Here is a 1,153,433-nt window from a genome sequence, read left to right on the forward strand (position 1 = left end):
AGAAAGTTTGCCCTTAATACCCGCCACATTCCACAATAGGATTTTAAGTGTACCCTCACTAGAAACTCTCTCCAAGGGTGTGGTTGTATTTGGGGAGGGAACTGTGGGCTATCAGAATGGAGATTTATTTGGTTGGTCAGTGAGGTCTCTAGTGGGAAGGGGGGGATTGGGATGGCAAGGTCCATCCCTCAAAATTGACTGTTCGTGTGTCCCAATCTCGGGGTTCATCGCAGATGGAGGCATGCACAAGGTGGTCCCTAGTCTTGTCAGCACCGCCCCATCTGGTTGATCAGTACTGTTCCTGGTGGAGCCCAAACCTTCTAGGGTTGTTAGTCAGTCGTCATCTTCTAGTGGGCTAAATCTATTATTGACCGGTAGATCGAAAAACAAGGGTCTCCCGGTGAAGTGTCTACGGGGCCAGGGCCGTTCCTCGTCCCTCCAGTTAGCATACTCTAGGGAGGGTCCTGTCCTATTAGAGTTGGGGCAAGTGGTATAGAAGTGATCCAAGGGCAAAGCTCTCACTCCTGTATGGGTCTCAGCCTGGGTGGTTCTAATATTAAGTACAGAACGTACCACCTGAGGTTTTTTAAAGGTAACGACCACACAGTCCCCTAGAGTAGTTTTTTTTGTAGGTCCCACCCAATCCACTCTCCGTACCATTATAATTTCCCCAGCCCTCTCATAAGGGAAAGTGCCTGTGGGATGCCAGCCAATGTAAAATCTTGTTCCTAAGTTCCAAATGTGACTCCCTCCGAGAGCCGTTTAAAGGATGGACCCCAGTTAGGACTAGTACACAAGGTAGTGATTCTGGTGGTAGATTTATCATTTGCAGAACATCATCCCCTTTGTCCCCCAACTCTTTGTTTCTTGTATCCGGAGCCACCCCTGTGCTGCTGGTTAAGTGGGAAGAGAGGGCTGTTGATTTGGCACTCTCTGCCATTACATGGACTGGCCTCGGTCTGGGATTCGGGGTACGGTCCGGCCTGCTTTGGACAACCAGGGGATACAAGCTAGCACTAGGCCCTTGGGTGTTGGAATATCTTTAAGCAGCATTATCAGTGCTTGTAATCACCTGCGCATCTGGCACCCCCATGCGCGGATCCAGGTTGGCAGGTAATATCCCCCCTTCCCTGTTGGTTGCCCAACAGTAGGGCCAGGTTGTGTTTGTCTCGTTGTTACCAAGGATATAAAAGATTTTAGCTGCTCTGCTAAGGGTGCAACCTCTTGTCTAATCAGGTCACCAAGTTGGTTCAGAAGATCTGCTATTAGTGACTGGGCCCAAGCTGGATACTTCGATGGAGGAGTTTGGACTTGTGGGGACTCTATTCGAGAATCCCATTCGTCATGGTCCTCCATCCCTGCATCACACCCCATTCTTGCCTTCTTATTAACGGTCACTATCCCGGCTGTCTGCTTACGCTTCCCCTTCCTTCAGGTACCCGTACCCTCTATTACCAGGGGAATAGAATCTAGTGGAGTGTCCACCTGGGGTGGGGGAGAATTAATCTCATCTTCAGGAGGTACCAGTATACTAAGAGCAGGAGTTTCGGTAGATAGTACAGGTATGGGTAAAAAAATATCTAGGGTGATTGAGAGATGCCTTTTAGTTCTTTGAATTTCGGAGGTGACAACGCCTATGGCCCTATGTAGCATTTTATCAATTGATGTCTCAGGAGGTGCAGCAGGTTCAGTCGCTTGAGCCCGGGTGACTTTCTTTTTAGGGTTGCAAATAGACTTCCCCATTTTGCGGGGGTATTACCAGAAACTCCCCTTAGACTGAGTACAATGCAATTCCCAATGTTAATTAACAACACTGTTAAACCTTAGCGCACCATGGAACAGAAACAAAAATATTCCCAGCAAAAATCAACTAAACAATTTATATCAGCCGCAATAGTATAGACTAGTGGTCATGCCACTCAGGGTAGTTGACAGTAACGGAAATTAATGTAGATCCAACATTCCCCCGGAAAAATTACTTGCTGTTTTAAGTATGGAGTTATAGACCAGAGTTGCCCGGCTTTACCAAAGTCTTCGAAAAGCATGGGTCTGAGGGAGTATCAAGGGAGGTGGCCCTGTCCTGTCTCTTCCTGCCACTGACTGCCACAGACGGCCCGCCTTTTGCCCGGGCTTAGCCCGGCAGATGCCCGCGTGCGTCCCGCGTCGTGGAAAAACCCTGTCAGTTAAAACTACCTGATGACGATAATAAGAGGGAGGGGCTGGTGGTTTGCTGGTGGTTCGCTGACGGCCCGCTGGCTCCTGGGGCTTCAAGTCCTGCTGGAATGCCTGCCCCCACTGCTCCTCTCTACAAAATCCGCAATGCGTCTCCCGCGAAGCGGGAGGCGCGAGGAGTAAAATGCACCAGTTGATGAGGGGCAGGGGCTGGTGGTTCGCTGACGGCCCCGCTGGCTCCTGGGGCTTCAAGTCCTGCTGGAATGCCTGCCCCCACTGCTCCTCTGTGCAAAATCTGCAAAGCGGGAGGCGCGAGGAGTAAAATGCACCCGTTGATGAGGGAGAGGGGCTGGTGGTACGCTGACTCCTGGGACTTCAAGTCCTGCTGGAAAGCCTGCTCCCACTGCTCCGTTGTCCAAATCCGCGATGCGTCTCCCGCGAAGCTGGAGGAGTGAGGACTAAAATGCACCCATTGATGACGGGAAGGGGCAGGTGGTTCGCTGACGGCCCCGCTGGCTCCTGGGGCTTCAAGTCCTGCCAGAATGCCTGCCCCCACTGCTCCGCTAGGCAAAATCGGGGATGCGTCTCCCGCGTTTGCAGAGAGGTGCAGGGAGTGGGCGTGGCCTCCTCCCGATCCCATTTAAAAAAAAAAAACTTTTTAGAATGGGGGCTGTTCAGCCCCCCTTCTTTTTCCTTTTTTTTGGCCCTGGGGACCCCATCCCCCAGGGCCTGCCCCCAATTTTTATATTTAAAAAAAAAAATCAGGAAGGGGGCCGCATGGCCCCACTCCCATGGCCTATTTTGGCCCCAGGGACCCCATCCCCTGGGCATGGCCAACTTTATTTTTTGTGGAGGGGGGCTGAATAGCCCCCCTCCTATGCCCCCCTTAAGGCCCCGGTAACCCCATCCCCCGGGGACAGCCTTTTTTTAAATATTATTTTTTTGGGAGGGGCGCCATGTGGCCCCCCTCCTGGGCCACTTCTGGCCCCGGGGACCTCATCCCCTGGGGCTTGTCCTTCCTCATTGGGGACTGTGGGGGGGTCCCCAAGCCCCCCATGGTCCCTGCCGACTCCCCGCATCCTGCAGGAGCCGGCATTGCTTTTCTGTATGGGGAGCAGCTAACATGCTGCTCCCCTTACAGAAAAGCAATCGGCTTTGATTTTTGAACGAGAGAGCAGGTCCCCAGGGCCATCGAGGGTTCTAGGAGGGGGGCCACGCGGCCCTCCTCCCAATATCAACATAGCCCCGGGGGCCGGTGGTCCCCGAGGCCGGGGAGTCCATCACGGACCCCCCTATTTTGCATATTAGTGCCTCGGGGAGGTGGCGGTCCCTGGAGCGTGTGAGGGGGCTTGAGCCTTCCCCACACAGGTTTTTTTTTTCTCTAAACAAAGCCCTGGGGGGTGGTGGTCCCCAGGGCTGCAGGGGGCCGTGAGCCCCCTGCATTCCTAGAAAGAAAGCCCCAGGGGTCACGGTCACTGGGGCTTGGGGGGCCTTAGAGGCCCCCATCACTAATATTATAGCCCCGGGGGTGTCGTTCCCCGGGGCTGCGGGGGGCCATGAGCCCCCCTGCAAACATAGAAAAAAAGCCCCAGGGGTGGTGGTCCCGGGGCAGTGTGGAGGGGATTGGGACCCCCACATACTTTTTAAATCATTTTGCCCTCGGGATTTGGTCCCCCCGCGGAAACATTTATAAAAAAGTAGGCCCAGGGTTTTTTTTTTCCGCAGAGTTAACGTACCGTTCGCGGACCCCGCAATTTAAATAACTATTTATATTTTTGGGGGTCCTTGTGGGACCCCCCTGAGCAGGCCTAGGGGGTCAGGGTGTTTCTACCCTGCCCCCTTTTTGTGTTTTCCACGTTTGTTTCTCTGTTTTCTTGTGCCTCGGTTCTACCGAGGCACAAGATGGCTGCCAACACTTCCTGGTTTTGAGTGTTGACAGCCAATTAGCATTCAGCTCATGAAGGTACAGAGTACAGTAAGCTTACAGTAAACTTACAATAAGCTCCTATAGATATACTTATGATTTTTCTTATGATTTTCTCAGGAACTACAGAACGGATTTATACCATTTAACAAAAAGCGTGATCTGCAAATCGAACTCTACCTTTTTGCCAAATTTGGTGTAATTCCGTTCAGCCATTCGGGCTGTAGCCCTGACTAAAGGTCCTATGGAAAATTGCATAGGGAAAACACGTTTTGGGACCCCCCTTTTTTTCTTGGCCCCCGCTTCACGAATCACCCCCAAACTTTCAGGGAAAGAGCGGAGCGGAGCAGGCCATTTTCTTGGAGCAATTCGCAAATATTCGTCCACCGGCGCCAAAGTTATTCCAAATAGAATGTTGCAGATTTCCTATGGAAGCTAGGTTTTAACTATAACTACCTACTGGCGATTGCCAGTAGGTAATATACACACACAGACACACACACACACATATATATATATTACCTACTGGTGGTCACCAATAGGTAGGTATAGTTAGGATCTAGTTACATAGGGAAATGGCAACATTCTATTCCCAATTACATTGGCGCCAATTGACGAATCTTCGTAAAATTTTCAAAACGAATTCTTTGTTGAGATCAGCTCCTATGTTGAAAAATTGGGGTGATTCATCAAGGGGGCAGAGAAAAAAGGGGGTCCCAAAATGTGTTTTTTCAATGTTAATTTCTATAGGAAACTTCAGACAAGGCTACAGGTCGAACGGGCGAATGGGCTGAGACTCTTCCCTCTTGAGGCGAAAAGCCGGGAGGTAAAGAGGCACGTTTGTTTTTATTAGTGCGTTGGCTGACTGTCGATTTAGGACCTGAAGCCTTTTTAAAATTGTTACTTTAATTACTTGTGCATGAGTTGACACCCGGTGCCCACAGACCTCTGCTGGTCCCCCGCAGCCGATTCACGGGCTGACACGGGGCTGATACAGAACTAACACACGCCATCTTGGGGGAGGTGGAGGGGGAGCGTCCCAGCTGCCTGGCCACTCCCTCCCTCTGGCGAGCACATAAATACATCACCTATTGTGCGCAGCGCTGAATGCTGAGACTCTTCCCTCTTGAGGCGAAAAGCCGGGAGGTAAAGAGGCACGTTTGTTTTTATTAGTGTGTTGGCTGACTGTCGATTTAGGACCTGAAGCCTTTTTAAAATTGTTACTTTAATTACTTGTGCACGAGTTGACACCCGGTGCCCACAGACCTCTGCTGGTCCCCCGCCGCCGATTCACGGGCTGACACAGGGCTGATACAGAACTAACACACGCCATCTTGGGGGAGGTGGAGGGGGAGCGTTCCAGCTGCCTGGCCACTCCCTCCCTCTGGCGAGCACATAAATACATCACCTATTGTGCGCAGCGCTGAATGCTGAGACTCTTCCCTCTTGAGGCGAAAAGCCGGGATGTAAAGAGGCACGTTTGTTTTTATTAGTGTGTTGGCTGACTGTCGATTTAGGACCTGAAGCCTTTTTAAAATTGTTACTTTAATTACTTGTGCACGAGTTGACACCCGGTACCCACAGACCTCTGCTGGTCCCCCGCAGCTGATTCACGGGCTGACACGCGGCTGATACAGAACTAACACCCGCCATCTTGGGGGAGGTGGAAGGAGAGCGTTCCAGCTGCCTGGCCCCTCCCTCCCTCTTCCACTTCCGCTTTAAATGCCTGACCTACACCGGAGGCGCAGCGGACGGGTGCAGCGGGCGCGCCGGAAGCACGCCGAAGGTGCGCCAAAGGCAAGCCCGTCTGTGCCCGTCCGTGACCGACCGGGGCCAGGGGCAGGAACCCCTGGGGGTCTCAAGTTTCGGAAGTACTATAGCTCCTTTGAGCTTAGAAACCTATGTCCTCCAATTGACAATATCTGCCTGAACGGTATAACTATTAAGAATGGAGACAAAAAGTGCGCACATTGTCCTTTTGTCGTCAATAGACAACTTAAGTCTAGGTGCAAGGGCAAAATATTAAAATATATGACTACCTGACGGATCATCATGTGGACGCGTTATTCCTCATGGAGACGTGGCTGAATCCCGCATCGGCACCAGATGTACTGGCTGCTCTCCCACCGGGATATGATATAAAGAGAGTAGACAGGAAGAAGGGGAAGGGGGAGGAATTGTGATTATACACAAACAAGAGCTGGTGTGTATTTTAGAAGAGATGGATATTGGAAAGAGTGAGACAGGGTTCTTTTCCATATCAGTGCCCCTTGGATACTGTCTCAAGGGATTTTTAATATATCGCCCACCGGGACCTGGAGCCAGTTTTCCCGCGCAACTGATGGATACTCTCACGCTCTCTGCCCTCAAACTTAAGAGACTCCTCCTCCTAGGAGACTTAAACTACCATTTTGACGACCCCCTGTACGCTGAAGCTCAGGAAGTTAGACAGGAGCTAGCAGGCATACAGATGCTGTTAAATGCCCACTCATTGCCAGGGTCATCTCCTGGACCCTATCTACGCTAATTGGGCTGGACCCTATCTACGCTAATTGGGACACCTTGACCGTAGCGACCCCAACTCCCGTGATTTGGTCTGACCATTTTTTAGTCTCATTTCGGGTAGCGGTCCCGGATAGTGGATCTCAGAATGGGACCGGCATTTCTAATAAACGCAGGAAATGGGCTAAGTTTTGCCCAGAGGAATTTAACAAAATAATAGAATCCGGAGGCCCTCTCGAGGGCGAGGAAATTGATTCTGCCTGCGAAACACTAGACCTACAAATCCAAAAGGAGCTAGACCACACAGCGCCATGGACTCGGAATGCGCCAGTGAGGAAATGCAAATCCGCCCCCTGGTTCAACACTGAACTGCGAGGACAAAAAGCAAAATGTAAAAATCTAGAGAGAAAATGGCGGCGGTGTTTTTCGGAGACAGACAGAGCCGAATATAAGAAAGGCTTAAAAGACTACCATGCCCTGATCCAGAGAACGAGCAGAACCTACTATTGCACCAGAATTAAGAATGCAAACTACTCCATGAAAGAAATGTTCCTAGTATATAGGGAACTATCTGATCTCGCCCCACTGGCAGCCCCAATAAGAGGATCAGTCAAAGCCTGCAATCAAGTAGCAGAGTTCTTTGCCAGTAAAGTAGACAAAATCTATGTGGCTTTTCCGGAGGCAGCTAGAGTAGGGGATGGGAGGGTGGAAATTCCCCTGACTACACAGGACAGCAACTACCTCTCGGCATTTCTAGTGCCCTCACGGGAAACAATATGCCATATAGCAGGTAGCATTAAATCAGGATCACCGAATGACCCAGCCCCCCCAAAAAAAAATTATGGCAGCTTAACCACTCTGGAGCCATATATCCGTCACTTACTTGCTCTCTCATTTGCATCAGGACAAGTACCTGTTTCATGGAAGAAAGCAATAGTTCTTCCTTTGAGGAAAAAGCCCAATATTAGTCTAGCAAATCTGGAAAACGTGCGACCCATTTCCCTTCTCCCCTATTTTGCCAAAATCGCGGAGAAAGCAGTCAATAAACAACTCTCTGCATTTGCTGAGACTAACGGACTGCTCCACCCCTCTCAGTCGGGATTCCGTGCTCTGCACTCTACTGAGTCTGCCCTGCTGTCTTCAATGGAAGCCCTGCGGAGATATGCAGATGAAGGCCAGACAGCGGCACTGATCCTTTTGGATCTTAGTGCCGCTTTTGACACTGTAGCGCATCACACACTGCTACAGTGTCTTAAAAAGGGAGGAGTGAGAGGCAAAGCATGGGAGTGGCTGGAATAATTTCTTACAGGCCGCAGTTTCCAGGTCGCACTGGGACAGTTTAGGTCCAAAGAAATAAAACTCAAGCAGGTAGTCCCAAAAGGCTCCAGTCTCAGCCCCACTTTATTTAATTTGTATGTGGCCCCTGTTGGAGTGATCACAGACAAATTTGGGGTTGAGACAGTGTCGTATGCAGACGACACGCAACTGATTGTGACGCTAACGCAACCAGAGGAGCAATGTGTGGCAAATTTCGTGAGCTGCATGCAGGAGCTGGCCAAGTGGATGGCGGACAACTGCCTCCATCTTAACGGAAATAAGACAGAGGTATTGATCATAGGTAAATCTCCATCAGTGTGGACCTCAGCGTGGTGGCCGGATGAGCTGGGTGAATTACACACACCCAGCAATCTAGTGAAAAACCTAGGAGTTTGGCTAGATAAAAACTTATCCTTCGACCACCAGACCAAACAAGTGGCAGGCACTTGTTTTGGTACACTACGGGTCCTCAGGAAAACACTGGACCTCATGCCTATGCCGGTACGCCAGACCCTAGTCCATGCCCTGATAACATCCAAGCTGGACTACAGAAATTTACTATATCTAGAGGCCAGCAAAAAATGCTTCTCAAGACTGCAACGTATACAAAATACGGCGGCCCGTCTGATCCTACAACTACCTTGAATGGCATCATCACAAAAAGCTCTGAGAACTCTTCACTGGCTCCCTATTAGGGAACTTGTGACGTTTAAGGCCCTCGGTATAGGACATTGTATCCTTCATGGGAGAGGCCCTAGGTACCTGCATAACTATCTTAAGCGGTACGAGCCCATCCGCCAGTTAAGATCCTGTTCAGAAAAGGCGGTGGTTGCACCATCAGGATTCAAGCAAGCTGGGCCGAAGACGGCTGTAATGCCAGAAACATGTCCCCAGAAGCTTGTTTCCTTTCCAGTATAAGAATTGGCTTGGTAGTTTGGTCTGCCCTGTTCCCATGATGCACAGGGCCAGGGACAGACTAATTTGCATGTAGCCAGGTTCTGAGCTGAGATGGTGTAGTGAGCTAAAAAACGGTGATGGATCAAGCCCTGATCTGTTGACTGGGTACAAGTGTTCTGTTTAATTCAATTACTCTGTCCATCACCACCCCCTTTTCTGAATCGTTTTGTCCACCATAAGCGTGGAAGGGTATACTCAGATGTGAGTCCCTTGCTCACTGCACCATCAGGATTCAAGCAAGCCGGGCCGAAGACGGCTGTAATGCCAGAAACCGGTCCCCGGAAGCTTGTTTCCTTTCCAGTATAAGAATTGGCTTGGTACTTTGGTCGGCCCTGTTCCCATGATGCACTGGGCCAGGGACAGACTTATTTGCATGTAGCCAGGTTCTGAGCTGGGATGGTGCAGTGAGCTAAAAAAACGGTGATGGATCAAGCCCTGATCTGTTGACTGGGTACGAGTGTTCTGTTTAATTCAGATACTCTTTCCATCACCACCCCCTTTTCTGAATCGTTTTGTCCACCATAAGCGTGGAAGGGTATACTCAGATGTGAGTCCCTTGCTCACTGCACCATCAGGATTCAAGCAAGCCGGGCCGAAGACGGCTGTAATGCCAGAAACCGGTCCCCGGAAGCTTGTTTCCTTTCCAGTATAAGAATTGACTTGGTAGTTTGGTCTGCCCTGTTCCCATGATGCACTGGGCCAGGGACAGACTAATTTGCATGTAGCCAGGTTCTGAGCTGGGATGGTGCAGTGAGCTCACAAACAGTGATGGATCAAGCCCTAATCTGTTGACTGGGTACGAGTGTTCTGTTTAATTCAGATACTCTCTCCATCACCACCCCCTTTTCTGAATCGTTTTGTCCACCATAAGCGTGGAAGGGTATACTCAGATGTGAGTCCCTTGCTCACTGCACCATCAGGATTCAAGCAAGCCGGGCCGAAGACGGCTGTAATGCCAGAAACCGGTCCCCGGAAGCTTGTTTCCTTTCCAGTATAAGAATTTGCTTGGTAGTTTGGTCTGCCCTGTTCCCATGATGCACTGGGCCAGGGACAGACAAATTTGCATGTAGCCAGGTTCTGAGCTGGGATGGTGCAGTGAGCTAAAAAACGGTGATGGATCAAGCCCTGATCTGTTGACTGGGTACGAGTGTTCTGTTTAATTCAGATACTCTGTCCATCACCACCGCCTTTTCTGAATTGTTTTGTCCACCATGAGCGTGGAAGGGTATACTCAGATGTGAGTCCCTTGCTCACTGCACCATCAGGATTCAAGCAAGCCGGGCCGAAGACGGCTGCAATGCCAGAAACCGGTCCCCGGAAGCTTGTTTCCTTTCCAGTATAAGAATTGGCTTGGTAGTTTGGTCTGCCCTGTTCCCATGATGCACTGGGCCAGGGACAGACTAATTTGCATGTAGCCAGGTTCTGAGCTGGGATGGTGCAGTGAGCTAAAAAACGGTGATGGATCAAGCCCTGATCTGTTGACTGGGTACGAGTGTTCTGTTTAATTCAGATACTCTGTCCATCACCACCCCCTTTTCTGAATTGTTTTGTCCACCATAAGCGTGGAAAGGTATACTCAGATGTGAGTCCCTTGCTCACTGCACCATCAGGATTCAAGCAAGCCGGGCCGAAGACGACTGTAATGCCAGAAACCGGTCCACCGGAAGCTTGTTTCCTTTCCAGTATAAGAATTGGCTTGGTAGTTTGGTCTGCCCTGTTCCCATGATGCACTGGGCCAGGGACAGACTAATTTGCATGTAGCCAGGTTCTGAGCTGGGATGGTGCAGTGAGCTAAAAAACAGTGATGGATCAAGCCCTGATCTGTTGACTGGGTACGAGTGTTCTGTTTAATTCAGATACTCTGTCCATCACCACCCCCTTTTCTGAATAGTTAAGATCCTGTGGCACGGGCAGGTGCATGTCCCGAAGGTAAATAGAGCAAGAATGGGTGGAAAATCTTTTAGAGCCTTGACTGCTAGGCTAAGGAACAAGCTGCCAGAAAGGCTGCGCTTGGAAACCTCGGAGCTTACATTCCGTAGAGAGCTTAAAACAATCCTGTTCCCCAAACCTCAGTGCTCGAAGTAGGATCTCTCTCACAATCAGATCCAGACGATAATGGAAGCAACGGCAGCAACCAGCGCGGGGACACACCTGCTGGTGTAACCAAGCGCTTTATAAAATATAAAATAAATAAAAATGTAACCCAAATGTGGCAGGGAGAAGGGTCTTGGTCTAGAAAGCACGCGTATGTTTATTTGGTGTAAATCAGTTCAGTAGTTTTTGAGAAATATCAAAATTTACAGATATCAATATTTGGGAATTCTGCCATCTGGCTAAGGAGTTACGAGCATGAGCTTGCTGCTGATTAGCTGCGAGCGGTGCGAGCGGTTGCAACTAGGAAGTGTTGGCCTCCATTTTGTGATTCTGTTGAAGCGAGTAAGGGGTAAAAGGGTGAAAAAAGTGGGAAAGAGAAGGGTAGGGGCACTGTAGCCTCTGTGGGGTGTTTAGAGTGTGCTATAGAGGGGATACGAAGTATTCAACCCTACCAGTGTGAAAGTGGTGCGCTACGGAAATTAAATGAGGTATTGCTTAGAGTGTGATGCTGGTAAGGTGAGGTGGGGCGGGACTCAGGGATTAAAGCATGATCCCAAAGTGTGTGTTTTATGCTGTGAAGTCATGGGCCGTGGTCGCTGCACTACAGCTGTGGAAGTAGTGTCAGCATGTGTTTATACCTACTAGGATGAACTACTGACCCGTACTGGTCTGAAAGTCCTGGGTATGGAAAATATGTGAGGTACTGTCTAGAATCTCATGCTGCTGAACTGAGCTGTTGTCAACTTGGGTATGAAAGCGTGAGCCCAAACTGTGTGTCATATGCTGTGAAGTCATGTGCTCTGGCCGCTGTGCCATACCTGTCTAAGTATTGTTAGCACGTAGTTATAGCTATTTGGATAAACGTTTGTTTAGAACATTGTAGTTTGTGTATGGTGCTTAGGGAGCGTTATAGAGGGAGTGCGAAGGTAAATTTGCGCATATCAAATCAATTCGGTATTTGTTAAGTGCTAACTACTCACTCCTACGGATGTGATAGCGCTGGGGGCATAAGCTGAGATGCTGACCGACTCGGGGTAAAGTCACTGAACTACTGACCCCTACCTGTCTGAAAGTGTGGGGTACGGAAATTAAGTGAGGTATTGCCTAGAGTGTCATGCTCTTAAATTGAGCTGCTGCTGGACTCGGGGATGAAACCGTGAGCCCAAACTGTGTGTCCTATGCTGTGAAGTCATGTGCTCTTGGCATTGTCCCTCGCCTGTCCAACTTGTATATGGTGCTTAGGTGATGTTGTATAGGAGGTGCGAAGGTAAACCAATACGGTATTTGTAAAGTGGTTATGGGTCAGTAGAGCCACAGATCCAAGTGAGAGTTCTGTGCTGCAAAGTGAGATGGTCTGGTCACTGCGCCACAGTTGTGTGGAGAATACATTTTGGCGAGGGTCCGGGAGTTGCCATTATTTGGCTCTAAAATAGCAGGCCTAAGTTGTCAGTTATGCGGTGGATCTAAAAAGAACCCTTGTGTTCATTAGGTGGAGCTACATATAAGTGCCGATGCACAGCTTCAAGTTATTCAGGAAAACGTGGTTTCCCTGATCTGTGAAGTGTACTCCATCATTTCTGTACATATCTGCCATATCAAAACGTATAGTGTTGTTGTATATGGACCCCATTTTGTGGTCTCTGAGGTTTGCAGAGACAGCTTTGTTGAGTTTTTTCCGAGATTTTTCAATCTGAGGACTAAATGTTTGGACCATTTCCACTTCTGTCTTTGGCATGTATTGGAATATACAAAGAGAGTTTAAGGCAAAAGTAACATCAATTGTCCAAAGGTGTCCTTCATAAGCATTTCCAAACCTACCCCAGTCAATGTGCCTAGGTCATTTCCTTTACAGTGCACAATCATGAGGTCATGGTGTTGGAGATGCAAACAGGTTTTAACCAAAGGCAACATTTGGTGCACTTCAATCCTCTCTGTCCAAACCATTGAATATCCACATTTTGTAAACCTAGGTCTAAGTCAATACATCTCTGTTCTGCATACCTCTTGCACCAGAAAACTTCGCTATGTCCTATGATCCACACTAGCATTTTGAAGGTATGGCTGAAAGGTATGGAAAGATGTCTGTAGCTCATGCAGTTCCTTCGTAGAATAAGAGATATGTTTAAAGATGGGGAACTAGTTTCTTTTTGCATACAAAACAGTACCTGATTGGGTGATGACAAGCATTGTTTTTTAAAAGTAGGGTGCACATTGGTTTTGTGGAAAAAACATGTGTGTGATTGGTTAACAAAAAGTAGTTTGCACATGGAGGACATATTATAGGATACAATTTGCTCAACTCAACCACACCTGGTCCTTGCATTTGGAAGGCACTGTTCGTACTTAAAACAATCGTGAACTTTTAACCTGCACGTGCTGTTAAATGTTCGAGAAAACATTGCCAAAAATTATTGTTAGGTTAAAAAAAAATGATGAACTTTTAACCTCCATGTGATGTAGAATGTTCTAGAAAGTGTGTTGATAGAATACGTTGCATTTCTGACTTCTACGTGTACTTGAATATTAATAAGATTGTTTATATGGAAAATTAGAAAGACAGTAATAGAGAGAAGTTTTGAAAGCTAAAATAATGAAGGAACTATTCAAATTTGTTTTTTATTACCTACTGGCGGTCGCTAGTAGGTAGTTATCACTGTTACCAGTCTGAAAGTGCGGTGTTGCTCCAAGTGGCATGGTGGTGATTTGATATGGTGCTACACTCGGGTACGAAACCGAGAGTCTAAACCATGATGTCATTGCTGTAAAGCTATGTGGTCTGGTGTTTGTAGCATACGTGTGCAAGTTGGGTTAGTAGGCGTTCAAACAATACAGGGAGTGGGAAGCGAACTACTGACCGCTACTGTGTGTTGATAGTATACCGGAAGCGTGAAGCGAAATAGTTACGCCTACCGGTGTGAAAACTCAGGGATCAAACCGAGCTGATTGTTATAAAGTGCTGGGCTCTGGGTGCTGTAGGATACTAGCCGCTGTATTATAAGTATTTAAGTAGTGTTAGTATGCAATTATAGTATATAGGGAGTGGGGAGCAAACTACTCACCCCTACTGGTGTGAAGACTCAGGGATTAAACCGTGAGCCTAAATTGTGAGCTCATTGCTGGAAAGTGACGTGCTCTGGGCGCTGTAGCATAAGTGTGGAAGAAGTGTTAGTTTATGTTTATACAATATAGGGAGTGGGAAGCGAAATACCCCTTTCGGTCTCAAGACTCGTGGATGAAACCATTAGGTCTGTGGTTCCCAAATGTGCGCCGCGGCACCCGGGTGCGCCATGATGAAAAGCCTGGGGCGCCACGCTGCCGCGCAGGATGGGTCGTGGAAATTGCAGCCGCAACTCCTCCCCCTCCTTTGTTCACACCGTAAATGGAAACTACCTGCTGCTCAGACACTGAGTAATGCGTGTGACGTCGCAGACAGACAACGCTGGATTGCAAGTGTTGTCACGCACGGATACGTGCTCACGCAGAGACCCCGAAATTTCATTTGTGATTTTCCTATGTAGCGTGTCTTCTTTAAAGCACGCAGCGGGGATTTGTTGAATTTTGCCCAAATACCAATTTACATATGATTTACCAATTTGCCCCAACAGAACGGTACACAATGTATTGAGTACCTTTAGCTCTCAGGAGACGAAGAGCCGGGCTCTGTAGTAAATGTAATGGGCTGGGGTCCCTAATTGGGCATATTTGACTTTGCAATCAATGCTTCTTTTTCCCTCTTTCTTATTGTCTCGGCCCTTCTTAGAATCTTATCGTCTTAACTTCCTACATTTATTTTGCTCGTACCTGTGCGCTTCAACCCCTGTCCTTTCTCCATGACAAGTAGTTGTCATTCCCTTTCATTTTTACATGGCAGTATATGCTGCTATGATCTCAGGACTTGCTTAAGGATCAGTGTCGGACTGGGACAGAAAATAGACATGGCCACCAATATAAAAAAGGGCCCCTCACTTGTGAATTAAATACCTAAAATGTGGCATATGTGTGCAAATTGGGGCAGTTCCCAAAGTGTGCACTGCGGCACCCCGGGCGCCTCGATGAACGCGGATCACTCACAGTAAGTAATGGCTAGTTGCCTAGGTCAAGGAGTTCATTTTTTATTACATAATATAAGAACAAACAGTATGTTTCTGGAGATTATCTTGTTCGCTTGATGGGTTTTTTCGAAATATAATGCTGTGATGCCAACCAAAATGCATTTAACGCTTTGAAATCTGTGCGACTCCACTGGCCACCTACTGATTTTCGAGTTCATGAATATTCAAGAAAGGTATTCAGTACAGGGCCTTGGCTTCATTATAATAATATCAGTCTTAGGAAGGAAAGTTTTCATATAAGCAATATGTAATTAGAGCACGAGTTACATCAAAGAAACTAACATCGAGAAAGTTGGACAGAAGACCTGACTAAAACTAGGGATGTGCGGAATTAATGTAATTTGCTTTTGCATATTTATGCCAAATGTCAAAATTGTGCATACTTATGTGAAATGCAAATTCATCATTTCGTGCTACAGTTTAGCGCAGGATGTAATTTTGCGCAGAATGTGACATTGAGTCAATTTTTGACAAGAAGCTACAATTTGCACTAAAAATTGTGTAAAGAAACAGAAGCAACATGAACAAGAGCACTCTGCACTATGGTCCCACATGTTGGATGTAAACTTATTGTCACATATCGCGCTTTTGCAGAAAATATTTACTGTGAATGGTGTGTCAGTATGTGAAGTGGCTTACTTTTGTGAATTTCACTTAACATGCATAAGATGAAATCCCTAAAATTATGCAAATTATACCAGTGTAAATTACACTTTTCCCAGGCCTAGGAATACCGCCTAAACATGCATAGTTACTACATTTCATGTCATGTTCTTCTAATAGTCATGGTGCAAATGGGCATCAAAAGTATGGTGTCCTGATGACTCCATGTCACCAGGCCATACCTTTCCACTTCTGGGTTTTGATTTAGCATATTGCATTTTGTGAATTGTAGTCTTGGTTCAGGTTAATTGAGCCAATTGCACCAACAAACCTAATAACAATGATGTAAAAGCATCCAGGAATGGAAAGTGGTGTTCCTAAGACATAGATCCATCTCTATGCAGGTGCTGTTCATCTTTGATAATACTGTGCTTGCATCCTGCATGGATCTCCACTAAGCCCACTTGTTTAAACACCAATGTGCGCTTCCCCGTGGACACTGCCTCTTCTTCTCAATGCAGGAACAAAAATGCATGTTATTGTCAGAGTATTATGGGTATGTACGTCTTACAATAGTCCATCTATAATGCAGGCCAGTGTCTTCAATTATCTTTTTGAGAGACTATACAGTTTTGGACCTGGCCCACTTGTCCTCTGTACCCAGCCCACTAAAAAACACTGGGTAGATGGGATCTGGTAAGCCATCTTTGGTTCATTAGAGCCTACCCCACGTAAACTTCTTGTAACGTAACAGAGGTCCTTGAGCCTTTCTCTAGCCTGCTTACTTTTATTGGTAGTGCTTTATGCTACTCTATGATGGTGTTGTATGCATTGAGATGTACTTTATAAGATCTTTGTGATTGCAAATAAGGTTTTATGGTGATGGCCACTCTCTGAATCCTTCATCATGTCTAGGCTCGATTCTTCATGTAGACCAGTGGTTCCCAAAGTGTGTGCCGGGGCACCCTGGTGCGCCGGTAAAAAAATGGTGGGGAGCCACGGTCAACTGGCAATTAGGTCAAGGGAGGCACGGGTCAAAAAAGTTTGGGAACCACTGCATTAGGTCATTGCTGTAAAGTCATGTGCTCGGTGTAGTATTCCAATGAAAGTCATAGTAGAATGTTAGTATGTAATTCTACTAGAATCCAAGTATGTAATGTTCGAATGTTGGGCTGTCATGAGCAGAACCTTGCGGAGTTTGAACACGGTGCTGGAGAAGACGGTTGCCTTGCTGTCTGCTCCTGTTGGTGGTTGTTAAACTGTCTTGTTTTCCTGCAATAAAACTACTTATCGGATCCACCACTGTCTGCCTCTTCAGTACATAAATTTGGTGACAAGCGGGAGAAGGTAAAAAGAAGGCAGCACTCACCAATATTTAGAGGGTGTTTGCATTGTGCTGAAGACCCGTTTTTTTCGTGTGGCTGTTTCTACTCATGCCAGGGTCGTCGACTCATTGAACTGTCACCCGACTTCTGGTCTCACCCTTTCTTTTAAATGAGGCCCCTGGTGGGTAATGTTCCGTGGCCAATCCAATGATTATATTGCGGGGTCTTTGTAGGACTGAGGATCTTAATGTCACATGTAAATTAGGGGAGGAAGGGGACAGAAACATTTTGCAGCCTATATGACAGCCACTTTCCCGGGTATTGTTTACTAATTGTTTGGGGGGTTCGAGGCCAACTGAAGTCTGGGGATCGCCACATACCGGAGTTTTATTTAAATATGCAGGGTGGGCCTCGGCAGTCCCTGAAGCCCCGGTGGTCATAGCCAGTGCCTTATTTGTTTGGGAATCACACGGGCAGTCCTTATGGTGTTATAAAGTGATACACTCATAGAACTCTTGCAGTTGTACAATTACCCAGGCTTCATTTGTCTAATAGTCAGTTAGATTATGTTTGGTAGGAGCACTCTAATTTTAGATATGTTTGTCCTTAAAATATCCTATAAACAGATGATTTTCACAATAAATAATAGATAAGTGTTGTCAGAAAAAGAATATCTTTACACTTTTTTATTTATAAAAAAAGTAACCTTTATTAAAATACAAATAAATAGAAATGTAAGTTTAATAGATGAAACAGTATAATAAAAAAAACCTTGGTTGGGCTCCTGTGGAAGCAGCATAGGAAACCTGCAAGACAAAAAAAATGAAACATAAATGTGTGTGCTATGTGGAAGAAGTAAAGAAAGGTAGTGCTAATGAAAGGATGATAGTGAGAATGGAAAGGAGGGGGAGTGGCTGGAAGGTAGAAGTGGAGGGAGAGTCAAAAGGAGAGGGAGGCGGAGACAGAGCATCAGCCTACTGCACCCCGAACACAGCGAGTCCCCTTCTACAACCCTTGTGAATTCCCATAGAAGCCCAGGTTCTGGTGTGAACCTGGGCTTCTATGGGAATTCACAAGGGCATAATATCAAACCCATTATAGCCACTTTAGCTGCAGTTTCCTGCCGCTAAAGTGGTGATAATGTTATCACCGTTCTTTGATAATGTAGTCCTACATTATTAGCTATGGGAAAATCACTTGCATGCACCTGTGCACCCAGGGTGCTGCAGCTCATATAGTGCCATAACCATATGTAGTTAGTCACAGATATACCACTGAGACATTTATTCACTCACCAACATATCCATAGACACACTAACTCACCCATACAACCCTTCCTAGAAATACTTTTTAATCCATACAATCACTGAATCACCCACTCAGACATCTATGCACAGACTCATCCACCCATCCACCCACACAGACACTCAGGGACCCATACAGAAACTCAGACAACAAATCAATAACCTATATAGACACTTATGTACCTATTTAGCAACCCATGCAGTTGCTTAAACACCAATGGAGAGGCTAATATAGACTTTCAGTTTAGTCACTAACCCATGCATTCAGTAAAACATGTACAGTCACTCACTTATACAGTCAGTCACACAACTACAAAATAATTCCTTTAGTCATTTGTAAATGCATTAATTCTTCAAACGTTGGCACCGGTCAACGAATCTTCGCAAAATTCTCCAAGAAGATGGGGCGCTCTGCTCCTCTCCTGTCCTGAAAGTTTTGGGGTGATTCGTCAAGCGGGGCCGAGAAAAAAGGGGGTCCAAAAACGTGTTTTTCCCATGCAATTTTCCGTAGGGACCTTTAGACACGGCTACAAGCTGAACTGCTGAAAGGAATTACACCAAATTTGACGAAAAGGTAAAGTTTGGTTCACAGATCACGCTTTTTGTTAAATGGTGTAAATCCATGCAGTAGTTCCAGAGAAAATCAAAAGAAAAATCACAGATATATCTATGAACAAAGTAGGGTACGCATATCCTCCGAGGATCATGCGCATACCCTTACGAGCATGAGCTGCATGCTAATTAGCTGTCAACTGTCTGTCAACACTCCGAACCAGGAAGTGTTGGCAGCCATCTTGTGTCTCGGTAGAACCGAGGCACAAGAAAACTGAAAAACAAGTGCGCAAAAGATGCAAAGGGGCAGGGTAGAAACACCCTGAGCCCCTAGGCCTGCTTAGGGGGTCCCACAAGGACCCCCAAGGGCCAACATTTATTTTTATTTATTTTTTCAATTGCGGGATGTGCGTAGGATACTCGTATCCCATGGGGGGAAAAACAAAGCCTGCTTTATTTGTAATTAGCCCCCGGCGGGCCAAATCCTGGGGGCAATGTAGTTAATTATAATGGGGGGTAGAGAGGGGCCCCCCCAGCCCCGGGGACCACCACCCCGGGGCTTTAATGTTATGTATGCAGGGCTCACAGCCCCCCACAGTCCCGGGGACTGCCACCTCCCGGGGCTTCTTTTTTTTATATTACTGGGGGCCCAGAGGGGCCCCCAGCCCCAGGGACCGCCACCTCCCCGGGGATTTAGCATTATGTATGTGAGGCGCTTTTTAAAAAGAAAAAAAAAACCTGTGTCTGGGGCTCAAGCCCCCCACACGCCCCGGAACTGCCACCTCCCCGGAGCACTACATTTTTAAATTGGGGTCCGTGATGGGCCCCCAGCCCCGGAGACCAACACCCCCGGGGCTTTTAAATGTTGTGAGGGGGGCCCGCGGCACCCCTTCTGGAGCCTTGTGGTGGCCCTGGGGACCACCAACCCCCAGGGCCGGCTCCTACAGTGTCCCAGGGTGCCCATCCCCAGGACACTGTAGTTTGCTATGGTTTTTGTAAAAGAGAGCAGCAAACCTGCTCTCTCTTCCAAAAACCAAAGACTATTGCATGTTAGCTGCTCCCCATGTAGAAAAGCAATCCCGGCTCCCGCAGGATGCGGAGAGCTGGCAGGGACTGTGGGGCATACACAGCCCCCCTTCTTAAAAAAAAAAGAAAAACATCGGCATCACGCCGGAGGCCACGTCCCCTTCATGCAGCACTCTTCAAAAGCCTCCCCTGGCACGTTTGCAGAGGGGGAATGAATTCCCCTTGAATACTGGGGGTCCCTGGGGGCCAACTAGCCCACCAGGAACCTCCAGTATGCGCCAGGGGCTGTGTTGCAGAGTGGTGTTCTGAGGCCACACCCCATTTTACACCTCTCAGCAACACAGATCTGTTGGGCTTACTAGAGGTAGCTGGTGGGCTACTTGCACCCCAGGCACCCTTAGGATTCAAGGGGTGTTAATCCCCCAACTTAAAATACACCACTGGGTGTGATTGCACAGTGGTGAAGGGAGGGGGCGTGGCCTGAGTTCACATGTGTGCAAACACACCCTGTGGCGTGGTTTAAGTTGGGGAATTAATTCCTTGTCAACCCTGAGGTTCCCTGGGGGCCAACTAGCCCACCAGGTACCTCCAGTAAGCATCACATAGCTGCGTTGCAGAGTGTTGTAAAAAGGGTCGTGACCTCTGAACACCTCTCTGCAACGCAGCCCGCTGGCTCATACTGGAGGTACCTAGTTGGCTAGTTGGCCACCAGGGACTCTCAGGATTGAGGGAGAATTAATTCCCCAACTTAAAACGCGCCACAGGGCATGTTTGCAGACATGTCACTTCAGGCCACGCCCCATTCCTTCACCACTGTGCAAACGCACCCCGTTGCGTGTTTTAAGTTGGGGAATTAATTTTCTTTCAATACTGATGGTCCCTGAGGGCCAAACAGCCCAGTACTGATCCTGAAAAGTAATTCTAACCGTACTTACAGTAACTTGAATTTCCTTCCATAGGCTAACATTGACTGGTTTCACTTGGAAATTCTCCTAAGTGTGGAGTTTTTAAACTTTAAAATATTCCTATAAAATCAGCCAAACTTCAAATTCCGATTTACTCACCTGTTATCGGGAGAGACCTTAGTGATGCATCTTTCAGCCTAGTACTGATCCTGAAAAGTGATTCTAACCATACTTACAGTAACTTGAATTTTCTTCCAAAGGCTAACATTGACTGGTTTCACTAGGAAATTCAGCTAAGTGTGGAGTTTTGGAACTTTAAAATATTCCTCTAAAATCAGGCGAACTACGAATTCCGATTTACTCACCTGTTATCAGGAGAGACCTCAGTGCTGCATCTTTAAGCCCAGTACTGATCATGAAAAGTAATTTTGACCATTCTTACAAGTAACTTGAATTTCCTTCCATAGGATATCATTGCATGCTATAAAAAATATATATATAAATTAAAAAATATATAATAAATAAAAAAACAAATATTAATTTCAATATTTTTTAAAACATATTTTTTTCAATGTATATTAAAAATATGTAATGTAATTTAAAAAATAAAATATCTAAAAATAAAAAGTTTAAAAAATGTAGTAAATCAGTATAAAAAAAATAACAATTAATACATTTAAAAATTGGCATTTACAAAACCCTTGCAATTTCCTTAAAAAAACATAGGTTTTAGGCACGTTATAGTTAGGAATTAGCATTTAAAAAACATTTGAAATTCACAGAAAAAAAACGTAGGTTTCACACATGTTATAGTTAGGAATTCGCATTTAAAAGACCTTGGAAATTCACTGAAAAAAACATAGGTTTCACACATGTTATAGTTAGCTGGACATTTCCCTCATACAAAATCATTGAAATTCCCTTGTTATTTATTAGTTCAGCTAACTGTAACTCGCGCGCCCGCAATTTACTCCTGATGATGTCACATATTACATCACTCATGACATGGTCAGTGACATCACTCATGACATCTCAAATGACATCACTGATGACAAAATGTTTTGAATGTGGCTTCTCACCCTTATGCCACTCCCAATCACTGCACTCCCACCTGGGAGGCAAATATATCATTACACCTTTGAATATTCTACACTTTTAAGCATGTCTTATCACCCCTGGCACAGCAAGACTGCAACACAAAACAAACAGCACCTTTTGAAAATGAGTTTTATTTAACAAAATGCAAAGACTATCACTTTTAGAATAAGGCTTGGGGTTTATTATATAATACACTCTAAAGAAAGGCTGTCTCAGATACCAAATGCATTATATTTAAATATTTGTAGCAAACCTATAATCTACAGGCATGAATCAATAACTGAGCAAACTTATAATCTAAATGGCATAAATCAATAATTATGCTGATTAATAAACAAGCAATACCTGATATAAGGTAAGATACACTGGACGTCCTGCAAGAGATCAGAAAGATATATATACAGAGTAGAGGATCACTCTGGATGTGCATCTCCCACACCATAAAGAAACACCTCAAATGATCACAGCCATTGGCTCACATCACAATGGCAATATTCCTGCAAGAGATCAGAAAGATAGATATACAGAGTAGTGGATCACTTTGGCTGTGTACCTCCCACAGCACAAAGAAAACACCTCAAACGATCACAGCTACTGGCTCACATCACAATGGCAATTATCACAAAACTCAATACATCACCTGATGCATACACTGCCCACTTCTGGCCGGGGGAAGTCTTTACACAGCCGGGGATCAGAGCTCAGCAATCAGGGTTCAATCCAAGATAGGCACATCTTCCCTCATTCGAATTCCAAACTCCCAAACTTACACTTCCAACTTCCACCAGACCAGTTAAGGCTCCCCCTTTTAATACAAGTGGAAACATTGGTCGAAGCTTCTAGCAAGCCTCGCCTCCTTTTCCCATCAGATTCCGTACCACTCCGTGCCCAGGACACAGCATTGGTTGATCAGGACTTTACTATGACTTCGAGAAGGAGACAGTAAATTCCTCTGATAAGAACCGGTTTCTACTAGCACACAGAGTGCAGAATACAAGTGAAAGCAAAACATCACTTCCCACCTAGAAAGGCTCAGAAGATGGAGTCGCTTAAGTATAGGCCACTAATGCAAAATGGCATAAGATTATGCCAAAGCCAATAGGCAAGCCCTGCCATTAGGCAAGATAAAGTCAGAAAACAGAATGGTCAATGCCAATAGTAAGAACTCTTAATTCTCACTAATGCACAATACAATACACATTCCTGCACAACTGCACACCTTCAAATACACATCCCACATTCTCTGCTCTTGGCAAGACTGTTCCACTCAGTAACAGCTCCCACTGAAAGACAGCAAAATTACAGAACAGAAGAGAAGCAGGCAAATGCAGGACCATCCTACATTATTGCTAGGGTAAAATAACACACTAAAATCAATTAAAATGGTGATAGTTGGAGGTCATCATAGTGCGCCAGACTACAAAAGTGGCTCTTTCACTACATTCCACTCCATGACCTTCAACTATCACCATTCACGTATATCAAAAAATGAATCACTCAACTAAAGACATAACTATCAATAAAAAACTGCATTTCTCAACTAAAAAACACAACTCTGATTGAAAAACTCAACAAAACCCCAAAAGCATATGTCAAAGCAAGTCTCAACTGAAAGACACAATTATGTCATTTCTCAATTGAAAACAAAACCATTTAAAACTATGTGTCACAATCAATCTTTTGAACTTCTACTGCCTAGGCAGCCCAACTAATATGAATTGCCCGCTGAAAAATAAAAGCATAATCAACAAGTGTCTCTCTGTTCAGTCTCTAGCTCAGAAAATATCTGCTCAAATTGCAGCACAGCATCTCAGTTGTTCACCATCTTTAGGGTTCAAACTAACAGTTCATCTGTGTGAAAGACACACAGATCTTAAATTTTGTTTCCCTCACAGGTCAATAAAACAACTCCAATTGTAGCACATCCTGCTGCTCACTAATCATGTTAAACCCAACAGGCTGTCTGTGTGAAAGGCACACAGCCTTCTCGCTAGTTGCGTCCTCTCCATCTCCAATACACAATTTCAGTTTGCTTGGCCTAGAAGGACCACATCCGGTCAATTCAGCAAATGCGGACCACATCCGGTCCGGTCAGCCACAGAACATCAGCTTAGCCGCAGCTACAGGACATCACCTTCCACCGTCCGGCTTGGCAGCTCCACCAGGTTCGGGGGGATGGGGGGTTGGGGGTAGGCCCACCACACGGGGGGAGGGAGACAGCACTCACACCCCAGCACCGCAATATGGCAATCTGAAAAAAGAAAAAAGCATCATTCTTCTTGCAAAAAGCATTTTTCATCACTGTCTGCATAGCTCTCCTCTAGCTCTGAGGAAGTGTCTGAGAATTCTACCCACACTTTAATCTCTGAATCCTTGGTATGAGAATTAAACTCTCTTTTTCTCTGCACAGCAACAAGGACTGGGGCATTATCCTGACTATTTCTCCACTCACTGCTGGATACATGCTCCCTTTATCTTTTGGAGAAATCCAAGACACTTCATCTGCTCTGGTAATTTCTTTCCTCAACCGGCATTTCACTTTCTATGGGACTTGTCTGGCTTGTGCATTCTGGCACATAAGAATCACAATTCTGATTAAATCTAGGGTAAATCCCTTCATTTTCTGCCCACCTGCTTGTATGATCTTTATCTCCTAGGTGCTCGTATTTAGGTATGCACACCAAATCTGAATCATGCCTTGTCATCTGTAAGGAAATCAAAGGCTCCGTCATCACATTCTGGGGAATCTTATATTCTCAATCTTTACCCCTGGATTTTTCATGAGGACCAGAGAAATCACATTGTATTTCATTGTAATACTCTTTGTCCAGTATCTGTCAATGCGCAATAACACAAAAATATTTGTAATTGTTCATTACAAAAACTATAAAGAACACATTTCTCTTGAACTGGCACACAAACTACACTGTCACATTTCTAAATTGCTGCATTCACTTCCTAAGATAACATTCCTCCCTGTAAAACAAAATTCATTATTCAGCAACATGTCTAATTTATACCTACGAACAGCGATCGTTAACTCAAAATAAAAAAACTGGTCTGTTCATTTTCCTCACATTCTAAACTCACATTTTTTCATATCTGACTCATCCTAGCTGGTCGAAACAAATGGCTTGAGTACACGTGTAATTCTCTCTTAAAAAAACGAACTTGTTTTCAAATTGCTTTAAAAACACATCTCTTCAACTAATGTTCAAATCCGTTTCAAGGATGGCAAAAGGACACCTTTTAACTCCTATTCTCTGTATCTTTTTCCTACTTCATTTTTTTTCAAACTATCAAAAGTTGCTCTCTGTGTGCTGTCTCTCAATCCCCCTTAAATGCTGCACCTCCTTGCTTAAGATTTCTGTGAAACCTAAAAGGTCCATTGTCAAAGATAACAGCAGAGCCTTCTTTTTTACTCTGCTGCCTGCCCTGACCTTCCTTATTTCCTCCAAGGCCTAAGTGCCATACACGCCTGCCAGTTTTCGTCTGCTCCTATCTGCTCTGCAACTCTCCTCATGAGGGAAGGAAACCAGCGCCTTTGCAAGCCTCCCAAACATCCATCTGAAAGAAGATATCTCTTTCTGCTGGGGCGAGGAGCTGGGATGGCCCCTCCCGTCGTCCTCAGTCTTCACAGCACCATCACTGACTGTGTATTTTATTTCTCCTCCTGCACCAGATTTTTACGTGCCATCCACTCCCAGGACACATTTCATGTTTGAGACGGAAAACAGCCTCACATTTTTTTTCTCAACCGTTTCACCTCTTGTCAGAGTGAAACAGAATTCACAAGCTAAACATTTTATTCAACACTAATTCACCTCTGTCTCCCTTTCTTCTGTTGTTATCTCAAAGCTATAAACTGCCCCCTGTCTGACCATAAGTCTGTATTTCACTTGTCCTAGTGCACATTTAAATGCGTGACTGTGCAGCACAAATTCACACTTCATGTTGAATCACTTCCTATGTTAAAATAATGTACATTCTAGTACTTCTAATCAGACCATATTTTTAAATTTGTTACATTTTACAAAATAAAAACAAGCAGGACAACAAGAAACTCTTTCCAGGCATTTTCAGAAAAGGTCCAAGTTCATTAATTTGCCTGGGAAAGTGTTGTGATGCTTCGTGCAGTCTGGAAAGCAGGAGACTGGAAACGGTGGCCATGAACAGGTAAGTTTATTGGGAGAAAACAACCTGGGATCCGACCACCTCGACAGCGCAGGAACAACTGCCAACTCTCGAGTGTCGTGTACCAGATGTTCCACACGGAACACAGGGAAAGAGGAGAGCGAGGGAGAGAATCTTACGAACAGGTAAGATTCCAATACAACACATCCTCTACCCTAGAAGAGAGTGAAACAAAGTGAAACAAGGAAAACAATGCAAAAGAACTATCCATACATAAGAAGGATACAATGAGGCAGAGTATGAAAAACAAAAAACTCATACAGGACCCATCCCACTTCGGTGGAGAAAACAACAAACCAAAGCATATCAACCCTAAGAAAGTACATAATCATTGAGATAAACAGGAGATTTACGCACTCTTGGCGCAATAGGCAAACTCACACTTGGAGGAGGACGAACAAGGGAATCACATGAAGGCTCGCGGGGACCAGACACAGAGGGACCATAATTGCAAATTGAGTCCTGAGACAGAGGGTCTCTGAAATCAGAGTCAGGCATGAACATGGCACCCGAGCACCCCTCACCACTGGAAGCAGGGACGTGAAACGAACCACCCTTCTGGTAAAGAGCGACATTCCTAAGGTTCCACCTGTCACCACCTTCCAGAACCAAAGAAAATTTGCTGACAGAAACAACACGAAAAGGGCCCTTAAACTTATGCAGACCAGCTTTAGTTCTGCCGGATTTGACTTTGACCCAATCGCCAACAGCGATCCTGCCAGAAACAACAACGGGAGAACTTACGCCATCGGACAGTACCCAATCCTTTAACCAAGCAGGGACCGTTCTAGAACCAGGGGAGCGCCCGCGCATAATTTGGAAAGGGGAAATCTTGGTGACACTGTGGGGGGTGGTCCGGTAAGACCAAACCATATCTTGAACCAGACGTTTGGGGTCTAGATTGTTGGTTAAGGCGAGTTGGATGGTACCTTTAACCAGGCGATTGGACCTTTCGACCATACCATTGCCCATGGGGTTGTACAAGGAAGTGCGGGAATGTTTGACGCCACACTTCTCAAAGAAACACCTCATCTCATTGGAGGTTAACTGGGTGCCATTGTCAGTCAGGACCATGTTGGGGAAACCTTCTGAAGAAAATAAACTTTCAAACACTTCAATGGTAGACTTAGTGGTGACATCTCTAAGAAACTCCACACAGAGCCACTTGGAATGGACATCAATGACCACAGCAGCGAAACGCAAATCAAGAGAAAGACCGGACAGGGGGCCAATGAAATCTAGACACAGGTTATACCAGGGTTTGCCAGGATCAGAAATGTGCCCTTGTTTGGTTTGAAGACCAACCTTCAACCTTTTCTCGCTTTCCTTGCAAAAAGGGCAATTCTCCACCCAAACACGAATAGTATCATCCATGCCTGGCCACCAAAACTCTTGCTTCATTTTTCTAATTGTCATGCCCTGGCCCAAATGTCCCAAGTGTGCTAGCTTGAAAATATGAGATCTCAGGCCAGCAGGAGGCACAAAACGATCGCCCCTCATGATAATCTCAGAACCTGCCAAAGACAACTCGTCTAAGAGTTTCCAAAACGGCCTGACAGCCACAGGCACCATGCTCTCTCTAGGAGCACCTCTCCTAATCAAAAGAATGACTTCCTGGAGAACAGAGTCCTTCTTCATCTCAGTTAACCATTGGTCTTGAGAAAAGGCGCCCACTGGAGATTCACACACGTCCCCAACTACAGCAACGGCCTCATCCACAACACGCTTCTCAAGGTCTTGATCAACCAACTTCCAGTCAACAGACAAGCGAGAAAGACAATCCGCTTGAATGTTTTTCCATCCTTGAATGAACACAATTTCGTAAGAGTATTCCTGTAGCCTTGCAGCAAACCTTGCAAGACGAGCAGAACCTTTACCGGCACCACCACCCGATAGAATTTTCAGCAAAGGCTTGTGGTCGGTCCGCAACATCAATCTTACACCCCACAGATATACACGAAAATACTCAACACTCCAAGCAGCAGCCAGTGCTTCTCGTTCAATGACCGAGTAGTTTCTCTCAGCTTGAGTAAGTGTCCTCGAAGCAAAGGCAACGGTTCTTTCAAGACCACGCTGAAGTTGTGAGAACACCACACCGATGCCCGTAAGGCTGGCATCTACGGTCAGGAAGGATTTGCACCCAGGATTAAAGGGGGCTAAAATACCAGCATTGCAAATATTCTCCTTGATCTGTTGGAAGGAGTCCTCTTGGGCTTTGTCCCAGACAAACTTGTTACCCTTTCTCAGTAACACTCTCAAAGGCTCGGACAGACAAGCAAAGCCTTGAACAAATTTCGAATAATATTCGACTAAGCCCAAGAAAGAGCGAAGCTGATCCCTGTCCTTGGGTGCTGGGGCTTGGCTGATGGCAAGTAACAGATTCTTTTTTGGAGCAATGCCGTCAGCGGAGATGGTATACCCTAAATATTCAATCTTTTCAGTTAAGAAAACACACTTATCTTTGTTCACAGTTAAACCGGTGTCCTCTAATTTGAAGAGGACCTGTCGCAAAGCTAAATTATGATCATTCACACTTTTTCCTGAGACAAGGATATCGTCTTGAAAGTAAACAACCCCAGACAGACCTTTGAGCATGCTAGACATCATCCTCTGAAAGACACTAGCAGCCGAGGCGAGGCCAAACGGCATGCGAGTGAACTGGAAGGTACCCTCGGTGGTAATAAAGGCAGTCAAAGGTTTGGAGTCAGGGTGTAATCGGATTTGGTGGTACGCACTCCTCAAATCGATCTTCGAGAAGAATCTACCCCCCCCCACAGATTGTAACAGCTCATTGATATTGGGAAGGGGAAAAGTGTCAGTAACAATTTCCTGGTTGAGGGACCTGAGGTCAATGCAAAATCTCAACCTCCCATCAGATTTCAAAGTAATTACTACGGGAGAAATCCAGGGCGAGGCTTCCACAGGTTCAATAACTTTGGTAGACAACATGTCATGTAACAAATCTTTCAGACCCTGTCTGACAGAAAGGGGAACTCTCCTTAGTTTATGTTGCACGGGAGAAGCATTGGGCTTTAAAACAATTTTGTGGAAATAGTCCTTGACACATCCTAACCTGTCAGCAAATACTCTATGTGCAGCATCTAAAATGTCTTTGACTTGAACATCACGCTCAACAGTCATAACCACATCCGGCGAGCAAGGATTAATTACAATATTCAAATCAAACTGGTGCATCCACCCTAAGATAGGAGGACCTTCTCTAGCTATGTACACTTTTCCATTGACACTTCTGGATTTAAAAGCGATGACCCCAAACATGTACCCCAGAACATCAATAGATTTTCCTTGGTACCCCACTGGATCAATATCTTTTTCCGTGAGAGAAACGTTGTGCCATAAGGAAGAAAAGGTAGATTCCGGAATGATGGTGAACAAGGAGCCAGAATCAACCATCAGTAAGACATTTTGACCACAAATAGAAAAAATAGCAGAGGGTCTAGATAATCTGGCGGAGTCACTTGTGGTACTAACTAAGTCACAACTCACTTGTTGAACAACTAAAACCCTGTTGTCAATTACATTCACTTTAAATTTGGGTTTGTCAAAAGTGTCAGATTTAACTTTATCGGAACCCTCATTCATTTTACACATTCTAAGGTAATGACCTTTGCGACCACATTTCCGGCAAATCTGGTCAAGAGCATAGCACTTCTTAAAATCACCTGAATGGAATTGGCTTCCGCAACGCCAACATTCTTTGCTCTTGACCTTAGAAGGAAAATTGTTAGGGTTACTTTTGTTAAAACGTTTAGAGATAGCATTAACGTCATAACCTTCCACACACTCTTCACAATCAACACTGCCAATTTGAGCGGAGGGCTTATCTTTACGCTCTAATTCTTTGATACACTTTTGAGATTCTTCTATAACCTTCGCCATGTCGATTGCCTCTTTTAAGGAGGGATCTTTGGCAGCCCATAGTCTTTCCTGAACTTTCCTATGGCGGCATTGCACCATAAGTTGATCGCGAACTAACTCATCAGTCATGTTACCAAAACGACATTTGATGGACAGTTCGCGTAAACTGAACACAAATTGATCAATACTCTCATTTTCGGCTTGGGGGTGAGTATAAAAGCGATATCTTGCCATAACCAGGTTGACCTCCTTGGCAAATCTAGTCTCTAGTCTTTTCAGAGCCTCTTTGTAAGCGTCATCCATGGGTTGACCATTGGGACCTAAAGCCACTGGTAAGTATTTGAATACTCTCTGGCCTTCATTGCCGAGAGTGCTTAACAAAAGCGCTTTTTTCCTTTCAGGATGGAAGTTTTTCCCATCAAGCGCCGTAATATAATTGTCTAACATTTCTACCCAGTCCTCCCAATCTATTGAAGGTGTACCTGGAGAGGAAAGAAACATTGGAGGCATGACAATATTCGAGGCCATAGTGAAGAAAAACAGTCAAAGTTAAAATACACTTTAAAAGAAACAATAAACTCAAACTTGTAGGTAATGGTGTGCAAATCACCGTGAGAGTGTCTGCAGAACGTTGAGTGAAACAAGGTAATCACTGAAAGGCAGTCAGTGTGATGTCATAAGGCTCAATGGAAGGCGAGTAAGAACTGCTGCGAAGGGCTGAGGAAACAAAGGGAACTGTGAACGTTCTCTGCTTGCAGACGCAATAGTCGAGGCTGACGATGCGCTCTAGTGACGAGGCAGAGGTGTAAGAAGACGAGGGAGCGTCAACACGTCAGCACGCCAGGACGTAGGGCGATGCGCTCCAGTGACGAGGCAGAGGTGTCAGAAGACGAGGGGGCGTCAACACGTCAGTACGCCAGGACGTAGGCCGTACAGCGTCAGGAGCGTTGCAGCAACGTCAAGTGCGGTGCAGTGACGTGGGGCAAACTGAACTGCTTGGAACGTAGGAGTTCGACAAGCGAAAATGATAAATCTAATGACAGTACCTTCAAAACAGACGAAATCGGCGTGAAGAAATCCAGAAGATAGGCGAAGGCAGACAACGGCAAACTCAGGGCTGGAGGAGACGTCGCGGAATCACCAGGTTGCTTCCCACACAATGAAGTCGCGTAAGGCAGATCCAAGCATCAGAAAGCGTCGCCAAAAATGTTGTGATGCTTTGTGCAGTCTGGAAAGCAGGAGACTGGAAACGGTGGCCATGAACAGGTAAGTTTATTGGGAGAAAACAACCTGGGATCCGACCACCTCGACAGCGCAGGAACAACTGCCAACTCTCGAGTGTCGTGTACCAGATGTTCCACACGGAACACAGGGAAAGAGGAGAGCGAGGGAGAGAATCTTACGAACAGGTAAGATTCCAATACAACAGAAAGCAATTGAAAACGCTCCTTTTATTGTATCATGTTCTCAAAGAAACCAAACAATTTCAAGCGCTTTTTCCAAAGATGTCAAACAGAGAACATCCCACATTTCAGGGTTCCAGTCAATTCCAACCTTTTCTTATTTTGAAATTTATTCTGACAGGCTAACATTACAGAGGTATTTTTGGCTCCACAAACCATGTCTCTCATGTCTCAAATTCACACTGTAGCTGAACATGTTTTGTATACATTTCTTATTAAACACTTGAAAGGGATCCAGCCCTTTCTACCTAATGTAGCAAATTATTTATAAGCACTTTTTGCAAAATACACACACTCCAATTCTCAACCAACCCAGCACAATTAGCTTACTCACGGGCTAGCACCCCATATGGGTTACCTCCCATCCAAATATATACATATATCAATTGGTATCTGAGAGTCCACTTTCAATTTCTAGAAAACATATTTCTTCACCTTTTAAATCGATGTTCATATCCTGCAACCGACTACGCCAACAATGTTTTGTATGTGGCTTCTCACCAATAAGCCACACCCAATCACTGCACTCCTCACATCACTATGGCAATATTCACAAAACTCAATACATCACCTGATGCATACACTGCCCACTTCTGGTCGGGGGAAGTTTTCACACGAGGATCAGAGCTCAGCAATCAGGGTTCAATCCGAGATAGACACGTCTGCCCTCACTCGGAATCCAACCTCCCAAACTTCCACTTCCAACTTCCACCAGACCAGTGGAGGCTCTTCTTTTAATACAAGTGGAAACATTGGTCGAAGCTTCTAGCAAGCCTCACCTCCTTTTCCCATCAGATTCCGTACCACTCCGTGCACAGGACACAGCATTGGTTGATCAGGCCTTTGCTATGACTTCGAGAAGGAGCCTGTACATTCCTCTGATAAGAACCGGTTTCTACTAGCACACAGTGTGCAGAAAACAAGTGAAAGCAAAACATCACTTTTCACCTAGAAAGGCTCAGAAAATTGAGTCGCTTAAGCATAGGCCACTAATGAAAGATGACATAAGATTATGCCAAAGCCAATAAGCAGGCCCTGCCTTTAAGCAAGATAAAGTCAGAAAACAGAATGGTGAAAGCTAATAGTAAGAACTTATAATTCTCACCAATGCAGAATACACTACACATTCCTCCACAACTGCACTCCTTCAAATACACATCCCACATTCTCTGCTCTTGACAAGACTGTTCCACTCAGTAACAGAAGCAGGCAAATGCAGGACCATCCTACATTAAGGCTAGGGTAAAATAACACACTAAATCAATTAAAATGGTGAAAGTTGGGGGTCATCATAGTGTGCCAGACTACAAAAGTGGCTATTTCACTACACATCACTGATGACATCATCCTTGTGAAAGAATGTCAGACCTCCTCTCACCCTAATATAACCTTTGATACACACATTGAAAAATAGAAACTAAAATTTTCAAAACAATGGAGATATCAATACCAGTTGCAAGAACCTATTCAGTAGTTCCCTAATCTTCATATACATCCACTCATTCACCAACAATTCTATATAGTCACTCATACATGTACTCACTCATCATATGTACTCATACACCTCTACATCCTGTTATACACCTACACTCATACATAGAGTTACTCACACACATAGTCACACATGCAAATAAACTATCAAACATCCATTTACTTGCATATACAGCTATACACACACCACTACACTTACTTCTACAGAAATGTACACATACTTACTCTCTTAAACAATCACTTATAGAAACACATACTTATTTATAAAGGAACTCTTCCAATCTCTCAATCACGTATATACTCACTTATATACATTAATGATCGCATATACTAGTTTAAAATATATGTACTTACTCATAAAGACACTATTGAGACAGTCATTCACTCACTAACACACCCATACACACACTCATCCACCCATATAGCCCTGCACACATGCTGTCTTCAAAACACATAAACACAGTGAGTCACTCATTCATGCATCTATGCGCTAAATAATATCCCCCACCCAACCATACAGACACTCATACTGGTACTAAAAAAAACAACTAATAACCCATATACACACTCATGTAGCTACTCACCAACCCATGAAGCCACTTATACACAAAGTGAGACACTGATACAGATATTTAAATATTTAAACATTACTCACTAATACATGTATTCACTAAGATACACTTAGTAAGTCAGTTATACAATTAATTTTACAAAAATAACCATCCATTTAGACACTTATTTACCCATTTATTCTTCCAGCGACCTTTAGATATACATATATAAAAAATATTTATTTTTCAGAAAGACATACATTCACTGGACAATGTCATCAGTGATGTCATTTGAGATGTCATCATTGATGTCATGAGTGAAGTCACTGGCAATGTCATGAGTGATGTAATATGTGACGTCATCAGCAGTGGATTGCGGGCGCGCGAATTATAGTTAGCTGACCTAACTATAACGAGGGAATTTCATTTGTTTTGTATGAGTGAAATGTCCAGCTAACTATACATGTGTAAAACCTATAGTTTTTTCAGTGAATATATATATATATATATATATATATATATATATATATATATATATATATATATATATATATATATGTATATATATATATATATTACCTACTGGCGATAGCCAGTAGGTATATATAGTTAGGATTTTTTCTCTATGGAACTTTTGAAAATTCTATGCCTAATAACTTTGGCGTTTGTGGACGGAATCGGCTGAAATTTTCAGGAAAATGGCACATTTTGTTTCTGAGCAGCCCCTGAAAATTTGGTGGGGTTTCGTCAAGGGGGGGCTGAGAAAAAAGGGGGGTCCCAAAACGCGTTTTTTGCATTGAGTTTTCCATAGGGCGGTTGGACTCACTTTTAGCTCGAACGGCTGAATGGATTTGCACGAAACTTGGCAAAATTGTAGGGACTGTTAGCCCGATGTGCCTTTGCTAGGTCTCAATATATGTGCTTCAGTGGATTTTGAGAAATTAACGTTTAAAACAAGATATATATCTGTAACAGCGCTCCGGGCAGCGCTCCGGTTCGCGAACTTTTCGCGTATCGGAACTTTGCGAAGCGAAGCTGATTGGCTCTCCGGTGTCTGTCAACATTCTAAACAGTCCGGAGCGGCCGCCATCTTGTCTCTCGGTAGGATCGAGAGACAAGAGGAGGCCAAAACAAAGGGGGAAATGAAGGAAAGGGGGCAAGGTAGACCCCTTCTGACCCCCTAGGATTGATGAGGGGGATATTATAGAGCCACGCCGGGCCCCAAAAAAAAAAAAAAAAATCCGATTTTTTCGCCGTAGAGACGCGTCTTGGTTCGCGAACCGGGCAGCTAACCGGGCAGCTAACCGGGAAGCTAACCGGCAGTGTAACCCAAAAAAAAAAAAAAAAAATCCGATTTTTTTGCCGTAGAGACGCGTCTTGGTACGCGAACCGGGCAGCTAACCGGGCAGCTAACCGGGAAGCTAACCGTCAGTGTAACTCAAAAAAAAAAATAAGAAATTCCCATTTTTTCGCCGTAGAGACGCGTCTTGGTTCGCGAACCGGGCAGCTAACCGGGCAGCTAACCGGGAAGCTAACCGGCAGTGTAACCCAAAAAAAAAAAAAAAAATCCGATTTTTTTGCCGTAGAGACGCGTCTTGGTACGCGAACCGGGCAGCTAACCGGGCAGCTAACCGGGAAGCTAACCGGCAGTGTAACGGGAGTCTGAGGAGTAGCTGATTGGCTGTCAATATTGTAAACAGTCCGGAGCGGCCGCCATCTTGTCTCTCGGTAGGATCGAGAGACAAGAGGAGGCCAAAACAAAGGGGGAAATGAAGGAAAGAGGGCAAGGTAGACCCCTTCTGACCCCCTAGGATTGATGAGGGGGATATTATAAAGCCACGTGGGGCCAAAAAAAAAACAAACAAAAAAATCGGATTTTTTCGCCGTAGAGACGCGTCTTGGTACGCGAACTGGGCAGCTAACCGGGCAGCTACCGGGAAGCTAATCGGCAGTGTAACGGGAGTCTGAGGAGAAGCTGATTGGCTGTTATCATTGTAAACAGTCTGGAGCGGCCGCCATCTTGTCTCTCTGTGGGATCGAGAGACAAGAGGTGGAAAAAAAAAAGGTGTAAATGAATGAAAGGGGTAAGGCAGACCCCTCCTGAACCCCTAGGATTGATGAGGGGGCTATTAAAGTTCCCTGGGGGGTGAAAAAAAAAATTTGCGATTTTTCGCGGTAAAGGTGCTTCCTGGTACGTTAACCGGGCAGCTAACCGGCAGCGTAACGGGAGTCCGACATATTGTGTTTTTTGAACGTTTGTGATATGTGCACGTGTGGATTTTGTCTAATTAAGGTTAAAAATATATATATATATCTTTAAGCGTGTTCTGGCGCGCTTACGTTTTGGGTTTGGTTTGCGCTGCAGAGACGATACGTCACGGTTATGCGATGCATCATGAGGCGTCTCACGGGCTACGTGATACGTCACTTAATAAAGAATATATTTTACAGCTATAGATATTAGCTTTTAAAAAACCAATGAAATTCACAGAAAAAACCATAGGTTATAGACCATATATAGTTAGGGATTAGCATTTAAAAAACCTTATTTTATTTGCACAAAACCATTGAAATTCCATATATAGTTAGTTGCACTAACTATATATCGCGGACCCGCAATCCACTGCTAATGATGTCACATATTACATCATTCATGACATGGTCAGTGACATCACTGATGACATCACTGATGACATCTCAAATGACATCACTGATGACATCACTGATGACAACACCCAGTGACTGTATGTTTCTGTAAAGTTAAAATATGTCTTACATATTGAAGAATGAGTGGATGTATAAGTGTCTGGATGAAGGATTTAGTAGGTGCATGACTGACTGTATGAGAGAATGATTAAATGTGTCTCACTGAGTGCATGGGTTAGTGATTAAAGTGTCTTAATTTGGCAATCAATATTTATGTTCTTCTGTAAACTGCTGCATGTTTAAATCAGTAGCTATATCAGTAACTATATGGGTTATTGAATGGTTGCCCAAGTATTTGTATGGGAGACTGAGTGTGTGTGTGGGTGGCTGGGAGGTGTATAACTCTGTGCATAGATGTGTGAGCGGTTGATTCCCTAGGTGTATGGGTTCAAAAGTGCATGTAGAAACAGCTGTATGGACAGTTGACTGTGTGCATGAGTATATTGGTGAGTGAATGGATATCTCAGTTCTACATGTCAAAGTAAGTACATATGTAAAACACACTCCATGTGAGAGTTGACATATATAAATAACTGAACATAAGAGTCAGTGAATGTGAGAGTGGCTGTATGAATCATTGTGAACTTGTATCAAGGATTGTATAAGAGAGTAAATATGTGTTAGTATATGTTTGAATAAGTAAGGTGTGTATAACTGTATAGTTAAGGAAATGGAGATGTGATTGATTCTTTGCATGACTGAATAGGTGTGTGAGTAACTCCATGGATGTGTGACAGTCTGTGAGTGCCTGTTTACACTGAGTGTATCAAAGGTTATATTAGAGTCTGAAGATGTATTATCACATAAATGATATCATCAGTGATGTAATCAGTAATGTCAAATGAGATGTCAGTGATGTCATCAGTGATGTCATTTGAGATGTCATCAGTGATGTCATCAGTGATGTCATTTGAGATGTCATCAGTGATGTCATCAGTGATGTCACTGACCATGTCATGAATGATGTAATATGTGACATCATTAGCAGTGGATTGCGGGTCCGCGATATATAGTTAGTGCAACTAACTATATATGGAATTTCAATGGTTTTGTGCAAATAAAATAAGGTTTTTTAAATGCTAATCCCTAACTATATATGATCTATAACCTATGGTTTTTTCTGTGAATATATATATATATATATATATATATATATGGATGTATAATCCTACATCACGCATCATCACATCGCGTGATTTAACACCACGGCTCAGGCATCTCAGAGGGCAACAATACGCCCTCTGTTATATTGCACGCCTTTACAACGCCAATGCCTCCATTCCTATTAGCAAGGCTGTAATATCGTAGGCGCCTACATCGCACGTCACCACAACGCGGGCTTTGCATTCGTGTCCTTCTAAAACATGTACCCGTCCCTAACCCTTGGCCCCCATTGCCCCCTCCCTCCCCATGACGCTAAATCTTTTATTTCTATTTCCCAACAAAATATTTTTCTTTTTTTTTTTACACTAAATACTGCACTGCACCTGTTATGTCCACATTATTTAAACGTTCTCCTTCAATCTCGGCAAAAACTTCTTTGGGGGGTATAAAAGGTGTCGCCCACCGTGTCTCGAGCCATTTCCGACTCAGTCCTGCAGCTGACCTGACGTGAGTCCAGCGTTCTTGCGGCGAGACATTGGCCCTCGACGATTTCCTGTGACTAGGTAAGTCTGCTTAAACGTCTATATTTAATTGTGCTGCCCGTGCAAGTTCTGATGGACAATTATACGTGTTTGAGTTTAAAAGGTGCAAATGGAAGTACTTTTGCACCCCAAACTCTGCGTATGCACTCCGTGCTCTCTCGCACATGCACCGTTCGCCCTTGCATCATGTGCTACTCCATATTCAGTCAGCTTGAAACTTGGACTTCCTCACATGTGTACTCGGATCTTCCAAACTTGTATCTTCACTCCCACTCACATACCTCTTGTCACCCTTCCTTCCAACTCTCCTCCGTGCCCCATGTGTTGACTCACTGGTTTTTATACAATCGGGAAATGTGCTTAGTCATCCCATGCACTAGAAGGCAGCATGCAGCAATGCAAGCCCCATGAACAACAGCTCTTTGTGTGGGAAAATAAATGGAAAGCAGTATTTAGATGTTTAGATAAAAGTTTCATTCAAAAATAAATATCGGGAGGAATGTAAATGATATCGTGTAATAAGGAGGCAGGATCACAAGATGTGAAAATCCATGATCCCTGCCCCCCTTTAAGTCCACCATTATAAGGGTCGGTCAGGGAGTACCCCAGGGCTCGGCCATCAGCCCTATTCTTTTTAATCTGTATCTCCACCCCCTCGTCAAGCTAATAAAAACATTTGGCATTTCAGTCACCAATTACGCTGACGACACCCAGCTTATTTTCTCCTGTGAAGGGGAGAATGCGGTGTCCCTGGAGACCTTTCATCACTGCATGGTCACCACGGTAACATGGCTGAGTAACAACTCGCTGCAATTTAACAGCTCTAATACAGAGGTGTTACACTGCTCAGTGGACCGGGTCCCTCGATCTTTACCACAGGACTTCTGGCCCCCCTCCTTTCAGGGCACAGCGGCAGCAGCTACCTCGGTTCGGAATTTGGGAGTGACAATGGAACCGAGTCCTCAACTGGACGTTTTTATTGACAAAACAGTATCCACCTGTATGGGCCTGTTGCGTTCTCTCAGGAAGATTCTCCCTCTGCTCCCTGTCAATGCCAGACCAGAAGTAGTGCGCAGCATCATTCTAAGCAGACTGGATTACTGCAATGCACTACTTCTGGGGGCACCTGCTATGGCGATAGGTAAGCTACAAAGAGTGCAGAATTTCGCGGCTAAGCTAGCACTCTCCCGCCGCCGTTCTGATTCATCTTCTGCAGCTCTTAGAGACTTGCATTGGCTCCCTATCCCTCAACGGATCGAATTCAAGGCGCTTTGTCTGGTCTTCCGGGCTCTGCATGGCTCGGGACCTTTGCCCTTACAGGAGATGTTCACCTGGTACACCCCCGCAAGAGCTCTCTGTACTGCCTCTGCCTATCTGGCAGTTGTTCCTAAGTTCCGGAGAAAGCGAATGGGCGGCCGCTCGTTTGGTTTCACGGCATCTAAGCTGTGGAACGAGTTGCCACTGTCGCTCAGATGCTCAGGAGACCTCCTTTCTTTTAAAAAACTATTAAAAACTCATTTATTTCCTAGGTTAGGATAATTGCTCTATGATCCTTCTTTGACTGTGTTTCAGGATTTGTTTGATCTCAGCGCCAGGATGCCCGTCGGGTGACAGAAAACGCTTTATAAGTGTGTTATACATACATACATACATACATCTAAAGTATATTGTGTAATAAGAACATGTGTAAATATCGCGTGTGAAAGGACACTGTTTAATGGGCCCAAAAAGTTTAATTTGTGTAATAAGGAGGCAGGATCACAAGATGTGAAAACTGCAGAGCCACACAAAAGGGGAAAGGATGTGGTCTGACGGCTAGCGCGGCCGACTTTGGTGCTGGGAAACAAGGTTAGAGCCTCGTATCGAGCAATGACATGATTGATTTGATTTGATTTTGGGTTTTGTAGAGCGCACAGCTACCCTTGGGCATCCCGGCGCTAGTGATCACAGTCCTGGAGGGTGGGAAGTCATGGGGGGAATGCTCAGGGGAAGAGAAGGGTCTTCAGTCTTTTCCTAAATCTGAGGTGGTTTTGTTCTTGCCTCAGGGAGAGTGGGAGGGCATTCCACAGTCTGGGGGCATTGTACGAAAACAGGCGACCACCTGTTCTGGCCTTCCTAATTCTGGGGACTTTTGCAAGGGAGAGGGAGTTAGATCTAAGTTGTCTGATTGATTGTTGATGGGACACAAGAGGCCTGAGGATGGGAGGGCCTTCATTGTGCAGTATTCTATGGGCAATGCACAGGGTCTTGAAGTTGACCCGTTCCTTAACTGGCAGCCAGTGCAGACTTCTAAGGGCTGGCTTGGCCGAGCTCCTCGCTGCGGTTCCTGTGAGTATTCTTGCCGCCGCATTTTGTGCACATTGAAGTCTGTGGACTACAGAGACTGGGGCCCCCAGATATAGGACATTCCCATAGTCCAATCTGGAGTTCACCAGCTCCTGCATCAAGAGCTTCCTGGATTGAAGGGGGAGTAGATGGAGGATCTTTCGTGCCATCTTCATAAGGCCGAAGCACGTTCTCGCAGTTTTCCTTGCTTGTGTTTTAAAACTGAGATCCTGGTTCAGCCATATCCCTAGGCTTTTTACTTCGGATTTTGGGGATGGTGGAGATCCCATGCATGGTGGCCAGGGAAGGGGTGTGGGGATTTTATTTGGGTTTCCCAGAAGGAGTATTTCTGATTTTTCCCCATTCAGTTTTAACCGGGACTCGCACATCCATTGGTGCACTTTTTCCAGACAGCTGAATAGATTGGAGAGGGCGTTGTCTGATTGGTTGAGGGAAACGACAAGCTGGGTGTCATCAGCGTACATTATTGATTTAATCCCAAAAGGTTTAACAACATCCTCGAGGGGTGCCATGTACACGTTAAAAAGTGTGGGGCTCAGGGAGGATCCCTGAGGCACCCCACACTTGAGTGCCTGAGCCTTGGAGATGGAGTGTCCATCTGTCACTTGAAAAGACCTGTCTTCAAGGAAGGATGAGATCCAAGCTAAAGCGGAGTCCGCCACTCCTATCAGTCCAAGACGGTGAACAAGGGTTGCGTGGTCCACCGTGTCGAAGGCGGCACTCAGGTCGAGGAGGATCACTGCCACTGATCCTCCTACGTCCAGTATGCCCCTAGCTTCTTCGACCAAGGCTAACAGTGCGGTATCCGTCCCTTGTCCTGGTCTGAAACCTGTTTGGGTTTGGCGGAGGAGGTGATTGGTCTCTAGGAACTCAGAAAGGTGTTGATTTGCTACTCTCTCGGCGATTTTGCTAATCGCCGGTAGCAGTGAGATCGGTCTAAAGTTTGATGGATCTGTGGGGTCAAGATGCGGTTTTTTTATGAGAGCCTTCACAGTGGCTTTTTTCCAGTTTGCTGGGACTGTGCCATTTTCGAACGAGGCGTTGATCAGGTTGGTGAGAGGAGGGGCTATAGTGGAAGCAACTTGCTTCAGTTTACTGATCGGGGCTGGATCTGATGGGGCGCCGCTTTTGACTTTGTGCAGGACGTTGAGAAACGTTTCGGTGGTGATTTGGGGGAAGGAGAGCAACCTCGGGGTGTCTTGGGAGGCCGGGTGGTAAGGGCCTCTTAGTGCAATTGGCGCCGCCGGGAGGGAGTTCAGGATTTTTTTGATTTTTTTCGAAAAAAAATCGGCCATCTGGTTGCATTTTGCGCCATCCAGGTCAGGTGGTGGTGGGGGTTCCTGTATTTTGGAGAGGAGTTTGACTATCCGATAGGTCTCTTTTGCGGAGTTGGTCGCGGCTGCTATTTGATCCTCAAAGTAGGAGGCCTGTGCCATTTTTAATGCATTTTTGTAGAGCCTAATGTGGGCTTTGTATCCACTTCTGTCTTCTGTGTTCCAGTGCTTTCTCCATTGGCGTTCAAGCCTTTTGCCTTTCCGTCTTAATTCACGTAGTTCCTCAGTGAACCACGGTAGTTTGGAGGATTACCTATTGGGAGGGAGGGCTTTAAGTGGCAGGACTGTATCGAGAGAGTCGCTAATCCATTTATGTAATTGAATTTCGGCTTTGGAGGGGTCGGGGTCGACTGTGGGTAGAGGTGAGGACAGAGAGCGTTCCCATAGGATAGTGTCTAGTTTTTTCCATGGGCTTGACGGGGCCCGGGGGCGAGGAGTATCCGAGATCTTCCCTGGAAGTTGGAATTTGAAAGGAACCAAGAAGTGGTCCGACCAGGGGAGAGGGAGAGGAGTTTGAACAGAGAGTTTGGAGAGGTTAGAGAAGATGGGATCTAATAGGTGTCCTTTCATGTGGGTGGGATCATTGCTGAGTAATTGTAGATTTAGGGAATTTAGATCAGTTTTTAAGTCTGTGGCAAGTTTATTGCCTTGATCATCGAAGTGGAGATTTAAGTCCCCGAGGATTGTGAAGTTTGGCGTCCCGCAAGCCAGGGAGGAGATGGCATCCATGAGTGAGTTTATGAAACACCCTACCTGTCCTGGCGGACGGTAGATTAACACCCCAGTTAGTGTGGTAGATGGTGGAAGGTGTAAAGAAAAAAGGACATTTTCGCTATCGAGAATGGGGCTATCTTTGAATTGACATGCGAGGTTGTCGCGATAGATAATCGCGATGCCCCCTCCTGTGCCTGTCGGTCTGTTGAGGGTTTTAATGAGGTACCCAGGAGGTAGTGCTTGGATAATGTCCGGGTCGGAACTCTCGGACAGCCAAGTTTCTGTTAAAAACAGAACGTCCAAGTCCAACTCTGTTAATAGCAGGTTGATTTCAGTGTGGTGTTTAGGGAGTGACCTGCAATTCAGCAGGGCCATCTCCAGGCAAGCAGGTTGAGAATGGGATAAGGGCGAAGCCCTGTAGGCGCAGTTTGGGCATCTAAGAGGCTCCTGTTCCGGGGTAATAGGACCGTTACATCTAGTGTTTAACGGTTCTCTGAGTAGGTGCAGAGTTTCTTGTGAGTATTTGATTCGAGGCGGTTCAGAACCGGCCAGGGGTGTGGGCTCTAGGCTCGGTCTGGCGCGGACGGGCGCAGACGGGCTTGCCTTAGGCGCGCCTTCGGCGCGCAATCGTCGCGCCCGCTGCGCTCGTCCGCTGCGCTTCCTAGGAAAGCACATTTTTTATGAGGCTGTGGCTAGCGTCAAGCGGGGGGCGTGGCCTCGAGGGGGCGTGGCCTCCGCGCTCGAGCAGGCAATGGCGGCGGTGTTTCCTAAGTGTTTTTCCCGCGGCAGCGTCAATATCGGCTGCGCGGCATCACCCCAGGCAAGTGAGAGGTCCTGAGGTCGTGAGGGAGGGGGAGAGGAAAGTGGGACAAGCTGTGTGAAAGTTTTATGGTCATAAAAAAGTATTTTCATGACACTCAAGAGTGGCTATATTTCTTCCTTCAACCCACGCAGAAAACGTCTCCTCGTGCCTGCGCCCCAAAAACACCTACATCTACTTTTTATGTGTTGCATGGTCGGTGGGTGGGTGGGTAGGGGGGTGCATGGTGGGTGCATGATGGCTGGATGGATGCATGATGGATGGATGGGTGGATGGATTGATGGATGGATGGGTGCATGAATGATTGTTGGGTGGATGGGTGGGTGGCTGGATGGATGGATGCATGCATGCATGATGGGTGCATGCATGATGAATGGATGGATGGATGGATGGGTGGATGGATGAATTAATGATGGATGGATGCATGATGGATGGGTGGATTGATGGATGGGTGGGTGGATGGATGGTGGCTGGATGGATGGGTGGCTGGATGGCGTATGGATGGGTGGATGGATGCATGAATGATGGATGGATGCATGAATGAATGATGGGTGGATGCATGATGGATGGGTGGGTGGATGGAAGATTGATGGATGCATGATGGATGGATGGGGGAATGGATGCATGAATGATGGATGGATGCATGATGGATGGATGGATGGATGGATGGGTGGATGGATGCATGAATGAATGATGGATGGATGCATGATGGATGGGTGGATAGATGGATGGGTGGGTGGGTGGATGGATGGGTGGGTGGATGGATGGGTGGATGGATGGATGGATGGATTCATGCATGATGGGTGGATGCATGATGAATGGATGGATGGATGGGTGGATGGATGCATGAATGAGGGTTGGATGCATGGTGGATGGATGGATGGGTGGGTGGGTGGATGGGTGGCTGGATGGTGGATGGATGCATGGGTGGATGGATGCATGAATGATGGATGGATGCATGAATGAATGATGGGTGGATGGGTGGATGGGTGGATGGGTAATGGATGGATGCATGATGGATGGATGGATGGATGGATGGATGGATACATGAAGAAATGATGGATGAATGCATGATGGATGGGTGGATGGATGGGTGGGTGGATGGATGGATGGGTGGGTGGATGGATGGGTGGGTGGGTGGATGGACGATGTATGGATGCATGATGGATGGATGGGTGGATGGATGCATGAATGATGGATGGATGCATGATGGACAGATGGGTGGATGGATGCATGAATGAATGATGGATGGATGCATGATGGATGGGTGGATGGATGCATGAATGATGGATGGATGCATGATGGATGGATGGGTGGATGGATACATGAATGATGGATGGATGCATGATGGATGGATGGATGGGTGGATGGATGCATGAATGAATGATGGATGCATGATGGATGGGTGGATGGATGCATGAATGATGGATGGATGCATAATGGATGGATGGATGGGTGGATGGATGCATAAATGAATGACCACTCGCTGCTACACACATCCCAGACAGGCTTTAGACCACAACATGGGACAGAAACCGCCTTATTAGCAGTCACCGAAGCCACCAGAAGGATCCTAGACCAGGGAGGATCAGTGGCAGTGATCCTCCTTGATCTAAGTGCCGCCTTCGATACGGTCAGCCATCCCACCCTGCTGGACCGTCTCCATAACATTGGAGTTTCGGGTGACGCTCTAAGGTGGTTCGAATCCTTTCTGTCTGGGAGGTCGTTTCAGATCTTCGACGGTGTAACAGCATCCACCAGCAAACCCCTGAGCTGCGGAGTACCACAGGGCTCCTCCCTGAGCCCTGTGCTGTTTAACGTCTACATGAGGCCGCTGGCAAGTGTCGTCAAACCGCATGGCATTAACATCGTGTCATACGCCGACGACACCCAGCTGGTGGTCTCACTGGCCACCGAGAACAGCAAGCACCCCTCAGCCGATCTGCTACATTGCCTAGAGGACATAAAGGGTTGGATGACCAACTCCTCTCTCAAATTAAATGGAGATAAGACGGAGCTGATGCTCCTAGGCCCACCCTCTCCAGTCCCATTCACCTCCCTATGGCCCAATGCACTGGGTCCCCCCCCAACCCCCAAGGAAAGTGTGAAGAGCTTGGGAGTGTGGCTGGACAATAAACTTTCCTTCTCCACCCAGGCCACAAAACTATCTGCTACTTGCTTTGGCCTACTGAGAACCCTGAGGAAGGTCCTTCCGCTGCTGCCATTAGAAGCTAAAAAGGTTGCGGTCCAAGGGTTAATCCAGTCCCGGCTTGACTCGAACAATGCCCTATATTTGGGGGCGCCTGAGTTCACACTCCGAAAACTACAGGTTGTCCAAAATTGTGCAGCACGTTCCCTGCTGGAAATCCCGCGCACTCAGTCTGCTAAACCTGCTCTGAGAAGCCTCCACTGGCTACCAGTGAGGCAGAGAGTAGCCTTCAAAGCATTATGTCTGGCGCATCGCACCTTCTGGAACACAAGCCCAGCGATTAATAGAAATCTTGTCACCCCCTATCACCCCAACAGGAACCTGCGATCAAAAGAAGCTTTCCTTGCCGTCATTCCCAGGGTAAAGCGAGCCAGAGCTGGGGGAAGACTGTTCTCATTGAATGCCGCTAAGCTCTGGAATGACCTTCCCCTCTCACTCCGGTCTAACTTAGATCTCCTCTCATTTCGCAAACACCTAAAAACTTGGCTGTTTGACAAATCCTCTGCACCTTAGCACCCCCTCCGCCACTATTCTGGTCAGCTCAGCGCTTGGACGCCCACGGGCAGCAACCGCGCTCTATAAATATGGTTACAATTACAATTACAATTACGGATGGATGCATGGTGGATGGGTAGATGCATGGATGGATGGGTGGGTGGGTGGGTGGATGGATGGGTGGAATGATGGATGGGTGGATGGGTGGATGGATGGATGGATGGATGGATGGATGGATGGATGGATGGATGGATGGATGGATGGATGGATGGATGGATGGATGGATGGATGGATGGATGGATGGATGGATGGATGGATGGATGGGTGGATGGATCCCTGAATGATGGATGGATGCATGATGGGTGGGTTAACTTCTAGGAGAACCGAGCTCTAGTCTGGGGTGAGATGCTCAACATCCTGTGAATCTGGGCAAATTACTTAATCTCTCAGCGCCTACCCAAAACTGAATGTGATCGCCTGTCACGTAATTGGTACTCATGTAAAGCAATGCGATACCTTCTGGTTGAGTTTGCGCTGGTTATAATTCCTGGGGGAAAAAACCATATTCAGACATACTGGTCATTGATGCTGAGCACCACAAAGGATATAAGGGGAATTACTCTTCATCCTCATGCCCTGGTGATAATATTAGGTTGCACTGGAGAACATGGTTCCTACCCACTCTGGGTGGAATTGTGAAAATTGTTAATGGGTGCATTATGGGTGGGTGGGTGGATGGATGGGTGGATGGATGGATGGATGGGTGGCTGGATGGTGGATTAATGGGTGGATGGATGCATAAATGATGGATGGATGCATGAATGAATGATGGGTGGATGCATGATGGATGGATGGGTGGATGGATTCATGAATTATGGATGGATGCATGATGGATGGGTTTTTTTCTAGGAGAAGGGGGGGCTTTAGTCTGGGGTGGGATGCTCAACATCCTGTGAATCTGGGCAAAATACTTAATCTCTCAGCGCCTACCCAAAACTGAATGTGTTCGCCTGTAAGGTAATTGCGGCTCATGTAAAGCAATGCAATACCTTCTGGTTGAGTTTGCGCTGGTTATAATTCCTGGGGGGAAAAAACATATTCAGACATACTGGTCATTGATGCTGAGCATCACAAAGGATATAAGGGGAATTACTCTTGTGCAACATACACGTGCTGAGGTGCGCTGCCGCTCCCTGCTATGCCCCGTGACATCCCTAATTAGATAGCCCAATATATATATAGGTCTGCAGTACAGAACCACCCCGATAGGTAGCTGCTGACACAGTCCATAAGTCCTCCACGCAATTTACTCCCTGTCCCCCCCTCTTTCTTTTTTATATTCGCCCCTCACATTACATACCCGGTTTATCACCCCTAGTTCTTCCCCCCAAACTCGCTTTACAGCAAGGACAAGTGGATTAATGATTCATGTACTCCTACATGATACAGGCGATGTGTCCGCTAATCGACTGCCTACACTCTGGTTACTTGTACATTCATGTCATACTGTACTGTGAGCATATTTGAAAAATATTAATAAAAATATATTTTTTTAAATAAAATAAGGGGAATTACTCTTCATCCTCATGCCCTGGTGATAATGCTAGGTTGCACTGGAGAACATAGTTCCTACCCACTCTGGGTGGAATTGTGAAAATTGTTGATGGGTGCATGATGGGTAGGTGAATGTGTGGATAGATGAGTGGCTGGATAGATGGGTGGCTGGATGGGTGGATGGATGGGTGGGTGTATGGACGGGTGTATGAACGACTCAATAATACCAATTTTGTCTCTTAAAACAGGCCATCAACACCAACAAGGTTTGTCTGGATATTCAAAGCTAGAAACACTATGAACAAAGTAATTCCAAGTGTACAACAACTATACAGGTACATGGCTGGTATTTTGTAAGGGCTATTACACCCGACAATTATCTCAGAAAGTAATGTCTTGCATAGTCTCATGGACTTTACTTTCTGTGCTGTCTCGCGTAGTGCATGTTAGTACACCGCCAACCCAATTTTCTTTTGCTGTTACAGATTCTCAAAGGTCACGGAGTTGCAAGGCAAGCAAAATTGTGGGGTGTCACCACTAAGTGCCTGGGCAGAGTAGCACAAAAGGTAAAACCGCGTACATTCATAGTTTGTGAGTGAACCCATTTTTTTTGTAGCCAAAGTTGTTAGGTGCTGATGTACGTATTAATTTCTATTGTATACCAAAATGTGTAGGGTTATTGCCGCAATCCAAATCATTGTTTTTAGGTAGGGGCTTTCAAAAATGCCCCCAAAGGCTTTTCCAGGCGGATTGCCTTCAGTGCATGTGAGGAGTATTGCTCTGGGAGTATTTAACCCCTTACCTCCTGCCCGTGCACGGTTTCAGTCCCATCAAGATCCTGTCAGTAGAGGATCCCTGTATTGTCTGCTGCTCTATAACCATTTGCACACTACCTCTCACTCTTGTTACCCCCCCTTCCACACACCAATAGCACTCTGTGCCACATAATTATATGCTACCTAATTACAGTGCGCCCAACGCAACATACATTAGAAATACCACTCAGTGCCACTTAATTACATGCCACATAATTACACTTTACTGAATGCAATGTAGACTCCAGACAATGCAATTCAATGCCACATAATTAAATTTTACTGAATGCAACTTAGACTTCCCACAACGCCACTCAGTGCCACATAATTACACTTTACTGAAAGCAACTTAGACTCCACACAATGCCACTCAGTGCCACATAATTACACTTTACTGAATGCAACTTAGACTCCACACAATGCCACTCAGTGCCACATCAGGTCCCAAAGGCGAGATCTATTGGCTATGCCAACGCTTGTTTCCTTCTTTGGGGAGTCATGTACCTATAACCGTCTACACCTTTTACGACTTGCAACAGCCAATAATGTTACTGTTTGGGCCTTGGAAATTATTCCCTTTGCTTTTACATTTACAGGAAATGTCAGATCCGAAGCTGGCCAAATACATCACCTCCAGCAGAGGAAACCGTCTACTAAAACACAGTGGTTATATTTATTGTAAGGAGAGACATTATGAGCCACGGGGTCATTTGGGGTGTGTCCAATACTACTCCAGCCATTGCAGAGGCCAAGCGGTTACTCTGGGTGACTCTGTTTTAAGAAGCACCGACCATAACCACTCTGCCTCTGCAACTGCAATTGAAGTGAGAGAATCAATAAATGAAATTAAAGTGATTGCAGGCAACTCCAATGACCCGTGCGCTGCTATTTTGAGGGAGGTATCCCAAAACATTCCTGAACATGTTGCTAGTAGTATGCTACTATTCCAAACTTGCAGCGAATAATCCAACGTAAGAAACATGCAACAAATCCTAAACGTGTTAAACCACATACCTTTTCAGATATAACAATTCCTTGTGATCTTTGTCTTACAGTTGCCAACTAACCATTTCTCTTATATGACAATGAAAATGCTCAGAAGTGTATTTTAATATTTAGTACTCCCGTAATCTAACTAGGTTGGAGAACAGTGATGTTCTGATGATGGATGGTACCTTTAAAAGTACTTCCACCCCTTTCACCCAAATATACACTATTCACGGCTATGTTAACAGCACAGTAGTTCTTTTAGTGTACAGTTTACTACCGGGCAAACAATCCTCAACAGATACTGAATTTTTGTCAGTCCTAAAATTAAAAATTCCAAACAAAAGTCTGAGAAAAGTAATCATGAACTTTGAATTACCAATGCTCAATACTATAACCAAATTGGACATGGATACCCAAATCCAAGGATTTTTTTTCCACTTTTCCCAGGCTTTTTGGCGTAAAATACAAAAAACATCCCTAATTGAGGATTATGCGTCAGACAGCAAACTAAAGTTTGAGCTTAAAAAACTTACCGCATTTTTTTTGTTCCTGCTGACAGTGTAGACGAGTACTACACATCGATTACCGAGTCTGAGTACTTTCTAGCAAACGAAGACAAATTGGCACCAATTTTAAATTATTTTGAAGACCCATGGATTGGCCATTGCCCCCATGGACCATTCTTGGCGCTGAAGTAATCGCCCTTGTCAAACTGATTTTTATTATGTTTCCCATGAAGGACATGTTATTCTGCATTTCATTACTGAATAGCCTGATAATAAAGGGTTTCTCAGTTTGTGAAATCTACTACTATTCTCGTCATTTGTGGAGGATGTAATGTAAATGGATGCATCTTACTGTGAAAAAAAGTGTCTGGCTAGTTGGTTCCAGCGTCATCTTCCCTCTGCTGCTCTACTTTGCTTGGGTGGGTGTCGAGCAGGTGGGCCAGGGTCATCTTCCTTTGAGTCGGAATCAGACACTTCCATTGGTAGGACCCTCTTGCCGGCAATGTTGTGAAGAACTGCACATGTCACAACTATTTTGTAAGCTGTTACAGGCTCATACTGCAAGGCCCCACCGCTTTTATGAAGGCACCGGAAGCATGATTTAAGGATGCCGAAAGTGAGCACTTTCACACTCCTGGTGCATTTGTTAGGACTGTTGTACCATCGATCATGTAGGCAGTTTGGATTCAGGTAGGGCGTGAGGATCCATGGCCGTAGTGCATACGTACTGTCACCTAGTGAGACAAATATCAGGGTGGGACAACATAGACAGAGTAATATTTGCACTTATACTTTTCACTTTTTACATTAAATTGCATTACCTAGTAGGTATCCTTCATCGAATTTCCCCCTTTTTAGTTGCTGGTGAATGCTACTGTGGCAAAAGATGTAGGAGTCATGGATGCTCCCTGGAAATTTTGCAACAATGTCTATGATGATGTGTTGTGCATTGCAGACTACCTGAATGTTTAGTGAATGTGTGCTCTTGCGGTTCCGAAATATGTATTCCAGGTGGGATGGGGGACATATGGGCACATGGGTCCCGTCTATGCAGCCAATTACCTGTGGAAATCTTGCTATCCTGTAAAAATGGGTTATTTTATTCTGAATTTTAATTGCATCCCTGGGTAGGTAGATGTGTTAGTGTATGGGGTGGGTCATGGCGTCAAGGAATGTGCGAAAGAAACGCGAAAGCATTCTCTGTGACACCCAACCGCCACTGCAATGACATCTTGGTAACACCCAGGGGGCAATAGGTGGAGGGAGCACAAAACCTGGACATGGGTGGAGATTGCATGGTTGAGCTGGGTTCTGCTTTCTAGTTGTGGATTCAAAATGGCTACTAGCTCTAGTATAACATTGCTATTTAGCCTGTACTGGTCACATATCTCTTCCTCTGTCTTATCAAACATGGCTAGCCTGAAAATCTTCTCCTGTTACCACCCCCTCTGCTGAGCAGCCAAATACCGGACCGTCCTCACTATCTCGTACTGGGCAGCCATTGTAGTAGGATTTGTGATACATTTTGCGCCTGTTTTTATAGGTTGGGCCATGTTACCACCTTTTGATTCACTGTAAATTGCATGTGCAAACGGGTCATGTTGCTCTTACTCGCAAAATGCAACTTGTCTGTACATAAAGATTTGCGACTCGCAAATAGCGAGTCGCTATTTGGGACACGCACATTTGACCCACATATTTTTGCAGCTCAGTAATCTGTCACATCGCAGTTTTTGATTTGCACTGCTTGTCGTGCATCACATACGGTCCATTTTGCATGCGCAAAACGTGTTGCGACCATATTGCGAAGGAAACGAGGTAGGAACGTAACTTTTTTTCTCTTTTCCCCTTCCGTTCTGTCTTGCACCCCATAGTCCAGGTCCTTCCTTAGCTGCTACTACTTTATGATGATGCTAATCAACTCCGTTGTCACCAGGATCTAAGATAAGTAGAATGATGAGGCTAAAAAACAGCTGGAACCAATAAAGTGGGTTTAATTCTAAAACATTACATACCGGTGACTAGGAGTGTCTGACGCACACGAGCCTAGTCTGCAACTGATTACCATTGCCATGAACCTCGCAGATGCCATTCCACTACCCGACCATGGAATCCATATCAAACAATAACAAAGCATTTACGGGGAGATGCAAGGCCTCGTGAGGCCAAGCTTCAATCCGGAGTCTCGTGTTTCCACAAGACTAACCACTACAACATTTCCTCCCTCAAAAAGAAACAGAATTAATAATGTAAGCAAAAATTATAGGTAATCGCTAAAAATTGTGGCATAAACATTACTGATTTAAAGCAACAGTGCAGATAATAACATGCACAGGTAATAATCACCAAATGTTCAAATACAAAATTTGGAATATTTAAGCCGCATTACAGTTAATAACATACACTATCCACGCAGAAACAATTAGGAAAATTCATGAAAAGCAAAGACTTAGTTAGTTCAACACATACGGCCTCATTTACAATATTTTGTTGCACAGGAGCGCAGCAAGACTTCCTGCTGTGCTGCCTTGAGCCAAAATAAAAGGGTAGGAATGCACAGTATCTAGAAGATACAGTGCATACCCTTTCTCCCCTGCGCCGGCACACAAACAGCAGCCGTGCGCCAGCACAGACACCCTTGCGTCATTTTGCAAGAGTGCTGCACTGAGGGGTTGATTGTTTTTGTGCAGAAAGGGAAACTTTTCTGCACAAAAACAATCATTAAAAACATTTTCCTATTTCTGTGGGTGCTGCAGAATGCAGCACGCATACAAAGAGGAAAAAAGAGGAGAAATAAAAGTATTTTTCCACGTTGCAACTCCTTACGCCTCCCTGGGGATGCATAGAATTCTGATGAATATCCAGGTTTACAAAACGCTGTAAATCTGCAAATGCGTCAAATTCAATGGCTGTTGGGTGGGAACACTCACAGTAACACCCATGGAACGTCCCTGTCATGCAGAGTTATGTGTGAAAGAGAAACATATTTAGAAGGCTATGAAAAGTCATGCAGGGTGACTTTAAATGGCCTTGTATATATAGGGAAGCCCATTGCGCTGCTGGTGCATCAATAAAAGTATCACACCAGCTGCACAATGGGCTTGTAAATAAGCCCCATATTCTTTAAACTTGCTAGGCAACCTTCTCTGGTGGCCCCCACACCTGATATCAAACTCATCCCAATTAAAGTTGTGAGAGAAATAAGTGTCATCCTCCAAAGTGGCTGCTCCAGTGGCTAATAGCAAACCTCATTGTAACCAATTAAACAACTCCCACTGGTCTGTATCAAGGTTAGGCTGTTTCCTCATGATATCCGCTTGTTAGCCGGTAAGGTCCACCAAGCATCTGTTGTTCCCCCAACTCCTGTCTTCCAAAAGGGCTGACCCTTTATTCAACTGTTTGACTACAACAGGTGACAAAAACCTTGATGTACCTTTTTGTACCTTTCTTGGGTTTTTATGAGTACTGAATCACTTACTTGCAAGGCTGTACTCTCGGATCGCTTCCCAGCATCATTCTGGGCCTTTGTGGCTTCATGCACCTTCCTACCTCTGATTAGTGTGAATGGTGCCACACCAGCAGTGCTACGAGTTTTGGTGTTATAGGACCATATTTTAATGCGCACAAAGTCTTGAACATTTTGGCCAGAGGAAATTGCTGTTTGCCCACCTTCCTTCATCATTCTGTTTCCTCTCTCAACTGGCCCATTAGAAGGAGATTAAAGAGCCACTTTGAGATGGTGAATGTCATGTTATGTTATGTTATGTTATCTGTTTTGTAAAGCGCAAACAGCTGCCCCAGCAACGGGGCGTCCCGGCGCTAGAACCATAACACAACCAACTGAAACGGGAGACGAGACCTACAAGGAGGGAAAGAGATGGGTTTTGGTCGCTCTACGGAAAGCTAGCATATTGTCGATGGATCGGATGTGGAGGGGAAGGGAGTTCCATAACTTGGCCCCCAATAGTTTGAAGGAACGCCCTCCGATGCGGCAGAACTTTGTGTGGGGTATCATGGCTAAATGTTGCCCCTTGGACCGGAGATTCCGTTTGGGATAATAGGGGGTCAACAGCGAACGGAGGAGCTCTGGACCTTCGTTCTTCAGGATTTTAAAGGCGAATATGAGAGCCTTGAATTGGATGCGGGCTTCGATGGGTAGCCAATGTAGTCTGTGAATGGTCGCTCTCGCCGAGCACCTTCTAGGGAGACCTACTATAGCCCTTGCAGCCGAATTCTGGATCCGTTGGAATCTTTTTATTTCAGATTTGTTCGCTCCTAACAGCAGGACGCTCGCGTAGTCCAGCCTGGACAAGATGGAAGATTGCACAATAAGTTGTCGCGTTTTGGCGTCAAAGTAGCCTAAGATGGGGTTGAGACTTCTCAGTAAACCAATGCAAGTTGCGGCAACTTTTTTGGTGTGCGACTGGAAGCTAAGAGTAGAGTCCAGCCAAACTCCTAGATTTTTTGCTAGAGTTTTGGGGGGGGGGGGTGCTGGGCCTAATGATTGGGGCCACCAGAGGTCATTCCAGTTGTCACTGTTTTTCCCCATTATCAGCACCTCAGTTTTGCCACCGTTGAGTTGGAGGCAGTTAGCTGTCATCCATTTTGCAACGGCAGTCAGTCCATCCCTGAATCTACTGGCCTCGGGAGAGGGGGCCTCATTGAGGCTAATGACCAACTGAGTGTCGTCGGCGTACGACACCATTGTGAGGCCCCATGTCTTGGCAACCTCCGCCAAGGGTTGCATATATAGGTTAAACAAGGATGGACTTAGGGCAGAGCCCTGTGGGACTCCTTGTCCTATGTCTTGGGGTTGGGAGATGAACGGAGGGGCGGATACCCTGAATGATCTATTGGTTAGGAATGATCGGAACCATTGAAGCGCCGAGTCTACGATCCCGATGTTTTCAAGGCGTTTTAGTAGGATGGCATGGGAGACCGTGTCAAAGGCCACGCTGAGATCGAGCAGTATCAGCGCGGCACTTTTACCGGTGTCCAAGATTTCCCGTAAGTTTTCCGTGGAGGTGAGGAGCGCGGATTCCGTGCTATGGCCCGGCCTGAACCCGTGTTGGGAGGGGTCCAGGATGTTGTTTTTTGCCATGTGATCGCTGAGAATTTTGTTCGCGTGGGCTTCCGCTAGTTTCGCTACCCATGGGAGTAGTGAAACGGGCCGGTAGTTCTCCGGTTTAGAGGGGTCTAGGGAGGGTTTCTTTATTATCGGGGTTACCCAGGCCTGTTTCCAGCAGGTGGGTACCGTGGCTGTGGTAAATGAGAGATTGAGGAGTGAGGTCAAAGATGGGAGAAAAAATTCCAAGGCTCCCAGGAAGTGATTTGGTCTCATTGGGTCTGTGGGGGCACCAGATTTCACCTTCCTACAGAGTTTGGTAAGTTCGTCACCTGAGATAGCGGGTAAGCAAGTGAGCCTTGCGTGTCTAAAGGCAGCGTTGGGGGGGCTGATGTCCTCTGGGCTATCCTGGGTGAAGGCGTTGTAAATTTTCTTTACTTTTTCCGTGAAGAAGGTAGCTAGGTCTTCACATTGCTGCGTGGAGGTGATGTGAGAGGCCCGTTTGTCACCCTGTTGTAATTTTTGCACGATTTAGAAAATAGTTTTCGTGGGGTTGGGGCTAGCTTTTATCTCAGTAGCGTAGAAGGCAGCGCGGGTTACCCGAATTGCCTTGTGGTATGTTCTGAGAGAGGCCAAGTATGCGTTTTTGTCTTCCTGCTTATATTCCTTCCTCCATTTCTGTTCTGCTTTTTTACAAGATTTCCTCATCGTTTTAAGGTTCTCATCGTACCAGGGGTTGGAAGGGGTGTTTCGCCCTTTTGTCCATTTGGCTGGTATGATGGCATCCAGTCCCTTGGTGATCCAGTCCTGGAAGGACGCATAGGATGTTTCAATGTCGTTTATATCCTCCAGGTTAGGTGCCCTTTAGGCTGGCCGTTAGGTCACATTGTTGGAGCTTGTGCCAAGGTCGTTTTAGGCGTGCGGTGGGTGATTTTTTTACGGGAGGGGAGTTGTTCGGGAAGGAAATGGTTATTAACGAGTGGTCCGTCCATGCCATGGGTTTGGGGTCGTCAGCTTTGGCCTCTGGTATGTTAGTAAATACCGGGTCAAGCAAATGGCCCGCGACATGTGTGGGGGTTTGGACGAGCTGGATTAGCTGTAAGGCAGCTAGATCTGCAACGAAGTTGCTGATTTTAGCATCTGAAGCGTCGTCTAAGTGGAGATTGAGGTCTCCTAAGATCGTGAAGTTGGCCGAGCCAGTGATCATAGCGTGTGCTGTCTCAATAAGCTCTTCAGTGAATTTCGTAGAAGGCCCTGGGGGTCTGTAAATAAACAGGCCAGAAAGAGTGCAATGGGGACTTGTGGAGATTTTGAAGCGAGCGCATTCGCTGTCTGCAATACTTTCCTTTTGGAAGGAGCAGGTAAATGAGGATCTATGGATGGCGGCAATGCCACCTCCTCTTGAGTCTCATGAAGCTTGAGATCCGTAAACATACGATGCAGCAATTAAATGACTACCATTATCGGTGACAATGGTTTTGGGTGATCCCTGAAACATAAAGACATATTCAAGGAATTTAATAGCATTATCAGTCGCTGGACCATCACAAAATAGGTAATACATCTACTTGGTGAGATAATCCAACAACAAAACTAAGTACCTGTTCCCACTGGTAAAAGCTTGTAAGGACCAGAAAAGTCCCGACCAAATTTGTCCCAGGATTCCTGTGGAAATGGTACTAGATGGAGTGGCGTATTCAAAGTCTTCCGATCTTTATCAGATAAAAGACATTCAGTGCACCCAACAATCATGACCCTCCCTGAGACTCAAGAGACTTCCACCAATAATAATGCTTAAGGCATTGGTAGGTCTTAGTAACACCTAAGTGTCCCTGATGTGCTGTCTGAATTATATCCTTTTGCAAGCTCTCTGGTGGAACGAGCAGGTCAAGGCGCATTACCATAACATCCACCACTGACAGTTTAGCTATCTGTGCAAAGCCCATCAGTTCTCCAGACAGAGCCCTGCTTTCTGCCCCCCCCCCCACCCCCACCAATTATGAGATCCTAGACCTGGCCAAGATTACAATCTTTGGAGAATGCTTCTCACCAATTCCTTTCAGTAATGGGTACACACTTTGACACTGCATCCAGGACTGCCACAACACACTCGGTATCTTCTACTTTGTCTTGTTTTTCTTCCAGATCCATCTGCGGCAAGCAGTTTGCTCTGAGGTTCTTCCCCCCGGGAGATGCTTGATGACAAAGTTGTATTCCTGTAACTTCTACAACAAACATACCAGTCTAGCCGAAGCTTGATTCGCCCCACCACAACTAAGGATGTGCATCAGTGGTTTGTGATGGGTATACACCTCAAACTCCTTGTATGGTCCAGATGCATGCAAAAGCTTCACGCTCAATGGTGCTGTATTGTTTCTCAGCAGCTTGCAATGCCCTGGACGCGAAGGCAACTGTGTGCTATTTGCCATCAACACACTGTCCAATAACTTCACCTAGACCAGACAAGCTAACATCAACATACCGAAGAACGTCATTGTCCTGAAATTAGTGTAGTGCAAGGGGTTCCTCAATGAGTTTCTTGACTCTGTCAAATGTACTGTGCAGTTTGTCTGTCCACATGAATTTGGTCCCTTTTCTCAATAAAGCCCTTAAAGGCTTAATAGTCTGTGCATAGAGATGTGCACAGCGAACATAACATCCTGCTAAACCCAAGATGAGTGCAGAGCCTCTCTATCCTTGGGTGGAGCAGCATCACAAATCACTTTGATTAAGGAAACTTTCGCTTTGATTCCTTTTGGTGATAAAGTGTGTCGAAAATAATCAAGCTCCTGTACACCAATTTGAATTTTTCCCTTCTGATAGTCATGCCAACACTGGAAAGTTTGGACAGAACCTTGTACAAAGAGTGGTCATGGTCCTACCAACTGCTAGCGAATACCAGTATATCATCCTGGTAAGCCTGAACCCCAGGTTTGTCTTCTAAAACATTGTCCATTAACTTCTGGAAAATGCTAGCAGCAGAGACTAACCCAAAAATTAACTTGAGGTACGTGTACACACCCATTTGGGTCACAAAGATGCTAGTTCCTGCTAATCAGCCAAGACGGGAATTTGGAGATACGCTGAACGCAGGTCTATGATGGAAAAGAATTTGGAAACTGGCCAGCAAATCATGTATTTTGGAGAGCAGATGGCAGACGACTAGCACGGGTGTGGAATTTAATAAAATATTTACTTGTCCATTGGGTAGACTGCTTCATAAAGCTACTTGTCCTGTAACAAAATACACTTGTCCCTTTTGTGCCATGTAATGCAGCAACAAAATACGGTTACAGTCTTATTATATAAACAGTTCTGTTATAGCTTCCCTAATTATGCCAGGGCTCGTACCATAATAGGGTTTGAATACCAGCAATTCCCTTATGTTGCTACATTTCTGCAGGTCTACATGCTGGGGCTGGTGGTCAGCAATAGTTCATGGGTTGGAATGTGCTTTTGAGTCTGTGCAAACCTACTAACTTGCATGTTTTTAGGGTTTTCACCAGCTCTTTTCAAATCTTTTCCCATATTGAAAAAGGTTGGAAATTGACTCCTGACAGTGGCAGACTTAAATCTTTTTCCAGGGTTGGGAACAAAGTGTTTAGAGGAAAAGTGAACTTGAAACATTCAGATTTTCACAGGAACAAATCTACACATGCACATTTGCTGATGCTAAAATGCAGTTCATAAATATTTTCTTGTAGTACTATTTCTTGGCCTACTTCTGTAAATTATTGGTAATTCACTGAAACTGTATATATGCACTTAATGCAAAGATGTATACCATGGATGCACTTTTGAGACTTTCTTTAATAATTGGTCCTCTAATTAAGCCTTGTGTTTGACGTAAATAATTAATTTACTCTCTTAATTTCTATGCAAGTAAGTACTTAATCAATAATAACTCAGATCGGAAGAAGGAGACAGAGTCCGTGGTGTTAGAGTTCTTAGGGGTTTTATTCCTTAAAAAGGAATGGTCATGGCCAGGATATCATGTTCTGACCACCACAGGGGTGTCAGAAGGGATAGAGCGCTACATTTTATTAACAGTACATAGCTTATATACTTATTTTACATCATTGGAAACAGTATAGAAGGCGTAACAGCTGAGAGAAGACAAGATAACAGTATACACGTGGTACATGTGCGTAATCAAGAGGCGTGAACTAGAGGTGTGTGCTAGAAACGTCACAGGTAGGTGTCACCAAAGGGGTGGCACTAACAGAAAATGTTGCAATGTCAGCAGAAATCGGAAGCTTGGATGCGCGCGCAGCTGCATGACGTGTGATTAACGTGAAGCTGGAGAGTGCAGGGGGCTTGACATTTACCCTGACGGAAAGAGACAGAAGTCTGGCATGTCAGATCAACTTGTGCTTCTATCATATCTGATATCTGATGTTTAGGAACTAAGCTATCTGGGCGGAAAGGTCTCTAGGGCAGAAGCTATTCTATACTTGCTGTGAATGCGTGTATAAGCGCCTGAGTGTCTGTATGAGAAGCGTGGGGGCATGGGCCTTCCATGGAAGCATGGCAACAGAGGCTATGAATTACTTGAATTAATTGCATAGAGACAGGTCGGCCCTTTGGCTCTGCAGCTGAGGAAGGATGTTTACTGAAACTAGCAGGCAGGAATGTATTTTCGGGGAGGGAAACAGATAACTCGAAGGTTGTAGTCGATCTTGGCAGGCAGCAGGCTGAGCCGAGCGCGAGGGGCCGCGCTGAAAGTAAGTCAGAGTTCACGGGTACAGAGGCAGCCTGGGCAGAGGTCCTCGTAGTCAGAAGCCAGAAAAGAGACTCGGTGGCAGAGATTCAGGGCCTACTCAGCCAGAGCTGAAAAACGTAGGAGTACACTACAAAAAGACGTTGGCATAGCATACTTAGGAACGGACCATTCAACCCATTCATGGTGGGTCTGAAAGAGGACATGTTAACGTTGGACGCAAATGTATTTGCGTCTTCATAGCTGGTACAGGAGGGAAGTTACATGCACTTTAACTCGTACATGGAGACGGTGGGGTACGCGCTAGGGAACACATCTTGACCATAAAATTTATATTTCCTCATTCCCTCCTTGTTCCCTACGGACCCTTCATGATATATTAATCATCATAAATTGATCAGTTTGTTCTTGTAACATCATTTGCTCATCTTTCTTTCTTTGACGGTTTGAGAGGAAACTGGAATGTTCAATGCATGATGTGGCACACAGTCCACATATCGCCGGCCCACACTGTAGGCACAGGCAGCAGCTGAATACTATGACAAGGCCGAAACCTAGGAAGGATAGGATCTTCCATCCCCAGGCAGTTAACGTTGTCCAGAACCAACCGGACCAAGTCCAGGTGCCTGGATTCTGATGTATCTGATTTGCAATTTTATGCAGGCGGGTAATAGCTTGATAGACAGATGGTGCATTTTGTGGAATGAAAACACAGCAACTTGACCCGATGACCTTACAGGCTCCACCTCTATCTGCCAAGATGACGTCAATAACAAGACGATTTTGAAGGACAACAACCCGCATAGCAGATTGCTCCTCTGTTAAGTTACCTAAGGCGGAGGCAGTTTCATGTACTACAGCTTCAAGTGTTCTAGTTAATCTACGTATTAATTTACTGTTTTGGACAGGTCCTAGAAAGAAAAAGAATCCTTTATTGAAATCAGTGTATTGTTCCCATGCCGTTTCCGTGTAGTCGACAAGTGGAATATCTCTTCTGGGTCTATTCTTTACTAGATTCGTATTTCTATGGTAATCAGGGGGAGCTAGAAAAACAGGTGGCAGAAGGAATGCAATATAACAGGTACCATCCCAATCCGGAGGCAAGCGTATGTATGCGGTATGACCACAAACAAAATAGGAATGATTGATAGCTTTAAAGGACGATTTACCATGGTCACTGAATTCGACCACAGTAGTGCATTTACTATGACCTAAGTGTACTGAACCTTTCTTTCGGACACATAATTCACCAGTGACTGGTAATACTAGCATATGGGGCAGAACTGGAGTAGCTTCGGATTCTACAGTAAGGATCATAAGGCTAATTGTGTAGTTACCTAATCCATATACTTCATTTTCTAGATCAGTTCCTATTCGAGTAGGGAGTCCTTCTTTATCAGGGTAACAGACATCGAGCAGGACTAAGTTCAAGTTTCCCCAAACCCAGCCCCCATCGAAAACAGCAATATCAGGATCTAAGGAATTAATTATTTTAAACCATGCCCCACAGGAGCCATTGTGAGTGAACGGGTACGGAAAGAGGGGCAGAGCTCCCTTGTAATTCTGGTAGGGAGGGAGTCGGCCACATATCCAGCAATCTGTGGCATTGTTCGTCTGATGGGAGTGGTGTAACATACTAATGAATGTATTGTTGCGCAGCGCAAGTCTGTAAGAGAGTTCGTGTGCAGGTAATTCACTGAAAGTGTGTTCAGCAGAGACATTGTAAACAGATTGTTCACGCCTGAAAATAGGCCAATAGATAGGTAGCAGAATGCTGGCAATAATAATTAGAACACTTAGGAAAAACATTATTAACAACGTCACTATACAGTGACTACGCAGTGATTTGCAATATGTATTTCTTTTGACTCGTCTCTCTCTCTCTCTATCTCGATCTAGGGGATACATGTCAGAAACTATTTAACCAATTCACCTAGGGGAGGACTTAAACAATTAAACTGTCTGACTTGCTAGATCGGAGTTTCATGCGGTATTTTTCTTTGGGAGTTTTTTCTCGTTCGGATACTGTAAAGTCTTTTTCCTCAACACAGTCTTTGGTGGGGGTGGACGAGTCTCGATCAGGTTTCAGTCCAGAAAATTTCTTCACATGACTCGTGTGGACCCACCCCTTTCTCCCCTCTATCTTCACGGCGGTCCTCGTGGTGAGAAGGACGGTCTTCGGAGATTTCCAGCGGGGCTCCAACGGACCTTTCCGGTCGAAATTCCGGACGAGTACCAGGTCCCCAGGACGGACCTCGTGCGGCTTTACATCAGTGTTGTCAGGGAAGGCTGCGGCAACCTGTGAACGACATGATTGGAGTGCATACATCAAGGAGGCAAGGTAATCTGTCAACATATTACAATCAACATCAGTGATTTTCTTTGGAATGGGCGTCCCCCACATATTCGGTGGTCTGCCAAAGACCACTTCGTACGGGGATAGCCCTGATCTTGAGTGGGCGACCATTCTCATGTAGAATAGTGCCACGGGCAGGGCGACTATCCAGTCGACCCCTTTTTCCTGTCATATCTTGGCAAGTCTTATTTTTAGTGTCTGGTTGTGCCTTTCTACAAGGCCTGCTGCTTCAGGATGTCGGACACAATGGAATTTCCACTGGTATCCTAGCAAAAGGGAAACCTGCTTCATTAACTCGGATGAGAATGGCTGTCCATTATCTGAGTACACGACACGGGGCAAACCGTACCGTGGGAAGAATTCACGAACCAACTGTCTGGCAGTGGTCGGAGCAGTATAGTCTGGAACTGGGTATGCTTCGGTCCAACGGGACAGAGCACAAACAATTACAAGGACATACTTGAATCCTCGACAACTGTTCATCTGGATATAATCCATCTGGAGGACTTCAAAAGGGTGATCAGGAGGATGAAATCCACCTTGCTCTACAGGGACACTTTTACCTGGATTGAACTGACAACAGATCATGCACGTACGCACTTTCTGTTTTGCTGCTGCTCGTAAGTGTTTATTGCTCCAGAGATTTTGTAAACTGTCTAACATCGCTTTCTCTCCTAGATGTGCCGGGCTATGTGCTGTATTAATCATGACTTGAACCATAGAGTCAGGGAGAAACCATGTAGATTTTCCCTTCGTCATCCAACCTTGATCTGTCTGGATCCCTCCTAGTTCAGTCCATTTCTTTATTTCATCTGGGGTAGCGTGTGTCTGGATGTCGATTACGTCTAGGGTGGGATCTCTAACTGCCATACACTTTGTCGGTACTATTGTCTTTGTCACATCAGTAATCTGGGTGTGAGTCAGTGCTGTATGTTTTACTGTCTGGTCTGCCAGGTCGTTACCCTGGGAAACAGAATCTGTAACTTTAGTATGTGCTTTACACTTCATGACTGATATGCCCGAGGGCAAATGTATTGCTTCTAACAGTGCTTGAATGAGGGGACCATGTTGAATCTTGGCCCCATGAGAGGTCAGGAAACCTCGTTCTTGCCAGAGGACTCCGAAGTCGTGTACAACTCCGAATGCATAACGTGAATCTGTGTATATGTTAACATTTCTGTTCTTGGCTAGAATACAAGCTCGGGTCAGAGCGATGAGCTCTGCTGCTTGAGCAGACAGTGTGTCAATACGATGTGTTTCTTTAACTTCAGTTTCAGTGGTCACGGCATACGCGGCCACTAATTCTCCTGTACTTGTTCTCATGCATGAACCGTCCACATAAAGTGTCAGGTCTGGATTTGTCAGTGGGACATCTGTTAAGTCTCGTCGTGGCTTTGTTACTGCATTAATTATTTCTATACAATCATGCTGGGCTGAATCTGTCATAATTGTAGGTAACAGTGTTGCGGGGTTCAGTATACTGCAGCGTCTGATTTCTATATGTGGCTGGAATAACGTTAATTCATAACCTGTCAGTCGTGCTATGGTCAAGTGTTGAGTCTGGGTTCTGTTTAACAAAACCTCTACAGAGTGTGGTACTTGAACTGTTAACTGATGACCTAAAACAATTGAGTCGCTTTGTCTGATTGCTAGTGCTGTTGCTGCTACTGACTTTAAGCACGCAGGGAGTGCCTGGGCTACTGAATCCAATGTACTAGAAAAATAAGCGCAAGGCTTATGTGAACCTGCTTGATCTTGGGTGAGGACAGACAACGCTGTACCATCACGTTCTGTAACGAAAAGTGTAAACGGTTTGCTGTAACATGGTGTTGCTAAAACTGGTGCTTGGCATAAGGCTTTCTTTAATTCTTCAAAAGCTTGTGTGTGTTCCTGAGTCCAAGGGAGGGCAGTCGAAGTCGCTGCCTCCTGTGTCGTTAACTGGATGAGTGGTTTAGCTAGGAATGCATACTGAGGAATCCATTGTCTGCAGTACGAGGTGAGGGCTATGAAGGCCCGCACTTCCTTTTGTGTCTGGGGTTGCGGCATATTTACAATTAACTGAATGCGATCGGGAGTGAGCTGTCTCCCCACTTTGGACAGCAAGTGACCCAAGTACACAACTTGCTGAACACAGAATTGTAGCTTCGAAGGGGACACCTTGTGCCCCTTGTCGGCCAGGAAATGTAAAACTGTCAGTGATGCTTTTTCACATTCGGGCTCACTTCGTGCGGTGATCAGTAGATCATCGACGTATTGCAGTAAAGCGGTGTTAACTGGCATTTGAATGCAATCTAGTTGTTTTTTCAGTGCTTGGCTATAGATGCTGGGGCTTTCTGTGAATCCTTGAGGTGCGCGTGAAAATTTGAAGCTGCGTCCATTTAAACTGAATCCGAAGAGATATTGGCTCTCTGGATCAATGGGCACGCTGAAGAAGGCGTTCTTGAGGTCTATTACAGTAAAGAACGTTGCTTCTGAATCAATGGCAGTCAATAGGGATGAGATATCGGGGACCACAGGGTACTGTGGTATAATGCATTTATTTAATTCTCGAAGATCAATCACCAGCCGATATACTGGCGGTGCATTGGGATCAGTACGTTTAAGAATCGGAATGATGGGTGAATTACAGATATTGGAGTCGGTCTCGACGACCACTCCTTGGGCAATGAGTTCGTCAATGATTTTCAGTAAAGCCACTACAGCATCGGGTGGTAACTTGTATTGTCTGATTCGGGGTAATACAACTCCTGCTTTGAGTGTAACACGGTACGGTGTGATATGCATGCAACCTACATCAGTTGGGCCTTTTGCCCACAAGTAATCTGGTACATTTTTCAATCTGACATCGAATTCTCGCAAAACATAATGGCCCTTGAAATCCCGCAGAAAGAGTCTAACTCCCTCCGGGGAACAGCATATTATAGCTCCTAGAGCCTTCAATGTTTTAATTCCTAACAGATTTTCTGGACATGATTTTGTAAGTAACAAGTCTGTAACACGTGATAATGGACCCACAGCCAGGGGAACTGGTTCTGATACCTCGTTTACAATAGGCTGTCCTGAAAAACCCAGGGAAACATTCTGTGAGCCTGAGAGGGGTGCCCCTGGGACTTCATCATGGCTGATTGTGGTGCGACTTGCCCCTGTGTCAATTAAAAACTTTCTGTCTTTTCCCAATACTTGACTGTGTACATAAGGACCTTCTTGATCTACAGGAATCTCAATAAGAGGCAAGCCACCTTCCCTCTCTAGGCTGTTTCATGTATATCGGGGATAATCTGGATATGCTGACTGGGCATACTGGTACATCTGTTGTGAGACTTGCTGAGACGCGGCAATGGGCTGTGGCTGTGGTATCGCTACTGTCTGTGCTGGAGTCGAGGAAGCATGCATAGGCTGTGTATTCTGTGTGTTCTGCGAAGACTGATGCTGGTTATGGTCTTGTCTAGGCGGATGCGGTCTTTCTTTAGTTTTACCTGTCGCTATGTTATGTTTCAGGACTGGGCATTCATGTACATAGTGACCTGGTTGCTTGCAATAATTGCATGTCCCTTTAACAGGAGCTGTAGTGTGACTTGTCTGGGTCGTACCCTTTCTGTGACCGTCGGCTGGGACCGTTTGAGCTACTAACATTTTCATCTTCGTGTCTTTCATACGTTTCTGTTCCTGGTCCTGTTCTTCTCTAATTCGGTTCTGGTAATATTGTAACATTTGTAACATCTGTGATGGCGTGTTTGCTTGCCATGTACTCTCGACCTTGTATACACGGTTTTTAACTAACGGTAGGGAATTCTCCACTAACTTTGATACAAAAAGGTGCGGGTACGATTCGCTACTTGGCTTGAGGCCGCTATTAATAATAAAACATTTCTCGAATCTTGAATAGAAGTCACTAGTATCTTCATCATGTTTCTGTTTACAGGACGAGATGGCGTCCCAATCTTCCTTTCTAGTTGTCAATAATCTGGGCAGGACCTGTACTATCAAACCTGGTAATGCTTTAGTTTTGTCCCCAAGGCCTAACCCTGGGATCCGTTTCTTTTCTTCGTCCTCTATTTCTGCCCATGCAATCTTTGTGTCCCCCACCTCCCATTCCTTTTCTTTTAATTTCTCGAAGATACCCGTGGGTAATAGTACCTTTAACATTTTCATAATGTCATCATACGTGTAATCCCCCATCAGTAACATGTCTTTAAGCTCTCTGTGAAAACCTGCAGGGTCTTTATCATGACACGGGACTAGTTTCTTCATTTCTAACAGTTCTAATTTAGTCAGAGGCGTGTGTACATACACGCGTTTCAAGACATGATCCTCACCCATAACAGGGTGCACTTCTCGTAAGGGGTTCTGACTTTCAACGCCACTCAGGCGCTGCATGTGATACATTTTCCTTTCTGGGGGCGGGGCGGGAACATATTCAGAGCTTACAAAGGTATCATATCTATGTCGTTGTTCTAGAATTATTTGAATTAATTTGGTGCTTAAGCCTCTCCATCTATCCATGAGTAGTGCTTCTAGTGTTTCGTGTAAGGGACCGGGATCAGAATAGTGTTTTCTGTATTTGATGAGAAGGTGCTGAATCATGTATACACCTGCTAATTTCTGTTCGTCGGGGGAGAGGTTCAGAAATGTCTGTGCCACTGTGTCATCATTATATATGTCTGCATTTTCGGCCCATGATACAGCTGATCGGGCTAGTTCTTGTTCATCCATAGAATTGAGTACGTGGTACCCAACTCGATCTCAAAGCCTTTTATCAGTTTCCTGGAACTGATGTTCAGCAGAATTCGGATTTGTCAAGGCAGAGAAGAAAACTCTCTTGCTCTCTGGACGGATACCCTTCCTAAGGTAAGTTCCCTTACCTACATATGCTATGGTACCTGTAGTCTTTTCTGTTTCTTCAGATTCGTCTTCCTCCTCAGAGGAAGCGTTGTCTTTCTCTTTTTGGTGTACCTCTATTACTGTTTTTCTTATTTTTCTGTACATAGTGGCTATGCAATTCTGTTTGTCATGTCTTCCATCGGCTATATTTTGACCCCACTTATTCAGTGCATCTAATTCACTCTGATCTGTTCCAGGCCTATCTCGTTCTCTTATTAGACAATTTATGAAAAATCGTAGTATCTGTGCTTGTATATCAACTTTCTGGTTTTCCATGGCATCCTTGATACTGTCAGGGTCTTTCCCTGTCTGAACAAACTCGTATATTCTGTCTAGGCGGTCCTTCATTCCTACATAGCTTAACAAGATATCAGTAGCAGATCTTAACCGTAGTGATGCCAATATCATTAGATCGTCTTTACCAGGTACTGGGTCGTATCTACAAACTGAAATGTTTTCCTTGAATGCGTCCAAACGGGATAAGTGGGGAGACCTGGACATGAGGGGACTCTGTATATCTCTGATATTCAATCTGTGTGTCACTGGCGGGGTCCGAGGACCCGCGGTCGCACCCCCTGAAGCGGAGGCTTGGATATCATCTCTGTGTGCAGTCTGTATTTGAGTCTGTCTTTTAGTAGGATCTGGTAAACGTGGTTTCGGTAGATCTGTTTTGAGTGTAGGAAGCGGCGGAGCAGGCGGAGCGGGGGAGGTCTGTTGTGGTACTGGCGAAGCATGATCTGGGGGCGGGGTGCCACCCCCGTCCCTGTCAGTAGGCAGGGCACGGACAGGCAGATTGGTGTAAGCTGGAGCTACATCTTCCAGGTAGGAATTCAGGAATATATCTTTAGTAGTCTTATGCATTACTTTAGTTGGAACCAATGGTGGCGGCAGATTTTTCGGAATTTCTGAGATGGCGTCAGGTGTACCCTCGGCCATAAGATACATACCGTTTACTTGGCTATTTCGGATGCGATCTATTTGTTCTGTTTTTACTCGGATTCCTTCGGTAACTAATTCGTTTTCTTGAGCTCTATCTGATTCTTTAAGTCTGTCTTCTCTACGGAGTGCTCTTTCAGCACGTTTATGTGATTCCTTACGCCAGAATTCTATGGCGTCTTTCTGAGATTGTCTGGCCTTCTTTTTCCGTAATGCCTCTTCTACCTTTATGATGCACTCGGCATCCCATGTTCCATTAACTGGCCATCTGTGTCTCTCGTCTAGGTGCTTTGTATAATCGGTCCATAATTCTAGATACAATATGGCATCTATGCCATGCTTATTATACATAAAGTTACCTGGAGTGTCCCGAGGGGGGATAGGAATTTCTTCCTCTAACATCCCTTTCCTAGTTCCTATCTGCTTTAACTTGTTGAAGAACGGCATTGTGCCTACTTGATACTGAGATGCGCGATCCTTGATACTTAATTCTGAATATAACTAGTTATACAAGAAAACACAATAATGCACATAAAAACAGTCACATTCATACCACGACATTAATTACATGAAAAGACATTTGAGACATAGATGACTACCCCCTATACCGGATGTACTGCTAAACAGTACAGATACACTGGTGTAACAGTGCAGAAATTCAGAAATTCGGAATACTAGATATACTGCTAAACAGTACAGATACACTGCCTAAAAACAGTGCAGACCGGACTTGTGTACCCAAACCCGTCTAGATACGTCCCAGCAATGGTACTCACCGGGAAGCACGGAAACAGAAGGCCTCGGAAAACTCGACTGGACTCGACTCGATACTTCGGAAAACTTCGGAAAACTTCGGAAAACTTCGGAAAACTTCGGAAAACTGGTGGGCCTCTTGACACCTCGGACCTTGTTTCCTTCGGCTAGGCTCTGGTCGGGATCCTCCGCACTCCTCACCGCCTCGTCTGGGCACTGATCGCAGTCTTCGTCACCTCCGTGGGTCAGAGGGAGATGCAGGAAATCCTGCCGGTACGCGTATGGTCCATCTAACTGATGGCAGGGGACAGAGCTTGCAATGCGCCAACCGGCGCGTGAGGTGGGGGAGGGGTCCCTGTTCGGGCGCCAAATGACGTAAATAATTAATTTACTCTCTTAATTTCTATGCAAGTAAGTACTTAATCAATAATAACTCAGATTGGAAGAAGGAGACAGAGTCCGTGGTGTTAGAGTTCTTAGGGGTTTTATTCCTTAAAAAGGAATGGTCATGGCCAGGATATCATGTTCTGACCACCACAGGGGTGTCAGAAGGGATAGAGCGCTACATTTTATTAACAGTACATAGCTTATATACTTATTTTACATCATTGGAAACAGTATAGAAGGCGTAACAGCTGAGAGAAGACAAGATAACAGTATACACGTGGTACATGTGCGTAATCAAGAGGCGTGAACTAGAGGTGTGTGCTAGAAACGTCACAGGTAGGTGTCACCAAAGGGGTGGCACTAACAGAAAATGTTGCAATGTCAGCAGAAATCGGAAGCTTGGATGCGCGCGCAGCTGCATGACGTGTGATTAACGTGAAGCTGGAGAGTGCAGGGGGCTTGACATTTACCCTGACGGAAAGAGACAGAAGTCTGGCATGTCAGATCAACTTGTGCTTCTATCATATCTGATATCTGATGTTTAGGAACTAAGCTATCTGGGCGGAAAGGTCTCTAGGGCAGAAGCTATTCTATACTTGCTGTGAATGCGTGTATAAGCGCCTGAGTGTCTGTATGAGAAGCGTGGGGGCATGGGCCTTCCATGGAAGCATGGCAACAGAGGCTATGAATTACTTGAATTAATTGCATAGAGACAGGTCGGCCCTTTGGCTCTGCAGCTGAGGAAGGATGTTTACTGAAACTAGCAGGCAGGAATGTATTTTCGGGGAGGGAAACAGATAACTCGAAGGTTGTAGTCGATCTTGGCAGGCAGCAGGCTGAGCCGAGCGCGAGGGGCCGCGCTGAAAGTAAGTCAGAGTTCACGGGTACAGAGGCAGCCTGGGCAGAGGTCCTCGTAGTCAGAAGCCAGAAAAGAGACTCGGTGGCAGAGATTCAGGGCCTACTCAGCCAGAGCTGAAAAACATAGGAGTACACTACAAAAAGACATTGGCATAGCATACTTAGGAACGGACCATTCAACCCATTCATGGTGGGTCTGAAAGAGGACATGTTAACGTTGGACGCAAATGTATTTGCGTCTTCATAGCTGGTACAGGAGGGAAGTTACATGCACTTTAACTCGTACATGGAGACGGTGGGGTACGCGCTAGGGAACACATCTTGACCATAAAATTTATATTTCCTGACGTTGTTTTTAATAAAAATTCTATCTCTCTCTGTCTATCAGCTGGCTTCTCTGTGAGTGATAGTATTCTATTCTTTTATAAGGAGCATATTGGCTCACAAAGTAGTTTTGTTCAGTGCCCGGAACTGCTGTGGCAAATGTATGCTTTTGGGACCAAAAACTATTTTTGCTGTTGCCAATGCTTGTTAGAATATGAGGGTCCAGCAGCTCCCACACCAATAAGGTTTTACAAAAACCATGCCTGAACAAGTCACACATTGACAATCTAAAAGGCTAGCCACCAATTTCAGATCTACTGGCTTTGTCAATGCTTGTTTTTTTGTGTTTCCCATAATCGTATTTAAACTGGTTAAACAGATTTTCCACTATGAATATTTCCGGGAAATACAAGCATACATCAACATGTTACTAAATGATGCTGCAAAGATATGGTACCTAATATCTTACAGTAGTTTAGCAAAAAGTTTTTGCTACTTGCATATTTTTGTGAACATTTTTTTTTGAAAGCAAAGAATCATCACTCTTGCTTTCAAACTTCTGCAAATATTTGCATATAATCAGAGGGCATTCTGGGAAAAATGTACATAGCCTCTTATTACGTAACTTTAAAAACGTGAGTACGCATTTATACTGGAATCACTGTCAGTTGTGCAGGCCTAGCTTACATCTACTTTTGATGCTCACCCTAATAATAAAGGTTTTGCAATAATGAACTATAAATACAAGTTTGAACAGCATTTACACATTGACACAAATATTGCCTTCGCTGCAGACAATACCCTTCCCTGATCCATAATGTTGCACTCCAAACTGGCAGCCAAAGGGTTTAAGCTGCAGGGGGTTGGGCCTACTTGTCCAAGGGACAAATACACACAAAAACCTTTTGCCCTTGACCCCAAACAATATGTCCTGAGCGTTGGGCTATAGGAATTCCACATCCCTGGACAAGTATATTCTTGTTTCAGTAGCACACATCAGCACAGAGCCAGACCTCTTCCTGGCTATTACAATGGGCGAAACCCATTTTGAGGAATAACGTGGCATGATGATCCCCTCAGAGCACAAATTCTTCAGAACTCCTCTTAACTCATCTCTGGCATTCAAGGGCAAGAGGGGACTATATGAACAACTGGATGAGCCCATGGCCTGAGAAAGATGTTCTTTCAAAGCCTGTGATGGTCGACACGTTGTCAGAAAATACTGTGAGAAAGTGACTCAGAATATTGTTGATGTCTAAGCCTATGTCTCTGAAAGGAGCGTTGTTGTCAACACTGACAACACACATGTCATTCTCCATGTAACCCTCTGGAATTTCACCAACTGCCACTGGAACCTCTGTTCCTGTTTTTAAATACAACCCCATTTTGGCCAAACCCTGCCCGTCTATGATGTTGCTGCATCTGTTGACCTCATACACCTTAGTAAATCGGTTGTCTACCCAAGATTTAAAATATGGTAACATTTCTGTTTCAGTTTCACCAAATGCCTCGGGATTCACACCTCACTGTGTGAGAACCACATCACTCTTCCAATTTTCATAAAATTTAATATCAGACAAGATGGTGATTGGTGAGCCAGAGTAGGCCATGACTTGAAATATTACATCACCAACTGACACATCACACCATGAGCCTTTGAGACTGCGCACTCCTAATACATGGTTACATTCAACAGTCAATACCTAGTTACTGGGTATTTCAGTGCAATCGTCCGTATCCTTAACAAGTTCAATGCTATTATTTTTAGTGAACTTCTTACCACCTTTACAGATCGCCTGAAAATTGCCTACCTTCTTGCAAGACATGTATCTCTTGCCAACAACAGGGCAATTAGGACTATAACTAATTTTTGTTTTGACCCAAACCTAAAGCAGACCATAGCAGTTTTCTTTTTAGGTTGTTTCAATGCTTTATTACTTGCCCATGCGAGCTAGTGCCTCCTTATATTGATCCCAATCATCTCCTAATGCACCCATGCAGTGCAAACTTCGTCAGATTGTCAAACACTTGTTGAGCTGCCAAACCAATACAATTATACAAAACAGCCACTTTGCGCACTGGTGCAAATTTCACATCAATAGCCACACGGTAAATTTCTAAAATTGTTAGCCAATGCCGCCACTTGATGTTAGGTTTGCCAGGTAATTGCAGGAAAGGTGGTGGCTGAGTAATGTGTTGCACAGTAGCCATATTACTGCAAGATTAAAACATTTACAATAGTCAAAGTAGCACTGCGCAGCACTGATGATGGCAACAGAGAGGATAAAATGCAAGAAAATCCATCACAACACAGCAGAAAATCACCAAAAGCACTAACTTAATTTAAAGACAAACTGCTATTCAAATCCAAAAGGCAAGTGGTGAGTAAATAAGTCCTCCAACTGTCCGGTAAGTCCTTACTTTGGAAAGCAGCATGATATTCCCTAAAAAGAGGCATCATGTGCAGTATTTCAACTGTGTAAACCAAGCTAAGCCAAAATATGTCTGTGCACATGCCCATGCACGCTTTGCAAAGGAGTCGGACATCCTCAGGGGAGCGTTGAGTTACCCTAAAGCACAGAGCAGGGCAAAATGCACATAAGTGTTCCTGTGCGTGCATGCGCTCGCTTCCAAGGAAAAACAGGATTCCTCATGGGAAGTGCATAACAGGGCACATTGACAAACGACTTAATTAAATACTTGTGGCTCACCAGAAGTGAAACACCAGGAATTCTCAACTGTGACAGAAATACCCAGAAACTACTCTTGAATTCATGGCCCTTCTTGAACATCAACAGGGCCCGGATCAGAAAGGAGCTAAAATCAGGTCTGTAGGTGTATGCAAAGTTCTGCTCGTCACCGAATATGTAGTGATGAGGCTGCACACAGCTCAATCCAATAAAGTGGATTTTACTCTAAAACATTACACATCTGCGATCAGGATCATCCTACACATACAAGCCTCTCCTGCAACTAATTAACGTTGCAGAGAGCTTCGCAAATGTTGTTCTACTACCCGAGCATGAAATCCAGATCAAGCAATAACAAAGCATTTATGAGATGCAAGACCTCGTGAGGCCATGCTTCAATCTAATGAGTTTTTGTAGCAACTACAGGAGCAAGATACCCGTCAACCGTGTTGGGATTGGGGTGTGGTAAAGTAAAGAAATATGGTATCCCAACTGATATTATTTAAAGGCAGTTAGCAAGAATATAAGTACAACATTATCCGAAAGGAAGCAAGGAGACTCTGTATGATTATGGCATGTGCTGAAGGCATCATTAATACAAATGTTCAAGGGAAAAAGTAAAACAAAGGAAGTAATTTGCAGTTATTGCAGCACTGCAGTATACAATTAACAAAAATGGAGAACAACCCAAAGTGTACGTGGTGCTCTAGGTGTATCAGTGAAAACCAAGGTAGCGACGCATGTGACTATGTGAACAGCGTGTGCGGCGCAAGGTGACTGGTGCATAAATATATAGTGAAACGTTTGGTACACGGCGGTTCCAAGTGGCTTTAAAAGTTCATATTTAGTTGGTTACATGTTGTGAGCCGCTTCGTGTGTTGCGCCTGTGTTTGCGCTGGATGGTCAACGGCGTGTCGATCCAATTAAATCAGGATCTTTATCAGGACTGGGACGAGGGAAGTGCTGAGGAGGGGGCGATTGGATCGACTTGATGGTCGAGAGGCATCAAGGCATATGTCAAAAGTAGCTCTTGTTCGGTAGTGATGCGTTGAAAACCGCTAATAAGGGGGGGAAGGATCCGGGAATGTAAGGGCGTCAGGACAAGCAGGAAGTGGTACTGTCTCGGGGGTCCGGAAAGGCGAAGAATTCCGTAAAGCCGATCCAGTCAGTGATCGGCGCAGTGAGAGTAAATCTCGGCGAGAGTAACAGCCTCAGTGTAGGTCGGTTGGGATCTGAGTTTCCACGGAAATGCGAGGGAATCTAATGAGTGTTGTATTTCCATAAGACTAACCACTACAATAAGCTTCTTTTTCACTTAACTTACTAAGAATCGTGTCTTGATATATACTTTAGCCTAGTGTATTTTTGCATTGCTCTTACATGCAATTTTTTTCTTATGAGTTATGCAGTAGGGCTCAGTTTACAACTTATCAAGGTAAAATTAGCACACCTGTATTGGCACATAAAACAATATTTATTTGTTGTGCTTGTGAGTGTTGTGGTGCCTGTGGGTGTACATTCAATAGCATGTGTATGTTTTTTCTGTGCTATACATAAAAAAGGGGCATAACACATAACTTACATGTATTTTTTAAACACACACAACATATATGTGTAGTGTCACATTAATAAGTAGCACTTACCAGTCTCCACTCCACCAGGGACTCACTCCATCAGGAATCCTCTGCTAGGACAATGCCAGCACAACAGAGAAATCTAAATAGGTTTGGGGCAGACCTGCCGGCCTGACAGTGACAGAGTACTGTTAGATGGCAGAGCAGTCTGTTGATGCGGATGGCGGATCAGCCAGCCCACATCTAAATATGGCAGGCTGCACTTCGTCAGCTCAAGGCCATATTGGAACAGCCGCCACAGAGGTGCAACGGGAGTCCTGCCCAGATCAAATCAGGCCTTTAGTCTGTTTTTTAGGATGCCTGTTGCTGCAACTATTTTAAAATTAGGAACATTCAGGGCAATTGATTTCTGAGTACTATGACTGATTTATTGACACTAATTATATTTTTGCCTTCTGTATTGTACTTATTTTTAATAAACCTTCATGGTTTTCCTAATTTCCTGATCTCTATCCTATTGTTTTAGGTTTCCCAGCAGAGTGCCTGCGCTGTGCATCGGAAATCTATTGTAGATAACATAAATCTTAAAAGGGGCTTACATCCAGTCTTTGCTTTTCATTGGGTCGTATGCTTGCCATTTACTTTTTCACTGTTTCTATTGTATGGAGCATACTATATCCTGTTGTTCCTCGTGTGTTTCTCTTATCAGTATCCCATGGCCCAAGTACTACTTTGATCCGCTTTGGTGGAACTTCTTTTAAGCACCTCTGTGGGCTTTATCGGCAGCCAAATCCTCCCAGGACCGAAGCAAGCACCTACTCTAGTGCTCCCTTTCGAGCAGAGCATTCACCAGTAACCCCGGGGCTCAAGCAGGGACCCATTTTAGTTTTTCTTGTTTACATTAGCTCTCTCTCCATAACCGCACCAGAATGTGCTTGCATTACTTTTCCACACGTGTCTGTTATGACTAAAACAATTCATATGTTCAGTTGCTATCTTCTGTGAAATGTCCTGTTATCTGTCTGGCTATCATTGATTATTTGTTTACAGGAAAATCCTGACAATCCGTTCCGCACACTCAAGAAATTGGAAAATGAGGCATAATTAATTTTGGAATGTGGATGATGTGTGTATTACATTCTACGTAATTCTTTCTGAGGCCCTTTTGCACCATGTTTTTCCCAAGCTCAGATTTTAGAGTTGCACTTCACAACTTGAGAGGCTGCCGCTCTGGTGTTGGGGAATTTATTACAGTTTTGTGAACATTTGCAGTTTTTAATAAGAACAATCATGTGCCTTATTTGATTTTCTTTTACTTTTTGCCTCATCTCCAGCCCCTTTCTTATTGCCCATATCTAAAGTGACCAGGTGACATATTATCATCTGGATGCCGTGTTCGAGCCTGGTGCTTTCCATTTTACAATCCTTATTTTCAGGTATGCTAGTGACAGTGTGCTGCTTACATTGACGTGAATCAGGGATACAAGTCAAGAAATTTAATAGGGTTATTTGTTTATTAAGTGATTGTATAAAGTGCGAACAAGACAGAGTTCTGTACAAATAGAAGGAGGGCAAGCTACATGGCCCTAAGTTAACTAGTTAATAATAAGTAGTGGAAGTTAAGAGATAAATAATTAATTCACAGCATTGAAAATGGCTTCCATGCTATGGAGTAATCTTGCAAGATTTAACTTCATCCCTACTTCTATCATATTACTCTGTCTCTCTCTCTCTCCATGTGGCCTCTCTTGCCTTTTGCCTTCTTTCTCCTTACATTCTGTCCAGTAAAACCTTGATAACTGTGCCCCACCTTTTATTTTCTCAGCTCCACCCTACTCGCCATTGCTCTAAAATACTATGGGGTCCATTAGGATGGCGACGGACCTGCGTCCGTCCGCCACCCCGAGGTGGAGTGACCGTCTGCAGGGACAGCGGCGTTCCCTCCATTTGAATTAGGATGTGACCGCCACCCTGGCGGTCACATCCCGTATATTTAACATTGCGGCGGGTGCTGCTTTAAGCAGCACCCGCCGCAAAGTTAAAAATGCATGCTGTGCATTTGCAGGCACAAAGCAACAGGCACCGCACGGTGCCTGCCGCATTGTGCATGCAAATCCAAGGGGGGTACCATAGGTTACCCCCCCATGTGCAACCCCCACCATGGAGGACCGCAACGGGCCCCCAAAGTAGGAACCGTATGCCTCAATGCCGCCACGGAAAGGCATTCCTCCAAGGCCATCCTAATATGGCTGGCAGTGTCTGATAGACACCGCCACCATATCAGGCCTTTTCCGCCGCGGTCGCAAGGCGACCACGGCGGAAAAGCGGCAGACGGTATTCCCCTCCGCCACGGTCCCCCCCGCCATTGTAATATGGAGGGGGAAGAAAGGTGGCGGATGGGTAAGCATGGCGGACGGATCGCCACTGCCTGCATGGCGGTGGCGATCCGTCCACCATCCTAATGGACCCCTTGATTTGGTCGTGAATTGTTCTTCCCGCTGTTGTAAGAATGCCCCCTCTTGTGTCTCGCCTGTGTGTCTATCATCTATTAAAGCATTGACCCCTCCTCAACCTTTCACACACCTGCATGAAAGGGCAGAGGCAGGTGCTCATAGAAAGACAAGGAAGGCATTTTAAGAGATTAAATATGAACCCTGGTCTCCTTGGTTGCAGTCCTACTGGTCGGAAGGGGCTTGGAATTCCAGAATGAATGATGGATGGTGGCAAATCCCAAGGGTCACATCCTGTAAATACTGGCCAGACCCTCTGGCGCCATCTGATAGCTGTTTAAAACACTGACTTGCAACATTTTATATAAAACCCCTTGATGGGAAAAAAGTATTTTCACATAATTTTCTTAGGAAGTAATTTAGACAGTTCAATTACAATTCAATATACTTTTGCACGGTTATAAATTAAGTGTTCCGTTTTATTTTGCAGCCTTTTTATACTTGCAGAAGAGTTTCGAGAAGTAACAAAGTAGAATGAGTTAACATTGTTTATATTTTCCCTTTGCTAATTACATTATTTACCCTGGCCAACTTCCTGGAATAGTTGCCACCAGTGAGAATTTCCGAGGGTCATGTAAATGTCACGACCATTGGATGGTTTGGCTTCCCAATAACCCAGCGATTTTGAAACTTTGTGTGCTGAGACATTCTTGAGTAAACAAAATGTGTGATACCCTCCTAAATGGCTGGACTGATACTTTTTTAAAACAAATATTGTGTAAAATGTTAAATAGCCTTCTTTTCAGATCTTACCTGACACAGCATATGAACAGTCTATTGCAAGACCTTTTGTTATCTGACATGAGGCTTAAAGACCACCTATTTCTTACCATTTCATTGTCACTCTCATTTGCTTACTTCTTATTTGTCAGCTTCTGTAGGCTTCCTTCCTCTTCGTGCATTTGTCCCTCCCCTGAAGCATGGATGCCTTACGTATGTCCGTCAACAACTTGTTACTCAGGGCTGGCCGGCATGGCTAGCTGGTGGGCAGCCGGGAGGGGGGTGCGGCCGCCAGGGGCTGGAGGGGTGGGCATGTTCTCCATGCAGCCTTCATGGAGAACAGGAGAATGTGCGTGATTGGTTTGGGCGGCCTGAGTGGGCCGACCAAACAGTCATTGCACTTTCAGGAGTGGGCAAACCACTCCTCCCCTGCCCTGCTGCATAAGCATAGCAGCTCCACCTACCTGCCTGCAGGCAAAATAAAAACATTAAATGGTAATAACTACAAGTTATTACCTTTTTTATGTTTTTGCTTCTCGCACTGCGAGAAAGCAGTAGAGCAACGCTAATCCAACATAGCAGAGGAGCAGCCTCTGTTGTTTTCTCAGGGGATACATTTAAGGGGCAAATTGTTTCAGTTTAATCAGTGCCCATACGCAAGACGCGACGCAATGCAGGTTCTATTTTTAATTTTTTTAGCATTCCATTAACGTACCCTCTCCAACCCGTCTTGCTTGTCTCAAATTCCTGTGAATCTTCTCTACTTTCCTAAACATAAGCCTCGATCCAGATGTCTGGACAATTTTTTTTTCATCTATTTCTGCAGCACCGGTTCTACCCATCCCCCCATGACAGACCTTTCTGCCCTCATTCCACACAACCTCACATGTTATCCAAACTGAGAGCATTGAGATATGCACAATTGATATCTTCTTATCAACTTTCAGTGATTCTTTCTAGGTTCTTTCTCATTCTCATATGCAACTATGCTCAGGGTCCACCAGGCCCCTCCTCCCTAATATTTGTCTTGCCTGAACTGAAACACTAAGAGAAAGTCATTTGCCCATGATCATATCATTTAGTTCAGTTGGTGAGCCAGGACTAGGACCACAATCAGTGAACATCTACTTTGCAAAATGTCCAACATTCTGCTTCAATATTCTATAACCAGCTTCTGTGCACAGCAGCGTTTATTCTCAGGTTATAGGGTGAAGGGAAGGGGACTGCAGCAGCCAGTTTTGTCCCTGTCACATGGAAGCCATTTTGGTAGTTTGTTTTGCTTACATGGATGTTGTATGCACTGTGCACTGCCAATCACTGGCTGCTTTTCAGAACCTGAGTGCCTCGGAGGTCTTCAAGTCACCCGGCTTGTGAAGAGTGTGCGAACATGAGGACAAACAAGTTCACATGCCAGCGAGGGTCAAGCTATCCTGGCTGAAGAGGGGTGAAACCCCGAAACCGGTCCTAGGATGCTTGTTTCCAGTCCAGGGAGGACCTGGCCTGGCAGTTCGGGCTGGACTTCTCCCATTGGGCGCAGGGTCAAGATTGATTTGCATATGGCTGGGTCCAAACTGGAACAGCATGGTGAGAAAAAAAAAATATTGATTTAGGCCCAGATCTCTGTACTGGGGTAAATGTATGACATTGTTCTGCGTCCTGTCCATCAATAGTTCTTTTCGCATTTGTCACCCCGAGTGGGACAGGTATGCTCAGACGTGAGTCCTGTGCTCTCCATGCCAATGGAGTCAAGCTATCCTGGCTGAAGATGGGTGAAACCCCAAAACCAGTCTTAGAATGCGTGTTTCCAGTCCAGGGAGGACCTAGCTTGGCAGTTCTGGCTGGACTGTTTCCACTGGGCGCAGGGTCAAGACAGATTTGCATATGGCTGGGTCCAAACTGGAACGGCATGGTGAGCATAAAAACGATGGATTTAGGCCCAGATCTCTGTACTGGGGTAAATGTATGACATTGTCCTGCATTCTGTCCATCAATAGTTCTTTTTGCGTTTGTCACCCCGAGTGGGACGGGTATGCTCAGACGTGAGTCCTGTGCTTTCCATGCCACTGGAGTCAAGCTATCCTGGCTGAAGAGGGGTGAAACCCCGAAACCGGTCCTAGGATGCTTGTTTCCAGTCCAGGGAGGACCTGGCCTGGCAGTTCGGGCTAGACTGTTTCCATTGGGTGCAGGGTCATGACTGATTTGCATATGGCTGGGTCCAAACTGGAATGGCATGGTGAGCAAAAAAACGATGGATTTAGGCTTGGATCTCTGCACTGGGGTGAATGTATGACATTGTTCTGCATTCTGTCCATCAATAGTTCTTTTTGCTTTTGTCAGCCTGAGTGGGACGGGTATGCGCATACGTGAGTCCCGTGCTCTCCATGCCACTGGAGTCAAGCTATCCTGGCTGAAGAAGGGTGAAACCCTGAAACCGGTCCTAGGATGCTTGTTTCCAGTCCAGGGAGGACCTGGCCTGGCAGTTCGAGCTGGACTGTTCCCATTGTGCGCAGGGTCAAGACTGATGTGCATATGACTGGGTTTAAACTGAAACAGCATGGTGAGCAAAAAAACGATGGATTTAGACCCAGATCTCTGTACTGGGGTGAATGTATGACATTGTTCCGCATTCTGTCCATCAATAGTTCTTTTTGCAGTGAGATACCCAAGCCGTATTTATTCTCTCTGAGAAACTTGGACAGCCCTACACTATAGGGAGGGGGGGGGGGGCACTGTTGAGCCGTGAAGCCACTAGCCATGCATACATTTTCCTGTGAGGTAGTGACAAGAATCACAGGTAACTGAGTAAATGCGGGCTGTGGAAACAACTAACCCTGTGTAGTGTTTAACACTTCTAAAATATCAACAGACATATTTTAAAGGTAGGAGTTATTGTCCTGTGCCCTGGCTCTCATGGCCCGTCTTCTATTTCACTGGCACACTGCCCATAATGGCGATTCTTTCCGGTGATGCGCCTCCTACAAATGTGAAGAAAGGTAGGCCCTCAGTTTCTACTCAATTAAAGCAGAACATCCTAAACCTTTATTTGATTTATGCAAAACACCACATATCCTTTCTTTCTTTTTCACTAACCAGATTTCACTAATTTATTTTCTCTTTGATGTTTTACTTGCTTGCTAACCCTCTCTTTCTATCTTCTTAAATCCTCACTTATCTTCTTGCTTCCTTCCTCAGTCTCTCCTTCGCTCGTGTTTTCCTTTATTGATTTTCTCTTTGTCGATTTCTCTCAGCTTGTAACACAGTGGCATTCTGGTACCCCCCTTCAAAAGGGAGTTTACCATATCAGTTTTACACCTGCTCCCCAAGCTAAATCTTACAACAAATGTTATTAAAATCACATAGGCGAATGTCAATGCCAAATGTTACTGTTAATAAAAACCATAATAAAAAGTGTTTTCATATATCATTATGGGTACCGCAGTTATCGAAGTCCAATTTTACTGATGCAATCCATAATTCCAGTAAAATGATTCAGAAAAACACATGAAGCATGTCAGTCACTCACGTATGAGATTGTTTATAGAAAAAACGTTTGAAGTTCTGAGAGCTAAAACAGGCAAAGGTAATAATCTAAGGCAGGGTGATAAAAGTATAATGGTGCAGTTTGCTGGTCTGAGGCGAGGGCAATAGTTAGTCACAGCAGCGTAAGACCTGTGGGTTTAGCCCTGCGTGCAACTGGATGTTTCCAAGTTTCTTAGTGCAATAGCCAGTTATGAGTTTTTGTGAGAGTTACCACAGTGAGAGTTGATGGGGGACATTAAAGGCGAGCTCTGAGAACTTTGACGAATTTCCCGCACTTCGATAAGGATCTTGCATCAGAATGGGAAAAATATATCGCATACTAATAATGCTCGTTTGAGTCAGTGTGTACTTATTTATTGACTGTCATTTGAAATGCTGTCTTGATTATTACCTTAAGGGACACATTTTCTCATCTATCAGGAGAACAACACCGGTCTGGGCAGACAATGGGCGCTTCTTTATCGTACGGGTTTCCTGAGAGATAAAGGTCACAAACAACACTCTTAGGTCACGGGGCTGGACATCGTTTAAATGTAAAACTGCCCATATTCCCCAAAACCTATCTGTGTAGAATGAGAACAAGACGACCAGGGGCTGCACAGCTGCCCAGTGTACCGAGGTGGTTCAAAAGCGCACTCTAAATAGCTTGTGTTTTGTTATTTAAACACGTGAATGGAGCCCAAATGTAATAAAAGCAGCGACCACCGAGACGGTGTGTAGACGTGATTAAGCGGTAACATTTAATAATGCGTGTTTAACTGACCAGTGGATGAAACTGGATTGTGCGACGCAGAAAGCTACCGTCATGTCACACGTTAGTTACCTCACAGTGCATGCTAGGTCACACGCTTTCGTAACAGATGTTCTTGTTCCGAGCGCAGTTAGTTGAGGTGCGGTCAGACAGGTGCCAGTGGGGCCCCGGCTCACACTCCTTTCTTGTCTGCCGCTTTCAACGTGTCAATTCCCGTGCCTCCTAACTTGTCACTGACACTCCATTTTCTCCATGCATGATCCCTCACAGCCGCCCAAGGGACCTACCCGCCTCTGCTTGCTCCCAGACCGCCCCTCGCAATGAACAACGCTCTAAGCTCCGCCCCAACGTTGCCAGCCCACCCGAGGAATGCCGTGCCCCTAATGCACGGGTGATTCGACCGCCCGCTGTCTCTCCAGGATTTCTGGCCCCAGAATTCCATGCCTGTCTTGGCAAATCTCGCTGTAAACCCATCTCACTCTCCAATAACTCCTGCTGGGTTATCCCCGACGCCTCTGAAAACGAATGCCCGTCCATGGACTCGGGAATAATCCGCCCTGCTGCTATTGATCCGGGCATTACCAGGCAGGCACCTGTCCGCCAACGCCGTGCCCATGAGGGTCCACCTGAACCCTCCTCGCAGGTGACAAATCAAACAAATAACTCTTGGATTACATCGACCTCTCCTGTTACTTCTGGGATTATTTGTCCCTCTGCTCTTGCCCCACGCATTACCAGCTCTAAATCTCCCCTTTCTGCAAGGACTGCGGACAGCACGTGCACCCCTGCCACCTTGTCGGTGAATTGTAGCTCCTCGGCAACTCGCCCTAAACTATCCGAACCCACAGCATACTCTTGAGGGCGGGCTCCCCCTGGGTTGAAAAGCAGTGGCGCGGTGTCCTACGTCTAACTTCTTTCTCCCTTTTATATCCACACTTGGCCACACAACGAGCACATATTCTACCGTCTCCTGTACCGTGAAGAGTTTGTATATCTCCTATGGCGGAGTCTTTGTCTATCGTTATCATTAGAAACCCCTTGTCTTCCTGTTGTGTCAGCAATGTTACGTTGTACCCTCAGTTTTCTCGCAGGGGTTTAATTGTAATCCAGAATAATTTGGTTCCCCAACCTGCTCCCACCTCCTCTCAGCCCAGATATCATTTTTTATTCTAATTGACCATTGTGACTGATGGTCCACCTGTTGCTCTGTGACTGTCTAAAGGAAAATATAATCCCCTTTGACCGTGGGTTTCCCACACTCTCCATTTCACATTGTTATGATGGATACCTCTAGTGGACCGTCTTGCAGAAGAATGGCAAAACACTCTTTTCCACACTTGCTCTTGGAGCTGAGCTCATTTCTGCATGTTGCTGGCCTGTTGCTGTAATCACCGACGACGAATTATGGAAGCAAACTGGATTCATGCTCATAAAGGTGAGACGTTCTGGAGGTGCTGTTTAATAGAGGGTGTGTGACATGTGAAAGCCCACATTGGCTCAGCAGATTGCGAACTCCGTATATATATATTTTTGTTTGTCATTGAGGAGGACCTAATGAGAGTGAGAGGTTTTCAGTAAAGTAGGTTCTCAGCTTGTATAATTGAGTACAATTCTTTGTATGCTAATTCAAGAGAGAGACTACCCCCACCACAGTGCATCACTGAATTTATTTCAGACCAGTGGGGGATTATCAGTGATTGATTTATGTGGAATCTGGCTTTTTGTGTCATGTCAGCATTATTCCATTGTCTCTGCTAGAATTTCTTGCAGAGGCTATGTCTGAAGTACAAGGTAATCTCAATCATGGGCCACCTACAGAATAAAATAGTGTGTCAACAGAATATTCTGTCTAGAATATCGTGGACCACAATATCTAGAAGGTAAGTGCAAATATGTCAGTGTAGATTTACTTTTCTTAACTCCACATCTACCTGCCGTGAAGATATATATCATCAATGTACATACATGTGGAGTTATATATAGTTTAACATTGCTTGCCTATAGAAACTTACAGTCACAATATTTTTGTACTTGATATTTTTGACTCAATATTTTATCCACATGATATTTTTCCTCCAATATTTTGTCTAAATACCCTTACGCACTCTCGTAAATGATTATCAGTTTCTCCCTCATCATTTGTAAATTATATTGTGAAGAAACCATTGGTCAGGATGACTTCCAGTGAAGGACATCATCAATATAACAAGCATTGGAAATGCAATAGGTCTCGCATTAGAAAAGTTGGAGCTATTTGTTTTGTAAATGTAATAATATTTTTACTTATGTTGACGTTTTGAAAGTAGTTAATATTTTTTTTGTTTTTTAATAATCACAATGGCTTATAAATGTTAAAAGTAAATAATACTTACCTAATAGTTGTTGTAATTTATAATGGCACTAGATTAAACGTTTGTAATTTAATTTTGTGAATATTATGTTTTTTTTTGTTTGGTAAAAAATTAATATCAAAAGTGTAATAATAATATATATTTTTTTCTTTCGTAATAAAGCTTTAAATATTGAGACATTGCATCTTTGCTGAGAACTGGGACTTAAAGAGTGAAGTGCTTGAATAGATCATGAAATTAGTACGGGTGAAGACAGGTAAACATGTAATTATAGAAGGCGTTAGAGTGATTGAGGCTGGTATAGCGAGTGATGTTGGTATAGTGTTATAGAGAGGGCGGTGTAGTAGTGTTATGTGTTTGTGTATGGGGATATATTGAGTGAACGTAGATTTTGATGCTGGTGTTTGAGTTTAGATTTTGAGTGTGATTTTGTAGTGGTGAAATGGATTTTGAGGTAGTAGTTAGAGAATTGTATTTTGAGGGTGGATTTGGAGTGTTGTGTTCGATTGTTTATGTCAATTTATTATTTGAGGGTTGCCTATGAATTGTATTGTATGTTTTTTTGTGAGTTTTGAGTTTGCAGTTTTTTTTTGTTGATTTGGATGGTGGATTTATGAGTGTTGCTGTGGTGTTGTTGAATGTTATTGTGGAGGTGCTGAGTTGTGCTGTGGGGGTTGTTACTGATGCTGTATTTGTTCTTAGCGGTGCAGTGGTGTTGCAGATTTAATCTGTTATTCTTTTTATTACTATTGTGGTGGTGGAGAGTGTTTTTGTGGTATTTTTGTGTGTTGTTGAGTGGTGCTGTGCTTGTGTTCATTGTTGCTGTGGTGGTGCTTAGTTGTGTTGTGGTGGTGCTTAGTGATGCTGTTGTCGCGAAGAGTGGTGCTGTTGTGTTGCTGAGTGTTGCTGTGGTGTTGCCGAGTGATGGTGGTGCGGCGCTGAGTGTTGATGGTCTTTGCTTTGAGTGATGTTCTGGTGTAGTTGAGTTGTGTTGTTGTGATGTTGAGTGATGCTGTGGTGGTGCTGGTCTTGTGCTGAGTGTTAATGTGGTGCTGCCGAGTGATAATGTGGTGGCGCTGAGTGGTGATGTGTTGGTGCTGAATGATGCTGGGGTGGCGCTAATGGTGATTTCTGGGTGTTGCTGACTGATGCTGTGTTGTTGCTGACTGATGCTGTTGTTGCGTTGAGTGATGCTGGTGTGTCGCGGAGTGATGCTGGTGTTGCGCTGAGTGATGGTGGGGTGTTGGTGATTGCTGCTGTGCTATTGCTGAGTGGTGCTGTGGTGGTGTAGAGTGATGCTGGTGTGTCCGTCCTTGATGCTGGTATGGTTTAGGATAGTTTTTTTGAATCTGATGTTAAGTGACCTTGACAATTTTAGGCCTATACTATTGGCATGACAACCACTCACCAGCATGATACGACGTTTTAGACAAAGTGAAAAAGGTGTTCTGATTGTTCTGCCATTAGATAGAAATTACCTCCATACCCCAAGTATTAAAGACACACAGAACTCAGTCACAGCTGCAGCCATTTTTTTCATAAGATAGACTCCTTCTCAGATTTATGTTCCCACTCTTTTTCCTGTTAAAACACTACTCCCCACTTGTGTTGCTGAGTCCATCGCCCGGTACACAATAGGCTTCAAAACGCAATAAGAAGACAACTTGATTTTGACATAAAAATGGACCCCTTTTGGCAATGTGGGTAGGCGTGGCATTTGGGCACAGGCTTGGCCATGACCCAGAGAAACCTCCCAAACCCAGGCATTTCTCAATGATAGACATGCAGGGGAGGCACAACTGGTTACTTGTGTGAATCCCATTCCATTGTCATACCCAGAAAGCTCTACACACCTCTCACCAAGGCTAAAATCATGCAATTGTCCTCACTTTCTGAGAGGGCACGTTCTAGGATGTGCAGAAATGCACAACATTCTCACCATTCAGCATTCCCATTATTTTCCCTGATAAAAACAGTGCCCCACTTGTGTTTCTCCGTCAGGTAGAAAAGACACAGTGGCTCAAGTTTAATTAAAAATAAAACAATCGGGGGCGTGGCCAAGATGGCGTCGGAGTAAGACGTGCTTTCGAGTCGCTCCGGCGCCCAACCTGCTAAGCATTGTACAGCATCGCCTTCAGGGCGCCAATCAGCTCAGACACGGTAGCAGAAGCAGAGGCCAGCGGCATCGAGCGGAGTGGTCCGGTGTCCCCGGCGAGTCCCGGAGTGGCCGTACAGCGCCGCCAGGTGCCCTTCATCTTCTGGCCTATTGAGCACCGGCCTTGCGTGGGAGCGAAGCCGCCGTGGAGTGCTGTGACTCGGCACAGGCTGGGCGTGGCTTCGCGGAGCGGCGGACGTCTTCTGCCTTCCCTCGCCATCGTGTTCCCTCCTCTACAGCGGGACACTGGTTTGCTGGCAAGCTCCTTGCTTTGAAGGGCTGAGAGGCTCGACGAACGGCTGACCACGTGGAAAGTGAGCCGCGGATCTCTGGCGGGCCGTGCGATCTGACCGCGGCTACTCCTGACCAACGCGTCGGCGCCCTCGACGGCCTCTACTGGGTCGGAGGGTCCTCCCCGTCCCTGTGAGTACTGTACTGCTTGGGGTGGCCTCGTGCCCTGCATCACCTGCGGCTCGGGGCTGTTGGGCCTGTGCGGAGCGCCCGGGACTGGACATTGGCTGGCTCAGAGGCCTGCTCTGCTCTGCGGACTGATTCCCCGGCCAGCACTGCCCGGTGATAGTGGACTACGTTGTGCATTGGCGGTGTCGAGTGGTTGTATTCGTGACCCGGCTGTGTGGAACGGGGACTCCGGGCCTGCTGCCGTCCCTCTGGATCCTCGACGGGAGGCCTCCACGCCGCCATTTTCTCGGGCAGCTGCTGCTTGTGACGCAGGTGTTTTTTGAGCGGCCTACATCTTGGGCGGCCTTGCTCCCACGGCTCCGCCGCGATGTCGAACTTGCCGCGCAAGGGGAGGACAGTGAAGGACGGAGCCTCTAAAGCATCGCAACCGCCATCCTCCCCCGGAGCTAGTGGCTCGACTAGACAGTCGGACGAGGAGGCACCCGCCACCAAGGCGTTCATGTCGGAACTCTTCGCCTCGATCAAGGAGGATATCTCCGAGCTTCGCGCTCAACTAGCGTCGGACCTACGGGAGGTCCGGAGAGATGTGGACGGAATTGGTGAGCGGGTGGCCACATTAGAAGATCATGACCTGAGTATGGCGAATGACGTTCACCAATTGCAACAAGATGTTCTCCGCCTTACTGACCAGAACCTGAACCTGCAGGCATACGCCGAGGACCTGGAAAACCGCTCCAGGAGAAACAACATCCGCATCAGAGCGGTCCCTTGGGATGGGGAGGCTGGAGACTTGAGAGAATATGTGCAGGCCCTCTTCCTACAAGTGCTGGACGAGGAGGAGGTTCAGGAGATCAAGTTGGATAGGGTGCACAGAGTCGGCCTGACCAGGCGGGGTGGCCCTCCCCCGGACATCCTCGCGTGTGTCCATGACTTCCAAACGAAGGAACGTATCCTCCGGAAGGCCAGGGCCATCACCAACCTGCACTTTCGTGACCATCGGCCGCAGCTGTTCCAGGACCTGGCGGCATCCACGCTTCAAAAACGGAGAGAATTCCGGCCAGTGACTGCTTTTCTGAGGGAGCGTGGCATCTCCTACTCCTGGGGTCACCCCTTCTGGATTATATTTAGATGGCAGAACAGGTTGGAGCAGATCCGCTCTCTGAAGGCCACGAGGGAGATGCTGGGGCTAGAGGAGGACCCGTCATCTCAAGCGGTGCAGTCCTCACCGTCGCGGCGGCGACGTCGCTCTTCATCTTGGCACCGGGTTGGCGCTTCCCCGGATCGAATGCGTCCGGACCACTCTATCAGCCTGCAGGAGAGGGGGTCGGCGGTGGCGTCGGTGGCCTCGGCCACCCTTGCGGACACTCAGCACAGCTCTGGAGCGGAATGATCCCTGACTTCTTCGATAGTCGGGCGCCGGAGGGCCTCTGCTCCTACGGCCCTGGGGTATTATGGTACTTTTGGAGAAGACACCCCGGGCCTTGGCCCTGGGGGCCCCCAAACTGGTGCCCCCTCCCCGATTTCAGTCTGGTGTGGACCGTGTGACCTGTGGCCCATTGGAACTGCTGAACTTTCGATTCAGGTTGCGGGCCTTGTGCTCTGTTTTTTTGGTTTTTGGGTTGTTGCAGGGGGGTGGGTCAATTGGTGCTCTGAGTGTGGGTACAGTGGCAGGAAAGTTGGGGTTGGGGTTGGGGGTAAGGGGGGATGTGGTGGCGACCGTGTGTGATGGATGCGTGATGTCTGCATATTTGAAATATAAGCCCAAATAGTCGTAGTCTCCACTTTAGTTGGTTTCTTGGTCTTTGATATACTGTCCAAAGCGGATTGCCTAGGCGATTGTCCCTGCCCAAAAAATGATTTCTAAACTCAAAGGCGTTCATTTTTTTATTTGCAAAAACTTTGGTGTTTTGTTTTTAATACATTTAGGAACTCGTTATAGAAATGTTTGCTCAGGGAGGAATATTTCGGTGCTATTCACCCTTACGTTTTTTCTTCTGCTCTATGATGGTGCCCCCTCGGCTCTTGCGCTTTCTGGAAGAGGGGCCGTCCTAGAAGGCTTGGGGAGAATGCGTGTGGTCCCCTCAGTGTGGTTGTGTCTGGGGTCTTTTTTCTTGGTTCCCTATGAGTGGGTGTCCCCGATGGACTTGGGACCCGGTGTTTGACGGGGGTCTAGAGGTGAAGCGTGGGTGTCTGGACGTATACATGGAGTGGAGTTTTAGTTCCCCATTATGCCTGTTAGCATAGGCACCAGGAACGTGAAGGGCCTCAATTCCCCACAGAAGCGACAGAAGCTTTGGAAGTACATTTCGGACCATCACCTGGATGTGGTCGCTCTTCAGGAAACCCACCTGGCTAGGAGGGACGAAATGAGACTTCGCCATAGGCAGTTCCCCCTTATCTACAGGGCGTCCGCGCCCACGAAGCATAAAGGGGTGGCCCTCCTCTTCCGGGCTTCCCTCCACTTTCAGCCCCTGGGGGTGAGTGTTGATAAGGAGGGTCGCTGGCTGATGGTGAAAGGGACGCTGTATGGTCGCCTGTGTACTTTTGTTGTAGTGTATGCTCCGAATGCGGGTCAGAATGGCTTTCTGCAGGGTTTGTTAGATAAGATGGGTGACTTTCTGGATGGGCACTTAATCCTGCTGGGAGACTTTAACATGGTGTGGGACAGGGACCTGGATAGTTCTGGAGCGCGTAGGGCGGACACTGGCGTCTTCTCGGAGGAAACACAGCGTCAATTGAGTGACATGGGGCTGGTAGACAGTTGGCGCTTTGTCCATGCACAGGCCAGGGACTACACTTTCTTCTCTCACGTTCAACGTTCATACTCCCGCATAGACTACATTTTGGTTAGCCAGGCTCTCAGGGGGGATATACAACTGACGGATATCTTTCCGCTCTCGCTATCGGATCATAGCCTGGTGGTTCTGGGACTACATTGGGCCGCTGGGGGAGATGGTTGGCGGAAATGGTACTTCCCGGCGGCTCTGGTGAGGGATGAGGTGTCTTGTAAGGCACTACGCAAGGCTATTGGTGATTTCTTTCTCCTCAATCCTCCTTCTGACACGTCGGTGTATAACACGTGGGACGCGTGCAAGGCCTCCCTACGGGGTACGTGCCTCGCTCTCAACGCGAGCCTGAATAAATTGCGGCGGGAAGAGAGGGAAGCTCTGGAAACGGAACTTGCCACTTTAGAACAGGCCCACAAAGCGAACCCCTCCAGGGTGACCCTGCGCCCACTGACGGCGGTGCGAGGGAAACTGAAGGCCCATTATAATAACAGGGCGGAATTCACTCTTCTGCGCCTTCGGCGTACCTCCTACTCTCAAGGCAATAAGATTGGGCGCCACCTGGCGCGGCAACTTCGTGACAAACGCGAACGGGATTATATAGGGGGCGTGCGTGACCACGAGGGCCACGAGGGCTCTATTCAGCACAAAGACGCGGACAAGGCGGCCATCTTTGGTCGCTTCTATGCAGCGCTCTACTCTAGCGACGCTCTCGACCCGGAAGCTCAATCCAGGTTTCTGGAAGGTCTGCCTATCCCGAAAGTCTCCAGAGAATGGAATGACTTGTTATCCTCCCCCATCACTCGGGAAGAAGTTTTGGATGCTATCAAGGCCTTGAAGCTGCATAAGGCCCCTGGGCCTGACGGCTATACGGCCCTCTTCTATAAAACGTTCGCACCCGACATTTGCGACTACTTAGTCTCCCTCTTCAACGCGATGGCGACTGATGGTAGAACCACGGACTCCATGGCCGAAGCGTTGATTACTATTATCCCCAAACTGGGCAAGGACCCTACCTCCTGTACATCTTACCGTCCGATAGCGCTCCTCAACCTGGACGCTAAACTGTACTCCTCCATCCTGGCGGGCAGGCTGCAAGACCTGATGCCTGCCTTGATCCATCCTGATCAGTCTGGTTTCATTAAGGGTAGGCAGACTCATGATAATCTGCGGCGCGTCGTCCATCTCATTGAGAAAGCGGAACGGTTCCGCATCCCAGCTGTGTTGGTAGGGCTTGACGCGGAGAAGGCCTTCGACCGCGTTGATTGGGGGTTTCTGCACCGGACGCTGGTGGCCTTCGGGTTCTCGCCCCATTTTATAAGGATGATTGAGGCCAACTATAATAGCCCTACCTCCCGAGTGTTGGTTAACGGCCATAGATCCGGGAGCTTTTGCCATTCCCGTGGGACGCGCCAGGGCTGCCCCCTCTCGCCCCTCCTTTTTGCCCTTAGCATAGAACCATTGGCATTGGCGATACGGGAAAATGAGCGGATTCTAGGGCTCCCCTTTACGGGCGAGCAGCATAAGATCTCGCTCTTTGCTGACGATGTCCTGTTGTCCCTTCGGGACCCGGCGCTGTCGCTACCCCATGTCCACTCGGTACTCTCTGAATATGAAGCGGTGGCGGGATTTAAGGTTAATTTTGACAAGTCCTACATCTTAAATCTGACCTTGCCACCGGGGGAGGTGCAACAGATCCGGCTGCTTACTCCGCTCTCATGGACGTCCTCATCCTTGCTTTACCTGGGAGTGCGACTGACTTCTACCATAGGTGCCTTATTCCAGGCTAACTTCCCCCCGATGTTGGCATCGATTCAGGCAGAATTGGACCGGTGGAAGCCCAAATTTATCTCATGGCTGGGTAGGGTTCATGCACTCAAGATGGTTCTTCTTGCCAAGCTTCTTTATCTTTTTCAAGCCTTGCCTATCCCGATAGGGCTGGACTACTTTCGTCGGCTGAAGACCGTGATGCTGAAATATGTCTGGCAAGGCGGCCGGGCGCGGCTTCCGTTTACGGTTCTCCGGCGCCCGCGATTGGAGGGAGGAGTGGGCTTTCCGGACATGCATTTGTATTACAAGGCTGCCCAACTGAGAGTACTGGTGGAGTGGTCCCAACAGCTTTCGGAGAAGCACTGGCTCCACATGGATCGTAGTGTGGGGGGTCGTTCTGTCTGGGACCTGGCCTGGAAGCCTAAGGTGGACCGACCCAGAAACGCATACATTAGCACTCCCACCAGCATGGTGTTGAAGGTTTGGGACACGGTGAGTAGCGATGACCGGTGGACCACATTCCTGTCCCCGTTCACCCCGATCCATTTCAATCCGGCCTTTCCCCCGGCGTTGACGGAGGGTCCCTTTGAGGCTTGGAGGGAGGGTGGCTGTAGGGCCCTCACCCACCTGTTCCATGGCACCGAACCCCTCACTTTCCACAACTGTATGAGGGATTATGGTGTTCTGCCGACGGAGCGCTTTAGACATCTTCAGCTCCTGCACTGGGCGACGTCGCCTGGTGTAGTAGATGCCGCTACCAGACCCTTGACGAAATTCGAAACTTTCCTCCTTCGCACATCCACCATGAAGGGAGCGATCTCTTTTCTATATGGGCTGCTGCTAGACACTACTATGTCTCCACGGCCGCGATATCAGGATCACTGGGAGACCACACTGGGGAGGGACATTTCCGACAGCGAGTGGAGGAGCTTATGGCCGGACGTGACGACACATAACCATTCTACCGACCTCAGGGAGGCCCATATGAAGCTCCTCTTCGACTGGTACTTATATCCATCTAAACTACACCACATATTTCCAACGGCTTCGGATAGGTGTTGGCAAGGCTGTGGGATGTTGGGGGACTTTAGCCATACATGTTGGGACTGTCCCACCATCCGGCCGTTCTGGGCCGAGATTCTCTCCCACATTAAAGATATTTTGGGTTACCCGCTCCCCGATTCCATGGATTTTGTTCTACTAGGCCTTAGGGACCCATTGCTTGAACACCAGACTAGGGCGGATAAGCGCATTATGTGGTTATGTTTGGGTGCAGCTAAGTTGACTTTGGCAAACGCTTGGAAAAGCCCGTCTGCTCCCGCTGTCTCCTTGTGGCATGCCCGGCTGTGGCGTTTGTTGAGCTTGGAGCGTCTTTCAGACATCTTCCTAGGGAATTTAAAAAACTTTATGTGCAATTGGGGCCCCTTAGTGAAGTTTTTGTCCCGAGGCCTGCCTTCGGCAGTTTGTCCGTCAGCGCTGCGGGCACTCCATCTTTTCCAAATTTGATTACAGTTGTGTCTGGTGTGGATTGTGTGAATGCTGGTCGCCACCACCGGGTGAGAGTTGGGTGTTGGGGAGGGACGGAGGGTAGGGAGGGGTAGTTGGGGAGGTTCTTTCTTTTTTTCTCTCTTCTGTTGCGACTTGCCGTGCCCTCGGAATGGACACTATAGCTCAGGTGGGGCTTGGGCTGCTCTTCCCGGCTGGGGACAAGGCATCCACTGTTGGAGTTCCAGGTACGATTTGGATACTGTGGCGGACGGGCCTTCGTGTCCGCGCTTCCGCCGCTTTACCTGGCTACCGCTATCTTTGATGTGGATTTTGATGCCCTACTGCCCCTCCCTTTGCGAACATGTTCCCTTTTTTGGCACCCCCTGTGTGGGGATCTGTGGCGGAATGTCGCCTGTTCTTCTTTCCTTTCTCTTTCTTGATCCCTTGCTCTGTTCCCCTCCCCTTTTCTATTTCCACCTTGCATACTACAAAATAAAATTTTTATAAAAAAAAATAAAACAATCTTGGGGTATTGTACTTCATTGGTTGCCAACTGTTAGAAACATTTTCCAAATTAGATGTAACAATTTGAACAGTTGCATAGTGAAGTAATGAGCCATGGGAGGTATGAATCATGCACAGCCATTTGAAGGTGCATACTAACTATTAATCTGACTACTCAATTTTCCCAGAAATTCATTTTTGTGTGGCGTGAAATTGAACAAGTTGGAAATTACAGGCCTGGCTGACATGGGCATTGAGGACAGTAATAATAATTCTCTGGTCTTTTTCCTCGCATGGTGCAAACTCTGCATCAGTGATATGGGTTACTAATGTTGTCACTTGTGGGACTGCAGACAGCAAAGTGCTTATCCTGCAAACTTGCAACCCCCTGTAGAACTGATGAAGGATATGTTTCACCATTTACAGTAGTAAGATCGCCAACTGAGAGTCAAGGAAAGGAATCAGTCTTTCCAAAAAATTTAAGAAGAATCTAATTACAACTACCTCTTTTGAATATCTGTTCATGGAATGTACATGGTTTGAGTAACATCTTACAAGAGGAGGATACAAGATCCTTTTTGCAGAATTATGATCTCATTCTTCCACAGGAAACATGGTGCCTGGAGGCACTGTACGTAGTGGAGGATGTAGGGTTTCATAGCCCAGTGGAAAAATCCCAGAAATAGGGTCACCCAAAAGGAGGGCTCACTGCCTATTGCTTAATTAAATACAATTGGGTTACGGAGCAATTGGATATTCTCTTAACTGGCTTCAAGTTATCAAAGTTATCACATTTGTTTATTTATTTATTTGCAAAGTTTAATTTAGCGCTGGCTAGACCCGGAGGTATCAGAGCGCTTTACATGATGATCAGCAAGGTACAGATTACATGATTAGTTCAGTTATAGAATCCAAGTATCGACAAAGTAGAAAGATAAAGGAAAAGAAACATAACGGGTAGGTGAAGAAAACAATGTCTGATGTCTGGCTGGGTAGGTGACGGCCGAGGGGGTGAACCAGGGCCAAACTCCTCTATAGCTGCATAGGACAGCTCCAGCGGGCATCGGCCATGGTTGTTCGGACTCAGCGGTGAGAACAGACAGTAGAAAAACATGGGATTACACAACAACATAAGTTATTTTCACAATATATGGGAAAGAAAAAAACATCTTATGTGGAATGGAAGGTAGAGGAGGAAAGGTAAACAGGGGAAAAGGAATGCAGATAGCATCAGGCAGACCAGAGGGGGGAAGGGACTTCAGGGGAAACAAGCTGTCAAAGTGAAAGATAGACAAGACTGTGAAGAACCGTTAAAAACAATGTCCGATGTCCTTCTGGGTAGGTGACAAATGAGGGGGTGAAACCATAGCCAGACTCCTCTATAGCTGCATAGGACAGCTCCACCAGGTAACGGCCAATGGTACTCGGGTTCAACGGTAAGTACAAACAGATTCGGTTTTCGCCCATGGGGCATCATCATAGTTCAATCGAAGGCATCGGACCAGGTGTAATTGGGAAATACCATCCACTTTGTCCTCCCGCTAGCCCCATGAGTGGAGAGGTGAAAGAAACAGATTATCAGTCCTCAGGTGGCTTTCTCCCAGAAGCGGTAGCCCAATGCTGAGCGCTATCAGTGTTTGATGACCTCTGGGGAAGGCCACGATCCCCTCCTTTTTTACATTCCTCATGCTGCACTGCGGAGCTAAATGTTGCAGATGCACTTTAATGCAGTGACCCCTTCAATTAGGAGATCCTCTGCAGCGTGTCAGGCCTCCATCTTGGGGTCAGGCATGGCCAGGCATGGGTCTGATTAGCTGCCGTTCCTGATAATGCTCCTGATCCCAACCAGCTGTAGAGTATATGCACCAGTAAACAAATAAAGAGCTCGCACAGTGTGAGGTCCGGAGCTGCTTGCCACTCACACAACCTCTGCCACAAGGGAAATGCACCTCCAGCTGCCCGTTTAGCCAATCCGCCTTAGAGTTCAGTCCCAGGCAGCCCGGGGTCTCACCAGGCACCATGCACACTGACCTTGCTCTCCGGTCTTGGAATCCTACTTGCTGTGTCTTCACTAGTTTCTCTAGCACTCCGGTTGTACAGCCAGGGTCAAATTCTCTCTTCCACTACACTCGACCCGGCCGTGTAAGGGTGTGGCGTTGGGTTCCCAAGGCCTACATGCTCCGAAGATAACCCACTTACACCGAAAGAACTGATGGCACGGAAACTGAAAAATGCAAAGAACAAGTTTATTAAAACCCCATGGGGTGGTGGTACATTCCTACAGCACCCTTCGGTAATGCAAGAAGTATCACACCGAACATCGGTGTGACTTACTCTTTAATACAGTTTACAGGTAATAAAACAATGGGCGGCACAAAGTTACAAGCGTTATGTACATATAAGGTCATCTTTGGAACACCGCCAGCTCATTGGAGGGGTTACAACTCCGCTGGTCAGTTTAGGCGGCACATTCCAGAGGGGTGACTGGTCAATGGGGACTGCGCATGTACAGGCTTGACCAGTACTAAAAATAGCCTGTTGCTGGGCAAACTCAAGTGGTCAATGGCACGGACAACGGACTAAAGGCCATGCTGGCCACGAGGCCGCTTATGATCTAAGATGGCCGCCGTAACACACAAAATGGCGTTTCCGAATATGGCCAATTTAAGCGGGAAACGTGTAGCACAGCTAAGCGCTAACTGGGCCATCGTCAAATTACGACAGACGACCCTTTTAGCGTTTAGCTGAAGCTACCTCATAGTGAACATAATCTGGGTGTTCATCTTCGATATCGATCAACATTATTTGGGTTACTTCTTTATGAAGCATCATTTTGTCATGAGCAAGAGCTCGTCTTGATGGTATACAAGCCGATAGGCACATAGAACACAAAGCTGGACCACATTGAATGCATAGGCATACGCCAAACAGTATCCCCACAATAATACATAGAATCGTTAGCAATTTCCAACCCCAAGTGGTAAGCATTGACCAGAACCTCCCTGAAAGAGTCCAAGTTCCATTATCCGGGTGTATTTCCGCAGCTATCTTATGCAGTTTCGAAATGGCATCATAAACGGATGGTGAATTGTCAGGTACATAAACACAACAGCTGCTCCCGATTATTCTACATGCCCCCCCACGATCAGCTAGAACTACGTCTAGAACCATCCTGTTCTGTAGCGTAACAATCCTAGAAATCTGAAGTTCCTCAGTAATATTTCCCAATGCAATAGCAGTATCATTCGCTACAGCCTCAACTACACGGGTCAGTCGTCGTATCTTCCGACTATTCAAAGCAGCCCCAACAAAGGAAAACAGTCCAAAATTGAAATCCACATACTGTTGCAAAGCAGTGTCTGTCTGGTCAATGTCATCTAAAACAACAGCACGTTTAACACGGTTCAGTATGAAATCATGGTACAAAATATAATCATTATGGTACATTGGTGGGGCAATGAATACAGGAGGTAGTACAAAAGATACATAGCAAGTACCTAACCATCCCAACGGGAGCTGATGATAACCCTTCGTTCCGCAAATAAAATACGTATTTCGTGATGCTACAAACGATATGCCATTCGGGCTGTCAAACGTTATTGTGGTATTGCATTCGCTTTTCCCAACCGAGATCGTGCCTTTATTACGTATACACAAATCAGCTTTTGTGGCAATGACATTTATAACATGCGAGCTGGAAACATTAATGTTACGTTGGTTGCTGTAAACACGTGGGGCAGATATATTGTCAGGGCGGTACTCCTCCCATTCAAATCGAGTACCCTCAGCTCGCGGATACCCATCCCGGTCGTGATAACATACTTTATTCAAACGGAAAAGCACCCCCCCTTTTGTTGGCCATCTCAAAGTGAAGAGCAGAGTGTACTAGGCATTGCAGGATCCATTATGTGAGAACGGGAGTGGAATGAGTGGGGTGCCCCCTTTCTTCTGGTGCCCGGGCAGCATCCCACACACCCAACAATTAGACGTATTTGTCATATTATGTGTATGATGCAAGATCTGAATAAAGCTATTGTTCAAATAAGTCTGTCGGTGCCGTTCTTCATGGTAAGGCAAGGTGAAGTGAAAATGTTCAGATAGAGCCGAGGCGGTCGGCAGCAAATGTTCACGTGCAGGCACCACAAGTTCAACTAACCAGGCTATCACTGCTATCACCACAATCGTTAGGACAAAAAGGATGGCACCAAGTATTCGTTTATCCCGTGATGCAGAAGACGCCATAGTTCAATTATAGTTCAAAGTCTTAAAAGTTCAGAAAAGTTCAGAAAGTTCACAAGTTCTCAAATGTACATATGTGTGTATTACACCTAAAAAGGAAAAATACGGTGCTGAGCTCCGAGGTAGCCGTTGTTTTCTTCTCCGGGGTCAAGACGGGTGTCGCTACTCTTGGCAGAACTGATCCCCCCCCCTTGAGATTCCCGGTTTCCGTTTCACAAACCCGAGAGCGGTAACCAACCAGTCTCGAAAAAAACAAAAAATCTTCCTATCGCGGCCGCAGATTGTAGTGCTCTCGTCCAGAAACAGTGTGGTCCGGGAAGGCCCCCTCAGCGTCGGCCGATGTCACAGCTGGGCTCTTTTCCTTCTCCAAAATCTCTTGGAAGTCGGTCAACACAGCAGGATTCACCAGATCAGGAGAGACACGACGGCAATGTGTCGAATGAATCCACCGCTTCCTATTGGTCACTCGTACAGCTGTTCGAGTAGCAAGGAGGACCTGCTCGGGGCCTCTCCACCTCGGTTCCAAGCTGTTTGCCCTCTCAAACGATCGGATCATAACATGGTCGCCAGGGCGGAGATCATGGCCTTCTCCAGTAGAATTATCAGGGAGCGCTTCTCGAACCTGTTGATGAATAGAAAGCAAATCATTTGTTAAGCGTGCCAAATAATCATTCATCATTATACAAGGCACATCATGTATCAATCACGGCTTAGGCACCCCCCAGATATTCATAGGCCTTCCGAACACCACTTCATATGGTGTGAGGCCTGTCCGAGAGTGGGGCACTGATCTAAGAGAGAGTAATGCTAGCGGTAAGGCATCCGGCCATTTCAATGACGTGGACGCCACGATCTTAGCCAGCTTTAGTTTCAACGTGGCATTATACCGCTCGACAAGACCTGCCGACTGAGGGTGGAACACAGCATGAAACTTCTGTTGGATCCCTAACCCCTTCAGCACGTATTCCACAATTTTCCCGACAAAATGAGGCCCATTATCGCTCCATAAAAATTTGCAAACTCCAAAGTGAGGAAAATACTCCTTGAGCAACACCTTAGCTGTTGTTAAAGCTGTATTATCTTTCGTGGGGAAGGCTTCAACCCATTTGCTAAAAGCGCACACCACCACTAGAACATACTTAAGGTTATTGCAGCGCTCAAGCTGGATGTAATCCATTTGGAGTACCTCGAATGGTGCAGAAGGTGGAACGAACCCTCCTTTCGGAGTATGGGTCCCCTTAGCAGGATTGTGCTGCAAACATATCAGACAGGTCTGCACTACTCTCTTAGCAGTATTAGCAATCTCGGGATGCTCCCAAACTCGTGTTAACAATCGAGTAATTGCAAGAGCCCCCACGTGCGCTAACCCATGTGTCATCTGGACCATCGCTTGCAAGTAAGCTGCAGGCAATTTCCATTTCTCCATATCCTTGCTTCTCCAACACCCTTCATCGTCTAGCACCCCATCAGTTGCCCATGCCGCAAGTTCTGATTCAGTAGCTGATTTCTGAATGTCTAATATTTCCGCTCTAGCATCATTCCATCGCTCTGCTTGGGATTTTGTCACGTACATGGGGGAGTCAGCTCGGGACATAGCCGTTTGTCTCGCTATGCTGTCCGCAAAGGCATTTCCCTTTCCCACTTCATCAGTGATCTTTTTATGGGCGCTACATTTTATGATCGCTACTTTCTTTGGGAAAAGCAACGCATTTAGGAGATCACGCACCAACTCTCCGTGCATAATGTGTACTCCATGAGAAGTTAAAAACCCACGCTCTCTCCAGAGTAGACCGAAGTCATGGGCCACTCCGAAGGCGTACCGGCTGTCTGTGTATATGTTCACACATAAGCCAGCACTCAATTCGCAGGCTCTTGTCAAGGCTATCAGCTCCGCTGCTTGAGCCGATTTCTGTGGTATTCTAGCTGTTTCCACCACTGTCTTAAGTGTCGTTATTGCATAGGCTGCGGAAGTCGTGCCATCTGGCAGCCTCAAACATGATCCATCAACCCACAGTTCCCCATCCACATCTGGAAGTGGCATATCCTGTAGGTCAACACGACCCTTTGTCTGTTCCTCGGTCAGGAAAACACAGTCATGATGTTTTTCTTCCTGACCCTCCTCGACCGGATAGGGCAATAAAGTGGCAGGGTTCAGAGTAGCACATCTTTTTAGTGTGATATGTGGCGCCAACAGTGTAAGCTCATATCCTGTTAACCGTGCACTCGTGAGATATTGGGTCTTTGTTTGATTTAGCAGGGCATCCACTGCGTGAGGAACTAACACCAACAATTTGTGCAATAACACTATTCCCTCACTCTGCCGTATCGCTACTGCTGTTGCTGCAACTGCTCGGAAACACCCAGGTAACCCTCGCGCTACAGGTTCAAGAATAGCAGAAAAGTATGCGCATGGCCTCTGCTTGTCCCCGTGTGTCTGCACTAACACTGATAACGCGCACCCATCTTTCTCGTGCACGTACAATGTGAAAATCTTCGTATAATCTGGTGTACCTAACACGGGTGCAGAGCAAAGGGCTTGTCTCAGTTGATCAAAAGCATTTTGACATTCATCTGTCCATTCAAGAGGCATTGGTGTAGTTTTGGACAGTAACGCTAACAAAGGCTTGATAATATGCGAAAACCCCATTATCCACTGCCTACAAAAGGACGTTAACCCTATGAAGGCGCGTACATCTCTCTGTGTGCGGGGGACTGGTGTATCTAAAATCGCCTGAATTCGATCTGATGTCAATGCACGCCCCTCCTTAGACAAAAGATGACCGAGGTAGGTCACCTTGGGTCTACAGTATTGTAGCTTCTTCTTAGAAACCTTGTGATTATGCTGTGCCAAAAAGGAAAGCAACGCAATCGTACTTTCCTCACATTGCGTGTAAGAATCTGCAGCAAGCAGAAGGTCGTCCACATATTGGATCAGAACAACCCCCGATTGCAACTCAAAGGAATCAAGCTGTCTTTTCAAAGCCTGGCTATAGATACTCGGGCTCTCAGTGTAACCTTGGGGAACACGACAAAATCTATACGATTTATTATTTAACGTGAAGCCAAACAGATATCTGCTATCGGGATGGACAGGGATGGAAAAGAAAGCGTTTTTCAAATCAATTACACTAAAGGTCGTTGCCGTTGGTGGTACCAGCGTAAGCAAGGTCGTAATATCGGACACCACTGGGTATTGGGGAATGACAATTTTGTTGATCTCTCTCAAGTCAATAATAAAGCGATAGACTTTGTCGTCAGTATCTCTCTTAAGGATCGGAAGAATAGGGCTGTTACAGACATTATAAGGAACCTCTTCCACCACCCCTGCAGTTATCAAATCCTGGACAATGTGAGTCAGGGCAATTTCAACTTCCCTTGAAATCTTATACTGTGGCACCCGTGGCAGAGAGGCCCCCTCCTTAACAGTAATATGAATAGGTGGAACACGCATCTCCCCCACATCCGTGTCTGAGGTCGCCCATAACGTGTGCGGGAGAGAGGCCAAAGCTGGAATGTCTGATATGGTATAGAACCTGTTCGGGTCAGGGTAATTGTCATTCAAGATAACCCGCACACCTTCAGGAGCGCACCGTATCGTTGCTCGAAAGTATTTAAGCAAATCAATGCCCAGGATATTATCTGGTGTATAGGGCGATAACAAAAATTGACCAAAACTAAAAAATTTGTCAAGACAAAGTACAAGGGGTTTGGACAAAGGGCTAGGGGAGGGTGTGCCATCGAACCCTACACATGTTATCATTTCGCCGGACAGGGGAGCCCTCGGAACCAATTTCTTTGACAAAGCGCTACGAGTAGCTCCAGTGTCGACTAGGAATTGATCAGTAGAACCCAAAATGCCCGCTGTTACATATGGACCTTCCTGATCTACCGGCACTTCAATTGGTTCCGCACCCCATCCTACGCAGTCCTATGCATGCACATAATCCTGGTGCTCCACATTCTCACCCTCTGAAATCTGATATTGGTTCCGTCTATCAAAAGTATTTCGTTCATCCTGGCCACGGCCCCCTTGATCAGCCCTTCCACGATCACCTCCACCACCTCTCGCCCCCGTATAACCGCCCGCGACCTACCACCTCCTCGACCACGCTGGCTACGTTGTTCCCGAAGTACCGGACAATCCTCAGCCCAATGACCAAACTCCTTACAATAAGCACATTGATCCTCCGCAATATCCGTACGACCATACGACGTATTTCCTCCACCTCGTCTACCTCTGTCGTTCCCTCTACCCTGTGTTCCACGAACCTGGGCCAACATCACCTTCGTTTTCAATTCTTTCGCTTTTTTATCAACACTTTCTTTAGCCTCCAACTCCTGTCGCTCATAATACTGAGCCATAGTCAACAAAGACGCAGGGGTCGCCGTGGCCCAGGAACTTTCACTCAATTTCAATTGTTTTGCAATCTCCGGCAGGAGATTAGCCACATACTTATCTACAAACAAATGCCGACCTGTATCGTCTGTTAAAGATTGACCACTGTAATCGTGAAACGCCTCTTCGAAGCGTGTAAAGAAATCTGAAACCGTTTCATCTGGATTTTGTTTACACGAAGCTAACATGGTCCAATCTATCTTTTTAGAAGGTATGAGCGTTTTTAATTTAACCAAAATAGCCGTTGGGAGGTCTAAAATCAACTGGCAAGGCTTACATGCCGGTTTCCTCTCTAAGTCAGCTTGATTTATCTCTTTCCATGTACCCCCAAGTATTGTCTCATCATTATTTTTACGAATTTGTCTCCACATGTCAGGCGGAAGTATTAACCCAAAAAACAAATCTATGTCAACAAGAGTCATCACACAAGACGAAATAGCCCCTTCCACCCCTTTATAGAATGCTGCTGGATTTTTACGAAGGTCGGGTAAAGAATTTTTCAATGCATAACATCCGCTCTATTCCAAGGCGTATACACCCAATTATATACAAAGTACCCCTTCGCATCCTTTGACCTTTTATCATCATCTGTACCTTCCCTCTTCGGTGGAACATACAAAGGTGCGGCTTCACGCATAGGCATAACATGCATTGCAGAACTCTTATCTGAACCCCGGAGAGAACACTCCTTAGATTGCCCATCAGATTCCGGCCCGGACTTCTTATTCCTTTTCCGCTCGTCCCGCAATCTGATAGCCTCATCTCGCAGCTGGATCAATTGATTGTAAAAGGCATCGACATCTGCAAGAACAAATACACCTGTATCTAGATTCTCACGATGAACTGACACAGCCTTAGGTTCTAGCGTAGCTGAAATTTTACGATATGAGGTAACAACTTCATCTGCCAAAGTAGCCATAAAATACAGTAACTCTTGGTCTGTCCAAGTACCCCTTTCAGAAATAACTTCATCAGCCTGAGAAACATACTTCGTGTTCACTCTACGAGCCCAACTACGTAAATGTGCGGATCTCTCCGCCGAAAACCTGAGACCAGATACACCCTTCTTTCCCGACTTATCCTGTCCGTCCTCATCCGATTCTGCAAGTGGAGCCGTAGACGAGACGTACGGAGGCGGTGATCGATCTAGCAATGAAAAATCATCAATTTCATTATTAAGGACAGGATAAAGTGGTCGACGAATAGGGAATTGACCAGTCGTTTGCAATTTACGTTCCCGTTCCTCCCTCTCTTTCTTTTCCTGCTCCTCTTTTTCCTCAAGCTGTAAAGCCTTATCCCGAGCAGCCTTGCGCTGCTCTTTGTCCGCCAAGGCAACTTCACGCTTCATTCGTTCACGCACCGCTTTCTCCCACATTCGTACACAATCAAACATGTTCTGTCTAGACCTTCGCTGAAACAAACATTGCTCCACAAACTGTACTTTGCGTAAATCGAACGACCCATGTAGAGGCCATTGCAATTCAGGATCTGACTTGGTGTACTTATTCCATAATTTACTGTACATTATAGGTGGAAGCAGTGTAAACAGATTGGCAAATAGTCAACATAAATCAGGGAAGAAAAGTAAAAAAGACACCAAACTAGTGATTAAAAAAGTATGAAATTTCATTTAATTTAATCCACCAAAAATCCATGTTTAAAAACAATTAATAAAATAGAGAAATAATACACAATAAATTTGTTAAAAAGACAACAACCTAATACAGTATTCAATATATCCCATAAAAATTTTTTTTCTTTATAACATAACATATATTTTGTGGCAAACAGGTAGTATTGTTCGACGCGCGTTTCGGCGTTGTTTAAAACGCCTTCTTCAGGAACCACAATGTTATCTGAAAGATATATTAATATGAGAGAAAAACAGGGATCAAGTTATTGTACATAGATATATAAAAGTTTTTTTCAAACACAAATACAAGTTTCTCAATTAGTTAAGGTGTCTAGTTTACTGTAACTCCCTACTTGTACAGCAGAATATTACTGTACAAGGAACAAACTAACAAACTATTTTTTGAGCAGCAAAGAATCCCAACAGGAAGAGAGAAGAAATAAGGGGGGGGGGTAGAAGTTGAAAAGCTAGATAGCTCTCAAAGATGTCATAAGAGTACAAGTACATGGGCTATGCCGGTATATATATAGGTAACCCATGAGGATAAGGGTTTCTTAAGATGCTTGGACTGTAGGTGGTAATTCCTCATGTCAATCCCATAGTTCACTTACCAACAGAATAGGAAGTAGTGAATGCAGTGGATATAGCCCATATCGATCAAAGTCTTGAAGAAACGGTATAAGTTTCTATTGAGAACATATAATGGTGAAAAATTATTAGAATAAGATAACTAATATGGGTATCAACAATTGAACAAAGGAGCGATTATAATCACAGTGTCAAGGTGTATTAACTGACATGTGAGAGTATCAGCCAATGCTATGTACTATACTGCAAGGTTCAAAATCAAACGCATGCCTATGCTTTCTGGAATGAGCGAACCTGGCTGTCTGAGCTTCACAGTAATATGATCTCAAGGAACAGATGTAAAAACTTCACCTAATGTTTCATGCTTTATAGTTCTATGTTCTGGAGATATAAAGTTTAAAAAGCACCATAATGGGGTTCTGATAACTGAGAATATCTGTCTTACTTTCGGTTCTAATATAACTACACTAATATGAAGGAAGGTAGAATGAAGAGCTTACCAAGGACGGTCAGGAAATGACTTTTGTAATATGGATGGCTTCTTTTGCATCTAGCCTAGATAGATGATGTGTCTATCTAGCATGTAATACCTCCACTCTCCGTTTCTAGAAATAGAGGAACAATACTGCTATATTATTGATGAGAAATGGTACAGTATTAAATAACAAGGACCTAGACATTTGGATGGATATACATAAATGCACCTTATAGTCGTTCCTAAGTAACGTATTTGATATTGTTAATAAAGGCTCCTTAATAAAGAACAAGACAGTCTATGTATTGGGATATTGCTGCCCCAAATTGGCGTCTTCTAATTTATTTTATAATGTTATGTATTCTACCATGTAGAAAAGATCCTATTCGCAAAGCTTACTGGAAAAAACTGCTAACTGTATTCTCGTAGCGTGAGCGATGTGACCGGTAAATTGGGTGTTCATAGGTAAAATGGTGTATCCGTCAGGCTGTGAAACAAACACATATAGAGAAGACGCCTAAATAGATTCGATGTATACATGTAGAGAGATAGCCAGTTCTGAATGAGTGGCAATCAATGCGTTGTCTTACCTAAATTAAAACTGCAGGCTTCCCTCAGAACGGTTCGTGATTCTCTCAAGGAAAGAGGAATGCCGCTTTCGGTTTGTCAAAGGTGCCGTTAGCACTCGGAATAGGAAGGGTAATTCTTATTCTATCTATGTATAACGAAAAAAATATAAAAAAGTAAAGAAGCATTCTAACAATGCCACCTCGGCGCTAAAAATGCACAGATTGATTGAAGCAGCGAGCTTCTTACCTTAACGGTATTGGTATGTCCGTTAACTGCAACCTGCGGGACCCGCGCTGATACAGACTGCTGGCGTCCCGCAGCCGTTGTACAAAAAGAGTAACTCGATGTGTGCGTTGGCGGGTGTATTTGAATACACCTGTGTGAAATGGAATGGTGACGTTGATAGGAAAAAGTGACGCCCCATTAAAGGTGTATTCTTCTCAATGTTGGGAAAAACACACCCATGAGTGCCACGTGGTTGTTTGGGGGTTTGTTTTGGCCGTCCACAAGTGCGACAACGTGTAAATATCGCACCAACCGAGTGTGTGGACGTGATAAAAGTAGCTAAAGGAGCTAACGGGCGTACGGGGCAAGAATGGAGTATACAGGGCGGCAGACGATGAAAGTCCGACCGTGCCGAGTTACACTCAATTAACCCCGCCGGGTGATCAATGTTACCCCACCTTCTCGAGGGCAAAGTAGATAACAAGGCAAACATAATAATAACAAAAGAAGTAATAATGGAAATAATAATAATGAAAGGGGGGCGGCAGATGATGGAAGGCCGTCTATGCCGTGTTACACTCAACTAACCCCGCCTAGTGATGAGTGATGTCACACCTTCACGAGGGCAAAGTAGGGGTCCAGACCCGATAGTGTCAAAAAAATATATAATACTGGACATGTTCAATGAGGCAGCCGTGATAGAGGATGTGCCTTGTTCGATTACGTGGATGAAATATATACAAAAGAAATTATCACTGTGTAGTCACAAGGACCAAGAGTCCGATGGATGTAACATGACATCAAGGAGGTAAGGGATATTGCCTAATCTAAATAAACCCACAGTCCATGGATTACTATCGCTCATGTGGGCATCAACAATAGCGGTACATGTATGGGGGTGGGGTAACCTGACATGTGATTTGACGTTGGTGACTGTGGGTCTATGGAAGTCCATTAAATATGAATTTCACATGGACCCAACCTATTTTGTCTGTAGGTCTCAAAGAGAAAAGATCTCTAATTTCTATGGAAACAGCTTATGTTGGCATGGGAGGTAAGGTACAGAATTTAAACGATTGGAATGTTGAAGTTATTGCAGAGCATTTTCCCAAGGTATTTCGCTATTAAGTCCTCTTTTGTAAGTATCCAGAACAAAAATCCAAAACACTTCTCTTTTTTTACGGATGGCGCAGCCTCCATTGCTGTCCGCGGTTTTAATTTTTTCCAGTACACGCCAATTGAGGTCTTCTGGCTTATGATTGTTATCGATGTAGTGTTTGACCAAAGGGGCATTAGCCTTCTTTGTTTTTATAGCCGATCTGTGTTCGGTAAGTCGGGTTTGGATCGATCTACAGGTTTCGCCAACATAACCGAGGCCGCAGGGGCAGCTAATGAAGTAGACCACATTGGTCGTTTTGCAGTTCCATAGATCCATGGCTTTTGTTGTATAGCCATTGTGGGTCAATGTTTCTCCACCCAAGATTGTGACACATGATTTACAAGAAGAGCACGGGACAGTGCCCCGAATAGGTAGGTTGGTCAGCAATGATCTTTGGGAACAGGTAGTATTGATGCCATTGAACTTCGAGTGAATAATTTTATCTTTTATATTTCTGTTCCTTTTGTAGGCATACAGTGGTTTAGGCAGAGTTGATTCACAGGTAGGGTTACAGTTGAGGATGTGCCAGTTGGCATTAATAATTTGTCTGACTCGGTCATTCAAAGTAGAATGGGTGGTTATACATACTAGTTGGGAGTTTGTTGAACGTTCTTTGGGGTTCAACAAAGCATCTCGATCGAAGAAACAAGCACGTTTGTACGAGTTTCTTATGAGCCTGTGTGGATAGCCACGTTCTAGAAATTTCTTGCGCATTATTGCTGCCTGCTTGTCGTAGTCCGATAGGTTCGAACAATTTCTGCGCACTCTTAAGAATTGGGAGAACGGAATGCTCTCCCGTTGACATTTAGGATGAAAACTACTGAAATGTAGTAGTGTATTCCGGGCCGTAGGTTTAACAAAGAGGTCAACTTCTAATTTTCTATTGTTGACTCGGATTAATAGGTCCAAGAATTCCACTTGATTTTCATCAAATTGAGCGGTAAACTTGAGGTTGCTATCAGTTAGATTGATCCATTCTAAAAACTCCAAAAGGGAGTCTTTCCCATTGGTCCAGATAAAGAAAATGTCGTCTATATATCTGGACCAATGGGAAATGGATTCGAAGAAAGGAGCTATCTCATTATCTATAAACTGTTCTTCGAAACGGGACATGTAAATATTAGCTACTGACGGGGCCACTGATGCCCCCATACTGACTCCCCTCAGTTGGCGGTATAGATCTTCACCAAACTGGAAAACATTTTCCGTGAGAACAATGAAAAGACAATCAATCAAGAATTTTTTAGGGCACGTAATATGGTGTTTGTCAATAAACCAATCTGTGGCTCTGATGGCCTCGTCTAGAGGGATGTTGCTATATAACGATTCGATGTCAAGGGTGACTAATATATCTCTACCTGGCATAATATCAAGATCTTCCACTATATTAATCATATGGCTAGTATCTTTCACATATGATTTGATGTTAGGGATAAAGGGTCTAAGGAAGTGGTCCACAAACTTGGAGAGGGGTTCAGTTGGAGTGCCTATGGTGGACACTATGGGTCTATACGGGGGATCCTCCGAGTTCTTGTGTATTTTCGGGAGACCGTAAATACAGGCTGTTTTATTTTTGTGATGGTTCAGGAAGTCATAATCTTTTTGGTTGATATACCCATTGGACAAGGCTTCATTAGTTAGAGTACTAATTTTCTTCTTTATATTGGTGATTGGGTTGAGATTAATCTTGGCATAAGTAGTGCTATCATTTAACATCTTATTCATGTTGCGCTCATAGTCGGTGGAGTTCAGGACAACAATTCCTCCACCCTTGTCTGCTCCTTTAATAGTTAGTTGTTTGTTATCAGAGAGCTTTTTCAGTGCCAGGGATTCATTTATACTCAGATTGTATGGTGGTTTAGGAATAAATTTAAGTGATCTTTCAAGTTTTTTCATAACGACCAATTCAAATGTGGCAACCTCTGGCCCTAGTTGGTCCAACCCAGGGGTAAAGGAAGAAGGGAGTGCAATCTCATTCTGTTTTTGTTTAGTTACGTCATAGGTGCTATCTTCTTTATCCTGAAAATATTTTCTCAATCTAATTTTTCTGAAAAAAGAGATAACATCTCTATAAAGCTCGAAGATGTTAACGTATGTATGTGGTACGAATGAAAGACCTTTGGATAGAAGAGCTTCACTAGGTTTATCTAATTCGCTGGAGGACAAATTAAAAATGGGAATTATGTTCCCTGTCCCCAATATTGCCTGTTTCGTGTCTCCCTTATAAACTGGGGTTCCTGTTGCTGATGTTGTTGCTGTTGGTGCTGCTGATGTTGGGCTTGATGTCTGAGCTGGTTCATCTGAAAATTCCCTCTGGATTGCCCCTGATTTTGAAATCTCACTCTCGGGCGTCCCCGTTGAGGCCCACGGTTCGATAAAAAAGGCCGCCTTTGAGATCTAGAGTTTGTGTATGGATTGAAACCTCCATCTGATTCATAGTAGGTTCCTGATGAACCTTCACCCTCAGCTTCTGATGAGTCGGTAAAGTTATTGACTCTCTGTTGTGTATTCCTAGACACATCTGTATAATGGTTTTGTTGATAGAAATCCTTGTTTAAAAAGGGATAGGCCACTTCTTCTGTATAGAATCTTTTATCCTTGTTAAGTTTGTCTGTCTTACGTTTATTTAAGTAGTTACTAAATGATTCTAGTTCTCTATTGTACTCTTCTATTTTCTTAATGGCTTCGTCTGTACCAGCCAGTTGTTTTAATTTTTCCTCTATTTCATCTATTTCCTTTTTGATGTCTAGGGCTAATTCTTTTGAAGTTGCAACGATTAAGATCATTAAATCACGGGAGCATCGGTTAGCTATAAAACTCCATTTTTCTAGGAAGGGTCTATGGTGGACGAAAAGACCAGGCACATTTCGCACACGTAGGCCATTAGGGATAACTCCTGTTTTTAAATATGCTAACATAAACTCACCGTGGGCCTCCATACGGATGAGTTTTTTCTTTAGTTCTAATAATTTTTTACCTTCGTCGTTGCCTTTGGTGGATATATTGGTATTGTTAATTGGAACTGAAGTGCCAACTAAAGTGGCAAATTCTTCGTCGGTGAAACCAAATGTTTTCATGTTAGCCATAGCTAAGGAATAGAAAAGAAGGGGAAAAAATTAAAGATAATAGATAGCTGCTCAAAAAATATTACAATATAATTCAGACACAATCGTCGAGGTAAAGCCCTGCACAGACAAGCTGTGGGAATAGCAATGTAAATAACAAGGACCCCCTGTTCAGAAACTTAATTCACAGTACAGGGAAATAAACAGTGTAAACAGATTGGCAAATAGTCAACATAAATCAGGGAAGAAAAGTAAAAAAGACACCAAACTAGTGATTAAAAAAGTATGAAATTTCATTTAATTTAATCCACCAAAAATCCATGTTTAAAAACAATTAATAAAATACAGAAATAATACACAATAAATTTGTTAAAAAGACAACAACCTAATACAGTATTCAATATATCCCATAAAAAATTTTTTTCTTTATAACATAACATATATTTTGTGGCAAACAGGTAGTATTGTTCGACGCGCGTTTCGGCGTTGTTTAAAACGCCTTCTTCAGGAACCACAATGTTATCTGAAAGATATATTAATACGAGAGAAAAACAGGGATCAAGTTATTGTACATAGATATATAAAAGTTTTTTTCAAACACAAATACAAGTTTCTCAATTAGTTAAGGTGTCTAGTTTACTGTAACTCCCTACTTGTACAGCAGAATATTACTGTACAAGGAACAAACTAACAAACTATTTTTTGAGCAGCAAAGAATCCCAACAGGAAGAGAGAAGAAATAAGGGGGGGGGTAGAAGTTGAAAAGCTAGATAGCTCTCAAAGATGTCATAAGAGTACAAGTACATGGGCTATGCCGGTATATATATAGGTAACCCATGAGGATAAGGGTTTCTTAAGATGCTTGGACTGTAGGTGGTAATTCCTCATGTCAATCCCATAGTTCACTTACCAACAGAATAGGAAGTAGTGAATGCAGTGGATATAGCCCATATCGATCAAAGTCTTGAAGAAACGGTATAAGTTTCTATTGAGAACATATAATGGTGAAAAATTATTAGAATAAGATAACTAATATGGGTATCAACAATTGAACAAAGGAGCGATTATAATCACAGTGTCAAGGTGTATTAACTGACATGTGAGAGTATCAGCCAATGCTATGTACTATACTGCAAGGTTCAAAATCAAACGCATGCCTATGCTTTCTGGAATGAGCGAACCTGGCTGTCTGAGCTTCACAGTAATATGATCTCAAGGAACAGATGTAAAAACTTCACCTAATGTTTCATGCTTTATAGTTCTATGTTCTGGAGATATAAAGTTTAAAAAGCACCATAATGGGGTTCTGATAACTGAGAATATCTGTCTTACTTTCGGTTCTAATATAACTACACTAATATGAAGGAAGGTAGAATGAAGAGCTTACCAAGGACGGTCAGGAAATGACTTTTGTAATATGGATGGCTTCTTTTGCATCTAGCCTAGATAGATGATGTGTCTATCTAGCATGTAATACCTCCACTCTCAGTTTCTAGAAATAGAGGAACAATACTGCTATATTATTGATGAGAAATGGTACAGTATTAAATAACAAGGACCTAGACATTTGGATGGATATACATAAATGCACCTTATAGTCGTTCCTAAGTAACGTATTTGATATTGTTAATAAAGGCTCCTTAATAAAGAACAAGACAGTCTATGTATTGGGATATTGCTGCCCCAAATTGGCGTCTTCTAATTTATTTTATAATGTTATGTATTCTACCATGTAGAAAAGATCCTATTCGCAAAGCTTACCGGAAAAAACTGCTAACTGTATTCTCGTAGCGTGAGCGATGTGACCGGTAAATTGGGTGTTCATAGGTAAAATGGTGTATCCGTCAGGCTGTGAAACAAACACATATAGAGAAGACGCCTAAATAGATTCGATGTATACATGTAGAGAGATAGCCAGTTCTGAATGAGTGGCAATCAATGCGTTGTCTTACCTAAATTAAAACTGCAGGCTTCCCTCAGAACGGTTCGTGATTCTCTCAAGGAAAGAGGAATGCCGCTTTCGGTTTGTCAAAGGTGCCGTTAGCACTCGGAATAGGAAGGGTAATTCTTATTCTATCTATGTATAACGAAAAAAATATAAAAAAGTAAAGAAGCATTCTAACAATGCCACCTCGGCGCTAAAAATGCACAGAATGATTGAAGCAGCGAGCTTCTTACCTTAACGGTATTGGTATGTCCGTTAACTGCAAGGCCATGCTTTATATACATGTCCCTATTTGGTGTTCCCTCTGGGGGAGCCGGCTGTGCTTCCGCTAACCTAATTGTGGTACCATTTCCAAGACAGCACATCCCTCGGAGTGTGCTTAAAACAGGCATGTTCAAAAGGGTACCACGAAAGCGCGATACCGTAGAAAAATGGCACTTACAGTACTTCACACAAACGTGCCGCTCAAAGGAAAAAAACAAAATTAGAGAAACATCTCTACATGCCTGCCTATGTGAAGTGCACTACACATATATTTTTTCAAAGATCACAGATTCACAAATTCACAAATGTTAGCTAACTCAAATCAAAATCATAGGTCATAGGACTTCGGCAAGCGTCAGAGGACTACCTTACCGATCACAAATCATAGAACTTCAGTAAGCGTCCGCAGACTACCTTACCGATCACAAATCTTACCCAAAGCCTCAAAGGTCCAGTTTCCAACTGCCAAGGTCTTGTAATCGAATCAGCCAAACGGCGCTTTATCCAGCAACACGGACGATCAAGGACTCAGTCGGAGACCGGCGCCACGTGGAAGGTCAGATCGGAAGGAAAGGAAAAAACACTGTGGGTGCCAAGACTCGGGTCACTCAGTGGCAGCGCGCGTCCATGGCGAGTATCCAGACCTTCGTCACGACCTCTCCTTCGGGCATCCGAGTCGCCGATGAGTCCCACCAGAGTCGCCAATTTGTGGTGTTGGGTTCCCAAGGCCTACATGCTCCGAAGATAACCCACTTACACCGAAAGAACTGTTGGCACGGAAACTGAAAAATGCAAAGAACAAGTTTATTAAAACCCCATGGGGTGGTGGTACATTCCTACAGCACCCTTCGGTAATGCAAGAAGTATCACACCGAACATCGGTGTGACTTACTCTTTTATACAGTTTACAGGTAATAAAACAATGGGCGGCACAAAGTTACAAGCGTTATGTACATATAAGGTCATCTTTGGAACACCGCCAGCTCATTGGAGGGGTTACAACTCCGCTGGTCAGTTTAGGCGGCACATTCCAGAGGGGTGACTGGTCAATGGGGACTGCGCATGTACAGGCTTGACCAGTACTAAAAATAGCCTGTTGCTGGGCAAACTCAAGTGGTCAATGGCACGGACAACGGACTAAAGGCCATGCTGGCCACGAGGCCGCTTATGATCTAAGATGGCCGCCGTAACACACAAAATGGCGTTTCCGAATAAGCGGGAAACGTGTAGCACAGCTAAGCGCTAACTCGGCCATCGTCAAATTACGACAAAGGGGGTAGCCGCAACACAATCGGCCAACTCACAGCGGTTTCCCGCATCCTCTCCCCTGCAGGCAAGAATGACCCGCACCTACCGGTGCTCTCCGTTTCTCCGCTGGTGTCAGAGCGCCGCTACACTATAGCGGAAGCCGTTCTCAGATCGGCAGCACCTGGCGAGCACAGCCACCAGAAGAACAAATAAGCCTTGTAAGGTTCTGTTGTTCATAAATGTTTATTTACATCGGAACAAAGCGAAGAAAGAGGATCATATGACAAAATTGATTAAAACATTAAAATCATTGCAGCAGCAATATAATTCGGCAACAATACTGATAAGTGGGGATTTTAATACAGATTTTAGCAGAACTGGAGCAAAGGGGAATAATCGGATCAGGGTTATGTTTAGGAACAAATTGGATAAACTAGGATTCCGAATTCTAAATGGAAATTCAGTGGGGGATTCCCAGGATTTGATTAACTTTGTAAGTGGTACAAAAAGTTCACAAATTGATTATACTGCAATTGATGAGGCTGCATTACCTGATGTAGAATATGTTTACATACAACCACGTTCAGAGAGGGATCATTTCCCGCAATTAATTGGGATCTGTTAGACCTGGCACCATTGGCGTGGGTCTCCCTTCCATTTTTTGCTGTTGCTTCATATGTTTTTGCTGGTTATAGATGCTTTGGGCAATGTGCCACTGCTATTCAGTGCAACAGTGCAAGTGCTCCCTATAGTAAATTGATGTATGGATTAGTGACTCCATGATTGGCTGGTTTGGTTTACTTGTCAGACCCTAGTACAGTGCACTGTGTGTGCCCAAGGCGTGTAAATCAAATGCTGCTGGTGGGCTTGCAGAAATGGTTGTGCACCCACAGAAGCAGCTTGTAAAGTGTGTCTCAGGCCTGCCATTGCAGAGCCTATGTACAGTCTGGTACTGCCATGTTGACTGGCAAGTGACCCACTTGCCAGCCCCTAAACCTTCCATTTTCTGCATATTAGTCAGCCCCATGGTAAGCCCAAGGGCAGGGTGCATTGTAGGTAAAAGGTAGGACATACCCTGATGTGTGGGCATGTCCTGATAGTGAATACAGCCATTTTCGTGTTTCACTATCGCAAGGCTACCTGTTCCCCATAGGCAAGAATGGGCAGTTTGATTATAACATCTTATAATCCTAACTGACTCAGGGAACTAGGTAGAAATTAGAGTTTAGTATGCCTGGACTCAAAATCATAAAATACATTTTTTAGTGAAGTTGGTTTTAACATTCTGTGTTTGAAAATACCACTTTTAGAAAGTTGGTATTTTCGTTCCTAACTATCCAAGCCTGCCTCTGCTAGGTTTTGTATTCCTTGCCTGGAGTTTGAGTGACAGGGGTTGGGGGATTCCAGGAGACAGGGTGAGTCAGCACATGGCGAAATAGAGCTATCTGCATGTAGAGTAGTGGGAGGAGTTGCACCTGGGACCTGAATAGGGCTGTGCCTGCCTTCTACAATGCTGGCTCCACCTCCTGTGGTACGTCTGATGTCACTGGCCCTCGCTGTCAAAGGACAGAAGGAGTCTTGTCAACAAAGTGCTCCAGGACTGACCAGTATTGGTTTGGACTAGGTACAGACACTCTCTGCCTTCAGAGAACAAAGAGAATAGGTGTATCAAAGGGGGGACCCAGACCCCAGAACTTTAGATCACTTTTGGGAAACAAGAAGAACCTTTGCTGAGGAGATGAACCAGAGAGAAACTGAAAGAGGAGACTATCCCTAAGCTGAGTGCTGTTTGGGCGATTGGCCTTTAGTGATTGCCTGAATGCCAAAGAAAGGAGAAAGGAACTTTGTGCTACTTTCATCATCTTGTAAAGGATCTCCAAGGGCTTGAAGATTGAGCTTGCCTCCTACTGAAATCTTAGGGATAACAGACTTCACCAACCAGCTCCCCTGCATTCCCTTGCTGAGAATTAGAAGCGCCTACTGTTGTACTGGGCCTTCTGAGAGACTGCGTGTCACTGGGAGCTGGAAGCGCAACTCACAGAGAAGAAGCGTGATGCCACCGCAGCCGCTGTCATCGCACCACTGACTAAGGGTGGCACCGCTGTCTCATCTCATCACCGAAGCGCCTCGCATCACCAGAGAAGAATGTCGCCACCGCAGCCGCTGTCGTCACATCACTGAGTATGGCTGATGCCACTGTCGCATCGCATCACCAGAGAAGAGTGTCGCTGCCGCAGCCGCTGTTGTTGCATCATTGAGTAAGGGTGCCGGCGCTGCCGCTGTCGCATCGCATCACCGAAGCTCCTCGCATCACCGGAGAAAAGTGTCGCCTCCGCAACAGACGCCGTTGTATTACCGGAGAAGTGTGTCGCAGGGCCTGTCACGGCTCAGAAGATTCACCAAGTCACCGTCGGGCGTGCACGCATCGCCTCTTCATTGTCGCATCAAGAAGAAGACGCCATTTTGTTTCATTGCATCGGATCGTCATCGCATCGCGGCGCTGCTGGTCGCATCGCCACAGAAGCGCAATAAGAAACCGATGCTTCACATCCCCACGTGGAGAAGAACCAATGCTACACCGCCTCCTACGCAGCAGTAGGGAACCGACGCATAACCATTCTTGGGTGTAAAAAACCAACGCATCTCCTTCCTTGCAACTCTTTCGTTTGTATAGTGTTACGCATCCAAAGGTACATTGAACGTAAAGTGTCGCATTTACCATTTGAAGAGAACTAAGCTATTTCTACCATTCTAAAGTATTGTGGATTTTTGTCATTTGTGGTTTTGTGTTGTCTATATAAAAATACTTATTTTTGATATACAAGCTGTGTGTTGTCCAAATGTAGTGTTGTCACTGTATTACTGTAAGTGTTCACAAATGCTTTCCACACTGCCTTTGAGATAAGCCTGCCTGCTCATGCCAAGCTACCAAGGGGGTGAGTATAGGTTATTTTAGGAGTCTAGCCCCTTACCCTGACTAGACACAAGGGTCCCTATTTAGTCAAAGGTACCTACCTCTGCCAAATAGAGACCCCAAATCTAACTGGATCCATCACAATAATACACATATTCCAATCACAAATAATTTACTGTATGCACTGATAACCTTTGATTTAAAACACTTAAAATGGTGAGGTGAGAGGATTGAAGAAATAATGGCGGAAGTCTATCACTCTGCTGGATCAATTGAGTGTATAAAAAGCAATTTCCTGCACGTGGCAGGAGATTCAGAATTCAAGACTAGAGTAACAGAGTGGCAATATTTGAGAGATTTGCTGCTAGCTAAATTCCCACTAAAAGCCCAACAGTTAAAATAAATTGATGGAGTGGGTAGTAAAAAGAATCCCTGGGATAACAAAGATTTACATAGCCAAAAAGCTCAAATAACAAGAGAAGCCAGATTGGTGGCACAGGCTCAAAGACAAGGAATAAGACCCACCACCACCTCGCTTCAGAATTTACAAAAACTAAAAACTAAATACAAGAAAAGTTGCTGAGAAGAGAAAAGAAGATATTCCGAAAATTTATAAATGGAATGTTAGTCAATTTTCAAACTCTTTTTTAAAGCTCAAGCCACAGCTCCCCTCTAATATAGTGGCTGTCGATTCTCTCTTTCAGGACTGGCTGACCCTAGCCCAAGATACCTGTATTCCTGAAAAACGTAGTCTAAAGAAAAAACTTGAACCTTCTAATCCTTGGTTTAATGAAACATTGGCTGAAGCAAAAAAGGCCGGTAAGCAATTGGAACAAACATGGAGACGTGCTTACGATTTGGAAGCTGAAAATAAATATCGGGACTCTATTAATTCATATAATAGGCTGATTCGGAAAGCTAGAGCTGAAAATATTGCTGCAGAAAGTTTAGAGAGCAATAACCCTCCAAAAATGATCTTTTCCCTTCTTAAAAAGATGCAACATTCTAACGAAAAAAATGATTCCCCAGTTTCCTCTAACACTCAATGTGAGGAACTTGCGCAAGGTGGAGACTATCTATAACAATCTTCCAACTGCTTGCCTCTCCTCCGCTACCTCTAATATTAATCGAATAGTCGAGCCTGTGGACAGGTCAATTTTCTCCAGATCAACGCTGTGTTTCTCCCCCCTACTCTCGCTCTCTGAAATTGAATCTCTATGTCTCAAAATTAAATCAGGTTTCCTGGCTGACCCTCTGAAACCAGACCAACTTCGTCAAGTTTTGAATTAAATCTCTCCAGAGATTAGGGAATTGGTTAATTTATCACTGTCCTCTGCATCACTGCCTGCAACATGGAAGAATGCAAAAGTTATACCTCTTTTAAAGAAGCCTTTCTTGGAGCCGTCGGACCCCGGCAATTTTCGTCCGATCTCCCAGCTCCCTTTCTTAGCCAAGGCTACAGAATTATATGTGAACTCAGTCTTGGCTGAATTTGTGGAGCACAACAAAATTCTCAACTCTTCACAAAACGGTTTTCCTTCTCGCCACAGCACTGAATTGGCGTTGTTGGCAGTGACTGATGATATCCGCAACAGCCTAGATGTCGGGAACTCCGCGGCCTTAATTCTTTTAGATTTAAGTGCTGCTTTCGACAGTTTCCCATTACATCCTTTCTGGCAGATTACAGGATATCAGGGTCAGGGGGGTCGGCCTTTGCCTGGTTCTGGTCCTTTATGGAAGGCAGAACTTTTCAAGTTGTGGTGTCACCTTACCATTCACAGCTGTATGCTATCAAGCATGGGACCCCACAGGGCTCTATATTGAGCCCTGCACTTTTCAACATCTACGTTCAACCCCTAGCACTGATAGCAAGAAGTAGAAGGTTGTCATTGGTCTCCTATGCCAATGACACCCAGTTAGTCATCGCCTTTCATAAAAGTGTAAAAAAAATCTTTTTAAATTTAAAGAGGACCTTTTAGCAATTTCTGACTGGATGACAGCAAATTGCTTACAGCCTAATTCTGCCAAGTCAGAAATTCTCGTGGTGGGGAGAGACTGTGCTCTTTGTTCTGAACAGTGGTGGCCTGATAAATTAAAACCAGCATCTCTGCCAAAAAAGGCGGTAAAGAACTTAGGCTTTTGGATAAATAGTTCTCTTTCATTTGACACACAATCCAAGGCCTTAGCGGGATCTTGTTTTGGTCTTCTAAGGGGGCTGAAACCTTTACTTGGTTATTTTGCACCAAAAGTCCGTCAAACTATTCTTTAAGCTACAATCCTAGCGAGGTTGGACTATGTTAATTCCCTCTATTTAGGTGCTAATAAATCCTGTATCTCTCGCCTCCAAAGAATCCAGAATGCTGCAACTCGCATCCTGCTAGCACTTCCTAAGTCTTGCTCGGTCTCAAATTTTCTGCCTAAGCTCCATTGGCTGCCGATAGTTTAAAGAATTCAATTTCAATCAATCAATCAATCAATCAATCAATCAATCAGTGACACTTATAGAGCGCTCTACATACCCATAGGGTCTCAAGGCGCTGGGGGGGGGGGGTGCCGCTACTGCTCGAACAGCCAGGTCTTCAGCTTCTTCCTGAAGGAGAGGTGGTCTTGGGTCAGGCGCAGGTCGGTCGGGAGGGAGTTCCAGGTCTTGGCGGCCAGGTAGGAGAAGGACCTTCCTCCTGTAGTCGCTCTTCGGATGCGGGGGACGGCGGCGAGGGCTTGGTTGGCTGATCGGAGGTGGCGTTTGGGGGCGTAGAAGTTGATCCGGCTGTTGAGGTAGCTCGGGCCTTGGTCGTGTAGGGCTTTGTGTGCGTGGGTGAGGAGGCGGAAGGTGATTCTTTTGTTGACGGGGAGCCAGTGAAGGTCTCTCAGATGTCCGGTGATGTGGCTGGTTCGTGGGATGTCGAGGATGAGTCTGGCTGAGGCGTTCTGGATCCGCTGGAGTCTCTTCTGGAGCTTGGCGGTGGTACCGGCGTAGAGGGCGTTGCCGTAGTCCAGTCGGCTGGTGACGAGGGCCTGGGTGACGGTCTTCCTGGTCTCGGTGGGGATCCACCGGAAGATCTTCCGTAGCATGCGTAGGATGTTGAAGCACGCCGAGGAGACGTTGTTGACTTGCCTGGTCATGGAGAGGGAGGAGTCCAGGATGAAGCCCAGGTTGCGTGCATGGTCTGTTGGTTTGGGTGCGGTGCCCAGGGCGGGAGGCCACCAGGAGTCGTCCCAGGCGGAGGGGGAAGAGCCCAGGATGAGGACCTCCGTCTTGTCAGAGTTCAGTTTCAGGCGGCTGGTCGTCATCCACTCGGCTACCTCTTTCATCCCTTCGTGCAGGTTGGCTCTGGCGGAGGCGGGGTCGTTGGTCAGGGAGAGGATCAGCTGGGTGTCGTCGGCGTAGGAGATTATGCTGAGGTTGTGTTTGCGTACGATGGCCGCGAGGGGGCTCATGTAGACGTTGAAGAGGGTGGGGCTCAGAGATGATCCTTGAGGGACGCCGCAGATGACTTCGGAGGCCTCTGACTTGTACGGTGGTAGGCGGACTCTCTGTGTTCTTCCGTCGAGGAAGGAGATGATCCATTCCAGCGCCTTGTCCTGGATTCCGATGTTGCTGAGGCGCTGTACTAGGGTGCGGTGGCAGACCGTGTCGAATGCCGCAGAGAGGTCTAGGAGGATGAGGGCCGCCGTTTCTCCATTGTCCATCAGGGCTCGGATGTCATCGGTGGCGGCGATGAGGGCGGTCTCGGTGCTGTGATTGGCTCGGAAGCCGGACTGTGAGGGGTCGAGGGATCCGTTCGTCTCGAGGAAGGCGGCCATCTGCTTGTTGACGGTCTTCTCGATGACTTTGGCTGGAAACGGGAGGAGCGAGATGGGGCGGTAGTTCTTGAGTTCGGTGGGATCCGCTGTTGGTTTCTTGAGTAGAGCGCTGAGTTCGGCGTGTTTCCAGCTCTCAGGGAAGGTGGCGGTGTCGAAGGATGTGTTGATGATGTCTCGCAGGTGGGGTGCGATGACAGCCTTGTTGAAGACGTGGTGAGGGCAGGGGTCGGTCGGTGATCCGGAGTGGATGGAGTTCATCGTGCGGATGGTGTCTTCGGTGCTGATCGGGGTCCAGGCGTGGAGGGTGGGGGTGGGGGGTGATTGTTCGGTCATGGTGTGCGTTGGTTGGTTGTTGAAGCTGTTGTGTATGTCCGCGATCTTGTTGTGGAAGTATGAAGCGAGGGAGTTGCAGAGGTCTTGCGATGGGGTGATGTCGTTGTTTCCTGCGCTGGGATTGGAAAGCTCTTTCACGATGTTGAAGAGTTCCTTGCAGTTGTGTGCGTTGTTGTCCAACCGTTCCTTAAATGCTGTTTTCTTGGCGGCGCGGATCAGCTGGTGGTGCTTCCGGGTGGCAAGCTTGAAGGAGGTCCTGTTGTCCGGTGTAGGTTCCCTTCTCCAGACTTTCTCGAGGGCTCGGCAGTTCTTCTTGGAGCTCTTGAGTTCGTCGGTGAACCACGGTGCTTTCTTGCTGCCGGGTCTGCTGGGCGGGGTCCTCAGCGGGGCGAGCTCGTCCGCGCAGATGCTGATCCACTTCGTGAGGTTGTCGGCGGCCTGGCTGGGGTCCGCTGAGCTGGCAGGAGGGTGCTGGCTCAGGGAGGTGGCGAGCTGGTCTGCTGTGATCTTGTTCCAGCTTCTGCGGGCGGCCTGTTGCTGGTGGTGGTGGGTCGTCGTTCTCTTGAAGGTGAAGTGGACGCAGCTGTGGTCCGTCCATTGAAGCTCTGTGGCGTGGCTGAAGTCGATGTCTGTGCTGGAAGAGAAGACTGCGTCGAGTGTGTGTCCGGCGAGGTGGGTGGGGGTGGACACCAGTTGCTTGAGTCCCAGGTTGGCGAGGTTGTCCAGCAGGGTGGTGGTGTTGCGGTCGTTGTTGTTCTCCAGGTGGAAGTTGAGGTCCCCCAGGAGGATGTAGTCAGAGGAGGGGAGGGCAAGCGGGCTGACGAAGTCGGCGATGTCCTCGCTGAATTGTGTGCGTGGTCCAGGGGGTCGGTAGATCGGGGTGCCTCTGAGGGTGGTGTTCGGGTTGGTGTGGATTTGGAAATGCAGGTGTTCGGCGGTGGTCTTCGTGTGTAGCCCACAAAATTTTGACACAACGAGGCCCATCGATTTTAGTCGATCTGTTAGTCCAATATGTGCCAAACTGGCCTCTGGGCTCTGCCAATTCTGGTTCGGTCTGTGCTCCCCGATTTCAAACAGCTAGAGCAGGTGGCCGCTCTTTTAAGGTCCAGGGGGCCACCTATGTAATTCCCTCCCAATGTCAATTAGAGGACCATTGAACCATCTGGCTTTTTGAAAGGCTATAAAGACATGGCTCTTTCCAGCAAAATGTGTTTCTATCTGCTTGAGTGGTCAGTTGGCTCCTGTTCTTAGGTAGCGCTGGGATGCCCTGTTGCTGGGGCAGCTATGCGCTTTACAAATTCGAAAAAAAAAAAGAAAAAAAAATATGGAATAAACTTCTAGAGTCAAGTAAACAACAAAACAGCAAACAATTCAGGCAAATAGTAAATGGTCTAGAATTAGTAAAGGAGCGACAAGTTAATGCAGGAATAGATTCAGCAAGTTTGGAAGCCTACGTCTCTACAATGTACTCGGCTGCGGGAACAGAGAACATTAATGATATATTACTGTCTCAAAAGATTTGTAAATCAGTGCCGGGAACATTGGACGATAATGTTGTACTGTGGTCTCAGGTCATTTGTATTATTACTCAAGGGACACAAGAAAGTAAAGAGAAATTAAGCTCTCATATAAAAGGAAAATCGAATGACCCTATTGGGCAATACAGACAGACTCAAAGGAGTAATAAAAAGATTACAATTTGAGGGAGCACCAGGGCCCAATGGTATCCCAAATGCTTTATTTAAAACAGATGTGGATTTTTGGGCCCAATACTTAACTTCTGGAAAGGTAGCATTATTCAGCCCATATAAAAAAAATGGTAATCCAGGAATAGCCTGCAATTACAGGCTTATAGCCTTAAGTGATCTTGAGTCTAAACTCTATGCATCCTGTTTAATGGAACACACAGGAATGGGGACATTGACCCATCTTACAGCCTTAACCCAGCTAATAGGCAAGGTGAAACTGAAAAAAACTTGCACGTTTTATCAATGTCAAATCTGCCTTTGATCATGTACTTAGAAGTCGACTATGGAAAAAATTGGAGGATTGGGGAATACCGGAAACGTTCTAAGGGAAATTGTGGAACTATACACGCAAACTTGGGCCCAAGTTTTAATAGGGGATGGAAGTTGTGCAACATCCAAAATCAGGATAAATATAGATCTCAAACAAGGATGTGTTTTGGCCCCAAGCCTGTATAATTTATACTTTTCAGATCTGGCAGATGGTTTGGACTTAAAAAATAATCATCCAGCATTGCTTGCGGAAGAGAAGTTGGGCTGTCTACAATATGCAGATGATATAGTCCTATTAAGTAAAACACCAATAGGTTTACAACAGAGTATGAATGCCCTCTATAAATATTGGGTAATACAGGGGCTTGATCTGAATTTAAATAAAACTAAGGTTATCTGGTTGGTCGTTTTAAGTTAAAAAATCATGCATGGTGGTTGGAAGGAAGTAAATTGGAGGAAGTGCGCTCCTACATATATTTTGGGTTTATTATGGGTAAGAAAAAGACATTCAAGACGCAGCTGGAATCCTTGCGAAGGAAGGGAGACACCATCTATCTGGCGCTAAAAACCCTGAAGAAGATGCTGCCTGATCTAGCTCTCGACCCTTTTTTAAAAGTCCTCCGAGCCAAACTGCAACCTACAATCACTTACGGAAGTGAATTTTTGACCGGTAGAGACACTGCAACACCTTTCCAAATATGATTCACCGACCCAAATTAGGTTGGAATTTGGCCTTCAAAAACAGGCAGTAGAAAGGTAGCATTATTCAGCCCATATAAAAAATGGTAATCCAGGAATAGCCTGCAATTACAGGCGTATAGCCTTAACTGATCTTGAGTCTAAACTCTATGCATCCTGTTTAATGGAACACACAGGAATGGGGACATTGACCCATCTTACAGCCTTAACCCTGCTAATAGGCAAGGTGAAACTCAAAAAAACTTGTTTGTTTGCAAGTTTTATCGATGTCAAATCTGCCTTTGATCATGTACTTAGAAGTCGACTATGGAAAAAATTGGCCTTCGTAAAAAGCTGCCATAAAATTAGAACTGCTGAAATAGGGTCCTAAAATAACCCTCTCTAGGTAGAGCTGCACCGCACTGGAAAATTGCCAGCCAACGTGTACCTTAAAGAATCCATTAAAACTCTAGGTTTGACAGACGCTTGGAACATCTCAATGGGTCATTCGGAGTTTGAAAAACTAGTAGCAAAGACAACAAGATTAATATCATCAATAGAGGACAAGAATGCATTGTCCAAAAGTGCTCACAGCGGGACTGTGTTCAATAATTACGATGTCCTCAAACCCCAGCCCTACCTTACTGCAAGTACAAAGATTGCCACTAAGGAAAAGTTTTCTAAGACTTCGGTTGGGAGTTGGCCTGATTAACCCATTCCTACCGCCTTGGGAAAGAAGAGGAGGTGACCAGCATTGTCGTCTGTGCACCTGTGGCACGGAAAGTCTTATTCACATCATATGTATCTGCAAGAACTTAAATAACATATGGATCTCCTTGTTGAAACCATTCTTTAATCTGCATGGCGTTAGGTCTTGTAGACAGGCAGTGATGCTGTGCTTTAATCCAAATTTAGTACAGCTAAATTGCTGTCTTGCTAATTTTTGTGAATTAACTGGAAAAAGGCTGAAAAATCTACCTTCAGTTGTCACAAACTAGATCAGTTTAATGGCCTTGGCTCCTATAGATCTTGCCCCGTAATGCTACATTATGGTTTCCTAAATTGGCATCATGAAACTACAAGCAGGTACACCCGGTAGTCATCTCTTGCCGCACAGGAGCATCCCATCAGTTCAAACAGATAACCTTTACCAAACTGACTTTTTACAGACTGAGCATTAATTGCATCAGGGATTTTAGTACTTATGAGTCAATTATTAATGTAATTTTAAAATAAATGTTTTCACGGATAACACAATGCAGTTATTTTATCCTTGTAAATTCTTCATTTAACGTAATCTTGATATCATTGTTCATGTATTATTCGCAAGGTTTTAATTAATCAAGCATAATAAAATGTACGTACTTACTTAGAAGTCTACTATGGAAAAAATTGGAGGATTGGGGAATACCCGAAACGTTCTAAGGGAAATTGTGGAAATATACACGCAAACTTGGGCCCAAGTTAAAATAGGGGATGGAAGTTGTGCAACATCCAAAATCAGGATAAATATAGATCTCAAACAAGGATGTGTTTTGGCCCCAAGCCTGTATAATTTATACTTATCAGATCTGGCAGATGGTTTGGACTTAAAAAATAATCATCCAGCATTGCTTGCGGAAGAGAAGTTGGGCTGTCTACAATATGCAGATGATATAGTCCAATTAAGTAAAACGGCAATAGGTTTACAACAGAGTATGAATGCTCTCAATAAATATAGGGTAATACAGGGGCTTGATCTGAATTTAAATAAAACTAAGGGGATCCGGTTGGTGGTTTTTAAGTTAAAAAATCATGCATGGTGGTTGGAAGGAAGTAAATTGGAGGAAGTGTGCTCCTACATATATTTTGGGTTTATTATGGGTAAGAAAATGACATTCAAGCCGCAGCTGGAATCCTTGCGAAGGAAGGGAGACACCATCTATCTGGCGCTGAAAACCCTGAAGAAGATGCTGCCTGATCTAACTCTCGACCCTTTTTTAAAAGTCCTCCGAGCCAAACTGCAACATACAATCACTTACGGAAGTGATTTTTTGACCGGTAGAGACACTGCAACACCTTTCCAAATATGCTTCACCGACCCAAATTAGGTTGGAATTTGGCCTTCAAAAAAAGGCAGTAGAAAGGGAGCCTTTGTATAAAGCTGCCATAAAATTAGGACTGCTGAAATAGGGTCCTTAAATAACCATCTCTAGGTAGAGCTGCACCGCACTGGAAAATTGCCAGCCAACGTGTACCTTCAAGAATCCATTAAAACTCTAGGCTTGACAGATGCTTGGAACATCTCAATGGGTCCTTCGGAGTTTAAAAAACTAGTAGCAAAGACAACAAGATTAATATCATCAATAGAGGACAAGAATGCATTGTCCAAAAGTGCTCACAGCGGGACTGTGCTCAATAATTACGATGTCCTCAAACCCCAACCCTACCTTACTGCAAGTACAAAGATTGCCACTAAGGAAAAGTTTTCTAAGACTTCGGTTGGGAGTTGGCCTGATTAACCCATTCGTACCGCCTTGGGAAAGAAGAGGAGGTGACCAGCTTTGCCGTCTGTCCACCAGCGGCACGGAAAGTCTTATTCACATCATATGTATATGCAAGAACTTAAAGAACATATGAATCTCCTTGTTGAAACCATTCTTTAATCTGAATGGCGTTAGGTCTTGTCGACAGGTGGTGATGCTGTGCTTTAATCCAAATTTAGTACAGCTAAATTGCCGTCTTGCAAATTTTTGTGAATTAACTGGAAAAAGGCTGAAAAATCTACCTTCAGTTGTCACAAACTAGATCTCTTTAATGGCCCTGGCTCCTTTAGATCTTGCCCCGTATTGCTACATTATGGTTTCCTAAATTGGCATCATGAAACTACAAGCAGGTACACCAGGTAGACATCTCTTGCAGCACAGGAGCATCCCATCAGTTCAAACAGATAACCTTTACCAAACTGACTTTTTACAGACTGAGCATTAATTGCATCAGGGATTTTAGTACTTATGAGTCAATAAGTTATGTAATTTTAAAATAAATGTTTTCACGGATAACACAATGCAGTTATTTTAACCTTGTATATTCTTCATTTAACGTAATCTTGATTTTATTGTTCATGTATTATGTGCAAGGTTTTAATTAATCAAGCACAATAAAATGTACCTACTTACTTAGAAGTCTACTATGGAAAAAATTGGAGGATTGGGGAATACCGTAAACGTATTAAGGGAAATTGTGGAACTATACACGCAAACTTGGGCCCAAGTTAAAATAGGGGATGGAAGTCGTGCATTATCCAAAATCAGACATAGATAGGTCTCAAACAAGGATGTGTTGTAATCATCCAACATTGCTTGCGGAAGAGAAGTTGGGCTATCTACAATATGCAGATGATATAGTCCTATTAAGTAAAACACCAATAGGTTTACAACAAAGTATGAATGCTCTCAATAAATATAGGGTAATACAGGGGCTTGATCTGAATTGAAATAAAACTAAGGTGATCCGGTTGGTGGTTTTTAAGTTAAAATATCATGCATGGTAGTTGGAAGGAAGTAAATTGGAGGAAGTGTGCTCCTATACATATTTGGGGTTTATTATGGGTAAGAACATGACTGGTAAACCTCACTTGCTATCAATCCAGGCTAAGGCACAATTATTAACATATGGCTTCAAAATACTAAAACAAAAATTAAATTGTCAATCGTCGACCCATTTACTTAAGGTTATGGATGCCCGGTTACTACCTTCACTATCATATGGTACAGAAATTATGCATGGTTTTGAAATAAATACGGTGATTCGAAGTCAAATAAAAGTTTATAGAGCCGCATTTAATATTCCAAAATCAGTCTCACCCGCACAAAAACGTTTAGAGTTTGGATTAAAAAAATCAGAAATACCAGTGTGACAGTGATTTTATAAGATTATGCTGGAGATTGAGAGCAGCAGAAAAAGGGTCTACCAGCTCTTTATGCTGGAAGGAAATAAAGGATCAACATCTAGTACTACAGAGGGATCCTGGGGAAGTCATTTCATTTGAACCATTAAGGATTTTAGCATACATGAAGCCTGGGAAGCGCAAATGGGAAAGGCATCTTTCAAGAAAGTACTAAGATCTGCAGTGCAAAGGTCATCAAATGTAACAGATAAAAATTCTTTTGCACTAAGGAGACATGCTTTAACAGTAATACATTTGTATTCCAGCATAGGTCCTCTACGGTATCTAGCAGAACATTTATCATTAAGATTGAACCATCAAGCGAATCATTAGTTCATCTATTTTGTGTTTGTCCTGTTCCCTTACTGCAAAGGAAAACTCTTCTGAAATCATTATTCAGAAATATGGGAAATTGCACATGCTGGCAAGCCTTTATCACCTGGCTAAGTGGATGCTCAGCTGCTCTTGCACGTAGGGGAGTGAAGGAAATTTCAAATATATAGGACTAAGAAGACCAATTATACTTTCTTATTTTACAACACTACACCCCAGGAGCAGCTGCGGCCCGTGGAGGGAGTTGCGGTGGGGCAGGGTGGCGGGGCGGGGTGGGGGGGTGATAAAATCCGGCATATGGATATTTGGAGGTAAGTGCACAATTTAATTATTAAAACGAATTTCGTAGCGCGCGCTGGCACGCTACGAGTGGAAATAGATTTACAATTGCGAAACCAACACTTGTGAATGTTTAAAGTTAGTTTTTACTTGTAAATGAGTCTGTGTGTGCATGTTAAACTTACACATATGAAGTAGTTTTCTGAAAGTGGTTGTTAATCTCTAGTTGAAAATAACCAAATAGTAGACAAGAGGAACTGAGTCGGGCCCATCACAAGCTGCAGTTAACACAGTTTGTTACATCATATTGTGTATTACAGCCTGTACGTTTGAAGAAGACCAGTATTATTAATTCCACTGTGCGTTGCAGACAAGATTGCATAGCTTCTCATTAGTTCCTCATCTCAGTCCTTACTTTGTAAAGAGGACTCCTGTCCTACACCACAGATCACCACAACTTTCTAAAATAGAGTGTTATTATTGGGCTGACACAAGGACTAGTGCTGTGCCCTTCCCACATACTGATACAAATGATGGACTAACCCTCTCTCCCCTCCTGCTTTCTTTGTTTCTTATCATCCGTTAGGTAATTACTAACCCTGGGTGTATTTCGCGTAGTTGCGCTACGGGTAGCTACTCGAAGTGCACTTCGCACTACGTGAGATACGCGTAGCGCTACGTGAACTGCGTAGTGTGCTGTTCGCGATGATTGCAGAGTGCCGGATGCTTGTCCGCACTGTGCAATCATTGAAAACGGCATCTCGCACAGTGCGAGCTGTCATTTTCTGCCGCTCAAGGAGATTTTTACTCGAGAGGCATCTTTCTCAATGCGGACTGGTAGTTTCTCATCGCGAGCGGTTGCCAGCGTCCCGCAGCATTCAGGTGATTGAGGCAGAGGGGCCGGAGGCACATAGTCAGTGCCTGCCCCCACCACAGTTGAAGGGGACATGCCATACGGCATCCACGGAGACCGGAGGAACAAGGCCAGAGTCCGGTGAGTGGGTCTCTTTTCAAAGCACATTTCCGGTGCCCAAAGCCTGCAGTAGTCACACCCAGAGAGCCCAGTAAGTGGGGTTCACTTGTGCACTGGTCGGAGGTTGTGTCGGGGCACATTGCCAGTGCCCACCCCCGGTGATAGTGCGTGGGGCACCATGAGTGCCCATGCTGATTTCCTAACTGCCCGTCTGACAGCAGGCAGCTGCAACGTTTGGTTTACATTGTTGGGGCTAATTGCAGCTGCCACAAAGGGGGCAGTTTTGGTGAAGTAGCTCTCTGAGTCCCGAAGTGGGGCCAAGGAGGCACGTGTAGTGCCAGGGCCATTTTTTTCTGGGGGCATTTTGTTTTCCCTGAAAGTAAAGGAGTGAGATACACCCCTGCCCCAGCGTTGTGCGCTCTTGGCTTCATTGCAGTTGCAGCTACGCCCTGACTGTCATTTCCTATCAAAATCTTAGAGAAACTGGCCAAAGAACATCTCTCCAACTTTCTTGAGATAAATGATTGTTTGGATGTGGCTCAGTTTGGGTTTCGACCGGCATATGGGACAGAGTCGGCTCTGGTGACTGTTCTTGATGACCTTCGGACGCGGGCCGACCAGGGTCAAGCAGCCTTTCTAGTGCTGCTTGACATGTCGGCCGCGTTCGATACGGTCAACCATGCAATTCTGATCAGGAGATTGACAGACGCTGGGGTGTCGGGCTTGGCCCTTGAATGGCTGGTGTCATATCTCGATCAAAGGCACCAGGTAGTAGCACTGCCACCCTTTCAATCGAACATCAAGAGGGTTGGGCAGGGAGTACCCCAGGGCTCAGCCATCAGCCCTATCCTCTTCAATCTGTACCTCCGTCCCCTGATCACGCTGATCAAGTCGTTTGGCATAACAGTCACCAACTACGCCAATGACACCCAACTTATCTTCTCATTTGAAGGTAAGGGCGGGGTGTCACAGGAGGTTTTTCATCGATGCATGTGTACTACGGCAGAATGGTTGGGGAATAACTCCCTCCAATTCAACAGCTCGAAAAGCGAGGTACTACATTGCTCCATGGACCGGATCCCCAGACCCCTACCTCAGGGTTTCTGGCCTCCCGACTTCCAAGGCACCAGTTTGCCTGTTGATTCGGTTCGGAATCTGGGGGTAATGTTTAGTTCCGACCTAGAGCTGGACACAACAGTAAATAAAAGGGTGGCTACGTGTATGGCTCTACTTGGATCCTTGAGAAAGATCCTACCCTTGCTTCCGGCACAGGCAAGACCAGAGGTAGTGCAAAGCATAATTTTAAGTCGTCTCGACTACTGCAACGCACTGCTGCTGGGGGCCCCAACTACTGTACTAGGAAAACTCCAACGAATACAGAATTTCGCTGCCAAACTGGCACTGTCACGACGGTGCACGGACTCTTCTGTTAAGGCACTCAGGGACCTCCACTGGATCCCAATCTCTCAACGGGTGAACTTTAAGGCTCTATGTCTGGTTTTTAGAGCTTTACACAGTCAAGGTCCGGCCCCTTTGCAGGATCTCTTTTCATGGTACATTCCTTCAAGACCACTCCGGTCAGCCTCAGCTCACTTGGTAGTAGTACCCAAGTTCCTGAGGTCCCAGATGGGCGGACGGTCCTTCAGGATTACCGAAGCACGGCTGTGGAACTCTCTACCGTTAGGTCTAAGGGGCCTGGAAGAATTCTCCACCTTTAAAAAAGCGTTAAAGACCCACCTCTTCCCCAGAATAATGTTAATAGATTAAGATATAAGAACGCCTATACATACATACATACATACATACATAGGGCATTGGGCCACCAATGAGAGGCCAGTTGGCCAGGGACCAGTGTTGGTAGGGGGCAAGGCCCTAATGTTATGACTACTGTGATGATGCATACTGTATTTGTTAGGAGGTTTAGGCCTAATGAGATTATGCCTACAGATGTGGGGTAATGTGTTCATGCTTATTGCTATGCTACAATGTTTATGCTTAATGTGTTCCAGAGTACAGTATTTCGCCAGTAGTTACTGGTTGTGTTTTATATCTACTACCTGCATTCTGATGGTTCTCACTGTGGCCGGATTGGCCCGGTCCTTCATATAATCCCCTGTGAATATTGCCTGTGCCAGTTGGCACAGTGTACATATGTATGTGATTGCATTCTAATGTGTTTTTATGATACAAATGCTATTCTTTATATAACCTTGTGTGGAGTTCCTTTTGTGGGGTGCCTAGTTGGTTGCTGCTGTATGTGTGTGTTGCGCAAACGCTTTACACATTGCCTCCGGGATAAGCCTGACTGCTTGTGCCAAGCTACCAAGGCGGTGAGCAGGGGTTATCTTTGGCATGTAACTCCCTTGCCCTGACTAAAGTGGGGGTTTATGCCTGGCTTTGATGCAAGCCTTAGCCAACCAGAAATCCCATTTCTAACAATAGTGATGACACTTGAAAATTGAAATAATTTTAAATACATTACATTTAAGGCAGGTTCAAAGAAGAACAGGTGCAAGTGAACACATATAACTGGTATGTTAGTGTACTTGATTAGCTAGTCCTATAAAAGAAAATCCACAAATTCAAGGAAAATGTCTTTGCCGTTGCCTTGGTTAGGGGCGGGCCAGAATGCTGCACCAAATAAAGCAATTTCATTTGTAAATGCTTGTGGTTTTTTCTGTTGCATAGTCTCTCTCTTCTTTCTTTCTTTATAAATGCGGGATAGGGTCCAACATTTTGGAGTGACAGCCCTCAACGATTACAGTTTTTCAATTCCTCTTGTCGTGGTGTGTTCTTGTCGCAAATCCACCCAAACATGTTTACTTGGTACATATTCATGCACATTTCATTCTCTCTTTCTGTCGTGCCTTAATCCGCAGATGTAGCCTCCGTGCAAGGGTGACAATTTTTTGCATTATCACTAATTCCTGTTGCAGTTACTTCTGGTATGAGTAAGATTCAGAGTAGAGAACAACTTGGTGCAGGAGTGTGTCATGTGTCCATTCGTCATGTGTAACTGCTGTTGAACAGATGGATGAGAAGTGGCACCACCCTGAACCTCTGGTTCAGGGACGTAGCACTTTCCTCAACGCACATGCTTCAGATACTTGCCACCAAAATTGTTATCCCTGCATAGTACCAGCTTGCTAACCAGCAGAAGCAACCTAATAGGAGTAGTATAAGCATTTCTGATCACTTTAACACTTTCTATTCTTTGTTTTCTTGCTATTTAGAGGATATGTTCTTGTAATTGAAGCAACACCAAAAAAATTAATATTAATCACATAGGCAAAACCTAATGCATTTATCAATGCTTGATAGTTTATCTGTAGGTGATGCGGTTGTGCAGAGCCAATGCGTTCTCCTTCTAGTTTTGGATCAGGGGGCGACTTCCTGAGTTGTATTTGCAAGGGAAAATGCTGTTCAGCTAAGCCAGCACATCAGCCTTCTCGTTGCCGGTACGTGTTTATTGAGAGGACACAGCTTAGCAAAGCAGCACATACTCCTTTTTGTCTGGAATTTAATTAATGTGAGGATGAAGCTTAACCAGCGCGTCCTCCTTCTTGTTGGCTTTTTATCATTAGCGTTCCCTATTATTGTTATCTCTGACTCCGAGTACTCAGAGTTATTGAACTTTTATAACAGAATGAGTGGTACAGCTGGGCTGAGCCTGTGTGTCCTTAATATAAAATATTTTTATATAATTTAGCTAACTGCATCTTCCTTTTCAAAAGCTGAACTTTATGTACAGACTTTGTGCAGAGTCCTTTAGGATCATGATTTGGTTCGTACCTCAAGAAATCTCAGATGGTACCCTTCCAAACTCTCCAAAGTATAGGAGCGATCTTCCAGCCACAGTAAACCAAGGTGTTCCTTCTTGATTAAATGAAACTGAAGTTGACTCTGTGCTTGCACAATCTTTTGATGAAGAATTTCGCAACTGCAAGAGAGTAGCTCGAAGTTCAGGCAGAAATGGCCGCCATGTCTAGCTATCATTCCGTGGCCCTGTCTGTACTTATTTCTGTGGGTCAGCACCAGTTAGGCCATTAGAATTAATGGTCACAGGACTGAGCATACTTCCTTTTTAGTGACACAAACTGTATGAGACTTAAACAGGTACCTAATTCCAATCAATCTGGACAGGGTGTTGTCTTTGATGGTTCGATCTCCAAAGATCATCACAACAGATGCCAGTGTGATGGGTTGGGGGACTATAATAGACAGTTGCTCAGTTCATAATATGTGCTGTCGGGTAGAAATGAAAAATGTCTCAAAATGGAAAGAACTGGCAGCCATTTTCAGGGCTCTCAAAGCCTTCCTTCATGTCATTCAGAAACAGGCAGATAGACTAAATACAGAGAAGCAGGAAACTAAACTTTAAAGAAATTTCGAGGGTGTAACAAGGGTTCGGGTCTTGGCTCTAGAGAAAAAAAGAGCTAGGCAGAGTTCAGTCTTCTCTCGCTGGAAGCAATTCATAATCTGAGGAGGGAGAATAGGCCTGCAAACCCGCTGCGCAAAGTGTTCCATTCATCGAGGAGTATGAGCCCCTGCAATCATCCAGTAGATCACTCAGAAATGTGGTCTCCACGCAATAGACATAGTTGCCACAGGACAGAATTCTATACTTCCCAGATTCTGCTCACTGGATCCTTCTTAGAAAGCTTAGGCTAAGGGTGCCCTTGCATTTCACGGGCCAAAAGCTCTTACTTATGCCCTCCCTCCAATTTTCTTACTTTCCAGAGTTTCCAGATAAGTGAATCAGGAAAAGACTTGGGTTCTTCTCATTGCCCCAGAGACCTTGGTTCCCATTACAGCTAGTTAGGTTTGTCAGATTCTTCCAACCAATCCATCATCTTTGTGAATTCCTCTTTGTCCAAAAGCCTCCTTCATGAATCTAGCAGTTTGAAACTGCAGAGGTCCCTTCTAAGTGTTGTGGCTGTGCACCCTTAGTAATTATTCTAAAACTTGGTTTTGGAAGAACTTTGAGGTTTGCTGTTCAAGGAGTTTGACAGCTTCCCATTTCCCCTTCTCCTCTTATTCTAGATAATTTAGGAATGCTTTTTTGCTTGGACTTACTGCTTCTACCTTATGCAGTCAATGTGCTGCTATTAGAGCTTTCATGGATGTAAAGGATTTTTGAGTAGAAAAACTAGTTAATTGATTGCTAAAACAATTTCTTAATAAAATACTTGTTATTCATTCTCCAATAAAAGGTTGGGATCTTCCTTTGTTCTTAAAGCTCTACCGGCATCCCTTTTAACCTTTAGATTCTGTTGCTTTGAAATAACTAACCCTTAAGGGTTTTTCCCTAGTCACCATTACTTCTGGCAGATGGTTGGGTGAAACTGGATTTTTTAGTAGAAGACCCATACCTTAAATTTCCCCCCGATAAGGTTGTATTAGTAACAGATCTGGCCTATCATCCAAAAGCGTCTTTCTTTCATGAGGACATTGTTTTGCCTGTTTTCTTTCCCTCCCTCTCTTCTGAGGAAGAATGTTTGTTACACTTGCTAGATGTTCACAAGGTCTTTTCTATCTATAAGGCTCACTCTTTTGTGTTCAGAAATGGTCAATTCCTGTTTGTAAATTTTGGGACTGCCAACAAGGGTCTACAGTCAAACTCTTCTACCTTGAATAGGTGGGTTAAGCCAACAGTTTCTCTAGTAGGATTTGAAATGGTTCATCCCTTCACAATTCAGTTAAAGGGACATCAACAAGAGCAGTGCATTCTCATTTGTAAGGACTGGGATGAGGAAGGCAGATAAGGAAATAATGCTCGGATTACTTACCAGTAATCTTCTTTACTCCAAGTTGTAACCTGCCTCGTTAAAGTCCTATGTGCCTTCCCTTCCAGGTTCTTATACAATCTATAGCTTTTTTTATGCTTGGTATTACATGATATGAAAGATGGCTAGTTCCTCATTTGTATCAGTAGGTGAGAATGGCAGGATCTAGCCGTCCTGATAATGCTTTATTTTTATAAAATTGTGATTGTCGATGTGAAGCCCTCATTAGTAAGTACTGTGATTAAGAAGACTATAACTCAGAGTAATGAAAATTACCGATAAGTAATCCAAGCATTCGTTGCCACTCTTTTGATGTTAGGAATACAAACCCTTGCCCTGAGCTCCTAGTAATACCCTCCACTTACTGACCTTAAAGAAATAAGTATGTCACATTTTTTAGATAGATGCCAACATCCACCACATACAGGGAAATTAATTAGTCTATGAGGTAGCAATATCCTCTCATAAATTGCTATAACATTCATGAGACTGTTTACCTTTTTATTTATTACACCATGTTGAATCCACAACTGAATATGACTCAAGAGAAAAGGCACAATGAGTACTAATTGCGGCAGGTGCAAAGCATGCTCAATACACCCTTTAGATAAGAATGTATTGTACTGCTGTGAGACAGCCCCTGAAGATTACAAAATGGCATTTAAGGAGTTACAAAAAGTAAACTTTGTACTATGGAAACAATATCATTTTAAGAATTCCAAACAATCCCCACAAATCAAGTGATATGCAATTCCTTTATAGCAAAATATTGTTAAAAAAGAAATATTGTTTCCAAGTATATTGATTTTTTTGAGTAAGCAATATTGTTTTTAAGGATATCATTTTCAGTAACATAGTTGGAAAATATTGTTTAATTATTTGAATGTGTGTTAATATATTAATTTAATGTGTGACTTGTATAATTATTATTGTTAAGTGATTTCGAATTTTTTCATTCACCTGTTGTTAGTAATTTATAGTATTTCCATGGGTTGTTGGGTTTATAGGAGATAGGGTGGGAAGTTATTTAAGCACTAATTAATAATTGTTTTTTAATCATGTATTTGATTACTATTATGCAACTTGGTTATTATTTTAGGTTTGGGCTTCTTGGTTTCTAGGGATACAGGGTGGGAAAGGTAATAAATAAGAATAATCTTATTCATTGTAAATTTTTGATATAATTTATTATTAATTATGTAAGTTGTTTAATACAGATTTGATTTTGTTATATTTTAGGTGCGAGCTACTGGGTGTGTATGGGTATAGGGTGGAAAGTTAATAAAGTAATACTTAATTAACAATTATTGTAAATTTTCATTATTAATTATGCAAATTGTTTTATCGTGATATATTTTGGTTATATTTTAGGTGTGGGCTGCTGGGTTTGTAGGGGTATAGGGTTGGAAGGTCATTAAATATGAATGCATTAACATTTAATTAATTTTTAATTATTTAAGTTATTATTAACTGTTAATTATTTAATACTGCTTTATTTCGGTTATATGTTTGGTGCGGGCTGATGGGTGTGTAGGGTATAGGGTGGAAAGTTACAGCAAGATAAATAAAATGTTACTTAATTCAATGTTGCTTTTTTACATTATATGTTATTTGATTACTAGTTTAAGTAATTGTTCTATGCATTTTAGCATTCATATGTGTTCACACATACATTCTTAAGTGTGTTTTACTTTTTGTAGATGAATTAGTTGAGAAGAAAATGCATGCACTTTTTATAATATTAATATAATGTATTAATTAGCAATACATTTAGTATTTTTTTGTAATGATTAATATATATTTATAATATGGTACATGTTTGTGAAAGTTTGTTTGTGCTATGATATTTGTTGTTTGAATTGTTTTGTTATGGATTCATTGAAATTAAATCTATTACTAGATATATAATCTTCTTTTTGGCAGTTAGGGATGTTGAATTTATTATATGTAATTTGATTTTTCCTTTCTTTTTATATGTGTGTTACACCAAATTTGGCATAAAGCACTGACTGGCAGAAAGGTCAATCTTAGTCCAGAAAGAGTGCTTTCTGTGTAAATCAGTTCAGTAGTTTTGGGAAAATGAAGGTAAAACAATTGTATATCAGGAACCAGAGGAGCTTTAGGCCTGGTGGTGTGGTCAGAGCTGCTCCCACCCATTGGGAGAATAAAACATTTCCCAGCCCACGCTCTTGGGCAGGGAAATGCTTTGAATTACTTCCACCCTTAGGAAACAAAAGAAAACTGCTTCCTTAGATTTGGAGAAATGCCGGCTCCAGCTGCACCTCTAATGGGTGGAAGCAGGGGAGCCGGTGGGGGGGCCTGGACAACCCCCGCAACCTCCAATGAGGGACACACTGTGGGGTCACCTGAGTGGGCACTGGGGAACCCCACATACAACAAAAATAACAGGGCTAGTTGTGGCGTCCCATGGGTGGGCACAGGGGCACGCCACTTTATTATTAAAAATAAATAAAAATGCTGGGCTCCCCCCAAATATAATATTGGTGTGGGGTGTCCCGGTTGGGCATCAGGGCAGCCTATAGATAAGATAAGGTGCCTGATTCTGTGCCTCACTTGTATGGGCCCGCAGGGACATAAGGCTCCCCGCGGCCCCTTTAAAAAAAATTTGGTGTTCCTAGAAAGGGCAGGAACAACACCCTCAAAATGTTGTGGGGCGCTGTATGGAGTTCTGCAGCCCTCCAGCAATTCTGGAAAAGAAACAAAAGTCTCCTAGGGTCATTGAAACCACGACCCCAGGAGAACTCATCCCATTTTTCAAAAGGATTTCCCAGCAGCCGCGGGCCATGCAGATAAGAACGGTGGGGGGATTTCGCAAGACGACGAGTGAAAATTAATTATTTAATTTCCCCTCATGGTAGTCTGTTGAATCCCCCTGCTCAGCCCCACCGCTCTTACCTGCACAGGCCTCTGCTGTTTCCCAGACTGGAGCTTTTGCACTATAGCTGAGATTGCAGTGCCACCTAGGGTCCTATGGTTGTATTTCATGTGTTGAAAATATATTACAAAAAATACAAGGTCTTTATGTAATAACTTTTACATTTGCATGTTTTGGGGTGTAAAAAGTTAAAAGGTAGAACAAAAACATATTTGTAATATTTTGTTCTTTAAAAAAATAATATGTCTCTGACTATTTATTTTCGCATTTTTCACCCCAGAAATGTAATGATAAAAACTATGTAAAAATAAAGACCCACAGACATGTATGTCAATAAAACTTTATTAAATATTTTAAGTCATTATTGAAATATACATTTGATTAAAATGATTGGGAATGTCAGGAGATGTTTCTCACCCGGGAGGTCTTTCGGCAAGTGTGCAGGAGGTTTAGAGTCCTTTTCCTGGTCCTCTTTGCATCCCGGCAAGATGCTCAGCTACCCTTGTTTTGTGCTCCCTTTCATCAATAGGGGGTTGGGGCGTAGATGCTTGATCCTTCCTTGGTCACCCGCCTGTCATATGCCTTCCACCTTTGGCTCCGTTTCCCAGGTTCCTTGCATGTCTGTTGGGGGAAACAAGGGAGGCGATGATTCCCTTTGGGCCTCAGAGGTCTTCGTTCCTCACTCTCAAGCTTCTGGCTGTTCAGGGTCCTTTGGTGATACCCTGCTTCTCCCCTCCCCTTAGGTCAGCTCCTTTGTTGCCTCTCTCGCATCTGCAACTGTCAGTTTGGAAGTTGAACGGAGGTGTTGCAGCTCAAGCAGCTCCCTAGCATTTAGAAATGTCCATTCAGCAGTCCCCTGGGCTTTCTACTCTCAAATTTCCAACAGTGGTGCAAGGCTCTCCTTTTGTCCACTCTGAAATGTTCAGTGACTTCAGTATTGCAGTTTCTTTGGGATGGTTGTGAGAAAAGCTTGGCTGTTTATACGATACAGGCTCAAGGTTTGCGATTAAGGCATTTAGGTTCCCATGGAGTAATCTGTTTGATGTGGATGATTTTTTGTCACATTTGCTGAAGGGGTTTTCTTTGTCTTGCCATTTGTGAAACCTCTGTTCCCTTTGTGGGATTTAACATAGGTCTTGAAGGCGTTGGTCATGGCTCCTTTTGAGCCTTTGCAGCTGACATTAACTTTGTCATTTTGAAAGTTGTGTTTTTGGTTGTCATCACTTCAGCCAGGTGCCTTGGTGAGTTGGGGCTCTGATGGCGTGGGAACCTTTCCTGTCCTTCTCTGAGGATGGGGTTGTTTTATGGTTGGGTTTGTCCTTTGTTCCTAAGGTGGCTTCCCAATTCCATAATTCTCGGGAGGTTGTTTTAACTGCCTTGGTGGCTGCTCCTTCATCTGATATTGACCTTGTTGGATGTCAAGAGGGTCTTGCCCATCCATTTGGAGCTTACTCTGGCGTTTCGAAAGTCCGATTCCTTGTTTGTTTCTTTTGATGCATTCTCCCGTGGTGAGAAAGCTTCTTACTTGCCCATTGGTCGATGGATTAAGCTGGTGATTGAGATGGCTTATTCTCTTTCAGGATCTCTTTCTTCTGCGGGGGTGCAAGGTAGCTCTATTCTGGGGATGGTGACTTCCTGGGCAGAATTAAGGGAGGTTTCACTGTCTGACATTTGCAGGGCTACTACTTGGGCCTCATCTAACACCTTTGTGCAGAATTACCGGCTTCGGAATTCGCTGTGTTAGAATGCTAATTTTGAATTGCAGGTGTTGCAGGCCTTTAGCTCCTGATTTCCTTGTTTCCTTTCCATAACTGACTTTTGGCCCTGCTGTGGTTGTTGTGTCCATTGTGTTTTCTGTTGTTATGAATGCTGGGTGCTTGGCCTAGGTGTCCTATTACTTACCGTAATCTTCACTACTCCTGATCCTTTTGTCCTTGTCTCATTCATAACTCCCATATATATATATATATATATATATATATATATATATATATATATATATATATATATATATATATATATATATATATGTAATGAATGGGACAAGGACAACGGGACCTGGAGTAATGTATATTACCGGTAAGTAATAGGGCAATACTTTACTTTAAAAAAAGCCTGAAATTCACTGAAACAACCAAAGGTTAAAGTAATGCTATAGTAAGGTGAAATCTTAAGTAACTGCATAACATTTTAAACCAAAGAAAGTCAGAAATTCACCTGTTATATTTATCTCAAGTAACTATAACTTGTGCCCTAGGGTAACTTTAACTCGTGCCCTCGCCATTCACTTCAAATTACTGCACATATTACATCACCCATGGCATCTTTTGAATCTTTTGAAACACCATTGATTATATCACTGCAACATTTGCAATTAACTTATTGATGAGAAAACTGTGCATGGCAGGGTCACGAGTTATGGTTACCTTAGTGCACGAGTTATAGTTACCTTAGGGCTCAAGTAATATTTACTTCAGATAACTATAACTGGTGGATATCTGTGGTTTTTAGAGTTTAAAACGTTACATTATTACTGAACATTTCACCTAATCATAACAATACTTTAACCTTTGTGGTTTTCATTGATATATATATATATGTATTTTGCTGTTTTTTACTTGCAGATGGTTTGATTGTTATCTCTGTCAAATCAGCTATTACATGCGGACTGCTCTATGTATTTCTAACATTTTATACTGTCTTACTCACTGCCACGCTGCCCGAGTTTAATGCATTGGGTAATCACTGGATATGCCGGATTGTCGTTATTTACTTAGTCTGTTTGCCCTGCCTATACATGCTGCAGTGATGTAATTATTTTTGGTTTACAGCACATATGCATCTTACCAACAGTCACCACACTTTGCTAATATGCCTAGTCACTATGACTAAACATAGTAAAAATACTGCCACTATCACTTGTATATATATGCCTCACTTTTCTTTAGCACGCTATGTGAACAAGGACGCATGTCTGGTGGACGAAATGCGTCATTTGGACATCTGATGTTTGAATAAAACAAACACTGTACTTGAATTTAGCCTACGGAGTCTGTTTCCTGGTATTGTGCCGTTCCGGTGGATGGTTGTCCTCTGAGATCCTGTTGCTATATATATATATATATATATATATATATATATATATATATATATATATACATATATATTACCTACTGGCGGTCCCCAGTAGGTAGTTATAGTTAGGATTTTTTTCAATGTTAAATCTCAAAATTCTATTTGGAATAACTTTGGCGCCGGTTGACGAATCTGACTGAAAATTTCCTCAAAATGGTCTCGCGGCGTTTTGGTCCTTCCCAGAAAGTTTGGGGGGGATTCGTCAAACGGGGGCCGAGATAAAAGGGGGGTCCCAAAACGCGTTTTCCCCATGTTAATTTCCATAGGGCGGTCAATTTCACTTTTAGCCCGAACGGCTGAATGGATTTCCACCAAACTTGGCAAAATTGTAGGGACTGGTAGCCCGATGTGCCTTTGCTATGTCTCATGATGTGTGCTCCAGTGGTCTTTGAGTAATTTAGGTTCAAAACAATATATATATCTATGGCAGCGCCCTGGTACGCGCCCCGGGGAGCGCTCCGGGTGCGCCACGCGAGGTGCGCACGGAAAGCTGATTGGCTCTCGAGTGTCTGTAAACATTCGAAACAGTCCGGAGCGGCCGCCATCTTGTGTCTCGGTAAAATCGAGACACAAGAGGTGGCTAAAACAAAGGGGGAAATGACCATAAGGCGTCAGGGATAGACCCCCTCTGACCCCCTAGGTTTGATGTGGGGGCTATAAAAGGGCCCCGCGGGGCATTTAAATTTTTTTTTTTCGTTTTGCGCCGGGGGAGCGCCCGGTACGCACACCGGGGAGCGGACCAGGGAGCGTACTATGAGGAAAAAAGAATGACAGAGTTTTTAAAAAATGAAGCCTTTTTTTAGAAATTGGAGGTAGTACTAAAAAGAACTTTTTTTTTCTTCTTTTTGTTGTTTCATATATTTTTTTTGTTTTTTGAACATTTTGTATTTTTTTTGGCTTTTCAAAACAGTTTTATATTTTTTTGTATTTTTTCAGGGGGAGAAACAAAAAAAAGGGAATTGATACTGGCTCAACTGGAGCAAAAAAACAAAAAACCCAAAAAATTACTTCTTTTTGGGGCACTTGTGATTGTCACCTGCAAGGGCGATGAGCTTTACGCTCTTTTTACCATAGGCGATAAGCTTGCCACATGCAGTACAAGTGATTTTAAAATCAGCAAATCGTGGCTGAATACAAGGCATCATCTCTGATGTTTCTGGTCCCGATGAAGTGGGTTCGTTTCTTTTGGAGGTGGTCCTTGAAGACTGGGGGAGGTTACTGGCCAGTTCCCTTAGCTCTGCACGAGAATAGTTGTTAGGGTGCTTACGGGTCATATGTCGAATCATGGTATTGTTACCAAAGGAATATTTTTTGTTTGGGTTGCCCCTTGAAAGTTCTTCCTTACAGATTAAGCAAGTTACCTTGGCCGCATTCACTTTTTTCTTGCCCTCTGGGAGTGAAAAAAACTCCCATACAATGTGTGACTTGGGCTTGTATGGGGTATTTTGTTCAGGCAGCCATCTTCCACCATCCTCCTCTTCCTCTTCCTCCCCCTCCTCTTGTTGACCACCAATGTAATCTTGAGCTGGTCCTCTTGGTGGTTGTGGTGGTGGTGGTGGGGCAGATGCACCAGCTGCTGCTGCTACTGAAGCCATTATAAAGATCAAAAAGGTACAGAGAGGTACAAACAGGTCTTCCTAAGTCAAAGGATAAAGTCAGAATAAGGAAAAAAGGTGGGGTCTTTCATCATTTGGAAAAAAAACTGTCCTGAACCAATGAGAAGTGTTATTTTCAGGTCACAAGACCAGGGGCTTCATCATTATGAAACCAAAACTGTTATGAACCAATGAAAAGTGTTATTTTCAGGTCACATGACCCGATGCGTTCCGCTACGTGCCCCCGGGCGCGCCCGGGGGCGCGCCCCGGGTCGCATCACAAAAGCACGTCGGATGTTTACGTTGCGCGATCGTATTCGCTCGAGTACTTCCGGGTGCGCTTACACCGTGCGTGTCACGCGGACGCGGCTACGCGATACGTCACGATCACGTTTTCGTTCGCGATATGGGCGCTAACGGGACGCTCCCAGGTACGCGCCCTGGGGCGCTTCATAATACTACGCTTTCCGGGGCGCTCACCGGGGCGCGCACCGGGAGCGCTCCGAGAAAAAAAAAATATATATATATATATACAAACAAAAAAATGGGCTAAATTGTAGAAACTGGTAGCCTCATGTGCCTTTGCTATGTCTAAAGATATATGCTCCAGTGGTTTTTACGAAAATTAACTTTGAAAAAATATATATTGGGCTACATTGGGCTATATATATGTTAGAGCCCAAATGTAGCCCAATGTAGCCCAAAGATGGCCACCAGAGACAAAAAAAAACAAATGTAGCCCAAATATCAGCCAGATGTAGCCCAACTATAGCCCAATGACAGAATGTCCCAGAGTGTTCTAAAGAACAACTAGAGCGCTAACAGTCTTACTTATAAACTGAGACTTATAGTTAGGAATTAGCATTTAAAAAACCTATGAAATTCACTGAAAAAACCATAGGTTTCACACCAGTTATAGTTAGCTGGAAATTTTACTGACATAAAACTAATGAAATTCCATGTTATAGTTAGTTGGACTCACTATAACTTGCGCGTGTAATGCACTGCTGATGACATCACATATTGCATCACTCATGACATGGTCAGTGACATCACTCTCAGTGGATTGCAGGTGCGCGATATATAGTTAGTGCAACTAACTATATATGCGAATTTCAATGGTTTTGTGTGAGTAAAATAAGGTTTTGTAAATGGTAATCCCTAACTATATATGGTCTATAACCTATGGTTTTTTCAGTGAATATATATATATATATATATTCACTGAAAAAACCATAGGTTTCAGGTCATATATAGTTAGGTGTTAGCATTTAAAAAAACGTGCAAATTCACTGAAAAAACCATAGGTTTCAGGTCATATATAGTTATGAATTAGCATTTAAAAAACCATTGAAATTGCTCCTATATATAACTATATTTCGCGCACCCGCAATCCACTGCTGATGATGTCTCATATTACATCATTCATGACATGGTCAGTGACATCACTGATGACATCACTGATGACATCATAATACTTCCTACTCCAATTGTTGAAAGACCCCTCCCATGTTCATCATTCTTCTTTGGCTTTCAGAGAAGCAACACCTTTTTTCTACAGCTCCTAGCTACAGAAAAATACTTCAAAATGGCTGAACATCCAGAGTCTGACCATTCTTCTAATGAAGACTTTGTTGAAGAGGACCCTCGCCCAAGTAGGAAGAAGGAGTCCATAGTCTGGAAGTTTTTCAGCTTTCCAGAACATCAGAAGAAAGTAAATGCACCACTGGTCACCTGCAAGATCTGTGACACAGTGTTATCTAGAGGAAATCCTAATGAAAAATATATTCATTCGGAACCCACAGCATGGAACGCCATGTAAAAACCTTACACCCCAACAATTGGAGTAGAGCTGTGGTGCATAGATCTCAGGAGCAGGACTCTTCTCCTAGTACATCTACAGCAAGTACCGGAGTACCACCAATGCCATCTTCAATGGTGGCGAACATTCAGCCAGAACTGAAAAATGGAATGATGCAATGCATTCATTGCAATAAATTAGTAGCCTTACATCAGGGGTCCAAGATGGCGGATTGACACCGCCTGTGCGGAGGAATGCTGATCGAGGTCTGGGCTTTTCATCGAGCGCGGACCGCGTCTATCAATTGTATGCGGCCGAAAAGCGGATGATTTGGTTGTCTTAGATGTCCTGAAGGAGAAAACTGATAAAATAAAAGTGGAAAACTGAACTTACTTGCTGTACTGGCTGTGCTGGTTGAGCGGGGCTGAGCTGGACTAACGCGGCTGGGCTTGGCTGCGCGTGGTCCGGTAACGCAGGACAGCTGAGGCTGAGGGCGGTGTATGGAGACGGCGCGCTGATTGACACGGTGTTTGGAGCCCGAACTCGGACAGAGCAAAGCGGATGCTGCGATTCCGGCTGATCGAGAGCCGGGTGAGGGTATTGCTCCGCTCCGTACAACTGCAGCAGCGTCTTCTCCCGGTAACTGTGAGGGGCCAGGCTGTAATTAGCTGGCTCAGCTTTAAAGTTTACCGGCGCTCTACCTCAGTAGACTCTCCAAAATCGGCAGCGGAGTGCGGGGAAATGGCCCCGAAACTTCAAGGACGGAGTACGCGAATGACTACAATGGCAACAGCAACGACGAAGCAAACAGCACCGACCAGCCTCGCTGTCTTTGCTCCTGTCGGGAATGCACTGGAAAAGTCTGGTAGGCAAGAGAGAGTGGAAAAATGCTCAGTGACTGATAAATTGACCCCTCGCCCCCCTACCGATTCTAATACTGTAAAAAATGTCTCTGCCTCAGATACTCTGTTACCAGTGATACAAAGTAACCTTATGTCTCCACAGTCAAATGGCTCTCCTGGGACTGGTTGCAACATTGTAAATAACCAAGAGAGTCAGCAAAAAAGCATAATGCTAAAAGACAATGTTTTGGCTGACGTTAATAATGGTATGGATATTGCTACTCCTGCATTAATTATAACAGAAGTCCCTACCCCCGTTATGACTCCTCAACCCTTACTAACTGTGACTGAGAGTAATAATATGAATAGTACTCAGGCTACACAGTCTACTACTACTCTGGCACCAAGAGATGAGGAGGTACTAAGTCACGATTCAGTGGGGCGTTGCGAGAGTATGGGGTGGAGCACATGGAACACTTGGAGCATATGGATGGAGTAGAAACTGATGAGGAATATTATGACGTCTCTGACATGGCTAATAATAAATCCTCACCCTTTATCAAAGATAAAGCAAATAGCATCAAAAAAGGGAGAGGTAAAATTAAGAACAAGACTAAAAAGGTATTAAACAAATCTAAAACTACCACTATGAAATCGATTGTGGAAAATAGCCCGATTAGACAATGGGTACAATCTAAGGGTGGAGTGAAATCAATGGCATTGCGGCTATCTGGAAATAGCCCAGTTGAGTCAAGCACTATTTCAGCAGATGTCAATGACCTTACCATTGTGACGGATTTGATTGCTAATAAGAATCCTGTAAAAGAGCCAATCGATGGTGGCATTCCAGCTCAGACAGACACAAACCATATCTACTCCTCCCTCTTGTATTCTTATTTCTGCTTCTGAAGGGATTGTCGAGTTGAATTCATCACGGGAAATATCATCCCCTCCTAAATTGGACTCTCAACTAAACTTAAAGCCTACATCAACTGCTCCGGCAACAGTCTCTGATATATTCTCTTCCATCTCTAATACAACGAATGCAGTAAATCTAACAGCACCGACCACAATGGTTGCTACAACAGTAGTAATATCTGAGACAACACCAAGCACAAGATTACTAAATGAATCAGTAACTAATGAAGCAACCAGATCACAGAGCTTTAATGATCAACTCTCGGCCAGTACTTTTCATAATAGTGCTTCTTCAACAGATTGGACACTTCAAGGGGAGGTATCCTCTCATTTCAGATGATTTTACAGTTACTAAATGAGCAAAAACAGGAGGCTCAATCCCACTACCAACAGATGAGGGAAGATAGTAATAAGACCCAGTCTTCCCTACAAGAAATGTCATGCAAACATGGCGCTATCTCCCAAGAGATGGAAGAGCTTCAGCAAAGAGTTGTTTTAACGGAGGAAAAATCAGCCCGCTCTGAAATAACTGTAAATAAACATGAGTCCCAACTGTGCCAAATCCAAGTAACGCTTGAAGATTTGAAAAATAGGCAACGACGACAGAATCTACGCTTATTTGGAATTGCGGAAGGGGCTGAGGGAGCTGATGCTAGGGCATTCATTGTTCATTTGCTTCAGAAAGCATTTCCTGAACTATCTGATTGGGACTGGGACTCACAGATACAACGTGCCCACGACTCCCTCTCTTCCAAAGAAATAAGAGTACTAAATATCCTCGCCCAATTTTGATACACATTGGTAATTTCTTGCTTCGTCAGGCTATCTCACTGAAAGCAAGACCAAATTTTCCTGTTACCATTGATTCAACTACCCTTTTTATAAGATCTGATTTAAGTAAACTTTCAATGGAATGACGATGGAAACTGAAGCAATATATTGATCAAATAAAGGACTTAGGTGGCCAAGCCTATCTGCAAGAACCAGCTAAGCTGAAAGTGCTTAAAAATGGCCGAACATATTATTTTCTGGAAGAAAACGAAGTAGAAAGAGCATTGGCCGATTGGAAATTGGAAAGGAAAACTATTACTGAATAATGTTTTTTTTTCTCTTAGTAAACTTCTTTTCTTTTTTTGTTGATTATGCTATGACAAAGATGTAGGATGCTGTATGAGATTAATAGATAGAGTAGGAGCGTTTATATAAGGTCTCAATTGATATAAAAGGCAATACAGAAATGTAAAAAAAAAGATAAAAACTACATAAAAATTAGACATGGTCTTCAACAAATTGTATTAATATTTGAACGCCCATAACCTCGAGGCGATTAACTCCGCGCTAAAGCTGCCAAATAGAACGGCAGCTGTTCAAATGGGGGGACCTGTAAGTAGGGGTAGGGGTGGGTGGGACAGGCTGCTGCCTGGCGAGGGTAGGGCGGGGGCGGTCTTTCTTGGGGCAAAAATTGCATCATGGGGCTAAAAAACTATATTACTTGGAAATACAACAAGATGAATATAATTTTTTTCGAATGCTTTAAGAATAGGGATCTATATTTTTTGCAATGCATTTAATAAAATGTTTAGTATGGTATGTGACAGGCCTAAATAGTAGGAGTAAAAGAAACCTTGTGTATTAGGAGCTCAGGATGTACAATCCGCAGATCGTGGTCATCACTGAAACACACATAGCCTATAAAGATAAAAAATTTTTAAAACAACCTGGATATGATATTATGGTTTGTACGGAATTCAATGCTTCTATCCGGGAGGTGGCAATATTAAAACATAGACACTTTAAGGTAGAAATAAACAGGACATTAACTGATAAGGCTGATAGGTGGGCAATAGTACAGATAACACAGGAAGGTCACAAATTTACTATTTGTGGGGTGTATGCATCAAATAAGGATGAACCACATTTCATTGATCAAGTGAATATGGAATTACTTTCATGGGATGGGGAATATATTGTGCTTGGGGATTTTAATTGTATTATGAATTATAATTTAGATACAACTAGAAAAGGCTCATTTCAGAGAATGAGGAAGACTAGGGCGGCAATTATAGATCTAGCTACAATTCACTTACTTAAGGATGCTTGGCGATACTTACACCCCCGGGTACCCGGTTATAAGTACTATTCTGCCGCACATAAATTATGCTCACGGATAGATATGATATAGGTCACAGACTCTATTTTGGAAACTAGTACTGTTACAATATGTCCAAGAGTAACCTCGGATCATAATCCAATTATTTTGACATTCAAGATATCAACAGAGCGACCTTCGCCTCGCCTTTTTTCTTTTCCTAGATATTTATTTACAAATATTGATTTTGTTAAGCAACTGAAAGAACAAAATAAAGGAGTTTATAGATATAAATATCTGCTCAGCTTCACTTTTAATAGTGTGGGATGCATGTAAAGCCAGCATACGTGGATTTACACAGCAATATATATGGCGGCAAAATAAAGAATGTAAAACCCAAAATGAGCAAATGATTACCGAAATACTTAATCTTGAACATCAATTATCTGAAACTTTATCAACCAGGGTAGAAAACTTAGAAGCTTTAAATGTTAAACTGATCGAACTAAAGGTAGCGATGAAAAACATCTTTAGGGAAAAAAGTACTATTAAATTAAAAAAAATATCAACTTAACCAATATGAAAAAGGTGAAAAAATTGGCAAAGTTTTAGCCTATAAAGTGGCTGAAGATCGCGCCTAAAATGCTATTAAGGAAATTAAAGGGGATAATAATCAGATTTTTCAGAATCCTAAACTAATATTACAACAATTCGCATCTTACTATCAAGAGCTCTATACGCCAGAATCTGTAGTTAAGGAAGATAATATTGAAAACTACATAACAGTAAATAAAGTTAAAACTTTGGAGACTGAACAATCTGATCAGCTGGTAGTTGATATTACAGCAATAGAGATTAGAACAGCTATTAACTCACTAGCAAATGGCAAAGCTGTGGGAGAGGGTTGTATCCCCTTAGAGTTATACAAAAACTGTATGGAAGAGCTAATCCCACTGCTTATTAGAGTTATTCAAGCAATTGTTAATGGAGAGCAGGCCCCAAAATCGTGGAACCTCACTCAAATAATTTTTTTTCTAAAGAAGGGTAAACCATCGCAGGAGAGAGGCTTCTATCGTCCAATTTCGCTTATCAATAGCGATGCAAAAATGTTTGCAAAAATATTGGCAACCCGGCTTGCACCTTTAATGTCTTATATGGTTTCACCCCAACAACATGGGTTTATACCAAAAAGAGTCACCACGGCACATATTAACATGGCCATTTCTGCATTTGACCTGGCAAGAATTGAACTCACCCCGCTCGGTATGATTCTATTAGATGCAGAGAAAGCATTTGACCGAATGGGGTGGGATTTTATCTGGGCAGTGTTGCAAGCGTTTGGCATAAAAGGTCAATTCTTGGAATGGATTCAATCACTATATGATATGCCGCTGGGAAAGGTTTGTTATATGGGAAAATGCTCTTCTACTTTCATGATTAGGCGAGGGACACGGCAGGGGTGTCCTTTATCACCTTTAATATTTGCCTTAGGGATGGAACCCTTCCTAATAGCACTTCAGAGCCAACCCCTTATTAAACCTTTTATAAACGGCTCAAACTTTCTTGATATAACTGTATATGCGGATGATATTGCTGTTTTTTCTACGAATGTGCCTAAAACTATGAAGGGCATCTTAGTAGAAGCGGGGAAATATGGCTCAGTGTCTGGCTACCGATTGAACACTAGTAAAACCCAAATTATCCTGAATCATCAATTCCCATCGTCGGTGATAGGGATATGTGATGTAGCAACTTACCTGGGGTAAAAATTTCGTCAAATATAGACGAAATTGTGGCATTAAATTATGAACCACTATTAAAGGAAACTGCTATTTTATTTAAGAAATGGCAAAAGCTTCCACTTAGTATTATTGGCGAATAAATTTGGTTAAAATGAAAATACTGCCTAAATATCTTTATCTTTTTCGTTCTATCCCCTTAAGGGTAAATAATTCTTACTTTTGTAGGTTAGAATGCATTATTAGTAGCTTCATTTGGGGCTATAAGAAAGCACGACGAGCTATATCTCTTCTAAAAGTCCCTTATGATTAAGGTGGATTGGGCCTTCCGGATATTAGATATTATTATTGGTCCTCCTTTCTGACCCGCTTTCGCAGCTTGCTGATCCCTGATAAATGTTTATATTTCCATACATTTCTGCTAGGAGCAGACACAATTATGTTTTTTTACAGACTAAATGATCCCAATTATTTTAAACGAGTTAAGTTTAAGATGGTGCGGGATACCGTTTATATTTGGCGCTCCATTCTTACTAAGAGTAAGATATCTTTATTTCATGATAAAACTCCTCTATGGTCTAACCCAGGCTTTCCAGAAATCTTTCAAGATACAGAAGGTGGTACATTTTCAAAATGCGGCATTAATCTACTAGGAGATTTATATGATCATAGGGGATTTTTTTCATTTGAAAGATTGAAAGCTTGCTATACATTGCAAGAAGGGGCAAGATTTAAATACTATCAAATTAGGGATTATTTCCTGAGGAAGATAGAACTTATTTCTTTGACCTAATCTGAAGTCTGGAATTGTATTTACAGAGAAGAAGATAAAGCACTGATTAGTATAGGGTATAAAATATTTTCTGGATATAATACTAATGATATACATAAATTGGCTGAAAAATGAACTAACAAGTTGACAATACAAATAACATCAGATTTATCACCTCCTCTTTAAATAGCCTCAACCTTGCTGTTCAATCCTCAAATCTTAAGCTACAGCTATTTAAAATCATATGTCACTGATATCATACACCGGATCGGATTCTTAAATTGGCAGTGAATAATAACTTCAGTGATCGTACAAAATGCCCAAAATGTGATTTGAGGAGGGCTGATATCATTCATATGTTTTTCTCTTGTCCAAATCTTGTTGAATTCTGGAATGGAGTAACTAAAGTTATCTCTACTAAACTTGGTACTTCTATTATACTCTCATTAAAAGATGTATTTATAGGAGTGTCAGGGGAAAATAATGTGTTATGTGATTTATTGAATATCTTAATTACTTGTGCTAGACTGACTATTGCTAAAGTCTGGGTTCAACAAAACTCACCAAAGGTCATGGAGTGGTGGAGTCTTGTTAAAGAGATACATAATATGGAACACTCTCTTGCAAATACAAGGGGTCTACAGACTAAACGGAAAGTGGACAGAATGTGGGGATTAATTATGTCATAAAATTGCTTTTCTATTATTTTCTGTTTATATCTTGTTGTATAATTTGTTTGATGTTCCCCATGATGCAAAAAAAAATAAAACAATTAAAAATAAATAAATACAATGAAAGAATAATAAATTAGTAGCCTTCGGACAACAGTCCATTGAAGTAATTTTGCAGAAGAACAGGAACCACAGATGCAGCAAATAATTTTTTTCTTTCAATTTCATAGTTTGTTCCTGTTGAACAATTGTTTTGTTTAAAAAGTTCATTTTTTTACATTTTTCCTGCAACAAAAAAATAAAAAAAAATAGTTCTTTTAAGAACTACCTCTACTGGTTAAAAAAAGAACTACATTTCTATGTTTGTATGTAAAAGTTTGTCATATTGAATGTCAAAGTGCAAAACTATAAGGATGTGGTACAGCATAAACCTATAAGGTGTTTACCTATAGTATACTGTACTACTTCCAAAGCACTGAAATGTAACATATGTATATAAATATGTCACAACTCAATAGGCCAGATATACGTAATCTCGATTTACCTACTCATAAATACAAAATCATACCACTTCAATATTTAAGAGTAGGTAATTCAGATGTAGGTAATTTCTCTTTTGAAATTACCGAATCTGTATAATTCAGTCATTTTAGCGAATCGGTATTTACCGATTTGGTAATTGCCATTAATTCCTATAAGTCTTGAGGCCATAGGAATCAATGGCAATTACCGAATCAGTAAATACCGAATCGGTAAAATTACCGAATTGTCAAGGGAGACAGGTTGTTACTTTGACACCCTGTTGCACCCTTCATTCTGGTTTTTGTGCCATGTCACACACATACATGGTTTTAGGGCATGTATGTGTGCCACATGGCACAAATGTACATGCCCAGATATGCATGTACACAGGAATTCATTATTTACCTCCGAAAGTTTTATAAACTTTAAATCGTTATATCTACGTATTCATTGTACAATATAAAGGAACACATTACCTGGGATAATAAAGAACATGTTTATTTTAAACTTTTAAACAACATATATAACTTTATTTAAACAACTATAAATCTCACGAGGGTGCTAAATCATTATATCTACATATTCATTGTACAATATAAAGGAACATATTAACTGGGATAATAAAGAACATGTTTATTTTAAACTTTTAAACAACATATATAACTTTATTTAAACAATTATAAATCTCACGAGGGTGCGTACCACGTAAGCACATCATAAGATGACGTAAGCGCTCCGTAAATAAAATGTAAACGCAACGTAAGCTTACATGAGAGCTCCGTAAATGCTCCGTAAACACTCCGTAAGCCTAAGTCCAACCATGTGACCTTATAACAAAAGATTTAATTGGTTTATAATACTTCCTACTCTAATTCTTGAAAGACCCCTCCCATCTTCATCATTCTTCTTTGGCTTTCGAGGAAGCAACACCTTTTTTCATCAGCACTTTGCTCTTGAAAAATCTACTGAAATGGCTGAACAGCAGGAACCTGAGAAACCCCTAAAACACAGAGAGAGTCCATAGTACGGAAATTTTTTAAATATCCAGAAAAATAGAAAAAGGTAAATGTGCCTTTTGTCACATGTAAAATCTGTGACACAGTACTTTCAAGAGGGAATCCACAGAAAAAGTACAGCTTTGGAACTTATAGCATGGAACGCCATGTCCGGAATATACACCCAAACAATTGGAGTAAAGCTGTAATGAAAAGATCAGAGGAGCAGGGCTCTGCTCCCAGCACTTCTTCTGATGCAACAGCACCACCAATGCAAGCATCAATGGTTGCAAATATCAAACCTGAACTTAGGAATTTGATGATGCAATGCATTCGTTGCCAGAAACTAATAGCCTTTGGACAAGAGCATTCAGAACACAAGGAACTTGAGGATTCTTCTACTTCATCTTCAGAAGAGTTTGTTCCTGAAACCCCAAGAACACAGAGAGAGTCCATAGAACGGAATTTTTTAAAAAAAACTGAAAGAGAGAAAAAGGTAAATGCGCCTTTTGTCACATATAAAATCTGTCACACAGTACTTTCAAGAGGGAATCCACAGAAACAGTACAGCTTTGGAACTTATAGCATGGAATGCCATGTCCGGATAGTGCTAATAGTGTAATTTGGCTTGTAAATATGCTCTTTTTTGCGCAACCTTTAACATGGGTGCAAGCCGTGAATATATGGAGAGGGATAGGAATAGCAGATAGAAAACAACATGAAATGGTGTGGGAGATGCATAAAGGATTTCACTAATGGCATCAATTGAGATGGAATATAAGATAAAGAGGGGCATATTTACAAGCCCCTTGCACAATGTTTAACATGGGTACAAGCAGTAAATGCATGCAGAGTGATAAAATTGGCACACAGACAAGAATATGAAATGCCTTGAGAGATGCGTAAAGGATTTTACTAATGGCATAAATTGAGATAGAATATACAAAAAAAAAGAGGCATATTTGCAAGCCCCTTGCGCAATGTTTGGCATGGGTGCAAGCAGAAAATGCATGCAGAGTAATAAAATTGGCACACAGACAAGAATATGAAATGCTGTAAGAGATGCGTAAAGGATTTTACTAATGACATAAATTGAGAAACCTGACTCATTTTCAAAATACAACAGTAACGAAGCCCAATATGCTTGTTATGCTTCCCAATACTGCAAACAGCACTCTCTCTATATTAAAAGAACCATTACTCACCTTTAAAATCACTTTTAAAATGTATAACAGTGAGAAACACACACCAGATGTTCTTAAGCAGAATCCCTGAACTGCAGCTCAGACACTGGAAACAGAAATGGCACAGTTTCCCACTCATTCTTCTCACTTATTTCTTCTCATAACCAATGAAATGTCTTCCCACACTATTTCAAAACTAAACTAACATTTCAATTGGTTCTACATTTCCACACTTTCAAACTCACATAATATTCACCCATCCCTCTACTGCTCATTCAACCTGTTACCATGGTAACTCAAACCCAAAAAAAGAAAAAACAGAGTTTAAAAGTTCATCATACTATGTTGCAAATTAATCCAGCAAGGTTGTTAGAGCTTTCAATATAACAGCTAATCATGTGCAATGTTCCTTTCAATGACCTTTTCTGAACCGTTAGAATTGCTTCTTTTAAAAAGCAAAACTATGCCCCCTAATATGCTCTTTTGCATTTTCAGAAAGCACCAATCATTTCTTAAGCTTCAAGTGCAGTGAATGTCCTTCTCTTTGTTTTCTAAACTGCAAGCTTTCCAACTGCCATTTCATTTACAGCCCTCATCTGAGTACAACCAGATCTGCCTTGAACATGCTTTCAGTATGGTTTGTAGGACACTGCTTTGTATTCTGGTCTAAAAGGTATGCAACAAACAGAGGAATTTTAAACCTTGATTTACCAAATGTGGATATGTTATGGATTGGGCAGAGAGGTTTGAGATGTCACCAATTGATACCATTGGTAAATTCCTTCATGCATCTCCCACACCCATACCTCATAATTGTGCACTGTGGTGGAAATGACTTATACACTTTGAAAGGGGTTGGTCTGGAAATGCTATTGAAGGACATCTTTGGACAATTGATGTCACTTTTTCCTCAAACTGCCTTTGTCTATTCCAATATATGCCAAAGGCAAAAATGGAATTGGTCCAATCAATTTTGTCTGCAGATTGAGAAAGCAAGGAAACATGTAAATAAATCTGTTTCTACATACATGAGAGACTACGGAATGGGTTGTATATACCACAACAACTTGCGTTACAACATGCAAGGCATCTATAGGACAGATGGTGTACATTTCACTGATGAAGGGAACAGAATCTTTCTCTGTAACATCAGACTCTGCATTGTTACTTACTTGTAGGTACCAAAAAAAAACACAATGAACACAACGGGTCTTTTTAGGGCCAACTAACATGTAAACACTCAAATATGATTTTTAACTTAATATTTTTATTAATTTTTACCGAGGTCCGCGCACCGAGCACTCACCGAGCACTCCCCGTGCGCTGACCTATCGTGTTTTCAGTTATTTTTTTTTAAATAAACATTATTTTTAACCTTATGAGTCCTTGAAGGACCCCCTGAGAAGGCCTAAGGGGTCAGGGACACTCTACCCTACCCCCTTCCCACGTTTTTAAGTTATATTTTTCACTCTGTTCCGAAACCACAAAATGGTGGCGATAGGGCTCGCGCACCGTGCATTTACCGAGCACTCACAGTGCATGCACCGAGCACTCACGGTGCGCGGACCTATTGGAATTTTTTTTAAGTAAAACTAAAGGGAAATGGACATCGTCTCCTCTGTAAATACCTAGTATGTTGTAATGAAAGTTATTGTGCTATATTGAATCCATACTGTAGTCTTTCAGGAAAGCAGAAACAGATTTGTTCACATGATTCCTTCCTTTCTCAATGTGTGGTCAGAATTGGCGTAGGGGGTCATAAGTTCCTACTCTGGTGAAACACACTTGCTGTTCTATATACTTACTTATGTTGTAAACTAGTGCATCAGAGACAGTCAGTGAGAGAAAGGATGCAGGACATGAAGAACACAAAATTGTATCACTTTGCTACTACCTCATAAATTACATTTAAATAAGTATAATTTTCAAAACAATTTTTCTTTACTAAATTAAAATTTATTTATCAACATTTTCAAAATCTAAAAGAACTTGTAGCATTTCTTCATCAGGAATTCCATCCGTCAAAGTGTCTGAAAATGATTAGTCAAACTCAAGTAAGCAGTTTACAATGCATTCTGCTTAACGTACGATCAATGCCCAAACACCAGCTTCAGATCTGGGACCTACTACATACCAATCAACCAGATCTGTGTTTTCTCACGGAAACCTGGCTGAAGCCCCATACTACACCCGCAATTGCAATAGCAATTCCCCCAGGTTATAAGTTTCTACATATGGATAGACCTATTAAAATAGGTGGCGGACTAGCTATTATATATAAAGAACATCTGAAAATAACCATTCTTGAGGAAAAATGTAGCCCTACCCTGGAAATCGTTACTTTCCGAATAAATCTATCTACCATAATAGCTATGAAAGGTGCACTCATATACCGTCCACCAGGATCATGTACCGGATTCTCCCTCTCTCTTATGGAATTAATAGCCCCGTACCTCAGAGCCAAAGAAAATGTTGTCCTCCTAGGCGATTTTAATATCCACGCAGACAATCTGGAACTTACAGAAACCAAAGCTCTGCTTACAGACATGTCCACAATAGGGCTCCAACTTCATAACTCCGACCCCACCCATGAAGGGGGACACCTTCTAGACCTACTTTTCTCAAACAGCCCCACCTTGCCCTGCAAAACCACTTCTCACCTGAACTGGACTGACCACTACTTGCTAGAATTTAATCTCCCCATCTCACATAAAAAGACAACAAACAAAAATTCTCCCCCAATTTGGCGACGCCAATGGCATAAAATAACAATAGAAGGACTACAGGAAACCTGGAAAATACCCTCAATCCCAGACACAGATAACGTAGATAACATGCTTGCCAAATTTAATGCCTCTCTACTGGAAGCAATAGATAAACTAGCACCGCTAAAACTCCATAAACAATTCCCCACCCATAAAAAGGAGAAATGGTACACAGAGGTACTAAGAGCTGAGAAACAAGGGTGCAGAAGACTGGAAAAGAAATGGAGAAAATCTCACCTAGCAGAGGATAAAAAAGCCCACTCAGAAGCCCAATCAAAATACTACAAAAACATTAGAAAAGCTCGGAAAAACTGTCTGGCACAGCAACTGTCAGAGGCAGGAAATTCCTCGAAGGAACTGTACAAAATACTGGAATCCTTCGTGAAACCCACAGCTTGTATTAGCGCAGATGATTTCTCACTACCACTGTGTAACGAGATCTCCTTGTTCTTCGAGAGCAAAATCAACACAATTTATGATAAAATCCTGAAAACAACCAGCACCAACTGTGGAAATTATGTCCCCATGACCCCGCAACCAAAAAAATCACCATCTTTTCTTTCCTTTCCCCCAGTGTCCAACGCAGATCTTTCTCCCCTAATTAACCACATAAAATCTGGTTCTCCTAACGATCTCCTACCAGCGAAAATGATGGCCCCTCTAAACTCAATCCTAGGTCCACCCATACAAGCCATCATAAATCAATCCCTGAGCAAAGGACAGGTACCTACAGATTGGAAACAAGCTGTAGTCAATCCAATTCAGAAAAACGCCACAATACCCTGGACGGACCTTTCAAACCTCAGACCCATCTCCCTCCTACCCTACCTCAGCAAACTTACAGAGAAGCATGTCAATACACACCTGTCAAAATATATCGAAGCAGCGGAAGCCCTGGACCCATCCCAATCTGGTTTCAGGCCTAATCACAGCACTGAGTCAGCCCTCCTCTCCGTGACCGACAACATCAGGATGTCACTGGACAGGGGGGAAACCGTGATTCTAGTGCTGTTAGATTTATCCGCTGCTTTCGACACGGTATCACATGAACTCCTCCTAGAAAGACTAAGTGATGTGGGAATAGGAGACATGGCTCTTGCATGGCTAAAAAGTTTTCTATCCGATCGCACCCAAGGAGTCAGACTAGGCTCTCACTCCTCTCCATCTAGAGTGCTTACTAAGGGGGTGCCACATGGCTCATGCCTTAGCCCCACGCTCTTCAACATTTATGTGGCCCCCTTAGCAAATATGATAAGATCCTTTGGATTCACTCCGGTGTCATACGCTGACGACACCCAACTTCTGTTTCCCTTCACAACTCTCACACCGGCAATTCTTTCATCATTTGCCAGTGGGATGAGAATGAAAGCACACTGGATGGCAAAAAACTTTCTTCAGTGCAACGTGACCAAAACAGAGGTCATGCTGTTTGGAGGAGCGACTCTCCTCTGGTCACCAGATTGGTGGCCTTTAGAATTAGGCCCTGTCCCCAACCCCAAGCCCTTAGCAAAAAACCTTGGTGTTAAGTTGGACCAAGCACTCCGGCTAAAGGAACACACAACTCAGGTTGCAGGTGCCTGCATTCACGTGGTGGGGCTCCTTAGACGTGTCTTTCCTTTTCTGCCAGACAACCACAGAAAGACCCTCATCCAAACTTTAATCATAGGCAGAATGGACTACTGCAACGGCCTTTACCAATCGGCGAATGAAGAACAAATAGACAAACTTCAGATTGTCCAAAATACGGCAGCAAGATTGGCCCTCAACGCCCCCCCCAGAACGCCCTCCCGCCCCCTATTGCACCAACTCCACTGGCTTCCTGTGAAGCAGCGCATCAATTTTAAAATCTGTAACATCATACACAGATGCCTGTATGGTACCAGCCCCAAATACTTACGAGAGAAATGTATACCATACTGCCCTGGACGAGCACTCCGCTCTAGTAACCATCTGCTGCTACAAGTTCCAAAAATAAGAAAAGCTAGACAGGGAGGCCGAGCCCTGTCTTACAAAGGACCCATACTTTGGAACTCCCTGCCCCTCGAACTGAAACAAATTAGCAACTTAGTGTTGTTCAGGAAAAAACTGAAAACTTACCTTTTCACCAGGCCATAATATCAATCCCCCACTCAGCCTCCACCCCTAGAGTAAGCTGCTCTAAAACTGCTGGCAACAGCGCAGAGATATCCCTTCGGGAATTGACTCAGGCGCTTTATAAGCAAATAAATAAATAAATAAATAATGTCTACACATTCCATTAATTCCATATCTAGTGTTTCATCAAAAAAATCAACCATGGTATCTCCTTCATGTTCTTCATGATTTGTTTCATCTATAGGATCAATATACACCACAGAATAAGTTGCCTCAATAAACGTTGCTGTTATTTCAAAGAAGATGTTGGTAGGCTCCTTATTTTCATTCATCATTTTATGTTAGTGTTCTATTAAAAGAAGGAGAAACAGCGCTTACTGCATGATTTCCTGCTCTGGTGAGACACACTTGCTGTTCTTTAAACTTACTTATGTTGCAATCTTGTGCATCAGCGACAGACCGTGAGAGAATGGATGCAGGACATGAAAAAGAGATGTCAAATACACATTTAAGAAAATTTGGGGGGAGAAGGGAAATATTTATGAGTAAACTTACTATGTAACACCAAAAATTATCAGTTTACTACTACCTCATAAATTACTTTTTGATAAGTATAAATTCTCATGCAATATTTATTTACTAAATTTAAATTTATTGTTGGAAATTTTCGAAATTTAAATGATCGTCTAAGATTGCATCATCACCAATGTCAATATTAAAAATCTCCCAAAAAGAATCCTCAAACTCAATGAACTCCAAAGCTTCCATTAAATCTGAATCCAAGGATTCATCATAGAAATCGTCCATGCCATCTCCTCCATCATAAAGCTCTCCTTCAGGAACATCCTCAATAACAGTCACAAAAATGTCTATAACGATGTCAAATAACTCTTCATTTTCAGCCATTAATGATGTTAGTGTACTATTAAAAGAAAGAGAAAGACAGTGAGATGGTGCAGGGGAAGAGTGAGATAGGGCAGAGAAAAACTATTAAATTCTATTAGAAGAGTCACTACTGTGTAAATCTCACTCCAGAAATTGAACACCTAAATTTCCTCACAAAACTACCTCAGACACTATAGTCACAAAATGGCCATGTTTCCCTGGACAGTGTATAGCATCAAGCAAGAATTAGAAATATAAAGCACTGCATCTGATGTTGCCCTACTCAATCCATAAGTATAACAGAAAAACATTAAATAACTAACAAAAAACATTTTTCCTATTAACTTAAAGTGAACAACAGAGTTCTCCTTACAAATTAACAACTCACCTTTCAGAAAACTGTTAAACAGTAAATTCTGTCTCAATCTCACACCTCAGAAGTATACCTCAAACACTAAGGGGCATATTTATGAAGGACTTGCGCCGCCGGTGCGTCACTTTTTCCCATGTTAAAAATGACGCACCGGCGGCGCAAGGCCTTCATAAATCTGCCCCTAAAATCTTAAAATGGCTGTGTTTCTCTCTCATTTCTCATACATATTCAGATACCCAGCCAATCAAATTTTATCACACACAAAATCAAAACCAAAGTGACATTTTAATTGGTTCAAATTATCAACAATTTCAAACTCACATAATCTTCAACCTACCCCCAATGCTCTAATTACCATACTAACTCTCCACAAAACACCTACCTAAACCCAAAGGTGAAAGAGTCATCACTCAATGTTGCACTCAACCAACATCTAAACACTGAAACTTGTTATTTTAATGCATTTATTTTTTGTCTTTTTGAGCCAAAGTCCATGCACGGTGCGAGGACCCCGTGATTTTTTAATACATTTTTTTTATTTTTTTCAACCTTCGGGGTCCTTTACAGACCCCATGACAAAACCTAGGGGGCTCAGGAGTCTCTACCCTGCCTCCTTGTCAGCTATTACACTTCTGTTTACAACCACAATCATCTGCCACAAAAACAAGATGGCGGACAACTTCCTCATTTCGACTGACTGAAATGTTGACAGACATCCAACAGCCAATCAGAATTCTGCACGCACACGCTAAGGTCCGCGCACGTGCAAGGACAGTGCAAGGACGGTGCAAGCCCGTGCGCGCACCGTGTCCCGCCTATAGATATATAATTTGAAAAAAGACGATTTTCTAAACAATTACTGAAGGGATTTTCACCAAATATACAAAAGGCACTTCTGCATACCAGGCTCTACCATTTTGCCAAGTTTGCAGTAATTCCATTCAGCCGTTCGGGCTGTAGCCGTGTCTAAAGGTCCTATGGAAAATTGCATTGGACTCAATTTCACATTCAATTTTCTCAAAAACCACTGGAGGGATTTACACCAAACATACAAAAGGCACTGCTGCATGCCAGTCCCTACCATTTTGCTAAATCTGGTGTAATTCCGTTCAGCCGTTCGAGCTGGAAATTAACATGGGGAAAACACGTTTTGGGACCCCCCTTTTTTCTCAGCCCCCGCTTGACGAATCCCCCAGAAACGTAATTATTTATTTATTTATTTACACCATTTATAGAGCGCGCTGCAACCCTACGGGCATCCTGGTGCTTTGGAGAGGTGCGACTGAGAAACTGAACAGCAAGGGGCAAGATGGAGGAATGACATATTAGGGTGATTTTACTTTAGGGAAGAGCCAGGTCTTGACCTTTTTGCGGAAAGGCAGCAGTTAACTGGTTTTCCTGATCACAATTGGAAGGCTATTCCAGAGGTGGGCTGCAGCTATACTAAAAGCTCTGCCACCCTGGGTTGCTTTCCTGATTCTTGGTATTCTGATAAGGTTAGTGGATGAAAAGCGAAGGGTCCATGTGGGCTCATACCATTGGAATTTGTTTTGTAGTGGTTTAGGACCCAGACCATGTACTGCTTTGAAAACAGTACATAGAGATTTGAAGAGGATCCTCTGAGGCACGGGCAACCAGTGTAACTCGGCCAGTGCTAAAGTAGTGGAGGATCGGCGGGCTCGAGAGAGTGCCATTTTAGCTGCTGCCGCCTGGATACTCTGGAGTCTGGAAATCAGATATGCAGGGGATTCCAGTAGCAGAGCGTTGCAGTAATCCAGGCGGCTGAGGATGGTGCTCCTGACTACAGTTGCTCTAGTCTGTGCTGGAAGGAGAGGCAGCAGCTTCTGGAGACCCCTCATTAGGGTGAAGCAGGTGCTCACCTGTTTGTTGACATTGGTCTCCAGGTTTAAGTTTTCATTGAAGCTGACCCCCAAGTTCCGCACCGTTTTAACTGGTGTTAGTGATCCATCTGAGGCTAAGGGCCAGAAGTCAGCAGGGAGGCTTCTGGCAATTCTCCCCACTTTACATTGCATAATCTTGGTTTTTCCGCTATTAAATTGTAGCGAGTTTCTTTTTAGCCAAGTTGCCATTTCCTGCATGCAGGTGTGGAAGGTCTCAAGTGATTCTGCATGGGCACCATCAAGGAAGATCATCAGCTGCGTGTCATCCGCGTAGTTGATCACGCTAATATCCTAGGCCTTGATGATGCCCATCAGGGGTTGCATGTAGGCGTTAAAAAGGATTGGACTGAGGGCGGACCCCTGTGGGACCCCATGTGGGACTTTAGCAAATTCAGACTGGTATCGAGGGATTGCCACTGCCTGCCATCTATCTGTCAGGTACGAGCTCAGCCAATTGAGCGCCGTTCCTTCTACTCCAAAGGTTTCCAACCTTGTCAGTAGGATGTCATGGCTCACCGTGTCGAACGCAGCGGACAGGTCTAGCAGTATTAGAAATCGCTGATTCACTCCTGTCCGCCCTCATTCGCAGGTTGTCCAGGACCATCAGCAGTGCTGACTCGGTCCCATGGGCTGGTCTAAACCCAAAGTGCTCCTCTTCTAGGGTGTTATTTGTCTCCAAGAAGAGGGACAGAGACCTACTGACCAGCCGTTCCGTGATCTTAATCGGATACGGCAGGAGCGAGATGGGTCTGTAATTCTTGTGGCAGCTGGGGTCAAGATTTGACTTCTTTAACAGGGGTGTAATAACCGCCTGCTTCCATTCCATTGTACAATGCCTGTGCAGAGGGATTGACCGCATAGCTGACAGAGTAGGGGGAAGAATTCAGTCCCGAGTTCCTTTACAACTTTGTGGGGTAGAGGATACTATGGGGATCCAGAGGAAATGCTGAGAGCAATTTGGGCAAACTCTTTTTCTGGGGGAATTTTGAATTTGTTTGGGATGGCCCTCGGCAGTAGGTGTCCATCCATTCCTTCTCTCTTCTTCCCGCTGTCCCCGCTGCTCTGGTGTTGTGCTATGGATGTGGAAACGTCCTCCATACTCTCTACTATTTTTATGATTTTATCCCGGAAGAAGGAGGCCAGACCATCACATAGCTCCTGGGAAGGTTTGATGTTGCTGCTGGCGCAATTCGGGTGGGACATTTCTCTTACTATGTTAAAGATGTCGCGAGACTTATTAGTGCTTTTTAAGATAATGGCTGCAAAGGATTCTGCTTTGGCTGTGGCAATCTCTTTTTTATATTTTGTTATTGATAGCCTCCAGAGTACTCTATTCTGTTCTGTATAGTCCCTCCTCCAGTGTCTTTCCGCCTTTTTACAGGTGATTTTCTGAATTTTCAGTTTTTCCATGTACCAGGGCGCGGAAGGGTTGCCTCTTTTCCTAATTACTTTCAGAGGTGCAATATGATCAAGTTTCATGGTCACGTGTTCACAGAGCGAACGATAGTTCACTGTGATGTCATTCTCCGGATTAAACAGGGTTTCTTGCTGGAAGAGGGCATCCCCTCTTTCCCCCTTTTTTATTAGTCCTTTCCAGTCACGGCTGATAAAGGTTCTGACCTGTTTGTTTCTAGGCCTTACGTTATTCAGAGTATGGACATTAAAAGTTACTAGATAGTGGTCTGACCACCCTACTGGCAGGGTTTTTCCCATGGATGCAAGGTCCTCTTCTGCGAAGATTAGGTCTAAGATGTTACCTTCCTTGTGTGTGGGGGTGGTTACCCATTGTTTTAGCCCTAGGTTGGCAGAGGATTGTGTGATGTTGTGGAAAGCTGTGTCTAATTTGCCATTGGTCCATAGGGAAGGAGCGAAGCGCAACAAGGCAAATTTAAGGAAAATTACAGGCAGATCCCTCAATCGTCGCCAAAGTCATTCCCAATAGAATGTTCGGAATTTTCTATGGTAACTAGGTCCTAACTATATATACCTACTGGCGGCCGCCAGTAGGTATAACATATATATATATGTATATATATATATATATATATATATATATATATATATATATGTATATATATATATATATATCCCAAACAATACGATCCGTTGATGCACGAGAGCGCTCGCCAGTGTGTGCTCGACCCAAGGGCAGGATCACAGCCCCAATTCAATTTTGTACAAGAAGGGCGGCACAACCGGATACTTTTTGAAAGTTATTTTATTTCACCAACACTCCACCGACGCGTTTCAGCCTCACGGCTTTTCTCACGGTCAGTGAGTCCTTTTTTGCTTTTTCATGGGGGGCAGTATATAATGAAAAAGCAAAAAAGGACTCACTGGCCGTGAGAAAAGCCGTGAGGCTAAAACGTGTCGGTGGAGTGTTGGTGAAATAAAATAACTTTCAAAAAGTATCCGGTTGTGCCGCCCTTCTTGTACAAAAATATATATATATATATATATATATATATATATATATATATATATATATATATATATATATATATATATATATTCACTGAAAAAAACCATAGGTTTCACACCAGTTATAGTTAAGAATTAGCATTTTAAAAACCTATTAAATTCACTAAAAAAACCATAGGTTTCACATCAGTTATAGTTAGCTGGATATTTTACTGACATAAAACCATTGAAATTCCACGTTATAGTTAGTTGGACTCACTATAACTTGCGCGTGTAATGCACTGCTGATGACGTCACATATTACATCACTCATGACATGGTCAGTGACATCACTCATGACATCACTCATGACATCATCCTTGTGACAGAGTGACAGATCTCCTTTCACTGTAATGTAACCCATGAAACAAATATTGAAAAATAAAAATTACAATTTTTTTTAAAAATGGAGATACCCATACCAGTTACAACAACCAATTCAATAATTCCACCATAACGTGGAATTTCAATGGTTTTATGTCAGTAAAATTCCAGCTAACTATAACTGATGTGAAACCTATGGGTTTTTTTGTGAATTTAATAGGTTTTTTAAATGCTAATTCCTAACTATAACTGGTGTGAAACCTATGGTTTTGTCAGTGAATTTCATAGGTTTTTTAAATGCTAATTCCTAACTATAACTGGTCTGAAACTATATAAGGCCTGAAACCTATGGTTTTTTCAGTGAATTTCATAGGTTTTTTAAATGCTAATTCCTAACTATAAATCTCACTTTATAAGTAAAACTGTTAGCGCTCTAGTTGTTTAGAACACTCTGGTACATTCTGTCATTGGGCTACAGTTGGGCTATATTTGGGCTATATTTTTTTTTGTCTCTGGTGGCCATATTTGGGCTACATTGGGCTACATTGGGCTACATTTGGGCTACATTTTGGCTCTAACATATATATATAGCCCAATGTAGCACAATACATAATTTTTCAAAGTTAATTTTCGTAAAAACCACTTAGGAATAGGGCTACCAGTCCCTACAATTTTTCCCTTTTTTTTTTTGGAGCGCTCCCGGTGCGCACCCCGGGGAGCGCCCCGAAGAGCGTACTTCTATAAAGCGCCCCGGGGCGCGCTCCGGGGAGCGTCCCGTAAGCGCCAATATCGCGAACGAAAGCAGCTTCAGTAGCAGCAGCAGCTGGTGCATCTGCCCCACCACCACCACCACAACAACCAAGAGGACCAGCTCAAGATTACATTGGTGGTCAACAAGAGGAGGAGGAGGAAGAGGAAGAGGAGGATGGTGATAATGGTGATAGATGGCTGCCTGAACAAAATACCCCATACAAGCCCAAGTCACACATTGTATGGGAGTTTTTTTTCACTCCCAGAGGGCAAGAAAAAAGTGAATGCGGCCAAGGTAACTTGCCTAATCTGTAAGGAAGAACTCTCAAGGGGCAACCCAAACAAAAAATATTCCTTTGGTAACTATACCATGATTCGACATATGACCCGTAAGCACCCTAACAACTATTCTCGTGCAGAGCTCAGGGAACTGGCCAGTAACCTCCCCCAGTCTTCAAGGACCACCTCCCAAAGAAACGAACCCACTTCATCGGGACCAGAAACATCAGAGATGATGCCTTGTATTCAGCCACGATTTGCTGATTTTAAAATCACTTGTTCTGCATGTGGCAAGCTTATCGCCTATGGTGAAAAAAGCGTAAAGCTCATCGTCCTTGCAGGTGATAATCACAAGTGCCCCAAAAAGAAGTAATTTTTTGGGTTTTTTGTTTTTTTGCTCCAGTTGAGCCAGTTTCAATTCCCTTTTTTTGTTTCTCCCCCTAAAAAAAGTACAAAAAAATATAAAACTGTTTTGAAAAGCCAAAAAAAGTACAAAATGTTCAAAAAACACAAAAAAATATATAAAACAACAAAAAGAAGAAAAAAAAAGTTCTTTTTAGAACTACCTCCAATTTCTAAAAAAAGGCTTAATTTTTTAAAAACTATGTCATTCTTTTTTCCTCATAGTACGCTCCCCGGTCCGCTCCCCGGTGCGCGTACCGGGCGCTCCCCCCGCGCAAAACGAAAAAAAATATATATTTTAAATGCCCCGCGGGGCCCTTTTATAGCCCCCACATCAAACCTAGGGGGTCAGAGGGGGTCTATCCCCGACGCCTTATGGTCATTTCCCCCTTTGTTTTAGCCACCTCTTGTGTCTCGATTTTACCGAGACACAAGATGGCGGCCGCTCCAGACTGTTTCGAATGTTTACAGACACCCGAGAGCCAATCAGCTTTCCGTGCGCACCTCGCGTGGCGCGCCCGGAGCGCTCCCCGGGGCGCGTACCGGGGCGCTGCTATAGATATATATATTTTTTTTAACCTAAATTACTCAAAATCCACTGGAGCACATATCTTGAGACATAGCAAAGGTACATCGGGCTACCAGTCCCTACAATTTTGCCAAATTTGGTGGAAATCCATTCAGCCGTTCGGGCTAAAAGTAAAATCGACCGCCCTACGGAAATTAACATGGGGAAAACGCGTTTTGGGACCCCCCTTTTATCTCGGTCCCCGCTTGACGAATCCCCCCCAAACTTTCAGGGAAGGACCGGAACGCCGCGAGGCCATTTTGTGGAAATCTTCAGTCAGATTCGTCAACCGGCGCCAAAGTTATTCCAAATAGAATTTTGAGATTTCACATTGAAAAAAATCCTAACTATAACTACCTACTGGCGACCGCCAGTAGGTGATATATAGATATATATATATATATATATATATATATATATATATATATATATATCACCTCCTTGTGGCTCCCTCCTTTCCCAGGTTGGCGCTACTATCGTGGTCGCGTCACTCCCGCAGTTGAGCCCAACTGCTTTGTATTCAACAAGATTTCCCCCTCTCGAGGCAGAAAAGGTTGGAGTCGCATTCTAAATAAAATCCAGCACAGCGCTGCAGTTAGATTTCCTTCGTGATTTTATTGATCCATGGGGTCCCAATTAATTAAATAAAGATTGCACACTCAGAAGGAATGGGAAAATCACCAGGTTTTAATCCGTAATATCGCTACGCGTTTCGACACCCTGCGGTGTCTTGATCACACGATACATTTAGTTCTCACGGACGTGCATAAGTACAAACCATGAACACAAAAGATGCACTTCATGTCTGCGCTCTCTGATATAGACGATATTTGAACAAGTGTCTGTGAGCAAGAGGGGTGGTAATAGAGAGCTGGCTCTAAGGAAAAAAGAATCCAAGTGGATTATTGAGCACAAGACCAGACTTCCCGGGGGCATAACTGAGACTAAGAACTAGCCACCCACCTTCATGAAAATTAATGATAAGAAGTGAGAACCCATTACATACCTACTACTTGAAAATGTGTTTTATGTTCTAAAATATTGTTAATATTCTGTACCTGTTTTTAACAACCTTGATTTTAGAATAATTGTTTCTTTCTGTTTAATTTTTGTAGGAGGAAAGGAAGGGACCTATTCACCTTCACTTTTTTGTATTTGCACGGGTTCCCTACCCTTTTCTTCAGTGGATCAGAAATCTCACCATATAAGATAAGAGATTTTTCAATTTTGGAAATGGGCATTCTATTTTTATTGATCTTTGGAAAATTATCGCCACAGTGGTCCACCACATGGTGGCCGACTCCACTTGGAGCCCCCCCAGAACCTGTGCATAAGGTCAGGAATCTAGGAATTATTTTTGACGACAATCTCAATTTCGCCAGCCATGCCAATCAGGCAGCGTCGTCTGCCTTTTACAAGCTTAAGATCATCAGAAAAATCCTGCCCTATCTTCCTGAGAATACAAGGAAAACAGTGGTGAGCTCCTTAGTACTCTCATCACTTGATTATTGCAACGGATTATTTGTAAATGCTCAGGCACGGGTGGTGGCCAAACTGCAGCTTATTCAAAATGCTGCCGCAAGGCTACTATCTGGCATTCCCAAATTTCAGTCCACTAAGCAAGCAATAAGGAACTATCATTGGTTAACGGTGAGAAATCGCATCAGATTCAAGACCTTGTGTCTCACCTTTAAAGCTCTCAAGGGTCATGGCCCAGCGTTTCTCAAACAGAAACTTTGCCACTACCTTCCGAAAAGATCTCTACGATCTGAACAGAGGCATCTACTGGCTGTGCCACATACCAGGACGGTTAAATGGGGCGACAGATGCTTCACCAATTCCGCAGCCAGACTTTGGAACATGCTTCCAAAGGAAATAAAATTGGCACCCTCGCTACTCCAATTCAGGAAATTGGTAAAAACCTGGTTATTTGACCAATAACTGCTCAGGACAACATTTCCTAAGGTCGACACATGCTTAATCAGAGATCGTTAGCTAAGTCATAGCGCCAAGACACCCACGGGTATATGCTGCGCTTTATACATTTTTAAAATAAATAAATTATGTAAATATTTTCTTCTTTTTTTGTGTTGTTTGGTTGATCATGACAAACCACAGAGGGGGCACTACTATGAAAGGCCAATTGGCAAGATCAGACTGCATGTGTCAGATTAAGACTATGAAAAGGGCAGTGGGGCACTAGCCCTCCAAACTATTCAAGGTGGTAAACATGAAATCGGCACTAGACAGAAAGCATTAATGGATGTTTACCTAATATATCACGCCCACACACTCACGTATTAAGTGCAGTTGCTTCACAAACTCTTCCCCTGACTCTGCGTGGGAATGTTCTCCCGCATAAGTGGAACTTGGAGCAGTACATGACGGCAATGTACAGATCCCAGTTTGTGTATAGCGTAGCAAACCGCAGCCCATTAGTGGTAATCAATGAAATATGTTATTTGAATAATGTCAATATATTGCAATGTCTTACGTTTTAATTTCACTGTATTGACATGGTTGAGGAAATGTTACAAAGTATATTGTTTTCATTACGTACGAACCTCTTCCAATATGGCGTCTATTTATTCTGACAGAGAGCGCAGACATGAAGTGCCTCTTTTGTGTTCATGGTTTGTACTTATGCACGTCCGTGAGAACTAAATGTATCATGTGATCAAGACACCGCAGGGTGTCGAAACGCGTAGCGATATTACGGATTAAAACCTGGTGATTTTCACGTTCCTTCCGAGTACGCAATCTTTATTTAATGAATTGGGATGTTGAAAACCGGCTTGGGTACCCGTCCGAATTGCGCCAACTGACCACGGGATGGATCCCAGAAGGACCCAAACACTTGCAATATATATATATATATGTGTATCCTACTGGCGGTCGCCAGTAGGTAGTTATAGTTAGGACCTAGCTACCATAGGAAATCCGCAACATTCTATTGGGAATAACTTTGGCGCCGGTTGAGGAATTTGCGTGTAATTTTCCCAAATTTTGGCCAGCTCCGCTCCGCTCCTTCCCTGAAAGTTTCAGGTAGATTCGTGAAGTGGGGGCTTAGAAAAAGGGGGATCCCAAAAAGTGTTTTCCCCATGTTAATTTCCATAGGACGGTCTGACAAGTCTACAGCCCGAACCGCTGAACGGAATTACACCAAAGTGGGCAAAATTGTAGGGACTGGTACGCAGATGTGTCTTTGCTCTGTTTGGTGAAAATTGCTCCAGTGGTTTTTATGAAAATTAACTATTAATATATATATATATGTATATGTATATGTGTATATATATATATATATTCACTGAAAAAACCCTAGGTTTCAGGCCTTATATAGTTAGGAATTAGCATTTAAAAAAACCTTGCAAATTCACTGAAAAAACCCCAGGTTTCAGGCCTTATATAGTTAGGAATTAGCATTTAAAAAACCTTTGAAATTCACTGAAAAAACCCCAGGTTTCAGGCCTTATATAGTTAGGAATTAGCTTTTAAAAAACCTTTGAAATTCATTCAAAAAACTATAAGTTTTAGGGGTGTTATAGTTAGCTGGACATTTCACTCATACAAAACCATTAAAATTGCTCCTATATAGTTAGTTGTACTAACTATATTTCGCGCACCCACAATCCACTGCTGATGATGTCACATATTAGATCATTCATGACATGGTCAGTGACATCACTGATGACATCTCAAATGACATCACTGATGACATCACTGATGACATCATCAAAGTGACAATCACATACACCATACACCGGATAGATACACCGTATCTATCCGTGTACCCTAAGCGTAGCCTGCACGCACCCTACCGTGAACGAGCTGCATGTTGATTTGCTGTCAACAGTCAAAATCAGAAAGTGTTGGCAGCCATCTTGTGCCTCGGTTCTACTGAGGCACAAGATGGCTGCCAACAAAAACAAACACCGCAAAACGCGAAAAGGGGGCAGGTAGACACACCCTGATCCCCTAGGCCTGCTCAGGGGGTCCCACAAGGACCCCCAGGGCCAAAAAGTATTATTATATGTTTTTTAAATCGCAGGATGCGCGTAGGATCCGCGCATCCTAGCAATAGAAAAAAAAAGAGAAACACGGTCTCCTGTGGTAAATAAGGTAATTTGCCCCCGGGGGGCCAAATTCCGGGGGCATTAAAAAGAACAAAGTGCGGGGGGCCCCAATTCCCCCCACACTGCCCGGGGAGCGTCACCCCGGGGCTCTTAGTTAATGTATGCAGGGGGCTCACGGGGCCCCCGCAGACCCGGGGACCGCCACCACGGGTCTTGTACAAAATGAGTGGGGGGCTCTCATGCCCCTCAGCCCCGTGGACCCCCACCCGGGGCTCTAATTTAATGTATGCAGGGGCTCACGGACCCCTGCATCCCTGGGAACCTTCACCCCCGGTGCCTTTTTGAAATGGGTATTTACAACAAGGGGTGGTGAGGGACAGAGTCTCTGAATTAAGCAGAAAACTCTCACCCAGTCAAGAGATCAGGGCTAGATCCAACACCGTTTTTTAGCTCACTGCATCATCCCAGTTTCAGAACCCGGCTGTATGCAAATTAGTCTATAGCCAGGTTCTGAGCTGGGATGGGGCAGTGAGATAAATAACGGTGATGGATCAAGCCCTGATCTTTGGACTGGGTAAGAGTGGTCTGCTCAATTCAGACACTCTGTTCATCACCACCCCCTTTTGTAAATCGATTTTGGCCACTATAGGTGTGGCAGGGTATACTCAGACATGAGTCCCTTTCTCACTGCTCCATCAGGATTCAAGCAAGCCGGGCCGAAGACGGCTGAAATGCCAGAAACCGGTCCCCGGTAGCTTGTCTCCTTTCTGGTAAAGAATTGGCTTGGTAGTTTAGTCTGCCCTGTTCCCATGATGCACTGGGCCAGGGACAGACTGATTTGCATATAGCCAGGTTCTGAGCTGGGATGGGGCAGTGAGATAAATAACGGTGATGGATCAAGCCCTGATCTTTGGACTGGGTAAGAGTGGTCTGCTCAATTCAGACACTCTGTTCATCACCACCCCCTTTTGTAAATCGATTTTGGCCACTATAGGTGTGGCAGGGTATACTCAGACATGAGTCCCTTTCTCACTGCTCCATCAGGATTCAAGCAAGCCGGGCCGAAGACGGCTGAAATGCCAGAAACCGGTCCCCGGTAGCTTGTCTCCTTTCTGGTAAAGAATTGGCTTGGTAGTTTAGTCTGCCCTGTTCCCATGATGCACTGGGCCAGGGACAGACTGATTTGCATATAGCCAGGTTCTGAGCTGGGATGGGGCAGTGAGATAAATAACGGTGATGGATCAAGCCCTGATCTTTGGACTGGGTAAGAGTGGTCTGCTCAATTCAGACACTCTGTTCATCACCACCCCCTTTTGTAAATCGTTTTTGAAATGGGTGGCAGGGCTATCAGGACTCCCCAGCCCCGGGGCCTGCCACCCCCTGGGGCTCTAATTTAATGTATGCACAAAAACCTGTATGGGGAGGGCCTGAGCCCCCCCACACGCCCCAGGGACCGCCACCTCCGCGAGGCACTATATTTTTAATTTGGGGGTCCGTTATAACAGACCCCCAAGCCCTGGAGACCACCAGCCCGGGGCTTCTCAAATGATAGGAGGGGGGCCACATGGCCCCCCTCCTGGAGCTCTCGAGGGCCCTTAGGACAGGGCCGGCTCCTGCAATGTCCTGGGGTGCCCACCCCTGGGACACTGCTGTTTGCAATGACAGGGCGAAAGCCTTGAGGCTCCCCCCCTGCCATTGCAAACTGCTTTCCTGTTTGGAAGAAACTGCTCGCTCTTCCAAATGGGAAAGTAGATTGCGTTTCCATATGGGGAGCAGCATGTTAGCTGCCCCACCTTTGGGAAAAGAAATGCCGGCTCCCGCAGGAGTTGGGGAGCCGGCGGGACTGTGGGCAGATTGGGGACCCTCCAAAGGTCCCCAACGGAGTAGGCCAGCCCCGGGGAATGGGGTCCCCAGGGCTACAAGTGGCCCAGGAGGGGGGCCATGCCCCTCCCCCCCAAAATATAAAAATGTACGGCGCGGGGGATGGGATCCCCGGGTCCTCAACTGGCCATAGGAGGGGGGCAGGGTAGCCCCCCTCCAAAATAATAATACAAAAAAATGGGCCATGCGAGGGGGGCCACGTGGCCCCCTTCCCGATTTTTTTTATAAATTAAAAATTGGGGGCAGGCTCTGGGGGACGGGGTCCCCAGGGCTAAAAAATTAGAAAAAGAAGGGGGGCTAGACAGCCCCCCCTACTTAAAACAAAAACAAGAAAATGGGATCGCGGCCGGAGGCCATGCCCCCTCATTGCACCACTCTGCAAACGCGCCCCATGGCACGTTTGCAGAGTGGGAGCAAATTCCTCTGGAATACTGGGGGTCCCTGGGGGCCAACTAGCCCACCAGGAACCTTCAGTATGCCCCAGGGAGCTCCATTGCAGATTTGATTTGATTTGATGATTTGATTAAGGATTTATAGAGCGCATAGCTACCCTCGGGCGTCCCAGCGCTATCGTACCAGCTTGACAGATCTCCTAAGGAAGGATTATTGGGGGAACAACCAGGTTTTCAGCAGACTGCGGAATGAGAGCAGATTGTTTTCTTTGCGGATGTTGAGGGGGAGGTCGTTCCAGAGTTTGGAAGCGTTATAAGAAAAGCTGCGACCGCCAGCGCGTGCTTTCCTTATTCTGGGGGTGCTGGCCAGAAGTAGGGCGTTCGACCTGAGCTGTCTGGTGGTTACATGAGGCTTGATAAGGGGTTTCAGTATGGGAGGGCCTTTGCCTTGTAGGATTTTGTGGGAGATGCATAAGGCTTTGAAGGTAATGCGCTCTTGGATGGGCAGCCAGTGCAGTGCCTTGAGGGAGGGTTTGGCTGAGCATCTTGGTTTTGCTCCCGTTAGTAGCCTTGCTGCAGCATTCTGGGCGTGCTGAAGTTTTTTTATGACAGCTATTGGTGCGCCCAGGTACAGGGCTTTTCCATAGTCCAGTCTTGATATAATAAGGCCTTGAATCAGGATTTTCCTGGAGTGGGGGGTGATAAGGGGGAGGATCTTACGGGCTGCCCTCATGAGCCCGAAGCAGGTTCCGGCAGTCTTTCTTGCTTGGACTTGAAGCTAAGGTCCTGGTCGAGTCAAAAACCCAGGCTCTTGATTTCTTGTTTTGGTGTGGGGGGGTGCCCATGCTAGGTGGCCAGGCAAGGGTTTTGGGGAGTTTGTGAGGGTTGCCTAGGAGCATGATTTCAGATTTCTCTCAGTTGAGTTTGAGTCTGGAGTTGCACATCCATTTTGATATATTTTGCAGGCAAGTGACAAGGTTCTCCATAAATTGATCGGCTTGGTTAATGGAGACGACTAGTTGTGTGTCGTCTGCGTACATGACCAACTTTATGCCGAATGGTGAGGCGATGTCATCTAAGGGGGCCATGTAGACATTAAAAAGAGTGGGGCTCAGGGAGGAGCCCTGAGGCACTCCACAGTTCAGGGATAGAGCTTTAGATTGACCATAGCTGTCTGCCACTTGAAAGGTCCTATATTCCGAAAATGATTTTAGCCATACCAGGGCGGTCCCCAAGATGCCGGTTTTTTGGACGCTGTGGAGAAGGATGTTGTGGTCCACCGTGTCGAAAGCGGCACTCAACTCCAGGAGGATCACTGCCACTGATCCTCCTGCGTCTAAGATGGACCTTGTTTCCTCTGTTACGGCCAGGAGGGCGGTGTCAGTCCCCTGACCAGGTCTGAACTCTGTCTGCGAATGGCGAAGGAGGTTGTTAGTCTCCAGAATGATGAGAGTTGTTGATTTACAATTCTCTCAGCTACCTTGCTGATGCCTGGGAGGAGGGAGATGGGTCTGAAATTTGAGGGGTCCAGGGGGTCTATGTGGGGTTTCTTGATGAGTGCCCGGACTGTCGCACTTTTCCAGTTGTCGGGGACTATCCCACTGGAGAGAGAGGCATTTATCAGCCTAGTGAGAAGGGGGGAAATGGTGGGGGCTACTAGTTTCAGTTTATGCATGGGGGCTGCGTCATCTGGGGATCCGCTCTTCACACGATTGAGAGTGGCCACCAACCTCTCGATGGAAATGGGGAGGAAGGCTTTCAAGGCGGGGCTTCTGGGTCAATGGGCCCAGTTGGGAGGTCGGTTAGGGGATCGGGTTTGGGGAAAGTCATTATGATCTTGAGGATTTTGGATGAGAAGAACTCGGCGAGTTTGGTACATCTGGCGCCGGTAGGATCCGCGGTAGGCTGCGGTTCGGGAACCTTCATAAGAGACTTTACTATGCGGTAGGTCTCCCTGGAAGAGTTGGAGGCAGCTAGGATTTTCCCTTCGTAGTATGAGGCTTGAGTATTTTTGATTAGGGTTTTGTATTGCTTTATGGCTGATTTATAGGTTTCTTTGTTGTTTTGGTTCCAGTCTTTTCTCCATAGTCGTTCGAGTTTTTTGCATCTTTTTCTGAGATTACGCAATTCCAAGGTGAACCAGGGAGATTTGAACGAGCCCCTCTTACTAGGAAGCTGTTTGACGGGGAGAACTGCATCAAGGGAGGATTTAATCCAATCTCGGATTTGGATGTCAGCTAGTGAGGGGTCCAGGTTCAGGGTAGGGGTGGAGGCAATGAGCTGGTTGGTCCAGGTGTCCATGTCAAGTTTGTGCCACGGGCGCGATGGTGCTTGGGGTTGAAGGCTGAGACTAATTTCGTTGGAGATTGGAATTTCGAAAGTGATAAGGTGGTGATCTGTCCAGGGGATGGGTAGGGGTGGGGATGTGGAGATTTCTGGGATATTAGAAAAGATAAGGTCCAAGAGATGGTCCTTATTGTGGGTGGGCAGTAGGTTTTTCAGGGAGAGGCTGAATGCTGAAAAATCTTCTTTGCGGTCTCCCGCTATTTTGTTCCCTGGGTCATCGTAATGGATGTCAAGGTCTCCTAGCACTGTGAAATTAGAGGCTAAACAGGCTAGGGAGGTGGCGGTCTCCACCAGGGAGTTAGAGAACTGTCCTAGTGGGCCCGGGGGTCGATATATAAGGAGACCCGACAGAGTTTTCTCTGGGGAGAGATGAAGGGAGAAGTGAGCGTTTTCACAATTGAGGATTGGACTGTCCTTAAACTGGCAGGTGAAATGGGCTTTGGTGATTATTGCTAAGCCGCCTCCTGATCCTTGAGGTCGGTCTAGATGTTTGATTGTATAGCCCGGTGGAAGGGCTTGGACTATGTCTGGGTCGGATGCTGAATTGATCCATGTTTCCGTGAGGAACAGCACTTCTATGTCGTCGTTCGATATAAGGAGGTTTATTTCGGTGCTGTGCTTGGGGAGGGATCTGCAGTTGAGTAGACCAATTTTGATTATCCTAGCTTTAGGAGGTGAGTGGGGAGTGAGATTGTATGAGCAATGGCTGCATTTGTTGTGATGCTCGTCGGGAGAGATTGAATGACGACAGGGGTCAGAGAGGTGGTCTGAGGCCACACCCCTTTTTACACCTCTCTGCAACGCAGCTCTGTGGCGCTTACTGGAGGTAGCTGGTGGGCTAGTTGCACCCCAGGGACCCTCAGTATTCAAGGGGACTTAATCCCCCAACTTAAAACGTGCCACGGGGCGCGTTTGCACAGTGGTGAAGGTAGGGGGCGGGACCTGAATTCACATTTGCGCAAACACGCCCTGTGGTGCTGTTTAAGTTGGGGAATTAAGTCCTTGTCAATACTGAGGGTCCCTGGGGGCCAACTAGCCCACCAGGTACCTCTAGTAAGTGCCATGGAGCGGCATTGCAGAGTGTTGTAAAAAGGGGCGTGGCCTCTGAACACCTCTCTGCAACCCAGCCCCCTGGCGCATACTAGAGGTACCTGGTGGGTTAGTAGGCACCAAGGGGACCTCAGGATTCAAGAGCACTTAATCCTGCAACTTAAAACACGCCACAGGGCGTGTTTGCACACATGTCACCTCAGGCCCCGCCCCCTACCTTCACCATTGTACAAATATTCCTCTAAAATCAGCCGAACTACTAATTCCGATTTCCTCACCTGTTATCAGGAGAGAACCCAGTGCGGCATCTTTTAGCCTAGCATCGACCCTGAAAAGTAATTCTAAGCGTACTTTAAATAAACTTATATTTCCTTCCATAGGAATCCAGTGTGTGTTTTTTAGCAGAAAAGTTTCTAAGTGTTAAATTTTGAAATGTACAAATATTCCTCTAAAATCAGCCGAACTCCGAAGTCCGATTTATTACCTGTTATCAGGAGTGACCTCAGTGCTGCTTCTTTTAGCCCAGCACTGACCCTGAAAAGTAATTCTAACCATACTTACCAGTAACTTGCATTTCCTTCCATAGGAATCCATTGTCTGGTTTTCACCAGAAAAGTTTCTAAGTGTCTATTTTTACAAACTAAAAATATTCCTTAAAAATTGCTGGTATACTTAAACGCATTCTTTCAACTGTTTACAGGAGATGCACCAGTGCTGGATCCAGGATCCACCACTGAGTAAGAACAAGTAACAATAACACTACTTACCTGCTAAGTGAATTTCCTTCCATAGGGTAACATTGAGTGGTTTCACTTGGAAATTCTTCTAAGTGTGGAGTTTTGGAACTTTAAAATATTCACCTAAAATCAGTCGAACAATGAATTCCGGTTTACTCACCTGTTATCAGGAGAGACCTCAGTGCTGCATCTTTGAGCCCAGTACTGATCCTGAAAAGTAATTCTAACACTACTTACCAGAAACTTGAATTTTCTTCCATAGGCTAACATTGACTGGCTTTACTTGGAAATTCCTCTAAGTGTGGAGTTTTTGGAACTTTATAAAATTCCCATAAAATCAGCAGCAGTATGAATTCCGATTTACTCACCTGTTATCAGGAGTGACCTCAATGCTGCTTCTTTGAGCCCAGTATTGATCCTGAAAATTAATTCTAACCGTACTTACCAGTAACTTGTATTTCCTTCCATAGGAATCCATTGTCTGGTTTTCACCAGAAAAGTTTCTGTCTATTTTCACAAACTAAAAATATTCTTTAAAAATCGCCTGTATTACTTAAACGCATTCTTTCAACTGTTTACAGGAGATGCACCCGTGCTGGATCCAGAAGCCACCACTGAGTAAGAAAAAGTAACGTTAACACTACTTACCTGCTAAGTGACCTTCCTCCCATAGGATAACATTGGTGATTCTATGTGAAAAAGTTTCTAAGTGTCAACTTTTAAAATACAATAATATTCCTTAAAAATCACTACTGTAACCAAAATCATTTTACTCAACTGTTTACAGGAGATGTCCCAGAACTGAATCTAGGATCCAGTCCTGTGGTTAGAAAAGTAATCCAAAAAGTAACTAATTGCATTTAACTAGAAATTCACATTGACCTCAATGTTGCATTGTGTCTGAAATTGTGTTACGCATTACAACAACTGTAACTACTGTACTTAGAAGACTATTGCCTATTTGCAAAGTATTTAAACTAAAGTAATTAATTCTGAGAAAGTATATTTTGTAAAGTATAATGTAATTATAATGTAATTTAAAAAATAAAATATCTAAAAATAAATTGTTTAAAAAAATGTAGAAAATCAGCATAAATGAATAAAAATAACAATTAATACATTTAAAAATTGTCATTTACAAAACCTTTGAAATTCACAGAAAAAACCAAAGGTTTCAGACATGTTATAGTTAGGAATTAGCATTTACCAAACCTTTGAAGTTCACTGAAAAAACTATAGGTTTCAGACAAGTTATAGTTAGGAATTAGCATTTAAAAAACCTTAGAAATTCACAGAAAAAAACAATAGGTTTCAGACAATTTATAGTCAGGAATTAGCATTTAAAAAACCTTAGAAATTCACTGAAAAAAAAATAAGTTTTAGGGGTGTTATAGTTAGCTAGACATTTCACTCGTATAAACCATTAAAATTCCCCCGTTATAGTTAGTTGTACTAACTATAACTTGCGCGCCCGCAATCCACTGCTGATGATGTCACATATTACATCATTCATGACATGGTCAGTGACATCACTGATGACATCACTGACGATGTCATCAGTGATGTAATATGTGACGTCATCAGCAGTGCATTGCAGGCGCGCTTGTAATAGTGAGTCCAACTAACTATAACGTTGGAATTTCAATGGTTTTATGTCAGTAAAATTTCCAGCTAACTATAACTGGTGTGAAACCTATGGTTTTTTCAGTGAATTTAATAGGTTTTTTAAATGCTAATTCCTAACTATAACTGGTCTGAAACCTATGGTTGTTTCAGTGAATTGCATAGGTTTTTTAAATGCTAATTCCTAACTATATATAGGGCCTCAAACCTATAAAATGTAATATTTTTTATAATGAATCCTATATTGTACATTTATATAATACTTGGTTTTTTTGCCCTGGTGCGCTCCCGGTGCGCGCTTCGGTGAGCGCACCGGAAAGCGCACTTTTCCGGCGCGCCCCGGGGCGCACACCGGTGAGCGTCCCGTTAGCGTTATTGCCGCGAACGAAAACATCATCGTGACGTATCGCGTAGCCGCGTCCGCGTGATACGCACGGCGTAAGCGCACCCGGAAGCACTCGAGCGAATACGATCGCGCAACGTAAGCATTCGACGCGCTTACGCGACGTGCCCCTGGGCGTGACCCGGGCCTCGCCCCGGGGCGCGTAGCGTAAGCATTTCGGGTCATGTGACCTAAAAATGACACTTTTTATTGGTTGAGGACAGTTTTAGTTTCCAAATGATGAAAGCCCTGGTCATGTGGCCTTAAAATAACTCTTTTCATTGGTTGTTATCAGTTTTTTTTACAACTAATGAAAACCCCACCCATTTCCTTCATTTCTTCTTTCACTTTGGAGACAGCAAGACCTGTTTTTTTCTGTCCTACCATTTTGTTCAAAGAATGGCAGCTAGTCCATCCAGCAGTAGTGAGAACTCAGATGGCTTCATTGAGGAACAGCCTCCTCAGCCCAAGATCAAGGAGCATTTTATTTGGAAATTTTTTTCAATACCTGAAGGATTTAAAAAGGTGAATGCTCCCAAAGTAGAATGCCTAATCTGCCAAACTGTGCTTTCCCGAGGAGACCCAAAAAGGAAGTACAGTTTTGTCAATTCGACAATGATTTGCCACGTCCAACGCAGGCACCCCAAGAACTATTCCCGGCAGAGTGTCAGAGACCTGGCACGTAGTCCCCCAAGGGATGGTGCCTCTACATCTACAGGAGGAGCCACAACATCAGGGAGAGGACGTGCAGCGGAATTGGAGATGATTCCGAACATTCAACCTGTTTTTAGTGACATTACTATAAAGTGCAAGCAATGCGTTGAACTGCTTTGCTATGGTGAGCAGAGCATCAAGCTCATTGCACGCAAGAGGCAAGAACACCGCTGCCTTCCCCAGCCCTAATTTTTCCCCTTTTTTTTGCTCATGTTGAGCAGTTTTGCATTCCCTGTTTTTGTTTTTGTTCTGAAAAAAACAATAAAAAGAAGAAAAAAAACAGTTCTTTTTAGAACTACCTCCAAATTATAAAAAAAGGCTACATTTTTTGAAAACTCTGTCATTCTTTATTCCTTATGGTACGCTACCCGGTGCGCTCCCCGGTGCACGCACCGGGAGCTCCCCCCGCGCAAATCGAAAAAAAAAATATTTTTATTTTTTGGCCCCGTGGGGCCCTTTTATAGCCCCCACATCAAACCTAGGGGGTCAAGGAGGTTTACTCTGCCCCCTTATTGTCATTTCCACCTTTGTTTTTGCCACCTCTTATGTCTCGATCCTACCGAGACACAAGATGGCGGCCGCTCCGGACTGTTTGGAATGTTCACAGACACCCGAGAGCCAATCAGCTTTCCGCGCGCAAGTCGCGTAGCGCACCCGGTGCGCTCCCCGGTGCGTGTACCGGGGCCCGGCTATAGATATATATATTTTTTTGAAGCTAAATTACTCAAAATCCACTGGAGCACATATCTTGAGACATAGCAAAGGCACATCGGGCTACCAGTCCCTACAATTTTGCCAAGTTTGGTGGAAATCCATTCAGCCATTGGGCTAAAAGTGAGGTTGACTGCCCTATGGAAATTAACATAGGGAAAACTCATTTCGGGACCCCCCTTTTATCTCGGCCCCAGCTTGATTAATCCCCCCCAAACTTTCAGGGAAGGACCGGAGCGCCGCGAGGCAAATTTGAGGAAATTTTCAGGCAGATTCCTCAACCGGTGCCAAAGTTATTCACAATAGAATGTTGAGATTTTGCATTGAAAATAATCCTAACTATAACTACCTACTGGCGACCGCCATTAGGTAATATATATATATATATATATATATATATATATATATATATATATATATATCCTACTGGCGGTCGCCAATAGGTAGCTATAGTTAGACCTATTTTCCATAGGAAATCCGCAAAATTCTATTGTGAATAACATTGGTGCCGGTTGACGAATGTTCGCAAACTTTTCAAAACTGGTGAGGCGCTCCGGTCCGCTCTTATCCTGAAAGTCTCTGGGTGAATCTTTGAAGCAGGGGCCGAGAAAAAAATGGGGTCCCAAAACGTGTTTTCTCCATGCAATTTCCCATAGGACCCGCTCATCGCGGCTACAGCCCGAACTGCTAAACGGAATTACATCAAATTTGTCTGAACCAAATTCCTTGGTTCAGACTCGTGTCTTTTGCTTAAATGGTGTAAATCCGTTCAGTAGTTCCTGAGAAAATGACAATTAAAAGTAAATATATATTGATGGCCTTGGTGGATCCGCGCATCCTGGCCGCACTCTAAACGCACCGTCCCGATCACGTGCTAAATGCTAATTGTCTGTCAAGTGGTTGTCAACATTGGAAACCAGGAAGTGTTGGCAGCCATTTTGTGCCTCAGTAGAAGCGAGGATCTAGAAATTAGTGGAACAAGTGTTCAAAACGTATCATGGGGCAGGTAAGAAATATTTTGACCCTCAAGACCTGCTTAGGGGGTCCCACAAGGACCCCTAAGGCCAATTTTTTCTTTTCTTTAACTGAAAAATGTGCGCTGGGTGCATGGATCCACCATAAAAAAAATAAAAACGAAGCGCGGGCTCCTTTGCTTGTTTAAAAATTAGCTACCTGGGAGAGCCAAATCCCGGGGTCTAAAATATTACTTTTGATGGGGGTTCAGAGGGGCCCAGCAGCCCGGGGACTGCCATTCCTCGGTGCCACAAAATAAGTGTAAAAAAGGATTTTTATATTTTGGGAGGGGGGCCGCGTGGTCTCCTTTCTGGAGCAGTCGAAAGCCTTGGGGAACACCACTCCCCAGGAGCGGATCCTGATGTGTATTGGGGTGCCTACCCCCGGAACACTGCTGTTTGCTATGGCAGGTTCCCACTCTGTCATAGCAAACTTGAGGGCATATTAACAAGTGCCATTTCGCCGCAATTTTTTAAAAAAGCCAAAAATGCGGTGAAAATTATATTGCCCTATTTACTAGACGACGCTAAGCTGCATTAACGCATGTTAGCAGCCGGTTTGCTTACGGCTCGCCTCGTATCTCCAATGAATTGCAATGTAGGTGTTCCCAGTGGCAAGGTAGGTGTTCCTATGACAATATAACATGGAAGAGGCAGGTATGACAACAGCGTTGTATTTAGAAGGCGGCCCTGGATTTGAGGACCTATAGCAAAACTCTTGGTAATTGTGGTTTATGTTGGATCCTACCATCTGTTCTGAAGTAGACTTAAGCATGTTTAATATGCGAGGTGGATTGATATGTTAAGTCCACAGTTTTATATTAACAAGCTTTTCACTTGCGAACATGAATTATCACTGTATTTCTCACGATATTGGGAGCATATTTACAAGGACAGCGTTAAAATGATTGTCGCTTTAGCGTTAGGAAAGTGCTGTTAAAGCTGCCATAGTGGGCTTAATAATAAGCTTTTGAGAATTCTGGAGAATTCCAATAGAAGCCCAGGTTTACACCAGAACATTTTAACTTTGTCCTTGTAAATATGCCTATTACAGACTTCTAATTTTACCGTAAAAAAATATATCACCTTCTACTAATTTGTATTCTTCCTCGGGATCCCATCCAATATGCGTATAATCAACGTTGGGGACTGTGGGTGGAGGCCCAATGTGCCTACGGTGCCAGTTAGCTCCCTGCGTCCTTCGGAAGCCACCATTACTTTTCCACACGGGGACCTGCAAATATGCAGCTTCCCATGGGGAAAAGCATTTTGCTTTGCATTTTAAAAGAGAGAGTAGGTTTTAGTGTTCTCTCTTTCAAAATGCAAACCAAGTTTGCTATGGCAGGGCGGGAGCCCCGGCTCTCACCCTGCCATAGCAAACAGCAGTGTTGAAGAAATAAAAGGATTTTGAAGTCCATTATTGCCGTTTTAGCTGTAGTTTTCTGCTGTTAAAGCTGCAGTAATTTTAACGCCATCCTTGTAAATATGCCCCAAAGTTTTGGAATGTCGACAATCCTGTCTCCCATTTAAATAGGCATGAAGTACTTAGTGAAGTGCACACTGTGAATGGTGAAGCAACAGTGTCTGAATTTGATTGATAAATAATTGCCCATTGTTGACTACAGAGTAGGCAAATTGTACATAGGGTTTTGTAACGTCAGTGGATATTCCTCGAGCCCTCTTGTGAGGTTAATTCGAAGAGATGTGTACTTCTTTTGCTCGTAATGTACATAGTGTTCTGTCGTCTCAGTTTGCTTTCCCCTCTGTCATATAGAGAATCCTGGGCTTCTGCACAGCCAGTACCTTTCAACCCTACCCTCCAAACAGCTTACTGCCTGTTACCATAGTAACAGTTCATGGAACACTTAACTGAGCACACAGGTCACAAGTTCACCACACAATGTTGCTAATCCAAACAGCACGTGTGCTGGACTTTTTAAAATTTTCCATAGGACCCGTTAATCGCAGCTACAGACTCTGGTAATTAGCCTCATTATTATACTTCTAGTTATGAACATCATTTCTATTTTTGATTTTTAAATCTTCTCTAAGTATATGATTATCACACTAAATAATAGTGAAATGTTGTCAGAAAAAGAAGACGTATACACTCAGTTCTTTTTTTTCATTAACTTTTATTAAAACAAAAATAAATAAATTAACGTAACTTTAACATAACAGTATAATGAACAAAATGTGAGATGGACTCCAATGGTAGGAGCGTAGGTAACCTGCAAAACAAAAATGAAAATAAGTCTTTAAAATTAGATTGATGTGATTGAATGAGATGAGAGATTATATCTTTAAGATCGTTTTTTCTCACTTGCACACTCAGGGTAGTGTACCCTAACCCTACCAAAGAATCACCCTCAACAGGAGTCTGTAGGGCAGGGCTACTTGTAGGCTTATGGTATAGATAGTATTTAAAATGAGACAGGGATGCGAGTGAATGAGGTCAAAGATACAAATGAACATAACACTTGGCAATATTGCTTATTCGCAAATGTGCAGTGTGCCTGAAACATCCCACCCCTCTCATAGGGCCGCGCTGAAGAGGTGTCTGTAGGGAAGTGCCTACTGGGTCAGATCTACAGAATGGTTCAACAGGTCTTTAAAATGATTCAAAGATGAGACAGAAGTAGGTGAGAGATCACGTCATTATACAGGACAATATCGTTTATTTGCAGCGCTTTTAATTGGAGGCATTGTGTATCTAGGCCGCTCTGCTTACCTTTTGGAAACACTGTTTTCAGCAGAGCTCACATCTTGAAGTCTGCTTTGGTTCTATACTGCAGACTGTATTAAATTCAGCCTTGATTTATTTATGTGTAGAGTAGACATCAGCTTCCATAACTTGAAAAGAGAAAGAGAAACTTAGTGAGAGAGAGGGAGAGAGAAAGAGAGAAAAATCGACATTGAAAGTGTGAGAGAGAAAAAGTAATAGATGGAGCAGGAGAGGTAGTGTTGATACTGGCGAAAATCTTCGCAGCTCACCTTTTTGCCTCCGGTGTGTGTCCAAGCACGTGCCGGTTCATAGTGCACCCTCAAGTTTAGTGATCTGAAATATAGTATAGAGTTAGTAATATCAAAGTACATACAACTGCACACGTATATTTCTGCGTTATGCCTTTGAACACTCAGGATACTGTATTACATCAACTTCCACTGCAAGGAGGTGTCTGTGTGCTCTTTTTCTCCCAGAGTACTATACCCATGCACTTCCACTGCATAGCGGTGAGTTCTCATTACTGCGTACCCAGACTGTTGCACCCCATTGACTCCCAGTGTCTGGAGGTGAGTGCCCTTTCTTGCGCACCAAGACTGTTGCAACCTATCGACTCCCACTGCCCGGAGGTAATTGTACATTTGTACGCAGTCAAGTTGCTGCACACTATCCACTCTCTCCGCCCACAGATGTCTTCTCGTTGCTTCAGAAACAACATTCTTTTTTTATCACCTTGTGCCATTGGCGTGATTCAAAGGGGGTCCACCACATGTCGAAGCAGCCTTTTTATTCGTTGTTACGATGGCCATGCATCATTGCAGAATCCTCAAACGTTGAGCTTTGGAGGTGTTGGGGGGGGGACGCCACTTTGTGAAACACAACCTGTTAGATAAAAAGGAAGATAAGATTGCACGTCATTTGTTTATCAAAGGAGAGAGGAAGTGGGAGAGTGACTGAAAAGAATATTCGCAGCTCACCTTTCTGTTACCGGTGTGTCTTCCACCACGTGTGGGACATATTGCATCCTGAAGCTCTGCATCTAAAAGATAGTAAAATAAAGATGTTATGATTGGTAATTGTTACTAACTTAATGTGGAGTAGAATAACATTGCACTTTCACAAACCTTACCTCCCACATAAAATATACAACTATTTGTACAGTTCCAACTTGTTTAATGGGCTTCGATTTATGAAGAATTAGTAGAGTAGTAATGTTTTCCATCCGGTTATAGAAAACAAGTGGTGCGCAGTGATACACGTGGTTTCAATCATCATGTGCGATGGATTTTTGACCGACTAAAAAAACTTTCCTGCTATAGGAAAAAAACATACAAATGCAATAAGATACAGTATATAGGACTGCATACGCCTAAATCGCTGCGTCACCTTTTTATATCCAGTCTGCTACACCCCATCTACTCCCTCCGCTGCGCACTCAGGCCTCACTGCTCACCTTTTCGCGGACAGGGTACGTTCTACATCATGCAGTCCTGCTCTGCCACCAAGAAGTCTCACATTTGGTGCTGAGTCTTGATATCACTATGGCAAAGGACATATTCGTGCACCTATCTTCATCGCAGGTTCCTCACCCACTCAGTCCTTGCGGTACCACTAACTCAGTGGCCAAAGAGGCCACGTACATGGCGGTGGGCCCCTGTTTGGAAGTTCGGGGCTACATTTGGCGTCCGAACCACCAGAACGGGCCATCACAGCGCTTGCAATGGGAGCAACTCTAAAATGGCATAGAGCATGTGCGCCCTGTCTTTTTTATTGCTAGGGTCATGTGTGTTGTGACTCCTGTGCTAGATGGGTGTGGTGTGGGTGTATACCAGCCATGAGGGAGTGTGTTTGGGCCGTTCTGGCAACTAGACCTGGAACTAAGAAATCAGTTCAATGGAAATCTGGGCCATGTAGCGTTGTTGTGTTTTCCTGGAAGCGTAAGCGGAGTGGGCTGGACTGACGTATAGTTGCACACATAAAAGATGGTGGACATGAGGCATTTATGCGAATATGAATGTTTGTTGTACATTCAGTAGAGTGTTGTAGCTGTAGTAATACAGGGCTACGAAAGCTTTAGGTTGCAGTTTTTGGCACATGAAGGGCAGCTAATATATATATGCGTATGTGGTCATTCGGGTACACTGTCGAACTTGGTGCTGGAAATCAATGTTCGAGGCTCGGAGTCGCGTCCACATCCTGTTATTGTTGAGAAATGAGGTAATCTACGCATGCCTGAAAATGTACTGTAAATACGGTGTTCATGTATATTGCTGATATAGCTTTGGGTCGACTCTGCGCTATATAAATATGCTTAAAAAAATTTTTTACATCGAGCAATAGCACACACTTATAAATTTACTATACAATTTGTTTGCAGTAATGTAATGATCCAGTTTGTATGTTTGTATTTGTAGAATGAGCGAGAGAAAGTTATATAATAGAAGTTTTTGTTACTGGCAGAGGTAAGATGGTTGCATACCCTATTTACAGCACAATATAATGTGGTAGGGCACAGAAGCAGCATTTTACAAACATAATAAATACACAGACACAGAAAGATAGTTGAAGTGGGTACGGACACGTGTGCTCGACTCCATTATATTACGTTGCTGTTAGCAACAAGTAGAATAGTAATTATGATATCATACACAGACATTCAATCATAAACGGTTTATGACTTCTGCTGACAAAAAGGTAAGAGCACTATATGTGAAATAATACAGAGAAGATTCTATTGTTAAGGGTTCATGAGTTGGGGTGCACTGGGGTAGAGGTGGTTTGTGTGGAGCCTGAGATGATGTGTGGTTCAGGCAGACCGCACTGGTAAGAATGTCTTTTGACTACTGAATATTGCCTTGATAAGGCCTCGTGGCGATTATTTATGGTGTACTGAGTTAGTGGTATGTCTGGTGTTAAGCATTTACTCACCCTGAGAGGATGCTTGGTCTGAACGGGCTGCACTCAAAGCATTGACTGTTGCATACTGGACTGCATGAACTTTGAGGGTAAAAAAAAACCTACCATCGATGGATATCAATTGCTCTGCAAACTAGGTCTACTGATTTCTCCCCATAACAAATTAAGCTATTGCACTTCACGCAGTGCATACTAACTTTCTCAAAAATGGGGACGTATGTCTGGTGGCGATGTTGAAGGTGATGGCCCAGAGGTACTTTGTATTGCCGGGGGAGGAGGTACATTTTGGCGCAGCCTTCTACATTCCTTGTGAGCATAGTTTACAGGATGCAGGGATTGAAGGTGCTTGCGCCTACTAGCAGTGCCACAGGAGTATTTTTTGTCTCCGCCTTATATACATCGAGGCTGAATTTAATGCTGTCTGTAGTGTAGATCCAAAGCTGAATTCAATTTGTGAAACCTACTGTCCACAGTGTACATCGAAGGCAGTAGTCAGCACAGTTATAGAAGAATGCTTTTTCTCACTTATTTTAACAAAATCTGAATACATACAGTATAATTGTCTCTGCATTAAGTAAATCAAGGTTGATTTTCCTACTGTCTGTAGTGTAGATGCAAAGCTGAATTCAAGTTGTAAACCCTGCTGTCCGCAGTGTAGATCTTAGGCTGGACTGCATCATGTGTAATCACGATTCAAATAAAAGATGAAACATGTATGCAATACATTGTCGAAATATGTATGTTTCAGGGACATTAAAATTCAAATTGTGACCTGTGCTGTCCGCAGTTTAGACTGCCATTAAGTGTTCCTTTGCAATGTGAATTTTATTATTCAACTAAATCTATAACTTTTATAAAAGAAGTTTTTAAGGAAGCATACTAAAGGGATATTGTATAGGTTTGATAGGTGTTATACTTAGTTTGGTATTGTACTCTGCAAATAATGAAGCAACAGTCTATTTAATTGTGAGCTCTGATGACCAAAGTGTTGGCAGGAGGCAGCGGTTAGCAAGAGCCCACGGCCACGTGGGGTGGAGTAGAGTTGCACTGTATTGGTAATTTAGCGTGTGTGCAGCCAGCAATGATAAGTGGTGCACTGAGTTAGTGGCACCTGAAACAACAAGATTCCCGGGAGCCTGCGATGATGCGTGGTCCGGGTAGGCCGTACTGATAGTAATGTTTTTTGTCTTGTGAATTCTGCCTTAGTAAGGCCACGTGGCGATGATTTTTTGTGCACTGAGTCAGAAGTAGCTTTGGTGCTTAGCGTGTACATACCCTGCGATGATGCGTGGTCGGGGGGATGCACAGTATTTGGAGTAATGTCTTTTGTCGATTGAATTCTGCATGAATTCCTTTTAAAAGTGATAGTATGCCTCATTGATGACATAAAACTGTTCACTCTTCTTTGAGATGATTTATGGTGCACTGAGTTAGTAGTATCTTTGGCGCTGAGCTTGTACGTACCCTGCGATAATGCATGGTCCAGGGGTGCCCCATTCGGACCAATGTCTTTTGTCTGTTGAATTCTGCCTGAATAGGGCCACGTGGTGATGAATTATGGTGCACTGAGTTAGAAGTACCTTTGGCACTGAGAGTGTATGCAACCTGCGATTATGCGTGGTCTGGGCAGGCCGCACTGGGACCAATGTTTTTTGCCTAGTGAATTCTACCTTAATAAGGCCACGGGAAGATGACTTGTGGTGCAGTGAGTTAGTGGTACCTGAAGAACTCAGCGTGTGGGCACCCTGTGATGATTCGTGGTTTGGGCGGGTCACCCGTGTACAATGTCTCTTGCCTACTGGAATGCGTCATGTGCAATCGCCATTACACCTGAATCGTGAGCCCTCACAATGTAGATCGAAGGCATTAGTCAGCACAGACATTGAGGAATGGTTTTTGTTGCATCTTCAACAAAATCTGAGGAAATAGAGTACAATTATCTCTACCTTAAAAAATTCAAGGCTGCATTTCATGCTGTCCGTAGTGTAGATCCAAAGCTGAATTCAAGTTGTGAACCCTGCTGTCCGCACTGTAGATCGAAGGCTGTAGTCAGCACAGATATCAACAAATGATTTTTGTCACTTATTTAACAAAATCTGAACACATACAGTACAATTGTCTCTGTATTAAATAAATCAAGGCTGAATTCCCTACTGTCCATAGTGTAGTTGCAAAGCTGAATTCAAGTTGTGAATCTTGCTATCTGCAGTGTAGATCTAAGGCAGTAGTTAACACAAACATCGAGAAATGCTTTTTGTCACATCCTTTAACAAAATCTAAGGACCGAGTACAATTGTCTCTGCCTTAAATAAATCAAGACTGAGTTCAATGTTGTCTGTAGTGCTGTTGCGAAACTAGTATCAAGTTGTAAACTCTGCTGACAGCAGTGTAGATCGAAGGCAGCACAGATATCGACAAAGAATTTTTGTCACTTATTTTAACAAAGTCTGAGGACATTGAGTACAATTGTCTCTGCCTTAAATAAATCAAGGCTAACTTTAATGCTGTCCCTAGTGTAGATCCAAAGCTGAATTCAAATTGTGAATCCTGCTGTCCACAGTGTAGATCGAAGGCAGTAGGCAATACAGACATACGTCTGCGCTGCTGTGGCGCTGAGTTCGCAATGGGCCTGTATCGAGGAGGCACGTGGTCATGGCGGCAGCCACGTGGCAGAGGGTGGACCTTCGCTGTGGCAGAGTCTTTTCTCTTTGTAGAAGTGAACCACGCCCAAGGCATAGGCTAATTATTTATACTCTTACGCTGGAGTTGCGTACGTTGGACCAGTCCACTCCGCTTCTGCTTCAAGCGGGGTGGAAGACAACACAGCTACATGAGTTATTCCCCAGAGTGTGACATAATATGGTTGCGTCCACTGTGCAGTACACTACAATTATCAATAGCATATCTACACACTGAAAGGTTTTTGGTTTGTATAGGGAGTTGTGGATAGCATATCACCGGTAGTGTGAGCATTGTGTACAGTATTGTTGATGTGCGAGTTCCTTCCCTTATACATAGTTGATTGCCACATCTCTGAACATTGAGCTAGTGTGCTGTTGAGGGGATATATTATTTTGGGAAGGTCCTTTGTCTTGTTTTGCGCTGCCTCTGGGGTAGTGGAGGGGGAGGGGTCAGGAGGGGTAGTTGTAGGGGTGGTGGCGCTAGGTGTTGTGATTTTGTTGGGTGTTGGAAGTGCATAATTAGTACCTCCATTACATATTTGTCTTTAGATATGGGTGTGAGTTGGATGTAATTCAGACAGTACATAGTCAACGTCCTTACACTAGTTAAATGTTGATATTATTTGTTGGTGGTAAATGGAACTATCGCCTGTTTTTTAGGTAGCATTGTAGATTTGGTTTGTTGTTGAAAGTATGGGAAGTGGTGTTTTTTTTGTTTTTTTTTACTACGAGAACGCCTAGTTTGTATATTATTAACGTTAGTTGTGGTTTTGGTTTGTAGCGATTTTCTTGGAGGAAGGAGTAAATTGAAGAGTGGTAATATTTGCAGTTTTTACTACGTTGAGAACGGGATGATAATTAAAAAAGATAGAAAAAAACAGATATGCTTAATGAACATTATAATTATGAATTATCATTTAAAAAACCTTTGAAATTCACTGAAAAAACCATAGGTTTTGTAGCGGGGATTCTGCTCCTACACAGAACCGTGCATAGAGACTTAGAACCTCAGTGAATTAGGGTGTGCCAAAACTCACTTTAGTATCCAAAATCCCCTACCAGACTAGCAATCAGTGTTTCATTGGTTCTTACAAACCCCCAATGTTTAGACAACCCAGAACATGGACTTAGTAGACCTCAGGTAACGTGGAACACATGAACACTCTTTCGTTATACTAACATATCAATCCAGAACGAGGAGTAAATGAAGACACGTGCAAGTTTGAAATGTTTATTTCTAATGCAGTGTTCTCAAACGCAGTATCTTACCTAAGACAAGCAAACATATTATAAGGAACAAGGTTAGCAGCATAGTTACTATTCCATAAAATACAAAGGGAGAAAGCATGTTAAAAAGCTAAATGAAAAAAGGTCTAAATAGAACCTCAGTTTACCCTCCCTTGCTAGTATATTATATCTACAAAAGGTCTCTTTGGGTTTAGAAGGGCGGGCCCATACCTTTGGGTTCAGCAGAAATGGATCACATCATCTCCTGCACCAACTCTCTGCATGCAAATATTCATCAAGTGTGTAACTCATGCTCTGTGCAGTGCATTATTAATCGTGCCTAAAACCCAAAGTTGACCATAGCTGCATATATATTATGTCTAGCCAGTGCGCTGATCAACCTGAACAACAAGCGCTGTGTTGAAATAACCTTGAAGGCCCCGGCACTCACTGTACAGACATAGCTTACCAAGCAAGGCTGATATTATAAGCAAACATAATATTCTTGTGTGAAGCTAAATATTCAACTAGGCGAAAAGCTTTAATAACAAAATGTGTTGTGTGCAGAGACTGCAGAAAAGGAAAATGGTGTTTAAACTTCTAACACGCTCATGCTAACATAACACAGTGCAAAGGTAAAACCAAACCACATGACAGTTTCAGGCAGGTTATAGTTAGGAATTATTATTTAAAAAACCTTTGAAATTCACTGAAAAAAACATAGGTTTCAAGCAGGTTACAGTTAGGAATTATCATTTAAAAAACCTTAGAAATTCACTGAAAAACCCATAGGTTTCAGGGGTGTTATAGTTAGCTGGACATTTCACTCATACAAAACCCTTGAAATTCCTCTGTTATAGTTAGTTCTGCTAACTATAACTCTCGCGTCCGCAATCCACTGGTGATGATGTCACATATAACATCATTCATGACATGGTCAGTGACATCACTGATGACATCACTGATGAAATCTCGAATGACATCATTGATGACATCATCCACGTGACAATTTGATACACCTCATCATACACTAGTATAACCCTTTCATCACTCACTGTAAAATACAGAGTACCATATTTTAACCATTGACACACCAATACCAGTTACTATATACCCACTCATTGATTCCTAAGTCCACACACACAACTACCCATTTAACAACAGAATAATTTATACATGCAGTCACATGCAGTCACTAATTAATAGAACACCATCAAAATGCACTTATACACATATATAGACATTGCCACATCAGCAGTCATCTTAGTCGGTTATGCAGTCATCCTACTCACTCATGAAAAAAATTAATCACACTTACATTTTCTCACTTACACAATTATCCAACAGCACCTCATTAATTCAAACACATAGTAACTCATAGTTAATATGTTAAAAAAAATCACTATTGCAATTATACACTCATTCATATAGTTACTCCCACAATCACTGACTCTTACATATACCTAATTATATATACACCAACTCTCACAGACAATGCCTTTTACTTTTTTACTTTGTTGAAGATGTACAACTAAAACAAATATTCACTCACCAACACACAAATAAATACACTCAGTCTCCAAAACAACTGTTTCCACATGCGCTCTTAAACCTATACACCTAGTCAATCAACCATTCACACATCTATGCATAGAGTTACGCACACCCCATCCAACCACACACAAACTCAGTGTCCCATACAAATACTCACCCAACTAATCAATAACTAATATACACACTCATGTAGTTAGTGACCAACTGATGCAGCATGTTATACAACAACAGAGACAGTGATGCACACGTTCACATAGTTTAGTTACTAATCAATGTATTAAGTGAGACACTTTTACTTACTCACTTAAACAGACAGTCAGACAGCTACTAAATCCTCCATCCAGACAGTTATAATCTTCAATACAGATTGGTATATATATATATAATACATATTTAAATGTCAAACTAAACCACATTCACTGGATGATGTCATCAGTGATGTCATTTGAGATGTCATCAGTGACGTCATCAGTGATGTCATCAGTAATGTCACTGACCATGTCATGAATGATGCAATATGTGACATCATCAGCAGTGTCTTGCGGGCGCGCCAGTTATAGTTAGCAGAACTAACTATAACAGAGGAATTTCTATGGTTTTGTACGAGTGAAATGGCCAGCTAACTATAACACCCCTGAAACCTATGTTTTTTCTGTGAATATATATATATATATATATATATATATATATATATATATATATATATATATATATATATATATACACATCACAAAAGACGTGCGCAATACCTCACGCTGCACGGACCACACCATCAGTGCTTGTCAAAGTTCTTTTTATTCATGGATAAAAACACACAGGCATAACACGTTTCGAGTTTCCATAACTCTTCCTCAAAGAGCTGCTGTGTTCGTGGGTTCCTGGGTTCGTTAAGGTTTAAATAACATAACTTAATGAACAATGAGACGGGACTTCAGTCATTATATCCAGTTTAAAGGGACAGTGTTTAAGGTGTTACTGCAACATTATCTTCATACACAACAGCAGAGGTGAGTACTTCGATTTTACAAGTTTCAACAGTAACCCCCAAGTGGTGCCGATATAACAGTTTCTCTGCTGTAAAATGTTCAATGTCATGTCAATTTTATAAGGGACTAACTTGCGCATAATGCTTCACTGCCCTTCAAAATTCAGCTGGTTCCCACTGCTGATCTTGGTGAAGTCCCAGTCAGCACAGAGTATCCCGAGTGCAAAGATTGCTTTAAAAGGGAAAGTGTTCCATACCGCGGTTACCTCGTGCAATTTAAGGCTTTCACAACCACGCAGGCAAACAGCAGCTTTCCATGTTTTCCCTAAAGCCACAAGTCTGTCGTGCTGAGAGTAATCCTCGGCACACCCTAGCAGCTTCAAAATATACAGTTCTAAAGTTCGGGCGGGCCCCTCCTGGAGGCCCTTCCAATTCAAACTCCATTCCTGTCAACTGTTAGCAGCCGGAGGGCACCCTTTAGAGAAGCTCCTCGCTTCGAGTCTCAGAGTCCTGACAAGCAAAGGCGCCATACCTCCTCACGGGTCGGGGTCCGTCTCGAGATGTGTCAGACATCTCCTTTACATCACAAAAGACGTGCGCAATACCTCACGCTGCACGGACCACACCATCAGTGCTTGTAAAAGTTCTTATATATATAAATATACATTTATATATATATATATATTGCAAACAATTGGATCCCAGCCTATGCGCTCAGTAGCGGGTGGGTGCGCGAGGCCGAATCCATGACCTGGGTTAAGTTTTTTAAACAATGTTGTGCCACACTCAGGATTCAAAGTTCATTATCTTTATTTTAAGCCACCATTAATCCTGAAAAAATGAAATATATATATATCACAGGTATTCAGGGGTGGAGAGTCTATGTGCAGAGACGGGAACTGATTTCCAATAACTTGAGGACTTCATCCATCTCACACGATTAACCAATTACCTGCATTACTGAATATGTCGGCTGACAATGTAAAACATAGGGAGGCTGCAACCATGGCCATGTCTTCTGACAGCCTCCCAATCCCATCAAACATCCGTGAAAGAGGCAATAGGGAGAGTAATCAAAGTAACACCTCACTTAAAGAAAAATACAAGACAATACAAAATCTACGCAGCGAACAAAGTAAATGGTGGGAATCTAAATACCTTCAAAGGTATATAAATGTTAATCGTATCCCCAGAGGGTTAAGAATACTAACGGCCACTAGCTATGAAAACCCCAACTCTGACCTCATTCGCGAATGGCCTAGAGCAATTTAGAATCGTCTCGAAGGCTGGTATTAATACTTATAAAATATGCAGACATTGATAGGGCACAATTACTGAAGGAAATTGCAGAAATCAATGAAGAGTTTGAAAAATAAATCAAACTGAGGAAAAAACAAGGTTGGCAAATGAAATGACAATCAGACTTAAGAAAGAGGAAACCAAAATAATGGAGAGAAAGGCGCTCAAGTTCCAATGACTACGAGTTGGGGCAAATATTTACGTTTTCCAGGAAATATAATGCCCTGCGAGTCCCAGCAACCAGAGCTCAGACCAATCCCTGAGCATTGAATAAAAATAAAATTCTGAAAGAAACATCACAGTCGGATATGAGTTCCATGGAAGGCAGTGATTCAGACTCTGAATTCCGTAGCACAGAGGTAATGGGTCAGATTGCAAAACCATCGCCGGGTGAGGAAATTAATTTATTGTGCGAAAAGAGGAGGCCCAAGACTACAAAGAAATTACAACGTAAACGCGCAAACTTCAGACGGCGGCAGAGGTACAGGGAAAGGAAGAGGCACATCAAATCAAGGAAGAAGGGCAGGGGTCAGTGGCCAAAGAAACAATAGTGGACAATCATGTAAATAAAATAATCATAAATCTGACACCAATAGAGCTTACAGAGGATGAAGAAAATATCTTGAAATTGGGCTTGTCTTATGCACCACATACGAACTTCGACTATGCTACCACGAGACTGGATGCATATAAAGGTATAAGAAAACTGAAATTACGCAATTTCCACATGTTAAAGTCAAATAAAACTGCAAATTTCAACAGTGAAGGAAATCAAGGAGTGTTAACACAATCAGATGCGCCCACGTTGGATGAAATGTTAGAACTGTGGTAAACTGAAGGAGCCGGCTACAACACGAGCAACAGACAGGACTCGGGTTCTGAAACAAACCCTCAGACCATGAAACAAATAGCTCCGGTAACACCATACAAACCGCAATCAACGTTCAATCCCCTCATGCCTCGGGACTCTTTAAATGTATTTCATGAAAATGTGACAACTCAACTCAAGAAATTTTATAAAGAGACTCAAAACGAAAAAAAGGAGATACAACAAACAATCCCATCAATATGAGGCGCTGATAACCAATTAAACAAGCATTTGCAATGCAAAAGGTCTAGCATTAGGAAAGTTTGAGCTATTGGTACTGTAAATGACACATTTTTTATTTATGTGTTGGTTTGGAAAATAGTGAAATTAATAGCTTTGTCATTTAAAATGCCAATAGTTTTAACTTTCGCAAATGTGACACCCATAGCATTTGTAATGCAATATGTGTTGTATTTACATGACTTAGATGTATTGATATTACAAATAAAAATGTTTTTTTTAATACTTAAATAAAAGTTATTGTAATTTATAATGGCAAAAGCTTTTGTAAATAACTTTTGTGAAGATTATGTTCATTGTATTTTGTGATGAAAATCCAAGAACAGAAGTGAACTATTAACATATTTTTGTGACATTTGTAATAAAGCTTGAAACATTGAGAGAACATATTTGAACTAGTTGTTGTTGAATGTTTGCACAGATTGATGCTGTGGTGGCTCTGAGTTATGTAATGGTGGCGATGAGTGATGCTGTGGAGTTCAGTGATGCTGTGGTAGCACATAGTGATGTTGTGGTGCCCCTGAGTGATGCTGTGGTGGTGCTCAGTGATGCTGTGGTGGTGCGAAAGATAGAGTGAGTGCGATAGATAGAGCGAGGGCGATAGATAGATAGAGTGAGGGCGATCGATAGATTGAGGGCGATAGATAGATAGATAAAGTGTATTTATGTTGCATTGAGTAGAGTAAATATGAGGTGTGTAATTATATGGAATTTTGGAACTTTGCCGAAACCCTCTACGAAGGTGAGAAATTTGGGCGTCATGTTTGATGATAACCTGAACTTCATGGCACATGCCAACCAAATAGCTGCAACAGCATTTTATAAACTACGCTTGGTAAAGAAGGTCCTGCCTTTCCTCCCTAAAAATGTAGGCAAGACATTAGTCAGCGCTCTTGTCCTGTCAGCATTGGACTATTGTAATGGCCTGTTCGCCAATACTCAAATCAGAGTCATCAAGAAAATGCAGACAGTTCAGAACGCTGCAGCAAGACTTCTTGCTAACATTCCCAAATTTGAACCAATAACTGAAGTCTTAAGAAGCTATCATTGGCTGCCCATCAGAAATCGAATTAAATTCAAAACCTTGTGTATTGTCTATAAATCACTACATCACCAAGCACCTCAATTTCTGAGAAATCATTTGGTTCCATATATTCCTTCTCGCCCACTCCGTTCAGCTAAACAGAATGATCTGATTGTTCCACGGACCAAGTTAGTCAACTGGGGAGACAGACGTTTCCTGGTTGCGGCTCCAAGGCTATGGAACACACTTCCTCAATCCATCAGATCTAGTCCTAACCTGCTTGTTTTCCGAAAGAAATTGAAAACATGGCTGTTTAACCTTTAGTACCCACTACTTATCTCAGGAGAGTTGTTGACATTACAGCGCTGAGACGCCTGAGGGCAATTGTTCGCGCTTAACCCCTTAAGTGCTGCGTCGGGGCGTTGGCCGACGGCAGCACTACCTCCCCAGTGCTGCGCACGACCATTGGACGTCCATTCAGCACTAGTTCCAATGGACAGCGCAGCACTGGGGAGGGATATTTGCACCGCATCTATGAGGTTAAGAAATATTAAAAATAAATAAATAAATAAATAAATATGGCACTGAGTGGTATTATGTGGAGTGTATTTACGTTGTATTGAGAAGAGTGCAATTATGTGGCTTGTAATTATGTGGCACTGAGTGGTAATATGGAAAGTGTATGTTGTATTCAGTAGAGTGGAATTTTGTGGCGTGTAATTATGTGGCACTGAGTGGTATTTGGAGTGTATGTTGCATTGAGTGCAGTGTAATTATGTAGCATATAATTATGTGGCACTGAGTGGTATTGTTTGGAGTGTATGTTGCATTGAGTGCAGTGTAATTATTTTGCATATAATTATGTAGCACTGAGTGGTATTGTGTAGAGTGTGTGTTGCATTCAGCAGAGTGTAATTATGCGGTGTGTAATTATCTTGCACTGAGTAGTATTTGGAGTGTCTGTTGAGTGCAGTGTAATTATGTTGCATATAATTATGTGGCACTGAGTGGTATTATGGGGAGGTTATGTTGTATTCAGTAGAGTGTAATTGTGTGGCATGTAATTATGTGGCACTGAGTGGTATTGTTTGGAGTGTATGTTGCATTGAGTGCAGTGAAATTATGTAGCATATAATTATGTGGCACTGAGTGTTACTGTGTGGAGTGTGTGTTTCATTCAGTAGAGTGTAATTATGTGGTGTTTAAATATGTGGCACTGAGTGGTATTTGGAGTGTATGTTGCATTGAGTGCAGTGTAATTATGTTGTATATAACTATGTGGCACTGAGTGATATTTGGAGTGTATGTTGCATTGATTGCAGTGTGTGTACTTATGTGGCGTGTAATTATGTGGCACTGAGTGGGATTTGGAGTGTATGTTGCATTGAGTGCAGTGTAATTATGTGGTGTGTAACTATGTGGCACTGAGTGGTATTTGGAGTGTATGTTGCATTGATTGCAGTGTAATTATGTGGTGTGTAATTATGTGGCACTGAGTGGTATTTGGAGTGTATGTTGCATTGAGTGCATTGTAATTATGTGGCGAGTAATTATGTGGCATTGAGTGGTATTTGGAGTGATTTTTGCATTGAGTGCAGTGATGTGGTGTGTAATTATGTGGCATGGAGTGGTATTTGGAGTGTATGTGGCATTGAGTGCAGTTTAATTATGTGGTGTGTAATTATGTGGCACTGAGTGGTATATGGAGTGTATGTTGCATTGAGTGCTGTGAAATTATGTAGCATATAATTATGTGGCACTGAGTGTTATTGTGTGGAGTGTGTGTTGTATTCAGTAGAGTGTAATTATGTGGTGTTTAATTATGTGGCACTGAGTGGTATTTGGAGTGTATGTTGCATTGAGTGCAGTGTAATTATGTTGTATATAACTATGCGGCACTGAGTGATATTTGGAATGTATGTTGCATTGAGTGCTGTGTAATTATGTGGCGTGCAATTATGTGGAACTAAGTGGGATTTTGAGTGTATGTTGCACTGAGTGCAGTGTAATTATGTGGCGTGTAATTATGTGGCACTGAGTGATATTTGGAGTGTATGTTGCATTGAGTGTAGTGTAATTATGTGGTGTGTAATTATGTGGCACGGAGTGGTATTTGGAATGTATGTTGCATTGATTGCAGTGTGTGTAATTATGTGGAGTGTAATTATGTGGCACTGAGTGGTATTTGGAATGTATGTTGCATTGAGTGCAGTGTAATTATGTAGCGTGTAATTATGTGGCACTGAGTGGTATTTGGAATGTATGTTGCATTGAGCACAGTGTAATTATGTGGCATGTAATTATGTGGCACTGAGTGGTATTTGGAATGTATGTTGCATTGATTGCAGTGTGTGTACTTATGTGGCGTGTAATTATGTGGCACTGAGTGGGATTTGGTGTGTATTTGCATTGAGTGCAGTGTAATTATGTGGTGTGCAATTATGTGACACTGAGTGGTATTTGGAGTGTATGTTGCATTGAGTGCAGTGTAATTATGTGACGTGTAATTGTGGCACTGAGTGATATTTTGAGTGTATGTTGCGTTGAGCGCAGTGTAATTATGTAGCATATGATTATGTGGCACTGAGTCGTATTGTGTGGAGTGTGTTGCATTCAGTAGAGTGTAATTATGTGGTGTGTAATTATGTGGTACTGAGTGTTATTTGGCGTGTATGTTGCTTTGTGTGCAGTGTAATTATGTTGCATATAACTATGTGGCACTGAGTGGTATTTGGAGTGTATGTGACATTGAGGTCAGTGTAATTATGTGGTGTGTAATTATGTGGCACTGAGTGGTATATGGAGTGTATGTTGCATGGAGTGCTGTGTAATTATGTGGCACTGAGTGGGATTTGGAGTGTATGTTGCATTGAGTGCAGTGTAATTATGTGGCGTGTAATTATGTGGCACTGAGTGGGATTTGGAGTGTAGTAATTATGTGGCACTGAGTGGTATTTGGAGTGTATGGTGCATTGAGTGCAGTGTAATTATGTGGAGTGTAATTATGTGGCACTAAGTGGTATTTGGAGTTTATGTTGCATTGAGTGCAGTGTAATTATGTGGCACTGAGTGGTATTTGGAGTGTATGTTGCGTTGAGCGCAGTGTAAATATGTAGCATATAATTATGTAGCACTGAGTGCTATTGTGATGAGTGTGTGTTGCACTGAGTAGAGTGTAATTATGTGGCACTGAGTGGTATTTGGAGTGTATGTTGCATTGAGTGCAGTGTAATTATGTTGCATATAACTTATGTGGCACTGAGTGGTATTTGGAGTGTATGTTGCATTAGAGTGCTGTGTAATTATGTGGGCGTGCACATCTAAAACAACCATGTCTTTAGCAGTCTCTCAAAGCTGGTTAGCTCACCGCAGGCCCTAATGTTCTATACAATTAGTTTGGAAAAGTGGCAACAGCGTTGCCATATACGAGGCATGAGAACCATAAAAGAACAGAGATTGGCACATGTCACAGGGGTTTCACTCCCATATGAGCCTGCCGAAATCATACACACACACACCAGATGTAGGAGTCAAAGTGGGGGGCGACCTTCTGGCCTAATGTCAAGAAGGATGGTGGTGGGGTCAAGCCGGCGAGGAGAGCTATATATTATATATATGAGAGAGAAAGAGAGAGAGAATTGTCAACAGCTTACAAAACATTTTACCAGCAGACAGGTAAAGAAAACGACAAAACAAACTGGGAACTCAAGTAAACTTAGGTCGGGGGCTGGAAAGAATATGGCACAAATTACCGAGATATGCAGAAAAGAAACATCCGATTGGGATGCAGCACTATCTAAAAGGGTAATTACTGTACAGTACAGCCTTTTCGGTCCCATTACAGGAGAACAGTCCGAGGACTCAAACAGGATACAACCAATAAGAGAACAATGCAGCCACTAACGTCGATTGCTCCTAAAAGGTGGACAGCATCTCCAAGCCATGAGCAGGTGTTCCGTCGGCAGAGTAACTATTCCCGACTCGATATTCAAAGGCATGGCGGTAGGAGGAAGACGACGAAGCAACTGCCTAACAATGCAAATATTATAAAGTAATGGTAGAAACAGACTCGGTATTTGTACACAAGTAGGTCGACACCATTAATGAAGAATAGAGGTTACAAAACTCTAACAATAATGTTCACACAATAAAAAGTTTCATTTTTCTGGTATCTCCTGGTATAATGTAAGGGGCGAGAGTCACTGTGTAAACATCTTACTGCAGTCTCACAAAACCTCGACCTGCACCAACACAAAGCTGCACGTGGTACAAAGACAAGCACACCGCCCTTGAACAAATAATTATAACAGTGGAAGCACTGCAAAGAATCCGAAAAACATGGGCTCAGTTTATTCAAAGACCCATAGACGATAGGCCCTGGTACCTTGCCGATCTTATTATCCACAACTTCTTTTCAGACACTTTTTTTAGTTCGAGTAAGCCACACTATCACCTTTACGATTCTACCGCCCATGACCCAGAGGCCTCGGCTCATCGAAGACTTCCCCACTTCGGAACTCAGTAGTAACAAGGATTAAAGCAAGCTGTATAATTAAGACAGTCCCAGTAATCATAAAATAAAAGCACAAACGATTTACTTCTGTAAATAAAGTATAATAAAAAAGAAACCTTAGATGACATGTTTCCAAAACTGCAACACTTCTTTAATGACTCAGTGCATCTAAAACAAGCTGGAGGCGGCTCTGGCGCAGCACGTCGTCTTCTGGAGACGTGCGCGTTCACAGAGCATAATCGGCTCGTGCACAGGCCAGTAGCCACTCGTTCACAGCTCTATCTCCCTTGCCAGTTAGCACAGTGACAATAGAACTCACGCTGGCGGGAGCGCTTCGCGCTCCAACACCAGCTCGACCTAAAATGGAAAAGGATGTTATTATTAGAGGCAGTGACAAAGGTGGGAACATCGTCCTCCTTACTCATGAGGATTATGATAAGGAAGCAAACTCACAGCTTAATGATAGAGAATGCTATACAAGAAACAATCTTGCGGCAATGAAAATATCCTATAAGCATTACCATCAAAAACTGTCAAGATGGAAGAACAAACAGCTGATTTCTGAGGACGAATATAAATATCTTAAGAACGACAACTCTTTTACTCCCTCAATTTACTTTATTCCCAAAGTACGTAAAAATATCGACAAACCATCTGGCAGACCAATCATCTCTGCTAGGGATGGGATTTTGGAGAAAACCTCTGTATACATAGATTACTTTTTGCAAGACTTTGTGAGGTCTCTAAAATCCTATGTTTAGGACACAGGGGATTTTTTACGAAAAATTCAGAAAGTAACATAGAGGGAGGGATATTGGATGTTGGCCCTGGATGTTACATCCCTCTACACAAGTATCAGGCACAAGGATGGCATACGTGCAGTCCATCATTACCTATCACAAAGACCACAACAGTTTAATGACCATAGTGAAATGATGTTGCAACTGCTGGATCATTGTCTTAAAAACAATAATTTCATGTTCAATAACCTGTTATACCAACAGCTATGAGGTGTGACGATGGGGGCCAGTTTCTCCCCAAGCTACACCTGTTTGCACATGGGTTGCTGGGAGGAACTGGTCCTCGAGGATCAGTACAACACATTCCTCAATGAAAACATAATCGTCTGGCTGCGTTATATTGACGATTTATTTGTGGTATGGAATGGCACCAAGGAACAGGCTGAAGCTTTTATAACGCAAATCAATGTCAATGATTTCATCTTCACTTCAAGGTTACCATGAGTCAGTCTTCTATCACTTTCCTTGACACAGAGGTGAACATTGAGAACAACAACATTGAAACTAGACTGTTCAGAAAGACCGCCACTGGTAATGCGATCTTACATGCAGGTAGTGCTCACCCAGCACATTTAATCACCAGTATCCCCTATGGAGAAATGCTCCTCCTTAGGAGGTGGTGCAGTAATGAATATGATTTGAAACAGGCACAACAACCTAACAAACTCAGGTTCCGTAAGAGAGGATACACTAAACACACCATTGACTGTGCCATTGTGAAATCTATGAGACACAGCAGACAGGAACTTCTTGGAATACACAAGACAAGTGAACATACAGAAGCCCAAGCAATAAACATCAGGGATTTGCAAGGGGTAACAAACCCAACTCGTTTAGAATCATTACGAGCTTCAGAAGACAACATTCTTATCTTTATAAGATTATGAATAAAAACTGGCCAATAGTACTAAGTGACCCAGTTATAGGTCCAACCCTTCCCCACAAAATCTCTATCACATACAGTAAGGCTCCATCTATGAGGGATAGCCTGGTTAACACCAGTCCAGAAACTACTGAGAAAACAACTTGGCTCCAGATCAACAGTGGTTTTTATAAATGTAAAACCTGTAAGTCATGCACCCATGGAGTAAACATGAAAACGTGCACAGATTCATTCATTAACAGGGAACACAAAATTAGCAAAGTTTTAACCTGCAAAACTGAATATGTGGTATACGTGCTTATTTGCCCTTGTGGACTTAAGTACGAAGGTAGTACCAAGCATGCTGTACATAAACGCATATTGCATCACATTCGTGCCATAGCCAACCAGGATAACACCTACCCAGTGGCTAGACACTTTAGGGAGGTCCACCTTAGCAACAACAGTGGTCTTAAATATGTTGTCATCGATGCAGTCACATCCAGTAGGAGGGGTGGTGACAGAGAATCTAAGCTCCGGAGGTTAGAGACACGATATACTCTCCAGATAGATTCTAAGACCCCTGGTTGCCTCAACATAACTGAAGATTTGCACACTTGCTTGGGCTAAGCCATTGTTCCCTAATTACACCATGATAACATTGGGGGTGCTGTATTTAGCCAGTATACCTTCCACCACTAAGTATTAATACCCAGGAGTATTTCAAGATCTAATCAGAAATAAGCTGCTATTTTGCTACTACTGTTTTTTTTAGATATTTATAGAGAAATATAAAGACGTTTTATAGTATTTATATATCTATTGATTTATCTACATATTGGTTTATTTTATACACATTTATACATATATTTATGTATGTATATATCAACCAACCACTACCACAGCATATAAAGTTTTCACTTGAGGGAAGTCATTACTTATTCTGATGTACTATAAAGCATTCAAGCTAGGTATTCCATGGGCACTAACTTGTGGCTTCCCATTAACACGATACAGGATACGCCACCAGTAGAAATCCCCACGGTAACCTTATGAGGGGGTCACAAGATGTATACAATGTATTAAGGAGCCAAACTAGTCAACATATATGATGCCTTTGAGAGCTGTAAACCTTGTATTATGAATTTAAGTGACAACAATTTCTAGTTTATCCACATGCTAACTTTATGTATATTTTTTTGAGATATGACATAAGATCATAATAATATAAGTCCAATCATGCCATTTGGAAATACACAGCAAATGTTTGATTTTTAACAGTTTTTTATCATAAGTTTTTGTCACCACACTACACAACTCGCACATGGGCATTATGGGCAAGTACATAGACGGCATTGGCGACAATGAACAACAGGAAATTATGTATATCGGGATTCATCCCATTATTCTTCTAATTTGTAATCAAATTCACTGTGGAAAGCGGCCTGCTTACCACAAATGTTGATATTGTTTCATTTTTTGCATTGATGCAGATTATATGGTTGACAATAGCGTATTTTGCACATTAACACCAACTAGCATGCTACAAGCATATTTGCACAGTTCTTTATACCGGTACTGGATTTGTAAGAAGCGTAAACAGCAATGTTTTTAACGATTGTTTTAAACATCTTGTGTTTTCCACCATGCTACTTAAGTCGTCTTTAGGTCTCGCCTACGCAGCGCGCATGTGCTGCATCGTAGGGGACCTTTAGCCATCTGCCCTATTTTTCACCCACAACCGTGCACGCGTTCCATTGCCTTCAATGGCAACACGTGCACGTGCGGAGATTCACTTGCGGGAGCGAGCGCCACCACATGGTAGTAATTATTGCTCCCGCAAGTGAATCGCGCAGGACCCCTCTCTCCCCTGCTGCTGCGCGAGGCGTGCGCCAGCCTCCCCCTGCTGCCACGCAAGCTTGTTTCTCTTGCTTTGGATTTCAGTTTGCCAGTGCTTTCTTGCTGTTGAGAGCCTGTTTTTCCTATTAGCATATGTCTCTGTAACAACTGCGTAAACTGCTAATGACCAGAGGCCTTTGACTCCAATTTTCCATGTTACATTGCTTTTGATTACTCATTTAAGGACATACTAAATGGCTGCCAGCATATAACTGCTTGCTATATTTTGTATAGGGAATCAAAGCTTTTTTGGAGGTTAAATCTGCAAGGCATTATCTATACTGACTTTTTCTTATGTTGCGATCTCTTGTCGCCTTTTTCGTGCAATCTAAATTTGGTGCCAGGGAATTAAAACATGAATTCACCTGAGACTATCTTGGTTGGCTGCCAGTAAGTGGTGTATTTCTGACAGTTCTTTCTATATGTGGCGACACAATAATGTTATTCCTACTGCTATCCAATTACAGGAGTACTTGCTGTTGCTATATTTTACATACCAGTTATATGAATGTGCCAAACTTGGTGCCTGTCTGCCTGTGCGATGGACAATAGAAATCGATATATTATTAATTCTGTTGCAATGTAATTGACCGATCATCACTGCTTTCTGATTGGAGGGGCTGAGGAGAGATGGTTTGCTGAAAGCTCAAACTGTGAGCCATATTAACAAAGCTATTTGCACATCTATGTGTAGTTCCCTTTCCTGTGCCACGCAATCGATAGTTGTAAAATTGTGTCTTTATAAATGGAGTTAGTCGCACTTAAAAGACGAATTGATTGTAATTGTGAGTACATCGGGAGTTGAGGCCATTTCACAGTGGGGGTCACCACCAAAACATAATGAACAACCACAAATGCAGATGCTTTGGATAATCACACACGTTAACCCCTTCGATGCTCATGACGAGCTCAGCTCGTCATGAGGTACACCTCTCCTACGCTCATGACGAGCTCAGCTCGTCATGATTGCATTATTTTCTGAGTTCTTCAGCACAGCAGGGGAATTGCTGCAGCAATGATGGTGTTAAGCAGAGTTTCCAATCTTGCAAACGGACCAAGATTTACTCATTTGAAAGTCAGGAGTAATTTGGTTTCAGGGTGGCAAAAAAGGAGGAAAGACTCGCAAAATAGCATGAAGTAAGGAAGAAAGAGTTTTTCCAGGGAAGGAAATGTATCATAAAAGGTATGTCTGCATGCAGAGAAATACATTTGCTACATTTCTGAATACATAGGTGCTTATGCATGTGAGTACTCCTGGTAAACTGTGATAGTCTCAGTTTACCAGAAATAACTCTTTAGTTGTTTCTGAATTCCTGAAAAATGGGGCATTTGCCCTAATCTTGATTATTCTGATGGTAGCAAATGCCTCACTATCTCTGCATGCTCTCAGTGAACCAGACTCAATGTGTCGTACATGCAGTTTATTTATTCTTTCCAGTACCCATATCTACTAGCTTTGTCAAAGTGTGTGTTGTTTTATTCAAACTAACACATAGAAGTTCACCAGTGAATTAAAGGCAACAATAATAATTTGCCTCTTTCGTATGTTTTGTATGTAAACTACACATTTCCCTGCACAACAATGTGCAAAATGGAAGAAGGTTATTCTATATGAAGGCTTAATGTTTGTTACTAAATTCTAGAGTTTGTTTTTGTTTTACACCCTCCTTACTAACAATGCTGAAGAATATTATTTAATGCACTCAGTCATCATTTCCAATGCTATAATCCTGCATTCACATTAAAGTGTTCCAAAGTTGTACTATTCTCTAACAGAGATTTGGAAGCGTGATCATAAAGCTGTGGCTTGAAATCAAGTGAGCTGAAATCGCATCTTCTGTGACTTTCAGAATATTTCAGCTTCAATTTTGAATATTGTGTGGAAAGTCATTTAACAACACAATATGTTGTCAAGGAGTTACACAAAATACTTATATCTATAACATATTCCCAGTGAGTAAGAGAAAGAAGCAGAGGGATTTGTCAGGGTAAAAGGGAAAGGCAGAGCGGGGAATCTTTTATTGGAAGTCTATGAATACCTACTGCACAAGTTGTATGATGCTCTTCAATTTCCTAGGGTGCAGAGCATTTGTGGTTAAATTGGTAAACAAGTCCCCTGTAGAATTTAAACAAGCTATTGACATTGATATATATATATATATATATATATATATATATATATATATATATATATATATATTACCTACTGGCGGTCGCCAGTAGGTAGTTATAGTTAGGATTTTTTTCAATGTTAAATCTCAAAATTCTATTTGGAATAACTTTGGCACCGGTTGACGAATCTGCCTGAAAATTTCCTGAAAATGGCCTCGTCGAGCTCTGGTTCTTCCTTGGAAGTTTGGGGGGGATACGTCAAGCGGGGGCCGAGATAAAAGGGGGGTCCCAAAACGCGTTTTCCCCATGTTAATTTCCATAGGGCGGTCGATTTCACTTTTAGCCCGAACGGCTGAATGGATTTCCACCAAACTTGGCAAAATTGTAGGGACTGGTAGCCCGATGTGCCTTTGCTATGTCTCAAGATATGTGCTGCAGTGGATTTTGAGTAATTTAGGTTCAAAAAAATATATATATCTATAGGCGCTCTCCGGTGCGCGCACCGGAGAGCGCTCCAGGCGCGCCACGCGACTTGCGCGCAGAAAGCGGATTGGCTCTCAGTTGTCTGTAAACATTCTAAACAGTCCGGAGCGGCCGCCATCTTGTGTCTCGGTAGGATCGAGACACGAGAGGTGGGCAAAACAAAGAGGGAAATGACCATAAGGGGGCAGGGTAGACCCCCCCTTGACCCCCTAGGTTTGATGTTGGGGCTATAAAAGGGCCCCGCGGGGCATTTAAAATATATATTTTTTTTTTTGTTTTGCGCGGGGGAAGCGCCCGGTACGCGCACCGGGGAGCGCACCGGGGAGCGCACCAGGGAGAAAAGAGAATGGCAGAGTTTTAAAATTTAAGTCATTTTATATAAATGGGAGGTAGTTCTGAAAAGAACTGTTTTTTTATTCTTTTTGTTGTTTTATATTTTTTTTCGGAGTTTTTAAACTTTTTTTGCTTTTTTTTGGTTTTTATGAACATTTTTTGTTTTTTTTGTATTTTTTAAGGAGAGAAACAAAAACCAAGCATTTCAAAAGGGCTCAACAGGAGAAAAAAAAAAGGGCAACAAATTAATATTTCCTTTGGCACTTGTGGTTTTCCCAAGCACGATTAATAAGAGTGATGCATTGCTCACCATAGCAAATCGTTTGACCACAAAATTTACAAACCATTTTAAAATTTGAAAAGTTGGTTTGTATGATGGAGCATGTCTCCCTAACTTCCGGTCCTGATGGGGTGGGAACAGTAGTTTTGGAGGTTCTGGCAGAAGATTGTACAGGGTTTTTGGCCAGTTCCCTGACCTCTGCCCTAGAATAGTTGTTGGGATGTTTTCTAACCATATGCCTAATCATTGTGTGGTTGCCGAAGGAGTACTTCTTGTTGGGATTCCCCCTTGACATCTCCTGATGACAGATAAGGCAGGTTGCTTTAGGTGCATTCACTTTTTTTTTGTCACTCGGGATAGAAAAAAATTGCCAAATTATGTGCTCTTTTGGTTTGTATGTTATGTTGTCCTCTGGGACGAATCTACTGTCCTCTTCGTCCTCATCCTCCTCCTGTTCTGGATCTCCACCACTGTGAAGTTGAGGAGGTCCTTGTGGTGGTGGTGGTGGTGGTGGTGGTGGTCCAGAAGATCCAGCAGCTGCAGCTAATGTAGCCATTTTCTATAGATAAAAGTAAAGGTCTTCCTCTCTCAAAGCAAAAAGGTAGAATAAGGAAAAGAGGTGGGGGCTTTCCTCATTTGAAAAAAAAAATATCATGAACCAATGAGAAGTGTTAATTTTAGGTCACATGACTAGGGGTTTTATCATTATGAAACAAAAACTGTTATGAACCAATCAAAAGTGTTATTTTTAGGGCACATGACCCGACGCGCTTACGCTACGCGCCCCGGGGCGTGCCCGGGGGCGTGCTCCGGGTCGCGTAGCGTAAGCGCGTCGGTGCGCTTACGTCGTGCGTTTCACGCATACGCGGCTACGCGATACGTCACGATCATGTTTTCGTTCGCGATATTGGCGCTCACGGGACGCTCCTCGGAGCGCGCCCCGGGGCGCTTTTCAGAAATACGCTTTTCGGGGCGCTCCCCGGGGCGCGCTCCGGGAGCGCTCCCCCAAAAAATTAAAAAAAAAATGGGATAATTGTAGGGACAGGTAGCCCTATTCTGAAGTGGTTTGTAAAAAAATTAACTTTAGAAAAATATGTATTGTGCTACATTGGGCTTAATATATGTTAGAGCCAAAATGTAGCCCAAATGTAGCCCAAAGTAGCCCAATGTAGCCCAAAGATGGCCACCAGAGACCAAAAATTGTAAATGTAGCCCAAATTTCAACTAGATGTAGCCCAACTGTAGCCCAATGACAGAATGTACCAGAGTGTTAAAAAGAACAACTAGAGTGCTAACAGTCTTATTTATAAAGTGAAAGTTATAGTTAGGAATTAGCATTAAAAAAACCTATGAAATTCACTGAAAAAACCATAGGTTTCACACCAGTTATAGTTAGGAATTAGCATTTAAAAAACCTATGAAATTCACTGAAAAAACCATGGGTTTCACACCGGTTATAGTTAGGAATTAGCATTTAAAAAACCTATTAAATTCACTGAAAAAACCATAGGTTTCACACCAGTTATAGTTAGCTGGAAATTTTACTGATATAAAACCATTGAAATTCCCACGTTATAGTTAGTCGGACTCACTTGTCACTGACCATGTCATGAGTGATGTAATATGTGATGTCATCAGCAGTGCATTGCACGCGCAAGTTATAGTGAGTCCGACTAACTATAACGTGGGAATTTCAATGGTTTTATATCAGTAAAATTTCCAGCTAACTATAACTGGTGTGAAACCTATGGTTTTTTCAGTGAATTTAATAGGTTTTTTAAATGCTAATTCCTAACTATAACCGGTGTGAAACCCATGGTTTTTTCAGTGAATTTCATAGGTTTTTTAAATGCTAATTCCTAACTATAACTGGTGTGAAACCTATGGTTTTTTCAGTGAATATATATATATATATATATATATATATATATAAAATATTGTTTATATTAGGAGTGTTAGAAATGGGATCTCTGCTTGGCTGAGGGTTGCGCCAAAGCCAGGCAGAGACCACCACTCTAGTCAGGGCAAGGGAGTTACACGCCAAGAATAACCCCTGCTCACCCCCTTGGCAACGTGACACGAGCAGTAAGGCTTATCCCAGAGGCAATGTGTAAAGCATTTGCGCACGCACCGACCAGCAAAAATATCCCAGGCCCCCCACAAAAGGAACTCCACACAAGGTTATATCAAAAATAGCCGTTGTATTTTCAAAACACATCAGATAGTAATCACACAATTTTCATTGTGCCAACTGGCACGGGCAATATTTACGAGGGAATATTAACACATGACAGGGCAACTTGGGCCACTGTCAGAATTAGCACTTGGTAAAGAAATAGGAAAAGATTACATATGAACTTAGAACACAGCCAGTAATCACTGGCAGACACTATACTCAGCATCAACCTGACGTATCTATGTTGTAATATAGATCACAACAGGCACAATATCCCACAAGTCTAAATACATTAGACCCTAACCACCTAAGTAAAAATTACACTAGGGCCATAAATCACACAGGGAAGTATAATCTCCCTAACACTAACCTAAACAGGTAAAACAACCTCCTATGCCTAAACCACATCTAGAGGTATCAAACAGGGTGCGCAAAACATACTATACACAATACATTTCCTAGCACCAAAAGCATTAGCACATCAATCACTTTAGCACATAAATCACATTAGGGCCTGACGCTCTGTAAAAATACCCATCCCCCTGGCCAACTGGCCATCTAAAAAGGGGGCTCAAATGCCCTATGTCCAGAGAGTCAGGGCTGCTGGTTAGGCAGTGAAAATCAAGGTTGCGCCACTGCGCAAAGCCTAAACGTTGCAGCTGCCCACTACTTGCTGGGCAGCTGAGAACCATAAACTGGAGGCCTAAACGCTGCAGCTGGCACTAAGTGCTGCGCAACTGTGGATGCCGAGGTAGGGCGAAGGAGTGCGACTCACTCCTAGATTCCAAAGAACATGTCCCCTGAAAGAAATGCCTAAACGGTGCAGCTGCCGACTACTTGCTGGGCATATGGAAAGTAAAATGCGGCATGGGCCCTCGCTGGTCCTTGAACAAACTGCTCCACAGGTTGGACTCTCTAGGCCCTGAAATAAACATGTCTCTAGGAGCCCTCTGGCTCCTGAACTAATTATGCACCAACTGGAGTGGAAGACTTTGCCCCCCAAGCACTGTGGAGCGCATTGGCGCTTTTAAGGTATCTAGGGACAGCGTTGAAGCCACACGGGGCTCTGGGAATAATGTTGGTGACAAATGCCCATCATGGGCAGCATCGGCAAACGGGGCCTTGGGACCCCCACGGGGGCCCTCTATGAAAAAGAAATGCCCAATCATTAGAGCGGCCCACTAAGCACACGGGCCGCTCTGACTCTGTGCCTTGTACTGGCACAGCCAACAAGATCTGCTCCCTCAGGGAGCCGGATGCCACCATGTCCCCTGCCCAGCCCTTACACACCGGGCTCCGGCGTAAAGGACTACTCCTCTTTCGTTGTGCAGGGGGGGAGGCACTGACAAATGTGCCTCGTGCCCCCTCCTCAGGACATCGGCGGTGGCGCTTGCGGCGCTCTTTCTCTTCGTGAGAGCCCTGCCTTCACAACTTGCCCGGCTTCACCCGGTCCCCCATCTCGGGACCGGGACTTGGGAGGTAGAGCCCTCAAGGCTCCGGGCTCACTCTTCGTCCGGGGCTCCCACCAGCGCATGGGAGCCTCGCACCACTCAGCTACTTCCTCTTCTGCAGGCCCAGCCGCAGGCCTCGCCCACATCCCGGATGAAGGGCGCCTGACTTCCGGTGCGGCCATACGGGCTGCGGCGGTGATTTCTTCTCTTGGGCAAAACGATGGGTAGGCTCCCTCGAGACTAAGAATGAATATGGCAAGCAGGGTGGCACCCACTAGGGCTCCCATAAGCGTGGTGGGCACCCGCCGTAATTTAAGAAGGAAAACGAGGACGCGGGGTAGGCACCTGCGCACTGGGAATCAGCAAATAAGCAGGCATAATGCAGGGTGAGCACCTGCAAAATTACACGTTTAAAATAAGCGGGGTGGGCACCCTCGCTGCCATTATAAATGCAGCAGTGAGGGGTAGGCTCCCTCAAGATAAGGGATTAACAAGAAGAATGCACACAACGCTCCCAGGGCGCTAAAAGGTGCAGCAAGGTCCTGGAGACTTGAAAGGCAAAGCAAAAAGTGTCCCAGGGCAAGGAAAAGTCCCCCAGCCATCCCAGACAAGGCAGATGGGTCCCCAAGAAGTCCTCCAGGCATCCAGGGGCAGGGCAGGGCCCAGGGAGGCAAGCCTTTCCCTGGGCCCCAGCAGCAGCACGCCCCTGTTAGATTCAAGTCAGGAACAAGAACATATACACAGAAATCCTTTGTCCCCAAAGGTGCAGGCAAGGGGCGAACCATATGCAACTGGTTTGGGAGCACTTTGTTTTGCTCAGCCCCTCTCCCTTTTCACAGGACAGGCCAGGGACATCAGTCACACCACAGGGGGTGGAGCCAGCATTGTGGAGGGAAGGCCCAGCCCTATTCAGGTCCCAGGTGTAACTCCTCCCTTCCATCTACATGCAGATCTCCCCATTCACCACCGGGCAGACCCATCCTGACTCCTGGAGTCAAGCACACCAGCCAGCTCCAGCCAATCACAAGTCAGAAAGTCAATTCACATTCACTGCACAAACTTGCCAACTTCTAAAAGTGGCACTTCTCCACTAGACGCAATAAATCTGCACACATCATCGCGCAGCATTTAATCTCATGAGTTCGCACATACCAAACTTGACCCTGCACTCCCCACACATCAGGAAATACAATGGACACACATATTCCCCATGCATTCCTATGGGAGGGCAGGCCAATCTCACCACACACACTCAGAGAGCGCACACACTTTACACTCAGCCACGGTGCTAAAGTGCGCAGAGACCAGAAATCAACTAACATCATGTCATTATTAAAGGTAAAAAGTTCAAGGGTGAACCTGCCAAAAGGGCCAAGTCCAGCAAGGAGTTTAATATTTTTCTACATTAATAAGGTTAATCATATAGGTACTGCATTTAAAGTGAAGTACAGTCCCTACTGTTGCACTGATTGGAGTAGTAATCGTAAATTTAAACTCTCCAAAGTACAACACGTTTCCTACTGTTGCACTGACAGGAGTAGGAAGAGTAAATTTAACTCCTCCAAAGTAAAACTTTTCCTACTGCTGTGCAGTTTGGTGTGGTAATAGTAAACTTAACCTCTTCGAAATCCAATGCCTTCCCGACTGTTATTTTGACTGGAGCAGGAATAGTAAATCTAACCCCTCCAAAGTACAAAACTTTCCCTACTGTTGCATAAACTAGAGTGGGAATAGTATATCTAATATTTTCAGACTTCAATACTTTTCCTAATATTGAATAAATGCATTTTATAGTATTATTTGTTTATTTGTTATATTTTAGATCATTTATTTCTATTCTCTCTTTATTTTATTGTTTATAGCGTTTTTTGGAAATGTGTTTTTTTAAATTTGTTGTATTGTACTCTTTGGCTAAATTAATTCATATCTTTTGTAATTGAGCTGTTTTTTTATTTTTTTTCTGTGTTTTTAATTCTGTGTCAATTTGGTGTATAAATTCAATTTGGTGTATATACATATCTCAATATATATGCTTTTTACAGTAGTACATTTTAAATATTAAAGCAAATAAAATTAATATAATTTTAAATATAAATGTTAAATAATTGTGTTACACTATATATATAGATATATATATATATATATATATCTATATATATACACACACACACACACACTCACACATATGTATGTGTTTATATAAGTATATATTTGTATATATAGTATTAACAGTTAGTAGGATCTATTTAATTTTATTATTTAATGTAATTTGATACGGCAAGAAACAGCCACTGAGAACACGCTCTTAAATTGTGGAAAGTCCCGCCCCAGTGGGCGTAATGGAAATGGGCATGCTGGTACATATAGTCCAAAGTATAGCCACTATAGACTCCTGGGGCCTCATTTATGAGGCCTTGCGTCAGTTTTGCGCTGCGGATGCGTCACTTTTTGTGACGCATCTGCGGCGTAAAACATGCGCCTTGTTGCGCCATATTTAAAAAGTGACGCATCTAGGTAGATGCGTCACTTTTTAAACCCCTGCGCCACATTATACCTGCGTCAGGTATAATGTATGCAGAGGGGGCGTTCCCCCGCAAAAAGCCTTGTAATAGTGACGCAGTGAAATCTATGAGATTTCACTGCGTCACTTTTAGGATGCTGTTGCGTCAAAATCTTGCGCCTGCCTCACAGCAGGCGTAAGACTGACGCAAGCCCTTTCACATGGGGCTTTCCCCATGTGACAGGACGCATTGCTGGAGATGCGTCACTTTTGTGACACACTCCAGCAATGCCTCACTTTTGTGCTTACAGATGCGTCAAAAATACTGACGTATCTGTAAGTCCTTGCGACATGATGCGTCATACATTAAATATGACGCATCATTGGTGTCGCAAGGAGTGCGCAGTGAAAAGTGACGCATCGCTGTTTTCACGCAGCGATGCGTCACTTTTCATAAATGAGGCCCCTGGCTCTTCTTTCACCAAGTGGCTGGCGCTTGTGCGTTTACTAAAATCAAACATCCATGCACGGTGAATGTCAAGCAGACACTGCGTCTCGGAGCTAAGATCTCTGCATGCGAGGCCCCCCACTGTCCATTCCTCACGCTGGTGTATCCCAGCACGCTGGAGCCGCCGAAGACATATATATTTTTATATTAAAATTCTATATTTTTTATATTTTGGGAAGATAATAGTTTCAAAGATATTTCCCCCCAATATTTTTGTACTTACCATTATAAGTATTGGAACACAATATTGTGTACAACATTTTTTGTCAATGATATTCTTTACCACAATATTGTGCCAGTGATCCAAACAAATTTAGTGAAGAATCACAAAATGCTGTTTAACTCTTAAGAACTAAAAAGTTGCACTGCTGTATATTGTACTGTGTCCCAGATCCTTACTGTGGCTCAGATCCGCTACTAATTTTGTTGTATATTTGCTTCATGTCATGTAAATAACCTATGTACATAAATTATAGTTGTGAAGACAGATAATCCCAGCTTGAAATACTTCTTCCTTTCAAAATAAAGTCAAGCATGTTTCTTATCATGTTAATGAAGTAGTAAGATTGTTTTCTAAACCAAACTATAAGTCATTTCTTTTGTAACATTCTTCATTGTAAGAAGTATTTTATTATTCAGAATGGCTGCTTAAGTAGGACATGCTTGACAAGCAAGGTGGAATTTTGTATAATGGTATCCTATTTGAATATCTGATAGCGAGGCAAGACTCAGGATGTCTAGGATATTTTACACCCATAAGAGAAGCGTTTTGCCAAGAGATTTAAAACAGAACCACTAGTTTATTAGATATGTTGCCAATGTTCACTATACATAAAGGCCAGGCACCCTTCAATAAGCCTCTAGGACGTGAATTACAGAATACACACCAGTCACAAAGTGCACATTTTTCACTGCATAATTTTTCTCAAAGCTCTGCAATCATAGCATTTCTTTATGTCTTGGGGCCTGATTACGAGTTTGGCGGTGTGGGAGCAGGCTGCCATGCCAGTGCCCTGCTCGCACACCACCAAACTTGACTGCCGACCGCCTGCCAGATTAGGAGTTTTCTCCTGGTCTGGCTGGTGGTGCTTTGGCGGACCCAGGCGGTGAGCCTGTGAAAGGAACTGCAATGGGAACGCCAAAGCATGTTCCCCCATGGCATGGACTGTTAAATCCATGCTGTCCAAGAAAAGGGGGTATATGCAGACAGGGGGCACAACATGTGCCCCCCTACATGCATCTCCTGGCCCTGAGGCAACAGGGGGCCCTGTAGGGACCCGATAGTTTCCTCCTTGCTACCTTTTGGTGGATGTGACCAAACTTGCAATATGCTTGGTGGTGCCACAGTGGCACCTCCATCATATTGCAGCCTGACACCACTGCAACACCACTGAGGGATCACAGATCCCTGGGTGGTTGTCTTTTGTCAGTCCGACTGACAAACTCATAATGGGGAGGTATGACCACCGGTGTGGTAGTGCCTGCAACGCCAGCATGGGTTTGGCGGTCTATCGGACCGCCAACTCATAATCAGGTCCTAGGTCTTTTTTTTGGTTTCTATGACATTGTTATCATCACCAACTGTGAAGAACACACATAGTGAAAAGTGATAATTGTGCACTCTTGTCTTTGTCCTCAGAGTCATCGTCCAAAAACGTTTTTGGCTCATGATTCACCCCAGTACTTGCCAAGTTGCCTTTGCTCTGCTCCTTCCCTTACAGTTCAGGATAGGGAATTGTGATTGGGAACATTCCAGAGATTTAGCATATTTCTTCACCACAGGAATCCTTTACTATCCAAAGAGAGAAAGTGAGTTGTTGAGCCATCTGGATCATAAATGTATTTAAGCTTGAAGTGCATTTATCACTAGCATACCACCACTGTAGCACATGGCATATGTACTGTGAATGGAAATAGAAGATAAAAGGTAAAATTGCTTAAACATTTTTTCATATCCTTATAGATATGCTTAAATAGTTGTGCTTGTTCTTGCCAGTGTTGGAGGCTGATGATCATATTATACCTGTTTGCAATTTGCAGGACGAAGAAATCATCTGCAGGCACAAATTAAACATTGCTTGGGTCAGATAAATGGGATAAAGACAACAAAAGTTTGGATGTAGACAAATATGCTTCTGGTCTGCCGTCCTCACCCTTCTCATCATCTAGCACCACATGGTATGTCACTTTCTGATAAAATATGTAATATTACATATTGCTTATCCATCATGAAATGTCCTCTAATATTCTTATTTTTATTTTTGAAAATCATTTTGAAAAGAATGCATGTGTATGGGAACTAATATTTTGTGTTTGTTTTCTACATATTTATTTAAAAGGTTTTATATAGCGCTGGCTAGACCCAGAGGTATCAGAGCGCTTTACATGAGTATCAGATCATAGTTACAGGTTACATCATTACAAAGGTTACACAGTTATAAGAGAATGGAAACATATTTACTTGTAAGGTCGAGATAAACAATAGGCACAAATACGTAAGGGGAAAAGCAGGCAAGGGGAGAGATTCAGGGGAGGGAGGGTAGGAGCAGGGGAAGTAGACAGATAATGAAGGTGGGAAAGAGGGGGGAGGGTGAGAGACACAGAATGGAAAGAGGAGGGGAAGGGTGACGGGGAAACAAACCGGTAGACGAGTCAAAGCAACGTCCAAAGTCCAGTAAGCTGTGATCCCATGGGAAGTAGTATCACTTCCCTATCTCTGTTGCAAGAGGCTCCCTTTACGCAGTGGACTCTCCCAGAGGGGTCTCTGAGACTCCAAGGCCTACATACTGGATCCTTCCCCAAAAAGGGGAGAGGGAGTGCTTTGGCAAGGGGTGCCATACCATACCTCATCTGTGAGTGGCTCCCATGGCACAGTGGTCACTCTCAGCGGGTTCGCTGAGACTCCAGAGTATACATATTGGATCTTTCCCCAACAAGGGGAGAAGGAGTGCTAAGTCAAAGGGCGCAAAGAACAGGGGGCTAGGCAGAGTAGCAGGTAAGGGGAGAGATTAAGGGGAGACGGGATAGGGGCTAGGGAAGTAGACAAAGAGAGAAAGAGTACTAAATGGGAAAATATTTAATTAATGGGTTTTATATAGCGCTGGCTAGACCCGATGGAATCAGAGTGCTTTACATGAGGAACAATAATATTGCAATTTACATCAGTTAAAAGTTACATAAGTATCAAGAAAAGCATTTAAAGAACATAGGGGACAAGGTGGATGGAGCAAGGAAGGATAAGGACAACATAGGGGACAATGTGGATGGAGCAAGGAAGGCTAAGGGGCCGATTTAAAGGAATCAAGAGAAGCGCTGGCATTTTGCCTCGAGGTCAAGGGTGCAGGTCCTCACTGAGTCAGCATCTGCCCTCAGATCACTGAGTTTGGACCCCATCTCAAATTTAAAGGCATCAAAGAAGGTGCTTGAAAACCTGTATCCACTCCTTAATGGAATCTTCTCTAGGAGTCCATCCATTCTCAGGGTAATTGAGCCGTGACCTTTCGGCGGACCAGTTGGTGCTGTATTGGGTTGAAACTGTGATCTGGTTAGAATCAATTTTTCTGGATTCCATGCCAAGTGGTTCCTTGCACTCTTCAGTTCCACTTTCCTGTAAGACAGTGTAGTTAGCGGTGAATCCCTCCATAACGGTGGCGCTGTCGGTGAAAAAGCTCAAAGCAAGGATGCTAGTGGAGGAGCGAATCCGGGCTGGGTTGGTCTGTTCACAGTAACGACCTATGTGTGGACCAACATCAGGCAATCCATCCCAGATTTCCAACCGGTCATACAGCAGTATACTCCTTGGGGGGATTGGTGTCCCCCTCCATGTCAAAGCTTTCAAACTCCAATATCATTTCTGCCATGTTGGGGGCAAAAATAATGTACATGCATTCCAGGTTATTCGGATACTTCTTGGGGAACCTCGGGCACTTGATCACTCCATTCGGCGCCGTGAAGTTTCTGGAACATTCCGACCCTGTTTTGTAGATTTCATAGCAGATGGAGAACCCAGCTCCATGAGTTTCGTAATCGGAGACAAATGTGATGAACATGGAGGGTCCAGACGAAACTAGTTGAGAGGGAGCAATCTTACCACAGAACTTCCCCAAAAGCCTCCCATTGGCATTTTCTCCCTCGATTATCTCCATGTAGTCCTACTTGCATTCTCTGTCCTCCAGGTCGAAGTGTGGGTTGAAGTTGATCATAATTTTCTTGTCCGGGTCGGGAGCCTGGATAAGCCATTCACACTTCTGGCTCGGATGGTAGGAGTGAGGCTAGTTGGCCGAAGTGAGATATCCTGGGCTTGCGATTTTTATGATTTTCCCGCATTTATCATTGCTCAGAGCCCCAGACGCTGCCAGGGCCAGCAGCAGCCGGGCACGACGAGTTGATGACTGTTGGACTTGGCCCTTTTTGCAGAGTTATCCCCAAACGTTTTGCCTTCTTCCTCCTATGTTTCTGACCCTCTTTTTGTTGACTTTAGGACTCTTGGCATATGCTCTTGCCCTTAAAACATGGTATGATTGGTTTACACCTGTTTTGTCTATTTAATTTACTTGTAAGTCCCTTGTAAAGTGGTATACCATATACCCAGGGTCTGTAAACTAAATACAACTAATTGGCCTGCAGCGGGGCCTGCGCCATTCACAGACGTGGCCTTTCAAACCTGTCTCAGGCCTGCCACTGCAGGGCCTGCATGTGCAGTTCACTGCATCACTGACTTGACATTTAAAACTACTTGCCAAGCCTTAAACTCCCCTTTTTACGACATATAGGTCACCCCTAAGGTAGGCCCTAGGTAGTCCTATGGGCAAGGTGCTGTGTAGGAGAATGGTAGGATGTGTTCCTTTATTGTGTGGCATGTCCTGGTAGTGACAAACACCCTTTCTCACTACAGTGAGGCCTACTTCTCTCATAGGCTAGCACTGGGAATTTTCTTATATATGTTTAAGTGGTAATTCCTTATCTGAAAGGAGTAGTGCTGCCATGTTTGGCATGTTTAGAATGGTAGTGATGAAGCACACTTACTGGTGTGGATGGAGTTATTTATTACTAGTAAATGCCACTTTTAGGAGGTGGTCATTTCTCTGTGCTTAAAACTCTGTGTCCTTTGCAGCCTCATTCCAATCCATGTCTGGGCATGGTTGAGAGCTACATTTTGTGGATACTTTCCAGACAGCCTTCACACAGGATGGGCTGGGTGGATCTGCATACTGATAATCTTCCTGGGCTGGGAGACAGAGAGGCAGGGCGCACTTATGTGTGTATAGTTTCTGCCCTCACACAAACAGCTTGTGTACCCCCTACTGTACATCTGGAGCCAGGATAAGGATTGAAAGGGAGTGTTGGGCACTTGTAAGGTTTCTGTTGAAGTGGCCCCTAGGTCAAAGACATTTTGAATATAAGTACAGTGGCTCTGACCCCATGGTTTTAGAGCACTTTTGGAACTGGAACTGAACCTCTGTTAGAAGGATTGCTGTATTAGACAAAGGACTCATCTGGACTGCACTTCTGTTGTTGCCCGGCTACCTGCTACTTGCTACTTGCTGGTTGGCTTAAAGGACTCACTGGATTGCTTTCCTGCTTGTTTCCCTGCTGCCAGCTGCTTCCTGACTCTGTTCTGCAAGGACACTGTAGCACTGACCAGAGAGATCGCCATCAAGACTGCTGGACTGGCTGTGTTAGTATCTCTGCCTACTGCTGCCTGCCTGGTGCTTCTCCCCCAGTGTTCTCCCAGGGAAGCCCAGTGCATGGTGGGTGCTGGTTGTGCTCCTTGTCTCTAATAGTATAGTGCCTAGGGAGCGCTTCATTTTACACTATTTTGATACCCGGTACAGGGAGAGGGTCTCATTTGTTCTTCTGTCCCACAGTGCATGGTGAGCGATTGTTACCTTTAAAGCCCCGCTACAGTGCAGAGCTCGCTGTGAGTGCCCTTGCCTGGGACTGCAGTGGGTGAGCACCTTCCCTCTTTAAAATAATGATGGAACGTGGAGTTTGCCTTTAGTGCTCCTGCCTGGGTGCTCAACGACAGCAGCGTGTGAGGCATACCTCACAAGACTGTGGGTCTTGTAAACAAGGCCGCCAACGATCAAGAAGAAGGTCAGCCCACTGAGTAACAGCATTTCCCCTAATGGGAGTGCCAACACACTCTTCTCTAACCTTGTGATCTTGGGGGACCCGAGTGGTCTTGGCATTGTTAAGCTGACGTCCAGAGCGGCTGCTCTTCAAACAAGTACTTCAGAACAGAATAACTCGGCTTGCCAGAAAATCTGCCAGCGCTCCTTGCAGCGGCTCTGTCTTGGCTATAGTAACAGCGGACTGAGAGGAGGGATCCAGCCATGCTGTAGGTCCAGAGTGGCTATGTTGCATGGGAAAGCGGCATTGGGTTCAGCAGCTGCACCTTGCGTGTGCAAACAGCTGCCTTCTGCAAAGCTGCATGTAGGAGACCCAGTGAGGACTCCCCGCTGAATTCGACAGTTTGTGCCCCCCCTTGAGATTTGGGGTCATTTACTTGAGCATTGCATTATGGGTTGAGCCCTCGATGGAGGCCCCCCCAGTCAGAAACTTACCACGTTTGTGATCACTTCTTTGAATTACCATACTCACTGTAGGAGGCACACAGGTGCTACTATGCCCTATGTTCTTACTGGTGATGTTTTTGTGATTTCATAGCCAACTGCTGCATTGCATGCTCTGATGTTTTCTAGTGTATACTGGTTCGATACCTACACTGTCAGGATAGTGTGTGCTATGTCAGCAATTGCATAATGTGTACAGTTATCGTGCTTCATGTATGTATTTCCTAGTGGGGTATTTGTCATGTACTAAATACCCACTGATAATGTGTTGTGTGTCACTGACGATCATTTTATTACTCAGGATAACAAGTAACATCTTTAAGGTATTGTTTTATTTGCACAGTACTTACGTTTTATGAGGCTTTGGCCTTATGATAATTCTACAATCTAGATACATATTTTATATATTCATGTGTGGAATCTCTTTTGTGTTACATTCATTGTGAAACTGGTGTGAGTGTGTTGTGCAAACGCTTTACATATTGCCTCTGATGATAAGTCTGACTGCTCTGTGCTAAGCTACCAGAGGTTGAGCAGAGGTTATCTTTGGTGTGTAACTTACTTACCCTGAATGGAATGGTGGGTTCTGCCTTACTTAGGTGCATACCCTAGCCAACCAGAAACCCAATTTTTATCAATGACTGAAAACACCCCTTCAAAAATACACTTTAAAAGTTGGATGGTGCTCATTTGCTTAACATTTTACAAGTGGAAATGGAGCATTATCACACCAAGGACTCAGATTCTAGAAGCTTCTCTGCCCCACAGTACCAGCAGGATTCAAGTGAGATTTCTGCTGAGTGAGCAAGGATCCCAGGTCACTTTTGTCTGAGGTTTTCTTTTAATTGAAAACATTTGCATTTTTTAGGACACCTGAATCTAATTCCAGGTATTTCTCACCTGACCTGCTCTTCACTAGTCTTCACACCAGCTATTTATGAAAACACGCCCCTCCTGTGGTTAAATGAAATACTGGCTGGATGTACAGAATATCTTCGTAGTTTGCACATTTTATTAATGTGAAAAATCTGTGAAGAGATGAGGTTTTGCATCACAGGATCTTCATTAATAACCGTAATCATTTCAATAATTCCCTGCGCTTATGTGGGAATGATCGTCTTGTTATATAGATTTGAGGTCGCCATCAGAAATAGGGATTAATTCCAAGCATTTGTGGACTGGAAGTAAACCAAACAAACGTGTAATTTTAGCATTCTGAAACATATTCACTAGAATCCATCGACTTCAATATAATCCATCTCTTTTTGGATTGTATGATACATTTCACTGTGTTATTGTTGGCTAATAAACCCCTGTCAGAGAAACCTATAGTTCATACCACTAGGAGGAAATAGCTCCACAGCCTGGCTGAGAAACATCCTTCTATAAGATAAATGTAGGTGACCATTTCAGCCACATTTTTCCAGGCACTATTATCTTGGGTCTGATAGAAAAGCGGACTCTAGTGTTGGTCAAGCTATTCTGAGGAATCTTTGTGGACTCTGTAATGAAAGTTCTTCCAGTATCTTATGTCAGTTAGAGTTTCTAGTTCTGGTACTTTATCATAGGAATCCTCATTGAAGTTCATTGGCCCTCACTCCTCCCTGACTTTATTTATTGAGCATCCGGTGTTAAAACATCCACATTTCTTTCCTAGCCTTTACTATTCATTGAAAAAAGAAATGACTCTTTGAGTCAACTGACAGTATAGTGCATCATGGGTAAAGAAAGCCACACAAAGTTTAAAGGGCGAGGTTTGTTTTTTTAACTCTTAAAATGTAAGCTGATGAGACTGCAATTTTCCTCATCATGTAAACATTTCAGCAGCAATTTGTGTTAAAGAAGCTGCACACAGTTTTAAGGTGGGCTTTTGGGTACTACGTAATGTCTAGAATTTGGAAACTCTTGTGTTGTGTGTGCTGCAACACAGAGACATGTTGAACTCTTTACCCTTTCTACTGACATATGGATATATATTGATATAAAGTTATCCGGAGTCCCGATATGCAGTCGGGAATTATTCTACCGATTAGGACTTCAATGAAGATTCCTTCAGTGTAGAACAAGTAAGTAATCATTTCTTCACAATGCTGAAGTAAATCAAAATGGCCTCCCCGAAAGCCAAGCTGGAATAGCTTGGCACCAGGAAAAGACTCCCTTAGGCTTCTCTTCCACAATGTTACAGCTGCTTCTATTGCATTGTATCACTAAGAGCCTTTAAAGCCTTCTCATTTGATCATGGCTTCACTATTCTGTCCATCAACACAGAGCATCCAGTTCCGAAAGATCAGGACAATATCACTTTTACCAAGGTTGGCCTTGACTATACAGACATCAAAAGATGATGCCCATCTTTGCAGCAGCCTGAAACTGCACTAGGCATGCCTGAGGCAGGTTATCCATCACTTGAGGTTTCACATTTCCTGCCTCTATAGATACTCAGGACCACTGAAAGATGAAAGGCCAAGATCCTTAAATGACAGGCACTATAGATGAAGGGCTTACTAAGGAACAAAGAGAAAATGTCTGAGAGTAGGGCACTCAAGGAAGACCATCGCAGGTAATACATCCTGCTGATGCCTACCCATGAGAGGATCAGCCTAGATATGAACATACTGGAGATGACTGCGCTAAAGACAAGCGCCATCCCATGAACATTGTCGGGAGCTCATTCATGTTTCCCACTGTCAATCAATCAAAAGAACATTTGGCACAGCATTCACATCAGATTTGGTTGCACATTCCTCACAATCTCCGGATGTTATTCTCTCTCGAATTTCATCAGTAGATGACATCCTCTCCTTCCAGCAGCAATAAAATGGGACAGTTAAGTAATTGAATATTGATGCAATTGCTCTTACAACTCAATCTTTGGTCCTCTTCGAGACCCTCCAACCAAAATCACAGGCAAGACCAACAGTTCCAACGGATTTGGAACCTACTAAGATTCCATAAACCTTTCTCTGACAGCATCTGTTAACCATCTATCTGGTATGAAAAACAAAACTTTAAGGGAATACTAAAATAGATAATTATCACCCTTTATAAATAGTCTGTGTGGCAATATGGCTACACCTGATCTTTCCTTTTATGAATATTACCATGGCATGCTTATGAGACACATATCTCAGCTGCATTTTACCCCTGTAACATCACAAGCACAGCAGAAGATGTTAGACCTAGTTGTATGCATCTAATCTTTTTTAGGCCACATGCCAACAATAAGATCCAGAAAATTTAATTTGAAGCAGGGAATGCAACTGGTATATATGTAGATAATGTTTTTCTTTCAATGGTCCCCTTATAGGCTACAGCATAAGCTGTGCTGTACAGGTAAAGTGCAGGAGAAGTGCCATTCAGAACCGCTGCAGAAAAAGCCATGCTTCGATGTCTGACACTTGGTGGAGAAAACTGAATCCACAACCTTCCACTACAAAAGGAAAGACTCTCCCCTTAGTAAATATTGATTCCATTCTCCTATCTTTGCTAGAAAGAAGGGGAATGAAGGCTTCAATACTAACCATTTCACTCTGTGGCAGGCTGCAAATGTCCAAATGTTCAGACCCACTAAAATCGCCTGATGTTCCTAAACTCCAGCATAATATGTTGGTTAAACAGATAAGCCTTTTGGAGGAATCTGGGGGGAAACAAGGAGAGGTGTAGGAGAAAACCAGGACTGGATTTACACCTGGATTTTCCTCAGGTAGTGCAATCTGGAATTTCTACAAAAGAATGTCAGTGAATGTCAAGGAATTGGGGGAACCAGCTGCAGTTAATGAGAAGGAGAAAAGAGGTTGATGGTGGGAGTGCTGGAGGGAGAGGGGGTCCTGCAATGGATCTCTTTGTAGAGGACTTGCTCAAGAATCATCTGCAACCTGGAGGACTGTCCAACTATTTCTCGGTAGGAAGGGTCCACCCGTGTCCCTGGGGGCAGACCCCGGCCGGGTGCGCCCCCTCAGCCCATATTGGCACTTATCTTCAACTTCCGCAACCGGGACATCATCCTCCAGACGGGCAGAGCGGCCCCCCTGATCTGATTACGATGTCCTTCTTCCCGGACTATACGGCGATGGTGGCCAAACAGCGCCCGAACTTCATTGCGGTAAAACAAGAGCTAAGAAAGCGTGAACTTAAATATTCAATGATGTTCCCCGCGAAGCTAAGGGTGGAGGCGGACAGCAAGACATGGTTCTTCTCTACTCCGGAGGAAACACAAGACTGGCTTGAGGGCTGGTGTCAGGTCCCGCATCATGGCAAGCCTTGCCGCAACGTCTACCAATTAGTGACAGGATCACAGTCCCCAGGAACGGCGGAGCAGATGATGGTGACAGAAACTCAGCACAAAGAGAACTAAACAGACCTCATAGACATTGTCCCCACACACTCCAGCTTAACAAGGAGTGATTCTTCAGCCGTGATACTGTAAGGCGTTGGAGATCATTTGATTGCATTGTGGGTGTATGGTCGGATGGGGCTGTGAGCTCCTGCAGCGTCCTGCTGCAGAAGTGGGGCTCTTTGGCCGATCGCCGCTGGTTTCGCCTGCAGCCCTGTATAGATTGACGACCCTCAAAGTATCGCAAGGACTCATCAAAACTGCTGAGAGGGTAATAACTTAAAAAGATGGCCCGGGGGGGGGGGGGTCAACACATGAGTCCCCCCCCCCCACAAAGAGATTGGTCTCAGGGGGACGGTGCTCCAGTGGTTTCGTTCTTTCCTGGCAGGCCGTCGACAAACGGTCTGGGCTTCTGCCTGCTCCGCTGAGATGTCGCCATTGGGTGTCGGAGTTCCCCAGGGCTCAGTATTGAGCCCAACTCTATTTAACATCTTTATGACCCCTCTGGCGGCTCTGGCGGAGTCTTTCGGGGCCCAGATCATTTCCTACGCCGATGACACCCAGCTCCTCTTCACCTGTGAGAGGGGTGCGGATTTCGATGGAGGTAGGATCCAGGGTTGCCTTGAGGCTGTATTTCAGTGGTTCCAACATAACAGCCTCAAGTGCAACTCGGACAAATCCGAGGTCCTCTTTTTCGGGTGCAGTTCGGATCCGGACTGGAAAGTGTGGTGGCCTGAGAACATGTTTCCACCAGCAAGTTCGTCCCAGGTGGCAAAAAACCTTGGGATTAAGATCGACAACGGCCTCTCACTGCGCTCACAGATAATCGGCCTCACGGGCACCTGCTTTGGCTTGCTCCGGATGCTGCGTTAGTTCCTCCCTTTGTTATCGGAGGAACACAGGAAGATCACAGTGCAGGCGATAATTGGCTCGAGAATTGACTATTCCAACGTTCTCTATCTCGGCCTGCCAGAATATCTGCTTCAACGGTTACAGGTGGTCCAGAATTCGGCAGCACGGGCCATCTTCGGACTATCTCGCCGTGCTAGAGCCTCGGGCCTCTTGGAGGCACTGCACTGGCTTCCTGTCCGGAAGCGGATAATGTTTAAGACCTTGACTCTGGCACATAAAGCCCTGCACGCCTCCGGAGCGAAATACCTCCAAAAAAGGCTGACCTTTTACCATCCAGCCAGGTCGCTGAGGTCAGAAGCCTTGTTTCTTGCTGTAGTGCCCCGTGTTAAGAGGGCACACATTGGAGGCCGCTCCTTTAGACTGTTGGCGCCCCAGTTGTGGAATAAGCTACCAGTGACCCTGCGCAGCACTTCTAACTTGTTGGCTTTTAGGAAGGGGCTCAAAACCTGGCTTTTTACTTCTTAGTTCCCGGGCTCTGTTGGTTCCTTTTCTGTCTTTTTCAGTTTTTTTCTTGCTATGTTATAAGATTGGTGTGCAAATCAAAGCGTCGGGACACTCTCTGAGTAGCCGTACGCTATACAAAATATAGTATAACATAACATAACAAAGGTACCGGGTAATGGGACTGAGGCGCTCTGCAAAGTTGGGGTGATGGGTAGTTCCTAAACCATCTTGCAGGGAGGGGGGAGGGAGAGAGGGTTTCTCAAGGAACTTTTTGTTTCAATTGGAATGTTTGTTGTTCTATGTTCTATGGCACATCACATACTCATGCATGCTGTTCATCTATTGTCGCACAGCTATAAGCATCCTGTAGTACACTTCACCCACACTGTCTATGGCGAGGCCACCTGACCCCTCCGATTTAGCTACTACACGGCAGCAGCGCCTACCTATAATATCCTGGAATGTCAACAGTCTCTGGGATAAGCTCAAACTGGGATTGGCCCTACTATACCCAAAGCGCACAGCACCAGTGATTGTCCTGATCCAGGAGACCCACTTAACAGGAACAACCTGTAAGGCTCTCGATAGATGGGGCTTTAGATTGGCGGAACACTCGGAGTTCATGTCTGGTTCCTCATCTGAAAGCAGCACCCTGTTGTTATAAAACACACCTACACAGACAATCAGGGCCATTTTGCGGCACTGTCATGCCAATGGGAAGGTCGGGTACTCAACTTAGTTTCGGTATACATCCTCCCAGCGCTTCACTCGTTGGTGTTTCCTGCGCTTAGCGCGTTCCTGCTTCAGCTGCCACAGCGTAATTTAATCCTGGGATGTGACTTCAATGCAACACTGGATGACACCTCCGACCGCACACCCCCTTGACAACAACATCAAGCGCACACTAATTTAGCAGAATTTCTATACACTATTCGTTTGGTAGACGTCTGGCGGCTCCGCTTTCAGCAGGCACAACAATACACGTTCCATTCGGGTGCGCATAACAGCCTGTCTCGAATAAATCACATATTGATACCGGCGGGCGAAATCGGGACCTTCATGGACGTAATGCACTTGCCGAGGGGCATCTCGGATCATTCCCCCGTCAGCGCTATATATATGTGGCATACCACGACGCAGCGATGAATATTCACTATCTACCCGGGATATTTTAAATATGCAAACATTTGGAAGGGACTGGCGGACACTACTAAACTTTACTTCAGTGAAAACGCGCCCTCAGTCTCTTTCCCACTCGTCCTATGGGAAGCCTATAAAACAGTGCTCCGTGGACAGGCGCCCTCCCTTATCATGAACCACAGGATAGAAAAAGCCCAGACGGTGATGACACTCGAGCGGAAAGTAGACGACCTGGGGGGGGGGGGCCCACGGGCAAGACCCCTCCGACATGACCGTCCATCTGCTGCTCCTCAAAAAGCAGGAATACAAAGACTACTTGTGGGAGGAAGCAAAGATGCGCATCTCCGCTACTCAGCATACGGTGTACGAGGTCGGCTACAAGGCCAACAGGCTTCTGGGCTGGCTTGACAAAAACAGAAAAGGCAGACAGGTGGATTGCAGACCTTCAGCTTCCCACGGGTGAAATTAAACCAAACTCGCAAGCCATAGTTGACCTCCTAGCACGGCACCACGAACGGGTGTACACTTTGGCGCTCACAGTCACGCAAGCAGACACGGAGGACTTCCTCCGCGATATCCGGCTTCCTAAGCTGACGGAGATGAAGTCAACTGCTAGAGGCGAAACTCTCCTCATAAGAGATAGAGATTGCGATTGTTAATCTTCAGTCAGGGAAGGCCCTAGGCCCAAACGGCATACCCATAGAGTGGTACAAACTAACCGCATCAACCCTCACACCATATCTCGTGGAGATGTACGAGGCCACTCTAGAGAGAGGGGAACATCCGCTAGACCAACGTATAGCAACAACAGTGGCCATTCACAAGCCTGGCAAGCCAGCTCAAGAGTGCACCTCCTATAGACCCATATCTCTGATTAACGCCAAGACTAAGATATTGGCTAAATCCCTGGCCAATCGACTCACACCGCATCTAGCCACATTGATACACCCAGACCAATCGGGGTTCATGCCGGGTAGGAACACAGATCTAAATCTGCAGCGTCTCCACAGCATACTAGGGCGTAAACACACCATACAAGAGGATGCCATTGTCATATCCCTGGACGCCCGAATGGCCCTTGATACGGTTGAGTTGCCCTTCCTATTTGCCCTCCTCATAAAGAATTCTGTGCTTGGTTTGAATTGCTATACACCGCTCCCTTGGCGCATGTAGTAGCTAATGGACATATCTCCCGGTAGTTCCCACTGCACCGAGGCTCCAGGCAAGGCTGCCCATTGTCTCCGCTTCTCTTTGCCCTTGTGTTGGAGCCTCTGGTGGCCTGGGTGCGACAAGACCCAGTCATTCGCGGGCTCCACTGGACGGACAGCTGTGGGGATCGAATTTCCCTATACGTTGACAATGTTCTCCTCCATTTGGCCTCTCCCAGACATTCTCTATCTTGTATATTAGACATTTGTGACTTGTATGGAAGACACTCAGGGTACACAATCAACTGGACTAAATCGGTGATGTACATTTTGAAGGGGTCCCCACCGGCACTACCAGCTACATGTGCTCTAACGATCGCTGAAGATACTTTCAAATATTTAGGGATCCACATCACTCATGATCCGAGGGTCTTCTTGGCTCTAAACCTCCAGGCTCCCCTACGACGGCTGCAAAGGGACACCAAATACTGGCAATTACTCCTGTAACACTGTCAGGAAAGGCGGCACTTTTTAAGATGATGGCACTTCTAATGTTCCTATATGTCCTGCAAAATACGCTTTTCTTGGTCCCCCAGTCCTACTTCCGAGCAATTGAAGGAAAAGTCACCAAGCTCCTCTGGGATAACAAACCAGCTTGCATAGCGATAACAAAGCTGTTCCGAACCTGGTACAATGGCAGCATTGCATTCACAGGTATACAAGTGTACTACTGAGCGTCCCAATTAACTGTCATTAATCACGGGCTTCATGCCCCACACACAGACCCGGCCTAAGGCCTCAACAGACTAGAACTGGTGGAGGAGGGATTATATCAGGCACTCTACAACAAGACTCGAGCCCTGACACACCCAACGAACCACACACTACAGATATGGAACATAGTGCATAGAAAGCTGAGGTGGCAAAATAAGATCACACAAGCAACGCCCCTCTGGGTCACGGACAAATTAGGTAGGCTGGGCAAGAGCAAAGGTTTCAAACATTGGGACAACATAGGAATATCCAGGGTTGGGGATCTCTGGGTGCAGGGAAAGTTGGTCCCATTCACGCAGCTCCAGGAGCAATCTGAGACGGCACCCACAGAGCAGTTCTGTTACCGCCAGATCAAGCACGCACTGAAGGCGGCGATTCCCCCTGACACTAGCCCACCCAAGGCCTCTCTGCTAGAGGACAGACTACTAACGGATCATATGACAACAAGGGCAATCTCCATGACTTATTGGAAGACTATAAACAACATGCCTGACCCCATGCAAAAGCTCCGAGGCCAGTGGCGGGAGGAGGTGGGAGACCTAGATGACGCTGATTGGCAGGTAGCACTTGCGTCACCCAGGGAAGTTACGATCACATCCAAGCTGCGCCTTGTACAGCTCAAGATACTCCACATAATTTATTACACAAGAAACACCCTCTATAAAATAGGGAGAGCTCATACCCAACTCTGTCTATGGCAATGTGGGGCAATTGGTACCTTCTTCCACACACTCTGGCACTGCCCTGCAATAATGGCCTACTGGAAATCAGTCATGAACACCATCACAAGAGTGAGAAGGATACCAGTCCAACCAGAGCCCGGACGTTGCATTTTAAATATTTGGGAAGAAACAAATCTTAATTCCACAGCACAGATGTGAGCAACACTGGGAATGATGATTGGGAAAAGAAATATTGGCAAACATTGGGGAGGGGCTGTGGCACCATCACACTCGGAATGGTGCAAAGATTTGGAAAGGGCCATGGTTGGTGAAAAGACTGTGTATGTGCCTAGAGGTTGTCCCAAAAACTGGATTAAATTATGGAGAGGTTGGAACACTTATAGGGGGGAATATGTGAATTACCGATACTGCCTCGAGAACCGGTTTTGCCTTAATGTGAAGGACGCTAATGTATGCACTGATGTAAATGCAAGAAACACCATGCAAGAGATGTCTTAATAGCTTTGACACATGATTGTATTCTTTATGTCTATATGTATCCAACAATCGCAATGTGTATGAACAATAGCACAGTGCCACTTGTGTTCAATAAAAAAAATTAAAAAATGTACTATACAAAATTATTTAATCATCACTGAAACCATGATTGTTTGACAGTAGACACATCTAGACCACAATTGTACAGAAATAGCCTAGCCCACATACTTTTCAATCACACAGTACAATTTAATAATCCGTGGTGAGTGAAATTCCTTTTTAGACCTTCTTGAGGTGCCGTATTAAGCTTCTGATGAGCATTATTTGTACTTCAAATATAATTTCTCTTCGCCCAGCCATATTCTTTAAACATTGACTATGATCTCAAAGTTTCAGAAGGCTCCAGTTAGATGCCTTCATCAGGATGATAGATAACGTTTGGCAAGGTAATCGTTAATTTTTCATCCGAAGATGTGTCTGTAAATAAAAATTAAACTAGATTCAATTTTCATATTTAACAACTTAATCAGACATTACTTAATTTCTACCCCACCATGTATATCAAGATTATTTCTTCATGATACTATCAATTCAATTTATTGTAATTATTTTGGTTTTCAAAAATGTTCTACTCCATTAAGCATATCATCATATTTATGGCAAACTTAATTTTCAAATGATTTTAGTATCACACAATGATTTTGTATAGTATACAAATCCTCATTTCCCAAACAGGTCAATTATCTCCTCATATAGTTATCAAAACAATATTTTTCTTTCAATCATTCATCCAATTCGCACAAAAAAAAAAAAACATGTTACATTTCAGAGCTACAGTTTCCAAATTCTCTTCTAAGATATAATATTCTTTCTTGTTTTTTCTACATCATTCAATTCCATTCTCAGCACATTATGGAAATGTATATTTTTTTATCTTGCATCACATCCATATCTCCCTACTCTTTCTAAAGGTACATACCTTGAATAATTATTGGTCTGCACTCAGTACCCACTCTGTAAAAACATATTTATTTCTGCACACCACTATTGGGATGAAACAATATTAGGTTTCATTTGTATTTTCATCGAGTATGGCTCTTAATCTATTATCCCAAATATCACCCAATCTTTTTATTCATGGCGCCTTTATATATTCTGCATCACTGCATAGCCACAATGTGACTTCTGTGTTAAAATAGATTCTTCTACGTGTCTACCTCTCTCATTATCTTTTCCCCCTCATATCCCCTCACCTTCTCTTATGGTATTCCCCTCGTAACAAAGCTTATTTCATGCGACATCACTTATTTTTTTTTCTGTTGCAGGCATGCGCCTGGTCCTGTATTTCTTTAGGGGCATACATACACCACAGATTAATATTAAATCCTTACATAAGAGCTATCCCTTTCTATAAACGATTCCCCCAAAATTGTCATACATTCTCTTGCATTCTATTTTTTTGTTCCCTGCTGGTGCACATATTGGCCTCAGGCTATATATTGTTAGCGTCTCTGAAGTAGCTGCTCTAGCCAGAAATGGATACCAGGCTTCTTGTCTGCCATTACTGTCTCCAGGAATAACTATTGTCCATCATATTTAACTAGTAAGTAAATATGTAATTTTTATTTGTATAGTTAATCAAAACCTGTGCAATGCAACCAAGTTTTAAAAAAGAAATAAAATACATAAAACCACATTTAAAATAAATACATATTGAGCAGCAGTTGCGTAGTAAGGGCGCCGATTTATCAGTGTTCTGACTTGGTTGCGTAATGGAAAGTGCAAAAATGCAGAGCATACATAAGAACAATTGGTGGACTTCCTGTCGACCTGTCTGTTGAGTGTTTATGGTTTTAAGCACCTGGGCAAGGGATATAAAGTGCGGTGGTTATGAGACCAGTTTGTAAATGGTGGCTTAAAGGCCGCTTGCTTCCGTGGCGACTACAAACTCTGATGGTGGAGTGTGTTCGCTAGCTCTTGGCATTTTCTTTTCTACCAGCTCACAAAACTTTACCAGCCTGCAGTTGAGCTGTGGAACCTCTGGGTTGAAGCAAGCCAGCACTGCCTCTCTCTGCCTATCCCTCTTGAGTGGAACTGAGTTTTTAGCTGTCAGAACCATTCTCCCTTCTCAGTTTGTTGCAAATTCAGAAGTGCGGCAGGTCTTCAGTGGCTAAGCCGCATAGTTCACAGCAGTTTGAGAACTGATCCCTCTGCCATGGTGGAAGGTGCGGAGCTGAAGGGAGAATCCCCATACAATGTTTTATGAGATGTCTTTGAATAGCCTAGGCTGGGATATTTTTGAGGAGAGAGTGAGCTGTAGCCGTTGATTGCCATCCGGGCAGGACTGTGGTCTGAGAATTTGCCCTTGCCTTCTACCAGTAAGAGGCTTTTAATTGATTTGCAAACTTGCTTTTTGAAGGCTGCGTGACTGGTTGGCATATCCCAGGCCTGGGACAGCCCAGTGTTTGTGATGGATTGCTGGGGGAAATGTTTGGCATGCGATGTGCTCCGGTGCTGCAACTCTCACCATAGAAGGTGATTCAGGGTGTTAGGAGGAGCGTGCCTAATCTTATGCCAGCAGACAATGAATGCACCCTAAAAAAACACTATATACACCTACAGTCTCTCACATGTGTATGCGATGTTATGAAGAAAAGCCCTTGTTTTTCTCTCAACTCTCAAAATGTGTTATAACACAGGGGAAGGCATCCGTTAAGGATAAGACCCCTCACTCACCCGAAGGTGACATGCTTCATCATATGGGTCCTCCTTACCAGTGGGGAAAACCTAGTCACCACAGGGAGCTACTACTTCAAGGTTTTAAGGAAGGAGCTCAGAGATGTTTTGAATTTTCTATGGAGTAGGATGGTAATCCCATATGTGTGCTGTTAAGGTTGAGTGAGGTATATTGCAGCGCTGTATGAAGAAAGGGTGTAGATTAAAACTGCCTAGATAGATCACCATTAAACTTTATTCCTGTGTGCTACCTGACAGGATTAAAATGTAACAGCACAGTGGTATGGATATAAACCACTGTTAGTGATAGGTCGACATGTTTCAGCCTCTTGATCTAATTTCAGTATCAGCGGCTTTCTTCAGGACCAGATATTTATACAATGCTGCTGCAGTTTGTGTGCAATATGACAAATAAAATAAAAAAGTAATTTGTGATACACCACCAGTATTCCTGCTCAATTCGATTGCTTGTGTCAGACCATACTCTGGATATCTGTGGAAAAAAACAACAGATGCAGAGGTGGTTGTGGGAGAGAGTGAGAATGAAGGAAGGGCAATTCAAAACAATTCAAACCAATTACATCACATGTTTCACTGTGCATAGTGTTCTGTCACTATGTCACACTTAAATGTTGCCTTATATCTATTTATAAGCATTATGGACTTACCCACAATTGTTGGATAACCCAGCCTCACCTCTACCTGTCAGGTTGCTCAGGAGGGAGGCCCCGCGCTGCGGGAAGAAAAAAGACACTGTACTGATTGCTGACCACACTGTCTTTATATCTCTAAAAATCTAAACTCTCTAATGTCTGGAGGGACATTTACGCCATGGGCCGTGAAACGCGAGGTCAGTGCATACATTCAAGGCATGTTTTAAATAAACAGGATCCAAGTTATCCTAAGTTTGGAAAAGTGAGCTTAGTCCTTGTGATGAATCTAGGCTGTACTCTAGTTTAAAAGGGTTTCTCTTTTAGTTTGACCTTGTAGTAATAGTGAAGGTAGACAGAATACTGGCTAATAAGCCAGGCTATGTTTCACTACAATCTAGCTTCTGTTTTAGCCTGTGAGTCACTCTGCTTCAATGTAGAGGAGTAACCCTGCAAGCCTATATTTAACTATTAATATGCAGCCAGAGGACTGTTCAGCAACCAGACCCTACCGAGAGCAAAGTGACTCACCTGTCCGTCGGTACCTTCTCGTGGAGCAGAGCTAACCCCGGGAGGTACCGAACGGCAGGACTGCTCGTGTATATATAGTCTGATTAATTGTTCACAGCTGTGCTGAACGATGGGTCCTGACACTGGTCACCGTCTATTCTTATGCCTGCGTTGTAAAGTTGTAAATGCGCATGTGTAGCGATTCAATACTGCTTGTTTGCGCATGCGCGAGATCGTGCTTCGTGATCGCCTGTTCGTTTTATATGCGCATGTGCAATACATCGCACTATTTACTCGCGCATGCGTTTTTAAACGTGGATGACCAGCGCTACCACCTAGGATACTGTGCTCACGGGGAATACATCATAATACACAGTTATGTAGTGGGATTGACTCTTTGTCGAAATGACAGTCCATATATCTCTCCATGTATCTTTTATTTCTGGAGAGACAATCATGGAGGTAGAAGAAAGGGTGTGTTATTGTTAAGCTGTCCAAATGTAGGCATAGTCCTTTATTGATCGTAGATCAGATAAGGGATTACTAGTGGCACAATTTTCTTTATAGACACAGGCTATTCGAAGTGGTTATTGTGCCAGTAGCTGCTGCGTAAGTTGGTACCATATTAATCATGATGTCCAATGGCGTATCCCTATTATAGAAGAGAGTTACTCAAATATGTTGATTTAATATTAAGAACATCTCCTGGATAATGGGAGAAGATATAGATATCTTATCGCAAATCATGAAGGGTAATATTATCTTTGTGGTAATTATTTGCTCTCATGGAAATAAAGTTATTAATATAAGTATTATGTCTATCTGTTGTGCCAGTCAAGATACCTTGCAATTATTCAAGAAACAAGTCATAAATTGAATTAAGCATGGAACCTAGCGTTCACAGGAACAGTGCACACTGCATTTAGGTCGTTACCTGCATTTTCTTATTCTGCAAGTAATATTTCCCACTCTTTCCTTGCTGTTATCTGGCCCGACTTTTTGTTCCCAGCTTGTGGTACCACCCCCTCTTAATCTGTGTTTCATGGCTTTGATTTCTATAATGTATTATGTCGCTCGAATTAACCCCTTTGAATTGTGGCTGTTGCAGCTGGAACCAGGATATCTCTTCGACACCAACTCCAAGACTGACTAGCACAGAAGAAATTCAGATCATCGCATGTTTTGCAGACAAATGGCAGGAACAAAACAGCAGCTTCAGAAGAGAAAAGCACCCATACTCCCATCTCTAATATTCGGCACCACAGAAATAAAATGCAACCTTAAACGCTTTCAGTAGTTGTTTTTTTAGTTTCACTTATGAAAAGCATGTACAAGATGGAAGGTGGACCGAGAGTGAATTGTGGTTTTGGAAACCATCCAAGTTCTCTATGAACTGAACTTGTTTTGCCACTCGGCGCACAACATCCGTGTTCATGAAATGTGTTGCTGGCATCTCAGAAATGAATACCGTTACTTAAATCTCCGGTCTATGCTTCTTGTGCCCCAGTGCAGAGTGTGGAGGTGAATTACAATCCATGCACAAACAGCGGTACACACAGATTGGAAACTCCGCCTTTTCTAAAAAATCATTGCACCGCCACTGCTTTCCCTTGACCGATTCCGCTAGGTGAAGCCAGCTGAACTTTATTGGTGAAAAAGACAAAACATGTAGAATTTAGGGCCAGATATACGACCATTGGAATTTGCGAGTCAAAAATTGCGACTCACAATTTTCTAGTCGCAAATTCCAACCTACAACTGTGTCTGAGACACTGTTTGCGATTCCCAATGCGGTAGCAAATTGCATGCATATTAATAAGGCTGCCGCAATTAGCAACCCCATTGGTAATGGCTGGGGACAGCAGACCTCCATGTCTGGGACTGCTTTTAGATAAAGCAGTTTTTTTAAAAATGTGTTTTTTTAAATGCAGCCTGTTTTCCTTAAAAAACTTTTCAGTTTATTTTTTTAAGGGCAGGGGTCCCTGGGACCACTGCCTGCCTTAAAAAAATATTTGTGCATGAATTCACAAAGGGACCCCTTCCCGTTTGCGAGTGCTTTACCACCCTTCTGAGAAGGGTGGTAAACTGCGAGTGTTCTGCGACCCGCAATTACGGTCGCAAAACATTCTTACATGGGTGTTGGACTCGCTATTAGGAAGGGACGCCCTTGGCACACCCCTTCCTAATAGCGAGTCGCTTATCCTATTTTGCGAGTCGCTAATTGATTAGTGACTCGCAAAATAGGGTTGGTACATTGACCTGACATTTTTTGCAGCCGCTAAGGGGCTGAAATCCCCTTTGCAACCGCAAAATTCGGTTGTACATCTGGCCCTTAGTGTTTTTATAGAAATTTTGCACCTTCTACCTCATTTACATGAGAAAAACGTGGACTAAGCCATTTACAAAATGTTCCCTACCTTACCCCGGGGTTATGGTATATACCAGGGACACTAAATAGGTCACATCCTTTCCAAATTGCTTAGATTTTGGGCTGACTGAATACACGTTACAGGACGCATTCTGGTACAAATGCACCATACATTGTGACCCATTTCAAGACATTTTTTCTAAAATCAGAGTGTAGTGTAAATTTGAACAGTGGGAGTGGCACCTAACCAGAGCACAAAGGTGAATAAATCTATGCAGTAAGATAAAATTGAATAAAACCTGCCCGGTCATTACGTATGGACTCAGTTGTGTTCCTCTATGATGTGAGACACGTTGAACACGTGAAATATTAATGGTGATTTTCAAGCTATTCATACTGTACAGTCTTAATAAAGAGGCTTATGACTTATGCTATGCGCCAGTTAGCGTGTGAACTGAAATGGCACATATATACAAATGTATTACATGCAATTCTCACTCCTGAACAGCCGTGATTTGTGACCTGCACCAGAGACCAGACACGTTCTCTTCTGTCCTTCCTCCCTTGGGAGGGGGCCGTCACATATGTTCTCGCTTATTCAGTGCTGTATCTTAAAGTCTGGTCCATATTTCTGTATCTATGACCTTCCCCGTCCATCTGCACGGTCCCTCTAGTCTAGATAGAGCTACAGACCTCTGAACAGAGTGGATCATGCACATCCAGCACAACAGGTTTCTGTCTCAATGACTGTCAAGGTGCCCATAACAGCACTCGACATCATCAATTATAATATACTGCACACAAGACAGAACACTGCACAATCATCCCACACAAAACAGAACACATGACACATATCCGGCATGGTACAGCTGTGCAATGTAGTTGGCTGTCAATGCCGACCCAGCCACAGTTTCTGCTAAGAAGCAACACGAACGCACACACATCCAACACAACCTGTACACTGCACACACCTCCAGCCCAGCAGAGGTATGCCATAGTAAGGTATCACGGTGCTAACAGAAAACACCACTCAGGTTTGCCAACAGTCAAACACATCGAGCGGAACTGCTTACAACCACTCAACACTTTTCTGATATGACAGTAGAATGGTATCATTATCCCCCCAAAAACGAGAACAAATGTAGTTAACAAGTTAACATAACATACTGGCTAAACCAGGGCACAAGTCCTATAAAAAGAAGTGGGGGGGGGGGGAGCTGACCCAGTTAGGCAGTTTATACGTGACATCATAACACATGCCATTACATCACATAATGTCACGACACGTGACATTCTACGTTGCATCACAAGAAGTGATATCAGATACTAAGATCTCACGCATATGTTGATCAGGTGTATCAGGAGTTCATTTTAGTGATTTATGATATTTAAAAGGTGAGATTTTGAGTTGGGCTTATGTCAAAAAAGTGGCGCAATCTGTACGCAAAATCTAGGCCTCAACAAAGACTTTTTTATTTTAAACCCTGCCATAAAGAAATTGGCAACAAGGAAAAGCATGGTAGTATATCTGTTCTACTTAATTGATTGCAAAGTCTGCATTTCAAAATATTTTATGGGGTTAAGGCAGCAGCTGCAGAAACACTTCTATTTAAATTATTTGTGTAAATACTGAGAGACTAACCCATCCGACACCTTTACAGTGCATGTGCATATATACAGGGACTGAACAAAGTAAAAAGAATGCATCTCCTAAGCACCTGCGAATGGATAACAAACACTGAGCTTTTGTTTCTTCTCCCTTGCATTTAAGTGTGATGTTCCAGGCCGCCTCCAATCCGACACTAGATCAAAAGGAGGCCCAATGGCTCCTTAACTTTGGCACAGCTGGAGGTGGAAAGAAAAGGCCCCTCGCTGCCTGCACGTTGTTGCTGGGAATGGAAAGCAGACAACATGCAGCCACTGCTAAACTTGTCCCGGTGTCTTACATGAAACAAGTTCAAAATATTTCTGTGGGGCCCAACTTCTTGGCAGGGGGGACGTGTGAAATCACTCAACCAATCAATCAGTCAGGGAATTGTAAGCACACTACTCACCCTTGAGGGACTCAAGGCTCTGAGGGGCGTCGGAGGTGGGTCCGCAGATCTGTTTAGCCAAAGAGCCAGGTCTTGAGGGTCTTCCTGAAGGTGTTCAGGGAAGGGGGCACGTCTGATGACTGCTGCTAGCTAGTTCTAGGTCTTGGCTGCAATGTGAGAGAAGGATCTTCCGCCTGCTCTGGCTCTGTGGAAGCGTGGGGTTTCAGGCAGTGCGTGGTTGGAAGATCAGCGGTTTCTTTTGGGTACGTGGAAGTTGTTTCTGTCGTTGAGGTATTTGGGTCAGTAGTTGTGTAGGCATTTGCAGGCGTAAGTGAGGATTTTGATAGTGACTCTTTTCTTCACAGGGAGCCAGTGGAGACTTTGTAGGGGTTGACTGATGTGTTTGTATCAGGGGATGCGGAGGAAGAGTCTGGCGGCTGCGTTCTGTATTGTCTGGAGTTTGCTGAGTAGGGACTTATTGATGCCGGCATAGAGTGCGTTTCCACAGTCCAGCCTGCTGGTGATGAGTGCTTGGGTCACGGTCTTCCTTAACTCAGGGGGGATCCACTGAAGGTCTTGGAGGATGTTGAAGCAGCTAGCGGTGGCAGTGTTGGCCTGTTGATTCATGGTGAGTGATGAAAATAGTAGGTGGACGCCGTGTACACCCCCCCCCCTCACTCATGCCCTGGGCTAAACCAAATAAGCCAGAAGGAACCGTAAGCGGAACTTCAGCTGCTATACTGCTCAACAACCTATCAGTTATTTAAACGCACCTATTGTGAACGGGGATAAAACCACAAATAGGTAACCAATCTAAATATGCTCTGACGGGTACTTTAAAATTAGGGCGAGAAAGTACATTACCTCATTAGTGCAATGAGGCCCTATTGTTGGTAGAACTATGTAGAACTATGTAGATATGTCTCATAAGACAATGACAATAGCAACTCGGTTCTAATTAGCTTAGGATTTCCACAGCAAATTTTGTTTTCGATTTGCTAATAACTTTAGCACAGTTCGTTAGATCTGTAAACAAATGGGCATAAACTTGGCCTTTCCAGAGCATGTTCTTAATTTCAGATTTCGTGAAGATCTGTCAACTGGGAGAAAGTGATTCGGTGTGATCTAAAAGTAGGACTCACATTCTGTAGGAATTGTTTCTCTAGCAAACCATGCTGGACGGAGTCCCCCACACCCTGACATTACAATTAACTGTACTCTAAATAGGCCCCTTTCGTGGTTTATTCAAAATTTATAAAGTAATTTGAGAAAAGATTTTGCAGAAGAACTTTGAAAGTTTATTCTTTTTTTTTCTTTTTTGAAAACAAACCCGATTGGCATTTTCAAAGAATTACAGTCACAAAGGTGGACTGGCAACATTAGACCAGGCAGACATCAGGTCTCCTGGCTTGCAGACTCGCTCCACTCCGATACCAGCCCACCGCTCACAGCCCACGCCCCTCCAGCGCAGCTGGGAGGAAGAACTGGCTCGTCCCTGCACCGACATGGTATGGGATGCAATGCTGGCTGCAGGGTCCCAGACATGTCTCCCGTGATTCCGCCTTATACAGTACTATATCATGCACAGGGCATCTGTGACCCCAGCAAAAATAAAACGATATTTCCAATGAACGGACACTGCCTGCCCCCATTACCTGGTAGATGCCGACCTCCTGCACATGCTTTGGGGGTGCCAGCGCCTCCAGCATTCCTCGCAGAGGGACACTGCCCAGCTGTCCACCTGCACGAAATACTTGAAGCTAAACACCTGGGTGGTATGCATCCTCTGTCTCTTATCAACGGACGAAGAAAAATAAGGTCAGATCTCACTTCTTTGATGTAGGGCTAATACCAGCCAAACGCCTCCGCACTCGTCGATACAAAGCACGGGAGGCGCTGATGTTTGCGGTTTGGACACAGCCTCTTATGACTTGGGCTTAGGCGGAAAGTGTCACCTTGCAAAGGGAAGACAGTTTAGGACTACGCAAATGCCCTATAGCGATCAACTTGGATGCTGTCCTGGTGGACCTGCGGGCCGTTGATCGTTCGGCTCCTGGCATTGACTCGCCACCACAGCAGACAACCTAGTTCGCCAACTGATTCAACAGCAGCTGGGGCTGTTTGGGCTACGGACCACCTGCGCTACACAGGGTTCAGAGCTAACATCTGGATACAGTGCCTCCAAGTATGCATCTAAATCGCATAGTATGCATCAAACAGCTTTACTACGGGGCGGGCCGAGACGGGTATAGGGACTGTTTGAATAAACAGGTGAACTGAAATTACAACAAAACAATCAAGCAGGGGGGTTTATATAGCGCGTTACTCACCCGTGAGGGTCTCAAGGCGCTGGGTACGTAACTTGCCTCATTGCCTTCTGAATAACACACTGAGTAACAAAAAGGGGGCAGTTTATATCAAGGAACTGGCCATCTCCTTCAACATGTAGAAGGCATTCGACTGTCAAGTGGGGCTCTCACTTCAGATTGTCGGTGGGACAGGCTCAGCCACGGTTTTATTGCCAAGGTAAAGTGACTACATACCAGTCCATGAATCTACTGCGAAGGTTCCTCTCCGATGCCTTCACTTTGGTAAGACCGGGCTTTCTTTTCTCCCAGCTATTGATCCTACTTGCTCTGGAGCCTTTACCAGAAACTATTTGACAAAAGCAAATACTTTTTAAGGGGTGTGGACAGTAACCCGGTGTTCCATGATTTTACTAAATGCTGATAACCTTGTTATTATCAATCCCAAACTTCAGCTCCCCAACTCGATAACTCATTACCAGTTCTTAACCATTACATTCTATAGGATTAATTGGGACACGAGTCTTGTCCCATCTCTTTCCAGGAGGACCACGAGAGTTGTGATGGACGGTTTCAATTTCACATGGCATTCCTCAAACCTAATACACCTGCTAGGTATTGGTCAACAGAGGTCTACTTAACATGGCCTCTGACAATTTGCTAGCCTCCACCTCCCAATTGTGATACACAAATAATTATGCCAGATACGTCTCTTAGCAACTGTAAGGCAAGGTAGAATGTCAAGATGATTGTGGCACCACTTTACAACTTAGCTCAGCTTGCTTCACCTCCTGGTTCCCATATACACAAATAGAGGACAGATAGATTAGAGCATTTTTGGCAAATGCTAGCCTTCCAACATCAGAACACCTCTACTACTTCAAAAGTGCCAAACTTAGCAGACACAGGCTTTTATTACCTAGCGCACATTTAAACAACTGACTTATATGTCAGGTCTACCAGGCACATCGATTTGGACAGTGATTCAATGCTTTTATCTTGGGGAATAACTAGTCTTGATGTATTGTGAAAGACTTACATGACGAGCCACTGACAAACTGAGGGCCGTGTTGGATCTTCTCGGGCTGCTGCCCAAACTAGTGTGGAGTGTAGACACATGAAAAAGCCCACCATTTGGTACAATGCTGGCTTTCCAATCAAAGGTACATTTTTTTGGCCTGCCATGTTTTCCATCGGGGTTAAAAGGATGGAGGACATCCCAGGAGTGTAAGTAGCCACAACTTTCAGTCGTAAGAATAAGTTTAGCTCAGTTCTTTTTGTCTTCTTCATCTCCAATTCTCTTTCAGCCAATGGTGGGTTCAGTGAAGTAGTGGATTCAGCTATATACAACATGCTGATTATGAAGCTTTGATTGGAGACTGTAGAACTACGGGTTTAAGAATAAACACTTGCTTCAAAACTACACAAAAGAGCGTTGTTGCATTTCCACGCTAGGGATCAGAGGCGCAAAGCTCAAGTTTGCATATTTTAAGATTTTATATAACTGGTACTGCACACTGGTTGCTATGCAAAAGCTAGTTTACTTGTGAATGACCAGTGCTAAAGAGGTGGGGCTTTAAACTGCAGTTCGAAGCACATATTGTATTCATGTTCCACACTAACAATACTGGTCGAATGTGTGGCAGCTACCGAGACCAACTAGTGACGCACAAGTTACTTATCTTCGGTAACAATATATCTGTAAGAAACATAGGTTAGTTATAGAATTCTTCCCTTAGAATTACCCCCAGGCGTCAGACTGGACCTTGAAAGTTTTCGTCAGCAGTACCTCTGCGCGTCGTGTTGCCAGGATGACGTCGTAGTAGCTACTTAGACACCCCCCTGGCGCGCAGACTTCAATTCTGTACACTACTTTCCGCGTCAGAAACGCAGAGTCATGCAAGACACTGACCACTGGTGCACAAAACTAGGGCCCTGAAAGGACATCCTTAACCCTAGAAATCAGTTCGCAGAACGGGGAGGATGGGTCGGGCGGGAAGAAATCTATAGAAATCTATAACTAACCTATGTTTTACAGATATATAGTTACCAAAGCTAAGTATCTTGTGCATCTGAAAGAAACAGTTAACGATTCCTTACCTTAGAATAGATACCCCAGTAATACCAACCCCGGAGGTAGGTCTGCAAACCAAGTTTACACCAGAAAGAACTGGCGAACAGAACAGCCAAAGAAGCAGTCTCTACCGACTTGGCTGTCGAGGCAGTAGGGTCTCGTAAACTTGTGCAGCGATACCCACGTAGCTGCCCGACAGAGGTCATTAAGAGGAACTCCTCATCCCAAAGCAGTAGTGGCTGCAGTCGCCCTGGTGTTACACAAAACGACCCAACCTTTCTTGGCACCCATGTAGCCAACAAAGAGCTAGTCTTCCACCCAGAACGGTTTGGTGCGATCCAGATAAAAAGAAAGCGCACGTTTTGGGTCCAGATGGTGGAGCTTCTCTTCCTCTTTCGAAGGATGCAGAGGAGGAAAAAAGGAGGCCAAAGTGATGGTTTGCCCAATGTGAAAGGCAGTAACAAACTTGGGAAAGAAGGATGGACGAGTCCTCAGGACAACTTTGCTGGATGTACAGACAGAAAAGGATGCTCGGATGAAAGTGCCTAGAGCTCACTCACATTATGCAGATGTGATGTCCACCAGGAATGTAGTCTTAAGAGTTAAACACCTCAAAGGACAGTTGTGAAGCGGCTGAAAGGGAGCGCACATTAAATAGGTCAAGACCAGATTCAAGTCCCACTGAGGAAGAATGAAGGGAATAGGAGGAGAGTTATGCCTTTTAAGAAACTATTTACAACCGGAGACTTGGAGAGAAGGCTGATCAGAAAGCCGAAGAAAGGCAGAAATGGCCGAAAGATAGCCTTCGATAGTGCCCAGAGCAGAGTCCTGCTGGGCCACAGAGAGAAGGAATAAGAGAGCCTCAGAAAGAGGATCCACAGCCTTTGCTGCTCCCCATGCCAGAAATTTGTTCCACCGGCAGGTGTATACCGTCTTAGTAAAGGGACGCTTGTCTGCCAAGATAACATCACAAACCTCAGGAGGCAAGTCAAATGACTTGAACTGCCGCCGCTCAATCTCCACGCAAGGAGGTGGAGGCTGGACAGGTGCGGGTGGAGGACCGTCCCTTGCTGCTGCGACGGAAGATTCTTCCGAAGAGGCAGTCGGGTCAGAGGATCGATGGCCATGTTGAGCAACTCGGGACACCAGACTCTTCGTGCCCAATCCGGAGCCACCAAAATGACTTGGGCCCAGTCGTGCTTGATCTTCTTCAGCACTTAGGGCAGAAGTGGTATAGGCAGAAAGGGGTACAACAGACCGCTACGCCACTCGCGACGAAAAGCACCGCCTAGCGAGTGCCGCCTTGGGAATTGCAACACGTAGAATTGCTGACATTGCGCATTCTCTTCGGTGGCGAGTAGATTTAACCAAGGCTCTCCCCACTGTTAAAAGAGACCTTGCACCACATCACGGTAAAGACGCCATTTGTGATCAATCATGTACCTGTGGCTGAGTTAGTCCGCTTTGGCGTTCAGGGAACCTGCCAGGTGTCGAACCACCAGGGATATGCCCTGATGTTTCAGCCATGTCCGGAGGCGAAGGGCCTCCTGACAGGGTCCACGACCCCACTCTGCCCTGTTTGTTGAAGAACCACATTGCAGTGGTGTTGTCCATGAACACCTGCACTACTCTTCCCCGGACAGAGGGAAGGAATGCCTTCAGTGCAAAACAAATCGCCTGGTGCTCCAGAAGGTTGATGAGGAGCACGGACTCAGTCGGAGACCAAAGGCCTCTGATCTCCGCCACTCCCATGTGGTCGGCTCATCCCAGAAGGGATGCGTCCGTCACCACTGTGTGCTCTGGATGGGGAAGGTAGAGAGATCTGCCGTTGACCCAATCCTGGTTTGTGAGCCACCACTGCAGTTGTTGTGCAGTGCCCCCACAAAATCTGGAAGCAATCTAACAGATTCCATAGACGCTGCGCCCACTGGAACTTCAGGTCCCACTGCAGAGCTCGCATATGTCACCTTGCATAATCGACCAGCAGAATGCCAGAGGCCATGAGGCCCAGCAGCCTCCAGGTCATCCTGGCCGAAACCCGGGATAGAATCCGAAAGAGCAGAATCATAGCCCAGACATCCCAGACTGTTCGGGAGGATAAACCCGAAACCGCGTCGTGTCCAGAACCGCTCCGATAAAAAGGAGCTTCTGAGAGGGCATCAGGTGTGACTTTGGCCCTGATGGAAAACCCCAGCGAATGCAGGAGGTTGGCTGTATTTTGGAGGTGGGAGTCAACAGTCTGGGGTAAGCCTGCCTTCAACAGCCAGTTGTCGAGATGGGGGAAGACTGGAGCCCCTGATCTGCGCAGATGAGCTGCGACCACTGCCATCACTTTCGTGAACACCCCAGGGGCGCTGGAAAGGCTAAAGGGGAGCACAGTAAACTGAAAGTGCTTATGGCCTACCGGGAACCGCAGGTAATGCAGGGGTCAGCAGGACAGGGATGTGAAAATAAGCGTCCTGCAAGTCCAACGCTACCAACCGGTCTCCAGGGTCGAGGGCAGTCCAGACCGAAGCGAACATCAATAGCTTGAACTTCTTTCAGAGGAAGCGGTTGACGTTCCTGAGATCCATAATAGGACGCAGGCCCTTGTCTTCCTTGGGCACCAGAAAGTAGTGGGAATATCAACCACATGATAAAAGGATTGAGAGGAACCCCTTTCTACGGACAAGGGAAATTGGGTATTTCAAACCTAAAAAAGAACACATTTTCCCTTAGTCTACTATACAATATATTGTCATGCAATCAATAACCTAACCACTTTAGGCAAAAATAAGTTGAAAACACTTTGTTACAAAACTATAGTAATCTAGCTCATAATACAATACATTTTTTCATCATAAAATACATTGTACAAATAGAACATTAAAAAAACCTTCCTAACAGTGCAAGATAAAAATCAGAATGCGTTAATAAAGTTCATACAAATTCCTGATACCACAAATAATCAATTATAATCAATAGACAAAAGACTACACACAATGTAAGACAAACTAATGGTCAAATCACAATTGCACATCTGTTCTTTTTTTCTTTGCCACATGCGTTAATACATTGCAAACATCAGTATTTCACTATTCATGTGTCAATTTCCAGATTGTGTCTGAAACAAAGAGTCAACGCGTTTTGGTGGTTTCTTTCGTTTAATTTTAACCACCCTTTTCAAGACTTAAGTTTTTCGTTGTCTTTAGCACTTTCGAGATTATTGTATCTCTTCTCCCTTGTTAATAACAGTGAGACCTTACTCTGGGATACTTTCTTCTTGTTCCCTATATCTCTTTGTGTCTTTGTCGTTTATCTTCCGACTATTTCCTGCTGATATTTAATATCGCTCTCATATGCGATGTCCATTTGTATGTGTTAATATCCTCTAAGCTTCTTTAGACTTATGGGTTTCCTGCCAAGAAACTCGTAGCTGCTTTCTCCAGGTATGTGCCTGGTTCTGGATTTAAAAAAATCTTTTCATCGGCTCTTGGTCATGTTAGCCCGGTCGTTAGTTACTGGTTTCCTTTCAGTTTCACGCAGCTTAGAATCAGCGTATGTATTTTCTATCAGCCTCCCCGGGTTGGTATCAGATCTTCCTGATACCAACCCGGGTAGGCTGGTAACTAACAACCGGGCTACCATGACCAAGAGCAGATGAAAAGATTTTTTTAATCCAGAACCGGGCACATACCTGGAAAAAGCAGCTACGAGTTTCTTGGCGGGAAACCCGCAAGTCTAAAGAAGCTTAGAGGATATTAACACATACAGTTGGACATCGCATATGAGAGCGATATTAAATATCAGCAGGAAATAGTCGGAAGATTAACGACTAAGTCACAAAGAGAGATATAAGAAACAATAAGAAAGTATCCCAGAGCAAGGTCTCGCCGTTGGTATTAACAAGGGAGAAGAGATACAACAATCTCGAAAGTGCTAAAGACAACGAAAAACTTAAGTCTTGAAAAAGGTGGGTAAAATTAAACGAAAGAAACCACCGAAATGCGTCAACGCTTTCTTTCAGGCACAATCTAGAAATTGACACATGAATAGTGAAATACTGATGTTTGCACTGTATTAACGCATGTGTCAAAGAAAAAAAGAACAGATGTGCAATTGTGATTTGACAATTAGTTTAGGTCTTACATTGTGTGTTGTCTTTTGTCTATTGATTATAATTGATTACTTGTGGTATCAGGAATTTGTATGAACTTTATTAACGCATTCTGATTTTTATCTTGCACTGTTAGGAAGGCGTTTTAATGTTCTAGTTGTACAATGTATTTTATGATGAAAACATTTATTGTATTATGAGCTCGATTACTATAGTTTTGTAACAATAAAGTGTTTAACTTATTTTTTTCTAAAGTAGTTAGGTTATTGATTGCATGACAATATATTGTATAGTAGACTAAGGGAAAATTTGTTCTTTTTTTAAGAATAACAACCACAACCTACTTCTGGGACAGGACCGAGCTCTATGGCTCTCTTGGCCAGGAGAGCCTTAACTTCCTGTTGGAGAAGGCCCAGGTGATCCTCCGACATACGGCGGTCCTGGGTTGGCATGGCTGGAGGGGTAGCTTCAAAGGGGAGGGAGAAGCCCCTTCAGACTATCTGCAAAACCCACCGGTCCGACATGATGGTGCACCAGTAGGGGAGGTAATGGTGTATCCTGCAGCCCACTGGTGTTTGATAGGCCTGAAATGTTAGTCTAGGAAGGCTGAGAGGCAGCTGCAGAGTCGGGTTGGTGGACTGGCCTGCCCGCTGGTCCCCTGAACCACAACAGTTTTTCCCATGTCCACGGCCGCACGAAGGTTGGGGAACGTATGTCAGCCTGTGGCTCGGGGGGGGGGGGGGAACGTAGAGGGGCACCCGTTCTGTAGCCACGAAACGGGTGAAAAGCTGACTGCGCAGGGCGGCTGGAGAGGCCCAAGGACTTGGCAGTAGCCCACGAGTCCTTGACACGCTCTTGATCTTTGTCCACTTTGTTGCCAAAAAGGGGATGGCCATCAAAGGGCATGTCTATGGGGGCATTCTTGACATTCCCAGAAAAGCCAGTTGATCTCATCCAGGCATAGCATCAAAGAGCAACCGACATGGAAATGGTCCTGCCTAGAGAGTCGGTGGTATCCAGCCCACAACGGATGGTAAACTACGCCGCATCCCTCCCGGCAGCAATAGCCTGGGAGAGTGCTGTCCGGGCCTCCTACAGACACTGAGGCAGCAAATGTGCAGCTATGTCCCACACAGAGTGGGAATAACGGCCTAATAGACATGCAAAGTTTACCGACCACAGCCCCAAGTTGGCGGAAGAGAAACTCTTTTCCCAAGATGATCCAGCTTCTTGCATTACCTCTCTGGTGGAGTGTTAAGGAATGCGCTCTTGAAGGTAGAGGCTTGCACCACCAAGCTCTCAGGGGTGGGGTGTTGGGAGAGGACAGTGGGGTCACCCGGAACCAGGCGTGGCGTCAGGCAATCATCCTATCAACAGGAGCCCCCATGTTGGGCCTGGTCCAGTCGCCTGCGGTTGAAGAACCTCCGTCAGGAGGTTAGTCCTGACCTTCACTGTAGGGAGCTCGAGGTTGAGAGCCTTGGCCTCCCTACGCAACACCACTGCGTATGACACACCATCCTCAGTAGCCACCGTAGGAGGAGACAACATGCCAAGGGTAGGGGAGGTGTCCAGACCACTGTCATTCCCGACAGCCCTGTTCACGGTCTAACTGGTCAGTCAGAGGGGCACTTGACCCCTCTCAGTACTCCTCATCCTCTGGGTGCCAATCTGGCCTAAAAGGGGCCCCAGGAGTGAACAGGGGCACATAAACTTCTCTCGGCCCGCATCTGGCATTGGACGCCGCCGGTCTGGCACCGGGTCCACATCAAGATGGGGGCCGGGTTAGACGCCGGCGGGGGGCACAACCGGCATCGAATTCGGTAGCGGGAGATAGAGGAAACCGCGCTGATTGAGGTATAATAAGGTCACCCGTTGTGGATCCGAATCCAGGCCTGGATCCAAGGAGGGACTGCGTCACCAGAGCCGCCAGCGGAGAAGGTCTAGGTTCCCCAACCAAGTCCGCTGGCCCGACTGCGCCCAGGCTGCCCAAAGATGGCGTGCATCGCCTTGTTAAACTTACGAAGCTGGGCAGGAGTCGCTCGGGGTCCCGGGAAGGGAGGGAAACTGAGTGGACTCTTCAGGCTACACACACGGAGCCACAAGAGGGGCACCACCTGCATCCCTCGTCAGCCAACCGACCGGGAGAAGTCGAAGAGAGACAATGCTTCTTAGACTTCTTCTTGTGCTTAGACTTACCTGACCCCAACTGCTAAGAAGACTTAGAAGAATGGTGATTGCTCCACGACCAGTCCTTCAACCTCCCTCGCGACTGGGACGTTGAACGGCGTGGACAGCTCCCCCAAAGACTTCGGACCCATGGACCAGCAATCGGAGCATGAGTTCGGGTCGTGGTCGCTCTCCAGGCAAAAGAGGCACACGCATTTCGGATCCGTAACTGACAGTCGAGAACAGGAACTGCAAGCTTTGAAGCCGGGCATTCCTATGTGCACTAGGAGTCGTAGGACTCAAAAGACGTTGACAAAAGTCGCTCAAAAAGTTCAGTCAAAAAGTGACTGGAGATACCGCTCTCTCCGAATCTGTGCTGGCTGCCGGGGAAAAAGAAAGAGCGGACGTCAGTGCGCAAGGGCGGTGTCTAAGAAGTGTTGGGGCTGTGCCTTGCATTCACACTGTTAAGCTGACATGAGCTTATTAGAAGTTTAAACGCAATTTTTCCTTTCAGCTGCCTTTTGCACACGGCACACTACAATAAATGTTTAGCGCCTAGCAGTGTTTTGCTTCACACGAGAATAATATGTTTTTCTATATTAGCAGCCTTGCTTGGTAAGCTTTGTCTGAACAGTGAGCGCCGAGGCCTTCAAGGTTATTTCAACACAGTGGTTGTTGTTCGGACTGATCAGCGCACGTTCTAGACACAACATATATGCAGCTGTGGCCACCTCTGATTTTGGCACGTTTAATAATACACTGCCCAGGCATGATCACACACACTTGGAGAACATTTGCATGCTGAGAGCTAGTGCAGAATCTGAGGTGATCCATTTCTGCTAAGTACCAGCGGTATGGGGCCGACCTTGTAATCCCAAGAGACCTGTAGATCTACAATAACCTACTAGCAAGGAAGGGTGAAATATAGGTATATTTAAACATGTTTCCATTAGCATTCAAATCTGCTTTCTCCCTTTGTTTTTTATGGAATAGTAATTATGCTGATAATCTTGTATGCTTCTATTATGTCTGCTTGTGTTAGCTAAGATACTGCGCATGAGAACACTGCATTAGAAATAAATATTTAAAACTTGCTTGTGTCTTCTTTTACTCCCCATTTTGAACTGGTATGAGAGTATAACGAAAGAGTGTTCATGTGTTCCACATTGCCTGAGGTAATCGAAGTACCATGTTCTAGGTTATCTAATCATTGGTGTTATGGAAGAGCCAATGAGATACTAATGCTAGTCTGGTAAGGGGATTTTGGGTACTAAGGTGAGTTTTGGCACACCCTATTTCACTGAGGTCCCAAGTCTCTATGCACAGTTCTGCGTAGGAGCAGAATCCCTGCTACATGGCGGCCATATGATGGGTCTTATTACATGACGCTTGAGTAGTATTTCTATCAGTCCTTAGCCCCTTCACTATTGTTTCCGGATAACAGTAGTGTCGGACAAACCTACATATAGTTACATAGGTCTACTCAAGCTTGAATCTTTCAAAACGGTTTCCTTTTGAATTACTGCCCAGTTGGGCTACGTTGTTTTACATTGTACTTTTCTTCTGTGTCACTATGGCTAACGTTGATATACCGCAGCATAGTCTCATTGCGGTCCGCAATCATTTGCAAGCTTATAACGTTGGTTTGGAGGGCATGGCAGTTATTTTGGTGGCCAGTGCGGAGGTTGCTTACCCGTTTGAGATTTTCTACTCATGGGTGATGTTTCCGGCAGCAGATGTGGCTACTCAGGTGTTTTACACTTACACTCACACAGCCGAGCCTGGGGTAATATGTCCCTTATAGGACACAGGAGAATCCAATTTCTGCATGGCAGCACCGTGTTTGGTTTGATGGCGCCCTTCCCCACAGTGTAACGGCGGTTAGACTGGGTCCATTGTCCATTCCAGGCGCTTCTTGGCAGGTTTTGTCTGGATTCACCCTGCATCCTCGTGCGGGTCTAATTCCCGTGACTGAATTACGGACCCTTTATAACTAGTGTTATTCGGGCCCTAGTTCAATATATAACCTGCAATTTCCAGGGCGGGCCCCTTGTGTTGCGGTCCTTCCAGCTGGACCGAGCGGAATGAAGCTTAGTCCCGTGATGGTCAATGCAATAATAGGCAAGCGTCCCCAGGATAAGGAGGATATGCCTTTTTGGCTTGCGGTGAAGTTTGACCAGCTGGAAGCAGTATTTACTAATTCGACTCCCGTAGAAAAACACAGGATTCTTACAATTAGTTTACCCAAGGACTTGGCACCAGAAGTCGGTGACTGCGACTCATGGGGTAGGATTTTTGCGGAAGTGGCACTCCGTCAATGGCTGTCCTTCCGACGGTCATTAAGCGTGTTCAGGATGAACACGGACCGGAGGCTGCGGTTGAGTTGGGAATGAGACTCGTGGGCTTATTTGATGTAGTTTCCGATCTGGTCCTTTCTAATATAAAGGGAGATGCAGTGAACTTTCAAGTGGCTAATGCCTTACGCGAGGTCCCCGATGCCGACACACCTCAACAGTTACCGAGAATTATTACGGCGGCTTATAAAACCATTGGCCGCAATAGTTTAGGTGTCAAGCCCTTTTCTGCTAAAGATAAAATACAAACTCAGGGTGCGAAGTCTGAAACAGGCGTTCAACCCACAGCTCCAAAGAAAAATTGGACCCGAAATAAAAAACAGGGAAAACAGAAACAGGAGTCCCGTCCCACATCACCAGTGCCTGAGTCTACTGAGCGAGTCTATGATTTGTGGGACCGCACTACGATTAAGTCGCCTGATAGATTTCAGGTTCTTGATCAACGCTCTCCTCGTTCTTTACAGGACACATCGGCCTCTTCGTCCTGTGGTGGAAGCAGCGGCAGAGGTCGGGTGGCCCGCAGAGTCGCGACCAGCACTGCCCGAAAGACGGAAAAGGGAAGCAGGATGATTTTTCACAGAAGAGACCCCAGTTTCAGAAAAAGAAAGTTGCCGCTTTAACAGCGAGAAATGGGCGTTGACGTTGTTGGACAGCGCGGCGGAGATTACCATAGTGCGCGAGGCCCTGCGTCCACTACTGAAGGTGACAGCGACTGACCAATATGTTGTTGTAGAGTCAGCTGATACTAGAGTAGCTCCCCCCGATTGGCTTTATGAAATTGTCCTTTTAATTGCAGGTAACATACAACGTACCATAAAAGGGGTATTTTGGGAAAATCTTACAACTACCTATGACATTTTGTTAGCGGAGGCTGACTGGCCCCCACCTTTAGTACTCGCAGCTCCGAAAGGGGAGGAGGTGATCCTCCCTAGTTTCGCGCACACGGTCTCGAAAGAGCATGCGCTGAATTTTGCAGAAGAGTGGGCTAAAGCCCTTGCGCCGGCTCTGTACCGTACTCACTGTGGTTGGGATACATTTTCCCCACACCACGAGATTCCCTTCCGGTCCTTTCCACAGCCTCAACCTCAATATCCTAGCCGGCGTGAAGCAAAGGCTTCCGTGGCAGAAATCCTTGAACAATTAGAATATCAAGGAGTGACTGAAACTTGTGTGTCACTGATGAATAACTGACTTTTTACTGTGACCAAGCCTGACGGTTCGTACCATTTGGTATTGGATTACCGGCATTTAAACTTGCATTGCCGTACCTGTGCAGTAAAGAATACCCACTGCTCTGCTTTGGTGGATGGTCTTGTGTGTAAGCCGTTTAAAGAATAGTCCGGGTGTGTTTGCTGCCCGCATGGTCTCTCTTGAAGACGAAATTTGGGCGCATCGGTGTCGCGTTGACCGCATTATTTGTAACTTTGGGGACTTCGGTTACAAGTTCAACTCTGCGAAATCTCACATTGCAGAGTACACAGTGTTGTTCCTGGGCTATGAGCTCAACAATGAAGGTCGAGGATTGGCTCCTCACTTCTTGGAGAAATGCGCACAGCTGCGCTCTCCAACACACTGAAAAAATTAGTCCTTGCTGGGATTTTTGAATTTCGGGCGTACCTATATTCCCGAATATGCCTGAACATTCAACCATTTTGCAATCTTTGCAGGCTGATCTTCTAGAATCTTAATTCTTACTGACTCGTGATAACCACACGAACCTGGTGATAAGAATCATCCCTGGGGCGGAGGGTTTCACATACCTTACTTTTAACAAAGGTGACAGTGCCTATCGCTTACAAGTCACACTTGTACACGTTGGCTGAAATCCGGTTTTCCACTGTGGAAAGAAAACGCATGTTGGTTGTTACCTCGTATCATACTCTAGAGGCAGTGACGAAAGCCAGTGTAACAAATTCTACAGCTTTGCACCCACAGTGGATACAATGGGCTGAAACATTGACATCTCTGGATGTCACGTTCATTTTTGATGCTTCCTTACCGTCACAGGAGTTTTTGCAGTACGAGTTTTTTCATCCTGCACCATTGCCAATGCAGCCTTTGGAGGATTTCCATTGTATCATTTCCATTGATGGTTCAGTGCAAGTTGCGCATGGGTCTAAGCACGCATACCTCTCAGCTTGCGCCATTGTGGTAGGTACCATGGTGAATGATTAATTCAAGTCCGAGGTCATACATATGCAGACATTAGGGGACTGTACCGCACAATTGGCAGAGCTCCATGCTCTGATGCTTGCATTGGAGTACGCTGATCCTAGTGAGACTACTCTTATTGTGAGTGACTCTTACTACTGTGTCCAGTCTTACAATGAAAACCTTTTCTTTTGGATTCAGAATGATTTTCGTGATTCCAAGGGTAGCACGATAAAACATAAAATGATCTGGGTTCGAGCGGCTGAACTTAAAGAGCAGCTACCACTCGCTTATGTAATTCATACTCTGTCATCAGCGCGTGGGAGTTCATGCTGTTGGCAATAGTTTTGCCGATGAGGCCGCAAAAACAGCAGTATCGACATATTTGGTTGCAGCAGTCACACGTTCCAAAAGTAAGATTGATGATGACATCTTGGTGGCTGTTGCAGCTACTGACAAGGGAAGTAAATATCTCAAGGGTTTCCCTTCGAAGTATTCATATCACTCAAGTCCTGATAAAGTTCATTATGTGAAAATACCGGATATTGGTGAAAGATTGATTCCCAACGTGGACCGCAGGTCCACACTGATTACAGCTGCCCACGAGGGTGTTGCGTCTGCGCATGCGGGTGTTTCGGCTACTGTTTCTCAGTTACAACAACGTTTCTGGTGGCGGGGACTGTACAAAGACGTGTAATTATGTCCTTCAATGTGACATTTGCCAGCAGATTAAGACTTCGACTGCTACGCGTCTGCCCCAGACACAGTTGTACATTTCTAATAGACCCCTTGGTTGTGTGTATTTAGATCACTGCTGTCCTTTTTCCTCTGATACTGCGAATAAGTACATTTTATTTGCAGTTGATTCTTGCACACGCTTTGTTTGGGTGATGCCACACCGCAGCGCTGATTCGCGAACTGTCATAAGAGACTTGCGTATCTTTGTAGGAATTTTTGCCTGTGGCACCTTCCATTCGGATCAGGGTCCAGCGTTCACCTCTAAGGCGTACAAGGATGCCATTAGTTTGTTGGGGGTACAAGTCAAGTTTTTGTCTCCATACAGGCCTGAGGGTACTAGTGTTTTGGAATGAAAGAACCGAGATTTAAAGCAGTCTTTGACAGCTAGTGTTATAGGCACTGGCAGCAACTCGCTGGCCCTTCTCAATAGCGTGCAACGTGCACTGTATCTCCCTAGAAAGTCCCTGGGTGGGCGGACCCCATACGAAATGCTCTTTGGTATCAAAATGTTCGTCCCAGACCTTGAAGGTCTAGACCAGGCGGCAGTTGCTGCCCCCTTTGACGTAGATGAACATGGTCATGTTTTACAGAATCTACAAGAGACGAGTGACAGTCTTGCAAAGGAACACTTGCCCTCCACATCTGATGCTGTGTTGCAGATTCCAAAGTTGGCTGGCTACCCAGAGTTGGTGAACTGGTTCGAGAGAATATCAAAAACAAGAAAGAATTTGGTCCCTCATATCGAGCTCCAGTTCCTGTACTTGCCGTGCAGGGCACAAGAACAGTCATTTTACCACCACTTCCAGGTCGTAAGGAAAAAAGGTACATCTCCATTGACAATGTCAAACTACACATAGTGGCCGATTCTTCTTAGTACGACACCAGCGGTCTCCTGTTCGTCTTTTTTAAGACATTGTTTTGGCCCCGGCTCTTGCTAACAGGCCTGACAATGTCCGAGATGCCTGCAGTTTCCAATCCTTTATTGAGTTCTCCACCTGATGCTCATCTTAATGAGACTGAATATACTTACCCCACTGACTTATCAATGCCTGATTTTCAAACTTGTTTGGCTACAGAGTCCAGATTTTCATTTGACACTGACTCTCACACATCGAAGATCCCTTCAAAGATTTTTTTAGGCAACATGGTTTAAAAAACATTTTTTGATTCACCCTTGGACCTACATTTTGTTGGTGCTTTTTTCAATTTACTTGTTCATGTCAATTGGATTTGTGGTGTATTTTTTCTGCCTTGTCAACGGACACTATGTTGAAGAGAGAACATGTATTCAACATATTAATGGAACATTGGCACCCCATTCCTCATCACGCAGATTAAAGAGGGACCTGGCTTTTGTTAACATTACTGCTTGGCCCGTCTTAGATGGGATTGTGTGGGATGCTATTAAGATTTCAAATCCACGGATGCATAATGTCCCAAATGTCCTAAGGGTTTCTATGGGTGATGTGATTAAACAAAATATACGTTCTGATGATTGGGATGTTCAGGCCGTAGAAACTTGGTTTTCTGATATGAAATATTATGCTGCCTTTGGTGCTGAAGATTTGTACTTAGATTCTGCAAATTATGGTGATTTGTATTGTTATCAACACTTGGGTAATTACTACCTGCATAAGGCTAACACCAGGAGGAATATGGTTAATTATAAACAATGGGAACATTGCCCCACTCCTGTCGAAGGCAGCTCCCCTTCTCTTTTAAAGAGGTTCACTTATTTTACTGATTTTGATTAGTCAAATCCTAATGAATTTCATTTTAAAATGACAGAGAAGTCCACTTCCAAGGATAGACTTACCCACACAAAATTATTATATTCGAAGTCCTTTCTAGACCAATTGGCTATTGGGGGTTATGAGCTGTGGAAGGATATTATTGATCTTAAATCTGTTTAGGGTTCTAAAAGCTTGCAAGTGCAAGGCACTGAGGCTTTGCATCGTGCATGTCTCATCCGAAACCATATGTTGTTTTTGAATTCTACTATTTCACAAACAACTTGCTTTGCATTGGCTACTACTAAAAAATTAAATGCTCCTTCATGTCCTGAATTAGAGGAATACTCTGGTTGGGATAATACCAATTTTTCAATTAGAGAAGTACAAACGCTGTTGCTGAATTCTACCTTTAACATATCCAGTTTGGATCCTAAGGGTTGGCTGCTGTGGCACAGAAGTGCAGATTCTTGCTAGCATTATTTTCTGGGTTTAGCTCAGGGCTATACGCAGGTTAGAGTAGATCCTCGTTTTGAAAGTGGCCATTCTGTGACTACCTATTCTGTAGGCAAATTATGTCAGAGTGGACTCAAACATTCCATCCACTTTAACGTCAGTGAAGCTGCATTTATCTAAATTGACGATTTTGATCTGAACGTTTTGGTCAAGGGCCCGGCTTCCGGCAGATCAAAAAGATGGATATATGCTATTTACAACAAATTATGGAAACTGTCCCAGATTGAGGCTGCTTCCCGCATTAGAGCAATAGATCAAGCAAATTTAGAAAAAGTGCTAGCAGTTGTAGATAATAGCTTTAACACGCTTTCTTCCCGCTTTTACACATTGGTTAATATTGTTTCATCTGTTGTGGACATTGTGCAAGAGGATGTGTCTGTTTTGTACCATGGTCAAAATCAATTGCATTCTATTATGCAGTTTGCCTGGACTTTGCAGACATTGAAATCAGGGAAAGTGCCCTGGCACTACATGAATACTTCATCATTGTTTGCCACTTTTAATTGGACTAAAAAGCAACATTTTATGTCTATGAAAGATGCAACTTTTTCTATATTACACATTGAAAAGTTAGAACCGTTACCATTTTCTGGGGCCGAGACAAATTCAGCTGTGTGGCTTATCCACGGATTGATAACTTTACCTTTCCGCCCTTTTCAAATTCGAGGCCTGCATGAAGTACTATGCAATTGGCAGATATGAGCCTTTGGGCACCGCTTATCTTCATCAAGCTGGGTCACTACCATGTACCTATAAGTGCCTTAGGGAGGGAAAAAGAGGTTTATTTGAATGGAGAGGATTGCACTACAACACCAGATCACTCATTAATGTGTAGGAATATGCAATTGCATGGCTCTTGTAATCAAAAAGAGACAAATTTATCCCTGTATTTTAAAAGGTACACCAGCACGTGCTATCATACCAACATTTACATTACTGGCAAACGGTAGTTATTTACTTTTAAACAACGAGGATTGTTGTGGGATGGTAGCAGGAATTCCTTACGTGGTTACAGTCAGTGAACGTGTAGTCTGCTGTAAAAATGTAATGTTTCTGCCCCGCATTGGAAGCTGGATGTTTCCATCTGGCTGTCGATTCAGACCTTGAAAGCAGAGTTCAACAAGATGAGTAGCATAAGAGCTCTATGGTCTCAGAAACAAGTCGCCCTCACATCTGTTCGTGAAACATTTGTCCTTCACGTGGCAAAAACCCGCACAGAAGTGCACGCTTTATTAAATACGGATTTGCCCTTGTCTTTTGGTGAATTAATTCAGACTATCTTTGATGCGTCTTCCGCCACAGGGCTGGCTCACTTTTTTAAAGTGGTTAGCAGTGGCCTTGTGATTTCATTTCAAACTATATTTGGTGTGTTCCCTGCATTTTTTCATTTGATTTTCTCCAGCTTGTTTGGTGGATTTCCCTTAATGCTAGCTCTGGTTGCAGGCGTACTTCCGTTTTATTTATTTCAAAATGGATGCACGTCCTGTGTTGCAAGAAGATCTATCACGGCTGTTGCTGGTCCGCAACGGAATGCTTGAATATTATGAAGAGCTGCCTCCTACTGCATTGAGTGCAGCTTATGGATTATAGTTTCGATTTTCCTTTTTCACATGCGCCCAGCCTGTCTTTCATTACCCGAGTTGTGATTTCGACTGGGCCCTGGATTTGTGTCTCTGCAATACGGTGTCTCCCAATGCGGATTATGATCAACTGATGAGCCCCTTAGTTGGTCATGAATTGCTTTGTTCTGGCGGAGGGATTATGGCCTTTGCCGCGATGCATGGAGTCCTGGGACGTTGGAAAGTTTTGGCAGCGGCGCAAGATTTCTTGGCACGCAGTTTCATTGAAGAAACACAGAGCTGTCCTTGGATGGTGCTAGATGCTCCGGTAATTGAGGAACATGTATGTTCCTTCCCATTGCTGAATTGGATTGCCGAAATGTTTTTTGATGAGAACAGTGACTTCCTATTGGAGGCTGTTGCGATATACTTTTTTGGAGTGAGAGGTGTCGTCGCTTCTCTCTCTTCCATGGCCGAGGTCACCAGTTGGACATCAGACTTCTTATTTTTTGGTTTTTATTTTTTCCACCCAGGCCTATTGACTTGCCTATGCCCGTGGCTAAAATTGCTTGATTTGAAGTAGTTTCAATTTATGAAGTTTGCTCCTGTTTTTTCACTGCGGCAACTTGAACTTGAATCTGACTGATTGTTCTTGAACTCTGCTTTCCAAATTTGCCCCCGTCTTATCAGTGCTCAGATCAAGGCAGGGTGTTGTGGGGCTGTGCCGAGCATTCACACGGTTAAGCTGACATGAGCTTATTAGAAGTTTAAACACCATTTTTCCTTTCAGCTGCCTTTTGCACACGGCACACTATAGTAAATGTTTAGCGTCTAGCAGAGAGTTTTGCTTCACACGAGAATAATATGTTTTCTATATTAGCAGCCTTGCTTGGTAAGCTTAGTCTGAACAGTGAGTGCCGAGGCCTTCAAGGCTTTTTCTACACAGTGGTTGTTCGGACTGATCAGCGCACTTTCTAGACATAACATATATGCAGCTGTGGCCACCTCTGGTTTTGGCGCGTTTAATAATGCACTGCATAGGCATGATCACACACACTTGGAGAATCTTCGCATGCTGAGAGCTGGTGCAGAATCGGATGTGATCCATTTCTGCTACGTACCAATGGTATGGGGCCACCCTTGTAATCCCAAGAGACCTTCTGTAGATATAAAATAACCTACTAGCAAGGGAGGGTGAAATATAGGTATATTTAAACCCGTTTCCATTAGCATTGTAACATGCGTTCTCCCTTTGTATTTTATGGAATAGTAACTATGCTGATAATCTTGTATGCTTATATTATGTCTGCTTGTATTAGCTAAGATTCTGCGCATGAGAATACTGCATTACAAATAAATATTTCAAACTTGCTTGTGTCTTCTTTTACTACCTGTTTTGGACTGGTATGAGAGTATAACGAAAGAGTTTATGTGTTCCACATTGCCTGAAGTAATCTAAGTTCCATGTTCTGGGTTATCTAACCATTGGTGTTACGGAAAAGCCAATGAGATACTGATGCTAGTCTGGTAAGGGGATTTTGGATACTAAGGTGAGTTTTGGCACCCCCCAATTCACTGAGGTTCCAAGTCTCTATGCACAGTTCTGTGTAGGGGCAGAATCCCTGCTACAGTAGCTACTGAGACGTAATCCCGATGACTACGCCAACGACTGATGAAGAGCCGACTGCCGCCACCTGCCGACGCGCAGAAGTACTGCGGATGACAAAACTTTCCAGATCCAGTCTGGCGTCTGGGGGTAATTCTAAGGTAAGGAATCTAGAACGAATGGTCTCTTTCAGATTGACTGTCTCAACCCTCATCCAACCTAGCTATGGATACCTAGGATGTTTGGTAGCTCTCCTCACACTGGCAGACATGGGTGCCTAATTAGTGTCCTTGTTAAGATGTTCTTGGACCATGTAAGTCCAATCTCCTTTGGTTCTTTTCCTATTGGCATCATGCATATTATGTACCAACTACTTGATCAGATACAACTTTTTGATCACATCTTGGTCCCGCAGCTAGATCTCTATGTAAAAAGATAACCTCATCGGGGTGGGAGGAGTGCTTCGGTCGGATATTGTTCTCTCGCCTATCATGCATACCACATAGCACTGTAGTTGCTGCTTACTTTTATCCTATCCCTGAATCCACAATAGGAGGTGGCCTCAGAACAATGGTCACGTGAGATTGTCCCACATTTGGCCTGCCCATTATGGAGATGTGGGCCTAATGCTTTCCAACACTCCCAATTGTGGTGTGGAACACCACTTGTCATCTATTTCACATGTCAATCTATCCAACAGAGTGAATTTACAACCCATCTCCATATACCCCACCCCTCACAACCTCACGCATAGTTGCTTCAATACAGATATTAGTGCTCTACCCAAACACCAGTGTTGGCAACAAGTTTGCTGCAGATTCAGGTAACGAGGACTTTGTTGGAACTTGTGAGAAGTACATGAGAAGTGGGGTAATACCATTGAACCACGTATTATGCACACACGTACATGAAATCAGAGGGCGCAGTCAAGACAGACTACACAAGTTTACACAGCGAGTAGGCATTTTCCTATTGGGGCACAGATATAAATGCCTGTACCCACAAATATTAATCCAGCAACAACAATTAGTTGCGTCGTGGCCTTGTCATGGGGAACGTGATAACATGATAAAAGTAACATCACTTTTATGGTAACCCTATGGTCTGCAGTTAACAACATTTAAAACATAGTAGAGTACCTGTCGGGGAACTTATGACAGGAGTCTCTTGCTTATAAAAATGTACCCAGTCAGAAAGATAAAATGAGCAAGCAGGTTGTTAAACTGTAACATCTGACTTTGGACACGAATGACACTCAATGGGAATAATCTGAGAGAAAGAATTCAAGACACAGCAAGCCAAGATCATGAAATATACGGATGGTCTGGGTGATGTCTTGGTCAACTGTGTCAAAGGCAGAAGAGAGATCCAAGAGTATTAGACTATGCAACAATATGCGTCCTACATCGTTCAGCGATGCAATTAACAAAGTCTCGGTGGAACCCCAGTTTTGTGGGGTTGACAGAGAATATCTTAAAGAAATGTAAAATAAATTTGCTTTAGTGATGTAAAGTTTCAATTATATTAAAGACCAAGGTGAGGATTAAGCCATTTCTCTTTACTTTCTTCACTCCAGCAGAGTCAGAAAACGTTATTCTGACAGAAAATGAAATGCTTAGAAAGTTAACTACAAAACCCAAGAGCCAAAAACATTCACATTATCTACCAATCCGAGATACTCTCCAGGTCCTCTTTTAGTCATGCAACAGGTCCTGGAAAACTTCCAGTCAGTCTTGCTTAGAGTACAAGCTGTTAAGGTAAAGCCAAAATATTGGAGGACCTGCACAAGAAATAAATAACCATTTACAAGAACAAATCCAGGTTTCCACAAGAGTACAACTTCGACCATTATAGAGAATGAATATATATATTTATTCCTTACATCTACGAAGGGTGGGAATCAGTAAACAATGAAGTCTGGTGGAAATAATCCTGTCCCCCATGTCATAAATAAATATAACCTGTCTAAGGTGCACTGTCGACATTGGCAAACAGCTTGGTCACAAAATTCAGTAATTACACTCAAGGAAGCAAAGATAAAACCAAATATTTTATTGTGGCTTTCAAATACCAGTGTATAAAACAGTCCCTTGTGTAATAAGGAAACAGTATTGCAAACACCACACAATTCACTGAAAAGGGAGAGGTAGATGTTAAAAAGGTTTGACAACAGTTGCAAGTTATCAGATGAACTTGGCACATCATTTCAATGCTGAGCTTCTGTACAGGTTTCAAACCTGGCCACCCCTTGAAAAGTCACCATTTGTGACGGCACACGTCGGCAGATATGAATATTAGTAAACAGAGACCTAAAAAAGAAAACAAAAAGTGATTGTAAAACAATTTGTGAAACTATACTGCTTCAAATGCAATTGGAGGGGTAATACAGAAAACGAGAAAATAAACTAGGTAGTTTGTAACTACATAACATTTGTTAAGAATTTAGCCCCTAGATTCTTTCCAAGTATGGGAACTGCTACCACCCAAGATAATATTCAATCGATCTGAACCTTAAATACACACTATTCTAGAACCAATTACGCGGCAAATACACAAATCAATAAAAATACAAGTTACGAAATAATGTATTTAATTCACGAAGGAACTAAGAAAAAATGTCTATATTTTAATTTTATTGGTAAGGTTGCAGTTTTTTTAATATTGGATGTGATTTTCAAAAGACAATGTGACGTGCTAGAGTCGCATATCCTCATCTTTATTGATCTTATTACAATATCTTTTCCTTGGTACATACCAGTGATTCTTTTGAACCACTAACTGCCCATACAAGAATTTGTTTTCCTGTACTTGTGTTGCCTTCAAGAATAAAGCTAAGCATTCCAACTTCATTTTTAGCCGTCAATTTTAAGTTCATTCATATTTAAAAAATTTCTAATTGGCTTTATTTACACATATATTCTTTATTAGGCTACAAAATTATTTCATTTTCTTAACAGTTGCGAACCCCAAGACCAGGTGTTGCAAACCTCCAGACCAGGTGTCATGTCCCTTCCCCCCCTCTCGAGTCCACGAAATGCAGGTTAAGAACAGACACGTGCTTTAGTTTGGGCCGGCTATAGCAACACAAAAATTGAAGGACTGACTGCTGATCATTGTCAAATATTCACCCCAGTCACAGATCCAGGTTAAACCCATCCTTTTGTGCTCCCCAGGTCACCCCAGTTTAACCTAGCCATATGCAAATCAGACTTGACCCTACTCCCCATGGGAAGTCGAGCCCAAACAGACAGGCCAGGTCCTTCCTGGACCGGAAAACATGCATCCTGGGACCGGTTTCGGGGTATCGCCCCTCTACAGCCATGCTAACTTGAATCCAGTGGTATATTGAGCACAAGATCCACATCTGGGGATAACCTTCCCATTAGGGCGACTATAGAAAAACAAAAAGATGATAGATGGAATGCGGAGCATGGTCTAACATTCACCCCCCAGTCACAGATTTGGGTTACATCCATCGTTTTTGGCTTGGCAGTTCAGGCTGGACTGTTCCCATGGAGAGCAGGGTCAAGACTGATTTGCATATGGCTGGGTGCAAACTGGAATGGCATGGTGAGCAAAAAACAATTATTTACACCCAGATCTCTGTACTGGGGTAAATGATTGACAATGTTTAGCATTCTGTCCATCTTTTTCTGTTGCTATTGTCACCCCAAGTGGAACAGATATGCCCGGACATGGGTCCCATGCTCACTATGCCATTGGATTCAAGCTAGCCTGGCTGATGGGCGATCTCCTGAAACCAGTCCCAAGATGTTGGTTTCCGGTCCACGGAGGGCCTGGCAGTTCGGCTTGACTGTTCCCATGGGGAGTAGGGTCAAGTCTGATTTGCATAAGGCTGGGTCCAAACTGGAACAACATGGAGAGCAAAACAAACTATGGCTTTCTGCCCAGATCGCTGTACTGGGGGCGAATGTTAGACAATGTTAAGCATTCCATCCATCATCTTTTTGTGTTGCTATAATTTGGGCCTGCAGAACTCATTTCTGGGGACCGGTCTTCCTTTTTCCTCATTAGACCGAAAAAAAAAAATCACAAAGGGAGACCGGAGTAACCCAAAAGAGCGGGAACTAACAGCGGAGCAGTGAAAAGCACTGTGTGTGTTGGTGCCTGTGCTGTTGGGGCCTGGCAAAAGTCGAATCCAATAGAATACTCATGTGGCCGAGGCGAGAGGCTATATACCTGTGCAGTAAAAAGCAAGGCGGAAATTTGCTGGCGGACGGCCAATGTTGCAGGTGGTGCGGCCGAACATGAACTAATAGAACAGGACTGGAAGAAATGAGTGAGGAAGGTGCAGCCGCAGAATGGCTGCCAAACTAAAGGAATCCTGGGCGCAAGTACATGAAGTTGAGTTGCTGGCTGAGGATGGGGCGGTGTGCCATAACACACCGGCAATCTGTGCAGCTTTCATAGACTTCTATGCATGATTATACGTGAAACGTGCCTTAGGTGACGTGGCTATCCTTAGGGCAAATTGATTTTCAAGTACAGCAGATCACTGTTGAAAAGATAAAGGAGGTTATACATACACTCCCTAACGGTAAAGCATCTGGCATGAATGGCTTGCCAGGAAAATTCTACAAAGAATTTACAGACCATTTAGCCCTACACCTACATGCTATGCATCAGGAGGCGTATCAAACGTACGTGCTGCCTCAGTCGCTCAGAGAAGCCCTCCTTATAGTGTTACTGAATCCAGACAAGCTACGGGAGCTTTGTGAATTCTATCGCCTGATGTCCCTCATTAATACGGCCACCAAAATATTAGCTAAAATACTGGCTCGCCAGGCTCTAATGCCACTCGCAAATTTGGTCATTCCGGACCTGTCAAGCTTGAGCCACCTCGTTCCACTGCTCAGAATCTGGGTATGCTCTTCATCAGTTGGACCCCACTAGGTCAGCGACTGGCCTATTGGATACTGCCAAAGCATTTGATTCTACACAATGACATATGTTTGCAGTATTCCATCGCATGGGAATTTCACAGGCTTTCTTGCGTTGGGTACATATATTCTATGCTGCTTCAGCAGAGAGGGTGAGGATTAACGGGCACACTTCTGACACATTCCAAATCTATAGGGGCACCAGATAGGGTACCCTCAGGAGCAATACTATTTCCACTCTGCATTGGAACCTCTGGCATTCGTGATCTGGCAGCAGCACCAGACGCATCGCTATGCTTTTAGCAACTCCCCTTGGCTGTCTCAGTATACACAGACGACATGGTGCTATGTATCCAAGACCCATCTGTGCATTTGGTGCCGCTTATATACGTGAATATGTCTTCAGGGCTTAGTATCAATTGGTCATGGTGTGGAGTATGGAACCTATCAAATATCTGGGGATATATGGTTGCAGAGGACCTGCAACTAGTCGTCAGATATAATTATGGCAGAGCAGCCTCGGAACTCTGGGATCAAGTGGCCCGATGGTCCAGGTTGCCCCTATCTCTGACAGAGTGGCTATTATGAAAATGGTAATATTTCCAAAGCTTCACCTGGTCATTAACATCCCAATAACATTGGGCACAGGCTTTGCAGAACCGTATGCTCATAGAGGATCATGCCAGACTGGACCAACAAGCAGCCTAGAATTAACTGGGATACACTCATGCTGCCGTATAACTAGGGCGGATTTGGTGCCCCAGACTTGCACCTCTATTACCTGTGCGCGCAAACCTGGTTTGCACCTCATTTGCTTTTCCCATCAAAATGCATGCCACGCGTGGCAATAGTGTGATAATGTCTACCCAATACCACTTAAGGCCATGATACCGTATGCACGTACAGATGTACAGCACTATGACACTAACACAGTATATTGCACCAGTTGGGCATGGAGGCAGCTAAGTAGTCGGGCGGCAGCAGAACGTGCATGGCCACTGTTACACAGGAGTCTAGGTCACAGACTATAATGGAAGAAGCGAGTTTGGGTAAACATCTCTCCATTTCTTCAGAGGGAATGGTCATACCCCTTGCTGAAGTACAGCAGAATAGAAGCAGCTGTGGACCTTCACATATAACCGGCTACGTGCGGCTCTTACGGCCAGTTTCAAACCACGCCACAGACACTAGGGACGATTCAAACACTGCTCATAAGCATCATACATAAGAAGCTGGTTACCAAACTGTATTCTGCATCGCAAAGAGATAGAAGTCTGGTCCGAATAGGATGTTTGACCAGTGGAAAGATCTACTTTGAGACACCACTGACCCAGGACGATTGGAGATTTTGCAGCATGTAATAGGTATGCTCACATCTAACTGCAACCTAACGATTATGCACTTAAGTATCTGCAGCAAATGTATTACACTCCATTTAAAAAATGTGGGCTTTGTACAGATGCAAACTGAGGTGTGGCTCTCCAGAGGCGGATTTTAAATTTGGCATGGCGTTGCGCTCCTATCCACCGCTACTGGGAGCAAGTGGTACATACTCTCAGATGTGGAGTTTGGGGGGGGGGGGGGGGGGGTGTAGGGGAATCCCCACATGTGCTTGTTGGGTCTGGTTAAGCCTATGCGGCCAGCAAAAGGTAAATTGGTGGCAATGGCTCCATTACTGGTGAAAAGAAGGGTAGCGATGCATTGGGGCGGAAGGCGGTTCCCAAAATTAAACAATGGCTTCAAGATATGGCATACCAAGGGGCATCTAGGGGTCCACATATGGCCTACCTGTTATCACTTCCAGGTGCACTCTAATGGACTGTATCCACCCATGCTCTGATCAAGTGATGAGATTGCAACTTCTAGGGATCATTCTATGCGATAATGCACAGCAACGTTCATACACTGTATTTGACAGATTGCGCTATGTTACATTGTTGTACAAGATCGAAAATTCAAAAAAATAATAGCAATGAGTTGGATTAAAAACTACGCACTCAGTGTGCCAACATTTAAAATTACTGGCCACATGCTTCTGAGCAGAGCTTTTGGCATCAGCACTCTTTTAAACATTTTTTTTTTTTACAAAAGAAGCAGTACTCCGGACCTAGATTAATGGTGGTAAGACATTCAATGGGTGATGCTCAATTTTTAATTGTGTACCTGTACAAGCAACGACTGCAAATCTACCATCTGCACATGCTTCTGGAAGATAACAAGAACGCAATCGTAAGATCCGTTTGAGGGGGGCGGAGACAACCTACTGGGCCTCAACCATGGAGGTTGTTTGCCACTAGTTTTTCTTGAGTCCATCCCAATAGGGCTCTGCAAACTGGACGAAGTACATTTTTTCCACACTTGACGAAGGGGTGAGGATTGTGCAGTTAACGGCTTCTTGGGGATGTAGTGAGGGGTGCATGAGCTCAGAACTCAAGAAACCAATAACTCTTTTGCTCATTTTTAGTAACACAAAAACTATTACAGAAACAAAAACAGGGGGGTGGGGGGAAGCAATAATCAAGTAAAATATCAGCAGGTGTAGGCTGTTCGGTAGGAGTTGCGACAAGGAATTATAGTTTGAGGTTACAAAGCTTGTATGTGGGAGAGATGTAGCAATAGGCGGTAGCTGATCTGGTTAGTCTCAAGGGGAGCATTGGTAGCATATGAAAATCGTACACCTTGTAGGTGTGGTCTGGTTCAAGAACTAAGATTGGGGAGGGAGAGGAGAATCTGCCATTGATTTGATAGGAAGGATAGATAACATTTTTTGTATCAAGTTAATTAAAACCATCACACTATATAAAAAAGTAATCTGAACAAAAAACCGAGCATCAGGCGAATCATAGTTTGATCAATTGCTACTTGTAGCAACACTCAAATTCATTAAGAACAATATCCACTAAAGTGCAAGGTGTGATTGGCTGAAAGCTGCAGATTCACACCCGTCAGACAAGCGGAAATATCAGTGTTGTATTGTCTTCGGCACAGTTTGCGGAACAAGGGTTTCAGCCAGTAACATTTCAAAAATTTCAAGACTGGGCGCAGGCATATTACATGGGAGGGACTTTCCTTCTTATAGTTACATAAGCGGCAGTGCTGTTCCATAGAACCGGTTAGCCACCTACAATAATAGCCTTTTAAAAAAATTAGCCCGCATTTCAGCCTCAGCAATTTTTTTTTTGGAGTCCAGTTTCATAGAGCAGGTTTCCCCGGCTCTTGGTAAAGTGAGTCATAGACTATCGACGAATCAAGTGTGTCAAGGCCCCTCAGAGTAAGCCACAGGGGATTGCTTTCCCGGCAGTGCAGCAGGGGCCCTGGGAGCAGATAAGTGTGCAGTTCAGCGAGAAGTACAGCACAAAGGTCCACAGTGTCGCTGAAAAGGCAAGGGTTCATAGTGCCCGCTCGATAATCTTTAAGGGAAGGCATGCGGGTGTCTCACGCATGCTCCGATCGGGCCGCTGGTCAAGAAGCAGATGCCGCCATTTTAGCAGGCGAGGCCTCAATCTGATGTGGGGCCTCACAGCAGGATGTCTAGAAAGTGGTCATGGCCAGTAGGATCAGGGAGAGCTCAGAAGGAAACCACCATCTTGCATGGACGCTAAGCCAGGCCCCCCAGAAGCCAATAATTCTACAGTCCAGCCAAAGGCTTATCTTTTCAATTGTACTAAATACAATGCAATGAGTTACACATGTTAGTGAACCTGGGTGCAAAGCAACTTTGTGGCGCTTCACTCTCCCCAATCACCCCCTCACCATGTCGTCCATATACTCCACCCCCCCCATTTCTTGGAAATCCGCATATAAATTAAATCAAGCGTAGGTGCAGCTGTTCCTTGTTCAGGAACACACTCAGCGTTTAGTGGGACCCACAGACCGTATTGAGAAGGCACTTTTACGTTTTTCGTAGATCTTTGCTGGTTTGGGGATCCATTCTGTGTCACTGAGGAGCAGCTCAACCCCACCCTCAACCACGATGCCCCCACCACGTCGACCGACGCGAATCTCGCAGCCAAAGAACTCCACAGATAAGCTTGCACCCCAACGTAACCCCGACAGACAGCACCCCAGGAAGGCCACCTGGTTCACTGCCGACCTTCAAGAGTCCAGACGCACCTGCAGACGCCTTGAGAAGAACTGGAGAAGCAGCAAAACGGCTGAAGACCGCACCACCAACGAGAAGGCAAGATGGAATATCTCGAACGCATCAGATCCACCAAAAGGCCTTCATGCAAAACAAGATACTGGCCAATTCCAGCAACTCCAAGGAACTATTCAACGTCATCCAGGAATTCACCAAGTCCTCCAGTGAAGCCAAATACATCACCCCTTCCCAGGACCTCGGCAACAAGCTTGGATCCTACTTCCATCTGAAAATCAAGAGCCTCTATGACAACTTCTAAGACCAGACACTCGACTACGAAATCACTACAGTTTCCAGCAACGCCAGCCAGCCCGCCATCTCCTCCAGAACCCCAGTCACCACCGAGGATAGTCTTGACCATGAAAAGCATTCACTCAGGGGCCCACGCGGACCCCTGCCCACCACACATCTTCCACAGATCAGTCACCGCCATCGCTCCAGAACTAGGACGCACCATCAACGCCACCTTCAAGCCCGGCATCTTCCCCGATGACTGGAAACTCACAGAAGGCAGACCTCTACTCAAGAAGCCCTCATCTGATCCCAAGGACCTCAAGAACTACCAGCCCATCTCCCTCCTACCTTTCGCAGCCAAAGTCACAGGGATGACAGTCAACGCACAACTAACAAAATTCATCGAAGAGTATTCCACCTTCGACCCCTTCCAATCTGGATTCCGCAGCTAGACTGCTCTACTTCCCGCACAGACTACTTCCGCACCCTCATCTACCTGATCCTACTCTACCTCCCTGCAGCATTGAAGACCGTCTCCCACTGCACACTCCCAGCCAGACTCCACGACGCCGGTATCGACTGGATCTGCTCCTTCCTCACCGGAAGAAGCCAAAGAATCAGACTACCTCCCTTCCTCTCTGAACCCACGGAAATCAACTACGGAGTACCTACCCCAAGTATCATTGCTCAGCCCCACGCTCTTCAATATCTACATGGCACCCCTCGCCACCATAGTCAGCCAGCATGGACTCAGCATAGTAATCTACGTTAACGACACCCATCTCATCCTCTCCCTCACCAAAGACCCCACCACCAAACAAAACTTTCAGGAAGGATTGAAGGACGTTGCATCCTGGAGAAGCAGCAGCTACCTGAAGCACAACTCTGAGAAGACAGAGGTCCTCCACGGACCCTCCCCCTCTGCCTGGGACAAACACCTGGTGGCCCAATGTCATCTGCAGCCCTCGCAACCCCATCACAAACACCCGGAACCTCAGCATCCTTTGAGACTCCTTCTCCATAACCAGACAGGTCAACGCCATCACCTCCAGCTGCTTCCAACACCCTCCACATCCTCCGAAAGACCTTCAAATTGACCCCCCCCCCGAATCAAGAAAGACCATCACCCACGCACTCATAACCAGCAGACTACTACAGAAAAGCCCTCTACGCCGGGATCAACAAGTGTCTGCTCTGCAAGCTTCAGACCATACAGAACACCGCAGCCCGACTCGTACTAGGCTTCCTGCGACACAAACATCACCCAACACCTGCGGAACCTCCACTGGCCCCCCGTCGAGAAGAGAGTCACCTTCAAGATACTCACCCACGTCTACAAAATGCCTCCACAAGACCGGACCCCAATACCTCAATGAAAGCATCTCCTTCCACCTACCCAAAAGAAACCTCCGATCCACAGACACCAACCTCGCCATCGCCAAAGCCACTCACATCCGAAGAACCAGAACAGGTGGAAGAGCCTTCTTCTACATCGCGGCCAAGACCTGGAATGAGCACCCAATCGACATCAGATGCTCCCCCTCCCTGAACATTTTCAAGAAAACACTCAAGACTGTGCTCTTCGACTGAACGTAGCTGCTCACAGGAGAGGTCCACAACCTCTGACAGAATTTGGCCTCTGTGCCAAAGGCCTGTCGCAGCCTTAGAAGCATGACCAAAATAAAAGTCAAATATTCATGCGGTTGGGGTTACAGCACCTGCTGACAGATTGTACAGCACAAAAGGCATGCAGCAGTACAGGTTAAGAGTTTGCTGTAACTAAAAGCTATGGTGCTAAATTGTTCATTGGCAATTTTGGAATTCTACTGCAGTCGACATTAGTTTGCGAAACAATGTTCAACTGTCTTCAGAAATGGACACTTACTTTTGTAGGTCCTAGTGGCAGATATGTCACACAGAGGAAGGCAAGATTAGGTTAGGACTGCAATTGTTCCTGAACCCAACAAAGCACAAAAGCACTTGGCAACCGGCCCATCCATTAGACACACATTCCTATCAATGTAAACAGTGCTAAGACCCTGAACATTTATGACCATGTTCTGGACTTGTGGCACTCAAGTCAGAAAGACAACACATTTTGAAGGGCTAAGTGTAACTCATGATCGAGACAGGCTTCTGTCAAATAAAATCTCCCCATATCTTATTTTTGTAAAAAAAGATTGTGGATAGTCAAATTGCTAGTGTTAACTACAATCAATATCCTTTAGAAGACCAGGAAAATTACTTTGTGTGAAAAGACTTTAGTTACACAAGTTAATGCACTGCTTCTGGTTGTCTCAGTGGCGACAGGATGTGCATAATCAGATGTCACAGTAGGATTTAAAACTAACGTCGGGGAGTTGGTGATGGTTGTCCAAGATTAAGAAATCCCTGAATGATGCCCATTCTGAATATTCAACATCTCCGAGTGTCTTCTTCACTCCACATGTCCCATCCTGCCCCCAGGTACACGGTCCAATTCTGAGAGTATGCCTTCATACAATCGGAGTTAAGAATGCATCAAAAGCGAAGCCTTCCTTGAACCAGCATACACCCCTCCATCAACCTGGAGAATAGTCCCTTAATTATTCAAAATGTTCTCCGACTGATTGGGGGTAAACTGGGGGTGAAGGCATGCCAATCGTTGGGCTAAATACCCCCAGATACTACTACTTTTTAGGAAAGGTACAGTATCAGTTTTGATTGCCAAATAAAGACTCCAGATTTACATTGGACTTATTAAAGAGTGGAAATGGATTGCTCAAGGGAGAGTGTTAGACCCGTCAGCCTTAGGGTGGTCTCCCCTACATTTTTGCCCTTTTTGCCTCCCATTTTGACCTTACGATTTGTTGGACTTAGGACTCTGGGCGCCTCACCACTGCTAAACAGTGCTGAGGTGCGGGTGCTCTCCCCTAAAAACCTTGTGAGGCTGGCATATCTGCCACAAGCCACTGCTACTGCAGTAAGGCTAATCCTCCATAGGCTAATATGGGGAACCTCTCCGTATGGGATAACTTCTGATAGGGACCTAATAAGTCTGTCATGTTTGGTCTTGTTGGACTCGGGTGGGGAACCCTTTCCAATGATATATAGGGTTTGGGCATTACTACGCTAGGGATCCCACTTTTATAAAGTGGACCTTTTCCTGCCTACACTTAGATTAGGCTGCAGACTCCCCCCTCCCCTCTGCATACTGATAGCCTGCCTGGGTTGGGAGGTGGGAGTGATGATTCACACCTTCTTCCCTGGGATGAGCTGTGATGGGCTGCCCACTGTAGCCTCAACGGCCTGTCTCGTCACTGTGACAGCTAGGTCAGGGAAGGCAGGGAACATACCAGAACTCCCTGGACTCTTCCAGAAACCCCTGCCCCCAGACCCTTCCAGAGACTTCCACCACTTTCTAGCCCCTAGACTAAAAAGATATATAAGGGAGGGTCCTGGCCTCACATTTTTGTTACACTGCTGGACCTGGAAGAATCCCTGCTGGAGTGAGGACTGCTGCGCAGGAGGATTGCCATTGGGAAGGAGGCTGACTGCTCCAAGGAACTGCTGCCCCACAACCTGCTGAGCTGCCCTACTGCCTGCTGATCCTGCCCTGCAAGAGGAGACTGCAAATACCGCCACCAGAGTGTCTCCACAAGATCCCCAGGAAACTACCTTTCTTTGGACACATCATTTTAAGAACTGCCTGGGGACTACAACCTTTTTAAAGACTACCTCTGCAGAAGTAATAAAGCTCACAACGTTCTTATAAGTAAGTTGCCCCTGCGAGGTTTTATGTTAAGAACTGTTCCCTGGGGAGAAGTGCTTCAACTGTTTGGTGGAACTGAAGCTCCGTGCCCCTGCCATCCCTGCCACTGCCCGGGGACCTGATCGCGCTTTGAGAGCTGGATCGGACGTAGGCAGCTCTGTGGCAAGGGAGCGCAGTAGGAGCGTGAGATCACCGCCGCCGCCCGGGACAGGAATGCGCTGAGAAGCGCTGCGCCGTGACTGAAGCGCTGTGAGAGGAAGCACTGTCTGGGCTTCAGGACCGCCCTCCCCACTGCTGCTGGCACGAACGACCCACGAGCTGACTGCCTCGGAAATTGACCCCAAATTCACCGCCGTGGGCCCGAGTAAAAGAGCGCCAGCATCACTCTTCAAAACACCTGGAGCCTCGGGAAGCAGTTGCCTGCTCCATCCCGCCGTTAGGCATTCAAGACTGTCCCTGGGATCTCCGCCGAAGGCCCGGAGGCCGCTGACGTCACCCCCTGTGCTGCTCTGGGATTGGCCTTAACCCTCGGGGATTCCCTCCTCGTCATCGGAGATCCGGGCCGGGATTGGCTCCAGCCCCCCAGGAGTTCGGGGACGTCCCTGGTGTGCCGCGCTCCCATTGGCTCTACCCCCAGGGCTTCCCTTGTCCTGCAGGGGAGGAGAAGAGTGGAGTGGAGCCTGTGGCCGGCCGGGGAGTGTGAGGACGGAGGAACTCTTCGCCGGTGCCTGCTCGCCCTACCGCCAGGTAAGAGCTTAGCGGGTGCGCTAGGCTGCTGGTGACAAGAGCGGCATCAGGCGGGAGACCCTGGGGGCGGTAGAGTGAGGATTGCCGCATTACAGTCAGAGCCCAGTCAGGGCCTAACGGGGACCTTGTATTAGAAGTTGCGGGTTGGCCCATTTGAACTCGCTCTGCCCGGGACTGTGCTTGTCTGACTGGGGGAGGCAGTCTCCCTTAACGGTGCAGGAATGTTGTAATTACCGGCAGCGCAGCAGTAGCAGCCAGTGTTTACCTCACCTAAAGAACTGCTTTCCCCTTGGAGAACTGTGTGCCTTCGAGGACCAGAGATTGGCTTATTTTACTGTGTTGTGACTGGAAGTCCGTACACCGTTTTTGCTCCATTATTACCCCCCACCAAAGGGACACTGTTAGAAGGACATTACCAATAGGAACTCTTGGCACATGTGACTTTTTGGTGATTTGATCAGTCCTGGGAGCTGACTTCATTTGTCATTAATCTTGCCTGGGCACTGGCTTTATTTTATTACTGATCTGGCCTAGGAACTGTATTTACCTGACTATTGATCTTGCCTGAAACCTGGATTTATTTTACTATTGATACCACCTGAAATTGAGATAAAGATGTCGTTATTTTTATAACACATTGGTGCAGTGCCTTTTTCTTGTGTGTGTGTTTTACTGGGAACTGTTGGGGTGTTGCACAAATACTTTACACATTGCCTCGGAAGTTACGCCTTTGCTGCTCTGCGCCAAGCTACCAGGTCGGAAGCGGTGGTCCCTACTTGGACTAGGGTACATACCCCTGCCAACTAGAGACCCCAGTTCTAACATTGGTGATCGAGCGGTGGGATAGGACTTGTGCAACACCACGCAGCGACGCAGTATACACCACAACCCTACACCTGACTCCACTGAATTTTTGTCTACCCTCTCCAATTGGCATTTTTATTTTTTATTTAAATTCTCCCTGACTGGCTGCTCTTTTTAAAAGTCCTTTGGCCTAAGTCCTATTTGATTTTCTCCACGAACGTCTGAGGTCCTACCTGGCAAGATGGAATTTGAGCTGGCCAACCTGGAAACTTACACGGCAACGCAGCTCAAGGAATTCTGCGAGGAGAAAAGGGTGCCCTTTAAGCGAGGCGCTAAGAAGACAGAGCTTCAGAAAGCCTTGAGGGCATGGGTAACGGCCCACCCAGAAGGAGATGGAGAAGGGGACGGGCAGGGAGCGGAGTAGGGGCCACAGGAGAACTTGACCTACTGCCCTTGGTGGAAAATGGCAACTTGTTACCAGGTACAAGGGTACCTTCCAGGGCAGGCAGTAATGTGTCAGTAAGGACCCTGTCAGAGGAATTGGAGGACAGGAGAGAGGAGAGACAGTTTAAATTGGAACTCGCCAAATTGGAAAGGGAGCGGGAGAAAGAAAGGTGGGCCATGGAGGAGAGGAAACTTACCCATGAGTTCAACCTGAAGGAACTGGAAATTCGAGCCCTACAAGCAGGGACGAACAGCATCAAGAGTGGTGGCAGCATACCTACGGAAGCTTCACGTGAGTCCAGGGTCTTTATGCCTAAAGATGTGATGGCCAGTTTTAAGGTGGGGGATAATATTGATAAGTGGTTAGCTGCCTATGAGGTGTCACTAAGAGCCCATGGGGTCCCAGAGAGTCACTGGGGGGGGGGTGGTCTGTACAAGTACATACCTCTGGAAGTTAGGGACACACTCCTTAGCCTAGAAAAGGAAGACCAGACCAACTATTCTGTTATGAAAGAAGCATTGCTTAAGAGGTTCGGTCTTACCCCTGAGAGGTATAGGCAGAGGTTTAGGAATAGCCACAAACTTCCCACACAGAACTGGGTAGATTTCCTGGACTACGCTAGTAAAGCTTTAGAGGGCTGGGTGCGGGGCAGCAATGTGCATGACTATGAAGGATTGTATAACTTGTTTTTAAGAGAGCACCTTCTAGAGAAATGTTTTCCAGAGCTGCGCCAACACCTGGTTGACCGCAAGTTGACAAATCCTAGGAAGCTTGCGGAGGAGGCGGACACCTGGGTCAGTACCAGAGTGTCCAACAAGGGTTCTGGGGGGGGAGACTCCCAAAGGGGTGGTCAGGGTTCCCACCAGAAGAAAGAGGGGGGAGACAAAAAGAAAGTTCTCCAAAGGCCCCCAAAATAATTCACAAGGGAAAGGGTCTGGGTCCCAGCCCCAATCTGGCCACCAGAAGCCCACTTATCCTGACAAAGGTCAGCAGCCCAGAACTGTCCGGTGCTATGAGTGTGGTGAACCTGGACACTACAAGGGGGATCCCAAGTGTCGCAAGAGAGCACCACAGGCCACTGGAGGTAAAAACCCCAGGGTGGCTAGTGTAGCGCTTGGGGAGGAGCTGTCCCTAGATGATGGGAGTGAGGGGGCAGGGCTTGTCCTAGTGTCTCTGGGAGACAGTGAGATGGTCCCTAAGGTCCATGTGCCCTCAAATATTACCAAGTATAGGCAGTGGGTCACCCTCAATGGTCGGGGGGTGGAGGCCCTGAGGGACACAGGTGCCAGCATGACTATGGTAAGGAGTCAGCTGGTGTCCCCTGAGCAAATAATTCCAGAGGCGTTCCACCCAGTTGTGATGGCTGACAACAGGGGGGGTCACTATTCCATAGCGCAGGTTCCATTTGAGTGGGGAGGGGTTTCAGGCCTTTTAAGAGTTGCTGTGAGCCCTGCCATGCCAGTGGACTGTCTGTTAGGGAATGACCTGGAGCATACTGCCTGGAAGGAGGTAGAGCTCAAGGCGCATGTGGAGATGCTGGGGTTACCGGAGTGGATTTGTGCTACCACACGGTCTATGGCTGCCCGGAAAGGGAGTCAACCAGGGCTGGAGCCTGGAAAAATGGCCCAGCCAGCTGCTAAGAAGGGAGGAGCCCGAGGGCGTGGGAAGCCCGCCCCGGGGCAGTCACCCCGTGAGAGGGATGGGGCACCTGAGGAGGTTGCGCCGGAGTCCACGGAGGGAGACGTTGCTCCCTTGGGGGACTTACCTACCCCTGCAGAGTGGCAGGTGGAAGGAGGGCCCACCAGGGAGGAGTTTTGTCGGGCACAGAAGGAGTGTCCTACCCTTGAGGGCATGAGGCGACAGGCCGAGGCCCAAGCAGCAGGCAATGCCTCCGCGAAGTATCATATTTACTGGGAGGATGGGCTCCTTTACAGTGAGCCCAAGGCTCCTGTGCATGGGTCATCAAGGGCCTTGGTGGTCCCCCAGTGCTACAGGGCCTTTCTTTTGGAATTGGCTCATGAGATCCCATTAGCAGGACACTTGGGCCAAGACAAGACCTTTGCTAGGCTTGTCCCACATTTTTATTGGCCGCAGATGAGGACCTCCTCAGATACATTCTGCAGGACCTGTCTGACCTGCAAAGCTAGTGGGAAAACAGGGGGTAAGCTGAAGGCTCCCCTGGAACCACTACCTGTCGTTAGCACCCCCTTTGAGAGGGTGGGCATCGACATTGTTGGGCCTATGGATCCACCGACTTCTTCTGGTCACAGGTTTATCCTGGTCCTGGTGGACCATGCCACCCGGTACCCAGAGGCTATTCCTCTGAGAACCATCACTGCACCTGCAGTGGCACGGGCCCTGATGGGGATTTTAACCAGAGTGGGTTTCCCCAAAGAGGTGGTGTCCGACAGGGGTACCAATTTTATGTCTGCCTATATGCAAGCCATGTGGAAGGAGTGTGGGGTTACTTAAAAGTTCTCCACCCCTTACCACCCACAGACCAATGGTCTTGTGGAGAGATTTAACAAGACCCTAAAGGGCATGATCAGGAGTCTGCCTGAGGGCCTGAGGAAAAAGTGGGACATACTCTTGCCCTGTTTGTTGTTTTCCTACAGGGAGGTACCGCAAAAGGGAGTGGGCTTCAGCCCCTTTGAGCTTTTGTACGGTCACCCTGTTAGGGGACCTCTCAGTTTAGTGAAGGATGGGTGGGAGAAGACTCCCAGGAGGCTTCCCCAAGATGTAGTGAGCTACATGCTGGCCTTCCGCAGCCAGATGGCTAAGTTGTGGAAGCAAGCTTCTGACAACTTAGAGGCCAGCCAGGCGGTGATGAAGGAATGGTACGACCAGAATTCCCACCCCTTGGAGCTAGAACCTGGACAGAAGGTGTGGGTCATGGAGCCTGGAGAGCTTAGTGCCCTCCAGGATCGCTGGACTGGCCCTTATGAGATATTGGAAAAGAAGGGTAAGGCCACTTACCTAGTGGACCTTAAGACCCCCAGGCAGCCCCACAGGGTGCTACACGCCAACCGCCTCAAACCCCACCATGAGAGTCCTGAGCTCACCTTACTGATGGTGACTGATGGGGCCGAGGAAGAGGAAAGTGAACCTCTCCCGGACCTCTTCGCTTCCAAAGAGAAGGATGGGTCGGTGGAGGGAGTGGTCCTCTCCCCATCCTTGACTCCTGAGCAACAGAGGGACTGTCGCCAGGTTCTGGGGCAGTTCGCCTCAGTGTTTTCCCTTATCCCTGGGATCACCCACCTGTGTACCCATTATGTGGACACAGGAGACAGCCCCCCTGTCAAGTCCAAGTCTTACAGGCTATCAGATAAGGTAAAGGCCAGCATCCAGAGTGAGGTCACTAAGATGCTGGAGTTGGGAGTGATAGAGCCCTCCAACAGCCCTTGGTCCAGTCCGGTGGTTCTGGTACCAAAAGCTGCCCCACCGGGCACCACACCAGAACTTAGGTTCTGTGTGGATTACAGGGGACTGAACTCTGTGACCAAGACTGACGCTCATCCTATCCCGAGGGCGGATGAGCTCATTGACCGGCTGGGGGCTGCCAGATACCAGAGTACCTTTGACCTCACGTCAGGGTACTGGCAGATCGCCCTAACAGATGAAGCTAAAGAAAGGTCCGCCTTTTCCACTCCAGAGGGCCACTACCAGTTTAGAGTGATGCCCTTTGGACTGAAAAACGCTCCTGCCACCTTCCAGCGGCTGGTGAACCGGGTCCTCTCCGGTTTAGAGGCCTTCTCTGCTGCCTACCTGGACGACATAGCTGTCTTCAGTAGCAGCTGGGAGGACCATTTGGGTCACCTCCAGGAAGTGCTTCAGGCTCTGCAGCAGGCAGGCCTGACAATCAAAGCTAGCAAATGCCAGATAGGGCAGGGGTCGGTAGTCTACCTAGGACATTTGGTAGGCGGGGGCAAGGTGCAGCCCCTACAGGCCAAGATAGAAACCATCCTGGCCTGGGAGCCTCCCAAAACACAGACTGAGGTCAGGGCATTCCTGGGCCTCACAGGTTACTACCGCAGGTTTGTCAAGGGCTATGGCACCATTGTGGCCGCCTTGACGGAGCTAACCTCTAAGAAACAACCTAGAAAAGTGATCTGGACAGAGGCTTGCCAAAAAGCCTTTGACTCTCTAAAGCAGGCCATGTGCACCGCTCCTGTGCTCAGGGCCCCTGACTTCTCCAAAGAGTTCATTGTCCAAACGGACGCCTCAGAGCATGGCATAGGGGCAGTACTTTCGCAACTCAATGAGGAGGGACGGGACCAACCAGTAGCCTTCATCTCCAGGAGGTTGCTCCCCCGTGAACAGAGGTGGAGCGCGATAGAGAGGGAAGCCTTTGCAGTGGTCTGGGCTGTAAAGAAGCCGAGGCCATATTTGTTTGGCTCCCACTTCCTGATTCAGACTGACCACCGGCCCCTCAGGTGGCTCATCCAAATGAGGGGCGAGGATCCCAAATTGTTGAGGTGGTCCATTTCCCTACAGGGGATGGACTTCAGGGTGGAACACAGACCCGGAGTAGACCACGCCAATGCCGACGGTCTCTCTCGGTTTTTCCGCCTTAGTGATGAGAACTCCCTGGAGGTTGGGTAGTTCTCCCCACTTTCAGCTGGGGGGGGACACGTGTTAGACCTGTCAGCCTTAGGGTGGTCTCCCCTACATTTTTGCCCTTTTTGCCTCCCATTTTGACCTTACGATTTGTTGGACTTAGGACTCTGGGCGCCTCACCACTGCTAAACAGTGCTGAGGTGCGGGTCCTCTCCCCTAAAAACCTTGTGAGGCTGGCATATCTGCCACAAGCCACTGCTACTGCAGTAAGGCTAATCCTCCATAGGCTAATATGGGGAACCTCTCCGTATGGGATAACTTCTGACAGGGACCTAATAAGTCTGTCATGTTTGGTCTTGTTGGACTCGGGGCGGGGAACCCTTTCCAATGATATATAGGGTTTGGGCATTACTACGCTAGGGATCCCACTTTTATAAAGTGGACCTTTTCCTGCCTACACTTAGATTAGGCTGCAGACTCCCCCCTCCCCTCTGCATACTGATAGCCTGCCTGGGTTGGGAGGTGGGAGTGGTGATTCACACCTTCTTCCCTGGGATGAGCTGTGATGGGCTGCCCACTGTAGCCTTAACGGCCTGTCTCTCGTCACTGTGACAGCTAGGTCAGGGAAGGCAGGGAACATACCAGAACTCCCTGGACTCTTCCAGAAACCCCTGCCCCCAAACCCTTCCAGAGACTTCCACCACTTTCTAGCCCCTAGACTAAAAAGATATATAAGGGAGGGTCCTGGCCTCACATTTTTGTTACACTGCTGGACCTGGAAGAATCCCTGCTGGAGTGAGGACTGCTGCGCAGGAGGATTGCCATTGGGAAGGAGGCTGACTGCTCCAAGGAACTGCTGCCCCACAACCTGCTGAGCTGCCCTACTGCTCCTGCCCTGCAAGAGGAGACTGCAAATACCGCCACCAGAGTGTCTCCACAAGATCCCCAGGAAACTACCTTTCTTTGGACACATCATTTTAAGAACTGCCTGGGGACTACAACCTTTTTAAAGACTACCTCTGCAGAAGTAATAAAGCTCACAACGTTCTTATAAGTAAGTTGCCCCTGCGAGGTTTTATTTTAAGAACTGTTCCCTGGGGAGAAGTGCTTCAACTGTTTGGTGGAACTGAAGCTCCGTGCCCCTGCCATCCCTGCCACTGCCCGGGGACCTGATCGCGCTTTGAGAGCTGGATCTGACGTAGGCAGCGCTGTGGCAAGGGAGCGCGGTAGGAGCGTGAGATCACCGCCGCCGCCCGGGACATGAATGCGCTGAGAAGCGCTGCGCCGTGACTGAAGCGCTGTGAGAGGAAGCACTGTCTGGGCTTCAGGACCGCCCTCCCCACTGCTGCTGGCACGAACGACCCACGAGCTGACTGCCTCGGAAATTGACCCCAAATTCACCGCCGTGGGCCCGAGTAAAAGAGCGCCAGCATCACTCTTCAAAACACCTGGAGCCTCGGGAAGCATTTGCCTGCTCCGTCCCGCCGTTAGGCATTCAAGACTGTCCCTGGGATCTCCGCCGCAGGCCCGGAGGCCGCTGACGTCACCCCCTGTGCTGCTCTGGGATTAGCCTTAACCCTCGGGGATTCCCTCCTCGTCATCGGAGATCCGGGCCGGGATTGGCTCCAGCCCCCCAGGAGTTCGGGGACGTCCCTGGCGTGCCGCGCTCCCATTGGCTCTACCCCCAGGGCTTCCCTTGTCCTGCCGGGGAGGAGAAGAGTGGAGTGGAGCCTGTGGCCGGCCGGGGAGTGTGAGGACGGAGGAACTCTTCGCCGGTGCCTGCTCGCCCTACCGCCAGGTAAGAGCTTAGCGGGTGCGCTAGGCTGCTGGTGACAGAGCGGCATCAGGCGGGAGACCCTGGTGGCGGTAGAGTGAGGATTGCCGCATTACAGTCAGAGCCCAGTCAGGGCCTAACGGGGACCTTGTATTAGAAGTTGCGGGTTAGCCCATTTGAACTCGCTCTGCCCGGGACTGTGCTTGTCTGACTGGGGGAGGCAGTCTCCCTTAACGGTGCAGGAATGTTGTAATTACTGGCAGCGCAGCAGTAGCAGCCAGTGTTTACCTCACCTAAAGAACTGTTTTCCCCTTGGAGAACTGTGTGCCTTCGAGGACCAGAGATTGGCTTATTTTACTGTGTTGTGACTGGAAGTCCGTACACCGTTTTTGCTCCATTATTACCCCCCACCAAAGGGACACTGTTAGAAGGACATTACCAATAGGAACTCTTGGCACATGTGACTTTTTGGTGATTTGATCAGTCCTGGGAGCTGACTTCATTTGTCATTAATCTTGCCTGGGCACTGGTTTTATTTTATTACTGATCTGGCCTAGGAACTGTATTTACCTGACTATTGATCTTGCCTGAAACCTGGATTTATTTTACTATTGATACCACCTGAAATTGAGATAAAGATGTCGTTATTTTTATAACACATTGGTGCAGTGCCTTTTTCTTGTGTGTGTGTTTTACTGGGAACTGTTGGGGTGTTGCACAAATACTTTACACATTGCCTCTGAAGTTACGCCTTTGCTGCTCTGCGCCAAGCTACCAGGTCGGAAGCGGTGGTCCCTACTTGGACTAGGGTACATACCCCTGCCAACTAGAGACCCCGGTTCTAACAGAGAGGTTGTAAAAATAAAAATGATAAAATACAATCTTAAGGAGATTATAGTTTGTAAATTTCGGAATGGCAACCTGCACATCTCAACAGTCTGCACCACTAATATGATTGCGTGTAGTTGTGGAATGTTATGTTGGAAGATGGTTGAGAGCAAGAAAAAATAAAAATAAAAAGAAGAAACCCAACAAGGAGAGTTTTGATAACCGTTTCTCAGCCAAAAAACAGTAAAAGAAAAAAAGCAAGACAAGAAATCCACTCTTCCAGAATGCCACCTGGTCTACACCTGCATACATATCTTTATGACCGTCAAAAACGGTTGCAGAGTATTTATGAAAACTTTGGGTAGATGAAGGTTTAATGGATCTATTCCAGTCAAATTAGCGTACTGAATTTGAAGCTGGCAAAGGTGCCAACATATAATCAGGTTTGCTGGATAAATAGAGATTGGAAATAGAAGTATGGTGAAACTCTTATTAGCACCATACCAAAGGTTTACTGAGTAGCCAGTTCCAGCTTCCCAGCACTGCTGCAATCTGGCTCTTTATTCAGCCATTGTTTTGTTCAGTTTGCTTATCATTAACACGGTCTCCCCTAAATAGCCCTTTCACCTCTGTGTTCCTTGTATTCTTGTTGCTTTTGCTGATACACTGTTACCGTGACGTTTTCGCCTCTCAGTTTATTTTTACACTTCTGCACGGTTTAATTTTGTGGTTCTACTTTGTAGTGTATGTTCTGTTAATGTAACAGTCTGCAAGCGTGCTGTCCCTGTGTTTTCCGCCACTCACTTATCCTGCCGTTAAGCCCCAACCCTTCCCTCCCGCTTCCTGCCTCATGTCTGCCCCACGCACCACCTCCCAGGACCCACTTACGGAGGCCGCAGCACAGCCCCATAGAGCAAGTTATTGTGCCAAATCCCCCGCACTTCAGCTATCTCGCTTGCTATCCAGTCCTGCTTTTGTCAGTTTACTTATTAACACGGTCTCCCCCGACTAGCCTTTTCACCTGTGGTGGGCCAGGATCAGGCGTGACCGGGCCCAGGTGTGTCAGTCAAAAAGAAGCACACAGGACACTGGGATACTCCGTAGGTGGGAAGACCTCGAGCGATCTCCCGCCGATTTATTTATACCCTCGGGGTGAGCCCGCCCAGAGGGGTGTTTGGATGCATGGAATGTGATACATTGTAGAGGAGAGCCAGAGTGGCTCTCTACATCCCTCCTTTGTTTTAGTCCGATATTAACACCTTCATCACACTCACGGGGATGCACAGGCAAAGTCTCGGAGCAATTGGCTGGGACCAGGGTTGGGCCGGAGGCTGTATCGTTGACTTCGACCACAGGGAGATGGCACAACCCCAGCCGGGGTTTCCTGGGCCCTTTCACTGTCCTGGGTCTGCCTGCTCAACTGGGGATTGGCCCCTGCCCCTTGATCCAGTGGTCTGGGCCCCTCCAAGGCTGGACTTCACCCTGGTGATGACCCCGAGAGGGGTGTCCTTGGTGTCGTGTCTTGAGATACTTCAGATTCCAGGTCAGCTTCCGTTTCCGTGGCCTTCTTGAAAGTGGGGACGTTGCGGGTGACTAGTTGGTGTGCCTTCCGGGCCGTCACCATCGTCCCTTCGAAACTTCCACCCGGGGTGCCGGTCTTTGATTACCACTGAGTCTCCTATGTTAAGCGTCAGCTCCTGCGCTCGGCGAGCCTCACTTGCCTTCCGGTTCATGGTCGCTCTCTCCTCGCATGGACAGCCTAGTCATCCTTCCTCCCAGGCGCCCACATTTGATCTGACGGGATGCTGTCTCGGGGGGCTCTTTTGAACAGCAGGTGAGCGGGGGCACATTTAGTGGTGCTGTGAGGAGTTTGACGATACGCCCCTAGGAATTAGTCAAGGGCTGATTCCAGATCCTCGCCGCTGTCTATTGCAATGCGCAGCGCCCGGTTGAGGGTTCTCATCAGCCTCTCTACTTCCCCGTTCACTTGGGGCCACAATGGGGTGATCTTTCGATGTCGTACAGCAAGTTTCGCCAGGTAGTCCTGGAACTCCCGACCTTGGAAGGGGGGGTCCATTGTCGGATTTGATCTCTTCAGGCAACCCCATGATGGCGAAGACACGGTCCATGACTTTCTTTACCTGTGGGAACGCTGTCGACGTGATGACCTCAACAACAGGAAACTTTGAGAATGAATCTATGATGACCATCATGTGATGACCGTCGGGAAAACTGCCAAAGTCTACACTCAGGTGCGTCCACGGGGTGCTGCAGTGTTCCTCGGTGATCACTGGTGCTGGCGAGGGGTCTCCTCCCGTGATCGTGCAGGCATGGAATGACCTCACCATTTCATCCACCATGGTGTCCATGGCCGGGAACCAGACTTTATTCCTCAATCTGGCTTTGGTCTTGGCCATTCCCTGATGTCCGACATGGGCTAAGGCGAGGATCCTCTTGGGTACCACAATCAGGTGCCCTCTCAGGACGACTCAGTCTTCCCCCATGCTCAAGTCATTCCGCACTGGCCATATCTGTTGCCGCGCGTGGCCAACCTCCAGCTGGAGAGCTCGGGCCCCATCCATGAAGTGAGCCCAGCGGTTGCCTACCAGCGCTTTCCGGACTGGAGACAGGGTGGTGTCTTCATGGGTGGCTTGTCCTATCTCTTTCAGAGTCATTGCCTTGGGGCAAGCCGCTTGCGAAACATGTGGACAAAAGCCTCTACGCTGCAGCCGGAGGGCGGGCGGACACAGGCACCTCCGGGTGTCGGGGCAGATAATCTGCCGGATTGTGTGCCCCAGGGCGGAAGATTACCTTGAAGTTGTACCTTGTTTCTGTGGCTCTCCCAAGGATTGAGCGATGGGCCGTAAACGGGACGATCCCGCAAACAGTGGCAGCAGCGGCTTGTGGTCGGTCACCACATTGAATTCCTGGCAGCACAGGTATAGATGAAAATGTCGGCGCGCCCACTTGATTGCCAACGCTTCACGTTCGATCTGCGCATAGGGCGTCTCGGTCAGGGCCTTGCTGGCGTATGCATGTGTGCTTCCATACTTCAGAGCCGTGGTCTTGCAGGAGCACTGCGCCCAGTCCCAAGGGGCTTGCGTCCACAACAAGCTCCGTCTTGTGCTGTGGCTGGAAGTACGCCATAACGGTCTTGTCGAGCAGGCTCGCCTTGATATCATTGAAGGCCTTGTTAGCTGCCACAGACCATTCCCACTTGTGGTCCTGGCGCGTGAGTGACCGCAGAGGTTCCGACATTGCCGCCTAATTGGGAATATACGATTTACAAAAAGGGGGGGGGTGGTGATGAACAGAGTGTCTGAGTTAAACAGACCACTCTTACCCAGTCCAAAGATCAGGGCTTGATCCATCACCGTTATTTATCTCACTGCCCCATCCCAGCTTAGAACCTGGCTATATGCAAATCAGTCTGTCCCTGGCCCAGTGCATCATGGGAACAGGGCAGACTAAACTACCAAGCCAATTCTTCACCAGAAAGGAGACAAGCTACCGGGGACCGGTTTCTGGCATTTCAGCCTTCTTCGGCCCGGCTTGCTTGAATCCTGATGGAGCAGTGAGAAAGGGACTCATGTCTGAGTATACCCTGCCACACCTATAGTGGCCAAAAACGATTTACAAAAAGGGGGTGGTGATGAACAGAATGTCTGAGTTAAACAGACCACTCTTACCCAGTCCAAAGATCAGGGCTTGATCCATCACCGTTATTTATCTCACTGCCCCACCTAGAACCTGGCTATATGCAAATCAGTCTGTCCCTGGCCCAGTGCCAGAAACCGGTAGCTTGTTTCCTTCCCAGTGTAAGAATTGGCTTTTGTAGTTTGGTTTGCCCTGTTCCCATCATGCACTGGGACAGGAACAGACTAATTTGCATACAGCTAGGTTCTGAAACTGGGATGGTGCAGTGAGCTAAAAAACGGTGTTGGATCTAGCCCTGATCTCTTGACTGGGTGAGAGTATTCTGTTTAATTCAGAGACTCTGTCCCTCACCACCCCTTGTTGTAAATATTTTTGTCCACCCTAAGCGTGGAAGGGTATACTCAGATGTGAGTCCCTTGCTCATTGCACCATCAGGATTCAAGCAAGCCGGGCCGAAGAGGCTGAAATGCCAGAAACCGGTCCCCGGTAGCTTGTTTCCTTCCCAGTGTAAGAATTGGCTTTTGTAGTTTGGTTTGCCCTGTTCCCATCATGCACTGGGACAGGAACAGACTAATTTGCATACAGCCAGGTTCTGAAACTGGGATGGTGCAGTGAGCTAAAAAACGGTGTTGGATCTAGCCCTGATCCCTTGACTGGGTGAGAGTATTCTGTTTAATTCAGAGACTCTGTCCCTCACCACCCCTTGTTGTAAATATTTTTGTCCACCCTAAGCGTGGAAGGGTATACTCAGATGTGAGTCCCTTGCTCATTGCACCATCAGGATTCAAGCAAGCCGGGCCGAAGAGGCTGAAATGCCAGAAACCGGTCCCCGGTAGCTTGTTTCCTTCCCAGTGTAAGAATTGGCTTTTGTAGTTTGGTTTGCCCTGTTCCCATCATGCACTGGGACAGGAACAGACTAATTTGCATACAGCCAGGTTCTGAAACTGGGATGGTGCAGTGAGCTAAAAAACGGTGTTGGATCTAGCCCTGATCTCTTGACTGGGTGAGAGTATTCTGTTTAATTCAGAGACTCTGTCCCTCACCACCCCTTGTTGTAAATATTTTTGTCCACCCTAAGCGTGGAAGGGTATACTCAGATGTGAGTCCCTTGCTCATTGCACCATCAGGATTCAAGCAAGCCGGGCCGAAGAGGCTGAAATGCCAGAAACCGGTCCCCGGTAGCTTGTTTCCTTCCCAGTGTAAGAATTGGCTTTTGTAGTTTGGTTTGCCCTGTTCCCATCATGCACTGGGACAGGAACAGACTAATTTGCATACAGCCAGGTTCTGAAACTGGGATGGTGCAGTGAGCTAAAAAACGGTGTTGGATCTAGCCCTGATCTCTTGACTGGGTGAGAGTATTCTGTTTAATTCAGAGACTCTGTCCCTCACCACCCCTTGTTGTAAATAATTGGGAATATAATCGGCCACAGTATGTGGCCATCCCCAGGAAGCTCCTCACCTCCATGGGGTTCCGTGGGTTGCTTGCTGCCCGGATGGCCTCTGCCTTTTTGGGATCCACTTTGAGTCCTTCTCGCGTGAAGGTGTATCCAAAAAAGTCAATGCTTTCTTGGTAGAAGGAGCATTTAGACTTATGTAGGGTTAGTCCGCAGTCTACCAGCCGTTGCAGCTTTGCTCTCAGGTGTGAGTGATGTTCCTCGAGTGTATCCAAATATATTAGTATGTCGTCGCTGAGGATAATTACTCCTCGCAGCCCGACAGCACCTCTCTTTATGGCGTTTTGGAATACCTCGGCCATTGAGGATACGCCAAAACTGAGCCGCCTGTACCGGTGTAGCCCCACATGCGTTGAGAACGTGGTGATGTATCTACTTTCCGGCTCCAATTCTAGCTGATGGTACCCCGCATTAAGATCTAACTTGGAGAACCACTTTGCGCCATTCAGGTCACAACAATGTCGTCCATAGTGGGGGTGATGTGCCGTTCGCGCTTCACCGCCATGTTGGGTAGCCTCATGTCGACGCATAGTCGAATCGCTCCAGGTTGTTTGGGCTTGGGGGCTACGACTAATGGAGACACCCATGGTGTGGGCCCGGACACCTTTTCTATTACTCAGAGTTCCTCCAACTTCTGCAGCTCTTCCTCCACCTGCGGGCGTAGGTTGAAGGGCACACGCCGGTGCCGGAGAGCGACAGGTCGCACTGAGGTGTCGATGTGAAGTCGGAATTTCTTCCCTTTTAGTTTGCCCAAACCCTAGGAACTCCTCTAGCAGAACTTCTGCATGGGACTCGTGCACCTGGTTTGTGAAGAAAACAAGTTCGAGGTCCTCCGCCGTGTGGCAGCTGAGCAGGGTCCCCTTCTTTCCTTCGGTCACGTGGAATTTGGCCTCCGTGGAGTGGTTTCCACTCACAATGGTTGTTTGAATTACGCCCCGCAGCGGTACGGGGTCTGTTCCTCCATAGGTGTAGATTCTTGCACTTGAGGGCGCGAGGGGTGGCTCCAGTGATAGTCTTTCATACTGGTCAGAGTCCATTACATTCACTGAAGCTCCAGTGTCGATGAGGGCCTGCACATCGGTGCCCTAAATGGTTACCGAGCACATGGGGGGTGGTCATAGCTTGGTTCCTATTCGTCTGACATATGAGGAAAACAGCGGGAACCTGCCACGGCCTCCTACGGTCAGCAAGGAAAATCTTACCCCTACTCCCGGCACATTCCCGCAAACTCCTAGTTCATGGACTTGTGCTGTCCCGCTTGGACTACGGTAATGCCCTGTACCTGGGAGCCCCCAAAAAAGTACTGGCTAAACTTCAGACAGTACAAAACGCCGCAGCCCGCATTCTCACAGGTACCAACCGTCGCTGCTCGGCTAAACCAGCCCTGAATGCCTTACCCTGGCTCCCCGTCCAGGAAAGAATAAAATTCAAGGCTCTTTGCACCACCTACAAAATTCTGCACGGTAAGGCCCCCCCCAATACTACAAAATCTCATTTCACCTCATACCACCACAAGAACGCTTCGTTCCTCCAACTGCAACCTAGCCTCCATACCTAGAATTAAGAAAGCTCGCTCGGGCGGTCGATTGTTCTCACGCAACTCATCCAAACTTTGGAACACCCTACCCCCAGACATCAGAGCCAAACCCAACCTTCTCATTCCGCAGAGCACTCAAAACATGGCTATTCCCGTGATATCCTACTGCAGAAGGTTCTTGTCACTTAGCGCTGGGACGCTCACGGGCAGCCATGCGCTCCACAAATCAGAAAATAAATAAATAAATAAATAAATAAATAAATCCGCCGTAGTAGATGAGGAGTGACCTCTTGACCGTTCCGTCTGTTTCTCTGGTTCTTTTAAAGTAATTTTCTCTGGTTCCTTTAAAGTAATGGTTGAGCCTCCCGAGCCAGGATTTCTACCTGGGCGCTGCTGTTGCCGGATCGGTGGCCTCACTGAACGGAGGCAGTGGCGCCACCGCAAAGTGCGGGTGTACCGGAGGTTGAGGGATCGGAGCGGCACCTTGATTCTGTCCTGCTCCTTGCTTGGCGTCCGCCGCTGTTCCTGGCGCAGTATTGCTCATTGTGCCGTGCTCTGCAGCTGGAAAGTACTAGGACCTTGCTGGTGTTGAGGCCCGCCGCACACTGACACTCTTCAAGCACGTGGATCTGCTTTTTCAGCTTCGCGGCGGCGTCGCTAGCCCCTCCCTTAGGTGGCGCGAATGTGGTGTAATGGGGCTCCGCGGGTTTCTTTTCCCTTCAAACCTCCCTGCACAGCCCAGTCCGCAGGCGCGTGGGCGGGCTTGAGCCGGCAGCGGCAAACAGCGGCACTTGGAGCGATGCGGGTGGGCACCGCGGCTCCTCTTCGAGGCACAGGCAGTCACACGGGAGCAGGGCAGCCGCGGGTGGGCACCACGTACTTCACGCACAAGATGCCGCTGACAGGCAGGCAGGCGTCAGTTTCAGACAGGCCTCAACGCCAATGTGGTGGGCCAGGATCAGGCATGACCGGGCCCAGGTGTGTCACTCAAAGAAGCACACAGCACACTGGGATACTCCGTAGGCGGGAAGAACACTGGGATACTCCGCAGGCGGGAAGACTGAGCAATCTCCCACCGATTGCCCCGAGAGGTGTTTGGATGCATGGTTTGTGATACATTGTAGAGGAGAGCCAGAGTGGCTCTCTGCATCACCTATGTTCCTTGTATTCCTTGTGCTAATTCATACACTCTTATTGTGACAGTTTAACCCCTCATAGTCCTTTTTACACTTGTCAAGCAAAGTTGTGGTTCTACTTTGTAATTTGTTGTTCTGTTACTAAAAACAGTTTACAAGCCCGCTGTCTGTTTCCCACCGTTTTCCCCGACCCTTCCCTCACACCTGCCCCACCCACCACCTCCCAGGATCATGGGCCGGCCATGCTTTTACGGATGCCTTTTGTCCATAATTCCGGGCCCAGCAGGGAATAGAGCGGTTCCCTGCCAGAGGCCTCAACTCCCTGATGGGGCGCCTAGCACTCCTCCTCGCAGCCCCTCAAGCCCATGGTCATTCTGTCTGTGGCGGATTATCACAAACAGAATGCAATGGCCAGATTGAGCTGCGCACCACATGCACGAGTGGTTAGGTCTGGACACCAAGATCTCCTTTTAACACTGTGTAGCCTGAGAGGAAGGGGTCTTCTGAATGAAGTCCTGGGGGGAGTTGATGCATTATCTCCCAAGTCAAAAATTGAGGTTGCAGCATAGCCCGGATTTCAGATCCTACTAAAAACGTACACAGACTCATGTCAGTAACATATCTGTCAATATGCACCCTGTCATGTCTGGCAGGACGTCCAGCCTCATATTCCAATGTACCACACTCCCCGTGCTCACTGCCTTATATCCCTCTGTACCCCACACCTCGCGCTCACTGCCTTTTATCCCTCTGTACCCCACACCTTGTGCTCACTGCCACAACATATCCCTCTGTACCCCACACCTTGCACTCACTGCCAACATATCCCTCTGTACCCCATACCTCGAGCTCACTGCCACATCTCCCTCTGTACCCCACACCTCGCACTCACTGCCACACGATATCCCTCTGTACCCCACTCCCCATGCTCACTGCCACATATCCCTCTGTATCCCACACCTCGCACTAAATGCCACATATCCCTCTGTATCCCACTCCTCACACTCACTGCCTGATCGCTCACTTTACCCCGACATTCATCTTCTATGTGTGCTCCCCTTCCACTCGTTCTAGGTCTGTTCACCCCCTTACTTCTTTTAGTACCTTACTCCTTTCTCAATACCTATACTTCTTTTCCCCTTCAGGAACAGCTCAGACACATCTCTGCACTTCATTTATATCAAGGCACCCCACTACCTCACCTGTCTAAAACAGTCTTTATTATTCCCTCTTCCTCAGCTGTCTCTGAAACACCTCCCTCTCTCTACCTGGCCCTCTCTCGTTCTACGGGTGCATTATTCTCCCCTCTACATCTTGGATTTACCAGTCTCTGCACCTGAATCTTTTTCTTCTACACCCCACTTCTTTGTCCACCCCTCACTACCCTTCTGTTTGCCTCACTACAGTCTATATCCGACCCACCTTTCAGTGCCTCTTCCCATTTTGCCTCCCTCCCTCCCTCCCTCACAGCGCTCTCCTAGCATGCATCCGTTTTTCCCCTCACCCCCATGTCTGCCTCTACCCCTCCTTACTTTTTTAACCAGCCCCTCTTTCTACCTTCCTGTTATTCTTGGTAGTGAACCTTTCATTTCACGCTTCCGGTTGTTTTACCTACGCATTCAAATTGAGTAGGTCATTGCTGTGCTCCCAACATCGAGACCCAGTCCCCTGGCCTCTCAACAAACCCAGATATAACAACAAGCATTGGCATAGACAACAGGTCTCGCCTTCGGGACCTGCTGCATAACTAAATACTTAGAAGGTCCCAAAGGCGAGACCTGTTGGCTATGCCAATGCTTGTTTCTCTCAGCTTGGCCGGACCATTACCGATCCAGATTGTCTGCCATTTTAGCCCCGCCCCTATTGATTAACATTAGCCACGCCCCTTCATTTGCCAGGTTAGCCGCCCCAGGAAAAATTTCTGCGGACGCCCATGCCCTACCCTGTCGACACCTGCACTCCGCCTCACTCTTCCTAGCTCACACCTTCAGCATCTGCTGTAGCAACAGCAGAGGACACTTCTCAAACCTCGCTGTGAAGTCCTGAAATACCTCCCTACTCACTTCCTGACCTCTCTGCTGGAATTCAGGAATGGACTTAAGACATGCCTGATCAACTAAACCCCCCCCATGGTCAATGTTCTCAGCACCTGGATATCCTCACAGGTGATCAGCCATGCTTTACAAATCTGGATTGAGTGGAAATTATACAAAAGGGACTAAACTGTGGTTACATCTGTTTAACCCAATATTCTCACAAAGCAAGCAAATACTTTAAATACGTATTGCTGTATAGCAAAATTGACTTAGTAACAGGCAGGCAATAATATTTAGAAGTCCAAGTATAATAAGGAATTGTGCTTTCTGCTTATAGAAAAGCTCCTGCTACCGGAGTGTTGATCCAACATGTAAACGGCTTTATCGTTTCATGACTGCAGTATAATTACAACCAAAAGGTGCCAAGCCTCCATTTCTGACATCTTGGAAGGTTATGGATCCAATACACAGAGTGAGTAGGTGTGACTACGTGTCCTCTTTCCCTACCGCCGGAAGCAAAACTAGAGATATTGGTTAGGAAAACCTCCGTTTTTCATGGTTTTAGATCAGAGAGTAACCTCAACCCTAAGTTTTCAAGAGGGTCCACTACAGACTTTGTTTTTGGGGTCAGTGGGTGGGAGGGAAGGTTATCAAAAGATGGAAAATGATTAACTTCTGGGTTCAAAGTTGGCCTCTTTGGCATTGACGTTTAAAACATTATACTAGTTTATACTAGTATACTAGCACTGACGTTTAAGACATTATACTAGTTTCAAATGAGGGTATCTAAGGTAGCATGCGTGAGACCAGGACTTCCAATTAATCTTTGCTGCTCGCTGGATTGCATGAAGCTGAAGACTGCTTTGCCTTTTATTAATTAACTTTGTCAGCACCTCTGCTATTCTAGGAATACACTTCAGGGTCATCTACCGAGTGAGCCCTGGCGGGAGACACTCCCTTTTCTCCACAACCCTTGTCGAAACCTATAGTTCTCCATGATCCCCTCAGAAGAGGCCCGGATTTGAAGCAGCTTTTTAAAGCTTTGAGGGTGGGTAGGTGAACGCAGAGGACATGCACAATGACGTCCTAGTGTAAGGCTGTCCAACAGCACTGGCCCATTGTCATCCCTTTATTTTAAATAAATTTGAACATAATGTTCATTTATGTCAAGTAATTTTGGCATAACTCACTGGAAATAGTAGGAGTGACGTATTGGCAGCTTCTTACGATTTTAACTAAAGGACATCTGCTAAGCCCCTCACAGAAAGCATCAGTGACTTAACTGGACTACTGAAAAAGCACATTCAATAGCACGTTAAGTGGTGGAGATTCAGCAAGACGAGCACACTTCCATCAGCGCCAACTTTTATTTTTTGATTTATTTCTTTGTTACCCTTTAGCTTGCTGGTCAAACACTCGGTTGGCCAACCTGCTTGCCAAATTCAGAGACCTTTGTAGTAGTGTCTCAGCGCAGTAGCCCTTTTGGTGCATGACACGCAGAGTTCAGAATACTCTGTTGCTCACCAAGTCCACACACAAACACACACTATCCTTATTTACCCGGTACCTGGGTCATTGCTTTGCAAATGTAAGGTCACAAACCTTAAGTGACGTCAAAAACACGAAGGAAAAATTTTGTGGGACGATTGCCATCTTCCATTTCAACTGTCTTCGATAAGCAGTGAAAAAAATATAGCAGTTTTTTTTATCCGTAGGCTACTGCATTAATACTTTGTCATTTCGTTTCTATATCTGTTCCAACCTTTGCAAACATTGAAACTCTGCAAGCATTAGCCGTCTGCAAAGTGTACATTTAGCCAGGAGCCTTTCTTTCTTTACTGTACAGTGCTTACACAGCTGCATGCTACGCACACAGGTATATAATTTATGCTCAGATTACCGATTCATTATACTTTGTGTTGCATTATTGTACTGTGCCTTCTGCTGATCTGAACATAAATACGTTTAAGATAGGAGATATGTGAGAACAAAAACTTGGCTGAACACAGTTTATTACTGTACTTGATAGGCGTGATGCACTGTATGGACATAATCCACCTACCTTGTTCAACCTAGGACTGCTCACTGAATTGTTCTCGTCCTCCAGATTACCTTGAGCACCGAAACCGGAGTTTATTCCCATTTGGAGAAGACCGCGCCACTCCTTATAATTATTTAATGCAGGGAACCCCGGTCTGAGAATTGGCAATTGAAGGTGCAGACACGAGCAAAGGATATCAAAACTTGGTCTATAGAGAAGAAATCCCTTTTGCACTGGTGCCCACTTGTACACTGGGCATGAGTGCCATAATCGAGTACTGCAACTATCCACCCCCCACAGGCCAGAGCCTCCATCCTAAACTGGCACTAAACAGATGCACTTTCTCCCTGCTGCTATGTTATGCAGGGGCGCAATTAGACCCGAACTTCAGGGGAGAAGAGGGGGCCTACCATTTCACACACTGGGGGCTGATACAGTATTAGAATACTTGTTTGAAAGGCCAGTAGGTCTGGCTTTAATGTTCTAATGCATGGAAAAGAAACATGTCCAGGCCTGTTCTTTTATGCTGTAGATCATTAGAGCCAGATCTTTTGTCTTCACCAAAACATTCCCCTGAGACACTGAGCACTGCTGGAGGTCATAGAGTGCTCACCAGACCTGCAAGCATCGGATTTTCGCAAGATGGTTGGTACCAAGTGAGTCCATCAAAAAAGAACGCACTGAAGGCTTAATGGAAAACTGTGTTTTCGGATTACAAGTAGCATGAACTGCATATTAACATGCTTCAATTGAACAAGATGCGTGTGGTGGAATCTCCCAATATGCCCAATAACAAGCTCCCACAGACACTGATGAAGTAGGCTTGAGTTTTTAAGAATAAAGTAGAATAAAGAAAATCGTGAGAGCTTATATGACTGTCAAACTGAGGTGGGCTCACCAACAGCTCAGATCGAATGGGTATCCACAGAGTATAATAAGCCGGATATCTGTTCACAAAGTAAACGCATGCACACGTTGGTTTTTCTAAAGCAGGGACCTAGCCAGAGAGCGATAATGTTGCCTATTATGGGAGGTGATGGAAAATGATGAAAGACTGTATTTATCTAGAGGTGGCATATCTTTGTTACTTACACTATTATCTCAAACATTAAAATGTTGGCACATTGCCTAACTGGATTCAAATTAAGGTCCTCGGAAAGCTCAGGCACTAGATCGAATCTCCTTCCTTAGTTGATGTACTGGAACTTTCAAAAAAGCTCTAATCCTTCAATTTCATCACACCATGTAAGCTCTAATGTTCTATTGATGTTTTAACATGGCCATTAGGACGCATTCCTCATGCTGTCTAGTGAGCGAACCGAATGCAAATTTTGGTATTTGGGTTTATACATGAGTAGCTAAATGAGTTGTCTCTTGTTTAAGGTTGAGTTGTATCGATCTGCATTTACACAATGGTTTGAAGTTAAGTACATACAGAGCATGCATAATGGTTAACTGTGTAATGTGTTCCAGTATTACTATTGAGGGGTTCTGGTGAGATCTTTGGCCTTGAAGTTTGTAACGGTCACCAGAAGTCTGAGATGGCACTAATTTTTTATATTACAAGCCATTTTATTCAAAGTGTGTGAGAAAGTGCCCTCTTTCTGCATGGTTGCCCCCCACGTTTTGCTTGATTGCTGATGTACTTTGAGTATGCCCTGGACTCCTGCTAATTAGGTAGTAAGGGCCTATGTTCTTTATTTAAAACTGCATTGAAGCCTAAACTCAAATAGCATCTCTGGCCACAGGTCAGCCCCTGGTAAATAGTACCACAGGTACCCAGGGCACTGTGACCAGAGAATGCCTCTAAAGGCTGCATCACTTATTGTGCCACTCTTAAAGGTCCTGAACCCTGACACTCATACACTGCCTTTGCAGGCTGTGTGTCTTGGTGCAGAACAAAGTGAAGAGCCTACATGGCACATATCCCTGTATGCCATGCCTACAACCCACTGCCCTGGCATAGATCAGTCACACCTCTAGCTGGGTGCACTATACCAGTGGAGAAGGAGAAGGAGGAGATCTGCAACCTCTGGCTCCGGCCAGACACCGTGGATCTGCCACACACTGCACCCGCAGTCCACAGCCCGAGCTCGAGTGGGCAACACCACGAGGAGGTCACCCCAGAGATCCCTGACCTGCCTCAAGCCGACGCCTGTAGTCTAAGGCCAGAAGGCCCCCCTAACCGCGACAAGTAGCTTGTAAGAACAGCTGACCACAACAGGTACGCCTGCACACTACGTCCCACGGCCTTGTGTGCCCAAACAGACTGTGCCTAACCAACCCCTAAATTCCCAACTTACCACTCAAGTGGTGGTCGCACCCAGAAGACCTACATCTCCCTGCCTGCAGTGCTTTTGAAAACAGGAGGTTCTCTATTGAAACACTGCCCTACACCCGGCCACCCTAGTGCCGCTGAGGGTGCACCTTTGCTGCTAGTGTGTTTCCCCATTCGCCCTGAGCTAAAGTCCAGGAGCTTTGCTCCCACAACCCAGTGGCCTGCTCGTCAGCAGCCACCAACCGGAGGCTCCCTATCCCCCATTGGGAAACATTTGGCCTCAGCACTCTGCACTCCTAGTGCCGTTGAGGGTGTAACAAGAGTGCATCCTTGACCCTGGGGGACCTCCAAATCTACCCCCAGACCCTCAACTCCCCCTACCAAATACTTACCTCAAAACCGATAACACTATATTCCTCCATAGGATTACATTGACTGTTATTCTGTGAAAAGTTTTTAAGTGTGGAGTTTGAGAAACTAAAGAAATTCTTTAAAATTGCATAATCTGGTGTGATGATGGGAGTTAAAACTGGCCAGGGAGGCAACCAACTACTTTTAATAACTGGAGCACCCTGTCAGAAAAAAAGACCTTAACAGGTAAATGCTACCAATGGGGTCAAAGTATCCTGGTAGTCTGATGTGAGTTCCCTTTCAGGGTCCAACTCTAGTCCGTCAATATGTTTCGCGCCCCAAGTGGTCAAAAGGAACAGTGGTGGTTCATTAGGAAAGGAATAGTGGGTGAATCTTCCTACCCCACAAATGTGACAAATGTGGGGCCCTGTGAGTGGTACTTATTTGAGGTTTGTTTTCCAACAGGTCAGGCGAGAAAAAGGAGACAGAATTATGTTCCTGGCATAAGAGCGTATTATTGACCAGGATATCCACTTTTGTGGACCAAATTGTTCATCTGGTGCTGGAGTAGCTTACAGACATGACCCACTCAACATAAAAATAGGTAAGGTGAAGAGAAAATCTTTGAGAATATCTCACATTTGGAATTTCTTTCAGCGGAGCTCCGAGCCTAAAGAGTTAGAGGATGGTACCCCCGTGCACCAAATTTGCCAAAGGTCACAATAATAACTGCCATGCAGTATGAGAGAAGAAAATTTCATTGTGTAAGTGGCACAAGCTTTCATAAATACAATGCCGCTGTGCAATTAGTGTAGTTGCCAGTGAAGCAGCCAACCATTGTATCCGCACACAAAAGAGATCACCATAATGCGTCCTGCCATCTCACAAGTGGTCGCAGTATTAAGAACAGGAGCACGGTTGTGTTTCCATTGCTTCCCTTTCTTATACATCGTGAGGCACATAATCTTACCTCCAACTGGAGAAATAAGTGCTTATAAGAATGAAAAAGAATCAACTGGTACACACAAGACCTTGAACAAAAGGTACCCAGATCACAAACACTTTGGAACCTTCCTCCAGTTAGCAGACACTACCCCTGCTGGAGCTGTACCGCGTGTAATTCTACTGAACACTCAAAACAACTACAGCTAGGATCTTTCTCCTGGACACAGCAACAGCACACCAACTGCAACACCCAAAACTGTATTTACCCAATTACATATCCCTGCCAAATGTATTATACAGAGATGACAACTAGACCTATAAAAATAAGAATTGGGGAACAGAAGAGTATCATAAGATGTGGACGCAATGCTACAAAGAAGAGCAACCACTTCAATGATCTGAAACACTCCATTAACGATCTGAAGTGGGCAATCCTGGAATCAAAAAATCATGGACCCCAGCCACATTATTTAGGCGAAAACAGCGCTGGGTGTTCCACCTGCATACCAACCAGGATTGATTGAATGACAACATCCCATGGATCGAATTGTAGGCCTACATAACTGAGCAACCCAATATGGAATTTACTCAGGCCTATTCTTTGGTGTATAAATGTTGCTACTGATCACCACCTTATGTACCAGAATGATCGTTAAATAATTATAACAATCCGCGACTATCAGAACAACACTTTTACATTATATTAATATAAATTTACAGATACAGGGCGGATGTCAGGCTTATAAGATTACATCATACCAGATCACACAAAACGAATTACTTATTAATAAGTATCATTCGGATGTACTAAGTGTTACCTAATGATGGCCCTTAATAAGCTACTCTAATATGAGTTTTGTGACCGGCACCCTGTACACCCAAGTGCAGTTAACAGTTACCCCATTTACTAACGATAAGCTTCTTCTCCTTTGCATTTCAACACCATTTCATGTGGGCCACCAGACATACATGATGAGGTTTGATGGATATTCACCATGTCTCATCTTCAACACTGTTTTAAGATGAACGTCACATGCGTGAGAACATTTCTGGCACATCCACACTATCTATAACCTCAACACCACTTTAAGATGCCCACCAGACATGCGCGATAATACTGGAGACAGATAAAATGTCTTCACTTCACCACCACTCTAAGATGGCCGCTAGACATGTGTGATGATGCACTTCTGGGGTCATGCAGATTACGGCTCAAGCCCGAAAAGTGTACTCCTTTAAAACAGGTACCCCCGGCTCCCGCATCCACATTCGGGAGAAGCAGAGGACAAGGGCAGGTGTGACAACTATATCGCACTCCGAAACCGGAGTACTAAATACCGGTCGATGAACTGGCGTACACCGATACAGCATATGTGATCGTCCGGTTTGGATCCGGCTTATTTATCTCACCTACTTACTTCCAGTTTAGCACGACTGAGCGCTGCACCTCTGCCCCACCATAGGGAGTACTTATATCTTGAGTTGGAAGCAAGATTAGGGGCCTCACGATGTATAAGAAAGGGAAACAATGGAAACACAACCATGCTGGTGATCTCTTGTGAGTGTATAAAACAGTTGGCTGCTACACTGGCAATCTACACTATTTGCACAGTGGCATTGTGTTTGTGATAGCTTGTCCCACTTACACTATGGCAGTGCTCAAAAAAAAAAAATCAAAAAATGTCTCAGTCTGCAGGTCTAGCAACTTAAAATAAATCTACTCGACCTAACTATAATGCACTTGGCCGCCGTCAGCAAATGTGACAAGTTAACAAGATTTAAAGGCATTTTTATTGCTCATTCACTTTATGAGCTGGGTGAATTCCTTAAAACTCTGCTGCGCTGAGTTTTTTCCACGCTTGTGCTTGTCAACGGTAAGTTGGTGTGCACGAGCAAAGAAAACCAGTGCTAATCCACTTCGCTGCGAGATTTCTCAATGGGGGCAGTCACTACTGCTCTCACTGAGAAAAATGTCAGTTCGCTTTGAGGAAGCTGCCGCTCAAGTAGAACTTCTACTCGAGCTGCAGAAAGAAGCAGAGCCCTCTTGCACTGTGTGAGATGCTGTTCATGCCGATTTTACAGTGCAGGACAAACACCTGGCACTAAAAATCATTGAGACTGGTGCAAGGTAACCCACTCCGCCGCATGCGGAAATCCACGTAGCCTGGCAGAGTTTTCTTGTCACTTCCCGCCCTCTTGCACTGTGCAAGATGCCGTTCACACCAATTTTAAAGTGCGGGACAAACACCTGGCACTAAAAATTGTTGAGAATGGCACGAGGTAACCCACTCCGCCGCTTGTAGAACTCTGCGTAGCTTGAAGTTTTTTTGTCACTTCGCGAATTCCACTACATATGATCTAGATTTTACATTTAATTAAAAAGGTGGGTTTAATACCACTGCTTTTTGTGCAAGAAAAGCGCCAAAACATGCAGTGCATGCATTTTTACTTGAAGATGGAAGCGCTTCTCCATTTTACCCATCAATCAGTGTGGAGCAGTATCATTTTTATTGTGGTATTTTCTGTCTAAGGTACTTTTCAAACAGTTGATGAATCGTTTCAGTTTTGGCCCTGCAATACTTCTTTAAAATGGCTAAACACTGCTGTGAGGGAAATTAGGCAATATTGTTAACCTGCACTGTAGTACATGGGAAGGGAAGAGTGGGCCTGAGCAGCAAAGCTAAAGAAAAAACATAAAATATGAACTTTTGTCTCAGAGCACCAAGTTTGAGCTTTAAAACAGGTGTACTCTGAAAAAGGCGGCAGGGAGTCAGGTGGACCATGTGTCTGAAGTACGTGTGTTAACCCACGGGTCTACACTTTGTTCAGATCCTTTGAAATGCAAATGGGTCTTCGATTTGGAGCAGGCACCGGTCTTCCTTTGGCTCAAGACTTTCCAACCACCAATTGCCACTTGCAGAGACTGTAAGGATGATCAAGTTGTAGGCTACATGAGACCATGACAAGTCTGGGGAACACCATGCTGCTGCGGCAGATCGCTTTGGAGAGAAGTGCCAGGTGCAGTCTATCCACAGTATCATTCGGATATGCCTCTTCAGTCTATTATACTTCTGTACACCAAAACATGTAGGCCAGGAGGCACACAAGGACCTTCTGGGAGAAGGTGTGTGAGATGTCTGAGGGGCATAGTTAAACTATGATCCACTAATACAGGCAGTTTAATTTATTTAGCAGACACTGCACATGCCTCAGGGACTACAGTATATCTGTTAAAATACGCTGTCACGGCACACATCAGTGCATCAATGAAGCCAATGAAAATCCACAAAATGCAGCTGAGGCATGATCTCCAGTACCATCTCAGCTTCTTATGGGCCTGTGCTTCCAGTCCTATCAACGGGGCAGTGGCGTTTTTTAGCATAATTATGGCTTTGCCACATTATCCATCATCTACTGCATACTATCTAGATTTTAAAAATACTAAAAATATTTTGTTTCTAGCTCAAATAGTTAAAAAAGTTACTAAAATTGCAGCAACATGTTCCTACATAGCAGAAGGCCTTTTGTAAAGGTTGACTGGTCAGCGTTCGGCTGCTTATTGCTATATTTAGGTGTTAAATTGGTACATTTGAGGTGCGACCTATGCCCAGAAAGGGTTAACAAGTGTAAAATTAACAAATTAATGAAATTATACTTTCCTAAAATGTGCTGCGTTACGTTGCATAATTTGCCCTTCCTTGCCTCTGTTTAGTCAACCTTGCAGTAAATTTGGCCCTCCCATCGATCCACAATTTCAGTAGCCCTGCCTATTAAGAAGTTGGGAAAGGTATTGGGGTGGGTCTTCCCCTTTTCACTCCTGCCCTGGCTGCTCCATCTGGCTCCTCGCTGGGAATCGTGGATAGCTGGTTGCTATGCCCAGTACCAGTTTCTTGTTTTGCTGCTGCCATGGAGCCTCCGAGTTGCCACATAAATAATACAGGTAAGTAAAATAAAAATGCTAATTCATTTATGCATTTGTATATGCTTTTCTGAGTGACTGAAGCAGTAGTACTATGCTAGAATGTGTTATTGATTGGAGGTTGTGCAAGGGAGTGGTAGTGATTTGTGGGTGTAGCCATCAATAGTGCAGTTTCACCAGAGCCCAGAGTTAGTGAGTGTGTACAAGCGTGTTAGTGAGAATCAGTGAGTAGGAGTACGTTTGTGTGCGAGTAACACAGAGTGGGAGTTAGTATGGGTGAGAATGAGCAAGTGAGAGAATGGGAATTAGAGTGAATGAGGGCGAAGGAGACTAAAGCCCAGATGATAAAAACTTTCACACAATGCAGCGCAGCAGCCGGAGTTGCTGCGTTGCACGAGATGGAGAGAGTAGGAAAGCGCCATATCTGCAAAGATACAGCACTAACCTGCTCTCTCCCATGAGCCAGCGCACAATTAGGCTGCCGAGTGCCACAAAAACCCATTTGCGCCATAGTGTAAAGGTGTCTGCATAAGTATAGCATAGGTTTTGTACTGGAAGGGTGCCCTAACAGTGCAAAATGTTATGCTTTGATTAACTTCAAAACTTTTCCTACTTCGGATTTGTGCTATACAGTGCAGTACACAGGCAAAGTGGGAAAAGTTAGGAGGAATAAAAGCATTTCTCCCTTTCAACGTCTGCTTTAAAGTGCTATTACTTTTTGACATCAGTCTACTATTGTTAGTAGATAAGGTTTTACATCAAAAACCATGGTTGGTTGCATGGGAACGCACAGGTACTACCCATTGAATGCCTCCTTGAAGCAAAGCAACACAAAGATGTGCTTTGCACTGCATGCGTTACTTTCACGTTTTGCAATAGAATGTAAATTTAACAAACATTTTGCGCCGGGTTTGCCTCCCAAGTGATGAAAACCTACACAATATATATATATATATATATATATATATATATATATATATATATATATATATATATATTTTTTTTTTTTTAATCAGGGTCTAAATGTGAGAGGGAATGAGCAAGGCAGATTTTGAAAGAAATGGGGTAAACTCATTCAAAGATCACCAACAGCCACTAAGGCCATTACTGAGAAGATGTGGCCCAACAGCCTGAGCTGTGCCAACTTTGGGAATGGAGGTTTAAATACCAGTGTCCGCTCACTTGGTGATACTAGGCAAATCACTTAATCTCCCTGTGCTTAATAAAAATAAACTGACTTTGTGTAATGTAATGTGGTGCTCACATAAAGCATCCTGATGCCTTTGGTCCATGTGTACACTATATAAAACTGCACAAATAAAAATGACAGGTAGACAGAACATTTTACTCAGAGGATTGGAACTGCTACCCACTGGCCCTCTTTGCTATCCATCTACTCCACGCCTATTTTGCAAACATAATTTTGTATGTTGGTATGGTTTTGGCACTTTTAGAACCAAAACCACAAATACCCAATTGACATAACAGTTTGGACTGCTGGATAGTCACTGCATTTAATAAAAATATTTTTTTTTTTAAAACGTTCCTTTTTAGCATTTCTTTATCGCATATTACCCCTCACATGAGTATTTGCATTTGCATTTATATAGTGCGTACTAAAGACAATTTGGGATTTCTGCCTTCGTTGCTGGGAAGCACAGGAAGATGGTACAGACTGCCTTTAAAGTGCAGATATGGGGTCTTGCATATCAGAGTTAATGGGCAAGCAGTGTCTCTTTAAAACAAAGCGTGATCACAAAAGTACAATGCCGTGCATAATTAGAACCCCCACTGTGGGTTTTTGTCCTAAATGCTGTTAATTACCTGTGACCCCCGCCTACCCATCGCCTGCTTTGAAGACACCACAAGCAGAAAGGTAAGCTGAAGGCCTCTGACGGAGAAAAGAAAAAGGTTTGTACCGACTCTCTTCTCCGGCCGTACTCCTCTTTCTTTAAGTGTATTTAGCAGCAAAGGCTTATGGATACAGCATTTTGTTGGTATTTCCTTAAAGATCGGACCCAAAGAGGATACATAGTAGCCCACATTCTTGCCAAGTGATTACAGGATCTTCATTATTTTGAAACGAACCCATGGATGCACACTGCTTGTCCTTCCCCTTTCCAGTTACCTACTCTACCCCCCCCCCCCCCCACCCCACCCACGCAGGCACGCTGGTTGTGCCCATCTAGCGGACATTCCTTGATCTTCAAGACAGCTAGGAAATGGAACTTACTTCATGTGATGCAGTTGATATGGACCTCAATTTGTGCCCTCCTGAAAAGTCGCTTTCCCCTTATACCAATTTATCAGGCTACGATGCTCACTAAATTTAATAATATCTCCATCTGTCACTTGCTGCTGTACAGATACATTAAGGGGCAGTGGTAGCTGCCCCTTGATTAACTCATACCCCCCCCCCCTTGACCCGCAAAAATGTATTGCTATTTATTCATGGTCTCAAGTCCCCTGAAGGCAACAGAAGGAACGGAAATGCAGCAGGGATATTGGAGGTTCAGTTTACACTCAAGACCCTTCCTGCAGCCCCTCAGCAGAATGTAAAAAGTTACCAAGGTACCAATTTTGAGGCAATGGGTTAACTGGAGACTTTATCAGGGGCATAGAGTATGTGACATCACTTTCGCTCCTAAATAATCATGTGGCTGAAAATGCCAAAGAACAAAGGATTGAAATAAAGAAACCTTCCTGCAATGCTATAGAAATAGCTCCACAAAACTGTACCATGAAAGTAGTAACTTACCACTGATAAAAAGAAGAAACTTTCTCCAAGTTATAAAAATGAACAAACTTTTGGAGGCCTGAAAGGATTTGTACTAGAAGAGACTCCAGTCAGCAAGGGATCGTGTGGGGCATTCTGAAGGCAGAACTGCTTCAAGTCGGCAGCAGCTTGAGAAACCTGTGTAAGATAAGCAAAAAACTCAGTAATACTATTCACAATTTAAGGTCCAGCAAGAAGCTCTTCCAAAAGAACATTAACCCCTTAAGTAATTAAGAACGTAAATATGCACATATTAAAACCTTTATGAAGTTAGAGGCACATTTATTGGCTTTATCTCCACATAATGATGGCAAGAGAACCAGAGTTGCATTTTTCACAGAAAATGTAATTTCTTGTCTTAGTACAAACGACCCAACTCCACAATGGTAGGGTACCAGAAGCATATATAGTCACTTGCGTTTCTGACCAGTACCAGAAAGTGGATGTTATCTTCTGGGATCCACATTATAGAGCCGTTTAACACGTTCGATGCCGATGACGGAACCGCTTCGTCATCAGCTGTGCTGCGCGTTCTGATTTTGCGCCTGATTTTGCGCCTGTGCAGCGCGTTCTATTGAGCGGGGCAGGCCATGACGGAACCGCTCCGTCACGAACACAGCTCAACCGCGGCTGGCGACGGAGCGGTTCTGTCACCAGCATGCGGCCGCCGCCCCGCCCTGTTAGCGATACGGCGGAATAGCCGCCGCAGCGAAAGAGTTAAGAATAAAGAGTGTTGATGCAGATTAATAGATGTCCAGAAAAGCTAAAAAGTCAAATAATTTACACCAAGGATGGTTCCCGGGGATTTCTGAGAACTGGTCCTGAACTCCACCGACGCACAGCTGCCCTTCAAGAAGCCCGGAGGCTGTGGGTCCTGAGAAGTGCAGCAATGATTGAGTTCTGCTGGCTAGCTTAGGAGATGCTCACCCATAAAGGAGAGAGCAGCAGGAACCCATACAGTGGACCAGTCTGGTGCAGGGATCTGTAAAAATCAAACTCCCAACCAAGAGCACACTATAGTGGCCAGGGGCCTGAAGGAAATGCTCCTGTTGGGTAGTGTTGGCCACCTGGAGGAGCAAAATGAGCCCCAAAGAAAATTGAAATTAGTCCTGCAGGCCCATAGCAATTGCCATTTAAAGCTCAGTCCCCAAGAGGACAGAGTCGAGAATGTCCTATCTTAAAATTCCCCCAGAAGCCAAGCCCCAGTGGGTCCCTCAATCTTAAATTGATATTTCCATGGCGAGGGGCGTGTGGGGCCCACTCCTTGAGCCATCCCCAGGGCCTTATGACTTCAGAGATGTTCCGGGGGTTGCCCTATTCCCCCTGGGGACAGGTTAGCCCAAAAAAGGTCCATAAAGCTGATAAGAGCTGTGGGGCAATCTTCAATCCCTCCCCCCCATTTCCCCCAATCCGCAAGCGCTTGGTGTCCCTTATGGGGGAACAAGGGAGGAAGCCACAGAAGTAAAATGTCTGTGCTGGGAAGCCGCTAACAACTTATTCATACCTGGGGTGATGGAGCATCCCCACAGGCCCGTACTAATGGGCTACAATTCGCATATTGCTCCAAGGCCTCAGACATCCATAAAATATGTTACAGGACCAGCAGGTCCAATGACTTCAATAGTCTCCTGCAACCAATCATAATGCTCTTGACCCATTAGCAGGTTTCAAATTGCATGATCTTGGGCAAACATTTTTTCACTGAGCTGCCTTTTTCTTCATTACCACATATGCGAGCAAGTCTACAGTTAAAAAAACTTGTTTAACTCAGACTAAACTTTTGCTCCATGTACAATAAGAATCTATAATTCAAAAAAAGGAAGCTAGAGGGATATGCTAGGTCCACCCTCTTACTCAAGTAGTAGACACAAAAAAGTCTGAGATATCGAATGAAGAACCTAGCTGTTGAGGTAGATTACCATCAGTAATGGATGTAATCTTGAAAGGAAAAATGTCCTTTCTTGAGTCGCCTCACTCACCGGAGTTTCCTCGTGGTGACATGCTTCATCATAGGGGCCATCCCAACCTGTTGTGGGTTGAAGCGTGCCGCGACTTGCAAAAATACGTAGGAGCACTGTAGTGAGGAACTATGTTTAGTGCAGTGATGTGTGTGGAGTGCAGTGATTAAAAATAACTAGTGGGCGGAATTACTTTATTCTTGCTCCTAGTTGATATATTAAAAATGGGGTGGGTCTCTAGATCAGCTTGGTTGCAATGAGTCATGAGTCCCAGTAGAGTGCCAACATGTTTCGAGCTTATCCTCAAGCATTATCATTTCTTAACGGACCTGCAGAGGACAGGTTGAGATTTCACCACAAGACCGGAGGCTACATTATGCATACAACTTTAATGCACAATAGAAAGTTCCAAATGGAACGAAGGCAACAGCTAAAAGACATGAGCCAACAACACACAGCCTCTTTTAAATGCGGCTCCCAAGCAGATAAGTCTATCTTATACTCTTCTCATTATCTCGGTTTTATCGGTTCTTTCGGGGTTTTATATATCCTCTATGATATTTTGGGGTTTCCTCGACTTTAGTATGAGTGTATTTATGGTGTGGCAGTTTCCTTCCCCCATAATCCCACACACCCCCCTTTCACTGCCGATTTCCAATATATGGAGATTCTTTCATCGCAACCCCCCCCCCCCCCCCCCGCGCGCACTTGTGTGCTGTCTGCCTGAAGGACTTTGAATTTAGTCTTGTCATTTACGTTTCACTCGAATCGAAAAATTATCGTTCCTCGTTTTCTTTCTACTGTCTGTGCTTAGCACTTCTTCTCCCTGGCGATACACATCGTTCTTGATTTAAGGTAAGTTTCCTTATTTACTTACTTCCCTTCCTTCGGTTGTTGGGCTTTTCCCTCGCGCTCGACGGCGCGAGACTGTGGCGCATTTAAGGAATGGCCCTAAGTAACAGCGACGCCGCGTTGCTAAGGGCACTTCCTTTATCCACACGCATTGACGAGCATTGTGAGGGCGTTTCTATAGCAACCCCTCTGTCTTGCGCTAGTCTTCACCGGCAAGCGGCGGTTGGCATTTATTACGAGCCTATGAGCATTTTTTGGCATTTATTACGAGCCTATGAGCTTTTTTGGTAAAACCCTCGAGAATACAGCATTTTGAGGTCGAATCCTCAGGAACAAGACCTGATTGTAAAGTTAACCTTACTTCATTATAACAAAACTTCACTCGTTGGCTGTACCTTTTGTTAAACAATGTCCAGCTCTGACTCTGAGGAGGCTTCTGCACCTGGTCAAGATGTCTCCACTGATAAATTAAAAAAATTACTCCAATCAGAGATGAGATAGTGTCTAAAGGAGGGACTTTCTAATGTAATAAGTTCTAAGCGTCCTATTCAACAAGATGACGCAGTCTCTGGTAAAAGACTAAAGGAAGAACAATAATATTGGTTTGAGCATGGGAGGCCCTAGCGCCTCATCTATTGGTAGAGGTCCTAGTACCTCAAGGAGTGAGGGATGTCTTCGCACCTCAAGTGGCTTGGGTGCCCTTGGCGGCACAAAAAATAATGGTGCCCGAAGCGACACACATTTTAGAAATGCTCACTATGATGATGATCGTACCTCAGATGAATCGGAGTTTCTAGACTAATATGTACTAGATCTTAATGACCAAGACCATGATTTTGGGGATGGTCTAGATAATACGAATTCATCCAGTAAAGATGTGATATGTAACCCTTTGGGTGAGGAGATGCTTTCCCCTCAAAGCTTAAAACATCCAAGAAGCTCTGAGTGGTACCCTCAAGAACATGTTTCCAAGTTTGTTAAAAAATGTATTAGATATCCCTTGGAGAGGGAAACTCGTAACATCTTGAGAGCAGAATGTTCTAGACCCTCGGTTGGTGATAAGACCTGTTACACCCCAAATCTTGATCCTGACTTGATCACATTTCTTTTTAAATTGGGACATGACCCCAGAAAGAGTATGGAGAAGTCCTTTAAAACTTGTCAGGATTGTCTTCTCGACATCCTTGGCCCTCTCACGAGAATCCTCGACTCTGCTGAGGAGTCCCATTTGGAGGGGACTCTCCTGGATACTGAGCTGATAAGGGGATGGAGCCAAAGGGCTATTATTCTTTTGGGAAATGCCAATACAAGCATTAATGCTGAAAGGCGTAGAGTGGTTCTCACTCGTATTAACCCTAAACTCGCAGATCTTGCTGATAAGGAACCTACTAATAATCAGAAAGGGCTTCTCTTTGGCGAAGATTTAATTAAGTCCCTCGGCAAGTATGTTTCGACATTTACTGCCTTAGACAGAGCGCAGCAAAACATGTGCAAGGTTTTCAATACTGGTAACGGTCATTTTGGAAGGGCCGGAAGACGAGGCCAACCTTCCGGACGTTTTTCTCAGAGGCCCAATTTCTTATCACGTGGAGGTGGCAGAGGCTACCCACAATACCAACAATATCAATATACGAGTCCGCAATTCTACCCTCAAAGGGGCAGAGGACAGCGCGGCAGAGGATTCAAAACACATGGGTCTAATACCCGAACCAACCCCTCAGGTCAGTGTTTCCCCTCTACCTTCTCTTTCTTTCCACTCAAAAGGTGGGCGGGAGACTGAAGTATTTCCTAAAAAGTTGGGAAGCCATTACTCAGGATACTTGGGTTCTAAATACTGTAAAGGGTTTTACAATAGATTTCGATCAGGAACCTATTCAGCTTTCTCTTCCAAAATGCATTCCCATGTCCCAGCCATTATAGAGGAGGAAATCTCTTCAATGATTCAGAAAGGTGCAATTTTGGAGGTCTCTATGGATCTCATAGGTTTTGTGAGCAACCTTTTTTTGGTCATAAAGAAAGATAAGGGTTGGAGACCGGTTATAAACCTTCGTCAAGTAAACAGATTCATTTTCTTACAGGCACTTCAAAATGGAGGGTATTCACCTCCTGAGAGAGCTACTCCTAGAAGGAGACTGGTTGGCCAAACTGGACCTCAAGGACGCCCATTTTACTATCCCCATGGCCAAGGTTCATCAACGTTTTCTCCAATTTCTTTGGAAGGGTCGATTGTACCAATTTCAAGCTCTACCATTTGGTCTCTTCAGCACCTTGGTGCTTCACGAAAGTGATGAGAGCCGTTGTTTCCCACCTAAGATCAAGGGGTGTTCGTCTAATTATCTACCTAGACGATATTCTAATTATGGCGCCAGAAAAATCACACTTAATTCGAGACCTGGATTTTACGATGAAACTCATAGAAAGTCTAGGTTTCATCCTAAACAAGGAGAAGTCTACTTGACTCCCTCAAAATCATTGGAGTTTCTGGGCTTCACGGTCGATACCACCCGTTGTCTCCTCCTTCCTTCGAAGAAAATCTCGAAGATAAAGAAGCAAATAAAACATGCTCTAGGCAGACAGTCTCTCTCCCTCAGGGACTTAGCCAGGTTACTAGGTCTCCTCATCTTCAATTCAAGCGATTTTTCCAGGGCCACTCAATTATCGGGCTCTTCAGAGAGTCAAAGCGAGAGCCCTGAGGTCAGGGCTTTGGTACGGAGATCAGATTTCTCTGGACTCAGACTCTCGTTCAGAATTGATTTGGTGGCTAAACAATCTGGAGGCTTGGAACGGCAAGGCCATTTTTGGCTCTTCCCCGGAATTTGTACTGGAATCGGACGCCAGCCTTCACGGCTGGGGTGCTTGCCTCTCGGATGCAAACACTGGAGGACTTTGGTCTCAGGAGGAATCTCTCCGCCACATAAACTATCTGGAGCTGACGGCTGGACTTTATGCTCTTATGAGCTTCAAGGATTCACTTCAATGAAGGTCTGTCCTTTTGAAAATGGACAACATGTCGGCAGTGGCTTATATTAATCGTCTAGGAGGCACGAGGTCTGCGGACCTCTCAGATCTAGCGAAGAAACTTTGGATGTTTTGCCTGGAGCACAAGATTGCTCTAAAAGCAGAATACCTTCCGGGCGCTGCCAACTCATCCGCGGATTGGAACTCCAGGTTCCTTGTGGATTTCAGCGATTGGAAGCTAAACCCTCTTGTCTTCAGGACCTTGAATCACATTTGGGGCCCTCTAGAGGTGGATCTTTTTGCAAGCAGACTCACCTCCCAACTTCCAGATTATTTCAGCTGGATGCCCGAGCATTCAACTCCTTCCTCCAGTCCTGGAGGGATGTCCGGGGATATGCCTTTCCCCCCTTTGCGATGATTCAGAGAGTGCTCCAGAAGGTGAGACAAGAACAATGTCTCCTCACTTTGATAACTCCCTTCTGGCCCTCCCAAGCCTGGTTTCCAACTGCTCTGGAACTAACTTGCAGCATTCCTTTTTTAATCCAGTCTCTGGAGGATCTTCTCACAGATTCAGACGGTCGAATTCATCCCCTTATTCTCAATCAGACTTTATCCCTTCTTGCCTGGAAGGTGTCAGGAGATCTAACGAAATCTCAGGACTTTCGGACTCGGCTTCAGTTCTCCTCAGGGAGTCTTGGGCACCAGGCACACATTACAGATACAATAGAATCTGGAAACTTTGGGTTCGTTGGTGCCTGGAAAGGGACCTGGATCCCTTGGAGGCTCCTATCGCTGACGTGCCTAATTTTCTAGTCGAACAATTTGATAGGGGACTTAGTTATAGACCCATTAATTGCTTTAGGTCGACAATTTCTGCGGGTCATACCCTCGTTAATGGTAAAACCATTGGAAACATTTTTATCGTTTGTAGGGTCATGAAGAGTATTCGTCTCAAAAGACCCCCTAGACCCGAGTATGACATACTTTGGGATGTTAATTTGATTCTTCGTCTCTTTAGTAATTGGCCTTCTAATTCTCTCCTCAACAGGAAGTATCTTTCTATTAAACTCGCTACCCTTTTATGCCTAGTTTCTTGCAGAAGATCCTCAGATATCCGTTCTCTGGATATTTCCTATCGTTCTTACAATGTTTTTGGCGTTAAATTTGATATTCATAGTCGTACTAAAACCATGTCTGACTCAATTTTTTACCCACGATTCGATCATCCTAAACTCTGTGTTGTCGAGTGCATGAAAGAATATGACCTTAGAATGTCTGGACTCCGTCCAGTTGGTATTAGTCAACTGCTTATCTCTTTTGTTAAACCTCATAAGGGTATTAGTTCCCATTCTATTGCTAGATGGATTAAAATCGCTATGAAGCTAGCCGGAGTTGATTGGTCAATATTTCAGGCTCATTCCCTAAGAGGTGCTATGGCTAGCAAATCTCTTTGGTCTGGAGGTAAGTTGGATGATATTTTGAAAGCTGCTGATTGGTCCAATGCAGGTACCTTCGCTCGTCATTATTGTAAACCCATCCAACACATGTCTGATGCTGTTTTAGGAAGCTTCCAACATGCATAATGTAGCCTCCGGTCTTGTGATGAAATTGCGATTCTCATATTTACATGACTAGAGAATCTGGATTTCATTAAAGACTCGGAGGCTGACATTATCCCTCCCTCCCTCCTCCGGAGGCATTCCAATTAATATTACTACTTTGTATAACTTATTGTAATGCAATGTTTACTTTGATTTATGACCTTTGAATTTGATTTTTTCTCTTGACACGTCTTTTGAGATTTTTTGGTTTAATTCCTTTGTCTTTTTTCAGATAACGCCTGATCTGGACTGCGCCCTTTTCAAGCCTACGTCCTGCCTGACTTCTTCCTTTTCGACTTTCTTCAGTCAAGTTTCAAGTTCTGCGGTTTTCCGAAGATTGATTCTTCTCCACTTCAACATTTGAACTTTGAACTTTATCTTCTTTGTTGTCCTCATTTAAAAGAGGATGTGTGTTGTTGGCTCATGTCTTTTAGCTGTTGCCTTTGTTCCATTTGGAACTTTCTATTGTGATGCGGTTGCTGGGATCTGCATTAAAGTAGTATGCATAATGTCAGCCTCCCAGTCTTTAATGAAATCCAGATTCTCTAGTCATGTAAATATGAGAATCGCAATTTCATAACATAATTACTTTCTCTATTACAAATATCTACTGAACATTATCTAATGTATGTATGTATGTTTTTCATATTTGTGCTCAATATTGGCATTTGTTATTAGCACACTTTTCACTGCACTTTGGAGTGGTACTCACAGATGGTCCCTGTGGTGTCCTGAAGAGCTTGGGGGTAAGCTCGAAACATGTTGGCACTCTACTAGGACTCCAGACTCATTGCAACCAGGCTGACAGAGACCCACCCCATTATTAATATATCAACTAGGAGCAAAAATAAAGTAATTCCGCCCACTAGTTAGGTATTTTAATCACTCCACTCCCCACAAACACACACACACACACACGTTACTGCACCACACATAGTTCCTCACTACAGTGCTCCTATGTATTTTCGCAAGTCGCAGCACGCCTCAACCCGCAGCGGGTTGGGATGGCCCCTATGATGAAGCATGTCATTGTGAGGAAACTCCGGTGAGTGAGGGGACTCAAGAAAGGAAATTTTTCCTTTCCGGATTACATCCATTACTGATGGTAATCTACCTCAACAGCTAGGTTCTTCCTTCGATATCTCAGACTTTTTTGTGTCTACCAATAAGAATCTAGCCCACATATAGGGTATACATGACTCCTGCCTATTAGTTCACCAACAGCATCATCATCATCATAAAAGGGTGGGTAGGAATGTTTCTCAGTTCATGTTTAAAAACTCACTTATAATAAATGTAAATAAAGCACGATGTGATGGCGCATTGTCATTTACAGACCGCTTTTTCCATTGAAATAGCCACAAGATTTCCACCGACACAGTTTTACTGATAAAACTATATAGCTTACAAATAAACACATATCTATAATTTCCACATCAAGTAAAGTTTGATCCTATTAAAATATGTCTCCATTATACTTCTGAATTACAATAAAAAACGTCCCTAACTGCGGATATATTTTGAAATATTTGGTCTGTTCATTTAGAAGCTATTTAACTGTTGCGTGTCAGGAAAAAAATGACATCCTACAGCGTTTAGATTTACACTTCCTGATCCCCAGGACAACTGCCAGTAAGTTCACTTTACAAAATCCTCTAACTCTGCAGTCGGGGAAAGAAAAGTAAACCTCAATTTACAGGATAAAACAATCAGCAATTTAGAAGACATAAGCTGTCACTTGACCGGTCTTTGCACAGAAAATGTGACATTAAAACAAGATTTAAAGGTATCTTTATTGCTCATTCACTTCTAAATTAACAGAACACCTGTGATTTGCGAGCTCAAGCTCTCTCGCCAGACAAGGCCAGTAGGCCATAAAAATATCTTGCTCTGATAAAATCTGAATCGCCATTGTGAGAGGGCGAGTAGATTTTTCAAGGTCTGGCTCCTTCTTGTGGTTTCCTGGGAGTGAGCACAAGTACAACCAATGTTTTTAAGTAAATGTTTGGAGGCTTCAGGGGTGCAGCAACCGCCTAGTAAAGCAGTCCCAAACGTTGCCCTTGGTCTCATGGGTTTGCATTTATGTGCCGGAGAGAGGCTTTTCCTATTTCAAAGCACTGCTGGAGCTGGGGGTTTTTGCTCATAAGATGCGGAATGCGGGGACCCCCGTTGGTTGGTATTAAAGATGCAGTAACTGCTTGGTAACGGTAAAAGAAACACTGTGGGACACAATAATAAATGGTAATGGTTGACAAAACAAGTTTTTACATTCTAGTGAATGCTATATTGCATATTGGTATTATCCCCACTGATTTCAATGGTGGGTTATAACATGTAACATATGAGCACTGTCCCCAAGGATTTCAAAGGGAAAGTAAAACATTCTCTGCTTTTACTAATGTGGTGACAAGCACTAACTGGACAATGATATGTTGAGTGTTGTTGCATACCACAACACCTCTGCAGAGTAGGCATTGGACTGCTGTGCTTCCCTTCCCAAAGGCAGTCAGGTGCTACTTTGTTGCCAGTGAAGAGAAAATTACAGACTTATTTGGGAAGATCTTTCATCCCTTGCAACTAATAACCGAAACTTCTAACACATACCAACATTAGGAAGACCAAGGAGGCAGAAGTTGAGAGGGAGAGTATTTTTGCTATCAAACGTTCAATGAAATAAACACTTTGGGAGAAAATTTAAAATGAATAAAAAGCAACCTTTAACAAGTGCTAAGCTCCACCCTTCCAAAATGCCCACCCACCAGTGACTGGGGAGCTCTTATCAAAGTACGGTATGAATCACCAACATAAAAACATGTGAACTTTGGGCTTTTCACGATCTACGCAACAATATAAACAGCTTAAAGATATTGGAATGCTTTTAATTCCCACAATCTTTTTAGGAAAGTTTAGAATGCACAAATCAAAAAATCTTGATCCAAGTTAATTCTATATTTGCACTGCATCCAGTCATACATGAAGGACGGATTAAAAGCTATCGGGAATTAATTCCATGACTGTTCAGCACCATTTTACACCCAAGGGAGATGAAATAAGTTATAGAATGAAGTGAAGTTGACAGTGGGAAGGGGGGGTGTTACTAGGAGGGCTCCCACACTCCACAAAAATGCTCAGCCCCATCTCTGGTCTCACTTCAAAATGATAGGATGGCCTTCAGGTTACTAAAACAGATCATTTCAAATTCTGACTACCTATGTCGGGGGGAATAAAGGTTGGGGACTTAAATACACAGTAGCTGCTTTTTTAGGCTGGTATAAGGGCCTGCATTAATTGTGTTAGTCACATGCTGGATTCAGCCCAATGCTCTAATTCACTGGTTCACTAAGAAATACAGAGGAGCATGAAGTCTTTGAAAAGCTTTTCATAAGCACCTTTCAATTTGGGTATTTGTAAATCTTGACTATCCATCACATTATGATTTGCACAGAAAAATAAAACGGATGCTCTAGTGAAAAACGTACATTTTAGAACATCACTCCAAGATTTTGGAAGCAGGCAAATTTACAGTGTGCCCTTGGCTAACTAGTAATGTAGTTTCAGTAGTCGTTGAAAAGGAGAGTCTCCCCTTTACAACAAGGACTTCCTGAAACAGTTTCCTGGCTGTTGATCACAGTTCAGCGATCCAAAGCCAGGAAACCCACTAGGCCACCCGGGATGTTTGCTAAAATGAGGGCCTTGTGGTCATTCTTGCATACGAACCGATGCCCACATGTTTTTTTTCATTGGTAGGTGGGGAGGCGGGCAGTGGGGGGGGGGGGGGGGGGGTTACCCTGATGGGCCGATTGTGGCCTTCAGGGTGAACACATTTCCATTAAAAAAACACAATGTGAAGGTGTGTGTGGGGGGGGAGGGTGTCGACCAGCATGTATGTCAACCAGCTTTGGGGGCTATATATTTATATTTTTTTCATGTATGTTTTTTTGCTCCCTGGAAGTAGGGAGATATTTGGAGCAGAATTACACCCCTGTCTCCTCCCCACCACACCCCCAGGGGAAAAAGGCAGATAATGCAGCAGATGGTAGATTTATGTGGCTATGTGGCACATGCTGCACATATCTTCTTAAGCAAAGTGAAGAATGTGGCAACTTGAGGAAACCACAAACTTGCTTATGGCTTGCTAGACACTTCACCCTCGTCAGAACATGGTAGGTGTTCTGTTCACTAACAGACAAGTGCATTATAGTCCCCGGGCTGCACATAATGGTGAATGGAGCATAAGCCACACTGTCACGGAGTACCCTGTGAGGCAAAAATGTTAAATCTAGACTAGTTTTTGAACTGCTTTTTAGGTAAATTAGACAGTCTTCCCCAGCAGGTTTGCTTCAGTCTTAAAAGTAGATATGCTCACTGAGTTCAAGGAATGTAGGCCTCAGAAGGCATTCTCGGAAACATCCCAACTTACATCCACAAACTGGATTGGGCACATTAAAAGGCATGTTTTCTTTAGTGTCATGAAGGTGTTAGCAAAGGTTTACTTGGAAATTATACTGGATTATTCAGAACTTTGAAAGGAACAGAGACATGAACAGGTAGGAAAAGCTTAGGCTAGGTGTGCTTTCACTGGAATATTGCATAAGTAAAAGGCAGACCATCAATATAGTACAGAATCACATGCCATTGCTTCATCTTCACCAATGAACTTAACGCCATTGGCAATGCACTCACCCAGATATTAAATTACTCTCACTCAACTAAGCAACTGACTGCACACTATACAGAACGCAATAGGCAGCTTCCTCCTTAACCTCCCACCACATGCGCACACTGCTCCTTAAACGGCTTTGGTGGCTTCCCTTACATCGCTCTTTAACTACTGACACAAATTCAAAGCCTTACACAGCTATCTCAGAACCGCCTCAGATTTCAGAAACTCTCCAGACTCCCTTGCTCAGCTGGACTCTTACACATACCATCCATGCACAGCCCCATAACAGGGATAAGTGACTTCTAATTTTCTACAAAAGGGCAGAGTGACCTGCTCCTACACATCTGTGGCATCTCTAAAATGACTGTTACTGAATTTTACATGAGGCTGAACACTTGGCTGTTCAACTAGGTAAATCCATGGATCGGCCCAGACTGCTCCTGGGTCGGCACCTTCTGGGAAGATATTCGCTTTACAAACAAAATACTTTACAGAGAACTTTGCTAAACATATGGGTGACGTGTCCTACTAGCAATGTTAATCCCCCATCAAAACATGGTATATGTTCAGTTTGTCCTATGACCAGTGCACTATAGTCACTGCACATAACAGTGGATGAGACATACAAATTAGTAAGAACGTGGTGTATGTCAAAAACAAAAGTTCTTCATAGTTTAGATTGTGCTCTTTAGAGAACTCAAGCAGTCTGCCCCAGCATGTTTGCTTTTGTTTCAAAAGTAGATATGCTCACTCAGTTTGAGGGATGTAGACCTCAAAAGGCATTCTCCGACAAACCCTAAATTACATCCACAAACTGGAAGGAGTTAGATTTAGCACAGCGAGGGCGCTAAAGACGCATGAATGACACGTCTTACTGAGCCTCAATTGGCTGTCATGGAGACAGACCTTGAGTAATCTACTCGTTCACTTGCTGTAGCAAGTAAGATTTTATCAGAGCAACTTTTTTTAGGGCCCAATGGCCAGTTCTGCCAAGCGGACATATAACAGGTGTTCTGATTGAATAAGCAATATGTTATGTTATGTTATGTTATGTTATATGTGGTTTTGTAGCGCGCTCCGATAGTCAAGACTGTCCTGGCGCGGGAGTGAAACTGAAACAGAGTGGGAAGTAGGTATGCTAATCATGAATTTGAAAGAGGTGAGTTTTGAGCAGTTTTTTAAAATTGGTCAGATTGGGAGCGTGTCTAAGAGCGTCTGGCAGGGCGTTCCACATTTGAGCTCCCTTTACCATGAGGGATTGTCCGCCCAGGCGGACTCTTCTAAATCTGGGGATGATCACCTGCTTTTTGGAGGTGGAGCGCAGCTGACGGGATGGGAGGTAGGGTGTGAACCTTTTGGCTAGGTAAGAGGGGCATGGTCCATTGAGGGCTTTGTAAACGATGACCAAAGTTTTAAAGCGCACTCGTTGAGCCACAGTGAAGATCCTTCAGCTGTTAGCGCACGCTGAGTCTCCTGGGGATGTTAAAAATGAGTCTCACCGTGGCATTCTGGACAACCTGTAGCTTCTTGATCATATAGTCAGGAGCCCCTAAATAGAGGGCGTTTGAGTAGTGAATATGCCTTTAAATCGGTTTTTAATCTGTTCACATTTGCTCTGTTCAGAAACAAAGGTCAAATGTCAGCTCATATCCTCATACAATTTTCTTTTATCCTGAAGTTGGGGTTTTCTTTTGTTTCTCTGATTTTTCATTAAGTGAACTGTCTGACAATCGAGCTGAATAAAAAGTGTGAAATTAAAGGCTGTCAGGCGTTTTTCCCAGAACACACAACATTTAAAAAGCTTATAAATTACTTGGACAATCATTCAACATATATGTCAGTGTTTATGAAAACACATCTGTCATTCTGTGTGATTAAAAAAAGAATAAAAAATAGAAATAAAAAAAAGAATGAAAAATCAGAACACTTAATTCACTGATGGGCCAATGATTCTTTTTTCTAACAATTTCCGTAGCTTGTTTATACACGATATAGTTTAATCAGTGAAACATGCATGTTAGTGGGATAGTTTTGTGAGATTTCAGTAGAAAAAGTGCTCATTGTAAATGACAGTGCACTACAAAATCATGCTTTAGTAAGCTGTTGAGTAAAAGTGCATTTTTAAACACAGAAGCATTCCTGACCCTGCCATTGATGAAAATGCTATTAGTGAACTAAGAGGCTTGGTAGGGGTCATGTGTAGGATATACATGTGCTAGATTCCTAATGTACAAGGGACCAAATGTGTAGTTTATTAAATCAAACAGAACAGTTTTTTGTACAGCATAAATGCTGAACTTGCATGAGGGTGATATCATATGTGATCATGAAGAAAAACTGATTAAACAAAACCATTTAAAATAGGGTCCAAGGGATATGTATTTTAAAGACCCACACCTGATTTTATCCCCAGCACCAACTGAATGTATAACATACGAAACACAGGGGGTCTAACAGCCACATTGAGAGGCTAAACTGTCGATACTGAGTCAACAAGATCTCAAAATATCTTTATCGCACACACAACGTATTAACAAGGAAAAAAGAGGAAAAAGGCTAACACTACATGCATAGAGGAGACCAGTACATCATCGATTATTCGTAAAATGGCTGATTAATCTACAACAGATTGTAAAGGGTTTCCATCAAATTAGACTCAATGATCAGTCCTATCATTTGGCCAAACCCATGTGCAAATGAGGCTGGTCCCCTGATCAGTGGGACACTCAGCTCCGCACCTTATTGTTGTATCAGGATTTGGTCCACCAAATACACAAACCGTCCATGATGACTGATCTTTTGATGGTAAAGTAAGAAGAAATAGTGCAACAAACAAGAAAGTGATTAAAATAGGATGGAATGTCCTCCTTCTAAATACTTTATTCTGCGGACTGGACACGCCTCCTAATTAAAAAATAGAACAGTGCAAAAGAAGACAGTGACAATTATCTGTCTACATATGGGCCAACATGTTTCTGCCTAATGGGTATTTAATCCCTTGGCATTCGTCAGGGCCTCTGCTCGTATAGTAGTTGCACTCCTAATAGTGAAGTATAGAATTCACCACCATCACCAAAACAAATAGTAAAACTGGTTAGAAACGGTACAACCTGTAACAACCATGGACATTAACCCTTCGATTCACAATGGTTACTGTGAATTCTGTGAAGGAAAACGTTATATCATTAGTACTGTATTCGATGCATCAGTCTCATGTGCATAGTGTGTCACCAAGCCAACCAATAATGTGTGTCAGAAAATTAATTTTTATGCTTACCCTTTGTGGTAGGGCAATAGACCTCACCTCACCTGGACACTGCTCAGGTACTAAGAGGCCCCGCACTACAAGGATATAGGGAAAACAAAAGAATGGGTTCTCCCTATATCCTTGTAGTGCGGGCCTCTTAGTACCTGAGCAGTGTCCAGGTGAGGTGAGGTCTATTGCCCTACCACAAAGGGTAAGCATAAAAATTAATTTTCTGACACACATTATTGGTTGGCTTGGTGACACACTATGCACATGAGACTGATGCATCGAATACAGTACTAATGATATAACGTTTTCCTTCACAGAATTCACAGTAACCATTGTGAATCGGAGGGTTAATGTCCATGGTTGTTACAGGTTGTACCGTTTCTAACCAGTTTTACTACAATTTGTTTTGGTGATGGTGGTGAATTCTATACTTCACTATTAGGAGTGCAACTACTATACGAGCAGAGGCCCTGACGAATGCCAAGGGATTAAATACCCGTTAGGCAGAAACATGTTGGCCCATATGTAGACAGATAATTGTCACTGTCTTCTTTTGCACTGTTCTATTTTTTAATTAGGAGGCGTGTCCAGTCCGCAGAATAAAGTATTTAGAAGGAGGACATTCCATCCTATTTTAAATCACTTTCTTGTTTGTTGCACTATTTCTTCTTACTTTACCATCAAAAGATCAGTCATCATGGACGGTTTGTGTATTTGGTGGACCAAATCCTGATACAACAATAAGGTGCGGAGCTGAGTGTCCCACTGATCAGGGGACCAGCCTCATTTGCACATGGGTTTGGCCAAATGATAGGACTGATCATTGAGTCTAATTTGATGGAAACCCTTTACAATCTGTTGTGGATTAATCAGCCATTTTACGAATAATCGATGATGTACCGGTCTCCTCTATGCATGTAGTGTTAGCCTTTTTCCTCTTTTTTCCTTGTTAATACGTTATGTGTGTGCGATAAAGATATTTTGAGATCTTGTTGACTCAGTATCGACAGTGTAGCCTCTCAATGTGGCTGTTAGACCCCCTGTGTTTCGTATGTTATACATCATGAAGAAAAAGGCAGCTCTAACAAAATAATGACTTAGAATCAGTTTGAGGCCAGTTTACGGGTCAAGCACATTACAATTGGGTAAAATAGATCATTCAAGTCCCTTCATCTATAGGTCTGGTAACATTTCTGATTCGGAGGCCTGTGTTAATAAAGATTTACTAGGTACACTTTCTGTAACGTTCAGAATACTGACAGAGGTAGGTAATTGACTGGTATTAAACAAGCATTTGCAATGCAATAGGTCTCGCATTAGGAAAGTATGAGCTATTTGTATTGTAAATGACAATTTTTTTATTTATGTGTTGGTTTGAAAATAGCGAAATTAATAGCTTTGTCATTTACAATGCCAATACTTTTAACTTTCGCAAATGTAACACCTATAGCCTTTGTAATGGAATATGTGTTGTATTTACGTGACTTAGATGTATTGATATTACAAAAAACAATTGCTTTTAATTTTTTTAAATAATACTTAAATAAAAGTTATTGTAATTTATAATGGCAATAGCTTAAATGTTTGTAAATAACTTTTGTGAAGATTATGTTCAGTGTATTTTATTGTGACGAAAATCCAAGAACAGAAGTGAAATATTAACATCTTTTTGTGACATTTCTAATAAAGCTTGAAGCATTGAGAGAACATATTTGAAGCAGTTGTTGTTGAATAGTTGCACAGATTGGTGCTGTGGTGGTGCTGAGTGATAATGTGGTGGCGCTGAGTGATGCTGGGGTGGCGCTGAGTGATGCTGGAGTGGCGCTGAGTGATGCTGGGGTGGCGCTGAGTGAGTAACAAAATCAAGGTGCTGCAAAACCAGTGCAAGGGGCATGGGAGGTGCTCACAAACTTGTGTCTGGTACACTGTGTATTTAGAGAGATTCTATATTGTGCTAGTGCACTGTCTCTATTTGAAGGTAAAGGATATGCTCCTTAATGTCCAATTCAAGAGTATTTAGCAATGATTCTTGAATGTGGCAGTCCTTGAAATGTTAAGAAATGCAGGTTGCAATGCTCAGTACAACTCCTATACATGAAGAGAACTCTTAAATAATGGCGAGAGAGATTGAGGTGCCGGAACCCAGATGTATTGAAACATTACACAACCCCTGGGATCCTCAGCATACCCAACACACGCTCTACCTTGAACATTGCTAACCACCTTGTGAAACAGGGAACAAGGGCAGAGTGCAATACCATATACCGTGAGAAATGTATAATGACTTTATTTACCTGCCTCTTTCCATAATTCTCTTGTATGCCATTCCTGATAATTGATCAGTTCTGGACCATCGTGGCTAATTTGTCCGATCTCGAAATTGTGCAGTATGAGGTGTACAAAGGGAGATGCTTTTATAGCATCTTACCTTTGAGAAATAAATGTATGGTTATTTGTAAATCAGAAACTAACCAGGCCAAATATCCTACAACCCGTAATAAATGTTTTAGATGATTTCCACAAAATGAGAGACTTTATTGTAAGCGATTAACAAATAAGCAGGATTGGAGGAGAGAGTAAATGATCAGGTGTGAGGTGGGTAGCAAAAGACAAGAAGAAGGAAAGTGAAGGGATGACATAAGAAGAAAATGAATAGAGGGGGTGGAGGAAAGAGATGGTGACCAGAGGTCAAATGAAGGGCGGGTGAAGAGGGAGGAAGGCAGGGTGAGAAACGAGACAGGACAATGAACATTGGGGTGGGTACAGGAGGGAGGGCTGACTACGAGAGGAAGTGAGAGAAAAGAGGAGGCAGACAAGGGAGAGAGAAGTGAAGCGGGAAGTAGAGAGGGAGAGAGCGGCGGATAGGGAAGGGGCGGAAAGCAGGGCAGGCGGAGAAGACAAGATGAAGTGGGGGTGGATACAATAAATGCGAGAAAGTCAAGATGAGAGGAAATTGGACAGGGTGGGGAGGGTTGGCATGGTCGTGGAAGGAACCAGAGGAGGGATGAAAGAAGAAAGGTGTAGAAGAGAGGGGGGGCTGGTCGGAAAAAGGGGGTAAGGGCGAGGTGAATGAGGGAAAAGTTCAGTTGATAGGGCGGAGGGAGCGGAGTTTGTGAGTAGGAATGGTGGAGGGGAGTGGAGGGAGGAGTAATGGAGGGAAGTGGGTTGACGGATGGGCGAGAGAAGGGCAGTGTGAGGGAAGGAGATGAATAGAAGAGCTCAGGGTAGTGGGGATGAAATGGGAGATTAAAACATTGGATCTTTCCGAAGAGGGGACAGCAGGGAACAGGGGGGAGCACCGATGGGTAGGGGGGGGGGTACGGGCTTATGCAGGGGCAGGGGGAGTAGTGGAGGAGGAGAAGGCGGGATGGTAAGGGAGTTAGGAAAAAGTTGTAAAGAAAGAGGAGTGCGGGGAGAGGGCAACTGTGCTGGCCAACAGACATGGGATCCCCCCCTACAAAGACCCAATCGGTAAAAAGCTTGGGGATTACACTCAATGAGGATCTATCCCTCAAAGGACAGGTGGCAACGGTAGTCTCTGCTAGTTTCTACCAACTTAGGAAGATTAGAAAGATTGCCCATCTATTAACACACTCTGCACTCATTCAAGTGGTGATTGCCCTTGTCCTCTCCCGGTTAGATTTTTCAAACAGTCTCTATTTAGGTCTTCCGGTGGGACTACTAAAACGCTTACAGATTGTCCAAAACCAGGCGGCAAGACTGATTTGGAAACAACCAAAGTGGCAATCAATCAGAGCTGGGCTAGAAAAACTTCACTGGCTGCCAGTGGCCCAGCGGATTGCCTTCAAAGCAGGATGTATCACCTTTAGGGCGCTCCATGACTATGGCCCTAGATTTATCAGGCAATCTATTACCAACTACACACCCTCGCGCAACCTACGCTCTAAACATCTACTTCTTGCAAATGTCTCCTCATTTAAAAAAAAACGCCAGGGTGGCAGCTGTTTTCACCACCTGGCTGCCTCCTTTTGGAATGCTCTCCCCCTTTATATCAGACAGAGCAAGGATCTACTGACGTTCCGAAAATCTTTAAAAACTTGGCTATTCCAACAGGCTTATGCTTAAGAATGGTGTTGCTGTCTTGACTCTATAGCGCCAAGAAACCCAAGGGTGTACGTGCGCTCAACAAATGACTATTAAGATAAAAGATAAGATAAGATAAGAGGGAACAACTCTGGTGGAAGTGACGAGAAGGGAAGGGGAGAGGAAATGAAGGAGAAGAGCTGGGTACAGGAGATGAAAGGACGGGGAGAGAAACGTAGGAAATGACAGTGAGGGTGTCTAGTCCGGAGAAGGCGTGAGGGCGGTGGTAGAGGTGTAGGGAGACACGTCATAGAGGAGGCAGTGGAAGTCGAAAGTGGATTAGAGTGGAAAGAAGTGGGGGAGGTGTCAAACTCCAATACCTTCGGGTCGAGTTAGCGCTAAATAAAACTGCAAAAAAACACAAAAGCTGGATGAAAATTGAGAAGTGAAGAAATGAAGTGAGAAAGAGGAAGACAGAACATGTGAGGGAGTGAGGGCAATAGTCGGGGAGTAGAGGGTTTGAGGTGTAAATTAATGAAGGAGGGATGGAGACGGGGCGGTGGCGAAAGAAATTATACAGAATTTGAACAGAAAAAATAAACTAGAGAAGGCGAGTCATTTTATAGAGCGCTTTATCGGCCTCGAAAGGGCCTCTTGACGCTACAGTTGAAATGCGGTTGAAGGGAAAAAATGGCTACTATTGAAAGCCACATCAGAGAGAGGAGGGGGGTGAGATATGCCAGATGAAAAGTGGGCGGAGAAGAAGGGCATCACGATGAGAAATTAGAAAAAAAGTGTACGAAGTTAACCAAAAAAGTGACAAGAAAAATAAAGGGGGAAGAAGAGGTGGGGCGAAAACGAGAGGAAAAAAAACGTCCGAAAAGGGCCCCAGAGGATGTTATCAGCAGTGATGGGTCCGAGAGTGCCAACAGGAAGCGAACGAAGTAAAGTGGAGAAGAGAAGAGGCTGGGGTGAGAGTGGAAGGCTGGGGTGAGAGTGGAAGGAAAAAGGCAGAATCGGTGAATGGGGGAGGATTAGGGGAAAGGCACAGGAGGCGGGCAAGAAAAGTGGGTGTGCGTAGTGATAGGGAGGGAGTCAAAGAGGGGAGGGACTTATATAATGGTTAACTCGCCTCATGTCATTAGCATGAGAAAGGAGGAACGGCTGTCAGGTGGCCTCGTGCCACGTCAGTTTCAGCCAGCCCGGGCTTTTCGCTCTCACAGCGCTTTGTATTCTGGGACTTGTAGTTCAGCTTTTACAATTAAAACGCTGGGGGTTAAAAAGTAAAATAACTCGAAGGGCGGATTTGGTAAAAACATAGGATTGACTGGGGAATGTGACTCATGAAATCTGGCCCACTTGACCGCCGCTACTCTATTTAAAACACGGAAATAAATACATGAAGGTGACTTAAGTCAGTCCTGCTTTTTTAACGAGGGCTCTAACTATGCTTGCACTTTAGACCAACTTGAAACCGGTGTCTAATAAATAAGGAAGTACTTACAGCCCACTTGATGCAGGCTGGAACCAATTCCTGCCAGCTGCAGGGCACAGCTGGCGGCTGACCAGGCACACAGAGCCAGCCAGGGAACAGCAGCTTTCTGTCCCCGCCTCGGCTTCCAATAGTGAACCCTTGTGAACTGACATCCAGCTGAGCTGGGGTAGGGGGAACGCTGGAATTTATTTCCAGATGTTTCCGAGAATGATGGAGGGGCTAGAAATATTAGACCAAGCGACTGAAGGGATTTGATTCAGTGTTCTGTACTGGGTAACTGTTTTAATGTGCTAATATAGCACAAAAAAAGTCTCGGCTTTTCATCAATGTCCACCGAATAATTAACAGACGAAGACAGAGGTGGGGGGAGACAGCGAGCGGGAGCAGATAGAAGAGACAAGCAGGTCGGGCAGACGAGTGCAGTGGGGGGCAGGAGAGCCTTTCAAGGAATGCAGAGTCTGCAGGGGGCACACAATGTAAAAAAATGCATCTGACCTTAGCACAGGTTTCTCCTGTGAGTGGCGGGTGGCACCAGCAGTTCCAGTTTGGGCTCTGCTCAGTTAATGTTATTACATCAGCAGTTGTATGGGGCTGTAAACCACAGCATCAAAGCACACATGGCTGCACGGAAGCCAGATGTTACCATCAGCAGATGGATCCCAAGCACGCCATAGGACCTCATGGAAGCAGCGAGCCAGGAGGCAGGTATGACAAGGCAGCGCTGGGAGGGGGGCTGGGCACGAAGGAAGGAGAAATGTGAGTCACGGCGGCCGTGAAGTGTGAAGCAGATCCCTTTGAAGCTCTCGGAGGCAGGAGCAAATGGTAAGGGGAGGAGAGATGCTGCTGGAAGGCTCGGGCAAGACAGAGCTCATTTATGGGGGGGGGGGGGAGAAGAAGTCGCGCTGGGGTGAATGCCTGAGGCCAAATCCGGATCGTAAAAGTTAGCTTTGTGGATGGACGGAGTTAGGTCTCTCTAAGAGACCTAAAAAATGGTCATACTTTTTATCCATTTGTGAAGGTTCCGGAGAAACCAACCGTCAACATGTCTGGACATAGGTGTTCATAGAGATTTGTTTGTGGTGCGTTTGTACTCAAGTTTGTCGATGACTAGTTGAGAAGTAGTTTTGTGGAATAACTTTGTTTATATTAAAGCACAGCATAGAAAAACTTACTGCGATACATAGTCCGTAGCCATCAATGGGAGCAGTGGCCTAATGAAATTGACACAACTGAATGCCAACAACTCGGAGGCAGGCAGCGGAGGCTATGAGCTACAATAGGCTGCTCATCAAGAAATTTGCCTTGTAATCTTAGACTCATGAGCCTTGTCTTGTGCTATGCCATAGCAAAGTACATCACTTACTTGAACTTCTAACTTGGCAATGAGCAATATAGGAAAGAAAAGACGAAAGAATTTGGAATTTAAAACATTTATAGAGCGCAACATTCACCGTACGGTTTCTTGGCGCTAGTGGAGGGTCCGGCAACTGAGGCGAAGTGAACCTGTCGTAGGGCAAGAAGGGGCCAGTTACACGGAGAAGGCCTGTTTGAACAGAAACGTTTTTAGGTCTTTGCGGAAAGAGACATATTGAGTGGCAGAACGAAGGTGGTAGGGGAGGGAGTTCCAGAATGTGGGAGCCAAAGTAGAGAAATTGGCTCCACCCCACTTTTTTACGTTTGTAACGTGGGATTTGCAGGAGAGACTTGGAAGAGGAACGAAGCTCTCTGGTCGGGACGTATTCCTTTATCAGCGAGGAAATGAAGGCGGGGCAGTGCCTTGGCGGGCCTGAAAGACCATACAGCCAGTTTTAAAGAGGGAGCGTTCCTTAACGGGAAGCCAGTGGAGCTCCCTGAGGAGGGGTGTGGAGTGGTGAAAGCGTGGGAGACCATAGACCAACCGGGCCGCCTGGTTTTGGAGCATCTGCAGCCTCCGCAGGCTGTATGCCGGGATGCCGTTGTACAGGGCATTGGCATAATCCAGCCGCAAGATCACCAGTGCGGCCATGATCAACTTAAGTGCCTGGGGGGAAAAGAAACGGGAGACGGTGCGGATGGTTCGAAGGGTGAGGAAGCAGGAGGAGACTACAGAGCTAATTTGTGAATGGAGGGTGAGTTGGTTGTTCATTTTGACACCCAGTGTTTTGACTGTAGTTGAAGGAGTGGGGGCGGGACCAAGAGAGGAGGGCCAGAGGAGAGAGTTCCAGGGACTGGAAGAACCACCGGTGAGAACCAACTCGGTTTTATCCGGGTTCAACTTGAGATGGTTGTAGTTCATCCAGTCCCTGATGAAGATCATAATAGACTGGAAGTTTGAGGCAGAAAGGGGAGAAGAGGACAGGTCAAAGATGAGCTGGAGGTCATCCGCATAGTTGTACACGGGGACCTCCAGCTGCTGAAGTGCGAAAATGAGAGGAAAGATGTAAAGGTTAAACAGTAAGGGGGAAAGAGAGGAACCCTGGGGAACACCACAGGTGACGTGAAGTGAGGTGGTCGTGAAGTCTCCCAGCCGAACCGCCTGGGTGCGGTCCCTCAGGAAGGAGGATAGCCAGACCAGGGCTGATCCCTCAATTCCAGCCACCTTGACACGGGACAGTAAGATGGTGTGGTCCACCGTGTCAAAGGCGGCGGAGAGGTCGAGGAGTACCAGCGCCTGGTGTTTGTTATGATCATACCCTTCCTGAGGTTGTCTAGGACCGACACCACGACTGATTCGGTCGAGTGCCTGGGGCGGAAGCCGGCCTGGCGGGAAGCCAGACCCCCATTTGCCTCAACGTGGGCGCTGAGTACCGAGGTGACATGGCGCTCAAGCACCTTGCCCAAATAGGGCAGCAGGGAGATAGGGCGGTAGTTGGCTGAGATGGACGGGTCAGCGCCAGGCTTTTTTAGAATGGGCACTACGGTGGCTGATTTAAGCGCTGGGGTAACCACTCCCTGCGAGAGGGAACTATTGAGGAAAGTAATGGGGGGTTCGGGACAAGAGGAGTAAATTTGTTGCAGGATTCGTGCCGGACAGATGTCTGCCGGAGAACCCGATTTTACTTTGGGGAGTATCTCCAAGAATACTTCCTCAGTGAGGGGGGGAATGGAGGTAAGATGGCATTGAACAGTGGGAGGGGAAGGATCAACAAAGGCAGACGAGGGGAGGGGTATGTTGGCCTTGATGGTTGCGATCTTGTCCAAAAAGTAGGTGTTTAGTTGGTCACACAGGGGCTGGGATGGGGGAATTTGGGGTGAGGCTCTGGCGGAAAAGGCTAGGTCATTCACTATACCAAAGATCTCCCTAGGTTTATTTTCGGCTGTCGTTATTTTAGTTGAGAAATAGGTGGTTTTGGCGGCTAGGATTGCTTTTTTATATTCGGTAAGTAATGTGAGGTAATGAGTTTTTAGTGAGGGGCAATAATTTTTTCTCCATTGCCTCTCTGCCTGCCGTACGGTCAGTTTTAGCTCTTTTAGGTGGTCGTTGAACCACCTGTTGGAGTCCTTGGGTCGTCGGGTGGAAATACGACGCAGAGGAGCCACTGAGTCACAACCTCCAGCCAGCCAGGTATTGATAGCGATGGCTTGAGAGTCGGATGAAAGACCAGAGAGGGTCGGAATGGAGTTCCGAAGCAGGGAGGTCAAGGAGGGAAGATCAACTCTGTTCCAATTCCGCGCCCAGGTGTTTTTGGCGTGAGGAACTTTAGATACCGGGTTGAGAGAAATGGAGAAAGAGATAAGGGCATGGTCGGACCAGGGACAGGGAAATACAGACACCGGGGAAACAGGAAGGTTGAGGGACCAAACCTGGTCGAGTATGTGACCGTGAGAATGAGTGGGGACAGATATGCGCGGAACGAAGTTCAAAGAGAGAAGAGATTCTGTGAATTCTTTCGAAGCAGTACACTCAGAGGGGTCCGAGGGCCAGTAGTTAAAATCACCTAGCACCAAGACCGAGGCGTAGTTGACCACCAGGGTGGCCAGTAGGTCTTGAAATGCCGGTAAGAACAGAGACGAAGGCTGGGGTGGGCGATACATCAGGAGGCATGTGATAGGGGGTGGGGAGGGAGCGGACTACAAGGAATTCAGTGGGGGGGATGGGGGGAAGGGAAGGGTTTGAAAGTTCAATTCAGACCGAGCGATTAATGCCACACCGTCTACCCTGCCCGCCGGGCGATCAGCGCGCAAGGCAACGTAGGAAGGGGGGAGGGTAGCCAAAAGAGCGGGAAGGGAAGAATCACAGAACCAGGTTTCGGTCAAGAGCAGTAAGTCAGGTTTCTCGGAGTCGAGCAGGACAAACAGCTCATGATGGTGTTGGACCGCTGACCTGGTGTTGAGCAAAAGAACGGATAATGAAGGAGTAGGGGGGGGAGGGGGATCAGGCGAGGAAGAGCAAAGCGGCGGTGAGGCCGGCAGAGGCGATGTTGGAGTAGAAGAAGGGGCAAACCCTAATGAGGCAATGTGGCTGCGGACGGATTCTGGGAGTGGCCAGTTGCCTTGGAGGGTGGTGATCTTCTCAGAAGAGTACGATGTAAAATGGGCATGGAGTCGTGCCCCTAGCCCTGTCCGGCCGCGGACCGGTGCAGACGGGCTTGCCTTAGGCGCGCCTTCGGCGCACAAACGGCGCGCCCGCTGCGCACGTCCGCTGCGCGTTCTGAAGTTGCACATTGAAATAATAGGAAGCCGGTACAAGGGGGTCACGAGAGCGCTAGATCCGCTACACGGCGCCCTTAAAGTGCAAAGTGCATTAAAAGAGAAATAAGGTTTTTAAAAATCACACAAATCACGTTTTTCTAAGCTGCTACTCCCGGCTTTTCGCCTCAGGAGACAGGAACCAACTGAGCGCTAGCGTTTCAGGGCTTAAGAAGGGCGGGAAGGGGGCGTGGCCTACAGGTGGGCGTGGCCAGCGGCGATGGAAGCCGGTACAAGGGGGTCACGTGAGCGCTAGATCCGCTACACGGCGCCCTTAAAGTGCAAAGTGCATTAAAAGAGAAATAAGGTTTTTAAAATCCCACAAATCACGTTTTTCTAAGCTGCTACTCCCGGCTTTTCGCCTCAGGAGACAGGAACCAACTGAGCGCTAGCGTTTCAGCGCTTAAGAAGGGCGGGAAGGGGGCGTGGCCTACAGGTGGGCGTGGCCAGCCGCGATGGAAGCCGGTACAAGGGGGTCACGAGAGCGCTAGATCCGCTACACGGCGCCCTTAAAGTGCAAAGTGCATTAAAAGAAAAATAAGGTTTTTAAAAATCACACAAATCACGTTTTTCTAAGCTGCTACTCCCGGCTTTTCGCCTCAGGAGACAGGAACCACAAGAAGGAAAGAAAGACAGTACCCCTTCCTCCACCTAGCCAGTCTCCTTCGCACACTGTTTTCGGCCTGTGTCAAAGTTTCCTGCCCATAATTTACCATTGCTTATGAAGCTGATCTGTATCGGTGAGTTGTAAAATCTGTAAGAGCTTAGGGCAGGTCACATCTCTGAACTCCTTACAGAGGATAGTTCTAAAAAGAGCCCAAAGTTATTGGAAAACATCTGCTTTATTGTCTGTCACCAACGATAATCGTGCCATGCACAACACTGCCTACAGCCGTCTGAGCCAAGCAGAATGGTCCAAGACTTTCTTGGAACCCCAGTGAGCTAAAAAATCTGTATGAAATCAAGAGGAGGGGGTGGGGGGGGGGGGAAGAGAGGAAGTCTTCGTGATCCATTCAGCCTCCTTGGTACTTCTGGGTCACCAGGGTTTTTTTAAATTGCATTTCACAATACAGATAAAAAAAACATCAATCACGTGCCAAGGTTCGGATGGCGGTATATCTTGGTTCTCCACCTTTAAAAAGGTTCGTGGCAGCATCATCATCGGGTTAGTTTGTTATGCTTCCTCCACCCGGAGGTAAACCACTGGTTACAGCAGTAGTGGTCAGTCCTCAACAATGGTGAGTGATCAAGTAATTTAGAAAAAGAAGGTGCTCTGGTAAAAAGCTTGAGTGACCAAATTAAACAGAAAATTTATTAGGTATGGGTTCAGGCTCTATTAAAATCTTGGGCGTGCGTAGGAAGAGTCTTCTGCACTGATCATAAGTCCGTAAAAAAGGTCGACATGTTTCAGCCCATGAGTCGGCCAGGAGGTATCGGTTAGGCTTTCTTCAGGACCTAATATTAGTGAAGATAGTGGTATGGACCCTTATCTTAAAGGTCTATATTCGTCTAGGTTTAATAACCTGAATTCAGTGAGGTCAAAAAGTATCTCTTGGTCAAATTGTGATGACCTCTTTGGGAGTGTCCGGAGGGAAGAACATCTTGTGTACTGGAATGCATGACTTGTGCCGTCTCTCCCTTCTGGTCCCCGGAAGGGAAAAAAAATCTAGACGCAAGGCATTCAGGGCTATAGCTATCTATATCCCTCTCATGTAGTGCAAAGGAAAGGTCAATCAGTTGGGAAGGCCTATCAGGAAGTACGCAAGGAATCGTGGGATGTCCGTGTCAAAAGGCGTGTTTTAGGTCTTGCAATATTAAATCCCAGTATCTCACTAATTTGGGGGCAGTGCCAAAGAAGATGCACTAGGGAGCAAGTTTGACCGTAACCTCGCCAACAGTAGGCCGAGCGTTCCTTCTTCAGATGATTACTTCGGGTCGGAGTTAAATACCAATACACAGCCACCTTATATGCAGCTTCTGTACCAGAGATGTCATGAGCTGTGTGGTGTGCTCTGTAGAAGATATCCTGCCACTCTTTACTTGTAAGGGGTCTGCCTAATTCTTCCGCCCATCGTAACTGTCCCTTGGTTTTTTGCAGGCGAAGTGTCCAAGGAGAGGAATGTGTATAGTTCTGATATAAGGAGTTTGTCACGGTCCTTCGTGACGAGCCACTTTTCAAACTGTGTTAACCGTCGCGAGGCCCCTTGGTCTTACCTCTGGAGAGGTTACCCAATGACGTACTTATTGATAAATGTAGCAGTCCGAAGCAGGATTGCGTAGTCCGCCTGAAGCTGATCAAAAGGTATAACTCCCTCTTGGTCAAAGAGAGAGCCCACCCCTTTACAACCCTTCGCTCGCCACCGCGGAAAAAGTTCTGATCTACACCATACAGAAAGTCCGGGTTGTCAACCAGCGGAGTCATCGGGAAGGAAAAGGTGGTAAACCAAAGTTGAATCGCCGTTGCGCTCCAGATCTTTAGAGTGGTCGCTGTGACAGGCGAAAAGTAAACCCCAAGCCCTATATTTACGTGGGAGCCAGATTTCATGCCAAATCTACCTCTGTCGTTTGATCCATGAATGTTTAGTGTTTCTCTGAAAGCGGATGGTTCCACTCAAGGATGAAGCGTAACTGAGAAGCTTGGAAATACCGTGATACCACTGGAACTCCCATCCCCCCCACCCCCCCCATTCAGGTTTCGTCTTTGCAATTTGCGAGAAGCTGAGACGAGGTTACTACCCACCCCAGACAAAGCGATTTACAGCTCGCTGGAGGTTACGCAGTGTGGTCGGGTGGGGGGCGCTTAGGGAATAGTTTGAAAGATGTAGAGTATGCGTGGCATAATCATCATCTTGACTGCTGAAATACGGCCTGCCCATGAGAGACCAGTGCGTGTCCATGTTGCTAGAGTTTTGTTAGTTTGCTCCAGGAGTGGGGTATAGTTAGCTGTTAAGAGTTTTGGCCGGAGTGCACGCCAGGAGAATTCCTAGGTATGGTATGTGATGGCTGGCCCAGGAGAATGGGAATGGTTTACCCAGGGCTTCCTCACTGGCAAGGGATGTGAACAGCTTTAGGATTTGTGGCTTATGTAGATTGACCTTTAATCCCAAGACATCGCTGAAAGCAGGAGAACTTGCCTACTAGTGCTGCTAATGAGGTTACCGGTTTCGTCACAGACAGGATCACATAGTCGGCATATAGGCTGATAGTATGTCTGCCCTGAGGCAGATTCTGGATATTCCTGGATTATCTTGGACTCTCTACAAGACAAACAATAGAGGAGAGAGAGAGAGAGGGCACCCCTGTAAGGTTCCCCTGCAAATTGTAAAGAACCCAGAGGAATACCCGTTAACCGTGACAGATGCTCTAGGTGTTTTGTATATGCATCTTAACCAGCCGAGAATCCAGTCCCCAAACCCGAACCGGGGGAAGAGTCTCCATTAGGAATGGCCAATAGACCCTATCAAAGTCTTTCTCTGCGTCGACTGACAACAGGAAAGCCTCCCGTCAGGAGAGGGCAATGAGATCTGTAAAATGAATGAGGCGCTTCGTGTTGTCCCCAAATTGCCTAGTCAGGATGAACTAGGTTTGGGCCGGGTCGACAAGGCCCATCATGTACAGATTAATGCACGTAGTCAAGATACCAGTGAAAATTTTGGCGCCCAAGTTGAGCAGTGAAATCGCTCGATAGGGCGCGCAATCCAGGAGATCTTTGGTTGGTTTTAGGATTACCGATATGGAGGCTTCTGTGAAAGAATCAGGTAATACCTGTGTCAATAAGAGTTAAAAAGCTGCGTTTGTATGGGTGCCAGGACCTGACCAATTTTGTATAGAACAGGAGGGTGAAGCCATCTGGACCCGGGGACTTCGCTATTTTGAGGCTGGCTATCGTGGAGATTACATTGTCCACTTGAATAGGGCGATCGATATGGGTGGCAGCATCTGCCGGTACCGAAGTCAGCTGCACTTCTTGGAAGTAGGCAACTCACGGTGTTCCCCAAGGGTCTATCCTCAGCCCCCTTTTCTTCAACCTGTATGTGAGACCTCTTGCTTCTTTGGCGGAACAGGCCGGTCTCACAATTTATTCCTACGTTGATGACACTCAAGTCATCTACTCACTTTCTACTAATAAAAATCTCCCCTCTTCCTCTCTGCAATCTGGACTGAAACAAATATCCGATTGGATGCTTATGCACAAATTAAAATTAAACGGGGACAAAACAGAACTACTCCTGTTTGGCTCAAATACCTCACTCTGGGGCCCACAACATTGGCCACCGGAGATGGGCCCTTTACCTACTCCAACTGTGACAGCTCGTAATCTTGGGGTTCTCCTCGACAACCAACTATCTTTCAAGCAACAGGTTGTGAAAGTCTCCGCCACCTGTACCACCATCATCAGGTGGCTGAGGAAAATCACGTGGATGCTGCCTGCTGACACCCCGAGGACGGTAGTCCAGGCTCTTGTCACCTCACGCCTGGACTATGGGAACATCTTACTCCTGGGTGCCTGCAAGGAGGTAACCAGGAAATACCAGGTGGTACAGAATATGGCAGTTCGCCTTATCTGTAACCTACCTGCTAGATCCTCGGCCGCACCTCACATGCGTAAACTTCATTGGTTGCGGATCGAGAGCAGAATTATATTCAAAGCACTTTGCTTTATGCACAAGATCATGACTGGAAGAGCCCCGCACTATCTCTCTGCTCTAGTGCAGCAATATATTCCCCCCCGCACACTCAGGTCATCTACTCAGAATAAGTTTAGGACTCCGCGCGTCAACAGAGCCAAAATGGGAGGTCGCTCGTTCTCCCTGTTAGCACCCTCCTTATGGAACTCCCTTCCCCAATCCTTGCGTTCTGAATTGTGCTTTTTGACATTCCGTAAAGGAATTAAAACTTGGCTTTTCAACACTTAAACTCCCGATCTGATGTTCCACTCACCTTTTATACCGTTCAGTTTGCCCTAGCGCCGGGAAACCTCCGGGTAGCTGCGCGCTTAACAAATGTAATTATAAATAAATAAATAAGTCTGCTGGGGAGTCTCCCTCGAGTAGAGCTTGGAGTTAAAAAGCACTGAAGGCCTCGGCAATCTCAGAATCTGTATGGACTATTGTCCCGGATGGGGCTTTAACTGCCAGGATCGACCCAGAGATCTCTTTGCCTCAGTTTGTGGGTGAGCATGCGGCCTGAACAATTGCCACCAAGTAAGAATTTGTGCCGTAGGCGAAGCAAGGCATATTCTGCTTTATCAAGGTCCATCCAGCCTGTAAAGAATGAGCTGTTTCCCCCTTTAATTCTCACCACACCCAGGGGGCACCAGTGCGTTTGTGTATGGATTCAAATTCCACTACCGCTGTCCCATCTCCTTCCTATGTTTCTTTCTAAGCTTATTATTGCCTGCTGAGATAGCTATTAGTTCCCCTCGTGTAACCAATTTTTATGCTGCTTATAGAGAGGCTGGGCGCACGCCCTCTCCATCATTATAGGTGCGATAGTCTCTAAGAGTCTTCAAAAATGCCTTTATCTGGTCTGAGTGAATCAGCGCGTCTCGGAGACACCAACGTGACTGGCGGGGTTGGGCTGCACCTAGGTTCAGCGATCGCGTGATCAGGACATGGTCAGAGAGAGAACGCAGCTCTATGTTGCATCGGCCACAGATTCCCACAAGTGCCTCCGTGCCTAGGAAGTGATCAATTCAGGAATTAGTCTTGTGAGCTGCAGAGAAGTATATATAGTCCCTGGTAGAAGGATGTGTGCCTCAAATGTATAGGCATTTATATAGCGCACTACTTACCCGGAGGGTCTCAAGGCGCTTCGAACGCTGCGAAACCCTTCCTGGCTTCCCTGAGAGATGGTCCCTTAATGGGTATCTCCAGGGTGAGACCAGGCATCCCCGGCGGTCTGGTGGGGCCGTTAGTGAGGATGAGGCAAGCTAATGCCCAGAGTTGCCGAGTGTGATCGCTGATCAGAGTGGGCACCGAGGCGAGAGAATTATCGAGTCCGCTGACCCTGGTCCAGAAACCTGCCCCGCCGGGAATCGAACCCTGGTCCCGGGCCGTCCTCTGCTCTCGGGTCTGCCGCCTCTAACCAGTGAGCCACACTACCTCAATACACCATTGAGTGCGCTGTTTGCAAGCCATTGCTGTCCCGCCTGTGAGTGTCCCTGCTTGAGTTGTGGGTTGTCAGGAGCGGTCTAAGTCTGTGTTCATTACTTGGTTAATGTCTCCCCCAATCAATACCCCCCCGGTCAGGCATGGCCAACACTTGCGCATGGTAGTTTAGTAAGAAGCACTCCTGGGGCTTATATGGGGCGTATATGTACGCTACTGTAAACTGTGTACAGCCCCGTTGAATTCTAACTTCTGGTGCTCTACCTTTGTGTTTGTAATGGTCTTGATCACCTTTCCTTGGAAGATCTGGGCAATAAGAATGGCTACCCCATTCTTCTTGGACGAGTCTGAGGACCAGTATTGTCTGGGAACTTCGGGGAGCACACACGATGATTGTCCCCAGTGAGCAGATTGGTTTCTTGTAGTAAGCAGATGCCCCCCCCCCCCCAGTGTGTTCTAAATAGGAGAAGATCGCCTTGCGCTTGACTGGGCTATTAAGGACTCGAACATGGAGGCTCACTATGCGGGAATTGTGCATCTCATTAGTGTCATCTGTACTCCTGCCCCTTGCTCACGATACTCTTGCTGCAGTTGCCAGACCCATCTAGCATGTTCTAGTGTGAAGATTTCCAATGAGATGACGACTAGCAATAGCCTGGGTTGGTGCAGAAGAGAAAGAAGAAAGAAAGACCCATTTGAATAACGTAAATGATGCTTTAAACAGAAGGAAGGACAGTAACTGAGTGTGAGTCCATCAACTCACACACACACACACACACACACACACACACCTCTTTGGTCTGAAAAACAATACATTGCTGTGGCTGTACTCGCCACTCAAGGAAGCTACTTTGTGGATGTGTTCCTTGTCAAAGAGCAGAATGTGGTCAATCTTAGTGAAGTGAGCCAATGGCTGAAGAGTGCTGACCCATTGTTAAATGGTATATGCTGTAGTGGGCAGAAGAAAAGTGTAAATGACAAGAAACAAAGCAGTGAATTATGACAGCTGACAAAGCTTCTGAATGTAAAAATAGTAAGTAATTATATTAATATCCGCAGGTTCTGCTCATGCAAAACAGCAAATGCAGACCTAAGTGGACAAACAGTTATGTAGCTAATCCAATCAAAGGAAAGTGAAAGGTTAAAGAGAAGTACAAAAGCACAATAAGTAATGAAGATTGTGACCATCAATCCGAAAAGTGCTTTCAAAAAGGAGGTCCAACGTTGCCATTCCACATAAACGCTTCCTTTCAAGTTCTGGAGCTAGGTTGATATCGCACTGTAAAGTTGCATTCTGCAAAAAGGTGGGAAAAGGCTGTTCTGTGATGAAAGGAACGCAATTCGGGGCCAATTAAGGGTTTTTAATCGGTGTGTCATAATTTAAGAATTTACATGACCTCCCACTATGATGGACTTTTGTTCACATTATAGGTCCAGATTTACAAAGGTTTTGCCTCAGAGTTGCATTATAGTAGAAAATTACTATTTGCGTAGCTTTTTAAAGAAAAAAACATCGTGCTGCCTGGCTTTACTTTGTGCCTGAAAGGCGGTCTATTGCTGGTGCATAGGTGTTCACCTGCATCCACCGATGGATTCCGACAAATCCATGGGCGTCTAAACACTGATCTGCACCAAAATAGTGTGCTTGTCTCGCTATTTCCTTACTGCAAGTGTGCTGCACTCTGCAGAACACACATGAAGAGGAAATAACCTAAAATTATCGGGTTTTTTTGTTAATGCAGGAAGACTCCCATCCCTGCACAAAAGCAATATGGATCACAATGCAGACACACCTGAACTATGGCACAAAGCTGCCTGTGTTGGCGTTAGGCAGCCTCAAGTGCGCCAGCACATGGGGAGAGAACAGCTGTCATTTCAGTGAAGATAAGGCACGGTTCTGCTATCCCCTGCTGTCGCAATGCAGAAACTCCACTTTCTTCGCTCTTTGAAAACATGTCCCTCAATTCATACAGATCCGTGAAATAAAAAGCTAGCGCGATCGACAACGTAGCTGGGAAATGTGTGCAAGGAGCGTGACAACTATGGGCAGATATATTTCCATTGTCACTGCAGCGCCTAAGACTTTCAGGCGACTCTTACTGTCTGAGGACCCAAGTACAAAGGTAAAAGCGGGCGTAGTCGGCCAGAGGCAAGAAACAAACGATAGAGCGCGTTGCCAGGACACACACCTGTTGCTTTCAGAGCCCTGTCTGTTCTTGTGTGCGTAGGGCTTCTTGTCATTTCCACCAAACAATGGTTACATACATCTGCAACTTTCCTGTTCTAAATTGCTGTCATGTATGTGATGAGAACCGAATAAACAAAAAAGTACACTTCTGCAGAGGAGGATGAGATATCCCATAGTGTTCAAGTTCCTAGGGGTAGCGAGGCCAGGGGAAGTAAGCACCGGTCTTCCGGGTGTGGCTACAGTTTGAGAAAAACACAGGACACACGTTGACATGAGCAGAAAAACTGATAAACTGAACTGCATTGACAACCCCTACTTTTCGTCTGCTACAGTACACAGGAACCATCCTTAAGGCTCCGATAGAGAGAAGTAGTAAACAGACTGTCTCAGAGTCTTCCGAAAGGCGGGGCAGAAACCCTCCCCTTGCTCCCAAGTTAGAGTAGAAAATGGTGTCTCTCACCTTCACACGATTTAGGCTGGCCTCCAGTCGCAGCTGATGCACCAACTTTTTCATGGTCGTAACGTTTGAAGCCCCCGACATTTTTGCGCTGGCGGAACGGGAATCTTCTGCGGCTAACGGTAGTGAAACAGCAGCCAACTTTTCCTTCAAGTTTCCGGTCTCCACTTATCAAAAGCCCCAGTGCGCAGGCGCTAGAGACACGCCCAGTCCACTGACGCCTGGACTTATAGACACGGAAGTAGGACTAGAACCAGTGTGCTCATATCCTTTGATGCGGAAGCGGTGTAGTTAAAAACATTTATTTAGTAACAACGGTTTTCTTTGGATGTGCTTCTTCCCCTGCTCGTGTAGCGGACACATGCTTTATGCAAATACTCGCATGAGCTTCTGTTGCTGGAAGCGAGCGTCAAAGAGCCGCAGGTGTCCCTGAGAGATGCAAAAAGAAATATATTACCAATTAAGGCTGAGTGACTTATGCCTGCAAGGAAAACTAAATGACAATTTTTCAGGGTACGTGAATACACGAGACACTTAAGTAAGGCTAAAGATGGCGACTGGACTTATTGAAGGCGGATATTTGGGTTTCTAAATAAACGGGAAATGCGGATTTGGTTTAAAACTGCCAATTTGGTTTTGGAATATGCAATGCTTTTACAATTGTTTGTGATGTTTAAGAAGTGTGTTCTATGGGGATACTTTGGAACGGTGAACCACAGGCTCCCTGTGGACTGTAGTGCAATAATAGAGCGATCATGTTTAATGGTTTGGCTGAGACAAGCTGTATAGTGGATACCCAAGAGCACCGGATGTACCCCAAGGAGAATATGCCAGACGCTGAAATATAACAGGTACAGGATTTATTAACCCCTTGCATGCTGATGACGGCCAGGAGCCACCATGGCACACAGTGCTTGTGTGCTGATGACGGCTCCCGGCCGTCATGACCGCACCCGTGATCGGAATGTGCTGCACAGGTGCAGAATCGTGGCAGCATCCGATGAACAGCATTACAAGTCGGTATCCAAGTATTGAATGCCGTTAACCAACCAGGGTCTTATTTATCTTTCTCTACTTCTCGTGCACGCTCACCCCATTGAATGTAAACACCCCCATACATTTAAGATCCAACACTATATTAAACGCCACCAAGAACAGAGAGCAGCAGCAGGCCCTCAGATGCCGCACCTTAGTCCCAGTTCAACAATAGTTATATAGTTTTGTGCAAACAAATCCTGCGTCAGCTGCTGAATGACGCCACAGAGCTTCAGATTACTAGAATGTTTGTAGTTTTGGTTGGGGGTGCACGTAGTAAAGAAAGTCCAAAGAGAACGATATTTGTATGCAAAAAGTTTATTTATTTATATTTTCTTATAAAACAGCTTCTCATTATCAAATAGATCAGCCAATGCGTTTCTCTCCCTCACGGGGAGCTTCCTCAGGGCTGAAATTAATACCAAATTTAAAAAAGGACATGTACAATTTTTGCATTTATTACAATTTTACAAAACAAAGGAGACGGTGCAAATGGTGTTATCATAAACAATTAAGACACAGGCAAATAATAGATAGAGAACCAGAAAAGGAGAAAGGGGTAAAAAGAAAAGAAATAAAGAAGAGAGAGAGAATAAAAGTGAGGCAAGGGGGGGAAGGAGAAACAACTAGGTGGTTCACCTTCGTTAATCTTGAGTCATATAGTATACCTGCAACCAGAAGGTACAGGAAGGTTGCAGGGGACATGGGTTGTCTGTCCTACCACCTGTTACAGGGAACTCTTTATCCTCCCCATATCACAGGTAAGGAGAGAGAAGGGGAGAGAAAGAATAATTTCTGTGATGGAGAGAAGCAACAAACAGGTCCCAAAAAGAAAACAGCAGTGATTTTCAATATCTAAGAGTTCCTTGCTCTCAAGAATATACCCTTATCATAATATCAAAAAATAGTTAAATATGTGAGGGACCATCATGGCTTGTATTGTACATGAACAGTCCTGTGTAGGGTCCCTCTGGGTCAAAACGTTCTAGATTGAATAAAGTACATTATATCCCTGTACAGTACGAAAAGCTTACCATGTAAATTTATAAATTTCTTAAGAGATGATGATAAGTAGGGTATATTGGAAGTATGGCGTCCAGTATATCTTAGACCTGGGATGAGAGTAACGTCAGTCAGCCGTGGTCTTAGCTGCAATGTTCAGAAACAAACAAAGGATTCAGATACGTGGACTATTTAAATTGTGCATGGCCAAGTGTGTACAGAAAGCGGAGTGTTCCATATGTACCCTCTCGGTATCTTTGCGCTATTTTATATTTAATCGGACAAATGTTTTCACACATAAAGTCCTTGTACATCTGACCTATTAAAATGGGAAAGGGGAAAAGGGACAATAGAGGTTATGTCTAGTTCAAAGATGTAAAAACAGAGGGATTGGATAACATAAAGGAAAATTACACGGTGTCATGTAACATCATAGAGTCGGTCCAGACATCCCACCACTGAGGTCTAGTTACTTCCTTGACCCGCCTCTATAATTTAAAACCACATAGTGGGTCAGACCCACCTTTGATGTACAGTTGAGCTTATAGCCATGCAATGGTGTACAGCGGAATGTTGTGTCCTCTTAATATAGTTCCTTCGTCAACAGTGTATCGACAACGTAGAGTAATCAAAAAGGCCAGTCCTATATATGAGCACAAAGAGTTCAAGTCACATGTGCGAAAATACACGACTTATAGGTTTAATACTGTTAGCATACTAGAAGCATTTTTCCGAAACCAGTAGTCCACGAAATTACGAGCACTAATACCGTAATGTATTAGAAGCATTGTACGAGGGCATCATACCCCACTCAGAAACCAGTCCCATACCATATTGCGGTCATATATTAATAAAGACCGAGTTACCATTGTCTGCATTGGACCGAGCATAGCATCAAAAAACACACACAAGTGTGGTACTCAAAATCCCATGGTGCACCACTGATAAAAGTTGTTACCAGATCAGGAAGCACTAGGTTACTCTAAGCTGGTAGGAACTTCCTAATTTTAAAATGTTTAAAGACAATCTATATGTCAAATCAAGGAGCATAATAGCTCTCTGTTAGCTGATTAAAAGTTTGTGCCAGAGAGCGGACCCATAGTATCCCCCTCCCTCACTTACCGAGTTTCTAGTTCCAAAACAGCCAGACAGCAAGTAACGTGTAAGTCCCGTGCGAGAACCCAAGCGTTTATTGCCCGGTTTAAATAGACCCGGCTAAGAAGCCTAATTAGTTAATTAGCCTATTCATGAAGGATAATTGGAAAACGTCCGCTATACTCTTATATATAACAGCGCGGTTACTAAGTCCAAAAGTGGCGCTATTTTGGAGTGGTAACTAGATTGGCTAAAAGCGAGTATTAGAGATCTATTAATAAGCAGAAAAAGCCATCCACCTAATATTTGTCACTAAAGTGAGAACACAGAAATTATTATATTGGGCCAAAAATACCCGGAGTGATCGCTAAAGTAAAAACGGAAGATCGATTAGAGTGAGTCAGAATAAACCCGAAGTTTATTTTCGAACATAAGTTCTTCCGTTCAGAGAGTGTTTTTTTATTTTATATAAACTACTGAATGTGTAGGCTATCTCTGGTCCTGTTATCCAGTGTGTTTTGTACTGGCAATATATACTAGCCCGCAGCTGCAGCCCAGTATATAGATTACAAAAGTGGTTCCACAGTTTATGAAACCATCGATGTTGTATGTCTGGGACCCATTATAAGAAAAGCTCTTTGTTTTCTCTTTTCCCAGATAGCAGATACTACAATTTTTGCAGAGAAAAAAACCCTTTGGTTTAGGTGGTAACCACATTATGTGTGGAACCACTTTTGTGGTTCCACACATAATGTGGAACCACATTATGTGTGGAACATTAAAAGCCACTTAATTGTTCTTTATTTATTATAAGTAGATCACTTTATTGATTAAATGTAAAACTATTTCTATATGGACCATATGTATCAGATATACAGCTTTGTTGTATGTATTTATAATTTTCAGTATTGTTGAATATGTCGTGATGTAATTATATATGTTCTTTTAAGAAGTTCACAGAACCTACAATGGTCATTTTAAACAATTTTGTAAGAATAAAATGGATTTTGACTGATCACAGCTGTACATTGAGGGGCTTATTATCAAGAACTTGTGCTAACCATCAGAAAATTAGCTCTACACAACTCTTCACATCGCAGTCTATCACGACAAAAAAACACAGTGTTAACGTTGTATTCCCAACCAGGCGGCACCATGCGATAGTAGCAGGATAACGTGCCAAATGACCTCCTAAAAATTAACGTGGCGCTGAAATAATGCAAAACATGAACGCGAAAAAAGGTGCGATGCCCCAAATCGTGATACAAAAATCAACGACAACCAGCGACAGGCCTGCAATTCCCACGCGTCATGCGGAAAAATTCGCTATAAAAGCAACAAAAAAAACACCAAAACCAAATCAAACTGCGTAGCACCATGGATGCACCCGGACCGAGTGCAGAGGACAACCCGAACCCCACAAGCCCCACGGAGGACCAGCCAGGGACCCTGTGTTTGGGGAAGGGCAAGGAGAAGAGGAAGACGGGGTTCAGTCCGCAGGAAGACAGGATCATCGTTAAGGAGGTGATAGAACACCACCAACAACTGTTTGTCACCTCCACTGCGTCATTGGCAACACAAACGGAAATATGTCAGTCTATCGTTAACAACGTGAATACAGTCGGAGTGTCGAGGAGGTCAATGGAGGAGGTAAAGAGGCGCTGGCATGATGTGCAAAGCCAAACCAAACAGAAACTCGCTGCCAACAGGAAGGCAGCAAAGGCGACTGGAGGTGGAAGTCCTGTGCCACAGGAGGAGCTGGAGGAAATGGTAGCCACAGTCATCATTGTGGAGACGGTACAAGGAGCTGGGAGCCCAGACACAGCTCGACATGACCAGACCCAATAGCAACCGGGTGAGTAACGACCAGGGACTGGGGGGATGGAAGGAGATGGGCACAATAGCACACATGCACAATCATGTGTAGCACACTGCACACGCACAATGATTGTGGAACATGTCCCTGATACCCTTGGCACACTGCAGAATACACTGGAACACCAAGTAGGCCCCCGTCCACAATGTGCACAAAGGGGCCCCACTCCCTTTCACCAATCCCACAACCTAACCGTGCACATGTGCTAAAGTCCAGAAAAGTAGCGGCTCTGTGAGCCACACTGACAATGCAAGTGACACTGCATGACCAATAGCATGGCTGCAGTCAAAATGTATGACATGGTGCACAACACAACATTGAGGTGGCTGAGTGTGGACCACATCCGTAAAGGAGCAGGTCACATTCTGACACATCCACCCTCACCTACAACCCATGACGTCAAAAACATATCTGCAGACAAACAATGCACAAGAGTACAAAATCTGTCCAAGAGCACAAATGACCCAAGATGCAAACATCCTAGCACCCGAAAAGCACAAAAGTCAAAGGCACACCGCCTCAAAGGGATAAGGGGCCGCTAAATCAAAGCTGCAGGGGCGACTCGCCAACAATGCAGCACACACATAGCAATCATAGCACAACAACATTGACGACCATGTGGTAAAAAGTGTAAAAGTTACACCACAGTACAGAGGACACAACTGGTGCTGCTGGGGCGTAGAAACTGACCAATCATATCTGGCATTGCATGACACTGTGAGATGATAATGTACGAGTACAACCTCACATCTGTCATGTAGTCGAAATGCCCACTGTCTCCCATCAAATAGCCAGCTTCACCCAAACAGTCACAATGTAAATTGTCATGCAGTCTGTATGTAAACAACTACAATGCGTCAACATATATGGGACACACTGTTAACCTGCATCTCCCCTTCACATTGCAGAGGGACAGTCAACACCTCATGCAGAGCAGACACACATCTCTTCAGTGATGATGAAGAGGACACCCTGCACATTTGCTCAGATACCCTCCAACGGCTAATGGACAGCCTCCGCACCCCACTCCCAGGAGCAGGGCAGCCCAGCTGTATCGAGGTGACCCCTCCGCCTGTACAGACCACACAGCAGGAAGAACACGTCACCACAGCTGTCTCCCAGGACCCTCATGACCAACACATGGAACTCCAACGCTGTGGGTTAGGGTACAAGGAGAAGATGGCTGATCAGCTGCAGGAGGGGTTCGACCTCATGGCAGCCAAACTCGATGCGATACAAGGGTTGTCTGAGTCCCATCAGGGACCACTTACAGTCCCTAACGGACACCCACTGTCCGCACCATGCTCTCCAACAATCCTTGGCTGACATCGCTAGGGCCATTACTCAGATAGAAGAACTGTCTAGTCAGACAGGCTCCAGGAATGACAGCACATAGTTGACACAGATGTGGAGGACAATGGTGACCATGGAGCCGATGCAGGCTGGAAGTATGGCTGCTACGGCTGAACACCAGCGAGATGTAGCTGGGATCTTTCATGCCTTGCAGATCCTCATCTTGCCATTGCTGCCACAGAGCCTGTACTAGATAACTGCTGCAGGAAATTCGACACACACATTTCTTCCCCCTTGATGTGTCATTGGCACACAGTGCTATCACCTTCGCACCCTGATGTGTCAGTGGCACACAGCGATGCAGCCATACCACCACACACACCTGACACACCAGACACAGAAGACATCTCAGAGGAGTAAGATGCGGAGGGTAATGACTGTGTGAGGAAGGAGGTACTATCATCCATCCCGCCATATGGCCTGTCCCTGCCTGGTTTAGCTCAATACATCATGCCCTGGAACAACACCTCCCACTGTCCCCCAAAACACTCTGCAACATTCAACTGGACCCCGACATGGACAGCCATATCTGCTCTGGTTACCAATGACACAGTAATCCGGCTGCGGGCTGAACTCTTCCTCTTTAGATTAACTTTTCATTCCCCCAAAGACTCTGGTTGGCCCACCACTGGACAATCATGTAATGTGGTCTTGGCATGGCCATGTACTGCTCCAGCTCTGACACTCCCCAGAATGTGAACATTCAAAATCACACAGATGTGTCATGTCTATGTTCACTCGAGTATAAATGTGTGGATGAATGTAGGGACATTGATTGCACAAAAAGGTACACCCTGGTAAATGACATCAATGCGTAAGTTTGACCCTGAGCCACATGGCCAATTAGATGACTGCAATGGTTTGAACTAGCTGTGGCCTCATTCCACATGAACAACAATCTAGCAACCCCTACGTCGCCCCACGTCCATGTATTAAATAGGGCTTTGTGTAGAAATGTCAACTTCAGTAGCAGGCCTGAAGTGGTGTCCCCACCATATGTGACAACAGAACGTCTCTTCACATACACACTCACACACATCTGTGTGGACACAGTCTGTTTTGCTGGATAACATTGGTCTACATGGCAAGCAGTTTCAACCATACTCACATTGCTGAAGACATGTAAGAGCACAGGTCTGCCAGCAACTATCCCAACCACAATGTCTGGGTCACAGAGGTGGAGCTGCCAATAGGGACTCACCCCCATTGTACAAGCGTCAGTCAGTCCCTCCCTGTGTATGGACAATGCTAATTGAGGCACACAGTTTGTCATTCTAATCCACACATATCACAGTTGTACACTAGTGAAGTTGCATAGACTTTATTAGCATGTGGGTGTCCGTACGGACAAGGCAAGGGCCACAACATGCAGACCAATGCTTAAATCACTTACAGGCAGCATAGGGGAGGGGGGTCCTAGGGGTGGTGGCGTGGGTGTTGTTGCCCTCTTGGGGCTCCGGGATGCATGGTCAGTAGCTCCATAGAATCTATTGTTCTTCAGGTGTGGCTCTGGGCTGGGCTTCCTTTTCTGGTGCAGGTGTCGTCCGACAGTACACCAGGTCAGAGAAGGTGTTAATTTCCTACTGCTAATGCGCCTTATCACCTGTTTTGGGATCAAATCGCCGATCTGGCTGGTCATTGAGAATGTTGCAGAGTGGTGTTGTTGCGGCTTTTTGCACGGGAACGCCTATTCCGCATCTCATTAGCGATAGTTGCCGGGATTATCTGTGGCTATCACAGGTAAACTGGTTATGTTGGCTGTTTGTATCAGCTTGTGAATGGGGTGATACATTTATCGCGACTTTGGCTGAGATAAAGTGCAGAAAAGTCTGTGATAACCCCTTGAAAATATGCCCCCTAGTCTCTAAACATCAGGTTCTTAACAAAACGGTCTTACAGTTTACATAGACCAACTGTTGCCTAGGGATTTTTTCTCCAATAATTGTATTTTCCCTGCTCTGGGAACTTATATCAATAGAAGGGAGGCCTTGTATCTACATTATAACACCCCATACAAAGACATCTGTTGTGATGTAGAACCTCAAAAAGCAGGAGCGCCTGTGGGCGGTGAAAATTCCATCCCTGAATGATGCCATCGCAATTGCTAAAGTTGTTGAGGAGCCTGAGAGATGCAAGATAGAGCTGGGCAAGAAGGAAGTTGTGGATAAACAGGTTGCAGCAGTAGGCAAAAAGGAAGGTGTGTATAAAAGATCTTCCAGTATGGTTTCGACTAAATCCCAGCGAGGTGGCAAATCGAAGGGTTGTTCACGGTGTGGGAATGAATACCACACCAGTGATTCAGAACAGTATTTTGCATCTAACAAGGAGTGCAGAAAGTGTGGGCACCTAAGACATTATGCTTGTGTGTGCAAAGATTCATCTAAGTCCTGTGTGGCAGTCACCAAGGACGGATTCTGGGAAGATGATAACCAGGATAGAGTGTTGATTCAGCCTGAGGTGCAGGAAGGGAGCAAGAAAGTCAGCCCTAAAGCCTTGTTTGGGATTCGAGGCAGAATAGTAAAACTCATGGTGGACTCCGGTTCATTTTACACCATCATAGCGAAGGTGCTGTGGGAGAAAGAGTGGCCGCTAGTGTCCCTTCTGCCTAAAGACATACATCCCAGGGGCTGCCAGGTAGAAAATATTGATGTTTTGGGGTATTGTAGTCCTCTGATTGTGTTTAAATCACGGCAGGTCGAAGGGAAAGTCTATGTGTTGATGGGCCACTTGTTTTGTGGTGGGGCATCCATTTGATTTGCATATTATAATTGATCACCATGCTCCAGGTCAAGTATGGTTAGTCACTGATGTTACCACTGAAGAGGAGTTGGCTAAAATGAGTGTTGTATTCAATGAAAAGCTGGGTGAGATGATGGGCTTTGTCCACAAAATTGTGTTGGAAAAAGTTACAGTTCCTGTTAAACACACATTTAGGAGTTGCCAGTTGTAGTGAGGGGTGAGGTCAAGAAACTATTAGATGACATGTTCCAGGAGGGTGTCATAGAACCTGCGGAGGCTTCAGATTGGGTTTTACCAGTAGTTATTGCCAAGAAAAGTAATGGTAAGCTTAGAGTCTGTGTGGATCTACGCAGCTTGAACCAACTGTGGTGACGGATACTTTTCCTCTCCCAAATATAAATGAGTTGTTATTGTTGCTCAAGGGTGGTAAGTACTTTTCTAAGCTTGACTTGAAAAGTGCTTACCACCAGATCAGGTTACATGAGGATTCATTAAATATGATGGTGTTTGTCACTATTGAGGGAACATTTCGTTTCTAAGAGGATGCCTTTTGGGTTATCCTCGGCTGCAACCGTTTTCCAGCGGATCATGTGTGAGGTGTTCAGGGGGCTGGACAATATAAAATTCTTTCAAGACGATATCTTGGTCGTTAGTGGGACGATCCAGGAGAATAACAACACTTTGAGGTCTGTGTTGGGTAGGCTTAGGGAGGCGGGACTCACTTTGAGGAGGGACAAATGTAGGTTCTTAGTGGAAGAAATTGAATACCTTGGCCATACCATATTCGGGCAAGGGGTTCGTCCTAAGGTGGACTTGTTGAAAGCTATTCGGTCTGCACCAGTTCCCCACAATAAAGATCAATTACGGTCATTCATGGGTTTGATTAAATGTTATGCTAAATCTGTGAAAAACGTTACAGGCAAGACTGAAGATCCGAGGATGTTGCTAAGGAAGGAGTGTACTTTTGGTGGGGCGAGAGTCAAGAGAGAGCATTTGATGTGGTGAAAGACATTTGTGAGATGGATATCTTTGTACCATTTGACACCCAACTTAAAACATTTTAAACTGTGGATGCAAGTGTGTGTGGTCTAGGGGCGGTTCTTCCTCAAGTACATGCTAGTACAAAGAAAACTACCATTTGCCTTGCGTTCTCTGACAGATTGTGAAAGCAACTATTCAGTCATAGAGCATGAGAATTTAGCCACTGCTTGGTCGGTAGAGCATTTTAGGACTTTCTTATGGGGTCTCACTTTTTGCATTTGTACAGACCATAAGCCTTTGGTTAAAGTTTTGAGTCGCAGGTGGGGCTGGCAATGGGTCCACCACGCTGGCTAGGCTAGCTTCAAGGTTTCAAGAATATACCAAATTGAACACATACATGAGTGGAAGAACACACAAGCCGGTTGCCTCACGCTTATCTTTGGCGTGGTCAGAGGGGGACGGACATGGAACTTCAGCTTGGGAAAAGGAATGGGCTGTGGCATTGTGTGATTGGGAAGAATGCTCTGGAGGTTCATTCTCGACTGAAGAGTGGCATAAGTGTATGGATTGTGATCCTATTCTCCAGAATGTGAGGAAAATGGTGGTGTACGGGGCGTAGAGAGAGTATGGGGGCTTTGTCTGTTAGACCATTTGTGAAAATTCGGGATGAATTTACTTTGAGGTACAAAGATGTTCTGATGAGAAATGACAAATTTGTGCCACCAAAGGGATGAGGGAAAGGATCTTTAAGCTGGCTCACGAGGGTCACTTAGGACTAACCATGACAACAACAAACAAGCATTGGCATAGCCAATAGGTCTCGCCTTTGGGACTTTATAAGTATTTAGGTATGCAGCACAATATCTTTAGTGCAACAACACCAACTGTTGCATGGGTAAACACTTATAAGGTCCCAAAGGCGAGACCTATTGGCTATGCCAATGCTTGTTTAGCTATGTGATTTGCTAATGAGGGACACATTTATTTTGGTTCCAGCTCCTATTTTCTGACTTAGTCAGTCCAAAGTCCAAAGTGTGATTTGGAATTTTGTGTATACAAATCCAGCCATTTTGTCCAGTAAAGGCTTTCTGAATGCAGAATCCCCTTGAAGCATGTGCACCATTGTGCCTGGACATTGTTTGTGACAGCATCAGCATCAAAAGCTCTAATGAAAAACTGGACTTGTGCTTACCTTGTTACAACCTCAAACGTGTACACTGCTCCAGGTGTTCAACACTCTAGAAATCCCATTGGCATCTCTCTTTATGATTTGCCTTTCTGTTTATGCATGTCAATTAAAAACCTGAATCAAAGTAAGACTTCTTGCCAAGTATTTCTACAGATATCCAAAAAAGGAAAAACAGACCAAGAAGCAGCATGTTGATGCCCTATAGATTAGAAAGAATAGAGAGTGATTACTACAAAGCGAACATCACCTTCACCGAAAGTACAGCCAGCGCCGGTGGACAACAGGGACACAAGCCTTCTTCCAGATTAAACTGCCAATGCGGCTGTGGGGCCCCTGCAGAAAAACTAGAAATAACATCTTTCTCAAATGTCTATCCGAAATGGGGAGACAGTCGGTGAAACTAGAGAATTGAACCACGGTGTGTGTCCTCGCTCCTGCGCCTCCGAGGCTCTCCGTAATTGTTTAGTAATCTGAACCTGCCAGCATGCTTACTTCCTTGCTGCGCACCTCTGCTGCTTGCTCTTTCATAATACAAATAAGGCATGCATCTTGCCATAAATGCAGAAAAAGACAGGGATGAGTTGCTCTTCCAGTCTGACTCATTGCAAACGCCCACGTTTTCACAGCATAAGAGCTTAATTATGCAAGCTTTTGCTCAGTTGAATATGTTTTATGTTCAAATCTTTGGTAACTTAGATTCTGCTCCTGGGGCTTTTTGGCTAACAAACGAGAACACATGTTGCCATGCATCCTAGTTTTCTGACAGTGTTTGGTTGGATTGCAGAATTCTGTTTAAGCGGATCCAGCTGCCTTCAATCAAACAGCTTTTCTGTACAGCTAAGATAGCGAAAAATATTTTTCAGAAATTCATCCTGAAGTCCGAGTAGAATACTTCCAAGGGCCGTGGCACTGCCAGATTTGAGCCAAGGTGCAACGGTGCAGAGCGATTTAACGTCTGAAGTGCAAACGAAGTTGCATTTATATTCAGAGCCCGCAGCAGAGTCGGACGCGGACGCCCGACAACAAATTAAAATGACATCCATTAGGGAATTACGAAGCTAAAATAGTGGCCCATGTTTGCAGATTGGAGCAGTTTTCAATTTACAAAGACACGCTGCATAAGTGCTTTGTAGTATGGAAGCACACATAGATTTAAGCTTGCTGCAGACAATGTTTGTGCTCACATCGGGGAAATCATCAGTAAACATCTGCCTCCAGACTATAAACAGGCCCACACTAAACAAGCATTGGCCGCAAAGAAATAATAAAAAAAAAACACGCGTTGTGCGCACAACAAAAAAGGTGCTGTGCGTATCGCGCGCGTGCTTGTGCGCGTGATAGTAAGCTGCTCGCCGGGAAAGTAGCTCTTTCCAAAGCAGCCTACTAAAAGTCTCGGCCAGCCAGCGCATGCGCTGGATCAAGCCGAGACCTAAAAACGGGTGTGGGAAAATGTTTGTTGGCCATGTATGGATTAACAACTCACTTCTTGGATGGAAAACTGTGCGGTGTTTAGAGAAATTGAGAAGAGGCTTAAGACAGGTGTACAAACTTCCCAAGGGCATATTAGATTCTTGGGTGTCCATGAGGTACTATGTGCTTAGATTTTATTGGATCAATGCAATTGATGGATGAAGGTATGAGAAATGCTATGGTTTGGGTGGATGTGCATTCCAAATAGTTGGTGGTAAAGTTCCTACCTGATATAACCACCAGAACAACTTTGGAGACATGAAGATTGCATTTTGGAGGAAGGGCTACCTCGTGTGCTTATCTCGGATAATGAAACTCAACTAGTTTCACATGAGATGGAACGCTTTCTAGAAAAATGTGTAATTAAACATCATCGCACTGCTCTGTACAACCCCCAGGCAAATGGCATGGTTGAGCACGCTATTCGGTTGGTTAAGGGTAGCACTCCTATGACTATACAAAGAGGAAAAGATGTCAAGGCACTAGTGGATGATATGGTTTGGGCTCATCGCACCACCATTCATTGTGTGACCAATGTTTTGCCCTTTGAGAAAATGCGTGAAAGAAAGCTGGAACTAAAATGATCCCGGCTTGGCTCATCAGTACTGATCATTTGAAATTTTGAAATTTTTGAAATTTAAACTTTATTGTTTAGTTAATTAAAACCATAACAATTTGATGTATTTCGCACACGCATTATAAAAGTTTATAAATTATCATTTAAAAAGGATTTAAAAAAACATTTTGTAAGAGCAAGAATTAAGAGTCAATGTTTTTCCAGATTATTAACAATTGGGATCTTCGTATTGTTTAAGATATTTCTCAAATGCTTGCAAGAACTTCACCAGCTTGCAATGCATTCGAGGGGCAGTTATGTCCAAGCTTCCAATAATAGCAGATCTACATGTTCGTAGCTTCTTGATCCGAAAACTATACTTTGAAAGGTATGAACGTTCCTTAGACAGCTTCTTACAATGGCAAATTATGTGTATTAGATCTTCTATGGGGCTACCACACAATCGACATGTTACAGCTACGTGCTGTTTCCATGCGGGTTCCTCTGCTAATGTTGGAAATTTGCCAAATCTCAATAGCATCAGTTTTCTTTTAATAAAAATGGAATATGTTGTTTCCAGGTACACTGCTGGGGTTAATGTTTTATAGCCGTTTATCACCGCCCAGGAGTGCGAGCGATGGGAAAAAAAATCTCTTTGTCCAGTACCAATGAATGGAGTTTGGCCACTTTATTTAATGCCTGTTTTAGTGCTGCAAATGACAGATTTTTGTCCCAAAGGGTTTTTGAACAAGTCACCTCCAAAGCATGCGTGAGGAATTGATTTGCTTTGGATTTTTTGGGGGATTTGAGCTCTTACCATAGGTGTGTATTAAGGTTATTATTAGTTGCTTTTTGCTTGATCTGATACCATACCTTGATATATGAGTATAGTCTGCCCAGAGTTTCATTTTTTATGCCAAATTCTAGTCGCATTTGGGCTGGCGACGCCATCCTGGGTAATCGTAAGACCTTCTTGTAAATTTTTGTTGTTAAACTGTTAAGCAGGTCCATATCCTTTCCATGCATTGCCTCACTTGCATAGGACAGTGTTGGAAGAACTTTGTTGGCCATCACAATTATTAAAGGTTTAAGTGAAGGTCCTTCAAGTTTTTTTGTCAAAGTGCTTAGTCCGAATATCAAGGCACCCGCTCTTTGCGTCAGGTATTTCTTCTGTTCTTTAAAATCAAGCTTATCATCCAGATAGAAACCCAAATACTTGTATGCTGAGACTCTCTCTAATGGTTTTCCTTTTAGCCAAATATTACAATTAGATCCACGGCGATTGGTTATCAACATGGATTTGGTTTTTGAAACATTTAAAGCCAACTTATTTGCCAACAGGAATGTTGAGAGTTCAATTACTAATCTGGTTAAACCCACTTTCGTTAGGCTCATGAGTACTATATCATCGGCGTAGGCCAAGTGGGTGAACTGTAGGTCGCCTAGTTTACGTGGATGAGCATTACAATTGTTCAGTTTCCCGGTGAGGTCCGAGATGAAGAGATTAAATAGATGAGGGGCAGGGACACACCCCTGTTTGCGTCCAATTGATGTAAAAACCTTTCTCGACAGCTGTGTGCCATCCCCTATTTTTACTTGCGACCAAGTTCTGGAATAAAATAACAGCAAACCCCTTAAAATACTCTCCGGTATTGCCCTGCTCTCAATTTCGACCACAATAAATTGCGGTCCACACTGTCAAATGCGGCCTGAAGATCAATAAAACACAGGTTCAGGTCCCGTTTGCTAGTAATACACGTCTCCGCGATCATAGTGATGGATAGGATATTTGCTGTTGTACCTATCCCCTTCCTGAACCCTGTCTGATTAATGGGTATCAGCTCCTTTTCACTTGACCAAGTGACCAAATCATTTAAGAGAAGCGTTGCAAAATATTTTGCCTCAACGTCCTGCAATGCTATTAGGCAATAGTTGTTTGGGTTTGATCTTTCACCACCTTTATAGATTGGCGTAAATATGGATCCTTGCCAGCTTTCGGGTATTCTGTTCCAGTTTTGCACATCCAAAAACAGTTGCGCCAGACAGGGTCCCCAAAATTCCGGAGCATGTTTGTGGGCTGCTTGCGGGATACCATTCGGGCCTGGCGCCCCATTGGGTTTAGCTTTTTTGATCAGTTTAATGATCTCTTCTGCCGTATATTGTTTATTCTGAGGAACAGTGCTAGATACGTTACAAGGATTACTAGTCAAAGGTTGTCTCCCTTGTTCTTCTGCGGGGCACATTTTATTTTGACTGTTTAGACAAAGAGCGTTACTCTGAGTTTTTGTCGAGATATCTGTAAATTTTGTAGCAAGAAATGATGCCCACGCCGATTCCTGCACATTTGATATGAGGGCGTTACAGGGTCTTGTTAGCTGGTTTATGGTTTGCCAAAATATATTAGTATTCTGAAGTTTTGAACTGAAAATTAATTTGGACCAAAAAGTCTCATTAGTTAACCTTTTATATTCCCAGACCTTATTTTTATATTCTTTTCTTTGTGTACGGAAGCTGACCCATTGACTAGTACCACGGTCGGCCAGCTTTATCTTCCTTTTGAAGTTTTCTGAAGTTGTCTACGCAAGTCTTGTAGCTCTTTCGGATGTTTTTTCTGTGGTCCGTCTATACCAGATTTCATAACTGGCAACTTCATTTTTTGTTTTAGTTTTAGCAGAAAATGGGACCATGCTTGAATCGCATCTTTTGATACATTCCCGATCTCACTCAATGTGTCCTTCATTATAGTGAACCACTCGTGATCATTGGTGTTGGACCAATTTATGCGTTTCAGGTTAACAGAACTTAGCTGACCTTCTGACATGTATGACGGTTGCAATCTTTCCTTATTGAGGTTGATTATAGTGTGTTGCATTGCATGGTCACTCAACAGGGTAAACTAAATTTGAAAGCTGATCACCAAGGGAATTATTGAAAGACTGACCATTGTAAAGTCCAAGGTGGATTGAGAATGTGGACCATAGTACGTTTTACTGGGGGGTTGATCTTCAGGAAACCTCCCATTCAGTGCACGCAACCCAAGAAACTCCAGTTCAGCCACTAGTTGGGTTGCTAGTCGATCCTTCCGTATTCCAAGACCACCTTGCATCTGTTGGGGGACACCCCAATAGATGTTATCAGCTGAAAATTTATCATCCTCTTCCGGTGTTAGGATCAGGTTGGAATTAAATTGACCAGTGATTATTATATTGGTTAGTGGATCTGAAGATCGAAGGTCAGTAATGACGTTACACAATATCGCGTTCTTTAACTTTTTCTCCTTAATTTTGGGTTGCGTGTAATAATTAACCAAGATTGTTGGCTTAGAATTATTTGTGTGTTGATCTGAAAGTTTGATTAGCTGAATACTAGGATCTGGTGATTGTAGTTGGACTGAATTAATTTTTAGGGATGAGGACAAATATACTGAAAGGCCACCAATGGCACGTCCATGGCTCTTACATTTTTCAGCAACTACGTTATGGTGTATAAACCCCACTAGCGCAATTTCTTCTTGTAGCCAAGTTTCCTGTAGCGCAATTATGTCACAACCACGCCATTCTTCCAATGGTAGGCCTCCTTCTAATAATCTTTTTGCACCTGCAATGTTCCAAGATAACACGTGTATGACCTTGTTTGTATCTTGTTTCAGTTTTCCTTTGAACGGTCAGACCTTCCGTTTTGCATTTAACATTCCAGGGAGCCATTTCCAGTTATCCGTGGTGTTTTGTGACTCCCGGTTATGCCGTACTATTTGATCACATACTTGTAAAGGTTCACTTCTACCCTTTGCGTTGAATAGAATTGAGTATACAGGTTTTTGTTGGTTTGTATATGCATCATCAATTTTCCTAATGAGTTGAACTCCGCCCGACCTCTTCAGTGGAGGCGGGTAGCGTGGGGAAATTTGGTAAGATATTTGAGTGCCCCAAGATTGAAAAATATTCGCTTTTCCCATAATTGCTTCTGCTATTTCTGTTGATTTCCAAGTTGTCAGGGACTGATCTGTTGATATATCATTAAGGCCTTTAAGAAATTGAACCTGCTCAAGATCCGTTGTTTTGATATCTTTTAGGTCGTCAAATTCAGCTAGTACCTTCAGAATATTGGACCTATTCAGTATGTCATGGGCCCCCTGTGTCTTGTACTCTGGTGCCCAGATTATTTTATGCAACTCTATACCAGATTCTTGATTGATTGGCCATTTCGGAATGCCAGGTTCTGTCTTTACATGAGCAACTTCTGAGTTCCTTACACAAAATTTTAATGTTTTCTGCGTCGGAGAGTTTAACTCCACGTTCAGTGTTTGGTGCTCACGATACTGTGAGTTCTTTCTGGTTGGATTTGCCAAATCTGTTATTGTTTGCGTCAAGGAATTTGGTATTGCCTTTGGACTATTCACTGACATTTGGGCAAGGCTGATTAAACAATCTGAGGCAGTATTTTTATCTGCTGGTTGATCAACTACCTGTAGTTTAGATGATATTGAGTTCACTGTACAAATACTAGTTTGCAATCGCCCCTCCTTGCCATCCTTATCCACACCTTGGTCACTATCTTCAGTTGGCTTGATATTGACTTTTACTGCTGGCTCCATGCTCGGATCACTAGTATTCTTACACTTGTTATCTGGATTTGAAATGGTCAGATGAATAGTGCAGCCCATCTCAGTTTGCAGTGGTTTAGTGAAATGTAAGAATTTATTTGCTGTCCCTGTTTGCTGAAGGCTTTTTGAAATACTTGTAGACAATGGTTGACCAACTTTAGGTGTGTCTTGACTTACTGATGTGTCTGGATGTCTACCGCAGTTGCCAGTATTTTTTGCGGATCCTTGTTCCAGAGTAGAAAAAATGGGATATAAACTGTTACCCATTTTTGAGGTTACCTCACTTTTCTTGTTTCAGGCTTTCCTCTCTTTTTTCCTTTGTCTCTTGGTTAACATTCATTTTGCGGACTCTTTATTACTGGAGTCTTTCTCAACTGTTATATTGGTTCCTTCACCAATATAGTCATTGACCATGGCCGTAGTTGCCTCATTTGCTCTTACCGCAGTTAGAGTTATATCGTCATGCTGTTCAATTACTTCAGAATTGGGACTGGTCAGACCATCCAGCTTCTGATCTGCGTTGATCTGTCTTTGATTTAATGTTAGAATCTGTTCGAGAATGATAGGAAGGAACTCAGTTTATCCAGGACAGGGCCACAGGAGCAAGGGGATTGTAACTGATAAGTATGTGCTTGAGCTTTTATTATTAGGCTGTCCAGATTGTCCAACTTTGTATTTATCCCAGCAATAAGGCAGTTGCAAGGTGGATGTCATCCAACTTTTTACAATGCAATGTTGGAAAGACAGAGGTGATGCTCTTTGGTGAAGCCAGGATTCAATGGTCCCCTGAATGGTGGCCCTCTGAATTGGGGCCGGTCCCTGTGCCAAAAACTATAGTCAAGAACTTGGGCGTCAGACTTGAACCAGAGCTAACCATGAAGCAAAACGTTAACATCACTGTAGGAGCGTGCTTTCATGTGATTGGCCTTCTTCGTAAAATCTTCCCTTTCCTCCCTGATTCTCATAGGAAAACTCTGGTTCAGGCTCTGATCATTAGTCGGCTTGACTATTGTAACGGGCTTCTGGCAGGTGCAAACGAGGAGGTTTTGGACCGTTTACAGGTGGTGCAAAACACGGCAGCTAGGCTGGTGCTAAATGCACCCCCTAGATCCCCCTCCAGACCGTTACTTCATGAGCTTCACTGGTTGCCAATACGTCAACGAGTGAAGTTTAAAACTTGCTGTACTATACACAAGGGCCTCAACCAATTGGGACCTGAGTATTTGGCGAACAAATTTATTCCTTATGTTCCCATCCGTGCCCTTAGATCTAGTGACCAATTGCTACTAAATGTTCCTAAGATCACGAAAACCAGGTTGGGTGGAAGAGCATTATCTGTTGTGGGTCCCAAATTGTGGAACTCACTTCCGTTGTCACTAAGGCAATGTAATGACCACTGTCAATTCAGAAAACATTTAAAAACGTTTTTGTTTGGTTCATTTTAAATTGTTCCTTGTTCACAGTACTTTTAACTATGTGCTCCCTTTTTCAGTTTTGCACCGGCAGTTACAGCGCGGAGATACTCCCTTGGGAGTTTATTCATAGCGCTATATAAGCCCATAAATAAATAAATAAATAAATAAATATTGGACGCTATAATGTTCATTAAGTCGATTTGAATGTCCAACTTGTCAGATTGCATTATCAAAGTTTTAGTGGACGTTTGCAAAGCTTTTAAAATTGGGGAAACCAGGTTCACAAACGCCATGTCCATTTGAGTTTTAGTCATGGGTTCCTCTTTTAACAGATCATTGTGGTTTGGATTCACTGCTGGCAGTAGAACCGCCCTGAGACCCGTTGGCCTCTGGGAGTGTTCTATGAGGCGCTTACTATCCAGGTGTCTGTCCTCCTTGTTACTCTCAATGTTACTCTCAGTTGTTCCTACCCCCACTAACTCCCTATTGCCTAGGAAGAACTCAACAGGCTCAACCATACATTCACCTTTCTCTGTCGATATGCTTATATTGGGGCTGGGGCAGGCTAACACTTCTGGCGCCAATTCCATCAGAGCCGCACCATTGACTTCCCGAGTGACTGTAGAATCTATTGAAGCTGGGCTTAAATTGGTGGTTGTTAGCATTTTTGGGGGCTGCAGTTTTATTGAAGATGTCATTGGTTTAACCACTGGGGTAGTGTGAACTAATGCTACTGTTGTACCTTCACCATGTGTCCCCCAACGACCTGTTTTTTTTCTATGTTATCAAAAGCCTCCAACTGTTCAATATGTTTGCTGGGCTCACAAGTGTCACAAGTGTCACTTGGTTGAGTACTAAGCCTCTCAGGGGCAGTTATCGTTGGTAATGGTGAAAAAGCATTGTAAGGGTTTGGTTGCCATATACTCCCCCGGGAAGTCCTTATTGTTGCGGGAGCAATTGGAGTTGTTAGGCCCAGGACTCCCTCCGTTGAGGAAAACAATACATCTCCAGGGTCTTTCAAAAACTGGAATCTTAAACATGACGAGTTTTTATTTTGAATTGACTTCTCAAAGAGAGATGCAATTGGTGAGATGAGTGGATTCCGTTTAGGACTGCTTGCCTTATTAGCATTCAGTTTCTCCAGTCTTTTCCGTTTGAGAGAACCTCGTGAGGCTGGTATCTTATCCCCTGGTGGATTTCTCACTTTACCAGACCTCATGGTATGACTTGAGTATGTCTTTATCTTTTGGTCAGTAAATAAATAAACAGTTGGGCAATTCACCACCCTGTGCCTTATTCTCTAATTTGCCTTGCCTTGCCACAAAACTCTTCACACAACTCCTGCAGAACCCCACAGGACTCAGATTATTATCCTGCCCTCGTTGCCGGGGGGCAGCAGCCTTCCGACCCCTTCATCACAGCAGAGCAAGGAGTGGTCAGACAAATGTTTGTGAGATGCGAGGGATGAGGCACAAAGGCACAAACTTAAACACCTCCAATGATGTTTGAAAATTCGTGAAAATTCCCCCAATGATGTTTAAAAATTCGAAAGTTCGTGGCACTCTGATAGCAGCACTCTGATGACAGCGCCAGAAACTAGTGCACCACACTACACTTCACTGATCCTCCTTGGCACTCTGCAGCACTGCGGCTCGAAGGAAGCAGGAGAAAAGAGGCTGCAAAAGCAGCAAGAGGAGAGGGAAGCCGTAGGGACAAGAACCGGCCTGGCAGCCAGCAGCAAAAAGGCGTAAAGCGTAGTCTGCCACACGCTTAGCTCTCTCTCAGCTCACCGCACGCAGCCGCTCACCGGGGCTCGCCTCACCTGCTTTCTCACTCAGGACTCAGCACAAGCCGGCACTGTGGTGCACCGGAGCGCAGCTGGGTCTGCTCCGAGACCGCCCCGCCCCGTGGCTTGCACGACTGTCCTCCGCTCACCTCCGCTCTCCAGCAGCATGTCGCGGCTCGTTAATCTCTCCCTCTCACAGCCCTGCAGGTGAAACACAGGCCCGTTGCCGTCGCTGCCACGGAGCCCCCACAGAGCCCCCACAGGGCCCCCGGAGTCGCAGAGTGCCCCGAGGCTGCCACCTCTCTCCACTCCGCAGCAGCTCTCTCGCAGCACGCCGACCTGCTGGCCCTGTGTAACTCGATAGCCTCGATAGTCTTGAGTCTCGTCCGCCGGTCTCTGCTGCACTCTAGCGTCCAGATACGGAATTCCTCTCAGTCTTCTGCTTCCCGCCGTCTGAACGGGTTAAAATCTTAGTACTGATCAAGAAGAGAGGGGTGGAGTGAGTGGTGTGAGAAGAGAGAGAGGGTTCTGGTGACTAGGTCAAGATAATGCACGGAAGGTAAGGCAAGGGATTATGCAAATTTTGGGGCCGGTTCAAAGTCAAGCAGGTGTTTGACAGATATGTGGTGTTGGACAACGATAAAAAGTGGAGTAAACGCAAAGTGGCAATGTACCAGAAAGGAGCGTTGGGGAATAGGAAAAAGTGTAAGGTTGCCGTTGAACCCCTGCGTGGTGGCCTCAATGCTTTCATGCTTATGACTGATGAGGAGTTGGTCAGTAACCAGGTAATGGAAGAGAGTGGTTGCGTTGAGTGTTGTTGTGGTGATGCCAGTGGGCCTGTGCACACCAGTTCCGTTCCACATCAGGTTAATAGAGGGAGCCGCACTTCCAGATTTCATAGACCTCCCCGTTATTTGGAGGATGATGTTACGCTCTATTAAGCTTTATTGTTCTCCATGTTTTCTGGTGTACAGGCACTCTTATGTATGCCAGTAATACTGTATAACTTTGTTGCAGTTTCTTGCAGACGGTGTCATTGAAAAAAAATAATTCTACCCTTGTGTAGAAAGGAAGGGGATGTATTGTGATGTAAAACACTAGTATGACATACTGAGGTTCTGGTGAGGAATATCGTGGTTTGCGCAATTCAATCTGCGGCAGCTGCTCCATGGCTGGCAAAGGGAGAATTACGTTGGTTGCTGGTGCCTATTGAATGAAGATTACAACCTGATCCCTTGCTGTGCCGGTGTCATCATTACAACATCCTAGCAGTTACAATGGAAAGCATTTTGCGGGCGTACGTGCGCTCAATAAATTTTATTTAACATAACATAACATAACAATAATTGTGCAAGCATGCCACAAAGGGTTTCACGCTCACACATATGGATACCTAATCAGCTTTTCAAGCATAAACTCTAGGTAACATTACGCATGGGCATGAGCGTTGTGGAAATAAAATCTATAATTATGCCCCTTCGCTGCCCTCTGCGCGATCTAATTATGCCCCTTTGCGCGATCCCCTTTGCGCGATTAATAATTGCCCACATTAAAAGCCGGCACCATTTTGTTTTTAATTCACCCTTTGGTGTCCCAAGACATGAAGCACGAGCACGACACCCCTGCACCTGGCCTTCCTCATTTTCACCATCTGTCTGTTGTTTCTGCCAAGTCCGGGAAACCAGTACATGAGTTCCTGGCCCCCCCGCAGAGATGGTTCATGTTTCTGACATGAAGCACGAGCACAAACCCCAAATGAGGAAGCCTCCCCCTTCCAACTGTCAGACTATTTCACATCGCAAGTCCCCTCACGAAGCCTAAGACACGCCCCCATATCTTCACACTCTGCTCCTCTTGCTGATCTTTGTTCCTCTATCTGCCACGACCTGTTTGTTCCTCTATTTTGCCTCGTGACCAAGACTGTATAAAATGTTCTGCTGTTAAAAATAAACACCCCACTTCAAGAGAGGGACTTGAGAGATTGCTCCTGTGCCCGCTTGGTGCTGGAAGCGTTCCCCTTAACTCGAGTTATTGGTCTCCTCCTCCTTCATTTGAGCACCACGGACTCCTCGCTTTGCATTGACAAGAAACTATGATTTATTGAGCATAGAAATTCAGAAATGAGGTAATAAGTAAATTTAATTTACCACATTAATTGGCGCCCGGAACAGGGACATTCCCTTTCCCCCACGCGCCGGCGATATTGTACCCGGTACTGTCCCCTCCTGACCGTTGACAGACTTCAAAAGTGCACAACGCGGGGAATTCCCGCTAACTCCCTCGAGGCGAAGAGGGGACCGACTGCGGCCCAGCATCCACACGAGGCGGTGAGGAAATAGCGGAACGTCCTGAACCAAAGCCCAACCTGCGAAGAGACAAGTCCGAGGTTCTACAAATCCCACCTTGAAACTGCGCACCGTGTTTTTCCAAAATCTTCAAGAGGCCTTCCAGTTATTTTTCGGTGAGTACTGCTGAAAAGTATAAAAACGAACCCACAGCTTTTGTGGGGGAGGTAAAGATACACGTTTTGTTGGTTTCTCACCTATCTTTGGTGAGGACTACTAAAACTAGTATAAAAGACGGACTCTACCTTGTGGGCACGGTAAAGATACATGTTTTTGTGGGTTTCTCACTTATTTTGTGAGGACTACTAAACTAGTATAAAAGACGGACTCAACTCTTTCGTGGGTACGGTAAAGATATTTGTTGTGTTTGTGTTTTTCTTACTTCTAAAATCTTTGAAAGTCTTGCCATCATGCCTATTTTCTCGAAAATACGTAAGATGGCAACAAAAAGGAGTATTCTTGATAAGGAAATTCCCCTTCCTCCTCGGGATACTCCAGGACACTTCATGTATGCAAAACATGGTGTCGGTGCACTTATTTATTGTGATCTATGGGTAGAATATACTAAAGACCTAGAACTCAGATATAGATGGCCTGAAAATGGTAGTTTTGATACGGAGTGTATTATGAAATTAGAGGAACAGTTATGGAAGAAAGAGAGAGTCCGCCAGTCACAGAGTGACTCAGTAGAGTTATGGAGAAAAGAAGCCCATAGGAGGCAACAGAAGGAATTGCATAAAGTTGAAAAGGGTAAGAGAATGTCAGAGCAGGCCAAGAAAGAACAGTTACAAGAAATAGGGAAAGAAGTAGTTAGTGAAAGGAATAAGGGAACAATCAGCCATTTCTACTGGTTGTTATCCTGTATTGCCATCTGCACCTGAAAACCTTAACATTGCATCAGCACAGCCTACAGCCCCACGACCAGAGGATACTTTCACCTATTTCCTCTTAGATACTCCACCTCCATATGAGGTTCCAGTAATTCAACACCCTCTGCCTCCGCCACCCCTTTTACAACATAACGCACCACCTCTTATTCCAGAAGGGGGTGCCGTAGGTCCAGACCCAGGTAAAACAATTCCCGACTGCCCCTATGACCCGACTCCGAGCAACACAGGGTAGGCGGGCCGAATAAATAAAATACTTCATGACTCCTGGGAAGAAATAAGACATCTACCAGCAATTGACACGTTTCTTCAAGCGGCCTCTGAGTTTCTTCGTACTGGAGAAAACTCACGAGCCATTAACGCTATGACTACAAGAAGATCACACCCTGTAAAAATGCACATGTATAGGTTCCTCCTTTGCTGTTTCATAAAACACATACAAGCAGAGGAAGGAAATGTACCAGTTTCACTTTTTGACTTATTAGATTCCGCATCCAACCACACTAGTCTAGAACTTATAAATGATGCACTAGACAGGTTCACCCGTAACGTGACCCGTATTCTGCAAAACTTGCAAACAAATGAAGAGAATAAGAAACTTGAGGAGGAAATTACTGAACCTACTGAAAAAGCCCTACCCGTTCATACTTCCGCCCCTTATTCACGAACACCCCCGCCTACATTCCTCCAAGGTCACTCTGAACGGTCATCTCCAGATGAGTTATTTGAAAATACATCCAATGCATTAGACTACTGGTTAGACCAGGAACCTCCGCTTACACCGGAGGAGGAGGAAATAGCCAGAAGTGCGACCCTATGGGTCTCTCAATATAAGATATATGACAATGATCTCATAGCCCAGCTTTTTCTAGCATTACCACGCTCACATCAAAGATTAGCAAGTCTCTACATGGTACAACATCTCATCACACTCAATGATACTCATTTTAAACATGATCCAAGACTCGAAGATTTTCTGTCTGACTGCGCTGATAACATGTTCCTCCACAATAGTTCAGTTTTTCTCAACACATTTATAGATTTCAGACAGAAATACCAGAAAGTGACTGGATATAGATCTCCCAATAATACGTGTGGATCAACTAATAGACTTCCTCAAACACGCCAGTTCCCCATGAGAGAGGTCCACCCCAGAACTGACACAAATGGAGCGCTACAACGCGTCTTCATTTATGTACCCTTGACAAAACTTGAGTTACTAAGGATGAAAGAGATGGTTCCCTCCCACTCAAAGGATCCTGCTGGATTCTTTAAGGAATTAGGAGATGTATTAATGATGGGAACATATACTCTTTCTGATATCACAGCAATTCTGAAATTATTGTTGCCATCAGGTATATATGACAAACTAAGAGAAAAGGATTGGAAAGTAGCAGGTGAACACATTAGATGGACTGAACTTCAGAATGACGAAAATACTAGAGTAGCAGGTCAAGGTATAGGAGTGTAACGACTGGGTTCTAGACTAGATGGGATCAGCTCCTGAGAGCCCCTCCAACCCAGCCGGAACGTAACCACTTCCCTCCTCAGGACCATCTATCCAGGCACCTGGGTACCTACCTGAGGATGGGGAACTCGCAATATGCAAGCTCATATCATCAGAAACACCACTAAATCTATAGGGATACTAAGAATACTCACTGATTACTAAGGACATCCATGCCCAACACCACACTCATACCTCATAGTCTCGCGACCACATGGGTCCAGACTAATCTACCCTGGGGCAGTTCTGATTATCTACCATTACACACTGATCACCATCAGTGCTCACTCGACACTCAATCCGGCGTGCCTACACACAGGCCTGCAGTCCCAGTGCTCACTCTCTTTCTATTGTGTCCACAATCCAGCGGAACTAAACACCGTGTCCCCCCGGTGCTCACTCACTTACAATCCGATCTGCAATCCGGCAGATCTACACACTGACCACAATCAGTGCTCTCACTAACGCCACTTACCAATGACGACCACTTTCCTATGAATACCTTTAGCTCTCTGTCTCTCTATGTTGGGAAGTCTCTCTCACTATTCACTAAGGGTTTGCTACTACAATAATATTATGGGATGGCCGAATTACTTAGTATATCAATTATCCCTTAGTTGCAGGTCTCCTCTCTCTCTCTAATCATTCAGTTATCACTTACCTGATCAGGGGTAACATATGTTCAAACAGTAATACCTGACTAGGAGACAAGGTTACCCCCACTGTATGGGGACAAAAGATATACACACTGTGTGTAAGAGTTATTCCCTGATTTAAGCGCTCCTACTCCCTTTTGATCCGTCAGTTGCTGCACAGCATCTGGTTAGAAGAAAGGTTAGCTCTATCTTAAGGATAACACATGCACACTAGTTCACTAAGAACTGGGGTATCTTTATTACAATAATCATGAAATACACATACACAAATCTGCGGGGTCTCTATGACTAACAGGAACTTTAACACACCGCTGAAAGAAAAGGATTAGACATACAGTACAAGGTTATCTGCGGGGTCTTTTGATTAATAGGAACTTTTAACACACCGCTGAAAGAAAAGGATTAGACATACAATAGCCTAGGGAATAAGGACAAGATTAAGGTGTAAGTGTAAAGGGGACTAGTTTAGACTACCTCACCTATTAGAAGGAAGATTTCTCTCTGTCTCTGGTGGGATCAGGGCTCTCTCTCTGTCTCTGGTGGGATCAGGGCTCTCTCTCTGTCTCTCCCTCCGTCACCACAGCTACACGCCTCTGGCTCAATTGCTCCAGCTGACAGCTTCAGCTCCTCCATCTGCTTTAATGCTCTCTGACAAACTGGCAGTCCCAGCTGATAGTTACTGCTCTCTCTTCAGCTTCAGCAATCATCTGCCTTCTTTCTCCATTCCAGAAAACCAACAGAACTGCACTGTATTCTGCAGCTCCAGCAGACATCCTACTCTCCCCTCTGCAAGAACCAAACTGAACTGACCACTCCTCCTCTCCTGCAATTCGCTAATATGGATTCCTCTCCCCTCATGGAAATTTCCAACAGAGGGCTGCCTCCCACCAAATTCCTGTGTTCGCTCCAGAGCTCTTTGCGCAACCGCAGTGGCCAGCTGCATGTTACGTCTGGGCCCAAGAGACAAACACATTCCTCGGATAAGAACCAGTCCTGACTGGTTTTCCCCTAGCACATAACAGCCTTAACTATAAACATTACCTTTCCCCTCGAAGCATCTCAGCTCCATCAAAATGGAGTCTCTCTAGTTCTGGGCCTTGTAGGCCTGAGAAGGATGAAATAACCCTTAGCTCTGTCAGAGTACCTACACAAACAATACTAATGTGTAATATAAAGTCAGGACCACAGGATCCACCCTCTACCATAGGCAAAATAATGAAAGGCCAAAGCCAATAGGCAATAGATGGATTAGAGTAAGGGATCTATCATCATATAAAGCAACTATCCTCTTCTAGGTCTGGAAGAAAGGGCTTAAAAGAGCCAACACAAGCTAGGAATACATATCCTAGATGTGAGCAAGATTAAAGTCTTTATCACTCCCAAATAGAGCCAAAAAGCCTGTCAAGACAAGGAGACAGACTAAAAGCACTTCCTGGCACTATTTTAAAGGTGCTACCACAGTTACTAACATTGAAAAAGGAGGACTGGGATGCCATTTCCTCCTGCAAACAGAAACATGGTGAAGACATAGGAGATTATTACACCAGACTTGAAAAATGTTTTGCGGTAAATAGCGGCCTTACGCCGACAAGTGAAGCTTACCCGCATCTGTTTGTTTCCAAATTAGTAGATAACGCCTTGCCAGCCATTAAGGACAGAGTACTAAAAGTAGAAAGTACCTGGCAAGCACATACACCTCCACAGGTGTTACAAATGCTACAATATCACCAGAATCGCATTAGGGATGAAGAAGAAAATGATAAGAAACGCATGAAAGACACAAAGATGAAAGCATTAGTAGCCCAAACTGCACCCCAGCATCAACAGACACCAAGTAGCCAGACAAATATAAAAAGCACTTGTAATAATTGCAAGAAGATGGGACACTTCGTTAAAGATTGCCCAGTCTTAAAGCACAATTTGGCTACTGGTAAGACCCAGCCACGCCCATATCAGCCAAAACAGAATGTTTCCCAAGACAGTTCAACACCTTTAGTTCCACCGACAACATAAATGGCCCAAATGAACATTATAGACAGCGACTACACTGAATATTACCCAGATTTCTCATGATGTTGCCCAGAGAGAGAAGATGACAAACTGCCCCTAATCCCCATTCCAGTAGATCAGACAGGTCCATTTATAGAGGTCCGACTTCTTGGGGAGGGTAAGAAATTTCTACTAGACACTGGGGCCAGTAAAACAACAATAAGCCATCAAGAGGTCCCAGAGGCTCCTCTCTCGGGTTCAAAAAGTATTTCTCTGGGTTTCTCGGGACAACCTGTGACAAACGCCACGTCAAAACCACTGCCCTTGCAGGTTGGTCCCCTCACGACAACTACAGATCTTATATTGACAAAATCATGTCCAGAAAACTTGCTTGGTATAAAAACATTGAAAGAATTAGGAGCTGTCATTGTTTGCTCACCTACAGATGTCAGACTATTTCTGCGAGATTTCAAGGGCCACTACACAAGTAGAGAATTAGACGAGCGTTTGAAAGATTTGCCACACACCCTTTGGGCCACTGATTCCACCACAGTAGGATGTATGAAAATAACACCTCACAAGGTTACACTGATAGAGGGAGCCCAACTACCACGCATAAGGCAATACAAAATTCCACCTCAGGCTGAACAAGCATTAATGTTAATTATTCAGGACCTAATACAGTCAGGTGTGATTAAAGAAACAACTTCTAACATTTGCAATTCCCCTGTTTTACCAGTCCATAAAAAAGTGGAACCAGGAACACCACCTGTCTACAGACTAGTGGTGGATTTGAGAGAGCTCAATAAATGTGTCGTTCCACAACACCCTGTGGTTCCAGACATCTCCACTTTACTCACAGCCATAGATGCAGAAGCAACACATTTTTCTGTCATTGACTTAAAAAACGCATTCTTCAGTATACCCATTCACCCAGACAGTCAATACCTTTTTGGCTTCTCCTTACAAGGACGAAGTTTCCAATTCACAAGAGCTCCTCAAGGTTTCACAAAGGGTCCAAGCGTATATAGCCAAGCATTAAAAAGACAACTAGATACTGTTCAAATGCCCACGGATACAGCCATACTACAATATGTTGATGATATCCTCATTACGGCCAGATCTGACGCAGCATGTGCTGAAGCATCACTACGAGTACTAGAATTCCTAGCTGCAAATGGCCATAAAGTTTCCCCTGGTAAGCTCCAATTTTGTTTACAGCAAGTAGCATACTTAGGGCACTTGCTGTCAAAGGAGGGTAGGCAGCTTACACAGGAACGCATCCAGCTCATACTACAAATAGCACAACCAACAACACAGAAACAAGTTTGAGCCTTTGTTGGTCTCACCTCATATTGTAGACAGTGGATCCCACAATTTTCACTCATTTCCAAACCGTTAGTGCAGCTGACAACACTCGAAGCTGGCGCTACTCCACAATTACCCTGGACAGATGAACACACGCAAGCCTTTCAGTCTCTTAAAAAAGCTATGTGTCAAGCCCCAGTGCTGGCAACACCTAATTACACCAAAGATTTTACATTATTTGTAACAGAAAACTCAGGTACAGCACTTATCAGTTCTGACCCAACTTCAAGCAGACAAACATAAACCATGTGGTTATTTTTCAAGCACATTAGATCCTGTAGCACAAGCATTGCCTGCATGTCTAAAATTAGTAGCAGCTACTGCACAAGCTATTAGACAAAGCGATTCTAATGTATTGGGACATCATCTGATAGTTCAGGTCCCACACGCTGTAGAACTTTTGTTAAACAGAACACAAACACAGCATCTGACAATAGCCAGACTCACCGGATATGAGATGGCACTTTTTCAGCCACACATTGAGATTAGACGCTGCAACATTTCAAACCCAGCAACACTGTTGCCACTGACCTCTCCTACTGAAGAAATTCACGATTGTATTGACATAATTGATTTAGTGACCAAACCAAGACCAGATTTAAAAGATACTCCCCTTGCTAAGGCAGAAATGACACTCTTTGTTGATGGTTCATGTATGAGACTCCCCACAGGAGAATTAGCAGCAGCCTATGCCGTCACAAATGATACAGACACTTTAGAAGCACACAAGATAGAGATACTGTCGGCACAGGCAGCAGAACTCATAGCCCTAACACGAGCATGTCACTTAGCAAAAGGAAAGTCAGTTAACATCTACACTGATTCACAATATGCCTTTGGAGTTGTACACAACTTCGGTACATTGTGGAAAGAGAGAGGATTTCTCACATCACATGGGTCCAGAATACAGCATGCTACACTCATCACTGCCCTCTTAGAGGCCAGTCAGTTACCAGAGAAAATCGCAGTGCTAAAATGTAAAGCGCACACAAAAGGAACAGATGAAATATCAAAAGGAAATGATTCTGCAGACAGTGCAGCCAAGTTAGCAGCAAACACAGAATTAAGTATACCACACCGCCAATATACAATACGAGACCCCTTTTCTGCCATCCAGGATGTCCAAAGTCACGCCACACCACAGGAACTGCTAGAATGGAAGGAAAAAGGAGGGGTCCTTACAGATCAAGGATAGTTGACACCTGAAAGAGCAGTATGGTTTCTACCGGATGCCATGGTACAGGTTATGGTAAACACCATACATGGACCAGCGCATCTGGGAGAAAAAGCAATGTTAGACAGCATACAGAATATATAGCACAACAAACATTTGAGAACTGCAGCCAAACAAAAAGTTAAAACGTGCATGATTTGTAATCAGTTCAACCCAGGAAAAGGCACAAAGGTGGAACAGGGAGGATTCCAACCCCCTGACCATCCATTTGAAGTTCTCCAGATGGACTATATCCAGATGGAGAGATGTAGAGGTCACAAGTATGTGCTAGTTGTAGTGTGTGCTCTGACCAGATGGACAGAAGCCTATCCCGTCCCAGATTACACTGCAACGACAACTGCTAAACAATTAGTTAGAGAGTTTTTCCCAAGGTATGGGTTGCCCCGTGCCATCTACTCAGATAACGGCCAACCTTTTTCCTCTGAACTCATGAAGCAAGTGTCTCTTCTGTTAGGATACACTTGGAAGTTTCACTGTGTAAGACATCCTCAGGCAGCAGGTCTAGTAGAAAGACACAACCAAACTTTGAAGACAAAATTGGCCAAGATATGCACTGACAAAGACGTGGACTGGATGGTAGCCTTACCGGTTGCCCTCTTCTACATGCGTATGGTAGCCCATTCCAGAACTGGCTTATCTCCATATGAAGTGGTCTTTGGCAGACCACCAAATATGTGGGGTACGCCAAGGCCTAAAAGAATAACTGATGTTGACAGTACTATGCTGATTGACTACCTGGCTTCCTTGATGTCTGCACTCCAATCTTGTTGTTCTCAGGTTGCTGCCACCTTCCCTGACAAAACCAACCCGGAGGAACACGCCATCCGATCCGGGGACTGGGTCCTCGTGAGGAACTTCGACCAGACCAGTCCCCTCCAGCCCAGGTGGAATAAGCCAAGACTCTTACTACTAACAACACGGACAGCAGTGAAGGTCGAGGGCAGGAAGGGCTGGCTCCACGCAAGCCACTGCCGGAAACATTTTGGACAAAAAGACACTGTTGCTGATGGCCCTGCCAATCCCACTGACATTGTGACTGAACAATCGTTATTGCCTTTGGAACTAACCCCACAACAGGACTACAAATCAAAGTTAAGGTCTGCCATTCGGACTCTGGCTAATTAAGTCCATTGGGCGTCGGTCCAGTGGTGAAGCGGTTGGAGCATGAGAATGGATTTTAACACCTTGACTATGTGGGAAAAAATGGTCCTACTATATGTTTAACAGTATTATTTTTCCTCATGGCAGTTATGACGTGTCTTGGTTGGATTCTCCACACTGTTTTTCCTCCAACACAACGCACCTCTCATACACCCAACAGCACTCAGGAACACACCTATCACGACCTACCCCCTCATGAACAAGCCCATAGACTAGCCTTGCGAAACAATACCTTCATACAGATGCTACACCACACTCAGCAGGCCAGTAATAGCACCAATTGTTGGATATGTGGCCGCATCCCACCTCATCAGAAAAAGGGAGGGATGCCTCTTTTTCCTTTCCCATTCTCTTATAATGGAACTTGTGAAGCCTGGTTCGCCCTAATAACAGCTGACGATACTACCCCCACCTCCTGCCCTGACGGAAATAATTCATGCAAGAATGGGTGTCCTTGGGGGGATTTAAACAAGGTACTCAATACTGCCTGTTACCCTAATAAGGAGGGAGATCCTCAGGCGACAGGTACAGTCCTAGAAAGTGAAGAATACATGCAAGGGAACATGACCATGTCCTACAAGATGTTAAATACCAAACCTAAAAAGAATGCTGGTCCCCCTTCCATCTCGGTCTCACCAGTAAAAGGACACCTGTGCATCCAGAAAAATGGCTCTGTTCCATTAGGACACAGTGACTGTCATACCACTATAAGTTTTGAAGACAGAGGAAAGTCCTCATTTCTAGCATCTCGCCATACTTATTTTGTCTGTGGCCAAACGGCCTATGTGCAGCTGCCCTTGAACTGGGGGGGAACTTGCTATATAGCATTTCTGTTACCCCATGTCTTTGTGGCCCCATCCACTTACCACCGAGACCTCCTAGTGCCCCATGTCAGACATAAAAGAACGATCGATACCTCCTTGGTTGACCAAACGGAAACCTCATGGGAACAGTATACAGATTTTAACAAAGGGTTCTTCTTCTTTGTTGGCCCTGTACAGAACAGCAAGCTTATACGCAGGTTGACAAGGACCTTAGAGGCTGTTGTAAACCAGACGGCGTCTGCCCTGGGGAGCTTAACCCAGGAGCAGTCTGCCATACGATTGGTTACTCTCCAAAATAGCCCTGTCCTTGACATCATCTTGGCCGACAGAGGCGCAGCCTTTAAAATTATAAGCTCTAGCTGCTGTATATTTATTCCTGATAATTCCCCATCTGTATACACGGCCATAACAAAATTACACAAGATAGCCATAAGTTTACATCAAGAACCTGGCACTTGGACGTGGTCTGACTGGTTCTGGAAGATGATATCGTCCCGGGGATGGAAACTGCTGTCAGCAGCAGGTATAATATTCCTGATAATAACTGGATGCTGCCTTTGCATCCAATGTGGTCCTGCCCTGTGCGGTCTATGCGCTGCAAAATGCATTCCTAAACCACTTGTCCAGCAGAGAGAAAAGGAAAGAATCATGTTACAAGAATGTATAAATGATCTCATGCAAATTGAGATATAATGTAGGTACACTCTGGGGCAAGGAGGGAATGTGGAAATAAAATCTATAATTATGCCCCTTCGCTGCCCTCTGCGCGATCTAATTATGCCCCTTTGCGCGATCCCCTTTGCGCGATTAATAATTGCCCACATTAAAAGCAGGCACCATTTTGTTTTTAATTCACACTTTGGTGTCCCAAGACATGAAACACGAGCACGACACCCCTGCGCCTGGCCTTCCTCATTTTCACCATCTGTCTCGTCTCTGTGGTTTCTGCCAAGTCCGGGAAACCAGTACATGAGTTCCTGCCCCCCCCCCCCCCGCAGAGATGGTTCATGTTTCTGACATGAAGCACAAGCACAAACCCCAAATGAGGAAGCCTCCCCCTTCCAACTGTCAGACTATTTCACATCGCAAGTCCCCTCACGAAGCCTATGACACGCCCCCATTTCTTCACACTCTGCTCCTCTTACTGATCTTTGTTCCTCTATCTGCCACGACCTGTTTGTTCCTCTATTTTGCCTCGTGACCAAGACTGTATAAAATGTTCTGCTGTTAAAAATAAACACCCCACTTCAAGAGAGGGACTTGAGAGATTGCTCCTGTGCCCGCTTGGTGCTGGAAGCGTTCCCCTTAACTCCAGTTATTGGTCTCCTCCTCCTTCATTTGAGCACCACGGACTCCTCGCTTTGCATTGACAAGAAATTATGATTTATTGAGCATAGAAATTCAGAAATTAGGTAATAAGTAAATTTAATTTACCACAGCGTGACAGCATACACGATGTCACCATGCTCGTGCACATGCTGCACACAAAACACATCTCCCCCATAGCAAAAAAAAAATGTCTTCATTTTTATTTTTAGAAAAATAAAAGTTATACAAGAAATATTGAAATTAACGTGAAACCTTGCTTCAAAATATAGTCCTGGTATTTTGTAGACAAGATACGTACCATACCGCTCCTTGCAAGTCTTGACATCATAGCCATGTCAGTAGTGGGGAAAGACCTTGCACACCGGGCAGCATTGTCTACACCACTACACTCCTCATTACCCACATCCAAAAAAACATTGCCCTCATCATCCTTATTGACCCAACTAGGAACAGGTCATTACACAACAAAACTCTGTTAAAGTTCCACACACTTCCTCCACCTGCACAGCATTCCCAGACACTTAGGGCTAGATGTAGGTGGCTAAATACCAGTCGGTAACGGTGAAATTCGGTAAATTTCACTGTTACCGACCGGTATGTAGCCATGTGCGATGTAGGTATTACTGATTGGCATCGGTAATAAGGAATCGGTAAAAATAAGGGAAAACAGTTAACGATTCCTTATTTACCGATTCGGAGAAAAAAAATACCGAATCGGAAAAAAAATACTGAATCGTAAAAAAAAAACCTAAATCGGAAATAAGGAATCGGTTCAAATTCGGTAATGCGATGTACCAAAAATCGCTAATACCGAATTTGTCAAACATCGATAATTAAGAATCGGTATTTAACACTAAGTGAAAGCAGGTGGTAATCAGGTGCACTGCATAAAAACAGCCCCAAAATGCTTCAGTGTGAACACAATGGCGGCCCTGTACGTGATAGCAAGGCAGCTACGTTTGCGTGCAGCAAGACTGGGTATCTGGAGACGGGAGGAGCGCGTATACAGAGTGTGAATAACACTGTTCCAACTGACTGAGGCTGAAATCCATGAGCGCTACAGGCTACACCCAAACACCATCTTGGACCTCATACGGGACCTGCACCCACTCCTGGAGCACCAGACACCAAGGGCGCACCCAATACCCACTCATGTACAGGTACTCTGTTGCCTGCACCTCCTGGCATCTGGCAGTTACTAAGGGGTAATAGCTGTGGCAGGTGGAGTTTCACAAAGTTGCCTGTCGCGTTTTTTCCGCAAATTCCTGGATGCCATGTTGCAAAGGATGGCACACTACATCAAATTCCCCAGCACACAGGCAGAACTGCTGAAGACCAAGTTGAACTTTTATCAGAAGGCCCACTTCCCACACGTCATAGGTTGCATTGACGGGACACATATACCAATTTGCCCCCCTGCTGCGACTGAGTACATCTACCGCAATCCAAAGTCCACACATTCCATCAATTTACAGGTCATATGTAATCCGAAGAGCATAATCACCGACATTATTGCAAAGTTTCCAGGGAGCACCCACAATTCATACATATTCAGGAACAGTGGGATATAAACCCATCTCCTTGCAGGAGAATTTGGTGAAGGCTACCTGCTAGGTAAGTACATGTGACACCCCCTGAATTACACAACTGTTGCTGAGATTGTACGCTGTGTAATACTTACTTACATCTCACACACAGGTGACAGAGCCTATGCAGTGCGCTCTTTCATCCTGACTCCGTACCTGCACCCATCCACCCCAAGTGAAAGGAGATACAATGTTGCACATAGATCGACACGCAGTGTGGTTGAGCGAACATTTGGACTCCTCAAAAGCCGGCCACACTGCCGGCACAAAAGTGGAGGTGCACGGCAGTACCAGCCCCTGGTGTGTTGCAAAATCATAGCTGTATGTGCCATGCTGCATAACCTTGCCACTAAGAATGGTGCACCTGTTGAAATGTGTGATTCTGAAGAGGAGGATGAGGATGAGGAAGGTACACAGCCACAGCATAGCACAGCAGGCAGCGCAGCTGCAGCAGATGGGAGACAGAGACCGTCAGAGATCACAAATAATTATTTTTGAGTAAGTGATGAGACAAAGCCAGGTAATGCATTTATGTCAGGGTGTTTAATAGACCTTTTATCAGGTAAATTACCAGCACACCATGACACCAGCTATGTGTTCAAAAGGGTTACTTCACCCACTACAGATTTGAATTGTAGGGCCGTGCCTATCTCCTGCGCCCCCGCACACCAGTGCTGCATCCTGCTTGCACATTGTCCTCAGCAGCACTATGTCCTGCAGCAGAGCCATGCCTCACACTGCGCCCCCTACTCTCTAGCAAGGGGGGGTTTCAGTGCTACGACTGCTTGCCTCCTCACTTTCCTCAACGTCACTGGAACCAGTGGCAGCAATCTGGGTTGTCTGCATGATTTCCACGGCACTGGTGACTGTGACCAGGCCCTGGGTAACTTCACGGCTGCACTTGGCCATCTCCAGTTGCATGGCCACAGATCTTCTACTCAGCACGTGGGTCGCATTACACAGTCTGTTCACAGACTTTGTGAAGCCTGCACTCACCTGCCTGTCTCTCTGCCTTGCAGCGCGCTCCCCCTCTATTCTGTTACTTAATTTGTTCACTGCCTCAGATACCTCCTTCAGTCCCTCTGCCATTGTATTGTTGAGGCAGAATATGGCCTCCTTCATTTCATCCACCTTCCTGTTGTTTGCCACCATCTGCCTCTGAATGGTCCACATTGTCTTCCCCTGCAGGCGCTGCACTATCAGCATTTGGCCCTCCAGGCCTGCAAAGACATTTGAGCCTTGAAATTCTGGACTTTGTGACCTTGGGCGTCGTCTATGGACACCTGTGCTGCGTTCCCGCATGGGGGACTGTGCCCCAGATGGCTGTGTGTCTGCGCCTGGTGATGTATGCTGGACTTCCTGCCCGTCCTTCTCTGTGGCATCAATCTCCGGAAGTGGAGCAACTGTCTAGCGCTTTGACTTTGGAGGTGGTGGTGATGGAATAGTTGGTGCAATGGGTGGAGGTGACAGAACTTCCTCATCACTTCTGCTATCCTCCCTGGGAGCATCAGCAGTCTCCCCCTCTGAAGCCTGTGGCGCTGTTCCGCCTGTGGATACAGAATGTATCATTACTCACTTTTCTTGCAGCAAATGTGTGCTGATAAATTTCACAACTGACATCCCAGCTGTCTGACATCTGCTATCTCATCTATTGATGTGTAACAATTGCCTATGCTTATTGGGGAGTGGCTGTTTTGCTACCCATTGATAGGGACTACATTTCCCATCATGCATTGCACAGTTTACATAAAACATGGCCTGGAGTGGGATTGTTGCAGGGGTTTTGGGGTTAGGGAGGGGAAACAGTATGATGTAATGCAACTTACCTTGTGTGTTGGAAGGTCTAGCAGAGCTATCCACATCCCCAATTCCACGGACACTCTCTGGCTGGAGGGTGGATTCTACCAGTTAGTCCAGGGTAGTAGCAGCAGGCTCTGTGGAGCTTCTACCACCAGTTTTTCCTTTCCTTGGCACGTGCTCTCAGGTCGTACAAACGCTTTTTCAAGTCCTCAATTGTCCTTGGTGTGACCCCAATTGCATTTATTTTTTCTTGGATTGCCATCCAAATGCCCCTTTTCTGGGACTCAGGCACGTTTAGTGACCTCTTACCAAAGAGCTGGTGATGGTCTTTTACCACTTCCTCAATGAGGACCTCCAACACCTTCTCACTAAATTTGATTTAGATTTTTCTCCCAGCTGCAGAATCCTTGCTTTTATCAGGTGTGGCCATGGTGCAGTATGTCTCTGTGAACTGGGTGTTGGCTGTTCTGCTCCTCTGCTGTTGCTGCTGCTGCTCCCAGTCTCTCCAAAACCTACTGATTCAGTGCACCTGCATGGGTTTGGCCACTTCCTGGTTGGAAGTCATGTGCTTGTTCTGGATTGGCTAATTCAACAATTCCTGTTTTTTTAAATTACCGATTTGGTATTCACCGAATCGGTATTACAGAATCGGTATTTTAACGATTCGGTAATGGGTTTTCGGTAATATTGTTACAGATTTCTAAGAAATCGGTAACTATTACTGAATCGGTAAATTTTACTGAATTATTACCTACATCGCGAATACAGATTCCTTATTACCGATTTGGTAAAAATCGGTAATAACGATTTGGTATTTTTGAATTACCTACATCTAGCCCTTAGTTACCTGAATAGAATATGACCACCATGATAGGCCTTTGCTCACATTCTTTCCTTTTTTCCTTTGAACAACATTTCCAATCTTGACATACTTCTTACTAAGCATACCTCTACTGTATTCTAAAGTGGTCTTTATCTTTCATTTGTATACCTCCACCTTCTTCCTGATCTACTTAAAATCATCATCTGCTACATCACCACCATTTCTCTTTCCTCTCATCCACCACGGAACAAAACTAGTTCCTGGCTTAAGCCCCTTCAACAATTCAAAAGGACTTACAGACAATACAGAATTGGGATCCGTCTTGTAAGTCAATAACAAAGCCTACAGCACCTCCCTTCAATCAAAACCATCTTTTACAAACAACTGAATAGCCTCTTTGATCACTCTATTAAACCTTTTCTCTTCACCGTTTGATTGGGGATGTTAAACATATATTTACTTTTAAATTCTTTTTATTTCAGTGTGCTCAGAAAATAATACATCATGGACGCATTTCACCATGGATTTCCAATCCATATGGTCTACATATTTATTTATTTTGAAGGTTTTATATATCGCAAACAAGACTCTTGCGGGTATCAGAGCGCTTTGCAAGGTAAATATCACAGATACATAGGCATATAGCAAATAACATATAGTTCCATAAAAATCACGGATAATAGAACCGACATATCAAAGATACATAGGCATGTGGTAAATGATATGTTATTCCATACAAATCAAGCATAGTATAATCACAGTAACGAAGATACATAGAGAAGTTGTAAATGATATATAGTTCCATATAGATCAAGAATAGAATCGTATAATCACAGTAACCCATGTTCAAGTGAACTTAGCCATGAGAAGGGATTTCACTTCTTTTGTGAAGGATGCAGTAGAGGGATTAAGTCTAGTTTCTGGGGCAAAGCATTCCACATCCTGGGCGCCATCCCTGAGAAGGATTGGTTGTATGTTTTCTTCTTGTTGTATCTTTGTGGTTTCAATAAGAGGTTATTGGCACTTCTGGAAGCTCTGTCACCACATGAAGGCACCAGTTTTTGTGCCAGATAGCTGGGAGTGTTGTGATGAATGGCTTTATGCGTCATGCATGCTATTGTTAGTTGAAATCTGGCTTCGACGGGTAGCCCGTTAAAGGATCTTAGGTCCGGGGATATGTGAGAGTTTCTTTGGAGCCAGTAATAAGTCTTGCTGCTGCATTGATTGAAGCTCTAAGAGGGGTCGTTGAGTATCTGGGAAGGCCGCAGAGAGAGATACTCCCATATTCCAATCTTGGGATAACTGGAGCTTGTACTGTCATTTTGAAGTCCTTTTCAGGAAGGAAAGGTTTAAGTTTTCTCAAAGTATTCATCTGAAAGTTTTCTCCTTCTGTTGCGGTGCTTATGTGTTTCTGCATATTGAGATTTCTGTCCAGCGTTACGCCCAACGATTTCGCGGAGTCAACAATAAGAGGTTGGCAGTTGAGTGCTGTTAAGAGTTTGATCCAGTCTTGAATCATGGGTACGTGGCCAGGAGGAGCAATTAGGAGAAATTCGGTTTTGAGGGTATTCAGTTTTAGATGGTTTGCGGCCAGCCAGGTCTGAGTTTTTCTGAGAGTTGTGTTGAGAGATTTGACGTCTTCTAGTGAATGGATCTTTAGGTATCGTTGTGTATCTTCTGCATACATATGGTATTGTATGTTAGAAGAGTTAAGAATTTCAGTGAGTGTTCCATGAATAGATTGAAAAGTGTTGGAGAGAGGGATGATCCTTGTGGGACTCCTAAGGTGACTGGGACGGGTTTGGACAGGGAATGGTTAACTTTGAATCATTGCAATCTCTTTTGGAGGAACTGATCCAGATAGCCCTATTCTGTGTTTTAGAAGGTCTAGTAGGTTTTCGGATTTGACGGTATCAAAGGCAGTGGAAAGGTCGAGCAGGATAAGTAAGCAGGCTTTGTTCTGGTATAGTATTTGTAGCGCATCGTCAATTATGTGGGTCATGGCTGATTCAGTGCTGTGTCCTGCATGGAAACCTGATTGGAATTTGTTGAGCAGGTTGAAATGGTTTATGTGTCTTAAAAGCTGGAGGTGTACACATTTTTCTAAGAGTATGGCCAGGTTAGGGATGTTGGATATTGGGCAGTAGTTATTTAAGACCACGGGGTCAACCGTTGGCTTCTTTAGGATGGGGGATACCTGCCCGGATTTGAGGATATCAGGGATGGTTCCTTGGAGGAGGGAGGTATTTATAATTTTGGTCCAAAGAGGCAGTATCAGCGGGATGAAGTCTGTTATGCAGTTTGCTGGGAGAGGATTCAGAGCAGTGAGCATTTTGAGTATAGTTTCTTCATTATAAGTATTGAAGGATGACCAAGATGCATTATTTTTGTAAATGTAAATGTATAGGCATTTATATAGCGCACTACTTACCCGTAGGGTCCCAAGGCGCTTCGACCGCTGCGAAACCCTTCCTGGCTTCCCTGAGAGATGGTCCCTTAATGGGTATCTCCAGAGTGAGACCAGGCATCCCCGGCGGTCTGGTGGGGCCGTTAGTGAAGATGAGGCAAGCTAATGCCCAGAGTTGCCGAGTGTGATCGCTGATCAGAGTGGGCACCGAGGCGAGAGAATTATCGAGTCCGCTGACCCTGGTCCAGAAACCTGCCGCATCGGGAATTGAACCCTGGTCCCGGGCCGTCCTCTGCTCTTGGGTCTGCCGCCTCTAACCAGTGAGCCACACTACTTCACTCCTCTAACCAGTGAGCCACACTACTTCACACTACTACACTACTTTTAGGTAGAACTTTGGGGAGCTCCTGTGTGGGGCTCCTAGAAGGGATGATGAAGAGTCAATATGCGTGTCAGTATGTGTGAGAAAATCGTTGAGTAGGTCCTTCTTTATGTTTTCGGTCTTCAGAGTGAAGAAGGAGGCAAACTCTTCACAGTGGGTAGTGAGCTTGGGTTAGCTTGGGGGAGGTGAGGTGCATCCTTAGATTGTGTTTTGATTAGCTCGAAAAGTTTTTTGGGGCGATTCTTGGCCTGGTCTAATTGATAGCTGAAAAAGTCTGCTTTAGATCTTTCTGTAGTAGTCATTTCTCTTCCTTCTTAGCATCTTGAGGTGGTTGGCGGATTGAGCCGATCGCCATCTATCTGCCAACTACGTTCAATTAGTCTTAAGGATCGTCTGTCCTCATTGAGACTTCCATTGTACAAGGGTTTGGAGTCTTTTGTGGAAACTCTCTTTAGTTGAAGAGGGGGCAACCTTGTTTAATATCAATCAATCAATCAATCAATCAATCAATCAATCAAAGACATTTATAGAGCGCATTACCTACCCGTAGGGTCTCGAGGCGCTTGGGGGGGGGGGTGCCGCTACTGCTCGAACAGTCAGGTCTTGAGCTTCTTCCTGAAGGAGAGGTGGTCTTGGGTCAGGCGCAGGTCGGCCGGGAGGGAGTCCCAGGTCTTGGCGGCCAGGTAGGAGAAGGACCTTCCTCCTGTAGTGGCTCTGCGGATGCGTGGGACGGCGGCGAGGGCGTGGCTGGCGGATCGGAGGTGGCGTTTGGGAGCGTAGAAGTTGATACGGTTGTTGAGGTAGCTCGGGCCTTGGTCGTGGAGAGCTTTGTGTGCGTGGGTAAGGAGGCGGAAGGTGATTCTCTTGTTGACCGGGAGCCAGTGCAGGTCTCTTAGGTGTCCGGAGATGTGGCTGTGTCGTGGGATGTCGAGGATGAGTCTGGCTGAGGCGTTCTGGATGCGCTGGAGTCTCTTCTGGATCTTGGCGGTGGTTCCGGCGTAGAGTGCGTTGCCGTAGTCCAGTCGGCTGGTGACGAGGGCCTGGGTGACGGTCTTCCTGGTCTCTGTGGGGATCCACCAGAAGATCTTCCGAAGCATGCGCAGGATGTTGAAACACGACGAGGAGACAGCGTTGACTTGCCTGGTCATGGAGAGGGAGGAGTCCAGGATGAAGCCCAGGTTGCGTGCGTGGTCCGTCGGTTTGGGTGCGGTGCCCAGGGCGGGGGGCCACCAGGAGTCGTCCCAGGCGGAGGGTGAGGAGCCCAGGATGAGGACCTCCATCTTATCTGTGTTCAGCTTCAGGCGGCTCGTTGTCATCCACTCGGCTACTTCTCTCATCCCTTCGTGCAGGTTAGCTCTGGCCGCGGCGGGGTCGTTGGTCAGGGAGAGGATCAGCTGGGTGTCGTCGGCGTAGGAGATTATGTTGATGTTGTGTTGGCTCATGTAGACGTTGAAGAGAGTCGGGCTCAGTGAGGATCCTTGAGGGACGCCGCTGATGACTTTGGTGGCCTCTGACTTGTACGGTGGTAGGCGGACTCTTTGTGTTCTTCCGTCGAGAAAGGATATGATCCATTCCAGCGCCTTCTCCTGGATTCCGACGTTGCTGAGGCGCTGCACTCATGTTCATGGAATCGAAGTAGTGGATGGTGAGGTCTTGAACATCCAATAACCCTTCTACGGGAAGAAGGATGTTGGAGCTGGAGGTTGTGATCATGTTAGAAACAATGGTTCTCACAAAGCTTTGCACTGTTCCTCCCCTCGCTATCTGTTGAATAAACTGAAATTGTCAGGAGTTTCAAGACCTTCTCGGAATGCGGAAAAGTTCCTGCTTGAGCCCCCCTCCTTCGAAAGGGAAAAATTGATGGCGCAATCGTTCTCAGGTAATGCGGTGAGAATCTGGAACTCGCTTCCTCCTTTGCTCCGTGTCATCACCTCCATCCAGATCTTCAAAGCGGACCTCAAATCTCTTCTATTCCAAAGACACTTTCAGAACTAATTCCCTCCTTCTCAGACCCACCAAGAAGTTCTTAAGTCATTGTAAATTCATCATATATATTTATATTTTTGTTTGTACAGTCTATGCTTGCTGTGTTTGATATTGTGTTCCTTTTGCCATCGTTGTTTTGATTCTACGGCCTGCTATTTTTGTTTGTTCCATTTTTATAACAGTTCTCTCATGTAACATAACTGGTTCTATTGTACAGTGGTCTGACACCTTCGGGTAAAGTCCGCGCTTTATAAAAATGCATTAAATAAATAACATAAATAACTAAAAGGTGATGATATGATGGTCGGACCAATCTCTTGGACAAATCGTATCTAGCTGAATGGAATCTGCTTTAGACATGACTAAGTAAAGGATGGCTCCTTTATCATGTGAGGAGCTGTTGCAGATTTTGGTGAGGTCGAGGTCCGAGAGGAAGTTTTTGAGACTATTGACCGCTGAGTCATTGGGGTCATTCCAATGGAGATTGAAGTCTCAGAGAAATAGTTGGGTATTTTGATGTCTGGCATTAGTAGAGACTGTGTTGATGAAATGCTCAATGAAAGTGAGGTTATCACGTGGTGGGGGATAGAGAATGTGCAGAGAGCAAACTGGCTTGCTATTGCTAGTGAGCCAGGACACCTAAAGGTAACCGTGCGCTCTGTAAGTATAAATAACATAACAGTGAAGTCTAAGCATATGTATTTGCAAAAAGGGAATACTGGAAATTGGGATCTGTTCACTGAGATATTGTTCCGGTGTATCCAGGCAATGCCACCACTGACTTGTCAATTCTGTATAGTCTGATGATGTCATGGTTTGGGGGTACCAGTATATTAAGGTTGGGCACAGAAGATTCATTTAGCCATGTTTCGGTCAGAATTAGTAGGTCTGGTTCTTGTGTAAGTATGAGATCAGCTAAATCAGCTGCATGTCTTGAGGCAGATCTACAATTTAGGAGTATAAATTTAAGACGGGGCTTGATGAGGGAAGAGTTGGGTTCATGAGTAAGGGGAACTTTTCTAAGATTGTTTGGGACTATACCTCTGGGATTATGTGTAGTGAGTCTGTGTATTGGAAGGAATAGTTTGGATTAGTGAATTTTTGGGGAGGTTGTCTGGAAGCATGTTGTTGCGCTTAGGTTGTGGGAGATCATAGGAGCGTAATAGGGAGAGTAAGTCTTTCTCCAATAGAGGATTGGTCCTTCAGATTGGGTGGGTTGAAGTATAGTGGAGAGGAACTGATCTCCACCTAGGGGGCAAAAGTTTCGAGGAGACTTCTGAGTGGTTGGTGTGGAAGTTTGTCTTGGTTTCTTGTGTCGATCAACTGTTCAAGGGAAGAACAAATCTCCACCTAGGGGACAAATGTTTCGGAGTGGCTTCTTAGTGGTTAGTGTGGAAGCTTATATTGGTATCTCGTGTCGATCTATTGTTCCAGGGTTGGCGAAGAAAGACTTCATTTAGAGCTTGTAGTTCTTCTTTGAGTTGCCATAGCAAAATTAGAATCTCGTCAAGTCTAGGGTCTGGTGTAGGTGGTAGCAAGCTTGACGATTTAATTTTTTTTTTATTCGAAAAGTTTTATATAGCGCTGGCTAGACCCGGAGGTATCAGAGCGCTTTACATGAGGATCAGCAAGTTACAGGTTACATAGTTACATCAATTAAATCAAAAAATCACAGAGGGAGGTGAGGGGGAGGGAAGAAAACAACGGGGAAATGAGGAAAACAGTGTCAGATGACTGGCTGGGTAGGTGACGGCGGAAGGGGTGAGCCCTAGGACAGACTCCTCTATAGCTGCATATGACAGCTCCACCGGGCATTGGCCAAGGTTGCTCTTGCACTGAGGTAAGTACAAATAGTTTTGGTATCCGCCCAGAGTTACAGGTTACATAGTTGCATTATTAAATAAAAGAATCACGGAGGGAGGGAGGGAAACACCAAGGGGAAACAAGGAAAACAGTGTCAAATGACCGGCTGGGTAGGTGGCGTCCGAGGGGGTGAAACTTAGGACAGACTCCTCTATATCTGCATATGACAGCTCCACCGGGCATCAGCCAAGGTTGCTCATGCACCGAGGTAAGTATAAACAGTTTTGGTATCTGCCCAGAGTTACAGGTTACATAGTTGCATCAATTAAATCAAAGAATCACGGAGGGAGGGGGTGGGAGGGAAACACCAAGGGGAAACGAGGAAAACAATGTCAGATGACCGGCTGGGTAGGTGACCGCCGAGGGGGTGAAACCAGGGCCAGAATCCTCTACAGTTGCATATGCCAGCTCCCCTGAGAATCGGCCAAGGTTGCTCATGCATGGAGGTAAGTACAAACAGTTTTGGTATCCGCCCAGGGGGCATCATTAAAGGTCCATCGAAAGTTCCACCGGACATGAGCCTTGTTGATCCGGCTCCATGCTATGCATAATGTTCATGGTTGCATTCCGGGGGCATCATCACAGATCAATTGGCAGCACCCATACTGGAGTTACTGGGAAACTAAGACTTACTGTAGGGTTGATAGTCGCTCTGCCTGTCTTCTCCTCTTCCTCCCTGTGCTTCCTCTACACTCCCATGGGATGACTCAGGGCTACAGCACAGGCAGCCGGATTGCCTCCACTATTCCACGCTCCCTGGATCAGCCCTCTGCTTAATGAATGATCTCTGTGTTCCCACCCACGCTTTCCTGCAGCAGTGGGGCTCAGGGGTGTAATGATATGTCCCTACTAGCCAGTCACAGGTGCCCCAGTACAGCCCTGTGTCTGCGCCTCGCTCCTCATCTGCCGTGGTCCTCCTATCCAGCGCTCGGTGTAATTTAACAGGCACGCACTCCCAGTCTGGCAGCCACTTTTCACCCTGCAGAGTTGCTGCTCAGTACTCCCTAAGCTGTGGGGTTGGCCCAGTGCTTTCTCACCTCTCAGCGCTGTAATTCAGGCAACGGAGCGCACGCTCCAGCGCTCCTCACATGGTCCACACATATCAGGTTCCCGATCGTCTGATGTCCATTCACCACACCTCCCTGGTCTGCCGTGTACCTCCGCTGCCATCAGGGCCCGTCACCACGGCCCACATACGCCATTTTCTTGGCACAACACAGCGCCACAGTGTCCAGGAGATCGTGCCCATTAACCTCGTCCCCAGAACCGCCGTTCCTACTGCATTCCACCACAGGTCTGTACGCCTCACCCCCTCCTGGCAGCTTGCACACTCAGCTCAAGTCTGCCGCCTCCAATCTCGGCGTAGGGTGCCGTCTCAGAACCTAGCCGCCATCTTGGAGGCTCCGCACTCAGCGTTCAGGCAGGGAATTATCTGCTTTTTCACCTCTGCAGCGGGACAAAACACTCCACTAGCAGCCCAGCCTGGGCACCAGGAATTCCGCCACCAGGATTGCGGTAAGGAATCTCACTGTTGGACCAAGATCATTGCCGGCAGGGGAGAGCCGCGGACGCAGCTCTGGAGCCCACGGCTCTAGCCGCCATTGCGTTCCTTAGGTAGTATGAGGGAAGCACATACTCTGGGTTGTTGTGTAGCATCCTGCCTGGTTCCTTATCCGGATCAGGGGGGGGGTGGACTGGTGTGAAGTAGCGGTGTAAGAATCGCAGGAGTGTGCGATGTGGATGTGGTCGTGAGCGTATTGGTTATGCAGGTGGCAGGATTGGTTTTGGAGGGAAGTATGCCCATTCCAGGTGAGAGTGCTGAGTCTGGGATGGTTGTAAATGCTGGTAGAGTAATAAGGGAGGAGTGTATTGGAAGGGAATTGTGCAGGGAGGAGAGGATAGCACTGAGATTGGGTGTAAATGTGGACCTTGACATCCAATGAGCATAAGCAGACCTAACATTAGGTGGGGTGAAATGCTGTATGCTGGGGGTGCAAGCAGCCTGGTAGGGGGGTCGTATGTTATCACTTTATCCCTGATGTTCAGGAAGATGTTATCCAACAGGTTTAAGCTGGGGTCTGATGATTGCATTGTGATAGATGGTGATGGTTGCTGCAGCTTTGTAGATGAGGGAGGGGTGTAAATGTGGACCTTGACATCCAATGAGCATAAGCAGACCTAACATTAGGTGGGGTGAAATGCTGTATGCTGGGGGTGCAAGCAGCCTGGGAGGGGGGTCGGATTTTATCACTTTATCCCTGATGTTCAGGAAAATGTTATCCAACAGGTTTAAGCTGGGGTCTGATGATTGCACTGTGATAGATGGTGATGGTTGCTGCAGCTTTGTAAATGAGGGAGGGGGAGATGGAGATTTTGAGATCATGTGCAGTTTTTTTGGTGGAGGAGATTGTGAAAAGAGCAAGGATGGCTTTCCGTTGTGCTCTTCTTTTGGTGTAGAAAATGATGTCAGTGGATATGTCCCCTTTGTTTGTTGACAAGTAGGGGTCCCAGATAGGGGTTTCGGATGTTATTGTAACAAATTGCGTTTAAAGTGTTTGACTGTTTTTTTTTAAAGGTAGGGGGATAGTTAATGGTGTAAGTATGTAGGCCTGTGTGTGCCATAGTGGGGTTGGCGCTTGTTGGTGTGGGGAAGAGTGCTATGGGGCGTTATGCAGGGTTTTTCATTTTTTCCAATGTTTTATAGAGCACAAACTTGACCCGTGAGGGTATCAGAGCGCTTTACACAGTTACACGGTAAACAAAGCAACACAGCAAGATAACAAAGCAACATAAACTCAAGTGCAGAAATATACAATGTTTGGGGCGGGGTAGGGTAGCTGAGGAGCATAGGATACAGTTATAGTCGGATCAGTAAAAGCAGAAACAGAAGCCCCACGATTACATATCAGGGCGAGTTGGTAAACTGCGGAAGAGGCAATAGTTATGGATTCGATAGACACCCTGTGGTAGGTGCGAACATGTCATTGGCCTAGGAATTTGCCCATGCGGAAGGTTTTAGTCTCCTTCTTGAAGCGTGACAGAGACGGGATGTTTCAGATGTTAGGCGGAGAATGCCCTATTGTAGGTTCTTTTTTTCTAAAAGCGAGCAGGTTGGAGTAGGAGGTTTCGAGTGGAACGGGAGTTCCAAGTTCCTCCAGACATCACCAGTTTCTGGGCCAGACAGGCATGGGAGTTTGAGTAGAGGGCCTTGTTAATAATCCATGCAATTTTCAGTTGTATTCTGGCCTCCATAGGGAGCCAGTTTAGTCCTTTCAAATGTGGAGAAATGTGGTCAAATTTCCTGGTGCCTGTGAGTAATCTCACGGCCACATTGAAGCAGGCTTTTAGAGGAGCCAGAGAAATTTTGGGTAAACCAGTGAGGGTGGAGCACCCATATTCCAATCTCGATATGACTAGTGTTTGGACTGCCATTTTTAAGTCTAGAGCATCTATGAAGGGTTTTAGCTTCCACAAGTAGCTCAGGTGGAATCAGGCTGATTTAGCCATTGAGTTGATGTGGTCACGCATGTTCAAGTTACTGTCGAGGAGTATGCCCAAGGATTTGGCAGAGTTCACAATGGTGGGCGGGCAGTTTAAGGCTGTGATGGCTTTGATCCAAGACTCGATCTCAGGGTTGGCTTTAGAGGGGGAGATCAGGAGGAATTCAGTTTTCATTGCATTGAATTTCAGTTGGTTAGTGGCTAGCCATTGGATAGTTAGTTTCAGGGTCTCGTTCAGAGTAATGATCTCCTCAAGTGATGTTATATTGATGTATATTTGGGTGTTGTCCGCGTACATGTGGTAGGAGATGTTGGCGGTGCGAAGAACTTCAGTGAGTGGCTCTAAGTAAAGGTTAAAGAGGGTGGGTGATAAGGTTGAACCTTGGGAGACACCGACTGTAACTGGGGTGGGAGCTGATAAGTTGCCGTTAATGAGGAATCTCTGAGATCGGTTATGTAGGAAGGACCTAAACCACTCTAGGACCACGCCATCGAGCCCCATCCTGAGATTAAGACGCTCGAGTAGTTTATCATGGTTGACCGTATCAAAGGCGGAGGATAGATCTAGGAGGATTAGAAGGCAAGCTTTACCTTGGTCAAGGGCATTGAGGTTGTCGGAGCAGGCCTCAGCCAGACCCGCTAGTGCAATGGGTTCGCCCTTCTCAGCACAAAGTCCTCAGACCAATAGGAAGAAGTTGGCACAGAAACTGGAATAGAAAAAGCAACATTTATTACACCTCATGAGGTGGTGCTACAATTCTAACAGTACCCTTCGGTAATGCAAGAAGTAGCACCACGAGCTAAGAAAGCATGGTTTATTTATACCCGCGCAGGGGCTCAAAAGAAGGCGGTACAAACACAAGAGCACAGTTTATGTACATATAAGGTAATATCGAAAGGCACAATCGATCAGTGGGAGGAGCTAACAGTTTTGGGGGTCGACAAACACATTCCTCGCTGGGAATAATCACTAACAGATGGGAACCCTACTTGATATGCGCAAAAGTGAGGGATGCTAAATATAACTTGTTGCCGGGCAGATTTCAAGCGCCGTGGACAGGAAGATAGGACAAAGCACATGGTCGGCATGAGGCAGCATGTAGCAGACAAGATGGCTGCCGTAAATACAAAATGGAGTCTGCTAAATGTCAAGACAACGGCCAGAACTAAGATGTCTTCTGCTAATGCTTAATCCAATCGCTGTCAATTTACAACAGACGACCCTTTAAGCATTAGCTGAAGACATTCGCTCTTCTAGGATAATCTAAATTTTCATCTTGTATATCTATTCGCATCATGTCAGCTGCTTCTTTATCTAATACATGTTGTGCTTTCATTTTCACAATATTCTTCCTGGTTGGCATACAAGCAGTAATGCACATAAAACATAGCATTGGGCCACAATGGATAAACATACAACAGGTGAAAATCACTGCAATAACAATACATAGAACAGTCGGTAGATTCCAACCCCAAGCAGAGACTAGAGCCCAAAACCATCCAGTAAAAGACCAAGTGCCATTCGTTATATGAATGTCTGTAGCTATCTTATGTAGTTTAAAAATTGCATCATACACTGAGGGCGAATTGTCAGGGATAAACACACACCAACTACTACCGATAATTTTACATGCTCCTCCTCGATCTGCTAGCATCACATCTAGAACCATCCTGTTCTGGAGCACTACAATTCTAGCAACTTGCAGTTCTTCAGTAATATTTCCTAATGCTATAGCAGTTTGATTGGTGACATCTTCTACAACCCTAGTTAACCGTCTCACTTTCCTGCTATTTATTGCAGTGCCCAAAAAAGAGAACAGACCCAGATTAAAATCAACATATTGCTGTAGACTAGTGTCTGTCTGGTCTACTTCATCAGTGCTTATGGTCCTCTTGCTTCGATTTAATAAAACATTTTTGTACAGTTTAAAATCTCGATGATATGATGCAGGTGCCAAGAAAATAGGGGGTAACAAGAAGGATACATAACATACACCTGACCACCCAACTGGTAGTCGATAGTATCCATTACTGCCACATACTAGATATGTTTTATGCGAAGCTAAAAAGGAACTATTATTTATTCCATCTATTTTTAATACAGTAATACAATCACTGACCCCAACTGGAATATGTCCAATGCTTTGTACACATAAGTCTGCTTTAGTCTTTGTGACAGTAATCACAAATTGTTTTCACCTTTGGCAAAGTCTCTTGTGTGGGTGAAGACATATGGCGTAGAGAAATTGTTCGGTCGGTATTCCTCCCATACCCATATAGTTCCATTGGCTTGAGGATACCCATCTTTGTCATAATAATACTCTTTATTCAAACGGAAAAGAAGTCCACCTATTGCAGGTTTCCTAATTGAAAACAATAAGGTATACCAGGCTTGACAAGAACCATTATGTGAGAAAAGAAGTGGAATAAAAGGCGTTCCTCCTTTCTTTTGATGCGCTGGAATCATCCCACATACTCAACAGTTTGTGGTGTTCGTAGCATCATGGCTATGGTGAAGCATCTGAACAAAAGTGTTATTGAGATACGACTGGCGGTGTTTCTGGTCATGATATGGAAGAGTGAAATGCCGGTGCTCCTCTGGGACTGGAGTAGTAACAACAATTAACTCACGAGCAGGAATAATCACTTCAACTGACCAAGTAATCACTGATATAACTGTCAAAGCAGCAAAAACTCATATAACACCTAATATTTTCCTTTGTTTATTCATTTCAGCAACAAAATCAATTCTCTCTAAAAAACAAAATCAAAAATAATCATAGGAGCTCTTCTCCCGTGGGTAGACGTTGGTTTCTTCACCAAAGATCAAGACGGGTGTCACTACACTACGCAGGGCTGATCCCCCCCTCTTGTCATATCGGCATTCCGTTTCCACTACCCAGGGCGGTTGCTCAACCTGTCTCTTTAAAAACTGTAGATTCTTTTCTCGGCCTCAAGTTGCATCGCGATGTTCCAGGCATCGTCTGGTCCGGAAAGAACTCCGCAGATTCGTCAGGTGATACAGCGTGGCCTTTCTCCGTAGTCAGGATCTCTTGATGTTCAGTCAGCACAGCAGGTTCCACCAAGGTCGACAATACCTTGCGACAATGGGTACTATGCACCCAATTGTTCTTGTTGGTGACTCGAACCGCTGTTCTTGTGGCAAGGAGTACTTGTTCTGGTCCACGCCACCTTGGCTCCAGGCTGCTTGACCTCTCAAACACTTTCACCATTACAAAATCACCAGGTCGGAGTGCATGGCCTTCACCTGCAGATCTGTCGGGGTGTGCTTCTCGAACCTGTTGATGAATAGAAACCAAGCTGTCAGTTAATTGTGCCAAATCGTCATTCATTAAGACACAAGGTACATCATACACAGAACTCAGTTTAGGAACTCCCCAAATATTCATTGGCCTCCCAAATACCACTACATAGGGAGTGAGGCATGTTCGAGAATGTGGCACTTATCTAATAGACAACAATGCCAGAGGCAACGCATCCGGCCAAGTCAAAGATGTAGAAGCCTGAATCTTCGCTATTTTCAACTTCAGAGTAGCTTTATACCTTTCCACCAATCCTGCTGATTGTGGGTGGAACACTGCATGAAACTTCTGTTTAATTCCTAATCCTTTCAGGACATGTTTGATACCTTCCCCAACAAAATGAGGTCCGTTATCATTCCACCAAATCTTGGGAAGAATTCCTTCAGCAGCACTTTTGCAGTAGTAATAGCAGTATTGTCCTTCATGGGGTACGCCTCAATCCATTTACTGAAGGCGCAGACCACCACTAAGACATACTTCAAATTATTACAACGCTCAAGTTGGATATAATCCATTTGCAAGACTTCGAAAGGTGCAGTTGGTGTAGCAAATCCTCCAGCTGGAGTTTGTGTCTCTTTCTCAGGATTATATTGTAGACAGATCAAACAGGACTGTACTACTCTCTTAGCTGTGCTAGCAATTTCTGGATGCCCCCAAACTTGTGTAAGCAATCTCGGTATTGCTGAAGCTCCAACATGTGCTAGACCCTGTCGGGGTCAGGGGACTGTGATTGACAGTGGCCCTGTCGGGGTTAGGGGACTGTGATTGACAGTATGAACCACAAAAGACTATCTTGGGTAGTAGGGGAGGGGGGGGGGGAGGGAGGGGTTGGAGACTGGGAAAGGGAATGTGCCCGTCCAGAGTTGTAAAGATGAAGGGTTGGTTGAGGCTGGCCAAAGTACTACATCTGATATTATTTTTGAGGCACTAGAGGTAGATCAGTCCTTGAACAGGCAGTATATAAATATTCTGGCTTAGGGGGATGTCCCGTACGGGGCAAATTGGGCACAACATCAGACGAACCACTATCCCGGACATCGCTGGTCTCTTGGAATGTGGCAGGATTGGGGTCGAAACTTAACTCACAGGCTGGGGCAGACTTTATTGACCACTTTGACATTTGTTTGTTCCAAGAAGTTTGGGCAGTTGAACAAATGTTTAGAGTTGGCAATTTGAATTTTTTTGTCCCTGCTGTACAAAAAACTAAAGGGCGACCTATGGGGGGCTTAGTTATCTGGGTCAAGCAGTCCCTAAAATGTAACACCCAGTTGCTCCCTATTGTATGTAATGACATTCTTGGTGTTAGATTTAGTTTTCATGCCAATTTAGAGACTGACATTTATAATGTTTATGCTAGAGGGCTTCAAGGTGTTAAGAAATCGGAAGTTGTAGCTATACTTGATTCATTACTACAGGCTACCCCAAATAACATAATGTCATTGATTGCCGGTGACTTCAATACCACTTTTGAACCCCTTGGTCTGGACGATATCCATTTGACAGAGGAGGAGGACGCTAGGTGGGGAGTTCCTCAGCTCAGTACTAAACCCATAAAAAAATGGACTGAGGCTGCTATCCAGTTAAAGGGCCTCTGTATGGAAAACGAGCTGAGAGCTGCCAAAGGGCGCACATTGTCAGATAGACTACACCGAACCAGACGGACTAGACAGAACCAAAAAAAAGGGTGGTGGTATAGCTATCATCCATAAAAACCACTTTAAAGTTAAAACCACCGATCTTATCTACAGAGATTGTGAAGCCTTCTCCTTCTCTGTTAGTCTCTCTGGAAACCAATCATTCACTGGCACTCTGCTTTACCGCCCTCCAGGCCCTAGATCTAACTTTCTTAACAGCCTTAACAACCTTATTGAAGTTACAGCTGGAACTCCTCAATACACTATATGAGGAGACTTCAATTTTCACTTCGAAGCAACAAGCGATAATGACACCATCGCCCTAATCAGTGATCTCTCAGCAGCAGGACTTCAACAAATTGTCACCCAACCCACCCACAAGGCAGGTCATACCCTTGATGGTATATTTACCAACAACTCTGACATCCAGATCTCCCCCCCTATTCCCCTCATTTGGATAGATCACTCAGCAGTCTGTTTCTCTATTAAAATCAAGTCTCCTCCATCTCAAATCGGACCATCTCCCCTTATCTCATCAAGAGATTGGAAAAACATCGATACCCATCACCTTGCCGCGATGATGACCGAGGGCATAAACACAATGGAACCGGACACATCACTATGCTCCAGAAACTATCTCAACATCTTGGACACGGCATGCTCTAAACTAGCACCACCCAAAACCTTTCAATGCAACAGAAAATCTCCTTCTGCCCCATGGTTCTCAGAATCCCTACGTCTTCAATGAAAACATAGCAGAAATTTGGAAAGACACTGGCGAAGATACTACAACCCTTCTGATAAAACCTCATATAAAAATGCCTTATCCAAATACAAAGACCTGATTACCTCCGAAAAAAACATCTATTACACCTCCCAGATTAATCAGGCCCAAAACTCCGCAGGAAAACTGTTTCAAGTAGTTAATCATCTCTCAAACCCTTCCAAACCCCCTTCCGACACGTCCCAATCCCTCTGCAACTCCCTTGCAGATTTCTTTAAGGACAAAGTCACCGCTATTTTCTCAGCCTTTGGTCACAAACTTCCCTCATCTACCATAGCTAAACAATCTCCATCTAGCAATGTCCCTTCCTTCAGTAGTTTCAAACTCGTCTCAGAGAAACAAATATCCCAACTAATCTCTAGCACCAAATCAGGATCACCCTTAGACCCTTGTCCGCCTTCTATCCTTAACCTCATCCCTGACGCCATTGCCCCCGCCTTAACGAACATTTGTAACTCTATGTTCTCTACCGGTTCCTATCCCTCAGTCTGGAAGAAGGCCATCATCAAGCCACTACTGAAAAAATCCACCCTCGATCCCGCTTCCCCATCCAGAACAGACCAATTGCTTGCCTCCCTTTTCCATCAAAGATATTCGAAAGAGCAATGAATATACAACTTACCACATTTATCAATGAAAATGACCTACTGGACGACACCCCAATTCCGCTTTAGGCAGGAACACGGAACCGAAACAGCCTTAGTAAAGGCAGCAGACGAAATAAGAATGACACTAGATAAAAGAGGAGCAGCAGTATTGATACTGCTGGATCTATCTGCGGCTTTCGACACGGTCGATCATGCCACCCTGATCGACCGTGTCTCAGTAATTGGCATTCACAACAAAGCCAAAGAACTTCTTGCCTCCTTTCTGGCCGATCGATCACAGACAGTAAAACTGGGCCCTTATTTCTCCCACACATTCTCCCTTCCATGCGGAGTTCCACAGGGGTCCGACTTTATTTAATATTTACATTTCGACTTAGCGAGGGTGATTAAATCTTACGGCATCATTCTCACAACCTATGCCGACGATACCCAGCTGGTCCTATCAGTACACAATGATGGATTGACTGTCGCAGCAAACTTCCAAGATGGAATGCTCGCCATCAGTTCCTGGATGTCCTCAAACTGTCTAAAATTAAACTCTGAAAAGACAGAGGCGATGACATTCGGGAAATTAGAACCTGCCTGGTCCCCCCTGTGGTTGCCCATAGAGATGGGACCTCCACCAGTACCTGTTACTAAGGTCCGTAACCTCGGAGTCATATTCGATGACAGACTACTCTTCCATCATCACGTCAATTCCGTAGTTTTCACCTCCTTCTTCACTCTGAAGAAGATTAAGAAACTTCTTCCTTATCTTCCCATATCAGCTGGAAAAACCCTGATCAGCACCCTCATATTTGCCAGAACGGATTATTGTAATGCCCTTCTACTCAATGCACAGGAAAAAGTTCTTAATAAGCTTCAGCTAGTGCAGAATGCCTCAGCCAGAGTTTTACTGCGCATTCCTAAGTTCACCTCAATCACCCCTTTCATCCGACTGCTTCACTGGCTCCCTGTCAGAAGCCGTACGAAATTTAAGGCACTGTGCATCGCCTACAAAGCCATGCACAACTCAGGCCCGAAGTTTCTCAAAGACGCCCTCTGTCCGCTTGAAAATCCCAGAACCCTTTGCTCATCCTCAGCTCATCTGCTCAAAGTTCAGCGCACAAGGAAAGCTAACTGGGGTGACAGATGCTTTGTGATCTCCACAGCCAAACTATGGAATTCACTCCCGATCACCATCAAAACTGCCCCAACTCTCCTTAGCTTCAGGAGGAAATTAAAAACATGGCTGTTCCCACTTTAAAATCTGCCATAGCCATCGACTGCTCAGTCAGCGCCGAGACACCCCTGGGTATTTGCGCGCTTTAAAAATCGCCAAAGCATGAACATAAACATAAACATAAAATGGGAAAGGAAACCTTCGACAATGGTGCTAGGGCAAGTAACATTGATTACTTACTTGTCCCTCTTAAGATGTGGTCCACTCTCCTTGATATGGAGATAGTGCCTCGTATTGAAAGTGACCATAATCCTCTGAGTGCAAAGTTTAACCTGGGCATTCATATAGGGGCTGATGCTCATGAAGGGCATTTTTACCCGGATTTAGTTATGGCAAATGACGAGCGTTACCTTAAATGGTGTCAAGTCGCAGAGCATCAGGAAATAATTAGTATTATTTAGGGAGACCTGGAAGGGGCCTTAAAGGCTATGGAGAAAGCCACCCTGAAAGGATCTCCCCCTTATCTTTTATTAGAGGCACACAATAGGCTCTTTGTTAAACTGAAAACATACTTCTGCAAACCTAGCTTAGGAAAAAGAAGAATTCCAGCTAAAAAAACAGAGAGCTGGTATGATGGCTCCTGTCGCCAAGCTAGAAGGGAGTTGGGTCTAGCCCTAAAGTCTAAAGATATGGGTACAATAAGACTAGCTCGTCCGAACTACAGGCTTAAGCAACTCACTGCTAAAAGGGATTGGGAAGAGGGCCTGTGGCAGGATTTGAAAGTGGCGTGTTCTGCAAAGAACCCCAAACTTTTCTGGGAAATCATTAAATGGGATAGGGGAGGACATCGAGAGAGCCCTCATAACAATGTCGACCGTAATTCTTGGGTTGACTATTTTAAGCCCCAATATGCTGCTAGTGCTATGGAAATTAGCGAAGGAGCCTATGTCCATACTGTGTATAAGGAACCTATCTTCTCTTTGAGTGTTGTGGATAGGGCATTGGACCAAGTCACTGAGGGTCGTGCTACCGGCATGGATTGTGTCCGCGCAGATCTATTTCTGAACAACAGAGGGCTTTGGCGATTATATATTTTGCATGTGGCAAACGCCATAGCCCAAGGGATGGAAGTGCCTATCTCATGGAAAGGGGCAGAAATAGTGCCGGTATATAAAAAGGGTGATAAGTCGCTTGCAGCCAATTATAGACCAATAAGTCTAATTGACTGCTTACAAAAAATCATGGGACGGCTGGTTTTGGGCAGAATTCAGGCCTGGATGGATAATGACAATATTTTGAATCACCTCCAGGCTGGTTCCCACCCAAAAACAAGTACCATAGACCAGGTTTTCATGTTTATTATGTTATACTGGCGTACCGTGGTCCTGGAAAAGGGTACTTTGTATGCCGTTTTTGTTGACTTAAAAGCAGCTTTCGACCTGGTCCCTCGTAACACACTATGGAAAGTTCTAGCGGAGCTGGGGATGGCACCTGAATTGCTGAGCTTGATTGTCCGCCTGCATGATGATACCTTCGCTCGGGTTCGGTGGGGTCGCCAGCAGGAGGTTACCGAGCCCTTTCCGGTGGAGCGTGGAGTGAGGCAGGGTTGCGTTATGGCACCAACCTTGTTCTCGCTCTTCGTGTATGGGGTTGCGGACTTCCTCTCCGTGGTCCGGACTGATCGCCCTGCGATGTCTGGTGAGCGGGTCCCGATCCTCATGTTCGCGGACGACACTCTCATCATTTCAAAGACTCGGAGTGGACTCCAGCAAGCACTGAAGCGGTTTGACGATTTTTGTTTGAATAGGGGCCTAGAAATAAATACGACAAAAAATAAGTATATGGTCCTGACCGGTCGTAAAACGTGCGGGACAAATAGACCTTTTAGAGGGCTGATTAATATGAATGGTTCCCCGCTGGAGCGGGTAGATGCCTTCATCTACCTGGGGGTTACCCTTCAGAGAGACCTGGGGTGGTCTAGTCAATTGGACATCGCGGTGCTAAAACTCCGCCAGCAGGCAGGCTTCCTTTTGAAAAAATTCACCTCCTCAACAACAAAGCCCAGTAGCCCCTTATTGGAAGTATACATGATGAAGGTCTTAGGTTCGGCCCTATATGGAGCCGAGCTCTGGGGCTTTGAAGATCTAAGAAAGCTAACGCTAGCTGAAAATTAATTCCTTCGAAAAGCTACTAGCGTTCCCATAAGTACCCCGTTAATACCGCTAATGTGGGATCTTGGAAAAAAGGCAGTCCAGGATCTTGCCTTTCTGCAGCCAGTACTTTACTGGCGCCGTTTATGGACTACAGAAGAACTACAGCATTATGCCCAGGGTCTAAGGGAGATAATGGCTAAGGACACGTGCCATAGAATACATTGGCTGAAGGCCATTAGATCGATACTCTTCAAATTAGGAATGAGGGATCTATGGGAGGACCCGGAAAACGCTCAATTTCCGTATAACAAATTCCTAAAAGAAAAGTATTGGGAGATGTTGATCACAGAAGAGAGGTCACAGGGTCTCTCCTCACACTTAACTGGCCGTTTCAAGGATATTAAAGCCCAACCAATACTGGAACAATATTGGGACATTATTGGTAAACAACATGATCGCAAGCTCTATTTCCAGCTTAGGGTAGGATCACTCCCAGTAAGATCTTTTACATTAAAATGGGCAGACAAAAGTGGTAACGACAGATGTCCTAAGTGTGGGGAGGAACAAGAGTCATTAAGTCACTTTTTATTCTTCTGTCCTTTGTATACTGCCCCCAGAATGATGTGGATCAAGCTTATATGTAAACTGCTTGGGATACACAGGCATGCTCAGGCTCTGAGAATTCTAACTACAGATCTGACGCCTAATTGCTGTTGCCGTGGCTAAACTCTTGAGATGGGCTTGGGTAATCCGCACAAAACATGCAGCGGTAACTATGTGAAGATTAAGCTGTTTTTGCCTATGTATACTATGGTTAATTCTCGTGAATTTCTGTGCAATACTCCTCGGGATAAATGTATATTGATGAAATTGATTTTATGCCCTTTTTAAATTGTAATTCGGCAATAGTCCATTGTAGTTTAATACTCTTTTTAAATATTTATTGTATGTTTTTTTTTACTTTTTAATTAACATTTGTGTATTTTATGTATACTTTTATGACTTAATTGTCGAATAAAGTTTATGAAACGGCTGGCCCATGTGCCATCTGAACCATAGGTTGTACAAAGGCTATAGGCAGCTTCCATCTATCCATCTGTTTATTTCGCCAACAACCTTCATCATCCAACTCTTCTTCTTCAGACCATTGTTCACGTTCCTTTACAGAAGCAGATTTCTGTATCTCTCGTACTTCCTGCCTGGCATCATGCCAACGCTCAGCTTGTGACTTCACTACATACATAGAAGTAGTGCTTCTCTGCATCACAGTCTCACGTGCCACGTGATCTGCAAAGGCATTCCCTTGTCCAATCTTATCTGTCACTTTCTTATGCGCACTGCACTTCACTATGGCTATTTTCTTTGGATATGTTAATGCAGTCAAAAGATTATGTACTAAATCTCCGTGCATTATCTGCATTCAGTGTGATGTAAGAAAGCCTCTTTCCTTCCAGAGTAGGCCAAAATCATGCGCCACTCCAAAAGCATAGCGGCTGTCTGTATAAATATTCACACATAGATCAATACTAAGCTCACATGCTCGTGTCAAGGCTATCAATTCATCTGCTTGAGCTGATTTCTGTGGTATGCGAGCTGTCTCCACTATTGTCTCAAGCGTGGTGATTGCATACGCGGCTGAGGTCGTACCATCTGGTAATTTCAAACAGGACCCATCAACCCACAATTCACCATACACATCTGGAAGGGGCCTATCTTGCAAATCTATGCGACCCTTTGTCTGTTACTCAGTCAAGAATATACAGTCATGTGTTTCTTGTGACTGAGGCTGAGTCGCCTGATATGGCAACAAAGTGGCTGGGTTTAAAGTTGCACATCTCTTCAATGTAATATGAGGAGCTAGCAATGTCAGTTCATATCCTGTCAAACGAGCGCTAGCTAAGTGCTGCGTCTTTGTCTGATTTAAAAGGGCATCAACAGCATGAGGTACCAGCACTATCAGCTTATGTGACAAAACCATTCCTTCACTCTGTCGTATTGACACAGCTGTTGCTGCACCTGAGCGAAAACACCCAGGCAACGCTCAGGCAACAGGATCAAGAACTGCTGAGAAATAAGCGTTGGGACGTTGCTTATCACCATGTAACTGAACTAAAACTGACAATGCGCATCCATCTCTCTCATGCACGTAAAGTGTAAAGGGCTTCGTGTAATCTGGTGTACCTAACACTGGTGCTGAACAAAGGGCTTGTCGAAACTGCCAAAAACTAGTTTCACACACTGTCCATGGAAGAGGTATTGGAGTGTCTTTTGTCAAAAGTGCTAACAAAGGTTTAACAATGTAGGAAAACCCCAAAATCCATTGTCTACAAAAAGAAGTAAGACCAAGAAATGCACGCACTTCTTTCTGCGTCTGGTGTATCTAAATGGAACTTCCTCAACAACCCCAACTTGTATGAGATGCGCATGAGCGAACTTCTCCCTCCAAATCTGCGAGTGCGTCACATCACATGGGTATGACCGACGCATGCGCAGACGCATGCGCAGACTGAATTTCTGCGAAGCGGCCATTCTGTAGTATGCAAGCGGTGTTACGATTAGTAAACACATATGCAAGCATCTCTAGGACACCCGCGTGTACTGTAAAAGTGTAATATTAGTGACGAACAGGAGTGTTTAGTACTATTACAAGTTAACGAGGTTCCTGAAAAGGAGCAAGTCGCTTCACGTGCGAATTCTCACTCCATCAGATGAGGGTGACTCCCTTCTGCCTATTGTTCAAGAGGGCTCGCACAGCGCCTCCTGGAATGTGCTTATCCGGCCTACCCCCACCTATAACTATGACAGGCCTAACATGCAGGAGCAGCAGTTTGTTACAGCTATTATGCTATTTCTTGAAAAAGCAAACCTTACTGACTAAGGCGTGATGGGTTTTGCTAGTGCTACAGTCAGGCTAGGCCACAAAATGGCGCTGGTCAGGTTAAGTAATAATACCAGTCAAACGGTAGAGACTTATATAATGCGAGTAGCAACCACTAAATTCTGAATTATGTGATACCTGAACTAAATAGATACATCACGCTAACTTCTAAACGTGACCGTGTGTTTACGACTTCAGTTCCTCATTTCGTCTATCAAAGGTGTTAAACCTATCCTGTGTTCGTACATTGGTGTCAAATCGAGCACAATCATTTATATTTCCTCTAGGCCCTGAGTAACCAGACCGATTCCTCATTTGTCCCCGACCTCGCGAACCCTGTTGAGCACGCAACACTGGACAATCGGCCATCCAATGGCCAAATTGCTTACAATCCGCACATTGATTAATAAATAAATTCGAACGGGTATAGGGGGGATTAAAAGATCCGCGTCCGCCTCTATCACAACTTCTAGAGGGAGGACCATAAACCCCTGCTAACATAACCTTCGTTTTCAGATCTTTAGATTTCTTGTCTTTATTGCCTTTCGCTTCTAATTCTTGATGCTCATAATACTGAGCCATTGTTAAAACAGATGCTGGAGAAGATGTAGTCCAAGAACTTTCACTGGCTTTTAAAGGGCTAGCTATCCCTGGTAACAAGTTCGTAACATATTTATCGACAAAAAGATGTCTGCCTCTATCATCTGTCAAGGGCTGACTGCTAAAATAATGAAAAGCTTCCTCAAAACGTGAAATCAGAAACCGATTCATCTACCTTTTGTTAGCACGATGCTAAAACAGTCCAATCTATCTTTTTAGGGGGAATAACTTTTAAGCTTCGTTAGTATAGCTGCAGGGATTTCTAATATTAACTTATGTGGCTTTTGAGCGGGTTCCCTCTCCACATCCAATTGTTCTACCTCCTTCCATTCCGCACCGAAAGTAGCACGATCGTTAATTCTACGAACGGTCCTCCACATATCGGGTGGTAATATCAACCTGAAAAATAAATCAATGTCACACAAAGTCATAGTACAGGAATTTATAGCACCTTCAACTTCCTCATAGACGGCAGCTGGATTTTTACGTGGATCGGGTAATGCTGCTTTAAGCGCCATTACATCTGCCCTATTCCAAGGAGTATAAACCCAATTATAAATAAAATAACCTTTTGCATCAACAGAACTTTTATCATCATTGTCACCCACTCCTTTAGGAGGAACATACAATCCCGCATGGGCTTCATATAAACCGCCATTAGCTTATCTGTTCCGAAGATAGAAGACTGCGACCCTCCGGTCTGAGATTTCTGCGCAGCTTCGTCTGCGAGCTTTTTCTTCTCCTTCAAGTGAACCGCATCTGTTCGTAATTTAACCAACCGAGAATCGTGTCAGCCACCTGAGGAAAAACAAAAGACCATCACGCATGTTCTTACAATCAGCTGCTACATCATCAGGTTCTAATCTGGAGAGAATTTCCGAAATAATTCAACGACTTCTGCAGCAAACGTCTCATTGAAATATATCTGCTCCATTTCCGACCACCCCTGTATACTAGCTAAGAGATCGGAAGCAGGATCAGTGCTACGTAATGCTTTACGAGCAGCTTGTCTGATACGGCTGCACGTTGTGCAGACAGCATAGAACGGGTGTCCTGCGCCTTTCGTTGTTCCGAATCGGAATCCTCACCACCATCGAAAGGAACGGACGGAACGGCATACGGAGGTGGAGGTCGATCTAATAACAAAAAATCATCTTGTGGTTTATTAAGGACAGGGTAAAGAGGTTGTCGGACAGGGTATTGGCCAGATACCTGCAATCTATGTTCTTTCTCCTCTCTCTCTTTCAGCTCTTTCACTTCTTTCTTTCTCAACTCCAGCGCTTTCTCACAGCACCCTTCTACAACGCCTCAATAACATCGGAATCCAAGGAAAAGCACTTGAATGGATCACATCGTTCCTCACCGGAAGAACCCAGAGAGTCCGCCTTCCTCCATTCAAGTCCGAGGCCTCTGAAGTCATCTGCGGCGTACCTCAAGGATCCTCACTCAGTCCCACCCTCTTCAACGTATACATGAGCCCCCTCGCGGCCATCGCACGCCAACACAACCTCAACATCATCTCTTACGCGGACGACACTCAACTGATCCTTTCTCTCACCAATGACCCCAGCACCGCCAAAACTAACCTACACGAAGGAATGAAAGAAGTTGCCGAATGGATGAAACAAAGCTGTCTGAAACTGAACTCAGACAAAACAGAAGTCCTCATCTTAGGCACATCCCCCTCTGCTTGGGACGACTCCTGGTGGCCGGAAGCCCTCGGAAAAGCACCCATCCCGACAGACCACGCACAGAACCTTGGCGTCATCCTGGATTCTTCACTCTCAATGAGCAAACAAGTCAGCGCCGTATCCTCTTCCTGCTTCAACATTCTTCGCATGCTCAGAAAAACATTTTGCTGGATCCCCTCCGAAACAAGGAAAACAGTCACCCACGCCCTGGTCATGAGCCGACTGGACTACGGAAACACCCTCTACGCAGGTGCCACCGCTAAACTCCAGAAGAAACTCCAACGAATCCAAAACGCCTCAGCCAGGCTCATATTAGACATCCCACGCAACGAACACATCTCTGGTCACCTTAAAGACCTCCACTGGCTATCCGTCAATAAGAGGATCACTTTCCGACTGCTCACCCACGCACACAAATCACTCTACGACATCGGACCAGATTGCCTCAACTCTCGACTGTCCTTCTACACCCCCTCCCGCCAACTACGTTCTTCCAACCAAGCCCTCGCCACTGTACCTCGCTTCAACAAGACCACCATGGGAGGCAGATCCTTTTCCTACCTGGCTGCTAAAACATGGAACTCACTCCCCGCTTACCTTCGCCTCACCCAGAACCACCTAGCGTTCAGAAAGCAGCTTAAAACGTGGATATTTGACAAATAATCCTCCTCCCCTTCCTAAGCGCCTTGAAACCCTCTGGGTATGTAGTGCGCTATACAAATGTTATGACTTGACTTGACTTGACTTCTTTCTCCCACATACGCATGCATTCAAACATATCACGTCTAGACTTACGCTCAAACATACATCGCTCCACATATTCAATCTATCTTTTTAGGGGGAATAACTTTTAAGCTTCGTTAGTATAGCTGCAGGGATTTCTAATATTAACTTATGTGGCTTTTGAGCGGGTTCCCTCTCCACATCCAATTGTTCTACCTCCTTCCATTCCGCACCGAAAGTAGCACGATCGTTAATTCTACGAACGGTCCTCCACATATCGGGTGGTAATATCAACCCGAAAAAAAAATCAATGTCACACAAAGTCATAGTACAGGAATTTATAGCACCTTCAACTTCCTCATAGACGGCAGCTGGATTTTTACGTGGATCGGGTAATGCTGCTTTAAGCGCCATTACATCTGCCCTATTCCAAGGAGTATAAACCCAATTATAAATAAAATAACCTTTTGCATCAACAGAACTTTTATCATCATTGTCACCCACTCCTTTAGGAGGAACATACAATCCCGCATGGGCTTCATATAAACCGCCATTAGCTTATCTGTTCCGAAGATAGAAGACTGCGACCCTCCGGTCTGAGATTTCTGCGCAGCTTCGTCTGCGAGCTTTTTCTTCTCCTTCAAGTGAACCGCATCTGTTCGTAATTTAACCAACCGAGAATCGTGTCAGCCACCTGAGGGAAAACAAAAAGACCATCACGCATGTTCTTACAATCAGCTGCTACATCATCAGGTTCTAATCTGGAGAGAATTTCCGAAATAATTCAACGACTTCTGCAGCAAACGTCTCATTGAAATATATCTGCTCCGTTTCCGACCACCCCTGTATACTAGCTAAGAGATCGGAAGCAGGATCAGTGCTACGTAATGCTTTACGAGCAGCTTGTCTGATACGGCTGCACGTTGTGCAGACAGCATAGAACGGGTGTCCCGCGCCTTTCGTTGTTCCCAATCGGAATCCTCACCACCATCGAAAGGAGCGGACGGAACGGCATACGGAGGTGGAGGTCGATCTAATAACAAAAAATCATCTTGTGGTTTATTAAGGACAGGGTAAAGAGGTTGTCGGACAGGGTATTGGCCAGATACCTGCAATCTATGTTCTTTCTCCTCTCTCTCTTTCAGCTCTTTCACTTCTTTCTTTCTCAACTCCAGCACTTTCTCATACACATTCTTTCGCTGCTCCTTCTCAATCAAAGCTTGCTCATGCTTCGGTCGTTCACGCACTTCTTTCTCCCACATACGCATGCATTCAAACATATCACGTCTAGACTTACGCTCAAACATACATCGCTCCACATATTCAATCTTTCGTATATCAAATGACCCATGCATAGGCCAATGTAACTCAGGATCTTTACGAGTATATTTATTCCATAATGTGCTGTACATTATGGAAGAAAGACCAAATTTTCTATACATATCCCTATTAGGCGTCACCTCTGGGGGAGCCGTTTGCGATTCTTCGAGTCTAAGTCGGGTCCCATTACAATAGCAGCACATCCTTCGAAGTGCGCTGAAAACAGGCATGCCAGAAATAATGCAAACTATGCAGTATTATACACCAAGTGGCACTTAAGGTACCTCTAGTACGTTGTGCATTTCAAATTTGACTCATTGAAGAAAAATCTCCACATTGCCTGCCTATATGTGTTATAACTCATATATCAAATCATACAAATACTCATACAAATAAGACTAGACTTTACCAAATGCCAAATACCAAATATGCCACAGTAAGTGTTCCTAAAACTACCTTACCATACAAGGGCATCCAAACCCATAGTACGTCCCGTAAAACGGCCCTTACCAATCATATGGTGTCCAGGTTCCAACTGCCAAGTTCTAAATTCGACCAAACGCCCACTGCACAGCGAATCGACAGAAGAGATCTCAGTCGAAGAACGGCGCCACATTGATGGTCAGATCGGAAAGAAGGGAAAAACGCCTTGGATGCCAAGACTCGGGTCTCATCTGGCAGTGATCACGTCCGCAGCGAGATCCCAATCCTTCGTCACGACCAGTCCTTCGGGCATCCGAGTCACCGATGAGCCCCACGTGACGGGCGCCAATTTGTCGGAGCAGGCCTCAGCCAGACCCGCTAGTGCAAGGGGTTCACCCTTCTCAGCACAAAGTCCTCAGACCAATAGGAAGAAGTTGGCACAGAAACTGAAATAGAAAAAGCAACATTTATTACACCTCATGAGGTGGTGCTACAATTCTAACAGTACCCTTCGGTATTGCAAGAAGTAGCACCACGAGCTAAGAAAGCATGGTTTATTTATACCCGCACAGGGGCTCAAAAGAAGGCGGTACAAACACAAGAGCACAGTTTATGTACATATAAGGTAATATTGAGAGGCACAATCGATCAGTGGGAGGAGCTAACAGTTTTGGGGGTCGACAAACACATTCCTATCTGGAAATAATCACTAACAGATGTGGGCCCTACTTGACATGCACAAAAGTGAGGGATGCTAAATATAACTTGTTGCCGGGCAGATTTCAAGCGCCGTGGACAGGAAGATAGGACAAAGCACATGGTCGGCACAAGGCAGCATGTAGCAGACAAGATGGCTGCCGTAAATACAAAATGGAGTCCGCTAAATGTCAAGACAACGGCCAGAACTAAGATGTCTTCTGCTAATGCTTAATCCAATCGCTGTCAAATTACAACAAGGCCATCATCGACGATGTGGAGCATAGTGGTTTCCGTGCTGTGCCCCGGTCTGAAGCCAGATTGAAAGTTGTCCAATAGGTGGAAATTCTTGATATGCTAACTTAGTGGCTGTTGGACACATTTTTCTAACACTTTAGCTAACAGAGGGATATGGGAGATAGTTCTGAAGTTGTCGGGGGAAGAGGGGTCCAGCGATGGCTTTTTAAAGGATAGGAAGGACTTGACCAGCTTTCAAGGGGTCTGGGACAGAGCCCTGCTGAAGTGAAGCGTTAATTATTATAGTCCAGCAGGGAATATTGGCTTGGGTGACCGCAGTGAGGTAGTTAGATGGTAGAGGGTCATTGAAGTGGTTATTGGGGTTCAAAGTAGATAGGATTTTGGAGATGGAGTCTTCATCAAAGTATTAGTAGTCGGTCTAGTGAGCTTGGTTTTTAGGTGGGGCCAGTGTGGGTAGTGCAGAGAGGGGGGGGATTAGGGAGGGCATGAGAGAAATCGGCAGCATTGAGTTCAATGCCTAGTGCCATGGTTTTATCAGTAAAGAATGAGGAGAATTCCTCCAAGGATATTAGAGATTTGGGGGATTCTTTCTGAGATTTAGCCAGTTTATTGGATTGGTGTTTGATCAGCTCAAAGAGCTTGCGGGGTCTGTTCCTGGCATTCCCCGATTCCGATCTGAAGTCTTTTTTTTTTTAGTTCAGGATATGTTTGTTGTAAGAGTTTCTTGCCTGGCGGAGAAATGTAATGTGCTCGGCGGAGGGGTGCTGTCTCCAGATTCTTTCAGCTTGTCTTAGGGATCTCCTCTCCATGTTGAGGGAATCAGAGAACCAGAGGTTTCTGTCTTTGATTTGTGACCATTTTAGTTTTAGAGGGGCCAGGTCGTCCAGGATGTTCGATATGGATGCTGAGTAGTGATCATTGAGGTCACTGACCACAGTTATATGCGAGGGAGAGGGGGAATCGGAATTGCAGCGTGCTTCCAGTTTGATAAGGTCAAGGTTTTTAGTGTCTCTGATTCAGCGCTTGGGGATCACCGATTGCGGTGTCTTTGACTTGCGGGTCATGGGAAAACGAAGGAGATGGTGTGGTGGTCGGACCAGTCACATGGGTCTATGGTGACAAGTTTGACTGCGGATTCATTAGAGATGATCCAGTCCAGGGTGGCCCCTTTTGAGTGAGTAGGCAGAGAGCAGGCTTGGGACAGGGCTTGATCAGTAAGGAGGTCTTTGATAGCATTGACGTGGGGGTCTTTAAGGTCATTCCAATGCAGGTTAAAGTCACCAAGGAAGATTTCTTTAGTATTGGAGGGAATCTTGGTTGTGATGATATCCAAGAGGAGGTCAGTGAAAGGGTCGTTTGAGCCAGGGGGGTGGTAGAAGATGTGCAAGTTGCAAAGGTGTAGTGAGTTACTGGAAATGGAAAGGGCGATGTATTTGCAGGAGTCAGTGGAGTCCGCTAGGAGTTCCGTGACCAAGTGGGAGGATCAGTAGATGCAGGCGATGCCTACACCTTTTTTGATGGAGAGCCTGTGTAGTCTAGCAATGTTGTACTTAGGAGGGACTAATAAGTCAAGGCAAGGGGAAGAGTATTTATTGAGCCAGGATTCTGTTAATATAGTTAGGTCTATGTTTTTATTCAGGATGAGGTCAGCAATATCCGAGGCATGTTTAACTGCCGAGCAGCAATTAATTAAGAGGCCCGATAGTGGGGAGTCTGGGGGAGTGTCAGGGGTCAGGGCGGATAGAAGCACAAGTGCAAGGTTGCTTTTAACCACACTTCTGTTGTGAAGCGTAGCTGGTCTGTTGGCGTTGATGAAGACTGTGCAGATGTGCTTTTTAGGACTCGTATCTTGAGGGCAGGGGGAGTCTTGGGCAAGGTTATGGTCTTGGAGGATAGGTAGGATTTCCTCATCCGTGAGGTCCGAGTGAGAGGAGGTGGCAGAGGTGGAGTTGTAAGTGAGTGCAAGAGCTCTGGATTCTACCTCCGATAGGAGGCAGGGAGGTTTGCGTGGACGAAGATGTCTTAGGGGTAGCAGAAGAGGGTGCATGAGAGGGTCGGCGATCTTAGGGGGGAGGATTGAGGCGACTTGAGGTTGGCGGGGCGATCTTAGTGGGGGAGGATTGGGGTCTTTTGAGGTTAGCAAGGGTGGGGTCGGCGAGGCTAAGAAGGTTCATAAGATCTAGAATGGATCTATGAATGCTCTGGGTTAGATTAGTCGCTCTGGAGTGTAGAGTTTCTAGATCCATAAAGGCTGGGGATACTAGAGTGGCGGGGTGCGAAGGTTCAGGGGCAATGCCAGTAGCACATGGAGGTGACAGAGGAGAAGGGTTTACTTGAGCCGATTCAAATGTCTTTGGAGGCGTTACCAGCTCACGGTTATGGAAGATGGTTGGCGGGGAGGTGAGCAGAGGTCCAGGGGCGACTCTGTTGGTGGGGTTAGAAGGTGAGCTGTCATGATTAGGTTGACCCGTATGGGGGCCCAGTGAGGGGCAAGTTAGAGCTGAGAGCGGGGTTTTTGGGGGAGAGCCAGCCTCGCGGTTGGTGGGGGCGTTAGGTGGGGGGGCTTGGAGGTGTAGGGGAGGATCTCAGGCCAGGGTCAGTGGATATGGTGGGGGGTAGGATGAACAGTGATGGAAGCCAAAGGGGTGGGGATAGGCGAGTGGATAGGCAAAGTAGACTGGTAGGACATAGGGCCTATGGTGCAGGAGTTGGATACCTTATCCGTGTTGTGTACATGGTTTCTGAGCAGGGAGAAAAGATCTGCAAATTTCTTGAGGTTATTGGATGAGGCTTGGGTCAGAATTATGCCCTTTTTTATAGGGTAATGGTAATGTCGGCTCGGAGCGTAGAGGAGGGGGCAATTGAGAGTTTGGTGCCATATGGAATGTTTCTCGATGAGCGAACGTTAAGGAGGTGAGTTAGGGTTTTGCGCCAGGCTGCAATTCTTTTGGAGTAGAAGATGACGTCATTTATTCAAGTACCACTGTGCGTGTTGAATCGCAAGTTGGTTACCAGCATCTCTGGGTGGCTTTTTAAGGTGGCGGGCTTGAACGATTTAGCAGCGGTTTTGGAGAAGTAGGGGGGTAGACCAAGGTAATGGAGTTTTCCCCAGTCCAAGTCAAGGTGGGAGGTGTCATGTTGATTTGGAGAGGGGCAATAGTGTAAGTTACAGGGGTAATGGGGTGGCAGTAGCGGCAATAGCGGTCACTATTTGGGGTCAGGCATGGGGTTTTGGGGCGAAGTTTACAAGCTGTGCAAGTAAGTAATCCTCGGGCCACAAAGAGTTTAGAAGGCAGAGATGCACTTTTAAATTAGTGCAATTGTAACGCAGCCTCACTGGGGAGAGGATTCATCGGCGGGGCGGAGGGGAGAAGCTGTGCAAGTAATCCTAGGGCCAGAAGGAATTTAGAAGGCAGAAATGCACTTTTAAATTAGTGCAATTGTAATGCAGCCTCACTGGCGGCGAGGATACATTGGCGGGAGGCGGAGGGGAGAGGCTAGGGAATAGGTAGAATAGGTAGGTGCAAGTAATCCTGGGGCCAGAGAGAATTCAGAAGGCAGAAATGCACTTTTAATTTCGTGCAATTGTAATGCAGCCTCACTGGGGGTGGGAATTCATCGGCGGGGTCGGAGGGGAGAAGCTAGAAAATAGGGAGGTGCAAGTAATCCTAGGGCCAAAGGGAAGTCAGAAGGCAAGAAATGTACTTTAAATTAGTGCAAGTGTAACGCAGCCTCACTGGGGGTGAGGATTCATCAGTGGGGGCGGAGGGGAGAAGCTAGAGAATAGGTAGATGCAGGGCGCTGCCATTTTAGATTGAGAGCCCAGCTCAGGGGTTAACAATTTGACCAGGGGGACAGGCTTGAGGATAGATAGATAGAGGGTGCCGCCATTTTAGATTGGGAGTCCCGCTAAGGGGTCAAAAAAGGCTTGGCAAAGGTGTATCTGGCACGTCTAAGGCGACGAGAGTGCGTGTCAGATACAGTGAAGGAGCAATAGGGCGGCAGCTACAGAGGCCGAAGAAATTAAAGGCAGCACAAGCAAGTATAAGTGGTTCAGATCCTGGGTGGATCATGAGGGTCCAGGCAGCAGGATACGTTGAGGGGGGAGGCGGCAGGAGCTCGAGGCATTGTGTGGTTCTCGGTAGCCTCCTGAATGGTGATGTGAGCCCCAGTGGGTGAGCGGTGTGCTCAAGTGAAGTCTGGGGGTCGTTTGTTGAGTCCCAGGACCAGCCGCAGTTCAGGGTGAGATCTTGCCCTCCCAACGCTGGGAATGAGGCCAGGCCCGAGAAACTTCCCTCCTCTTCCCCAGGGCGGGAGTACGCCACTCACCGTGTGTGCAGTCGTCTGGGTCGGTTATCCGGGGCAGAGGTCTGTCCTCCGTGTGTAGTGACTGCAGCAACAGGAGCAGTTTCGGCAGCTCCAACACTGCGGTGACGCTGCGGCCAAGTCCGTAGGTGCCGGCGAGACCAGCTTTGGAAAATGGCGCTGGGGAAGGGACAGTGTCACCGGAGTCCATCCTTCGTGACCGAGGAGGGAAGCTCTGTCCTTCGGGCGAGTCGTCTGCCACAGACCTCCTACAAGAGCCGGGGGACCTTCAGGACAGGGAGGATCTGTCCTCCCGATGACCGATCGTCAGGCCTCAGTCAAGACCTCCAGGACATGAGGCGACCAAGGCATGCAGGGGGCCCGTGCTGTGATGGGAGGCGGGGCTTGGGAAGGTGGGGGTGGTTGTGAGATGGGGGAGGTGATGGAACAATGGGGGTGCTGGTGTAGGTTAATGGCAAAGGGAAGGGAGGGTGGAATAGAGATGAATTCACATTTAGGGGTGATTGCCCCGCTGCAGGGGAGTGCTAGATAGGGGGCTGGGTTAAGAAAAATTAAATATAGAATAAAATAAGGTAAAAATAGGAAATAAAAATTCTCACCTGTGTGCATGTGGAGAGGGAAAATGGGGTATGATAAGTAGTGACAACCAGGGGCTAGTCCACTGTAAGGGAGTCAGTCCAATATGGTTGCATCATATAGTCATCATTACAACAATGCTTGATCGAATCCTCAATACAGTGTAATAACACTCTCTTATTACTTCATGTCCCTCCTTACAATTCTCGGTATGCCTGCCTATCGAGGGCACCCCTTCTCTGGTATATCGTGAGATCGCTTCCCAAAACACCAGTCGAAATCAGTTTTCCAATCAGCCAACCTCAGTCTGGCAGAAACTCCCCAACTCTTTACAATGTATTGCTACCACGCTAGCGTCAGCCACAGTCTTGTGTGTTTGGGCAAGCCTCATCTCCCGGGATCAACAACAAGAACCACTTTGGCTCTACTGGGACCTCTGACCCCACCACTGCATCCATAATCATCCCAGATGATAGAAGATCCCCTCCAGCTCACTCCCCTTTGACACAGTGTATTATTAGCATGCCCCAATCGATGTAGCACTGATCTAGAGTAATATATACAATGTAAGATCTTAAATTGGATCAGCCGGAATCGGGAGCGTATCACCACCTCTCTCGGGCCCTGTACAGACCCTGCCCAGTCATCATCATCAAGCAGGCCCAGGTCGCCCTTCCAAGGCGTCCTCAGCTGATCCAGGGGGTCTGGGGAGTTATTCACTACTTTACTATATATTAACAATATCACTTTCTCAACTAATGTGTCTTTTAGCAATTGGTCCTCTAAGGGGGACTCTACTTCTAGCTCTTCCTCCTTGCAAATATGGTCCAGAAGCTTATGGCCTAGTTGCAGGTATCGCACCCATTCTCCTTTCCCAATGTCATATTCTTGCTGTAGGGTGTCAAATGTGAAATGTGCCTGTCCTCTCCGAACGTGGCTCAGTTTCTCCAGGCCCAGCAGCTCCCATTTACCTCAAGTCCTCCCTCATAGACCCCCTCTGCAGTTTGTGTAGTGCTATGCATGGTGCATCTCCGATCCACAGCAGCTCGCCCTCCACCTTCTGAAAAACGGATGGGGGAATTTGAGAGGGTGAGTTTTGCAGCATATACAATAGGCGCGAAAGTGTCATTATAAAAAGTGCCAAGTGGGTCATTAATGTAAGTGATAATGTCTGCCAGCGTTGGGCATCCCCAATTAATCGATCCAATTGGGTCACTAAGTTCCGCTCATAAAACGCCTGGGGGTCCCTTGTCACGTATATCCCTAAATATTTGAAGCCCTTCATTTCAATAGGAACCTCACACCTACGCGTTAGGCTGGAAATACCTCCCACCAGCGGGAACAACAGGTACATAGCCCAATTGATGCGGTACCCTGAGTACTCCCTGAAGATGCGGAAAATCGGTGGCATTCTATCGATGGACTGCCTTGGTCTTTTGTTGTACAGTAGGATATCATCCTCATACAAGGGAATGCGTTCATCCCATTCCTCTCCCACCGGAAAGCCCCATATCAGGAGGTTCTGCCGAGCCCATGCCGCAAGGGACTCCAGGGCCAAAGCAAATAATATAGGGTACAAGGGGCATCCCTGTCTCGTTCCTTCCTGGAGAGAGAATACCACTGAGTTAACTCTCGTTCTGGCCAATGGGTCTTCATAAAGAAGTTTTACCCACCCAATAAATTTAGGCACAAACGGCGCAGTATGGCAATAAGGTAACCCCACTCCACGCTATCGAAAGCCATCCTGGCATCTAGGGACAGAAGGGCTGCCAGGTCCACAAAATTGGCTTCTGTGACATGGAGGATCCTGAACAGTCTTTGCAAGTTTAGCCTAGTGCCCCTATGAGGCATTAATCCGTATTGGTCCGGAAGGATGAGGGGGGCAATCACTTTACACAAACACTTGGATAGGGCCTTAGCCAAGACCATGACCTCATAATTAAGTAGGGAGATTAGTCTGTAGTCAATGGGGATTTGCACACTTTGGGAATTACAACTATCACTTCCGTCCTCTGATCTTGAGGTAGGGCATCTTCCCTTTTGGCCTCCTTAAACATACCGAGGAGGTGCTCCGCTGTTTTATTTAGCATACATTTAAATTATTCTACGGGCAAACCATTAGGTCCCACTGCATTTCCAAATTTAAGATGGCCACCACAGACGTGCACCATCATTTGTTTCTTTTCCCTTTCATGATGTATTGGTTCCGGGTCGCTTAGGTCACATTTCTGCTGTGAGGCACGCGTTTTAGCCATATATAAACACCGGAGTGTATCCTTGCCTCTTTTCGGAGTACAACGGACATATTCCAGGAGCTTCATCGCGTTTCTCGTGCCGATATGACTCCCGATTAACAGACCCCCTGATTAAAGGCGGACATTATTTGTGAACTAGACGGTAAGCTACCATAAGTTAAAGCATTATCGATCTGTGCCTTATGCCAGCTGACCAGCATCATTCTTGCTAGATTTTAGTCTTCATACACTATTAAATTGGATACTTGATAAATTCCGGTACACTTTTTAGGATCCCGGTTACTATTATCATCCGGGTACATTACCGGTGTGAACGTTCCGGTTCAACCTTTCAAACTATCCTTATTGGCATCTAAGAACTGCTTAATTGATAAGTGGTTACCTACAGTTGTAATTTTATTTAAATTTTCACCTGGCCATCGACTTAATACAATAATAAGGTCCGTATTTCGATTCACAAGGTCATTTATCTACTAATTTCCTGACCTTTAGGATTTGAAACTGAAGATATACCCTTTTCGGAGATTTTTGCTATACATCGGTTATTGGTCTATTTAGCCTGCTTTCTCCTCTTTAAAATCATCTTCATAGATGAACATACTGCTATCATATTAGTTGGTTTTGCTTCAAATATTAGGATTACTATGCGTTTAATCCAATTGGATAGTTACAATCAGGAACCCCTTGTGAGGCCCGCAAATAGCAATATATGTAGATATCGCTCTAGTAGTGACACCCGACATTATTAGTAGTTGCCAACAAATAATTGAGTCTCCATCACACATAGTCTGCTCCCTTCATATCGTGTTCTTCTTTTTTGTTACAGAATTTCAACACGTTTATCTATGCGGATATATCAAATATTCTTGGGTCTTGATTCACCCTTGACCATCTTCTCAGCTCTAAGTAGACCATTGAGGTAAATATATCCCTGAAAAGCATTAGTTAAAAACATTTAGTGTCCGAAATAGAACACCATTAATTTTAGTTTTATTCTTGTATACTGGTTGGGCAGCACTAGAGTGATAGTGAGGCATCAGTCGGCTGTTCCATCACGTTGTAGAGCATTCTGCAACCATTGCAAGGCAATGTGTATTGGCCAGATGTCTATTCCGTTTAGGTCATCTGATTTTACCATGACTTTCGAGACACCATTCGTCTTTTCTTTTCTCTTCTTTCCTGATTTTTTCTCATCTTGTTTTCATTTGTTTCCACTATGTTTTAGAGGTTTCATCTAGTGTATTTGTAATACAATGTTCACTTGGTGACGGTTTGTGGGTGTTAGAGATTAATTGGCACAAACCCATTTGGGTTATTTGGTTAGGTTGTTTAAAATGAGTATGTTACGACTAATAGTTTTTATTGGAAGTTGATTGTAACTATTGATAGTGACCTCATGCTGTAAAAGAGGCTATTGTATGTATATAGGACCGTTGCACAGTACTGATATGGAATTTTGGTTATTTGTACCCTGTTTAGGTTTTATTGAATCATATTCATGGCATTCTGATGAAGGCTGATAGCCGAAACGCGCGTAGGATCTACCAGAATTTAAAGCCATGTCATCATTGAATGTTGTTCTTACATTGTGAATGTGTTATCTGATCTAATGAACTTAGAAATTTACCTTTGAACTTTAAAAACTGTGAAAATTAATAATAAATTTCAAGCACAGTAATACAATTTGTATTGGACAACAAAATGTGATAAATGTAATTGCCAGATAATCTGTTTACTGGTTATTTATAATAAAAAGAAAATGTTTATATAAAAACTAAAAAGAATTAGTTGTTGTCCATTGTGCATTAAAGAAATTACATTTACACTGTTTCTGATTATGTTGTATCATGCTGATTGTGTAGGTCCATAATTATTAACCTCCTGGCTGCTAATGACAAGGGTAACTCGTCATGGACTTTCCATTGATTTCAATGGAAATTATATGGAAATAAGAATAATGCCTTAGCAGTAAAGGGGTTAACTCTATTTTCATAAATCTATATATTTCACATTTGAGCACGTACCGCCATACCAATCTCCTCTACTGTCAAATCTCCCTCCAACATTTTTCTATCACTTGAGGATAATTGTGGTAAGGTTATATCTTGCAAAACGTCTCTGCAGTCCAACTCTGTCATCACAGATGAGGATGTGTACAGTGTATAGTAATACGGTGCGGAAACCTCAGCTCTTACCCTCCCAGTCTCATGTTATCGTCCTGTACAATCCACTATCTCAGGGGCCCATCTACTACTCGCCCTCATCTTCTCTAACCACACCAATAGTTTATTGGCCTTATCCCATAACTCATATAGTCTGTGTTGGGTAGCCAGTGTCTGCACCCTGGCACTATCCTCCAGTAACTCTCGCAGCTCTCGCTGGCGCAGCCTTAACTGGTGTCTCAACTCCAAAGGTGTTGTCTCTCCCACGTCCACCCGGGTCTCCAGGCTCGATATATTACTCTCTAGGGTGAGGCATTTTGTATCTTCTCCTTTTTAAATGCCCCCACCTGGACCTGGGCATGGCCCCTGATCACTGTTTTAAAAGCCTCCCAAAGTATCACCTCCGAGTCCACGGACCCTAGGTTTTCTGCAAAGAATAGCTCAGCATTGTTTCTCATGTTAGAATTACATTGTTTATCCTTGAGCTACCACGGGTCAATTCTAGGGGGTAATGTATAATCCCTAGTTGAGCCCTCAAGCATGACCTCCACTGGGGAGTGGTCAGACACCCCACGCGCTATTTGCGTGGCCCTTTTAAAATCCCCAAACCGTGAGATTGCGTAACGAAATCATATAATCAGGTGAGGCCCCATGTGCTGCCACATGTAGGTGTATTGTGTAGGGGTAGGATTTTGGTAACGCCATATAGCACCCAAAACCATGGCATTCCCCAACTTCCCAACCTGCAGAGGGCCTTTCGTCCAAGTAATAACATATGAGTACAATAGCGGGGTTCCCGGCTACGTCAAGATAACCAACAAAGAGAGTCACTTGTTTCAAACCCCTACTTGAAGTCCCCCATTATCGAAGAATGCATCTGTCCGAGGCAGTGTATCAGGAATCTCTGCTTACAGTTACATTGCAATGCTTACTGCAGGTCCTTGCCACCCGGGCTGCAGCACTCTCTCAGCACCAACGGTGGGCCCCAATCTCTCTTATATTCAGGGCAGCCCAGTCTGTCAGTTCGTTCCACACCCCACCTGCGCCCTGTTGTGTCTCAAGGGCTTCCTCTGCAACGTGCTGCTCAGGTTGCTCCCCGGTCTTCTTGCTTCGATCTGGTCCTCTGCGGCCATGCATTGGTCCCTTGCCTCCATTTCAATTAGCTATACGCCAACCGTCCTGCCACACCCATGCCTCATCCGGGGACATAAAGTGCCAGGTCTTGCCCTCCGCGATTATTCGAAGCTTTGCTGGGAAAAGCATCATGTACTTGATTTCTTGCTCCCAGAGTTCCCTCTTCACCACCTCCAAACTCCTCTTCTGGCATTGCACATGTAGTGTAAAGTCTGGGAAGAAGCGAACCAGGGTATTCTTGAAGTGTTTGTCTACTTTTGCTCTCACTGCTTGAAGATTGCATCACGGTTGCGATAGTTGAAGACTTTTGCGATTATCATTCGTGGGGGAGCCCCGGGTCTAGGAGGGGGCACCGGGGCCTGATGCACTCTCTCAATTGAAAAGAATGTGGAAAGTCTTTTAGGCTGCAGTGTGTTCAGTATGTAATCCTCCAGGCAGAGGTCTAAGCTGGGGCCCTCCGGACCCACACCAACCTGATGTTATTCCTTCCCACCCTTCCTTCTTGATCCTTGAGCTTCACTGCCATGGCCTGCTGAGTCAAGGTTTGTACTTGCACTTCTAAGCATTTTGTTGTGGCTGTGGGGTGCCCTTCACGTCCTTTACTGTCATCATGATTGTTCAAAGGGAGGGCTTCACCTCCCCTTCTGCTACTAAGGGGGATTTTGGAACCTAGAAATTGTCCATTTTGTTAGTCTGGGGCACTTCTGGCCCTTTAAGATTCACCATTGCGGTTCAGTTCACCCTTGTGAGCATACAAGGACCTCCTCTCTTCTATAGGTTGGGGGTGTTTATCTCTGTCCCTGCCCCGTCAGCGGCTTTTTGGTTCGTGGGTGCCCCGCTGTCAGAGGGGGCAAGAGTGAGGCACATCTGACCGAGTGTTTGGTGGGAACCCTGTTTCCCGCATGTCGCAGGAGGAGTATGGCACGCGTTCTATATCTCTATCTGAATGTTACCTGAATTTTGCTGAAATCGCAATTCTGCTCGCCATTTCTCTGGAGATTGGACCAACTCCAAGAGCCTTTCCTTTTATATTGAATTATCCCACGAGTGGATCTGGATGACTGTCACCACTATCACTCTCCACCTGCTATCAGTTGAATATATTGATCCTTACGTTGGGCCTCATCTCAACCTAAGCTTTTTATTTCTGGTGGCCTATCTAGATGCTCCTAAGCCAGGCTCATCCACCCCTGTGTCCCACTTCTGATCAGATTGCCCTGATGAAGGTGTGACCCCTTTGGGTTAGACACCGAAAAGTGCGTTGGCGCTGGACAACCATATGCCTGGGTTTGCATCCACCTTCTATTAGAAGAAGACACCTGAATGATTAATGACCAACTGATGTATTTTACATTATGAATGTTACATATTTTGATTTTTCGTTATACCACAAAAGTTGAGGTTTTTTTTTTAATGTGGAGAATGTATAAGTATTTGTGCAATTGCGTTTGTTAGTATGTATTGAATGTGTGAATGTGGGACCGTGTTTTGATATTTATGTACATTGCAATGAAATTATATAATTTGTTACCTTTATGAATTTTGATAAAATATGAAAAAAAAATATATACCTATTTTTCTCTAATTGCTGTATTTCATCCATGTGGGGGCGTTTCTCCATTTGCATAGTGATGTTCTAATGTATTAGTGACTTTGTTACCACTATATTATCCATATTCAGGCAGTTTGGGGTTTTCTAAATTGTATTTGGGGCAAGAGTTAGTGACTGGGGGGCCCCACCACCTTATCCCCCATCTCTCTTTTGCAGTTCAGGGTGCACCCAAGTCTCATTTTACTTTCCGGACCCGCGCTCACTTGCCAGTTAAACCCGCCATCACTGCTCTTATGTATGGGCTCCTCTAGGCCTCCTCGGTGCCAAATGCAGCACCCCAAAGTGGGTCTGGACTTCACCCAATGTCAGTACCGCCTCTTCAGCTGGACATCTGTGTCAGCCTGCCATTCACACTCACCAGGCCAATGAACTCTTCATTCCCCCGCAACACCCGGACACGCCCCAGCCTTGTCTCTTTTGATGGTCCTTAAACACCACGAGGCGCAGTGCCCAATCTTCATTACGGGCGACGCTGGCCAGATTCGACTAACTCTTCCGCCTCACCACCTGGGTCCCAGGCCCACCAACTCACAGGGCACCAACGTTGTATACGGTGACTTTGCCCTCCCTTGTCTGTCTTGGCAAGGAGTTAATTAGTGCATCAGGTGGCCTCTCCTGTCGTCCTCTTTTGTCAGTAGGCCAGTCATACCCTCAATTCTCTTTCACTGCTTTTCTCAACATGCCCTGGTCGCCACAAGTTTTGAGGGCCTCGGCCGCCTTCGTATTGCTTCTGGCACCTTCTCTGCCACCGGATTTGTGTCAACTCGATATGCGCTGAGATGGTCAGATCCACCACACCTTCACCGCAGTCCAGGGCCTTCGGATTACGGCAGGACCGACTCAGCCCTAATCCCCTGGCCGCTCGGTGCAGCTTCGCCGCCACCCAGCTCCCGGCCTTCCGCGATCTTTGGCTCTGCCCGGCCTTCGGCTGTTTCTCTTGTCACCGGAAAGGGCAGCATGAGCCTGGGGGGTGGAACGGCAGGGTCCTCCACCACTCCGTATAACTTTTCTGGCTCAGGAACTCCTTGAGATGCCAGATAAAAGGAGAGATTCCGGGGTTAATCACCAAGCAGAGCAGAGCTCTGTGAATGTGCGCCCATCTTTGCTCGTGTCCAAGCCACACCCCCAAAACATATGTTTTTTAGTTATGCACCACCACACACCTTACTAGATTCTGTATGTAATTGCTAATAAACTGGGTTCTTTTGTCTGTTATAATACCAGGGGGAATACCTTCCCTGCAAAACACTTCATCCAAAAACTCCATCTCATATTCAGATGTGAGTTCCCTCACCATTTTTATTTCTGTACACTTGGAAAAGTAGTCAACTTTGACTATTCCAAATGTTTCTTGTCTTGGCAACACTGCAAATGGTCCAACTATATACATACCAAGTTTCCTCCCGGATATATTTGCAAACTCCCCGGGATGGGAATCTGCAACAAGTGCTCTGGCAGACTTGTCACTAGAGGCACATACAGGGCACGCCCTTACCTGATGCTCCACCATGATGCCCACCCCAGGCCACCAACAATTCTCCCTAACCCGCCTCCTAGTGCAGGAAATGCCCAGATGCCCTTCATGAGCAATGCCAATGACAACCTTCCTAGGCCTAAGAGAAGGGATACATTTGTCACCCATAACAAGGATACCATTCTCAATGGCTAACTCTTCCTGCACTGTAAAACATCTAACCAATTCTCATTCATCAAGCCAACCATTTTTAATGAACTCCATCACCCGGTTCAGTTCCTCATCTGAAAGCATACCTTCCCACCACATGTCCTCCTTGATTATCAGACACTCCAATCCAATCAGTTTGATGTCATTTAGAGTGAATCCCACTTCCCATTAATCTTTATCACAATTAACAAATCCCTCTCCATGTTTAGGACGTCTGGACCTGCAGTCAGCGTGTATGTTGTTCTTCCGTGGCACCTACTCTATTTGGTACTGAAAGTATTTTATCATATTTGAGGTATTCAGCACAAGAGCCGGGCAGAGTTGATTAAGACATGCACCTAAGCATGGAACTATATGACAGTTGAACACTTTTTTTTACACCCAAGCTTAGGATTTCATTAGTCTCAAGAAGTGTGAAGGTTATGAATGCGGGTTGCAACCAAGGCGGCAGTGTAGAGAAAAATGGTATTGGGTCATGTATGGTGGAGTTGGAAATGCGTATTTTGGAGGTTTTGGAGTCAAAGAGTGCTTGTGGGTTGTTGCAATGTTGTTGAGATAATCATGGGTTACGTCAGTGTTGCCCAGCTTGTGGTACATGTTTAAGCAACTCACACTTAAGTACCCCTGGTATATACTCAGTGGGCAAGAGGCTGATTCATAGCCCGGAACCGTTGTCTGTATTAATAAACGTGTATGTAATCAAATTGCTCTGATGGAAGAGATCCTTCTTAGGACAATAACCCTCACTCACCAGAGGGTGACATGCTTTATCGTTGGGTCCCCTCCTCACACCCGGACTGTGAGGTCCATGGAGTGGGCTACAACTCCCCTAATTGGGAGGAGCAGAGGTTTTTGATGAGCAATGGAAATGAGGTCAGTGAGGGACAGAGTGCTAGTGAAAATACAGTGCGTAGTGTTTGTTAAAACTATCTCCAGGGGGACCAAATAGCTTTATTTAGTATGTCTACAGGGGTAGGATTGAAAATGATTCAAAAGAGGACCGGTGTTGTGAACCAAATATACCCCTCTCAATGGTCAACATGTTTCTGCCCACAGGTGGTCTCCAGAAGGCGTTCCAGGACATTCATCAGGACTGAAGATGTTAGTAACTCTGATTGCAGTGTTTATGAAATAAAGATTTCTACTGGCATTTCAAGGATTAAGATGGCAAAAGATATGGTGGCCCAAATGTGTGGTCCACCGTCATTCTAGGAAATCAAAGAAAAAAAGAAAAACATATATATCAACATTTCAAGATTACACATCACCGTCAGAATTCAAGGATACTTGTGTGTATTTAAATAATGACTATTATCTATGTCATATGCTCAAGGTTGAACAATACTTAGCAAACACACAGATGCTTATTAAGATAGTTGTCTGTGTAAGTATGATAATTATTATATATATCTTATCCTACCTTCTCAAAGAGTAAGGAATATCCACCCTCAAGCCACTGGGTACATCCAGAAGCGCCCCACTGAAAAAGAAACCATGGCAGACTCATAGGATCTGGCAACATTTCATACAAAGAATGTGTATAAAGAGTATCCTCCTTCCAAATTGTTGTTTTAGTAGGTGAATACTTAGCTCACACCGAGTGAGTAACTGACAGACAAAATGGCATGGAATAATGGAATTGCTGCTGCTCACCCAGCATTGGTGAGGTAGTGGTGCATCCCTGCTGATTTGCAGGGATGCGCCAGACCTTGTAAATCTGCCCTAAAGGGGTCAATTAGAGTCTGTTGCTTCTGGGTGACCCTCTGTAGGAAGGGGGAGGCTCTAGTTGGCGCAGTGTAGCACTAGCGACAAGCAGGGACTCTCTTCCTCGTCAGGGCTGAGGTTTACCTTCCAGACAACCTCTGCTTACCCTCTAGGTAGTGTGGCTTAAGCAGTCTTAGGCTAATCTTTGGGGCACATAGGGTTAAACATTTGCAATATCATACCATCACAACCAACCCACCACACAATGACACCAAACTGTATTTGTAAAAATATATATCTTTATATAGATTTCAAGCAGGCTTGTAAATACAGTTATCAAACTTTCAATATCGGTTCCAGGTTACTTGAGTTCAGGTTGCCACAGTTCTCGTTTAGCAATACGCAGTCTGTTGGGCCTTCTGCCCAGGTTCGACAAGGTTCAGTGTCTCATAGCGCCTCAATGCGCTCTCCACGTGGGCCCCGGGGGCCGGGCGCCGTGCGAGCCTCGGTTTCAGAGCAGGCTCGTGTTGGGAGTAGATGGCGCGGTGCGAGCTCGGATTGCAGGACGCTCGCACCGTGGGGATACAACGCAGTACCTTTCGATTCTTTTGGAGCGGTCGGCTTCCAGGGGAGCTGTCCCACGTCGCGTTGCTTTTCCGGGGTCGCTGTTCGCTGCGGCTCTCAGCCGGACAGGTCACGGGTCATCCGGGGCAGCGGTGTTCTGTGGCGGCAGGGTCCTTCCTTCGACGTTCGCTCCGATCTTGGAGTCGGCGGCTGTGTGGTGGCGGCAAGTGGCAGTACGGTCCCCAAGTGCAGGACGTACCCAGCCAAGTGCCGGTTGCAGCTGTGCGCTCACAGCTGAGCTGTCGGGCAGGATACCGACCAGAGGGGGGTTAATCATAGGCAGCTGTCCGTCTTCGCAGGTGGCTTGACGCAGTCAATCCGGGAGCTTGGACCGGACGGGTCCTCCTTTACTTTGCTCTCGGGCTCCCAGTGCAGGTGCAGTCACGGTGTTCGGGCCAGCGGCGGCTGGACCTCACGTTGCTCTCGCTGTTGCTTTGGGCCCCGGTCACGGTGCTTGGGGGGATGTCGATGCCTTGGATACGGGGAGTGTGGCAGGCTTGCCCAGCGCTCCCAGACCCTTCTGTCAGTACTGCAGCGATAAGCAGCACACACAGTCGCTTTCTTCAGGATGTAGCGCCCACTGGTCCTGGGGCGCTGGTCAGGGGGCAAGTTCAGCAGCAAACCCTTGGAGATCTCTTCAGCAGAGTTTGGCACAAAGTTTCACAAAGCAAAAGTCTCTTGTAGTCTTTCCTTTTCCTCTCCTTCGGCAGCAAGGCACCAGACACAGGCAAGAGTCAGCACTCTTCCTTGTCCTTCCCGGTCCTTCTCGTCGGGCAGAGTTCCTTCTGTAGCACAAACAGGATCTAATTTACAAGGAGCAGGGCTCCTTCTTTTATACTGCATTTCTTTTGTTCTCGCAGGCCAGGGGGGCCTTCGCATAGCCACTTTCAGTCCTTGAGTACTCTGGTGGGTGTACTCCGGCTTCTGCTTTCAGTGTGAGGGGCAGGCGCATCAGACGCCCCACAGGAGGTGGAGCCACCATTGTGTGGACAGGGGCAGCCAGAAGTACCTTGTTGATGGGGCTTCGCCCTTCCTGGGCCAGGTGTCGGCTGAGTCATCAGTCGCTCCCCAGGAGGGTGGTGCCAGCATTGTGGTGGCAGAGCACAGCAAGATTCAGAGTCAAGAGCCACTCCTACCTCCCACTAAGGTGTAATCTGCGCATTCACCACCTGTCATCCCCCAGCCCTGTCACTCACACATCCCAGACAGTCAGATACACATACCAGCAGAGGCGGGCTGAAATGGTTAAGCAAGCAAATGCTAACTTTCTAAAAGTAGCATTTGCAAACACAGGATACTAAAATAAACTTTACTAAAAGAAATATTTTATTATTCTGAGTTCAGGCATACTAAACACGACTTTCTACCGTGCTCCCTGAGCCGGCTGGGATTATAGGGTGTAATAATTCCAGCCGCTCGTTCTGGCCTAAAGGAAGCAGGTAGCCTTACAATAGTGAAATACGAATTTAGTTGTAATTCACTACTAGGACATGCCACGCACATCAGGGCTTGTCCTACCTTACACTTACAATGCACCCTGCCCTCGGGCCTACCATAGGGGTGACTAATATGAAGTTAAGGGAAGGTTTGGAGGCTGGCAAGTGGGTGCACTTGCCCAGCCAGCGTGACAGTACGCGACTGCACGCAGGTTCTGCAATGGCAGACCCTAGACACATCTTACGGCTGCTTCTGTGGGTGGCGCAACCAGCGCTGCAGGCCCACTAGCAGTATTGGCAGTTACAAGCCCTGGCACTCCTGGTGCACTTTACTAGGGACTAACAGTAAATCCAATGAACCAATCATGGACATCAATCACATGTACAGTTTTCAGTAGGGAGAGTATATGCACCTTAGCACTGGTCAGCAGTGGTAAAGTGCCCAGAGTCATTAAACCAAACAGAATAGGTCAGAGAGAGTATTGGAGGAAGGCAAAAAGTTTAGGGATGACCCTGCCAAGAGGCCCAGGTCCAACACAACCCCCTTCCAGCCAAAACGCAGGGTAGACCAATCACCACTGTGATGGGCTTCCCTGCTTGGGGCGATAGAACATGGACCTGGCCCGCAACAGCAGAGGCACATTCCAGTTCTACGCCAATCAGATCCTATTTTAAATCCTCTGTACATACTCTCAGGGTCCACCCAGCTACTCCATGGGGCACCCTTCTCTTCCTCTGTGGACACCACCTGTGCAGCCTCTAACCTTAACTTGCTCACAGGTGTGTCCCAACAGACAGTCATCAAATCAGAGTGGCCACTGACAGTAGTCAGGGCTGAGACCCAGGCCTCATGCCTCTCAGGGCTCCCAAACCTCTGTGGCCTCAGAGAGTGGGGGGCAGTAGCCCCAGGTGCTTGGCACCCTTTGTCCACTCTCCCTCCTGTCAGGTCAGGTATGTCATCCTGGCACTGACCCACCAGCTCCAGGCCTGTACCTGGCAGCTGAACCAAAAACTGGGGTGGGCTCTCCCACACCCGGTCCTCCTCCTTGGGGCTCTGTACCCTCCCACCTGAAGTGGTACCCCCTTCCAGAATTGTCAGCGCACCTGTGACAGGTGATCTGCACAATTCGCCCACCAGTTCAGGGGTGCTATCCTGCAACTGGGGCACCAGGTCAGGGGGGACACCCTGAACCTGGCCCTTAAACCTAGGGTCTAGACCCTCTAGTTGAACCGGGGTCAGAGGCGAGGACTTCCTCCCTCTGCACCCCCTTCCAGAGTACTGCCCACTCCCAACTGGAGTGGTACCCCTAGAAGTGACATGGGTCAGGACACTGATTACAGTGGCCCCGCCCTCCAGGTCAGACAACACCTGAACCTGGCTCTCCAACTCAGGGACCCAACCCTGCAGTTGAACACTTGCCTGGCGCACCAGGACTTCCCGGGGAGCACGCATGCCCCCCCTGAGGGTGGCACATAGCTCATGTGCCGTGCGACAGTCTGCCTGGCGCAGATCCCCCAACCCCTGTCCATCTGACAGTGCGGGAAGATCCCCCAGGACAGAAATGGTGTCCCCATGGTCATTCACTGGGGACGCAGCCCTGCTGGCTGGCCCCTGACCCACTGGTTCTTCCACTGGGGACTCCTTCCCCCTCTCGCCCCTCCTCTGGACTTCTGCACTCTCCCAACTGGAGTGGTACCGCCAGACACCAGAACTACTGGAGCTCTGTTTACAGAGCCTCCACGTTCTCTAGCCACTGGGGAATCCCCCTCAGCGGGTGACTCATCCGGACAGCCTAGGCTCCCCACCTGGTGTTCCCTTAAAGAACCATCCAGGCTCTGAGACTGAGGTTGGGCACTACCGGGACAAAACCCATTCTCACTCCTTCCCCTCAAGGACAGGACGTGAGGCCCTACACCCCTCTCACTACTACAGGACCTAGCTGGGCTACTCTGCGCCACTTCCACCACTCTGGGCTGGAAGATACCTGAGCCACTCCCCACAGGATCACACCCCAATGCCTCTCCAGACCCTCCGGAATCCACCACAAGGTCTGCCTCCAATGTGAGCTCCCTGGGGTCAGAGAACTCACTCTCAAACAGGTGTTGGCATAGCTCTGGAAAACTGGGACTTAAAGTATGCTCTCCCACAATTGGATTACACAGCCCCCTAGCAGGGTTAACCAAACTACCCTTCACCTCACCATCCAGCGCCTCACACACATACTCCACACCATCCTTCTGAGACTGGCCAGACAGTAGCAGACTGTCTCTGTCACACAACCCACACTCTTCTGGGCGGTCTTTACACTCACCCACCAGGACCTCAACCATGGGGGAATCCCTCCCACCACTAGGACCATGAACTCCTACGCCAGCCACCCTATTCCCTTCAGGGACGCTGCGCACTACTGGAGCTACCTCATGCCCTTGAACCTCCTGATGTATGTTAACCCCCTCCAAGTCAGGTGCCATATCTCTAGGTGCGCGCACTATGCTGTCAGCACTGGATGCCTTAATGTTGCTGCCACCATCTGAGCTGGACTCCACCTCCAAATCAGCAAAGCTCAATCTCTGAGCTACACACCTTTCTTGTTGCTGGGCTGAAGCCCTCCTGGCCTCAAGCCCCTCGAGCTCCAAGTCAAGTTTCCTCATTCTTAAGTCATGCGCAAGCTCCATTTTCATTTCTTCCAGGGCCATTCTTTTGGTCTCAAGTTCCAGTTGGATTTTTAATTCTGCTAGCTTCATTTCATGTTCTCGGGTGGCCTGTCTGTCCGCCAGCTCCTCTGGCGACAGACCTCGGCCAGAAACACTGCTACCCAATGGGGAGGTTGCACCCCTCCACTCTGGAGTCAGGGGTCCCTCCAGCTGCTGTTCTGCATCCTCAAATTCAAAATCCTTTCCAGGGGCATTCCTTGCCTTGACCCAGGCCCTCAGCGCCTTTTGGAACTGCTCCCTTCTGGAGAGTCCGGTCATGGAAATGTTCAAATTTTTGCAGAAGCTCTTGAGCTGTTTCCCGGTATAGTTTTCTAGTTTCTCCCAATCACAGTCAATAGAAGAAATGGATGGTGCCTTTTCCATTTTCACTGACACAGGCATGACTTCAAAAACACATGGATCAAAAAAAGGTCTGTGGCTAAGTTACTGGACTGCAATCACTGTGCAATGGTCAGAAGTTAAGGTATAGACACTGCAAATGTAAATTCGAAAATCCTCACCGCTGCGTCCAATGTAGGAAGGGGGAGGCTCTAGTTGGCGCAGTGTAGCACTAGCGACAAGCAGGGACTCTCTCTTCCTCGTCAGGGCTGAGGGTTACCTTCCAGACAACCTCTGCTTACCCTCTAGGTAGTGTGGCTTAAGCAGTCTTAGGCTAATCTTTGGGGCACATAGGGTTAAACATTTGCAATATCATACCATCACAACCAACCCACCACACAATGACACCAAACTGTATTTGTAAAAATATATATCTTTATATAGATTTCAAGCAGGCTTGTAAATACAGTTATCAAACTTTCAATATCGGTTCCAGGTTACTTGAGTTCAGGTTGCCACAGTTCTCGTTTAGCAATACGCAGTCTGTTGGGCCTTCTGCCCAGGTTCGACAAGGTTCAGTGTCTCATAGCGCCTCAATGCGCTCTCCACGTGGGCCCCGGGGGCCGGGCGCCGTGCGAGCCTCGGTTTCAGAGCAGGCTCGTGTTGGGAGTAGATGGCGCGGTGCGAGCTCCGATTGCAGGACGCTCGCACCGTGGGGATACAACACAGTACCTTTCGATTCTTTTGGAGCGGTCGGCTTCCAGGGGAGCTGTCCCACGTCGCGTTGCTTTTCCGGGGTCGCTGTTCGCTGCGGCTCTCAGCCGGGCAGGTCACGGGTCATCCGGGGCGGCGGTGTTCTGTGGCGGCAGGGTCCTTCCTTCGACGTTCGCTCCGATCTTGGAGTCGGCGGCTGTGTGGTGGCGGCAAGTGGCAGTACGGTCCCCAAGTGCAGGACGTACCCAGCCAAGTGCCGGTTGCAGCTGTGCGCTCACAGCTGAGCTGTCGGGCAGGATACCGACCAGAGGGGGGTTTATCATAGGCAGCTGTCCGTCTTCGCAGGTGGCTTGACGCAGTCAATCCGGGAGCTTGGACCGGACGGGTCCTCCTTTACTTTGCTCTCGGGCTCCCAGTGCAGGTGCAGTCACAGTGTTCGGGCCAGCGGCGGCTGGACCTCACGTTGCTCTCGCTGTTGCTTTGGGCCCCGGTCACGGTGCTTGGGGGGATGTCGATGCCTTGGATACGGGGAGTGTGGCAGGCTTGCCCAGCGCTCCCAGACCCTTCTGTCAGTACTGCAGCGATAAGCAGCACACACAGTCGCTTTCTTCAGGATGTAGCGCCCACTGGTCCTGGGGCGCTGGTCAGGGGGCAAGTTCAGCAGCAAGCCCTTGGAGATCTCTTCAGCAGAGTTTGGCACAAAGTTTCACAAAGCAAAAGTCTCTTGTAGTCTTTCCTTTTCCTCTCCTTCGGCAGCAAGGCACCAGACACAGGCAAGAGTCAGCACTCTTCCTTGTCCTTCCCGGTCCTTCTCGTCGGGCAGAGCTCCTTCTGTAGCACAAACAGGATCTAATTTACAAGGAGCAGGGCTCCTTCTTTTATACTGCATTTCTTTTATTCTCGCAGGCCAGGGGGGCCTTCGCATAGCCACTTTCAGTCCTTGAGTACTCTGGTGGGTGTACTCCGGCTTCTGCTTTCAGTGTGAGGGGCAGGCGCATCAGACGCCCCACAGGAGGTGGAGCCACCATTGTGTGGACAGGGGCAGCCAGAAGTACCTTGTTGATGGGGCTTCGCCCTTCCTGGGCCAGGTGTCGGCTGAGTCATCAGTCGCTCCCCAGGAGGGTGGAGCCAGCATTGTGGTGGCAGAGCACAGCAAGATTCAGAGTCAAGAGCCACTCCTACCTCCCACTAAGGTGTAATCTGCGCATTCACCACCTGTCATCCCCCAGCCCTGTCACTCACACATCCCAGACAGTCAGATACACATACCAGCAGAGGCGGGCTGAAATGGTTAAGCAAGCAAATGCTAACTTTCTAAAAGTAGCATTTGCAAACACAAAATACTAAAATAAACTTTACTAAAAGAAATATTTTATTATTCTGAGTTCAGGCATACTAAACACGACTCTCAACCGTGCTCCCTGAGCCGGCTGGGATTATAGGGTGTAATAATTCCAGCCGCTCGTTCTGGCCTAAAGGAAGCAGGTAGCCTTACAATAGTGAAATACGAATTTAGTTGTAATTCACTACTAGGACATGCCACGCACATCAGGGCTTGTCCTACCTTACACTTACAATGCACCCTGCCCTCGGGCCTACCATAGGGGTGACTAATATGAAGTTAAGGGAAGGTTTGGAGGCTGGCAAGTGGGTGCACTTGCCCAGCCAGCCTGACAGTACGCGACTGCACGCAGGTTCTGCAATGGCAGACCCTAGACACATCTTACGGCTGCTTCTGTTGGTGGCGCAACCAGCGCTGCAGGCCCACTAGCAGTATTGGCAGTTACAAGCCCTGGCACTCCTGGTGCACTTTACTAGGGACTAACAGTAAATCCAATGAACCAATCATGGACATCAATCACATGTACAGTTTTCAGTAGGGAGAGCATATGCACTTTAGCACTGGTCAGCAGTGGTAAAGTGCCCAGAGTCATTAAACCAAACAAAATAGGTCAGAGAGAGTATTGGAGGAATGCAAAAAGTTTAGGGATGACCCTGCCAAGAGGCCCAGGTCCAACACCCTCCAAAAATTGGTAGAGGTCCTGTCTGCCCCTTTTTATACTCTACTCTAAATGACTTTCTTAGACTTCAAGTTAAAGCGCCAAGAAGATGGCTGACCACTTGCCTTGAATGGCTCCTGTGTGATCCAAAGGAATCTTGCTCTCCTGAGGCTGTGATTGCGAGCCTGCTTGGGACCCTGCTCTCACAGAGGCCTTCTGCATTCTTCAGAGGAGTTGAGCAGGCCCCAGGGTGAGTAGCGCTGCAGCCATTGGCAGTTTGTCGTGTCTGCCGCTGGCATGGCCCCAAACAAAATGGTGGCGCCTGAGCACCCTGACTGTGGGACTGCCCGAGACACAGTTAAAGGCACCTTGGATTTGAAGGTGGTGCGTTTTCATTATTGCCCTGCCCTTGGGCTCCTGCAAGGTGGGACCAGATGGAGCTGCCCACAGGCTGAGTACAGCATGAGTATTCCACAGCCGCTCACCTGAGGAGGCTGTGGCGGCAGATGTCTTTTGTTCTGCAACAGGAGCGGCCATGAGTCTTCTTGATGGTGAGCGGGCCCTTTTGGGCCAAAGACCATGGCCCCGATGAGCTGGATGGATGGATGTGAATTTATAAAGCGCGAATTGCTGCCCGGAGGCGTCCAAGCGCTAGGATAATAAGGTGATCCTCTCAGGACGACTGGAAGGAATTAGTAAGGAAGGTTGAAAAGGAATGTTTTTAACTGCTTGCGGAATGAAGCACGGTTGGGGTTGGCTCTGAGATGTAGGGGGAGGGAATTCCAGGTCTTTGATGCATTATAGGCGAAGGTCCTGCCGCCAGACTTGGTCTTTTTTATTCTAGGGGCATAGCCATAAAGGTCTGGCTAGAGCGGAGGTTTCTACTGGGATGGTAATGGGTGACTAAGCCACGAGTGATCATTGGACCTTTGTCCCAGAAGGCCTGATGGGCAATGCACATGGCCTTAAAGAGGATTCTCTGGCGTACTGGCAGCCAATGAAGGCTGACCAGACCGGCTCTCACTGATTGTCTACGAGGAAGCTCAAGTAGTGAGCGAGCCTCGCAGTTCTGCACTGTCTGTAGTCTGCATAAGGTGTAATCTGGAGCACCGAGGTACAGCACGTTGTTAAAGTCTATACGAGACTGAATTAGACCCTGTATGGCTACCTGCTTGGCTTGCATGGGTAAAAGGGGAAGGACTTTCTTTAGCATCTGAAGGAGGCCAAAACAGGTAGCTGAGAGTTTTGTGGCTTGAGTATTGAAAGAGAGGGAGCTATCCAGCCGGTGGAGAGTGGGGATTGCTGCTGTGTCGCGCTGCTGCGGAGCAACTGGATCGCACACTCTCTGCTGGAGAGATGACTGGAGACTGGTGTGTTGGGCTCCACATGACATGTGAGGAGTTGCTTGGGGGGCCCAGGCAAATGTAGTGGGAGCAGCTGGGTCAGAGGGCGTGCTGACCCCTTTTCATCCCCTACCATCCCCTGGCATTGCAGACTTGTGGCACTGTAATAATCTCCTGCTGGAGGGCTACAATTCAAAAGACGTCATCACTTGGGAGCCCAGGGTTGCAGAACTGCTTGGCTGGAACTGGCCTCAAGACATTAGGGAAGTTCTCCCACTCAATCCTGGGTGAGACACTTGGATACACTCTCCAGGATCTATGTGAAGAGGGTTCTCTTCCAAGGCTGCGTTTTTCTCTTGGTGTTTGTGGTGCTGGGGCCAAGCTGCTGACATGGGCTGAAACAGTGGCCTCAAGACTCAGCAAATGAGCATTGATCAATTTACAGGGAAACGAAGGTCCATGGTGTGCCGTTTGGACCTGGTGGCAATTGAGTTCACCAAACTAGACTCGGAGGGCAAGATTGACTTCTGCTCCATAGAAGGTAATCGGCTGCGTGCCAATGTACGTAAAGTTTAAAGAGATCCTTGGAGACGCAAGCCATGGTCCAGAGCTTGCCCAAAGAGTTGAAAGAATTGCAGGCCACGGTCCACAGATTACCTGAGAAAACAAAGATTCTTAGTGGCCACCTGTAGGATTCAGACGGTAGGTCACAGAGATGCAAGTAATGTTTATTGGATTCCCCGATAGACATGAGAGAAACAAACTAGAATCCTTCTTGGAACAATGACTTTGAAACATTATGGATCCTACTCAGTTATCCACCTTCTTTGTGAAGGAGCAGGCTCATTGGGCGTTGGCCCACCAACCTCAGTTGGGCACTCCTCCAAGGACTTTGAGTGCTCAATTACCATGACAGAGATGGATTTCTCCAAAGGTCCCATAGTTATGGTGACCCCAAGCATGAGTGCCACACCATCTGAATACTCCCAGATTATACCTGCAAGGTGCAGCCCCTAAGATGCTCCTTCCTGGCCAACAAACAGAAACTTAAAACTATGAACATCACATATATGTTGCTCTTTCCCGCCAAGCTGCAGGTGGGGCTCAAGCATCAGTCTAGCTTTTTCACTTGACCAGAAGATGTGTGGATCTTGGTTGACAATGTGGATACACATGAGGTGGTCCACACATCTGGGAGGGGTAGTGGCCTGCACTGGATATCAGTTCTTTTGGTATCTGATCCACATTTATGTTTTTTTGCTACATACCAGAAGACACATGTTTGATAAACCATATAAATAATGTCTTTATCTAAATATCAAAATCAGAAAAATAATTCTATTAATTTCTGTTTATTTGCTCAACATTTGCTTAGATGTTCCATCTGCACATATAGATGTATATGTTTCTTGGCTCTTTATGCACTCCTAGTGAGCATTCGTAAGATTGTGAGATATTCTGCCAGTTAAAACATTGTCGTTCATGGGGAGTGCCTCACTAAAGTGTAAAGAATTAAAAAACAGCTATGTAGGGAATTAAGGTCTTAGGAAGATACTTTGACACAGCTTCAAAGGAGGGAGCAGGATGACCCCATATCGAAAGGTAAGGCAGTAGACTACAAGCATATGATAGGTGAAACATGAAACAGATTGGACAGATTTGCCCTGAAAGAGTACAGGCAGTCACTACACAAAGAGGTGGACAGGCCTGTTAGACTTTTGGCCTGATTTCTCCAGAGAGAATGACTACCTAACCTGATCATATCCCTGGTGATGGGTGATGGCAGGTCGTTCATGACAAAGGCCTTACTCAACAGTGAAGTCCTGAGGTATCTGAAGGCGCTATATCAGCAATGAAACAACTGTGATACTACATCAGTTGATGAGGTTTGGGGGGTCTCAACCTACTGCGAGTGGAGACTTCACGATTGGAAGATCTAGTTGGCTCTTGCTAAAGAGGAGATATTGGCAGTCATAAAAGACATGCCTAGATACAAAACAGCAGAGTTGGGCTGAAAGTGCTGAAACTAGACATGGAAGAAGGAGGGCTTCCCTTACCGGACATGGAACTATACTATATAGTGGCACAGCTCCAGCACGCTGCGAAGTGATGCACAGTTGGGTCTAACGGGGAAAAACTGTTGCTGGCTCGGGTGCAAGGTCCTATTGGATTTGAGTGCCTCTTTCGACACTGTTTCCCATTCCATCCTTCTTACTGCCATAAAATCCATCGGCATCAGTGGCTCAGCGCTCAGTTGGGTAGCCAGCTATCTTTCTGACCGTACGTTCCAAGTTTTCTCCCCTTCCTCAGCCTCTAAAACTCATCACTCCACCCATGGTGTCCCTCAGGGCTCTATTTTGAGCCCTTTATTCTTTAACCTATATGTTAGACCCCTCGCCACCATTGCAGAGCAAGCCGGACTTGTCATCTATTCCTACGCCGATGATACTCAGATCATCTTTTCACTCTCTACAGGTCAAAATTCCTCCACTTCATCTCTTCACTCTGGTCTTAATAACATAGCTAGTTGGATGCATGACAACAAATTAAAATTAAATGGGGACAAGACCGAGCTTCTTTTGTTTGGCCCCAATACCACTGTCTGGGGTCCCCAATCATAGGCCACAGCAGTTGTGCTCCCTACCCGTTCCCTCCAAGACAGCTCGCAACCTAGGCATCGTATTTGATGATCAGCTGTCAATGAGGCAACATGTGATCAAGGTCTCGGCCACCTGTGTTACCATCATCAGGTGGCTGAGAAAGCTCATATGGATGCTTCTAAGGGTGGGCGTAAAATCCGTTTCGCGGGCGAATTTGAGGATTTTCCGCGATTTCGCAATCCGCGAATCTCGCGAAATTGCGGTAAAATCCGCAAATCAGCCGGGACAAATTTTCAGCCAAGCAAGGGTTACAGCAGCAGGTGCAAAAGTTGAACCTAATTTCTTTGTAACCTTTTACAAAAGGGTTACAAACAAATTAACTTCAACTTGGACACCTGCTGCTAATTGCTTCCTCTGCGCCTCGTTGCCTACTTGCAACTATTCTCTGACCCTGCTCTGACCCTTGAAGCAGGGTCAGAGAATAGTTACAAGTAGGCAACGAGGCACCTGTCCAAGGAATTAAACCTCATCAGGAAGCACTTACAGATATAAAAAACAGGAAGAAGGAAGAGGATGGCAAATACACCCATTTTGAGTTGTCAGGAGGGGTTAAACTAAAAGAGACCTTTACAGCACAATTTTCATATGCATTTTGCTAAAAATAAAAAGCTGTATGTTCTGTAGGGGCAACTCAGGAATCTGTCCCTTCAGAGATCCGGCCTCTCTTTCTTTCTCTCGTTCTCTCGTTCTCTCTCTCCCTCTCTCTTTCCCTCTCTTTCTCTCTCTTTCTATCTATCTATCTATCTATCTATCTATCTATCTATCTATCTATCTATCTATCTCTCCCTCTCCCATAAACGACTGCATGGGTAACTTCGCTATGCAAGCGGCTCGCGAAGACGCAAAAAGCCCCGCGAACACGCAAAAAACCCCACGAACACGCAAAAAACCCCGTGAACACGCAAAAAAACAAAAATTCGCACAAATTCGCGAATTTTGCGTATCACGAATTCGCAAATCCGCAAATTCGCGGATCGCAAATTCGCAAAATTCGCCCATGCTTAGATGCTTCCCCATGACACCAAGAGAACCGTAGTCCAGGCGTTAATTACTTCTCGGCTGGACTATGGGAATGTCCTTTTTCTGGGTGCATGCAAGGAGGTGACGCGTAAACTTCAGACAGTTAAAAATATGGCCGTTCGATTACTCTGTAATCTTCCCAGAATCTCTCCCACCTCAGCCTCTCTGCGCAGCCTTCATTGGCTCCGCATTGAAAACCGTTCTAAATTCAAGGCCCTTTGTTTCATGCATCGCATTAAGTCAGGCATTGCCCCTTTCTACTTAAGAACTCTGGTTCATCAATACTGTCCCTCCCGTACTCTCCGTTCATCAACCCAAGAAAGATATCAGGTCCCTCGCATCAGGAGAGCCAGAATGGGCGGTCCCTCATTCTCTTACTTGGCCCCTTCCCTGTGGAATGCATTACCTCTCTCCCTACGTTCTGAATCCTGCTATCTTAGGTTCCGTAGAGATCTTAAGACCTGGTTATTCAATCTTTAGACCCTATAGATTCCTTAGAGACCTTTTCTGCAATTAACTGTCCTCTCTTTTCTGGTAAGCGCCGGGAAACCTCCGGGTAGCTGCGTGCTGTATAAAATTAAATATAATAATAATAATAAAGGTGCAGAAAATTTACCTTGATGCCTTATGGATGGGGCTCTCTTGAATGGAGGCTGCCCCAACGTGGTGAAGTGGATAGCATAGACATGGGAACGAACAATTAAGTCTGCATTGTGCAAACCTCAGTTCTCTAGAAACTTACCAATATGATGGCTACACCCCTCCTACACATTACAATAGATATGTCAGTCTCCGCGTCTGCAAAACACTAGGGGATCTGCATCCACGAGAGATGTGCATTACCTTTACAGAGGCACAGGAGACATTTGAGCTCGGCCCTGATTTGTCTTTACAATTTGCCAAGCTGACCAAAACATCTGGCAAGGTGCGGACTGGATTTCCATAAATGCCTGACCCATCACAGACATTGGAGGTGCTGCTGGACATGGGTTCTCCTCAGAGATCGATATCTCAACTATATAGTGCACCCAAATGCGATAGGCCTAAGGTACCACTGATGGCAAGACAGGACTGGGACTGAGTCCTCATGGACCCTCTGGGGTTCTTCTAATGAACTTTTTAAGCTGGCACATTTATATGCCCTGCATCGTGCTTATTTGCCACTGACGATATTGCATGAAATCTATCCAACTAGGTTGAATACGTGCCCAGGTGTGAGAAGGGGGAGGCGATTTTCCCCCTTTGACTTGGGAGTGTAAGGAGTTGGTGCCCCACTAGAGATATCATTGTGCGCCGACTTTGGGAGGTGACTGATATACACAGGCGCGGTGCGTCCATTGGGGCGTGGGTGCGTAGCCGCCCCGCCCTCCCACAGCCGCCTCGGCGTTAAATCTGAACTTAAGAAAACTGAATCAGTTCAGTTTACTTAAGTTCATTTCAAAGACGCCAAAGCGGGAGAACTGACATTCCAATCATGTCAGTCAACATGACATCACATCGCCCACCCCCTTCAGAGTCTGAAGGGAGTGGGCGGGGTGGCATCATGTTGACTGACATGATGATGTCACCAGGGCAAGCAACACAAGTGCGCATGAGTGGGGACGGAGGGTGAATTTTCTACCCGTGCCCACTCATGCACACTTGCGTTTGAACTTTTTTGCGCATGCCCATTAGGAGCCCTTTGGGCTCCTAATGGGCATGCTGTGGGCAAAGAGAAACCTGTGCCCCAAGAACCAGGATTGGCTGCGAGGGGCTGCCAGTCCCCATTCGTGACGTGAGGCGCCAAGGGGTCGGGGAGCCGAGGTGGCGTGGACCCGGACCGGCGGTGACTGAGGTAAGTTTTGGCTTTTTAATATTTAATATTTAACCCCCCCCCCCCTCCCGAGCGACATCACCCCCTTCCCAGCCGCGACTGGATTTGTGCAATATTACCCCCTTCCCCTCGCACCCGCGCGACCCATTACACCCCCCCCCCTCCCTGAGAATTGTGAGCCCGCCGAGACTGGCGTATTGTAGGTACAGAGGTTGGCAGATATACGAGGCAGTGCGGGAGACCCTGTGCACTCTAGGTATGTGCTGTGGGCATGCTGACCTCTGGCCTGGCTTCTCAGATGAGGCCTGGGTAGGCACAGGCAGGAGTCGCCTCTTGGGAGCAGGGTCGGGCGGAGTGGTGGCTGCAGTTGCACTGCAGCAAAAGTAGGTGTCCGGGAGAGGTGCAGGCCACATGCGGTGTGGAAAACAAAGGTGCCTGGAAGGAGAGACAGCCTCCCGGCGTCCGCAGATGAATATTCTGGAGCAGGGCCTTTCAAGGCCCGAGTCAAGGGGTGGGGGCAGCCCCAAGTTGTAAACCAGTGTGTGCCTGTAGGCACTTTAACTGATGATTTGGCAGTAGAGGCAGCGTTAGAGGAGGACGGTATGCCACCCTTTGACCTGTCAACCAGGCAGGTGTAGGCACGGCTGGGGCAGTATGATGGGGCTGGGTGGTCAATCAGGCAGGAAAAAGAAGATGGGGATTCCCTGCAGAGGCCCCATGTTGTGGAGGGAGTGGGGGTGGCAGAACAGGCTCCGGTGTCAGCAGCTGGGGGTCAGATTACAGAGGCTCGGCAGCCAGGGTTGGGGTCAGAGTAGCGGTCACGGTGGCAAGGGCTATAGCTTTTTAGAGGCAAAGGTCAAACAACAGCACCGATTATTGTGGGATACTGAAGAGCGATGTGAGCGCTTATGTAAGGAGAGAGGGACATGGTACAGGAATAAGGGTACACGCTGAAAAAAGCTAAAGGTATGGCAGTGGGTCTGAGAACAGACCTGTGGTGGTATGCAGCTCTTTGATGACCCAGTTAATAGCTCTCTCAGCTATGTTGGGCTTGTAACTTTTAAAATGCAAGTACAAAAATCATCTCTCTGACAAAAGCATTAACTGACCCTTTGAACTATCTACATTCTGTGCACTTTTGTGATCTGCCTGGTACCTGTTTCTTTGCAGCAGGCACATTACCGTTGCCCTGGGCAAAGACTTCCAGAATGGGGAAATGGGTGGGCAATGGACAGATGTTAGGTTAAGCGTGAAGGTCTGTTGATCACATTATAAATTCCAAAACTCCTCTCACTTTTTACATCATAGTGAGTAATAGTACCCAGCACTTATGCCAATGCCTACTATTGATTTGCCAACACTAATCCAAAGAACCCCTTTTTACCTAAATTGAAACCACAATTGCTTTATTAACCTTCTTCCATTCTCAAAATTGCTTGAAAATGCACCATTTGCCCACGCTTTCCAAAGTTTTCTCTGGGGAGTACCCTCCAGAACCGCTCTTATGTAGCTCAGGCTCGCTCGCTACAGTGCACTCCGCCGCAACGTTTACGCCCACCTCTTTCAAATGTCACCAGCCACCACTGGATATACAGATAAATAACCCTGTCCCTAGTGGGAGTAGGGTCTATTATACATTTGCACTGCTGGGGTTAGTGTTAGCAAACAGACAGATTGCTATAAGATAGCTATCCCCTATGGGCCCTACATATACACAATGGAACACCAACACAGGAGAATGGGGGCTAGCCGAAGAATGACAATGCCAGAGGTTAGAATGGACGACTAAACGGAAGAGAACTGTTTATAATTGGACGGGAATGCTGCATGAGCTTCAAGCCCCGCTGCCGGAGAGGAGCCCCTGGAGTAGTCCAGCCGGTCTAATGCCACCACAAGATAATACATAGGGGATGTTTGGAAGAGGCACTATAGGTAAGAATTATGGGTGTGGGGAACCCAAGCAGGAAGTGTAGGAGCTGGAAGGGCAATTGTGCATGCATGTAGATATATGGCACCTGTAGTGCCAAGTAAACTGTGATGCCTAAAGTTGTACTTTGTGCGGTTACATGATAACATTGTAAATCATTTTTTTTTAAAACAGTTAAAGCGTTCAAACTCACAAAATGAAATGTCTAATACTTTTATCATTCATGCAGTTTTGACCATATTCCTAGCCCCCATTTATTTAATTTTTGGAGTTTTACACAATCTTATTTTATATCTAGAAAAAGGACAGACAACAATGTTTGCAATGAATGAATGCGGCTTTAATCGAATATGTGTTTACTCCATCTTTCTTTTGTTTGGGCATCAAACAGTACACCATTTTCTGGTTAAAATTGTTTGGCCATATAATCTTACAATAAGGCAGCTCACTCTTCAGTGCAGTAAGTAGTAGTTACTTCAGGCAGCACTTCACGAACGCAATCTGTAACCATAGCTTCATCGATAGAGGATGTTGCACTTTACCATCTTCAAACCTATTCTGCATATTAAAGGGTAAGTCCTAGGCTGAGATCCCACGTACTCGGACAATGTTTCATATGTCTGTAGTCCTAGATGCGGAAGGCTTCAGCAGTTTACGTGTGCCAGAGATGTCATTGCAGAACAGAGTATCTCTGATCCAGTTTGCTACCCTGGAATTGGGACCACTTCGCCAGCACAAGGGCTGTGAAGCACCTCAGTGGGGTACAGCACCCTTTACAAAGTCACAAGAGGGAAAACTCCATCTCACATTGCAGCACAATCTCTAGTTTCTGTGTAAGTTTGGCCCCAGTAAGCTACTAATTGGAAGAGCCAGGCCAGGTGTATCAAGTCAATATTCATGTGTGAACATTTTCCACATGCAGCTTCCATAACCAGTCGGAGCGTGTGTGAGTGACTGCACCCGCTCGCATGGGGATGTCTGAGGTGTCCATAGTACCCCATTTCCCCCCTCCAGAGAGCTGCCTCGGGAGGGGCACTGACCTTTTTGTGGCGCACTGTGAGTGCGTCGCCTAAGGTCCTGTTTGCAGGTGTGCCACTGTCTATAATACAGCACAAGTGCAGAGGCAAAGGGATTCCCAGATTTGCATAGGGCCACACCCTCACCCAAAGGATGAACACCCTCTGAAGACAGTGCTGGCGCTACGTGTGTGCCACCGTTATCAGTATGCCAGAACGGGCTGTACAAGCATCTGCGGCTCCCTTCTGTAATACCATTGTGCCCCGGAGGTGTGCAAAGTACCAGCAGTACATGCAACAGGCACACATGTGTAAACTAATGTTATGTGTAACTGTCAGCAAATGTGTACATTAAGTTTGGGAATGATTTTCAGAGCACTGGCAACTGGAGGTAACTAAGCTCTTGGCCTCTGACCTAGATGATAAAAACTATCACAATATGTAGATGATGTGCAGGTCGATCTAAAGATAATGATTCGTTCACTACAAACCTTAAAGTTTGAGCGATACAAAAACCCTAATAAAGAAATAAAACAAATAATAAACTCGAAAGAAATAAAACAAATAATAAACTCGTTATTTTTCTACTGCTAAATATTTGCGCATCATTTCTGAGACTGTCAACTGGGTCTGGTTTTAGATGTCTGGTCTGGGTCTGGTTTTAGATGTCTGGTCTGGTTTTAGATGTCTGGTCTGGGTCTGGTTTTAGATGTCTGGTCTGGGTCTGGATCTGGTCTGGGTCTGGTTTTAAATGTCTGGTCTGGGTCTGGTTTTAGATGTCTGGTCTGGGTCTGGTTTTAGATGTCTGGTCTGGGTCTAGATGTCTGGTCTGGGTCTGGTTTTAGATGTCTGGTCCGGGTCTAGATGTCTGGTCTGGGTCTGGTTTTAGATGTCTGGTCTGGGTCTGGTTTTAGATGTCTGGTCTGGGTCTGGTTTTAGGAGTCCCCTTGACATGTACGAGTAATGTGTTTTTTCTTTTTTAGTTTTTAAACTGAGTCAGTGTGTATGGTGGTAATGTAAATGCTGTGGAGTGGAACTCGATAGCTGGCCTGCACATATACATTTTCTTTGGACGACGTCATGTAATAACAACCTAGATTGATTAAGACTATGTATATTTGCGCAGCTCCCTGACGAGTTCCTTTCTGTGGCAATCGGAGAATTGCCTGGAGGGAGGGCCAACATGAAAGAGATTGCCAAATCGAGCCACTGAGGTGTGGCGGATTTCAGTTTGAAAGCAAAGCCGGTGGAAATGTATCCTGGAGCTTGTTACTTACCCAAACACTCGGCGCCGCACAGCGGCTTTCTTTTCTCCTGAAGGCCTGAGGTGGAACAGGAGATAACGTCTCCAAGACTTCAGCGAAATTCTTGCCATACTCGGAAAGTATGGCGGTCGAGGCAGGAGAGCTGTGAGGGAGGTCTGTGCAGTCGGGCACGAAGGAATATGACCGCCAGTCAGACCAGGCCGCAAACTGCTGGGGTAAGACCACTGCTTCATTTTTTTATCCGTTCAAGGTATTTTGACTTTGCTACAAATACGATACCCCTAGAGCCAATTCCAGTTGACCAGTAACAATGTTTTCTGCTGGACCCGACGATTTCTGAATGTGAAATTTGAACACGCATTAAAAACTATGCGGGCAGTTCTAGTTGATTCCAGTTGAATATTTTAAATGTTTTAGTGTGTTAATTGCATGTATTGACTACGATTGGTATTTGTATTTAGAAATAACATGTATTTTTTTGTGCAATTAAACGTAAGAGAGGATGTGACCTTAGGGCAGAGCTGCACTTTGAAGCCGGGGAACCAGGTTCGAGCCTGTGCGTTTTACTCGGCATCCTGTGATCCTGGGCAAATCACTTCATCTCCCCGTACCTGCCAAAAACGAATGTGTCCCTGTGTAACATAACTGGTGCTCATGTAAAGCGCTCCAATATCTTCGGTTCGAGCTCGTGCTATATAAATCTGCAAAAAAAAAAATAATAATAATTTGTGCTGGAGTCAGTATTAACCAGGGATTAACAGCAAAATATCGTTTGTGATAATGTGCTGAAAAATGCTGATTTACAGGAAGACGTGTTATTTTGTGTGTATTCAATTTCAAAGATGTTTAAAGAAGATGTGGAGAAGTGTGGCTCAATGATTACAGCGGCAGACCCTGATGCCGAGTCTAGCCTGGGACCAGGGTTCAATGCCTCAGCGGGTCTTGGACTCAAAATTCCATGGACCTGATAATTCTCGCCTCAGTGTCTATTCCAATCATGGAGTCCCACTCTGCAACTCTGGGCAATAGCTTGCTTAATCTCCACAACAGCCCCCACAACGCTAAGGATGCCTGGCCACCACCTTGGGGCTGCCCAGGATTGGACGCCTCACAGGGAAAGCCAGGATGGGTTCCATAGCGGTATTTGTACAAGCGCCTTGAGACACTTGCGGGTGAGTAGTGTGCTATACAAGTATTTCCGTTTGGTGGGGGTGGGGGGGGGGGGGCGATATGGGGGACAGTATATAGGGGAGGAGACAATTTGTGTCAAAGATTAGAACTTCCCAAAAATAAATTTAAAAACTAGGCTATGATGTGAAATTCTGGTGGAGTTGAATCAAAAAAGCTCTTTTTTTCTGGGTTTTGCATTTTTCCTAATTTTTGTGCTTTCAACCTACTTCAAGTATGTAGTGGAAACCGGGATGAAACCAAATAGTGATCCTAAAAAGCGATAGATTCCTGAAATCTGAGTTCAGCAAGGAGTCAGTGGTGTAGATCCCTCAAGGTTTTCCCAAAGAAAATAACTGTTGAAATAACATAAATATTATATATATATATATTTATATATATATATATATATATATATATATATATATATATATATATATATAAACACAGAGTTCGTAGCTGATCCCAAGCCACTGGTTCGGCGGGCTCACGGCTGGGGTAGCCACCCCCAAACTACTCACACGTGAAATCCGGCGCAATCCTTTCCTCGTAAATCAAAAGGAATCACACAGGAGCCGTGGCCTCTATTTTAGTGCAGATTTATTTCAGACACAAAAACGTCCTTTTTTCTCTATTTTAGTGCAGATTTATTTCAGACACAAAAACGTCCTACGCGTTTCGGAGTGGAACACTCCTTCGTCACGGGCAAACTTTGTGCATTACATCTTAGTTAATAAAGTTAATCAACAGGTCACGTGATGTAGTAAACATAAACAAAATACTTTTCCATATTATACATCATATGAGTATTTGCAGTATTGATAAAATTGTTCAAGGTTTTTAAGTATCAACGGAAGATCAATGACTAGCATTTCCAGAACAGTATTTGAGCATATTTAGGAACTCGCTACTTTATACATATAGCGTTCGAGTGACACACTCAAATGGCACTCAATGATTTAAAACAATTAAGACCATCTCACAAGTGAAAAATTCAAAATGAGGAATAGTGCTTAAGTCTGGTCGACATAAATACGGTTAAAGTAAATACCGTAAAAGAAAATTAAGGTCGGCCGTTTGTGGGTTTTGAACCCCTGTTGGTCAAAACGTTAAGCAGTGGTGTATTAGTCCACCGCGCCACGGGAGAGTTATAGCTCATGTCTTCCCGAAAGAGTGCTGTTTGATTTGAGTTCGCTTCTGTGAATGGTTTGAATAACTGCTGAAATCAGTGTCAACATTGAGACTGAAATTCTATTTCGTTGGTTATTAAATGCCCCAGTGGGCAAAATGTGTTGTACTCGTATAAAATGGTGTCAATTGAAATATGTGAATAGTATTGATAATTCTCAGTATCTCACGAAAAAAACATTTTATCAACCTTACACAACACTGTTTGGAATAAACCATACAATTCCTGAAACGAAACCTCTGTATAAACAAAGTATCAGCACTCAATTTACGCACTGTTAGCCTCAGTCTCATAGAGTCTTAAATTGTTTAAGAAACATGGTGGTCCTGATAAACACATACATATAGGTAAGCATGATTCAATAATGCCCCAGTGGGCTAAATCAAATAAGAGAATGAAGTTGGAGTTCTGCCCCTGTGGGCAAGCTGTTCAAAAGATAGCCACTTCATCTTTTCTTCCTCAAGTATCTGTTACCTTGAAAAAAGACAGAACTCTATTAAAATCATCGTATTGTAACAAAAGTTACTGAAGAAGTCACACAAAATTTCTAAAAACAGCAAGCAGTAACAACGGCAGGTATGTATCAACAAATTGAATCAAAACATATATTTCAATGTAAATGTACAGATAACTCTTCATCCATATTCAACCCTTGGGGCACCATGGTGTTGAATCTGATTATAAATTTGGATTCTAATTTTCTGAGTTCTAGCAATCTGTTGCCACCTCTTGTATTAGGAAAAACACAATCGATGGCAGCAAATTTGATAAGATTGGCATTACTGTTGTGTTTCTCTTGAAAGTGTCGGGAGACTGGGTATGTTTTATCATTCTTGGTGATGGCCCTTAAGTGTTCTAACACTCTTTTCTTTCCTGGATGGATGGTGCTTCCTATATAATACTTGGAACAAGGACACTTGAGAATGTACACCACATATTCCGTGTTGCAATTTAGGTGTTTTTGTATAACCCATGGGGCATCGTCATTATTGAATTTCACTGTTTTGATGCTGCTACTATATTTACAGGCCTTGCATTGATTGCATGTGAAAAACCCTTTAACCGCATTTTCTTTCTTGGGCGTGGGGATCATGTTGTTACATAATTGGTCTCTTAAAGACTTGGGTTTGCGAAAAGTGAGAGATGGATAATCTCCTATACAATCATTCAAATCCTTATCTGTTTTAAGCACTTCCCAAAACTTTTTTAGGCTCCTCCTAACCTCCCATGCATGAGTGCTATAGGTAGTGATAAACCTTATAGTTTCTTTAGGCTTAATGACTGCATCGGGTTCCTTAGGGAACAGTAGTTCGTGGCGATTGAGAGCTTCTACTTTTTTAATCGCCTTTGTCACAGTTTTAGCACTGTAGCCACGTGCTAGGAAACGCTCTTGCATGATGTTTTTTTCTTTTTCAAATTTGCTGATGGTACTGCAATTTCTGCGAGCCTGCAGAAGCTCCCCAAAAGGTATACTTTGTATGAGGTTGTGTGGATGGCAACTGTCAGCATGTAGTAGACTGTTGCCAGCCGTAGATTTTCTGAATAGTGAACTTTCTATGGTGTCATTTTTTGTCTCCAGTTTAAGGTCCAAGAATTCCATAGTATCTTTGCTAATTTGGTGTGTGAATTGGAGATTCATATCATTAGTATTGAGGATCTCTACAAATTCAATGGCTTGTGCCTCAGAGCCACTCCACACACAGAAGATATCATCTATGTAGCGTAACCAGAGGACGGCATGGGTTTTGAAAAGATCGATGTTGCGGACCACCTGCTCCTCCCACCAGCCCAGGTACAGACCTGCAAAGCTGGGGGCGAAGCAGGTTCCCATAGCCGTCCCCTGGATCTGCCTGTAGATGTTCTTATCAAAAAGGAAAAAATTATTACTCAAACACATCTCTATCATTTTGAGCAACATCTCTGTATGATGTAAATAACTTGCTGGTCTGCTGTGGAGAAAGTATTTGCATGTGTCAAGGCCTAAAGTTTGTGGAATGCTCGTGTAGAGACTGCAAACATCCAGTCCTAACATGAAGTACTCAGAAGACCATTCCATGCCTGATATATGTCTAAGGAAATCGCTGGTGTCTCGGACATAGGATGGGAGGGATTGGACCAGGGGTTGGAGAAAGTAATCTACGTATTTGGATGTATTCTCCAAAGCACTCCCACATGAAGAGACAATGGGCCTCCCTGGTGGTCGTTGGGCGTTTTTGTGCAGTTTAGGGAGCAAATATAATACAGGAAGTTTAGGGTATTTGCATGCCAAATAGGAAAATTCATCCGAGCTTATTATGCATTCATCCTTCCATTCTGTGATCTGTTTCTCCACCATTGACATTGCCTGATTATAGATTAATCTGGTGGTTTGACAGTACCTACTGGAATCGGATAATTGTGAAAATCCCTCTTGTTTGTACATGTCTACAGGCCAAATGACCACATTTCCCCCTTTATCACTCTGCTTAATTACAAAATCACGATTCGATTCTAATGTGTTCAAGGCTTTTTGCTGTTTAGGGTTTAAGTTTGTTCTTTGGTTTGTTCTGTGATTTTTTAGTTTCTTTAGTTCATTAACCATCCCTTTCTCAAAGCAGTTTATTGCTTCACAATTGATCTGAGGCAAAAACACAGATTTAGGTTTAAAAGGAGTTTCTGCAGTCAAATCTACAGGAAAGGTTGTATCCACTATTCCTGCCAATTCTTGAGCCACTTGGAAAGTCTCAATGTCATTTATTTGGACATCCAAAAGTGAACTGGGTTGTTCAGTATCCTGTTTTTTGGGCTTGTTAGAAAACCACTTCTTCAATTTCAGTTTTCTTACATAGTGGAATAAATCTATCCTACTTTCCGTATAATTGAATCTAGACGTAGGGCAAAATGATAGGCCTAGCATTAAAACATCCAATTCAACATTATTAAGTTTATAGTTAGAAAGATTTACCACGGTTCGCGTCTTCATGTTTTCTTGGCAAACCTGCCCCTTGTTCTGGTTCCCACTGGGCTGTCTGATTGCATGGAGTAGTTTTGTTTTCTGCCTCCTCTTCCTCCTCTGCCACGACCTCTTGCCGGGCTGTCGCTGATGGTCATTGTATTTGACTTGTCTATTGTCAGCAACTCGTATTCCTTTAAAAATCGGGCTTTTAATACTTCTGCTTCATTTCCTTGTTCACTATTGGTTGTTTCAGAATCACACTGCAGGATTTGTTTCGTTATTTCAGATACTCCACTGCTTGAGGTTGTTGGTTCTTCCCCTCCTTCCGCTCCTTGTACTGGTTTCGTATTTTGTTTGGCCTGGCTGGCCTGTTCATTTCTCAACTTCTCGAATTTCTTACCAAAGGTCAAAATCTGGCCGTTTTTATAGTCGATTTCGTCTCTTTCAAACTTGGATAATTTTTTCATTTTAATTTCTTCCTCCAGCTTTCCCAATCTTTTATTCATTTTCTCCATTTCAGTCTCAAATTCTTCATTGCTTAATAGTTCCTTAAGCATCACAATTATTTCTTCGCTCTCTAGAGTAAGTTTGGTACTTTCCTTTTCTGCAAATTTAATTAGTAGCTTCAACATATTCATGGAGCAATTGTGGTTATTTTCCATCCATTCCGATATCAATTCCGGGTCAGGTTGTTGGAGTGTTGGGGTTATAAATATGCGCAAACCCCGAGGTATACGATTAGAATCCACGTAGTGTTGCAAAGCCGTTGCTTCCCACCACTTGGACTGTTCTTTCTTTAGCACTTTCCACAACGTGTCCCATAGTTTTCTTTTATCTTTTAGCGCATTGGGTGCGGGAGTAATGTTCTGTCCGCCCTCCTCAATGCGTGCCGTTTTGTCAAAAAGTTGCAGCGCTGCCGCCTTCCGCTTGCTGTTTCTGGTGTCTGCCATTGTTGTTTACGGTATTACCTTCACTCGTAATTCCCGATTTGCTTCTCGGGCTGCACGTCTGCTGGCGCTGTGAGTAATGTTGTACTCTCACGCGTCTCTGCCGATTGACACGATGTCCCTTCCGCCTGGATAGCAGCTCCCGTGGTGTGTCACTCGGTCTCACCCGTCAGGTCCGATACAAGCGAACACAGCTCCCTGCTTCCCTTCCTCGTACCTCGACTGGTGTCCCGGGTAGGCACTCCTCCTGCCGCAGTGCCTCAGGCGGTGTTCTTCGTGTGGGCAAGGGTTTTTTGCAACATAAACACAGAGTTCGTAGCTGATCCCAAGCCACTGGTTCGGCGGGCTATATATATATATATGAAACAATCCTCAGCTGCCTTTCGCCCGGAGCCCAAATGCTGGAGACCGCTGCGCAGGTAGAAGGAAGGAGACCTCAGGTGCAGTGAGTAATCTTTTCTTTATTGTACCTTCGAGGAAGCGGCACACAGCATGACGTTTCGGCCTACACAGAGGCCTTGATCACATGACGCACGCTGGGAAAAAGGCAATTTTTAAAGTGCTAGTGCTAAGTGGGAATACATTCCAATTGGTAGGTTTATGGTCACATGATGCACCCACTCATAGATACAGACAACAGACTGTGAATTTCAAACACATCTCGGGATAATCCCTGGGTTAACGTCATGTTGTAACGGTGGATACTGTATCAAATAAAGTGCAAATGCAATTACATATATATACACAGTGTAAACAAAGATCAATGGATGAATCCAATTGTGCAAGTCCAAAACGATGTGCAAAGTGCAATGTGCTTCAAGAAGATCATACTTAACACATATATACCATATACAATATATACCCTGTACAAAAAGTCATGTATAACACCTGATTAATAAGTTAATACATACAAGAAAATATATATAAATTAATGAATCCTATATCATAAATATATAAATATATATGTTAAAACCATGACTGTACAGTGCATTGTAAATAAATCTATAGATGAGCACAACACCGTTCATTCGGGATGAGATCTATAGTATGCGAGAATAATATTATAGCGTAAATGTTTTCGCTCTAATACCCAGATCGCAGCATCCCATTATAAATGCACAAATTTGTTTACACATACGCTGAGCTGGAAAGATCACGGGCAGAGGAGATGTTGACCCCCCCCGAAAAAAGAGAGGGGAAACCATCGCAGCCTCTGCCCCGCTACCATCCACTATGCTCATAAATTGCCTGAACAGACCAATACCTAGAACCGGATGTACCTTAGTGAATAGTGAGTAACAAGAAGATAAACATGTGCACTTTTTTATGTGAGTATTTTTTCAAGATTTTTTGTGACTCTGTGACATTGTTTTCTCCTACTCTTTCTCAGTAATATATATAAATACACATTAATATATATATATAATATATATAATATATATATATATATTAATATATATATATATATATATACATATATATATATTCACTAAAAAACCATAGGTTTTAGGCACGTTATAGTTAGGAATTAGCATTTTTAAACACCTTAGAAATTCACTGAAAAAGCATAGGTTTCAGGGGTGTTATAGTTAGCTGGATATTTCTCTCATACAAAACCATTGAAATTCCCCCGTTATCTCCTTCGATGCTCATGACGATCTGAGTTTGTCATGACCGTTAGAACGCTCGCATGCTGGGCTAATTGCCCTGCTGTGCGAGCGTTCTATGAAAACGGGTGTGGTCATGACGAGCTCAGCTCATCATGAGCACACGAGCACTGTGCTGCATGATGAGCTGAGCTTGTCATGAGCTTGGGGGCGAAGTTCGCGCCCCCCTCTCCTCCCAGCACAGTGGGGGAATGTGCCCAGCAGCGAAGGTGTTAAAGTTAGTTCACCTAACTATAACTCACGTGCCCGCAATGCATTGCTGATGACATCACATATTACATCACTCATGACATGGTCAGTGACATCACTCATGGCATCGCTAATAACATTTCAAATGATCCAGTGAATGTGTGCTTTTTTTGAAAATTAAATATGTTTTATATATGTATATGTAAAGGTCAAAGGAAGAATAAATGGGTATATAAGTGTCTAAATGGATGATTATTTTTTTTAAATTGATTGTATAACTCATTGATCAAGAGTATCTTAATGAATATATGGGTTAGTGAGTAATGTTTAAATATATAATAATCAGTATCAGTCTCTCACTTTGTATATAAGTTTCTGCATGGGTTGGTGAATAGCTACATGAGTGTCTATATGGGTTATTGGTTATTAGTTGTTTTTATGAGTATCTGTATGAATGTCTGAGTGTCTGAATGGATCAGTGGGGGGTCTTACGTAGTGCATAGTTCCATGAATGAGTGACTCACTGCTTGTATGTTCTGAAGACAGCATGTATGCAGGACTGTATGGTGGATGAGTGTGTATATGGGTGTGTTAGTGAATGAATGACTGGCTCACAGTGTCTTTATGAATAACTACATATGTTTTAAACTAGTATATGAGAGTAGTGGTGTATATAAGTGAGTGTATGTGAGAGTGAGAGATTGGAAGAGTTCATGCATAAATAAGTGTCTGTTTATATAAGTGATTGTTTAAGACAGTAAGTATGTGTATGTTTCTGTAGAAGTGAGTGTAGTGGTGAGTGTAGGTGGGGATCAGACATTGAGGGTATTGAGACTCCCCCCATGTCCCTACAGGGCACCCAGCATAAAGAGGCCAGGTCCCTGGACTTACTACCGGCACTCAAGGAGGCAAGGTGGGCCCCCGTCCTCCTCATGACGCAGCTGAGCTTCCCCTCCTGCCGCGGTGTCACTTCTGCTTCCGTCTGGCGGCCCCGCCCACAACCAGGCGGGCCGCGGACGGCGGCGGCAATCTTGGCTCTCGGGGGAAATGAGGGGTATGCTCCCTCCGTGCTAAAACTGTGCAGCGGGGTAGGCACCCGCTTAATTAAGCAAAGTTGCATGGTGGGCACCCGCGCATCAATTAACATACCATGCCACGACGCAGGGTGGGCACCTGCTTAACTTAAACATCGGCAAAGTCACGGGGTGGGCACCTGCGCAATTACATCCAGATAATCGGCATGGCACCCGCCATCACTGCATGATGGGGGAATCCCTATGTGAGGTGTACCCTCTAGGGCAAAAGATGGACTGAGCGCTGCGGCGCCACCGCCCTCCTCCTGGCATGAAAATAAATGTAGCGCTCCCAAGGCGCTAGTCAAAGCAAAAACCCAGGAGTAAAGAGCACCAAGCCAAAGGTCCCAGAAGTCTGCAAACCAGGAAACGCAGGCAAAAGGTTCCAGGGCATAGCTGGGCCAAGGGGGGCAGCCCTCCTGGCAAGTCCTCCTGGGCCCCAGCAGCAGCATGCCCTGCAGCAATCTGGATCCCAAAGCAGAACATTTACATGGGGTCACAGCCCCTTCTTTTATACACCATTTCCCATTTTCACACAGCACAGGGCTAGGAGAGAACCAGATACAACCTGTTTAGGAGCACTTGAGCACTTTGTTTAGCTCAGCTCCTCTCCGCTATTCATAAGGCAGGCCAGGGACATTAGATGCATTACAGAGGGTGGAGCCAGCATTGTGGAGGGAAGGCACAGCCCTATTCAGGTCCCAGGTGCAACTCCTCCCTCCCATCTACATGCAGATCTCCCTATTCACCACCGGGCAGACCCATCCTGGCTCCTGGAGCCAAGAACACTAGCCAGCCCCTGTCAATCACAAGCCAGACATACAATTCACATCAGGCAGGCAGACACTGCACACACAAATGCCAACTTCTAAAAGTGGCACTTCCCACTAGCCACAATCAATCTGCGCACACCATTGCGCAGCAGTTATTCTCACGAGTCCACACATACCAAACTTGCCCCTGCGCTCCTCTCACTTCAGGAACTACCAGAGACACACATATCCCCCATGCATTCCTATCGGAGGGCAGGCCAGTCTCACCACACATACACAAAAAGCGCACACACCTTACACTGGACCACAGTGAAAAAGTGCGCAGAGGCCTAAAATCATCAACACCAGGTTACAGAAACAGGCTAGGAGAACTCAAAAAGTTTCGGGGTGAACTTGCCAAAAGTCCAACACTTAGCATATATTTATAAGTCTCAAAAACTTTTATGAAAACCTAACATTCACTGGAGGATGTCGTCAGTGAAGTCATTTGAGATGTCATCTGTAATCATATGAGTGATGTAACTGGCCATGTCATGGGTGATGTAATATGTGAGATCATAAGCAGTGCATTGCGGGGCGTAAGTTATAGTTAGCTCAGGTAACTATAACTACTGAATTTCAGTGGTTTTGTAAGAGTGAACTCTGTGACTTACTATAACGTCCCTGTAATCTTTGCCTTTTTAGTGAAATAAAAATATATGTATATATATTAGGCACTTGCCTTGTATATTGTTATGATGGTTTAAACGTTTTAATTTGAATTTGCTTAACTATTCAGGATTGATATTAGGAAATTTAACACATAGATTATATGATGGATTTAAATTATGTATGCAGTTGGCCTGGTATCTTGGCACTTGCTGAGTAAGCTGTAGTCAGATAATGTGTTAGTTATATTGGGCACTTGACCAGTATGCATATGTGATATAAAAAGGTATAGGAAAATATTGATTTATATTTGAAATATGTTATTAATGTAGATTTAGAAACCATAATGCTAACATCACAATGCATTTGGGAATATTTATGTTTGTATTGTATTAATGGAATACATTCAAAGATGACCGCCATGTTCTCTGCACAACTATCAGGTCATTTTTAGTGTCGATGACAATAAACTGTTTAATAGCCAATTCTTGTTTGCACAAGTGCAGTGACAGAGGCTGTCAAAGCCGAAATGGCATTGACGCTGTATATACTGCTGTGCGAAGTATTAAATAAATAATAATTCAACAACTCTCAGAGTGCCGGTCTTACTATGAATATGGTATGGTCTGATATATATATATATATATCAGCAGGGGATTGCGGGCGCGCAAGTTATAGTGAGTACAACTAACTATAACGGGGGAATTTCAATGGTTTTGTATGAGTAAAATGTCCAGCTAACTATAACTGGTGTGAAACCTATGGTTTTTTCAGTGAATATATATATACATATATACATCTACCTTGAGGGAAATTGATACGGGGAGTCTGGAGGAGGAGGATAGAGGAGCATGACTGAGTTGTGAACTTCAGGAATGCAGACAGCACCACCTTCAATATGGAAAATAAGACGAAGACAGTGCAGTTGATGGATTTGTTGTGATTAAAGTTTTGTTGTGCTAAAAGTTGCAAATCAAAGAAAGACACACAGAAATAAGTCAAAAAGGATGGAAGAAAACAAAGAGTAAGTTTTTCAAGCCTAGTTGTCAGGGAAGTAGAGCTCGTCCTCAAACTCTGTGAATTGAACATGGAGTAGGTCAGCTAACAGAGAAGAGCTTCCGTCACCTAAGTTGGTGTCCTCTTCTTCCTGCATGGATTCACATATTTTATAATCTGGTGGTATGAAGTGCTGATTCATCTTGATCACTGTTAACCTCTCCACATTTGTGGGCGAGAGGCGGGACCTTTTTCAAGTGACAATGGCACGAGCAGCACTGAAAACTCATTCCGAAGACACGCTTGCAAGTGGGCAAGACAAATAATTTATAGCCAGCCTGCTGAGCAGTGGCCAGTAAGGCCTTTTCCCATTCCAATACACCAATGGTCACGATCAATGTAGACCTCTGTTGGGTCATCCACATAGGCCTGCACCATCCACTCAGGGGCCTCCCTGGGTGGTACTCCACTTTGCGTACCATGTGTTTCCTTTGCATCAACACTGGAGCGAGCAAACCCTTGCCGAGTTTTCCAACCCGCATCCGGCAATATTATGGCTGGGCCTGGTGCAGGTGATGACGACGAGGATACTGTTGCTGCTGTTGGTAACGGCTGTGAGGGAAAGTGACTGCCTTCGGCCACAGAAGTGGACCTTGACGCCGGATGGCCTGCTGCTTCAGTTGTACTTGTGGTGTTTCCTTCAATTTCCTGCCGCTCTTTTTTGAACCGAGTTGCTGACACAGCTAGCCAATGTTTGTACTTTGAAACATCTTCTTCATCAAAAGGAATGAATACTTTGCTGGTCAGTGCCTTTTTGTACCGTGGATCCAGAATAGTGGCACAAATGTAATGTTGTTCTGAATGTATTTTATTAAGCCTTTTATTGACAAGTAGTTGGCTTAATAAGCTCTCCGCCAACAGTTATGCGTCCTGTTTGTGAACATCAGCTTGGAACGTTGAAGACACCACGTTCAGTTGTTGCTCTAGCATGAACAACAATGGGATAGCTTTGCCCAAACTACAGTCTTCCCTGCTGACTTCACGGGTGAAGACCTCAAAAGGACGAAGCATGTCTATCAGGCTTTTAACTAGGTCCCATTCCTCCTGCTCTAGCCTCATGTCTTTCATAGCAGCAGACCGTATGTTAATGCTATTGACATACTCATTGATTACCATGTACTGCTCAAACAGACGTTTAAGCATGTAGAAGGTTGAGGTCCAACGTGTTGCCACCTCCTGGATGAGTCCTTTGATTGGCCCTCCACTGCTACGTGGAATGATCCTCATCTCCTTCCAGGCCTTAAAAAAATGGCTGAAATGTGTGCAGATTCTTCGGCAGGTGGTCAGTAACTTGCTGGCTGTATTTTCTCTTTTCAAGAAATCTTGAACAATAATGTTAATGCAGTGCGCCAAACACGGCACTCTGAAGTAGCCACCATCATGCATGGCCTTAACTATATTACTGCCATTATCCGTGGAAACATTACCAATCAAGCGACTTCTTGGCACCAGCCATTTAGAGACAAAATGTTTAATGCAGTATGAGATTTCTCTATGGCAAACATGGCTACTGTTGCATGTTTCTGAGTCGCTTGAAAAATTGTGGCATAGTCAACACCTGTAGACATCTTTTCTCTAACCCCTGCAAAAGAGACCCTGTGTGCAGTGATGCACATGTAATCCACGGATTGGCAACTGGTCCACATGTCTGTTGTCAGGTGGATAGTGTGGTCATAATATTATGTTATTTTATTACATTTTTCCAGAGGGTCTACATTCAAATGCTCTTATTCTCTGTCCTGATGATGGTCTTATGAAATAATAACGCAAAGACCGAAACGTCGACACCTGTGTCTAATTCTGCACCTGATTCATCTACCACGATTGATTTTCATCTACTGTCTGATTTGAAATCAATGTTTTTTATTTTTCTAGCACTTTAGACCTTGTTTTGATATACCAGTGGAACATGTAACATACTCCCTGTATATCTTAATTTACATCCTTTTGTACCCTATTTTATCAAATGATCAATTTTTTGTCTTTAAGTAAATAACAAACTTTTTCTGACTCTAAATATCTGGTTATTGTATTATTTCATATAATGTTAGTGTGGTAACATTATTTGCTTGCATTACAAATTCATTTTCCTCAGCCAGCAGTTCATAATAGTGCGAGTTATCAATCAATTTAAGTTCCGCACGAGCTGAGATCTGATAATATAAACAAAACCCCTTGCTGGCCTAATTTACTATTGACTCCGACCAAAACATGCTTTTAATGGTGGTCTGGACCGTTTTTATATGTGATGATGATGATTCAGACTTCTTCAACCCAGTTAGGCTCATTCGTGTACTTTTTCGCACTGGTGTCTCTCCCAGACTCTTAGTGTACCTCATACATGTTGCTGTGGTAGAGCGTGTGGGCGCTAGCACTGCAGTGCTGCTGCCAGGGGTACTGGGTGTACCAGAAAAAATGTCTGTCGCTTCTTCACTTCCCCCCGCATGATCAGCCCCTCGTCACCATCAGATGCAATATGAATGGATACATTTGGATTTGTTGTACTTTTGGCTTCCCGGATCTTCCTTATGTGCGTCTCCCAAGTGATAGTGTGGTGTTTTTGGAGATAACCTCTCTGGCCTCCGGAACCATAGTTGGTACCAAGCTTACCCCGACTAACTACAGTTTTACAAATCAAACAAACAACCATGTTTTCCGCCTTTTTGCTAACACTAAAGAAGTCCCAAACTGGGGACTGGAGATGTCTGCTGGTGGTGGAGGTGCTACTTTCAATGCCAGATGAAGTGGAGGATGGGCGTGGCTGAATTTGACTCTGTTGTGCACTTACAGCATCTCTACTTGAGGTAATGGAGGTCGAGCTGGATGGAGGTCCCTGCCGGCCCTTCTGACGTGAAAATTTGGAAGCTGTAGGTCATGATGGTGTAGTAGTTAACTGCATTGGTGGTGGTACCAGTGCCACGCCGCCCACATCACGCTCAGCAGCAATTCGGGATAGGGTCAAAATGTCTTTCTGCTGCATGCCCGCTGGGCCTGGAGTGGCGACTGTTGAAGGACTGGGTTATTTAAGACCCAGCGGTGCCAGGGAACAACACCTGAAACCTTCGTGGGTAACCTGCTCCGGCGTACAAATCACAGAGACACGGGACACTTCCTTCGGCGTCAAAGATTCGAGCTTTATTTACTGCAGGGAACACAGAAGTCACGGCAAGTACAACATGTGCTACTTGTGGAGACTGCTTCAAATTGGTTCTGTGGATCGCTCCTTTTATACACATTTTACCCATAGGGTTACATGGTACACAAAAGTTTATGACCCGGTTCCCACAATTATCCCCCAGAGGGGTCACTTTGGTCACTTTGATATACACAAGGTCCGGAACATAAGTGCGGAAACATTTGGCGGTTCCCAACTGTAAAAACCCATCTTCCCACCATTAGTACATTCCAATCAGCAGTAAAACAGATCGAAGTAGGAACAAGGACAGGTGCAAAGGAAGATGGGGACAGTGGGAAGATCGGAAAGGGTGTAAAAGGGGAGGTATCGGGAAACACGAGATACAGGCATTTAAGGGACGTGCCTAATGAGATGCACGGCTGAGACAATAAACCGGCACGGCGAGATGAGCCTCGAGCGGGGCCATCTGCCTTTACAGTATCATCCCCCTCGTCATAAAGACAGTTTCAAAGGACATGTGGCTTCTGAAAGTATCTTGGGAGTCCCAGGGTCGCGAAGCGGACAACGTCCGTTCGCTGGCTACTTGAGGGCAAGAGACAAAATGGATGCCGTATCTAAGATGGAACCCGTGGGTACAGATAGAAATACCCACGTAACAGACAAACGGTTTAGGTTAGTACCGCGAAACTGTGTACACCCACTGAACTTGTCATTTGCGGTTCATAGATACCAGACTCGACTATATTCGTGCGAGTCGAAAACACCACTTACAATTGTCACGGAACCTCAGACGCTCCTTTTGCCCTCATGTAGGCAAGCACTAGTCGGAATCATACTCGATATTCATCAGACCATCTAGATGTTGCTGTAGCATAGCTCTGTCCAATCGAGCTTTTTTGGTAACAGGCGGCTGTCTTATACACGTTGTAGCACAAAGGCCACATAAGGCAGGACCACACTGCACGCAAAGGCAGCAAGTGAACAGGAACGCCACAACAACCCCAATAATCATCAGAATCTTCCAACCCCAAGTCGACATCAGGCCCCAAAACCACCCAAGTAGCGTCCAATCCCCTACGTCCACGTGTATGGACTCAGAGATTTTATGCAACTTTGAGATGGCTTGATAGACAGTCGGAGCGTTATCAGGAATGAAAATACAGCAGCTCGAATGGATCACCTTGCATACCCCTCCTCGATCTGCTAAGATCACGTCTAAAACCATACGGTTTTGTAATGTCATAAGTCTATCCGCCTGAAGTTCTGTGGTGATATTACCAAGGGCACTGGCAGTAATGTTAGCTGTCGATTCCACCACTCGAGTCAACTGTCTCAGGTTCCTACTATTAACCATAGGCCCCCAAAACGGGAGGAAACCCTTGAAAAAGTCTCCTGCCTCTTGACCGGCAGTGTCCTCTTCGCTAATTACGCCTCTCACAACTCTAGTCTTGTGATAATCTGCATCTACAGTAAACGTCGGAGGCAACAAATTTGCGATAAAACATGAGCCCACAAAGTCGAAGGGCAACCATGCATACGCACGATCATGGCAGATAAAGTATGTACCCTTGGCAGCCAGAAACACAGGGGACGAGACCATTGGCAATATGTAATTTTCAGTGCAAGCACTCTCTCCAAGTCGGGCTTTCGATCTTCGGCCACGACCTATGAGACAAAAATTACCAATGTGGGGTCCGACCCATATTGTAGGCGAGCTTTTAAGCTGTTTTTCACTAGTGAACACACTATACTCGCCTCTACTCAAGACCCTATAGGCTTGTACCTCTTCTTCAGGAATAAGCGAGGGATCGTAGATATCACTATCTAAATCCTCTATTGCTATAGACAAAGGCTTTTGATACGAGCCAGGGCCAGAGTAGGGAGAACGTGGTTCTCGAATGGGGTGGAAACCTAGTGCGCTTCGGAACATTGTTTGGAATGCCCGAGCAGAACCCTGGGAACTATACGGTAAGACCAAATATGGAATTCCCTTATCTGTGGTATGTGGCATTAACCCACACACCCAACAATTAGTAGTGTTAACCACTAACTGGTGCTGATGAAGGAGCTGAATAAAGGAATTGTTGCGGAATTCTGCACGTCTAGCCTGCTCGTGTTCGGGTAAGATATGGAAGGAATGAGGAGACGAAGTAGAGGTGAATTTAGAGTCAGAAGTAGGAATAGGTGTAGGTATGGCAGAAAGTAAGAAGTACGACATCATATAGTACATCCCACCCGCCAAAAATGCAGAAATAATCAGAAACAATACAAATATCTGAAACATGAAACATTTCGTACGACTAAGTCGCTGCAGCTCAAATCTTTGTGCCTGTGCTCTTTCCACATCCATCAGCTTTGAAAACGTCATCCCCTATGACCGTCCGCAACGTTTCTTGACGCACTTCGTTCTGTGTAGCAGTAGTCAATTCCCAGGAGTTCCCAGGAACCGACGGTCTTTAACCTAGTGTCAAGACATACTAACCAGAAAGAAGTACGCGCGCGGCCCTACGGCCTTTATTTATAATCAATGTCTCTCAGCTGTGGAAGCAAAAATACGTAGGGAAAAAACTTTCAATATGTACAAGAATAATTACAATGATACAGGTGTTCAGACTGATCGTGGAAAACGGGATAATGCAGTTGTCAAGGGACAAAACAGGATCTTTTTATTAGTCTTTAGTGCGGGATCGCAAAAAGTATCGAGTTTTCCCAGGACGTGTCTGCTCGTCAAACAAGGGATCCGTTGAAGAGACAGCGTCCTGCTGATCAGTCGAATGTTCTGGTCTTGAGTCCTTTAATAACAAATGTTCAACAGTGTCTTTCTGCTGCACCGAGGATTCTCCAACAGGCTGTGCGTCGCTGAAAGGAACAAACGCCGACAACCCTTCGGTTTCAGTTGATGCAATGCCTCTCCTCACCCACGAGTCTGCCGGCAACGGAATAGGGACTTTCTTCGTATGGGTGGCATGCACCCAGTTTTTCCGCCCCTCAAGACGAACAGCAGTTCTCGTGGCAAGGAGGACCTGGTAGGGTCCGGTGAACCTGGGCTCCAAGTTCTTCTTCCGAGAAAAATTCCTGGTAACCACCCAGTCTCCAGGCTGGAGCTGGTGTCCTGGACCCTCAGTCTGCGTCGGCAGTGCTTCGTAAACCTGTTGGTGAATTAACCTCAGTTTAGCAGTCAAGTCATGAAGATAATCAATCAACATCGGATACTCAAGATCACGGAACACACCCGGTCTAGGGACCCCCCAAACATTCGCAGGACGACCGAACACTATTTCATAGGGACTAAGCCCTACTCGGGAGTGTACAGTCGCCCTAGTTGACAGTAATGCTAAGGGTAAAGCGTCAGGCCACGAGAGACCAGTCGTAGCCTGAATCTTTGCTAGCTTTAGTTTAAGGGTGCCGTTATATCCCTCAACCAAACCAGCTGACTGGGGATGATTGGCGCTGTGGAATTTCTGATTAATTCCAAGGCCTTTACACACACTCTTCATCACACTCCCCACAAACTCACTTCCGTTATCCGACCACACGACTCTAGGCATTCCGTACCGAGGAAAGTATTCCTTCAGTAGGATTTTCGCAGTAGACAAAGCAGTATTGTCTTTGAGAGGATAGGCCTCAATCCATCGGGAGAATGCGCAAACCACAACTAAAACGTATTTCAGGTTATTGCATCGCTCCATATGGATGAAGTCCATTTGAATCACCTCAAAGGGACATGAAGGGGGAGCAAAACTGCCAGGAGGAGTTGGGGTTCCCTTAACAGGATTGTACAACATGCACACCATACAATTCTTAACCAAGCGTTCAGCACATTTCGTGATACCATCATTCTTCCACACAGGGGACAACAACTTACAAATACCTTTCACGCTAATATGTGCTAACCCATGTGCCATTGTCACAACGGCCTGCACATACGCATCTGGTAACATCCATCTTTTCTGATCCGATAAATCAATCCAACAACCATTCGCATCCAACTTTCCCGTACTTTCATTCCACTTCTTCTTTTCAGTCTCAGTGGCCTCGCTTTCTATCGCCTTCACGCTCTCAATAGTGTCTTCACACATACTCGACTCTGTAGGCCACCTAACTGAACTCGTCACATACATTCGAGTGCTAAGGTTCCGGGCAGTCTCCTTAGCAGTCTCATCCGCAAACGCATTACCACGACCAACATCATCCGTCACCTTACGATGTGCACTACATTTAACAATCGCTACCTGCTTAGGCAACGTAAGTGCATCCAAAAGATCATTCACAAGCTGGCCATGCTGAATGTTCGTACCATGCGATGTCAGAAAACCTCTCTCTCTCCACAATCGTCCGAAGCTATGGGCGACGCCAAAAGCATATTGGCTGTCGGTAAACACATTCACACGTTTCCCTTTTGCTAACACACAAGCTCTAGTGAGAGCGATCAGCTCTGCAGCTTGGGCAGAATTCTGATTTAACCTCGCAGTCTCAACAACAGTATTCAACGTTACAACAGCATAAGCAGTAGTCACATCGCCATTCGGCAACTTAAAACATGAACCGTCCACATACAGCGTTCCATCTGGGTCTTCCAATGGGGTGTTTTTAAGGTCCACTCGACCTTTTGTTTCCTCTTCTGTCCTCAAATAGCAGTCATGGGCTGCTATTTCATCTGACTCTGAGCTAATTGGTAACAAAGTTGCCGGGTTCAGAACATTGCAACGTTTTATCTGAATGTGACTTGCCAAAAGCGTCAACTCGTATCCAGACAACCTCGCACTTGTCAAGTGCTGAGTTTTCGTACGATTTAAAAGAGTGTCGACTGCATGCGGAACCATCACCGTAAGCATATTATCCATGACCAATCCTGCTGATTGTCGGATGGACACCGCAGCTGCCGCTGTTGCTCTCAAACAACTCGGCAATGCTCTGGCTACCGGGTCCAAGGTCGAGGAAAAATATGCACATGGACGTTGCTTACCACCAAAAGGTTGCGTTAAGACGCTCAAAGCACAACCTTCCCTCTCGTGAACATATAACGTGAATGGCTTACTGTAGTCAGGAGTACCTAACACAGGAGCCGAACACAGTGAGTCACGCAGTTCAGAAAAACTTTTCTGACATTCTTCCGTCCATGGTAAAGGAGTAGAAACATCCTTGCACGTAAGAGCCACCAATGGTTTCGCTAGCAATGAAAAGTTTGGAATCCATTGCCTGCAGTATGACGTGATACCTAGAAAGGCACGCACATCTCTTTGTGTTGTTGGCACAGTCATTCGCGCAATTGCTGCAATTCTTTCTGGGGTCAACCGTCTTCCCTCCTTTGACAATAAGTGACCTAGATAGGTTACTTCTTGACAACAATACTGGAGTTTAGAAGGTGACACCTTGTGATTTAACTCACAGAGATGTTGCAGCAACGACACCGTAGCAATTTTGCAAATGTCCTGAGTATCTGCAGCTACCAATAAGTCGTCGACATATTGGATTAAGGCCGCACCAGCCGGCAACGTAAACGCATCCAGTTGACCCTTCAAGGCTTGACTGTAAATCGATGGACTCTCACAGTAGCCTTGAGGAGCGCGTTTAAACCGGAAGCTGCGCCCACCAAGAGAGAAACCGAAAAGGTCTCTACTCTCCTCTGCGATCGGGATGCTGAAGAACGCATTCTTCAGATCGATCACCGAAAACCAAGACGCAGATGCTGGAATCAGAGTCAGTAGCGCCGTGATGTCAGGCACGACAGGGAACTGAGGAATCACAATTTTATTAACCTCCCGTAAATCGATAACAAAACGATAAACAGGTGGTTTCGAAGGATCAGTACGTTTTAGAATAGGCAGTACAGGGCTGTTGCACACGTTTCCTCGAGTCTCTTCAATAACGTCTTTGTCGATTAAATCATAGATGATCGCTAACAGTGCTCGTTCACCATCAAGAGAAATACGATACTGGGGAATGCGTGGCAATCGTACATTACATTTCAACTGAACAACATAAGGGGAGATGTCAAGCAGGCCCACATCATTGGGACCTGTCGCCCACAAAGATGCAGGAAGGGAACTCAATTCCGGTGGAAGCGTATCAAGGGACAAGTACATGGGAGAGACAACCTTCTCTCCCAACGTAAGCTTTACACCCGCAGGAGAACAATATAGAGTTGCATACAAACGTTTTAGCAAATCCAGACCCAAAAGATTTTCACCACAACCAGTAGTCAAAATCAACGGAGCTTCAAGCTCACGTGGCCCAATTGTAAGAGGCAAAGGGCGTGAAACTGGATTGCTAACGGGGGCGCCAGAGAATCCAACGGAAACATTTGTTAAGCCAGACAAAGGTGCGCCAGGGAGTTTCGAATGCATAATGGAACTTTTCGCTGCACCAGTGTCCAACAGAAAAGGCTCAACGACGCCCGATGTAGCAACTGCGACGTAAGGCCCTCTCTGATCAACCGGAACTGATACCACTCCCTCTCCTTGTCTATGGCTGTCCTAGTAATTACTGTCGTCAGTTCCCTGATCGACGTAATAATCGTCTACATTGTACTGCGCAGATCGTCCTTGCGATGATCCACGTTGATCAAAACAGTTATTAGAATTCGATTGGTTATCTGAACGATCATTTTGAACACCGCGACCCCTACCGCGTGATGTCTGTTGAGAACCACCACGACCTCCTCTAGATGAATTACCACTATTACGGTCGTTCAAAACAGGACAATTGAATTTTATATGACCCTCCTGTCTACAATAGGCACACTGATTGTACCCTAAAGAGGATCTTTGGGAAGAGGAATCATTTCTAGATTGTGGTCGGTTAGATTGCGACTGCGATCTATTTTGTTGCGAAGCATTCTGATTCGAACGCAGAGGATATGCTTGCTGTAACAACACTTTAGTTTTAAGCTCTTTCGTCTTTTTATCAGCGCGGTCGTTCTCTTCCTTCTCTCTATTCTCATAATATTGTGCTGTGGCCAATATCTGAGCTGAGGTTGAAACGGCCCATGCACTTTCTGAATTCTTCAATTTATTGCTCAAATCGGGCAATAAGTTAGAGACAAATTTATCCACAAACAACCGTTGGCCACCCTCAGTACCCATATCCTGACCACTATGGTCAATAAATGCCTCCTCGAATCTCGTGAAGAAGTCAGAGACACTTTCGTCCTTCTTCTGTTTACAAGCCGACAATTTGTCCCAATTTACCCTCATAGCTGGCATAGGAGTTTTCATTAGCGTAATTATTCTTTGAGGAAGAGCAGCAATCAACTGCTCGGGTTTAGCACCACCAGTTTGTCGACCATCTGCCACTACAATGGCAGCCCAATCACCACCTAGTTCATTCGGATGATTTTCCTGACGGATTTTAGCCCATACTGGTTGCGGTACGACGTTGCCGAACAACATATCGATATCAGCAAGGTTCATTATCGTAGCATCTACGAGCTGCGATAATTCCTTATAATATCCTGCGGGATTTTTGCGAGGGTCAGGCAAAGATTGCTTCACCTATAACACTTCTGATCGTTTCCATGGGAGATGTATCCACACTCTCTGGAAATAGGGTGGAATAATGGGGTTGGCATTAGGATCGCCTGGCATCCATACTGGCGGAACTTCCCGCATGGGAAACTGACCAGACGCATCTAACTGCCTCTCAACGTCCTCAACAAACAAGGCTTGAGGTATAGGAGTGGGACGAAAAGATAGCAACCGCTCAACAGCACGTCGAACGTTAGTATCCACTATCAGTCCATTCGAGAACTGGAGCTGTAGATCAGACAAAGCGGACAGCACCTCGTCAGGTGCATCGGCAGATATCTGATCACGAAGGACCTTACACATTTCTTCGAACACGTATCTTTGGGTTGGTATATTAAATTGACAGAATGTATCGAGTACAATACGTGGTGGATTTCTAAGAGGATGTGTCATCCAACCCATCGCCATATTATATAGCGAAGCGCGTTCCCTATTACCGGGAAGCTGACTACGTCTCTGCGGACCATCTGAACCAGCGGACCCAAGAACAGGCCCGAGAGAATGAAAGAAGTTAGCCGCAACAGGAGAAGTACGACTACGAACAGAGGGAGAAGTATAGGACACAGGACTAACAAGAGAAGAGGTAGAAACAGAAGCAACAGCAGTAGCGGGAGTAGGAGTATGTGGAAGTGGAGGAGCAGTAGGGATAGCAACAGTCAAAGGAGCAGATACAGTCGGAAGAACGAGTGCAGGTTGAAGAACAGGCTGAGGAATAGGTGGCGGAACAGGTACAGGGGGAACCACTGGAGCAGCGGCACCCTGTACATACGGAGGTGGTGACTTCAGAAGATAAGACATCAAAGGATCCTCAACTGGTTCTTCCCTCTTATCCGACTCCGTAGGCAAAGCAGGATAACATTTATCTATGGACATACGCTGTAGCCTATCGAACACTTCCTTTTCCTTATCCTCCTTATCACGCTGAAACTGCTCTGCTTTCTTTACAATGGTAGCAACACCATCTCTCTGATTTCGTTTAGTCTGTCTGATTTCTTTCTGTCGGGCTTCTTTACGCCACAACCGAAAGGCATCAAACATGGCCGGCCTTGACTTTTTCGCAAATAATTTAGCCTCTAGATTATCTAAGATTGGGGTCTCAAAACTACCATGAGGTGGCCAACTAAGGACACCATCCTTCTTAGTATACCGAATCCAGTAATCATTAAAAGTAATCGGGCCTAGCCCGTGTTTACTATAGAGCTCATAAGTGGGAGTTCCAACTGGAGGTATCGGACACGAGTCCTCCAGCCGGGAATCCGTGCCACAACGTCTGAAACAACTAAACAAAGTACTACGACCAGGCATCTTGCACACTAGCCGAGTTTCACAAACTTCAAGGGCTACGGGATTTACCAAGTCCCAGCAAAGAGCGAAAACCCTCGGTTTTTGGCGTCTGCAGTCGTCAAATATCACAACAAAGTACCAAGAACCACAAATGCAATGGAACCATGCAACAACTAAGAACCACAACCAAGAACTCTGGGAGCGACCCACAAATACTTAACTGAAAGATCGATGGCGTCACCAGGAAGGCCCGTCAAACGTCTCGCTATACCAAGGTCTACGCCAGGCACCAAAACAGGTCTACAGTCAGGGCAGCAGTCCGTCGCAGCCGTCAGGAGGCGGGAATCTTCGCGGGAAAAGTCTTCGGGCCACTTATTTCGACAACAGGATCGATGAAGCGGAGTGCACCTTCCCTCGGAGATTTTACACGAAGTTCCTCACGATCGTCGGGCTTGGACCGGTACCACTGATGCAGCCCCATGTTGGGCGCCAACTGAAGGACTGGGTTATTTAAGACCCAGCGGTGCCAGGGAACAACACCTGAAACCTTCGTGGGTAACCTGCTCCGGCGTACAAATCACAGAGACACGGGACACTTCCTTCGGCGTCAAAGATTCGAGCTTTATTTACTGCAGGGAACACAGAAGTCACGGCAAGTACAACATGTGCTACTTGTGGAGACTGCTTCAAATTGGTTCTGTGGATCGCTCCTTTTATACACATTTTACCCATAGGGTTACATGGTACACAAAAGTTTATGACCCGGTTCCCACAATTATCCCCCAGAGGGGTCACTTTGGTCACTTTGATATACACAAGGTCCGGAACATAAGTGCGGAAACATTTGGCGGTTCCCAACTGTAAAAACCCATCTTCCCACCATTAGTACATTCCAATCAGCAGTAAAACAGATCGAAGTAGGAACAAGGACAGGTGCAAAGGAAGATGGGGACAGTGGGAAGATCGGAAAGGGTGTAAAAGGGGAGGTATCGGGAAACACGAGATACAGGCATCTAAGGGACGTGCCTAATGAGATGCACGGCTGAGACAATAAACCGGCACGGCGAGATGAGCCTCGAGCGGGGCCATCTGCCTTTACAGTATCATCCCCCTCGTCATAAAGACAGTTTCAAAGGACATGTGGCTTCTGAAAGTATCTTGGGAGTCCCAGGGTCGCGAAGCGGACAACGTCCGTTCGCTGGCTACTTGAGGGCAAGAGACAAAATGGATGCCGTATCTAAGATGGAACCCGTGGGTACAGATAGAAATACCCACGTAACAGACAAACGGTTTAGGTTAGTACCGCGAAACTGTGTACACCCACTGAACTTGTCATTTGCGGTTCATAGATACCAGACTCGACTATATTCGTGCGAGTCGAAAACACCACTTACAATTGTCACGGAACCTCACTGTGATGACTGGGTCGTCGTCAGACTGTTCATCAGCAGCAGAATACACCACTTTTTGTTCGTCGTCATCACCCATAAGTGGAAGCCTTGCGGGAACCTTCCTTTTAGGCTTAGCTATTTTTGTCGGCTCATGGCGTGCCTTGCTCTCAGACTGCATTGGTGGGTTTTAATCAACATCAAGATCATCAGAAGGAAGGGGGTTTGAAGAAGAACTTGTAGTAGCCCTCCTTGACCTTTTTTTTGCTGGGGATCTGGAAGACAATGGATCATCATCAGAAGGAGTGGCTTCCTCGGATGATACCTCCGTTTAAATCTTGATTTCCTGATGTGCCCCTGCTTCTGGAGGAACAAACATTGTGGGCAGTTGTGCTGCTTCATGCGCCTCTAGTTGCGCCTCCCATGCGCCTCTCCATGCGCCTCTCCTTGCGCCTCTCCTTGCCCCTCTCCTTGTTCCTCTCCTTACGCCTCTCCTTGTGCCTCTCCTTGCGCCTCTCCTTGCGCAGGTACTTGTGCATGTACTTGCGCTTGTACAAGTTGCACCTGTGGTTTTCGTTGCAGCTGTGGTTGTTGAACACCCACGTATGCCAATATTTTCATGTCGAAGTTCGAAACAGAACACAGTTTTGAAAATCCTAAATGGACACAACATCTAATAATATTCAAGAGATACATAGATGATATTTTCATCATTTGGAAGGGTGAAAAGTCCAAATTGGAAAGGAATATTGAAATTATGAGCACTCATCATGAAAGAATTAAATTCACCCACACTATCGACAAACATCAAATATCCTTTTTGGATGTACAGATAACATTGGACGAAAATAGGCTAAATACTCAAGTTCGCATCAAGAAAACAGACCGGAATTCTTGTTTATTGTATCAAAGTTTCCATCCAGAAACTCTTAAAAAACATCTCCCAATGTCACAATTCATTAGATTGAAAAGAATCACTACGGATTCCAATAATTTATCTGTGTCCATCAAGAATCAATCATAGAGATATCAAGAACAAGGATATCCTAAAACCATCTTGGATGAAGCTATTGAAAAAGTTAATTCAACTCCAAGAAAAATCTTACTGACACCAAAAATCAAGACCACAGAGCAGAAAACTGTATGTGTACTCAAATTTTCAACTGTGTCACAAAAGATTAAAAGTATAATCAACCGACACTGGCCTTTAGTTATTGAAGAACCGGATCTTCAAGGATTACACAATGATCGAATTACCTCTGCTTTTCAAAGGTCCAAAAATATAAAGGAAATACTCAATTCCAAACAAATCGACAAAAATTCGTATAAAGGCATGTCCAGATGTGAAAACTGCATTCACTGTAACAACGTGATTGTAGGTAATACGTTCACGCACCCTATGAAAGGAAATAAAATTCAGCTGCGTCATTCAAGCACATGCGATACAAAAAATGTTATTTACGCAATTAAATGTCCTTGTGGAATGATATACGTTGGACAAACCGAATGAAAAATAAAAATCAGAATGACTGAGCACAAAAGCAATATTCGTCAAAAAAAATCAAAAATCCACAATAGCAACTCACTGGACGGATGTAAAACATCAGATTGCACAATTGAGATTTATCATATTGGAGACAGTGCAACAACGCTGTGATTGGGACCCATTAAAATCTCGCTTGAAGGCGGAATTCTACTGGATTAAAAAACTGAATTCTTTACAACCCTTCGGGTTGATTGATCGTATTGCATATACATGTTTTTTATGAAGTGACTGATCTATTTGTTTTGACAAGCATTGAATGTTTTACTATACTAAAAAAATGTTGCTTTGATCTCCCAAATCTTACTTAATTAACGTGAAATGATTAATGTTAGAAAATCCTTTGAACTCAGGTACTCAGATTATGTTATGCTGTTTAGTTATTAACATATACTTCTTTTGTTTATAAGTGCTGCAGGTTTTAATTTTGTTCACAATAGGATAGTTTTGTATTCATTTAACACTTCACTAGGTATTCACACAACGCATATTCATTAAGTTTTAAATCAATCTAATCGCGCAATCCTTGATAGGATTTTTACAACATATTATATTTCGAGCTGTGATTAAACTCCAATACACACAGCATGATTTGGATCGCGTAGATAAGCATTTTCCGGGACCCGCATCATGTGACTTGATCACATGTAGCGGGAGAACGTTTGAAGCTACCTTACTCGTATCATGTGACCTACGCCACCGTAACTAGATCGTTGCGTACTGGTGCACTTCGGGTGATTCACGGAAGTGCAAACCGCCACCGGAGATAGTGTTGACGAAGATGCTTCATTCCAAGTAAGAATGCCATTTCACGTCTGTTTAAATATTTATGGCACGTAAACTTAGTACTCAGAGATCGCCACATTTAGAGCGCTATAGACTCTGCACGCAAGACCGTGATAGTCACTTGGTTCTCGAGGCATATGAGCACGCTATGTCTGAGGTCTGTTTTCGCGATTAGAGTATCACGCACCAGTCACTTTAAAATCTGAATATTTGGCATGCACTCTGCACAGACAAGTCACTTTTAAACACCAAAGTTACGTTAATATTTAGCTGACATGCTGAGTCACTATGAGATTGCATAATAGTGTTTTTCTAAGAGACTGAATGTGGTCCTGTATTTTTCTTTACAGACCCCTGAAGAAGGGTCACTTCACAAGGACCTGAAATGCATTGGGTGGCGTAAAAGATGTGTCTTTTGTGTTGAAAAAGGCACAATTTTTATTTTTATGGATTATAATCATCAAGAAATGGATATTAAAAATTAATGAACTATGAATTAACCTACAAGATGAACTTGAAAATGTGTAATTAATTTTCATTTGAGCTTAGAGAAGAAACAATTTAGTTTCATATTGAAAAAGCGCAAACCTTTGTGATTGGAGTCTTCCTTCACACGCAGATACTATTTAGAATTGGCACCGACAGACAACAGTGTGACAGGTTTCGACGTCACAAATAACTTTCTTTTGAGTTACATGGTCAACCACCATTCAGAAAGAGTGTGCACAGGGATTTTAAGTATTTTGTTGTTGAACACTCGTCAGATGAGTTACACCCTGCGCTGAAAGGATGCTACTTTCTTGCGATGAGCCAACATCACTGGTCGATGGTGATTGAACCATTAAAGTTGCTGCCTCTGCAGCACTCATGGCCTTGGACCTAACTTGGTGTGGTGGCACTGAGCCCAATGAAGCAGAGGTGCTGCTCCCAGCTTGGTCCCCGGCGGACCCTGCTGCTGCAGGCGTAGTTTTTTTCCCCCAAAAAAGTGTCTGTAGGCACACCAGTCTCCTTGGTAAGCGGCGCCACTTGCTTCTTCCGCTCCTTCTTTCTGGCAGTGGCATTGGCAACTTTCTTGGTGGAGGAGCTACGGCCACCTTTCTTTGGGCCCATCTTCTTCAGATGTCAGAACAGCAGGCCGCAGTTGCACGAGTTGCAGAGTTGTCTGTGGCCACATGTGACGTCACGTGACGTTGTGCTGCATACACCGCAGCAGGACTTCTTCCTGGCACTGATGATGAACGATGACTGATTTGTGGTTCTCTTGTGCACCAAAAAAGCAAAGGAATCCAGAGGAACATCAGTTAAATAAATATTGCATATGTCGTGCTTCAATTAATATTTGCAACTAGGCATTTATTTTTACAACACACCCAAAAACAGAAAGACCCAAAATAAAAATTGCTATTCTAATAAAAAATGGATGTTTACATTAATAGAAGACACCCCACAGAAAGTTTGTCCATGCACCACTGAGTACCCCTGGGCATAATAGATGAAAGCAAGGCAAACTGGGTGCAGGCCTGAGCACACTGCCTGACTTCATAATGGCCCCTTGAGCCTTGACACCCACCACATGGCCAGGCCCTGCCTGGACCAGGCCTCAAAATGGCCCCACCCACATGGCCAGGCCCCAACAACACCCCAAAAAGTAAAGAAACACACAATAATCACCCCAATCGAATGCCATCCATGCCCTCAATGATGTTTAAATTCAAGACACCCCACAGAAAGACTTGGCTCATGCACCACTCAGTACCCCTGGGCATAATGGATGAAAGCAAGGCAAACTGGGTGCAGGCCTGAGCACACTGCCTGTCTTCAAAATGGCCCCTTGAACCTTGACCCCCACCACATGGCCAGGCCTCAAAATGGCCCCCACCCAAAAACTCACCAAAAAGTTGAAAAATACACAAAAATCACAACAATCCATTGCCATCCATGCCCTCAATGATGTTTAAATTCACGACACCCCACAGAAAGACTTGGTCCATGCACCACTGAGTACCCCTGGGCATAATGGATGAAAGCAAGGCAAACTGGGTGCAGACCTGAGCACACTGCCTGGCTTCGAAATGGCCCCATGACCCCCACCTACATGGCCAAGCCCTGCCTGTACCAGGCCTCCAAATGGCCCCCACCCACATGGCCAGGCCCCAACAACCCACCAAAAAGTTGAAAAATACACAAACATCACCACAATCCAATACCATCCATGCTCTCAATGATGTTTAAATTCAAGACACTCCACAGAAAGACTTGGTCCATGCACCTCTCAGTACCCCTGGTCCTACTGGCTAGTGTGGCTTTACAGGCACCCCAAAATGTAAAAAAAAATTCCACAGTGAGCTAACATTCCATGACATAAATGAGATTTAAGTTCAACCAAACTCACATTAACAGTTGTATCATGCACCCATGACAAACCCTGTGCCTACTGGATACTGTGGCTACCCAGAATATTTATTTTTAAAGTTGTGAAAAAGTTTTAAAATTGTATTACACCAACTTACTTGTAAAATCTCAAATACAAAAGTGATCCAAACTCCAAAGTCCAAAAAGTCCTCAAATACAAATATCCAGCAGCAGCCACAAAATGTAATCCTTCCAGCTCCAGATCCAAATGAAAAGAAACCAGGACATGGACTAAGCCCTGGGAGGAGCCTGCTGGAAAGGAACAGGAAGTTGGAGATTCTGGGGTAATTCCTTCCTCCCACACCCCTCCCCCAAATGGACTCCTTGCACAAAAAAGTGCAGCCAAATGTCAATCTGAGGAGTTATTCTGATCAAAATCATCATTTTCAGAAGGTTTATGCTGCCTGCGGTGGATTTCTTGTGCAGAATTGCAATTTTCGCAAGTTCGGGAAAGTGAGCTGTTCAAATCTCCTGCCGGAAGTCAGCTGCGTGCCGCATCTACGTGTTCGCAATTGTTTACTCCCGCGATGCGTGATCGCAGGCCCTTATGACGTACTCGCATTGTCAAACTTTCGATGTGCAAGATGGCGGGCCGCGATGACGTACTCGCGGTCGAAAAACTCTCGTGCGATCACACAGCAAGATCCAAAATGGCGCAGCACACGCAAACAGGGAGAAAAATAACTCGGCGAACTCAGATTCACGGTAAGTCAACGCAGCGCGCACAATATTGTATTTTTGAAGCGCGACAAAGCAAAAAAATACGCCAGCTTGCGAACGCGGATTTTTGGGCAAATTTGCGCGATTCGCGGAACACAAATTTGCCAGAAATCCGCAAATTCCACGAACGGAACTGATTTTATGCCCATACTTAAGGAACTGGAGCAAGGTTATAGAGGACCACCTCAACACCACCCTCCTCCAAGACCGCCCGGCGCCACGACCGACACCAACTCCGCAGCCATGGAATTTCACCGCTGGGTCACCCACTGCGCACACAAGCTCACACCCCCCAAACAACGCCCTCTGAAGGCTGCTTGGTACACCACGAAATGCAAGAAGCCAAAAGGCTCCTGCAGATGCCCGGAGAAAACCTGTCAAAACCCACACAGGAGACACCAAACGGACCCTAATAAGAGACAAAGTGCAGACCAGGGCGTCCAACGCGAAGGAACTGGTCAACGCCATACAGCAGTTTGCAAAACCCCTCAGTAAAGCCCTGACATCACACCGTCCCAGGAACTCTGAGACAAGCTCAGGTCCTACTTCCATCTGAAGATCAAGGTCCTCTACGACAACTTCAGCGAACAGACGCCGGACACCACCCCGTTCAACGCCACCGATAAGCCAACCATCATGACCTGGAATCCCGCCATGGTCGTGCACATCACCATGACCATGAAGGAAGTCCACGCAGGAGCCCCGACGGACCCCTGCCCACCACACATATTCCGCAGGGCCACCACTGCCATCGCACCCGAACTAGGACGCATCATCAACGCCTCCCTCAGATCAGGCATCTGCCCAGATGACTGGAAATGGGCAGAGGTAAAACCCCTCCTCCAGAACCCAACGGCCGACCCTACAGACATGAAAAACTACGGGCCCAACTCTTTCCTCCCCTTCAAGGCCAAAGTAACTGAGAAGCTCGTAAATGCTCAGCTGACCACCTTCATCGAAGGGAACTCCATCCTAGATGCCTCCAAGTCCGGATTCTGCAGCAACCACAGCACCAAGACCGTCCTCCTCGCCGCCACTTACGACATTCGCATGCTACTCGACCAGGGACACACTGCGGCCCTCATCCTTCTAGACCTCTCTGCAGCTTTCAACACCGTTTCATATCATACTCTCGCAGCAGACTTCATGACGCGGGGATACAAGGTGCTGGCCTCCACTGGATCCAATCCTTTCTCCTGCTGAACCCAGAGGATCAGACTCCCTCCGAACCCTCCGATATCTACTGCGAGTACCCCAAGGATAATCGCTCAGCCCCACGCACTTGAACATCTACGTGGCCCCCCTCACGGCCATCCTCAGACAGCATGGGCTCAGCATCGTGTCCTACGCCGAAGACACCCAGCTCATCCTCTCACTCACAAAGAATCCCGAAGACACCAGACGTAGCTTCCAGGAAGGAATGAAGAACGTGGCAGCCTGGATGAAAGACAGCTGTTTGGAGATCAACTCGGAAAAGATCAAGGTCCTCATCCTTGGACCATGTACCTCCACCTGGGACAACACCTGGTGGCCCTCCACCCTCAGGAATCCACCCACTGCTACAGACCACGCATGAAACCTGGGCATCATCCTCGACTCCTCCCTCTCCATGAATAGCCAGATCAACGCCGGCGCTTCCACTAGCTTCAACTGCCGGCGCATCCTCCACAAGACCTTCAAATGAATCCCCCTCCGACTGCAGAAGGACAGTCCCCATCGCGCTCATAACCAGAAGACTGGACTACGGCAACACCCTATACGCCGGAATCAACAGAACTCTCCTACACAGTCTCCAGACCATCCAGAATGCTGCAGCCAGATTCGTCCTCAGGACATCACGCCACAAACACATGACCCAACACCTACAAGACCGCCACTGGCTCCCCGTCAATAAGAGGGTCACCTTCAAACTCCTCACCGACGCCTACAAATCCCTCAACAACATCAGACCCAAATACCACAAGGAGAGAGTATCCTTCTACGTACCAAAGAGGAACCTCCGATCCGCCGACCTCGCCCAGGCAGAGGTCCCCTGTATCCGCAGAAACAAAACATGTGGCAGAGCCTTCTCCTAAATCGCAGCCAAGACCTGGAACGAGCTCCCTGTGAACATCAGATGCTCCCTTACCCTGCACACATTCAGGAAGGACCTCAAGACCTGGCTCTTCGACTGATCGTTGCCACCCCCCCGCCTTGAGACCTTTACTGGTGAGTAGCCTGGTTTATAAACCCCTGATTGATTGATTGACCCAAGGTTTGTAGATTCCCATGGAGAGAACAGAGAAGATAATGCTAAAGGTATTTATTTTCACAAATGGCATCAACAAATGGATTGTTGTGGAACTATCACCCTCTTTCCACCTTTTAGTAATGGGCAGAGTTGTAGGAAAATCTTTTTTTTTCACAATTTTTTAGATTTTCTAAGCTATCGTTAAAATTTCCTATTTTCTAGGTTTCTACCTACTTACATTTTGTAGCAGAAAGAGGTGTAAAACCCATGGGTTAATCCAGAAAGCTTTAGATTCCCGAAAAAAAGATGACATTTGAAATTTGCAGAGGGCTTTGGTGTAGCTCACTCCTGGTTTTTCCAAAGAAACTAAAAGTTTAAATGAAAAAATTGTGAAAGTGAGTAGGAATAAATATAAATAAATGACAGTGTTCATTTATCTTGCCCCAATGGCCAAGTTACAAAAATGACATACCAATACCGACTGACTCTTCTAGTCTCAAAGATATAAAGTATGAATTGGTTGTTACAAAAGCATGTTATTTCCAGAACCATCAACAGAGCTGCAACTTACAATGATTTTTCGATCATTGTGTACTGATAATTCGCCAGTTCATAAGGTAAAATCTTTGAAACGAAAAATGGGCATGTTGGAAAGCTAAGGATTTTGGAAATGGCAAAGAATCTGAGTTTAGTAATAGTGGTTATTTGTATGAATCTGAATTTGGGGTTACTCATAATACGGTGGGTGTTTGCAAAATATGTTCTTTGTTGCTCACTGACCCACATTTGGAAGCCCAACATTGAGAGAAATTCAATGGAGAATAACAAATGATCTACTATTCTGTGTCTACAAACACAATTGTGTGGTTGGCCTTTCATTCACCACAGCAAATACCCCACATGTAACATCAATATTTCTCTTTGGAATTTCAGTCTTTCAGGGAATGTGGATAGCTATGGTATTTGGGCCCAGAGTTGGCTGGCACCCAGACAAACATAAACACAATAAGGAGCACAGAGGGAAAAGCAGGACCCAGGTCGCCCTCCACTCATATAGTCATGCAAACAACAATGACCGGGTCCAATTAGGCAATGTTATATATTTTCTCAACAAGTGTACGTCGTATTGCAATTTGTGCACCTATCTCCCCTTCCATAAGGGCAATTGGGGTAGAGAGTACACTGTTAACACGCCAATTTTAAAAGGCCTCCATCCCATATATGACAATCCTGATCAATGGATAACACACAAAGATGTATAGCTACTGTGAAAAGAATTGTGAAAAGGCGAGATGACCCCTCATGGGCCAACCACCATCGGGGAACCTGGTCGGTACTCACCAGTGAAGCCCTGTTCTCATCATCGGCGGTCATCAAGCCTTAAATAAATGTGTCCAAATCAAACAGATATGTAAGTGCATATAAGTGCAGTGGGAAAAAGTGTAAAACAAACAAACAAGCAAAAAGTGTAATGCAAAAATAGGGATGCACCTATGTATAACTTTTATTCTTTTTCTTCGTGGAGCCTATCTGTTTAAAAAGCAGGGTGTGGTTGTTAATTATGCAACCACAAGCCAACATGTTTCATTGCCTTATGTATTATAGGCTATTTCTTCAGGGCAGTAATTTTCTTGCCTAAAACAACAGAACTTACATTTCTGTGAGGATATGTTCCAAAGTCTATTGGGAATCACAAAAGTCCTATAACCCAAACTCTCACATTTCTCCTGTTAGAATTGGGACCCCACTTGTATGGGTGGAAGGCCTCACAAAGCAACATGGAAATGTCAAGCTGTTCCATTGAATATTAATCTGTCTGCAGTTGTGGCGAGCTGCAGTATTTGGGCCCAGTGCTGGCCAAAACTCAAGGAAATCTACCAACCCTAGATATTTCTGAAAACTAAACACCTGTGGGAGTCCAGGATGGCGTGGTGTTGCTTGTGTGGTTCCCACTTCCTTGTCTGGTGCAAAATGTCCTGCAAACATCAAACTGTGGCTAAATTCACACAGAATTTTCTCAAGTCTCTGCGAGGGAAAGTTCAGGAATCTATGGGGATCGATCTTGTCTCCTAGTGTACCTGCACTACTCCCAATATTGCCAGCAAATAAAGTTCTCAACTTGTGTGGGTGTGCTGATCTCTCACAGCAGGAACTCATCAAAACCTAGACTGTGCAAAGACAATGTAGTGTCAATTGGCTCTTTGTATGGTTACAGTCTTGTCATTGCTCATGCTGTAGACTCATGCACACATTTTCATACCTTTTCACAGCCTTTCTATCATAAGATGCATAGGGGCACAGGGTGGTAAGACTTTCATCTATTGGCTGGAATTGCCTAAGATTTCTGTCACATCATTATGGGAAAATATTTTAAATACATAGGGGCCCATTAGGATCACGGGTGGATCGCCACCGCCCGCATGACGGTGGCAATCCGCCCATGATCTGACCCCGCCTGCCTCCCATTTTCCCCCGCCATATTACTATAGCGGGGGGACGACGGCGGACGGAAAGACTGTCCGTCGCTTTTCCGCCTGTTCACAAGTTGACCGGGCAGAAAAGGGTTTAATATGGTGGCTTGTCTGTTAGGCATTGCCGCCACGGAGAGGCATGTGGGAAAGGACTGCTGGGCAAAGCCACTTCCTAGATTTAGTATGTTGATGTGTTTTCTCCTTTCAACTGGTTGTGTGTTTCTCCTGTTCCCTCAACCTAGATGTACCCATTGCTGTTCTTCAATATTGAGTCCCCGTTGAGTCTTGGTTTGCAAATCTATTATATATATAGACTCCAAGTCTCAAAAGTTTCTAATTATGTCCCCCCTCTTTCATCCTCCTGAACCTCATCTAAACAGAAGAATTTCAGGGGCTCCCAGTTGCTTTCATGATCTGATTTGAAATGGCAAGCTACTGAATAGCTCTGGTCCCTGGTCCCGGTTGGTAATTGCTCACATGTGCTTGAGTACTCCCTTTTTAGCAGTGTGTACTGCACTTCCTATATAACTGGTCTCACAGGGGCATTTCAGGCAATAAATGGTGAATTTAGAGTTGCAATTCAGCAACTTGGAAATTTTCTTATGCTTTTTCCTCCCTGGAATCTCAAAATCTTGAACTTTGCTGATATACTTCCACGGCTTACATTTAAGGCAGGGGAAGAAACCCAATACTGGATCCTTTCCCTGTAGTATTCTCCTGAAACAAGTATGTACTAAGTGATCCTTCAGCAAAGAACGCTTCCCGTACGTAATCTGTGGGAATGACATTAACTGTGTCCCAATTAAATTATCGTTTTTTAGAATATGCCAGTTCTTCTTGAAAATCGGAAAGGCTTTGGGGGAGCTTGCAGAAAATTCTCTGATCTTCCTGACATGCTGCCCATACTGGCTCCCTTTATTTATTTTTCTGTTGTTTTTTTGCAGTGAGCAAATGTTGCCTCTCTATCTGTTCTGTCTTCCTGACTGCCTCTTTAAGAATCCCTTTCGTGTAGCCTCTTTTTCTGAACCTCTCCAAAGCTAATTTTGTAGTCTTCTCATACTATGTTGTCGTGTTCTAATCTAGGACCCCAATCATTACTGTGAAAATTATGCCCCTATACGGCTATAATCCATTTGTACCCCTATAATGGCATAAACGATCAAGAGTGATATTTCAGAAACTCGTCTCTGGCCTAACACGATCAGAGCCACATTTCAGAATCTCTTCCTCTGCAGCTTCCTCTGCAGCTTCCTCTGCAGCTCATTAGAGCAAATGACACAGCAGAAGCCACTATCTAAGATTCCTAGATTAGACTCCGAGTTCTTCAACAAGATAAAAACTCAGCAACCTGGGAAAGCCCCGCTTGCTATGTTTTGATTAGTAATAGAACTCTAATGAGCACTGAGAGACGATCACTTCCTAGTGACATCTTTATTGACGTCTTATGTCCAAAAACTTACGTCAAACAAGGCACCTTTCAGGTATAAATATTACCAACGTTGCCTTAATCAAACGCTGCCTCAACGACATCGATGATAGCGATGGTGTGGTGAACATAGGAGCAGAACAGCTGTCCCCTGAAGAGCCCAGCAGATGCAAGCTGCCCACGGACGCTGCCCCTCCTCCTCCTTGACGCGCTGAGAGAGACGCTGTCTTTTCTCCTGCCGAGAAAATCCAGCTCCGGCGTTTCCAGCCTACTCTTGCGAGTGACTGGGATATCGAGTCCTGGAAGGAGATACAAGACCTCCAACATTCTATTCCAGAGGGATGGTGTTGACTAAACCCTTAGAGAGAATTCTTTAAGCAAACCTTGGCAAAACCAACTTAACTAAAACTGCTACTTGCTTACTCCCTCCCAAGTATTAGGCCTAGGTCAGGTACACTGGGGTAGGCGTAGTTAGAAGCACCAGTTGAGTACGTTAGCTGAATGTATATATGAATGTATATATTTTATTCACTTTAAACCATTGTATGGTTAAGAAACCATATCAATGCTTTTACAGTATAATTTCGCAAGCCTCATTTTACTGTACGCACTTTTTATAATAACTAGTCTTGCAATTGTGGCAATTCATTTCTCTTGTATGAGAAGAAAGACTGTTCAATAAATAATACCTTTTTATTGAAAATGCCCGTCTCTCTATTCTCTGCATATTGGTGAAAGTAATCTGCACAAAACTGACTGAGTAAAATAACTGTCTATTGTTTCACACGACTCTAGAGATTGACTCTTATTCTAAGGAGCAAAGTTGTTGTTTATGCGGTTGTTGGAAAACTGAATCCCTTCTTGTCTGTACCAGGGAAGCTGATCACTTCCTATTCAGTCAAGAAAGTTTCCAGTGACCTCTGAGCTAGTTGGTAACAAACCCAATTAGGTTTAGCATAGTCAGTGGAGACCTGGAAGATCCGCACTTCTACGTCCATACTACTGTTTATGTTATTCCAATGCGCAGGGCCTATTGGGAAAATAGGAACTACACTACAATGTGTTGGTTGAGCAATTCCGTTTAATATAAAAGAGATCTTCATATGGAATATTTTTTATCAGGCTTCTTGGATGGTGGCCACGTACATGTAATACTGAATTCCCAGCTGTGGGTTTACAATATAGTTTAGTCTATAGTTTATTGTTTTCTACATAGACCTCCAAATCCAAACAGGTGACACTGGTATCACTAATGTGTCCTGTAAATTGTAGATTGAGTTCATTGCAGTTCAAAGCAGAGATATAATCTTCAGCTGGTGTCTAGGTCCCCCTCCACACAATAAATAAATCATTGATATAGCGGCCTAAGGGGCCACGGTCTGAGCCCAATGTTCCTGCCCTTCTGCCCAGGCCACGTGCTTCTCCCACTAGCCCATGAATACATTTGAGTAGCTGGGGGTGAAGCATGTGCCCATGGTTGTCCCCTGACATTGTTGCTAAAGTAGTCTTGCAAATACGAAAAAATTATTCAGGCAAAATGATATTGGCTCTAACAACTTCAAAATATGCTCTTGATATTTCAGAGCTCTGTCGTTAAAAAAAATTGTATAGCATGCAGGCCTTTTTGGTGACAAATACAAGCATACAAACTTTTATATTTTAAAAAGATTGTTTACGGTTTTAATGTATTAAAAAAGTGTTTGTCATTGCCATTATAAGTATGGTAAGACAATATTCATGCTAGAATGTTTTTGGGTCAAATGTTTGTGATACAGTTTTCTTGTACTCATGATTTTTTTATGGAGCTGTGCCGAGACCAGTTTCTGCTATTTGCTCGAATTTCTCACCACTTCTGCAATCACACATGTCTCCTCAAATTGATGCTTATCTGTCTGAATTTGTTTAATTTACTTCTGCATGAGGTCTGCCAAATTATGCATTAAGGTGGCATGGGCTCTGTTTTTAAAGGGACTGCAGCTGGCAGGCTATGGAGTCTCTTTACATTTCCATGTGCTCCCAGTTTTTTTTCTTCAAACCCCATTTTATTTATCTCAGTCCAGCCTCTCTCTTCAAAAAGGTAGTTAATGTCCACGTAACTCCCATAGTAGGGTTGGTAAAAAACCTGCCCAAGCGTGATTCTCAAGCAACTGTGCCTAGAGATTCCATCTGTAACTTACTGATGAGGCCCAATGAGGCAAAAATGAGGCTGAAATTTATTTGGCGTTGCCGCTTGTGTTTCCATGCTGAGTGAACATGGCCCAGCAATTTGCACTCAATTGCTCTTGTGGAACAAGTAAAATTATTTGGTTATGGTTTGAAGATTTCTTTCATTAGGATTTCCAGCCTTACCCCACTCAATGTGCCTAGGTTGTTGCTACCACAGTGCACAACCATGAGGTTAGGATATTGGGAATCCACAATGGATTTAAACAAAGCCGGCAAGTGATGCAACTTTACCCATCTCTGGCCATACCAAGAAATCTGCACATTTGACACACTCAAGTATCTGTCAATACTTCTTTTTTTTGCAGCCCAATAGATGTAGCTGTGACCAACAATCCACACTCTAAGCATTTTGAAGTGAAGGACCAATAACAGAATAACAGTCAGGAGAAAGTTGAAGTTGAATGATATTGTTTTCCAAATGGAGTTTTTTTTTTTACAAATAATAAATATATATATATATATATTTTTTTTTTTCTTTCATTGGATGCTGTCAGCATGAAAGTTAATAAAGTTAGGTAGTGTGTTGGATGGCTCAGCAAGAAGTCTTATTATTTACTGTTGTTTAAAAAAAAGAAATGTAATACAGACATAGAAATGCTTTTGGATCTGTGGAGTAAACCACACCTGCTGTATCTTATTTGACTCTCGGAACGCCTTCAGTAGCGGACCTGATCTCCAATTGACACTTATCCACTGCGGCAGATTAGTTCCCGCTCCACCCGCAAAAGAATCTCCGAAGCCGTTCCCGCTTTCAGACGGCGTTCAGCACACTAAAAGGATGTGAGTGTTGTTACATTTCACAGCAGCGTACCGCTTGGCGGACGCTTCCAACCTCTGACACCAACCGAATTGGCTCAGAGAGCCATTGTCCTGTTTCACAGTTTTTGCTGTCACCCGTGCAACCACCTGTGCGTGCGGTACAGTGAATACTCCAGTCCCTGTCCTGAGGAGAACCTAGAACTATGTTGGTTCGAAACGCGTAGACCCCCAGCCTGTGACAAGAAGGAAGTGTGCGACTTGGGATCAATTTACCCCACTGTTGTGGGCCCTAGTGTGCAACTAGAGAGAACACAGAGTCACAGGTCTTGTGGATAGGCAGGCAGTTGTTTTCCACCTCGCATTCCGCCTGTCCACCGGTATTGCAGTCAAAGGACTGGCCTTGTATTGATTCTCAATGTCATATGTTCTTGATTTCTCAATTGATTTGGGTAGTATGTATGGAATTTCAAGTTGTTTTTTGGTGTCTATTTAATGTATAACGATTTATTTTTCATGTCTGTATATTTTGCCTTTAAGGGTGTATACAATTGCGTGTTTTTGTTTTGTGATTTAACTGTTTTGACGGTGTGTTTTCCTAGGATGTCATGTTCTCATCAACTTTGAAGATTTGTTTTATAATTGAAAATAAATGTTTTGCTAAAAAAAAGGCTTGACCACGCAGCACTCCTTGGCTGTGTGGGTTCTGATTGTTACTGTAAGTAGCCTGACCAGCCATATGCTTTTCTGTTTTTGTATCTTATTTGAAAGCAGAATGTTCCTTCTAGAATGTGCTTTGAACCTTTGACCACCGGGTTGCTAACTACACTTAGCTAAGACTATATTGGGGGAAGGGTGTTAAAAAGACAGAACATTTTTTTGAAAAGTTGAGGAGTGATGACACAATGTAAGTAATGGCAAGTTTTAATTTTCAGCTCAGGACTATGTAATAAACTGTTGTGTAGTATTTAAATAAAAAAAAAAAAGCTTAAAATCGGTTTGAACTCCCATTTTGTTTGTTAATATTCTGCGATGAACGTGAAAACATTGCAAACACGCAGTGACAGGAATCTCTTTTCAGAAGAGAGGGAAAGGGTTAACAGATGCTAACCTTTCCCAAGTGGAGATGGAGTAGCCTAAAATGAAAGACATGATTTAATTTACTGACTTTCTCAGGATGAAATGAGTGGAAAGTTGAAGAGGTTACCATTTTAGACTTGCTTTGTATAAGATTGGTGTACAATTCTTGTGCTTAGTTTTTACAAACCTTAAAAGTGTCCAATCTATGCAGAAAGAACTAAAACAACAATATAATCTACAAACCGAATTCAGTCATATGTATATAACTTTGCAATTATTTTAAAATTGTACAGAAGAAATGAAGTTGAATATGGAAGTTTGATTAAAAGGAGTATCACAATGATGAGAAAAAATATATGAGATGAACTGTATCTTTTTGAGGGTATGTGTTTAAGAGGTTAGTGGTGAATGTTTTGGGAAGAAAGAGAAAAATGAATTAGTGCCTGTTTAATACATTGTGTATTTTATTGAAAAATAACCGTATCGTTTTGTGGAAAGTTGCAATGAGGAACTGAGAATATTTGAAATGTCTAAACATCATTTGCATAATAGATACATCTGTCATTTGCATTGTGGGAGTTGTAGTACGTTTAGTAACATTATTAAAGAGGAATAGTGTAGTGAGAGATAAAAGATGAGAACATGTTGTCTGTAAGTTTATGAATTAGAAAGAAGTAATACTTGTTAGGTATATATTGGGAAGTGTTTTTCAATGTGTTTTTTAACTATAATGACCACTTTGCATATGCTTAGATGGTGAGATATAGTTTTTGGGCTTGCACATAGCTAAACATATGGTGGGACCTTTGACTTTGCTTAAAGATGCAGAGAGGTATATATTTTGGGAAAGATGGCTTGAAGGTGTACATCTGTTAAGAAATCGCATATATGATTCCATGGTGATTTATTTTCAGTAAGGCTGATAAAAATGTCTTGTATATGGTGGGGTGGTGTTTTTCTTTAAACATGTTTTATTACATTTCAGAAGGATTATAGTGCAGATTGGCTAGGGAGTTCTTGTGCTAGCTTCATTTTGAGTGTAACTTTTGTTTGAGATATGCTGAATGCATGTTTAAGTATTTGAGAAATGATGTAGGTATGCCATTCACAAAAGATTTAGAACATTTTGAAATGTTGTTTTCTGTCTTAGAAACTTACTGATGCATGTGCACATTCAGTAGCAAAGCAATGTATGTTTCTAGAGTGCCATGTTTGCAATTATATATCAAGTGTAATACCTGGATTTCACTCACACATACCTCAGAATGTATACAGTAAAACAGGTAGTTTGATACTGACAGAAGGAGATAACCAATGATTCAGAGGTATAGTGACAATTGTGATGTATCTAACAGGAATGAAGGTACTTTCTCAGTCAATCAGGCAGTATTCAGGCACATATGGAATCACCCAGTCACTACTCAGGCAGTCATCAAATCAGAGATTCACGAGTTATTCAATTATCCAGAAACGAGACATGTACTTTTGCAATCAGGCAAGCAGACATTATGTAGGTATTGAAGTATGCAGGCACTAAGAATACATTCATCTATTCACCTAGGTACTATCTATTGACTTATGCAATTAACAAGGCTGTAGCTATGCAATCATTATAACATATGTGCAGAACCAATGCAGCCATCTAAACACCCACTTACAACCCATGCAGTCATTGAAATACTGAGGCACATGCGTGCACTGATGAAACACTCAGGCTCTACTCATGCACTCATGTAATTACGAATGAGTGCATAGGTAGTGCCTTGGTGATTCGCTGAGGATACAAGTAGTGCTAGACCATTCCCTGACTATGTCATAAGTCCATGGGTCAATCCATATCTGCATACTTACTGCCTGCGTGTTTTTGATTCTAAATAGAATCAAGACTTTTGAAAAATAGTATTTTGCAAGAGGAGACAAAACCAGAAGAAAAGCTTAGTGAATAGAAGTAACGGTTGTATAGTTTTTCGTAGACAATGGATACATACGTCTTGTACAGAGGCTGTCTTTAATGAAGAAAGCTATCTCCAGGATAACAAATTAGTTCATGCTATTGATTAAAGAGGACTATGTTACGAAATGAAGAATGGTAGTCCTATAGCAAAAGAGGTGATGGTACCTAGATATGTAGAAGAAGTTATTGCAGAAGAGGTACAAGTAAGGCGTAGTCAGGGAACTGTATACAACTGGAATTGCAGTAGTGTTTCTAGTATTAGACAGCAATCCATTAAAATATTAAGAAAATTCCTACATATCTTTCTAAGGCGAAGTTTAAAACACAAAATAAGTTATACCACACAACAATGGGAACTTTAGGTAGGAGGCTGTATTATGTGAAAACCCCTGCTTTATATTTAGGAGAAATAAGTAGAGCACTTTTGAATGGTAGTGTGGCACGTGTAGAAAAGATTTGTGGTGATGTGCAGTTTCGTTTCTTTGGTCCTGAGCAGGATTCTGGGGAAAATGAAGAGTTTTTTAAGAGGAAGAGTTGCAGAACAAGACACATATATTACAGTTGATAGTTTAAAAAAAGAGATTGCTAACACAGTGTTCTGTAAAAAAACCAGAGTATGTTTGTACATGTTGTTGCAAAAGATACCTGTGTATTTATTTGTAGAGGGGTGGTTTGACTTGTCTATACGGCAAGTTATATGTAAGTAGTGTTACAAAAAATTGGAAGATAGTAAAATGAACAACACATACATATTAGATGCCCATTTTGTAAGATAATAAAATGCCTGCTAATGTAGAAAAACTATGTAGGGCAAACATTTTAAAAAACACCAACATTTATTATTCTTTCCAGCATTGTGAAGGGCCGTTATGGACTGCTCGCCAACACTAACTACAAATCCACAATCCATGCCGTATGATGCTATCGGGGAAAACTGTAAAGCCAAATCTTGAAGTTGATATTGGACTTTTGAATGGATTCTCTGGTTTTGATGTTGTTGTACTGCTATTGAGGTTAAGCGTCCTTCAGTTTTGCATTGCCTTCTTGCTGCTCACTATGAACTCCTATTATAAAAAGCGCAAAAAATATAAAAGGAGGAAAAAATACCATGTATGATTTTTGGCAGCATTGTGAATAGCTGTAGCATACTACTCACCGTTATAACAACACTACAGTCAATGCAATATGTGGCCATTCTTTAAAACTGTGGAGCCATAGCGGTTGTAGTAGTCTGTACCTCCAAAAGGACTTTCAGGCCGGGTATTCTTGCTGCTGCCACTGATATAAATGGTCGTCCAGCTATCCTCTTATATTTCTCCAGTTGGAGACGTTTTCTATGATTAGTTTTAAGATGTCAGATGGACGCCGTCCCACATTAATATTTTCTCTGGGGAGGGTCCTGTCACACATTGTGCATTGCACAAGTTTTGCAGCAGTTTTTGAATCCCCATGGGTTTGGCTATCAATGGATAGTTTGATGTTTGTTTGAGAGTTATATTGTGTTCATGAGTTCAGATGATGAAAGTAATTTTTTGTATCTGTTGTTTTTTTACAAATATGTTGTTAAATTAAAGGTAAACCAATATGCTACTAAATAGGTAGACTTAACCTTTGTTTAAAATATGTCTATATATCTGTTTTACAATTTTTTATTTGTACTCTTGACTACTGATGTCATTGTAACCTCCGGTGTTGATCTGAGGAAGGAAAATGCATTTTTGATGTAGGTATTTTGACAAATGAATACAAAGGGGAAAGTTACATTAGGATATTACTAAATAGCTACACTGAAACTTTATGTCAAATGTTTTTATGTATGTGTTTTACACTTTGTCAAAAATACCCAGTATTCACACTCTGTCCTTGGCAATGGCACTCAGAGAATCATGCAGGCACTACCTGTGCAATCACCAAGGACGTTCTTTCTGCATAACTCACAAACGCTTCTCCTGGCATAGTACTAGTTGAGGAATGAAGTCCCCTTAGTTATTAACTATAACTGATGACTTTCTCTGTTTTTGTATGAGTGAAATGTTAGCATAGCTATAATGTCCCACTAACCTTTGTTTTTTCAGTGAGAAAAAAATAAATAATCAAAAAAAAAATTTTTTTTTTTTTGGGGGGGGTTTAGGGTGTGAAAGAGAAAAGGAGTTTTTGGGTTGGTATTGATTTTTTTTTAGCAAGGGAATTTTAGTGTTTAGAGAGGGTATGGGTTTTTGGGTGTAAGGGTATTTTTTAGGGTTTTTAGTGGGCATACATTTTTGGGTGCTAACAAGTTTTTAGGGGTTAGGGTGGGTTTGGGTTTTGGGGTAGCAAGGGTAATTTTAGGGATTAGGGTGGGTATGGTTTTTTGGGTGGCAAAGGTATGTTTAGGGTTTAGTGTGGCTATGGATTTTGGGTGCTAAGGTTTTTTTTAGGGTAGGTATGGGCTTATGGATGGTAAGGGGTTTTAAGGGCTCAGGGTGGGTACCGGTTTGTGGGTGGCAAGGAAAGTTTTTAGGATTCAGGGTTTATGATGGGTATGGCTTTTTGGGTGATAAGGGGTGTTTAGGGTTCATGGTGGGTATGGGTTTGGGGTGGCAACTAAGTATGGGTGGAAAATTCGTTCCGCTGAATTTTGCTCAGGAAGCACTTACAGGGTTACAGCAGGTGCCCAAGTTGAAGCTAATTTCTTTGTAACCATTTACAAAATGGTTACACAGAAATTAATTTCAACTTGGGCACCTGCTGTAACCCTGTAAGTGCTTTCGGCGCCTCGTTGCCTACTTGCAACTATTCTCTGACCCTGCTCTGACCCTCGATGCAGGGTCAGAGAATAGTTACAATTAGGCAACGAGGCTCCTGTCACAAAAATTAAACCTCAGCAGGAAGCACTTACAGATATAAATAAGGTGCCCGAGTTCAAGCTCAAATTCAGTAACGCATTATATTAAGCCCAAGAATCTAGGGAGCACGGTCGATGCTAGGCAGGTGTGCTTTCTCCCCAAATAGCTGTAATCCGTGATGGAGGTCTAGGCATCCACGAGTTTCTCGAGCACAATCCCCCTGTACTTACAGTGACCAGGAGGCTGCTTTCTCCTCTTCTGCTGTGCTGATCGGCCTCTGACCTTTATAAACAAGAGGCATGTGAACTCGCACAGAAGCCCGGCTCCACACACACTAGGCTATGCAACCTCTTCCCGCCCTTTCCCCCACTGTGATGGACAGCTCACTCGAGGGGCCTCAGCACCTATGGGCGCGGTGGCAAAGTTACAGACACACAGGGTCACTGGAGACAACTCTTCTGGGCCTTTGCACAGCTGTAGTGCAGGAAAAGCACGATACATTTATCCAACAAGGTAGCACTTACTGCTTTCTTCTCATCTGCTGCGCTGATCGGCCTCTGACCTTTATAAACAAGAGGTATGTGAACTCGCACAGAAGCCCGGCCCCACACACACTAGGCTATGCAACCTCTTCCCGCCCTTTCCCCCACTGTGATGTACAGCTCACTCAAGGGACCTCGGCGCCTATGGGCGCGGTGGCAAAGTTAAAGACACACAGGGTCACTGGAGACAACTCTTCTGGGCCTTTACACAGCTGTAGTGAAGGAAAAGCATGATACTTTTATCCAACGAGGTAGCACTTACTGCTTTCTCCTCATCTGCTGCGCTGATCGGCCTCTGATCTTTATAAACAAGAAGCATGTGAACTCGCACAGAAGCCCGGCCCCACACACACTAAGCTATGCAACCTCTTCCCGCCCTTTGCCTCACTGTGATGGACAGCTCACTTGAGGGACCTCGGCGCCTATGAGCATGGTGGCAAAGTTACAGACACACGGGGTCACTGGAGACAACTCTTCTGGGCCTTTACACAGCTGTAGTGCAGGAAAAGCACCATACATTTATCCAACGAGGTAGCACTTACTGCTTTCTTCTCATCTGCTGCGCTGATGGGCCTCTGACCTTTATAAACAAGAGGCATGTCAACTCGCACAGAAGCCCGGCCCCACACACACTAGGCTATGCAACCTCTTCCCGCCCTTTCCCCCACTGTGATGGACAGCTCACTCGAGGGACCTCGGCGCCTATGGGCGCGGTGGCTAAGTTACAGACACACAGGGTCACTGGAGACAACTCTTCTGGGCCTTTACACAGCTGTAGTGCAGGAAAAGCACAATACATTTACCCAACGAGATAGCACTTACTGATTAGCCAGTAGAAAGTACTCCAGTTGAGTATAGTGTGCAATTGCAACAAAATCCGCGATTTCACGGGGAGAAATCTGCGAATTCGCGGATTTTTTTTGCTAATTTGCACGAATTAGGGTTGACAATAGGTATATGTTTTTGGGTGGGAATTTTATTTTTAGTCTTTAGGGTGGGTATTGGTTTTTGAAGGGTAAGGGATTTTAGGGTTTAGAGTGGGTAGGAGTTTCAGGGTGGCAAGTATTTTTAGGGTTTAGGGTGGGTATGGGTTTTTGGGTGGTAAGGGTATTTTTGGGGCTTAGGGTGAGTATGGGTTTTGGGGTGGCAAGGGTGCATGCATGTTTGTGTATATTTATATATATTTATTTTATAATGTATATTTATAAAAAATAATATATAAAAAACATATATATGTAAATATATACACATATATGCATAATTTAGTTGCAAAGGCATGCGTGATAAAGCATATGTGTTGTAAAGATTTGCGTGGGAAAGATTTGCATGGTAGTGTTGCGGTCGTTGTAATGACCGTTTTGTAAATCAATGCGTGGTAATGGCTTGTGTGGTGCTGTCGTACATCCAGTATATTCAAGGTGCAGCAGTTGAAACAGCATTTCCTTGTTGCTTGTGTATTCAGTCTGCTGTAGTGAACCATACATTGTTGCATGAATTTTTCAATTTCCTCAGTCATTGGAACATTTTCTGTGATGCCGGTGCTAATGATTGTGATTCATATGACTTTGGTGGCTTGACATAACCTGCTACAAGTGATTTGAAATCTTCCAGACTACAATGTAGTATGTACTGCATACGCATCCTGACAGGTCATTATTTTATGTGTTGCCTTGGTATTAACGTTGTCTTGCCACCTGATCTGATAAATGATGGGAAGTGTAGCCATTCATTTATTGGCTGTTGTCACAAGGCACATCCTGCACTGTTGTCTTATTGTGAATCCTGCACTGTTCATAATTTAGCAGTATTTATTGGTTGTCTGTAAAGATTGATGTGGTTATGTACAGTAGATAGTGAATGATGTTTGATATACATGGTACCCACAAGGTGACTTAGATGTGACTTAGATGTGACTTAGATGTGGGAAGGACCGGAAGTATGTGTGGATGTTTGGACAAGGTTGTCGTGCATATGACTGCAGTTATGTACATTGATTATAGTGGTGTATGATTTAATGCATGTTATTCCAACAGCAGAGCTCGGAAACACAATGAGACAATCTTCCTGATGTTTACAAGATCTGCTGTCAGCAAAACATGTATTTTCTCGGAAACACTTTGAGGTAATGTATCCTCTGAAGACACCAAAATTAATGCACAGACCACTTATCTGCTGGCGCAGCACAGAAAACGGCAGCTTGATATTGCCTGGGATGTTTTTAGATGCATGCGTTATAATGTATGCTTCCTACCCTCTGTGATCCTGATAAACTTGTTTTCAATCCATCCAGCCTCTGGCGTCGAGGAACCTTAAGTCAAAAATTACAGCACTCTCTGTTAGGGACTTGTCAATTGGGGGCCTGACCGTATAATCTTTGCTTTCCTAATGACTTAATCCCTAGTAAAACCAGTTCATTTAAGCCACTATTCCACTTATCTTTAAAAGACCGTTTTGTGGCCTCTGATGCACTGTTTTCCAGCTAATGTTCCGGTCCTCTAATGTTCCCGCTGAAATAGGCACTTGAGAGAATAACCCATGGGAAATACCCTTTCAAGATTTCTCTTTAGGGGTAATCAACCCAGCACATTCAAATCTGCCTTTCTTCATTGCTTCAGCATTCAGGAGATTCTCAAAACTTTGTGAGGAAAAGTGTTCACAAGTGTCAGACGAAGTTGCAGTATGATCGTGCAACTCTGCAAAAAATGAAGTTTGTTGTGATGCAAAAACGCCTTCATAGTCTGTGACGCGAACTGTACACCATTGTCAGTCACAATTGCCTTGGAGACACCTTCTCTTTCCCATAATCTCTCCAAAACCTTGATAATGTCCTGTGTCATTACATGATTCATAAATTCCCCTTCTGGCCACCTTGAATAATAGTGTGCAATGATTAGCGCATACACCGGACAAGCAACCAACACATTGTAAGGTCCTGAAATGTCCATGCCAACTTTCTTCCTCAGAGCATCCATTTTTTCCACGTCCACAGGAAGATAAGTCACAGTCTTCTGTGACTTATCACTCCAAGCATATGCCAAACATTCCCTGACCTCCCTTTCCACATCTTTATCCAAACCGGGCCACCAATATTCTGCTCTAATTATCCGCTTTGACACACTCATGTCCACATGACCATCATGTGCCAATCCCAGAATACGTGACCTTAAGACCTCAGGAACAACTCTCCCCTCAACAATACCCCACTCACCAACGACAACTCGGTGCTTATGTTACGCAACGACTCCACCTTCCCTGGAATTTTTCTGTTGTCAGGCCACCCACAGGACATGTACTTCATAACCTCCTTCAACACCTTGTCCTCCTTCACTGCCTGTTGCCATTAATCATGCTCAATACGTCCTCCTAAAATGGCACACACAGCCATTACCATTTCTCCATTGTACTCCACCACATCACCATCGGAACACTCCACTGGCAATCTAGATAAGCAATCTGCTTCTATATTCGTCCTTCCCGGCATGTACTCTATGGAATATGAAAATCCATCATCCGCAAAACCCAAAGCATTATCCTGGGCGAAGTTGAATTGGTCTCTTTGTTGGTGAATACCTCATAGAGGGCAATGATCAGGGCAGACCACAAATTGCGTTCTCCACACAAATTTCTTAAATTGGTTCACTCCCCACCAACATGAAAGGTCCTCTCTCTCAATAGTGGAATACATGCACTCCGCACCCTTCAACGGCCTGGAGGCATAAGCAATCGTCACTTCTCTACCTTGTCTCTGCTGCACAGGCACAGCACCCAAAGCCAAGGCACTGGCATCAGTGCACAGTATGCTTTTGTCCCGGATGTCAAACGGCTTGAGAGCAGATGCCAACGCAATCTCCTCTTTGATTTGCTTGAACTCTGGTTTGCATTCGGGGCACCAAACAAACTTGGCATTCTTGAGCATCAAAACCCGCATGCACACAGTTTTGTCCACAAACCTTGGAATGAATCGTGAATATTATTATGCCGACCCGAAGAAAAATCTCAATTGATCTTTATCCATAGGTGACAGAGCATCCTCAATGGCCCTCACCACCTGTAACTTAGGAGCTACACCATTCTTATCCAGCCAATGACTTAAATACTCAACACCTTTGACCCCAGATGTAAATCTTTCCAGTTTAATAGTCAACCCACTGCGTTGCAAAATACTCAGCACCTAAGACAACACCTCCTCGTGATTAGATACATTTTCAGCGAAAATAAGTATTTCATTGTGGAAATATGTCACATTATGTAGTCCCTTAAACAGCTGGTGCATTGCCTTCAGAAAAACAGCTGAGGGTGACGCCAAGCCAAAAGGCATGGCTTGAACCTGTACAATTCTTCTGGGGTAACAAAGGACATAAGCCAACATTTCCCCAATATTAGGTAGAGGATGTCTGGCAACCCAAATTGCCTGATTCAGATCTCTCAAGTCGACACACATCCTTAAGTACCCATTGGGCTTCTTTGCCAAAACCACAGGGGCCAACCATTCTGAGGCTTCAATCTCCTCGATTATACCAGAACAACACAATTTCTCCAACTCTTTCTTCAAAAGCTCCCTCATCACCATAGGCGACGTCCGAACCTTGTGCACCGTAGGAACCACACCGTCCTTTTTTGTTGTTGAAAATTTCTGTATTGTGCTAATGCATAGTACAGAGAAGCTGATAGGTCTCACATATACATTTAATACATTTACATCTCTGTGCCCTCTGCGCATTTATTATAACATTTTACAATTTTCTGATTTTTGTTCTCGAACTTCCCGAAACAAAGACTTGAATCCCCCTCCCCCTTCTTGCACACTTAGCATTTCGTTGTCCACACAACTCCGTGTCTGCATTACAATTTAAACATACTCAAGCATTTGCGTCGCATATTTTGCTCATTAACATCCGTCCTCTCTGTTCACATGTGTACTTCCGCCTGATCATGTGACATACCACTCCCCTACAACCCTCCTTTCCATCCCGCAGACACATTACTTCCATAATAGTAGGAATCCAGCAGTTCTGTATACCTGGGCCTATTCCCCACTTCCCGATTCTACTAGTGAGCCCGCACAAGCCTCAAATTCTATTAATATCGCCTCACATTCTAATGATATATGTGTTTTCCTTAGTCCTCTGCGTTCCTCCCTCCTCAGTTCCGTACCATCTACCTTGCTCCATCTCAGCACCTCATTGTACCATCCCTCTGGGTCCGGTGGCCTGGGCGATTTCCAGGAACCCACAGTCCTTCAACACAATCTTATGGGAGAATCCCTTAAGTAATCCCAACTAATTATTAAAAACTAAAGGAAACTTCTCCTGCCAGTCTCAGCCCGTTCTTCACTCAAACTTGATCTAGCACCCGCACTTGCTAAGGATGGTTGGGATCCAATATGATCCACATATCCCTTTTGCTGCGGTTCCCAACAAACATGATCCATCCTTAACAAAGTACACTTTGGAATTAGTCTCCGCACCCTGAAACTCCAACACCACTTCTAAATCCCCCAACAACTCCATAGGCTTATTTCCATATGCCACCAGTTTAATGTCTGGCTCAAAAAGTTTGTAATGGGGGAACTTCATTAAATGTTTTTCTCCAATCAAAGTATACATTGCTACGGAATTGGCCATGGTGTGCACCTCCACTCTGTCTACCTTTATGGTACAATAAGGATGCACTTTTTGAGACACAACTCCAACTTCAACAATGTGTAAAATGAACCCCTCCACATCCTGATCTTCAAGGTCATCACAACCCACCATACAAACATCCATCTTTGAATTGAGGAAACTCGCACTTCCCTTCCTTTAGTACATTCTAGCAAAATGTCCTTTGGCCTTACACCTCCTACACACTTGTGCTGGCCTGAATTACCTATGAGGGTTTCAAGGGGTTCTTCCCCAAGAACATTTTGAAAAAAGATTAGGCAAATGGTGCATTTCCAAGCAAATTTGAGAAAGCAGGAAGGTTAATAAAGCAATTGTGAATCTGTTCTAACAAAGACAGACAATGACTGGCAAAACTGTCAATTTAATCTGATGCATATCAGACGCCGGCCTACCACGTGCTCTGTCCATCTGTTCCACTGTGTGCTATTCATTCACAAGTCTAATGTGCTCCGTTACTAATTGACAGGAGAGGATCCCGGCGCTTCCCGCTGACACAAAAGAGTAAAAATTATGGCTAAATTGTTTGTTTCTGATGTGGTTGCCCCAGATGCATGTCTCATGCCTCCCACCAACAAGGCTGTCTGTCAGCTGATCGAATATTGGATGCTGCCAAGCAGGCTTTAAACTCCGCTACACACAATCTTTCACACTTGCTCTGATAAAGCAAAGGGAGTAGGGAGCACACCATAACCACAGCAGGACTAAAACCTTAAAAATGTGCAACTCCTTATCATGCCAAACCTGGCAGCAGAGATGTTCAGCACCAGTGCTGCCTATGACTCCTCCTCCCCCCACCGCACAACCTCTCAGAATGGCTGTCATTCCCCAACACACAACCCAGCAGCATTGCTGCTGTCCCCACTAAACAATTTGTCAAATACGGCTATTTTACCCACCTTACAACCTTGTAAACATGGCTGTAGTCCCCATCTTACAACATGTCAAGCATAGCTGCTGACCCCACCACGTCACATTTAAGAAGACGTGCTGTCCCCACCACAGAGCCTGTGAAACATGGCTGCTGTCCCCACCTCACAATCTGACAGCATGGATGCAGTCCTACCACACAACCTGCCAACACAGCTGCTGTCTCCTCCACACAATCTGGCCGCATGGCTTTTACTCCAACTTTACAAACATTTGTATTATGCAACACAATAGACTTGGGTCTGTGCTTGCAGCGGTTAAAGGTTGCCGAGCATGCACATTACTTGAGAAGGTGCATGAACACACTCACTGCCCGAAACACACACGGTTAGCCACCTTCCTACTGCAAACCCAAAGTAACAATTGCGTAGACGCATTGGAGACTGGAAACTTCCAGGGTGTTCTTCGCATCACAGATCCATGAGGGCATGCCAGTGGCATCTTCACTCGGCGTCTCCAGCATACCATGGTATGACATAGAAACGCAAAACATTCTATATAACAGACCACAACATATCTGAACACAATATATCTTAACATACAACATCCTGCAAAACAACAAGGTGCTAGTTACATAACATGTTGTAACTGTTCTGTGCCAGCCCTTTACCCGCATAACAAAACACATTTTACCATAATAAAATCAAACCATACTGCAACCTAACCTGGTCCAAAGTCTCAATTTCCCCAAATACATGTGTAAGTAGTTTTCATATTCCTGTTATATTCTTGGTAGTATGGTAAGCAAAGTTCTGTTTTTGCGATTTCAAATGTTAAGCTAGCAGTACCAGATGTCAGTGCACGCTCGACAGAAAGCGGTAACCCAGAGGCGGCATACAAGCCCCTGGAGACAAATAGACAGACAGACACATATGTGCACTCTCTAGATACCCCAGTGCCCTAGGCTCCACGCACAAGTTACCCCAGTCCTGTGCGAGGTACCTGACTCTGTCCCGCTTTTTCCCCCTCAGCTGATCTTCTCTCTCCAGCAGCTGCAGGATCTTGTTCGCTTCTTCTTCGTTGAGGACAGTGGCGGCTCCTTGAGGGAGTGCTGTGGGGTGGCAGAGCAGGGGCTAGTAAACTCCGGCATACGGCCGAACAGAGTTAAGTAAATAAATGAATAAATAAAACAAATTAGCTTGTGCGTGCTGCATCGCAATCGGCGATGCAGCGCACGCAATTTAATTCATTTTATTTATTTATTTATTTACTTAAATCTGATCGGCCGTATGCTGGAGTTTACTACCCCCCACCCTCCCCCTCCCCGCCCCACTGCCATGCGGCACTCAGTCGAGGAGGCGCCACTTATTGAGGAAGCTCAGGTCCAGCCTGCTCGTGTCTTTCGCCAAGTTGTCCTTGCACGATTTCAAAAGGCAGCACCAAGGGCTCGGTGTAATTACGCTGGCATGGCACAGGTAGGTATTACAGCATGTCAGCGTGATATTCTAGTATGATGTAAGATGGTCTCTGTGGGAGAAAAGATTAATACAACATCCCTATCAGATGCTCGTCAAAGTGCAAAACAAGGAAGGTACCCTTGTATAGGGGACGTGGGTCGGGTCAGTCCTTAGGGAAGTTTGGGAACACGACCAATGTGTTCCCAGTTTAATGCCGTGTTCTGAGGCCCTGCACCCCAACTGTTCCTGTGACCCCACACAACCGTTTTGCAGACCCATTAATGCAGACGCCCTCACCTGGCTGCCCTCTCTTCTAACCGGATTCATCTCCTCTGTCAGGTGCGTTCCCTGGCAAGTTCACATCCTGCCCAGCTTCCCTTCTTCAGCTCCTCTCCCTCGCTCCTGCCTCCTGGCGCTGCAGACTCAGTGGTTTCCCAGCACTTCCTGCAGATCACAACTCCACACTCTGGTGAACAATTCCTCAAGTATGAGTTAGGGGTTCCGGTTGCTTACTGAGGACAGACCCTTCTCTCCACTGGGGAGGGGGCTGCAACGCTCAGGCCCTAGCTCCAGTGGATGCTTCTACTGTCCACTGCCTGCCCCGCTGGGCAATCTGGATTTGGTGAATGTTAGTTGACAGTAAAGGGTACCTGTGCTCAACCAGTCTGAAGGTGTCTCTTCTGGCGAGCATCGAAGGGAGACAGTACAGCACACAGAAACAAAAGCTCTGTTCTGACAAAACTAAAAAACACTATTGCCATGTCCAGTAGGTATAGTAAATAAACTAGGGTAAGCCATGCCACAGCCCAGTACTTAAGCCGAATATATGACTTTACTTTGCATACCATTAGTGCGCATGTTTTAGTGCGATGTTTTTACTTCGCAAGTTCATTGAAATGAAATAAATATGCTTTTACTTCGCTTAACATTAGTACGCATACAACTACAAAGCGTTTTTAGTTTGTAATAGGGGTTTTGGGTAGGGGAGTCATTTTAAAGATCTCATATTATATTATTATTCGTGTATTAAAGTAAACACCCTTTTTTATTTTAAATACGCATGTTTTGTAATCATTCTTCATATATATTATTTCCTTTACCCTTTAAATATATTATATGTCCCGTAAAAAAAGGTATTATTTTTATAAAGACTAAATTTAACCCCTTCGCTGTGGGAGTTTTCACCTGCTGTGCGGGGAAGAGGGGGCCGCGCGCGGCGCCGCTGTGCTTGTGATGAGCTCGGCTCGTCATGAGGCACAGTGGAGCTGCACTCTTGACGAGCGGAGCTCGTCACAACCACACCCTTTTTGGAACTTTCAGCATAGCGGAAAAATTATCCCAGCGTGTGAACATTCCAACGGTCATGACGAGCTCAGCTCGTCATGATCACAGCTCAACCGTGCCTCATGACGAGCTGAGCTCGTAATGAGAATGGATGAGGATAATAATTAATTGTGTGTTCATAAACTGAACATTAAACGTTTAAATCAGTATTCAATCAATTGTAAAATGCTTTATGATATGTCGACAATTTCTTTTCAATCTTAATTGTAGCAATTGCTACTATTTAAACACATTCACATTTTTCATTTTAATCACAAGAATACACTAACCTTTAAACACTACTCTACTCTACAGTACTCTAACACCACTACACTACCCTAAACCCTAAAACACTACCCCCTACACAACTGTTCCCCTTCCCCCAGTCAGTGCCCTACACTCTACCCAGCACAACCCCAATACTACCCTAAACCCTAAAAAACTACCCTACACTACACAACCACAACACCACTACCCTAAACCCTAAATCACTACCCCTGCTCGACCTTTTCCCTTCCCCCATCTGTCCCTACACTCAATCACTACCCTGCACGACCCCCGACAGTCCCTAAACTCTAAAACACTACCCTACACTACACAAACACCACAGCAATACCCTAAACCCTAAATCAATACCCCCTGCAAGGCCCTCCCCCTTCACCCAGTCTTCTCCCTACACGCAAACACTACCTCCCATGCCCCCCTACACTTCCCTAAATACTTAAACACTACCCTACACTACACATATACCACAACACTACCCTAAACCCTAATACACTACCCCCTGCACTTCCCTCCCCCGACCCCATGTCCTGTCCCCACTCCCAAACCCTACCCTTCACGACCTGACACTACCCTACACCCAAATACACTATTCTACACTACACAAACACAATCATACAACCTATTACAATACCCCCTGCACGACCCTAAAAACTACACAGCCCCACTTACCGCTCCCTCCCCGTGGTTCACCTTCCACTTTTCCTGCTTCCTGCAGTCGCACGGCCTTATTTAGAATTAGAAGCACCTCCAAATGAAAACAACAATGTGGATAGCATGTGAAGTCATGGTCTTTGTGTCCACAGAAACAATTTTAAAAACCTTAAGATAACTTTTATATTAAACGTTTATATTTCTTTTTTGTGCATTTTATTAATCTAACAATACTGAAGTAATTTTTTTTTAAACTTACATGCATTGGTGTAATAGTATTTGCGCAGTAACCTATCTGCGATGTACAGGTATTTGCGTACTAGTAGCATGTGTAGTAAAAGCATGCTAAGTAATCGTACCTGCGAAGTAAAAAAATGCGTAGAAACAGGAAATCTAAGTAGGGGCCGCGAAGTAAAGGTAGAATACCCTTAAGTTACCACCACATAATATAATATTTCTAAGGATCTTAGAAACTTTTTTTTAAATTTCTAGTTGTTTTTGTTTTTCCTTTTGTGATTTTTTCAGTAATCCAAGGGTTTGCAAAACCCTCACAACTTGTATCGTTGTTCTTCGCCGTAAACAAAAGTGTTTTTTGGCAAATCCAAATATCGACAGTCGCGGCTGGCAAGACGAGAGGAGGGGTTTGGGGAAGCGGGACTGTATTAAAATACAAAAACGTCCTTACCCCGCATCGGCATCACGTGCCACCGCCTCAGCACCTGCTGCTCCTGGTGCGTTTTAGGCAGCCTCCCTCCCCTCCCCTAAGCCAATCACAATGCTGTAATGGCAGCGTTGTGATTGGTGCAGTGCAGCGGACAGTGCCTAAGCCCGGAGCCTGTATGGAGGCCTTTTTCTTTATGTAGTCTGCATGCAGCCTACCTAGAGAAAATGTAGAGGGCACATGACTGCTTTGATCGGTCTGGGGCTGACCAAGCAGTCAGGGCCCACAACAGTGGGCAAGCCACTCCCCCCCCTGTCCTCGAGCAGGACCTCCAACCCGCCCGCCAGCCCGCCCCCAACCAGGCACTTATGCTTTTTCGCAGTACGAGAAGCAGAAACATAAAATTGTAGTTTTATCACTATATGTTTCTGCCCAAGCCCCAATGGAGGAGCCACCAGTTTACTCACAATGCTATCAGCAATCAGAGAAGCCATTAGTTCATCACAGGAAATGTTTTGTGTTGCACTAAAAAAAATAAGTCTCTTCCTTTTTATCCAGCAAACAAAGTAATTTCTTAGCAGTGCAATGACCGTGAACTTGAAGCGGGTTATTCTTTCATAGAAACAGTAGCATGCCAACGTCACAGTATCTCTATGTAGATTTGGAATCAAACAGAAACAATAAAGGAGAAGGACATGAGAATCTTGCAGGTGTCAGTTTTAACTCCTAGCTTTCACCACAGCAGGAAGGGAGGAGTCAGGTAGAAGCGAGCTCTAGCAGTAACAAACACCGGCCCAATCCAAGGACAAAGGAAGTCTTCCAGAGGGTAATCTGAAAGTTCACCAATGTGATCCCGAACAAGAGAAGACAATTGAAAAAACATACATACAATCAATATCGCCAATGAGATATATCAACACAGGCTATTAAAAACAAGAAAAATCAAACTATATTCCTGAACTACCCTAATCATTTATAGAGATGCTATTGATATGTAATCCACTGCATTCTGTCAGGAGATCACCCTATTTTTTCATAAAGGAGTACAACCAAGGACCACAGTTATTTTAGTCCCTCTATTAGTTTTTTGTACTCTCACTTTTATTCACATAATTATTTTGTATTTCTTAGGGCTTCTCCACACAAGGTCGAAGAGTTTCGGCCTGACGTATCTAAGGCCTCTTCAGGACTGGGGTAACAAACTGGGTACCTTATATTATTTTGACATATGGTATATATTTGAATTTCTCCCGTGTTTTCCTCTTTCAATGCCAATGCTTAACTTCCCACACGTATCTTATAATTCAAAGAACGCTGCGCCGGTGTAATAAACATTCCGGGTTGCGTTTAGATCGCGGTCTCTGCTCTAGTCTATCTCTTATTATTTCCACATGTAATTTACAAAATCTAGTAACCGGCTCTCCTCTCAATGCGAATCCTTCTTTACACTCTTCCCAAAACACCACAGGCTCACCAGGTTTTTCAAGAAATTGAGTGGGAGCCACTATACCGTCCATGGTTCACCAATGTCAGGACTATCAGGTCCCAAAATGGCAAGAAGCACAGGATCAACACTATAGCCTTCAAGACAGAATTTTTCAAAAAGAAATTGTATAGGCAAAGCAAACCTTGGGCAAGTCAGGAATCAAAGATGGCCGTCAAGAGAGGATTGTTCGAGCAGCAAGTGAGCGCTCTAGTTCTTGATCGCAATCATGGGGATCCAGGTGTTGAACCCGCGCTGTTGGGAGGAGAAATGGACGTTCCTGAAAGCTGCTGCAAAGTTTAGACTGAGAAAGTTGCATTGCATTTTAATAAAGGTTTTTTTCCCTTGGTGCACCGGATTCCAGAAGACGCCTGAAATGAAGTAAGACTGTTCCGATATAGCTGGGTTGGAGTGTGCGCATATTTGTTGAGGAGGAGAAGTCTCGCTCCTAGTCACGCGCATTGGAGGTAGAAAACTAATTTCTGGGCCTGCTCTCTAGCGGTACTTGGTGCGAACTGTATGCAAATATTCAGAGGCAGCACAAGTCATTTGAGGAGCATAGGAAACCCAAGTTTAAGATTATTCACGAAGCAAAACAAAGTCAGGCCAGCCAAAGCCTTGTTAGTTGTACTGTATTAGTCAGGAGAGAAGTAACTCCTAGGTATATGTATGTATAGTTAATGACAAGAATTAATAGTGCGAAAAGGAAACAAGAGAGGAACCCATTTGATCCAGCAGCAGTGCAGTAAGTAGGTGAGAAAACCTGTAATACATTAAAGAGAAAGATTGGATTAGGAAGAAACACATAAAATAAGGACTAATAAACCTATACCTTTAGTTTACAGCACTAGAAGCTAACAAACAAAAAAAGAAGAGAAGCACAGGTCACAACAAGACTGGGTAGGTAAATAGAGGTGACGCAATAATGTAGAATAAAAAAAAGGTTATTAATGTATTACTGAGTAAATTCTTTTACAGTTGAATACAAGCCAGTCTAGCATAAGAAGACAAGAAAAAGACGACATCTGAAGCTGAAGAAAGAATCAGTCGAAGTGTGACAGTCTCTTCTCTATCCCTTCCCCTTTTCCCCTGAGGCCTCCCTGGCATTCATGCTATTAATGTATGTTGCCGAGAGGTCTTGGAGAGGCATTGGGAACTTGCGACATTCTGCTCCTGTGCATTTGGAAGAAGAGCATCAGCTCTGACAACCAGGAAGAAAACAAAAAAATCAAAATACAAAGGGTAGTCACCGATCTCATGCTCTGGTCCCTACAAAACAAATTAAAATAAAGAGAGTAGTCACCGCTGTCACCAGATAAACACCTTGCACAAATACTGGGAGTTTGCACTTTAGGAGGTCAGTTTTTTCTTTTTTATATCATCTTGTTATTTACTTCTCTACTCCCCCCCACATTTGAAGTACTAAAATTGCAAGTTGTGCTCACCCACACATGGACTGAAAACGTGGGACAGTTGAACACAAGCAGTGCCTGTCAGCGCTCGCACCACAGAGAAACACCAACAGTCTGAGTCAAGCTGTGCCAGTCAGTACATGGTAAAATTAAAAAACTAATTAGCTTCCAATTCAGGCAGATACGCTTGCACTCTAACCAAGCTCCTTTCTGTTGCTTAGATATGGCCCTCAGCTATCCCTTTAAGTTGCCTCACCTGTACTGTTATACAACTCCTCCTGGTTGCCACAATAAGGAGCTCAGCAATGCCTTTAAGCTGGCGTGGTGAGACTCGCTGCACTGCACATGCCGTCAAACACAGTAGGCTTGAGCACAACAGGTATCAGGCCTGTAAAGAAAAGTTTTCAGCTGGCAGTTCCATCGCTCATTGCCAATGGAAGAAAGATCCAGGGAAGCATGTAAGTTACTTGTTTTATTCTCCTTTTGGGAACACTGCCAGGAGGGAGCAGCCCGCCAGGAAACCGCCCGTAGAATAACTCTCCCTCCAGAGCCTTCCTGCCCAAAACCATTCCATGGAATGTCAGAATGTGGAAGGCTCCGGAGCACGATGCAACAGTTCCATTTAGTGAATCCTAGTGGGTTGCAAATCAACCTACCATATGAATATTAATGAGGTAGGTCGCAATTTGCGACCCATTAGGATTCGCTACAATCACAGGATTTGTAGCCTGCAGGGGTCAACAGACCACCATGTCAGTGATGGCTTTTAAATAAAGCAATTATTTGTTTTTGGATTCAGACCATTTTTCTTAAAAAAGAAAAATGAAAACTTTTCTTTTCTTTGTTTTAAGAGCAGGCAGTGGTCCGTTTTCGCTACCATTCCCAAAGGGGAAGGTGTCCCTTGGGGACCCTTTCCCATTTGCGAATGGGTTACCACCTAGTTGAAGTAGGTGGGAACATGTGAATGTTTTGTAACCATATTTTGGTCATAAAACATTCTTACATACCGTTGCAATTCGGTATTAGGAAGGGACACCCTAAACACGCCTTTTCCTAATACCGAATTGGTATTTATTCACAATTCCAAATTGCGATTCATTAGCATGTTACCGAATCCCAAATTGAATTAAAAAATACCAAAATGCCTTTTACTAGTTGCAAATGGCCCAATTATTCTGAATGACCAGCAGACGGATGTCAAAACAGCGTGGAGACGGATGGAGCACCTTGATTATTCTTGCCTCTTCTAACCCAACCAAAGGAATAAGCCACATATATTTACACGCCTCACCAAGAACTCGTCCCTCTCTGACCCTGGAGCCTTCGGGCCCATTTGTGTTCTTGCCCACCACATTCCTAGGTGGACTAAGGGTGCCTCCCATGGTCTTGATGAAGACCCTTCTATAGGGAGTAGAATTTCCTGCGCTAGCGCTATGTCGAAACGATGACAGCTCTATATTACTGTGTATTGAATGCGGACAACAGTGATATATTTACAGTGTCCTCTCTGCCATTCTGTGTCTATAAATATTGTAGCCTTGGTTAAGGCTGGACAGGCCTCTTTTATGCTTTGTACGTACACACGGTTCACTGCCCTCCCTCCATCACTAGCCCTCATGTTTCAACATTGTTGTACCAATACCTCCCTTCTCCCTTTTACGGGACACCTATGCACAAATGTATTGATAAATGTGCTGTGCTTTGAACATGATGCAATATATGTTCAACTTGAATAAATATTTTCTACATGAATAAATATTTTCTGAAATTGATTGATCAGGTGATGTTGATATCTATATACCACTGTGTTTCCATTGGGACCAGCCCTATCTATTGTACCGTGTTTTACCCAGGTCCGTCTGGGTCAACCCCATTATTTTATAACTCATTATAGGGTGACAGCATATTTTGGTTTTTCCATTTTTTTTGTGTCATATGGTTTCAATACCATTTTTGAAAAAATAACTATTTCAAAAACGTGCCAAAGCCAAGCCTACTGGCTTTTCCTATGCTTATTGATCTTAGGTCCACATAAAGGCCTTGATGTAGTTTTATCGAGGGGCAAGGACCTGGAATAGATAAGTAGTATAGAATTTTCCTTAAACTTCACAGTGACATTTTCCTCAAAGTGAGACAATGTATGGTTTTACTGAGCTCAAAAGTTTAGCATCATTTGTTTTGCTAGCCTGGGACACATCAGCGTCCTCGAGGAGCAATCAGTGCCATTTGAAGTCTGGCATTATCCACAAAAAAAGGAGATGGACGGTGTCTTTATAATTGTACTCTGTGTCTTGAGAATCTGTGAGTTATTCTGTTTCTGATTTATTGTATTCATGAATTTAGATTGCTTGTTTGAACGTATTCAAAATCAATATTTATTGTCAAGTTCAATCCATTGCACCTGTAAACAAAACATACTGTACAAAATTTTGTGTAAATATTAAATATATGATCTGAGGGTTGAAATTCACCGCTAATTGCAAATTAAATTGCCACAGCTGTCCAATGTTTTAGCAAAATCAATGGCATTGGATCACATGAGTAAAAGCCAATGGTGGATCAAACCTAATGGGTCACCATGGGGACTGTGGTTAAATAGAGACCAGAGAGACTGGAAATAATATGGAGAAAAATACATTTGAAATTAGAGGACTACTCTGTGCAAAGGTAGACTTCTATGAACTAAAAAAGATAAAATATATTTTTCCCTTTCTCACTTTGATTGAAAATACTCTGTTCTAAAGCGACTCTCCTAATCAGATGCTGCATCAGGACACACTTGGTTTACCCTAAATTTTGGAGACTCTTTGCTGTTCCCCCACATGTAATTTTTTAAGGTTATCCATCACAACCCTGTTACGAATGTTCTTACTTGTGAAAGCATTTTGTAGTCTCCAATTTACAAAGCAGGCTGTAGGAAATGTCAACATTTCAACCCAGCAGGATGTGGGATGGTGGAGGGGGGGTGGTGAAGCATTCGTAGCCTCAAAAGCAGGTCTTCAACAGGACTGGATAACAATTTAGAATAGGGAGCAACCTGGAAAAATAATCCAATGTCAAAACTGCATGAATATTATTTTAATTAACCAGGGCCAGCTGGCTCCTAGACGATAGTGGATTTAATCCAACCCTTAATGAAAAGAAGTAGGACTTATGTGTATAATCTTGAATTAAGAGTCAGTTGATGTCCTTGTGAAGCAATGCAGTAGATTTGGATTATTTTGTTGTGTAAAGAGAGGCCTCCTATTTATTTAGTCATTAAGGGTCTCCTTCTGTAACAAACTATCAAGTCAAACTGCCACTGTCACGGCTCTAAGCGGCTTCAGTAGTATACATGTTACTCTTTCTTCAAGGCTGGCAGCATTCTTTTAAGGGTTGAAATAAATCCACTACTGTCTAGGACCTGGCTGACCCTCATTAATTAAATTATTAATTCTGCAGTCTTTTAATCTGATGTTTTTCCAGGTTGCTCCTCATTCTAAATGGGTATCCAGTCCTGATGAAGAACCCGCTTTTGAGGCTACAATTGCTGCCCCCCATATCCTGCTGGGTCGAAACGTTGACATTTCCTACAACCTGTGTTGTAAATTAGTTCCACAAAGGGGCAATTATGAATGATACCATTACCTCTGTTTAGATGAGACTGTACCTATGCTGGATAATAAGTATATACGAAGAGGCTATTGTTTAAAAAAGATGATATATGTAATATGTCTAATTCCTCTTGCGTTTTTCATCTTAAACACTTCACACACTTCTACCCTGAGCATCATTTCATGTATTTCTTTGGAGCAACCATATATGTGTATAGTGTATTTATATTTGGTGCTTTTCAAAATACATTTAAATGTTTTTTCCTTGTGTGTTATGTTAAGTTTATAACAATATAACAAACTCTCCTTTATTGGCAGAAATAGTACTTACCCACATTTATTGTTATATGGCTTGGGGTAATTGAGAAGTAATTAGGATAAGTTTATTCATTAAAACTTTATCTGTTTAGTTGATCTCTCCGAATGGAATACTGTGGCTATAGGACTCATGCAGGTTCTGCTGAAAAAGTACCTTGGATGAAGCAAGCGTCATCGTCAAAGTCCCGATATATTGGTTCTGAAAAACGCAGGTGATGAAGACTCCGTCAACGCACCCCTTTACGATGCAGCAAAACAAACAAGATGATGGACGGAATGTTGCACAGTGGCAAAACATTCACCCCAGTCACAAATCTCGGTTTATTCCATCGTTATTTTGCTCACCAAGCCACCCCAGTTCAGACATGGCCATGTGCAAATCAGTCTTGACCTTGTGCCTCATGGGAACAGTCCAGTCCGAACTGCCAAGCCATGTCTTCCCTGGACCAGAATCAAGCATCCTAGGACCGGTTTCTGGCTATTAGCCATCTTCAGCCAGGATAGCTTGACTCCAGTGGCGTAGTGAGCACGGGACCCACGTCTGGGCGTACCCTTCCCACATAGGGTGCAAAGCAAAACAAAGAAGATGATGGCAAAATGTTGCATAATGGCAAAACATTCACCCCCAGTCACAGATTTGGTTTAATCCATTGTTATTTTGCTCACCAAGCCACACCAGTTCAGACATGGCCATGCGCGAATCAGTCTTGACCCTGTGCCTCATGGGAACAGTCCAGCCTGAACTGCCAAGCCATGTCTTCCCTGGACCAGAATCAAGCATCCTAGGACCGGTTTCTGGCTATCACCCGTCTTCAGCCAGGATAGCTTGAATCCAGTGGCGTAGGGAGCACGGGACCCACATCTGGGAATACCCTTCCCACATAGCGTGAACAACAAAACAAACAAGATGATTGACGGAATGTTGCAAAATCGCAAAACATTCACCCCCAGTCACAGATCTGGGTTTAATCCATCATTATTTTGCTCACCAAGCCACCCCAGTTCAGACATGGCCATATGCAAATCAGTCTTGACCCTGTGCCTCATGGGAACAGTCCAGCCCAAACTGCCAAGCCATGTCTTCCCTGTACCAGAATCAAGCATCCTAGGATCAGTTTCTGGCTATAAGCCGTCTTCGATCAGAAATTACATCTTCCCAATGCTAGTCTATGAGAGGAGTAGGCCTCACAGGAGCAAAAATCGAATGTAGCTGTTTGTCACTACTAGGACATGTAAAACTTAAAAGTACATTTTAAACTTAAAAGTACATGTCCTACCTTTCACTGGCACAGCGCCCTGCCCTTTGGGCTACCTAAGGCCTGCTTTAGGGGCGACTTATGTGTAATAAAAGGGCATGTATGGCTTGGTAAGTGTTTTTAAATGCCAAGTCAAAGTGGCAGTAATCTGCACACTCAAGCCTTGCAATGGCAGGCGGCCTGTGACAGGTTTGAAAGGCTGCTTGTATGGGTGGCACACCAGTGCTTCAGGCCCACTAGTAGCATTTAGATTACAGGACCTGGGTATATGGTATACTACTATTCAAGGGACTTATAAGTAAGCTAAATATGCCAATTGGGTATACACCAATGTCACCATGTTTAGGGGAGAAGTCCATGCACTTAGGGACTGGCAGGCAGTGGTAAAGTGCTCGGAGTTCTGAGGCCAACAAAAATAATCCGCAAAAAGAGGAGGTAAGTAGGCAAAAGGTTTGGGGGAAGACCATCCTAAGGATGACAGGCCTAACAGATACAAATGTAAATGTTAATTTGCTGATGCTTTTCGACTCTACACTTCTCAACAATCTGATCTTTAATCGATCTGTATAGCGAAGCTACCAAGTTACCATTCAGCAGCCGGTATTTGTAAAGCTGCAATGAAACTATTAATTGTTTCTTCCACATGTTAGACTCTATTGACAAATGTGTGTCTTGTTTCTATTAAACTGTGCTAAATATCAAAATGGTGTTCTAAAACACTTAAAGCTTCCTTATTTTCATCTATAGCGTCACCTTCCCGAGTTGCAGCTGTGATTAGATGCTTTAAATCGCTTGCTCTTAAAAGCCTATGTGCTGAAATAAAATTTCTCCTCTCCCCTATGTAACTGGCGCCACCCAAAGCTTCCACACACATGATGAAAGCACTAAATTATGGATGTCACCTATTTGTTAGAGCACCAAGAGATGGTAAATATGCAGGAGACAGATCCACATTTAAAAAACTGTAGAAAATAACTGCAGAAATATGTCTGTGCAATTTACATCTAAACCAAAAAACAATATTCCACCAGTGGTGAAGAGTCAATTAATCAATTATAATGAACAGGTGTGCTTATCATTGTGTAACTTTCAATTGAATAAAAAAAGCTATCTGGACTCAGGGGTGTTTGCCCATAGATTTTCCTAAATGAGAGGGGTCCTGTTGTTCACTGTCTGTGCAATTTACATCTAAACCAAACAACAATATTCCACCAGTGGTGAAGAGTTAATTAATCAATTATAATGAACAGGTGTGCTTATCATTGTGTAACTTTCAATTGAATAAAAAAAGCTATCTGGACTCAGGGGTGTTTGCCCATAGATTTTCCTAAATGAGAGGAGTCCTGTTGTTCACTGTATGTGTGTCCTATATAATATTGTGTTGGATTTACATAAAATTACAAACCCTTGCCCACCAACCTAAGTGGCATTATTCATCACAAAGTTTGTCTCATTTGATTGTTCTTTCGGGTGACGGATTGGCTCCTTTATCATTCAAGAAGTACTTGTTTTTTAAATGGTTGAGCCTCTAATAATTTTGAAGTGAAGGATCTGCAGGTAGTGTCCATCTGAGAGACATATATGTTCATCCTTTTACATCTCAATAACAAAAAGGGGAGAGAGAGAAATTAGATCGAAATGGATTCATTCTCCATAAACTAATTTTCTCACTTTTATTAGGAAAATCCTGAATACGAGTTAGAGAAACGTGAGTAAGGTGGGGATTTGTGTACCCCGTCCTGAAGAAGGTGTTTTACACCGAAACATGTCAACACACACAGAAAGGAGGTAACGCACATTGACTGCGGCACAACCTCCAACTTTTTATATTAATAGCACTAGCCCGGGGGCTTATTAAATAATTTTTAGTCACCCCACGAGCCAGGTCCTTTTTAAATGTTCGCTCAGTTTTAATAACCCACCACACACTCACATAATCAACCCTTCACATACACCACACATAGTCCATCAAGTGCTCCCACGCACCCGTAGGTCGCAGCATGCCGTACCCCGTAGAGGGGTACGATGACCCCGATGATGAAGCATGACACCAAGGGGCCTGTTGGTGTGTGAGGGGACCTAAAAACCAGTAGGGTGCTCCCCACTGCGTAGACCACACTTACAACACAAGGAGTGGATTTTATTTGTTTATTTACATCCTTTTACATCATCTGGTCCTGCCTCTCCATGCCAGCAAGAGACATTCAGTTTAATAGGAATTCCCAGTAGACGCCCCGTGATCCATATTCACCTGATCACCTTTCATGATATATAGTAGGGCACCTAGCAACATTTGCGGTTTTTCCATGATAGCTATGGATATTCTCCATTCGCTCTTGATTCAAGAGCTCTCTAATTACTATAATTACAATCTGTTTATTTTTCCTGAACTGCACCATTCAGTTTGGATTAGGATTATGGTTTACATAAGTAGGATGGTAGTTGTCATGGATTCGGCCGCCCATTGACTACACAAACACGCTGCGTGTCTGATGCCATAAGGGGTATAACACTGGTTACCACCCGCTTACATGATGGAATCTTCTCTTGAAGCAAATTGAAATATGCCATTGCTGGTCAATGCTGCCAACATTCGGAGGAGACTCAATAAGTAGGTGACCTGAGGGTAGCTTCCTTTAATGATCTAAGTGCCAACCCATGGAGAAATGTTCTACTTCCCTGCATGCTTTCAGCAACTTTCATTACATCGTTTTAAATCACTATAATCTTGCATGAGCCTACAAATTAGTACTAGTTGGGTAATATTAAAAGTAATAAGGGCACACCTACACGGAAGCTTCGCACTTCAATGCTTATGTTTGTAGTGACATTTTAAAGTATATTATCACGTTTGTCTACTGAGCACACTTTCTTACTTGTCTGCATTATGGCTGATACTTGGAATAATGAGCACTCCATAGCATGCATACTGTTCATGTGTTCTGTATGTCTCACATACCCTATATCCTTACAGTAACCCCCCACCAGAGGATAATGACCAATACCACAACTATTTACAAGCACTACATTGGAATGTGTGTGTTTGCATTGTGTAAAAGATCACTCTTCTGTTTAGGGATCACGGTGCTGAAGAAAGCCAGGTTGAAACATGTTGATCAGTGTGATACCGGAACAATAGCTATCCCCAATATGCCCTTTATTTCCATGTTTTTAATATCTATTTAGAAACCCTAAATAAAAAAGTTTTATAGGTTGTTTGAAATGGATCTTTAATCGCCTCCATAGGAATCCTCATCTCAAAATCATTAAAGGTTCACCCATCTCAAATACAAGTACTGCTTTAAGCATCAAGGAACTCACCCATCTCCCTAAAGAATTGTCAGGTGGATGAAACAAACCCTTTTATAATAATAATAATAATAATTCTGAATTTTTAAAGCGCCTGGTTACACCTATTGGTGTGTCCCTGCGCTGTCAAGACTGAGCAGCTACCATGAGAGGTGTCGCAAGGCATGCGCCAGTAGGTTAGGACTTTGGAAACAGAAACGTTTTCAGTTCTTTCCGGAATACTGCCTCAGAGGGTTCCAAACGAAGTTCCTGTGGAAGGGAGTTCTATCTTTGTGCGGCTAAAAAGCGAAAGGAACGCCCTCTCATTCTAGCCCTATTAATTCTAGGGACCAAGAACAGGCCTTTGCCCATAGAGCGCAGGAGCCGGATAGGCTTGTATGGAAGAAGCAGGTTGCGCAGAAAGCCTGGCCCCTTTCCTGAGCAATCCTGTGACTGATACAGAGTGCTTTAAATTCTATACGTTCCCTGACAGGGAGCCAATGCAGCGTCTTCAAGGCTCTTTTGGAGGTAGATCTCCTGGGAAGCTGTAGCACTAGTCGCGCAGCTGCATTCTGGATACGCTGTAATCTTAAAGTGCAGCTCGCGTTAGCTCCCAGGTAGAGGACATTCCCATAATACAGCCTAGATGTAACCAAGGCATGGACCAGGGCACCTCTGGCAGACGTTGGAAGAAGGTCAAGTGTCTTTCTTAGACTGCGGAGTATTCCAAAGCACCGCCCTGCGACGCGCCGAGTATGGTAATCATAGGACATTCTAGAGTCCAGCCACATGGCCAAGTTCTTCACATGTTCTTTGGGGATAGGTAATGGGCCCAGAGTCTGAGGCCACCAGGCAGAGGTCCACACCGAGGGGGACTTGCCAACAATGAGCCCCTCGGTTTTGTCCCCATTCAATCTGAGACAATTTTTGGCCATCCATCCTGCCAGATCTTGAAGGCAGGATGCAAATCTGTTGGCTGCATGCTCAGCGGGCTGCGACAAAGCCATAACCAACTGAGTATCATCAGCATAGGTTACCACCTCTACCCCATACTGCTCAGAAATAGTCGCCACTGGCGCTACATACAAATTGAACAGGGTAGGGCTGAGGCTGGATCCCTGGGGGACACCCTGCCTTAGGTCCAGAACCTCTGACCTATGAGCACCCTGTTCCACATAAAAGTTGCAGTCATGGAGGAAAGATTCCAACCATGACCAGGCTCTCCCAGTCACTCCACTTTTCCTCAGACACTGTAGCAGAGTGTGATGAGCTACAATGTCGAACGCAGCGCTGAGATCAAGAAGAATCAGCGCTGCTGTCTGACCCTCATCGACATGTTTCCTCAGAGCCTCTGTGGAAAAGAGAAGGGCAGATTCAGTGGAGTGATAGGCCCGAAAGCCAGCCTGGGTAGGGTGGTAGAGTCTGTGCGCCTCAATATGAGCTGTCGGTTGTTGATTAGCCGGCTTTTCAGCTATTTTAGAAAAATAGGGGAGAAGGAAGATCGGGCGAAGATTATTTAGTTGAGTAATACTGATTTGTGGCTTTTTCTTAAGTGGGAGCACAACAGCCTGCTTCCATGTGTTCGGCACCCTGCCAGATCCAAATGACAGGGCTAAGAGATGCTTAACATAAGGTGCTAGTACCTCCATGCCACCACTCAGAATCTTGGCATGGGCTGGATCCCTGGGGGAGCCAGATTTGACCCCCCTCGCTACTGCTATAAGCGTAGCCTCATCCGGGGCCGAGAAGACACTGATGCTGTCTTCCTCCAAGATAGCACCTTCCATTGGCGAATCAACGCTGAGGCCAGTCCTGGCCTCATTAGGAAAGGTGGTATAAATATCTTGTACTTTCTTATGGAAGAAAGCAGCAATTTGGTTGCATTGTTGTACAGAGGAATCAACTTGTTCGCTTCTTGAAGCCAGCACTGATATCTCCTTATAGACTACAAAGAATCCTTAGTCGAACACTCAGCCTTATCAATGCGATCAGTATAATGAATGGAACGAGTTTTCCTAATCAAGGCGTGATAGGGTCTGAGACTCTCTTTATATGCCATACCCAGCTCCGGGAGGTAGCCCTTTCTCCAGGCTCTCTCCATGCATTTGCATGCTGTCTTCGCTTCTTTCAACTCCGCATTAAACCATGCAGCTGATTTACTTCGGCACACTGGACCGTTCATCAACCAGGGGGCAGTCAGATCTAAGGCCGTCTCGATGCATTTATCAAGCGCTGCACAGGCTCCCTCAATGGTGACACCTAACCCATCCGGGGCACCCCCCTGTTTTATGCTGACATAAAAGTTGTCGAAAGCGAATTTAGCCCACTTCCTCTGTTTCTTTTAGTGTCACTACCATTCTTCGGGTTGCTGCCCTCCATAGATTTAAAGCAGAATGGAACTAAATAATGGTCTGTCCAGACCATCGGGACAGGACAGTCCGCCCTCCCAATTGCAAAAGAGAGGATCCAATTGGTGACCGAATCGATGAGTGGGAAGTGTTGACTGCAGTGTCAATTGCATGGTCGACAGCTCTTGGTGTACCTCTTGGGCCGCCATGTTGGAGCCATCATCGAAATGCATATTGAGATCGCCAAGTACGAGGAATTTGTCATATCTCATAGCAGGGGATACCAGATTGCATATTAAGCTCTCCGCAAACTTGCTGATGCTGCCCGGGGGTCTATAAATTAGAAGCCCTTTAATAATAGTATTGCTAGTCACTATTATGGAGAAAGCCCCTGTCTCACTGCCCGCTATACTGGCAAGCTCCATAGTGCAGATAATATTGTCCCTGTGGATCAATGCAATCCCACCTCCCCTTCCTCGGGGTCTATCCTGCCCACAAATGCCATATCCCTGGGGCAGGGCCACTAGTATTTCAGGGTCTGACTCGCCATCAAGCCAGGTCTCTGTTACAAAGAGAATGTCTAGATTGTTATCCAGCAAAAGGTCCCGCACTTCCATGTTGTGTTTTTTTAAGGACCTACAGTTAAGCAGCGCACAGATAACTTCTTTAGTGGTACCTCCCACTCGAATTTCACCCTTCAGCTTAATACCACAGTTTTTGCAGGCACTCACTACATCTCCCCTATTGGGATCCAGTCCATAGATACACTGTGGGCTGACCGTCAGGCGTAATCAATCATCTGTTGCCGAGTGTAACAAAGGTTTAACCCCAGTCCAACAGGGGTTCTGGCCCCGGTCAGCCGCGGACTGGCGCAGACAGGCTTGCCTTAGGCGCGCCTTTGGCGCGCATCCTGTGCTCCCGCTGCGCTCGTCCGCTACGCGTCCGGTGCATGAGTGGCTAAATACCATTCCTTCCGGCGGACGACTAGACCACGTCCTGCCGGAAGTAGGGATTCTGAGGACTAGTGGTTGCCGCTCTCCGCACAAACAGCACACCAGCCGCGGCGGAACGGGGTCGGCAGCGAAGGTAAATGTTTAAAATGCCCCAAACAGTGTAAATCACAGTGCCCCAACTCACAGCCAAAAATCGTATCAAATAAAATATTCACAGGTTTTAAATGAGCACAAGAGTTGCACACTAATTACATAGCGCAGTGCCCCAGCTCGCAGCCTAAAATCATAGCAGTTAAAATATTTAACAAGTTTTAAAATGAGCACAAGAGTTGCACACTTTTACACAAAATTACAGCAGAGGACCAAATCAATAGCGCTTAAGGTTTGCGGCGCCTCCAGGGCTACTCACAGTCCGATGCGTGAAGGATTCAATCCTGCCTAAATATCCTTCCTTCCGGCGGATGACTAGACCACGTCCTGCCGGAAGTAGGGATTCTGAGGACTAGTGATTGCCGCCCTCCGCACAAACGGCACACCAGCCGCGGCGGAACGAGGTCGGCAGCGAAGGTAAATGTTTAAAATGCCCCCAACAGTGTAAATCACAGTGCCCCAACTCACAGCCTAAAATCGTATCAAATAAAATGTTCACAGGTTTTAAATGAGCACAAGAGTTGCACACTAATTACATAGCAAAGTACCCCAGCTCGCAGCCTAAAATCGTAGCAGTTAAAATATTTCACAAGTTTTAAAATGAGCACAAGAGTTGCACACTTTTACACAAAATTACAGCAGAGGACCAAATCAATAGCGCTTAAGGTGTGCGGTGCCTCCAGGGCTACTCACAGTCTTTTATGAAGCATGCCACCAAGGTTGATACTCCTACTTTGAAGGAAGCACCTCTCGGGTGACCCTACCCTCTCTTTCTCTTCTTTATGGTACTGAATGATTTTTAGTTGAAACACAATGAATTATAGCTTCACCAAACAACACAATCATTCATTCATTTAATTCAGGTAACACGCAGGCTTTCACTGGGCAACAAAGGTCCAATCTGAGGAGTATTTATAGTATGTTAAGGTATCTCAGAGAGTAGTTAAGCTACAAAGGCAACACAAATGTGCTGTTCCTTCTCTTTAGTTTTACTGTTCATTACTGTTTTTTATCAATTAGGGAGCTTGAACATTTATTCATGAATATTTTATGAAGGGTTGTGGGAGATGGGATCTGGTGTGTTCTGATGAGAACTCGTTCCCAGAGATTTTGATTGTTGGTAGCAGGCGGGGATATAACAACCACCCATTCAGTTAGGAGAAGTCATATAATTGTACTTTGTGGTGGCATGGTACCTTGAAATCCACTACATTAAGGTACTCTTACACTGATGCCACTACCACAACAGCAAGGTATACTGTTAAGGTAAGTTTTGAAAGTATTTAACAATTGACCATTACTCTACCCCTACCCCCGAAATTGCACCAACATAAACCTGTTCAAATTAAACCACATTCATTGAATTATTTCATATTTAATTATATTATATAATCAACCGAATCCTAACCTTACATTAAGCCCATGCTCTAAATTAAATTCATGGAAATCAATTTAAAGTAAATTAAATGCAGTAACTAACCCATACCACTAAGTATAAATTAAACTAAATTAAATCAAATAAGTATGTTTGAGCTAATCGTACTTTCAATTTGAACATGCTTAAGTAGATACATGGCAAAATAAGTAGCCTTTATCAATAACATTTTATTGAGCATTTTCAATAAGAAAGCATTACAGAATAACATTGCAGTAGTGATGATTCATCATGTCACATGTGCAGCAAATATTGATCTATTGCATTAGAATGTATTGAGGATCGATTCCATGAATCCGGTTTGTAGATAAAGGCGACATGGTTAGCTTCTGTACCTTTGCTAGTGTACCCACTGTGTGGAGAAAAGAGCAAAGGTAAAAGTGGAAGCTAATAGGGGGAGAGGAAAAGGGGGAGTAGATGGAGGGGGGAATGTAGGGGTTGTCGTATCGTTATGCCTGACCCTGGTTTCGAGACAGGGCAGGCAAGGCAGGAAAAAGCAGGGGCAGGAAGGGGCAGGACCGGAAAGGGGGGAGTAAGAGTAGATGTGAGTGAATAAAGAAGCTTGTAGAAAAGCTCCCGTGTCCCACGTCTTCTTTGGGGGGGCCAAGTCACCAAACTGGCAACGAGGGTGGGATTACATGACCCACTACACCTGCTCCCCACGACCGCCGCGGCGCGAGAAGAGCGTGCAGCTGAAGACGCGCTGCAGAGCGCCCAACAGTGAAAAACGAGCGCGAACATCGGGCTGGCCCAATGAGGCAGTCTGCAACCTACAGAGCGCGACCCCAGATGCGGCGCAGAGAAAATCAGGGTGAGTCTAGCACAATAGCTACCCTGAAAAAAAATGCACATCTAATTTACTCAGTGAGAGTGAAGTACCCACGTCTCTTCCGGTGGCCATCTCGAAGCCAGGCACTGTGCATAGGACAACATTGGACCCTATCACGGCAGCCATCTTGGGGTCAGGTGACCTCCAAAAAAATCATCAAAAATCTACAAATGTTGTAGATTAGAAGCCTCCACGGTCCACCGGAGTCACATTTTCACCTAGCATGTCAGTAGAGGCTGATTCCACGCAGCCAACAGCCACTGGGTCCACCCAAAATGCCCTGCAACTTAGACCGGTGCTCATGGGAGTACCTTTCCTGCGCCCTCCCGAACCCCTCACTCTGACGTCAGGGTACAGCATGGGGCCCAAATGGAAAAGCTCGGCTGAAGATTTTGAAGATTTCATGACGGAGTCACAAGTTTGTGATCCCAACCAGAAACTCATAGCCCTGCGGAATCTAGTGTGGGAAAGACATTGCGCAAATAATCAAGGAACTACCGGCCGCTAATACTGCATCCTACGAAGATGTGAAAGAAGCTCTAGATAGGAAGTTCCTCCACAAACGGAACCTAGACTATGAACGCTATACGTTCAACCTCGCCTCGCAAGAAAATGAGGAGTCAATGAGTGACTTCATCGCCCGCATCAGGCGTCTTGCCCGATACTCGAATTCGACAAATTCAACACCGAAGATGCACTTCGCCTGTGCATCATTGAGTGATGCAAATCAGAATGAATACATCTTCGAATACTGAAAAAACACTACACTCTTGAGGAGATAGAAGAACAACCTGCATCAATGACCAAGCGGAAGAACACGCAAAAAAGATGGAGGCTAGCAATACTGAAAAAAGAGAACAAGCTCTTCGAGTACAGTCCCACACCAACTCGAGGCGTCGCCCTGACCGTCACAAATCTGGAAGGCTCGCGAGAACACATCGCGCAAACTCTCCTCGCAGCAGGACTCGAAACAGCCAACCTAGGAGAAAATCATTGCAATGCTACCAGTGTGGCCAAGACTACCCTCAAACAGGGCCATGCCCCGCAGTTGGTCAACAGTGCCATCGATGCAGAAGAGAGAACCACTTTGAAGCTGTCTGCCAAACCCGCCGCTTGGAGGTGAAACAGACCAGACAGAGCACGGAATCACGTCACCATGCCAGAGCTGTACAGGGACGGAGAAACCGCTCCTCGAGCTCATCAAGGTCAAGCGCTCAATCAGTCAACTCCTACAAATCCCAGCGGTCGTCGTCTAGAGAATCATCTTCCCTCACACCCATATCACAGGACAGTGATGAATGCGTGTGCATGGTGGCAGACCCAGATAGACTGAAGAAATATCCACGGCTAGATATCCAAATAGGAAGCTACTCCACCAAGCTTGTACTAGACAGGGCGCATCACTTAACTACATCTGTACCACAGAAAATCAGAGCATGAATCCAAACCGAAACTAGAACCAGCAGCAGTGCAAGTCTACACGTGGATGTCCAGAAAACCACTGCCATGTTTGGGGCAGTTCCGCACTGCACTGACGTACAAAGACCGACAAATCCAAGCACATATTCATGTTGAAGCAGCAGACTGCTTCCTCAGCCTGCCAACAGCAGAACGTCTGAAGCTGGTCGAGATCGTATGCAAAGTGGATGATTCGCCGGACACTGTCAACAAATTCCAGAAACTATTCAGTGGACTAAGAAAACTAGCCCACTTCAAAGTCAAGTTACATATCAACGAACAAATAACACAGATAGCGCAACATCACAGGAAGGTACCATTCCACTTGCAACAGGCAGTAGATGACGAGCTACAAGACCTACTGGGAGCGGACATCATAGAGCGATCAACAGGACCTACCCTATGGCTGTCGCCAGTCGTGATTGTGCCCAAGAGAGGTCAAGACAACAAGGTACGCCTGTGTGTGAACATGCGAGCCCCGAATACGGCCATCGAGAGAGAGCGGGAATGAAAAAATGGTCCGTGACCAATGCTTTTCAAAGAACTCAATTCAATTTTGCAATGTGTGTTGTGTACAAATTAACAACACTGGTATCTAGTACCCTCACAAATTTCTTCAGGCATGCATTAACCCCTTAGGTGCTGATTACGGCTCCCGTCTGTCATGCGTCACAGTGCTCCTGTGCTGATGACGGCCGGAAGCCGTCATGACCACGCCTGCGATCAGAATGCCAGCACAGGAGCAGAATTCCGGCCGCGGGCAAGGGGTTAAATACCTCATCATGCTCGGCATGATGGCTGGCAGAGCAGCTTGGAATGAGCCATAACCCACAACCAAGGAAGTGGGCCTCCTTTTCATCACCTGTCGCAGATGACTAGGAGACAGGGTGTCGAAATTACTGCACACCTGTACAGAACATAACCTTTGGCGATCTTGGGCCAGTTTATTCACTGATGGATCTATCACCTGTGTAGCCAGGCCTGGCACCAGGTTGAGGTTGCCATATACAGTCCTGATGAAGACTCGCAGCTGAGGCTACAAAACCCCCCCTCCTTGCATCAGACCTGTACCAATTAACCATCTGCTATACCTTAAAAATGCATTGAGTGCATACTGTAATTTACAGAGTACATGTAAAGGAAAGTCTAACATTGGACAGGTTAACATTGTCTGGTCTTTACTTACCAGTGATTTCAAAGTATCTAACTGTTCCTTCTTAATCCTATGATTTGCACTTTCACTACCCACCACCACTACCCAACTACCCCTTTTCTCTTTCTGCGTGCAACCTATGTCTATTGAAAAGAATTTAATACATATTCAAAATAAATGTTGATATACATTTTTTAATATAATTGGGCAACAAAATCTTTCTTTTCGTCTGTGTATTCTCTTGAAATGTGCACGCATAAAGAGGAATTTAATGCATGCATGAAGAAATTTGTGAGGGTACTAGATACCAGTGTTGTTAATTTATACACAACACACATTGCAAAATAGAATTGAGTTCTTCGAAAAGCATTGATCACAGACCATTTTTTCATTCCCGTACTGCACCCAGGTCCGGTTGACTTTTGGGTTACCCCATTATCTATAATGATCATCGAGAGAGAGCGGCATCCTGACCCCACATCAGCGACATGATCAAACGCCTAAACAGAGCAACAGTCTTCTCGAAAGTGGACCTTAACAAAGGCTATCACCAACTAGAATTACATGAGAAGTCGAGATACATCACCACATTCACCACTCACCAAGGCCTCTTCCGATTCAAACGACTCAATTTTGGAATTTCCTCGGCAGCTGAGATCTTTCAGGAGGCCGTCCGGCGGGAAATTCAAGAAATCCCAAACACATTTATCTACTGCAACGACATCCTGGTCTTCAGGGATAATCAGAAAGAACATGACAAAGCACGTGATCGGGCATGTCATGCCCTCCTTAATGCCAACCTCACACTCAACCAAGACAAGTGTGAGTTTTGTAAGTCAACACTCAAATTCTACGACTCCGTCTTCTCCAAGGACGGCATGACACCTGACCCGGAGAAAGTATCTGCCCTTTCGGACACTCCACAACCATGTGACGTCAGTGACCTCCGGTAATTTCTAGGGATGGCCAGTTACTGCGCGCGCTACATCAAAGACTATGCCACCATCAGCTATCCACTCAGAGAACTGACACGTCAAGGACAGCAATTCCTATGGCCAGCTAATTGTGAACACGCTTTCAACAAGATCAAAGAGGCGGTGAGTACTGCGATCAACCTAGCCTACTTCACCACCAAACAGAAGACCAAAATCACTGTGGATGCCAGCCCAGTGGCATTAGGTGCAATCCTGGCACAGTGCGATGATGAAGCTGACCAACGTCACATTGTCGCATACGCCAGTCGCAGCCTCACCGACACGGAAAAAGCTTACTCTCAACCGGAAAAAGAAAGCCTTACGGTTGTGTGGGCATGTGAACATTTTCATCTTTTCATCTACGGGAAACATTTCACGCTCATCACCGATCACCAGGCGCTGACAACCATCTTCGGTAACTCGCTGGCCAAGATGCCCCCACGGATTGAACAGTGGGGAATTTGCTTAGAAGACTGCACCTACACTATTATCCACAAACCGGAGAAGGCAGAAAACCCAGCGGACTACATGTCATGACATCCACAAACCCGAACACAAGTGCAACGCTCTGTGGCGGAGCAATACCTCCATTTCATCATCGACCACACCTGTCCACCGGTCGTCCCGTTAGAAGCCATCCAAGAAGCGTCCGCCCAAGATGCCACAATTCAAAACATCATGCACCGAATCCGCATCAACTCACGTAGACGACGGCCACAGAAACAAAGCTGTCAACACTCAAGAACTTGCAGCGTTCAAACACGTCCAAGAAGAACTGCCTATCAGTACTGATGGACTTCTACTGAGAGACAGAAGAATCGTGATCCCTCAAAGGTTAAGACAAGGAATTGTCAACCTGGCACACGAAGGACACAGAGGAGTGGGGGCCCCTAAGAAAGCGTTACGAGAATGCATCTGGTTCCCGTACCTTGACCAGATGGTGGAAGCTACGCTCTGAGACTGCACATCCTGCCAACTGGTGGGACGAGATGAACCACCAGTGCCACTGCAGATGTCGGACCTCCCAGACAGTGTATGGCAACAAGTAGCCATTGACTTCTTTGGCCCGTTGAAATCAGGGAAATACATCGTCGTCATGGACGAGTACTCTCGTTTTCCCATTGCTCATGAAATCTCTTCCACCAAAGCGACGGCCGTCATACCTGTCATCGACGAAGCATTTGCAGCATGGGGAACACCTGCGGTGGTAAAGACAGACAAGGGGCCACCATTCAATGGACAAGAATTTGTAGAATTTGCAAAACACCTGAATGTCAAACATCTGAAGATCACTCCTTTGTGGCCCCAGGCCAACTGGATGGTAGAACTCTTTATGGGAACAATTAAAAAGACCATACAGCAAGCTGAACTGGCTCGCTGTGACATTCAACCGGCACTAAATGAAGTGCTGCGAACCTATGGGACCATGCCACGAGGCACCACGAGCCAATGCCCTGCCACTCTAATGCTTGGACAAATTCCACGTACCCTGCTCCCAACTACAGATGCTGTCACGCAATTTTGAGTCGTAACCACAGACCATCAATCAATCAATGTACTTCTAAAGCGCACTACCTACCCGTAAGGGTCTCAAGGCGCTGAGGGGAAAGGTGTGCCGCTACTGGTCGAAGAGCTAGGTCTTGAGGAGTCTTCTGAAGGTGAGTAGGTCTTGGGTCTGCCGGATGTGGCTAGGGAGGGTGTTCCAGGTCTTAGCCGCGAGGAAGGTGAAAGATCTTCCGCCGGAGGTAGTTCGTTGGATGCAAGGGACCGCAGCGAGGGCAAGGCTGGCGGAGCGGATCTGGCGGGTGGGGGTGTAGAGGCTGAGTCGGCCGTTGAGGTAGGCTGGTCTGGTGTTATAGAGAGCTTTGTGTGCGTGGGTTAGTAGCTTAAAAGTGATCCTCTTTTCGACGGGGAGCAAGTGTAGGTCTCTCAGGTGAGGGGTGATGTGGCTGTGGCAGGGGACGTTGAGGATCAGTCGGGAGGAGGCGTTTTGAATGGGTTGCAGTCATCGTAGGTGCTTGGCCGGAATGCCTGCGTAGAGTGCATTGCCGTAGTCCAGTCTGCTGCTGATGAGGTCCTGGGTCACCGTTCTTCTTGTTTCGGTGGGGATCCACTTGTAGATCCTGTGAAGCATGCGGAGGGTGTTGTAGCAGGAGGAGGAGATGGCGTTGACCTGCTTTGACATGGAGAGGGAGGAGTTGAGGATGAATCCCAGGTTGGGTGTGTGGTCGGTGGGTGTCGGTGCTGTTTCCAGCGTGGACAGACGCCAGGAGTCGGCCCAGGCTGCTGGGGTGGTTCAGAGGATGAGGACCTCCCTCTTGTCCGAGTTCAGCTTCAGCTGGCTGTTCATCATCCATTCCGCGATGGCCTTCATTCCCTCATGGAGTTTGGTTTTGGCAGTGTGCGGGTCTTTGGTGAGGGAGATGATCACCGAAGTAGGAGATGATGTTGAGGTCATGCTGGTGAGCGACGTGTGCGAGGGGGGCCATGCAGACGTTGAACAGCGTCAGGCTGAGGGATGATCCCTGGGTTACGCCGCAGATGATGTCGGTGGCTTCGGAGCAGAAGGGAGAAAGGCGGACGCTCTGGGTTCTGCCGGAGAGGAAGGATGTGGTCCAGTCTAGTAGAACTTGATCACATAGAACTTTATCACACCAAGAAAGCCAAAATGAAGAAATATGCTGATCACCGCAGACATGCAATATGTCCGACATCCGTGATGGAGACTGGGTGTTGGTGAAACAGGACAAGAGAACCAAAGCAGACAGTTGCTACCTTGCACACCCCCTGCAAGTCACAAGAAGAAAAGGGACCATGGTCACTTCAGAGTCGGAGGGCAAGCGAACAACCAGAAACATATCACACTTCAAAAGATGCAACCCCTATGCCTATACTTGAGTTTGAGAGCCTGACCGTGACATAGACTTGTCAAGCAGAGAAAGGAACAGTGACCGGGAATATCGTCGGGCACTGGAGTCTGACGACATGATAGACAAGAGCCCGCCTGACCAGATACAAGCCAGCCGACCACGAAGAATAATTCGGAGGCCTGTTCAGCTCATTGAAGAACTCTGAAGTACGGTGAACACTTAAAATACAAAGGGGGGAGGTGTCGTATCATTATGCCTGACCATGATTTTCAGACAGGGCAGGCAAGGCAGGAAAAGGCGGGGGCAGGAAGGAGCGAGACCGGAAAGGGGGGGGGGGCAAGTCACCAAAGGGGTATCCCAAGATCATGGAGGCATTGAGGGGGCAGGTAGGTCATGTTCAGCTCAGGACCTGGGCCAGGAAAGTAGCCATAGCCTCACCATAATGCTAACCCGAATTCTAATCATTAAATAATTTAGGTAAATTAAATTAATGTAAATATTTAACCGTCACCATATGTATTTTGAGATGACTTTAAATGAAATTTAATTAGTAATGCTAACACTGAAAATAAATGCAATTACCTTAATTCTAAGTAAATTAATTTATTAAACCAACTGTTTAATTTAGTCAAGTATTATAAAATGAATGAGATAAAAGAAGAACATCCTACCCTATTTATATGAAACTACATGCAATGACATTATATAAAATGCCATAACCCATACTTAATTTGAATAAAAGCATATTAAATTTAGTTACAGAAATAACTAAACCCAATCATTAATGTAAATTCAAATAAAATGTAATTAACCTTTATCCGTTGATTAAATCATAGCACCTCACAATTAAGTGAAAGGCTACTGTTCTTACCTAAACTGATGCAGGGACATCCTCTGTAGTGCTAGTCCTCATTTATTAGCATCTATTTTAATAACATATCCATGTAGTAACATTGGGGAGCTGGGTTTTACCAACTTTGTAGCATGGATTTGACTCACAATGTTTTACTATTTTGCAATCTGTCATTAATTCCATGGGTAATGCTAAGTCTCCCAAGAAACGGAAAACATCTTGGAAATGCAAATATACCTCAAGCATCTAGGGTCCTTCCTTCTCCTCCTGTGCTGAACAACAAATTAAGGAGGGTGCACTGTAACCCCTTCCATGGAAAACAGTGTTATGGCACTGTGGGGATGAAACATGAATACTGTTTTGTTGCCAATCAATGAATTATGTTTTCATAACCAAGGCATATCCAGTACAGTGTTGTGCACTGGAATGTCAATCAGGTCAAATTGAATGATCTCAAAATGTCAATTCTACAGAACCATTCCTAAAGACAGAGTTTACCAGCATACCTCTCCGGCTAGTATCGATTTCTCATCTATTCCTACAATGAGGTCTGGAATTGCTTTTTCCCATTTCAGGAGATCATGTCTGTCATGGAACTTTTCAACGATAAAGCACCCAGTAGCACGACAGTCGATGAGATCCAATGTAATACAAGGGTCTTACTTGGTGTGAATCTGTTCCAGGGCTTGGAAATGCTCTGTGCTGTTAATGAATTGCTTCCTCCTGTATCTAAGGTTATATTCACAATAGGAAAAGTAACAGGATTCAATTATCCTCTCCTGGATATACTGGGAAGGCTGACTGCCTGATTTCATTTCTCTAGTAGAAATGAGCATTCTTGATAAGTGACTTCAGCTGTGAATTATCTTGGATCTTATGAATTGCATGTGACATTGCTAAATGCTAAAGCCGACCTATGCTAAGGGGAAAAGGAGATAAGGAGGGAGAGAGACACACATATACACCTGCAGGCTGGCATTCAAAGACACTAGGAGCAGGACTTACCTGGTGCAAGCAGAGGGGATAATGTAAATAGCCTTTGTCCACCTCGTGAAGGAGCTGAAGATGAACATCCCCACTGCACCGGGGGTAGAGGAGGCCGAGACAAGTAGACAAACTGACGAGAAGGTAACAAGCAGGAATCATCCACAAAGGGTTATGGCCATAGAGAATGAGGGGAAACGAATAAGGGAGAAAACAACAAATACAAAGGGTCAAACTGGCCAAGTGGGAACTACAGAGAAAAGTGAAGAGTCACAAAAAACGCTGATGCAAGAAAAGGGAACTCTGTATAGGTAGTTTTGAAATGCTGCCGCTATTGACCTGTGAGTGTGCCTGATTGAGCTGACCTTGACTAGGGTTGTGCATGCAAATCTGGGAAATGTGGTCTTTCGAGTGCTAGTGTGTATAATCTACTGTCATGTCGGCCATCTCCTCCAAGTTACTGTACTCAATTCAATTCAATTCAATTCATGAAGCTTTATTCGGCACATGTAAAATGATCATAAAAGCACAAAGGAAAAAAAAACATAGTAATATCAAATACATCAAAAAAGTTTACAAAGCATATTACAGACATGATTCATTAAAATCACATACTTTTCCTGGCATTAATACAGTAATTTAAAAACGTGGCTGTATACAAACAGATATCGGCCGTTTGCAGATTAAAAATTAAAGTCATTGCCTGCTTAACTGTACGTACATAATATTTTACAAACATCGGTTTTCAAAAAGGCAGTTCGTAAATTCGAGTACAGTTTACAGAACAGTACAAAGTGCTCTGAATAGAGACGCCATCACACATGCATGGCCCAGACGGGTGTTTCTTGAGAGTCGGAAGGGCCACCAGATGATGTGCCATACCGAATCTGGGTCTAGTGAGCACAAACTCATGAGATGGTCTAGTCACCATGGCTAAATACAAAGGAAAACCTTCTACAAAACTATATCTGGTGTAAAGCGCGACAGTGGTCAAGGATCCGTAGGCTAATGCCCGCTTCCTCACCCTAAAGGCCAAAAAATTACTTTTCAATTCAGCTTTGGGTATCCTAGATGCTGCACTTGGATCAAGCAAAAGATTCAAGTTTATCTCGGAAAAACAACCAACAACATATTTTACCCAGGGTATCTTAAGATGTTTGTCCAGTGATAAGCAATCCTCGATTATAGACCTGTTAAAAGACTTTTCAGCCTTAAGCCAAATAGAACGCCAGATCATAAGTGGCCTTAAGGAGACCAGATCAATTAAATAATTTATATCTAATTCTCTGTGGATTAACTCAGTTAGAGCGGAAGTTGGTAGAGACAGGAGCTTTTTTAAGAAAGAATTTTCCTCTATTTGCAAATTATAGTCGCATCTGTGGCCCCATACACCCGCCCCATATAATGCGATGGAAACACATCTTGCTTGATAGATCTTAAGCATATCCCTGGTTCGTCGGTTCCCAACCTTAGCAGCAAATCTAAAAACTCCGTGGGCATTTTTGGCCATTTTATTCCGGATATTATTAAATTCTTTGGTCCATTTCCTGTCTTTAGAGAAGGTAATACCAAGGTAACAGAATTTGTCTACCTGCTGCACCTTTTCACTATCAATAAAGAAGGCATTTAAAAATTTATGTTTTACCCCGCAGGTCATAGTGTGTGTTTTTGCCTTGTTGATAACTAGTTTTCTATCCCTAATAAAGGAAGAAAAACTGTCAATCAAGCGCTGTAGTCCCAAGGGGGTTCTAGAAAGTAGAACAGCGTCATCGGCGTATAATAACACCGGTACAGGGACGCCTTTGATCTGGGGGTCATCTGCATTAATCTTTTTCAGAATGGCATCGATTCCATTAAGAAATAGTATAAAAAGGAGGGGGGCCAATACACAGCCCTGCCTAATCCCTCTTTTAACACTAAATTTAGGGGTGCATTCACCTTTTGTACCGAAGCGCACACGTTTGTAGGTTCCCATACAACCAGGCTAGAAAGAAAATTATGCCCTCAGGAGCTCCTAGCTGTAGCAAGGTTGGCCATAAGATAGAGTGGTCTACCATGCCAACGGCACTACTTAGGTCAGCAAAGCAGAGGTAAAGTGAACCAGGTTTTGCTTCAGTATATTTCCCGATCAGTAAATCAAGATTGATGCACCGATCGAGTGTACCCCTGCCCTTCCTAAAGCCATACTGGCTATCAGCCAGAATGCCCTCTCGCTCGACCCATTCCTCTAACCTGACAAGCATGACTCTACTCATGATCTTAACTGAGAAGTCAAGAAGAGAAATGGGTCGATAATTCTTCACATCTGACCTACTGCCCTTTTTATGAATCGGGACAATAATAGATTCTCCCCAGGTTTTGGGGGCCTCAGTACACGCAGCTGCATGAAAGACATTAGCCAGAAGAGGTCCCCATATCTCAGGTGCTGCCTTATATACATCAATCGGCACCCCGTCAGGACCCTCGGCTTTGCCCCCCCTTACTTGCATGTATGCCAAGTTCGACCTCACCAACTGTCATATTCAACGGTAAAACAATCCACCTGCCAGGGTCGATATCTACACTTCCATTAGTATTAAAGATGTTAGAAAAGTGAGCGACCCACCCTTCACTCAGGACATTGGAGGTCAACTCTGGAATCTTTTCGTCTTTAAGGAAAGGAGAACTGACCGTGGCCCAAAACAGAGTACTATTGGATAACTCCGCTGCTTGATTAAGGGAGTCCTAGGCCTGCTACTGTAACTCACTCTTCCTCTGTTTCAGTGCAAGCTTATAATCCACTCTTACGGCCACATGCATCCAAGTTAGCATTTGCGATTTCTTAATTGCGAAAATTAAGGAAACGCAATTAAGAAATCGCAAATGGCTATGCATCAAAAAATCACATTTTTTTTTGTGATTTCTAAAAATTTCTTAATTGCGATTCACAATTTGCGAATTGCAATTAAGGAATCCCTTCCCATCGATTCCTATGGGCCAAGAGGCCCATAGGAATGAATAGGAAGGCATTCACAAATTGCGATTCGCATTTTGCGAATCGCAATTTGTGAATGCATTTTCAAGGGTGCAGAGGGGGGTCCAAAGGACCCCCCCTGCACCCCTGAAATGTAACTTTAAGTGCAAGTTTCACACACACATGTCCCAAGGACATGTGTTTGTGTAACATGAAACTTTCAAAAATGCATTTTTGTGCATTTTTGAAAGTTTTCGCAAATTAGCATGAAGGCCAACTTCATGCTAATTTACCCCTTCTTATTTGCGAATTCGCAAATTAACAATGTTCATGCATTGCATTTAAGAAATCTCAAATTGCGATTTCGTAAATGCAATCGCAATTTTAGAAATCGCAACATGGTTGCGATTCCTAAAATTGCGAAAAGCATGATGCATCCCAAATTTGAGAATTGCATTCGCAGACGGCCGAAAATTGCGATTCGCACCGTTTGCGAATGCAATTCTCAATGATGCATGTGGGCATTAGTTTGGTAATGGAAGTTGTGCCCCTGGGATTTTTTGCAAGCGCCTGTTTAAGTTTAGTTAATGAGGTAGTGCATAAGTGATCGAACCAACCTGGTCCGTTTCTACGCTATCCGCTATTATGTTTAGTGAACCTGGCATCGATAGAATTATTAATATCAAGAAAGGAGATTAAAACCTTCTCATGATCAGCGCTATTTTCAAGGATGAAGATAATATCTACCAAACTATCCTTCACTATAGAACTGATTAAGTCGTGGGCCTTATGCCCTGCCCATCTTAATCTGACTCCATTGGGTCTGTGTGGCTCTACATTAGTGATTTTAGTTCCTACTTTAACCGAGCTACCACCCCAAAAGATAGTATCCACGATGATATTATTAAGATCGCTTAATATCGTTACTTCAATTCTGGGGGGAGCACAACGCAAAATTATATCGGAAGAAACTATCACATGGTCAATAACAGAGCTAGAATGCCGGTTTTTAAAAGTCGGAATGATTTGGCCATTTACATCTTTCGAGTGGTCCAAAATTTCCAGGTCATAACAGCCCATGAATTTGTGTAGTGCATCCCCATAGCTGGTATGTCCAAAATGCAAATCATCCCACCCGGTATTATTTGTGACCCCACAGACCTTTTGTGTTGACAATTCACATAATGTGATATTACAATCACCTACCCAAATAAAATCAAATGTAACATTCCTTGCTAGACATACATTTTCAATGGCACTAGCCAGGTCGGTTACTACTGTCACCCTAGTATTATCAAAGATGTTATTATAGTAATTTAACAGTAGAATATTACGACCTTTGTCCTCAAGGAGCCAAAGAATCTGAACATGATCTCCCACAGTTATATACTTTTTTATTACTATTGGACGAAGAATTGATACTAATATCAGCAAACCACCTTTCGCTCTCCCTGGTCCAGTACCCTACGCTGGCAAATTATAGGAAACAAATCCCTCATAACTGACATCTTCCCTGCACCATGTTTCTTGGAAACTGAGAATATCATAGGTGTTAATGAGGTTCGACCGGCCTAGAACATTCCCCTTAGATTTTAATCCTGCAGCGTTCCAACTGACAATGGTAATCCCTCCACCCCTTATTCCTGTGCCATCTGACATCAAAAGACCGTTAATACCATCTCCCTCATTTTGGTTTCCATGGCTCTGAGCCCCACACTCAGTAATCAGACTTAGGTCGGCCACCACATTTAAATCCGGTGCTATGATATTGTCAAATGTCTTATATAACTGAACACTTTGGATCTCACAGAATTTGGACTGACCATCCAGGGCAAGTCAGTCATTTGCATCCAAGGAGCTTAGAGCATGCAATCGGTTTTGAATCTGGATATCAAAGTGTGGCCTATGAGAAGGATAGAGCTTGGTACTTTTATTGTCAAGTGGGACTTTGTTAAGGTGGCTATAAAAAAAGGCAAGTGAGCGCACGCACACACTATTATCAGGAGTCGGTAGGGAGGCTGCTCTAAGCAAAACAGTGGCGGCGTGTTGTGGGTGCTTAAAATTAACGATAACACAGTCGCCCCTGCAATTCTTCCTAGAGTTTCCTATCCAGTTAACCCTTCTAGTAGTCAATACCTGATCAGAATAAGTAGTTCGAAACCCACATTGTCTATGCAGCCAAGAAACAGTTTTATTTTTTAACGATTCATGAGATTCCTGCTGGCTCTGGCTCATATGGGTTTCAATGGGTGGTACATTAGTTAAAACCACCACATATGGTGCACAATCAGGGGGGAGGTTAATAGAGCGCCTTCTCTTCCCTTCAGTCCATCCCACTTTAATCTCATCTGGTTTTACAGCCTGCTTGTCCAAACAGGCCGTAAAAGAGGCGTTCTGTGTAGCTATCTCGTTGACGCATGACCCCCCCTCAGATGGAGCAGCTTTACTAACACTAACACTAGTGCTTACTGCTGGAACCTTAGAACTTCTCACTGAGGCATTACTAACACTAACACTAGTGCTCTCAGCTGGGGCCTTAGAGCTTCTCTCAGAGGCCATATGGGTGTCCAAAAGGCCCCCTAATCTTATAATCTCAGCAGAAATCTGGTCAAGTTTAGCCACTAGGGGTTTAATAATCCCTTCTATCTTAGAATCAATGACACTAACCAAGAGGTTAAATTGCCCGATGTCAATTGTAACTGAGCCGTCTTTAACAGTAGACTCCCCATCCTCAGCAATATTTTTAGGAGGGGTAACTGCTCTTTTTTTAGTGTTACAGGTTCCCCCTCGTTTAATTTGAACTTTCCTGCATGGTCTAACCACTCTAGGGTCAGGGGCCGGGGAACACTGTACCGAGGTATCAGGGGAGTCGTCCAGCACAGCTTGATTGGACACCAGTTGCTCTGGCACTTCTTTGTCGATAACATCAGGATTATTGAGACCACTACTATCATCTAGTGCTGGTGAGGCTAATAAGACTGGCAGGGTGGGAGACAAGGGGGGACTGCCTAAACCTAAAGATAATCGCCTATCATTATTAATTTTGCTGACCCCGGACTGCCACAGACTGTCCCACCCTTGTCCCGTGCTTCTCCTGGGTGCTCCCGCGCGCGACTCGTGGGGCGAAAGGTGTTCCCTGCTGATAAGGCGCCTCCTGGCGCATGTGTGGCGTCAGTTCCGCCGCGTCGAGCCCCGGGGCAGCTGGGTGATGTAGTTCCCCAGCTGCGTGTGGCACCGGGTGGATGGCGGTGGATGTTGAAGCTGTTCCCCTCACGGCAATTGTCAGGAGGTGGGTGCGCTGCTAAGCAAAGCCGTTCCCCTCACGGCTGGAGTGTAGCTTGATTTGCGTGGCCCCCTTACTGTACTCACCAAATAAAGCAGGGCAGTAAGTAGTAGCTAACCAACACCGAAAACGGTCACAAGTTTAAGAAACTGCATCAGCAAGCAATATTTTCAAATATTTGCACTGCCTTTCCATCTCCCAAACTGCACAATGCATTTTACAGAATGCCTCTGACCTTGAGTGTCTTTCAGTAGTGTTTTCTTTTTCTCAGATTTGCTGATAGATTACACTGTGCCTTGCAGAGAAGGAAGTTAATATTTCAATGTACAACTTTAAAGTCCTCCATTACTGTTACAAACACAGCAAATTCCTAGGATGAAACCTAAAAAGGGCATTTGACTTGAGTGCTTTCAGTAGTGTTTTCTTTTACTTAGATTTGCTGAGAGAAGGAAGTTAATCTCTCAGTGCACCACAACGTTTAAGTCCTCCATTAGTGTTAAAAATGCAGCAGATTCCTAGGGCGAAAACTAAAAGACCAAGAAGAATCCCCTTTCCAGTAGTGTACTCTTCAAATATTATTCTCGACAAAATCTGAAATGCAGTTAGAGTTCCTCAACCTTTTATGAATTAAAGAAATGTGAAATGTAACCAAATAGATTATAGATGGATTACTATGGAAAGCAAGATTGCTGAAGCTGATAATGGTTTAGCGATAGTCAGAATATGACTATCAATAGACCCAAAATGGAGAATGCTATTCTGTTACTGCAAAACTGCACAATGGATTTGTAAAATAGAAAAAGATATAACGACCTCAAACCATATGTTCTTCCTGAGGGTACGGCACGTACACATATTCTGGCGTTTTCTTGAAAAATAAATTCCTAATTTGGTGGGTCTACCTTCTTCACCTGAGTTACATAGTCAGAGAGCTCACAGACTTGGCAAATAGAATATCATAGCTTCTAGGAAAAACAAACCCAGAGCAAAATAATGCTATTTATGGAATATACTTCCTTGTTAGAAACCCTTAAAGCAGCAAAAGAAAGAAAAAAAAACAATTTAAGTGGTCAGGTCATAACTTAGTAATCTCTCAATATCTATCTAATGCTACCAATGCTAGAACAACATAATTTTATCATTCGGATCATTTTTTAGGCAGCTAAATATGTGCTATGGCCTTCTTCACCTAAGTACTTTCATGCTGGCATATAATGGAGGCAACCTATTGTTTGAAGATCCAGCAAAGCTAAGAGACCATCTAAGTCATCTAAATGTGGAAGCATGAGGGAAACACTGCAGGCAAAGAGCACCTGATTGTGTATTTATGATGATATTTTATGGCTTATCCACACAATCCATATTCTGGTCTCAATTCAGGCATCTGTGTCCAGAGTTGCTTTTCTTTGCTGTCCTTCTGTACTTTTAACTTCCAATGTTTTATTTTTTATCTTTTCTTCTACTACCTATCATCTCTTTGAAAAGTTTATTTAATACTGCTGGTTGTCTTACACAAAGATCTACTAATATTTTAGTTTACTGCTATATTCCATGTTTAGATTTCTCTGATCCTTCCTAATGCGTAATATTACCTCAAATTGCAGGAAGGGATTGAGCAGTCTCATAAAAAGACAAAAAGTCCCTACTCTTGCCAAATTAAATATATTCATAACTTTACTACAAAGAACTGGTTGTAATATTGATCAATCTTTAAGCCGAGAAAGAATGGGGTAGTACTGTTAACATATCTTCTGCTTTTTCCTGGTCACATAGGCATTTCAGTACTTTGCCATAAAGCTGTTAATGTTGAATAAGTGCCTTCAAGCCACATAATAATGGTTGATGGACACTTTTGAAAATTCATGTTAAAAATTTACTTTTAACACCACAGAAATGTTAAGGCCCTATCATAACCCATATTTTTTTAATAAAAAAAATAACTGTTTGTAATAATGGCATTTTATAGCAGCTTGAGGTTACAAGAAAACTCATGGGTCTAGATTTAGAGTTTGATGGATGGGATACTCCATCTCAAATGTGATGGATATCTGGTACGCGATATTACAAGTGCATCATATCCTATGACACTTCTCACATGGCAAACCGTACATCTCTCACGTTTGGCACTGAGTATCCTATCCACCAAATTCAAATTCAGCTTCATGACTCCTTGCTTGAATGAAATTCTAAATGTAAATTTATTCCAGATAAAACCTATAAAACTTTCAAATCAGCAATTGATTCTTGATGTTTAAATGATATATAGAGAATATACAATGCAGATTGTAAGGAATGTTCTTTTTCTCTCCTCTCAATCAATCTCAAAGTGGAATTTATTATAATTTTGCCTAACAACCTTCTATTTCTAGCATACTCCGATCTAAAATTGGTAGCATAGGTTTATTAGACCAAGATCTGTAGTTAGCTCCTTTAATTCTTTAGTTGTTTGAAACTAAACAATAGATGGGGATTAATTAATTAATTGCTAACAGATATAACTTTTTATTTGGAATTCCTTTCTTTTTCATTGTGTACTCCTTATCATACCTCTTTGTTAAATAATTGAGACACACATAACATTGCTCTTAGTTCTTTATTATTTCTACTACACCAAAATGCAAATATTCCACTAATATGAATATATTAATTTATTACATCAAATTAATTAATTAAAATGTGCTCATTATACTAGTATGCCTATAGCCATGTTGCCTCAATTAGACAGAGATAAAAAAAAGTGTCATAAAATTATAATAATGCATGTATTTTATTATTGAAAGGTAAATCAAAATACTATGGTGGTTAGAAAAAAGCAGGTAAAGTATTGACTAATTATTTGAAAGTTAAAAGTGCAGAAATTATTTAAAAGTCTTAAAAAATATATTTTTATTGATTTTACTTAGACCAAAAGTCTGTGCACATTGATTTACAGCTTTAAGAATCAGTTGGCAGAGTCAAGGTAAGTATGCAACACATTCATTGCTGAGGGGCACGAGCAATAACCTGGATATAAATAAAGGATACAAGCAAACACATTATTATGTAAATGTGATTGCTTTTATGCTTAAGGGAATAAAATGGGGAACTAGTGTAGGCAGGCAAAATATCAACCTTTTCAAAAGAACCAGGCCCAACATAGCCTCCCATCTCACGCCATCCCTCCTCCCTGACTATCATGAATATGTAATGTGGTTTTTAAAAGGGGATTCATAACCCCCAGGGGTCTCTCATCCAGTCATCAGCGTGTCACTCAGCCAGTGCCAATGGGTCCTTCAACTTAGACAAATAGTGATCCCACTTCTCCATGAGGTTAAACCTCCCATCTCTGGCTCATGTGCCAGCCTGTATTGAGAGCTCCGCCGAGGCCCAACGAACTACATCCGTCTGCCATGCTGCGATTAAGGGGGCAATCACTGCTTTCCATGAGATGGCAATACGATACTTCACAAGTGCCAGACCCTGGAAGCTCATCAATTATTTTGTCTATATTGTTACCATCCCTGTGTTAAGGATGCACAAGCGGGCGCACGGGGTAGTAGTAGTAGTTTAGAAATACAAGAGATCACCATGTGCGGGTAATCCGAGATCACTAGTCATACCCACACCATATGAACAAAGTCCCCCCATACCTTTTGGCACCTGGGACATTGTGTTCTCGGCCCAGGGTACATTTTGCCTATTATATCTGGGGAGAGGTGCGTGTGATGCAGATAGTTGATTTGTGTAAAGTAGAACCGAGCATTCCTGTAATCAATTTCATGCACTCCAGACATCTCTGCCAGACACCGTCCATTAGTTCCATAGAAAATCTGTCTTCCCACCACTCCCCAGGTGTCTGATTGCAGGGATTGGAAGGATTCCGACTCAAAGTTCCATACATAATTGATATCGCTCACCTCAAGCTTGTTGTAGTCAGCATCAGTCCTAGTGGTCCAGTCACCCATGACAGACTTTTTTCGGAGTCCCATATTCTACCAGCCACCTCACAGATAGACAAATATAACAGAAACTGTCTCAGACCCAGGCCGCCCCCTTCTATCAGGTCCTCAAACATGCATTGTCTACCTTCCACCACCACATCACCCCTCTTCGTATACACTGCCGCCATCCAGCCATCTGTCGAGTGAAGCACCATCGGGGTCCTACATGGCGGGGGTTCCCACAAGTGCAAAATGGCTGCATAAGCCACTTTCCTGTGTCAACAGTGTATATATTTTCTCCAACACCATACTGCAACCTTCAACAGAACATTTGGCATTACAGGATAGGAAGAACATGTAAGGAACCACCCCAATAGTGAGTCATATCTGAGATCAAGACTGAGAGCATCTCTTTCAGGACACAATATGTCATGCCGCCAGCGTAATGGCCATTGAATTTGAGCTGCAGCGTAATAAAGCTCTTAATCGGGAGTGCTCAAGCCTCGCCCTTCCAATGCTGGATTAATCATCCTGATAGCTATGCTATGTCTCTTAACACCCCAAATAAGTAAGGCAAGCAGTCCCCATAGCTTCAGAAACAATGGTTTCTTTAGTATCACCGGAAGTACTGCAAAGAAATAAAGGAGTCGCAGAAGAATCAACATCTTTGCCATGGACACTCTACTCATAGGCGACAGTGGTGACTGTGTTCAAAAGGGCAGTGATTGTCGGATCGAAGGGAGCACCTTAAGGAGGTTACCATCTATAAGATATCATTCCAGGTGGTAATTATGAATGTCTAGGAATTTGAAGGTATCATATCCCCACAGCCAGAGTGAGTTTACACCTGGAGAATCCTGTGGCTCGGGTCTTTGCAGCAGCAGGAGAAGGCACGATTTCCCCCAAATGATCTGGAGTCCAGACAACTGTCCGACGTCGTTCAAAGCTGACATGACCGCTGGCAAACTTAATGGGTCTACCTTCAAATAAATCAGGGAATAATTGCATCCATAGAAACTATTTGTGAGTGATCTGCGACCCGTATCAAATCGCTCGCTCCTGTAGTAGACAAGCTAACAGTTCCATGACCAGGGCAAACAACAAGGGAAACAGGGAAAACCCTATCTAGTCCTTCTCTCAGTGGGAAAACTCTCTGAAAATATATCACCATGCGTACCCTGGTCATTAGTGAGTCATAAAGGACCTGAATCAACCTGCTAAACCCTGGGCCAAATCCCAGTCTCTGCAGAACAACCTGTAGGTAATTCCATCCCGGGGTACTGAACGCCTTCTCTATGTCTAAGGAGGCCACCCAGCACAGAGTATATGTTCTGCGTGCCTAGTCCATGATACTATATAAATGATGGATATTTAGGAAAATGTTCCTAACCAGAATAAACTCATTCTGGTCTGGGTGGATCACGGTGTGCACCATCAGGGTCAATGTATTTGCCAGATTCTTCCCCAACACCTTGCAGTCAAGGTTAAGTAGAGAGAGTGGACGATAGGATGCCACCTCGATTGGATCCCTTCTGTAATTCGGAAGAAGAATGATCAGGGCTATTCACATGCTTTTTGATAGGTTATCATTCTCACTGGCCCGTTCATATAAAGCCAATAACTGTTGGGCTAAGCTGACAGGGTATGAGGCATAGAACTCGATAGGGAGGCCATCACTACCAGGTGTCCTTAATGGCTAATGAAACTTCCTCAAGAGTCAGAGGAGCTTCAAATTCTTGCACAAATAGTGGATTTAAAAGCAATGTTCCACGAGGCCGCAGATAACCGAGTATCGCCTCCTGGGTCACACCCGGCGGAGCCCTGTATAATTACTTGTAGTAACTTCCAAATGACTTATTGATGTCAAACTGAGAGTTCACTATGGTGCCTGCGCTTTATTGGATATATTTGATAGGAGTGCATGGACATTCTGATTTCAGCAGACATGCCAGCAAAATGCTGGCCTTGTCTCGCAATCCATGCTGTCATTTGGAGGATTCCTTGAAATCGAAGTTGGCCAAGTGCCCCAACAGGTCCCTGTAGTCGGTCCTAATACCCTCTAATACTAGATATGTGGCGGGTATGGACATCCAGTCCCTCTCGGCTGATCTCAATCTATCCTTTAGGGCCCTCCTTATGCTGTGCTGCGTGGTCATACACATGCCCTTCAACACCACTTGAAAGCGTCCCATTCAATCATTCCATCCAATGCAGAGCCCTCATTCTCTGTAAAATATCTATCTATGCGTTCCCCTTTGGTTGTCCAGAATGCCATGTCTGCTAGCGCCTGTGGTTGTAGGCACCAGGTGGGAACGGCTGGGTATGGTCTTACCCAATGAAAGGTCACTATCAAGGGACAGTTGTCACACAGTGTTCATCCCAAGTATTCCACTTGTCTGCATTTATTCACTAGTGTCCCATTACTGTACACCAGGTATATCCTCGTGTGGAGGGCATGTAGTGCAGAATAATGGGAATATTCCTGCTGACGCAGATAGAGCATGTGCCAAACATCTAACACCAGTATATTATGAGCCTATTACTGCAGTTGTTTAGTGGCGTAGTGTGATTGTGCAACCAGGAGAGGAGGGAGGGGTTTGTCCAGCTCTTCTAAGTCTGGAACACAATTAAAATCTCCACAGCAGAACATGGGGAAATATGCCTAGTGGAAAAGAGCAGGTGTCAATGAGACTAAAAAAAGGAGTTGGCCCACATTAGGAGCAGAGAGTACTACAATTGTGAGAGGGCCTCCATCCAGCATTCCCTCATTAATAGCCTACTGGACCTTTGGGTCAATTAAGGTTCAGTCGGGGACAAACGGGACATCCAGGGCTTTCGATAATAGAACCCGCCCTAGCATAGGCAGAGTAAGTGATGCCCAGTACGAGGCCCCGCCAGCGTTTATGCAATTTCGGGAGCCCTCCTTCCGTTAAGTGTGTCGCCTGAAGGCAGGCAAATTGAATGTTATGCCATTACAAGAATGGATCTTGTCATTTTCTATAGGTGCTCCTGCCCCTCCCATTCCATGTGAGTAGGTTATATTCATGTGTGGTCATGTATTATGTGTGTGGTAATAAATCCCTTCTGTAATCTATATGATGAGGAGAAGGTGCCGTAGCAAGCAGGTCGGACAAAGAAAGAAACGTACCAATCAACAAAGAAGAAAAAAGCATTAATAACAATCCCCAACAAACCCCTGAACCCAGGCCATGCCCTCAATGAGTTACATCCAGATACTGCCATCGATAATTGGGCAACTAGTACAAAGTCTACTCGATGGTCAGGGGGTCCATTACAGTCATCACTGAGTATCACAATCTGGTATCCCTTTGACAGTGCAGAAGAAAGAATACCCTTTTCTTCCCTTATTGCAGTATTACATCTCCCACTTCTCAATCTCTTCCCAACCCCTCAAAAGGCCCCAGACATAAAAGAAACATCACCTGAAGGAGATATATGTTCTGCCCTCAGGCACCCTACAATAAGTGTGCAGTCATTGGTGTGAAAGGGGTCCACCTAGCAGTTCCTCTGGTAGGTGGATTTCTTGCATGGCGTTATGTACTGCACTTGTATCTTTATCAGAAGCTCCGCCGTTTGGGCTGGAAAAGGATGCCTGTGTTTCCACAGCCAGCTCCTCCTAATTAAAAGTCTTAAGATTATAGGTGTGTCTCGATATCCAGCAAGAAATATTGAGTGCTTTCTAGCATTATTATAAAACCTTACATATTGAGGAGTTGCTTCCTTCACATTCAAATCTTGATCAGTACTTTAGTAATGTTTTCAGAAAGGATAATGATAATATAGACTTTGAAGAATTGGAAAAACATATTTTTGGAAGAGGTTAAAAAAGCAATAACCTCCTTAAAGAAATGTAAAGCACTTGAGCCAGAAAGTTTATCTATCATTTTTTCTCTTAGCTCTCAAATTGTTAGAAGAATGTAACTTTTTGTCTATGTAGTTCAAAAGCCTGTGAACCTTTTGTGAGGTTTAATCACACTAATTCTTAAACTTGAGAAGTACCATATATCTGTAAAGATTATGCACCCACTTGTTTAATGAATAGTGCCTTAACATTTGCACAAATATTTTAGCAAATATGTTAGACACTTTTATTCCTACCCTTGTCAAATTAGATCAGTTTGGATGTGTTAAAAGTGTACTCCTCAGCTAATTCTAGAATATTTATGAATGTGAAATGGAAACATCTTATCTTGATATTGCTTTATGAGCTGTGCTGTTAGATATCAAAGGAGCTTTTAATAGGCATAGCTAACGATGTATAGTCATATCTTTACTTGGTTTAGTTCAAAATTTACAAACAAGATTAAACTATTACATTCTTATCCTAAAGCTTGTGTTTTTATAAATTGTATGGTATCACCCTATTTTGCAGCATGGAAGGGGGCAGGGATACCAACTGTCTCCTTTCATATTTATTTTACATTTGGAACACATTACAATTAATCATTTCATCAAAGGTTTGAAGGTTGGTAGTGAAGTGGTAAAATGTTCAGCTTACTCCAATGATATGTCCAGTCCACAATCATCTTTACAATCTTTTCTTAATGAGATTAATTTATATTTCAATGTTTCTGGGTATAAACAGGTTATAAACTCATCTCAAACAAGTCTGGGGGTCTCCCATTTTAAGTATAGTTTGAAACGTATGTAAGATTCTGAATTATTATGACGTTCAAATAAAATAAAACACTTTGGTGCATGGTTTGCCACGGATATTAAATCTGCTACAAATATTAAATTATCAGTCCTTAAAGAAAAAATTATATCTCTTATGAACCCTTGTTCTCCAGTCTATCTATGGTGTTGGGTGAGGTTGCATTCAATTCAGTTGTGTTCAATATAAATATGTTTGTTCTAACACATTAGCTAACTTACCTTGCCTGGTAAATTATCCTTCTTCTATGCTTATGTCTTTAATGTTTTGGACAAGTTGTTATCTAAATTTTAAAATCCAGCAAAAACAAGGCTCTTCTCATTCCATCTATATGGTACAATAATTGCATGAATATACATTGAAGGGATTTTCTTGTGATCTGGAATGACAGAAGTATATTCATAGCATCCCACCTGTTTTATGATAATACTATCTTAACTTTTTCTGAGTTACAAATCCTTTTTATTTTACTAAATTATTTTTATTATTGATATCCAGCTTTAACTAATAGTATATCTGATACACTACTCTCCTCAGAGGCTTTAGGAACTAATGTATATAATAATCACAATAATGTTACTAATGTTTATGAATCACTATGATTAAGAACTGTAGTTACTTATAGACAGTGCCACTATGTTTCTGCAGCTGCAGCATGTTCTGTATAATTATAGGTTTGCCACATTTGCCTCAATATTCATTATCTGCTTTATAATCTGCAGATTGTAACAAAAAAGTAGTTTTTTGCTGAAACTGAGCTAAAATGTCTAAAACGGGGTAACACTTGATTTCGCTCAGTGGAAGGCCCTTAGCAAAAGTTGACTGGTCATCTTTCAATTGCCTGTTGCAGTATTCTTGTATTAAACGGGTTCTAATAAGATGCAATCTTTGCCTGGATAGTGTTACTATGTGCATAAATATCAACATGATAAAGTAATCACAGAATGTGCCACATAAAACTGCATACTTTGCCTTTTTTTGCTGTACAGTTAAGCCAAACCTGCTGCATTAGTTGGTCCTTACCTACCACACAATTCCAGTTGCTTTCCTTATAGAGAATTGCAAAAAACTCAGTATCCCAAACTTAAATTGATTGCAGATTCTTGATGGGAACTATATCTGCATATTATATAGTCAACACATTTAGGGAATAGTATTTGTCTAAATTGTTTAATACTTCTGTAACATCTAATATGACTCATACTTTGTATTTCATCTTTAACATACTACTTTTTACTCAGAATGAATTCTCAAACTCTCATAATACTCTGTGTTGCTCATGTAATTCTTCTGATGGTAATACATTTTGGGAACTGGTTTGGTGTCAACTAAATGAGATATTATATTTATAGCTACCCATAACCTCAATAATACCAATCTTATTGAACACATTTATTAATATATTGTTTTTCCCTTTATGAAAGGCTTATTGCCTTATTTATGCTTTTTTGCCTTCTTGCCATATTATTATAAACTGTATATGCTATTTATCACAGACCTTCAGTATTTAGAACTTCTCCTTAATCATATTCTTTCTTTCTGTCATTCATTTCATTCTTATTCTGTTCTGTTCTATTTCTCTTAATACAGATTCGAAGACACATTTCCACATCATTGCTTTAAATTGTATTGATTGTTTTTTCTTATTTTCTTAAATATTTATTTCTACATTTGAAAATTCAAAAAACTTCACCCATGCAGTCAATATTGTATCTTGTACTATTTATGTTTAGCATTACTGTAACAAATATATGCATTTATGATACAGCACTTTGTAATTATCGTTCTCTGTATATTAAGTATATTCATATATGCATATTTATGGGCCATTTTTTACATGTCAATATCTCAATCAAAAGGATTACATTAAAATAATCCTTCTATTTAGAAATAAAAAATACTCTGTCATAGTTTGCACATGTTTGCATTTTAAAACCTATAGGTTTCGATACTGTATGTTTGATTTAACTAGTGCCACTCTCTCCTTCTCTTAGTTGGAGCTTCATGTTTTATATGTACCTGAAGATCTTTGGAATTCAAAATTAAACACAGTTTCTAGTGATGTTATCAGTCAATTCATTTCTGCAGGATTTATAAGGTGAGCTGAAGTTTCTGAAATAATGTTGATGAAAAGTGTCATGTTGTATGCACATGGACATAAATATACTTCTAAGTGTTTATAGCAACATAAAACTAATGACAATTTGGCAATTTAAACACAAAATGTTTTTATTTAAGTAGACTCCATGAAGGTAAATAATCTAGAAATATGTGTTTAGTTATGTAAATAGATTCCATTACTCGGCTCTGCAATATGCGACGTCCTTGGGCCAGTCTGAGTGTACTATAAGCTTCTCTTCATAGCAATACAGTGCTGCCAAATGGCTAATCACAGAAAAGAGTACTCCTCAATATCTCCATACTATTGAATTTTATTAGTAGAACAGATATGAGGGACTTTACTGCTCTTTCCTTAAGATCACAAACAACTTATTTTTAATAGCTGTTTTTACGTTAAGGATTTGAATATGTACATTCCATGTGGACTGAAAGGTTGCTGGTGTGGCAGAGAAAGTTCCTCTTCTAAACAGATGGATGATAGTTGCATGATATTGACTACGCCTCCACAGCAGCCAAGCTTTTTTTCTTGAGTAATGTGAGCAACCTCACAGGAAAAAGACTGTGATGCTAATTGCATTGTAATAGTCTGCTATGGTGGAGTCAGTGACATGAATGTGGGAACTGGAACTGTACTGAGAAACTGTGGCGAAATTTCCAGTACTCACATTTCAAATATTCCTGATGTGCTGTCAAAGTGTTGGCAGGGTATGCTCAGACGTGAGTCCCTTGCTCACTTTGCCACTGGAGTCAAGCAAGCCCGGCTGATGACGGCTGTAATGCGAGAAACCGGTCCTGGGAAGCTTGATTCCGTTCCAGGGAAGACATGGCTTGGCAGTTCCGGCTGGACTGTTCCCATGAGGCACAGGGTCAGACTGATTTGCATATGGCCATGTCTGAACTGGAGTGGCGGAGTGAGCTAAAGAACGGTGATGGATTAAACCCAGATCAGTTGACTGGGGGTGAGTGTTTGTATTGTCAACGCTCCGTCCATCTTCACCTTTGGTTTTTCTTTGTTCGCCCTAAGTTGGCAGGGTATGCTCAGTCGTGAGTCCCTTGCTCACTTTGCCACTGGAGTCAAGCAAGCCCAGCTGAAGGCGGCTGTAATGCCAGAAACCGGTCCTGGGAAGCTTGATTCCGGTCCAGGGATGACATGGCTTGGCAGTTCGGGCTGGACTGTTCCCATGAGGCACAGGGTCAGACTGATTTGCATATGGCCATGTGTGAACTGGGGTGGCGGAGTGAGCTAAAGAACATTGATGGATTAAACCCAGATCAGTTGACTGGGGGTGAGTGTTTGTATTGTCAACGCTCCGTCCATCATCACCTTTGGTTTTACTTTGTTCGCCCTAAGTTGGCAGGGTATGCTCAGACATGAGTCCCTTGCTCACTTTGCCACTTGAGTCAAGCAAGCCCGGCTGAAGACGGCTGTAATGCCAGAAACCAGTCCTGGGAAGCTTGATTCCGGTCCAGGGAAGACATGGCTTGGCAGTTCGGGCTGGACTGTTCCCATGAGGCACAGGTTCAGACTGATTTGCATATGGCCATGTTTGAACTGGGGTGGCGGAGTGAGCTAAAGAACGGTGATGGATTAAACCCAGATTTGTTGACTGGGGGTGAGTGTTTGTATTGTCAACGCTCCGTCCATCATCACCTTTGGTTTTTCTTTGTTCGCCCTAAGTTGGCAGGGTATGCTCAGACGTGAGTCCCTTGCTCACTTTGCCACTGGAGTCAAGCAAGCCCGGCTGAAGACGGCTGTAATGCCAGAAACCGGTCCTGGGAAGCTTGATTCCTGTCAAGGGAAGACATGGCTTGGCAGTTCGGGCTGGACTGTTCCCATGAGGCACAGGGTCAGACTGATTTGCATATGGCCATGTCTGAACTAGGGTGGCGGAGTGAGCTAAAGAACGGTGATGGATTAAACCCAGATCAGTTGACTGGGGGTGAGTGTTTGTATTGTCAACGCTCCATCCATCATCCCCTTTGGTTTGTCAGAGTAATCTGTCAAGCACGACTGGGCATGGCTCCGGCTTTCATTACATCAGAGATCGTTCCCTATGTTCCCACTAGGGAACTACGCTCATCTACGCAATCCCTCCTGACAGTCTCTCGTTTCCGGAGGAAGAAATGGGGAGGATCGAAGTTTGCGACCCTTGCACCAGTCCTATGGAATTCCCTGCCTTTAGAGCTTAGATCCATACCTCTCTACCCTCAATTCCGAAAAAAGCTCAAAGCCTATCTATTTGCTAAATCTTTTAACTAGATCACTTGCTGTTTTTGTCTTCTTTTTTATTTAATTTCTGTTACTCCCACCCAAGGGGTCTGTCTGTTGCAGCGCCATGAAACCGCTGGTGAAAGTGTGCTATATAAATATTTTTAAACTCAAACTCAAAGTGTGTCACTGGTTTTGATACAAGACCAAAGTTTACACAAGGCCTTGCATGGGCATGGTCCCACCAAAAATGGTGGTGGGCGGAACATCCTAAATGTGCAGCAAGTCTAAAGTAATTTCAGGTGATGTCTGAGCAGCCACATTTCTCTTTCCAGTGGTCAATTTCCCTCAATTGGCAACACGGCTAAAAGAAGCATTCAAAACGAAGTGGTAAAACCTAAAGGATGACAAATGCACTTCTATTCTCCTCTAGGACTAGAATGCTTTGTTAAGCGCCCAATGCAAAACACATTACAAAACGTGTAAGCACCATGCCAGCAGAAGGATGCTCCTCTCCTACACTAAGTTGTGTACACATTCACTTAAAGGCAAAACCAGGAAAGCAAATCATATGTCTGATAACCATGGTCAAATACCTTATGCAAATTTAACTTCATTTTCACATACCATTCAAGAATACTGCTTTCCTGATTGCTTTAATGCTGTGACTGTTCACCACAAAGCAGAAAAAACTGAAAAGATAGCTCACACGATTTAAAATGGCAGCAGTGTCTTCTCTCTTTGTGGCCTTCATCTTTTGTTTACATACCTGTATGGGGAGCTGTGACCACTCCCATGGTACACAGTCAACATATAGAGTTGTATATATCGACCTACCAAAATATCGTGTCAGAAATTTCGAAGGTATGGAATATCGATGTCAAGAATATCAGTGGACAGAATATCGACCCTAAGGTAAGTAATATCTAAATTATTTATATCGATGTAAGTAATATCGAAGTTACTAATATCGATAGCATATATATCGATGTCACTAATTTCGATGACACTAATATCGATATTTGTATGATTTTTTAGTTTGTTATTATGTATGTGTTATATGTGTTACTTAAGTATTTAAAAAACATAATATTATATGTGTATACATTTTATATATTAATACATTTATTTGTAAGCAAATTATATGTTTTAGTACTGGAGCGGGTAGTGGGTTTATAGGGGAATAGGGTGGGAAATAATTTAATTATGTTTAATTCATTATTAATCAGTAGGAGTTATAAAATAATTTTAATAATTGATAATTAAATTTAATTAATTGGAAATTAATTTTAATTAATTGATAAATATGTTGTGTAGCGGGTTGTGGGTTTAGAGGGGAATAGGGTGGGAAGTAATTTAATTATGTTTAAATAATTATTAATTAGTAGGAGTTATAAGTTAATTTTCATTAATTGCTAATGAATTTTAATTAATTGGAAATTAATTTTAATTAATTGATTAATTGATAAATATGTTTTGTAGCTGGTTGTGGGTTTATAGGGGAATAGGGTGGGAAGTAATTTAATTATGTTTAATTAATTATTAATTAGTAGGAGTTATAAATTAATTTGGAATAATTGCTAATTAATTTTAATTATTTGGTTATTAATTTTAATTAATTGGTAAATAATTTGCCATTAATTCATAAATAGATAAATGTGTTCTGTTGCGGGTAGTGGGTTAATAGGGGAATATGGTGGGAAGTCATTTAAATGTAATTAAGTAATAATGTATTTAAATTAATTGTTTTGTTAATAATATAATTGATAATTAATTATTAATTGGTCATTAAATATTATATATTGGTATTTTTTAAGATTTCATTTGGGCTAAATATATTTTGATAATCATGTCTTTAATTATTATGCATAGGCATTGTGTATGGTTGATATTTATTTAATAGTTTTAAGTTTTTTTTACTATTTTTTTTCTTTATTTATAAGTATGTTATTTTAACACCTACGCTTCTCCAACACTTTCCCTACTGTTGCACTCTCTGGAGTGGGAATAGTAATTTTTACCGCTACGCTATCCAACGCTTTCCCTACTATTGCACTCTCTGGAGTGGGAATAGTAATTTTTAACCGTACGCTATCCTACGCTTTCCCTACTGTTGCAATCTCTGGAGTTGGAATAGTAATTGATACCCCTACGCTATCCAACACTTTCCCTACTGTTGCACTCTCTGGAGTGGGAATAGTAATTTTTACTCCCACGCTATCCAACGCTTTCCCTACTGTTGCACTCTCTGGAGTGGGAATAGTAATTTTTACTCCTATGCTATCCAACGCTTTCCCTACTGTTGCACTCTCTGGAGTGGGAATAGTCAGTTTTACCCCTACGCTATCCAACGCTTTCCCTACTGTTGCACTCTCTGGAGTGGGAATAGTAATTTTTACCCCTACGCTATCCAACGCTTTCCCTACTGTTGCACTCTCTGGAGTGGGAACAGTAATTTTACCCCTACGCTATCCAACCCTTTCCCTACTGTTGCACTCTCTGGAGTGGGAATAGTAAATTGTACCCATACGCTATCCTACGCTTTCCCTACTGTTGCACTCTCTGGAGTTGGAATAGTAATTGTTACCCCTACGCTATCCAACCCTTTCCCTACTGTTGCACTCTCTGGAGTGGGAATAGTAAATTGTACCCCTACGCTATCCAACACTTTCCCTACTGTTGCACTCTCTGGAGTGGGAATAGTAATTTATACTCCTACGCTATCCAAAGCTTTCCCTACTGTTGCACTCTCTGGAGTGGGAATAGTAATTTTTACCCCTATGCTATCCAACGCTTTCCCTACTGTTGCACTCTATGGAGTGGGAATAGTAATTTTTACCCCTACGCTATCCAACCCTTTCCCTACTGTTGCACTCTCTGGAGTTGGAATAGTAATTGTTACCCCTACGCTATCCAACGCTTTTCCTACTGTTGCACTCTCTGGAGTGGGAATAGTAAATTGTACCCCTACGCTGTCCAACGCTTTCCCTACTGTTGCACTGTCTGGAGTGGGAATAGTAATTTATACTCCTACGCTACCCAACGCTTTCTCTACTGTTGCACTCTGTGGAGTGGGAATAGTAATTCATACTCCTACTCTATCCAACGCTTTCCCTACTGTTCTCTCTGGAGTGAGAATAGTAATTCTTACTCCTACGCTATCCAACACTTTCCCTACTGTTGCACTCTCTGGAGTGGGAATAGTAATTTTAACCCCTACGCTATCCAAAGCTTTCCCTACTGTTGCACTCTCTGGAGTGGGAATAGTAATTTTTACCTCTACGCTATCCAAGGCTTTCCCTACTGTTGCACTCTCTGGAGTAGGAATAGTAATTTTTACCCTTACGCAATCCAACGTTTTATATAATTAATTGTAAAAATATTAAAAGTATATTTAATTTTGTATGTTTTTTACATTTTATTTATGTTATTGTTTTATGTTTGTAAATGTATTTGTAATTTAGAATGTATTTTATTAATTTATAAATTAGTTAAAAAAATTACAACTTATTGTTCAGTACATATATATTATATATTTATTGTATATATTTAAATAATGTTTTATTATTATATATGTATTATTTATTAATGTTAAACATTATTAGATACTTTGAACTATGTAGAATTTATTTATTAGTGTTATTTACTATATTTTACATTTATATGTTAAAACAAAACTATATTTTTAACATCGATATTTTTAACATCTATATTATTTTTTTCGATATTTTTAGTACGTACAATGTTGTAGATAGGATGTCGATATTCTTGCCCTCGATATTTTTGACTCGATATTCCTGTAGGTCGATATTTTGGAGGTCAAAATTGTGTCAGTGATTCCACTCCCATACCTTTTAGTAGGAACTGCCCTAAAAAAAAAGAATTTCATTGAATTGATTTTTTATGTTTGAAAGCTTTATTAAGCGCATACAATAGTAAACAACAATAGACATCAGCAAGAAGTAAATAATGCAAGAACAAAATCTGATGCAATGCCATTGCTAATGTCATAACAGAAAAATGAAATAATTTCATGGGAATTTAAGGTTATAAGGGACGAGGAGGAAAGGGGGGGCGAAAAAGGAATGCTACAGTAGAATAATAGTACTATAAAGAGTAGCAGCAATTCCAAATATGAGATGAAATATTCGATCAAAAAGAAAAACAGTATACATATGTAAAAGGTGGTATGAAATAGGAAAATTTCAAAGAAACAAGTAAACGAAGAAGGAGAGAGTAAAAGTCATTCAAGGAGGTTTGAAATTCTCTGAGGTGGTATGGTTGGATAAGGTACGAGCTAATTGATCTAGCTTTGTGGTAAGGGGTAACCAATAAAGGTCCACATTACGTCGTGGTTCACAAGAAGAAGCAAAGGCAACATCAAGTCTATGAAAATGACATAAGGAGTTCCACCAGTGTTGGATTGAATGAGAGTGATTTCCAGTTGGAAGAAAGGTGTTGAAACGTTTGTGCTAGCATGAGATCATAAAGTCCATGTGAATGTGGAAGAAGATCTAAAGAGTCTGATAGACTGCCCAGAAAGAGATGAATGTTTGAACAAGGAAGATAGAGTGTGAAAATGCAAGAAAGATAAGACCATATTTTATTCCAAAAGGAAGATACAGGAGGACAGAGAAAAATAGATGGTAGAGACCAGCATTTAAAGAACCACAGGTCCAGCATTTAGAATCAGAAGAGGGAGAGAACGAGATAGAGAGAGAGGAGAGAGATAAATTCTATGGTATAGAAAAAATAAGGATTGAGTGAGAGAAGCAAAGCGAAAAATCTTCAAAGATCTAGACCAAAGTTTGTCCCAAAGAGTGACAGACCAAGTACAATCAAAATCATGTTCCCAAGAAAGTTCCACTTTGGTTTTAGTACGTTCAGGGTTGGGAGAGGAAAAGAACTTATAAATTAAAGATGCTTTAGGAAGGGTAGAAAGAATAACAAGACAAGGAGATTGAGGAGGTAATGAAGCCACAGAAGGAAGGGAGTAATAACGATCTAGAATTATCTCCAATGAGAATAGTAAATTTATGTAAGAAAACATGAGGACAGCGGAACAAAAGTTGAAATTGACAGAAAGAACGGGGTGAAATACCGTCAAAAAGACGATTGACCCACATAATACCTTTTAATCTCCAAGATGTCCAACAAATGGGTCTGTTGCAAAAGAGGATGAGAAAGTTATACCAAATTGGAGTATTTAGAAAGGATTCCCGCGAAATGTCATGCGAAAAGAGCAAAGGTTTTAAGAGAGAAAAAGTATGTTTAAACAGAGGGAGTGAGGTGGAAGGAGTTTTGGTAGAGAATCCCAATATTTCTTTGAAAGAAAAGGGTAGCAACAAAGTACGTTCAATATCGAGCCAAAGAGGAGAAAAGGAGGAAAGCCAATGGTAAGCTTGTCGTAGAGAAAAAGATTTATGATAGAGACGAAAATCTGGAAAATTAACACCACCATTCGATTTGGATCTACGAAGGGTAACCAAAGAAATTCTAGATTTTTTACCTTTCCAGAGAAATCTGGAAAGAGAAGAATCAATGCGTTTAAAGATAAAGAGCCGGAATATGAATAGGTAACATAGAAAGAATATAAATAAGAATAGGGGCAATCATCATTTTTATAGAGTCAAGTCGACCCCACCAAGAAAGGAAAAGGGGGTTCTATGAGGAAAATAATTTCTCAATTTGGGATAAAACTGCAGACTTATTTAATGTGATAGAGGAAGAAATAGAATTGGAAAACAAAATTCCAAGATATTTGATCTTTGTGCTATTCCAAGCAAAGCCAGTCAAGGAAAACATATGTGGGAGACAACTATTAGTCAGGGGAAGAATTTCCGTTTTGTCGGAATTGATCTTATAGCCCGAGACGGAGGAAAAGTCATCAAATTCGGATAGTAAGGGAGGAAAAGACGATTCCGGGTTGGAGATAAACAGAAGGATATAATCTGCATATGCCAAGAGCTTTAATTGATCAGCACCGTAGGGGAAGCCAAAAATAGACTTATTATTACAAATGGAAGTGAGAAACGGTTCAAGGGCTAAAATAAAAAGAAGTGGAGAGAGAGGACAACCCTGACGAACACCTCTTTGGAGGGTGAGGGAGGAAGAAAGCTGACCATTCACAAGGACTGAAGCTTTGGGGGCAGAATATAACAAAGAAATAAGAGAAATTAATTTAGGACCGAAACCGTGCCAGTGTAATGAAGCAAACAAAAAGGACCAATCTACTCTATCAGAGGCCCTCTCCGAATCAACAGAAATAGCAGCTAAGGGAATTGAAAGGGAAGAAGCTTTATTCAAAACATTGAGAAAGAGCCTGTAATTTTCAAAGGTAAGTCTACCCTTAACAAAACCGCATTGTTCCTTACCAATAGGATGAGGCATAAGGACATCTAAACGCAAGGCAAGTAATTTAGCAAAATGTTTATAATCAACGTTAACTAATGAGATTGGACGGTAATTCTTAGGGTCACGATTATCTTTCGGAATCAAGCAAATGGTAGCATCTTGAAAAAAAAACCTTCAGCTTTGCCAGAAGAATAGGGTGATTGGAAAAGTGACAGAAGTTTGGGTAATAAAAGATCAGTGAAATGTAAATAAAACTCCACAGGAAAACCATCAGGGCCCGGTGTTTTGCCTTTAGTAAGGTAAGATAAAGCAGTAGAAAGTTCTTGTAATGAGAGATCAAGTTCAAGAGCAGGAACATTGAGATGGGAAGTAGTAGGTTTGGGAAGTTTCTCAAAGTAAGATTTAATAAGGGAGGAGGAAGGAGGAGATTCTGGAGTATGAGCTGTTGATAAAACAATTGTAATTGGTCAAGTATCTCTTTATCTTTATGAAGAAGAATATTGTCAGAAGAGTAAATGAAGTCTATGAGAGTGCGTTCTTTACGGGATTTAAGGTAGTTAGTCAAAAGTTTACCAGATTTATTATGTCCACCATAATAACGGGCGCTACTGAGGAGCAGAATAGAAGATGCATTATCAGTCGTGAGTTTATTAGTCAATTTTAGCACGGAGAAGATCTGGTGACATACATTTATCTGAAGAGGTGTAAAATTGATGTTCCAGTTGGTTTATATGTGTTAGGGAAAGTTTACATTTCTGAAGAAACTGTTTCTTCTTCCTGGAAACAAAATCAATAATAAAACCCCTTGCAGTAGTTTTATAGGAATCCCAAAGGATATAAGGAGGTGAAGTAGGGTCAGAAGTCAGTTGAAAGAAATCAGTAGTAAAGGAGCGAAATGAGGAGGAGAAGTTAGGATTGAAAGAAGAGCACAATTGAAACTCCAACGAGATGATTTGGGATGAGGCGAGAGTAAATCAAGGTGTGTCACAATGGGGGCATGGTCAAAAATAACAATAGGTTCAATTGAGGAAGAGAGTAAATTCTGAGATAAGGATTGAGAGAGAAAAATATAGTCCAGTCGAGAAAAAGACGCGTGAGGAGGAGAAAAGAAAGAGTAGTCCAAAGTGTCTGGATGTAAGAGTCTCCAAGAATCAGTGAGATGTGTTTGCGAAATGGTATTAAGAAATTGTCTATGAGACTTGTGAGGAGTAAATGGTACTGTGGACTTGCGATCAAGAAATGGGTCCATAATTTCATTCCAATCTCCACCTAACAGGAATAAATCATTTTTATGTTGAATACATTTACTCGTGACAGAAGGACAAAATGTACAATCAGGTTGGGTAGGACCATAGACATTAAAAACAGTTAAAGGAATTATATTAATTAGTAGATTAGCAAGGATCCATCTGCCATCAGTGTCCTTTTCTTCTGTCAAAACTTTACATTTCAACTTTTTATGAAATAGGATGGCAACTCCATTCTTCTTGTTATTAGAGGGGGAGAAAAGAACTGTACCAACCCAGTTCTGTTTTAATTTAAGGGATTCAAGTTCATTAAGGTGAGTCTCTTGTAGAAGGACTATATCAGGGGTATAGGAAGCTAAGTGAGAGAGAACTCTGCCGTTTAATGGGATTAACAAAACCTTTTACATTCCAAGAAATAACTCTAAATGTTAAAAAAGGGAAGAGGACAATTATAACAAAAATGCTAAGCAATATGTATACATCATAGAATCCAAAAAAGAAACAAGCAGGGGAAATAAATATAAGAACATTGAAAAGTGCAAAAAAGAACATAAACAACATATATCCGAAAAGAGAAAAGAATAAGAGAGGAGAGAAAAAGTAGTAAATAACTACAAGTAGAAGGAAGAAATGAAAGAGGCGGGCAAGAGATCCAATAAATAGGGAGAGGGGAAAGGAAGGAAAAAAAGGAGAGGAAGAAGGAAGCAGAAGAGAAGACAGTACATATCCAAGGGATGAAATTCAAAAAGACCAAGGCAGCAGACCAGGTCAAGCACTCCAGATCCTATAGTTCTGAATTTAGGGTGGTGCAAACTACTTCCTACACCTGCTACCAATAGGTGTATGAATCAGAGAGATGAAAACATAAAATGGAAGGTGCACACAATTAAAGTAAAAAAAGGCAGTAAAGTATTAAATATCTTCTTCTTTATTTAGTGGTATTCATTGGACATAGGCACAGCCAACGCGTTTCGTTCCATTTGCCTTAAGGAACTTCGTCAGGGCTGTAAAAAGTGACAAACATATATATACATAAATATACATTTATATAGACACGTAAGACAAAAAACTAATTGATTTCACATACTAGACTAAAAGAAACCAGGCCCAAATACACATATTTACAAAACCTATTATTAGAGACAAAAAGGAGACAAAAGACATTCTTGAACCACAGCTAGTCCTAATTTAAAATATACAGCAACTACACTGGCTGTATAAAGTTTTTATACATTTGTTAAAAAAGTGTACAAACACTTATATGAAAATAGCATTCTTTACAAGTTTATTTACAAGCATTGCCACCTATAGTAGATTTCTGCCAATGGTAAGATCATATCCATTTCTAAGAAAAAGTTCAGTAAGGAAAGAAAAGAAAGCTCCTAGGATAAGGTAATATTCCTAGGAGAACGGAAAATCACATTGCCAAGTTTGCTTATGTCAGAATCATCTCGAGGGAATGGCGTGGACAAGAGCTCAAAGGAAAGTGGCTATCAGGAAACCATCCATTAAGATGGTAAGATGTTCATAGCTATTCAGTAAGAGGTGTAAACTTACCAAAAAGAGTATAGTTCAGTGCTGTCAACAAAGTTGGACAAAGATGTGAGGATCAAAGGATTGGCTACCAATAGTGGGTCAAAGTCGTATGACCTAAAGTGAAAAAGCAAAAGTATCTATAATTTGTAATGTAATGTAAAGAATGTACAATAAAATCAACTCTATAGTTATTTAAATTACGTCTATAGGTGTACCTGTAGAGACGGTGTCCTCACTAAGTGAGATAGGTCCAGTTGGAATCCTAAGGTAGACTCCCAAGTTCGCCAAGGCTGACCGGTATTGAGTGTAGGATCAGATGATGAGTACAGTTGAATTATAGCTCGACGGGAGGTCTATAATGTTAAGAGAATGAGACCCATGGCTGGTTTTATGCATAATAACAAATTCTAAGGTATAAAGCAGATATAAGGCAGGATCATTATGAGACCGCTAGACACACTCAGAACCTGACAATAGCTTATTTAATTTTCATTAAGGGAAGCCTAGTGTTAGTAATGTATTAGTCTCACAAGAGACATAACGATAGTCAGAGGAGGCGAAATGGATTCTGCAAGTGTTTACTTAGACACACCTTGGGTGACTGTTTCATTCAAGGATGCCTAGTGCTAGCTGGGTGTTATTCTCTCAAGAGACATAATGGCAGTCAAGAGAGGCGAAATGGATTCTGCAAGTATTTATTTAGTCTAACCTCGAGTAACTGTTAAGTCACCATATATTAGTCCAGAATGTCAATTGTAATATATCAAAAATATTTTTTGGATATCTTAAAAAACCCATAGGTCTTAGACATTCATACCATTTATGTTATAATTGAACAAGCAAAGTACAAGACCCCATTTCCTGGTTGCTGCGCACCCCTTCAAATCATAAACACCGGAGAATTTTATTGTATCTCAGTAACCATATATTCACCTCCATAGGTTGCCCAGCAAAAGCAAATTACGGCATAGATCAGGAAAATTACCTATTGGTTCCCGTGGGGAATATTACTATATTCCTCTTGACTCAGTATCCCGGGGAAGGCCGAATATAAAGGCGATACCGCAGCAAATCTGAAGAGTAGTGCGGTGTTCGTGGCATTAACCACCGAGCACCTAAGATCAGAGAAAGACATATATTCATTTGTATAGTACGCACTCCATAAATATTTTAGGAGAAAAAATTGCAAAGAGTCCATGATAGTATCATTAGATGAGCCTCAATCCACCCATTCCACCTTTTCATATATATTATAAATAAATGCAGCCAACCATCCTAAACATATTCTCCATTAGACCATATTGTATATTAGGTACACCGTTATAGTGCAACGAACCCAGTTTGCCCATTATCCCCCTTCGAGAGTTAAGCATAACAACGTGGCAGGCCGTCGAGCAATTCCATTAACTATGCACACTCGCATGTATTACACATATTTGGCACAGTAGTATGGACCGCATAAGTTGCAGAGGGCTGTCCAAACAGAATGAGGTGCCAGCCTGTCAGTGAATCCAGCCTAAATAGTCCATTAACAAAGATTTTATATTCTACATAGTGTGCAACCGGCCGCAAAATATGCCGTCAGAGCTCTTCTTTAGAGGAGCATGCTCCCGTATTAAGCCCAGTGTTGGCGAGCCATCGTAAAGAAATAAAATCCCTTAGCTGAGCACACTCGCGTATTTCACCAAGCGTGTAAGCGAGTTATCGGAATAGAACGAAATAAAAATCCGTCATTGTAGCACCCCTCCCTTCCTATTGCCCGTAACGCTCTTACCTGTATTAGGGTGCTTGTCTTCCGCAATCCGCTTTCTCGTGGTGTCCCGGTGTAAGTGCCTGGACGCCATCGGGCCTGAAATACCGAGTAGGGTGTAGAGGGTCCCTCCCCCCTTCACTTCCGTGCCCGCCCCTAGGTACTTGTCACGTGTTTGGGTCCGCGGCGGCTTCTACCCAAAAAGTCGCGCCATTAGCTTTTCGAAATCGAGACAGGGTATTGTAGGTCGGGAAAATTAATTAAAAGCATCGCATAATTCTAAAAAATGTTAATAAGGTATACAAATTGCCGATATAGTAAAAGCTGATTCCGTTTGGAATTCCCATTGTTGAATAAATGTATCAAGTTGCATTCCATTATATATAGTACCACAGGGTGCACATTTAAAGATGGCCCCTGAATATTTAACCACTTCAAAGCGAGGAGAGCCCCAAAAGAATATCCACTCGGATGTAAGATAAGCCAATAAGGTGAGAAAAAAAAAAATAAATAAGATTGGCAATGTGATCTAACCAGATGTAATATTAAAAGGATGGATATGAGAGGAACTCTATAAAGAGAGTGAAAAACATATATTAACAGATTTCATACATATAAATTGCATGTTTGTAATGTCTTTTCTTTCTTTTTTTTTTCCTTACAAAATTTGTGAAAAACAGAGTGCTTAGTTTGTATTGCACACAGAACAATGGGAATGATAACAAGAAAATACAAACAACATCTATGTGAGAAGACAATGTGTCCAAAAAACGAAATTCATTGAGATGAATTGAGCACCTGGCAGAAATCCACCAGGGCCTTTTTAGACAACATTGTTAGTGACTAAAGTGAGTTTAATTAAAATAAGCGTTCCCATATTTGTTGATGCGTATTACAGATGTATCAAAAGCTTAGTTGTCCGAAAGGATTGAATTCAATCTAAGAAATAGTGAAATTCCCTGTCAGTATTATGCCCCATCTGTACTGCCCTCAGACGGCAAATCCATTTAGCTTCCCTCTGTCGGAGTATTAGCTCTCTATCTCCTCCCCGACTGTCCTGTGGAATATGATCAATTCCATGGAACCAAAAGGTCAGATCATCTGGATGTTTGTCATGGTAATGTGCACTGACGGGATATCGGACATCTTTGTTGACTATGGCCCTCCGATGTTCTTGAATTCTGACCTTCAATGGACGGACTGTACTGCCAACATATATACTTCCACATCTGCAACCCAGTACGTATACTACATATGGTGTATTGCAGTTCATGAATTCGTTGATCCGATACAATTTAGACATATTGAAAGTGAATTCAAACGTCTTGTTAAGGCCAAACGGACATACATTACAAGAACCACAGTTAAAGAAGCCATTTGGTTTTGGTGGAAACCATGTCTGCTTGACATTTGTCACATAACTCTTGCATAGACTATCTCGCAAAGATCTCCCTTTGCGATAGGTCACTCTCGGGTTATCACTGATTACATCTGAAAGTCCCGGGATGTCTTTTAGAGTCGCCCAGTTCTTTTTAAGAATATTGTATATCTTGTTGCTATTGGTGTTGTATTGAGTAACAAATCTTACTGGGCAGTTAGATTCTGAGATGGATTGGGATTCTTTTTGTCTGATGCACAGGGTATCTTCCCTGTTCAGATTGGTTGCTTTTATTGCTGCAGAGTGCACAATGTTCTTTTTATAGCCCCTCCTCAAGAATCTTTGGCTAGCTTCCTGTACGTTGTTAGTAAAGGTTTCATCCTGGCTGCGGTTTCTGCGGATTCTTACCATTTCCCCATATGGGATATTGTTGAGCACTGATAGTGGATGTGCACTTTCTGCCCTCAACACTGCATTGCAAGCCGTTTCCTTCCTGTAAAGTGTACTCTGGACGACATTATCTTTAATGTAAAAGTGGATGTCCAAAAAATCAATGTCATTCTTTCCCTGGTTCATTGTTAGTTTAACATTACAATTGTTGTTATTCAGGTATGAGTGAAAGCACGTCAGTTGTTCATTTGTTCCTGACCACAGGACAATGATGTCGTCTATGTACCTCCCCCAGAACACAATATGTTCGGTAAAGGGGGAGGCACATCTGCCCCAGGCATGTTCCCGCTCGTACCATCCCATAAAGAGACATGCGTACGACGGTGCAAATTTAGAACCCATGGCGGTCCCACAGGTTTGATGGTACCAGCACCCGTCGTGCAAAAAACTATTGTTGTTGAGTATAATATTGATCATTTCAAGGAGCATTTCGTTGTAATCATGTAGCTCCGCTCTTTCTTTGTCCAGGAAGGATCGTACAGCATTTATGCCCAGATGGTTTTGGATGCATGTATATAGACTCTCTACATCAAAGGTGACAAAGGAGAGTTCCTCAGACCATTGTAAGCCATTGAACTTAGTCAAAATGTCCTTACTGTCCCTGATATAAGAGGGGAGATTGGTAACATGTTTTTGTAATCTGAGATCAACAAATTCAGAAAGTTTTTCAGTTACTGAGCCAATTCCAGAGATTATAGGGCGTCCTGGTGGGAAGATGCCACCCTTGTGAATCTTTGGTAAGATGTATATACATGGATATCTGGGTTTGTCAACCCTTAGATATCTGTATTCATTTTCATTTATCAGGCCAGTTTCACGCCATTCCGTAAGTTTGGATGTGATCATGCAACTGATTCGATTTACAGGATTACCAGAGATACGTTGGTAGCAGTTGGTATCGTCCAGTTGTCTCTGAATCTCGGACATATAATCTTGATGAACCATCAAGATTATATGTCCGAGATATGTCCGAGATATGTCCGAGATTCAGAGACAACTGGACGATACCAACTGCTACCAACGTATCTCTGGAACTCTCCTTTGTCACCTTTGATGTAGAGAGTCTATATACATGCATCCAAAACCATCTGGGCATAAATGCTGTACGATCCTTCCTGGACAAAGAAAGAGCGGAGCTACATGATTACAACGAAATGCTCCTTGAAATGATCAATATTATACTCAACAACAATTGTTTTTTGCACGACGGGTGCTGGTACCATCAAACCTGTGGGACCGCCATGGGTTCTAAATTTGCACCGTCGTACGCATGTCTCTTTATGGGATGGTACGAGCGGGAACATGCCTGGGGCAGATGTGCCTCCCCCTTTACCGAACATATTGTGTTCTGGGGGAGGTACATAGACGACATCATTGTCCTGTGGTCAGGAACAAATGAACAACTGACGTGCTTTCACTCATACCTGAATAACAACAATTGTAATGTTAAACTAACAATGAAACAGGGAAAGAATGACATTGATTTTTTGGACATCCACTTTTACATTAAAGATAATGTCGTCCAGAGTACACTTTACAGGAAGGAAACGGCTTGCAATGCAGTGTTGAGGGCAGAAAGTGCACATCCACTATCAGTGCTCAACAATATCCCATATGGGGAAATGGTAAGAATCCGCAGAAACTGCAGCCAGGATGAAACCTTTACTAACAACGTACAGGAAGCTAGCCAAAGATTCTTGAGGAGGGGCTATAAAAAGAACATTGTGCACTCTGCAGCAATAAGAGCAACCAATCTGAACAGGGAAGATACCCTGTGCATCAGACAAAAAGAATCCCAATCCATCTCAGAATCTAACTGCCCAGTAAGATTTGTTACTCAATACAACACCAATAGCAACAAGATATACAATATTCTTAAAAAGAACTGGGCGACTCTAAAAGACATCCCGGGACTTTCAGATGTAATCAGTGATAACCCGAGAGTGACCTATCGCAAAGGGAGATCTTTGCGAGATAGTCTATGCAAGAGTTATGTGACAAATGTCAAGCAGACATGGTTTCCACCAAAACCAAATGGCTTCTTTAACTGTGGTTCTTGTAATGTATGTCCGTTTGGCCTTAACAAGACGTTTGAATTCACTTTCAATATGTCTAAATTGTATCGGATCAACGAATTCATGAACTGCAATACACCATATGTAGTATACGTACTGGGTTGCAGATGTGGAAGTATATATGTTGGCAGTACAGTCCGTCCATTGAAGGTCAGAATTCAAGAACATCGGAGGGCCATAGTCAACAAAGATGTCCGATATCCCGTCAGTGCACATTACCATGACAAACATCCAGATGATCTGACCTTTTGGTTCCATGGAATTGATCATATTCCACAGGACAGTCGGGGAGGAGATAGAGAGCTAATACTCCGACAGAGGGAAGCTAAATGGATTTGCCGTCTGAGGGCAGTACAGATGGGGCATAATACTGACAGGGAATTTCACTATTTCTTAGATTGAATTCAATCCTTTCGGACAACTAAGCTTTTGATACATCTGTAATACGCATCAACAAATATGGGAACGCTTATTTTAATTAAACTCACTTTAGTCACTAACAATGTTGTCTAAAAAGGCCCTGGTGGATTTCTGACAGGTGCTCAATTCATCTCAATGAATTTCGTTTTTTGGACACATTGTCTTCTCACATAGATGTTGTTTGTATTTTCTTGTTATCATTCCCATTGTTCTGTGTGCAATACAAACTAAGCACTCTGTTTTTCACAAATTTTGTAAGGAAAAAAAAAAAGAAAGAAAAGACATTACAAACATGCAATTTATATGTATGAAATCTGTTAATATATGTTTTTCACTCTCTTTATAGAGTTCCTCTCATATCCATCCTTTTAATATTACATCTGGTTAGATCACATTGCCAATCTTATTTATTTATTTTTTTCTCACCTTATTGGCTTATCTTACATCCGAGTGGATATTCTTTTGGGGCTCTCCTCGCTTTGAAGTGGTTAAATATTCAGGGGCCATCTTTAAATGTGCACCCTGTGGTACTATATATAATGGAATGCAACTTGATACATTTATTCAACAATGGGAATTCCAAACGGAATCAGCTTTTACTATATCGGCAATTTGTATACCTTATTAACATTTTTTAGAATTATGCAATGCTTTTAATTAATTTTCCCGACCTACAATACCCTGTCTCGATTTCGAAAAGCTAATGGCGCGACTTTTTGGGTAGAAGCCGCCGCGGACCCAAACACGTGACAAGTACCTAGGGGCGGACACGGAAGTGAAGGGGGGAGGGACCCTCTACACCCTACTCGGTATTTCAGGCCCGATGGCGTCCAGGCACTTACACCGGGACACCACGAGAAAGCGGATTGCGGAAGACAAGCACCCTAATACAGGTAAGAGCGTTACGGGCAATAGGAAGGGAGGGGTGCTACAATGACGGATTTTTATTTCGTTCTATTCCGATAACTCGCTTACACGCTTGGTGAAATACGCGAGTGTGCTCAGCTAAGGGATTTTATTTCTTTACGATGGCTCGCCAACACTGGGCTTAATACGGGAGCATGCTCCTCTAAAGAAGAGCTCTGACGGCATATTTTGCGGCCGGTTGCACACTATGTAGAATATAAAATCTTTGTTAATGGACTATTTAGGCTGGATTCACTGACAGGCTGGCACCTCATTCTGTTTGGACAGCCCTCTGCAACTTATGCGGTCCATACTACTGTGCCAAATATGTGTAATACATGCGAGTGTGCATAGTTAATGGAATTGCTCGACGGCCTGCCACGTTGTTATGCTTAACTCTCGAAGGGGGATAATGGGCAAACTGGGTTCGTTGCACTATAACGGTGTACCTAATATACAATATGGTCTAATGGAGAATATGTTTAGGATGGTTGGCTGCATTTATTTATAATATATATGAAAAGGTGGAATGGGTGGATTGAGGCTCATCTAATGATACTATCATGGACTCTTTGCAATTTTTTCTCCTAAAATATTTATGGAGTGCGTACTATACAAATGAATATATGTCTTTCTCTGATCTTAGGTGCTCGGTGGTTAATGCCACGAACACCGCACTACTCTTCAGATTGGCTGCGGTATCGCCTTTATATTCGGCCTTCCCCGGGATACTGAGTCAAGAGGAATATAGTAATATTCCCCACGGGAACCAATAGGTAATTTTCCTGATCTATGCCGTAATTTGCTTTTGCTGGGCAACCTATGGAGGTGAATATATGGTTACTGAGATACAATAAAATTCTCCGGTGTTTATGATTTGAAGGGGTGCGCAGCAACCAGGAAATGGGGTCTTGTACTTTGCTTGTTCAATTATAACATAAATGGTATGAATGTCTAAGACCTATGGGTTTTTTAAGATATCCAAAAAATATTTTTGATATATTACAATTGACATTCTGGACTAATATATGGTGACTCAACAGTTACTCGAGGTTAGACTAAATAAATACTTGCAGAATCCATTTCGCCTCTCTTGACTGCCATTATGTCTCTTGAGAGAATAACACCCAGCTAGCACTAGGCATCCTTGAATGAAACAGTCACCCAAGGTGTGTCTAAGTAAACACTTGCAGAATCCATTTCGCCTCCTCTGACTATCGTTATGTCTCTTGTGAGACTAATACATTACTAACACTAGGCTTCCCTTAATGAAAATTAAATAAGCTATTGTCAGGTTCTGAGTGTGTCTAGCGGTCTCATAATGATCCTGCCTTATATCTGCTTTATACCTTAGAATTTGTTATTATGCATAAAACCAGCCATGGGTCTCATTCTCTTAACATTATAGACCTCCCGTCGAGCTATAATTCAACTGTACTCATCATCTGATCCTACACTCAATACCGGTCAGCCTTGGCGAACTTGGGAGTCTACCTTAGGATTCCAACTGGACCTATCTCACTTAGTGAGGACACCGTCTCTACAGGTACACCTATAGACGTAATTTAAATAACTATAGAGTTGATTTTATTGTACATTCTTTACATTACATTACAAATTATAGATACTTTTGCTTTTTCACTTTAGGTCATACGACTTTGACCCACTATTGGTAGCCAATCCTTTGATCCTCACATCTTTGTCCAACTTTGTTGACAGCACTGAACTATACTCTTTTTGGTAAGTTTACACCTCTTACTGAATAGCTATGAACATCTTACCATCTTAATGGATGGTTTCCTGATAGCCACTTTCCTTTGAGCTCTTGTCCACGCCATTTCCTCGAGATGATTCTGACATAAGCAAACTTGGCAATGTGATTTTCCGTTCTCCTAGGAATATTACCTTATCCTAGGAGCTTTCTTTTCTTTCCTTACTGAACTTTTTCTTAGAAATGGATATGATCTTACCATTGGCAGAAATCTACTATAGGTGGCAATGCTTGTAAATAAACTTGTAAAGAATGCTATTTTCATATAAGTGTTTGTACACTTTTTTAACAAATGTATAAAAACTTTATACAGCCAGTGTAGTTGCTGTATATTTTAAATTAGGACTAGCTGTGGTTCAAGAATGTCTTTTGTCTCCTTTTTGTCTCTAATAATAGGTTTTGTAAATATGTGTATTTGGGCCTGGTTTCTTTTAGTCTAGTATGTGAAATCAATTAGTTTTTTGTCTTATGTGTCTATATAAATGTATATTTATGTATATATATGTTTGTCACTTTTTACAGCCCTGACGAAGTTCCTTAAGGCAAATGGAACGAAACGCGTTGGCTGTGCCTATGTCCAATGAATACCACTAAATAAAGAAGAAGATATTTAATACTTACTGCCTTTTTTGACTTTAATTGTGTGCACCTTCCATTTTATGTTTTCATATCCAAGGGATGACTGAAATAACGTACCTGAAGGAGACAAACACAAGGAGAGTGGGGAAATGGCAACATTCTACAAGACGAACCTGACAAAGGGCAGGAATCCAGACCACTCTCGGACAAAAACAAAATTGGAGAATTGACACGTGCGGACTCAGGGAGGATCATCTGGAACCTATGAAAGGAAAGAAAACAGCAAATAACCATTGGGAAGAGACAACAAAAGAAGCGCACAAAACAGGAAATGCAGCAGGACAAATAAAACAATGAATAAAAAGAGAAAGCAGGAGAAGAATAAGTATTAGGAAAAGAGGTTAAAATACATTAAAATAGCAAAAGATAAGGTAAAAACAACATCAAAAACTCCAAAAGAACAAGCACTGGTCAGTCGGGAAGATGAGACGATCAGCCACTAGAAGAGGACGAAGTATCCATGGCACCACTTGAGTGAAGATAAATGAAGTTCTTAAGTTCTCCAGGATCTTGAAAGGTCCATGTTTTATTTTGGTAAGTAACCTTGAAGATACAAGGGTGAAATAAGCCATATCTAGCACCAAGAGATTGTAAATGTGCACGAAGAGACAGAAACTCCTTCCTTCTAGACGCTGTGATGTTGGAAACATCCTGGGACAGAAACACTCGTTGGCCCAACCAGGAAACCTGTTGCTTGGATTTAGCTGCAGAAAGAACTGAAAGGAGATCCGTGAATTTCAAAAAGAGAATAATAACGCCTCGTGGTGTCGGGGATTCAGATGATCGCGGACCAAGCCCGAGAGCCCTCTGGATGCTGATGGACGTAGAAGGAGGCATGTTGAGCAATTTTGGAATGAAGGATGTAAGAAACTTCACAGGATCATCCCCTTCCAAAGATTCCAGTAATCCATAAATGCGGAGGTTGTTCCGTCTGTTTCTATTATCCAAATCCTTAGTATGCTGCTGAAGAGCGAGGACCGATTTCTCCAGAGAGGAAATGAGTTGAGAATTGGATTGTACCGTCGAGACTTGTTGTTCCACAGAGGAAATCCTGGCATCCATAGACGCCCAATTGTCTTTTAAAATGTGCATGTCTTTGTTGGTTTCCTTCACAAAAGGGCGCGTATCTCCTCTAGAATTATCTCCATAGAAATGGCAGAGGGTTGTTTATCCGGAGATGGAGGGTCTTGTTTTAGGCGTTTACAAGAAACATTAGAAGGAGAAGCCTTAGTGGACGTCGACTGTGCTGAGGAAGACCGATTTGGAGCAAGACCAGCCGTTTGCGCCACAGTTGTAGAGATACCTGAAATAGTTGAAGAAGGTGCCTCTTGAGGAGACTTAGTAGAAATAAAAACAAATTGAGGTTTACGCAATTTGCCCATATATAGAAAATTATATCTTGTTTGAGGAGTATTACACAAGGTAGGAGAACTCAAATGACAGAAAAAGGGCAATAACACCAAAAAAAACAATTGGTGCCCATAGAGCAGGTAAACCAAAAAAAGTACGGAGACACAGCTTCCCAAAGTGATGACATAAAAATTACTGTGGAGCTGAGAGGAAAGTTGCAAACACCAGGAATGTCTCAAAGGGTTAAAGATAAATAGCTGTTCATATTAGAGTACAGCTTGGTACAAAATTGCATCTTGTGGAGGAAAACATGTGGAAAAAAGCACCAGAAAAACATGTTCTGCAAGAGAACCCTTGTTGTATAATGAAACGTGAGGTGAAAAAGTACAGGAAATTGGAAGATTGTTCAGAAAATTACATTAATACTCCACTTACATGACAGGAGATGTGGAGATAGAGCAAGAGTCATTGCCAGCTTGAAGTAGCGAGCTACAACGCTCTGTGAGGGAAAGACACACCACAAAATGGCGGCCGCTGTCACTCCGGAAACCTCGAGGTCGATAAAATGCGCTGGGGTGATGGGAAAAAGCCCAGACAGAGCTTGTCCTGTACCGCCTACATTCCGACGCAAGGAGGTGTATTCTAGAAGTCAGATGGCGCCGTCAGCCCGCAGGAGAAGTAGAAGAACGGGTCCGGCGCTGCGGAGTTCCCCGGCTACGCGGTCATCTCGTGTGGCGTCGTAGCCACGCCCCCGTAATTGAATTGTTTACTCTCATGACTTCCACTTTCTTTCAGAGGATAAGTCACCTTGTTACTTTTTTGTGTGTTATTGTCAGTGAGATTGATATTAGCTAGACTTTGCTCATGGCAACTCACCACCAAAGTAGGATATTCTATTATAGACGGTGTCCAGACAGGCGCATAACTTCTAGGTCGTACTACATATACTTCATTGAAGCATGGGGTTACAATTTTATTTTGAGTATGGAGCACCAGTAGGGCCATGTATCCGTTTTCTCTCTATTAACAACACACAACATGCCCAGGAGTTGTTTAAAAGGCAAAGGCCCTTATTATGAGTGGCCGATACATTCCGATATGTGAGGATACTACTGTTACAGCATTTATAGGAATTAGGAGTTTAGTGATAAAAACTGCCCGGTGAAATCTTCCGATATTTATGAGGCAAAATTTCCCATAAACAAAACAACATTAAGATCTTGCTGCTTAAAGCATCGAAACTGCATGGTACTCCACAAAAACTCTTACTAGGTAATAATTACTTAGCAAATTCATGAATATGACATTGTTGTTCTTCCTATATAAGGGCAATAGGAGCATTAACTTATGATATGGTGAAATTACATGTTGTAAAGTTTTCTGTTGGCATTAGCCAAGGAGATACTTCGTTCTTTGGTTAGCACTAAGACTTTGATTTGGGGATTTCCCAAAATAAGTACTAATTGCAGAGCCCACAGAACTAGGTTTTGAGGGAATTCCTCAGTCTTAGATATTTGCTGCAGGACTATCATGCAGAAACAGGTCACAGTGGGGGTCTGCTGTCCTTATTTATGACAGGGTGAAAGTCACTAAATATTGAACTCTTGTTACTAACTTGACAGGTATGGAGGTGTTGGGAAGGAAAATGTGAAAATGCCCCTTAAGTGCTGAGAGGAAACATCACCCACAGCATATGCTGATTGTTTCTTTCAATGTCACTGCATTCACCAGTGCCAGGTCTGGCTCACAACACTGCTGGCAAACGTGCAGCGAAAGTAGAACTGAATGACGAGAGACCACTCCTAAAGTCCCGACTGCCATAAAAATAAACTATGCAAGGGCGGCGTGACCTGCATCACAACAGCCAGCTAAACTCTTGGGGATCAAGGGCAAAGGGAGGTCTGGTGGCCGAAAGAACCCACTGCAACACTCATATGGAGAGTCAGGAGCACAGCCGCAATGTTCCCTCTAATTTGATTTATATGTGTGCAGAAAGAAACCCTCTATGTGCACACTTCACATGGCCTTATGCAAAACTCCTTCATATTAAGCTAGCTTCAGGGTTGAGAACAAGCTAGGAGTGCTCCATTTTTATTCTTCATGCAAAACGGTACCCTTATGAGGTACTTTTAGAAAAATGTTTGCCGAACAGATTTTATTGTACACAAATAACATTATACAGAATAAAAGAAGCACACTTCCTTCTATATGGCAAACTGTTTTTGAGCTTCCTACCAAATAAACACTTAACCACACAGCTCTGTTACCAAAAAGATCAATTTCCCAATATGGCTTGCTCCAAATTATAGAAATACAATAAATGCTGAAAATAAAAACATTGAGTGGAGTGAAGTGCAGTGCGTCTGTAGAGAGAACGTTTGAATTACATGTAGTTAGTCTTCCCTGCTTTGCCTACACAATCCCCCACCCCATCTAATTACACACACCCACAAAAGTTTCATTCTTCTTTTTCATTGCTACTTTAAATTCTTAATTGTTAATGTCTTTTGGTGACACATAGAAAGAAGAAAGCAATTTCAAAAAATTTCTAAAAAATTGCGAGTAAATTAAAAATAAATTTATACAAAAAAATTTCTTTTGTGATACATTTGAATGAAAAAGTGGTCATTCAAAGTTGAGAATCATTAACTCAGCCTCTTGAATCCATGCTAAAAGTGTTGGAGCAGTACTGGCAACTTTTTTGTTTCATATAGATGTGGCGTAGCCTTACTGCGCTTAAGCCGAACCCGTCTATGTTCTCAAGCTCAAGAAAATAAAAACAAACACAGCAAAAATAACAGAGCATATTTAATATAGCCCACATAGTGAACTGAATTCTCGGTTGTTTTACCCTGGATCTCATAATGTTTCATTAAAAAGTCCTATTGTCCCTTGGAGAACCACACCAAGGCAATATCCTCTAAATACTGAGCTATCTCCTCCTCATCCGCCGTCTGTCTAGCCCTATTCATATCTGTGTAATACCGCAAAAACGTTGCAAGAATACCCGCAGTGTCACAATGCCTACAGCCCTGACCCTCAATAGCCTGTATTACACTCTTGTGTGCCCAGAACCCTTTGATTTTGCCTGCGAGTGCCCTGCCGGGCCTATCGTCCTCTCCATAATACCTAGCTGTCCATCGTCGTGATAGGGGCTTTACCTCTGAGTCTGCCGTGTCATTGTATTCAGTGATTTTGGACCTTATTGACACCAGGATCTGAGTATCTGTCGTAGTATCTTATTTCCGCTCCAGAGCCATCAGGTCTTGCTCTAAACATGCCATAGAGCCCCGTATAGACTTTAACACCCCTGCTTGGAGCCCTATACATACCCCTTGGATCGTAACCTTAAAAGCCTCCCATAGCGTACTATAGGTATCCACTGAGCCAGTGTTTTCCTCAAAGTTCTTAGCAATGGCATCGCGCACACCCTCCAGAAACACCTGATCCTGCAAGGCCGAGGCCTGAAGCCTCCACTGAAATTGCGGCGGTGTGTAATTAGGGATAATGAGCTGAATTAGGGATGGGGAATGATCAGAGAGGGTTCTGGGTAAGTGTTGGGCCTTCGTGATTAGAGAATTCACCTCATCTGTGACTAACCAGTAGTCCAGCCAGGACCAGGAGCTACGTGCATAAGAGTATCATGTACCTTCCCTCTGCCCTGGATGCCTCAGTCTCCAAACGTCTACAAGAGACAGCTTCGGCATCCCATTCCTGATGGCTTGTGTGGCTTTCTTGACTACTGGATCCGCCGTGGATTGACGATCCATATATAGGTCCAAGACCACATTAAAATCTCCCCCACAAACTGATGGGGCTAATGGTAAATGATAAATCTTGGTCCAGAGTTCGTCATAGAAATCAGGGTCATCAGTATTAGGACCGTAGAGATTAAGCATACTCAAGAACATGCCACAGAGTTTTCCCTGTACAATAATATACCGCCCATTAATGTCGATATCCACATGCGTCGTCTGGAACGGGCAACCTTTTCATATTGAAAGCATGACCCCCCTGGCATAGGAGGTATAGGTGGAGTCCCATTTAACCTCAGCCCCTTTTGTAGCTATTTTCCCAGCAGCCTGCTTAGTCAGATGGGTCTCCTGAAGAAACGCCACCTCTACATGATGCCTATCTAGATAGGTAAGCACCTGCCTAGTTTTCTTTGGATTATTGAGGCCCGAACATTCCACGTTAGCCACGTGAGTTTGCCCTCATCAGCTATAACCTACACAATAGCTGAGTGATCTAACATATTGTGACATTGCATAGAATCTGTACAACACATTTTGACTAGCATGTGGTGTTCTGAATCGTTCAATAAAACATGAAAACAAACACCCAGAAAATCCCCCCACCCACACAGGCATCCCAATTATGCCCAGCGATTCCGTCAAAAAGAACACAGTGAAGTAAAGCCCTCCCCACCGCTCACCAGCAGCAGAAATCCTGCCCATATCCAGAAGGAAAACCCCCAAAAAAGGTTGGGGAGTACCCATATGGAAGACACTAGTAGCCCACGTGCCCCCACATTGATGCGTGGGGGGTTCAGGGCCAGATCTGTAGGCCCACTCGGCCCAGCAATCTGCAAAGTCATGTGATCCCACTCACGGAATCTTAAAAAGGAAAGAAAACAAAAAATAGCGGCGTGTACCATCGACCCCCGCCCAGCAACACAATAGTTAAACGCATTCACAGGCCCTAGTAATTATAACAACAACAAAGCAGGTGTCAATGGCATAAGTGCAATAACAAGAGAGACCCACGTATTAAATAAGTAAAGTATACTATCATTCATTTCCCTGGGTCAACAAGATAAAGAAAGGGGACTCAATGGGATCAATACCAGTCTCCAGATGACTTACTAATCCTGAAGATCATAGGCAGACCCCACCTTAGTGGCCATGATATGAGACGCGCCCATACCCCTGTTGCACATTCATACTATAAAACCACAAAGAGAAATTTCACACAGTTTCAAGTGTCCTGTACTCCAGCATTGTGCACATCCCAGTGACAAGAAGACTCCACACATCGCATGCAGCAGCATCAATCGTCATCTTCCTCCTCGTTGTGCTCCGTCATCGAGCGAGTTTTGCGTTCGAGCTGTTTGACGTACTGCATAGCGTCCTTCGGCGTCGTGAAGATTCATGGTTTACTGCCATGTTGGATCTTGAGTCAGGCTGGGTACAGCATTGCGTATTGTATTTCCAACGCCTACAACTTCTTTTTTACAGGGTGTAATTCATGCCTGGCCTGTAGCACCGCTACCGTGAAGTCTGGAAAAAGCTGAACCTCCATGCCCTGATATTTCGTGGTGCCCATTTGCCTCGTCAGCCGCAAAGCCGTGTCGCGGTCTTTGTAATTAAGGAGTTTGGCTATTATGGGGCGTGAAGGAGCCCCTCGGACCGGGCGCGGTGCAAGTGAACAATGTGCCCGTTCCACCATCAGCAGGTTGGAAAAGTTTTCGGCCCCAAACAGGGTTTTCAACATGTCCTCAACGTAGCGCTCCATCTTCACAATATTCGTGGAATCCTGGACACCTATAATGCGCAGGTTATTGCGCCGGGACCTCATTCTTCTCCATTTGCGCACACAATTTTGTGATGTCCTCCACCTTGTCCTCAGAGTTGGAGATTCGCTGCTCAGCTTCCGTGAGACGCGCTGTATGTTTCTCAAGCTTGGACGCCATGTTGTCCATGCGAAGATTTAGCGTATCGATTTTGCCATCGATGGTTTGCAAGCTTTGTTGCATCACCGGTAGCATCCGTTCAAGCTTGCCTGTACCAGCAGCCTCTACATCCTTCTCCATATCCAACATGACCTGGGGGGTCGTTTTCTTAAGACGCTTGGGCTCAAAAGTCAGCTTCGGCTGAACCTGTTTATAAGGTTTCCCCATTGGTACGGGGGAAGTGCGGGGGTCAAGTGATTGGCAATAGGCGAGAGCCAAACAGCTCCCCAAGATCCGGTCAAGTGATGCGGTGGAATGAGGGGAGGCCGCAAGAGTCACTGCAGTAAGACCAGAGGTAGGGCGGCCCATAAACGTAAATCCACCAGGGTGCTGCATGCTACGCGTAACCAGCAAGGAGCAGGCCTCTCAGGTATGGCGACCCATAAATCTGGCACCAAGTCCCAGACGATGCAGCCAGGAGATCACAACAGGGTAAAAGTGCCTCCCAAATTTGAAATGGTGGCTGTTGCCACTATCCCGTAATGCAGAGCAACTGACCAAACCTGCACCCGGTTCAGCGTGCCTTACCGCAAGTCATGGGCTAACGTGGCACTCTCGGTAGTGCAGCAGACCAGTCTTTCGAGGAGGGGAGCCGGCAATCCCAGTCAGCGCCACTCGCGAGGCTCAGGCACAAAATGGTTTGCCCGCGGCAGCGTCACGGGCCGACAGCGCCACAGACTGTCTCCACCGCACAGCCTGTCACTCGCCGGCAGCCGTCCGCCCGGCGCTCAGGCAGAGGCAGCAGGAGTCCGCTTTTGCTGCGCCAATGTCAGGTGCTGCCAACCACTCGGGAGGCCCACATGCCAGCCCAGGAATCCAGCAGGCAGCTCCGGGCGCAGCTGCAAGTGTGGAGGTGCCCGAGCCCTGCCTCTGCCAGCTCACCCGGTGCTCCAAGGCCCCCTCTGGAATCATTGACTCCACTGCAGCCCAGGACCAACACGCAGCAGGCTCCGCTCACCTGGCAGCGCTCCGCAGAAAGCAGGTAGGCGCATCGTCGGCAGCTGAACAGCAGCGCAATCCGCCAGGTCGCCAAAGTCGGCCCAGCACTCACGCCTCCATACACGATCACCGCAGAGGCACAGGCCCGATCGGCACCAGGCTGAATCTTGATGCAGAGTGCCCCAATTTTCAAAAGCCACACAGCAATCAAACGCTCATTGTCAGGGGAGTCAGTATCACCACAGCAGATTGCGGGATGCTTCAGAAGCAGGCAGGATAATGACAGGATTTCGGCCCTGACCAGCAGAGCTGCACTAATGTGCGACCCACTTGCTCCGGGCTCTCTAGCGCCCCACCGAGTGTCTGGCAGTTGACCTACAGTTGCTGTGAATACTGGGAAACAAGACCAAGGGACTGTCTGCTGTGTGATGTGTCCCCCTTACTTAAAGAGGAGCTGTGCTTCGCCCCCCTCTGAAGACCCCCTATCTCCAAGGGCCTGGGAAGAGCTGGCCTCTTGTTGTCAAACTCAGGGACACAAAAGTTTGCAGAAAGGCATCTGTTTCATGCTGTGGGTTGTGTGCTTTAACCCCCACTAGTGTCTGCAGGAATTTAGGGTTAATTGGCACCATCTGCCTGCTCCCCCCTGCTCGTGGCCGTAAAGAGACTGGGGAGGCTTGTGCCCTGATAACCGCCGCCGGCCCGTGAGTCGCGATTGCCTTGTGTGTTGGTTCTCCCTGCTGCTGGACCGTGAATCAGCCTTTAGTTAGAGCCTGGGAGAGTGAGCGCGCTCTGGAGACCGCCCGGAGGCTTTTTGTCAATTTCACCGCGTGGCCCGGGTAAAGAGAGAGCCACGCTGAGGGAAGCATCAGGGTGTTACTTAGCAACAACCGGGGCCCGCCTGCAAAGAGTCGTGCTCGACCCCGAGAGTGCCGCCAACGGAGGAATCTCCACCAGGACAGGAGTCAGAACCGAAGGGAGAACCCCGCAGAGAGTGAAGTGCGGCACCAGCCCCACACAACCAAGGTAACGCTCCAGCTCGCTTACAACACTGACAGGAGCGGGGAGAGAGTGAGCGCGTGTGCGAGGAGGGTGTGCCAATTGCTGCTACAGGCTGTTACTGCCCGGACCGTTTACAGAGGAAGCGCACTTTAAATGCTGGAGGAAGCACTCTTTTAATGCTTGAGGAAGTGCTCTTTAAATGTTTGAGTAGGCGCAATTTCAGTGATTGGGAAAGCGCTGCTTTGGGTGATTCTCCGCCTTCAGGAGGGAAACCGGGGCCTTTGGGAAAAATGTCTCAGTCCATTTCATGATTCACTAGTGTAAAGAGCACATGACTCAAAGTGAACAGTGTTAAGGGAACCTTACTAAAGTGAACAGTGTTAAGGGAACCTTACTAAAGTAAAGAGTGTTAAGATGTAGTGTAGTTCCTAGTTTCCCACTAGGCCCTGCGCATTGGAATAACATAAACAGTAGTATCGACGTGGAACTGGCTATATTCCAGGCCTCCACTGACTATGCTAAACTTAATTGGGTTGTGTTACCAACTAGCTCAGAGGTCACTGGAAACTTTCTTCTCTGCATAGGAAGTGATCAGCTTCCCTGGCACAGACAAGAAGGGATTCAGTTTTCCAACAACCGTGCAACATGACAACTTTGCTCCTCAGATCAAGAGTCGATCTCTAGGGTCGTGTGAAACAATAGACATAGATTTCACTCAGTCAGTCTAGTGCAGTTTACTTTCACAGTATGTAGAGAATAGAGAGACGGGCGTGTATCAATAAAGGTTAACATTTATTGAACAGTCTTTCTTCTCATACAAGAGAAATGTATTGCCACAATTGCAATAACTGTTATTATAAAAAGTACGTACAGTAAGATAAGAATTGCGAAATAGAACTGTAAAAGCATTGATATGGTTTCTTAGCCATACAATGGTTTAAAAGTAATAAAACATATATACAGTCATATATACATTAGGCTAACATACTCAACTGGTGCTTCTAACTAAGCCTACCCCAGTGTGCCTGACCTAGGCCTAACACGTGAGAAGGGGGAGTAAGTAAGTAGCTTAAGTTAAGTTGGTTTTGCCAAGGTTTGTTTCAAGAATTCTCTTCTAAGGGTTTAGTCAACACCATACCTCTGAATAGAATGATGGAGGATTGGTATCTCCTTCAGGGGTCTCTCTCGATATCCCAGTCACCTGCGAGGGTAAACCGGAAGCGCCGGGACTGGATTTCTCTGCACGAGAAAGGCAGCGGCTTCTCTCAGCGCGTCTGGAGGAAGGAGGGGTGACAGCGTCCGCGGGCAGCTGGGCTGGATGTCTTCGCAGAGGACGGCTGCACGGCTCCTCAAGCGTACTGAACCACAGTTCGCGCTGTAGCGGCGATAATGGTAATCAGTAGCTTCACCACCACAGGATAGCAGGCTGCAGCGACAGAGTGCTAGTTTTTACCAACACTGGTCATGCAGGCAGCTGGCATCAGCAACAGTAGCTCTCGCTCAACAGCAGCTAGCTTCGCATTGCTTAAGGCAACGTTGGTAATATTTATACCTGACAGGTGCCGGGTTTGACGCAAGTTTGCTGGACATAAGACGTCAATAAAAGATGTCACTAGGAAGTGGCAGCTATCAGTTGCTCATTAGAGTTCTATTACTAATCAAAACATAGCAAGCGGGGATTTCCAGGTTTGCTAAGTTTTTATCTTGTTGAAGAACTCGGAGTGTTATCTAGGAATATCAGATAGTGACTGCTGCTCTGTCATTGCACTAATTGGTCGCAAAGGAAGTAGCAGAGAGTCATGCTGGAATGTGGCTCTGCTCGTGTGAGGCCAGAGATGACTTTTCAGAAAATCGCACTTGAACGGTTATGCCAATATAGGGAATAAAGGGCTTTATAGCCGAATAGGGGCATAAGGTCACAGTATCGATCAGGAACCTAGATAAGCACATGACACCCACTCCACGAATTCATGTCCATCAAAATTACTAAACTAAGCAATTAGATGCATGTGTAACATTGTGTAACATAGCCCACCCCAAAATACATAAATGCATTCGAAATAGGCGTACTTGTAATACATGGAATTTAGGTACTGTACGTTTTTTAAAGCATAGTAATCATTCAAAAATTATTGCATATGAAATCAATGAACGATTATGCAAAAAGAATTACACATGAAGTATCTCTGACAGAAGAAATGCGAGATAAATCATCACATAAAAATGCATTGTAATAACATGTGTGCTAGAGGCTGGTGTAATGTTGTTATGTCTCTAGATGTGTTTAGAAATAGAAGTGTGAAGCTTCTGTTCTCTAAGAATAGTTTTTACGTTAAGCAAAGAATTGTTCGTGCCAAAAAGAGAGGGTCAATATTTAAAAAATTGTCCAATTCAAAGAAAAATCAGTTTACCAAAGCTCCTGGCAGTTTTTTGTTGATCAAAACTGAAGGCCGAATCCAGAGTTCATAGGAACGCTGTGTGTCGGAAAGCTTTTCAAAAGTTATTGTTTCTCTATGGGTGAGAACATCGTATCAGACAGGCTCGCAAAGAATTGGTCTACAAAATCAGGTGATAGTTCAACCAAATTAGATAGCGCTGAAACTTGGCAGGTGTGAGAATGATTGCTGTCATCGAAGTCAGGACCAGCAATGCTCACAGCACGTTGTACCTGGATGATGTTGCTTTTGTCACTCGCTCCACTGTTACCACTTGGCTGTAGTACAGGAGTCTCCACAAATGCCGTCATCAGGATTGGTAGCCGCTGGGGACAACACAATGCGTGAGCCGTTATTGGACTTAGCAAAGTATCGACGTCCATTGGTACTGCTGATGGAAGTGAAAGACAGATGTCCAACACGCATTCCTCGCCGCAAAGCATACACCGTAGCACAGGTAAAATGCAATTTTGCCATATCGGTCTGAATGAAAGGAACCAGGTCATGTTTAGATCTCTCAGCCTGGCCAATCCGAGGACGTTAGTTATCCTGTCCCTGTAGCGCATTGCTAGGATTGTCTCTTCCATTCCCATGGGAGCTATGTCTGAGCCGAGGCTTGCCATAACGTAGCAGGAGGGTCAAAAATAGAATCCCTGCGATGAGTCCAAAAAATAGTGGAATACCACCAAAAATGGAGTGCACAAAATTAGGAAAGATTCCCAAAATTGCCTGGAAGGGTGTTAGCAGTCCTGTAAAGACTGTCTTAAATATGCCTGGGATGCTTGTAGCACTAGACATGTTAAGGAGTTGGTCGAGCATTTGTACGAAATGCACGGGGCAATTTGTTGATAAAAGGTCATGGACCTCAGTAGCCGTCCTTGCGACTAGAAGATCATACGTCTCTTTAGATGACGTTATAGGCACTGTTGTCTGTAAAAGCACAGATTTCATTTTGCTTAATGTATCAATTCGTATAGAATAGAGATTCAGACGAGGCCAAATGGGAGTCACTATGTCTGGAGGCCCGCTCGGGAACAATGCTTGCATACAGCATTTGACCATGGACGTTACTTCTACTAGATAACTTAGTCCGGGCGCGAGGCCACAGCACCTGTGATCCGTTCTTAGAATGTAACTCCCGTTTGCGAGTTGCATAAAGAAGGGCTCTATCTGAGTTGCAGGTGTGACTAGCTGGTGGCATGAAAGGTTTTTTGAATTTCCATCACATGCTCCGTGTAAATTAATACCCTGACACAAAAGTATACCGCTTAGTGAGTGTTTACAGTTGTCACCACTAAGAAATACATTTTTGTCGCTGTCACTATAGCAAGAATGAGTGTATGGTAATTTCCATTCGGATTTTACATATCCCTTACCCAATTGTTCATACTGGCCAGCAGGTATGTATTCAAGGCACTTATGAAATCGGAAAGTTGTTATCGGAATTGTGATAATTCCGTGTATTATCCATTCAATGACAGGACTCTCTGACATTGTCAATGGTAATCGCTCGAGTTTCTCGATGCTCAAGATTGTATAGTCTGCTCCTTTCTGTGCCAAACTGATCTGTTTATCAGTAAGGTTAAAAATGGAAAATAATGACGTTGTGTTTATCAAACGCCAAGGCACATAGCCTGAACGAAGGTTTTGCAGCGTCCAGCCTAGTTCTATAATAGAGCGTAATTGAGACTGGCCATGTTGTAACATTAGCAAATCTCTGTCTATCACATCAAAGGCAGAGGATACAATATTGTCCAAAGAATATATTCTGGAAGACAGAGTCATTAACCCATTGTCTACCACAGAAAGTGATTTCTCCAAATTAATACGATCAATTTCTCGTATCTTTTCAGCAGTTTCAATTTGCTTTACTTTCCAAGCCTCGTTGTAAGCAGCATAGATGCTGGTCGCTATGAAACGCTTTTGACGCTGTTTGCGTGGTCCAAGAATGAAATCGCGCAAATCAGCACCATCTTTTAATAAAGACAAGTGTTGCTTAATTTCAGCCAGTGTGGATGATGTTAGCCATTCAAGGCAGAGCTTCCCTACACTGTATGTTGTTATTATTCCTGGATGTTGTCTCTGGGAATATCTTGAGTCTAATCTGGTCATTTTTAAACCCTGTGTTTTATTCAGGAATCTATCTTGACAGTTATTTGTGTCTGTAGGCCAGATTAACCACTTTTTCCAATCAGGATGTGTTCTGTTGAAATGTAAAATGTGTGACACGTCTAACTCATTATCTGCAGTTGCATTTTCATGTATTGGCTTTGGTATAGACGGTGTTTTCATTTCTTTGTTCTTAGCTAGGCCAAGACAGGATGTTTGGTGTACAGTGTCATTTAAAAATAACATTTGTTCTGGTATCATGCAGGTTCTAAACAGTGCTTCTAAGCCTTGCACCTGCCAATCTTTTGTACCCCAAATTGTTTTCGTTTCAATATTATTTTTCCAATAATCAAAACCAAATGTCATCATTTTGTCATAAAATGCTTCTGAATATATCAATTTAGAATTTGTCAGCATTGTTTTCATTCCTGTTTTATCTAACAGTTTATAATAAAACGTTTCTGCATCACTTGTGTTAAACCCTGAGAAGTATTTGAATTTCTCAAAAAATGCTTTAGAACTGCTTTTAGGTGGTGTAGAACAATGTTCCCATTGATTATACATAAAAACATTTCTAGGCTGTGCAGATTTATGCAAGTAATGATCCCCATAGTGGGTGTAACAGAATAACTGCTCATAACTAGATGAACCTTGTAAATAATCATGATCTGTGAATCTAGCTGACATTACTAAATCAGACATCATGTCATTAATACTGTTAAAGTCCCAATCATTAGAGAATGTACTAGGTGTAACAAAGTCACTTAAGGAAACCTTTAGTTGATGAGGATACTTCAGGATTTCGACCGGACCATAGATCTCATAGTCTGTTTTCTCCCATACTACCCCACCAGGTATTGGAATTGCTGTGACATTTACTGTTGACAGTTCTCTTTTCTTCACGTGTGATGATCTGTGTGGTTTCAGGACTAGGTTGATGTTCTGACTTGCTGTGTCCATTGTAATGAACTTCCCTAAAATTAAAACTAAAATTAGGCATAGTAGGAGTATGAATACCCCTGAGATAATCCAATGCTCAATCAACGGTGAATCCAGATATAGTTCTTTGATTTGTTGAAGGAGTCCTGTTGAATTTTCTTTAGAATACTTTTTTGTTTCTGGCATCACTTCGGGGTCGTTTAAATCTTCAGAGAAGTTGTCGAAGTTGATGAAATAACCAGAGGCAGTTCTGTCAATTCTTTCAATCTGTCTTTCGGTAGCACTTTCTGATGCCACATCATTGTAGACTGGTGTTGTTTCTTGACGAACTGTTTCAATCTGTGTTTCAAGAGGCACGAGTTCCATGGCATTATTGCATAGTCCTTCATTGTGCACTGCAGGCTGATCGAATGTGATTAGTCTTTCAGTTTGAACCTCTTGGATTGTTGCAAGTTTGGGTATTTTGTTGTTTCTTGGGAGTCCACTGGGCCTACTGTTGATTATAGGCCACATGCTTGTGGTTTTACCAGGTCGATGGACACAACTCTGTTCTCCTTTTTACCAGCAAGGGGCGGTAGCACAACTGATCTTGTTCCGGTGACTGCTAAGACAGGTACTGCTTTTCTGTAAGAAGGCCCAAATTCCTTCTTAACCGCGATCTTTTCTCTGACTAGATCCCCAATCTTTGGAATCCAGACAGGCCTTGCTGGGGCTGTTGCGGGTGGTGCCTCGTCAGTGGTATTTGGCTGTTGCTTTAACTTTATGTTGCTTAATGATTTTCTTGTTTCATTCAGTTCCTGTAAAACAGCCAAACGGTCTTTTACTTCAAACTGCTTTGTTTCTTTTTGTACCACTGACATCTGACTATCGAGGTCCTGAACGTTCATTCTAATTCCGAACAATAGTTCGTATGGGCTGAAACCTTTTAGAGAATTTCTTGGCATGTTGTTAAGACTAGTCTGGACACTTATTAAATGTTTGACCCACCCAGCGCCTGAACCTAATACCTTCGCTGTTATAGATTGCTTTATATCCCGGTTTTTTCTTTCTATCACACTATTCCCTTCCGGGGTATGACTGACAAGAATACCACAACCCAATTCCCATGCTGGCCATGGCCTCCCTATAAGCTCGAGAGCTGAAAGCAGGACCCTGGTCAGAATGGAACGTGGTAATTGCGTATGTGCCGATAAAGACTCGCAAATCTTTTATAACCGTTCTAGCGTCAGCCTGGCGTTGGTGGCCTCATTTTTTAAGTGTATTTCGTCTTAAACGTTGTACACTGGGACGCGCTTCTCTTCTTTGATTGCGCAGATAGACCGCCTTATGCTGTCTAGAAGGGATCCTGAAACTACACTGGCCTGTTCATTACTGCGATCTCTGTTGCAGTCTTCACAATTTTGAGCAAAACATTGAATGTCTATACTCATTCCTGGCCACCAGTACTCTGATTGCAATTCTTTCAGAGAGGCTTTGATTGTTTGGTGTTTCAGACCCAACCCCATGTGTGCTTCCAGTAAGAGGAAGCCCCTCCTGCTCCTGTTTGGAATTACTCTGTCCCCCACTCCAGGGATTCGAGCAAAAGGAACGGAGTTTGCATCGATTATGTATGCATAATTGAGTGGATAGTTTACGGGTAGTGCTGCACAGTCGCCTTTTACGGTCGTTTTTACTGCCAGCATGGTTTCCCCGTCTATGTACTTATCTGTACGCTTTTTTGTGGCTACGGAAGCCGGGTTAGTTGCTTCCGTGGTGGCTGTATTAGCCAATGAATTCCCTGCAACGTGAACGCCATCACGTTGAAGACTCTGTGCGTGAATCACGTGAGTCTTTTGTAGTTCTTTGTGTAAAAGAGCTACCTCGTTCCAGAGCTTTTTATGCTTCATTGTGGCACCTGTGTCATCTTTGTAGTCGTTTTCGATCCAACTCTGCAGTTTGTTATTATAAGAATTGACGCAAAAATGAGAATCGCACACGATAAGTGTGGGGAATTCGCGTTCTGCATTTTCGAGCGCCATCTTTAAAGATCTGATTTCAGTTCTTTGAACCGAACAGTTTCTTACAGATTCAGTTTTTGTTACTTTCGGTCTGAATTTACCGCACAGCCAACGACCTTTAATGATCGCACATGCTGCATTGTAGGATTTTCTCTCTACGTTGAAATGCTGTACAAAGCTATCTGTGTAGATTATACAAGCGTATTGTGGGAGAGGCAGGATTTCGATTGGCAGAGGATATTCTTCTTCATATTCTAAATCATTCAGTTCTTCGTATTGCGGGGCGAAATAGTATTTCACGTCTTCCCCTCCTAGAGAATCTATGCACTGTATCCATTTTGGATCCAGTGACACTGTAGGCAGGTTTACTGGGCTGAATAGCGCCTCGAAGGCGGATTCCGCTGTGAGGATATTAATCCGTTTGCCGTGTGCTAGTTCTCTTTCATTTGCTAATGCGATTTGCACTGCGTTCACAGTTTTTTCTGTGCGACTGAATGTTTTTTCTGCTTGTGTGTACAAGTGAGATTTAATTGAAATTGGTACCTTTTCTCCCTCATTAGAGGTTAGGTACGTGAATCCGCATCTTCCTGGGATGACTCGGATTACAAGATCGCGTGTGTTGTCACGTGTATCTAATTTTGTTTTTGCTAACATGTCTGTTTGCAGTGATCTCAAAATTTCTGTGTGTTTTTGAGTCCAATTGATTTGTTTTAAATCAGGTTTAATTAGTTCGTAGAGAGGTTTAACCCTCTCTGCGTAATTTAGGATGTAAGTTCTTCCGAAATTCAGAAAACCTAGTATTGATTGTAAATTCTTCAGCGTTTTTGGAGCTTGGAGTACAGCGCACTTCTCTAAGAAGTTGTCCGCTAGGCTTTTCCCTTCACTTGATAATTCGTACCCTAAAAACAGTACTGTCAGATGGGCAATTCGAGACTTTTTAAAGTTGAATTTGTAACCCTCTGCTGCGAACCCAAGTATAATGGTGTTCACTCTTTTCAAGTGAGTATCCAAGTCGTCGTCTGTGAGATAAATATCATCTATGTAAGATAATGCTTCATCATCATAGATTTGTAGTAACTCTGTTACCCTAGCTGAGAATAGTCCTGGGCTGTTCTTGAACCCCTGTGGGAGTCGACAGAATTTTTTCTGCTACCCAAATGCGGAGAAAGCGGTCAAGTATCTGCTTTCTGGTGCAATGTTTTGACAAAAGAAACCATTAGAAATGTCTAATGTCGTTTTATATTTTTTCCTAACTATGTTATTCATTAGGGCTGCACTATGCGAGTTTTGTACTGCAAAGGTTTTGCAACATGTATTAAGGTGTCTGTAGTCCAAAACTAGACGATATGAATTGTCTGGCTTGGAGACAGGAAACAAAGGATTGTTCATTTGAGAGGTGCATGTTTCAATCACCCCCTGATACTCAAGTTGATCTAAGATCTCCCTGACTTGTTTTTTAGCTTCTTGCTTTATGGGATACTGCCGTTGGGCAGTTGGTTCACTTTTTAGCTGGATTTTGTGAGGAGGAGAGTCCTCATCCCATCCTACATGATTTTTATACAATGCAGGTGCCTGGGCTACTGCCCATTTCCTGGCATATGTGTATTTTTTGTGAATCGGTATGTGATTCGAGAAGGCAGGCATAATCACTTCTTCGCCACGAGGGCACTCCCTGACAAACTCCGGGGGCCAATCTTTTTCAGCTAACAGAATATCATAGCCTTTTGAGAGCTTATCCCAAAATAGACCCTTAATTTTCCTAGTCTTATCACCCTCCATACGCAATGTTATTTCGTATGTTTTATGGGGCTCGCTAAGTCTGGCGTCGGCAGTTTCAACCTGAATGTATTCATTCGTGTCCACTGTCTCCAGATGACTCATCAAGTTCTTGCGCGCTATACTGATCTCTGCTGCACTGTCCAACATTGTCAATGCCCACTCCCCGTTTTTCAACTGTGTCCTCAGTATTCTCGGCATGGTTGATTACTCTAATACTGGCTACCTTCTTTTTCTGAAATTGAGATTTCTTATTTTGAGCAGGTTCCTTGTCTTTGGACTTGGTGTGCTCTCCTGGGTCTGACCGTCCTCTTCTTTCCGAATTCTGTGGAAGAGATCGAGAGGGACGTGTATCAATACTTTGATATCTATCAGGTCTTTTTATATTATCCCTATTTCTAAGGTTATATCTTTTCTCAGAGGGCTCCCGTTGGGGAGACTGGCGTTCTCGAGTCGGAGTTCTTTCCCTCCGTCGAGGAGACCTTCCTCTGGACTGGAAAACTTTTTCCTTGGGAGTGGATTGTTTATTTCCATCCCAGCTCTTTTTAGGAGTGTTTAAATTATTTTTAATAAATAATTTTTCAGGATTTTCGAGCAGTTGGGGCTTAACTGGTTTTCCACCCAAGCTGTCTCTACCTAATTCTTCATAGCATTTTTCTATGATTTTTGCAAGCTCAACAGGATCTTTTATATCTGTTTCCCTCAACTTCTGGCGAATCGCCACAGATGCTGCTTCTCCCTTTACATTGGCTAATAATATAGCCGTGACCTGCTTGAAGTCTTTCAGTAATTTCATACCTAGATTTAAAGCTGGCTCTGGACCGAATTCATTTTGAATCTGTTTTAGCACGTCTGGTATTACCGCCATAGACGGAACACCGTGTGTTTTTGTGTAAATGGAAGCAAAGACTGTACCCCAAGTGTCGCAGTCCTCCACGTGTGGTGCGATTCCCATAGGAAGGCAAATGGTCAAGATTCTGTGTTTCTCAATAGGGGTAGTATCAGGAAATACTGCCTCTATTTGAGTGATTTTCTGGGCTAACCAGAAAGGAATTTGTTCCCGTTTTACGGGTGTTTTACCAAGACATGACTGTATGTTCTGTGGTGTAATTTTATTTGTGTTCCCCTGATGAGGGGTCAGCTGGTGTGAATTAACAGCTGGCTGGACTGTTGCAGTCCGTATTACATATTGGACTAATTGCCTATGTATTTTTATTAATGTGTTTAGCTGTCCTAACAGCTCTTCCTTAGACATTTTTGCAATGTCAGGATGTGGTGTGTAGCTGGCTAGAACCGGCCACGTGGCTCCTGGTCTACCTAGTGGACCGAGCCTGGTTATGTGATCATTGTGTTTTAGGGCGCCATTAAACCAGAGCAGGTGCTCTTGAAATTTAAGTGGGATTTCAATCTCCTCGAAAGGAGCGTACTCTCCCGGAGGTTCCTCTATTTTGTAATAGTGAAACTCTTGTGTTATAGCGTTTACCGCTGGAAAGTTTATCCATGAATAGAATACCTCTGTCTGCCGATACTCGTGAGCCTCTATCACGAAAATTACTGTACCACCTTGAGGTGTCAGTCCGTTTTCTATAAGTTTTAAAGTTATAGATCTTCTTAACTGGACCGGGATGATAATAGCATCCGGGTCTGCTTGTTCGGGACCTTGCTGAGTCGCATCTACTGCGGCCCCAGAGGTGCCGTTTTCTGGCATTTGTAAAAATGCGAGGTTTGCAGAGTAGGTCTCCAAGGAGACAAAGATTAGATGCACAATATTTTGGAACACTGTATCCTTCAACGTTGAATAAACCGGAGCTTTACATAGGAATCTCTTCCTACTAAGGTCGGGCGGATTTTAACCTTTCACCCACTCCAGACGTCTATTGGAGTATTTACGGGTGAAAGGGGTGTGAAATATGCACGACTGAGTTACTCTATAAGTCTTACGTTAGTTTATCGCCTTACCAAACGTTAGGGCGCCATGTAGTGTAGTTCCTAGTTTCCCACTAGGCCCTGCGCATTGGAATAACATAAACAGTAGTATCGACGTGGAACTGGCTATATTCCAGGCCTCCACTGACTATGCTAAACTTAATTGGGTTGTGTTACCAACTAGCTCAGAGGTCACTGGAAACTTTCTTCTCTGCATAGGAAGTGATCAGCTTCCCTGGCACAGACAAGAAGGGATTCAGTTTTCCAACAACCGTGCAACATGACAACTTTGCTCCTCAGATCAAGAGTCGATCTCTAGGGTCGTGTGAAACAATAGACATAGATTTCACTCAGTCAGTCTAGTGCAGTTTACTTTCACAGTATGTAGAGAATAGAGAGACGGGCGTGTATCAATAAAGGTTAACATTTATTGAACAGTCTTTCTTCTCATACAAGAGAAATGTATTGCCACAATTGCAATAACTGTTATTATAAAAAGTACGTACAGTAAGATAAGAATTGCGAAATAGAACTGTAAAAGCATTGATATGGTTTCTTAGCCATACAATGGTTTAAAAGTAATAAAACATATATACAGTCATATATACATTAGGCTAACATACTCAACTGGTGCTTCTAACTAAGCCTACCCCAGTGTGCCTGACCTAGGCCTAACACGTGAGAAGGGGGAGTAAGTAAGTAGCTTAAGTTAAGTTGGTTTTGCCAAGGTTTGTTTCAAGAATTCTCTTCTAAGGGTTTAGTCAACACCATACCTCTGAATAGAATGATGGAGGATTGGTATCTCCTTCAGGGGTCTCTCTCGATATCCCAGTCACCTGCGAGGGTAAACCGGAAGCGCCGGGATTGGATTTCTCTGCACGAGAAAGGCAGCGGCTTCTCTCAGCGCGTCTGGAGGAAGGAGGGGTGACAGCGTCCGCGGGCAGCTGGGCTGGATGTCTTCGCAGAGGACGGCTGCACGGCTCCTCAAGCGTACTGAACCACAGTTCGCGCTGTAGCGGCGATAATGGTAATCAGTAGCTTCACCACCACAGGATAGCAGGCTGCAGCGACAGAGTGCTAGTTTTTACCAACACTGGTCATGCAGGCAGCTGGCATCAGCAACAGTAGCTCTCGCTCAACAGCAGCTAGCTTCGCATTGCTTAAGGCAACGTTGGTAATATTTATACCTGACAGGTGCCGGGTTTGACGCAAGTTTGCTGGACATAAGACGTCAATAAAAGATGTCACTAGGAAGTGGCAGCTATCAGTTGCTCATTAGAGTTCTATTACTAATCAAAACATAGCAAGCGGGGATTTCCAGGTTTGCTAAGTTTTTATCTTGTTGAAGAACTCGGAGTGTTATCTAGGAATATCAGATAGTGACTGCTGCTCTGTCATTGCACTAATTGGTCGCAAAGGAAGTAGCAGAGAGTCATGCTGGAATGTGGCTCTGCTCGTGTGAGGCCAGAGATGACTTTTCAGAAAATCGCACTTGAACGGTTATGCCAATATAGGGAATAAAGGGCTTTATAGCCGAATAGGGGCATAAGGTCACAGTATCGATCAGGAACCTAGATAAGCACATGACAAAGAGAACCTGACTAAAGTGAACAGTGTTAAGAGGACATTACTCAAGTGACCGTTTCTAAGGGAACATTTTCTAAAACAAGATTGACTGTATGTGTTGTTTATGACGTTTTGATCTGCCTAATCTATATACAGTAATTTATATTTTTATAAACGCGGGTAGTGTCTATTTGTAGTGTTGTTGTACATTACAGTGAGTGTTGGTACAAATACTTTACACATTGCCTTTGGGATAAGCCTGTCTGCTCATGCCAAGCAACCAAGGGGGTGAGCAGGGGTTATCTACAGTGTATTTCCCCCTTGACCTGACTAAAGTGGTGAATTCTGCCTGGCTTTGGCGCAAGCCTCAGCCAACCAGGAATCCCATTTCTAACACTGATCAAAAACAACAAGATTAAAAAATGAAATCCTTTTAACTCACACTAATTCTTCTTTATTGATTTAACTGAATGCCTTTATTTCTCCTTGGTGACGAGCAAAGGTCTATATGACCAGTGGCTGGGGTTATTTAATGATTATACTCAAAGATTGAGATACAGAAAAACCTGCTCCCTCAACCCTAAAGATTTTCAAGATTACACACATTTACGTTCTACTGCAATGGAGCAGGATTTGACTTTGAAAATACTGATACTAGAAATGAGAGGTAACAACAGTTGGGACAACATCATTATATGATACACAGATGACTCCACCACATGTTTGCACACAATACGAAATCACGATCCTGCTAAATATAGGTCGACTCCATGTACTACACAACCCCAGTAAAAACCCCATTACCCCTCGCTAATCACCCAACATCCTTTACTTTTTGTTACTTGTTGCTATTTGTTACTTGTCATACTGCATTACACTTCTGTTACCAAATGACTCTATATGCAGAGGATGCTCCTGAACCACCTGTGATAATTGTAAAATCTGCTGACGAGGCGCCACTTAGGAAAGAAGGAGGATATGCTAGTGTAAGTGGCTACAGGTTACATGCGGATATCACCTTCTTGCAGGAAATGTAACTGACATCAAAGGAAACTGATAAGTTAAACAAAGACTGGGTATGTTTTTTCTGCAGTACTTACAAGGATCAGGAAGAAACAACTTAACCGCCCACTTCCAACAAGTCAAAATCCAAAGGCCATAAGATTCTGTTAATCAAATGCCTAGTGCTTAAATATTAAGCATGGTCACTATGTTTTGGTCAAAGTGAGAATCACAATAAATTATTGATCATTAGATCAGCATAGGCACACAACTTCTTACAACCCACTCTTACTGCCACTGACCATCTACTTATGGAGTTCAGTAAACCCAGGGTACTCATCGGAGGTGCCTAGAACCTAGTAGCTCTGGACCTTATTCTGTACAGAACAGGTCACCAGACCAGAATAATTATTTGCACAGAACATTGATAACTGATGTTTAAGCTGTGACCCTTAGGACAGTCTTACCCCCAAACTTTTTGCCTTACTTCTCCATTCTTGATGATCTTATTTTTGTTGGCCTTAAGACTCCGTGCACTTTTTGACAGTGGTGACATGTCGTGCTACCCGGTCTGAGCTTACAGAGCCTAATGGGGTGTGGATATTAAGCTGCATTTATAATATATGACCTTTATTTATTGTACTACAATAATATAGCACTGATATGAGTGTTCCATGAATCTCTGGGAGAACTGATTCCCTCACACTTGGACTTTGGTGTGAAATTGCTGCAAAGAAATACATACACCCTGATGAAGTCCCTACAGTGGACGAAACGATTTTCGTTAATGTTTTGAAAAATAATAAAGAGAATTGTTTTAAGACTTCCTACTATGGTTCCCATGTTATTTTGGTCTTGGAGAAGAGTACATTGGGATCGGCATCATGGAAAAATTAGTTCTTTGAAAAAGGAGGAGAAAAAAAGAGAACAAGCTCTATAATACAATTGTTGGACTCTTGAAGCACTCCCTTTTGTGTGTTTTGACCACAAGATACATGTTACACAAAAGAAAAAACAACTATTTGCTCTTATAAAACAGTACATAGATGATAATGAGGCCTTGGTAACCTCAACTCAGTACCTATGGGTTGAGAAGAGTCACTATGATAGGCTCCCTGATGAAGGAAGTCGCTTTAGCTCAAACTAGAACTAGAATTGCAAAGGAAAATGTATTGCTGCAATTACAGCAACCATCACGATAAAGAAAACTATGCCACCTAAAAAAAGATAAATTGCCATTGAGCTCCCTCTTCACAGACAAAGTTGATCAAGTGTTGCATTGACTATAGTATCGTCATTATGAGCATAGTAAAAAGCAGGGAGGCTCCTAGCTTTTTAAATGGAATAAAGAGAGTCACAAGTAGAAGTTCACTCATTGCGAAATGATGACGGGAAGGTACACACCCACATACAGGATATTGTTCACGTATTTGCTAAATTTCTAGCAAGGCTTTATAAAGCAGACAGGGAAACTGAAGCTACAACAAGCGAAGAGCTATTTTTCACCACATACCACCTGGCCAAGTTCTCATATGCAGGAAAAGACTTGCCCGATTGTGATATATGTGTGGAAGAAATTAATGTTGCCTTACCTGTTCTTCCCAACAAGTCATCAATTGGAGGAGACATCGAGATGAATTCTATAAATTAGGGAGCAGTCATATAATTAAAATGTTGCATGCCACCTTGGAAAAGCTGGTTTAACACTGGTTTACTTTGCTTTCTCTTCAACAAAATGTTCATGACAATGATCCCTAACCCATTTAAAGACCTCTTAAGCTATGCTAATTACCATTCTATTTCATAGATCAACACGGATATGACAATCTGAAGGAAAACACTGGCAAAAAGATTGTGCAAACTAATTCCCTTGTTGGTCCATGAATTACAAATTGCCTTTGTACCTATAGACATTCCAGACAGCTCCTCAGAACTCTTTTGCACCTAAGAACTCTCCAGATCCAAATCTAGCCACCTCCCTCGATGTCGACATAGCCTTTGAACCTGTGGGTAGGGTTAACTGTTTAAAACTAAAGGACACAATTTCATCTCAAATGTTAGATAGCTCAACAACAATGCCTCAGCACAAGTAACATGTGACAGGTTTTGTCAGAACCATTCCCACATTGAAAGGAATTACTAGGTAGGGCTGCCTCCTGTCACCCACCCCTACTATTTCTACATGCCCTGAACCTGCTAGTGCTCACATTACAAAAACACAACCCATTGCATATATTCACACATCGGCACAGGAAATAAAAGTACTACTCTATGCCAACAATATCTTGCTCAGGCTCAGCCTGGCTAAATTCGAAGCTGCTCTAGCATCTCTTGTGGTTCTAATAAAGATGTTCTCATTATTTTTGAGGTACAAGATCAATTGGTTGGTATGTAAATCACTTGCCATGTTCCATTACACCACCATGGCAGCAATAGAAACCTATAATTTGAAATGGGTTGCACAGAACCTCAAATATTTGCAGATACTTATACATACAAGACTTCCAATGATGGAAAGCACATAACCTTTCATTTTGGGGCTTGGTACAAGTGATTAACATGATGATTGCCCCTTCCTATAATTATGTCATGAGCTTGCTTCTTCCTATAGACTGCTCACTTTTTTACTTCTGCCAAATGTTTTCCATAGCAGAGATCTATCACCGTAGCAGAGATATCCCTGTTGCAAAGTATAGGAGGAATTTTTAAAGTTGATAAAACTTTAACAAAATAGTAAAAACAAATTATATTACATTCCAATATAAACTAATTTTATAGATTTATTTTAAATGCCAAAGATTCTGCAGGACTTTTACATTAATTTCCAATTAAGTATTTAGTTATGATAAATATATTAAATGATTTTTCTTAACGATTTCATTTAATACAAAAACCTAAAGTGAAATGTTTGTATTTATTTATGAATTTAAAATTTAAAAAAAGTTTTTTCATAGGATTATTTGTAATCAATTTCATTTTTTGTTAAAGAAAATCATTTTTAAATATGTTATCATTAATGATTTGTTATTAAAATTAATATATTTTATTTAACATTCAATTTGGATTATATATATATATATATACACATTTAAAACAAATCTAATTACATTATTTTAATTTCACTTTGTTTCTGATGGGTTTCTATGTTATGTCCCTGCCTCAATTCTTTTCTGTGGGAGTGTGTGATGTATGTGTTGCTGGACTAATTACTGGTCCTTTTTGTAGTAACTTAGGGCCATATGTATCAAAATAGCATTTTGCGATTCTCAAATAGCGATTTTTTGAGAATCGCTATTTGAGAATCGCAAAATGGTATGTATGTAGAAATCAGCTTCTTCTTAGCGATTTCTTAAGATTCCTTAATTGCGATTAGCAAATTGCTAATCGCAATTAAGGAATAATTTCCCATTCATTCCTATGGGCCAGGAGACCCATAGGAATGAAGGGGAAATTTGCGATTAGCAATTTGCTAATCGCAAATTGAGAATATTCGCAAGGGTGCAGGGGTGTCCAAAGGACACCCTGCTGCACCCCTGAAAATGACATGTGTGCGCATATGGCGCACATACATGCCCTAAGGGCATGTATGATCGTCACATGGCACCTTTTGTTTTTACAAAAACTGCTTTTTGAAAGGAATTTGCAACTTACCACCAACTTGAAGTTGGTGGTAATTTGCGATTCCTTAGGGACAATTAGCAATATTTGTTTGCATGATACATTGCATTTAAGGAATCGCACATTGTGCGATTCCTTAAATGCAATCGCAAAATAAGGAATCGCAAATTGTGCGATTCCTTATTTTCAACCACATTTGCTTCATACATACCATATTGAGAATTCGCATTCGCAAAGGCCGAAATTCGGCGAATTTCGGCCTTTGCGAATGCGAATTTCAATGATACATATGGCCCTTAGACTCATAAGTTACTAAGATTTTTAACCCCAATTCGAACTCAATAATGGCAAGTACCGAAGGGACAGGGGATTGGGTGGCACCTCCCTCGGCTTTGACCCTCAGCTCTTCACTTACACTGATTGAGATTGAGGAAGCCTTAGGGAAAGGAGCATCACTAAAAGCCCCAGGCCCAGATGCTGTCCCCCTGGACCTTTTTAAGTCCAATGTCAGTCTGTGGGCAACCATCTTACTGAATGTGTTCAAGGCTGTTGTGGTTGGGCGTATTCCTGGTACATGGAAGGAGGCAACTGTAGTGCGATTTTTAAGAAGGGCAATAGGTCTGACCCACGCTGCTATCGCCCGATTTCCTTAATAGATGCCTCATGTAAGATTCTGGGTAGGGTAATCCTGGCGAGATTAGAAAGTTGGGCAGATTCCACAGGTTTCATAGTTAACTCTCAGTATGGTTTTAGACGTGGAAAGGGGACAAACAAGCAGTGCCTTAATTTGGCACTAATTTTAGGCAAGTACATGAAGGCAAAAAAATCCTCTGTCCATCTTGCCTTCATGGACTTGACGAGTGCTTTTGACACTGTTTGCAGACATAAGTTGTGGCGGATGATGGATGATATGGGCTTTGAGGAACCTTTAGTCACATTGCTTCGCAGGTTACATGAAGTAACAACTGTATCTATTAGATTTGGTTCTGGAGGGGAAATAACAAAACCAATACCTTCAACCGAAGGTGTGCGTCAAGGGTGCATCCTGGCGCCTTTTCTTTTTCTGGTTTACACGAATGGATTAGAACAGTACCTATTAAATCAGGGTTGTGACTTCCCAAAAATCAATGGTAAAAGTATTCCCATGCTTTCTTATGCAGATGATACTGTCCTCATGACATTGACAGGAAATAGCATGCAAGTGTGTCTAGATGCTTTCAATACATTCATGCTTGATCTTGACCTAAAGGTGAATTTTGAGAAATCTTTTGTGATGTCTTGTGGCCCTAAAGGGTCAAATATTAGGAAATTTGTGGTCAACAATCGCATAATTGGAAAAGTGGGAAACTTTAACTACCTTGGTAATCTGTTTGACAGCAAACTAAGTTGGACACCGGTCATGAAGGTTCGAGCTCAGAATATGACAAGGGCGATAGAGGGTATTTTTCGTTTCTGTAGTAAACTAGGGCAAAAACATATTATGCACCTCAGAACCCTTTACACCTCAAAATGTTTATCAGTAGCCACCTATGGGGCAGGGGTGTGGGGGACCGAAATACCATCCGTAATCCAGGTGGTGGAAAATAACTTTATAAAAAGGGTCCTATCAATTCCTAAAGGTTCCTCAAATATTTTCTGCCACAAAGAAATCGGTATGGCCTGTGTTTCTGATATAATTCGCCTGTCCCCTCTACTGTTATGGGGTAAAATTTGGAAATCTGAAGACCTGCAACTTACCAAAGACATTATTACCGATTGCATGGCTTTAGAAAACTCAAAACAGATTCCCTGGTTGTCTTATGTCTATAATATGTTGAAAAAGATTGGACTGGGGTCATATTATGACAATCCGGAAAGAATTGAGGGAGACTATAAGGCGGAGATAAAAGCAAGGTATTGGAAAACACTGAACCCACCGCCTATAGTCAATGTTACTGATAATGCTATTGCCTATGCCTGTAAATCCCAACCTCAGTTTTATTTAACTTTTACTGTTAATGTGCAATGGCGATTCCTTCTAACAAGGTTTAGGCTGGAGATTCTGCACTTTTTGCTTGCATTCCCGAAACAAGGGGGGTGGTGTGAGAGGCTGCCCCCTTGCCCTTGTAATAATAGGGAAAGACAAAGCACTTTACATCTGGTTCTTTTTTGCTCCCTATATAAGGAGCCAAGACTCCGGATTATTAAACCAATCCTGAAGGGGAGGCAACCTTGCACTTATGAGGAAGGGTACGAATATCTGTCATCATTATCCTCCATAGAAATCTGCTGTTCCATGTTAAATTTTATTAGAATCTCACTAAAGATTAGGAAGATTTATGGGTAGTATTACATGTATAGAATTTTTCCTGTTGAAATTCATGTTTTGTATATTCTTTTATGGTTATTATTATGTCTTTCTAATGTCTTTCTTAAAATTTTGGAAAAATAGTGCTTTTTAAATCAGAACCTTTTAATCCTATGAGGCATGATGAATTGTATCTTCAATACTTTTATGATTCATTTTATGTATCGAATAAAGTTTTTGAAACGAAACGACTCATAAATTTGGCCCCCACCCCTGTTTCAGGAGGTGGAAATGTGCATTGAACACTTTTGAGTTCCTTTACACTAGGAAATTGTGAATAGCCCAAAGTAGTAAAGTTACTGAAAGTGCAAGAGTAATCATAAATGTGCAAATTTTTACCAAGTAAGTTAGGTTTCCGACGGTTTGCAAAGAATTTATCATACTCATAAAAGTATTAGGAACTAAATAATAAGCATCTAGGAGACTCAGGGAATCACATTATTAGCACTCACCGCATTCAGGCCCACAGTACTCTTTACATTAACCCTAAACAACATGAGTCCTATCTTAAACCCTGCATACTAAGGTGGAAGATATTTTCTTGCTGATGTTTCTTTGTTAGGAAACAAACTCACTGCTATGCCCTAGCCTAGTGCATGCAAAGAAAAGCACCATACCTGCAGACATGACTCCTCAACGTGGAACAAACCATTTGCTACTTCACTTATGATTCACAAAGATCTAATCCCCAATATGGATTCCTTCACGGGACAAGACTACCTTCTTCCTTACTCCTCTGCTGTCACATGGAGAACCCCTTCACTGCAGGCGCATCATCTTCTCGATGTGAGACAAATGTGGTCCATGCCCTGAGACTTATGTTTCCCTGTCCATTTGTAGGTATACAGAGGCAGATGCGCCTGCAGATAGGCATTAAAAGCAAAGTAATTACTTTAAATACAATATGTACTGCCAGTATAATGCCTATTACAATTTGTGGTATGGTATTCCAAGTTGAATAATTAATCCTGGTGTTTTAGGGCATCTCCTGATATGAGGCTACGAGAACTGAGACAGCGACTGGGAGAGTTCCTTTGGGAAGATGTCTTGGCAGATACCTTTCTCTTTCTAAAATGTGTGGGAAGAAGTCTTGCTGTGGTAAGTGAAATTTTATTTTGACTGTGAGATCTCATAAGAGATGTTTGGAAGCCTTTGGACCTCTCAATAATGAATGTGTTGCCACATGTATATTCATATGTAGGAAGACTTGTAATATATTTACCTGTATGATGACATGTAATGTAGGTATTCCTATAGATCAACAGCTTTCTAGCTTGAGGAAATCCACAGCAGGAAAGCAGGTGATTTGATTAGTTTCTGGATTCAAGGATACTTGTTTCTCATATTTTGCTTGGTAGCATGTTGAATCAAACATAGGGACAACACATGAAATCCACAAACTTTAGCTCTTGTACAGCAGAACAAATATACTTCTTATCATATATTTTGTGAGACCACAACTCAGTCAGATGTCAGAATTTTGAAATGATTGACTTAATCAGTTGCCAGCAAAACACACAAGATGATGGACGGAATTTAGCACAATGGCAAAACATTCACCACGTCACAGATCTGGGTTTAATCCATCGTTATTTTGCTCACCAATCCACCCCAGTTCAGACATGGCCATATGCAAATCGGTCTTGACCCTGTGCCTCAAGGGAACAGTCCAGCCTGAACTACCAAGCCATGTCTTCCCTGGACCAGAATCAAGCATTTTAGGACCGGTTTCTGGCTATCAGCCGTCTTCAGCCAGGATAGCTTAACTCCAGTGGCGTAGTGAGCAAGGGACCCACGTCTGGGCATACCCTTCCCACATAGGGTGAACAGCAAAACACACAAGATGATGAACGGAATGTTGCATAATGGCAAAACATTCCCCCCCAGTCATAGATCTGGGTTTAATCCATTGTTATTTTGCTCACCAAGCCACCCCAGTTCAGACATGGCCATATGCAAATCGGTCTTGACCCTGTGCCTCCAGGAAACAGTCCAGCCATAACTGCCAAGCCATGTCTACCCTGGACCGGAATCAAGCATCCTAGGACCGGTCTCTGGCTATCAGCCGTCTTCAGCCAGGATAGCTTGACTCCAGTGGCGTAATGAGCAAGGGACCCACGTCTGGGCATACCCTTCCCACATAGGGTGAACAGCAAAACACACAAAATGATGGACGGAATGCTGCACAATGGCAAAACATTCACCCACATTCACAGATCTGGGTTTAATCCATCGTTATTTTGCTCACCAATCCACCCCAGTTCAGACACGGTCATATGCAAATCAGTCTTGACCCTGTGCCTCATGGGAACAGTTCAGCCGGAACTGCCAAGCCATGTCTTCCCTGCTCTGGAATCAAGCATCATAGGACCGGTTTCTGATTTTAGGCCCAGATCTCTGTACTGGGGTGAATGTATGACATTGTTCTGCATTCTGCCCATCAACTGTTATTTTTGCATTAGTCACCCCGACAGGTATGGTCAGACGTGAGTCCCGTGCTCTCCACACCACTGGAGTCGAGCTATCCTGGCTGATGATTGCTGATAGCCAGAAAATGGTCCTAGGATGCTTGATTCCGGTCCAAGGAAGACATGGCTTGGCAGTTCGGGCTGGACTGTTCCCCTGAGGTACAGGGTCAATGCTGATTTGCATATGGCCATGTCTGAACTGGGGTGGTGTGGAGTGCAAAAATAAATAGATTTAGGCCCAGATCTCTGTACTGAGGTGAATGTACGACATTGTTCTGCATTCTGTCCATCAACTCTTATTTTTGCATTTGTCACCCCGACTGGGACGGGTATGCTCATACGTGAGTCCTGTGCTCTTCACACCACTGGAGTCAAGCTATCCTTGCTGATGATGGCTGATAGCCAGAAACCGGTCCTAGGATGCTTGATTCAGTCCAAGGAATACATGGCTTGGCAGTTCGGGCTGGACTGTTCCCATGAGGTACAGGGTCGATGCTGATTTGCATATGGCCATGTCTGAACTGGGGTGGTGTGGAGTGCAAAAATAAATTGATTTAGGCCCAGATCTCTGTACTGGGGTGAATGTATGACATTGTTCTGCATTCTGTCCATCAACTCTTATTTTTGCATTTGTCACCCCGACTGGGACGGGTATGCTCAGACGTGAGTCCTGTGCTCTTCACACCACTGGAGTCAAGCTATCCTGGCTGATGATGGCTGATAGCCAGAAACTGGTCCTAGGATGCTTGATTCGGTCCAGGGAAGATGTGGCTTGGTAGTTCGGGCTGGACTGTTCCCATGAGGTACAGGGTCAATGCTGATTTGCATATGGCCATGTCTGAACTGGGGTAGTGTGGAGTGCAAAAAAACGATGGATTTAGGCCCATATCTCTGTACTGGGGTGAATGTATGACATTGTTCTGCATTCTGTCCATCAACTGTTACTTTTGCATTTGTCACCCCAAGTGGGACGGGTGTGCTCAAACGTGAGTCCCGTGCTCTCCATACCACTGGAGGCAAGCTATCCTGGCTGATGACGGCTGATAGCCAGAAACCGGTCCTAGGATGCTTGATTCCGGTCCAGGGAAGACATGGCTTGGCAGTTCGGACTGGACTGTTCCCATGAGGTACAGGGTCAAGGCTGTTTTGCATATGGCCATGTCTGAACTGGGGTGGTGTGGAGTGCAAAAAAACAATGGATTTAGGCCCAGATCTCTGTACTGGGGTGAACATATGGCATTGTTCTGCATTCTGTCCATCAACTGTTATTTTTGCATTTGTCACCCCAAGTGGGACGGGTATGCTCAGACGTGAGTCCCGTGCTCTCAGCACCACTGGAGTCAAGCTATCCTGGCTGATGACGGCTGATAGCCAGAAACCGGTCCTAGGTTGCTTGATTCCGGCCCAGGGAAGACATGGCTTGGCAGTTCAGGCTGGACTGTTCCCATGAGGTACAGTGTCAAGGCTGATTTGCATATGGCCATGTCTGAACTGGGGTGGTGTGGAATGCAAAAAAGATGGATTTAGGCCCAGATCTCTGTACTGGGGTGAATGTATGACATTGTTCTGCATTCTGTCCATCAACTATTATTGTTGCATTTGTCACCCCGAGTGGGAAGGGTATGCTCAGACGTGAGTCCTGTGCTCTCCACACTACTGGAGTCAAGCTATCCTGGCTGATGATGACTGATAGCCAGAAACAGGGCCTAGGATGCTTGATTCCGGTCCAAGGAAGACATGGCTTGGTAGTTCGGCCTGGACTGTTCCCATGAGGTACAGGGTCAAGGCTGATTTGCATATGGCCATGTCTGCACTGGGGTGGTGTGGAGTGCAAAAAAACGATGGATTTAGGCCCAGATCTCTGTACTGGGGTGAATGTCTGACATTGTTCTACATTCTGTCCATCAACTGTTATTTTTGAGTTTGTCACCCCGAGTGGGAAGGGTATGCTCAGACGTGAGTCCCGTACTCTCCACACAACTGGAGTCAATCTATCCTGGCTGATGACCGCTGATAGCCAGAAACCGGTCCAAGGATGCTTGATTCTGGTCCAGGGATGACATGGCTTGGCAGTTCGGCCTGGACTATTCCCATGAGGTACAGGGTCAAGGCTGATTTGCATATGGCCATGTCTGACCTTGGGTGGTGTGGAGTCCAAAAAAACGATGGATTTAGGCCCAGATCTCTGTACTGGGGTGAATGTATGACATTGCTCTGCATTCGGTCCATCAACTGTTATTTTTGCATTAATCAGTTGCCAGCAATAAAAATACCATAGTTGCTTTGGCAATCATAGCAGATCAGCTGTGTCTCACAGCAGATTGGCTGTGGATTAGTTCTGTTGAAGAAAAATGATCTTTGCACTTAAAATATTGATCACAGATTATGAAATGAAAGATGGTGATCTTACCCTCCATCCATTACTTATGCATTCAGCCATATTTTATTTAATCTGATACCTCATGAAGACAAGACTTCACAACACTGCATCTGAACTCTCTAAAATGATGGATAAAAGACTAAGTGGCTTATAAAGGCTTACAAAGCGTCGAAGGTCCCACCCTCTGTATTGCGATAGGACCACCAGCACAGCTATTGTAATGTGCTCACTATTACTGCTACTTGTGCTTTGCCCCCGGAAAAGGGCCGCAGCACAAGACACAGAGTTCTTGAGCACTTTATGCACATTCATGTACTGTGTGCCAGGCATGAGTGTACATGGGGGGCACTAAATTTGCCCTCAGGGCCATATTCCAGTGGTCCACAGGGGACAGAAGCCCTGACTGGGGCCCCCAAAGTCAGTGTCCATCTCCCTTTCCATGGCAGTGAGACTGCCATGAAAAGGCAATCAGAAAGGGACATCCTAATCCCTAAGGCAGTGCCTGCCCAGGCACTGTCTCCATTTTAGGTATAGGATTCCTACCGCCACAACAGGATCCTGGATCATGTCAGAGGCGGTGCGCTCCAACTGCCGGGCCTTTGCCCTGGATGTTGAGCTGATCGCCACCAATGGCTTGTCGGCGACAGTCCACTCAACATCATAATGCGGGTCTAAGAGATATTGCTGTATCAGCAGTACTTTCTTGAGAATAATTCTTTCATTCACAGGGAGCTAATGCTTTATGGCAGCTGATTAGCTTGCCCATGTTAATTTGGGTCTTTGAAAGATCTGAGAATTCTTGGCATAGGCACCACCTTTGTGCCCCCAAATTAAGGGTCTGTGAATACTGATAAGGCAGGCATGCAATAGTATCTAAAATCTTTTGACATTATGACCTCAAAAGTGAAATTTAGAGGAAATATTACTAGGGATATCCTTTGTGGCTCATGACATCATGTGGTTTAAAAAAACACGAACTCATTATCAAAACATGGAGTGATCTGGGGAAAATATTCCTGCAAATAAGACTGATTACATTTTAAGATAGCTGGGGCTATATTATATATATGGTGCACTGTCCCTGTTTTTGCCATGGTGTATCTTTAAATAGGTGTGCCGGGTGCAAACAGGGAAGGTACACCGTATTACCATGCAGCCTTGAGGGCACCGTATTTAAACAAAATTTGGAGCGGCTGCTTTTAAAGCTGCTCTATGTTTCACTGTGTTGGCGGCAACCCGACTGCAATTTGTAGAACGGAGAGATATCCCCTTGTAGGTGGGTGCAGTGACTGACTGCACCCACCTCCAAGGGGATATCTTGGGGAAGTCCATGCGGCACTGGAGCGTAAAAAAAGTGACTCTCCGGTGGCGGAAGCCTCTCATAAATAAGCCCGGTATAGTGGATTTTGGCTTTTTCCAGAGGAGTATTTTACATCCTTTGATCTGTATGTGGGACTATGTTACATCTCAGTTTTTACAGTAGCAGGCTTTTAAAAAAAATTGTCTGAACTCAAAGTACTGGCGAGACCTATAGCATTGGCATTGCTTGTATCCCTCATTACCGGCAATTCCACTTGACATTTCACACTTGTTAAATGCACTGTTGATTTCATTGTATATGTATGTCGAGGAGTACCCGTCGCCTTTTTTAGTGCCATGCCTTCATCACCTGTTGATCAATGGCCTAGGACATTTGTGCTTTAGAAGGCTTACCCACCCTCATTAAAAATGAAGGGGATTATTTACTAGCTCATTGCTCTGCTGATGCATCACTTTTTTTGATGCAGAGTGCAGACCCACATCTACGGGGCCACACAACACCACTTTGTTTGGCTTTTCATGGCCCCGTAGTTAGGAAGTAAGGTAAAGCAGCTCACGTTGCTGTGTTGCCTTACACTGCATCAGAAAGGGGTTCCATCGGCATTGCAAAGGGTGTTCCCACGCAACACCCAGGAATTCTTACGCATTCCAAGATTTTTAAGGACTATGGGGCATATGTATCAAAAAAGAAATTTGCGATTCTCTAAATGCGATTATTAGCAAATCGCATTTTGAGAATCGCAAAATGCGATATCAAAGAAAAATCTATAAATGTTAGCGATTCCTTAAAATTCCCAGAATACGTAATAACCACCTGGGACTGGGACTGCAACACCACCCAAACCAAATGGATCCCCAGGAGAAGGATAAGGAGGAGGCTGTGAGGAAAAGGAAGCATAAGTTCAGTGAGAGGGAGCAGGAGGTCCTCATAGAAGAAAGGGTACATAGCCACGAGTTACTTTTCGGTCAAAAAAATCCCTGCATGTGCCAGAATCCCAAAAAAGAAAAATATGGCTGGACATCCAAGCAAAGGTCAATGCCATCGGTGTTACCCAGCGCACCGTTGCTGACCTACGCAAGCGCTGGTACGATATGCGCTCCTGGTCGAAGGACAAGATAGCAAACAGGTTCACGGAGGCAAAGAAGATTGGTAGGGAAACAGCCATTGAGAATGAATCCTCGCCCCTGGAGGAGTTGGTGGAGTCCATCCTACAGCCTGAGAGTATCAGTGGTGTGGCTGACATTGACAGCTTCGACACTCCAAACACCAGAAAAGGTAAGATGCATGCCAAATCTGCCCTGACTTATTACTAACTCACTCACACACTCAGGAATGCACCAACTACAAAGCAACAATGCAACTTCATTCCACTTCTTACAGCTTACCAAGCAATGTATCATGGGAGATGTAGTCACACAAATAATACACAGTAATGTAGAATCAGTAGAAGTGAATTAGTAACGGAAAAAAACGACAGACAGTACTTAGCTAAGCTAAATTCAGAAAACTTTATTTAGTGAAGAATGTGAAGCAGAACACACAATTAAAATGTGCCTTCTCATTTACAGTTCAACCTGAAACACAGGATGACAATTGAGGAGCTGAGGCGGCAGCACACACAGAGGCCCAGGCAGGGCAAGAGGACACAGAGCAGTCGGCACTGCCACCACCTGTCCCACAGAGACACAGCCACATTGTGCCTCCACTTCTACTGTTAGAGGGTGAACCAGAGTTCATAGGGGATGAGGGGCAGCCAGACCAGGTACAGCATGCACAACAGGCCTACGATCAGCCCCCTGTGTACTGTAGGGAAGTATCATGCAGGAGACGCTTGCCAAGGGCAACCACCAGTGCAGATGCTGCAGAGGATCCCACAGTGTTTTCCGGCCTGGAGAGCACCATGGTCAAGGTACAGCCCCTGCAATCAAAATCAGTGAGGTCAATGCACAGGCAGCTGGTGTGTGTGAACGACAACCTTACTCATATGAAAGAGGGCATCCGAGAGATGAATAACAAAATGGATGAGGGAAACAAGGCCTGTGCGTAACAGCATCAAAGAAATGACGGGCGCAATAAAAGACCTATGTGCCACCATGAAAAGAGACCAGGCACCCAGAAGCAGGGGTAAACAACGTCTCTACACCCGTCTGGTACACTTATAGCAAGGCGGTCAACCACCTGTCTTATGCCATTTCCGTGTTGTCACGCCCTTCAGTTAGCATGCAGGTTGAAATGGCACACTGCAGCCAGGATGTGGCCAAAGGGTTGGTGGAGGTGACAAATGCAAGAGACCAGCTGCAGACAGCTACCATGGGTGGCACAGGTCTACTGGGCTCAGGGGATAGTGAAGAGCTGTCAAGCACAAGCAGCATCAACCCACCAATTCCCGAACATTGACAGCGCAGTGTGAGGCAGGGAACACCATCGGCTGCCTCAAGGGAGAGCAGTCAGCACCCTGAGCGTGCAACAGCAGGACGTGCACCCAAAAAATAAACTGTTACCACGGCAGAGTGCCAACGGGTGAAGTAACCAATGGCATGTGGTCTATTGTGTAGCCTTCAACCATGCACTGTGGACATGACATGTGCAAGACTTTGTGCCACAGTGTGTTTTGAGCTGTGTGACAAATTTTTATCCTGCAGCTAAATAAAAAATAAAACGCAGTCATGCACAAATCAACATATGCATTGTGTCGTCATTACCCACCTAGAAATAGTTTCTCTGCCTCTGTCGGCCCGCAGCTGCCCCTACACCGCCTGCTGGTCTGCAATGTGGACCTTGGTTCTCATCCGAATCTGAATCTGTCTCGGTGAGTTCAACTTGTATGCCTTTTCTAGTTGCAATGTTGTGGAGCATGGCACAAGTAGCCACAATCTTGCAGCAGGTCTATGGGCTGTGTTGTAGTGCTCCTCTGCTTTTATGCAGGCAGTGGAACCTGCTCTTCAGTATCCCAAATGTCTGCTCAATTACACAGCGCATTGATTTGTGTTCGCAATTGTATCTTCGCTCCCTTTGATTTGCTGGATTGAGGTACGGTATGAGGATGAAATCTCTTACAGCACATGCACTGTCACCTACAGGATGAAAGACATTCAGTTAATCACTGTCCTCTCACTTCTGGCCTTAGCTGTATGTTAGAGTGTTAGACATGCATTTAACTAGCAAGTAGCCCTCTCCAAATTCGCCACCAGTACGACGCATGCATATTCCACTATGTATGTGCACTGCCAGGGTATTTTGCAACTATATCCGTTATAATATGTTTAGCATTTCAGATGACCTGTATATTGATAAAATTATATGATTTGCGGTTCCTGAATACATACTCATTGTTTGAGAGGAGTGAGAGGGGGTACATGGGTCCCATCTATGCAGCCAATGACATGGGGAAATTGGGCATTCTGATAAAAGTGTGTTGGGGACTTGGATGTGATGATGTAGCCTCTGTACCATTGCATCCAAGAATGCATGGAAGAAGCACGACAGGCAACTCTATGAGACCCCTCCCGCTGCTGCTATCACCCCTGGAAACTCCCTGATGCCAGTAAGTGCAGTGAACACAGGACCTGCACATGTTATGGGATGGTTTGGGTCCTGTGTGTTGGGTGTTCAAGCTTGGGTCTCAGCTCAGCAATCAAGTCCATAATGGTTGCAGAGTCCAGCCTATACTTCTGATGGATCTCTTCGTCTGTCTGCTGGAACAGAGTGATGCGTACTCTGAATATCCGTTCCTGTTGTCTCCTTCTCTGTGCTGTAGCTTGAATTCGCATACTCCTGGCAATCACATACAGCGCTGCCATTGTGGAAGTTAATGTTGCATTGTGGGCCTGTTTATATGGGTTGCACCTGGTTACCACCTGCCTTGAGTTGGTGGAAAACTGCATGTGCAAAATTGCGATTTTCGTAAATTCGCAACTAGCGAATTTTTCATACATGTGTTTGCAAATTCACAATTTGCGATTACGCATTTTGCAATTATCGCAAATAGCATGTCGAGATTCTCCTACTTGCAAAATAGGTATTCGCTATTTTTGCAAATACCTATTTCTCACTGCGATTTTCGGTTATACATTGGCGATTGCTATTTTGCGATCGCAAACACTGCTTTTTTGCGATTCGCAGTGTTTCGCAACCTCAAAATAGCTTGATACATATGCCCCTTAGAAACCTGGGAATGCGTCAAAAGCATACACATCCCCAGGGGACATAAATGATAAAAGTAACAGCACGAGTGGGGCCTTGTGGTTAATTGGTTAATAGATCAAGATGAATGGAAGGAGTCGTTTTGGGTCTTCTTTTTTGTGCAGAATGGTAAAATTGGTTTAATTTATGTGCCCAAATGTATAAATTAAAATGTCTAGCCTGGAATGTTTCGGGTCTTAATAGCAAGAACAAAAGACGTTTGGTTTCTGAAGAACTTAGACTTTATGACCCTCAGCTAGTCTTTTTATCAGAGACTCACATTGCTTATAAAGATAGGAAGTTACTAAATCATTTGGGTTATGATACTCTAGTTTGTTCTACCCAACAAACATTAACTAGAGGAGTTGCTATCCTTAGGATAAACGATTTAGAATTGAAACACATAAAACTGCTACAGATAAAAATGGTCAGTGGGCCATCGCACAAATATCTTTAGGGAATAGTAAATATTTGCTTTGTGTCATCTATGGATCAAATTTTGATGATGACTTTGTCTTCGATCAACTGAATGTAGAGCTTCCAGGGTGGGAAGGGGAACTCATTATAATGGGGGATTTTAACTGTATTATGAGCCATCAATTAGACACTACGACACAGGGCGCCTCTCAGCGTATGCATAAAGTTTGTGCCGCAATTCTGGATATTAGTCAGATACACAATGTTAAAGATATATGGCGTACTATTTATCAAAACATACCTGGCTATACGTATTATTCGGCGCCCCACAAACTCTGTTCTCGCATTGATATGGCTTGGGCCACGGATAACATAATACAGTCTAGCTCTATGGAGATCGGCCCTCGGATCTCCTCGGATCATAACCCAATCCTAATGATATTTAATAATCCCCAAGTTCAAATGGCTCCAAGAAGTTTCTCTTGCCCCCGTGATCTATTTTCTGACTCAGATTATATTTTACAGTTTAAATTACATTTTATGGAATTTATGGAAATCAATCTTCATTCTGCATCCTATATAATTGTTTGGGACGCTCTGAAGGCTAGTATTAGGGGGTTCACCCAGCAATATATTTTTAAACAGAATTCGGAGGGACGAAACACTAATTCTAAATTGATCTCTAACATTTTAGCTCAAGACTTACTTTTGGCTGATGCTGTACGAACTGGCGCCTCCAATGTGGTTGAATTGGGATTGACACTCGGAACTTTTAGATCAAACCTAAAAACAATATTTTTTGAAAAAAGTAGTGCCAAATTACACAAATTAAAAATCTCTCAATATGAAGGGGGGATAAAATTGGGAAAATACTGGCCTATAAAGTGGCAGATGACAGAGCTCAGACCCTAATAAAGAGTATCAGAGGCCCTAACAATATTACATTTAATCAGCCAGCACAGATTCTGACTCAATTTGTTGAATTTTATAAAATCTTATACACTCCTGAGCATAAAACTAGTTCACTGGATATTCTAGATTATTTACATAATAACATTAAGGATAAATATAACACCCAAGGATAGGACCAACTATCGGAAGAGATCACTCTCCTCGAGATTAGACGAGCTATATTATCTTTGCCATCAGGTAAAGCAGCGGGGGAAGACACTCTTCCAATTGAACTGTATAAAATATGCATTGAGGAACTAATTCCCCTATTTTTCCAGGTAGTCCAAACTATTGGGGTTACTGGGCAGGCTCCTCAATCATGGAATATAGCAATCATGGAATATAGCAAAAATGGATAAACCAGCAGACAAGTGTAGGTCCTATAGACCCATCTCACTTATTAACACCGATGCCAAGGTCTTTGCTAAGATCTTGGCAAGTAGACTGGCTCCATTTATTCCAAAGATTGTTAATCCACAACAGCATGGATTTGTATTGGATAAGGACACAACGACCCATATTAATACAGCTATTACTGTTTTTGACATGGCTGAGATAGAGTTCATCCCACTCGGCATGATTTTATTAGATGCTGAAAAAGCCTTTGACCGAGTGGGGTGGGACTATCTCTGGTCGGTAATGTCTTTTTTGGGATTTAAGGGTCGATTGATTAGGTGGATAAGAGCCTTATATGATAGACATACCGCCAGTATAAGTTATGCTGGCCTGTCTTCATCTATTTTTTCTATCTCTCGGGGCACCAGGCAGGGGTGCCCATTATCACCCCTACTGTTTGCCCTCTCAATGGAACCCTTTTTTTCTGCTCTTCAGTCTCAGGCTCGAATAATCCCATATAGATCTGGACCGCATACATTGAAAATCACTGCTTATGCGGACGACATAGCCATATACTCTACTAATGTTATAGAAGCACTGGCTGGTATAACCATTGAGGCTGATAGATTTTGCATTGTTTCAGGCTATAAGCTTAACATAAATAAACATAAATAAATAAACAAATAGTGGCCAACTATAAACTATCGGCCTCGGTTTCTGGAATCTGTAAAGCCGCCAATTACCTAGGTGTTAAAATTTCTGCTATTTCTCGTTGTTTTTTCCTCTTTTTTTGAGTGCTGCATTCTGCAGCACACATAGAAGGAGGAAAACACCTACATTTATTGTTTTTGTGCAGGAATATGTCCCTTTCTGAATGAAAACAATCATTCCTTCAATGCACCATGGTGCAAGGGTGCCTGCGTTGGTGCAAGGCAGCCAAAACGGTACCAGCGCAGTGGGAAAGGGCAGAAATGTATGTCATAAATACAATGCATTCCTGTCCTTTCCTTTTGATGCAGAGACTGAAGCAAATGCCACCACAATATAGTGCCTCTTGCACGTCGGACGCACTGCTGCCATGCACCCTGTCATGCAGTGGTCTGAAGGTAGTCTGAGCGCTCACATCTCGATCTTGCAGTCAGATCGCTAGGTATGCATGCGGTCGGACTGTCAGAATGCGACGGCAGTCCCACGACTGCCAAAGTCGTAATGAGGTCCTTACTGCGCTGCCTTGCATCAAAGACTTGTAAATGAGGCCCCAAATCCTCTTATTGCGCACTAACACCACTGACTATTTAAAACACTTCTCTGCTAGCAAAGGTTAGGAGGGTACCCCCAAAGAATGGGTAATGTAAAGAAGCATAAGTATTTAGAGTACGAAACATTTGAGAAAATAAAGATTAGAACTCCACTCTATCGGGAATCGGCAACTTAATGATCTTAACCTGCAAAATCCTGCTTTATTATGGTGCAATGACCCTGACAATATATTTCATACATTTAATGTATAGTGTTAATTATCTTAACTTTATCACACCTCACGAAATGAAATGAACTAACATGTACCTGGAGAAGCATATTTTGTTTTCCATAAAGATACATCATCTAAGAAATGTGTTAGCTTTCTGTTCGGTGCATTGTCAAATGGCGGATACAGTAAAGACGTGTGTAAGTGACATTTATAGTTATTTAACATGTTCATTCTTAAAGTACAAGAATACAAATGCAAATGTTTAATTTGTTCTTAAGTCTTTACAGCGTAATCGTACAAGAATGTTTTGATGCTGAGCGCCATTGTATTCAGACAGTACAAACAGGGACTCATCAGCCAGGCAGGCTCGGGCCTGTCCAGCTCCCTTTCAGGAGAGATAACACGGCTAATGGCAGCTGTCAGCATAGTGGATCCAATTCAAACTTTGTTATTCTATTGAATACAATTCAAACAAAAAAGGGTAAAGCCTGCCAAGGTTTAAAGAGTCATTTCAGTAATGAGGCAGGTTGACTTTTATCACCAGCGCAGTGTGACTGCAGGACATCTGTACCACTTAGGATGATGGGTAACTTGCTTCAGAACTTGCTTGAGTGTCCCGGTAATCCTGCTGGTAACTCCTCCCCACTGGAGTACTGGTAACTCTAGGGGTTGAAGTTACCGAGGGGTTACAAGTGGGATCCTGAGTGTTCACTTAAAGATTAAGAATGATTTAGGAATCAGTAATGTCCAGTCCATTTTCGCCGTAGTTAATTTCTCATATTGTCACAGAGGTTCACCTAGATATCTGAATGCTTCCAGCAGCCAGAGCTTCAAGGTGAACCAGGTCAGATCTGCGGTGTTCACGGGATCTCAGTATTCCGGTGGGGCCAGGAGGCCCTTAATACTCCTGGTGCAGTGTACGACTGCGTGCCTCATTTAGGGGCATCCCAGAACAAATATTGTATTTTTGCACTTGCTGATACACCAGCTCTGGTTTAGAGATAGGTGCTCTGTTTGCTCTGATTTGGCAGTAGAGTACTAAACATAGCCAGAAGAGTATATATAGGAGAAACCAAAGAGGTACTAAAACATTCCAGCACATTCCCATTATAAGCACCTTTCCTTGTTTGTGCACAGTTTATTATTTTAGTTTTTTAACTTTATTTATTTCTTTACTTTATTTTATTTTACCCACGCGGCGTAAGGGTATGTCGTTTTTTAGAAATCTGATCAATAAAGTTTATGCTACGCACAGCTAGCAAAACATTATTAGCTATGACTAGGTGCCTCCCCTATTTTTAATGTTTTGCTTTAAATTCTGGCATCTGCACCTTTGACTCCTTTAATGTTGTGTTTCAATCATACACAGTACCTACTATCATATTCATAAAATGTACTTGTGCTCTAACAACGGCAAAATCCCTCAGAGACGTTTTGGAATACTAACAGTATTTCTATAATCCTCTATTATGCACTCTTACATGCCTTTGTGAATTGGCCACTAAAAATCTGCAAGCATTGCAAAGCCAACAGGTCTGGCCAAGGGAGTACAATAATACAAAAGACCCCAGTTTCCCCACACCCTTCAAGACATTTTCTTTTCACAAGTGAACGAATGCCCCAGAAATAGAACTTCACTGTATGGGGCCTAAAAAGTGTAACCATCCGGTTCTAAAAAGTTTAAGGGCGTTACGACCCACAACAATTGATGTCAAAGTTGGTGCATATTTTCTCAGCTATATGAAATAAAATAAAATAGGAGTCGCCTCACGTAAGCTTCCACCAGGAGCCATTGGTTAACAATCCCGCTAGCTCAGTGCTTAATTTGTAAAATTTGAAGTGCAGGTGCTCAAATGTTTGTCGGAGGCCACGCCTATTTTTCTCCGGCTCCACCCACTTCATCCACTGGCTCCACCCACTTACTCTACTAGCTCCACCCACACCCTCAACTAGTCACTGCTAAATGTCAGATGTAATACCCGATCTGAATTTCAGCAAGGGAGCCTTCCTCATAGTAAGGATTCGATAGGAGGTTCTCCTGCCCTGTGAACATTTTGAAAAAGATTAAATCAAACTGCGTTTAAAGGACAATTTTTGAATAAATTAGCTAAAATCACTAATGCATTGAAAAGGGACAATTCCAGTACTCTGTGCCGATTTGGGGAGAGGACAATACTTGGGGATGCCATTTTTAACAGAGTCTATGAGTTCAAAGATACAACTTGTACATAGCCTATGTGAGAAAATAAACCAAAATGTTCTTAGAACACTCTAAACAAATAAACTGAATAAAATCATGCAATACACTTGAATGAGTCACTTTGTCACTTCCACTTGTGACTTTTTGTTCTCTAGTTGAAAATTGTGATACATAACAGATGCAAAGAGAAGAAGCAGTCTTCTTTCCACAGCAGAATTTAAGAAAACAACTGTTACCAAAATAACAACTCTATTTAAGTTTAATGATATTTAAAGATTTTAATAAATATTTTGTAATCTTTGTTTTTATTCGCACCGGAGAGAGTACCTTTAACATGAAAAGGTGACCAAAACAGATAGCTTGCCAATTACCAGACTGGGTTTAGAACACCAAAAAGATGTACTTCTAAGCACAATATTTTTCATACGTACAGTCACCAACACACCCAGGGCATCATAGTCTTTTCACCACCATTGCTTCTCTTGCAAGCTTCCATACTGTATAAGCAGTGGTGGCTTGCAATGGGAGTGCTGTGAGGCAGAACGTGGGAGACGCAGGGTGAGAGGTAGTGAAGTCCGGCATATGACGACCAGGAGTAAAGTAAGTATTTTACTTTACTCTTGGCCGTCGTTTGTCTGACTTTGCTACCCCCCCCCCCCCCACCCTGGCCCTCCCCACCCCGCAGCACTTCCACTGCGACCCACCACTGTCTATAAGTACTTAGTTGCCGCTTCACTTTGCAGAAACAAAAAAGTATTTCCCTTATAGGTCACTCTAAGTGCTGCCCCATTTCCTTTCTTGCACTAGAGCCCATGACACACTCCCTACATCACTATTGTTTGAGCATGCTAGTTTGTGTGTATTGCCTGGCTATGCTGTGCACAGGTCTCATCTAACATTTTGCTATTTTATTATCCTTTGTTAAATACAACTTTATGAATTTCTTAAGCACATGATTCTAGTTTGCACAATTTAGGCCACACCCCTAATTGTGTATTTTGTGCTCCAGTCGAACTCTGGGTACAGGAGCACAGAAAGGATGTGGTCTAAGAGCTACAGCGGTCGACCTCGAAGCTGGGAAACCAGGTTCGAGTCTTCGCGAGGATGCTCAACATCCTGTGATTCTGGGCAGATCACTTAATCTCCCCGGGCCAAACAAAAAAAAAAAGAATGTTTCCGTATGTAATGCAACTGGTGCTCATGTAAGGCGCTCTGATACCTTCGGGTCAAGCTCGCACTATATAAAACTCCAAACAAAAAAAAAACAAGAATCCGCAATGCTTTACTGCGCACACTTTCCACCAGCCGGAAGCAGATGGAAAACGTCTACACCAGGGCCTGGGATCAGGGAACCGCATGCAGGAATGGGCCTACATTTTTACCCTGCTCACAGGCGCAGTAACTTGTGAATACTGGAGTGGAGATACCTGCTGGAATCATTAACGTTGGACTTTGTATCTCCCCCTTGAGTTACTGTGGTGTACAGAGCACACTCAACCTCTCCGTTTCTAAGCAGGCTTTGTGAATCACAAAATGTTATTGGAACAAAGGAAAACAAGCTTTACTCGACCTACTAACAATTACTTGGCGCTACACCAATCAGTTCAGCACAAACGCAAAACTGCAGCATATCTTACCCTTTGGAGTTTTTGGAAAGAAGCATATTAGTTCTAAGTGCTTTGATGTAATTGTTATTTTGTGGTCATTGTGGTCATTTTTGGGGGTCAAGGGTAGATTGCACTTCGCAAAAACAATACAGGACCTGAATTCAGCAAATGTGTGAAAAAATATTGTGAAATGATTTTTTTTCTGTGCTTTTAACATTTATTTTCTCGTTCTGACCACATTTTTTTTCTTAACTGACACTTTTGGTATTGCTTTGGTTTAGTTATGACATTTCATTTCTTTCGCACCTCACTTTTGTTTTCCTTCTCTGTCACAAGCTCCATCATGCACACACGTTTAGATGTGGCACTTGTTAGGCAAAAAAACACTGACACAGACATCCAAGGCTCTAAAAGGAGGGTTTAATTCTACAATTGCTCAACGGGGTAGGAGGATTCTTAAACACATCTGAAAATACATCAAAGAGATGTCCCTCAGCGCCTTTGACAATACATCATTAAAGCTGGCTGGTGCCAATGTTCCCAAATCCATAAACACTAGGACTACTGAAAAACAAGCAACAATTCCGTGCTATGGCCGGAGCACTCATTTATTTATTTATTTATTTTGCAACTTGTACCGCGCAAACTAAAACCCAAAGGTGTCAAGGCGCCTAACAAAAAGATAAAAAAAGCGGGCAGTCATGCACTTACATGTACGCTTGAACAAAGAGGCGTGTTTTAAGGGCTGCTCTGAAAGTTTGGAGGGAGGGGAGGGACCTAAGTTCTAGTGGAAGGGCGTTCCACCATTTAGGGGCCAAGAGGGAAAAAGCCTTACCACCCCATCTAGCTTTCCGAGTACGGGAGATGTGGAGGAAAGAGTGATTAGAGGAGCGGAGGCTCCTGCCAGGGTTGTAGTATGTCAGGATGGCTCTAATCCCTGTGGGGCTGCTTTTGGCCAAGGCTTTATAGACCATACACATGGACTTGAAAACAATCCGCTCCTTAATCGGAAGCCAATGCAGCTGCTTCCTGGCCAGCGTGGCCGAAGAGCGACGGGGAAGATCGAGGACAAATCTAGCTGCCGCATTCTGGACTACCTGCAAGCGCTGCATCTGACTCTTATTCAGTCCAGCATACAGAGCATTGCAGTAGTCCAGACGCGATCCCAGAAGGGCGACAGCAAGTTGTCTTCTTGCCGGCTGGGAAAGGTAGTTCCTTATTTTCCTGAGAACATGAATTATGCCCCAACAGGTCGATACTGTCCTGTTGACCTGCTGGCGCATGTCCAGGGTAGGGTCAATCATTACCCCAAGATTTTTAGCTGAAGAAGTAGGTTTGGGGCACAGACCAAGCGAGTCAGGCCACCACTCCATGGACCAGATATCTTCCCTTCCACCGAACACCATCACCTCGGTCTTCTCCCCATTCAATTTGAGTGAGTTGTATATCATCCACTGGCCGACGGCCTCCATACAGGATCTAAATCTGGAGGCGGTCAGCTCAATTGACTGGGAGAGAGACACGAGGATCTGCGTGTCGTCCGCGTAGGAGACTACCTCCATCCCAAAAGATCTAATAAGTCTGGCAAGGGGGGTCACATAGATGTCAAAAAGGGTGGGACTAAGCGCCGACCCTTGAGGGACCCCACATTGCACAGACAGGGATGGAGATAGAAATTTTCCCAACATTACCCTCTGCTCCCTATGATCGAGAAAGGAAGAGAGCAGACCCAGGGCTGCCCCCCGGACCCCAATCTCACCCAGTCGAGATGTTAGGACCTGGGGAGATAGGGTATCGAAGGCGTCAACTTCTACGTGCAACTTCTTCTGCACAAGACAATAACTTACAACACTCGTTTAGTGCCAGCAAATAATGTTTGTGTTCCGGTCAGGTCAGTGCAGGAAAATCCTAATTTAAAGTAACACAGTTGGGCGCTGGTGGTGCAGTGCCACACAAGAGGCTCATTGGCGGCCGTGGCCCAAGCTATGCCACAGGCTGGGGGTGGACAGTGATGAGTCTGAGTTTATTTCTGCTATAATTTACTAATATACATACTGCTAGTTGAGGTCCGTTATTGTTAAATTGGCCATAGTTTTACCGTAAATACAGGTATTATTGGACCCAGTTATTTTAGTTTTTGTTTTTTTTGCCAACGACGAACAACGCCTGAATGAGGATGGAAGTGCATTCGTAATATTATACTGGGAGCTTCTGGGGTAAACAGTGGGGGCAGAGCCCCGTTCTATCATAGGATAAAAGTGAAAGAGAAGGGGACGTAGCTTGAACTGGAATGGAGTAGGACACAGCTTATCTGAGCACCGGGCTCCCGTGGGCCACAGAGCTCCTTTTTTTTACAATATTCACGGCTCTCCCGATGTCCAGCCGTGCCATGCTGATGCCCCGGGCCCTGCTGATGATCGACGTCTGCCTCCCAGATCCCTTCGCCCGGGGGAGGCGCAGAATGTCTCAGCCTTGGCCCTGGGCTAAGGTGCCATTGTATACCAGCATTGTGGCGCGGCTGGCGCCACTTGAGAGAGACCTGGATTAGCGGAACCGAGCGGTGTATGATATCCCGGTGAAGAGGCAATGTAGATGGCGGCACAAACAGGAGATAGTGAGTGATGACTCACCTTCCACCACTGCTGAGGGCTTCTGAGGCAGTCGTGTTCTGTGGCACCTGGCAGCACTAGCCTGCTTTGCAACCCCTGGATGGGGCCTACCATCTTGCCTGCGGCTTCGTGCTCCCACGCAGGCCTGCCTCACTGACCCCCGCCCCTATAGCCAGATCCTGACAACACCGGTCTGCTAGTAAGTTTTTATTACTTACGGATCGACGGTCACGTGGTGGGCTGGGCCGGGGCACACTGCCTTATCCCTAGAATAAACTGGGCCTGGTGCTGCCTTCTCTCAGTCGTCGGGCTGCCTGCCTTAATGCTTGCTGATGAGGACTCGTGAGGTGCGCGGGTGTGTCAGTGCGTGGCAATCATCTAAATAAAATCTGCGCACGCTCACGCTGCTGCACAGCCCCTACCCCGGAAGAACTAAATCCAGCCCTATTAATGTCCCACGACTCCCACTCGGTCTCCCGCCCACCAGCTAAGGGCCGTGGCGCCAATGCCATGTGAATGGCTCAGGCGGTCACGGGAGACATCGAGAACAACACTCTGCACCGAGTCAGTGAGGAGAAGTATTTTATCAATTAAGTCTAGTTAACCAAGTGAACAATATAATGCAAATGTGACGTGCAAGCAGCAGATGCGTAGACCCGGCCCTGCTAAGTAAGTGCCGGTGCTAAGCACCGGAAAGCACCGGTAAATTAAGCACTGCGCTAGCTCCTGCTTCTCATCATTGACAGAGCTCCTATTTGCGGGGAAGGCACTCGCAAATCACACCAAAAACAACACTCTGACTCTCAGTCAGTATCTTCATCTGACCTTGGAGAAAGGTAATACATCATATACAATATCCCTGGAAAAACACCCTGCTAGTGGTGTGTAAGAGAGGCCATCTGATGAACGTACATAGAGTGCACACCTTACACTCAATATCAAACTAAAAATGTGTACAGGGAACTGGGAACTGTGTCATTCATTTACATATTCGCCCAGACTCTGGCACATAGTTAAAAACACAAACTCATGTTCTGACCGATAATTATGAAAGGCCAACATGTTTCATTGCCACTATATCTTAAGGCAACTTCATCAGGGCCAGAGGGCCAGGCAAACACCCATTTTCACTGCATCTAGAAACAAAAAAGAGAGAGAGAAGAAAAACGAAACAAAAGGCCAGTTAGGGTGGTCAATAAATAGTACACACAATATATGGAACATGGTGTCACTAAAAAGATATTTTGGCAACATTTATATTTACCAAACGTTCCCCAGGAGTATACTGCCAGAGGATACATTGGATTTATTGTATTGTATTGTAATTGCATTTATATAGCGCTTACTACCCCTGATGCGGCACCAAAGGACTTTTTCGGCGAGTAGCACACTACTTAGGAACCCATAAAGGATTAGTGTTGATTAGTGTAGTGGAATATGAAAGTAATTTGAGTGATGAAATGGTTATTTGGATTCAGAAGGATAGTGGAGGGATAGAAGAGGGGAAAAAGGTTTGCATTTATATATTGCTTGTTACCCCTGATGGGGTGTTGAAGTGCTTTTTGGCGAGTAGCCCGCTACTCCGGAACTCATAAAGGATTAGTGGTGATTAGTATAGTGAAATATTAAAGTAATTTGAGAAGTGGATATTAGGCTGTTATTTGGATTGAGAAGGATAGCAGAGGTAAACAGGTTTGCATTTATATATTGCTGCCACCTGAAACACACTTCTTTAAGAAAAGAAATGTTTTTTGTCATTAGAAGCATGTTAGGAGGACAGATAATCCACCTCAAATTTGTTAATTAGCTCAACAGACATCACAGAGTACACATCTCATTTCACATGATAAAAGAGCCCTTCAATTCACCAAGGCACCTATGAAATGCTATTCCAAAACTGTTTTCTACCATGGGACATTATGTGGAGTTAATGTCCTGTTGCAAAAACGGGAATAGGAGGGAACTTCTTCTTGCTGTGTTCCAAACACACTTGTTAGACCTGTGAGCCTTAGGGTGGTCTTCCCCCAAGCTTTTTACTTGCTTACCTCCTCTTTTTGCTTATTCTGTTTGTGGGCCTTGGGAATCTGAGCACTGTGCCACTGCTAACCAGTGGTAAAGCGCAGGTGCTTCTCCCCTAAACATGGTAACATTGGTGTATATACAATAGGTATATTTAATCCACTTGTAAGTACCTTGTAAAGGTGTATACCTTATACACAGGAGCAATAACTGATATGCAACTAGGGCTGCAGCACTGATTGTGCTACTCGCACAAGTAGCCCTTTAAACATGTTACACGCCTGCCACTGCCGAGCCTGTGGGTGCAGTTTTACTGGCACTTCTACTTGTCATTTAAAAACTTTTGCCAAACCTTCAGCTTCTCTTTTGTTACACTGACGTCACCCCTAAGGTAGGCCCTAGGTTGCCCATAGGGCAGGGTGCTGTGTAAGTAAAAGGTAGGCATGTTCTGGTATTGGAAGACATCTAAATTAGTATTTCACTACCATGAGGCCAAGAGTCAATTTCCTGTTCCCACACAAAGGTCTGTTTACACCCTACTAATAATCTGGAGTCAGGGCTGGGAGGAAAGGGCCTTTGTGCACTTCAAAGTCCCTTCTTTGAAGTCACCAGCACATCAAAGGCACTGCTGGGTATAAGTACTGGGTCTCTGACCCCACCAAATCAGGCACTTCTGGATCTACAACTAGACTCTTTCAGAAGAACAGCTGTGCTGCATCAAACACTTTCACTCTGCTGGACAACTGACCTGGAATGCTTGCTTTCCAGTTGTGCTGCCCTGCTGCTCTGAGAGCTTTGCCTTGCAACTGAAGGAATCTCCAAGGACTTGTTGTATTGTGTCCTGTTGCTTGTAACTCTAGGATATCAAAGTCTATACCCCTGCTCCTGTGCCTGGGTAGACCCTGATACTTGCAACAAAGTAATCAATGCATCTCCAGTCTGCTTAGAGCAGAACTGGCGCATCAACCCTGCTGTAGGAGTAAAATTGGCGAATTGCACTCTGAACCACAGCATTGCATAAGGAACCACTGCATCAGATTCAACACATTGTCACCACTGCATGGAGAAGATAGACACATCGCCCCTCCAGCGTGAACTAACCCAGTGCGTAGCATTCTGAACTGCTGCACTCGGAACTGTCGCTTCACTCAATGGACCAGATGAATCACCGCATCTGTGTGGAGGAAACCTGCGCAACGCCCCTACTATGTGGGGATCATCAACGCATCTTGTGCTGTGACAAGGATTAAGGTACTTTGCTCACAGGGCACTGCGTGGTTCCTGTGGCCAGCCTGTGCTCAATTTTGGGCGGCCTGAATTCTTGCCTTTGTCCCGGTCCAGCACAACCAGATATTCCCCATGGGCTCTGATTGTTTCAAAGCGCTAGAACTCTTTATTCTTTAAAAATTAATATCTTGCCTTCTACTCATTGGATTTTTGTCATTTTGGTCCTAATTTATTTATGAAAGTATTCCTCATTTTTCTAACCCTCCTTTTGTTACTGTGTGTGTGTGTGTGTGTGTGTGCGAGTGATGCACAAATACTTTACATATTGCCACTTTAGATCGACCTGACTGCTCTGTGCCAAGATACCAGAGGGTGAGCACGGGTAAAATTTTAGTGAGTATCTTACTTACCCTGACTAGGATTGTGGGTCCCACTTGAACATGGTGCCTATCTCTGCCAACCAGAAACCTAATTTCTAACAACGCTTCTTATCGCAGTGACGCATAGTTTCATTTAAAAGCAAAAAATTATTTCCAAATTCAAAAGTAAGGATTAAACAAAGGGCAATGGTCCAGAAAGTCCCAAAGATCTAACTATTCACACTAATTAATTTTGTAATTCTGTTTCGGTTGATCAATAATACCTCCCTCTTCCCATGCATCTAACCTGTGGTGCCGGCGACTTTGCTGTAAAGATGGATCCCTGCTGCTGCCTGGGAACGCCACTTCTTAAATGGAAGCGTCACACTTTCTGCTTCGCAAGATTCTGCACAGGCAACTAGAGCAGCTCCTGCAGGGTGTCATCTTAGAATGAAGAACTTCGTAATTATCGGGCACCATTATGACAAACCATCATCATAGTTATAAGAGGAGGGGAACACGCGATGCCTTAAAATGGGTAAATCAAATTGTTTAACCTCATGGGTGCTGCTGACGAGCTCAGCTCGTCACGGCCGTTGTAACGTTCGCACGCGGGGCTAATTTCCCCACTGTGCTGAACGTTCCAAAAACGGGTGCGGCCGTGACGAGCTGAGCTCGTCATGAGGACAGCTCCGCTGTACTCCATGACGAGCGGAGCTCGTCACCAGCATGCCAGCCTTGCGCGAGGCCCCCTCCCCACCTGCAGCGAAGGGGATATAGTGATCATCCACATTCAAATGTTGTATTAGATTTGAGTCAATCCCTACTATGACGTGCAGGGAAACCAGCCCCCAGAACAAAATCGTCTAAACTGAAACCAGTTACAAAAAAAAATAATAGTAATAGTCCATAGACAGAAAGTGAAACAGGACTGTAAATTGAGGTAAAAAAAAAAAGAGAGGGATGAAGAGACAATGGGCCGCAACTTAATAAATGATGCCCTCAATAGCAAAAAAAACATTAGAACTCAATAGCAAAAAAAAACATTAACAAACCAGGAGTCCATGTAAAATCTAACAATAGCTGTACTCCCAATGTATTAAATGGTCACTGTCTGATCCTATGCCACTCAATAAGGTAATTCAGACCATATTTATCAATACTTTGAGAAACAATCCAACAAGCTTCTCTTTTTGCCTGAGCCGCTCCACTCCGCTATGCCCTGGTCTAATTTTTCCAGAATTGTCCTTTCAAAATCCATTGGTTCATGTTCCATATCTCTGAAATGTTGAGCCACTTTGGTGATGTGTGGGTGGAGGTGAAGGTGCCGATAAGTTCCGGCATTCGCACCTTGACCTTCCTTGTGACCGTCTCATGGTCAGACCAATTATAGACGAGGGTGCATGAGCATTTCAACCTGTAAATGACAAAGGAGGAGGTACAATTAGTCATTTATTTCTGATACCAAATGTTACCGTCACGTAGAGTTATTTCTTCCATTTGCTTGGTATGTTTACAAACATTTCATTCTTCACAAGGGATATGCCTTCTCACTGGAACCAAATGCTTTGCATTGCTACGGACGACCTACAAGAAATCCTTATGGGAGACCAAGAGACTCAAAGAACAGTCTGAGTGGGTACAAATTTTCGCCCTACTCAAGGGCAAAAGCCAGTCCCAGTTTTGGAATCATATGAACAAACTCCGCTCCACCAACAAGACGAGAGGAAACGCAGTCTGTGAAGAAGCCTGGGCCCTGCACATGTCCGAACTTTATCGCAGTGACTCTGGGGACCCCGCAGTGATTGAATTAAGAGATTGCGCTGTTTCCATTCAAATAGAAACTCTCGAACTGACCACTGCAGTCGAGGTCGCCAAGTATCTGCGAGCCATGAAAAAAGACGGAGCTCCAGGGCCCAACAGACTCCCTGCCGGGATATTCAAAAGTGCCCCGGAAGAGTGGGCGGACCTTTTGACTCCCCTATTTAACAACGTGTTCGCGACAGGCCAGCTACCAGACTCTTGGTTAGGTTTGACTCTATGCCCCATATTCAAGAAAGGCGACCCTGCGTCACCGGCTAACTACCGCCTCATTGCCCTATTAGATCTGGAGGTAAAGGCATATGCCCGATGTCTTCTTCGGTTGCTTGAAAAATGGGTCGTAGAAAATAACATAATTCCATACTACCAAACTGGGTTCCGGGCATCGGCCTCCACAATAGACAACATTACTACTCTAGCCATTCTGAGTCAAAAAGCAGTACAAAAAAACCATCTTCCACTCTATTGCTGCTTCATAGACTACAGCGCGGCTTTTGACAAGGTGTCTCGGAACATCTTGTGGAGGAAGCTGAACAAACGGGGGATTCCGCACGACCAACTAGGAGCACTAATTTCCCTGCATAAGAACACGTGGGTGCGAATTAAAACCGGCCCAAAGACACTTTCTTCAAGAATTGCCGTCGAAGATGGGCTAAAGCAAGGCTGTGTTTTTGCCCCGCTGTTGTTCAATCTCTACACAGCTGATCTCGGTACATTCCTGGAGAATAGTAATCTTCTCCCCCCAAAACTAGGACCCGCCAAAAAGCCTCTTCACATATTACAATACACAGACAACATCGTAATAATGGACCAAGCAAAATCGGGTCTCCAACGGGCACTAAGTACGCTCCATATAAATAACACCGCCAATGCTCTGAAAATCAACCAGGCCAAGACGAAGGTACTGGTATTCGGCAGATGCAAGAATAAGAAAAGGCTGGTATGGAACATCGGGCCCGCCATGATTAACACAATAGTAAAATATAATTACTTGGGAGTCTCGTTCAATGAGACGTCCAGGCCTACAGCTCACCTAGCTGCCTAGCAAAAGAAAGCAGGCGCAATTACATACTCCCTGACCCGGCTGAACCAAACCCTGAGCAGCCCTTCTGCAGAAGCCATCCTGAAGGTGACTAAAGCTATTCTACTTCCTGCGTTAACCTATGGACACCAGGCCTTTGCTGGCGCATGCTCCCCCAGTCTTGAGCTCGCCCAAATCTCCACCTACAAATTTTTTTTCCATCTGCCAAGTTTCATTCAGCGGGCAAGACTACGATTGGAACTGGGTCTACAAAGACAATCTCTTTACTGCGAGGCCGACACCCTGAAATATTTTATAAGGACCCTAAAAGCAGGGGATAACACTCTTAAATTCCAGTTAAAGGTAATCCTGTCCAGTCCTGGCAATCCCTGGAACACCCAGATTGTAAAGGCCATAAGAGTGCTCTCCTATCAGTCACTATTCCATACTCGCCCTGGAAAATCGCCATCAACATGCAAGTCAAACTTATCTCTCAGTCTATGGATCTGCAGGCTGTAAAGTCATCAACCATTCTGCTCCCCTTGAACTCTTCGTATCTTCCTGGGATCCCACAAGCATATTTCCAGGAAAATTTAAGCGCAGTGGCTCGGAAGAATATAATGTTTATGCGACTTCTAGGCCTGCGCTCGACGGCCTTCAACAAATGGGCTCCAACAAGCGAGGGGGGGGGACATGTAGGCTGTGCAAATACCACTCTGAATAATGGCTGCATCTCCGGTGCTGCTGCCCGGCACTAGCAGCCCCCAGAAGGTCCCTCTTGAAACCCTTGTTTTTAAAATGGGGTGCTAGGACGTGCTGGGAGGCCTCGGCCTTGTGCTTTTCATCTCCTGACATCCAAGTGCTCGCAAGGTTTGGTAAATTTGTGAGACTTTTGGACAATCTTCTATTACCTCCCTTGGCTGCCATGCTTCCTCCCCCTCCCTCTCAAAGACTCATTACAGACTTTTTCCGTCCTTTGGCCCAGTACCCTTTGTCTTAATTATTTTTATCAGGCCAAGCACAGCAAAACGCTCACACAGGCAACTATAACGCTGTTCTTTCAATAAGCATACCGGTCTCTACGCCTGGAAAATATTTTTTTTAGCCCTATTTTTATATGATAAATGTGCTAAAAGCTCAATTTTATAACTGTGCTAAAGTAGATTCTGTATAGCAATGGTTTTAAGTAACTGTGCTAAATTAATAAAACTTTAACTAACTTTAACTTAGCCTTCTCACTGGAACTAAATGCTTATCAGGTTTTCTGGTTGAGACCCATTACCCAGTATGGACCAGCTTATCCTTCAAATTAGCTAACTGAAGGAAGGCAAAACATGGTCTCAGAATAGGGTTAGAGCCCTCGTTTGCCAGTGTTTCTGAATTATATTCCTTTTTTTGAGTAGACAATCAATCATACGGCAACACCACTGTGAGAATCTGGCCTGGTATATGATGTCCACTAATGTAAGTGGGCACCATGCACCCGTCCAGACAACCCTTATGGTGATTTAAGCAGTCTTAGACAACCTTAGAAAGCTATCCAAGTGGTAGCTGTGTAGAGTAGCCTTCATAGTATAGATTAAATGAAAAGGAACTACATACAGTATTTATTAAAATATGTATTTAATATATAACTCTATCTAGTACGTTACAGTATCTCCTACACGGAGATAGACACAACGCACAAAATACTTTAGCAAAGAAATCACAAAAGATAGCACTAATATACAGTGGGCCCCAGGGGGTGACCAAACCATATGCTGAGAAAGTGGTATAAGAACCACGACTCAAGTCAGAACAATGTCTAGATAATGTAGAATTGCTGGGGACCCACAGAAAAACTCGAGGTAAGTAGATAGGAACCCCACAGAGAGTGTGTGCAGCGTGTGAACACGATTGTGTGCTCTGTACAATTCTATGTGCAAGTCGTGGTTGGAATTGTAAAGATTAAGGACCCTTCCCTTTGGACCCTAAAGAAACCCCATGGAAGTCAGAATTATCGACACTGCCCTCAATGCTATCTGTCCTTATAGGCGACATAAGGAACTTACACACAGAAAAAACAACAAATGATCTTGGCTCCAACAAAATCGAAGAAGGAGCCCTTAGAAGGGAAATATCAGTTAAAAGGCCAAATGACCAGTTTACCTCTGAAAAAGAAGAGACAATACAGGCCGGACTGGTGATCCCGCAAAAACTCAATGCAAAGCAACGCCGACAACAAAAAAGGAAAGGGTGCAACCAAAAACCACAAACAGATACAATAAAATACTTCTCAATCTTCACCGATATAACGGAAAAACACTCGGTCAACTCAATTAATGCATATCCAACAAATCGGGCAAACCAACCCGTAAACAGCTTTAACCAACAGCCAAAACTAAACAGCAGTTTAATGGATCAAGACGGAAAACGGACCCTCCAAAAAGAGACCGAACCAAACAAAATGATGCGCACAAAAAAGAGGCAACGAACACCCAACCGCCAACACAAACTGGCGACAACATATTCAACAAAAAAGACGAAACTCACGGTCAAGTTAGAAAATCAGTGCTTTCAAAAAAGGAGTCTGCTACCCTAGGGCAAGCCCCCGACGTGACGGCTAACCAAGATGCACCATCACTGGACGTAAGGAAGCGATCACCTAAGTTAATCCCCCACGAAGGGGCTAGAAAAAGATTCTCTAGCTCAACGCCAAGCCCAATCCAAGAAGATTTATCCAGGAACATGGCAATCACTACTGTTGACTCACTGCCCAGCCAAAAAGTGCATCTTCAGGCCAAAGGGCCACTTGACACGGGTGCAATACTAAACCTAAATCCCCTAACCAAACCAACGATACACTCCTCCACAACATCTGGCGAATGTGAATACCCGGCAACCCATGAAGTACAACTAGGCTACGGATCAAGAGTTAAAGCACACCACCCACCAATAAAACCGCAGGGAGAGGGAAGCACCCAACAGTCGACAGAGATCTTGGTTTTCCACCCTGAATACACGTCAAAAGGGCAGCTGGACCTCCTCAACCGCGGTAACTTATTAAGGCTAACGGAATGCATCCCTAACCTGGAGGCTATAAGCACAAAGGACTTAATCTCTGTAGAATTCCTACCTGCTACCAATCCACAAAGTCCAGAGGCAACCAAGACGATCAGGTCCTCTAGCAACGTTGCTGACTTGATTCTAGCAGAAACAGAGATATTTAAAAACTGGGGCATTAAGCTGGTCCTCCTACAAAGACCAGCTTATCCTTCCCCACTTTTGAGTAGGCCAAGCCTGGTGCCAGAGATCCATCAGGCTCACACCTTTAGCGTCCTTAGGGACGCACTGAGAAGCTCACCTAAAAGAAGTAAGAGAAGCCCCTGGCAGCGACCAGCAGCCCACCCGACGGCGGCAGTAGGCATCCACTCAGCACCATCCACATGCCGGTTGAGCCCAGTGACAAAGAAACATCAGACTCGTACTTTTAGCGCAATCAGGACCACACGAGGAATTTCACCAAAAGGAAGCATATGCAGCCTCCAGGGCTTGTCAGAGCAAAATCAGGTTCCAACAAAGGAAATATTGTGGGGAACCATCTTTATACGCCCTGAAGAGGCCTGACGCCTCCATAACAACAGCGAAGGCAGCAGGGGAAAAGCACCTGCTATAGGTATTTACTCCTGGAATATTAACGGTCTAAATTCAAAAATGGGTGATCCAGACTTTCAGCGTTACATTACCTCCTTCGACATAATAACGCTGCAAGAAACCTGGCTTACAACTCCTCAGCATATCACGGGATACACCTGTTTTGCCACAGCAGCAGCAAGGACTAAAAGATTTGGCCACCACTCAGGAGGCTTGGCCACCTACGTTTCCACTACATCCATATCCTCTGCCATCCTTATGGATCCATCTTCATCTACAACGTTAGCAGTCAGGATAAAACTAGCCCTTGGGAACAAAGAAGAAGATGTATGCATAATCAATGCTTACGTCCATCCCAAAAACAGAGCTAAAGACTCCTCCAAAATCGTTAATCGACTGGCTGAGTATGTCACCCAGATGGAAAAACCACTCTTCCTTCTGACAGGGTACTTAAACCAAGACCTACTCGGCTCATCAGCAGGAGAAGAGGCATTGGCTCTAAATAGAATTTACACCATACCAACGTAAATTGCCCAACCAAACAGTAGAAAACAACAAAACAACTGCCTTCTCGAAGACCTTGAACATCAAAACCTCAGGGCTTTAAATTGAATATTTCCGACAGACTCTCCCCCAGTAGAAACATTTTACTCAACCACAGCAAGCTCCACTCTTGACTATACTTTTGTCAGCCTAGAGGTTTTCCCGTACATCCTGGGGTTTAGAATGGGGGACAAGGGCGAAAGTGATCACCGCCCTCAGGAATGCAACATAATATCAAAGACCCCAACTGCAATAAGACCAGATACAACGCTTGGGTCGATTTATTCTACGAACCAAAAAAGGATCAAATGCACGTCACTCAATTCAACCACTCTGGCTGAAGTTGCACTTCAACTATACAACATCCAAAAATCAAGTGCAGCTGGGCACATTACTTATTGGGAGGATTACACGGGAACACTGCTCAAAGAACTGGCAACCAAGGTTGCCCCGAAAAGCATTCCCCACAAAGAGCCCATCATAAATAACTTAAAGAAAGAACAGAGAATACAATTGAAGACACAAAAAAGATTAGTAAACCAGACACTACGAAAGCTGAGATTAGCCCCCAACAACATCTATCTACAAACAGAGCTGAAACACCACAGGGCTGCGCTCAAACGTACCAAATGGAACTCTAAAAGAGAGGCAGAAAACGAGGTTTGGGCAAAATTACTATATGATACCAAAACTAATAACTGCGCCCGCTTCTGGCATCCAGTGAATAGGATTTTGAGCCCACAGCACAAAGACTTGGGGTCTCACATCACGGAAGAGACCTGGATTAATTACCTCTCTAGTCATTTCAACGACCATTCAGAGCACGAAGGAGTACAAAAAAAGATCCAACAAGAGTAGAGCCTCAGACAACACGACACACAAGTCCGTGATATTGGGTCAGGCTGATCAAGGCTCACTCACCAACAGCCAAGATACCTCTAAAACCCAACAGACAGCCTTAATTATAAAGCAGATAACGAAAGGCAGAACAGAAGGCGCTCCAGTACCAAACGGCATACCTCCTCCTCTGTATAAAGCAAAAAACAATGAGTGGGCGGACATCATGCAAACCCTATTTGTGGAAGTCAGGCTTCTAAATAGAATTCCAGAATCCTGGAGGGGGTCGACGATCGTCCCAATTTACATACAAGGCGATAAGATGGACCCAAACAACAATCGCCTAGTAGCCCTCCTTGACAACGAGGCAAAATACTTCGCGGGCACCATCTTAGATGAGATCGCACTCTGGGCTGATCAAGGCTCACTTACCAACAGCCAAGATACCTCTAAAACCCAACAGACAGCCTTAATTATAAAGCAGATAACGAAAGGCAGAACAGAAGGCGCTCCAGCACCAAACGGCATACCTCCTCCTCTGTATAAAGCAAAAAACAATGAGTGGGCGGACATCATGCAAACCCTATTCGTGGAAGTCAGGCTTCTAAATAGAATTCCAGAATCCTGGAGGGGGTCGACGATCGTCCCAATTTACATACAAGGCGATAAGATGGACCCAAACAACAATCGCCTAGTAGCCCTCCTTGACAACGAGGCAAAATACTTTGCGGGCACCATCTTAGATGAGATCGCACTTTGGGCTGAGTCAAACCTGATCATACCTCTAAACCAGACTGGCTTTCGGAAAAAGACCGGCACAGTAACTAACATTCTTGCCATCTCATTACTTATCGATGCAGCAAAATCCAAAAAACTCCCGTTACACCTGTGCTACATCGATTTTAGCGCTGCATTCAATAACATCAAAAGAGGCAGACTTTGGGGGAAACTGGCACAATGGGGCATATCACAGACGACTCTAAACATGCTGAAGCTTCTTCACACTGACACCTGGGTGCAGGTGAAATTAGGAAGCAGCACCCACGTGTCCTCAAAAGTTCACACCACCAAAGGACTTAAACAGGGGTGCGTGCTTGCCCCAATTTTGTTCAACCTCTTTATGGCAGACCTACCAAGATTGCTTGACACATGCAACTCTCACTCCCCGAGGTTGGGTGGGAAAACTTTGAGTAACCTCCTGTACGCTGATGACGTTGTATTGATTAGCCATACCTACATCGGTCTCTGGCAGCTTCTGATGGAAATGCACAATTATGCAACAGAAAACAACTTAAAAGTAAACCTGTGTAAGACTCGCACCATGTCAATTAACACCAACAAAAAACAACAGAAGACGTGGTCTCTTGGTGGCATAAAAATCGAGCCAATCCGTGAATATAAATACTTGGGAGTCATCTTCGATAGAGAAGGCTCATTTGTGCAGCAGAAGCAGGAATCAAAAAGGAGAGGAGCACTGATTGCCGTGACGCTGAAAAATCTAGCAACCCAACTAATCGGACCGACTCTGACCCCCTATTTAAAAATCCTCGAGGCGAAGCTACCCCCCTCGATTACTTATGGCAGCGAGGCTTTGCGGGGCAGAGACTCAAAAAACCTGGACACTATACAGGTCAAAGCCTACAGATCAATGTTTTCACTCCCGCATTATACTTCGCCAGCTCAAATAAGACTGGAGTTCGGCTTGCAAAAACAAAATCTAGCCAGGCACGGAGCATATATTATCTGCTGCCACAAACCTAGACCCGCCACTACAGGCACTCTAAACTCCTTGCTCTGGCAGGACATAAAAGGCAGGGAAGTATCTCAAGCAAGATCTTACTTGCAGGCTGCGCTAGGACCAACCAAACTCACTGCACTTTGCGACATGCGACTAGGGCATACCACCATTAGAAAACTAGTCTGGAAAAACGTCAAATTACTCTCCTTACTAGAGGACAAGGCTGGTTTTTCTAAGAGATCCAACGCATGGATGACCCTTAACTCATATAAATCTTTGACACCGCAAACATACTTTAGTCAGGGATACCCAGATGCCACAAAAATGAGGTTCATGAAACATAGATTAGGCATTCTGCCAAGTACAGAGCAGCTTCCACCTTGGCTCAGAACAGATGGCAACGAGGCCTGCCCGCTCTGCAACTCAAAGAAGGGGGACATTCTCCATTTCACCTGTCTTTGTGAAGAACTACAACAAGCCCGTCAACAGCTCCTCAAGCCTCACTTTAAGCAACAAGGGATCAGTGCCAGAAGGCAAGCGGTGCTGGCCTGCCTGAATCCTGCAAATACTAAACTGAACTGCAGATATGTCAAATTTCTTGCGATGGCCGAGCAAAGAATTCTAAAACTACCAAAATCGGGGACGAACAGTATAAAAACAGGCCAATAAGCAGACTGATAGAAGAAAGTAAGATGACCCCTCTGTGCCGTCTCCGTAAAAAAAAGAAAAAAAAAGAAAAGGCGTACAGTCAGCCATACTGAACTTTTTATTGTATGTTCACTTTTTAACGGTTTTATAGCATGATATTTTATGATCTTTTTGTAACATGCTTGTACTGGTTTTAATTAACTATGCATAATAAACTTTACCTTTACCTTTACCATGGAAGACAGAAGGTTGGAGAGCAACCACACCTGTGGATACCATGGTACCCAAGTTATCTATCCCAGGGGAGCCGGGTGCATAGGTGTGAAATGGCATCTGAAACCGCAGTCGAACCCAATGTTCAACTTCAGGTAAGTGCCGCTGCTGGAAGAAGAGAGAGTATCCAGAGTAATACAAATGTGGATTCTGGAAGGGGAGTACCTGAAAGCAGAGGGGGCAGTATCTATGTCACTCGGGGGGACCAGGAGACTTGAAAGACGGATGCCCTTTGATATCGGGTGCTTCAGGTAAGATGACAGTGGCCTTGACTCTGCAGCTCCGAGGACCACGCAATGCTGAGGACAACCAGGACCCGGATACGAGCTGTCCAACAAAGGATGTCGAGTGTTGAGGGGTCGGTGTCCTGCGGGAGCACCAACAAGCCTTGGCAAATACAACCGCGGCAGGAAATCAAGAAGGTGCACAGTTGGAACCAGCAAGGTCCAGGAGACTCACCACAAGCAGGGATGTCAGGGCAGGCCCCAAGCAATCAGGGGAGCCCAAGAAAACAAATGTGACCCTCAAATTGACTCACAGGCTAAAGGCACAGGAGTCGTGAGAGAACCTCAAGCAGCTCATCAAAAGATGGATTCTGGTCACTGGAGAGGCTCGAGGTTGGGGCTAGTTGGAGCCCGAAGATGTCCTTGCAAAGATGTCAACACGCATTTGCAACTGCAAAGGAGAAGCGGTACCCAGGGGTTTAGTTATTGCAACCCTCACAAGGACTACTGGCCTTCAACTTAATAAGAGGGGAGAGCAGGCCTCTGGAGTTCATGAAAACCACCACCTATGTTGCAGAGTCCACAGAGTCTGAAGGAGCTCGGGATCTGCAGACCGGTCATCTTTGTTGCGGTGCCTGCAAATGCAGGGGAGTAACTCCTTCACTCCAAGGGAAATTACTTAGGATGTCCTTGATGCTTCACAGGCCTTGAAAGGTTCCTGTATGATGCACAGACGATGCAGCAGACTGGAAGGGAGACAAAGTCAGGTCCAAACGAAGTCCAGAATGCCCAGATGGTAGAAGTGCAGTGGTTTCAGTCCTTCATCTTATCCCATGATTAATCTAGTGAACTACACCCAGGTAAGCCCTTAACTACCCTAAGGAAACTGTTGGGAAGATTCAGGGGACCCTTCCTGGGGAGGGTCTGACAGGGGGGAGGTTGCTCCCATGTCCTTTGTCTAGTTTCGCACCAGAGCAGAAACCAGCGCCTCCCAGGACCGGTTTGAACTGGACTATGCATAGGGACATCAAATATGCCCCTCATGCAGACTTTCAGGCGCTGGCAAATGCACCCACCCTGCTCTAATACACGAAATCCTGTCTGGGAGGTGGTCACAGCTCCCTGTGACAGGATGCCTATTGTTCTGCCTTCCCCTGCTCAAGCTTGGCTCTTCAGCAGGAGGGCAGAAATGTGTCTCTGGTCGGAAGAAACCATTTTGTGCTGTCCGGGACTAGAAGGCTGGTACCGGGAACACTGAGAGACTAATGGATGGCTCTTCTAGTGCTTGGAATCATACCTCCCACACTGTTTACGGTGTGGGGGTATGATTCCAACATGTTTGATACCAAACATGATAGGATTCATTGCAGCCGTTTTGGAGATGATCTTTGCTCGATTACGCGATGCCCCTCTATATAGTACATGGCTGCTTCACTGACACACCAGGAGAATGGACTTGGTAGGCTGCAGGGGTGTCCTGGTCATGCAGGGTCACCCTCTCACTTAGAACCAAGCACCCTGCCCTCAGGATTGCAAAGGCCTGCATTAGGGGTGACTTATAGGGTTTAAGAGCAGTGACCCTTAGATATAGTAAACCTATATGTTTAGTAAGTGGTGCATGCATCAACTTACACACGCTGCAATAACAGGCCTGTAGGTCCACTTTTACTGGTCCCTCATGGGTGGCATAATACATGCTGTGGCCCATGGGAAACCTCTGGTGTACCTATGCCCTGGGTATAGGGGTACCATATTCTAGGGACTGACAATGGTACCCCAGTATCCAATCTGAGGTGTACCTAAGTACATAACATAACAGTTTAAGGAGAAATCAGATACACTGGGGTCCTGTTGAGTAGGATTCGAGCCAGACTAGTCAAAAATAGCATCACATGAAGCAAAAAGTGGGGCTAACCATAAGAAGCAGATCCTACTACCGTACAATCACTGTGACACATTTTTTGGTGTTGACACTTTCTATATCAAGGCATCTCTCGAAGTATTCAATGCCCCTAGCTTTGTCTTGTTCACAAACTTCCTAGGATTGATCCAAACGTTCTTGTATGGCCAGAGACTGTTGCATGAAAGTACTTACCTCTGTACAGTTACAACAATAATGGAAGAATTGGCCCACTGGGAGATTCTCCCTTAGTGCTTGTTAATGAAATAAAGTATAGTGCAACAGCAAATTTCGATCCTTGGGCTTCTAATAGACAGATGTAACAAGACGGGAGTATTGTTACACCCATACATCAGATACATTAAAATACTCCACACTTTGAACCAAAGTTCTTGTGGTACCAAGCAAACGAAGCAAGTCATTGTGGCCCTCTCCAGAAGAGTGTGCTTGTCTATTCCATCCAAGCATCTATCCATTCATCCTTTCATCTTTCCATCCACCCGCTGATATCCACAATTTCACCTTTACTTTCTGTCATCCAGTCCTTCATCCAACATTCAGTCTGTCACCATTTCATCTGTCTGTCCATCCATATCCAAACCTATCCATCCATCTTCAAACCTATCCATCAAATCTATCTATCCATCTATCCAACCATCCACTCTTTCACATATCCATCTCCTTTTCATTCATCTAACCATCCATTCATCCTTTTGCTCATCCATCCACACTTTCACTCCATCCATCCATGCTCCCTTTCACTTAACGATCCATTCCCCCATCTAACATTTCACTCAGCAATCCACCCATTCACTCATCATCCATCCTCTCATCAATCCCTTTACCCTTTCACTCATTCATTCTCCCTCTCAATCATCCATCCACCCACCCATCCATCCATCCATTCATTCATCCATCCACCCATCCATCCTATTGCTCATCCATCCATCCACCTTTCACTCTGCCCATCATCTTTGCTTACATCTCCCATAAATCCACCCTTTTACTCCATCGATCCATCCATTAATTCATCCATCCATTCTTTCATCACCTATCAATCCATTCTGTCACTCATCTATCCATTCACCTTTTTTCTCATCCATCCATTCTTCCTCTATTTCACACACTCACTCATCCATCCATCCATTCATTAACTCATTCACCCTCCCACCCTTTCACATTAATTATGAAGTTTGTCTTCTGAGCTGCAGGGACAAAAAGCCCATCAATAACTCCACATCCACTGTAGCTTCTAAAGCAGTGGGTTGACAATGCCTCTGGTTTGGTCGAGCTTGGGCAGCACATGCGCTGCTCTGCGAGGCATGCTGTATTCATATATGGAATTGAAGCTCCCCCACTCTCTGCCCGTATTTTTCATTGCCTTGTGTCATTGTCCTTTGCAAACTGTGGCTTTTCATTGGCCAATAGGCTTAGTAGTTCCTCCTTAGTACGGCCTGGCCCCATTTAGTAACTTCCCATGAGGACAACTAATGTTACATGTGTTCTTACTCGGTAGGCTTTAATTACAGCCTCCGAGCACTATTTGCTTAAATGATTTTCTTCTCCAGGACACGGTCTCCCTTGTTTCAAGTGCCGAATGTGGGTGCATGTTTTTTTTACTATTTGTTCACTTTTTTTGTTGACAAGCCCTGTGCAGCGCTTTTATGTTAATCGTGGGCGTACCCAATTCTTTAGATGCAGCTTGTCTAAAGAAAGGTGTGCGGCCACTTTTAAAGTGAAAACCATGGCATGGGGCGATTTTACAAAAAAACAAAGCATTTATTTGTCAACTTGACAAACAAATGCTTTTTTAGGAAAAGCACCTCATACCGCGCATTCACTTTAATAGCAGCCGCTACTCCTTCTTTAGACGAGCCATATCTAAAGAAAGCAGTGCAGCCGCCAATAAAGTGAAAGCGTGGAATGGGGCGCTTTTACATAAAAAAGCATTTGCAATGCAATAGGTCTCGCATTTGCGAGAGTTTAAGCTATTGGCATTGTCAATGACAATGCCTTTTATTTATCTGTTTTAAAAACAACACATAAGTAAAATGCATTATCATTTTCAATGCCAATAGCTCAAACTTTCGTAAATGCGAGACCTATTGCAATGCAAATGCCTGGTCTGGCTTGCATTTTGAGTCCTGAATAAAACCTTTGAAAATCCTGCTCCAGTAAAAAAAAAAAAAAGTTCTGTATTCAATGCATCTATGTAATAAAGAATGTATTGCATGATGATTCAGAGTACTTTTGAGATGTGAAATGTTTTATCAATCATCGCTATGCATTCACCCCATTGAAGGCAGAATTATTCTCTAAACTGCCTATAACATGAGGTGAGAGAGAAATACTCCTGTGGGTAGAGGTTTAGCCTAGTTGGGGTAAATTTTGACGAATTAGTGACAATAGCGCATGCAACCAAAATAATGAGCACAATTGGAAAGGACGATGCTAACTACATACATTTACTACTTAGGAGATAGACGTTTTACAGCTGACTAACAAAGGCATGTTATTGTACATAAGAGTACCCCTGTAGTACTACTTTTAAATCCTTTCGAGAATTGGCCCCTTCATTTTTAAATCAGTTAACCATTGTACATTATCACCTCTGATTTCATCTGACTTTGTGTCACCTCTACATTCTTTGTCACTTTTGTATAAGTGGATATTTTTAGTTTCTAATTCTTTCCAAGAACTCCTTACATCAATGAGAATTATGGTTCTCCTTTTTTAAGAGCATGATAGTGCCACATTCCCACACCACCTTACACATCAACTGCTGAGCTAATGCTCATGCACACTTAGGCACCATGTTAGCCTATCAGTCTTAGGGCGGTCTGCCCCCAAATCTTTTGCCTTCACTCCTGTTTTGCTGAGTTCGCTTTTCTTGGCCTTAAGACGCTGCGCATTTTACTGCTGTTAAGCAGAGCTAAAGTTTCCTGTTCTCTCTCCTTTAAACATGGTACCAGTGTTGGATCCTCCGCAATGGCAGAGGAGCGACCCCCCCCCCCCCACACTGCTTTTAAGCCGTGCAAAGAAGAAGCATAATATGATAATAACTTGTAGTTATTATTATTTTATGCTTCGAGTCGTGTTCGGCTGCTTTGTGGGCCGGTGAGTGGGCAGGGCTGCTCTGCTCTGCTCGCGGAGCAGGGCAGGAGAGGAGAGGAGTGGTTTGCCCACTCCTAAGTGCGCAATGACTGTTTGGTCAGCCGTCGCGGGCCGCCCAAAGCAGTCATGCGCACTTTACCCATTCTCCATGTAGGCCGCATTACAGCCTGCATGGAGAACAAGCCCAGGATCCCATTCCCTGGTTCGGCGTCTAACCAGGACGCTTAAAACCAATCACAGTGCTGCAATGCAGAGTTGAGATTGGTTAGTGGGGCCTGGCTGTGCTTCCGTCCGGTGAAGAGTAGCAGCAAAGACATGGGACCCTGCGCAACAGTTAACTGATTTTATTTTTCGACATTTAAAAAAAATATATATGCACGACCTGCCACCCGCGTGCAATACCAGCTGCGACTGCATGGTACAGCTGGCTTACACCCAACTGGTACATTTAATTTACTTGTAAGTCACTAGTAAAGTGGTACAACCTGTATTCAAGGCCTGTATATTAAATTGTACTAGTGGGCCTGCAACACTTATTGTGCCACCTACTTAAGTAACTTTTAAACATATCTCAGGCTTGCCTTTGAAGATTGTTAGTTCAGTTTTAAACTGCCAATGACGAATTGACGACATAAAGAATACATATTTTTGTGCACGAGGTTTCCGTGGAAAATGAAATGACAATGACATTTAATGATTATGAGCTTAATTCACAGAGCTACCCTTAAAAAAAGTGCATTTGTTCAGTCACTTAATCTCAAACATAATTTACCTGTGAGGAAATCGACTTTCACCACGCATATCTTGCCCCCACAACGAAGTTGCACTTCTGGCAACTCCTCAGATTACATGAAATTTCTCATTCAGAGGTGGAACCCTCCAGCAAGGAGCCCTGTTTACAGTTCCATTTGGAAATCACTTCATAGGACCAGGCGCCTGGAGAGGAAGGATAAGGGCTGCCAGGGGACAGAAGTATCGCATCAGCATGATTGCCGAGCTTGTATTTCACTCTTCGTGAAATGCGATAGCTCTGGAGTTCAGGTTTACCCGAGGTGTGACCCGCTGACATCCACCAGGAAGAAATTGTTGAGGTGCAGTAATAGTCACAAATCGCAGAATTCCGATCCCTGAACAAACAAGGTTTGCTCTAAGGACCAGAATGTAACAAGCCCCTTGAAATCAAGGCCCACGAGGGGGGAGATGTTTACCTGTGACAGCGCTTTACATCCTTTTTTTCCCTATCGAAACACAATATGGAATGGTCCAAAACAAAGGAAAACAAAGCAGCAGTGTATGACTTTCACTTCATTGCCTGGTTACCATGAGTTGCATGGCAAATGGTCACGTTCTTAAATTACACGTCCTTTAGCTTTAGTGAGCAGACTTTATCCTTGTGCTATTACCTCTAATAGACGGCATCAAGTTTCTAAAGAAACACTTAGCTAAGCCCAGTGTACTTAATGATAGGCTAGACCACAGCCAGCTATAACATTTCCTGCTATGGTTGTCTGAACCCTTCAAAAGGTGTATATTTGTGCACCGACGTCTATGAATATATTTTTTTAATACTGCCCCTGTCATTGTTTTCCTTAGGTGAAAAGGAAGCAAGAGAAAGAATTGAAACTGAAGTCATTTGCTCCTCCATATGTAAGTATTATATGTGTCATTTTAGTGCATACAAAGGTTCTGTCACGCCAAACATGTCCGGAGGGTTCAAACACAGTTCTGGACAATTTAAAAGGAAAATAGCATTAAAATGTGACGGGGGCCATGATTTAACTACAGCAAAATAGAATCGGAAAAAGTTTGTTTTAAAAATGATTACAATTCTTTATGTAGTCTTTCACTTGATGTGCTTTTGAAAGGGGTGCGGCATGTTTAGAGCTTTGTATTATCCTCCCTGTGATGTGTATTCATTAAAACCACCACACAACTCCACTTTCCTCACCAGCAGTAACAAGCATTGGCATAGCCAATAGGTCTCGCCTTTGGAACCGTGTAAGTATACATGGACATGTCTTTTCCAGAGTATCTTACTTTTAGCACCTCTGCCTTAAATTAAAAATTCGAAGCAAAATGCTTAGGCAAGTTTCAGAACGTTTTTCATCAATACCTGCACCTGTGTCGTTTTTAGAATTCGGAGGAGAGATGTCAGTGTGTTATTTCTACCCATTAACTTCCCAACTCAGACAGCAGCTCTTTAACCATAGATATTTCTCAACACACTAGTGCCCCCCCCCCCTTCCCAATGCTCCCATCATTTACTCAGGCAATGTAAGAGGAATAGTTATTTTGCTGTCCACAGCCCAGCCTTGTGGAATGCTCTTTCACCTTAGGCCTTAGGCTGAAGTGCACTTAATCAAAAAAAAAAAATACATTTCCTCTTCCAACAATTTCAAAGGATCAGAATAGTAGAAATGTCTATCAGTAGAAAGTCTAGGCACTAAGAAACAAGTTAATCACCATGACATAAGAACTTCATTAGAGGGCACATCTTTTGCTTTTACCCCTGGAGACTGTATTTATTTTCAGTGAATTGGGAGTGATCGTGCTTTTCAGGGGAGGCTTTAAGGGCCTCATTTATGAGAAGTGACGCATCGCTGCGTGAAAGCAGTGATGCTTCACTTCTCAGTGCGCACTCCTTCCGACATGATTGATGAGTCATATTTATTGTATGACGCATCATGTCGCAAGGAGATACAGATACGTCAGTATTTCTGACGTATCTGTATGGCGCAAAAGTGACGCATTGCTGGAGTGTGTCACTAAAGTGACGCAACTCCAGCAATGTGTCCTTTCAAATGGGGCAAGCCCCATGTGAAAGGGCTTGCGTCAGTCTTACGCCTGCTGTGAGGCAGGCGTAAGATTTTGACGCATATGAGTCCTAGAAGTGGTAGATCTCACTGCGTCACTTCTATGACCCTTTCTTGCTTGGGAACACCCCCCTGCATACATTATATCTGGCGCAGGTACAATGTAGCGCAGAGGTTTACAAAGTGACGCATCTACCTAGATGCGTCACTTTGTAAATATGGCGCAACGAGGCACATTTTTTACACTGCTGGTGCGTCACAAAAAGTGAAGCACCAGTGATGCAAAAGTGACGCAAGGGCTCATAAATGAGCCCCTAAGTAACTTGATGAATGTGTATTGGAAAGCGATCAAATACCCACCCAGCTTACAATTGCCTGCCATGACGTGGTGAGCTGCAATGTGGAATTCAGCTTAGCACTGCTTATTGTGCCCAGGCACATCCCAATGGATCATTGAGGAAAAAGTGCATCTGTTTCTCAATTTTGTCAGAACACGTGTATATACTCTCAGTATTTGCATGCCAGGGCTTCCTTTCATTAAAAGGTAGAGTGAGTCAGCACTTCTCTGTGGGGTGAAAACTTTCATTAGGAGAGCACTGGCTCCAAGGAACTGCAGCTCCTCTGTAATAGTCTGTTCATTTCACGCTTTCACATGACTGATATATGGTCTATCCAAAACAGCATCAACATATAGTGTATATTACAGGAGGTTATAAAACCACAACAGGGGGCGCATTGACTGCATTGTTTTTCTGAGACTGCATGATTTCCTATTAAGCAGGATTGTTTTTGACGATTCTCCTTGTGTCTACAAGGCAGTGAAATAACTTTATTAGACGAAATTAAAATCAAGACAAGTGGAGTAATGTTTACGTAGTGAGATTTAAGACTGGTTGTCTACTTTCGTGACACTAGTCTTGATTTTACTTTCTTAATTAACCTTACATATAGAACTTCATGTTACATCCCGTAAGTTATCACCCTCTACAAAGCGTTTAATTGTAATACTGGAAAAAAGACTGCAAAATATAGACGTCTTTATTGAAACAACCACTACTGGAGAAACATATTTGCCTTTAAAGGCAATATTTTAAAAAGTTCTAGTTACAGTCAGGCTGGTGGCAATGTAGATATTTACAGTAAACTCAAACTTTTAACTTTATCCGTGTACATCAACTGTTTGTATCTTCAGACACTGAACTGGTAAAGAGTTGCTTAAGGATGTCCTTATCCAAATTTCTATCTTTGAAGAGCATTCGTTTTGTTCTTTCATCATCCTTCTCCCAGTTCACCGATGTCTCCTCGAGGTCGTAAAGCTCATGTACACCTTGGACTATTACTTCCTGCGTCTTGCCCTTCAAACACACTAGCCCTTTTAATCGTATAACTTCCATGAGGTTACCCGTCCTGTCGCTCGTGGTGTTTTCCCACAGAAGGTTCTGAATGGATATATTGAGGTGTTCTTCACTTATGCTTCCTGGAACCTCAAACGTGACTGTGACAACGCTCAGGTCTAAGTGCGGACGAGTGGTCTCCAACTGCCGAAGTTTTTCCTGTAAACTTGTGCTTGATAACTTGTTGAACAAATGTAGATCCAGTACATCTGCTGAGAGATCCACCCTCGACCTCTGCGTCTTCAGGAGCTTGATACACCCGTTGATTGACCTGACTGCGACTTTCAACGAGTCCAGTTCTTCCTGCAGCACCATGTCTGTTTTATTGATGAGGAGGAGGTCGGTCAGGGCAACTTGCCTGGCCGCCTCGTTGATCAGGCCTTTGCCCTTCTCCTCGGTCCGCTGCCGCAGCCCATACTTGGCATCCACGACGGACACGATGCCATCCAGGTACAGCTCGCTGCCCAGCTCGGCGTCCACCCAGAAGACGAAGGCCAGGCCTGTAGTCTCCAGCAGAATGTAGTCGAAGCGGCCCTCCTTGCACATGAGGTTCTCGATGGCCTGGACGCCGCTGTCCTTGACTGAACAGCAGAGGCAGCCGCTGCGCAGCTCCAGCCACTCCTCGTACAGCTCCCCAGCCTAGCTGATGGCCAGCGCCTTCTCCTGCGCGCTGCCCTCGCTGAACTCATTCAGGATGACGGCGATGCGCTTGTGGTGCTTGTTAGAACCGGGGTCTCTAGTTGGCAGGGGTATGTACCCCAGTCCAAGTAGGGACCACCGCTTCCGACCTGGTAGCTTGGCGCAGAGCAGCAAAGGCGTAACTTCAGAGGCAATGTGTAAAGTATTTGTGCAACACCCCAACAGTTCCCAGTAAAACACACACACAAGAAAAAGGCACTACACCAATGTGTTATAAAAATAACGACAACTTTATCTCAATTTCAGGTGGTATCAATAGTAAAATAAATCCAGGTTTCAGGCAAGATCAATAGTCAGGTAAATACAGTTCCTAGGCCAGATCAGTAATAAAATAAAGCCAGTGCCCAGGCAAGATTAATGACAAATGAAGTCAGCTCCCCGGACTGATCAAATCACCAAAAAGTCACATGTGCCAAGAGTTCCTATTGGTAATGTCCTTCTAACAGTGTCCCTTTGGTGGGGGGTAATAATGGAGCAAAAACGGTGTACGGACTTCCAGTCACAACACAGTAAAATAAGCCAATCTCTGGTCCTCGAAGGCACACAGTTCTCCAAGGGGAAAAACAGTTCCTTAGGTGAGGTAAACACTAGCTGCTACTGCTGCGCTATTTATTCTAGGTTCAACTTTTAGTGCGGACACTCCCAAGGCGCTTAACTAACTGACTCCGTGGTCAGAGCGGACACACTATGCCTCAAATAGGAGTCTCTCCATGGGGGGCTCCCATTCAGACCCTCAGCAGTCCCGCCGACACCCCAGCTCACCCGATCAACACAATCAGAGGTACTGCGGGGCACACGTTTACCTGGGAGTGCTGGTCTCGGCTGCAGTCTGCTTTGGGCGGTCCTCCGCCCAGAGGTTCTCCCCTCTTGTTGGGGCCACTCCCGGGGGATCAGAACAGCTTCCCGGGACTCGGTGAGGCAGGCTCCTTCTCCCGGGCACTCCCCGGAGCCCTGGTGCCGCTCTTCCTGTCCCAGCCGCTGCGTGGGGAAGCCCGTGGAGCAGGACCAATGGGAGCGCAGTACGCCGATGACGCTGCGGGACTCCGGCAACCAATCCCAGCGCTGCATCTCCTGATGCTGGGGATGACCCGCCCAGGGCTCCCGAAGCTCCCGGGCCACGGCGGTGATTACAGGAGGCAAATTTAAATATCCCCGCAATCCCGGTCAGCACCTAGGCAGAGCCTCCTTCGACGGCACCCGGGTCACGGCCACACAGTGCTCTTGGCCACAGCGCTACTCATACAAATGAGGCCCTCCCAGCACAATCAGGTCCCAGAGCTGCGGCGGTCCCGTCAGTGATGCACCCGCGCACAGGGCTCCAGGGGGCGGGGGGGTGATTTGAAGAGCAGCTTCACAGGATTCCCTCAGTTCAGGCCGCCGGCGGCGAGTTGGCATGAACAGCGCTGCTTCCAACCACGTGCAGATGACAGGCACACAACGCTTCTGTAGTTCCTCAAGAGCCCCAGGCGGCAATGATAATCACAGGGGCATAGCGCTTCAAGTCCCCACAGCGCTATGCAACACAGTCAGTGTCTTCCAACAGCTGCAATGGTTTAAGGGTGTAAGAGGTGGTCTCCCACACCGAGTGCTGCAGAGACAGGGTTCAGGGTGCAGAGGTTGTTCAGAAGTGCAGAGGGAGTCCGTCTGGATGTTGTGGAGACACTCCTGGGATGTTATTTCCAGTCTCCTCTTGGCAGGGCCAGATCAGCAGGCAGGAGGGCAGCTCAAGCACCACAGGGCAGCAGTTCCTAGGAACAGTCAGCTCCAGCAGGGTGGCAATCCTCTCAGCGCAGCAGTCTGTACTCCAGCAGAGTTTCTTCTTAGTCCAGGGTGTAACAAAGAAGTGAGGCCAGGACCCTCCCTTATATATCTTTCAGTCTAAGGGCTAGAAAGTGGTAGAAGTCTCTGGAAGGGTCTGGGGGCAGGGGTTTCTGGAAGAGTCCAGGGAGTTCTGGTATGTTCCCTGCCTTCCCTGACCTAGCTGTCACAGTGACGAGAGACAGGCCGTAAAGGCTACAGTGGGCAGCCCATCACAGCTCATCCCAGGGAAGAAGGTGTGAATCACCACTCCCACCTCCCAACCCAGGCAGGCTATCAGTATGCAGAGGGGAGGGGGGAGTCTGCAGCCTAATCTAAGTGTAGGCAGGAAAAGGTCCACTTTATAAAAAAAGGATCCCTAGCGTAGTAATGCCCAAACCCTATATATCATTGGAAAGGGTTCCCCGCCCCGAGTCCAACAAGACCAAACATGACAGACTTATTAGGTCCCTGTCAGAAGTTATCCCATAAGGAGAGGTTCCCAATGTTAGCCTATAGAGGATTAGCCTTACTGCAGTAGCAGTGGCTTGTGGCAAATATGCCAGCCTCACAAGGTTTTTAGGGGAGAGCACCCGCACCTCAGCACTGTTTAGCAGTGGTGAGGCGCCCAGAGTCCTAAGTCCAACAAAATGTAAGGTCAAAATGGGAGGCAAAAAGGGCAAAAATGTAGGGGAGACCACCCTAAGGCTGACAGGTCTAACAGTGCTGCTCCGTCAGGATGTGCTGCAGCAGCGTGCTCTTGCCCGCTCCCAGGAAGCCCGTGATGATGGTGACGGGGATCCTGGCACCTTGAGGTTGCGCCTCGGGTATGGGGATGAGCTTGGGCAGTCCTCCTCGTCCTCCGTGCTGGAGTCGGCCATTGGGGCTGCTGCGGGTAGGGGTCATGGACTATAGACCCGGTGTCCACCTGCCCCCACTACCCTTCCACCCCCTCAAACTACCCACACACTATGGCCGGTGTTTACTTTAGCCCCACCCAGAATCACAAGCACCTGTCACCTACGACCAAATGTATTCACCTGCATGACACACAGGGATACAGAGTGACACACTGTCACTTGAGGGTGCGCCGTTGCTTAGCTATATTCTTCTAACTGGAAATAACAAGCATTGGCCGCGCGGCAGTACAGCCGCGCGGCAGTGAAAGTGGCAGCAGGGGGAGGGGGCATGAGCGATTCCCTTTCGGGAGCGTGCGACCATATGGCACCACCATATGGCACCCCGCGCTCCCAAAAGGAAATCGCCAAGATGTGCACGCGTTGCATTACAAGCAATGCAACTCGTGCACGTTTTTACCCCCAAAGCTGTGGCGATGGCTACAGGTCTCTGTCCTATGCAACGCATGCGCGTTGCATAGGCGAGACCTAAAAAAGAATACATAGCAAGATGGTGAATTTAAGGATATGGGGTGCACGATCTGTTAAAAAGAAAGAAATATGACCAGAAAAATAAAACTTGATCAGGGGGAAAAGGAGGTGGGTTGCATCACAGTCTGCCACCAGAACAAATCGCAGCATAGTCTATGGGTCACTCACAGCCTACCTCTCTGACTATAGCATGCATCCATTTTCCTTGCTTGACCAAACAAGCATTTGCAATGCAATCGGTCTCGCCTTTGGGACCTTATATGTATATAGCTATGCAGCACATTAGCCTGGGTGCTGAAACATCTACTGTTCTTTAACATGGAGGGAAAGTAAGCACCAACTGCGTGACACGCCAGGTATGGGAACACATGGAGAGAAATATTGCCTTTTAGTGGGAAATGGTATAGTCCAAAGCTCTGATTTTAATATAAAATCAGGGCCTTCGGTGGCCATATCACTGAAAATACAAGATTTGAAAACAATATTATTGTCTACGGGTGCTCTTGGAAGACAATTTCTATGGACTGGAATCTAGAGAATGCTAAAGTGATTCTGGTATTTTACTGACCTCTGCTGGTAGTTTTCTATCAAGAAAGTTAAATAGAGGCAGTTGACAGAACATTTAAAAAAAAATAGTCAGTCAGCAGAAATAATTCTGATATACTGTCCTCTGCTGGTCGTTTTCTATCGAGACAGTTAAATAGAGGCATGTGAACAGAAAAAAAGTTCCTAAACTGGAGCAGACAAGTCCTAGGGCTGATCTCCAGAGCCCACAAAAGTACCTACACATATAAGTATATAATAATAAGTATATACTAAATTACATACAAAGGTCTTGAATTCTCGACCTAAAAAGGACGTCAAAATGGCAGCAGAGGGAATGAAAAAAGTATGCAGCGTGGAGAGGGGAAATAAAGGGGAGCCATCCTGGGTGTGAGAATCCTGTGAGGAACGCTTCTGTGATATGTCCCTGCAGGGAAGTTGCTAACATTGTGTGTGCAACAGTGGACTTCTCTGCAGGAAAGCCACTTATAACTCTTGTGAAAGAGCACTTGAGAATAGAACTAACAAAATATAATAAAGGAATTTCATCGTTACTAAGCTGCTGTCTTAGATTGTAGTGCCCTGACAGGGATATAGCGTTCAGTGCACTTAATCAGATCTGACAGAATATGGAGTGAGCCATTAAGAGCACTTTCAGTCATCTAGTTACTTGCCAATAATCTTAATTTATCTGAGTTATACACTTACTCATCACAGCCCTTACTTACCCTTTGAGGTGTGTCTGCAACCTGGAGGCAAGCACCCTACTTGGCTAACCCCCTCTCCCACCCACACACACAGGCACACACATACATACTATGTGAAATAATGGGCCATTTGTATCATTAGGGAATGTTCTTGTCGAGACAACTGTGCCCTGAAATCACTTGTTTTATGAGGCAGCTATTCTGGTCCATAGTAAACAAATACAGCAGTAATATATAATCGACGAGCAAGTTTGTTCCGTGACAACAAGGACTTGCTGAGCCTGTCGTGGCCGTATTAGCAAACAATAATGAACCAGCCTCACAAACTAGTGCTGTTCCAGTTTATTTTACGATGAAAGAACAATCTGCTGAAAGCTAAGGCATGGAGTAGGTGTTTCACCGAATCTACAATAAAAGAAAGACTTTTACAGATTCAAAGGCAAACTAAAAAATATACTGTTCGGAGTCTCTCCTGGCAAGACAAGGGCTCACAGAGAATTTAATAATAATAATAATAAGGGTAGCTTATAAAGCGCTTGGTTACGCGGAAGCGTGTCCCCGCTTCTGCGTAACCAGCGTAATAGCATTGAATGCTTTGGAAGAAATTAAGAACAAGGATAATAGTATGGATAATATTACTAATAATAATAATAATACATTCTCTCTCGGAGATACTAATGATAATGATAATGTACCGCAATCTTTCAAAAGTAACCTGCCCTCAGCAGCTGCCATTGCGTCCCTCCTGTCATTGTTAGTTCCACCCTAGCTCCACCTTGGCTTGTGGTGGCTTTGCAGACTAATGATGCACGTGTGCCAAAAACAGCATTGTGATGATGCGGAGACCGCTTCATTGCAGGCCTACAACACACAGAGTCTAAAGTATTCACATAGAGAAGGAGAGAGAAACGGGGACAGGCTTGCTGCAAGGCCCATGCTCATGACAGGCCGCAACTGACCCCCACTGGTGGAGAGGGGAGGGGGGCATAGAGATAGCCCAAAACATCCAACAGAGCTCATTTTAATTCATGCTCAGCACAAGCACTGTTCTTCTGGATATCCACAGCCGAACGCAAACACTATCTGCAAATAATCTACTTATTAGGATTGCAATGTGAAGTAAATGTGCAATAAAGATTTATTATTAATATACTATCTGCAAATACCTAAATATTTCCAAAATGGCACTGAACCCCTGCCTCAAACTGTAACAATTAAGACTGTGTGAGAAGGGAAAGAAATAACAGAACTAGAGTTTAAATGCAGAAGAGTGGATATGTTTATGCTGATAAGTTGGGTAAAGCAATGTCTTAGTTTATACTGTGCCCTGTGCCACTTCCCTGGTCACACAGAGTTGAAATAATTGCAACCGGGGCCAGTTCTAGACTTTCTGCAGCTCTGGACAGCAATGGGAAATTGAGAGTCCCCACTAATTTGCATATGGCCTACCATCACAGGAACCGTCATCATAGGAACTGACATCACATGAACTGACATCACATGGCACATTATCCTCTTTGGCTTCATTGAAGTGACTTCTCTGGAAAAGTAATCAATAAAATAGATAAACCTGTCAACAAATAAATCTCCTGGAAGGGCACATATCCTAATACTCTGCTAAAATATTGCTACAATCTCACTTGATCTAAAGGAAACCCGCGGTTTCCCCAAAATATCTTTACTTGCTTAAAGATTAGTCCATGATTAAAAGTTCAAGACATGTGTGTCCTTGACACGATATTGGAATAGCAATGTTTCCACATACTAAGTTAAAAATAAGTTATGCAGCACAAACACAGTACAAAAAAGGTATGAACGTACACAAAGTATGGTGGAAAATCAAGAGTGTGAGCTCATCAAATGTGATGAATATTTGCTCTTTTTGAAAACAGTGCAAGTCAGAGGACAGCTGTTTGATTCGCCCAAATTGTGAAAATATAGTGTAACCCTTTGAACGGACTCAGGCCTTCAGGCATTATGTTCTAAAACATACTTCTATTGGTCTAATGTGGGGCCATGTGCGAGGCTTGTGGCTTGGCTAAGGTTTAGCATGCGTGTGGTGTACTCCACTGTAGAATACGTCTTTGCTGGAGTAAAGGCATGTATTCTTTACTTATTCCAGATCATTTGAAGCCTTGCCATGATGCTTGGTTCCCAGGCTTTGATCGGCCTTTGCCCGTAAACGTATAATTCAGCTCCTGGTTCACTCTGCACACTTGTCTTCTGCCGTTTGTATATGGCGCCCTGAAGCTTCAAATGTTCGTTTTGGAACAACAAGCAGCGCCCGGGGGCGCAAGACGCCATCCATGTAACACAGACTGAGGCAGACCTGCCTGCTATGGTCTACTTGAAGAGGTGCTGGGAGCCTGCCAGTGGTGCGCGGATGGACCTGGACACCACACTTTGGGAATGGGAGGGTGGGATTTTTGATCTCTTATCTGATCACTCTTGATCTAAATCCCTGCTCAGGTCGACTGAATCTTTGATGCCTGTCATTGAGTAAAAAGGTAATCCACTACTAGGTTAATCAAACCAATAATTGGCACGACTCCGAAGAACCACTTACCACCGATAAGTTTTAAAGTTTTATTGTAAAGCTAGAGTTAACTGAAGGTATAGACATCTCAATATCAGATTCAAAAGGTACACTGGCATCAACAAGAACATGAATTCTCTGAATGATCTTAAACGACAGAAAAATGCAACCAATGCCAATTCAAGAATCAATAGATTTGCCAATATAGACACAAGTTGAAGCTTGCGAGACATTTACAGAATGAAGAAAATATCAGGTTAGACTGTCCCTACACTGGACTAGGTGACATCCCTACTTGGCAGAATCTTAACCTAAAAAGATGTCAGCCGTGGTGACTTCCAAAGAAGATCACGCACTTTTCTTAGTCTCAGATGAAACCCTATGCATAGCAGTCATGCCCTCTCTGCCTACCCATCCGCTCTCTTAGGGTCCTCAGGCCATCTGCTCTGCCTCCACCCCAGGGTACTGTCCCTAATACAAAATCACAATCGAGCTTGGAACGCCCCTCTGAGACGCCCCTCACGTGGTTTCAGTTCTGGTTTCTTCCATGATGGCTCTCCTCTGGGCCTCTCGTTAACGTTGACCTTGCTTCCCAGGCTCTTTCTCCAGTTCGCCGGTACCCCCCAGAACATTCCAGTATACTCCTCCAGGCCTGTGCCTGGCTCCCCGGACAGAGCTCCATTCATCACCCTCTTGATTGGGACCCCCTCGCACCTGCAAACAGACACCCATGAATAGGGCCCCAAATTCCGCTCTCTGGTTATCTCTCCCCGGCCATAAACTGTACAAAGAAATGACAATTTATGCTCTAACGAGTCTCGATTTTAACTAACACGTGCAGATCAAAGAAGCCACTTTATCTTTTCAGGCCTACTAAATTATCTTGCAAGCGGCCTGTACTCTATGAACCCTTATTTCTAAAACTAAAACAATTCTTGTTAATACACTTCGATTACTTATAACACTTCTATAAAACACGAATATATATGAACACTTCTAAAACATGATTCTTACATGTGAGCATCAATTATTGAATAATGGTAAATCCATGTTAAGTCAAAATGTAAGTATACGTTGTCAATCTTCATACATTGCCATGAGGCCTGCACATTTCTACGTTTTGCAGTGTTACATATACTTCAATAGCAGCTACATAACATGGATTCTGATTAACACTTCTAATCAATTTAATAATTACACACATTTCTACGCTAGTCTCACACTCTATATGGTTTCTATATTAACTAAACAAACATTCAGATACATATGTGATTATGTGATTAAATGCTTTGACTGCTTTAGCTAAGCCCGTGCATCAAGGTTGTAAATATGGTGTACTTATACGTTTTCTCAAATTTTTTGCTCTCTCAGTTCCCCCCTTTGATGACCTCTAGGGGTCATCACCATTATTACATCTGTTTTTGCTTGTCAAACAGAACTTATTGCGAGGTTCCCTCTCTTTATTGTTTCCAGAGCCCTCAGACTCCTGTATTGATTATCTTGCATAGCAGCTAATCTCTGTTCCTGTTCTCTCATGGATCTCTGCAACCTGTTTGCTCTGTACCATTGATACAGCCTCACTAATCCCCACAATATGAGTATGCAGATTATTATTATGAGGATAGGTTTTAAAACATACCAAACAAAACTCTTCCCTATGTTGGCAAACCAACCTCCAACTTTTCCCATTCCATGACCCACTTTTTCCCACACGTTTACTCGTGTTAGGTCCTCAATTTCTTGATGTATGTCAGTTATATTTTGTATACCTTTCTCAAGAGGTTTTAAATTGTCTGGAATGTAAGTGCAACATTCCTGGACCTTCAAAGCCTTACAGACTCCGCCCTCTTTGGCTAACAGAACGTCTAAAGCAAGACGATTCTGAAGAACCATTGCCCTTATCGATTGCATCTCTCCTTCCACCAGCATTAATGATCTTGCAGTACTTGCAGACAATCTGTCTACAACTGTAGCCAATCTCCTGATCTTGACATCATTAAGTATCAATCCTAAAAGAGGGAACATAGCGCCAAATACATCTCCCACTACCTCAGCATCGCCTACGTCTCTTCTCCCCCTTGCTGAAGCTTTTCCCTCTATGATCTCTAAATCTCTGGCATGATATATTTTGGGGAAGACAATTGCCAAATAACATGAACCGTACCAGTTGTCAGGTAGTTTCACGTAGGCATTTCTTCCACATACAAAATATACATTAGGAATCACTTGCATTCCCTTTAAGAAATCCTTTGTATAGTATTCTAATCGGAAAGCATGTTCACAACTGACTTCACCTACGAACACATTCTCATAGTAAGTTTTACTCCTGTGTAAACATAACTTTCCTTTCTGTGTTCGATCTAAAGCTATTGGACCATTACTACCCTTCCTTTTGTGTGCCTTCTCCTCCTCAGTCCAATCTGTTTTCCACTGTCCTGACATTTTCAGAATTCTTTGCCTTCTGTAACGGTCATCAACTTGCCCTATAAACTTCTTCTCAATCTCTGATACTTTGCAAGTTAGATTGTTTCTGCGTGCATATGATGTATCTAGTGTATCCCAAGGAAGGAAGAATTTCGCCAATCGATCTTCCTTCTTGTAATAGTCCCATTTGTTCATCTGCTTATAGTTCGGGACTTCTGGTAACACTGAGTCATAATTCGAGAAGTAATACTCAAAAGTATCTCGTCCATAAAATATACTAAGCAATAGACTACATGAAATACCATAAGTCAATGGAAGGTGATGATATTGAATGCCTTCATCTACAGAAGCCGGCAATTGCATGCAGACATAGCAATCCTTGGCCTCCATGACGTCAATGTATTCATATAACAGTTTGGCATAAGCGTTTGTTTTAAAATTTCCCTGCGACTCATCTACATGTAACCTACGGGCCTCTGCTGCCAGCAACGCTTTCTCCTGACTTGCATTGTCCTCCTCTTTGTTACCAGCAACAGCAGGTTTCGATGTCACTACAGGCTTTACATCTGTTGTTTTCGTTACACTTGCGTGTCCCACTATATATGATACAGTAACTACTATAACTATAAGAAGAATTACTCCCGCTAATAGTGTGCCTATTATGCATTTTGCTTTGCGGTTCGGGTTACCGGCCTCCATGTTTTCAAATAGTATGTTCTAAAAGTCTCTTTTTTCGTGTGTTTCTTCAATCAGTTTCTTTTGCTCATCCAGTCTGTGAATCACTCTTGAAAGCAGATAAACCCCTTTTGCAACATAGTCTCTTAATTTTTTTTTTTTTCAGCAACAGACAACCCTAGCCCTTCTCCGTCAACTAGATGAAATGTCCCTAAGTTTTCTCTTCTTCCACTAGGCGCTAGGTTATCTTCTTTCTCTGGCTTATTTACAAAGTCTTTAGCAGTCCACTACAATACGCGTTCCAGCAGCTCTAATGGCGTACTCTAGTATTTCCATGCGAAGTATGAACTCTTCGTGTTCTGTTACTACTGTGCCAAACGTTGGAAATTCTACTTCATTTAAGACCATGTCTTTTATTTTGCTTAGGTAGGGAGGGTTGGGAATATTGAGTGTCAGTAACCCTTCGGCTTCGACTCCAGGCACCAACAACTGTACTTCCACCTTGATGATGGGGTCAACACTGACCACTATCACTGCCCTCACCCTCACGGATCTCTGTCCCCAGGACATCTGTTGCCAGGTAGGTCCACTCAGGAGTAGCGTATCTTCTACAGGGCACACGCACCCTCCTTGACCTTCTTAGACTCTCTGCTTCCGAGTCCAATGCACCTTCATCCAAGTCTGAGTCTTCGGATATCGGAGCGAGAGTACTTTCTGAAGCTGATCTTAGGCTTGGCCTTCTCCTCCTTTCCGGCCAGCTAGCCTCTCCACGTCTTTCTCTCCTGCTCCTTGTCCTTGCACTCGACTCTTGATCACTCACAGCTTGATCAGTGTCTGTTTCGTATTCACAGCTGTCTTCCCCTTCTGTGGCAACTTCAGTTTCGCTGGTGTACTGTCCGTCTTCGGCTTGGTCAGACACACTCCCAGCTTCCTCCGGCACCCCCACAGCTTGGCTGGTCCCCTCTGTGGCTTCTCCGTCCTCAGCGGGATTCTCGTCCGAGAGAGGAGCTGTTTCTTCCAGGGGTGCTGGAATTCTCCGAGTATGCGAAGCGTGTATCCAGTTGGGCAGACCTCCACACTTGACTGCAGTGTTTGTTACCAGTATGACCTGGTAGGGTCCACGCCAGCGCACGTCTAAGCAATTCTTCCTTACGTGTTTCTTCACCACGACCCAGTCCCCAGGGCACAGGTCGTGGCACAAGTCTTGAGACGATGGAATTTCCGCAGCCTGCACCTGAAGAGACACAGAATGAATGGCGTCAGATAGTCCCTTGCAATAGTCCAGGATCAGATCATCTGTAATATTCAACAGTGCGGCAGTAGGAACTGATGGCAGTCTCATTGCCCTCCCCATTAGCACCTCGTGTGGGGAGAGTCCTGTCCTTCTGTCTGGTGTACTACGTATGCTCATAAGGACTAGTGACAAGGCATCGGGCCAACTTAAGGATGTTGAAGAACAAACTTTAGCAATCCGGGATTTTATCGTGCCATTGATCTGTTCCACGATTCCCGAAGCTTCTGGTCGATAGCTACAGTGCAACTTCTGGTCTATATCCAGAGCTGAGCAAAGCATCTTCACGATTTCGCTGTTGAAATTAGTTCCCCTATCTGATTCCAAAGAGGCCGGCACCCCGAAACGCGGTATTAGCTCCCTAAGCAATAACTTTGCTACTGTGAGTGTGTCACACCTGCGTGTAGGGTAAGCTTCGACCCATCTAGAAAATATGCAAACGACCACTAACACATATCGAAGCCGATTGCATCTCGGCATTTCTATAAAATCCAACTGCATTCTATTGAAAGGGCCGCCGGACCTTCCAATGTGACTCAGTGTAACTGGTGTTCTTTTCCCTATGTTCAAATGCTGACAGGTGATGCATCGTTGGCACACTGCTTCTGCGGCCACTCTAAACTTAGGGTTATACCAAGTTTGTCTGAATATCCGCAACATAGCCTCTCTACCTAGATGTGCTGGACTGTGTATTCTCCTTGCCATTGGACTAACTAACTCATTTGGCAGAACTGCTCTCCCATCTGCGGAAACCCAAAAACCCATTTCGCTTTTCACACACCCTGCAGTTTCCCAGGTCTGTTTCTCAATGTCTGGTGCCTTCTCTTGCATGCCTTTTAACTCATCCCAAGTGTCTACAGTTTCCAGTACCATAGTTAGTTCTGTCCTTTCCCGTATCCCACTCACTTCCACCTCTGTGAAGGAATTGGTGAGCCTGAAGAAGTCATGTAACCTCTTTGAGACCACAATTGCCCGTAGTCGTGAACTGCCCCGAAACCATATTGGCTATCGGTGTAAATGGTGACTCGAATTTTGCTACCTGCTAAACAGGCGCGTGTCAATGCAATGATTTCGGCTACCTGAGCGGAGTGTACTCCTTCCAGGCAAGCGGCTTCCACAACTCCAGTAATGGTGCAAACAGCATAAGCTGCTCTCAACTGACCAACATCGTCCCTTACACATGAGCCATCAACAAAGAAAATTTCATCGGGGTCAGTCAGTGGCTCATCCACGATATCTGGTCTAGTTTGGTGCATAGTTCAGTCACATCAAGGCAATCATGATCTTCACATCCATCATCTTCTATATCATTTGGAAGTGGCATCAAAGTGGCAGGATTCAAAACAGAGCATCTCTTAAGAGTCACGTTCTCTGCAGCAAGAACGACTTGCTCATAGCGCGTGAGCCTGCTATTTGTCAGATGCTGTGTCTTGGTCCTGGTCATTAACAGTTCAACAGAATGCGGTACATACACCACTAACTGGTGTCCCATGACAATATTTTCACACCTCTCAATGCTGACACCCGTTGCAGCAACGGATTTGAGACATCCGGGCAACGCTGCGGCTACTGGGTCTAATGTAGCCGAGAAGTATGCAACTGGTCTACGGGCATTTCCATGGATTTGGACCAAAACTGACAAAGCACAGCCTTCTCTGTCACAGCAGTACAGTAAGAGTGGTTTTTCGTAATCCGGCATTCCTAGAGCAGGGGCACGACATAAGTCCTCCCTCAACTGCAAGAATGCCATCAAACAATCTTTGTCCCATGGTACCGGATCACTCACCTCCTTGTGCGTCAGTTTTTGTAACGGTTTTGCTTTCAGCGAAAAGTTAGCTATCCACTGTCGGCAATACCCAACCATTCCTAGAAACATCCTGACTTCTCTCTGTGTCGTGGGCGGATTCATTTTCATGATCGCCTCTATCCTGTCTGGTGACACCTTCCGCTTCGCTTTTTCAATTCGGTGACCCAAGTACTGTACTTCTGTCAGACAGTACTGTAACTTGCTCGGGGACACCTCTGCTACCAACTGGGAGGGTGGGATTTTTGATCTCTTATCTGATCACTCTTGATCTAAATCCCTGCTCAGGTCGACTGAATCTTTGATGCCTGTCATTGAGTAAAAAGGTAATCCACTACTAGGTTAATCAAACCAATAATTGGCACGACTCCGAAGAACCACTTACCACCGATAAGTTTTAAAGTTTTATTGTAAAGCTAGAGTTAACTGAAGGTATAGACATCTCAATATCAGATTCAAAAGGTACACTGGCATCAACAAGAACATGAATTCTCTGAATGATCTTAAACGACAGAAAAATACAACCAATGCCAATTCAAGAATCAATAGATTTGCCAATATAGACACAAGTTGAAGCTTGCGAGACATTTACAGAATGAAGAAAATATCAGGTTAGACTGTCCCTACACTGGACTAGGTGACATCCCTACTTGGCAGAATCTTAACCTAAAAAGGTGTCAGCCGTGGTGACTTCCAAAGAAGATCACGCACTTTTCTTAGTCTCAGATGAAACCCTATGCATAGCAGTCATGCCCTCTCTGCCTACCCATCCGCTCTCTTAGGGTCCTCAGGCCATCTGCTCTGCCTCCACCCCAGGGTACTGTCCCTAATACAAAATCACAATCGAGCTTGGAACGCCCCTCTGAGACGCCCCTCACGTGGTTTCAGTTCTGGTTTCTTCCATGATGGCTCTCCTCTGGGCCTCTCGTTAACGTTGACCTTGCTTCCCAGGCTCTTTCTCCAGTTCGCCGGTACCCCCCAGAACATTCCTGTATACTCCTCCAGGCCTGTGCCTGGCTCCCCGGACAGAGCTCCATTCATCACCCTCTTGATTGGGACCCCCTCGCACCTGCAAACAGACACCCATGAATAGGGCCCCAAATTCCGCTCTCTGGTTATCTCTCCCCGGCCATAAACTGTACAAAGGAATGACAATTTATGCTCTAACGAGTCTCGATTTTAACTAACACGTGCAGATCAAAGAAGCCACTTTATCTTTTCAGGCCTACTAAATTATCTTGCAAGCGGCCTGTACTCTATGAACCCTTATTTCTAAAACTAAAACAATTCTTGTTAATACACTTCGATTACTTATAACACTTCTATAAAACACGAATATATATGAACACTTCTAAAACATGATTCTTACATGTGAGCATCAATTATTGAATAATGGTAAATCCATGTTAAGTCAAAATGTAAGTATACGTTGTCAATCTTCATACATTGCCATGAGGCCTGCACATTTCTACGTTTTGCAGTGTTACATATACTTCAATAGCAGCTACATAACATGGATTCTGATTAACACTTCTAATCAATTTAATAATTACACACATTTCTACGCTAGTCTCACACTCTATATGGTTTCTATATTAACTAAACAAACATTCAGATACATATGTGATTATGTGATTAAATGCTTTGACTGCTTTAGCTAAGCCCGTGCATCAAGGTTGTAAATATGGTGTACTTATACGTTTTCTCAATTTTGCGCTCTCTCAGGAATTAGGAAAACTCTTCATCTGGCGGGCTGTCCTTTCAGGCGGAGAGAGGAAGAAGTTGGGACAGTGTCAGTGATTTACCAAGCTTGGTGGTACTGCTGTACATAACTGCCCCTTCTGATCTAAATTTACTTAGACTGGCAGCACCACAAGCAACTAAAGCCGTCATGAAGAGCCTATTCCATATTTGAGTTCACCAGCACCCGCCAGCCAGAGAGACACCCACATGCAAGGCGCTGAGATAGAGTACAGACAGGCACTGTCCATCAGGCTAGCGTGAGAGCTCGTACCGAAGGGTAGGATGGGTGGAGCATGCAGGCATGAGACAGACAAACGAGTTGGAATTAGTCTTCTCACGCTCATTCATGGAAGACATTGAGGCGGAACTTCCTTTTTGCCCTTGAACCCAGCCTCCTCTTCTCTAAATCATGCAGGCGAGGTCTCCGCAGTGAGTGGTTTACCCATTGTGATATCTTATGTCTGACTGTCCAGGCACATACCACATGCCCAACACAGGAAACTGCAATTTCCTGTGTTGGTCGTGTCCTCTTTTTAGCTCTAAGCTTCTCTGCCAAACCACAAATCCGCCACATTCTTTCCCTTAACCATCAATACTGGTAAAATGGCCCTTTGTGCAGTACTCCTGCTGCAGAAATCTGTAATCTGCAAAGTTAGTATTCAGGGGCTCGTTTATGAGATTGTGACCCAGTGCAGCGCAGCAAGTCACTTTATTGCGCTGCGTGACAGGAGAAGGGCAGGAATGTGTCGTATTTAAGGCAATACAGCACATTTCTGTCTTTTCCCTTGTGATGGATCCCTTATTGCAGCCTAACGCCAATGCAGGCACCCTTGATCCATGGTGCAAGATTGCCTGTGTTGCATGCAGGATTGTGTTTGTGCAGGAAAGAGCACCTTTCTGCACAAAAACAGTCCTGGGAGGCACATTCCTCTTTCTAGAGGAAGAAACAAGGAGGAATAGAGATATTTCTCCTCGTTATGCCTCCCCTGGGAAGGTGTAAGATTTTGCCACATTCCCAGGTTTGCAAGTTCTTAAATCTGATGTTGCGTCAGAATACATGGGATCAACCATGCAACACCGATGAAACTCCTTCCCAGAGTAGAGTAACGCAATGCAGCGTTTTGTGCTGCGTTGCGTTACTCCAGGATTTTGAAGTCACTCCGGGCCACACAAAGTGGCTTTGTGTGGCCTCAAAAATCTGACTTAGAGGTGTGCATCACACATGTACCAAGCTTCTCATAAATATGACCCTCACTCTTTAAAGCTTGACATGATGAGCGCTATGCGAAGGATTCAATAACTGAGCTTTCCCATATGATAAGCTGCCTTTAAAGTGCACTGCCGCTGGGCTCTTCAGGTCATTTAGGATCTGGACAGTTAATCAATAAACAATACATAGAAAGGCCTTCGCAAATATAGGAACACACACCCATAGAGTTACTTTTCAATCTAAGTTCCTGTTTGCTACCTTTCTGTTTCATTGGAGACCAGGAAGAGTAACTGGTGCTAGAGATGATGAAATATGATCAAAGACTGCGGCTCAACTTCTAAAGGGGCGTGGTAACAGGCTGGGGTGTTACAATGGAGAAGATTAGGCCATTGCTTTCTTTCACTGAAGTGCCGCAGAGGAGCAAAGCGTTCGTTTATTTCTGTGCCACAAGTTTTATATTTCACTCCAAGGACTCCATAGTTTTACAATATCACAATTTTTAGGTCTCACCTATGAAACAGTTCTTCTCTTCCTGTAAGCAAAAGCTTAGTATGAACACGGTGCTTTAAGTAAGATGAAAAAGGTGAAGGGACTGGGTCTCTAAAAAGAGTGTGGCCTAAGTAATTGAGCGCATGGCTTCATACATGTAAACTACAATCATGTGCTCTACACAGCATGCTCCCTCACCACCATGTTTGCGCTTCACACCATTTTTGTGCTACCTTGTAGGTTTTCTGCTATTGCATTCAGCCACGTCAGACAACAACAAACATATGCCTAAAAAAACAGACCTATTGGCTTTGTGATTGCTTGTTAGCCATTTGATATAAATGAGTAACAACAATGATTTAGTTGTAAATAATTAGAATTGGTTACATGTTACATATGTGACCATCACTAGGCGCATACTGGAGGGAGGCCAAGGATTAGATGACCAGGTACTCTGAACACCATTATGGGCTGCTGACTCACATTGCTTCAGCCTCAGCTCCTGAGATCTCAATCATGTCCCATTATGAACACCCTCTCACAACCAGAACTCACCTGGATACCTAATGCAACCCGGCTCACTTGTAGTATACAGGAATTGGCAAATCCAATAACTCACCCTTTTAGTGTTGAACATTTTGTTTTACCAATACTTAGTAAAGTATATTCCAATTACAATGCCAAATTGCACTAAAGCAAAGAGAGTTTACAGATGTTAACAAATTCAAAGTCTTCACGTACGTGGAATATGCAATGCAAATACAGTAACCTTTTGATAAAACTAGCGGAAACACCAATAGGCCCCAAGGATGAGTCATATTGGCTTTGCCAATGCTTGTTTATAGTATGCATTGGTGTCCTTGTTTGTCATTTTGGTGTAAACCTCATAAAATATCAAGATGAAACTCAGTGCTTAGAAGTGGTTTGTGAGTTAACTTTTTTTGGTAATGGGCAAAGGAGAACACTCTTAAACCTAAGAGGTTTGTGTTGTTTGCCTAATAACTCAGAGGAGAGACCCTGCTTAGATCTTGATTGGGTGGACAAGTTCCCCTTTAAGGTAACGTCTAGTGACAGCACATGGAGCTCTAAATTGTGAAAAGTTTTGCTAATACGGATCTTTGCATTTCTTCTTAATACGCTCTAGGTTTAAGGACTTTGTCTTTTAGCTTGGACCTAAAAATTTGTTATTTGTTTCAAAAGGTATGTGCTGTACTTAAGAGGCAATTTACCTCCACGAGACAGTAAGAAACACAAATATAAGAATGTTCATGTTTTCCAGATTGTTTAGTATCCTTTCTTCATTTTTCAGGCTCCACAGCCAGAGCTATATCTACTCCCTGGAGTTGACCACGTGGACAGTATCCCAGCATTGTCTCCACACCCACATCTTGATAATGTTCTTACTCCAGATTCCCAGAACTGTCTCCCTGTTGTTACAGACACACGGCTCCACCCTTCGGATGGTCAGCGCTCCCACACAGGGTTTCCTGAGATACAGCTCTACAATGCAGTTCCATCAGAGGCACAGGTCTACGAGACTCCTGTGCGGGATAAAGTTGTTCCAGACATACATCTCTTGGGTTCAGTTACATCGAATGCAAAGCGCCACGAGGCCCCTGTGCGGGATAAGCAAAATAATTCCGTGTTTCAAGAGCTACAGCTACAGAAGGAAGGTTCCATAAACTCTCCCCAGACACCAGTAGGTTTGAATGCTGCGATGAAGGCGAAAGTGCACTCCCCAATTCCAGATGAAAATCATAGGAAAACATTAATTCTCCCAGATGTAAGAGATGAAAAAGCCTTTAAATGGACTGGCAACGAAGTAGAAAGCGTTCCAGTCGTAACCAAAACCATCCATGAAGAAGAAAAGCACATGAAGAAGAAAGAGAGAAAGGACTTTCTCCACGCAAGAAAAGGTGCCAGTTACATTGCTTTTCTTCTGTGTTAAATAGTGCAATGCAGATGTTTTACAAATGCTGTTGAAAGAATTAAATCTATGAGGCATTTTTATGCGCCCTTGCTTCGATGAGTGGCGGCTGGTTATATGTTCCATATCAGTGGCGGCTCCTCTGCAATGGCAGAGAAGGGTCGCCCCATTGCCTGACTCAGAGCCAGCAAATGTAAAATAAAACAATGTTCTTGCATCATTTTATTTTGCATTTGCCGGCTCTTAGCCAGTGCTGTTGGGAGGGGCAGGGCCGAGGCATGGGAGTGGGGAGGAGGAGTGCTGCATGCACTCCACTCATTAATGCTTGTGTGTGTTTGGCTGGCCGTCTCAGGCTGACCAAAACACACATGCACACTTAGGTTTTCTCCAGCCCAGCTGCATTGAGCAGCAGGACTGGAGAAACCCCACAGACTCCCTGGTCTGAGCGGAGTGTCTTTCCTGCCCGCTCAGACCAATCCCTGAGCTGCTCTGAAGCATGGGGATTCGACAGGGAGTCTGACTCAGGGGCTAATGGGACAAGGCAGGCAGAGGAGAGGCGGCGTGGCGACATGCCACGCTGGAGGTGGCCGGCGGCAAAAGGTAAGGTTTTTTTCCTTTTCATATTGTATTTCTAACCCCACCCCGTGACTCCTCCCGCCCCACCATCTTTTGTTTGTAGCGATCTCCGCTTTTCCCTAGGCGGACTCCTGCAAAGGCCTGGAAAGATATGAATTATTGGATTGCAATGACGTCGAAGAAAGTGTTGGCGCGGAAAGTGTCATTTGATCCTTTAAGCTTTCTCTTGCATTTATCTCCGCCCTACCTATTGAATGCATTTCTGCTGGACTAAACTCTGCAGCTATTTGAGGAATCATCTCAGCTCTCAACTGCATGAATCTCTCCAGCTGTCTAATTGATGAAATTCTGCAGCCATCTACTGGATGACTCTATGACATCATCTACTGGTTGAATTTCTGCAGATGCCTATTAGATGAAACTCTGCAGCTGTCTATTGGATTAATCTCCATAACTGTCCGTTGGATTAATCTATGCAGTTGTCTATTGGTTGAATCTATGCAGGTGTCTATTGGATGAATCTTCGCAGCTGTCCATTGGATGAATCTATGCAGCTGTTTATTAGATGAATCTCTGTAGCCATGTACTGGATGAAAGTCTGCAGCTGAATATCTGCAGCCATATATTGGATGAACCTCTGCGGCTGTCTGTTGGGTAAATGAATGCAGCTGTCTATTGTATTAATCTATATCTCTGCATTGCTCGTTTTGGATGAATATCTGCAGCCAGTAGCAGCCCCTGCAGGTAAGAGCGGTGGGGCGGTGAGGCTGGATGGGGGGTTATTTTGACAGACGACGACGACGGAAAATTAATTGTTTATTTCATTTTCCCTCATGGTCATCTGTCCAACCCGGCCCCGCCGCTCTTAGCCGCATGGGCCGCTGCTGTCTGGAGCTGTATACTCGATGAATAACTGCAGCCCGTTATTGAATGGATTTCTGCTGCTGTCTGTTGGAGGAATTGCTGCAGCTGTCTGATGCTTAAATCTCTACAGCTGTCTATTGGTGGAATCTCTGTGGTTGTCTACTAGATGAATCTCTGAAATCGTCTACTGGATGGATCTCTGCGGTCGTCTGATGGGTGAATTTCTGCAGCCATCTATAGGATGGATCTCTTCAGCCTTTAGTTGAAGGAATCTCTGCAGCTGTTTACTGAACGCATCTAGGCCTTTGACTGTTGAATTCAACTCTGTCCTATGGAGAGTTCCTGTCTTTTTGCACCCTGAAGAAAGATGTATGTGATATTTGTGTGAGTGTACAGCCCTCATTTTTTTAATTACATCAAGTTCAATTCTTTAAATGAACACATATAATGGATGATTTAATTCATATTTCTTTTGCCTAAACAATCACTTTGTGCACAGTTCTCACCTCTACTGTGTCTCTGTACTAATTTTGATTGAATTGAAAACTTCTCAAGCCAGCCAAGGTACACAGCAATTAATGAGGATCCGCACCTAACCCAGAAAGTACCAAATGCCACCTCCCCTGTTATGAGAACAGGGTTTGAACATTGGCTTCCTAGGACTGGAAGTGAGTTGTTGGGTGATAAAACATCGGGTTTAGGAGAGGTAAAAAGGTAGTATGTGGTTGCATGGACATGAAAGCTGTGTAGTGATTCAGGGAAAAAAATTCCTTCCAAAGTAATGAACTTAAGAAAGATACAGCAACGGTTGCCTCTTCTTTTTTCCAGATATTGCCATCTACAGCATAAGCACTAGCTAACTTAGATTAATTCTGACTTTAGTGTAGAAACTGTAGAAAGTGCAAAGCAGGTTCCCAGGGGTGTGATCAAGATGGTGGCGTAGCTCGTTGCTTTCTGCTGGAGCTCCCAACCTGGCCATACAATCTTAGGCTTTGCTCTGCCTGGAGTCCCTGAGGGGTCCCGTGCTTACTGTTGGCATGAATGAGTGACCCTGGACTGGACTAGTGTGGTCTATGGACCTAACAAGTGACAGCATGGTTGGAGCTTGAGCCACCCAAGAGATTGCACCAAGACCTGGGTGAATCTAGGGTATCAAGAATGACTCCAGCCAGAGACAAGCCGGCTTGATGGAATAGATAAGTTTGGCTACTCCTATGGTTGGATTTCAGCTTTGCCTTGATTAACAGCCACTGGGTTTTGCTGCTGATAGTAGTTGGCTCATGGTCGGGCTGTGGACCCCGTTTGTAGGCAGCAAGGGCCCCTTCAGACATTGTTGACTCTGGCGGTGGGGCTGATATTTTCTTATAGTATATACATTTTATCTCTCACAGCTAAATCAAGCTGTGAGAACCCTTGGTGGCTCTCCAGGTTCTGGGGATGGTCCCGGAGCCAGCACCCACCCGCAGTATGGTAGAGGCAGACGGTGGAAGGGAGATTCCATGCCCCTTCTTGATTTTGTTGGGGACGGGGGGGGCAGGTTTTGCCACTGGACACCCTTTCATGGTTTTCTGTCCACTATATGTAAGCTCACATCCTTTCATGTGGACTTATGGTTGGTTTCATCACCTTTAATGCCAGAGCCCTGAATCTGAATTCACAGCATAAGCGAGTGTCTATTTGAAAAAGTCTTAGATTAGACACACCGGATGGGATATGCCTACAAGAAACGCATCTGCTACAGAAATATCAAGGAAAATTGCATCACCGCAATTACCACATGATTCACCACTGTTTTGCAGCCTCTAAACAGCACTGTGTTGCAATCCTTATTACAAGACCTTCCCTTTAGTGTTGCAGCTGTTTCTTAGTAGGTACATTTCAGGGATAGAGATAGTAGATACCGATAATATCTTAGTAGGTACATCTCACGGCTGATCTTTTACTACAGCTATGGTTTATGATCTTAATACTGCACAACACACTTTCCTTATCCTAGGCATGGAAATTCTAGGGGAGTCAGCTCAGGAGGAAATTGTGCTTACTGGGGACTTTAATGCAATGCGGTGTCCCCAGAAGTATAGAAAAGGTTCTCGAAAGGTAGAGGCCAGAGCTATTTCCAAATGCTTAAGGAGATCCCTGTGCAATTAGGCCTTTGAGATGCTTGTAGAGAGCTTGGCCAAGCAACCGTAAGTATCCCTTTTACACCATTGTCCACTAGACACAGTTTTGTATAGACTATGCCTCAGGGACATCTTAAGAATTTTAGGGGCCCCAGGGAAAACATAATTTGCGGCCCCCTGCTTGGATTCACTCTAAATTTACTATCCATTTTCAGCTCATTCACAACACTCTTTGCTGGTCCCTAAACCTTTAAGGGGACCCCAGTCGTTCAAGGGGCCTCCAATCAGTGCAAAGCCTTTCAATATTTATGAGATTTTCCATACCTGGGAGCCCCTTTTCATATTGTGCAGGGAGCCCCACAATTTTTGTGTTATGCCCTGTCTAAAACTGTTCTGAAACCTTAATGATGCGGTGATTACGAATCTACTAAGATGGGCGTACAATCTTCTACACGTAGATCAAGGCACCCTAAGAATTTTTTTTTAAAAAGAGACATTTGAGACCGTATCTACAAAATATACTCTAAACCAGAACTTGATTATTGCTTTTAAATTATCTAATTGCACACTCGCACTTTTGAAATCATGGTCTCCTGTCCAAATGAAACTCTTCCTGAAACATCTGACACCAAGGATTAGTTACGATCTCCACATCTCGCACTGTTTCAAACTACACCACTACGTACATTATGCAGAAGCCATTACATACAAACAGGCTCAACAATATATTTGTTTTTCCTTAAGGCATGGAATTCAGCAGTGTATACTTTTATTGAGGTTTGGGCTACTCTCTTTTAATTCACTAACTTCTAAATGGACTCACAAAGAACATGTTACCAGCAACTGTGATCTTTGCAATGGTGGTGTGAAAGATATGAAGCATGTATTGTCGTTATGCCCAAACCCGATACTGGTTGGGGCAAGAAGGCGCTATATAAAACCAATACATATTAGATACAACAGCGTATCTACGTAGAATCTGATCACGCTTTTTAACTCTCCTCTAGATGAATATGTATGCCATAACCTGTTTAAATGTTTAAAATATTTTTTAAATATGTATTGATTGTTTTATGTGAATATTAATAGCAATTGTTCTGTATTAAATTTGTTGTCCTCTGCAGAAAACTAAATCAAATAAACTAAAACTTGAAACTTAATGATGGGGCCCCTATAAAGGTGGGGTCCCCTACCAGAGCTTACTTTGCCCATGCCTTAAAACATCTCTGCTATGCCTAGGTTAGCAACAGCCTTATGGCAGTGGTGCACTTATTGGATATTTGTGAAATTTTAGTTTCGGACCACACACTAATGTTCCTTGAATTAGGGCCAGTATTATGTTCTAGAGGCTGGCGCCTTCCTTCCTCCCTGCTGCAAGAACCAGTTATTCACATTGGTGAATATTTTGACATCAACGAGGGAGGGGAGGTTTTGGTCTGTGGGGCATGGGACACCTTTAAGGCAAACATATGAGATAGATTTATTGCTGTTGCTGCTGAACGGCATCACCAGCGCAAATTATAACAGGAAATCAGGGACTTGGACAGAGAAAGGGCCACCACACCCACCCGACAACTTACGTGTAAATGGATCTCAGCTAGAGGGAATATATATCCCAACCTTCATGCTAAAAATCCCAGCCCGCAGGCTAGGCAACAGGATAATGATCACCTTTCTAAACTTACAAGCTTCACAAATAGATCCAAGTAGAAAAGGTTAATCACGCTGTTAAGATCATGAAATCCAATAAAGCCCCAGGCCCAGACTGTTACACAATACAGTTTTTTAACACGTTTTCCTCTAAACTGGCACCCAAACATACATCCTTATTTAAATCATGTGCAAGCAGCTGAGCCACATCAGCTTTGATAGGTGAGGTGATCATAACGTTCCTTCCAAAACCTGGCAAAGACCCCGATTTTGCACATGGTATTGGCCTAAGCCTTACTAAATATTAATGGCAAGCTCTACAGTAAGATATTAGCTAGCTGACTGAATGTGGTTCTCTACAGCCTAGTCCATCCAGATCAGTGTCTATTTATACAGTGACACCAGATGCACAATAATATCAGATCTACTATCCACAAAGTCGAAAATGTCAGACATCGGCTCAACATTTCTAACCTCTACTACAGTCTTCTTTCTCAAAAGGCCTTGCTGTATTGGAAGCATGATCAGACATGGCAGCATGTGCTGGGAGTGCAGACAACCCAGAAGCAGTGGGAAAGGTTGGGAAGGAACATTCACTCTACTCACTGTTTATTTTATTAGCGCTGATTATCTTTTGAATTTACACAATTGTATTTGTGCTGTTTTAATCGCACCCCATCCCTTGCCGCATCTTGCCGCATCTTACCTCCAGAGTCTCCTGTGACCTCAGGGAGCAGATTTCGGGCTCCTGTTGATCATCGGCCTCAATCCCTCCAGGCGCAGACTTTGGGCGCCCATCTTGGGGGAGGACGAGGACAGCGCTCTAGTGTTTGGGCGATTTGGGCCTAGACACTATGAAATGAACACCCCTTCCCGTCCGCGCAGGCAAGCCCGTCTGTGCCCGTCCGTGACCGGACGGGGTCAGGGGCATTAACCCCTGCTCGAATTCCTTCAGACTCCCCAAGAGTGATCACATACTCTAAAGAGCAGCTAGAATGCCCGTGACCACCTACCAGGAAAGCATGCAGGCATTCATTGAAAGCTGAAATGATGCCCCTAAGCTGTAGGACCTGCTCTCAAAATACCAAGAACAGAAATGAACTTGAACATAAGATGAAGCCTCTGACTATGTTTCAGATCAACTGTTGTTCGCTTAGAAAACACAAATTTGAAATATTTGACCTCTTAACAGAACAACAACCTGCAGTTCTTTTTATGACTGAGACGTGGCTAGATGAGGAGTCTACCCAAAATATTCTAGAGGCTCTACCCCAAAAATTGGACCGAACAAAGGGGAGGGGGTATTGCTATTATTCATAAACTCGAACTGACATGCACCCTGGAAGCTGCTACGATTAAGGATAGTGAAGCTGCTTTCTTTGAGATTAAATACAGGCCTAATATAACCTTCAATGGCTACCTAATCTACCGCCTGCCTGGAGGTTCTACAAATTTTATAGACAGTTTGACAGAGGTAATGGCTCAATCAGCTCTGCGTTACTTACAATAAGCTTCTTGTCCTAGGGGACCTAAATCTCCATCTTGAAGATGAAAATAATAGGGATGCCCGAGGATTACTAGCATCCTTAGGAATGTTCAATCCTAAACTACAATCCCTAAGATCTACTCATAAGGCGGGTCACCTCCTTGATCTGATCTTTGCTAACTGGGAGGGAGTGGTGGTCCAACCACCTATCCAGGTACTATGGTCGGACCACTTCTTGATCAAATTTACAATCCCAGGAGGGCCTAAACAACCCCAACGAACCAAGCAGATGGCATCTAAGCGCAGACAATGGGGGAAACTTAAACAAGCTGACTTAGAACTCGCCCTTAAGGCAGGCAGCCCCCCATTGAAAGAAAGTGTGGAGGAAGCCTGGACGGATTATGAGAATTGGCTAACAAGAGCGTTGGACGCAGCTGCACCATGGACAACCAAGGCGCCTGTAAGATACTCTAAATCGGCACAATGGTTTGACGCTGACTTAAAAGCTATCAAATCAAAATGCAAAAAGCTAGAACGCATCTGGCGCAGTAAATATGAGGAAACCGCCAAACTCGACTATAAAAATAGTATAAAAAATTATCATAGAAGGATTAGAATAGCCAAAAGAAACATTTCTAAACAAAAGAATTGAATCAGCTGATAATTCTACCAAGGAACTCTTTGTTATCTACAAGGAACTTACTTCATCTGATAGGACTATAGCCCCAGATATACACTCTACAGCAACCTGCGAAGCGATTGCGGATTTCTTCGTACAAAAAGTTGAGAATATCTATAAAACCTTTCCGAAGGTCATGGATGGCCCAATTACTGACCATGCCACTAGTGTTGAATCAACAAATACTTGTCACCTACACCATTTTACAGTGCCAGATAATACTGAGCTGCTGAGAATCATTCATAGTATACAATCGGGCTCCCCTAAAGACGTAGCGCGCCCCAAGATCTTCAGAAACCAGGCTGAACTTCTTGTAAATCATATAAGCCATATGGCTAAATTATCTTTTCAGACGAGCCACGTACCACAAGACTGGAAAATAGCGCAGGTTATCCCTGTCAAGAAAAAGGCCATCTCAGTGTAACTCAACTGGACAACTATCGTCCTATATCGCTCCTACCCTTCTGCGCTAAGGTGGTGGAAAAGATAGTCAATGCCCAGCTGATAAAACACTTAGAAGAGGGTTATCATCTCCACCCCTCGCAGTCAGGGTTCAGAGCTTATCATTCTACCGAATCAGCTCTTCTCTTTTCCACAGAGCTATTAAGAAGTAGAGTAGATGAAGGGATGACAGCTGCGCTCCTTTTATTAGATCTGAGCGCGGCATTTGACACCGTCTCACATCCCCTACTACTCTTGCATCTTAGCGAGGTTGGAATTGAGGGCCTGGCTCATGAATGGATGCGCGCGTTCCTGGCAAATAGGCAATTCCAAGTCCATTGCCCTCCTTTTAAATCAGACATACGATCACTTTGGCACGGGGTGCTGCAGGGCTCAATCTTGAGCCCTACACTATTTAATCTTTATATGGCACCCCTGGCCGAGATAGTCGAGGCGTACGGGGTCGAGATAGTGTCATACGCGGATGACACTCAGCTGATAGTGACACTCTCTCGGCCGTCCGAGGAAACCTCGGCTAGTTTCTCGGCGTGTCTCAGTGATCTAGCTAGATGGATGAATACCAACTGTCTGTGCCTTAACGCGAATAAAACAGAGCTTCTCGTGCTGGGGAAGACTCCGTTCATCTGGTCGTCTGCATGGTGGCCATTAGAACTCGGCGCCATTCCAAAGCCCTCAGAACAGGTGAAAAACTTAGGGGTCAGATTAGATTCTATTCTGTCCTTCGAACACCACACTAGAGGGATTGCAGGCAAATGCTACGGGATCCTTAAGACTCTACGGAAGACCTTGGACTCCCTCCCTGCAACTAGTAGGAAAATTTTGATCCATGCCCTAGTAACCCCCCATCTTGATTACAGTAACTCACTGTATATGGGTCTGAGCAAAAAAGGTCTACAGCGTCTGCAATGCGAGCTGGACGCAGCTGCTAGACTGGCACTTAACCTATCTAGAAAGTCCTCGGTGAAACATGCCTTAGCCACCCTCCACTGGCTGCCCATACGAGAGCGCATTGTATTCAAAACAATGTGCCTGACTCACCGCATTGCCCAAGAAAAAGGACCAATATATCTCCAAAAATTACTGACCAAGTATCAACCCAAACGCCATTTAAGATCTCAAGGCTGTAAGCTTTTCCAAGTGCCCAGAATCTACCGGGCGCGTATGGGCGGTCGAGCTTTGAAATACCTGGCCAGCAAACAATGGAACTCACTGCCCAGTGAACTCAGGATGGAGCCATCAGAGAAGATTTTCCGTCAAAAACTAAAAACCTATCTATTCCCGAAGCTATGAGCCCCCTTCTTGCTTCCCATTTGCCTAACCCTCTTTTCTCCCGGTATCTGCCCAGTCCTTTGTTCACACAGCACGGGGACACACTGTTTCCTAGTGTAACCAGGCGCTATATAAGATGCTTCTATTATTATTATTATTATTATTATTATTCAGGGCACAGAGCTACATTTCAAAATGTGGTTTGGGTGGCATTATACTCCTACAGGTCTAAATCACACATATCCCAGCACAAGTACCAGCTGTTGGAAGGAGTGTGGGGCACTTAGAGATGCACTCCATATCCAGTGGACACTGCTCCAATATGTGCATCTTTTGGAAGAAGGTGGCAGGCACTTTGTAAGCGGTTTTGGAGTTCCCTCTGCCATTCTCTGTTTCTATTAGGATTAAAGCCCCTGGTACTGGATTCAATGTCAAAAAGTGAATGTTATATGGTCTTACAGTGCCTGGGAGTGGGTACACTAACCCTAGCACGCAACTGGAAAAAAACACAAACCCCTCCACTCTCTCAGTGGCTCCAAAGACTTTGACCCCTCCTCGCCATGGAGCAACGTTCCACCAATTTGAATGCCGCTCATTTGCTTTTTGAAGCTAAGTGACAGCCCTTTGTATATTATAGACTGCACTGTTTGTCTGCCACAGTGGTGCTCTTGAAGGCAAGTTTGATTGAAGCTAACTCCTCTTTTTTATTTGTATTGAACCTTGAAATATCTAAGGGAACATCTATAGGTTGAGTGGTCTGATTTTGAATTTTCATATTTTTCGGGTCCAGCAGTAGGGAGGTTGGGGAGAGATTGCATTTTTTGTCCTTTAGTCGCCGCAGGGGACACGTTGGGGTAAGGCATATATAGTTATATTTGGCCACACCCTTTATCTGCTTCTTGATTTCACTCACAAGGGGAAAGGTTGCTTCTTGACTGAATCCTGGAACTTTATCCTATTAAGCTGTATTTATCTCCCCAAGGTGAAATGATGTATGATGGTGGCAGATATGGTTTTTGTTTGTTGTTTTTAAAACTCAATACAAAAAGTTACCCTAAAAAGCTGGTGCTCAGCTGTGCACTGCTCACTGATTTTATGGGTATAATCTTCCATTCTGCACTTTTATTGCTGTGAGTCTGGTCCGCTGTACGTTCTGTAGGAGGTGCATGATAAGTGTAAGAAATCTGGGCCAAAAAGTCCCAGAGTATTAAAAGAAGGTACCGGGACCCCATTTTAACAACCAGGGGGTTTTAACGTTGGTGTCCTTGGGCCCCTGTACTACGGACCCTCAAACCTCTTATTAGTTCTCTTCCAGGGGATCCTCATCAATAGTCATAAGCATTAGCATATTCCCGCCCATGCGCGGGATCCCGGAAACACTATATTATATGTGCCCCAAATATATATACTCATATATATATATACCTATATATATATATATATATATATATATATATATATATATATATATAAAAACAAACAATAGCAGCCAAATGCACAATAGAGCTGGATCATGCTGTAAGGAATTTCCACCATACATGAACATAAGCATTAGAAAACATGAAAAACAACTCCAAAGATTGTTTTGAAACTGTTTTAATGCTGAAAAAACAGTAGAAATTCTCATTATATCCTGAAAGCATAGAAAGCACCCAGGCTGCATTGCAAACACACAGTCTAAAAAGACTGAAAAGCTAACCTGCAGCTGCATGCTACCAAAAAGTGACACCATGCCTTTAAGGCACTCATGACCCCCAGTTTCCCATCATGCCTCAGGGGTGACAGTTGGGTCAGTTGTTCTTTCCGGCTCCTTCAGGAAGGATCCTGGTTACACAGCTCCACTCTTTTTCTGTTTTCTGACAGAAAATTCACTCAGTTTTCAACTTTTTTGACCTTACTTCGACGTTTTTCATCTAGTCAAGTAGGTTTTCTCTTGTTGGTTGGCTTTTTCATCTTGAAATGTCTTCCCTTTTCGACAAATGCCCTTCTTGTGGCAAGAAGAAGGCAAAGACGGACAGCCATGAGGTATGCATTCTGTGCTTACCTGAAGACCATGACCCAAGGACCTGCCCTCACTGTGAATCTCTGTCCTCAAGAACTTTAAAAGACAGAGAGAGGATTTGTGTCTATGGCCGAGCCCATAGGTCTTCAAGAGGGAGGTCCCCAGCCAAGAAGTGCTCCAAGATGTCCAGAGAACCTTCAAAGGGTGAGTCTTCTCGTCCTACAGCTTCAGCGTCGCGCTCGGCGCTGAGAAAGGAGCAACCGGTGGGTCATTCTTCAAAGAAACGACGTGTATCACCGTCGATGGCGGGCTCGCCATCAAGAAGAACAGGTATGTATTCGTCGAGACGTCCAAAGCTTCCGCCATCGTCAACTCGGCGACAATCGGCGTCAAGAGATAAGACCCCTCCGCCGTCGTCAACCAGGCGACGGTCGGCGTCGAGGGGCGTTACACCTCTGCCGTCGTCAACCGGGCGACGACCGGCGTCGAGATGTGTGACTCCTCCGCTGACGTCAACCTGGCGATGTTCAGCGTCGTGGGGTCAGGAGCCTCCGCCTTCGTCGGCGTCACGATGTTTGGCGTCGAGAGCTGGCTCACCTCCGTCGTCGCAGGCTAAGCGACCGACGTCGAGAGCCACAAGTCCTTCATCGTCGACAACCAGGCGCCGATCGGCTTAGAGGAGGAGATCTTCATCGACGTCGCGTAGACGTTCGGCGTCGAGGGCGACCAATACCCCTCCGCCGACGTCACGTGGACATTCGATGTCAAGAGAGGAAGCTCCGTCGTCGGCCACACAACGCCGATCGACGTCGAGGGACCATCATTCATCACGCCATTCGCCATCGAGGCATACGACGTCGAGGTTGCTCGATCCGCCGACGCCGCAGAGAGAGTCAGCGTCGAAGGAAAGGACCTCGTCGATGGCGGAGCAACGCCGGTCGAGGTCGAGAGATCATCAGCGATCAAGGTCGAGGCATGCGCCTTCGGAGCATTCGACGTCGAGGCGCCAAGAGCGGTCCAGATCGATGTCGAGACAACTTGAGCGAGCTGAGCGCTCGGCTACAAGGTCCAGGAAGGGTTCAGTAATCCTTGTGACTGAATCAGCCTCCCGCCACTCTTCGGGCTCTTCCAGATCCCAGTCAAGATCCAGGAGTCCTGCCCGCAGATCGAGAAGTCCTGCCCGCAGACCTCCCACAGAGGGTGTGCAGTTGTCTCCCAGATAGAATAGGCTTCTGCACAATTGGCGAGACTCAGGAGCCAGAAGGAGGCTGCAGGAATATGTCAGCCCAGTGCATAGATCTCCACTGCAAAGACTGGTCGAAGAAGTGGATAGACATTGCCCTCCCATGCGCAGAGAAAGATTGCCTGTGAGACAAGCAGCATCTCGTTCCCCTGCACGAGAAGAACGTTCAGGGAGGTCTCACGAGAGGAGACGTAATCGTTCCCCTGGACAGCAGGTACCAGCCAGAAGCTCTTGAGAAAGAAGAGCTTGAACACCAGCTACTTCTTCTACCTCTTCTACCCGCTCTTCCATGCAGGATTACTCCCCCACCTTGGTGGATAGCCCTATCTCTAGAGTTTCCCCGGTGGACGATATCAACAACTACCATGATGTCCTACAGAGGGGTGCACTGAAATTGAACATCGAGATGTCTGTTCCACAGGTCTCCACGACAATCATCTTTGAGACTCTTCACCAAAAGTCGGGGTCTCGTCCAGTGCTACCGTTGGCCCCGGGGATCATGGATCCTGTAAATGATGTGTTCCTGGCTCCAGCATCAGTAAAAGCGGTGCTGGCCCACATCCAGAAAAAGTATAAGGCCGCACCCTCTGATCCAATCTTTGTGAAAGCAGACCCTCCCGCCTAATCAGTAGTGGTGGCGGCGGCACGAAAAACCCACTCAGTCTCTCCCTCCTCCTCAACTCCTCCTGACAAGGACAGCAAGTTGCAAGACTCGTGGGGCCGCAAGGTCTGCAGTTCTGCCGCTTCGTCGCTGAAGGTTTCTAGGCGGCTGCGTTTTTAGACAGGTACGATAGAGCCTTATGGGACTCAATGGAGCGTTTTAAATCAAAATTGCCTAATGAGGACCAGCAAGACTTCGAGGAGACCCAGACGGAAGGAAGCCTGGTGGCTAATCAGATTATTAGCACTGCTGCAGATGGAGCAATACTGGCGTGACTTACCTATGCCCATGGGGTATGGGCCAGACGTTCGACGTGGCTGCGCCTGACAGGCCTCAAGCCTCAAGCCGGAAGCGCAGCAACGCATCCTAAACCTCCCGTTTACCGGCACATCTCTCACACGGATGACAAAATGAGTTGGATGAAGGCCGAGCTCGACACCGTCAAGGCAGTCGGCCTAGAAAAAAAGAAAGAGTTCAAACGCCGTTTCAAGTCCAACAAAGGCAGAAGGGCTCAACAGGGGGTTCAAACCCCTCAGTGGTCCCAGAACAAATCCCAGGGCAAGACCCAGTTTCGGGGTGGTAAAGCCAACCGAGGTAGAAGAGGTCACCAGCAGTCCTCTACTTCGACAAGAGGAGGAAAACAATGAGCACTGGCTTCCTCTAGCGCCGTTGTCCACTGCAGTGGGAGGAAGTGTTTCAAAACATCTGGCAGAGTGAGACAGCATCACGAACGATCGGTGGGTGCTGAATACACTGCGCAATGGATATGTTCTTCGTTTCCGTGCGAGACATTCACCCAAAGAAATCTCGTCCGCACCAACTCGATCTGCTCCAAAAAGAGGTGAAGGCTCTTCTCCAAAAAAGAGCTATAGAAGAGGTGCCTCCCTCTCAAAGGGGAGAAGGAGTCTACTCTAGATACTTTCCTGTCCACAAAAAGGATCAGGAAAACAAGTTCGGCCTATCCTGGATCTTCGTGTTCTGAACAAGAACATAGTCAAGGAGAAGTTCCGCATGCTTGCTCTTAATCCAAATATGTCCACATCTGCAAGTAGGAGATTGGATGTGTTCGATGGACTTGCAAGATGCCTACTTCCACATTCCAATTGCCATGCGGCATCTGAAGTTCTTAAGGTTTCTGGTGGGCAATAAGCACTACCAGTACAGGGTCCTGCCTTTTGGGCTAAAGTCAGTGCCGAGAGTCTTCACCAAATGCATGGCAGTGGTGGCAGCCTTCCTGCACAAAAAAGGACTTTTCGTCTATCCCTTCCTAGACGACTGGCTCATAAAAGGCCCATCTCCTCGACAGGTAGAGAGCGACTTCCACCTTTGCCTGCTACAATTGCACAGACTCGGCCTCCATGTCAACATGGAGAAGTCGGTACAACTACCAACCCAATCCATACACTACCTGGGCTCCTTTCTGGATACAGAATTGGGAAAAGCGTATCCTTCGGAGGAGAGACTATTTTCTATGCAGCAGAAGTGCAGAGTTCTGCTACAGTGCCAGAATCCAACAGCGCGTGAAGTAGCGTCTCTGCTGGGTTCCATGGCGTCCTGCATCTTCCTGATTTCTCAGGCCAGGCTGAGGATGCAACCTTTACAGCAGGCTCTGGAGGACCAATGGGATCAGTCGACAGGGCTCTGGGAAGACCGGATCTTTCTTTCCCAGGTGACGAAGACCTCCATCAAATGGTGGCTCACCCTCGCAACCGTCTGGTGGGAGTGCTTTTTCACCAGCCTCTCCCAACACAGTCTATATTCACCGACGCGTATCTCCAAGGCTGGGGAGCACACATGGGGTGTCTGCAGATTCAAGGAAGGTGGTCAGCAAAAGAACAGTAATACCATATCAACATGCTGGAGCTCCGAGCAGTCCATCTGGCTCTGAAGTCCTTCCTTCCTGCTCTGGAATCACACTCAGTTCTGATCCAAACGGACAACACAACGGCCATGTTCTACCTGAACAAGCAGGGCAGAACCCGGTCACGTCCTCTCTCTCAGGAGGCATAAGCCATCTGGCACTGGCTGCTCGCCAGAATCTCACAGTAGTAGCGGTGCATCTCCCAGGAGAGCTAAATATCAAGGCCGACGCACTCAGCAGGCACTTTGAAAATCAGCCAGACTGGGTGCTGCACGACAAGGTGGTTGCAGACCTCTTCCATCGCTGGGGTCGTACAGAAATAGATCTGTTCGCGGACGACGAAAACTCAAAATTCCACGCCTTCGCGTCCAGATTCCACCATCCAGGGACAAGGGGGATTGCCCTTTTGATGGACTGGTCAGGGACATTTGCTTACGCATTTCCTTCTCTGCCCCTGATTCCGAAGGTGGTGTCCGAACTCATCAGATCCAGCATGACCATGATCCTGGTAGCCCCAGACTGGTCTCGGCAGTGGTGCTACCCGGACCTTCTACAGCTGTCGGTGCTTCCACACAGGAGTCTGCCCTGCAGGCCGGACCTGCTGACCAAGATGGGGGGGGAGGATTCTGCATCCCAACCTTCCCTCACTGCACTTAACAGCATGGCTCCTGAGGTCCCAAAATACGGACATTTAAATTTACCACCTGATTGTATGCACATTTTAAAGGAAGCGAAACGACCCTCTACAAGAACGTCTTATGCGTTTAAGTGGAAGAGGTTTTTTCTTTGGTGCAGAGAACGTCACTTTGAGCCCTCATCAGCACAGGAGGAGGTGATTCTGCCTTACCTGCTGTACCTAGCAAGATCTGGTCTTAAATATACCTCTATCAGGGTGCACCTCTCAGCCATTACGGCTTATAGGAAGTCTCCTACTCAGCCCTCCTTCTTCCAGATGGAGGTGGTCAAGGACTTCTTACAGGGGTTGAAGAAAGTGTACCCCCCTGTTAGAAACCCTTCTCCCCCGTGGGAATTGAACCTAGTATTGTCTAAGTTGATGGGCCCCCCTTTGAACCCATCCACAGAGCTTCTTTGCAACACCTATTGTGGAAGGCCGCTTTTCTAGTTGCAATTACATCAGCGCGCAGAGTAAGTGAGATACAAGCGCTGTGTACAAAAGACCCCTACACTGTTTTCCATCACAGCAGAGTAGTCTTAAGGGCACGTTTTTACCTAAGGTTGTTTCTGATTTTCATTTAAATCAGTCCATATCTCTTCCTTCTTTTTTTCCAAATCCTACGACCCAGCTGAGCGGTCTCTGCACTCTTTAGATCTCAAAAGAGTCCTTAAATTTTATTTGGAAAAGACCAAAGAGAGTAGGAAGACGGACCAATTGTTTATCAACTCTGGTCCACTGAGAACGGTTTTCCAGCTGCCAAGAGATCCATCCCCAGATGGATCGTCTCCTGTATTAAATTGGCTTATCAGGTTTGAGGCAAGCCCTTACTTTTGTTACCTAAAGCACACTGTACTAGGGGGAAAGCGGCCACAGTAGCTTTCCTGCATGATGTCCCTATGTCAGAGATTTGCAAGGCTGCAACCTGGAGATCAGTTCAGACCTTTACAAGGCATTACTGTCTAGAATCTGATTCCAGGGCTGATACTCAAGTAGGACAAGCCTCTTTGAGGAATCTATTTGGGTAGCCTGCGGCCTGTACGAGCTTAGTTGTTTCTAGGCTAGTATGGTTATTAGTGTATTGTTACTCCTTTGCCCGCAGAGAGATGAGGTGAGGCTCGCTATTCTATTCTAATGCTTATGACTATTGATGAGGATCCTCTGGAAGAGAAGGATTAGTTACTTACCTGTAATCCTAGTTCTCTTTCAGGGGTATCCTCATCAAAGTCATAAGCAACCCTCCCGCCTCCCCGGGCAAAGGATATTTCTTAACTTGGAGATATTGTTAACCTATTTGTTTCCATGGTTTTTCAGTCTCCGAAAAGAACAACTGACCCAACTGTCACCCATGAGGCATGATGGGATACTGGGGGTCATGAGTGCCTTAAAGGCACGGTGTCCGTTTTTGGTAGCATGCAGGTACAGGTTAGCTTTTCAGTCTTTTTCAGGATATAATGAGAATTTCTACTGCTTTTTCAGCATTAAAACAGTTTCAAAACAATCTTTGGAGTTGTTTTTCATGTTTTCTAATGCTTATGTTCATGTATGGTGGGAATTCCTTACAGCATGATCCAGCTCTGTTGTGTATTTAGCTGCTATTGCTAGTATATATATACACACGGAAATGCTGGTAAAGGGCCAACCTAACTAGAAGAGAAGACTGCCTAACGCCAAAAGAATCCCAATCAACAACTGAGGAAGAACCAATCAGATTCATTACAGACTACAGCAGTGAATCCAAGCAGGTAAATCAAATACTCAAAAGAAATTGGAAGCTTCTACAATTGGACCCAGTGATAGGCAAAAGGATGGGAAACCATCCCATCTTAACATACAGGAGGGCCAGAAATCTCCAGGACCAGTTGATCCACAGTCATTTTCAATCAAACAGGAAAGGAAAGCCATGGCTACAAACCAAAGGGTTTGTAAAATGTTATAATTGCAAGGTCTGCGAAATTGCAAAGCCAACTACAACAATAACCATGCCGAACAACAAAAGCTGGAAAATAATGGAATGCATTACATGCAATAGTAAATACACTGTGTATATGATTGAGTGTCCTTGCAAAATGAGGTACATAGGGAGCACAATCTGTGAGCTCAAAAAACGAATACTGGAACATGTTCGGGCCACTGTCCACAAGGACAGGGCCAACGCAATTGCAAAGCACATGGAACTGAGTCACAATGGTGATTGGAAACAACTTCGCTTTTGGGGCATTGAAACCATGAATTTGTCAGTAAGGGGTGGTCATCATGAGAAATCCCTTCGGCAAAAAGAATCCAAACATATTTTGAGCTTCAGAACAATGACACCTTTCGGGCTGAATCAGTCAGAGGAATTGTACATACATTTGTAAATATGATTGCAGAAATCCAAAACTATGAACCTTTAAACCTTCCATACAATGTCATCCTGCCGCCATGATTCACTTGAATATAATTTGTCCCCTCACACACCACTACCTCACTAATTTTCTCACCCTTGTAAATAGCTCACAGTCTATTGATTGTTTTGGTTTTGTTGGTAACTTTCAATAAGTTTGCCCACTGGAGGGCTGTACTTGGACATAGAAACTGAATGGGCAATTCGCGAATAGCCCACTGGAGGGCAGTATTCCCAGTTTCAATCGTTGATTGCACTTTATCCCATCATGAATGATGAATGCCAATTGATTGCCTTATTTTATAATTCAAAAGTTTGACAAATCAACTGTATTAATTATGGACACAACGGCACACTCCCTTAATTTTGTTATAAACCTTGGTTGTAAATTAGAGAAACCAACAGGGATGGCCAAAGAACTACATGTCCCAGAATGCTTAGTGTAAGTGGGTGGACTTGGCCAAAAAGAGGTGTGTTTTAAAATATACGTTGTTCCTTTAAGACTGTGAGTCCCAAGCACCAAACTGACCGTGACCAAGGCAGCGGACGCTGCCGAAACGCGTCGGTTGTTTTTTGTCTGACCCCCCATGGATTTGTAAAGCCAAATAAACATCACTACAAAGCAAAGCGATTGATAGTCCTTCTTGTCTGCGACTCCAACCATCCCCGGAATCGGGGAAAACCCTGTTTGAATTGTCAGCGGCTGGCTCTGCCGCAGGAGAAACGCGATCGGGAGAAGCAGCGCCTTGCGAGGAGAAAGGGAGCCAAGCGGAGGACATTGTTCGACTCCTCGAGGTGCTCACCGGCAAAATAACCAGAAACTTTGCAGCTCCATCAGAAGCGGAGGATCAGCGGAAGAAGGCGGACGGTCACCTGCCACGGAGGGAGACTCTAAGGTAAGAGTGGCTGCCCGCTGGAGTACGCTGATTTACACGCTTGTCTGACTGTGAATGCTGAATGAGCAAGCACACGACGGAATGCAATGACATGCTAGCCGGTTACCTGGGCTCAACGTCTTCTGTCTTTAAATCGATTATCTGCCAAAAACACATAAAAAAACGCGACACAAACCCTGATTAAAGCAATCAGCAGCTTTCTAACTAAGAAACGGCATAATCGAAAAAAACAGAGGAACAAAGCCAGAACGGACTCGCTTTGAACAAAACCAAAATCATAAGCATATATCCACGGCTGGGGGGTCGTACAAGGAAGAGGAAAATCATGGATAGGCGGGATGCCAAAAGGAAGGAATTCATCGTAACCATGTTTAATAAAGGAAATACAAATAACCCCACTGAAAGCAACAGGGAACCCGAAAAAAATGACATCAAAGACAAACTGCGCCTTTGGGAGAAACTCAACAAAAAGGAAATAAATAAATCGTGGGAGCTAATCTCCTTACAAAAATACTTGGAAGTTGAGAGGGTACCTCGTGGCTTAAGAATCCTAATAATGCCAAGCCAGCAGGATGTCACGAATGAACTACTCCAGGAGTGGGGTGAAGACACTATCAATTCCTCATTGGGGCTACTTAAGATACTCGTAAAACACATTGAAATAGCGCTCGACAAGATTAAGGAACAATTGCGAACATTGGAAAAGGAAATTGATGGACTCAAACTCAATACTGAAATGACGAAATTTAAGGAGGACTTAAACAAACAAATAGAAAAACATGAGGAGGAAGTAAGGGCAAGAAATCAAACTAAATTCGAGAGGGATGCCAATGACTATGCACAAGGTCGCATTTTTACGTTCGCCCGTAAATATGACTCTTTCAGGCCACCCAAAGCCAACACGGCTAGTTCATCCTCGAGCATGACGTCGTTAACATCAGCTGACCTAAGTGAGGATGACGCCAACTTAGATCCACAGCAAAAGGTTTTTTTAGGGGACATGCGCCTAGTTCTCTCACAACAGAAATGGGAACAAAATCACGGGGCGCAAAGAAATATGCGTGGTCGGGCAAGGGGAAGAGGAAGATCGTGGCAGCCAAGATCTACAAAACCCACACAAGGAGAGGTACAAGGCGAAACGGCTACAAACGAAAAAATTGGCACAGAAACAAGACTAATGAAGAAGAGGGGGAAGTAAACGAAGAACTGCAAATAATCAATCTCTCGGGAAAGGAAATCTCTGAGGCAGAAATATCATTGCTTAGAAAAGGAATCAATTTTTGCCCCACTTCACAAATAGACCTGGCACAAACACGAATTGATTTATATCTTTACATTCGAAAAATAAAGCTAGCAAAATTCTTTGCGGAGAGAAAAAATAAACCCCAAATTTTGAAGAATCAGCCCAAACCTACATCCACTCTGTTGGCAAAGGAGTCCGAGGCTTATTTAACTTTATTGAATTTGAATACAGAGGATGGTCATGAAATCAGCTTGGAGAACGCCATAACACAAATGGGAGCGGGAACTAGTGGCTTCAAGGCAAAATCCAAGTTTTATCCCCAACTAGCGCCTGGAAACAAAATCGACCTATTTCAGGAAGCAGTTATTCATGACCTCTATAAAATAAACATCAAAAATAACAGCAAGAACAACCTATCCAAAAGTGAGAGGGAAGCCTTAATCGCATTGCGCAAAAATGAAACCTTTGAAATCAAAACAGCTGATAAAGGCGGCAATATTGTTTTATGGGACCGAAAATTGTACATCGCGGAAGCAATGGAACAATTGAACAATCCACAGCATTATGAAAAATTAAATACCAACCCCATCGACAACATCAAAAGGGAATTGGACAGAAAAATAAACCAGTGGGAAAAGGATGAACTTTTGGATCTTGATGAGAAAAAGTATCTAACAGTGGATTTCCCTAAAACAGCCACGGTGTACTTTCTGCCCAAGGTCCACAAAAATGCCACTACACCACCGGGGAGGCCGATTGTCTCGGCAAACGGCTCCTTATTGGAACCTTTATCCAATTTCATTGATTTCTACCTGAATCCCCATGTGAAACGCCTGAAATCATATATAAAGGATACTACGGACTTCCTGTGTCACCTAAACCAAATTGAATGGCAACCAGACTACATCATGATCACAATGGATGTAGTTTCATTGTACACAAATATTGACAATGACATGGGCATCAGGGCCTGCAAATACATCTTTATGGAACGCAACATTCATTACCACCATCACAATAACATGCTTTTGGAAATGATCCAGTACCTACTATACAACAACATTTTCATGTTCGGCGAGACAGTGTACAAACAAAAAAATGGGGCAGCTATGGGCTTTTCATTCAGCCCGAACTATGCCTGCACCGCCATGGGATGGTGGGAGGAAAAAATTGCATGGGATGAGAGCCTTCAACCATTCACACAACATATCAAGGTCTGGAAGAGATTCATAGACGATTTGTTTATTGTATGGAATGGGGGAGAGGAGAAATTCCTAGAATACTTCCAGATACTAAACACTAGCACACCGGGCATAAAATTCACCCACAACATCAATAAGGACAAAGCTGTTTTCCTGGATACTGAGGTATATGTGAAAAACAACCGGATAGAAACCACCCTTCATCGCAAAGACACCGCAACAAATGCAACTCTGGAGGCCACGAGCTTTCATCAAAAATCACTTATATCAAGTATTCCATATGGGGAATTTTTACGCCTGAGAAGGATATGTAGTGAGGAACAAGAGTGGCAAAAACAGAGCAAAAACGCTATGCAACGCTTCCATAAAAGACAGTACAATCAACAGTCCACACGGAAATGCTGGGAAAGGGCCAACCTAACTAGAAGAGAAGACTGCCTAACGCCAAAAGAATCCCAATCAACAACTGAGGAAGAACCAATCAGATTCATTACAGACTACAGCAGTGAATCCAAGCAGGTAAATCAAATACTCAAAAGAAATTGGAAGCTCCTACAATTGGACCCAGTGATAGGCAAAAGGATGGGAAACCATCCCATCTTAACATACAGTAGGGCCAGAAATCTCCAGGACCAGTTGATCCACAGTCATTTTCAATCAAACAGGAAAGGAAAGCCATGGCTACAAACCAAAGGGTTTGTAAAATGTTATAATTGCAAGGTCTGCGAAATTGCAAAGCCAACTACAACAATAACCATGCCGAACAACAAAAGCTGGAAAATAAAGGAATGCATTACATGCAATAGTAAATACACTGTGTATATGATTGAGTGTCCTTGCAAAATGAGGTACATAGGGAGCACAATCTGTGAGCTCAAAAAACGAATACTGGAACATGTTCGGGCCACTGTCCACAAGGACAGGGCCAACGCAATTGCAAAGCACATGGAACTGAGTCACAATGGTGATTGGAAACAACTTCGCTTTTGGGGCATGAAACCATGAATTTGTCAGTAAGGGGTGGTCATCATGAGAAATCCCTTCGGCAAAAAGAATCCAAACATATTTTGAGCTTCAGAACAATGACACCTTTCGGGCTGAATCAGTCAGAGGAATTGTACATACATTTGTAAATATGATTGCAGAAATCCAAAACTATGAACCTTTAAACCTTCCATACAATGTCATCCTGCCGCCATGATTCACTTGAATATAATTTGTCCCCTCACACACCAGTACCTCACTAATTTTCTCACCCTTGTAAATAGCTCACAGTCTATTGATTGTTTTGGTTTTGTTGGTAACTTTCAATAAGTTTGCCCACTGGAGGGCTGTACTTGGACATAGAAACTGAATGGGCAATTCGCGAATAGCCCACTGGAGGGCAGTATTCCCAGTTTCAATCGTTGATTGCACTTTATCCCATCATGAATGATGAATGCCAATTGATTGCCTTATTTTATAATTCAAAAGTTTGACAAATCAACTGTATTAATTATGGACACAACGGCACACTCCCTTAATTTTGTTATAAACCTTGGTTGTAAATTAGAGAAACCAACAGGGATGGCCAAAGAACTACATGTCCCAGAATGCTTAGTGTAAGTGGGTGGACTTGGCCAAAAAGAGGTGTGTTTTAAAATATATGTTGTTCCTTTAAGACTGTGAGTCCCAAGCACCAAACTGACCGTGACCAAGGCAGCGGACGCTGCCGAAACGCGTCGGTTGTTTTTTGTCTGACCCCCCATGGATTTGTAAAGCCAAATAAACATCACTACAAAGCAAAGCGATTGATAGTCCTTCTTGTCTGCGACTCCAACCATCCCCGGAATCGGGGAAAACCCTGTTTGAAATATATATATATATATATATATATATATATATATATATATATATATATATATATATATATATATATATATATATATATATATATTTATATATATTTATATATAGGTATATATATATATATATATATGAGTATATATATGTGTGGCACATATAATATAGTGTTTCCGGGGTCCCGCGCATGGGCGAGAATATTCTAATGCTTATGACTTTGATGAGGATACCCCTGGAAGAGAACTCGGATTACAGGTAAGTAACTAATCCAACTTAACTCTCAGGGTAGCAAAGCAGAGCTCTCCCAGGCTTACTCAGGGCAGATGCTGTGGACTAGATATTTAGAACGTAGTAACACAATGACAACACTTAAGAAATTGCTGCCTAATCAGTGCTTTTTCTTATTAGAAGAAAACATACTTTATTAAACACACTATAAAATGCTACACACAAATTAACAAATGTTTGCAAAATGGCAGGTGGTGGAACCCAGTAAAGGTGTCTCACAACCAACAGGGGGGGGCGCTAATGAAAGATCACACGTGTCTTGTAATCCTCTAAATGTACCTCGGATCCCATGCACAGGGGAGCACAATTAATAGTCTGTGCACCAGCAAGATCTAATTCATTGAAATGCAGTGCCTCCTCATATGTGCCCAACCCAGCATGAGAGGAGCTTTAAATAAAGGTAAGGCTTACTGGCTTTGTCAAGATGTTTCCGCTTACTCAAATCTAGAACAAACTCTAACATTCAAAACTTCTCAGGGTAGCACCAACTTTCATTAGCAGAAGAAACTATATGCAGTGGTTTAAACCATAGAAAGGGCATGTTAATTATATTTTCAACCGAGACTTTTTTCTACTTTTCAAAGGATTACCAACTAATTACAGTATCTATTAACAAGCGGCCATGCACCCCAGTTCCTCTTGATAACATTCCCGTAACCTGGAGTGCTTCATCTGAATGAAAAAAACTCTCATCAGGTCATTCTTTTAAGACCCCAGGAGACTAAGGGTAACTAAACCAAAATATGCTGGACTTCCTGCTGGGTGGACATCTAACACAACTGTAAGGCTCCTATGGTGCACCTGGCCACCACAAGCCAAATATACAAATTTTACTTGGCCTCCTTGAAGATTCAGTGACACGACTTCCTCAACGGGTATTCTGTTTGTGCCAATGAGACTGGCAAATATTTCCTATCAGTTTTTCATAAACAATTTTTTTACTAGCGCCTGCTGTCATTCTTTTCTTTTTGGGCCCAAGGTGGTGGTCCCTGCCCATGTAGGGCATACACACACTGGTGCTGGGGGCCAAGAGGTCCTCAGGAAACTACAGAACATCCAAAATGCTGTAGCCAGACTGGTTCTCGACATCCACAGCCATATCACCGAACACCTCCAAGAACTCCACTGGCTCCGGGTCAACAAAATAATTACTTTCAAGATCTTCACACATGCCGACGAAGCTCTCCACGGCGCAGGACTAGCATACCTGAACCTCCGCCTCTCATTCCATGTACCCACCAGATGCTTCCTCTCCACCCAGCTAGCCTTAGCGACCGTCCCTCGGATCCACAAGACTAGAACCGGAAGAAGATCCTTCTCCTACCTCACCGCCAAGACCTGGAACACCCTTCCTCTCTACCTCAGACAATCCCTGTTGCTGGCCGTTTCCAGAAGGACCTCAAGACCTGGCTCTTCAATTGAACCCCAGCAATCAGACGTACCAGCAGCCAATCCCCCCCCCCCCTCCCTAGGACCTTGAAGCCCTAACGGGTGAGTAGCCGCACTTCATAAACCCTGAATGATTGATGAGGGAGCCTCATTGTCCTTTTGGTCCAACTTGACACTGCTTCTTCATGCCAGCAAAAGATATGGCTCTACATTTTCTCTCACCTGCCCGCCAGTTGCTGCCATCATGCACTCCCATAATCCCACAGAAGGATTGCAGGAAGTGGGTATAGTCAATCCCTCAAGACCCTGGGGGAATTGGAAAAGTAGAGATTGATGTGCTCATTGTGAACGGTTGTTCCCAGGGTACTCCCCCTACGTGGGTTATGTTTCTGAAGTAACCACTGGATATGATGAGGCGTTGGTCAGGCCAACGGCCTTGGCGACCTGCCGAGCAGATCACACACAAACAGTCTTATCTCAACAAACATATATTTCTGTGGCCCAATTGGGCCTTTTCACATGGACTATAGGGTGTTTTACTCCTGGTGGCACACTCTCGCCACCAGGAGTATTAGTTTAGTTCCTCTTGGTTTCGAAAAGTTTGGCAATTTCTGGGACCTTATTGTTAATTGCTTTCCCTCCAGTTAGAAAGTGCTCAGAGACCTGCCTTCTTAACCCTTTAGGTCCTGGTAGGTTGATTTTGAAATGCTATTTTCCAGCTCCAGAATCCTGCTGCTTAGTTCCAGCAGCAGGGAGATGCTAAGACCCTAGGTCCTGCTCTTGAGTCTGAGCCCCTGATGATCTCCTCGGCAAAGAGGATTCTTTCAGAAACTCGCTGTGGCCTCATGACACATTACACTGCCTGCCTGCACCCCCTAGCCACTTGCAGGGAGCACGTGAAGCCAGCCGAAATCGTGGGGTTTCCCTCCATGGGTACTCACCACAAGACCAGTCCATATAAGATCAGAGTGCCCCTCCACTCCAGACAGATGTTGGTCCACCAGTAGTCGGACCTCCCACCTCTTCTTTCACTGTGTCTGTTTTCCAGAGATTTAAAAGTGGATTTTGCGAGTTCTAGAGGTGGGCTTCTCTGCCTACTCGAGAGCTGCTTCACCAACCTTCTACCCCTGACAGACACTTTCTAGACGTGGTCACTGGCTGGCCAATCCCCCTTGCACAGCATGATGGAAATTTTAAAGTTCACATTATGTACCTATGGTTTGTAAGAGCTTTATTATGGGCCTTGGTCCCGACCCTAACTGCTACCGCAAACCGTTTTTTTTTACTAGCTTTTCTTTTTAGATCAAGCGACAATAACCAAAGCCAACAAAGCCCTAGTTAAAAAAGTAACCGACATGGAGGGGTACTTTCCAAGCTTAAAAGAAGCAGTGTCAATATAATAAAAGGTGTTCGCTATGCCCACGATTGCTGGAGTGAGCAAAGCTTCTTGGCTACATTCTATAGTCTGCATGCAACCTTCACCTGTTTCAAATGAGCTGGATGCATTTTCATGTATGTGGTTAGAATCACTCCTGCTTGTTGGAACCACGGTTTTTCCCCTTCCAGCACTTTTTCATTGTTGTGTAGTTCTGGGTAATTTCTTTTACTGTTTAGACTACCTACATGTGTCCTCATGATGGTGCCAGTTTAACTAGCTTCTGGAACTATATCCTTGGGCCTTTATGATATTCTATTTCGACACCGTTTGGATTCTTTAAACGTTTCTTACAAGGACGGCTTGTCTTCCCCTCTGTGAGTACGAAAATATATATTTTAATAGTTCACTTTCACTTCAATTCGTCTCAGCAGTCGGTCCTGTCTTTTCCTTTGACATAGGCTTCAACTAGCTGACTTCCACTTGAAGAGACCAGGGCATAGATTGCACATCAACTACTGGACAGGATTTACTCCATCAGATCGAAGGAGTAAAGTACTCCAGCATCCTGAAGGTGTACCTGCTTACCAAATTAATAGATGTCTGCTGAGTGGGCAGACATCTCCTGCATCTACATGAACCGCCATCATTCATTGAAAGTGTGCATTGCAGCTCTATCAACACAACAGCACTGCACGGCACACTTTCAAGTTCTTTTTCTATTTTCAAAAATACAACTGCAAAACAGTATTTTTTACTTTCACTTACCCACACACTTTGAATAGCGGAAGGCAGGGCTTTAAGTTGAATGAAAAAACGGGGGCGTCTCTCAAATGGGCATGGCCAATGTAATTAAGGGCATGACTTACAAACATGTAAGCTAAAAATATGTGCTTAGCATAGTGTGCCGCCTTTCTTGTATTTTGCTCTTTCTATCATTGCATCCAGATATATGATACAACAAGTAACATCATACCTACATCAAGTCAGGACTATTGGCTTAGTCAATGATTGTTAGATGCGTAAGATAAATAAGCAGCAACTATGGCTTGTATATAATATTAAAATGTTTCCACAATAAAGCCCTGGTGACACCACGATAAAGTTGCTGCTCCTGAGTTTCAAAAAGAGAAGGGAAATCGAGAGAGAAAATTACTCTCTTTAAAGGATTTCCCTTCCCCTACAATGCTCACCTGGCATGATGTCATGCCGTAACTTCTCCACTAGTGAGAAGTGAGCCGTGTGAACACGCACACATCCATGTGCCTGATGTAATTTCAGTCAGAAAAAAGGACTGCCTCTGCCAGGGCACAAAACACAGCCTGACAGAGACCCATTTCGAGGCCCCCTTTAAAAAACTGCTGGTGCTCAGCACCGGTGAGACCGGCACACTTAATGCCCTGGCAGTAGGTGATAGCAAAAACTTGCCATTTGTCTGCCGACTCTAAGGGCCGATTATGATGCGGTTAGGAAGGCCTCCTAACAGCATTTGCTCCTTCCAAATTGGATCGGGAACGTGTCTTTCCAACCGAAGGCCTGATTACGATGCGGTTAGAAATAACCCTGGGCGAAGGACTTCACTACGCCCACGAAGTGGGCGTAGTGTTGCCTACTTCGCCCTTTGCAAAGTAGGCCAAGCAGGCAACACTACGCCCACTCCTTGGGCGTAGCGAAGTTGCCCGCCACCCACCTCCCTCCCGCCCTCCCGAACATACCTAATTTTAGTAAATGGGCAAATAAAAGGCACTTACCTTATCCGCTGCGTCCCGGGGCTCCATCTGCTCGTTCACGCCGCAGTCTTGATAACCAATGCGCATGCGCGGCTGCCCGCGCATGCGCATTTCTTGCCAGAAATGCGCATGCGCGGGCGGCCGCGCATGCGCATTCGTTATCAAGACGGCGGCGTGAACGAGCAGAGGGAGCCCCGGAACGCAGCGGACAAGGTAAGTGCCTTTTATTTATTTTTCTTTGCCCATTTACTAAAATTAGATATGTAGGGGAGGGGGGCATGCGGCGCGTAGCGGGGCTCCGCAAAGTGCGTAGGTGGGCGTAGTTTCTCGCCCACTTGGCGTAGCTTCGCGTAGCCCCACTACGCATACTACGCCCAGGGTTAGTTAGAAACATAGGCTCCCATTGAAGTAAATGGGAGTCCAACCAAATCGTATCTAGAAGCATCCGGATGCATCGTACTGGGTCGGACTCACCCAATCCGAGTGGGTCGGAAACCGTTTCCGAACCGATTCGGTCCGGAACATTTTCTAACTTCATCGTAATCTGTCCTAATTCGAGTGGACGGACAAATAGCAAAACCTCCAACGGTCCTTACTCCATTGAGTTTGTGTACGTTTTAGTACTTTGTGCTTTATGTTGGTTGCAGTTTTCCTGGAGGAGGCATTTTGTTGACACAAATACATTTTTAAAATGAAACCTCGGTGGCTCTTGTTTCTTATATATTGGGTTAACCCCTCCCACGCTTGTGACGGAACCGTTCCGTCACGCCCCTCGGGTTGGCTGTGCTGGTGACGGAACGGTTCTGTCACGGCCCGCTCGCCGCACCTGCGCGGCGCTGATTTCGTGCCTGCGCGGCGCATTCTATTGAGCGGGCGGGGCCGTGACGGAACCATTTCATCACAAGCACAGCTCACCCGAGGGGCGTGACGGAGCGGTTCCATCACCAGCGCGGGAGCGCCGCTCAGCCCCCCCCCCCCCCCCGCCCCTTAGCACTGCGGCGAAATAGCCGCCGCAGTGAAAGGGTTAAAAACTAACTGATTATATTTCTCACTAAAGAAAACTGAATAAACAAGGTTCAAATAATAAGGTTAAGGAAAGGTTTGAACATGGTAATCTTGTATGCAATAATGTTGATGTGCTGTTTGCTACATGCAAAATTGGAAACCAAGGTTTCACAGCTGTGTCGCTAAACAAGAATAACTGAATTGTTATAGTTGTATATATAGAATAAAGAAGGTCAGAGGGTCATATTTTGAGATATAAAATGCACCATTACACAATGAAAATGTTTGCGGATGAAAGACTTGTTCTTTGTCAAGCAATAGATGCTAGTTTTTTTTAAAGTTAAAATTCGAAATAAAATGTATTTTTTCATCTAATTTACTGATATTTTTCAAATTATGTTTTGTATGGTACCTCCATAGATGAAGTCCTCATTGAACATGTTTCAGAAAATCAAGGTGAAAGGAAACATGCCAGGAAGCCCGTGGGACGCAACAGTACCAGGGATTCTGGAATTCCAGAATCATTAGCCGATAGGGATATGGACTATGCACAGAACAGGAAACGGTAATTGTACATTTCACTTGTATGAATTTAATCAGAATTCCATAGATAAGAGGCATTCCCTCTGCTGCCCTCTTTTGCAGGTATAGAAGTTACAAAGTTGAAAAAGTCCTAGCTTCACAAATCTGAGGAAATTTATAGTAAAACCAATTTGGGGGTTCAACCACACGGTGCACTGCAGCAGGAATGTTTCTGCTGCCACTCAGGGCAAGGAACAGCAGTTGATTTTATTTTATGTCTTCAGTGCCTCACTCTGTTGTCTTTCTCCACTCCCAGTCGCCCTAGTTTGGGATTTCCATCAGAGGAAAAAGGAGAGGAGGCGGCCCAGTGGGGATGTCCAGTTAATGTTGCGGTGGGACATCTGACTACAGAAATGGGTAAAGTTAAACTACATTTGTCATGGGAAGCTTTTGGGAATTTCATACGTTTTCATAAAGTAAGAAATTTCCCAGATATGCCTAAATAAGCAGTCGTAATTAAGGGCTCGATTTATATGTAGGCAGAAGGGTACCCATCACAACTGTTCCAGCCAACATAAGGGTTGTGTACCCGCAGCAGAGACTACTCGGTCTCTGCCATGGTTAGACCCCTTCAGTGGCCCAACAGGTTAAAGAGTGTCGAAGGTTGACCTGTATGTCCACACTCCACCATGAAAACCCATGGGATAACTGTCAAAGTCCCCTTCAAAGCATTAAATGTCCACTGGACCAACATACATATACAATTAAGCAGTCAGGACCGCCACCAGAGTGATGTAGTGAAATACTCCATCCTCCTGGTGGAGGATGGGCCAACTGCCCCAAAATAAATCGGACCCTGTTAGACGTGGGGCTTCTGGTTGGCTAGTCAGGGTAAGTCAAATACACGCTAAAGATAACCTGTGCTCACCCTCTGGTAGCTTGGCGCAGAACAGGCAGGCTTATCCTAAGATGCAAAGTGTAAACACACACACTAATTAACACACACACATAGTAAAACAATGAAAACACCACAAAAGGACTTCACACATGTTTAGAAAAATAGTAGATATGTATAGGAATAGAATAAGACCAAAACAACAAAATTCCAATCAGTAGGTCATGAGTTATTCAAGTTGACATATATCAAAGCAGTGCTTTAGAAAAACAACTGGGCACCTATTAAAGCTTATACTGTATTTTGGAAGATACGTTAACTATTGTAGCCCCAAACATGATGCGCTTCTCTTAGGGCATATAAGGTTCACTGGGGATTGCGTTGTAAACACTGAAAAGTCTGTAGCTTCCAACCACGAAGAGCACGGTATAGAACTATCGGTATCACTCAGGGTTCGGTCCAATTAACCCAAACAGGGTATGTGCAAAATGGCTGCATGGAACTCAGCACTGAGATATATGGATCGCCCAGGCCCAGTTAGTGGCTACGATAAAGTAGAGTTGTAAGCAACTACTAGGAGTGCAGCAAATTCCTCAAGACAGCTTAGGTCCAATTTTACAAAGGGCCGGTGTAATCAGCGGTGATTGCAAAACAATGAGGGTTCCTAGGCCAGGCCACCACACGAGGATCGCATGGCCATCTGGCAGGGAGATAAATGCGGTGCACTCACGAAGACTGATCGGGTCTGACTGAACTCCCAGATTATCCCCGGCACTAAGCCACAGGGAGCACAGCACAGTGGCGGCTGATCGCCCATAACATTAATTTTCCTCATGGCCGCAGGGAGGGTAGTCTCCAGTACGGTGCGCCTTCCATGGGGAAGGAATCCCAATCAGTTGTTCGGCTGATCTTGGATGAAGATGACATCGGCGCTGGCCTTTGTAATTTCGTCATCCTGGCAACCAGTAGGGAAGGGATTTCTGCACTAGAGTGCTGGGGCAAAATTGAGACTCTGTCGCCACAGTTGCATTGAGTGCGGCTTTGGGTTATCAGTGAACCCGGGGTGCAAAATGGCCTCAATTTCGGGAATACCTCGAGGTCTGCTGAGGGAAACCCACAGTGAGCTGATCCGATGGCAATCTGGCAGCGCAGAAGTTTAGGAAAAATGCAGAACTTTGGGGATGGAAATCTTTGATGTCCCTGAGATCTTGTGGAGAACAGAGGTCAAGCCAGTAAGCGCTTGGAGTCACTCTGGGGGTGTTCTTGGTTCTTTGCAGCAGGGCAGAGGTCAGCAGGTAGCAGGGCAGCTCAATCAGGCAGAGTAACAGTCCCTTGGAACAGTCAATCACAGCAAGATAGTAATCCTTCAGCACAGCAGTGTTGTTTCTACCAGGTCTAGTATGTACTGGATTGTTAGTGCCAGAGCCCTAATACTTATAACCCAATGTGTCTTTGATGTAGGGGTGACTTCTAAGGAGCCTTCATAAGCTCACAATGATCCCTTTCAGCCCAGCACTGGCTCTAGACTAACAGTATGAGGTGAATCAGCCCTTTGTGTGAATGCAGGACACAACCTATTCAGATGTAAGTGTGAGCCACCTCTCCCTCTCCCGGCTATCAGTATGTAGATGAATGCAGATGTGTCCCCTGTAACACCTAGCCCTTCCTGTGTTGTGGCTGTCTAGAGCGTATGCACAAAGTGTAGCTGTAACCCAGGCCAGAAGTGGATTGGAGGCAGGCTGCAGGCTCCCAGAGTGAAGTTCAGACCAGAGAAATGTCCAGTTTTTAAAAGTGTCATTTCTAAAATAGTAGTGTTAAATCCAACTTTACCATTAAAGAGGATTCATCATTACTATTTCAACCAAGATAAACATGATGAAGCTACTCCTGTGTTTTTAGGAATTGGCATTTAAAAGTATATACAGGAAGTCCCAATGCTAGCCAATAAAAGGAGTAGGCCGCACAACAGTGACAAGTGAAATTAGCTGTTTGTCAGTGCCAGAACATGTAAAGCATAAATGTACATGTACAACCTTTTAGTTACACAGCACCCTACTCTTAGGTGCAATTAGGGCCTACTGTAGGGATGACTGATGGGTACCAAAAGGGGAATTTGACGCTTGGCAAGTGGTTTTAAATGCCAAGTCTCAGTGGCAATAAACTGTGCGCACAGGCCCTGCAATGGCAGGCCTGAGACAGGTATGAAAGGCTACTTGTGCGCGTGGCACAACCAGTGTTGCAGGCCTACGAGTAGCATTTAGGTTATAGGCCCCGGGTATATGGTATACCAGTTTACATGGGACTTACAGGTAAACTAAATATGCCAATCAGGTATACACCAGTGTCAGCATGTTTAGGAGAGAAGCACATGCACTTTAGCAATGGGTATCAGAGGTAAAGTGCTCAGAGTTCTAAAGTCAACCAAAAGATTTCAGGAAAAAGAGGAGAAGGAAAGAAGGACGTTTGGGGTGACCCTGCAAAATGGGCAATTTCCAACAGACCCTAAAACTTCAAACCCCTAATAGTTCACTGCCATAAATTGGCCACCCAGTTACGATAGTCCTGAACCAAAGATGTGGGCTCATTGAGAGCAAAGTGCAATTAGCATTGTTCGCTGCTGTTTCACAGTCAATCAACACGTAAGCACAATGCTTATATTGGTAGCTGCTTTCAGGGACCTGCTGAGGGGCAGCCTAATCATCAGCGAGTAACATTAAACTTACCATTTACATAGGCCTACTGCGTCCAGCATTTACTGGCTCAGCTTGTTGGTCCTGAATTATATCAGATGATTGTTAATATGAATTACTTATTTTATCAAGTCACGTTCTATTTTGTGTTTCTTTGTTCAGCAGAAAAAATATTCTATTTTAAACTTGTTTGCGTCATGCCAGTGAAAAATGCATTCATGTTAATACTTTCACGACCTTGAAGATAACCATTTGCATACAGTGTATTTTTTCAGTTAACAAATCGTACTTCCAGGGCGATTTACAGCATATCATTGGCACAGTACAACAAAAAATCAACATCCATTGCAAAAGTGCCTTTTATTTAAAGATATGCAGACTGGTATAAGTGCAGAGTAAATACTGGAGAACTGAAAGTAAGTTGCGTGGGAACCCATTTTAAATTTCCAACACGATTGTGGTTCCGACCTTTGAGAAACTCTGTTTGATCGTCTTTCGATCCTCGAGCGGGAACCTTATTATGGACTTCCTTCCATGGGATCTAATTTCATTGTCCCGATACCTTCTCTGCACTTGTTCCAGTTTGCATATCTTTGTTATTTTTTGTTTGCTACTTGCCAATGCTTCATAAACATAATTACTAAATCAGTATTTGTGAATCGTTATTGCAATTCCAAATTGGCCGTTTCTGGTTTCCATGTTACCTAACCTGTGCTCTTTTTCAGGAAAACCATATTCTGGTGTTTCGTACCTTGCACTGTGCAGTTTTTGCGATATCAAATCAGTTACTGACTGCTTTTCGATTCAGAACCAGAATCGGCCGGAATACATTTTAAAATGTGAAAATCATTAAAAAAAATTATTTCAAACTTCATTGGGAATTTTACCTTCTGCCAAGTCCAAACATGTTAATTTTCTCACCCCACTTTTACCTACACGCATCTCTCATCCCCTTCATAGCCTTCCTGCACCAAAAATCTTCCTGCTAGAACATCTTTTATTTTCAGCTTCTCAACTGATCTGAATAGCCACTTCCCCTTTCTTCCTACTGGCCTCTAGTCCTTTGCTGCTAATCTCATTATTGTTTTCTTCAGAGATGGTTGCGATCACCTGTTCAAACATTTAAAACTCAATAAGAAAGAAAATAATTGATAGGTGTACTAGTCTTTGAATCTGAAGTTTTGAGGTTTTCAATGCTGCGAGGCTAATTCTTGTATATTTGTAAGTTAGTCCTTTTTTTAATGTTTTCTTTAAACTGCATGGGGAATGTCGATTCTCTTAGGTTTCACTGCATATAGAATCGTGAATTTATTAAAGACAAGGAGGCTAGCATTATGCATTAACCTTTTATTCACCACTTCTGAGCAGCACCACTTTAAAGAATCTTAAATAGAACATTAAACCACAAACAAATTCAAAATGGAACTCCACAGTCCAATATAAGCCCCCTGTCCATCATCTTCATCCTCTTTTGTTGCATTTCTTTCAAAAACATCCTCCTCCTTATATTCTTGACCAAATTCGGTTATTAATTCTCAATATTGTTCATACATCTACTTCTTTGGGTTTTCAGAAACCTCTTTAGCATATGTTATTATTTGTTTACATTAATATAAAACCTCTCGTAAGAAAAAATAATTCTTTGCTACTTTTTCGTGTTCCCAGGGAGGAGGGGAGGGAGGGAGGGACAATGCTAGCCTCTTTGTCTATAATAAATGCATGATCCTCTATGCCGTGAAACCTATGAGAATCAAAATTTTATTGCAAGACAGGAAGTTAAAATTATTCTTGTTTGAAACATGTTCTTCTGGGTTGAAACAAAACTTCCTAAACTTCCTAAACACCTCTACATTACTCCAGCCTACTACCTCTAAAAGTTCTTCCAATCTTACCCCCATGAAAGTATACCTTGCTATCCATAGCACCCCTAAGTGAGTGTGCTGTAAACTGAGGTAGATTTACTCATGCCTTATTTCATCACCGGCTTCACCCATCTTGTAAGCTGTTATGACACCGCTGAACAACAATTGATCCACTTCATCTCTCCGATTCGCCTTTACTCTAGATCAGTGGTCATTAAACTATTTAATCCTGCGCCCCCCAGTGGAAAAAGAAAACCACCGGGCCCCCTCAATTTCTTTCACAATTGTTCCTTTAAACTAGCAATTTAAACATTGCAGTCAAGTTTTGTTATCGTTTTAAAAATGCAATCAAATACATGGTTGTCACACATACTATTCTGGGCAGGCAGGCAGGCCTTACTACCGTGTAAAGTATCCATAGTGTGATTATTAGAAATGGGGCTGGGTGTTTTGAAGACTATTTGGAGTCCCTTCCCTTTTGACACATTCTCCCAGTCCGGTTATAAATGAACCAAGATGTTCGTAATGGCCCATTACAGAGCGGCTGACTGCAGTCCTTTTTGTTAAGTTTAAAACAAAGCACTGTTATAAGCATAAACTTTCTTTTGGCCAGAGCCGCCCCCCCCCAGATCACTACCTCTCAGATTGAAGACCTCTGCTCTAGATTCATGCTCTTTTAAACATCTGGCTATACATAATTTCGGACTACCGTCATATCTAGGATAAAAAGCAGTCCCTGACATAGTTTTTTCTCCTCCAAATTTCAGGGAGAACTCCTTGCCGTTGATTGAATCTACTACTAATATCTAGAGCTCTAACATCTGAAACTCTTTTAAAAGAAATCACACAAAATAAAGTTGTCAACTCGTTCAAACCAACGTACTTATTTACTAACAATGAATGACCTGAAATGTATCCCCTCTGAATTGTCTGTAACCCGTGTCAAACCTACACTCCACTCAGAAGGTGTGGAAAAAGGAAAAAAAACATTTTTTATATATAACCCTTTCCCACTCTAGTAGTGGCATGCCTTATCATTGGGTTCATCCTGACTCATAAAAGGCCAGGGTAGGCTCAACCGTAATTCTGGGAGCTCTTATGTAGGTTTGTAAAGAAAGTTGGGAGTAAAACTTTAAAGATTCCTAATCCTCTCCCAGGTCTCCCTTTATTAGCCGGGTGGACATGAACGGTAAAAGTCTGTATTAGGGATGGTAAGGATAATATGGCCTGTGACACTAAAACACTGACATGTTTCAGCTCTATACTAATGACCTCAATGGTCCTGGGCTTTCTTCAGGGTAGGTTTGTGCTTATATGACCTCCACAGTCATCCTTGTCCCACATCTGAAAAGTATCAGAAGTGGCACCCAAACATACTGCACAAATTAGCGCAGTTCCAAGATAATTTTTCATACGGCAGTACTTTTTAAAACCATATTATGTAGTCCATTGCAGGAAAAAAGGAAGCAAAATGCACATATCAACATACCATAGATGCTAACATACTTGTTGAGTACCAACTCACCCAAGGTTGTGGAGTGAATTACCTCCACAGGGGCATGAGTGGTCAGTGTAGGAAAGTGGCTTGAGTGGTCAGTGTAGGCAAATCCTGAAAAGGCTTAAAGAGAAAACAAAATTGTACAAGATAAGGGAGAGTGCAATCAAATGTCCAGAGGGACCTTGATCATGCAGAGATCTTTCACAAAGATGCCAAAATCAATCATAATTATGTTCTAAGAGCACTGGGTACTTACTGTGTCAAGAGTCCCAAACCTCTTAATAACCTACTCAGCACGGCTCCCCTGACCGTGGCAATGGAGCAACAGGGGCTGAGGGTTCTTGTAGTTCCCAGGCACCAGCCAGAAGAAACTGCATTTTTTACAACTCTACATAAGAGCTCCTTGGAATAAGGGTGAACCCACCCTGGCCTTTAGGAGCCAGGGTGAACCCGATGATGAAGCATACCACTACTAGAGTGGGTGAGATTATATAAAAAAGTAGGATTATTTCCTTTTCCTACTCCTTCTGAGTGGGGCGTCGGTTTGACACAGGTTTCAGACAATTCAGAGGGGATAATTTTCAGGTCATTTATAGTCACGTAGATATGACATATTCCCCCATCCTTGGTCAAAGGCTCTCTATTCCCTCATTGCTTTGGAACTTTGCTTAAATTCTCAGATCTTAGTATTTTGAATGTAATTACTAATACTAAATGACAACCCTGTCTTCTTCCTCGAATCGACACTCTCTTTATCATTACAAAACACGAGAACACATAACTCCTCTCTGCTCAATCTTGTGTAAAGGCATCCACTGCTATGACCCCTGAATTTCCAACTAATGTGATCCTGTAACTGATGACTCAACCTGGAAGCAAACAGAGCTACATTCAACGGTCTTAGAAAATTCTGACTCTACTGAAAAATGTCCTCTTCTGAATTTCAGTCGCTAAAATTTATCATATTCCTCGAATTTCAGTCTGCCACTAAATTTTGCTTCCCTGTTAAGTACAAGACCCTCAAACCAATCTTGTGTTCCAAGCAAAACTCCCAAATTTCCTTCGCTAGATCCGCCAACTTCTTTGATCTTCTGGCTCCTAACGTGTTTATGTAAATGGCAGCTGTGACTGTTACATTGTTAGTCCTCAGGATCGGTTTGTAGAATGGTAAGCCCACCTCTAAATCGAGCCAACGTCTGAAAAGCCGTGACGGCACAGAGCGTTGAAAAGATTAAATGAGGGGATAATAAACAAGACCAGGGAAGGAAAGGAAGGGGACAGCAGGGAGGGAGATCTGAAAGACAGGAACAAAACACAAGCATAAGACCAGGATAATTGGACCGTAACTAACAAATGGTATGATAAGTGACTATAACTGTCTATACCTGTAAAGGAAGAAAAAAATGCTTTGTGGATGTGTAGAGGCGACGTAGGGGTTGATATGGTGTAACTAAGTAAAGGTATAAAGACAAGACAACAATGATATACCTGGCAAGGAGGAGCAGTGTTCAGATGCAATACATAATACACATGATAATGTAACATACCCTAGTAATGAATCCAATAAACATCACAGGGGAAGAGTGTAGCCACACCTCCAGTACCCCTGTTAATAGAAGATTCAAGTACAGTTACTACTTAAAAGAATGCGATGCAAAATAGCCTTCTCCACAATATTCAGTTTATCCACAAAGCTCCTCTGGACTCAAGAGAGTTCGCTTAACCAGCTAATGAATCTTAGCTGGCTAGAAAGTGTTTTGTTCAATCAAAGCAAAGTAACTCAAAACAGCCTGATGATATCGAATGTCTGATAACACCATGTAAACCACCACCGTTGTCCGAAATGCCAACCGAATCAAAATCACCGAATATCCCCAAAACAAACAAGCCAGGACTTGGTAACACAAACAAACGTTACCACAGGTCTTCCCAAATTGAAAACGGACTATAGAGTTGCACTCAGCGAAAAGCTGTAAGTCGCTAGTGGTGCAAGCACCCTCACCACACAGGAACATGGACTAGAGCAAAGAACCAGCAGTTTGACCGGAATTCCCGACACCCAGCCTCCGGCCGCCATTCTCTTTATAGCAATCCTCGCGAGAATGCGGCGCGTCGCAAAGGATCATGAGAGTCGTAGTTCTCTCCCGGAGCATGCCGGGTAATGTAGTTCGCGATATCGCGATCGTGACAGTGACATTGTCCTTCTTCAACAGGACGGGATTTCCATGGAACTGTGATTTGAAACTGCTCAATGCAAATATTCCTGCTCTAATCTCTAAACAATTTATACGATCTCCCGGCTCCATCAAACTCCAAATACCACCTGTCTCTTGATCCGGACACACGGCTTCCTATCCATTATTCCTTACATCTTTCTCCAAAACAAACTCTGGCTTTGTTTAAAAAATAACTCAACCATTTCATGCCTCCATATTCTCCAACCACCATTCCAATTCCTCCCTTGCCTCCTTTGACATATAACCATATCTCCAAATCACAGTCCATTTGCAAGTCCTGAAGTTTTCATATGTTGCAATGCCCTGTAATGTAATGGACCTGGGAACAGTGCTTGAATTGAGGATGATAAAAGACCTATAACACAGCTAAGTCGCTCAACTTTCCCTCTCTCTTCAGAGCTAAATTAATCTCTTGTCTTATTTCCTCTAGCTCCTTCTCTGGAAGCAAAAACTACATTTATGGTGTCTACAATAAATCCCTATAACTACTGACATTCTACTACAATTGAAATTGTGAAATGTGCTTTTTTTAGATCCATCTTTCACATCCAATCCTTCTCCAGTATTAAATCCTTGAGAAGACATATTCCCTCCTTTTTGAAATGTCTGTAAACCACATAAAAGTTCAAATCTCGTAAGTTTATGTCTGGACACCTACCATTGTCTTTCATATCTCTAAGGAAAAAGAGTGCTTACATAACCAACATGATTGTTGTTAACTTTTACAACTGCACCTTTGTCTATCATTGACTCAGTTTCATTTCAGGGTTTGAATTGAACTCTATTTAGTAACGTCATACAGGATCCAGCACCCAATGATCATTTGTAATATGATTCCATTACTCTATATGAAAATTCAACTTTCCTTCCACCTTTCTGTGGATAGAACAAGAAGTAATCCTCATACTCACCTGTTCCTGAGGTTTTAGTTTGTCCTCTACCCCTAGATGGTCACGCTCTGGACCCTCTTCCCCTGTGCGCTCAAAGTCCACTAACCTGAATACTAGGTACTGCGTAAGCAGAGAGGGTCAAACCTCCCTCCTAGTGCTTAACCCTCCACGCTGATTGGAAGAGCAGCTTTGGGTGGAAAAGAACCGAGAGGAAGGAGGTAAACAGGGAAACAAGGAAAGTATTCTGTTCTGTAGTGTATTTGTGTTGTGAAGAGGAATGGATGTATCTGCAACTCCTCGTTTTAGAGGCCAGAAAAGGAGAAATCTTGAGGTGGATATCTTGAAGGAAAAGAAAAAGAAGGGTTAGTGAATTATACAATTAATACATATTATGCATAATCCCAAAACACACTAAATGGGTTTTCATATATGAGGGATTTGTGGTGACTCAGCCTTTTGGTTGCAGGGTAACACAAAAAGACTTCAATATGTTTAAGCAATATCTCCATGCAAAAACAAAAAGTGGTAAAAAAAATATATCATCCGTCTTCTTGACTTATCTGAGAGCAGACTTGTTGCAAGGTTCCAAGTAATTGCACAAGTCCATCCAAACGTGACAATCGGAATGAGGAGAAGAGAGCGTAGAACCAATGCCGCTAGGAATTTGATGAACTGAGGAGGAGAACGCAGAACAACACCATTATCCACAGGAATTGCCTCTGGGAGAGAGAGAGACGCGGAACTTCAGCAGGGAATCGCTGGCAGTAGATTGCTTTCTAGAGCAAGAGACACTTGAAAACACCAACCGGGAAATGCTGGCAGTAGATCACCTCCGGGAGAGAGACAAGGAACACCAGCCGGGAAACGCTGGCGTTAATTCGTCTGTGGGAGCGAGATGAAGAACACCAGCCGTGAAACGCTGGCAGTAGATCATCCCCTCTGGGAGAGAGATGCAGTACACCATCTGGAAAACACTGGCGGCAAGGAATCCTTCCGGGGGTTACTTGATCCGGAAACAAAACCAAGTGAAGGGGTCACAAAGCGTGGTATCTAAATAGTCCCCGCCATCAGCCCCGATGTGCTTGGTTACGTGATGACGCTATGCGCGTCTCTCTGGCACTTAGTTAAATTCCCCGAACACCTCAATCACAACATATGGCAATCAATTAAAAGATATGCAAAATTCATCCAGGCAACACCTATAGGGATAAAGAAAGAAAGGAGCAAGGCTCAAGTAAGTGTTTTCGGGAAAGACTTAAGTTCCTAGCCACAATCGCCTTAGACAGATTTTATTGTGGTCAGGGAGCTGGTAGCCTGGGACATGACATGTGTAAAAAACGAAATTTTGTTAGAACTGAGGCTCCCTGGAGTCAGAGTGTGTGTGCAAATTGCTCACTTTATAATCATCATGTTTTCATGGGTGTCTCCCCCTGTTACTTACTGATACCTTCACAGGGTATGAACCCAGTAGCACAATTGAGCTTGCATAGCTACTGCATGTTAATCCCTTTTTAAACTCTTTGAACCTCCTCACACTTTACATAAATACCCACCTCACCTACTTAGTGATTGTTGTGTATGCCATACTTCAGACATTCGGCATACTTAACCACTCAGGCATGTGTTGATTGTTACTTGAACCACAAGTACACCCATAGCATGCCACGCTGTTCACAGTTCTTCCCCATTGGCGTGACCGACTTTGCAGTTTGCAAATTGTTTTAACCATTGTTGTTTTATCTCCTCTCCATGTTTAGGCATAGGACAACTTTCACAGAGGTAATGCACACACAAACCCACACATGACACCAGCATGTGGTTAATCGCCTTTTATAGGTCCTGATGAATCGCGGGTAACTATTGCCCACTGCGAGAAACATGTCGACCGTTTGCACCACTAGCCCTATCTAGGTTCACCTGAACTTACTCGTTGACTCCTAGTGAGCTAGCCCCCTGTTTTTAACTGCAGCTAGGGACCCCCAGAATAAAGTTCATTCCGGTACCCTTAGCTACATTTTAATATCCCTTTCTCACTATCACATACCACCCTGCCCACACACCCAAACCTCACCATAAGGCAGTTGGAAAAAGATCTCCGCCAAAGAGCCCCTCTTTGAGGTGAGCCCGTCGGGGATTGCACCGCCTCCCCGACGAGGAGCAACCGCCGATGATGAAGCATGACATCCTTCGGGGTGTGTGAGGCAAATCCATCCAACAAAATGGATGCCCTTGGGTGTCACATTTACACCTTTGGTCACGCCAGTTAGTCTTTCCCTCAGTCACGCTTAGGAACAGTCCAGTAACCCCCTTGTTATAACCGTAAAAAACGAAATTCCCTGGGTCCCTCTTCCTGATCCTTGGTCTTATAGAAACTGCAGCCGAGTGGTTGCCCTCTCCACCCATACTTGCCAGAAAAACTATTTGCACCTGCAAATACTTCACACATTGAAAACTGCGCTTTATCCAAAGCTGTGAATGTTTGAGAATATTTTCCTTATTGATTTAATCATCCCTTCATTAAACAGCAAACCTCTCACTTGATTCCTTTTTGGATAATCCCCCCAACGTTGGACTGATATGTAGGAGGACTGCCTTCCATCTTTCTGCAATCAATCCTGCTTTCTCATTTCCCCAAAAAGATATTATCCGTTGACACCAAGCTCAAAACAAATGTATGTCTAAATTCGCACCTTTCAAATATGCCTCCTTTATCACATCAATCATCCTCTCTAGAGGACCCAAAGTGTCTAAAAGTATGTCTTCACATGGCTTTAAAGACCTTTGCAAACTTTTTCTAGGATACATTCCCAATTTGAAGAGATGGATATGTAATCAACTCCAGATCTAAATTTGGGGCCAATGTTTCTTTTTCACCAATGACTGGGCTGGAAAATACTGCCCTCATAATGCTCCTCTTTCTCTAAAGGCCTTCCAAGCCAATTCTTAATATAATCTGCTACGCAAGTTAAGGGCCACCAATCTGATCCTTGTGGATTCCTTATATCCTTTGGATCAAATAATCTTTGCTCTAATGGGTCAGCTACCGATCTCCTGCCAACATCTCTATTGGCTATAATTCCTCCAAACTCATTATCATTGTAATTTAAATCTAATATGTATTCATCCATATCATTATCATATGCAGGGATATCCTGCTCATCCATTGTGCCGCTGTAGACACCAACTCTTTGTGAGCCACTTGGGACTCCTCTCTCTTCAGGAACACCATCCAAATGATTTCTCCTATGCTTATAGCACTCACTGCAGCCTCAAGAGATCCATTACAACTAAGAAAGGGCTTTTGTGGCCCCTACAGACCCTCAGCATCACAAAGGTCTTCCTTTTTTTAAACTCCCTGTTCTAGGAGGCACACCTGCAGTGAGTTAGAGATGGGGGGTTTGGCCAGTCACATCGCGCTTATAGCGCTTCCTGCAGCCCTGCAGCACAGGATCTCTTACAACTACGAAAGGGCTTCTGTGGCCCCTACGGTCCTCAGCAACACAAGGGCCTTCCTTTTTTGGCAGTCCCTGTGCCAGGAGGTGCACCTGTAGTGAGTTACAGAAAGAGGGCATGGCCAGCTGCATTGTGCTTATAAGCATTACCTATCTTCTGTAAATAAAATGTCCATTCAATGCAATTCATGCCCATCTTAAAATGGCGCTTACTTACATGTCAATACGTTTGACTGACACGTCAGCTGATAAAAATGGGTTTAATGTGCTTTTGAGCCCAATACAAAATGGTGCTGATGCACATGTCTTCACATCTGACGTACATGTCTGCTGACTTATAAGCAAGAGTGACTGGCCTATAATGGCCCTGCGAGACTTCAGACCGAACCCTCTTTGAATATTGCTTTCCGCGCAAGCCTAATAACAGTAAGCGCTACCCTTAATTTTAAAATGACACAATTGTGACAAAGAAAATAACACTTCTCGCCTAAACTTTAAAGGCTTATTTTTATTTTTATTTACTTATTTGTAAGATTTATAACGCGCATGGCTGCCCCAGCAACGGGGCGTCCCAGCGCAGACCAACAACTCCTGGACATTAGCCGCAACAACCAGCCTTAAGCCGGGAAAGGCCATGTCTTAATGGCTTTCCGGAACGCGAGATGGTTTTGAATTATTCTAGTTGACCCGGGGAGTGAGTTTCAAAGTTGCGCAGCCAGACAGCGGAAGGAACGACCACCTGCTCTGGCTCTCTGGACACGCGGAGTGCATACTAGTGCTGCGGTGGAAGATCTTAGAGGGCGGTGGGGAGCGTAGGACTGCAGCAGTCCCCTCAAGCTGACCGGAGCCTGTGGTGATAAGATCTTATGCGCTAAGCAAAGTGTCTTAAATTGAATGCGCTTTGCTATTGGACATGGGAAACCGGGCAGGTATAGGGGAGAGCCAACAACATGCGAGCGGCAGCGTTCTGTGCCCTCTGCAGGCGCTTTACTCTGGCTTTGTTTGCGCGTAGATATAGGCAGTTCCCGTAGTCTAATCGCGACAGAATGGTCGCCTGTAGGATGAGTTGGTGGACTTTCGGGGGAAAAAGCCCAGTAGTGGTTTCAAGCCCCTCAACACGCCAAAGCAAGATCCGGCCACAGCTTTCGATTGGGCGTCGAAAGTTAGTTCGCTATCGAACCAAATACCAAGATTTTTCATGGCCTCCTTAGGAGCCGGAGCAGGATTCAGCTGGTCCGGCCAATAGCTCTCGGACCACATCCCTCAGTCTCCTCTGAACAGCAAGATTTCGGACTTGCCTGAATTCAACTGCAGGCAGTTTGCTGTCATCCAGTCCGCTATAGCAGTGAGATCCTCCTTGAACTTCACCAGCTTTGTGACGTTGTTTTTGGAGAAAGCGATCACCAACTAGGTGTCATCCATGTACGATACCAGTGCCAAGCCCCTCTCCCTTGCCAATGCAGCCAGAGGCTGGACGTAGATGTTGAACAATAGAGGACTTAGCACTGATCCTTGCGGTACACCTTGGCGTAAAGCAAACTCCTGTGACTGGAAAGGCGGAACATGTACTTGAAAAGACCTTGCTGGCAAAAATGACCGGAGCCACTCCAAGGCCAGATCTCTAATGCCAATATCAAAAAGGCGTCGCAGGAGAATTGTATGAGAGACCGTATCGAAGGTGGCGCTTAGGTCCAACAGGACCAAGGCCGCTGAGTCTCCCACATCCAAGGTCACCGAATGGTCTCCGTGACCGCCAGTAGCGCAGACTCCGTACTGTGCCGGGCCCTGAAGCCATGTTGGGATGAGTCAAAGATATCATTCTGCTCCACGAACCTGGAGAGTATGGCATTCACGTGCGATTCCGTAACCTTGGCCAGAAAAGGCAGTTGGGAAATTGGGCGGAAATTGGCTTGCTCAGTGGGGTCCAGCGTGGGCTTTTTTAGCAAAGGAATAACCTTGGCGTGTTTCCAAGCCCTAGGGACGGACGCTGAGGTCAAAGAAAGATTGATCAAGTTAAAGTTCAACGGAGCAAGGCACGAGTGGAATTGGCGAAAGTGCGTAGGCGTCAGGGGGTCAGCTGGTGAGCCGGATTTGATTTTGGCACACAGTGCCTCGAACTCGGGCTCGGTCAGAGACGGAAAAGAGGCCAAGGTATTAGTTCCCCTTAATCCCGAAGTCTGCACTTCAGGCCCCTCCTGAGGTGGATTGGGGGTGGGTAGCCCCTGATTGATATTGTCAACTTTATTCACAAAGTAAGCGGCCAGCTCGGTGCACTGTTTGTTTGACGAGATCATGGAGGTTTCCGAGGCTCCTCCGCGTTTCATCTTCTTTAAAACAGCCTCTTTTCCTTACTTTTAACCCAATTTTGCCTAAACTGAATTTATATTTACTTAAATCATAACGCTTATTATTTTTAGCTTAAAGTAATACATTATTAAAGATACTCTGTGGACCCGAAAATTGGGTCATACTCGGATTTTCAAACACAGCCATGCCTAATAGTATTTAAATAAAGCGATATGGAAATTAAAGCAATATGGTACTTATCTGCTCAGAAGCAGCAAACAAAAGAGATCGAAGATGGAGGACATGGGGCTTATGTTGAACTGTGGAGTTCCATTTTTAATTGTTTGTGTTTTAGTGCTCCATTTAAGATTATTTGAATAGTTGCTGCTCAGAAGTGGTGAATAAAATGTTAATCATAATTCTAGCATCTTGTCTTGCCCAAAACTCTTAGCCTCAGCCTGTTAATTTATGTACAGAAAAGTCTGCAGTGGGCTCCTGAATGAATGAATGAATGAATATACATGTGTAAAGCGCATGGCTACCAAAGGCCTCCCAGTGCTAGAGACAGAGCCCAACTTGAGACATGCCAGCAGATTCAGGGGAACAATAGAGTCTTCAGTTGTTTGCGGAACAATATGTGGTTGGGTTCAAGCCGAATAAGATTTGGTAATTGATTCCAACATTTCGCTGCAATAGCGGAAAAACGCCGCCGCCACCACTTCGCGCCCAGTTAACTCTGGGAACAATTGCGAGATGTTTCTTCTCAGAGCGCAATGATCTTTTTGAAAGATACTGGGGGATGATGGCACGGAGAATCGGTGGAGCGCTATCAGAAAGAGACTTGTGGGCAATACACAATACCTTAAATTGGATTCTCTCGGCCACTGGCAACCAATGCAAAAAGGTGATGTGAGGCTTAGCGGATTCACGATGATGAGCCTGCATCAGCAGTCGTGCCGCGCAATTTTGGACCATTTGAAGTTTTTTTATAGTAGAGCCAGGGGTGCCTAGATAAATGGCATTGCGTAATCAAGCTGCAAGAGGATCAAGGCTTGTACCAGCAGTTTCCTAGCGCTAAAGGGCAGGAGGGGTAGAATCTTTCTAATCATTTTAAGGATGCCATAGCAGGTACCTGTCACCCTGCGCGTCTGTTCCCCAAATTTCAGATTGTGGTCCAACCATACTCCAAGACTTTTAATATGATCCTTGGGGGGGGTGGCTTAGAGCCTAGGCAATTCGGCCAGAATGTACTGAACTTCAGGGTAGAGGACTTGCACAGAAACATCAGTTCCGTATTAGCAGCATTTAATTTTTAAAAAGAGCCATCCACCCACACTGACACTTTTTCCAGGCAATATAGACATTAAAAAGCGTGGGACTCAGGAAAGACCGTGAGGCATCCCGCATCTCAGAGGCATCCTATCAGAGATGACATTATCTTCAAAGACCTGGAAGGACCTATCTATCAGGAAAGATTCAAGCCATTTAAGAAGCATTCCCGTCACACTAATTTCTCTTAGTCGTACAACCAGGAGTTGATGGTTAACCTTGTCGAAGGCCGTGCTAAGGTCGAGTATTATAATAGCCGCAGACCCTCCGGCATCTAGAATTTTCCTTGATTCCTCAATCACCACTAATAAGGCCGTCTCTTTGCATTGATTGGGCCTCAAGCCAGTTTGTGAAGGGTGTAAACAATCGTTCTTCTCAAGGAATGTAGAGAGAATGGAGTTGACGTACTTTCCACTTATTTGGGCTATCCCAGGCAAGAGGGAGATAGGGCGGTAATTCCCAAAAACCTCAGGCTCCATGGTAGGTTTCTTCAGTAGGGCTCTGACCAAGGCCCATTTCCAGGAGGAGGGGACAATCCCCGAGGAAAAGCAGGTATTCACAAGCTCCAGGATGACAGGGGTGGTAGAATCAAAGACCTGATTAAGAATGGTGGGGGAGCCGGATTTCAGCTGGTCAAAGTGGTAAACATCCTTTACCACGAAGTTTTTACCACGCGGTACCTTTACCACGAGGCCGTTACAACGCAAGTCGTTACAACGACTTGTGCTGGAGGGCGCTAAAGGATTAAAAATAGTAAATTTACTATCCCAACACCTTCCCTAGGGTCCACGGGGACTGGTGTTAGAATAGTAAATTATACTATTCGAAATCCGCGCCCCCAACGCAAGTCGTGGTAACGACTTGCGTTGTAAGGGATGCAGTGTAAACGGATGCGTTGTGACGGTACGCGTTGTACCGTCATACACCTGGTCAAAGTACATTTTTTGAGCTTTTATATCCATGGGTGGGATTGAGTCAATAATGGGGTTAGGGAGTTGGGACGGGTCCCCGTACATGTTGGTCCTTGTTGATACTACTAGGGGGAAAAAGGTGGAGTAAATATCTTCAATTTTCTTATAGAAGAACAGTGCCAAATTGTTACAGCATCCACCTTTATCCTCTGAGGGCAAAGGGGGTACTGGTGTTTCAGAAGGGACTTTGTTATTTAAAAAATTTCCCGGGGAGAGTTGGCAGCAGCAAAAATGTTCTTTTCGTAATAGCCAGATTGGGCAGTTCTAATTTCTGACTTAAGGGCTCTAATGGCATCTCTGTATTTAGTTTTCTCCGTAGCGGAGAAATCCCTTCTCCAGCTTCTCTCAAGGAGCTTACATAGTTGTTTCATTTCTCTAAGTTTGAGGGAATGCCAACGTGCCCAGTGCTCCTGTCATTATCGCCTCATCCCTTATCCCCGCTCCTGTCCTCACATGTGAGATATGATTCAATCTGCAGACCTGTTCCCTAGCTGACCTAAATTACTTCCTCCAATATGGAGGCTGATGACCTAGGCAGAAAAGGGAGGACATATTACATCTAATCCTGTTCTTTTCTTTTCTGACTTGAGTGACCGTAGAAGGCTCAAGTAAGTGTTATTTTAATTTCTGTTTGTATTGAATTGTGTGTCAGAGGATTTGCTTTTTCAGCATTTCTTTCATTCTTATGCTTTGCCTTAGCAAGCAGGACGAATGGGGCACATTTATGGCTATCTCCGAGACTTAGAGCAGCAGTCAAGCAATTAGCCTCTAGTAGAAGGAGATTTTGTTTACTTAGAGCAATGGTTCTAAGCACTCAGTTCAGCTCAAAGTCTTGTACTTGCCAGTTCTGCCCGAATTAAAATGGCATGCGGCAACCGCGTTCTTGCGAACGTTCCTGCAAGATGTATGCAGCTTAGAAACCGGCCGATACAGGAACAATCGGCCAGTTTCTTGGCTTTTCGTTTGTGCCAGGTAACTGATTTTGACATTTTTGCTTTTCTGCAAAGGAAGAGGCAGGTGAAAATATACCTGGTCTTTCTTCTGACCCTCATTGGCCAGACCAAATCTGCCTTTAGAGCCAGAAATGGGCCCGATTCAGCCGTGGTCTCTAGATTGGAAGATGCTGATCCTGCCCTGGATATCGATGATGAAAGCAGGTAAGAATGATTTATTCAAGGCCCTGAACTTTTTGAAATTATTTATGATTTCTTTGGAAAATGTAAACCTTTCTGCTCCTAATACCACTTATAAGGACAATGATTTTTGTTCACAATAATACAGAGCCTGAAACAGTTCCTTTGAATGGTGCTATGAAGAGAGTGTTAGAGCATGAGTGGACCGATATTGATAAGACTGTTTTTCCCATATTCCTTGTAAAATGGTTTCCAGTGAACAAGTACTCTAAGGAATTTCTGGCTGTGGTGAAGGTAGACACTCTATGGCCAGTCTGTCTTCCCAGGGAAATGTAGCTCCAGAGGATGCCTCCCCACAACATCCAGTGGATTAGAAAGTGGATGGGTGAAGTGATCTTGTGCTGCTTCTAATTTCTCGATTAGAGCTTACACATACACCCCTTATACAGTGCACTCACTCTTGAAAGACTTTCACGCTTTGGCTGATCTCATGCTAGAGGGTTTGGACTGTTTCTCACTTCTCAGTCTTATGGAGTAACAGGTTTGCTTTCTCTCGATCTTTCCTTTGATAATCTATGCCCCTCAGTGGTGGTCTAAAAAGTTGCTATTTCTGCTCGCCAACATCTATGGATGTGGTCATGGAAGGCGGATGCAGGACAGAAGTCAGTTCTTCTGAAATTGCCTTTAGACAGGCCCTCCCTTTTTGATCCACAATTGGTGGATATGGTCAAGAAGACGGCAGAGAGCAAAACGTTTTTAGTCCTGGAGAAACACAGAGGTAGAGCTTTTGGTTTCAGGCAAATTTTTCCAACAGGTAATACGAAAGGGTAATCTCAGACCATTTAAGGAAGGGGTCATGGCCATGGAACCCTTGTTCAGAGAAACCCAGGCCAATTCTGCTGTTGCCAACCCTCTACGTTTAAAAGCATGACTATCATCAGGACCTACAAGTGGGTGGCCACCTTCTGTTTTTTCAGAATGTTTGGAATGGATGTCAAAGTGGTCTCAGAGCTGGGCTTTTCTCATCCTCGGCTTCAGGTTTCAGACCAACTGTTCTTCCAAAGCATCCCCAGTGGCGATGAGCACTTCTGTACGGAGTCGAATATCTCCTGCTAAAAGCAACAATTGAGCCTGTTGTTCCTCACAAGCAGGGCCTTGGATACAATGTAATCCTTTTTCTAGTAGAAAAGGACTCAGGCAATTTTTCGCCCAGTACTGAATCTCAAGGGTCTCAACAATTTCTTGGTGCATCAGACTTTCAAAATGACAACTCTGCAAAATATTTTGTCCACTGTTGCAGCAAGAAGCCTACCTTGCAACTCTAGATATGCAAGATGCACATCTTGATGTTCTGATTCTTCAGACACCTCAGCAGTTCCTAAGATTTTCAGTGGAAAATCAATACTACCAGTTTTTAGTCCCCCTTTTTGCATGACTTCTGTCCTGCAAATTTTTACAAGCCTCTTGACTCTGCTGGTGGTTATTCTGCATGATTCAGGTATTCGTTTCTTCACTTATCTCTAGCCCTAGCATTCCTCAAGCACCTCAGAGGCGACCCAACAAGCAAACCAGATGCTACACTGGCGACATTAGAGAGTCCAATTACTACTGCAAACAACCGGAAAGGTAATGGAGAACCAGGCGGGACCCCAGTACCAGAAACTCTTAAAAGGCAGGGCTCTTGCTACCACCACCAAATCAGAGAAACAAAAAAAGCCCTGGCACTGAGGACAGAAACCAGCTTCAGCAACTGCAAAGAGATTTTCACCATCATCAAAGAATTCTCCACCCTTGCATCCACTACCAACACCATCAGACTCTGCAACAACCTCTCCATCTTCTTCCACAACAAAATCACAAAGATATACAGCAATTTAATCCTCTGCCCAATCCAGAAGACCTTATCGACCAACTACCTGCCACTAAAAGCGATTACAATCATCTAACTGACTGGACACCACTCACCTGCGAGGACACTGCCACAGTTACAGAATCCATGCACTCATCAGCCCTCACAGACCCATGCCCCCAACACATATACAACTTAGAAGGATCAACGATCACCTCCACGCTCACATCAATCATCAAAACATTCATCAAATAGCCTTTCCGGTCCACTGGAATCAACCAGAAGTCAATGCCCTCCTAAAGAAACCACCAGCCTACCCGAGCAAACTCAGCAATTACTGACCAATCACACAACTAACTTTCCCCACCAAAGTCATGAAGAAGGCGATCAAGAAACAAATGTCCAGGGACCGGGACCATCACCAACTAATCAACAGCACACAGTTTTCTGCAGCAACCTGAGCACAGAAACCACCCTCAATCTGGCCTCCAGCGACATCCGGATCATCCTCGACTATGAAGACACCATAGGAGTAGGTGAGGAATGTAGTCCCTCAGCAGTACTTGTCTCCTCCAGCCCGGTTTCCTCCTCCTCACAGTCTACAGCAGGTACGGCGGCTACACAGTCCTCAATCAATCAGTCAATCAATCAGGGAACTGTAAGTGCGCTACTCACCCGTGGGGGGTCTCAAGGCACTGGGTGGGGTATGCTGCTCCGTTCAACCGAAGAGTCAGGTCTTGAGGGTCTTCCTGTAGGTGTCCTCAGGGCCATGTTGCGTTTTTGAGCACATGGGCTCACAGCAGGGGTAGGTGGGTAATATTTTTCCCCCAGTGGTGCTTGTCTCTTCCAGCACAGCTTTGCCCTCCTCGCAGTCAACAGCAGGTACGACGACCCAGGATGGAAAAGTATGGAAAGTGCTTAGAGTGGTGAAATCTGCTCCTGTGAATCAAATTGCTTCAATTGGTGACTTCTTTGTGAGGGTAAGAAACACAAAAAATTGGAGAGTACAATGGGAACCACACTGACTCTTCCGTTGGAGTGGGGGTTGGTAATGATGTGGTCCCAAGAACTTAGAAGCAGTGCCCTTGTGATTTTGTTGCAGAACGTGTCAGATTGATAGCTTGAACTGGCACGCCATCTGTAAAGCTCAAGGATCTTTAGGTGATGTGCATGCATGTAGTTATTTTGCTTGCATTTTTAGGTCTTTACGTTTAGAATATGTGAATTCCCTAATTGTTATTTTTGTTCCATATTCATATTTTTCTTATATTTTATTTATTACTAGTTTATGAATATCAGTTTGTAATTTTTGTTAATTACTTACGGGCAACAAATATTTTATATTCTCCTATCATGTATTCAGTATGAGTGATCATGACATTTCTTACATGTCAACGTAGAATCTTCAGTGCGTGATGCTATTATGTATAGCTTTTGAATAGAATCATTGGTGACAGTCAGATTGAGCACCATGCTGAATGAAACCTACTCAATCTCTTTGCTGATTGTGGCTTCGCATTTAAAAATAAACAATGGAAAAATAATGTGCAGGTTTATGTGTTAATCTATCCTTCAAAAAAATAAGGGGCTCTTTTAATGGCTTGCTGTTGACAGTCGGAGATAGAGGGGTGCATATAGAGGGGTGCATTCAGTGGAGTGCATTGCTGGAAGTTCAATCAAAATAGCTTTATTTCGGCATAGAGCCATAAAAGCAGAATATACATATAGTACAATAAAACATCATCAGCAAGGCATACAATAAAGGAGTCAGTCCATTAGTCTAAATACTACTTCCACTGAATCCTAGGATAAAATATGTTCTCTCTCTCATATAAAGACACTTTACTTCAATAAATAGTAAAACAATTATACATTCACATTACCACTTAAAACGGCTAGTGCAAAATCGACTATTACTACCCGTCTCTGGTGCATGTAATTTAACAAGGATGAGTAACTGAATACAATAATGGTAACAATCCCTCTAAGTCATGCATCACTATTACATATATACAGAATTAAAAATACACTTAATGATTTGCATGCCCCTTTCTACCAAATCGGAACGCATCTTTTGTCTTAGTCTCCACATTCCCAACATGAACTTACTAACACCGAAACAAATTAAATTATTATTATCATATTTGAACATCCTAATGGCCTGCCTGTATTTTCTTACAGTCTTTGACATAGTGAAATAATCCTTCTTTTCCTGCATGGGGTATAAAGGGGACAAAAAATAAGACCTATTCAACCGTTTCTGTGGAAACACCACTCATTGAGCACTGGGCAATGTTAGTTTCCTTTGCTTGGGACCAACTAGCTATGAACGAGCCGATAGGCAAAGATCCATGCCAAAGCTGCAGATAAAGACACCTGGCTAGTGGCGGTTGGATGTTGTCCAGAAAGTTCTCCTTCCTGAAGAAGTTTTTAACGGAGTGGAAAGTTTCCGTCAAAGAACCTTGGCTCTGCCTAGTGAGCGGAGCGAAATATGTGGCTTGCCAATACACTGATTTAAGCAATTCCTTAGGTGTAGGCCTAATTGCACCACGGGGATCCACAAGCTCTCAAGAGGTCTTAATGTACCTTATCCATGGCATATGTAAGGAACCAGAAATAGTCGAAACGTCGTTGGTGGCAGTTGTTAGAGTAAGGAGACAGGCAGGAGGGTTGTGTTTCAAAATATGTTGGTAGAGTTTTGGAAGAAAAGGTGATTCTGATGTTTTGTGTAGGCTGTGCTAAGAGGCAAGGCGAGTGGAGTAGCAGGCTCTGTGCACGGGGTCATAATCACAGCTGTCTAGCAACTCTCATGGTGGGTGTGTTCTACGTGGGTCCTTGTTGTACAATAATATGGGACAGCAGTTTTAAATGTAGCTCTTTATTTAGCATCAGCAGTAGAAAAGTGTGCGCGTTTGACACATTATCGATGACGTTACATTACACACGCTTCCCTGTGTGTGCATGGGATGCTTGTAGATGTGTGGATCTTTCATGAATTTATGAAGGCAATAACAGCATGTAACATTTGAAATGCCATGAAATTGCTGTACGCTTGGATGCTTTCTGATAGGCCATTTTGCTCTGCCTATGTACATCACGGTTGTGATGCAGGTGAATTTGAATCACAAGTGGCAGCATAATGGGACTGAGGAGGAGGCATGCCAGTGTCATGCCCTGTCTTGTTTTACGGACTTCCATCGTGAGTGTTTTGGCCTCTGGAACGATCTGCTAAGTGGATTTCAAATCTTGCATGATTTCAAATCTTAAATACCATTGGAGATGAGTCAACGTCTGCATTTGTCTTTAATGTCCAGTAACAGAGCAGGCAAATGAGCAGTACATTGTCCACTGTGAATGTTTAAAAAATTAGGCATGATTTGATGCCTTCATTGGGATTCCATAATGCAAACTGGTCACCACTATTAGTCTGGAGCGGTCGGTATGAATTCTGCTTGACAGAGGTTTTGGGTGGCGTGTGTCTGGTAGCTGACGTCTGTTAGTTACGGCGTGGTCTTCTGAAAAAATAGATTCTGGAGGCTTGGAGGAACTTTAAAGTAAACTGGAAGGGATGGAGCCAATTTCCTCATTTTATAAACCAAACACGTGTAACTAAAAAGTGTTAATTAGAAGTTGAGCAAAACTTGCATAATAAACTAAAACTCTTGAAGTAGCTAATCACATTTAGGCATTGTATGCGCACACATAAAATAACATAATGTAGTGACTTAAGTTAGCCTAGGTAATGATGCCATATTAAATATTTACTTTACGCGTTTTGGACAAGAGGCCTGTTTTTACATTAAACTGTTGTTTTGCACAAGATGTTTTTCCCTCTCTACTCCAGATGCTGTAATTTCCCAAAAGCCTTCTGTTATCTACTGAATAGACATTTGTTATTAATTAAACAACCGATCGTGAAGTTCTCACCGGGAGTAGAGAAGTGTGGCTCAGGGGTTAGAGGCGGCAGACCCTGAAGCTGAGATCGGCCCTCGACCAGGGTTCAATTCCCCGCCTCAACGGGACTTGGGCTCAATAATTCCACAGACTCGATAATTCTCGCTCCGGTGCCTACTCGACTCACGGGTTCACACTCTGCGACTCTGGGCAATAGCTTGCTTAATCTCCACAACGGCCCCTCGCGGCGGGATGCCTGGCTTTCACCTTGTGGTTACCCTGCCGGGGTTATCTCACAGGGGAATACCAGGATGGGTTCCCTAAGCAAGCGCTTAGATGCCTGCGATGTGGGTAATTTGCGCTATATAAATACATGTACATTTACAGTAGAAGGGAGATGGCAGGAAACGTGACTCTGGGCAGTACTGGCTAAACCACAGGATGTGATAATTGTAACAATTCAAGGACATTTTTCTGTACTTCATTGTAAAGATGTGAGAAACTAGAGGATATATCTGCTCCCAGAATTTGCTCGAAAACGATTGGTTGATGTGAACAGTGAATGCAAGTTTTGTTGTTAACGAAGTTTTGGTAGAATTATATTAGTGTGTGTTCCTTATATTAGTCAGGAAGCCCTTTGTCAGAGAGCTTCCTTTTTTCACTCAGAGACTAGGGGGGTCATTAGGATGGCGGACGGACCTCGTCCGTCCGCCACCCCCGAGGAAGAGGGACCGTCCGCATGGGCAGCGGCGGTCCCTCCATGCAAATTAGGATGTGACCGCCACCCTGGCGGTCACATCCCCTACATTTAACATTGCGGCGGATGCTGCTTCATGCAGCACCCGCCGCAAGGTTAAAAAGTGCATGTTTACCTTTGCATGCACGAAGCGGCAGGCACTGCGTGGTGCCTGCCGCTTCGTGCAAGCAAAGGCAGGGGGGTACCATAGGTACCCCCCATGTGCACCCCCACCCCCCTTCACCCCTGGGGGCCCGCAATGGGCCCCCAAAGAAAAGACCGTATGCCTTTCCACGGCGGAAATGCCGCCGTGGAAAGGCATGGGATGGCCGCCATCCTAATATGCCTGGCGGTGTCTGATAGACACCGCCAACCATGTTAGAGCTTTTCCTCCGCAGTCGGAAGGCGACCATGGCGGAAAAGCTGCGGACTGAAAAAATATCCCCCAGCCATCCTAATCTGACGGGGGTCTTTTTCCAGTCCGCAGCGGTTAATCCGCATCCTCCGGGCCGGCGATGGCTTCCGCCAGCCCGGAGGATGCGGATTAGCCTTGATCATAATCGGCCCCTAGGTACGGAGAGCTTTCTGTAGGAATTAGAAAACTGACCTCAAGGATGTCTGCTGATGTTTAAGCTGAGAATTCTTTTCAGCTTTGCAAATTTCCCCCCTGCTTGAGTGCCAAGTCTTCCTGGCTATGCCTTTTTTAATTCTCTCATCAGGACCTTCATTATCAGTTTCTAAAACGGACAGGTTACCTTGCTTATTGAAAAAATTGTCTTTTATGCCAGAAAAACCTTTTAAATTAGATTAGGGATTTCCTTTATTGAACACCTTTTCTGTATCTTCTCTATTTTATTTGTAATTCTTACTAATGTGGTATTTTATATTTATTTTGAAATATCGACTAATGGATTATTTGAATCTGTAATAATGATGACTACAATTGTTATTTACTAAATGAATAAAATAGTTTAAAATAATTTGGTAATAAAACCCCTTTAAATCACATCAGCTCTCTTTATTGATTCTTTGGAAACCCCAGTTGGACTTCACTGTTCATGGTGTTTGATGTAAATGATCGCTTCTTATCATCTCTCCTTGTTGAATAACAAAGATCCATACAACCACTGGTGGATGTTATTTAATGATTATACTTGAATATTGAGGTACAAAAATCCCTGCTCTGGTAGAAGTAAGAAAAATGTATCACCTGTATCAGGAATGCTCTTTATTTTCAATTTAAGGGGCTTCTTAGCTTGTTAGATTCCAGGGGTATGTTAATGAGATCACGTGTGTTCAATTTACCAGTCTATAAGTATCTGAGCTGACGTAGTCTGCTTGTGGTGAGACGCAAAGAATGTTAGAAAGACTTTACTCTGAGACCAGCAAACACCATGGCTATCACTGTTGCCGTTAGGGGGTACTTTAGAGTATACCACCTCCAATTGTACCATCAAAAATCTTGTTTAGTGATGGAGCATGAATGTGCACTTCTGGTTCTTATGTATGTTTGACGTGTGGTCCTGCCTATGTGTTGTAGAGCCTGCTATTAGCTTTGGGCTACAGCATCAATACTCTAGTTGTCCCAACAATCCATTTCTTTCTCTTACAAATACTCGCTTTTTCATGCATTTTAGAAGTTACCATCCGCCTGGTTATCTGCTTTATATTGGACACCATCCACCTGCCTTTGATTAACTGTGTTGCTGGTAGATGAATAATGTGATCTTGTTCTCTTAGACACGTGCATATATTTACCCCCCACATCACCTAGCACTAAAATTAGCCTAAAGCTTCATGTCATACCAAATTGAACATAATGACAATTTGTTAAATGGATGTGGATGTTACAGTGTGGTGTTGAAAATAACTTAAAGTGATAATGAAATTCTGATTTGTTGAATTTCAGTCACAGAGGAAGTTGCCTTTTGCCTTGTGGACCAAGGAAGAGAGTTATCAATCTTTCACGCAATGTAGCACAGCAAGACAACTTGCTGTGCTATATGAAAGGGAGAGGGCGGAAATGCACCATATTTACCAATATCCGGTGCATTCCTGCTCTCTGTCTGTGCTGGTGCACAGTTTTCTACCTAGTGCCAATGCAGGAATCTTAGCATCATGGTGCAAGGGTGCCTGCATTGCAGACAGGATTGTTTTGTGCAGGAAAGGATACATTCCTGTACAAAAACTATCCGGTGAGGCTTTTTCCTCTTTCTAAGTGTGCTGCAGAATGTATCACAACAAGAAAGGGATAACAACAAGAAGAAATTAAGATATCCTTGTTACATCTCCTCTTGGAAGGCATAGCATTTTGACGCATTCCCAGGTTTACCAGTCATCCTAAATCTGAGAATGTGCCACAACCGAGGGGTGGATGTGTGGGAATACCCAAGCTCCACCCATGGAATGCCTTCCGAGGGCAGAATAAAGCTATACAGGGACTTGCCCTGCATTGTGTCATTCTAAATATACCAAGCAACACAGGGCCAAGCAAGGTGCCCTTGCGTTACTTGGTAACTCTGACTTTAGTATTGCGCTGGCCTTGCATCACCATGCTTGATGCAAGGGCAATGCAATACTATGATAAATCTCGCTTCAAGTATCTTTCATCTTGTCTTGTTTAATCCCATTTCCCTTAATGACTGTCTCTTTGGTGGCACTGGAGAGACTGCATCAAAAACACTGTTTATAGACAACACTAATAATCCTTTCAAATATTCCATTTTGTTTTTAACAACAAACTGTCTTATTTTTCTCATTAGTAAAGAGAAGGAAGGACGAACACAGCCTGTAACAAGCGATCACTCTAAAATACACAATGATCAGGTATGATGCCAAAGGATACCAAGTGCTTAAAAGAATGACCTGGGACAATTTGATATCTCTTATGAAGTATAATTAATACATCAGAACACATAACTATGGTGTATTTTAAGTTATTCCATCTTCCAGATTGTGAGGACAACTTTTATCATGCATTCTGAAACTTTACATTTATGTGTATTTCCGAAAATGTTATTACTTTGCTTCTGAAAGGCCTTTCCTATTATAGGATCAACAAATTGCTTTCTAAAGTTTCCCATATGTTCTTTTTAGGTCTCGCCTGGCGTTAGCAGCGCGCATGTGCTGCTCTCGCCATGCAAGGGCTTCTTGGAATCAATACGGTTCCAGAAGTCGTGTCTCTGCTCCGCCTGCGCTTTTTATTTGTGCATGTCGTTTTGCATCATGTATTATGCAAAACACAGTGTAAAGATTCCATCAGAGGCATTTTAATCCCTCCTGGTTGCCACCCTGTCTGCTTTTGGCCCCGCCCACCGGGATTGGATCCTTTACTTGGGGCGGGAGAAAGTGTCTCCTAATTAGCCGCTAAGCACTTTTGTTTGCTATTACCTCGTTTATCTGCAACAATGGCTGACGTGCATTTAATTTCTCTGGCGCTGCTTGTTTATTGTTTTTATCGGATTGTAATTCCTATCGAAATCAGAGGCATGCAGTGATGGTATTTTGAGGACGAACGTGACATTCTTGTTGTTATTGTGCATATTTAAAACATCGCAATCGTGTCCAGTGTGAAATTTATTTGTAAGAACAAATTGATCATATTTGCGTATGTTTTTTTTTTCCTCTACGGCTGTTTAATATTAATAAGACGTTACCCTCCGTCGCACCGGTTAACCATATTATTTACATTCACTTGTTCTTCCTTGAGGCAACACCCAGCAAGTGCTCTCTGCCCCTTCCGCGAGGCTGGGTGTGCCTTGTGTTTGCAGGTCTCCCATCGGGGTCCGTCTCTCTTAGGCAGCTAATTGTGGTCTTCTCTGTGCAATGGTGGTTACTGTTCGTACACTTGCTGTATTTTTTTTTTTAACTAACAGTGGGCACAGCTGATACTACAGTTTGGTACAGCTTTTGTTGTTTTCTATTTGACATACTGTGTTGCAGTTCCACATCGCTTGATTCTTTTAGTGTGGGCTGATTAAAATATTCTTTTATTGCACCCACCTTGCCAAAAATATGTTAATGACTGCTGCCCAGGAATGCTTAGACATCTTTCAAAAAGTGGTTCCCCACCTCGATCTTTAAAGGGCTGCATGGCCAGAAAAGCATCATTCAAAAAACGGGTTCCGCCCCTACAGACCCTTCCTATTCTGCTCACAAATGCCCTTGGTGTGTTTTTATTGTAGATTCCTGTGGGATTTCTGGGGTGTTCCTTTGGAAAGGGGGTGGTGGCAGGGTTTATTCTATCCTTAGGTGAATGTCTTTATGAAAAGGGGGCTGTGGTGCTCAGCTCAATGGAATATGGGGGTGCCCGAAGTACTTCCCTTCGTGGCTGCTATTAGGGCTACAGCAAATTCTTTGTGTGATTGGTGAATCTTGGAAGAGTGGGTGAAAAGTTAGATGTGGGGTGCTAATATTTGGGGGGGGGGGGCTGTTGAGAGACCTTTTCAGGGTGAGGAGGCATCTGTTTAAGGGGGCAGCACAAAATGTTGGAATCATTGTGGGGTGCTGATTTTAGGGTCATTCGCCAGTGGAGGAGCAGACGGCTCTTGTGCTGTGGTGCCGTGTCAGGCAGCGGTTATCCCCAGCCATGTGGGGTTGTAGTAACAGCTTGTGTACTATGCTAACAAGTGCGATGTCATAGTACCAGTGCATTGGCAGCACTCGGCGGGTCCCGCCAGTGGTAAAGACCAGATTAACAGCAACGAACCCTCCACCCCATGCTTGATTCCAGGGCTGGCAACCCACTACCCCGCCTGCTTTAAGTACTGGGCAGTAACATTCCTGCATTCCCGGTGATGCCTCGTGTCATGCCACTTCTCCGATTCTCAGTGCTTCGATGTTGCAACCCTAAAGCGCAGGAGTGTACCAACCACAACTACGCCAATGCCCGAAGTGAAAAGGTAACAGCCCCGACTGTGAAGAGCGGGGCTGGCTGTAATAACACTCCACCCTTGGGTCTGAAATGCTCTGATCCCCACCCCCAACCTCCAACGAAAAGGTTCCACCCAGCACTCTTTCCAACTTGAAAGGCTGACACGAGTACCCCTACCCCACCATCAAGCATTGAAAATGCAATAGGGTTCGCCTTTGATTACATTAAAGCCATTTGCTTTGCTAATGGTATTGTATAGCAAAGCAAATCGCTTTAACTTAATGAAAGGCGAGACCTATGGCATTTTTAATGCTTGTAATCCATGCTGCTGTCTAGTGTAGTATGTATGCCTGTTGAACTGGATTAAAAGTCTGAATTTGACTCTTTATGGAGTTTGCATGTATGCTATAATTACAATAATTTCACACGGGTAAGCCTGATGAGTCCTCTTCAACAAGAACACATTCTAGCCATGGAGATCTGCTCTGCATGGGGAAATTGACCTACATGAAGTCCTTTAGTACTCTTTCCGCCAGATTTTCCAGCCTATCAAAGCCATGCCGCAGTAGCCTAATTATCAGGATTGCTGCTCATTGAAGTTTCATAGCTAATGCCTTCTGAAAACTAACAGATAATCCAAGGTTCTAGGGCGAAATCCTTTAAGGAATATTAGGTTTAAAAGGATATCAGTGATGCATTTAAACTTTTCTCAGTATTTTGGAATGCTGAATTGCCAAATCACCTCTTCTGACATTTGCAGCCCTATCGTCTGCACATCCAAACAACCAATGGAACAACAACTGAGACTCAGTAGACTTCAGCACCATTATATAGTAGCATAGTTGTCAGGTTTTAAGGTTCCTTATGTGTAAAATTTCAAGTTGTCGGTGTGCTTATGAATGATAATTTACTACCTTAAGAGTGACGTTGTGAATGACATGTTATCTGCGGTAAAAAATGTGCAGAAGAGAGCAAGTTTACCATAGACAGCGTCTACCCACATATATGCTCGACTCAAGCCATGGGAACTCACTTAAACATACATAGAGAAACAATATCTTAATCTAGTTAAACATTAGTGAGCAGGACACCCATGACAGGCATCAGAGACAGCATGGAATATTTGGACTCATTAGAGCCCGCAAGATAGCCCAACATGCAACAGAAAGAGCACGGATCCTCTTAGACACCCATTGCACTACTTTACCCATCATGATGCTAAGTGGACCTATATCATATGTGACATTCTCAGCCAGTTTTTAGCGAATTACACGTGGTTCTCTACAGATAGAAGACATGGGCTGGGAGAGGCAGTCAGTCACTATCAGAGTATGTCCAAATAAACATAAAGAGAGCAAGTTTGCACACTCCGGCCCCTTCATATGGCCTGAAAGCTCTGCTGTACGGGGCAATGCTGTGTCTACTGTACAGAGACAGAGAAGCATAAAGAGAGAGAAACTGTGTGTGAGAGAGAGAGAGAGAGAGAGAGAGAGAGAGAGATGGAAAAGCAGAGATGGAGGGAGGACAGGAAGAGAAAGTGTGCAAATGACAGAGAAAGAGAGCAATAGAGGGAGAGAAAGAGTAATAGCTAGCAGGCCTTTTCCATCTATGCATCCAGGATTTGGAACTACATCCGTGTATCTATCAGGACTTCCCCAGTGCTGCACCAGTGTAGGAAAAGGCCTATTTTAAAAACACTATATCAAAGTACATTAACAGGCCACTGACCATCACTTCTCCTATCAGTGGGAGGTGGGGGAGAGAAAAAAATAGACAGAGAGAGAATGGAGTACTGATTTCTTAATTACTGATGTGTAAGACAGATGCAATTTTGTCCTTCTTCGATAGTTTAGATAGAAGCTAAATTTATTAGCTGATTTGAGGTGACATCTCAATGTGAAAATGTTAGAAAGTAGGGAATACGGCTAGGGGAAATGTGGTGGAAAAGGGCAGGCTGAGGATTGGGTGAAATGCAGAATAACGCAGCTTTTTGGAAGGAGAGAGGTGTCTGTACACGAGTTAGGCCTCCTCAAGCGAGATCAGAACAGAAGGGAGCATACTCTCAATGATTTATCACCAAGTTATCAACACTTTATCGCAGCCAAAGTGGCGATAAATTTATTGCCTCATTCACAAGCTGGTGCTAGCAGCTCAAATCACCAGTTTACCTGCGATAGCAGCCGCAAAAAACCATCGCCACAGATGACCCCGGCAACTATCGCGAGATGTAGAGTAGCAGGTTCCCGTGCAAAAAGCCGCAACAACACCACACCACAACATTGTCAACGACCAGGCAGATCAGCAATAAGATCATAAAACAGGCAATGAGGCGCGCTAGCAGCAGGACATTAACACCTGCTCTGACCTGCTGTAAAGTCGGCTGCCATCCTGCACCAGAAAAAAGAGCCCAGCATAGAGCCACACCTGAAGATCAACAGATGCCCATGGAGCTACTGATCATGCAGCTCGGAGCCCCAACAGGGCCACAGCAACCCACCACCATCACCCCCAGGACCCCCTTACGGCAACCCCCCCAGAAAAAGATATGTTATATGAACTTCACGAAATCATGAACATACCAATTTGCCTGATGTCGCACAATTACAACAAGTAACATGCATGTGTTGTCACAAAAAGGAGAATCACTCATTCACCTTCGAATTACCAAGCAAAACATTTTATTCAAATAAGCACAAAACACTAATTTTGAAGACTCATGGCAGGTCTACTCAGGACAATCTGTAGGGCACAGCCTGCAAGACAAAAATACAGATAAGAAGGTGTGACATGCGTCCATCAAAGGACAGAGAGAGAAAGAGAGAGAGAGAGATACAGAGAGAGAGAAAGAGGAGAGAGAGAGAGATACAGAGAGAGAGAAAGAGAGAGAGAGAGAGAGACGGAAAGAGAGGGAGAGAGAAAGAGAGAGAGAGAGAGAGAGAGAGAGAGAGAGAAAGAGAGGGAGAGAGAGAAAGACAGAAAGAGAGGGAGAGGGAGAGAGAGAGAGAGAGAGAGAGGGAGAGACTGTGAAAAGAAGAGAGGGATAGGGCGAGAGAGTGCCGACACTGCGCACCCAGGCCTCACTACTCACCTGCTGGCACCGGTGTGTCTCCAACCACGTGCCAGTATGCACTGCAGTTCAGCAGGTCCCTCATCTGAAACAGAGTCCAAAGTTATGAATGGCAGAGTACATACAATTGCACACGCAATCATTGCTTGTCCGCCCCTGCGCACCCTGGCTGCTGCATCCCAGCCCCTCCTGCCAGCCAGCGGTCCATGCCCGCTCCTGCGTACCCAGGCTGCTGCACCCCAGTCCCTCCCGCCGCCCAGCAGTGCATGCCCGCCCCTGCGCACCAAGGCTGCACCCCAGCCCTTCCCGCCGCCCAGCGTTGACTGCCCGCCCCTGCACACCCAGGTCTAACTGCTCACCTTCCACCACCATTCCCAGCCGCGCGATCCATTGACAGCGCTTACAATGATATTGAGCAGTGGCATGTTATGCACATCGGAAAACGTCATTTGAAGAAAATCTAGACACGCGCTACCCTTTACACATGGATAAGGACTCCACTCCAGCGAGAGCATTTACCCAAAAGGCACCACTTACAGGACCAGGCCGCCCACGAACGCTCATGGGTATGTGACCCTGTCACACCCACCGTACTAAGGCTGCCCCCTTCGTCCTGAAGAAGACCCGCAGGCTGAGGCCCCCACTAACCCCTGAGCCCTTAGTCGGGTCGAAACGTCGACGCCTCTCAAATTTGCAAAACGACCACCTTCTACCTAATCTCATTATACATGTCATCTTGGAATTCATGTTTTGGACTATATAAATGGAAATCAATAATACCAAAGTATTAACACAGCAAGGAGTGGCCTTTTGCCCATAGGGCTGGGACTCTTAAGCCAGCTGTTTCATAATTATCTCAAATTTTGTTGTTACATTTCTGTGTCACTAGCTCTATAAGCTTTGCCCCTTCCTTTACTCACTGCACATTCCTTCTTTGCACATTCTTAGAAGCACCACGCTCCTTTGTACCGAAAATGTATGATGAAAAATGTATACAATTGAGACAAATGATGGAGTGATTCATTAAACTCCTTCTGATCATCTATTGTTTCCTGTCAGGTTGTTGCACTACCTCCTTTTCTGAGAAACTACCGAGCGGATTGAGACCACAGAGCCGAATAGTTTGAAGGCTCATTAAGTTGTATAAATAATGATTACAAGTACGCATTGAATTGAGCCTTGATTGTTAGGTTTGGACCACTGTTTTTGATATTATACTTAATCCAGGTCCACAACCATATTGGGTCATCCCATTTTTCATAATGGCCACCTTCCGCCACCGGCGTGTCTCCAAGAGGGCCCACTACGTGCCGGTGCAAGCCCTAAACCTCAGTACAAGGCACCCTCCACATCATGCGGCCTCGCTCCGTGGGCCACCAGGTCTCACACTTGATTCTGGGTCTTGATTTCACAATGGCAGAGATTATATCAGTGCACACAGCATCATCGCAGGCTGCACACCACTCAGACCTTTAGGTGCCACTGACTCTGTGACCCGCGAGGCAACACCACATGACGGTAGGCCAGCACTGCCCCCTGGCTCAGGCCTACATTGCGGTCCAGCAGGGCTCACAATGATCCTCACCTGTCCGGACCGCAGGAAAGGGCATCACAGGCTGCACACCCGCTCAGCACTTAATGTTCCCCAACCTCAGTGCACCGAAAGTCGATGTCCTGTGGCGGTGTGCCTGTGTCGGGTGCAGTGTATCCAGTGCCACCAAGTCTGTGCCCCACAAGTCATGGCCCCTTTATGGTTGAGTATCGTGGTGCGGACGCCATCATGTCACCTCCAGCCCTGGGGAATGTGATGTTGCATGGCCCTAGGCCCTCATGCATAAATAATAACCACACAGATACACCCAGAGAGACAGTGGAAATGGCGTTCAGCACCTGCTCCCGGCCCTTTTTATTGGCAGGGTCACATGTCCTGTGACGCGTGTTCTGGATGGATGTGGTGTGGGGCTAAACTAGCTGTGAGGGAGTGGCTGTGGCATGCTGCAACTAGACCTGTGAGCAGCAGACCACTACAGGGAAGACCTGGGACATGTAGCATTGTCGTCCCCCCTTTGAGCGTAAGCGGAATGGGCTGGCCCGGCATATGCCACTCCAGTGTAAGGGTGTGAACAAAGACCCCAGGCTCTGGACGTGGTTCGGTACTGAGCTAGAAAAGGAAGTAACTAATGCGTGTATCTCTGTTGTAGTGTTGGCGCCACCCAGACCGCATTCGTCAATGTGTCACACTGTGACTCAAGTCCCACAACATGAGCAAAGTGGACTTAAGGGGTAATCATTGACCCTACATTCATACATACTTCCACACTTGAAAGATCATAGGCATGACACTTCTGTGTGAATATGAATGTTTAATGCTCATTCAGTTGCAGCTAGAGCAGTACAGGGCCATGCAAACCCCACTTTACATTGTTGGCCTGTGGAGGGCCAGCCAGAGTCCTTCAGGGAATGACAAGACCAAAGGAAGAGGAAGAGTTCAGTCCGCAATCTGAATGCTGTGTTAATGGCGATCAAACAGAATATGGCAGTCCATGTCGAGGTCCAAGGTGAGTGACACAGAATCTATCGGGGGACAGTGGACGGTGATGATGCAGAGGGCAGAACCAAGCAGAAACAGGCCATATGGCGGAGATGAATGCTACTGCGTCCTTCTTACCATGAAGGCAGGTTCATCTGCATCTTCGTCCACTGCTGTTTCATGTGCCTCACGGGTGGGTGGTGGTGTTCTGTCTCCAGCACTGTGTGGCAGTGACACATCAGGGGCCAGAGGTGGAATGTCTGCCGCACTGTGTGGCACGGACACTTCAGGGGGCGGAGATGTGGATGGAGTGGCAGCAGCATACATCAGCGCCAGGCCTTATGGCTGCAATGCCATGGGGATGGTCTTTAGGTCATTGAGGAACCCAGCTACCTCTCGCTGGTGTGCAGCTGTGGCAGCCACTTTTTCCGCCTATGTCCGCTCCATGGTCTCCATTATCTTCTGCATGTGTCCTAACTCCTGTGTGACATCGCTAGAGCCCCTTGGACTGGACAGTTGTTCTAGTCTCTGAGTCAGGACTCCAGTGATCTCAGCCATGGTCCATTGCAGAGCATGGAGCAGACTGTGGGTGTCCGTTAGGGACTGTGAGTGGTCCCTGATGGGATATAGACACCCACTTATGGCATCTAGTTTGGCTGCCATGAGGTCGAACCCCACCCGCACTTGTTCAGCCAGCTTCTCCTGGCACCCCAACACACAGCGTTGGAAGGCCATGTGTTCTTCGTGGGGTTCTGGGTGGCAGCCGTGTTGGTGGGTGCTGCCTGCTGTGTGGTCTGTGCAGGGAGTGGGGTCCCCTCGAGGCAGCTGGGATGCCCTGCTCCTGGAGGTGTGGTGCGGAGGCTGTCAATGAACTCTTGGAGGGTGTTGGCGTCGTAGATGTGGTGTTCCTCTTTGTCATCAGAGAAGTGAGGTTCGGCCTGCTCTGCAGGAAGTGTTGGGTTTCCCTCTACAATGTGAAGGGGAGATGCAGTTTAACATTGTGTTCACATGTATGTTGTCACATTGTGCGTGTTTATATACAGACTGCATGACACTGTACATTGTGGCTGTTTGGGAGGAGCTGCCTATTTGATGTGGGACAGTGGACATTTCAACAACATCACGAATGTGTGTTTGTACTTGTACATTGTCGACTCACATTTCCCTGCAATGCCAAATGTGATTGGCCAGTTTCTACACACAAGCGGCAAAAGTTGTGTCCTCTGTTCTGTTGTGGACGTGTTGCGGTTTGTACCACATCGTTGTCAATGTTGATGCGCTCTGCATGTTATGTGTGTGTACTGCAATTTGGGGAGTCGCCCCTGCAGCTCTGACTTTGCTGCCCCTTCTCCCTTTCATGCGGTGTGCCTTTGACTTCTGTGCTTATACAGTGCTGTGATGTTGCATACTTGGGTACATTGGTCTCTTGGTGGGAGTTGGGGATCTGCGTCATGGTTTGTCTGCAGATGTGCTCTACTTAATTGTGCATGTGTGTTACTGTGTCCATGTGTCCATGTCCCCCCAGTCCCCAGTCGTTACTCACCCTGGTGCTGTTGTGTCAGGTCATGTTGAGCAGTGTCCGCTCCCCCAGCTCCTGACACCGTCTCCCCACTGATGAACTGTGGACACCATTTCCTCCATATCATCCAGCTCCTCCTGTGGCGCAGGACTCCCACCTCCAGTCTACAATGCTGCCTTCCGGTTGTTGGTGAGTTTTTGCTTGGTTTTGCGCTTCACATCATTCCTGCGGCTCTTGACCTCTTCCATTGTCCTCCTCAGCCCTCCGACTGCATTCACTTTGTCCACAATAGACTGCCATATTCCAATTTTGTTGCCAATAACAGTGAAGGTGAAGAACAGTCGTTGATGGGTTTCGACCACCTCTGTGTGAATTGCAGGCCTGTCGCTGTTTTTTGGTGATTTTTGTATCGCGATTGGCCTCATCTCATCTTTTTGCATTCATGTTTTGCATTTTTGCAGCGCCGCGTTGACTTTAACACTGACATTTGACGCGTTATCGTGAGCCTAAAGCATGGTACCGCTGTGTTGAGAATACAACGTTAACACAGCGTTATTTTCGCTTAATAGACTGCGATGTGAAGAGTTGCGTTAAGCTAATTTTGCGGTAATTATCACACGTTCTTGAGAATATCCCCCAAAGTGTTTAGATTAAAAGGCAGAGTGAGCAGCAGCAATACTGAAAGATCCTACCTGCTTGAGAGCAAAAAATACATACAAAATTTGAAGAAACAGTGCAAACTGTGCTGTAGTATGTTGAGAAATTGTCCTAGTGTGAATTTAATGAAAAGGAAGCCAATGGCATAGAAGCTAATTTTCTTCAGTGTACCAGGCACATTCTGTTCACGGATCCAGCCCGTTATAATTGCTCTGAATAATAAATCAAGATGGTCTTTAGGCAGGAACAGGGCTTTCTGAGTCTCTCATAGACTTAAGCCAAGGCTCTGAGAGTAGGGGTAGTGATGCTAGGTGTCTATGTCTCCTGGACAGGGCTCTATGTGATCTCTAAAGGACTGAACCTATGGGTGAGCCACGCCCTAAGGGCCCACAAAATAATTTTGAGAAAAGAATAAGGGTATAGGTTTAATCCAAGGCAATGTGTATGTTCTTATCTAAGTAATATTAGGTTTGCATTGCTAAGTTGGAGCAAAGAACCAGCAGTGGTGAATTGTAGTGAAATGCTGGAGGTGTAATTGGCCACTAGTCCATTTTATTATCTGTCTGTCAAAGGAGGACGCATTTGTTCAACTCCTATCTACCTGTGTAATGCAGAAGAGCACATAATTCCCCTTTCTTGAGATACAGCAATAAGTCAAATGCTCTGCAATATGAAAAATGTGGTTTGTGCTTTTTCACCTAAGATATATCATTTGATACATTTTGTTAAATTTCAAGATCACGAATATGCTAATTTCTCAGCAACTAAAAGCCTATCAAAAAGCTTTATTAACTCATGTGCAGAGAAGCGAGTATGGTTAAAAAGATTGCAGTTAGTGTTCTCTGAAACAAATGCTGCTGGCCATATCCCATGAATAGGGGTCTGGCGCATGTTTTTAGGCAATATATTTACAAATAAATCTGGTAGGTTAATCACATTTGGTGTGATGCGTTGTTCAGTCTAATTTTAAATAGAGAAACTGGGTCAGGTAAAACCACCAAAATATTTGATAAACTATTGCATGAAAGCGTATGCATTCCTTGAGACAGGTTTCCAACTCTCCAATAAAGAAAAAACTTCTGTGTCTCAAGCGCTGCGTGCACTGTTAGACCAGCATAATTTTTAGGGTCGAGCCTGGGGAGCATGCGTCACAGTTGTGAGACACTCTTGTATGAAAAAAGGGCTTTGAGCGCGCTCGTTGCTTACCATTTGTCTGATGGTGTGGTGCTCTTCTTTACAGTCTCGTAATTTGTTAGGGCAGGCCTAACATAATTTCCGATCTTCTCTGTGGAGTGGGGACCAAGCACTGATTGATTCAACGTAATCGGTGCCCGTCTGCTGCTCCAAACCTGATTGAGCTGCTATTTTGTTCTGTTTAACTTTTAGTGCCCTGCAAACGGAAGGTGTGTCAGTGGCAAAATTGTGCCCAGAAGGATAAACAAAATTGTAAAGATTATTTTCTATAGTTAACTTTCTTTCATTTTGCTAAGTCTTTTTTTTACCACTTTGCACTCATGATTTCTTTTTTTTGCCCTTGGGGCTGTTCTTAAAAGATGGGGATTATTTTATTGCAAAGGGACAATGTTTCATTCTTCAATGTAATTTCTGAAAATCTAATCCGCCCCACTACAATTTGCCCCACTCTAACCCAAAACAATCTGCCCCACTCCAATCCAAAACAATGTACCCCACTCCAATCAGCCCCACTCCAATCCAAAATAATCGTCTCTACTCCAATGAGCCCACTCTAATCCAAAACAGTCTTCCCCTCTCCAATCCAATACACCCCACTGTAATCCAAAACAATCTGCCCCAGTCAATCAAAAACAATATGCCCCACTGAATCCAACACAATCGGTCCCACTCAAACCAAAACAATCTGCCCCACTGAATCAAAACAATCTGCCCCACTCCAATCCAAAACAATCTGCCCCACTCCAATCCAAAACAATCTGCCCCAGTCAATCAAAAACAATCTGCCCCACTCAATACAAAACAATCTGGCCCACTCCATACCAAAACAATCTGCCCCACTCCAATCCAAAACAATCCACCCCACTTCAATCCAAAACAATCTGCTCCACTCCAATCCAACACAATCCGACCCACTCCAATCTGAAACAATGAACTCCAATCCTCAACCCCACTCGAATTTAAAGCCATTTGCCCCATTCCAATCAGTCTCACTCCAATGCAAAACAATCTGTCCCACCACAATCCAAAACAATCCACCCTACTCCAATCCTGTCCACCTCACCCCAATCTAATCCACCTCACCCCAATCCAATCCACCCCACTCCAATCCAACCACCCAACACCAATCCAATCCACCCAATTCAGCCAAATCCTAGCACGCCCACTCAAATCCACTCTGCCCCACTTCACTCTACCCCACCCCAATCCAATCCACCTCAATCCAATTCGCCCTACCCCACCCCATTCCAGTTCACCCCACCCCAAGCCAAACCACTTCAATCCAATCCAATTCACCCTAATCTAAAACAATCTGCCCCACTCTAATCCAAAACAATCTGCCCCACCCCATTCAATGGAATCGACCTCTCTCCAATCCACCCCATTGCAATCTAATCTACTCCACTCCAGTTCACCCCAACCCACGTCAATACAATTCACCACACTCCAATTCTCCACACTTCATTCCACCCCACTCCATACCATCCCAATCCATTCCACCCCACTCAATTCCTCCCACTCTACACCAATGCAATCCACCACACTCTACCCCAATCCAATCCAACACATGCTACCCCAATCCAATCCACCACAATCTACTTCAATCCACTCCACCACCTCAGTCCATTCCAATCCACTCTATTCCACCCCACTCTACCCCACTCCAATCCACTCTTCACCACTCCACTCTACGACACTGCACTGCATGACAGTGCACTCTACAGCTCTCTCTGTCACTGTACTCTACTCAGCTCTACAACACTCTACTCTCCTAACTCTACTCTACGACTCTCTACTCCAATAAATCAAGTTTACGACACTCTACTCTCACCACTCCACTCTAGGACACTCCACGCCACTAACTTTTAGCCATGCTTAACAACAGCCACACTGGTGTACAACATGGCAAAAACACATTGCCAAAGCCAATAGCTCTAGTATAGGCAAGACCTGTTGGCTTTGCTAATGGTTGCTAAATATTTGCTGTGTCCTCCTTGGCTACGGTTGTATTTGACACTTGATCATCTTTGTCAGCTTGCCCTGTATGTACAGTGCATCAGAAAGGGTTATCAAACCACAATCTGGGGTAATAAACTCCCTTTGAAGGCTGATTTAACCTGGTGGAACAAGCAAATCTCACACTGGAAAGCTGACAAAAGACATCCATACACATATGGATACATCACCCATAAACTGGTTCAATGGTGTTTCGGTCTTCTCTGTTTCTGTTATCGGATCCATGTCTCTTGATAAGGACCTTCAGTTTAATGTATCCCCACAATCTGAATCAGAACATATCACTTCTGTTACCTACAATAAGTGACGAATAGAAACAGTGAACAGAGTGAGAACTGTGTACTCTATGAAACTAGGGGGCATATGCACAAGCCCCTATCGTCACCACAACATCACCTAAAGTGACATTGTGGTGGCGGTAGGCGCTGAGCCTTATGTACAAGGCAGCGTTAAGTGTGGCTTAACACAGCCTTGTACATAAGGCCCCCTTTCACACTATAGTTAGCGTGAAAGGAAGGAGCCAAGCGCCGTTGCAAGATGGCCGCGTGAGACCTCGGCTCCGCCGCCACTATCCCCTGAGCCTGTAATCCTGTCATTTATCCTGCCCGAGGAACCCGGGAAAAGGAAGAGAAATAGAAGCGGAGCCGCCGGATTCCATCCCGGCCCTCTGGTGACGGCGTGTACTGGAGCGCTGAGCTCCGTGCTTTGAGGCCTGGCGGGGTGTCAAGACCAGGAGCTGGAGTGATTGGGTGGCCAACCCCGAATTGGACAACAGCGGCAGGGTGGAACATGAAGTCGCCGGTCCCGCTGCAGATAGTGCGGGACGACGTGCTAGATCCGGTGGCTAAGTTTGGCGGAGACCTGGACAGGTGGTGGCCATCAACAGTGGGCCCCTCTTCCCCTCCCTAGCAGTATCGAGCTGAGGCGGGAGCTTGGACCTGCGACTGCGGCGAAGAGTCTGGCGGGGCTCGAGCTGAGTCGGCAATTGGATGTTCCCTCGTAGTGAGGGGTGAGTGTTTGTCGTCTTCTTTGCCCCCCAGGGACTCCCCTGCTCACAATACTCAGGGGAGGCCAGTTTGTTTAAAGTCCGCGACTGGCAGCGTCACACCTGGAGGTTCCATCCTTGGTGGACACGCAGCCCTACACTGGGACCTCACACCTGCACCAAACTGTTTTTATCAAAATTCTCTTGCTTTAAAAATAATATATTTTTCTAAAAATCTTTTTATCCGAAGGTATGAGCTATCAATGTACTTTTGTAATGGTTTTAATTAACCTAAAACAATAAATTACTTACTTACTTACTTACTTACACTGTCACGCGCTGGGGAGTGCAGGGTCGGGGGCGCCTGGAATCAAAACTCAGCCGCACGGACCAACTTCCTGGCCGCATGCTGGAGCCTACAATAAGACTGGCGGAGGGTACATGGCTACTTTAGCAATAATATACAGGCTGGGAATCAGACGGCAAGAATTTAGAAATGAGGCAGCAAGTGACATTGTTTCTACTACATTCCAGGGGTAAATCATGAGGGTTTACTGGTGTGGCCTGCTTCAGATGTGGCAAAGTGACGCTATCATAGTCTAAGACTCATATTTAGAAACAGAACTTGCCACAATAGTGAGACACCAGCAAAGGGGTTATTGACTGCCTGGCCAGGCATTGCGTGTGGATTGAGGGGCCAGGAAAGGGAACTTTGCAGCCCAACAATATGTGCCGGACTTCTTTCACCCTCAGCACAGGATTTTAGCAAAGGGACCAAGGATATCCGGGCCCAGAAATCACCTGTGGCGTGCTGGGACGGCGCCGGGCAGACTAGGAGGAATCGACAATGAGTGGAGTGGGGAGGACGGAAGGGAGGGTTGCTGATGAAGGATTGTGGGACTGTCCTGGAGAGGAGTTGCCCCCCCTGGATCTGAGCCTTTCCGCAACTGTGGAGGAAGACTATTGGGGGTCAATCGGGAGGCAACAGCGGCAGTATAGCCAGGTCAGTAACTGACACGCTGGACAGGACATGGGGCATACAATCCCCCTGTGCCAGAACTGAGGCTTAAGTGGTGCCCCCCCCAGAGGCTGCTGACTCTATCTCCGCGGCTGCTGGGTGGACGCGCGGGGGGCTAACATTCTTACCGCTGCTCTCTGCCCACTCCGATAGCATTTCCACGGCGGCGCCGCCCTCTTGAGTACTGCGCTGTTCCCTAAATGGCAACTAAACCGGACTCTGAGAGACACCAGCCCAGAACATCCAAAAGCTCGCGACAAGTCCAAACAAACAAACTGGATCGATACACTCTCCCCAAGGGATCGCCTGGGGACTCGAGGCACGCTACTATGATGGGGGGGGGGGGGGGAATCTGCGAGCCCCACATTGGATCTGACCCTGCATGGCATCATGGCAGCTATAGACGGGGTCAAGTCATCCTTGGGACAGAAAATGGGGGCACTGGAACATAAGATTGATACGGTCTCCATTGAGGTGAATCTTATACGTACGGACCTCACCAAAGTCAACAAAAAGTTCAAACCTTTGGACATTAAGGCGACCAGTCTGACGGACGACGTGGAGCAGCTTCAGCTGGAAGTGCGCATGCTTAAGTCTTCCCACAAAATAACTGAGCGTAAGCTGGACATTTATGAAGAGAGTGCTAGACGCAATAATAGCCCTATATTGGAAGTGCCTGAGAAATCAGAAAGCCCGGCCCCGATCTGTTTATGGAGAACTGGTCCTAAAGCACCTTAAACCCAAAGGTCTTAGCAACTTCTTCACCATTGAACAGGCACACAGAGTTCCGGGCGGGCGGCCGGGCCCAGTGCACCCTGTCCTGAATTTTAGGGACAGAGAAGCTATCCTGCAGGCTGCCCATCAGGACTCCCCCTTACGTTATGAAAATGCCACTCTCTCTTTCCTGGCTTCACACAGTTGGTACAGAAGCAGCGGAGGAACTTCTTGGTGCTTAAGAAGAAACTCAGGGACAAAGGTTGGTGGTACGCTATGATCTTCACGGCGCGGTTGCGAGTGGAAGTGGAGGAAAAGCATGGTTCTTCGACAATCCTGAAGTGGCATCTGACTGGATCGATAGCCGGCCTGGGAGGACCGGATCGCGGGACAGAAGTGAAGAACAAGCGGCGCAGGAACAAGATTAAGACTGGACACTCACATACACGGTCTACCCGAACATTGTCAGGTGCAGGGGCATTGGCCCCAAGATATAGCATCAGACACTCTTCTGGGTTATAATGACTTTGTTATGAGTAAATAGGGACTCCGAAGGACGAACTGTTTGAGATGATACGGGCTCTGGGGGGGGGGGGGGGGGGGGGGGGGTTGTCATCCTCCTCTCTACAACCTTTAGTTAATCTTAGTTGAGTGTGTAGGGCGACGGGCACTCTGCCAGTTTGGGATGAGCGAAAGCCACGAGCAGGGGTGCAGGGTGGGGGGGGAGTTGGGAGAGGGTGGGTTTGTTTTTCAATGTTGTCATTTGGTTGTTGATAATTCTGATTTCGGAAACAGCATGAAAGGTCACGGCAGGTGTCCCCTCCTGTACATAAACAAACTTTTTTAAAAATGCCATTTTGTCACTTTCATGTGTGCTGCATGAAGCAGCACGCATGAAAGTAACAGAATGGCATTTCTAGGATTGTTTATGTGCAATTAGGGACACCTTCCTACACATAAACAATCCTCCCCTTCACACAGCCACCCTTGCACTCTGGTGCAAGGGTGCCTACTTTGGTGCTAAGTTGCTAAACGTAGCGCCATGGCAGTGGGAAACGCAAGGCTGCACAACATTATTGTAAATATGGTGCAGCCTTGCGTTTCAGAAGTGGAGGAGAGAGGCGTTAAGCCAGGAAGATTAATGTCTCTCTCCTCTTCTTCCTAGTACATATCCCCTTAACTCTCTTAGGGTGATTCGCACCCATCTCTGGGCAACAAGGGGCCGGGGAACCTGGAGAGATATTATTTATAGAAAAAGAAGGTTGAAGTTCTATGTCAGGACCAGAGGCTCCGATTATGCTTCTCATTTCTTTACTAAAGAAAAACTCAGCAGCCAATCAGATTACAGAAAAGAAAAGAAACACTACAATACCCATGAACACACTGGGTATCACCTGACAACCATAGAGAATCCCCTATAAAAAGTTCACAAGAGAATACCACATCCTCTTTCTTGGCTGCTCCGCAGCCAGTTAAGTGCTTTCCCATATTTACTTACATTTTCTAATGTGTATTTGATTTATTGCTGTGGCTTTTTGGTGTGCTTTGCGTGCTTTTGAGCATTCTTCTCGCCACGTGGCATCTGCGGCGCTTTGCGCGTCTTTGACTCAGTGCTCCAGCATTTCTGCTGTTTCTTTCGTGTTGGGAGCGTGTGGTCACCTTCCCTGACTCGGGCGCTTTGCGCCCGCATTGTTTCCTGATACTGTGGAGCGGGAGAACGGGGCTAGAGGACGTGCGTATGTTTACCGCCCTGTCCTCTTTCTATTGTTGACAGGCGGCCGTTCTGCGCATGCGCGGTGGCCATTTTCTTTGTTTATTCTGCGCATTTGCCGGTTTTGCAGGTTTTGTTTAGCGCGGGAGCAGCGTTGGTTATTGCTCTGTTGCCCACAAGCCTGTCACAGCCCTACCCTACCCCCAACGGTCCTAATTACGGCTTTGAGCTTTACAATTGTGCATAGGCTTTGCCTAGAGTGGTCATTGGCAAGCCCACCCTCCACATGTAATTATTTGTAGTTTACAGTTACATTGTATCTGTATTGATGGCTTGCCTGGGGTAATTCCACTCCCCCATTATTTTTGCCTGTGGCAATTTACTGGTTTGCAGTGTTCACGCCCTCCAGTGGGCAATAATTACACTTTCAGTGTTATCATGGATGACTTTTATGAGGAGGAAGGATATTACTATGATAAAGGGGGCTCTGGGTCCATGGAACAGGAGTTGGTTGAGGCACTGGATGTGGGTGTCCAACACTCTGTTAATAAAACTCTGGTCTGCGCTATTGAGCCATTAAAACGCCATCTGTGTTCATATGCTGTAAAACAGGGCTGGCTGCCTTCTTCTTCTGGGCGTTCTTCCTCGTCCTCTGCAAAAACGGCGAATCCTCATAAATCTGATTTTGTTAAATTGGCCAAAGCTCTTTCCAGTGATCATTCCTTTGGTCATTCTTACAAGGAGATTCCAGACTCACGTTCTCGCCACCATGACGATGGGGACACTACTTCTAATACTTCTTCAGATCATGACGTTTCTCCTCCCCCGATAAAAAGGCTCGTAAAGAGCATTTTCTTGATGCACCTACTCACCCACAACTCCTTACTTTTGATCCTAATGATATTGTGCATCCTAATTCGTCTTCCTGGCTCCCTTCTGCAGAGGTAGCGGATTATATCCAGTCCCATATTCGCCAGCCTCTAGACAAGGAGGTACGGACGCGTCTGCGTTCCGAATGTCCTCGGCCTGATCTTGCTGATAAATTGGCGGACACACCTGAGAGAGACCTTTCCATGTTAATTTATCTCAAGAAATACGCAAAAGATCCCAAAACGGGAATTGATAGAGCGTGGTGTTCTTGTCAAGACAAGTTGTTGGACTTGCTTGGTCCCCTCACAAAGATCTTGGAACTGGGTTTCTGGGCTAAGTAGTCCGCATCCGCCATCGATACTGATGAGTTGATTGGTTGGGCTCAGAGAGCCATTTGTCGTCTGGGAAACGCCAAACGTGCCAAGTCTTGCGAACACAGGCATTCGATTATTTTGAAATTGGATCCAAAATTGGCGGAATTGTCCTCTTCTGAGTCTGGGCCATTGGCTCAGGGGTTATTATTGGAGCAACCTTTTCTCAAAGAATTGACCAAATTTGTTGCCACTTTCAGTTGACGAGATAAAGCTCAGTCCTCTCTTCGACGAGCATTTCGCCTAGTGTTTGGATGGGCCGGACATTATAGGGGATGATCGTTCGGCTGCGGAGATAACCAGGGCACCCAGCGTGGTTCTCAGTCCCATCGTGGAGGTTATCAAGACTCCGGCTATAACACTAATTCCTCCTTCTATCCCACTCGCATAGCCCGCAACAAGTTCAGGAAGGGACGTTATGATGGAAATCAAGGAGGACATCATGATTCCTCAGCTGCATGTGAGCTTGATCTCAGCTTCCGAAGTGTTGTTGGGGGGCAGGATTCAGTTTTTTCTCCCCAATTGGCAACAGATCACAAACGATGCTTGGGTGTTGGACACTGTCAAGGGTTGCAAGATAGATTTCTTCAGTTTTCCCGTGCAGACTCTTCCTCCTTTGCCCGTAGTTTTTCCCTTCAAGATCAAGCTGTCATTTCCACTCTCTTCAGAAAAAAAAAGCCATAGTTCGGACCAGCCGTCATCCTCAGGGTTTCTCCAGCAACATCTTTCTGGTTAAAAAGAAAGGGGGTGGTTCCAGGCTAGTTCTAAACCACAAAGACTTCAATGGCTGGGTCGTTTATGAACACTTCAAGATGGAGGGCATCCGTCTTCTTCGGGATCTTCTTTAGGAAGGCGACTGGATGGTCCGTCTAGACCCATTTAATTCCCATTTACGGTCCTCATCGTCGGTTTCTGCAATTCCAGTGGCAGGGAGTCTGGTTCGAGTACAAAGTTCTTCCTTTCGGCCTCTCGTCAGCACCTTGGTGCTTCACGAAACTCCTAAAGCCTGTCGTAGAATCTCTGAGTCCGGGGTGTTCGTTTGATAATTTATTTGGACGACATTCTCATAATGGCTCTTTTTGCTCTCCTGTTAATGACTCATTTGGAGTGGTCAATAAATCTTTTACAATCACTCTGATTTCTAGTGAATCCACAGAAGTTAGTTTTCATCCCGTCTCAATCAATGGAATTCCTGAGTTTTCTGGTCAACTCTCTCACTTGCCAGCTCCTCTTACCGAACCAGAAGATCAGATCTATCAGGAGGGAATTGAGATTGATTTTACACAAACAGATTGTATCATTGAGATGTGTAGCTCGGATAGTAGGTCTTCTGGCCTCCTCAATCCAAGCAATATTCCCAGGCCCTCTCCACTACCGAGCACTTCAGCGATTTTAAATCTGCCATCTCCAGAAATGCCTCAGATATTCGGATCACATTCCTCTTTCGGAGGAGGCGAGGTGGGAGATGTTGTGGTAGTTGGAACACATGGAGTCTTGGAATGGTCAAGCCCTGTTCGGAGTGTCTCCGGAGGTGGTGATAGAGTCCTACGCCAGTTGATGGGGATGGGTAGCCCGTTGCGGTCAGGTAACTACGGGGTCGGTGATCCCAGGAGGAGTTATCTCTCCATATCAATTGTCTGGAGCTTCTGGCAGGGCCATTTGCGATTCATTGCCTTTCTCCGCGCATGACAAATTGTTGCATTCTGCTCCGCATGGACAATGTGTCAGTGGTTCGGTATGTCAACAAATTACGGGGGACGAAGTCCAAGATTCTAGCAGAAATCGCCAAGGATTTCTGGCACTTTTGTCTTCAGAAGAACATCACAGTGATTGCAGAATATCTTCTGGGGTGCAGCAATCTGATTGCAGATTGGAACTCCCAGCATCTTCGAGATTTCAGAGATTGGAGGCTTCATCCTCGTCCTCGTGTATTCAGGTTCCTAACTCGAGTTTGGGGTCAGTGCCAGATCAATCTGTTTGTCTTGCGACTCAACAGGCAACTTCCCATGTTTTTCAGTTGGTGTCCGAATCCGGAAGCTCTGGCCACGGATGCATTCTTGCAGGACTGGCCGTCTCACCTGTGCTATGCCTTTCCCTCATTTGTGATGATCCCCAGGGTCTTGGCTCGCACAAAACATTATCAGTCGGAATTGATTCTGATCACTCCTGCTTGGAGGGCTCAGGCTTGGTTTCCGGTTCTTCTGGAGATGATTTGTGCAGTGCCGCTCCTTCTTCCCCAGCATTGTAATCTTTTGCTGGACCCTCTCAACAACCCGCATCCACTGATACAATCGGGTCAACTCCTTCTAGTGGCATGGCGGGTTTCGGGGATCGCTGGAAAATCTCAGGCATTTCGTGAGACGCTACCAAGTTTATCAGTGAGGCTTGGTCTCCCAACACACACAAGCGTTATTCCACAGCCTGGAAACAATGATGTAGTTGGTGCGATCAACGGGAGGTGGATCCCGCTTCAGCAGATATCACTTTATAATCGTAAATTTTCGTGAATCTATTGCTTCTTCCGGTCTTGCTTATGGAACAGTTAATCATTTTCGCTCTGCCATTTCTGCTGGTCATATTACAATCAATGACAAACCTGCTGGTGAACATCCTTTGGTGTGCAAGTTACTCAGGGTATTAGGTTGGTAAAACTGCCTTGCCCTAAATAGGTTGAGGTATGGGATGTTTCTACTGTTTTACGATTCCTGGAGGCTTGGCCCTCCAATACTAATCTGACCCCGGCTACATTGACAAGATGGGTGAGATGGCTCATGGGTGAGGCAGGAATTGATGTTACACAATTTGGAGCTATGGCTTCCAAAGCATTTTCTATGGGAGTTAGTTTAATAGAAATTATGAAAGTAGCTGATTGGTCAACTGATTCTATGTTTAAGACTTTTTATTATAAACCGATTGTGGATATTGCATCTGTGGTGGTGGTGCAGCTTTGAAAAAGCATAATCGGAGCCTCCGGTCCTGACATGGAATTCAAAATTTGCGAAGCTATGTGACAAGAATGTTCAATTCTATTAAGGACACGGTGGCGAGGATTATCCCACCCATGTTTTTTCTATTCTCAAATGGTTGTTTTCATATGGCTGTTTATATTATCTGCTTTTACTGCATATGGATATTTATATTATGGATATGTTCCTTATTTTCCCTCCCCCTTGTTACTGTAATTTGTTCTGCCATGAGGGAATGGTATATTACGACTCTATCTCCTTTCAGGTTCGGATTCTAAGTGAGGCGCATTGCCCTGTCTCCATGAACTGTCTTGTGGATACCTGCAGGTTCCGGTTTTTCCAACGATGCACGCATCAGGTCTTCTGTTTCCAGCCCGTTGGTCTGCTGTTTCAATGATTGAGCTGCTTTGTTTTGTCAAATTCTTCACAGACCTTGGACTGTGTTCTTCACTTGAACTGTTCTACTCACCAAAGAAAGAGGATGTGGTATTCTCTTGTGGATTTTAAAGCCGATTCTCTATGGTTGTCAGGTGATACCCAGTGTGTACATGGGTATTGTAGTGTTTATTTTCTTTTCTGTAATCTGATTGGCTGCTGAGTTTTTCTTTAGTAAAAAAATGAGAAGCATAATCTTCTCCTCCGTGTCCTTAATAGAATTGAAAATTCTTGTCACGTATGTTCGCAAATTTTGAATTGTTTTCTGTGGTTAATGCCATTTTAGAGTAAAATCTGAGGTGAGATGAAAGTTTATTAATCTTCAAGAGCCGTGGTTGTCTGGACACTGCCTCTACTCGGTAGAGAATTCCTGATGTCTATGCATTTGGGGTGCCAGAACTGTAGGGAATCCGATGCATTTGCCCTGGAGCATGAAAGGTGACCATCCGATTTAAAAAGGCAATCGGGTATTGATTCAGTATGCTGCGGTCCTGGAGTGGAAACGTGAGTCTTGAATGCTTTAAAAGGTTCATAGAATTGTAATTCTCGAGAGATACATATTCCAGTTTTCTTTATGAGAAAAAAGCCACAAGCTACACTAACTTCATGAATCTTGAACTTGCAGATTATGTACTAGAGAGGAGGACTCATTTCACTGTTGTTTCAATCTTTATAATTTGTTATTATTTTTCCTGTTTTAAAGCGTTTGTCCCACACAGTTTAAAAGAGAAAAGCAGAACGCTGTTATCTCTAGGGTCTATTCTGTGGGCTACAGGTTATTGTCAAAAAGAAAGGACTAACAGGGATGCTCTTTAATTACTTGACTTTATGTATGCGATCTCTTGAGGTTGTTTGCCTCTTTCGAGTTTCCTATTCATTTCACAAGACTTTAGAACAGAAACTTCCATTTTAACAATTATGCATTGATTTTGTTTAATTAATTAATGTAACTTAGGTACATTATTAAAGTATAAAAAGCGCGTACATGTGGTGTCGTAAGTTTGCTCCTGAAAGAATAAATGTTTACAAAGGGTTTTTGATATTAATTTGCAGTTGTATGGAAAAGACACGAACATTTTACCACGTCCAGATCAATATGTCGGACCCCCAACTCCACCGTTGTTGGCACTTTCTACAACTAAAATTCAAGTTCCTACTTTTCAGACAGAGAGTAAGTATCCATTGATTAAAATATGCCAATTTCCGGCTTTGAATAGGAAATGCTTTAAACAATAGTATTATAAATCATGCAATATTGGCTGTTGTATGATTACTTTTTCAGATTTTCTTGTCAAGGTTTAATTTTCGTATTCTCTAAAATGCATTGAAGAACCACAGAGAGACGGTCCCCAAGGTATTTAAGAAATTACAAAAATCACTACAATGTGACAAGACCAACCAAAGTGGTCTAAAACTGATCCACATACATGCCTTGGCACACATTGACAAAGCCAATTAAACTTGCGTTTTTTTAAATTGGAAGTTCTCCTTTATTAACCGCGTGTTGGAAAGAGTGTGTGTGTGTGTGTGTGTATGTATAACCTATGCTGTGAGGACCGTATTGGCCGTCATAGCTTGGGTAAATCCTGACAAACCCAGAGAAACACAATCTTTGTCAAGACCGGGGCGCTAGGAGGACCGTTCCAGGTAGTGTGTTTAGGTACTTTCGAGTGAGTGTATCAAAAAACTAATACATCAATGTAAGGTTTTGCGATTCCTTATTTGCGAAAAATAGGGAATCGCAAATAAGGAATCGCAAAACGGGATGCATCAATTTGATCGCATAATTTTTGCGATTTGGGAAAAATCACAATTTTTACCGAATCGCAAAAATTATGCGAATTCTAATTTGCGATTTCGCAATTCCCATTGATTCCTCTGGGCCAAAAAGCCCAGAGGAATCAATGGGAAGGCATTGACATTTTGCGAATTTTAATTAGCGATTCGCAAAATGTTAATGCATTCCATGGGTGCAGGGGGGTCCAAAGGACCCCCCCCATCACCCCTGAAATGTATTTTAAAGTGCATGTTTCACACACACACATGTCCTAAGGACATGTGTGTCTGTAACATGACAGTGTTTAAAATGCTAATGTGAGCATTTTAATAGTTTTTCGCAAATTACCACGAGGTTCACCCTCGTGGTAATTTGCACCCCCTAATTGCGAATTCACAATTTTAAAAGCAATTACGCATTGCTTTTAAGGAATCGCAAATTTGCGATTCCTTAAAAGCAATCGCATTTTTGGAATTCGCTAAAAATAGCGATTTTCCAAAAAATGTTTGATGCATCTCAAAAACCTATTTAGGAATCGCAAACGGCCGAATTTACCGATTCGCACTGTTTGCACTTCCTAAATAGGTTGATGCATGTGCCTCCTAAAGTGCAGTTATATTTGCTGCAGTCTGCTTTATACCCTAACCTACTATCACAGCATGCGTAGAGTTAGAATACTAAATACACACTTCTTTACGGTCAGCTGTGTATGTGTGTATGTGAGTGTGTGTATGCGTTTGTGTGTGTGGAGAGCGGGAGCATTCAATAATGAGTGAAAGGTGCATGGATGATGGAATGACTAAAGAGTGCATGGATTGATAATATAATTATTTCCTAAGTTGGTGAATGGGTGAATGAAGGAGTGCATGGTTCAGGGACCTAGTTTCAATTAGTGCAGAACATGCAGTGGCACTGGAGCCAAAGGCCTGAGTGGCCCACTGCACCCTGAATAGTGCTGGATTTCATAGTTTATTTCTTTCCTTAAACCAGGGCCCATGACAAATTTGCTGCGCCACTGCCATGGATTGGTGAATGGGTGGGTGCATGACTTGATTGGGTGCATGAATTGACTGATAAATGGATGATGAATGTATCTGCGAATGGATGAATGTGTAATGAGTTAATGAGGGCACTGATGGGGAAATGGGTGAGGGAGTGAAAGGGTGGGTGACTGAAATGACGAGTGAGTGATTTTAAGGAAATGCTAAGGTAGCAACAGCTTGACAAAAACAAATATGCCACGCAAAGCGCACTAGCCAACTTTAAAAAGTCCTGCACCAGAGTGTCTGTTCTGTGTTAGGCATTCATGATTAGTATGCACATGTATATTTAAAGGAGCTGATGGCTGAAAATGCTGCTAGGACCCTTCAGCCCATCTGCCGTTGAGTGTGTTGTACCCCTCTGACCCTCAGTATCTATTTTATCACAGTTCGCCTTTTGTGAATCATAGACAAAAAAGTTTCTTTTTTGCAGTCTAACACTTGAGTAGATTCTGCTCAAAGCAGCACCCTGACTAAGCAAAGATAAGACTTTCATGATGATAACATTGATTCTCTTTTTTCAGAGGCATCTCCGCCTGACTGTCTTACAACATGAAGCAGAGACTGTAGGAAACATTAATCTTCAATAGTACTTGAATTCCCTGGTTAATCAGCAGTTCAGGAAATGCAGGTGTATGTGGATATTTGGTATATGCTTTTAGTACAGTCAGTAAAGAGAATTTGTGCAAGTTAAGGGGTTTTATCCATGAATTCTTTAGTTGCATTCTTTGTTATAAGAATCAGTCTTTTAAGCATCATCGTTAGAAATAAATATAATCTAGTAATCAATATTTCAATATAAGGAAAAATGCTAAATTAATACGAATAACAGTTAAAAATTTAAATAATACATCAAGGAGGTTCCATAAAGGAATGTTGCTATTCTAAATTTAATTAGACTGGAATAGAATAAGGTGTCAGATAAGAATTTCAAAAAGAGTTCTGATGAGAGAATAAATGCATAAGCATAAAGCCTTTGCAGTTCGAATAAAAGAAAGGGTCAAGCTGGACAACATAGGCAGCTTTAAATCAACAGACATCTAATAAAAGAAAATAGACTCAAAAGTGATCTCTCAGGAAGTGAAATATGGTCTCAAGATGCCATGGAATGTTTCTCCGGAAAATGTGATTGAGAGAAACCCTCCTTACTCTAGAAACACGCATGTATATAAGCACAAAATATTGTAGATCGAAACAAGTATCACTTTTTTCATTTACAGCATCCTATAGGATTTCAATAAGCCCTTGGGAAGAGATAACCTCCCCAGTTTCTCACATTTTCACAATGGGTCACAGACAAAATTCCTTGAAAAGATACCTTTTGCGGTCTAGGCAGTTTTTCCCATGAATCATCATTTATGTTGCCTCCTCTCCTCCTGTTCAGAACCTCACCATCAGTTGTCTAATACAAAACAAATGACAATTCACTAACTAACAGAAGACTTCTGGGAAGTTATAGTATCTGCAGTGAAACAAAAAGCATCTTTTCTCCCTCTTCATTGCTGCCCATCACTCCTTTTTAGCCTTTCTGCCTATTCTTCAGTTTCACCCATGTCAAATGCATTTATATCCTGTACTGCCTTACCTATCCGTTCTTATATCTGTTTAAATTCCTGGGGGCAGCCTCTCTTCAGCCTCTATGGAAACTAAAGCTACCATTAGAGAAAAAATCATCTGTGTTCCTAGCAACCATGTGTCACTGCACCCAGCAGCATCAGCATCAGGTTGGATGCAGCAGGGAGGTCTTTCTGTGGAAGGAAGGGAATCATTAGCAGAGCAGCATGAGGGGGAACGGAGCTTGTCTCATCAACCGATGTCCAACTGCAAGAACTAGTTTATGCCTTAAAACTAAATCCTTAATAGAAACTCAGTGGGACAATACAAACATCAGTGGAAAGCCGTGTGCTTGATATACAGTTGGTCAAAGCAATGGCAAGACAAAAAAATATAGGAAAGGCAATGGCTGTATGTGGTGTGGTGGACACAAAGACCTCTGTCTCTCTCTCTCTATAATTCTTTTTATTTTTTTATGTGTGCCGCATGGCAAGACATTTTCTTTTCTTAAAGAAAGATACTTAAAAATACATACATATACATACAGGGTAATAAGCTATCCCTTTTCAAACATTGAGCCCCCTGCTCAAGCAGAAAGTTATCATTATAGACCTGAAATCCTTAATGGGGTATTGCCCCAGATCATTTGCCTTAACTCACCTGTTTATGCTGAACTTGATTTTGTTGGCATTAGGACTCTGGTAAATAGTACTACATGTGATGTAAACCAAATGTAATGCTACTAATGGGTTTGTGCTCTAATTGCACTAAAAGTAAATTAGCCCTTCTAAAACAATGCTCAGGCCTACCACTACATCTTGTTGTGCTGTTTTAAACTGCAATTAAAACTGGAAAAATAAACCTTTTTCCAGGACTACACCTTCCTTTTTAATACTCATGAGTCACCCCTAAGGTAGGCCCTAAAGGCCTCTAGGGCAGAATACAAAGAATTTAAAAGGTAGGACATGTCTACTTATGTTTTAGATGTTCCGACAGTAAAATCCTAATGAAGTAATTTTTTACTGTTATAAGACTACATCGCCTATAGCCTGAACAGTGGATTATCTTTTTAGCCTTACCAAGTGAAAACTTCAGTTTGGGAACATATGGAAAAGTGCTTCTTCAACGAAAACTATTTGTAATTTTAAATCCTTTTTAATTGCAATGTCAGATTTTAAGTAACTATTCTGAAAATGCCACTTTTAGAATGTTGGCATTTTTCTGCCTAAATGTTATGTTATAAAGTTTTATTAGGTGCACATATCACCCAAAAGGGTATGAAAGCGCTATAGCGGAGGCACCTAAAGGTAAGGTTTAACTGCGCCAAGAGGAAGGAAGACAATCAAAAGAGCCAGGGTTTAAGCTTCTTTAGGAACTGTTTGTGATCTGCGATCATACGAAGCTGCATTGGAAGCTGATTCCAGTGGAGGTGCGCTAAATGAGAAAAGGATCTGCCAAAGTTTCTGGCAGTACGGACCCTAAGAAGGTTGAGTAGGTATTTAGTTCCTGACCTAAGCTTGGCTCGTTTCCATACATGGTCTTATGTGCCTGGCAGAGGGTCTTGAAACAAACTCATTCCCTAACTGGGAGCCAGTGTAGAGCTTTTAAACTGGTTGCCGATGGAGACTGTGATGTTAGATTTAGCACCAGTCTTGCAGCCGTGTGCAACAGTACCTGGAGTCGGGAAAATAGCTCTTCATTGATGGAGGCCAGCAGAGAATTCCCATATTCCAGACGACTAATTATTAGACCCTGAACAAGTGGTTTCCTTGATTCCACTGGAGTCCATTGAAAGATTTTACCTAGACTTTGCATAATGCCATAGCAGATGCTCAGAATATGATTAACATGGTCTTTCATGGACAACTTGTTGTCGATTTTTACTCTGAGATTGTGTACCATGGGCTTGGGAGATGGACAAGACCCAAGACTGAGAGGCCACCAATCATTGGACCAGAGTTCTTGTGTTCTTACAAATAAAATCACCTCTGTCTTCTTTAGATGAAGCTGAAGATGGTTGGTTTGCATCCAGGTATTCATAATAGTCCGTTTTTTAATCTGATTATGGTGTCAGTTGGATTAGGACCTAGGGTGATTGACAGCGGAGTGTCGTCAGCATAAGACACCACATCAAACCCATAGGATCTAATTACTTTAGTCAGAGGAGCCATGTAAAGATTGAAAAGCATGGGACTAAGTATTGATCCTTGGGGGACTGCCTTTTCTACCAACTGACTACAAGAGACTAGAGTGCCTAGTTGCGCAGCGGTGGTACGGTCTTTTAGCCAGTTAAGGGCTATTCCTCCGGCTCCCATCTCCTGTGATCGTTGTTCTAATATTCTGTGGGAGATGGTGTCGAAGGCAGCTGAGAAATCTAGTAAGACCATCATTGCTGATTGCCCAATGTCCTGGGTAAGTCTTGTGTTGTCAACTACTTCTACTAAGGAAGTTTCTATACTGAAGCCAGTCCTAAAACCTGACTGAGAAGGATCTAACATTTAATGGCTTTCCAGATACGTTGTTAATTGTTTTTTCACCAGGGATTCCAGTTCTTCCTGGGTAAGGAAGATGAGATATTGGTAGGTAATTGCTATGCTCAAAGGGGTGTGCCAAAGTTTTTTTTAAGATGGATCAAATGAGCCTTTCTGCCTGCTTCCAGGGTCACATGACTACATCTACTAGGGAGGTAATCAGTGTGAAGCATCTCTGTCTTCTTCTAAATACCAGATTTGCTTGCAGACATGCCCAGGAAATCTTTGATCTCCTTGTCACCGAAAAACCGGTATGCCTGATGTTGACAGAGACCTGGTTAGGTGAGTCATCAAACCCCGATATTGCTACAGCTATCCCCCCTGAATACAACATCTTTAGGCAAGTCAGATTTGTAGGGAGAGGTGGAGGCGTGGTGAACATCCCTATGGAGGCCATCACGGGTTCGGAATCCCTTGCCTTCTACATATCACTGACACCCCAACAATCACTTAAAGGGCTTCTAGTTCATAGGCCCCCTGGCCCAGCAGGGTCCTTCTTTGATGAGCTTCAGTCGATAATTTCAACGCTGACTCTAAGAGCGGAGCACTGCGTACTGGCCGGAGATTTTAATTTTCACATGGATGAGAGTTCTGACCCTTACACAACTAAATTGCTCGACATTTCTGACTCCCGATCTCTCTGGACCGACCCATGGCAAGGGCCACACTCTGGATCACGTCTTTTCCACTTCCCTTATTGAGGTGACGGCAGTGTTGCCGGTGCTTTAGTCAGATCACCGGCTGGCCTATTTCAACGTACCGTGCATTAAGAAATCATCCAGCACTGTCCTGAGACATCAGGGACCAGCATCCAGGGCGTATCATCGGGTGACTCCGGAGATGTTGGCCCAGGCCTCTCTGGACCATCCTCTCCCTTTCACGGGTGATTTGGACAAGGACCTAGAATCTTTGCAGATGTGGCTAACGGACAGGCTGAACGATCTTGCACCTGTGATCCCCCCCCCCCGACAAACATCTAAACGGGTTTCTGCCCCTTGGTTCACTGAAGCGCTGGCGCACTCTCGTCAGCAGTGTAAAGTGGCCGAAAGGGCTTGGCGGTCTCAGTATGGTGCTGGGGCGAGGCTTGCCTACAGATTAATGGTTAAAGCCTATCATCGGGAAATTCTCCAGGAGAAAAAAGGATATTCCGCCAGGAGAATTGAGGCCGCAGCCAACTCCTGTAAGGAGATTTTCTCAATCGTTAGAGAATTCACGACCCCGCGATCTAATGCGACTCAGGCCGCCCCTTCTGAGTCATAGGTTTCCACCCTCGCCAACTTCTTCACCACCAAGATACAGTTGATTCAGTACTCCTTTCCTACAAGGCTGGTTGATGTCTATCCCAGCCTTGCAGATGAGCTAGCTCTTCCAACTCCACCAGGTCCAGTCTTGGTAGCTTTTCCGCCACTTTCGGCACCCTCATCATTGGCACTTATGGCCAATCTTAAATCTGGGTCGCCTCTTGACCCTTGCCTGGCCAAATTTTTGGCGAAAATGGCGGCTATCGTAAACCCTCTCGCAAATCCGCTCTTGATTCTCTCCTTGAGCCAGGGGAAGGTCCCGCAGGAATGGAAGCAGGCAATGGTCATCCCTCTCCTTAAGAAGCCGAGCCTTGCCCCGGAGGCTCCCTCCAATTACAGGCCCATCTCGCTCCTCACCGCATTGACTAAGATCTTGGAGAAACATGTACATATCGTGCTCTCCAACTTTCTGGAGTCTCACGATTTGTTACACCCCTCCCAATCTGGCTTCCGCCCCAATTTAAGCACCGAGACGCGCTGTTGGAGGTGTCTGAAGCCATTAAAGAGTCGCTGGCTACAGGAGGCAAAGCTATGCTGGTCATGCTTGATTTGTCGGCGGCCTTCGACACCGTCCCCCATGAGGATCTCCTCGCCAGACTCTATGAGATCGGTCTGAGGGGGATGGTGTTCAGCTGGTTTAGATCCTTCTTGGCTGACCGTCGACAAACGGTCTGGGCCTCTTCTAGCTCCGCCGAGATGCCGCCACTGGGAGTCGGAGTCCCTCAGGGCTCCGTGTTGAGCCTGACTCTCTTTAACATCTTTATGACCCCTTTGGCGACATTGGTGGAGTCTTTTGGGGCCCAGATCGTATCCTACACCGACGATACCCAGCTCCTCTTCACTTGCCGGAAGGGAGATGATTTTGATGGAGAGAGTATCCGTGAGTGCCTTGAGGCTGTTTTTAAATGGTTCCAGCTAAACAGCCTCAAGTGCAACTCAGATAAATCTGAGATACTCTTCTTCGGCTGCCCATCTGACCCAGATTGGCATGAATGGTGGCCTGCCGACATGTTCCCACCAGCGCATTCGTCCCAGCTAGCTAAGAACCTGGGAATTAAGATTGACAACGGACTGACGCTTAGATCTCAGGTTATGGCTCTCACGGGAACCTGCTTCGGCATCCTCAGGATGCTCCGGAAGTTTTTCCCTCTGCTCTCCGAAGAACATAGGAGGACTACGGTTCAGGCCTTAATTGGCTCAAGACTGGATTACTCCAACGTACTTTATCTTGGCCTGCCGGAGTATCTCCTGCAACGCTTACAGGTGGTCCAGAACACTGCCGCACGGGCCATCTTTGGTCTCCACAGGCGGGCCAGAGTCTCTAGGCTATTGCAGTCGCTCCATTGGCTGCCTATCCAGAAGCGGATAGTGTTCAAGGCTCTGACACTGGCCCCGAGTAAAGAAGGCCCCCATTGGAGGCCGCTCTTTTAGGCTGCGAGCTCCGCAACTCTGGAACTCTCTCCCTTTGACTCTATGCAGTACATCTAATCTATTGGCTTTTAGGAAGGGCCTTAAGATATGGCTTTTTGCCCGCTAGGGCGCTCCTTCTATGGTGCTGGATTCCTTCAGTCCTCTGTAACTATTCTATTTTGGTTTTGCTGAGGTATGTCTTTTCTGGTCACCAATAAAAAGCACCGGGACACTCCTTTGGAGTAGCCGTGTGCTATAGAAGACCATTTTAACATTAACATTAACATGAAAGGCTCTTGTGTGAGTTTTATTTATGTTCCTTCCATACATCAGAACAGAAGGGTCTTGCTGTGGGTCAGTGTTTTTCCCTCCTGAGTAGGATGTCCTGGCATTGTACTGGGCCGGACCTCTCCTCCCGTTCTCTCGCCTGCCGCTGCCTGCCTCCGTGCTTGAGCGACCCAGCCGCCGCTGGGCCGCCCGGATCTACCCCTGCCTCCCACGCTTGACCCTGGTTCTGCGACCCAGCCGCCCGCCGTCCAGAGGTCCCGCCGCTGCCTCCCTGCGGCCCGCCCACCACCAGCCCATTGGCCGCCCCGCTCCCGCCACCCAGCTGACCCGCCCACCCGGCTCCTTACTTAAGGGGACTGCGGGGTCAGCTAGGGAGTGACCGCTGCACCTTTAACGAGGCCGGGTCACCCCCTTTGCTTCCCTCGCCTGCCGCTGCCTGCCTCCTGTGCTCAGAAAGAGCGACCCAGCCGCCGCTGGGCCGCCCCGACCTCTCCTCCCGTTCTCTCGCCTGCCGCTGCCTGCCTCCGTGCTTGAGCAACCCAGCGGCCGCTGGGCCGCCCGGATCTACCCCTTCCTCCCACGCTTGACCCTGATTCCACGACCTAGCCGCCCGCCGTCCAGAGGTCCCGCCGCTGCCTCCCTGCGGCCCCGCCCACCCCCAGCCCATTGGCCGCCCGCTCCCGCCACCCAGCTGACCCGCCCACCCAGCTCCTTACTTATGATGCCCCCAGAGCGACCGCGCAGCGGGAGCGCCGACTGAGCGCCGAAGGTGCGCCAAAGGTAAGCCCGTCTGCGCCCGTCCGCGCCTGGACCGCGCCCAGTGCCAGGACCCCTGGCCCCCGCAGACACCAGGCCACCCGCCGGACCTACGACGCCACTGAACTCAATGCACTCAACGCCGACCGAATCCCGGGCTGCTACCGAGCCACCCCGAGACGTACCCATGGACCCTTCTGCTGCCACTCCTGCAAGTTCACCTGCATCCGGACCTGCACTACTCCAGCACCGACCAAGACCAAGACGAGCAACAGCAGCAGCCACCTGAAATGCATCCTGCTCAACACCCGCTCCGTCCACAGACACGCCGTCGAGCTCTGGAACCTGCTTGACACAACTTCACCAGACGTCGCCTTCCTCACGGAAACCTGGATGAACGCCTCTTCAGCGCCCGACATCGCCATCGCCATCCCAGACGGCTACAAGATCATCCGAAGGGACCGCATCAACCAGACCGGAGGAGGCATCGCCATCATCCACAAGAACACCATCTGCATCACGACCAACACCGACGACACCCTCGCACCCGCCGAGCACCTGCACTTCCAGGTCCTCATCAACCCCAAGACCACCCTCAGAGGCACCCTCATCTACAGACCCCCGGGACCACACACACAATTCAGTGAAGACATCGCCGACTTCATCAGCCCGCACGCCCTCCTCTCCGCTGACTACATCCTCCTCGGGGACCTCAACTTCCACCTGGAGAACAATAACGACCGCAACACCACCACCCTGCTGGACAACCTCGCAAACCTCGGACTCAAGCAGCTGGTGACCACCCCCACCCACTACGCCGGACACACACTCGACCCCGTCTTCTCATCCAGCAAGGGCATCACCTTCAGCCACGCCACCGGACTCCACTGGACGGACCACAGCTGAGTCCACTTCAGCTTCAGAAGGACCACGATCCACCACCACCAGCAACAGGTTGCACGCAGAAGCTGGAACAAGATCACAGCCGACCAGCTCGCGACTTCCCTGAGCAAGAACCCACCCACCAGCGCAACGAACCCCAGCCAAGCGGCCACCAACCTCACGAAGTGGATCAGCGACTGCGCAGACGACCTCTCCCCCCTGAGGACCCCGCCTAGCAGACACAGCAGCAAGAAAGCCCCATGGTTCACCGACGAACTCAAGAGCTCCAAGAAGAACTGCCGAGCCCTCGAGAGAACCTGGCGCAGAGACCCTACAACGGACAACATGACTGCCCTCAAGCTCGCCACCCGAAAACACCACCAACTTATCCACGCCACCAAGAAAACTGCATTCAAGGAACGACTGGACAACAACGCACACAACAGCAAGGAACTCTTCAACATCGTTAAAGAGCTCTCCAACCCCAACGCCGGACACAACCACATCACTCCTTTGCAAGACCTCTGCAACTCCCTCGCCTCTTACTTCCACAACAAGATCGCGGACATACACAACTGCTTCAGCACTCAACCGACGCACGCCACGACCGAACCACCTTCCCCTACCACCACCCTCCGCGCCTGGACCCCGATCAGCACCGAAGACACCGTCCGCACGATGAACTCCATCCACTCCGGATCTCCGACCGACCCCTGCCCTGACCACGTCTTCAACAAGGCCGACGCTGTCATCGCACCCCACCTGCGGGACATCATCAACACCTCCTTCGACACCGCTACCTTCCCGGAGAGCTGGAAGCACGCCGAACTCAGTGCTCTACTAAATAAGCCATCGGCTGACCCCACCGACCTTTGAACTACCGCCCCATCTCGCTGCTCCCGTTTCCTGCAAAAGTCATCGAGAAGACCGTCAACAAGCAGCTGGCCGCCTTCCTGGAGACGAACGGATCCCTCGACCCCTCGCAGTCTGGCTTCCGGGCCAACCACAGCACCGAGACCGCCCTGATTGCAGTTACCGATGACATCCGAACGCTGCTCGACAACGGAGAAACAGCGGCCCTCATCCTACTCGACCTCTCCACGGCCTTCGACACTGTCTGCCATCGTACCCTAGTTCAACGCCTCAGCAACGTCGGAGTCCAGGAGAAGGCACTGGAGTGGATCATCTCCTTCCTCGCCGGAAGAACACAGAGAGTCCGCCTCCCCCCGTTCAGATCTGAAGCCACCGAAGTCATCTGCGGCGTCCCTCAAGGCTCCTCGCTCAGTCCAACCCTCTTCAACATCTACATGAGCCCCCTTGCAGACATCGCACGCCAGCACAACCTCAACATCATCTCCTACGCCGACGACACCCAGCTGATCCTCTCCCTTACCAACGACCCCGCCACCGCCAGAGCCAACCTTCACGAAGGGATGAAAGAGGTAGCCGAATGGATGATGAACAGCCGCCCGAAACTGAACTCGGACAAGACGGAAGTCCTCATCCTGGGATCCTCAACCTCTGCCTGGAACGACTCCTGGTGGACCCCCGCCCTAGGCAGTGCACCCAAACCAACAGACCACGCACGCAACCTGGGCTTCATCCTGGACTCCTCCCACTCGATGACCAGACAAGTCAACGCCGTCTCCTCGTCGTGCTTCAATATCCTGCGCATGCTACGTAAGATCTTCCGGTGGATCCCCACCAAGACCAGGAAGACGGTCACCCAGGCCCTCGTCACCAGCCGTCTGGACTACGGCAACACCCTCTACGCCGGAACCACCGCCAAACTCCAGAAGAGACTCCAGCGGATCCAGAATGCCTCAGCACAACTCATCCTGGACATCCCCCGTCGCAGCCACATCTCCGGACACCTGAGAGATCTGCATTGGCTCCCGGTCAACAAGAGAATCACCTTCCGTCTCCTCACCCACGCACACAAAGCCCTACACAGCCAAGGCCCAGGATACCTCAACAGCCGCCTCAACTTCTACGCTCCCAAACGCCAGCTTCGATCGACCAGCCAAGCCCTCGCCGCCGTCCCCCGCATCCGTAGAGCCACCACAGGGGGACGGTCCTTCTCCTACCTCGCCGCCAAGACATGGAACTCCCTCCCCAGGCCCTCCGCCTGACCCAGGACCACCTCGCCTTCAGGAAGCAACTCAAGACCTGGTTGTTCAAGCAGTAGCAGATCCCCCCCCCCCAGCGCCTTGAGACCCTCTGGGTAAGTAGTGCGCTATATAAATGCAATGATTGATTGATTGATTGATTGACACTGTCTGCCACCGTACACTAGTGCAGCGACTCAGCATCGACGGAATCCGGGAGAAGGCACTGGAGTGGATCATCTCCTTCCTCGCCGGAAGGACACAGAGAGTCCGCCTCCACCCGTTCAGATCTGAAGCCACCGAAGTCATCTGCGGCGTTCCTCAAGGCTCCTTGCTCAGTCCAACCCTCTTCAATGTCTACATGAGCCCCCTCGCAAACATCGCACGCCAGCACAACCTCAATATCATCTCCTATGCCGACGACACCCAGCTGATCCTCTCCCTCACCAACGACCCCACCGCCGCCAGAGCCAACCTTCACGAAGGGATGAAAGAGGTAGCCGAATGGATGAAGAACAGCCGCCTGAAACTGAACTCGTACAAGACGGAAGTCCTCATCCTGGGATCCTCACCCTCCGCCTGGGACGACTCCTGGTGGCCCCCCGCACTAGGCAGCGCACCCAAACCAACAGACCACGCACGCAACCTGGGCTTCATCCTGGACTCCTCCCTCACCATGACCAGACAATTCAACGCCGTCTCCTCGTCGTGCTTTAACATCCTGCGCATGCTACGTAAGATCTTCCGGTGGATCCCCACCGAGACCAGGAAGACGATCACCCAGGCCCTCGTCACCAGCCGTCTGGACTATGGCAACTCCCTCTACGCAGTAACCACCGCCAAACTCCAGAAGAGACTCCAGCGGATCCAGAACGCCTCAGCACGACTCATCCTGGACATCCCCCGTCGCAGCTTCATCTCCGGACACCTGGAAGACCTGCACTGGCTCCCGGTCAACAAGAGAATCACCTTCCGTCTCCTCACCCACGCACACAAAGCCCTACACAACCAAGGAACCAAGGCCCAGGATACCTCAACAGCTGCCTCAACTTCTACGCTCCCAAACGCCAGCTTCGATCGACCGGCCACGCCCTCGCTGCCGTCCCCCGCATCCAAAGAGCCACCACAGGGGGACGGTCCTTCTCCTACCTCGCTGCCAAGACATGGAACTCCCTCCCGACCCACCTCCGCCTGACCCAGGACAACCTCGCCTTCAGGAAGCAACTCAAGACCTGGCTGTCGAGCCGTAGCGTACCCCCCTCCCCTAGCGCCTTGAGACCCTCTGGGTGAGTAGTGCGCTATATAAATGCTTTGATTGATTGATTGATTGATACTCTGACTTCCTGAGCTTCAAATTTTAGCCTCATAGCTATGCCCACCTCATTCTGGAAGTCTGGGGGCTGCCTGCCCTACCTCCTAGGCCTGCCTGCCCTTTGTTACTTCAGATGGGTTGGAGCCAAACCCAGGAAAGGGGCATCCCCCATCCAAGGACGAGCACTGGGGATAAAAGTGGCACCTTCACATTCTCTCATAAAAAAACTTGTGGACATGTGGAAGTGTCATATGAAGGACTGCACTGCTGTCTGAAGAAGGAAGTCTGGATGTGCTTGCCTTGAACCCAGCATCCCCATAAGTGGCTCCAAGGGCCAGTTGTCTGATCTCCTGTTTGAGCTACAGGGACCCAACAAGTTTCAGGGGCCTCCCTGCAGCCAACCAGCACCTACTGGACCTCTCTGGGACTGCATGAGCCCTGATACGGTCCTCTGCTGGAGTGAGTACTGATGTGCAAGAGCTGCCCTGAGGTCCTTGACCCTTGGCAGGCATCAGAGTGAACTCCTCCTACATGAAAGGTGAAAATCCAGAAGTTTTGGGCTCCTCTTAACCGCGAAACAGACTCTTTGCGCTGATGAATGACAATCCACGATGCATACCATAGCAAATCTCCAGTGTTAACTGGTCTTCATGTCAGCCATGAGAGTCTGTGTCAGCAGCAGCAGTCTGTGCCTACCGCCATTGCAAAGCTCCAACAACAACTTTCTCTTTGTGCCACAATAGCAACCATCACGTGAATCAAAATGTCTTATGAGGGGAGAGTGGCTAGCAGCTGATGGTGATGGCAGCGTAGCTGCTGAGCTCCGTGTGAGAGGCACCCTTAATCATTGATCCGCTCACTCATCCGTACTATAACGAGGCCCCCGGGGCGAGAGCTGAGGTCCGAAACGAAACTGGTGAAACCGGCGGAACGGGGAGACGCTCAGAAGGTGTAACCCGAAGGTGGCAAGCGGCGGGCGCTGAGGGCCTTTCCTGCAGCAACAAGCCGCGACCTGCCGTAGTTTTGGAGCCGGGCGGAAGTGGTGGTAAGCCGGGCACCGCAACACCGGAAGGACCCCCTACCTCAGCCGAGACGGGAGACGGCCGCCTAAAGTACCTCTAACAGTGAGACGCAGGCAGCGACTGTGCGCTTGATGTCCCCGGCGGCCGCGGGGAGGCCCGACGGTCTCGTCATCGGACACCGGAGCCATTGAGCGGTACCGTGAGTTGCTCCCACCAACTGCCCCGCAAATATACCCTGCTCCTCTTCATTACGTTGTGCCCTCCCGCCCTGGCAGCGACGTAACACCAGTGGAGGGCACGGAGGTGACTGCAATACTTACCGGCCCCACCACACAGTGAACGCAACTGTGGCAGCACACCGGCCGGTGGCACCGGGTTGGGGGAGTGGAGGCAGCAACACCCGAGCAGACCACACCGGCAACCCCACACAACAACGGAGAGGGAACGCATACCTGCCCATATAGGGGGCGAGGGCATAGAAAGTACATTGCCAACAGTTGAACCACCCATCAGTGAGTCCAGTGGCCCATAAAGTGACAAACTGGTCGGCGAATGGTGGCTGTGGCGAGAGTGTGAGCGGAGACCCCCCTGCCTTTCTGCCCCATATGTCCTTATGAACTCGGAGTCCTGGTGCTAACTGCGTCACGGGCAGTTTGCACTCCTTTGATGCCCACAACATCGTAATCGTTGCTGAGTTGAAGACCCAGGCAGGTGCCTGCGACAAAACACTGGGACGTAGCGAACCCTCACAAGAGCGTAAGCACCCACCAGACACTACAGGTGAGCCACTGCCGTGCCCGCCACCCCATATCATCCAGCAAATAGCCTAGACTTGGTCGCCTGTCTCCCCCCGCGCCAGCCTTGCGACAGTGAACCTCCTGGAAGAGACACCATGGCGGGTAGAGGCCAGAGGAACCAATCAACGCAGGCTAAGCTGGACAGGTATGCGTATGAGAAAAATAACTCGCAACCACCGAAGGACGTCCGTCCACGGGGAAAACACCTGACGGAGATGGGGCAAAAAAGGTCACGTTGGAAGACATTATGAAAGCATTATCGGCGGTTCAGACGACGGTGGGGACAATCTCAGTGGACGTTTCTTTGCTACGGGCGGACTTCCACAAAATGACGGAGCGGATCAAGAAAGTAGAAATAGTTACAAAGTCGCTGGTGGAGTACACGTCAGAATTACAGAGAGCAATGGCGCGGATCAAAACAGAAAATAAACTTCTAAAGGAGAAGCTGGATGATCAAGAAGGGCAATCGAGACGCAATAATGTGCGAATTCTCGGTCTTCCTGAAATGGAAGGGGCCCAGGCTATGGATCTATACGTAGAGGACTTAATCAAAACCAGACTGCAGCCGAAGGGATTATCCCACTTCTTTTTGGTTGAAAGGGCCCATAGAGTTCCAGGTGGCAAACGAAATCCGGGGGCACCCCCACGGCCTGTACTGGCCAGATTGTTCAACTTTTGCGATAGGGACGCAATCCTACAAGCGGCAAGAATGTCCCAGCCGATCCGTATCCACAACTCCACACTTGCATTCTTTCCAGACTACACAGCGGAGGTGGCCCGTCGCAGAAGAAGCTTCATGGAAATCAAAAAAGAGATGAGGGCGCGAGAACTGCCCTACTCCATGTTATTCCCGGCCCAGCTCCGAGTTGTAGCCGACGGCAAAACGTGGTTCTTTGACACGCCAGAAGCGGCCTACGACTGGTTGGAAGGTTGGTGGCAAGTAGGAACACAGCGGTGCACCAACAGGAATCACCGCCAACAACAGGAAGTTGACAAAGTTGGATCTCAAGAACGGAGGCGAGAGGGGCCGAACTGTCCACCAAGGCCAGGGACGGAAGAAAATGAACTGTAACTCGAACATTGACCTCTCGGCGCCGACCGGCATTAATACTGTGCCTACTACTGAATTTGGCCCAGCTCTGGATTCTGGACTGAGGCGAGCCCGGGGGGACAGCGAGGGCTGCGGCCTCCACGGTCCTTGTACCCCGACAAGCAAGTACAATGGTTTGGGTTGGGGTAAAGCACTCGGCTCAGTTGGGGTGGCAGACAGACAGATGACCAGGGTCGCTTTGCCGCGATTCAAGGCCAATGGGAGGGGAAACTTCTAAACATAGTCTTGGTGTACGTGCCTCCGGCACTACAATCGGTGGCACTGCCTGCGCTATGAGCGTTTCTCTTAACCCTACCGGAAGGGGACCTCATTCTGGGAGGTGACTTTAACACTACCATAAACACGATAGTGGACAGATTTCCGGCACGGCCGCAAACGTCGGGTCCCTCCCGATTCCAGGGCTTTCTATAGGCAATGGGACTAATAGACGTCTGGCGACATACACATCCAGCAGCGCACCAGTACACATACCACTCCACGGTACACAATAGTATGTCGTGAATAGTCTACTTTCTAATGGTGGGATCGAGGCTGCAGAATATCGAAGATGTGAAAATCAAGCCCAGGGGCATCTCAGAGCACTCTCCCGTGTTACTAACTCTCATTTGCAGGGAGAAATCCCACAGGAGAATATACCCCATCTACCCTAATTATCTGAAAATCCCCGGAATACGGAAGGAAATTAAAAATACTACTGAGCATTTCTTCGATGAAAATACTGCCTCTGTAGAATCACCGTCCATACTTTGGGAGGCTTATAAGACGGTCCTCCGAGGACAGGCCATCGCCTCCATCACGGGGCATGAACGATCCCAACAAAAAGAGCTAGCTGAAGTAGATGGCACACATAGCGCACATGGCAAATCCCTCCTTGAACTCGACCCATGACTTACAGCTGCAGCAGCAGCTCCACAGAGACTACTTACAGCACCGAACCATAAACTACATCACTGCTACGGCACACAACGTGTACGACATAGGAGATAAAGCGGGAAAAATGTTAGCATGGCTGGATAACAAAAAGGGAGGGCCCAGAGGGATACAACAGCTGTACTCGAAGGCAGGTATCCCACAGACGCATCCGGAAGAGATAGTTCGTACACTAGCTGACCACTTCGAGGAAGTTTACACTCCAGACAGGGAAATATTAGAATCCGAAGCTACTCGCTAAGCCACATAGCAACCCGTGCCCTCTCACCCAGGGCGGTCACGGAGCTGGAGGCAGACCTTACAACCGAAGAGCTGCAATCTGCTATAGGAGCTCTACAGTCTCGGAAAGCGCTGGGCCCCAACGGAATCCCCATAGAATGGTACAAACTAATGTCCGATACACTAAGCGCGCCGCTGCTGGCAATGTAAAACGACAGTATGGCAACAACTGTACTCCAGCTGGATCAGCGCACAGCAATGATCGTGGCGATTCCCAAGCTGGGTAAACCCCCAACAGAATGCACCTCTTACTGCCCGATATCACTCCTAAATGCGGAAGTTAAAATATTGGCGAAATTACTGGCAAATTGACTAATGCCTCACCTCCCCCAACTGATCCACCCGGACCAATCAGGCTTCATGCCACACCGAAACACGGCTCTTAACCTCAGGCGGGTTCACGGAGTGCTGGCGTGGGCTCCGGCGCTTTCAGAGCCGGCAGTAATAATGTCACTTGACGCAAAAATGGCTTTCGACTTGGTAGAATGGCAGTACCTCTTCGCAGTCCCAAGCCATATGGGTTTTGGTCCTAAATTCCTGGCATGGATACGACTCTTATACACTGAACCAGTGGCTCAGGTTACAACCAACGGCCACATATCCCATACTGTAAGACTGGCAAGGGGAACACATCAGGGCTGTCCACTATCGCCGTTGCTGTTTGCATTGGCATTGGAGCCATTGGCGACCTTAATTAGGACGACCCCGTTGCTAAAAGGAATTAGCTAGACAGCGGGATGGGAAGATCGCATCTCCCTCTATGCCGACGACATGCTGCTATACCTAACGGACCCCACCCATAGTATACCTGAGCTTCTCGAAATTTGCAATGCACACGGGAAAACATCAGGTTACACGATAAACTGGTCCAAGTCGGTTCTCTACATTTTAACAAGTCCAGATCCGTCACTCCCAGCCGATTGCCCGGTCGTGATAGCCAGAGACTCATTTAAGTATTTAGGCATACATATCACTAGAGATGCGGCGGACTTCCTTGGTAAAAACCTGACGCCCCCTCTGGAACGGCTGAGGCGCGACGTCAAGCACTGGGCATCCTTACCTCTAACATTGCTGGGAAGAGCGGCACTATATAAGATGATGGCCTTGCCGAGGTTCCTCTATGTTCTTGACAACACTCCGTACCAGATACCGCCACAATACTTTCAACAAGTCGCGGCACAGGTCTCGGCTCTTCTGTGGGGCAACCTACCACCACGAACAGCCCAAGTTAAACTAAATAGGAGCTGGTATGACGGCGGGATTGCATTGCCGAACCTGCAGCTATATTAGTGGGTGACTCAACCTAAAACCATTAATCACTGGATTCATGCACCCCAAGACGATCCAGCATACCGAACCGACAGAATGCAATTCGGAGCGAACAACATGCTGGCGGTGCTCTATAATAGAAGCCAGGCCACAAAACTAATAGGGCACAAAAAACAGATGGTCGCGTTGTGGTATAAGGCACAGGCGAAATTGGGATGGAGGGGAATTATCACCAAACTCACCCTGCTCTGGGACACCAAGGCAATGGGACAATTAAGGAGTTAGCTGGCGTGACCAAAGGTGTTTGAATGACACCCTAGGGCATCCATTATGTTGGATGTAGTTGCCTCACACACCCAGAAGGGTGTCATGCTTCATCATAGGCGTTTGCTCCTCGTCGGGGAGGCGGTGCAACCCCCGACGGGCTCACCTCAAAGAGGGGCTCTTTGGCAGAGATCTTTTTATCCAACAGCCTTATGGTGAGGTGGGGGTGTGTGGGCAGGATGGTGTGTTGTTATGATTGGGATATTAAAATGTAGCAAGGGGTACCGGAATTCACTTTATTCTGGGGGTCCCCTGGCTGCAATTAAAACGTGGGGCTAGCTCGGGTAGGTCTCCCCACGCGGACCCAGGCGATTCGAGCTACATTTAATGGGCTCATCCCTGATGTTCTGTCCCACCGACCCCTCATGTGGCAAGTAGTCCTTGACCAGTAGGCATAGGAGAATCCACAGAGGTAACATACACCACACACATGACACTAGCATGTTGTTCTTTTCCTCACTTTTGTAAGGTCCTGATGAATCGCGGGTGACTTTACCCTTTGCGAGAAACATGTCGACCACTTTCACTTCTAGTCTCCTCTAGGGTCACTCGACCTAACCTGTTGACATTCAAACACCTTTGGTCACGCCAGCTAAATCTTCCCTATCTCTCCATAGGAACAGTTCAGCAACCTTTCTATTGCTTCCTCTGTACTAGATACGGACACAAGCTGTTACTGGACCTTCCACCATTCTGAGTGGTAAACAGTGTCCGTTGATCAAGTGATCAATTGTCTTCCCTCCCCTTTTTTGATAAAAACAATTAAGGAGTTGCAAGGGCTTTACACAGTGGGATAATATCGGAATTTCCACGGTGGGGGACATGTGGGAAAGGGGACAGTGGTTCCTTTTGCACGACTCCAACAACAATATGATTTGGGTGTGACTGAAATTTATAGATATGTGCAGATTAGACATGCCTTACTAACGGCAATCCCAGGGGGCACTGACGTTCCAGAGGCCTTGCCATTGGAGGACCGTCTACTCACAGATTTAACGACGATGGCTGAAATGCCAGAAACCGGTCCCCGGAAGCTTGTCTCCTTTCTGGTGAAGAATTGGCTTGGTAGTTTAGTCTGCCCTGTTCCCATGATGCACTGGGCCAGGGACGGACTGATTTGCATATAGCCAGGTTCTGAGCTGGGATGGTGCAGTGAGCTAAATAACGGTGATGGATCAAGCCCTGATCTTTGGACTGGGTAAGAGTGGTCTGCTTAATTCAGACACTCTGTTCATCACTACCCCCTTTTCTGAATCACAGATTTCATGCAGCAGCGTGCAACGTCCCTCACATTTCGGAAGTTCTTTAACAATATGCCCAACCCTACACTCAGACTCCGAGACCAATGGGTGGAAAATGTGGGAGATATGGACGACACGGATTGGCTGGCGGCCCTGGCATCCCCTAAGGAGGTGGGCATATCAACTAAATTCCGCCTGATGCAATTAAAAATAGTACACCGTGTATATTACAGCAGAACCACCTTACATAAAATAAACCGCGCGGCGCACCCATTCTGCCTCAGAGGGTGTGGGGAGGAAGGTACACTTTTACATACCCTGTGGGACTGCCCGATTATAATAGACTACTGGCAACAGGTCCTGCGCCCTATTTCACAGACGTTGGGGGTTTGCCATCTGCCCGAATCGCGGAAATGTCTTCTGAATGTATGCGACCTCACTGATCTCACTCGCTATGGTCAAACATGGAGTACGCTTGGCCTTATGGTTGCAAAGAGAGACATAGCGCAGAGATGGGGCGTGATAGACCCCCCCACGTTAGCACTGTGGTGTAGAAATATGGACTTGGTCATGGTTACGGAGCGCACAGTCTATGAAACCAGGGGAAGCCCGCGTAAATGGAATAACATTTCGGCACCATGGAACACTTTCAGAGGGGATTTATGCGAATTGCTGCCAGAAGAAGAGCTCGATAGTTCAGATGATGAAAACAGAGAGGTGTGGAGATGTGGTGTGCTCAGGGACGTGTCTAACTAGACGAGACTCCTAAGATGTAACTGCTGTCTTGAGAATTGATGCACTGTCTACGTTTTTTGTAATCGAATGTACAGAATGTATTGCAGAATACTTGACTACCCGACTCTTCCTGTTCGAATGTAACCTGATTAAGTGATTACTGTCTTAATGGCCAATGTTCTACTCAATAAATACATTTTTTTTAAAAATGTCTTATGAACTTAAGCGAAGGTGCAACAATAATAATATATTAATTCTTTCATCTGACATCATTTGCTGTGAGCGTGCCTTATTCAACACAATGAGAAACGTTTTTTAAGCTGGGTTCAGACATGTAAAAGGCAGAAAGGAAATCTTCAACTTCTTAGGAGATCAGATTGAGCAAGCAGAAGCTGTTAATACCCTTTGAGAAAGCCATAGGCTGGCATCTTGGGGCCAGTCCTGCCATATCAGTTTGCTAGAACACCATAACTTTTGAGCAGAAATAGACATTTAACTTTTTTCACACAGACAACACTTTCTATTACTCAACTGAGATATACAGGTGAGATGCCACCTTAGAAACTCGCATAAGCCCATTATGGACTAAGACCGCTTTGGTAGAGGCAAGAAGGGAGGGGTTAGAAAATAGAAATAGATCCAATCGTTTCATGCAAGAGTATTTGGAAGTCTGAACTACTATTACTGTATTTCAGTTCAATTTGATATACTCTTTATTAATAATATTCTTTGGCACCGTTTTGTTCTTTTTTATAGTTACAACTATGCACATTTTATTCACAAGGATAGCATGTTGATTTTAATAAAATCATAAAACCTACCCTTAGTCTGCACTCTTGTGTGTGTCAATTCTTGGTGAAAATATTCTAAACTCACTAACAACAAATAATCCTGTGAAGTCTCACACAACTGGTCAATACCCAGCAGAATGCAGCATCCTCAGTGTTAGAAATTGTGTTTCTGGTTGGCAGAGGTATGCACCCTGTCCAAGCAGGAACCACAATCCTAGTCACAGCAAGTCAGATGCACACCCTAAATTAACCTGTGCTCACCCTCTGGTAACTTGGCACAGAGCAGTCAGGCTTAACTTAAGAGGCAAATGTGTAACGTATTAATGCAACACTTCAAACAGTAACACAGTGAAAACACCACAAAAAGGCTCCACACCAAGTCAGAAAAATAGAGTAACTTTTATCATCAAAACAAAACCAAAGCGACCAAAATATAAGTATAACCAGAGGTATGATTTTTTAAAGAATACATGAAAATGTAGTACTTAAAAGCTTAAATCCCCAACCAGGGATACCTGGTCACTCTAGACCATGGTAAATGCAAAAGTTAAGCCCAACCGCGATTGAGTGCGGGCCAGATACAGGGACCAGCCTTGCCCGCTAAAAAGTACCTTAGATATGTTGTCGACAAAGCCTAGATGTGGGAAGCAAAGAGGTGACGGGTCATCAATGAACCGCATGATTGAAGGTGATGTGTCGGGGCTGAGTCACACAAAGTTGGAAATGTATTGGAACTGGAGTTGAGGTACGGGAAGCTAGGAGGTGAAGCATCATTGTCAAACTGCTGAGTTGAAGGCGATGCGTCGGCGCTGAGCCACACAAAGTCGGAGATGCATCAGAAACTCGAGACAATGTGTCGTGCAGTTGGCGATGCAATGTCTGCGGTCCGTGCAGCTGCGGTGATGCGTCATCGTCGAGGGAAATGTGCCAGTTCCAATTGGTGCAACGTCTTTGATGTGTGGATCTTAGCAGCTGCAGCACTTTATAGGCCCAGAACTTGGCAGGGCAAGACTTGCAGCAAACAAAGTCCAGATGCTGTAGCAGGTTGCTAAAAAGTCTTTGATGTCCTTGGGCCTTTGGAATTACTCTGGGTTCAAGTGAGATGGATCCAGACCATCCTTACCAGGGCAGAGGGTAGCAGGTGGGCAGGGCAGCGGAGCAGAGCAGCAGTTCTTCTGGAGCAGCAGACCAGCAGAGTGGCAGTCCTTCCTCCTAGCAGGGTTCTTAACAGGTCCAGTAGTGTACTGAAGGCGTAGGGTTAGAGACTCAGTACTTATACCCAGTGTCTTTGAAGTGGTGGTATTAGACCTTGCATCCTTGGTGTGGTTTCCCCATTTTGTTCCCTCTGACCTCCTGGTTTTGCTGGCTTTAGGAATCTGGGTACTTTACTACTGCTAACCACAGCTAAAGTGAATGTGCATTTTACTTGAAACATGGTAACATTGGTTTATCCACCATGTACCTATTCGATTTACTTATAATTCCCTAGTAAAGTGCACTACATGTATCCAGGTCCTGTAAATCAAATGCTACTAGTGGACCTGCAGCACTGAATGTGCCACCCATTTTAGTAGCTCTTTAAAAATGTCTCAGGTATGCCTCTGCAGAGCCTGTATGTTCAGTTTTAAATTACCATGTCAACCTGGCAAGTTAACCTATTTCCCAGGTCCAAGCCTTCCTTTTTATTACATATAGGTCACCCCTAAGGTGGGCACGGGAAAGCCCATGAGATGTGCAGTGTATATAAAAAGTAGGGCATGTACTTCTAAGTTTTACATGCCCTGGCAACAAAATACTCTTACATTTGTTTTTCACTACTGCAAGTTCTATCTCTCGGATAGGATAACATTGGAATTGCCTTATTACAATTTATAAGTGTAATTTTCAATTGGGAAAATATGGGACTCCCATATTTGGTGACTCTGGAATCACAATTAAAAAACACAACTGATAGTGAAATTGTTTTTTAAATTGCAATTCTGAAAATGCTTCTTTTAGAAAGTTAAAAGAACAAATGATGGATGGAATGCTGAACAATGCAAAGATTCACCACCAGTCACAAGGAGCTAAATACATCCTTTTTTTGCTCACCAAGCACCCCTCATTAGGATCCAGCCATATGCAAATCTGTCTTGACCCTGCTCCTCGTGGGAACAGTCCAGCCTGAACTGCCAACCAGGTCCACCCGGGACCAGAAACAAGCATTCTGGGAACAATTTTTGGGGTATCACCCCTCATCATTCAGGGTAGCTTGAATCCAGGGCACAGTGAGCACAGGACCTACATCTTGGCATACCATTCCCAATGATGGCGAAAAAGGCAAAAAGAACAGTTGATGGAGATAATGCTGAACAATGCAAACACTCACCCCAAGTCACAAGGATCTGGGTTTAATCCATTGTTTTTTTTCTTAACAACCCACCCCAGTTTGGACCCAGCCATGTGCATAGGAGTCTTCCCCCTACTCCTCATGGGAACTGTCGAGCCCAAGCTGCCAAACCAGGTCCTTAATGGACCGGAAACAGGCTTCCTGGGACCTATTTTTAGGGTAACTGTTAGCGTTTGTGCACAGCAAAGAGCATGTCCCCTCTCATTGCACTAGTGGTCTCTGTAATAGCACTCTTTAAACATACTACTGAAAGCCTTTCTTGTTATCTCAGCCCCTCCCTAAGACTTTTGTGTATGTTGCTCAATGTATTCACAAGTTTGGACATTGCTGTCTTGTTTGCACATTGGACCTTGCTTTTATTTATTTATTTATTTATTTATGGAGCTTATAGAGCGCGCAGCTACCTCCGATGGAGGTGTCCCGGCGCTAAGATTACATGACTGTCCCCATGAGGAGTAACCAAAATCATTTTACCAAGGCTTATTTAGAAAACATTGGACCTTGCTTTTACCAAGGCTTATTTAGAACACTCCTCCCTAGGCCATGCGTTACTTCAACTCATTAGCATAATAACTGAAGCTCTGCACATGTGCTTGTGAGAACCACACCCAGTTCTTTGAACCACACCCAGCTCTTCAAACCACACCCAGCCCTGTCTATAAAAGGCAGCCCCTGAGCCTCACCCAGTGCTTGTGCTCGTCTACCTCCCACTTACCTTAGAACAGATCCTTCGGCGCTGGCACTCCTGCTCTCTCCAGACCTTCATTGGCTTCAAAGGGCGCAGCTTCTGGCTCTTCCTTCTTCTGGTTTCAGGCTACTTCTTGCCTCAGCCCCTCTTCTGTCCACTTCAATCGGCCTGCAAAAGAGAAAGAGGTCAAGGTTAGACTGATCAGTATCCCTTTTCAGCAACAAGTAAGTGCAAAACCTTTTATTACCTGAAAGAACTTTATCAGCGATTTCTGGATTCATGTAAAAACAATTTGGAACAAGATATCTCCCACGAACTTAGTGGTTCAAACCCTTTGTTACAAGAATACTTTGTGGAACTTTGTGAAATAAACATTGTTTTACATGGAACTTTTTTAAGAATCGAACAGAGGAAATCATTGACAGCAAAGCAAACAGTAAATCGAGGACTTGCACAAATTACCTGCTGTATTTTGATGTAAAAGTACAGTATTTGTTTTATAAAAAGTCTGGAAATGTGTGAAAAGTGAGTTTGCTATTAAAAATTTAGGCTTTAGTTATATTAAGGTGAATGTTAGACGTTGGTAATTCTGATAATGATATTCATTTGATTTTAAAGAGGTTTTACAGTAATAGAAAGCACATCCCAGAACAGTAACACATTCCAAACCTGGAAGCTTGAGACCAGGATCCAATAGGTTCTTTTAGAAGAGAATTTCTAATAAGACTAAGGTTTAGTCAGGAACACATTTAGGGATAGGTTGCACGTATCTGTTCTTTGTTTATGTTTCATTAGGCACCAGTTTCTACAAAAGTCAGAGAGGGTCGCAGATTTTAGTAGCTCTTCTACAGTGGAAACGCAAGAAAGGTGTTGTCTCTCTTTTTTTATTTCATCCACTTCCCACCTTCCCTTGAGCTTCTGGTTTTTAGTGCACTGTTTTAAAACTAGTGTGCTGGAACAAGCAGTTTCAGGGTGGGGTCGGGCTGTCTTCAACCTCCATCAGAACTGAACAGAAACTCAGGTGAGCTGGGCTTTCACAGTAACACCCCTCATCAGCCAGGCTAGCTCGAATCTAGTGGCACAGTGAGCATTGGACCCATGTATAGGCATACCCTTCCCACATTGGGTGACAAAGGCAAAAAGAACAAATGCTTGACGGAATGCTGAACAATGCAAACATTCACCCCCAGTCACAAGGATCTGGGTTTAATCAATTGTTTTTTTGGTCACCACTCCCTCCCCCCAGTTTGAACCTAGCCATATGCAAATCAGTATTGACCATGCTCATTGTGGAAACAGTCCAGCCCGAGCTGCCAAGCCAAGTCCTCCCTGGGCTTGATACAAGCATCCTGGGACTGATTTTATGGTATCACGAGACTGTGTGACAAGACAACTCTTATCATTGAAGCATGCGCTCTTGTATCACAAAACTGTTGAGTTTCTTCACAACAATAAACTGTGTATAATGACAAAAGTAATCCAATGTTTATCCGTAGTTCACAGGTCTTAATTTTCAAAATACATTTTTCATCATATTTTATTCATATGACATCTTCATGTTAATTGAAGCTGATGATTTGCAATACCCAATGCATTTCGGGTCTATTGCAAAGACCCTTCATCAGGGGTCTGTAAATGGAAAACAATACAGGACCAAAGCAGTCAGCATAAATGTATGTGAAGAGAATGCACAAAATATGTATAAAATTCCAAATATTGTGAAGTATTACATTTATGGTAGTGATGTGAAATGTTGTAATAAACTGAATGGTTGAAAAATATGACAGGGTGACCGAGTAGATTGTGCTTGATAAATAGTGCATGTGCTCGACATTATATGCTGTGCCAAAGTGAAAGGGACCAAGGTAAAACGTTCGCATCGGTAATCACAAAAAACCAATGTGCCGAGAACTCGGTGCTCAAAAACGGAAAGCTGAGGAACAAGCGTAAACGGGAAAAAGAAAAAGAACGGAGGTGCGGTTCGTCTGAATGGCACTTACTTGTGCAAATACTTTCTTAGAATCGCGGCGTGCAGAAGTTCGAACACATCCATCTGGGTTCAGAGTGAGTGATGCTGTAGCATCCAGTCCAATGGCATTGCATGTATTGCAACGTGACGAAGCTGAGCTTGATAAAGCTGGATATGAAGGCCAGGATGGCTGAGTCCAGCCAAGATGGTGGCAGCATTTAATCAGTGTCCTCTGACAAGAGAGTACACATACCGATGGGTCAGGTGTCTGAATATGGAGTGGGAGATGACATAGACAGATGGTTTTTGGCTTATAAAATTGCTTTGCAGAATCACAAGTTCCCTGAGGAGGCTTGGGGGGCTAGTCTGTGAAAGCATATCCCTACTGAGGGGAGAAACGTACTAATGGCCCCCAAGGGGAGTGACAAGATGATGTATACCTCCAAGAAGGAAGCCCTAATCATGAAACATGATTTGACCCCAGAGAAGTACAGGCAGACGTTTAAGGACAGTGAGAAACTATCCCCGCAGACCTTGGTGGATTGTGTTGATTCTTTTGGCAAGGCACTGGATAATTGGATAAAGGGATGCGTAACTTGATTGCAAAAAAGCACATGTTTAGTCTCTGCTTTACAGATCTGTGCCAGCAACTGATTGATAGTAAGCTCTCTGGCCCAAGGGAGCTTGCTAAGAAGACAGACTGCTGGGTCAGCACCAGAGTCTGTAAGAATGTATCTGGGAAGGATCACTACAACGGTGGGCAGGGTCCTTACCAGAAGAAGGGGGAAGGAACAAAACCAAATCAAGTAGTTCTCTAAAGGGCCCCACACTAGGTCCATGGGCCAGGATTCCAATCTCCCTGCTCAGAAGAAAAAGAAATGGTTCCCTGACAATAAATCTGGAAGGCGCCCCTCCCCCTGCCCGTCCCATGTGTTATGAGTGTCAACAGAAAAGACCCTACAAGGGGGATGCTAAGTGTCCCAAGTGGGCAACCCACCTACAGGTGGGCAGTCCCTGGGGCTGGCTAGTGTAGCGCTTGGGGAGGAGTTTGTTCCAGCCAGTGGTGGGGAAAGTTGTTGTTAAGCCAATGTTACCATGTTTTAGGGAGAGAGCACATGCACTTTAGCGCTGGTTAACAGTGTGTAAAGTGCTCAGAGTCCTAAAGCAAACAGAAAAAGAGAGGTATGCAGGCAAAACGTTTGGAAGACCTCTCACAGAGGGATATTTTCCAACACTTCGGTAAAGCTTGGATGGTTCACGGCATACATTCCACCAGGCTTCCTGGCTGTAGTGCTTAGAAAACATACATTTCATCGCCATATTTTGTACGGAATTGTTAAAAACATGATAAATTAATCAGAGTATTGCGAATTTTGTTGTGTTATTTTTTTGTACATTTGAAGATGAGCTGTGCATTTGCATCAGTAAATTTATTAGCATTATATCCTGAGTCCTAGCATTTGCAAATGCACCCCATCTGGCACAATACAAACTGCTAATGTGAGAAAGCTTCATAATAATATTCATTATCTCTGTTAAAATCACAGGAGAAGAACTTATTGAGCAGCTGAAACAAATGAAGAAAGAAAGAACACACCTTGAGAAGACGAGAGAAGATTTGGTAAAAAAAGCCAAAGGCTTACTCGAACAAAACAAGCTGAAGCGTAATCACGGTACAGCCATTTCTCCAGTTTCTTATTTAAGTAATCCATAAACTGTGGAAAAATGTTAAATTAACAGTGCATGCTAAAACAATATTACCAATAATTTACAATATAAAATCAACGCATAAATGCAGCACAACAAAGAAAATTTGAAAGAAATAATATTTACAGTGGTAGCTGTAGGAAAATGATCATAGATCCACGAAACAGCATTCAGCCACACTTATGCCAGCAACTACCATGTTAAAGCCCTGCAGCAGCACTAATATCATTAGCAAATTGGGGCATTACCACTAGATTTATTGGTGTGTCATCAAATAACCAGTGCATAGAACAATTACTGCAGGTATATTTTGCACCTTTAATGAACTGTTTTCCAGCAGCCTTCACCTGATATTAGTCATCGCTTAAAATGTAAGTTCATCCAGTATTATTCATCAGTTTCAGTATACTGAATGGAATCAGGTTCCATTACAGGATATATTGGCTAAAATTGATGTTAAATAGGACAGAGGAGAGCCATGAGCCCTGGAAGACACCTCAAGTTAACTGTGTCTGAAAGGACGGAAATTTCATGGCCAGGTCTGGGCAGGAAGAGGGGTGGTTAAGGATGTTATATACTGTTGCTTGTTAAGATAACATCAGCAGAGCATTTCTACCTCCATCGACATCTGTAGAAAAGATGAATGAACGTATATCTGCTAGGGCTGTTTCTGGCTCCCTCTGAAATCTAATGCAAACTAGCAATCGTTCATAATATAGTTAGATTAAAGCTGAGTCTACAGTTGACCTGTGGCCACTGTATGCAACATCTTAAAAAGAAGATGTACATTGGCTATGGGGCTTCAAATGTACCATGCGTGGGGGTGGAGTTAGTTACTTTCCGGTTACCTACCGGTAATATTCATTTCTCCAAGTCTTAGCCATCCCCGTCCCAGTCCTAACTACATGAGCATAGCTCCTCCCACCAGAAACTCCCAAGCAACTCAAAACCCATCACTTCCCTCCAGACCACACCCACACCCTGAGACATATAGCCATGTGACCTCCCTGCCCACATTCTGGGAGGGAGGGATGGGAACCTGTACTGGGACATGGAGGGCTACGACTTGGAGTTTACCCCCGCTTCAGCCCTTCCCGTCCCAGTCCTAACTATATGAGCAGATACCAATGCAAGAATTGGCTTCACTCAGTAGCAAAAATAGGCTTTATTAAAGTACAATGAAAGTCATACCACCGGAGGAGAATGCAACACAGTGACCCCAAATCCAGCAGACTCTTTCCCACCCACCACCAAATGATAAGGGGACATAAAGGTGTAAGGAGAACTCCAGGTAGCAGCCCTGCTGATCTCGCCATGGAAGCCCCTTGAAAACAAGCTCAGGAAGCAGCCATCCCCCAAGTCGACCTCCTCTAAACCGACCCAGGTGCCAACACACCACAAGCCTCATACGCAGCCCCCACAGTCCACCCCAACAACTAAGGGTAGCCCCAGAAGGATTCAGACCTTGACAAGCCAGCCCAAAGGTCACAAAGAGGGAAAAGGCTTAGTACGCAGCAAGTACACTTTCAGACACTTCCAGAACCCACTGAACGTCCAAACAGTGCAGCCGAACCTCAACCTCCGAAAGAGGACCCGGACAGAATACAGACAAAACCAGATCCTCTGAGCAATGAAACAAGGAAGGGACTTTGGGAGCAAAGGAAGGATCAGGCCACAGAACAACCCTATCAGGAAAAAAAGGAAAAATGGCACAGAACCAAGCAAGGTGCCCAACTACCCAATCAACCGAGCCGAGGTAATAGCGACAAGAAAAAGCAACTTGATCATTAAAAACCGCAAAGAAACCTCATGTAGAGGTTCAAGGGAGCCCCTTGTAAGGTCCCCAAGACCAGAGGAAGATCCTAACTAGGGGGCCGATTAGGATTGCGGTGATTCCGCATCCTCCGGGCCGGCGGAAGCCACCGCCGGCCCGGAGGATGCGGAATCACCGCAGCAGTGCCTTTAAAGACCCCCGCCAGATTAGGATGGCTGGGGGGTCATCGGTGGATGGGAAAACCGTCCGCCGCTTTTCCGCCACGGTTGCCTTCTGACCGTGGCGGAAAAGCTCTAATATGGTGGCGGTGTCTTTCAGACACCGCCAGCCATATTAGTTTGGGGCAGGAAACATGCTTTTCCTCAGCAGCTTTTCCGCCGTGGAAAAGCATGTGGTTTTTTGAGTTTGGGGGCCCTATGCGGGCACCCAGGGTGTCAGGGGGTGGGGGGTGCACATGGGGGGTACCTATGGTACCCTCCTGCCGCTTTGTGCATGTAAATGCAATACATGCATTTTTAACCTTGCGGCTGGTGCTGCTTTAAGCAGCACCCGCCGCAAGGTTAAAGATACAGGATGTGATCGCCAGGGTGGCGGTCACATCCTAATTGGATTGGCATGGAGGGACTGCCACTGCCCCTGCAGACGGTCCCTCTACCTCGAGGGTGGTGGACGGATGCAGGTCCGTCCGCCATCCTAATGACCCCCTAGGTGCAAAGGACTTAACAACAGGCTTCTGGAGGAAACAACTCAACAACCAGGGGAACCACCGGCTCACAATCCGAACCCCTAAAGGCCCGAATAGCCGCCCACTGAGCCCTCAGGGAGGACACAGCCAGACCCAAGTCGAACCCATCCTTCAAAAAGTCTAAAACATGCACATGATCCACCTCCGAAGTAGACCACTCGCGCGCCGTACACCAAGACAGAAAAGACTCCCAATGCCTGGCATAGGACGAAGGGTGCCTGGATCGCTAAATAAACTCGGCCACAGAAGGAGAACACCCTAAAGCCACAAGGTTCATCCTCTCAACAGCCAACCCGCCTGTCACAGGCAGACCAGACACTCCCAAGACAGAGAGGGAAACAACATGGGACAAGGGACCAGCGGCAACATCCAGCAAGGTCCCACCGCCAACCTCAATAACAGAGGGAACCAAGGCCTCCTGAACCAAACTGGAGTCACTAGGATCACAGAGGCCCGATCCAGCTTGACCTTCAGAAGGACCCACGGAATTAGAGCAATAGAGGGGAAAGCATACATCAGGCCCCCTCCCACCGGAAGGACAGGGCATCCACCCGCCAAACTGTGTCCGACCGAACCAGAGAACAAAATTGCTCCCTCAAGGTGTTCTCTGGGGCCACAAACAGGTCCACACCCGGGACCCCAAACCGAGTCATCAGGCATTCAAACACCTCTCGCGTCAGGCACATGTCAGACAGGGAGGGAAACACCCTGCACAGGCAATCTGCCTCCAAATTCTAAACCCCAGCAGATGTAAAGCCCTGAGAGATAACAAGTGCGACTTCGCCCACTGGCAGAACTGCTGAGCCAACAAGTTGAGGGATGGCACCCTCGCACTCCCCTGGCAGTTGACATAACACACCACCACAGTGTTGTCCGACCGCACCTTCACATCCCTCTGAAGGACCAAAGGCAGAAAGTGAGACAAGACCAATTGAACCACCTTCAACTCCCTCCAATTCAAAGACATTCCTGCCTCCACCATGGACCAAAGCCCCTGTACCGACTCCTGAGCCAACACAGCCTCCCCAACCAAGTTCGCTAGCATTGGTCGTCAGGACCAACCTCTCCTGGGACACAAAGGGCAAGCCCTGTAAGAGGTTCCGAACCACCAGCCATCAGAACAATTCCAGGGCAATGCCCCCCTCCCCCGTAATCAACATCTCGTAAACCAAAGAGGCCGGATCCGAATGTTGCAGAACATGATTCACTAGGGGGTACAAGTGCAAACGGGCCTAAGGAACAATCATCACAGTGGCTGACATCAGCCCCTGAACAGGCAACCACTGGCGAACCGTGGAAGACAGGGCCCCCAACACCTTCCTCAGTTCATGCATCAGAGTCAGTCTGCGGAGCTCCGACAGGAAGACCTTCCCCAACCTGGTGTTGAAAACCCCCCAAAGAACAGCTGTTCCTGAGTGGGGCAAAGATGGGATTTTTCCATGTTCAGCAACCACCCGAACTGTTGAAGGAGCCTGCAAACCTCCTGGGTATGGGCCTGAGCCTGAAGGAATGAAGAGGAAGATATCAACCAATCGTCCATGCAACAAACCCACTAAAGGTGCCAACACTTTAGTAAACGCCCTCGGAGAGGAAGAGAGTCCACCGTCAATACCTGGAACTGGTATTGATCCACCCCCACACAGAAACGCAGGAACCTCTGCGATGCCGCGTGCGCCAGTACATGAAAGTAGGCGTCCCGGAGATCCAGAGAAGCCAGCAAATCCCCCACCGACAGGAAGGGAAGAATAAACTGTAGAGTCACCATCTTGAAGGACCGATTATGGATACACAAGTTCACATCCTTTAGATCCAGGATATGACTGTAGTCCCCGTTCGGCTTTTGGATCAGAAACAGGATTGAGTAAACCCCCTGACCCTGCTGACACACCCTCACTACAGCCCCTTTGGAAACCAGGTCTTGAAGTCCGTCCAACAGAGCCAGACACTTCGCCCAAGATCTGGGAAGAGGGATGGCTCTAAACACAGCCACCGGAGGAACTCCAAATTCGAATCTATAGCCCAGCCGGACCTCCTGCAGGACCCATTGATCCTGAACAAATTCCTCCCAAACAGGAAAAAAAGACGTGAGGCGACCTCCAACCGGCACTCCCAATGAACTTCTCACATAGTCACGACTTGGAGGGACCGGAAGAAGAGGAAGCACCCTGTGAAAGGAGGAGACTCCCTTGCCCCGTCCCCTACCCCGAAATGGCTGGGCAGCCATTTATACTGTAAAGCCTGCCTAAAAGCCCTCATATAAACGGCAAATTTCCCCTTCTGAGAGGAGCGGACAGGAGTCAACAATTTCTTGTCCTGCACAGTTTTTCAATCAACGCATCCAATGGCTCCCCAAACAGCTTAGAGCCCATGAAGGGAAGCTTCATCACTGCAGCCTTATGCGGGGCCTCTGCCTTCCAATTCTTAAGCCACAACTGCCTCCGAGCAGCCGCAGAGGCCCCAGACGCTGTCGCCGCAGCACTAAGAGAATCAAAGGAAAATCAGCCAGGAAACGCAACTGCTGCTCCAACATGGGCAAAAAGACTGAGGGGTCCTCATCCTGCAAGAGCTGCTCAGAAATACCCTTAAAATCCTTGAGAAGCGACTAAACCAGATAGCTGGTGTAAGCCGCAGACCAAACAGCAAGATTAGAGGCAGCAAAAGACAGCTTCAATGCCCCCTCAATCATCTGGTCCCCCGCATCCTCAGACACCACCAGGCTCTGGGACGCCATACCAGCCAGCAGGCAATCCACCTTCACCACAGCCGGGAATTCCCCAGCGAACACCTACAAAGGATACCTCTTCGCCAGAAACCCGGGGAAAGGTATGCCTGTCAAAATCCTTCCACTCCCCCTCCAGCACATTTCTCATAGACTTATAAAGAGGGAGGCTTTCAAGCTCCTTCTTCTGGTAATTGGCAAAAAAGTCTTCCGACTCCCCACCCTCCAAATGATAGGGGAACCCCAAATTGTCCTGAGCATGTTGCAGAACACCGTGAAGGTCATCTCCCTGGACAAAACAACCCTTCACCTCCTCATCCGAATCCATATCTGGATTAATGTCTGCTGAGGCCCCCAATTTCCGCCTCTTAGGCCCCTTGGGATCACGAGCCAAAAAAGCTGCAGCCACTGCAGCCTCAATCATCTTCTGCACCTCAGGCAGGGAAGGAGCAGCTGGACCACGCAACCACCACCCCTCCTCATCACATCCGAGTCCACTGACACCAGAACCTCGAACCTCCATGATGAACACAGTAAAGCAAAGCTCCAACCTCATTAAATGTACTGACCAATCAACCAAGCCCTCAAGGTCACATCAGGGCCGGGACACTCAATCGAGTAGCTGTGCACTCTACAAATAAACTTTAAACATAACATAACAGGGCAACCAAATGACCAATAGCCAATCCTGGAACAGAGGCTGGCCCCAAAAACTGGCCAACCAGAGACCCCGTAGCAAGCCTTAAAACCCCGGACTGAAGCAGGCCCCAGCCGTACTGACTGCAGCACACCCGGAACTGAGCACCACCAGGTAAGGCACACCAACCACGTCAGGAACAAACACATGACTGACCAACACCCCAGGCTCTGAACACACCACCCCCCGGGACAGAGATCGTAAACCCAAGGCCATAGGCTGCACGCTGCCCGGAAAACTGGGAAACCCCCGCAGTACACACAAACCTACCGCAACTCCCCTATCAAGAGGGGAACCAGCTGCCAACAAGAGGGCCACACCGGACTCCTCTCTCAGCCCACAGCAACACTCTAATGCCCCTGCCGGTCCCATGAGGTAGGAGACACCATAAAGTAACAGCGGGGCAGCACGGACACCGAAGCAACCGAGGCTACAACCGCGAAGAAGACCTCCGAGGAGGAGCTAATCTGCCACACCCTAGGCGTGCAGAAAAAGCCAGCCACACCCAACACCTCCCCTCTCTCCCCGGGTGTTCCTGCTAAAGCAGGGAATGGACCCAGAAGAGGGGAAGCCGCAGCAGGGAGTCACCACCAAACACCAAGCAGTCCGGACCCCCCCAATCCCATGGTCCCGCTAAAGCAGGGACTCCAACGTACCCATGGTCAAGAGACAGGCAGACAGGGGAACAATACGGCTGCCCAGCGGACCGTAACACACTTACCCAAAAAGAGGAATTTTCAATCAGCACCTCTAACGAAGAAGTCTTGCTTTAGGTAGTAATCACCAGAAAAAACAAACAGGATGTGGGCAGGCGGGTCACATGTCTATATGCCTCAGGGTGTGGCCTGGAGGGAAGGGATGGGTTTTGAGTTGCTGGGGAGTTTCTGGTGGGAGGTGCTATGCTCATGTAGTTAGGACTGGGACGGGGAGGACTGACGAGGCAGTAATGCAAAGTTGCTTTATTGAGTCAGAATCGGGGCGTATCTGAAAGGAGCAGGAGCAGTGCATGTCATTGGTTGTGATCTTTAGTTCTTCCGAGCACTGCTAAGTGAGATTATTAAGACATGAGCCCCATGTGCAGTGACTCATATGTATACTTCAGCCTAATTGGTTAATCTGAGTTTAAACAGCTTCTCTTTGAATGCACTAGTGGTTGCTTATTTTCGGTCGCATCTTTTTTCACTTTTAACTGCAAATAAAGGTATGCAGTTTATTGCACCAAAAACAGGTAGGGCTCTAGTGGGATTTGCAGATGGAATGTATAATGCTTGAAGGAATTAAAAGAACTGTATCTAAATGCACTATTTTTCTAATAGTATTTTACCTGTACTCTAGACGATTAATACTTGATTTGCCTCCGTTTAATTTCTTTTTTATATTCCTTATTCAAACCTTTTGCCGCAGCAATTGGCGTTTTATAAGAAGCATTTTTTTTAGTTTAGAATGCTTTATTGAGATAATAAACATAGTAAAACATCTTTACAAGGTCATATAGCATAAAAAAGGAAAATAGTAAAAAAAACAGTATAAATGACGTACATGCAATCAAATCGCTTAAGAGGGAAAAACTGTTCATAAGAAAAAATGCATTTTAATATTTTGAAGGAAGGAGGGGGAGAGAAGAGAAGAAAAGAAAAGGGGGAAGAGAGAGAGGGAGGGGGAAAACATAAAAAATTTAAACAATAATAAAAATGTCTATAAAACCAATGAAAATAAAAAACAAGTGGAATCAGGAAGCAATTCTAGAGAGAAAATAGGTTAATGGTGACCACAACAAATCTTTTTTGATTAATAAAGGTAATGAAGTGGCGAAGGCATGATCAAGCCTGTGATGATGACATAACAAGTTCCACCAGGCTTGATACAAAATTGTTGAAGTGTCCATCCAAGTTGGTGGTGATGATCTGAAAGGGAATGGATAAATACAAGACTATAAATTTGCAAACATTACTTTGGACATCCCATAAAGGTGAAGAACTACACGAAAATACATGTACAATTTCAAAAGAATAATTTGTAGATAAAATGTCATTTAGTTGCGACCATATACAAGACCAAAAGGACTTAATCTGCGGGCAATGGAAAAACATACGAAGGAAATCACTGTTCTCATAGGAGCAAGACCAGCATCATTTGGATTCTAGTAACTTAAATTTGTGCAGATCAGAAGGAGTGCAAAAAGTATTTTATAAAAAAAAAAAGTCTTTGTAGTGCTAGCTGAACGTGAAGAAGTTTGTATTTTGGACCAGATAGCGTCCTATTTTTTAAATGAGAAATCTTGGGCCATATCTTTCTCCCATAAGAGTTCCAATTTAGATTTAGTTCTAACATCAAAAGAACGGGCCAGCATTTTGTAAAGAACAGCTGCTTTAAGAGGGGTAGAAAAGTCAAGTGAGGAGGAGGAAACCTGGTGAGGTGTATTAGGGGAACTAGCCTGGAAAAGGAGATGAGTCAGGGAAGCCTTCAATAAAGGATACTGAAGAGCATGTGTGGTGGAAATGCCAAAAGATTCACTAATGTCCAAAAAGTCCCCAGGGGTCTTATCCTTCAACAAATGGTCTAGAGTAGCTGTAAGAAATGAAAAGGGTGTAAATTAAGCTTTTTCGAACAAACTCCAAGCCGTTGTAGGAGTATGAGGGGATTTGATTAAAAAAAGTCCATTTTTCAAAGAGAAAGCAGAATGATAACGTTTGAGATTGGGAAAATTGACTCCAACCAAATCTTTGGGTTGTTGAAGACGAGAAAGTGAGATCCTAGCTTTACGATTGTTCTATAGAAATTTGGTTAGGGAGTGATTGATGGTGCTAAAAAGGTAAGCGAAAGGGAAACTGGGAGCATTGAGAGATAAAAATGTATAATTGGAAGGAGCATCATTTTAATTGTGGCCAATCTCCCCCACCAGGATAAGAAAAGAGGGAACCAGCTCTCAATAAGGACAGAAAGTTTTTTTTAGTATTTCCACAAGGTTCATTTTAATAGTTTCCCTGATGGTGTTGGCATATAGAATGCCTAAACATTTGATACTCCTGGGATTCGGTTCAAAACCAGAACCGTGAAACATATGAGAAAGGCAGAGTTTGTTTAAAGGTAAAACTTCAGACTTATCAATGTTCAATCTGTAGCCAGAAACTAACGAGTATTCTTGTAATAAAGAAAAAAGAGTAGGCAGGAAAGTGGACGGATTAGAGATATATAATAAAAAGTTTTAATTGGAAAATAATTGCTTTAATTGATAATTAACTTTTTAATTGGTAATTAATGTTTTTAATTGGCAAATAATTGTTTTTAACTGGTAATGAATTTTTGTTGGTAATTAATTGTGTTAATTGGCAATTATTTTTTATTAATTGGAAATTAATTTTAATTAATTGGTAATCAATGTTTCATAAAAAGTATCATTTGGTATTAAAAATAATGTTATTGTTTAATATTTTTTAATTGTGAATTAATGTCAAATTAAATTTTTTTTGTAATGAAGAATATTTTATTGTTAAATATTTATTATTTGGGGACTAATATTTATTAATTAATATTTATTGGTATTTATTGTGAATTTATTGTTAATTTATTGTTAATTAATTATTCAATTGTAATTATGTTTTTAATTATTAATGGGTATTCAATTATTTATTATTTTAAATACTTTTTTTTATAAGTATGTTATATTTAAATTCTACGCTATCCAATGTTTTCCCTACTGTTTCACTCTCTGGCGCTGAAATAGTAATTTTTACCCGTACTCTATCCAGCGCTTTCCCTACTGTTGCACTCTGTGCAGTTGGAATAGTATTTCTAACCCCTACGCTATCCAATGCTTTCCCTACTGTAGCACCCTTTGGAGTTGGAATAGTAATTTTTACCCCTACGCTATCTAACGTTTTCCCTACTGTTGCACCTTCTGGAGTTGGGATAGTAATTTTTACCCCTACGCTATCCAACGCTTTCCCTACTGTTGCCCCCTCTGGAGTTGTAATAGTAATTTTTACCCCTACACTATCCAAAGCTTTCCCTACTGTAGCGCCCTCTGGAGTTGGAATATAATTTTTTACCCCTACGCTATCCAACGCTTTCCCTACTGTAGCACTCTCTGGAGTTGGAATAATAATAGTTACCCCTACGCTATCCAATGCTTCCCCTAATGTAGCACCCTCTGGAGTTCGAATAGTAATTTTTACCCCTACGCTATCAAATGCTTTCCCTACTGTTGCTTCTTCTCGAGTTGGAATAGTAATTTTTACCCCTACGCTATCCAACACTTTCCCTTCTGTAGCGCCCTCTGGAGTTGGAATATTAATTTTTACCCCTACGGTATCCAAGGCTTTCCCTACTGTAGCACCCTCTGGAGTTGGAATAGTAATTTTTAACCCTACGCTATCCAACACTTTCCCTACTGTAGCGCCCTCTGGAGTTGGAATAGTAATTTTTACCCCTACGCTATCCAACGCTTTCCCTACTGTTGCCCCCTCTGGAGTTGGAATAGTAATTTTTATCCCTACGCTATGCAACGCTTTCCCCACTGTTGCATTTTCTGAAGTTGGAATAGTAATTTTAAGTGCTACGCTATCTAATGTTATCATTACTGTAGTTTTGTTGGGACTTTGAATAGTAGTTTTATTTACTTAGCTATTTAATTTTTTTATTATTATGTTTGGTAATGTGGTATATTATTAATTGTAAAAATATTGAAAGTATATAAAAAAAAAATTCATTTATGACATTTAATAAATATAAGTATTAACTTTTTATTTATGTTATTGTTTGATGTGTGTAGACGTATTTGTAATTCATAATAGTTTTTAATAATTTATAAGTTATTAAAATAATTATTAAAACTTATTAGGTAAGTAAATATATTTTTTATGTATATTTTTAATAATGTTATATTATTGTATATGTATTATTTATTAATTTTAAACATCATCAAATATTTGTAACTCTGTTTATTTGGTTTATAAGTATTTACTTTATTTTACACTTTTTTTATTAAAAAAACGATATTTTTAATTACGATATTTTTAACTTCGATATTTTTGTTTCGATATTTTTGTACTTGCCATGTTTTAGATAGGCTGTCGATATTTTTGCTTCCAATATTCCAACGTCGATTTCTGTGTAGGTCGATATTTTTTCCATCGATATTGTGTCAGTGATCCATGCCATCTCAATGCACCAAAAATAAAATCCCAGTTGACCCTATCAAATGCTTTCTCATCATCCAATGTAATGGCAGCCACTGGTGAATCCATCTTGGAAGCAAGATGAATAATATTAAGGAAAGGTCTCGAATTGTCAGTAATTGATCTACCTTTGACAAACCCTGATTGATAAATATTGACTAGGTCAGGGATAACTTTGTTGATGCGGAGGTCAAGTATTTTAGCGTGTCTGTGTTAATAAGGGAAATGGGCCTATAATTTTTAAAAAGGGAGGGATCTTTGTCTTTTTTAGGGATCAAACATAACATTGCCTGAGTGAAATACAGAGGAGGGGTTCAGGCAAGGGCAACGTAGGGTCTGCGTAAAATAAAATCTTGCAGACTGATAAAGCAGAAGCACACTATTGCGCCATGTTCTATAGTACATTCATAGGCATATAGTGTGTACAGTGTCGAAGGCGTTTCGATCCCCGTTTAGGAATAAAGGGATCATCTTCAGAACATTTAATTCATGCCTGTATAACATTGCATTATTGACCGCGGCTTGAAGGAGTCTGGCATGAGCCGTGGTCTCTCGGTGAAGCTACGAGGGTGATAGTACACCCAGTGACTATATTTGCATGCGGTACGAGCTGGAGTTCCAATATTGAACTCTCCAGCTAGGATAAGGAAAGGATACAAACTCTAAAGAATGAAGCGAGTGATGCTTACTGGTAGAGCAGTGGCAATGCCTGACCGTGTACTTTGATAGTTTGGAGCCGTGAATGGGGTTCCGTGCAGACAGTTGAGGCGATACTCAGAGTGGGGAATCTGTGGCAGTGAGGATTGCACAACGCAGCAGTAAATAATGTTGTCAAAGAGAAAAGGCCAAGGTCACAGGGAGTATCCACAAGTTTAGAGAACGTCAACAAACCACTAGCAGAATTTATAATAAAGATGTAGCGTAGCTTCAGTTCTTCAGTAGAGAGAAAAAGAGAATAAAATAAAGCGCCTCACAACAGTCCAATGAATAGGAGATAATTAGACATCCTAACAGGTGTGAGGCAACAACATGGCTAGATGAGGAGCCAGTACCAAGTAAAGACAGATGTTTACAAACAGTACTCCACAAGGCCAAAACTGATTCTCCTTTGTTCAGGATTCAAACTACACAAAATGGCTGCCGCATATGATATAGACTCTGAGGAGAAATAATTCCAACGTAGAAAAGATGAAAGAAGTTCCACAACAACTCACAATAGACCCCAAGGTTGTCAACAGAGGGAGAAAAGTGAACGAAATGGTACTGCAGCAAAAGAGGAGACATGGAAGCTCATAACTCAGCAAAGCAAAGGTAGTGTAAAGCTATGCAGCAGTTAATGGTTAGACAATCCACTAGATAGACCGCATGCTCAGAAGTCTTCTGTCATTATTTATTAAGCAGATAATTTAATGGAAGGCATTGGGCAAAAAAGTCCAAAAATATGCGCGTTGAAGCTTTTTTGAAGTGGACAAAAAGATGTAGAGATTCGCCATCATCAAAAATGCACATGATGGCGACCACATAAATCAGACTCAGCGAGGTGAGGCTAACAGAGGCAAAAAGGCACCCAAGAAGACCATAAACTGGTCCGAAAACTTGCCTCAGCATGCCATGTGTCTTCTGGAGCAAGGAGCCATGTAGAAGAAACTGAACCACATACAGGAAAGGAACTCTTCAATTCAGAGCTGATCTTGGTGCCGCAGCGCGCCTCACGAAGCGGCCATCTTGAAGCGCCACTGCCGCAGGCCTCTTTTAAGAAGCATTTTAAAGATGTTTAGTTGGGTGTACAGTACCTATTGGAAGGCTGTACATCAACGCATGCGTAGCCGCAAGCAAAGTATAATTTACTTGTGTTTTGCTTTTTCTATGTTAGTCCTGATGATATACTATTTATATATACTTGAGGTGACGCAATGCATACCTGCATTAAGAAATCCATTCACATAATCGGAACTAAGCCAGTTATCTTCACAGACACCGATGAATATGGAAAGGGCACTGAGAGCTATGTGTGTCACCTAAAATGCTGAATCCCAGTGCAGTCAACCCGTATAATGGGGCGTGCTAGACAAAGCTTGTGTTAAAGATTTAGCTTGTGCATCATCATATTATCTTCATTTCCTTTTATCTACACTGTTTATGCTACTTTTTCTTTGCCTCTATTTTGGTACTTTAATAGGATATGGATAAAACAAACAAGGCTTAAATATAATGGCGCTTTTATGATGATTTCATTAAAGGAGCCATCAAGTGTAGGGACAAAAGGTTATCTTTACCCAGCCATGCATCTCTAACAATCACAGTAATGTATCTTTGATGATGTCAGTTCAGATTTTGAGATGCATTGCGACATCATTCACTGGATGGACCTTTTAAGGCAGTCACATTCACTTTTTAGTAGTCACAAGTTTCATCTTAATGTCCCTAAAGTTCATGCTCACGTACTTTATACCAAAGAAATTCAACATCTTTAATACATTTCTCATTCTCATACAGTTTTCTGCAAAACCTCGTATAAAATTGGAATAATATTCAGTCGTTCCTAGGAACCGCAACAACTCTTCCTTGCTCTTATTTGAATAGTGTTCGCCAGACTGCCTTTCGGCCTAATATCATCTGCTGATATTTCGTGGGCTAAAATAGTCAATCGAGGTTCCCTGAATTTACATTTTCTCACCCTTTATTGTCAAAATATTTCAGCTTCTTGCAGGAGCGGCTCATATCAGGGAAAATAAGGAGTGGCTGGGGACGGGGGACGACGGAGACAAACAGAAAAAGGATCAAGCAAAACTTACCTGCTGCCCTCCAGCATCGAGTTGCACACTTGTGCTACTCCTTACTACAGACAGTCACAGACTCCCAGCCGGCCCTGTGACCTGTCCTGAAGCTGCTCTCCTGTGAGAGCAGCTTCAGGATTGGCCTGAGCGCCAAGGATATGCGCTACATAACAGAATGGGAGTCTGTGCCTGCTCTCTCTCCAACCCAGCAATGAAGCTCAGTTAGAGAGAGTTTCACTGTGCATGTGGGTTTGGCCCATCTGGGACAGCTGGCCAGACTCACATGCCCAGTGAAGGCAGTTTCCAGCACTCCCCACCCAGCCTGTCACCACCCTGGCCCGACCCTAAGCCTCGGAACAAGGAAAAAGAAAACGATGATAGACGGGTTACCTGTTTTGTTGTTATATTTTTAAACATTTTTAAATGCTGGCAGATCAGGGCGATGCTCCTCCGCTATATTGGAGGATCTCCTGCTGGCTTCTTGAGTTCATCCTTCACCCGTTTTTTTGATGGAGGAGTTTTTTATAGGGCAAACATGACCCGGAAGGGTATAAGAGCACTGTATATAAAAGCAAACAAGTCATACATGAATGGGAAAAATGTGAGCTGTAAAACAAGCAAATAATCAAACATAAAAGGGAACAATGCGAGCAAGATTGAATGGCAAGAAAACAGGGTTATATAATAAGCTGACCAGCTGATTCAGGCTCCAGAGGTGTTCACATGGACTAGTCACGCTGAAGTGAGTTCAAAGCAGCTATTAATGGGATCTGATCAACAGAAGCATTTTTACTTATTTTTTTAAGGAAATAGTTGAGGTGTTTGATCTGATTTCAGGTGGTAGTGCATTCCATATTCTTGGGGCTGGACTGGAGAAGGGGCAATTGTAAGTTTTCTTTTCATTGAACTTTTTAGTTTTCAACAGTAGGAAGTTAGGGCCATATGTAGGTAGCTAAATACCGGCAGTAACGGCCGAAATTCGGTAAAATAGCCATTACCGACCGGTATTTAGGCCTTCGAGACGTAGGAAACCAAAATTAAGGATTCGGTAAATATGAATCGGTAAATACCGATTCATATTTACAGAACCACAAATACCGAATCAGTAATTACTGAATACTTATTTACCGATTAGCTAAATAAGAAACAGAAAAGATGAGATTTGAGATGTAGGTAACTTCTAAAATACAGAATTGCATGAAATTTGGTATTTAAGAGTCGGTAATTACCATGGATTGAAAGCAGGTGGTAACCAGGTGCAGGCCATAAAATAGTCCCCAAAATGCAACAGGGTGACCAGAATGGCGGCAATCTATTTGATAGCAAGGCGGCTACGGCTACGGCAGCAGGAGAGAGGATCTGGAGACGGGAGGAGCACGTCTACAGACAGCGGATCACACTCTTTCAAATTACTGAGGCAGATATCCATGAAAGATACAGGCTACACCTGCACACCATCCTGGACTTGATAAGGGACCTGCACCCACTACTGGAGCACCCAACAACAAGGGAGCACGCCATACCACCACATGTGCAGGAGCTCTGTAGCCTACACCTGCTTGCATCTGGCAGTTAGCAGGGGGTGATAGCTGCGATAGGTGGGGTGTCCCAGAGCTGCCTGTCCCGTTTCTTCAGGAAGTTCCTGGAGGCCATGATGCACAGAATGCATCATTACATCAGCTTCCCTGACACACATGCGGAACTGTTGAAGACCAAGACTGACTTCTACCAAATGGCAAACTTCCCACATGTGATCGCCTGCATTGATGGCACGCACATCGAATCTGCCCCCCTGCAGCCACAGAATACATTTACAGGAACATAAAGTCCACCCACTCAATAAATGTGCAGGTAATGTGTGATGCCAACAACATAATCACAGACATTGTGGCCAAATTCCCAGGAAGCACCCACGACTCCTACATCTTTCAGAACAGTGGGATCTACACACGCCGGACAGCGTGGGAATTCGGAGAAGGATACCTACTAGGTAAAACACTGTGACACACCCTGATAGATATTGCAGATGTAGGTTATGTTGCGCATGTGATTAAAGGCACTCCCATTTCCACATAGGTGATAGCGCATATGCCGTCCGCGCGTTCATCCTGACACCCTACCAGAACCCATCAACCCCGAGTGAGAGACGATACAACGTGGCACACAAATCAACTTGCAACGTTGTGGAGCGCACCTTTGGGCTGTTAAAAAACAGGTTCCTCTGCCTCCAAGAAAGTGGAGGCGCATGTCAATACTCACCCCCCATCTGCTGTAAGATCATCGCAACTTGCACAATGTTGCACAACCTTGCTACAAAGAAAGGTACAGAAGTGGAATTAGGTGATTATGAGGACCATGATGATGAATGTGCACAGCCTGAGCCCAACACAGCAGGAGTGGCGCCAGCAACAGATGGGAGACAGAGACGGGCAGAGATCACACGCAACTATTTCTAAGTAAGTAAGAAGACACAGCCAGGTTTAGTATGTACACAACGTAGTTTAATTTTATTGGCACTACAAATGTGCAATACCAATTGTAGCCATCCATTCTGGCAGTCCTGGGTTACTGCACCCATTCCAGGTCAGGGAGTGTGGGCAGCATTAGTTTTTGCGGCCACGCCTACCGGATGACATTGGCTGGCTGACCTCACTGGGTGCGTGGGCAGTGGCAGCCCCATGGAGCCTGCTGCTCTTCCGTGTGTCAGTAATAGGGGGGGTTGTCATGCTGCTCCTACTGGTGCTCTCCTCACTCTCACCCACATCCAGAGCAACAGTATGTGCCGGCTGCGCAGTCAGCAGCACCTCAACAGCACTTGTCACCCTCACACGGCCCCTGGAGACTTCACTGCTGCTGTGTGCCAGTCCCTCCTGCATGTTTACACATCGCCTGCAAAGCAGGAAAGTGGCAGTGGCCAGGCGGTTGACTGCCCTTATATGTCATTCTGCCTGCTGCCTCTCCTTCCACCTTGCTGCCCTGTCCTGGTCAAGCTTGCTGCACAAGAGCAGTACAGACTGGGACATGTCACGTATGCCTGCAGCCATCTCTCTCATACCCGCAGCCATCTCTGTACTCCCCTCCGCCATTGACCTAATGCCCTTTACAATGTTTGTCATGTTCTCATTCAGGTTCCTTATCTGTCGTTGCACTGACTGGATGGCCTTCCCCTGCATGCGCTGTTCTTTCACCATGCTACTCTCAAGTCCACAGAAGACACTGGGACCCTCAACATGTTGCAATTCACTGCTGTCTCTGGCCCTGCGGCGTCTGACACCTGTGCCGGCCCCCTCGGCGCAGGACTGCTGATTGCCAGTGCTGTCCTCACCGGCCATGGTTGATGTTTCACCCCCCACCTTGTATCCTGCTGATAACTCCATTTCTATTAGTGTGGCAACTATATGCCTCTTGCTTTTTTGGACTGCAGGTATTGTGACAGCTGGTGACGCAAGCACTTCAGGTGAGGACAGGAGTAGAGGGGAGCCAAAACGCTCTGGGGGGGCCTGCAGCCTTGGTGACGCTGGAAGGTCTTGGGAGGCTGGCTGTGCTGGTGGTGCAGCAGTTTCCTGGGTGGCTTTCCCTGCACTTGTACTCGCCTCCTGTGTGTCTTCCCTCTGTGGTGCACTGCCTTCCTTCTCCTTGGTACGCCTGCGAGATGTCTCGCCTGTGGACAGAAATTCGTACATTAGTTCTGTGGTCCTGCAGCCCTGCTTATAGAATTAAATTCTGATCTCTGAAACACTGTTGCTATTGCCTCAGCTTGCTTATCACTGATGTGTGTTGCATGCCTTGTTCTTTGGTGTGCTGTCTGACATGGTAGATGTTTCATTGACTACATCTCCCATAATGCATTGCTGGTGTATGTTGCTACCTGTACTGGAGTGGGGTTAACACTACCACATAGGGGAAGGGGAAAGGGAAGGGGAAGGGGAAAGGGAAGGGGATGGGGTGGGGGTGATTGCTGTGCATGCTTCTTACCTTTTCTGGTGGCAGCTCGGGCTGAGCTATCTGCATCTCCCACTCCTCAGACGCTGTTTGGTTCAATGGTAGACTCCACCAGCTCCTCCAGCTCAGTCAGGGCAGGTGTCCTGTTCTTCCCTCCTCCAGTCAGGTTTGCCTGTTTGTGGAGCTCAGTCATCCTTCCCTTTGTCAAGCTCCGGAGGTCGTACCACCTCTTCTTCAGGTCGTCAATATCCTGCGTGGTGACAGCGATGGCATTTATTTTGACTGCATTGCCAGCCAAATCTCCCTTTTGGCAGATTCTGCCACCAGCAGGGACTGCATCCCAAACAATTTATTGTGCTCCATGACAACCTCCTCCACCAGGACCTGCAGCTCCATGGTGCTAAATTTGCTATCCCACCTCTTCCTTTCTGCAACTTCACTCTCTGTGTCTTTGCTTCCCATTTTTTCAATTTACCAGGAGTAAAGTTTTTCAGTGGCTCAAGGGCTCTGCCCTGCTCTCACAGCCTCTTCAGCAGCTTCAGATTGCTTGCACCTGCATGGGTGTGGCCACTTACTGCTTGGGCGGAGGGGTGGTTGCACATGATTGGCTGAATCCTGGGTTTTTCCCAAATTGGAATAGCCGATTCGGTATTCGGAATTTACCGATTCGGTTTTTACCGAATCGGAATTTACTGATCAGTGTTGAGGATTCGGTATTTATTTTCCGAATTTTACCGATTCGGTAATTTTTACCGAATTATTACCTACATCCCAAGCACCGATTTCTAAATACCGATTTGGTAAAATTTGTTAAAAATCGGTATTTAAGAAACGGTATTTGGGATTTACCAACATATGGCCCTTAGTATTTCTTTAGAATCAACAGCCACCACACAGTTTGAGTTTCTCAGCCAAAATAGATGGGTATGTTATGATGAAGGGCCTTGTGACTCTGCTGGCTATCTTCAATTCGATCTGTGCTTCAAACAATAGCCATTTTAAAAGTTTTAGGTCTGGTGTAATGGGGTCAAGTCTTTTGGATCTCCTGATGAGCCTGGCAGCGCAGTTCAATGTGGTCCTAAGTGGCGCCAGTCTTGTTTAGGTAATCCTGCAAAAGTAACACTCCTGTAATTTGAAATGGCTAGTGATTGGACTGCTAACTGAAAGTCATCAGGTGCCAAGAAGGGTTTGGTTTTCCTAAGTGTGCTCAGATTATAGTTAGCTTCCCTAGTGGTTGTACTGATATGGTCTTGCATATTCGGTTCATCCAATGTTATACCTAGTGGTTTGGTAGAGTCAATGAAGTGCACATTGGTTATTCTATTTAGCAGCTATCTGAATGTCCATCCAGTTTGTTTACTGATTTTTTTTTCTTTTTCTCTCCTGCGCCGTTTTTTTCATTTGTTAATTTTACGTTGTTTTGTGTCAGAGAATTGAAGGAACTGCAACCTTATTAATTTATTTAATTCCGTTGCCTTTGTATCAAAGTTCCGTCTTTTATTTTGTTCTGCTCTTGGCCCTCGTTGTTTTAGATTTTCCTGTAAGGATTGTACCAAATTTTTAATGACTTCTTCAAAGTTTGTTATCAGGTTTTCTGAGTACATGATCTGTAATGGTTGGACCATCTCAATTGTACTGATGATTTTACTAAGTGTCCTTGAATTCCATAGCAGCCACCCTTGGGCCTGGTTCATCAGAACTGTACTTTGAAAATACATAATATAGCAAGCTAGCTTTTAGGTATGAGGCTGAACCTAACAGACCCAAACTACAGATGATATAGTCTAGGGTTGTGGAACTGCAGTTACCTGGTCTTATGGATGATGCAGGAATATCTCCTACGTTACCATTTAATATTACTCCATTCAGCATTGGAACTGAGGGATTTTCCCTATATTGTCTGCTTTACTTCCTTTTGGAAATAGAGGAGTTGGAATTGCCAGGGCTTCTTCTTTTTCACAATCACCCACTTTTTCTAGTAGGTCATTAGATATTTTTCCATTTAAGTTGTCCTGTTATGAAGACTGATGGATAGTATCGGTCTTCTACTTCCTTTTCTATTCCCTCTGATATTTCCATAGCTAATACATCAATTTTTGACCCAGGGGGATATGGACATTAAATTTGAGGAGGATTTACAGCGTTTTTTTTTTGTTTTTTTTAAAATTTGTAAAACCTTTATTTATAATAGAGCACACAGCTATTCAGCCCAACATCCCGGAGGCAGGGCAGCATATAATCAGAAGGAGAAAAGTGCAAGATAATTCACAGCAGGACTCTGCAGGTTGTTTTTATGTTTTTTGCAAAAGAAAGAGAACTAACCAAGTAGGAAAGCCAAAAGGCTCATAAGAGTGGCAATGGAGCAGCAGAGACGGTAAGGAGTCGGCAAAAGGCGGAGGAGGACAGGTAGAGTATCAAAATGCAGGATGAATAGTAGGATGAAAACGGGGGGGGAGGGAAAACAGGAGAAGTACAAACAGCATAGAGCAGTTGGTGTCACAGGTTACGGTGATAAGTGTTCATCCAAATGGACAGGTTCCGGTTGTTAGGGGTGTTACCGGCCGTCTTAATTAGGTTCGGACCCAGAATGGATTCAGTGTATATATATTTAGAGTCAACAGGGTTGATTTAGGTTAGTGATTTTATTAGTGTATTATTTTAATGTTAAGTTTAATCAAAATCCTTTTTGAAATGTAATCTGTAGCAATTGCCTTTAGCAATGCTTGTTGGTTATTTAATTTCGTTATGTGCCGTTTTCCTAGACTGTGAGCTCATTGGAGACAGGCTTGTGTCTGTCCTCGCGCTTGGTGTCATGAAGAGGGAGCCTCGCGCTGGTCTCGTGGCTGAAGCTATAAATACATGCTTCAGCCAACTGCCAAACGCTTTGTCTCTCGTTGTTCCTAGCGAGAGCTTCTGTCCCCGCGTTGGAAATTCCTCTGGTTTTAAAAATCTCCAGTTAACCTCTGGGTTAATCTTGCCCCGTAACTCCTTCCCTGAAATCCCGTTCCGAGAGGTCTCGGAAGCCCTGGCTGTCAGCGCCGCTGATGAATCTTCGAAGACGACGTGACAGGTTCCCGGCATAACTCCGAGTCAGCCGGGAGGTTGTTAACCCGCTCACCTCTGCCGGCTGGCAGTTCGAGTCTCCTGTCCACTCATCGCTGCACTTCTAGAAAAGGACAGTAAGAGATTTAATTATTCTTAACAATTGCCACGAACAATTGAGGTCAATGTAGAAGTGGCAAGGGTAATTTACAGGAAGTCGCTCTTGACGCTAAAGAGACTAGCGCGTCGAGGAGTGCAGTTCTAAGAACAAGCATTGGCAAGTCACTCAGGAAAGTGAGCTGGAGCTAATTAACTTTTGATTTAGCGCGAGTTTCACGGAGAGTTGCCAAACAAGACTTTCTAGAGACTAAAGACTGCAATTGAACTGAGCCAAACTTAGAACTGACTTATGTGTTCAAAAGCGGGCTGAAAACATAAACAAGCCTTGATAAAGGCAAAGTGTTAAATAGGCTATCAGAATCTATCTGAACTAGTAGTGATTAGATAATTTTAAAACTGAGTTTCGCAAGTAAGGTTAGAGTATTTACAAGTGTTGTCAGGAATAGCAACCTTAGATTGAAGTGAGATTTTGGATAGGCTGTTATTTTCTGTCTTCCAACTGCAGAATCTCCTAACAGAAGAATTACTAAAAGACTCAGGTATGGGCTTGCATGAAGTTTCTGTGTTCAGTTAAAACTAACCTAACTAATCTAGTTAGCCTGTCTTCTCAGTAAAAGTGTTAAGCTATTCTGACATGTTATGCTTACTTGAAGGTGTCAAGACTCAGAGCCAGAGCTAAAACTACTTTTTAAGTGCGAACAAGGGTCAGACGAATTAATGGTCAGTAAGCACAATGTTTAGTTATTTTAGTAGTTGGTTTTAAGGTCTTCAGTCGAGTAATTGCTGTTAATATTGCATCACAGTGTTGCGTGAAGGCAGCGCAGAACTTTCCTAACTGAAGGTCCACGGCCCGGAGCACTTTCAAGAGAGAGAGACAACCGTAGATATAATCTTGTATAATTTGTTGTGAGTCTCTCTGTCCACTTCCCCTTTCCCTGGGGGAGAAGTCAATCCAGTCAGTGTGAAGGTCCTGATTGGGTTGGTTGATCCTTGAGGGAGCTGGGAGCTTGCAGCTCGAGAGGAAACGTCAGAAGAGTCTCGCTGGACCCTTCAACACCGGTGGCAGGCACACATCGCCTCTGTACGCATTCCATGCCCCCCACACTTTATTCCATGTCTGAGGCCTCCCCCTGGCGGCATAGACCGTCTTTTCTCGGAACATACACCAATCCATGTTGGCTTTCCATTGTACTACTAGTGGGGCTGTAGCAGCACCCCACTTCTGAGCAATATCACGCTTAGCAATCATATTGCCCAATGTCACCCAACGGGTCTGCGCAGTGTTATGGTCAGTCGGTTCCCAGACATTAAGGAGACACCTCCTCGCCTCCGCAGCCAACACCACACCAGTCACCTCTCCCATAATACGGTGCACTCTCGCCCAGTATGGGGCAATGACGGGGCATTCCCACAGAATATGTAGAAAGGTGGCAAGGGCACCACAACCTTGACGACAGAGGCCATCGGGCGAGAACCCCATATGCAAAAGCCGAGGGCCGGTGACATACACCCGGTGAAGGATTTTGAATTGCACCAGTCGGAGGCGTGAGGAGATAGCGACCTCCTTAGGGGAGGACACCGCACTTTGCCAGTCCTCGTCGTCAAGTTCCAGGCCGTCCGCCGTCCATTGGTCTCGCAAGCCCAGGAGGAGATCAGTTCGAACATTAGTCAATTTCTTATAGGACATGGAAATAGCACTATCAGGCACATGGCCGTCCAGTATCCTGTCCTCCAAAGGGGAGCTTTCGGGAATCTCTCCCTCCATCGGCTTGGCAGAGAGCAACGCATGTCTCAGTTGAGCGTAACGGAAAAACTCCGTATTACCCAAACGGAATTCGGCCTGTAGTTGAGGAAAGGACTTGACTTCGCCTTTGGTAACCATATCGTCTACCCTGGAGATGCCTATTAGATCCCATTTGTCGAAGCCCTTGGTGTGCCACAGCCTGCCCAAGATATCAGAGTCGTATAGTGGGGTAAACCTAGTCAGTCTGCCCTGCCAACCTTGCGCTTTAGTGATCGTCCGCCAAACATGAACCGCCGCCTTGGTCGGGCCTGACAGGCGCCGATCAAAGGATCTAGAATACAGGGCACGATAGTAATTCCCACCGCGCAAGAGCCATCTGGCCATTGCGTAGCCTGGGCTATCAATAGGGCCATAGAAGCCATGGTTGATGGCAGTGAGCTGAGAAGACCAATAGTACCGACGTACATCCGGTAAGGCTATGCCTCCGTCATACCATGGTAATGTGAGCTTCTGGATAGCGACACGAGGTCGACCATCCCATATCACGGCTGGTTGCAAACTCTCAATCTCCCGAAAATAGTGGGCCGGTACCGGATCCTGAGTGTTCTGCAAGGCATAAAGGAACCTAGGCAAGGACATCATTTTGAACAGGGCAGCCCGGCCCAGGAGAGAGAGCGGGAGCTTGCGCCAGCTGTCTACGTCGCTCCGCAGCCGCTGGAGAGGGGGGAGCAGATTGCGGTCATAACGCGCCTTGGGACTGCCGGAAATGTATATCCCCATGTACTTAAAGCCCTGTGCTGCCAGTTGGATATTGCAGCCTCTTGGAAGGCGCGGTGTGTCTCCCTTAAGGATATAAAGAGACGACTTGGCCCAGTTGATAATCAGGCCAGAGTAGCGGCCAAAAAGCCCAAGCACGTCGCATGCCACGATGAGCGACTTGCAGGGGGAGGTAAGGTAGAGGAGAATATCGTCTGCGTACAGAGAAACTCTATCTTCAAAGCCCGGAGCCCAGGTTATGCCATGTAGATCCGGGTGTGTGCATAGCATGGCCGCAAGCGGCTCCAGAGCCAGGGCAAATAGGAGAGGCGACAGGGGGCAACCCTGCCTGGTACCACGGTGGAGGGCAAAGGACGCCGACACGCGGCCATTAACCGCGACATTAGCCAGCGGGCAAGCGTAAAGGAGTTTCACCCAGCTCACAAAGATCGGTCCAAAACCTAGCTTCGCCAGCACCGCCCACAGATAGCTCCACTCAAGAGAGTCGAAAGCCATCGTGGCGTCAAGAGAGGCAAGCACCGCCGGTTCCTCGAGGGTATGGGCTCTGGCCATCACACCATGGAGTCGTCGCAAGTTAAGGGCAGTGTTACGGCGGGGAATGAACCCCGACTGGTCCGGGTGCACCAAGTCACCGATGACTCCTACCAATCGGGTAGCAAGCAGTTTGGCTAGGATTTTGGGCTCCACATTAAGGAGAGAGATAGGGCGATAGGATCGGCACACGTCTCTCGGTTTACCCTCTTTGTGGATAACCACAATGGTGGCCAGTCTCTGATCCAAGGGGAGGAGGCCCTCGCTCAGCACCTTCAGAAACATAGTCCGGAGGTGCGTGGATACCAAATCCGGCCGAATTTTGTATAACTCGACCGGAATACCATTGGGGCCAGTCGCTTTACCCGATCTTAGTGCACGGATCGCCAAGGCGATCTCGTCCGCGGATATGTCTCGATCTAAGTCGGCACGGTCCTCCTCAGAAAGACAGGGAAGGTCAATCGTCGAGAGGAACTCAGCCGAGTCAGCCTCGGAGCGGTCTGAGTTGGAAGTGTAGACACCCCGGAAATAATCAGCAAAGGACTCGGCAATAGCACTTGGGTCCGTGACGGCTACTCCGTCGTCACCCAGTATTTCAGGCACCACGCGACTGGCCATCTCACGCTTGTCCAGCCAGGCCAGCAATTTCCCAGCTTTATCCCCAACATCGTAGATACGACCTTGCTGTTCCTTGGCCAGGGTAAGAGCAGCATTCGTGGCGAGATCATGGTATTCCGTCTGTTTGAGGGAAAGGTCATGTAAAAGGGAGGGATCGGGCTCGGGCCCCAGTCGGGACTCGAGGCGCAAAATCTCGTCCTCAATATATGCAAGGTCGGCATCCCGGACGCGCCTGGCCTCCGCAATGATAGCGAGAGCCTCACCCCTCAACACAGTCTTGAACTCCTCCCACAAGGTAATGGCCGAGCCAACCGAGCCCACATTCTCCGAGAAGTAGAGATCAATGGCCTTAGCAAGGAGCGCACGAGACTTAAAGTTACGGAAATACCAGGGGTTGACCGCCACCGGACGGTCAGAGAGGACGATGTTAAAATCAAACGAGACCCACAACGGGGAGTGATCAGAGATACCCCGTGCCAATAAACGGGCCTCAGACACGGCAGACGCATGCGCAGCCAAGGTAAGGACGTAGTCTATGTGGGAAAGACTACCATGGGCACTCGAAAGGAAGGAGAAGTGGCGGAGCGCGGGATGTAACAATCGCCAACTGTCCACCAACCCCAAGGAGGCAAGAAAGGAGGGCAGCCACAGTTGAGAGCTGCGGAGGTCTCTCGGCGGGTGGCGGTCTAGGGAACCAGAGCAGACTGAATTGAAGTCACCCCCCATTATCAACAGACCACTGGGCAAGGACAAAATGGCGCCACCAAGATCCTGGAAAGTACTGGATTGTAGGCCCGGGGGAACATAAACCGAAAGCAGCGTAGGGGAACGCCCTTCCCATCTTCCCGCCACTGCAGCGTAGCGTCCCCTTTCATCAATCACAGTGACGTCTATCTCAAGGGGAAGGGACGCACGTACCAGGATCCCCGCCCCCCGGGAACCCGAGGAGAAACCAGAGTGGGCCACCATCTTGTAGCCTCTGCGGTTAAGAGCCTTGCAAGAGTTTCCAATCAAATGCGTCTCCTGTAGAAGCACAACATCGGGCATATGTCTCTTAAGCAGTTGGATCACCACCCCTCTCTTGACACGGTCACCCAACCCATTAACATTCCAACTGATCACTTTTAATTTCCTACCCCCCATCGTCCCGCAACCCGTCCCACCCAACCCCAGCCAACCCAGCCATCAAGTGAAAAACATCAGTACATACATTCCATTGCCTAAAGAAAGGAAGAAGAGAAAGAGAACGAACAAACAAATAAACTGGTACAACTTCACCCCCCACCCTGCACCCCTGCATCAGACTAAAAAGCCCTCCCAACCAGCAGTGTGCCTGTCGCCCCATAAACTAGTCTACAAAAAGTCCCAGAGGAGTAAGGAATCTCCGCGAACACCTCCCGCCACCCTCCGTGTAACATCAGGAAAGTCAACAAAGTCACTTAAAAACAATACCGATAGTCCCATGAAGCGGGTCACCATACGCCAACGTTACACAGTAAAGCCAAGTTTCATAGATCCGAGCCACCAGCTGCACCCCCTTCTTGTTCATCTCGACCGTCCCGACGCGGCGACAAAGTGTCCAACCATTCACTAACATTCTCGGCGAAGTCAAAAAACAGGGCACGGCCCTCGTGTTCAACCCGAAGTTTGGCAGGGAACATCATGGAGTATTTATATCCCATATCTCGCAATCACCGTTTTACGCCCGCGTAGCTCTGGCGTTGTCGCTGAACAGTCCTGGTAAAGTCCGGGTAGAAGTGTATTTCAGCGTTCTGGTACTGAAGCGGACCATGCCGTCTGGAAGCCTGCAGGACCGCATCTCGGTCTCGAAAGTTGAGAAGCCGTGCTACGATGGGTCTAGGCGCCATGCCCGACTTTGGCTGGCCGCCCGGCACCCGGTGGGCACGCTCTACAGAGAAAAAGTTACTGAGGCCAGATGGTGACAAATGGGTCTTTATCAGGTCCTCCACAAAGAGGTCCGTCGCCGCTTCTTCCGATCCCTCCGGTACACCGACAATGCGGACGTTCTGATGCCTGGCACGTCCCTCGAAGTCCTCCAGTCTCCTCGAGAATTGGTCCGCAGACATCCGCAGGTTCCGGACCTCGGTCTGCAGGTCCGAGACGTCGGCCGTTAGGCTGGAGGTCTTAATGTCCAGTGTTTTCACTCGATCATTAGTCTTGCCCAGGTCGGCTCTAATGAGAGTCAGGTCCACAGCCATAGTATCCACCTTGTGGGTTAAAACCTCATGTTGCTGCTGCATGTCAGCCCAAAAACTGGTAATGGCTCCCATGATGTCGCTCAGGGTAGGCTCAGAACCGTCAGGCGAGCCCGTAGATGGATGGCTCTTGGCAGACGATCCCGTGGCAGGCGGCGACCTCGGCTGGACATATCGCTCAATTTTGCTTTGTTGTGATTGCGATTTTCCTCGGACGCCTTTGTTCGACGTCATGGCTACACCAGCTAGGTCCGAGCCCAGCGACCCAAGAAGAGAATCCGAGTTAGACAAGCAGACCAGGCCGATGAATAACGCACTGTAGGCCTCAGCACTCCGCCAGTGGGGACAGCAGGCAGCCACTACGCATTCCAGTTGTGCGAAGTGACGGAGACCGGAGAGACAATGGCACAGCCCTGGCACGGAGTTCAACTCGACGTAGCTCAGCGTAGGAACCACCGATTCGAAGGCGGAAGGCAGCTCCCGCCTCACCAGACCACAAGCAATAGGAATCCACCCGCGTGGATCAGGATTTCAGGCAGGATATATGAGGAGGATCGGAGGGTCCGCGGAGCTCCGAGCTTACGCGGCCATCTTGGTTGCCCGCGAAGCTCCTCCCCCTGATTTACAGCGTTTTTAATGGAGCAATCCCAATTTTAACCTTAATACATTGAAAGGTCTTTGAATTTATTGGGATAATTTCTTGGTCCCAGTTGGAGTCTTCGCTAAGTAGAATTGCTATCCCACCTTTCGCATGTCCCAGTTCAATCTGTTCTGCGGGAATATCATATAAAAAATAGTCTCGTTGGTCAAAAGTTTTTGTTGACCATGTTTCTTGTAGGGCCACAATCCCTGGTCGATTTTCTGTAACTAGGGCTAATTTCTCCTGAGTTTTTCCAGCAATATTCAAGGAAAAGATGGTCAAACCGTTGTTAAAAAAGGCGTTTATTTTCCTTTTCCTGTTTGTTGCTATTCAGATTCTCCGGAATCCACGCCCATGAGTTGTCATTTGTTGTTATTTCCCTCATTGGTGTGTTGTAACTCCAGCTTCTCCTTTCTCCATTCGATATCGAAAAAGATATATTTTCTTTAAGGAAATTTGGAGGATTGTTTATTGGTCTTTGGCTTTGAATCCATTGGCAAGTTTTTGTTTTATTGATTTCTTCAGAATTCTCCGGTTTTGAGTCTCATAAATACCGCATGTCCCGGGCCGCCAGCTTAGATCAGGTAATCAGAACCTACTATGCCTGTGCAAGATTAATAAATCAAGAATGGGAGTGTGTGCATTTTCCTATCTTGCCCCCTTTCATTGGAACAGGCTACCGGAAGAGATCCGATACTGCACCTATTTGGGGCACTTTAAGAAATGTCTAAAGACCTAGATGTTTTAGAGGGAATGAGTGGGTGAGTGTCCTGCAATGTGCTGCCAAGCGCCGAGAGATCCCCCTGGGGATGATTTGTTGCGCCATATAAGTTGTTAAATAAATAAATACATTTCTACTGGTTTCCGATCTAATCCATATTCATGGAGAATCTTGCTTTCCTTTTAAAATTATTCCTGGTATCACTGGAGACCAAAATTCTAGAATCATTGTGGTTTTTGATTTTTCTGGGAAGGTTACAAATTGTATTTCACTTTGTGAAAGAGAATGTAACGGCTGTATCTTTTGGAATAAATTTGTGATTCTCTCACGATTTAGCCGGACGTCGACTGAAGGGAATAGATCTGTAATTTCCAGGCGACATAGTTGAGTCTTCTTGTTCTTAGTGTGTATCTTCTCATGGGGATTGAATTCTTAGTGGAAAATCCTTTTGAGCCGGCATCTTTGTTCCAGACACTATTGCTGGCAAACTTGGGGACATTGGGTTAAGTTGATTGAAATTTACCCTTTGTTATTTTATTGGAACTTTCTGCTCCCTTTCTGCCTGATTTTGTACTATTTCTAGTCTTTCGTCTTTTCGGAGGGATTTGGGAGTTGCAAACCTTCTTATAGCCCTTCTTTTTGTCCTTTTCCGATTGATTTTATTTTGTCTCATTTCGTTGTCCAATGTTTCAAGACCAGTGGAGACTAGGGACTGGATTGCAAAAGTTTCTGTTTTTTTTGATTGGATAATGGAGTCTTATTCACATTTAGAAATACTTTTATTTTTTGTTTGGTGAAATTTGGATAATATGCAACGGTTGATGAATGTCCAGCTTAATATTTTCCTTGAAAGGTTTTTCAAGGGAATATATCTGATCGAGGTCTTGTGTTCCCTTTTTTACTTTAGGTATACTCCATCCTGTTTGGGTTGCTACTTCTTTCTTTAGTGGAGTAAGATCGTTTATTGAACGGATGCCTTTTGATTTAAGGAGGTTTTCCGCGTTTGGTTCTTCACCTTTTTCTGCTGGTGGTATTTTAACATTCCTAATTGGATATCCAGCATCTGATCAGAATTTCCAGGATGTTCCCAAGATGGGCAAGAACTAATTCCAGAATTCTTTGTCGGGTAAATAGAGCTTTAGAAACTGGGGTATTTATATTTGAGCATTCCGTATTCCTTAAAAGTGAAAAGTCTGGTGAATGAGAAAGGGATCCTTTTGGATCGAATGCTTTTTGTGGGGTACTGTTCTGGATTATCCGTGACTCCTTTGGTACATCCTTGTAGAAAACCAAGTCCTTGATTTTAATGTATGGACAGGTGACATTGTAGTCTAGAGTTTGCTGTACTTGATGTATTACTGGTTTTGTTGGTTCGAAAATTGTAAGGTTACTAGTTAGTTCTTCCAAAATTCTAGAGTTACAATTTGTCCCTACCTCTAGTGCTTTTTGATTTTGAAAGACATCGATAGTGTCCACTAGTTTCTTTTCCTCATCGATTTTCATCTCGTTGTGTTGTTCTCTTTGTATTTCCCCGTGCTCAGTTGTACTTTGTTTTGTAAAATATTTAGTTATACAAGGGGTCACCAGGGAATTCCCTAGTCGGACCAACTTCCTCGCACTGCTTCTTATTGCTTGTCCGTTCCCAGTCTTTTCATAAAGATTGTTTGTGATCTCAGTTTTCTGTACGCCATTTAACTGTGTGGAAACTGACAGTATTTTTGAGTATATATTCGAATGTGTAACTGTGGTTTCTTGAAAGATGATCTAGATGTAGAAGGTAATGTTAGACGGCAGTGAATAGTTAAAAGCAGACAGGTGGAAGTCGGCTGGATGAAACAGTTGTCGAGTGGTGTTTGAAGTACGTGTTTGTATTACTCACTGCTGTTCAGTGGTCTTCACTACCCCACCAAGGGGTGAGTTTGTCCCCCACCAGGTAATAGAGCCATAAAGTTACCCCATAAATACACCATAGATAACAAACAAACAAATAAAGCAGTCCAGTTTCACCAAGATCTCGGGACAGAAGAACCAGAGACAGGATGCGCTGCGATAACCCGCGTGCAGGGAACTTTTCTTTCAGTCGTAGCTCCCGGTGTCCCCTCAATGACTCCGCAGTGCGCTAACTGCTACTGACTGGGTTTATCTGCCCTGGTCACAACTATTGCGGGGTAGGCATAGGATGGGACAGCAGCTTTGGCCACAGCGAGAAGACAGGCTGTGATTTCTCAGGTCAGTCTCGCCAATGCGTCTTCCTAGTAAAAACTTTCCAGCGGCACACCAGTGCCACAGACACAGACACAGCCCCAGCCTGGTAGAACAACACAGCCAGCTAGGGGGTAGGGGCTGGTGTAGAGATACTGTGTGTGTCAGAATTGCACAGTCCACAATAGAAATACACAACCAGCTAGGGGGTAGGGGCTGGTGTAGAGACACTGTATGGTCAGAATTGCACAGTCTGCAATAGAAAAACACAGCAAGCTAGGGGGTAGGGGCAGAGGTATTGGTGGGGGTGGGGGTGGGGGTGGGGGTGGGGGCGGGAGCGCAAGGGAACACCACCATGTCTGAATTGCTCCGCTCGCACACCACACGACACTGCTTCCTGCTTCCCGCTTTCCCTCCCCTCACCTTGCTCAAACTGTCCAGTTCTGCTCTGCTCCGCTCTCAGCTCTGGCCCCAGCTGCCGGTTTTGCGCCATTTTTCCGCCTCAGGCACTCCTGATGGACCGGCGCTGGCTCTGCAGTCTGCAGTCTCAAAACCCGATGGCAGTCTCAATGGCAGGCTTGTGAGTGGGCTCGCAGCTCGCTGACGAGGTTCACAGCTTGCAGCGGGCTCGAGCGGGCTACCCCTCCACAAAACGAAAACTGAAGTTAGCTCCTGTGTCCCCCTTCAATACACTTTCCATGGCCCTCTGAAGGTACTACTACACCTTCACTTTTCATCTGTGCTGCAGGTGAGATTGCATATGATAGATCAGTAAGCAGATCTGCACAGACATAGGGGTGGTAAAAAGACTCAGAAAGGGAGACACAAAGCAAACATAGTCTGAGAGAATGGCAGTGCAAGGACCAGGAGTGAGAGAGACAGAACCTGGATATTGTAAAGTAAGCAGTTGGGGTTTTTGGAACAAGATAATCGTTGAAAAGACTGAAAGTAGACTTGGCTTGAATTGTGCAGGCTGCAGAAAGCAAATTTCTTGGTGAGAGCAAGGTTTTATGGAAGCAAAACAGAAAGTGATCTGCCTCATAAGAAGAAAGTGTCATAGTAAAAACTTTCTTGGTACTACTGTCTTGTCTTTTGATACTTGAAATTTTAGTTGCTCTAGTTTCCACTAATTTCTCGATCTGAACAATGGAACTTGTAGATATCATTCAAACATGTATACAGGATATACATGGTAAAAGAACCAACAGCGTCTAATGCTATTAGCATACATTCATATTTCAGACCACAATATTGATTTCAGCAAAACCTTAATCATGTTAATTCCAAAGGTCAGGGCTTTAAGTGGGGGGGGCCTCGAAAGGGGGCTCTAGGGGCCTCTATTTTCAGGCCTCAAAGGTCAAAGTTAGAGTGAGCAGACGTCCCGATTTTTGTTTGGTGTTACTAGTGTGGGTAACATGTCTTGATAGTGAAATACTGCCAATTTTGTTTTTCACTGTTGAAAGGCTATCTTGCCCATAGGATAACCTGGGGAATGCTGTGTGACATGTTTACCTACAGTTGCTGTGATTGCTGAGGAAGGGACTGTCTGCTGTGTGCTGTGTCCCCCTAACTTGAAGAGGAGCTGTGCTATGTGCTTTGCCCCTCTGAAGCCTGCCTGTCTCCAAGGGCCTAAGAAGAGCTGGGAACTCAGGGATACAAAAGTTCTCCAGCACCCATCCTTCCAGCTGCTGTGTAGGTCTCTGCGCTGTGCCTTCGTAAAGCTTCCCCCCTGTGAAATCTGTCTCGGTGTGCTCATCGGCACACAGCTGGGGCGTAAGGTCATGAGGCCTGCTCTGCCTCAAACGTGATCTGCCCCAGGATCGAGTCCCTCGTGCTCTGTGTGTGCAGATTAATGCACCGCTGAGGAACTTTGGAGCGCCTGCTTTGCCCCCGATCGCTGTGTGCGCATTGACTCCACCGCCGCCCCTTGAGCTGTGTTGTTTCCTCCAGGCTGGGTTCGCCGCTCTGAGAAGGAGTCTTCAAAACACCCTGCCAGTATTCACCACCACCGGCCCGGGATCGTCATTTTCAAGCCGTGCTCGGATTGGTCACAGCAACGAGGATTTCCCCCAGCAACGTGGAGGTTCGTCAGGTGGAGCTACGTTGCGTCTGGAGAGGCGCGAGGCGTTCCCTTGCAACCATGGTTACCTCGCCCTTGAGGAAAGGAGCTGCTTGAACCTGAGGCCGAGGCGCATCCCACCGGCGAAAGCGGCTTCACCAGAGATCCGCGCGGACCTCAGAGCCCCCTTCACATCCTAAGGTAACCGGTAACCGTAGTTTGCACAGGGGGGGAGATTATGATCACACGCGCTACCGGCGGGCCTGCCTTCCCCTTACAGGCCGCCCTGTTGCTACTTACGTGTCAGTGGCGTAACGAAACTTGAGGGGGCCCCCTTGCAAAGTACCTGGAGGGGGCCCCCTTTGACCACACTCAGGATTCTGGGGATCCCCGCATCGTGGGGGCTGCGGGGGCCTCTGTCACTCCACTGGGGGGAGATTCATATTCAAGACTTCTGGATTTTAGCCCAAAAGCTGCCTTCGCTTTCCAGTTTATAATTCAGTTCACTTCTGGTTGGCAGCCCTCGCAGTTGCTCATTGTCGCCCTCTCTATTTCTTGGGTCACCGTTAGCACCTCTCCTGCCATGCCCCTTTGTAGTGCTGATTCTTGCCTTCTTTGTTTGGTGGGTCTTACAAGTATGTTTGCAGCATTGCGCCGGGTCCTTCAGTCAGATTCCTGGCACGCCCCCGGGTCACTGTTGTACCACTCACTGCTGAAACCAGTACGGCTTGTTTCATAAGGAATCTATTCCTTGTTATATGCCCAGTATTATCTGTACAGCACATGCCCTCAGTCCTACATCCAGTCAGCTTTCTTCCCCTTGTAACACCAAGACAGGGGATGCTGTCTCTTGAAACAGAGCTGTGCAAAGGAGGTGGGCTCCAGTTCGCCATTGCTCTTCTGCTCCCATTCCCCGGTTCTCTAAAGACAGAGGGATTCTCTTTCTCCCCTGATTACTGGGCCTGTTGGCACTTTCCATCCTGTGCACCTGTTGGCACTTTCCATCCTGTGCATTAGTGCAGAAATTGAGGGATGGCACAGGCTTTCAGTGGATTCATGAGTCCAAAACATGACAGCAATTCATGTTAGAATTATTCCCATCACCTTGTTGGTTGTTGCGGCTGTCTTTCTAAATGCAGCGGCTACGCCCAGTTGTGGGTACCACGCTCAATTGTCATAGGAACCAAGCTATACCTCTCTGATGAGACCTAAGTACGTTGTGCTGACCCCATTTCTAGTTACACATTAGTTGCCCCAACTAATCCCTTGTAGTGAATAAGAAGTGTTTTACAGTTGTGATATATGAGAAAAAGCTACTTTGGGTGATTCTGTGACTGGATGGGACTTCATGATTTTCTTAAGCACGCAATGCTAGTTATCTTAATTTAGACCATGCCCCTACTCGGATAGGCAACACCCCTTTAAGAAATTTGACACGCCCCTTTGAGAGCACCCCCAGGTTTTTTTCCCCACTTAAAACCCTGCCAAAGGGTAATTATACAGACATTTTTTTAGAGTATCGATTTCAATAGAAAATGTGCACAGTGACCCCAGTGACTAAAGAACCACATAACAAATCAATAACAAGCATTTGCAATGCAACAGGTCTCACATTTAGGCGAGTTTGAGCTATTGGCATTCTAAATGACAATGCCTTGTATTTATGTTTTGTTTTTTGAAACAGAATTAAAACGCATTGTCATTTACAATGCCAATAGCTTCAACTCGCGAAAATGCAAGACCTATTGCATTGCAAATGCTTGTTTCTCCTTGTTGCATGAGGCCTGAACACAACCCACTCATCTTTGCCAAGCTATCACTTGAGACTTTCTTCAGCAGAGTGGCGTCGGCACCGATGTGCAGTCTGAAGAAGGGAAGCCACCCATGTGGAAGTGATAGTCGGTACACGACCCAATGGAATTTGCATGACTTCCCGGTCGTCAGGAGTAAATCGCAGCGTCTTTCCTGCCTACCTTGGAAAACCACAAACTGATGAATTCTAAGGACAAAGGGGCACAGAGAAGTCAGTGTGCAATGTTATAGCATGAGAACATTTTTTGCAGTTCATTTCTTTTTTACTTGCAAGATAACGCAAGACATTACTTTCACATGGCCCGGAGGAACATAACTTATGAAGAGCTACATAGTGGATCTCGCAGGGGTGCCAAGATTAAATTAGCAGTTCTGCCCTTGCTTCGCAAAACCAGGACTGAAAATAAATTAAGCAAGCTTCATATATCAAAAAATGCTTCAAAAAGCCTTTTGGAGCGAAGCACACATTAGAGTTCCTTTATAAATATTCATCCAGAGTAAAAGACGACATTTACCTCCTTTGCCTAATTTCACTTGTGTAACTCCAAATCTGGAGATTAGCTGGATAAGTGATTTTTGTATTTATTATTTTCAAAAACTGTCGACTTAATTTCTCAAATATCGGTGTCCATGAATAACTCGATTTTTTGCCAATAAATAGTTTAAAGAAGAGCTATACCGATTCTAACCCCTGAGTCAGGTTGACACGCGGTGATGGTAGTCAGTGTGCTGATTTGGAAAGATGAAAGGCTGAGGTGGCGCCTATTGGAAGTCTTGACCGATCAATTACCTCTTCAGTATTACCAAATATATCACAATTAAGGTGAATACTAGCCTTCGGACCGTTCTAAGCGCGTCCACGTTTGTCAGGAGTGCAGCCGGCACGGTGGGAGCAAAACGTTTTGCCAAGATCACACGGTGAACAAAAGTAGCGGCAGGATACTGGATTGGAGAGCTCCAAAGTTTGAAGGGAGAGGCGGCTCTTAAAAGCAGAATATGAAGTTTACTGCTTTCCTGTTGACCTTTTAGACACAGTGTGTAGCCGTGTAACCAGGAACGCACCCCTGCAGGAGGTTGAAATCTCTCCCATTGTGGGTGGATTTTTTCTCTAAAACATAAAAAGAGCTTCTGTTTTTGACCGTAAAAGTAGGCATCGACAAAACAGAGGGTTACAATTGATATCATGACATCCCCAAACTTCGAGGTTATCAATTTCATTGCCTCTATTTTTTTTAAATCCTATTTCTGTGTTTGGTGTTTTACTTGAATGATGGAAACTGCAATAGGATACAAAATGCGCTCCCCAATTGGCAGATGTCCTGCCTGGGCCCCTCGTTGCCAGAGAGAAACATTTCACAGGTCTGTACTGTAACACACAGACAAACAAACATACATACATACATACATACACACACACACGCACACAGACACACATGGGCACACATACATAGATACAAACAAACATACACACACACAGATGTACACACATGGGCACACACACACTTGCACACATACGCACACTTGCACGCATATATATGCAGGTACGCACCAGTACCTATCACGAGATCAGCTCCTGGTTTCCATATGCAGGCCTTGCACAAATAACATACTTGCTTATTGTGCACTCCATGACAAACAGTGAAGGCTCATGTTGCTGTTCACTGAAACCTCGAAGGATTGCATTACCGGTCATACTCCTGCTAACAGTGACGACAGTCGCTTTGGCTCTACACAGCACCACGTGATCACACTGGAAGGACACTCTTCAGCTGCTTTAATACTCATCTGAAATTAAAACCAGGCAGCAGCCCTCGCCTCTGAGTCATCCACCCATGGGCCTCTGTGCACACCGCAGCGAATGCAGTTGGGCTTGGCCTGTGCCTCTGTAGGAGCTCGGCGAGGGCAGTGCTGCGCCGGAAGCAAGGAGGAATCACCTCCTGGTCTGGTAGAGCAGCTGTTTGTAAGTGTCTCCACGTGCTTACATTAGAAGTCCCTGGGAATCCCTGGTCTTCGGGAAAAGCCGCTTCATTACTTTCTTACACCATAAAAAGTTATTGTGGCTAGAGGAGAGAAAGTGTAAACGCAAAAAACACACACGAACACTATGAGTCCAACTGCCAGACAAACAAGCGCAGCGCCGAAAGTGAAAGAGGACCGCGCTGCAGCCGGACCATTGGGGATCTCGTCTTTATGGGGCCATGTGTTTCTAATTAGAAACACATAGCCCCATAAAGATGAGAAAGTGCTCTGCGATAACAGCAAAGCAGGCCACCGAGTCCGGATCGGAGGCGAAAGGGCATGAACCAAAAACTCTAATTTCCAATGGCAGGCCACCGTTTAGCATAAACAGTGACGCCAACCAATGGAAATGAGGGGCGGGCTTCAAGCCCTCTTCTGAAAGTCCTCCTTAACAATAAATCTTGCTGAGCAAGCAGCACATCCGCTACAATGCTAGGCGAGACCTAAAGAAAGAAAAATGCATGTATGTTACTTTTAAGCGGCAACATTGAATCCTAAAAGTAGTCCATTTGCCCTATCAGGGCTATAAGTTGTATATGTTTGTTTGTTATATGCATCAATGATGTTTCAACCTAGAAGGATAGCCAGGTCTCATTAGAACAAAAAGGATGGAGTAGCCATCTTGCACCCAGAACGTAAACGACTGCCGTGGATTGTGTAAAAAAGTGACCTATCACTGTGAGATATCAGACCACCGCAGTTTATATAGAATATCTCAATGGTAAAGAAATTTGAGGTAAGCCCCTTGAGAATATGTATATGAAGGTTAAACGAGCTGAGGGGGGGCGCTTCTGGCGGTTCCATTCTAGAAACCAGAACTGCATTTTCTTTCTTTATTGATTTGTTTTGAGGTTCTTTATTCACTGGGGCCACTGTACACATTTTTTTTTTTTAAATCGATATGGTGAAAAATGTTCTGTATAAAATACCCCTCTGAATCAGCATGATAAACGTTTTGCTAAAATCAGTATGAAAGTCCGAAATAAAAATATATGCAAATAGCATTAGCGGTAGTTGTTTTTCACATTGCATTGATGTTTGAATGATACATACGATTGCCATTGCTTAAATTGAGCGCTTACTCCCAGGCCTCATGGGTTTATGGGCAGCTTTTGTAACTGCAAAACAATTTTTCACTCAGAGCAGATATGACAGACTGACAGTGCATATGCACAGTTACCGTGCATTGGTAGCAAATGTGTTTTTATAAATAGAGCGCCAAAGCTGAAGGGCTACATTTGTGAACTAGCATTTAACCATGTAGATTAGCACTAAACTTGAGGTTCATTCAGAGATGATGTATTATTTTCATCTCTATACTCGGTATGCTTTAGAGGGTAGTGAAATATGTATTTCAAATGTTTTGGGCACATATACTCGATTTCCAAAGGTAGGTATCACCAATTCCATCTACATAGAAAGATACCCCTTTGTAAAAACAGTGACTTTTGAAGTTGATGTAAAATGGAGGGTGAGTAAAAGGGTTATTTTTTTGTATATATTTGATAGTGCATACACTATCGCATAAGGTTTACTTTGTTGAGCCTGGTGACATTCTTCTGGCCAAATACAAGCAGTTTAGGAGAAGATAATTTGAAACAGAAGTATAACTGTTAGAAATTGGGCTTCTGGTTGGCAAAGGTATGCACCCTGTTCAAGCAGAAGCCACATTCCTGGTGAGGGCAAGCTAGATACACACTAAAGGAGCTCTCTACATACTGAAGCATCTCAAGAAAATCAGACCTTTTATTTCAATTAATGATCTTAAAATGGTAGTGCAATCACTAGTCCTCCGAAACTAGACAGTGGCAATGCCAACCTCAAAGAAACTCCAAAATGTTACCCAGTGCCCCTAAGAGCAGTTCTCAACGTGGCTGCTAGGCTCCTTACTGGAAGTAAACATTAAGTAAGTAAATGCATTTTATTGTTTAGTTATATAAAACCTTAACAATTTAAGCGCTGTTACCCATAGTACAATTAATAACACCTCTGAATAAAACACTTCTTTTTTTAATTATCAACAAAAAAAGATATAATGCATCAATTTATCTTCTAAGATCGATAAAAAAAGCTGCAAATAAGCTTCATACATAGTTGGTTGGGTTAACATTTTTGCCTATTAACCAGTACCTAGAGGCAGACCTTTTTTTTTAGCAAGTGTCCTCGAACATCCTCCTACTATATCACTGAAATATTAAATGTTCTTATAGTCTAGAATGCTTTTGTTGTCTTTCTTCGTTCTGGAGTGGGTCTTCGCCTTTCTTTCCTAATGTGTTTGCTGGTGTGTTGTTCTTACCATGAGATCATTACATTTTTAAATATTTACTCAGTTTGCAATTCAGCTGCGAATCTGACAGGTCCAAAGCTTGTATAATTTCTGCTTCACAAGAGCTGGCCCTTTTGCTAAAAAACTTTTATCGATAAAGTGACCTGCTTTCTGTAAGTATGGGTAATTGCAGATTAGATAAATAAAGTCCTCTTTGGTTCCACCACAGAGTCTACATACTATGGGCCTGCTATTGTATTAAGTTGGTTTCTTGGCAAGTGTTGGTAGTTGACCAACGCTGATTGCCATGAGATGTTTTTTTATTCTTGTTGAAAAGCTGAGACCTAGATATGCTGCCGGTGGAAGGGTTTTATAATATTTAATCACCATCCAACTATGTAATCTAGAACTGAAAGTATTCTTATCAAGTAGTAGCAAACTTTATTTAGCGTACATTTAAAAATATCAAAGGAAAGGTTCTTATCCCAGAGCTGTACAGAGTTGGTTAATGCTAATGCTTTAAACAGATTCTGATTATATGTCGATTTTTAACTTTTTTCTAACTCTTCCCATAGATCCTCGTTGATTGGACTATGGACCAAATTTTGTTTTATTTTATACCAACACTTTATTGTTCAGTACAATCTACCTACAGCTTCATTAGTCAGGCTGAATTCTAGATGTACCTATAGTGAAGCAGACTTAGGCAGTTGGAAAATACATTTATACGTTGTAACCAGCAGTTTTTTTATTAGTGCTGAATCTTTTCCATACTGGATGACACTCGCATAGGATATTATAGGTAACAATGTTGCCGCTAAAACCACAAACAGTGGTTTGTATGATGGGCCATTTAGTTTTTTTTAGCAAGTGCGGTAAATGTGAACCATAGTGTTGTTGACTTTTGAGACATGTAATTTTTTTTAACTCGATGTGTGTCTTCTGTAGATGTAATCTCCTAAGTACTTGTAACTTGTCACTTCTTACAATGCCTTCCTGTTTAGCCAGATATTCAGTGTGTGGGTGGGGGGGGGGGGGGTTGGGGGGTGTTGGACAATTACAAATCTTCATAGTTTTTGATGTGTTAATTTCTAGACTATAGGCTGTGACATACATGTGCATTTTATTCAGCGACCACTGAAGTCCAACTTTTGTTTGGCTCATCAATTCTATGTCATCTGCATACGACAAATGGGATAATGTTAGATTTCCCAAGTGCGACAGGTGGGAGTTAATCTGGGCAAGTCGAGGTGTCAGGTCAGACGCATTCCTGTTTGTGGTCTTCGTTTGTGATCGGTTCTCTTGACAGTCTGGAGCCATATCCCAGCTTAACTCTAATCCATGTGTTTGAGTAAAGTAACAATATTCCTTTCAGAATTGTGTCTGGGATGCTCTGGGTTTTCTCCAGAGACTACTACAATCCATGCTATTCAGGTTGATAAAGCAAGGATATAGTTTTTGCTTATTACATTTGCTTTTTTCTGTGACTAGCGATAGTGCTAGGATGTTTGTGATAGTTTTGATCCCTTTTCTGAATCCTGTTTGGTTAGCCGGGATCATATTGTTAGACCAGGATCAGTGAGGCATAGTACTTTGCTTCCACGTCTTGAAGTGGTATAAGCCTATAGTTGGCTGGGCTTCTTCTATCGCCTCCTTTATTGATTGGGTAGATGATTGAGCCTTGCCAGCTTGGTGGTATTTAATTTAATAGCTCTATTTCGTTATACAGAGCGTATAGTTGGTTACTCCAAAACGCCAGGTCATGTGTGAAGATCACCTGTGGGATGCCATTAGGTACTGGCTCTCCTTCCTTTCTGCCCTTCCCTTTTTTATTGGTTATAACATTGACCTGGGGGGACATCGCTAGCGCACACCGGCTACAGGAGGGGTCACAGCGCTTCACCGCATGTTGCACGCTGGGTTCCTGACGCTGTGACTGGACTACAGCTCCCAGCTTGCTCTGCACCCACACCGCTTCCTCTTCCTGTGGAAAGCGCCAGGAGGCGCACAAAAGGGAACAGCTTCCTCCGCGTCGCGGACGGCGCCGGGCAGAGCCCGGGCAGAGGGCGGGACATCTGTGGCCGTCTAGGGACGACGAGGGACGGGACGGGCCACCCCCTTACGCCCAGGACCCAGGACAGAAGCTCAAAATGGGTAAGAGAAAGCTACCCTCCCCTACTGCTGGTGGTACACCCAAGGATAAGGCCCCCAGGAAATCTAATAGCATTCTCTCCTTTTTGACCTCGGAGGTGGGGAAGTTGACTACTGAAATTGCAAGAACTGAACTCAAACTGGGGTTAGAACCATCGCTGAATAGTAAGGAGAGCACAAGCCATCCACAATCTGGTATTGCACCTATTCCCCTTGAACCAATAATCGTTATTGCCCCGCCTAAGGAGTCTGCGTTACCTTCCACTCTTACTACTGTTGACTCTAATGGGGCAACTCCCAAACTCCCTAGCTCAGCTCGAGTAATCAGAACTACAAGCACAAAGCAAACAAAAAGACAGTACAAAAAAAGGAACACAAACAATCTCAAGGGAGGAAAGGGCACAGTGGGCTCACTTGAAAAGGCTATCAGAGATATGGTGGAAAGAGTAATTACTGACAAGATAGAGCCCACACTTACAAAAATAGCCTCAGATATCATTGACGTCTTACATCAGTGCGTCGACGGCATCTTAAGGAAATATGAATGCCTGAATGTATGCCTTAAAACTGCTGAACCTGCTACTTTTGTTTTTAAAGGAAATACACCGGCGGTATTAGGCTCTAAATGTACTCAACCAAACATTAGCAGTAAAAGACCAAGGGAAGAATCCCCAGTTGCCAGGAGTGTAGCATCCAACTTGCCCTCTGACCCTGCAACTACACTGACAGTCGTCCCCAGATCAACAGGAGAAACAAATAGGTCTGCTGCCCCTGCCACTATAGGTCAACAGAATCTACCCATCTTACCCAAACCCGTTCGTCAACCCCACATTAACTTACCCCCCGAGGCTGCTCCTTTTGTAGCTATCTTGGTAAATGTTCCCCCACTCAAGTCAGGTGAACATGAACAACCGCCCCAATTGTTAGCCAGGGCTAAGTCTTGGGCAAATTCGACCTGTCCGGGAGACAATGAAGTTTCTAACGCCATTATTTCAGTCCGGCGGGTGGGCTGGATTGGGGGAACTACCAAAACAACAGAGGGAGATTGCCTGATAATCAACTTCAATAATCCGGGAGAGGCTCGCAGATTACTCTGGGATGCTTCACCCCTAGAGGGTTTAGACGCTGGGCCCCGTGCCGTACCTTTGGGCTTTTTCTATCCCAAACCTAAATCTCACCCATTCCCGAACCCGGGTTACGACCAAGGCAGGGGATATGACAAGACTCCTAGCTTGCCCTCCCATTCCGCTAACACTCGTCTAGAACCAGACTATAGCTGGTCCACGATTAATAGGATGAGTAACCATAAGGCGGGCATATATACACCAATGCCCTCTAACAGCCCTATAACTTTGCACAATAGATTCACGCCCTTGGCTCGGGCGGTTGAACAAAATTGACGCCCAGTAATCAATAACTCCACGCTTAGACAATCCACAGGGAACAGTCCCCCTTTAGGAATACCCAGTAGAAGGCCTAAAATCATAAGCTGGAATATAGCCGGCCTCCGATCAAAAAGGGAGGATAGTGTATGGCTGAACCTCCTGAACCAACATGACATCATAGCCCTGCAAGAAACTTGGGACTGTAACAGCAATTTCTGGGTTCCTGGGTTCACATCTTATTTTGTCCCAGCTACCAGATCCTCCTGTGGTAGGGACAAAGGGGGCCTCATGATCCTGACTACTGTCCAACTGGCGGGAACCGTTAAACAGATAACCACTGGCTCCCCCAATTTCCTGTGTCTAGAGATCAGCTTAGTCAATGGTCACAAATACATCCTCATTAACTTTTATAATTCTGTAGCAGACGGACACTCTCCTGAGCATCTCTGTTCTCTACAGTCCTTTCTGATTAATTATAAAGAACGCCAAACCACTTTTTTGCACATTATAATTATGGGGGATTTTAACATTCACCTTTGTAGGCTTTCCTGTCACATTGAAGACACTGATTGCCCCACCTCAGCCCACTATCAACATTTCGAACACAACCCTAAAGGTCTGGCACTAGAAAATCTTTTAGCAAACGTGGACCTTTACGAACCGGGGTTCAATGACTACAGTGAAAGGGTCATGACCTATAGCGCTAGAAACTCCGAATCCATTATTGACTATATTTTTGTTTCTCCTGGTCTATTAAGTTTGGTCTTCTTTTACAACGCATTTGTGTCTGCGTTTAGTGACCATAACCCAGTCATCCTTGAGCTTGCTAGCTCTGTGGGCCTACTCAAGGAGGGAACAATCAAAATGCCCGAGTTGGCTGTGCGGCCCACGGACCAAGGAAGAAGGCTGAAGTGATCCAAAGTAGTTCCAACTGAGTTCTTCAACACTTTAAGCAGCAAAGCCCGCATTGAATTAGATATCTGCCAAGACAATTCAAAACAGGGGGAGGATGTAATCGCCGCCTTTGACTCCTTGTGTGCTTTAATCTCTGATGAACTTACAGCTAAATCCAGAAAGAAGGCACGACCGACCAGGGGCTGGTTTGATAAAGCCTGTTCAAAAGCCCACACTTGCCTCCTGAAAGAATTAAAAAAATCACCTAGGGACAGAGGGGAAGTTGCCAGACTAAGAAAAGAATATTATAATATCACTCATGCACGCAAAGACGCCCTCAAAAAGGATGCCTGGGCCTCACTAATGGAAAAGGCCACTTTAAGAGACAGTGCCAGCTTCTGGGCCATTATTTACAATCCTCTTTTTTCTGGAGAAGCCAATGATAACTTGGAGGCTAACATCAGTTATGTTATGTTATGTTATGCGTTTTTATTTGGCGCACAGATGCTCCAGCTAAGGAGCGTCCTGACGCCCAACAAGACTGCTGCACAACACAACTAAACAAAAAGACAAAACAGTGCAGACAACTAAGGAAATAAAAAGGTTTTCACCGCACGGCGAAAGGAGAGCAAATCCCTCATAGCACGAATCGCCGGGGGCAGGGAGTTCCACAGGACCGCCGCGCGCACTCGAAACGACCGTCCTCCAGCTCTACTCCGCTTGAAGCGCGGCACAACAGCCAGTAGGAGGACTTGCTAGCTCATTTCAAAATCATCTATGGGAGTGACCAAGCATGCGAAACACCTACTCTCCTCAAAACTAACTCCCCCAAGCCAGCACTCTCCTTTAACATGGTAGAAGTAGAGAAGGCCATAACCAACACAGTAGGGAAGAAAGCGCCAGGCCCAGATGGCGTCCCAGCCGACATGTTCAAAGCCAATGTTCCTTTCTGGGCTAACATCTTGACCAACGTCTTCAATGCCGCCATGAAACACAGCTTGCCTGTCTCCTGGACACATGCCACCATCATACCTATCTTTAAGAAAGGCCAGAGGGGAGACCCGAGGTGTTACCGCCCATTTCACTTATCGACTCGTCGTTCAAAATCCTTGGGAAAGTGATACTGGCAAGGATCGATGAGTGGGCTGCCAATAATAACATCTTAACAAACGCCCAATATGGGTTTCGAAGGGGAAGAGGGACGGAGGACCAGTGCCTCAACTTACATCTGATCCTAGGCAAATATACAGTGGCATCCAGTGGATCAATCTACCTAGGGTTCATGGATCTGTCGACAGCCTTCGACCTAGTGAATAGGTCGAGGCTGTGGGACATCCTTTTGGACCTGGGGATGGACCATTCCTTGATTTATTTTCTGGCTGAGGCACACCGGGACCTAGAAGCCTCCATCAGGATGACGCAGTAAGGAGCCTGTACAGCTGGATTCAAGTCCACTAGAGGGGTGCGACAGGGGTGCATCCTCGCCCCAATGTTATTTACACTATACATTAACCACCTTGAATCCACACTGGAGCTGGCAACACCTGACGTCCCGCGTTTTGGCGGACTGTCCACCCCGGTCCTCCTTTACGCGGACGACGCGGTGCTTGTGGCACGTACTCCCCTCGGGCTACAAAGACTATTGACAGCCTTCGATGCCTTTATGACCTCCCTCGATTTAAAAATCAATACAGACAAGTCTCATGTTATGGCTGTAGGAGGGAGAAAAAATAAGGATTTGAAGACCTTTTTCTGTGCCAACACACCAATTTCTAGCGTCAGAACTTTTACTTACCTGGGGGTAGTTTACGACGATAAGGGCACGTGGGCACCTCAAATATCTGTCAAAATCAACGCCATGAAAAGATCAGCAGCTGCCATTGTCGGCTTTTCAAAACGTCTGGGTGGTAAGCCCACGGAAGCAATGCTGGCACTTTACAGAGCGAAATCAATCGCAGTAGCAAGGTACGGGGCTTCCATCTGGGGTTATTCCAACAATGTAGAAGCAATCCAGGTGGAAGAAAACACATTTTTACGTATGCTTCTAGGTCTGCCTCACTCTACAGCCACTTTCTCCGTCCATATGGAATTAGGCCAGGGGTATATCAGCGACATCATCAAACAGTCCCCAATTCTGATGTGGTTAAAAACATGGCTGAACTCCAATTTAACTTTGAACCACACAATTATGAGAGACTGCCTACTTTTGGACAATATGAAAAACATACCGTGGCTAGCATATATTAAAAAAACACTAACTTCCCTGGGCCGCCCAGATCTTTTCTACAAACCAGACTGCATTGTTAAAGACGATCTGGAATGGTTCAAAGCGACTTTTATCAAAGTGAGAGAAATAGAGCGGGAGAGCTGTGAGCTTGCGAAACCCACTGTGAGGGAGCATTATATTTCTAAAACTACACCGGCCATTGAACCCTATCTAACGGTAGTGTCTATTCCATTACTTCGCTGGTTATTAACCAAACTAAGACTTAACCAGATTCACTTCCTGTTAAATGACTCTAATGTGTGGGCCAAGCCAGAGGATTTAGCGGTCTGCAAATGTGATAGTTTTTCTCTGCAGGACACTACTCACTTTATGTTCTTTTGTAGTATATATGCCCTGCCTAGGAAAAAGTACATTGTTCCGTTGCTTAAAAACAAGGGGTTCGTCCAAGCCAAGCCTGCTCTATTTTATTTAAAAAAATTAGACTCACCACTAACTATGTTTAGTGTCGCAAACTTTTTGGTAGCTGCTTTTCGCCTCAAAAAACGTTCTGGAAACAGATAATTTAACAGTCTTGACGACACCCTATGGAACTATTGAAAAATTGCTGCTTTCTCTTAAAATTTGTAAATATTTTAATTGTTCTATTTTAACAGTGACATCAATTTTATGTAACTGTACCCCTTAATTATGCATTTTGTGTCTATGTGCTTTTTATGATTCGTCATGAATCGAAATAAAGGTGTTTTGAACTTGACCTGGATGTTTGACAGTTTATGACATGTGGTGAAATTAAACCCACAGCATCTTGTCCATCACTTGAAATAATGATTGTATCCAATCCTGTCCCCTGCTTGTAAACTGTTGTGCTGGCCACATGGCAGATGGATAAGGGTTCCCCCATAAACTTCTTAGTCAGAAAATGTACCCAATTATGTTCCTGGACGTTAGAGGACAGCACATTCTTTAGTCTATTCAGCTTGTTTATTGTATTCCAAAATTTACTTGAATTGACTTGCTTTGCACTATACAGTAGATTGAGCCAAGATATTTCTCCTTTATTTCTTTTTCAGCCCATAATTAGTTTTGTATTATTTTCACAATAGCCTGACATTTTCCCATGCCAGTTCATAATGAGTTATAGGTTTTAACTTCCTTACCACTTTCTTTAGTTCTTGTTTCAGGGACTTAAGGGAACGGGCATTATTTTATCTGGGTTTTTTTTAGTTTTGCTTTGTACAGTTGGCATCAAAGTTATTAGATTTGAGGTGAATTTCATCTATCATCTATTTTATTTTGTGGCTTAGTGCGGGTCGCCAATATTTGTTCTTTTACTATATGATGCAATTTTTCTAGGGAATCATTTGTCCATTTATGCCGCCTTAAGTTGACTGTGTTTGTGCTACCAGCCATTATAGTTATTTCTTAGTGTCTTGGAAAAGTTACTTTAAATTGAATGCATTTATGCGAATGATCACTTTTAGTAGTGTATTCTATTGTGTATTATGAAAGTGGGGACATTAATGGTAGCGTTACAGCTTGTATCACCCACAAAGTCCTTCATACCAACAACACCAAATACCTTGAAACCAAACCTTCGAGAGCAGGAAGAGTCCTGACACTGAGAAGCCCCAACTCTCTTCTTTTCATACCTCCTAATCACAATAAGAAATCAACCCTGGCACACTCCTACTCAGGAAAAGCTCCTAAGTTTCAGAACTCACTCCCTAAGGACCTCCGCTGCAACCCCTTTTTTACTTCAAACGTGACCTCAGAACTCTACTGCTCAATCATTACTTCAACAAACGCACAAGCTGATCTAAATCTCCCACAAATCCAAACCACATCAATAGGATCCATCAAGACGGTTGCTTGACTCTTTCACACTCTAATCAGTCTTTAATGACATTACCTTAATGCTGAATTGTTATATACTTTTGTGACTATTTTAGCCACCTCCTATTGTATAGTTCTAGAACTTTTACTCCCCCAACTCTTTTTGATCCATACATATCCCCACATGTACTTCTAGTAAACTTTATTCTCCTAACCTCTAAAGCCCTGTGATATATTTTGGGTCTAACTAGTGCTATTATAAAACTCAAAAATAAATAAATAAAAGAAACTGGACTTATCACCTGGTAGCTTGGTACAGACCAGTCAGGCTTATCTAAAGAGGCAGGGTGTAAAGTATTTGTGCAACATACACACTCAGTAAAACAATGAATACACCACAAAAAGACTCGACACAGGTTCATAAGTATAGGTTGCTATCTTATAAACAAAACAAGACCAAAAAGAAAAAAATCCAATGCACAGAAGTTGAAATATTGAATTTTAAAAGAATAATTGCAGTAAAGCGGTTGGAAGCAGGTAGTGCTCAAAAGGTTACTTTAGGTCACACTGGACCAGGACAGAATCAAAGTTCACCCGACTGTTATGAAGTACCAGCCGAGTGCAGGACCCACTCAAGCCCCGGTTGCAAACAGTGAGATTTGTTAATCTTCTCCAAGCAGTGAAGGCCATGCTTCAGATCTGAAGACAGGTGCAGAAGTCGAGAGGCGTCATGCAATGTGCCAGACTCTGACACGCAGTCGAGGAGATGCATCAAGCTCACCAATCTGGGGTGGTGGCGATACGTTGACCAATGCATCAGTCTCGGCAGACAACATGCTGGTTCCGATGGGATGCACCTCTTTTTCTCAAGCAACCAAGTCGATCTGCTGGTTCTGCTACAGACAGACAGGAGATGCATTGAAATCCATTTTGCAAGGATCTGGGCCACCGTCAGTGAGTTAGGCACAGGAGCAGGGGTAGAGACTTTGATTTCCTTGAGTCTCAAGCAACAGTAGGCAAGCCAGCAAGCCCTTGGAGATCATTTGGAGTGAAGGCAGAGTCTAGCTCTCCTTCAGCAGAGTCAGAGAGCAGCAGGGCAACACACAGAAAAGCAGGCCTTTCCGATCAGCCGTCCAGTTGATGAGTTCTTTAAGCAGCACAGCAGTTCTTCTGGCAGACCTTCAGTTACAAGTCCAGTAGTGTTTGATTTTAGGGGTTCAGAGACCCAGTATGTATACCAAAAGTGCCTTTGATGTGGGGATTACTTCAAAGCAGCTCTCTGAAGTGCACAAGTATCCTGTTCAACCCAGTCCTGTCTGTCACAGTATCTGTGGGGGATAATTAGCCCATTGTGTGGGGACAGGACACTGCCTACTGCTCAGGCATGGCCGTAAGAATGAAGATATATGCAGATAGGTACTCAGACAAACCAATCCTTCCTGTGTTGTGTCTGTCTAGAGGAAATGCACAAAGTGTAGCTGTCACCCACCACAGACTTGTATTGAAGACAGGCTTTAAAGCACACAGAGCAGTAAGTGCAGAGAAATATCTACTTTCTGGAAGGAGCAGTCAATGCACATATGGGCATGGTCGCAAATCCAAGAGTGACAGCTTCTTCCTTTGTTATTGTCTTTGATCACGCGTTTGTAAAGACTGTTAGATGTGAAAAAGCTTCTATGGCAAATGAACAGTTTTGTTTGGGAAAGGTTTGGCATAATTGTTTTGGTGAATGAGAATTTCCAAACTTTTAGCATATAATCTGTGAGGTCTGTGTGGGGTGGATATTGGACCATTCAGATGGCCATTTCTTTTGTGTGGTAGTCAGTAGACTAGATTCTACTGGTTTTAGTAGTGAATGACATTTGGAAACTAATTGTCCATTTTCGGGGAATTGGACAAAATGAGGCAGCAGAGTGTTGCAAATCCCAGTTTTTGAGAAGCCCACTTTTATTTAAAGAAATTATAATATTCTGTGTTGTTCAGTTTGAATGTGTTTTATGGTGTGGCAAAGGAGAGAAAATGATCTCTTGCGCCTAAGTCAGCAAAGAGATTCCTTTTATTTTGAATTTGTTATTTAGCCTCAGAGAGCATCTATTGACATTTTTATGTTTACTCATTAACCTTTTGCCTCTTTGGAGTTCTAGAATATCATAATGGAGTGGACAACCTATAGTTTCGAAGTGGTGAGGATTGAGCATTAGGAGAGGTTGCCCAGTAAGTCCTTTTCTAGACATTTCCAAGGAGGTTGCTGGGTATTCCTGTCTCTTAACCAAAATGTTCCTTGATTGAATAAGAAGATTGGTAATGTTTAAAATTAGTCCTGTTTACTGCCCCCAGCCCTTTGGAAGTCTCAGTTCTTTCATAGATATTCACAGATTTTCACATTCCAGAGGAATTTGTTTAGTATATTGTCCACTCTCCTAAAGAAATCTTCTGACAGTTTGATGAGGTCCGCACTCGTGATACAGTTGACAATAGGAGTAATGATCATTTTTAAAGCTTATAACCTGTCCCAACATGTTAAGAACTTTGTGGACCAACTATCTGAAATGACATATATTTTGTTGATGGTTAAAATTGTATTATGTGCCATGGATTCTGCTAGTTCATCATTGATCTCCAAAACCAAGAATTTTAAGATGTTTTGTTGCCAGCTTAGGCCAAAGTCCCTTATAATGCCATTGTTACAGAGGATGTTGAGGGGTCTTACTATCGATTTATTTCTATTGAGTAGCCTGAGACTTTGATGAATTGGTCTATGCTTTCCATTAGTGATTGAATGGATGATTTCATATTGTCAGTGAAGATGAGTATTTCATCCACATATACAGCAGTTTTGAAAGTTAAATTATTGAAAGTGACAACTGCGATATTGAGATTCATTATGAGTGATTTAAAAAGTGGGTCTATAGCAAAAAGGAAGAGTGCTGGTAAAAGTGGAAAATCCTGTCTTGTCCTCTGTTTCAAAGGGAATGTGACAGAGACAGACCAGCAGCATTAACTCTAGCAGATGAATTAGAGTATAATGCCATAGTCATTTTAATGTTAGTGCCTATATTCAACTTCGATGGGACTAACTTGAGAAAGGGCCATGTTACTTTATCAATGGCTTTTTTGGCAGCCCAGGCCACTGCTACTACTGGAGAGTTCTTCAGTTTTGCAGTTTCTACAACTTGGCAGAAAAGTATAATGTTGTCTTTTGAAAATATCCCTTTCATAAAACCTTCCTGGTGTGGTCCAGTCATGGATAGTAGGAGGCTCTCTAGTCTTCTTGTTAGGATCTTAGCACAGACCTTACATTTCAGATGTATCAGGGATATTGGTGTATAATATTATGGTAGGCTTGAGTCCTTCCCTTCTTTAGGGGTCACAGTATTAATGGCTTGAGCAGTGGAACCCTTTATCTTGCCTGATCCCTCATGTAAGAGATGTAGATCAGGTTGGAGTTTTTGAGGTTTTCCTAAAATATCTTGTAAAATTGAGCTACCAACCTGTTTGGCCCCTGAGCCTTCCCAGCTTTGAGATTTTCGATTGGTTCGCCAACTTCTTGTTCATTTAGTTCTCAGTAGGTTTTGCCAATACATTTGTAATTGTGTTTATGCAGTCTATACTAATGATTGGATTGTCTTTGTAGTAGGATTGACATATTTTGATGATGTTTGTCAGTTTGTGTGTGTTTTGACTGATTTGTCCTTGATTCCTATGATACTATGTTGCTTTGGCTGTATTTTAGGTATCTGCCACGAATGTATCCAGGTTTGTTGCCATCATTTAGGTGATGAGTGTCGTTTGGCAATCCATTGCTTTGCTATAGAGTTTATAATCTCATTGTACTCATTTGTCTTTTTTTATTGAGAAGCTCTGTTAAAGTATTGGAGTTTATGTGCTTTATTTCTAAGATTATGATTTCATCTTCTAGCTTATTCAATTAATTGCTCGGTTCTTTATTCTGTTTTTTTCTGATACAAATATATGTGATATGAAGTAAGTATAATATAAAATACTCAAGAACTACTATGATTTCAATAGTTAAGGGTAGTGTGACTTAATAACTCTTGAGTATATTATGGTATGGTTAGTTGGAGGGTGCATACACAGTAACGTTAGGCAGATTAAGGACAAAAGTAGGTGCACAAACTGGCAAATATATTGGTAGCAGTCCATGTAACGAACATTAAGTAAGAACTGTCAAACACCCACCACCCACGCCAGGAACCTCGAGATCATCATCGACAACAAACTCTACATGACCATCCAAGTCAACGCCATCACAGACTCTTCTTCCACACCCTGAAGATGCTGAGGAAAATCTTCAAATGGCACCTGGCCAGTACCCGAAAAACCACTACTCAAACATTCATCACTAGAAAGTTGGACTACAAGAATATCCTCTATGCCGGGGGCAGGAAAAAACCATCAGGTGCCTACAAACTGTTCAGAAATTAGCAGCTTGTATCAGTTTGACTCTCCGCACTCACATCACACCCCATCTCAAGGAGCTCCATTGGCTCACTGTGCACAAAATTGCAAAGTTCAAACTCCTCACTTACACCTTCAAGAAAATACAGAACACTGGCCCAATCTATCTTAATATCTGTATCTCGTTTCACAATCCCTCAAGACATCTCCACTCGGTCGGATTACTTCTTGCACATATCCCTCACATACACAGAACTTAATCTGTTGGTTGGACTTTCTTCCACTTAACTACCAAAGTGTGGAATCACCTGCCTTTATACATCAAAGCATCCACCTCTCTTCTTGAGTTCTTCATGATGCTGAAATGCTAGCTTTCTAGTTAGTTCCTTTCAACTGCGGCAAGTCTCACATCTGCTCAGCACCAGGCTACCCTCCCAAGTGATGGTATGCTTCACAAACAAGGTTGTCATAACATAACAGAACATAACATAAGTGATAGATAAAAAAGCGGACCTGTTGAGTATCCAGCCAGCTGACAGCTGGCCAACTAATATGCCATGGGGGTTTAGGTGCTAACATGTCCATTTCATGGTCCTTTGTCTTTTTAAAGAAGGACGCTAGAACATTATGATCTTGAATTACTTGAATTTTCCCTTTGTTCGTGATCCAGAATTTGGCAAGGCTTGCAAAGGAGGATGCTAGTGCAAGAGAACCTTGTCTTGTAATAACTGTGCCTTTTGAGTGATCCTGTGAGATGCTGATTTTTTCTCCTTCCCATATGATGAATCTGCGACATTGGATGAAATCTATAATCATCTCCACCTGTTGATATCTCAGACGTTTGCATACAATTGGTGTAGGAGGCATGTTGCTTGCCATGTTTGCCTTTTTAAATGTTGAGGCATGATGCACTCTCCTCAGTTCAAGTTCTTCAGCAAAGATGAGACCAGCTGTTTTTGGTATCCAGTTCGCTAGAAAGTTAAACATGATGTTGCTGTTGACTTTTAAGATTTGAGTTAAATTCACGATGTCTGAGAGCTATTTGAGTATAGTTTCCATCATACTATTGATGTCTGATTTGTTTTTTATTGGATATTCGGGATTGGGTTGTCTCAACTTTGGCCTACTTCAGGATAAATGTGTGCTCTTTGTCATCCATCTTAGTGCGCTGATTGTTTATTGATTGAATACGACTTTATCCTAAGTGCAGCGCCCATTGAACTTATTCAGGAACATATGTTTGTAGACTTAAGATTGTAATTTGTGAGGTGCCTGGGCTGTGATATGGTGTCGCTGATATTTTAACAGAAAAAACACAAGCCACAAGCAGGCAATTTTAATCACAGGTTGAGTGAGGCATTGCTGAATGAGATTTTGTATCATGCAGAACTGTTCCTGTGTCCAACCAACAGCACATCTGCAGAGCACAAATAAATTATTGTGATTGCTTGACTTGGCAGAGAGAGAGATAAAATGACTTGTTACATGCAGCGGATTCGTGCACTTCCTGACATATCACTGCCTTGACCTTGCTTCAGCCTTCACCCCATGTGCAGTAGAATATGGACTGTGTATGTTTAGTAGGTTATAGGTGTGTGCATATTGTAACAGTGTAAAGTGAAAACTATCTTCGCATCAGGGCTACCATGTGTAGAACGTGTATTAGTACATTTGCATTGCCTTGATTTAGTTAAATAATGCGAGAATTAAGAATATATAAAATAAAAAGTATCGGATCAGAGCTATTCTGGTCTACTATGACATTTGGGATCAGAATGGAGAAATATTAATGTCAAGAATATTATGGGAGGATCTCAGAGCACTCAGACCACCATTTTGGTTGTATGAAACATATGTGTACTGTTTTTAATGTTGTTCCTTAGCGATATGGGCCTATGTGAATTCAAAAGCCAAGTGCACAATGCCTTGTAGCTGTTGCTGCCATAACTATGGACATGGGATCGTTGTGTTGCTAAGACGCTGTGTTCAACTTCTCGGCTGCGATGGTGTGTGGCCTCTGACCGTCTGTTTCCTTCTGAGAGGTACTGACACTGAATGGCTCAGTAGAATTTGATCATTTCAGTTTCTGTAGCGAAATTGTGATGATTCGAGGAAGTGAGTAAGTAACTCTTAATTGATTGATGAATAAAAACCGTTGCAATGTAATACATGATAAACACCTACACAGTAACATATACAGTCAAACCGTCATCATAAATGTGTGGCTACAAAATCATATATCTAATCAAGAAGGAGGGAGAAAGAAGAAACTATCATCCATTCAGTTTCCTTGTTTTAATACAAAAATAAAAAGAGGGGGGGGGGGGGGGATCACTTGTATCCGAGTAACCAGTGTTAAGTATCTTTGCCGTATTAAAAAACCCTCATTCACGTGTACAAGCCGTTAGGTGGTATATCTTGATACTCCGCCTTTTTGATAACGTGACAGCATCATCATTGGGTTTCTTTTATGCCATCCTCCACCCGGAGGAGAAACCACTGGTTATTTCAGTAGTGATCAGTGATTAAAAAGTGGAAAGTGCTCTGGTGAAGTGAGTTGAAAGGAACTCGCATTACGTGAACCGTACTTTTATTCAGGTCAGAATGGAGGGAAACAAAGTCTGTGTTGTGCGTAGGAAGACGATTACTAGTCTAACGCACAGGTATGTCCAGATAAACGGTTGACATGTTTCAACCCCATAGAATTGCCCAAATGGGTCAGGGGGCTTTCTTCAGGACCTAAAAAAGTAAATGCTGGGTATTGTTACAGCCGAGGTTGGTGCGGTTTTGGCTCATACTGAACCCTGGTTATTCGGGTACATGTGATCCATTCCCCCCTTTTGATTTTTTAGCAATAAAATCAATCAAAACCCGAGCCTCTGGCCTAGGGAGCCCCTTTCCCAATGCACCTACCAGCCGTGGCCAATGCATGTAAGAGCGGTGGGCCAGGTGAGGGGGGATTTCGAGAGATGACCACGAGGGAAAATTAAATAAATAATTCCTTTTCTCTAGTGGTCGTCTCTCAAAATCCCCCCTCACCTCACGTATTACTGCGTAAAAAAGTGCTGCATAGTAAGGGTAAAAGTGTGGATGTTTATTTTAGAGGGCAGGTGCGGGGACAGATAGAGTAAGCCTTAAGGGATCAGTACCCTGCTTAGTTGAAAAAAATGTCAGTGCTTATTTTAAGATCAAAGAAAGATACATTTTAAGAAAGCAGTGCGACAATAAAAGCAGAGTCCATTTTACGGTGAAAGAACAAATACTTATTTGAGCTTATTATGAAACTTAAGATGCTAGTGTTCATTTATAAAATCTAGTTTTATAAAATTTAGTGTGCAGATACTTATCGTAAAATCTAGGGGGAGTGCTGGGTTTGGGAGAAGCAACCATTATAGAAAAGAAAGTCCAAAGTGCTTGTTAAGAGGTCTGAGGCGGTGCATTCTTAAAGTGTGAGTGCTTCCTCCTTAGGAACCTGCATGATGGACATTATGGAATTTAGACATGAGTGTGGCAATTGGGTGCAGTGGGCAATTGAGGAGGTTTGAGGAGATTTGATGTGTGGATGCACATAAGAAAATCAGGAACAATGCTATCTTCTCAAAACAATTCCCGCCTACCCGCATATCCTTGATTGCATACTTGTTATAAAAATCTCAATAAGGGAGGAGCTACGCCAGCAAACAAGATGGCCGCGTAAGCTCCCGGCTCCGCCGACCTCCAAATCCTGCCAGAAGATCCTATTATTTATCCTGTTTTTGCGCCCAGCCTCCGTGTGTGTGAACCAGACTGGAACTTAACGGTGCAATCCCAAGATTTCTACCAGTTTAGTAGACAAAGATACGTCGTGTGACAGTTTGCGGCCTAGACCAGCCTGGAAGCTGGGGTCTCGAGTACTGGCCCTGCCGGGTTTCAGTTGAACAACATCTGCTGTAATTGTGTAACAGGGTCCGGTCTACCGAGGTGGAAAACTTTTTTTTTGGACCGAAGTTGATGATGGTTGGCTAAATTGGTGAATATTAAAGGAGGGGTGACAACGCACAATTGGAGCAGCGGACGGGGGTCCCTGGCCCGGTGGCCCGGTTAGGGCCCCGCCGGTGTTCGCTGGGTTGGAATCTCCGCCGGCGGTGGCTGAGTTCGGATTGTTATTGTCCCCAACGATAAGTCCCCCTCTGAAATCGTTCGTTCCGCATCCACCTCTTCCCCCCGGGGAGACCGGGCTCTCTGGGGACGCGAATATGACCGAAACTGAGCAAGATGGTGTGGAGCAGACTGAGAGTGATCCATCACTACGAACGATGTTGGCAGCCTTAGGGTCACTTCATGTTTGCATTGAAGCCCGCATCCAAAAAATGATAGTGTTTCTGTCTGGAACTGGGCGGATGGGACCTGACCCTGGTCCACTACAAAGAAACAAAATGACTCGAGATACCCAAGATGGCCACTTCGATGGAGGAAGCAGACCCCGTACTATGGGAGACGTTGGAGCCTTTGACCAGTGTTTTGGGTGCTGAGAGCAAGCTCGATGCCGCAATTGGATTGTCAGGCCTAAGATCGTTGCTGACTATGGATGGAATACCTGATGGACTACCTGATGCTCCCTTTCCGGAAACTTTTGATGGGAACTGTTGCTGGTTTGAAACTGCGTCACTCCCCTATACATCGGCACCGCTAAGATGGCGGACGAAACAACTTTGGGAATCCATGATGGTGTGGGGAGTCTTTGGACTTAGCGGAGTTCTCAACACTTTCATCTCTATGCTTTGTCTCGGATTGAACTTAGCTATAGCTTTTTTGTGCATTGACTATCCTGCGGAAGCGGCAGTTTGTCCGGAAGGGGCGCACATGTTTGATCGGAAGGGTCAAGGATGAGGCTGTGTGATTGAGTTTGCCATCGGGTATTACTGGACACGGGGTTTGCAACCACAATGCGTTCGGGAGGTTGGGCGGTGTTTGGAGTTTCCCCTGTTGCGCTACGTATTTGCAGCTTAATAGATTTCGAGACCTTAGTCTGGGGGTTCTTGACTTTGCGGGGGGAGCGGAGACCAGGGGCATGTATGAAGATGCCCTCCTCCATTTTCTACTTTTAGTATTTAGTTAGTTGGGGCGACAGGCACACTGCTAGTTGGGGTTAGGCGATAGCCATATGCAGGGGTGCAGGGTGCGGGGATGGGTTTATTGTTTTGTCTTCTTTTTTGTTTTTATGGTTTCTTTTCTTCACACTCTCTTTCACTTTCCTTTTACAAGTATAGTTGGTGGAACATCCTGACTTTGTTGGTATTCCAGTATCTGGTGCTCATGCTTCTCCTATTATCCTGATTTTATGGGTGGGCGGACTCTGAGAGTTGCGCTTAATGTGAATTGTATATTGTACTGTGGCACATCCTGTTTCTCATACATTGGCGTAGGTGTCTCAGCTGTTTCTTTACTGCTTAGTATCCATCCTGTATCAACATCTGTCCGCCTTCTTATTATGTCTGAATATATGGCACCCGATATGTCTATTTTTCTCTTTGTTTTGAAACTAATAAAAAGATTTACGGAAAAAAAAAATCTCTATAAGAACTTGACCACTTTGCAGTTCAGACCAATGTCCATTGGTTCAAAACAGGCCAACACTGCCTTCCTACATGACCAATGCCCAATCTCTTCACTTCCTGGACAGAGCAGCACAGGCATAAGACATGAACAATGTTCTCCAGCTTTTGTTTGCATAGCCGACAGGTGTCGTGCCCTGGCGTCCTTTTCCATGGGGTATGATATCTTAATAGGGGTAAAAGTCCCAGCCTATATTTCTGGAGTGTGCCTTGGCCTGTTTGCTTTATGTTTTGCTTAGCTAGCCATATGCTTTCAGCATGGTGTAATTTTGAAGTGTCATCTACCAATGACTGAGCTTGGACAGTCTGTCTTTATCCTCAAGCATTGATAGCAACTGTGTGCTGGATTTGGTTACTTTTTTAAACTCCAGGCAGTGGCGGTGTGCCGAGTGAGTACTGTGGACGGTGGGTGGGGCATGGTAGGGGGAGGGGCAGGGTGGGTGGGTGGTAGTAAACTGGCATACGGTGTAGTGGAGTTAAGTAAATAAATGAAACAATTTACATTGCACGCGCTGCATCGCCGAGTTACGCCATATGCCGGAGTTTACTACCCCCCACCCTGCCCCGCCCGCACTCCCTCGGTGAGCCACCACTGACTCCAGGTGGCCTAAAAATGAGTCCTAGGCACTGATTTGGCCGAGAGAGCACAAGGCCTGATATAAGTAGGCCTGTGCCGGGGAGATGGGACTAAATTCCAGTTTATGCCAAAGATAACAGCTCAAGGACCCCACTGGTGCCATCCTTAGTCTAGGACAACAAATTGGGACAGCTGCCTTCTAAGCCAGAGACTTTTAATCAAAGAAGCAGCATTTGTAAAGTGCAACACTGTCACCCCTAGGGGTATCTGGGCGCTGTGTCTCTGTCGAATAGCCAGTTCTTGAGTCTCTTTCTGAAGTCTGCTAATGAAGAGGCTGAACGGAACTGGAGAGGAAGGTCATTCCAGGTGTTGACAGGGATGTAGGAGAAGGAGCGGCCACCAATGTGACAGATGCAGGGGATGTGTGTGAGAGAAGAGGAGTGCAGGTGTCTAGAGGGTTGGTGGAAGTTCAATCGATGGTTGATGTAGGCAGGTCGTGGAGGGCTTTGTAGGCATGTGAAAGGATCTTGAACTGGCATCTCTTCTGGGTGGGGAGCCAGTGGAGGTCTCTCAGGTGGGGGGCGATGTGGGTTTGTTTGAGGAGGTCCAGGAAAAGTCTGGCTGCAGCGTTCTGTGTTATCTGGAGTCTTCTGAGGAGCTGGGTGCAGATGCTGGCATAGAAGGCGTTGCTGTAGTCAAGGCGGCTGCGTATTAGGGCCTGAGTGGCGATCTTTCTGGTGTGGGTTGGGATCTTTCTGAAGATTCTGCAGAGCATGCAAAGTGTGTGGAAGTAGGAGGAGGTGACTGCTTTGCTTGTCATTTCATGGTCAGCTGGGTGACGAGGATGATGCTGAGGTTGAGGGCATGGTCGGTCGATGTGGGTGTAGGTTCAAGTACTGCAGTCCACCAGCTGCCGTCCCATGTGGAGGTGATCTTCCCAAAGATCAGAACTTCAGTTTTGTCAGAGCTGAGTTGGAAGCAGTTGTCTCTCATGCATCTATTTACATTGATTGTGGCATTGCAGAAGTTGGTTTTGGCATTGGAGGGGTCCTCGGTGAGCGAGAGGATCATTTTAGTGCTGTGTAAATGTTGAACAGGGTGGAGCTGAGGGATGATCCTTGTGGTAGGCCACATATGATGTCTTTGGGTGCAGAGGTGAAGGGAGGCAGTCAGATGCATTGTGTGCGTCCTATAAGGAAGAAGGTGATCCACTTAAGGGGTCTTGCTATATGCCTATGTTGTAGAATCTGTTGATGAGGGCGTTGTTGGAGATGGTGTCTAACACCGCAGAGAGGTCAAGGAGGATTAAGGCCACAGTTTCTCCGTGGTCAGGGAGTGCTCTGATGTTAGAGTGGGCTAAAGAACGGTGATGGATAAAAACCCAGATCTTTTGACTGGGTGTGAGTGTTTGATTGATTCAGATGCTCCGTCCATCACCAACCCCTTTTGTACCGCTGATGTCATTTGTGGCAGCAATCAGTGCAGTCTCAGTGCGGTGGTTGGCACGGAAACCTGATTGTGAGGTGTCCAGTAGGAGGTTTTGTTCCAGGAATTAAGCGAGCTGCTGGTTGTGGGCTTTGCGGGTAGGGGAGCAGGGAGATGGGACGATAATTGTTTAGATCTCTGGGGTTGGCAGTGGCTTTTTTAGGAGGGGACTGACGTCTGCGTTTTTCCATCTGTCCGCAGAGGTTTCTGTGAAGATGGAGGTGTTAAGGTTGCTGGTGAGTTGTGTGCTCATTGGGTTTGTTGTAAGGTTGTAGAGGTGGCGGGGGCAGGTGTCGATGGGCTCCCTGGAAAGGATGGAAGACATGATGGCTAAGGTGGTCAGGCCTGTGAGTGGAGCCCAGGTGGTAATGGTGCTTAAGGTTTGGCAGATGTTTGCTGGTTGGTTGAGGGTGGCGGGTTGGAGATTGAAATTGTTGTAGGTGTTGGTGATCTTGCTTTGACTATTTTAAAGAGTTCCTTTGTGTGGTTGGTCGTGAGAGTTGATGCGGGTCATGATGGATGCTTTCCTCGCCTCCTTGATGTGTTGGTGATATTTCCTAAGGGCTGTTTTTTGAGCTGCTCTGTCGGCGGGGATCTTTGTGGCAGTTGCGCCTGATTGGTCCTGAGTTCTGGGGGTGTACCAGCTGGCATGTATGGAGGTCTTGTTTGATTTTTTAGGTTTCAGTGAGGGCGACTGTTGGTGTTGTCAGTGATCCAGGCAACAAAGTTCTAGACGGCCTGGTCGAGGTCTGCTAAAGCCTCAGGTTGGGAGGTGGTGAGGGCCTGTGACTACTGAGTTTCGGTGACCTTGCTCCAGAGGGGGGGGATCTGAAGCCTGGTGATGGTGTGCTGGGCGTCGGTAAAGGTGAAGTGTACAATGGTGTGGTCAGTCCAGGTGAGTTCTGTGGTGTGGCTAAATTTTATTCTGTCGCTGGAGATGAAAATCGGGTCAAGTTTTTGTTCGGCTTTGTGCGTGGATTCAGTGACCAGTTGGGTGATGCTGATGTTGTTCATGTTCTCCAGGAGTGCGATGGAGACGGCGTTGTTGGAGTCGTTGATGTGGAAGTTGAGGTCACCGAGAAGGTCATAGTGGTGAGAGTCAATTGCTAGGGGGGGCGATGAAGTTGGGCATGGCATCACAAAATGTTGGTTGGGTCCCGGGGGTCTGTAGGTGAGGGTGCCTCTTATAGTGGTCTTCACATCAGTTTGTAGTAGAAAGTTGAGATGTTCCATGAGAGGCCTGGGGTTTTCATTAGTGATGGTGCATCTGATGATTTCCTTGAAGATGATGCCTCCACCTTGTTTTTTGGTGTAATCATCTTGTAGCCTTCTGGAGTGTTGGTGGTGATGTTGGGGTTCGAGGAGAGGTTGAGCCACATTTCAGTGATGAAGGCAACCTCCTTGGAGCGGGTGCTGATGGTGTCCAAGATTTCCGTGGCATGTTTGCAGAGGGAGCAAGTATTGGGCAGGAAACAGTAGAGTGGTTGCAGGGTGTTAGACCTGACATCATTGGTGTGAGTCTCCCTTCCATTTTTGACGGATTGCCTCCTCTGTTTTAATATGTTTTTGCTGGATTTATGCTTTGGGCACTGTGCCACTGCTAATCAAGTGCTACAGTGCAAGTGCTCCCTATGTTAAATTGATGTACTAATTGGTTATTCCATGATTGGCTTATTTGAGCTACTGTCAGCCCCTAGTACAGTCCACCATGTGTGCCCAGGGCTTGTGGATCAGATGCTGCTGGTGGGCTTGCAGCACTGGTTGTGCCACCCACAGAAGCAGCTTGTAAACTGTGTCTCAGGCCTGCCATTGCAAGGCCTATGGGTAGTCTGTGACTACCATGTCGACTTGGTCAAGGGCACCCCCTTTCGACTCCCTAAACCTTCCCTTTGCTTCATATTAGACACCCCTATGGTAGGCCCAAGGGCAGGGTGCATTGTAAGTATAAGGTAGGACATGCTCTGATGTGTGTAGCATGTCCTAATAGTGAATTACAGCCATTTTCGTTTTTCACTATTGAAGCTACCTGTTCTCATAGGCCAGAATGGGCAGTTAAGATTGTTACATTCCTACAATCCTAACTGACTCAGGGAACATGGTAGAAATTCGAATTTAGTATGCCTGAACTCAGAATAATAAATACTAAAGTTTATTTTAATATCCTGTGTTTGCAAATACCACTTTTAGAAAGTTAGTATTTGCTTGCCTAACCATTTGAGCCCGCCTCTGCTGACTTGTGTATTCCTTGTCTGGGTTTGTGTGTGACAGGGCTGGGGAAATTCCAGGAGACAGGCTGGGGCAGCCCAGTGGTGAATAGAGAGATCAGCACCTAGATGGGAGGGAGGTGTGCACCTGGGACATGAATAGGGCTAGGCCTTCCCTCCACAATGCTGACTCCACCTCCTGTGGCTTGTCTGATGTCTCTGCCCTCTCTGTGCAAGGAGAAGGGGAATTATGTCAACAGAGTGCTCCAGAGCTGTATCTTCCCTCCCCTGTGTTGGCTCCACCTCCTGTGGGTCGTCTGATGTTTCTGCCCTGCACAGTGAAAGGAAGAGAAGAGTCCTGTAAACAAAGTGCTCAGGAACTGATTTGAACTAGGCAGAGGCCTCTCTGCCTTCAGAGAACAAAGGATTTTGGGGTATAAATATTGGGACCCAGTCCCACAGACTTTAGATCACTTCTGGAAGAAGAAAACCTTCTGCCAAGGAGAAGAACCAAGGAAGCTGCAGGAGTTTGGACTGCCCCTCTGCCAGTGTGTTGTTTGCTTGGTTGGTCTGCAGTGGTTGCTTCATTACCAAGGGAAAGGAGAAGAAACTTTTAAGGACTTTCATTTATCTACAGAATATTCTCCAATGGCTTGAACTGTGCTTGCCTCCTGCTGAAGTCTCAAGGCCAAAAGACTTCACCTCCAGCTCCCTCCTGAATTTCCTTGCTGGGAATTCTGACTCCAGTCACTTGCGTGCCGCTGGGAGCTGGAAGCGCGACGCATCGAGAAGAAGCGTGTCACCACCGCAGCTGAAATCGTTGCAACGCCAGAGAAGCGAGATTTTGTTGCTTCTCCCTGGAATCGTGTGTCCATTGAAGCTGTCTGCTGTTGCATCGCCGGAGAAGCGCGACGCATCGAGAGAGCCGTCATCGCATCACCGGAGAAGCACGTCGCAGGGCCTGTCCCGGCTCCAAAGTACAGAGTCGTCGCAAGGCTGCCAGTGCGTCATCGCATCGTCATTGCATCGCCGCATCAAGGGCGCCATCTTCTCACATCGCAACTGGATCGTCGCATCGCATCAAGGCGCCATCTTGCGCACCGCAACGGACCCGCAGGCCGAGAATCTACGCATCACCTCCGCACCGGTAAGAAGCACGATGCATCCCCTACTCTGCGCAAGCATTGAGGCACGACGCATCATCTCTCCCGGATCACGGACGGACGCATCTCTCCTTTTGCAAGCCTTTTGTTTACTTTGCTTCACGCATCCAGGTACTTTGTTGAGAACTTTGCCGCATTTATCATCAACTTGAACTAAGCAACCTGAATCATCTTTTAACAATCTTAAGTGTAGTATTGTGGATTTTTGTCGTTTGTGGTCTTGTGTTTAAATCTATATAAAGAATACTTATTTTTATAAAACTTGTGTTGTGTCCATCTGTAGTATTTTCACTATATTACTGTGTATATTCACAAATGCTTAACACACTGCCTCTGAGATAAGCCTGTCTGCTCGTGCCAAGCTACCAAGGGGGTGAGCAGGGGTTATGAAGGAGTGTAATCCCCTTATCCTGACTTAGAATTAAGGGTCCCTATTTGGACAAAGGTGATAACCATTGCCAACTAGAGACCCCCAGATCTAACACAGGGAATTCTTGCTCTTGTAGCAGGAGGGATGCGTAATCTTTCATATGTTGGTAGCAGAAGTGGCAGTGTCGGCAGGTGAAGGGTCTTTTGGTGGATCATGGAAACACCAGCCTAATTTATATATGCGATTTGTTCGGTGGTAGTTGGAAGATTGTCTTGTATATTTTAAGTATTATTTGGCACAATCCTGACCACCGACCGCCTTGCTCCAATAGGTCAGAGTGGGGAGGGTCTTAGCTTGAGCCACTTGCAAAATAGATGTGAGCTTAGGCCCATTTAGTTTGCTGTATAGAGACTTCAGGCCAAAAGCCAATGCATTACCTTTCTTCCTTATTTCTTCCAGTTGGTCACTATAATCTCCATTCCCATTGAAGTAAATTCCAAGGTACTTTCTACTGATTCAATTTCTTCACGTACAATAGACCAAGTTTGCTTCTGTGCCCTTTTTTCTTACACTATTAGTATTTTTGTTCTTTCCCTATTAATAGTCAGCCCATCTCTTGCTGTTTAGGCAAGAGTTGCATCAAGGAGACGCTGTAAGCTGACCTTGGTTCTACTTATAAGAACTAGGTCATCCACACACAATACATTCAATAGCTGGAAATCCCCCAATTTGGGCGAATGAGAGTTTACTTCATTTAGTAAAGGTGTACGATCAGTCAGAAACAGATTAAATAAGGATGGGGCCAAAAAGTATCCCTGCTTTAGGCCTTGCGTTGTTTTGATTTTCCTTGATGTTAGAACTGGGGGTCTCTAGTTGGACCACTGTCCAAATAGGGGCCCTTGCTTCTAGTCAGGGTAAGGAGGAAATACTCTTTAGATAACCTCTGCTTATCCCCTTGGTAGCTTGGCACAAGCAGTCAGGCTTATCCAAAAGCAATGTGTAAAGTATTTGTACCAACAATCACAGTAACACAGTGAAAACACCACAAACTGACTCCACAACAGTTTACAAAAAAAAAGGTATTTAATCTAAACTAAACAAGACCAAAATGACAAAAATCCAACATACACAGTTCAAAAATATGGTTGCAAAAGAGTTCTTAATGTTGCGATAAAATAATCCACAGTTGCGTGAAAAGTTCACAGTTGCGTCACGTTTTGCCAAGAGTACCTTTTAAAAGCGACAAAGTTTCAAAGCAGAAGCTGGTGCGGTGGAAAACAAGCGATGCGTTGCTCCTGAGACCCTGGGGAGGTGATGGGACAATCCCGCTGCAGCAGCGGGCGTGTTGCGACGAATCCGGTCTGTATGGGGAAGGAGGCAGACTTGTATGGATTCCGGTGCGTAGGTTCCGTAGGAAGTTTTCTCTCGCACAGGCATGATGCGATGATCTTTGGAGTTGCGACGATGCGCAAACCAGCGGTGATTTCTCTCTCGCAGCTCCTCCATGCGATGGCTTCTGCGATGACACTCGCAGCGACGTGATGCGGTCCGCAAGCAAGCTGTACGGCATTGTGACCCAGCGACGACAGGCTCTGCGACAACACTCGCAGCAATGGTAATCTTCCCGCACCAGTCTGGTGCATCCCGCAAATGAAGGATGCGACGCTCTGGCATCGTCAACAGGTGCTGCGACGATCTCGACCTTCGTAGCGGCAGGAATTTCCTCGCACTGTCAGGGTTGCGCTCCGCAAGCGAGCGATGCGACAAAACTTGCAGAAAGTCTTTAAAAGCTTGGTTTCCAGCTTCCCAACACAGATACAACTTCCAGAGGCACCACACATGGGCCACACACTCCAGGAAGGACAGAACTCTCTCAATAGAGTTCAGGAAAGCTGGGGGTAAAGTCCTTTTGTTCCTGGGACTTCATAACAGGAAGCCAGCTCTTCTCAGGTTCTTGGAGAGTCCTTCAAGCAAGGGGACACAGCACAAAGCAAAGTCATTCCCCACTCCTTGGCAGCAAAGCAACAGCAGGTAAGTCCAGCATAGCAAAAGCAGGACAGGCTTCCTTCTTCAGTTTCAGCTTTCTCCTTGGCAGAGGTTCCTTCTTGATTCCAGGATGATCTAATTTTCTGTTGGCAGGGGTCCTGTACTTATAACCCTAAAAGTCTTTGTTTTCTTTGTGCAAGTGGGCCCTGAGCCCGGTCTGAAGCAGTTCCGGGTGTTCCTTGAGCACTTTGTTTTCCTGGATTCTCCTTTCCTTTCAGAGTGAGGGGCAGGGTCGTCAGCCACCCAGCAGGAGGTGGAGACAGCATTGTGGAAGGCAGGCACAGCCCTATTCAGGCCCAGGTGCTATCTCCTCCCACCCCTCAAGTTGCAAATGCAGTCATTCAGCCCGGGGCTGAAACAGCCAGCCTCCTGGGGGCTCACCAGCCTCTGTCACTCTCAAACCAGACAGTCAATTCACAAACAGGCCAAGGTACACAGAAAGGTCAGACAAGAGAACAGCAACTTTCTAAAAGTGCTGTTCTCAAACACAGGAGTTAAAAACCACTTTTCCTAAAATATGTGTTATTAAATTCTGAGTTCAGGGATACCAGACTTATGTCCTACCTTGCTCCTATGGGAATAAATGCTGGTAGCCACTGTAGCCAGCATTCCCCTTGATAGCCCATGGGCAAGGTAGCCTTCCAATAGTGAAAAACGAAAATGGCTGCCATTCACTACCAGAGCATGTCACCTGCACTAGTACATGCTTTACCTTTCACATACATTGCAACCTGCCCAGGTGGCGTACCCTGGGCCTTCCATAGGGGTGACCAATGTGCACAGAACGGGAAGGGTTAGGCCTGGCCAATGGGGACACGACCAGGAGGACATGGCAGATCACAGACTGCACACAGGCACTGCGGTGGCAGGCCTGAGACACCCTTTTAGGGCTACTCATGTGGGTGGCACAATCAGTGCGGTAGGCCCAATGGTAGCATTTGTTATCACCAGCCCTGGCACACCCAGTGCACTTTACTAGGGACTTCTTGGTGTTACTAATATGCCAATCATTTATATCCAATCACAATAACAATTTACACAGGGAGCACTTACACTCTGACACTGATCAGCAGTGGCAGAGTGTCCTAAGCATCTAAACCAGCAAAAACTAAAGCCAGCACAGCAGCAAAAATACAGGAGGTAGAGGCGAAAAGATTGGGGGAAACCACGCCAAGGATGCCAGGTCTAACACTTGATAAATGAGAACCAACCCCTACTTTATTTGGGGGAGTGATTTGTGTGGTATGAAGACGGCTGTTTGATTGCCGAACTACGCTGGAAGGCCCATGAGAGTTTAATATCCTACCCCTGCCAGAGGTCCCAGCCGTCATTGAATGGGGGCCAGGCGTTCAGGGAACCATGGTGGTGCAGGCCAGCCGGGAAGACTTCCAGGACAGCTGGAGTGAGAAGCCGCGAGTGCCAAGCCACAGTAAATAGAAGTGCCTTCCATCTTGCGAAGGTGTGCTGAGCCCCGGATCGACGTGCCGGCCAAGACCAAGAGAGTGGAACCAGACGAGGTTGCCTGGACCCACAGGAATGGGGAACACCACATCAATCCCCCTCCAACAAATATTTGACAATCAGCCACCAGGAGGGAAAGGAATAACGCCCGCCATCTACGGAGGTCACACATTGCCCAGAAGGGCTGCATGGACTGCGGTGGAGAGGCCGTGACATTGACGGTCTCCATTGAGCCAAGAAAGGGGAGCACCCCAACCTTTGGCCTCACCACTTATAACTCAACATAAAGAAACTGTGAGCAGATGCTTGGGGATGGGGTAGGGCCATCATAGGGGAGCATCAAATGCACCTCTCCATCGCTCTCTATAGATTTTTGGTGGCCACATTAGGACGACACTACTCTAGGTCAAAACTGATGAGGGTAGGGGCTGAGGGTACAGGTGGAACCATACAGGAGCAGAGCATGTGGAACTTACCCTTAAGTAAGCATTTTCGCCACCCTGTCTGAATGTACTCATGGGGACCAATGGCAGTGTGACTTGAAAACTGCTGTGATGCCCTGTAATCAAGAAGGCCTATATTATACACACAGTACCCACAACTATACATAGCTACGGGGGAAACCCTGGAAAAGGCCAAACACTGGTGAAGGTGGCATAGTATCACAGATCCCTCCTGACTAAGTGGGAACTCCTGCCCGGCCTTACTAGGGGAAGGGAAGGTACCACAGAGGGTGCTTGTGCCCAAGGTATAGTGGTAGAAGTAACCCAAGCAGAAGGTGAGAGGATCTCCCTACCCAAGGACTGGAGAGAAGTGTCAGTGGCAGCCCTTGATAGGAATACCATGGCGGTTCGGGGTGCTGCAGACTACTAAGGAGATGGACTTACTACCACAGCACGCCGGGGCCAGACAATAGAGTGGGAACCGTGGAGGAAGACTGCAGAGGAGTGCCCAAGGTCCAGTCAAAACCTGCCAAACCCCTTCTGGAAAGGGAAGACCACCAAAAAGAACAGAGTCTTAAACGTGGAATCCACCCTGGAGCAGATTAGACCCACGGTAACAGACACCACCGCCTGTATAAAGGTGCTGGAGAAAAAACTCACCAAACTGACAGACAGGGTGAAGATGCAGAGGATCGATCCCACAGCAGCAATATCCGGATCGTGGGAATATAAAATCATGTGGTTATGACACATATACATTGAAAACATCATAAAAATGCACTAAAACAAGATAAAAGACAGGGCGCTATAGTCATACAGATAAAATTTGGTCAGATCAAGAGCGCTTAAATGCCAGAATTGCACATAGAAAACTCACAAAGGAAAATAAAACATGTTAGTTAGGCAGTAATTGTATATGCATAGGAGTAGGGCATACTTGCGTAAAATTCAATGTCCTCAACAGGGTTAGTAGGAACCTGGGGAAACTTACTGTTGCAGCCGTAGGGTGACCTGTTGCAGACGAAGGCCCAACCACAGGGTGTGGTCAGTATGTGATGTAACTGGTGAAATCGAACCCGGCCAAAAGAAACATGTCTTGCCTGTTAGGAATATGCACTAAATAATTCCCTAAGCAGACTTTAATGGCATATGTTCCCTCACTAGGGGTTTCATCATTTCATCCCCTTCTCTTATTGATGATGCCTACTGAAGATACAACTTTTTTATGCTTTGTAGGTCCCAGTGCAACAGGGATTGCGGTGTCAAATAAGCATCTGCTTTCCCTAGTGCCCCAAATTCAGTCTTAATGTAGGCTAACCAGGGAATTCTTTCTGCACAGTCTAGGGACAAGCAATCAGAGAGGATCAATCTAATAAGCTTAAGATCCTCCCATATCCAGACTGTTACCCAGCAAAGCAGATGTCTAAAGGCCGGTAACTCGGCAAGAAAACCAATTCCAAGTTCGGCGTGTACTACCAAGGCAGCTGTAGATTGTCGGACCTGAACCATTCGCCTTACGAATTTGTTTTCTGCTGTTTGTATTATATCAGTCTTCACATACCCCCAAATCTCACTGCTTTTATAGACCTGGGACACACACTTTGCATTATACATTTTAAGCAATGCTTAAGGAGACCATGAGCCCAACTTACAAGCAAAACAGGCTACAGCCCCTATGATTATAAGGAATTCCACTCTTTTACTCTCCAACAAGGTCTGCCAATTATTCTTGACATCATATAGCAGCCCTAGATCTGGAAAGGACTAGACTGAGCTTACCCGGCCCACCTTGAAGGTTTTAGAACTGGTAGACCATGGACCTATGACCATAACATGGGATATGATTTCGTAAAATTCACTGCTAGGTCAAGGCTATCCATAAAGGCAACAAATTTATCAAGAAAAAGCTGCATCCCTCTCACCGTGCGGGCCATTAGGACAGCGTCATAGGCATATACAAATACAGGGAGCAACCTCAGACCCTCCCTAGGGCAGTCGGCCTGAGCCGAGAGAAGGGCCTGCTCAAGCTTATTAACATATAGGGCGAACAAAAACTGTGCAAGGATGCACCCCTGCCTCACTCCCCTACTAGTTGGAAAAGACCGAGTGCAAGCAGCACCATGTGAATATTACACAGATGCAGATGTGTGCGAATGCAGGTGTGCCAAAAAAGCCATCACGTTAGTCTCTACCCCTAGGTCAAGCAACAGAGCCCACAACTTGTCACGATTTACCCTATTGAACGCATACTTAAGGTCCATAAAAGACAAGTGGAGGGATTCAAGCTGGGCAACAGTGTACTTATTTGTAATTAGATAGGTGTTCAAGCATTGGTCTGATGTAGACCTCCCTATCCTAAAGCTGTATTAGACGTCTATGAGAATATCACTGGGGTCAGACCAGGCCAACAGCCTGTTTAGTATTACTCTCCCAAGGACCTTAACTAAAACATTGATCAATGAAATGGGTCGGAAGCATTGGGGTTTGTCCTTGTCTCCCTTCCTGAACACTGGTACAATCAACACCATTGACCACAAAGTCGGGACCCCACAGCATCCAGCTGCCTTCAAAACCTCGTCAGAAAGGGCCCCATAACTCAATATCCATCCTTAAAAAATCTGGCAGAATTCCATTAGGACCTAGGGCCTTCTTCCTAGTGAGATCATGTATACTCCTGGTTACTACCTCCAGGGGAAGGACTTTCTCAACCTTGTCTTCTACCACCTCACCAAAATTGTAAACTCCTTCAAAATTATCTACGCACTGTTGCTCAGGTACTTGGGTACAAAATGTGGGCCTGTCTCATCTGAAAAAAAAGGGTCTATTCACTACTCTCCAGAAAAGAGAACTATCTCCTGTTTTGCTTGCATGGACTAACCCATCCCAGGCTAGTTCTTGAAGGGAATATTTGCAATTGACTACTGTCTGCTTGTAACCCTCCTTTGGCTGCCACAAGTCTCTTGTCTCTATGGTCCTGTTTCATGTCTATCTTCTGCTGCTTAAGGCACTTCAAACAGGCCCTATCAAATCATTTCAGATGTTGCCTGCCCACATGGATTAAGGGTAAAGTCAATAATTCCTTTGCTTTACTCGTGATACCCTCGAAAGCTAGCACATTATCCTTCTCGAGGGCCTCTGCATCAAAGAGCAGCTTTAAAGGCCACTGGGTCTACCTGGGTCCAGTTTAGTCACCTACCTTGGTCACCAAAGAGGAGCCCACTAGTGGCACCCCCACATGAGCAAGTGATGCCAATGAATCCTTCATGTTCCATGGACTAGGGGTTATAGTCACTAAGTGGGCTGAGGATAATATTAAAGTCAGCGATACACAAAACAGGGGTGCAGACACAAAGATAAAATTAATATTAGAGGGTTGGGACAATACTAGGGTTAGGTGAGTCCACCAACTTCTCCAGATCAAGGATCAAATTATGAGCTTCCAAAAACATTCTGAGCTCAGAGCCTTCCTTTGAATGAACAAAGTGGAGCCCCTCTGTCACCATACATCTGGGCTTGGTGGCATCAGTCAATTAAGGACACTCACAGAGATGACAATTAAAATCCCCTGCTATCACTATCACCTCTTTACCCGCCCCTCCAGCCAATTCGCTCCATGAGATCAGAGAGGAGCTTAAACACTGAAGACTAGAGGCCCCATCAGATCCTCTTCTATTATTATAAAAGTTACCAACAGAATAGGAGACACTCCTGGGGCAGATACAATCAACCACTGCAAGATCATGAAACGCCAAAGAAGATAGTGCCACGATCTCAGGATTATTAAAAATTTACCACCACGCAGTCCCCTGACCAGCTTTTGTGGCTGGTGACAGGCCCCTCTTAACTTATATGCATTAGAAAGTAAGCTCTGGGCCTGGCAAAAAGTTTCCTTTGCCAGGTCTCAATGGTAGTTTAAAACTGCACAGCCAGGCTGCAATGGCAGACTTGAGAGATGTTTTAACATACCACTTAACTGGGCGGCACAATCAGTGCTACAGCACCACTAGTAGCATTTTATTTACAGGTCCTGGCACAGATAGTGCCACTTTACTAGGGACTTACAAGTAAATTCAATATACCAATTGGGTGTAAGCCAATTCTACAATGTTTTTTCTTAGAAAGAGAGCACAAGCACTTTAAACTGGTTAGCAGTCCTAAAGACAGAAAATACGAAGTCAGCAAACAGGAGGGCTGAACATCAGGGGGAAAACCACACCAAGGATGCTAGCTCTGAATATCGACATCCAAGGCTGACGCACTCATACTATCTTATAATGGCTCCTGAAGGATTTCTGTAGAGAGAAAATGATTCCTATATTTTTTTCATCTAGGAAAATCACTGAAGCAGTGAGCTACCATGACCCCTAAAGCCCCAACCACCATCTGTCTAGACCTGCAGTTGGCATTTCACTAGGGATAGAGGTCAGCTCTTTACTGGATTTCGGGATGCTAAACCAGGGCACATCATTGGTGATTAGTTGAAAAAGGTCTATAGCTTAGTCAAGGCTGTGACATAGTAATGAAACCATAAAGTTATATTTCCTTACAAGGCTATGGCCTAAAAAATATATTTATAATGAATCATAATTTCCATCATTTTTTAGAAAATGTATTATTGTTATTATTAGATATATCAAAAAGGGAAAATACTTTTTACAATGTAATATAGACATGTATTAAATCACGGTCATGATGATCATTATAGACAGTACAGAGTAAAAACATGAGACACAAATGATGATGGCAAGGCGGTAGTGAGACTACGCGCGTTTCGGCGAGGTCGCCTTCATCAGGTCACCGTCTTAGTGTACTGTAACACCCATTAGAGGATGTAATTTCAGACTGCACACTGCGATATGTTGGTGTTCCGATTGCAGATGTATAAAAATTTAAGGTACAGGAGACTGAACTGTAGTTTGGCGTAAAAGCGGAGCTCTGAGCATGTGGCTAGGTCTACTTAAAGGACATCACTGTTGTATGTATCCTGTGTTAGAGAAAGGTGTCACCATGATACGGTGCTGTGACGGGGTGGCGGGTCCGGGGGATGACAGTGATGTTGTACACGCAGACGGCTGGTCTGCTCTGCCGTTGACCCCCCTTTCTGTTGTCCTTATACAGACTGATGCCTCTGCTGCTGTACCTGAGGATTGGTGGTCGGCTATCCCGCAGACCCCCCCTGCCGTCCCTGCACTGACTGATGACGCCGGTCTGCAGGAATGGGGCACGAAGGAGACCGATAGTGTATGGCACTTTGCTCCGATTGAAGAACACGGTCCCTTTAACTATGGACTACAAGCCGGCGTGACCACGCCCCCTGCAAGCGTCGAGGAATCAAATGCCGGAAGAGTGAAGGAGACGACGGACGGCGTTTCCCTGGAGGCGGAAGGTGTGTTGGAGTGGAGACGGAGAGTAGCGGAGTCGAGTTTCGAAGGAGTAGGAGGAGCGCGTGGAAGGAGCCCAGCTGAGAGCGACAAGCCAGGAGGCCACCGATTTGGCGCTTCGCCCTGCCACGGTCCCACGGGAGGAGCGTGGCTGGACAAGGTACGGGGTACTGTAGCAGGCTGGGTGGGGAGGAGCGACCCGAAGAAGCCGAGAGACCCAGTGTAATTAGTGTACAGTCAGGACACCCCCCCCCTTCACGAGCACATCGAACGGCTGTTGGTAACTGAGCACTTGGTTTCCCTCACTCCCCGGGCCCTTGCAAGTCGTGTACGAACGTCCCAGTGATTGTGCCTTTTCTTCTCTTTCTTTTCCGGGACGCCTCCGGACGAGTCCACGCTTCATTGACGACATCTCCTACCCTCCATACCAACGAGAGTGTCGCGATAACCTACATCATTCTGGAGTACTCAGGATTTACAAGAGGTGTCAGGACGGAGACCTCGGACTTTGCCAAATTAAGAGTGACTTCTAAAAGGCGTAAAGCATACTTAAAAATAAAGCCTTCCCTAAGAGCACTATTCCCTGACTCTGCCTCTTTGGATTCTACTCCCCTGACTCCTGACCCCTCTTCCTCGGTGTTACACGAACCTGCCCCTTTACAACTGGTGTCAGAAGTGGGATATCCATCCCAGTCCACCTGTGATTCCGAGATGGACGCCCTATTACAGCATCTGATAAAGGGACAGGAAAAACTGGAATGGGCTGTCGAACGCCAGATGACCTCGGCCCAAGCAGACAGAGACCTCTTTAAGAACACTATAGCGGCTCAGATGGATAATATGCAGAAAACGATGATCCCTCCCACCGGGGCGGTAACCGTGGAGAGCAGAGTCCATGGGCCAAGCCCGTCCGGTATCTCATTACAAAAATACGTACATGGAGATGATCCGGACGCCTTTTTGATGAATTTCGAGCGGGCTGCCAGAGCGCTGGGGTGGTCAGAGGAGAAGTGGCCCTTCTTCCTGGCCCCGCTTTTAACTGGGGAAGCTCAGTTCGCCTATCAGGTGGCGAATCCGGCTGGGAACGCAACGTATGCCGTGATAAAGAACGTGATTCTGGATCACTTGGGGCTTGACTCCGAAGCGTACCGCCTCCGGTTCCGCAAGGAAAAAGGGGTTCCGGGAGAAAATCCAAAAACCCTCTTCTTCCGCTTGAAGATGATGGCGGATAAGTGGTTAAAGTCGGGCACCAGCACCAAAGAAGAGATCCTGGCCCAAATATACCTGGAGCAATTTATGGAGGCGCTCCCCTACGGCTCCCAGAGGTGGTTGAGGCAGCACTCGGGGCTTACAGTAGAACAGGCCATCGAGATGGCCGCCAACTATGCCCGAGCGCAACCACGAGGTACGGGGTGGGAACCTGAGAAGTCCTCTAAGCAACAGTCCTTGGTAAAAAGCGACAAGAAGACAAAACCGGCTCTTGAGCCCTTCCGGCCTCGGCCTCTTCGGATGGAGCCTCCAGTACCCCGGGGTCCTCAATGTTTCGAGTGCGGCGAGTGGGGGCACATTGCCCGCCTGTGCCCCAGGAGAAGACCTCCCGAGGAGCCTATGGAGGTGGGGTACCTGCCAAAGGCTGTCCTATATTCCGCGGAGCTGGGGACCTCATTTCATGTAAGTATGAGGGTAAACGGGTTTAGTATTAAAGCCCTCCTGGACTCCGGGTGTAGGCAGTCAGTGGTACAAGAGAAGTATGTCCTGCCCTACCAATATGACCAGGATGCCTTAGTACACATACGGTGTGTACACGGGGACGTCAAACCGTATCCTGTGGCACAGGTGCCCGTTGCCACTGACAACCAACCAGAATGCACCGTAAGGGTAGGAGTATTAAAGACACTACCAGAGGAAATGATCTTGGGAGTGGATAACCCGGGCTTCTTAGAACTCTTCAGAAGAACCGTATATGAATTGCCCCTGTCTAAACATACAGCCCAATCGGCTCTACTCTCAGAGGAACCCTGGGTCCTAGACCGTAGTTTCCGCTTCGCACAAGCAGAAGACCGGACTCTCTTCAATGCATGGGAAGCGGCCCAGGCATCCCAGGAAGATACCAGCGCCTCGTATCCCAGATTTGTTATAAAACGGGATCTCCTGTACAGAGAGGCAGCGATTGGAAAGGAGTTACAGCTCTTGGTTCCAACATCTTTCCGAGAACAAGTGCTTTTCTTCGCACACGCTCATTTAACGGCAGGTCATGCGGGCAAAGAGAAGACGACAGAGAGCATTATCCGGCATTTCTACTGGCCTGGGATTTACAGGGACGTACAAGAGTACTGTAGTAAATGCGAGATCTGCCAGAAGAAGAACACACACAAACCCCCGGCAGCCCCCCTACAACCAATGCCGATCATCGGGGTACCCTTCGAGCGTGTAGGGATGGATCTCATAGGGCCCCTCCCAAAGACCCCCCGAGGACAGTTGTACGCACTTGTAATAGTGGACTACGCGACCAGATACAGCGAGGCCTTTCCCCTGAAATCCCCCACTACAGCCAATGTGGCGGAAAAGTTCGTGGAACTGTTTTCTAGGGTGGGATTCCCGAAGGAGGTGGTTACCGACCAGGGAACCCCCTTCACATCCCGCCTCATGAAAGAAATCTGTAAAGCATTGGGTATCCATCATCTGAAGACATCCGTCTACCACCCTCAGACCGATGGCCTCGTAGAGAGGTATAATCAGAGTCTCAAAAATACCCTAAAGAAAATGCTGACCTCCGAAGGCCCGGCCTGGGACCGGTTACTCCCGTTAGCCCTGTATGTACTCCGAGCCCAAAAACAGAGCAGCCTGGGTCATTCAGCTTTCGAGCTTCTATATGGAAGAATACCCAGAACCTTGCTGGAGATCACGAAAGACGCATGGGAAGCGCAAGAGGACCTAGAAAAAAACACCCCCCTGGAATACACCGCACAATTGAGGTCCAAGCTGGGGAAACTACGCAGTCTGGCCTATGCAAACCTCGAACAAAAACAGAAAAAACAAAAGAAGACATACGACCGAGGGACCCGACTCCGTAAGATGGGAGTAGGTGATTGGGCACTAGTACTTTTACCCTCTGTCACAAAGAAAACCGAGTGGGAAGGCCCTTACGATGTAGTAGACACCATAGGTGAGACCACCTATCGGCTACGTCTCTCTCCCGCAAAAACACAGACCTACCACATAAACATCCTCAAAAAGTGGATCGGTCCTCCTCCTCAGAGGGTTCACTTGACTATCCCGAACAAACAAACGGAGGAAAACACCATACGTCACCTAGTCATCAATCCGGAACTGTCGAATAAGCAACAACGAGATCTACATGCAACCTTGACGCCCTTCATGACTGTCTTTTCGGATCTGCCGGGGAAAACTTCCTTAGTAGAACATAGGATCGAGACGGTTCCAGGGAAGATAGTGCGACAGCGGCCCTACAGAATCCCCGCTGCCAGGAGGGAGGCAGTAAGACAGGAAGTAAGAGACATGTTGGACTTAGGGGTGATACAACCTTCAACCAGCAACTGGGCCTCCCCGATAGTCATGGTGCCCAAGCCTGATGGCACTAAACGCTTTTGCATGGACTTCCGGGCCTTGAATACGATATCCTCTTTTGACGCCTACCCCATCCCCCGGGTTGATGAATTAATAGAGAAACTCGGAGAAGCAGTATACATTACGACCATAGACCTGACCAAGGGGTACTGGCAGTTACCCCTTAGGATGGAAGACCGGAAGAAAACCGCCTTCATCACCGACGAAGGGCTTTTTGAGTTCACGGTTCTCCCCTTTGGGCTTCATGGCGCCCCCGCCACTTTTCAGCGGCTCATGAACCGCATCCTAAAGCCTTTCCCGACCTTCTGCTCTGCATACCTAGACGATATAGTTGTCCACAGCAAAACATGGGAAGAACATCTACGACACCTACAGGCTATCCTCCGGGCCCTGCAGGAAGCCGGCCTGCATATCAACGCATGGAAGTCCTGGGCGGCTTTCACCAGAGTCAAATACCTGGGGTATGTGCTGGGCGAAGGCACCATCGCTCCACAAGACGAGAAAATCAGAGCCATTAGAGACACAGGTTTCCCCTCCAATAAAAGGGAGCTGCGCCCTTTTTTGGGACTAATCGGTTATTACCGGAGATTCATCCCCAGATTTGCAGAAGTGGCCACTCCTTTGACGAACCTCCTACGCAAGGATGTGAGGGCCAGGGAGATTCAGAACGCCCCTAAGGAGGCCTTGGAAGCCTTTATGTTGTTAAAGAAAACAATCACATCAGCCCCCGTTCTGATATCCCCAGACTTTAACAAGGACTTCATACTCGCCACTGATGCCTCAGAAACCGGCATCGGTGCTGTTCTATCGCAGAAGGACGAGGAGGGTGTGGAGCACCCTATCCTGTTTACTAGTAGGAAACTATACCCGAGAGAACAGAAGTACTCCACTGTGGAACGTGAATGCCTTGCCATTAAGTGGGCGGTGGAGAAACTGCAATATTATCTTGAGGGCCGCCCCTTTGTCCTTCAGACCGACCATGCCCCACTGAGTTGGATGTATCGCAACCGATCTCTCAATCCTAGGGTCCTTAGGTGGTTTCTGTCCCTCCAACCGTTCTCCTTTACTGTGGTGCACAAGAAAGGATCAGACAACGGGAACGCGGACTACCTGTCCAGGGTCCACCCTCTCCCCGATCGGGAGAGTCCAGGGGGGGAGGTGTGTGACGGGGTGGCGGGTCCGGGGGATGACAGTGATGTTGTACACGCAGACGGCTGGTCTGCTCTGCCGTTGACCCCCCTTTCTGTTGTCCTTATACAGACTGATGCCTCTGCTGCTGTACCTGAGGATTGGTGGTCGGCTATCCCGCGGACCCCCCCTGCCGTCCCTGCACTGACTGATGACGCCGGTCTGCAGGAATGGGGCACGAAGGAGACCGATAGTGTATGGCACTTTGCTCCGATTGAAGAACACGGTCCCTTTAACTATGGACTACAAGCCGGCGTGACCACGCCCCCTGCAAGCGTCGAGGAGTCAAATGCCGGAAGAGTGAAGGAGACGACGGACGGCGTTTCCCTGGAGGCGGAAGGTGTGTTGGAGTGGAGACGGAGAGTAGCGGAGTCGAGTTTCGAAGGAGTAGGAGGAGCGCGTGGAAGGAGCCCAGCTGAGAGCGACAAGCCAGGAGGCCACCGATTTGGCGCTTCGCCCTGCCACGGTCCCACGGGAGTAGCGTGGCTGGACAAGGTACGGGGTACTGTAGCGGGCTGGGTGGGGAGGAGCGACCCGAAGAAGCCGAGAGACCCAGTGTAATTAGTGTACAGTCAGGACACCCCCCGCCCCTTCACGAGCACATCGAACGGCTGTTGGTAACTGAGCACTTGGTTTCCCTCACTCCCCGGGCCCTTGCAAGTCGTGTACGGATGTCCCAGTGATTGTGCCTTTTCTTCTCTTTCTTTTCCGGGACGCCTCCGGACGAGTCCACGCTTCATTGACGACATCTCCTACCCTCCATACCAACGAGAGTGTCGCGATAACCTACATCATTCTGGAGTACTCAGGATTTACAAGAGGTGTCAGGACGGAGACCTCGGACTTTGCCAAATTAAGAGTGACTTCTAAAAGGCGTAAAGCATACTTAAAAATAAAGCCTTCCCTAAGAGCACTATTCCCTGACTCTGCCTCTTTGGATTCTACTCCCCTGACTCCTGACCCCTCTTCCTCGGTGTTACACGAACCTGCCCCTTTACAGGTGCCGATTTATGTTTTTTTTCCAATTGTGTTCAAATTCAGAATTAAAAGTGCCCTCTATGTTGGAATCCTAGTATGGCGAAATGTAGTTTATATAATGGAATTCGTTTAGCTCTGTATGCTGGATGAGCTACAATCCAAAGCACATGATATTACGGTAGTGCAAGACGATATGCTTGTAGAAAAACAGCACAATAGGGAATCTGAAAACAACTGCCCAGGCTCGCAGGACGGAAACACATTATTGGTGATTGCATGATTACCCTCTTCCTGCTTTTCATCTGGAATGTCACTGATGGGTACAAATTACTCCATCTTGTGGAGTGGGGGCGTCAGACCCTCTTTCAAAGGCCACGGGTTACGCAAGGGACCCAACCGTGGTTGTTGAGGGGTTTTACTCCTGATGTCCCATGGCCCGACCTACTATGGATCCTGCAACTGGGCCATGTACCCCTTCTGCACTTGGCTGCTCCCTCGGGCGGGAAGTGTAGATAAAGTTAAGTAAACACAACTCATAAGTATAAGAAAAAGAAGCATTCCATTTCTAACGTTACACATGCAAAGGAAAAACAACATCCAAGAGCAATAATTCAATTCCCATGTAGTCAAGGCTCTAGTAGTTGTAAGGCAATTCTTTGTCCCACCTTCTACCTTATAATGTGGTCAGGGTTATTCCCCATTTACTAATAACTGTATCCAGGGGATGCTCACTAATAGGCTGTACTCAAAATTTGCCCTTCTACTCTTCAGGAATTAGTCAAAATGTCTATGGTGCCACAGCACTGTTTGCAGAGAGTCCACTAGGGCTCCGTAGGCCCATATCTAGTCTTACCCATTCCGTCTGTATGGAAACTTTAAGCGGTGCAGTCAGTGCCCTCTCCGTGGGTGCTGACACATCTGGATCCCGTTCAGCAAAGTCCGCTGACCGGGGATAATCGCGGCAGCAACTGGCAGGCACAGGCTCTCTCCTTCGAGCTGCACTGCTGGCTTTCCACAGCGATCAGAGCTACTCCTGCTTCTCAAAGATATGGTACGTCACTCTTCCCCTCCCGGGAGGGTCGATAGATTCAATCCTCTGGCTTCTGACTGGAGCCCAGTGAGGGTGTGATGACTCATGTGGTGTCCTTTGTGGTCCTCGGGGGTTCATTCAGGGGCAAACCTTGATGTACAGATCCGACCCTGCGCTCCCCACAACCCCCCAGTCACAGCACAAACTTTCATCCGACCACAGTGATACGTGCATCAGTAGGTTAATCCTGGACTCTCAGCCCTTCTCTTTATGATTCCTTTATCAGCCCCATCTCCCTACTGAGATGTGTCCAGGCCATTCCTTGTGATCAATCACTGAATCAATGAGCAACCTTTTTTAGTGTAAAGGGAGAGTCTATTCATCCCTTCCTATAGTGTGTGCCCCAGCCAGCTCACTGGAATACATCACTCCACAAATCTGTCTGGGGCGATTAGTCTACTCCTCATATCTTCACCAGGTAAGCCTGGGCTTCCCAAAGTGGAACCCAGAGTCATCCATGTAATGTACCATTGCAGGCGCACTTTACTTCCAGAGTACTTTCACCGCACACATGCTCCCTAGTACTGTTATCTCCATTTATTGTGCCACTACAAACACACATACATTCAGCACACACCTTCAATCCATGTGCATTGGTCAGTTCTGTACCCTTTCTGTATTGTACAAGGATGTGCTGTTTGCGAACACTCACACTCACCATGTAGAATCATTTGAATTAGGCACATCTTTTCATATATTTACCTATTTAAACATTCCTTCCATTATCAATATATTTACTTGTTCCTCACCAAAGGATGCGCTTTGCTTTTAAAGTCATGAGCTTGTGTACGTGAACGACATCTGCAGGATGTTGCTTTTGTATTGACTTCCTCGTTCTCTCTCTGGTATTTGCATTTTTGGGTCTCTTCCATTGTGTCTCTTTTACATTGCACAGCACAAACTAAACAAACAGAATGCTTGGAGCTAGAAGAGCTGGTTTGGTCAATAGAAACATATTTCTGAGAAGCACTTTATGGAAATTCAGGACAGTGACGGAAACACAAGTTTCTTAATCTGGGCCACCTTTTTGTGCGGTGTGGAATTTCCATTCATTGGTTGTGTGCAACGGTCATTTGGCTGTGCTTAGCTGCGTATCTTTAATAGAGATGTTTTAAGGCATGGGCAACGAGGGATCTGGCGGTGGGCCCCAGCCTTGGGGGGGGGGGCTGAGGAGGGGTGTGTGATAGAGCCAGCTTGTTTCTGCAGAGTGCCTCGTCCTGATGACTTTGGATAGTTCCTAAACTGATTGTTGTAAATAGCGTTTTCCTTTAATTTATTTTTTAAGTAGGTAATTTGTGAAACTTTATTATAGACACTTTCCAGACAAATGTTGGGCCCGAATCACAAAGGTAATCTAAGACCAAACGTCAAAATGTATGAGTTTGGGAATTCACAAATGGCATTTACAAGTAGTTTCTTCACAAATGGCATTCACAAGTAGATTATTTATGTCCACACTCAAGGCAGATCTCCCCCTGAGTGTGGACATAAAGATAGTATTCGTAAATGCCCTTTGTGAATTCCCAAAGTCGTAAACCAAACTTCTTAGTTTAACTATGTTAATCAGGGCCTTGTGTTTGTCTCCTGCAACTTCCATAAAAAACGTTTCTTCTAGATCAAAACAGGACCTTACATATGAGAAATGGGAGGTGTCACAGAGATTATTTGTAGAAATATTAGTGGGCTGATGCTGTGCTACAATATTGAAAAAACATCACTATCCATGAATATTAGATGTGAATACATTTAGAATTTGGAAAGGGGGTGGTGCTGTTGCTGTAGTGTACTCATGAAACTGTCAAGAGTTCTATTTGCCAAAGGAGAATTATGAGTGTGATTTGAAAAGTGTTGCTGGGTGAAAGGGATGAAGGCTGTTAGGTACAGCAACGCTTCTCTACATAGAGCTTATCAATGCAAGCAATGTGCTCTTTTGGATGTATGGAGTACAAGGCCACATTCCATGCATACAATGGGGTATATTTACAAGGGGATAGTGACACCAGAACATCACTTTTAGCGATGTTCTGGTGGAGCTATGCCCTTCTTCATGTTTACAAAGCGGCACTAAGGCACTTTGAGTGGCTTAACTCAGCCTTGTAAATACAGCCCCTTTGCATGCATCACTTTGGGTGAAAGGGGCATGCAATCGGTCTTTCTGTGGGCGTTCCACTGCAACACCCATTGCTTTTTTATGTTGCCCCAGATTTACAAGGATGTGCAAATATGAGGTACAGCCAAAAACGAATGCCAAGCAATAGCAGGTGCTAGAATGGTGCAACAAAGAGCAATACTCTTATTCCACCTTGTTTTTGCTTTTTCTATGTGTGCTGCATTCTGCCATTAATGATTGTTTATGTGCAGGTAGGGACACCTTCCTGCACATAAACAATCATTAACTACAACGCAGGCAAGGGTGCCTGTATTAGCACTATGCTGCTATTTTTAGCGCCAGCGCTAGTGAAAGCACAGTGGTGCACCATATTGTTGTAAATATGGCGCATCCCCGCATTTCGTAGATGGCGAAGCGCGGCCCTGCTAAATTTGGTGCAGCGCTGCGCTCCCGCATTTCCTTGTAAATACGCCTCAATGTGTTTTTGGAATGTTGGTGTGTGGTTTCTCAAGTGGCAAGTACTATTGTGAGCTCAATGCTGGAAAACTACTGCATATCTGTGCTATATTTGGTGTATGCAAGGTGGTTTGTCTCCTGTGATGTGGTACTGCCACTTGTGCTGCAGCATTCACAACTGCTTGAAGGCAGCCCTTTGGGCTTTTCACCTTTTGAAATAAAATATACATTGCGCCGACTTAGCTTTAGGGGCACTATATGTTTTAATCACAATAGGTTCACTATTCCAGATGGTAACGTGCACAGAAGCTATGATTCTTTTTTAAGGCCACTTCTGTTGCAGCATGTAATACTCCCCCTTATATTTTAAGTAAATGTGAGGGTCTGTTATGTTACTAAATACTGTCGGTTGCATGTCGTTTCTAATTGCTCTCATTTTGAGGAGATTAGGCAGGCCGCACATGGAGAAATGCCGATATATCAGCGACCACTCGGATTAGCATTTGGATAGATTGATAATTATTTCCTATTGCCATTCGGAGGGTGTAGCTCGCAATCTATCACTGAAACATTTTTTACTTATTCTGTACACTTTTTAAATGGACTAATGTATTTACTAAGACATCCTCCCCTTTATCAGTAGCAAAGATATGTTTTTTTTCCCTCTCAGCTCGTGACGCTTGGAAAAAGAAATACTTTGAAACAAAGAAAATGACCGCATTCCTGGAAGAAAAGGTAAACAAACTGCGGCAAGAACTGGAACTGTACTACCAGAAACTGCTGACGCAGCTGGAAGCCAGAGATACCAGAGAGCGGTCAAAGCACCCGACCCTGGCTCTGAAATCCAAGGTATGCGGTCTTCCTGCCTCTAGAGCTTGCCCTTTACACCCTATGTGCAAAGGCCACGATTTCCAAACACACGCCCAGGATGAACAACTTCTGTGCTGAGAATGATCATGTGGTTTCCTGTGGTTGCTGATTCATAGCAGCCGATTTTCCGACCTTGCTTCATTTGTTTTTGTTTTGCAGTTTGTTTGAGGCGCCAGAGTAAACCAAAGGAAGTCTGCCAATTTTTGAGGCCTCCGATTTGTTAAATAAATAACACGCTCAAACCGAATGTATTGGTTACAACATAGTTATTTTTTTTAAATTGCATTTAGCAGGTTGCCCTGAGCACACTGTGTTAAAATCACCCAGGCCTCGTTCCTCGTAGCGCTGTCACGCATTGAATAGCACGAATAAATGCCTGCAAACTAATAAAGAACACAAGCAAAAAAAATATGAAACCTGACAGTTTAATCGGATAAACACATTTATTAGGAAAGGTAACTTGGAACAAGGAATCTTACTGCGTTGCCTGCGTCAAAAGAAAAGGGCAGGAAGGCACTGTATCCATGAGATACTGTGCATTCCTGTCTTTTCCCCCAGCGCTGGTGCACAATCAGTCAGTCAATCATGGGTTTGTAAAGCGCAGCTATTCACCCGGGTGGGTTTCAAGGCGCTGGGGAGGAGGTTGAGGGGGGAGTGCAGGTCCAGGATGTTCAAGGAGATCCGTCAAAGAGCCAGTTCTTGAGGTCCTACGTGAACTTGGAGAGTTTTGGTGTTTGGCTGAGGTGGAGCGGGAGGGTGTGCCATGCCTGGGCCACGAGGAAGGAGAAGGAACGTCCTCCTGTTCTTGTCTCCTTGACGCGAGGCACTGTAGCAAGGGAGAGCTGGGCTGTTCAGAGGGATCTTTGGGGTGCTTGAAATGTGAGGCAGTGATTTATGTATGCAGGTCCGGTGCTGTGGAGGGCTTTGTGGGCGTGGGTGAGAAGCTTGAAGTTGATTCTCTGCTCGATGGGGAGCCAATGTAGTGTACGCAGGTGTTGGGTTATATGGCAGTGGCGCGGTAGGTTGAGGACTAGTCTGACGGAGGTGTTCTGAAAATTATGGAGTTTTCGGGTGAGGTTCTTGTTGATTCCGGCCTAGAGAATGTTGCCGTAGTCATGTATGCTGCTGATGATGGCATGGGTGACGGTCTTTCTGTGTTCGAGGGAGATCCATTTAAAGGTCTTTCGTAGGAGTCGGAGGGTGTGGAAACAGGAGGATGAGACAGTGTTGATTTGGCGGTCCATCTTGAGTTCGGAGTCCGGGATGATTTTGAGGTTGCGTGCGAGGTCCGTGTGGGTGGGTGGGTTCCTGGGGGCAGGGGGGCCACCAGGTGTCGTTCCAGGCATTGGGGTGTGGGCCCATGATGAGTACTTTGGTTTTATCTGTGTTGAGTTGTAGGCAACTGGTCTTTATCCACTTGGCAACTGCTTCCATTCCTTCTTGAAAGCTATGTTTGGATAAGTTGGGTTCATTGGATAGGAAAAGGATGAGTTGAGTGTTGTCTGCGTAGGATACAATGTTGAATCTGTGGGATGTGACGATTGGGGCAAGCGGGACCATGTAGATGTTGAACAGGGTGGGGCTGATGGAGGAACCTTGGGGAACTCCGCATGTGATCGGTGTGTGATCCAAGAGGGAGGGTGCGGTGCGTTCTATCGGAGAAGAAGGAGTGGATCCAGTTGAGGGCTTTGTCCTTGATCCCTGCATATTATTATTATTATTATTATGTTTCTTATATAGCGCCTGAATCGACCCCCGAAGGGGTATCTCCGCGCTTGCCTTGGGACCCGTCCTGGCTTTTCCCTGTGAGATAGCCCCTACAGGGCATCCCCAAGGTGAAAGCCAGGCATCCCGCCGCGGGGGGGCCGTTGTGGCGATTAAGCAAGCTTAATGCCCAGAGTTGCAGAGTGTGAACCCATGATTAGGTCAGGCACCGAAGCGAGAATTATCGAGTCCATGGACATTTGAGCTCAAGACCCTGCCGCGTCGGGAATTGAACCCTGGTCCCGGGTCTGACCTCTGCTTCAGGGTCTGCCTGCTCTAACCAGTGAGCCACACTTCTCCACCTGCATAGTAGAGTCTGCTTGATAGGGTGCGGTGCGAGACTGTGTCGAAGGCTGTGAAGAGATCCTGCACAATGGGCACCTTTGCACCAAGGAGCAAGTGTGTCTGCGTTGTAGGACACCTTCTTGCACAAAAACAATCATGGGAGGTGTTTCCTCTTTCTATGTGTGCTGAAGAACACAGGAGACATAGAAAGCGGAACAAGCATTGGAAATGCAATAGGGCTCGCATTTGTTGGAGTTGGAGCTGTTGGCGTTATAAATGCAATAGATATGCCCTCTCTACCTTAATAAAAAAAAGAACACCATTTGTTTTTATGTAGTACACCTGCAATGGTGCAGTAGCGCAGGGAGTGAAAATGGCAGTTCCAACGCCACGTAAAACGAGAAGTGTTGTGAGGGTGCAGTACCATAGGCTGTCACTAGGTGCCCCTTGGGACCTCTTTTAGGCACATATGTTGTCAGGCAAAACATCGTGTGATAATGGGCTGATTGTATTTTTTTCCTCCAGCCCATGGCTAGGTGTGCTATGTAAATAAAAGTAGTTTGTAAAGGAACAAAACAATTAGCAAACCAGCAGTGGCCTCATGAGTGGTGGAGGCCTGCCAGCAGTGTTGTAGAAGGGGTGTGAGGGAGGCATGGGGAGATTAAAGGATATGAAGCAAATGGAAGCATTGTTGTGGGAGGGACAATGGGGAGGCCCGGGAGATAAAGCAGTGCACGGTAATGATGAGATAGAAGTTTCACTACACAAGTAAACAGAACAATTAATAGTAAAGAGGCAGGCCAACTAAAAAAGAGTTCTATCTCAACCTGAATAGTAAGAACACATGTAAAAGGGGCAGTCCTCACGGGAGGATACAAAATTACAAAAGAAGGGACTACTAAGTGTATTCACCAATGAAATGCCAGCATTTTTAAAGGACAGCAACAGGAACCAATGACAAAATTTATGATTTTCAAGCCCATAGCCTAGCTACAGCATATCTCAAAGAGACAGTGCAAGCACTGCTTAGGCAAGACCTAAAAAACTACTAGAAATAAGGATATTTCTCCATGTTGCGCCTTCCTAACGCCACCCGTGGGGTAGCGTTATAATCTGACACATTGCCAGGTTTATGATTCTCGTAAATCTGGAAATACTTCAGATTCCATGGGAGTTGTGTGGGAACACCCACAGCAACACCCATGGAACGTCCCTTTCACGCAGTGTTCTGCATGAAAGGGGCACATATTTACAAGGCCATGTAAAGCCACATAAAGTGGCTTTGGCCTTGTGTGGCCTTGTAAATATGCTGCGACACATTGCACCTCTGGAGCGTCACAAAAGTGATGCTATGGCGGTGCAAAAGGGCTGCTAGGTTTCATAAATGAGGACCTTAGTTAATTGACAGACCACAGTTTTACAATGTGGAGACTGTGAGGTGTACCTTTGCCTGCAGTACTCATTGCCACTCCAATATATCATTGCCCTTCTTGTTGAAGTTTATTGCCTGGTGTTAGTTACACTTCCAGACACCTTTATGTATATGAGATTGACCTTCTGCAGTAAAAAAACTCCAACCAGAGGCTAACCATCCCATAGGGAGCTGAGCTCTGTGATGTTCAACATGTAGCTATGTTGAGGGTGTGCTTTAAGGTCCCTGCCATTCCTGTATATCACTACCAATGCAAGGTATTCCCCTCTTTGCATGACTGTCATTAGACGCCTAATGCTCCCTTAATCACAACAAACATCAGGAGCCGTATTATGCAATGCGCTGCATTTTCCTTGTTAACACCGGGCGCCCCTTTCAAAAGCTGCGCCCGGCTCTAACAAGGAGAGTGCCTCAAATATATTGAATGTGCTGCTTTCAGGGCAGCCGTGAAGTCGTGCCCCGGGGCAGCGCATTCAAGTGAAATACAGTGCAGTTTTGAAGCAGCTGCTCCGTGTTTCCCTGCCTCTTTACTATTAATTGTTTTGTTTACTTGTGTAGTGAAACTACTATCTCATCATTACCTTGCCCTGCTTTATCTCCTGGGCCTCCCCCTCGCCCCTCCAACAACGCTGCTTCTATTTAAATCATATCCCTTAATCTCCCCGTGCCTCCCTCACACCACTCCTACAACACTGCTGGCAGGCCTCCATGAGGCCACTGCTGTTTTGCTCGTTTTTTTTGTTACTTTACAAACTGCTTTTATTTACATAGCACACCTAGCCATGGGCTGGAGGAAAATCAAACAATCAACCCATTATCACAGGATGTTGAGCCTGACAACAGACATGCCTAAAAGAGGTCCCAATGGACACCTAGTGACAGCCTATGGTACTGCACTCTCACAACACTTCTCGTTTTAACGTGGCGTCGGAACTGCCATGTTCATTTCCTGCGCTACTGCACCATTGCAGGTGCACTACATAAAAACAAATGGTGTTCTTTTTTTATTAAGGTAGAAAGGTAATATCTATTGCATTTATAACGCCAATAGCTCCAACTCCATGTGGAAGCAAAGGAGTTAGGTCCTTGATGGGACTGAGGGAGGGGGGGGCTAGACCATGTAAACTGTCAAGAACAATAAAGATGCCCAGACCCTCTTATCTTGATATGGAGCTCAATCAATAGAAACCAAGTGCAACTTTATGAAACCTGGTAAGGTACTTTTATTTATACCTATTACTCTCGTCTTTTTGAATTATTTTTTTATAAGAACTTTTGTTTTTTGGCAAAAATAGATACTCATTAACACACTGTCCTACAATTAAACAATTTTTCCAAGTCATGTGGTAGGCTAGAACGTACCTGTGATCCGAACTGGATTCAGGTACACGTTTGTACAACCCACGAGATGTCCGTATATTTCTTTACATTCACGGCATTCTGCAAGTTAAAAACGGGTACCCGTGAGTTTACGAGGAATTATGTGTACTAACACCGTGATAACACTGGCTGGTTTTAAACGAGCTAACCTGAATGTGTGTACCTCCAGGGATCACTTGCTGTCTTCATTCAAAAGGCTCCCACGCACATAAATAGCAGAGAGCGGTTCGCCATCTTGGTCATTAAAAAGGGGTAGAGACTTCCTTGTCCATAGGCATTGTGGAGGTAACTTGTAAGGATGGGGTTCTTAAAACCTCATTGTACAAGAAAAAGACTGATAAGAATACCATCTTGCACCACAGGAGCTACCACCCCAGGAACTTAAAAGCCAACTTACCTTACGGGCAACTACTGCGGATACGCAGAAACTGCACTGAAATTAGAGACTATGACCATCATGCAGAGACATTTTGTCAGGAGATGATCCATAGAGGGTACCCAAAGAAACTCCTAAAACACTCCTACAAAAGAGCACGATACACTCCACGTGAATGCTTACTAGAGGCAAAGGAAAAGAAAGAACTCGACCGTCTGGTGTGTGTGACCACCTTCAGCCCTGACACACACAGAATGAGACAAACGATCTTGAAGAATTGGCATGTGTTAGAAGGATTGGAATGCCCGTTTCCTCGACCGATCTTGGTTACAAAAAGAATAGAAGCATTGGACAGCAAATCGTGAGAGCGAATCGGACACAGCCCAAACCTAAACATGACATTCTGAGCTGCTGGAATATGAAGCCGAACGAAGGCCATCATAGATGCGGCAATTGTGTGGCGTGCTCTAGCACAATTGAGGGGAAAGAATTTGAACACCAGGGAGTCAAGTGGAAACATACAGGGTTTTCCAACTGTAAGACCAAGAACGTTGTATACGTAATAATGTGCCAGTGCCATAAAATTTACATTGGCAAAACAAATCAACAAGTAAATCTACGCATCAGCCAGCATAGGTCCCCGGATCAAGAAGAAGATTCAAACTGCGCCTATGGTAGAGCACTTTATGGAAAAATCTCACTCTGAACATGAGTTCAAATGGACAGTACTCTTCACAATAAGCACAATGCAGCGCCCGACGGAGGTCGACAGGGTGTTACTTCAAAAAGAAGCCTACTTAATCTTGAAATTTAATAGTACATTGACAGGTTTGAATACCATGTCTGAACTATCTAGACTGTGATGGTCTTGTAATTTGCAGTGGCAATATAAAGCGTGATGTGTAAGATGATTCTTTGCCCCGGGTTCTAATATCAATAAAGGTGCTTGGTAATTATTTCTTCACCAGAGATGACATAGTGAGAGGAATAAATATCGGGTTTGAACTAATAGGGTCCATCCGTGCATAATAATGATTTGGGACTACATGTCCCACAATGCCTAGGGACAAGGAAGTCACTACCCCTTTTTAATGAACAAGATGGCAACCGCTCTCTGCTATTCATGTGAGTGGGAGCCTTTTTAATGAAGACAGCAAGTGATCCCTGGAGGTACACACATTCAGGTTAGTTTGTTTACAACCAGCAGTGTTATCACGGTGTTAGTACACATAATTCCTCGTAAACTCACGGGTACCCGTTTTTAACTTGCAGTGTGCCGTGAATTTAAAGAAATATACGGAGATCTTGTGGGTTGTACAAACGTGTACCTGAATCCAGTTCGGATCCCAGGTACGTTCTAGCCTACCACATGACTTGGTCACATATACCGACAACAAGCGCTGGACTCACCCGGCCGTTTGTCTGATGATTAGGTTGTGTTATTATTCTTTCAAATAGGTCTTCCCACCGAAACTTAGCGCCAGCACCAGCAGGAGATCGTATTTCTTCAGAAATACAGAAACAAGGTATGGGGCTCATTCAATCATGTCGGATAAACGCTTATGCCACATCTATATGGCCGTGCAACAATTTTAATTTCTGTTTGACTAGGTCGATTCATTTTATGACCACAACCTCCTCCCTTCACAAGGCGTCTGATGATGCGCAGTGAGGTAGGTGGATTCAAGGGATTTTTACCCAAACCACTTTACATTCTTCCAGCATAACGAGTGTAAAGTTTTGACATAACTTATGCTTCATCCATTTTAGATCTGAAGTTTGAAGCATCGTCCCCCAGGTTTACGTAACTAAATACGCACTGCCTGAAAGATACAGGTACTTTCCCTATCATTTTCACGAATATGAGATGGTATAAACTGAGGCAATCATTTTCCCAATATAACTTTATTATTTTTGTGTCCCACACAGACAAATAACAAAGCCCTGATGAGGGTTCGAAAACGTGCCATTCGAACCTGAAACGCGTCGGCACATCCACAAGAGCTAGTAGTATCATTGAGTGATTTACTAAGATTTATACACTTTGTCTTTGCTCTTGTTTGCACTTTGCTTTGTTTTGTCTACAAGTATGAATTCATTTTGAAAAAACTTATGAATTGTTTGTTTGTAATGTCTATTGTTCTGTGTTACTGCGATATCGTTTTAAATTTGTTTTTTTCCTTTGAAAAATTGTTTAATTGTAGAACAGTGTGTTAATGTGTATCTATTTTTGCCAAAAAATAAAAGTTCTTATAAAAAAATAATTCAAAAAGACGAGAGTAATAGGTATAAGTGGAGAAGTGTGGCTCAGGGGTTAGAGGCAGCAGACCCGGAAGCTGAGATCGGCCCTGGACCAGGGTTCAATTCCCCGCCTCGGCGGGTCTTGGGCTCAAAAATTCCACGGACTCGATAATTCTCGCTCCGGTGCCTTCTCGACTCACGGGTTCACACTCTGCGACTCTGGGCAATAGCTTGCTTAATCTCCTCGCGGCGGGATGCCTGACTTTCACCTTGTGGATACCCTGCCGGGGTTATCTCACCGGGTTCCCTAAGCAAGCGCCGGGAAACCCACTGCGGGTAGCTGTGCGCTATATAAGCTCAAATACATTTACATTACATTTACATAAATAAAAGTACCTTACCAGGTTTCATAAAGTTGCACTTGGTTTCTATTGATTGAGCTCTATATCAAGATAAGAGGGTCTGGGCATCTTTTTTGTTCTTGACAATAGCTCCAACTCCAACAAATAAAGTTGCACTTGGTTTCACTTGGTTTCTATTGATTGAGCTCTATATCATGATAAGAGGGTCTGGGCATCTTTTTTGTTCTTGACAATAGCTCCAACTCCAACAAATGCGAGCCCTATTGCATTTCCAATGCTTGTTCCTCTTTCTATGTGTGCTGTGTTCTTCAGCACACATAGAAAGAGGAAACACCTCTCATGATTGTTTTTGTGCAGGAAGGTGTCCTACAACGCAGACACGCTTGCTCCATGGTGCAAAGGTGCCTGCGTTGGCGTATGGCAGCCCATTGTGCAGGACCTCTTCACAGCCTTCAACACAGTCCCGCACCTCACCCTATCAAGCAGACTCTACGATGCAGGAATCAAGGACGAGGCCCTCGACTGGATCCACTCCTTCTTCTCCGGTAGAACGCACCCTCCCTCTTGGATCCCACATCGATCACCTGTGGAGTTCCACAAGGATCCTCCATCAGCCCCACCCTGTTCAACATCTACATGGCCGCGCTCGTCCCATCGTCACATCCCACAGACTCAAAATTGTATCCTACTCAGACGACACTCAACTCATCCTCTTCCTATCCAACAAACCCAACTTATCCAAACATAACTTTCAAGAAGGAATGTAAGCAGTTGCCAAGTGGATGAAGAACAGTTGCCTACAACTCAACAAAGATAAAACCAAAGTACTCATCATGGGCCCACACGCCAATGCCTGGACTGACACCTGGTGGCCCCCCTGCCCCCAGGAACCCAACCACCCACACGGACCACACACGCAACCTCAAAATCATCCCGGACTCCGAACTCAAGATGGTCCGCCAAATCAACACTGTCTTATCCTCCTGTTTCCACACCCTCCGACTCCTACCAAAGACCTTTAAATGGATCTCCCTCGAACACAGAAAGACCGTCACCCATGCCATCATCAGCAGCATACATGACTACAGCAACATTCTCTACGCCGGAATCAACAAGAACCTCACCCGTAAACTCCAGAATGTTCAGCCGCTCCACTGCCATATCACCCAACACCTGTGTACACTACATTGGCTCCCCATTGAGCAGAGAATCAACTTCAAGCTTATCACCCACGCCCACAAAGCCCTCCACAGCACCGGACCTGCATACATATATCACTGCCTCACATTTCACGCACCCCAAAGATCCCTCTGAACAGCCCAGCTCTCCCTTGCTACAGTGCCTCACTTCAAGGATACAAGAACAGGAGGACGTTCCTTCTCCTTCCTCGTGGCCCAGGCATGGAACACCCTCCCGCTCCACCTCAGCCAAACACCAAAACTCTCCAAATTCACATAGGACCTCAAGAACTGGCTCTTTGACAGATCTCCTTGAACATCCTGGACCTGCACTCCCCCCTCAACCTCCTCCCCAGCGCGGTGGATACGCACTGACTGAATGCAGTGGGAACGTTGTTTGGAATGTAAGGCTCAGTGATTAATATGTCCAGCAGTCACAATAGAATACCGCTCGCACCTCGCTGTATACTCTGTCTTGTTTAACTACAATTGCTCATTTGCACACTGCCTATTTTTAAACCATCTCCCCACTTACTTTGCCTCTTCCTGCACTTTCCGCCTGCACTCCGGTCCACCATGGGGCTCTCCCGATTGTTGTGGAGGGTGCAGGCTCACGCATGCAGGCAGTCTTTCCTCGCTGGCAGTTGGGGGCGGAGCACCGCAATTAGCGCTGTTTCTCTGCCTATATCTGTCAATATGCTTTTCCTTCGCGCTGTGGACACGCACTGACTGAATGCAGTGGGAACGTTGTTTGGAATGTAAGGCTCGGTGGTTAATATGCCCAGCAGTCACCATAGAATACTGCTCGCACCTCGCTGTATACTCTGTCTTTTTTAACTACAATTGCTCATTTGCACACAGCCTATTTTTAAACCATCTTTCCACTTACTTTGCCTCTTCCTGCACTTTCCGCCTGTACTCCGGTCCACCACGGGGCTCTCCCGATTGTTGTGGAGGGTGCAGGCTCACGCATGCAGGCAGTCTTTTCTCGCTGGCAGTTGGGGGCGGAGCACCCCGATTAGTGCCGTTTCTCTGCCTATACCCGGTAAATCGGGTATCTGGGAAGGCGGGAGGAGGAGTCGCTGCCATAATCAACAAAAACTTCAAATTTACCACCATGACCCCTCTCACACTTCCGGAGGCAGAGAACATGGTCATAAAACTAGACATGGATACAGGTTCCTTGGTGTTGGTCCTTATCTACCGCTCCCCTGAGGCAATGCCTACCTTTCCCACGTCCTTAAGTAAACACGCACGTTTATCACGCTAGTGATAAACTGCGCAAAGGTGCTCCTGGTTGGGGACCTGAATTATTGGTTCAACGACGTCTCAAGGGGTCCTCATGTAGCCGAACTATCCGAACTCCTATCCAATCTGAAGTTAGTCCAACATGTACACAATCCCACTCACGAAAAGGGACATATTTTGGATCACATCTAGACCCATAAAATCTCAATCTCCATACCACAAATCTCCCCTTGTATTTGGTCAGATCACCACCTGATACAATTCACAACTACTTCCAGTGGCTTCAAAAAGCCCACTCCATTGGTGGGGGGTGCAACTAGGAAATGGAATTCCTTAAACAAATCGGATTTCATTAAACTCTGGAGAACCTTACTAACTTCCACACCCCTCCATCTGAGGATTTAGTAGTGGTGTGTCGCTCTGTTAAATCAGGGTCCCCGTGGGACCCAGTGTCTCCCAAACGCCTGGCGGAAAGCCTTGAAGTTTTGGAACCTTATATGAGGCACGTCCTGGATATCTCCTTCAGTTCGGGGAAGCTGCCTGAGGGGTGGAAACAGGCGGTGGTGCTCCCGCTCCGGAAGAAACCCCACCTAGGCTTCGAGGTATTAGAGAATTTGAGGCCCATCTCCCTCCTGCCGTTTCTGTCCAAAGTGGCAGAAAAGGTGGTTAATACCCAAATCATGAAGCACGTGGAAGAGACGGGATTGCTCCACGCGACACAGTTTGGCTTCAGGCCACGCCATTCCACCGAGTCTGCCCTCCTTATGGCTACGGAACATCTGAGGGAGGGGGTGGATGCAGGCCAAACTATGGCTCTGATCTTGTTGGACCTCAGCGCGGCGTTCGACACTGTAGCTCATAACATCTTGCTACAGTGTATGAACAGAGGTGGCATCTCTGGCACCACGCTGAGATGGATCCAGGACTTCCTCATGGGGAGAAGCTTTCGAGTTAGGCAGGGAGACTGCTATTCAAAGGGGGTTCCCCTGGGCCAAGGCGTGCCGCAGGGTTCGTCATTCAGCCCGACCCTTTTTTATATGTATGTCGCGCCGGTTGCCTCGATTGTAGAGAGTCATGGTCTCCAATTGGTCTCGTATGCCGATGATACGCAGCTGGTGATCTCCCTATCGCACGCGCCCTGTCTTGCTGCCGATGGCTTCCGCTCGTGCATGAAAGATCTTGCCGAGTGGATGGCTATCAACTGTCTGAAGCTTAATGGCAGCAAGACAGAGGTGCTGGTGGTGGGGAGAGCCCAGTCTGCCTGGTCGTCGGCATGGTGGCCACCCTGTCTTGGACCAACCCCGACCCCCTGTCAAGAGGCACGCAATCTGGGGGTGTGGTTTGATGCGGATCTTACTTTTGGCCCCCAGATCAATCGGGTGGTAGGAGTCTGCTTCGGGATTTTGAAGAAGTTGAGAAAGGTCCTCGACCTACTCCCGATCAGTGCCCGTCAAACCCTGGTTCATGCCCTGGTGACAGCTAGGTTGGACTATGGGAACCTGCTGTACCTGGGGGCTCCGGAGAAAAGCATGGCACGCCTGCAAGTGCTGCAGAATGCGGCAGCTCGTTTGATTCTCAGGCTGCCCAAAAGGGCGCCTTCTAAGGCGGCCCTTCAGAAGCTACACTGGCTCCCCGTGAGGAGAAGAGTGGAGTACAAAGCCCTCTGCACCTGTCGTCGAATTTTGAATGGCAGGGCGCCCGACCCTCTGAATAAATTGATCGAAGTGTATCAACCAACACGTGCGCTTCGATCCGCAGGGGGCGGTCTCCTCAAGATCCCCAGAGTTAAGAAAGCCCGCATGGGAGGCAGGTCCTTCAGATGCTTAGCGGCCAATAACTGGAACAAACTTCCAGGGGACCTGCGCTTGGAGCCGGAGGAAGCCAGGTTCCGAGCGAGATTGAAAACATTCCTCTACACAAAATAACTGTCTGCTCTGTCTTTGTGATCCCTGCGCGCTGCCTCTTCCTCTTTTAGCGCGTGGACACGCCGGTGTGCGTAACGCAGCGCTCTACAAATGTCCCAATAATAATAATAATAATAATAACTCTGCACCCACCTTCTGTCGGGATGTGAACTCCATGGAGAGAAAAGTCACAGAGTGGCTATTATCAGCCAGCAATACTCACACCCCTATCGTCAAATTTTCCTGTGCCCACCACTCTGAGGCGCATAAATGGTTTACCATTGACCTTAAAAAACAAAGACTCGAGCTGCGCCAAATGTAGAGAAAATGGAGATTAAGATACTCAATCGAAGACAGGGAACAATTTCTCACCTCCCGTAGAGAATACAGAAAAGCCATCCTGACCACTAAAACGTCTTATTTCTCCACAAAATTACTTAATGCTCACAACAAATCCAAAGAAATTTTCAAAATCGTGAATGATTTATGTAACGACATTAGAACCTAGCCAATTCAGACCCCCACTCAAGAACTCTGCAATTCCTTAAACTGTTTCTTTCTGGATAAAATCTCTTCCATTATAGCTAGCCTCCCCAATACTACCAACTGGGAAACACTTGAAGATATCTCAAGAAATCATAGCATACTGGACACCCTCCAACCCATCTTTCCTAAAACACTATCAGAACTTATGATCTGTGTCAAATCAGGATCACCTGATGACTGCTGTCCTCCGCACGTTTCAAAAGAGATATTAACCGCCCTGCCTCAGAGCGTGCCTCCTTTTCTCAATGAATCCCTCGCCCAGGGCAAGGTCCCTAGCACCTTCAAGCATGCAACGGTAGTCCCCTTATAAAAAAAAACAGGGGCGGACCCCAGCAACCCTGTCAACTACCGCTTTATCTCCTTTCTCCCCTTTCTGGCAAAAATACTAGAGGCCCATGTAGCCAGCAGCTGTGTGTCTAGATTCATTGAATGCTCTGGCTATTTAGAGCCAAACCAAGCTGGTTTCCGTCCGGGACATTCTACGGAGGCGGTGATCCTGGCAGTCCTGGACACCCTTAGAGCAAATGTAGAAGGGGAAGACCATCAAGCTCTGGTGCTCCTGGATTTGTCAGCAGCGTTCAACACGGTAGACCATACCATCTTGTTGAACCGTGTCGAGCAAGCAGGCCTGCGTTGCCCCACACTTGTATGGATCGAATCCTTCCTTGACTACCGCACTCAAGCAGTCAGGCTTGGGAATTTCACTGCCCCCAAGCTTACCTCCACATGTGGGGTCCCACAGGGTTCCTCTCTGTCCCCGCTGCTCTTCAATCTATATTTTGAGACCGCTGATTCACTCACTAAAAAACAGAAACATCACTGTCTTCAACTACGGAGACGATCTTCAGATCGTATTCCCTCTTGGCTCCCCCAATGCTGTAAACGAGTTCCAATCTACCATGCTTCACATCCAACGTTGGATGGACGTGAACCACCTGAAACTCAACCCGGGCAAGACAGAGCTGGTCCTGCCTGGGAATAGCAAGAATAGCTGGGGCACGCATTTCTGGCCGACAGAACTCGGACCTCCCCCCACCACTTCTCCCTCCGTGAAAAGCCTAGGGGTCACCATCAATGCTGACCTCTCGCTTCGTGGACAGGTGGGCGCCGGGATTTCCTCCAGTGTCCACCAACTACGGAAAATTAGGAAAATCGCACACCTGCTGACTTATTCAGCTTTAATTCAGGTAGTGCCTGCACTAATACCCTCACGGCTCGACTTTTCAAATTCTATCTACCTTGGTCTACCTATCCGTCTGCAAAAAAGACTTCAAATGATCCCGAATCAGGCAGCAAGACTGATTCATAAACAACGCAATTGGTTATCAGCCAGACCTGGTCTGGCACAACTCCACTGGCTCCCGATAGCCCAACGAGTAGCCTTCAAGACCGGCTGCTTAGCCTTCAAGGCTCTACACGGCAAAAGCCCCAGATTCATCAGCAGCATGATCACCAAATATACTCCACCGCATAGTGTCCGCTCAGCCCATCACTTCCTGCTCACCAATTCGTCCTTCAGACGGAAATGTCAGGGAGGCTGCCGCTTCTCTCACCTGGCCCCCAGACTTTTGAACTCCCTTCCCTTGGCACTCAGAAGCTGTAATAACCTATACAGTTTCAGAAAGGCTTTAAAAACATGGCTATTCGAGCAAGCCTATGCCTAGTAACTCGGCTGCAAAAGTCTCCAGTATCCAGCTCCATGAAACCTAAGGGTGTACGCGCGCTTTACAAGTGCTTATTAACATAACATAACATCTGTCAATGTGCTTCCCATCGCGCAGCGGACACGCGCAGTGGGCGCGCTGCTGGCCACCAAAGGCAGACAAAAGGCAAGCCCGTCTGAGCCCGTCCGCGGCCGACCAGGGCCAGGGGGCATGCACCATGTCCGTGCTTCTCTTTGCTACTCTTCAATGGAGCTTAAATCCCTTCAGGGAGTATGGCCCATCTACCCAGATACCGGCAGAACACTAAATACTCTTGAGATTCTGTCCCAAAAAAATACTACTTACTGCACCACCCCCACCTTCCTGCCTGCACGCTCCCCACTAGCCCAAGGGTTACCCTCCCTAAAACTTCACCTCCCTCCACGAGGCTCACTCAAGACCATCTGTCTATATGGTATCTCAACACCCGCTCTATGATCAAGAACCAACTAGAGTTCTTCTATTTTCTTGACTCCATCAAGCCAGACATACTGCTCTTTGTGGAAACATGGCTAACAACCGAATCCACTCCGGACATTCTGGCCGCTATCCCAGACAACTACTATGTACTCCAGGCCAATGGGCCTGAGGGCAAGGAGGGGGGGGTGGGTTGCGGCTATTATTTCCCAATCTCATGAATTCACTTCCCTTACCACCTCAAAAATCCCCTCTGTTGATATCCTTTTGTTTAAGCTTGAATCCAAAGGTTCTCCTTTTACATGTGTCCTATTATACAGACCTCCTTCCTACATGCCTAATTTCCTCCAACTATTCGACACCCTGGCAGCAGAGCTGGCGATCAATCATGCCAGAATCTTGATCATAGGGGAATTTAATTACTGGCCACACGACCCGCGTGAAAGCCCCTGTTCGAAAGATTTCTCTGATTTACTAAATGGCATGAACTTCACCCAGCATATCAAAGTAGCCCCCCATATAAAGGGACAAACCCTTGACCAGGTCTGGACTTCTAACCTCGACATCACCGACCTCCAGATCTCTCCCTGTACCTGGTCTGACCACTTTTTTATTGCCTTCTCCATTCCCATCTCCTCTATCACTAAAGCCCCCACCCCTGATCCTCCCTTGACCAGGAACTGGAGTCAGGTCAATATACCAACTCTTTGTACATTTCTATCCACCTCTATGCCTTGCACTTCTCAGCCCACCAAACCCCGGGTCTCACCACACACTCAGGCTGAAGACCTCAACGCCTGGTTGGTCCTGGCAAGAGACAGGTTCGCTCCCCTGAAAAAACTCAAAAAGAAGAGGCCCCACGACGCCCAGCATTGGTTCTATAAGGACCTCAAGGATAGGAAACTTGCCTTGCGCCAAACCGAGCACAATTGGAGACTCAATTATTGTCCCCTTAAAAAATCAATTTTTATCTTAGCCTTAAAAAACGACAAAACTGCCATTCTTACAGCTAAAACTGAATACTTCTCCTCAAAGATCTTGGAATCTACAAGTAAAGTCAAAGACATCTTCTCCATTGTGGACGAACTTGTGAAACCCAACCGTGTCACTGTCAAACCCTTGCCATCACAATCCCTCTGTTATTCTCTTAACACTTACTTTATCGATAAAATCCCCAAGGTCGCCTCTTAATCTGTTCCTGGTTACGCTCCCTGTAACCCCTCCCTCATCGCTCACTTCCCTTTGATCACTCAGGAGGTTTTCTTCTCCATCCTCAAAAAAGTTCGCTCTAGCTCTCCTCGGGACATTATGTCCCTGCTAGTGCATTCTATGCACAACTTGATAGAGATTGTATGAGCACTTCTTGCCTCAGAACAATTCTCACTAGTACTGTCAGTTTTCAGGGTCAATTTGGGGAATCAGTATACATTAGTGTTATCTCAATCCAAACAGTCTTGTTGGCTAGATATTTTAGTCAAGTTAAGTAAGGCAGGCCATCCATTAGTGCCGCTTAGAGATGGCACTACCTGTCTTCTGCAGAGGCATCAGCTTCAGACCAATAAGGCATTCATTTAAATTGGCCAAATTAATCTAAAAATGTAGCAAAGTTATCAAAACTTGAATAATTATTTGTACCTCATTACATAGACCATTGCGAGCCAATATTGGCCAAATTATTCATGAAGTAGCCTGCCTTTGCTTGATCAGTGTGCAAATGGGTAAACCTTAAAACCCAATCATGAGAGCATCTAAAAACTCCTTCACCTTTAGATCAATTGCATTAAACTTGAGGTTCGTCTACTCTACAAAAATAGATTGAAAAGTGACTGTATGGATAAGAAGAGCAACATTCCTATTTAGCAGCTCCAAGAGAGACCTGAACTTCTTTGGTTTAGAAACCTGTCAATGGCTGGACATGTTGGGTAGATTCTTCACATTTCTGAATAAAGGGAGATCATTTCAAAATCAGGCTGTCAGCCAAATAAAACTGAGCTAAGAGCACCTTAAGGGAAAAGCTACAACCCTACACATTTATTTTGGATGCTAGGGCATGAAACAGGACATTTTCTTTCTTTTATTCTTTCTTGTTACAGTATTAGTTCTAGACTTCCAGGTGTCGGACTGTCAACTAAAGTAACTGATATGAGTCTTGACCTCTATACTTTTATGTATTGCACTGGAACTGCAAATTAGGAACTACCAAGGGCTTTGTAAATAGCAATAAACATTGGGAGAGCATGGGCGGAAATACAGATCAAAGCATCTGATGGACGAGTATCCATGGAGCAAATGCTTCTTATGTGATGTAGACTAAGAAACAGGTTATTCGACCAAGGTGGCTCTGCTGTCCTGGTATTAGTTAATCTCTCTGCTTCGTTTGACATAGTCTCATATGCCTTCCTATTTAATTGTGTTTGAAAATGGATTTTGACTCTATGCCCTTAGCAGGCTAATGTCTTACCTATGCACTTAGTCTCAATCTAACCTGTTTAATGCCTTTTACTCAACTGAGACACCCAATAAATGCAGAGTTCTACAGGGGTCCTCATTGAGTTCCATGTAATTTAACATTTATATTGCCACCCTCTTAGCACTAATAAGATCCTTTTGTTTCAATATCATGCTCTAAGAAGATGATACTCAAATTGTGATCACCTTTGCGGACAACTAACCTTAAGCCATGCACAATTTTGTGCCTTTAGACCAGCAATAGCATCCTGGATGAAAGCCAAATGTCTAAAACTCAATAGTGATAAAACAGATGTTCTCCTATTTGCAGGCAATCTTCAACATTGTTGAATTTGAAGTGGCCCACGAAACTAGCCACTAGTCCCTCCAGACCAACCATGCTAAAATCCTCAGTGTATTCTTCAACTGCAATTTTTCCATTGACACTCAGATCAATCTGATGCATTGCGCTGCTCAACACGTTAAGGAAGGTTATTTCCCTGCTGTGGGAATCCACTCGTAAAAGGATTATGCGGTCTCTCGTTATCTCTTGCTCAAACTATAGAAACTCCTTTAATCTAGGTCTCCCAGAAAGTTTTCCTAGCTGCCTACAAGTGTTCTAAAATGTCATGGCTCAGGAAATCTTAAAACTGCCACTCTATGTCCTCCGACTCTAAGAGCTGCACTGGCTCCCTGTCTGAAAGTGTTCTATGTTCAAAGCATTATGTATATCACACACAGCTTGTTACAAGTGAAGAACCACCTATCTCACACATATAGTGGTAAAATATCTTCCCACCCGGGTTCTACGATTGACTAATGCAAACTTCCAGCTATTTCCTTTGGTTAACAGAACTAGGATGGGCAGCCAATCCTTCTCTTTTTTATCTACCAAATTGTGGTAACTTTATCCACCAGTATCAGACAGACAACATTCTTAACTGCCTTCAGAAAAAAAATAAAATGTGGCTCATTCAGTTGACCTAATCTTCTGGTCAGTGGTGTCCTAAATCCCTTAAAGCCACAAAGTCCTTTTCTGGGTAAGAGTGTGCTTTATAAATCTTCTAATAATAACAATTTTGTCTCTGGTATTGCAGTTGCAGATCTACATCTCGTTCATTGTGATGTCCGGTTTGTTTTGTTATAAGAGGCAACGAGAAGTCACTGTTGGAATATAAATAATGCACCTTGTATTCTGCAAGATTCGTACACTAAGCTGAAAAAGGATTCTCAAGGATTGCATAGTCAGAATGCAAAAGTCAATAGAGCGGAACCTTAATTGAGAGGTGCAACAGTGTCAAAGTGCCTTTGTTCTGGAACTGTCACCCCTGTGACTGTGTGTCCCTTTGTTGTATGGCGTTTTAGATTCCAAAAGAATTTTCCTGATTCATGCCCTTATATAGGTACAATTCACGTTGCCCTTATAGAGGCATAGAAATCAAGCCCTTATTTAGGCATAGCCCATTCTACCCAAATACAGGCATGGTTACTTCCATCCGTTCACCAAACGTCGCAACGATTTCTTGGAAAACCAGCTTAAGCGGTTAGGGACTGCCCCTTGCTTGAATATTGATTTCTGCAAGAACTCAGTTACTTTACAATGAACAACTATTCCCTAGGGGTTCATTCATGATATTCATATGCCCGACTCTACGCCAAACATGGCATTCCTAAACACCTTCAAGGTATAAATATACCTTCACATGCTATAGCAAAGCACGGTTGTTCGGTGCAGTTCGTTGACCTACTTGACTAACGCAGCTCGCTACAGCAAGTGCCGAAGAAGGCCGACTTTCCAGCTGACTCACTGATCAGGAAGCTGCCCTCCTCTGCCGAGAAATCAAGCTCCAGTGTTTCTTACTCCCCTTGCGGGGTGTTGGGAAATCTAGTCCCGAGACAGAGATGCCAAACCTCCTTCATTCTAAGGTATGGAGCTGATTAGAACCTGAAGAAATCTTTGGGAAATGAATGGTAAAACTAAACTTATGCTAAAGACCATACTTACTTCTTGCCTCGTACTAGACTTAGGTTAGGTACGTTGGGGTAGGCATATTTTAGAAGCACCAGTTGAGTATTTTAGTTTGTGTTATTTATGTATGTATTTTTATATGGCTTAGAAACCATACAATGCTCTTACAGTAATATTTCATATTACTGTTTACTTTGTACACATTATACTTTGCATTCTGCCTAACTATTGTAGCAGTTCACCTCTCTTGCATGAGAAAGAAGACTGTTCAATAAACCTTTTATTGAAAATGGCAATCTCACTATTTCAGTCAACAAAATGGCCAAAGAAGTACTTCCCGGGCCAGTGGAGCTGCGGCTGATCCAGCCGTTTAAGCTTTAGACTATTCAGGTTTCCAAGAAACCGACAATGATGCTATAATCATTTCTCAAAATTTAAGGAGAGCCATCACTATATGTTATGTTATGTTATTTTATTTTGTAATACGCACAGCTACCCAACAAGGGTTTCCCAGGGCAGGCCATAACAGAAGCTAGAAGAATATTGGAATTAGCAATGTAGGTTAAAAAAACAGGTTTTTAATTGTTTCCGAAAGACGGGAAACAGCTTCTCCCTCCTCATCGCATCAGGTAAGGAAATCCATAAGGTTGGCCCAAGAAGAGAAAAGGAGCGACCTCCCATTCTCAACAGTTTAAACCTTGGGATTTCAAACAGTTCTCCTGATGACGAACGCAGCAGGCGACAGGGGTGATACTCATGAACCAGTTCTTGTAAATATTTGGGGGCAGAGCCAATCTTTATTCTGAACATATAGCATAAGGCTTTAAATTATATACGTTTTATAGACTATAAAGCGTATAAAAAATGGCCTAAAATCAACAGGTGCTGGGGGAGTTTTTGTGATAGAGGCACATGAATATCCCCAGACAGAGGTATTTTACTCATGGATAATCTTCCCTGAAGCAGATCCAAGAACAAATGGGTTTCACTTCTACAAGGAAGATGAACCACCAACGGATTACATTCCCTTCGAGGACATTGAAATTCCACTAACATACCAGGAGCATGCGCTCTGGTTTAAAGGCGCCCTAAAACATATAAATCACATTACCAGGCTCGGTCCACTAGGTAGACCCGGAGCAATATGGCCGGTCTTAGCAAGCTATACACCACATCCTGAAATGACAGATGTGGCACTATTAGCTCAACTGAAAGAGCTAATACAAATCTATAGAAAATTGGTTCAATATGCCATGCAGACTTGTACAGTCCAACCTGCAATAATAATTCCACATCTTCCCCCTCACCAGTGGAATACAAATAAAATTACACCACAGACTTTACATTCAGTCGTTGGTAAATTACCCGCAAAATGGGAACAAATTCCATTCTGGATAGCTCAAAAAAATCACTCAAAAGTAGTATTTCCTAATACTACGCCTCATGAGAAACACAGAATTTTAACAATCTGTTTACCAATGGGGATCACACCACATCTGGAGGACTGTGACACTTGGGGTACAGTCTTTGCTGCAATCTACACTAAAACACACAGTGTTCTGTCTATGGCGGTAATACCAGATGTTCTGAAACAGATTAAAAATTAATACGGGGCAGAGACTGCTTTAAATCTAGGTATGAAATTACTGAAAGGTTTCAAACAGGTCTCAACAACAATATTAGCTAATATTAAAGGTGAATCAGCATCCGTGGCGATCTGCCAAAAGTTAAGAGAATTTGATGTAACTGAGCAACCATAAGAAGTGGCCAGAATAATTGAAATACTATGAAGAATTAGGCAGAGACAGTTTGGGTGGGAAACCAGTGAAACCACAACTATCGGAAAGTCCTGAAAAGGTCATTACTAAAAACACTCCTACTCCTTCTACAAAGAAGTGGGAAAACACTAAACAAACTTCTAAAGACAACGTTCTCATTCCAGAGGTAGGTCTCCTCAAAAGGAGCCCTCTGAAAGGAGGTATAAACTCAGGAATAGGGATAATTTGAAAAAACCTGATAGATATCAAGATACTGATACACCTTCCTCTCGTACCTTTCAGACTTCGTCACTGAAATCCGAAAGAAGAGGTCGGTCAGAACACAAGGAAGAACGTGTGAAGTCCGAAGACGATCAACGCGTTCAAAAAAGCAAGAAACCTCAATTCACCAAGAAGAAGGTAGCAGGTCTAAAAATCAGACATGCCGAGGATCTTGAGGACACAACTCAAGAACGGGGAATGGGCTCAGACAATGTTGGACAGTGCAGCAGAAGTCACCATTGCTCGCAACAACTTGAAGGATCATTTGGAGACAGTGGACTTGAATGAATTCATTCAAGTTGAAATTGCAGATACCAGGGTTAGTTCTCCACATTAGTTATATGAAGTAACACTCAGGATGGAGGGATACATACCAAGAAAAGTGAGAGCACTCTTTTGGGAGCGACTTTCTAAGGGTTATGACATTCTTCTAGCTGAACAAGACTGGCCACCAGAATTTGTCACTGAATGCCCACATGGTGAAGACATCATTATGCCAGCCTTCTCCAACCACATTCCAATTCCTTTAAAATACACCTATGCCAGGAAATGGGCAGTTGCCCAAGCTCCTGCATTGTATAAAAATCAGGTAGGATGGGATGAGAATTCTCCTCACCATAAGATCCAGTTAAAAAATCAACCAACTGCACAAAGGCAGTATCCAGTTAAGCAAGGAGCTAAAAAACTGGTCAGGGAGACATTAGATCAGCTTGAATATCAAGGGGTGATTGAAACATGCACCTCGTCCATGAACAATCCTTTGTTTCCTGTCTCCAAAACCAGACAATATATATTGTCTAGTATTGGATTACAGACACTTAAATTCTTACTGCAAAATTTTGCAGAACAAAATGCACACCGTGCAGCATTGATGAATAACATTGTGCATAAAAAATATAAAACCACATTAAATATTTCTAATGGTTTCTTCTGTCATAACATTGCACCAGAAAGTAGGTATTTAATCGCTTTCTCAATTATGGGGACACAGAGTCACTCATGTCGTCTCCCTCAGGGATTCAAGAATAGTTCTGGGTTATTTTCAGCAAGGGTAACAGAGTTACTACGAATTTATGATGATGAAGCATTGTCATATGTGGATGATATCTATCTGACAGACGATGACTTGGATAGACACTTGAACCGGGTGAATACAATTATATTGGGATTCACAGCCGAAGGGTATGAATTCAATTATAAGAAATTGAGAATTGCCCACCTCAATGTCCTTTTCCTAGGATATGAATTATCAAGTGAAGGCAAAAGCCAGGCAGCAAACTTTCTAGAAAAGTGTGCGCTGCTCCAACCTCCAAAAACACTGAAAAACTCACAGTAGATTCTAGGTTTTCTAAATTTTGAAAGAACATGCATTCTAAATGACGGCGAAAAGGTTAAACCTCTCAACAGTTAAAACAGTTAATTGGACCCAAAAACACACTGAAATTTTGCGTTCATTCCAAACAGACATGTTAGCAACAAAGCATTTGCAAACACACGTAAACATAAGCAACTTAGTGATCCAAATCATTGCAGGACAATACAGATTCACGTACTTAACTTTAAACGAAGGTGAGAAAGTACCAACAGCTTACAAATCACACTTGTACACTCAAGCAGAAATGAAATTCACTTTAAGAAAAAACAATTCTGACAGCGGTTCAAAATGCAGTAGCAAAATAGAGAGCCCTCGCACAGGCTAAGCGCATTATGGTCGTTACACCTGTACCCACCTTAGAGGTAGTCACAAAAGCGAGCATTCCTAATTCTAAAGCCTTACATCCAAGATAAAAATAATGGGTTAATTCTCTTGCTGCAACAGACTTTGAATACGTTTTTGACCCATATTTGAAAACACAAGCATTTCTACAATACGAACAAGAATGTCCTCTGCCAACTGAAATTCTGCCTCTAGAACAGTATGAATGTATACTTTATACTGACGGATCAGGTCAACCCGCTACGGGGGGGGGGTAAACAATTAGCATGGGCGGATTTCGCGGATCCACGATCTGGGAATTTGCGGTATTGCGGATTCGCAGATCCGCAAAGTCCGCAAATTTGCGGATTCGGCTGATTTTTTTAATGGGGGGTCTTCTGTGTGAGTTCAAGTGCCTCTTGTGTGTATAAATGGTCAGAGACCGATCAGAGCAGCAGATGAAGAGAAAGAAGCTCCTGGTCACAGGAACAGCACGAGGATTGCGCTCGTGAATGTCAAGGATACAAAGGCCTCTATCCAGCATCACAGCTGATTTTCGACTGTAGATTTGGGAAGAAGGCACAACTGTCCAGCCTCGACGACGCTCACAATTGTTTGTGGGCTAATGAATGAGTCACTGAATTTGAGCTTCAACCTGTTCCAGCGACCATGTGTGTGTTACTATGCAATCGCCCCGAAGGGCGCAGGGGTCCCTTGAGTGAGCTGTCCATCATAGTGGGTAAATGGCGGGAAGACGGTGCACACCGCGAGTGTGTGAGCGGGGCCAAACGGGCGGGGCTTCCATGCGAGTTCACATGCCTCTTGTTTGTATAAAAGGTCAGAGACCGATCAGAGCAGCAGATCAAGAGAAAGAAGCTCCTGGTCACAGGAACAGCACGAGGATTGCGCTCGTGAAAGTCAAGGATGCAAAGGCCTCTGTCCAGCATTACAGCTGATTTTCGACGGTAGATTTGGGAAGAAGGCACACCTGCCCAGCCTCGACGATGCTCACGATTGTTTTTGGGCTGATGAATGAGTCACTGAATTTGAGCTTCAACTAGTTCCAGCGACCATGTGTGTGTTACTATGCAATCGCACCGATGTGCGCAGGGGTCCCTTGAGTGACCTGTCCATCCATCATCTTCCTGTAACTATTTTTGGATGGATGCTAGGGCATGAAACAGGGACATTTTCTTTCTTTTATTCTTTCTTGTTACAGTATTAGTTCTAGACTTCCAGGTGTCGGACTGTCAACTGAAGTAACTGATCTGAGTCTTGACCTCTATACTTTGATGTATTGCACTGGAACTGCAAATTAGGAACTACCAAGGGCTTTGTAAATAGCAATAAACATTGGGAGAGCAAGGACAGAAATACAGATCAAAGCATCTGATGGACGAGTATAAATGGAGCAAATGCTTCTTATGTGATGTAGACTAAGAAACAGGTTATTCGACCAAGGTGGCTCTGCTGTCCTGGTATTAGTTAATCTCTCTGCTTCGTTTGACATAGTCTCATATGCCTTCCTTTTTAATTGTGTTTGAAAATGGATTTTGACTCTATGCCCTTAGCAGGCTAATGTCTTGCCTATGCACTCAGTCTCAATCTAACCTGTTTAATGCCTTTTACTCAACTGAGACACCCAATAAATGCAGAGTTCTACAGGGGTCCTCATTTAGTTCCATGTAATTTAACATTTATATTGCCACCCTCTTAGCACTAATAAGATCCTTTTGTTTCAATATCATGCTCTAAGAAGATGATACTCAAATTGTGATCACCTTTGCGGACAACTAACCTTAAGCCATGCACAATTTTGTGCCTTTAGACCAGCAATAGCATCCTGGATGAAAGCCAAATGTCTAAAACTCAATAGTGATAAAACAGATGTTCTCCTATTTGCAGGCAATCTTCAACATTGTTGAATTTGTTGTGGCCCACAAAACTAGCCACTAGTCCCTCCAGACCAACCATGCTAAAATCCTCAGTGTATTCTTCAACTGCAATTTTTCCATTGACACTCAGATCAATCTGATGCATTGTGCTGCTCAACACGTTAAGGAAGGTTATTTCCCTGCTGTGGGAACCCACTCGTAAAAGGATTATGCGGTCTCTCGTTATCTCTTGCTCAAACTATAGAAACTCCTTTAATCTAGGTCTCCCAGAAAGTTTTACTAGCTGCCTACAAGTGTTCTAAAATGTCATGGCTCGGGAAATCTTAAAACTGCCACTCTATGTCCTCCGACTCTAAGAGCTGCACTGGCTCCCTGTCTGAAAGTGTTCTATGTTCAAAGCATTATGTATATCACACACAGCTTGTTACAAGTGAAGAACCACCTATCTCACACATATAGTGGTAAAATATCTTCCCACCCGGGTTCTACGATTGACTAATGCAAACTTCCAGCAATTTCCTTTGGTTAACAGAACTAGGATGGGCAGCCAATCCTTCTCTTTTTTTATCTACCAAATTGTGGTAACTTTATCCACCAGTATCAGACAGACAACATTCTTAACTGTCTTCAGGAAAAACATAAAATGTGGCTCATTCAGTTGACCTAATCTTCTGGTCATTGGTGTCCTAAATCCCTTAAAGCCACAAAGTCCTTTTCTGGGTAAGAGTGTGCTTTATAAATCTTCTAATAATAAAAATTTTGTCTCTGGTATTGCAGTTGCAGATCTACATCTCGTTCATTGTGATGTCCGGTTTATTTTGTTATAAGAGGCAACGAGAAGTCACTGTTGGAATATAAATAATGTACCTTGTATTCTGCAAGATTCGTACACTAAGCTGAAAAAGGATTCTCAAGGATTGCATGGTCAGAATGCAAAAGTCAGTAGAGCGGAGCCTTAATTGAGAGGTGCAACAGTTTCAAAGTGCCTTTGTTCTGGAACTGTCACCCCTGTGACTGTGTGTCCCTTTGTTGTATGGCGTTTTAGATTCCAAATGAATTTTCCTGATTCATGCCCTTATATAGGTACAATTCACGTTGCCCTTATAGAGGCATAGAAATCAAGCCCTTATTTAGGCATAGCCCATGCTACCCAAATACAGGCATGGTTACTTCCACCCGTTCACCAAACGTCGCAACGATTTCTTGGAAAACCAGCTTAAACGGTTAGGGACTGCCCCTTGCTTGAATATTGATTTCTGCAAGAACTCAGTTACTTTACAATGAACAACTATTCCCTAGGGGTTCATTCATGATATACATATGCCCGACTCTACGCCAAACATGGCATTCCTAAACACCTTCAAGGTATAAATATACCTTCACATGCTATAGCAAAGCACGGTGGTTCGGTGCAGTTCGTTGACCTACTTGACTAACGCAGCTCGCTACAGCAAGTGCCGAAAAAAGACGACTCTCCAGCTGACTCACTGATCAGGAAGCTGCCCTCCTCTGCCGAGAAATCAAGCTCCAGTGTTTCTTACTCCGCTTGTGGGTTGTTGGGAAATCTAGTCCCGAGACGGAGATGCCAGACTTCCTTCATTCTAAGGTATGGAGCTGATTAGAACCTAGAGAAATCTTTGGCAAATGAATGGCAAAACTAAACTTATGCTAAAGACCATACTTACTTCTTCCCTCGTACTAGACCTAGGTTAGGTACATTGGGGTAGGCATATTTTAGAAGCACCAGTTGAGTATTTTAGTTTGTGTTATTTATGTATGTATTTTTATATGGCTTAGAAACCATACAATGCTCTTACAGTAACATTTCATATTACTGTTTACTTTGTACACATTACACTTTGCATTCTGCCTAACTATTGTAGCAGTTCACCTCTCTTGCATGAGAAAGAAGACTGTTCAATAAACCTTTTATTGAAAATGGCAATCTCACTATTTCAGTCAACAAAATGGCCAAAGAAGTACTTCCCGGGCCAGTGGAGCTGGGGCTGATCCAGCCGTTCAAGCTTTAGACTATTCAGGTTTCCAAGAAACCGACAATGATGCTATAATCATTCCTCAAAATTTAAGGAGAGCCATCACTATATGTTATGTTATGTTATTTTATTTTGTAATGCGCACAGCTACCCAACAAGGGTTTCCCAGGGCAGGCCATAACAGAAGCTAGAAGAATATCGGAATTAGTAATGTAGGTTAAAAAAACAGGTTTTTAATTGTTTCCGAAAGACGGGAAACAGCTTCTCCCTCCTCATCGCATCAGGTAAGGAAATCCATAAGGTTGGCCCAAGAAGAGAAAAGGAGCGACCTCCCATTCTCAACAGTTTAAACCTTGGGATTTCAAACAGTTCTCCTGATGACGAACGCAGCAGGCGACAGGGGTGATACTCATGAACCAGTTCTTGTAAATATTTGGGGGCAGAGCCAATCTTTATTCTGAACATATAGCATAAGGCTTTAAATTATATACGTTTTATAGACTATAAAACGTATAAAAAAGGGCCTAACATCAACAGGTGCTGGGGGAGTTTTTGTGATAGAGGCACATGAATATCCCCAGACAGAGGTATTTTACTCATGGATAATCTTACCTGAAGCAGATCCAAGAACAAATGGGTTTCACTTCTACAAGGAAGATGAACCACCAATGGATTACATTCCCTTCGAGGACATTGAAATTCCACTAACATACCAGGAGCATGCGCTCTGGTTTAAAGGCGCCCTAAAACATATAAATCACATTACCAGGCTCGGTCCACTAGGTGGACCAGGAGCAATATGGCCGGTCTTAGCAAGCTATACACCACATCCTGAAATGACAGATGTGGCACTATTAGCTCAACTGAAAGAGCTAATACAAATCTATAGAAAATTGGTTCAATATGCCATGCAGACTTGTACAGTCCAACCTGCAATAATGATTCCACATCTTCCCCCTCACCAGTGGAATACAAATAAAATTACACCACAGACTTTTCATTCAGTCGTTGGTAAATTACCCGCAAAACGGGAACAAATTCCATTCTGGATAGCTCAAAAAAATCACTCAAAAGTAGTATTTCCTAATACTACACCTCATGAGAAACACAGAATTTTAACAATCTGTTTACCAATGGGGATCACACCACATCTGGAGGACTGTGACACTTGGGGTACAGTCTTTGCTGCAATCTACACTAAAATACACAGTGTTCTGTCTATGGCGGTAATACCAGATGTTCTGAAACAGATTAAAAATTAATACGGGGCAGAGACTGCTTTAAATCTAGGTATGAAATTACTGAAAGGTTTCAAACAGGTCTCAAAAACAATATTAGCTAATATTAAAGGTGAATCAGCATCCGTGGCGATCTGCCAAAAGTTAAGAGAATTTGATGTAACTGAGCAACCATAAGAACTGGCCAGAATAATTGAAATACTATGAAGAATTAGGCAGAGACAGTTTGGGTGGGTAACCAGTGAAACCACAACTATCGGAAAGTCCTGAAAAGGTCATTACTAAAAACGCTCCTACTCCTTCTACAAAGAAGTGGGAAAACACTAAACAAACTTCTAAAGACAACGTTCTCATTCCAGAGGTAGGTCTCCTCAAAAGGAGCCCTCTGAAAGGAGGTATAAATTCAGGAATAGGGATAATTTGAAAAAATCTGATAGATATCAAGATACTGATACACTTTCCTCTCGTACCTTTCAGACTTCGTCACTGAAATCCGAAAGAAGAGGCCGGTCAGAACACAAGGAAGAACGTGTGAAGTCCGAAGACGATCAACGCGTTCAAAAAAGCAAGAAACCTCAATTCACCAAGAAGAAGGTAGCAGGTCTAAAAATCAGACATGCCGAGGATCTTGAGGACACAACTCAAGAACGGGGAATGGGCTCAGACAATGTTGGACAGTGCAGCAGAAGTCACCATTGCTCGCAACAACTTGAAGGATCATTTGGAGACAGTGGACTTGAATGAATTCATTCAAGTTGAAACTGCAGATACCAGGGTTAGTTCTCCACATTAGTTATATGAAGTAACACTCAGGATGGAGGGATACATACCAAGAAAAGTGAGAGCACTCTTTTGGGAGCGACTTTCTAAGGGTTATGACATTCTTCTAGCTGAACAAGACTGGCCACCAGAATTTGTCACCGAGTGCCCACATGGTGAAGACATCATCATGCCAGCCTTCTCCAACCACATTCCAATTCCTTTAAAATACACCTATGCCAGGAAATGGGCAGTTGCCCAAGCTCCTGCATTATATAAAAATCAGGTAGGATGGGATGAGAATTATCCTCACCATAAGATCCAGTTAAAAAATCAACCAACTGCACAAAGGCAGTATCCAGTTAAGCAAGGAGCTAAAAGAACTGGTCAGGGAGACATTAGATCAGCTTGAATATCAAGGGGTGATTGAAACATGCACCTCGTCCATGAACAATCCTTTGTTTCCTGTCTCCAAAACCAGACTATATATATTGTCTAGTATTGGATTACAGACACTTAAATTCTTACTGCAAAACTTTTGCAGAACAAAATGCACACCGTGCAGCATTGATGAATAACATTGTGCATAAAAAATATAAAACCACATTAGATATTTCTAATGGTTTCTTCTGTCATAACATTGCACCAGAAAGTAGGTATTTAATCACTTTCTCAATTATGGGGACACAGAGTCACTCCTGTCGTCTCCCTCAGGGATTCAAGAATAGTTCTGGGTTATTTTCAGCAAGGGTAACAGAGTTACTACGAATTTATGATGATGAAGCATTGTCATATGTCGATGACATCTATCTGACAGACGATGACTTGGATAGACACTTGAACCGGGTGAATACAATTATATTGGGATTCACAGCCGAAGGGTATGAATTCAATTATAAGAAATTGAGAATTGCCCACCTCAATGTCCTTTTCCTAGGATATGAATTATCAAGTGAAGGCAAAATCCAGGCAGCAAACTTTCTAAAAAAGTGTGCGCTGCTCCAACCTCCAAAAACACTGAAAAACTTACAGTAGATTCTAGGTTTTCTAAATTTCGAAAGAACATGCATTCTAAATGACGGAGAAAAGGTTAAACCTCTCAACAGTTAAAACAGTTAATTGGACCCAAAAACACACTGAAATTTTGCGTTCATTCCAAACCGACATGTTAGCAACAAAGCATTTGCAAACACACGTAAACATACGCAACTTAGTGATCCGAATCATTGCAGGACAATACAGATTCACATACTTAACTTTAAACGAAGGTGAGAAAGTACCAACAGCTTACAAATCACACTTGTACACACAAGCAGAAATGAAATTCACTTTAAGAAAAAACAATTCTGACAGCGGTTCAAAATGCAGTAGCAAAAGAGAGAGCCCTCGCACAGGCTAAGCGCATTATGGTCGTTACACCTGTACCCACCTTAGAGGCAGTCACAAAAGCGAGCATTCCTAATTCTAAAGCTTACATCTAAGATGAAAATAATGGGTTAATTCTCTTGCTGCAACAGACTTTGAATACGTTTTTGACCCATATTTGAAAACACAAGCATTTCTACAATACGAACAAGAATGTCCTCTGCCAACTGAAATTCTTCCTCTAGAACAGTATGAATGTATACTTTATACTGACGGATCAGGTCAACCCGCTACGGGGGGGGGGGGGATAAACAATTAGCATGGGCGGATTTCGCGGATCTACGATCCGGGAATTTGCGGTATTTCGGATTCGCGGATCCGCCAAGTCCACGAATTTGCAGATTTTTTTAAAGTGGGGGGTCTTCTGTGTGAGTTCAAGTGCCTCTTGTGTGTATAAATGGTCAGAGACCGATCAGAGCAGCAGATGAAGGGAAAGAAGCTCCTGGTCACAGGAACAGCACGAGGATTGCGCTCGTGAATGTCAAGGATACAAAGGCCTCTATCCAGCATCACAGCTGATTTTCGACTGTAGATTTGGGAAAAAGGCACAACTGCCCAGCCTTGACGACGCTCACGATTGTTTTTGGGCTGATGAATGAGTCACTGAATTTGAGCTTCAACCTGTTCCAGCGACCATGTGTGTGTTACTATGCAATCGCCCCGAAGGGCGCAGGGGTCCCTTGAGTGAGCTGTCCACCATAGTGGGTAAATGGCGGGAAGACGGTGCACACCGCGAGTGTGTGAGCGGGGCCAAACGGGCGGGGCTTCCATGCGAGTTCACATGCCTCTTGTTTGTATAAAAGGTCAGAGACCGATCAGAGCAGCAGATCAAGAGAAAGAAGCTCCTGGTCACAGGAACAGCACGAGGATTGCGCTCGTGAAAGTCAAGGATGCAAAGGCCTCTATCCAGCATCACAGCTGATTTTCGACGGTAGATTTGGGAAGAAGGCTCACCTGCCCAGCCTCGACGACGCTCACAATTGTTTTTGGGCTGATGAATGAGTCACTGAATTTGAGCTTCAACTAGTTCCAGCGACCATGTGTGTGTTTCTATGCAATCGCACCGATGTACGCAGGGGTCCCTTGAGTGACTTGTCCATCCATCATCTTCCTGTAACTATTTTAGGATGGCCCCGGCAAGCTGCCAGCGCCATCCTAAAATAGTTACTAAATTAGCTTCACTAATAGATAAAATGAAGCAGGTGCTCGAGCACCTGCTTTGTTTTATCTATTAGTGTTTCTTTGTGCTTCCTGTTGAAGCTAACTTTGTAACTATTTTAGGATGGCGCTGGCTGCTTGCTGCTATACTGCTATACATGTAGGATACATGTAGGATTTGCACCCCGAGATGTGCAATCAGACGACAATGTATCAATAGGCAGGGTTTTTCCTATGAGACTAACTTCGGTTTACTTAGGCACATGAAACCACCTTACTCATTAGCAGTAAAAGGATCACTAACACACCATTTTTAACAGGTATAACGAACGGTTCAAGGATGAAAGCGGTTCTCTGTGCAGAATAGTAAAAACGTATACACTAACTGCCACCCGCCACTCTTACAGAAACCACCCGTTACCCTCACGTGTAGTAAGTGAAAACCCTTAACTCACCGACTCCTGCCGCAAACTCTCCTGAGTCCGCGGCCGCTCTTCAGCATCCTCCGGTGGAATCCACCACTCCTCAGTCCAGGGCTCGTTTGCTTCCTCGTCCTGGGTTTCTCTCTCCTCGGTCTTCTCTTCGTAGTCCTCTCGGCTCCGGTATGGAGTTTCTCCTCGCGTCCTCTCGGCCGGCGTCCTCTTCCGGTCTTCTCCTTCTCCCTCAAACCCTCCTCTGTGCTCAGTTTTCATTGGTTTTCGTAGACCGTTTCCGGGGTTAACGTCATTCACTTCCGGGCTAAGTTTTCCAGCTCTCTGTAATGAGAGGAAAATACGGCATGGATCCGGATTGGGTGTTGTCGTTTGTGGAGTCCGTTGGATGTTATCGACCCACGGGATTACATCAGTGAGCATTTCCTCACATCCCCTTTCCCTTGCTGTCCTTCTACTCGGGGTTGTATCTTGAGGAAATCTAGATAAGTAGTCCGCATTTCCTTGTTCGCTTCCTTTCCTATGTTTGGTTCAAAACCGATAAGGTTGTAGTGACAGGAACCATCAAAGTACTCGTTCATTATGGCCCTTGCTTTTGGCTAACCATTCTAGAGGGGCATGATCGGTGTACAAAGTAAACTCCCTACCTTCTAGATAGTATCTTAAGGTTTCTGTCGCCCATTTTATGGCTAATGCTTCTTTTTCTATAGTAGCATAATTGTTTTCACGGGGAAACAGTTTCCGACTAATGTACAATATGGGCTTCTCTCCCTGGGAAGTTTCTTGGGATAGAACAGCCCCAAGTCCTTGATCTGAAGCATCTGTTTGTAACACAAACGGAAGGGTGTAATCTGGACTGGTTAGCACCGTGTCGGATGTCAAAGCCTGTTTCAAGGTTTCAAATGCTTGTACTACCTCTAAGGAAGGATGTTGTAACTGCTCTTCGGTTTTGCAATGTTTTTGCAGTAAGTCAGTTAAAGGAGCAGCCGTCTGGGAAAGCTGTGGAATAAATCTTCTGTAGTATCCTAATAATCCCAGAAAGGCTCGTAAATCTTTTTTTGTGCGGGGTAAAGGGATTTGTGAAATGGCTGCCAGTTTGGAAGCTTGTGGTCTAATTACACCATCCCCCAACAAGTATCCCAAATATTTAACACTTTGGGTGGCCAAATAGCTTTTTGCAGGATTGATTTTTAAGCCATACTGACCCAATGCTTGAACCACATTCGAAAGGTGACAGAGATGTTGTTCCCAAGTATCACTATAAATGATTATATCATCAATGTAAGCACCAGCATATGTTTCATAGGGCCTGAGAATGATATTCATAGCCCTCTGAAAAGTTGCTGGAGCTCCATGTAACCCGAAGGGTAAAACTTTAAACTGATATAATCCATCAGGAGTGGAAAATGCAGTTTTTTCTCGATCTTCTGCTCTTAAGGGTATTGGTCAGTAGCCTTTACACAAATCGAGTGTGCTGATATATTTGGCTCGGCCTATCCTTTCTATCATTTCATCAACCCGTGGAAGGGGATAGGTGTCGAACTCTGAAATCTTGTTAACTTCCCTGAAGTCAATGCAAAACCGCACTGACCCATCCGGTTTTGGCACCAAAACTATTGGGGAATTCCACTCACTTACGGAAGGTTCTATAATGTCCATTTCTAACATTTTTTGGACTTCCTCCCGTATTGTTTGCCTCCGAGCTTCGGGAATGCGATAAGGTCGAAGTCTGACCTTCTTTCCTGGAGTAGTTTTTATCGTATGTTCAAGAAATGTGGTTCTGCCTGGCGTGGTGGAAAAGGTATCTTCGATCGGTTTTAACATCTGGGTTAAACATTCTTTTAAATGGTCTTGCAGCCCGGGATCTATACATTGTTCAAATGGAGCAGATGCATTCTGAACCATACTCACAGTGGTTGGGACGGGTCCTTCCCATTTTTTAAGTAAATTGATGTGATATACCTGAGACGTGTGTTTTACTGGATCTAATTCAATCCTGTATGTGACAGGGGTAACCTGATCAATTACGGTATAAGGGCCTTGCCACTGGCCCAACAGCTTATGATCAGAGGAAGACATCATGAGTAGTACCGAGTCTCCTACCTTAAAAGACCTTTCTTTTGTACCCTTATCGTACTGTTTCTTTTGTGACTCTTGAGCTTCTTCTAGATTATTCTTAACGATGGTCCTGATCTGTCCTAGGTGTGTACGTAGATTCGACACATATTCAGTGATGGGTTTAGTGTCATGGGGTTCATTTTCCCATTTTTCCTGTGCCATCTCCAGTAAAGTACGTGGTTTATGACCATACAGCAACTCAAAAGGTGAGTATCCCGTACTTTTCTGTTCCTTGCACCTGATGGCAAACAAAGCCAATGGCAGCATGTCTTCCCACTTCCTGGATTCCAAGGCAAGAAGTTTATTCAGGGTACTTTTTATGGTAGCATTATATCTCTCGACTAATCCATCCGTTTGGGGATGGTAAGCCGAGGTACGGATTTGTTTGACTCCTAACTGAGTACACACTTGTTTCATCAGTCGTGACACAAAGGGGGTTCCCTGGTCAGACAAGATTTCTTTCGGGAATCCGACTCTAGAAAATACTGTGATCATCGCTTTAGCAATGTTAGTTGCATCCGGCCTTCGTAAAGGTATGGCCTCGGGAAATCTCGTGGCATAATCTACAATCACAAGTATATATCGACAGCCAGTCCGGGAGGGAAGCAAAGGCCCTATTATATCCCTCCCTTCTGTCTGGAAAGGTTCATCAATTATTGGAAGTGGTCTAAGGGAAACTCGTGGTGGATGATATCTACTATTCCTCTGACAAACGGGACACTCTCTACAATATCTTTTCACCTGTTGGTAAATTCCGGGCCAAAAAAAGAGTTCTAGAATCTGTTTTTCAGTTTTATCAGCCCCAAAATGACCCCCAAGAAGATGGCTATGGGTTAAATATAATACCTTGTCTCTAAAGGGCCCTGGAACCAAGAGTTGAGCTTTCTGATTTGGGTTTCACTTCCGGTATAATAGCCCATTTTTCGTGAAAAAATATGGACCTACGTGTTGAGGATCTTCATCCGGTAAGGCCTGATTCCAAGCTTCTTGTAAGACCGGATCTTCATGTTGTGCTGCATGAAAACTTCTATCAGTTTCCCATGGGTTTTCATCTTGAAAGACTGGAAACACATTTTGTGACCTGTTCTTCTCTGCTCTCCCTTGTCTTTTACTTTTACGTTCCTTTGATGGTGGCCATTCTTTCTCCTCGTCTTGAGCAAATGGGGCATTGGCCAACCACTCTTTGGTAATGTCAGGTTTGTCCTTTAACAACTGTGACAATTTGGGATAATCATTCCCTAGAATTGCTTGTTCGGGTAACTTGGGGATCAATCCCACGGTAAGGGTGGTGCCAGTATCACCAGCGTGTTGAATCTGTACCTGCGCAGTAGGATAAGGTTTAGTATCCCCATGAACACATCTTATCGCAACTGCCCCATCAATTGGACCGATATTAGGCCCTAAGTCTTGTGGACGTACCACGCTGTGCAGACACCCTGTATCAACCAAAGCAGTCACTGGTCGTCCATTTACTGACACCGTACAATGATAAGGAGGTTGTCTCTTTTCCGACGGGGAACAATAATAATTTCGAACAACTCCAATTTCCATAGGCTCATCCTTTTCACTTTGTGGACAAAATCTCGCTATATGTCCCATACCCCCACACTGGAAACATTGGGGTCCCATAGGGGTTCGGAAAACAGGAGTTCCGGGAACAATGGATATGGGTTCTGGTTTTTTAACCATCGGTGGTCGAGGAGCCCTATGTGGTATCGGACCACCTACTCATCCATGATAGTCCTCCTTACCTTTCTGTAAATCTTGTGCCCTACTAAAAGCGCTGGCTATCTCTACTGCTGTCTCTAGAGTAAGATTAGCTTGTTAGCGTACCCATTTTTGAATAGGTGGATGTAGGGATGTTAAATATTGTTCTAGATAGATTTTAGCCATGATACCATCTTTGTCGGTGGTGGCAGGTTTTAGCCATCTGTCTGCCATACCTTTAACTCGGAAGTACAACGCTCTCGGTGTTTCTTGTGGTCCTTCTTTCATTTGTCTTAGTTTAAGTCTATACGACTCATCATCAACTCCTAGTCGCTCCATAATACATTTCTTAATGTCAGGATAAGTTACTCCCGCTTGTACTGTCGCAGCTTGATATGCTGCTTGTAAGTCTCCTGATAATAAAGGTCCTAAATATTGTGCCCATTTGTCGGGTGGCCATGAGGCTGTTGTGACCATCCTTTCAAAATTGTTGAAAAAGAAATCAGGATCTTCTCCACTTACATATCTTTGTAGCACTACTGAGGGAAGGGTCGTAGGACCTCTCTGTTGTCCAAGTGCCTCCGTTAGTTTAGTCAGGGCGGTATCATGAGTTTGGCCTTGTCCGGAGAGTACTTGCTGTATTTTGCCTCGATCTTCTTCCACGACAGTCAAGAAACGCTCCATCACTTTTCCCAGGTGTTCTTGATTTTCCGCCATTTTAGCAAGTGTGGCCTCCATGGCGCCTTCAGATCCCACTTCTGACACCACTTGTGGGAGCGCGGGTCTAATATACAGGCGAGGAGGCTGAATATATTTTCAAACAGGTATCGGTTTATTTTGAACAAGGGTAGGATCAGGTAAAACAGATGTTCGGGCGTCACGGTAGTCCTCCTCTTGAGAGTCCTCTTCGTATCCTGGCAATGGTCCTGGCTCGTCGTCTTCGGAATCGAGGGTGTTCCCCGGAGGCTCATAAAAAGAGGAAAGATAGGGAGTCGTCAGAACACTAGTTTACCCTATAACAGAGAATCTAACCCGTCACCGCACCACAGTTGTGCTTAGGGAAAAGGGTTGTGGTTTTAAACTAAGAAAGGGTGGGGCATAGGGACTCATGAATAAAGAAAGCAAAAAGGATAGTGAGGTTTCCTCACTTAAGAGAAATAGTGTCCCTTCTTATTGAGTGATTGGTTTCTAAGACGTTTCTACGTAAATGCAATCAGACGACAATGTATCAATAGGCAGGGTTTTTCCTATGAGACTAACTTCGGTTTACTTAGGCACATGAAACCACCTTACTCATTAGCAGTAAAAGGATCACTAACACACCGTTTTTAACAGGTATAATGAACGGTTCAAGGATGAAAGCGGTTCTCTGTGCAGAATAGTAAAAACGTATACACTAACTGCCACCCGCCACTCTTACAGAAACCACCCGTTACCCTCACGTGTAGTAAGTGAACACCCTTAAGTCACCGACTCCTACCGCAAACTCTCCTGAGTCCGCGGCCGCTCTTCAGCATCCTCCGGTGGAATCCACCACTCCTCAGTCCAGGGCTCGTCTGCTTCCTCGTCCTGGGTTTCTCTCTCCTCGGTCTTCTCTTCGTAGTCCTCTCGGCTCCGGTATGGAGTTTCTCCTCGCGTCCTCTCGGCCGGCGTCCTCTTCCGGTCTTCTCCTTCTCCCTCAAACCCTCCTCTGTGCTCAGTTTTCATTGGTTTTCGTAGACCGTTTCCGGGGTTACCGTCATTCACTTCCGGGCTAAGTTTTCTGGCTCTCTGTAATGAGAGGAAAAGACGGCATGGATCCGGATTGGGTGTTGTCGTTTGTGGAGTCCGTTGGATGTTATCGACCCACGGGATTACATCGGTGAGAATTTCCTCACATGTATCCAATCCAGAATCATTTTACTTTAAAAATGTTAACAAGACAGGATTGAAAAGTATGTTGACAAATACCAAACAAATTTATTCTGCAGCCTTTTATGCTCAGCTGTCTACACTAGGTTTCGACTTTCAGAAAGACAACATTGAGACAAAAACTGTCTGGGGCACACAAGATTGGCAAGTGCAGAGGATAGAAGCTTTATTTAGAGCCTGCATCATCCCTGAACAAATTATGTTTTTGAATGACACTGTTCAACAGACGTCTTGTCTTGGGTTAGCCAAGATAAAAGACCTGAACAATCCGTCCCTACCTACACCTGCACCTGATAGTGATGACACTTCAGAGGGGGAGGTCGAAGTACATACTATTTTGATTCACAACAGAACAGATCCAGATTGGAAAAAATTGTTAATCTGGCCCACAGACACAAACATCTGTCAAGATAGATTCCTAAATAAGACACATGGGTTCACATTCACTATGTCAGATCCAAGATATGTTCAGAGACAGCATCCAGGAATAGTAACAACATACAGTGTAGGAAAACTGTGCCTTGAATGGCTACATAGATCTACACTTAAGTATGTAAAACAACACTTATCTTTACTTAAAGATGGGGCTGATGTTAGGGAATTCTTGCTAGGACCAAGAACACTGCGTCATAAACGTTTTATATATGCCGGTATTCATGCTGCTTATAATGAAGCATGGAAGATTATGCAAGCAGAGACTGCAGAACGAATACGAGAAATTGATTGTATTAATTTAGAGAAAACTCTCTCTGTAGTTGACAATGGCTTAACAACTCTGTCGTCCAGGATATATTCTTTGGACAGCATAGTATCTTCTGCCATAGACATCATGGAACAGGACTTGGTCATGTTGCAACATGGTCAGTCACAATTACCTTCTATCATGCTATTAGGCTGAACGTTGCAAAACCTTCATTCAGGCTATGTGCCTTGGCGTTTAATCAATACTAAGTCACTGTTTTCATAATTTAATCTCACTGAGAAACAGATTAAATTGGCACACAGGGGAGCAGACTATACGGTGCTCAGCATTGGAAAACCGGAAAGATTGCCATTTACTGTCGCTGAAAAGCCAACTACAGAATGGATTATACATGGAACAATCACTCTGCCTGTTACAATTTTCAATTTTCATTATTGCCTAAAACACATACCAGCAGGCACATATGAAAGGTTGGGTAAAGAATACATCAAGACACCTTGGGAATCACCATAGACTTATAGATGTTGGAGTGGGGGTCGTGAAGTGTTTCTTAGCAGGAAGAACTGTGAAAACGCACTAAGCAGTTCCCTCCTTTGTCAGGGTATAAGCCTACACAGGGCCTGCACTGGTTCCTCTAACAACTTATCCTGCCACCTGCAAGGTTCTCCAGCTGCGGTGATTGATCCACTTTTTGGACAACTTTCAAATGGAAGTTACATTATGTTGAACGGTCACAGCTGCTGTGGCATGTTGCCAGAAATACCATATCTAGTAACTGTGTCAGCCAGGGTCACTTGCTGTATGCAAGTATTGTTTCCTAAAACGAAGACAGACCGGGGTTGCCTTTATGGTCTTCACTGAACATCTCTTCTATACGAATTGATACTTTAAGCAGAATGCAAGCCATTCTTTTGCAAAAAAACTGTGCCACTGACCTTGGCCAAAGAAATCAATGATTTGCAAGTCTCAAGGACTTCTGCAGAGATACATGCCCTCTTAACTACACATTGCCCTATACATTTCTCGGAAATGTTAAGTCGTATCGTAAACATGTCTGATAGGAGTGGTATTGTACATGTATTTAAGACAGTATTTTCTAGACTGTTAGCACCTTTTGAAGCAGTCCTAGGAATATTTCCAAACTTTGTGCACTCTGTGTTTGGCGGATTGCCTCTCATTTTGGGACTCGCTGCAGGGATACTATTTTTGCTCCTATTGCTGCAATATGGAAAGGCAATTCACCAGCGACACCCAGTTCACTGTGGAGACCACTCTACTGGCGATGAAGTGTTGTGAGCGCATCCTCTAAACTATGGGACTAACTCGTTTAAGAGAATTAAATACCACATGGTTTCTGTCATTCAGACCAATTGTCAAGATTGCATCTTACCTGTTCTACGCTGCATGCTATGCGGAGAAGAATGCGCGTTGTACTCATGTCTACACTCCCATCAGTCATGCCAACGCATGATGATACTTTGCTTGAACCAGTAACGGCCCATGCACTGTGTTGTCCCCAGCGGCTACCAATTCTGATGACGGCATTCGTTGAGATCTCACAGACGCAAAAAGCTACTGTTGAGGTACGAGAAATGACAAGCACACAGGTACCTTCTGAATTGAACATTGCTAATGCGACCAATGCTGACGGCGATGCTTCACATCTATGTGCGGTTGATCTTCGTAACGAGGTAATCCAACTTTCACCTAGAATGCTAGACACATTTTTTACAGACTTAGAAGATTTGGGGCCATATGTATCATTGAAATTTGTATTCGCAAAGGCCGAAATTCGCAGAAATCAGGCCTTTAATAATTCGAATTTACAAAATGATATGTATGAATGCAAAATTAGAGCAAAGCAAGGATTCGCAAAAAATGCGATTCCTTAATTTGCGAGAATGGCCAATCTACGATTTTCCTGTGATTACCTACTTTTGCGAGTTCACAGTTTGCGAATTTCGCAAACGGAAAATCGCAAAAGTAGTTAATCGCAGAAAAATCGCAGATTGGCCATTCTCGCAAATTAAGGAATCGCAATGGTATGTATGAAGAAAATCGCAATTAGCGAATTTCGGAAATTCGCAATTTACAGAATCGCAATTACTACCAAGTAGGAGCAGGTGGTAACCAGGTGCAAACTATATATGCAGCAACATAATTCAACAGACTTTTTTCCACAATGGCGGGGCTTTACCTGATAGCCAGGAGGATGCGACTGAGAGCTGCTGCACAGAGGAGGAGATGCCAGGAGAGGATATTCCGTTTGCGCGTCACCATCTCCCAGCGCCTTGAGGAGGACCTCAACACCCAATACAGGCTGGATGAAGACAGCATTAATGGTTTAATTGAAGAACTCAGACCCTAACTTGAACACCCCACACGCAGGACAAATGCCATCTCCACTGAAATCCAGGTCCTGTGTTCAATACACCTGTTGGCCTCAGGAAGTTTTCACGGGGTGATTGCCTCAGCAGGAGGGGTTTCACAAAGTGCCCTGTCGCGATTCTTCCATGCCTTTCTAGATGCCATGGTTAAGAGGATGCAACATCACATTTACTTCCCCAGCACCCCACAGGCACTAGCCCAGACAAAGCAGGACTTTTACCAAATCTCTCAGTTCCCACACGTGATAGGATGCATAGATGGCACACATGTTGCTATATCCCCCCCCCTTAAGCAATGAGTACATCTTCAGGAACCGGAAATGCTAACACTCACTAAACATCCAGGTGGTGTGTGATGCCAAACACATCATAACTGGCATTGTGGCAAAGTATCCTGGCAGCTCACAATACACATTCATCTTCCGTCACAGTGGGCTATACCGTAGACTCTCAAGAGGGGAGTTTGGCGAGGGATACCTACTTGGTAAATACATTTAAACATAGGGTACATTTGTACTAACTACCATGTGCATTTCACTGACTAAACATTTACATTTCAACCCACAGGTGACACTGCATATGCAGTCCGGGATTTCATCTTGACTCCCTACCTTAATCCAGCCAATGCTAGAGAATGCAGATACAACAGGGCACACATCGCGACCAGAGGCACCATCGAACGGACCTTTGGGATCCTGAAAAGCAGATTCTGGTGCCTCCACAAAAGTGGAGGTGCACTCCAATACAGCCCCAATACGTGTTGCAAAATAGTGGTAGCATGTGCCATGCTGCACAACATTGCCACAAGAAAAGGCACACCAGTGGAGCTGAGTGACTCAGGATCCTCTGACGTGGAGGGGCCTGGACCAGGACATATGCTAGCTTCTGTAGCTGTTGCAGCAGCTGGGCGCCAGAGGCGTGATGAAATTGGGCGCAACTATTTTTAGGCAAGAAAAAAGGACACAATGCCAAATCTTGTGTGTGTGAATGTGTATTTATTCCTGACTTGCAGGAAAAATATTGACACACAACCTTCATGCAAACTATTCACACTCCATTTGTCAAGCACATGTTTTAGTCACAGTGCTATTAAGAAAGCAGGAGAGAGTGTAAAGTTAGATGTTGCACAGCGTGATGCTAATTGGATGGTGTAGGCCTATTGTTCCTGCCACTACGGCGCCTATCCAGGATGGGTGGTGAGGTGGTGCTGCTCCGACCTGACTGCACGTCCTCTTCACTGGGAGTTAGTACTCCAGGCCCTGTAGTGCGTACTGCCCGCAGCTCGTCAACAGCAGTGGTAACTTGCAAAAGTGCATTTGCAATATCCTGGCTAGCATGTGTAAACTGACGCTGCATCTCTATGCTGCGCCTGCCCTGGATGCTTGTGGCAGAGGCCAAGCGGTTAATGGCCCCTGTATAACGATCTTGGTGCTGCAGCTCTGCGTCTAGCAGAACGCTCTGCTTGCAATTCCTAACAATGCGCCTGCATGGCATCCCTCAGGTCACTCCTCAATCCCCTGAAGCCTGCCTTCACCTCTCTTTGTAACAGTTTCATGTTTTCGGCTTCCAGGCGCTGCACCTGCAACATGTTGAGTTCCAGGCCGTCAAACACTGATTCTTCCCCTCGACCTTCATCATTGTTAGTCGTGCGACGTCTGCTCCTGGCTTTACTTTGTGGCAATGGATGGTCTGGTGCACGGACCTCTTGCCGTGGCTGTGTGGTATCAGTTAGCAAATTTTCACCACTATCATCTGCCTCATCATCCATTGGTGGTAGTGGTCTCACTATGTGTCTCCTCTTTTTCTTGTGAGTGGTCACAGGGCTGTCCTCCCCATCATTGTGCTCATCATGCCCGGCATCTCCTGAGTCGGCACCTTCATTGACTGGTCCACTGCCTGTAGGCTGTGCTGAAGATGGTGCTGTGGACAGAACAGCACAAATTAATTAACTGTACTCACTAGCACTGTGTAAATAAAAATAATTTCACCGTTTGGGATTACATTGGCTAATTGTTTCCCTTTCCTGACCTCCAGATTCTATATTTGACTTGTTTGACTGAAAATGCACAACTTTGAATTTCATGTGACTACATCTCCCATAATGCATTTCTGTGTCTGCCTGTGTACCTGCTGTGGACTACATATCTTTTTTCCTGCACCTGGGTCACTGCTGGGGGTGTTGGGGGGTATAAGGGGTGTGAGGGCATGCTTTTTACCTTATCCAGATGCTGGTTGATCAGAGCTGTCCAGATCAACCACTCCCACACTCTCTGGTTGCAGGGTCTCCTCCACCAGTTCCTCAAGAGGTGTAGAGTCCGACACAGAAGAGGTCCCACCACCGGTCTGCTTAGACTGCTCCAGCCTGGCAGCTAGCTTCTCTTTTGAGCGCTGGCGCAGGTCATACCAGCGCTTTCTGAGGTCCTCCACACTCCGGACTGTCACCCCCACAGCATTCACCTTACGCTGGATGTCCTCCCAAATTCGCCTTTTACGGCTCTCTGGCACCTTTAGAGATTTTTTCCCAAACAATATTTCATTGTTTGTCACCATTTGTTCTATCAAAGCCTCCAGTTCAGCCTCTGAAAAATGTTGCTTCCTTTTCCTGGAGCATTATCTCTCCTGCTGCTGGGATTCCTGCCTGGGCGTGTCTCCACTTTCTGCCATGTTGTTTCAGGAGCACAGTTCACTCTCTCAAACACACCTTCACTCTGCCTCTGACTCAGCAACTCAGGTGCAGCATGGGTAGTCAGTCATTTCCTGGTTGTGATGTCATCATGCTGCACCTGAGTTCCTGATTAGCAGTTTTGCGAAATTCGCAAAATTGCGATTTTTTCCGTTCAGAAATCACGAAAATTGCGATTTCTTGAGGTTAAGGAATCGCATTTGGGGGTTTCGCAAATATATCGCGATTTTTAAGAAATCGCTATTAATTTGCAATTTGTTTCATACATACCGATTTGTGATTCTGATTTAGCGATTTGGTAAAAATCGCAAATAAAGAATCGCAAATCGGTTCCTTCATACAGATTGCCCTTGATGTTTTCTCCAAACAATAACTCTGACTTTTGATTTAGCACACAGTGTTCTGAGAGACTTTAAATTTGACCTTCCTTTTTTCAAAACAAAGTTTTAACTTTGGGACTCTTTTTCCTATGATGAATTTTTTTTCTTTCAAATTTGTATTTCCTTTTTTGGCACAAGTAATCTGCTTAAAGTAGAACTATTCATAGAGAACAAGAATTCTTTGAAAAACTTCCAGGGACAATATTTGACCTTGTCCTCATACCAACAGTTATATGTAATATGACCTAAAATGGTTTAAGCACCTTCTCTTTTCCGTATTTCCGAACTATTTCATAAATGCAATATCGTGATTCATTCAGATAGCATTTTCGAGTGTCAACTATTTGCTTTGAATGAAACATTGCTTTGAATGCGTACAGCACCAATGCTCGTTTGTGTACAACCACTACCAATGCATTTTTTATGCATTTTGGGTGGGTTTTAAACACCTGTAGTATAGATAGTTTTTTAGATACGTTTATACATGTTTAGAACTTAGTATTTAATAGAAGTCGTACATGAGAAAGTGGTGTGGGTGTTGTATGGCGTTTTAGATTCAGAATGGATTTTCTCGATTCATGCCCTTATATAGGTACAATTCACGTTGCCCTTATATAGGCATAGAAATCAAGCCCTTATTTAGGCATAACCCATGCTACCCAAATACAGGCATGGCTACTTCCATCCATTCACCTAACATCACAAAGATTTCTTGGAAAACCAGCTTAAGCCGTTAGGGACTTCCTCTTGCTTGAATATTGATTTCTCCGAGAACTCAGTTACTTTACAATGAACATCTATTCCCTAGGGGTTCATTCATGACGTTCATATGCCAAACTCTATGTCAAACATGCATTCCTAAACTCCTTCAAGATATAAATCTACCTTCACTTGCTATAGCAAGGCATGGCGGTTTGGTGCAGTTCGATGACCTACTTGCCCGACGCAGCTCGCCACAGCAAGTGCAGAAGGAAGCCGACTCTCCGGCTGACGCACTGATCAGGAAGCTGCCCTCCTCTGCCGAGAAATCCAGCTCTAGTGTTTCCAACTCCCCTTACGGGGTATTGGGAAATCGAGCCCCGAAACAGAGATACCAGACCTCCTTCATTCTAAGGTATGGAGCTGATTAGAACCTAGAGAAACCTTTGGCAAATTCTTGGCAAAACTAAACTTATGCTAAAGACCATACTTACTTCTTCTCTCGTACTAGACCTAGGTTAGGTACATTGGGGTAGGCATATTTTAGAAACACCAGTTGAGTATTTTAGCCTGTGTTATTTATGTATGTATTTTTATATGGCTTAGAAACCATACAATGCTCTTACAGTATTATTTCATATTGCAACTCTGTATATTGAAGCATGCATGATTCACAGAGTGAAATACTTATCTATTTTTTCCACGACGCTGAAGATAGTTATTCCAGTCCTAGGGAAACAAAGTTGTCATGTTTATGCGGTTGTCGAAACGAATCCCTTCTTGTGAATTCGAGAAAGTTTCTAGTGACCTCTGAGCTAGCTGGCACTCACAATTAAGTTTAGTATATTCAATAAAGACCTGATGACTTAAGTCCTACGTTATATCTATAGGATATACTATTCCAATGCGCAGAGCCTATTGGGAATATTGGAACTACACTACACCTTTAGCCTGCAGAGGTAATAAACCAGTTTTTGCAGCTTCACTTGAGTATCATAGTTCAATGCAATTAGCAAGGCTAGTTAACCCCTAGAAGGGCATGTGCGACCCAATATGCAAGCAGCAGAGTGAAAATGGCACATATTTTACACAGGTGATTAAAAAATACTAGTAATTCAAGAATTTATTTGGGAGTTTCAAAGACTGGCCATCATAAATTGTGATGGTTACATGGCGGGCCTTCATTGATGGCATACAGGAAGCTCTCCTCAAAGGAAGACAGTTGGAAGAAGGGGCCCAGCGCTGAGCACCAAGCTGCCTGTCTTCACGGCAAATAAGTAGAAATAGATCTCCAATATCTAAACATTACTGCCATTGGATAGCTGTAATGCACACAGCGAAAAGCCTGTGTGCAGACTTCGCTGAAGCCAATGGAAGACAATAGGAAGAAGCTCTGCCACAAGGGCAGAGCAAATGTGATGGAAGACATGTGGACGTTGGGTCATAAAATAGTGTGAAAAGGGAAGTCTGAAATAATGGTCTTGAAATATCGTAAACATCTCTGTCACCAACCTCATATATATCAAAAAAGGGAATGTGTGTTATAAAGACAAAATAATCTAATATATTTAATTATCCAGAACACCTTGTAAGGGAATTAAAACATGTCTTTAATATCTGATTTAAAATTGAAAACTTAGTTGTGTACACCGTATAAAGCAGCCATCTTCCTTTTCTTCCTTTCTAGAATACGTTGATTATCCAAGTCACCACAAAACAACAGGAAATTGACCAACTGAGAAGAAAACTGGACAATACCAAAATGAGGCTAGTTGTAGAAATTAAGGTAATGCTGATTTACCTTTGCCATGTATTCATTTAATGTTTATTATTTTAGGACAGACATATAGATGAGCAGCCACTGCCATAGAAATCAGGTTATGGCAAATAAAATCCAGACCTTAATTTACTGAGTGATTTTAGTGGTTTACATGTGAAGAAGAAACGTGTACACCCACGATTAGAGAACAGCTGGTGTCAGGTGGGAGTTAGGTAAAACGTAAGTCCAATATGACTGTTGTTTCACAGATGTAGGCGGGTTTCTCAAGGTGACTGTTTTTCGGTGTTTAAAAAGAAACTATTGGTTTAGTTGTGCTTTAAGAAGAGATCACCTTTATCTAAGATACATGTTCATGGATGTTAATTATTGACTGCTAACGGTGGCAATTGCTATCCACATGCTCCTGCTTGCAATCCTGGGCTTCCTAATGACCACTCGCTAGCAATTAATGTTTTAAATCTACCAAATACAGAGTGAACTGCCGTGCTATTACTTAGTTATTTGATAGGCATTGGTGAAATATCTTTATGTTAGGGCACGTGTTTTACAGTTCACTTCACCTTTGTCTGGATCTTAATAGCTCTACAAGAAATGAAATAGTTAAATTTCTTATATCGGATTTGTGTTTGTTCTATTTTTGCTTTAATTCTTGTTAATCTTACATAGTGGAGTACATGTGGCCTCTTTATTGAATACACAGCATAATTTGTATCATGTATTGATAGATTAACGTAATTATGAGAACAAGGGAAGGAAAAGTACATACATACTTCCTTGTTATTATGTGTCGTAACTGCCTGTGGAGATGTTGTTTCAGGTTATTTTAACAGTATTGTTACATTATACAATTTTTTATAGACAACTGTGGGTCGAATGGAAAACAAAATTTATCATTTCCTTCAACCTTAATTCTGCATTAAGGATTTTGTAATGATTATATTAATTCTATAACTCGCCAGGAAATATATTGTAATAAAGGTTAATTTGGATCGTCTTTATTTGAAATTCAAAAGTGTATTAATTTGTTTAAATTACAATTTTGTACTTAAAGAAAGATTACATTTTTACCACAGAGTAAAAACTTCTGAGGAAGAGACATTAGACTCTCAACATGTGTGCTTTTCCACCGCACAAAATGTGCAAATAACAAAAAACGGTTCAATCAACTGATCTAAACTTGAAAATGTTTCCCTTTTACTACAGAATTTAAAGGATTAACTGTAGTTTCATATTGGTAGGAGTGGCATTCCTCAACAATCCCAAAATGGTGCTGTCTCTAATGAGTCCTAAGAGGTACATATCAATTAGGATTTCTCTCTGCAGTTCACAACATTTTGCAAGATTTGAATGCAATATGAAGTCAAATGAAAACTTTGATATGGTCTATGAGAAGCACCGTTTTAATTGGCGTCTGAATTACAGACTGCCATTAATGATTTGAATTACTTCGTGTTTGTCTGTTCCAATTGTTTATGATGTTTACAGAATATTTCAGATACTTAGAACATTGCTCATTTGCCTTTCTTTCCTTCCATTAATTCCCAATTAATGTGGCAAAGAGAATCTATTAAAGCAAAAAGGGGTCAGACTACCTTTGCTTAGGCTTTCCCTCAAAGGAATTTCGATGAAACCTTTTGGCAAGTGTTGGTTTGTTAAGCATACTGGCTCCATTACTGAGGATGCAACTGGATCAGAGTTAAAGACCATATTCCTTTGGGTTTTAGTGGTGCTCTCTAATACATTTCTAGCAAATGCTGTCCCAAATAGTGCTTCTTAAAGCTTACTGGAGATCAAAGCAGATGGAATTGAATGAAGCAGGACAGGGAATACCCCTCTTCCCAGTCAATGGTTTGGACGTTGTGTTGACAATGAGGTAACTAATCTGATTAAAAGCAAAACCACAATTAGATATATATCCATTCTTATTCCAAAGGGATCTTACTGTTCACATAATGTTAGCTAGTAATGATATTGATAGAAATGATATGTCTGCTGAGCTAATCCTGTTCCCCCCTTAGTTGTACTGTCGATGCAGTACTCTGAAGGTGGCAGCTTTGTTAGACTGTTAGAGCATGGTACGTACTGTAGTTATTGTCAGCTCAGTAGGTAAATGATTGACACTTCACTATTCACATAGATCATTCCATCGAAATATTGAAAGTTTACTAGCAGCTTCCTGATGATTTGCAAATAACCTTTTATTTAATGTTATAGTTTGTAGTTTATGTTGTGTATTTAGGGTGTGAGAGGATCTAATTTATAGCTTTTTCTCGAAGCTGTTGTCTTGTCTTACTCTAGATGCAAGTGTGACTTATCTCATGAATTTCTAGGAGTAATAAATCCTTAAAGAAAAAATCTTTGTGAATTGAGCCCTTAGACCCTGATTGCAAGTTAGGCAGAGAAATCAATGGGCGCTTATGTGTTAATTTCATTCTGCTTGATTATGACCAGTTTTACTGGATGTGGGAAATCTTGAACCGATTATTCCAGGCTTAAAAAATAGCATGAGGCATTGTCTGAAATAATAGAACTGAGCAAATACCGGAGGAATCAGTATTTCCAGGTTCCAAAGGTGATTCCCAGAGTTCAACCCTGAATGCCTGGTAATGTCCTATTACTTACCGGTAATTTTCATTACTCCGGGTCCCGTAGTCCTCGACACCTTCATAAACATAGTGAGATAATCCATCTCACTGACAGAAAAAAAGACGAAGGAATGCTGGACCTACCCTCCCCCTCCCGCCAGGAGTACATAAGCGTACAGGTCCCAGCATTCCCTCTGAAATACCAAGCCAAGGATAAAGGCCGGCAGATTGGGAGGGAGGGAGGGAATCCATGAAGGTGTCGAGGACTACGGGACCCGGAGTAATGAAGATTACCGGTAAGTAATAGGACATTACCCCCAGGTCCCTCCATCCTCAACACCTTCATAAACATAGTGAGAAATACCTAAGCAGACCCCGGCATTCATCCAGAAAAAAACACAACAAACCATCATGACAGCAAACAGAAACCCCGAGGTTTATTGAGAAACAGAAGAATCATGGGCGAACACAACCCAACACCCCCAAAGCAAAACCGCCCTCATCACCCAACAAGTTGAGAAGGCGGTAATGTCTGATGAAAGTATTGGAAGAAGCCCAAGTGGCCGCCCTACAAATCTCAGAGAGAGGAACACCCCGGACCTTAGCCCAAGAGGCCGCCACCCACTTCGTAGAACGACCCTGAACACCCACGGGAGGAGGGAACCCAGACAGAGAGTAGGCCAAGGAAATAACCTGCTTCAGCCAACGACCGATAGACACAGAGGAAGCCTTATGCCCACGGGAAGCAGCCCCAAAGGAGACAAAAAGGGAATCAGTCACACGAAAGGCCGTCGTGCGCTCAAGATAAAGGCGCAAAGCCCGACACACATCCAATAAGGACCAACAGGGACCACCAGGGGAATCCAGAACAGAATCCAACGCAGGCAAGACCAACTCCTGGCACCTGTGAAACTGAGAAGACACCTTCAGCACAAAAGAAGAATCAAGGCGAAGCACCACCCCACCCATCAAAAAGGACAAGAAAGGCTCACGCGCCATCAAAGCCCCCAACTCGCCAAGGCGACGAGCAGAGGTGATGGCCACCAGAAATACAACCTTGAAAGTAACAAACTTCAAGTCCACCTCCGACAAAGGTTCAAAAGGAGGGCCAATCAAAGCCGGAAGGACCAAGGGCAAATCCCACAGGGGAAAGTAAGTCCGGGACACGGGACGAGAAAGAGAAAAGCTACGGAACAGACGAGAAACCAAGTCCTCACCATCAGAAAGGTTACCCCACGGGGAACGAAACTCCAGAACAGCCGCCCACAGAGCAAGCAAAGTGGACACAGCCCAACCCTTTTCAAAACCTTCCCACAAAAACTTAAGCAAAGCCTGCAAAGAAGAGTGCAAAGGGGAAAGGCCCAACGCCGAACACCAACGACTGAAATTACCCCAATGCCGATCATAAGACCTGAGGCTCGAAGGCTGACTCGAGCCCTGAAGAGCCACCGCTAAATGTTACAGGAAACGTCGCCGCCACCATCCCTGCCTCTCAACCTCCACACCGACAGCCGCAACCAGAGAAGAGACAGGGACGGGGATGACCTCAGGGGAGACGGGGATAAGGGGAGAAACCAAGGGCCCGCACAGCCAAAAGATGAACCGTCAGAAACCAAGACCTCCGAGGCCAAAATGGCAGGACCACAACCACCTCCCGATCTTCCAGACACAGGCGGGACAGAAACCGGGGAATCAGCACCAGAGGGGGAAAGGCATAAAGCAGGTGGGATGGCCAAGGATTCAACAGGGCATCCACCCCCCAATAACCCTCATGCAGAAACCGGGAGCAGAAGCGGGGAAGCTGTGCATTGTGGGTAACTGAAGGCTTTTGTCTAAACTCAGGAAACATTGTTCCTTTGTTAGGAAACCCCTCACTCACCACCTAGTGGTGACTTGCTTCATCATCGGGGCCCACCCAAGTGGCCTAGTGTCACTTGGGTGTGCTTCAACACCTGCGATTGCAGTGGAGCTGGTAGTGAAGTGTGGGGTGCAGACAAAAAAAGAGTGTGAGTGTTAAAATTGTCCTGGTTAATGCTTTTATACAATGTTTAATAAAAAAGTAACTGGACAAAATTAAAAATATAAGTGAAATAGTAGTAGGGAAGTTACGACCTACTTATCTCTGTTTTATGTGTTGGTCGACATGTTTCTACCATAAGGGGAAAATCCCCAGTATTCCTCAGGACCAAAACAAGGAAGTGGGTGGTATGTGCCCCCTAAAAGACACACCCAGCCCTAATTCCCTGGACATCCAGAAGAAAAATATACTTCTGGGTAAGCACGCCTAGGGTTAAGGGTGCTAAAAACCTGTGGAAAAGGAAAAAAAGTGAATAAAATAATTACTATCCTGTAACGTGGTGCAGTGATAGAGTGCAGGATACGTGCAATTATTCTTGCTTTCCACAGTGGTGGTTGACACAGTGCCTTCATCGATGCAGAGCGTGTCTACAGGTGATGTGCAAACATGCTCATAGCCTTAGAGTAAAATATCTATGAAATAAGGTCTAACCGTCTGAGGAGATTTTGATTTAAGCCTTAGTGCGTGCCTTATAGAGTACATGCTGGCGTCGTAGTCAGGGGTGCACTAAGCCGGAGTGCTCATATTTTATACCGCTGTGGTTTTGTAGGTGCCAGCTGAATGGTAATTATTAACTTTGTAGGACCTGTTCAGAGTTCGTGGTCAACAAAAAGAGACAAACTGGACTAACAAACACAAACAACACAGAGCTTTTCATGACATATGATATGGCAGAAAGATGGAATTGGGCTTACAATGCTGAGGCTCTAGTCGAGCTGCATCAAGCAGGAGTAGGGCGCTATACCGGTAACAACATAATCTAAAGAGAAAAGTATATGTTGTGGGTCGAGGGATAACCTCCCCGATCAGCGCTGGAGGGTGGACTGCGTTGTTGGTCCTGCTTGGGGTGAGGGAGGGAAAAAGAACAACTTACAGTTGTGTTTGGCGAAATCAGGCGGATCACCTACTTCTCCGTACGCGCTGCTAGGTAGCAACGAGTCAGTGAGGGCGTGGCGCATAAATGCGTGCGATCGCTTCCGGGAAGCCCGTGTCTGTACGGGAGCCTGGGAGGGTCAGCGGTAGGCATAGAAACCACTAGGTGGTGAGTGAGGGGTTTCCTAACAAAGGAACAATGTTTCCTGAGTTTAGACAAAAGCCTTCAGTTACCCTCATCGGGTAGTACTCCTCCATTTTGTTCTTCTGAACCTTGACCAGGGAATCAGGAGTATTCCCCGTCCGACGACTACGGACGCAACTCCTTACTCTCCTCTTTGTTTTCCAAGATTTAGGCAGCGCGCAGCTGCGAGAGCTTAAGACTTTCTTTTCTCTCAAAACACACACACAGAAGAGTGATCACGACACCAGCATGGCGGAAAATCAGGGCTTATCTTTTTCCACGGAGGAAATAGACTCTATCATGAGCGATCTCAATGCTTTTGCAGATCCTAGCATCAGCAATACTATCTCACAGACATCTGAATGGGACAAACTCTCTGAACTCAAACGCAATCGTATTAGAACAATACTACATGGGACAATTCTTAAAGAGTATGTGACGAACAACATGGCCCCCAAAGGCCTATTGGTAACCAATGCCCCCCGCATTTTCCTGGAGGATGAGGAATTTAGAAGGGATTGGGCACTAATAGCTTGGCACTGCACGCATGACTGGATCATGTTGATTCTAAAAACAGCAATAAGACTTTCTGAAAAAATCCAAATTGAAATTCAAAATGTAGAAGGCCAGATAAAAGCTACCATTACAGGGTACAAAAAGAGACTGGATGAAATAAATAAGGAGATCAATGAGTATAGGGAAAACCTCACACAACAGAAGGTCTCCAAGTTCCAAAAAGATCTCAAGAAGTTCTCTTTTGTAAAAGCCTACCCATACTCTGATAAAGACTATAAAGGGACCACCACACAGGACCAAGATTCTGATGCATCCAGCAACGCTTCCCACAGTTCCAATAGTAGTGGAGGCTCGAACAACAGCACACCACGACAGAGAAAGAGAGGTGGCTTCCAAGGCAATTACCAGTGGCCACAATATAACCAACCCCCTTTCAACCCATATCAACAACCACAACAATTCCCCATGTATGGATGGCAACCCCCCTTCCAGCAATATCCATTTCAACAAAACCAATACCGCCCTCCTTTTCAGAACAGAGGCAGGCGCGGGAGAGGACGCAACAAAAGGGGCAACACTGTCCATTGGGAAGAAGAGGACATGGTGAGCAGCAACACCAGGAACAAAACTGCATCCAACAAAGCAGGCCCCAGCAACATGAGGACCTAGTGACCAACCTATCGTCTCACGTCCTAACAGACATTGAAAAGAAGGTCCTCAACAAAGGACTGGGATTTGTCCCAACTGCTAATTTAGACAAGTTTAAATTACATTGTGAACTAGCAGGGTTCTTCAGAAAACTGAAACTCAGAGCATTTTTTGAAAAAACCATTAAAGAAAACACGGAGGAAATACCCAATGAAACTGGTTTAAAAACAAAGTCAACGTTTGTTCCACCACCACATACCATCCCTGTGGAGATAAACACATTTGAACAAGCAGTGTTTAAAGACATAGAGTCCACTAGAATCCCCAAACGTTACCAGAATATCAGTGGAGCAGAGAGAAAAGCTCTATCTGACCTAAAGAGAGATGACACGATCATCATAAAACCAGCCGACAAAGGCGGAGGCCTAGTGATCATGAATAGCACCGATTACCAACAAGAATGCAGACGATTGCTAGAGGACAGGAACAACTACCTCCCCCTCACCCAGGACCCTACAGATGACCTGAAAAGAGAAATTATGACTCTGGTTGAAGAAGCAGAACACAAAGGCGAAATCTCCAAACAGGAAGCGGACTACCTAACCAAGACTGAAGAGAAAATACCATATTTCTACGTGGTCCCGAAAGTGCATAAGAATAAAAACCCACCTCCGGGGAGACCAATAGTATCTGGAATAGGCTCACTCCTCGAACCACTGTCCAGATTCTGTGACTATTTTTTAAAACCTATTGTGCAAGGGACCTCAACCTACCTGAAAGATACCAAAAACCTCCTCACAATCTTGGAAACCATCAAAATGGAGGATGATATGATATTGGTCAGTTTTGATATAGAGAGTCTCTATAACAACATCCCCCAGGACGCCACCATCAAGGTACTGAAAGAAACCCTGGAAAAGAACGCTTGGGAATACAGAACACCTAAAAGTTTCATCATTGACTGTGCCACCTTGGCCCTCAAAAGGAACTTTTTTGAATTCGAGGGTTCCCTGTATCTACAAATAGGGGGCACATCAATGGGCAGTGTTTTTGCGCCTAGCATAGCAGGACTCTATGTCTTTGATTTTGAGACACAACACATACTCTCGCCCAACAACCCCTACCTTGGAAACATAGTGTTCTGGCGCCGTTACATTGACGACGTGCTAGCAATCTGGAAGGGCCCCCAGGAGATACTAACAACCTTTATCACTTGGGTCAATGCACGTGATCAACACCTACACTTTACCCACAGCATAGATAAAGAAAAAATGATCTTCCTAGACATTGAAATTCAGAAAAATCAGGAAACCTTGACCACAAAGACACATTTCAAGCCCACGGCTAAGAATAATCTTCTTAGGTTTGAAAGTTTTCATCCTCGGCCCCTACGGGAGAACCTCCCCTACGGCCAATATTTAAGACTACGAAGGAACTGTACCAACCTTCGGGACTTCAGGGAACAAGCAGATGACCTTTCCACCAAACTGTCTCAACGTGGATACCCCACCAAAATCACTAAGAAATGCCGCCAACGGGCAAGAAACCAACCACGCCAAGCACTTCTAGAGGAAATTGTAAAAGACACTGAGAATATACCTCTGACGTGTGTAACGACCTACAATGTGATTTCCAATGAAGTGAGTAAAAGTATCAGAAAACATTGGTCAATAATCAACTCTGGATCATTCAACTGGGAAAAACCACTCTTCTCATATAGAAAAGCTAACAGTCTAAAAAATACCTTGGTGAACACCAGACCCAAAAACAATAACAATACCAGCGAACCGACACTAACGCAGATATGGGGTCTACCACCAGTCACTGGACATTCGCGATGTGGAGACTGTAGTGTATGTCACCTTACTGAAAATACTAAGACCATTAACTTGGAACCAGGAAAGACATGGGAGCAGAGATCCCATACGAATTGCAATAGCTCCAATGTGATTTATCTGATTACCTGCACCTGTGGAAAACCCTACGTCGGGATGACGACACGAAAAATCAAACAACGAATTTGTGAACACAGGAGCACGATAAGATGCAAGAAGAACATGACGAAACTTACAGACCATTTTCTAACGGCCCGCCACACTACCAACGATATGAGGTGGACAGTCATCGAACAGCTGCAAGCAGGCCCTAACATCCAGGCCCGCTTATTTGAAAAAGAGCAGAGATGGATATATAGACTTTCCACTCACATCCATGGGCTTAATGACAACATCCCATGGAATTCTGTATTGAGATGACTTTTCTTTCCCAGTAACCTGATTATACAAACCATGGCTCTCATATAGATGATTCCTCTATATGTTGTAGTATAATTTACACTATAACCAGTTCCCTATGTCCTCTAGTAACAGGTTATAGAGCTCTTCCCATATATCCTAGCCCACACGACTGGCCCCATAGACTGAAGGCACCACATCCCTTCGTCTAGCAATCCACTTGGCACTCCCTATTAAGCCCTAGTGAGACCTCCCTGTCACTTCCCGCTGATAATAGCCCCAGCGCGATTGACAACCTTCAAGCACCCACCCACGTTATGATCGCTCCTATCAGAACCATCAAGGCGAACATAGGCGCCGGGCGGCTACAACGCCCACCCCCATCTGTCAGCCAGTGTTTACAACACTACTGCGCAGGCGCAGCGCCGGTTGGTTTCTATGCCTACCGCTGACCTTCCCAGGCTCCCGTACACATACGGCACTGGGCAGCAACCACGCCCTCACTCTATCACTGTTTACAATACTACTGCGCAGGCGCAGCGCCGGTTGGTTTCTATGCCTACCGCTGACCCTCCCAGGCTCCCGTACAGACACGGGCTTCCCGGAAGCGATCGCACGCATTTATGCGCCACGCCCTCACTGACTCGTTGCTACCTAGCAGCGCGTACGGAGAAATAGGTGATCCGCCTGATTTCGCCAAACACAACTGTAAGTTGTTCTTTTTCCCTCCCTCACCCCAAGCAGGACCAACAACGCAGTCCACCCTCCAGCGCTGATCGGGGAGGTTATCCCTCGACCCACAACATATACTTTTCTCTTTAGATTATGTTGTTACCGGTATAGCGCCCTACTCCTGCTTGATGCAGCTCGACTAGAGCCTCAGCATTGTAAGCCCAATTCCATCTTTCTGCCATATCATATGTCGTGAAAAGCTCTGTGTTGTTTGTGTTTGTTAGTCCAGTTTGTCTCTTTTTGTTGACCACGAACTCTGAACAGGTCCTACAAAGTTAATAATTACCATTCAGCTGGCACCTAAAAAACCACGGCGGTATAAAATATGAGCACTCCGGCTTAGTGCACCCCTGACTACGATGCCAGCATGTACTCTATAAGGCACGCACTAAGGCTTAAATCAAAATCCCCTCAGACGGGTAGACCTTATTTCATAGATATTTTACTCTAAGGCTATGAGCACGTTTGCACATCACCTGTAGACACGCTCTGCATCGATGAAGGCACTGTGTCAACCACCACTGTGGAAAGCAAGAATAATTGCACGTATCCTGCACTCTATCACTGCACCACGTTACAGGATAGTAATTATTTTATTCACTTTTTTTCCTTTTCCACAGGTTTTTAGCACCCTTAACCCTAGGCGTGCTTACCCAGAAGTATATTTTTCTTCTGGATGTCCAGGGAATTAGGGCTGGGTGTGTCTTTTAGGGGGCACATACCACCCACTTCCTTGTTTTGGTCCTGAGGAATACCGGGGATTTTCCCCTTATGGTAGAAACATGTCGACCAACACATAAAACAGAGATAAGTAGGTCGTAACTTCCCTACTACTATCTCACTTATATTTTTAATTTTGTCCAGTTACTTTTTTATTAAACATTGTATAAAAGCATTAACCAGGACAATTTTAACACTCACACTCTTTTTTTGTCTGCACCCCACACTTCACTACCAGCTCCACTGCAATCGCAGGTGTTGAAGCACACCCAAGTGACGCTAGGCCACTTGGGTGGGCCCCGATGATGAAGCAAGTCACCACTAGGTGGTGAGTGAGGGGTTTCCTAACAAAGGAACAATGTTTCCTGAGTTTAGACAAAAGCCTTCAGTTACCCTCATCGGGTAGTACTCCTCCATTTTGTTCTTCTGAACCTTGACCAGGGAATCAGGAGTATTCCCCGTCCGACGACTACGGACGCAACTCCTTACTCTCCTCTTTGTTTTCCAAGCTGTGCATTGTGCCAGGAGGCAAGGAGGTCTAGAAAGGGACGCCCAACCCTCCCGCACACAAGCCGAAACGCAACCCGGGTGAGAGACAACTCCAGAGTACCCGGAAAGCAACGACTCAGGACATCCACCACACAGTTGTCCACTCCCCTGATATGAATCACAGTCAGAGACAGCAGATGACCCTACCCTACGCCCAACAGAACAGGAGAATGACCACCGCGTTCAGAGAGGCCGAACTGACCCCCCCCCTGATGATTGAGATAGGCCACAGCCACCATATTGTCTGACCTCACCAGAACGTTCCGGCCGAGCAACCGGCCCCGAAACCCCATCACAGCACGGGACACAGCCGACAACTCCCTCCAGTTGGAAGACCGGTGACTTTCCAGGACGGACCAACGACCCTGAAGGGTCCGGGACCCCAAGGTCGCCCCCCACCCCAAGGAGCTGGTATCCGTCGACAAGACCAGCGAAGGAGAAGGCTGCAAAGGGAGACCTCGAGACAGATGGAACCGCGCCGACCACCAAAGAAGAGTCTGGAGAACCACAGGAGACACCGGTAGAAGAAACTCCAAATCGCGGTACAACGGATTCCAATGGGACAGAAGATACCCCCACAGGGGGAGCAGGCAAAAACTAGCCCAGGCCACCGTAAAGACAGTTGCTGCCATCAGACCCATAAGACGCAACCAGAGACGCACCGGAAAGGAACCCACGCCCAGAATCGCTGAGCAAGGGACACCAGAGTCACAACCTGAGGATCGGGCAGGAACACACGGTTGAGATCTGTATGAAACTGAGCCCCAATGAACACCAGGTCCTGAGACGGAGTCAGCTGGCACTTGGGCAAGTTGATCAGAAACCCGTGCTGACTCAACGCAGAACACACCAACTCCCTGGCCTCCAACAACAGGACCCGAGATGGAGCATGGATCAACTAGTCGTCTAGGTATGAATACACCATCACCCCCTGAAGATGAAGCCAGGCGACCAAGGGAGCCACCACCTTCGTAAAGACCCTTGGGTCAGACCGAAGGCCGATGGGTAAAACCCGGAACTGGAAGTGACGCCCCTGAACACAAAACTGCAGGAAGCAACGGGACTGAGGATTCACCGGGACATGGTAGTATGCGTCCTGAAGATCCAGGGTATACATGAAGTGACCCGGAAGCACCAAAGGAATCACCCTCTGCAAAGTCTCCATACGAAAGTGAACCTGCAACACCCACTGGTTCATCACCTTTAAATCCAGAACCAGGCGGAAACACCCCGTAACTTTGGGTACCAGAAAGATCAGGGAATAGAAGCCTGACCCCACCTCCGAAGGAGGAACCTCCTGAACGGCACCCTTCAGAAGAAGAGCCTCCACCCCCTGAGAGAGATGAGCCTTTTTGGACCAGCAAGCAGGCCAGGGAATCGGGCGAATGCCGGAATCCGGAGGGGGAACAGAGAACTCCACCACATAACCCACTCGAAGGACATTTAGCACCCATTCGTCGGAACATGACTGAACCCAGGCATCCAGGAAGAAGTGCAGCTGCCCTCCTACCAGCAACCCAGGAACCACAGCCAAAGAGTCAGGAATGCGGCTTAGCAGGAGGATGTGACCTAGCCTTACGATCCCGACCCCGGTCAGAAGCAAACTTCCCCTGGCCCTTCCCAAACTCCCTATGATAGGAAGGACGAAAGAAAGGCTTAGAAGGGGCAGGAGCAGCAGAAGAACCCTTAAAAGAAGAAAAGTGTTTCTTTTCCATTCAACAGTTTATGCAATTTGGACTCCAACTCCCCCCCAAACAGCATAAAACCCTGGAAGTGCAAACGCAAAGCACAAGCCTTCTGAGCAGAGTCCGTTTTCCAGTCCTTGAGGACAAGACTGCGACAATCCGCCACACAAGCCCCACCGGACAGTGCAGCCGCACGCACAACATCAAAAGAGTCATCCGACATAAGCTCTCCATGATGCTCAATGTGCTCGCGAAGACTGGAACAGTCAGTGGCATCGTCCATCGACTGATAGAGAGACTTAATGTCAGACAGCAGAGACTGCGAAATATAAGTGCGATAAAGACCAGCCGCAAGGCCAGGTGAGAACCGGAATAAACCTTCCGGAGGGCAACATCCGCTTTCTTATATACCGGATCCTTCAGCACCGCGTCCTCAGCCAAGGAAGTGCGACCCACCAAACTAGCCACAAAGGAGTCAATAGGGATGGAATCCGGGAGTTCAGTAGCCATATCTTGCAGAGGATACAGAGAGCCATAAACCTAGGAACCAAAATGCGATCAGGATCAGACCACTCCCTCTTCAGGACATCCTTGATGAAGGGATGCACCGGCACATCGACTGTGGCCGAACTTTGGAACTGACGCAACAAAGGTCCCTTAAAGGTACTTGGAACAGCCTCATCCGGGAACCCCATGTTCTCCTTCACATGCTTCAAAATGCTAGGCAGTGCGTCCTTATCAATATATTTGCCCTTCAGATCAGCGTCCCCAGCCCAGGCAGACTCATCGCCAGAAGACTCAGAAGACAATGGATGAAAAAACAGGTAATTAGGAACAATTTTAACTAGTAGACAAGACCTGACATCAGACAGTAATGACTATGTTTAAACAACGTGCATGGTACAAAAATATAGATTTTATTTTATTGAAAGTGTTCTTTATAGTTGAAAAGCAAACTTTTTTTGTGTGTGTGTCTCCTCTGTACATGTGATGGTCAATCTACATATACAATATGCTGTACAATTTCGCTCATTACAATGTTCAGTACATTTCATAACATTTCATTATTTGGAGACTGTATTTAAGGTGCTAAACAAGCTGATAGTTGCAATCTAAAAACATGGCTAAATGTAACAACTACGCGCGTTTCGGCTGAGGGCCTTCATCAGGAAGCCATGAAATTTCCAAGTGAACCTTGTTCTGGGAGGTGGGATGTCTTTTAGAGACTCAGATCACGATGGTCCAAAAAATGATTAGTTTTGGAGTGTTTCTGTACCAATGGTCCGCCACAATTATCAATGATAGGGGTTTCGTAGGGCGAGGTTGCAGGTTAAAAAGTAAGGATATCTGTTAGAGCAATCCGTCGAGTGTTTCTATGGTGGGGTCTGTAGGTCGGGTACTTCTATCGGCATGGTGCATCCAGGGAGGTATCCATATTGTGATGATCTAAGAGCCAAAGGTATTGGACAGGGCATTAAAGGGATGAAGCCTCGGTGCGGGCGGCATAACGCGGGGGCAGAGGGACTGCAGCGTGTCAATATAAGGACGGGTAAATACCTTGTGAAGAGTTCCTGCCTGCCTTCCAATAATGGGCTCTTCCGACGCCTCAGTGGGTCGGACCAGGTGGACAATGGAGCCGGGCCCCTGTTTCTGGCCCCAACATCACCCAACTCCGACAAATTCTCCCTGATCAAGCGCTTAAGATGCGCACCCTTCCCCCACCACGGCGCCTGGACCGGGCAGGAGATGGAGACCGGAAACACTCAGACGAGGAAGAGGAAGACCGGTCACGATGACGCCGTTTCCTCGAACAATTCCCCATCTGAAATAACAGCTGGAGAATTAAACATCAATGCAACAAACTCCCCAGCAAGCAGTCAGTGAAAAAAACACTATGTGGTACTCACCCCACCGGTCCGGTTTTTAAATGCAGGAAAAACCGCCGGGACCGAGGCACCTGACACACTCCCAGGACGGAAGCCAGGCACCCGAAAATCCAGAAGGCGTCATCACCAGCAGCCAATCCGGGAACACAGGGAGAGGCCGCGCCCCCCAGTAAGCCCGGCAGATCAGGAGGGGCGGCCAACAGGCAAATATGGAGCCCACGCGGTATTGCAACCGCTGCGCGGCTCAGGGAATCCTCCAGGCAGCCCGTGCCACTCCCCCCAAGCCCGGCAGGGAGGGAGAGGCGAAACGTCCAGGGAACGAACATCAGCCCCAAACGTAAGTCTGTATTCCACAGGAGCTCACATGCTCCTGCCACGTCAAGAACGCTGTCAGAATGACAGGAAAAAAAAAAGAACAGAGGGAATGCTGGGACCTGTACGCTTATGTACTCCCGGCGGGAGGGGGAGGGTAGGTCCAGCATTCCTTCGTCTTTTTTTCTGTCAGTGAGATGGATTATCTCACTATGTTTATGAAGGTGTTGAGGACGGAGGGACCTGGGGGTAATGCTGCACACTCAGAGTTAAATAAACCCCCTGTATCATTAACTCTGGGTGCCGAAATAGCACCCACACATTAATGAAGCCTTATTTGGCAATCTATAGTGTGCTGCATGTGTGTGCTATGTTCTATCTTTTGGGTCCTATTGAGAGTATGTGTGTTTTTTCCATGCACAGAATGATTCTAGGAAAGCGGGAGTAAAGCTGAAGACAACACATCAATAAAAGAGGAAATGGAAGCAAGCCCGTGGGCATGGACTACAAAAGGAATGCCAATAGGAGAAAGCATGTGGTGCTGAGAAAAATGAGAGTGTAAGGTGCAGAAGCCATGGGCAGCTGTAGGATGCAGAGAGAAGGGAGAAACTGAGTAGTGCTGGGAGGTTAGAAGCAATGGGAGGAGATTGGATTGGTACTGTTAGGAAGAAATTGTGCCATAACCTCCTGGGGAAGAGATGGGAGCAGGAAATGTTTCAACAATAGTTTAGGAACTGTATGGAAGCGAGCACTATAGGTACTGTCTGGTTACTTGAGTTAGACTAGAGGGAAAAATGTGCCTATATAGAATTTCCAGACCAATTATTTGATTTTGTTGGTCCTGAAATTTCTAGTTGTCACCTTGAGACATAGCAGACACCTATTCCTTAAGCTGTTGTTGAGTAGGCCAGAGGTTTGTTTGGAAGATAGAATGCTTTCTGATTCATGGACATGGTCGAATTGGGTTAATTTCAGGATGCCCAATTCTAAAAGGGTGAAGGATGGGTCTCAGTTTTCCTATCTAAAAATGGGTCTGTGCTTGGAAGGCTGAACTTCCAGTTTTAATTGCTTCATGAAACTAAGCAATTTCCTACTTTCAACAGGCAGAGATGAGCAATCTCTGACCTTTCCCTACCAAGTTCTGCCCCATGCTGGTTTTGCCAAGTTAAAAGTGAGGTTGGCTAGACTAGGAGTGGAGCTTGGCCCATAGAGGAAGAGAAAGGTGTTCTGAGATCTAGAAAACCCACAAATGCATAGGTTCTGTAGAGATCTGTGCTGGTTAATAACATTGGAAACTCTCATAAAAAATGACAATCTCAACCTGTTAATCCTTAGAGCACAACATCATGAGCATGAATCCTATCCTACTGTCCTCTTTAAAATCCTGCGTTAGACAGCTGCATTATTCAGCCTGCATTTATATATCTTTGTATTTGCCTAGCACAGACCTAGCCAGGTATCTTTTTTTTGGTATGTTTGTTTTTTATTTTTTCATTATTGATGCACAGGGAGAACATCACAGTATATACAAATAAAAGGAAAAACCCCGAAAAAAAAGGGTGGCAACCAAATTGCATAATGTTCATAAACCAAAATTAGTACATCAAGGACATATAAAACTGGAAAATCATATTTAGATTATCAATCCTTAAGTACCTTATGCCAAAGAGTTTGACATTTCCAATTAACACGTATACCTCTGGTTTTTGCCAGAGCTCTTTTCCTTTCACAGATTTCAACCAACATGATCCACCATTCTACCGAGCTACTGGGTTTGGAGGAGATCCAAGCCCTGGCTATGGTGAGCCTTGCAGGGCTAGGATCGATCTTAAAACCCATCATTATCTCCTGTATAGTGAATCATAATTTTAGACCCAGTCTGTCTCCACAAACGTGGCTAATATCCTCCCAGAATGCCCAGATCGACAGGCAAGTAGTGAACATGTGTACTATGTGTAACGACCGGATTTTCGGACCAGATAGGATCAGCTCACCAAGACACCAACAACCCGGCCGAAACGTAACCACCTCCCTCCTCAGGACCTACTTACCTCGGTACCTAGATACCTTCTCTGGGGATGGGGAATTGCAATAAACGTATACTAATAACAACACCCCTAAATCCATAGGGATTACTAGAAACAATCACTAATGGCTATGGAATTCCAAATTCTACACCACACTCATACCTTATAGTCTCACGGCAACTCAGGCCCAGACTATGCTACCCTCCTCCTCATAGTGAAGGGGTCAGTTCTGATCACTTAACATTACACACTGACCTCAATCAGTGCTCACGCAAGCCCCAATCTTGCGGGTATACACATTGTTTCCTCCCGATGCTCTCACTACTGCCACAATCAGGTGGCGTTAAACACCGTATCCTCCCGGTGCTTGCACTGCTGCCACAATCGTGTGACGATACACACCGTATCCCTCCGGTGCTCTCACTAACGCCGCAACATAACGGCGATCACTGTCCTATTGATACCTTCAACTCTCTCTCTCTCTCTGTTGGGAAGTTTCTCTATATATCTAATATCTACTGGGGATGTCTCATGCACAATAATATCCTTTATGTGGCAGATAGGCAGTTCAATCCTCTCACACAAGAATGGCCAAATTACAACATGCAAAGGTTATTCTCTGATTAAGGCGCTCCTTGCTCCCTTGATCAGTTACCACTTACCCGGACGGGAAACACATCCATCCACATAAAAGCATCTGGCTAGAAGAAAGGTTAGTCTTATCGTGAAAAACAACACCTGCACAGTGGTTCACTAAGAACTGGGGTCCCTTTATTACACAATAGCAAATTAAAATAACGATATAACACTGCAATATAACATATAGCCTGAAAAGCAAAGGAAAGAATTAAGATATGTATGTGCGCGCTAATAAGAAAGGGTCGACGTCACCTTAGGAGTACGAAGTCTGGACTCAGTTGTCATCTGGGTTCCCTTCTCGTCTGTGCCTTGGCTCATCTTATGATCACCCCTGCAATCACGGACACACGTCTGCACCGCTATGCTCTGTCTCCTCTGCTCCCCTCCAAGTCACTGGAACCTCTCTCTTGTTCTCTGTTTTGTCTGTTTCACTCTCGTCATTCTGCACTACTCCTCTCTCCTCTCTGTCACGGACCATCTTCACCTTCCAACTTCAATCTTATAATTCAATTTCTGCCGCTCTAGTATTCGTCCGCTCCACTAACTTCTTCACTCTGCATGCTCTGATCTCAGTATCAAAGCTCATCAACTGCTCCAATTAAAGTAACTTCAATCTTTCTGAGAGATCATCAGCCTTCGGTCCTTTCAGACTTCAAAATGGCGACGGTCTGCTCCAAGTTGATTAACTGCAAAATGCTAACGACTAGCTGCCGTCTACTAACTGACTGAATGACTGCTCCTCCTCTCTGTACTTTCGCTAATATATAACCCTCTTCATGCATGGAAATTTCCAGCCAGTAACCTGCCGCCCACCAAATTCTTGTACCACCCCATGCCAAGGACACGTTCTCAGCCGGCCGGCCGGCCTCATGTTGCGTCTTCGACACGAAGAAAAATACAGTCATTCGATAAGGGCCAGCTCAAGCCGGTTCTCTCCAAGCGAACAACACCTTATAACTAAAACATCACATTTGACCTACAAGCATCTCAAGCAGCCGAGGCAGAAAGAAAGATGGAGTCTCTCCCGTTCGAGGCCTACAAGGCCCGAAGTAAGCTGAAAGATGAATAACTCTATCAGAAATATACTAATAACCTTACAAAAGGACGATATAATGCCAATACTAAGGAATCTATCCCCTAACATAAGCTTATAGGCCCTAAAATAGAGAAAAGAATAGGAAATTATGTCAAGATCAATGGATTTATCTTGTAAATAGGCCAAATCTAAGGCTCTAATCCCTCTATTAGTAGGCTAAAGTCACCATCACTCAAAAATAGAACAAAAAACCCGGTCAGAACATTTCACTCTTGACTTTAGGCTACTAATATTCGCTAAATGGAACTAAAGTCTGTTTAAGAATAATATGAAACAAAGCTGACAGATCTGGATCTAGTTCGCAATCTGCAAGTTTGAATTAAAGAAGGAATACACTGAATGCAACAACAAATAGCAACTAAGATACAAATAGCAAGTAGGGTACCCCCTAATATTTGACGTAAAGAATGTAAATCTGGTAACCAACTAAAAAGCCAGTCAAACCAACCTTGGTCTATGTGTTTTCTAACTTCTTTGGTCAAATTGTGGAGTTTGTCAATGTGAACTTGAATCGACCAAGTGTGGTCTGATAGATTGAAACAGCAAAGGCCCTCAAAGTCAGAACAGTCATGACCATGTTTGAGTAAAAGGTAATCTATAGCAGCTCTATTTTGTAGAATTACCCTACGCTCACCTTGGGCATCTAATAGCAAGTCAGATAGAACCATGGAAGTGTGATTGATGGATTTAACCATCCAGCAGGACATTTTTCCAATAGATTTAGCATTATACACTGACAAGGCAGGAACACCTACAATAGAGAAAGCCAAACTAAGATATTCAGATTCAGAAAATAAATGCAGTGAAGAGTGACAATTGTCGTCCAATATCACAGCATCATGGGCTATTCGGGAATTCACATTAGGATGTGAAGAAAACATTAGCAAGCTTAATCTAGTAATAGCACAGGGTCCTCCAGTAATATTTGCAGGAATATAGGGCCAAGATGTATTGCCACAAGAGAAAAGCCATCCAGAAAGTAATAACATTGTACAATAGTGGCTAGGGGTGACTACAAGACTTTTGCAGGTCATATTATTCTTGACTGAAGTACAGAATTTGGGTAGTCTTTGAGAACATAACGTTTTTTCGTGATCTGTAAATAAAGTGGCACCTTTCAATTTTAGACGAACACCTTCAGTTATGGCACTTGGATCACATGTGAGGAAGAAACATAGATCACCCTGTGTGATATTATATGTAGTTATCTGGGAATTAATTGGTGGTACTGGGTCAGACAGCACCGTACATAAAGGACAGTACTCATGGGTTGCAAAGTCACCTAGAATAATGTTAGGACGGGCATTTGATATATTGAAAATATGGGCAAGGGTCTCCAAGGAAGCTGGAACGGCAACCAAACAGGTCGCTAATATGTCCGTTACCGAACGCATCAGTGTCAAAAAGAAATGTGGGGAGTTTGTCACTCTCCATGCTAGGGTTGTCCAAAAGTTAGATAATGAATCCCACGCAGCAAAGGAACAATGTCTCCTGGTTAGTAAATCAAACCAAGAGTCGGGGGTTCTTTCCTCTCCCGGCGTAGCAGGCCAAAAGGAGTCCAGCGCCGGCACATCCTACAACAGCAGTCCAGAAAATGATCTGAAAGTAAAATCAAATACAGGCATTATTCATTCTTATAAGTAACATTTATCAGCTGGGATTGCTTCCCAGCTATCTTTCCGTGGTCTCATGACAAGCACCGTATTATCATGACCGGTTGCAATAATTTCAGCTTGCTCAGGGGGATTTTTAGGCGACTGCAGCCATACTCTCGCTCCTGGATTATCGGTGGAGCCAAAACCTTTTTGTCCTCGAACAGTTAATAGAGTTGGGGCGGTGCCTTTCTGAATCTCGCCACTGAAAACAGGCATGATTAGTAATTGAGCAACTCGGTCTGTCTTATGAAATGGTAAATCAAAATCACTGCTATTCAGCAAGAGTACCTTAATCTCTCCCTGATAATCACTGTCAATTACACCTCCAAGCACTTGGATGCCTTTTAAGGCCAGGCCCGATCTCGGGGCAATTAATCCAAAACTTCCTGTCGGTATTCTGACACCAATGCCAGTTTCAATGACAGATCGATCTCTTCCTTTTAAAGCAATGTCATTCATGGCATGCATGTCTAAGCCTGCGGAACCTGGGGTTGCTCTGCATGGAGCTAGGGCTCCAGGGGAAATTTCCCAATACATTACAATGTTCTTAACTGTGTTTGGTCTAGCATCAACAGCTGGAGGAAATAAACGCATTAATGGGGAGTCAGCATTTAAATAAGGGCGATTATTCAAAATCAACAGTGCATGTAACAAATGATCTCTCCAATTCTTATATTTGTCATCAGATAATTTACGCAATTGATCTTTTAGCAAACCATTCATTCTCTCCACAAGGCCTGCTGCCTGTAGGTAGTACGGTATGTGAAACACCCATTCAATGTTGTTTTCCACACAAAATTCCTGTACCAATCTTCCTTTAAAATGGGATGCATTGTCAGATTGTATTTGAAATGGGACACCATAATACAGCATAATTAATTCCAATGTTTTGATGGTATTTACTGGAGTAGCTCGTTTACAGGGAAAGGCCACTAAAAGACCACTATAAGTGTCGACAATGGTGCATATGTACTGACAATTTTTACTCATGGGAAGTGGACCGATATAATCAATCTGCCAAATTTGGGCGGGTAATTTACCTCGATATAATTGTCCTCTAACAATTTGGGGTACTTTTCGTTGTCTAAAATGTTGACAGACAGGACAATGCATTATAGTATCTTTAATTAAATTTAGAGGAATATAAATTCCTCGGTCAGCAGCCCACCTGCTAGTGGCTCTTTCTCCAAAATGTCCTGCTTTCTGATGGGCCCATTTCGCCAATCCCGCCAAATCAGAATTCTGCATGTCCACCACTGCCTCAGCAATTTTAGATTTCTCATCTGCAATATTGTGAAAGAATTTGTCAAGGGAGTCTATTGGTGTATGGGCATCCACATGAAAGATGGTAACTGTACTTTGCGGAAGCAATTCCCAAATTTGTTGCCATAATTCTTTACCCCAAAGTTCTTTAGAATGTAATTCCCAATTGCAAGCATACCATGTAGGTAACCAGACCGCCAATCCATTAGCAGTGGACCAGGAGTCAGTAAAAATGTGACACGTACCAGGCAGTTCCAGTTTTAAAACTTGGTAAACAGCATACAATTCAGCAAATTGACTACTTTTTCCTTCACCAGTTGTACTCAGCAATTTTTGCGTGACAGGATTATAGGACACTGCCTTCCAATGCCTCTTCTCTCTTATGTACCTCGCTGAACCATCCGTAAACCACACATGGTTTCTGTCCTCCGCGGACAAATCATCAAATGGCTTACCCCACTTAACAGGGGATTCCTGTACTATAGGTACGGAGCAATCACTCTTGGTCTCTTTCGATGGCGCCAGCGCCACTTGCTCATGTAACGTCGCAACACCTTTCGGTCCCACACGTGCTCTGTCTTGTATGTACCATTTCCACTTAATCACACTCGCCTCTTGAGCATGTCCAATTCGATGAGTTTTCGGCGAACTCAGAACCCATTGCATAATAGGAATTTCAGGTCTCAAAATCACATCATGTCCCAAAGTCAATTGCTCGGTATCCACCAGAGCCCAATAACATGCAAGTAACTGTTTTTCAAAGGGTGTGTAACACTCACCAGCATCGGGTAACTTTTTAGTCCAGAAACCTAGCGGTACTTTATTTCTGCCTTGTTTTTGCCACAAACTCCAATTCGCGTAAGGACCTTGAACAGACACATTCAGATCCACATCACCATCACGTACAGGCCACAGATCCAAAGCATACTGGATCGCTTCTTTCGCCAAATCAAACGCATCTTGCTGCGGTTTATTCCATTCAAACGCATTCTTTTTACGAGTGACTCTGTACAGAGGGGCTAATATCTGACTCAAATGTGGAGTATGTTGATGACAAAAACCAAATAAACCAATGAATCTCTGGGCTTCTTTTCTATTCCGGGGAACTGCAAAATCAATAATTTTCTGTTTTACTTGTGGAATTACTTCTGTGTTTCCTTTATGCCAATTAATGCCTAAAAATTTTACACTTTGTGCCGGACCTTGTAATTTGTCGGGATTAATCTCCCAACCTTTATCTCGCAAATGATTGATAACCTGGTCTAACTGAGTCTGAACTTGATCCTGTGTTTCACCTTGAATCAAAATGTCATCAATATAATGACACATCTGTATCTGTGGATTTATGGGTATTTCAGCTAAATGTTCCGCCACCAGCCGGTGACAGATTGTAGGACTGTGTACATAGCCTTGGGGAAGACTTCTGAACGTCATTTGACGTCCATTCCATGTAAAACTGAACTGTTCCTGACACTCAGGGGCAATTGGAATTGAAAAGAAAGCATTGGCAATGTCAATAGAAGCATACCACATTCCTGGGTGTTTTTGAATTCTTTCAATTAAAGTAATAATGTCCGGTACTGCAACAGTCAAAGGGGGTGTATGTTTATTCAATTCGCGGTAATTAACAGTCATGCGCCAAGAATTGTCACTTTTACGTACCGGCCAAACTGGATTATTCCAAGCAGAAGTAACCGGATTTTTTAACTCCTGCATTCACTAGGTCCTGAATAGTAGCACTAATTTCTTCAGGCCCACTTGGAATACGATACTATTTTTGTAGCCTGGGGAATTTTTATTTTATAGGAGGCATTCTCAAACGGCCAACTCGTACAGGTCTGGATGATATATAACTTCTATTTCCAAATTGATAACATCCATCATCTAAATATAGAGTCATACCTTTTAAGATATCAATTCCAATTATGTATTCTAAGAGTGGTACAACCAAAACAGAGTATTCTTTTCGGGGAATTCTACCTATTTTCATTTCAACATTTGTTTGTACTGCAGGGGTTTCCTTTCCACCTAAACCAGTAATTGTGAAAAATTGTCCTTTGAATTTCTTTGGGTTTCCATAAATTAAAGTGGCCTCCGCTCCTGTATCTACCAATGCTCGGGCCCTCTGTATGTTACGATGTCTCCAAAAAATTTCAATATCTACATAGGGTCTATTGTTTTTGTGAGCCCAACTGCGTACTGGAGCTTGACCTATTTCCTAGTCATTTTTATTGCGTTCTGACAACCAAGACTGATCAGGGTAAAGACTCTCAAATTTTTTAGACAATGTAACTTCTTGTTCGTATCCTTTCCCGTCACGAAAACGGGTTTTTGTCATCTACATTGTATTGTGAATTACATTCAGTAAACCTGTGTTGTTCCTCTCTTCTCCTTATTTCGGGGGACTTATCCCTTTCATTCCTGTATCTGTTTTCAACACGCTCATCTCTCCCCCACTCTCTCTTTCCCTCTCTCCCCCGCTCTCTCTCACGGCGAGGGGACACATCTCTCTCATTCCGTCGTCTATCACGCCGATCTGAATCATCACGACGTCTGTCATCCCCACTGTCAGAATATTCACGATCACAGTCATTCTTTCGTACACGTCTAGCACCCGCCTTTCTGTCCAAACCACGTTTGCGAAACATAGCCCACAAACGATTATTAGGTTCACCATCAATCTCTTCTCTCTTCACGCCATCATCCAACAGGGCAAGAAACATATCACGTCTAGTAAACTGATAATTCCCACCAGTACGACCCTCAGGTCTGGATGGTCTTTCAGGTTTAAGCCATTCGCCCAATTCACCAAGCTGCTGTACAGATTCAAGCACTAAAGACAAAGGGTTACCAGTTTGATTGATCAACAATGTCATCATAACTTGTTTATATGCAACAGGGGAAGAACGGATAATGTGGTTCCGCACAGAAGACGTCAACAAACCATCCAATAATCTGTCAGATGTACTCAGAAAAATCGCAGTCTTCATCACCTCCTCTGTCAGTCTTTGTGCCGCATCTCGCAAAGTATACCATAGCTGGTCATTCAGAGGCCAGTCAGATTCAGTAGGGTACTTGTGATTACAGCAATCAGTCGCTAATTGAAGCAAACTAATTTGACCATTGCCATTATAGTTTCGGAAATGATCCTGTACAGTAGAATCAGAACTCAAAGAACAAAACTTCAACGATCTCCCATATCCAACATGATGCCAGCAGCACCCAATTCAAAGAGGCGCACCATCCACATAAGCAAAGCCTCACCGGGCCGTTGTCGAAATCGTTCCAAAATATCACTAACTTCTTGTTGCGTAAAGTCTTCTAAGCTATCCAAAGGAATACCATTTAGATTACCAGGACCTGATGTAACTTTCGTCGAAAAAAAGGATGCGCCGAAACCTCAGTACGAGGATCACAAGGAACTCGATCAACAGATTTAGAGATATAGTCAAATCGAGAAAGGTCGTCAGATTTATAATACCGACCACGCTCGCCGGAATCATCACATTTGTCAGAAGTATTAATTTTACAGTCACGTCCATTGCGAGAACACTCGCGTCTGTCAGACTCCTCAGCCGAGGAGCCAGAATCATTCGAGTACCAGATATTACTGTCGCACTCATCAGGGTTCTAGTCCAGTCCGGCTTTCGCCACAACCAGACGCACTTTTCGTTTGCTAACTCGACCACGACGATTCTTATATTTGTTTTTAGAAATACGAACAGCAGCTCTTTCAGCAATAGTTTGATAAGTTTCCAGTTTGTCGGCAAGCAATTTGTTTTGACATCTCAAAAGAGTGTGAGCATTTTGCACTTCAACAAACTTTTCTTCAAGATCAGTACATTGACGTTGCACTTTCAGAAATTTCTCATGTACAATCCTGTACGCATACAATACAATCCAACCTCTGCGTCCTAATAAAGGAAGCTCCTCGCCCTTCACAATCGATGCCTTCTGCAAGCAAGCAATCACATGAGCCGGATCCGCCGCTTCCTAAAAAGAACTCCAATTCTCACTCAAACCAGTACAATCAGCCCACATATGAGCCAATGCCTCGTACGGCGTTGATTCCCATCCGGGAATTTCAACGGGCAATTTAAAAGTAGATTTTGACATTGTGCCAAAAACAAAAAGATATGTACAACTATAAACAAATAATATACAAAATGTACTCCGCACGCGCCGAGCGCAAACCAAGAAGATAAAAACAAAACCGCGATACCAGGCTTACGTAAGCGGTTCGTGACGCCAGATGTAACGACCGGATTTTCGGACCAGATAGGATCACCTCACCAAGACACCACCAACCCGGCCGAAACGTAACCACCTCCCTCCTCAGGACCTACTTACCTCGGTTCCTAGATACCTTCTCTGGGGATGGGGAATTAGCAATATACAAGCTTATACTATTAACAACACCCCTAAATCCATAGGGATTACTAGAAACAATCACTAATGGCTATAGAATTCCAAATTCTACACCACACTCATACCTTATAGTCTCGTGGCAACTCAGGCCCAGACTATGCTACCCTCCTCCTCATAGTGAAGGGGCAGTTCTGATCACTTACCATTACACACCGACCTCAATCAGTGCTCACGCATGCCGCAATCCTGCGGGTATACACATCGTTTCCTCCCGATGCTCTCACTACTGCCACAATCAGGTGGCGTTAAACACCGTATCCTCCCGGTGCTCGCGCTGCCGCCACAATCGTGTGACGATACACACCATATCCCTCCGGTGCTCTCACTAACGCCGCTACACAACGGCGATCACTGTCCTATTGATACCTTCAACTCGCTCTCTCTCTCTCTGTTGGGAAGTTTCTCTATATATCTAATATCTACTGGGGATGTCTCATACCCAATATTATCCTTTATGTGGCAGATAGGCAGTTCAATCCTCTCACACAAGAATGGCCAAATTACAACATGCAAAGGTTATTTTCTGATTTAGGCGCTCCTTGCTCCCTTGATCAGTTACCACTTACCCGGACGGGAAACACATACGTCCACATAACAGCATCTGGCTAGAAGAAAGGTTAGTCTTATCATGAAAAACAACACCTGCACAGTGGTTCACTAAGAACTGGGGTCCCTTTATTACACAATAGCACATTATAATAACGATATAACACTCCAATATAACATATAGCCTGAAAAGCAAAGGAAAGAAATAAGATATGTATGTGCGCGCTAATAAGAAAGGGTCGACGTCACCTTATGAGTACGAAGTCTGAACTCAGTTGTCATCTGGGTTCCCCTCTCGTCTGTGCCTTGGCTCATTTTAGGATCACCCCTGCAATCACGGACACACGTCTGCACCGCTATGCTCTGTCTCCTCTGCTCCCTTCCAAGTCACTGGAACCTTTCTCTTGTTCTCTGTTTCGTCTGTTTCACTCTCGTCGTTCTGCACTACTCCTCTCTCCTCTCTGTCTCGGACTATCTTCATCTTCCAACTTCGATCTTATAATTCAGTTTCTGCTGCTCTAGTATTCGTCCACTCCACTAACTTCTTCACTCTGCATGCTCTGATCTCAGTATCAAAGCTCACCAACTGCTCCAATTAAAGTAAATTCAATCTTTCTGAGAGATCATCAGCCTTTGGTCTATTCAGACTTCAAAATGGCGACTGTCTGCTCCAAGTTGATTAACTGCAAAATGCTAACGACTAGCTGCCGTCTACTAACTGACTGAATGACTGCTCCTCCTCTCTGTACTTTCGCTAATATAGAACCCTCTTCATGCATGGAAATTTCCAGCCAGTCCCCTGCCGCCCACCAAATTCTTGTACCACCCCGTGCCAAGGACACGTTCTCAGCCGGCCGGCCTGATGTTGCGTCTTCGACACGAAGAAAAATACAGTCATTCGATAAGGGCCAGCTCAAGCCGGTTCTCTCCAAGCGAACAACACCTTATAACTAAAACATCACATTTGACCTACAAGCATCTCAAGCAGCCGAGGCTGAAAGAAAGATGGAGTCTCTCCCGTTCGAGGCCTACAAGGCCCGAAGTAAGCAGAAAGATGAATAACTCTATCAGAAATATACTAATAACCTTACAAAAGGATGATATAATACCAATACTAAGGAATCTATCCCCTAACATAAGCTTATAGGCCCTAAAATAGAGAAAAGAATAGGAAATTATGTCAAGATCAATGGATTCATCTTGTAAATAGGCCAAATCTAAGGCTCTAATCCCTCTATTAGAATGATAGTAGGTTAAAGTCACCATCACTCAGAAATAGAACAAAAAACCCGGTCAGAACACTATGTCAGCCGCAGTGGCTCTGCATTTGGGAGATTTAGTTTTCTCATCAAAGGTTTGGTTGCCTCTTTTCCCCCGCCCACCTGCTATCTAACCTAGCCAGGTATCAAAAGAGTGAGGCACATTAATGGGGACACAGTAGGGTGACTGGAAGAGGATATAAGATCATGTACATCAATTGTGGATCTATACATTGGAAATGGTCAAAAACATTACAATCCACATATTGTTTGAAATTTTAGAGACAGGGAGAAAAATAGGGTCAATTAGACCCTAATGGTAAGCCTGCTGGGTCAGAGGAGGCTTTGGTTTCCACTAATGTGAAGGAGGACCACCTGTCAAAATTGAATATCTCCACAAGGCAGGTGAGGATCTCGGTCTCTGCACCAGGGCAGCAGATGCATTGAAGACACTGTTCTTTTGATAAGTGTCCACTATGTCTGTGGTGCCCTCTATGCAGAAGCTTTTCTTCCAAGAAAAAACTACTTCCAAAGCACAAGTTTGCTCCATAAAACAAAAAAATATATTGACCCAGATGACCATCGAGTTTCCTTCATGTACGTTAGTATCATTGTTTGATTTCTTTTTGCTGGACAACCATGCCTCTTAAGGTGGACCCTGGCAGGGAATCTAATGACAGTCACCTCTCCCTAAAAAGGCTGGGTGACTGTCAACATATATAAAAAAAAAGGGAGAGATTAGGGGCGCTTGTAGGTCCAGCATACACTCCCCAGAGTAATCACACTATCAATCTCAGTATTCAGTTACTTGAGGAAAATTAGAGATAGAGGCCTGGTTGGTATTGCAAATTTTCCCAGGGGTGGAGACAATGTGTCTCCCACTTTGGGAATTAGGACCCTCGCACATCCGGCTGGGTGTCATGCTTCATCATAGGGCATGCTTCTTGTCAGACGGGCACCCTATGAGGGTCTCTTTCTTGGAGATCTTTTATTCCCAAGCTGTAAAGTGCGGCGTGGGTAAGGGGCCTTGTAGTGTAGACGTGAGTGGGAAATGTGAGTGAATTGTGAGAGAACTATGATTCTTTTGAACCGTGTGCTTGAGGTAGAGAATCTCGATACCGCTACAATTCTTTGTTTGTCTGTTTTCACCATTGAGATTAGTAGTTCTTCTCTAGTTTTCATTTTTATGCGTTCCTCAGCCTTCTCTATTGTCTTATGTGGATATCCTCTATCTTTGAATCGTTCCCCCACTTCCTTTATCCTTAATTCTGCTTTTCGAGGATCCGAGGTGATGCGTTTCACTCTGGCCATTTGGGAAAATGGAAGGTGATCTTTCAGTGATATTTGATGAAAACTTGAATGATGTAACATATTGTTTCGGTCTGTGGGTTTCCGGTATATGTCTGTTGTAAAACCATCTGGTCCTTGTGTCACTTCCACATCCAAGAAGGTGACTTTCTGTTTGGAGATTTCCCACGTCAATTGAATACAATCGTCATGTGTGTTCAATATGGTTAGTGCCCCTTGTAATTGTTGCTCTGTGCCTTTCCATACGATGAAAATGTCATCTATAAATCTTACCAGCATTTTGATGTTCTGTTGCCAAGTTTTGCATGAAAAAATGTACCGTTCATCATATTCTCCCTTAAAGATATTGGCATATGCCGGTGTTGGGGCAGTTCTTGTCATGGCACGGTGGCCAGTGTGTGATGGGCCGCAAGGTCAAGAGGGTTACAATGGCAGAGGAAGATTTGGCTCTACTGGCCTGTGCTGAGGCTTTAATGGGGAACCCATGGTACTTCCCCAGCCCTAAAAGAGCGGGGAAGGGCACACCTTTTGCAGGGTAGAAGGTATATGGAGGGGCTCTCACTTTAACAAACTCTAAATGATGCCCTAAGTGATATGCCCAGAATCAGATGATTTTCATTCATGTTTGAAAGCAAGGATGAGAAACCACTTCCACAAGCTCCAATGTCAGCAGCTTAGGCACTACACTGCATCTTCTCCCCTTGTGGAAGACTTTATTTATATATGCCTGTACTTTACATTAACTTTTAAGTTTGATCCAGTTATTCCGTATTGCTAAAAAGGCAACAGGACATAAACATAAAGGAACAGGCCATGAACATAAAGGAACTTTACATCTGCTTGTTTAGACCTGTCTTTTTTCTGGACATTAATTTCTCATATGGCTGAGGCCTGCTGAAAGTGAGCAAGTGAGAAGAGTTTTTTAGGAGGGTTAAGTAGCACAGATATAATGTCTCATCAAATGAGGGAGAGAAGTAATGAGTGAAAGGAGTGTGGCGTCTATCTGTATTGGATATTTCAGAGAATATGAATGTGTCATAATGTAGAAGGAAGCACATAACTACATTTCTTGCATGTATTACAACAACTAGATGCTCCAAGCTTCAACTCAATCAATCAATCAGAGAATTTGTAAAGTGCACTACTTACCCGTGAGGGTCTCAAGGCGCTTTGGGTGCTGCTACTGCTCAAATAGCCATGTCTTAAGTAGCCTCCTGAAGGTTAGTAGAAGGTTCAAATTGAAATGATTTATTTCCAGACTGAAGGGTTGGCAACGTTTGGTACTCTGGAAACTGAGGAGGACGCACAATCTTCACGTCATGTGGTTGATTCCTTAAGTGCCCCCCCACACTGCCCCGCCCTATTTGTCTTATTTTCACAAACACCAAGTGTCAATTTTCAGAATGTACCTTCACCTATTTAAAGGCAGAAACAACACTGCTTAGTGACTAAAAAATAAATCTTTGCATTAAATGACCGATACCTTTACTGAAAGAGTGTATAACACTTCATTTACTAACATTTTAAATGTGCCGCAAATGCCAGGTGTGAAGTTCCAGATGCAGCACATAGATCGGACAGGCAGATCAGTTTTGTATGACAGCAAGTTGAAAATTGACAACAGTAAACAATACAAGTATCATAGCAGCAGTCGGTTTAAAGAAAAGGAGAGCATGGATAAATAGGAAAACCTATCAGATTTGTGATCTGTGTAAAAGAGGGGAGTACGTGGGCAGAGGAGGTAAGTGGGGAATTCAGATAGAGAATGAAAGCGGCATTTGGATATGCAGAGTAGAGAGGTGAATACAAGAGAATCTTTAAAAAAAAATATATTACATTTTTGCAAACAAAAGAAAAACAAACCATAACAAGATCGGTTAGAGTCATGCAGTGTCATACATTAGCAATCCATACATCAGACTGTACATCTTTATAGCCACGGCGGGGCTTTTGAGAGATCGACATTAAAAAGCCCACATAATTTTATTGTAATTCCGCAGGGCTTCTATTTCCCTTAGATGCTAGGGGCCCTTTACCTGTCATTGAGCCTGAGAGGAACATTCCTCTGGGATCCAATTAATCATCTCCCACTACAACATCAAAGCCATAATATTTCCTCCATTTGCCCCACACCCTGTGGAATTTCTTTGGGCACCCCCTCGCCTTATAAGTGACCCTTTCGACTGAAATATACATGTCCATCCCCGCTTTCCATTCTCGGAGGAGTACAAGATCTTGATCTACCAAAAGACATTTTGTAGTGGGAAGTTGGAGCTAACGCATGGTCATGCAATAGAGATCTCATGGATACAAGAGTGTAAGAAATGATGCAGGATATCTAGTTAGAGTTATTCGGCTTTCTAAAGAAGACAATGTGTAATTATGGTCTTCAGGGAGTTTTTGAATAATGTGAAGACATAGAGCGACCTGATTTATATGAGAAGGTCGTTTCACTGTTTTCCTGGAGCCATTTTCAGGATTTTCCTTCCCAAGTCATGTTAGTCTTCATTCTGGGATGATCAGTTTGCCTTCTGATTAGGAACGTAGCACTGTTGCTGTTTCCTGGTACTTGACATCCTAGCATAATATATCATGTAATGAGCCGCACACCATGCAATGCTGAGTATATGAGTAACAGTGCAATAAAGTGATTCTGATTTAATTGCTAAAAGGCTTTGGGTTGTGCATTCAAACAGACACCGCAAGCTATGAGCTGATAGGCTCTCTATTGTAGGAGTCCCTTTCTTAGGTCAGCCAACTGCAAGCCATAAGTCTAATAAATTGTCTTAATTGAGTAATATAAAAAGGTCTATATAAGTTATTAAAACTCTATCAGTACATTTTAGACTGTATAGGGTAGAGACACCACAGTGTTGATGCAAGCTCTTACTGAGCTCCCACATTGCCTAAACAGAAGATTTTGCGGAGTTTACACAACAAGCCCATTGTCTGACCTTTGGGAGCCTCGGTTGAGTAACCAGGAATTCTACCAAGAAAATATGTGGGTCGTTTGAGCCACAAACTCTCAACATACGGGTAAGAATTAAATAGGATGAAGGTGCAAACTAAATTTAGGGTCTCTTAAAATTATCATTAATGATGTTTGTGTCCTCAAAACCAACCTTAAGTTGTCGAAAATTACTTTCTCCATGGAAAAAAAATTTGTCTCGGGGTCCCCATTCCTCTAAGGCAAAATGTGCCTCTACATCTATTACAGATGTTCTTCTGACTCCATTGATCTAGAAGGCTGAGAAATTATCAGCAACCTCGTTAGATTCATGACCTTTTTAGTCTTCAAGAACTTCAATATTTTTAGAGGCAAATTTCCCTACACCACAAGCAGTTGTCACCAACACGTTTGGTCCAAATTAATTGTGGAACCGGTCATGAAACTGTCTCTCCCAATTCTTGGAAGCCTTTCTTAAAGAACAAACTGTACGATAAGTGTAGAAACACATATTATTCCACTGGCAGGCATGCAAAGTTTATTTTAGCTTTTTTCTTTAAATGCCTATGGGCCAAGCATGGATTTTTAAAACGAGAACAGGCCTGCCCCTGGCTGGCAGTTCTAAATCAATCCTGAAATTCTTCTCTATTCTCTCATTTCACGAAAGTATAATGTAGTCCCTGTTTTGGGAGAGTACTTAGTGATTAAATATCACAGATTTGTCTGCATTTGAATCCTACATGACTGAGGACAGCCTTATTACTATTGTGCCCTAACATCTCTTCCAAATCGGCCACTTTAGACGAGTCTATTTTAAAAGCATTTCTGTACCTTTTACTAACACTTCGTTAGAATGTCCAAAAAAGCTGAGACATAAATGGGTCTGGAGCAGACTGATTACTAAAAGAGCAAGGTGAATATAGAGCTATTTAGTAAGGCTGGATCAATCACTTACTCATGCCTGGCTCTTGTGTGTAGGTTATGAAGCTCTGGTATTTTAGATTTTAGGCTCAGTAATTGAGCAATGAGACCTTTTCCAGTGATATGAATAATTACCTTATCAATTCACTTTACCCGTCTACTTCTCATAAGTACTAAACGGGTAGCTTTAAAGTTTATCTTTTTTAGATACATTACCTGCAGGATATATATGGATAAGATCTGCTGCTGCGATTCCTGAGGTTTATATTAAGGTTAGAACTGAGGGGAGTTCGCGGAGCTCCGCGTAGTGACCCAAAAAATCTGCCGCGCTGGGTTCCGGAAACAGTGTAATGTTTTAGGTTGCGCTGCTTGCGATGATTTTTATCGACAGGTTTTTATTTCACGCTGGAAATTCAGAGAGAACGACACCATCTGCAGCACAAGAGGGCGCAGCTTTTTTCTGCTGCTCGAGTATATTTTATACTCAAGCGGCAGCTTCCTCAACCCGAACGGATGGTTTCTCAACAAGAGCTGTCGTGACCATCCCCAACCCCGAGTTGAGAAATCTCACTGGGAGGTGGTTTAGCATTGGATTTTCCTCACTCGTGCTCGCCAACTTAATGTTCGCGAGCGCGAAATCTCAGCAAACTTCATGAACGGAGCGAACTTTCCCGCCCAGGCTTAATTAAGGTTCAATTTATATTCATACTTCCAAGCCAATAAGGCTAAGTAAAGCTTTCTAAGTTGCTGGGCATGCCATTTTGAATTGTGGGGGAAAGTATTGTGTCACAGTTCTATAATTGACCCAAACGAAATAGGCAGGATGACATGTATGGTTACTGTTATGAATATTTTAGCATTTACCAATATCAGACTGATGCTCTGTCAGGCATTAGGCAGTTCTACTGTGGCATTGATTTGACCGTCAGACAAACTGCATGCAATTTCAGCAGAGTAGCTGTGGCTGTGGTCCATATACCCCAGACCACAACAAAAGTAAAACAAAATTGGAAAAATAAAAATGTAAGAAAAATATGGAAAACACATTGTGCAGTTGAAATTTAATTTAGCAGCATAATTGTGATGCTATAACTCTCTTTCTTCATTGATGCATGTTAAGAAATTGGATTATTTGATGAAAGGGTTGCGAAATCACTTTAAAGAATATTCACAATCCTTATCACTGGGAAACACTACCATCACTAATTAAACCTGTGCTTGGTCCTCTGGTAGCCTGGCACAAAGCAGTCAGGCTTAACTTAGAGGCAATATCTAAATTACTTCAGCAGCGCTCAAACAGTAATAGCATGGAAAGATAACACAAGCACAATCCCAAACCAATTTAGAAAAATAAAATAGAGAATATTTTAGCAAATAAAAGGACACAAAAAACTACAAAAATCCAATAGGAAGAACTTGAGTTAATGAATTTTTAAAGTTTAAGGCTCCAGTTAGTGCCAAAAAGTGGTAAGCGCCAACCACGTTAATCCTCAGGGGGGGGAGGCAACAGGGTAAGTGCCAAAGAGGGTTCCATGTTGTTGGATAGCTGCTGGACAAGGCCATGGTGGACTTTTGGCTGAATAGGTCAGAACGAAAGAAATTAGCATTTCACTGTTAGAAAAGGTCACTGGCTAGAAAATCTTCGGGCCTTCGCCTGTTCAAGTTTCTACCTTCAGACATATTCCGCTTTCTGGAGCTTCAGAATAAAGCAGATGTCACACATACCTCTCATCATGGAGCATATATACTCCAACATTGATACTTTTTACTGGATGACAAAATCCTTGTTCTTTGTTATGCAATAACATTTTGAAGAACCACTGATGTCCACATTTGTTATATGCATGATATTCAGTGTATAAGAATACTTATGTTGTGCAAAGGCCAAAGATACATGTTGAAATACAAATGCTTCTATAACTGTTGCATTTTGAGTGCTGAACCATCGCTATTACAGGTCCAGTAGTAGACTGAAAGAGGTACTGTGGAGGCATCTTTTATGCCCTGTGGCAGTCTGTGGGCGGGGAAAACTCCTGGATATTCCTAACAAATGGGTTATAGATTGCCAGAAAAATTTCAACTTTTTAAAAGTGTCATTTTCAAAATAGTAATAGAAAATCTGACCTGATCATTAAGTTGGATTTTCAATTATTATTAAAATGCATATTTGAATCATGGTTCTAGCTGCTCCCGAAACCGAAGGTAAGTATTTTAAGTTGTTATAATGTGACCACGTGTTTCCCTATGGGAGAGCTAGCCTTGCTACAGTGAAAAACGACTTTTGAGTTTTTTCACTGTTAGGACACATAAAACAGTGTTTCCCTATGGGAGAGCTAGCCTTGCTACAGTGAAAAACGACTTTTGAGTTTTTTCACTGTTAGGACACATAAAACATAATATACATAATTAACATGTCAAACACCCTGCATTCTGCGCTAAGAGAATTTAGGGCCAACCATAAGGGTGACTTATAAGTATTCAAAAGGAAGGTTCAAGCTGGCAAAAGGTTTCTTTTGCAAGGTTGCATGGCAGTTGTAAACTGCCCACCAAGGCTGCAATTGCAGACCTGTAGACATGTTTTACGGTGGTCCTTTAGCAGCTGAAACAGTGAGTGATGTAGTCCACTAGTAGCTTTTAATTTACAGGCCCTGGGTACAGGTTCTACTTACAAGTATATTAAATGTGCCAATTAGGTATTCGATCATTTTATCAGGTTTAGAGGGGAGAGCACAAGTACTTTACTGTTGGTTAGCAGAAGTAAAGTGCACAGAGTCCTATGGGTAACAATAACAGGTTCAGCTACAGATGGCAAAAATCCGGGGGAAACCCACGCAAAAGGTGGTTATTTCCAACCGTGCGTTTTGGATGTGCATGTTATAAATGGGGGTGTAGCTACCAATAGTTCAGTATGACGCATGGCTATTTAGACGTTAGTGGGGGATTGGAGACCTTTGTGGGGGTCTGCGTGCCTGGCAAGGCCTATGTCGCCGCGCTGCCGAGATGAGCGTAATGAATGACACACACACCGTTAGTAGGCTGGTGTGGACAGGAAGTGCCGAGCCACTCCCGTCCCTTTATTTAAAGCTTTCTGGCCACGCCTGGCCAGAAAGTGATACAATGTGGGTAGTGCTTCCGGGGGCTCAGGCTGAGACCCTCGGAGCACTAGAGCGCTACATCCCTTCCCAACTTGGATTTTAAACTAAACATGAAAACAGTTCAACATGCAAAATCAGCTAGTCTGTGATTGGGTCTTGGATTAGATCTGAGATTATATTGCCACTTGCCTCTCGGGGGAATCTGATCTCGAGGGGTGTCCGGTGATGGCAGAGGTGGTTGTTCTGCGGTATCCCGGGGCAAGCCTGTGGTGTTACTTGTTGTCGCATTCTCTTCTTCTTCCCTTGCTATAGGTATGCTACTATCTGAGTTCTGTCCTTGCGGTGCGGGTATTTGCTTGAACCAAGATGCACTACGAGTTACCTCTTCTCCATCTCGGCTGACTGTGATCGCTGTCCCTCTGGTTTCCTTGATTACCCAGGGTTCTGGTTCGAATGGTGTCTTGAACTTTCCTCCCGGCCTCCTTGTCCGTATCAGTACGGTTTCTCCTGGACGTAGGTTTTTTGGTTGGGCTCTCCTCTTGTGACTTGCCTTGTCATTGGTCCTTCTTCTTCGTTCTTGTGTGTCGGCTGGGGAATAGGGAGATGGAGCCCAATTGTCGGCCATGGGTAGCAGGTCCTTCCGTGGTCCGGCTAGCATCAACGCCCAAGGTGATTGCATGGTGGTGCTGTGGGGTGTGCTGCGGTATTCTCTCAAGAACGCTTGTAATACCTCTTCTGGGTCACTCCCTTCTGCTGATGATATTCGCAGTACTTTGTTTATTGTCCTCATGAAGCGTTCCACCTCGCCGTTGGCTTGTGGCCACTGAGGTGTGATTCGGTGGTGCTTGACCCCTAGGTTGTTTAGAAAGTCTTTGAACTCGCTCCCTTGAAAAGGGGGTCCATTGTCTGTTTTGATGATTCTCGGAATTCCGAATAGGGCAAACGCCTTGCTGAGGATGGGGCGGATGTTTGCAAAGCTGGTTGACGCTGCTGTTTCAACTATGGGGTACTTGGTGTAGTTGTCTATCAATACTACTGTGATCTTCCCGTCTGGGAAGCTTCCAAAGTCCAGACTTAGCCATGTCCATGGTGATGGGGCATGGTCTTCGGTGATTACTGGGGCTGGTACTTCTGGGCTGCTGGTGATTTGGCATGCTCGACATGCTCGCACAAGGGCTTCCACGCTCTCCTCCATGCTGGGGAACCATATCTTCTCCCGCATCCTCGCTTTCATCCTGCGGGTGCCTTGGTGTCCTTCATGAGCCAGGGCGGTTGCCCTCTCTTGCAGTGCCTTGGGGATGACTACGCGAGTTCCTCTCAGTACTATCCCATTGTCAGCGCAGCTAAGGTCATCATGTACCTTCCAGAATTGTTGCAGGCGTGTTCTGTCTGCTTCGTTCCACCCATTTGTGTCTTTTAGGAAGTTGGCCCATGTTCCAGAGTGGATTGCTTCCTTCACTCTCTTAACCACGGCGTCGCTGTCATAGTGGGATGTGATGACATCGGCGGTGAGGGCGCAGGGACATGCTCCTGTTGCCAGCATGTTGATGAACTCTTCGGTCTGGTCTTCTTGACCTGCATCGTGGGATCCCTCTGTGAGTGGATGGCGAGACAGAAAGTCTGCCGGGTTTTTCGCCCCCGGTCTGTACACTATGTCCATTTGGTACTGTTGGACTTGGATTGCCCAGCGCTCGATCCTTGGAGGCGGGTGAGGTGCTGTGCCTCGGAACAGGGGTATCAGCGGTTGGTGGTCGGTCATCATTCTGAACGGGTGGCCAGATATATACAGGTGAAAATGTGCGCAGGCCCATTTCACTGCCAGTGCCTCTCTCTCAATTTGCGAGTACCGCGATTCTGTCGCTGTCAACGCCTTACTCGCGAATGCCAACGGGGCCCACACCCCAGGTTCGGATTCTTGTGAAATGAGGGCTCCTAGGCCTACTGGACTTGCATCTACCACTATCTCGGTGGGTTTCGCAGTGTTGAAATATGCCATTGTTGTGCTGTCCAGTAGTGCTTCTTTGATTCGTCCAAATGCTTTGTCTTCAGCTTCTGTCCACCTCCATGTGCTGTCTTTCTTCGTTAGGCTTCTCAGGGGCTCTGCGATTGTGGCTAGATTGGGTATGAATCTAGCACAATATTGCGCCATTCCCAAGAAACTCCTTACTTCGGACGCGGTTTGCGGTGCTGCTGCGTTCTTGATGGCGTGGGATTTGCCGGGGTCTACTTTTACTCCGTCTGAATCAAACACATATCCGAAGAACTCTATTGATTTCCTGAAGAACTGGCATTTGTCCTTGTGTAGTGTGACGCCATACTGTGCGAGTCTTTGTAGGGTGGCCTTCAATCTTCGGTGGTGCTCTTCACTTGACTTGGCATGAATTAAGATATCGTCACTGACGTTCAATACCCCATTGAGTCCGGATAAGATTTCTTTGATTGTGTTTTGAAAGATCTCGGCTGCAGATGAGATGCCGAAATTTAGTCGCTTGTATCGTCTCAATCCCAGGTGTGTTGAGAAGGTTGTGATGTAGCGGCTCTCTTCCGCTAATCTGAGCTGATGATATCCTGCGTTGAGGTCCAACTTAGAGAACCATTGGGCCCCGTTCAAGTCTGATAGGATGTCATCTACTGTCGGGGTGAGGTGTCGCTCTCGTCGAATGGCTTTGTTGGGGACCCTCATATCTATGCAGATACGGATTTTGCCAGGTTGGCGCGGTTTCTCCGCTATTACCATCGGGGATACCCATGGTGTCGGTCCCGACACTTTCTCGATCACTCCTTGTTCTTCCAGTTGGTTAAGCTCTTTTTCCACGGCGGCACGCAGGTGGAATGGTATTCTTCTGTGTCTCAGTGCCACTGGTTGGATTGCGGGGTCGATGTGTAGTTTGATCGGCGGTCGTTTAATGGTACCGAGGCCTTCAAAGAGTGTGGGGAACATTTCCAGGATGTCCTCTGTTTGGAGTGCTTTAACGGCATTTGCAAACGCAATGAGGCGGAGGTCTTCAGCTGTGTTGCTTCCCACCAGTAGATCAGCTTCTTTGTCTATTACATGGAAGGTCGTTGTTACCTCGTTGTCTTCCGCCTTCACTTGGACTACCATCTTCCCTCGCAGCTGGAGGGGTTCCTGGCTGCCGTACGTGAGTATCCGTGCCTTCGAGGGAACTAACTTGGGTCTCGGCTTTAGTGCTTTGTAGTGTTGGATGCCCATGACATTCACGGTGGCCCCAGTGTCGATGACGCCTGTCGCCGGAGATCCGTCGATGTGTATCTGGCATTTTGGTTGCGGCCTCCGCCGTTTCTTTAGCTCACTCACGAATGACACGTAGTAGCATTCGTCCTCATCGTCTGTGGAAGACTCGTCGAATTGGGCCTGCCGTCGTGATCTGCTTGATTGGGACGGTGTTGCCTCGTCTAGCGATATTTGTTTTACGGCTCCTGTGATTGATCTTCTTCTGGGTGTTCCTCTTCCTCGAGAGCCACCCCTACACACACTTGCGAAGTGGTGGGTATACCGCATTTTGAGCATGTCTTTCCACGTGCTGGGCAGCCATCTTGGTTGTGTTCGTCTCGGCCACAGTATCCACATGTCGTGCGGCGTGGCGTCCTGGTCGGCCATCTTCCTCTGCTTCCTCGACCAGTATTTCGGACTGCGTCTACCCTTTCTGTCTTTACCACGGTACCTGGTTCTGTCCGTGGGTTTAGGGCTGCCTCCATCGCAGTCGCTCGTGCATCCGATAGTTCATGGGATCTGGCAAGGATTAATATCTCTTCGAGTGTGATGCGCGGCTGTCTTAGAATCAACGTTCTCAGGTGCTTGTTGCGGCAGCCTTGAATGAGCTGTGCGGTCACTTCTTTCTTTTCATCATCATCAGTGCATGTGCTTATGAGATCTCTCAGTCGTGCGTGGAACGCGTCCATGGTTTCTCCTTCCCTTTGTCTGGATTGGCGAAATTTGAATCCCTCATAGTGCGGGTTTAGCTGGGGGTCGAAGTGTGCGTTCAGCGCGTTGACGGCTGCGTCATAGTCGTCGTCATCCCCTGTGTCTGGCAGATGCTTGAATAGCTTGTACAGTTCTGTGCCCCCAAAGTGCAATAGTAGGGATCTCTTCACTTCGTTGTCTTTCTCCCTCGTGGCGGTGAAGTAGTTGTTGAGTTGTCCCAGCCACACGGCCCATCTGGGAGCTGCTGTTCCCGGATCTATCAACTCGCTGAATGGTGGTAGTGCTTGTATCTGCGAGTGGGCAGATGGCGCCGGTGGCTGCACTCCCAGGTTCAGTACTGGTGACGGGGGTGCTGCTTGCTGAGCCTGACCGGCTCCTGATTGTGCTGTTCCTCCAGACGCCCCACTTGGGTTGGTAGTCATCTTGGTGTTGGGATAGGACTCAGTGTTCTTTTTTTCCTCTTAGGGCGTCTTCCACTTGGACGCTGATTGCACTTGCTCGTGCTTGTTGATGCCTGTTTGGGTAGGTGTTTGTCGAATTAGCTGTTGTGCTTGCTTGTGCTTGGTGGGGCTACTCTTGGCTGTTAGTTGCACTTGCTCGTGCTTGTTGGCGCTTGTTTGGGAGGTGTTTGTGTAATCGTTGCACTTGCTTGTGCTTATTGGAATCACCACGTGGTGCGAGCGGTATCCTCGCTGAGCTGTTTGTGTCTTTGCTGGGCCTCGCGCTTGCCTCGTTTGAAGCGCCTTTTCTGCCTCGCGCTGTCTTGGGGCCTCTTTGGCTGGCGATGACGTATCGCTCTTCGCGCATGCGCGCACTGCTGGGCCTGTTGCCGGGTCGCTTACCTCGGCGCGTCTCCCCGCTCGGGCCTTCTTGCCGCTGCCACTGCCGGTGCCCCACGCAGCTTCTAGCATCTGCTGCTTACCGGTGAGTGTCTTCTCGATCCCGGCGGCTGGTTTTGCGCTGGCTGTCGTCGGTGTCCCGCTGTGTCGCGGTTGGGGCGTTTTGGGCAGTCGCCGATCTGGTCGGTGATATCGCAGGTTGGCGCCGCTCGATTCTTTTGTGGATCCCACCTTCGTCGCCAGTGTGGGGGTCTGCGTGCCTGGCAAGGCCTATGTCGCCGCGCTGCCGAGATGAGCGTAATGAATGACACACACACCGTTAGTAGGCTGGTGTGGACAGGAAGTGCCGAGCCACTCCCGTCCCTTTATTTAAAGCTTTCTGGCCACGCCTGGCCAGAAAGTGATACAATGTGGGTAGTGCTTCCGGGGGCTCAGGCTGAGACCCTCGGAGCACTAAAGCGCTACATCCTTCGCAGCTGGAAGATAAATACAGACAAACTGTGAAAATAACAAGCATTACAGGTGTGTAAAATGAGCACATAGTGTGAAATGTGATTGTATACATGTAATATTGATGATGCTTCTAAAAACACCACTATCAACAATACATGTACGTATCAGACAAAAAGGACCACGTTGACAAAATGTGTGCTGTTCGGGATGAAGAGTGGACTCCAGTACTAATATTTGGATGTGTTTATTTACAGATGAGAAGGCAGGCGGCATCTGATTTACGAGCATTACGAGCCGAGCTTGCACAGAAGAAGATCCAATCATCTTTATCATCCAACCCGAGTATCTCAGTAATTTAGAATATTTAATGTATTTGCTTTCAGCAGAAAGCATACCTTGAACATTACTGTAAGACTGGAAGGGTATTGCAGAAACCTCAACATTTAGGAAAGATACTTTGAGATTTGCTAAATATGTTAAGGTGGCATGTGTTGACATGATAAAAAAGATTGGGCTTGCCTTTAGTATTAGACGAGTTATCTATGTTCCAAGCTGCTATTCCTCGCAAAGCACATGGAATTGTGTACTGTTTGTTGACGACGTTCTTATAGAACAATTACAAAGAGACAATATCACTATCTGAACTAAAAACCGAAATTGGTCCTGACTGATGCTTTTGTACTGAAACTGTAACAGCTGTGGTTTTAATTCCAATCAAAAGATGAGAAATTGCATTGTCAAATTATGGAAGAGGCATTAGTTAAACTTTTTTCTCTCAGAACATTGAGTACCGTCAAATCTCCAATTCCTCAAAGGAAATGAGACAGTGACACAATATAAAACACCAAATTAAGTATTTAAAGATAGGACATTTATTGAAACGCCTTGACATTTTGTAAAATCTACCTCCATTTGGTACTCTAAGGAAATTATGGATTAATCCTGATGTATGGATTTGATAATCTTGCATGTCACATCAGACCCAGGGTATTTTAAAGTCAAATAATTAATTAGATGATACATTTGGCTTAATCAATACTCAATCTTATCAATGTGATCGTTAAAGGGATACATGTATAATCTTAGCTATATGTCAAACCCCTGGTCACTGTCACACTGACCTCTGAGTATGATGAAACGTAGAAAAAGACTTGTATAACTGCTAGTTTTTATTATGTGATGCATGCTGAAAATGAAACTCCGAACTTCGCTGATCTATGAAAAAAATTGAATGGGCAATTTACCCAAGAAAGGACCACAATGTGTGAAGGCAAGAATGACCTGAATTTCTTCAAGTGTCTAAACCAACTAGGTACAAATACATTACTTCAGTTCTTTCTACATAGATCATCATGAAAATCACTTTGTTTATATAAAGCACAATCATGCCAAACTCAACACTGCTTTCAGAGGCATTTAAGGGAATGTTTTAGTTTCCCCAAAATATATCCCTTCAGGTAATAATGGGGTGCTTTTAAACAAAAAATCCTACTGCATTGGCATGTAACACGTTTAAATATTAGATACATATGTGGTAGGACCCAAGATGGGCGCCTGGGCAGACACAGCCCTGTGTAGCTCGAAGTGGCGCCAACAAATATTTGCCCCTTCTGCACAATTAAGGCTCACAATTCGGGCTCACAAGTGGTGGTAGATGGAGCGCTAGCTCCCTGAAGTGTGGTAATTTCCAGGAGCACGAGCCAACTTACTTAGGTACAGAGGAATAGGTTTGTTGTGTCCCACGAGTGGAATAGCTCTACGGCGAGGACCAGAGTTAATGGGTGGAGTGATTGACAATTCGCAGTAGGCCAGATGAGACACCTACAGTATCCTGACAGATACCGTAAACAGTTCCAAATGGCTGGTTCCCTAATAATCACACAGACATAAACTGCCAAAAGGGAATAAAGAGGCAAGAGCGGCTCTACCGCCCCGGCTGAAGGGTTTCCAATAATGGAACATGTTAGGGAGACACCTGCATGGGACCACCCCATGGAAATAGGTAAAGCTGAATGTTGAGATGGGCTAAAGGCAAAGAGCAAGCAACCAATAGAGGAGGTGGTGAGGTCATGTATCTCCACCGACCAGCTTAGCTGGGAAGCACTTACCACTCTGTGAGGCCTGCAGATTATTATTATTACGTTTCTTATATAGCGCCAGAATCGACTCCCGAAGGGGTATCTCCGCGCTTGCCTTGGGAACCCGTCCTGGCTTTTCCCTGTGAGATAGCCCCTACAGGGCATCCCCAAGGTGAAAGCCAGGCATCCCGCCGCGAGGGGGGGCCGTTATGGAGATTAAGCAAGCTTAATGCCCAGAGTTGCAGAGTGTGAACCCATGATTAGGTCAGGCACCGAAGCGAGAATTATCGAGTCCATGGACATTTGAGCTCAAGACCCTGCCGCGCCGGGAATTGAACCCTGGTCCCGGGTCTGACCTCTGCTTCAGGGTCTGCCTGCTCTAACCAGTGAGCCACACTTCTCCAGATATTAGGGCCATTACCCGGGACCCAAGCCACTGGGGATTAGAGCAGGAGCTAGCATGCAGGGAGTAGTACGTGCACATAACAGTCCTGCTGGGTGATGTGAGAAGAAGCTCCTGGGCCCTCCCGAGATGCACAACAGCAGTGGGATGCCGGGGGCAATTCTGACCGAGCTCAGATCAATGGATGGGTCCAAGAGAAAAGAAAACTAAATATTAAACACACCCAGACAGCAATTGTTACATATTGAGCCTTGTTAATTTTGGGTACCTGTCCTGCTGCTGCACATTGAAGATGCCACATTCCTGCCATTGATCCTCCCCCAGGACACTGCATTTCTATTTGAAAGGAAATGCTATGCAAGCACCAGTGCAAGCATCAGTACCACCACGATGTACCTGACGGATACTGTAAACAGTTCCAAATGGCAGGTTCCCTAAAAATCGCGCAGACATAAACTGCCAAAAGGGAATAAAGAGGCAAGAGCGGCTCTACCGCCCTGGCTGAAGCGTTTCCAATAATGGAACATGTTGGGGAGACACCTGCATGGGACCACCCCATGGAAATAGGCAAAGCTGAATGTTGAGATGGGCTAAAGGCGCAGAGCAAGCAACCAATAGTGGAGGGGCTGGCCATGATGGTGCAGAGCTACTCAGCTAGGGATTAAGCCCAGGACAACACATCAGAGGCAGCTCCACATTTCAACATGAACTTAAAGCAACTGATCTTAGAGAGATATATGGCAATTACAGAGAAAATTGAAAGTGTCACCATCACATTCGCCCTACTGTGACAGGACATGGGAAAGGATGCAGAAACACAGACAAGAAGTTGAAGCACTTCTGAGGATTTGGCAGCTGAACGCAGGCTTTGGAGTGAGCCTAAAATGGCACGAAGAAAGGTGGCCAACTTTTTTAAACTGGTTCCTCTGGAATAATGCATGAATCCTGGGGCTACTGGAGGGCACAGAAAAAGAGTCAATGGAAACAAATGTAGAACCGGCTGCACATGGTCCTCAAAGGCTTTAAAACAAACAGAGAAGATACAAATTGAAAGGGCACATAGAACACCAGAACGTGAACCACCACCTGCAGCTCCACCCAGGATGATTGTGGCACCAGCAGTGTAGCAGTACCAGGATAAAACCTGTTTCCTCGCAGTTGCAAGGCAGCAAGGACGCATGGAATACATTATGAACTGAATGTCTATCGGTCCCGATTATTGGGGTTGCGAAATAGAAGAAAAGAAAGACATTTGAAGAGATGAAATGAAAACTGAGACAATCAAACTTACCATATGCTCTGCTTCCACCAGCGAATTTAAGCCAAGGAAAGGCACACGTTGTCCATCAACCTCAAGAAGCCTTGAAATCTATAGAAATCACTGTAGAAACATGTGAAGAACTATACCAGATAGTAACTGATAGTGATTCACTGTTGGTGAATATGTCCCTCATATCACAACAAATCTGATTGGCCCTTATATCAATTGTGTATCTAATGTTTACCACATATTTTATTGAGAACATTTCTATTTACCATTGTTCAATTCTTAATAACTTTTCCAGAAAAGGGGCTTGGAATGTGAAATTGTGTTCTTGTCCTTGTGATAACAAGTCTATGCAGTCCACAATACACTTTATTTTTTTCTGTCTTTTTTATAAGAAACCGAGAAAACGATTATTACCTTTATTGCTTTTTGATAAGTTAAGATATCACAGAACTGCTTTTTCTTTTTTTCCAGGACTATCAAATAACTTAATTTGTGCTTCAATTGCAAAGTTTATACATAAATAAAATAAGGAATTAATTATCCTTATTACAGTCTTTCTCTTGAAAGAATTGATCCTATATTTCATACTGCTATGCCATTTGCACTTTTGAATCTTTGTAAATAGATGAATTGAACTTTTGATAATTTTTTTTATAATGAATATATTGACTGTATCCAGAATCTTTTATTTGGTTTTTATGTCTTTTATGAACAATTTGATCCGAATAAAGAATACTGACTATCTGGGAGCTGTCAAGCAACGAAGGATGTGATCATGTTTGAAACACACACACACTTAAATAGTGATGCTACAGAAGACACATTTAATAATAGAAGAACATGAGAAATCACAGGCGAAATGTAAGGTAAGGGGGAATGCTATGGCATGCTAGTTTCACATATTTTGTTTTAGTTAAGGGTGGCAACATGGGTGGAACAGTCGAGCATCTTTAGAGTGGAGACTGCATTCAGGGATGTGCATGGTCAATATGTGAGAGTAGTCAGGAAAGTGTTTGGGGAATCCATGGGGTTGATAAACACATATGCACCTACCTTCTTTGAGGAGCTAAAATAATTGCGAACCCCCCATGCACATTACAAACTTTTAAGGACAGGAGATTTTAATTGCTTCCTAGGTAGACATCTGACCGCTCTAGGCCATCTGTAAGACCACTGGACCGATCCTGCCTCCCATTACATGATGCGATGGAAACTTTGAACCTCCTAGAAATATGGAAATCACAACATGCAAATGGAAACTCATTCTACTCACCCTTGCACAACACATTCTCCTGCATAGATTGTGTACTAATACACCCAGAACACGTGGTGCATTTTGATGAAGCAGAATATTTGGACCGTTCATTGCCAGACCATGCTTCTCTCAACCTCAACTTAATTGGGTAGGTATGCACTGCCTTGGTACTCCAATGGCATTTTAGTCTGGAGCACTAAAGGATAACCCATACAGTGCGGAAACTGGGGATGCCATAAGGGCATACTTAACTACAAACAAGAGCACATTGAATGCCACAGGAACTTTGTGGGAGGCCTTTAAAGTAACAATTAGAGGAAATGATAAACGCCACATATGGTGTCCGGAAGTCACACATGACAACAATAGGTATATTGGAAAGTTAGATCAAGGAATTAGACAGACAAATAGTAAAAGGACAAGAAGACCGTGAGACCAGTAACAAATTAGTGGAAACGTCGACACAGGCCAAGGACCGCCTTGGTAAACAGGACTATAGAATATGCCCTGAATTAGCAAATGAACAGGGAGAGAAAGCAGGCTGTCTACTTGTGTGGCAAGTAATCAAGGAGACCAGTAATAACATGGTTTGAGTACAACCAGGTTTTACCAGAGTAAGCCTTAATCACTGACAGATTTAAGGATACTTACACCTCAGTCTGTATTGAACAGACAACTATAGATGATGCAGAGATTCAGATACTATTGGATAAAATCTAGCTGCCTAGATTGGCAGATGACTTGAGGGAAGAACTTAATGGGCCACTGGATTTCGCAGAATTTAAGTGGAAAATATGGGACAAGGGGTCGGAAAAGATGCTGGGACCGGACAACCCACCAGTTGAGTTTTATGAGTAATATGCTGAATTTCTAGCTCCACTACCATTAGATGTATAAGAAGCATTGATTAAGGGGACACCCCCAGATACATGAGGGAAGCTCAAATAGTCATCCTGCTGAACCCTGGCTATTACGTATTGGAATGCAAATCATACAGCCTCTGTAAATGTTAAACGTTTACAAAAATGTTGGGGAAGATTTTGGCTAAATGATTGGCTAAGGTAGTCAACCCGTTAATTCCCACAGATCAGGCAGGTTTTGTAGCAAGGCGGAGAGCATTTGTGGTCATGGAACATGTGCAATGGCTTGGAGAGAAATGTGTGATAGCTAGTCTAGACACACACAAGCTTTCAATACAATAGATTGGACATTCATGCCCAAAACACTTGAACGTTACACAATGGGAGAGGGATTTCTGAGATGAGTTTCCCTCCTATAAACAGGTAGCATGACCTGTGTGCGTGTAGGACATAGTGTGTTGGACAGGTGGAAGCCTGGAAGGGGACTAGACAGGAGAGCCTGCTGTTACTGTTATTTTTTGCCCTCACGATAGAACCAATAGAACAAATGGCCAGACTAAGAGACTTTGATTGACAGCATACTGCTTAACACTAAATGAGTCTTAATAATATTATATGCCTATGATATATTATTAATGAAGAGGGACCTGACAGAAACGTAGACTAAAATAGAAACAAGAGTGGGAGAAATGGGGCACCTATTGGGTGTCACAATGAACTAAATCAACCTTGTACCTCATTAATGGTGTGCATATAGGGAAGGAGACAAACATACTGTTACACATACAAACTTCCCCATTCCAATACCTAGGGAGCACGGTAAGCGAATTCCGCAAAAAGATATGCAAATATAATGTGAAAACAATACAGTAGAACCTAGATTCTAATATTTCCAAATGGTTGAAGTTCCCCATGTCACTCATGGGACGTATCACCCTCAACAAAATACCACTAGATATCCTCAACTACATTGTGAAGAGGGGTATAATGGCACCAAACGTCAGGTTTATTACTGGGCACCACAGCTGCAATATGTAATCCAATGGCTAGACAAGGCGAAATCGGATCCGGTGTGTGAAACCCCATAGATGGGAATACAGGCAATTCCGCAGGTATACAGTAAAACGCTGGTACATATGGCCTGACCTTTTGTAAAGAATTATCACAGTATGGAAGAAGATAACTAGACAAGCAGGGCATACATTCATGTTCGTCTCACAATCTATATCATGGCACACGTTTTATGTTCCAGCCAACTGAGTTTCTTGCAAGATACCCCTTCTGAGGGGAAACCCCTAACTCTGGGTGCCTTCTATGAAGGCAGCAGACGGATGAGTTTCGCTAACTTCTGTAATGATTGGGGGAGTCGGATTATATACACTGGGCTCTCTGCAGCCATAAAGAAAAAACTGGCCTGATTTTCTACAAGAACCTGATGTTCACCTTTTTGAAACGGTGATGTTGGGATTACAGAGTGGGGGTGTCTGGTCCCCAGACTTTACCTAGCGCTGGTGCCATAAGCAGCTAAGAAAGTTGAGAATAGGAAGATATTGCAGAATTGCAAGAAAGTAATCCGGATTTCGAGACTTATACTAATTCACTATGAATGTATGCATGCGGGGCACGCTCCCTGTGACCCCATGTCCACGTATTCCTCCGTTTGCATTTCGCTGTTGGTGTCCTCTTTCTGTGGGTCTGGCGGGTGCCGAGAGAGGATGTCTGCTGGGTTCTTTGCCCCTGGGTGACCCCACAACTATTCCATATAATGAAACCGAAACTGTCCTAAATGCAGAAAGCCAGCAGGCACATACATACATACATATGTGACGGAAGGGTTAGTGTATAACCGTGCTCTAGGAGGAGGTAGGTGAGAAACTGTGTTTCATGATGGGTTTAACATTGCAAATGAACATTCAAATATGCTTATTCGGTTTGGTTCCCAGGAATAAAACTACTAAACAAATGTTCAAAGTGGTGGAATTGGGTCTTGCCAGAGCTAACAAATGTTCTGCTGTCAGATCGATTAGGAAAACAATCCTGATATTGCTGCGTGGGATAATGAAATGATCCTTTCATATATAGCTGTATTTTTGATCACTAGGGTCATAAAAAGAACAATCTTCAACAATAAATAGTACATAACCAGAAAAAAATCCCACGATCGAATACGAGTAAAAATATTGTAGTATAAAACACAGTATAATAAAATCACGATTTACGATCATAAAAAGTCTAAGCATCAAAAGACTCAAAACGGCAATACATAAGTTAATGTGTTTCTTGGGAATTTCTTGCTCAGTGCCTAGTATCCGTAAAGAACAGATCACAGATTTTATATAAGAAAAAGTGTCCAGTACAAAGCCTAATTCCCTAGCATTAGACACTGTAGTAATACAAAGTAACTGATTTCCCAGACTATGTTGTCACCAAAAATGACTATGATAATTCCGTAATGGGGAGGGGGTAAAAACAGGAAAGCACAAACACAGTATTTTATTTACAATATTGTTAGACTAGTGTATTTACAGCTATATAAAAGCACCCTGCCCCCTCCACCTCCCACACTTGTCACTCTGGGTTTATCATTGTGAGGGAAACCGTGGACACTATTCAGGTGCTCAACCTCCCACCAACTTTTAGCCCTTACTCTCAAGACGCTTGGTGAGTCTTAACCATAGTGCCCTTAGATACTTGGCCATACTGCACACGATTATTCTATTCTGTCAATTCTCAGGATTCTATGAGCTTCTAGATAGCTTCTGGTGCTCAAATTCTTGCAAAGGGGCACAACCTACTTGACCCAAAGGATAGGATAGCAAGGACAAAAAATAATATATGTTCCAGCGATTCTGTCCCTCCGTGGCATACTGGACACTGATCAACCGCACCATTTCCGTACCATTTGGAGCTAAACGATTTAATGTGCAAGGAGCCATACCTAATTTGGAGGTATACTTTGGGTGCTAGAGTTGGGACAATTTCATCAATGGTCGCCTCATATCGCACTTGGCTTTGCATCATTGAACGCTAATGTTAATGTTCCTTTGCTCTTTGTCACCATTTCATGGCTAGAAACTCACACTCCCTGCAGTGTCCCTTGAGCCTTTCTCATGGGATCAAACTCATTCGATTCAGGGGAGGACCAATAGTTAACAAGCCCCAATCTCTGTAACAGAGCTTTAGGTTTCGAAACCACAGGATCTTCTCTGCGCACTACAGGTTGGAGGAACTTCTATACCTTCTTGATACGGTTCAAGAACTGGTGTAGTTCACAGCCAATGGCAGAAAGTTAGAAGCCTACCTTTTATTCTATGCAAGATCTTTCACTGTGCTAGATCTTAATATACTGGCAAAGGCGGAGTACTGTGGGGAACGTTTAATATAGATTTTAAAAAACCTGTGCTGCATAGAATCTATACTATTGCTGTTGAAACTTCCCCATACTTCGGCCCAATACAAAACAATGATCAAATGATCATCAATTGGGTTAAGGCAGAATGTAGGGAATGCAACAAACTACAGAACCGAACAGGTGAAATGAAATGAAAAATAATTTATAGAGCGCTTATATACCCTAAGGTATTGCAGCGCTAATAGCAGAACTCAAAACAAAAGGAGAGGAAAAGCACAGTAAAAAAAATCCCCCAAAAGATAGAAGTAGAAACCAGGTTTTAAGATTTCTTCTAAACTGAGTTGTGCATTTTTTCTGTAATATGACGTGGCAGAATGACCCACAGTTTGGCTGTGGCAAAAGAGAAATCTCTGTCGCCCCGTATGGCACGCCAGATCCTGGTCACTCCCACTAACCTGTTACTGGCAGAAAACAGCACCCTCCTTGGTGAGTACCACTTGAACTTAGATCTAAGAATCTGGGGAGCAGATTATGCAATGGCTTGTGTCAATGCATAAAACATTAAACTTACTTGTTTTCCTCACAAACCTGGACACTGACTGATGTTTAAGAATGTCCTGGATGAGTCGAGCAGCTTCATTTTAAACCACCTGAGGTTTTTTAAGAGAGGCTTGACTGATGCTAAGGTATAAGACACTGCAATAATCCAGTCGAGACAAAACTACAACAAGAACAACCATTATGCACAGATCAACTGGGATAAAGGAAAAAACTTTTTTCATGGATTTAATCATATGAAAACAAGAGGAAAGTGTAGGGCTGCCTTGTTTATCAAAGAACATTTTTTCATAAAGACTGGTCCCAAGATTTATAGCCGAGCTGACAGGGCAAGAAGGGTGGCTGAGAGACTCCAGCCACCAGATATTGGTCCAGATGGAATGATGACAGCCGAAAACAAGAACCTTTGGTTGTTCAAGCAAAGTTTTAGGCAGTTGTCCTTCATCCATGTACCAATTCCCCACATTCACCTCCTAAAATTTGTGGCTACCGGAAGAACATCATCCATAATTCTGATGATAATCTGAATGTCGTCAGCATTCGACAATATCTGGAAACCAAATGACGAAACCAATTTAGCAAAAGATTAGAAGAACAGATTAAACAGGGTATGACTCAAAGACGGTCCCTGGGGAACTGCACAAGGGGGAGAAGACTTTAGAAGTAATCTGACCAAAAATATCTTTCTGAGACCTATCTACCAGGAAGGATTCCAGTGGTCAAGGAGGCTTACTGTAACGGGATTTAGTGGAAATAGACCAAGAACAGAAGGTGCCAGACGATGAAGAAAATGGTGCGTGCCCTGACGGCATGGACACTGTTGACTAAAGCATAGTCATATAACTAATACACTGCAATGATAAATTGTGTGGATTGCACCTTATAATGTTAAGAGATGTGACTACTGTGAAATATTTCATGTGTTATATGATTGATTGAATGAGTTAGCCACAGAAGGGGAGTAATGGTTGGGGAGATATTGTTTTTCAATGTATTAAAATCAATTTAAAAAAAAGTAAAAAAATAAATAAAAAGAAGAATTGGGTGCATACTTTCCAGCTTTGCTTAAGAAACAAACAAACCTTACCACCGAATGGTTTGGTGTTAACACCATAACAAACAAGTGCAAAGACTATAATATCCTTCCAGTGAAATGGTGAAATAAGATGTGTAAGTTGCATAATTTGGAAAGCAATTATTTACAGTCTCTGAATGTATTTAGGAGATTTAAAAAAATGATGACACACTATTCCAATTAATCAGAAAGTAATGAAATATTAAAACCTTCTTGAAGGCACTTTAGTATACTTAGGTGAAAAGAAATGTATTATTCTCATTTTCCTAAATGATTATTCATTCATGTCCCTCTTTTTGCTTATCTTTAATACCTCTGTTATTGCTGATCTAATTTATCTGAAACAAATTGATATTTTTGCAAGTAGTTTTGCACAGAACTGATGACTGATAACTTTTTATGTATAATGTAATTACCTTGACTATGTTAAGACAACTTAATACAAGGTAAATTGCAAAGACGTAAGATAAGGAAAACTACAATAGACAAACTGATTAACCTGAACACAGACCACGCATTAGATAACCAAATATGCAGTTCAATAAATGGCAGAGCAGATGAGAGAGGCAAAAGTCTCTGTTAGAAATTGGGTTACTGGTTGACTAGGATGTGAGCCCAGGTGAAACAGCAATCACAATCCTAGTCAGGGAAAGGAACAAGCAAACCCCAAATTAAGCTGTGCTCACCCCCTTGTAGCTTAGCACAGATCAGTCAAGCTTATCTGAGAGGCAATGTGTAAAGTACTTGATCAACACTTCAAACAGTTAAACAGGAAAAACATCACACAAAAAGATACCACTGCACGTTAGGAAAATAAAGCTTAATTTAATAAATAAAGCAAGACCAAATCGACAAAAATCTAATGAGTAGAACCAGAGTTATGAATTTTTAAAGAATATAGTGAAAAATAGCACCAAGCAGCATATGAGCCAACAGGAGATATCTGGTCACAGTGGACAGTGTCAAAGTCAAACGTTCAGGCCAACCCGATGGCGCACAGGTCGGATTAGTCTGGCCAAAGCTTTGTCTTCTCAGCTTTTTGTGGAAAGAGTCCCGCTTGCATTGGGTTAGGTCAGGGAGAGCTTCGCTAGCCATGGTCATAGGGGTGCGAAAGATAGGCCAAGCCTTGCAAACGGGAGGGTTGGAGCCTCACACTGGCAGTCCTCCGTAGTCTGTCAGGGGGAGCGGCACAGCTCTCGTGCAAATGGGCCGGTTAATGGTTGCAAAGAGCCCAAAAGTTGCTTTCAAGAGCTTTTGAGCCACACTAAGGATCCACGACCTAAAAGGCACCACTTGAGTGTAAGGAACTCACTGAAGATGGGTCCAGGAGCTGTTCGGTAACCTATTATATCCCTTAGGCTCAGATCAGGAGGCCAGCAGACTAGCCCTTTGAGTCACTCTGGGGTCCTCTGTTCGAGATGGAGTTGCAGATTCAGATCTTCTTCCCCAGGTAAGAGGGCAGCAGGTCAGCACAGCAGAGGAGCGGGTTCTTTAGAGCAGCAGAGTGGCAGTCCTTGCAGCAGCACAGCAGTCCTTCCTGGCAGAGAATCCATAGGTCCAAAAGTGTACTGAAGAGTTTGTGCTGAGGTCCATCCTTTAGACACAGTTTTGACTTTAAAGTTGGGAGAAGCTTTTAGAGGCATGCCTTTGAAGTGCACAGATGCCCTGCCTTCCATGTCCTGGCTCCAAACCGACTACAGGGGTTATGCAGCCCTTAGTGATGAGACAGGACACAGCCTGGTCAAGTGCATGTGGGGTTGTGCCCAGTTCCTCCCTCCCTTCTACCAGTGAGTCACACATAAGCTCCTATGGCATGTGGCTGTCTAGGAGGAATACATAAAGCCCAACTGTCACCCACACCCAGTCATGTGACCTAGTGACAGGCTGCAGGCACCAAATAACTAAGGCAGGATAATGGTAACTTTCTAAAAGTGGCATTTTCAGAATTGTAATTCAAAGTCCGGCTTCACTATAAGTTAGGATTTTAAATTGTGATTCTAGAGGCAATAAGGCAACTTCAACATTATCCTATGGGTGAGATAGGCCTTGCAGTAGTGAAAAACGAGTTTAAGAGTTTATCTCGACCAGGGCATGTTAAACTTAAAATTACAGGTCCTACATTTTTAATACGGTGCACCCATTGCTCTGAGCTGTCCAGGGCCTATACTACGGGTGACATATGCATTAAAAAGGAAAGTTTGAGCCTGGCAAAAGACTTATTCTGCCAGGTAGAAATGGCAGTTTAGAACTACCCACACAGGCTCTGCAGTGGCAGGCCTGAGACATATTTGAAGGGCTACTTAAGTGGGCCGCAAATCAGTGATGTAGACCCACTAGTAGAATTTATTCCACATGTAGTGCCAATTAACTAGAGACTTACAAGTATATTAAATCTGCCAACTAGACATAAGCTAATGTTACCAAGTTTTAGGAAAAGAGCACATGCACGTTAGCAACACCTAGCAGTGGTAAAGTGTGCAGAGTCCTATGGCCAGCAAAAAAGAAGTCAGCAAAAACAGGAGGTCTGAGGGAAAATGTCAAGGGGAAACCATGCCAAGGATGCCAGGTCTAACACCTGTCCCCCTCCAGCTGAAAGTTGGGAGAAATGCCCATCCCTTGGGAGCTCTCGTCACTAAGGGAGAAGAATTTGGAGAGACCATCAGCATTGGTGTGGTCTGTTCCAGGACGGTGTTTCACAGTAAAGTCCTTTCCCTTTTGAGAGCTGGGCACCCTCAATAGCTTGAGATTCTCTGCATTAACCATCTGAGGATTTATGGTCTGCCTGAACCCAGATGTGAGCCCCAAACATGTATGGTCTCAGCTTCTTCAGTGTCCAGACCACTGCACAGGCTTCCCTCTCTATTGCACTCCACTGCTGTTCCTGGGGAAGTAACCTCCTACTGATGAAGCCTACAGGTTGGTCCATGCCCTCTTCTTTCAGCTGTGACTTCTTGGGAGAAATCAGGGCTCTTGAGCATGGACACTGTGCTCCTGGTCTCCTTCAGAGAGTCAAAAGGGTTCTGTCACACCTCTGTCTAGAGCACCTGACATGTCTTCTTCTTGGAAGTCAACTCTGTCATGGAGGCAACAATGGTGCAATACCCCTTGAAAATTGTCCTGTAGTAGCCGGCGAGGCCTGATATAGCTCTCACCTATGTGAGGTCCCAAGCCAGAATAGTTTACATTTTGTCCCGGAGGAACTGCACCTTGCCTCCTCATACCTAGTGAGCAAAGTAGACCACTGATCCTTGCCCTATCTGGGACACTTACTGGCCTTGATAGCCAGGCCAGCCCTCTGCAGAGCCTGAAGCACTTCTCTGAGGTGGCACAAGTGGTCCTCCCAGCTAGAACTGAAGACCGTAATGTTGTCTAGATAGGAAGCATTGAAGTTCTCCAGCCCAGCCAGGATCTGGTTGAACAAAGTCTGGAAGGTGGCAGTGGGTTCCTCAACCCAAAGGGCATCACCCCTAACTTAAAGTGCCCTTCTGAGTTGGAGAACGCAGGCATCTCTTTGACCCCCCGTCAAGGCAATCTGCCAGTACCCAGGCGTTAAGTCAAACCTGCTGAGGAACTTAGCAACTCCTAGCCGATATGCAAGTTCATCAGCTCTGGGGATTGGGTGTGAGTCAGTCTTGGTGACTGCATTGAGCCCATGGTAATCCACACAGAACCCTACCTCTGGAGTAACCTGGAGGGGCAACCTTGGGGACCAACACCACTGGGCAGGACAAAGTGCTGATTGAGGGCTCATTAATCCCCAACTCCAGTACCCTGGAGACCTCCTCCTTAATGCTGGCCCTCACCTTATCAGACAATCTGTAGATTTTACTCTTCACATGCATGCTGTCCCCAGTGCCAATATCATGGGTTTGCCATGTAGTGAGTTCTGTTGTAAGGGAGAAGAGTGATGAAAACTGGCCCAACAACTGGTTCTAGAGTCAGGGTAGAGGAGAGGCTGACACCCTCTACTGACCCATCCTACTCCTTGAAAGAAAGGCAGAGAAAGGGTCACTCTTCTCTTCCACCCCATCGTCCGTAACCAGGAGCATCGGCAACTCAGAACACTTGAAGTGGGATTCGAGGCTATTGACATGTCAAGCCTTAAAGGATTTCTGGGAGTCATGAGGTCCACCAGGTCGGTGACCGCACTCTTGCTCTCCTTCACCTCTCAAGGCCCAAACCAAGGGTCATGTAGGGTCCTGGGCTCTTCAGGCTCCATAACCTATACTTTTTGGCAATCCTGAATCTCAACCAGAGCGGCATTCTGGTCATACCACCTTTTTATGACCTCCTGGCTGGCTTCTAGATTCTCCTGTGCTTGCTTGCAAAAGTGTTTCTTCTGGTTACGAAGGGCCAACATGTAGTTGACCACATACCGGGGGGCTTTCTTGGAACCCTCCTTCAGCAGACTAAGAGATCCTATCACAGGGTGCCCGTACAAAATTTCAATGTGACTGAAGCCCAGGCCCTTCTGTGAAACCTCCCTGGAGGTAAATAAAAGGCATTGCAGAAGGATGTCCCACTATCATGGTCATGCCTTTTAGGGTCCTGTTTAACCTTTCAAAAAACCTATTAGCTTGAGGGTGGTAAGGAGTGGAAAACTTGTAGGTTACCCTACACTCCTTCCATAGGACCTTCATGTAGCCCAACATGAAGTTGGTACCACGGTCTGATCCCACCTCCGTGGGGAATCCCACATGGGTAAAGACCCCCATCAGTGCCTTAGCCACTGTGGGCACAGTCACTGTACTCTGAGTATAGCCTCAGGGTACCGGTGGCATGGTCCACCAAATCAGGATGAACTTGTTGCCCATGTCTGTCTTGGGGACCAAGGGCCCAATAATGTTTATGCCCACCCTTCGAAATGGGGTTCCAATGAAGGAGAAATGTTGCAGGGGAGCTTTGAACTTCCTTTCTGACTTCCTACTGGCCTGGCAGGTGGGACAGGACCTGCAGAACGCATGAGAGACCCTTCTAATTTGAGGCCAGTAAAAGCGGGTGACAAGCCAGTCAAAGGTCTGCCTGAAGTGACCTGTCAGGAAGGCATGAGCCAGCTCCAGTAGGAAGGCACTATAGCACTGGGGGGCACTAACACATGGTTGCACCAGGCTCAGGAACCATAGGCTCCCTATAAAGGAGGCCATTCTCCCAGTAAATCAGGTGATCATAGGAGGGGTTGCCAGCTGCTTGGCCTGTTGCTGTAGGCCCACAAAAGTAGGGCATTCCCTCTTTGCCTTGCAGAACTCCTCCCTGGTGGGCCCTATTCCTTCTGCTGGTTGGCCAGCTCCGGTAGGTTCCCCAGGGTGGCAAAATACTCCCCTGTAGGCTCCAGGGCATCCCCCTGAGGTTCAGCCTCCTCCTAGATCGTGGCAGTTTCAGGAGCGTGTTTACCATGTACCTTGCCCTTCCGATTTTTGGCAGGCACCTGGGCCATTCATCCAGGCCCTCCTAAATACTGTATCGGCCAGACAATGGGCCATGTGGTCAGGCACACCCCTCAGGCAACCGTAACATCACCAAGAGTAACCTAAGCTCTACCTCTTTCCAGTTGGAGTACTCCAGGTTATTGCCAAGCAAACAATCCACAGGCATAGACTGACTCACAGGTACCCTCAAGGAGCCTGAGTCCCCCTGACCCTACACGTAGGGAATCGGAGCCACTGGATAGTGACTCATGCTCGTTAGCTGCAACAACATGTTGAAATACATTAATGACTACCTGCTCCGAAGTCACCAGATGATACCTGACAGTTGTCATGCAGGCTCCAGTGTCTTTCAGAGCCTTCACACTTTGCCCATTGATGGTGACCCATGCCTATATTTCCTAGTGTTACTAGGCATGTGAGTTCTCTGCACCATCTCTCCTTCAACCCGGGACATTAGTGTTACCTCTACCCAGCCCCCTCCACTAACTGGGACACATTCCTCCCCAAGCACTAAACTAGCCAACCCCAGTGACTGCCCATCAGTGCTGGGCTTGTCTGTTTGGGACGCTTGTCACTCCCCTTGAAGTGCCCTTCCAGTTGACGCTCATAGCACTTGAGGGGTGCCTTCTCTGAAGACCTACCGTCCGGGAACAATCTCTTCTTTAACTCAGTTGGGGGATGAGAGTCCTGGCCGAAGAAATTAGTTTGCTGCCCTTCAAAGAACTCCTTGTTTTTATTTTGGCTCCTCCCTCTTTCCTCTGATGGGAAACCTGCCCACCCTTGTGGTTCCCCCAGATACCTTCTTGTGGACCTTGGTGCCGACCCAGCAGTCCTCCTCCTTAGCAAGCTCCCTAGGGTCAGAAAGCTTGCTGTCAATCAGATGTTGGTGCAGATCTGCAATACTATAGTGAAGTAGTGTGGCTCACTGGTTAGAGGCGGCAGACCCGAGAGCAGAGGACTGGCCGGGACCAGGGTTCGATTCCCGGCGCGGCAGGTTTCTGGACCAGGGTCAGCGGACTCGATAATTCTCTCGCCTCGGTGCCCACTCTGATCAGCGATCACACTCGGCAACTCTGGGCATTAGCTTGCCTCATCTTCACTAACGGCCCCACCAGACCGCCGGGGATGCCTGGTCTCACCCTGGAGATACCCATTAAGGGACCATCTCTCAGGGAAGCCAGGAAGGGTTTCGCAGCGGTCGAAGCGCCTTGGGACCCTATGGGTAAGTAGTGCGCTATATAAATGCCTATACATTTACATTTACAATACGACGACATAACATGTGCTCTTTTGCAATCAAGTTGTACAGCCCCTTACTTGACTGACCTTCACCCAGCCATCCAGTGTCTGGCAAAAGGAATCCACACAAGTCCTCTGGGTCAGTTTCTGACTTCCTCTGAACGTCTGCCTTTTCTTCTCTAGGGTAAGGCTATATTCCTTCATGGGAGGACATCTCATCCTGCCCCTCTTTTCTAGGGCCTATTGAGTGTCCCACCTTTTGCTAGCGATATGCCTCCACAGACTAGACCTCAAATCTTCCGCAGGGATAGTGTGCATCGCTAAGGCAATCTCATAAGCCTCAAACCACTTGTCAAAATCGTCTCCCACAACAAAGTCAGGTACCAGACATTTGGGAATATGGACCCTCTTGTCTCCAGAGGGCACTGGAGAAAGCTGCCACCATCACTGATCGACTCTGCCTGTCTGGCCTTAATGTTCAAATCCGTAAGGCTCCTCTCATGAGCCGAGCGCTCCAAAGTAATTGTTTCCTCCATGGCCATTTTCCTCTCTTCTGCTTCCATGGTCAGTCTCTTTTCCTCCATCTTGAACTTGGTCATCTCCAGGCTATTCTCTTCTCCTTCGGCTGTTCTGGGGACAGTTTACGAGAGGACACACAGTTCCCTGCACAGTAGTGGATTTCCAATCCTGGGAGTTGGTTTCCTCCCTCTTCAACAGGCTGAATTCCAAGAGCCTACTGTAGGCCTTGCTGTGATCCTTCCTCATCATCCTCTTCTTCCTGTTCATGTATTGCAACTGGCAACTGATGGGTCTCTGCCCTTGCCTTCCAGGCTTTTTGGAGCTCCACCTTCTTGACGCCCCTTTTAGCAGGCAGCTCCCTCTCCTGCCAAACCTCCTTGAGCTGAGGCACAGTTTAGCTCCCCGGGTTATCAAGCTCGCACTCCATCTTTGCAGGTGGGGCCAAATGCACAACAGTCCTGTAGAGTAGGAATTCATTTAAAAACAAAAAGGACAATCAGGGAGAATGTAAAACTCAAATTGTTCTTATAAATGCGATGATAGTGTGTACCAAATCACAGTAAGGCACTGCACAAACACAAAGACCTATATTCACCGCTGACCACCAATGTTAGAAATTGGATTACTGGTTGACTGAAGTGTGAGCACAAGCAGCAACCACAATCCTATTCAGGATAAGGCACAGGCAAACCCCATATTCACCTGTGCTCAAACCCTGGTAGCTTGGCACAGAGCAGTCAGGCTTACCTTAAAGGGAATGTGTAAAGTATTTGTGCAACACTTCAAACATAGAACAGTCAAAACACCACACAAAAAGATCCCACACCAGGTTAGAAAATTATAGCTTTATTTATTATCGCAAATAAGACCTAAACAACACCCATCCAACCAGTAGAACCAGGAGGTATGAATTTTTAAGAATCAAACTAAAAATAACACCTAAAAGCATAAAGCGCCAACAAGTTGATATCTGGTCATTCTGGACTGCGTCAAAGTCAACGATTCAGGCCGACCTCGATAGAGCACGGGTTGGATACAGTCCCAGATAGTCCCGCTGAAGTTTTACCTTCTCGAGTTTTTGTGCCAGGAGTCTTGTTCGCGTTGGAGAGAATCACAGGAAATAATGAGAGCATCACTGGTGATGGGCAGTGTGGCCCTTAGAGCAAGCTGGGTGTCATGGGCGAGCGGCCTGGAGCTTCTCGTTGGAGGATATCTGTGGGCTGTCAATGCTGTTGTGCGAAGAGACCCACTGAGTTTCAGTGTGAGCAGAGAGGTGCTGTGCAGTCGCAAAGAGCCCATAAGCTTGATTTCAAGAGCTTGTGAGTCACACCCAGGGTCCAGGACCTGAAAGTCACCACTTGGGGGTCAGGAACTCACGGAAGATGTGTCCAGGAGCTGTTGGGGAGCCTTTTATGTCACTGCAGCTCAGATCAGGAGACTAGCTTTTTGAGTCACTCTGAGGTCCTGGGTTCAAGATCATGTTGCAGGTCCAGATCTTTTTCCCCAGGCAAATGGGCAGCTAGGCAGCACAGCAGAGCTGCAGCTTCTTTATAGCAGCAGCCCAGCAGAGTGCCAGTCCTTGTAGCATCACAGCAGTTCTGCTTTAGTATCCACAGGTCCAGAAGTGTACTGAAGAGTTTGTGTCTGAGGTCCTTCTTTTATACACAGTTTTGACCGTGAAGTGGGGAGAAACGTCTAGCGGCATGCCTTTGAAGTGTACAGGTGCCCTGCCTTCCCTCTCCTGGCTCCAGATCAACTGCAGGGGGTATGCAACCCTTTGTGTGGAGATAGGACACAGTCTATTCAATTGTAAGTAGGGTTGGGCCCAGCTCCTCCCTCCCATCCTCTCAGTGATGATCCATGCAGTCACACCTAAGCTCCAATTGTGTGCGGCTGTTTAGGAGGAATACACAAAGCCCACCTTTTACCCATTTAACAGAATGGTCAGATCATTTTCTTAATGTGTTCATTGTGCTCAGGGAAACCAATCAAAACCTACTATAAAATAATTAAGCATCACCAACAGAAAGCATTAACATCAAATGTAATACAGGAGAAATTGTTTGTAATCAGTGACAAACTTTATACTGAAAAGAAAGATCCCGACAAAAAAATCATATTTAATGACTTCATTAACAACTTCTGCAATGTGCTAGCTTTTCTTAGGACTAAAAGAGTAAGAACATTCTAACCATACTGGTTTCTGCAATCTATAGAGAAGCTCAAGCAGTGGTTTAGAAGACTCGGGACAAAATGGCATAAAATCACAATATGAGAATCACAACACATGCAAGAACCAACTCAGAAAATATAGAAAATGTATATCTAAAAAGCTATTTTTTAACTAAAAGGTTGAAAAGGGCTGTAAAAAAACAAATACACTTTTACATTACATTCCTTTATTAATCAAATTCCTCTTGGCAAGCCTAGATCTTTGCTTAACAGACAACAGAGGGCTCTAATAGGTTTCTACAACAAGAAAAATTTGAATATCCTAGAAGACACTGATCAGAGAAAAATCACAGGTATTCAGCAAGCTGCTACAAGGCACCTAAAACCAATGGGCAGGTAAATACTGCTTATTTAATTTCAAGAGGTTGAGGAACCTTTTTAAAAAAAAACTCCTAAGCCAAATAAAACCTACTTATTATTGTGAATCTCTACCTCTACCAGGGCTAGTTAGCAACAAAACTGTGTAGTTCATTGTACTATGCATCATTAAGATGACAAACCAACCTCTACCTTCAAGGAATATTTGCTATAAACCAAAAACGATCTGTATTGTTCCCAAACATTTACAAAAAGCCTCACTTTAACGGTAGACAACTCAAAGACTATTGTATTTTATATTCATCTTAGATGTATAAAGCTCATTAAGCTACCAGGCATCAAAGCGCTAACACCAGTCAGAAACAAACAGAGGGAAGCAGCAGCAACATTAAAAAGAATGAGAAAATAACCATGTTTTGAGATGCTTACGCAATACAAGATAAGAATTCCAACTCATGGGGAGCATGTTCCATAACCTGGCAGCAGCCAAACAAAAAGTGCAGCCGCCCCTTCTAATCTTCCGAAACCTGGGGTTGTTCACCTTTCTCACTGCTGTGGTCTAAGCTGTCCTTTTAGCAAATACCAGTTAAAGGTGGCTTTCAGGTACACAGAGCCCTGCTGGTGGGGAGCATTTTGGACCAAACCAAGCACTTTGAAAGTCATCCGCTGCCTAACTGGAAGCCAAAGGAGTGACCCCAACCCCGCCCTGACCGAATGATGTTTCCGAACTTCCATGATCAGCCAGGCAGCCCCAATTTGGATGATCTGAAGTTTATTAAGAGATAACTAGCTAGCATTTAGATATAGAGAATTACAGGAGTCCAGGCAAGATGTAATAAGAGCGATGACCACTGAAACTCTAAATTCTCCAGGCAGAAAAGGAAAAATCTTCTTTAGAATCTTAATAATGAAGAAGCATGAACTTACTGTGCAATTAACCTGAGCATTGAAGGTGAGGATGTTTTCAAAGGTCACTCCAAAGGTTTCTGTGGCTCCCACTGGAGTGGGCAACATGCTGCATGTATCAGGCCACCAGCATTTGGACCACAAAGAGTTATCAGCTCCAAAGACCAAAATCTCGGTCTTCTCAACATTCATTTTAAGCTAGTTGTCTTTCATCCAGATATTGATTTCCGACATAGAAAACCTAAACTAATCAGCCACTAAATCCCCACTGTCAGATATCAAGACAATAATTTGGGTGTTGTCTGCATAAGATAACACCTGAAACACAAAAGATTGCACCAGTTTCACCAGAGGGGCCACAGAAGGATTAAACAAGTAGGAACTGAGAGGGGCCCCAGCAGACACAACAAGGAAGCCGGAACGGCATAGCCCTGTAGTCCCCACAGCAGACTGAGACTTGTTTTCAACTAAGGATCGCAACAGGTCTAACACAGAGCCCCTCAGCCCAGTCTGATGCAATTTTTGCACCAATCGGGATGGAGATATACGGCCAACGGCTGCGGAGGTCAAGCATAATCAGGATAGCCAAGCCTCCCTGATCCACCTGGCAACAAATCAAGTCCGAAGCCTCGATCATTGCTGATTAGGTGCTGTGGCCACTATGGAACCCATTCTGAGAGGGGTCTAAAAGATCGTGGTCTTCGATAAATTGGGCTAGTTCTTGATTGATGCATTTCTCAAGAATTTTAGCCTAGGTTGAAAAAAGTTGAATCAGACAAAGATTTTTTAGATCTCGTGAATCCCCATTAGCGTCCTTTTCAGGAGTATGACAAATTAATTAAGGACTGTAACCAAATACTTAGCTACTTTGGGTGTGAAAAATCTTCAAGAAAGTGGACTTCTTCCAGTTTCAAGTATTTTTTAATTAGAAACTGTGACATGCATCTGTTTGACTGTAAGCAGGGCCATTGGCTTTACGCCATTGCGCAGATGCAGCGTTTTTCGCATAACTATGGATTTACCTAGTTTGTCACATAATCATCTACTGCATAATCTGCAGCTTTAAAAAAAAATTCTATCTCAAATGGTTCATAAGTTACTAAAAACACATCGACAGTTGTTGTGGCTCAGTGAAATGTTCTTTGGAAAATTTGACTGGTCACCTTTCTGTTGCTTAATTATATATGTAGGTGTTAAACTGGTACCAATGAGGTGCAACCTATGCCCAGACAGTGTTAGCAAGTATAAAAAAGACAAAATAATGACAAGCTGTCGCATTATGCTGCATAATTTTGTCAACCTAGCCGCATAATTTGGCCCTCCCCTGCTGCATAATTCCAGTGGCCCTGACGATAGGTCTCATAATACTTGTAAAAAATTAAGGGATTACTTGAGGGGGTGGGGATCACTAAAGTCACTAATTAACTTGAGCTAAACACCATAGCAGCTATAGTACAGAGCATACCAGCTTAACCTAGAGGCAGCGTGTAAAGCATTTATGTAATATTTAAACAGAGCTAAGGTCACAAGGAAAATCCAAAACAAATTTAGAAAAACAATAACTTTTATAAATAAAATGACACTAAAATGACACAGTCCAATAAATAGAACCGGAGCAATGAATTTGTAATGTTTAAGGTTCAATATAGCACATGAAAGCATTAAGTACCAACCACAGTAATATGGTTGCACTTGCCTGGGACAATGTGGCACAAGTCTGAAACAGGAACCAGGTTACTCCCAGTGAAAAGTTTTTCCTTAGGACTTAATCTCTAGAATGAAAGTCAAAAGTCCTCAGTAGGGAAAGGCAGCAAGCTGTGGCCAAAGGGGTCCATCAGTGAAGCCGTTGACTTTTGGCAGAAATACTCAGAGTGGTAGAGATTTGAATTGCGCACCCAGAAAAGACCCCTTTCCAACAGGTTAAATTTAGTGCCTTTGCCTGGTGAAGATTTTTACCTTTTACCTTTGGACTTGGGGCCCGATTTAAACTTTAACAAACAGGCTTTTACTCCACCCGGGCAGCGACCCCTCCAGCCAAATTTTGGGTTAACTTCCGGCACAGAAGACATCTCTAGCATGGGGAGGAATCGCTGTCATGGTGGTTCATGTCAATGCATTGTACATTTGGCAGACTGCTCTGTCAACATGACATAGCGGCACAACAAACTTACAACTTTTTTTCATTTTCCAAAACAAAAAATCAAAGTGCGATTTTGTTTTGCACAATAAAAAAAAACAATGCCCCCCTCGCCAAGGGAGTCTTCTCGTATGGCGAGGGAGCCATTTTGTAGTTTTTACCTGGCAGTGAAGGCCAGTGAAAACTGGCCATGTGTATGCCCACTCTAAATTGGGTGGGTGGACAAATGTATAACCCTCGGACAGTTTTCAGACCTTTATGTCAACAGTGGTGACGGAGTAGTCTCCACCATCGACATAATGAAGGTCCGCTCTACTGCAAATGAGGCCGGCCTTCAGTTGGTGGCAAGGCTAATCCGCCACCATTGCTTCAGACTACTGCTCAGACAAATTCTAAATCGGGCACTTAGTCATTTTTGGGAGCTCAGAATTATCCAGCGGGGCAAGGCTGCAGGATATAGTTCAGGAGACCAGATGCCTTCTACACAATGTCCCACTGGATCGGATTTGCTACAGTGGATAAGGAACATAGCAGGTGCAACCTGAATCTTTGGTCCAGCGGCAATGCACCTACATCAAATCACTTGGCAGGTTGGTCATGGTGCCACGCAAATTCTCAGAAAAAACTGAAAACCACCTTGTTTCGCAGATACTGATCTCATGAAGACCAAACTGAATTGCTCTAAATTTCGTCCTAGCGCTATGATGTCCCTTGGGATGACTGATGCGATCTATAAATACATTAAATACAAAATACAAATATAAAGATGGCAAAACTTATCTGCGTCCCAAGTTTTAGAATTTCTTAGGAGTATACTTTGACACCAGCCAAGGGCCCAGGACCTTGGGCACAATGCTTTGAGGGCAGAATTCACTCTAGCAAAGGTCTGCAGCAGGGGCCATGGTGGATACATTTTGAACTGGTCAGCTGGAAATGCAGAAAATTGCATCTTGAAGCTTGTTGTGCCCCTGTATTCCAAACAGTAGGTCAGCCTTATGACCCTTGAAATCCACTTCTTGTTCGAGGTACAAGAGGGAGAGAAAGTTCAGTTTTCAGGACTCTTCTCAGGTAACATACAGCAGGTGAAGTCCTCTTCTGTTCTCCCACATGTCCAGAAGTGATCTGAAGAGGATACTGTGGGTGCCACTTTTATGCCCAGTTCCAGCCTGTGGGTGGGGGAAACTCTTGTCGACTCCCCAACCCATGGGGTAACAGTTCCCAGGGATGACCCTACTTAAAATTACAGAACACCCAGCCTGTTTTACTGTAAACTATCCCACAGTGCCCTTCTCTGTCCAAAGCCAACATGGCAGAACATTTCTTCCCCTGTGTAGAGCTGCTGTGCCCACGCCAGGGGAGTGGTCACTCAAAGCCAGTTCTGGGGCAACTTCTCTCCCTCTGGGCCTGGTGTCTGACTGGTTAGGTGGACAAAGGAATGGGGTAAACCTTGGTGTTTGCTACATCTGCCTGTGACACTGCAGGGACCTTTGCAGTTAATGAAGTTCCTGGGCACAGCCCAGATGGTCAGCCTGATAGAGATGCAAAACACCTCCCTACAACCAAGGTTTTTGTCTCTGCTCTGGGAGCAAGTTTAGTCCTCATCTGGGAGCTATTCAGCTCCTTGCGGCCAGCTGGAAGCTCTTACAACCGAGCTTTTAGAGGATTTGCAACAGGTAATTTTTATAAACGTTCCTGTACTAAAATATTTATTACAAATCCAATTTTACCAGTGATCTGAGCTAGTAACAAATACTTTAAAAAGTTAAAAGATGAAATATATATATATATATATATATATATATATATATATATATATATCACACAGTATACACGGCTCTGTACCGACTGGAAAATATCTCAAACTGAGGAGTATCATAGGGTTGTAACAACTTGTGTAGTCTATCTCCATGAGACATAATTGTAGATAACCTATCCTAATTTGCTCTCACAAAGTTAATTTTATGATTGGTTGCACTAGAGACGCAGTTGCCAGCAGGGCATTGGGGAGGAACAACATCCGGTACTGCATGTGATGTTCCCACTCTGAGGACTCAAACGTCCATGTGGGCTATAAAAGCATGACCAGCAAAGTCGCATTCCATTGAAAGCATACAAACCCTATCGTTTTTGATATTTCACACAACTCATTGTATTTTTTTTCTTTGTTACATTTTGTCCTCTGTCAACGTAACTGTAGACAGAATTTCCTCCACACCATATTACTTTGGATTCTTCATAAATTGATAAAATAAGTTTAGTAATGTATGTAGGAAGGTGGAAATCTGACTATATAGTTACCCCCACTTTTTGCTTGGTGTTTTGCTGTTTTTCTACTTATTTGGACTGGGACCCTGCTATTGAGGGCCCCAGTCTATCTGCTTTCTCTATAAAATGGACTCCATGTACTTTAGGTACATACCAGATTGGTTACTGGGTCACCCTTGTGAGCCCCTGTATATGGTACCTTAGGTACCGAGGGCATAGGTGCACCCTAGGCCTACCAGGGGCTGCAGCATGTATTGTGCCACCTCTGGTTAGCCTTCCAAACTGACACCACAGGTTTGCAATTGCAGCCTGGGTAAGGTGGTGTAATCATCCCTTACTTAGATATAATATATATATTTATCGAAAAAGGTTCCTGGTCGCCAATGCACGGCGAAGAAGATCAGGTGCAGACCTCGTAGAGACCTCTTTTTAATCAGGACACAGCAAACAGTCTTGAAGTGTAAGCAGAGTAAAAATGTATTTTACCAAAATAGTTCGACCAGTTTCAATCCATGACGCTTTTCGAGCCACGAAGGAGCTTGGTCACATGATGCGCCCCAGAGTGCATTGTGTTTTTATAGTAAACATAAAAACAGGAAAAAATTAACACCACACCTATCGTGATAGACATAAATAACAGACTATGTATGCAGCCGCCTGAAGTTTTGTAAAAAGCACAAAATACAATTTGAGACATAAAACCCGAAAACAGTAATGTATATCTAATTAAATCATAATGAACCACAATAATAACAATGTTGTTATGACAAGTGTCTTAAAAACCCAATTTGAAAAATAGTAATGGGATTTTGACTAAATGAGGTAAACACATGTGTTAAGGAAAGATGATGACGACAAGTGTCAAATTTTGGCCTCGCCCCTCATGATTTCAATATCAATATTAGAACAAACAATACAGACACATATGGCAGGCCTTGACAATCCTGGAGGCAGAGTGCTTGGTTTTGTGTGAGAGGGTGCCCTAGCATGAGCTGAGCCCTTCTGCAGCTTTCTGAACCATTTCCTTATAGCTGTTCTATGATATAGCCATACCATATACTCTTAAGTGCATTATAATCCTCGTGGTTAATGCTAACTTTGGTTTGGCTTTATCAAAACATGTCGTGTAAGGTGTCAAACACTTTGGAATACTACCCCCACCCCACGCCAGTTCTGGCAGCGGGTGTAGCATTCCACCCTTCTAGAGGGAGAAGACATGTAGTTACTGGTAAACCTGGTTAAAGTTAAATAAGAGCCCCCGCATCAGAAAATGGATGCTGCTGCCACAGACACAAGTCTGCCCTCCTGCTGCTGGACGAAACTCCAGCAGGGGAGGCCTGGACAATAGGTTTCCTGTCCAGGGAGGTGCCAGCACCTCCCAAGACAGGCTTTAGTGCATTGGGGCAGGGTGGGTTGCATTCAGTGAATGCTTTTCAGACACTACCTAGGGCACACAAGGTGCTCCATGCATTTCCCAGTTCAAACCGGTTGCTGGGGTGCTCAGACCCAGCTCTGGTGCGAAACTGGACAAAGGGGAAGGGGTGTAACAACCCCCTCCCCAGGTCCACCCATAGGAGGGACTTTAGAGTTAGTTAAACCCCTAAACTTGCTATAAGTATAGAACCCCAGTCCTTAGGACTTTAGATTACCCTGGACAAAACTCTGATACATGATTCCTGGACCTTCAACATTCCATATCGACTGGAAGATGGAAGAAATCTCCATTGTGGTCAAGGAGTGACCACCCTGTTCAAACGGGCACCAACAGCATCTTTGCCGGTCTGCATTTTCGAGGCTCCCACCGGATCCCAAATAATCTGCGACACAGGACACGGACTTCCAGACATCTTTGACGCTGACCTGAGCTCCAAGCAAAGCTGAGACCTGTAGCTGACACATGAGACGTGGGACCAGAACTCCTGGACATCCTGCATTTCTGCTACTGCACCTACTTCTCGAGGTATCCTGAAGTTGTGCATTGGAGTATTTGAAGCCCCGGGCCCGAGCACCTTTTGCACCGAAATGTCCCGTGGGCCCGCTTTGTGCATTTCCGCTCGAGGTCCCTTCGCGGTTCCTAGCCCGTTGGCTAGCAAGCCCCTAAGAAGGGCCAACTTTGATTTCTTGAGATTTCCTGGTTGCTCCAGACTTGCTCCCACTCCTCTCCAAAAGAGGAGATCCTCAGACCTTGCTGGTCTGCACCAAAGCCAATCTCGACATCCTGCGTGGATTGCGTTTGCCAAGGCTTGTTGGGTCCAATCCGGATTCCGACATGGCAGTCAACTAGAGCCTTCGTGGGACAGCTCGAATCAAGCTCCTGGTCATCGTCGATGCCTCCTGGTCCTCGTGGATGAAGAGACTAGCTTCACCTTTTTACCTGAAATTACCCGACATCGGCTGGCATCTTCCTATTGCCATCCTGGTCACTGGCTAGTGACCCAGACTCGGTCTCCTCTACTTTCGGGTTCTTCACATCTCTGATCCACCCTTGGATCCACCCGGACACTTTTCCTCTGGTCACCTGCAGCATTTCTTCGCAGCTCTCCATTGGAATCGACGACGAAACAACAAAACCAAAAGAAACCTATACACCCAGCTTCCCTGGGTGAGGTAACACGAGTACTCCGGTGCTCCTGTGGGTCTTGACTCTCGAAGTGTCCTAGTCTAAAAGGGTTCCATAGTAGTTCACCTAGAAGTGCCCTTAATCTGTAAAATTGTAACTTGTTCGTTCTCCATAGAAAGTCAATGGTGATCCGCGGCTGTGTTTAGACACTGCACGCGTTCCCCGTAGGCCACCTGCATCCTAACCTTTAGTGATTCTAGGTAGCCCCAGTGGTTCTACAGGTTCTAGGCCTGCTTGCTAACTCTCCCGTGGTTCTTATACCGCGGTTTTAGTAAATGGTTTGTGAGGCCCCTAGGGCATAACGTATACTGTGCAACTTATCGTATGCGAATTAAGGTCCTTGTATTGTACTTTTACCTCTGACCTTATAAAGAATCCAGAGGGGTTGTGTTTAGAATAAATACATATATATTTGATATATACCTTGTGTGGTGTGCTTTCACTTGATCATTCAAGAGATTATAATTGGTAAAACAACTAGCTTAACTCGCCTCTAAGTCTTAGCCTGAAGGCTGCTCTCCCTAGCTACCACTAGAATAGCTTTCTATAAGGTTGACTCTATAACCTACCATCAATAAGGGTTGTTTGGACTGGTGCAAGGTGCCCACTAGAATAGTGGACATCATATTTTAGGCCAACATCTCACAATGTACACATATAAACTAGTGAGGAACATGAAAACCATATCATGTTGAGCATGGTGTCACAGGATACAGCAATGAGGCAAGAAATTCTCATGCTTAGCGGTGTGCATGCATGGGCCCCAGGCAACTCCCAAGACTGTCACATCAAATGCAGCACACATTAAACATAGATTTTACAAAGCACAGCAACCCTGTGAATAGACATTGTCTTTCACTTAATTAATTTGTTCACAATAACTGCGTATCATAGTAAAGGGCATGCATGTGATGGTACAGAGCCATGGATGAATGTGATCCAAAGCCATCAACAGCAATGTCATTATTCCGCACCTCGGTGCCACAAGTATTCAACAATCCAATGTCATAAGACGTAAGAGTTCCTTCACAATCAACCACATGGATACGTGTGGTATATTAGCTCCAGGGTCGAATCACCCTCGCTAGACTGGCGTCAGGAACCCGGATTGTTGAATACTTGTGGCACCGAGGTGCGGAATACTGGCGTCGTCTACTGCAATTTTACACGAAATATCGGAATACCATACACCGTCACCTTCCCATTATAAGGTTACCCTGCCGGGTTGGAATTAACACCATACGTGGGCCCTAATAAAATAGGATCCAGCCATGGAGCCCTGAAGAGTTGCATCTGTGTATGTACAGACCTATAACGAAACACGTGTCAGCTGGCTGTAAATTACCATTGGTGTGATGATCTAATAAAAGGAGATATACATCAAACTACAGGAATCAACGTTGGACAGTTGTCTTTTTCAATTACATATAGTAGCAAACTACTTGTTATATTTGATTTGAGTGCGCAGGACTTTGTGTTTCAAGTCTTAGATGTGAATTTTCACATTTAAATTGAGGGGTTCTTTGGGTCCCCCCTCCCTGCGAGCACCAGTTACTTTTGTATCTACATTAACATTTGCGCTAATAATGTCTGAGCGCCCGTACTTCCCGTATACTTAATACCCTTTCTCTGTTGTGTATATCCGTAATGTACTTCATCCCCAATTCCTCATGTACGGAGTACGAGGAAGTACTTTGAGGGACTTTCAGAATGCGCCTAAAGTATTTATTTGCTGCAGTTTGTAATTTATTGGCCGCCATGTACTCCCATACCTTGCTGCCATATATAGCTTTAGATATTCAGAAAGAGTTATACAACTTTAAAATTGTCCCTGGTGACCAGGTGCCCAGTCTGTGAGCATAGTTTGCAATTGCTCCCATTGACCTAGTTATTTCTAAAAGCTTCTCCTTCAGTAGATGTTTACAATTGAGTTTCTCATCAAATAAAATGCCCAGGTAAGAAAAGGCCGTAACTTTCGCTAAACTATGTGTGTGTGCCTACTTCGTAAGTGTTAGGCCTCCTGCTCTGCTTACCAATTTCCATGATGTATGATTTGGCTAAGTTAGGTGACAGATCCATCTTGTTCATAAAAGACACAAACCCATCAAGTAAAACCTGCAACCCCTTCGGTGTACATGCGAGGAATACTACGTCATCCGCCTATAACAAGACGGAGACCGATCTCATGCCTATCCTGAGGATGTCAGCCTGTAGGCCCGTCAGGGCAGAATCAAGGCTGTTAATTTATAATGTGAATAGAAAAGGCGCTAATATGCATCCCTGTCTAACCAAACTTGAGCATTTAAAATGATCAGTGGTGTTCCCTTTCTGTGTATATCTAATTACAGCAGTGGTGTTAAAGTGTAGGGTCATTCAAATTTTGATTATCGTTGGATCAACCCAAAGGTCCTCAAGCAATTTCCAGAGTTTACAACGGTTCAGGCGGTCGAAGGCCGAGGTGAGAGCCAGAAACAGGGCACCAGGTTTAGCTATTGAATTTTCCCAATTCAAGGTAAAGATTGAGGCATTGATCTGTGGTAGATTTACCAACACAGAACCCATATTGTACCTCCGATATTATTCTGTTGGAACCCGCCCAATCGACAGCCTGTTAGGACAGACCCAACTAAGAACTTCCACAGTAACATCAATGAGGGATATGGGACGATAACAGTATGGACTGTCCTTATCTCTCTTCTTAAAGATTGGTACAATAGTAGCAGTAGACCATGATGTAGAGATAACTGTTTCTGCCACCACATTTAAAACCCTAACGAGGAGCGGTCCCATACCTTATGTTGTAACAGAAAAAGTTGGGAGGGATGCCATCAAGTCCCGGGGCCTTGTTCCAGGACAGTCCTTCAATTCTCAATCTGACCTCATCCAGAGTGAAGGGAGTGGGTTCAGATCTGTGGCAGGCAATTGGTTCCTATGAGGGTTGCTCACTATGGCCATAATTATACACTACCTTAAAGTGAGCGTTTCATTGCTCTGGTATAATATTATGACTTTACCCCTGTTTTACAGAACCAGATAAACCGGGGCTATCAATAACCCACCAGAAACGGGTGCAGTCCTTTTGCTTGCATGCCTCTGATAGATCTTCCCAAGCACATTCTTGCAGTAAGCGCTTCAGCACCTTGATGACCCGCTTGTAAGCATGGGCGGAAAATCCGTTACGCTCGCGGATTTTGCGGATTTTCGGGAAATCCGCAATCCGCGAGATTTGCGAATTTCCCGCAAAATCCGCAAATCCGCGAGCAGCGGATTTTGCTCGCGCTGCTCGCACTGTTCGCGTGAGTTCGCGCCCCGCGAATAAGTGCAAAATTGCAGAAATACGATCTTAGCAAAACTGAAAGTAACTACTTACCAGGTTCAAAAGTTCAGGCACATCATTAGTAGCCATTTCCTGTAGTGCTTCCTGAGGGGCCCCTCCAGAGTTCAGTTGCCAGTTGAAACTATTATGTGACCCTGCTCTGAACCTCAGAATAGTTACACATATGCCACAAAGGTCCTGAATTACAGCTAAGGGAGACAAGCAGGAGCCAGGCTGGAAGTTAAAATCCATTAATCAGCCCCTAATTCATTATTGTCAGTTGGGGCAGGGCAGGTGTTGTAACTAATTTTGCAACAATGAAAGCACTTAGCAAGTGCAAAAGATCACTAATCAGGGCGCACTAAGGAAGCAGGTGCCAGCTAAAAAAATATTCTGTGACACATTAATCAGCCCCAAATTAATTCAGGTCACTTGAGGCAGGGAAGGTGTGCTTTGCTTTGCCGAAAATAATGTACACTGGACAACCAGAGGGTGTGGTGATGAAACAGAGGGTGGCATGGGTGGGCCAGAGGGTGGCATGAGTAGTCAGAGAGTGGCAGTGGTGACGTTTAGATCCAGTAAGCTTTCTCACATCACGCCAGACCAGTCGAGATGCAGCACTAAAACCCAGAGGCTTCCGTCCATCTCCCACGCTGTGCATCGTCTAAGAAACGGACCGCAAAACGATAGAACTAAGCCTCCGGTCTGCCTCAAATCCTGCACGTTTAGAATATCTTTTTAATGGAATCAACCCCTTAGTGGAAACTACATCAAAGCTACCCTATCAAGTAAATTCCTTATAAAGAGGAGTCAGCAACGATCAAATGATTATCTCTGAGGCAAGCTAATGTTATAATCAGGTTCCTACCTGGACACTCACTACTGGGACGACCACTTTCATATTTTCTGGCAGCATCATGCTACTATAGGTACATAATTTTAACCAGAAATAGAAAACGCATCTATCGATAAAGTGTGGCTATTTCAAGACCTGCTAAAAATAGCCTCCAAAGCAATACACGGCCACCTGAAGAAGGCTACTTGGCCGAAACGCGCGTCGTGATCCACCTTGCCGTATTGCGTGATCCACCTTGCCGTATTGCTAACATCTTTTGTCTTTTTCTATTTCACTGTGTATTCAAAAGTATTTACAGAATGAACGTATATGTATTATCAATGATTTAACAAACTGTATACAAAAACAAGAAAAATCAATTTTTAAAAAATCTACAAAAATATTACTAAAAAAGATTTATATATTTTTGGAATTAATTTCTAAAATTAATAAAATAATTTGTTTCTAAATTGGCTCTGTTGGAGACCTTTTCACTTATAACACTGGAAACTTATCATTAGAAATATCACACTGTTTTTATAAGATTTGAGTACTTGGCTATAGACCTTTCTCAACCTAAGTGGTGACAGAGAGTGGCAGTGATGAAGAAGAGTGTCCCAAACAGGCTGGACACGTAGAAACAACAAGTTCGCAAAACTTGCGACCCGACAGGTAAGTTCGCAAATTGCGAAATTGTAAAAACCCTCGCGAACTGGCAGAAACACGGGCGAACACAAAAAAAAAAAAATCCCCAAATTCGCGGGAATTCGCGGATTTTGCGGATTGCGAATCCGCAAAATTCGCGGATTGCCAATCCGCAAAATCCGCTCATGCTTACCCGCTTGTAATTGCTGGCAGGCGGTTACCCATCATCTAACTCTCAGGGACTGTTTCAGGGCCCTCTTGATATTTCCAAGAGCCCGGGAGCACTAAACATATATCTTAAGTCGTCCGCATGGGAGGAAGTTGCCGGGTCTGTTAATAAACCATCAACTGCTTGTGCGATAACGATGAATGCCTGGATAGTTTCTTCCCCCTGAGCTTTCAGTTCTAAACAGGTCAAGATCTCCTGCTTGCTTGTACTAAACAGAGATTTATTAAAAGTGATGTCATCCACTTGTGGCCACCTTAAATGCCTTCCTTGATCAGTACCTGATATCATTCCCCCAGTTAACCTTCACGGTACGGGCTGGTTCCATGGAGCTACACGTGACATGATCAAAGAGTTAAGGTCACTAAATTGGCTGTGATATATGTAAACAAGCATTTGCAATGCAATCAGTCTCGCCTTTGGGACCTTATAAGTATTTAGCGATGCAGCACATTATACTGGGCACTGCGACATCTACTGTTCTTTAACATTTAAATCTTCCCAAAGTTGGGGGTTGCCTAAAGCAACATATTTAAGGGGAGAGTGAAGAATGGAGAAAGGTATTATTTTCTTTCACCTGTTCAAAATGTTGAGGGTCACTGGTGATGGAATGTATCAGAAAGGGCATGCTGAGAGTGTGCGTGAGAGAGCTTTAGCGAGAGTGAGTGTCTGGGAGGGTGAAACGGTGTGTGAGAGAAGGGATAGGTGTATAAAAGCATGTGCAAGAGAAATGTGTGTGTGAGTATACATTGAGTGCATTTGTTTGAGAGAAAATGTGTGCATGAGAATGTGTTTGATAGAGAACTTAAGAAGCATCATATTTCAGTCCCTTTAAAAGCCCAGTTTTTCTCGGTTATTTCACACCCAAGGTTAGCAGCCCCCACTATAAATCTAGAAGACCTCAAATAAATCCTCTGTGAATTTTCCAATCTAAAGTTAGCAAGTGATTGGAAGAGATTGATTTCAGTGGCACAGGAGGGGGCTACAAACTCAGTTTTAAAGAAATTGAATCCTTTGAAGAACAAGGTCAAGAAATCAGGAGAATAGCGCAGCGCCAGACTGCAATTCAAAGACTCAGAGGCCGGATGTCCAGATTTCATTAAATAAAGGGATGGCTGTGAGACAAATTGACCCTCCAGAGAGCGAGCATGAATGTAGCACAAAGATGCGAACAAGACACTAAGGGTACAGGGCAGGGTCAATAACTCCCCTACAAAATGTGCACATTCATAACAGCACTGTGACACCCCCGCCCCAATCTGCCTCCAATGCCCTGAAGCCACTGCGTTTAATAACTGCTAATCCATATAGAGTGGAGACATATGTGCCCCTGGTGTTTTTTTACTGTGTTTAATTGTATTATTTTGTATTGGTTTTTGTTTGCATTGCTGTTTCCCCCGCTGTATTGCCTGTTTCTCCCTGCCTGTCGCCGCCCTCCGTCTTCCCTCCCCGCTCCCCGCTTCCCGCCACCACCGCTGACCCCGCCCCTTTTTTCCTTCTGTTCCCTCCCCGCTCCCGCCTCCCAGCTGCTCCGCCCACCCGCGCACTTGGCCATATATGGCGACCGTGCGACGCAGGTGAGTGTGTCCTAGCTCTAGGACGCTCCCGCGCCGCACGGCCACCAGCTGCTGCGTGTGCCTCCCCTTCCTCTGTGCCTCGCTGCCCGACTGCCGCCTCGTGACCACGCCCCCTCCTCCGAGCGGCGTGGTCCGTGATCGGCGCTCTTCTCCCTGTGCCCCTGGTGTTTTTTTACTGTGTTTAATTGTATTATTTTGTATTGGTTTTTGTTTGCATTGCTGTTTCCCCCGCTGTATTGCCTGTTTCTCCCTGCCTGTCGCGGCCCTCCGTCTTCCCTCCCCGCTCCCCGCTTCCCGCCACCACCGCTGACCCCGCCCCTTTTTTCCTTCTGTTCCCTCCCCGCTCCCGCCTCCCAGCTGCTCCGCCCACCCGCGCACTTCGCCATATATGGTGACCGTGCGAACGCGCAGCGGGCGTGCCGATTGTGCGCCGAAGGCGCGCCAAAGGTAAGCCCGTCTACGCCCGTCCGCGCCTGGACCGCGCCCAGTGCCAGGACCCCTGGCCCACGAGGACCCCGCCCGACCCGCCTGACGTACACCGCCGTCACCCTCATCGCACTCAACACCGGCCGAGTCCCGGGATGCTGCAGAGCCACCCCATGACGCGTCCACGGACCCTTCAGCTGCAACACCTGCAAGTTCACCTGCATCCGGACCTGCCCGACACCAGCACCCGCCAAGCCGAACACCAACAGCAACCACCTCAAGTGCATCCTGCTCAACACCCGCTCCGTCCACAGACACGCCATCGAACTCTGGAACCTCCTAGACGCCACAGCCCCTGACGTTGCCTTCATCACGGAGACCTGGATGAACGCCTCCTCAGCGCCCGACATCGCCATCGCCATCCCAGACGGCTACAAGATCACCCGGAGGGACCGCAACGCCAACCAGGTGGGAGGAGGCGTCGCCATCATCCATAAGAACACCATCCGCATCACGACCTGCACCGACAACACCTCACCCTCCGCCGAACACCTGCATTTCCAGATCCACACCGACCCGAAGACCACCCTCAGAGGCACCCTGATCTACCGACCTCCGGGACCACGCACTCAATTCAGCGAGGACATCGCTGACTTCGTCAGCCCGCACGCCCTCCCCTCCGCTGAGTACATCCTCCTGGGGGACTTCAACTTCCACCTGGAGAACAACAACGACTGCAACACCAGCACCCTGCTCGACAACCTCGCCAACCTCGGACTCAAGCAGCTGGTGTCCACCCCCACCCACCTCGCCGGACACACACTCGACGCCATCTTCTCATCCAGCAAAGACATCACCTTCAACCAGGCCACAGAACTCCACTGGACGGACCACAGATGCATCCGCTTCACCTTCAGAAGAACGACGATCCACCACCACCAGCAACAGGTTGCCCGAAGAAGCTGGAACAAGATCACAGCCGACCAGCTCGCCGCTTCCCTGAGTCAGCACCCTCCCGCCAGCTCAGCGAACCCCAGCCAGGCCGCCGACAACCTCACGAAGTGGATCAGCAACTGCGCAGACGAACTCGCCCCTCTGGGGATCCCGCCCAGCAGACCCAGCAGTAAGAGAGCCCCATGGTTCACCGACGAACTCAAGAGCTCCAAGAAGAACTGCCGAGCCCTCGAGAAAACCTGGAGAAAGGAACCCACGCCGGACAACAGGACCACCCTCAAGCTCGCCACCCGGAAACACCACCAACTGATCCGCACCGCCAAGAAAACGGCTTTCAAGAACCGACTGGACAACAACGCACACAACTGCAAGGAACTCTTCAACATCGTGAAAGAGCTCTCCAACCCCAACGCCGGAAACAACAACATCACCCTATCGCAAGACCTCTGCAATTCCCTCGCCTCCTACTTCCACAACAAGATCGCGGACATACACAACAGCTTCAGCACTCAACCGACGCACGCCACGACCGCAGTTACGCCACCCACCACCACCCTCCGGGCCTGGACCCCGGTCAACACCGAAGACACCGTCCGCATGATGAACTCCATCCACTCCGGATCTCCGACCGACCCCTGCCCTCACCACGTCTTCAACAAAGCCGACGCTGTCATCGCACCCCACCTGCGGGACATCATCAACACCTCATTCGACACCGCCACCTTCCCCGAGAGCTGGAAGCACGCCGAACTCAGCGCTCTACTCAAGAAACCTACAGCAGACCCCACCGAACTCAAGAATTACCGCCCCATCTCTCTACTCCCGTTCCCAGCCAAAGTCATCGAGAAGACCGTCAACAAACAGCTGGCCGCCTTCCTCGAGACGAATGGATCCCTCGACCCATCGCAGTCCGGATTCCGTGCCAACCACAGCACCGAGACCGCCCTCATCGCCGCCACCGACGACATCCGAGCCCTGATGGACAACAGAGAAACAGCGGCCCTCATCCTCCTAGACCTCTCCGCGGCTTTCGACACGGTCTGCCACCGCACCCTAGTGCAGCGCCTCAGCAATGTCGGAATCCAGGAGAAGGCACTGGAATGGATCGTCTCCTTCCTCGACGGAAGAACACAGGAAGAACACCGTACAAATCAGAGGCCACCGAAGTCATCTGCGGCGTCCCTCAAGGATCCTCGCTGAGCCCTACTCTCTTGAACGTCTACATGAGCCCCCTCGCGGCCATCGCACGCCAACACAACCTCAACATAATCTCCTACGCCGACAACACCCAGCTGATCCTCTCCCTGACCAACGACCCCGCCGCCGCCAGAGCCAACCTGCACGAAGGGATGAAAGAGGTAGCCGAGTGGATGACGACGAGCCGCCTGAAACTGAACTCAGATAAGACGGAGGTCCTCATCCTGGGCTCCTCGCCCTCCACCTGGGACGACTCCTGGTGGCCCCCCGCCCTGGGCACCGCACCCAAACCAACGAACCACGCACGCAACCTGGGATTCATCCTGGACTACTCCCTCTCCATGACCAGGCAAGTCAACGCCGTCTCCTCGTCGTGCTTCAACATCCTGCGCATGCTTCGGAAGATCTTCTGGTGGATCCCCACGGAGACCAGGAAGACCGTCACCCAGGCCCTCGTCACCAGCCGACTGGACTACGGCAACGCACTCTACGCCGGAACCACCGCCAAGATCCAGAAGAGACTCCAGCGCATCCAGAACGCCTCAGCCAGACTCATCCTCGACGTCCCACGACACAGCCACATCTCCGGACACCTAAGAGACCTGCACTGGCTCCCGGTCAAAAAGAGAATCACCTTCCGCCTCCTTACCCACGCTCACAAAGCTCTCCACGATCAAGGCCCGAGCTACCTCAACGACCGCATCAACTTCTACGCTCCCAAACGCCACCTCCGATCTGCCAGCCACGCCCTCGCCGCCGTCCCACGCATCCGTAGAGCCACCACAGGAGGAAGGTCCTTCCCCTACCTGGCCGCCAAGACCTGGAACTCCCTCCCGGCCGACCTGCGCCTGAACCAAGACCACCTCTCCTTCAGGAAGAAGCTCAAGACCTGGCTGTTCGAGCAGTAGCGGCACCCCCCCCCCCACCCCCCCAAGCGCCTTGAGACCCTACGGGTAGGTAGTGCGCTCTACAAATGTCTTGATTGATTGATTGATTGATTGATTGATAAGGCTCATAGTGTGTGTGTATGAAAAACGCACAAAACACGCTATTTTTTGGAATGTTATTCCGGACCTAGGTGCTACACGTTGGCACCACATTCATAAGCAGAAAACTCGATGTATGGTCTGGGACTACCGACCACCCCCTCCCTGTCTTGCGCTCCACCATCATCAATCCTTAAAACACTTAGACATGAGAGGAGTTTTCTTTGGAAGGCAGGGGTCTCACGACCCGACCCCCCGGCCGTATTTATTAAAACATTAAATCAAATTAAAAATTGTTGAAATAAAAACAATATTTACACACTCATTATTATGCAAAATTCTGACATTAGATTTACAATGTACAGGTATCAAAGGGCTAACCTTAAAAAATGTCTAATACAGCGTGTTTCCTAACCAAATCTGACATCCTACGTATGAATTTTGCATACCAAACTTTTTTGGGCCTACGGCAAGGTCGCTAAACGTTGTCAGATCCTTATTACCTAGCTACGCCCTCAAGTAAGAGTGCGCATGTGCAGAGGGCCCGTTTACCGGGAGAGTACTTCCCCCCCCTCCTCCCGGTTACCCCGTACGCTCCATGAACTCCATTAATCAAAAGGGGGGCCCTTTCACACTTCACCGTTAAGTGACGTCATAGTGTACGTGCGGGGTGGCTAACCAGCCCAAATAAAGCGTGACTCCCTCCCCCACACCCATCCAACCAAGCAGATATCCAGGCCCTGGAGTTCCAGGAGAGACCATTGGCCCCTCCCCCTGGCGACCCCATTCAAGAATGGTGATGCCCCTTAAGGACCTTAAATTGACTGCTCACCGATCATGACCTTACCGCCACAGGCCAGCAAATTTGACCGACTATCTGCCCCCCCCCCCAAACCTCCTACTCTGAAAGGTCATGCCTACCTAGAAAACCCTCCCAGCCATGCCCAAATATTCTTTGATAGTAATTCGTTGCCTTCCCTAGTCAGGTGGACCCCATCCTGTAAGTAAAAATGCTCCCCCCAGATGCACCCATGTGGAATATTCTGCAATTGAGGCGATCGAAATAACTTCTCTATCTTGTTGTTGATCCTCTTTACTGAGTGATTCAACGCCCTGACAGATTTCCCCCCCCTCCATTGCAGCCTAGGAATACAACTGAGACCATACTATGGTGCAGCCTGGGCGTATTTTTGCTAGCCAGCCCGCTACTGAGATTATCTCGTCCATCAGCACCCTCCTGCCCAATTTAACCAAATTGGTGCCACCCACATGTAAAATAATCACTGAGGGTGGTGGGGTGTGTCTGTCGAGCAATTCTGTAAAGAACCCCCTAAACTGGCTGAGGCAAAGCCCCCTCTACCATGAAAGGAATCCTTAAAACCTCTCTGTTCCGCCCTCTGTCTAAAGTCGCCTGAAAAGAAAGCAGGTTTAGCGAGCTTAACGTACGAGTGACCAACCACCCACCCTACTTGTGTCTCCTTCCTGTGTTCTTGAGTCCGTCGTGATGAGGATGCTTGCTGATGTTCCATTGATAGTTTCCATCCTGTGTGACAGGCCTGAGAAACTGCAATATAAACAAACAACACAACAGGTGTCAGCGTAACTTATTCGTTACCTTACAACACGTGCAGCCGCACATATCGTTTATAATAGTCGGAAGACCATCTCCCAATCCTCTTTACACTGTTGGCATGCAACCCTCTCGCCGTTGCTTTAGTGGCCGCCCCTATTCTGAAAGAATGCGTCCCAAAATCCTTCGGATTTAAACCAGCATTGCTAATTGCCATTGCCAAAACTCTTTGGAACTGGAACCTTGTCAATGGGGTACCGTCTGCATGCATTAACAGTGTCCCCCCTGCAACGCCTACTCGTTGCTCGACAAAGGACTTAACATGAAACACTGGGCAGCAAGGATTGGTCCAAGCCCGGTGAAGTACCAAACTATCTCCCTGAGCCTCCTAGTCTGTTTTTGATTTAAGTATGGTAATCAACAGCGTATCCTCCACTATCTTTGTGTGTTCGAGCCGGAGACCCCCTAGTATATCCAGCTTGCTGCTAGCCACCAGTTCGCTTACCCGTAATGCCCCGTAGAAGGCCAACGAAAAGGCGGCTCTGAATAATAGTACCTCCCATGAGGAGCTAAAAGTGTCAGACAAGGTATTCAATAGTGCTGCAAGCCGCTCTAAACCTATTGGTTGTCTGGAATCAGTGGTACTTGTTTGCAGGAGCTGCCACCCCCTCAGACCCTTCCGCACTATGAAACTGTTTGTGGGATCCTTTGCCCCTTTCAGCTGCGCATAGAAAGAAACAGCCGCCTTGTGACTGTTAGCTGTCGCTACTGAGCGCCCTTCTTTATGTAATGTGTCCATGTACTGGGTAAAGTTCCCCTCCTGATCCCACTTCTCCGTCCAGTCGTGACACAAAAAGGAGCAATAAGACATAAACGCCCCTTCGTAAGCCGTCCTGGTGGCTAGGCTAGCTGTCACGAGGTTCTGTAGCTGGGGGCACCAATTTGCCAGTGTAGTTGGGAAGTGTGTCGGTGTTGCCTCTGCCGCTGGTAGATGCTCCCTGAATACCTACATCTTAAAGCGAGAGAGTGCATCAGCTGGTGTTATTCAAAACTCTTGGGACATGTTTGGCCCTAAACTGTACATTCATTTCCTGCATATGAGCACAATCTCCTTCAGGAGGCGGAGTATAAACTTACACCGTGCCGCCTGCTGATTGATACATTCAACTATGGTCATGTTATCAGACCAGAAGATCACAGAATGATTACACAAAAATTCCGGCCAGACTGTTAGGGCAACCCATATCGGGAATAGCTCCAAAAAGCCGGTTCGCTGTCATGCCGCTTTCTTCCCAGCAAGCCGGCCACTCTTGCGCCACCAACTTGTTCCCAAGTATGGCGCCAAACCCCACACTGCCCGCAGCGTCGGTCCATAGACCTAACTCGGCCAACGTAGTGGGGGGACTGCACCACACTACTCTGCCGTTGAAATCCTCCAGGAATGCCATCCATGGACGCATGTCCTGGCGAACCTCAGCCGACAGTCTAGTGCAATGGTATTTTTACCGGAAGGCCTGTCATGGCCTGCCAGATTGAGCGGGAGAAAGGGCATGCCATGGGTATTACTCTTAGTGCAAAATTCAGCTGACTCACAGTCTGCTGTAGCTGCTGCAGCGTCAATTTCTCTTTTTCTAAACATTGTTTTAGGGCTGCTCTGAATTTCCAGATTTTTTCTTTGGGTAACCTGAAACAACCTTCCTTTGAGTCCAATTCTATGCCTAGAAATTCCAAGGATGTTGCTGGCCCAACCGTTTTTTTCAGGCGCTAGCAGGACCCCCAAAAGCCCGAATGCCCACGCACACTCCTGCGAGCCCACTATGCCCTGAAAAAGAAAGTCATCCAGGCAGTGCATGACATGACGGTGTCCTGTTGATTGCCTAAAAACCCATTCCAAAAAGGAACTGAATGTTTCAAAGTAGGCACATGAAACCGAGCAACCCATGGGCATACACATATCCATATCGAATTTGCCCTGAAAAGAAAAACAGATGCTGATCTACGGGATGCATTGGCAGCAGCTGAAAAGCAGATGCAATATCTGATTTAGCCATCTGGGCCCCTGGCCCAAGAGTCCTCAACATCTCCACTGCCTGGTCAAAGGACGCATGCTTAACGCTACAAATTTCCTCGTCGATGGCGTCATTTAATGATGTACCCTTAGGCGCTGAGAGGTTGTGGATGAGCCTATACTCGCCCTTTTCCTTCCTTAGGACCACTCCGAGGGGTGAGCGGACAAAATTGGGTACAGGAATGTTAGGAAAGGGGCCCGCTACCCTGCCTAGGTGCAGTTCTTTCTCAATTTTTGTTGCCACTACTACTGGGTTGTGCCTAACTGACAATTGATTCCTACATTCTGACGTCCCGGTATATCCTAACGCTGGGATCCTGAAGCCATGTGAGAAACCTTCCTGCAGTAACGTCGCAGAACCATGATCTGGGTACCTGTTCAGCCAAGCAATCATAGACATAACGTCAATGGGTGAGTGAGCGACCCGCCGCCCCCCCCCCCCCCCCCCCCCCCCCCCCTAGTCCTGCTTCCTTCTTCCCCTGTTTCCAGAGGCGCGTTACCTTTGGAGCTGCATGTTGTTTCTGGGTGGGAAGGGTGTCCACATATGTAACATGCGTGTTTGAACTTACAAGTGCCTGCTGCCCTGGTGCATGTACCTTTGTTAAAATCCCAACACACCCCTTTTCGATCCCCACTGCCTCTGAGCTTACCGGCCGCGTCACCCCCTTGCGCTGCCCGAAAGGGCTGCTGGGTTTTGAAGGGATAGCCCTTGTTCCCGCTTGGGCCCGCACTCACTGCTTGCCCGCCTGTAAACTGGCCATACCATGAAATACAATCGACCCTATCCCAGGATAATGACCGGTCAAACTCTTTTGTTTTCCTGAAGGCCATGTCATATTCCTTCCACATATCCCCCCCATACTGATCACTGAAAGTTGTAATTCTACTCTGGTAACATGCCATTTCTGCAAGCACATTTGGGGACCGCTCGCTGTGATTGCCATAAACACAGAAAAGGCTCTTATCCAATTAATCAGTGTCTCATCTACCCTGAATTTTGCCAATTGGGCCCGCCATTCGCTAGGGAACATCCAATCCTTCTGTGTCCTAGCATATTCCATTTTCCGGTTATTTACTAGCAGTGAAAATATATTAACATATTTGCTGGCCCAAATCAACTCCTTCACTCCTTGCATAACATGCTGGGCCAGGTATTCTCTCCTGGAAGGTATTGTACCTGCCCCTAGTAGCGGCAATCCCACCTCCTTACCACTTTCAGCAACTCGCGTTGGTTCAATACTCTTGTCTGTTCCCGTGTTGCTGCCCGAACCTGTTGCTTGAGGAGAAATAGGAGCACTTGGCTCACTGCCACCACCCCAGCCAACAAGATCTTTGCTACCATTTTCTGTGCCTCTGCGGAGGGATCCTCCGAGGAAGGTAACATCCCTCCAATCGCTGGACAGGGAGTACTGCCGCTATCTGCGCTGCCAGCTCAGGGGGCACTTGCCCAACCCTCAGGGCACCGGGGTAGGTGCTGGGTCCCCCACCGGTGCCATTGGAATTACCGTTGGGACCACCAAGGGTACCGTGATTGGGGCTGGCGATGGTGTGGCCAGAGCTATTGACACCCGTAAACTTATCGGGTTTGGTGGAGTAAGTATGGGTGCTACCGGTGGTGTGGGCACTTCGTCGGGGACCATCCCAGGTGACCCCCCCCCTACTACACGTGGCTTAGGGACCCGACCATTACCCTTCTTGGCTCTGCTCCGCTTAGGCTAAGCATCCAGTTTCCCCCTATGTTGCGGGGGAACAATAACTCGCTTGGGTCTCCCCGAAGGCCCTGCCTGATCCTCTAACCTCTGACTGAGCTCCCCTACATTCTTCCCCAACTGGTCCACTTTCCCCAGTCTCCTGTCCATGGCTGGTATCCTGCGCATCATGCCCTGCAGCATAAGTTCCATGCGGGAACGCTTAGCGCTATGCCCACTAGACATTCTCCTTGCCTTTGCGACAGGGAACGACCTAACTTAATGCCCGACCAATGAGCAAGATGTGCCCTTGTACCTGTACAACATTGGAGGCACACAGGCACCTCGCAACTGTGACCGCGACACACCAGCTAGCCTGGGTGTTTGGGCGAGCGCACTCTAGCCCGGGGGCCCGACAGAAGCAGTGAAATGCAGGCCTGCCCGTGTCCTCTGATAGCGTTGTTCACCGTGCCACTCTCCATCAGCTCCGTCCGCAGCGCACCCGAATACAGGCCTACGGTGAAAGGAAAATTACAACACAGTACTGTCTCCTAAAGAAAATGGACCTCGTAGTTGAAAACCCACGCACTTGTCTTGCACAATGTTACAGGGCCAGCGCAATATTAAAATACCATTACCTTGCCCTGCTCTTAATTCACTAGCGTACTTGCCTAGCTGAGCGTAGAATTACTCACACTGTAATCTCCTAGTGCTTTGTAAAGGAAACAGAAAGGGACTGTTTAAATCTGGTCTCCCATCCACGTACTAACCAGGGCCGACCCTGCTTTGCTTGTCTAAACAACTCCTGATGGTATTAAACTGTGCCAGAGTGCCACAAGGAGCGGCTGCTTTGGCCGATCGCTACCTTGCAGAAAATGCCCCCCGTCGATACTAAATCTCCTTAATAGTGTGGTAACACTGGAAGAAAAAACACGAGCGTTTTCTTTAAATTTAATCGCACATCCGACTATTCCCCAGGGCCAAAACAACAAGCGCTCACTCTTCAAAACCTAGTCCTGCCAGCTCCTGCCCGCAACAATGCTACGCTCGGCCTCGGCCCATAGCTCTCTCTCCCCTCCCTCGCTGCCTTACCGCGTTATCGCGTGTGCAACCCGACCAAGAGCGCCTCTCCGCGCTCGCAGATAGGGGATAATGCGCTCCTTATTCCCGCTGCTGCTCTGTATCACCGCTGCTGGGCCGACTCCTTTGCCACCACCGACCGACGTTCCTGTAGGTAACGAAAAAACACAAAAAATTATTCAGCCCCTTGGTGGGGTCGCGGGGGCAAGAGGGCGCCTTCTGCGCTCTCCCAGCCTTTTTACCTACTGGGCTGCATGGGGGCAGACCAGTTCCAAGTGGCTATCTGACATTGGTGGGATTCTCACAGAGCTGGGATTGTTAGAGTTGTGGGAGGATCACGCTAGGTTCCCATTAAAAAAGGCACTAAAGGGCTTATATTGGGGGATGGTAGCTTCAAGAGCTTTCAGAACTACTGCTCCACTTTCACTCACGGGTGTCTTTTTGGAATTCAAAGATGAGATTTTCTTTGAGACATTTTGGAACGACATAACAAAGCCACTAGATAGAAAGCTCTATTTTCAACTAAGAATTGGTAGTTTACCTATTAGAGCATTCACATCCAGGTGGTCTGGTGGTGGAATTGCCTCATGTCCCTGTTGTCCGGCCCCCATGGAATCAACTAATCATGTGCTATTTGTTTGCCCTGCATACTCTGCTCCGCGCAGAGCTTGGTTGCACCCAATGTGTAAATTATTGGGCAAAAGGATTGGAGTGGGAGCTACTATAAAAACCGTTAGTGATGGCTCCGCGCAGCGGACCCGATCAGCGGACGCGCCAGACCTGCGCCGGAGTCGTGCCAGAGTCCTGCCCGTCTGCGCCCGTCCGCGCACGACCGGGCTCAGGGCTTAGGGACTCTGGCACACGCTCCTGCTATACCTCAGCGGATCTCCTAGCACTGAAGTCTGACAGGTATACCCTATGTCCTATTATATGTGCCACCCTCAAGGAAAATCACATCTTGCACATTCCTAGCTGTAAGAACTTGAGCTTTCCAACTCCCTTAAAACTAGCTACCCTTAACACCAGGTCATTACAGAAACACCACTTGGAAATCTTTACCCTCCTACAGGACGAGACTATCGATATCCTGACACTCACCGAAACCTGGTTGAGTGATGCCTCTTCCCCGGATATCATCGCCGCCCTCCCTAATGGGTATGATATGATCTGGCATAATCGACCAGAGGGGGCCCGAGGTGGGGGTGTAGCAACGATCTTTAAAAGGCAACTTATGGTAACCAAAATCTTATCGGAGACCATAAATACCGTCGACCTATTAGGGATAAAAATTACCATGAACAACTCCTGTCTTACTATCTTAACAGTATATTGTCCACCCCAAAGTACTCCCATGTTTAACGACCTCTTTTTTCCTATTATATCAGACCTATGCACACGTTACAAAAACATCCTGGTAACTGGTGACTTTAATGTCCACTGGGATAAAAGTGATCAAGATCCGCTAGTCCAAAAATTACAGACCACTATGACCGCTCTTGGATTGACACAACTTGTGGAAGCTCCAACCCACATAAAAGGCCATATCTTAGATCTCATTTGGTCCTCGATGCCAAAGGCGGTCATCACAAGTATTTCACCCTGTATCTGGTCGGATCACCATCTAATCTTGTACGACGTACCGCAAAATATTTACCAGTCTAAACTCCCGTTAAAAACAAAAAAAGTGCGCCAATGGAAAAAAGTGAATTCTGAGACCCTAGCCAAAGTCCTGCCCAAATACAAACAGAATTTCACAACCCCTTCTGATAGCACCGACCTAGACTCAAAGTAGGATATGATAATAACCACCATTAGGCAATCAATCGATGAGTTAGCCCCTGAAAAGACACAAAAAGTAAAAGGTGTAGAGAAAGGAGCCCCCTGGTTTACCGAAGGTCTACGTGAACATAAAAGAAAGCTTCGCTACCTCGAAAGATGCTGGAGGAAATCCAAAAAGGATACCGATAGGGAATCATATAGAACATCGTTTCAAGTATATAAAAAGCTTATTGTATCAGCCAAGAAGGATTATTACGAGACACGCATTAACAACGCTACTAACATTCAGAGAGAAACCTTCCAAATCCTGAAAGAGCTGAGTAAGAAGGAGGAAAAGGCAGACGTATTGATCGACTGATACCTTTCAAGGATATTTCCTTGAAAAAGTAGCGACCATCTTGTCTGATATCAAGAAGGACAATACAGTCTCTTACATCGAACAACTGCCTTTCCCAAACTCCTCAATCCCTATCTTCACCAGCTTCCCCGAAATCGACTCCACCATTCTGAGACAACTTGTAGTATCTACTAAATCAGGCTCCCCAGCTGATCCCTGCCCGCCTGACATCCTTCGGCTAGCAATACCGATTCTAGAAGACCAGATTTTAGATCTTCTAAACACCTCACTAGCCACTGGAACACTACCATCTACCTTCAAAGAGGCACGCGTCAGACCCCTGATAAAAAAGCCTGGAGTTGATCCAACTAGCCTGAAGAATTACAGGCCAATCTCCCAGCTGCCATTTCTGTCAAAAGTACTAGAACAGCACGTGCTAAAATCCCTGTCATCTCTCCTGGAATCTCACCACCTTCTCCAGGAGCGGCAAGCTGGTTTTCGTGCCCACCACAGCACAGAACTAGTAATGCTGTCGGTACTAGATGAGCTCAGATGCATGGCTGACAGTAAAAAGCCAAGCGCCCTGATATTATTAGATCTTTCAGCGGCATTTGATACTGTCACCCAGGCACTGCTCTTGGACAGACTGGCTAGGTTTGGGATAGGAGAGCAAGCCCTCAAATGGCTAACAGCTTTCTTGTCAGGAAGGACGCAGAGGATCCAGTTGGCAGACCAGGTCTCAGACGTGGGCATGTTAGCCTGTGGAGTCCCGCAGGGATCTGCGCTCTCTCCGCTCTTATTTAATCTTTATCTACAACCATTGATAGAGTCCCTGGCAAACATGAACTGTAAAGTCTTTAACTATGCCGACGATACTCAGCTGTTGCTGAGTATCGACAATACACCATCGGCTCAGTCCATGGCCCAAGACATACTACGATTTACAGTGAACTGGATGTCGTCCAATCTGTTGAAGATCAATCCAGATAAGACGGAAGTCCTCGTAGTTTCAACCTCCACTTCCCCCTGGAATGATCTGTTTTGGCCACAAGAACTAGGACCCACTCCAAAACCGTGCCCTAGTGTCAAGAGTCTTGGGATGAAAATCGATCAGGAACTCTCGATGGCTAATCAAGTGTCCGCTGTAGTTGGTTCCTGCACCAACTTGATCAGGCAACTACGCAAACTCGTCCCCCTGCTCTCGAGGAATATGCTGCGAACCATTGTCTCAGCCACAATAGTGTCTAGAATAGACTACGGCAATGCGTTATACCTCGGCCTTCCAAAAAACTCCATCAACCGTCTTCAGGTTATCCTGAATGACGCAGCGCGTCTGATATTCGGAATGCCGAGGAGGACTCATGCCTCCCCTCTGCTCTATAGGCTACATTGGTTGCCTATAGTACAGAGAGTCGAATTTAAGAGTATGTGTATCTGCCACAAAGCAATCCACGGACAGGCGCCAGCCTATATAAAAGATAGGCTTGAAATATACGAACCTAAGCGCGCCCTGCGATCGTCCGGATCTTTTCTGCTATCCTGTCCACGTTTCAAGCTAACAACAAAAGGAGGCAGATCTTTTTCAGTTCAGGCGCCTACCATCTGGAATAAGCTACCGGAGATGCTTCGCAGAGAACCCAATCTTCTCCATTTTAGGAAGTCCTTGAAAACCCTACTCTTTAAAGACGCATTCACATCTCAGTAGTCGGTTACTAGATTAGACACTTCTATACCTTTATTTCGTCCTTGTTGCTGTACTTGGTCAGCAGCGCTTTGAGACCTGTCGGTGAGTTGGCGCGATACAAAACCCAGTTACAAATTACAAATTACAAATTACTAGAATCATTCGCACAAGTACTAACCCTCCTGTGTACATCGCAGTGGCTAAATTCCTAGGATGGTCCTGGAATATTAGGAGCAAAGTAATGAAGGGGTGATCTATTCATAAGTGTACTTGTGATAACCTGTTGTATATAGTGTATCATAATTACTATGATCATGAATTTTAGTCCTTTTTAATATTTGAGATGAATTGTATTATCATTTTCTTTTTATGAATTTCAAGCTTTTTTTAATACCTAAGATGAATTTTATGTATTTTATGCTTTTATGACAATCGTCGAATAAAGCTTGCTTGACTGACTGACTGGCAATAGGTCTCGCATTAGGAAATTTTGAGCTATTGGTATTGTAAACGACACATTTTTTATTTATGTGTTGGTTTTGAAAATAGCGACATTAATAGCTTTGTCATTTACAATGCCAATAGTTTTAACTTTCAGAAATGTGACACCTATAGCATTTGTAATGCAATATGTGTTGCATTTACGTGACTTCGATGTATTGATATTACAAATAACAATGGCTTTTAATTTTTTTAAATAATTAATACTTGAATAAAAGTTATTATATTTTATAATGGCAATAGCTTAAACTTTTGTAAATAACTTTTGTGAAGATTATGTTCAGTGTATTTTATTTTGACAAAAATCCCAGAAAATGAGTGAAATATTAACATCTTTTTGTGACATTTGTAATAAAGCTTGAAACATTGAGAGAACATATTTGAACCAGTTGTTGTTGAATGGTTGCACAGATTGATACTGTGGTGGCGCAGAGTGATGATGTGGTGGCGACGAGTGATGCTGTGGCGTGCACTGATGCTGTGGTAGCGCATAGTGATGTTGTGGTGCCCCTGAGCGATGTTGTGGTGGTGCTGAGTGATGCTGTGGTGATGCGATAGATAGCTAGAGTGAGGGCGATAGATAGAGGGAGGGAAGGCGATAGATACATAGATAGAGTGAGGGCGATAGATAGAGTGAGGGCGATAGCTAGATAGAGTGAGGGCGTTAGAGTGAGGCTGATAGATAGAGTGAGGGCGATAGAGTGAGGGAGATAGATAAAGTGAGGGTGATACATAGATAGATAGATAGAGTGAGGGCGATAGATAGATTTGAAAGTTTTAATCCAATCACTTAATTCTTTTTCCAATGGTCTTATAGGAGTCTATGTTAAATCTATTTTCGCTATACTCTTCTCAGATGTAGCAGGGTCAGATTCTGCTCCGGTTGCATACTTATAAGGTGAACTCTGATTGAAAGTTAAGTCAGGCGGATTTACATTATTTGCTCGTCTAATTTCTGATAAATCTGGATAAATATTTTCTTTTACCTTTTGCAAACTTTGCTGTAAAGGGATTGTCAAACTTGGCTCTTTTATTCTTTGGTTTTCAAACACTGGGATTACATGTCCTATTGTTACTGGGACTGTTACTGCTTCTATGTTTTTTGTAAGTTTTTGTATCTTTTCTGTCAATTCATTTGTAGATCGTATATATTGGGCAGTACTGGTTTGTTCTTCAACTCGTTTTTCTACTCTATTTACACTTCCTCTTTCATTATTTTGTTTGGGAGTACCGGTAAGTCTTGTTTCTGTCATTGAGGCATTTGGGATATATCTAATTTCTACTCTTTCTGGTATATCTCTAAAATTAGAAAATTGCCTTGGAGTTTCATTAACTCTATCTTCTACTGGTGGAGCATTAGGTGTTGTCTAGAAAGAACCTGGTTGATATGGTGGTGGTCTCCTATTTAATATTTCTTCCAGTACAGCATCCTCCAATTCACCATCATCATAACTTTTTTTCCCTGTTTCCACATTTTTTCTCTTCTCTGTATATTTCCGCCCTTCATAATCATCCACTAATCTGACTGGATACATTCCATCATATGTCAGCATTTATCCATCTGCGCATTCTACTCTCATGTGTCTCTCCCCATAATCCACGTAATCTACCTCACGGTCTGAGATGTCTTTCCGACCTTGTTCGTTCAATTTCATGCATCTCATCTTCCCATTCAACTAGAGCATCAAATTGAGTCGGTCCAGGTCTTGGCTCAAGCTTCATCATCCTCTCTCTCAAGTTTCGCAAAACTGCCAAATTCAAAGATCCGACTTCTGGAAAAGCAAACGCACCATCATTTCTGGTATACCTTGCCCAATTTTCCAACCAAACACATGTATTGTAACCATATTTCAACAACATATAGGAAGCAGGCGTTTTTGGCAGAGGAAGTAATTTTCCCTCTCTTGTTACAATCGCCTTATCCCTTACAAACACATTTTTCAATTTTTTAAACCATGAGGTTTCTTCTTTTCTTCGTAATAGTAATCAATTTTTCTGTATATTCCCTGTCTTTCAAAAGATCCTGTACTTCTCTGTCGCTGTTCCGTCACACCAACCTATCACAGCGCAGTTTACACTAGCGTACCAATTAGAACAAGATACGTCTCCTTAGTGCTTAACCAATAGTTTCTCTGTTTTCCGTGATGCACCAATCAGTCCTTACTCTGTCTTGGTCAAGAGGACCAATCCCTGCGCGACACTTTTGACGTCAGCTCCTGCTCCGGCTTCTGCAGCTTCGACTGACCCCTCCTTTACAAGGTTTATCGAGAAGCCGTATTTATAAGATATACACCTGAATCAGTTAGTAACTTACACAAAACAACTCCATTCGTCTGTTTCGCTAAACAAAGTGTTAGAATTTTCTCAATCACACAAGTATTTTGTATTTCCAGTAGACAGCACTTACCTCTTCTCTACCACAGAATTTTTACACTGGCCGATAAAGCAGCGCTTACCTCTTCCTTTACCCTTCTCACAAGCTTGGGTTAAGCTCTATTACTCTCCCAGATGTAAGTTTTAAATCAGGATACGTAATGATCCCTGTACTTGAAGGCTAAGATTTTATAGACTGCCCTCGCTATACTTTTATCCTTTCACACGTAAAGTCCCTAAACTTGTGATATGCGACGATACCACTGTAGTATACGACAATACTACTTTTTGAAACAGACTATGCGATGTGCGACTTCACTTGCCACACTTCCTCTTCCTACGAACTTAACAAATGTTAGTCATAATTCTGTACATCGAAACCCTTCTATATAACTCTATACATAATCCTAGCTAATTTTATAGCAACCAATGCTCTGCTACCAAGCTAGTTACTGATCCAGCGGCACTCCGGAAATATTTTCTAAATCCATATTACTTTTCCCTGAAGTACCAAATCATACATCTACTCATCAGTGGGTTACTCACAAAACACTTCCATCCTATTTCATATCATAGCGGAGTGTCTAAATCAAACAACATTTTTATACTATTGACACATGCAGTTTAAATGAGTTTTCCCATGGTTTTATTAACAAGACATTTTATTCAGACACACCACCATTATGGTCAATTAATCTGCTAGTAAAAAATTAGGTCTAGGAAAATACAAGACCATCTTAATTCTCCATTTATCTAATTTTTATTAAAACAAAGTTTAGCATGTCTAACAGTTTAATCACTTTATTTCTTTATTCAAAAAATAACTTTAAAGGAGTAAAAGTTTTATCTCAAACAGTTATATTCATTTATTTCAGAGATTCAGAAATAGACATTATCATTTAGATTTCAGAACGCAAATATTAGCAAAAGACAGATAGTTCCCAAAATTCATTTTCTCCTAATTTCTCAAACTAATAACCTCATCTATAGCTCGGTTCTCACTCAAAAAAGAAAACATTTATTCAAGAATTCTTACATCTCAGGAAAATCAGCATACCGACAGAATCTCAGGAGGAAATCGGAAGAGAGCTTTCTCTTAAAGAAAATCAAGACTTTTTATACCTTTTTCACTAACTTTATCTAACTACAAAAGTAACTATCAGCCCAAACTCAAGTTTTGATTGGACAGTTTGAGAGTGAATGAGCATCACCTCATCATTCTAATATTCAATTTCATTAGCATCAGCTGCATTTTAAAGAGTCCTTTGTTTAAGAAAGTCTTTGGCCTAGTCACATCCTCAACTAGCTACTTCCTGATCCTTTCCCACGATCAGTAACTCAAACGTTCATTCTTTTTGGCAGTCATCAGGGCTTCCAGGGCAAGTCATCCTTGAACTGCTTTCATTCAAGCACAGGCACCTCACATTCAATCTCGGCTTTGGGCTGCGCATGCTAAGTTCATTTTCCTTTCACAGTTAATGAAGCAGCCATCTTTTTACTAGGCCTAACGGGCCAGAACAGGGACTATCGTAGAAACAAACACAAATAAATGTTAATTATTTGAAATATAGCCCTTATGTTTACCTCCCCCCATACTAAGGGTTTCCCTATTAGTTGTTACCTAGTAAATAAGCAACATATATGCATGATATACTCACTTATCTTCATGTCTTTGCCACCGAACACATGAACAGAAAGCACATTTATGCTGCTTTTGCTTAAATTAAAGCTTTGCATTAATAAACAACATGACAACATTACCAAATTAGTCAGTTATAGTTCTCCATGCAAGTAGATTAGCATTCCCACATGTATTTGTGTGTGCATTCTATACTTCGTTGATTAGTTTTTTCCAAAACCACGCAATTAATAAAAGTTACAGTTATGAGGTAATGGCTTCACGAGGGGTATACAAAATTTTGTTTTTCCACCACGCTCCATCAGTACCTAAGCACATTAGTGAAGTAAGTTATTCAGTATTGTAGCTCGAATTTATAAATGGGTAAACAAACACTACCAGCGTGCAAAAAACAACAAAGCATCAAATAAATCAAAATATAAAAATGTCGGAAAAATAGTGCACTGTGGCACTTAATTCTGGCACTCTACGACAACATTTCCCCATTCCGTACTTCTCCAGACTCCCTTTACAAAGCTTGATGGTCAACACGGGTTACATTTAGCAAACTAAAAGAACAGGAAGAGAGGCTGCAGTCTCACTGTTGTTTAATGAAAACAGACCTGTGGAGAATGTGTTTAGTTCCTTTTAAACATTAACTGTTTTAAAAAAAAAAACAATTTCATTGATCTGAAAAAAGGTCATTGGGCATATTCAAAGCATTCCATGCATACAGAGAGAGCGGCAAATCAGGGAATCCTATACATCATATATATAAGAAGACATTACAGTTGTGGCAACCATACAGCCCCATCTCCCTCCCCGGATCTTCATCTCCCTCCACCCCTCTCGGAGTCGCTGTCGCTATCTAGTTGTGGTGGCTCGCATAAGAACCCTCTATATTCGTTCCATGCACCCCAGATCTTGACCCACTTTCGTGGACATTTTCGATTCAAATACACTGCCCGTTCAGCCACCATCGCAGAATCTAAATCTGAATACCATTCCCTGAGCGCTGGTACCAAGGGAGATCCCCAGAATCTCGCTATATTTCTTTTAGCATACATTATACTTAGTGTGACCCAGTCCTGCATGGAGTGATTGAGATCAGTGGGCTCCCAAATGTTTAATAAGCAACATTGTGGTTCCGGGACCAATGAGTCTTTCGCCACCTGTGATATAGTCCGCATAACCTTAGCCCAGAAGTTGGCAACCTGAGGGCACTCCCAGATGGTATGAAAGAATGTTCCCTCCTCTCCGCATCACCGCAGACAGTACTTATGTTCGGCTTTCCTTATCTTGTGAAGGGTGACCCTAGTGTAATAAACTCGATGTAGAATTTTCAACTGTATTAATTGGAGCCTAGATGGTATGGCAACCTCCCGTGGTGAGGAGAGCGCAGTCTGCCAATCCGACTCGTCAAACTCTCCCACTTCCGTGGTCCAGGCCGCCTTTAGCTTCAGAGTGGGGTTGGGGAGGTTATTGATGAGTTTGCGATAAACAAACGAGGTCGCCTTTTAGGGCATATGCTCCGTCAGAAGCCTCACCTCTAATGGGGTAGATTCAGGTAGGTCATCGCCGGGTAGGACAAGTGACCTTAAGGCGTGACTGACTTGTAAATATCGAAATCGCTCCATGTGCGCTAGATCATATTGTTCCACAAGTTGCTCAAATGAAAGGATGGCACCTCGCCTCCAAAGGTCTCCCACCGTGGAGATACCAATCAAGTCCCAGGCCTCGAAGCCTTTACTGTTGCGTAGACAGGCCAGTCGGCGTGGGGACCAGAGTGACGTCATTTGCGTAAGCGTGTCTTTACATTTAAGGAGAGCCGAGGCCAAATACCACAATCTCACCGTATGGGCCGTAGGGCAAAGCAAGGTCTCAGCACTTTTTTTGACGTAGAGTGCGGTCAGCACACCACCACTACCAGGGTCATACCTGTCCACTTTAAATGCAGGCTCAGTCTGCGGAACATGCAGCCATTGGTTCATGATCTTCACCAGGGCCGCCCAGCAATATAGTTGAATATCAGGGAGTGCTATGCCTCTGTCAAACCAGCCCCTGACTAGTTTATGTCGGGAAATGCGTGCTGGATTGTCCCCCCAGAGGAGACCCGAGACCAGTGCGTCTATGGACCTGAAATATTTAGGAGGCACAAGAAACGGAGTATTCTCGAGGATATAGAGTGGTCGGGGCAAAGTCATCATTTTAAACAACGCCTCCTGGTTAGGCGTGACCCAGACCCCCAGATATTTAAATGGCCTGTCGGTGACCACCAATGGGCAGTCAGCCGGCAGCTGCGGTGGGGGGCCGTTAAGGACAAATAAAACAGACTTGGACCAGTTGATAGTATACCCCGAGGCCCGCCCAAAGATTTCACAGATGTTAAGGAGCACTATAATCAAGCGTCTGGGCAAAGTCAAATACAGAACGATATCATCAGCATATAGTGATATAAGGCCTCCCACGTCTCGGTCCAGCTGACTCCTTTAATCCTGGGGTCCCACCGTATCCATGCTGCCAACGTCTCAAGGATCAGGGCAAAAAGCAGGGAGGAGATATGGCCATTAGCCACAACATGCGCCAGAGGTTTAGTATAAAGTAACTTCACCCATGCACAGAATTTGGGCCCGAAACAGAGATGCCCAAAGAACTGCAAATAGATAAGGCCATTCAACCATGTCGAATGCCATTTGGGCGTCAAGGGAGAGGATCACCGCCAGCTCCGGAAGACTCGGTATCTGTGCCATCACTGCATGGACCCGTCGCAGATTAAGAGCAGTATTTCTGTTCGGCAAAAACCCAGATTGGTCCGGGTGAATCAGCATCTCTAGATGTGGGGTCAGCCGGTGGGCTATAATTTTTGCCAGTATCTTTGCTTCCGCATTCAATAAGGAAATTGGACTATATGATGTGCACACGTCCGGGGGTTTGCCCGGTTTCGGTATAGCAATTATTGTAGCTGTCAGCTGGTCCCGCGGCAACTCCCCCTTACTAAAGCTATCCAAAAACATCTCTAGAAGGCGTGGAGCCGTTAGGTCAGATACACGCTTATAAAATTCTATAGGGATTCCATTGGGACCCAGGGCTTTACCCGATTGTAAAGAATGAACCGCAGCAAGGACCTCGTCCTTTGTGAAATCAGATTCGAGAAGTAAGGCCTCATCCTCCGACAAGGAAGGCATTTTTATATCTTTGATATAGGTTTGCTCTTCTTCTGTGGACAGTTGTGAGATGGGGGTATAGACTTTTTCGTAATAGTGAGCTAGGGCGTCTACCATGTCCATTGGAGTGGTGACTACGACGCCCTCCGGGGAGCGGAGTTGCACTATTGTTCTCTGGGCCCTTTCCTTCCTATCCAACCAGGCCAGAAGTTTCCCTGCCTTATCTCCCACCTCATAAATAGTGTGTTGTGTGCGTTGGAGCCGTGAATTCAGTTTGTTTGAGGTGTAGTTGCTGCGCGGCCTCCCCAGTTGGGTCGTTCTCGTGTCATGATTGCAGCACGGCCAGGTCAGCTTCGATCGCTTGTAGGACGTCGTTTGTCGCGCGCATATGACCGGTTATCAAGGCTATAGCTTGTCCTCTTAGCACTGCCTTGTATGCCTCCCACAGGACACCGGGTGACTGTACCGAATCTGTATTTTCTTGGAAGCAGTGCTTTGTAACTGTAATCAGCTTCTTTCTAATCTGTGGGTTCTGTAAATAGCCAGGGGAAATCGGAAAGATACGTCTCCGGGCTTTAACATAGGAGGTATAGGTCATAGTGACCGGGGAATGGTCGGAAATACCTCGCAGGCCTATCACTGTCTCAATCAAGTGGGGTAGACGGTCTGCGGAAAGGAAAAAATAATCAATGCGGGAAAGACTATTGTGACCCCCTGAATAAAAAGTGTATCCGCGATCCCCAGGATGTTTGAACGTCCACCCATCCGTGAGGCCCAGTGCATCTACAAAGCCAGCCAGTCGGGGCTTACCCATCCCTGGCGTCCTGCAGGGGTGGCGGTCCAGCTCATCATTTAGAACTGCGTTAACATCGACCCCTATTGCACAAGTTACTACTTGTGTAACGATATATCTGTAAGAGACATTAGTTAGTGATAGATTCCTTACCTTAGAATATCCCCAGGCACCAGACTGTATCCGGAAATTTTTTGCGTAGCAGTAGTCTTGCACGTCGGTAGGCGTCGTCTGCGGCTCTGCGTCCGTCGTCGGCGTTGTGGGCGCCGTGATGACGTCGGCGGAGTACTTAGACGCCGCCTCCGCGTGCTGATGTCAGTTCTTAGACACAGCTTTTCCGTGCCAGAAACGCAGAGCTATCCTAAAAACCAACACTGGTGCCTTGAAACTAAGGCCCTGAAAGGGGATAACCTTAACCCTAGATATCGGTTTGCAGAACGGGGGGGATGGGTGGGTCGGTAAGGAATCTATCACTAACTAATGTCTCTTACAGATATATCGTTACACAAGTAGTAACTTGTGCATCTGAAAGAGACACGTTAGTGATAGATTCCTTACCTTAGAATAGATACCCCAGCAATACCAACCCCGGTGGTGGGTCTGCGAACCAATAATCACACCAGAAAGTCCTGGAGGACTGAACGGCCAAAGAAGCCATCCCTCCGGACTTGGCTGTCCAGGCAATAGTGTCTTGCAAACGTGTGCAGCGAGGCCCACGTAGCCGCCTGGCAAATGCCCTGCAAGGGCACTCCTCGGCCCAAGGCAGTTGTAGTCGCTGTGGCCCGAGTGGAATGAGCCCTCAGCCCAACAGTGGGTTCCTTCTTAGCCAAAGAGTAACACGCCGGGATACACAAGATGATCCACCGCGAGATGGTCTGTTTGTGCACTGCTTTCCCCTTCTTAGCGCCCACGTAACCACCCGGAACTGGGTGTGCGATCCAAATAGATCGACAGCGCACGTTTTGGGTCCAGACGGTGGAGCCTCTCTTCCTCTCTCTAGGGATGCGGAGGCGGAAAGAAGGTGGGCTTGGTGATAGATTGCCCGATGTGAAAGGCCGTGACTACCTTGGGTAGAAAAGAGGGCGGTGTCCTCAACACAACCTTGTCCGGGTGGACCGAAAGGAAAGGAGGTTTACAGAATAGAGCCTGGAGCTCACTCACTCTTCTGGCAGAGGTGATGGCTACCAGGAAGGCAGTCTTCAAAGTAAGAAGGCGAAGAGGACAGTTGTGAAGTGGCTCAAAGGGAGCGCACATCAGAAAAGTAAGAACCAAGTTCAAGTCCCACTGAGGCATCACAAAGGGCACAGGAGGGAACCTATGTGTGATGCCTTTCAAGAAAGGGAGCGCACATCAGAAAAGTAAGAACCAAGTTCAAGTCCTACTGAGGCATCACAAAGGGCACAGGAGGGAACCTATGTGTGATGCCTTTCAAGAATCGGTTAACAATAGGGGACTTGAACAAAGAAGGTTGATCAGGCAGCCTCAAAAAGGCTGAAATAGCAGAAAGGTAGCCCTTGATAGTGCCCAGAGCAGAGCCCTGCTGGGCAATAGAAAGAAGAAAGAGAAGAACCTCAGAAAGAGGGGCAGAGAAAGGATCCACAGCCTTTGCTGTGCACCATGCCACAAATCTGTTCCACCTTCAGGCGTATACCGACTTTGTGGAGGGACGCCTGGCTGCCAGAATGATGTTACAGACTTCAGGAGGCAAGTCAAATGGCCTCAACTGTCGCCGCTCAAACTCCAATCATGGAGGTGGAGACTGGACAGGTTCGGGTGGAGGACCGTCCCCTGCTGCTGCGACAGAAGGTCCTACCGAAGAGGCAGATGAACCGGGGGATCGACTGACATACTGAGTAGCTCGGGATACCAGTACCTTTGTGCCCAGTCCGGAGCCACAAGGATGACTTGAGCCCGGTCGCGTCTGATCTTCTTCAGCACTCTGGGCAGAAGTGGTATAGGTATAGGTACAACAGACCGCAACTCCACTCGTGACGAAAAGCGTCTCCGAGCGAGTGCCACCTTGGAAATTCCAACGCGCAGAACTGATGACATTGCGCGTTCTCTTCGGTGGCGAATAGATCTAACCAAGGCTCTCCCCACTGCAGAAAGAGACCTTGCTCCACGTCCGAGTTCAGACGCCATTCGTGATCCATCATACATCGGCGGCTGAGTTCGTCCGCCCTGGCGTTCAGAGAACCTGCCAGGAGTTGAACCACCAGGGACACGCCCTGATGTTCCAGCCATTGCCAGAGGCGCAGAGCCTCCTGGCATAGGGTCCACGACCCCACCCCGCCCTGTTTGTTGCAGTACCACGTGGTGTTGTCCGTGAACACCTGCACTGCACTCCCTCGGACAGAGGGGAGGAATGCCTTCAGTGCTAGACGAATCGCCCGCAGCTCCAAAAGGTTGATATGGAGCCGGGACTCCGTGGAGACCAGAGGCCTCTGATCTCCGCCTCTCCCATGTGGCCTCCCCAGCCCTGGAGGGACGCGTCCGTCACAACTACGTGCTCCGGTTGGGGAAGGGAGAGGGATATGCCACTGACCCAATCGCGGTCCGTGAGCCACCACTGCAGCTGTCTCGCAGTGCCCTCCGAGATCAGGACATGGTCGGACAGGTTGCCCTGATGCTGGGCCCACTGAAACTTCAGGTCCCACTGCAGAGCCCGCATCCGCCAACGGGCGTGATGCACCAGAAGGATGCAGGAAGCCATCAGCCCCAGAAGCCGCAGCGTCAACCTGACCGAGACTCGGGATAAAGGCTGGACGATTGGAATGAGAGCCTGTATATCCCAAACCCGCTGTTCGGGCGAATAAACCCGAAACTGCGCCGAGTCGAGAACCGCTCCGATGAAAAGGAGCTTCTGAGAGGGGCACCGGTGTGACTTCGGCACATTGATGGAGAACCCCAGCTGGTGCAAGAGGTCTGCCGTCGTCTGGAGGTGGCGGACGACTGTCTGGGGCGAGCCCGCCCTCAACAACCAGTCATCGAGGTAGTGGAAGACTGAAACCCCTAACCCGCAGATGAGCTGCGACCACCGCCATCACTTTCGTGAACACCCGTGGGGCGCTTGTAAGGCCGAAGGGGAGCACAGTAAACTGAAAGTGCTCGTGGCCTACCATGAACCGCAGGTAACGCCGGTGGGACGGCAGGACGGGGATGTGGAAATAACCGTCCTGCAAGTCAGCATCTTGAACTCCTCCTTCCGGAGGAAGCCGTTGACGTTCCATAGGTTCAAGATAGGGCATAGGCCCCCTTTGCCCTTCTTGGGTACCAGACAGTAGTGGGAGTAGCAACCACGTTCTACTTCTGGCCCAGGAACGCACTCGATGGCCCCCTTGGCCAAGAGGGCCGTAACTTCCTCCTGCAGAAGCCGCAAATGATCCCCCCGATACACTGTGGTGTTGGGGTGGCATGGCTTGAGGGGTCGTCTCGAAGGGGAGGGAGTAGCCCCTTCGGACGATCTGCAGCACCCACCTGTCCGAAGTGACAGTGCGCCAGTGAAAGTGGTGATGGCGAACCCTGACCCTCACTGGCGTCACATGGGTCGAGAAGCACGGACTAGGAGGGTTTAGAGGCGGACGCTGCGGGGGAAGGTGTTGACTGGCCTCGCCGTTGTCCCCGACCGCCTCCACGGCGATTTTCACATCCGCCACCGCGCTGGTAGTTAGTCTGCGGCGCGTGGCTGGCAGCACGTGTGGGGGCGCCCCTTCCTTGCCCAAGAAAGGAGCGAAAAGCACCCGTTTGCTGGCGCAGGGCCGAGAGGCCCAAGGACTTGGCCGTAGCCCTGAAGTCTTTAAAGCGCTCAAGCGCATGGCCTGCCTTGTCGCCAAAAAGGCAACGGCCATCGAACGGCATGTCCATCAGTGTGTTCTGGACATCGGCCGAAAAGTTGGCGGGCCTCAACCAGGCGCCACCACCGCCACCGTCGTTGCCATTGCTCTACCTAGTGAGTCGGTGGTATCCAGCCCACACCAGATAGAATATTTGGCTGCATCTCGGCCCTCCACAAGGGCTTGGCCGAGTTTGGCCCGTACCTCCAACGGACACTCTGGCAGCACTTCCGCAACCGTCTCCCACAGAGAGTGGGTGTAGCGGCCCAAGAGGCATGCGGTGTTGGAAGACCGCAGTCCCAGAGTAAGCGAGGAGAAGATCTTTTTCCGTACTGCTCTTACCTCTTGGATTCCATTTCCGGCGGAGCCGACGGGAATGTGGTCTGGGAATTGGATGCCTGGATGACCATTTCCGGCGGAGCCGCGTGGGCGTTGTCACCCGAACCCCCGGCCGCGTCGCGCGAGCCTCAGGGGGAGTCAGAAGAGCGATGACGCCTCTTCGACTCCTTGTGTTTCTTACCTGACGACGACTTCGACCCGGAAGAGTGGTACCTACTCTCGGAGCTGTAGTGGCTCCGGGCCCGCGACCTGTCCCTCGACCTCCCGTGGGACCGGGACCGGGACCTCTCGCGGCGCGGAGCCGACTGCCGGAGTTCGAGTCATCTGCGGGACCGCTCCCGCCTGGCTTTCGAAGAGAGGGCCCGGCAGTCAGAGCAGGCCTTGTCGTCATGGTCGATGCCTAGACAAGTCAGACACAGGTGGTGAGGATCCGTGACCGACATTGTGCGGTCGCAATCCTCGCAGTGCTTGAATCCGGGCATCCCTACGGCACCGATCGGAGTCGAAAGACTTCGAGAAATGATCTAAAGTGATCCAAAAAGTTAGTCATAAATTGACTAAGGGTTACTGCTTTTTCCAGATCTGCGCTTGCCGGCGGAAAAAAGAAGAACTGATGTCAGCACGCGGAGGCGGCGTCTTAGTACTCCGACGTCGTCATCACGGCGCCCACGACGGGCGCATAGCCGCAGACGACGCCTACCGACGCGCAAGGGTACTGCTACGCAAAAATTTCCGGATCCAGACTGACACCTGGGGATATTCTAAGGTAAGGAATCTATCACTAAAGTGTCTCTTTCAGATATGAGCTCTCCTTCTGGCAATGTCAATAAAAATGCACCAAGTGCGGAAAGTGCAACAGCATGAAGGGCCGGCGGAACATATACTGTCACCACATTAAATGTCCTCCCCTCCCACAGGCATGAGACAGGAGCAAATTGTCCCTGTGTGACTTTCCGGACCTGCTGAACAATCAAAGGGAAGCGTTTGCATATTAGGATGCCCACCCCTCTGGAGCCCGTTGAAAACTCTGAGTGCACTACCATTGTGTACCCCAAGCGGTCCAAAGCTTTACAGGTCAAACCCACCAGGTGCGTCTCTTGAAGCAACACCAGTGCCGGGGCTGTGCGGTGTATATACTGCAGTAACAATCCCCGTTTAATTTTATCCCCCAGCCTGTGCACGTTCCAAGTAAGTAAGGTCATAGGAGACACCGGGCCAGCAGGGGGGTGCTAACATTTGCCGCAGTGCCCACCAATTCCACCTCTTCCATCATAATCAAAACATCCCTGTGAACCAATCTCCGCAGCATGTATCGTAGCAGACAGAACCTTGAAATGCAGCCCAAAACTTGAACCAAGAACAAAACTCAGCAACCCCCCCTTCGCCATTAACAGTCATATTCTATATATTGTCATAGCAAACAATACCACCACCCCTCCTGCCTCTTTGAACATCCCTCCCACTCCCCTCCGCCCCCCCTCCCTGCTCCCCTGCCTGTGGACCTCAAACTAACCACCCCCCAACATGGCAGAGTGCCTATACTACCCCCAACCATGCTAAATTCGCAAAGGTGTAGCGAGCTCCTCGCCCTGTGGCAGTCTATATTGTCAACAACAAGATACAGCCTTCAATCTAAGATAGATCCCTTAAAACAGTATTATGACATGTCTAAACACGTTGCAAATTAGGCACGTTACATACCCGGAATCTTCAAACCCGTGCACCCTCGTGTATTCACTCCATCGCTGGTTTCCTCCCCACAAACACCCCCGCTTGGTACCTGCGATTGTCTACAATGACCAGTCCATCAATAGGTCGTGGATAACTCTCAGTCCTGCTCGGTCAGGCCACTTGCTTCTATCTCGGCCTCCGTCGCTGTTTTGTCAGGCCCTCTACCATTCCTCCGTTCTGCAATGTTGCGGCGGGTGCCATTTGTGTCGCCGACCTTCGTCCATCCCTCCAACCACTCCCAGGTTGCATCAGGTGAGTCGAAAAACCATGGTTTAACGTCCCATTCAACTCTCAATTTTGCCGGAAAAAGCATTGCATATTTGATGTCTCTGCTGCAGAGTTCCTGCTTAACTGCTTGGAAGCTTCGTTGTTGCGCCTGGACCCTTGCCGTGAAGTCAGGGAAAAAGGATACCTCATAGTTGTCGATCTTAAGCGGGTGGCCCGTTCTGGAGGCTTGTAAGATATTATCCCTGTCCCGAAAATTAAAAACCCTGGCAATCAGGGGTCGTGGCGGAGCCCCAGGCTTGGGTCGCCCGCCCGGCACCCTATGAGCTCATTCTATGGAAAAGTAAGCGGATGTTTCGTGATCAGTTCTTCCACATAGAGGTCCGCAGTTGGCCCTTCTGGTTTTTCCGGAACACCAAGGATCCTTATGTTATTTCGGCGAGCCCTCCCTTCGTAGTCATACAGCTGCTGCGCCATTCGAGTCTGCTTTTTTTCCATGTCAGACATTTGACGTTGCAGTTCAGAAGTGTCCTCCTGTAGCGCCCTCGTCACCACCTTGAGCTCCCTCACTCTCTCATTCATCTGTTTAAAGTCAGCACGGAGTAGGGAAACTTCCACCGTGACTGAGTCCATGGAGGTGCACATTCCCCCTATGCCTGCCAGGCCATCGTGCAGCGTAGGTTCCTTAGCCCGGGAGGACGATGTGTCTGCGCCATTCTTGTCCGCTCTTGGTGAGTCGCTTTAATCTCCACCCTTGTTCCATGCGAATTTTGACAGTTGTGCCCGAGGGTTACTGCTTGAACCTCTGCCCTCAGTTGCCATTTTTCTTGTCGGCATGGGAGGCAAGCCGGAGATGCGTACAGGGGGAATAGTGTTGACGCTCCTGTATCCTCCGCTATGTCTCGGAGCCCCCTGAAAGGCATGGATTTACTTCTAGCAGGTCGCTGGGGTACTTGCCGCCAGCCCCTCAGCTTCTCGGAGCCGGGTCGCGTCCATCAGCAGCAGCCGATCCCCTGAAGCGGCTCCAGTAGTATGCGGCAGGCCACACGGGCACCACAGTGTAGGTTGCAAGTCCACGCCAAGGCCCACGGGGCAATATTCCCCCTCAGGTGCAGTAGGACCGGGGGACGTCCCCAGGGAATGCTGTGATAAAGAGGTGAGGCCGTGAGTGTCCTGTCTACGCCAGGCCTTTTCTGGGGTGGGGGAGTGGAGAAAGTACCTGTCCCTTAATTGACCCGCCGAGGCTCCTTGGTGCTGCAGTACTTATGGGTGCAATATGTATCCGGCCCCCACCTCCAACAAGGATGCAGTCAAGAGACCAACCTTCGAGAGCAAATGTGGTTCATGCAGAGGCAGGTGCACAACCTCTTGCAGAGAGCACTCTGTCAGAGCCCGAGAGAACACAGCGGCAGTACGAAGCCCTTGAGGAGCCGTGGGGCCCATGAAGTAGGGCTGCCCGTCAGCTAATGTCACTCCAGGCCCTCAGTCAGGGCGCCGTCCGTCATCAGGGTCGGGTCCTCGCCACTGCCACAGTGTCGGGTGTCGGCCGCTGTTAGGCCCCAAAGCCGGGGCCTCGATTTCCGCCCCGCCCCTGGGCCGTCACCGTCACTCACACCGGAGTCATAAACCGGAGAAAGACGATCCCGGCCTTCCCAGTCGCCCCACCGCCGCACCCAGGAGCCCTCAGATGGGAGGAGGGGGGGTTCCGCAGAGAGCAGTCCGTGTCTTCGCTCCAGTCAGTACGCCGGAGCCGCCATCTTGTTCACCTCAGCTCCTAAACCGTCCGGGTGTCCGATCAGCGTCTCCAGGGGGGGGAACGGCCCCGCAAACACTTCACCGGAGCCACCCTGGAGGTGTCCGCTATCTAGTCAGGCACATTGGCGCAAATCAGTCCGGGTCTGCAGGCTGAAGAAGGATATTGCGCCACGGGCCAGGCAGAGCTCGCTTAAGCTGGGGCCATCACTCTCAGCTGCTAGCCACGCCCCTCAACATTAACTGTTTTGAGACCAGCTGTGGGCCGCTAAACCAGAACAAGGATTAAGCCTGTCATGCAAGTGCAGTTCCTCCATTTATTATAATCAACAGAGACACGGAAGGCCATTTTCATTCAAACCTGAGGAAAACCACACCTTCCTTACAAATGTGGCATAGCAGACAGGAAACCACAAATGGTTGGCTCGTGGGCACATTTCGCAAGGTGAATGCAACAGTAAATGTTGCGCTCGCAGGTAGCATAGGAAGCAATCGCTAAAGGAATCTATTACCGCAGATGTAGTGCTTAATGCAAACAGCGCTGTTGTGAACTTTAATGAGGCTTCACAAAAGGTGTGCTGAGAACACACATTTTTTACTGTGCTGGGCACCAACCTTAAGCCCATCAGTCGCTACTCACTATCACCGTCAGCCTTTGCGGGGCGAGGATCCTGTGGGGGGGAAGGCTTTCAGGTGCCGATATGTGTAGCAAAAGCAGCACTGCAGTCCACACTACAAAACGGGAGGAGTGGTGTGAAACTCTTGACTCAGACCGAAGCAGGTGCCACGGGACCGCCGCTGAACTACGAATAAGAGGAGTTTTTGAAAGGATGAACAACGTCTGAGGATTGTAACCTGTGTTCAGGTCCTGTGAATCCCCTGCTACAGAATGGTGTAGATCCTGTGAACCCCCTGCTACGGAATGGTATAGCCCACTCACAACTGGTTTGGCACAGCAACTTCTTTTTACAAACAAACAACTTTACTGAGGAATGTATCGCAGTAGCAAAGAAACAGAAGGGGGCAGAGGGGTTAAAGGGAAAAGCAGTGCTACTGATAAGGGAGATGGCCTGAAAGACAATGCCTTTAAGCTGCCACAAGGAATCCAAAACAAGAGCAACAAGCTTTCGGAGAGAGGTTCAGATGAAGGGAGAAGGATCAGCTAAAGTAAACAAACCTTCTGCCGCTCTCCGTCATGTCTGCAGGGGCTCTAGGGATATCGGAGCTACCTACGTCAAGGCACTCACATAGCCTCAATGCAGTCACGTACGTAGGGAAAGCGGGCGACGTCGAGCTGCTGACAATAGGCGCTCAGGCACCACTGTTAAAAGTTAAAGAACTTCATTTTGCAGCTGTTGGAAAAAAATAAGGATTTTTAAAACTTAAATTAAGCGAGCCGCGTAGCACAAAACAAAGGCACACGGCCACTATGTTAAATCTGCAGCACGGTGTGGTGTATTGAAAAAATATATATATATATTTTTAAAGTTGAAGCGTGACGGCACAGTGCTTAAAAAAATAATAAAGAAAAGCATTTGTTTGTTAACCTCAATATGGCGAGCGATGCATAAAGAAAGGCTTGTGCTGGTTGGGAAAAAAACAAGTAAATAAAGGCTCACGAGAGCGAGGCCAGCAAGTTCCACATTGACTGGGAGATAAAAACAAGCTCGGCATTGCGTGGCGGGAGCGGATTCCTTTGAAGTCTGATGCGGGGACGGATTCCTTTGAAGTCTGATGCCGAGGCTCACAAGCTGACAAATGGTGTGCGAAGTGCACACGCCCGGCTCACATGCACTGTGGGCAATCCATCTTTGGGTGCACTTTTGAAAGCCCTTACTTTAATCTCGCCAAAGCATCCCTAACGGGCACTCAGCTTCTGCTTTCCAGCAGCCGTGAGGGAAACAGCTTTTCGCTCACCGCCGGGAGCGGAACGGCACTCCACCATGGGTCCTCCACGCCGTGAGGGCAACGGCTCCATTGACATCTCGCCGGACCCTCCCTGAGAAGCGGAGACTACATCTCCCAGCTGCCCCGGGGTCCGGTGCACAGGTGACGCCAGTATCGCGCCCGGAGGTGCTTTAAGTTGAAGGTGCGCCTCCCGTCCCGCGGGACGCGCGCGGGCAGCGCCGGAAGAAGCCCGGGACAAGGGCAGGACAGTCTGTGGCAGGACGAGGCTGGGCCAGAGACTCTACATGTTGCGGATGCCATCAACCCCAGTACCGTGAGAACTTGTGAACTATTTTTATTTAGTGTATTTTAAAGTTCGGTGTGCCCCAGGAACTGGCACAATCGTAATCCTATTGTATTGTAGAATTTCATGTTGGCTTTCGGCCATTAGTAGTAGTCTTGTCCTAGTTATATTTTACTTTATTTTGCTTTTCTCTTCCCTTTTAGTTATATCTAAATCAAAACCTGTGAACAACCCACCGGTTTTGGCTACACTTGATAATTGCCTGGTAAAGGTGGTCAGTAAAATTCATAATGATAGGCGATTGTCCTTGGGGTTAGGAAGCCCGCCCTTGTCACCTACCCCACAACTTACATCAGCCCCATCAGTTCCAGGTGACAGCAACGACCTTAATAATCCCGATGCTACCAATAAGGAAATCACAGAACAACCGGTGTCAAACCAAGTTGTACTGGAGGACTCCACTGACACCTCGATACAGTATTCCCCGACCCCTGCTCCCAGAGTGGTCAGGGCCTGCAGAAAAGTCCAAACCAAACTAGGGGGAACTCGTAACACAAAAAGAAGAGCAGTTACGCCTCCTAGAAATACTATTGAGGAGGGGGAGTCTGTGGTTAAAGATGGCGCAGTTACCCTGGACATTGGGCAATTTAACCTTTTGGTAAGCGCCTTTGATTCTAAGATAGAAGGGATTATTAAACCCCTGGTGGCTAAACTCGACCAGCTTTCTGATGAGGTGATAAGACTAGGGGGCCTTTTGAATACCCATATGGCTTCAGTTAGAGGTACTAAGACCCAAGCTAAGAGCAATGTTGCCACTGTTAGCAAAGCCTCTGCGAGAAGTTCTAAGGCTCCAGTTGAGAGCATCAGCAGTAATGTTAGTATAGCTGCTGGACAAGAGGGTGGACCATGCGCCAATATGATAGCTACGCAGAGTGCTCCTTCTGCGGCCTGTTTGGATAAGCAAGCCGTAAAACTAGATGAGACCAAAGAGGGATGGACTGAAGTAAAAAGTAGGCGTTATATTAACCTCCCACCTGATTGTGCACCATATGTGGTGGTCTTAACTAATGTACCATCATCTGAAACTCATTCGAGCCAGGGCCAACAAGAATCCCACGAATCGTTAAAAAATAAAACTGTTTCCTGGCTCAATAGACAGTGTGGGTTCCCAATTGCTTATTCTGATCAGGTGTTGACCACCAGAAGGGTTAATTGGATAGGGAACTCAAGGAAGAACTGCAGGGGCGACTGCGTCATTGTTAATTTTAAACACCCACAACATGCCGCTACCGTCCTGCTTAGAGCAGCTTCCCTACCGATTCTTGATAACAGTGTGTGTGTGTGCGCGGTCACTTGGTTTCTTTTATAGCCACCTTAACAAAGCCCCTTATGGCAACAATAGTACCAGGCTTTATATACCTTTGCATAGACCACCGTTTGATATACCGATCCAAAATAGATTTAATACTCTAAACTCCTTGGATGAAAATGACTGACTTGCCCAGGATGATCAGTGTAAACCTAACGAAACCCGAAGTGCCCAGCTATATAAGGTGGTTGATAATATCATTGCACCAAAGTCTAATGTGGTGGCCAATTTAACCCAGACCACTGAGAGTGGGACCCAGTGTTCTGGTAATGGGAGCGAGGAAAATGGCACCAAGTGTCCTCCGACTTTGGATGGAATAGGAATAGGGGGCAAAGGGATTACAATTGTTAGCTGGAACGTTGCAGGACTAAAATCTAAGGGGAATGTTCTAGGCTGGTCAAATTTTATTAACACCTATGACATTCTTTGTTTCCAAGAAACATGGTGTAGGGAAGAAGTCAGTTATAAGGGATTGGTTTTCTATAATCTGTCAGCACAGAGCACTGGACCAGGGAGAGCGAAAGGTGGCCTATTGATATTAGTTTCTATACAACGCCCAATAGTAATAAAAAAGTATATCACTGTGGGGGACCACGTTCAGATTCTTTGCCTCGTGGAAGACAAAGGGCGTAATATCCTGTTGTTAAATTATTACAATAATATTTTTGATAACACCAGGGTGAAAATTGTAACCGACCTGGCCAGTACAATTGAAATTTTATGTCTAGAAGGGAATGTTACTTTTGATTTTATTTGGGTGGGTGATTTTAATATTACAATATGTGTACTGTCAACACAAAAGGTCTGCGGGGTCACAAATAATGCTGGATAGGACGATTTGCATTTTGGACATAACAGTTATGGAGAAGCATTACATAAATTCATGGGCTGCTATGACCTGGAAATTATGGATTACATGAAAGATGCAAACGGTCAGACCATTCAGACTTTTAAAAACCGACATTCTAGCTCTGTTATTGACCATGTGATTGTTTCCTCCGATATTATCTCGTGTTGTGCCCCCCCAGAATTGAAGAAACTACACTAAGTGACCACAATTATATCATTCTGGACACAACTTTCTGGGGTAGTAGCTTGGTTAAAGTAGGGATCACAATCTCTAATGTTGAGCCACACAGACCTAACGGAGTCAGATTAAGATGGGCAGGGGACAAGGCCCATGACCTGATCAGTTCTATAGTGCAAGATAGTTTGGAAGAAATTATTTTCATTCTTGAAAATGGTGCTGATTACGAGAAGATTTTAACCTCTTTTCTTGGCATTAATAATTCTATTGATGCCAGGTTCACTAAATACAATATTTGCCAGCGCAGAAACGAACCAGGCTGGTTCAACCATCCATGTACCATCTTTTTATCTAAACTTAAACAGGCACTTGCAAAAAAGCCCAGGGACACCGATTCAATCATTAAATTACGAGCGGACTACAAGCTTGCACTGAAACAGAGGAAGAGTGAATTACAGCAGCTGGTCTGGGATTCTCTTAACCAAGCAGCATAACTACCCAATAGTACTCTGTTTTGGGCAACGGTCAACTCTCCTTTTCTTAAAGATGAAAAAATACCAGAGCTGACCTCTAATGTCCCGAGCGAAGGTTGGGTTACTCACTTTTCTAACATCTTTGATTCTAATGGAAGTGTAGACACCGACCCTAGCAGGTGGGTTGTTTATCGTTGGATATAACAGCTGATGAGGTTGAACTTGGCATTTGTGCGAGCAAGGGAGGCAAAGCCCAAGGCCCTGACGAGGTGCCAATTGATGTATAAAAGGCAGCACCTGAGATGTGGGGAACCACTCTTACCTAATATTTTTAATGCAGCTGTGCGTTCCGAGGCCCCTAAAACCTGGGAAGAATCTATTTTTGTCCCGATTTATAAAAAGGGCAGCAGGTCTGACGTGAAGCATTACCGCCCCATTTCTCTTCTTGACTCCTCAGTTAAGATCATGAATAGAGTCATGCTTGTCAGGTTAGAGGAATGGGCCGAGCGAGAGGGCATACTGGCTGATAGCCAGTATGGCTTTAGTAAGGGCAGGGGTACTCTCGATCAGTGCATCAATCTTGACTTGCTGATCGGGAAATATACCGAAGCAAAACCTGGCTCACTTTACTTATGCTTTGCTGACCTGAGCAGCGCCTTTGACATGGTAGACCATTCTATTTTATGGTCAACCCTGTTACAGTTGGGGGCTCCAGAGGGCATAATTTTCTTTCTCGCCAGGTTGTATGGGAACCTAAAAACGTGTGTGCGCTTTGGCACCAAAGGTGAATGCACCCCAAAATTTAGTGTCAAAAGAGGTATTAGGCAGGGCTGTGTATTGGCCCCCCTACTTTTTATATTATTTATTAATGGAATCGATGCCATTCTGAAAAAGATTAATGCAGATGCCCCCAGATCAACGTCGTCCCTGTACCGGTGTTATTATACGCCGATGACGCCGTTCTATTATCTAGAACTCCCCTGGGACTACAACGTCTGATTGATAGTTTTTCTACCTTTATTAAGGATAGGAAACTACTAATCAACAAGGGGAAAACATACACTATGACCTGTGGGGTTAAAGTAAATTTTCAAATGCTTTTTTATGGATAGCGAAAAGGTGCAGAAGGTAGATAAATTCTGATACCTTGTTATCACCTTTTCCCTGATAGGAAATGGACAGAAGAATTTAATAATATTCGGAACAAAATGGCCAAAAATTCCTTTGGTGTTTTTAGATTTGCTGCTAAGGTTGGGGACCGACGAACCAGGGATATGCTTAAGATTTATCAAGCAAGATGTGTATCCATTGCATTATATGGGGCGGGTGTATGGGGCCACAGTTGCGATAATAATAATTTGCAAATAGAGGAAAATTCCTTCCTAAAAAAGCTCCTGTGTCTACCACCTTCGGCCCCAACTGAGTTAATCCACCGGGAATTAGACAAACTATTTGATAGACCTGTTATCCCTAAGGCTACTTATGATCTGGCGTTCAATTTGGCTTAAGGCGGAAAAATCTTTTAATAGGTCTATAATAGAGGATTGATTGACACTGGATAAACACCTTAAGATACCTTGGGTAAAATATGTTGTTGGTTGCTTTTCTGAGATATTTAACCTGAATATCCTGCTTGATCTAAGTGCAGCATCTAGGATACCCAAAGCTGAGCTGAAAAGTACATTTTTGGCCTTTAGGGCAAGGAAGCGGGCCTTAGCCTACGGTACCTTGACAACTGTTTTGTTCTACACTAGATATAGTCTGGTAGAAGGTTTCCCTTTGTATTTAACCATGGTGACCAGACCATCTCACAAGTTTGTACTTCGATTCGGTATGGCACACCATCTGGTGGCTTTCCCGTCCATTAAGAAACATCCGTCGGGGCCATGTATGTGTGATGGCGTTTCTACTCAGAGCACTTTCTATTGTTTTGTAAACTGTACTCAAATCTACGCACTGCTTTTCTGAAACCGATGTTTATAAAATACGGTGTATGTACAGTTAATCAGGCAATGGTTTTAATCTTTAATCTGGAAACGGCCGATATCTGTTTTTATACAGCCACGTTTTTAAATTACTGTGTTAATGCCAGGAAAAGCATGTGTTTTTAATGAATTATATCTGTAACATTGCTTGTAAATCTTTTTTTAAATATTGATGTATTTGCTATTATCATGTTTTTTATTCTTGTGCTTTTATGGTCATTTTACATGTGCCGAATAAAGCTTCATGAATTGAATTGCTTCAGCGAGACCTAAAAACAACAGGTACTGTGTAACTTTCAAAGAGGCTAGTAGCCATGGGAGGTGACAAATGAAGAGGAGGCGGTACTAAGGAGGCACTGACAAGCAGATTACCGAATCAAAAGACAGCATTTACAAAGGACAAAGACCATTTTGGAATCCAACATCTGGTGCTTCTTAGTGCCCTGGATCCTAAGTTTTATGAACATGAGTAAGGCCCCCCTTGCTCTCCCAGTTCTAGAGCATTCTGACAGGTGAAAGAACGTTTTATAGCCCTCCAGAAAAAAAGTATTTCCAGTCTCCCACGTTTCCTGAATACAAATTATGTGGAAGTGTCTGATAAATTGGAGCCACTGCAAGTCAGAAAATGTAGCTTCTAGTCCTGCCACATTCCAGGAGACAATGATTAAATTATCCCCCCTATAGGATATAGCGATGATAATAAACGAGAGTGCAAATCCTGTACAAAATGAAGTCTAGTTAAATAACAGTACATATTAGAGAGAACATAACATTTCGTAATGGTCATTGAGCCCACCCGGGGTCACTTTTCCTAATGATTTTATCCAATGAGTTTCCCTACGAGCTAATGCAGTGTTGATGTCTATACCTGAGCATGTGGTGATCTGTTCTAAAATAGTGAAGCGTAATTGTGGTATAGTGTGTGAGACATGCAGCCAATGTGCGGCAAGAGGAGATTTAGTATTTTGATTGTGGATTCTACTTTTGTGCTCTATTATCCGCATTTTGATTTTACGGCTCGTCTTCCCTACATTCACCAAACCGCAGGGGCATTTGATTGCATAGATGACTTTCTCTGTGTTAGAATCAGATGTGTGATGTAATTTCAACTGCTTGCCTGTATGTGGATGCATGAACACATTACCCAAAATTACATTGCTACATTGGCCACAATTATGGCATTTTCTCATGCCTTTATGGGTCGTTGTTCAAACTGTGATTTTACATTTTAGAAGCTCCAGTAAATTCCTGGATCGATTGTTGGCAAATAGTGGTGGACCTTGAAAGAGGTTAGCAAAATCAGGTTCTGATCGATTATCTGCCATCGTTTCCTTAATATTGCTTTAATCTGGGATGCTTGTGTTGAGTACTTCAATAAAAAAAACTTCTCGTTGTTGATCTTGTTTCTTACTTGGTTTCAAAAGTTCCTCCCTTTGTTTTAAAGCAATTTTCTGTTCAGCCTTTGTTAGTATCTTAGGTGGATATCCTCTTGTCTTATATCTCATCATCTGGTACTAATAAGGCAAAATCTTTCCAGAGACTTAGCATGTGTAAAAATGTCAAAATAATAAAGTATAAGAAAATATACTGCATTATGCTGCAGCCTTTTTTTGCTGCATAATTTTGTCCATACTGTGGAATAATGTTGTTCCTCCTTTGCTGCATAATTCTAGTGGCCCCAAAGCAGGAAGCTCATGTTTAAAGTACTTGTGCATGAAGCAGAGAGACTGTGAAGTTTGCAAACTAAGTTTGGTGTGCACGCAAGTCCTGCATTGCCAATCCCTGGTAAGTTGAAGCTACTACTGCTGAAACAAAGCCTATGGAGGTACTAATGGGTGAGGTGGAAGGGCCTCAAGTGCAGGGCAGGCTTTAGCGCTGGTGGCGCCCTGTGCAACATTGTTTGTTGGTGCCCCCCCCCCCCATGACCACCTCCGCCACAGATTCCCTTACTACTACCTTTAACAGTGCCACTTAAGTCTCCATAACCATACACTCTCTCCGATGCATTTAATTTGATTTACAGCACCATTCATACCAGTGTAGATCAGAGCACTTTACATCACACACATTACACAGAGAAAATTAACTGTACATTTCTAAATCACTATATAGGAAATGTTATATAAGAATAAGCACTACAAGGGGTAGAAGCCACATGACAACAATACTAGTAGGCAGTGTAGTTTAATAGTGATTGGTCTGGAGAAACACAAACTCAGAATTTAAAACGTAATACCATGGTTGGAGGGGGGATTTCTTTAATAATCAGAATTGATTTCTATCCAAAAGAACACTTTTTGCAATATTAGGATAAAAAAAGACTAGGGGGAAAAAAATAACACTCTAATTTATACCTTGCAATTTGTGTGCAGCTCCTAGATAAAAGTTAATAGCTCACTGTTCTATTATAGAATATTAAATTACAAACTGCAAATAACAAAAGGATTTCTCTGACAAAAGCAGTAACCCACTGACCAATTTACATTATGTGCTTTTTGAAATCTGCATGGTACAAGTTCTTTGCAGCAGGCACATTAACCTTCTGCACTACCTTTCCATGAACTTAAACTTCCATAGACAAAACTCCAATCGCTCTCTAGAAAGTACTTTAATCACCGGAAATATCATGTAATTTTTTATTGTTGCCGAAAATTGCTGGAGGCCAGGAAGGAGGCAGCAAGTGCTTTTAAAACCATAATATATTTGCAAACACAATGTTCCCACCCAAAGTGCCTGTAAGGTCACACCGGTGGCACCACTCTAGAGCCGGCCCTTCTCAAGGGTCCTGTGATCTCAGTAACAGAGCCACTGTTGCACTAGGGTGTCCTGTTTCATAGGCCTGCCCGCAAGACTGGAAGTGAACTTCAGTATGTATTGTGTTTACAAGCCTTCAAGGTTAACCCACACTTGCCACGGCTAGGATCCAGACACCAGAGCTACCAAGCTCTTGCTTCTAAGGTCTAGCATGGGAATGTGTTCCCTCAGGGGAGTGGTCTGAGGGACTGCTCATGAAGGCTGAACCTGGTTCCCCAATTCCAAATTCGGCAGCTCTGACCACAGTGCCACATCCTCTCCCCCACTGAATACCATACTGTAACTGCCCTAATGAGAGAAACTCGCACTGCCTTCAACTACAATTCAAATGTGCCGCTACAAACACCTGGATGTGACTCAATTCAAATTACGCACTAGACAAGAGCAATATGCTGCCTGAAAAAAAAAATGGCAAAAAAATCCTGGAAAAACAAAACACTCATAGCGAGCAAGGTTAAGAAAAGCATGTGAAATGTAAGCAGGAACAACATGGTTATGCTTAATGCTTTTAAACTCATTATTCAAAAATCAGTGCTTTTGCCTGAAAAGTTAAGGGCATGACTACCGGGTGGGAAAGGATCTGTTTGGCACAATCTAGACTCTTTATTCCTCAGCAGTGAGGCAAACCATTTTCCCGCAAGATAGCCATGAACAAGGGCAGCAGCACCAAAAGGCACAGCCACTTCCCTACGGAGGGTATCCAGAACCAAGTAGTAGCGTTGCCCTTTTTGGGCGCAGCAAAGGAGACACGGACTCCTAGGAAGTCTGTAGTTGGACTGTTGAAGACCGCTTCAGATTTTTAAATAACAGCAGCACACTAATAAACAGAACAGTCAAAATCATCCGGGGTAGTATTTTTTTTTTATTGTTTACAGAGGTGATTCCCAAGCTTGCTTACGGACCGTGAGCACATTTAAATGGTCTTACTACGGACAGGGGTAAAAATCATTTTTTCGAAGTTTGTCCAAGCGCAATTGGTTACATACAGAGTGTACAAAATACTCAAACAACCTCTTCTCTAATCATGCCGAGTGAAGCCGAAAAGAGCCAATTCCACAATTCTTACTCATATAGGAACACTTAAAAGGAACTTTCCAAAACAGTAAAGAACCATTTTTCATTTGTGTGCTCTTTTTATCAGTGTGAAATTACTGGCATCTCTGAAGTCACGAGGCGGTTATCTTTCTTGATATTCATATAAAAAGAACACATTTATGGACCGATGCGAGTGTGTGGTTAATATTCCTTGCCATGAAACGCAGGATATAAACAGATCTGGATTTGCACAATCATTGTGGCATTCAAATAAATCTTCGACCCGTTTTTCGTGTCACATGAAATGTAATATTAATACTGTAAATTAATACTGTATATTAGTAACCATCCTATGTTTTTTCTTGAAGCCACATGGCGGCAGTGGCTTGATCCGTATTTACTGTTTAGACACTGGAGCTCGGTCATTGGCTCGCTGGGGTCGGAGGGCGTTCCACATGTCTTCCGTTTGCTGTTCTGCTACCGGGTCACTGGAGTAGTCCAGGATATTGCCATTCCACATCCCAATGCCCCTGAGTCCACGCTCTGCTACATATGCCGCCTTCAAGGAAATACTTTGAGGGTCATCGTACCACACTTGATGAAAAGCCCCTTTGATGTCCTGAACAAAAATTACAAGAATATCTATAAGTACAAAATTGTATGTTAGCAACTTTACATAGTGTTTAGTTTAAGGCAGATGTCATATACAAGTTGTTATTAAGCTGTCCACAATCCTTTCTATACACTATCCTTTACATAACGTGTATTTGTAAAGCACGAGTTCATCCATAGGCACCTTGTAGCTGAATAAAAGAAGTTTGTTACCCAACTCATTGGTAACAGAAGTTTGTTATAACCCGACTCAATGGTGCTCATTTATCGACCACAGAAGGGTGAAGGGCTGAGAGGACCCACTGGGATTTAACCTGTGACCATGAGGCCACACACAGGGCCCTACAATGGATACATTAGTCCACTAAGCCACCAGGGCAAACACAAGGAGATGATGGAGGGAGTGCTGAAACTTTTCAGACACTCACCTCCAGTCACAGATCTGGATTGAATCCATCATCCTTCTTTTGCTCACTTCGCCACCCAGTTCAGACATAGATATATGCAAATCGGCCTTGACCCTGTGCCTCATGGGAACAGTCCAGCCCGAACTGACAGGCCATGTCGTCCTTGGACAGGGTCAAGACTGATTTGCATATGGTGGGTCTGAACTGAGCTAAAGAATGATGATGGATTCAACCAGAGGCGCAACTAGAGCCAAATTTCATGGCGGTTGGGGGGGGGGGGGGGGGGGGGGGGGGATAAGAAAAAATTGAGAGGGGGGGCAGATTCTTTAAGCAATAGGCAGAGTGGAGCTGCACAGGCTCTTAGAAGAGGTGAAACAACAGCAAGGCCTCATTAACATGCAAATGGTCTTTTAAAGACCTGTGAAGTTCTCCGGTGCGTCTGTGTGTGTGCCCGGGAAGCTGTCTCAGCCTGGGCTGCCACACACGACTATGAAGTGGGAGGGGGGGCTCAAGCTCTTTGAGTCCAATGGGTGTTGCGCTCCTGGATTCAGCCCAGATCCGTGACTGGGGGTGAGTGTCTGAAAAGTTTCAGCGCTCTGTCCATCATCTCCTTGTGTTCACTAAGCCACCAGACCCGCTTAAAGGCTTATATTGAAAATTATTTTTTGGTTTATACATCAACAAAGAAACAGTATAGGGATCCATGCATGCATGGTCAAATATTTAATGGAGATAGAAAATATAACACATTTTTGGGCTGTAAATATCTTGCTACACTGATGAATTTCAAAATAGGACATTATTGTTCTGTACTCTTCTAATCATTACGTTCAATCATACAAGAAGTTGCAGTTGTGTATATATACACATATATATAGATAGATAGATAGATAGATAGATAGATAGATAGATAGATAGATAGATAGATAGATAGATAGATAGATAGATAGATATAACAGAAGATGCATAAGTCAACATATAATCAGCCATATATTTGATGTAAAATTCAAAGAGCATAGCCTTTAAACAGCCTGCACAATTGTGGTTCACTTTGAGGTTTTTTTCTCAAATCCGTTTATTACATTTTCAAAAGATAGAAAAGATTACCGAGCATGGAGTGGGTAACACCAGAGCACAGACGCGCACATGGCATTGCAGCCGCACAGCATAGTTGCAACAGCACGTGCTTGATGATTACATAACGTCTCTGGCATCGAGCATATGCTAAACATCCCCCAACATGCACACAGGGAAGGAAGAGAGGTCCTTGTGTATGTGCAGGTGTCCGGATGGGTGGAGTGGGGGGGTGGGAGGGGGGAGGAGGGGGGTAGGAGAAGGGACCGCTTCCGGCAGCATCACTGAGAAGGGGGGGCATTTCACAAGTGAGGCCCCGGGGAGATGTCAGGAAGCGAGAAGGGAGACCGTCAGTGTATGATTGCGTACTTGCCCAGCGGGGGTCCACGGGCGAATAGTCGGCAGAGGGAGTGGAGACCCACAGGTCAGTTGTTAGTCAGAGACCGACTTGTAGGGCACGCAGTCGAGGAGGTGAGAAACACAGGTACTACAGTCTGTAGTGTGTGGCCACCTGGTCAAAGTGAATTTCCTGTCTGTGACGGTCAACGAGTGAGATATGCATTCCACCAACAAGGTGTGCCACAATCTATTGAACCACAGTGCTACGGCAGGGCCCTCCTTTTTACGTCATTTGCTCAGAGATATCTAGTCAAAGCGGGTGTTCACTTCGATGTAATCCTTATTTGGAAATAATTTAGTTGGCTCGAAAATATTTGTGAAGTGTTTTCGTCTTGTATTTGTTGTTTAAATGTATATTCAAACCAATAGCAACAAGCATTTTCAATGCAATACGTCTCGCATTTGTTAAATTTAGAGCTGTTAACGTTGAAAATACGAATTGTTCTACTCTGCTTTTTATTTGCAATGGTGCGATTATATGAGCATTGCGTTATTGCCATTTGTCTGACCTTGCCCGACTGGACAAGGATTCAATGGGAAATAGGTTATAAGGGAGGGGAGATAATAAAATGCTGCATGAAAACAAAATATTAAGACTGGTGAAAAGTGGAATCTGATAAACAAATGATGTCACAGACTACATCATGGCAGGTGCACTCACTTTGGAAATTGCCATGGATCAAAAGAATGGACAGAGATAAAGCAGCTATAATAGCATTAGCCGTGAGGGAAACTAGGAGCGTCTAGGATGAGGGAAGGAGGACCCAAAACGTAGCATCAATCGAGGGAATTTTATGGTATTCGGGAACCCACATTTTCACACTACTTTTGTGGGATTGGAAAAAAGAGGCCTTGAGGGAACATCCGGTGCGCGCACCCTTTGTGCGTAAATGTCTCACCAGTGTCGTGAGTCATAGTGAGCAACTGTGCCCTAGAGAGAAAGAACAGCTTCATGGCTGTGCCAGGAGAGTAAAGCTTTTACAGTAGGTGCAGGCAGCGGCTGTTTGCCCACGCTGGCCTGCAACCTGTGCTCACAGGGAAAGGAGCAAAGGCTAGCCGACTTTTATTCTGGACTGATCACCTGCTGTGCCAATGGTGACGTGAATGCGGGTTCTTACGGTTCCTAAAAGGTTATTTGGTAATTAAGGTTCTTAAGTGTGAAAAGGTAACATACGTCCGGTGTTCTAAAGGCACATATGCAGGGTCGGATTGGGATCACAATGTGGCCCGACACTGACGAAAAAAGTGGCCCACATTCAAGGAGCGTGGCCCACATTGGCGGGGCAGAGGTACAAAATGACGTAAGTGTCAGAGGGCAGCCTCCACAACATAAGAAAACCAGACAGGGAGGCACTAAGGGGAATTAAAATAAAATAAAAAATTGGCATCAGAAATGCTGTGTTAAAAAATACGGACATGTTTTTATAAAGTGTACTCTTTAATTATCATGTTCCCTTTGATGAATCATAAAGCATGATTTTTTATTCAAGGGTCTGGGCGATGAAGTGATCTGCCCAGAATCACAGGGTGTTGATCAGACGATGGAACTCAAACCTGATTCCCCATCTCTGCAACTCTGGCGTCAGGCCACATATGCCAATGCACACACAAGGAATGAAAGTGGGAGGATACTGTTCTTGCGAAGGACACAGGGCCAAGGTGACATTGGCCTACAAGCTGAGTAACTAAGAAAACAGCAAGGCCCCTCTCGGTTACAAAATTATTCGAGCCCTCCAGCTCAGGAGCACCTGAAAAGCAGCGAGGCCCCTGTTATTACTAACCTACTCAGCCCTCCCCAGCACTCCAGTGCAGGAGCACATGAACAGCAGTGAGGCACCTGCTATTAGTAAATGAATCAGTATTCCCTAGCCCTCCACAATCTCAGGGCAATGTCCTGGCAGGGAGCACAAAACACTGCTGCTGGGTCATCCATGGTAGCCAGGGGGAGGCTGCGGTGAAGACGGTGTGAGTTCCAAACATCACCTGGCCCCCACAGCAGACTCATTCTTCCTTGCCCACTATGCCCTGCAAGTGAAGGGCTGTGGGTAAGCATGGGCGAATTTTGCGAATCTGGCGTTCGTGAATTTGCGTATTTGCGAACTCGCAATACGCAAAATCCGCGAACTCTTGCGATTTTTTTTTTTGTGTTCGCAAGGGTTTCTGCCAGTTTGCGAGGGTTTAGTACCAGTTCGCAATTGCGAACTTACTTGTCGGCTCGCAACGGTCGCGAATTTGTTGTTGCTACGTCTGGTTCATCATCACAGGTTCACAGCACCCTCTGTTTCACCACTGCCACCCTCTGATTCACCCATGCCACCCTCTGGTACATCACTGCCACCCTCTGATTCATCACTGTAGATTATGGGGGGGGAAAAGCAAGCACACCTGCCCTGCTTCAACTGACATGAATTAATTTCTGGTTCATCACTGTAGATTATGGGGGGGGAAAAGCAAGCACACCTGCCCTGCTTCAACTGACATGAATTAATTTGGGGTTGATTAATGTGTGTACACACAATCTCCATCTACGCGGTGCCACGGGTCGTGCTAGAATCAGCCAGGACGAGCCTTCGGAACGATTGTGTTCTCTGGTGTCCTGTACACCGGACACCAGTACAAGTATTTTTAATACATAAACTTGTGATTGTTTTCTCGCACTTAAGGGGACACTCTCCATATATCACACAGGATGGGTATGGATTAACTGGACCTACCTCCCTGTTGGGGTAATAACTTTCCTCCGGATTGCGGGGGTACCCTGAGAGAAACCGAATGCGACGGTCCTGACGAAGACCGGAGTGACCATACAGGCGCATCAAGAGCGGTCAAAACATGTTGACTCTGGCAGTGGTAGGAGGGAAGCCTTGAGGTTCCTAATTATCTCCTGAAGGCATTCTCCCATCCTCTGTTCTCTCATCTTTTAATCCTGGTAGAGGTGCCAAGTAAAGTTTAATAAAGTTTGTTTTCTGGTTGACACCTCTAATCAGTTTTAAATCACTCCTCATACTGCACAATTTCTTTGTCGCACTTTTCGGTTTGGAAACACATGGTGTTTGCACTATTTTCACCTCATTGGATGTGTTAAGTGTTGTGTCTGTTTAGTTTGTTTGACTATATGTTGTGTTGAGTGGAATTTATTATTTTTTCCCCCTCCCTTATGCTGCGTCCTGTGTGGGGTACACCAGGGCGTATTGTAAGCAGGCCCAATGATGAAGCATGTCACATACTTCGGTATGTGAGTGAGGGCAGTTTTTTCAAATAGAGTGATTTGCCCTATTGGGGCTGGCTCTATCTTGCACCGTATTAGTATATATGGTGTTATTATTTACTCTTCCCACCCCTTTTGTGTGTACACTATAGGTCTCTGGGGGTTCGGGGTGGCGGAGTATAAACTGTTTTTAACCCTCGCCCCTCTTTTGTGATTGCAGTTGATTAATGTGTCACTGCATTTAAACTTCCTGTCTGGCACCTGCTTCCTTATCTGTAATTTGCTTTCTGTTGCAGTGCAATGTTTTCCCCAGGACCTTTGTGGCCTACTTGTAGCTATTCTATGAGCCTGCTGTGAGGGTCAGAGCAGGGTCATGGAATAGTTGCAAGTAGGCAACTGAACTCTGGAGGGGGCCCTCAGGAAGCACTACATGGAATGGTTACTAATTATGAGTTTGAACTTTTGCACCTGCTGAGTGCTTTCAGTTTTGCAAAACTTGTTTTTCTGAAGAACAGCAACTGTAATGCCCCAAAGAAACGTAGGCAACTGAACTCTGAAGGGGCCCCTCATGAAGCACTACAGGGAATAGTTACTAATGATGAGTTTGAACTTTTGCACCTGCTGAGTGCTTTCAGTTTTGCAAAACTTGTTTTTCTGCAGAACAGCAACTGTAATGCCCCAAACAAACTTACTTGTGAAAGTTGATTTCTAATCCAAAAGTGATCCAAAGAAAGTCAAAAAGGCCTCAAATCCAAAAAAGTGCAGGCAAATGTCAACCTGAGAAGTTATTCTGATAAAAATCATCATTTTCAGAAGGTTTATGCTGCTTGCTGGTGGATTTCTTGTGCTGAATTGCAAATTTTGTAATTTCGCGAGTGCGAGATTGTTGCTGCCCGCCACATCTACATGTTCGCAATTGCGAACTCTCGCGATGCGTCGCCAAACTCCAGCGGGATCCCGCAGCAAGATCCAAAATGGCGCAGCACTCGCAAAATATCGAGAAAAACAACTCGGCAAACGCTGAATGACGGTAAGTGAACGCTGCACGCCGCAATATTGTATCACCAAGCAAAAAAATCCGCTGCGTGCGAATTTGCGGATTTTCGGTAAATTTGCGAGAGTTCGCGGATTGCGAATTTACCGAAAATCCGCGAGCGGAACGGATTTTCCGCCCATGCTTAGCTGTGGGTGAGTTGTTAAGACAAACACGGTTTCTGGACTGCGTGGCCTCCAGGGGGCCGAGGTGAAAATGGCTCAAGGGCCTGAGCAACACCAGGCCCCCATGGAGGCCGATTCTTGCACACACTCACCCCTTCCCAGCCCACCCTCAGCGTGATTGCTTTGCAGGGCAGGGGGTGAAGGAGGCCACAGCTGATAATCGCTGTATGGCCGCCCAGCGAAGCTGCTTCCCTTCTCTGTCTCTGTCTCAGTGCCCTCTGTGGGCCGGTTTTCTTTCTCCTCTTTCCCAGTCCACAGCCAGCACTCTGAGGACTGGGAAAGGAGAGAAAAAAAACAGCCCACAGAGGGCACTGAGACAATGGCCCTTCGGCTAATGCACGAGTGCCCGCAGTGCCAATCCGCCCCTGCACATATGTTTATCTAGTGAATCTTGAAAACACAGGGAAGAGGAAGGCTGCAGGGAAGCGCTGAACCCTAAACTGATGATGGAGATCATTGGGTGGCGCTCACTGTTTATAGGACTTACATGAGCCTGCTGCTAATGTATTGTAATTGCCTTTATATAGCGCTTACTACCCGTAACGACGAGTCAAAGCACTTTTTTGGCGAGTAGCACGCTACTCTAGAACCCAAGCAGGATTAGTGGTCAAGTAACATAGGGAAATATGAAATTAATTTGAGTGGTGATATATTAGTCTATTATTTGGATTGAAAAGATTAGTGGAGGAATAGAACAGGGGAGAAGTTTTGCATGTATATAGCGGTTGCTATGGAGAAAGAGGAGGAGAGGAGGATGGGGAGTATATGGATAAATGGGGAGAAGGATGGAAAGTCTATGGATAAATGGGGTGAAGGATGGAGAGTCTATGGATAAATGGAGAGTATATGGATAAATGGAGAGAAGGATGGAGAGTCTACGGATAAATGGAGAGAAGGATGGAGAGTATATGGATGAATGGGTAGAATAATGATGACTGGGAGAAGGACGAATAGATGGAAAGAAACAACAGATGGAAAGAAGAAAGGATGGGAGTATGATAAATGGATGGATGGCAAGAAGGAAGGAAAAAAAAGACTGAAAGTAGGATGGTGCCAATGAAAGAAGACAAGGGAAGAATCACAAAATTCCCCTCAGGCGGAGGATTCTTCTAAATGTACGCATGGTTCACTTGCCTCATCCCTCCGCTCAGGAGCTTTTTGAAACAGGGTTCAAAGTGTGTTGTATTTTTTCTAGCTATTCCAATGAATGTGTGATCGCATTTGGATGCCACCAAATGTGCGGTTAAAGGTCATCTATATTTATGTAACAACATTTAGTGCCATTTTATAATTTGAGCTTGAACAAGGGCCACTCCAAGCGTGAACTTATATGCCAAACATGGCAGAGCGCAGCAGGGATTTAAGTGGGAGGCAAAACGTTAGGGGGGTGGGGTCCTAAAAAATGCATGACCTATAGAATTAAGGACATGGCTTAAACATGTGAACTACATTTGTATGAATCCTAAAGTGTGCCTTTCGATTGGGATTTTTATGTAATATTAAGTAAAGCATGAAAAATAAACAGGAACTACCTAAATGACACGTAATACTTCAACATTTTTGCAGTAATTGTTCATAAATTTCTCAGTGTTATGTACCAGTAAATAAGGGCATGCATATAGGTCCTAATGGGAACCTGTTTCAATGTCTGTTTTTTATTGCTAAGTTCTCTTAGAACTAGAGGGACCTGGCACACTTAAATCCTGAAGCACTAGCCATATCTTGTGGAGGTATGGCTCAAAACCAAACTGCAGGGAGTGGGTCCTTACTCTACGGAGAACCTTCCCCAAGTAGGCAGTCAGCAAACTGCACGCAGGCACATTAACCCTTTAAGCTGTTTTGAGTCGAGAAAAGATACATCTCTTCAGCAAGTGCATTAGTCCCCATAGTTATCTTATTATTAATATTACCAATATATTATTAGCAGAAATTCGTGGAAAAGAAGATTTTTGGACGGGAGCGGGGGTGGGGTGTGGATTGTCGTACCACTCGTCAGTAATTAAGCCAGCCCTATTTGTCTACCTTCTCTTTATTATCCTGTAGCCCGGCTACTTCTATTTTCCCGTCTAGTAAACATTACTGTATACTTGTTTAAAATGTGTGTGATGCCCTGAGGAGTATTCTCAAAGCAAACACATGGAGATAATGGACGGAGTGCTGAAACTTTTCAGACACTCACCCCCAGTCACAGATCTGGGTTCAAGCCTGAATCCATCATAGTTCTTTAACTCACTTTGCCAACCCGGTTCAGACCCAGCCATATGCAAATCTGTCTTGACCCTGTGCCTCGTGGGAACAGTCCAGCCCGAACTGCCAAGCCAGGTCTTCTCAGGACCGGAAACAAGCATCCTGGGACAGGTTTCGGGATAACACCCCTCATCAGCCAGGCTAGCTTGAATCCAGTGACAAAGTGAGCAAGGGACCCACATCTGGGCATAGCCTGCCAACTTAGAGCGAACAAAGCAAACACAAGGAAGTTCCCATGAGACATAGAGTCAAGACTAGGTAGCCAGCTACCTCATGGGATCACAATGTGAGTACACATTGAAGTGAGCATGGTCACAAGTAAACAGTATTAAGCGTCTATATAGAACAGGAAACAGTCAGCAACGTTTAAATGCTGCGTTTGTGTCGAAGGGTGGTAGGAAGACGGAAGTAGCGACGTAGGTGAAGCAGCTTTAAAAAAAAAAAAAAGTTTGCTAAAACCCAGATAAGGAAAGTAAGAGTAAGGAGACTGGGCTCAACCAGTGCTCCTTAGTCTTAAACAGAAGGGACGTATCGGCCGAGTGAATGACTTAGGGCCCAGCAAAAAAGAGCGACAGAGAAGTGATACAATAATTAATAGCAGGTGGGAATAAAGTGGTTTTGTTGAAGACAAAAGGTCTTGCAGACAGTGCATGCCCGCTGCCTAGGCTCGACCTAAAAATACTGACTGTTGCTCATTTACCAGTTTGCTTTTTATATCAGCTTTAAAATACTGGCCAAGTGGCAATCCTTACTCCTTCTCCCACTTTAAACCGCTTCAGTTCCCTGGTCATTTATCAGAACATGTATGATTTATCCAACTCTCAAATGCAAATTTAGGAAGATGTTTCTCTAATTCTTGACCAACACTTCGCTATTTCGCTGTGATGGCTCAGTGGACTAATGCATGGACTACTAGAAACTGCACCAGACCCATGGTCACGAGTTTCAACCCATCGGTTTCACCCACTTTCTTCCGTTTGAAGTTGATAAAAGGAGTACCACTGAGGCAGGTGAAAAATGAACTTATTATTTACCATCAAGTTACCCCTTCGGGATGCGTGCTTTAGAAATACACAAGTTCTATTATATCAAATTGTATTGTATTGTACTGGATGAATAGCAAGTTGCATTGTGGGAAAGTGCTTGACTCGAAGAGTGTTCTTTTGCTGTGTGACCAATGGGAGAAGCATTTGGGTGCTGCTCGTAAGTGACAATAAGGCTGCACCTGTATTAGGTCAGTGAGCTTAATGTGCAATGGCAAGAAAAGGAATGAGAGACTTTACCTGTGTTTATTGTTGTGCCTGATAGATGTTTCTCCATAGAATCCACCTTAAAGCGACAGAGGAGCAACCTACATCATGTCCTAAATAAAGGGTAGTCAGGCAGACACTCTATAGAATTACCCTGGAGCAACTAGCGAGTGACCCCCAGGCATGCCCTATATGCTGTAATAGTGGAGGCCCTCCACAAGTGAGCAGTAACAAAGACCCGCACAGCCATACAATATGCTATTTGATCACGTCTCTGGTGACATAGGCACAAACCCCTGGAGTAAATTGGCTACAACCAGGCCTGGTAGGGTCCACCCAGGAGTTAGAGGAGAACAGTCCATGGGCATGCACTGGATACAGACAGCCTACATAAATACTGTGTTGTGTGCATCTAAGAGTGGGCAGTGCCCAGCACATTTCATTTGCTTGCTAGGGCCTGCCCAAAAGTAGCAGAGAAGCTGCACGTCACACACTGGTTAAAGGCAGCCAGAATGAGACAAAATAGAGTTCACTCAGGAGCAACAAGGAAGTCACCAATGGTACGTACTGGTTGCAGGCATGCCAGGATAACGGCCCATTACCGTCTCCTGGGGCAAAAGAGGACCGGTCTATGGCTTATACTGGTTATGGGCAGCCTGGAAAAATACAAATAGAGCCCCACTAGCAGTGACAGAGAAGCATGCACTGGTTACAGCCCCCAGTTGAAATGTCCAGATGGACCACCCAGGTGAGACTGAGGAGGAAGCTATTGTGTGCAATGGTTAAAGGAATCAGGATAAATGCTGTATTGGGTCCACCAAAACCATCTGAGGAAATGACCAGCCAGCCACTGAAAATGTCCTACAGGTTGGAGTCAGGAGTGATTGAGGGGAGGCCTAGCATGCAACGGGTACAGGCCCCATGGGTATCTGCTCTCTGGAGTCAATCCGAAGTAACCAGATGGCCATAACATAGTGGGAATCTTGTGCTCCTGGTAGGAATAACTCTGGAGGCAGGTTAGAGCTATTGGAGGGATATAATTAATGTGTTAGATTACCTGGTGGAGAGAAGGAGTGCAGGGAAGGATAAGTGTGGGATAAACATAAAGAGGCAGGAAATCATGTTCTGGGCCCGCTAGACCCAAAAAGGGGAAATGCTCTCAGCCACTTACTCCTGCACCGGGATGCCCTGGGTTGACGCACTAGAAGAAATAGTTAAGTTTGGTGTGGCTATCAATTTCTGGGAAAGGGGAGGGAGGTGTAGAGACCCAGTCACATGACCTGGGGGTTTAACACAAAAGGCAGGGAGGCTGGGCAGTTGGAAAGACTGAGAAATTAGAGGCCGGTAACCCGAAATGCAAAAAAAAAGAAAATTATGAGGTCAATGCACGCACGAAATGAACATACAGAAAATATGCAGTCAGTTTATGCTCACAACATAGGGGTGTAGTCTTTGAATATAAAAGACAAAGCACAAGCTTGTGCTGATAAACATGGAGATGTGTGTGTCATTTAGCATTCACTCACCTTGTAATTGTAATAGGGAGCCTTCTGCTCTTCATCCCAAAGTCTGCCAGAAATTGAGCCGTTGACTTGCTTCATGATAGCCTTATATGGGACCTGACGTCCCGCTGCATCACTGCAGGGAGCTCCTCGGAAAGGCACTTTCTTCAGTGTGCATTTGCCATCCTGAAAAAAGAACATGCATAGAAGCCAGCTGAGCTTTTTTCGCTTCCATTTTTCAAAACCGAAATGAGATCGGCTGAATGCAAACTGGGGCGGCCTTAGGAATGTGCAAGCTGTGCACCTGCACAAGGCCGCCAAACCCAGGGGCCGCCATGCCAATATATATCCTTAATATAATAATCCTCTGAGGATGGATACATATTTGTGTGGCGGCTCCTGGCAGGGATTTGGCGGCTTCCGGCTCGGTTCCACTTCCAAACACCCTGACTCCCCAATCGGGGGGCCCCTACCTACGCTCCCTGCCCAGGGCCGCCATGACCTCCCAATACGGGGCCCCCTACCTACGCTCCCTGCCTGGGCCGCCATGAGCCTAGAGCCGCCCCTGATGCAAAGCAGCACATGTCAAAACATGCACATTGTAAATAGTCAAAGTGTGACATGGGCAGAACGAGCGGTCAGACACGCAGGTCAATGTTTCAATACCAGTCGCACATAATGAGGGAATGCAGCAACAAGTAGGACTCTCTCATGGAAGAAGATGGGAGGAAAGCATTTCTCTTTTTTTTTACTAAAGCGAAAGGCCCATTATTTTTGCCAGCATTGGATCCTGCTTATATTCACAGCCTTGAATTCTTGTCAGGCTAGCTATCCCATGAAATCATAATTAGCACTAAACAGTGTTAAAATGGGCACAGGCCTCAACAACGGTATGTGTTTAGTAGATTATCCACCTTATTTAAAACAATCCAAACTTCAGGCATTGATGTGGGAGAGCTAGCTCTCAGACTTTCCCTAGAGGCTACCATAGCTGTGATTTCTGCCACGTCATGTGTCCTCAAGGAGATTTCGACATTAACTTCTTAGTGACCTTGTGCTGTTACTTTTCTGGACTACCCTGGGTTAAACCAGCCCTACCTTCATCTTCCAGAGAACTGTAAAGTGTTTTAGGGTAAATCCCCTAAATATAACCTCTACTTTCTGGGACAGGGAGACCTCTCCTCTGTAACCAACAATCAGTATGACTGACAGAGAAAAAACATCTCTTTTCAAATCAATCCTGCTCTATGTGTGGCAGAAAAAGATCTATACTGATGATCTACATGAACAATGTTGAATATGCTACTTACCAGTATGCATCTGTTCTTGGCATGTAGGGCTGCTGACATTCATATCTGTGCATAGATCGCCGCCTAGTGTTGGGTCCGGATGATTGCACATTGTTGTCCTGGAAGAGTCTTCGAAGTATCACAAGATAGGTGGCTCCTCCCCTGGACTACAGTGCGCATGGGCATCGACTCCATCCTCAGATTGTTTTTAGCCATTGTGGCCAAGATGGAGTGAAACTAAGTGAATGATGACCATGCTAGAAGTATGTGTGAATTCTGCAGCTGCAACGGGCGCCGGGGAGGAGGGAGGGCGATATGAATGTCAGCAGCCCTACATGCCCAGAACAGATGCATACTGGTAAGTAGCATATTCGGTTCGAGGCAAGTGGGCTGCTGAATTCATATCTGTGCATAGAATACATAGCAGTCCCTCCATTAACGGCGGCCGCCCATGCCAGCTGCAGCAGTTTGGAAAAGTGTTTTGAGAACAGCCTGCCCTACAGCTGCCTGCTGTTTGGAGTGCACATCCACACAATAATGCTTTGTAAATGTGTGTGTGGTAGACCACGTGGCTGCTCTACATATGTCTTCCAAAGGAATGTTTCCAAGGAATGCCATAGAGGCCCCCAACTTTCTGGTGGAGTGGGCCCTTGGTGGAATGGTGAGAGTACGTTTGGCTTTCAGATAGCAGATCTGGATACATTTAACGATCCACCTACCAATACCAGCCTTGGAAATAGGGTTACCTTTGTGGTGTGGTGCAAAGGCGACAAAGAGTTGCTTAGTCTTCCTAAAATCCTTGGTCCTATCGATGTAATACATCAGGGCCCTTTTGACGTCAAGGGTGTGGAGAATTCTCTCCGCCAATGACTCAGGATTTTGGAAGAAAACAGGCAATTCAATAGTCTGGTTGATATGGAATTGAGACACAACCTTAGGAAGGAATTTAGGGTTAGTGCGAAGCACCACCCTGTTAGAATGAATTTGAATAAATGGCTCTTGGATAGTGAGGGCTTGCAGTTCACTAACGCGCCGTAGTGATGTAATCGCTATGAGGAAAGCCACTTTCCACGTCAAGAATTGAATCTCGCAGGAATGCAGTGGTTCAAAGGGAGGACCCATCAGCCGGGTGAGGACCACATTGAGGTTCCACTCCGGAGCTGGTGGAGTCCGCGGAGGAATGACTCGTTTGAGTCCTTCTAGAAAGGCTTTAATGGCAGGCACTCTGAAGAGTGAGAGGTGCTGCCTGTTCTGGAGATAAGCGGCCATCACAGATAGATGTATGCGAATGGAAGCATAGGTCAGATGTAAATGTAAATGTAAATGTATTGGCATTTATATAGCGCACTACTTACCCGTAGGGTCCCAAGGCGCTTCGACCGCTGCGAAACCCTTCCTGGCTTCCCTGAGAGATGGTCCCTTAATGGGTATCTCCAGGGTGAGACCAGGCATCCCCGGCGGTCTGGTGGGGCCGTTAGTGAAGATGAGGCAAGCTAATGCCCAGAGTTGCCGAGTGTGATCGCTGATCAGAGTGGGCACCGAGGCGAGAGAATTATCGAGTCCGCTGACCCTGGTCCAGAAACCTGCCGCGCCGGGAATCGAACCCTGGTCCCGGGCCGTCCTCTGCTCTCGGGTCTGCCGCCTCTAACCAGTGAGCCACACTACTTCAGATTACATTTGTACAGATGGAAAAGGTAACAGATGATATTCTGAATAGACGCATCTAGCGGGTTAATGTTGTGGTCTGCACAATAAATAACAAACCGCTTCCATTTTGCCGCATAGCATGCTCTGGTGGTGGGCTTCCTTGCCTCCCGAATGATGTCCATACAGTCAGAAGGCAAGTGCAGGTAGCCAAACTCTAAGACTTCAGGAGTCAGATCGCCAGGTTGAGCTGTTGCGGATCTGGATGCTGAATGTCGCCATGGCTCTGCGTCAGAAGGCTGGGTGTGAGACGTAGCCTCTGATGCGGTACCACGGACAGTTCTAGAAACGTGGTGTACCATGGTTGGCGAGCCCACGTTGGAGCAACCAGGATGAGAGTCATCGAGTGCTGCCTGAGCTTGCGTGCCACCAGCGGTATCAGAGGTGCTGGGGGAAAAGCGTACGCAAATTTGCCTGACCAGTTCATCCATATCGCATTGCCCTGCGACTGTGGGTGTGGGAACCTGGCGGCAAAGCTTTGGCATTTTGCGTTCTCCCTTGTGGCGAACAGGTCTATTTCTGGATGACCCCACCTTTGGAAGTACGGTTGGAGTACTGATGGATGTATCTCCCACTCGTGCATTTGGTGGCTGTGCCTGCTGAGCAGGTCCGCCATCTGATTGTCTTTGCTCGGGAGGTATTCTGCCATGAGGAAGATGTTCCTCTGAATGGCCCACTTCCACATGCTCTGAGCCAGATGAGACAGCTGCGGAGAGTGTGTTCCTCCCTGCTTTTGAATGTAGTACATGGCTTTCATGTTGTCCGTCCGGATCAACACAACCTTATTGCACAGATGTACTTTGAAGGCTTTGAGTGCCATGAAGATCGCCATCAGTTCAAGAACATTGATGTGCATCTTCCGTTGCTGGTGCGTCCATAGTCCCTGCACCGTGTAATGGAGTACATGAGCTCCCCATCCCTGGAGAGAGGCGTCCGTTGTCAGGATGATCTGTGGCACAGGCTCTTGGAACGGTCGGCCCTTGCAAAGGTTTTGTGGATTCCACCAATGCAGAGAGTTGTATGCCCGGCCGCTCACCAACACTAGGTCTTTCAGCTGCCCGTGAGCCTGAGTCCACTGATGTGCTAAGCACTCCTGAAGCGGACGCATATGTAGCCTCGCGTGCGGGACTATGGAAATGCAGGAGGCCATCATGCCTATCAACTGCATGAACACTCTTGCTGGAAGCGAGTGTTGAGGTCTGAATTTCTGTATCAGCGATTGAATGCTGCTGACCCTCACTGAATTCGGCTGTGCTGTGGCTGCCAGAGTGTTTATGGTCGCACCCAGATACTGCCGTACGTGGGCGGGCTGGAGGTGGGATTTTGGGTAATTCAGTGAGAATCCCAGATCGTGCAGGAGGTGAATGGTGTGGGACATGTGGGCGGCACACTGCTGGGCTGACTTCGCTTGGATGAGCCAGTCGTCCAGATAAGGGTAGACGTGGATGTTCCGTCTCCTGAGATGCGCCGCCACTGTCGCCAGGCACTTTGTGAACACCCTGGGTGCCGTGGTGACACCGAAAGGCAAAACCTTGAACTGGTAGTGCTGGTTTGGTATGGTGAAACGGAGGTATTTCCTGTGTGAAGGGTGCAGTGGAATGTGAAAGTACGCATCCTTTAGGTCTAAAGTTGCGAGAAAATCCCCCTGTCTGAGCAACGGGAGCACCTGCTGCAGGGTCAGCATATGGAAGTGCCCCGACAGGATGTAGTAGTTGAGTGGCCTGAGGTCCAGGATGGGCCTGAGGGACCCGTCCTTTTTTGGTATTAAGAAGTACAGGGAGTATACCCCTGTGCCTCTCTCCTGCAGTGGCATGAGCTCTATTGCTCCTTTTTGCAGCATGACGGTGACCTCCTGCTGCAATAAGTGCAAGTGCTCGACCGACATAGGACGGTGTCTTGGGGGCATGTTGGGTGGAGTGGATGTTAACTCCAGACAATAACCGTATTGGATAAGTTTTATGACCCACCTGTCTGTGGTGATGGACTTCCAGACGGGCAGGAACTGCTGGAGTCTCCCCCCGACCGGTGTTGTATGGTCAGGGGGCAGTGACAAGGCGTCACTGTTTGCTGGTGGCAGAGGATCTGGAGCTGTTGTTTCCACGTCCTCTGCCCTTGGCGCTATTGCCACGATATCCACCTCGACTTTTGTTGGTGTAAGTGGTCTGCGTGTTGCCCTTGTAGTATTGCGTGGACTGGGAGAGCTGGCCCCTGGAAACGCCTCTAGTGCTGGAGCGACGAAAAGACCCACCCCGAAACTGCTGGGACTGTAAGGCACCCATGGATTTTGCCGTCTCAGTGTCCTTTTTTATCTTTGAGGGTGGTGTCAACCTCTGGGCCAAACAGGTGATCTGGGTTAACCGTTTGGTTCAGGATGGTGGTTTGGATTTCTGGCTTAAATCCCGAGATTCTCAGCCAGGCATGTCGCCGAAGCATAACACTAGTGTTTATAGCTCTGGCAGCAGTATCAGCTGCGTCCAGGGCGCACTTAATTGAAGCGTTAGAGATTAGCTTCCCTTCCTGAATCAGCATCTCAGCCCCCTCCTTGTATTGATCAGGCAGGTGTTGCAACAGGGTCTCCAGTGTATCGTAGTGTGCCCTGTCATAGCGCGCCAGAAGCGCTTGTTTGTTAGAAATGCGCCAGATGTTGGCTGCCTGTGCTGCTACCCTCTTCCCCGAAGCCTAAAAGACCTTGGATTCTTTGTCTGGGGGAGGAGCATCACCCTTAGTCTGAGAATTAGCTCTCTTCCGGGCATTCGAGACGACAAGGGAGTCCAGGGGCAACTGTCCTTTGATGTAGGTAGGATCAGTAGGCGCCGACTTGTATTTCTTGTCAATTCTAGGGTTTATCACCCTTGCCCTGGTAGGTTCTTTAAAGATCTCAGCAGCATGCTTTAAAACACATTTCAGCATAGGCAGAGTCTTAACAGTCTTTTCTGAGACTGAAAAGGTGTCAAATAGGAAATCTACATCCACAGGGTCAGCATGTAGCTGGACGTTGTGATTGTTAGCTGCCCGCTCAATGAGGGCATTGAAAGCTGTAGAGTCTTCTGTAGGGGACGTTTTAGCAGAAAAAAGTTGAGGGTCTTGTCCTGATTGAGGATCCCCAGGGTCACCCCCAGCTGCCCAGGGTTCATTGGTATCCTCAAGGTCTGTATAGACAGGATAACTGTATTCATCCTCATCATCTCCCTCACCAGCGTCCACATCTGAGTAAGTGGGCGACACATCATGAGTCTGTGGGGAAAGGGGTTCCACCAAGACGGGAGAGCAAGCAGAGTCCTTCTTTTTCTTGAGAGGGATCTTGTAAGACTCCAGTTGGGGTTCTGGGGTGATTTTCCGCTTCAGGAGGGATAGCCTGCCCGTTTCGGCGTCGATGAAGTGTTCCTGACGTTCGTCCCCCGAAGGTCGTCGAGGTCGCGGGTCGTGGACCACCGATGAAGCCTTCGGCGCCGAGGAGACCTTTTCGGGCATGCCGGCCACAGCCTTAGGAGCGAAGGCCTTCGGCGCCGTCTTCGGCGGCAACGTGAAGTGGATCGGCGTGGACGCCTTAAGTGGTTTCTCCTCAGGTTTCGCAGGCGGAGGATCCTTCGGATCGACCGACGCGGTGCCTTCACGGATGCGCTGCAGTGAGTCCCTCACCTTCTTGGTGAACGCCGCGGATGGGTGCGCCGGTTCAATGGAATCCTTCGAGGCCAATTTTGTAGTCGACCCGCGGGGCGCGGCGCCCTTGGCCTTGTCCTGCGGACGCGGGGTCGTGAGGAACTTTGGGTCATCGAGTCGCTTCTTCGGGTCACCAAGAGTCTTCTTCGGCTCGCCGACAGCCTTCTTCGGGTCGCCAAGGCTTTTGCCGGTGTCGATCGTCTTCGGCGCCGACGCACCCGTCTCGACCACCTTCACCTTAGTCTTCGGCGCGGCAGACTTCGTCTTGACGCCCTTGACTTGAGCCTTCGACTCGACAGCCACCTTCGGCTTCTTCGGCGCCAAAGCCTCAGAGGCCTTGGAGCCGACCAAATCGATGCACACTTTCAGTTTCGAGGCTGGCACCTGCGCAGTATCTGGCGTCGAGACCGTAGGTTTCTCTTTCGGTTTCGTTTAGCCAGGGAGAGGCTGGGCCACAATGTCCGTGGCCGAGCCCGAATGCGGGGCCGTGGAACCCATAGCGAGATCTTGGGTAAGGCCCGAAGGCGATCCCTCGACCTGGGCCTCATAAATCGGCACGGCCCCAGAGTCAGTTTGAGGAAGCTCCTCATCCGAGCTATCCTCCATGGCCCGAGGGCCCCGTCGTCGTCCCCTACCTCCTCGACGACTTCTTCGCCCTGGAACATCTCAGCATCTGCGTCGTAGTCATCGTCGACGTCCGACGCAGGGTGTGATTCAGAAATGTCCTGGATAGATTCGTCCTCGACATCCCCTGCATCGAAGATGTCCACAGGCGCCGGAGCAGATTGCTGGGCCTCCTGGCGCGCAGCTCGTCGAAGCTTAAGCGTCTTCTTGGACCTGAAGCGTGAACAAGCCATACACTTGTCCCCATCGTGGTCCGGGGACAGACACTTGTTGCACACCGGGTGGACGTCGATGTGGGGGTACTTCGAGTTACAGACTGGACATCTCTTGAATGGACTTCGGTCCATGATGGACGGTCGATAGGTCAGGAGCGTCGACTGGGCCTTCCGCGCCGAGAGCACGCGGGAGTAGATAATCCGGCTCGGAACCGAGCTAGAAGAAGTAATGCTGAACGCAAGACAATACCGACGTATAGACTAAAGACCTTTTGGTCTCAAGAAAGTTTTCTATCGATTGGGACAAGAGGGAATTAAAGACATCCGAACCCAATGGCGGAAAAAAACAATCTGAGGATGGAGTAGATACCCATGCGCACTGTAGTCCAGGGGAGGAGCCACCTATCTCGTGATACTTCGAAGACTCTTCCAGGACAACAATGTGCAATCATCCGGACCCAACACTAGGCGGCGATCTATGCACAGATATGAATTCAGCAGCCCACATGCCTCGAACATTAGCTGCTTTTACCCAGCGCACAAGGACTCACGTTGTGCCATTTGTAAGACTTTTGGTTCTAAGACTCCGAAGCATCGGGAGAGGAGGTTTCCACCTCATTTCTTAGAGAAAAACGAAATACCATCCTTCAAAGGGGGATGCCCTCTAGTATAGCCATGATTCTTAGAAATGTGCTCCACCAAGCACTTTCACGAAGACAGTGCAAAACAGGAAACAGATAAGGTTTCCAGAGCTGGGCTGGTTACCTAAATGACCTGCAGCCACCTCCTCACAAAAAACACTGAAGCTTCCTCTGAAAATACTCCAGGAAGAATACAACACAACCGGTGCAAAGACAACAGCCCAATAATCAAATTCCTATGATGTCCTGGCTCAACTATCATTCCACACCAGTGATTTTCAAGTCATCCTCATGAGTGATGAAGAAAAGACCACTGTCGTAAACAGCATTCCCATAGTAACCTATGGGACAAGCTTCACTGAAGACTGAAGAGATCATTGACAATGACCCAGTCAATGATGACACCATCGTAGACGACAACACTGTCAACTATCACCCCAAGGATGTCTCGGTTTCCAATGACAAAGACGCTGCCATCCACAGCAAAACTGTTCACAGTGGGCTTTCTTACAGCTACCTTTTCACTCAACATGACTCCGAGCTTGCCCACCCAGATTCTGGTCACACTGAACTAGAGGCAGATCTTAGTGACCAATGCGCCTCAAAGACTGCCTACAGTCCTACACAGCTGATGTGTGTTATGTTTCTGAGTTTGAAGAAGCCCTAGATGAAGAGAAGACTTACCAGGAGTAGGAATATCAGTCACAGACCTTCTTAGCTAACAAATCTCCACAACCACCACCCACTCAGACGACCACGTGACCAACATGGAGCACCTCTACTTCCAGGTTCAGACCAACTCAAACACTGCCTTCATGGCACTCTCATCTACAGACCTCCCAGACCCGTCCACCTTTCGGCGACTCCATCCTCGACTTCATCATAACCCACTCTCTTGCCTCCTCAGACTACATCCTCCTCAGCGACCTCAACTTTGACCTCGACAACCCCAATGATAAGAACACAGTCCCTACTGGAAAACCTCGCCACCAGACTCAGACTACGGGTCACCTCTCCAACCCACTCAGCAGGACACACGCTCAACTCAGTCTCATTTCCTTCAGCCACACCTCTGAGCTGCCCTGGACCAACCATGGCTGTGTCCACTTCATCACCAAACCCACCGTACACCACCACGCCCACCGCTACCCTTGCAGAAGCTGAAACAAGATCACCAAATAACAGCTCACCACCTCCCTCAGCAAAACCTCACCTCCTTAATTAGGTTAAGTAGAGTGTTTACTTCAGTAAGACTGATCTCTGGGATCGTAGTCAGAGTGAGTCTACTTATTCCACTTTTAATTGACTCAGGGCTAGAGATGTTGGTAGTATCTCTATTATTTGATGCCTTAGTGATTTTTTCGTAAATTAAATCAATATTATTCTCAAAAAATACAGAGTCCTCATCACATAGATTTTGACTAAAATCGTCTGGGCTTTCACAAGCTGTGGGCTTAACAAAGGATTGTAGGATTTTAAAGAGTTCCCTAGTAGAATTTCCTGCCTCTGTTATTTGTAAATCAAGTTTATGCCTCCGGGCTTTTTTTTATATTTTTAAAATAGTTAGATTGAGCCTCCAGGAAAAGTGTTTTGCTGATAGGAGTATGTGTTTTCCTCCATTTTTTCTCCAGACTCCTACATTTTTGTTTCTCAACTCTTAGTTCTTCTGTATACCACGTTTCTGTTTTTGTTTTAGCACATTGCTTGTGCAATTCTAACGTTGCAAGTAAATCAATAGCTTCCAGGAGTGCTTTATTGAACTTGGCTAAGCCTTGTTCGATGTTACCCTCTTCAGAGAAAGTGGGTTCTTTCCATATTTTCTGTAGTTCTTCTGGAGTTATTTTATACCATTTTCGTTTCCATATAGCAGGAAGGGGTTTTTGGGGCAGTGGATGAGGGCCAAGTAATTTAAAAGTTAACATATAGTGGTCTGACCAACTGATAATAATGGGAGGACAACATATTATTTTGGGGCAGTTGGCTAAAATGAAGTCCAATGTGTGGCCGCCCAAGTGTGTAGGGCCATTATTCTGAGTTTTAAGTCCCAAACTAGATAGATCACCAAGCAAAGATATAGTGTCAGGGTTGTTTGGTACATGTATATGAATATTAAAATCTCCAAGGAGAATGAAATCCTCATTGGCTCTAAGATAGATACGGGGCTAATAGTTCCATGAGAGTTAGAGAGAAATCAGAACATGAACCAGGGGGACGATATACTAATGCTCCTTTCCACTGTGATTTAGGGGAGAAAGAAAATCTAAAAATCATTATTTCCATCTGAGCATTACTACGTTGGTCAAGTACTGAGACCTTTAGGTTCTCTTTATAAACAACAGCCACACCTCCTCCAATTTTAGTCAAGCGATCTAGGTGTAGAATCTTGTATCTGGCTGGGATCCCTAGCATTATTGCGGGGATGGTGTGGGGTTTTAACCATGTCTCTGTAAGAAAACAGATGTCTGGCATGTCTGTATTAATAAGATCCCATAGTTGTTGATAGTGTTTAGGTAAGGAACGTATGTTCAATAGAAAACACTTAAATCCTGGAGGTCCTTTTCCAACAACATGGCTAACATTGGGTGCGTTGGCTACTCCTAGCAAGGAGAGTATCTGATCAGGATGTTCCGTCACAGCTGTAATGCCCGTGTCAGTAAGGAGATCCCTTGTTGGGCATGCGTGCACAGCCTGGAAGCGGCAGTTAGCACAGGAGAAAGGACCCTCAAAGTTAAGCCAGGGTTCTCGCATGCAAGTAGTAGTGGGGATCGGAGTCAAACTAAGGAGTTTTTCCCTAGAATAAAATATGTTAGAGCTAACCTGTATCTCAGGAATTCCAGGGGCCAGGGCCATGTCCCTTTGTCCCGTCCAGGCGCAGACGGGCTTTTCTTCGGCGCGTCTTAGGCGTGCTCGAAGGCCCCTGAGCGCTTGATAGGGAGGCGTGGCTAAAGAGCCCTGAAGACGGTGACGACTAGAGCGCTGACCTCTGCTCTAGCGGAAGTGGAAGTTCGTATGCCTGGCTCTTACCTGTCCGCCCACCGATAATTGCCGAGTCGGACCGGGGCGGGCAGGCTACAATATCGAGCCCAGACAATGCGGGGGAGAGTGTTTAGGAAATTACGGCAATTTATAATTATAATTGTGGATTATTAAAATCAATCCTAAAACAATTTAAAAATCGGTCGCAAATGATTAAAAGATGCCAAAGTTTCGTTTTCCTTGATGATGCTCGGAAGGATATTTTTGAGACCACAAGACTAAACTCACTGACAAAAAAAATCACTCATAAAGGAGCTTGAACGGAAATACAGGCAAGTGCAACAATATTTCTTATTTAATCCTCCAGGCAGGCCCTTCAGAATTAACATCTGGCTCTGTCGAGCATATCCTATAGATTCTCACTTTTTTCTCTGCACCACTATAGTTTCTGTTATTCGTACACCCTATCATGGCCCGGTGTCTAGATATTTCCGTAACTCGGCAATTAACCAACTGTAAACGTATTTATCCCAAGGAGGGTGACAAATCACCCACTCAACCCCCATACAACATTGTCCAGATTCATGATCTGATGAAGAGAGCCACCAAAAACTTCAATTTACCAATGGCTTTCTTTAGGACTTGAAAAAGCAGCCACACAAGAGTATAGAATCCATACCCATACTAGACTTTGTCTGGTCAGAAGGCCTAAAACTGATGAAAATACCAGCTATGGTTCCAGCAGTGGTACCATGACTGAAGGAAATGCAGAGGGTCCAAAATTCAGCCTCTGCCTCCCTTATGGGTCATATAAAACCAGGCTCTGCCATAACGTCCGCAGCCCAATGCAGATCAAAGAACCAGATCATGCCACTATAAGCACTCCCAGACAGCGATATCCTACCGATAATTTAAAAACCACAGGGTTAGTGCGATGATGGCAATATCTGTGAAAGCTGCTAATGTATTAGCAATAACATGTATGTATTCTCGCCACATGTGCCATAATACTTCACCACTACTCAACCTCATCTCTGAAGACAAAATAAAATCTGTGAACGCAATTGTCAGTGTGAGCCATAACATCTGCAGCCATCACTGATGAGGCAATAGATGTGCCCACTGCAGGTGTCTGTGATCTGACAGGTACAGCGGTCGAGAGGAGGTATGGATTACTGATTTCCAGAGGTCCAAACAAAGATCCTTGATATGCTATTTGACGAACTCACCCTGTTTTGAAAACATTTGAATGATGCCCTACAAAACATTACGACAGACACGGATACAGCAAAATCCTTAAGACTATAGCAGTACAAACGTTGTGGGTCTCTGCCACTTTTTGTGGCTCACACAGATTTCAGGCCTACAGGGAAGGTCAGGGCCATACAATCAGAAAGAGGCCAGAGATTACCCCTCATGATAAATTGAATATAACCCGGGATAAACACCCAACTGGAACAAAAGACAAGGATATGCCAGATCGACCAGACATAAGAGGCACTTCTCAATCATGCTCCAACGTCAACCAGAAGACAGTTTGACTCTCCGCAGCTGCCCACCCTAACCATCTTAATCTCAGCTGGTGGGTGGGTGTGGGGGCAGGTATTTCTCTTTTTGGTTCCCACATGGGAGTCCATGACATAGGACTGATGAGTGTGGAAGATTGTGCACTCAGGACGCACATTGGAATTTGTACAGAAACTACCTACCTGCCTCACTTATAGGAGCTACAACAGGAAATTATCCTGGTCCTCCTCAAGGGATCGGCAGACGGTACAAAGATCCCAGAGAAACCATAGACTGCATTCCAGAGGGTTTTTTTTATAAAGAAGAAAACGGGGCAATGGAGACGGATTCTGAACAACAACAAACTTTCTGTACGGCCGTAACTTTCTTAACAGGATTTGCACTGGCTGGATTGGCACCTTGACTCCAAAATGCCAACTGTCGGTTTTCTCTTCGGCCGAGGCACCCGTGGCATGCACAAGCAATTTGCTGGACCTTGGCAAAAAGTCTCCCGGAGAGCGCTCTCGGTTCTCCGGGTCATGGGGCTTATGTAATCCCTTACCTCATCGCCAGTTGTAGCGTCCTCCCCAGCCAGGACACATGTAAATGATCATGCCACACATGGAGCTTGGTAGCACACGTCTTTATTCCTTAGCGTGTAACCATTAACTAAACATTCTACATCATCAATTCCATCACTTATGCACTTGTGTCACTGTTCTACAGAGTCGGTCAGGAACCAAAAGGGTCCAGTCTTCCCTAACTCAAGACACTACACCCTGGATTCCCAGAAGACTGAGGAAGGCGAAAGTGGATCACTGTAACCTGATCCTCATTTTCAAAGTGTGGCCACGCCAGTACTGTAATAGTGAACTCATGAAACTATCTGCACTCCCGTGATATCACCAATAGTGCACTCCACACACAACAGAGAGCTATTCAAACACAACCTCAAGTTGCTGAACTGAACAGCATGGTGCCTGACCACTAGAGTTTGGTCACTTAAATCTGTCATCAGAATGTAGGAAAATCCTAGAACAGGCAAAAGCTACAGCCACCACGAAGACATTTAACTCCAAGTGGAAGCATTTTGTGCCTGGTGAAAAGGATTCCACTCTGTGTATACACAGACCCACCAAATATTTTCCTAGTTGTCCAACCCACCAAGGGTGGTCTTAAATACTCATAGGTACAGGTCCATATAGCTGTAACTAAAGGCGAGCAGTCCATGCCCACCCAGGAGGTAGTGTTTGACTTTGCTTTGACCTTGGGAAAGAGGGCTATTTTTTGCTGTCTTGATGAGAAAAGCAGGCAAAACATATGTTAATGGAACACCTATTCACAAGAAGGACACTTCGACCTGTAGAGGTTGCCTGGCTTTGATTTTGGACTCCAGCTACGTGGGGTGGGCAATTACACTCAAATTTGGAAGCAAGTTCATTGATGTTTAAAAAAAATATATATCAGTGTTGACCTTGTAGACTAGACTAAAACATCCTTGACCTGGACTAAAAGGAGAAAGATATTTGAAGAATTACCAACGTCAATTTGAGAACATCGAATAGACTGTTAACAGGTTTCTTGGACATTATTTAGAATTAAAGTTACCTTGGCAATCGATGGATACCTGGAGATTTTTCATATTAACTGAATGTGAAGATGGCTGAATAAATGGATTATTAAGCCTGGGTGGCAAATATCTCATGTCATTAGTAATACCCACAGTGTGCAAGAAGTCGGGGCAGGAAGAAAACTAGAGAATTACAAAAATACACAAATGATAACTCTGTTTGATTTGCATTACCCAATGAGCTTGGCTACAACCGAGATACAGTGCTGGCATTTGAAACCTGTACCAATGCACACTGCAGACCATGGAACAAATGTTTTCTCAGAAGGTACGCTTGGTTTAAAGTGCCATTTCTGCTTCTGAGTTTTCCTGGATATATGTTTTTTTCCCCTGGATATGTGCCCGTCGTGTTTGGAATTTGCCTGATACAAACCAGGGAATCTAGGGGTATTTAATATCCCCAGTGGTGGGAGATAAGTACTAAGAAATTCAGACTGATATAGGAGGTTTAAGACCACCAGGAAGATTCAAATTGATACGTCTCTGTGCAGGTATGACAGGAGCGGCAAATGCTGGGGGGCTGGGGTCAATGCATGTCTCACTAAATGTGTGAAATGATCATGAACAAGGACCTTAGACGATGCAGGTAGATTTGGTTTTAAGAGCCTTCTGTTTGTTAAAGGAAAAGTACTAGTAACAAAAAGGACCCGACTGGTGCAGACCAAAAGTTTTGGATATGCAAGGTTGTTATGTGTATTTGTAGAGCACGCATATCACCAGGGAGGGTGTCATCAAACCTCAAGGATAGAGCGGATTTGGCAGTGACCTTTTGATAGAGCCAATTTTTCCTTTTTTGTTACATTCAAGGACTTATTTGGCAACTCTGATATGCAGGGGGAGGTCATTCCAGACTTAGGGGCCATGTGCAAAAATGCACGGAAACCTGCTTTTGCTCTTCAAATGCAGGAGACATGGTAGCCGGAGGCTAGCTGGGTGGAGTTTTCTGGTAGGGGTGTGGCAACTGATGCAGCTGCTCCGATATGTTGGACTTGATTGTGTAGGGCTTAGCTTTGTATGGGTCTGTGAGGAACTTGACAAATGCACATTTGTGGACTGGGGGCCAGTGGAAGTCTTTTAGATCAGTGGAAATGTGGATGTGTAGTTGGAGTTTGAGTGTGAGCATGAGTTTAGCTGATGCATATGGATGACCTAAAATCTGTTGGTGAGATGTGCTATGATAACAGCGTAGAGTGCATTTCTGTAGTGCAGCTTGCTGATGATCAAGGCCTGTAGGAGGATTCTATGGGGGTTGAGAATGAGCCAGCTGAAGGTTTTTCTGAGAAGTTGGAGGGCTCAGAAACAGAAGGATGCAATCACGTTGATCTGACTGGTCATCGAGAATTGCTCGTCAACCACTATTTTAGATTTCTGGCTTGGTTAGACGAGCTGGGTGTCGGTCATAGTATGGATAGGAAGCAAGCTAGATCATTTTCTTTACCTGAAAGAATCAAATGTTATGTTTAGGGAGATGAAGTCCGGTCTGACCAGAAGGTTGCCCTCTGAAAGCCTCAATGGATGCTCTCTGCGGAAGAGATCAAGAGAATCCTCACACCCCTTGAATTTATGACCCAGTAAGCTGTAACTCAGGTGACATATTACAAAGTTGAGCTGGCAAAATGTCTTGGACTGAGCTGTTCCAATACATCAGGATGTGCAGCCATGTGAACCCATGCTGCCCACAGACTCCTACAAACTCACAATTCTCTTCCCCTGAACACTGATCCACAGCACACCAGTCTCAAATTCCCAGTCAAACATAAAAAAAAGACTTGGTCACTGGGAAAGAAGAGTGTTTTTAACAGGAGTGGTCAATCTCAACTCAACCGTAATGATGGTTGTGCATGGTTCCCAAACCTGATGTACAAAAACATTAAATCTGGTTCCCCCTTGACTGTGCACCTCCTCAAATTTTGCGTTTAGCTTTTAGTGCCTGCTCTGCCCCGCCTTTATCTCTCCTCAACACTTCTAATAGCCATGGCACTGTACCAGAGTCTTTCAAAAGCGCAGAGATTCTAGCCATCTTAAAGAAACCAGGTGCTGATCCTCGGGTGATGAGTAATTATCGCCCGATATCTCTCCTGCCCTACCTGAGCAAGATCTTGGAGGCTCATGTGACTGCTTACCTGAGCTCCTTTGTTGAGGAATCTTCCTATCTACACCCTCATCAGGCGGGATTTAGGCCTGCCCATTCGACCGAGACTTGACAGTCATGGACGAACTACGATCTGGTGCAGACTAAAATGCTCCCCAAGCCTTGATCCTTCTTGACTTATCCGCTGCATTTGACACGGTCGATCATAACATCCTGATCGACCGTGTCAGCAGGGCTGGCATAGGGGGCCTGGCACTAAGTTGGATCCATTCCTTTTTGTCGGACAGATCTCAATCAGTTCGATTAGGAAATTTCTGTTCACCAAAGGGAAAACGTCTTTGTGGAGTCCCCCAGGGCTCTTTTCTTTCACCTCTTATTTAATTTATATTTGCAACCCTTGATTCGTGCACTACAGGATATGGATGTTCTGGTTTTCAACTATGCAGATGACCTGCAACTCATTTTTAACATACAACCCACCACTGCCTCGGAGGTCAATCTGCAGTCTGTTATGAGGTACATTAGCAACTGGATGAGCCTGAACCAGTTGAAATTGAACCCCGACAAAACGGGGCTAATTTTGACAGGTGGTGCCTCTAAACCATGGAGCTCCAACTTTTGGCCCGTTGTTTGGGTCCCCCTCCTGTCTCTACCCCTACGGTAAAAAGTTTGGGTGTATAAATCAACAACGATCTTTCAATGCAATCCCAGATCAGCTCTGTGGTGTCGGTCTGTTTCTTTCTTCTGCGGAAAATTTAAAGAATAAAAAGATTCCTTTCCTCAGAAGCGCTAACCCTGGTTATTTTAGCGCTCATAATATCCCGTTTAGATTATGTTAATTCCCTTTATGTGGGCATCCCGGCATGTCAAACACAGCGCCTTCAACTCATTCAAAATCAGGCGGCCAGATAATTCTGCACCTCCCTACCCGCCAGCATGTAAAACCCTCTTTGAAGAAACTGCATTGGCTCCCGGTGATCCAACGTGGTGCCTTTAAGCTTGGCTGTATTACATATAAGGCACTGTCCGACGCCCGCCCAAAGTTCATTCACAACAGGCTCAAGAAATACACTCCCCTCCGTACTCTCCGATCTGCTGGCCAATCCTTATTGACCATTCCCAGGTCCAGGCGCAGAAAACACGGAGGTCTTCGTTTCTCGACACTTGCCCCTCAACTCTGGAACTCTATTCCCCTTGCAATTCGCACTACCAGCACCTTTTTCCAGTTCAGAAAGCAACTAAAAACCTGGCTCTTTCAACAAGCCTATCTTTAATCTGAACCACTGTTTTTATCAGGAGCCCGTCCCCTTTAGCACCAAGAAACCTATCCGGTGAACGTTGCGCTTTACAAATATTTTTTAACATAACATAACAAAAAACATAGGGGTGACACACAAATGCGCACATCCTATATACACAAAGATGATCTCATATTTCACCCTAAGGTCTAGGCATAAGGTACAGATACTCTGAAATCGCCAACATTAAGGAAACGGATAACAAAATATGACATTTGTAATAACTGCCACCAACTTAGTAAAGTAAGAATCATCAAAACGCCTTCAGTATCTGCATATCGTGCTAATGAACAAAGTTAACTTTTCAGATCGAGGAAATCTAATTTGTGAAGGATATGGTATGTCATGAAATATATGTACATCTCAGCAAGAAAAACAAGCATTTGCAATGCAATTGGTCTCGTATTACTGAACGTTTGAGCTACTGGTGTTGCATAATTATTTGCAACGCCAATAGCTCAAAATGTTAGTGATGAAAGACCTATTGATTTGCAAATGCATGCTTTTTTGGGGTTACATTAGATTTTGCTGACAGCACATCCCCTGTTTCAGGTCAAACCTAACAAGCATTTACAATGCAACGTTCTCTCCTTTGCAAAAGTTAGAGCTATTGGCATTGTAAATTAATTTTTTTTTATTTATGTGTTGCTTTTGAAAACAGATAAATAAATGGCATTGTCATTTACAATGCCAATAGCTTAATCTCTCGCAAATGCCACACACACACAGAGCCCCCCCACACACACAGAGCCACACACACCCACGCACACAGCCACACACACACAGAGCCACACACAGAGAAAAGGGTAATCCATCCCATATATTAGATGTCTGACTACTGCAATGCCCTCTTTCTCAACACACAAAAAAAGGTCATCTCCAAACTTCAAATGATACAAAATGCCTCAGCCAGAGTTTTATTGGGCATTCCAAAATTTAGCTCTGTCTCTAGACATTTGGACCAACTGCACTGGCTTCCGGTCAGAAGTCGCACGAAATTCAAGGCCCTTTGTATTGTCTACAAGGCAATAAATAATGTGGGACCTAAATTCCTTAGGAGTTCACTCAAGCCTTTGGCAACCTCCAGAACGCTTCGTTCCAACACTGCTCATCTGCTTCATGTACCCAGAACAAGGAAAGTCAACTGGGGAGACAGATGTTTTACCATCGCAGCCGCAAAACTATGGAACTCCCTTCCTCTTAATATAAAATCCAGTCCAACGCTGATCATCTTCAGAAAGCAGCTAAAGACATGGCTGTTTTCTCAATGATATGATTATTCATAAATAATTCTAAATACTGCCTCAGAGATCTATTTTATTGGTATCAGCTTTAGCCCTCGGCGCCGAGACACCTAAGGGTAATTGCAGCGCTTTAAAAATGGCATAAATAAATAAATAAATAAAATGTCTCGTGAATTTATGAGAAAGCCTAAGTTACTAATACTAGGAGACAAAGGAAACTACCACCCCTAGCTGCCAAGTAGACCTGTGGCAGAGGTGGCAATGAGAGCTATTCCTGGCTCAGGAGGTAACAGAACAGCATTCTGGATCTTGCAGTTTAGCTGAGGGACCCACATAGTGAGGCCTTTTGGTCTGCAGGTATGGCTACTGAATTACATTTTGGGCCGGTGATGATTTCCCACATGTACTCTGAACACTGTTGCAATACGGGTTTATGCTGTGTAGTTTTGGGGGCTATCCTCAAGCCCCTGCTGGGCTCTTTGTCTTCAGTGTGGCTTGTTAGCAGGATGGATGACCAGCTGGTCTTAGGTCCACACTCACCTGGGTGGGACATGGTGGTTACTCTGTTTCCGGGCTCGGTATTGAACACCACCACCCCTATAGCGCCCTTGCTGGCTGCGTTCTCAATCTTCTCCCGGAAGATGCAGTAGCCCCGCTGGACTAGCCATATCCAGGCGCCCTCTGGCGGTGCCTGTGAAGTTGGCGCCGGGCAAGCAGGCCGTGTAGCCCTCGTCCTCGGGCACCACCACCACCCCCTGCACCCGCATCCTCGGCGACTGCTGGCCGAACATCCCCAGCTCCCCTAGGTCGGAGCAGGTGTGGTTGTTTTTGGTGTAGGTGTAGTTCACATAGGCCGTCCAGATGGAGGTGTCCGCCCGGGAGCCCGACAGGGTCCAGGCCGCCAGTACCAGCAGGAATATCGTCCACGTCGGGTCTACCCACCCAGAGGCCTCTCGCTGCCTCTCGCTGCCCCAGGAACCAGTTCAAACCAAGAGGGCGGGCAGGCTCACACTCCCGAGTATAGCCGGAAAAGGCGCTTTATCCTTCGGCTGGAGCTCTTCACACTCCCCGCGCTCCCTCCCCTGCGGCATGGGACTTTGCATCTAGACTGAAAAACAGATCCTTTCTCTAGTGCACCCCCTCTTTAGAAGATACGCAATGGTACATGTACGTATTTTATTTTTATAGCTCAACACGTAAATTACTGTGAATGTTGCGATTTTTCTTTATAAATGAAGGGTTGCTATATGTGTGTCTCCCATTTTTTTGTCTTCTTTTCTGTAAAAGTTAAAGGTTTGTAAACGAAACCCGCCAACCACAGGGGCAAACCAAAGGTTAAAACAAATATTACCAAGCTACTACTAAAATAAGTGATGCCACATAAAACAAGTGCTTACCATTTGTCTCTAAGCCTCGTCCTTTTCAGAATGGGGGGCGTGTTTTTGACTTTCTTTCTAGGATGTAAACAACAGTCAAAAACACGACCCCCAATCTGAAAAGGACGGGGCTTACAGACAAATGGTTCTTCTTTCTATCTAAGCCCCGTCCTTTTCAGACTGGGGGAATGTTTTTGACTGTTGTTGACAGCCTAGAAAGAATGTCAAAAACACTTCTCCACTAAGTGAAAACGTTCCATAAAAAAACAACGTCTTTTCTTTTATAAGAGACCTTTTATATATTGTGCATGTCACAAAGTTGTCTTTTAGAATAAAATATTCGGAATTGTATGCATCTATATCGACATTACGTATTATATTAACACAAGATCAATGACATTTTTCATCAGCTAGCCGGAATTCAACACTGACATACATGCTATGAGCATGTGTGCTACATGTGCACATGTGCAGTAACCCACTGAGCTGCCCTACTATAATGTGATAGAAGATGGTTTCCTTCAATAAAAGCAATGAATACAAACACAATCCAATACAAGAATTCATTTAAGAGTTCATAGGCTTTGGTTTAATGCTAAACAAAGAGTATCTAGGAGTCAGCGAAAAAGAGAAAAAGCTCAATTCATAAAAGACCCATGACATTACAGAGAATAGTTTTTTGTATGTATTTTATAAGTGAAAAGACACCATGTGATCTATTGTATGTAGTGTAATGAGAATACACGTGGTCATGCAAACTGGGAAAAACAAACCCAAGGGTAGGTAAAATTTTCCCATCAGTTGCCGATCTATTCCGCCACTTTTTACATCATGTGGGTTCTCCTTACCCAGGAGTCAGTACATTCACAGTCGAAAGAATATAAAGAAGACTGTGAGAACCTTATAACCCACGTATCAGCAAGTTGGTGGTGCAGATTGAAGAATAAATGTAAGGAGGAAACTGAAAAAAAGCAGTGCAAAAGTGTAAGTAGTGATAGGATAAAATTGGATCAGGCTGAGTAGAGGTATCATTTTTTATATTTTCTCTCAGCTCCTCCAAGACTAAAATCAAGTGAAAAAAAGTGAAAAAAACAAACAGATTTAGCAAAATATCTGTTCAGCAAATAATGGTCGACATGTTTCTGCATGAGTGGATAAAGTGCCAATGCATTCGTCAGGACCTAGATGTTGCTACTGCTGTTAAATGAGTGAAAAAGTATAAAAGGGATTATATCACCTGCATTTCAGGTTGAGTACTCCACCACAATCGTATGTAACATCATGTAAAAAAAGAAAAAATGAAGAAACAGAAAGAGAATTGAAAACATTTCATAACACACTCAGATATAATGTATATGTCATTACTGAGATTTAATCAGATAATTTCCGTATATGTTTTAGTGTGTCGCCACTCACCCAATGTTTGTGGAGATAGCGCCTCACCTCACCTGGCTGCAGCTCAGGTAATGAGGAGCACAGCTCTGTTTGAAAAAAATATATATATATGTAAGCATTCCGTTGTAAATCTTTTCATGAACGTCATGATTGTGTAGTCAGGAACTATACTCGATAGATGATGTTGTTGATGAATACTATGTTCCCAAGAGAAACGCAAGACGTCCGTTTCATCGTGAGGGTAATAAAGTAGTTATCTACAGATTCGACAAACCGACATCGGCATAAGGGAAATAAATGCAGAAGTCTATTATGTATTTCCTATTTTTATTTTATTTTCACCAGACACCGATCTATTATGAGGTGTATATTTTTGATATATATCCGATTGACAGGACACCTTGATGTCAAAAGCAGAAATGCGATCCCTTTAAGTTTAAATAGCATGTGCCTTTCTAATCAATGACTGAAAAGGCGCGAAAGGAAATGCATAAGTGTCTAAATCTAAGAGATAAACAAACAGAATTGTGGCTAAAGTTGCCGAAGCGACAGGCTTTAAACGAGTCAGTTCCTGACAGTGTCAAGGCGAGAGACCGCTAGAGCAAACACAGTGTAACAAATACGGCTCAGGCGGCTTCACTCCTTACCTCTCCGTCGGTGTCTCCCGGCGTTCCTCTGCGCTAACTGGGGAGGCACCGAACGTCTCTAAATCGGCCTATTTGTTAGAACCACCCTTCCGAACACGTGACCGCAGCTAAGAATTCTGGGATTTAGAGTCCGGAACCAAAGATGTCATAATAAGGTCATTCATTAGCGAGTTAGATATTGGGGAACTCAAAGGATTTCTTAGATTTTACTTGCTTGATGCGGCATAATGTACATACAAATCGAGGGAAAACAGCACCAGCAGAGTCTCGGGCAAACTTAGAGAGTACGAATGCATATAAAGTTTGCAAACATACTATCATTCATTTTAGATGTTACATATCGGTGCTTTACTATATAGGGATAGTCTCAGAGAATGTAACCAGTGTGCAACGAGTTTCAGATGAACGTGATGTTATATAAGTCCATACTGGTTACCAGGACTTATGGGTATATTTTTTGAATATATCAGTAGGAACTAATGTAGCACTGATTAATCAATGGGTTATAGCAACATCCAAGGTATCGGCTCATTCAAACCCTCTTTGTCGCTATTAAGTTTGTAAACCCACTTTTGTTCCTTCTTGAATAAGAATTTGCTCACATCAGGGCAGTGGTCCGGAATCATGGGTTGTTCCAATACCGTCCAAGTGAAATCATTAGGACCATGGCCCGCTTCTAAAAAGTGTGATGTTAAGCGGGTTGCTTGTTTACGACAGCGCACAGTACTTTTATGTTCACAGATTCGGGTCTTTACTTTTCTTGTCGTCATGCCTACATACCTTTTGTGGCATGGGCATGCGATGAGATAAATGATGTTTTCACTGTTACAGTTCGTGAACTTCCGCTGTTGCCATGGTCTACTTGTACCGATATCTATGGTGGTGGACGGATAACATTTGTAAATACTTTCCATACTAAGTCAAATCAGGTCCAGAAGATTGTGAAAAAGCATTGGTATATTCTGAATACTGGCGGTGATAATTTGCCAATGCCACTTTTTGCATTTAAAAGAGGGCAGGATATAAGAGACCACCTTGTACAAACCAGACCAAAAAATAAAATCATAAGACAAGTTGGCACACTGTGGGATCTTCCCCCGGTAGAAGTTCATCACCCCTGTGGTACATGTTCTGTTTGTCCACAAACAACAAAGTCCACCACCATAGATATCGGTACAAGTAGACCATGGCAACAGCGGAAGTTCACGAACTGTAACAGTGAAAACATCATTTATCTCATCACATGCCCATGCCACAAAAGGTATGTTGGCATGACGACAAGAAAAGTAAAGACCCGAATCTGTGAACATAAAAGTAATGTGCGCTGTCGTAAACAAGCAACCCACTTAACATCACACTTTTTAGAAGCGGGCCATGGTCCTAATGATTTCACTTGGACGGTTTTGGAACAACTCATGATTCCGGACCACTGCCCTGATGTGAGCAAATTCTTATTCAAGAAGGAACAAAAGTGGGTTTACAAACTTAATAGCGACAAAGAGGGTTTGAATGAGCCTATACCTTGGATGTTGCTATAACCCATTGATTAATCAGTGCTACATTAGTTCCTACTGATATATTCATAAAATATACCCATAAGTCCTGGTAACCAGTATGGACTTATATAACATCACGTTCATCTGAAACTCTTTGCACACTGGTTACATTCTCTGAGACTATCCCTATATAGTTAAGCAACAATATGTAACATCTAAAATGAATGATAGTACTTTTGCAAACTTTATATGCATTCATACTCTCTAAGTTTGCCCGAGACTCTGCTGGTGCTGTTTTCCCTCGTTTTGTATGTACATTATGCTGCATCAAGCAAGTAAAATCTAAGAAATCCTTTGAGTTCCCCAATATCGAACGCGCTAATGAATGACCTTATTATGACATCTTTGGTTCCGGACTCTAAATCCCAGAATTCTTAGCTGCGGTCACGTGTTCGGAAGGGTGGTTCTAACAAATAGGCCGCTTTAGAGACGTTCGGTGCCTCCCCAGTTAGCGCAGAGAAACGCCGGAAGACACCGACGGAGAGGTAAGGAGTGAAGCCGCCTGAGCCGTATTTGTTACACTGTGTTTGCTCTAGCGGTCTCTCGCCTTGACACTGTCAGGAACTGACTCGTTTAAAGCCGGTCGCTTCGGCAACTTTAGCCACAATTCTGTTTGTTTATCTCTTAGATTTAGACACATATGCATTTCCTTTCGCGCCTTTTCAGTCATTGATTAGAAAGGCAGGATGCTGTTTAAACTTAAAGGGATCGCATTTCTGCTTTTTGACATCAAGGTGTCCTGTCAATCGGATATATATCAAAAACATACACCTCATAATAGATCGGTGTCTGGTGAAAATAAAATAAAAATAGGAAATACATAATAGACTTCTGCATTTATTTCCCTCACGCCGATATCGGTTTGTCGAATCTGTAGATAACTACTTTATTACCCTCAAGATGAAACTGACGTCTTGCGTTTCTCTTGGGAACAAAGTATTCATTAACAACATCATCTATCGAGTATAGTTCCCGACTACACGATCATGACGTTCATGAAAAGATTTACAACGGAATGCTTACATATATATATATTTTATTTTCAAACAGAGCGGTGCTCCTCATTACCTGAGCTGCAGCCAGTTGAGGTGAGGCGGTATCTCCACAAACATTGGGTGAGTGGGGACACACCAAAACATATACGGAAATTATCTGATTAAATCTCAGTAATGACATATACATTATATCTGAGTGTATTATGAAATGTTTTTAATTCTCTTTCTGTCTCTTTTCATTTTTTCTTTTTTGACATGACGTTACATAAGCTTGTGGTGGAGTACTCAACCTGAAATGCAGGTGATATAATCCCTTTTATACTTTTTCACTCATTTAACAGCAGTAGCAACATCTAGGTCCTGACGAATGCATTGGCACTTTATCCACTAATGCAGAAACATGTCGACCATTATTTGCTGAACAGATATTTTGCTAAATCTGTTTGTTTTTTCACTTTTTTTCCACTTGATTTTAGTCTTGGAGGAGCTGAGAGAAAATATTAAAAATTATACCTCTACTCAGCCTGATCCAATTTTATCCTATCACTACTTACACTTTTGCACTGCTCTTTTTCAGTTGCCTCCTTACATTTATTCTTCAACCTGCACCACCAATTAGCGGATACATGGGTTATAAGGTTCTCACAGTCTTCTTTATATTCTTTCGAATGAATGTACTGACTTCAGGGTAAGGAGAACCCACATGATGTAAAAAGTGTCGGAATAGATCAGCAAATGATGGGAAAATGTTACCTACTCTTGGGTTTGTTTTTCCCAGTTTGCATGACCACGTGTATTCCAATTGCACTACATGCAATAGATCACGTGGTGTCTTTTCACTTATAAAATACATTAAAAAATCTATTCTCTGTAATGTCATGGGTCTTTTATGAATTGAGCTTTTTCTCTTTTTCGCTGACTCCTAGATACTCTTTGTGTATAGATGTTATAGGTAGGGGCGTGTATCTAGTTTTGAGTCTTTAAACTGGCCCTTGGACCCCCTTTTCAAAGTAGTGTGTATTGTAGTTAATGCTAAACAACCCATATTGCCAACAAAATCTAAATCTATTGCTAATTTCCCAGATAAAAACTGCTTATCAACGTGCAGGGAGGCTTAGAGAAAGTGTGGGGGCACTATGTGCAGAGCAGAGATACACAAAGAACTGCTTGGGTTAGGTTTTCCTCTTCTGTTTGCAGTTATCGGCCCAGTTCAAGGTGTGACAACACACCGAGAAACAGGATGAGATTGGAGAGCGCCAGAAGCTCAAAAACATGGAACATAACATAACATTTCTGTGGCTGAGTCTCTTGAGAAACTAGTGCACCACTAAAGATCAAAGACAATCGGGACGCAGAGACAACTGGAGCATAAAAATACAGACAGAGACACACACCAGGCCTTTTAACAAATGGTGTTCCCATTAGTCTATCGCGATAGGGGCGCGCTCAGAAAGGCTTCTTTTTCTTCGGGGTGCTCGCCCTGTTGCTTATTGATACAGGCAGCCTCCCCCAAAGCAATCCGCCCCACAGCCAGACACGGAGCTTATGCATAGGAGATCAGAGCTTCAATCCTGCGTGTTCCCGTCTGCCTTATGTATTATGCATCAAGGGGGTTACCCGAGAAGACGGCCTTCTGCCTTGAGAAGGGCTCCGGTTTCAAGCGCCAGAGGAAGGAATTAAACACCAAAGCCACATAAATCTCTTCCAGTCGAGAGATGTTTAATGGCTCTTTTGTTTTAGGCAGCACTGGGAACAGTCTCCTCCCTGCCAGGGTCTCTCCTCTCGCTGCCGAGGCGTGATTGAACCTGTCAGCTGTTAACCTAGATACAGGAATTTAGATAAAAATAGTAAATAAATAAAAGGCCAACACTCTACATCCAATTGCCCATCTTTGGAGCCTTCTACGGGCATTCTTGTCATTTTCGGCCTAATTTGACATGGTTTTATTACGTAACACGTTTGCTTGAATAACAAGGCGAGGAGGGAAAGGAGGGGGCCACGCCCCCAACCACACAAACAGATGGCACACTGCAGGCAATTAAGTGCCAAGAAGTGGAGGAAAACTGTCGTTAGGCGCTGCTGCCTCAGGACTACAAGGAAGTTACCAGAGGAGCAACAGTCAATAGAAAGCAATAAAACAACAGCAATGCCAGATTTAAACTAATCGCAAGGGGCAGGAGAAATTACACGAGGTTGATGCCAACATACAGATTACTTTAAGTCTCGCTGAGACAGCACACGCAGCGCATGCGCTGCCAAACACGAGACCTGTGAAAGGATTAGGGAGAGGAGAGGAAAGGTCTAAGAACTTGGGTAGGTGCAAATCTGGAAAGCACCAGTGCTTAGGTTTTCCCATTTCTTTTTACTCCTTTGCAAAGTGATCTGAGTTCCACCCCTTCATGAGCAGAATGTTAGGCTTCTAGAAAATGGAGGTTGCATATATGCAAGTAAGCTTTACTAAACAATATTTTGGTTCAATTTTCCACCAACTTTGCTACTCTTACATTGATCATTGCCATTTTTTATAAGCTCTACAGCATTAGTTTTTCAAAATAAATTATTTTCTCTTTTTTCATTGTCAACATTCCTAAACTATAATCACGTCTACATTTATAGGAAAACCTACTGCCATGACCTACTTTCCATGTAAGGTCAACAAACACAATGTGGGTGTTTCTCAAATGTGTGCGACTATGCCTCCAGGAACCAGGTGTGGATTGGAGCTCCTGAATGAAGCAGATGTGAAAGCCATCTTATGTGTTCATCTGAATTCTGCACCTTTTGAATAAACACTGCTCTAACCCTTCAATTCAGCGCAAATTACCCAATTTAGAACATCAAATGACAACATAGTAAGACTGATGGATGGTCTACAGCACCCAAACTAGAAATGTATTGTGGAGGGTGGCAGTGAGGGGATACACAACAGTTATGCTAAAGCCTTTGAGCTCACAGAAGCGCTCTACAAGCTGTATTTAAAGCCAGAGCCTGGAAAACGCTAGCAATCCCTTATAAATAATTAAAAAAAATATGTGGGGATTTCAGTCCGCTTACTTCTTAAATCTGTGACAGATAGAAGATGAAGATATTTTGCAGACACAGAGTATACATTCATGCATAATTTATAAAACAGGCAACATGAATACATTTTGATCTACCCTACCTCTGATAGATTAAGGCAAGCATAATCGTAGCCATACCAGGGGACACCCATCACAAGCTTCTTAGGATCAACATTCATATGAAGATAGTCATCATAAGCTTGTAAAAAAGGAAGAAAAAATACGTGTATGACTTTATATAAAACCAACAATACTTATTAAAAACCAAAGATCAGATTTGTAACTGTACAGACATTGAATATATTAATTCATGTGGGCCTACATAAACATTCCTTTGTAACTGCAGGCCAGGCTACTCATTTGTATCATAATCTCCGACCAGTGGTTTCTTTGTCATATCCAAAGCCTCTGTAAAGATTCGGAGAAGGTCAAGGGAAGAAGGTTGAGGGGGCATGAAGAGCTCAGGTCCCAAGAACACTCCTGCTACCTCCACCCTATTTTAAAACAAGAAAAGGAGATCATTTTACTGTCCACGTAAAGGCGGAAATGGGTGGGTTGTTTATGAATAAGAGGTGCAAACCTATAACTTAGAACTATGATACAGATAAGCAATGTTTGCTTCTTCAGCATGTGATGCTCATTGTTTGTATCTGGTAGAGGACAAAAACTATGCAGTACCACGTTTTAAGAAAGGATTAAATAGGCACATCTGCACGCTCTCCTGGCAACAGATTATTTTTTGCTTGCATCCTTGTTTTCCTCCCCTTTTCAAGCTTCTCATACTTTCTTTATTTTTTCTTCCTCTTTCTTCAATTAGTTTTCTCCGTTGCATTGATTGCCCTCTTTCTTCTCTCACTTATTTCCCCCTTTATCTCGCCCTTTCATGCATTTTCTTTGTTCCCCCTTTTTCTTCTTTTCCTGCTCTGCTTCACCTTTCTTTGTCTTAATTTTCTACCCTCTTTACTTTTGTTTCTCTAATTTCGTCACACTTGCTTAGTTTCTTTCTCCTTTTAATCGTCACTTTCTTCCCTCTTTCATTGTGGTTGGCTTCTTTATTCCCCCTTCCCCTACTGCTCCATCAAGTTATGCTATTCTTTTACAGTGTCACATATGCGTGAGCGCCTCGATCTGGAGGCACTGGAGTCTATGATCTAAATTCGAAGAGCACATGAAGACCCTGTCAAAGGTTTGAGTGACCCTGTACTGCTAAAGTGCTTACACTAGATAGCCTAGTTAGAAGCACAGCAGCAGGAGTGGGTCAATCCACAATGCTCCTGCGTAGAAAATGGTTTCAACCAGTTTTGAAAGTTTTATGTTGCGCTTACAACATTCATTTCTTGTTTTTCTGTCCTTATAGAATTATCCATGGCTTGTGTAGGGCTCATCAGGCCTCTGTGACCAGAGATAAAAGCAACTGTACGGTTCGTTTTTTCCTTAGCACCTTGACTAAATGACTGTGTCAAAACATGGAGACAAAGAGAGAAGGCTGCTCTCAAGAGGGTGAAATCTTCTGTCAGGAACCTTTCTCACTAATAACAACAAAAGAGTGCCACAAGGTGTGCTAAACTTGGGAAAATAATTTGTGCTTCCCTAAAACTAGTTTATAGCTTGGAGTCAGACTAAATAAGAAGTGATAGTTAAATGGAAAAAGAAAAAACGTCTTCTTGAAAAGAACCCTCACTCTCCAACCTGGTGGTGACATGCTTCATCATTGGGTTCCCACTGGGGAGACCGGATGTCCCCACAGTGTGCTACAACACCTGATTTACAGCGGAGCAGGTTTTTGTGTTTTTTTGTGCAAAGTGATGAATTAGTGATAATATGAGTGTATTATTAAAAAAAAACAACTGTGCCCCATATACATTTTTAATAAAGGGCCAATCAGTGTCACTTAAAAAATGTGCCGGACAATGTAGAGTTTTTTATTCTGAAACTCTGTGTCCTTTGGTTGTTAGGTCAAAATGTTTCTGCTTTATCGAGCCTTCTTCGCTCAGCATTCGTCAGGACCAAAAAAAATGTATTATCCTCCGGTGCTATGTGCGCGCTAAGGCGCACCCACCCGTGGGGATATATGTGTAAAAAAAAAAAAAAACTTTTTTTATATAACTCACGGAATTAACCGTGGGGGCTCACCAGTCATCACCAGGGCCCAAATTAATAGCTGCTCGAGAACAGTGTTACATGGGCTCTCGCGGCAGGGGACAACTTCACGTCGCACTCATTTTATAAGTCGACGACTCCCGTGTGGGACCTATTTTCTGGCACATCCGCGGCCCGGAAAAAACCGCTCTCATGCACATTTTCTCTTCCTGGTTTGTCTCCACCCAGCTCATCTGGTCTTAGAATGGTACGATACCAATACACTTCTGTGCAATTTAAAATGTGATCGAAAAGGAAACTCTGTGCCTTGGTACTCCATAGGTTTCGTCTCGGGCACTATTCATGCATGCCCTAAACTGGAGGGGAGTATAGGCGGTAGCAGGAGTTTAACCATGGGAGACCCCTATGTGACATCCAGGTTATCAACGCAGCACCAATCAATCCTTGTGACAGAAGAGAAAATAAATTATATGATTTGTAACAAAATGTTCTGATCTATAAACTCTTTGCCGATTCAGCAAGGAATGTGCGAAACTTTACAAAAGCAAAGATTTGGGAAACTTCAAATGTTTGCCCTTTATGCAGTTTCCAACGTTTCCTGGATTACGTTTACCTGTGTAAAGATTTTCTCTGCATTATTAGATAATATCATGCAAATCAAAATAGCATGCCATCTAATCAAACCTAGCTAAAGGTCTGCAGAAGTTATTTCTGCAAATGTGCTTTTTGCGTAACTTTCATATGCAGAATGGTATTATGCAACAGAAGAACACTGTTTTCTGTGATTTACATCATTCGCAAAATCATTTTAAGTATAGAATAATGCTGAGCGACTCAGACGTATATCAAGAAACAGTGGTGGCATTGGAAATAATACGACAATAACATGGATACTTACAATAATAGTATTTGTTCAGCACAATGGCAATATTTCGATAGAAGATGTGCAAACTTAGAAAAAGCACTCAGGAAGCCCAGCGGGTAAAATGCATTATAATTTATATAGAAAAATCAAGTAAAAATAAATAGGAAGTGTGCGATGTCCCAAGTGAAAAGCAGAACCTATGTACACAGGTGACTGGTTGTGACATAAATGAAGGTTTCAAAAATACAAAAGAACAAAAAGCGACCATCTAATCAATTTGTAATAATCATTCACACCTCCTGTGACAATAACGGAGGATGACGTTTCGACCTATGAAATATGAGGTCTCATCAAGACCCAAGATAGAGGGACACCTGGGTTTATATTTGTATTCTGTCAGATTGGTGGTGTGAGCACACGAAAGAAAGTGACTCAGTGAAGTAGAGGAGAAAATTACATACATAGGGCCCAGCCGGACACCCTATAAGTGGGGAGGGGAGGGATCGGAGAGTCTGGAACGCGTATGTTCAATTATACATCGGTGCTGAAAAATGAATTAACCAAAAAATCATTTTCGGTATGTATTTCGCAAGTGGAGTTTTACGATGTGGCAGGTCAGCGAAGTCAGGAGTCCTCAGGACACTGAATGTCTGCATGGCATTGGTAGATACCAAAGCCGCTGGGAGGAGAACAGCATCCGTCTCTGTTCAGGATTAGTAACTTCGAAACGCCGTCGATACGCTTGTAAAGTGAACCATTGTACTCACCCTCCGTTATTATATACCATTATTATAAGTATCAATGTGATTGTCCTATTTTTTCCACAGGTACCACTTTTTCATGATTTACACTATGTACCCTGGTTCCTTGAGAGTAGGGTGGTTCTTGTCTCCTTTGAGTGCGACTAAGATGGTCACAAAACATTTCCAAAGTTTTCCATATAACTTTGCAAAGGTGGGAAAAAAAGATAACCTCACAACTGCACACGCCACTTTCTGCTCCTACATGAAGAGTTTCAGCCTGTTAAAGTACTTACATTTTGAAAACAGTAAATAATAATGCAGGGGCTCAAGGTTTTTCTTATGAGTCCACCACCAGATTCGCAGAATGAGCTGTAGAAGACCAATTCTGCCTAATCTAGATTGCACCCAGTACTGCTTTTTTCTACCACCATGCTCTTTTTGTCTCCTAATCTCACCATTCTTTTTTTTATATATATTGTCTTCCTTTGACAATACTTTCCTATCTTTCTCTTTTCCCTTATTTCTCATGCTCAAAATTTGACCATGAAAAAGGAGGCCTGGCCTCCAAAAAGGAGTGCAATGTAGCCAGTGATACCGATATAGGCAGGGTTTGTTACCTAATGCTTACCAACTAGTGTTTGATTGTAAGGGGCGTTGGCTCCTGCAATACAGTCTGTCCAAATTTGAGACTGCTCATCATAAGACATGACAAACAGGAAATCGCTGACCTCTGCTATACCACTGTAGTTGTAACATCTTAGGTCAATGCACTTCGGAGACCAGGCCACATCAAAAGTAACCTAGGAAAACAAAACAAAGATTATTCTGTTTAAGAAAAAAAAATGTAATTGGTAAATGGGAAACATTTACATCGATTTTTTTGTCTCCCATCCACTGTTTTGGTCTGAAGACTTGTCCTTCGAGAAGAATGATGCGGTGACATACGTTACTCAACACAAACTTAATTGTAAGAGTTTAAACAGGTTTCAATTTGTGTGTTAAACTAAATTATTCTGCACTTCTGATAGAGCTCCCACAATTACCACATGAGATCATGGTGCTTGGACAGCCTTCCTCTGCCAGCATAGCCTGCTGGAAAGTCGGAAGCTCGATGACATTTGGAGAAAAAGCATCGCACACCGATTTTAATGGGAAATGGGGAAATCTATTATTCCACTTAATCTTTCTCCAGCCTTTTATAGTAATTAGACCATTTAAACTTTTCAGAATTTTATTTGGCCATTACATTCCTTATTCTTTGAATCATATTCATTCTTGCACATTCCAGTACTTCACCAATGTTAAGTCTTGGGTTCAGCTCACTCCACCCATAGGTGAGTCAAGGATACCAAGTTTGCATTTGTGGAATCCCTCAGCATCTTTTTTCTCGTGCAAGATTAATCCTTTCTCTCTCCTTTGAAATTTTTAGAAGAATGGGCTACACTTACGAACTGCGACTCTTACATTTTGTAGCCTGCTAAACCAATTACTCCTTAAAGTATTTTAGCACTTGTATCAATACAATATTTGTAATTTGTCCCTTTTTAGAAACACGAATAAGAAGTTGAGAAAGCTTAATTTTTACCATTTGGTATCCAGAGAACTTTGCAAAAATCCGCACAACATACTTGTAGTTTATATGGTACTGCTAACCCTGAGAACTCTTTCTAGTGAGCTAACCAAGACAATATGCATGCGGAAGACCTAATAGGGATTCAACAAGTACTTTCAGTAGCCCTATAGGCTACAACTAGAAGTCTAAAACCAATAATGCATTTTACTCATGCAGAGATTTCACCTCACCTGTGATCCCACAATTTCCCTGTGAAAGGCTTCTGCTGTTTCTTGGACTAGAGCAGTTAGCGCATAGTACTCCAGCGATGAAGTATTCACTGCTTGTTCAATGTCGAGATTTATTCCATCCATGTACTGCTTCTTAGCCAGATCCAGCTTTTGGGATATCCATGCAGCTCTTTTCTTTGGGTCAATCACATCAGTCAATGGGACATCGCCTAGAGAAGGAGCCAACTGCAGTCAATCATTTATTTCAAAATACAAGCATTCATACAGAAAAAGGTGCTTTATTTGTCAGAATATGACAAAAACGAAATACAGAAATCTGTGCAAATACTTTTTGTTGTTGTTTGTTTTATATAGCGCAAACTAGACCAGAGACATCAGGTATCAGAGCGCTTTACATGAGAACCAGTTTTGTTACATGAGGACATGTTCATTTTTGTTAGGCACAGGAAGATTGAGTGATTTTCCCAGAATCACAGGATGTCGAGCGTCGTTGCAGAGACCCGAACTGGGTTGTCCAAATTCAAGGTCGACCACTCGAGCTGTAAGGCTACTTCCTCTCCCCTTAAAAAACGAAACTAATTAAATACTAAAAAAAATGCGCAATATAGAACACAATATCATTTAGGTTTACTAGATCAACTTTATTAATGGGTACTCCGTCTAAAGAAGGACTCTTCTAATATTGCACACATTTGGTTGTTGAAATAGGAGCATCCCATTAGAATCGTTGCATGTATCGTTTCCTGAGCCACACAATCATCCAGCAGTTTTAATATGAAAACTGGAGCAAAGGTATTAATTTTTTCCACAGAGTTAAAAAAGACCTGATGTGAAGTAATCTATCAAAAGCAGGACCACCACCTTAAATGGGTGGGAAAACTAGAGCGGTTACACTATTAATTTCTTAGTCACAACTCGAGTCATTCAGGCATGCTACTAATAAAAACTGCCATCCTCACAGGAATTCTCTGGTCATGTCCAGTACTTTTGCACATGGATGGACCTCACACTGACTGATTGGTCCAATTAGTTAAGACCGGGTACAGTAACTGACAAAAGGCAATATCCTGGGTGCATTATTTTAGTCTTACAAATTCAAGTTTTTTACCACCCCTCTGTCTGGCAGTGGTGCAGTAAGGAGAGTAATCTTCGTTTGGGTGGGGTCACTGAGAGACTGCATTTAATTTTTAAGGTTGTAGACGCGCATTATGATTCAGTACGGGGATCTTCAATTTTGTGCATGTACTGTGAGGTTTCTTGGAGCACTGTAGACTATGCTTGACCATTTTAAATACGTAATGGGCATATGCAGCTATATAAGAATATTTTAGGCCACCTATGCACTAAGAAGGCAACAATGACCACGTGTGCCAGTCCCACAACATAGGAGGCCAAATCTGTCTCGGGAACACTCTAAAAGTAAGCCCCTCATTTAACTTCTGGCCCATTTACAGATTTACCAAAGAGTATATCACGTTGTGCATGTGTCATCTCACTTAACCCTGGGTGGGCTACCAAGTCAGATCCAAAATTAAAGCATACATTGCAAAAGGGATCCCTTTTGACCTCAGAAAGGGCTTAACATCACCAGATGAATTTAGCATAGAAGGTCAAGCAGTTTTCCCAATTGTGATGATGGCTGCCAAAGGGCTTGAACGAGCACATATTTCCTCCTCCAAAACATAGAACCCAGGAACAAAAAAGTAAATTCCATCTCTATTAGATTAGAATTACCCCTACCCGGGGGATCCTCCCATATGTGACGTTCCTTGACCCTTAATTACCTGGTGCAGTTTCTAGGAACTGTGTACATCAATTGGACCTACTGATCTAAAGAAGAGTACCTTGGGTAGTCTGCCACCACCACTGAGGGGGAAATAGACACACACCTCTCTCTCTCATTTAAATGGTGGCTGTAAGAAAAGGGATTATTAGATGGTAGTCCGCTACAAGTAATAATGACATTATTCTTAGGTTTTCCCAATTGTGATGGTGGCTGCCAAAGGGCTTGAACCAGCACTGATTTCGTTCTCCAAAACATAGAACCCAGGAACAAAAAAGTAAAGTCCATCTCTATTAGACTAGAAATACCCCTACCCTGGGGATCCTCCAATATGTGACGTTCCTTGACCCTTAATTACCTGGTGCAGTTTCTAGGAACTGTGGACATCAATTGGACCTACTTATCTAAAGAAGAGTACCTTGGGTAGTCTGCCACCACCACTGAGGGGAAAATAGACACACCTCTCTCTCTTATTTAAATTATGGCTGTAAGAAAAGGGATCATCACATGGTAGTTCGCCACAAGTAATGACAATAATTCTTAGGTCTAGTAAAGGTTTCAGTAATTTAAACCCGAGCTCTACACCCTGGTTCCGATGGCACCAAGCAGACACGCTTAACTAAATAAAATGTGTAAAGCAGCAAAACAGTTAAAAAGAACACACGCACAACACAATAAAAATCTCACTTCAAATAAAAAATACAGGGAATAATTTTATGAACAAAATGACAACAAAACAAAAACAATCTGATAAGGAGAACCAGTGATATGCATTTTTAAAGTTTTAAATGAGACGAGCGCCCAAAACTTTTAAGCTCCAACCACAGTCATCTGGTTGCACTTGACTGGTACTTGGGTGCGATTTAAGGCCTACCATGATGGAGCGAGGAGCAGATACAGAAATCAGGTTCATCCCTTTAGGAGGTTTTACCTTGTGACCAAGGGGCTGATTACGAGTTTGGCGGACCATGGGACCGCGAAACCCGCGTTGGAGGTCGGGGACGGCCACACCAGCAGTCCGACTACCGCATTAGAAGTACAGGAGCCGGACCTCCAGAAAACCGATGCAACTGCCAGGGATCCGTGATCCCTGGCCGTGGAGCTGCGGTCTAGGAAAGCAATATGCTTGTTGGTGCCCCTGCAGCACCGCCAAGCAAATTACCAGTTTCCCCACTATCAGCTTTTTAATGTGGTGAGCCCGCCATGAAAATGCTGGTGGTGGGGAAACAAAGGGGGCTCTACAGGGCCCTCTATGCCTCTGTGCATGGGGATGCATGAAGTGGGGCACATGTTGTGCCCCCCTTTACTGCACAGCATGGACTACAAAGTCCATGCCTTACAGGAACGGCCTTTGACGATCCCACTGCGGTACCTTTCTTATAGGCATGGCCATGGGATGGCTGCCGTCTGCCAGCCAGACCACATGACAACTCGTAATCTGTTGGGTGGTGGTCAGCTTTGGTGGTGGCAGGGCAGCCAGCTCCCACTCCGCCAAAGTTGTAATCAGGCCCTTAGTACCTGAAATAGAAGTCAAAAATCCTCATTGGGGCAAGGCAGCAGGCTGTGGCTGAGATCTCCATGAGACCGGATAGCCTTCAGACAGGTCTGGGGGAAGCCTTTAAGTTTTTGCAGGAAAGCTTAGAGTGGGAGAAATTCCAAATTCGAACCTTGACCCAGTGAAGATTTCTAAATTCAGACGTAGGCACTATTTCGAAGCTCATATTCTTCCAGTGGGGAAAGGTTGCACGCTGTAGGCAAACAGGGCTCCAAAAGGCAGGATATCCTCTCTGTGACATCCCGCTGAAACAGATTAGCTAGTGTGGAAAAGCTCTGAGCGAGTGCAAACTGAATCTTTTACGCAGTGGCAACCCACCCTAGTCGGAGTGACTCTGCAGGTTTGTCCCGGTCCTCCAAAAACCTTTGGAGCCAAAAACTTTAAAGTCCAAGGTATTTCAGGATGTTGGAACTTGTCAGCTGGGCTCTTCTGGACAAAAGCTTCAAGTATATTGTTTGTCCCTGTAGATTAACAGGAGGACAGCCAGCTGACCCTTGGAGTCGGCTTCTTTGTCCTGAGTACAAGTGGGGGCAGGTCAATCTGTTCAGGTCTCCTCACAGGTCTCAAAAGGATGTGCAGTCCTTATTATGTCTGCCACAGATCCAGCAGTATCCTGAAGAGGGTGACTAGGGAGTGCCACATGTATGCCTGGCACTAACCTGTGCATGGGGGGACTCCTGGCCTCTCACCAACCAATAGGGAAAGACTGCCTAAGGGTAACCCTACCAAATTTTGCAGCGGTTCCTATGTATATTACTGCAATCCCACAGTGTCCCCCTCTACCTAAATCCAACATGGCAGAACCTTTCTTCCCCTGTGCAAAGCTCCAGTGCCCGCCACTGAGCTATGGCCAGGGAAATTAGCAACCCCCCCCATGGTATCTCATAACCAGTTCTGCGGACAGCTCCTCTCCCACTGGGATACGTGTCTGGCTGCCTAGAGGGACAAAGGATCAGGCAGGCCGAGGTGTTAGCTACAACTGCCTGTGACAAGTTAGGCCTAATGGAACTTTATTTAGTTTCTGGGAACATCCCAGAGGGTCACCCTCTCAGAGGTACAGAACACCTCCCCACACCAAGACCTTTATCTCAGCTCTGTGAAACCCAGAAAACGGTCCTAGGATGCTTGTTTCCGGTCCAGGGAGGACCTGGCTTGACAGTTCAGGCTGGACTGTTCCCATGAGGCATAGGGTCAAGACTGATTTGCATATGGCCAGGTCTAAACTGGGGTGGCATGGTGAGCAAAAGAATGATGGATTTAACCCAAATCTCTTGACTGGGGGTGAATGTTTTGATTTGTTCTGCATTCCGTCCATCACTAGTGGCATTTAGCTTCAGGTCCTGGGTACACTTTGTACCATATACTAGAGTGTTGTAGGTAAGTTAAATATGTCAATTAGGAGTAAAGCCAATTTCATCGTGTTTTAGGAGTCAGAGCACATACACTGGGAACTGGACAGCAGTATCCAAAAACCAGGAATAAAATCTCAAAAAAAGTAGAGGTGCCCATACAAACGAGAGACTTCACTGCCGTGGCCATGGTGTCAGACTGGGGGACAGAAAGACAGAGGTAAAGACACAATCACAAAGGTGAAATTCTGGTTGGAGGAGCGGCCTCTGCCATCAATCTATCAGCAGTGAAGTGCATGTTTTCTCTAGGTGAGTGCCTCAGATGGAACTACCATAGTCTCAACAGGAGCAGATCTGATTTGAAGATGCGCCCACACCTACCCATATAAATTTCTTTGCTGCGGGCAAAAGTCTTTGCAATAGGCCATAGCCTAAGTAATGGACAGCTACCACACAAATATCGAGGAGGAAGTGAGTGGAAGTCGATTCACCAGCGGCACTGCTGCTGTTCGGTTATCCCTGGAGTTCAGATATAACATGTAAGGATATGCCATTAAGAGCTTGGATGGTTTAGTCAGTTGCTCTAATTTTTTTTAAATCTAATGTAAATCCTTTTTATTACCAATGGCTTTAATAGTTAGCGTGCAAAAAGGGCCGCTCTAGGGACCAGATGTACAAAGGTTTTTTGGGGGCGCAAATGAGTTTTAGACCAGTGTACGCCCGCAAAAAAACAGTGGCCCATGTACTAATCCTATTTTGTGAGTCGCAAATCAATTTGCGACTCGCAAAATAGAATTAGCGACTCGCTATTAGGAAAGGGCGCTCCAAGGGCGTCCCTTCCTAAAAGCGACTACTTAAGCTATGTAAGAATGTTTAGCGACCTCAATTGCGGTTGCAAAACACTCACAGTTTACCACCCTTCTCAGAAGGGTGGTAAAGCACTTACAAATGGGAAAGGGTCCCCAGGGGACCGCTTCCCTTTGTGAATAAATGCGCAAATAATTTTTAAGGGCAGGCAGTGGTCCTACGGAAAATTAAATTGAAAAGTTTCATTTTTATTTTTTAAATGCATCCCATTCTCCTTTAAGGACACCGGGCTGCATTAACCAAAAAACTGCTTCATTTAACCCCTTCACTGCGGGGGCTATTCCGCCGCGGTGCTAAGGGGGCGGGGTGAAAGAGTAGCAGGCGCATGCTGGTGACGGAACCGCTCCGTCACCAGCGCCGGTTGCGCTGTGCTTATGACGGAGTGGTTCCGTCATGGCCCCGCCTGCTCAATAGAACGCTCAGCGCAGGCGTGGAATTCGCGGCGCGCATGAGCGGTGGGCGGGCCTTGACGGAACCGCTCCGTCATCATCACAGCGCCACCGCAGCTGATGACGGAGCGGTTCCGTCATCAGCATACAAGGGGTTAAAAGCATTCCCAGACAGGGAGGTCTGCTGACCCCAGCAGGCCATCATCCCTGGGAGGGCCAGTCAATCCCAATGTTGCGACAGCCTCATTAATATGCATGAGGCATGCAATTTGCGACCCCATTGGGAATCGCTAACAGTGTCTCAGACACTGTAGTGCATCCCAATTAGCGAGTCACAATTGCGAAGCAATTTGCGAATCGCTAATTGGGGGGTCGTAAATCTGGCCCTTGTATTCTCCTTTATGTGGAGCTATGCACTAGTCTTCTATGACTATTGATCACTCTTCACTAGTGCACTGCTGAATAACCCATTTGCCTAAGACTCCTAAAACTTTTTCCAGAAAGGAAGTGTTTAAGTTTAATTAAACAGAAGGTTTTCACACAAAACAAGAATTGGCAATGCCACTAGTTTTGGCTTATAACGTTGAATGGTAATGTGAAGCATTTGAAGTAATAGCATTGGAATGGATATGTATTTGTGTGGAGGCAAAGAACTGAATGAACTGTTGAATTATATTGATGAGGTTGTGTTTCTTTAGCCTCCTAGTTTTGTGATGCTTGGTTTCTCTCAGAACACCATTGGGGAGGTAGGTTTTAGGGCAAGGACTGTAGTTCTCAGTTCCGTAAATTGTCTCTGTTGCAATGATTTGTTGGTGACTGAATGTCAAGGGAAGGGCGTAAACCCACTATTTTACTCGCCTCCGGGGGGTTTTTTCTTTGCATTATCACATACTGATGGGTGTTGAATAAGCTAACCAGACAAGTTAGTTTCAAGTCAGGGCACAGCCTTTATTTGGGTGGAAAATCTCACCATCTGATTGAACTTTTAAGTTGTCTGCATGTCACGCCAGGAGGCGCTTAAAAGCAACGCAGGTCTCCCGCAGCGCGGTACTCGCGCGGGCGTGCCTGGGTGCTACCCGTCCCCGTCAGAGACTTGACTGGGCCATCTCCCTTTCATCTGGTAATCGATGACAGCAATCCCCCTTAGGTGAGCTAAGGATATTTTCTTTTCATACCCAATAGACTTGTGTGTTAAAAGTGACTATGGGGAAGCGAGTGGGACAACTGGTATCCAGACCTGATGCAACAAGCATTGATAGCATGTTGAAAAGAGAAGTCAGTATTGTTAGCAATGAAATTGAACTGACTTAGAGGCGTCTCTCTCTTGGCCTAGGGTTACCACTCCAACCCCTGATCTCGACAGTTGAAGCTAGTAATTCTAATATGAGTGACTCTGACATTCCAACTTCTGCTTGTGAGGAATCTAGAGGTGTTATCATAACCAATGCCCCTGTATCAGATATTCTAACAACCACTGTTGCATCCATTGGGTCAAAACGTAAGAGGAAGCCAGCTAAGACAGTAAGTGCCAAGAGGAAGCAACCAATCCGTCCGTGTTCTACTCGCACAACATTGAACTCTTGGATCCGCCCATCTTCTAACCTCACAACAGTTGCGGCTCAGGTGCACGCTCCAGATACTAACCCCCTCTACTGTTCTATTGGAACTCAGACTGACTAACCAGTTCCTTACTATCAGTAATAGCAGTAGTAGTAGCGAAGTGGCTAGGAGTTATATTATGGATGCCATCACTGTTTATGTTAAGTGCGTTCTTGATAGTTTTCTTGCCTCTCTGAGGGATCGCCTCCTGTTGTGTCTCCCGTCCAGCCTATGTCCCAACCTACGATCCCTAATATTGTCCCCTTAGTAGATCCAAACACGTCTGAATCTATTGGTGCAGACAGGCCAACCATGTTAATTTTGCCTCCTAATAACGTTTGAACTCGTCAACAGACTCCAAATGATCCAACTAATTTGAATCCAGGCGCCAATGATTGTGTTATGTGCAATAAAATTCACTTGTGCTTTGAAACAGGGGGCATTAGAGGGGCAAATGTTAATATAGTGAGGGATGACAAACACAATCTCTGATGGAAACCTGATAAACACCACGTCACCGATTAGTATTCCTCCTGCGGCTCCACTTAATAGCAATGGTGTGGATAACATACCACGAGAGGGCGCTATTGATCCTATTTGTCTGCCATATTCCAGGTGCAATAGGGAGGTATTAAATCTACCCCAGAGGCATGTCCCAATGTTGTAGTTTTAGCAGGTGTCCCCCCCTTTAAGATCTGATCAGACAGAATCATGGGAACAACTATGTTGCAAGAGTGTAGACTGGCTGTCCAAACACAAAAGATTTAGGACATCACTAATTGAGAACATCATCATGGTACGGAGATTGGGATGGCTGGGCATATCCCCAAAATCCATCAAGGGGGACTGTATAGTCATTAATTTTCGCAGGCCATCAGTGGCAAAAGCTATATTATCGCCACAGACGGAGCGGGCTGATCTTACCACAAGTATTTGGGTCCTGCCATTGGGCTATTTTTATAAGCCCACATTAGAGGCACCCCCGCTCTAACATGCCTTATCCTCTCCCAACCCTCAATAGATTTATGCCCCTATCAGGTTTGGATTGCCAAGATTGACTGCCCATTCCTTCGACGAATCAAGTACCAACTGAGGTAGTAGAACCAGTATCCCACCGAACTTGCTCCCATCCCCGTAAACCCGACATTCCGACTGCAATGAATGTAGATTCGTCACTTAAAATATTGAACAGGAATATCGCGGGTTTGGCATCTAAATTAAACTTACCAGACTGTCAGGAGTTAATCAACAACCAAGATATTGTAATGCTCCAAGAGACCTAGCAACACGGGAGTTGTTTATGGAGGGGTTTGAATGTTTTAATATCCTATCACCTATCCCGGAATCAGGTAGGCCTGCTGGTGGCCTCTCAACATGGATCAATATTAGGGCAGGGGGTTGTGCTATAGCCCGTGTACTAACAGCGATACATTTCAGGTTACCGTTTATACACGGGGGATCTCACTTTATTTGATTAACTTTTATAATGACGATTTTAAAACCGTTCCTAACATGAACTTTATCAAGTTGTTTAATTTTATTTCTAAATTACAAACTGTTAATTGTGACACCAAAGCCAAGGGTATATGTCTAGGCGGTGACTTCAATGTTAAAATTCCAAAGGGTATCTACTCAGCCATCCAATCTACTAATACGGGTCTGTTGTGTCATAGAGGAGACCAGCTAGGGAATCTCCTAAGCTCCAATAACTTCTTAGATGCTATGGAGTTCGCAGCTTTGCCCTCCAGGGATGGTTGCATAGAACCAACCTATAGAGGAAGGGGTTCATCCTCTATTATCGACTACATTTTTATCACTGCCCTTTTAGAAAATTACGCGTTAAAGGCAGAGGTAATCCCCACTGTTCAGGGGGACCATAATCTGATTAACCTGATCCTGAGCTTTACACACAGACCAATTTATGACCATGCGCATGGTGCTAGCAACTTTACACCCACTACTGATAGTCTTCGACTGGTGTGGCGCAGTGTAGATAATAAAGTAGTATTTGAAAGGATGGCAAGATCTTACCCTGATTTGATCAATATTTGTCTGACATTTAGAGAGTGTAACTCGGAGGTTGTTGGTGCCTTCTCAGAGCTTTGCATCGGTATTAAATCCTTTTTGTCGAAGCCCAACAAGAAAACTAACTTAGACTCAGGTTGTTTAATGCCGATTGCTCCGCAGCTAACCGAGCCCTTCAGAAGGCGCTTACAAGCAAACCGAGAGATAGCCCCTGATTACATCGCTTAGGAGGAGTTACAAGAGAGGTATCACAGCTAGAAAAGAGGAGATTATTAAAGACCACTGGGATAATCTTGTTCGGGCAAACACCTTAGAAAATAGCAAGGATTTTTGGCAGGCCCTTAAAGGCATGAGATCTCTGGGAAACTCAATGTTGTCAATTAGTTGTAATATCTCCAGTGAGTCCTGGGAGGATCACTTTAGTAAGGTCTACGCTGCCCCGGACCCCTGTTTCGCCATTGAAGAGAATACTCCAATTACCGGGATCCGGATTGAACTATCGGAGGTCAAGGAGGCAATTACTCAGAGTCTAGGATGTAAAGCACCTGAGCCCAACGGCCTTCCTATTGACCTTATTAAAAGTTACCCTGACTTTTCGGCGCCACTATTTTGAAATGTTTTTAATAATCTAGCTCCCCTATACCTCATATCTGGTCCTCCAGTATGACAGTACCAATTTTTAAGAAGGGGGACCGGTTGAATCAGAGTTGCTACAGGCCGATCTCCCTGATCGACAATACCTTGAAAATTTTAGGGCGGGTACTACATAACAAGATTAAGTCGTGGGTTGAAGAATGCCAGGTTTTACACCCATGTCAGCTGGGGTTTAGGAGCAAAGTTGGCACTGTGGAACAATGCCTTAACCTCAATCTGATTATTAGCAAGTATAATATAGCCAAGAAAACACCTGTATATCTGGCATTCATGGATCTTACGTCGACCTTCGACTTTGTCAATAGATCCCGGCTGTGGTCAACTCTTTTAGATTATGGATTGGAGGAGTCACTGGTCTCTTTTTGTAGCTTATTTGCATTAAGATCTACACACCCAGGTACGCATTAGTAAGGACGGTGAGGTCTCCAAAGCCACTGAAGTCGGTAGGGGGGTCAGGCAGGGTTGTGTCCTGGCCCCCCCCCCCCTTCTATTCATTTTATACATTAATGATTTAAATAAGTCTTTAGCAACTTTAACCCAGGATGTTCCACTTATTAATGGCAATAAAATCCCTGCATTGTTATATGCTGACGATGCAGTATTGATGGGGCGCACTCCAAAAGCTCTCCGCATTCTGGTCCATGGCTTTGTAGAGTTCATGGCAGCCCTAGACTTATGCACCAATTAAAAAAAATCTTTTTTAAAGGCGTATGGGTCTAAGAAGTATTTTAATTCATTGATAGTCCTAAATTCTAACTGATTACTGAGCACTCACACTTTCCCATACCATGGTTTGCTATTCGCATCCAATGAGTTGAGGACTGACCATGTGGCCTATTGCAGGAGGAAGTTTACAAACTCTATTAATACCATACTTGGGCTTCCTAAGCCAAGGAATGTAGAGGTGGTGTCCCCCACTGTTAAGATCTACAGACTTCAATGTATACCAGTCGCAACCTATGGTGCGGAGGTCTGGCGGTACACGAACAGTGTTTGCATCCAGGGTGAAGAGAACAGATTTTATCGTAAAAACCTGGGTGCACACATCTACTCATCCAAGTACGCAAGTCATTGTGAACTTAACCTCCCCTTAACCTCCCAAAGAAGATTACGTTAAGGCTCGCCAAGCCCTATTTTGGTTGAGAATTTGGAAAAATCCTGCAGCCTTGTTGACAAGAGAGATAATTTTAGATTGTTTGAAATGCGACATGGGATGGATATACCATGGTTGGCCGCGGTTCACAAAAGTTTAGCTAGCGTGAACCTGGAATGTGTATTTTTAAATCCTTCAGACCTTTGCTCTATCAGCAGTAAATCCCTTCAAAAGACCCTTTACACATCGTATAAAAATGCAAGACTAGCTACAGAATGTAAAAAAACTTCAGTGGACAGATACATGCAAATTGAGAATGTCACTCCCGCGGTTTCTAGATATTTGTTAAAACCAATTGGTCGCTGGGAAAGGGGCTTACTTTTTCAGCTAAGGACTGACACTATGAAATATATGTTTTAATTTCCCATGGGTTTTATTACCAACCTCGATCTTCTACCCTGTCCCTGTAACAATCAACACAAAAAATCAATGCTGCGATTGGCTATAAGGCAGCATACGGGATGGTGCTAGCTCTAAATGATGATGAACTAACCATTCGGGTTAGTTCTTTTTGAAAGCAGCGGTGCGTACCCGTAACTCTATGCACCCCTGCTAAATCACATGCACTTTATTCTATGTTTTTCAGCTGGATGTTTTTATTGATCGTCCAACTATGAATTATGTACTGTATTACTGAAGCCTAGCTTAACCCTAATGAATGTTTTTAACAATTTTTCTAGTTTGTACTTTTATGGATATGTTTGTGTCCGAATAAAGTTCACATTGATTGATTGATTGATAATAAAAAGGCAAATTAACAGTTATTTAATCTGGGATGCAGTTTGAAAAGAAATGGGGATAGATGGAAGGTTTATTGCCTATGGGGACCAGCATACAGTTCTAAAGTCAACATGTCACTCAGATAGAAATGTTTTTATTCTATTTCGTATTCTCCTCTTAATCATCCTACTGATCGGTGGTAGAACCTTGTTTGTAATACTGTTTTGAGTTCAAATTAAATGCATAAATTGAGTGTCTTCAAACCCACCTTCAGCCTGATTTTCAACCATTAAAGCTGTAAAATATCAAGATTTCGACAGTTTTTCAAAGGCACTGGCATTAAGGACTAAACCCACAGTAATGGAGCAGTCACAAACCTTTCAGTACCACCCTTGCTCCTTTGGAATGAGCATAGCAAAGGAGCTCCGGGTCATACTTTCCAAATGCTGCAACAGTTGTGACCTGAGTCCAGTCATAAAACTTCCAGCTCTTCCCACCAACGTCGAACACGTACACCTGATGAAACAGAACGAAAAGATTTAAAAAAAAAAAGCGACCATCAACCACATCCCATTCATAAGTAGCAATGGATCAAACACGTACCGCATCAACAAGAGAATTATATATTGGTACGAGGTTTTGACATTGTGATAGGTGAGAACAAAAGAAGGCTCTGTAATTTATTGCTGAGTTAGTGATCCATTTCATCCATCATGTAGAACTTTCAAATACATATAAAGCAATAAGATGGGTGAGGTCATCATACTGTGATCCCATTAACGAGAGAGGCGTATCCACTTTTCAAGGTTATCAAACAACACAGACAGCTTTGGATTGAGGAGAGAGGTCAGTCAAGTTATCTGTTTCCCTCTTAAAGCTTTTCTCGAGCTTTGACAACTATCTTTTCTATTTGGTACAAATTACTTTAATTTAGTTGACACTCAATATATGTCCATGTAAACCATTTACTACTTTTGTGGCAGACTTACAAATGAATAATTGATTTGTACTGATCTGAACGAATTCTCATATGAGTTTAAAGTGCATTATATAGTCCCATTTTTAAAGTAACCATATTCATTTTGCTTGCTACAGCCCTGACAGTATTCGAGTTTGTTCATACCAGCAGAGGGATCTCTGCTGCATCTTTTAATATATATAATGAAACTTCTTACAAACTGCTTATAAAGCAGGTACGAATAGCTCCATCCTTCCATATATAATGCCCTGGTTTGTCTATTCGAAGACGTCGGGTCCTCGATGTACCAATGTTGCTCCAGTCTGCAAAATTCTCCTGGTTGGGTCTCCAAGAGCCCAGCTGCAGAGTCCCTAACCCTCGAATGCCAGATGACAAGACTTGGACGTTTTGCAAAGTGCACAATTAGAAACCGAGTCCGAGAAAATATTTGGCTGTAAAGAAGTCTTTACCTCTTGACCAACGTTAATTGCCCTGTGTGCTTACAATACATAATCTGCAAAACATTTTACAAATTAATCGACGAGGTATGAATCTAGTCCCCTGTAAAGTAATCTTTAAATCCTGTATTTACTAGTGCTACTGGCCTAATCTGCTTACTCGCTCAGTTTCCACTGGCTATTACTGGCCCACCATGCCAGAAGAGCACAAGGGATTTTTACATACTTTGACTACTCTTTCTGCTGTGCTGGTTACACTCATGCCTGCAGCTTTCAAAAGCTGGGATTACATTTCCTTAATAAGCAAGCATTTCTCCTTAGTAAGTGGTGAAAATATCACCCAGGTGCAGTGTCACAATTTTCAGACCCAGCCTGGAAAAACGAACAAGCATTGGCAAAGTTAGTACATTGAGCCTGTACAAAATCTACTTGCTTTGTCTAATTTTTAGGTCTCGCCTGCCAATGCGCTTGCGCATTGCTGACGAGAGATATAGAGGGCCACTACCAAATCCTACCAAGAGATTTTGGAGTGCGGATTAAGCCCAGTGCATGTGAGGCACTCAAGCGCGAAGCTTCGCCAGCGCGCGCTCTGACTCACTTCCTGCTTCCCCTCTTACTTTCGTTATCGCTCACACCCCATATGCTCGTTCCCTCCCCAACTTCAAAGGAACGCCGCTCCCCTGCTCCACCGCCCCCAATGCCGAGAGCTTGTTAAGCAGTGCGGCACGCCGCACTTACTCTGTTTTTTTTTTAATTTAATCAGCGCTTTCCGCCCCCCCCCCCACCCCCGCCACAGCAATGACGAGAGCTTGATTTATTTATTAACAGTCGCAATCACTTTTGGGCTTGTGTGCTTTAAAAGTTACTTGTTGGATTTCCTCAAAAGCAATACCCCTCAACCATCCAACACAGCATGGCAGAGCGCCTTTATTTATTTATTAAGGCCGTCACCTGACATTGAAGAAACAGAGCTGAGAGCCACGCTACAAAACACTCTTCTTTAATTCTCCGCAGCGCCAACCAACTCCTCCCTTGATGTTTTTTGCTTCCCTAAAACTCGTATGCTTGCAATGTTCTTTGTTCAGACCCCTCCCATGTCCCAAGAATGGCTGCACCAAAATCACTTTTGGACTCATGTGCTTCCATAAATGTTGTTACATTTTCACCATCCAACACAGCACAGCTGAGCGCCTTTATTTGTTAATTAACCACTGCAACTCCTTTTGGGCACATGGGCTTTAAAAGTTGCTTGTTGGATTCCCTCAAAAGCAAATCCCTTCCACTTCTAGGCACCGCACAGCCGATCACCTTTATTTACTTATTAAGACCTTCACCTTAAAATAAAGAAACAAGGCTAAGCGCCACGCTTCAATATACTCTGCTTTATTTCTCCGCAGCACCGTGCACCTCCTCCCCTGTTGTTGGTTGTTTTCCCTGTATCTCTCTCTAGAAAGGGCTTAGACTTCTGCCTTCCATCCGCTCCTGATTAGTTAGTATTGATACATTGTTAACACTTGCGTGCTTCCAATGTTCTTTGTTCAGACCCCGCCCACGTCCCAAGGCAGCATGGCCACGCTCCTTTACTTATTTATTAACTGCACCACGATCACCTTTGAGCTAATGTTCATCAAATATTTTGTTTTGTTTCCTCCAAAACAGACCCCTCCCACCTGCCGAAATTGCATGGCTGCTCCCCTTTATTTACTTATTAACAGCACTGCAATCATTTTGGGTGCATGAGCTTAAAACGTTATCATTGGCTTTCCTACAAAACAGACCCCTCCCACCCCATCACACAGCATGGCCGCGCAACTTTATTTATTTAATAACAGCTCCACAATCAGTTTGGGATTGTGGGCTTTGAATGCTATTTGTTGGATTTACGCCAAAGCAAATCACTCCCACCTCCCAACACAGCATGGCTGAGCGTCTTTATTGATTTATCAAGGGAGTATGTGTGGGAGCCCGGGCACATCGCACACCAAATGTCAGCTTGGGAGCCGCATCTCTCCACACTCATGCCGGTTTATTTACACTTCAATGGAATCGCTCCCCCGCCCTCCTTCGCGCAATGCCAGAGCTTTTTCTAATGGCTCCTTTGCTCACACTTCCCCTCCCTTCTCCTCCGCTTTAATCAGGCTCCTTTGTTTGAACTCACTCCCCCCCCTTCTCGTCACCTCTATCAGCATTACTTATTCACTCGTGCACAGCTCTTTCTTGCAACTAGACATTTTGTTCACTTTTTATTATTTAATGAGTTTCGATTTATTTTAAGTAAACCTTTGTTAAGCCCTACGGCTTCTGGTCCTACTAGCGTCAGTATAATTAGCAGGCAAATGTAGAACTGTTGGAAGCCTCTAACTAGTATAAAAGGTCAGGCATATTGGATTCAAATGTGCCGTACATTCAGGGATGTATGTGGAGTTAGAGTACATTAACATAATACAAACAAATTCTTAAATTTGTTTTCACATTTGCTTACTTTAAACAACCAGAAAGAGCTACGTGCAACACTGTGTTAAATGCAGCCGACAAAATGCAACAAGAAGAGGTCAGCAACTCTCTCTAATCCTGTACCATCTGCAGCCGATTCATTTATGCATATCAAAAGAGGGAGTTTGGAAATGTTTTTTGATGAGAACCTGAAGCCTCCTCGTATCTATTTCCAATAATAAGCTGGCAGAGGTCTATTCTTTTCATTTTAGTACCACCTTCTCAGTAACAGATGTGTTGGTTTATCTCCCACCTCGGACGGCTACTAATTTCTGCTATCAATATGTTCGGCAGGCATCTACATTGGAAATTATTTTAATTTTAAAGTTGAAGAAATAGAACCATTGGTTACATAGCCCATATTCTGACAGACTGCTTTCTATATTTTTTACTGTCCTCACACACAGACTCGTGCTCTCTCACCCCACCCCTCCCTGCATCCCTCCTTTCCCTGCTAACCCCTCACATCTTTCCTCCTCATCATTACACACACACACACATCTATCTGGCGCCCTCACTCTATCCATCTGGCGCCCTCACTCTATCCATCTGGCGCCCTCACTCTATCCATCTGGCGCCCTCACTCTATCCATCTGGCGCCCTCACTCTATCCATCTGGCGCCCTCACTCTATCCATCTGGCGCCCTCACTCTATCCATCTGGCGCCCTCACTCTATCCATCTGGCGCCCTCACTCTATCCATCTGGCGCCCTCACTCTATCCATCTGGCGCCCTCACTCTATCCATCTGGCGCCCTCACTCTATCCATCTGGCGCCCTCACTCTATCCATCTGGCGCCCTCACTCTATCCATCTGGCGCCCTCACTCTATCCATCTGGCGCCCTCACTCTATCCATCTGGCGCCCTCACTCTATCCATCTGGCGCCCTCACTCTATCCATCTGGCGCCCTCACTCTATCCATCTGGCGCCCTCACTCTATCCATCTGGCGCCCTCACTCTATCCATCTGGCGCCCTCACTCTATCCATCTGGCGCCCTCACTCTATCCATCTGGCGCCCTCACTCTATCCATCTGGCGCCCTCACTCTATCCATCTGGCGCCCTCACTCTATCCATCTGGCGCCCTCACTCTATCCATCTGGCGCCCTCACTCTATCCATCTATCGCCCTCACTCTATCTATCGCCCTCACTCTATCTATCGCCCTCACTCTATCTATCGCCCTCACTCTATCTATCGCCCTCACTCTATCTATCGCCCTCACTCTATCTATCGCCCTCACTCTATCTATCGCCCTCACTCTATCTATCGCCCTCACTCTATCTATCGCCCTTACTCTATCTATCGCCCTTACACTATCTATCGCCCTTACACTACCTATCTATCTATCTATCTATCTCCCTCACTCTATCTATTGCACCACCACAGCATCACTCAGGGGCACCACATCATCACTCAGGGGCACCACATCATCACTCAGGGGCACCACATCATCACTCAGGGGCACCACAACATTACTCAGGGGCACCACAACATCACTCAGGGGCACCACAACATCACTATGCACTACTACAGGATCACTGAACGCCACAGCATCACTCGTCGCCACAACAACATCCCTCAACGCCACCACAGCATCAATCTGTGCAACTATTCAACAACAATTGGTTCAAATATGTTCTCTCAATGTTTAAAGCTTTATTACAAATGTCACAAAAAGATGTTAATATTTCACTTCTGTTCTTGGATTTTCGCCACAATAAAATACACTGAACATAATCTTCACAAAAGTTATTTACTAAAGTTTAAGCTATTGCCATTATAAATTACAAAAACTTTTATTTAAGTATTAATTATTTAAAAAAATAAAAGCCATTGTTATTTGTAATATCAATACATCTAAGTCACGTAAATACAAAACATGTTGCATTACAAATGCTATAGGTGTCACATTTGCAAAAGTTAAAAGTATTGGCATTGTAAATGACAAAGCTATTAATTTCGCTATTTTCAAAACCAACACATAAATAAAAGATTTGTCATTTACAAGACCAATAGCTCAAACTTTCCTAATGCGAGACCTATTGCATTGCAAATGCTTGTTTTTACATGTCACAATGCTGTGCAACATGGCGTAAAGTAACCTGGTGGGAATTAGGAACCGACCTGACGACACTTTGAGGCCCTGTACCATCAATGCCCAAACTTGGTTCTCCCATTTTCAAAATCTCTATTCTGCCATTGAAGGCCCACTAAATGACCCCTTTGCCACCCCACCCTCTAGCCCGATCCAAGACCTGGAATCCTTTACAGTTTTGGAGGTTACAAAACAAATCAAAACTCTGGTCCCACTTAAAGCAGCTGGCCCGGATGGCCTCCCAGGTGATCTCCTTCGAGCATACTCGGAAGAGTGGGGGGTAATAATTTCTGTACTCCTTAACGCAATTGCCGCTGGCGGTCCGGTACCAGATTCGTGGAGGGGTGCTGAGGTGGTCCCCATCTATAAGAAGGGCAGTAGGGACCTACCTGGGAACTATAGGCCTATAAGCCTAATAGATTCGTCCCAGAAATTGGCGGGGAAAGTGATTTTGGGGAGGATTACGCAATGGGTGGATGAAAACCACATCCTGTCCGACATGCAAGCTGGGTTCCGCTCAGGTACCGGAACCATCGAACAGGTATTTAGGCTCCTGCTAATACACTGGAAGGTGGTGGAGCTAGGCAAAGGCAGTCTTTATTTGGCCTTCATTGACCTAAAGACTGCCTTTGACCTGGTTCCTAGGGAGGAACTCTGGAGGGTGTTACACAATCTAGGGATGCCCCGGTATTTATTAAACCTCCTTATCAATCTGCACAATAACACCTACGCCCAGGTTAGATGGGGGATGAACGGGGAAAAGACCGATAAGATCAGGGTCGAGAGGGGAGTAAGGCAGGGCTGTGTCCTGGCTCCTACCTTATTTTCCCTCTATATTAATGGGGTGGTAGACCATCTACTCGGCGAACCAGCAGACGCTCCCACTCTGGGAGGCGTAAAAATTCCAACCTTGCTGTTCGCCGATGACACCCTCCTCATCTCTAAAACACCCCAAGGTCTCCAGACATTGCTGAATCGTTTCCAGGACTTCTGCACCTCCAGGGGCCTTGTCATCAATGTTGAAAAGACTAAGTATTTAGTTCTGCACCCGCCCCGCAAGCTTGGTCGTCCCCCTATTCTGAATTCGATACCCCTAGAAAGAGTGGCAGAATTCGATTATCTGGGAATTCGACTCAACGACGTGATGAACTGGAACGCCCATATCAACAAAATGGTATTGACCCATAAAAGGGTGGGGGGGGCTCTTCTTAAAGAGTTTAATAACTCAACTAAACATTGTGTTGCCCCTCTACTTGATATTTACAAAGCTCGTGCGGTCCCTGGGTCACTGTATGGAGCCGAATTATGGGGACTGGGTAAAGTGGATCTACTGTGCAAGGCGGAAAACAAATTCATCAAAGACCTCCTTGCCATACCATCAAGTAGTCCGACTATCCCAGTGCTCATGGACGCAGGCTGTAAAGCAATAGGGGACCAGGCTCGCCTTCGACCCCTCTTGCTCTGGGCCCGTCTGTGGAGGGTACCGGAGCTAAAATCTTATGCTGACGGCCTCGCTGAGGTGATGCACTCTGACGGATGGCACAGAATCAAATGGTTGAAGAACATCAAACACCTCCTAGGGGATCTAGGCTTGGATTCTTGTTGGGATAGCCACTCCGCTCCCCCGAAGGAGACCCTAAAAAGACTGTTCTGGGAGTGGGTCCGCATGAAGCGCAACAGTAATCAGCACCATTGCAAAGCCACCGCAGCTTTCCTGTTGATAAAAGATGTTGTTGCCTACGAGCCATACATGGACCTAATAACAATTGCCATGGATCGGTCCCTGTACATCAAATTTCGGCTGGGGCTGCTACCCTTGGCTGATCTCTGTTCCAGGTGGAATAACTCCCAGCCCTCTTCACGATACTGTGCTCTCTGTCCCGACAAACCAGAGACTGTGCCACATTTTCTCTTTGAATGCCCTGATTACGGCCGACCAAGAACACGCTGGCTCGGCCCTATCTGCAGAGAATTGGGTACTCGCCAGCACTCTGTTGCCCTTCGGATTCTTTTAACTGATACTGCCCCCCCGATTGTTTGTGCCGTTGCTAAGTTTTTAAAATGGGCCTGGTTGATTAGACTTAGAAGACTGTCCGTATCAATTTAATCTTCTTTTAACTAATTTATGATGGTTTAACGTGTTTTAATGTTTTTACTTATCGTACAGTCATACTCTCTTCGACATGCTGTTTTAACTTTTTGTATCGCTTTTATGATATATGCATATCGAAATAAAGCAATCAACCAACCAAATGCTATAGGTGTCACATTTGCAAAAGTTAAAAGTATTGGCATTGTAAATGACAAAGCTATTAATTTCGCTATTTTCAAAACCAACACATAAATAAAAGATTTGTCATTTACAAGACCAATAGCTCAAACTTTCCTAATGCGAGACCTATTGCATTGCAAATGCTTGTTTTTACATGTCACAATGCTGTGCAACATGGCGTAAAGTAAAAAAAAAAAAAATGATGATGCGTTTAACACTGGCCAAGTCATAGCGCTTTTTTTTCTTTAAGCCATATTGCATAGCAGCCCACGCTGCTGTGCACCAGGTACAACAAGCATTTGCAATGCAAATTGGACTCGCATTTGTGAGAGTTAGAGGTATTAGCGTTGTAACTAACCTACGCAGATGACACCCAGATGGTAGTATCCCTTAGTCAGCAAAACCATCCCTCTCCTGACCTCTACACTTGCCTTGGAGAGATAACCAAATGGATGGATAGATCCCATCTGAAGTTAAACAGCGGAAAGACCGAGATCATGATCCTGGGCAATCAATCCCACTTCCGCCCGGAGTCCCTGTGGCCCCCTTATATGGGACCTCCTCCAACTCCTAAGAGCGAAATTAAGAGCCTGGGGATTTGGCTGGACGAAGGTCTTACCTTCTCCACCCAAGCCCGGAAAATAGCTGGTCCTTGTTATGGTCTCCTACGGACCTCCAGAAAAATCTTACCGTTGCTGCCTCCCAAATCTCAAAAACTCCTGATCCAAGGTTTAATATTGTCTCGCCTGGATTACGGAAACGCCCTTTACCTCGGAGCCCCTAAAAAGGTGGTCTCACAACTTCAGGTCGTGCAAAACACGGCGGCCCGCCTCCTCACGGGTACGTGCAGTCGCTGTTCAGCCAAACCCTCCCTGAAGTCTCTCCATTGGTTGCCCATTCAAGAAAGAGCGCATTTTTAGGCCCTCTGTACCACACACAAAAGTTTGCACAAAAAGGCCCCTCCTATCCTGAAGGATCTTATCACGCCCACACAACCAACAGAACCCTCCGCTCATCTCACCTTCACCTCACCTCAGTACCTAGGATCAAAAAAGGCATAGGTGCAGATTCGGGCTCAACCGAATCAGCTTCCTTTTCGCAAACTTCTCAAGACATGGCTGTTTCCCTAACTCACTTCCCCTCACTTACTCCTTCTTTCACTAGCGCTGGGACGCTTACGGGCAGCCATGCGCTTTACAAATCGGTAAACATAAACATAACATAAATAACAATGTCTTTTACCTACCACAGGAATGAAGAGGAAATAAAATGGAAACAGAAAGGATGCTAGAGAAGGGAGAAAAATGAAACCGAGATGGAATGAATCTGAGGAAAGGGATCAATTGAGGTGAAAAGAAAAATCGAGGGAATAATGGAAACAGCACAATAAAGATAGAATGATGAAAAAGAGATGTAAACAAAGCAAAACTGTCTAAAGGTTGAAACATACAGAGAGAGTAGGAGAGACACAGCAAAAAGACTGGCAAATAAAGAAAAGGACAATGGCACAGAAAGGGAGAAACAGGAGGAATAAAGATAAACCAAGATGAAAAAAGAATGGAAGCGACGGAGAGAAAGAGAAACTGGTACTGAGATTAAGAGAGACAAATGCAAGGAGGGACTGAGATACGCACAGAATAAAAAGAAGTGAAGGGAGAGACAAGGGCAGAGGCAATGGGGCTTTTACAGACAGGTACAAGTAAGTGGATCACATAGTGGGAACAGATCGATAAGAGGAAAAAGCTACACCCAGGGATTAAATTATATTCATATAATTCCTCAATGCACAGTTGTATGTTAAATGAGATAGCATATTGTGCTGAAACAGCATGCAGCAATTTACAACACACAAGCAGAACTATTGACTCTAAATATCACCTGAGGAGCACAAAATACTGATATTACTTCGTGGAGGTTGCATAACAGAATGCTAAAAGCTAGGGTTACTAGAAGAAACTATACAGAATTATTTCCAGGACACCAACAGTACAGCCTTGAGAAAAATGACAGAGTGGGAATTTTTGGAATTTGGAATTTGGAAGTGGATTTATAGAGCGCATAGCTACCCTAGGGCATCCCAGCGCTAAGAGGACCTAGTTTATTCCAAAAGGGGTCAGTGCAGGAAGGTATTTAGGGAAAGAGCCAGGTTTTTAATTTTTTTCGGAAGGATAGTAGATTCTGATCACTCCTCATGGCTAGTGGGAGGGAGTTCCAGTGCTTTGGCGCGTTGTAGGCGAACCTGCGGCCGCCAGATCTTGCCTTTTTTATTCTAGGGATGGAGGCCAGGGCAAGTGAATCAGATCTTAGGTGTTTGTTAGATTTGTGTGGTTTCATCAGGGATCTGAGTATTGGGGGGCCCTTATCATGCAGGATTTTGTGCGCTATGCAGAGCGTCTTGAATGTTATGCGCTCCTTCACTGGGAGCCAGTGTAGGCTTTTGAGGGCAGGTTTCGCCGAGCTCCGTGCATTGGTGCCCGTGAGGACTCTAGCTGCGGCGTTTTGGGCCACCTTAAGTTTTTGAATGACTGATGCAGGGGCTCCCAGGTACAGGATGTTACCGTAATCTAGTCTTGAGTTGACCAGTCCCTGCATCAGTAACTTCCTGGAATGGAAAGGGATCAGGTGGAGGATCTTACGGGCCATACGGATTAGGCCAAAGCAGGTCCCTGAAGTTTTCCTGGCCTGGGTTTTGAAGTTTAGGTCCTGGTCAAGCCAGATACCTAGACTTTTAACTTCGGTTTTGGGAGTAGGGTAGGTGCCCATGCAGGGTGGCCAAGAAAGATTTGCGGGTAATTTGTTTTGATTGCCCAGAAGGAGGATCTCGGATTTATCGCCGTTGAGCTTAAGTCTAGAGTCCGACATCCATTGTGAGATCCCTTCGAGACAACTGGCGAGGTTTCCTAAGCTAGTGTCTGAGTGGTTGATGGACACCACCAGCTGGGTGTCATCAGCGTACATCACTGTCTTGACACCAAAGGGAGTGATAATGTCTTCGAGGGGAGACATATAAACATTAAACAGTGTGGGGCTGAGGGAGGAGCCCTGGGGGACCCCACACTGCATGGTCAGTGGTTTGGACGTGGAAAAGCCGTCTGATACCTGGAATGATCTTCACTCGAGGAAGGATTTAATCCACGCGAGGGCTGAGTCAGTGATTCCCACTTGACTCAGCCGGTGGACCAAGATGGAGTGGTCCACCGTGTCGAAGGCGGCACTAAGATCGAGGAGGATCACTGCCACTGATCCTCCTGCGTCTATGATGGCTCTCGCCTCTTCGACAACTGCAAGCAGGGCGGTGTCGGTGCCTTGCCCCGGTCTGAAGCCGGTCTGAGAGTCACGTAATAAGTTGTTGGACTCCAAAAAGGAGGATAGCTGTTGGTTAGCTATTTGTTCAGCCACTTTACTGATCCCTGGTAGGAGTGAAATCGGCCTGAAGTTGGAGGGGTCCGATGGGTCCAGGTGAGTTTTTTTCAGGAGGGCTTTGACAGTAGCCTTTTTCCAGTTGGCTGGAACGGCGCCCTTCCTAAAGGAGGCGTTTATTAGATTGGTGAAGGGTTGAGCTACAATAGGGGCGACCAGTTTCAGCTTGCTGATGGGAGCAGGATCGGCGGGTGAGCCACTTTTTACAGTTTGCAGGGTGTCTAAAAATGTCTCCGTGGAGATCTGGTCAAAGGCTCGCAAGTACGGAGCCTCCGGATGAAGGGAAGGTGAAATGGAATGGAGAGAAGCGGAGGGTGCGGGGAGTGTAGTAAGTATTTTATCAATTTTTGCGGAGAAGAAGTTGGCCATTTGATTGCATCTCACGCCTTCGGGGTCTGGGGGGGTCCTGGATTTTGGTGAGGAGCCGTACTATCCGGTATGTTTCCTTCGCGGAGTTAGCCGCTGCAGCAATCTTTCCTTCAAAGAAGGTGGCCTGAGTAGATTTAATTGCATTTTTGTAGAGCTTGATAGCGGCTCTGTATTCGTTTTTGGAGGCTGTAGACCAGGTTTTCCTCCAGGCGCGTTCTAGTTTTTTACAGCTCTTTTTAAGGGTGCGGAGTTCCTGGGTGAACCAGGGAGATTTGGTCGTTTTGTTCCTGCTAGGCAGTTGTTTGAGTGGCAGAATGGTTTCTAAGGATTGATAGATCCAATCCTGTAGCTGAGTATCTGCAATGGAAGGGTCATCGTCCAGGAGGGGGGAGGTGGAGGATAGAGCCTGAGCCCAGGCATTGTTGTCCAGTTTTTTCCACGGGCGATCGGGGGGTTGGGGGGGAGGTTTACCAAGAGGCTTGGTGGATAGCAGTAGCTCGAAGGGGACCAAGAAGTGGTCTGACCATGGAATGGGGATGGGGGGCTTAGCTGTGAGACGCGGGAGGTTGGAGAACACGGGATCCAACAGATGCCCTTTGATGTGAGTGGGAAGGTCGTTAAGCAATTCGAGGCTGAGTGAGCCAAGGTTGGCTTTGAGATCCATCGCCGGTTTGCTGGAGGGGTCGTCGAGATGGAGATTTAAATCTCCCAATATCGTGAAATTCGGTGTTATACAGGCTAGGGAAGAGACGGAGTCAATGAGTGACTCGCTAAAGTGACGAATTGGTCCAGGGGGACGATAAACGAATAGTCCCGAAAGTGTGAGCGAGGGTGGACGACTCACTGAGAAGAAGATATTTTCGCAGTCAAGTATAGGACAATCTCTGAATTGACATGAGAGGTAGTCTCTGTAAACGACAGCGATTCCTCCGCCTATGCCTTCGGGTCTGTTGTGGAATTTAATCAGGTATTCCGGTGGGAGTGACTGAACGATGTCTGGCTCTGATCCTGCTGTGAGCCATGTTTCCGTTAGGAATAAGATTTCAATATCGGAGTCTTTCAGGAGCAGATTAATTTCCGTTTGGTGCTTTGGGAGGGATCTGCAGTTTAGCAGGGCCATATTGAGGGTGCTGGGTTTCAGCGTTGGCTCTGGGCTGAAACTGTACGAGCATGAACTGCAGCGAGAGTTCCCTTCAGCGAATGAGATCGAGTTGCTGCAGGGGGGGGGTTAAGGGGAATCGAAGTCCCATCAAGGTGTCCCTGGAGTAAGTGATGGCCTGGGAAGGGCGAACCAGGGGTCCGGGCTCTAGGCGCGGTCTGGCGCGGACGGGCGCAGACGGGCTTGCCTTAGGCGTGCCTTCGGCACGCAAACGGCGCTCCCGCTGCGCTCGTCCGCTGCGTTCGTCCGCTGCGCTTCCTGAATAGGCACATTTTAGTAGTGTGGGGGGATGTGGTCAGCGAAGTGGGCGTGGCCTGAGTGCTCGACCAGGTGGCAGCAATTAGGCAATTTTCCCTATGTCAGCGCTAGGGTCCGCTGCGTGGGGGTGCTCAGGGAGATAGGCGAGTGAGTTAAAAACACACAGTTCACAAGTGACTCCAATTTTTAAAAAGCAAAGCAATCTCCCGACTTCCGCCTCAGGAGTAAACAAACAGTCTTCTGGGCGCGTTCTTGATCAGCGCGCCTTTTGTACTGGATGCGTGGGAGATCTTTAACCCCTTCCACGCTGGGCTCGTCATGGCGTAGCCTCCTCGCACGCTGATGACGAGCCCAGCTCGTCACGTAAAGTGCGTTTTTAAAAATCTCAGCGTGCGAGCGGAATTCCGCTAGCACGCATGAGGTTAAAGTGGTTTTCCTTAGGCGCTGTATTGGAACAGTAGAAGGTATAAAGAAGACATTGAAGGAGAACTTGTTAACTGGACCCTGCACTTAATAGACTTAAAGAAAATATAGATAATAATACATGCATGCCATAACAATTGCTGTTAGAGAGGTAAAATATGCCACCTCTGTGGTAAGACCTGGATGCTTTAACTACCGGGAATACTTGTAGCTTGCGCTCAGGTGACACAACAAGAAGGCTGTTGCCTGGCTAGCTAATCTTGAGCAAGCAGCTAAATAACAAAACAGAAAATAGTTTAACCTGTTTACTACGGCGGACGTTCTGCCGCAGTGCAGGCATTCGACGAAGTGGGCGGGGCAGCGTCAGCCATTGGTCGTGCGCATCACCCGGGAGGTAGTGCTCGCGTCGGCCAACGGGTTAAATGACGTGCCACGTTCTGCGGATGTTGTAAATAGAGAACGTTTAACACATTACCTCACTCCGCATGAGATAACCGAGAACACGGCATTAACAGGCCGGGATGATTAGTTTGGCCTATTCCTACTGACAAAGCTGCCCAAGTGCAAAAAGATGTACTAGACCTCCCTATATACACAAGGATGTACAGGAACACATAAGAAAGATGGCTAGTGGGAAAATGCCTAGCAGATCGGCTGTCCAACTAATTTTATCAGGTGTCCGCAGGCATACTGGTATCTCACCTCCTAAAATGTATACAGCAGCATTGAAATGAGGGTGCCTTCCATCATCGACTTGATATGGCATCCATTACTGCCCACACTAGTGCATGCAGACCAAAATGAATTCATCCTAGGTAGGAACACACATTTAAAGGTCAGACCGCAGATCCAATAATAGAGTAAGCCCCCCATGCTCCCAGAGTTCACATATTCCCTGGTACAATTGATTGTCAAAAAAGCCTTTGATATGCGTATGGGGCATTTCCTAGCAGTAACATTAAAACATATGAGATTTGGGATGCGCTTACCTCTGGACTCCAGGTCCCAGATGCCATTCTGCCAGGAGGCGGGTGCTGCACAGCTGACCAGCTCCATTGTGCACCTTTAACTAGCCCCAGATCACCGTAGCAAGGGACACGCCCAGGTGCTGACCAGGATTTGCAGGCCCATCCAAAGAGGAAGAGGCAAGGCCATCCCTTAGTCCTTGGCCCCGGGCCCCAAAGCCTCTGCATTCTTGTAAAAGGAAGGTGCAGTAATATGTCTCTACTGCATTGCTTCACGGTGTGTCAAGAATGGTTAAATGAAAGTCTAAAAATAATCTCATGGTTGTGGCTGCTTTATCTAAACTCCCTAAACGCCCCAAACAGACAAATCACTCTTACGTGAATTGTGTAATAATAGAGATTGAAGCCCTAATTGAAGGAGTGGAGACTACTTAAAAAAATAGAGACATAAATGGAGGGAATGTTGGAGCGGTTTAGTGAACGCCGTCTATAACCGCAACAAAACGTTCCTTAAGTTTATAATTATAGTCAATTATATGTTTTTTTTCATAATAACTGTCTTAGCCATGAGCTTTACTGGCAAAAATGTTTATTATTATTTATAAGTCAAGTTTGCCGCTCCCTCGCTGATATAGTAATGTGGTAAGTAGCATATACCAGGAAAACGGGCCTTCAACCATGCAGAAAAATAAATAAAACAAGTTTAATTGTATAGAGAAGACTACACTCCAGCATGGTCAACAAACATATCCCCCTGCTACAACCCCGTCAAGGAACTGATGGGAGAGTATGTGCTTGGAAGTTGGTCTCCCTAAAGAGGTGCAAGGATGCGCTTTGAGAAACAACTCCCCGTGCGCTAGGCCGCTGATGCTGCCGGTCTGAGGCGTCGCTACTCCGTGTATCGTTGCTGCTGAGCCCGGAGGTTGAAGGGCTAGGGGTGGAGGAATCAATAGTTGGGCGACGGAGGAAGTGACTTACGCTCCATGCGTGCCCTAGAAACTCCTCTGCTTCTAGAAGGCAGGGCAGTTACGAGAGTGCAGTGAACAGAGGCAAGCCACGCCCCACCCTGCCATTGTCTATGCGGCCATGTGATTGCGTCCCGGGGGAACAAAGAAGAATGCCAGCAGCAGCCAGAGTCTGCCCAGCCCATCCCTTTCCACGGTCCGTGGGCACAAGCGGACATATAAGCTTTGAAGTACAAAAAAATAATCGTGCTCGCCTCTTAGTAAAACAAGGCACATTAAAAACAAGCAGTACTAAAAAAGGCTACGTTCTGCAGGGTGAAAGCGGGGCTCGTCTCCGTCATGTGCGACGTTAAAGATGTGCGAGGGGCTCAAAGGGACAGTGGTGCGTTTCCCTTGCGGGAGCGAGCTTTAAACCATCTGCTTGCAAGTTAATTACAAACAGATGGTTTGAAAGCTCGCTCCCGCAAGGGAATCGCCAAACGTGCATGCGTTGCCATTCAAAGCAATGCAATGCGTGCACATTTTTTGCAGCAAAACTGAATCGATTTCTAAAGGTCTTTTCCTATGCAGCGCATGCGCGCTGCATAGGCAAGACCTAACAAACAGAGGGGTGGGGCTATATGTCAAAGAGTGGGAGTAGGGTTGGTGAAAAACAATGGAGGGCAGAGGCTGTAGTGAAACACAGGCGAGGTGGATGTCCTAAAATAACTAAAAAATCTAAAAAATAAAAGGTGGTACATGCAGGAGCTTGCGGGCAGTGGAAGGACACGCCCCACAAAGTAGCCCCAGGATGCAGCTGAAGAGGAGTGGCAGACCAATGGTAAATACAGGAACATGAGTGATGTGCGATCACACCAATGGTAAGAACACATCCTAAATGGGCAGGCTCTAAGCCCCTTCTAAAAAATATATATATATTTTTTTTTCCAAACAATAGCTTTCGGGGTAGGCGAAACCTAACATGGAGCAACAGAGGAGAGAAGCACACAAGGAACAGAAACACACAGAATGGGGGAGAACACATGAGGACAGGAACAAAACAGAGCGCTGGAGAGTGCACAAGAGAAACATGGAGCACGGGGCATTTAGGGATGCACACATGGGAGAGATTGCAGGAAGTAGAAAGCACATTCACTCATGGAATGCTTAACCAAAAAGGGAAAAAAGGCTTCCTAAAAGTGAGCAGTGGAGGGAAAGAGAACAGCCAAGGAAGGGAGATGGTAAAGAGGCTATGCCCCATTGTAGGGACAAGCAATATGGACAAGTTAGGACAAGGAAAGCCATCAAACAAGAAGCAAGTAAATGGGGGTGATGCTAAAGACAATTGATAGGCAGGCTGTAAGCTCTTGGTAAGCCCACAATAGGTATTTTTGGAACCAGACAGCTTACAGTGCCCTGTAGGCTCAACCTAAAAAGCTCATTACACCATCTATTGCGTTTAAAATAATATGGACTGTGGCACTGGAAATGTAGACATCTCTGAATCCATTGTATTCAACTCTAAGAAGGAAGACTTCAACTTTAAATACTAATGCTTAATAACAATACAGAATGCGATTTGGTCATGAATCCGGTGTGACAGCACTGCCAGAAGAGGGACACACAGGAAATGCCAATGGGGTGTGGAGTCGGGAAAAGCCACCTGCAACCATGATAGCTGCTGCAGCATACTATACTTGAGGAACTGGTTGTGACCCTATGCACCAGATACCATTTGAATCTTGGGCGGAGGAACCCAGTGTTAGGGGGTTCTTGCCACCATCAGAAACTAATCTCAAGAACACTAGAGAAAACTGTTTATTTGCTCCATACCACACCATCCGGGACAGATAGCAGAATGAGAATCCAAGGAAACCTGCACCAACTATGCAGATGACTTACAGCTAGTTTTTACATTAATCTCACCTAATGCTGTTGAAGACTTTCAGGCAACTATGATCCAGATTCAGAGGTGGATGTCCCTAAACCATCTCAAACTAAACCCGGGGAAAACAGAATTGATTTTGCCCGGGAAGAGCGAGATTAGTTGGGGCCCACACTTCTGGCCTTCAGATATGGGCCTCCCTCCCAAAAAGTCCCAATCAGTAAAGAGTCTGGGAGTGACCATTAATGAGGACCTTGCCTTAAATTCCCAGATCGGAACAGTAGTCTCCTCAGGGTTTTTCCAACTAAGAAAAATAACAAAAATTGCACACCTTCTTACCCACTCAGCCCTGATTCAAGTAGTTACTGCCCTAGTCCTTTCCCACATCGACTTTTCGAACAGTCTCTACCTAGGTTTGCCTGTAGGCCAACTCAGAAGACTGCAACACCTCCAGAATCAAGCTGCCAGGCTGATCTTTAAGGTACCTAAATGGGAATCGATTAAATTAGGGCTAGAGAAACTGCACTGGCTACCTGTGGCTCAGAGAGCCGCATTCAAAGCCGGATGTATCATCTTCAAGGCTCTACAAGGCAAGGGTCCCCTGTTCATAAGGCAACTGATAGGGAGATACACCCCCTCGCGCAGTCTGCGATCAGCCCACAAAGACCTACTTGAGGTACCCCGGTTCAAGAGAAAGCGACAGGGAGGCAGTTGTTTCCACTTTCTAGCAGCCTCTCTGTGGAACTCTCTGCCTCTGACCCTTAGACAGAGTAAGGACCTCCTTACCTTTAGAAAGGCATTTAAGACCTTCCTATTTACACAGGCCAACTTGAAATAGTGACTCTTGCTGGCATCTCTCTTGTTATGTTTTTTATCTCTCCTCAGCGCCAAGAAGCCCATGGGCGTATGCGCGCTAACAAATTTTAATTAACATAACATAGTCTTTGGCTCCAGGTGACAGTGATCAATGATTTGTTGATGTGCATTGTACACAATAGGGAGAATTTAGCTTAAAGTCACAGCTAGTGAGAATCGCCAGGGGACAGACTGACACAATAGTGCCTTGGCGATTTAAACAAGCATTTGCAATGCAATAGGTCTCGTGTTAGGAAAGTTTGAGCTATTGGTATTGTAAATGCCAAATCTTTTATTTATGTGTTGGTTTTGAAAATAACGAAAATAGCTTTGTCATTTACAATGCCAATGGTTTTAACTTTCGCAAATGGGACACCTATAGTATTTGTAATGCAATATGTGTTGTATTTACGTGACTTAGATGTATTGATATTACAAATAACAATGGCCTTTAATTTTTAAAAAATAATTGATACTTACATAAAAGTTATTGTAATTTATAATGGCAATAGCTTTAACTTTTGTAAATAACTTTTGTGAAGATTATGTTCAGTGTATTTTATTGTAACGAAAAACAGAAGTGAAATATTAACATCTTTTTGTGACATTTGTAATAAAGCTTGAAACATTGAGAGAACATATTTAAACCAGTTGTTGTTGATTGGTTGCACAGATTGATGCTGTGGTGGCGCTGAGTGATGTTGTGGTGGCGACGAGTGATGCAGTGGCGTTCAGTGATGCTGTGGTAGCGCATAGTGATGTTGTGGTGCCCCTGAATGATGTTGTGGTGCCCCTGAATGATGTTGTGGTGCCCCTGAATGATGTTGTGGTGCCCTTGAGTGATTCTGTGGTGATGCGATAGATAGAGTGAGGGCGACAGATAGATAGAGTGAGGGCAAAAGAGTGATAGAGTGATGGCGATAGATAGACAAAGTGAGGGCGATAGAGGGAGGGCGATAGATAGAGGGAGGGCGATAGATAGAGTGAGGGCGATAGGTAGAGTGAGGGCGATAGGTAGAGTGAGGGCGATAGGTAGAGTGAGGGCGACAGATGGATAGAGTGAGGGCGATGGATAGATAAAGGGGGGGGGCATGTGGATGGTGGTCCAGTCTTCCTGGCTGTGAGTGGGTCTGTGGATGGTATTGTAGGGGCTGGTGGTCTAGAGGTCTGTGGATGGCGGTGCAGCAGACCTGGCTGGGAGGGTCTGTGGATGGTGATTGCTGGGAGGTCTGTGGATGGTGATGGCTGGGGCGGTCTGTGGATGGTGATGGCTGGGGCGGTCTGTGGATGGTGATTGCTGGGAGGTCTGTGGATGGTGATGGCTGGGAGGGTCTGTGGATGGTGATGGCTGGGAGGGTCTGTGGATGGTGATGGCTGGGAGGGTCTGTGGATGGTGATGGCTGGGAGGGTCTGTGGATGGTGATGGCTGGGAGGGTCTGTGGATGGTGATGGCTGGGAGGGTCTGTGGATGGTGATGGCTGGGGCGGTCTGTGGATGGTGATGGCTGGGAGGTCTGTGGATGGTGATTGCTGGGAGGTCTGTGGATGGTGATTGCTGGGAGGTGTGTGGATGGTGATGGCTGGGTGGTCTGTGGATGGTGATAGCTGGGAGGGTCTGTGGATGGTGATTGATGGGAGGTCTGTGGATGGTGATTGATGGGAGGTCTGTGGATGGTGATTGATGGGAGGTCTGTGGATGGTGATGGCTGGGCGGTCTGTGGATGGTGATAGCTGGGAGCGTCAGTGGATGGTGATGGCTGGGTGGTCTGTGGGTGGTGATAGCTGGGAGGGTCTGTGGATGGTGATGGCTGGGAGGTCTGTAGATGGTGATGGCTGGGGCGGTCTGTGGATGGTGATTGCTGGGAGGGTCTGTGGATTGTGATGGCTGGGAGGGTCTGTGGATGGTGATGGCTGGGGCGGTCTGTGGATGGCTGGCGCGGTCTGTGGATGGTGATTGCTGGGAGGTCTGTGGATGGTGATTGCTGGGAGGTCTGTGGATGGTGATTGCTGGGAGGTCTGTGGATGGTGATGGCTGGGAGGTCTGTGGATGATGATGGCTGGGAGGTCTGTGGATGATGATGGCTGGGAGGTCTGTGGATGATGATGGCTGGGAGGTCTGTGGATGGTGATAGCTGGGAGGGTCTGTGGATGGTGATTGATGGGAGGTCTGTGGATGGTGATTGATGGGAGGTCTGTGGATGGTGATAGCTGGGAGCGTCAGTGGATGGTGATGGCTGGGTGATCTGTGGATGGTGATAGCTGGGAGGGTCTGTGGATGGTGATAGATGCGAGGTCTGTGGATGGTGATGGCTGGGTGGTCTGTGGATGCTGATAGCTGGGAGGGTCAGTGGATGGTGATTGCTGGGAGGTCTGTGGATGGTGATGGCTGGGCGGTCTGTGGATGGTGATGGCTGGGCGGTCTGTGGATGGCGATTGCTGGGAGGTCTGTGGATGGCGATTGCTGGGAGGTCTGTGGATGGCGATTGCTGGGAGGTCTGTGGATGGTGATTGCTGGGAGGTCTGTGGATGGTGATTGCTGGGAGGTCTGTGGATTGTGAATGCTGGTAGGTCTGTGGATGGTGATGGCTGGGAGGGTCTGTGGATGGTGATGGCTAGGGCGGTCTGTGGATGCTGATTGCTGGGAGGTCTGTGGATGGTTATTGCTGGGAGGTCTGGGGATGGTGATGGCTGGGAGGTCTGTGGATGGTGATTGCTGGGAGGTCTGTGGATGGTGATTGCTGGGAGGTCTGTGGATGGGGATGGCTGGGCGGTCTGTGGATGGTGATTGCTGTGAGGTCTGTGGATGGTGATGGCTGGGCGGTCTGTGGATGGTGATAGCTGGGAGGGTCTGTGGATGGTGATGGCTGGGAGGGTCTGTGGATGGTAATGGCTGGGGCGGTCTGTGGATGGTGATTGCTGGGAGGTCTGTGGATGGTGATAGCTGGGAGGGTCTTTGGATGGTGAAAGTTGGGAGGGTCTGTGGATGGTGATGGCTGGGTGGTCTGTGGATGGTGATGGCTGGGCGGTCTGTGGATGCTGATACAGGAGCCCCCCGCTGTGGGGTGGTGCAGCTCGTCTGACTCCAGCTGCGTGCACTCTCCCCTGTCCCTGCCCTTGAGTCTGTGCTGCAGCCTCGGCTCCTGTCTGTCTCACCAAGGGGTGTTAACAAGAGCCTGAGGCGGCTCTCGGTGTGTGTTCTGGAGGGGCACGGAGCTGATCAGAGCAGTAATTACAGCAGAGCGGGAGGGGGGGGGTCTGAAGAGGGGGGGTCCGGGGAGTTGAGGAGGGGTGAGGGAGCCAGGTAAAGAGGGAAAGAGTGAGTGTACTGTATACACTGAAATAGAGCACACTGCTTCCCCTCACGGCGCTATACTTAGGAGCAGACGGAGCATGAAACAGGGAAGAACTTTAAAGCAACGAAAGATGGGTTGAGATAAGGAAAGACTGCAGAAGGAACAACCGAGACAATAAGAGAATAATGAATTCTGTATATGGAGAGAGCAGACAAGAAAAAGAACAGAAGTGGAGAACGGGTAATAGGAGCAAATATGGGCGGACAATGCAGGAAACAGTGAAAAGAGAGGAGGGTGGATGAGAAGAATGAATAAAAGATGGAGGAGAGGAAAAAAGGTCGGCAAAGACAGAGATAAAACAGAACATAGAAAGAACGCACAAAAAACAAGCAGCAATATCGAGAGGTGGTGGGGCAGAATTAAGGGTAGGGAGAGAAGGCACAGGCTGGACAGACTGTGATCTGGACGCTTTGATGTGGTGTGCGCGGTGGGCAGAACGGACGGCTGTGGGTACATAAGGACTTCACTATAGGTCAGACTGACATAACCATAGAAGATATTAACCACATACAACAAACTGACATTCTAATAGGACACGATGACTTCAGTATATGGCATACTTATTTTGTGAAGCATAACATCAGAGAGCATATTGGCATTAACACAGGACATGATAACATCAGCACAGGGTGGACTGACATAACGATAGGGTATAATGATAATTGCATAGGACAGGCAGACGTTACTGTAGTACTCAGTCTGAACCATGCCGCTATAAGACTGTTGATACCTGACAATCTGTCAGCATCCATCCATGCGCTCATTCTTTGAACCACTTATCCAGCCCTCCATCCATGCATGAACTCACTCATTTATTCATGCACTCACTCATTCTTGCATACATGCACTCACTCGCACATCTGATTGTTGACTCACTCGTCCATCTAAACTGCAACACAACCACAACAGCACCCCAACTCTCCTATAGAAAAGATACACTTTAAATATAAAAGAGCCAGACCTACTTGCTTGGCTATGCTTGTTTTCACATAAGCAAGCATTGCAGGTTTCCCATATGTTACACTGTTGTATGTTCTAAGACTGGCAATATTTTTGTGAGGAAAGATTTGTGAAAACACCACATTTCAGGTGGTCATTTTCACTCTAAATTCTAAGATGTTTTAGAAAGTAGCATACTCTAATAAACAAAATGGCAAAGCAAAACTCGAAAGAATAAAGGGGTTCTTTTTTCAATTGTAGTGTGGTGAAACTTTTGACAACAAGCTATATAAAATAAACATCTCCAACACCTAAATGTGGCCATAAATTGGGCTCAGGAGGGGCGAGCTAAAGTTATGTTTCTATGGCGCTACTCGATGTGTGCTTTTAGACAAGCCACTAATCTCAGCATCAATATTTCTCAGAGGGTGAAAGGGGAGGGGCGCTCCTAAATCTGCCCGAAATACTCATGGTATAATTGCTACTTTCTCTCTCTCATCTCCTGCCTGAGTTATCCACCTCACCATTCGATGTTAAGAGCAAAAGGTACAGAGAGGGGGTATCAAAACTTAAGTTCTGTGAGGATGCCGTCTGCCAGCTGATCCGTGACACCCAACTCATAAATAACACAATGGCCAACAGCGTGCGTTCCTCGCATCTCAAACTACGCTCTGCATGGAGGAAGCGCCAACAGCCGCAGCATGCTCGAACAATGCTGAGGAAATCAAAGGCACACAGAGCAGCCAAACTCATGCACCTTGACACAAAACAGCGAGCAAAGGAACTCCCAAGGGTAGCATGCCACGACCTGAGAAAGCAGATCTCCAGACTGAAAGATAAGACAGATTTGGGATTTGAAGGCAGGTGATTTGAAGGCAGGTGACGCGTCTGATGCTGCCGAAGGAGAGACCAGAGACGCATATGCGAGTTGACATTTGTCATTCTGGTCAGAGAGAGTGAGCGGGTGTGTGCAGAACAGGATCATGGTGCGTTTATTGCAGCATCTGTTCCTCGCAGTGAGGAACAGAATGCAATGCTTAGGTTTAGAGGCGTGCAGCTGGGAACAGTGGCTGGGAAAGAAAAGACTAGGTGAGCCTCGAAAAGTAATACCCTGTAGGTAGGAAGAAAGAGAGACATGTTGAACGGACAAGGGAGAGGAAGATAAAGTGAGAGAGAGACAAGCATTAGAGGCAGCATTAGAAACGAAAATCGGCCGCGAAATGAAACAAGAAGTGATTATCTACTGGCCCAGACCGAAGCAGGGAGAGAGAGCACTCAGAAACGCAAAAGAAGCTCTCGGCATTGCAGGGGGCGGGGCAGCCGAACCCTTTGAAGTAGCCAGGCTGAAAAAAAAAGCAATTAGGACGGCCTGCGGCCATGAATAAGTGACGGCGGGGGGCGGGGGGCGGGGAGAGAGGAACAGATGGCTGTGAAGGGAGAAAGGCTGCTGGCAGGGGAAAGGCTCGTGCATGAGAGCAGGTCACGTGATTGGGATTCACGTGAACTGTTGAAAATCCTCATTGTAAAAGTCAGCTTTGTGGATGGGCGGTATTAGGTCTCTCTACGAGACCTAAAAAGGAATAGAATTTCTGTCATGATCTGACTGGAAAGAGAAGTTGCAGAATCACCTGAAGGATGAGGAACACATCCAGGAGGTTGTGGGTCATTTCTTAAGATCAGGAGTGCCAGGAACCGACAGTCCAGCTACGATAGATGTTCGTAGGGTCACTCACCTTAAACGGGCGGGGAAAATCTCTGAAACTGGGCCTATTCTGTCCGACTTAGGAACCCCGAAACAGAGAAAGGAGAAAATAAGCCAAACATACACAGCCCAAAGTTTTTCCGATAGAGGACCCAGAATATTCATATTTTAGGACCTGAACAAAGCGACTCAAAATGAGCTGCACTGCATCACTTTGGTATTCAGCAAAACTCCGAGTGCAATACGTAGGGAAGACCTATGCTTTTCCAGATTCCTAAGCGGCGAGAGACTTTATAAAGGACAAAGTGTTTATGTGTTTGGAGCAGTGGAGGGAGACAGGAGTATGTATGGCTGGTGGGTGATTCAGCCGGGCCCAAGGAATTAAGCTACAAGTAGTTACTGTGTAAATCCCAAAGGTCACAGTTTCTAACTCCATCTTCCGTCATCTTTTGCTTGCTTTTTTAAACAAAAATGTAAAACTAAAGTTGCATATGATTTCTTCTACTGAGCCTGACAGCAATAATAAATGACTGGCTGCATGTTTATAACATTATTTGGTTCAAGAAACATGTACACATTTTATCCTCACAAGAATGCCATAAAATGTTTCCTATAAATACACAAACCTAACTACATTGAGACCATGCATGTGTGAGAGACGAGGTGTGACAAACTAGATTTGTTCCAGTTAAGCAATCTAAACATATTAGAGTATGTACATTTTTACCAGGACAGATCAAACTATAATTGGGAGCGTAAAACTAAAAACTTACACATTATATGTAAATAAGGCCATGTTCTGATTTGAAATGAATTCTCAGCTTCTACAGCCTATGCACCTTTTAGGTCCACTTCTAGCCATTGAGAAGGCACATGTGATCAAAGCCCATTAGACCAAAAGGGGTGACAGACACGTTTTCATTATTTTTGCTCTCCCCCTTCATATATTTGGGAGTTTATGTTTTTACCTACAATTCTAATGTCACCCAGCAAAGGGGTATATTTTAGGTTGGAATAAGTACGAAAAGTTCCTTGCTAAACCCTTTAGAATGGACTAAATATGTTTAAGGCCTTATCCAAACCCCTCACACACTGAATATATAGGACTGGTTTTAAAAAATGTGTGGATTGTCGGTTACGTTTTAAGATTAAATAAACCTGGATAGTTATATTTTCCTTCTCAAATGCATCAAAGGCTATTACATAACAGCAGTGGAGCAACACTTGAGTGAAGTGTAAATCCGAGGGATGCAATAAAAAAACAAGAGATCAGGAAAGGTAATCTTTGAGTCTGCGTAAAGTCCATGTCCTAAGCCTGGGGTAGTGAGTTGAGAACCGTTGGGATGGCTCTCATCACAAGAGTGCGAGTCAGAGGCTGCTCTGGTGCCGAGCACGGTTATTCATGACATGACATTTTATTTTGGGTGGTCTGGTAGAAGAACATGAAAAAAAAAAATCACACATGGTCGCACTAAAATGCCCTATTGCCACTTTTAGACTTATTTGATATTTCCACTGGCCTTTGAATGCCCTTGCATGTTACTCTAACTCAGGACACAGCAGTCACAGAGAAGAGAGTGGGAGGAGGGCAGGAGTCTAGATGGCTACTCGCTCGTAATTAAAATACGTTTAAAGCGGATAAAAAAGAATACTTCAGCCACAGAACACTGATAAGAAACCGACGAGGAACAGGAAATGGTATGCTACAACCAATAGCAATGGGGGAAAAGTAAGTGGCAAGCACACAAACAAATGAAAAGTAAGGTTGGAATGTAAGCCCCTTTTAAGATTTATATTAAATACAACAGATTTCATAAGCACCAAGCACTATGCAGGCGATACCTAATCACAAGCACAGCACAAGCACTGTGTAGGCTAAACCTAAAAAGGGGTTTGCTTGTGGTCAGCTAATGAACAATAAAGTCCAAAGGTTATTGGACCCCACATTTTCATATACCATGGATCTTCTTCTGCTACCACTTTAGAGATCGGATTGTAGATCTGGCTTTATACATTGAAGTCAGATGCATCCTGCTAGGCTATCCCGAGGACCTTTTTGGACATAACTTTTGTCTGGGTGTGATCTCAGGTTCTTTTTTTTTTCTTTCTACTCCATTTTCTCCTGTCATTGCCCTTCAGTGACATTTTCAGCCATCTAAACCTATCTGCATCATTTAAAGCAGTTCAAAAGAGAACAAGCCAGTGCGCATGGATCATATTTGCCATTACTAAGCATCTGTCCAGACAACTCTTGAGCGGTAGGCCAGGCCAAACTCTTTTAGGAATATAGAAAGTTTGTTTCCGCCCGGTGAGCGCCCAAAATGGTGGAACTTGATACTGAATCAAATTCACCTCCTATCCGATCTTCTTGCAATCTCTCAGAAGGTTGTCTGGTGCAGAGTCTAATAAGTAAACTATTGTATGTAACCAAATTATGTTGTTAAATCAATTGAGTGTGAGACATTATTCCTGCAATGAATACAAGCAGTCCTAAATTGTTATAACATAATAAGTGCTGGTGCGTAACGTTTTTCTCAGAAGCCTGGAATGTCGGGATTGCCCAACATCAAGGCTGTATTGTCTTTACTCCAGCTCAGGACTATTTCTACCACCAATAAACACTCCCTGTCTTTTTTTCGCTCTTGATATTGCTTTTTCATTCCTGCCTTTTATCTTGGACACTGGTTTTCAGACTTTTTATTCCTCTCCCTTTTGTATTTTGCTCTCTTGCTTTGGCTCAAAGCAGTGGCATAACAAAAGTTGCAGAGGCCCCCCACGCTCCGGACCTAGTAAGGAGCTCTCAGGCTAGGGGCCCATCACCCATGCATGGGCCTGGACAGGGCCCCCTGGAGCCTGGTAGCACCCTACACTGTGGGGGCTATTGCTACACCACTGGTTCAAAATCTGATGAGGAAAATAAGTGCCTCTTCCCAAAAATGGGTGGCGGTGGCCCCCACCGACTCAAGTTAACCAGAGTAGAGTTCACGAACAATACAACAGATGTTCATTTCAACTAATGTTCAGTCATTGATGTGGAGCTTAAATAAAAGTATAAAAGCAGTTCTTGCAGATACATGGTGCCAGCATTGCTGCAAAAAAGTAATCAGTGCTTAATTTAAGCGGGTGGTTTCCAGTGCTCGGTACCGGCACTAAATTGTCAGCAGCAGCACTTGTGACGGATGACCACAACAACAGGTAATTTTTCATTCAATATACATTAAAAATACTATTACCTGCCACTCTGGTCATTTTTTGTTGTGTTGTTGCTATCATTGATAGAATGTCAAGGGCAATGTGTGGTGCAAGCTGCAGCGGCCTCCTGACGAGAATCCTGGCACTTTTTTGTTTTTAAACAAATTAAGCACTGCAAATAACATATGCTGTCCTCTCGGCGACAACGTTAATGAAATCAGGACTATCCCTGTGATTTTAGGAGGACTTCACTGTACAAGGTAAATATTTACGTATATCAGCTGCTGAATAATTTGCCAGACTCTCAAAGTCCAACGACCTTGATGAAAAATAAGTCAAGTTTGGAGAATTTGAGGGCAAAGTAGTAACAGAGTAAATATATTTTGAGGTGTTTAGCACTACTAAAAGCATTGGGAATCCGTGATATACAGCAACAGCGAGAAAGTGGTTCAGTGCGTTAGAGCCACTGAGAGAGTTTTTACCAGAAGGCTCGCTGAACTGGCATGCACCTACGAAAGTATGAAAAACAATGCTTACAATAGACACACAGCAGAAGCAGCCAACTAAACTACAACAAACAAGCTGGAGGTGGGCGAGCCACAATTTGGAAGCTCGAGCCAGATGACTGTCTCTGGCTCAGCTCCAGGCCCAGCTTTCATGTGGCTTCTGCCTTGCTTCCTCGCTCTACCCTCGCACAACGAGTTGAAAGCAAAGTTAACAAATATATTCAATGCACTAGGTCTCTCATTTACGCAAGTCTGAGCTTTTGGCATTGTAAATGGCAATGCCTTTATTTAGGTTTTGGTTTTTAAAACATAAATAAAAGGCATTTTCGTTTACAATGCCAATAGCTTAAACTTTCGCAAAATGCGAGACCTATTGCATTCCAAATGCTTGATGACATCCCGAGTTGCCCCCATCTGTTTACCATGGCCCCTGAAGAGCTCCCTGTTGGCTACGAGTTAAATAAACAAGCCGGTGGTCACAACTGTGCACAAGAGACCTCCCTGCGGTATGAGAAACTCATTTAAGAAAATAGTGCTTACAGACTACATAGGACATACCGCGTAACAACCGAAGTAAAAGGGCCAGTCCTCATGGGAGGTTACAAAAGAAGACATGGTCTTACTAAGGAGGGAGTAAGAAGCCTAATAACTAATCAGAAGCCAGGATTTATGAATAACAAGGACACAAGCCAATAACAAATATGGGCGGAGAGTGGGCGGGGCTTCAAGTGCATACCCAATAAAACATGGCTCACAGAGCAGCGCATGCGCTGCCGAGGGTCGTCCTAAAATTGGTCCAATTTTCTACAAGCACATTCTAATCAACTTTGGGTTGTCACAAAGCTCTACATTGTCACCCATTCTTTCTGTATTCTTCCTCTTGAGTCAACTCGGAGACCGATGTCTCCGACTTCGTGCGAAATCTAAAAAACTGATATTGAAGTTTCTGCCCCAGCAAGGATTTCTTATCCATCCCTTAGAAACTCATTTCCAGCTAACAGAAAGTACAATTTTGAAGGCGATTACAACAAGAACCCATAGCACACAGACCTTACCTCCTTCTTCTTCATCAACTAATGATTACTTTCACCCCTTAGGCCAAAAAGCCTAACAATATAACACAGACTCATCAATGCTACCTCCCTATACCCATCTTCAGCACATTTGTAAATTAAAGCCTGCTTATGCTCACACACGTTTTACTGCCCCCCCCCCTTTTGCCAGCTTGATAGACTACCGAAAATGTAATACACTAATGCCAGGCTTGCCACCAGCAACTGTGAATGACCTTGTAAAATAAGGATTGCTTCCCATCACCTCAGTGCTGCCCCAGCAAGTTATTGTTGGAGTATACATCCGTTCTTGAAATCATGTAGTGTTGAATGCCACTATCCCAGACTCATCATGTGAACTTACAAAACTCCACCTAACCCAAGATTAAGGGGCTGGATAAAGGGGATATCCCCAGGTCACTTGGTACCACAACTGTGCTCTATCAAAAATGGGGAGCATAGGTTGCAGCCGGCTTTATAAAGCCTTGGCCAAGCCGACATTGGAAGCAGAAGTGCCGCCCCAATTGCTAGGCTTCCTGTCCTTAAACTTGCAAAACAAGAGCCCGGATGTCCCGCTCTGTGCTGCCCACAGCCTCCTATGCCTTGGCCCAAAGAGTGGTGAGAGCATCGGAGGGACAAGGATCTGAAAGGGTCCAGGTCCTAGCGCCACGCACCCTTACTAGGGTGGCAGAGTGGGTTAAAGAACAGTGATGGATTAAACCCATATCTGTTGACTGGGTGTGAGTGTTTGATTGGTTCAGATGCTCCGTCCATCACCACCCCCTTTTGTACCGCTTTGTTCGCCATAAGTTGGCAGGGTATGCTCACACGTGAGTCCCTTGCTCACTTTGCCACTGGATTCAAGCAAGCCGGGCTGAAGACCGCTGTAATGCCAGAAACCGGTCCTAGGAAGCTTGTTTCTGGTCCAGGGAAGGCATGGCTTGGCAGTTCGGGCTGGACAGTTCCCATGAGGCAGAGGGTCAGACTGATTTGCATATGGCCATGTCTGAACTGGGGTGGCAGAGTGGGCTAAAGAACGGTGATGGATTAAACCCAGATCTGTTGACTGGGTGTGAGTGTTTGATTGGTTCAGATGCTCCGTCCATCACCATCCCCTTTGGTACCTCTATCAAAAATGGTGAGCATAGGTTGCAGCCGGCTTTATATAGCCTTGGCCATCCCGACATTGGGAGCACAAGTGCCACCCCAATTGCTAGGGTTCCTGTCCTGAAACTAGCAAAACAAGGGCCCGGAGGTCCCGCTCTGTGCTGCCCACAGCCTCCTATGCCTTGGGCCTAAGAGTGGTGAGAGCATCGGAGGGACGAGGATCTGAAAGGGTCCAGGTTCTAGCGCCACGCACTCTTACCGGTGTGCTCTCAGTCCATAGGCTGCGTTGAAACCTATTATAATCTGAACTTCAAAACTGTTTAAACAGTCTGATAGAGGGATTATTAACTCAATGGTGCACTATTTTTTCGTAAAATAAGTCAACATCAAATAGCTACTAAGGTAGTGTCAGATCCCCTTCTATCAGCAATGTACAGTGTCCACTCCCACAGTGGACTGTGTAATTTATAAACAGGTGGGGTGCCGTACAGAGACCTATTCACTGAAGATAGGTTAGATTAAAAAGTCTGAAGTCTGTCTTAGTCTCCCTTTTTATAGCAAAGCCCACGGGACTAATGCAGCAATGAAGGACCAGATTATGCAGCTTTTTCAGCAAGAAAAAGCAAATTGTGTGATCTAATGTGGCTGACTTTGTTGTGGTATTGTATCAAAATGTTGTCATTTTAACATACATTATGGAGCAGACAGTGTATTAGGACTCAAGTGCTAAATTAGAACCACCACAAAATACCACTGCGGCACAATTGCATTATACAAGTGGCTGCAGTTCATATCCTTCGTTTTTTTCTGTGTTTACATTTTTTTCCCCTACATTTGTTTTCTGTTTGAAGCAATCAATCTCATCAGTATTTTGATAGTAAATGTAATGTAAATTGCCTGCCAGGTGGCCCAGCCATTTTAAGCACACACCATTGAACTTGGTTTGATCTTTAGACGGTTTCCAAACAAAATCAATTCAGTCAGTCATCCTTCAGATGCTGATCAATTGAATATCATTGCATTGGTTAGTATTAACATCTTGAATTTACATCTCCCGAAAATGGCGAGAACTAACAAATCGTTTTTCTGTAAATAAAAAAGGTTTTATGTTTAATCTAGACAGTTGAACATGTATACTTCCCTTTTTGCATCTAAATTATCTGTTTGTGAAACAGAATGCATGAAGCCTGAGAAACATGAAATCAGTAAGACCTGGTGAAACATTAGAGAGTGATTTAATGCAAGGCAGGAATCTGATCTTTCACAATACTGCACAGTCATAAAAAAAGCAAAGTGTCAAAGTTTCTATTGCGTGTTGCAGGCTGCCTTTGTAATGCAAAAACCTAAGTATTCGGTGTGCTCCAAGGGCATGGACGTGGGTGTCATGAACTAGGATAACACACATTTAAAGAAGTATTCATGTTTGGTGAGATAAAAGTAATTTCTATAGATTTTATTTAAACATATTTTATTGAGTTTTGAAAGTACCATATGGGCGGAAGCCTGACATATTCCACATATAGACAAATGTGTAAAGGATTACCAAATGTGGAGCCATCCATATGCACAGATAAGAAGTTATTGTGCAGGGCATTAATCTGTGCAAACCACGCCCGCGGTATATAGCACGGGTAGTTCTGAAGATGGTAGAGAACCCTGGGAATTTCTAGAGATTTTGATTATGTGGTGTACATGTCTGTCAGGCTGCTGCATTCAGTCCAGACGTCCAGTGGGCAGGACACTGCGGTCACTAGTTTATACCTTTGGTGTTAGTGTGTGGTTTGTGGCAGCAGGAGGTCCAGTGCTGACCTCAGTTTTGTATAGCACACCGCTGATGCTCTGAGTGCGGTGCCGCCCCAGACACATTTGCTTGTGCAGCGCGAGTGGAGCTTGTGAGTGAGCCTGCACTGACCCCGACATCTGCTTCTCCTCCAGGATCTCGAGGTCCAGGAGAACCTTCGGACAGAGCGGGCTGGTGGCGCAGACCCGGTATGCCAGCAACTCCCTCATCAAAACCATCTGGGTGATGGCAATCAGACAACACCAGTTCTACTTGGACAAGAAACAGAGCAAGGTGGGCAGCCAGAGACATCTCCGGGGGCCAAGCCGAATCCAAGCCCGGCACAGTACTGTGAACCTAGCTCTAAGCATACCTCTTTCACGGATAAAGGAAGTCATGCGAGGTGGGAAGCGAGGGTGTCACAATGCTGACAGTGTTACATCTATTCCACATCCACTCACTTGTGAATGTTCTGAAACTAAAAAAGCACTTGAGATGAAGCAATGTATCCAAAGGGACCCTGCAAATAGGAACACATATCATCACACTTGTATCACCAACTGTCTAGCATTGTACCCAGCTTCCGAGTGCTGTACCAGTCATTAAAAGGCCCTCAACCCGAGTTACGGGCATGAACCCGCAGGCAGAAGGGCTATTAATGTCCTCAGGTCGGATCTCTATCTTTCATCAGGGCCTTTAATAGTTATTATAACCCTCGGCAACGGGCCACATCGCTACTTTTGGCACCATTTAGTGGATGGCATCTTTAAGTGGGAGGCCAATGCAAAATATAGACAGTTTAAACCAAACACATTTTTTACAAGACAGCCACCCCTGCTAAAGAGGAGTCCTCCTTCAATAGCCATTTTTTTTATATTTCCCACCTTGTGTTCTATTTCTCAATTTGGAAACAGTATTTTATCACATATCATGTCCCTGAATATATTAAAGCCGCCTCTAACCAGTGGTGTGGCTCACTGGTTAGAGGCGGCAGACCCGGAAGCAGAGAACGGCCCGGGACCAGGGTTCAATTCCCGACGCGGCAGGGTCGTGGACCAGGGTCAGCGGACTCGATAATTCTCGCCTCGGTGCCTACTCTAACTAGGGATCACACTCAGCAACTCTGGGCATTAGCTTGCCTCATCTCCACAACGGCTTCCCACATACGCCGGGGATGCCTGGTTTCACCTTGGAGATACCCAGTAGGGACCATCTCAAAGGGATAGCCAGGACTGATTCCCCAGCGGTCTACAGCGCCACGACGCCTCAGGGAAGCAGTGCGCTTTACAAGACCACATACATACGTGTACCCTAATTGGCCCACCTTATGTTGCGGTGTATGAAGTAGAAAGAAGTGTTAACACACCAGTGCCAAACCCATGTGTCACCCACATGCCCACGTAAAGAATCAAGTGTCCTGCAGGCCTATGGTTCACTGATAGCCCGTGGACTGACACAGGCATGCAAACAATTTGAGCTAATTTAAAGATGCAAGGGCGCTAAGTTCCTTTGAACGCAGAGTGCGAGATATCACACGGTGTGACCTCTCGACCCAGCAGACAGAAACTAACAGGGCTTCCAGAGCCCACCTCTCCCCCCGAAAGGGGGAGGTGAGGTGGAGACTCTGGAGCCGGCGCCATAACCCATGTCGAGCCCCAGGGGGAAAAACGGTTCTGGGCACCCAAAAGGGCCAAGAAAATGCACACCCCGCTCCAGAGCGCCCAGTGGCGCCAAACCGCGGCCTATGGGGTGGGATGGCTAGGTATGAACCCCCAATGGGGGTTCACCAACTGAGCACCGGGTAGAGCGAGGGGGGGGGATACAGGCTGCCGCTATCCCAGTTAACTCCTAATTTCGTGGAGCGGGGAGAGCGGTGCATCGTGCTGTGTTTCAGAGAAACGAAGAAAACTACGAGAAGGCGAAGCGTTGCAAGGGTAAAAATTGGAGGAGGAACCAGGAAGAAGCAGGCGGCGAATCTTGCACCCAGAGTGCCCGCTCCTTGACCCATCACAGCTGGTACCACGGTGACGCTGCCCAGGATTATAACCACCAGCTGGCCCGGAGCTGCTTCACCCCTTCACCAGGGCCTCTGAGCGTGCTCTAACCCGCAGCGGACGAGGCCGCGATCATCCAAGGTGAAGGAACTCCCCTGTATCTTTCCCGGGGGCCCGAGGCGCGCTCTAGTCTGCCGTGGCTGGAGCCGCATTTTCAGAGCGTCCTTGTTAGACCTGGCACCATTGGTGTGAGTCTCCCTTCGATTTTTTCGCTGTTGCCTCATGTGTTTTTCTGGTAATAGATGGTTTGGGCACTGTGCACTGCTGTCCAGTTGGATAAACACCAGAGGATATTTGGGCTCCAAATCCTGGTAGGATTAATCCAAAATGTTAATACACTTCACTTTTTTCAAATAATGCAGATGCGTAACATCAATCGGTCCTGAAGAAAGCTTGGACGATCTGTCCATACAAGCTGAAACATGTCGACCTCCATGCACGACGCCATGATATAGTTATTCTTTAAGACTATAAGGCGCTGTTTTTACTCTTGACCCTTGGACAATACCTAATAAACATATTTTTTGTCACAGGAGACAATTTTATTCACACTTTGTTTTCTTTTTCACGAGCACTGCACTCCATCAGTCCTACCTTTGAAATACTGTGGTTCGGAATAGTACTTTTCAAAACCTATCTCCGCATCATCACTAGGTGCGTTGGGAGAGATCAAGGTTTATGGTTTGCATCCCACATGACGACACTCCGCCAATAATGGTGGGCTGATGGGAATTTTTTCAAACCCAGTATTATCATTGTGATGACATGTTGGTTTAGCGGTTTTTAGGCATGACAACACGTAGGCAACTAATTGGACCAGGTAACTCCCGTTTGTTTCTCAATTTGATATAGGGGTTTGAGCTACCGTGGTCGTTAATAATTCCCCTTTGACCCCCCTACCTGTTTTTCTTACTGCTGTCCAGTGCCACAGTGCAAGTGCTCCCTACTGTAAATTGATGTATGGATTAGTGGTTCCCTGATTGGATGTTTGGTTTACTGTCAGACCCAAGTACAGTGCACTGAGTGTGCCCAGGGCGTGCAATCCAAATGCCGCTAGTGGGCTTGCAGCACTAGTTGTGCCATCCACAGAAGCAGCCTTGTAAAATGTGTCTAAGGTCTGCTACTGCAGAACCTGCGTGCAGTCTAGTACTGTCATGCTGACTGGGCAAGTGCACCCACTTGCCAGTCCCTAAACCTTCCCTTGACTTCTTATTAGTCACCCCTATGGTAGGCCAACAGGCAGGTTGCATTGTAAGTATAAGGTAGGACAAGCCCTGATGTGTGTGGCATGTCCTACTAGTGAATTACAGCCATTTTCGTTTTTCACTATTGCAAGGCTACCTGTTCTCCATAGGCCAGAATGGGCTGTTAGGATTGTTACATTCTATAATCCTAACAGACTCAGAGAACATGGTAGAAATTCGAGTTTAGTATGACTGGACTAATAAAATACCTATTTTAGTAAAGTTTATTTTACTATTCTGTTTGCAAATACCACTTTTAGAAAGTAGGTATTTGCTTGCCTAACCATTTGAGCCCGCCTCTGCTAAGTTGTGTATTCCTTGTCCTGTTTGTGTGTGACAGGACAGGGGAATTCCAGGAGACAGGCTGGGGCTGCCCGGTGGTGAATAGGGAGATTTGCATCTAGATGGGAGGTAGGAGTTACACCTGGGACCTGAATAGGGCTGGGACTTCCCTCTACAATGCTGGCTCCACCCCATGTGGTGTGTCTGATGTCTCTGCCCTGCACACTGAAAGAAGAGAAGGAAGACTGTCAACAGAGTGCTCAGGAACTGGTTTGGACTGGGCACAGGCTCCCCTCCCCTCAGAGAACAAAGGCTTTTGGGTATAAGTATTGGGACCCTGATCCCATGAAATTAGATCACTCCTGTAATTGACAAGACGAAACCTCTGATGAGGAGAAGGCACCTGAAGAAACTGAGAAGAGACTATTCCCAACATCTATGAAAGATATAGTGGAAGCCAATTGGGCCTCCACACTACAACAGATCAAACGATCGCTAGATAAATGGGGACATTTACAATTAACAATAATTGGCAGAGGGAATATTATTAAAATTAGTATTTTATCAAAAGCCTTATATCTGTTCAGAGCTATACCGTTGGAGATTCCTCTAAATTACCTTCAACAGTTACAATCTATATGTGCAAGATTTCTCTGGGCCCCAGGGAAATCGCGCGCAGCAATGAGACTAATGACACTTCCGGTTAAAAGAGGTGACGTGCTATCCCTGACTTTTTGTTATATTTTTATGTATGTTTTTTACAAAGATAGCGATTATTATTGACTGGGGAACAGGTAGAGGACGCGGCTGAAGCACCATCTATATTCTATCTACTTTTAGGGACTCAAGCTAGACGCAGTTTATTTAAAGAACTCAAAGGCAACTGTTACAAAAGAACACACTTTAAAGTTTTGGAATCAGCTTTTAAAGTATGGAGGAAGGTATCCAGGATGATAAAAATAGGGAAGTTTTCAGATTATAAACCATTTAATGCAGATAAAATACCTCCTTCTGTGTTTTGGGACCGGGTGGGTAGGGATTGGTCGTATAGGGGGATAACGCAAATTGGAGACTTGTTTGAATCAAATGGGTTAATAGCAACATATGAAAGGTTGACACTAAAATACCAAATAACTAGTACTACTTTTTTGAAATATCTCCAAGTTCGGGATTTTTTAACCCGAAAGCATATTCAACCAGTCCCTAATCCACTAGTCAAAACTATCCGATCTCAGAAAAAAATTGGTTTTCTTTATAATATATTAATGGACTATAGATCTGATGATTTACAGAAGCATAATATGTACTGGCAAGTTCAGTTGGGGGAACCTGATCTTTTATTAGAGGACGCGATATTGTTGTCTAAGGAAGCTTTTTTGTTTGCTAATTTAAAGGCTCAATTCTTCCAGACTCATTTTAGATTATATTACACTCCAGAGCGAATGATTAAATGGGGCCCACAATATGATGGTAAATGCTTCCAATGTGGGTGTGATAGTGCAGACAGCATTCATATATTTTTTAGTTGTAGTAAATTGCATCACTTCTTGATTAATATAGAAAAGTTTCTTACTATGATTACTCATAACACTGTGAAGATTTCCCCTGCACTCATGCTATTAGGTATAGGACAAAATGTGGAAAAGGGGACTGCTTTATATAAATATAAGTATTTTTTATTTGTGGCTATGACTGCAGCTCACTTGTGTATCGCATCAGACTGGTTACAAAAGGAACCTCCAGCTTTTGAATTTTGGCGAACTAAATTATACAATCTTTATGAATTAGAATGGAGTCTTTATGCCTTAAAAAGGGACAAAAAAAACCAGAGACTTGGCATGTTAATCTGGGGTGTTATTCACGAACATTTAGAGTCCTGATACACTGAATTGTTATCTGTACAAACTGTGTTATTTCAAATCATATGATTTATGAAATATGTGTTACTTGTTTTGCTTGTGTTATTGACTTGCTCCTAGTGTGGAATAAAAAATTAAAAAAGAGACTATTCCCAAGCTGAAATGCTGCTTGGGGGATTGGCCTGCAGTGGTTGCCTTGTGCCAAAGGGAGGAGAAAGACTTTGTGGACTTTTCTTTTCAACTTGTGCAAAGATCTCCAAGGGCTTGGAAGAGAGCTTGCCCCCTGACCGAAGTCCCAGGACCAGTGGACCTCACCAGCCTTTGTGAATTGCTGCTGGAAATAAGTGGCTACAGAGGCAGGGAGCTGTGACCGACTCATGACCGGCCCGGTGTACTGTGGGCACCGCACCAAGCAACGTCCGCCTCGAACAACACAAGCTCTGCGCTCACCGACTCCGTCTCATCGCCGTCAACTAGCCGTAGCCTGCACCGCAACTGGAAGGGCCCAGTGACGTGCAACGCCTCGCTACACCGAATCGAACTGGTCTGACCGACGCGGTCACTGCTGCTGACTTCGAGTCCTGTGACCGCACCGGAGTTGGGCACCGCCTCGCACGCTTTGCGATGCACCGCCCGACTCGCACCGCCGCCCGACTCACACCGCTGTCCGGACTGATCGACGCCAGCTCCCGAACTCCGACTCGTTCGCTGCACCGCAAGCTGCAAGCACCGCATCGAAGCACCGTCTCGCCCTGCAACGCAAGCCTTGGATCCAACGACTGTCAACGGGCCACTGCCTGCACCGCATCGAGGGACAACGCGTCTTGCAACGCTTCCTTTCTGCAACGCGACGATCACCGGAACCGGCCTGCACGTCCGTGCCGGCCGCCCCAAGTAAAAGGTACTGTGACTGAGTCTGTCGACATTTGAGTGGGCCCATACCGACGCGGTCTGCTGGATTTGCTAGACTCTTGTTATTTTCATCGACGCTGTAGCCCGCCCGGATTACCGACTCGCACAGAACCTTGATTTACATCTTTTTAACCTGAACTCTTCAAATTTATTAGTACTGTGGATTCTTTTTGTCGTTTATTGGTCTTGTGATAACTCTATATAAAGTATACTTATTTTTGATATAAAACCTGTGTGGTGTCCATTTGTAGTGTTGTCACTGGGTTACTGTATGTGGTCACAAATTTACATCGCCTCTGAAATAAGTCTTGACTGCTCGCGCCACACCACCTAGAGGGTGAGCAGGGGTTATTTTAAGAGGGGTATTCCCTTACCGTGACTAGAGGAGAGGGTCCCTGCTTGTCACAAGTACCTACCTGTGCCAACCAGAGACCCCCAATTCTAACAGTCCTTTAGCCTAGAGGTGTGCTTTACGTGGGTGCGGCTGGCGCCACATTGACAGAGCTGCCTCTTATCTTCGCATGGCTTCCCCCGTGCACCCCCTGTGGCGTGCTTTATTCTGCCGTGGCCGGAGCTATCACTGGTGAGGGCAATCAAATGAGTCCGGAGCTGCAGGCCGCAGTGGGCAATGCGACTTAGCAGGACGCTGGGGCCACAAGGCGTGCTCTGCCCCTGCCGCACTCAGAAACACGCTCACTGCATCGTGAGAGCGAGAGCGGCAGGCAGCAGTGAAAGACCCCCGAGGCGTGCTCCATCCCTGCCGACCAGAGCAGCACCAGCGTTTAAAGGGGACGCCCAAGAGTAACCAGCGCAGTCAATCTCAGCATTGCGTCCGGCGCCGAGATCAGCTGTTGGACAAACAGGAGGTGCAGAAGTTGCTCCCAAGCATCGGGGAGAGCACTTCAACAGGCCGCAGTAGTGGCAGAGGTCAGGATCAAAGCATCCCGAGTTGGCCAGGAGCAAGTCGACTTTTGTTTAAAAAAAGAAAAAGAGAGGGAAGTGCTTGTTTTTGGTGCTTCCAAGGGCGGCAGCACCCCGCTACGAGCAATGGCAAATTGGCAGCCAGAGGAGCTCACGGAGCTACTGAAGCGCATTCAGTAGGCATCGGCAGTGAATGGCACACCTGGACTAGGAGGGAGGCGAAGGTTTAGGAGCCCAGGATGCGGACAATGCTGGCCAATCACCCCCCAAAAAACGCAAGACCACAGCCCAGCCCCAGAAGAAAGCCCCCAGGAAGAAGCCACAGAGGAGACAGCAGCCACCTGGGGACACATCAGCGAGGACAAGCGAGCAAGGCGGGGCAGCCAGCAGAGTGGCAAGCGGTTAGCATATTACCACCATTGTTAAAGAATGTTTTAAATCAATGGCTCCCCTGTTATTTAAGGGCCTGGGGCAGGGGGAGCAGCACGCGACGAGGCATCGGTATGCCTTGACACCTGTTAGACCCAGGCTGGGCGCGACAGTCTAGACTGCAAAGGCAGGTAGCACAGGGTGCCCAGGGTGAGTAGGGGACTCTAGTGGCAGCCTGGGGGTAAACTGGTAATACAAACAGCCCAGCGCACGAGGCAGCAGCCACAGATACATACACCAGGCCATCACCTGACCCTGCTTCACTGACCACAAGAGCCACCGGTTTAGCGAGTCTCATTCCTTTGGCAGTCAAGGAAAGGATATGTTATTTTATGTTATGTTATAGTGATTTGTATAGCGCGCGGCTGCCCCAGCCAAGGGGCGTCCCGGCACTGCGAGAAGACTAAATGCAGAAAGTTAGAAGCACAGAGAGAAGAAGAGGCATTACTGAAAAAGGTGAGTTTTGATGGCCTTTCTGAAAGCCAAAAGGTCCTGCATGTCACGGATTGTTTCCGGTAGACTGTTCCGTAGCTTGGCAGCTAGGAGGCTAAAGGATCGACCGCCTATTCTGGACAGTTTGGTACGAGGGATGATCACAAGATGTTGTCCCTCTGAGCGAAGCGACCTCCTAGGAGTATACTCCGACAGGAGGGGGCACAGCATTGGGGGAGAGGCGGTTTTAAGAATTTTAAAGGCTAAACAAAGTGCCTTGAACTGGATCCTTTTGCCCACCGGGAGCCAGTGCAGTTTTTTCAAGGCTCCGGCCACCGAAGAGTGGCGGGGGAGGCCTACCAGCGCCCTGGCAGCCGCATTCTGGACTCTCAGTAATCTGGTGGTTTCGGCAAGGTTAGCCCCCAATAAAAGCGAGCTAGCATAGTCCAGTCTTGAAAGGATGGTCAATAAGTCAAAGTGAGATTCCCTTTTGTTGCTGAGGACTCCAAGCTGAAGACACGCGGGACGCTTTACTCGTTGGCGCCAATAGGGAATGCACGCTTGAATTGCGGCGGTTTCCTTTTTCCGAAGAATCTTACACATATTTCGGCAAACCTATATTGCCCGAAAAGGAAGTCTAGAACCAAAATTAAAAAACAGAGACTCCCCTTTGCCGGGATCATTACATAATAACAAAATGTTAGATATTCGAACAATTTATACCGCGTGTTAAGATCCACAACATTATATGACTATGAATATATTTTAAACAATCAAAGTGAGAAGATTTCTCGCTGGACGAATATCTTTTCTGAGTGGAAAGGAGGCTGAGTACCCCTTAATACAATCCTAATGGTTTTTTATTGAGAATTATTGGGAAACTGTTATCTCAACTGTCCTGATGAAGGTGGTCTAATTTCTCATTCGCCACCGAACCGCGTCGATGCATAAGGAGTAATACTTGGTCAAGAAATAGAGGAAAATTCTGTATCATTGTGTGAATTTAGTCCTCAACCTGTACCTCCTTTTTTATTGGAATGTCTTTTTGATTTATTGTATATTAGTTCCGTCCTGTATGTTTCCCATTTTTTAACAAATATAGTGTATACGAATAAATTGTCTAGATTTACTTTTACTAGAGTGTTTTAACTTGTTTTTAATATTGTTTACAATGCTTCTTGTTTGTCCATGTGTCATGATATGATGTATTTTTATTTGTTTGGTCTGTAAGAACTAGTTGTTCTATGTTCATTCGCCCAAAGGGAATCTCACTTTGACTTATTGTCGATTACGGAACCCTATCCCTTTGGCTTCGGGGTCCCTCTCTCTTTTATTAGAGGTTGAAAGGATGGTCGCCTGGACAATTACCTGGCGGGTGCGGCAATCGAAGAACCTCAAAATAGGTCTGAGGTTACGTAAGATGCCGAAGCAAGTGGCAGCCACCTTTTTAGTGTGGTGAGTAAACTTCAATGCCGAGTCCACCCAGACTCCCAGATTTTTAACGCATTCCTTTGGCTTAGGAGGTTGGCCCAAGGTGTCAGGCCACCAGCTATCTCCCCAGGACGCGGTGTTTATCCCCAGGAGTAGTATCTCTGTTTTCCCCGCGTTAAGTTGGAGGAAATTCGCCGTCATCCAGTTGGTGATGTCAGTAAGTGTCTGTTTGAAGTGATGAGCCTCCAAACCACTGTTGTCATTAAGAGCCACCACCAGCTGGGTGTCGTCAGCGTAGGACACCAATGCCAGTCCGCTCCTTCTAGCCACCTCTGCAAGAGGACGGACATAGACATTAAACAGGGTGGGGCTCAGGGATGAACCCTGCGGCACTCCCCGTCCGATGTTATGCTCCTTAGAGATGTAAGGGGGGGTGGAGACTTTGAAAGACCTGTTGGAAAGAAAGTCTCTAAACCATCCTAGGGCTGTCCCCGTGATTCCAATTTCCTCCAGTCTCATCAGAAGAACCTCGTGCGACACCGTGTCGACGGCAGCACTGAGGTCCAACAGGACCAGTGCTGCCGTTCCGCCGGTGTCAAGAATGGTACGGAGGTCTTCTGTTACACTGAGCAAGGCTGTCTCGGTGCTGTGACCAGCTCTAAACCCGTGTTGAGAGTTATCCAGGATGTTGTTGGTTAGGAGGAAATTGGTGAGAATGGTGTTAACATGTGCCTCGATTATTTTGGCTGGCCAGGGAAGAAGGGAGATGGGCCTAAAATTTTCAGGAAGCGTGGGGTCTAATGTGGGTTTTTTTAAGATGGGAGATACCCATGCCTGCTTCCATTTAGAGGGAATACTGGCGGTAGAGAGAGACAGGTTAATGATGTCTCGTATAGGTTCTGTGACAAGTTTGTGGGCTTCACAGAAAGTCTCAGGTCTTAAGGGATCAGCCGGGGAACCAGATTTGATATTTTTACAAATTTTTTGAAAACTCTCTCGCTCAAGTATAGGAAGGGAGGAGAGAGAAGGTCTGGTGGGGTCCAGAGTGACAGAAAGCTGGGCAGAGTGTCATAAATTTTCCTAATCTTATTGGTAAAAAAAATTGCCATATTGTTACAAAGGTCAGGGGAGGTAGTGGCAGTGATAGCAGTTTTTTTCGCTGTAAGGTCTTTCAAGATTTTAAAGACAGTTTTAGAGGCGTTGGAGCTGCTGTCGATTTCATCGGCATAGTATGCCGCTCTTGTTCTGCAAACCTTTCGGTGATAGGTTTTCTGGAGTAGAACATATTTCTGTTTGAGATTGGCATCATAATTTTTTCTCCAACCTCTCTCCGCCTTTTTGCATTCCTTTTTTAGAATGGCTAGTTCTGAATTATACCAGGGACTAGCCGTATGGGCGCAAGCCTTGATCCATCTGGCAGGGATCAGGGTGTCTAGTGCCTGGGTAATCCAGAGGCAAAACTGGTCGTACCCTACGTCAAGGTCGTCACTTGAGGGAGGGGGATTTAACACCAAGAGGTTATGCAGGTCCTCTAGGCGGAGTTTTCTCCATGGACGTTTTTGAACTTGCGGGGTGGGCACCAAAGCAGGGACAGAGTTGCAAGAAATTGACATTATTACCAGATGATGGTCTGTCCAGGTCATAGGAATAGGCGAGCATGCGGATTCCCTCGTAATGTTAGAGAAGATGGGATTAAGGAGGTGTCCTGCTCTATGGGTGGGACCACTTACGAGTAGATTAAGCTGAAAGGAATTCAGAGAAATGTTCTCCTTGCTTGAGATCCAGCTGGAGGGGCTCGATCTCATAACTTGCGACAAGAAGGATGAGGATAGAAGGGAAAGGCTCAGCGCTAGGAAGGAAAGGAAAGGAACTTTGATAATTAGCTGGATGCCTTTAGAATTATGGCATGCATCATAGTTGAAAAATTCCAGCGCTGCGCTGCAGACCTATGGCTCTAGGAGACCAATATCCACTGGACACAGAGGCAGTTCCCCAGGGACTCATGGCTCCAATATGACAAGGTCTTCGGGTTTAAGATTCAGAGACACCCAGAAATGGAATGGAATGAGGAGGATGTTTCTGGCTTTATACACAAAATGCTAGTGGCCAAAGAGGTAAAGGCTTGGGCAGGGAAAAACGACCAGTCCTTTCGGAGCTTCTACCACAAAGGTAGGGGCAAGCCACTTCACATATTGAAACACGGCACAGGGAAACCCCTATCCACCAATGGAACCACCGCAATTTGCTGGAAATATGATGCCGGGGACTGCACGTGGGGCGCTTCATGCAAATTGCAGCACACATGTTCAAACTGTGGGGAAGAGCACCCTGCAGTGGCATGCAGGGGCAAGCAAGAGCCAAAAGGGGACACAAAGGATAAGAAAAGGAAACACTAACGCTGGGATACCATGGGTGGGTACTGCAAGGTCTGCAAAACTGTCAGCTAGCCAGATCCCCAATTAACACACAACAACTGCGCAGACTGGCGAACAAATACCCTAACAAAGCAGACGCTGCTGTCTTAGTATAAGGTTTTGAAGATGGTTTTGTGATACAATTCACAAGTCCACTACCACTGGAAGGGGCAAACAACCTGACATCCGCAATGCAACACCCTGGGTTGGTGTGCCCCAAACTTGATAAAGAGAATTCATTGGGCAGAATAGAGGGCCCCCTCCCACCACAATTGCAGAAGGGCCTGGTTATCTCTCCCCTGGGGGTTGGTCCCCAAGAAGGAGCTGGGGCAATTTAGACCCATCCACCATCTCTCATTACCCGAAGGGTCCTCAGTGAATGATGGGATAAGCACAGAGGCCTGCTCAGTGGGTTATGCATCGGTGGACGATGCAATTGACGTAGTAAAATCAGCAGGGCAGGGGGCACTCATGGCCAAGACATGGAGTCCGCATTCCGCCTCCTAACAGTACACCCTTCCAGCTTCCACCTTTTAGGTTTTCAGTGGGAAGGGGACCTATTCGTTGACAAAGCAATGCCCATGGGCTACGCCACACCTTGCGCATATTTGGAACAGTTTGAAACTTTTGGGGAATTGGCCCTGCATGTCAGACACCCCAAGGGTTGGGAAACTGCACTACCTGGACAACTTCATGTTCACAGGCCCCACAAGGTCTCCCATCTGCGGTAACGCTCTGGCAGCCTTTGAGAAGCTGGCAGGGATCTTGGGGGTCCCCTTGGCACTCGAGAAAACAGTGGGCCCCACCACAAGACTCACATTCCTGGGCATAGAGCTGTACTCAGTGGCAGGGACGGCCAGGCCACCTGACGAAAAGGTGAAGGATTTCAGGGCAGAGGTAAGGGGCTTGTGCGGTCGCAACAAGGCGAGACTCCGCAAACTGGAAAGGCTGATTGGTGAGCTCAACTTTGCGGCCAGGGTAATCCCCGCAGGGAGAGTCTTCGCCAGGCGCCTCACACAGCTGACCTCCGGTATCACCCACAAATACCACCACGTCCGTCTAGGGGCTGGGGTTAAGCAGGACCTTCTGATGTGGGACAAATTCCTCACAGACTTTAACGGCATCCTGATATGGAGAGAGGGCTGGGTAACAGACAGACAGATAGCCCTATTTACAGATGTTTCCGGGAGCATGGGTTTCAGTGCAATCCTGGAAAAAGTGGTGTGCAAGCCGGTGGCCGGAGAAATGGCACAGGCAGGGCATCACCAGCAATATAACATTTCTGGAACTGTTCCTAATTATAGAAGCATTGACAGTATGGAAACAAGAGCTAAGGGACATGAAGCGGACATAGGGGTAGTTCAGGCCATTAACAAAGGCGCAGCAAGGTGCTCTGACACTTTAAGGCTAATGTGACAGTTGATTAAATTACAGCTGAATGGGAATCTGGATCTGAAGGCTCGCCATGTACCAGGGATGGAGAACACGGTAGCAGACGCCCTGTCCAGGTCACAGATGAATCGATTCAGGGAACTAGAACCAGGGGCGGACAAGGAGATGACCCCTTTCCCAGCAGATCTGGGAGACCTAGGGAGATAAATCTATCCACACTGGTGAATCAGACTCTTACCCCAGAGGCAACTAAACGATGCAAGAAATATGCAGCCACAGTAATGAATATAGGGGGCATACAATCACTGAACGACAGGGCTGGGACTCAAAGAGCAGTGGAGCAATTTATACAATGGGCATTCACTAACTAAAAGACATGGTCATGGGCACAGGCCCATTTGGCAGCCATAGAACATTTTTCCAGAATTCACACAGGGGAGGATCCCACAGCATCCCTCTACATCAAAACGGCACTGAAAGGGTGGAGAAGAGCTGAAGGGGCAAGGTTGGAAAGCAGGCGCCCCACTGATTTAAAAAAGCTGGGCCAGCTAAGGGAAGCACTGGTGGTTTAACTCTTCCATGCAGAATTTTCCACGGCATTCTTTGGCGCCTTCCGCATCAGAGAATTGGTGGCACCTAGGAAGCAGGGACGACACGGCGGTGCCTCCAGGCCACAGACATCAGACCCAGGGCAGAGTCAGTGGAGATACTTTTAAGAAGGTCAGAACTGACTGGGCATGAAAGGGCGCTGTGATACAGCTGCAATGCATTCCAGGGAGCTGGTATTGCGCAGTGTGCTGCTTGTTCATGTACATGGTGGCGTGCCTGGCGGGCGAGGGGCCAATCTTCATACATCAAGATGGGAGCAATCTGAGCAAATTTCAATTCACCCCAGTGATGCGCCAGGTCCTCTCCAAAGCCGGGCTCCCCTCAGAGTCCTTTGCCCCCCACTCTTTTAGGATTGGCGCAGCCACCTCAGCATCGCAGCATGGCATGCCAGAGGAAAGAATTCAGGCTGTCGGCAGGTGGCGGTCCCGGGCATACAAAACCTACATCCGACCTCAGCTATTGTAGATCAAACTGGCGAGGGTTGGGACCACTCACTTTGGGATGCCGCACCGCAAGGTGAGTGTCAAGCGGGGTCACCTTGGGATGCCGCACGGCAGGGGGTCAAAGAGCTAGACCCTTCCCCCACCCCCAAAAAAAAAACAAACGCCTACAGCGCTGCAACAAGCCACCTGACTTTGCAATTATTTTCCCAGCAGGAGAACGCCCCCGGCTGGTGTGGGTAGTGGGCCATTCCTTTGTGTCCAGGATGCAGACATGGTGGCAGCAGGCAGGCCACAGGAGGTCGAGCAAGCCCAAAGCCACGTGCATCCGCTGGATGGAGCAGCCTGGGATGAAGTGGAACCAACTGCCGGCAACTCTCTGTAACTTGCTGGCAGACTCGGCATGGCACTCGGACGTCCTGATTATTCATCTCGGGGTCAACGAGCTGGCCCAAATGGGACGAAAGGCATTGGGGCACGCCATTCAGACATATCTCACAAAGGCATCTACATGGTTCGGCTGTACGACCGTCATATGGTCTGAGATGGTCAGTAGGAGGCAGTAGAGGGGTGCGAAATCAAACAAAGCAGTGGAAAACTGAACATTGCAATGCACAAATTCTGCAAGACCAACGGGTTGGAATCCATCAGACATGGTTTGATCCACCCTGGACGCCCGGAACTGTATGGCCAGGACGGGGTCCATCTGTCTAAAGAAGGGTTAGGAGTCTTTTGGAATAACCTGTGGGGCGCAATGGCTCTTGCAGGTTGTAGATAAAAAAAAAAACATTTAAAACATTATCGGGGGGGGGAGGGGGGCAGTAAGACATTAGCCTCCCTGCGGCATGGCGGAAATTGGTATAATGACTGGCTAAGGAGACACACCGACAAAGGAGGTGTGTAGGAAGAGGGCCACTCACTTTGGGATGCCGCATGGCAGGGTGAGGTGGCCGCGCCAAGGAGGAGAGTAGCAAAAGGAGACGGCGCTCGCGGCCCAGTCCCGGCCGGTCGGCAGGGCATAAAAGGTAGGGAGTTGGGGGGCCTAACTCTGGGGAGAAGCTACCCCTCCCTACACGCAGAGGGCGTGAGTGAGCAACCAAATGGTGGTCCCAGAAGTAACCCGACAAAGAGGACTACCAAGGACTAACAAAAGAACTGGTTTAAGCGGGCCATTTGCGAACTGAATGTACCACGATATAATCTGCACAGTATGATGATGGCATATATGATTTATGACCAACATATGGCAGTTCGCTAATGACCAATGTGACCAGGGGTCATGCTAATGATGACGACCAGATAACCAGTATATGTATAATCCTAATAAAACTGCGGCCAACAACGACCACAACATCTACAATCCTTATTGGCTAATTTTATTGGGATATCACGGCGGCGGGGTGGTGGAATATGTCTCCCACGGAATGGGCGCAGTGGGAGGGTTATATGCTTTTTCTGCAGGCGAAGATTCCCTCGGCTAGAAGTTTGGACACATTGCGATGGAGCTGAGCAAGACAGGCACCCCGAGGGGGTCCAAGCTGGTGACTCTGGAGCTAAAGAACCCCCTCATTATGGACAGCAATAGCAGCTTAATCTCTTTAGGTAATGTTCATTCAGCAGACAAGAAGATTGTGTGTCTGGCCCTGCTGAGTTATTTGTTATTTTTAACGTTTTGTAAAGGACCCACTTGGCAGAGGAAAAAAAGTGTAATTGCGCTATACGGGGTGGAAGACAAATGTCAACACAAAGGGAGGAAGTAATTCGAGATCAGGTGAAATACAGAACACATTTTGTCGGAAAAGGTGTGGGTAATGTGTACAAGGACATATAACTTGAGCAAAAGTAACCAGCAATGTCTAAGGGCAGATTTGAACAGCAGGGGTTGTTGCGCTGCCTGAGGCCTCACGCCAGAAAAAAACAAGTAGGAGTGGGAGAAGGTGCAATGACTCAAGTGCTCGGCAGCACTCCATGAAAACATGTCTGAGCACAGGCTGAAAATAAAACAAAATAAAAAATCATGCTTATTATCTTCCGCCGCGTATAGGTTCGGTACAGTCTAGTTACAGCCACTCATTCCAGATAAGCTCCAAACGGCGATTGGCTGTGAGTGAGCATGTTCTTGTAGAGGAAAAAAAAGAATTAAGTTTCCTGCTGGTGATATGTCAAATTGTGCTGTTAAACTGCTTGACTGGTGAGTAAACAAAAGGCCTGTTTTCCATCATGCTCAAAATCGAAAAGCAGGGAGAACAGCTGTGCGACAGGGAGCCTGCCCATGCCTATTTATTGAAAGGCAGTGCTCAAAGTACTGACATCATAAAATGCAAGCAGCTCTGGGGCTGAGCAGAAATCCAAGAATAAATGAGTCCCCTGAAGAGCACATATACAATCAATCAAAGCGTAATGATTCAGCACTTAGTCCCCGCTCCCTGGGAGGAATGAAAGAGAATAAGGAGGGACAAAGAGGCAGGACTGACCACTAGCAAGCAAGGATTTTTAAAGGACACTACACCAAACAAATTGAAAGCAGGGGAATGGCTTTAAGCCAACATGAGAAAAGTTACAACATGTCTCCAATGCTCGACCTAAAAAGGAGAATCAAATAAATACTCATTTAGTGGCTGAGTTGTAGGAAGTGAAACCAGAGAATAAGGGATTAATCCCCGGCTTCCCTGTTTAACCAAATTGTGTGATCTTGGGAAAATATAAATTCCCCTATCCTTCTTTTTCTTCATTACCGCATATGAAAGCCCCTTCAAATACTTGAGCTCAGAACACGAGCTGTAAAAAACGAAATATGTAATAAGAACCTCTAACTGTAGTGATATGATTAAACGTATTAATGTCAAAGCTTCAACTTGTCAGAGTAATACACCTTTTGGAATTTTGAAGAGACTATCATAATTTACGCGAGGTTTGTGGCATGGTTTACATGCAAACATGTTCAGGGCTCCGCTACTGTTCGGACTGTTCTAGAAAGATAGACCCTGGAGTGCCTTGGCGCGCCCTGTTCATTTATTGGCCCGCCGACCTCCAAAACAAACTACTGTGAACTGTGAGTACACGTGTTTCAGTTTAGGGACGGCGATCTTACTTGAGAGCAGCAGTCTTAGTAAATGTAACATCATCCTGGAACAGACTAATAGCAATAAAACACCACATCTTCTTGACCCAGCGATTTATAGGATTACTTTCACTTTGTTCTATTTCCCTCTTGCTCATGCCCACGTTTCAGCGTTTCCACCACTAGGCGGAAGGAACAGACTGACATCGCACCTCAAAGTCTTTGATATCCGCGATGGGACGGCACAGAGCGGGGTCCGCGCAGGGGCAAGCAGCAGCAAGCCGCGCGAGCTCCGGGAGGAAGCACAGGCTGAGGAGCCAGACGCATCCGCCGCACCAGAGCCTCGCCATCCCAGACTCTGTAGCAGCACTTCTTCCTGCTTCGGGTACAGCCTGATTCAATAGAAATAAAAGAAGGACTGACATTCGATGCTCGCGCACTAAAGTGATTTACACTTTGTGCTTTCAGTCTAAGGTTCAATAGGGCATGTGGTTTCTTTTAATTCCATAATTGTAATTCCATAATGTTGTTACAATACAAAGAAATGAAATGCAAAGATGTGACTGCAATACCACATCTTCAATACTTTAAAAAGCTGTCCTCGTTTGCCACGCATAGCTGCCGATTGGTTCTATATCTGTCTATTTCTAGCCTCGGACAGTTCTGTGTTTTAGCTATCTTCGCGTTGCATTGTTTGACTTGTAGTATTGTTTTGGCATTCTTAAAGATGTTTCTACATTAAGTTTCACGTTTCATGCTATTGAAAGGGCTTTATTTCTCATAATGCTCAAATTCTGTATAAGCATTTACAATCTCTGTAAGTTTTCTCTTAGAATTTAGGAATGTTATCTGTTCGTTGGCTTCCCCACCTTTGATATTGAAAGACAATCCATATGGCTTCATGCTATTCTCATAGAAAAGAAAAAGCAGCTCATTTTCAAAGCAGTCAGTGGCACACAGGGCAAAGTGACGTAACGCGCAGCACATTCACTCACGTATTTTCCAGCACATACTTTCTGCACTTTTTGTGATTGAAAACTGGGTTAGGAAATCATTCCAATATCAACCAGAGCCGTGGAATTTAATAAACTATCTACTTGTCCATGGGGCAGGTTGCTTCATAAATGTACTTGTCCTGTAACAAAAACCACTTGTCCTTTGCTGCCATGTAGTTCGGCGACAAATTATGGCAGCAAATTAATTATATAAGAGCTCTGATATAGCCCCTCTGATTAGGCCAGGGCTCATACCATAGTAGTGCTTGAATACTTGCAATACCTTAATGTTCCACGTTTCCACAGATCTACAAACTGGGGCTGAAGGTAGTGGTAAGCAATAGTTCCAGGGTTAGAATGCCCTTTTGAGTCTATGCAAACCTACTAACTTGCATGTTTTAAGGGTTTTCAACAACTCTTCTCTCATCTTTTCCCATACTGAGGAATGTTGGAATACCCCTGACAATGCCAGACGTAAACCTTCTTCCAGAGTTGGGAAAAAAGTGGTTGGAGGGAAAGTGAACTTGCAAACACCCAGATTTTCGCATGAGCAAATCTACACATGCATATTTGCTCATGTTAAAATTTGTTTACTTATTCAAAAATAAGGGAGATCCCGGTAAACCATTGGCATCTGGGTAAGTAAAGTCGTATGTAAAAAACAAATGATGCCTAGAACACCAGTAACGCACTTTTAATACTAAATGAGATAGCTCAATTATCCCATCCTATAACAAATACATTGTCTTGAACAAAATAACTTCTTGTATTTGTTTTTGTAAGGCTTCCCAACTCCACAAAGAACACACAATATATTATTTTTCTTATTTGCATTTCAATTTAATTGAAAAAGAATTGGATTTAGGCTAATGTAAGTTTTAAGCCCATTTCCTACGTGTAAACAAACAAACACATATATATATATATATATATATATATATATATATATATATATATATATATATATATATATATATATATATATATATATATATATATACACACATCACTTTTTACATAAATATATACAAATATACATACATTGATCTATTAGCATTTCCTTTTTCCATATGTTGTAGCCCAATTTCTTTCAAACGGATGCTTGCTACATGTAAAGACTCAACATTCCTTCTCAAGTAAGGTCACACAGACCTAAAAACAAGGAGTATAACAAGTCTATATCTTTTTTTAGACCTAGCTTAAGTCTTTTGCCCCTTGCAAAAAATATTTTCTTCACAACTTCAAATACTTTGGCTGGAAGTCTTCTTTGAACAAAATGTCGACGCGTTTCAGCCCTCACAGTATGGGCCTCATCAGGACTCGGGCTAACGAGATATTCCGTCTATGGGATCAAGAAATCATATATAACTATATACATCCTATGAATAACTATGTTAAGAGATCAAGGTTCTGTATTTAATATTTACATATATACATATTAGAATACCCAAGTAGCCTCTAAGTGGTCAGATTAGAAAGGAATCACACCCTTAGTGCTATTACTCTAAAGCATGAGTGCACACAGTGCATTTCAACTTTCAGCAGACCTTCCAAATACATAATAACTAAGAATGGAAGAAACACCCTGTGTTGTGTTTTAATAGAAAAGCCGCAAGTAACAAGCCCCTTTAATGCACCTATAGTCGCCCGTACAAAAACCTATTTACCGTTATAATTGCCTTCAATAGTATATGCGTCCTCTTAGACTGAACTCCCAAGACAACGCTCTTATTCCGTCAAGGGAAACTAGAACAACAACACACAACACCTATTAGAAACTATATGTGTTGTGAAGAAAATATTTTGTGCAAGGGGGAAAGGACTTAAGATAGGTATAAAAAAAGATATAGACTAGTTATACTCCTTGTTTTTAGGTCTGGGTGATCTTACTTGAGAAGGAATGCTGAGTCTTTACAAGTAACAAGCATCCTTTTGAAAGAAATTGGGCTATAACATTTAGAAAAAGAAATTCTAATAGATCAATGTATGTATATTTGTATATATTTATGTAAAACGTGATGTGTATATATATGTGTTTGTTTGTTTACACATAGGAAATGGGCCTAAAAAGTATATTAGCCTAAATCCAATTTTTTTTCAATTACATTGAAAAGCAAATAAGAAATAAAATATATTGTGTGATCTGTGTGGAGGTGGGAAGCCTTACAAAAACAAATACAAGAAGTTATTTTGTTTAAGACAATATATTTGTTATAGGATGGGATAATTGAGCTATCTCATTTAGTATTAAAAGTGCGTTATTGGTGTCCTAGACATCATTTGTTTTTTAAATGTTAAAATTTGTTCACAAATATTTTCTTGGAGTACTATTTCTTGTCCTACTTCTGTATATTCTTGGGACTTCACGAAAGCTGTATAGCTACACTGAATGCTAGGACATGTACCATGGGTGCACTTTTGAGACTTTCTTTAATAATTTGGGCCCCTAATTTGGTCTGGTGTTGACCATGACCTTTTGCGTTTATAAAAATTCTGTCTTTCTCTCTCTCTCTCTCTCTTTCTCTCTCTCTCACACTGTGTATCGGCTGGCTTCACTGTGAGTGACAGCATTCTGCTCTGTCATAAGGAGCATATCAGTTCACAAAGTAGTTTTGTTCAGTGCCAGTAACTACTGTGGCAGTGTGTATTTTTGAGACCAAAAACAATATATATATGGTATAATGGTGAGGGCTCAGCAACTCCCACACCAATAAGGTTTTACAAAAATTATGCCAAAACAAGTCCCACATTGACAAAACTTAAAAGCTGACCATCAATTTCAGACGTACTGGCTTTGCCAAAGTTTGTTTTTTTCTTGTTTCTCATAATTGTTTCCCTCCTGTTAAGTGCGCAGTCAGCAGGGCCATGAATGTGAGTCTCTTGAAGAAATAGCAGGTCAGGAGACTGTCGCTTAAGGTATTGCAGCACTATACCCCTCTTGATCCGATCGACTAGACCATTAACATTCCAAGAGAAAAGTTTGAGACGGCCCAATGACGGACCAGTTTGATCAACCACACTCATCCTTTAGAATAAGGCAGGGTCCCGATCCTCATTGTCCAGAGGGATGTAACAAACATCTCAGAAATTCCCCACAGTAGAAACCCTAGCAAAGATGATAAGTAGTTAGATAAAAAATAATCATAAGCTCCTTGTTAGAAATGGGGATCCCCAGTTGGCAGCGGCTGGTGGTCCAATTAGGGATCCTTCTTCCTAGGGTAAGGGGGCTACACCTTTTGATAACCCCTACTAACCCTGTGGTAACGTAGCACGAGCAGACAGGCCTATCTCAGAGGTAGTGTGTGAAGCATTTATGACCATACACAACAACGTAGAAAGACACTACAAAGGGACACCACAAAAGTAGCTATAGAAAAATAAGTATCTTTATATAGGCTTAACACAAGGCTCAAAAGCGATCAAGAAACCACAATGCACATAATTACAGATTCACTTCAGTAGCAATAGAGGCACTCAAAAAGCGTGTGGAACAAACTTAGTTCGCGGCCGGGATCCACGCGGCCCGGCGATGCAAAATGTATCTGAGATTTAAAGGGGCACGGCCCGCAGCCTCACAGGTAAGCAGCGTGATGACAGGCGGACTCGCAGTGGCCACAGCTCTCAGCTTTAGCGGTCCGCTGCATGCACTCAATCCTGGGACGGGGCTTAAAGGCAGGTGATAGCAAGATCCTCGAAGTGGTGACCAGTGAGGGCATTCAGCGGCACAGCTCCTCAGCTGCAGCAGCCCACAATAGCAATAGCGATGATTCCCGTAGGACGGCAATTGCGGGCACTCAGCGGCACAGCTCCTCAGATGCAGGGGCCCACAATAGCGTTTGAGATGATTCTCGTAGGACGGCAAATGCGGGCACTCAGCGGCACAGGTCCTCAGCTGCAGCGGCCCACAATAGCGATAGCGATGATTCTCGTAGGACGGCAAATGAGGGCACTCAGCGGCACAGCTCCTCAGCTGCAGCGTTTCCCATTATCGATAACGATGACTTTGGTAACACAGGCAAATGCGGGCTCTCAGCGGCAACAGCTCCTCAGCTGCGGCGTCCTACAATGGCGATAACAATGACTTTGGTAACAGAAGCAAATGCGGGCTCTCAGCGGCAACAGCTCCTCATCTGGGGTGGCCCACAATAGCGAAAACGATGACTTTGGTAACACAGGCAAATGCGGGCTCTCAGCGGCAACAGCTCCTCAGCTGCGGTGGCCCACAACAGGGATGCAATGACTTTCAGCCCGCACTCCCCGCAGTAGAACCAGAGGCTCTGGAATTTCCAACAGAGGCCTCACCTGCAGTAGAAGCCCCCTCAAATAGGAATCCAGACGGCTGATGGGTGAAGTCTTATGTCCCTGAGACTTGAGCAGGAGGCAAGCTCAAAACAGGCTCTTGGGTTGTTGCTTCAGCAAGTTGGATGAAAGATTCCTAGTCCTTTCACTCTAGTTACATGGACAGAGGTACGTCTTGACATCCAGAAGTAACACACTGTGAAGGGGTTTTAGCACAGATCTTTATACCTCAAAAGTCTTTGTCAAAAGTGGCAAATCACTGAACCCAGCCAGAACCAGTTTGGTGTCGTCCTGAAGCACTTTATTTACGAGGCGGCATCCTGCCTTTCAGGGAGAGGGGGTCTGCCCTTAGACACTCAGTGGGAGGTGGAGCCATCTTTCACCTTGCCAGGCACAGCCCTGCTCAGATCACAGGGTCACCCCTTCCCATACTCCAACTTCAGATCTCTCCATTTAACCCATGTCGTTCTCAGCCTGCCCTGACCCTCAAAAACCAGACAGCCAATACACATAACAGCAGAGCACATGGAAAGGCTTTGGCAAGAAAATACCTACTTCCCAAAAGTGGTAGTTCTAAACACAGAATATAAAAAAAAAATTGTCTCTAAAAGATGCACTTTCATATTTGGAGCTCAGGCATACTAAATTTGACTTTCCTATCATGTTCCTTGGGTCAATTAGGATTATACCAATTCATACAGTTAATTTACAATAGGGAGCATTCGTGCTGTGGCACTGAATGGCAGTGGCACAGCGCCCAGAGCATTTAACACCAGCCAACACAGAGGAGACGAATGCAAAAAATGGAAGGGAGACCCACGCCAATGGTGCCAGGTCTAACACTCCTACAATGATTGTTTGCCCTATTGTAAAGACGCCCACACAATTTAAACTGTTAAAAATGACCACTGGAAAAGGACTGTGAAAAGGAATAAAAACAAATAAAAAAAGAACTACTAAACACTACCCCCGTCCCTGCAACGTGGACTTAAAACTGCCCACTCCCCAAAATTTCAGAGTGCCTGTATACCAAAAAACAAACAGACTATATATAGGGAAATGCTACTCAGCCTAGGCATCCCAAGAACATAGACCATTAATTACCAGTTCCCCCCTTCAGGACCCACAGACCAGCCCAATATTAAACATCATAAAGAGCTTCACAATATAATTGTCTAACGCATATCAACATTCCCAGATTGTCCCACCTCCCTCCCCAGACAACCCCACCAGTCATCCTGAGATGTGAAAAAACGCCCCAAAAGCAAAACAGAGCAGCTAGTCCATTATTGGACTCCCTGAAACACATAAGTCTGTCACCAGCCCATAGCAGCCTAGAGCTGCTCAAAAAGTCCTCTTTGTCTCTCAGTGACTCATCCCAGCTGCGTCGTCCCTATCTGCAGCCACCGAGGCGCTGTGACTTCAGATGCGACCTTGTTAGTTCTACTCTTCCTCCGTTCGAGGTTCGCCAGATGGGGAAGAGCATCTCTGTGCTTCCGTCAATCGCCACCTTTCCAACCAGTCCCAGGTATCTTTAGGAGTTTGAAAGAACCATGTCTTTCCGTTGGCTTGCACGCGGAGTTTGGCAGGGAAAAGTATAGCATATTTCAAGTTGTGACTTCTGAGTGCGCACTTTACTTCCAAAAAGGACCTGCATTGCAGTTGCACTTTGTAAGTGAAGTCCGGGAAGGAGGTGATGGAAGAAATGTCAAACTTAAGCGGTGGCGCAGCCCTCGCAGTCTGCAAGATCGCATCCCTGTCACAGAAATTGAAGATGCTAGCGAGGATAGGGCGTGGCAGAGCTCCTGGTTTAGGGGGACCCCAGGAACCCTATGAGCAAGTTCCACCCAAAAAAATTGCGAAAGGGAACAAGGCTGACAGTGCTTCTGAATGAGGGCTTCTGCAAACAGATCTGCCGCCTGTCCCTCCACCCTTTCCGACACCACAAGAGTTTGCACGTTGTTCCTGCACGCTCTTCCTTCGTAGTCCTCAAGCTTAGTCGCTAGATCCGAAGTCTGTGCTTGAAGGCGCTTGACCGTAGTTTCCAACGTCTTATTAGATTGTTGGAGGGTGGATATGGAATCTTCATTTGTCCTAACCCTGTCTGCCATATTTCTCAAATCAGCGCGAATCAGAGTAATCTCTATGGTCACAGTGTCAATTTTCACCTCCAGCGCCGTGCAAACTCTCTGAATAGTGGCCATCACATCAACCAGAGTTAGGGTATCATCTTCTGGGTGATGCTTTGAGTCAGGTGAGCCCTTATGCCCCTCCTCCCCTTCTGACTTGGTATGAGCATATTAAGCCAGTCTTGCCGCAGAAGGCTGCTTGGGTACCTTGGCGGTGGCCATCTCAATGGTGTAATATCATACTGGGATTTCAAACACTGGCGGCCACAGCCGGATGAGGGGGAAAGTGGATAGACGAAATGGTAGGGCAGTACCAGTCACTGGTTATACTGATTTTCCATTATGAATATTTTTAGGAAATACTAGCATGCATCAACACGTTACTAAATGATGCTGCAAAGACATGGTACCTGAAATTTTACCGTAGTTTAGTGAAATGTTTTTAATTTTTAAAGCAAAGAATCATCAATATTGCTTTCAAGCTTCTGCAAATATTTGCCACAAATCATAGATCATTCTGAGAGCATTATACATAGCCTCATATTGCTAAACTTTGAAAACGTGTGTACATATTTTTATACTGGAACCGCTGTCAGAAGGTGCAGTCAGAGCTTATAACATATATTTAGAGCCCTCACCCTAAAAATAAAGGCTTCCAATTAATGAACCATGAATAGAAGTTTGAACAGCATTAACATATAGACAACAATATTAACTTAACTGCAGACAGTGCCTTTTCCTGATCCATAATGTGATACTGCAAACTGGCAGTCAAAGGGTTTGTGCCTAGATGACCCAAGATCAAAATACACATGAACTTTTGTTGCCCTTGACCACAAACCATATGTCCTGGGTGTCAGGCTATAGGATTTCCACATCCCTGTCAACGCAGCTTCAATTGTAACAACAATTTCTTTATCATTTAAGTTTAAATCCACTTACTTTTGGGTCTCACCTCCTTGAGCTCCCAAAGTAGCACTGAGCCCACCCCACCCCCCAACGTAGCACTGAGCCAACCCACTGAGCTCCCATAGCGACCAAACTCATCTCCTGCAGATTTTGAATGGAGTTTTGTCGGGACCCAGGTGAGTTCCTGCACACAGCAGACAGAGCACCTGTTGGCTCCCCACTCAACTCATGAATGGGTCCCAATGAACTTTTGTAGAGATTCCACTCAAATCATGCTGGTCCCACTTAGCTTGTGTAGGCACCACACTCAACTCATGCTGGGGCACCCCACTAAGCTTGTGTAGCGCCCCATTAACCTACTGTCATTATCCCACTCAGCTTATGTAGGGGCCCCACTACGATACCGTCAGCACCTCTCTCAAATCATTTAGGGTATTCATTGAGCTTTTACAAGCACTTATTGACCTTCCTGTGGCACCCCACTGACCCAGGTATTGTAGACACCAGGGGCACATCAAAAGTTCCAGGGGTTCTAATGTATGCACAATAAACACCCCCTCCACTGGTTTGGTGATAAAAGTCCATACATAGAGTACAGTGTACTGCTCACACTATTGGGGTCGGCTTCTACTGCCCCTGCTGTACTAATAAACCTTCCGCCTGCAGGCAGTCAATAAGCTCCTGCAGAGCTCCTCCAGGAACCCGGATAGGTTTCTGTGACAACCTAATTGACTCCCTGCTAGCACCTAATATAACACTCGCTCGGCACAAGATCCTGCAGGCAAGCCATGGACCTTATAAAAGTACCCCCTGAGCCAACCTCTCTGTGCACTCCGAGCTTTCTTTCTCCCTCTGCCCCCATTACAGCTCTCATCACTTTGTTTTAAATAGGTCTTTTCCTACCCCTTCTTCTCTCGCCGCTCTGTCTTTCCCTTCATTATGTAAGCATCATTCTAGTGCACACTGTGAGAAGTTGGCCCGATATGCAACGTTCGCTATTCTAGCGACCGCTATGTATCGTTCCAACGACCCTTATGGTGTTTGGTTGTAAGTCAACCTATAGACCAGCTATCCTAGTAGCGTGGATACGAGCAGTCTAAGGCTAAAGACTCTAGAGGGCGTGTTAAGCCAGCTGTTTACCACACATGTACCCCTTGAACACCAAGTGAAAGGACACCACACAAGTGTTATGAAAATAAACAGGATATTTATTAAGAATCACAACAGCCCTGTACTCTTTATGAGGACAGGGTACTAAGCACAAACCAAATCTCTTAGGAAAATACTTCAAGTGCACAATTAACACAAGTGTCCGAGGACACGGAAAGTTTAAGGTCTCGGGCGGACCCGATAAGGCAAGTCGGAAGCGAGGGACTCGGGACCCTAGAGTAAAGAGGCTATGCAGGCACCGAAATGCCGAGTTACCTAGCCACGAGGGCTGCGGCTGCACAAGTCTTACAGGCGTCGGGGTCTTCGCTGACGAGCCAGGAGCCGGAAGAAAAGGAGTTGCTGGCCGGCGACCAGGGATGAATAGTTCGTAGAGATCCAAGCCTGGATCAGAGATTGATGATACCTGAAAGCAGAGGGGACCAAGTTCGTACTACTAGCCAGTAGTCAGAGGGTACCAGGAAGGCACCGGTTGGCCGTCACCTCGACCAGGTGAGTGGGCGACGCTAGGCTCTGCAGTCTCACGGACCAGGAGGCGTTGTCGGCGACCACGGCGGAGGTGCGAGCTGTCCCACGAAGGATGATGCTGTCGGCGTCGCTGGGCCCAGGATGGGGCAACAAGCCTTGGCAGATCTCAGGGCCACGTGGTGGGCCTAAGATGGCGTCTTGAGTGGACCAGGAGGGTCCGGGGTGCTTCTCGCAAAGATGGAAGCAAGGGCCGGTCTGGAGCAACCAGACCAGCAGTGATGATTGTCGGATGTCGTCACAGAAGGGCACAAGCCAGCGGCTAGTGACCAGACAACGTGCTGAGCAGCGAGCAGAAGGGCCCCACGCAGATCGTGGAGATGCTGGGAGACTGCACTTCGGTGCTGGAGCGGCTCAGGGTCGGGGCTTCTCGGACCCCAGAGCACTCACCAGAGAATTGCTTCGATGGTCGTGCTGGTTTAAGAGCGTGCAGGTTCTGATGATGGCCGGTCCCTCGAGGTCTCGTCGCACCCACAGATCACAGCTGAGCTGATGACGTGGGTAGAGGTCAGAGGTGCCAGGGAAGCCGGTTCTCGTCGAGCTGGGCCGTCGGATTCCTTGAGGAAGGACTTACAGCAAACCGCAGAGTTCTTAGATGGTGCCTGCTGATGCAGGGTGACTACTCCTTAGTCACAAGGGAGAAATCTTGAGAAGAGTCTTGAATGTCCTTTCGTAGAAAGTAGTTCTTGATTCAAAGATGATCTAATTTGGAAGGGTCCCCGCTCCAGCCTTTATTCTAAAGAAAGGGGTGGGTACATGACTAGGTCCTGCCCTAAGGGTGGGACCAGGAAGGGGGGTAGTTACACCCCTCTCCCCTGCCGGACTTTCCCCAGGCCAGGGCTGGTGCCCCTGGAACTGGTTCTAACCGGCAGATGCGTAGTGAGCACCGGGGTGCCACTCCGCAGTCACCTTTTCGCAAAAGCCCTACCTACCCAGAATACACAAACCCTGTCTGGGACGGTGCGAACACCGCCCTCGACAGGAAACCCTTTGTCTAAGCGCTCCACGCTGGAAGGACTCCCAGCAGCAGGAGGTCAGACTCGTGTCTGTGGTGGCAGCATCCATTTTGTGGAGCTGAGGCTTTAGTTAACTTTAACCGGGGTTCACAGTTACGTACATGTCGTGTCCCTCTAGAAGGGCGGAATGCTAACCTCGTCGCCAGGGTTGGTGAGAGGGCAGCATCCCGATTCGTATGACACCTTACTCGACATGCCTTGATAACGCGATACCGGAGTTACAGATATGGTACGCGTTATCATGGAACAGCCATTGGGTCTTGATTCCGCAAGCTGCAACCGGGCTCGGCTCGGGCCAGAACACAGTTCACACGAGCCCACGCACTCTGCCTTCAGGATTGTCAAGGCCTGCCATAGGAGTGACTGATAGGAACTCGGGTGTCCATTGTATGGTTAGATATAGAGCTACTATATCTAAAGCAAAGTGTGATTACACGTCTTCGCCCCAGCTGTCATGCAGCCAGTTGTGTCAAATTTAGGAGGCCAGCCAGGGGTGGCATAATACATGCTGCAGCCCCTGGCGGCCCTGGGTACACCTATGCCCTGCGTTACGGGGTCTGATAAGGTGGCCCAGTACCAATTGGTAAATGCACCTAGGGTACATCTCGTAATTTAGAAAGAGAACAGCCAGGCTGTGGGTCTGATTGGCAGGCCCACAGCCAGAGAAAGTCGTAAACCAGTGAAACAAAAGTAAAAAATCTGGGTGATCATAGGATTGCAGACCCTACTCTCCTACATGACCCCCCCCCAAACGTCGGAACGATAAGCTAACCTTGACCAGGTGAGTCTTCTTGTTCTAAGTGGAAATATCTGGAGAGCCCATCGGCATTGCCATGATCAGTACCAGGTCTATGTTCCACTGTAAAGTCCATCCCCTGTAGGGAAATGGACCACCTAAGCAGTTTGGGGTTTTCACCCTTCATCTGATTTAGCCACAAGAGGGGCTTATGGTCGGTCTGAATCTTGAAGTGAGTGCCAAACAAGTATGGCCTCAGCTTCTTCAGGGCCCAAACCACAGCAAAGGCCTCCCTCTCAATAGCTGACCAATTCTTCTCTCTAGGGGTCAGCCTTCTGCTTATAAAAGCAATGGGCTGGTCTTGACCATCAAAATTCAGTTGAGAAAGAACAGCTCCCACACCCAACTCAGAAGCATCTGTTTGGACAATGAATGGTTTGGAGTAGTCCGGACTCTTAAGGATAGGCGCCGTGCACATGGCCTGCTTTAGGTCATCGAATGCTTTTTGACAGCTCGCTGTCCACTGAACCTTCTTTGGCATTTTCTTGCTTGTCAGTTCGTTTAATGGTGTCACGATGGAACCATAGTTCCTGACAAACTTCCGGTAGTATCCAGTCAGGCCCAAGAAAGCTCGAACCTGAGTCTGGGTGGTTGGAGGAGCCCAGTCCCTGATTGACTGTATCTTGCTCTCCAGTGGCTGAACCTGGCCTCCACCTACAAGGTGGCCCAGGTATACAACCTGTGTCTGCCCTATCTGGCACTTGGTGGCCTTGATAGTGAGGCCTGCGGCTTGCAGGGCCTCTAACACTTTCCGCAGGTGGACCAGGTGATCCTCCCAGGTGGAGCTAAAGACAGCAATATCGTCAAGATACGCCGCACAGAAGTCGTCCAGCCCAGTAAGGACTTGATTCACCAACCTTTGGAAGGTGGCAGGTGCATTTTTCAGACCGAAGGGCATCACCACGAACTGATAATGCCCACCAGGGGTTGAAAATGCGGTCTTAGGTTTGGCGTCCTCAGCTAACCTGATTTGCCAATACCCAGCGGTCAGGTCAAACGTGCTTAAGTAGTTGGCCGAAGCCAATCTATCGATAAGCTCGTCTGCCCTTGGTATTGGGTGGGCGTCAGTCTTAGTGACTGCATTGAGACCCCTGTAGTCTACGCAGAACCTCATCTCTTTCTTACCGCCCGGGGTGTGAGGTTTCGGCACTAGAACTACGGGACTAGCCCAAGGGCTATCCGAGGGTTCAATGACTCCCAGCTCCAACATTTTCTACACTTCACTCTTGATGCCGTCTCTAACGTGATCAGGCTGCCGGTGGATTTTACTCTTAACGGGCAGACTGTCGCCAGTGTCGACCTCATGGGTGCACCAATTGGTCTGACTGGGTGTTAGAGAAAACATATGTCTGAACGACTGAAGAACCTGTTTACAGTCGCTCTGTTGATGTTCGGAGAGGCTGCCACAAAAGACAACACCATCTACCGACCCATCGTCAGGATTCTGAGTGAGCAGGTCGGGGAGAGGGTCACTCTCCTCTTCCTGTCCCTCATCTAGGGCCATGAGCAAACTCATGTCCTTCCTGTCGACATATGCCTTGAGCCTGTTGACATGAAGCACCCTGTGGGGGCTCCGGGGAGTTCCCAGGTCGACCAGGTAGGTGACCTCTCCCTTTTTCTCCAGGATGGTGTAGGGCCCGGACCATTTGTCCTTGAGTGCTGCTGGGGCCACTGGCTCCAACACCCACACCTTCTGTCCGGGCTGATAAACAGTCAAGACAGCCTTTTGGTCATGCCAAGCTTTTTGGAGTTCTTGGCTGGCCTTAAGGTTTTCAGATGCCTTCTCCATGTATTCAGCCATCCGCGAGCGGAGGCCAAGCACATAGTCCACTATGTTGGCTGCAGGCTTTTTGAGAGGTCTCTCCCATCCTTCCTTCACCAAACACAGGGGTCCTCTTACAGGATGTCCGTACAAAAGCTCAAAAGGGCTGTAGCCAACCCCCTTCTGTGGGACTTCTCTGTAGGCGAACAAGAGGCAGGGGATCAGGACGTCCCATCTACGCCGAAGCTTTTCTGGTAGTCCATGAATCATCCCTTTCAGGGTCCTGTTGAATCTTTCAACAAGCCCATTGCATTGTGGATGATAGGGTGTAGTGAACTTGTAGTTGACACCACATTCCTTCCACATAGCAGTTAAGTAGCTCGACATAAAGTTTGCACCTCTGTCGGAGACGACCTCCTTAGGGAAGCCCACTCTGGAGAATACTCCAACTAGGGCTCTTGCCACAACAGGTGCTGTAGTGGTCCTAAGGGGAATAGCTTCAGGATACCTGGTGGCATGATCCACTACCACCAGTATAAACTTGTGCCCTGATGCTGTTGGTGGTTCCATGGGACCAACGATGTCGATCCCCACCCGTTCAAAGGGCACCCCCACCACAGGCATTGGTATAAGGGGGGCCTTTGTCGTGCCACCTGACTTACCACTGGCTTGGCAAGTGACACAGGAGCGGCAAAACTCCTTGGTATCTTCGTTCATGTGAGGCCAGTGAAAGTGTGAGACAAGCCTGTCCCACGTCTTCGTCTGGCCTAAGTGACCTGCTAAGGGAATCTCGTGGGCCAAGGTAAGTAGGAAACCACGCTGAGACAAGGGTACAACCAGCCTCCTGGTCATGCCAGGCTTGGGGTCTCTTGACTCAGTGTACAGGAGTCCATCTTCCCAGTATACCTTGTGGGTACCTGTGGCGTTCCCCGCAGCCTCAGCAGCAGCCTGCTGTCTGAGGGGTTCAAGAGAAGGGCAGTCTAACTGGTCCTTCCCCAGGTCTTCCCTTGAGGGTCCCCCTGAACCCAAGAATTCAACTTGATCAAGTTCGAACTCTCTAGGCTCAGTTTCCCTCAATTCTTGTAGGTCAGCCTCCTCTGAGACTTGATCCACAACCTGGGGCAAGGGGGAAGGCGCAGCCTTAACCCTACTGCTCTTTTTCTTGGGAGGTGTCTGGTCCGTTGTTCCAGGATCCAGCACCTGTTCAGTGGGGCATTTCCTGACCTGTGACCTGGTCACAGCGAACACATGTGCTGGCAAGCCTAACATTTCCATGTGAGTCCGGTGCTCCACTTCTGACCATTGTGATGACTCCAAATCATTGCCCAACAAACAATCCACTGGGAGGTCTGGACTAACTACAACCTTCTTTTGGCCAGTTACCCCTCCCCAGGAGAAAGCTACAATTGCCATACTGTGATTGGTAGTGACATTGCTTGCATTGGTCACCAGGAATTCTGTACCTGGCATGATCTGTCCAGGGTCCACAAAGTTAGGCGTCACCATGGTGACGCTGGCACAAGTGTCCCTATAGGCCTGAGCCATCTTTCCATTTATGAAAGGCGTCTGTCGGGACTTATGTCAGGGGACACGTCCACGTCCCCTGTACTGACAAGGACAGCCTGAGTGAGTGTGCTAACTAAGTTGTCACGCCCCTCAGAACCCAGGGTTAACCCTACTAAACCCTTGGGAGGCGCACTGCCACTGCTGACTGTACTAGGGGGCACAGGTGCCTTAGGGGCTGCAGTGGCAGGAGTCTGCCTTCCTCCTTTCTTGGTGCACTCACTAAACCAGTGAGATTTACTGTTGCAGTACTGGCACCATCTTTTGGATTGGCCTTCTTTCTTCTTTTGGGGAGCCTGACCCCCACCTTCTTTGGGTTGTTGGGGACCTGTCGAAGACTTCTGGTCATTTTGTTCCCCCTTAGAAGCTTTACCCTTCTGGTCTGCTTTCTTCTGACCACCTTGATTCTGGCCCTGGTTCTGTTTAACTCTCGTACGAACCCATCTGTCTGCCTTCTTTCCCAATTCTTGGGGAGAGGTCAGATCCGAGTCGACAAGATGCTGATGCAACAACTGGTTCTGACAATTGTTTAAAATTTGTTCTCTCATCATCAAATTATACAATCCTTCGTAATCAGTAACCTTACTGCCCAGCAACCAGCCCTCAAAAGCCTTAGTGGCACAATCGACAAAATCAGACCAATCTTGAGACTGCGTTTTCTGGGTATCCCTGAACAGCACCCTGTACTGCTCAGTGGTTAGGCCGAACCCTTCAACGAGTGTACTTTTCAAGATTTGGTAATTGTTCGCATCCTCCACCCTTGTGGTGAGGAGCTTGTCTCTTCCTTTTCCTTCAAAGGAGAGCCACAAGATAGCTGCCCACTGACTCTGGGGTACACCTTGCACAGTGCAGGCCCTCTCCAAAGCAGTAATCCATTTGTGGATGTCGTCCCCTTGTTTAAAGGGGGGCACTATCTTACCAAGGTGTTTCGTATCAAAACTCCTTTCCCTATTGCTAGGTACATTGCTGCCACCAGTGGGGACTACCCCACTTAACTGTTGCTCTCTCGCAAAGGCAAGCCTTTCTTTGGCCAGGGCAAGTTCTTCCCTTTCGATCCTCAGATTAGCTGCCCTTTCCTTAGCTTCGTACACTCTCCGCTGAGGGGACGTCATCCCTCTTTGCGAAGAGTTGTGAGAGCCATTGGTTTGAAGGGATCTGCCAGAGTCTCTTGACAGAGATCTGGCTCGTCCATTCCCAATGTTAAGCCGACCTGATAGTGGCCCCAGGAGTCCCCCAGTACCACTGTCATGTTTGCTTAAGTTGGACCTGCTTAGTCTTCCGACTTCTACCTGTCCCTTATCTGCCTCATCCCCAGAGGGATCCTCATCCTCATCCTCCTCCACGTTCTCATTTTCGGCGGAGAGGAGGATTAGGTCAGGGTCGCCTCTGGTTCCCTCGAGGGGAGGCATGTCTCCTTCTGGATTAGAAGGGCTAAGAAGCTTCTCAGCCTTTCTGGCATCATAAGTCTCTAGGAGACCAATCAGAAAGGAGGTGGTGGGGTTAGCCCCTTGCTTAATCTTCCTAGAGGTACATACTTGTCGTAACTCATGGAAGTTAAGCGCAGTATATCTTGAAGGGATGACCTGTGGAGGGTCAACTGACACAAGGGGAGACTCAGAGTTTCCTCCTTTGTCCGACATACTGCTTCTAGTGTGGTGTAAGTGATGCACCTACCTACACTATGGGTTTACCTACTGTTCCCTTGCTAAGAGTTGCAGCCAAGGTGTGCTAAGCCTTGAGGAGCTGCAACAGCTGGTTCAGTAGAACTCAGAGTATTCTAAGCTTTAGTTATATGTACTAACAGTACTTATGTGATCTTTCAACAAGATATTCTTAGGATACGTGTGGTAAAACAACAGCAAGCTCAAATCCCAACCGCTGCTCACCAATGTGAGAAGTTGGCCCGATATGCAACGTTCGCTATTCTAGCGACCGCTATGTATCGTTCCAACGACCCTTATGGTGTTTGGTTGTAAGTCAACCTATAGACCAGCTATCCTAGTAGCGTGGATACGAGCAGTCTAAGGCTAAAGACTCTAGAGGGCGTGTTAAGCCAGCTGTTTACCACACATGTACCCCTTGAACACCAAGTGAAAGGACACCACACAAGTGTTATGAAAATAAACAGGATATTTATTAAGAATCACAACAGCCCTGTACTCTTTATGAGGACAGGGTACTAAGCACAAACCAAATCTCTTAGGAAAATACTTCAAGTGCACAATTAACACAAGTGTCCGAGGACACGGAAAGTTTAAGGTCTCGGGCGGACCCGATAAGGCAAGTCGGAAGCGAGGGACTCGGGACCCTAGAGTAAAGAGGCTATGCAGGCACCGAAATGCCGAGTTACCTAGCCACGAGGGCTGCGGCTGCACAAGTCTTACAGGCGTCGGGGTCTTCGCTGACGAGCCAGGAGCCGGAAGAAAAGGAGTTGCTGGCCGGCGACCAGGGATGAATAGTTCGTAGAGATCCAAGCCTGGATCAGAGATTGATGATACCTGAAAGCAGAGGGGACCAAGTTCGTACTACTAGCCAGTAGTCAGAGGGTACCAGGAAGGCACCGGTTGGCCGTCACCTCGACCAGGTGAGTGGGCGACGCTAGGCTCTGCAGTCTCACGGACCAGGAGGCGTTGTCGGCGACCACGGCGGAGGTGCGAGCTGTCCCACGAAGGATGATGCTGTCGGCGTCGCTGGGCCCAGGATGGGGCAACAAGCCTTGGCAGATCTCAGGGCCACGTGGTGGGCCTAAGATGGCGTCTTGAGTGGACCAGGAGGGTCCGGGGTGCTTCTCGCAAAGATGGAAGCAAGGGCCGGTCTGGAGCAACCAGACCAGCAGTGTTGATTGTCGGATGTCGTCACAGAAGGGCACAAGCCAGCGGCTAGTGACCAGACAACGTGCTGAGCAGCGAGCAGAAGGGCCCCACGCAGATCGTGGAGATGCTGGGAGACTGCACTTCGGTGCTGGAGCGGCTCAGCGTCGGGGCTTCTCGGACCCCAGAGCACTCACCAGAGAATTGCTTCGATGGTCGTGCTGGTTTAAGAGCGTGCAGGTTCTGATGATGGCCGGTCCCTCGAGGTCTCGTCGCACCCACAGATCACAGCTGAGCTGATGACGTGGGTAGAGGTCAGAGGTGCCAGGGAAGCCGGTTCTCGTCGAGCTGGGCCGTCGGATTCCTTGAGGAAGGACTTACAGCAAACCGCAGAGTTCTTAGATGGTGCCTGCTGATGCAGGGTGACTACTCCTTAGTCACAAGGGAGAAATCTTGAGAAGAGTCTTGAATGTCCTTTCGTAGAAAGTAGTTCTTGATTCAAAGATGATCTAATTTGGAAGGGTCCCCGCTCCGGCCTTTATTCTAAAGAAAGGGGTGGGTACATGACTAGGTCCTGCCCTAAGGGTGGGACCAGGAAGGGGGGTAGTTACACCCCTCTCCCCTGCCGGACTTTCCCCAGGCCAGGGCTGGTGCCCCTGGAACTGGTTCTAACCGGCAGATGCGTAGTGAGCACCGGGGTGCCACTCCGCAGTCACCTTCTCGCAAAAGCCCTACCTACCCAGAATACACAAACCCTGTCTGGGACGGTGCGAACACCGCCATCGACAGGAAACCCTTTGTCTAAGCGCTCCACGCTGGAAGGACTCCCAGCAGCAGGAGGTCAGACTCGTGTCTGTGGTGGCAGCATCCATTTTGTGGAGCTGAGGCTTTAGTTAACTTTAACCGGGGTTCACAGTTACGTACATGTCGTGTCCCTCTAGAAGGGCGGAATGCTAACCTCGTCGCCAGGGTTGGTGAGAGGGCAGCATCCCGATTCGTATGACACCTTACTCGACATGCCTTGATAACGCGATACCGGAGTTACCGATATGGTACGCGTTATCATGGAACAGCCATTGGGTCTTGATTCCGCAAGCTGCAACCGGGCTCGGCTCGGGCCAGAACACAGTTCACACGAGCCCACGCACTCTGCCTTCAGGATTGTCAAGGCCTGCCATAGGAGTGACTGATAGGAACTCGGGTGTCCATTGTATGGTTAGATATAGAGCTACTATATCTAAAGCAAAGGGTGATTACACGTCTTCGCCCCAGCTGTCATGCAGCCAGTTGTGTCAAATTTAGGAGGCCAGCCAGGGGTGGCATAATACATGCTGCAGCCCCTGGCGGCCCTGGGTACACCTATGCCCTGCGTTACGGGGTCTGATAAGGTGGCCCAGTACCAATTGGTAAATGCACCTAGGGTACATCTCGTAATTTAGAAAGAGAACAGCCAGGCTGTGGGTCTGATTGGCAGGCCCACAGCCAGAGAAAGTCGTAAACCAGTGAAACAAAAGTAAAAAATCTGGGTGATCATAGGATTGCAGACCCTACTCTCCTACACACACCCTCTCTTTTTTTTGCTGTTCTCACCTTCATGCAAAAAGAACAATTGATGGACAGAATGCAGAATAATGTCATACATTCACCCCAGTACAGAGATCTGGGCCTAAATCCATTGTTTTGTTGATCATCATGCCATTCCAGTTTGGACCCCGCCATTTGCAAATCAGTCTTGACACTGCTCTCAATTTGAACTCTCCAGCCCGAACTGCCAGGCCAGGTCCTCCCCGGACTGGAAACAAGCATCCTAGGACCAGTTTCGGGCTTTCAGCCATCATCAGCCAGGATAGCTTGACTCCAGTGGCAATTGGGAGCACGGGACCCACGTCTGGGCATACCCGTCCCACTCGGGGACGTGGGTTCCTTTCTCACTGTGCCACTGGATTCAAGCTAGCTAGCAAACTCTGTGAACGGAGCGGAGTTCATCTCCCAGGCCTAGAAGAATGTAAAGAAATGCATCTTTTTGAATGATTGCGCCAAATTTTAGACTGATGCTACTGTTTTTTTGGGGTTTTTTTTAAACTCAAAGTGCACTGAGATCTGCCTCAGTGCCAGCACTCTGGTCCTTAAAAGGGCATATGTCTAACTGGGTCAGAAACAATTGAGATAAGTTAACTTATTTATAAGTCCTTTGTATATAGTATCAAGGGGACCTTTGGCCTGTAAGTTAACCTGCCCTTGTGGACTGTAGCACGTATTGTGCCACCACAAGTGTGACCAGGCAAATCATGACACCCACCCTGCTATTGCTGGATTGTAGAGCAATTTTTCAAAACTGCTAACTCAACTTTGCTATTCCAACCAATGGGAAACCTCTTTCTTTTTATTATTTATGTCACCCCTAAAGTTGGCCTACTGAGCCCTAAAGGCAAGTTGTATTATAATAAAAAGATGGGCCTGTGTTTTATTAACTCTGTATGTCTTTACAGTAAAAACCCTGTGTAGGAAAGTAAACTACTTCTTATGGTTACCCCCACTTTTTGCTTGATATGATGCTTTTTTTGACTAGTCTGCCTGGGATCCTGCTAATCAGGACCCCAGTCTATATGCTTTCTCCCTAAACTGTTATGTTATGTACTTAGGTACATTCCAGATTGGATACTGGTATACCCTTGTCAGTCCCTAGTATATGGTACCCATGTACTCAGAGGCCTCACATGGGCTGAAGCATGTATTATGCCACTCATGAGAGGGCTTGCAAAATTAAACATCTCGGCCTGCCATTGCAGCCTGTGTAAGTTGGTGCATGCATCACTTACTAAATATATAGTTTTACTATATCTAAGGGTCACAGCACTTAAAGCCTATAAGTCACATATATGGCAGGCCTTTACAATCCTGAGGGTAGGGTGCTTTGTTCTAAGTGAGAGGGTGCCCCTGCGGCCTACGGAGTCCATTCTCCCAGGCTTTCAGTGAAGCAGCCATATACTAATATAGTGGAGCATTACATGACCGCGTGATGACCATCTCGAAAACGGCTGCAACAAACCCTTTCATGTTTGGTGTCAAACATGATGAAATCGTACCTCCCACACCTTTTACCGGTGTGGGGGTATAATTCCACCCACCAGGAAAGCCCTTTGCAGGGCTCTCAGTGCTCCCGGTACCACATTCTAGCTCCGGACGGCACAACATAGTTGCTGCTGACCAGAGACACATTTCTGCCATCGTGCTGCTGAGCCAAGCTCGAGCAGGGGAAGGATAGAGCAATAAAGCAAACACAAGGAGATGATGGACGGAGCTCTGAAACTTTTCAGACACTCACCCCTAGCCACAGATCTGGGTTGAATCCATCATCATTCTTTAGCTCACTTCGCCACCTCAGTTCAGCCCAGCTATATGTAAATCAGTCTTGACCCACTGGCTATCAGCCATCATTAGCCAGGATAGCTTGACTCCAGTGGTGTGGAGAGCACGGGATTCACGACTGAGCATACCCGTCCCACTTACGGTGACAAATGCAAAAACAACAGTTGATGGACAGAATGCAGAACAATGTCATACATTCACCCCAGTATGGAGATCTGGGCCTAAATCCATCGTTTTTTTGCACTCCACACCACCCCAGTTCAGACATGGCCATATGTAAATCAGCCTTGACCCTGTGCCTCATGGGAACAGTCCAGCCCGAACTGCCAAGCCATGTCTTCCCTGGACCGGAATCAAGCATGCTAGGACCAGTTTCTGGCTATCAGCCGTCATCAGCCAGGATAGCTCCAGTGGTGTGGAAAGCACAGGACTCATGTCTGAGCATACTCGTACCAGTTAGGGTGACAAATTCAAAAACAACAGTTGATGGACAGAATGCGGAACAATGTCATACATTCACCCCAGTACAGAGATCTGGGCCTAGATCCATCGTTTTTTTGCACTCCATATAACCCCAATTCAGACATGGCCATATGTAAATCAGCCTTGACCCTGTGCCTCATGGGAACAGTCCAGCCAGAACTCGCAAGCCATGTCTTCCCTGGACCGGAATCAAGCATCCTAGGACCGGTTTCTGGCTATCAGCCGTCATCAGCCAGGATAGCTTGACTCCAGTGGTGTGGAGGACACGGGACTCATGTCTGAGCATACCCGTCCCACTTAGGGTGACAAATGCAAAAACAACAGTTGATGGACAGACTGCAGAACAATGTCATACATTCACCCCAGTACAGAGATCTGGGCCTAAATCCATCGTTTTTTTGCACTCCACACCACCCCAGTTCAGACATGGCCATATGCAAATCAGCCTTGACCCTGTGCCTCATGGTAACAGTCCAGCCCGAACTGCCAAGCCATGTCTTCCCTGGACCGCAATCAAGTGTCCTAGGACCGGTTTCTGGCTATCAGCCGCCATCAGCCAGGATAGCTTGACTCCAGTGGTGTGGAGAGCACGGGACTCACGTCTGAGCATACCGGTACCACTTAGGCTGACTAATGCAAAAACAACAGTTGATGGACAGAATGCAGAACAATGTCATACATTCACCCAAGTACTGAGATCAGTGCCTAACTTAAATCCATTGATTTTTTGCACTCCACACTACCCCAGTTCAGACATGGCCATATGCAAATCAGCCTTGACCCTGTGCCTCACAGGAACAGTCCAGCCCGAACTGCCAAGCCATGTCTTCCCTGGACCGGAATCAAGCATCCTAGGACCGGTTTCTGGCTATCAGCCATCATCAGCCAGGATAGCCTGACTCCAGTGGTGTGAAGAGCACGTGACTCACGTCTGAGCATACCTGTCCCACTTAGGGTGGGAAATGCAAAAACAACAGTTGATGGAAAGAATACAGAACAATGTCATACATTCACCCCAGTACAGAGATCTGGGCCTAAATCCATCGTTTTTTTGCACTCCACACTACCCCAGTTCAGACATGGCCATATGCAAATCAGCCTTGACCCTGTGCCTCATGGGAACAGTCCAGCCCGCACTGCCAAGCCATATCGTCCCTGGACCGGAATCAAGCATACTAGGACCAGTTTCTGCCACTGGAGTCAAGCTATCCTGGCTGAAGACGGCTGATAGCCAGAAACCGGTCCTAGGATGCTTGATTCCGATCCAGGAAAGACATGGCTTGGCAGTTCGGTCTAGACTGTTCCCATGAGGCACAGGGTTAAGAATGATTTGCATATGGCCATGTCTGAACTGGAGTGGCTTGGTGAGCAAAATAACGATGGATTAAACCCAGATCTGTGACTGTGGGTGAATGTTTTGCCATTGTGCAACATTCCGTCCATCATCTTGTGTATTTTGCTGTTCACCCTATGTGGAAAGATTATGCCCAGACGTGGGTCCCATACTCACTAAGCCACTGGAGTCAAGCTATCCTGGCTGAAGACGGCTGATAGCCAGAAACCGGTCCTAGGATGCTTGATTCCGGTCCAGGAAAGACATGGCTTGGCAGTTCGGTCTGGACTGTTCCCATGAGGCACAGGGTCAAGACTGATTTGCATATGGCCATGTCTGAACTGGGGTGGCTTGGTGAGCAAAATAACGATGGATTAAACCCAGATCTGTGATTGGGGTTGAATGTTTTGCCATTGTGCAACATTCCGTCCATCATCTTGTGTATTTTGCTGTTCACCCTATGTGGGCAGGGTATGCCCAGACTTGGGTCCCGTGCTCACTAAGCCACTGGAGTCAAGCTATCCTGGCTGAAGATGGCTGATAGCCAGAAACCGGTCCTAGGATGATTGATTCCGTCCAGGAAAGACAGAGCTTGGCAGTTCGGTCTGGACTGTTCCCATGAGGCACAGGGTCAAGACTGATTTGCATATGGCCATGTCTGAGCTGGGGTGGCTAGGTGAGCAAAATAACATTGGATTAAACCCAGATCTGTGACTGAGGGTGAATGTTTTGCCATTGTGCAACATTCTGTCCATCATCTTGTGTATTGTATGGGAACAGTTCAGCCCGAACTGTCAAACCAGGTCTTCGTTGAACTGAAACAAGCATCCTGGGAACGGTTTCTAGGTAACACTCTTCATCAGCCAGGCTAGCTTGAATCCAGTGGCAAATGACACCCCTGCAGCCTACAGAGTCCATTCTACCGGGTTGTGAGTGAAGCAGCCATATACTAATATAGGGGGTCATTACGTGACTGCGTGATGACCATCTCAAAAATGGCTGCAATCAACCCTATTGTGTTTGGTGTCAAACATGCTGGAATCATACCCCCGTCTGATTCCACCCACCAGGTAAGCCCTTCGTGGGGCATTTATGCTCCCGGTACAAGCCTTCTAGCTCCGGACTGCACAAAATGGTTGCTGCTGACCAGAGACACATTCCTGCCCTCCTGCTGCTGAGCCAAGCTCGAGCAGGGGAAAGCAAAACAATAAAACAAGCGCAAGGAGACTATGGACAGTGTGCTGATTTTTTTCAGAAACTCACCCCTAGTCATAGATCTGGGTTGAATCCATCATCATTCTTTAGCTCACTTTGCCACCTCAGTTCAGATCTGGCTATATACAAATCAGTCTTGACCCTGTGCCTCATGGGAACAGTCCAGCCCAAACTGCCGTGCTAGATCTTACATCAACCGAATACAAGCATCCTGGGACCAGTTTCTGGGTGACACCCTTCATCAGCCAGGCTAGCTTGAATCCAGCGGCAAAGTGAGAGAGGGACCAACGTCTGGGCACACTGTGCCAACTTAGGGGAAACAAAGCAAACACAAGGAGATGATGGCCGGAGCGCTGAAACCTTTCAGACACTCACCCCAGTCACAGATCTGGGTTGAATCCATCATCATTCTTTAGCTCACTTTGCCACCTCAGTTCAGACCCAGCCATGGGCAAATCAGTCTTGACCCGGTGCCTCATGGGAACAGGCCAACCAGAACTGCTAAACCGGTACTTCCCTGAACCAGAAACAAGCACCTTGAGACCGGTTTCTGGGTAACACCCTTCATCAGCCAGGCCAGCTTGAATCCAGTGGCAAAGGACACCCCTGCAGCTTACAGAGTCAATTCTCCAGGGTTGGCAGTGAACCAGCCATATGCTAATACAGAGGGGCATTACGTGACCGCGTGATGACCATCTAAAAAATGGCTGCAACGAACCCTATTGTGTTTGGTGTCAAACATGTTGGAATCATACCCCCATACCGGTCACCGGAGTGGGAGGTATGATTCCACCCACCAGCAAAGACCTCTGTGGGGCACTCAGTGCTCCTGGGACCAGCCTTCTAGCTCCAGACTGCACAAAATGGTTGCTGCCGACCAGAGACACATTTCTTCCCTCCTGCTGCTGAGCCAAGCTCGAGCAGGGGAAGACAGAACAACAGAAATCTTGACACAGGGAGATGTGACCACCTCCAAGACAGGATTTAGTGTATTAGGACTGGGTGGGTGCACTTATCAGTGCCTGAAAGTCTGAATGAGGGGCACATTTGGTGTCCCTGTGCATAGTCATGTTAAAACCAGTCCTGGGAGCCGCTGGCTCCCACTCTGGCGCGAAACTCCACAAAGGACATGGGAGTAACCTGCCTCCTGTCCAGACACTCCCCTGGGAGGGTCCCCTGAATCTTTCCAGCCCTCTCCCTGTTATACTTTTTGTTGAAAAATATTTTTATTGCGAAATTATAAGAAGGCACAGGTTTACATGGTCATCTAAACCACTTATATGCAAAAATTAATAACATGCAGTTCCCAGGACAGTACACAGCCATATTTGGCCCACATCCCGGAGGCTGGGCGGCGTTGAATCAGAGCATGTAGAAAGGAAAAGTTCAGCTGTGCTTTAAGGATACGGAACTATCGTTGTATTCGCTAATTTTCAGTTTTTCAGTTTTTATTCTGTTTAACATTTAACAAGAAACAAACTCCCTAAGTATGGCATCATTAGTACAGAATTTAACGAAGCAGGTCATTTATGCGAGGCCCAGCAAAGACGCAGTCATTATAATATAGTAAGGACCTGTGGGGATCACAGCAATTTACAATTATGCGTACCAAGGAATATTCGCGTGTCTGCGTAGGGCTTTTACACCGGACCCAAACCCTCCAATTCGGCTCCCTCCCCAGCACACTCAGACTCCGATTCAGCCGGGGTGAATAATTCAGCGCTGGTGACATCCGAATCATTATCTGCCAACCCCTCCATGCACAACATCCTCCAAGCAAGCAGGTCATCCTGTAGCTTCCCATCTCTGCGAGTGCGCTGCATGTGCGTCTCTTCAGCTAGCGCCCATTCTCTAGCATCCCTCAGCCAGCGGGAAATCTCGGTCGCCCTTTGACCCATCCAGGTGATAGCCACGCGCCTCCTTGCCAAGACTAGCAACAGTTGTAAGAATTTATAAGACAGCTTCTTCTTTCTAGGTTTGGACACAAGTGCCAGGAGACAATGGAGCGGGTCTAGCAGAATTCAGATTTTTGTGGCTCTATCAATGTGGGCCACTACTTCTCTCCAGAAGGTATGAACCAGAAGACATTCCCACGCTAGGTGGAGAAAACCCGCTTTCTGCGCCCCACATCTAGGACAATTGTGTTGTCTATCTGCTGATATGCGATTCAGAGAGACCGGGGTCATATAGGTACGGTGGACAGAGTTGAAATGTATAAGTTTAAAACGTGCATTGCAGGAGACCTTACGGGTCAAGAGCCCGATTCTTTTTCGTTGTTCAGGTTCCAGCTCCACCCCCAGATCTGCCTCCCAGGCCGCCCAAGCCGGTGCGATCGGGGGGGGTCGAATCTCGACATATGGCCGAGTAGAGCAGGGAAATCAGCCGTTTACCTCTCCCACAGGATAGGATAATGTCGAGAGTATAGGTGAGCGGAGGCGCTTCCGGGTATTGGGGCCACGTTGTTCTGGCTATGTCCCGGAGGCTTCTGTAGTGGAGGTATTGTCCCCCACTTAGCTCAAAAGACTCCATGGCACGTTCAAAGAACACAAAAATGTCGTCCGGGTAGAGGTCCGCCAGAGTCTCACATCCGCCACAGCGCCACTCTCGGTAGGACATGTTCTCCTCCAACCGGAGTACCGGGGCCAAGATCCACACCGGGAGCTCCCTATGAAACGGAGCCCTTCTTAGTACCTTCTCGACAAATCGCTGCCAGATTCCTGCCGTGTGACGCGCCACATATGGTAGAGTTTTATCGGCGCCACGACCCTGCATCAAGGCCTCCCTCAGAGCCTTTTCATTCGCTGTACCTGCCAGCAGTGCCAGTTCCCAGTTCTCCTCATCAGCGAACCACTTTGCGGCTGGGAGAAGCTGCGCTGCATAATAATACAAGTCAAATCTCGGGCCCTCTAGGCCTCCGTCTTCCCAACACTGTGTTACTGTGCGTAAAGCTGCTCTACTGCGCCCGCCCGCCCAAAGCAGGGAGGTAAGGAGTGTGCGAAACACTCGGGGGCAATGGACATAGGGCATTCTGCAATACATATAAAATCCTGGGGAGCATCACCATTTTGGCGATCGCCAATCGCCCCATAAGGGAGAGAGGGAGCGTGTTCCAAAAGGTAACAGATTTGTGGAGAGCTTGGAGTACTCTGTTGACGTTGTAAGTCAACAGGGCCTCATCAGACGAATGCCAAGGTAGGGGAACGCCTCCCACCCCCAACGCAGACCCAAATATGGTATATCCATACCTGGGTCCGGAATACAACCCGTCAATGGGAAGACCAGGGATTTATTGAGATTGATACGCAACCCAGAGGCTGCACCATAGCGGTCAAGGGTCCGCATCAAGACGGGGAGGGCCTCAGAGGGGGAAGTCAGATAGAATAGTGCGTCATCAGTGTAGAGTGAGACCACATTAATAGTGTCACCCACCGTTATCCCCCATTGCAGTAGCTCAGGGCGGGCGAATACGGCAAGGGGTTCAATCGCGAGAGCGAATAGGAGAGGGGAGAGAGGGCAACCCTGTCGGGTGCCTCTCTCCAATGGCCATTCCTCTGATCGGGCCGACCCCAGCCGGACCCTGGCGTGGGGTGCTCCATAGAGCACCCGAATCCAATTGCGAAATCTAGGCCTGAACCCCGTTTTCTGGAGCACCTCCATCAGATACCCCCAATGTACCGTATCAAAGGCTTTAGCCAAATCAATTGACACCAGCACATGAGGACCTTCTCTTCCCCATACCTCATGTAGGACATGATTTAGGCTGCGCAGATTCATCGCCGTGTTACGACCCGGAATAAATCTGCATTGGTCCGAGTGGATCAATCGAGTCATGTGTGGGGCAAGGCGAGTGGCCAACAGCTTAGTAAGGATTTTTGCATCCGTATTAATCAAGGTGATAGGGCGGAACGCCGCAGGATCACAACTATCTCCGCCCGGTTTCAAAATTATGCAGACTTCCCCTTGATTCATGGTGGGCGGAAGAGTGCCAGTATTCAGAGCTTCATCATAATCTTGCAACAGGAGGGGAGCCAGAACATTCCTGAAAGAGTGATAAAATTCGGCTGGGAATCCGTCCCCGCCAGGGGTCTTAGCTCGAGGGAGGGCAGCCATTGCCGCGCTGATCTCGCCCAGTGTCAGCTTAGTCTCGAGTTCCTTCACCGCTGCCTCCGGCAGGGTTTGGAGGTCCAAGTCTCTCAGATATGAACGATAAGAGTTCTCCGTAACCAATGGGTCAGCCTCATACACAGCCTGCAGATGGGACCGGAGGACCTCAAGAATATCTGACTCTGAGTGGACCATAACACCACATGAGTTTCGTAGAGCAACTATCCTTTCAGGTGCAAACTCACGGCGAAGGATCCAGGCCAATAAACGGCCAGATTTATCGCCTTTGCGGTGGAGATGTTGCCTGTACTGGCCCAACGTAAATTTATCAAGGCGGGTGAGGATGTCATGTATCGATACCTGAGCTTCCTTCTCCGTCTGCTGATCTAACGCGTCAGGATCAGGTCGGGACTGGGCGCGTTGAAGCACAACCTCTGCATTATGTAGTTCAAACAACATCTGTTTTCGGACCCCGTAGGTGAGGCCCATACATGCTCCATGCACCACCACCTTCAAGTCTTCCCATTTAGTAGAGTAGGGCAGACTATCGCCCCCCCAGTTTAGCTCTAGTTTAGTTTAGTCCGATAGAGTCGTCGCCACATGGTCCTTACCCACCTGATCTTGAAGAATGTCAGTGGGCATTCACCAGGTGCGGGGACGGGCAGCTCGATCAGCCCACTGCGCCATGCACGTCTCTGGGGCGTGGTCTGATAGGTATCAGGCCTGATGTGTAACCGTCAAGGTGAGAGACGGGGTGAGATTAGCCGCAAGAATGCGGTCCAATCTGCTATGGGTGCCATGTGTCGGAGTGTAACACGTGTAGAGCTTCTGGGCGGGATGACAAGTTTGCCACACGTCTAGCGCCCCAAGATTGTGCATCACTTCCCGAAGACGCGCCGTCATACGGGGCTTAGTGCCCGACCGGGGCGGATGGCGGTCCAACTCAGTGTGCAATACGCAGTTAAAGTCCCCAAACCAGAGGAGGGGTGCATCCAGATCTGAGGCTATTCTTGGGTTTGAGAGAAGAAGGTCGGATCATTGGTATTCGGTGCATAGGAGTTAAGGAGTAGCAATTCCTTGTCATCTAACCTAAGCCGCACTAGTAGATACCTACCGTCAACGTCCGCTTCGATATACTGAACAGCACAAGAAATCCCCGGGGCCACCCAAATGAGGACCCCTCTGGCATATGTGGAAAAGGAGGAGTGGAAAATCTGACCTCTCCATTTCTTGGACAGCCGCTGTGCGCTGTCTTCATATAGATGGGTCTCCTGTAAACAGGCTACTGAGACCCCATGTCGTTTAAGGAAGGAGAGGACTCTGTGTCTCTTGGTGCAAGTACCCAAACCATGCACATTCCAAGTTAAGAATTTAAAACCCATGGTCGATGATTACGCCCATCCGGGCCACAGTATATGTGCAATATGACCTGCCGCCACTTGGTCCCCACTCCAGTTAGGCAGGAAGGGGTAGCCCTGTCAGTGAGCCACACATATGTCGGACTCAATTTGCGTATGATGCCAGTAATAACCTCTGTGTTAACCCTAGCCCACCCCCTAAAAACCCTAGAACATGGAACATCTCCAAAAACGGGTTCCCCACCCCCACCCACGAGCAAAAGGATAGCAACAAAGAGAAACGCCACCCCGCCCTTCCCCTGCCAGTGCCAGGACGTACACAGCCACCCCATACAACTCACTCAACACACACTCACACACAGCAAACCAAACCCACCCACCCTTCCCCCTAGCTCCCTGAGAGACCCAGTGGTCTTAAGACAGTTCCCGGGCATGTCTTCTTATATCAGCAATTAGTACGGGCGACATGTTACTCAGGAAGAAAGTTGGCCCCCCACTCCCATCTCGTACCTTAGTCCATAGGGGCGCAAGTCCTCTGCTGTGGCTAGGTATCCAGAACCCTTAGTGACAATGAAAAGCAGTGGTGGACCACCAAAGTTTCATAATGAGGCCCCCCAAATCGGAGGACAACAGCGCGTACAGCAGTATGTAACTCAGGTCAATAGTTTACTCCAACCTTGGTTCAGAGAGGGCAGTCTCCGGGATCACTGGGCCTTTAGAGTCTGTATCCAGCGGTGTTTCCTGTAAGGTGTCTGGGACCAACACCTCACCAGGGACGGAGGCCACAGGCGACCCCGGTCCCGTCCTCATTGGTGATGTTCTCATATGGATAGCGCCATCCGCTCCCACCGTAACTCGAGCCTCAGGAGAACCAGGGATCCAGATCGGCGCCTTCCTCTACCTCAACACTTCCTCTGGGGTCTGGTTCCCCAGGTCTCACGAGGGCCACCACGCTCACCTGGGGGCAGGTCATCCCCTCTAATCTCAAGCCACTCCCATACCTCCGCCGGGGACCCGAAGAAGTGTGCACGGCCCTGGGAGAGCACCTTAAGCTTGGCTGGATACAAAAGCATGTACTGGAGTTTCATTTCACTGAGTTTTTGTTTAACTCCCAGGTAGGATTTTCTTTGTTCCTGCACCTGTTGGGTATAGTCAGGGTAAATGGACACGCGGCTGTTCTCAATTGTTAGGGACTCCGTTTCCCTTGAAGCTCTCAAAATACAGTCACGGTCCTTATAGTTCAGGATCTTTGCGATGAGGGCCCTAGGAGGTTCGCCTGGGCGCGGAGTGGGCACAATGGCTCTATGTGCTCGCTCCACGATAAAGACACTGGACAGACCAGTCGGGCACAGGTGAGTGCGGATTCAGGTTTCCAGGAAGCGTTCAGCATTTCCCGCCTCCAATCGTTCCGGTACTCCCAGGACCCTGATGTTGCTTCGACGGGCCCTTCCTTCCGCGTCCTCGGCACGTCTCTCTAATGCGCGGGTAGTAGATGTAAGTTGCGCAACTGATTTTTGCAAAGAGGCCACCTCACCTTGCAATTGGGTAATATTGCCCTCTGCGTCTGAAACCTTGTCTACCACCTTGCGGAGATCGGTTCGGAGTAGATTCACATCTATAGAGAAAGTCTCTATCTGCCGCTCCAAGGCAGAGTGGGATCCCTGATTAGCCTTCAAGATCTCTGCTCTAGATGGTTCCGCCAGACCCTCTCCCCCGTTCTCCGGCCCCATTTGACGTGTGATCCTCTGCGAGGGCAGACGCGGAGTAGTATATTGTACAATGGTGTTAGGTTGGGAGGCTTTTGAGGATCTATCTTTGCTAGTCGCCATCGTGAGAGGCAGATGCTGCGCGTATCCAGCGCATTCCAGAGGGCTCTCCCTAGGCCCCGCCGGTCAGAAAAGGAATGTACGAGTGGGCCCAGGTCAGGGACAGCAGGAACGATGAGGTCGCACCAGGCCGCGTAGGCAATCGCAGTGCGGGCAGTGTCCATCCAGGCCAGGTGACCCAGTAGCAAGGATGGAGTGGAGGAAGCGAGCTCCCGTCCCCCCTTCAGTGTAGGAATTCTTGTGGGGGTCAGAGTCCGGTACTTGCAGTGGTAATGAGGAGAGGGACGGCCGGCATGTCCACCAAGTCACTTCACGGTATTCCCCTCACCTCCAGTCGGCAGCAGCCCGGCCCCCGGGGCTCCAGGAGCATTCCCCCAGAAGAGCACACAGTTGCAGCCCAAGTTGTGGCAGAGATCTCCCTCACTACGTGTACCCACAGCGCCACAAAGGAAGCGCTTCGATACGCAGACAAAATGGCGGTCGAGTGCGGGAGGGGTGCTAGCGTGGTTGCGTCTCTTGTGGCGCCGCGTCCTGTGTCTCCTCCAGGGTATCGAAGCACCGCTATCTCCCAGTGGGGGGTGTAATGCAGAGCTCAGTTCAGGGGGGGAGCAGGTCCACAGCCCTCGCAGGTCGCAGCGAGTGAAGTAGGCCAGGCCAGCTGCCCAACAGCTCTGGGTTCACTCCACGTGATGTTCGCTTCCAACAGGGGCCAGCGCAACAGCACTTTCGTTTTCCTTCGTGCTTTACAGGTCCGCCGAGGTCCCAGGGGCCAACCAATCGATCTCTGGCGGTATCAGAGCTCGGTCGGGAGCTCCGCTGCAGGAGCACAGCGCGGGAAGGGCGGGCGCCGCAATCCCCCAACTCCGGTTGGCGTATATTACCGGGGTCCCCCGGTAGCCGTCCACTGCCTCTAAATGCTCACCAGCTGCAGACCGTGGAGCGCCGGGGTCCGCCACGGAATCGCCCGGCCCAGGAACATCAGTTTGTCACGTCTGGGCGGGCCGCTCGCAGCTCGGCCCCGCGTGACAGGCCCAGACCGCGGCGTCGCGTAGATCAGCCTGGAGCTCCAAACGCCGACAGTGTCGCCGTCTCAGCTTACGGAGGTTCCACGGATCGCCCCTTCAGCACGGGGGTCCCATTCGAGTCAGGAAGGCTTCCAGCACATTTTCCAAACAATTTAACAGCCCAGGCAGGATTTTATTGCAGGATTTACGGGTCTTCGGGACGGAGCTGGTGGAGCTCACGTCCTGTCGGCCATGTTGCTTGGCCACGCCCCCCCTCCCTGTTAAACTTAAGGGCTTACCTGGCAGTAGGACCTTATATTCGTCGTGGACAAGATTCAGAATTGAAACAACCGCACTTTGACTGTCTGGGCACTCTGGACTTCGCTGGACTTCGTGTGGGCCTGACTTCATCTCCCTTCCAGTCTGCTGCATTGTCTGTGCCTGTGCATCCTCCAGCAACCTACCAAGGCCTGTGAAGCATCAAGGACAACCAAAGTAATCTACCTTGGAGTGAAGGAGTCACTCCCTTGCATTTGCAGGCACCGCAATGAAGATGACCGGTCTGCAGATCCCGAGTTTCTCCGGACTCCGTGGGCTCCGTAACTCAGGTGATCGTTTTCCTCATCCCCGTGGCCTGCTCTACCCTCTGATAAAGTTTGTGGCCATCAGCTTGAGTGGGGGTTGCAATAACCGAACCCCTGGATACCTCATCACATTTTCAGTTGCAAAGGCTTGTTGGCATCTTTGGAAGAAGATCTTTGGGCTTCAAGTAGCCCCCAACCACGAGCACCTCCTGTGACCAGAATCTTCAGCCACACCGCATTGTGGCCTGTCTCTTTTGGTGAGCTGCTCAAGGTCCTCTTGCGACTCCTATGCCGTTGGCCTGTGGGTCTATTTGAGGGTTATGTTTGATTTCCGTGGTCTCCCCTGAGTGTTCAGGGCATGACATGACTCCCCTGCTTGTTGTGAGTCTCCTGGACCTTGCTGGTTCGAACCTTACACTTTCTTGACCTGCGTGGGTGGCTGTTACCAAGGCTTGTTGGTGCTCCTGCCGGACACCGACTCCTCAGCACTCTAATCCTTCATGGGACAGCTCATATCTGGCTCATGATCATTCTCAGCATCGCCTGGTCCCTGCTGCTGTAGAGTTAAGGTCGCCATCAACTATCCTGGGTCACGTTCAAGTGACCCAGACTGTCTCCTCTGCTTTCAGGTACTCTTCAACAAGAATCCGCATTTGGATTCCTAAGGACACTTTCTCCTCTTCCAGCAGTGGCACTTTCCTGAAGTCCTCCATTGGGTTCGACTGCGTTTTCCGACACCACTTCACACCTTTGCACCCAGCTTCCCTGCAATAGCTAACTTGGGTACTTCGATATCCAGGGGTGGGATGGCTGTCCAACCTTCTGTCTTCCACAGGATTTCTTCAGGGTCTACTGGAAAGGGGCCTTAATCTTCTAATTCCAACTGCAAATTGTACTTAGACTTGCATGGAGCATGTAGTTGTGTTCACACACTGCACACGCACACCGTATGGTTCCTATCTACTCACCTTGGGTGGTTCCTTGGGGTCCTAGCAATTCTATGTCTTCTCGACATTGTCCTGACTTGAGTCGTGGTTCTTATACCACTTTCTTAGTATATGATTTGGTCCCCCCATGGGGCCCGCTGTGTATTAGTGCTATTTACTGTGATTTCTTTGCTAAAGTATTGTGTTCTTTGTGTCTCTCACCATGTAGGAGATACTGTAACATACTAGATAGTGTTATATAATAAATACATATTTTTATAACCACTGTGTGGTTCTCTTATCATTTGGGTTGTCTGGACTGGTGCAAGGTGCCCACTTACATTAGTGGACATCATATACCAGTCCAGCTTCTCACACCCTGCATTGTAATTTTTGCTGTGGAAAGGATAGTAGCTACATTGTGGAGTATGGAGTAACATTTATCAAACAACTGAAGAGTAACAAAACCAGATGCAATACAAACCGGGTAAGAGTTAATTACCTTATAACCCACGTCAAAAAAGGGGAAAGGCGGGAGGAGTTAGTGAGAGGAGCTGTGAATCAAAAAAGAACCCTTATGCACCAACAAAGTTGGTGACTAGCTTCATCATTGGGTTATTTTTTAGGGCTTGTGAATTAGTGCCCACGTGTGAATCAGTGAGTTAAAAGAAGAAGCAGCTATTCCCTATACTTATTTTAATAAAGGGATAGCTGACCTTCAATAAAAACAAAGTGCAAACGGACAACTAATGGTTGAGTGAATTTGAACCAGAGTGTCCTATATAGTCATCGTGGTCGACATGTTTCTGCTATAATGAGCTAATTGCGCTCAGCATTTATCAGGACCATAGGCTATCCCACGGTGGTATACGCACCCTAAGGCGTGACCACTCTGTGGAGATAGACAATATAAACATACAAACTCATGGAATTCCTGTGTAGACTCTCCTTATATTGCTAAGGGTCATCAATCTGAAAAATAAAAGGTTGTTCCAACAGGGCAATTCTCATGGTTAACATGTAGTAAAAATAAATACAACAAGCAGTTCATGCCCAAACAAGTGTGTGAATATTATGTTAACAGTTGGTTATTATAGAAATAACACCTAAGTGTCAAAACAGTTCTCCAAGATCACTATGATCACCCAGTGGTGAAAGTTCAAGGAAACATATATATGTGTACATCCTTATTAACCATTTAAAGATCGTTTCATTCAAAAACATGCAGCGGGTGCGTACGAGATAGACCACCCTTGTTTCAAGTCAGCAAGCATACTATGTTTAGCTGTGGACTGCGTGGTACTATTATCTTAATCAGTCCGCCGAGTTATTATTAATCACAAAACTGTTTACAGTAAATACAATATCGTTATTACTACCATCATGCAGTTAGTCCGTCACCAACTTTGGTGCCCGGAAGGCAGAAATTCAAAATTACAAGTGCCAAAAGAAAGTGACCCATACCAAATCCGATGGAAGATTAACAATTAAAAGAAAGGGACTCACTATCCGTATGAGTTGGAATTTCAACCTGGGCTCGTGGCAGGGGAAACCTTCACGCCCGGAGTTACTGTAAGTCAGAGAAAAGTTAAAACAAATGGCGTGATGTTGTTAGTCGAGCGAAAGTCACTCGATATAATTACGCTCCATCTCGCCCCCAAATGTAGTACGAATCGTTAGAGTAAAATATAAGGGAAGGGGACATACAGTGGGAGTGCCGCTTACTTGTGTCCAGACGACTACACGCTGTAAACCTAGAGTGTTCACATCCACGGCCCGTACGGTGCCGGTGTGGAGAACGCGGAAGTGTTTTTAGACGCTTCATAGTGCGTCACGAGACGAAAGCCGAACCCAGGTTCGTAAAGGGCGGGGCACTGCAGCAGCTATATGATATTTGCCGCTAAATTATTAACAAAGTAGGAAAAATCTAAACGGAAAATAAGGAACAATAATTATATTTCACTCAAGGATTATTGTAAAAATTGTTAAAATTCATGCTCAATACAGGAAATCTCAATCACGGCTCATCTCAAGTTCATAAAGAACAGGTGGTATGCTTACTTTTTTGCAAAAACGTTATTGACATGCCAGGACACTCTAGAAATATATAAATTTGTAACATAAGGGCCAGTTTGGCTATACTTATGAGACAAAAACAAGTGGCATATGATGTTTCCTAACGGTAAGAAGTCGAAGAGGAAGGAATGGAGTACATACTTCCTATTCAGCCAGATGATCGACCGTCATATTCTCTGCCATAGGACAATATAGCATGAATGTTAAAGGGAAAATAATAGGTCTTAAAAGCTGATGATGTCAAGGTGTAACTTATTCAGGTTTAATGGTCGGACAGAAATCATTAATCGGATCCGTACTGGTATGAAAGTTAGCAGAAAAGGTAAATACAGAATACCAAGTTTTAAATATCAACGTCTCATAACAGAGCCCCATGGAATAGCATCGTTTAAGCCGGAAATATGAGTGGAAAGACGGTAAATATACTGTTGTTCCTTCTCAAAAAGGCTGCCTTCTGTTCCTTGCTTTAGTTGTTCGATGATAGTCCATTTAATGTCATTAGGGGTGTGGTTTGTCTGTAAGAAATGTACAGTTAACTTAGTGGTATTTTTGTGACACCTAATATTGCTGCGATGCTCGCAGATGCGCTGTTTTATTTTCCTTGTAGTCATGCCCACATATTTCAAACCGCAAGGGCATTAAATCAGATAAACGACATTACTGGAATTGCAGTTTGTATGTTTTTTTTGGTGCCAAAGCTTGCCCGGTTCGAGATCTAGTGTCTTTGTGCTTGTTGAGAGATGACATACACTACATCCTCCACAAGGAAAGTGGCCAGTCACTGGCGGCAGGCCCCAAACTGTCAGAACATTCTGGTCTGTTCCTCTGTCATTACCTCTTGGGCGAGTATGCACTAATGAATCTTTGAGACTCCTTTTCCGTTTGTATGAGAACAAAGGCTTCTGCCAATCATGTTTGTTGCTAGTCAGTATCTTCCAGTGCTTGCCTATACATCGACTCACAGCATTGGAAATGTTACTGTAAGTGGTCACGCAAGTCAAAGGGACACTGGCTTCAGCTGCCTTCGGATACTCTTCCAGCAAAGCCTCTCTATGCTGATTTTTCGCCCTCTTGCAACTCTTGCTTAATATGTTATTTGGATATCCTCTTTTCTGTAATTTCGTTGCCAAGTCTTTAGATTGTGCTTTGAAATCAGACAGCTCACTACAATTCCTGCAAATACGCAGGTACTGACCAAAGGGAAGATTTTCCCTAAGGGAGCGGGGATGAAAACTTGAAAAATCGAGAAGATTGTTTTTACTGGTAGGTTTGTAATACGTTTTGGTACATAAGTGGTCACCATCTATACTAATGGTTAGTCCAAAAATATGATGGAATCTGCATCGTATTCATGAGTGAACTTTAGATGGGGATCACACGTATTCACCCACTCAAAAAATGACAGGAGGCTATTTTCAGAACCCTTCCAGATGATCAGCACATCATCAATGTACCTTTGCCAAAGGATAACATTGGATGTGTAAGGGTTAGTAGCAGAAAGGATGTGTGTACACTCAAAGTTGTAAATGCACAGCCCCACTATACTAGGGGCAAAGGTGCTGCCCATCGATGTGCCAGTCGTTTGTAAAAAGATGTCACCCTGATATTCAAAGAAATTACGTTTGAGTGCCAGCGTAGCACAATCGATTATGAAAGCCCGAGAGGTAGTATAGTCCCAAGCTGATCTTTCCAGAACGCGGCTAAAACCCTGATGATCGCATCCTGTGGAATACAGGTGTATAAGCTTTCTATGTCTAATGAGACAAGGAAGCAGGGTTCATCGTGCATTTTCACCGTTAATAGCAAGGCTAAGAGGCTCTTGGTGTCCTTGATATAAGTACTTGTAGCCTGTACCAATGGTTTTAGAAAGAAATCGTAAT

At 45.2% G+C, this 1,153,433-nt stretch overlaps 3 protein-coding genes, 1 long non-coding RNA gene and 2 pseudogenes across 4 annotated transcripts; 2 read left to right on the forward strand and 4 right to left on the reverse strand.

The window, feature by feature from the left end:
- Positions 1-82,054: 82,054 nt before the first annotated feature.
- LOC147747511 (uncharacterized) lies at positions 82,055-235,948 on the forward strand. The gene is made up of 3 exons (XR_015299642.1): positions 82,055-83,104; positions 216,355-216,492; positions 235,805-235,948. It is a non-coding gene; the product is annotated as an uncharacterized LOC147747511 (long non-coding RNA).
- LOC147747512 (neuropilin-1 pseudogene) lies at positions 217,724-223,565 on the reverse strand (annotated as a pseudogene).
- Positions 235,949-262,430: 26,482 nt separating the features above from the next.
- Positions 262,431-339,148, reverse strand: LOC147747513 (guanine nucleotide-binding protein G(I)/G(S)/G(O) subunit gamma-5). The gene is made up of 3 exons (XM_086953979.1): positions 338,959-339,148; positions 304,688-304,843; positions 262,431-262,702 (listed from the first exon to the last, which is right to left on the reverse strand). The coding sequence occupies exons 1-2, from the start codon at positions 339,037-339,039 to the stop codon at positions 304,718-304,720; spliced, it is 207 nt and encodes a 68-aa protein (XP_086810105.1). The 5' UTR covers positions 339,040-339,148; the 3' UTR covers positions 262,431-262,702; positions 304,688-304,717.
- A 101,135-nt stretch (positions 339,149-440,283) lies between these two features.
- Positions 440,284-936,483, forward strand: LOC147747514 (spermatogenesis-associated protein 1-like). Its single transcript, XM_086953980.1, has 12 exons — positions 440,284-440,474; positions 539,298-539,401; positions 589,874-589,991; positions 629,786-629,839; positions 651,015-651,621; positions 680,955-681,099; positions 709,541-709,604; positions 732,758-732,875; positions 761,756-761,881; positions 844,227-844,405; positions 890,590-890,688; positions 932,357-936,483. The coding sequence occupies exons 1-12, from the start codon at positions 440,439-440,441 to the stop codon at positions 932,459-932,461; spliced, it is 1,755 nt and encodes a 584-aa protein (XP_086810106.1). The 5' UTR covers positions 440,284-440,438; the 3' UTR covers positions 932,462-936,483.
- LOC147747515 (zinc-regulated GTPase metalloprotein activator 1A pseudogene) lies at positions 632,178-635,776 on the reverse strand (annotated as a pseudogene).
- Positions 936,484-1,008,013: 71,530 nt separating the features above from the next.
- On the reverse strand, positions 1,008,014-1,115,775 carry CTBS (chitobiase). The gene is made up of 7 exons (XM_086953981.1): positions 1,115,517-1,115,775; positions 1,066,016-1,066,154; positions 1,053,545-1,053,753; positions 1,052,370-1,052,541; positions 1,048,135-1,048,232; positions 1,020,148-1,020,309; positions 1,008,014-1,008,825 (listed from the first exon to the last, which is right to left on the reverse strand). Exons 1-7 carry the CDS (start codon positions 1,115,727-1,115,729, stop codon positions 1,008,604-1,008,606), a joined length of 1,215 nt encoding a protein of 404 aa, XP_086810107.1. The 5' UTR covers positions 1,115,730-1,115,775; the 3' UTR covers positions 1,008,014-1,008,603.
- Positions 1,115,776-1,153,433: the final 37,658 nt, after the last annotated feature.

The sequence above is a fragment of the Lissotriton vulgaris genome, chromosome 1_1 (assembly GCF_964263255.1).
Source record: "Lissotriton vulgaris chromosome 1_1, aLisVul1.2, whole genome shotgun sequence".
Classification (NCBI taxonomy): Eukaryota; Metazoa; Chordata; class Amphibia; order Caudata; family Salamandridae; genus Lissotriton; species Lissotriton vulgaris.

Bases quoted from the DNA above. Each gene is read 5' to 3' on its own strand.
- LOC147747513 (XM_086953979.1), bottom strand. From the start codon at position 339,039: ATGTCGGGGGCTTCAAACGTTACGACCATGAAAAAGTTGGTGCATCAG. The intron at 304,844-338,958 runs GTGAGAGACACC...TATCTTACACAG, and splicing joins CCAGCCTAAATCGTGTGAAG to GTTTCTCAAGCTGCTGCCGA.
- LOC147747514 (XM_086953980.1), top strand. From the start codon at position 440,439: ATGACCGCCAGTCAGACCAGGCCGCAAACTGCTGGG. The intron at 651,622-680,954 runs GTGCCAGTTACA...GTACCTCCATAG, and splicing joins CTTTCTCCACGCAAGAAAAG to ATGAAGTCCTCATTGAACAT. The intron at 732,876-761,755 runs GTAAGTATCCAT...TTAAAATCACAG, and splicing joins TCCTACTTTTCAGACAGAGA to GAGAAGAACTTATTGAGCAG.
- CTBS (XM_086953981.1), bottom strand. From the start codon at position 1,115,729: ATGTCAGTCCTTCTTTTATTTCTATTGAATCAGGCTGTACCCGAAGCA. The intron at 1,052,542-1,053,544 runs GTGAGGTGAAAT...TTGTTTTCCTAG, and splicing joins GGGAAATTGTGGGATCACAG to GTTACTTTTGATGTGGCCTG. The intron at 1,020,310-1,048,134 runs GTAGGGTAGATC...TTCTTTTTTCAG, and splicing joins CTTGCCTTAATCTATCAGAG to GATGGCAAATGCACACTGAA.